The following is a 1,050,585-nucleotide window of genomic DNA, read 5'->3' as shown; positions in this document are numbered from 1 at the left end:
CCTCCTCTCCCCTCCTCTTAGTGTTTAGGGTAGACTCTACCTCCTATGTCAGGTCATCGGGTAGGTGGGAGATCGACGCGGTTCCTCACAGCCGTTGATGCTTCTTCCACTCACACGTGGCGCTAGTCAAGATCTTCATGCATAAAACAGATACGCCGTGAGACGCAGCCAGCGCGAGCGGGAATGACATATCGGATGAGGACCTTTTGAGCGACCAGACCTCTGTGGAGCTTCAGGACATCAGGCGATCCTCCGGTCTTTCATCTGGTGACAATTGAATGGTTCCCGCGTTGGGCCATTCGGGCAACCTTGATGGCAAGCTCACCATGACGGAATGGGAATGCGTTGGGCATTCGCAGAGAGCGATAGGCTCCAGCGGTGCATTTTTGCGGAGTCAAAATGGACGAAAGTTAATTAAAAAGAAAAGAAAAGAAAAGAAAAGAAAAAAAAAAAAAAAATTGAGAATGATAATTAAAACTATGGAGCTTGCCCCATGGCGCCTTTTGAAACCCCCTGTCTATCCAGTGCAGAGCATTGATTGGAGGGAACCCCTTTCGATTGAATGACCACTTGCGAAGCCCTTGTCGACCAGAATGGGAATGATACACTCGAATAGGAAGAACTACGTGGACACTATGGGCGAATTGAGCGAGTCATGGGCAGAACCAAACGGAACGGTCCGAATAGTCTCATGTACAGTACCAAGTGCGCACCTTGGCAAAGCAAGGAAGAGAATTGGGAAATCAGGGTCGTTCAGGGTAGTAGCGTCGATGGCAGCAGACTAGACTGGAGACCTGCTTTCCGATCTTGTACGCCATACGCCCCAGTCTCGACTGTGCCGTGTTTCCATTTCCCATTCCCGAACCTACTCCACGAACCAGAAAAGTAACAAAGCTTGAGATTCGTCGGCTCCAGATCGAAATGCTCCAGAAACATGCCCCACTGTGCTGCTAAGCTCCATCTTGCTTGATGGCGCCCTGTTTTATTTTTTTTTCTTCCAACCGGAACGATCACCAGGTGTTTTAGATTTTGTCGATCCGCTGTGCGTGACGCAAAAAAGTTCATCGGCATTTAAATCGTTCCCGGAGTTGTCCCATCATTGCATTGCACAGGGTTACGTTGCCCTGTGATGGACCGAGCCTGAAAGTTAAAAATTAAAAAAAAATTAAAAAAAATAAAAAAAAGAATTTATAAGAAAATTAAAGGCTAGAGTTACGAGGATTTGAGTAATCTTCACCCTATGAGATAGAGTGAAGTAGACGCTAAGCAATGCAGAATGGATGTGGTAGATTTCGGCACAGTCAAGCAACACAAGATGGTGTGACAGAGTGACGTTTCGACTGGCAGACGGCCTATCCACATGCCCCAGTTCTTCCATATTTGTGGGGGTTCCACGAGCGATGGTCCCATTTTGTGTCTCCTTCGTCTCAAGTCAATGGTGCGGTCGGTTGCCCCTAAGGATGCGAGATCCAATGGTTTGCCTGGGGTGATACGACGCGGCGTGGTTCTGGGTCTCCAGCCCCAAGTGTATCGGGTTGTGGAGCCTGCGCAAAATAGTCTTGCAGCTACCATTGAGAGCCCGCCTCGGGTAGGAAATCGGGTAGGGCCTCGGGTAGAGCCTCTGCGGGTTGCGTGCTCCGAAACAAGGGGAAATGAACCGAGGTTTTGCTCGCCTGGGAATCCTAGAGCAGAAAGGGGGGTTCGCCTCGCCTCGCCTCGTTCTACACGATCGTCCGGCCCGAGCTCGGAGCCGGTACCCATCACGTGGAAATGACTAATCTCGTGGCCTGGGGAAATAGAGCTAGTCCTAAAATGGAAACGTAAAAATAGCCGCTTCCTCGCATCCCGTGACCCTTTTTCCCCCTCGCAGAAAGAATTCCGCAACTCAGCCTGCCCTTGACACTGGCCTCGACACTCGTTTGAAAACAAAAAAAAGGAAACTCATCTGCTCTGGGGAAGTGAAGAGCGCAGAAGGCGAAAGTGAGAGATCAGCCAGTGCTCCAGGTAGCCCCAAGCAGCTCCAAGCACCTCTAGTCGTCACCCTCTCTCCACCGTCCCCCGTCGTTGTGGAGACAGCCTTCGCTCTGTGACCGCCCACCACAACGGGATAGCCTCTGTTTGTTGTTACACCATCCACCATCCACCATCCACCAGCATCATGGGATTCGGCCAATTCACCTCAATATGCGAGAAGGTGCCGCTACCGCTGTGCTCCCTGGTGGGACCGCCCTCGTCGATATCCGGTGCCACAGGCATCATCTCCAACTGCTATGCGCGGAACATTGAGGTCGCCAATACAATCATATTCGAGGGTGCCGCTTCGTTTATGCACATTATTGCACTGGCCATGACCGTGATTATGATCTTGCATATCAGGTCCAAATTCACTGCTGTCGGTTCGTGTTACTCCCGGGTATACAAATTATAGTTGCGCATTGCTAATACTCAAGGAATGCTACTAGGCCGAAAGGAGATTATTACCGTCTTCTACATCTACTTAGCGCTGACGATCTGCTCTCTTATCATTGATGCGGGTGTGGTTCCTCCCAAGAGCGGGCCGTTCCCGTACTTTGTAGCAGTGCAAAGTGGTTTGGTATCGTCTCTATGCGCTTGCTTGCTGGTCAACGGCTTCGTAGGCTTCCAGCTGTACGAGGATGGAACCGCGTTATCGGTGTGGTTGATTCGCATCAGCTCCGTTGCCATGTTTGTCATGACATTCGTGATCTCCCTGCTGACCTTCAAGTCATGGGGTGGATTGGGGCCTGAGAACACTGTCGGCCTGTTTGTGGTGCTATACCTCTTCAACGCCATCTGTGTTGCAATCTATATCGTCATGCAATTGTTGCTGGTCATGAATACCCTTGATGACCGCTGGCCTCTCGGCAATATCTGCTTCGGCCTACTGGTTTTCATCATCGGGCAGGTGCTTCTCTATGAATTCAGTGACGTCATCTGCAATAACGTCCAGCACTATCTGGATGGTCTGTTCTTCGCCACCTTCTGCAACCTGCTTGCAGTGATGATGGTTTACAAGGTAAGCTGTGGAATTCCGAAATTCAGTGTCCACATGATGCTAACATGGTATAGTTCTGGGACTCTATCACCACAGAAGACCTGGAATTCTCTGTCGGAGTCAAGCCGAACACCTGGGAAGTCAAGGAGTTACTCCCGGAGGAAGAGCGTCGTCAAACCCTCTACCAAGACAACAATTCCGAATACGCGGGCAGCCTGTATCACCACCGTGAACATCGTGACCACCGTGCCTCGAATTACAGCCAGCACAACTACTAACCGTTTTTGCCTTCTTTACATGTACATGTGACCATTGATCTGACGATATTTGAATTGTCCGTCTCATAAATTTAGTTCTAGTTCTTATTTTCAACCCGGATTTACATCTCACGGGATGCTTGCATGCACGTGTGGGGATTTTCAATCATACTTTGCACATTTGCACATGGGGTAGGAGGGTCTCGGGATGGGATAGAGCGTTACTTCGGATCCCATTAATAAGATATTGTTTTTCAATAGTTCAATGTATTGATATTGCGCCCAGACGCTAATTTAATGCAATACGCGCTGTTCTGTAATGATAGACAGAGAGGGTTACCATAAAATGGATTGCCTATACCAATAATGTGCATATCTCTGGCACCATAAAGTATGTACAGGCTTGATCAAACCTGGACAGCCGATCTTCCCTATCGGAAGACGGGCCACGAGCTTTCAGAAGCAAGGCAGTCCGGACCTATGCCGTGTCCAGTGTACCGTGTCCAGTGTACGCTGAGATCTCTCGGAGACTTTTTGCATACTTGGCATACCAATGAATACCAGTGAGTGACGGCACAGAAGTCTGCCAAACTGAAACGAGTGACAGGGTCAACGTGGCTTTGATCTGCAACTTTCGATAACGCCGCTTTCTCTCGAAACCCTAACATATTAGGCAGGGTCTGTGCCAACTGATAGTTTCTGCTAGCTCGACGATGGTGTATCGTAGAACAAATGTCTCACCCTGCTCCGCAATCTTTTATCTCGTGTCAGATCAGCGCTGGCCGTCATAGGTACAGTAGGGTCTCCGGCCGGCGGAACTTTAAAATGGAGACTGCCGATCAGGGGGCTTAGTACGGAATAGAAGTTTCCACGTTCAGGAAATTTTCCAGGAGAGTTCGACGGGTGGAGAAAGGCAAAGTCACTAGTAGTGCTTTCGGGCAATTGTTTCAATCCACGACAACGACGTCATCCGCATCCATGAAGTCGTCGCTTCCTGGTGCACGCTCGTCAGGTTGGAGGTTGGGGTTGTTCCCCTCGTCCGGCCCCGTTGACGTCTGGTACCAGCCCATGTCGATCGATGCCACCAACGTCTTGGAGGCCTCACTAAGAAGGTCGAAAAATGCAGGGTTCTCTTTAGGTAGAAACATGGTGACGTGTGCCTTCACTTCATCTGTGGCTTGGTTGTTGACAGCCTTTGTCCACCGGAGTCCAGGCCGAGCTGAAGTTGGGACTTCCTCGCCATTTTCCACCGCTGGTGGAAGCGCGCAAAATGTTCTGTTCTTTGAACGAATGATCTTCTGAGTGAATGAAGTCTTTCCAGTTGCCATGTTCTCTACCAAGGATCCCGCTCCTTTTCCAAGGCAGGTGTAGAAGTTGACACAACTAATGCCCCGTTCCTCCTCCACGGTTGCTAATTTAGAGATACGTTGCTCCAGTTCAGATTTTCGCGCCAAGCATCCAATAAATGCGAGATGCGAGGATACCCAGTCAACACTTGCAGACAGGTTCTGGCGTTGGGAGTAAAGAGCAGCGGCGCCACCGGCTGCCACTGCGCCTGCAGCACCAGCGAACATGGCATATCGACCCCACTTCTGCCATGATGGGACTGCAGCAGCATCGTCAGATGATGTTAGAGCTTTCGGAGGCTCCTTCGCGGCTGTGGCAGAAGCAGTTCCTCCAGGTTCACCCTCCTTGCCCCCGTATCCGAACAGCCCTGCAACTTCTGAAAAGGTATTATATGCTGTTGTGGCATTTCGATAGTGTCCCTCTGCACCATGCGCTACCACACCTGGAGCAATGCCCAAATATGGAGTGTCAAAGGCAAAGACTCCTTGGATGTGAGGAAACATGAATGTGCCGGGTTCCACGGCGGGCGCATGATCGTCGGCTTGGGGCCCTGGCTGAGAGTCTGACCCTGGGTTGTGCGGAACGGGCTGTTCACCTGCTAGTAACAGCAATGTCTCTGCTGCCACGATCCCTCCCATGGAGTGTCCAACGAGAAATACATGAACAGATGGATCAACGGTGGGCGACGCGGTTTGATTTTGAACTTCCAAATCGATCACGGTATTCTGAAGCCTGTAGTAGGTAGGACCAATTAGTACAAGCTTTCAGGCTAGGTGTAAAGGTATCAGATAGCTTTACCATTCCCGAAATCTCCCCACGGCTTCTCCTAATTGACCTCGTGTTTCAAACTTCGGATACACAGTTGTTGCGACCTTGACAGCTGGAAGTGCCCTGTTGACTAGAACACGCAGATGCTCTGGAAAATTGCCGAAGGTGTCGTCGCTGCCCTAGAAAGTTCGAAGACAGGTCAGCCAAGCTCTCGGTTGATTGTATTTCAATATGCAGGCGCGGAGAAGGTACTTTGCGGGGAAGTGTCAGCAAGGAAATGCGCCGAGATGCTCATACTTTAAATCCGTGGATAAATACCACGAGAAGTGTCTTTAACATGTTGGATTCACAGGCGATCATGAATCATGGTGGGAAACGTGTTGGACCGAAATGGCGCGCAGGAGTCGCGAATGCAAAGTGAAGAAAGTGAAGACAATACGAAGATCCACTGATGCCTTACGTCATACCGCACGTGATTCTCATCTATAGTATCGAAGCGCCTAGACCGATTGGACTTTTTAAGGGCTTAGGCTTTTGTTTTGGTCTAAAATAAATTTGATCTGATGGCCGATTTCCTAGGTATTGGTTCTTGTTAGTTCGCAACCTCAAATAAGCCGCTGATTCTGAGCAATCGTGAAGTGACTTCTCGATATATCTTAAGGAAACAATGGGGACTACAGAGATATACAAGGGAAAAGCAGCGAATACTCGATCGTCTACAATTGGGCTTAGTTTTCAACATTAGAAGCTTTCGGGTATATAACACAATATCTATGAATTTCAAAAATTGTGCCGGCGACGACTAGATCTAATGTCGACACCATCTATTCTAACATTGAAGTCTAAAAAACAGGGCCAACTCTGCGCGTCAAAGTAGATTACAGATTGCCTGCTCGGCCAATTTTCCGCAGTCGAAGCATACCGTCCTGTAACGACGTGGCTATCAATGTGCCATCAGGACCCCACAAGTGGCTTTCGTGCACGGCTCTGTTCTCTCCTGACCGAGGCGTCCAACCCTCCTGTATGAACCATTTCATCGATACACCAGAGCCATCGCTGCTAGGGGTGTCCCAATCAATCATTCGTAATGCCTCTCCGTGATGGTGGACAATCACCGTCAAAGTAAGACTGCATATTTCACTCCAATTCTTGATACCCAGGGCCCGCGGAATCAAAAAGAGAGAGTTTTTGTCACTAGAGTACATATGCGCACAGGCATAGAGATTATCGTATTCGCCAGCCTGGTCTCTTTCTCGAATTTGAGAAAGTGTTGCACCGGGATCTTCATCTGGAGATCCCTTGAGTCGATATTGTGTCAATTGACGCCAATGCTCAGCTTGTCCCTTTCGGCTGGCTCTGGACTTGTTATAGTCCAGCATGTCGGTTTTCCGCACGTCAAGACCGGGAAAGAGTTGTTCTTCTATGTCGCCATCTTGGACTATTTCAGTCCACCAGTCCGCATCAGCATCGGGGCTGAGAGGTTGATCTTCAGGTCGTTTGGCCGCCAAAACTTCCCGAAACCGCTCCTGCACCGGTGGGGGCTGGTGGTGGAAGTCGCATTGATTTTCATCTCTTTTGAATGAACATAGGCACGAGAAGCAGATCTTGCCATCTTGTCGAGCATCAACAGCCCGTGTGCAATACATGAAGCCATCGCGAATATGCCGTACGGTGTACACGTATGGAACGTCTAGCCGGCCGGCCAAGACAAAGGTGCCCGTCATATCCTACCGCATACGTTAATATCAATAATCATCCAAGTAGACACTCAATACTATCATCGAGAGCTACTACAAACTTACATGGACCACAAATCCTTTTCCGACTGTCTTTGAGGCGGCAAATGCAGATTGGGCGTATACGTGACCGCCAAATGAGCGGCTATTCATGCCAGGAGCGTATGGAGCAGCCAGTGAACGGAAACGTTCAACTTTTTCTGGTTCAACTGTATCGGCGTGTAATACTTCGCTATTATCAAGTCGTTCCAACGCCATCAACTGCACGAACTCGGCCGGAGAACCCAGTTCATCCGGATCACCATCTGCCGCCTCGCGTGAAGACATGATCAGATAGGCGAGGCCCAACGAAGATGATAAGCATGTACAAAGAAGGAGAAGAGCCAACAATCTAGCCAAAAATCGTCTGCTATCTGCAGGCTGGGCCTACCGCGGTGATTGTTCCCTCGCTGAGAAATGACTTAGATAAGGCTTTGTCCACAACAGATGAACTGAATGACTCCGATTTCGTGCCCGTACGATCAAATCAGCCTGGCATCTAGTGTGGAGAGCCTTGAAGATCGATCCAAAGGGGAGAATATCGGGGTTGAAACTGGGGAGCCGAGGCAACCGCGGGGAAAGTCACGTGGCACTATAATAAACGGTCAAAAGGAAAGCAGACAGATATTGCAGTATATGAGTGTTATATCGGAAGAAAAATATCAGATTGCAGGTTTTATACAAAGGTGCGCCAATCGTGCTGACAGTACTGAGGGGTTATGCCCGATTCCCCAAGCCATAATGATACACAAAAAGAAAGATGCTCGAAACTAATCCCAAATCCCATCACAAAGTCCGTGGGTGTTTATCTATGACCGCGAAGCCTGAATAGCGTCGGTGATGCTGCGGGACTTGTTCCATTGGACCTTGCCCTCGATGTCCTTGATCTCCTCGAGCTTGTCGCCCAGCTTGACGACGGAAAAGTTGATCATTCGGGGATCGAGACCGAGAGTGCGGCGAATAGATGTTTGAACGGGACCGGAAGCATCGAAGCGCATGATGAAGTGGTGACCTTCGCTGTAGCGAGCCTGGTGCTTGGTGGTGACTCTGGGCAGACGGAACGGGCCCCAGTTGGTGAAGCCGCGGACGACACCGCCGGACCGGATAACCTGGACACCAGCGTTACGGGCGATTCTGTAGGCAAAATTAGTTGGTCGGCCGATTGAGGAAGCGGGAAGCCGGAATTCCTATCGCGAAACGTACTCTCGAACCTCTTGGAGGCTGCCCGGGCGGACCTGTTGACGGAAGCGCACACGTTAGTTTCCAAAATCAAAACCATCACCCAGGGATAAGAGTTGGGTAAGAACATACGATGGCAATTAGCTCGTACAACATTGCATCGAGTGGTGGCGTGAAATCCCGATTAAATAGAGGATCAAAGAGGAGTCTCCTGTCGCGCAAAAACCGAACGAAGTCGGAGCTTATCAAAGTCTTGGCATCGCCTTATCAGCGTCAACCTACTCCGCCGGGGAAGCACCTCTCTTTCCTTTCCTTCTTAAACTCTCCCCTCTTCCCTTCCCTTCATTTTCTTTCAATTATTTCCCAACCCTCCCAAAATGTCCGCCGTCGCCCGCTCCATCCGTCCCTTTGCTTCCCGGGCCCTTGCTCAGAAGCCTCTTGCTTCTACCTGCCGCGCTGCGCCTGCTTTCCGCTTCCCGCGGGGAACCCGGAGCTTCTCGCAGAGCCCTCTTGGTGAGTTATCCTGTCTTCTTAGCGGGTCATGGTGGTCGCAATGGGCCATATACAGAGACAATGGATCCGTTGTGGTCTGTCGTGGACCAAATTGAGCTTCATGAGGTCATAGATTGCTGACGGTGCATCTATAGCCCAGGTGAAGAAGTACACCGAGTCGCACGAGTGGATTGAGCTGGCCGAGGGCACCAATACTGGTAAGTCCATTAATGTCCTATCAATGTCATCTATCTATACGGATAGGATATATTGAGTGCAATTGAATAGCAACAAGCTAACACAGCCCCGCAGCCAAGATTGGTATCACCAAGTATGCCGCCAGCTCTCTCGGTGACGTTGTCTTCGTGGAGCTCCCCGAGGCCGACGCTGAGGTCGGCGCCGGTGAGCCCGTTGGTGCCGTCGAGTCCGTCAAGTCCGCTTCGGACGTCCTCTCTCCTGTGGCCGGCAAGGTCATCCGCGGCAACGCCGTCCTAGAGGACAACGCTAAGACCATCAACGCTAGCCCCGAGGGTGAGGGCTGGATTGCCGAGATTGAGGTTTCCGACGCCGCTGAGCTCGAGGCTTTGTTGGACGAGGCCGCCTACAACGAGACCATCGATCACTAGATCTGAGGTTGTAGTTGTAGAGAATATATGTCGGAATTAGAGTTGTGGCGAATTGTTGCGCATAGGTTGTGACGCCTTTGCATTTCTTATGTTTTCCTGTGATTTTATATTATTTTTGTCTAACGGAGACACTTTTCTTTCAACAAAAGAGTTTAGATATGTCGAGCCCTCCACGGCTTTGACCACATAACGAAGATAAGATAATCGATATTCATATGTGCAAGCTTCCTGAATACTGTTCAGAGCACTCAGATACAAGTCATGCTCGTAGCCCGAGAACTTGGCTAGAGAAAAAGCTCCCAGGTGCCAGGGATCAATACCAGTTACCCGATCTATGAACGGAAGGAAGTAACATTGGAACATTAGACATAAGACATGGACCCATCGTATGATCAAGAGGTCTATGCACAGAAAGGGATATTCATTGAGATCAGATCTAATTTATACAGGAGGAATAGATTCACGACAAATCGGACACTGAAGCCGAAGCCTCATCCAGCTCTCAAGACAGGCAGTATGGAAGATATGTCGGCAAGGAGTCACCATATACTGTCGACGACTCAGAATGCTTGCAGCACCATCAGTCACGCTACTTCCGCCCGCGGAAGTAATCGTGGGGAGAACAGGAACCTCGATATCTTGCATGCAGATGGCACAGTCAAACATCACCTTCTTACGGTCACGAGGACGATGCTTGTCGTCATCCTTGGACTCGGTAATCAGATCCCGCTCGTCGCCCCGGAGAGAGGCTATCGATAGAGAGCCTCCAGACTCGAGGTCGTCATCTTGTCCAGGACCATCACGCAGAGTGGGATGGTAGTCGTAGGCAGGAGGTGCCCAGCCCCGCGGAATGAAGAACCGCGGGCCTAGAATATCCTGGCTGGCTAACACCCATGCCTGCAACCACATCCAGCCGGTCATTACAAATGCGGTCGTCCAATCGGGTTTAATGAACAGCACATTCCCTCGAGCAGTGAGGAAGTACAAGAATGGAAATAGCCGGAGGATGCTTTGACCGATGACGAAATCCCAGCGCAGCGCTTTGCGGCAGTTCCGCATCACGTTGCGGTGAATCTGCGGGACCCAGAATGAGATGTAGATTCCTGACAACGCGCGGGCATATATGCCTCCCAAGCGCCTGGGCAGGAGGACAGCCCAGATGGATAAGATGAGCATTCCGAAAAGTGCGAGATAAAAGCGCGCATACATGGCACCAACATCACTGCGCATCTGTCTCGGAGTTGGAGGAGTAGTGCGATTGGTAGTTGGTGTCGGATCCAGGTCATCTTCTGGAGGATCTTGATCGGGTGTCAAAATGATAGGCGTGGCGCCAGTATCTCGGACCGCCGCAGTCGCAGGCAACGGAAGAGTTCCTGGCTGTGTGGTGGGAGCCGGTGTGCTGACTGGCCGTTCATCTCGCCGTTCTGGCTCCTGCACAGCCCAGATCTCCATCATGAATTTCATGCCGATGTAACTGACGGAAAGGAAGGCCAAAAAGGACGCGGTTGCCAGGACCAAGAAGGAAACCGCGGCGTAGAGCTCCAAAATGATGAAAGTGAGGACAAAGGCATCCCCCAGCGCCATCAATGCAATGGTATAGAAACTGACGCGACTCCGGGTCGAAGGGGTCGAGGCCTCTTTAATCTGGCGTAGAAGAAGACTGATTTGTGCAACAAAGACAGCGGCAACGACGAATATGAGACGAGCCGCATATTTACTGTATTCCTCGTATTTGGGCCCAGAAAGGTACAGAGGCTCGGAGGGAGGGTATTCCGGTGCCCCTTTCGTTTCGAGTATGTACCCGCAGTCGGGAGAGAAGACCACGGCAGACATGACCATAAGAGGAGGGTCTGGAATTGGTGCGCCCATCGGGAACCTGAGCTCTCGTTCCATTCGCTCCAACAGCAACCGATCGGCGATAGCACCGTCAACCACGACAGGGTGTTGCTGGAGAAAGATGATGTGTTCACACTTGGGCGCAGGGAATTCCATCTGCTCTGATCCAGCCAAAGAAGCCCATGGGAACAGGGTTGGAGGACGATACTGCCTTTCCAACATGGTATCAGAGAGAGACTTGAGCAGAAGCCGATGGGACAGCTCATAAGTATCGGGGGAAAGCGCAAAGTGAGGCAAAGCAAATATTCCACCAAACTTTTCACTTGAGGTAGTCAGAATGATCGATCCAGATTCTGGGAAGTGCATCCCGAACAACGAGAGATACCAGGTACTACCCCAGAAGTCCTCGCTCTCGACCGTCAAGCTCGCTCTAATTTCTCGAACTAGACCTTCACCTCGTCGGAGTTCCTCTCCGCCTCCTTCTTCCAGATCAAAGGAGAAAGTGCCACCATTTCCAGTGATGTTTGAGCTAAAGTCATGAGTGAAGTACTCGTGCTCATGAGCGATAGCAGACGTGTTGAGAGGTGTTTTGCGCTGTACATCAGTTTGTCGTACCCAGTCACCCCGCAGCTTCCCTGTAGTATTGCGATACACGGGGAGAAAGAGCTTCGTCAAGTTCAACGCCGACGACGGGTTGGAGTCGTCCAGACCTATCGGAGGCTCGAGCCCGGCAGTCGAGAGAATAGTCTGTAACTGGTGTCGCACACGGCTTTGGACGTTCGGAAAGAGGTCCCATGCATAACTGTCATTCTGTCGAACTCCTGCGAAAGGAAGCCAATGATCCGCCGGCGGATCGAAGTCCCCATACTTCGACTGGTTCAACAGTCGGAGCGCATGACGCTCTTGGTCGAGCTCACGCTGGCGTTCCCGGTCCTCATCTATCAGCGGAGGACGTGACTGTGAGCTGAGGAGCAGGTAAAACACCAGCAGCAGGAATAAGAAAGAACCGCGATTATCCATCGGTCATCGGTGCCACAGGGGTTTCTCCGCATCGGATGCTTCCTCAGATCGAGACGGTGAGCATCGCGGGGAAAGGACAGAAAGGAGCGAAGTACAAAGACTTCAAGTACTATGCAGACTGCAAAGCTCAAAGAGCGCGGATAGTAATGAATGACGAGGGTGGTAGTTGATCAAGATTAGACTTGAGTGGATGATGTACATGACATGCGGTCGAGGCCCTTAGAACCCCCGCCCCTTCCCGCCGATTGACACCTGGTCTATCAGGCACCGATGGCTTCTGTTATCTCCTTTTCCCCCGGACTCCTTCACGAGACACCCATCGACTTTATTCTTACGGAGACGTGTTCGATAGATCCTCGAGATGGCGTCGAACCTCCCTTTACCTATTCCTCCACGCACTCCATCCCCTCTATCGGACGATGGCATGGCCCATTCCTCTCACGCCAATGCAGGAGTATCGATCGATCGCGACTCACTGTCGCCGCTGAAGGAATCATTCCCCAAGAGCGCCGCTTTGGAACCTGTGAAATCTGATCGCCTGAGCCCTACGAAAGCTTCGTTCAGCTTTGGAACCAGTCCTCCAGAGAATGGGACCCTGACGCAGAATGGATCGGGCGAATCTCCCAACGCGGGGCCGTTCAATTTCAATACTACTGTTATGGCAAAGAGCCCGGTGATCAAATCGGTAAGTCTTGTGTCACTGCAAAGTTATTGCGAAACAATTACTGATATTGATTTCTGATAGAACATTGGGCAACGTCGTGGCCACAAATACAAGCACAGCAGTATCTCGCATCAGATCTTCCTCGAGCCCCCCCCCGCGCGCCCCTAGCTCTGCCCAATTCACTTCCGATGCCAACAATGAAGGAATGCCGATCTAGCATGTCAAAGGACCAGAAGACACGGTTTTGGTGGAGTGTGTGCCACATGTTCGTGGCGGCCTATACTCTCTGGACGGCGCACGGGTCACTAGCCATGACGGCATTATCCCATTTGATATTATTCGACTCACTTGGAGCGCTTCTCTGTGTGGTAGTGGATGTCCTGGGCAACTTCGAAGTATGGAAGAGATCTAGCATTCGTCACCCATTCGGCCTCGAGCGCGCCGAGGTGCTGGCTGGCTTTGCTATGTGTGTGCTTCTCATGTTCATGGGTCTTGACTTGATTTCCCACAATCTGCAGCATTTCCTGGAGAAATCTGGTCATGAGCCCCACCATATGCATGTCCATGAGCGCGTTTCATTAGGCAGTGTGGATATTACAGCCGTGCTGGCTATTTCCTCGACCCTGGTTTCTGCAATTGGTTTGAAGAACCATGCACGGATTGGAAAGGCTATGCGCTTTGGATATATTGATTCACTTCCGTCGGTGCTGAGTAACCCCTCCCATTTCTTGACCCTCTCCTGCTCCACCCTTCTCCTGCTCTTGCCCCTTGTGTCGATTCGCATCTACGATTGGCTTGATAAGCTCCTTTCTGGCACGATTGCTATTTCCATGTGCTTCCTTGGGGTGCGCTTGGTGAAGACTTTAGGATCAATGCTTCTCATGTCCTATTCAGGTCAAGGGGTGTCTGATGTCATCAAAGATATCGAGGCCGATCCAGCGGTGTTCGGTATCGATGATGCCAGGTTCTGGCAGGTTCACTATGGTCTATATATGGCCAACGTCAAGTTGCGTGTCTCTGGCACAGAGGATAGCCTTGGTCGACTTCGAGAGAAGATATCAAGCTTGATTCGGAACCGTCTTGGTGGGGGATATGGAACCGGAGGACAGAAGTGGGAGGTGTCCCTCCAGTTCACCATTGAAAAAACATAAGAGCTGGCGCATAAATAACCTTTGACAATGCATCTAGAATCCTTCTGTACATTACGAATCCACTTTTAGTTCTGCATCAAGACAATGAACCCCATAAGGTATCAAAACGTACTTCTAACTATTGAATGGATATGCCTGGGAAAGAGACAGTTTGAACAGGTCAAAAAGGTATAGCTAAGAAAGAATGTAACGATAATTGATAGAAAGTCTTGTTCATATTCTACAGCACAATTGCTGCCGGTTACATCCGCAAAGACCTCCCAGATGAAATCCCGATATCAAACCGTCGAATTTTGGTACACATAAAAAAGGGAATACACACGCAATGCTCAACCTCCTCAAATCATTCGGACAAAAAACAGTTTATGAGGCCAGAACAGCATTCTCCTCAGACTTGCTGAGACCCTGGGGCTGGTCTCGTCGCCGACGCTTCTCGAGAATGGCTTCCCTTCGCTGGGCGAGCATGCGGAGCTGTCTATTCTCGACACCCTGGAGCCAGTAGCCGAAGCTGCCACCAACACCGGCGAAAAGAGGGTAAACCCAGAGGGATTCCTTGGCGAGGATGGGACGCATCTCGATTCCGAGTTGCCAGAGGCGGACGGCAATGCCTAATAGACCGTAACGCGATTAGTACCATAGTCAAAAAGAGAAGTTCAGGGAGCGTAATTGTGTGACGTAGAGCGATATGAGAGAGGAGGTTGGAGCAGGGAAAGGTACGCACCGAAGCCGCTCCAGAAGAGCACTTTGTGGACCATGATCGCGACCGGGCGTAGGCGGAAAAAAGGGTGTTTAAAGGTGCCGATGAATTCCGACAGGGCAGGAAGTATTGACTTCGCGCTGTCGTAAGTGAAGGTGGCCCGCGGTCGGAATTGGATGGGGTCGGGGCTTTGAGGTCGCAACGGGGCAGGAGGGAGGTGAAGCAAATCAAACGCCCGCAGTTCTAAGCACGGATTAACTTTACCCCGACATCTCCCGTGTTATCGCTTATCGTCTGCACGCGACTTTCTCCAGTGCCCTTGCTCTGTCCTCCTTGTACTCCTCGTACAACCATGGCCACTGACGAGGTTATGGAGGATGTGCCGGGCACTAAGAGGCCAGCACTGGATATTGAGTCCTTGAAGCGCAAGAAATTCAAGGCCGATGATCTGCCTCTGTCTGCCGCGCAACATGCAGCTATCGACAAACTTCTTCATTCGTTCAGGAAGAAGGGCGGATTCGACAACATGAGAAAGCAGATTTGGGCTGAATTCAATGATGGCGTATGTTTGGCCGTCTTGCTTTCATCTCGTCATTGTCGTGGCTAAAACCTCCACAGGAGTTCAAGACCAATTTTACTGATCAATTAATCGCCTTGGCCGAGTCCGAAATTGAGCGCGAGCCAGCACATCTGTCTCGTGAAAGGGGGAAAGCTGCGACGCTTATTGAAGGAGCTGTTGACCGTGGCGACGTCTACAAGAACGTGGAGAAATCCCTTGACCAACTAGCCTCGAAACATCTCGAATCGATTCTATGTGATATCCGCGCCATCCGTCGCCAAGAAATCGGTGAAGAAGCAGCCGCCAAGGAGGAAGAAGCCGGTAGTAAAACAGACGAGGCCTACGAGACAGAGGTGAACGCCAAACGGGAAGAGCGCGACAAGGTCTACCGCGAAGAAATGCGCAAACAAAAAGAAATCGAGGAGGAGCAAGATCGCACCAGGGCGGAAGAGAAACGAAAGAAGCGAGAACTCGAGCGACAAAAAGAAGACGAAGACAGGGCTCGAAGAAAGGAGATCGATGACCAACGGCGCGCTGAACGGGAGCGCTTGCGCGAGGAGCAACGTGCACTCGATGATCAACGGGAGCGAGAGCGTCAGGAGAGATATGAGCGACGGCGGCGAGAGGATCGTGACAGATACCGAGATTATGATCGCGATCGCAGTCGAACCAGAGACAGAGATCATTATCGTGATCGCTCACCAGCATATCGCTCTGACCGTGGTCTTTCTCCTCGCAGCCGCGATCCGAAACGCGAAAAATTTTCTACATCAAAGGATCCGACTCCTGCACCACCAGTAGATGAGAAATCATTAGAGGAGGCTGCCTTGCAAATGCTTTTGAAAGAAGGTGAAGAACTCGCTGCAAAGGCTCGACAGAAGCGCGAGTTCGACTTCGAAGAGGCCGAGGCTATTGAAAATGGCCTGAAACCAGCAACCTCTACCCAGACTAGGAGTGCCAACGATCCAAAGCTACCTAACATTTCAAACAGAGGTGCCAGTCTCTCCCGAGATTCCAGGAGGCGCGATTCAATTGCGGATCGTGATCGAACCCGCCAAACCAGAGAACGCAGTCGAAGCCGTAGCAGGTCTCGTCGTCGACAGGCGTCTCGATATGACCCGAACCGGCGCCGTGATCGCTCTCGTGATACTTCTGTGAGGTCTCGAGATCGCGCCATGGATGAACGTCGTGGATACCGTGACTTCCGAGATGAAAGAAGTTACCGACCTGCACGTCGCAGCCGTAGCCGATCTACTGGAAGAGGGGATAGAGAGGGCGATAGGATCCGAGATCGTCCACGCTCTCGGTCGCGAGACCGAGACTTCGACAGGCGCCGCCCTGATCGCAGCCGCGACAGAAGTCGAGACCGCGGCGATGCATATCGCCCTCGCCGCATATCTCTCTCTCGTCGTCGCTCGCGCTCGCAATCCCGCTCCCGTCCGCGTGTTCGGGACCGCCCGCGCTCACGCTCAAAGTCAGCTGTTCCTAGACAACGCTCGCGTTCTCGATCTACTGTACGGAGAAGATCACGATCTAGGCGGCGTTCCCGCGAGAGACGACCATCGCGGGAAAGACGCCGGTCTCCTGGCGCTGGCACTGGCGACATTGATCGCTACATTCCACCAAACAGCAACCGCAGCACTTCACCTCGACGCCGAAAGCGATCTACAGAGCGTGATGCTCGACCTGGCCGGGCTGGTGATATTGACCGTTACATCCCCGGCTCTGAGCCTGGAAAGGCGAAAGAGGGAGAGACCGAAGCTACAACAGAGCCTGCGAAGGAGCCAGAGGACCGTCGAACTCGACAACCCAGCCGCAGCCACAGCCGGCGACGCAGGAGTCCCAGTCGAAGTCGTCGCAGGAGCCGCAGTCGTTGAAAAAGCCCAAGTTTCCTCTAGATGTGCTTGACTTGAAGGCAAAAATTTATGTTTAACTCTCTGTAATATTAGCCATAACTCATTAATGGACTTCAGTGGACGATACCCCTAGTGAAATCTACACAGATCCAGATCTCAATCCCGATCCGGCTTAACGTGAAGGTCCTTATCGTTATCGGATCGGGCTCCACCCAAAAAGTTGAAATCGCCAGCTCGCGACTCGACTTTTTTTCATAACGCACACCTCCAACCTCTCACACCTATTGTTGCCTGAACACGAGGATCTACCAAGACGAAATTACTCGTATTATTACCCTGTGAAACATTTCTACCCGTTCCCTAGCATCCCAGCCCGACCTTCCCACAAAAAATCCGCGTCCCAGTTCAGCGCAGTCAACTCCAATACCTCCGCGCAATAAGCAGCACATTTATTCACTATGAGGGCGACAAATGAGACCCCCAAAGAAACACACCAGACATCTTCAGCACACTTCTCCGATGACGACGACCCGACCTCGTCCTCCGGCTCTTCCTCAGAAGAGAGCGAGTCCGACTCATCAGAAGATGAAGATGAAGAAAGAAACCAGACAACAGCTGGCGCATCCACAATACCGAGTATTCCTCACCGCCCAAAACCCAGGATAAAGCCTATGAAGGTGAAGGCCGGCTCGGATCTCCTATCGCGCTTGTCAGCGTTCCTGCCGCAGATGAAGGAGGCCAATGATGATCTAGAGAAAGAGATTGCTGCTGGGCGCGGAAAGGATATCGTGCTAGATGATGCCGATGAAACAGATGGGAAGCAGTATATTGAAATGGTATGCTTTGAGACTCACTGGTATGACTTGTGCTGACTGTTCGCAGAATCTTGGGTTGGGAGTTCTTAAGGAAAAGCGTGAAGGTGATGACTCGAGTGAGGCCGATAGTGATGATGAGAATCCTTATGCTGCGAATGGGGGTTCCAACGGGCAGGGTGACTCAGACGTCTTGAGTAAGCTTATGGGTGGGAAGAAGTCTGAGAAGTCAGATGCGGAGAAGCCTTCGATCGAAGAGATGGCGGAGTGAAGTTGTGAATACTTGTGATGATTTTTGGCGACTCGGAGTTTTGTACAGGAGTCTCGGATCAATCTTTGAACATTTTGAATGATAGCCTCGATCCCACATTCTACTCATGGAGACTGCACCAGCAGTGACTCTTACAAGCAGTCATACTCCATTAATGGATAGCACTAAGCTGTTGAAACAAACATGGAAAGACATGAAGATTCATTCATTTTAATGCAGTTCGTCAACTCTCCAGAAGAGAAAGAAAGTGTAGATGAAGACACGAGTCAAGAAGAGAAGTAAAACGAAAAGAAAACATGTCGAGAATCTATTTATATGCATGGACCCATCACACACTATGGCAGAACCGTATGATTAAAAATTGATAAATTTGAAGACATCACCGTGCAAGGATCTATGAGATCTCCTTGATGCGGCAAGTCCAACCAGATTCCTGGCTGAGAAGAGGCAAGCTGTGAATAGAATTAGCATATTGTTCAGTAAAAACGATAGAGACATAATAACTTACCTCGCGCCAAGGCACCAGCCTAGCTCGTTGTCCTTGATCTTCTTGGCGATCTTGACCTCGCGCGACATGGGCATCTCGTAGCCGGTGTGGAGCAGAGCCAGCATGAAGTTGAGGTCCAGGCACCACTCCGGACGGCCGCGAAGCTCCTTCAGAGCTTCCTCCACACCCTCGAAGGCACTCCAGCTGCTCTCACCGGCACAGACGCTGGAGGTGAGCTGGTGCAGTTCGTCAAGAGTGAAGGAAGAAGGCATGCCCAGAGGGGCGGTACGGTCGAAGAAGTAGGAGAAGATGAACACATCCTCACGGGCGAAGGTCTTCGCCAGAGACGGCTGGTGGACACCGTTGAAAGAGCAGGGAGCCACCTTGCACTCGGCCTCCTTCTTCAGGATCTTCTCTGCGATGGCACGGCACTGCGCGGGGGCAGACCCGTCCTTGGGGCCCACCATGGTCACAGTGGTCTTAGGCCCGAGAACATGGTCATCGGGGAATTTCACAGTAACTTCTTTCTGCTGGTTGGGTTGGATGCAAGGGTTGGTGATGGGGCGTTGCAACCAGGACAGATCTTTGTCGTGGTTAGCAAGCAGAGCCTCGAGAACCACCTTGTGCATGGACTCGCGAGCAGACATCAGACCGTAGCCAAGGTGAGAGTGCTGGTAAAGCTCGAATTCCCGGCCACCGAACTTGAGCTCATACTTGTGGTCACCCTCAGCCAAATGCTCGGGCATGCCACCGGCCTTGCTCAGCTCAAAGGTGGGCTGGAAGACAATCTGAGTAGAACCGCCGCCAAGATCAAAGATAGCAGCGGTGGGGTTCTCATCGGGGCCACCAATCTTGCCCAAAAGGTAGTTGGTAGTGATCCATGCGTAGACACCTTCGTCGGAGCCGTCCATGATCTCGATACCACCCTTCTCACGGGCTACCACGGGGAAGGGGTAGGAGTTCTCCAGACGGTGGCGCACAGCCTCCAGGATGTTCGCACTCAACTCGGGGCCCAGGAGACGCAGACCAGCAGTAGCTTTGACGGCAATTGGGGTACAGCGGCGGTATTCCTCAGGCACGTTCTGCAGAGCGACTTCCATAAGGGGGTCCAGACTCTGCGCCGCACCTTCGGCATCCTCCTTGTAGGAGCTAAGGCCAGAGCCACCCTCCTTCTTCTTGGTCTGCTCGAAGACCTCGTTCTCCAGTTCGGGAGTAGAACCACAGTTGTTGAAGCGGTAAACGTGGATACGAGAGCCAGTGCTACCAGCATCGATCATGAGCGCATACTGGATGAGAGGTTTAGAAGAATCGAAAGGCTTGGAGCACTTGGTAGTGAGACCCGTGGCGGAGGGTGCTTTTTCTAGCGTAGGAATGAACTGTTAGGCATGGTGATTGAGTTTGTCTGACCTGCGACGCATACCTTGAGAGAAAGTAGAGGAAGAGACGGTCGGCCTAGAGGGCGACAGCCATAAAAGGACCATGAAGATGAAGCCAACAATGGCTCCGGTCTTCAACCACCGCGATCTTTGACTTTGTGAAACCATTGTGTCGGATTGTATACCGGGGATTCGACCGGACTCGACGGAGTTCGGAGAAGCAGAAGCGAAACTGTGGGAAACGGAGCGCTGACGAGCGACCGGCTTCAGATCTAATTTGCTGGGCTGTTGATTGTCGACTCCAGTCGACATACGAGCAACAGATAAGTAAAAGACAGGGTGTTGCCACCGAAGAAAGAAAGAGCGAGGGGTTTTAAGCAAAAAGACAAATCATCAAAACCATTGAATCTCCAGAATCGCCAAATCCAAAAGGGAGATTGCGGAGTTGGAGAAAGGAGAAAAGAAAGGAGGGCTGCAGATTCAAGGGTTTCAGAGCTGTGGCGCAGATGTGGCGTTGGAATTACTCCATCCGTCGACTCTCGTCCGTCTTCACCACTTGGCTCTATATCCGGCCCGGTTGTTTCTGCCGTATGTTTCTCGATAATATCATTTACTGATATCGTCCTTTTTCCTCATTGCGATACCTCCCCTTCTTCCCCCCAACCCCGCCATCATGAACCATACCCGTGGTCTCATGTCCACCGCGCAGGCCTTGCGCCGGACCTTCCTCGCACCTCTCCGAGCCCCCCGAGCCGCTCTCGTACAATCCAGTCCTCTCCGGAATGTTCTCCCAGTTCAAAATGGACTACAAATGAGGTCTCTACAACATTCCCGCCGCCTTGCCTTTGGCGACTACAACAAGTGGCCGTCCAACGAAGCTATCGGAGGTCCGTACGTGCAGTTGGTAAATAAGGATAACGACCTCGATCCTCCAATCAGGCTTTCTCAGGTGTTGGCTTCTTTTGACCACCGCGAGTGGTTCCTCCAACAAGTGAGCGAGGGAGCCCCCGACAGGCCACCTGTCTGCAAGATCTTGAACAAGAAGGAGACGAAGATTAAAGAGAAGGCCAGAGCGAAAGCCGCCAAGGCCACCAAGATTCAAACCAAGAAGCTGGAGCTGAACTGGGCTATCGATGCTCATGACCTCAAACACCGCCTGGGCCAGCTGACCACTTTCCTGGAGAAGGGTGCCAAGGTGGAGCTCGTCTTGACCAAGAAGAAGGGCAAGCGAGCAGCAACAGTGGACGAGATCAAGCATGTCATGCAGAGTGTAATGGATACCACAAAAGAGATTGGAGGCACTCAAGTCAAGGCTATGGAGGGAGAGCCCGGCAAGCATGTTATCATTACCGTCAGGAAGGAGAAATGACAGGTTTGCGGATTGGAGCCCATTGTATATAGTATCGAGCTATTGGAATAGCATCATGCAGATAATCCTACGTAACCTTAAGCAATACCCCAATGTTGAGCAAATGGCATTGATCGCGTGGCGTACTTGAATATGCTTCGATTCACTAGTTGGGACAGGTTCCTCCTTTCGACCATATTTCAAGCCCCTTCCTGTAACGCACTAGACTTACATATTATCGAAAACCCGATCTTCGGAACTAAATGTCCCAATATGTCTGCCAATTAGCAATGCCACGCGCATCGTGGATTCGTGAATCTGATGACAGACTGACCTCCGCAATTCGCGACCCCTGATTGGCCCATACATGACTAAGCAGCCAGGCCCGGAAAATTTGGCTGTTGATTCTCCTCTCGTCGTCTCCCATCGACTTTCCTTCTTGTTGCTTGTCTCCATTCTTTATCGTTTTCGGGTTCATAATTGCAAGATGTCGAGCATCTCCCGTTCCCTAAACATTCTGGCGCGCTCCAGCCGGGCTTCCCTGCTGCGCCCGCGTGCCGTCAACCCCGTCCACCATGTCTTCGCCAGCGACAGGATGGCTGCCCGTGGACTGGCCACTGCTTTCAAGCGTAACAAGCCCCACGTCAACATTGGTACCATCGGTCACGTCGATCACGGCAAGGTATGATGATTTAACTCGGTTATTCCGGTCTTCCCGCTTTTCTCGTTCTAACGTGTCAACTTCTATAGACCACCCTGACTGCTGCCATCACCAAGCACCAGGCCTCCAAGGGTCTGGCCAACTTCCTCGCCTACAATGCCATTGACAAGGCCCCCGAGGAGCGCAAGCGTGGTATCACCATCTCCTCTGCCCACATTGAGTTCCAGACCGAGGACCGTCACTACGCCCACGTCGACTGCCCCGGTCACGCCGATTACATCAAGAACATGATTACTGGTGCTGCCAACATGGACGGCGCCATTGTCGTCGTTGCTGCCTCCGATGGCCAGATGCCCCAGACCCGTGAGCACTTGTTGCTTGCCCGCCAGGTCGGTGTCCAGAAGATCGTCGTTTTCGTTAACAAGGTCGACGCCGTCGATGACCCCGAGATGTTGGAGCTTGTCGAGATGGAGATGCGCGATCTGCTCACCACCTACGGCTTCGAGGGCGAGGAGACCCCCATCATCTTCGGTTCCGCCCTGTGCGCCCTCGAGGGCCGCCGCCCTGACATCGGCACCGAGCGCATTGACGACCTTATGAAGGCCGTTGACACCTGGATCCCCACCCCGGAGCGTGACATGGACAAGCCCTTCCTGATGTCCGTCGAGGAGGTCTTCTCCATCCCCGGTCGTGGTACCGTCGTTTCTGGCCGTGTTGAGCGCGGTCTGCTGAAGAAGGATACCGAGGTTGAGATCATCGGTGGCTCCAACGAGCCCATCAAGACCAAGGTCACCGACATCGAGACCTTCAAGAAGTCTTGCGACTTTTCCCAGGCTGGTGATAACTCCGGTCTGCTCCTCCGTGGTATCCGCCGCGAGGACATCCGCCGTGGTATGGTCGTTGCCCTCCCCAACAGCACCAAGGCCGCCAAGAAGTTCCTGGTGTCCATGTACGTCCTGACCGAGGAGGAGGGTGGCCGCCGCACTGGTTTCGGCGCCAACTACCGCCCCCAGGTCTACATCCGCACTGCTGATGAGCCCGGTGACCTCACCTTCCCCGACAACGACGAGTCCCGCCGTGTCAACCCCGGTGACAACGTCGAGATGGTCCTTGAGACTCACCGTCCCGTTGCTGCCGAGACTGGCCAGCGCTTCAACATCCGTGAGGGTGGCCGCACCGTTGCCACCGGTCTCATTACCCGTGTGGTTGAGTAAGGCTCCAATTAATACCCTCTCGCCTATAGTCCGGACTGCTTGTCTAGACCCTGTATTATGACACCCCTTTTCTTTCTTGTTTGTCTGCCACCTTAAATTCACAGCGCGGGAATCACCGATCCGGGGGATAAGCCGGAGTTTTCGCTTGAATCCTGTTCATGTACCTCTATGTATTGAAGATGTATTGAAGATGTATTGAAGATGTAGCGAGTTGTACCTTCTCTCCCCTCCCGTGGAATGTATTCAAAATCAATCAAAGTCTACCAGACTGTTAATAGTATTCAGTATTCACCTTCTTAAGGCAACGTTTCTCATTACAAATAGCCTTCGAATCCTTTTGACCAGAACGATGCGAACCACCTTCATGATTGGTTCTCGGTTCGGCCGAAATTGACGGACGAATGGGCCCCAACAGACAGTATGACACGCCCTGATCCATCTCCGCGGTGGTTCATTTCTCTCCTACTTGCATGCTTTGAGGCTGCTGGTAGTTTCACCTGGTACCTCTCTAAGCGACTGAGACCGCACGGCAGTGAAGTCCGCCCAGTCCCGCCCGGCGCCCTTGCCTGCACTGGCGGTGTTGGTCCGATTTGGTCCGGAGAGGCTGAGCCTCGACATTCTCCAAGTAGATCCCCATTATCGCCGCAAAAATGGACTCATGGAATGACATAAATGGCCCACCTCGCAAGAAGATGCGAAAGGGGACCAAAAGCTGTACACAATGTACGTTCAATGTCGTGGGATACATCACTCTGAAACCACACTGAACTCTGCTCTAGGCCGCCGTCGCAAGATTCGATGTACTTTCAACCCTGATCGCCCGGAAGCTTGCAATGAATGTCGCTTGCGTGGCTCTACGTGTATTGACCAGGAGTACGACTCTGAAAAGCCCAACACCTCGGATGCTGCTCAAGGAGATCAGCGGTACAGCCTTCGGGAACGTGTAGCCCATTTGGAAAATATAGTGCAGGATCTCGCGAAACGATTAGACGAGAGCAGCCCTGCTCGCTCACCAGGTAGACAATGTGAATCAGCCCACAGACGCGCGGTCCTATTTTCTGGTTCTTTACTTGCTAACAGTTTACAGCGCGGAGACCATCAATAGAAGACATGACGCCTCCATCAGGCGAGTCAGACCAGCTAGGACCATCTAGTTGCCAGATTCAAAGTGCGCCAGTCATGCAACTATTCGATAATTATCTCGTCAGTCGTCGCGAGGATTCGTCCATTAACGACCAGTTCATGGGCGCTAAAGATGTATCACCCAAAGCACGAACAGTCCGAACAGAGCTTCTATCTTTACTTCCCTGTCAGCAGGATATCCGCAAAATTGTCGAAGAAGGATCGGGGCTTTGGTGCATGTGGAAGGACAACTTCCCCGAACTTCTAAATGCATTCGAGGCCAAGTCCTATTCTGAGAGTCTAGTGGCGCCTGCGGAAATAGCGAAAGGCTTGGTTTGCCTCTCTATAAGCGTTTTACAATCCCCACCTGGTTTCGACTTCAATGCATTGCGAGTCCCGATCGATCCTCAGGAATTTGCTGCACGCTGCTGTGCAGCTGCGGATCGTTTGATTGTTCGTGATGATGACTATGCCGCGACACTGCCTGGTATGGAGTGTCAGGTGCTGCTCTCCAAGTATCATTTGAATGAAGGCCGGCTTCGAAAAGCGTGGCTAGTGGTCCGCAGAGCTATCGAGTTTGCGCATCTCGCGGGAATGCATCTATCAACCCGGACACCTCGACCGGCAGACACTTTGTTCGAAAGGCGACTGAAGCTTTGGTGTGCCATAACGACCGCAGATAGATCTCTGAGTTTGATTCTCGGTCTTCCATATGGAGTCGCAGATGCCTTCTTCATCCCTCAAGCCCAATTACGGCTCAGTTCAGACATCCCGGCTGCAGAGCAATATATCTTACGCCTCGGCATTATCAGTGGACATATGATTGATCGCAACCAGAACCCGTCGGAAATGTGTCTCGAGTCAACACTGCGGCTTGACCAAGAGCTTATGGACGCCTGGGAGGCCTTGCCTCGGAGTGTTACAGGCCCCGAGCCTGGGCCCGACGAGGACCGGGAAAGTTTCCACGAACGGATGCCATTGCAGTTCATACCGAAGATGTACCGCGCCCTTCTTCATCTTCCATTCATGTTGAAATATCCCCATGATCCACGGTTTAGCTTCTGCCACCGAACGGCGATCCAGTCTACCCGGGAAGGGTTGGCCTTATACAAAGTCCTGCGAACGATCACTCGGTCTTACTTGTGCAAGATTCTTGATTTCCTAGCTTTCACCATGGGCATGCTCCTCATCGTTCACCTGCACGGCTACTCGGAGGAATCGCCGGATCACAGCAAAGAACAAGACGACAAGGACTGGGAGCTCGTCCGGGATGTTGTTACAATTCTTCGTCAGGCCGCGGCCGAGAGTGGCGGCTCTGTCGCTGCCGAGTCTGCCAATATTCTCGGTGCAATCTTTGATAGCAGAACCCAGCAGAGGGACTGGACATCGTCGGCGACCTGCAAGGTCACCGTGCCCTATTTCGGGACTATTACCGTGGGCGCTGGCACCAATCTAGTGAGGCCCAAGAGTAAAGATCAGAATGTTGAAGCTCTGGGTCCTGTTGCAGCTGCGAATTCGTCGAAACGTAGGGCCAGTCAACTCTTTACTCCGCCCATGTCTGATCCCGAGGTATCGAGCATCAACGCCGACACCATCGACGCTACTCCTGGACCGAGCGGCCTAGGAGCTGATTTCTCGACCCAGCCGCTAATGGCAGGAGACGAGATCGGCACCAATACCCTATTCACCGGCTTGTTTGACGATCTTGGACAGTACATGTGGCCGAATCCTAACGTTGATCTGGGACTGGATCATGGCTGGAACTTGAACTGGTTCGAATAGATGGAGAAAACACAACCCCCACTCTCTGTACATTTAAATAATCAAACAAACCGATGCATTCACAATCGGACGCATTTCCCCGGGATTCTACGCATATCACTATTAACCTTTAGAACAAACCAGGGTACAGGGTTATGTAAGACGCGTTTTCCCCAGCAACCATCGACCTCGGAACCATTCGATCGCACTCGTGCAACGACCTTGTGATTGTCCTTTAATGATCGTTTTGTCCGTGCTCTCGATTCTACCAAGTTGCATGATCCACTCTCCCCCAAACCCCCTAACCCGCTTTCCTTTACTCTCGCCACTACGGTGATCTGTCCCCACAACACCAATACCATGTCCGATCGCCCGTCAGGACTGGGCAGGAATCCAACTGCACCTCCTGTCATGGCGAACGGTCACTTTTCAACGGTCGGCGACAACGCCGACTCCGCCTCCTACGAGCATGGCGTCCAGGTCATTGACGAGAATAAGGAGTTCAAGTACGGCCCCTCTCCTGCACGTCCGGGTGTACCTACGTCTAGCCCGCAGGCGATTTAGATATCCTGTTGCTCACAGCCCACAGCGCGAATCTCTCCAAGTACCTTACTATCGAAGATGTCACACCCGCCGGCTTCAACTACCATCTCATCTCCGTGTTCGGCTCCCAGTCGACCGGAAAGTCCACTCTGCTGAACAACCTCTTCGGCACGGAGTTCTCGGTCATGTCGGAGCTGGAGCGGAGGCAAACGACGAAGGGTATCTGGCTTTCGAAGAACAAGAAGCAGGGTCAAGAGGGCGCCGGTGAGCGCATGGCGGATAACATCCTGGTTATGGATGTGGAAGGTACCGACGGCCGCGAACGTGGCGAGGATCAGGACTTTGAGCGTAAGAGCGCTCTCTTTGCGCTTGCGACCAGTGAGGTGCTCATTGTCAACATCTGGGAGCACCAAGTGGGTCTGTACCAGGGCGCCAATATGGGATTGCTCAAGACTGTCTTCGAGGTCAACCTGCAATTGTTCATGAAAGATAAAAAGTATGCGGAATGTTTGAAGCGCTATATTCTGTTTTGGAGACTAACTTGCTTTTAGTACAACTCAACGATCCCTCCTTCTCTTCGTTATTCGTGACTTTATTGGCAACACCCCGCTCAAGAACCTCCAGAAGACCTTGTTGGAGGATCTGTCCCGCCTCTGGTCGACCATCTCGAAGCCCACCGGATTGGAGAACTCAACGATTCACGACTACTTCGATTTCCAATTCTATGGACTTCCGCATAAGAGCTATCAACCCGAGCAGTTCGTGGCTGAGGCTAAGAAGCTTGGATCCCGGTTCCGCGAGGGTCACCGTGACCCGAGAAGAGATGCGCTTAAGGGCGAGTTCTCAGAAGGTGGTGTATTCTTGCCTGAGTACCACCGAAGGATTCCTGCGGATGGATTCTCCCATTACGCCGAAGGCATTTGGGACCAGATCGTCAATAACAAGGACCTTGATCTGCCCACGCAGCAGGAGTTGCTCGCGCAGTTCCGCTGCGATGAGATTTTGCGTGAAGTTATGATTGGATTTGACGAGGCAATTACTGCGTTCGAAGATAAGCAGGCTGAGGCCGTTCGTTTAGGCGCACCGGAGGTTCTTGGAGGCCTGGGTGTTGCTATGCGGACTGCACGCTCAAAGACCCTCAAGGGATTCGAAACTGAAGCTAGCCGGTACCACAAAGGCGTGTACCAGCGCAAGAAGGCCGAGCTCGAGAGCAAGGTTGATGGACGATTGAAAGCTCTCTTCCACGGCCAGCTTTCGGCTGCACACAAGTCTGGCATCCGTGACTTCAGCGACGCGGTAACCAATGCCGTTAAGTCTGGTCAGAAGAAGGGCGGTGGCTACGACTTTGCCGAGATCGTCAAAGATGAGACCAAGCTCTCCCTGGAGAAGTTCCAGGAGGTCGCCCGGTCAACCGTGGTCGAAGGATCGACATTCAGTAACTACAAGCAACAGCTTGTTCTGTACGAGAAGGAGTTGGCTGAGGTCAGCGCTAGCTTGCGCCGCGACGAAATGAGACGACTGGCTACTCGCGTCGAGCGCTGGGTCCAGTCCCGCCTAGGCGAATCGGTGGGACTCGAGTTCAATGCCCTGGGCTCTGGGCGCGCTGGAGCCGGTGCCCCTGAAAATGGCGAGAAGCCCACCGAGAAGGAGTTCTGGGATCGGATCTGGAACGTGTTCGTGGAGACCGTTCTTGACGCAGAGCGACGATTCACAGATCGGGCCAGTAGCTTCGATGCCAGTCTGGAAGAGGTCGACGTTGGACTGTGGCGCCTGCGCCGTAAGTCCTGGGGTGTTCTGCGCGCCAAGATCGACGAGGAGATGATCGAGGGCAACCTGCTTTTGAAGCTTCGTGAGAACTTCGAGGACAAATTCCGCTATGACGAAGAGGGTGTCCCGCGCATCTGGCGCCCGACAGATGATATTGAGGGTATCTATACCCGTGCCCGCGAGTCCACTCTGACTTTAATCCCTCTTCTATCTCGATTCCGCCTTGCTGAAACCGGTGCCGCGCCTCCGCTGGATCGATGGATCGGCCACACCCCGAGCTCTGCGACCCCTGCAGACGAGGAGGACCTTGCACCTATCGGCGGCATTGACGAGGACGAAGGCAAGAGCCTGGAGGAGGAGACGACGATTCTGGGCGACTCCAAGCGCCAGGAGCTTACCGTACGTTTCAAGAAAGCGGCAGACGGCGTGTATGTTGAGGCCAAGCGGAGTGCCATCGGCGGCATGACCCAAGTCCCATTGTATTTCTACGGCCTGCTGCTTGCCCTGGGATGGAACGAGATTATTGCTGGTAAGTATATCCTTCGTCTTGTTCTTTTCCAGACTTGTTAGCTAATTACTCATAGTTCTCCGCAACCCGGCCTACTTCTTCCTGTTGTTCGTGTGTGCCGTGGGCGCCTACATCACCTACCAGCTCAACCTGTGGGGTCCGATGCTGAAGATGTCCGAGGCCGCCTCGCAGCAAGCTCTTGTGGAAGGCAAGCGCCGTCTGCGTGAATTCCTTGAGTCCTCCGACACCGGCCGACAAGCCATGGCCATGTCGGCAGACCTAAATGGGTCACCGGGCCGCAAGGAGGAGCACGAGATGTCCGACATGAAGCGCGGCTCCAGCTCCAAATCAAACGATGACCTGGATGACATGTAAATTTCGTTTTCTTTTTTTTTTTTTTTTTCTGCGCCATGCAGAACATCCTGTACACGTTTACTCCGAGTTTAGAATTGTTATAGCCTCAGCATTGAACCTAGTCCTTGTTTTTTTTTGTCATTGTCCTACGCTTGCCTTTTTACCCGGTTAGGTTGCGGGGTCACCCACGTAGCCGCAACCCCCGGACTTGCTCCGACGAATGGGCAAATGATGGGGGCACTCCACGCGCCATATAGCTCCTTGGAGACCCTTTGCAAGCCACCTTGACGGAACAGCATATTCCCACTCCCAGCAACATGGCCGCATCACTCCCCGACAAATTTGACGACCTCCCGGATAAGCGCCGCTACTGGCCAGAACGCCCAGGCTCAGCAGAAGAAGGCCTGGGCATGTTACGCCTCCTGACCCCCGAGATAGTCGCCGACGCAGCACGAACACAGATCCAGACCGGCGAGCGCGTGTGTCTGAACTGGGATATCGAGAATTTAACCCCACCAGGCTTTGGTCGCAAGCAATTTGAACACACTATCAAATGGGTCGCTCCGGGCGTCGCCTTTGACGATGAATACCACTTCAACCCGCAGCAGGGCTCGCAATGGGATGGTCTGCGCCACCACAATGCACCTGCACCGACATCCGAGGATCCTGAACGGAGGGTGTTTTATGGTGGGACGACAGCGTCGGAGATCATTGACTCGGACTCTCCGCGCATCGGTATAGGCTTCTGGGCGAAGAAAGGTATTGCTGGTCGTGGTGTCTTGATCGACTATGTTTCCTACGCAGAGAAGAAAGGAATCCCCACCAACGCATTGACTCGCCAGACGGTGACTCTGGACGAGGTGCAGGAGATTGCGCGCGAGTGTAACATCACCTTCCAGAAGGGCGATGTTTTCTTCCTGCGCATCGGTCTTCCGGGAACATGGGCCGCAATGTCAGAGACCCAGCGCGAGGAATACAGCGCACAGTCAATGCCGCAGCACATGGGCATTGAGCAGAGCGAGCGGGTGCTGCGTTTCATGTGGGATAACCATTTCGCGGCCGTTGCATCTGATGCGGTTAGCTTTGAGGTGTTCCCGGCGAAAGACCCTGAGTTTGATTTGCATCATCATCTTCTGGCGGGTTGGGGTGTGCCTATTGGAGAGATGTTTGATTTGGAGGAGTTGGCTGCTACGTGTCAGCGGCTTGGACGCTGGAGCTTCTTTATCTCTAGTAGTCCATTGAACTGTGCGAGAGGCGTTTCGAGCCCGCCTAATTGTATGGCGATCTTCTAGATATCTTCTTTTAGCAATTCCAGTTTCTTTGTTGGAAAGATAGCCTTGGAATTATGTTGCTCGCTTTTCATGGTATTTGTCGTTATTCTTAGATGTCGTTTTATTCCTATGAAAGGGGCCCTTTGGTGAGAAAGACCTCAGGTGTTTTCTTTCATTTTTTTTCGATTTTGTGCTCTTTCCTAGGGCATATATGAGGCAAGATTCTCAGGATACATGAAGACTTGTGAAAGATTTCAATTTCATATCCTCCAGGGCCTCAAGAAACCCCCACCGGTACCTAAGCAGCAGACCTAACACATACTCGGTGACATAAACCACGACCTTTCAGCGGTCTCTTCTCTTCTCTCTATTTTTTGGGCCGGCTTTCATCATGAAAGATTTCGCCGAAATCCAAGAATTCTTTCGGTGGAAAAAGGAGAAAGGGTTTGAAACTCAAAAAGAAGATATCAGAAGGCTTCTCAGGAGAGCTATATCGGGGGAAGGAATGGTTGATAGAGTAGAACTCATAGAAGGTCTTCGACAGCAGAGAAAGGACTTTTACGAAGATCAAGCAGAATCTCTTGTCGATGTTTACGAACAAGATTCTATATTGACTAGACGGTGTCTCCAAAGTGGACAGATCCAGGAAGCTCTTGGACGGTATAGAGACGCATATTTTCGAAACCAGCAAGAAGCTATCCAAAAACTTTACAAAAGTTTGCCTGGATGGGATCCAGCTAAACCAACTGCAGGCTTCAAAGAGACGACCGGGGATAACCAAGCAGCGCAATATCTAGATCAGGCAGCAGCTGTTTTACGGATTCGCAGACTACAGGAGGGGTGGGCTGGAGCGCGTCCCGCACGCGCTGTGCCAGAAGCTCCCAGAAATACAATCACGCAGTCAAGTTCACCCATCAGAGGCACCAGACTGGGAGCTAAATATGGGGAAAGAACAGCATCTCCTACGAAGCGGACGCGCCAAGAGAGGCGCCAGGGAAGTCCCCAGCCTGCTAAGAAACGCAAAATTGAACAAACACCTCTTGACTCTCTAGAATATGCAAAAGAGATAGTCGCAGCAATCTACTGGGATATCAATTGCTTTTGTCGGCTGCAAAATAGTGTTCGCGAGGCCATCATTTCAGGGAATGATGCTCCTTTAGGTGGAACCGGTAGGCATTATATTGAGGGCGCCGAAAACTTTGTCGACAAATTCATATGTCAGCAAAAAGACACCGTACAAAAAAAAGAAAGCTATGAGCTGTGCCTCGGGTTCATCACTAGGCTGGGCTGGCAAATGTTCGCTATATGTGCCCATTCCGAAGCTTTCAGACTGGCTTGTGAAACCGATGAAGACATGGGTAATAAATCCATGCATTGGACACACTTATTAAGACTTATTAAAGAGAACAGGCGAAGCCTGGAGATTTTTGCACGTACACGTAGCCTGCCCTGGCGTGATGTGTTACTTAAACATGCAAATCATGGGAATGCTTTTATCGATCAGGATCTTTCTTACTCCGAGGAATCTCAGGGCTCGTCTCCTCCTCCTGGCTCAGATTACACACCTTCTGACCTTTCTGAAGAATCCTTTTCTGAATCCGAGGAATCGTCATCTTCGGGAGAAGCTTACCAGTATGACCCAGCATTGTATGAAGTGGCTGGGGCGCGGATTCGGCGATGGATTGATGATCCTAATGAGCCGGATTGCCATGTTGCCCCATCAACTTTGACATTTTCTCGTGTACGCCGGGATTCAAAGTTAGAGATGGTCCGCAGAAATATCCGTGTTATGTTGAGAGAACCGTTTGATGCGGTCGGCCTTCCTAACGAATGGGTGAACCCCGTTCCACGAGGAAAGTCTGTGTATCGATGTATCGAAGTTGACAATAGCGATATCGGTATGGGTCTAACTGCTTGGATTGGGCCTACAGTTTGCCACGTTGACCAGCTTTGCAATCCCGAAAGAAATAAGAGCGTACGTTTGGAAGAAGACCGACCGCCAATGTCTCAAATCATTCAGGCCATGTATGAGAAGTTCTTCCCTATCTCTAGTCTACGCTATGTCTTCGTCACCGAGGTAGTCAATGCGAGGACTTTTCATTTCATCAAACGCACTCTGTACCCAGAGAACAATATGGAGTGGCCAAGTCGGATGGTGCGGAGGTATATTCCCTCAACATGGGATTTTGGTACACCGGAGTATGATGCTTTGATAGGTACTCCTATTGGCAGGACCATCAGTTACCTTGTACTACAGGCATATCCCAGAGGTACCCATCGTATTGTGCGAGTTGTCACATGGCCTTGTTCTCCAATCGCTGCCCATATGCGGTTTGACATTGAGGCTATTGATGGGGCCACTGAACCCGCCATTGAGGTGGATTCTGCCGACGACATAGACGATTGGGATTTAGTTGGTGGTCATTCAGCTGAGGGGAACAACAGAGCTCTCAGTTTGCTACGCCCGGCCCTGGGCCCAGAAATATACCTGGCAAATGAACATCCCCACCATATTGTTCAGACACTAGACGGCGGCCTCAAGAGACCCAGATTCAATCGCCGATTCCAGAAACACATTAATCATCATATTTGGAAGCCCGCGGACTTTGATTATGCCGCAAACCCGGTGCTCGTTGTTGGACCGCGGAAGTGTAATTTGTGTCGTAGTACAACAACGCATGCAGAATACAAGGTAATCAAGGAGAAGGATAGGAAAGCGGATGACGACTGTGACTGTGTTTGCCGTGTTTTTGCCGGAGATTCGGTGGAACTTCGTGAATATCAAGGCAAGGGAACCGGAGTTCGAGTTCTAGCCACTTACCCCCATGAGGAAGGTGGCGTGCATATGGACACATACACTGGGGTCATTCAAGTTAAGGGGATGCCAAAATGTGCCGACGACCCATATTGCTTGAATGTGTGCCTCGATGTGCCTGGTCCAGACAAGGGGGTCATATGTCCCACATATTATGGAAATTGGACCCGATTTATAAACCATTCGTGTGATAGCAAGGCGGAGTTTCTCGCCGCGGTCGTGGGGGGCAAATGGGTGGTGTTTATTACCTTGAGGAAAGATATTTCTATTTTCGAGGAAATAACGGTGAACTATGGGGAGGGATATCTGAAACATGTTGAGTATCCTTGCCTCTGTGGGTCTCCACAGTGCTGTAGCAAGATTGGATTCTCAAAATATGACGGGGGAGAAGGCAGCTCAAAGGGAAGGGGCAAGATCATTGTCAAGTATGGAAACCCTATATGAACTTCTCCATAACCAAAGACCGCAGTGAGATGCATTAGGTGAATTGAGAGGGCTGAGAATACTACGCAAGAGAATCACGATTAGATAGAAATCAGTCATTTCAACTTGGTGTTTGTAGGATGATCACTGGACTCTATATGGCCCGGTGCGGTTACGTGACGCGTGAAGTCCGGACTGTGAGTAGTTTCCCAGTGAATTAGCCTCGGGTTATTTCATCATGATTAGTATTCGCTTCAAAATCTTGGATGTGAGGCCCTGCTGATGCTATATCGACCTCACGGCCCCTTGCTCCGAGAATCCTGGCAAACAATTCCATCGATCATTCCATCGTGCAAGGTTGTCCCATATACCTCAAGTGCTTGTTCGGTGATGTGTCTGAATGGGCTCAGCTCACCCGTCTAGAAAGACGTAACCCATCGCTAAATGTTGCGTGAACTGATGGATTATTTGGAGCGTCAAGGTACTCAACTTCCATGTGGCAACTAAGCAGCAGTGGAGAATTTTTGTGCATATATCATGTTGGATGTACAATATTTATTATTTTTCATGCAGTATTCCCGAAGTTACTGCCCCAGTAAAAGAGGCCGTCACTAAAGTTTGATCGTACCATGGAGTGGACGCACTGAGGTTGCCACTGCACACTCCATTTCCTTTTTGGCCAATACCGTCGCTCGGATCCCAAAACAATGGCGTTCCAAGACCATGTCTCTAATTGACTGCCCGGCGATCATTGGAGCGATCTGAACTGCACCCTCGTCGAATGGTCATATGACTGACATCATCACGAATCCACCGGAAGCTCTTTAAAAAGCCGTCCGGCTGGCATATGGGACGACAGTATACTGTCAAGCTCTCATATTCCTGGGATACTATTGATTTCGAACTCACGATGTACCCGGCCTTACTCAAGCATCAGCTCACGCGGCCTTCCGCCTTCCATATCACCAGGCTGGCCCGGGCTTCGGTCCACGGAAAGGCTCAATCCGGTATGAAGGGAGACGATGAATGTACGTACAAAACCATTACTACACAATACTTTACAATGACTTATATCATCTATTCGCAGTCTTCGTCAACACCACTTTCCCCGACGATTATGAAGGGTCGCCCTTGAGGCCCGAAGACATTCAGAAGAAAGAAGCAATGAAGGAGCAGACGGCTGCAGAGAAGATGGTCGGTAGTTTCGATATTGTTTGACGTCACGAAAAAATACTGATCATTTAGTCTACCACCGCGGCGCACAAAGCCGACATTTACGAGAGTATCTTCCCTCCAAAGCCAAATAAGGCCCCGAAGAGAAAGGACTCCAACAAGTCTCCGGAGAATTTCGAGCAAGAGCCCGGTTTGGATGAAATGTGAAATATTTGAGGAAGATCTCGGAAGACTGACTGCGATTTTGAAATGGGGATATGAAATGTTGCGGCTCCGTATAGTGATGTAGTTCAAATGTTGCTCGATTACGGCGTTTTCATAGCACAAATTTATCAATAGTTCTTGAATACCTGGACATACAATGAAACTCCAGGGATGTCTAGACACTTTATCCACTGTGTCCTATGTGAAAATTGAAAGGTGCCATTCCAAATGCCTAAGGCTGGCGGGGGAGCTGCAATTCTGCGAAGGCAAGCATTTGAGCAGCGGGCCAGATGCCCTCCTATTATAGTATAGCGTCGATGCCGGGGGCCGTGCAGATGCCGGGTTCACGCGCTCGTATTGGGACAAGCGCTGATGAGCTGCATTTCTCCGGCTGAGTCGCGAATTGGCGAGGGTCCCCGCAGAATAGAAAGATGTCCACGATCCAAAGCGACCCCATCCATCGGGGCCTGGACTAGACAAGGTTCCGGTTCCGGGTTCAGGTATCAATACCCACCCTTTGGGGTATCATGGATTGGCACAAGCCAGAGAACGACTCGTCTGCCGACGGGTCAGAAGGTGATGAATCGATCGCTGCTTCCCCGGTTGAATCGGTCCACAGCCATGGGAGTTATGTGCGTTCACGTCAACGGACACACAACAGAGTCAGCTTCTCACCGCCAGGCTCGACCTCCTATAGAGCGGGTATACTACAAGACACCCAGCATGAAAGCCCACCAGCGACGGAAAATCGTCGACGCAATGTTCGCATACTTGTCGAAGATGAGTACACCGACTCGCAAACATCGGATGATTCCCTTACTGTCCCTTTAAGACACCGGTACAGATCAAGGTCAATATCTCGACGCCGATCAAGGTCTCCGGACTATCCACGCCGTGGCAGGCGTGCTCCGTCTCGGCCTTACTCACGTTATACACCCTACTATTTGGTGGACTCCCGAAACTCTTCCCCTTTCAGTTCTTCGACATCTTCTCCTTCTTATTCACCCCCACCTCCAAGACTCAGATCGGAAGAAATACTCACCAGAATCCGGTCCCATCAAACCCCAAGCAGAGCCCCAAGCTACCATAGTATTGGCAAAAATCAGGCCGATTTCGCAGATGCCTCGGATGATGAGCACGTTAAAGTTCATCACATAATCAATATTCGGCCCTCTCATTCGATTTATGATCGTGACAATGAACGGAATCCGAAATTCCGAAGCAGGGTATTTACTCAGCAGTCCTCTTTCAAGCATGAGGAAAATCTTCCTCCAGAGACGTACCCCATTGTTCATACTCGGCTCGTCCCGGGAGAGGATGAGCATATACATGACATTGCAGTCCTAACATACGACGAAGGAGCCGCCCGAACAGAGACGGAGACCCATTGGATGTAAGTCTGGCTTTAATTCTCTGCTGTCAAACTCGGCGGATTCGTGAGATTCGTGAGATTTGTCGGGTTTGTATTGTCGGTGTCTGAAGTATGTCATGTTATGCTAATGCTATCCGAAAAAAGTCATATACAAAGCAATTTTCTTAGCTTGGAGCTTCTGGAGGTTTTTATATTGACTCGACAATTTCCCGATCCGTTTGACTGAATATCTACAGATTGAAGCTTTGCGCTTGGATCATATTTCAGAAGTTACGTGCACTCTCATTCGATCGGCCTTCAGACATCTCCGACAGCGAAACGAAAAATCGTACGTGAACGGCAGGTATCTGGATCCTACAGCGCTTAGTTTTGTTGCCAAGGATCATGAAAGCCAGGCAACAGAGGAGTGTTCGGTTGCCTTTTTTGCTTTGCCTTACTTTGCCCTTGAGCCGCTGCGTCGGCAAGATCCCCCTCCCCGGGACTCAATGCATCCCGTAAGGAGTCTACTTCAGTTCCATTATTCGTTTCACCCAACTGGACGGAGGGATGAGAAACAAGTCGTGTGCAATGTTCTTGAATCACCAGAAGTAATTCATGTCCCTCAAACATGGTTGCTTCTGATTAATAAAGGTATCTATTTTCTTCAATCATTGGAATTTCAGGTTCTAATCGATATTTTAGACTTAATCTTGAGCATGGGCCCTTGCAATCTCGAAACACTTCGAGGGAATGTCCTTACTCTAGAAAAGATGGCACAGCCTGAATCTGGTCCTGCAATGCTACAGATCAGATTTATTGACTTGGAAGGCAAGGAATACTGCTTACCCAAGCTGCGATGTCAAACCTGGTTTGTGAGTTCGTTTTATATCTTCCTTGTCTTTAAAAACGGGCTAATCCGCTATGATAGGAGCTTATTACTATGTTCGTCGGCACGTTAGAGGAAGAGAACTTCATGTTGACTTCTTTCTTGAACGATTCATGGAGGGATGAGTACGAGTTACGAGTGGACAACGAGCTTGTTTCAGAAGAAAATTGGCCCGAAATTCTTCGCGAGCGAGAAGGAAACAATGTTACAATTCATATTTTGACGAAGCCTCTCAAGGTTGTGCGACACAATCACTCGCGTCCTTCAGTATCAGCATATGATGCTTACAGCAGTTATGATGGTCCAAATCGCCATCGCCGCCATGGCTATTCGACACGGGCCAGTGAGTTCATCACTGACACTTTTCGACGTCATTGAAGCTAACTCTTGATTTAATCTACCATATAGGCTCGGTCTATCCCATACTCAGAGAGAAGCAGTCTGTCTATTCTATAGCCAATCCTATTCGCCATAATGATTTAATTCGACACCCAGCCTTCATGAATCAGCGAACCAAAGATGACGATGATTCAATACGCCAGTATCGCACTGACGCGATCCAAGAGAATGCTTGGAAGAGTGGCAAGAAGCCCATCCGGTTGAAAGATCTTGCTGGGTTTGAGTTAATGATCCCCTGGCGTGTGGGCCGGACCTGGCGAGTACGATTGTCACCTTGGAAGCTTCCAGATAAAGGATTTTGACTGACAGATTATTCGGAACTATATAGAAGATGGAATCTGTCATTGGCACGAAGATGCAATACGATCCCGAGCATTTGAATGCTTTCAGAGCTGGGGCATACGCTCTGAATGGTCCGGATGGGCTCCTAACCCCTGCAGACTGGGATGACAAGATTTGCCCGGGCTGTGTGGTAGAGCTCAGGCTGACAGGATCCAATGGAAATTTGGAGCTCATTGGTCCTCGTCATCCAAGTCGTGGTCCTAGATCCCCGTCCCGTGCCGAGAGCTCCTCGGGTGCGACAGACCAGACGTTCACGCCAACACCTCTAAGAAGGGTGGACACAGATCATCAAATCGAGCTTCCGGGCTTCGCTGCAACTAGAGCGTCCGCCGAGAATGATGATTGTGAGACCTCCGAATGCCACGGCGAGACTACCATTGTCCAATGCCCCGAGACCAACATGAGAGAGCTCGTCCCGACGCCGGAATTTGACACATCCCCGAAGCCATCTGATCATGATACAGAGCCAAATTCTGCTGAAGAGAACGAACAACATCTTGGCATTACCCAAAAACCCGTTCGAAGAGCTACCGACCTGCAGAGCTTTGTTGAGGATGCCGATGAGGAATCCTCCTCGGAAAAAGGCTCTTTAACTAGTATGACGGCCACGATATCTCCTGCTGAGGGTATTGATCTCGATTTACGTGAAAGCACCGACAGGCAAAGCAGAACTAGCTCGTTTGGTCCTGACCAACCTTCGTTAGAGTTGAGAGACTATCCTATATTATTACGGCACACCTCGAGCTTGAAAATTGAAAACGACTCCATTCATATGGCATCTCTGGAGCAAAAAGAGGATTCTGTTGAAAAATCCACAGTGGCGCAATCCTCTAGTGGGACAGAAACGACGCCTTTATGCCCAATTTTTGCCTGGAAACTTGAAGCAACTGATGGCTTGCCTTCCACCCCATCAGAGAAAAGCGAGCCAATTCCAGATCAATACAGAGACATGGATAGAACAATACGTGCAATCCTGGAAGAAAGAGATGCAGAGGCAAACATTTACTTCCTACAACATGAGCGAGAGAATGACCTTATCAGTAGTCTCTCCGAGTGTTCAAGGATCGATGTTCTGCTGCGGATGAAAATGACCGGTCACGCCCAGAATCGCTCTTCAGATGCCCAGTTTCTGGTCAAGAAAAAGTCTGAGTGGAAAAGAGTACAAGATATCATCAGTGATGCGATGGAAATTCTAGATGCGTTTGTACCAGTGCACTATCAGAACTTGCATCAATTTTGGTTGATCAAGAAGTTCTACGGTGCATTGCTGGCATTTGTCACAAAGGAGGTAAGTCACTTTGATCTAGAAGCTAACAAATCAGCTAATTTATCTGTCAGTACCCTAGAGCTTTTCTTGATTTCATTGGACAAGACATGTCCTACTTTTGCAAAAACATCAGACAGATCCATGCTGGGATCACTCGTGGCGGGGATGAAGAATCAACGACTTTCTACCTCCCCAAAGCTCTGGTAGAAGCCTTCAATCCATTGATCACATATGTCTGTATCTGCAGCCAGATAGACCATGACGCCTCTTCAGATTTAGATCTTCTGAAGCGCTGTGCAAAGAAGGTCCACAAGTCTCTTCGAATCGGAAAGTACCAACTTATTTCCATGATCCGCGCTGGGGACTTTAGTGAGGCCAAGGTCTTCCGGCGTGTAAGCGCCCAGAATATCATTACCATGGTGACTGGGCGACTAGCAAGAATACCGAGCGAGAAGCCAAATGGACTACCCGACCAGGATGGCTTCAACCTTCTACAGATCTACCGGCGGTATATTTCACGACTGGTACAGTCCCCTCACGTGGACGTGTTTTGACTTGATGGCTCATTTGATGACAGGAACTCCAAGTTCGGATGGATCCGAATGCCGAGACTTTTGATGCAATTCAAAGGCTCAGAGAAGAGCTCAATATTGTCAATATCGTACTTGATCAGCAATTGGGAGTCCTGGAAAAGATGAAATTGGTTTGGATCAACCTGAATCAGTCGAGCCAGCAGATCAGCTTGCAGAGCATACACCAGAGTCGAAAGATGATCAAACAAATGAAACGTGATCTGGATGAGCTCGAGGATATGGCCGGCAAAACGTCGATGCTTGTGAGTTACCTCGTTCTGTTCACGTAGCTCTTCAATGCTGACCATAACCAATAGCTCCGATCAATGATTGAAGTGCGGAAAGAATCGAACAGTAGCGCCATCACTATATTCACCATCGTGACGGTTGTGTTCTTGCCCCTGTCATTCATCACATCCTACCTGGGCATGAACAGCGTGGACATTCGCAATGGCACTTTTCACCAGAGCCTGTTCTGGGCTATAGCCCTTCCGAGCGCCGCCTGTCTTATCTTCATCTTGTGGTTTGTTATACGTTTTAGACACCGTGTGAGAAGAATATGGCCCCGTCGCAGGCTCAGGGGGTCTTTGAGGATGATTGCAGCCTGGCTCTACGGGGCCATGGCTGGGGCTGAGACACCCCAAGACTCGACAAACCGGAGCTCTAGAGACGTCACATTAATATAGTTTCTATAGCCGGTCCAGAAATATAATATGAACGATTCTAAATTTGCGGCCACAACTTATCTCTTGACACGTATTTAAAGCCATTTTGAAAAGACACTTTGAGGAAACAAGAAGATTGATGTCGAAAAAGTGCTGAAGAATCAAATATATAGGCCCTCTTAGCGTTTCTTCCCGCTCAGGCTATAGTCTCCTGCCGAAAATTTTCAAGGTTGGATTTTGGGAATACGTGTTCCACCGCCAGCTTCTGTTGTCTATCTCATCGGTTTCATACAACGTAGCTATCAACAAATTTAATGGTGGGCGCCTGCCAATTGATAGTTCAATATATGCTTGATACTACATCTATCATAAATGACCGGTGAGGTGGAACGAAAACGACAAATGCCGAGTACAGTAAATAAAGTAAACCATGAGCTCCGTCAAGTCATCTCGCAATCATTTTGGCAGCGCCAGAAGCAGTAATTTGGGGGCTCATTTGATTTGTAAGATGATACTAGGCAGTTTCATTTATTATGCGCCTGAACTAAATTTAGCAATAATTTAGTGTTGGTAGATCGGGAATAGCTTCGTAGATGGGCAGCGTGAGAATAGGCAACCAGAATGACATAATTCAATTCTAGCCCCCAACCTGTGGGATCGGAACTTTGCAAGCGTTCTTATAGTCGACAGCAAGTTTTCGCTTCTGAGCGCATTCATGCATAACTAAGGAGCAGTTGCTTTTTGAAATGAGGAAAAAGGCATTTGCTCCCAAATCCAAGACGGGCTGTCGAACATGCCGGTTCGTCCGCAAAAAATTCCTGCGATATATCTTCCGCAACGTGATTGACACTTCACAGGATAAGGCGCGTCAAGTGCGATGAGACTCCTGGCGCATGCAACACCTGTTCACAAGCAGGATGGAAATGCGAGGGATACGACGAGGCTCGACTTGCAAGTAGAGGAGACGCCAAAACGACTTCGCTAACAATACAGCTGATCGGAAGAGTCATTCCGGGAAAAACACCGGAGGAGCGACGAAGATTCGCCTTCTTCCAACAAGTCACAGTGCCTGGCTTGGGCGGATATTTTGGCTCTCAATTATGGACCGACCTTGTACTACCAATGAGCCATTCCGAACAAGCGGTCAATCATGCGATCGTGGCTCTCGGTACTCTACATGAAGACCTCGAGGCTCGAGGCGCGCCACTTTCCCGTGAAAATCTCAACAACAGATATCAGCGATTTGCTATTCAACAATTTGGACGTTCTTTGACGATTCTAAACCAACGTCAGCACTCACGAGACCCGAGACTGAGAGATGTCATTCTGACTTGTTGTCTGCTCTTTGTGGCATTTGATTTGCTGCGCGGGCACTATGAGCCAGCGTTGGCTCATTTACGACAAGGTCTTGCCATCATTGAAGAATCGCGTCTAGCTTCTGCGAGCTCTTTGGGAGATTCGAATTCAAAATACATGGATGCAGTCGAGCGATCACTCTTAGCAACAATGAGTCGCTTGGAGACGCAGTCCTTCTTCTTCGGATTGGGTCCTGTTGCCATTCAGAAAGGACAAATCGAAAATGACTATTTCTACACTCTATCAGACGCAAGGCAAGCCTTGGACCAAGAGCTGGCCGAGATTGTTCTCTTGTGCAAGGATGCTAGCCAGATCCCTGCCGAAGCGCGCTTGCCAAATAGGCACCCCGAGCTTGCGATGAGACAGATTAAGATCAAAAGGCAGATTGAGGATTTTTCCAAACGACTTTCCCAATCTGAATTATACTTCCTTCGTCCCAAGAGTATCAAGGAACATCGTGGTCTTGATCTAATTCATTTACATTGCATATTATTCAATATCCTGCTGGAAACTGTTCTTGTTGGGGAGGATCAATCCATCTACAAGGAATACCTTGACCAATTTGAACACATTCTGGTCCTTTCAGAAAAGATTTCGGACAGTTTCTTAGAAGAGAGCACCTCTCATTCTCGTCCCACGTTGTTATTTGACATGGGCGTCCTTCCATCCCTTTTTCTCATATGTTGGAGATGCCACGATTTAAGTCTGCGCCGGCGAGCATTAGAGGCCCTTGAGGCATGGCCACATCGAGAAGGCCTCTTTGATTCCCGGCTGCTTGTGATATTTGCACAGCAGCTTATTCAATTGGATGTGGAACTTTCTTTGTCAAGTGATCGGACGCCGATATCGATTATTGACCCAGCGCTGGAGATATCGCAGGACCAGACTTATGCCATATTAAAATACCACTCTCGAGAATTGGGCCAAGAACTTTCGCAGAGGACGAGGGTCGTTGTGATAGATGAGAATTGCTGAATGCGTACAACGCTCCCGAGGGCGGAGGGGGGAACTTCGGTAATAGATTCATGAATCGAGCTCATAATTTATATTAGAATCGATGGCTCTTTGTATAGGACATCTCGAAAGTTACTATATCGACCACTTCTGCAGCCCGCCCAAGAAGATAATCTCAGGTGGTCTAAAGACTTTGTTCTTTCGGGTGTTCTCAACATTCTTTAAGAAATTTTGGTGAAGGTCGTTCTAGTCATCCTTCTGCACCTGTCCAATAAGCCATTCGAGTATTTCTTTAAGAGGCCCGGGGAGACAAGGCATGACGGCGTATTCAGAAGTATTTAAATAATCTCCGTGGTTAAGCTGTAGGCCGTAGTGAAAGCATCCTCGTTCAAGGTGAAGTCTCCTACCAACCATGACATGAAAGTACAGCTGCGCGAGTTAGTTTCCACAGTCAAACTACGAGATTGAGTCAATAACCAGGCCTGGGCAGGTTTCAGCTCCTTCTACTCAGGTATCAACGAAGATCCCATTCCCGATCCATCCTCCATACTTTGATGAGTCAGCATCACGTGTGCTGCACCAGCCTCGGTCCCTTTTCCCAACAAAAAAGATGCTGATCGTGCAGGTGATTGTTCGGCTTAGGAGATCCCATCGATCCATTACGTCGACATTCATTTCTCGCATCTTTTGTCACTCTTAGGCAGGTTCGTGTCGCGTTGAAACAAGGGTGTACCATTCAAAGAACTTGTATATCCAACGATCTTGTTATCGCTTATCAGTACCTGCATGAACCAACAGCTCGTCACATCTCAGTGCGGCTGAATTCACATATCTTGGCCCAAGCCACATTTCACTCGTTCGTCTTTAAAGACCATGTCAACCATCCAGGGTGCGCTCAGCACCGAAAACATGCGCAACCTGCTGACAGTCGTCGCGTCACTCGCGTCATGGAGAACTTTCGCCCTGCTTTTGGCCCTCCTCAATATGAAAAACCTCCCATTCTTTTGGCATGTAAGTATTGCCCGGGTAATTTAGCGATTTGATAATCGAATGTCACTTCGGTCCGGTGGAGCCGAACTGTTGCCCTGGATGTGTACAAAGCTGACCCGTTTCTCCAGTTCCGCCTGTTATACCACTTTGTGGGGAACCTGCGTCTCAAGCCCAATGCTCCTTTCTTCCCCAAGGGCAAGGCTATGGTGGATGCACAGGGCAAGCCCACACATCCGGTCTTTGTGTCGTGCGGAATCACCTCGCGGACACCGTTGTTGGAGACCGATTATAATTTGCACAAGTCCAACAGCACATACTTCACGGACTTGGACGTGTCGCGTACGGCGCTAGTGACTCGTATTTACAGTCCTGGGGTTGGAATTGTCAGCAAAGAGCTGGACCAGGAATTCCTGGAGGCTAGTAAGAAGGAAGGAAAGCGCGCGCCGAAGCGGAAGCCGATTATTATTGTGCTTGGGTCTGTGTATTGCAGCTTCAAGCGTGAGATCAAGCCCTTTGAGCTGTATGAGATGCACTCGAAAGTTATCTCCTGGGATAAGAAGTGGATGTACATTCTCACATGCTTTATGCGACCTGCTAGCAAAGCTGGTGGTGAGAAGACGCTGTTGGCTACTGCCTTGAGCAAGTACGTTGTTAAGAAGGGCCGGCTGACCGTTGCTCCCGAGAGACTTCTGCGGGCGAGCGGTTTTATTCCTGCGCCGCCTGTGGAAAGTCAGGATCAAACTGCACTGGACTCGTCCGCTGAAGCTTCTGTCATCGGAACACCGGCTAGCGGTGATGAAGGTATCATGGCCACGGGCGTGGATGGATCCATGGTGCAAGAGGTGCTCAAGATGGGCGATGATCAGATACCCGGTCGCGAAGTGCTCGAGGAGCAGAAGAAGTCCAACTCAGACTCTTGGAGCTCTGAAGAATGGAGTTGGGCACGTATCGAGAAAGAGAGGCTCCGGGGATTGGCTGTTGTGGAGGGATATATCAACCTGGATGACAAACTTCACCAAGAGTGGGCTCAATAGACCTAGATATTATAATACGGACTGGCTTCATAGACAATACATGTTGATACATCTCGGGGTGTGATTCACATTTACCAGACCACCTGGGCACCTAATCCACCCGACAAAGCAGACCACTGTGCAAATCATAGTTCCACATGTCACTTCCAATCCCACTCCAAACAAATATACTTCCGATCGGATCGTACTTGAGCTTAGTCTCTAGAAGCCGATCATAATTCTCACCGTAGAAATCGTGTTTCCACGTACTGGTGAAGGGATTGCCTTCGTTCATGTATGCTCCGCTACTGGGAGCCCAGTTCCTCCAAACGGGCTCTTTGACAGTCTCATACCACTGTGCACCAGCTGCCAAAGCCTGCCTTGGATCCCCTGTCGCATTCACGGAGGCACCATATGCCATGACATGGGCATATGCTGTGCGCCAAGCTGGAAGAACGCTTCCACGTCTCTTCTCGGGGACGTTGGCTGGTCCGAGCCCAGCCTGCATACCGAACAACAACATAGAACCTTTCTCGGTATCTTGTGCAACAGAGATCTGCTGAAGATAATCGATCAAATTCTCTCTCTTGAGGCTGAACAGCTCGGGTCTTCCTAAGAGCCGGCTGGTAAGTAAACTCGTTGAGCCAGCTGACTGGCTGGCGAGGTAGTTTGGCTTGGTAAACGACCAGTAGCTCTGGGAAGTTGGTGGTGTCAAAGTGAGATTGAGATGAGGGTGATGACCCTCGGTTATTTGAGATTCGAGTTCGTGGAGAGTAGCGTTCATGCTTTCCGTGGTCGAGTTGTAGCTGGTTAAACTAACAAAAACTGCTGCTCCGGGGACAGCTTCACTCAGGCCCAAGAGGCTTACGGCCTGCTCGCCAGTCACTGAGGTCACCGTCCCCGTGATGCCTGTATCCATCAAATCTGGAATCTGGGCAACTGTTTCGGCAAGGGCTGCCCAGGACGCGTTCTCGCTCTCATTTGACTTGTGACGCGGATAGAACGTCAGACTACCAGTGACCACACTAGCAGGAACGGGATGAGTTTTGAGGATGAATTCAGTCACGACTCCGAATTGACCTCCGCCAGCTCCCCGAACCGCCCAGAAGAGGTCTTGGTTCTCCTCATCGTTGGCAACTAGGCGGCGACCGTCGGTAGTAATCACAGTGACCTGCAGTACCTGATCGGATGCCAGACCGTAGTGGCTAGACAAGAGTCCATGGCCACCGTTTAAGATCAATCCACCCAGTCCCACAGTCGCGTCTTCGCCTCCAACTACTGTTCGTTTTACCTGATGAGCGACGGTACCAACAGAACCCCAGTTGTTCCCGCCCCCAGCGACGACCACGTCGGCGGTTTCATTGCTTCCAGGCACCCGCCAGGCTAGGAGATGTTGAATTTGGTTGAAGTTGTGGGTCCAAATAGAGATGGCATAAGCACCAGTTGATCTGGGAAGGGTGTTAACATGACTTTGTAAGTTAAGACATGTGTAGTGAAAGAGCCTACCTGCCACCAAGATCATGGCCTGTCGACTTGATCACCGTACGGATTCCTTTCCGATACGCCCATGCCATGGCAGTAGAAACTTGATTCTCAGTGGTGGCATTAACAATGTATTGAGGTAATCCATCAATGCTGCAACGTTTTTCCTTGCTGTATCCATCCGCACCGGGCGGCACACAGGAGTTGTTACTGTAGATCGAGTAGTCGGTACTTTCGGGCCAAGCGGAGTGATAGGCGGCGTAAGACCAATGTTTTGTCACATCGGAACAATTATAAGGGGAGTCGAACGGGTTTCCCGGGTAGCAAGACGAAGCGACTGGGATGGTGCGAAGGAGGGTTCCTTCGATAGACTTATTGAGGCCAGACCATTCTTCGGGAGAAGGCCAACTTTTGTCAGAGGGAGATAGCTTACAATATGCAGCCAGCACTGGACTAATTGCTGCAAATGTGAACAAGTAAAAGAGTTGTAACGCGATAGGATGCATATTGAAGGTGGAGGTTGAAATGTTTTTACTCGTTCTGACCTTGGCTATATATACCTACGCAACTCTTCGCCAGGCTTAGGGAGCAATACGAACACGAGTGAACATTTACGAGCATAATCAAGCTGATGCCTAACTAGAGGGACTAGATGATGATATTAGTAGCTTGCTAGTTTTAGCAGGTATTCCTGTTCTGTACACTTATATACGAGTACGGGTGCACATGTGGGGCTCGAGACCTTCTTCACATTCCAAGGTCAAACCATGGTCCAGCGGGAACTAGCTAGTACGGAAGTTTGATTAAGCCCAATTCAAGTACTTGAAGGCTGAATGGTCATATAGCCAATAAGGAACTTTGAAGCGTGCACGCAACTTTTCCGTCGGTACCTCCCACTATATTGTTAGCGTCTCCCTACACCGTCATATTTAATCAGGAAGACATTGGATGGGACGATTGAACGTATGGGGTGAACAGAAAGTGAGAAAAAAGGCATTTTGCATGTGTTATTCAGTTTCTGATGTTTACAAGGTTGCTCAATGCTAGTCATTCTGAGAGTGTCGGGCCAACTGCTCACTTCGGCGTCATGTATGTATGTACCTTCAGTGTTGCCCTAGACATCGCGTCAACCAAACTAGATTTGACGCCTCCAGCGCTTAGGATAGAAAGCAGTATCTCGTGTTCGTAATACTTTACTTTTACCACAATCATATGGGGGGTTAAAAGGTGCGTGTTGCGAACGTTCCCTCCTGTGTCGGGAGCAGATCCCTACATGGATAGATCTACGCGGAGCCTCCGATTAACCCGATGTCGGTCGGCAACATGAAACACTTGAGAAGAGAAGAGATTTGGTAGTTTCAGAAGGACTGTAATGACGCAATAGCATCAATGATAGCGCAGGATTCTCGAAACTGACGACGCACAGCCATATGGGATCGTATTAGTTAACAAATATTCCCGGGAGTTCAGGCATCAAGGGATGGCCGAAACTCGGCTCCGGCGGTATCCGAGAGCTCAGCACAGCCCTCTGTATTACTTACCGTAATGAGGACCACAAAGTCAGGTGACTTCATAGCTGAACGGTTGTAACCGACGTCACGTACTGTGAGAATATCATCAAGCACGTGATTTTTAACAAAATCACGTGATCCGACGCATGGACCAAGCTCATCGAGTTGTCGCAATCGCAGTTTGTCGCGACCTAGTCTCCCTTTCACGGCCCAGTGAACTTGTAAATTCGGTGAGTCGTTTGATTCATTTCTATTGTTCGTCCCTGCATCTTTTCGCTGTTCCCCTGCCTCCCATGCTGTCCCCCTTGGAAATCATACTGTCCGAGACCGGACAAGTGGTAGTACAGTATGATACCAGGACCAGGCCTAAGGAAAATCCACTTATTTTCCCGTCTGATCGGACGATTCCCACCTGCCCCAAGAACATGAAGCTCTGATACGCCCGATTGCCTGGGCATCATTCCTCAGATTGTTCCCCCCTGCCTTTCTGTGCCAGTGTCAGGCCATCGTCTTCTGCTCCACCCTCGAGCGTCCAGGCGCCTGCATGATTGGCCCTTAGTGGTTAATTGCTCAACTTCGTCCACTCTTTCCACCCTTTTCAGCGCCTGTTGGCAAACCTGGCCTAGCGCCCTTTTGCCTGGAATGACCTCTACGCAGGAGACTTCCTACACCTAGTCCTTTGATTTCTTGCCTTGCCTTACCGACTCGCATATCCTGTTGCTTATTCTCATTGGTGATTGCCGCTAAGATCTTAGTCGTTTTGTCCCGTCCGCCTTAGGGGGAAAAAAGAGCCTCCGAAGCAGCTCTTATCGCGATCGTCCGCTCTCACGAACATCTCCGCTACATCACCTCCCTGACCAACATCACCTACCTCCAACCGATCCTACTTTCCTCCGATTCGATTTGCCGGATTCTTGCAACTTCCCTGACCGCTGGGAACAATCTACTCTTCGCCGTCGCTCAGCGGTCGCTCTCTACGACGACGGTGCCACTCTCGAACAATCTTTTCAATCTACAATCACTCTCGACCATGTCGGTAGCTTTCGATCAGCCGCCTCTCGATGCGCTCGTGAGCGGCCCGGTTGTCGACTCTGCCTCAATTACGCCGCCGCGGAGCGCAAACGGAAAGAAGGATATCCCCGAAGGAGTGCCCTCTGAGTTATCAGACCTGGAGCTGGATCAGAAGTCAACTCAGGCGCCCGACGAAATGCCGATCAAGCAGGAAGAGCAGGAAGAACAGGAAGAACAGGAAATAGACATCGGTCCAATCGAACCCGACCATTACTACGGCGATGGAAAGATCCCCGTGTTCAAACCGGTGAGCAGAGTATTTGATTGCCTTTCCTTGCAAGAGCGAATCTAACCAATAACTTGTGCTAGACTATGGATCAATTCCGAGATTTCAAAAAGTTCATCAACAAAATCGACGGTTATGGAATGAAAGCCGGAATCGTGAAAGTCGTGCCTCCAAAGGAATGGTGAGTGTGCGGAACATAGACATGATGTGGATGATTATACTCATATATGTTTTCTGAAGGACTGATTCACTCACCCCGCTGGACGAGGCAGTGAAATCAATTCGTGTGAAGAATCCTATTATGCAAGAATTTCATGGTTCGCACGGCACCTACACCCAAGCAAACATCGAAAAACAGCGCACCTACAACCTACCACAATGGAAGGGTCTTTGTGAGGAGAGTAGCCATCAACCCCCTGCTCGCCGAGGAGAACGACGCCGCAACCAGGAACGCGGGAACCGTACGGCCAACACCCCGCGGCCCCAGTCTGCCCGTCCGACAGGTGACGGCGCCAAGCGTCGTCCTGGCCGTCCTCCTAAGCGCGGAAACCAGATAAAGGTTAAGGAGGAACCCGTCGATGATGCCGACTCTTCCAAGCCAGAGGGGCCCCCGACCCCTGTGTCGCCCGAATCACATCCCGTCGAGACCAAAAGCGAGGACCTCAGCGAAGGTGAATCTCTTCCCCCTACAAAGCCCAAGGGCAGACAGCCCAAGTCTGTGACTTCACGACGCAAGAACAACCGTGGCGAAACAGTGGATCATTTCGACGAAGAAGCGTTCAAGGGATTTGATTATCGCATTCACGATCACGAGGACTATACCGCAGAGAGATGCGAGGAGCTCGAAACAGCATATTGGAAGTCTCTCATGTACAACAACCCGATGTACGGAGCGGACATGCCCGGTTCCCTCTTTGAAGACTCGGTCGATTCGTGGAATGTCGCCAAATTGCCTAACCTGCTTGATGTTATCGGTCAAAAGGTGCCCGGTGTCAACACAGCATATCTATACCTTGGAATGTGGAAGGCCACTTTCGCTTGGCACCTTGAGGACGTGGACCTTTACAGCATCAACTACATCCACTTTGGTGCCCCGAAGCAGTGGTACAGCATTTCACAGGAGGACGCCCCCAAATTTGAGGCGGCTATGCGCAGTATCTGGTCAAGCGATGCAAAGAATTGCGATCAGTTCTTGCGCCACAAAACATATTTGGTTTCCCCAAGCTTGCTTAAATCTCAGTATGGCATCACCGTGAACCGACTTGTCCACTACGAAGGAGAATTTGTCATCACTTTCCCTTACGGCTACCATTCCGGCTACAACATCGGTTACAACTGTGCCGAGTCGGTCAACTTTGCAACTGAGAAGTGGTTGGAGTATGGTCGGGTTGCCAAGAAATGCCACTGCGAGGCGGACAGTGTCTGGATCGACGTTGATGAGATCGAGCGTAAGCTACGTGGTGAATCGACACCCGAGTATTATGGCGAATACGACAGCGACCTCGAAGGGTTTGAAGGTGCTTCAGATCTTCTTACGCCTCCGCGCAGTGTGCCCGAGAAAACCTCCACCCGGGGTCAAAAGCGGAAGAACGCGGGCGACGGCCCGAGAACCAAACGAATTAAACTCCACCTCCAGGGACCACGGAAGATCCCGTGTCTACTATGCCCTAACGATCTTGATTACGAGGATCTGTTACCGACGGAGGATGGCAAGGGCAATGCTCACCGGCGGTGTGCATCGTTCATCGAGGAGACCACTATCCTCCGCGATGCATCTGGCAACGAAGTCGTGTGTGATATCGACAGGATCCCTAAGGCTCGTCTAGATTTGAAATGCCTCTTCTGTCGCGAGGTTCGTGGCGCTTGCTTCCAGTGCAATTTCGGGAAGTGCACTCGAGCCTATCATGCCACATGTGCGCTTTTGGCTGGTGTTCAGGTCGAACATGGGTCCATTGCCGTAATTGCCGATGATGGTCAACAATACTCGCTACCCAGCGTGGACTTGAAGTGCAAATTCCATCGTCAAAAACGCCCAGCTGGTCTGCTCGGGGAGTCATCCGACTTGGATCGCCGGGTGATTGAAGCTGCTCGTCGTCTAGTGCAAGGTGTTTTGATCCAATTCCAAGTCGACAAGGAAATCAATGGCGCCATTGTGCTTCAGAACCGACCGGAAGAGCGGAGTCTCCTGCTGAAGGTTTTGCCGAGAGGGTAAGTTTGTTGTTTCACTCTGCCATTCCAACCCCACTTGCCCCTCTAAAAAAAGAACAACCCAAAACCAATAATCCCAATACTGATAATTGTCAACAGAGATGTCATTGAGATGCCATATCGATGGATGCTGGTGGTGCGCAAGAGTAATTTCGTGCCCCTCGCGCCAGGCATCCCACCGCTCCCGGCCCACTTAGCGCGCAAGCCCGAACGCAAAGAGCTCGAAGCGGCTATCCCGGTGGCAGGCAGTGCCTTTGGCGACACCGGATCTCCCTATCAATGGGCCGAGTTCGAGACGGTGGATGCAACTAGGAATTCATTTGCCCCACTGACGGTCAACCTGGACAAAGGGGAACAGGTGTGGCATTACCTGGGAGCTCCGTCCACCGAGAGTAGGGCACAGTATACGCACAACCCTAGCGTGCCTATCCACAACCCGCGGGCCAATTTCCTGGACAGCGTCAAGTCGCTTGGCGTGGCTGGAGTCAGTGCTCGTGCATCGAAGATCTCACCCCACCACCACTTCCGCTATGCTCCCACCGCCCCTGCCCCTCCCTACCAGCAAAATCTTTACGCCCGACAACCCCAGGTAAAACAACAACAACAACATCATTATCTGACCCCCTCGCTGCAATCCCGACCGCCCTCCTTTACCTCCGCTCCCTCCCTGCAGCACCTTGCCCCTCCCCCCTCACCCTGCCCCTGCTGCCGGTGCTGCTGCTGGTCCTGCGATGCCGTCGGCCTTTCGTACCCTTCCAAATCAATCTACCCGTCATGCCCCCTATCCTTCCGTCGCCAAGTCGCACCAGCAGCAGCATCACCTCCCTTCCACCAATACCTTTGCCAACGTTCGTGAACTTATTGCCCGCCGTCGTCTGGCCCAGATCACCGACCATGCCAATGTCTTCGCCGGGTACACGATCGTTAGCCCCGAATTGGTGGTAGAGACCCTGCTGGGCCCCATGGGCTCCATTCCCCCGGCAAATGGCCTCGAGAAGCTCGAGCTCGCCATGGCCCAGCAGCGGGTGCAGCCTCGGGCTGCTGATGGAACCTTGTTACCGCCTCAGACTCTGAATATGCGGTCGGAGGAGGTGACTCGTCTACTTCAGATGCTTCGGTTTTCGTTAGTTAGCCATCGTGAGCGACTAGACGTCATCCAGAAGAAGGAGTCGGAGGGGGTTAAGCAAGAGACCATTGATCGGGGAAGCGTGGCTGCGGCTAAGATGCCGGGTAAATACGCCTTCCTTGATCAGCAGCGGGCCCTGGCTCCCAAAGTGTATCAGTCCCCGTACAATATGCCGTCCGGCCTCTCTGAGTATGCCAAGACGACCTATGGGCTGATCCATTCGGAGGGTGAGCCGCCCAAGTCGTCACTGGCCAATGATTTCTTCAACAGCCTCTCCCAGGTCGACAAGGAAAAGATTATGAAGACATGCGGCAGCTTTGTGCAGCGTGCTATCGACCGGTCGACCAGCCATAGCCGACATAGCTCCACTGGCTCTAATTTACGGCTATCATCAGCACTGGCTCAGCAGACCTCCAACCCGACCATCGATATCACGACGGTAGACGATCCCCCACTCTCCGGTCTGGATCTGCCCCTGCATGCCGATTCCCCAGGTTCCAGTTTCGGCCGGTCGCACCTGCGGTTCCAATCGCCCAATGAATTCCCTATCCACGGCCCCGATCCCCATCCCGATCATCACGATCTCTTTGGGGATCAGCAGGCAAACACCCGCTTTTGGCAAAACGGGCCGTGGATTGCTGGCGATGGCAACACCCCGAATGACGAGAACCGAACGTTCTTCGGACCGCAATTCGGGCCGCACGAACGTCTCAAGCACGACTATGCCTCCTCCGACATCTCCCTGGGCAAGGGACCGGGATCTTTACACTCTGTCGACATGGCTGGTTTCGGCCTCGACGCAACTGATGATCTCTGTGGCGAATTGAGCCCATGAGCCACCGGTCGATGCTGCTGCACACTTTCGACCTCTTCTTGTACCCCCTGCATCTGGTTTTCCTCGCGACTGTACTTGCATCTCTCTCATGTTACGACTTCACCGGCCTGACGATTGCATGACTGGGCGTTTTTTCGTTCCCCATTTTCGACCTTGATTCTCACGATCGTCCTCCACGGGTCATGTTTTTTACGATTTGGAGTTGACACTAGCTGGCTGGTCACGACTCAGCGATCTTTCTTTCTTGTTTTTTTTTTTTTTGGGATTTCTGTATCCCATTTCTTCCCTGCCTCCCTGTCCCCACTGTCTCCACTGTCTCCTCACCTCTCACCTGGACACGAATCTCATTTTCCACAAGTCGCTCTGGTTTAGACTGGATTTGTCGATAGACTGGAGTTCGTTTGCTCTTTGTGTTTTCTCGCCATCCCTAAAAGCTCTTCTCTCCTCTGCTCCCACTCCCATCCCGTTCAGTCAATCCTCTGTTCCACGTCCACGTCCACCTCCACCTCCTTTCCCACCTTCCCCCTTCCACTGCTTATCTCCCTGACGTCGATATTTCGGGCCTACTTCCGCCCCTCCCCCCCGCGTCATCTCACTGTGCGCGGCTAGATACACCAAACAAGAAAAAAATTTCTTTCCAAGAAGCCAGTGATTCTACTGGATGTTTGTGCGCCCCCTTTTGATACCCCCCTCGCACTCCCCCCGGGCGCTGCCGAGTGAATTCGAGGCTCTGGTCCGAGCTCGACGCCTCGATTCCCGGCATCTTCCCCTTTCTCATTGATCGTCTTATCTTGGCGCTCATCTCGTGCTGTATGTTATCTTTGCCACCGTGGTAAAGAAACTCCGGCCAAAGTCAGATGTGGCAGCCGTCACCATTGGTGACCTTAGGCAGAAAAAAAATAAAAACAACAAATCCATCAATCCATGATCGAAGTAGACCCTTGCTAGCGAAGGCTGTAGGTTCGCAGGCACTACGTAAATTAAGGTAGGCTTAGCCAGTTCCAAAGAAGGAAAACCCGCGGCTGAGCAAGTGGCAAAGGGACTCCACCAAGCTAGATAGCTTATCCCGCTTATCACCTCCGGCCCTTGATTTACCAGGACGACCTGCGAATTAGTCACTAGTTCGTAGCTAATAAGCCTCCGCGCCGTAGAACCTCCGCCGATAAGCTGTGTTTCGGACGCCCAAGAATCCATCCATGGTCCTATTTGCCCATTTGCTGCCTCCTAAACTTTCGCCCACCGCGGTCTCGGACCGCGATGCGACCACGTTTATCATGCGGGGTCTCGTCATTTCACTCTCCAGGCCTTCCTCTAACTTCTTAAATAATTCAAGCTTCCCTGGACGTCTTCCTTCCCCAGACCCAAATTATTGGCCCACTTTAACCTATCATGGCCGATGCCTCCGCCGACGAGGCCCTGGCCCGTATGGGCTACAAGAGCGAATTGCCCAGAAACTTAAGCATGCTCAGTATCCTCGGCTTGTCCTTTGCAATTATGGCCGCGCCCTATGGCCTCAGTACCACCCTCTATATCACCCTCGACGACGGCCTCTCCGTGACGATCATCTGGGGCTGGGTCTTCGTGACCCTCATCTCAATCGCGATTGCAGCCTCTCTCGCGGAAATTTGCGCCGTCTATCCCACCGCTGGCGGTGTCTACTACTGGAGCGCGATGCTTTCCACGCGTCGCTGGGCACCACTCATGTCGTTTATCGACGGCTGGCTGACCCTCGTGGGCAATTGGACTGTGACACTGAGTATTATCTTTGGTGGCGCGCAGTTAATTCTGAGCGCCATCTCGCTGTGGAATGAGTCCTTTGTCGCGAATGCTTGGCAGACGGTCCTGTGCTTCTGGGCTGTGACGCTGGTTTGCACACTCGTCAACATCTTCGGCTCGCGCTGGCTCGACCTAATTAATAAAGTTTGCATTTTCTGGACCGCTGCTAGCGTCATTATCATCCTGGTTACGCTTCTCACCATGGCGGACCACCGACGCAGTGGCGAGTTCGTTTTCGCAGAGTACGATTCTTCGCAGAGTGGTTGGCCTGCTGGTTGGGCCTTTTTCGTTGGCTTGCTGCAGGCGGCGTACACGCTCACGGGTTACGGAATGGTCGCTGCCATGTGCGAGGAGGTGCAGAACCCGCATCGCGAGGTGCCCAAGGCTATTGTGCTCTCGGTGGTCGCCGCGGGCATAACAGGTCTTCTCTATTTGATCCCCATTCTATTCGTCCTGCCCAAGGTGCAGATGCTACGCGACGTGGCGAGCGGACAGCCGATCGGACTGGTTTTCAAGACCGTGACGGGCTCCGCGGGCGGTGGCTTCGGTCTGCTCTTCCTGATTCTGGGAATCATGATGTTCGCGGGCATTGGGTCCCTGACTGCTGCCAGTCGCTGCACGTATGCCTTTGCTCGGGATGGAGCGATCCCTGGTTTCACGCTCTGGCGCCGCGTGAATAAGAAATTGGACGTACCCGTGTGGTCGATCATTCTGTCTTCCACGGTGATTTCTCTGCTGGGTTTGATCTACTTTGGTTCTACCGCCGCTTTCAACTCCTTCACTGGCGTGGCGACCATTTGCCTTTCCACCTCGTACGGCCTGCCTATTTTCATCTCCATGCTCCGGGGCCGCAAGGATGTTGCTCAGTCTACTTTCTCCCTTGGCAAGTTTGGATTCGTGATCAATGCCATTACGATTGCTTGGATCGTGCTCGCTGTTGTTCTCTTCTGCATGCCCTACACATTGCCCGTTACGGCCTCGGGGATGAACTATGCCAGTGTTGTGTTTGCTGGATTTGCCGGCATCAGTATCGTCTGGTATTTTGCATATGCGCGCAAGCACTTCACCGGCCCTCCGGTTAGCAAGGAGGAGGTCTCTGCGGCGGCGGGCGTTATGACAGGCAGCGCGGTGGACTCCGAGAACGCGATCCCCGAGATTGCAGACTTGAAGAAGTCGCCGAGTCTTTAAAGCGAGTGTGTATAGCTATTTTCCAATAATACATTGAGACATTATAAACACATAACCATTAGACCACGGAAATGTAAAAAAAAAGCATAGAAAACATGTTGCGCAGATGCAAGGAAGCACGATGTAGCGGAGAATCACAAGTGCCCTGACGATCTTCTCCGAGAGCCGCGGTCCACGTCAAACACGCCACATTTTCGGCCTTCGCCCTGATGCACGAGAGCATCTCCTATACACTGTTCACTCTACATTGTACGCCCAGGTACCTCTATCCAGGGTGATCACCAATTCGAAGTCCTCTCGAAACCTCCATCCGACCCCGGAGCTGTCGCGTGCGGGAAATCAGCGCTTTCCCGAGTCCAGGAGTCACGAAGGGGAGAACGCTACCGATCAACTTTCCGACGAACAACACCCCTGACCACCGCGACCCTTCCGGCCCCTATATACTCGATCGCTCTTATAACCTTCCCCCATGACGCTCGTCCGCGTCTGCCGATGCCCAACCCCGCTTCCATGAAGACAGGGCAGATTACGGAACTTCCAGCAGCATGTCGGACTCTGTAGGTGCGTATACCTCTGATAACCATGCCCGATAACGATTTCTGATTGCTGATTACTTTGCGCAGATCGCGTCTTCGTTCATGCTCTTAATACCGTCAAGAGGATCCCCCGGACGGGGACCGCGCGCCCTCCGGCGGCTGAGCGGCTGAAGCTTTATGGCTTGTATAAGCAGAGTATGGGTAAGTTGTCTTCCCAGAAGCTCTAGGAGATATTCGGGGAATGTCTTGATACTGATACTCTTGCACAGAGGGGGACGTGGACGGTGTGATGGATCGCCCGATTGGGAATACCTCGGAGGTGCACGCGGAATGCGAGAAGTGGTATGTCTATACAAGCACTGATCCCAGAACTCTCTCTGGAAAACCTCATAAAATCCAGACTAACCAATCCTCTTGATACAGGGACGCCTGGTACGCGCAGCGCGGCCTTACGCGCACCGAAGCCAAACGTCGATATATCGGCACTTTAATCGACACTATGCATCAATACGCTTCCCAAACCCCCGAAGCCCGCGAGTTAGTATCCGAGCTCGAGTTCGTCTGGGACCAGATCAAATATAACGCCTCCTCCTCATCATCTTCAAGTCCATTACATGCCGTCGGTGTGCCACCCTTATCACGACACCAGGGCAGCTCGTACGGAAGCATAGGAGGCCGACTAGCAGGGTCAACAGGCGCATACGATAGACCCAACCGAGTAGACGATGGTCGAGACTCACGGCTTCGCGTCTTGAGCCCCGTTAGCCAGCCCGAAGAAGAAGAGTACTACCGTCGGCGCCGATCAATGGATGTCGAAGACCAGGCGGAGGTAGATGACGATGAAGAAGACGAGGAATATGAAGAAGCACGCGATAGTCTCTATGAAGAAGCAGACGCCGCAAGTACGAATGCGGATCTCCGCTCCGAAACAGAACATACATCTCACAGCCACGACCCGCGACACCAACCCACTAGCGGGGACAGTGCCAGCGGCGTCGAAAGCCAAAGACACTCACGGCACGACTCGCACGACGTACAGCCGAAAGATAGCCGGTGGCGACGGCGTGTCGAGCAAGCGTTAACCAAGATGACGGCGGAGATCGCAGCAGTCCGTGAACAAATGGAGTCGCGCACATTAGCGCACCGACGTCGGTCAGGCGTCTGGGCGTGGTTGAAGTGGATTCTGTGGACGGTTATGCGCCAGATTGTGTGGGATTTGGCGCTTTTAGGCGTGATTCTGATTGTGATGCGTGTACGTGGGGATCGGAGACTTGAGAATCGGTTGCGTGATGGGTGGCAGGAGCTTAAGGCTAGGCTGGGCCGCTTTAAACTTCTTAAGAGGGTCGGTGATGCTCCTCTTCTTCCTTAGCTCTCTTCTTTGGATCCAGGGCTGTCGGGTAAAGCCCGAGTAAATAATTCGTTGTTCATTTGGATCGTTGGTGGTTGCATTTGCCGACTTGGTTTCTTTCAAATGTTCTGATTGGAGTTTGTTTCTTTTCGATGTTCACATCTTCTTTCTTTTGTCCAGTACATATGGGTTTCAATTCGAGGTCTCCAGGGCTTGGCTTTTCCCTTTTCCTTTCCCCCTTTTTCCTTTGGTTATGAGTTCTCCTTGCGGCGTGTGATAGGATAGACCTTTCTCCGATCTAGACTATATATCGGCTTAGAACCGTTCGAGCATGACCTGGTGGGTGTTGTCCATACTTTAGAAATTGATCGACTGCTAGGCTTTGTTCATCTTCCTTCTCAACATGTTTACTATGTTCCGTATGGACCATACTTGATATTGAAATCTACGTTCGTGGACGGATGCACCATTTCCCAGACTCCTATATAGTCTCATTTCAAGGCTAGAGGTGCCTTGCAAGGCTCAACCCATTTAGGATACACCCGATTTATATAGAAAAAAAAAAAAGAAGTCAAATGGTCATAATCGAGCAGAAATCATGTAACCATTCCTGATGCCAATAGATATTTACATAAAACATACACCGGACTAGCACAAAGATAGTTGAGACACAAGGGCCACTTGCGCATCCCAAGAAAACAGTAGAAAAGCCGGGGCCCTGGACGGCGGGAGAAAAAGGCACGTGAGAGAAATCGCGATGGAATTAGCAGAAGAAGATCTCCATCTGCTTTTAGAACTGGCGGCCGGGGTACTCGGCGTACATCTGCTTAGGCCGCTGCCACACAGGGACCTGGTTCTCGGGGCTTCCGGGAACCTCCTTCTTCAGGCCCTGTTCGCGAAAGGAAGTTAGATGCTGATACACGTGCAGTACATTTCATGGGTGGAAATGAGGAATGGTGATATTGGGACGTACCAATTTGTTGAAGATGCAGCTGTTGAGCTTCTGCTCGGGGCGACGGCAGTTGAAAAATGTCTGGTTGTTGTTCTCCAGGCAGTCGACATGAGCCTGGAACTCCTGCATGCAGTGCGTGTTGATGTCCTTGATGCTATTGTCCGGGGTCAGTCTCGGACTCTCCCATTCTTCAATCTGCTCTATCATGGCGGCACTTACACACTGGCAGCGCAGCGGGTAACCTTGCGACCCTCCTTCAAGCAGTCGAACTCGCCGCGGCCGTTCGCCTCGTCCTTGCACTTCATGTAGTCATCGTTGAAAGCCTGGCAGCGGGCACCAATGGCGAAGGAAGCGCTGGCGAGGAAAGCAGATGTGGTACCAATCTCCTCGACCTTGGGAATGTGGTCGGGCATCGGCGTGGTGTCCACGAGGAGCTTCTGGTTGAACCTGTCGAGAGAGGGAGACGTTAGTCTGGGTTTCTGGAGGCGCGGGAAGGCGGGATTGGCCCGGCCGAGCGGTGATGCTCATACTGGGGGTCTCTTTGAGCCATGGTGACGGTGGCTTGTCTGAACAAGGGATTCTGTTCGGGTGGGGGAGTGCAATTGAGGCAGGACTTGGAGAGCTGCGGGTTTGCGGGTGCGAAAGGTCGGTTTCTTTGGCCTCCTCCTGATTGGCTGCTGGAATGCGATTACATAATCGACTATAGTTGCCTCCAGCTGCATCTTGTAAAACACCTGAAATAGAGTGAGATGGATGTGAAAAAGACTAGAGAGACTGTTATCCTGGGATTATACGGGAGACCCGTCCTTTGAACGAGTCAATTGCAACCTTCGAGTTCTTGAACGACCCTCGAAACCCGAACATTCATTGACACAGCACGTGACTCTAAACAAACCAGCTCCGACACTTCTTTCCTGCGAGCTCTTAGCACCCCTCAGCTCGTCGCCCAACCACCAGATCCCCAATTCCTGGGTGATCTATCTCTGAGTCCTGTCAATACCTCATAATCTCGACGGATCGCGTGCCTTTTCGTCAATTTAACCGAAACGACCCCCGATTTTCGCGGATTGAGCTTTTTTTTCTTACGGTACCCTTCGCGACTCATTGCGACTGCCATAATGTCTCTTTTCGGCGGAGCACAGGCTCAGAGCCAACCGGCTGCCAGCCCCTTCGGAGGCGCCGGCGCCACAGGAAGCGGAGGCTTGTTCGGCGCGACACAGAATCAACAGCAGGGCTCTACTGGCGGTAGTCTCTTTGGCGGCAATGCGGCAGCTCAGCCCCAACAACAACAGTCCGGCGGCCTCTTTGGCTCGAGTACCGCACAGAAGCCCGCGGGAAGCTTGTTTGGTGGTGGTGGATTAGGGCAACAGCCACAGCAACAACAGCAGCAACAGCAACAGCAGCAACAACAACCTCAGCAGTCCGGTGGACTGTTTGGTTCTTCATTTGGGCAGAAGCCCGCAGGAAGCTTGTTCGGCGGTGGCGGCGGTCTGGGTCAGCAGCAACAGCAGCAGCAGACGCAGCAACCGGCGACCGGAGGTGGACTTTTCGGTGGAGGCCTCGGTGCTAGCACCCAACCCCAACCCCAACCGCAACTGCAACAGCAGGGCAGTTTGTTCGGAGGATCTCTTCTCGGAGGACAACAGCAACAGCAGCCACAACAAGCGCAGCAGTCGCAATTCGGCCAGCAGCAGTCGCAATTCGGCCAAACTACCATGGCTCAGCCCCAGCCCAACCAACAACAGCAGTCCTTCTCATCGAGCTTGTGGTCACCCGGCCGAGCAATTACCGGAGGTGAACTTGAAATCAAACCCGCTAGAAATTTACCACATGCTAATCTCTTTCACAGTACACCGTACTGTTCCCATGCAAATCGCTATCGTCAAGGACAAATGGGACGCGCCCAGCCAGTCCTCTCCATTCCGAGCCTATCTCTACAACCAGGTTGGTGAGGACCAAGCGCCTTTTTACCAGCCGGGTCCCGAGGATGACGAGTCCAAGTGGGAGGAAGCTCTTCGCCAACGACCTGACCCCAGCTACGTTCCCGTGCTTGTAAAAGGTTTCTGGGAACTTGGCAAGCGCGCTCAACGCCAGAAGGACTTCCTCACAATGATGCAGTCCCGCCTTCATGAAATCAATAACTGCCTGACCGAGCTTCTCTCGCGCCACGACTTGAAGATCTCCGTCAAGATTGCCGACTGCCGCAGGAAACATCTCGTTCTCAGCAAGCGCTGTCTCGCGCTTGCAGCCAAGACCCAAGTACTGCGCAGCCGAGGCTACGCAATGGACGATGCCGAGGAGGAGCTGAAGAAGAAGTTGACCCAGCTGGAGCGTTCGGTCTTTGATCCGTCTCTCAATGGTCGCGGCGAAGAGATATGGGCCCGCATGTTGGCCATCTACGAGCACTCCAAGCGATTGCAGATGGAGATGGAGCGCGCTGGCGGAAGCGTGGTGAACAACGGAGAAGATGAGATTGATGAGCAGACAATGAAGACAGCAAAGAAGGTATGTTGCCAGCAAGCATCCATCTTTACTCAAGACCTAATCCATTATACAGATCCTCGACGATTACCATGCTCAAATCCAGCACCTGCAGAAGGAGTTGGCCTCGGTCAAGAAAGAATTCGAGGAAGCGCAGAAGCTGAACGGGAACTGAGAAATCCTCTGCATGCTTCCACTCGATTTATGTATCTCTTCACATCTTGGGACTGAATGGCCCATGGGCATGGGAGCACCGGCGTTCATGGGGAGCTGACTACTGTAATGCATACTCAATACGAATTCATTTGCTACATTTACGTGAATTCCCGGTATAACCTTCTTTACCATAATGGTATCTAGCATTGTCCTCTTTTCCATTGCTCTATATCCAAACAAACCCAGAAAACACAGGCATGTACAATAATAATACATCATCCAGCCAAGATTCTTGGTCCAGGTACGGTAATGGCGTAGCAAAGCTGCGATTGATAAGCAACATAAAACCACGCACCCGCACTTCTAGCCCAGGACATAATGGTCTAGATGTGAAACAAATTTCCCCAAATCCCTAAATCCCACCGAGTGGTCATAACCGGCGGTTCATTCGCCATGCACCCATGACGCTAGAGATGAGGGTGGATGGGCGATTCGTTTAGAGGAACTTGCGAGCAAAGTCGACAGCGAAGGGGGCTATAAACGTATTAGATCGGGGAGGTACAGCAGGAGAAAGACGTCGTTGCGGCCCTTGAGATAATCTCGAGGCCTTTCGGACGGACGTCAAGCGCATTATTCCTACTTACAGAGGTAGAGGAGGAAACCACCGAGAGCGGCCATCTTGATGGTCTGGCAGGCCTCAATCTCACCAGTCTGGATTGAGTGTTAACGATATTTAGCGTAGAACGGAAGGCGGCGCGAGTTACCTTGATCTCCTCCTTGGAGAGCTGGGGTTCTTGACCTGCAATCAGGCAGTCAGTATAGGCATTTAGCAGCATTGGAAGGAAATTAGGACATACCGGGAGCGAACATTTTGTATGTGAGGGATATGTAGTTGAAAGAAGAAGAGGTGTGTAAAGATAAAGATGGGTTGTTCGTGACGAAGGGCGAAGCGGACTTGGGAAAGAAATCACGGGAGCACAGACCAACCTCTCCTTCTCTGTCCGCCTCTGGCCTTTTATCACCTCGCCATCTTTCTCTGTCTCTTATTCTCTCTGCCTTGTGCAGTCCTCTGTTTGCATATCTCTGCAGCTCTCTCAGATCTAATTTGCTGTCACTGGTTTGCTATTCGCCTATTTCAACTCGCGGGCGCCGGGACTGCCTGCGCAACCAACCGCGCCGTTCACCCAACCTCATTGATCGAACCCCTCGATCTTCTGTTCTCCTTCCCTTTCTCTTCCTGTCATTTATTTCTTGTCCTCGATATACCCCATACACCATGTCTGCCTCTCCCGAGCATCAGGTTGGCTCAGCCGCCGCCACCCCCGAGCGCGAAGAGCCCGAAAAAGTCGCGACACCGATTGCTGGCGATGAGGAAGAAGGCGACAAGCCCGCCGAACCCAACACAGGCGAGGATTCCGAGGATCAGGACGAAAAAGCCGGCGGTGGCGATGATATTTCCGACGACGAATCCATTCTCTCCGAGGTCGACGAGGCACAATTCGACAACTTCGATCCTGAGAACGTCGATGTCGAAGAACGCGCACCGCTAGATGTCGATGCGGATAATTTGAAGTTGATCGGTCGCCACAAGCGCAAGCGCGCCGAGGGCGAGGAAGGTCGCCCGCGCCGCAAGGAGGGTCGTCGTGAGAAGAAGAGCCGTCGTGCGCGCGACGAGGAAGACGCCGAGGAAGGCTCGTCATCTCGTCCCCGTCAGCGAAAGCAGAAGGAGAAGTCACCCGATACCGATGAGGAGACGTTGGATCCCGAAACCCGTCGTCGCCGAGCTCTGGACCGCGCCATGGACGAAGCCATGAAGAAGCCTACAAAGCGCCGGGTTCGCAAGCAGGATGGAATTGATCTTGAGGCCATGGCCGATGCTGAGATCGAGGATATGCGCAAGCGCATGACCCACGCCGCGCAGATGGATGCTATCAACCGCCAGGAGGGCAAGCCTGCTATGCACAAGCTAAAGCTTCTACCTGAGGTGATCATGCTCCTCAACCGTAACCAGTACACTAATGCCCTGGTCGATCCGGAAATAAACCTGCTGGAGGCCGTTCGATTCTTCCTTGAGCCCTTAGATGATGGTTCTATGCCAGCCTACAACATCCAGCGCGATCTGTTGACCGCCCTGACCAAGCTTCCCATCCAGAAGGATGCCCTGATCGCCAGTGGAATCGGAAAGGTGGTCGTTTTCTACACCAAAAGCAAGCGCACGGAGCGCCGCATCAAAGAAATGGCGGAGAAGTTGCTGGCCGAGTGGACTCGCCCAATCCTCCAGCGCAGCGATGATTACTCGAAGCGGGTGTTCCAGCAAGCCGATTTCGACCCTACGTATGTCCCCTTTCACATTGAACGATGCGAATGCCCTACTGACTGCTGTATAGCAAAATCATCAAGCGTGTCCAGACCACAGCTGAGATTGTTGCTGCCGATGCTCGTGCGCGTGAGACGCTGCCTCCTCGTCTGGCCAACCGTGCTCGTGTCGACCGCACCCAAGTCAGCTATTCTATTGTTCCCCGACAGACTGCTGTGGCGGAGAGTCGCTTTTCCCGACCTCTGGGCGCCAGCGGCGAGGATCGTTTCCGCAAGATGCAAGCCCGACAAAATGCGGCCCAGAAAGCATCTCGTCGGTAAACCGGCAACCTTCTCATTTCTTTACATTTAGTGGCTGGCACTTTTTTATTTTGACTCACTTTGGTTTTTGGTTTTTTTCCATACGTCAGGCGTTCGGGATTGATCGGAAATTTTGAGATAACGGGATGGGCGTGTAACATCAATTGCATCCGGCAGTACTACTGAAATAGAAGAAGTGAATAAGAAGCCATGTAAAAGCTAGCTAGAAGCCAATAATCACTGCCGTATTACCCTTTACCCTCAGCTCTCGTTTGTTCCGCCGACTTTGGCTGAGAGCGAGCGAAAACCGAATCCCGAAGTTCGGCCGGCCGAGCTTCCGGGTAGAAATCCAAATCCCGTAGAGCTCACGTCATACTTACCGGTGTCTCGGTCTCTGCTTCTTATTTTATGCCTACCCATTCCTCCTCAGAACTTTCCCTGGAACATCACTACACATCACATCAATCTACATAATGAAGATTCTCACTAAGGAAGAAGAGGACGCCCACTACCGGTAAGATTGATCCCCGAGCTCATCTTCTTCATCATGCCATAGGCTGACAGGAATCAGCGCTGTCGTCAAGGGCGGCACCATCGGCGGTGTCACCGGTCTCGCAGCCGGTGTAGCCGGCGTCATGCTCGCATCGCGACGCTTTAGCACAATCCGCAACCTGACAATGCCCATGAAAGCCTTCCTCACCACCTCATCCGGAACCTTCGTGGGAATTATAGCCGCCGACCACGCCTCGCGCGAATTCGAGACCCAGCAGAACGCCGAAAAACTCTGGTACGAGAACCGCGAAGAGCGTCTTCGCGCTGAGCAAACCCGCGGCCTTAGCTTCGCCGACCGCACCGTGGCTTTCGCCCGCCGCGAGAAGTACAAGATCATCGGCGCCACCTGGATTGCTTCCATTGTCGGCTCGTTTATGCTTGTCAACCGCAACCCCTTCCTGTCTAGCTCGCAGAAAATTGTCCAGGCTCGTGTGTATGCGCAGGGTCTGACTCTTGGTGTTCTGTGTGCGTCGGCGGCGTTTGAGATCTCGGATCAGCGTCGTGGTCGCGGTATTCTGGATGCGCAGAAGGAGAACAAGAAGAACAAGCAGGAGGCTATTGAGGAGACTCCAGCTCGCACGGGTAACAAGGATGAGGGTGATCTTTGGAAGGATATGGTTGCTGCTGAGGAGCAGCGCTTGAAAAATAAGCACCAGTCTCTGCATCTGAAGCATGCCGAGGAGCACGTCGAGGCGGCGAAGGAATCTTCTGATGAGTCCTCCGGCGAGGAGAAGAAGGACGACAAAAAGGACGAGAAGGAGGGGAAATCCGAGTCTGAGTCCGAGTCTAAGCCCAAGTCTGAGAAGCTCGAGGCAAAGAAGCACTAAATGGACCCGTGAGGATAACGCGTCACGTCTCCATTCCTTTTATTTGCAACTCATACCGATCCATATCCACTTGAGCGTCTGGCCGCTGGTCGACCTCGACTATTCTCTCCGAGCTCTGATGAGCTCTGATGAGCTTTGTTGATCCACCATAGAATGCGAGAAAGGGACTGGATTTTCTTCCAAGAGGCTGGACCATTTGGTTTTCCTTCGATGTCCATGTCTCGTACATCTGCTTCCATCTCTTTGAACCGGCGTTTTATTCTTATTCTTATTTTTTATTTTCTCTCCTACATACCTCGAGGGGCCCTGCGCCCCAAAAGTTCTTTTCATGGCTCATGTATGATACTTTGAGGTGGTGAGATTTCTTCTCTACTCTAATGACTGACCTGTGTCTCTATGTCAATTCGTGCTTTGTATGCAGTTGTTCCGAGTCTCCATAGCTCAACTACTGCTTCTGTTACAAGATCAAATACTTGCACTGGCAAAGTTCTCGATAGGAATAGAAACAGTTCTATCTCCGCGTCCACCCACCTATTGCAGCCCTAAGATCCGTGGAGTGGAGAATACATCCCTCCATGCTACTGTACAAGATCAACTCTCCAGTGCTCCCATCAAAGTAAAATGCGCTCACACTCCTCCGCAGCTCTCAAGCCAAAACTATTCATCCCACCTCTCCAACTAAACCCAATCGCCACCTTAGCAAACTCCCTAACCCCAGCTTCATAATCACCAATGATCTTCTCATCAAGACCGCCAGCACCACCCGCCTCAACAATCCTCCTCGCCAAATCCCCCGCATCCCTCAAAGCCGTATTAGCACCCATCGCGCCCGTCGGTGGCATGATATGAATCGCATCCCCCAAAACCGTAACCCTCGAACAAGGAGTCCACGGCTCAATTTCCGGCAAAGCCGACAAAATCGACCTCACAGCCGCTTGCGACTCGTCCTGCATTTCGAAAATGCTCCTCAACGCCGGATTCCACCCCCTCGTCAAATAACGGCTTAAATCAGCTGCTTCCCGAGGAGTCACATGCCACGATTTCTCATCTGAAACTGGAAGCGTTGATGTACGCGCTAGGAGACACCAATACATGTATGCACTTGGTAGCGGGAATGGGACCTCATCAGCGTGCGGGAAGTGAATAGATTCGAACAAGAATGTAGGCTGGAAGGAATCGTCTGGATCGGTGACTAGACTCATGCCCTGTTGATGGCTTTCGGGGAGTTTAGCCAGGAATCCTGGAGTCAATGGAGTTTTCCCGAAGATGATGCGCATGTCCGAGTCTATACCCTGGTATTCGGGAATATACTGCTTGCGAACGCGCGAGCGGACTCCATCTGCGCCGACGAGTAGAGCACCCTCTTCGGATGACCCGTCGGTGAAGAATCCGGTCACTTTATCGGCGTCGATCGTGTAATAATCGAGACTCTTTTCGAAGAAAACATTTCCCTCTACCTCTAGACTGGCGAGTAATGCTTCGCGGAACGTGCTGCGGTCGATTGTGTACACGCTTCCTGACATAGTCTGTGGCGGAGGTCCAAGACCTGGTTTTGAAGGAGCGGGCGTTCCATCTGGTTTGACTCGGATGCCCATTTTCGCAGTTTCGGCGCATGTCTTTTCGAATAGAGTGAAGAGCTCTGGCGTTAGGGACTCGTGGAGAGCGGTGACGCCGTCTTTGGTGATTCGGAGTCTGTAGCCCTGGGTTCGGAAGTTGCTCTTTGGGTCTGCTTCGAATAGTTTGTAAGGGATGTTGTTTTTGCGTAGGGCGTGGGCAAGGCAGATGCCTCCTAGACCGGCGCCAATGATTAGGATCGGGGGTGTCATGGCTTGTTGATCCAGATGTCGCGAAGAAGATTCGGAGATGATTGAGTGAATGTTATCTATGATCTCGGGAAGGAATAATTTAAATAAGACAATCTGAATGAGACAGGGTACTTTAGAGGGAAGCACAGCTTTATAGAATATTGAATGTCGTGGTTCGGTCCCGAAATCCAAGATTCGGGACCGTTAGTCAAGTTTGAGACCGACATTGAAAATGGCCCCCATCTTACCAACTTACCAACCTTTGACTATTAGCAATCCTCAATATGCAATATAACCCTCAGAATCGCATTTGTAGCCCGCTTCTCTATTCCTGTTTCTACAGAGCTGAGTTTGAAGATGGGTTCACAGATGAAAACTTGGGTATTTCTATTCACTACATCCTTCAGAGGGAATACATCAGCAAAGATGAAGCCTAAAATGTGTCATCCTCAAGACGCTCCGTACGTCGAATGACACTCGGGCTCTGGTCCTCATCAAACTCGTCCGTGATGTCACCCGCTCCAGCCGTAGCCAGTAAATCGGTCACGATGCGCTTGGAAGCTTCCTTGGCTGTAGTAAGAACGAGATTAGCACTCTTCTCAGTGAAAGTTGCGACAGGAGTACATTTCTTACCTGGAGTCTTCATCAACCTACTCTGGGGAATATGGAATTGCATGGTCTTGGGAGGACTCGGCCCGAAATCCTCGTCGTCAAGATCGTCATCACTATCCCAAACGGAGTCATGAATGTTAGGCTTCGCAGGTGTCAAAACACTTGTACCAGGTTTCGGAGTGCCGCGAGTACGATTGCTACTGGTACGCCGCTTGCGGTTTGTTCCAGGAGTATTGACACCCTTGATGGGCGATGAAAAAACCTCCGAGTGCATCTGAGGCTTCTCGAGCTCTGGACTGGACATCGGTGAGTTGTCATAGCCAAATCGTGATGTCGATGTGGCTGGCTTGGGTGTGATATTGAACTGCGAGCGAGTGGCTGTACCTCCGCCTACGTTCTTGAATCCCTTGCCGAGAGGGGTTGCTTGCACTCGGTAGGTCTTGTCAAGAACCTGATGGAGAACCGGATCCGAGGGCTTCTGGTATCGGGCGTCACCCGGCGTGGATTGGAACTTTACCGATGAGGCGGGTGGAATGAAAGGAGATGACATTGGTGTTCTCGATGAGGTGCCATGAGGGAAGAAGCTTTGCCGGCCTGGGGTAGACGGGAGGGTTGATGAGTCTGGCATGTCGAAAGGTGCCTCGGCTTCGTTGATTTGCTTCCTCAGGTTTTCGTAATCGGAAGAATGTTCGATGGATGAGATGGTAATGTCGTCTTCGCCGGTATGCTGAGCTGGTGCACGCGGGGTACTATGCGAGGATATGGTGAGCTCGGTCAGATCGATGTCATCGCCATGACCATGTTGCATATCCGGACGCTTAGATGACGGCGTCGCGTAGGTCTGGTCGGGTTCCTCGTCGGCTGTACTCTGGGTCACATCTGCAGAAAGCTCTTCCTCCGTGGCAGTGGGCTCCTGTGGTGTATCACCCTCGTTGGGTCGTTCCTCGTAGCCGGACAGAGATACATTGGCGCTCGCTTCGAAGAATTGTTTCCAAAACTGGATACAGAGTTAGCATCAACATTATAGTCGCGTTGGGCATCAAACGCCCATAGATCGAGCTCACCTTGGCGCCTTCCCAGACGTCCCGAGAATGCTCTGTGTACTGCTCAACACAAGGAAGAATGCTTGTAGTGACAATCCGATGGGCTTGGCTGAAGTTCTGGTCGATCTCTGCGGGCAGATAAGAGGATCAGTATCATGCCTGATGATTTGTTTACCATGGATTTACCTTGAAGCGTGAGCGTAATGGATTGTTCTAATTTCTCCAACTCCTCCGTCAGTGACAGAGGTCGCGGAGGCGCCATCGATTGGCGAGACATGTTGACACTGTCCTGCAGGAGATGTTCTGGGCGCAAAGCTTCAAAGTTGAAGCTCAAAGTTCAAGCTTCAAGACGCGCGGGGAACACGTCCCAAAGCGGTGTGTTTTAAGGGCCGGGGATAAGGGCTGCGCGGGTCAGGTGTGGCGTTTATGTAAGAATACAGGCATCATTCGGAGCTTCGGAGCTCGTTTCCAAGTTTTCGATCTTGGAAGCTTGACTTCCTAAGGAGAAGTTCAGAAGTAGGCTTATTCTTCATCATGCCTGCACCCCTTGTCAAAGGTGAGAGCACGACTTTCTGGATCTCTTGGACCCGGATCCTCCGGGTGGATCTTATCAGTTCCCCGCCGAGGATTGGTATGCTGACAATCAAGTAGGTATCATCGTGACAGCCTCAGTTCTGGTGGCTGCCGGCGTTGCTGTCTATCAGTCCCCTCAGTTTCAAGAGTGGGTAGCCACTTCCCGACGCAAGATCGCCTTGGCCTTACACAACCTGGGTGATGAGATCCAGCCGGGTGACCACATCCTCCGAGAGGATATCTCCATGACCGAAGAGATCGGCCAACATGCCGAGGAACGCAGACGAATTGCTCGAGCGGACATTATTAAGCGGGGTATATTACTTGAATCTCGACGGAAGGCGAGAGGGCCACATGAGCTCGACAGCTTCGACACTTTAGTAGACAACGACGGTAAACTCCGTGCGTCAACGGATGACCATGACATCAACGCTGTCGGTGCCTCAACTGGATTTGATATAGGCTCACAGTCTTACCGTCGTGGTGAAGCCTCTAGTATGGGCCGGGACCTCTTGCCTGTCGATATACCATCAGGAACCACATCGAACCATCCCTCGGAATCCGTGATACAACTGACTCCCACCTCATCCGCGCCCGGCGAAATCCTTTTCGATCCGTTCTCCGATTCTCCTGTCAGAGCCCAGTCACCGATGTCTACCTCGGCTTCCAGTCACACGGAAGGCAGCCAGGTCTACTACGCCCACCCTCAATCAGGTTCCAATGTGACACAGCAGCAAGACCTGCTCACGGATCTGGACGATTTTGCTCAAGGAAATCAGTTCCAGCACCCCGTTTCTTCGGCACCATCAACTGCCGGGAGCTTCAGTCATGTCGGTGACTTCGATGGGTCATCCGACGGCACACTGAGTGACCTGGATGCTCGTTCGGTAGGAGGCATAGCTACCCCAGCCAGCTGGTCTGAGGTTGGAAGTGAAATAAGCAACGAAGATGCTGGTCATCATCAGTTGCTGTAATGGAAACAATCATTGGATTTGATATATTACAAGGTAAAGGGACTATGGCGTATGTAGGCTCGGACAGATTAGGATGGGGATTGGGGTATTTCTGGCTCGCGGTTATTATTTAAGGTGATTTCAAGCATTGAATGCTTCATACACGCAATGTTACAAGAGCGCCTCTTCCTGGCTTGCTTTTAATTTGATTTGATACGTTTTGCATCCTCCATTGCTAGAGTTCAGTCGTCTATCTTTAACCTTCAGGCATTTCCAAGGGGTTCTTCTAGGAAAATTATGCTACAGCCCTAGTAAATCATTTCCAGGTGTTTTCTAGGGATTTAGATCTGAGTATGATCCTGGGTTCCGTTGCTCTTCGTGAATTGTTTTCACCCCGGATTTAAGATGTAATGTCCGAGCCAGCCTCACTGCTGCGAAATGCACCTCAGCGGATTTAAGCTAGGTTCCGAGATACGACAGCTATAAAGAACCCACTGTAGAATATAAAGCAGGCATATCAATACTCTAGTCCCGATCGATATGACTTCCCACTCGGATCGCACCATTGTCCTCATCACCGGCGCCAACCAAGGCATCGGCTATGAAGTCGTGAAAGGCCTCCTTGCGCATGAGAAATACCACATCCTCCTCGGCTCTCGCGATGCTACGCGTGGTGCCAAAGCTGCCACCGAGATCGACCCAACGGGTAGGATTGTGGAGCCCATCACGATTGACGTGACCGACGACGCATCCATCCAACGGGCAGTCGACGAGGTTGCATCCAAGTACGGCCGTCTGGATGTGCTTGTCAACAATGCGGGCATCAACAACGAATTCGAGATGCACTTCCAACAAGTTCAGAATCAGAAGGACGGTGTCCAGGAGAAGCCCGATCTGGCAAAGATGCGTCGACTCTTTCACGATGCCTATGAAGTCAACGTCGCCGGCGCGGCTATCACAACAGAAGCTTTTGCTCCCCTGCTCGAGAAATCCACAGCGACGCCAGCTCGAATCGTCTTTGTGTCTTCACACACGGGGTCACTAGGTCTTCGAGTCGACCAGTCATCTGATTGGCACCAAAAGCTCTCAAGCCCCAGCTTCCCCATCTATCGCAGCAGCAAGTCTGCGTTGAACATGTTGACTCTGCACTATGCGGCCAAGTTCCAGTCCAAGGGATGGAAAGTAAACGCGTCTTGCCCGAATCTGACGGCAACTAACTTCTCCCGCGGCAATGGGCGGCCCGCATCGGAGTCTGCGGTTAATATTGTTCGATTGGCGACCCTGGGCACTAATGGCGAGTCGGGGGTGTATAGAGATGAGAAAGGCGTCGTCCCGTGGTAGGCGATAGATACTCTTGGTCTGCCTACGATGGGCCGATGCAACAGGAACGAGATAAATTCAGAAGATGTTTGCACTTCGTATCCCGAGTGTAGACCTAGGCACATTGGAGCGTTGACTTTAGACGCCAAGTCAATTAAAGTTCCGACAAGTAATGGGTACTTCCATTGGCTAACGTTCAGTGTGAGGGGTGAGGTAACAGGTACGCGGCCGGATAACGAGCAAAAAGAGCCTCGGTATTTTCGGGGAAGCTTAAGCGGAGACTCTCCTACTTCTACTCTTCTCCTCTCTTTCTCTCCCGTTATCCTTGACTTTCTCCAACATTGTTCGACTCTTGTACCAACGGTAAGCTCACTATAATCTTCTATCTGTCCTCTTCTTCTATCACACAACCTTCCAAACTGCGCAACCGCGTCATGGAAGCTTCCCCGCAACCAACTCCGAAAATCTCCCCAGCCGAGTGAACAACAGTCTCAGATGAACAGGAGGTAACATAAGAAGCCAACACTAATAAATGTGTATCAACAGCCATCCTCTTCATATTTAATCATGGCCGCAGATCGTCTTAGCTCTCTCTTGAGCCACCTCAAGGGCTCTGGCAGTGGAGTCAACGCCATGTGAGTCCACAACTCGCCACCGACACATTTCTAAGCTAACTTATACAAATAGCACCCAGAAGAACCCCGATGATGTCGTTATCACCCTGTCTATGCGCACTGCCCTGACTAAGGCGCGCAAGGGTGGTTTCAAGGATTCCGAGCTGGACTACATTGTCTACGCTTTGCTGAAGGAGACTCTGGCCAAGTCCAAGATCGACCCCGCGCTGGTTGAGGATGTCTGCCTTGGCAATGTACGCTCCTTGTCTTTCTATTGCATACCGAGACTAACAGAGAACTAGGTCGGTGAAGCCAAAGCCGCTTATATGGTGCGCGCCGCCGCCCTGGCCGCCGGAATCCCCCACACTGCCGGTGCCTCATCAGTGAACCGCTTCTGCTCATCCGGCCTGAAGGCTGTGCAGGACATTGCCAACCAGATCTCCATGGGCCAGATCGACATCGGTATCGCCCTCGGTGCGGAGCTGATGTCCGCTGCTGGCGACCGTCTCGAGCGCCCCTTCAACGAGGAGGTTCTGCGCAACCAGGAGTCTGCCGACTGCATGCAGCCCATGGGTCAGACCTCTGAGAATGTTGGTAACGATTTTGGAATCTCGCGTGAGCAACAGGATCGTTATGCTGCCGAGTCTTTCCGTCGTGCTGAGGTTGCCCAGCAGGCCGGCTGGTTCGATGATGAGATTGCTCCTATCTCGGTCAAGGTCAAGGACCCCAAGACTGGCGAGGTTAAGCAGATCACCCTGACTAAGGATGATGGTGTTCGTCCTGGTACTACTTTTGAGTCGCTTTCCAAGATTCGTCCTGCGTTCCCGCAGTTTGGTGATAAGTCAACTGGTGGTAACTCTAGCCAGGTTACTGATGGCGGTATGTTGTCTTCCTATAACCTCATAAGAAGCTAAGCTAATTGAAATCTCAGCCGCTTCTGTTCTCCTCATGCGCCGCTCCAAGGCCATCGAACTGAACCAGCCCATCCTGGCTAAATTCTGTGGCGCCACCGTCGCTGGTGTTCCTCCCCGTGTCATGGGTATTGGCCCCACTGCCGCCATCCCCAAGCTGCTGAGCAAGTTCCAGCTCGACAAGAACGATATTGATATTTACGAGATCAACGAGGCCTTTGCCTCTATGGCTGTCTACTGTGTTAACACCCTGGGTCTCGACCACGCCAAGGTTAACCCTCGTGGTGGTGCCATTGCTCTTGGCCACCCCTTGGGTGCTACTGGTGCACGCCAAATCGCTACTGTCTTGAGCGAGGCGCGCCGGACGAAGAAGAAGATCTTGGTTACCAGTATGTGTATTGGTACTGGGCAGGGTATGGCGGGATTGTTCGTCAATGAACAGATTTAAATATGTAGCTATGTTTATACATCTTCAAGCTCGGGTGAGCTTTTCTGCTTTCATGGTTAAATCTTGAAGCGCAATTGGTCTTCTCTGCAAGATCTATTCGAATCTAAGGTTTGACCCATGGTACCTTCTACATGCCTGGATACGTACGTCCGGGCGTACGATATCGATCTATGGAAAGACTGCTCGGCACTCAGCCATAGAAAGGTCTTCGTTTCCTATAATTTCACGAGTTTGCATCATGTTGCTTCAATCACAAGGCATTTTAGCCGTCGAATAGCGCAATGAAGAACAAAAAGAATCAATTGCTTAGACCGAAGGGTCATTAGGGTATCAACTATAAAATACAGGTCCACGTCTCTCATCTCCCATCATCCTGCGTCTCCTTCTTCCCTTCCTTTTTCAGCCTCTCCTCAGCAGCCCTCGCGAGAATTTCCCTCCTTGACTCCGTCCCTCCGCTGTCTCTATTCCCATCTCTCAACCCACCAAGCACAAACTCACCCCCAGTCCACCCACACTCATCAACATATTCATCCTCCCCACTCTGTACCCGCTCCCAATCCCCAGGATTATAAAACTCCTGTCCCGTCAACCGATTCCCACCAGACTTCCAATCCCCAGCCTCAACCTCCCGCTCAATCTGCGCCGTCAAGTCCCAGAAGTCCCGATCATGTGGCCCGAACACACAATGCGCCAGTTCGTGACAGAGCGTTTTGCGAATAGTTCTGTAGTCACGATACCCATCGTATGCATCTGTGCGCAGTCGAAGCTCGATGACTTCGCCTTTGTTTCGGTTTAGTCCTAGCGTGCGCGACTCGCTGGTCGTGTGCTCTGCCGGGTTCATTTCCGTGAGAAGTGGGACGGAGAATTTGTGTTTCGCCATTGCAGCGCGGATGCCTGCGTCATCGCGAAGGCGGGTGAGGAACTGGAGGGAGCGGTCTGGGTTCGGTAGGTAGTTTAGAGGGAGGAGGCGGTGGAAGGTGTAGTTGTTGCTGCCATTGGACAGGGTGTTGATGCCACGGCTGCGAGATGCTGTGGGTTGGTTTTTGCGGGCTGTGGCTAAGGCCGATGCGCGGGTTTCTTGGCGTTTGCGCTCGCTAGTTGCTTGTTCGTGAAGGTCTGCAATTGCTTTGGCGGGTGAGCCGAGGAGAGTGATTTTGAACCTTGGTGAGTCGAGTGGGAGTATGTCCGTGAGAGCGGTTGGTGGGAACGGTGCTTTCTGCATGCCTGGCTTTGGAGCTATAAGGAGCTTTTGGTTCGCGACTGGAATGTTCAGAATGCCTTCGATAGCTGCGGCGAGGTCTTGTAGTGTCGCTGAGTTGGAGAGCGGGAAGCTGTGCGGGGTTCCATGGTGGTGCACCGTCAGCTCCATGGACGATTCCATGGCGAGAGGGTTTAAATATGCCAGCACAACTGTACGAAGGATGTAGGAGCGAAGGAAGTATTCGATGCAAAGGCGAGCGTACATATAGGAACCCGAATAGGCAAGCACTGAGGCGAATTCGACGCGGTTCCACGGCGATAGTTTGTCAGCGCGGAGATAAGACGATTAGATGCCTAAGGCCATAATGACGAAGGACCTCGGCTTACAAAGCATGACTCGATCCATGGATGCTAGAAAGGCATGGATTTGCTAAAACTACAAGATTTGTATGCCCAAAGTGACTCTCAAAATACCGGTACACTATATCCGATGAACTCCGTTTTCAAGCATATATGCAAAACAGATCAAGACGAAACAGTCATGGAACGCCAGCCAGCCCAAATGCAAAGATATATGAGTGAGGATGAACTGCCCAATGCAGCGTCGAGAAAACCAAGCTCGACGAAATGCAATAGAACAAAATGCAAGAGAGGAATTGTCGACAATCATTCATACTGCCGGTCTTCTGGCAGTTTGATCTTCAAATTAGCGAGGGTCTCATCGGCGATCCATTCCGCCAAGTTTGGGAACCAAGTATGACTATAGCAGGCAAAGCAGTCAGCACTTGCACTTCAAATAAAATAAAAAGCAGACTCACTTATGGAACCTCGTCATGGTCAATGCCTTCTCCGAGTACTCATCCATCAACATGGAATCATACTGGAGCGGCACCTTGGCCGGGACCCCCTCAAATGTAGTCCGGCGCAGCGGATATATATCCTTCAAACGGTATTTGTGGAAGTTCTTACACTGCCAAATATCCGGGTGATCAGGCTCCAATCGACTGAGACCGGTGATGTCAATGTATAGACCGGTGTGAATGTCGATCCAGCGCGCATCGATGATATTATGTCCCTGTCCGCGCTCGCGCTGCCGGGACCATGGGTTGATGTCTAACAAGTATTCTCGCTCCTTTCCGGTATCGGGTGACTTATACTGGACGACTGTGCGGTTATAGTGGTCGGCGAGGTAGGCAAGAGTGGTGTCGGGGACCTGGGTGTCCATGTCCCAATCCCAGGGAAGGATCTATCGAGTCATTTAGATCAGGTATCGACGCAGAATCACAGTGTCGTCCCCACCTTTCCATTCCACCACCAGCCCAGCAGGGTTCCGTGTGCAATCCATGTTTCCAGCTCGTTCTCGTTGAAAAATTTAAGGTATGCGCGGATCATATGAGTGAGGGTGTCTGCGCGTTCTCTGTCGTCGACGGGCTCGGTAAAGTATCGAGAATCATAATGGCCTAGGATATCGTCGCGGCCGGGCTCATGAAAGTATTTATACTCGGCGGAGGCATTCAGTCCATATTTCCACCATAACGGGTCTCTCAGTGTAGGATCGCTATAGAAGTCTCGTCCGAACTGGGTTTCCGCATCGTCGGCCGAGGGCAGCGCAGCCACGGCAGACCAGAGTGCAGGGGCGAAGGCCAGTAGCGTTCGCCACTGCATCTCCGGTCGAGGGAGCGGACTCCGCTAGGATGCCGGTTTTATAAGAGCGACTCGGTATATAAGCATGAGCCGGTTCGCATGCTGGAGCTCCAACCAAGGCCGGGAATTAAGTCCGGATGGCAAGTAGTCCCGCCTGAGCAGACGTGTAGGGACTATATATGCCGGTTTCCGAATATACAGACGAGCCCTCGAGACAGAAGCGAGTGTAATCAGAGAAAGGGAAAAAAAAAGCAGAAGATCTTGGTAAGATCCACAGAACCAGTTCATCCGACTAAGCCGGGACTAAGACAATATGTACACCCTGAAATCCCACCATGCGGGGCGGATTGGACCGGAATCCCCACCGATGGGCCCTCTCCAGTACCGTGTCCGGTCAAAGGAAGCCATTAAGGGGGCCTGAGAGTTCCTTCGGAGTGACATAGTCCTTGGACCCCATTGGCGAGAAGATTCAGGGGAGCGAATGCGAATGCGATGATCCGGGGCAGCGCTAAGACGTAAAGAATACTATCGGGCCCAAGTACGAGGGAACGAGGGGAACGAGGAAGCGAGGAACCAGGGATGTCTCCCCTGGATCTCGCGTGCTCGTTTTCCTGCTTGAGCGGACCCACCCGCGAATAAAAATTGTCTCCGAGGTTTGTATTTGATAGTCATCTATCTACTGTACCTACGGAACAGACGGTCGAGATTGAAAAGGGGTCCTAAGGATGCGCAGAAGAAATTACCCGAATTGAATGGACTATAGGATAAGAGGACGGGTTCATCCCCCCATTCTGCCCCCGCCAGAAGAGACCTCCCTTGCCCAAACGAGATCAAGACCCTAAACTGGCGCTGGATTCTTGGCAAAATTATGCCAAGGACCTTTCGGTACAAACTACTTGTCCTTTTGAACGAGGTTACCTAGACTAAGAATTGAGAACTAATGATCGGGCCACAATTGACCCCCGAGCACGCGACCCTTTCCTGCATTGGACGTGTCCGCTTACTACACATGACATGGCTAACCCTATGGAGAGAGGGTACTATGCCCTGCGGGGAAATGGAATACATTATAACGGAGAGTCGTAAGAGTCGGATCCGAGGGCCACTCAATGCCTGCGCTACCGACCCAAGTCCGGTTAGGCCACGGGAACACACTTCCTGGGTGCCTGAACAGAACATTAGGGATCTTAAGACGACCCTACATTCAAATCTGACATCTGTTAGGATGAGATAGGGTTTAGTTTAGACTGATACAAATTTGGAGCCAGTGGCAAAGAACCTCAGCCTTGCGCCGCCGATCGCACCAGGAACAGCGACAGGAACAGCGGTTCGCGAGGATCCGCCAATTTAGCCTACTTCTTGAGAACCGTGCATGAGTCAATTGATCTTATTCACTCAGAAGAAACGATCTACATCATAACTGTTTGCCATTAAAACAAAAAAAAAGTGAGATCAACATTCGTTGATCGCGTCTAGGTCCGTGAAAACATCTTGAAGCCTTTTCATCATCATACTCGGCAATATTGCCGAGTGGGTTTCCCAAAAATATCACAGGAAACGTCTGCATTTACTGCTTCTCCTCGGTCTCCGGAGCGTCCTTCATCTCGGCGTCAGCCTCCTTGGGCTCCGCGGCCTTCTTAGCCTCGAACTCGGCGCGCTTCTTGGCGGCGGCGGCCTCCTCGGCTTCCTCAATCTTCTTGTTCTCGATATCATTGTATTTTTGGATGATGGGTCCGACAAGGGAGCGAAGTTCTTCCTGCTTGGCAACGTAGATGGCCTTGGTGCTGTCCCAGCCATCCTCCTCTAGCCACTCCACAAGCCCCTTGAGCATCTTGTCCAGCTGCTCGTACTTCGGGGGGTCGTCTTCCTTCTCTGACTTGAAATTTGCGAGAATATCGGCGTAGATGCCACCGTCAAAGAACTTATCACGATACTCGTAGACGCGGGTCTCAAGCTCGTTCTTCTTCTCATCAGTTTCGGCAACGAGCTTGTCTTCCATGTACATGGCGTTCTCGCGTTCAGCCCAGGCATGCTTGACGGAGTCTTCCGTAGCACCGGTGCCGGAGACAATGGGCAGATCACCCTTGCGAACCTGCTTCTTGACTTTGCGGGTCTTAGGTGGCTCATCACTCTTAGTGTCCATGGCCTAGTAATTTTGTTAGTCATGTCCTCAACAAAGGGGAAAACGGTAAAACACGGCATGAAATAACTTACATCACCATCCTTCTGTTCACCCTCCTCGGGAATGGGCTCCTCGACCTCCATGTCCTCAACGTAGTAACCAGACTCAACGTTCAGAATACCATGAAGGTTCAGACGGGCCTTGAGCTTGCAGATCATGAAATCGTCGTTGGCATCGGCTTGGACACCCTTGACAGAGAAACGGCCAATCCAAGGGTTGACCTTGCCGGGCAGGCCCTCGGGCTGGCCGTAGCGGGCCTCGAGGTCGAAGGGCTGCTTGCGGTAGAAGGTCAGGATCTTGGTGGAGGGCATAACGTTGCCGCGACCGAAGACGGTGAGGCTGGTATCCTCATCAGGGATCTCGGGTGACTGCTCCCAGGTGAAGTCGATGGGGTAGTTCACGATGTCGTGGACAGAGAAGTCACGGACACGGAAGATCGGGGACAGAGTAGCGCAGCAGAAAGCGCAACCACGGGCAATAGCCTCGTCCTGGTTGAGAGTGAAGGACAGGCCCTTGCCGAAGAACTTGCTGATGGTGTCCTTGATGGCGGGGACACGGGTGCAGCCACCAACCATCTCAATCTGGTCAATGTCCTCAACAGTGAGCTTGGCCTCGGCGAGAGCCTGCTCCAGAGGGACGGTGATCCGGTCAAGAAGGGGCTTGACCATCTCCTCGAGGTCATCACGCTTCATGACGGTGTTGACGTCGACATCGTTCATCAGAGACTCAATGCTCATGGGAGCCTGGGGGTTGGCAGAGAGGACCTTCTTGAGCTTCTCGGCGGCAGCGACGGTACGAGAAAAGGCCTTGGGGTTAGTGCGGATGTCGATCTTGAATTTCTCTTTGAACTCATCGGCCAGGCGCTCGGCCAGGGCGATATCGAAGTTGCGGCCACCGAAGTGACGGTCGCATGCGGTGGCCTTGACGTTCAGCTCGCCCTTGCGGAACTCAACGATGCTGGCAGTGTAGTCGCTGGCACCGATGTCGATGAAAACGACGCGACGGGGCTTCTCCTCCGGGCCGGGCAGGTCCAGCTTGGTGATGCCCCAGCCGAGGGCGGTGGCGGTGGTGTCGTTGACGAGACGGAGAGCATTGAGACCAGCAATTTCAGCCGCGTCGATCATGGCCCGGCGCTGGACATCGGTAAACCAGGCGGGAACACTGATAGTGACATCGGACACAGGAGTGATAGCATTCAGCTCCTTGGTGGTGATGTCCTTGATCTTGGTCAAGTACATGGCGACCAGCTGAGTCGCCGTGAACTTCTCTTTCTTGCCGAGATAGCTGACCTCGACACCGGCCTGGCCATTGACGTCACAGAGGGTCGCCGAGTTGTACTTCTGCTCAATCTGGACATCGGGGTCGTCGAATGAGCGGCCGATCAGGCGCTTGAGGGAGCCGACGGTGTTCTTCAGGTTCGAGGTCTCTCCTGTCTTGGCGGCCTCACCGATGTGTCTGCAGCGAGCGGTGAATCCGACCAGGGAACTGTGTACAGAAATTTCTAGTCAGCGATTTCAAACTCCAAAAATGATGGACATGGAGGCGGCGGGTGGCATCACTTACGGGGTCTGTCGGTTGGAAACCTCATTGGTGATCTGTAAGATGCAAAATATCCATGATTAGCCTCAATTCCTCGTTGCGGTTTTCGCCGGGGTCGCAGTCAGGGGGATGGAAGATCCGGCAAGATTGGGCAGTCGCGGGGCAGTACATACAATATCAATACCCTTGTTCCGGGCAACACCGATCTTGGTGCTCTGGGCACCGAGATCAATACCGACAACGCTCATTGTAAGAAGAAAATGTAGGGTATAAGGGAGGGAGAGTGGGTGGGTGGAAGGATGAAGAAGGGTAATTCAAAGAGGGAAGAAGTTTGGAGGGGAGAATTTGCACGCCACTCCACTATTATTATTGGCGGGGTGATAAAGCACTTTCTTTCCCAGCGGTCTGAAGATCTTTGCTTTCTTTTTTTTTTTCACTCTAAAACAGAAAGAGGTGATAGAGATCGTCAGACGGTATAATAGTGACAAGTAATTACGCGCCGACTCAAAGCAGGGTGTTAGCTATATAGGCGTGTCATCCCGGCCTTGTGCGTGGCCATCGAACCTTCTGGCGGCTACTGGACCCTTCACCGCCAGAAAGGGAAAGGCAAAAAGAAAAATCAAAAGCCTCACCGCCCTATGTGGGTCTTATGTAATGATATCACGGATCCACCGTGCCACGGACTAATGAAACGGTCCAGGTATGAAATGCGGTCTTACCCTACCCTATGTACTCAAATCTATGCCCAAGCTCGAGACTAGGCTGAGTGATAACAACTCACAGGAGTGCAATTGTCAAGAGATATGGGGACAGGTAAGAATACGATTGTGAGCCAATAACGCGTCCAAAAGAAAAAGGCGCTAGGGGAAAAGTGGGACGAAGAAGGACTTGACGTCAGGCCCTCAATACCTCATCGTACTACACCATCTCACCGGGTGTAGCAAATACCACCGATCCTCTGAGGAACTTCTTCCATTCAATCCGATGTTCCTCTTGCGCCCTGGGGGCTTCGTTGGAGATCTCGTCGTCCAAAATAGCACCAAGGGGGCGAGTAAATGACTGATCAGCCAAGTCAGAAATGTGGCGACAACGAGATGACTCAAAAGTCCTTCGTATCGCCCGTATTTGATTTCATGACAACAGGCTCTAGAGGAGTGGATTCTATTTCGTTATTCCCAATGGCTCCAGGGTATAGTTCATTATCATCGGAGTTAAGCGAGCACTTTGATGTCGCACTAGCTCGGCGGGCACAGTAGAGACTCCGTGGATCTTCTTCGCTCATGAGGCTCTCCACATTACGAGGCGGCGAAATCGTATTGGAGCCAGCATCGGAAGACCCACTGAACAACGACTCCGCCGAGTCGTGAAAAGCGTGAGGTGGAAAGAATAAAGGCCCTGCAAACGGCCGTTGAGATGGACCAGGCTCGTTGGTACTGCGATCAATGTTGTCAAGAAGTTTCTCAGCGGGCGCGAATTGCCCTTCAATGGTTCTTGAGGGGCGAACTGGGACGGACCTCCGTCGAGAGACCGTTGACGTGCGAAAGGTGTTCACGTCAACGTTGAGTTCATCGCCCTGTGCCTTGGCCTGCTCAACCGCCTCGGCGGGAGTTGTATGATCATCCGCGGTGGCAGCATCTGCGCGCGGTCCACCCCAAGTGCGCTGCCCAGCGGTTAATATCCCATAAACCATGTAGGCCCAGTTGAAGAAAGGGTTGAGAATGAACATCAGCGGATATAGCCAGGCCTTGAAGCGTTTAAGCTGGAGGCCAAAGTAAAACATAAGCAGATAGTTTAGCCCAAGGGAGACACCCATAAAAGCAATCGGAAGGTCTGCCGCTTTCTGTGAGGTTGTCATGAGAGAAACAACCATGATAAAGAACAATAGAGCAGTGGTCCGGATGGTATTTTGCATAAAACGGAACAGACATAGGAGCGGGTAGCGTTTCCAGAGCCGGATATCGGTGATCATGCACACTTCGTTGGTAATGTACCCCAAAAACCATCGACGTCGCTGTTGTAGGAGAGTGCTGAAGGTCTGCACAGCTTCGGTCTTGCAAAAAGCACCCATACACATCTGGATCTCATACGGCTTCGTAGCACCGATCATGAACAGATGGGTTAGCCAGCGATCTTCGCCAAGGTGGCACTTTCCAAAATCAAAGAGATCATCACACTGCTCGGCCTTATCAGAAAAATAATACTTGGCCATCTTGCGGAAGGCAGAGAAACGCAAGATTGTCAATGCCCCCGGGAGGCATGTCACAGACCCGCAGCCTGATTCAACAGAGCGCTCAAAGAGCTGTCCATGTATATATTCCATGTCCTGGAGGATGGTGATCATGTTGTTCTTCTTGGTGGTCGAGGTAATGATGCCTGTCATTGCCAGCATAGTATGCTTGCTCCCTGGCTTCAGCTCCATATCATACATGAAATTTTGCAAGCAGACCCGATCAAGGATGCAGTCGGAGTCGATGAATAACAAGAAAAGATTGTCGTGTCGCTTGATGTACCGAGCATAGACTTTGTCGATCAGTTTGAACGTGTTCTTTTGACACTTTCTTTTGCCTCCATGAGGGAAACGTGAGACCGTTATCCGGGCGCTTTTGTAAATGACGTCGATACTTCGAGGGTATTCTTGGAGAGAGGCAGGAATGCCAAGATGCTGGATTACTCGTAGGTATGGCTCGTCCACTCCACCGCCGTCATAAGAGAGAAAGACATGGATGCAACCGGCAGGATAGTCGCAATCCACCACAGAGTTAATCGCTGCAATCAGAACATCTGGCTCCTCCTTGTAGACTGGCATCACAACAACAGTTTTCGGAGCGGTACGCTCGTCCAGGATTTTGTCAATCTTTTTCGTCCTTCCAAGGGAGTTGGTGACAAGTCGGTACACACAAATGAGCCATGGACCGATAAGGAGAATTGAAAATGAGTAAAACCCAAACCACTGAAAAAATGAGATTGCAGGAACAGGGAATAAATGGGTGATTTGGCTGGGCAGGGGCAGTGTCACGATCATCACAGGAAGAAAGACCAAGCTGGTGATCAGGACTGTTAGTAGACTATACTGAGAATGCATAGGCTGATATCACTTGCCGCAGTAAACTGAAGAGGACCATCATCACCACCGCAAGTACCCGGACACTCCAGTGGTCAGCTTTCTGGTACACTTTGACAAGGCAGTAGACGAACGCTGCAAGCCAGAGCACCCACTCAAAAAAGGCTGCCAGCATGAGCGGCCCCACAATAGAAAGGTACAGTATCTGAAATCTGGTCAGCCAACGCTCTTCAAGGTAGGTGAGTGAGGCATACATCTGCCGTGGACATCTTCTCAGAGCCCATTCCTGACCCATCTTCACTCTCCATCTCGGCATAGGCCGGTGCAAACAGGGGATCGATGCGCGTGCGGCACCTTATATAGAATGAATGAGCCTCTTTGGTCACTTTAAATCATGCATAATTGATCAAATGTGCAGAAGTTGAGAGGGGAAAGTTGAACAAGTTGATGAGAGTGTGCTTCCAAAAATGGGGGGCATCTACGTGGGCAGGCGCGATTATCACTTCGTTTATGAACGTGGCAATTTCCACACCGTGTTTCGTAGTAATCTCCACGTACTGAATCCTACTGTCTGCATAATTGTTTTCTTTCCATCCTGATTTGTTTCGGTATTATGGATTTATAGTGGTAGCTTGTCGCCGCTGTCACGTTGTATAGTTAATTGTTCCACACTAAGCCTATATAGGCTAGTTCTGCAGCCTGAGGCATCAACGGAGCTCCCGCGCGCCGAAAAAAAATCGCTCCCCGCTGAGCTCTTTCTTTCAGATTGATCACCACAGGCGCATTATTTAACCTTGCGCTTAAGAACTCATCTGTGAGTTCTACTCGGTTTTCCGGAAGTAATACATTGCACCTATCCCTTGTCCGACGATTGAGTCCATCCTCTCCGACGAGTCATCTTCCCGAGTCACCTTGGCAATCTATCCGACCACAACCAAACCATACACATCATTCACAATGTCCGAGGAACAGAAGACTACCGTGAACGCGGAATCCGCACAGGACGTCCAGAATGTTCTTGCAGAGTTGAACGAGGAGAAGCCTGCTACCGAGACGGCTGGCCAGGAAGACGCCGACGAAGCGCGCATTGTCGCTGAAGCCGCCAAGCTGGGTGAGAAGTCCGAGCAGTCTGAGGAGAAGTCGCAGCAGCGCGAGCAGCGTCCCTACCAGCGGGGAAACAAGACCAACAACTCCAAGTTCGATCCCTCCACCCAGAAAGAGACCGACGATCCCGTTGAGATCCGTAAGCAGGTAAAATCTAGCCCAGAATGGTCGCATCTTGGTGTAGATTGCTAATATGGGTTGTAACAGGTCGAGTTCTACTTCTCTGACTCCAACCTCCCTATGGACAAGTTCCTCTTCACCAAGGTTGGTGGCAACGCGAACAACGCCGTGCCTCTGGACATCCTTCACTCTTTCAAGCGCATGCGCCGCTTCCAGCCCTTCAGCGCTGTTGTTGAGGCCCTCAAAACCTCCGAGACTCTTGAGCTGGTCGAGAACGACACCGCCATTAAGCGCAAGGTTCCTCTGCCCGAGTCTGTGACCTGCGAGCACAACACCGATGCCATCAAGGTCTTCGAGGATAAGGCCATGCCCCGCAGCATCTACGTCAAGGGCTTCGGCCGGTACGGAACCGAGGAGCCCACCACCCAGACCGACATCGAGGCTTTGTTCGAGCCCTATGGCCCCATCAAGGCCGTCCGTCTCCGCCGTAGCTTTGACAAGACCTTCAAGGGCAGCGTCTTCGTTGAGTTCGAGGATGAGGAGAAGCAGAAGGCCTTTTTGGCCCTCGAGACCAAGCCCCAATGGAAGGGCGAGGACTTAACCATCAAGAGCAAGAAGCAGTACTGCGATGAGAAGGTGGAGGAGATCAAGGCCGGCAATGTGAACCCTAGCGCCAACCGGGCTCGTGGCGGTGGCCGGGGCCGTGGTGGCCGTGGTGGCCGCGGTGGCCGCGGTGGTCGGGGCCGTGGAGGCCGTGGTGGCCGTGACCGTGACAACAACCGCGACTGGCGGGATCGTCGCAACGACGACCAGAAGGACGGCTTCCAGGAGAACCGGGAGGCCCGGAAGGATTCTCGGTATGTAATGATTCGGAGTGATTTTGAGAAAGATTTTGCTAACAAAACTTGCGTTAGTGGTGTCCCCGTTGTGCAGAGCAGCGGCCAAAAGCGTTCCCACGATGGCGAAGCGAACGGCGACCGCGCCTCGAAGAAGGTGGATGCTAAGGAGTAAATTTCTCTACCCATCTCATCTCGCTTCGATCTCTCTTTTCTCTCGGTTTATGGGCGGAAACCAAAAGTTTTACGAACGAACATCTTTTTTGCCCAGGTGGTTCACATGGGGAGGACCCCCTCCATCGGCGTTAATAGCACTCGGTTTATGACGATATAGATATGTTACAAACCTCTACTCTGAGTCCCCTCGTGTATTCGGACCGGCGATGGTCCTGTAGATCAAATGTGGCCAATCGTTGAAGTAAATTCTCATCAGACCTTCTGTACAATTGAGCATAGCTATACTAGTTCCAGGCTTAAGTCGAGGCTTTCTTCATTCTGGTACACAACCAAGCAATTAGAACTCCAGGTCATACGCCAATGTGTCATCACACAGCTCTTCCCTCATTTTATGCACCCTACAAGACAAATCAGTGTTATGTTCCAGTGCTAAACGTGCAGCAACGTACTCCAGGTGAGCAGGGTGAACTGCATAAGTCGTAACGTCTTCTGCCTTCTCCAAGACAGCTACAAGCCCCATATCAAAGCCCTTGGCGCGAGGAATACAAATTGACAGCGGCTGGCCTGCTTGCAATGAAACGAGGCCTATATAATTTGGGTAGCTTGATTAGTTGATGCTCTGCGAAAATTGGTATAGTCGACTCGCCTGGAATCTTGCCAACCATCTCCTTTGCCGTTTGTGCCCATATCGCTATTTGCGACTGACTTACGTTCGGCTTCAGGCGGAAAAGTACTGTAGAGTCGGTCAGGTCTCTGAGAGCTGTGATGCGATACCCGCGTTCGTGTGTAAGTAGACTAGAGCGCATACCAACGTGGTAGACCGGCATTGTGTTTGTTTCAAGAAGTATTTGAGTTTTGATTCGGAGAGTTGATGAAGCAAAAGATGTCAGACTCAGGTGGAATGAGGTATGACGACGGAGCAGATCTGTCGGAGCGGGGGCATCGGGAAGGTCGGGAAACCTCCGATTTCTCGGCAAGTTCAATGTTGATGTCAATCCCTTTTCTCAGGAATAAGTCGGCATAGTAAATAACCAAGGTTTGATTATAATTCTCAGTCATCTCCAAACACTCTAGTCGAACTTGAAACGGCTCCATTTTGTCTCCACCCAGATGTCTGGGTGGCTCAAGGCATCTTTTTCTGCACAATATACGTGTGAGCCCATAGACAGCATTTCCCGTGATATACTATCAAATTTGGCCCTTGCTGCTAGGCAAGGACAACACAAATTAGGACATCTACACACATTGTTTGCCCAGTACGAAAATGGATAGGGAAGAAGGTAATGATGCCTGCATGATTCTCACTGGATACATCGTTGTCAAATGCTTGACGCGTCTGGGCACATGTGTAGCAGATGAGCATTCAAGAAAATGCTACAATCTGACCAAGGAGATACCCCAGCTTAGTTATAAGAAGTGAAAACCGAAACAGTCATAAATATCAGGGTTTGAGCCCGTGGGCAAAAAAGGACTTTCTGTTCTTCGTATAAGGCTCGCCCGCTGAACTGCCCTCGCGAGAGCATCCACGGCAGACTGTAACCTGTATCCTTCCACTAGGCAATATATTTGCTTTAATTCGCTAACAGTAGCCTGAAAGACGGCAATCTGAAAAATTCTCGATGACCCAATGCTGGTTGCCTGAGGAGCAATTGGACAATATCTTGCAGCTTTTCGATGGGCGGCGTTGCATTCATGTAGTTATTATAGAGCTCAGACGGCTCACTTTCATCGCCAAGTTGGCTGGAGAGTTGCAGAATCAAGGCACGTAGCATAGTAGAGGCTTTTTGTTTGAGTGGATCGCTGAAAGGGAAGAAAGAGAGCGATACCAATTTGCGAGTAAGATTTGTGACGTTGGAAAACATACTGTATAGCTGTCGAGCACAGCACAGATTTGCCACTTCCGGCAAAACCGTGTAGCCAGAGGAAAGAGTTCTCCTCTGAGAGCCAGGCAGAAAAGTAGAGATCATGCATGAGCCAAAGTCCGGTGCTCTCGTATTTCTTCTTCTTCTTCTTCTTCTTGCAAGCCTCGTTGTAATCAAGTGTAGAATCGGGCAGATATTTGGAATGACAGAATCTATGTCATTAGTAAGTGTGACATGTCTTTGAGTATAAGAATATCGCGGCGACTGAGATTATTGAAAACTGTAGACTCGTATGTAACTGTCTTTACTACTTACTATTCGTGATCTGGCTCGGTTGAAGGTTGTACGATCGTTCCCAAGTTCGCACCACAGCGTTCTGAAGTCAGCGCCCCCATACTCCAAGTTGTATGTTCACAAGGTATATTCATTTTGTTTTCATGTCAGGTGCCCTAGAGTCTTAAATCACGAAGATAAAATGCAATCGTGCGAGCGCTTTCATCTCACTCAAAGATGTCGGCAAAAACGGAGGAGCAGTAACGACAAGACGAACGCGAATCTGGATTGAAAAAGCCCCATTAAGGTCAGTTCATGACATACGGATGACAAGTCGAATCTTGGCCCCAAGCAGGTGGAAATCTCATGAACTGTGTTTTGTCGAAGCTCCCGAATTTGCTGCCTGGAATATGAGGCATAGGTTGCGTCCACCTCGGCTCCTGCATTTCGTGACCTATTTCACACTGCCTATCGGGGCTGACATGGCACTCATCGGGTATTAGTGCCTATCATAGTGGTCTGATATTCTCTAATTACTCCAATCTTCAAGAGCACATGGGCCCAACATGCATGCCTGTGAACGGTGCTATTCGCGCAAAACAAAATGTGACCGAGAGATGCCACGGTGCAGCGCATGTATCAGGAGTCGCGCCCTATGCAGGTATCCCAACAAGCGCCGGGATCGACAGCTTCAGCAGGAATATTTGCAATCTGTTGAGCTACGGCTGAAAGAGTTGGAACACGAGAACGCGCAACTCCGGCGTGGCTCGTTGCAATCGGGCGTAACCGAGCCGCGTAGTATCAGCCAGCCAGAGCTACCGATTCCCGAGTCTCATCCTTTCACCGATGAGCCTGAGGAAGATCAGTCGTTGTCACAATCAGCAGGCTCTCTACAACGGACCCCTGAGGAGGAGATTCGATATCTTGGCTCTAGTAATGGGGTGGACTTCGTCGATATCGTTGAACGGGTGGTGCATTCCTCCTGTACGAAGGGTGGTCTGTTTGGGAGAGTAACCGACAGTCATCGAATGCCCGAAAGGATCGCCTTCCCTTCCATTCCGCAACCTGCAGTGGTCGTGGATCATTCCGTGGCAATGCCCCTGATTGAATCATATTTTGACCACTGGCACTTGTTATTCCCGTTAATTTATCGACCAGCATTTATGGAGATGGTGCGTGAGATCTATTCAGATCCAAAGCTTTATCAAAATAATCCTTCAAATGCGTTTGCACTTGATATTGTATTGGCTTTAGGGTCGGTATCGTCCAAAAGAGTTGACAGCGGCCATCTCAACTCGGAGTCATATTTTGCCAGAGCTTCGATGCACTTGGATGAGGTTTCAGGCCTTCGTGACATTCGATCATTGCAGGCTCTGCTTCTCTACTGTAAATATGGGATCCATGCCAGCTTACGTGACACTTCTAGTGAGATGTGGGAGGTGCTTGGGAGGGCGTCTCGACTATGTGTTGAAATTGGCTTGCATCAGAACAGTACTACGGTTTCTTCACGTTGCAAAACACACATTACTGGAAAGGTTCCAAGCTCAGTTCAATTAGAAATGCAGCGTCGATGTTTCTGGTGCTATTATAATCTGGAGAGGTAAGTGGTCGTGAGAATTTGAACTGGAGCCAAGTTGCTGACAACGAATTAGAATCGTCAATATCTCACTTGGAAGGCCTCTCGCTCTCCATGATGATGACATAGATGTAACATTACCCTCTCCACTGGACGATGACGGGCTAGAGCATGTGCCTGGATCTACTGCATCACTGCGGGATATATCGCCCTTTCTGCAACACACTCACCTACGCAAGATCCAATCCAGAATTCACCGATCCATGTATACAAGTCGCTCCATTCAACGGCTTCAGCTTCATGACAGAGAGGCGCTTAGACAAGATATCTACAGGGACCTTCAAGCATGGCAAAGAAACATTTCACTTCTTCCGTTACCATCACCAGAGCATATCCGAGACATCACATCATCCTATTTACATCCTAGTTGGTATCACGCTCTCTACAACAGCTCGTGTCTCCTATTATTCCGGCCATCGGTGACATTTCCAGCAATGGAAGGCCTAGAATCTAACACAGATGTGGATGATGTGCTAAAAACTATCTGGACCTCATCCCGTATGGTTCTTGCCAGATATTTTGAGCTTCTCCGCGCCCGTCATTTAAACTACTCATGGGTCTGTCTTTACACAATATTCATGGCCGGCCTAGCAAATATCTACAGCGTTGGTTGTTGCGTGCAGAGGCGTAAGAGAAGTACCCACGCATTTTTACCCTCATTTTGGGATGTTACTTCTGACGTTCGTGACTGCTCAAACATTTTGACAGCCATATGTGAGAAATGGGATGATGCACGAGGCTCCTGTGATATCTTCAATCAGTTGAGCATGAGTGCCCTCAAGGAGCTTGCCAGTATGACGTTTCAACAGAAGGATGACAACGCTAGCTCTGCAGAACGTGAAAACAACCAAATGAACACGCGGCTTGTCTCATCCGTAGCTGAAAATGGGCTCCAAACATACTCCTCGGCCATGTCTGCGCAGTCTTATTTGCCACAGCTGTCTCCCTCGCCCGGGTTTCCGGAGACGACTATGTCTACGGAGCAATACCACGACACCTCGTTCTCTGAAATGGACCCGATACTTGACTTTCAGCATATGTTTCAAGAAATGCAGAATGCTATCAATACGAGAGGAGATATTCAGACGGATGAAGTCATGCTGGGATTTTCACAGGATTGGTTTGGAAGATAATTCTCTAAACAAAAAGAGGTGCGGTACCATGACAACTATGGTAATCGCATCAGAACGCAGCAATAGCTCCAATCACTCCTTCTTTGCGTAGCTTCTTGATTGCTTCCGGGGTTAGTCCAAGTTCTTGAAGTACATCGTCGGTATGTTTCCCCAGAGAAGGTGGCCCTTCTCTGATTGTCGGTTTCGACTCGCTAAATTTCACAGGCATTCCTTTGGCGCAAAATGAGTTAGTTAGAGCGAGTCGTCAATTTACAGTGCGACTTACCAAGGACCTTGACATTTCCCGATATCGCCTCAGCTTGAGTGACTGTCTGCATCATGTCTCTTGCCACTGTCTGTGGATGCGAAAAGACATTTTCCAAGTTGTTGATTGGACCGTACGGCATTCCACTCCCTTCAAATATCTTTTCCCATTCTCCCCTCGACTTCCGGACGAAGAGATCATCCAATATGCGCTTGAGCTCTTTACGATTCTGGACTCGGGCATTGTTATCCAGAAAGCGAGGATCGTTGGCCAGCCCTTCTTCTCCTAGATAACCACAGAGGGTCTCAAACTGCCGACTGTTAACGGCACCCACGACGAGAAACGAGTCCTTCGTTTTGAAGGCCTCATATGGAACGATGGTTGGATGACCTGTACCCCAACGCTGGGCTTCTTTGCCGAGGTTCATCCAGGACATTCCCACATTGGAGAGAATGGAAATAGTCGTCTCAAATAGCGAGGTATCAATCTTCTGTCCGTGGCCTGTTTTTCCTCGTGCAAGTAATGCTGATACTATTGCGCCATGAAGATACAAGCCTGTGCACATGTCCATTAGGCCGACGCCAGGCTTAGTGGGAGGGCCATCTGCCTCTCCTGTAATATGGAGTAGGCCGCCCTCGGCTGCTCCGATCACATCGTAGCCTGCGCGCTGCGCATATGGTCCGTCGGCGCCATATCCTGGGACTTATAGTCAGGAACAATAATCCCTCGGAAAGAAGCAGACAGCAAACCTGAAATACTCGCTAGGATGATAGATGGGTTGGTAGCTTTCAAGACATCATAGCCAAGGCCAAGCTTATCCAATTTTCCGGGGATAAAATTCTCCACTCTATTCAAATTTGTCAGTAGGTATACTCACAAGCGTTGGAAACAGAATGTGTCATGACCATTGAGAGACTTACACCACATCTGCCTTACGGGCAAGGCCTAGGATAATTTGTCTTCCGCTCTCTTTCTTCAGATTGACCGCAATCGAGCGCTTGTTTCGATTGATGGTATTGAAATAGATAGAAGTATTGGAAGCCTCGGGTTTCCATATAGCCTCCTCTCCAGCTTCGCGCCAGAGTCGGGTGTCGTCCTATACTCTCTTTTAGTGACTATCAATTCCAAACTTTTCACCTTTCGAAAGTGCAAGTCAAAGGAATGTTGTAGACTCACTCCTCCATTTGGATTTTCCACTTTGATCACATCAGCACCATAGTCCGCCAGGATTTGCGTGCAAAATGGGCCCTTCCGAATATATCAGTTTCGCTTTCTCAGCTCGAATTCTCCAAGGAATAACTTACCGCCAGAACGCGTGTCAAATCCAGAATTTTGACTCCAACAAGTGGGCCGTCAGGCGTGGTTTTGGCTGTCAGAGTATGATTCCCACGTACATTCAAGCGAAGGGGAGTTCTAACTGCCAACATCAACGGGTATTTGTGAGGCAGTCTTACAGAGTTTCGTGTAAAATTATACATTGTCGACTGTCCTCAGGAGATTGGAAGTCTGGCGGCTCGTAATGAAATTGTGTATGTTCTGCAACTCCGGGCTACGGTGTCTCTTAGCTAAGGTATTCCGAATCCAAAGTAAAGCAAATGCCTAGGCATTTTCTAAGTGTAATTCACATGGCATAGTTTTTCTATGTTCAGCGCGCCTCAAACTGTGCGGGGATTCACCCCGGGCATCCTCGGGGTTCGGTGCCGAACCCCATAATGCTACGTGCAACCTTCGGACTTTTGCCCGAACACGCATAGTTCATGGTGACCTCGGTAGTTTTCGGCGTCTATCACTGTTGAAACTCGTCGTGTCTAAGCCTGAGATTTAAATTCAACAGTTGGGGCTGCGCTTATACGATGAAGCACTACCAAACATGGCATTCCTGGGGCGGAGTTTGATCGTACGTTAACCCATTTGGCGATGGGAAGTTCCAACGTTAACAAACTCGATAGCTCCGACAATTAAGAAGATATTCTGTACAATCCATATGCTCCAACAGAGGCTTGCGATACGCCCACTCTAATGCTCGTGCGACGGAATATCTTCAAACCCACGACACCGACCTGACAGACTCGCAAAAGACTGTTCGCGAAGCTATAGCCAAGATTTGCGCTAACTATTCTGACGAATATTGGTTGAAACAAGATGAGACCAAGAAGTTCCCAGCTGATTTCCATCAAACTCTCGCCCAGGATGGGTGGCTGGGAGTCTGCATGCCACAAGAATATGGCGGCTCAGAATTGGGCATCGCCGAAGCAACCATAATGATGCAAACCATCTCCGAGTCAGGGGGAGGAATGACGGCTGCCTCTTCCGTGCATATGAACATCTTTGGTCTCGAGCCAGTCGTCAAATTCGGGACCGAGGAACAAAAGAAACGTTGGCTTGAGCCCCTGATCGCGGGGAAAGAGAGAGCTTGTTTCGGTGTTACTGAACCGAATAATGGATTAGACACGTTGAAGCTACAATCTATCGCCCGAAAAGAGAAGAACGGTGACGATTACATCCTGTCAGGACAGAAGATATGGATTTCTACTGCGCAAAATGCTCAAAAAATCCTGATCCTAGTTCGTACCACGCCTCTCGAAGAGGTGAAAAAGCCATCGCAAGGCCTATCACTCTTCTATACCGATCTTGATCCCTCTGTTGTGACAATCACGGAAATTCCGAAAATGGGCCGAGCAGCTGTCGACACAAATACCCTTTTCTTCGAGAATTGGCGAGTACCAGCTAGCGATATGGTCGGGAAGGAGAACGACGGATTCAAGATGATTCTCCACGGCATGAATGCAGAACGGATCCTTATCGGAGCTGAGGCACTGGGCCTCGGATACGCTGCTTTGAGGAAAGCAGCAATCTATGCGGGTGAGAGGGAAGTGTTCGGGCGTGCAATTGGTAAAAATCAAGCTATCCAGCATCCTCTCGCAGATAGCTGGATGAAGCTGGAGGCTGCACGCCTAATGATCTACCACGCAGCCCGTATGTACGATCAAGGATACGCAGGGGGTGAGTATGCCAATGCCGGCAAGTATCTCGCTGCGGAGGCTGCTTTCGAAGCGTGTGAAAGGGCGGTTCTGACGCATGGGGGAATGGGCTATGCAAAAGAATACCATGTAGAAAGGTATCTTCGTGAGGTTTTCATTCCCAGGATAGCTCCTGTGAGTAAAGAAATGATCTGTAACTATATTGGTGAACGAGTGCTCGGTTTGCCAAAGTCATATTGATCTAGATGTTTCAAATGCTCAAGGTTGAGAGTGGTCCTTCTTTGGAAAGAAGTTTCAACAGGCGGAATCAAGAGATGCATAAGAAAAAGCTCAAGAAGACTAAGAAAATAGAGTAGCTACGCCCCCTTGATACCCGTAACTCGACTGCGCTAGGCAATAAATGCCATGTTTTTGTATTCACCTAGCTGTTATGGACCTGTGATTTCCCTCTTTTTCGTGCTCGCTCGGGTCAAGCCCGCTGTCCACTTGAGAACCGTGCATTTGCATTTGCATTAGTGAGCAAGAGCCGAAGCATGGAAATGTTCGTTTGGCGGCTGGCAATATCCATAGCAGTCCGACCCTTGTTATTCTTCACTTTGGTATCGCAACCCTTTTCAATCAACAATCGAGTAACGTTCGGTGTCTGTTTTCTTACGGCGCAGATGAATGGCGTTTCTCCACGTCTGTTGCGAGGCTCGATATCAGCTTCATTCTCAATCAGTAGCTTGGTAATGGCCTCAGATCTATTCCTCACAGCGTGACAAAGCGGTGTCTCACGATAGTTGTTACGAGCTTCAATATCAGCACCTCTCTGGATGAGAGCTGTGGCGATGGCTTTCTTTGATGAGTCACACATGCGATGATTGTCAGCAACATGATGCAATGGCGTATTGCCCTTCTGGTCCCTCTTCGTGAAGTCTGCGCCGAGCTCCAGTAACAGGTCAACCACATTCTTCTGGCCACGAGAAACGCTACTGTGCAGAGAAGTCATCCCCTTGTAGTCTTCAGCCTCAATATCTGCCCCTCTCTGGATGAGGATGTTGGCAGACTCTCGAAGGCCCTGGGTAGCGGCAATGTGAAGGATAGGTTTGTCGTCGATTTGGTAATTGACGTTGATCGTTGATTCGGTGTCTGTTTCCATGACAGCCGCTAAAAATTCCCAGTAAGGAAGTAAATTGAACAGGTCTGAAGACTGCAGCCTGGCACTTTTGGGAATCAAAAGCCGAAAAGCATTGATCTGCCCGCTGTGAAAGGCGCAGTCAAGAGGCCGCCTTGAGTAGTTGGAGGTGGCTTCAGTATCCGCCCCGTGGCAAAGGAGGAGGCTGATTATTGAGTCGTGTCCATAACGAGCTGCCATATGAAGAGGTGTTAAGAATTCACCCTCAATCTTGTAATTGACGTCGGCTCCGTGCCGTATCAAGAGCTTTACTGCGAGCTCAAACCCCCCTGCGGAGGCAAGTGACAGTGGACTTGCAGGAGACAGGGCGATAATCTCCCTTTGAAAACGTTTCCCCAGGCTTGCCGGGCTGGTGTCTCCGAGTCGCTCTTGTTGGTGGAAGTTTGGTGAAGCACCTGCCTTGAGAAGGGTGCTTAGGACGGGCACCTTTCCGAGCTGGGATGCAAGAATGAGAGGCATGCGATCCCAGTGCTCAATCTTATGGCAGATACCAGCATGGATGAAATATCGCGCCGAGTTTGGCAGGTCATTCGCAGCGGCCCAGTTGAGACCTTCGCCTTCACAGTGAGCGATATTGCATTGATAGAGGTGCAGGTTCACGACCTCCCACAGGTGTCGATTGACCCTCACAAGACAGTTGATATCACTCTGGGAATCGGAGCGATCCGCAATCATGAGCAAAAGCTCAGATGGTAGATTGAGGAGACTCATGGCTTGGTCAAGGAGAAGGTCGGGGTCAGTGTGTTCCAAGGTTGATAAAAATGAAAGACGGGAGAAGGGAAGATGGAGAAGGCAAACAGACGAGAATCAAGGTTGATTCGGTTTGCGTGATCATGGAGACATCGTGAAGTGATGGAAGATGAAATCTCCTATTTTGTCGCTTCCTCAGTCCGATCCCGATAGATGCTTTCGTACGACAAAGTGAGATCATGAGTAGGCCTTGATGTGCGCTTATGCCCAGGTGAGCAATTTTTCCAGAGATATTACTTAACAAGGTATCTGTATCAATGTGTTAAAAGGTCCCCGCTACCGGTAGCTCCAAACATCAAGAGTGAAAGGTGAAAGTGGTGTTTCCTAATATCCAATCTTGACTACGTGCACATCTGTAGACAACCTGGGATTAATTACGATACTCGTTAGTTCAATTTTTCACAGAGACGCTATATATACACAACTCCGATAATGCAGTAAAGAAGATCAAGGTTATCATTAGTTCTTTAATACAACTCATCGAATGCAAGAGCCGGACACCAAATCAGTGTATCACAACGTATTCTGTGAGAATCGAGGCAAATACTCTTACATCGGACATCAACATAGATAGATGTACTAACCATTCCCAACTGATCATCGATTGTGACTTGGTGAGAGATGCTGTCCCGCTAGAGTTGAAGGAGGATGGCCGCACAGGAACACCGGCAGATCTAGAGTACAGCTTCCCGTCTAGAATCGGGCCGAGAAGGTAGATACTCAACGAGCATCTTTTGGGTGGTGGAGACTGATGCCATATGCGGCAAGTCAGCCAGCAGGACCCAGTGAATCCCCGCAATCGGGGTTTCCCCGACAAATGACCATCTTGACATCTCGGACTTACGACCCCATCGCCTTCTAAAAGCCTCGGGCCTCTTTTCTCATTGAACATTCGCGCAAATGCGGCCCGAATTGCCGTGCTGCTCTCAACCCTAAGTCCGATTTATTTAAATACCCACCAGCTGACGGACGGGCAATCCTGGGGCTCGCTTTATAGTCAACATGACCACACAAACACAGGCAGAGTCATTTGTCCTCCAAGCACGAGCACCACTCGAGCCAGGTTCTGAAGAGCCCACCGTGCTACAAGAGGCAAGAAGAGAGACGGTCAACCAACCAAAATGGCTATACGCCAAGATCATCAGCGCCGGCGTTTCGTTCTTCGTCGCCGGGATCAATGACGGCAGTCTGGGCTCGCTAATTCCCTACGTGATACGCACCTACGGCATCGGAACGAACATGGTCGCCGTACTGTAAGTCGCATCGCGTCCATTTCAAGTTTGACAACAATTCTCACCAGCTTCCATAGGTACGGCACTACCTTCTTCGGCTGGTTCTTCGCAGCTCTCTCCAATAGCTCAATATGCCAGCATCTCGATCTAGGCGCTATACTATCATTAGGTGCAGCAATTCAGATCCTGGCCCATGTGCTGCGCGCGTGGCTCCCGCCTTTCCCGCTGTACGCCGTCACATTCTTCCTCGCGAGCCTAGGACAGGCGTATAACGATACACATGCCAATACCTTTGTCTCCTCGCTTCGAGGCGCGCATCGCTGGCTGGGATTCATTCATGCGATGTACATGGCCGGTTGTCTTGTCGGGCCGTTCGTGGCCACGGGCGTGGCTTCGGCGAATGTGGAATCAAAGTGGAATTTATTTTACCTGTTCCCGTTGGGTATTGGCGTGGTTAATATGTCACTGGTGGGACTATCATTCCACGATAGAATGGGGCTTTTGATGAAGAAGAAGAAACAATCTTCTAGCACTGGTGATCAACCAGAGTCAACGGGCAAGACGGCCCTCAAGGAAATCAAAGCCACGCTCTCCACCCCCGGTGTCTGGATACTCAGTTTATTCTTTTTCTTCTTCTTAGGCGCTGGTATCACGGCTGGTGGTTGGATGGTCGAATACCTGGTCAGGGTGCGCAATGGGAATGTCAAGGAAATGGGATACGTTCCGGCTGGCTTCTACGGTGGTGGTTTCCTGGGTCGACTATTGCTTGCAGAGCCGACGCATCGACTTGGTGAGCGACGGATGATTTTCATTTACGCGGTTCTTTGCGTGGGGTTGCAATTGGTGTTCTGGCTGTACGTCTTTCTCCCCTTAAAGAGGGAGTTGCTCCTCATTACCTCTCAGGGTGCCGAATATCATCACCGAGGCTGTGGCCATCAGCTTGCTAGGATTCTTCTCAGGTCCATTTTTCGCAACAGTATGCCCTGATCGACTCATTACCACTCCCCGGCCAGCTAACCACTATTTTCTAGGGCATCTCAGTCGGCTCCAAGATGTTCTCTCCGGAAATCTGTTCCTCGGCGATAGGTGAGACACGACCCACATACAATCTTACAGTAGCTCCCATCCTCACCAAAAAAACCACCCAGCATTCGTCTTCGTCCTCGGCCAAATCGGCGGCTCCATCTTCCCAGCAATAACAGGCATCATAGCCGCCCACGTCGGCGTCAAGGTGCTTCAGCCGATGCTAGTGGGCCTCCTCAGCGCCGCCGGCGTAAGCTGGCTCTTCCTCCCCAAAGCCACACTACATCGGGACTAGACCCGATCCACAGTATGATATCATTCACGTGGGACAAGATCCTAGCATCTCGAGCGAATGACGGTCGTGCCGAGTCCACAGTCCACCCATTAGTGAGTAGTGGATCGGTAGTCTGCCTTTATTTATCAGCTGCGCTAGAAATGTCGAAACTTGTGTCGATCTGCGCCCGTAATTGGAGCATCCGACCAGGGAGACCCCTGGTCCTTCGAGTTGGAGGCTGTGGCTAAGTACTCCATTACCTACGTACGGGGGGGGTCCCAGGGTGGGTTGCTCTTTCATCATTAGCGAGGGGCGGGCGGGGTCGGGCCTTGGATTCCGACCAGATGGTTATTTAGATCAGCCACTTGCCCGTGTGTTGGTCTTTTCTTCTTTAGCAACTATTTAAGAATTTTTGAAACTTTCTCTCCACTACAAATATGGATTTCATCAAGAAGGCTTCCGAGGGCATGAAGGGCAACAGCTCTTCCGGCAGCTCCTCCAATACTGCCGGACAGCAGGACGACTACGTTGACAAGGGTACGTCATTGTTGACATGACTTTTTTAATCCCCGCGATGTACATCCTAGGTGCATGAGCATTCAGTTACTAACGGATGATGCATATAGCTTTCGGCTTCGCCACCAAGAAGTCCGGTCACAACATGGACCGCAGCGTCCAGGAGAAGATCACCGATGCCGGCCGTGAGGCTTACGAGAAGGCCACTGGGTATGTCTTGGATTATTCGATATTTGAATACGAGACACTGGCTAATAGAAGTCCCAACATAGCAAGACTGTCAATCCCAAGATTAGCAACTAGGGGCTTAATGATATCACGAACTAGCTTGAGCAACATTACAATCGATACCACCATATTAAATTGACTTTCAAGTGCAGATCATGACGCGATGTAGAATTGTAGAACAGAACAGAATTTTATTCAAGACCACACGAAAAGACTAAGAACCTCCCAGACTCCAGGGTATAAGTCGTAAAATCATCTCATCGCGTCAGCTGGCGAACAACATAGCAGACCCCCAAAACACCACGCTCAATGCCACAATAGAAACATTCCATAAACCATGATCCACGCAGGCCGGAGCGCCTCAGAATATGTCCGAAGGCCACGGGTACTCGTCAAGCACGGCTGACCGTCTGTTCTGAGTCGAAGGGGACTGCGGCTCGAGAACAGACGCGAGACTATCCCTCGGGTTCTTCTTCTTCGACGGCGAATTGGTGACCTTTGCAGCATCATTGCGAAGCTCTTTGGGAAGAGGCGGAACGGGAGGAATGTCCTTCTCCTGACGACTCCGGCGGCGTGTATGGGCAGGCCTGGACGGAGAGCCGGTTGACTTAGTCGGAGAAGAGCGAGGCGTACGATCGGGATCAAGGGAGCGTTGCTGCTGAAGATAGAATGCATTGTGAGTTTCCAAGGGTGGCGAAGGTGAAAGACAGTCGCTTGGGGCTTCTTGCGATTTCGCAACGGCGTGCGTCGGCGAGACGGACCGTAAACTCGAGTGGCCACGGCGCATGCGCAGTGGAGGTGGGGATCTTACGGCCTTAGAGCTTGGTGAGCGGTTGAGGCCGGGTGAGGGTCGGGGCTGAACTGATGGGGATCTTCTGTGCATTGAGCCTGCTTCGCCTGCTGTGGCGTAGTCAACACCGGTGTTTCGCTTGCGTTCGATGGAGCCGGGGCTGTCGCCGGCTTCGAGTTTCTGCCACTTGGCTTGTCGAGTTGGGCTGAGTAGGCCGAGGTCGATCAGCTGCTCCAGCTCGGCCGGTTGGAGGATGTCGTCGTGGCAGTCCGTCGAATGGGGCTGAATAGGATTCCGACTAGCGATTTGTTCAGGAACTGGTGACTTCCTTTTACGGGAGGAGCTTTCCTTACCCATGGAAGATGGTCGTGATTCTTTCGACCGCCCCTTTGGGGTCTTGATAGGTGATGAGCTCGGGGATCTCAACGGTTTCTCGAGTGAGAAACTTTCTCGGCCCTCCATGGATGGCAAAGCTGTGACGCCGTCCATCCCGGGCTCAGGCGATTTGGATTCCGGGTCTTGTTGGTCGAGCAGTCGCTCCGAGGGCAGCGTGGGAAGTGCACCTGGGACAAACTTGCGAGGAAAGATGCCAGGGTCCATGTCCATACTCATACGCACGGACTCTATTGACTCTGGAATAGGTGCGGGCACTCGCTCCTCATTGCTGCTTAGTTCACGAAGCTCGCGTCGAGCACGGTCTAGCTTATCTTCAAGGTTGCTGACCTTCTTGACTAGCTTGGCCTGGCGATTCATTTCCTTCTTCGACTTCTGTCTTCGGAGCCCATTTGGCTCGAGGTCCTCGGATGATCGATCTTGGTACGTGGGTGGGGCGGTTGTAACTTGTTCATGGGACCTCATAAAAGGAAGTCCCAATGACCGCAGATCTTGAAGAGATGAGCGCTTCGAGGATTTCGTCGGAGAGCGCTGTGGAGAGCGCAATGGTGTGCCCAAGCCATACTTTTCTCCGCAATGAGATGTCGGGTTTCCGGAGAGCATCTTTTCCCGTATATCCTGCCATGTCTGGTCGGCTTGGGCCTGGTCAACATTTGCGCTTTCCAGGTAAGCGCCCTTGTTTGTGCCCTTGTATCCGGCCTTCTTGAGCTCCGCATAGGCCTGCTCTGCCTGCGTAAGAGCGTCTTTCTGAGGCGACTTGTTGGCACTCTCCGGTGAGCTCTTGCCCCAGCCCCCGAACGGATTGAAGGCCGAGGCAATAGCCTTTCCAAATCGAAAGATCCCAGATCCGCGGTTCTGGGCAGCGGCCTGCTTCTTCTCCTGCATGAAGATACTCGGCGGCTTCTCACTAACACTGTCGATCATAGTCGCCTCAACAAAGCGCGACCGCCGCGCTAGGAGATTGCGCGGACTATTGGCAGCCGCGGCGCTGTGTCTTGCGCGCGAAGAACCCCGTGGTGACGCCCGAGGCGATGACTTGTATGGAGCTGCGAGACTGGCGCCTAGACCGCCAGCTCCATTGCGCGCGCGCCGATCATGATGTCCGTAGTCCGCAGCTTCGTCCGGGAGCGGCCAGTCATTCGAGCGGCGCCGCTTGGCTGACTTGGCCGATGGCGATTTGAAGAACTCCAGCTCACGCTCGTCTGCGTCATCGAAGCGACCGGATTCGTCCGAGCTCCATGCCAGGTTGGTGTCGTCAGAACTGCTGCGTAGGTGTTTGCGTGAGGAACGTTGTTGCTGCACAGGGTTCGGGTCAACGTCCATTTCGTCGGAGTGGCTGGGTTCCTGTATACGGAGTGAAGAGTCAGATCTGTAATTTTTTTCTTATCGCATCTCCAAGACAGTGTCGTCGAAACAAGGCAAGGGAGCTTTACCTTGCCAGTGACCAACTTGATCATCCCTACTTACACCCCCGCACCCTTGTTGCGGACAGTGATAAGAAGCGGACTGGGAAGAGAAGAATAAAATATCATAGAAGGTCGAGTACAAACACAAGTCAAGAAGTAGGGTCTGGGGTGCTTTTTGAAATGTGTTGTCAAGTGGGTTTGTTTACATACTCCGCACTTGCCCAGGGAGGAAGTTTGTTGTGGTAACCGGTACTCGGTACTTCACTTAACACGAAACTTCAGACCGTCATTTATGTACCCGCTACACATTTGCTCCACCTTTGATCGATTCATTTATTGACTCCACGGTTTAGAATGTAGGCATACAGGGAGTCGATCCGGGGTTCCTTGACCTCGTCTGTCTCAGGCGAACATGTGCACAAGGAATCTAGGAATGCACCTAGGGTCTACTGGTCTTTCGTCGAGTAGTTTACTTATCTACTGCTCTGTACAACTGATTGAACGTTGATCGTATTCAAAACAAAAAAAGTTGCTAGGTATTAATGAAATCCCATAACGCCGTTTAAGAAAAATTAAGCTACTGGCCTCCGAAAGGTGATATCATGGAAAACGGGAACAAGCAAGGGAAATTCACGAATCGTCACTCCTATGCACTGTCATATCCTATCCCTCCTCCCAAAGGAGAGAAAGGATCGCAGGGGCACACAAGGTCGCTATCAAAAATGAGATACAACTTTGCCATCCTTTTTTACAGCCGTGAAGAAAATCCCAAAAACCGCAGGAGACGCCAAGACGGGAGGGAGCCGGCCTCCACGCCCCTTTCCAGTCCATATCTGCTGTATATAACCAGTCGGAGGGGGGGGAATCTACCCCGAGCTGGCCGCAGGGTCTGTATCCAGGTCTGGATTGGAGGAGCAGGACGGAGGTGTCTCATCTTGGTCTTGGAAAATATGAAAGGAAGTAAATGAACGATCCAAATCCCAACGAATGCGCAAAGAGATCATCAGAAATGGGAACATAAAAACGCAACCACACAAAACCCCAGCATTGACCAATCGATTCCCACGCGGAATAGTTGAACACTGAACAAAGAAAGATGTTATAGAAGAAGGGAGGTGACGACACAATGCATCGAGATATCTAGGCATAAGGCAAACAAAGACCACAAAGGGTAAGGAATTCATGTACAGAAATGCAAAAAGGGTTTGCAGGGCGCCCATGTCTCCTGAGTCCAGGGGTCAGAACAAGATCGGGAGGAATGATACGATATGTCAAGATTGAATATCATATCTCTCAAAATTAGGGTATGACTTCTCAAAAAGAGTCAAATTTTCGCGAATCTCTATTGCTTGCCTGGAGGGACTTTCATGACCATCCGTCCATTCGCACGCTTGTATGCCATTTCAAAGCCACCACCAAGCTCGGCCATCAGGGCAGCACGGCTCTCGGAAGAGAAATCGCGGTAGGCACTGTTGTACGTCGGGACATCAGGACGCATGCCGTTCTGCATCGAGCGCTCATCAAGACCAAATGAATCCTCGTGGGATCGCTTGCCAACGGCGGTGGTTCCGGTTTGATACAGCATCCGTTTGCCAGAAACAGAATCGTATCCGGTCGGAGACCCTGGCTCGATAGTCGGTTGCACATATTCGTTGGGGAGACCCTTGAGGGGCGGTAGAGAGTGAGGTAACGCTGGTGGCTCTGCTCGAGGAAGCATACTCGGCGGCATCTGCTGATATGGGGAAGGATCGGGGGGGATACGAGGGTCCATGTATGATTGTAATTTGGGCGCTTCCATACGATAAGAAGCCATAGGATTCTTCGGGTAACCACCGGCTCGGTCTGCCATCGGTGGTGCCATAGGATATCCAGCAGGTGTTCCTTCGTATTCCGAGACGGCTGATGGGTGTCGAATGTTGGCATAGGTGGTATGAGGCGAGTACATGCCGGGCGGTGCAACCGGTGGTGGTGTGGGGGGCATGTGGGCGGAAGGGTAATGAGCAGGTGTTGAGCCAAAAGACAGGTGGGATTGATAGGAGGGCGTTTGAGCGTGCGCCATAGGGGCAGGTGGCATCGACCGTTCGTAGGGCTGTGGTGGGCACTGGAATCCGTAGTCTGGTGCAGAAGGCCGCCTTTGAATCTCGGGTGGGAACCCATATGGTGACTGCATCGTGCTTCCATTGCTATTCGAACGGGGGCGCTCCACTGTGGCTGCCGCATAGCGATCTGGTGTTGAGTACCGATCGGAACGTGCGTACACAGCCGCTCTCTCCTCGTCGTAGTCGTAATCCTCCTCACGCTTCTCGCCCCGACGTCTCATCCGAACATCGCGACGAATGCGAACACGGCAACCCTGCTCGGCGATGATGCGACTCAGGGAAGTGCTCGTGGCCAGACCGGGGAACTTCTTCGCGCTGTATACGGTGAAGGGCACGGATTTCACCTCGAGACGGAAGTGAAGGAATGCCTGCGGGGATCCAGGCTTGGACGAGGTCGGGTGTGTTATTTGGTTGGGATTGGGCAAAGTCGAGTTCTTGTCGGCATCCTTGGCATCCTTGATCTCTTCGTATAGGTGGAAACTCAAGCGATATCGACCCTCGTGGCGCACAGACAGATCTGGGAAGATGAAGTAACCTGCTTGCGACGGCCGGTCAAGATATGCCACGCCGGCGACGGGTACACCTGTTAATACAGGGCACGACGGCGGTCCAGCCACCCGCCCGTGAGCGATAGGGCGCGCAGTATCCAAGGTTGCATAGAGGAAGAAATTGGCGTTGTAAGCGAAGGTGATGTCGGTTTTCTGTGCTTCGTTATTGGGATCCGATTCGAAGATTCGCAACTCGACGACGGGCGGAGGGTCAACCGGGCGACGATCGGCAGACGCTATTGTCGGCAGTCAGCAGAGGCGGACACCAACTGGAATAAAGGTATTGCTTACACTTGGCTCCAGCACCGCAAGCTCTGGCACGCTCGGGCTGTTGCATCACACTCAACTTGTAGGTGATCTGCTTGCCCTCGCGCGTAATGCGACTGACGGAGTGCTCCGTCTCATTATGAGGCGGCATCATAGGAGGTCGGGATGCCATTACTGAAGTAATAGGCTGTATTATCCTCGTCTATCTTGTAGCGCGACATTAGCAAGCGGAGAACTCCTGGGTGGCGTTGCCGGTGGTGGAGTGAAACCAGTCTAGAGTTTGGTTCGGGCGCGCGACGTACAAATTCCTTTTCCACGGGTCGAAAACCGGTTCGCAATTAGTTGGTACTTCAACTTGATTCAATTTGCCCAGGATTCGCCAGGAGCCCCGTTGCTTTCCCTGAGGGAAATCAGTGGACGAACGATCAAAGGTCAAATCGGTTGTCGAGGCACGATGACTGATAGACTGGAGAATGAGAGAGCGGACGGGGGAGTCGACCAGCAAGCCCGGAGTGTGGATGTTGAAAATGCCCCGAGGTGATGGAAGGAGAAGGTTTGGGAGGGGAAGGGAGACGGTGACACTCATGACAGGGTACAGGACGCTGCTATGGGCCACTGCGGCATGGGCAATATACGTGGTTCGAGACTCGGTATTTTATTTCACCCCAGGGGCTGTCATTTCCGTTTTCCATATTCTATGTTTTATGATTATTTCTTCTCTTTCCTGTGCTAATGTGCTGATCTACTATTCTATCCGTACTCGTTTCTAGCCCTTCTGCTGCTCACGGAGAACAGTGGGGTCCATTCGTTCAAGTCCAGAATTCGCGGACACGGGGCCTTTGCATTTCAATTACAGCTTTACAACTTCGGGGCTGTCGACGCGATCTGCGGTCTCAGTGCGAGCTGCCTCAGTCTTGACTAGTTGCGTGCTAGCGTCGTACATTAGGGCATCTTCGTGTATTCGCTGTATTGAGAATCATGATCCCTAGTTACTCTTCATTCCTTTTGTACTGTACTGATTTAATGCTTAGATTATTTAGAGATCATCCAATGCGCATAGATGACCCAGGAGCTAACAGTCCCCTGTGATCCTGAGATGGGTCGATCTTGAGGGTTTGGTTCTACGGGAAATCACAGCCCTTGCGCATCACTCCCACTGCAGTGCCACCCGAACAATCCTAGGTTTGTGATCCATGGCTCGCGGATTCATTGTTACCCGACTTTCCAGTCCCAGCCCAACGGACCGGTGTCCTTTATTTTCATCAGCGATGTATACCGAGCATACACCTTCAAACAAACATTGGAACCTGAATATCATCCTTAGCTACCGATGCCGTCCACCCTGATGCTTTTACGCGTTGCTGCTGACGTGGTGGCATCGGGGTCGATACTTAAATTACGGGTATTTCTCTGGACCAGGTCTGTCAGCCCTCGTCCAGATCGGGTTTAACAGGAAGTTTGGAATTTGAAATGGAAGTCCGGTCGTGAATTGTCCTTACCAAATACTTAGCCTTCCTACTAGATACATAGCCTACATCAGATGTTTTGGCAAGCTCGTTCTCCGAACGCGGTGACGTCTATCAAGTCGATAAACTCGACCCGTACCCATGGGCATGGAGGCCGTTGTACGGAGTACGCATCCACACACGGAGCAAACAGGGACCCCGGCAAGAAAAAGAAAACACGGTTCGATCCCGTCTGCCTTGACTACAATCGCCCAGAACCATGCGCTTTCAGGCAAGAGCTAGCCCCTAGTCCTATCCTCGGTCCTCATGCAATAAATTCTGATCGTCGATCCGTTCCTATTGGTGTATATTTCAACCCCGCTCGTAATTACTGTAGTCGATTAGTGGACACATTGGATGTTCCCACCCTCGCTGTGAGGAGCTCCATGCGAAATGTGAGCTGTCGACTTGGCCTTTTCTTCCGGCATTAAATATTAAGGATCTTATGGGCTCATGGCCGACTTAGGATATCATAATGATCCTGCCTTAGCTGTGCACGATCTCCTGTCTATTAGATATGCTCAACTAGTCCCAACCTCATGGTTAATTACTAGGTCGGCATTTCTTCCCCCGCTTTGTACACGGTCCGCACCGATGAAGCCACAGACCCATCCGGCCCAGTCTTCGTTGTTTCACTGTATCGCCTGACGATACACCACTTTCGTAATATAACACGATGCCCGCCCTAGTGCAGTACAGAGTACTTTTGATGCAGCGAGACACATGTCCCTAATGTCAAACAATTCCCACGTAAGTGGAGTGCAGACTCAACTTTTATCTGCAGCTGTTTCCCCGACCCCGCTTCCTACTGGCTCATCTCAATGGTCTAGCACCGGGGAACTCGGAGCACAGGAACTACGGAGTCCCGATCCCATCCAGTGAGAGCGCTTTAGTCAATTCATGGTGTTGTCGATCTGGAGATCGTGCCATGGCGCCCAGCAGGGAGTTTGCTATATGACACGTTAAACGCCATGAAATGTAGGGCATGGTTCGTATTAGACTCTATGAATTATAGGTATGGCCCCCTGAGATCATCCTGATGGTGACCACCGAGTATGATGCCGAGGTCTGCACTTCGACCACTCAGGAAAGTCTCGGCCCACGGCTGCAATGCATGTCTTCAATCGTCACCCCAGCGGGTAATTGTCGTAGTCCAAGGCTGTACATATACGACTTTACTCCGGCAGTCAAAGCTACATCTACGTCTTCGTCATTAGGGGTCTCGATCCGTTGCCGGTAGTGCTCATCCCATCAGAGCATTCGGATACACGGCAACATCTCCGTGGCCGTTACAAGTCCAACACACGATTGAAGCGCCAACATTGTCCTTCCAGAATGATTCGCTTGAGTTGGGATTAGGGCCTCTTCTCTTGGCGGCCACCTAGAAGACTATAGTGCGAAAAAAAAACTATGTCGGTTTCCTTGTTTTGGCCAGGTCGCCAAGTCAGACGATTGTATCGCATTGTAAGATCCATGCTGGGGCCGAATACATAAAAGTCACAATACTAGTGCGTTCATCAACTCGCGTGGCACCCTAGGCTTTCGATCATGTGAGTGTAATTATGGGGTCTCAGTCCTCTGATCCCTACTGCGTACTGAAAATAGAGAGTGATTATTGATCACGGACCACGATCCCCTGATTCAACGGTTTCCCACCCAACCTTTCGGTACATATCTCGATTCTATATCCACAAGATCCTGAAGTAACTCATACTTTGCTTTTTGCACTTTCTTTTCCCTGTAGACTGCTAATCGAGACCCCTGCCCATGTGGGATCCAAAGCAGAGGAGTTCACCAATAGGTCGCTTGCGCACATGAGCAACATCACAAGACGACGGTGACATCAGAATCTCTTACACCCGGCCGGGAGTTTCTCTGCTCCGTAGATTATAGTCTGCGGGTGCCCAGGCAGGGTACTAATAATTGTCAATTGGCCCAGGGGCGAGCCTCACCCCTCAGTGCTCAATCTAATCCCGGCTCTATACTCCCTGCACAATCAAGGCGAGCCCAAAGGACCCCGATTCCCCGATGCACCCACCGGCGGTGATAGCGTCCCTCAAATCGAGAACTCGCGTTACCCACCTACCTAATAGGTAACGCCATTTCGTACTGACCAAGAAACGCGGCCCGCTGACCGTCGGTTACGGTCTGTATACCCCATCCGTATTGAAAGTGCGAACTGGAATGATCGCCTGATCCGCAAGCCACTCTGATCAGCCTTCTCTCGGGCTGTAAGCGGGAACTAGGACGGGCCAGGCGTGGTTACGATGGATGGCTTTGTTGCCTTGTTGAACCTTTGACTTCAGGCCTATCTCATTGTCAGTATCCGCCCATGCGTGTCTTGGGGGCTGGGACATTGTTTTGACCTTCCTATCTGGGACAGTCTCAGTATGACGGACTCTTTGATCTTTTCCTCTGCTCAGGGTCAACGGTCATCTTGCCGAGCATTCTGACTGTCGGGTTTAAGGGTGCTGACAATTGAATAATTGGGCGTGTGGACTGAGGCTGTTTTCTTTATAGATGAATCGCTACGTGCCGAGAGTCTGGCTGGACTGGTCTGTCGGCGCAGTTGCAGACATACTATGTTTCGATACTAAATCCAGTTTTGATCACTATGTGTGCACTTTTAACGGCAGGGACATGGGACATTGGTCGATCCACCTATTTACTTGTTCATATAGAATTCACTTTGACATGGAACGTACGGTGTTTGACAAGGTGATACTGGTCATAGGTTTTCATAGAGATTGGTCGGCAAACTTCGCCATAGACACCCTTCATCTCTAGGTTACCGACTGCAATTGAAGCCGTGCTCAATCTCACACGAGTTCAATGGCTCTATTTCTCTCAGTTCTAATACGGTTTGCGTGAACCACCTCATTTTGGACATACAAAGGGGCCATCTCAACTACAATAAGTACTCAGCATGATGGCAATGCATTGGTCATCGCGTATTTTATGCTTTATGCTCTTGAAACCATGAACGAACGTCCAACATTCGAAGGATCGGACATTGCGTGTTTTCCTACGACATCACTAACTTAGTGTATCGCAACCATAGATCACTAAACAGCACTTGAGTTACTTGCACTTCGTAGGGATCAGTCTACTGGGTAATATGCCACAGCAATCTCTCTAGATCGTTTCAAGTCTAAGTTTTGACTCAATCAATGTCTTATAGTAGTCGATTTCGCGTCCAATTCTGAATTCCGGATGCATATGTGGACCTCGAATGTCCGCCTCTGAACACTCAATCAAAAGCTTTGCTCCTCATATGTAATAATTGGGGTCTCTTGAGTAGAGAGTAGTAACAAATTTTAGTGAGTCTTGGATCCTTTCTAATATTGGATCACGGTCGCTTAAATTCTCAAAAGTCGGCAGTTCAATATAGATTGGCAGGTGAGAAACATAGAACCAGCACTTGCGATTGAATTTCCGTTAGAAGACAGTAGTTCTACATGTGTGCGTAGCTTGGAAAGCTCTCTCAAGGCCCAATGCAGGCCAATTGTCTACTAAAGTATAGCCACTTGCTGGTCGCGTCATAGTTCTGCTGATGCGGAGGGCGACTGTGATTGGCTGACGCGGAAGCTTGAATAATCGCGAGATCAGCTTTGCTACCTGGCGTTGCCTCTAACTCTTATGGATCTTCTATCTGTCCTGCCTGGCTTTGCGACAAGACCCTATGCGCACATTCTTCCTCCTCTTGAGCGAGGCAAGATCTCAACTGTCGACCTTATCACGCTCGACACGCTCGAGATCGCGAAACGCGCTCATGTGCCCCCCGCAGACGTCCGGCGACTGGCCGCCAGCATCGTCGAGGCTTTGCATGGCGATCTTGGGTTCGAAAAGACACAGGTGACGACAGAACAAAATGGAGAAGAGTTCTCAAGCTCGAGCATCAGCGGTGATGCTGTGAGCTTTGATCTCGGCCCGGCCACGAAGCTCGAACCATCGCGATGGAACACAATCAGCACCTTAGAGCCGGCTCTCGATGAGGTCTTAGGAGGTGGAGTACCGACCGGATATGTGACAGAGGTGACTGGCGAGAGGTATGTAGTAGCGAGCATTCACGATTGAGACCGAATGGGTGGTTCTGACCTGTGGCTTCACGTTTGCAGTGGCAGCGGCAAGACCCAATTCCTCCTCAGCCTCCTCCTTGCGGTGCAACTGGACAAGCCCCATGGGCTGAAGAAACGTGCAATCTATATCTCAACCGAACACCCATTAGCGACGGGTCGCCTATCCCAGCTGATAGAATGCCATCCATACCTCTCTATTTTGCCCGCCGACCAGGCGCCGTCCTTACAAAACGTCCTCTCCATTAATGCCATGGACTTGGAGAGTCAGGACCACATCCTCAATTACCAGCTACCGGTTGCTATAGCACGGTACGATGCCGGCCTGATCATCATCGACTCCATAACCTCCAATTACCGCGCTGAACACTCCTCTAACAACATGCTTGCGATGTCAAACCGGTCCACTGAACTTGCAAAGCTGGGTCAGATGCTGCGGAATCTTGCCGCGAAGGAAAACATAGCCATCGTGGTCGCGAATCAGGTGTCCGATCGCTTCGAACCCGCGGAAGGAAATGGAAGTGATTCTTCCTTCCGACCAGGGTTTCCAGCTGTCTCAAGTCAAAGCGCTGCCCTGGCGGCACGAGAATCCGCCAATGCCTCACCATTATCAAGAGGCCGAACAGATTCGGGACCTGCGGATAATCTCATTCCCTCATCGTCTCCTGCGTCTTCGCAATTCGCTGCCCAAGAGGATGACCAGTTTGATGGTTCCTACATCATCAACAATTCCGCTCGTAGCAGTATACTGAGTCTCTTTCACCAAGAGCGGTTCTTCACAGGATGGGGCGACGGTCTGTATTCTGAGACCTCGCTTAAGACCCCGGCTCTGGGATTTTTCTGGTCCACGCAGATTGCATGTCGTATTGCATTGAAAAAGGACGGTACACGTCCTCCAGTTCCCCCTTGGGATAATGCCGGGTACCCTCTGTCTACCCCCCGGGAACAGACAGACCTCTATTCGCAAAGTCGGGCAGAAAAGCCACAGGCTCAAAAGCCCGTGATTTCTTCTGCTCGTGAAGTTCACACAACGGAGACAACCAAAACAGCGAAAGTTCCTGATGGGGAAGACCAGTCTCTAGATGCCTTCGAGAAGCCAGTCCTTTCACAGAAACAGAAGGCCCCCGAAGGCCCGGAGCACATAACACGGCGAAAAATGAAGCTTGTTTTCGCTCCCTGGACATCAGGGTCGATAAAGTCACCGAACGAAGAATATGTCGTAGCGACACAATCGTTGAGCGAGAGGAACAATGAGATTGAATTTGAGATCTGGAAAGGTGGGCTGAGGACTGCACGCCATGGGGGGTGATTGTTGCAATATAGTAGATCCAAATGACTCGAGCGTTTACCGCTAAGCCTCCTTGTCTATATCCGGGCGGAGAGATATGGCATCTATCACGAAGTGAATATGACTATGAATCAACGAATGTCTCAGAAAACCCCGATCAAGTGTTGATCCTCTCAGAATCCGGCCTTGACAATCCTTAATTACTAATTCAAACTAAAAGAGTTTTTATTATGTATGATTTAAAAATATAAAATAGCTAAACACTATCTAGGTAGCCCAGACAAACAGCTACCCTAGGTTATCGAATAGACACCAATGGTTTATTACCAGCGTCAGTCTTGCCCCAATACATCATCTATCTTAACGTGCTATATGGAAAAGGCACACTTGACCTTTTGAGTTAATCTGAACCGGCACTATACCCAGATCGTTAATACCCGGCTATTCCTAACGTTAGCGGAAGTCCCGCTGAAGCGCGTGGAGAAGGAGCGTGGGATGCCGGCTATTCTTATACCTTAGCGAATATCACGCATCGTCATTGGCACATACCGCAACTGCAACGTGCTTTGAAACCCCGAATCTGTATCTTTAGCGAATCTTGCGCCCGCTCAGATGGGAGCTGAGTCCTCTGATTCGACATGTCTTATACCTAGGATCTATCGGCGGAGTATACCCCGCTGCGTATCTTGCTATGTATTCCGCGTTGATCTAAGTACATTTAGTCCGCGGGAATGATCGGTGACTAACCTCCTTCCTGTAGGCCGAGCTCGCCGACGCTGCTTATCTTCTTATCTCCTCTGCTTCTATAAGAAAGCTGCCTCGAGTCAACATCCGCCAGAGCCAAGCAGTGTTATTTCGACTTATGACTTCCCAAAGTCCTGTGTACCCCGCCGAGAACATGTCAATGGCACATCCGTTTGACCCCCTCACTCCGGGGGAAATCGCAAAGGTGAGGAAGCCTAATCGATGGTCGAAAGCAACCATTGCTGACAAGACATAACAATCCAGGCTGCGCAAATTGTGCACAAAGCCTTGCCAGGAAAGTCTCCAAATTTCCGAGTCATCACCCTGCAAGAGCCGCGCAAGAGCGAAATGATCCCCTTTCTCGAGAAGGAGCATTTCGGTCAATCCCAGATCTCACGACCTGTCCGAACAGCACGCGTGCAAGTGACCGTTCGCGGTGATTCAGGAGCAATCGAAATGATCGAGCTCTTTGTCGATATTCATTCTGCGTCAGTCATCAAGAAGGAGCACCTAGCAGGCAAACATCCTTACATCGACTCGGCTTACATGCAAGCGGCAGAGAAAGCATGCAGAGCCGACCCGCGAGTCCAGGCGGAGATTGAAAAGTTAAAGCTTCCTCTTGATGCCATGGTGGTTATTGAGCCATGGGCTTATGCCACTGATGGAATGAGCGAAATGACCGAACGGACGACTATGGTAAGCATTTGCCCACTTTATTTAGTGCCGATTTCTAATTTCAATCAGTGTTACTTCTACATGCGTCTTCTTGATCACCTGGACGCCAACTACTACGCCTATCCACTTGAGCTCTGCGCAGAAGTATCCGAGCAGCTGGAAGTGACCAAAATTTACCATCTGCCTTCTTCTGAGAGCGAGAAAACCCGCGAAGATGCGCGACCATATGAGCACGGCAAGATCCATCCAACCGAGATGAGCGAGTATCATCCCGATCTCCGACCTCCACCACGCACAACTACCAAGCCGTACCAAGTCATCCAGCCCGAGGGTCCTTCGTTCAAAACAGATGGTAATCTCTTGAGCTGGGAGAAATGGACGATGCGAGTCGGCTTCAACTATCGCGAAGGACTAACCCTCCATGACATCCGCTACGACAACCGAAGCCTTTTCTACCGTCTCTCCCTGTCAGAGATGTTCGTTCCCTACGGTGACCCACGCTCTCCATACCCCAGAAAAGGAGCCTTTGACCTAGGCAACGACGGTGCAGGAATCAACGCCAACAACCTCCAACTAGGCTGCGACTGTCTCGGCACAATCAAGTATTTCGACGGTTGGCACAATACGTCCTCCGGCGAACCAGTCAAACTACCAAATGTTGTCTGCTGCCACGAACAAGATGATGGAATTCTATGGAAACACACAAACCACCGCACCCAGAACGCCGTCGTCACCCGCTCGCGTATCCTAGTCCTACAGACCATCATAACAGTCAGCAACTACGAGTATATTTTCGCGTTCCATTTCAGCCAAGATGCCTCCATCCACTACGAAGTTCGCGCAACAGGCATTCTCTCAACATGCCCAATTAACCTAGATGACACAGTCAGCTACGGTACGATCGTCGCACCAGGCGTACTAGCTCCATACCACCAACACCTCTTTTCACTCCGCATCGACCCAGCAATCGAAGGCACAACCAACTCCCTCCAAGTCGAAGAGTCACACGCCCTACCAGTCGATAACAAAAACCCCTTCGGAGTAGGCTATACCACAAAGTCGAAAATCATAGACCAAGAAGGAGGTCTAGATCTCGACTTCACCACAAATCGCTCGTTCAAGATAATCAACGAAGACAAAATCAACCCCATCACAGGAACACCTGTGGGATTTAAATTGAACCCTTGTTATAGCCAGATGCTCCTCGCTCATCCGGGCTCTTACCACGCTAAGCGATCAGAGTTCGGGGCCCACGCTGTTTGGATTACGCGGTATGAAGACGACGAGGTCTTCCCGGCGGGAAGACATACGATGCAATCTTCTGGTGGAGAGGGTATTAGCTCTGTGATTGAGCAGCGGAAGAAAGACGGGAACTCGAATGTTAGAAATGAGGACATTGTGATCTGGCATACGTTTGGATCGACTCATAATCCGCGCATTGAGGATTGGCCGGTTATGCCATCGGAGAAGATGGTTGTGGGGTTGAAGCCGATTAACTTCTTTTCTGGGAATCCGGGGTTGGATGTGGCTGTTTCGACACAGGAAAGGAATAAGAGTGTGCTTGTGGAGGATGGGGCTGGGGCTAGGGCGAAAGCTTGTTGTCGATTATAAGAGTTGGAGTCAGAGAATATTCAAAGGGTGAAGGGTAGTAGGCTATATCATTCCAGGAACAGAAGAAACCATGCGAGAAAGTAAAATTAGGTATATAACGAGGGGAAGAGATGGAACGAACTCCTCTACTTTCTGGAACCTCCTGGATTCCGTTACTTTGTGTAAGGTAGAATATGCCAGGGGGAATTTCGAGGCTGAAGCCCCTAGTTGTTGATAATGCACTCGAGCGTGTAGTGTGATGGCGTAGAAGTGGGTACGTCCTCCGAGCTATAGAAAATCTTAGATATGGCCTAGAGATAGACGGCGCGGATAGTAAATTATAAGCGTGACAGTTAAGCTTCAGTCTATGCCCGTCCATTTGGAAATATTTGCTTGCCCCAAGCTCTAGATAGGCCATATGGCCGAATATAATTTCTTCCCACGCCTCTAAGTACGACGAAAATATAAACCTAAGAATAGATGGTGCTACAGCAGCATTCCAATGACCGTGAATAGGAAAACACCTAGTTTTAAGCTATTTACGAAGCAATGAAGCTTAATAGAGCTAGAAAATTCCATCCTGTCGAGGTTCCCAGAGCGTAGGGACTCGTCCCTGCCTCGCCTCTGTGGCTCAGCGAGCGGGCCAGACAAGGACATGGGCGTCACGCATAAGTTCAAGTCAAAAGATGAAACTAGTGGTTATCCAAGAAACGCCAGGAAAAGCCAATAAGCAATAAACAGCGAGATAATACGCGCTACACGCAATCGGAAGCAGCGGAAGTTTCCCTACCCCGCAAAAGTTAAGCTCTAACGGTGTTGCAGGCTTCTTATTTTTGTCACCCAACGTCATTTCCTGATTCTCCAGGTTTTTTACCTTCAAGTCCCCTGGGACCCCTTCTTATAAGGTTGACCTCCTTCAAAGCACCTTGCCACTTCATCTCTCCCCAACTACACCTATATCTACTGATACTGACTGCTGACTACTGACTACTGACTACCGACTACCGAAGCTGATGCCTGCATAGGGAACACAGAAGGTCTTGATTGATCTCATCGTCTCATAACATACAGGCCTGCCTCGAAAAGAGACACAAATTCTCAGGCTAGAAATATATTCGCTCTAAAGATTCAAATAGATAACACCGAACGAATGTGTCGGGAAATAAAACGACATGGGAAACCGATAAAACATTTTGTCCAGTCTTGATAATGATACCCGAGACATGGAATGGAGAGCCAAACTGGCAAGAAAGTCATCATATGGAAATGAGCTTGATGATTAAGCACAGGAGACAGGTCAAAGCCAAACAGAACCAAAAACGAAGATGATTTCTAAAGAAAAAGTGTCACCGAGATCCGTCATCAGCATTATCAACTCGACGATTTCAAAATTGCAACAGAACCATCTTTCGCATCTATCTTGCGCTCCTCGCCTAAATCTCTCGTGTATGCGTGCCCGTCATGTATACATTCAACCAAAAAAAATTCACAAGAGATAAAAAAACAAGATCAAGCGATCATCTATTTGGCCATCTTGGCGGGAGAGACACCGAGACCGTTGGTGTTGCGGTAGAAGAGGACACCCTGGCTCTCGCCCTGGGCACCTTCGTTGGGCTCGACCCACTGGCAGGTGCGAGCGCTAGTCCACATGGCCTTGAAGAAGCCAGTCCAGCCGGTCTGGGCATCGGTGCGGTAGTGGGTGCCCATGACGCCCTTGATGGCTTCGGAGGCCTCGTCGGCGTTGTAGAAGGGGATGTTGCTGACATAGTGGTGCAGAACGTGGGTCTCGATGATACCGTGGAAGATGTGGCGGCCGACGAAGCCAAAGTCACGGTCGATGGTGGCAGCGGCGCCACGGACGAAGTTCCACACCTCGGGCTGGTAGTGGGGGAGGGTAGGATCGGTGTGCTGAAGGAAGGTGATGGCGACTGGAGAGAAAGATTAGTATGTGGTTATATACTCGTTTGGTCGAGGGAAACTTACCGAGCCAGTGGTTGACCCACACGTAGGGGATACCGTACCAGACGAGCAGGTTGAGCCAGCCATAGTTGGTGCCAATGAAGTACAGAGCAAGGCCGACGAGGAACAGACCAAGGTCGGACAGGGCAATCAGCTTGGCATCACGAGCCTCGTACAGAGGGCTGGAGGGGTTGAAGTGGTTGACACCGCCGAACCAGCCGTTGGACTTGCCCTTGCCGCGGCCCTCGGGCTGCTTCTCGTGGTTGTTGTGGCCGGTAACGTTGATCAACAGGTACATGGGCCAGCCGAAGAGCTGCTGCAGAAGGAGGTTGGAGGCAGTCAGGATGGGAGTCTCCTCCATGAGCTCGCCGAGCTCGTGCATGGTCTTGCCGACACGGGAAGCGTGCTGATCACGGGTCTTGGGGATGAAGACCATGTCGCGAGCAAGGTTGCCGGTGGCCTTGTGGTGCTTGCCGTGGGAGATCTTCCACGAGAAGTAGGGGACCAGCAGGAGGGAGTGGCAGACCCAGCCGACGGTGTCGTTCAGGACCTTGGAGGGAGAGAAGGCCTGGTGACCACACTCGTGGGCCAAGACCCAGACACCGGTACCAACGAGACCTTGGATGACGGTATACAGAGTCCAGAGGACGACACGGGCCGGGAGGTTGGGAACAGTCTCCGGGGTGACATAGTTGTGGAAGAGGTAGAAGACGGAGCCCAGGATGAACAAGTCCCGGAAGACATAGTACAGACTGGTGATAGCGGAGCGGTGGAAGCAGTGAGCGGGAATGGCATCGCGAATCTGCTTGATGGTGAAGTCGGGGATCTTGAACTCATTGCCATAGGTGTCGATCATCTTCGCGTGCTCGGTCTCCGAGGCCAAGGAGGACAGGGAAGTCGACGACGGCGACTGACGAGGACTATCGAAAGGTGAGGCCGAAACAGAGGGAACAGACGAGTCCGTGGCGTGGTTGCGGTTCAGCGCAACGCGCTTGGGAACGGCGGTGGACGACATGGTTGAACAAGAAATTATATAAAAAGCAGAGTTGCTTTGTTATATCCAAGAGGTGGAGATGTGGGAGACAGAAGCGAGGGACCAAACACTCCACTTCAACCTATAGGAGTCAGTCCATTGGGATCGAAATAAGATCGTCGCTAGCTTTCAGCCCTTCAGCTACTCACAGGGGGAATTCGAAATGCCCTTCTTAACGGGTGGTTGCACAGGGCAGGGATCAAGGATAGAAGCGGTGTAAGAGAGAGACGATAGCTGAACGCAAAACAAGAACACAAAGGCCCCCGGGAGAAATATGAAGGATCAACGAGGAAAGGGAGGGAGAAAAGTAGAGACCACAAGAAAAAAAAAGACAGAAAAAGGCGCAGGGACACAGGCCCGTGGTCCATGGGTGGTGGTATTTGCATTACACGGGTCCAATTTCCTCCACCAAAAAGCCACCCAGTGTATGTGTTACGGCAATACGAACATACCAGAATACCAATGGAATTTCCCCACCTTCCCCCGGTTGATTGAATTTTCCGAACTTTGCCCTTTTACGACCGAGCACCACTTTTTTTCCTGCATGAACTCCTCTCTAGACCATTCGCCTCGCCGAGCCGATCTTGCACATGCAGCCAGGGGGCTTCCGCTATATAGTACGTGACTGGCCGATCTATTTCAGCGCCACGCGCGATACTGCATGTAGGCTCGGCCTCGAATTTAAACACTGAAAATTACGACCCACGTAGTTCTTCAGCTGTTTCTTATCTCTTATCTAGGCTGTTTTCGGCTCTCAACGTTTTACCTTTTGTCTTTCCTTCCTTTCCCAGTTACCCGATCGATCAAGGTTTCTTCTTCTTGTCCTAGGGAATAGGCATATCCTAGGGGCGAAATAAAACCGAACTAAACTTCACATGCGGGCCCAGATCGATAATACGGTGAGTCCAGCATGTGGGTATCCCCAGCGATCACCCTACCTCGGCGGGTCATTTTCGTGGCGAGCTTTTACCCCTCGGATTGGCCCGGTATGGGACGATCCGTGGCAATCGGTATGCGCAAGGGAGGCATGTGATTGTGGACCGTACTCAAGGCGCTCGAGTCCACGGTGATATGGCCTGGTGGCCTGATGGCCTGCGTTGTCCGTGTGTTAGAGCAAAGTATTGAGTACATACAGGGACAATGGGAAGGTAAGTGGAAGGAGGTGGCTTGCGGAGGTACCCAGTACATGTTCTAGCTTGTTGGGGACCCGCTCAGCACTTGGGTTTTGTTGAGACGCCCCCAGCGGGAGTCTGCCCCACCTGTCATTTTTATCCTTTTTGGATCATTTTTAATCATTTTTTAATCGGGTTATCGTTTTCATCCATTGTGGCCCCTTATCGTGTTATCGCCACCACGAGCGCTTTCATACTAGTCTCATTGGTGATTTACACTCGAGATGCTCGATAGAGCCATGGACTATGTCTAGGTCTTCTGTACCCAAGGTTACCCTTGAAATCTAGCTTCTAGCTTCTAGCTTCTAGCTTTCTAGATGATTGATAGGTGACTAAGCCAGGGACTTGTCCTTCTCGGAGTTGCAAACAGATAACTTCATGACTCGTAGATCTATATGTACACACAATCGCCACGTATCATTCAATGTTCCATGGATCAATGCACCTCTGCTCGTCGCTCCGAATCCACCAGCCAGGGCCCGCCCGGACTACCTGACGCGCTGAGGCTGACCGTCGTCTTGCGTAGGTCCGGTAGGACCAACATGGTCTCGCCATGATTGCGGTAGTCTACCTCACTCGGAATAGACCGGCGTTGAGCGGGCATCACGGGGCCGCCGCTTGCAGTATCAGGCGCAACGGGAGACGTGGGTGGCTGAGACGATGAAGGGGCGAAGGTGCGAACCTCTAGCCCGGGCAAGAGTAGATGGCCCGGCTTCTGGGGAAGTAGGAGAACGGTGAAACGGGTGGCTTCGCCTTCGCGCGCGAGGAAGTTGCCCCGACGGCGACCACCGAGGAGCCACAGCTCCGGGTTAGCGTGTAGCTCGTATGAACACTCTAGAGGCTGGCCGGAATTCTCCTGGGTTGCCGGAGAGCACCACCGTCGCGTGTGGTGCAGGGTCAACTCAGCGGATATCATCTGGCCGACGGCGGCGTGAGAAGCACCGGTACCCATGGCTTCGGAGCTGGGGTGGAGCTGCAACTCAGCCGTATGCACCACTTGGATCTCGGGAATTTCCACAGGGATGACAATACTGCGGGTGGGGATGGTGGGTTGTTGGGGAAGCCGGACAACCGGATTGTTCTGTGTCAAACGATGTTAGGCTGTGGATCAAAGCAATATAGCAGGTGGCTGGATGTCAACTAACCTCATGCCACGCAGTCAGCCACTGGCGCATCTCTTCAGTACGGTCTTTTAATGCTCCCAACAGGCCCTCCCACCGTACGCTTCGGTATGAGAGCGTCTCGACTTCTCTGACTAGTCCAATGACTTCCAGGTTTGCGGTGGACAGCTGATCACGGAACCTGCCAATGAGGTGCGATGTGAAAAGCGTGGAATACTGGGCAAACTGACTAGACTCCACCGCGGCAACGAAGAGCTTCTGAATTGCATCAAAGCACTCATCGTCAATGCACGTGAAATCAACTCGTAGACGAAGGCTGCGTGATGCTGATCTGGGAGTCGGCGAGGGCCGAATCTTGTACAGGAGAGAAGCCGGCTGCTTAGGGAAGACAGCGAGAGCAACAGGCCCAGTAATGCTAGACTGCACCTTGAAGGATTCGGAGCTCGGGAGGCTACAATTCGTGATACGCAATGGGATTAGCATAGCGGGGCTGACCGTGAATCGCGAGAATAGCACTTCATCCTTGAACACGTCTTGCACGTTGACTGAGATGGGAAGCGTCGCAATAATGTCGTGGGCTGTTGAAAAGACGAATTTGCCCTGCTCGGTCAAATACCCAATTTCCGCTCTTGCAGAGAGCGTAGTAAAGGCCTCCTCGACAGTGTAAGGAATGCGCAGTCGAACAGAAGACCTAGGCAGGAAGTGAGCGAACTCAATGACTCCAGAGTCACCGTTCGCCGACACCTCTAGCTCGCCCTCCACGACCTCCACCTCCGTACTTCGAAGTCGTAGACCTGCAGTTGCTGGTCGAATGCGAACTGTACCGGACTCGATGTTATTTCGTCCACTCTTGAGTTCCAGCTCTAGCGTACGCATCGCTTCCAGATTGATCAAGTGAGGCGAAACTACTTTAGCCTGTAGGCCATCTGGAGGAGGATAGCAGTAGATGTACGGCCGTTGATCCGCCTCCTCTGCTTCATCTGCTTCCCGGAATCCAACAGGGAGTGCAGATTGGTTGCCACTGTGATATGCAAAGACCAGGTTACCGGATTTCATCTCCAAGCGGTCAACGATGTATTTCCCTTGCAGTGTTGTCTAGAGAGATGTCAGATGAGAAAAACTGTGCTATAAGCAGAGAACGACTTACCGCAGAGTCAATGAAGATTGTGGTCCTCGTAGATTTGATCACAAATTTGGTGGAACCCTCAATCCAATGCTCAGAATTGCTAGCACTGATCAGCCGGACCTTGATAGAGTCGATCTCGACCCGAGGACCGAGCAGGAATCGCAACGACAATCGAACCTGGAAGCCATCCTTATCATCGTAAAGCTGAATCGCCGGATCGACATGCAGGTCCCCGAAAAAGTCCGACAGAGATGCGGAAATCTCTTTCTGCAGACTTCCAGCTCCCTCAAATAGGCCAGATACATAGCCAGCGAGTTTCTCCTGCTCTAGGATAGAAGTCGGAGCGGTCAGGGCTTTTTTACTGTGGAGGATGCGCGACTGAGAGTAAGAAGCATACTTGGAGAGCAGCTTGAGCATCATGCGAACATAGTCCTCATGGCGCTCCAGTTTTTTCAAACAGCGTGAGTATAGTTCGAGCATTGTTCCCTCCAAAACTGCCCAGAACTTGCTGCCATAGAATGGAGCCATTTGGTGGAAGTAGGACGCAGCGGATTCAAAATCGGCCTGTCGGTATCGCAGAATGGCAATTTCTGCGAGGGCTGTCTGAGCAGAGTAAGTGCGGTTCGCAGCCATATTGTGACAGATAATTTGGTCTGTGAGATCCTCATAGAGGGACAAAAATGTGTCCTTCGAGCCGAGAGCAGCCACCAGATTGGGGATTTCAATGCCCACAAGCGAGGACGGTTTTGGTTCCGAATCTTTCTGCGGCTTGGATTCTTCACTGTCATCCAAGGAAACTTCCGCTAGACCACTCGTTCCGGAAGGATGGCTGTCGTCAAATAGTAGGCCAAGATCATTCCATTTTTCGGACCAGCCACGTCTCCGAGCGGCTTCTTCCAGAGATCGCCGAGCCAACAGAAGCAACTCTCCTCTTCCCGAGGCCAACTGCTCAGATCCGGTCCTTTGCACTGCACCGGGGGCAGGCTTTGGGTGTTCCATAGTTGAGCGCCTTTGCATAAGTCCGATCGAATCGGACATATCCTGGGTCACAGGACGAGGCGACCGGGATGTTGGGGGAGAGATCAAAGAGCTTGACCGGCGTGGTCTTTCCGTAAGCTCCTCTGGAATTGTTGCAGGCACGTTTGAACTCGAGACATCACTTGATTGCACTACTGCATGAAGAGACGACTCGGGGAGTGAAAGAGTGGGAGTAAATGTCTGGTTGAGGACTTGTAGAGCTGCTGAATATGTCCACGAAGACACCATATTGTGAATGACATCTGCCTTTGCATCAGATTCCACTCCTGTTAGCCCTGATTCTAGATCGTATCGGAGTGTTCGAGCGGCAAGACTGATGAACTCCGTAGATCTGCTGCAAATCTCTGAAAGTAACATAAGGTCTTCTGGCTTCTTCTCCTTTTTGGTCGCATCGCCAGCAGTCAACGATGGAGCTCTTGCAGCTCGAAGCTGCAGGGTGAGCTGTCGGGAAAAGACGTAGGTGCGGAAATCAAAGATTGAAATATCGCTTGACAGGATCATTTCACGGTAAGGCATCTTTCCGGAGCTAAGTGGGAAATCTTCGGGGCGAATCTCTAGGGAATTCTCGTTCTCTGAACCATCTGCTCTTGGCGCCCCATTCTCCAGCGCCTTTTTGGCAGCTTCTGCACAGATCTTGCTAGACTCCAAAAGCGTAGTGCTATGCTGTTCACCGCTTCCCTGTAGTTGTTCTCGAATAGCGGCATCCAAGCCAGCAGAAAGTTCGTCATAACCAGCCAGCGCATCGTCGAAGAGTCCCACGTTTTCGAAGCCACGAGCGAGGCCTTCTTTGAGAATGAAGAAAGTACAGAAGTTCCAGCCTGGTAGACTGCGCTGCGAGTCCTTCTCCTTGATGTCTTCCTCGTATTGAGCCACACGTAGGTCAAAAGAAGCCAAAATCCCGTTCTTGATCTTATCAATCAGGTCTTCCAGCTGATCGGCCAATTCAGGGGACTTTGCCGCTCCCTCCCTTGGAAGCCGCAACTGTGCCACGCGATCCACCGCAGTTTTGGAAGTCCCATTGAAATCCGCCTTGACCTTCTCCAAGACTGTACTTGTGCCCCGGCCCCATTTCGAGGTAGTTGTCGGTGTCTTGTCTCCATCGCCGTCTTGCACCACGTGCACAATCAACCACTCAAATGCATCGTGCTTCTCCTGGCTGCTTCCTGTAGTTTGCGAAGTACTAGACGAACCCTGAGCTTTGATCCATTCTCGCAGTGTCTTGCGCGCTGTGGCCTTGTAGGTATCGTTATCGTCACATCGGAGGAGGTAAATCTTCAGGTACGGTGTTTGTCGCAGACCAGGGATCTGGTGTCGCCGATGCGGGACTGTGCCAGCACCATCACTGGAGGATTCCCGTTCAGCGGGATCATTTGGTGCAGGTGTGAAGCCAACACGGAGCGACTCGATCGACCGAGCAGGGCGGGTGGGCGATTTCCAATGGAGGTTCTTCAGGGGAAGCTTCGATTCAAGGACTGGTTGTATCTGAGGAAATAGTCCATATGGGTCCGTGTATTCAACTGCGAATGGCTTATGGTCAGCGGGCGCGCCAGCGCGAACCGAACTGTTCGGGGGTCATACCGGTCACATTGCTTGAAGCAGCCTTGGAAGGGTCCATGATTCCCGGGTGCGGTTCCGGAGAGAGCCAATGGCACTCAGAGCATTTCGATTTGTCGAGCTGCGGGGCACCGAGTAGCTCGTATAGTTCCCAGGGGTATCGTTGTGGGACAGTTCGCGGGGTTGTTGATGTTCAGGAAACTCCCGTCGATGCCAGCTATGGTCGCGCACAGACCGCATCTTGGCAATCATTACCATCTTGTATGCAACGACCATAGTCAATGTTTTAGACATCATATTCTTCTTGGTATCTCGCATTCTTTACCTCATAGTAGTTTATTAATCGTCATAGTTAATATCAGTATTATCACATAAAATCCCCAAAGGCTCCGAAGAGAGCCTAGTTTAAACTTCCAGCCAGACTCGACGCCAGCCTCTGAGTAGAATAGTGCAGTGCTCAATCGGTAAAAGAAGGAAAAACAATTAAACCCAGAACAGGGAAAATAAAAGGAACTAAGCTTCTAGGGTTCGAAAAACAAACATTTAATAAATTGGCAAGCTCAACGGTGCTCGCTATTATAGCATGACTGCGGGGTCAAGAATGCTCCGAGGTGATGAATCTCGCATATCCATGCAGTGGCTTGATATATACCTATTTCCTAGGCGTTAGTGAACTCTATTCAAGAGTTCTTGGATATGGTAATCAGTTTGGTTGCCTATCGTCAAACAAGTTCTATCTCAACTAAAAATAGAGAATACCAGACACTTCAGACATCTGGATGATATATAACATTTGAAGTAGGTAATTCCAACATATGTGGGTAGGTATACTTCTGTACTCCTCTATTAACATCAAGATTGATCGTTAGGATCGGGAGCTAATGCTTGATTTATCCCAGAACATGAACCAACCCCGTTAGTAAACCGACGGAACTCCGCAAGACACTCAGGGCTCTGCCAGGCCCAGGGCATCCACTGGTCAATCAGTGCTGCTGTCTCAATCTCAAGGGAATCACTTTCTCCCGGTGTCTCCATATTCTCCGTCGACTTTATTGTCCACGGGAGTGGGAAGACAGGGGCTGAGCATATGCTTGATGAGATGGCATTCGTCACGGTTGCCGAAGAGTTAATTCCCATTCCATCCTTGAAAAAGCTCAGCCATTCGGGGTTATCCGCCGCAGTTTGATTCCAAGGATCATCATCTCCGTATAAGAGACATCGTGCCTCTTTCTGTATGGATTCGTCCGTAATGGGTATTCCATCTGCTTGCTTTGCCCGAACATGTCGGATTAAATGTTCCGTCAACTGCTCGAATGGAGTGGGTTGGATGATTGCTGGTTCTAGCTCTTGATATGAGGCTTTGCCCTCTGTGGGTGTGGGTGCCTGTCCTCGACGGGACGCGCTGAACGGATCGATGCCGGTCGATTCACTCCCAATCAGATACGGTGGCATGGCGTTGTCAACGGCCAGGGCCACAGCCGGAATAAAGCCTCGGCAACCTTTCCAGTCCTTCATGGTAGTTCCTTCCTTGTAGTGTCCGGCAATATGATCATTCCGATCGGACCATCGAGTAAAGGTCGTTGCGCAGAATCCACATCGGGAATTAATATCTTTGACCTCCGATTTCCACGACGCTATGCTTGATTTTGCGTTGTCTATCCCATGTACGAGGCGTAAGTGCTGGCGAAGATGGTCTTTTCGATAGAAGGTTCGCAATGCAGACGGTTTGTCTTGGCATCCCCAAAAATTATGTTCCTGGATATGACTCTCCGACGGGTTGTCGACATCGCAAAATGCGCAACGTAACGTGCCGGTTGATTCGTCCTCGTAGGTCGATCCAAATGGTGCGCAAGCCCAGCTTTCCAATGACAAATGAAGAGTCTTCTCATGGCGTGTCCAGTCGTATTTGGATTTGAAGGTATCAGTACAGAATGTACACTGATAAGGCCGCCACTGGGCTTTTTGCCCGGGGTGGTTGTTCGGCACGGGCGAAGCCTTTCGGTTACGTCGCCGACGACGACGTGTCGGTTCTCCCACATAAAATCGACCAAATGAGCCAGATTGATCGGAGCTAAAGCTGTGAGCAGAGGATGCAGAGCTACTGGAGGCAGTTGACCTGGTGGACTCTGATGCCGTGACAGATGGAGAATTTCTGGGCCATTTTTGACCTCGACGATACGATGTGCCTGACATTCGAGAGCCAGGGCGTGACTTAGATGATGAATTGCTATTTGATCGGGCCAAGGAGTTCATGATATCCGTCAGATGCGCGGCTTCTGTCTCTGGCGGCGAGTTTCTCCAACGATCCAGAGGATTGAGTGTCTGCAATCCTTCAGTATTTGCAACAGGAACTTGATGAGAATGGTGGTTCTGTAAATCAAAGTCGTTGAAGAAAGACGACAATGGCTCGCTGGGCATAGTCATTATGTCTTGGCTTGCTGCATCCAACCCATCAATGCCAGAGTCATGCAGCAAAGATGTCTCTGGAAAGTGAAATGAAGGATCTAAAGCACTCTCTAGGTCATCAAATGGACGGACGAAGCTGGCAGAGCCAATTGATTCGGGCATGTTCATTTCCGACTCGTGGAGAGTCCCATCAGCACAGCATAGTCGCTCTTGTAAGGTCGGGAGATTTGAAAGATCGTCAAAAGGTGGCATTCCCACCATAGATGGATGAACAAACCTGCGTTGGGGATTAGCTGACATCGAATCATACATTCAACACGCGGACATACCCAAAGTTCGCCATATATGGTCCCGTCTCAGGGATTGGCGGTGGAGTGAGTTGTTCTTGGGCGTTTGACTCTTCGTCTTGACGCAGAGCTACGTATCGCTCCATCGCATATGATATATGATATCTGTAAACCTTGAATGTGCCTTCCACGATTGCCTTGACCCAAAGATGTAGAATTAGGCCATGATCTCTCGCGCTGCGCAATCGGGAACATCGGGTGACTCAGCCGCGCCTTTCGCATTTCCCGATTCGGAATAGTGGCTTGATCTATACAAGGTCGGAAACAGCCGCAGGGTGCGCTCTGTCGAAAGAGAATGAACCTTAATGCGTCAAAACAGTTTTAATCACGGTCTCTGGGCTCTGAGCTATCTGAAAAAGGGCCATGCATCATACTCGCACTTTGTCGATGAATTGGATTCATGAAGGTTCTCATGACCCACATTGCAGGCGAGCCTCCAACTGACTAACCTCCATGGACTTGCATTGAAGTCTCTACCCAATTCTTATTTCAATCAAACCTATTGAGAAGCTAGGAAATGGAGTCACCAAAGTCCTCCATCATGTCTCCAGGTCGCCAGACGAAGCCCAAGACATGCCCCCCCCTGCAATCGCCAATATCGTCGCCATGAACACCTCCAACGGCATTGTGCGGATAATCTAAGACAAGGTAATCTTGCTGATCATGATTCCAAATACAAATGAGAAACATTCAAATTTACATGCGGGGCTACTCTTACACGGCGTGACTTTTTGAAACAACACCAAGGCCCCTCGCATCAAGAACCTCCAATTCTAGAGGCACTCCATGATGTGAACTCGAACCAGAAACCATATATGCCTATTGAGAATCACCAAGTAGAGCCATACTATGAGCTTATACATCTACAGCGTTCGGAGATCCCCATTTCCACCGTCTCTCTCGAACGCTAGGACCCATTCCGATACTCTTCTTTGATCGGGGAATCTTTTCCGTTTAACACCAATGATGCATTACAGGAGTTTGGAAGCTTTACCCAGAAGATGGAACTTGACATTGACTGGACTCTACCATCGGATCCAGGCATCACACAGTTCGTGTACAAAGAACCTTGCTACCATGCTGTCCTGACATCTAGCAGCACACGGTTAGAAGGAAGACGCCCCATTGGTGGACATCGGGACTGACTCGTTCAACCGGGATAGTTTAGTGCCACCAGAACTCGGAGCACCAAACCTGGATGACTTAGGGTAAACACCTGCGCAGTTCCAAGGTTGAATAAGTATACAGATCTAGAGAGGGTACTTGAAAAAAAAATCAATTGTGTGAACACATTTATCTATGCAGGCAAACTGAAGGGGCCAAATCGACCCTCCAGCTGAACGTATATCTAGTCGTAGTCTGTCATTATTGCAGAGCCAATAAAAAAAATAGAAAGGCAGAAGAGCCACGAGATAAGGCTGAGTCAACTCGCTCAGACGGAAACACCGGATCCAAAGACAGCAAAGGAGAAAAAGAAAACAAAAGAAAAGATCCCTAAATGCCCATTTCCACAGCCCGCTGTGTCGCGCGAGCCTTCACAAAATCATAGATTTCCGTAACGCCTTGCCAGATACCAGGCACGTAGTTGCGAATCCATGCGAAAATAACAAGAAGCAGAAGAGGAATCTAAGGACCGTTAGTGAGGGTTACAAGCTGTGAAGTGAATGATGAAAACTTACCCAAACGAAGTAAAGGTTCCGGTCGCTGCCCAGACCCTTCATCCGGCGGGCCTGGTGCTCTCGGAGATGCTTCTGTTGCTCACGCGAAATGACCTTTCGGCCTATTGTTATGTCCTTCAGTTCGTCCTTGGCTGATCTAGGACGCTCCGTAGTGACTGCAGCCGCTGATGTAGAAGCGGATGCAGAGGAGGAGGCAACGTTGCTCTGTGCCTCGAAGTGCTGGTCTATCGCCGCCTCCGTGGCTGCATGCAGGAGAGCAGACTTTTTCATCTCAGCATCTTCTGGTGTGTCTTGTTGATGTGGGTACAATTCGTCGTAGGAAGGAGGCAAGGTTTGACCCTGGGCGGTGTTGCCCTTCAACAGATCCCACCAACCCTCTCGAGCAGTGGGCCGGTTAGGTACCAGATTAGTGATGCGACGCATCATTTGATTGGCCTGATAATCAGGCAAAGCTGGCATGGGAGGCAGAGCGGGAATGTTCGGGAAGGCATTTGCCACGCTCTGCTGGAATTGATGAATCTGTGCAGCCAGCTGGTTCCGCCAGGCGACGATAGTTTCCGGCGTAGAGAATCCACGAGCATCACCCGGTGCCGCAGGCGGTTCAACTGTGTCCATGACCGGCGGATTGATATCTTGATGCATGCTTGATCGTCGAGACATGCTCAGGTGTACAGGGTTGCCATCGGAGTCTTCACTATCCTCGTCTTCATCTTCCAGATCGCTTGAATCGTCAACGGCATGACCCAATGAACCGGAAGCCGATGATGCCTCCCAAAGCGAACTGAGAGAGGCGGTGCTGCTGTGCCTGCGGCGGGAACCGAGAGACCCAACACTGCGAGACCTGTAGTGACGAGATGGGAGCAAAGCGGCCTGGTGAGCAGGGAGAGTGGTCGCCAGATCAGCAGGGGTGAAGCCACGCACACTGCGAGCATTGGCATTGGCCCCTGTCAGACGGAGTCGGTGGACAATGTGAGCGTGACCATGCAGAGCTGCCAGATGCATCGGCGAGTTGCCCGTGTTGTCTTGTACATCGGGGTTAGCTCCTCGTGCCAAAAGACCAGCGACAAATCGGGTCAAGCCCAACGAGGCCGCGAAATGAAGAAGACTCTGGCCAGTCGTGCTGCGCGAGTTGTAGCGCGGGGGCCGCGGGCTATCGTCAAGATCGATGAATTCTAGGTAGGTCAGCATCTTCGAATCAAGATCGCTGAGCTTGCCCTGAGATTCGTGTCCAGGCACCTGTCGCTGATGGCCGCCAGAGGAGCCACCACCCTGCATATCCTTCTGCATGTTGAAGATAGCATTCGGGTCGCTTCCCATGATCTGCTGAGCTGTCTGGAATGCATCCGCTTGATTGCCCAACTTCTGTCCGAGAATGTTAAGCGCCAAGCGATACATTTGTAGCTCACGATCATCCACGTATCTGAAGAATAATTGTTGTTTCGGCATGAGTGGTTGAGGCGTTTGCACTTGACCGAAAGTGGGATGTTCGTGCTTGAAAACCACTGATACTAGACCCGGCTGGAGAGCAGGGGGGTCAAACAGTTCAAGCACTTGTCGCCCCAGAATGTGGTGGTAGTTGCGAGAGTATCACCAAAGACTACTTCCATACCGGGGTAGAAGCCACTGCCCAATAATGTAACCTCCGTGCCTCCAGTAATCGACCCTTCCGCGGGCACAAGTTTATGAATCACCGACGGCAGCCGATTGGGAGTAGTAGCGAGTTGAGGCCAAATCTGGCTTGCAGAATTGGGACCAAGGGCAAGAGCAAGATTTGGATCCTGGAAGCCGTTACGACTTGAAGCACCCGGAGTACTAGGACGACTGGGCTGGGCCGAATTAGCTCCAGACCCCATAGGTTGCTGGGCCAAACTATCCAAGCTTTGTCGTTGGGCAGGTGTAGGGTTGAAGAAGGGGTTGTTGTTATCGTTGGCTTGATTGGGGGTGGGAGGTCCATTGCCATATTGCCCGGACATGGACGTTGGTGTCACAAATGGTCGCTCTGTCGGCGAAGTGAAACCCCGGGCAGCGGCAAGCTGTGCAGAATTGGTCATAGCTGAATTCGATGATTGAGGCGTCTCCATCCGCGTCATTGTAAGTTCCGAGGGGAGTCTTCCTGAGCTGCTGTGCTTCCGCCTCTTCGTCTGCGGGCCCTGGAAATCCGTTGGCGAAGCCTGTCGAGACAAGCTACGGGGAGTTTGGGAAGTTGACGACACGCCATTGGCTGAGTTTTGAGCAGCGGCAAATGAGCTCGGCGTCAATTGATACTGCGAATTGAACCTTTGCTGCAGACCCTGAAGATCAGTCGGAGATTGCGGGGACGCAAACGCCCCATTGGCCTTGCCGTTCTCGCCATTCAGACCGGATGAGAATACACCAGCACCGGGCAACGAAGATCCGTCAGACATAGCTGCCGCAGGGCCAGTGGGAGGTGCAGAGGGAGCTTGCGTTTTGTGGTCATCAGTGATCATGATGGAGTTGGTGATAGCCTGAGCGACAACATTGTCCATGTGATCCTTCACGGTGAAAATGACCTGGAACCCAAGCTTCTCATTCTGGTGACGACAGTAACATGCAATGCGCATAGGGAGCTCCACCTGCATCGATCCCGGGGGAGCGAGCGGCATTTCATTATAGCCGGAAGAAGCGTTCTTCGGTGGCTCGGTCCATTCCTTGAGCTCGCTCGTGTTGAACACAATCACACGCTTCTCTTCGTCCTTTTGAAAGAGCTCATCTTCTTCGGGCTTCCGTTGCTTCTTACGAGAAGCGCGCTTTCGTTCTCGTTGGATACAACCTCCACAAATCTTGACATCTCCACCATCCAATGGTCGCTCCTCTTCCACACCATTCGCGTTTCTCTCACCTCGAGTCCGCGCGAAAGCCCGCTTTAACTTTTCTCGGTCCTGCATTGCGCTCGTGCACACCAAACTGGTGTACAATCGGAGAGTGTCGGGGGTGGAATCGGTAGAAGGAGGGGCGAGGAATTTGAGTTTAGAGATGGTGTGTGATGGCAGGCGCAATTTCTTCACGCCAACCGGCAACGGAGATAGTGTCAATCGGATGGGGATTTGGGTCTCGACGCGAGATTTCAAGGACGTCGGATGAACCGTCAGAACGGGCTGCACAGAGTTTGTGGTATCCATTTGATGCTGGGCCGGGGAAGACGCGAGGTTGATCGGGAATGGGAAAGAGGCCGGGGAGCCAAAGTTCATGCTGGGTGATAACGACGCATTCATCGGGGAGTGTCCGTTCATATTGATGCCTCCAAAACTTTCCTCCAAAAGTGAGGACGGGGAGTGTCCACCCCATTGCGGATGCGCAGCGGACAGTCTGGAACCATGGGCAGACCCAGAAAAGGGAGACTGCTCTTTAAGACCAAAGGAGAAAAAGGGCGACCCAGGCGCATGAACCTGGATTATCAATTAGAATATGTTGAGACATGTTGAGGGTCAGGATGACTCACTGATGATGCTGCTGCGGCGTCGTTCGACACCGGCTGAGCCGAAGCACTTGAAGGACTCCAAATATGTGACTTAGTTAGATGCTGAGAATTGGGCTGAGGGGGGTTCTCGGTTTTTAATGGACTAGGGCTGCTCGCCGCACTTTCAAAGTCGAATGCCGCATCCATGGCCTTGTTGCTAGACTCCAAGTCTGGGAACCCAGCATCCATTGGGTAAGACGGTTCTATCGTGAACGGTGATTCCTCCTTGACTGATGCTAAGTCAGGGCGCATCCAATCTTCCGAGGGAAATCCGGCGGACGGCAATTGGTTCTCGCTGTGGGCGACGGAGTTTGTGGATGCGACTGAGGTCTGGCGCAGATGAATTCTTGGTGATTCTGACGAAGAGCTGCGGCTCGAGTTGTCCGGGGACTCTGCTGGGGAATCGGCGGTCATGGCAGATGGTTGCCTCAGGAGGTGCTGGTTCTGGTAATGCTTGGAAGACTCGGGAGCGCCGTTGGAGCGAGCGTTGGTGACATGGGAGAAGAGGTCGTCAAAGTCACCTCCAGCCGTATCTGAGGGCATATCCAGTTGCGTGGGGTCTAGGAAATCCATGTTGGCGTTGCGGAATGCGGACTCCATCTCGTCGTCCATGATGATGGGGTCTAGGGAAGGGAAGGCGGGTGAGCAGGGAGCCTCTGTCGGTCCCATGCTTCTTTGATCCTTGAATCACTCGTCCTTGAAGACAGGGGGAGGTGAGTGCGACCTGTGACCTTCGTCGTATTTATGATCCTAACCGATGCTCGCGTGTGGGTTGTTGGGGAAGCGGGCCGGGGAAGTGATGATCGGCGAACGAAATGGTCGTAGATAAGAAGAGTTGTCTCACGCAGTGTACCAGGACCGGTCTCCCGAGACCATGATTCCTGGAACAAGAGCGAGGGTAGATGAGTTGTTGAGTGCTGGGGTCCTGGGAAAGTGACTGCCTTGTGGAGTCAAGAAAGGGGAGCGGGAAAACTGAGAGTGCCGATCGAGACTGGCAGAACAGCCGGGAACAACGTGGGTGACGAGGTGACGCTTGATACTTGACGTGCTCGACGGGGTATTTTCTTGCGTAGGTAGACCTTGCAGAATGGATTTTTCATGAAATTCGAGTCTCCTGCATTTTCGGAGCCCGGGAAAGAAACGCAGTACGTATAGGTACGATGAGAAGAGACGCAGACACCTCAGGCAGTGAGAGCGGTGACCAATACGGTGACCAATGGCTTTGAGATTACGTGGCGTTGATTTGATTTGCTCTTCCTCGAAAAACAATCATCTTTGTCTCTCTATGCGGCTGCAACTCCAACTCCCACTCAAGATTAACATACTGTACTACCCCGGCTTCGACTGTCGTTGGCCTGAATTTCTTTCATCCTCGTCTTCAATGCATTCGACTTGGATGGAAAAATTGATCCACCTGGCAAGGGACTTCCCCCTTCTCACATCCGGCCCGGACTGGCCCGCCAATGCTTAGACACTGCATGAGCGCCATGTCCTCGTAGATTGGCGATGACGAACACGAGAACACGAGCCCGGCTATCATCCTCGCACGGATTGTGTTACGCTATCGCCCTTGTCCCACTCGTCCCCGATCTCTTAAGTGACCTTGATTATGAGATAGTATCGCCTTTCAGTCATCCTCGCAGAAGACTTTCCTATCGCCAGCCGTAGATCATCCATGCTATCAGTAGTACTGGCCCAGAGGAAGGTCCAAGAGCCAAAGTACCAGGTTCTTATGCAGCCACTCATGTACGCCACATACAGAACTCAATTGGATTGGGCCCAAACCCAGAGAGATGCGAGCATTTCCCGGAAGGATATCGGCGAAAGTCGTCGGCTAGGGAGCCGCTTTTTATGCCGCTCAACGGCCAGATCACCTTGGCTGCCCTCGGATCTGCGTCCAGGCCCCGTGGGGGTTGGGAAGGTGCTCGAATTGACCTCACAACGATCATCGACTAATGTTGCAAATTCTACCAGGATTGCCTCCCTCGAGATGCCCCACAACGTGCTGAGAGGCGGCGTTGTCTAGCGCGATTGCCACTCTCTAGCTACAGGACCAAGGGAAACACATAATAACGAATAACGGCCGCCCATGATAGAATTCAACGGTGTAGACCGGTCCGGACTTGGACCTAGACTATATGCAAATGTCTCGGCCAGGACAGCTTTTTAATAAAGGATCGATACCGCGCAGGTCCAGAGTGGTCGGACTCCGCTATGTGCGGCGTGCCGAGCCCCCCGAAGGTTTCAGAATAATTCTTCGGGTACGCGCCGCAGCTCCTCCTTCATCATGGAATGAATGATGCTCTTTCTCATGGGGCTCGGTGGCTTCAGGGAACCCTGAGAAATTGTGTGATCGCTATGGTCAACGATCATCACAAACGCCGAGATATCAGATAAATCGTCTTCGAGACGGCGAGTACAAAAGCTTGAGCCCCGGTACCTTTGCACCTGGCCCTAGCACACCTTCCGTGGAGGAAATTCTCTTTTGGCAGCCCGCTAATGGCGATTTTGACTTAGCGATGACAGTTTGGAAAGACTGTTCGCCGTTTCAAGTGTACATGTTCTATTGATTTAATCAGACAAAGTCTAGCACGGCTAAAGCCATCGGTTAAATCTGTTTCAAACAACTAAACTGTTCCGGCATCCACATCGTCCACGGTGTGGACCATGCGGTGACCCCCTTGGCAGAGGCCAAGCTTTTAAGCAACGAAATTACTCCGAGCAGGAACTTGGATAAACCGATTGATCGAGGAAGTGATGATATACACCTGGCTGCTCGCAGGGGCCAATTGCCAATCGAAGGAGTTTGACCGGCGAGATGAAACGTCGTTCGTCGCAGACAGCCGCGCTGGATCGTCAGGCACCTTCTAGTGGTTGGACCAAGCCCTGAACCCTCTAAGTGGGCTTTAGAGCTTAATTAATCTCAGTCCCTACAGGAGCTCGGCGGCTTGGGAGATGATTTCGTTCATCTATTTCATACCTCGGAACACTCCCCTTTCGGTCGTGGAGATTCTCCACCTATGGCCGATAGTGCCATGCTGGAAGGGTCGACCAGGAACACAGAAACACCCGTTGAATTAAGGGGTATGCCATGTTGGACCTGTCACGAAAGTCGAGTGTGGCGTGGCTGCCCTGACCTCGAAAGAGCTATGATGCCGCGGACGACGTCCGAACAGCAGGATATAAAAGAGCCAGATGGGAGCCGCTGCTTAGCTTGGATCTTTTTCATCACCAGTCTTTTCGCATTCCATTCTTTCTCAAGGTCTAGTACCTTTCCATTCTCTTCACCGGGTTGACTTGACGTCCCCATTTTACGTTCTTTCTCCCGACTACGTTCCTTCTCGGACCCTAACGCTGTGCGTCTTTTCTTGTCGCGACTGAAAATATGTCTATGTCAAAGATTGCTGGAGTGATCCTCGGATCCGCCGCCTTGGTGGCTGGCCACGGCTATGTCTCTGGAGCCGTTGTTGACGGCACCTACTACGGTGGATACCTCGTCGACCAGTACAACTACGAGACTGATCCCCCGGAGACCATTGGTTGGTCCGAGGATGAGACTGACAACGGCTACATCGACGGCTCCGAATATGCCAACGCCAACATCATCTGCCACAAAGATGGAAAGCCCGGTGCTATCTCTGCTCCCGTCAAGGCCGGTGGCAGCGTTGAGCTGCAGTGGACTGACTGGCCCTCCAGCCACCACGGCCCTGTCATTACCTACCTCGCCAACTGCAACGGCGACTGCTCTGATGTCACCAAGACCGATCTGAAGTTCTTCAAGATCGATGCAGGCGGCCTGATCGACGACGCTGACGTTCCTGGCACCTGGGCCACCGACAAGTTGATCTCCAACAACAACAGCCGTACCATTACTATCCCCAGCACCATCGAGTCCGGTAACTACGTCCTCCGCCACGAAATTATTGCTCTGCACTCTGCCGAGAATACGAATGGCGCTCAGAACTATCCTCAGTGTCTGAACCTGAAGGTTACCGGTGGTGGCAGTGACTCTCCCACTGGTACCCTGGGTACAGAGCTCTACAAGAACACTGACGCGGGCATCCTGGTCAACATCTACCAGTCCTTGAGCACCTATGACATCCCCGGTCCCGCTCTGTACACTGCCGGCTCTGCCTCCTCTGCCACCACCACCACTGCCGCCGCCGCCGCTGCCTCTACCACTGCTGCCGCGGTCTCCGCCGCCACTACTGTCAGTTCTGCCCCTATCCGGAGCCCCTCAGCCTTCCCATCGGTCCCGTCATTCCGCAACTCCACGCGGGTTCCCCTGAGCCGTGGCCCTGCTTCTGCTCGCCCCCAGTTCACGCAGCCCACTGTTCCCCTGAATGTCCAGAGTGCTGCCACCGTCACCGATCATGCTACTGCCACTGTCGACTCCGTCGTTGATACCACTGTTACTGCTCAGGTTACTGACCAGCCTGCTTTCCAGACCGCCAGCGCTCAGAACGTGGACACCGTGACCGCCACTGCCAGTGCGGCGGGTCAGTCAGCCCAGAGTACCTCCACCCCTAGCACCGGCTCGGACTCCACCGGATCCTCCGACTCTAGCTCCAGCTCTGGTTCTTCCTCGGGCTCTGAGAGTTCCGGCTCCACTGGCACCACCGCTGCTTCCACCGCTACCACCACCTCCGAGCCCAGCCACTACAACTACAATGACTGGACCTCCTACCTCAGCACTCTGAGCGCCAGTCAGGTCCTCGACCTCCTGCGTGAGACCTTCGGATGGCTCGTCGCTGACAAGAAGCACGCCCGTGACCTGACCAGCCTCGCCAACTAAAAAGATGCACTTGCACCATCTAGCCAGAACACCTTGTCCTTTCTGACGGCTGCAATGAATTAGTTTCTTTCTTTTCGACCTGGGTCTGGCATCCTGTCTCTTGAGGTCATTTTTGGACGTGTCGATCTGTAACAATAGTTACATTTGCTTTCTTTTTCCTCCTTCTAAGGAGATGAAGGGCCTATGGGGTCCCTTTTATATATACTTTCTTGAATGGATTTGTTAGACTGCTCAATCATAACCACCAATGTAAATCTATAGTATGTAGTACGGGGCTGTTTCAAGTATGAATCCATTATGTCATGATGAAGGCAATTTCAGGCCAATGTCGTGATATCTTGCTAGGCTAGATATCGTACATTGCCTATTTATTCTTCTTGGTCTTGTCCACCACCTCAACCCATTGACTCTTCAAGCCACGTCGCGTAAGAGCCGTGTCAATAGCTTTCCGTTGGTCACCTTGCACCAAGACCTCCATTACACCCTTGGGAGCACCATTGGCCTGCGTGACGCTTGTGCTACTAGCACATTTCTTCTGCAGCTCCTCTGCCAAAAGACTGGGAATGATGCCAAATACCTCCAAGTTTGTCACCTTCGTGATAAGCTTCGAGCCGGTGCGCTTCTCAATGGTGATTTGGGCCTTAGGCGTGGCGCCTGCCTTGGGCTTGACATCTGCGAGAGTCTGTCCTGGCTTTAAGATGGCATAGTGTGGTTGCAAAAGCGTAATGTCTTCCATAATCCGCTTCAGCAGGCCATCACGTGTCACCATGCCCCGTTTCAGGGTACCTTGATCCTCGGAGGATCCTGACGTGAAGATGGTGTTTGCGAGGTAGGGGTTGAGAGTGATGATACGTCGGTTGTCTTTTGAAACAATGGGCGGGTCTTGTGACTGCAGGTATTTATCCAGATGACTCGAGATATCCGAGTACTTGTAGTAGTTCTTGGGGTTGCTGGGGGGCAGAGATGGGAGAATGTCTGGACAAAGCTTTCCTGTTGCTCGGTAGAGGGTTTGGACTATGAGAGTTTGTCCCATAGCTGGATCGCCGCTATCAGTCGCAGCGGGCCTCTTGCCATCAGAGGCCGGCTTAGTACCGCTCTCGAGGGCCGCCTTTGATGGTAGCTTGTACGGAACGAATCTACCAATGCGCTGGTCGTCGAAGTCGACATCCCAAACGTACGTCTCCCCACCACTGCGATCCTTTGCCTTGACAAGCTTCAATTTGTCGAGGTGCTTGATGAATTTCTTGACGTTCTTCCAGCTAGTCTTCTTAATGTTGTAGAACTGCACTTCCTGTGCTGAATAGATTGGCAGATAAGGCGTGATGAGGTTGGCAATCAAGATCGAGGGTGAGACGGGTAGCGTCAGACCATGGGTAGGGGCTGAGGGGTTATCTTGCTTGAGCTTCCAGAGGGAGTAAATGAACGCTTGGACAAAGGCCTCGTCAATTTCTGAATACTGTTAGCAAATATATCGGCGAACTGGTAGGCTGTAAATACTGCATACCCTTTGTTGAAGGCTCCTTGACTTCCTCCGCGGGTTCTTCTGGACCGGGGGAAGCAATCTCCCCGGGGATATCATCGGTGTTCTCGGCAGCCCCATCTTCCTTCTCATTAAGCGTCAGTTCACCAACACCTTCTTCCACGTCATCGGTCTCTTCTTCATCCCATCCTTGGATGTACTCGGGGCCAGGGCGCCCGGGCCGCGAGGACGAACTCCATGCCCACAATTCATCACCTTCCCAGTGAAGGCCTCGAACAGCATGGCCCTTTGTACCTTGGACCTTACCAAGTGCTGAGACGTCAATCTCACAAATCCCCACAAATGCTGGGACGGTGTGTTTATCACAGCTTGCAACCGCGACAACAGCATTTTTGATGGCCTTCTCCGGGAATGGAGGCTCGTTTGCAAGGCCGGGCGTCATGAGATCAGCTCCGCCTTGGAGCTTCCGCATCACCATATCCGGGGTATATAACAAAGGAACCAGATTCGGGTTGTTCCATAATGTGTATACGGTAGGATACAGGCGCTTGTCGTACCCTGGGCCATGCTCGATCTTGAACCACAATACTCGTTCTTCTTCGCCTGCGTGGGCACCCACGTAGACAATACCCTGGACCTCTCTTAAATCCGGTCCAGCGGTTGTTGTGAAGCGCGCGGTCTGAGTGTTATCAGGAAGAAAGGCACTTCGGATCGAAGAAAGGGTTGGAACTGTGGCAGATCCTGCACTAGGTGCATCTGAGCTCGTTTCGGAGGAGGGAACGGAGATTTGGTAGTCTTTGATGATCTGGTCGGCAATCTTTCTCCGGTCGGAAGACCGCAACGGAGACAGGTTCTTGATCTGTCATGGTATCAATATAATAGTACTTTTGAGCCCTCTGGCATCGTCTTTAGGCAGCGCAGAGGATGGCTTCTAAGGGAGGGGCAGTGCGGGGAGAGGGCGATCACTCACTGTAGGCTTTTTCTTGAACATTGTAGCGGGAAAGGGCACCGGATAGCACAGATAGTTGATCAAGAAGCTCTGCGAATACCCACACGAGCTGCTAGACACCGGAGAACGTGGTGTGGTGTCACGAAGGTGGGGGAAACCAAGTCGTCAACTCGAGTGAGTCGATTCCGCGACAAAAAATGCCCGCCTTCTCCACATTCCCCAATAGGGAAACCACCCAGGCAGCCTTATTAGAGCTTCTACGCTCCGATATTTGATCTAAATGTTGAAACTCTCAAGAAACAATATTTAGGCATACCCATAATTGTGGCATATTCTGAGGCTCTGGTTATACATATTATGTTCCAGTATCGAGGAAAATGCAAAAACACAATGGTAGCCTTCAGCTCCAGAATAACATTGAAGTTTTCATGCTGCAGTAGGAGCGGTCAAGGATGCAACGTCCTTGAAGTTGTACCTGTATGTCTCGTCGATTAATCGTGTACTTAGACAAGCACAGTTCTAGCTTACCCGAACTGGACTCCTGTCTTCTGGCGGAAATAGTCACCGCAGGTGATTTCCAGGGCTGTAAGATTTTGAAGAAGCTGCGCAGATATGAGAACTTAGCTATCGTGGCTTGAGAGAATCGGTTGTGTCTTTTTTGCTTCTGTGGACCTTTTTCATGTCCCATACAAAGTATTATAACCCATAGAACCTGTAAGTGGCTCATGGTTAGCTCCACGATCCATGACGGCATTTCATCTTTCGTATTCCCTCCGTTACGAGCGTGGAAAATGGGAAATTGATGAACATGTTTCGCTCGTGCTGCATATTGATTGGTTAACCTTGGCTGGCGGCGGTGGCGAGCTATAGTAAATCTGGATTAGCGATCGAGCAAGAGAAGATCCATAACTGCAGCCCTTTAACAGCTGCTCGTGGGAGCCTTTTCATTTCCCCATAGACGAGCTTTGACATCGGAGATATAAAGCCTCTTAATGCCCTGGAGAAACCTGGTGGCTGAATAAAGCGTCTGATTGCAGTACAACGGGCAAGAATACCATTAACGGCTCAAGATGTACAAGTAACTCTTGAAACCCTTCTAATACCATGGCTCAGCGATAAATATGGCCGTTGAGTACCTGTGTTGATCGGACTATCGGGCATGGTCCCCTTTGCTGCAATCCAGCCGGCGTCTTAGAACATCGCTATTTTCACCGTTTCTCGTTTCCTACTTGCAGTGTCCACAACTATGATTGCCTAGCTGATTTAGGATTCGTGTTCATTGTTTTTTCTTTGACATTTCGTAGACGCCAATGCTCTACTCCCATACAATTGAGGTTTCGCTCTTCAAGCTACGTTCTTTAGGTCTGTCAATTGACGAATCTGTCCCTCAATTCTGGGATGTTTGTAAACTTGTTGGACTGAAGGTCATCTACGACACGAAATACATCGTGTTTTGTTGTCTCCTTTGCGTGCTCATCTTTGTGGTGTGTTTTGTTTTCCCGGACACGAAGGATCGCATCCTGGAGGACATCGACAAAGCGTTTGAAGGAAAAGAAGCAACCCTTGATGAAAAGGTGGTTGACGATTCTGTGGAGAGGGAGACATTTGTTGCAAAGAAATCCGAAATCCGATGATTCCAAGGTTCTGGGGAGATTCAATAGACCACTAATCCTAGAGCATCTAAGCATGGCGTTGAGAATAAACACGAGCATCCCATCTACCATCTAGGATAAGAAAGTTACATTACATTGGGCCCGTTTGATGTTCACTTCCTTGATTTCTTTCCTTTTATTGTAAAGTGGGGAAGTCATCAGTGTGGTTCTGACGGCTTGGCGCTCTGCACGCTTGACAGAAAAGCGAGCAAGAGTGAAGAATTCGAGCAACGGATTTCCAAGGCAGAATTTCCCCCGTCTTTTCGCATGGCCAGTTGACAAGATCTTTAAAAATCGAAAATCTGAGAAACAAATAGGCCTTTCGGTAGTCAACCCGTCACAACCGGGCCGAGAGGACGGAAGCCGTAGCAAGTGCAGGGGGTTTAGAAGAACATTTCCGGGGGCTAATGATGCCGATCGGTTAGATTCCGGGGAGCCGGTCGGCTCCGATCTCAGGGACAGGAGTTCGTAACGAGGCTCAAAATGCGCCATTTATGACGCAAAAACTGACGAGGTAATCCTGGGGTGACTATATGCCGAGTGGCGGAGAGTTCCGTAACGTTTATCCTCAGTTGGTATTTCGTTCAACTGGGTGACTTCAGCGATTTGCTTCATTACCCGATGGGGTGCCGATATTGCGGGCACACTGGAAAAGGTGGGATGATCGTCACGAAACGGCTTGACAACTAGTGAGGATCATCGCCCTCACTACCAAATATGGGGTTGAAAGCAAGTGATATTCCGAAACTAAGCCTTTTCAACGTTAATGAGAAGCCGGGCATGACTAAAGTCTCCATCGGAAGCACGAATCAACATTTGAATACTTCTCGGAGAGTTCCCGACCCAATCACCCCGCTTCATGGTTCGGCAATTAAAACCTTTGGCTTCAATAGCCGCTTGAGCGTTTCTGCAGAGCTACCTGTGTAGATGCCGTATTTTCATGTCTATACTGTACAAGGGGGCTATTAGCTTAACCCGAGGAGACTGGGGCTCCCACTGGGGTCATATATGATGTCATGTTTTCTCCAGGAGGCTCCCCATGCATGTGGGGGTACCTCATGCCCTACTGGGCTATATAAAAGACTTTTCTCCTCGAAATGAGCAGGTTCTGCGAGCAAGTTCAGACGCGAGTCTTCAATCTGCAGTCATTGAAGCCCTAGCACAATATACGTCATGAATCTGTGGTTTCTTGCTTTGTGGGTCACCTTGGTGAAGGCCTGGGTCGTCAACGAAGGAACAACATGTATTTTGTACCCCGAATCCCTAGTTCATAAGGGGCAAGCTGTTGATGATTCTCCATCTATTCAGCAAGCCTTTGAGACTTGTGGTACGAACGGAACAGTTATTTTCTCCGACAATGTGTTCCATGTCAACACCGTTCTCAACACAACCAACCTGCTCAACTGTGACGTTCATCTCCGTGGTGAACTCCGCTTCTCTACCAACATCCCCTACTGGCGAACACACTCAATCAGTGTTGTTTTGCAGGATCAGGTCACTGCTTGGCTCTTCGGAGGCACAAACGTGAACTTCTATGGCGAGGGCGGCTTCTACAACGGCCAGGGCCAAGTCTGGTACAATGCAAACAGGAATGAGTCAAACCAGCCGGGACGTCCAATGAGTATCACTTTCTATAACTCGACCAACCTCCTTGTCGACAGACTGAGAGTTATTCAGCCGCAGTTCTGGGCCACATTTGTCTGGGATAGCAAGAACGTGTCCCTCACCAACCTGTTCGTTAATGCGACTAGCAACAGCAAATGGGGAACGATGAACACCGATGGCTACGATTCTTGGAAGAGCGATACTCTGCTTGTTGAGAATGCCACCATTATCAATGGCGACGATTGTATCGCGGCCAAGGGCAACACAACGAATTTGCTCGCCAGGAACATCTACTGCGAGGGAGGCACTGGAATTACAATTGGATCTATCGGCCAATATCCCGACATGCCTGACTACGTTCTCAATGCCACCTTTGAAAATGTGAAAATCAAGAACGCCATGGACGGCGCCTACATCAAGACCTGGCAAGGCACTCGCATCTACACTCCCAGCAATGGAGACTGGGGTGGTGGTGGAACCGGTCTCGTGAAGAACGTTACTTTCCGTAACTTTGAAATGGACAACGTCGGGCTTCCGATTCAGCTTTCGCAGTGTGTTTACTCAGCCGATTCCAACAAGGGCTGTAATACATCGACTTTGCAAATTGAGGACGTGAAGTGGCAAAACATTCATGGCACATCACGGTTCAATATCGCTTCGTCTATCTACTGCTCAGACGAGCGCCCCTGCCCTAACATTACCTTTGACAATGTGAACATCACCAGTGTGAATGCCTCTCTGGGTCTGCCTTACTATGGCACGGATGTTCAGCATGAGCTGTTCCAGTGCACGAACGTTGTTGGTCAGAACGGCTCCGGCATTCCCTGCAACCAGGCCGCTCCGAGCAATTTCAGTCAGTGGATCTATGGCAATGTCGATGACTCCGGCCTGGCGACCCTTTCTTAATTGTTAATTCGGATCTCAGTTTTATGTGAATACGACATCCGATATAAAATAGATTTCATGCTACTTAGAGTCTGCATCAATGCTTTCCACAATCAATTACGTTCTGTGATGATCCATATAAGAGAAGAGTACACAGTACTATAGGTTTATAAAAGGAACCCCGTGGACAACGCCGATGAACGGCAGGTCCGACGAGGCGTATCAACAGTCAAATTACCAGACAATTGTAGACCACGATTGTCCCAGCCAGGGTCCAAAAATTGATCAACCAAACCCATCGGACTCAGAAAGTCTTGCTCTTCTGATGGGTTGACTGTATCCCAACCATGCGAAATGTGTTTTGGGTCACAGCCCCCGGCAATCGAACGTCTATTACCAAGATCTCTCAAAGAACTGACCTACTATACAACGAGCTTGGTGCGATGTTGGCCGATGATAGACGCCCAGGCTCTACTTAAGAAACTATATATCAACGTAACGGGATAACATAAAGAGGCAAAGGAGGGGGGTGATCTCACTTTAATATATCCATATTATCAAATTGCAAGCCCAAATTCGACAGTGCAGAGGAGAACTGTCGGCTCGGGTATAGACTTCTGGTGTGACTCGGCCACATGGCTCGTTTTGGGCTTTAGCCAGTTGGAGGAGGATTCTGTGTCTGTGTTATTTCTTAGTTTGTTCCAGCCTCGATCTTTAAAGAATGCTTTCAAGGTTTTGGTAGGAACTGGTGGAAGGCTGTTGCCTGGAGGAGTGCCACTTGTAGCATGAGAGATTAAAAGATCCCTCTTTCTCCAGCCTCCTGCTGCTTTTCTTTCACTCTTTCAACTTGACGACTTCATCTCTTGGGATCTTAGGGGCTTACAACCCTTCTGAGACTTGCCTTCCATATGATGCCTGAGATATTGTCTATCGGCTAGTTATATACCGTGAACTGCTTTATGATGTCCATGAATATTGTTCCTGGCGTGTTGTAACTAGGAGGCGTTCGAAAAGACATCTAAAAACAACCAAATATATCCTTCAAACCCCGTGTAAGGCTTGGGGAGCTGTACATAATCTATTATTTGGTCAGGCATTCACAGGGAAAATCAATTGATTGTCTGGTTTTGAACTAGCTTGGTTGTTATCAGCCGAATGTGATCAAAATTCTCTGGTCTCCTCCAACTCTTCGCGCTGAGGTTTATGACATTCATCCATCATCGCGCAAAAGAACCTATTCGTCCTGATATTTTGCTTGGAAGAAATATCCAGAGGTGTTTCTCCGCGAGCGTTCTGAATCTCCGTTTCACAGCCCTCTACATATAGCAATTGGATAATGGGCTTGGAATGTGTTCTCAGAGCACAATAAATTGGCGTTTCTCCCCGCTTGTTACGATGCTCAATGTCGGCACCCATTTCAATCAAGAGCTGGGTCATGGCCACTGACTTGTTTCTCACAGCTAGAAAAAGTGGCGTCTCCCGATGATTATTCTGCGATTCGACGGAAGCCCCATTTTCAACAAGAATTGTCGCAGTGCCGATTTCGTCATGATCTCCAAGGCCTGTCGTTACAAGATGCAGAGGTGTATTACCCTTTAGGTCGTGTGCGTGGACATCTGCTCCACCGAGCTCAAGCAATATCTTAATCACATTGGTGTTGCACCAGGACGCACCGATATGTAGAGGGGTACTGAGCGAGGCATCTCTGGCCTCAATGTCTGCACCTTTCTGGATAAGAAATCTGGCGACGTCTGTGCCGCCGTTCATAGCAGCGGAGTGAAGGGGAGCTCTGAATTTGTCTCCGCGGCAATTGACGTCTATGCCAGTTTCAAGAATCGCTAACAAAAATTCCCATGCGTTGCCCACCGCACTAACTGCCCAGTGAAAAAAAGAACTGTCCACCGTGGCACCATTGGCTATCAAGATCCGGAAAGCATCGAGCTTCCTGCCTTGAAGGGCAAAGTGAAGGGGCCGGCCATCGCCGATGACGCTCTGAGCGGTAGCCTCGATGTTGGCACCACGCTGAATCAATACCCTGACGATCGACTCATGCCCATAATAAGCCGCTGTATGAAGAGGGCTTTGAGCCTGAGGACGGATGTTGAGATTCACATCAGCACCATATTGGATTAATAAGTTCACTGCGTTCTCATGTCCACCGGTGCAGGCGTATACCAGTGGACTTATGAGTCGGTCATATTGTATCATTTCAAAGTCTGATGCGGCACCTGCCTCAAGAAGAGTGCTGAGGACCGAGTCGTACCCCCGTCCGGAAGCAAAAAACAGGGGCAGGCAGTCCCAGGATTCAAGCCCACGGATACCGGCATCGATGAAGTATTGAATTGAACTTTGCTGATTGTCGTTTGTGGCTTTGATAATGCCATGACCCTGGTGATTGACGATGTTGAATCGATAGAGATAACGATTGATGGCTGCCCATGTGCATCGGTTGGTCTGCGCAAACGAGTTCAAATCACTCTGAAACTCAAGGTGATCCGCGATGATAAGCAGAAGCTCAGGTGGTAGCTCAAGGAGACCCATGGTTGCTGTTGAGAACGATGAAATTCAAGAAGTCTTGGTGTGAGATTAACAGGACGTAAAAAAGGCAACAAGTCCTAGTGGGCGATGATCAAGACGCTCTGGTGTGATATGATCAGAATGTTCTGGTCAGTGACAAGAAAGAGAAAAGATGGGGATGAAGAAACTAGTCGGTCACAATCTGTCTTGCTGTTTGATTGCCGACAGTAAAGATGAAAGATTGTGGTGAGAGAAGAGGTGAATATTGGAGAGCAATTGAAGATATGAGACCTTAAAATTGATCATTTACCTCCTTCTGACATGTTATGAGCTCTCTACAAAGGTGCAGGTGAGCTCACTATCGCCGATGCCCCTCTATGCATCTATTTATCTCGATTTATCATGATCATCACCATAACAACTCCTCGCACTGCATGAGAGGGAGTCACTTTCAAAATTCCTCGGACAACTGGACGGTTGGTTTCTTTTGTGCCAGAGTCATCTGGGTTCCAGAAGACATGTGTGGCTTCGGGACGCATTGTGTTGGAGACGCACTTGACGCCGCGGGACATCGTCACGAGGTGAAAATCGACCTTGTAGCAGAGATACCGACTACAGGGGACCAACGAGGTACCATTTGTATCTACTTCTAGTTGGATCTGAACCTTGTAATAACTGGGCCAGCTCTGAGGACCAACTTTCCAGGCATACTCAAAGTTACACTTGAATATTTGAGTTATTCATAAGTCAGAAGGAAGAAAATACGTCTGAGAATAGGCATCGCTTTCAAGCAACCCTAGACTTAGGCTTAAAAGACTATGAATAATCTCTGGTAGGTTTGAGGCCTTGTAATAATTCCGGGAAACATTTTGACGCAGCCTTGTAATATGACCGTCGGGTTATACGTCGAGGTCAATAATAATGTGTACTTCTTGAATTGCAGTTCAAAAGCTGATTGAGGTGAGAAGAAACAAATACCATTCGTATTGAAGTAAATGGGGAAGGATACCGTATATATTGTAGCTAAAAGGAATAAAGAAGACTAACTAGCTTAAATTGATAGGCTTAGACTGGCTCTATTGATTTATCAAAGACTATATCTGAAGACTACAAGAATCAGTGGTGAGCCCTCTTGTATCTGTAGCTTGATTACCATAGGTACTCTTGGCTGGGTTATGCCGATTGAAAAGCAGCCCTGAAGACCTGGACAACTCAGCTCGTACAATTCTCTTAGAGATATATAGCCCAACACACTCCAATGCACTATTCTCAGAATCCACAGTCAGCTCTAACATTCAAAACACCGGATTCCCAACCTAACACGGAATATCCACTAAAATCACAGAATTGCAGTCGCATTAGCATGCGACCCAACACCACCTACACGAATAGTTAGCACTCCGAGCCCCAAACCCTTCCAAATCCAAACGTACCAGGCACATTAGCAGGCGCACTCGTCAAAAAGAACGTCCACCTCCCCCTCTTCCTACACAACTCCGCCAACCTCTCCAAATCCCACATCTCCCCAATAGGAACCCCCCAAAGCGCAAGCAGACTCTGATGCAGATGATTCATTCCCTGAACAGGCCATGCCTCAAACATCGGCGAGTCACCCGCCACGCCTGCAAAGTAACAATCATGCAACCACTCACGCATCTCTTCCTCGCGTGAGAGGCCCGCGAAACCGAGGTTCTCAGGGGACCGCGTCGCGGTTGCGTAGCGCTCGGCTGGGCTTTGGGCGTGATACTTCTCGACATAGCCCGAGCGGACCAGGAGGATGTCGCCGATGCGGATGTCCCCCCCTTGGGATTGGGGGAGGAGGTTCAGGTTTTGGAATTTGGCACAGGCTTGTAGTTCGGAGAATGTTATTTCGTAGGGCGTGTAAGGGTCGTAGGGCTTGTTGTGGGTGAGGGCATAGTAGCGGTAGTCAAGGAGAATACCGCGGCCAGCGATGCCATGGTTTGCCCAGTGGTGGATGCTGCAACGGAGGTTGGAGGCATCGCCGACGAAGTCGGAGCTTGAGGCCTTTGGGGGGGTTAGTTTGGTTTGTAGAAAATTGGAGTGGAGAGTACCCCATTGTAAAAGAGCTTGGTTTGGAAATGGGCACACTGATGAAGTAGTTAGTAGGCTGAGTTGACATGAGGTGTGCAAATACTTACGTGTCGGAATCCATCCCACTGGGTGCTACTCTGCGTGTTCAAAGTGTAGGTGTCGTCGAATGCGATATCTGGTATGAGGGTCTTGATAGCGTGCTGGAACACCTCGCGGTCGGCGGCGGGTTTCTCAGGCATGTTTAGAGGAAGACTGATTCAATATGAGCGTTTTGATTTGATATGGCTATTGTATGTATGCAACTCACTCCAGTCGCACCATCTCTCCAGTTTGAATATCTTTGGCCGATTCCTTGACACGCTGCGGCGTCAACAGGTTCAATCTCCCTAGCTATTTTCATTATTTTTACGGCAAGAGGACAGGATGTCCGGACGCATACCTGGTCATCTTTGCCCCAAACCCACGCCGCGCCTTCGGGTGCGTTAGGCAATTGGGGAAGCTCCTTCAGCAGGGGAAATCTGATGCAGTTGGGATCCCAGGGTAAATGGTCCGGGGCTTGGGTAGAGTTGGACATGTTCACGCTTTGGCTGTTTTTGGTCGAATTCAAGAACTAGTGACGGGGAGCTGGAGATAATGAGTACGGCAAACGGACGGAAGTTCGGTTTTCCAGATGTCAGGCTTATCTTTTGTGGCGGGGACATAGAGTGCGGGGGAATATGAAGCGAGAATAGCGCCCTGTTGCACACTAGAAGGTCCTAGTAGATGGAACATTTCCCGAGGCTGACATTGATTGATGCCTTTAACCCAAAAGATGGTTCGTCTCCATTATGGAGTGCTAAATGTATTAGAACAATAAGCGGCCGAGACCAGAGCTCCTCACACTCATGTTGAAACACATACCCATTTGTTCAGCCTGGGTCCTGGTAGGTCTGGCTGTTTCAAATTTGACGTCGCAGGGAGGGGACCACATTTGGTCAGAGGCCGATATAGACCCTTCTCCGCATCTGCATTCAGGGTACTACCTGCATCAGTGGTGTTGACACGGTCTGGAAAACTACGGTATTACAAGAGAACAATGTGTGATAGACCAAACGGCCTCTTTTTTCCTTTTGTTTGATTGATTGGATGTTCTCCAAAATATGTTGTTACATTTCGCGTGAAATGGCCTGTCGCCTCAATGGCCGACCTTCAGTCACGCCATTGGCAGTGACGAGATTGCATGTTGCAAAACCTCTGCGTGTCTCATTTCCGAAGACCACATAAGAGGTGAGATATCCGCCCAAATTGGGCAAACCAGGAACCACGCTTTAGAGGGTATGCTTGACAAGGAAAAAAGAAAAAAAAAAAAAAAGGAAATCCAAAAGCACAAATGTGCAACACCTATTGCCAGTCGCGAAAAAATAATAATCATAAAATTGCCTTCCCGAATGCCCAAACCGAGTATTCCCATTGCGCCGAGACGAGAAAAAATAGCATGTTCAGTCGTTTCATTCATAGGAACGCACACATCCCAAAAGATGGAATGAGATATCATAGCATTTACTGCTAGAAGACGAGTTGGAAGAATTGACTCGACCTAACCCAGCGAGGGCACACCGGTCGAGGAGGAGGGAGCACGACCACCACGAGAACCACCGTAACCACGACCGCGACCGTATCCACGGCCACGACCATAGCCACGTCCGCGGCCTCGGCCCCGACCCCGGTTACCGTCAACACTGCCTTGGCCGAAGGTCTCGATGTTGCGCTTCTCCTCCTCACCGCGCCACTCGCGGCCGCCTAGGCGGTTGATCGCGTTCTCTTCACGATCACGAGCTTCACTCGAGATGTTGTCGAAGAAAGAGCTGCCACGGTTATAGTTTATTGTGTGAGCGGTTCCGATATCGCTGCCGATATCAGCTTCGCCATCATGGCTGTGAGCTTCCGCTTCAGCAGCAGGAGAACCGGTAGCGATGGCCTCCTTGACCAAGTCCTGCTTGTTGAACTTGGCATTGGCAGTCTGGAAGTCGTAGTCCGATTGAGGGACTTCGATCTTCTTGTGCTGGTGCTGGGGGTGGGGGCGAGGCCCTCCGCGTCCACCGCGGTGCTGGTGACCACCACGGCCACGACTGTTATCGTAAGGCCGCATATCGTTCATCTGCTGGGTCATGACCTCAACAGACATATTGGGCTGACGGGGTCTCTGCTGAGAGCTGGGAGGTGGCAGTTTGGCCATAGCAGCAGCGACGGCGGCCGCAGCGGCAGAGGTAGCATTGGCAGCAGGACCGTTACCGGGCGCACCAGGAGCAGGGCCATTGTTCATAGGAATAGCAGGTCTAGGTGCAGCCATTGGGATAGCCGGGACGACGCGGCCGCTCCGCTGGGCGGCCATAGGTCCAGTCGGTGCTTGGATCGCTTCAGCAACAGACGGTTTAGACTCAATTGGTGGGGTCGGGGCATTCTGAGCGCCAGGAGTAGCATTTCGGCTAGCTGGCATGCTGGAGACCTTGTCACCGACGGGCAACTCCGAGGTAGGCTTAGGACCAGGTGCAGGGCCGGGGGGACCAGGACGCTGCTGGGGTTGGCCAGGACCGCCAAGGGGCATCTGAGGAGGGAACTGGCCCGGACCCGGAGGGAAGCCGTGGCCAGGAGGTGGGTACCATCCCTGGGGCGCACCGTAGGGCATGTTGGGGAAACCTGGACCAGGAGGGAAGGGGGGAGGAGGTCCAAAGCGCTGTCCACCATAGGGAGGGTAGAAGCCCTGCGGATACTGCGGCTGTTGGGGGTATCCAGGAGGTGTCGGCTGGGCACCCTGAGGCGCCTGAGGAGCACCCTGAGGAGGACCCTGGGGAGGACCCTGGGGTGGGCCCTGAGGGAGGCCAGGAGCAGAACCTTGCTCCAGGCCAGGGGCGGGACCCGGTCGCGATATGTTCTATTTTGCTTCGAGTCAGCAAAATGTCCGATCAAGACGAGACAGGTGCAATGAGGCAAAGAATGGGTAATTGATCAATCAGAAGGAAGGCAACGGAAAATATCGACACGGTTTTGCGCATTCCGAACAGGTCTGTGAGTTTACATCCGAATATATTTCATCATCTGATCAATTGGCCGACCACGGTCAAGTGGTACAGCCAGATGGTATGTAGAAAAAGAATTGTGGTGAACGAAGCAAGATAGACTTACACTCATGATCGCGGGGTCATCCGGAACACGAGGGGGTTCCGGCTGTGTGGCCTCCTTCTTCTCCTCTTCAGCGACGCTAATATCCTTCACATCGCTGCCCCGGAAGACAATGTATTCGTAGATACTTGAGGAAGGAGGAATCTCATCGCCCGAGCTTCCCCGACGCCCTTCTGTGCCAAATGACTGGACATTCTCAAGGGCGATGGTGGAGGCCTCTGGGTTGATTTCATGGAGAGTACCGACGTAGCTAGGGGCAATTAGCAAGGGTGTCCGAGGAATCAATGGAGATGGACCTTACCGAATATCGCTCTTGGAGATGAGGTTGAAACGCTGACTGCCAGGTGTTAACTCCAGCTCAGCCGCATAACCTCTTCGAGGAGGTGCAGGTGCAGATGACTGACCCTATCAAATGGTTCATCTCCATCTTGGCGGCCTGCGCGGGAATCGCGCAAATAAGAAAGCAGGGAAAACAAAAAAAGGAAAAAGAGAGAAAATTGTGGGAAGGGGGGGGGAAGTGGGAGAGTTGAGAAGAGAAGAGGAGAGAAGGGAGAAGAGAAGGAAGCAAAATCTGTTTGGTTTTGGGGGATTCGGGGTACGGTAGACCGCAGAAGCTTCGAGAGCAGTTTGGTTGTGCGCTGGAAGTGGGTCGTGGGTTCGTGGGTTCGTGGGTTGAATGCGAGAGCTCACTTTCCCCCGACTTCTTGGACGTAGGTAGCTATGGCGACCAATTCAAATCGGGATTACTTTTTTCAAACGTCGTGAGTACTTTGATTCGGCTGAAATCCTCATACTAACAACGTAGCGCTTCCCTTGACTTGCAGGAGCGGAAGGACGCCAAGTCCCAGAATACCGATGGAAGCCCCATTAGGCTACAGAGCAAGATTCTGGCTGTCCGTGCCGATCCGGTGAATCATGGCTCGATCTACGTTGCGCAGAGTAATGGTCTGGTGAGGAGAGTTGTTCTTGCAGTAAGTCCCTATGTAAATTCCCTACTAGGACGCTTCTGTTTTTAACGAGTTCAGACGGGCGAGACATCTGCCCTGTTCAAAGGGCCCATGGCCCCAGTCACCAGTGTCTGTCTTAGTCCGGATGGCAAGCTCCTGTTCGCCGGATGCTGGGACAAGGCCGTATGGAGCTGGGACGTTGCCTCGGGTCAGTCTCGACAGAAATACGAAGGACATAACGACTTTGTCAAGTCGGTTGTCTCTGTAAGACTGCATGGAGAAGACCTGCTCATCTCCGGCAGTGCAGATGCACAGATCCTTGTTTTTAAAATTGCCAGTGGTGAACGAATTGAGACATTCAAGGACCATGCTCGCGGCATTCAGGATCTCGCTTTCGATCCTGAAATGGATGACCAGCCCGTCCTTTTCAGTGCGGGAAGTGACCGTGAGATCCGACAGTTCAAGATTTTCGGTGGTGGGGAACCTTTAGATCCTCTTCTGCCTCATGAAACCAGTGTATACAAGATGTTCTTCGACAACGATGGTGATCTCTGGACGGCATCAGCCGACAAGACGGCCAAGTGTCTGGTGCGGGCGGACGGTTGGAAGGCCAACCTCACCTTGGAACATCCCGACTTCGTGCGAGACATTGTCGTCTATGAAACCGGTGGCTGGGTTGTCACCGCTTGTCGTGACGAAGAGGTGCGCGTCTGGAACCGATCTGTAAGTTTTCTATGATCCTTAGGTCTACCTTTGCACCTAGTTGCTAACCCATCTCAGACTGGAGAACTCCATCATACGTTCTCAGGCCACTTTGAAGAAGTCACTGGCCTGGCCCTTGTGGGTTCGACCGTTGCCAGTGTGGCCATTGATGGTACCATCCGCCAGTGGTCACTACGACCCGATGAGCTGCAAAAGGCTGTGGATCTGGCCAAGAATGGCCCAGAAGAAGAAGAAGAAGAAGAAGAAAAGACGGATGGCGAACCGATGTTGACAGAGGAGGAGGAACGCGAGCTCGCTGAGCTTATGGATGATTAGATGTTGCATTGTGATACCCAGTCGAAATGTCCCGGTGTACAAAGTGTTTAGATGTTTCTACTCAGATGGAATAAACTTAAATGATGAAATGCTTCATTTTCAATTGCCGTCAACGTATTATCTTGAATTAAGATACGCTCTAATTTCAATAGAGATCTTCTTCGAGATATTTTATTATCTCTTCTCACAAAATAGGAAGGAAATCTAGTACACAGGGAGCTTGAACGCGGTCAGATCATAGGTAAAAGCATCCACCGAGTCCTGGTCGTAGACACACTGGAAAGTCTTGCCGCTGTTGGTCCACAGAGGGCGGAAGGGCCATCTACAAATCTCAGGGATATCACCCGATCCAGCAAGAGTCGCAGGGGCCTCGCCATCCTCGACCCACTTGATAAGAGTCTGGAGGGTAGTCTGGGGCCATGGAGCTTTGGGTTGGTAGTCGTTGACAGCACAGTGGCCGACGCCGGGGATCAGGAAGAGGCGGTAGAAGTCATCGAGAGCGGCAGCGCCCGCGCGGTAGGACTTTTTGGGGAACATGATCTGGCGGACGGAATCCCAGTAGCGGACGGAGGAGGCAGTGGGGATTGAGAAGTCCTGCTCACCGTGCGCGTGGAGAACCTTGCTGCCAGCAGCTTGGAACGCGGAAAGATCGGGGTAGGTGGTCTGGAGAATATCGCCGTACTTGGCCTGGGAGAAGATCATCCACTCCTTCAGGGTGTCGTAGGTGACACCTTCGAGGCTGTCGATGTTTTCGGCATCCTTGATGTAGTCGATGAACTGGGCAATCCAGATACCGCCGAGGCCGCTAATGTCGAGCTCCCAGGTCTTGGTAGTGGAGTCGTACTCAGTCTGAAGATCGGTGAAGGTGGCACCGGGCTGATAGCTGAAGTAGACGAGATCGCCGTTGGAGTCATGGAGACCGTTCCAGTACTTCTTAACAAGCTCGGTGGTCTTGGCGCTAACCGTGCCGCTCACAGCGGGTGTAGCAGCGGATCCAAAGGAACCGGCAGCTGCTGCGCAAGAGAACGAAGCTCCTTTAACACTGTCCCAGTCAATGTGGGCCAGGCACAGGTCAGAGCGGGACACGACGCCATCGGTCTTGCCGTCGAGAGGATCGCAGCTCTTAATTGTCATGTTCATGACTTTCTCCAACTCACAAGGGGAAGGATATGAGCCGAGGTCCTTCTGCATGACATTGCCGGTTAAGTGATTTGTCTGCTGTTGAGCCCAGCGGAAGGCAGGGGCCATGGCAACAACACCATCGAACTGCTCAGGGAAACGCTGAACCTGACTCCATCCCTCACGACCGCCCTCGGAGCAACCCTGGTAGTAGGAGTAGATCTTCTTGCTGGAAGCCACTTTGTAGATGTTTCGGGTCAATTGCTTGCCCAGAACAGCAAGTTCATGTTGTGCCTGATAGCCTTTTTTCATTTGTTAGCAGCCTTTGGCAAATACATTCCAATGTTGCACAGCTTACCCCACATGTATGTTGCCTGCCAATTGATGGTTCCGTTGGCAAGCAAGGCCGCTTCGCTAAATTCAGTATCGAAGCTTCCAAAGCCTCCATCGGTCAAACCGCCGACACTATGATAATCCTTAGTGAACACGCCCTTGAAGTATATGGCTAATAATGACCTACCCATCAACGATAATCGCGGTAGGGATCGAAGAGCTTCCCGAATTGATAGCCCAGCCACCTCCACCAGTAGACACATATCTGTTGTTAAACTTCCCGGGAGCTGGCAGCCAATATTGAACATGGACCTTATCGCCTTCAATGCCAGTATGGGAGTATGCAAAGGTCAGATTGCAATAGTCGAAAGTTGATGTAGGATAGAAAATCGACTCGGCGGTGAAGTTGGTGACCAAGCTCGTTGAAACGGAGGAAGTGTCGATGGTAATACTATCAATTGCATCAACAGGCAATGTAGTCTTTGCGTATGCATCTGTGCAGATGTCGCTCAGAGAAGATGTGGCCGAACCAGCTGTTGCGTAGGCAATGGCAGCCACTGGGGCCAGGTGAGAAGAACGCATGTTGGTGTTGAGTCAAGTGCCAGAAGATGACAGGAGATCAAGTGTAGCTTGGAGCTGGAGCATGGAGTGAAACTCCGATCTCCCAGCTCTTTTATAGCTGTTCGGCAAGCCACCTCTATAAGATCTGGGGAAGCTCTGAGCCCAAGGGTGGGGAGGTTGGGGTAGTGGTTAAATGTTGTGCCGGTCTCCACCACCGATGCTTGCTCGAATGTGTGGGGAAGCCGGTCCAAAGGAGTCTAATTTGGCTATTCAAGCCCCCATATATCCCTGTTAGCTCATTTTAATGGTCGGGGAAGCTTGTTCCACCAGTATTGGTCGTATGAATCTCTCCGGGAGGGTGGATCTCTTTCCCCGCCCTTTTGCTTCATTATCCACTTCATCCTCTTTCGGTAGCGAAATTACTCCGGAATCCACCAGAGTATACTCACTTCCCCGGAGAAATAATCTTTTTCCTTCACTCCCTCGCGTATTCTTGCTTTATCCTGGTGTTCCTTTTGTGCATAGATACTTCAGGCCCAGGGTTAGACACTCCTCCTAGGTCGGGTAGCTACCTCTTAGAGCGCTTCATCAAGCAAGTGTTCAATGAATTAGCAAGGATGTTAGTATATTGTTAAAAGAGAGGAGCATAGCTGCACATTGTCGTGAGTACACTCGTAAATTTCTTTAGAAGCGAAGTTAAATCGTGGATCGTTTCAGTCGATGTCGGACATAGTGACCTGATTAGGTATTTTTAAGGTTCCCGAGCTTGTAGTATGTTAAACCCGAGTTCAACGCTCCCAGCGCGTGGTTTCTGGCATCTCGTACAGACGGAATTCGGTTCTTCCGAGCACCTGTAGCATAGTGGCCGAGATACTCGCAAGTCAATCACAATTTTCTCAATGCCGATATTGGTGTTACTGAAAGTCCGCCCCTTCTTGCTGAGATACGAGCTTCCCGTACTTGGATACTACGAATTCGGTATCAGTAAGGGGGACTTGGGAGAGCTTGAGGACACCTGAATCTCCAAGGTTTTCAGGAAGTCTATGGGCATGTTATGTTCCAGGCGAGCGCTTGTCAGTTTTATGATCGTCTCGGATCGGGCAGGTAATCTCTAAATCATGACGCATGGTCCATTGGGTTCTTTTGGAAGGCAGATCAGTGTGAACAGTCCTTCCACCTCATATTTCTAATGCGAGGTATTGATCGGGAGGCAGTGAGTTGAAATTTATAATAAGGGAAATTTACAAATGTACTCCAAAAGCCCGTGCCAGTTCACAACATGCCGTAGGTGATCGTGGCCCTCACGTGACCATCTGCACCTATTCTTCATCAAGGCTGTACTATCTGCTTTGGGTATTCCTATGTTCTTTACCATTGAGGACTCTAGCAATGGGAAATACTGAAGGGTTTACTCATTCTGTAATTGTCTGGTGATGTTTGGCATTCCAGTGTTTAAGATTAACAGCTTATTACATCTAAGGGTGGATATATATCTCCGCAGTTCGACAAGATTCATCTAAGAGATAGTCACACTCTTCAACCGCGACTGCCTGGCACAGAGAAAATCCTACGCTGCTATTCAAATCATCTCGAAGCTTGTTTGAACTAATCGAGATATGGCCACCCATTAGAAGGGAAAGGAAAGGAAAGAGCTTCATGGCTGTCGCAGAGCACGTGACCGTCCTTATGCATCGATGACGCACAGGGACGATCCCGATCTGCAGTGCCCCGACCTTCTGCGGTCACCCCACTTCCGGTCTTTCCCCCTCTCTGTGCAACTTCTCGATTTACAGCCTGTACCATTGGTGGCGTATTATCAGTCCCGGTCCCTTTCCGGAAACCGCTAGTACTCCAACTAACTTCTCCGGCTTCCCGAACTGAAGTCCGTCAACGCGACATCCATCATGCAGTCGCAGCACGAGGTCTCTGAAGCGGCGCCAAAGCTGGTCAACCGCCTCTCACAAAGCAGTTCGCCCTATGTGAGACTGCCCGCTATTCCCGTCTCACTGTAAGGTACTAACGAGCGACAGGTTCGGGGACATATGAATAACCCAGTGGCGTGGCAACTCTGGGATGCCGAGTCTATCGCGCTTGCTCGGAGGTATAATCGGATGATATTCCTGAGTATTGGATACTCGGCTTGTCATTGTATGTTTCCGTTATTCCTGATTGCGATAGCCCCAGTCTAACGGTCTGTAGGGTGCCATGTCATGGAGAAGGAGTCCTTCATGTCTCCAGAAGTTGCTGCAATTCTCAACGAATCTTTTATTCCTATCAAAGTTGACCGCGAAGAGCGTCCGGATATCGACGATGTCTATATGAACTATGTCCAGGCCACTACCGGCGCTGGTGGTTGGCCTTTGAACGTTTTCTTGACCCCCAATTTGGAGCCTGTCTTCGGAGGCACGTACTGGCCTGGTCCCAACTCGACGACTTTGCAGGGCCCGGGAACTACCGGATTTGTTGAGATTCTGGAGAAGCTGAGGGATGTGTGGCAGACTCAGCAGCAACGCTGCTTGGATAGTGCCAAAGACATCACCGCCCAACTGCGGGAGTTTGCTGAAGAGGGAACGCACTCACAGCATGGGACCCGTGAGGATGATGAGGACCTGGACATTGAGCTCTTGGAAGAGGCTTATCAGCACTTCTCATCGCGATACGACTCTATCAACGGTGGATTTGGTCGCGCGCCTAAATTTCCTACTCCTTCCAACCTCAGCTTCCTGCTTCGACTTGGTGCATACCCGAAGGAAGTCACCGATGTCGTGGGACAAGATGAGTGTGAAAAAGCGACTGCTATGGCGGTGACAACATTGGTGAACATGGCCCGTGGTGGCATTCGGGATCATATTGGACATGGCTTCTTTCGGTACAGTGTTACGACTGACTGGGGCTTGCCACATTTTGAAAAGATGCTGCATGACCAGGCACAACTCCTGGATGTCTATGTGGATGCCTTCCGCTTGACTCATGATCCCGAGCTTTTGGGTGCTGTCTACGACTTGGCTGCCTATCTGACGACTGAACCGCTGCAATCCCCTACTGGAGGTTTCTTTTCATCCGAGGACGCAGACAGCTTCCCCAGCCCCAACGATACGGAAAAGCGAGAAGGCGCTTTCTATGTGTGGTCTCTGAAAGAACTTACCCAAGTCCTGGGGACGCGCGATGCTCCTGTGTGTGCTCGCCATTGGGGCGTCCTGCCTGATGGAAACATCGCAGCTGAGTACGACCCCCACGACGAATTTATGAACCAGAATGTGTTATCTGTTCGCGCCACCCCGAGCAAACTCGCCAAGGAATTCGGATTGAGTGAAGAGGAGGTGGTTAAGATCATCAAGGGTGGAAAACAAAAGCTGCATGACTACCGTGAAAGGACCCGAGGCCGACCGGACCTAGACGACAAAATCATCGTGGCCTGGAATGGACTGGCGATCGGCGCACTGGCCAAGTGCAGCGTTCTGTTTGAGGAAATCGAGAGCTCCAAGGCGGTCCAGTGTCGTGAGGCTGCTGCACGTGCGATTGGCTTCATCAAGGAGAATCTCTTCGAGAAGACCACGGGCAAGTTGTGGCGTATCTGGCGCGATGGCAGTCGTGGTGATACTCCCGGCTTCGCTGATGACTACGCGTTCCTGATCAGCGGTCTGCTGGACATGTACGAGGCTACCTTTGATGACAGCTATCTTCAATTCGCCGAGCGCCTTCAAAGTAAGAGTTTCGAAGATTGCAAACGTGATCGGTAACTAACCTCTGATAGAATACCTCAACGAATATTTCCTAGCCAGGACTGGATCTACACCCGCCGGCTACTATAACACACCGTCAAGTATGACCCCTGGCATGCCACCCCCACTTCTCCGACTGAAGACCGGTACCGAGTCGGCAACACCCTCAGTCAACGGCATGATTGCTCGCAACCTGTTGGGACTGTCAGCTCTGCTGGAGGAAGGGGAATACCGGACACTGGCCCGACAGACATGCAACTCCTTTGCGGTGGAGATCATGCAGCACCCATTCCTCTTCGTCGGGCTACTGGATGTCATCGTGGGTCTACAAATTGGCACGAGCACCGTGACCGGTGTCTTTTGCACAGCGGAAATTACCAACTCAACTCTATTAAGTGGCGAAACCCTCGTCAGCCGACAAAACCAACCGGTCTCGGCACGCGATCTCGTCGTGCAAAAAGTACGAGCAAAGACCGGGTCCAGAATCTCTTCCTCGATTGTTGTGGCGTCGCTTGTCGATATTCGCCCATCCCATCTGAAGGACTTTGTGGGGAATCAGTCATTCTGGTTGAAATCGCGGAACCCACTCTTCAAGGATCTCAAAGCCGGCGACCCAGCCAAGAACTACCTGATGGTTTGTGAGATGGGACGGTGCAGAACCGTGGATCTATAGAAAATCACAATCATCTCATTCGGTTCCAGTTCGTTGCGTTTTTTGGGTGCGGGTATCTCCTTGGCGTTGGAAAGTATGTACATTTGTGCGATCGGGGCCTGACTGGGGGTCCCCGACGTCTGCATCCACGGAATTCCGGGGCGCAACCGGGGGTCATGAAAGCCCAGCTCGGCTCGGAGATTACAGGACTGGGCTTCCAATCAGAAGGTCACTATATAGTACATGACCTGGCATCAGTTTCATGGAATTGAACGTGTCTACGGAACTACGGGACTGTAGAACAAGGAGGGCTACTTTCTAGATGTGCGTGTACGTGTGCCCCTAACCTGTCCAGAGACAATTTCAACGTAATTTCGGAGTCGGCCAGGGTGTGGCCTTGGCTGAATCACTTCCGATAGCCTCGTCATCAGGGCCGATTTCGAGGGGAGCGGGGATGGCGCGAACTCTATTCAGTTCCTTGTTTTTCATGGGTTTCTTAAGAGGAAGATGAGGAAGATGAGAAGCAGATGAGACCAACGGAACAAGCAACTTGTAACGTGAGATCTGTGTCAAGATGAGCCTGAGGAGAGAAACGGTTGGAAAGCCCAGCGGCACGTTTTTTGGGGCTGAAACACACCAGATAAAAGAGGCGTCTCGATTTAATCAATCCCAGATCACGGACCGTGCAGGAATGGGCCCCGATGGGCCACTATGGGCTAGACGAAAAGCCAAGTTTCCTAGCGGCCACGCCGTTTGGGTGGGTGATCTCCCCTCGCTGCTATGATTGGTGTAGGACGATCAATTCTGAAACTGTTCCTGGCACACCCTCAAGGGGTAGCCCATAGAGATGCCCTCGTACGATGGAAAAAAAAAAAAAAAAAAAGGCATCCCAGATGATCGATCGTATTCCAGACCCCTGGCCGAACTGATGAGACCGGCACATCGGGCAAGACTCCACGTCTGCACGGCCGACGAAGAAGCGGGCCCTGAAATTTGATGCCAGGGCGCTAGCGCTACCAGAAGTGGGAGTGGGATTGAGGATCCGCCCAGGGGCACCAGGGACCACAGGGGAGCATGAATTTGACAGACCCAGACCTGTGCCCGATCTGCTCCAGACGGAGAATAGCTGTTGTGTATTCTCCATTGCCCAGCCTCGTCTAAGACGGTCTCGGGCCAATAAGATGGACATCGGAGACGCGTTGGAATGCGGAATGTCCCACGCCTGCTGGTGGCGGGAGCGACATTGGTATGTATCCCGTATGTCGAAGTGGTTGGACAAGGGCGCCAAAAAGCAATAAGTAGTGTTAGACACGGCATCGTCGTGTTGGAGCAACGCTTTGTTCATTTCATATAAACAAATAACGAGGCAAATTAAGGATCTTGAGAAGCAATCTCCAATTTCATTTCCCAAACAACTGTGATTCGCACGGCCCCACCCTGGCTTCGGCCTCCCCTTTCTACATTAACCCTTGCCATCCTCTCTCTTCTCTTCACGCTTTTCACGCTTCACTCCCCGACCGTTAATACTTTTTTCGTATTTTCGGCCTGTCACTCCTTTGACAAGCGCCAAATTCCACTCCTTCACACCGACAGTCGATCTGCGGTGTTATCATACTTCCTGGTGAAGTACTCTCGACACTCTTTGACCGCGATTTGATCTGGTATCACCATGCGTCCTACTCTATTGCTTGCTGCTCTGGCAGCTGGCGCTGTGAACGCCTATGAGAGGAGCGTTTATGTCACCGATTGGACCACCGTCACTGTTACCAAGACCGTCACGGCACCCACCGTTACCGAAACTGTTCCTACCGCCAACCAGGTTCAGGTTGACTACAAGACTACCACTTTGTCTGCCGCCGCTGTCGAGACCCAGCAATCCGATCTCTACAAGAAATCTACTGTTATTGTTCCCGAGTCGGTCACCTCGTCTACCTCTACCTTGGAGGCTGCGCCCGCTACCCTCGCGCCGGTGCCTGCGCCTACCACCAGCGCCGCCGAAGGTGTCCAGGCCGCCGCCGAGTCCACTTCCTACTGGTCAACTGCCTGGACTTCCACTATCGAGCCTGAATCTACCACCTCTGCTACGTCCACCCTCGCTACTTCGACTTCCGCGGCCGCCACTGCCACCGCCGCCAACGCCTACCAACAGGCCGTGCTGTACAACCACAACATTCACCGCAGCAACCACTCCGCTCCTTCCGTCGACTGGTCTGCCGATCTTGAGACGAGCGCCCGCGCTCTCGCCGCCAAGTGTGTTTACGAACACGACACGTAAGTTCCCACTTCCATCCTCCATTATCAAAACCCATCTAACATGATCCCAGCTCCATTGATGGCGGTGGTTACGGTCAGAACATCGGCTACGGTGTCGAGTCCAGCCAGGTTGGTGTCATGCTCACCAACCTGATGTACAACGACGAGATTGAATACTTCCCCACCCCCTACGGAGAGTCCGACCCCAGCATGACCGATTTCGAGAAGTGGGGTCACTTCTCTCAGATCATTTGGAAGGGCACCACTCACGTCGGCTGCGCTACCGTGGTGTGCGACGGCCTCGGAAACGTCGATTCTAGCAGCTCTCTCCCCTTCACTGTCTGCAACTACTCTCCCGCGGGTAACTATGCCGGTGAATACGGTGATAACGTCCTCGCCCCTCTGGGCGACGCCGTTTACACCGTCTCCTAAGAATGCTCTTAGATTCAAGAGAATACTCCGATTTGCCAATGTATATCTCGCCATCTTGCATTCGTCCACTCCTGTCATTTTCCTATCGCTTCGCTTCTCTGAGCATTCTGCATTATCCATCCCAGTCTCTTGGGGGATTCCCCCGAGGTGGACCCCAGCACCAGTTCCCTTCTCCCCAAACCTTGAGCCACTTTTTTTACAGCTCGGGCCCGGGGAGATCAATGTATCTACTCGTCGGGAACCGGTCCTGGCTCTCCTTTTTCTCTTTTCTTCTTCCAACCCACCTCGGGAGATGGGTCTTGTGGATGTGACCCCGTTCAATTGTGAATATCTTTGACTTGCTGTCTCCTAGCGTTTTCTGCCCATTTTGTGGATAAAATATGGTCTGTGATGTAACCCTGAATGCGAGATGAGCCTTGCGCCGATGGTGCTATCACGTGCCTTGCGTAGTCAAGAATCCTTGTAGAAGTTTCGTTCCTGACCCCCGCGTCTGACTGATCCAGAACTTTATCCACCTTAACTATAACCTTTTTTTTCTTAGCGTAAGCCATTGACGTGTTTTTGATGTGAGGGATCTTGCTGTTGGCTGGGGAACGGCTTTTGTGCGTGCATAAGTCTTGCATTGGTTTGTGGCAAGATGCATGTACAGTGATGATCGTTATGATTATTATCAAGGGGTGCAGGCTTGATATCGTTTTTGTGACTTGTTTTTGTCAGAGACAGTGCCTTTGATCGCTTGCTGATAACTGAATAGAAATTATGTTTCTGTGCAAGCTTGGACGTATCATAATAGTACTCCACGTATGTTAACCTGGTAAAAGCGAGAGGCAGAGCAACCGCCGGGTCCATAATAATTGTCCACCGTAGTTTTGACTCTCAATGTGATAGTCAATGGATCATGAATTCCCCGTTGGGTGTCTATATAATATGGACTAATGGCCATTCAGCCTTGAAAATGACATTAAGTTTTTCTACGACACTCAGTCTTGCTACAGTGTTAGTGCGTAAATGCCTGTCTTGACTGGATTTTGCTGATCCTCAACCTACTGGTATTGTGTGCAATGGCAATAACCAAATGTAACCAGCTGCCAGGGCTTTGAGATTCCCCAGACTCAGCTTGTACGTGTAAAAGTGAAGTGACCGGTATCTAATCAACCCTTCAACTCCCGATGCTAACGCCGAGCTTATCTAGCTACCCCCCCCCCCCCCCCCCCCGATCACTACAGCCCCATTTGCTGTCTGTATTATATCAAGCCAAACTTTCTATAGCCTCCTGTATACTCGCCCCTAGCCCTATTTACGAGCTATCTCGAGAAAAGCGCTCGTGGATTTCGCATCATTAGTACTACAGGAGATGGTGTGAAAGTGTGGACTCCTCGCTCAGCAGTCTTTCGAAGTAACCTACAAACTACCTGCTCAACGAGGATGATCTGGGGACAACAACTATTGCATTGGCAAGGATTAATTGCATCTAAATTATCTAGAGATGAAGATAGCACAACGCTAAACTCGCACTAGCTATGACCGAAGACGCTAGATTCGGATAAGTAGCGGTCGGGCGGATTAAGACGGTCTGTGACGGCAGAACGCCGTTGCGGGCCGCTACTTGGGCGGTTAGATCTGGGTCACGTGCCATCAACACGCAGCTCCCTTCGCCCGAAACGTCATCGTGTCAATCACGGACCTGAAGATCCCCACCGTCCCACACAAGGCGGATTTTGCATATGTCTGAGCTTCCCGTGAAAAGATACGTGGTTCGTGCTTTATAAAAATCGACTCATTCTTAAAAGCTTGACATTCTTCTGGCTGTCAATAGTACTCTGTATTGCTCAGCTGTCCTGTGCACACGGACCTCCAAATTCAAGGTTTATCTGATTGCGGCCGGGTGAGTCGTCCCTATTAGGTTCATATATGAACCTTTCTTTCATCATCTGCCATATAAACCAGCTGGAGAGCTGCTCAGAGGAACTGAGTGTGCAACACCTGCAGCGCAGCGTTGTTATCTTTGACTGGACGAATCATCTGACAGTCACCAGAAGAGGCCCATCCGTTCCTCCGGCGCTACACATACGAGCTGGGCCCCGAACAGCCAACCCACATCCCGCGGTTTGCATTTGACCATGTAAGTCCTTTCCCCCGTGCCTCCCTTCAATCCGAGCCGGTCCCACAAACATCCGCAGTGGGGTATTCTTCGGGCTGGGGTATATAGTTTCTTATATTCGCTCGGTTAACTGCCCCGTCCCCCTTGGCTACCCTATACTGTCCCGATGTCCGTTCCCATGAGATAGCCTCAATGCCATCATACTACCTACAAGATTGTCATTATTTCTATCGCACTGCGCTACGCCTTTTGTCTCTACCTACTTTCCTCGCCAGCCACTACGCTTGATCGAATCAAATCACTGACATCATGTCTTATTCACCAACGGCAGTCCGTTATTTCACTGCACCAAAACCTCTGAGAGATCCTATGGAGATTGATCCTAAAGCATCCGTGCCCGAGGGTCAAGGGCACACGGTCGTGAGACCGAATGCATCACCCGATCGGCCTTCATCCGGGGCCGTTGAAGTCCACACGCCCAAAAAGCAAGGCCTGACCTTTACCAACCAAGACTCACTGCCTAAACTGCCAATCCCTGACCTTGAGGATACTTGTCGACGACACCTCGATGCCCTCATGGCTTTACAAGGGCCCCGAGAACACGAGGAGAGCAAAGCGGCAGTAAGGGAATTTTTAAAGACAGATGGCCCGTCTCTACAAGAAAAGCTTAAGAACTACGCTACTTCAAAGACCAGCTACATCGAACAGTTTTGTGGGTACACTCTCAACTATCAGGAGAAAATAGCGACTAATATCTTCCAGGGTACGATTCCTATTTGAACTTTGATAGCTGTCAGTATAGCCCACGCTTCTACTATAATAGTTGGGAATAGTACTGACATTATCTAGCGGTTGTTTTGAATCTCAACCCATTCTTCTTGTTGGAGGATGACCCTACTCCAGCTCGCAACCATCAAGTCACTCGGGCCGCATCTTTGGTTGTCTCGGCCTTATCTTTCGTTCGGGCCGTGCGGCGCGAAGAGCTTCCACCTGACACTGTCCGTGGGACGCCACTATGCATGTACCAGTACTCGCGACTGTTTGGCACAGCCCGTCTTCCCACGGACAACGGCTGCGTCATCAGCCAGGATCCCTCGGCCAAGCATGTCGCCGTCATGTGCCGAGGCCAATTTTACTGGTTCGATGTACTGGACGCCAATAGCGATTTGATCATGAGCGAGAAGGATATCGCCTTGAATCTTGAAGTTATCGTTAATGATGCGGCTCAAACCTCTATGCATGAAGCAGCCAAGGGTGCACTGGGTGTTCTCAGCACTGAGAATCGTAAGGTCTGGTCCGGACTGCGCGATATTATGACCAAGGACCCGGCCTCGAACAACGCTGAGTGTTTGAACATTGTGGATACCGCTCTCTTTGTGCTGTGCCTCGATGATACTGAGCCTTCCAACACCTCCGAACTGTGTGCCAACATGCTCTGCGGCACAAGCGAGGTGATCAAAGGCGTACAAGTTGGCACCTGCACCAACCGATGGTACGACAAGCTTCAGATCATTGTTTGCAAAAATGGCAGTGCCGGTATCAACTTTGAGCACACCGGCGTTGATGGCCATACCGTGCTGCGCTTTGCCAGCGACGTTTACACGGACACCATTCTTCGATTCGCAAAGACCATCAACGGACAGGCTCCAAGCCTCTGGACGACATCTAGCCCTGACCCTGCCAAGCGTGACCCACACAGCTTTGGAAACGTCAGCACTACTCCTCGTAAGCTCGAGTGGGACATGACCCCGGAACTGAAAATCGCGCTACGGTTTGCCGAGTCCCACCTTTCGGATCTTCTCTACCAACACGAATTCCGCGTATTGGACTTTGAGGGTTACGGAAAGAACTTTATCACATCGATGGGATTCTCGCCTGACGCGTTCATTCAAATGGCCTTCCAAGCTGCATATTATGGCCTTTACGGCCGCATAGAAAACACATACGAGCCAGCTATGACGAAGATGTTCCTACACGGTCGCACTGAGGCGGTACGAACTGTAACGCCAGAGACCGTTGATTTCGTGAAGACTTTCTGGGGCGAGAACCCAGCAGAGCAGAAGATCGACGCCTTACGCACCGCAACTCAAAAGCACACAGCCTTGACCAAAGAATGCTCCAAGGGCCAGGGCCAAGATCGCCACCTATACGCGCTCTACTGCCTCTGGCAGCGATCCTTTATGGATGACGACGAGACCAGCTCCACGGGCGGATACAGTAGCCCAGGCGACGGAGTCGAGTCTTCCATGTCTTCTGAAGTATCCGAGGACGGCTACTCCTCGCCCAACAGCAGCAGCACTCGCGGACTGCGCAACGTTTCACCACCCACGCCCGCCATCTTCAGCGACCCGGGCTGGGACAAGATCAATAACACCATTTTGTCCACCTCAAACTGCGGAAACCCATGTCTGCGCCATTTCGGATTCGGTCCCACATCCGCTGACGGCTTCGGCATTGGCTACATTATCAAGGACGATTCGATTTCCTTCTGCGCATCTTCCAAGCACCGCCAAACCGTACGCCTTATGCAGACTCTCGAGTCCTACCTCTTTGAGATACGGAAATTGCTGCGGGCTACCAACCGCAAGGCAATGAGTCCGAGAACTAGTCGTGCTCGCGAGACGGAAGAACTGACTGAGCGCTTACAACCTGACTCGCAGCGCCGAGGTCGTCTTGTCCGGAGCAACACCCGTGCCACGGGCTTCGATACCCCTACTACCACAGACAGTGTGGAGCCAGATGACGATGGCATGGGAGGATGTAAGTTTCACAATGCCCACTTTATTTCTATCTACAAGGTGCTAATGGCCAATATAGATGGTTTCTTCGATGCTGGTATGCTCCTCCATGCTCTCAAGGGCGTTAGCGCGGACAGAGAGCGCGGAGATAAACCTGAGAAGCGGCGCTTCGTTGGAAAGAAACTTCATCTCAATGAATATTAATTAGCGAGCTTGTCATAATTCTCGACGTTATGCTTATATCTCTGAATCTGAATGCAAATATATGCCCCCTAGCTTTGAAACAATACCCAAATGGAGGTTAACCTACTGTATGCCCGACTTGTCCGGGTTCGCCCTCAGCGCAAATGACAGCGCTGATCCTCGTGCGCTTCACCTAACTTCTGGCCTCTAAGGCTACCTCTGTCAAATCCTTCTGTTATACATTTGATACCTGATTTACTACAAAGCCAGTCACTAACTACTTCTGAAATGGCTGACGCAGCTGAATGCAACGACTAAGTGCCAATAGAAATAACTCCTCAATTAGCCTCACTCGTTTAGTGCCAACCCTTGTTCTTCCCCCCATAGCCGAATGCAGTCATTCTTTCCTACGCAACATTCTCCATTCCAATTGAAGAGCCGCTTCTCAGGTTTATCTCCGCGCTCTCTGTCCGCGTCGATGCCCTGGAAAGCATAGAGGATCATGCCAGCATCGAAGAAACCATCCATATTGACTATTCGCACCTTGTGAATAGAATAACAAATTTGGACATTGTGATAGTCAACAAGAAGATCCTTCAACTGGTTAAAGCCCCAAGAGAGCCATATGACCTGCTCACTTACGCTTTCTCTGTTTCATTCAATTGTAGCGCGGATCAAATCAGTGATAGTTAGTTAGATTTGATGCCTTCAAAACCAGGCATCAAAGGGCGCACCTCGGGTGTAGTCTGGGGAAACTCCGAGACCGGATAGCCGACTTACTCAAGAAGCCGTCTTAAGTCGGCCACCCAAATGTTTGACGATCGCGGGGGCAAACGTATAAAGAACATAACCAACGGCCAATTGGTTGCGCGAGCTGAACCTCGCCACTGTATGATTAGCCCTGGACCTCACGATGCCTCTGCACTCTCTGCCAAGACGCGTACCCCAGGCTGGGCTGCGGATCAGGCGATTCTCGACTTCGTCGTGTAGCGCTAGCTACGCGGATACTTTGCACAATTTGAAGATTGGCGCTCATACGAAAGTCCTTTTCCAGGGATTCACTGGTATGATCTCATATCCCGCTGCATGGTTTTGACCTGGCTGACTCCCCCGCAGGAAGACAGGCTACTGCCAATGTGAAGGAGTCTCTGGAATGGGGAACCAAGATTGTTGGAGGTGTCAAGCCTGGTGTTGAGGGCGAGCACCTGGGCCTTCCTATCTTCCCTTCTGTCAAAGCGGTAGGCAAAACTCTCACTATTTATTGTCTTGAACGCAGGATAGTAAACTAACTTGTAATTGGCAATCAGGCCCATGAAAAAGCAAAACCTGATGCATCCGCTATCTATGTCCCGGGCAACCAAACAGCTCAGGCCATTGAGGAAGCCATTGAAGCCGAGATCCCACTCGTAGTGGCAGTTGCTGAGCATGTCCCCATTCACGACATCCTTCGGGTGAGCCCATGATCACAAATCTCCATGTCTATTCCTTCTTCTAACAGTTCCAAAAGATCCACTCCATGCTTCAAACCCAGTCCAAGACTCGTCTCGTCGGGGCAAACTGCCCGGGTATCATCTCAGCTATCGGCAAGTGCCGTATCGGCTTCCAGCCCCTACCGTGCTTCGCACCTGGCAATGTTGGCATCATAGCCAAGTCAGGAACTTTGAGTTATGAGACTGTCGCATCGACGACCCGTGCTGGACTGGGACAGAGTCTTTGCATTAGCATGGGTGGTGATGTGTTGGCTGGAACTAACTTCGTTGATGCGCTGAAGATCTTTGAACATGATTCTGATACAGAGGGCATTATTCTTGTTGGTGAGATCGGTGGCACGGCTGAGATGGATGCTGCAGAATGGATTAAGGATTATCGACAGCGGACTCAAAACCCCAAGTAAGTCTTGCACTGGTGCTGTGGATGCCTTTTGCTAACCACTCCCAGGCCTATCATGGCTCTCGTTGGTGGGTTGGAAGCACCTCCTGGCCGCATCATGGGCCATGCTGGAGCTTGGGCTGCACCTGGCGAGCCTGATGCTCAGACCAAGTATCATGCATTGGAACGCGCTGGTGCCGTTATGGTCAATCACCCCGAGAAGTTCGGCGTGGGAATGAAGACGTTGCTTGGCAACACCGGCCGCGTGGGTACAAGCGTGAGTGCTTAGTTAAACTTGTCTAAAGGACTAAAGTAACACCACATAGTCTACATCCGGGGCAAGCTCTCAAAAGCGAGGACTTCACACCATGAGGCGCATTACACCAACCCCGAGGCCCATGAACCAGCAGAAGCGCAGTCTCTACGTCAAGCAGTTTCAAGCATTTGACATATTGAAGCAAAAGTCTATTCCCGTCAACGAGGCTCCTTCTAACTCAGATACATCAATTTCCATCTCTGTTGACCGAACAGCTTTGTCGCCGTGTATCATCGCATCTCCAAGCGCTTCTCAACCCGACAAGGCGCAGAAATTCCCCTTTTCCTACACCCAGACCAACTTTGGCAACAGCCCACTTGTTGCTGACGTTTCATCGTATTTGGGTCTTCCCGAGTCAACCAAGGGCAAGCTGGCTGATCTTGTGCAAGCACTGTGGGAGATTTTCAAAGAGAAGGAAGCTTTCAACCTGGAGACTCGCTTTGGAACAGCGGCAGATGGAAACCTGGAAGTCCACGGTGCCCACTTTGGATTCGACGATGCTGCATTCCGCAGCTCGAAGCGCCAGGAAGAGATTCACAGCTTACGAAATACCACTGAAGAGGCCCCCGAAGAGGTTGAAGCTGAGAAGGACGGAATTGTATACGTCAAGTAGGTTGATGGACTTTCACAAATCCTTGTCAGCGCTGACTGTAACAGATTGGAGGGCGAGGGTAGCATTGGTACTCTAGGTATGTCTCTAAAGCTTTCATCTGCGACAGGTTTCTGTCTAATATTCTATCAGTCAACGGAGCTGGACTTGCCATGAACACTGTCGACGCTCTAACGATTCACGGCGGCCACTGCGCCAACTTCCTTGACACTGGCGGCAAGGCCACCTCCGAGACGGTCAAGTCATCTTTTCGGATCATCTGCTCTGATACGCGTGTTAATGCTATCTTTGTCAATATCTTTGGTGGTCTGACGCGTTGCGACATGATCGCCGAGGGAATCATCTTGGCTTTCCGGGACTTGCATATGAAGGTTCCCGTCGTGGTTCGACTGCGTGGGACAAATGAAGAGCTTGGCCAGAAGATGGTAAGATACTCTGAGCGTTGTAAAATATCTTTTGTTCCATTTGCTGACATGACTTGGTGACAGATTGCTGAGAGTGGACTTCCTCTCCATGCATTCGACGGATTTGAGGATGCGGCCAAGAAGGTTATCGCACTCGCTCAGAAGTAAATCAGCATCAGTGATTGTATATAGATTGTATAAACGCCACGGTATGTCTATCACAAGATTCGAAGAAACAATGAGCAGACTTCGGTGTGACATGTGCATAAGCTTCTGTCATGTTCCAAGCTAGTGCCCTTCGTACCCGTGGGCCTATTTAGAGCCGAGGTATGTGAAAATTCCAAGTTTGAATATTACACAAAACACTGTCGATCATAACCTCCGAATGCCGGAGCAACGGATCCGAGCGAATAGTAAACGAAAATAGCCTTGAAAACACCCAAAGTATCAGATAAATGAATGACCCCGGGGCTCAGACACCCCTCCCGCCTAAGGCAGAGGTTCCCGGGTTGGCTTAGCCCCATCCTTGGTCGATCGTGGAGACCAAGGATGAATCGGTAGCGGTGACGCCATGCACCTGTGATCTTCCATTCTAAACGCAAGACTCCGCAAACTCTCTATATTTGGTTCATTCTTCCCCAAATAAATAATTGCTGCACACCCGTGGACTTTCCTACCACCTACACCTCCATGCTACATAGCCACCTCACGTGCCATGTCTGACCCCTCGGCCGAGCTCCAATCCAGCCTTCGCAGTCTGGCCATTGGCGAAAAAGGACCGGTGCAGGACATTCTACGCCCGACCACGAAGACCTCCCCTGCGTCAAAGACCAAGAAGGCTAAGAAACCCGTCGCTGACTCATGGGAGGACGAGACAGAGCCTTCAGACGACGAACCCACACCGCAAGATGTTGCATCCCCGTCAAGCACCCTGTCACCTACCATTAGTGCAGAGGGGCCACTAGATCCCCCGCCTACGCCTATCTCGCCGCAGACGTCGCAGTCATGGGGTCCCGCGATGCCGGCGCCCACGTCGGCCGGACCGGGCGGTCCCGCTCGCCGGCCAGAGAAACAGACTGCTGTCGCTGGCCGGCTGATTGCTGGTGCGTTGGGGATCCGGGCACCCAAGCGCACCGAGGAGCAGCGTGCCTATGATCGTGCTACCAAGGAGCAGGAGATCAAGCGCCGTAACCGCGAGCGCGAGGAGCAGGCTAAGGCCAAGGAGGAAGAGGAGCGTGTGAAGTCTTCTGTGTGGACGGACTAGGCTTGTTTCCTGTGGCTAACTTACGAGTATTCACCTGTACATACGTGAATTGTGTTCAAATGTTGTTTTACATGGCGCATGAATTGCTTCCAATCTGCGTTGGCTGGACGTGGGGTTCAAACGTTCTCTGTTCGGGCTTGGAGAATAGGGAATCCCGACAAAGGATGGCTCTATAGGGGTCTGGGGTTTCGGGGATATTGGGGAAGGTAGTAATATTAATCAATGACTGAGTCCTGTCACTGGGTGACAGGGACTAATGCCAGACTTGAGACTCTTAATCGCCGAGAGGCTTTAGAACCGTATTATTGAGAATTCCGCTGCTCGAGCGGTTTCGGTGTATTCGTTATCTCGTAAAAGACCAGCATGTAACTCCCCGCAATGAACCCGATCCATTCGCTAATTTCCGTTCCGCCAATCCTGTCGCCATTCGTATGCAAATAACAAGTGTCGAGGTCATGCGGCTTGGCTAGCGAGAAGTGGGATTCCAGCAGCGCAAGCTCATCTATCCGCCGATCTGCTCCTGGTGGACTTCGAGGGTGTCGCCATCGGCCATATCCAGCTATATACATGTCAGTCATTGATCTCCTCTATTCTCTCCTATATAGGGACGTACGGTGTCGGGTGTGTCTTCGGGGCGGACACGGGTTCCGTCGAACAAGAAACGGACCGTGGCCATTTGCTTGCCCTGGCGCTCACAGAAGGCATCCATCAGCTTCTTCAGCTGAGTCGATCGCTTGATCTTGAAAAAGACCTCATTGTTGTTGTCGGTGACCTTGATGTTCAAGTGTTCGACAGCAGGGGCACTGCCCTCCTTCTCGGCGGACATTGTGAAGATAAAGGGTGGATTGTCTGAGATCGGGGTCAGAGGCGATCATGGGAGGAGTTAACGCAGGGCGCTTACTAGAGGATGTGGTGAGCGATCTGCAAAGATCTGAGTATCTTAGGGACGAGTATTAGCTGATGCGACACAGGGGGTAATGCGACAAGAATGCGACTCACACTTAAAGGTGATGGATGATGGAGGAATCCAGAGTGAAGAGAGAAGAGCAAGATATCAAGCGGCAGAATGGCGGCTCGCCCCACAAAGGCGGAGAATCTATTTTGCGTCACTCTGTCCGGGAAGAGACAGTGTTCTATGAGCTTCCGTTGAGCTTCTCTCTTCATTCGCTTGCTTCAGTTCATTATGGTAGGTGCATAGCATCAATCCAGAACTACGACTGATGAAATTACAGGGAAATCTCAAGCAAGATCTGTCTCACGAGACGCCCTGTCACCCGCGCGCTGTACGCCTCTCCCCCGGTCCCTATGTCCCCTAATTTGGAAGCTGACTGGTCCTAGTGCGCCATTCAAGGTACTCTCTTATGACTTCACATTCCAGAGACCCAGATTAACCAGTTTCAGACTGCTTAACCAAGAATGGGTACAACGAGGCAAAATGCCAGGCGCAGATTGACGCTCTTTACGAATGCTGCAACGCCTTTTATCAGGAGCGAGGAGATCACGCGTCCGTTGTGAGCTGCCCGAAGGCGGGCCTGCTACGATTGAAGATGAAGCAGCGGGCGGAGGCAGCGAGCCAGAATTAAATCACATAGCGCATAGCATAGCGATTGGCATGTAACAGTTCCTTTGCGGTCTAAACTTCCATCGGGAGGAGGCTAGGTAATTGAAGAACTGCTTAATTATTATAAGACAATCGTGAGCACGCTAAGAGGCCGCGATGGACCTGAATGAAGATTGATTACCTCCAATCCGAGACTCTAATGATTGCCTATAGACATTGAAGAAGAAAAGAAAAAAGAGGAAAGAGATTTTGCACGGAAAGCCTTAAATAGTGAAAAATCCCGTGCCGACTAAGCTAAACTCCTTTGGGCACTGGCGCCAACGCGCCCAAAACCAAATGAGACAAACACCGGAATTCCTTCTTCTCCATCAACAACATCGAATTCTTGATCCTCGAGGTTGCTGACCTGGTTCGTCGTCATTCATGATGGCTCCCCTTACTAGGTCTGCTGCGTCTACGGGCCCAACTCGCCGCTCGCAGGTACGCGACTTGGTCTCTTTGTGCTGCTTCTACAGCTTGCTAATGGATTCTCACCTTCAAGGCTCCACCTAAGGAACCCGAAATTCTCAACATTGACGAGGACGAAGGCGAGGATGAAGATCTCATGGATGAAGAGGAGGAAGTTTATTACGAAGATGAAGAGGGCGACTACGACGACGAAGAGCAGGAGATGGACGAGACTATGGACGAGACTATGGACGACGTCAATGGCGACGGTGCCTCGGAGTCAGGATCCGTCTTCCGGGCATCGGAGCGCAGTTTAAAATCCATGGTCAACTTCTCCAGCAGAGCTCAAGGTTCGTGTTCTGATACATGGGTTGGTCAATTGCCCATTACTCACTCGCCATTAGATTCCCCTAAGCTATTCACAGCTTCGGGTGCGCAAGAAGTACTACAACCCCTTCGCCGGACAGCCGACCGTGTCACGCGCCAGATCGAGGCATTCGCCGAGAAGCTCGAGCAATTCAAACGCAAGAATGCCACCGACGAATTCCACAGCATCCAGGCCGCTTACAAACTGGTCGAGAGCTACCGTGACCTAGCGCAAAACGCAATTCAAGACATTAACAAAGAGGCGACTCTCAGGCGAGCAAAGACAGGCTTCCGATCAAGTGGAGTGCAGGATGGGAAAGCAGACGAGGAGGTGCAGCGCTTGCAGCTCGAGGTCGATACCTGGCGCCTCCTCCTTAACCTTATTAGCATCGACGACCCCGCCAGTCGGGCCAGTTTCAAGGAAGGACGCCAATCGGCCTTCCAAAATCTTCACCGGTACTCGACAGATCGCGAAGTCTGGGAGGAATTCTTGTCCGCGGATCACTATGCGCTCGAGTGCGTCATCGCGATGCGATGGCTGGAGGAGACGTCAAAGACCGGCAACCAAGATCTTGACAGTCTGATCTTAGATATGGAGTCGCAGGCTGAACGAGGCCAAGGGCTGTGGGCACACGGGTGGCTATTCACAAAGGAAGCGATCAAGGGTCACAAGCGTCTACGTGCCTGGCCGCAGCCTCTAGAATCGAATGATCCCAGCATCACTCGCTCTCTCCTTAGTAACGACGAGCAGCGACCTTTGATTACACAATTAGACCCTGATGCGCTTACCCGGCAAAAACGTGGCCTGCAGGGCCAGGACGAGTTCTATGAGCGTGCCACTTGGATGGCTTGCTGGAAGATGCTCCGACAGGGCGAAAACTGGACCACAATTCGCGAGTGGGCTTCGAATCGTCTTGAAAGTTGGCGTGCCGTGAGTCTCTGTGGATCCAGTGTGCACACTGGTACGAAGAACTCCAAAACCAGAACTCCCGTTGATGATGGGATGACACGCTTGATGAACAGCCGATCCCATGACTCCTGGCGCAGTGCTTGCGCTGCCCTGGCGCGCAGCCCGAACACCGACGATTTCCAACGGGCTGTCTACGCCCTTCTCTGTGGCGAGAGCGAGCCAGCCGCGAAGGTCTGCCGCAGCTGGGATGACTACCTTTACGTTTACTTCAACCGCGTTGTGCTCTCGCGCTACCAAGGATTTTGCAAGCAGTTCCAGCGCAAGTTGAGCCATTCTCCAACCACCCCTGTTGTGTTCCAGCCAGAGCCCGCTGGACATACAGACCTTCAGAAGTTCTTCCAGTATTTGCGGGGCAATGAGCAAGTCGGCGGCGAGGCTCGCAATCCTTTCCGCAACATTCAAGCCGCAATCTTGAGCAAGGGTTACGATTCTTTCTTCTCACTTATTGCCCAGGCTATCTCTCAGGTCAGCGCCAGACACCCGGAGAAAGCTTCTATCATTCCTCCTATGGTGCGTTCGCAAGTCGATGAGGCATATCTCATTGCTGCAGCCGATGAGGAATCCTTGAAAATTGCAACACATATTTATCTCATTGTCAACTCAATTGGCTATGCCCGAGCGGATACCCAGTTCATGGAGACAGCGTCGGTTCTTGTGGCTGGCTACATTACCAACTTGGAAGGCAGGGGCTTATACGACTTGATTCCTCTGTATGCATCCGTTCTGCCTCGGGAGATGTCACACAATGTCATCTCGAGAATCTTGATCGAGATCACCGAGCCCCGAGAGAGGAAGCAGCAAATCCGCCTCTTGCAGAAGCACGGTGTGGACATCAGCGCCGTTCTCGATGCTCAATGGGCGTGGCTCAGCACCGGTGTTTCCCAGATCGACTCTTCAGGAAAGGTCACTGGATACCCGCGAGTGGTTAGGCGGGAGAATGGTGTGCGTGTACTGACGCCACCCAAAAAGGATCTGATCGGGACATTTATTGCAGATGAGGACGAAAAGATGATTCGCAGCCTTGAGTGGCTTCGTTACGTGGGCGGCCAGTGGCCCAAGATTTGCAAGCTTGGCGCTTGGCTGTACCGCAAGTTTTTTGGTACGTTCAATCTTTCCCCCTTCAGATGTACGAAGTATGCTAATCTGTTGCAGTTGCCGGTAAACTCGCCGCCGCTCGGGAGTTGAGTCACCGCGTGCGATTGGCGGAGCTTTCTCAAGAATCATTCGGATTCGACATCTTCCAATTCCCCGTTTTCGACAATGTCGTGGCCGAAGACTCCGCCCCTGCTAGTCCATCCAAATCCAAGAGGAACAGTGGCCATTTCCATCGTCGCAGTCTCTCTGGCAATGGCATTGGGATCGCACCCGGCTCAGGCACTGACCACTCCCTCGCTTACCAGCAGTGCATTCGGATGTACAATTTGGAGACTCTGGCTCTCGGCTTCGATTCCCTGGAGCAGTTTGCTATTGTGTATGATCAAATCTCGAAGTGAGTAGCATTGCCCCGTCTCACTGAGCGATAAAAGCTAACTTATCCTTCAGAACCAAGCGGCGCCGCGATTCTGGCACGGTAAAGAACCATTTGCACGAACTGGAGGAACTTCTTCAAGAAGTCGAGATGAACGTTGGACTCATCGTTGACGAGTGGCTGAGCACATCCATCAATGGTAAGTACTTGTATCCGTCCAGCCTTGGGGTATTTCCATGCTAATCATCTTACAGCCGACGAAGAACAAGACTATGCATACATTCGCAAGACCTATCTCCCCGAGCTGATCCTCGACTACCACAACGCCTTGTACTACGCCAGCCACTCTCTTGATAAGCCAACTCTGCTCACGCAGTGTATGACGGTGTCGATCTGGGTTGCGAACGTTCCACACCTGACCCGCGCCTTCACCGAGGCGCAGCGCATGGCCGAGCTTATGGATGCATTGGCCCTGGCTAGCAAGGCAATGGTTCTTACTGATTCGGAGGGAGGGGACCGCGTCTTCGAGAACGGTCAAACCCTGGGCATCTGGAGAGTCAAGGTCCCTGAAGATGATGAGTCCGATCTTCTTCAACAGAGCGAGTGAATCGAGGTATAATGTGAATTGGGTTAGGTGTATATTAGCATAGGGGAACAAGGACGGAATCATTCATTCTAAGCAGACTTGCGTGGGATTATCATGGGAAGCTGGATAAGTCTACAAATACAATGTATCCCATTATTGATCATTTTGCATTTTAATTAAGCTCGTTCGTATCACGTAGGCATTGACTTTTGACCCCTTCCATTGGACCCGACAAGACTCAGAGAGAATCCCTAGGTGCGGCGACACAGCTTATTCAAACGGCTCCATCAGCTTGTTCGCAAGCACTTTAGCCGGGAAAGCCTCCTCGCCCAGGGCCGTGGTATGCGCCCACGGCTTCAGGCCGTTCTCACGATGGATCGTGGAAGCAAAGCACTGGCTCCAAGCATGACGCGGGAAATGCTCCGACACATCTTTAATAGTATCAGGATGGACCAAATCGGCATAGGCGCCGGTATTATCTGTTCTCCAAAATTGCGATCAGTCATCTCCACAAGTTTCAAGAGTCAATCCACCTATACGCCACGGCCAAGATACCGCAAAATAACCTCGAGTCCGGAGAAAAGGTAAATAGAAAAGGAAAAGAAGAAGGGAAAAACATACCAAAGATAGTCGCCAGCTGCAATAACTGTCCCAGCGCAGTGATCTTCCCCACATCACAAAGATCCTGATGCCGAATAATAGCCTCCGCAATACTCTCCGCCTGGTCCTGCGGCGCCCCACCATCCCCATCCTGCAATACCTCCAATGCCAAGAATCCTCCGTAGAACTCGAAGCTCATCTTCGTCTTCTGCAGATTCTCGTCCGTCGTTCCGATATCGTGCAGCACACATGCAAGGAAGTAGGTCTCGTCGGAGAAATCCCAGTCTGCGTGGGCGAAGCGGTATCGCTTAATGGCAAGGCCGAAGTGGTATACGCGCAAGGAGTGGTTATACGTTGGTTCTGGGAGGTGAGACCGGGCGTACGAGTTTATACGCTGAGCTAGCTCGCTGGATGGGATTGGAGTTGCGGAGACGGGGATAGGCTCTGCTTTAGTGCTGCTGCTTGGATATGCTGGTGTTGAGGTGAGTAGGGCGGAGGCAGAGGCTGGCACGGCTGTGAAGCCGTAGGTGGCAATTGGGTTGGACATTTTTGTTTTTGGTGGTTTGAATAGAACCTTGCTAGGCGGATGAGAGTGAGATTTATACGAGGATGGGTTTATGAGATGGGTGAATTCACCCTGAGTCATAGATTGATATAGGTAGCTTCCAGACTGTCGGGGAACTGGTACCGGGCGCCTGACTTGGCCCAGAGCGGAATGCTGCTCGACGCTACGCAGTTATGTTTCCACAATGAGCGCCAATGCTTTGAAATCCTCTCTTGGTATCAATGTAGAACTCCGCGGAGCGTAGTTTTGCAGACCTTGGCTGCCGTGATAGGTTTGTAAGCCATGCGACAGGAAAGTCATAGGAAGCCAATCTACACGGAGCCCCCAACTCCCTAGTTGGGTAAGTTTCTCTCTAGGCGGCTTTGAATTTGCCAATCGTCAAAAACACACTTCAATATAAGGAACTCTGAAACGCCGCACCCGACCTGTGCATGAAAATCTTAAGTGACCTGCATGTGAGAAATTCAATTGGATACAATATGATACTATGATCACACATGGTGACGGATGACCTACGGAGCTCTACACAATTAACCTTTCACTTTCTAATTTGCTTTAAATGGCGCCACATTCTATCCGACGGAGTCTGCAGAAATGGATGGGGGATAGCATAGCCAGTCGTCTGAGATCTCCCCGATACGATTCTCGTACACCCAACCACGCTATCAACACCTACGAAGTCTCATGTTATTTTAAGCGCAAGGCTGTATTTACTCCCCTTCAGCTCAATAAAGAGATGGGAAATGTTCCACCAACCCCTCCCCCCCCGCGCCCAAGCACAGCAACTCAGATGCCCTATCTAAGCAGACACCTTCCGCTTATGCCCAGGCAACATCATAAGGGGACAATGTTGGCCATTCCAAAAGCCATGGGAATACGACAACAAGTCCACAGATGAATAGATGACTCGTCTCGCAATGACAGAATCTTTCCAATGGGGAATCCTGCCGTAATTACTTTCTAGAGTGATTGAGTGAGGAAGTGTAGCGGCTCCTTCAAATCTACGCAGAAAACGAACGTGCCGTTCGCCCAAGGCTTCTACCTGAAGAATGAGAAACATCACTCATGAATTATTATGTATCAAAGAGATGCTCTTTTTGCAATACACTATCTCACTTGGCTCTCTCATCGCCTACTACTTTGCCAACGGCAAGCAGATCGATGGACGACAAGCTACTCAATGATTCGATGTACTATTGTCGCAAGGCCATCGACCTGGGCTCTGTTCAGGAAGTGAGACAGGTACTGCATTTCTTTGACTTGGGTGAGCAACTAACGAGGTATACAGTCGAATGCACGATGCTGCCGACCATATAGAAGCTGAAACCTGTTTTGAGCAAGCTTGTACCTTGCAACCGGCAGGGCGACCTATCTCTATGTACCGATGAGCTTCTTCGGGACGACACATCTAACCTAATTGACTACGTGCAGGAACGACCTGTCACCATATTTAAATTTGCCATCTTCCCCAGCGATACCATCATTGTGACCAAGGAAGGAGTGGACTTGCTTGATCTCCATAGGAGGTACACAAAGAAACGCCGGAGAATGGTAGTATGAAGCCCTACGCCTTTTGGACACCCATTTCCCAGCTGCTACCCAGCAAATTGAGCAGGTCCTCGAATGGCTCTGGGATGCTATCGCCGAGCCAATACTGCAGCACCTTGAATTCCTCAAATCACTATTAGAACGAGGTGAGCTACCCCGATCATGGTGGATCACCACGAGTCGAATCGTTGCACTTTATCTTTACGCCGCAGGTGCCTGAAGAAGAGGCCTGGCTACACCGTCCTGGAGTGGACCATGCCGTCCTACATCAACAGCCTCCTAGGTTGCGGATACATACGTAGCCAGCGACGCACTGCCCAACGAGATGTCAATACTCGTGCCCTTGCACCGAGACGTCCACAGTCTCTTTCTTTTCCTCATCACCACGACACCGTGGTACGTGTAGTTTGCGACCCGAGATCCTATTGGGGCCGTCAATTCTCTTTCATGTCAAAGCTTTGTTCCCATTCCGCTCACCCCAATCACAGGCCTATATTTGAACCTAAGCCCTCCTTGAATCATCACTTTACGTCGAAAGTTAGCACAAATCCTTTCCTTGAATACAATACAACAACGCCAATCCTAGTATCAAAAATATGCCCCTTCCCTTTAACCCTTATCCAACCCTCCACCTTTGGCGCAACCTCACCAATCTCAACAAATCCCATCTTAAACCCAACATTCACAGCCCTCGTCCTATCCTTTTAACGATTAATAGCCCTCTCCGCTCTCCAAATACGAGTACTCCACCACCAATCAAAATTCTTTAACTTCGTCCTATCCCTCAACAACACTTCCGCATTATCCACCCCCCACCGCTTAAACGGCATCTCGTGATAAATTCACCCATGCACAACCGGCACGCTAGTGATAAGCACTGCCCCAGTCGAACCTACGCTTTCGAATCTGTAGCATGTGCCTAGACTTAATGGGACACCTGTTGTGCTTAGGAGGACAACCTGTGATACTCCGACGTCGAAACAGAGAATTTGCGGCCGCGTGTGCGCGTGCGCGTGCCTAGGTTTGAACAGCAATTTTGACGATCTGGTGGTGGGAGCAGAGTGGATGATGTGGGTTCGGTGGATGGTGACTTTGAGAGGTCGATTATGGGGTTCTAGTCGCTGTTGGCGTTGAAGTACCCGAACATGTCTGGGTTGAAGATTGGGCTGTGTAGAGAGCTATGCCGTAGTGGTGGGATCGCACTTGCTTGGCATATTCGAGGCTGAGGGATATTTCTTTGCTGGGGAGTAGCAATGTACTGGTTTTTTACTTTGGGTGTTCTGCTGGGTTGTGGGTTACGTGTGATGGGAGAAGATGGGACGGAGTATTACTATCCGCGGAGAATTAGAAGACGCTGTGATTATGGCGCGGCTACTGGTACTCGTGCTCTTATACGGTGAATTTTCGAATCTGATGCAGCTAATGCAGTACACCTCCGATTCCGATTTTGGTTTCGTCGACCATTCGCGTGCCGGGTATGCGCCGCGACAAGGCGTGCACTGTCTTGTTTAGGCTGCACAAAGCCATCGTGACGAAGGAAAGTATGGGTGAAAGGGAGTGTGTCAGCTTCAGCCCTCGATTCATTCTCTTCTGCGATCCAAGTTATGATATCTGATCCGTAAATGTAGGTCACTGCGAACTTGATCACGATTTCATCCGCTGGGGCAATCAAGTAGAAACCAAGAAATCATCATAGGTTGACAATCGATAACCGCCAGCGCAAGTTTAGATAGACATATCTACCGCCCTCTCAGTTGTTTTTCCGATTAATTGGTGTAAATAGACGCTGATTTGGGGGCCGATTTTCAATTCCTCCCGAGAGTAAAAAAAGATATGAAATTGGAGAAAGAATGTCACCAACCTAGCTGAATGGGCTTGGCATGCGTGAAAGTCATACCTACGAGCGACAGCCGTTCTAGCCTACGAAGCATTCTCTTCCAGGACTAAGAAGGAAGTAAATCCCGCAGTTCTATCTCGAAGTACGGCCTCGGTTTTCCGCCAATCTCCGCAGACGCCACGCCACCCGCGCGGTCTGTATCAGCACTGCCATCACCACGCTAATCAGCACTACTGGAGCCACAACACAGACTACGATTACAATGGGTCGGGCCTAGAGAATTAGAGCGTAGTTTGTATTTATGCTAAGTGGAATTCCCACTTGGTGAGATCCATTGGCCTACAACGCCGCCTAACATACAGTGAATTATTGGCGGAATGGAGTGGTCATAGCAAAGCCGATTGGGCAGACCAGATGCTTTGGATCCCTGATCGTTGCTCAGGGCGGCTTAGCGGCTTAGACTGTCACACAGAACAGGTTGTACAGTAGCTGCTGATCCTAGGATGATGGAGAAGTCTCATAGCCGTCTCCGAAGATCCCGATCAATGATTCATAGATTTGAAAAGGGGTTCATACCCCATGTGCGAGACTGAAGCTAGAGCCATATATTGATGTGGCTGCAGGCCGGAATGGAATGCTAGGGCATCAAATAGCGGGCCACTATAGAATCTCGAGCTCGAGCTCGAGCTCGAAGAGAGAGGAGCCATGGCAGACCGCTAACCCTCGATCGGGCATCAACTCCTGATTAACCTCGCCGGGACAGCATAGCATTAGCAGATGAGGGAGACGTCACTCCATGCTCAACAAAGTTCAATCCCGCTGGCCCCTATTTGCCAATCCTATTCGCTTGGGGCCCCGGGCCTGTTCTTGGCAGAATGAGGCAGTGCAAAGCCGGGGCGCTTCGCCTGTCCATTTACGGCACGTTACCAGGTTTGACTGTCCTTCATCCCTGTTTCTCACTAGCATTGGCCTTTATGCTGTGTGCTGTGTACTATGTGCTAAGTGTTTTGTGCGCCCACATCCTTCCCCCTCTCTACTTTAACGTAGCGCGAAGCGACATGGAAAAAAACAACGTTCCCCACTGGGGCTGTGCTAAAGGTGGAACCCGTGGAGCGGATACATAGCAAACCAAATGGGAAATCGATTAATCAAGACAATAAGTCGAGACCGTAGTGGATCTATCCAAGGGGGTTTTGTCGTCTGTCATAGCCATTTCAGTGGCGTGTGATGGGATACTGTACGTTTCGATGAATGCGGAACTCCTTCCCTCCCCTTGACTTCCTCCCCTTACAACTCTGCATACTCCACGCTTTGTATTCGGATCCATCTGGACACCCCCCGGATTTATCCCCATGCTAAGCTTAACAACTCTTCTGGGTGTGCCGCTCGCGTGAACGGCGCTCCGTTGCGATCACCCTTCACCATGTCCGAGTCGCGAGATGAGCCGGCTCAGCAGCCTTCCACGCCGCTGCGCAGGGAACGAGCGCCCACGATCACCATCGATACGTCTGCGGTAAACTCCCCCGACGAGAACCCCCCTGTTCAGGTCTCTGGCCAGCCCTCGCTCCAGCTCAACACGAGTAACCTGGAAACCACCACGGGCTGGCATCACAGGAATGGAAGCGATGTCTCCCCAACCGAAATGCGGTCGCCTGCCTCAATCATTAGCTCCAATGCCTCCTATGACGCTCGAGATGACCGCCCGACATCGCCTCACAATGTGTCATCCCCCAAGTCCAAGCTTCCCGAAACACACTCCAACTTCCTCTCCGTGCCAGGAGCACGTTCCCGCGGTAATTCATTGGAGTCCGAGGATACCAGCCAAACATCGAGCACCTACGGTGGTGATACCTTCGTGCCCACCTCTAACGGATCTCATTCCGACTTGTCGAATAATCACAACTTCGATGACGAAGACGCGTTGAACCCCGATCCCGGTCGAGAGTCCGAGTTCGAGGTGGAGAACAACAAGTTTGCTTTCTCCCCAGGTCAGCTGAACAAGCTCCTCAACCCGAAAAGCTTCGCTGCCTTTCGTGCACTGGGTGGACTACGAGGATTGGAAAAGGGACTTCGTACAGACGCCCAGAGTGGTCTGAGTGCGGATGAATCTACGCTGGATGGAGCTGTTAGCTTCGAGGAGGTGGTTGGATCAGAGTCCTTGCCCAAGACAGCTTCTCCGACGGGTCCACCGCCGGAGCGGCCTTTGGGCAGCGAAACAGCATCAAACGCCGGAGATGACTATGTCGACCGGAGACGCATATACGGGACCAACAAACTGCCAGAACGGAAGCTCAAGACGATTTGGGAACTGGCTTGGATTGCATACAACGACAAGGTCCTCATTTTGCTTACGATTGCAGCCGTGGTCTCGCTCGCCGTCGGTATTCCACAGTCCTTGCATCCTGCAAATCCGAACGAACCTGGTGTGGAATGGGTGGAGGGTCTTGCAATTCTCATTGCTATCATCATCGTGGTTGTCGTCGGTGCGGCGAACGACTGGCAAAAAGAAAGGCAATTCGCAAAACTTAATAAGAAGAAGGAGAACAGGCTTGTCAAGGTGGTGCGATCCGGCAATACGGTGGAAATCTCGATCCACGATCTGGTTGTCGGAGATGTGATGCATCTGGAGCCCGGTGACATGGTCCCTGTTGATGGAATCTTGATCGAAGGCCACGATGTGAAATGCGACGAATCCTCCGCCACTGGTGAATCCGATGTCCTTCGTAAAACCCCCGGTAATGATGTCTACCGGACGATCGAGCAACATGAAGATCTCAAGAAAATGGATCCGTTCATCATTTCCGGTGCGAAGGTGTCGGAAGGTGTCGGAACTTTTTTGGTCACTGCCACTGGTGTCCATTCTACTCACGGTCGGACAATGATGTCTCTCCAGGAGGAGGGCGAAACCACCCCATTGCAGACTAAGCTGAACAAACTGGCTGAGTACATCGCGAAGCTTGGTCTTGCATCAGGATTGCTATTGTTTGTGGTGTGCTTTATCAAATTCCTTGTTCGTCTCAAGGATATCGATGGCGGTGCGGACGGAAAGGGACAGGCTTTCTTGCAGATCTTCATCGTTGCTGTTACTATTGTCGTCGTTGCGGTCCCCGAAGGATTGCCACTAGCAGTTACACTCGCCCTCGCGTTTGCAACAACACGGATGATCAAGGATAACAACTTGGTTCGTTTCTTAAAGGCTTGTGAGACCATGGGTAATGCCACGACAATCTGCTCCGATAAAACAGGAACTCTTACCGAAAACAAAATGAGCGCTGTCGCAGCTACGCTAGGAACTAGTTCTCGCTTCGGCGATAAGACGTCTGGCTCTAACTCTGGAGGTGTCTCCGCTTCGGAGTTTGTGTCCACTCTCTCGCCCTCTGTCAAAGATGTCCTGCTTAAGTCGATTACTCTGAACTCAACTGCGTTCGAGGGCGAGTCCGATGGTGTGAAGACTTTTATTGGATCCAAGACAGAAACTGCTCTTTTGTCTTTCGCACGCGAATACCTTGGCATGGGGCCGCCGGCCGAAGAGAGGGCAAATGCGAAGCTTGCACAGATGTTCCCCTTTGATTCGGGCCGCAAATGCATGGCTGTTGTCATCCAGATGAAGAATGGGAAATATCGGATGCTAGTCAAGGGTGCTGCGGAAATCCTGATGAAAAAGTCGACACGCATCGTGCACGATCCCACTGGTGAACTTTCAGAGGACCCGATGTCTGACGACAACCGATCTACTCTTGACAATACTATTACTGCCTATGCATCGCGCTCGCTGCGTTGCATTGCCCTCGTTTACCGCGACTTTGAACAATGGCCACCTCGAGGTGCACCTACCTCGGAATCCGACCGCAACATGGCTGTCTTTGAGCCAATTTTCAAGGACATGACACTTCTCGGAATTTTTGGTATTCAGGATCCTGTTCGACAAGGTGTTGCAGAGGCGGTTCACACCTGCCAGCGCGCTGGTGTCTTCGTCCGTATGGTTACCGGTGACAACATCTTGACAGCTAAGGCTATTGCTGAGGAATGTGGTATCTACACCCCCGGTGGCATTGCTATTGAAGGTCCCAAGTTCCGCAAGTTGAGTACCCGTCAAATGAACCAGATTATCCCGAGACTTCAGGTGATTGCCCGATCGAGTCCCGAGGATAAGAAGATCCTTGTCAACCAGCTCAAAAAGCTCGGAGAGACTGTCGCTGTGACTGGTGATGGTACCAACGATGCCCAAGCTCTCAAGAATGCTGATGTCGGTTTTGCGATGGGTGTTACCGGTACTGAAGTGGCCAAGGAGGCATCTGATATCATTTTGATGGACGATAATTTCGCATCTATTGTGAAGGCCATGGCTTGGGGTCGCACTGTCAGTGATGCGGTGAAGAAGTTCCTTCAATTCCAAATCACTGTCAACATCACTGCTGTGGTTCTTACCTTTGTCTCTGCGGTTGCCAGTAGCACTGAAGACTCAGTTCTTAGTGCTGTCCAGCTGCTGTGGGTCAATCTCATCATGGATACCTTCGCTGCTCTTGCACTGGCAACCGACCCTCCTTCGCCCTACGTTCTTGACCGCCGACCTGAATCCAAAGCGTCGCCGCTGATCACTCTCACTATGTGGAAGATGATCATCGGACAGTCTATCTATCAGCTTGTCGTGACCTTTGTTCTCAACTTTGCCGGCCACTCTATTTTCACATCTTGGAGTGAAGAGCACATGCAGACCGTGGTCTTCAACACCTTCGTCTTCATGCAGATCTTCAACCAGTATAACTCTCGCCGGATCGACAACAAGCTCAACATCATGGAAGGCATCTGGCGCAACAAATGGTTCATCGGCATCCAACTTATCATCGTTGGAGGTCAAGTCTTGATCATCTTTGTTGGTGGCCAGGCATTCTCTGTGAAGCGCCTTGACCAGGGCTCTCAGTGGGCTGTCAGTCTTGTTCTGGGTGCTCTTTCCATTCCGATCGCTGTGATCATCCGTCTCATTCCCGACGAATTTATTAGCAAGCTCGTTCCCCACTTCTGGCACCGCGACAAGAAAGATTCGCCCGAACTTGTTGTCTCTGATGAAGATCGCCGCTTCGAGTGGAACCCTGCTTTGGAGGAGATTCGCGACCAACTGCAATTCATCAAGGCCGTCCGCGGCGGACGATTGAAGCACATCCGTCACAAGCTGCAGCACCCGCAGGAATTCCTCCCACGGTCTCGTAGCGGCTCTCGCTCGCGCGAATCTTCCGTTCCGCCTACACCCAACGAGGAGAATGGCAATGGCAGCAGAAGCCCAACACCCCAGCCGCCAACTCCGGAGTCACGCTCTCGCCGCAACACACGGTCACGTTCCAACTCAACGTTCGGGCCCGCCGCTGCCATGGCTGGTATCGTGGCCGGCAGTATTGCCGGATGGTCTCCTATCGAGCGGGGTCATGACGAGGCCGACTCTATCGCCTTCGCCACGACCGGTGGGCCCTTTGGCGGCCTAGACCGACAGCAGGGCATTGAAATTCATCCTGATACTGCGGCCGATGACCGTGTGGTAAATGAATACGACCATGGTTCAAAGCATCCTCCGAGCCAGAACCCAGACCTTACCCCCTTCTTCGAACACGCTCCCTCAGCACTCTCAGAGCGGACCCCGTCCAGTCGTGGCCGCCGGTCATTGTCTCAACGATCTCGGTCGAGCATGAGTCACTCCCAGGTCTAAATATACAACCTGGCCCTCCTCAGACGCACCTTGCATTTCCTCAACCTCCCCCAAAAAAACGCATACTTGGGAACGGCGTTCCAGTCTTCTTGATTCCCCTCGGCCTACCACATCTTTGTATTTCCGTTTCCACCCATTGTCGGGCATCGATTTAATCCCTTTTGTCTTTTACTGTTGCGAACTATTGACCCATTGCTCTTGGAAAAACACATAGACTTTGCATTCGTCTAGCATTCTTGGGGCTGGGTGATTTTTGTTTCATCTTCGGCGTACACTGGACTAATGGTAGCCGGCCTTTTCTTTGTCTTTACTAGCACTTCCGATACCAATTGATACCTTTTCGACATCATCAAGTAACATCCAAGAAATTCTACCTTAGAAAGAGTCTAGAAAGTGTCGGTAAAAAGATCAGCCTCAACACGCCCCACATGCCTCATCGAGCTGGCACCCGAAGGTGGCGCGGGGCATATAAAGTCTCTCTGTCCAGATTCCTTGTTGACTTGAATCACACAGTGAGAACAAAATTCCAAAATGGCAGCCATCACACTTCCATCCAAGACAGATCTCGCCCAATTCTGGGTTGGCAAAGACATGACCGATGTCCCCAAGCCCGCCGCAGTGCTCGACCGAGCCATCATCCGCCGGCATTGCCAACGAATGAAGAACACCATCAAAGCCCTCAACGTTGGATTCAGAGCCCATGTGAAAACACACAAGGTGAGCTACCCCTACAAAATCCCATAAATACAGATGTCCAGTCTCAATCTAAGACCCCCAGACTCTCGAACTCGCCGCAATGCAAGTCGACGACACCGCACCCACAGCAAACTTCATCGCCTCAACACTTCTCGAAATCGAAAGTCTAACCGGCCTCCTAAAAGCTCTCCAATCAAAGGGCCAACGCATCAACATCCTCTATGGCATCCCCCTCGTCCCATCAAAAGTCGCCAATCTCGCCAACTTAGCAAAAGACCTAGGTCCAGACAGCATCTCAGTCATGATCGACCACCCAGATCAAGTCCCCTTCCTCACTAACTTCACCTCTATTGCGGGATTTCCCGCTTGTGTCTTCATCAAAGTAGACACAGGCTACCACCGTGCCGGCGTCCCGCCTGTATCTCTGAATAAGAACGGGCTTCTTGAGAAACTAGCCTTAGCCGAAGAAACAGGCTCTGCGCATTTACTAGGCCTCTATTCGCATAGTAGTCTCAGCTACAGCGCCACTACAGCCGAGCAAGCTATGGGACATTTGATCTCCGAGATCCAGGGATGCAAAGATGCGCTGAACAGGTGGCTCCCTCTCCTCCCGAAGCGAGAATTGGTTATCAGCGTTGGCGCGACGCCACAGGTTGCAAGCTCGAATAATCTTGTTTCGGGAGCGACATCGCCCAAAGCGAAGGAGTTGATGGCGTTACTGAGGGATCCGTGTGAGGGAGCGAAGGTGAAACTTGAGTTGCATGCGGGCAATTATCCGGTTTTGGATATGCAGCAAGTTTCTACGAACGCGAGGATTGGGGCGGGGAGGCTGGAGGAGGAGATTGCGCTTTGCGTGGTAGCTGAGGTTTGTAGTATCTATAATGATGGAGAGAGAGAGAGGGCTGAGGTGTTGCTTGCGGCGGGGACTTTGGCGTTGGGAAGGGAGCCGTGTCCTAGTTATTCGGGGTGGGGAGTGCTTTCTGACTGGGGCTTGAAGAATAAGGATAGGCTGGTTGTTGAGAGGATCAGTCAGGAGCATGCGATTGTTGCGTGGGAGGGTGGGAAGGAAGGGGATATCCCGTTAGAGATTGGGCAGGTTGTCAAGGTGTTTCCGAATCATGCATGCGTGACAGGTGCGTATTATGGTTGGTACTTTGTTGTTGACTCGGATGAGGATCCGTCGGCGTCGAAGATTGTGGATATTTGGATTCGGGGACGAGGAGAGAATACTGATCCGTTGATGGCGACGAGGTTTCAGTAAGGATGGCACGGGAAGCTAGAATACAGTTTAAAGTTGGTGCAGCATTCACCATAGCCCTATACTCTTGCACATATTCCATAGAGCTGGCGAGAAGTATCCCACGAACCCAGGAATAACATAATTGAGATTCTCAGTTGCAACCTTCACCTTCCCACCACCAAGACTACTAACTCCAACACACTTCCCAATCCATCGACTCTTCTCTCCTTTTAAATCCCCGGATTCTAGCTTCCCTTCAGCAGCAAGAACCATAGCATTAGCAAGGTCCGCATAGGAACATCTCGAGCTCGCCTCTTCTTCATCCAACCTCACACCAAAAGCACAATGATGCACCAATGCATTAGGCTGAATAAAGATCAGTGGAAGCCAATCATGACTCCGCAGATAATCCGCCGCCAGGGAGAGATCACGGTAAATCCAATAACACCCTCTTGAGACTGCAAAGTTGAAGGCCCACGACTGTTGCGCCATCAATTCGGGGTTGGTTCCGGCAGAAGAGAGGAAGATCAGAGATGGGCATACCCAGCTGCGTTTAGTCTTGCCATTACGCTTGGTGATGCGTGATCGCACTATTTCTAGTGCTGATACGGCTGAATGTGCCGTTTGTTGGGCTATTGAGCAGTCTGGTATGTTGAAATTTGTTGCTACTGTGAAGAAGGCTGCGTCGACACCTTCGAGGCAATTGGCTAGTAGCTCGATGTCATCGAGTGACCCGATATATAACTTGGCGCGTGGGTTTGAGGAGAGGTCGGGTACTTTTTCCGAGAGTCTTTTGGCGGATCGGGCGTAAACGTTTATATGGACATCTTCGTCTTGGAGGAGTTGGTTGATTATGCTTGAACCGGTTGAGCCTGTGCCACCTAGTATGGCATAGGTTCTCATGGTGTACGGTACCAATGGTCTCTGTTGTTTGTGGTTAGAGCAATGGAATGTCGTGTGGCAGATTCACCATGGTAGGTTTGTTGGTCACGTTACACAGCATTCCTGCCCGGTCTCCATAAGAGGTCCTTGATTAAACTCGTCAAGGTACGATCTGTAGTTTCGAATCTTGTGAGGCGCATTGGTAAGCTGGGCAGATTTGGAGGTTGACTAGGTTGCTACTTATGGCTGACTTGACAGCCACTTGGATGCTGCTGCCCGATGACCAAGTCAGCATCTATGCTCCAATACTCAACTAGTGCATATGAATGATAGAATCTTCGTGTGTATTTCCATCGAGATCTGCACTACTCATAAGTCCATGGGTCGTAACAATCATGTATGTCTCTCTGTGCAGCCTTGCACTCATCTGTCTTCTCCGACGACTATCTCTCAACCTTCCTGTTATAAACAAAAAGGCACGCTGAGCCTCGTGTCCACGGCTGGTAAGTAGTGAGTTTTTTTTCAATATGGCCAGACAAGAGTGTCATCACTCAAGGCCTGTAGAGCGGTTAGACTTTCGGACTGCATAGAACATTTGGCCTAGTCACGTACCATGGAGTCAGCATCAGACGCCCAGCCACAGTCACAGTCATAGGCACATGAACACCCATTCGGGTCGGTGATATGGAACTCAAAGGGCACGGGAACATTTTGTAATGCATTCTGTTCCTCGATCATGGCCGAGATCCAGGACGCATGGTCAATAACTGGATTTGTCTCGACGCTCTCGAAGATGCCGTCGCTGCTGGTCTCGGCGTACCAGAGACTGACCTCGTGGCGGAAGCTATTGAAATCGCACTTGTAGAGGCACTTCAGAAATTTGTTGAAGTCGAGTAATCGTTCTTCGATTGTGCCGTCGCTGTACAATCCGCCTTCGTCGCGAAGAAGGTCGGATAGTAAGAATGGCCCCTTGAAGTTGCTGTCGATATCAACGATGTAGAAGTACTCGTCGCGAAGTAGGCGTGATGCGGTTTTCTCGTAGTACTCAACCTTGTGGATGTCGCTGTGTTTGCAGAAAACGGCCAATTTTGTCAGTGAGTCAATACAGTCACTCGGGTTGCTCGTGAAAGCCTTTCTGATGCCTTCCGGCATGCGTGGGACGGTACAGTTGAGTTCATCTGCCAGGCGCTTCCTGTCTGCGAGGGAACTGGTGGACTGGGTAAGCAGGTCGGCCTCGTCCAGCATCTTCAGGAGAAGAAGTCTGGTACTATCTTTGTCTGCGTTGCTTTTAATCTTCAGTGAGTCCCAAGACAGGTCTTCGGGCTCCATGATTAATTGCAAGGAGTGCACCTAGAATGCATGCGGGTACGGAATGGAGAAAGAGCTGGAGAGAGGAGAGATGATGGGGGAAAGAGAACCGGGGCGAGAGATTCTAATAAATGAAGAAGAGAGAGGACATCCATTCTTATTGTCTTCATTGAACCGGCGGGGACAGTGGCTTGTTCCTGGAGCTGGAGTTTCATGGGGTAGTCACGGGGGCCAGGTTTGGATGGGTGGTGAAGAGCCAGCAATCAAGAGCGGCAATTTGGTAACGTCGGTGATATCGAACGTGTTTGAAGAATGATTGGTGCTCGAAGGCGAGAAGTTGAGATGGTTATACAGGAGTTGTTGAAGCGTGGGAGTTGTTGAGTTCAAATGTGCACGTTGCAATATTGAACCCCAAGGTACAGGCCTCTTAAATATCCTTTAGCCTAAACTCGTCAAAAATCGTTTTTTCTTCTTTTTCTTCTCTCTGTGCCATGTGCTATACCGATATTAACATTTATCGGGCATTGGAACACAGATTGATAGTGGATCATACACCTTTCCTCCGCGGACATAACCTAGCCCGACTTGAAGGGCCCGAAATGCACCCCTTTCTGGTTCTCACGGATTACAGGAATCGAAGGCGCATCTACCGAGGTGTTTAAGATGTGGAAAGGCTATTGTATGGTTGTGTGGTAAATCAGATAGTTCGGTTGAACCAGATATATTGCTGATCACACTATACTCATTAACCCTCCAATGTATGCAATATCATGAAAGAGGCCTGGGGATAATTTTGTGTGCTTAAAGGGCTGTATGGTAGCTTCTTTTTCTGAAAAGAATCCACATGATCGACCAGCGCTTGAGCAATCAAAGAGTGCGGTCAAGTTTGACCTCTTTGTTACTGACCAAACTAGGCCGTCATCACGGCCCTGCGTGTATATCGCCGAATTCATCACCTACAACAAAACCTGACTTACTGCCTTGCAGCCTTGAGGGTGTCGTCCTGTGTACTTTATGAAATTGCAAATCACTTTATTTCCATGTGAGAAATATTACCTGCTTCAGACCAACCCCGGGGATTGGATGATCCCCCTTACCATTCATATATATTCCCTATAGATTGCTGTTCAAGCGAGACTTGTCTACCCGATCGGGTCTACAAGACAACAAGTCGCTACTCCTCATAGTCCATAGATATTCCCCTGTTGCGTCACCCGCCAAGGTCAAGTGGATCAACCCAGGGAGCCCACTTAACAGACAAGCATACATCAACGAAGCCATAAAGGCATGGACTACCCTACTCAGATACAAAACAAGGCAGTAAGTTCAATAGCCCGCTGATCATTAGATCATTTGTCAAACAGGCGATCTGGATCAAGTTTCGTCATAAGATCTGTCAACTCTCAGCTCCCCGATGCTTACAAGTGGAGCCGCAAGGATATGCATAACAGACAAGCATACTCGGGACCGTGCTGTTCGACAGTTTCGGATTTTAGGGTTTAATGCATGACCTCAGAAAAGCCGATGTAAGGATGGACAGTCGATCACCCGGGGGTTTCCTGGTTGGTCACCTCGGCATCTCGATAGGCCCGGACTGATGGCCGCGAATCGCCGAGCATGCAGGAGGGTTCTTGGAGGTTGGGAGCTTTGGTCCCCTTGGGATACGCGTCGCTACCCAGGCTGTGGGGCATGGAGAGATTTGAGAAAGCTTGGCTTTGGGGTTTCAGGAAGAGTGCATTTGAGATCTGGTGTTTGCTAGTACGTAATTGGCATTGTTCGGGGGTTCGTGCCGTATACCAGAATTGAAGCACAACGCGAAATTAAATACGGGAGCTTCGATAGTATGGCTGGAGCGTAATATCCTGCCTGGTCCTACGGGTAAGCTGTAACCTGGGGCTGAAAAGCTTAAATTTTATATCCGAATCAAACCCATGAAACACCAATACCCCGGATCCCCAATGCCGAGGGAAACCGAAGTCGCAGAACCTTCTTCGCGCCGCAAGCCAAAGTATGAAGATGTAAAGCAAAGTGTTGAGAACCCTCGTTGCCAAAGCTACCCCTTTCTTCCTAGGTTTCCTTCCTACCGGGTCCAAATCCAATCATTAAGCACGAACACCCCAAGAAGAACCTCACATTTCTCGCGAATCCTGTTGGTTGGAAAGATTACCCAAGCAGACCAGCCTCTAATAGTGTCTATATTTGAATCGGAGAACCGTATAGGAAAGCTAGGAGAAAGTTTCTCCTTGCTTGGCTAACATTCCAACCAGCGCATAGTCGGAGCTTTAGGGTATGCGACATACCCCATTGGGAAGTCTGTCGATGATCACGAGAAAGGAGCACGACCGTGAAACAGGCGAATAGCTCTTCAAAGGCGCCGTCATAAGGGCCTATCCCTCGATCAACGCCATCATAGCCTAGGAGGATCTGGTAATGCTTTTGAGAAGGATATTTTCCCCACTGAGGGACGAGATTCCCGCTCCAGACCTATGAACATGTGCCCTCCCAAGATTGTTGTTACTTCGCTGGGCATTGTTCACGGTCTGGTCATTGGCCCGCAGGTCGGACCACCTGGTCTTCATCCTTGATTCATAGGAATGCCTGCCTCGGGAGCTACGGGTGTTACGCACTTGTTTCCCGCGACAGGGTGATGTCAGGTCCGTGGAGGCGTAATTGGGTACATTTGTTCCGCGTTGCCCTATATGTATCATACCTCTCTGCCTCCCTATGCAGCTCAGGTGCTCAACACGACTCGACATTTCTCCACAAGGTTCAGACCAGTCGACTGCGGAGGATTATCTAAACGGGTTAATACAGCTCTCGACTCGGATATTCAACAGCACTTCTCCTGATCGACACCAATACTTGCACATACCTCGCTCCTTGTATATTGACCATGAAGTCGGATCTCGAGAAGGGCTCGCCTTCCCTGCAAAGCGAGAGCCAGTTCGAGCTCGAGACTACGCCCACTAGTGAGCTCAAAGATCCGCTCCCTGATACCAAGCCCAAGTCGACATGGCAGCGATTGATATCCGGTCTGAAAGGAGGTGGGGAGGCCCGCGGTATCGAGCCAGTGCCGTTGGAAGAGCGACAGCCGGTCACTGCTTCAACTTCGTTGCACATGCTACTCATGTGGTTTAGCATGTCGCTCGCCACAAACAATATTATTGTTGGATCGATGGGGACGTTTGTGCTGGGCCTCAGTTTCAAGGACGCGGCTTTTTGTGCTATATTTGGAAATCTCCTTGGGGTTTGCACAGTGGGATACGTGAGCACATGGGGACCCATCAGTGGATGTCGCACCTTGGTAAATTCTAAAATCGGTATCGCGTCCATGGCTATCATCATGTGCTAATCGAATCGACAGATCGTGGGACGCTTCCATATGGGATACTATCCTAGTAAAGTGTGCTGTGCATTGAATGTCTTCACCAATCTTGGCTACTGTATGGTCAACAGCGTCGTTGGAGGTCAGATCCTGTCCAGAGTTTCTGGGGGGCAGCTCTCTGTGCTGGTTGGAATCGTGATTGTAGCCGGCTTAAGCTGGGTGATGGCCATGTTCGGCATGAAAATCTTCGCAGTTTATGAACGGTAAGCAATTTCCAACCAACGTGACACAGACCCATCTAACAATCTCAGGTTTGCGTGGTTGCCACAATTAATGGTGCTCTGCGTGATGCTAGGCTCAGCCGGACCTCACTTCGACTTCAACATTCACACCGAGATGTCTCAGGGGGTTCTCAACGCCAAACGCATTACCTTCTTTTCTCTATGTATGTCTATCGGGCTGGCATGGGCACCTCTCGCCGCAGACTACTACGTCTACTACCCGCCCCACGTCAAACGCTGGCGCACTTTTGCAGTGACGGTCCTCGGATGTGGCCAGGCTATGGCTATAACCATTCTTATTGGAATTGGACTCGGAACAGCGCTGGCCAGTTCCGCCGAGTATAGAGCCAAGTATGGCAACAGCCCAGGAGATCTGTTGATGATGGCATATGATTCCCTTGGAGGATTTGGCAAGTTCTGCGCGGTGATCAACGTTTTCGCGCTCCTGGCCAACAACACGCCCGGCGCTTACTCGATGAGCATGAATTTCCAAATGCTCGGTGATTTCTTCCGCAAGGTCCCACGACCAGTCTTCGTCACCCTCAGCACAGCCATCTACTGCGGCTGTGCTATGGGTGGCCGCAACCAGCTGTATGATGTGTTCAAGAGCTTCCTGCCGTTAATCGGATACTGGGTGATGATGTTCTTTTGTATTATTTTAATGGAGGATATCCTGTTCCGCCGCCGCAGTGGTTATGACTGGTCTTCATGGAATACCCCGCAGCAGCTGCCCATGGGGATTGCGGCCGGCCTGGCTTTCGCGATCGGCTGGGCCGGCGCCATTGTCGGCATGGTAAGTTCTGCACTTCATTGCTATGCGTAAGACCTTCAGCTAATTCTCATTTCAGGATCAATCTTACTACGGCGGGCCCGTTGCCAAGCTGGCACATGGTGCAGACCTCGGAACATGGCTCGGGGCAGGGTTCACCCTCGTCTCGTTCCCACCCTTGCGTGCAGTCGAACTGTGGTACATCGGGCGTTGATCCTGCGGTGAGTGTAATTCGGCTGGCGGTGTTGCATATGAAACCGACAGCCCCGGTCCGCGGCCTACGATCAGCGCGGTCCGTGCCGATCAGAGTACATAGCATTCCCATGGTTGTCAGTAGCAAGACCTGTAAAGATGGCATTTGGGCGTTTAGCGTGTTTGGAGGTACTATGAAGGCTGCACAGGCCTAATCTATCATCTCAAAGAAATAAGTCGCAAATACAAGATGAATCCAGAAAACAGAAGGGAAAGATGTTGATAGGAAAAGAAAGTAAAGATAAAGTGATGGGGAGCGGGGCAAATCAGAGTAAGCTGATTCAACCTCCACAAAACCCCCGCAGGGCGCTTTATAAGACTCGTGGCGCTGTTTTGGCTTTGATTTCACACCACTCCGGGTTCTGACCCTCGAGACACCCTTGCCATGGACAACACGTCCTTTGCGGAACCTCTCTCAGGCTCGAGGACCATCCTCACCTCACCACAATGGCTCCCCTACGCCCTAGCCCTCCTACTAGGCTACCCCCTACTCATAAGAACCCTCCGCTACCAGCGCGTCAACAATCTCCCAAAGAAATACAACTACCCAACCCGCGAATCCATGGCCAACATGACCGACGAAGAAGCCTTCCAGATCCAAAAAGGAGTAGCGCAGCTCGAATTTCCATTCATATTCATCAAGTCCCTACAATTCGCCCTCTTTCGAGTACGCTAACCTCCAATCTAACCTCAAGAACTCGCAAGATTAACTGACATCTGGAAAATTTAGACATACGGTATCCCTACAATCTCAAAGCTCCTAACAAAAACCACTCAATTCTCCAACCCCGCCACAGCTCTAAAACGCTACACAGACACATCAACCCTTGTTCAAGAAATGGTCGGTAACAGCCCGACCTCCTCGCGCGCAATAACCTCATTCGCACGCACGCGCTACCTCCACGCTGGATACCGCGCTTCGGGCAAGATCCTCGAACCAGACATGCTGTACACGCTAGCTCTCTTCGCGCTGGAACCTATCCGGTTCATCGAGCGTTTCGAATGGCGAAGTTTAAGTGACTTGGAGCGGTGTGCGATAGGCACGTTCTGGAAGAGTGCAGGGGATGCATTGGGGGTTAGTTACGATGCGTTGCCGTCTGGGCAGGGATTCCGAGATGGGATTCAGTGGCTTGAGGAGCTTGAGACGTGGAGTTTGGAATATGAGAGGGAATTTATGGTCCCTGATGTTAATAATCGGGAGACGGCAGATCAGACCACTGCTATTTTGGTTTATATGTTGCCTGCGTGGTTATGTCCGGTTGGGCTGCAGTTTGTTTCGTTTATGATGGATGAGAGGCTGAGAAGGGCTATGATGTATGTTGTTTATCCCCCCTTCCTTGTACACCCTGGGGGGGGGTTTTTTGTTTGATTCTGCGTGGTTGGATGTGCTAATTTTGATACTTGGCAGGTATGATCCCCCGACAGCGTTCTTTAGTGCGCTATTTTCGAGTCTTCTTATGGTTCGAAAGCTGTTCTTGAGGTATTTGGTCCCTCCGAGGCCTTATTTCTTGCGGTATATTTCGTTCACGGAGGAGCCGGATCAGAGTAATCGCTTCTTTCTTACGCAGTGGGAGGCGGCGCCTTATTATGTCAAGCCGACTTTGTGGAATCGTTGGGGCCCGATGGCTTGGTTGACTTGGGCTCTGGGTCGACCTGTTCCTGGTGATGAGGGAGATAAGTTCTATCCCTCTGGTTACACTATACCAGATGTTGGGCCAAAGCACTTCGAGGGGAAGGGAAAGAAGGAGTTGGAGGAGATGATGGAGCAATTGAAGGAGTTCCGGACGGGGAAATGTCCGTTCCATTAATCCATCCGTTCCTTGCAGGTGGCCAGACGGATTTTATTTGCAGGCGTCGAGGTCGAAAGATTGTGATACCGTCTTAGCTTGAATGAACATGTTCTATACAGCCGAGCTTTAATGCAAATTACCGAATCAACTACCAGAGAGTAAAAAGTAAAGACGTAATTTTTCGTCAATTTCTTTTTCCAATATGTGCTATTCTGGCCCGGCAGTCATGCGACCGCCGAAAAGCGACAGGGGAAATAGAGACAGAATAAAGGAGTTTGAAAATTAGGAGCGCTCAAACAAAATACTTGGGTTCGAGATTCCGAGCTCGGAGTCCCGAGCCGATCACACGAAGCGTAGAGAATGTAGAAGGGTATTACTGCGAGCAAATCTCATCATAGTTGGAGATAGGTTCACATTTAGACCTCCTCCTCGTCGACAATGTCCTCACCCATGTACTCCTCCTCCTCGTCGATGGAGGCCTCCTGGTACTGCTGGTACTCGGAGACAAGGTCGTTCATGTTGGACTCAGCCTCAGTGAACTCCATCTCGTCCATACCCTCACCAGTGTACCAGTGCAAGAAAGCCTTGCGACGGAACATGGCACTGAACTGATCGCCGACACGCTTGAACAGCTCCTGGATGGAGGTGGAGTTACCGACGAAGGTGGAGGACATGCGGAGGCCACGGGGGGGGAACGGAGCAGAGAGCGGTCTGCACGTTGTTGGGGATCCACTCAACGAAGTAGCTCTGGTTCTTGTTCTGGACGTTACGCATCTGGTCCTCAACCTCCTTCATGGAGACCTTACCGCGGAAGAGAGCGGAGCAGGTGAGGTAACGGCCGTTGCGGAAGTCAGAGGCAGCCATCATGTTCTTGGGGTCGAACATCTGCTGGGTCAGCTCGGGGACGCTGACCTGGCGGTAATCGCGGGCATTTCGGCTGGTCAGGGGAGCGAAGCCGACCATGAAGAAGTGCAGGCGAGGGAAGGGAACCATGTTGACGGCAAGCTTGCGGAGATCGGAGTTGAGCTGACCGGGGAAACGGAGGGAGGTGGTGACACCGGACATGACAGCGGAAACCAGGTGGTTCAGGTCACCGTACGAGGGCTGGTTGAGCTTGAGGGTACGCATGCAAATGTCGTACAGAGCCTGAAAGAGGATTAGCATCTCAATTGCAAATGCCAGACTCAAGAGAGCGAAAACAAACCTCGTTATCGATACAGAAGGTCTCGTCGGAGTGCTCAACGAGCTGGTGGACGGAAAGAGTAGCGTTGTAGGGCTCAACGACGGTGTCCGAAACCTTGGGGGAGGGGACAACGGAGAAGGTAGCCATCATGCGGTCGGGGAACTCCTCACGGATCTTGGAGATCAGGAGGGTACCCATACCGGCACCGGTACCACCACCCAGGGAGTGAGTGATCTGGAAACCCTGGAGGCAGTCACAGCCCTCAGCCTCGCGGCGGACGACATCGATGACCTGGTCGACGAGCTCGGCACCCTCAGTGTAGTGACCCTTGGCCCAGTTGTTACCAGCACCAGACTGGCCGAAGACGAAGTTGTCGGGACGGAAGAGCTTGCCGAAGGGGCCGGCACGGACAGCGTCCATGGTACCAGGCTCCAAGTCGACCAGAACGGCACGGGGAACGTACTTGTCGTTGCTAGCCTGCAGGTGAGAAAAATCATGATTAGATTTGGTGCGATCAGACCCGATTAGTCGAGTGAGATAGACGGCACATACCTCGTTGAAGTAGACGTTCATGCGCTCGCGCTGGAGGTCGGAAACACCAGCGTACCTAGATCAAAACATCAGACCGCTAGTTCGTGTCGAACGGTTTTTTGGGCGACTTACTGGCCATCGCCGTCAAGACCATGCTCACCAGCAATGGTTTGCCTGGAATCAAGTCAGTAAAAGGTCTCTCGTAGTTTCAATTGATGGATGTGTCCAGGTCTGCACGTACCAGAAGGCGGCACCAATTTGGTTACCCTGTCACCCCACGATCTCGTTTAGTTACTTGGACCCTCACTATAGACCACGGAATTCAATCGATTTGGACGCTGTACTTACGCACTGGCCGGTCTGGAGGTGGACCTGTCGTCAAGCAAAAGAATGTTAGCACAGGCTGAACAGGTGGGGTTCTTCAGGGGGTAGGACAATAAGACGCGTCGGAATGGGGGGTAACTTACGATCTCACGCATGTTGGATAGGTTGACGTCGGTGACGGAGGATGAAAAAAAAGAGTAACAAGGAGATTGACCGGAGTCAGGAAGATGGGAAAGGAGAAAGAGAGGTGAGCGGTGTGTGTGCGTGGGGATCAACAACACTTCTTTTGCTGTTCAGGGGGGCATTACCTGTTCGGGTCTAGTGTGCTCACGGGACACGCTCAGCTAAGCAGCGCGAACCACCGGTCGTTGAGTGGAGTCAAAACACACCATTTTGTTGAGTATAGTACAGCGGTAATTCCTTCTCTCTACTTCGTCTTCGTCTTCGTCTCCGTCTCAGCCCTCTTGGAACTCTCCAACCATGTTCCAAATTCATCGAGTCGCTGGGTTTCCTCTTCATCTTCAGCATCGATGCCCCGCTCCGCCATGTCTTCCAGAGCCGCTCGTCGCTCATTGGTCTTCTTAAACTTCTCGCGTCCTTCGGATACATAGGCTTCAACACGAGTGCCACCAAAGTATCGACCGTCCATGTTCTTGACGCATTGCAGGGCAGCTTGGGGATCTACAAATTTCACACTAACCACGCCTTCGGGTTCCTTATCATAGAGCACCACGTTGGTGACCTCACCGATCTTGGAGCACTCATCACGGATATCCTGTTTGATATCAAGAATGGCGGCGACATCCTCCTGCAATTGGGTGTCAGTCATCATTTCCAATCCAACAGCTTGTAGTCACGGACCTCCAATTCCTGCAAGGTAAACATGTGCTTCAAAATCACGACTCGTTCCATACGAGAAGTCGTCTCGGGAAGTGTAGAAGGATCGTCATCATCCCAATCCGCAAGTTTACTGCAGGAAAATCAGCAACAGTCAACAAAACTCCTACCACCCGACTCACCTGTTCAACCGCTGCGTCCGCTCAATAATCTTCTTCTTATCTCGCATATTAGACTGTTTCGGCGCATCCTTCTGACTCTTGAAAGAGAAGTCCGCAGCCTGCACCCGCATAGACCCATTTGGCCCGCGCTCGCCAAGCCGGAAATCAGAATCATCAAGCATCTGAATAGCGAGATTGACCGACTCGGGTCGGAAGTAGACAATTAGCGCCTCGCCCTTAAATTTCCCATCGTCGTCATTGTACATCTTGATGCGAGGGTTTCCGCTGTCAATTTCCTCGGCAATGACACCGCACTTCGAGAACGTGTCCCGGATCTCATCGAACTTGACATCGAGCGGGATTGAAGTGACGAATACCGCGGTATTTACTCGCTGTTTCTTAGGTTTCTGTGCATCGGCCTGGGAAGGACAGTAGAAGTCAGCATTAAGAACCATATACGCATGTAGCCACAGTCGCGATACGTACGTCGTCGCCGCTCGCCTGCTGTTTCCGCTTCTTCCTATCTCGCGGGTGCAGTGGCTCGTCGTCTTCCACGCCAGCGACCTTGTAGGCCTCTTGTTGTTGTCTGAGGAGTTCCTCGTCAACCTGTTACCACTCCCATGTCAATACGGATCTCTGAGTTTCGAAAATATGCGACTCCAGGGGCTCGCGCAATCTGCGGAGTGAGAATCGCAGAACGCAATAAGGGCGCAAAAGCCTTACCTGATGAACCCACCGCTTGATCGCAGCATCCCACTCGAACTCCTGACCATCTTCAGTCTCCAGGATAAACTTGTTGTCCAGCTTCGAGAAGGAAACGCGCGGGTCGCTGTCGAAATCGTTCGGGTCGGTCGGGAAGTTGGGCGTGGCCCCGCCGTTCTCGGCGCTGGGCGAGGGCATTTGGGACGAAAGAAGGTACGTGGGAGGTGTTGGAGAGTACAGAAGTAATGAGGGGTCTTTATGTCTGTAGAACGAGTCACAAGGGTGAGGTGTTGCGGGGAGCTGAGAGCTTCGAGAAGCTCTGCAGTGGCTCGGCTTGAGCCCACATCACGGGTCCCGTGGGTCCCCCGTTCGCTCTCCCGTTCTCGGCTCACTCTGACATACTCTTCTTTCTGCTCTCTTCAACTCTTAAGATCTACGCTCTACATGTTGATTTGGACACACTTGCTTTTGAAAATTTTCGTTTTTAGTTGAAAGGGTATCAGAAATGCTAATGAAATATAAAAATCATGCGGTGTATCCGTCATGCCAAATGAAAGAGATAATGACTCCAACAGAAATCGCCGCCGAAAGAAGATTAAAGTATTATGAAAGAATGTGTGCGGCCACACCACCAGACAATTAGACCTTGGTGGCAATGGCAGTGGAGTTATCCCCAGTGGGGGTCATGGTGCGCTTTGAGGCAGTCTCGCTGCTCTCCACGCCGTTGACAATGTCACGAGTAACCTCGACGTAATCGTAGGCAAACTCGCCAATCTCGGCATCGTCAATACCCATAATCTCATCCTCCTCGGGAGCACGCAGGCTGAGGCCGGGAATGAGGTTCATGATGAAGAGAATGATGCAAGTTCCGAAGAAGGAGTAGGCAAAGCCGGAGAAGGAGTCGGCAAGCTGGTAGCCCAGCTGGATGTAGTTTTGGTTGATCCAGCCGCCGGGGATGACAGTGGCACCGTCAAGGTGCGCAATGTAGTCACTGAAGAACACGTTAGTCTATAGTTAGGGTCATTACTAGGGAGGAGACTTACGCAGCAAAGAGACCGGTAAGGATGTTGCCGACAAGACCACCGACCGCGTGGACAGCAAAGATATCAAGGGCGTCATCAACGCGGAGGAGGAACTTCAGCTTGGTAGCATAGTTGCAAGCAACAGCGCCGACGACACCAAAGATGAAAGCAGCCCAGGGAGTCACGAAGCCGGAGCCGGGAGTAATGGCAACGAGACCGGCAATAACACCGGAGCAGAAACCGACAGTGGACCACTTGCGCTCCAGACGGTAGTCAAGCAGACACCAGGTGACACCACCGACGGAGGCAGCCAGGTTGGTCACGACAGCGGCCATGACTGCGCGGAGGTTGGCAGACAGGGCAGAGCCGGCATTGAAGCCGAACCAACCAACCCAGAGGAAGACAGTTCCGATGACGACGTGAGTAACGTTGTGAGGGCGGTAGTTGAGCTCGTGGGTACCGTGTCCACGACGCTTACCTAGCATCAGGGAGTAGGCGAGAGCCGCAGAGCCGGAGGCAATGTGCACAGGGGTACCACCGGCAAAGTCCAGGCCACCGAGTTTGTAGACCCAGCCCGATGAGTTCCAGGTCCAGCAGGCAATGGGATCGTAGATGACAGTAGTCCAGACAAACATGAAGACGACACAAGGGAGCATACGGCCTCGTTCGGCGACGGCACCGGCAGCGAGAGCAACGGTAATAGCAGCGAACATGCCTTGGAAAACACAGAACAGGATATCGGGAACCTTGGTGCTGCCAACAGAGGGTTGAGCCAACACATCCTTCAAACCAAAATTGCTCAGGTCACCGATGAATGTTCCGGCGGAGTGGGAGAAGGCTAGCGAGTAGCCCCAGAAGAACCACTGAAATGAGACGACTCCGACAGACATGATGGAAAGCCATATCAGCGAGAGGGCGGACTTGCGGCGAGCGAGACCTGAGTAGAAAAATCTAATTGGCGGTTAGCGAGTGGTGGTGAGTTGTTTTTGTCATATGTGTCCATACCCAACACCCGGAATCATGAGTAAGACTAGCGCCGTCGATGTAATGACCCAGGCAATATCACCCGCCTGTCAATCGATTGTTAGTCAACATGATACAAAGCTGTCGTGGATGTTGTGGACTCAAACATACATTATAGAACAGGTTCAAGTTTTCGGTGAGCGAGTCGCCGCCGTTGGAGTTGGTGCCATTATAGGCGACGCCGTAATAAGGGCTGTCGGTGTTTTCGGACATGGTGAAACTGCAACCCAAAATGGGGCTTGTTTCACAAGCGCGTTTTCAGGACTCGAATTGGGGGAGGACAAGAATATGTCCGGGCGGAGGATCACAGATCCAAAAGCTAGAAAGAGGGAAGGGATAGGCCAAAGGATGATATAACCCTGGGTGGAAAGGAGAAGGGGAAATGATGTATCAAGACTGCAGGGACGCACCTTGATAATTAAATAGTGAGAAATACGCAGTCAGCCGGGAATCGACTGATCCCCACCAACGCTAGAAGCCCCATGGATCAAAGGGCCTCCTGATAGTGGGAACCGGACGATGGTCAGAGTGGTTTCTACTATGATTCATGGGATGCCACTGATAGCCAGAGCCAAGCCAGCCTAATTCAGCCATGTCCGGGATAAGATCGAATTGGGGGCGGTCCAGGGCCCCCGTATGGGACCCGTATACCGGGGGATTACGGGGTCTCACTTCGTTCTTTATGCTTTTGCATTCATGCAATTGATGCATAAAGAAAAACCCCTATCCTTGACAGCTAGATCTCATTGCAGATTCTACAAATTCCTCAAGAGTTCGTATCCAGGTACCATGTCCAACCTGCAGTCCTACCTTGGATCTACTAGGATCTAGGCTGAGAGTGATCTCGGAGGGTCATACATAGTCTGAGCGATAAGCAGGGGATACTTCCGCGACGATAGTGTGATTGGGAACAATTCAGTGACAAGTGAAGGGAAATAATGGAATTCAACGCGACTTAACCGCGATCCACGCCTCGCCACTGGCTGTAGATATGAAGTCCGCTACGGACCAATCAAGACCCACTTCTTATCTATAGGGCTGGTGTCAGCGACTCGTTCTTTTTCCACGGCGTCGCCACCTTGGCATCAATTCTCGCTTACAGATTCTAGATCGGCTGTGGCCATTATGTGACATGCTTTTTCGATAATCCCATGGAATATCGTGTGGTACGGAGAGTCGAGTGAAGTTGGTTAGAAAGGACGGTAGAGGCTCTTATCATGCCCTCTGCGACTAGCCAATCAGAACCCTCTATTTACATCGACGCCTTATCATTTTCAAATGGTTCATTTGCGCCCAGGGGCCTCGTCCTTTTATTTCTGACTTTCCGCCGTCTTGGCCATACCTTTTTAATTTAGAAGTCCAAGTTCATATCCGCGCCTCTGACGACACGACGTCGCTATACATAATACAGCGGTCATAACTCGGGGCTTAGACCACGCCACATCACGTTGGCATATCGAGAAACACAAAGACGGCAGAAAAGGAAGACAGAGTCTAGCAATAGTTGCCATGACCCCTCGCATTCATCATACCATAGTATGAAGTACACAGACCATTCCGGGACGTCGCCACGGGTCCACTCAGGCACTGAGAACGCATGGGGCGGTCCTCAGGCTGTTTCAACCACGCGGTTCCGGGGATGCCAAGACTAGATAAGCAATTTGTCTGCCATTGGCCCTCGGGGTACTTCGGCATCCCGGGCAACGCTTCCTGTGCACTACGTCTGATCCTGGTTCATTGATATATGCAGCTTTGATTGTTACGCTATTGAATCTCCTGCCTGTTTATCTGATCAAACTTAAGACTTCGCTCGCCGCGCTGGAAGCACCATAGGAAGTCCTTTGTTACTCAAGCGACTACCAGATACAATGATCAACAGTGGGCTATTGCGCCGTCCTTATGTCTAGGGCCGATCTTCCCCAGGCGCAAGTACCAACTAGGAGGTAATTATAGATCCTCCAGGCCCACTGATCAGCGCGAGTCAACTGAAGCGACGATGTCCGATCAGCAATGATTCTACGATGTGGCATACACTTGCGCGCTTCCTGAAACTCTAGAATCATAGAGAATTACCCAAGTAGGCGCGGTTAGAGCGAGTGGCGTGCACAGGGGTCCGATGATCAGCCACAGCCACGTACTTCCAAACCCTCTCCTGAGCTAGGCAATGTACCTGCATGCACATGTGGGCTAGTTCGTCTGGAGAAAACTCACTTTCAAATGTTCCTAGAGATAGGGACGTACCCGGACATGTGAGACAGCGCTATGCCGGAACTATATAGAATGTGCTCTTGGCCTCAAAATTAGGCTCAGCTCCGGTTTGTTCGGGACTCCCGCTGCGTCGTTCTAGCAACCTAATCCATAGGCCCAGGCCTGCAGAAGTATCGCCCATTCTGGCTGGAGCTCATTTCCAGTATTAGAATTGAGTATGACTTGTGTGGATATGTGAAGCCTCTGTCTCGGTGTGATCGACTAGTTCCCCATGAAGAATGTCATTGCCTGCTTCCGATGTCACAATTAATGCTCGTGTGAGAGAGCAATGACTACATAGGGTGTTGTCTGAAATCGGGTGCATCCTGATGTGTAAAGGGTCAAGGCTGGCTGGCTGATGGGAGGTTCCCATCTACGCTCTGTGCAGGAGAATAGAGACTTTGCATAATAACTTTTTTCTTTTGCGGGAGAAACTATTACCCTTGGCATGCCACATTCAAGATTTCCCGGTGGCGGAAAGAAACTTGGCACCGTTAAGCTTTCGGGCAAGTCATCAACAACAGGTCTAATCGGATATAGATATATGGATTTAAATGGCTGTGCATATTACACTGTCTTCTGTCCTGTAACTTCAATGCCTTGGGCGGGCATATAGGAAGAGGGCGTGGCTTTACTTCGTCGCTATTCCGGGTATTCCGATCGGGATTTTGTTGACTGGGTTGGCTACCACCGCCAAGCATAGAAGGACCGAAGCCAGTGTACATGTTCTAGATTGACAGAAGAACGCAAGAACTGCTAAAGAAAATCCAAAGAGGAATACTCTTCTACAATGACAGACGCTGATCAAAAACCGGTTATGTATCACGCATGCCGGGCTCACTCTGGCCGAATGGAATGAAATTTGCCTCGGTCATGCTTGGATTCAATCAACCTATACCGTGCAATCAAAGTACATCGTACGCACGAGCTATTTCGGGAATTTCCATTGACCATTACGATGTCTCCCTTGGCACTTTGACACTCGGACGACAGGACACGGGCTGATCGTAACCCGTGATGGGGAGCTTGGGCACTTTGAATATGTATGGCCCACGACGCCACTCGCAGCCACGTACTGGATGCTCACTCGCAAGGATCTGGAGGAGGCAAATTGCACGGCAGGTCCGATGGCAACTGGTTGAAGAGGTGGAATATCAAGACTAGGCAACGGGTTTCTTCCGGCAGACAATCCTATTGGCCCGCTCCGCCACGCACCGCCACACGCCCCTATCACCTTGCAAGCTTCATCCCCATCCTCCAACTCACATCACAAGGTCCATAATGGAGCACCCGGACATTGCCAGCCATGACTCTGATGGCTCGGGCTCGTCGGACGAGTTCCCTGCTCAATATCCCATAAGAGCCAACTCCTCCTTCGGCGACGGCTTTGACGGTGCCGTTCAGACCCCAGCCACGACGATCACCTCCTCCCCTCCATCCCATCCCTCTAGCGTCTCTCCATGGTCCAGTACCCCGACTACTCGTCCTCGTGGGAGTAGTGTTGGAGCTGGTTCTATCCTCGACAAGTCCGACGGTCTCGCGATGGCTGGAGACCCACGACTTCAGCGCCCGACAGCGCCGGCGAGAACCCCGTCCAACACATACGCCCCCCAGCGACGACCTCCGCAGTATATTAGCCTGCAGAATGACCGCCAGCGCTCATCGTCGGCCAAGCGGACCCCGCGACGCGATCCGAATGCGCAGTATAGGGCCCAGGAAAAGGCCTACGTTCAGCGGATCCGGGCCAATCCGCAGGCCTGGTATCACCATTTTGACGAAGCCCAAAACAATATGACGGTAGGGGACGCAGACTTGGAAGATCCATCACCTTCCTCAGAAGTTCCCTTCGAAGACGACTCTTACGACCCCGACACCCAACTTTTCCTCCCCGACGATAATCTTCCCAGCATAGAAGAACTTAAGAACCCGAAGAACCAGGAACGCCTCGAGTGGCATTCTATGTTAGCTTCCGTGCTGAAAGGAGATGTGGTCAGGCAAGAGAAGCAGCGATTGCTCGGTTCCACTGAATCGACGCGGTCGGCCGCCCTCAGTCATGCACTTTGGATTGGCGTTAGAGCGAGAACCTGTGGACGAAGCATCGCTCTCCAAAGAAAACTTATCGAGGATGCACGGAGCCATCTTGGTCCTATCATCGAAGATATCATCAACTTCCAGATTAAAGGCGAAACCGAAATTGGTAAGGCGCCGAGGCAGCAAGTCGAAGATGTTGTGGCGAAAGTTGAACGCTGCGAGGCCCTCTACTCTGCACACAAAGAGATGGAGACTGCAAACCCTCGAGTTGCATCCGAAGAGTTTGAATCCAGTCGTGCGGCCATTTTCGCCTGGCATAACATCACGGCCCTGATCAATACCGAGCTGGCCGTTTTGCAAAACTGGGTGGGCAACGATTCTCTTGATTTCGGTCAACCCAGAATGAAATCTGCCAACAGCGATCTATCAGATGATTCCTCCTTCCTGGATCGCATTATGAAGGAAGATGGGCTGAAGACACTCCAGGGCCAGCGCAGCATGCTGTATGGAATCGGCGAGGTCATTCAAAAAGCAAAGAGCACTTTGATCGAGAATGCGGAGGCTTTCGCAACCCGCCATCTGCCTCCATATATTGAAGAGCTTTTGACTTTGATCAATTTCCCATCACGGCTGATACAGGAAATCATTCGCGTTCGACTATCATACGCCAGGAACATGAAGGATCCTGCGCAGCAATCCCCCATTCTTGTAGATCAGATGATTTCACAATTCCGAATGTTGATGACTGTGGCAACCCAGATCAAGCAGCGGTACCTTGATATCTCAAGACCAGAGCCTGGATGGGACCTCCCACCATGTGTCGACGAAAACTTTGACTCTGTTGTGCTGGATGCCATGAAGTACTACTTCCGATTGCTGAACTGGAAGTTGAATGCAAACAAAAACACTTTCAAGGAAGCTGAAATTCTTGAACAAGAATGGGAATTTTCCTATCTGATCGGACGGCAGCTTATTGCCGGTGATATTGAGGTGGCCGAGCAATTCAGGTGAGTTGCATACGCTCGACTTTGAGACCAATGCTAACAAAAACAGTGCTTTGACCGCCAAGTCTCTGCAAAGATTGATGATCCATTTCGAACGCGAGTTGGTCCCCAGGCCCAATGAAAGCGTCGCGGATATGGACAAGCGATACAAGAGCATCCTAGATTCTACGCGCATTCGTCAGCGAAAACTTTATCGATTCTCGCGTTTCCTATGCCAACTATTCGAAAACGCTACCGAGTACAACCTGACCATTGACATCGCCTACGAATTCTTCGAGGCCTTGTTGATCTCAGACCACTTCCTCGTCACATCTCCCTCCTCCGTCGGCCAGAAAGGAGTATATTTGATAGCGCATCATTCATTGTGGAACCGCCCATCCGACATCCAAGCCATCCTCGCCACATCTTTCCGTGAAGACGATGATGCACCGGACGCACATATCCCGTACGTGCTTGTCATTCGTCCAGAGAAGCCACTGGCGTGGGCAGGCAAGGAGATGCAAGTGGATATCCTGGAACAGCCGACTGATGTGCGCCTGGGCAAACTTCGTCTTGTTGTGGAAGGCATGCAAGAGCGTTTAGGCAAGGCACGAGTTGAGTTGGCCCAGCTCACTGGCATCCAACTCGACATGGCCATCGAACAGCGAGCTAACCTGGGTCGTGTTAACGTGGAGTTGAACAAGATTAAGAAAATTTCTTTCAAGCTGTCCATGGCGATCATGGACAGCGTGGCTGTGATCAAGGACCAGCTGCGCGAGAAGACATGGGAGGACAACGATCTGATTCAGGCTTGCTACGCATTTGCAACTGAATTCGGTAAACGCTCTTCCAACTATGTTGACGCCAACCGTCGCGCTATGAATAGTGCTCGCTTAGTTGAGCTATCTCTCGACTGGGTTTCTTTCATCTGTGACGACTGTGACGCTGCTGATCGAAAGACATTCAAATGGGCTGTCGCTGCTCTTGAGTTTGCAATGGCTATCACTTACAGTCGCCACCTTCTTTCGTTGGACGAGGAACAATTTGGTCGTCTGCGACTCAAGGTCGCTGGCTGTATGTCTCTTCTCATCTCCCACTTTGATATTATGGGCGCTCGATCGTCCCTCGCGGCCCAGGCGGAGAAGCAGCGTATGGAGGAGCGCGCCGGGGCTCGAAAGATTGGTGCTGGCCGTATCATCAGTGACGAAGAAGCAGCCAAGCTTATTCGCGAACAATGGCACTCCCGTATTCGGGAAATTGAAGATAGCCGGGAAGAGACCAAGCGTCAAGCCTTGGGTAAGGTATTGGAAGGCTCTAATGAGGCCGACCGATCCCTCACCGTGCTCTCCTCCTCTGCCACCAATGTCACTTTGCGCTGGCAGCAAGGCCAGTTCATCGGCGGTGGTACCTTTGGCTCTGTCTATGTTGCTATCAATCTGGATAGCAATTATCTGATGGCAGTTAAGGAGATCCGTTTGCAGGATCCACAGCTTATTCCCAAGATCGCGCAACAAATTCGCGACGAGATGGGTGTCCTCGAAGTGTTAGATCACCCTAACATTGTTTCCTATCACGGTATCGAAGTTCACCGAGACAAAGTCTACATCTTCATGGAATACTGCTCCGGTGGCTCGCTCGCCAGCTTGCTGGAGCACGGCCGTATCGAAGATGAAACAGTAATTATGGTCTATGCCTTGCAACTTCTCGAAGGTCTTGCCTACTTGCACCAATCAAGTATCGTTCATCGTGACATCAAGCCGGAGAACATCCTTCTCGACCACAACGGAATCATCAAATACGTCGACTTCGGCGCCGCCAAGATTATCGCTCGATCAGGACGCACTGTCGCACCGGTGGACGGCCCCAGCGTTCTCGGAAAAGACAACCAGATTCCAAATCAGCGCAAGAACCAAAAGACCACCACTGGAACTCCAATGTACATGTCCCCCGAGGTTATCCGTGGCGATCTTCCCGACCTGAACAACCGCCAGGGCGCTGTTGATATCTGGTCATTGGGCTGTGTCATCCTCGAAATGGCCACGGGCCGCCGTCCCTGGTCCACTCTCGATAACGAGTGGGCGATTATGTATAACATCGCTCAAGGTAACCAGCCTGATCTGCCCACGCTTGATCAACTCAGCGAAGTTGGAATCGACTTCCTCAGCCGCTGCTTCGAATGCGATCCCCTCCGACGATCCACTGCCGCCGAGCTCCTCCAGCACGAATGGATTGTGTCCATCCGTCAACAAGTGGTTGTCGAACCGCCCACCCCTAGCAGCGATTCCGGTAGCTACTCCAGTTCAGGCTCGGTCACTCGACAGAACTCCAACTACATGTGATTCGATTCGATTTTCAACCTAGAAAGATCTCCAAAGACTATTGCATAAATATTGTCTCCAGATCTCATCCATCTATTTTTCACTTCTATGCCTGATTGTCCGGCAATTTCTTGTCGTGTTTGCATACCATCGATCTTTTAAGAAAGAAGATTCTGACAATCTTCCTCAACACTCTCGCTGATCTCGACTTGACTCAACCGACATCGCATGTGATACCCCTGTCCCAATTGTTTTTTTACCCTTCATCTCGTTCACATTATCCTTGATATGGCTCCCATATACGAAGAGTCCTTCGTTCACCATGTTCACCAATGTCTTTTTTGCCCGGCGTTTCTCGCATCTTCGGTTTCTCGTGTGGTTCGTGTACGAGATGGGTTTTCAGGGAGGTAATTTCCTGGCGCTTGACTTTCAGCATGCATATAACGTAACATCTATTATCATAACTTGGTTATGTCTTGTTTACCTAAGTACATTTAAAGGTTGCGAGGATGTATTGAGAAATCTTCTAATTCACAGTTGGGATTTTTCAATCTCCGCCCCGGGAGCCAATGCATTATGTAATTGTCTTTTCTAGTTCAGATAGCCTTGTCTTATTCTATTTTTCTTCCTCTCTCAGGGGCTTGTTCTTATTGTATTCCATCTCCAGTGGTCCCGGCAATTTCCAGCATATCTGCATCCCAGCCCGCTCTCCCCACGAGTAAGCCAAAACTACGCGTGATTGATCGCGGTGGGAACTGTTCAAAGTCAGGATAGAACGTATCTTGCTCTCGTGATTTGATTCTTCAACCCCTCTGTAGTTTGCAACCAGTGGGGCTGGAATAGCAGATTCTTTTCCTTGAGCGTTTTGAGCCAAAAGTTCCGATAGCTAGAGCTACTTCACTTAGTAGCGATGTTAGGTATAAAAGCCCTAAGCCCTTTATCTTAGTAGGAGTATCGTACTAACGCCTGCCGCGAGTTCTTTGAATTAACATTTACTATGAAGAATCTGGTAGGGATAAGGAGATAAATCTTGATCTTATATACCTTAGGAGTCAACTTGGGTTTTCGGTGTTTTGCTCGATCTCCAACCTTTCCCAAGTGATCCCCAGGCCCGGGCTTAACAAAAGGCTAACTCCGTATACTTCCTCCACAACTAAATCCGCCTGCACTCGAATTAAGGCCTGAAGGAATATTATGATGATGGTTGTGTGTGTGTGTGTGTGTGTGTGTGTGCATTCTCAGCTATGCTATCATCAATTAATTATAAGCAGTGAGCACCTGGACACTCTTTACCCCCGGAGCTATAGTACATCCCACTCATCCCCAACTTCAACCTCCTATCAATCCGCCCGAGGATGTCAAAAACATTAATCCAGTACTAACTACCTGAAAAGGGTGGCCAATTTACCCTAGTTTCCGTCCCTCTAAGACCTCCTGATCCAAATGAGATCTCCATCCGCATCAAAGCCGTAGGCTTGAACGGATTGGATTGGAAAAGCCGCGGCTTTGGCATCATGGTTCAAGCCTGGCTAGCTGTAATAGGCATTGACGCAGCTGGAATTGCCGAAGCTGTTAGCCACAAGGTACAGGTCTTCCAGCCGGGCGACGAAGTCTTCAGTCTAGCTGGCATGGAGCCCCATGCCGGCGCTTTCCAAGAAATACCCACGGTCCCCGAGCACTTAGTAGCAAAGAAGCCGTCTAACCTGACATTCAAAGAGGCTGTCTCACCCCGTGAGTGTTGATAGCATACCAAAGGAAGCAACATCCCCTAACAGGGCCCCAGAACAATCTCCATCACCGCCGCCGCGGCAATAACAGTGGGCTTGCACCAACCACTGTCGCACCTCAATCCAACCAAAAGCAAACATGTGCTCAAGTCTATCCTGGTACTGGGCGGTACGGTAGTTCTGGTATTAGTGCAGCCGCCATTCAGTATCTACGACTCGCATTATCTGAGGCAACTATTCTGACGACTAGCTCTAGCATCATGAGCAGCTTCTCTCTCTAGGTGCGATGAAGTGCTTTGAGTGATCTGCACAAGATGATACGGCCAATATCAGGGCCGCGACTCCCGATAGTGCAGGGGTTTACTCTATCTTGGATCCTGTGGCGGCCGCGGCTAATCAGCCAACAGTGTTCACGGCCTTTGACTCGAGCGGACCTCTTCTCTACTCGCAGGTTATCACTGGTCAGGAGGTAACCGTTCCTGAGGGAGTTAGTGCCACTGTGCTTTTCGGTCGTCAGGTTTTGGGAACAGAGGGTGGACTCGGCGTCTTGCCCGGTCTGCCCAATTTGATAGAGAATGGTCAGTTCAAACTTCCCATCGACGTGAAAATAGTGGGTGAGGGCTTTAGGGCGATTCAGAGTGGCTTGGACAAACTGATGAAAGGTGGTGTTAGTGGTACCAAGTATGTAGTCCGGATCTAGTTCAATCGCCAGATCGACCAGACGCAGGTGAAGGCATCATTGATCTCTTCATTATTATTGGTCTCATCATAATCCAAAAATATAAAGCAGGCAGACGCCTAGGCAATTGACCAGGCTTTGTTTACCGAGATCCTAGTCGGTGTACATTCACGTAAACGTGCATACAGTCCAGGCGTCGCCCCACATTGACTACTGCAAGTGGGTGGATCGGAGCGGGGATCCAGCATTATATCGAGGCCGCGGCAAGCGCGGTCCGTCACCAAATTTACAGGGTCTACAGGGATTGGATCGCATAAGTCCTGAAAAAGAAGATTCGGCTCGGGGGAATTGAATTTCCGGAGCTGAATGCACTGCAGTCGTGGGAACGACTCCATACTATCGAACAAGGCAAGAATGAGATGGCTGTGAATGGTAATAAAGGTAATAGAAAAAAAAAAAGCATGTCCTTGAAACAGATTGACCCAGCGCCAGGATAGAAAAAGAGAGGGAAACGCCATTTCGTAGATTGACCGTTCGTGAGGCATGAGATACAATTTGAAAAGAGCTGTCGAGCTCGAGAGCTTGGACCAATGGGGTATAGTTGAGAGGTGTCGAAGGAGTCGAGACCCGCCTAAAAGAGATATGGTGGGGGCGAGGCATGAGAGAAGTCGGAGAGTGGGTGGAGTACATGAGCGACCAAGTCAAAAATCAGGTAAGGAACAATCTGCAAATGCAAGCCAAGCTTCTCGCGGTCGGTGTGGGTAAGGGCGGTACCAAAACACGCTGTTTGTTTTGATAGATCAAGAAGGAAGAGACAGGGAAGCAACCGCATGGCTACAACAGAGAGCAGGCTGAGGCGCCAGCAGTCGAATTAAGCTTAGCGAAATTCGACTGCTGGTGCACATCCACGATCCTCGACATACTTGAGTTCAAGCTGTTGAAATCTGTAATACAGTAAGTAAAAAAAAAAAAAAACCAGGTCAGTCGTGTGAGGAAGTTGAGACATACCGTTCACTCTTCGCATGGAAGTAGACACCGCTGATAGACCCCTCCACTTGGTTGAAACATATGTAGTAGAACCCCTCAAAGCTAGCACCTGAGATCGTTCGAACCCGATGATCAGGAACGAGGAAGTATTCCTTCCATCTCATGAACACGTGCTCGCGCTGAGCAAAATTGCGGTATGTGAAATCAGTCCGCTTGGCTTGTTTAGCCAGCGGTTTCCACGCAGGAAACCGAGACCAATGGTGTATGTCGGTTTTCTCATTAGCACCCCATGCTTCGTTGCGAGTTTGGAATGTATGCTTGGTTCCGATGATTTCGCCTTCGAAATATGTAGTGAGAGTAGGGTGATCTTCGGTAAGGCCTGTTTGATGGAAAGAGTGAGCACGTAAGATATAAGAATTCGATGCGCGTCAGGGACAAACCTTGAATGCGAAGGTAGCCGCAGAGGGAGGACTCGGCCATGTCCACGTGCTTGATCTCCACGTCGACATTGTAAACTTGGCGGTCCGACTGCTGTGTGCCCACGAATCTACTACCTGAGCGAAGGAAGGATGAGGTGTGATTTGGCAGAAGCTATGGCTGTTAGTCAATTGCGTGGCGAAATGCCCGGTGAGATTGGGCGACACGTACCCGAACGTTGGAAAACTCATATCGCATGAGCGATGAGTTTGGGGGTGCGACGGTTGACTGGCTTCGTTCGCATGTCTCTTCAGGAGAGCTTGATCTGCCGGGCGTAGATTCTTCATCCACGCCGGGCATCTTCCTTTCCACTTTCAACGGGTCGGACGCTAAGAGCACGGTGCCATCGTCGGAGCGACTCAGCACGGACGGCGCGATGGCACTATTAGGTGAAAGAACATCATCGATACCATCACTGACCGAGCCAGGGGAGTCCGGCGAGTCTGTCCAGGTCGAAACCCGATCAGCATCAGGTGGACAGGTGCGGGTGGAGATCACCTCGGCGATCGAAGTCGAATGGTTAACACTTGGAGTCGGCATTGCGAATCAAGGGAGGAGAGTAGACATCGGATCGAGGAGCGCGCTAAGGGAAGGCAATATCACCAAAAGAGATGAATACGGAAGAGAAAGAAGAAGAAGTTGAGGAGAAGATCTGTACCGGGGGACGGACCATCTGAGCGATGGGGTCATGCGAGCGCGGGGGAGGCGCCGACCAATTTGGCCTGAGGCACCAATATACGTCAGGTACGTCTGCATTCACTTTGTACTTAGGCTACTTAGGGTACTTAGTGCTCTTAGTGTCGCATTTCATTACTCTATTTGGTTTGCTGACGAGAATGTCATGGTCTCAAATAGTGCCATTCACGAAAGCCATTTTCGTGTCTGAGTCGTTTCCATGCTCGAGTGGCGATCCCGCTGCACAGGAAATCCCAATGAACACGCCTCAATGAACGCCCGGTATCATAAAAAAATAATCCAATAATTTCACGTATTTCCTCATCGACCATGATTCAAATAGGCTTGATCTGTGAAGCGTAGACGTTAGTGCGGAAGAGAAGTAGGATACCGAGACAGCCCGTACCTTGAAGTGGAGGGAGATCAAAGAGAAAATGAGCGCTTTCAAGTCCTGCACAAGGTAGTAGAACACTCGGAGTCCCTCGGGGTCTGCTGATTCAGTGACGTCCACCAACGAGCCGATCTTCGCGGTCTGTATACGTCCGTTAGTTGTCCGATCGTCCTTGTTCAATTTTCAAACACCCGTCGTACCTCAAAGGAGATGTGTTCACTGCCCAGTCGGATTTCCAGCTCCTGTCGTCCATCCTTGTTCTTCTGCGGCCACTTAGAGTCGTCCTCCCTGCACTGCGTTAGCACGTCGTGTCGGTCAAATCGTCCAGCATGGGGTCTCGTACTTCATGATCTCGCTATCCTTGATGATTCGCTTGATCTCCTGGATCATTGCAGAGCTCACGCACACTATAGTTCCAGTCAGATTATCAGTGTTGGTCCTCGAGCGGATCCCCGCACTCACTTTCTTTGCGGATCAGGGAGTCATTGCGGTAGTTTGAGTTATTGGCGTATCGTACAGCGGCGCTGCTACCATCTGCAATGGTCCGGAAGTCGAATTCTAGTAGAAGTCAGCGTGATGGATCTCAATGCCAGATGAAGGTAGACCGTACCTAGGAACTCATGTCCGAACCGCCCAGAGTGACCTGAGCTGCGAAGCTGTCAGCAGCCGAGGGAACCCGGGCTTAAGAGCGCATCATCCTTACTAGTATCTCAGGTAGAAATTCTCGTTATTCGACATGTTTGGCGCGTGACTGGAGAATTCAAAGGTGAAGCAGCGAGAGAAAGGCGGAGTGAAAAGGTGACTGGCTTAGTCACCCACACAGACGGGGCAAAGGGACACCGTTGATGCTTCCCACCCCCCGATTGCGCATTACCATAATCAAAACACCCATGATTTCTAGGCTGGTGAGGGGTGTTGGATCTATCTAATTGCGCGTTCCTGACTTTGGTCTTTACTCCTTTATCTGGGAGATTGCTTCTGGTACGTGCAGGTGGGGTACTCTGTGTTCAAAACATCCCCCGAACTGACAACTTGCAGCTCCCCTTCGTCTCGGCCGTCGCCTCAATCCACCACCATGGCGTCCTACCTCGAAAATGCATACAGTCTGATCCATATGGACAATACGGCAGACAACCCGACACTGCAGGAATTGAAACTGCAGCTGGAAAAGGGCAATGATGAGACTAAGTTGGAGACGATGCGGACAATTGTTACGATCATGCTGAACGGCGACCCTATGCCCCAGCTGCTGATGCACATCATTCGCTTCGTTATGCCGTCCAAGAGCAAGTCATTGAAGAAGTTGCTGTACTTCTACTATGAGATCTGCCCCAAGCACGACTCGAATGGCAAGTTGAAGCAGGAGATGATCTTGGTTTGGTAAGGACACGCCTCGGCCAGGAACCGCGTCCCTGCGAACTAACACGCTTCCTCCGATAGCAACGGCATTCGTAACGACCTTCAGCACCCGAACGAATATATCCGCGGTAATACGCTCCGCTTCCTGTCCAAGCTACGTGAGCCCGAACTCATTGAGCCCCTCCTTTCCTCGGCCCGTGGGTGTCTAGAACACCGCCACGCTTACGTCCGCAAGAATGCCGTGTGGGCTGTCGCTTCTATCTTCCAGCACTCTGAGTCCCTGATCCCCGATGCGCCTGAGCTTCTACAGACCTTCCTCGAATCGGAGACCGACAACACGTGCAAGCGCAATGCCTTCGCCGCTCTCATGTCCATCAGCCACCAGAAGGCACTTGAATTCCTCCGCACGACTTTCGATACCATCCCCAACACCGACGAGCTCCTCCAGCTGGCGGAGCTGGAGTTCCTGCGGAAGGATGCTGTGCAGAACCCCCAAAACAAGGTAGGAGGACCAAGACAACAAGCACCAACATGGGTTAAGTCACTAACTGTCTACAGTCGCGGTACCTCAAGCTCATGCTTGAACTGCTTGATGCCCCTACCAGCACCGTCGTCTACGAGGCCGCCACCTCTCTTACTGCCCTCACTAGCAACCCTGTCGCCGTGAAAGCCGCCGCGGGCAAGTTGATCGAGCTCGCAATCCGGGAGGCGGACAACAACGTCAAGCTCATTGTTTTGGACCGTGTCGACCAGTTGAGAATTCGCAATGAGGGTGTTTTGGAGGACCTGACCATGGAGATTCTGCGTGTTCTCACCAGCCCCGATATTGATGTCCGGAGGAAGGCTCTTGGCATTGCCTTGGAAATGGTCTCCAGCAAGAACGTTGAGGAGATCGTTATGCTGCTCAAGAAGGAGCTTGCTAAGACAGTTGATGAGCAATATGAGCAGAACAGCGAATACCGTCAACTTCTGGTCCAGTCAATACACTCTTGCGCCATCAAGTTTTCCGAGATCGCCGCCAGCGTTGTCGACCTTTTGATGGATTTCATTGCCGACTTCAACAACAACTCTGCCGTGGATGTGATTTCATTCGTCAAGGAAGTCGTTGAGAAGTTCCCCGACCTGCGCTCATCGATCGTTGACCGCTTGGTGTCCACCCTCAGCGAGGTCCGGGCCGGTAAGGTTTACCGCGGTGTTCTCTGGGTTGTCGGAGAGTACTCCTTGGAGGAGAAGGACATTCGTGAGGCTTGGAAGAAGATCCGCACCAGTCTTGGTGAGATTCCTATCTTGGCATCCGAGCAACGGCTTCTCGACGAGACCCCCGAGGAGAATGCGCTCCTCCTTCCGGAAAATGTCAATGGCCACGCCAAGTCTGCTCCCTCTGGATCCCGCAAGGTTCTGGCCGATGGCACCTACGCCACAGAGAGCGCTCTCACAAGCCAGTCTGCTGCCGCCGCTCGTCTTGAGGCAGTCAAGGCTGCGCAGAAGCCCCCGCTGCGTCAGCTCATTTTGGATGGCGACTACTACCTGGCAACCGTTCTCTCCTCTACTCTGACCAAGCTTGTCATGCGCCACTCCGAGGTTTCCCAGGATGTTGCTCGCACTAACGCCCTTCGCGCCGAGGCCATGCTCATTATGATCTCCATCATGCGTGTCGGCCAGTCGCACTTTGTTAAGGCTCCTATTGATGAGGACTCCGTTGATCGAGTTATGACCTGTGTACGCTCTCTGGCTGAGTTCTCGGAGAAGAAGGATCTTGAGACCACTTTCCTCGAGGACACCCGCAAGGCTTTCCGCGCTATGGTTCAAGTCGAAGATAAGAAGCGGGCCGCGCAGGAAGCGGTTGAGAAGGCCAAGACTGCCGTGCAGATTGACGACGCTATTCCCATCCGGCAATTCACCAAGAAGAACACCGTGGAGGGAGCTGAGGATATCGAACTTGACCTGGTCAAGGCTACTGGTGGTGACTCTACCGTGGAGACCGGCTCTTCTAAGTTGAGCCGTGTAGTGCAGTTGACTGGCTTCTCTGACTCCGTCTACGCCGAGGCCTACGTCACAGTCCACCAGTTTGATATTGTCCTGGATGTCCTTCTGGTCAACCAAACTGGCGAGACCCTTCAGAACCTTTCCGTGGAGTTCGCCACTCTTGGAGATCTCAAGGTTGTTGAGCGACCCTCCACCCACAACCTCGGCCCGCGCGACTTCCTGAACGTCCAGGCCACTGTGAAGGTGTCATCCACTGATACCGGCGTCATTTTCGGTAACATCATCTACGACGGCGCCAGTTCGACCGAGAGTCACGTGGTCATTCTTAACGATATCCATGCCGACATCATGGACTACATCCAGCCCGCCCATTGCACCGAGACCCAGTTCCGCACTATGTGGACTGAGTTCGAGTGGGAGAACAAGGTCAACATCAACTCTAAGGCTAAGACTCTGCGTGAATTCCTCAAGCAGCTGATGGAGAGCACGAACATGGCCTGTTTGACCCCCGAGGCCTCGCTCAAGGGTGACTGCCGCTTCCTGAGCGCCAACCTCTACGCTCGGAGTGTATTCGGTATGTCTTCTTTTTTCCGTCTCCCTTTGTTCCCTTTAGAGACTTTGTTTTGAAAAAACTGCTAACTGTGTAACTAGGCGAGGATGCGCTGGCCAACCTGAGCATTGAAAAGGAAGGTGACGACGGGCCGATCACTGGCTTTGTCCGCATTCGCAGTCGCTCGCAGGGCCTGGCTTTGAGCCTGGGTTCTTTGAAAGGTCTGAAGGCGGCGGCGGCATGAGTCTGATTTGATTTTTCCAGCGCGCAGTCTATATGATGTCTTCCTTGTTTCTGCTCTTTTTTTTAAACCTGGTCGTTCCAGATAAATTTGTGACCTTTTACTGCTAAGACCGGGGAGTAGTGGAATAGATAATGGTTCCTGGCTATTTATGGTATCCTGTAATAGCTCAGTAGTTGAGCAGCTATAAGACCCTTGTAATAAATATTGCCGAGGATGTAACATGAGCCCTTAAACCTGCAGCGGAGATCCGAGGTGTGCAGGGGCCACCCGCAGCCCCAGGAACCGGAACCCGCGGCTGTTGATCTTCGATCCGTCCAGCCTCTCGTGCTCTCTCATTCTTATCGGAATCCTCTCCCTTCCATATTCCTACTATGCGCTAGATTTACCACTAATTCCTCAAGAATGTCCTCCGACGCACCGGGGCCGTCGGCACCGCATGACTCGAGTCTGATTGTCGATAAAGCAGTCACCCTGACTCTGGGCAGTGACTCGCTACTGATTGCTGGTAAGGAACTCTGTCGCATTCGCAGGAGAACTGCCATTTCTAACTGGTGCTGCAGACAACCGCACTTCTCGCCAACAGAACCGTGGCTGCTGCGGACTATGCAAGTCAAGTAAGCTGGGAACCTTTGATTTTGCCCCTCTGGCGATCTGCCAACCTTAATCGCACCATCGCATCTTTTCTAGACGGGTTTGACTGACCTCCTTGCTTTACAGGAAAGAAGACTAATACGACGCAAACAATATCTTTATATAATATCCTCGACGCCGAGGTGAATCCCTCTAACCTCGTCATCACGTTCGCCGAACACTCCTCGTCGGACATTGTCACCATTTCCGTTCTTCACTATCCCATCAGCGAGAAGGAGAAGCCTGCGATCGAGGCTTGGGTAAACAAGCTACTAGTCCAGGCATACGGTACCGCTCAGCGCAGGAGGCGCATCAAGGTCCTGGTCAATCCTTTCGGTGGCAAGGGAACGGCGGCGAGCCTCTACCAAACATATGCAGCACCCATTTTTGCCGCCGCGCGTTGCCAGGTGGACGTACAGAAAACTGAGTATCGCGGCCATGCCATTGAGATTGCAGAGCAGCTGGACATCGACGCGTACGATGCGATTGTCTGCTGCTCCGGTGATGGCCTGCCCTACGAAGTCTTCAACGGCCTAGGCAAGCGATCCAACGGCAGGGAAGCTTTGGCAAAAGTGGCGGTCGCCTTGCTTCCTTGTGGCTCCGGAAACGGAATGACTTGGAATTGCTTGGGAACAGGAAGCGTCTCGATCGCGGCTCTGGGACTTGTGAAGGGACAAAGTGCTCCTCTTGATCTGGTCTCAATCACCCAAGGGGACACCCGCACTCTTTCTTTCCTGTCGCAGTCCTTTGGTATTGTCGCCGAATCGGACCTGGGTACAGACCACGTCCGGTGGATGGGCGCCCAGCGCTTCACCTATGGATTCCTCGTTCGGCTGCTGAAGCGTACTATTTGGCCGTGTGATCTTCACATCAAGGTTGAAATCGATGATAAGCAAGCTATCAAGGACCATTACGCCACCTTTGCAGCTCGAGAAGTCGATCCTAAGGCTGACAAATTGCGTCTTAAGGCTGCCGAGCAATCGCCAGCGCTGCCGGAGCTTCAGTATGGCACGGTCCAGAGTGAGCTCCCATCGGATTGGGAGCCCGTCCCAGGTGAAACGATGGGCAATTTCTACGCAGGCAACATGGCCATTATGTCAAAGGATACCAACTTCTTCCCTGCCTCGCTCCCAGATGACGGACTCATGGACATCGTCACCATTGACGGAACTGTTAGTCGCACGACCTCCCTGAAGATGATGAATGAGATCAGTACGGGTGGCTTCTTCGACATGCCCGATGTGACCATCCGCAAAGCCACGGCATTCCGCCTGGTTCCACACGAGAAAGAGGGCTATATCAGCATCGACGGCGAACAGGTGCCATTCGAGGCCCTTCAAGCCGAAATTCACCGTGGGCTGGGCACGACACTCTTTAAGACTGCAGGTCTATACGAGGCTGACGGGCCGAAGTGATCCCTGCCCAATTCCGTGTCGACATAGGAGGCGGTTCTGAGTCACGTTCTATTACTTACATGTTTCCCGATGTCTTTTGCTATTCAATCATGATACCCTTCTGCAAGACCTGGTGGTGTGACGTTTTGTTTCGGTTGTGGATTATGTTTATACGCGGGCTACAGCTCGTTTCTGCGCTCATTGGGCTGAGAGCTTCATTGCTCGTGTACAGACACACCAATATAATTTTATTTCTTGATATGCAAGGTTGTTTTTCGTTGGTCTTAAGAGATCTTTAGAGCTTTTATTGATTTGGAATAATTCTCGCTATGAATGCTGTACAGAAGGAAGAAAAAATGAAAGGCCCCAGTAGGTCTGAGCCGGACAAGCCAGTTTCAGCATAGGCGAAGCTCAAGGGTCCCGGGATCAAGCCTCCGGTATGCGTCTTTCCCAAAAGGGAGTAGAACACAAAGAGGCCTCGAACTGGGCAGACCGTAGCCCACCCGGAGCGGGTAAAGGAAGAGGGGACTGTTGGTGGTCACTCCACTAAAAGCCCTCCCTGGAAGTCTTCACTTCAATTTTATGAGAGGAGAATCACCTCCTTGTACCCTTCGGCTGCTCATTCATCGAAACCACCCCACTCGCCATCGCTGTCCTCCTCTTCCTCCTCATTCTTGCGCTCCCGGATACCCCACTCAATCAGCCGGTCATCATCCAGCGCCTCACCAACCCTCGTCCTCACGGGCTTGTAAGGACTCTCTTTGCGTAGCTTCTCCAATGGCCGCAAGATAAGCTCCATGGGCACACCACCCTTGATCTTCCGTTCTCCCTCCTCCCCGTCAAACTCCAGAACCTTCTCCAACTCATCAATCCAGATATCAGCAAGATGATAGCGCAGTCCATCAGGGCCGTGAGGCATAGGAACAAAGTCCGGGTTCTTCTCATCAACATCAGGCTTAGAAGACTGATCAGGATCATAGTTCTTTGGGCAGAGCGGACCCTCCTCGATAATAGAGATATAAGCCTCCAGATCGGCCCACTTGCCATCCGCATCACCACTCTCCTCCTCAACGGGAGTCTCGGCCTCCTTCTGCTTCTTCTGCTTCTTGCCACGGCCACTCTTGGCGTCCTCGCGCTTGCGCTTCTTGCCGTCTTCACCCTTTGCCTTGTTACCCTTCACAAAGATCTCAAATGCGACGCCGACATAGCAACGGATCAGAAGAAGATACTTGTCCAGACGCAGGCGGTCGAGGGAGTGGAAGTCCCGGCCGATAGTGATCCAGAATGCGCGCAGGAAACGGTGGACGGTGGCTTGGGGAAGAGACGGGACGAGGGAGTAGGAGAGGGCGCGAGCGAGCGCTTGTTGCGTGAGCGGGCGGTCGGAGTGGTAGAAGCAGAAGAACAAGCCCTTCCAGAGCTTGAGGAGCTCGACGAGGGTCAGGTCATTTCGCGAGCGCAGAAACAGTGCGAGCGACTCGACGGCCTTGTCGCGAACTTTGCGGTCTATAAAATATATTAGTTTTGAGGCTCTGCTTTTTGTCTCCTTTATTAAACTTACCACTCGAGGCGAGGTCCCGAACAAAGGGAGTCTTTTGCATGTCCGCCATTGGTTTCAATTGAATGGTGGTTTGTCTGACCTTCGGAGATGTCGATCGCCGCGATAAATTATTTTTTTTCCTGATAGCGCGTTTGCACTGTTTGCATTTTGGCCTTGGGTTTCGGGTGTCCACAAGAGATGTGAGACAGTGCCTATTTTCCATTCCCATTTAAATCACTGGGAATGAATATGCGCAGAAATTTCTAAATTTAAATTCAGAATCTGTTACAAGACTTTGCCTTTCTGGTAGAGAAGTTTCGCAGCAGTCAATCTAATTACATAGAGCTTAGAGGAGATCCAAGGCAACAAGGCATCGACTCGTAACTATAGATTGAGTCAATTAGACTATTCAACATGGTTGGACCCTAATAGCCAATGTTACGGCATTTGAAGTCTGATATTCTATAAACACTATTTTCTCTGGTACGCTTGTAATGAAAAGCTACATGTAACAGGATTCAAGGGCTGCATCCGGCGTTCCCATTAGTCCCGCGATCCAGCGGCGTAGGTCCCGCTAGATCTTGACATCACCACTTCCACATTGATCGAATGGGAGCTCAAAAGCCCTGGTCCAATACCAGTGGGGATGTGGCTCAGGGCAATATTATTGCCAATCATTAGAACAGAGTGTTACCCCAGAATACAGATTAATTGCGACGTTGCCCCATAGCTTTCTTCAATTGTAGTTTTTCTCATCCTCGTTCTTTCGTTTATCCTTGAATATATTTGAAGCCTATCATCACTCTTTCTGTTTCGCCAGAGGGCTATCTTTCATCATAATGGCCCAGAAGGATGAGGAGCCTGAGATTGCTCAGCCAAGCTCCTCCCCTCGTGAATCGGAAAATTCACGATCGAGCTCCGAAGAAGTCCCCGAGACCGAGAAAGATGTATTCGAGCACATTCGCGCTGAAGACCGCCAGGAGCTTTCTCGCATTGCGTCCGAGTTCCCCCGGCACCGTGCTACTGACTCAGGTGTTGGAGGAATGGAGGACATGGAGCGTAAGGATACACTGGCCGATCTCGAGCTAGACGACCCGGTCCTAGACCCTACGGGCGACCAGTTCGAACACTATAAATGGGCTCGCATGATGCTCAAGTTGATGGATAAGGAGGGTGTTCCTCTGCGAAAATCGACCGGCGTGGTGTGGGAAAACCTCAACATCTCCGGCTCAGGTTCCGCACTACAGTATCAGAACAACGTCGGCTCGGTCCCTCTGGCTCCCTTCAGACCGCAGGAGTACATTTCATGCGGAAAACGTGTACAACAAAAGCACATTCTCCGAGACTTTGACGGCGTCCTCAAAAGTGGCGAGCTGCTTATTGTACTCGGCCGGCCTGGAAGTGGCTGCTCTACCTTCCTCAAGTCCTTATCTGGTGAACTCCATGGGCTGAAAGTTGGAAAGGGCTCGGACATTCAGTTCAATGGTATATCCATGGAAAAGATGCACAAGGAGTTCAGGGGCGAAGTTCTTTACAACCAAGAAGTTGATAAGCATTTCCCACATCTTACGGTGGGCCAGACGCTTGAATTTGCCGCAGCTGCTAGAACCCCAGAGAACCGTCTCAATGGAATCAGCCGAACTAAGTATGCTAAGCATATCACCCAAGTGGCTATGGCTGTTTTGGGCCTGAGCCACACGTACAACACGAAAGGTGAGATCGTTTATCATGAGATAAGGATCTTTGTTGACCTCCTATTCAGTTGGGGACGATTATATTCGCGGTGTTTCCGGAGGTGAGCGAAAGCGAGTCAGGTATGTTGCAGTGATCTATCGGACTGGGGCTCAAAGCTAATATGTCTCATAGTATTGCTGAGATGGCCTGTAAGTCACATAATTATTTTCGGGGCATGTCCCTGGGTCACAACTAACCCATTGAATAGTGTCAGGAGCTCCAGTCGGCGCCTGGGATAACAGCACTCGAGGCCTTGATTCAGCCAGTGCCCTCGAATTTGCCAAGTCTCTGCGAGTTTCTGCAAACCTGACGGGCGCGTGTCATTCCGTCGCAATCTATCAGGCCTCCCAAGCAATCTACGACGTATTCAATAAGGTCATCGTGCTTTACGAAGGTCGGGAGATATTCTTCGGCCCCGTTGGGTAAGTCAACATTCATACATAAAGTCGAATTAAAGTCTGCTAAATAATACATCCAGTGAGGCCAAAGAATACTTCATTGACATGGGCTGGGAGTGTCCGTCCCGTCAGACAACCGGTGACTTTTTGACTTCGGTTACCAATCCCCAAGAGCGAACGGCTCTTGAAGGTATGGAGAACAAGGTTCCACGCACACCGGATGAGTTTGCGGCCTACTGGAAAAAGAGCTCTCACTACGCCAACCTTCAGAAGGAGATCGCGCAGTATCGAGAGGAGTATCCATTGGGAGGCGCTGCTGGGCAAGAATTTGACGAGACGAAGAGACTGCGTCAGGCAAAGCATGTCCGTCCGAAAAGCCCCTATGTCATTTCTATCCCGATGCAAGTCCGGCTTTGTGTAAAGCGAGCTTACCAGCGGTAAGTTCAGTGCTTTCTATTTCCTTATTACCAAAAAATAGCCGTCTAATTTCTTTTCAGCATCTGGAATGACAAACCCTCTACACTGACTACAGTCATTGGGCGTATCATTATGGCCCTCGTCATCGGTTCAATCTACTTTGGGTGAGATTAGCAGTCTAGAAATTCTAGCAATCTACAAATTCAAGAATTGGAGCTAACACTAACCAGGACACCTAATGCGTCGGCCGGCTTCCAGAGCAAAGGCGCTGCTCTTTTCTTTTCCGTCTTGTGAGTAATTCGAGTCACGGTGGAACATTTCCTCTAACATACATGTCAGGTTGAATGCTCTGATTAGTATTACCGAAATAAACTCACTTTACGACCAACGACCCATCATTGAAAAACAGGCTTCTTATGCATTTGTCCATCCATTTACAGAGGCTTTGGCTGGAATTGTCGCGGATATACCAGTCAAATTATTCGCTGCGGTGATCTTCAACGTCATCTTCTACTTCTTGGCTAGCCTGGTAGGTTTCCTCAAAAGGCCTTCATGAACAACGCTAATGAAAACACAGAGATATGAGCCCTCTCAATTCTTCATCTTCTTCCTGTTCACATTTCTCAGTACTCTGACAATGTCAGGCGTCTTCCGAACTCTAGCCGCCTCCACCAAGACCCTTGCACAAGCCATGTCTATGGCAGGCGTCATAGTCCTGGCTATCGTCATTTACACCGGTTTCGTGATCACTGCACCCGAAATGTCCAAAATCCCATGGTTTAGCTGGATTCGCTGGATTAACCCGATATTCTACACTTTTGAAGCCATTATTGCTAACGAGTTCCACGGTCGTCGGTTTGAATGCTCTCAATTCATCCCTGGGTATCCGAGTCTGTCGGGTGACTCCTTCATTTGTTCTGTTCGTGGTGCTGTTGCCGGTGAAAGAACTGTTTCAGGTGACGCCTACATTGAGACGCAGTACCACTATTCCTATGCGCATGAGTGGCGGAACCTTGGTATCCTGATTGGATTTTGGATTTTCTTCACGGCATTGTATCTCATTGCCTCAGAACTCAATTCTGCGACTTCATCGAAGGCTGAGTTTCTGGTTTTCCGGAGAGGCCATGTTCCTGCTCATATGCGTCAACTTGGAAAATCTGGGGATGATGCAAAAGCGGCAGAGGTCACCCCAGCTCCTAAAAGTTCTGAAAATGAGAAAGATACTTCGGCTATCCCATCCCAGCATGACATTTTTACTTGGCAAAATGTTTGCTATGATATTCCCGTCAAAGGAGGCGAGCGACGACTTTTGGACAACGTCTCTGGATGGGTCAAGCCTGGCACCCTGACTGCCTTGATGGGTGTATCCGGTGCTGGAAAGACAACTTTGCTCGATGTCCTGGCCAAACGTGTCTCTATTGGTGTTGTTACTGGTGATATGCTTGTCAATGGTAAGCCTTTGGATACCAGTTTCCAGAGAAAGACAGGCTACGTTCAGCAGCAAGATCTCCACCTTTCGACGACGACTGTTCGAGAGGCTCTGCGATTCAGTGCCATGCTACGCCAGCCCAAATCGACCTCACAGAAGGAAAAGTACCAATATGTTGAGGATGTGGTTGATATGCTCGGTATGCAAGACTTTGCAGACGCAGTTGTCGGCACGCCTGGAGAGGGGTTGAATGTCGAGCAGAGGAAGCTGTTGACTATCGGCGTTGAGCTGGCTGCCAAACCTGCCCTTCTCATTTTCCTTGATGAGCCCACTAGTGGACTCGACTCTCAGAGCTCCTGGGCTATCTGCTCTTTCTTGCGGAAGCTGGCCGAGCATGGTCAGGCTGTGCTTTCAACTATCCATCAACCGAGCGCTTTACTGTTCCAACAATTTGATCGACTGCTTTTCCTCGCCAAGGGAGGCAAGACGGTTTACTTTGGGGGGATTGGAGACCAATCGCGAACACTCTTGGATTACTTTGAAGGTAACGGAGCAAGAGTTTGTAGTTCACAAGAAAACGTAAGTTACTCTTCTAGGTTCGGCTTTTCTAATACTAACAATCCTTCAGCCTGCGGAATACATGCTAGAGATCATTGGCGCCGGTGCGTCTGGCCATGCCACGAAGGACTGGTCCACAGTATGGAAAGAGAGCCAGCAATCTAAGGACGTGCAGACTGAGATTACTCGTATTCACGATGACCGCGCTTCAGCTGGCAGTTCCCAAGAAGGCGAGGCTCAGGTCGGCGAATATGCGATGCCATTCATGACCCAGCTTTGGTGCGTGACACATCGCTCATTTCAAGGGTTCTGGCGCGAGCCATCCTATGTTTGGGCGAAGATTATGCTAGCCACTCTATCATCTCTTTTTATTGGCTTCACTTTCTGGAGACCCGATAATTCGCTGCAGGGATTCCAGGATGTGATTTTCAGTGCTTTCATGATGTGTTCAATTTTTTCAACGCTTGTGCAGCAGTAAGTGAAACTCTCCGATATTCAGAATTTGGACTCATTTCTTACTCTACCAGAATCATGCCCAAATTCGTCGTTCAACGCTCTCTCTATGAAGTGCGCGAGAGGCCCTCTAAAGCCTATTCCTGGGCCGCATTCCTCATTTCCAATGTCATTGTCGAGATTCCGTATCAGGTCTTCGCTGGTGTCATCGCTTGGGCATGCTACTACTACCCAGTATTCGAAGCCAACCAAGCATCGCATCGCCAGGGTCTTATGCTCCTTTTTATTGTTCAGTTCTACATCTTTACTTCAACTTTTGCGACCTTCATTATCTCAGCCCTTCCGGATGCCGAAACCGGTGGTACTATCGCAACACTGATGTTCATCATGACTCTCACATTCAATGGAGTCTTGCAGCCTCCTAGTGCCTTGCCTGGTTTCTGGATATTCATGTACCGTGTTTCTCCGTTGACATATCTGATTGCCGGTATCACGGCAACCGGTCTGCATGGGCGAAAGATTCAATGTTCTACCGCCGAGTTGAGCGTCTTTAACCCTCCATCTGGGTTGACTTGTGGTGCATACCTGAATCCATTCGTCACTGCGGCCGGTGGTCAGCTGTATAACCCTGCCGCTACAGCAAATTGTCAGTATTGTCAACTGACAAACGCAGATCAGTACCTGGCTTCTAGTAATATCTGTGAGCAGTATGCTTCTCCTCTTTTAAGACTACTTGCTAACCCAATACAGACTATAGCGAACGCTGGCGTAATTTCGGCATCGGTTGGGCCTATATTGGCTTTAACATCATGGGAACTGTGCTGATGTACTACATGTTCCGTGTCAAGCGTTACAACCCAACTTCGCTGATACGGGGTATCGGTAACTGCGGCTCACTCTTGTGCCGTGCTTTCAAGCGCCATTCTGGAACGACTCCCAAGGGGAAGGAGGCAGACAATGGCCGGCTGGTTTAGGTGCAGGTGCTTTGGTCATCTGAATATTCCTTTCTATTTTGGTCATCAAAAGTAATCTTCATCTGCTCAATCCTCTGGCTATTATTTTGAACCAGTAACAATTTTTATTGGTTCTTGGATGCGAGAATGCCATCTTGTGTCCAGCACATCTTCAATAGACACAAGCAACTTTGCAGGCCTCCCTTCAAAATACCAGAGCTTTTCCATGTCTTTCAATATAATGCAGTAATACGCAAGTATAATAAGTGCTCCCGGGTGTTTCTCAGATATAAGCGAGAAGAACGCCATCTCCACTCGCACAGGCCACACACCAAGAATATTCCACGGATTGACTTGGTAATTTCCCTTTGCACTTTCAAGATAAGCAAATGACTCGGCTAGTGCAGTTGCAGTGACATGGTAAATCCGTATACTTTCTTCAGACCAGGATCCATCACTCGGGACAAGAGATTTAAAATAGGGCAAGTACGGTAGATCACCCGCTTCTATCTCTTGATCTTTGAGCTGGCTTTCCCATGTATATGCCAGTGCACTAGCTGGTCCATTTTCGATTATGTCCCAGACTTCGCATAGCATTGAACAGCCGGCACGGATAAAATGCAGCCATTGAGGTAGAATGAGGTTCATTTCGCCATCGACAATTTCGTCTTCCACGATAAGTAGCGGATTTTTTGAACTCTCGGTATCCGTCGCCAGTGAATAAATGACCAGAATATATGCAAATGACATGATTGCGTCGCAATTTTGCTCGTCTGGATAGTTGATTGCATGGCGAAATTGTGGAATTGCTGTGTCTTGATGATAGTATGCTCGAAGTGTATATTCTTGGCGCATTTCAGGGGTTAGGTATGCCATATGAAGCGCTGTACAGGCCAAGATACCTTGTAACAGGAACGAAATATCGTATGCCAGACCCGGCACGACGTCGACCCAGATTCTCTCTGTCTGGTCATTTGTCACGAAACTCTTGTAGAAAGAGGAGAAGTAATGATCCAAGATTTCTGAATCCATAGAATCCAGATTGTATTTCTCTTTGATTCGTTTCATATGCTGATTCTCGTATAATGCAGTGGCTACGTTCTTAACCGGCCGCGTTGATGAGGTGAAATATCGCAGCATATTCCCGCGGAAAAAAGATTGCAGAGGCGCATAGCTCCAATCAGAATTTGAGTAGCCCTTGCGGCCATGTTTAGCAGCCCAGTGGGTTTCCATACGCTTGATTGACGCGCAGAGATAGTCACATCCTGGCGCCTCGCAGCGCCATCCTTGCTCAAGTGGTAAGTAGCGCAAGGGGAATTGCCCAGGCCGGGGTGGTTCTACCTCCTCTGGCTTTTTCAGCTTGAGTGTATTTGCGTATGCAATGAATGGACGTCGCTGGTTGCTTTGGATGTGGTGGATATCCTTCAAATGCCGAGGGATGGCTGCTGGCTGGACTGCGTAGCGACAGGCAGTGCATATTAAGACCTGATGAGTGGCACAATAGTGGAGCAATTTCTCTGGAGAGACAGTGCCATTTGTCTCCTCCATTGTGACTGGTAATGTAAGAAGGATGGTGAGAGCAAGGTCAGAATGTAGATGACGCGCTAACCAGAACGGGACCGTCCAGCTGATTCTCCACTTAATGCGGCGCTAAACCGGAACGGCACCGTCGATTCTTTTTCTCTTGGGATGATTTACATGATAGACATACCCTATCTCCGAATGCCTTCTCCGATTTCCGTCGGACAGACAATCGAACCGATGTGATGCTTAATGCCCTGTCTGTTAGGCTAATTAGTATAAAGGCTGCCCAGGTGCCTGCAATCTGCCATAGCTCTCCATTTACAGTTTACATAAGCCCTCTATACTTCGATCTATTTAACCCGCCTAACACTTCTGTACTGATATCGTCCAAGATGTCCGTCAAATTCGAACGCAGTGTCCTCATCACTGGTGGTACCACTGGGTTGGGCTACCACTGCGCCTTGGCTATCGCCCGCAAATGTCCAAACTATCAGGTCATAATCGCATCCCGCTCAGACCTCAACGCATCCGCCGAATCTATAAACCAATCCCTCAACCAAGACAACGTCAAATTTTTACCCCTCGATCTCTCCTCTCTCGCCAACGTGCGTGCCTTTGCAGAGGACTGGAAACGCAACCAATTCGCACCAATCCAGTCCCTCGTCTTCAACGCCGCCCTACAGCTCCCCGGGGAAATCGAATATACAGGAGACGGTTTTGAAAAGACCTTCGCAGTCAGCCACATTGGACACGCACTTCTATTCTCTCTGTTACAGCCCTGTCTCGCTGATGCAGCGCGCGTCGTAATCACATCTAGTGGAACCCACGACCCAGCCCAAAAAACAGGTCTCCCTGATGCGAAGTATACCACGGCCGAAGACCTCGCTCATCCACCCGCGCTCGCGGCTAGGGAAAAAGGACGCAAGAGATACTCCAGTGCCAAATTGGCCAATACCCTCTATATGTACGCCTTACATGGACGCTTTACTTCTGTCAATGAGAAGACCGGGAAGAATTGGACAGTCACGTCAATGGACCCTGGTCTCATGCCAGGAACGGGCTTGGCAAGAGGAGCCAGCAAGGTAGAAATGTTCCTCTGGTTGCGTGTCTTGCCGCATATCATCCCGCTTTTGCGGCTGCTTCTTACGCCGAATATCCATTTGCCGAGTGAATCTGGGGCTGCGTTGGCGAGGTTGGCTGTTGGGGCTGATGTTGAGGGGGTTAGTGGTGTTTACTATGAGGGGTTGAAGGAGATTAGGTCTAGTGAGGATAGCTATGATCAGGCGAAGCAAGAGGATTTGTGGAAGTGGACTCTTGAGACTGTGGCTTGTAATGAGCGAGAGAGGTTGGCTTTCTCGATGGATTAGATATTCCTTGGGGAGGTTGGTCATGTATATATTATTCCCCTAATATCTAGTTTCGAATATTGGTTCCTGTATATATATTCTTGCCAAATTGAATGACATGGCGCAGAGCTCACCAAAAGCACTTGAAATTGGCACATAATAGTACTATAATTAGACACAAGGACTAAAAACCGAGATAAAGCCAATGATGGCAAAAAAACTGTGCAGCATAGTCCTATATTTGAGAGGGAGAAGCCGTGACCTAATTTGGGATGAAGAAGCTAAACTCAGTTTGGCCAGGATTAAGTTTTTCTTAATAAAGTCATAGTACCCACAACAACTCATCATCTAGCATCATTGGTCTAGTGGTAGAATTCGTCGTTGCCATCGACGAGGCCCGTGTTCGATTCACGGATGATGCAAAGTAATTTATTTTTGCCCTTCTACTTTTTTTCCCCTGGGACCTACTCAGGTCTTACTGGACCGGCTGAGACTCTTCGGAATGTTTTTTCTTTCCATATGGGTTAGGGGCAATCTCGAGAGGTCTGAGTCACCTCAGCAGCTTAGTCTTTTCAAAGGTGTGAGTGACGAACAAGATAATATATTCAATCTCTCATAAATAATCATAAAGAATCATAAATCATTTAGCCACCCGACTTAAACACAATGCATGTAGAGTAGCACGCGAGGAGCAAGTTGATTCGGGTAAATATGCAGACAGGCCACATAGATATGCCTCTACCTGAAGCTAGATGTCAAGGAGATGTCCGATTGATCTCAGACCAGGACAATATGGTGCAAGCGGAATGAACATCCATAATAAAGTAGAAAAGAGATGGGGGTATTTTGCAAAACACCAGACGGGAGAGTGGGATCAAAACGCTAGAGAAGAGACAGGGAAGGGGAGATGGGGTGATTTGAGGTCGTTCCAAGGTTGGATGTATGGCTGGGAATAAGATGTGCCTGTTTCTGCAGCAAAGCGACAGAAGAGTCCCTAGAGAGAGGATCGCCTGACTACCATGGCATTGATGACATGGCCATTCTGCCACCCTTGCTCGGGCAGCGACTCATGTTCTTTTAGCATGTGGCCGAGGTAAGCGAGTCGTACGCGCTGGTGAGTTGATATCTGGAGATGGTTAGAACGGAACAACTTAAGTAGCCAAGCACAGTGAAAGGAATACACACCCCTCCCTCTTGCTGTACTTTACGAGCCAAGAAGCCAACACTCTGGCCCTTGCCCACCATCAGCGTCAGATCCGGGCCGTCACGATCACTAAGCCGGGCCTGCACACGGATCAAATCGCGCTCGCTCGTCTTGCCCTTCTCGTCGCGGCGGCGTTCGGCATCTTCCGCGATTAACTCGTCACCTGAAGCATCATCTGTCGCTAGCTTTCCATCGGAAAGCCCCTCCATATCTTCGTCCTGCTCGTGTCCAATCTCCTCCTGTGTGGAGTTGGCGCTAGGCGAATTGGTCTTTACCATGTTCTCTGGATCGCTGACAATACATTGCGGCAAACGGTAGAGAACGCCCTGCTCGTCATAGCATCCCTCGCAGAGATCACCCGTAGGAATAGTGACACCGACTGCGTCAACTATACTCTGCGCGGTGGCTAGATCGCCATCGCGCATCAAGTTGATAGCCGTTGATAGCGCGGCCCATACCTCGGGGCGCCCGGTAACACGGGTCTCAAAGAACTCGAGGCGTTCGCGGTCCAGATCCGCACGGGTCCAGGTACGCCGCTTGCTATACCAGACATGAAGGCGCACCGGTTCATTATAGTGTTCACTCAGCGGTAGATCAGGCGCGCGTCGATTGCGGCGGCGGGAAGGTTGCGTTTGTGTCTGGATGGCCGTATCGGTGATGGAATTGCGAGTGTCTTGGGATCTGTCAGTGGTTTCTTGTTCGCCCTGAGAATCGACGTCATGCGACGGCGTGGACGCGCAGCAACCCTGTGGGAAAGTGAGCTGTTAGTTTTACCGTGGAAAGTGCCTTGCATCGGGGATCGGAGATCGGGCTGGGCGGCTGGGCATATGCGGAGAGGTGATTTGAGGGGAGATCGTGTGACAGCAAGCTGTCAAGCGATTTTTGAACTTTGAAGTTCTAGACTTACCATTTTGCAGGCGTCGACACTCCATAAGATGGAGAGGGGAAAGATTCCAAAGTTGAGGGGAGGGGCCAAATGCTGAGGATTAGAGCTTAAGCCTTGCCACAACAAAGGACCGGGCGTTTGGATGATGACTGACGTGATAAAATCCCGAGATGGTTATGGAAACAGAAGAAGAGAAAGAACAAAAAAAAAAACAAAGACGAAGGTGTGATGAGAAGCCAGGTACATTCCTGGCCCACCTAGGTTCAAGCATTTGATGATGTCAAGCCATACGCGCATCCCCATGTCCATCCATGTCCACTACGTCGTTTGGCGTGTTCTACGCAACGAAAGAAATGCGGCTAGAGATAGATAATGTACAGATCATATTCTTCGAACTTGAAGTCTAAGTTTTAGTTTTCATCATCACTGCCAAAAATCGCTTTAAATACAGCATCACCCGGTCGCTCAGCCTCAAGGGCATCGTTTCGCTCGGGTTCAACAGCTGGCACCGGTGCCGGCGGAGGCTCCGGGGCACCTGATTTAGTGGCATCGGAGCTGGCGGTAGGCTGTCGTCCAGATTCCATCATGATCATGTTCATCACTTCCTGCGAGACCAGGTCCCGGGATGCCGAATCAGTTTGGTGTCCTCCAGACTGGAATCGGGTACCAGGTCTGACATTGGATGCCTGCTCCCCAGGATCTTGTTGTACATTAGCAGGTGGCTTCACATTGAAGCGCTTGCATAGAAGACGAGCAGGATAAAAGGGCATGGTGCTTCGGGTCATTTGTCCGAACATGCCAATTTTCGCTGCGGCTACGGCTGGAGGATCGGGCCTCTCCGCGGGACGAGTGAGAGCAGACTCAGTCGAGTCGGGAGCATCAGTGGCCACCTTGGGACCTGAAGAAGCCGATGTAAACCGTGATGCCATAATGCCGGACATGGGTTTGAAGACTTCCGCAGCTCGGGCAAACTCCTGCATCTCAGTCACCCACTCATCAGTGCTGGAACCTGGCACTCGATCCGGAAGAGAGTCACGGATCTCTGCCCGGACTTCGAGAAATGTGCGATATCGTGCTCGCTTGCCCTCGTCTTCCGCATAGGGCATCCATCCGCTCACGGCTCGAGTCAAGGCTTGAATGGCGGTTTGCTTGTCTAGTTTGGGCACTAGGTCCGATAGATCTTTTCGCTTCTGTGAATCCGAGGATTCAAATCCCTTTGGGGCTTTTTCTCCGAGTGCCGGAGGAAGGTTGATATTTCCAGTCAGCTTTGCGATTCGTTCGCGGGCCTCCGGGGTCATCCAGTCGAAGACGGATTTGCCCGGTAACTGGGCCTCGCCCAAGAGGGCGGCTCGTGAGGTGGGATCAAGAGCAGATGCCTTGGCAGCATCGGCTGTAGAGATGTAGTTCAATGGATCCTGCTCTGTGGAAGCGGGTTGCTTTGTAGACTGCCAACCTTCGGGTATTTGAGGAGGCTCGTATTTCGTGTCTGAGATGGACAGCCCTGATAGATCAGCGAGAACGAACCCGTCCAGCGGTAGTCGTCCATCGCGGCACTTTCGGAATCCTCCTGCACGCGACGCAGCCGATTTCTTCGATATGAAAACGGGTTTCGCATTGGCATTTAGTAGCGGATTGGGAATTGCGATTGCTGGCTTCCCTTCCTCTTTGAGCTTCTTCTTTCTCTTCTTCTCGCCAATGGTTCGGTTATATGAGATTTGGGGACCGATGGCGTATGGGTCTTCATCGTCTGACCCGGTGTCATTGAGGACGCCAATGCCAATCCCTCCTCGTCGAGATTCCTTAACCTTGGGCGCTTTGTCTTTCCCTTGAATGGCGAGACGCCCGCCAAAGAATGAGTCTGATTCCTCAGGCTCATCGCGTGCGCTATCACGTTCCTCCAAACGGGCCTCGCCTTCGTATCCAAGACCTTTGTGGTCGGTCTTTCGAATAAAAGCGACCATCGGGGGATTTTCCGGCGCGAACAGATATGTCTGCTCGGGACCATTGCCCGGAGCATCGCCCAGGTTGGCTTTACGCCGCACCCTGGGACCAATGCCTTGCCCCTCTCGCCAACCCATCTTCTTCAACATCTTGACGCCCATCGTTTCGCCACCAGCTTTCAGCAAATCCATGAGCCCGGCTCTCCTCGTAGAGTCCGCCTGGGTTGAACCAAACCCGGCGAACCCTTCCGTCGTCTGTAGATTTCGTGACTCTTCCTGCTCCCTCAGATCCTCCTCATCCATAAAGTCCTCCGGGCGTTGTTGCGCTTGCTGTTTGGCATCTCGGGCGCGATTCTGGCGGGACGAGACAAAGGTCGCGGGAGTCCAACCTTCTTTCGAGCCGACTGAGTTGAAGTATCTGGAGAGTGTAAGTGGGCGCAAAGCTTAGGAGACAAGAGAAGCTTACCCAGCACTGAAGCCACCAGTGAAGGCGCCATGCAATCGCTTTCGGCCTCGCTCGTCGGTGACCTCTTGCTTCCATACGGGCATGTAGGACCCGTCATCGCGCACCCCGGCATCCAGCGGAGGTAAAGGCGTACCATAAGTCGCATAAGGAGGCTGCCAGGCCTCCTCAAAGGCCGCGCGTGGGCGCTTTCCAGCCATGCTACCCATGAGTTGTTAGCTCAAGGCAAGAGACAATCTGGAAAGGCGTCATGATTCGTGGAAACGGCGCGATTAGATGACAAAGCCATGGCTACCCAATCAGCCGATGCCAATCTTGAGATCCACTACCTTACCGCCTTCCGCGAATGTTAAGAGCTAAAGCTCTTCTTTCGCATATAGAAGGTATACCTACCTAGGTAGATATCCAGTAATTCTTGCTCGAGTACAGCTCCGAGCTATATGAGAATGGTACTCTTAGCCGAGCGTGGGGGTGGATATGTACGTTTGTTTCGACGCAATAGCGGAGATGGAGGCTTCTTGATGGAGAGAGAACTCTTGGCATCTGCACCAATAACAATCCCTGCTGACGGCGTCCCACTCTTCATTTCTGGGACTTTGGGGGCGACCCATTTTCTCAACGGATCAGCATAGAAAAATCGTTAGTCGAGCTGACAGTGTTTGACAGCTGCTCCCTAACACGAGGACGAGCTGAAGGGTTGAGAAATAGCAGATGCCTTGCAACTTAAAAAAAATAAAAAGACCCGAAGGCCGGGGAGAGGGCCTCGTGCAGTTAGTAGACTTAGTTCCTTGAGTGGCGGCCACCCGCTACCAAGCGTCAAATCTCTCTTTAGGGGTTGGGCCACCCCCCAAGTTCTCATATTCTCTTCGTCTCTCCGACTTCCATCTTCGACTCCTCTTCTTCATATTTCTAATATGTGCATTTCATAGCGGTTTCCCACCCTCGGACCTTCCCCCCCCCACCTCCCCTTGCATTCTAGGTCTACGTCCATCCCGTTACAGCACTCGGAGCACGAGGCCGGTGTAGTTGGGGAATTTTCCAGTCGTCCAGAATGCTTGGCGCGCACAGCTTCGCCGGCAGGCGCAGGACTATCTACTTGTGCCTCGCTTTCGCCGCGGCTGGCGTTTGCTTCGTGAACTTGATTTTCTTGACTCGCGGGATCGATCATACCGTCATTGACCTCCCCGGTCTCAACCTGTTGCGCCCGGAACACAAACAAATTGAGGGCACCTATGCACAAGATCAACATCCTATCGCGGGTTTGATGAAAGAGGCCGACCAGCAATGGCGCCAGTACGATGAAAGTCGCTCGACTAGTTTCCGCGAAACCGTGGCCAAATACCGCAAAACGTACGGACGCCATCCCCCGCCCGGCTTCAAGGAATGGTACGAGTTTGCGCGCACCAAGGACGTCTACAATGTCGACGACTTCCAGCAAATCACAGGAGATCTACGTCCTTTCTGGGCTGTTCCTCCGCAGGAAATTCGAAAGATGGCCGCAAAGCTGCAATTGAGCGATGGAATCGCCGGAGTGCGCCTTCGGGACCACGAGATTGTATCGCATACTGAAGGCTGGCGTGTGGAAACACTTGCGCGCTCGATTGGACGGATCGCAAAGTATTTGCCCGATATGGATATCGCGATGAACACTATGGACCAGCCCCGTGTCATGGTTACGTATGAAGATATCCAAAATTATTTGAAGATTGAAGAAAGTACGAGAGGAATGCCCTTGGATGCTGCGGACAAGTTTACCAAAGATATGGATTCCTACTGGAACAACGAGAGTAGCAGTGTCTACGACGATATGGATCCGGGATGGTTCTCCGTTGCTGGAAAGCCATATACCGACTCCTCCAAGGAGGCCTGTCCGCCCGAGTCTCCGGCAAATGCCAACATGACCGTTGAAGAGGCAGACAAATTGTATAAAACATCCTTTGGTGGTTTTGTCTCCAATTTTACCGGTTCCTCAGATCTCTGCAACGTGGGGCCTGTCCTCGGCGACCAGCATGGCTTCCTCTTCTCGGCTTCCAGTAACACCATCACGAGAAAGCTGATCCCAGTGTTCAGCGAATGCAAGGTCAGCGTGAACAACGACATATTGTTCCCTGCAAACATGTATTTCCTGAAGGACGAGCGCTATGTATACAACTCGAAGCACGACTGGGAATGGGAAGACAAGACCGACTCGATGCTTTGGCGTGGCGTGACCTCGGGTGGAATCCAAGTCGAAGACAACTGGGACCGCTTGCATCGCCAGCGCTTTGTGAAGGCCACCAACGCCACCGAAATGGAGTCGAAGAGTGTCTCCATTCTTTCCAAAAACAACAAAGAGCCGTATGAGCTTATCTCCGACTATAACCCCTCCGAGTTTGCCTCTTCGTATTTCGATGTCGGCTTCACGGAGGCCTGGGGCTGTATCCCCAACTGTTCCTTTTACGACGGTGTATGGACCTATAAGGAGCCCAAACAATTCCCCGAACAGTTCAAGGCGAAGTACCTGGCCGATATTGATGGCCACAGTTTCTCTGGCCGCTGGCGCGCCTTCCACCAGAGCAAGTCATTGGGACTAAAGGCCACCATCTTCCGCGAATGGCACGACTCCAGACTCTTCGCCTGGCGCCACTTCGTCCCCATGGACAACCGGTTCACCGATCTATACGCCCTGATGACCTATTTCATCGGAGTCCACCCCTCTGCATCGGAAGACGCATTCCCAACCCATGGGCCTTACGTCCCTCGCCATGATTTTGAGGCCGAGGTAATCGCAGCCCAGAGCCGCGAATGGGCACAGGCTGCGTTGCGTGACGAGGACCTGGACATCTACCTACATCTCCTCCTCCTCGAGTATGGGCGTATAATCGATGACAACCGCGATAATATTGGGTACAGCAGCGATGGAAGCGAGCTGGACCATTTTGACGAGAGCCATCCATTCCCGCCGCCCCTGGAACCTCTTGTGGTATAAGGATGATGAAGTAATTTCACTGCTGGTAATGGCAATATTTGTATATTCGCACATCTGTTGTCTGCATTTTCTTTTTTTTGCGAGTTTGGTGTTTTGATTCCCCTGATTCCCCTCCATGCATGTATCTATCCATGTCCATGTCCTAATGACCGACACTACATATTATGATCTGTCAGACTCCCATTCAACTTGTATTAATTGAGATGTTCACATTACTCTGAAAGAAATGCTCGTAAACAGCTCGTATCAATTCGTGTCTTGCGCTTGTTGGACTGGTAAAACGTGTCCGTGCTGCGCATTGATCCCATTACGCCCGGCCCGAGCCGCGACGTTGACGCTACCATCTTGCCCTGTGCGATTTGCGGCAGATTGGGAAAAGCAATCATGTTAGGGAGAAGTGTGTTCGAAAGAATATTACCTTCTAGCACCGACATCAGTGACCAGTCCAGGCTTTGTCATCGGTATGATCGGACGAACTCCCCATGGAGTAAGTCATCGCCGCGGATGTAAAAGGATCAATTTTAAGATTTCTGATGGATCTGCTGAAAAATAGATTTACCCTTACCTATAAGAAAACTAGAATGATAGATTGAAAGATCGACCGAGAATCGGTCAAGAGACTCTTCCAGATTTCTCAGATTGTTTGACGAGCTTCAAATAGACCACCAAAAGACGGGACGATTGAGTTGTGGCCATAGGTTTTATGGATATTGCTGGGGCGTGTAGATCTTTAATTCTTGAATCTCGACTGCCTGGGCCGAGGTATAGGGCTGTAAATGCCGAAAAAATATTTGCACTCCGTTATTCCGCGTGATTTGTGGTGGCTTAGATTGTGTTGGTATACGTTGTCCGCACATTGCCATTCTTTGGGCTACCCGTGAGCTGTTAATCAGATGCCACCGGATTGATCCATTATTTGGTATTTTCAATGCTACCCTGAATTGACCAGAGTGCCCAGGCGAGGCTGAAAAATGCCGAGGTCCGGTGTTTACCCGATTGATCACTCTGCTGCAAACTGGGACCTTGAGGGGCCACGGGAACGGTCAACTTACCCGTTCGGGCGATCCGAAGAACGACTCATTTTTGAGTCGACTTGTCCCATTATGCTTCTAATTGAAACGTTCTTATACCTCCGCTCGCTCTGCTGAGGGCTCGTTTTTGAGAAGTTGTGATCTGTAAACTTGGAGATTAATTACTAACGCAATTTTCTGGGATTGCGGTGGAAGTCAATGTTGGGAACATTATCATTTCAAACAATGCCAACAGCGTGTAGCTATTAAAGACCGTTCGAAGGATATTATTCCGTCTAGCTAGAAGTAGAAATAGGCTTGAAGCCGTTCTACGTCAACCACGGTTAATGCACCGATGTTCGAAAATCCCAAACACCAGTGAACTTTGTTGCACGGTGAAACAGTGGACCCTGTTTCATCAGCCCTGGAACAATGGCCAATTGGTCGATGGTTGAGTATAGAGACCAGACTGGGAAAACTCTTTCCCTCGGCATCTGGCAAGGTGATCACCTGGGCAAGTTCCAAGGTTGAGGCAAGACGCTCAGTAAGTATAAAACCCGTGTGAATCTCACTTGGATTGTCCTACATCCTCGATCATCCGTTCATTCTTTCACAGTCGCTTTTGCTACGAACCCTAGAGCTGGTCTCTTACCCCTTTGAATTCTCTCGTTCAATCTTTCATTCACTATGAAGACGACCACCATTCTTTGCCTGGCCGCTGGTGCCCTGGCGGCACCCACCCGTACCATTGAGAACCGTCAGCTCGGTGGTTCTAGCAGTGGACTCGGTGCGCTGGAGTCTGCCTTCTCTAGCCTTGGATCGGGAAGCTCTACCTCTGGCGGTCTCGGTGCTCTGAGCTCCCTTATCCCCAGCTTTGGGTCAGGATCGACTGGGAGCTCTACATCTAGCGGCCTTGATGCCCTGGAGTCGGCCTTCAGTGGTAGCTCCGGCCTCGGCAGTGTTTTAAAGTCGCGCGCTTACTCAAGCTCGATCACCGCGAACGGTATTACCGATGGCGACGCTTGCCAGGAGTTGACCTTCATCTTTGCCCGTGGCAGTGATGAGCTGGGCAATATGGGTTCGGTTGTTGGCCCTGAGGTCGCAACCCAGCTGAACTCTCTGCTTGACGACAAGGTTGTGGTGCAGGGTGTCACTTACGATGCTACTGCTGAGGTATGATCCCATAAATTTTTCCATTGGAGGTATAAACATCGTACTAACTCATTCATTCAGAGCAACGCTGAGATGGGTGCCAATGGTGGTCCCGTCATGGCCAAGCTTGTCACGACCGTCCTTGCGAAGTGCCCCAACACTAAGGTCGTCTTGAGCGGATACTCCCAGGGTTCCATGGTGCTCCACAACGCCATGAGCAGGCTCAGCTCGGGCGATGTTGCTGGTGCCGTTCTCTTCGGTGACCCCTTCAAAGCCCAGGCTGTTAGCAACATCGCCGCCGCCAATGTTAAGGAGTTCTGTGCTACTGGTGATCCCGTCTGCGAAAACGGGTTTAACGTCATGGCCCATCTGAGCTACGGCAGTGATGCCTCCGCAGCTGCTACCTTCCTGGTCAAGGCTGCTGGTCTTTCCTAAAGAAGCCCCGCGAGCTGGCAGTGGGTTGACGCGTAAAGTCCTCAACCATGTGAAATTAGGGCTATATTTCAAGCGGTGCGATGAGTTGAAGATGGCAAGTTCGCCTGAGGAGCATGCGTCAGTGACTTGGATTTAGTAAATTTAGACGATTTCTTGTTCTGGGGACTTGGAATATATTACCTGATGATCTCGTGTTCCTAGCACTTAAGAGTAGTACTATCGGCCCCGCATAAGCTTATCCGCGCCCGAACTCCGCCCCACTTGCGTCACCAAGATCAATCTTTTCTCCTCCACTGTCGATTCTCCGAGGGTTTCTGCTTTACAATGGCTTCCACGGCAAGATCAGGACAGCCTACTGTACCCGCTACCTTCTTTGGAGGAAGCACATCGAACAAGTCGGCTTTCGGACTATCATCTGGACGGCAATCACACAGCCGGAGCTGTACTTTTTGTCGATCTCGAAAAGTAAAATGCGATCGTCAAAAACCATGTGCTACTTGTATTCGTGCCGGAAATGTATGTAACTACCCACCTGGACCAGGCCGGGCTCCAAAAAAGCCACGACGGTCTGTCGATGCGCAAGTGCTCGATAGATTATCGCGTCTTGAAACTATTTTGAGACAGTCTGATGGTGGGGGGGACAAGAACCAACCACCAGAAGGCCCAAAGCCCGAGGGAACTGACGACATTGAGTCTGAAAATGAATGTGGCTCGACAGAGCAGCAGCTTGGTCGCCTGGTCATTGACGACACACGCAGCTGCTATGTGAGCAATATTATGTGGGCAAGTCTGAGTGACGAAGTAAGTTGTACTCAATATCTTTGAAAAGTGTCTTGAGCTAAGTAGTTTTTATAGATTGAAGGACTGCGCGATTTGCTCCATGAATCAAGCTCAGAGGCCGAGGAAGAAAATGACAACGAAAGTGCTTTTACGGACAACTCTGGACCATATTACAGCCCTAATGCCAGCATCATGGGGTTTCAGACTTTAGCACCATCGCTGGGCCCATATCACCCCACGATGTCGAATTCGGTGGCCCTTTTGGAGATTTTCAAGGAGAGTGTGGTGCCATTCGTGCATATATTCCACATGCCAACTCTAATGGAAGCATACTGGGATGCTATGGCATCACCCGAGATGATCGACCGCAACACCGAAGCCCTACTGTTCGCAATTTACTACTCAACTGTAATCAGCATGGAATCCTCACAATGCGAAAAAGTATTGGGTCTCTCTCGCTCAAATGCGGTCAAGCACTTTCAATTTGCTACACAGCAAGCTATGGCACGTGCCGATCTTCTCAACACCCAGAGTCTAGTTTTACTGCAGGCTGTAGTTTTGTTCTTATCAGCCCTGAGAAACGAAGACGCTTCGCGCTCGGCTTGGTCACTCACTGCCCTCATCTACCATATTGCCCGGGCTATGGGTCTTCACCGAGATGGATCAAATTTTGGTCTACGACCGCTCGAGATCGAGCTCCGACGCCGGCTGTGGTGGCACATCTGCTTGCTGGATATCCGATCATCCGAGTATCACGGTTGTGAGCCTATCGTGCAATATTCTATGTTTGACACGAAACCACCTCTCAACATCAACGATAGTGACCTTACGGTAAATATGAACGAGCCGCCTGCTGAGCATGAAGGAGCTACTGAAATGACGTTTTGCCTCATACGATGCGAAGTGCTACGCGCTTTACGGAAGACTACCTATCTATCACCGAAAATACCATTTGCGGGTCGGACTGCCCATGAATTATCTCTCCCCGATCGCATTAAGGTAGTCAAAGACCTGGAAGAGCACCTAGAAACACGCTATCTCAAACACTGCGATATAACAAACCCACTCTTTCGGCTCTGTGTTACCGTGACACGACTAATAGTAGCCCGCTCCTGGCTCTTCGTGTACTACCCACTTATCCAGAAGAACGACGGCACAAGGTTACCCACCGCAGTTCGCGATCAGTTCTTCCAAACCTCAGTTCGAGTCCTCGAACAATCGCACATCCTACTCACCAGCCCAGAAAACGCTAAATGGGTGTGGCATTCCAAGACTCACATCCAGTGGCATGCTGTTGCCATTGTGCTTTCGGAGATTTGCTCAAGTCCGCCATCCACTGAGATTGATCGTGCTTGGGAGTATGTGCAGACTATATGTGATCGGTGGAAATTAAAGGAGCACAAGGGTAATTTGTGGCGTCCTATTAAGCGTCTGATGGCCAAGGCAGAATACGTGCGTGAGAGGCAGAGGATGCAAGATCCGAGCTCTAGGATGTGGTGGCGGGTTGCTGGAGGGACCTCTATGTCGACTGGTGTTTCGAGTCTCGGATTGGCAGACAGTGCAGATTTGGGATCTAACGACAAGAATAGTATATTGTCTGTGGAGACATTGGATTCGATTATTGGGTTGTCCCCTGAGCTGGGATCGTTGGATTCCACTCTGGGCTATACAGCTCCTGCAGATTCTGATTTTACCATGATGAATTGGGCCGGTGGTACTGAAGAGCTGGATTTTGGGACCGATGCATATGGTCTGCAATAGTTAGATAGCATAATGAACTCAGCCGATCGGAACGGGAGAACCACTCTCTCTCATTAATAAAGCAGCGACAAAAAGAAAGTCATCTCAGATCTGCATTCTGCAGGAGGCGAGCAAAACTCGGGCCTTCGGACTCCGATCGCGGGTCGGGGAAACGCATAAGCTTATGCGAAGCCAACGGGAAGCCTCTTAACGTAGTGAACACTGCTCGATCGGCCATCCTTGACACCGGGGCCGGACTCGCATAAGGCAGGGCGGTTGTTTTCTTTGAGTGTTACGGGCGCGCCGGACGCGTTATAATCCTTGGAGCACCCCGTTCACTGAAGCTATGGGGCTACACGGACTCCCATGATATCTTACCTTGTACGGAACTTGCATGATGTCAGAGCAGCAATCGAGCCAGCAGCCATCGAGCCAGCAGCCATCAAGCCAGCAGGCTTTTCAAACCGATCCAGAGAAAAGCGAGCTATCTTCACACGGAAATAAACACCCCTCTCATCCTCTCCTTTATGATGCAACCCCCGCGACCGTGCTGGTCGAATTTGCGGGTAAAGATGATCCGTACCATCCCATGAACTGGTCATTCAGAAAGAAAATCCTCACGACCTTCATGTATGGTCTTACATCTTGCTGGATTACTTTTGCCTCTGCCGTATTCTCATCGGCGCTTCAAAAGGTCGCAAAGGAATTCGATGTCACTACGGAAACGACGGCTGCAGGCATCAGTTTGGTCGTGTTTGGATTTGGTCTGGGGTCCATCATATGGGCACCTCTGGGCGAAGTCTATGGCAGAAAATGGGTTATCGTCGTGGTAAGCTTAGTATCGCCAAGTAAATGCCTGTTTTGCTGACACGAAGATAGCCGTATTTTATCGCCGCAGCCTTCTCGTTTGGTACCGCGACAGCCAAAGATATCCAAACTATTCTGATCACACGATTTTTCACCGGCTTATTCGGCAGCGCGCCGGTAACCAATGTAGGGGGTGTTATGGCAGACATTTGGCCACCAGAGCAGCGCGGTATTGCCGTCGTTGGGTATGCAGTCACGCTAGTTGCTGGTCCAACACTCGGACCAATAATTGGGAGCGCATTGACACATAGCTATCTCGGGTGGAGATGGACGGAGTACCTGACGGCTATTATCATGATGGTTCAGGTCTTTCTAAATGCCCTCATATTGGATGAAACCTACGCACCGGTCCTTCTGTCCTACAAGGCCCGCCGATTGCGGCTCGAAGGCAAGAACTGGGCACTGCATTCCAAAGTAAGATCACCTTTACGACCTCACTTTTCAATATTTCGGATCTGACAATTCACAGCAAGAGGAATGGGACATTTCCCTGAAAGAGTTGATGCAAAAATACCTAGTCCGTCCCCTTCAAATGCTCGGATCGCCTATATGTCTGTTGATGAGCGCCTACGCCGCGTTTGTCTATGGTACGTCGCATCAAGAACCTTAGCCTGATTACACTAATAAGATTTCAACAGGTATTCTCTATGCATACCTTGAAAGTGTTGTAATCGAGTACCAAGAGATCCGCGGCTGGACCCCGGTGGTTGCAAGCCTTCCATTCCTCGCGCTTCTAACTGGAATTTTCTTTGCCGCAGCAATCAACATCTACAACAACAAGTATTACTTCAAAAAATTTCAAGCCAACAATTACCGACCCGTTCCCGAAGCTCGTCTACCTCCGATGATGGTTGGTGGCATCGTTTTCACAGCAGGGCTTTTTATATTCGCTTGTAAGTGAACCAGCCCATTCATGGCACGAAGCGGAGTCTTTGCTAATTCATCTTTATAGGGACATCTTCGCCACACATTAACTATTGGCCTTCTATCATAGGTGTCGGATTGATCGGACTCGGGTTCACAACCATCTTCCAATCGGCTCTGAATTACTTGGTTGACACATTTACCCGCTACAGTGCCAGTGCCATTGCTGCCAATACTTTCTTGCGATCGATGATGGCGGGCGCATTTCCATTGTTTGTTATTCCCATGTATAACAATATTGGAGTCGACTGGGGGACTACTATATTTGCCTGCGTTGCGGCTATCTTGATCCCTGTTCCCTTCTTTTTCTTCTTTTGGGGAAAGAATATTCGTGCGCGGGGAGAGTGGAGCAAGCATTCGGTATAGACTTGGGGCTTGATTGAACCTCACTTTGGGTTGACTATCGTCTAACCGAGCCAAAAAAATTCAGCTCTTATCCATGTATGCATTGTTCAATTCAGGAATCAAACAACACTGTAAATATAGAGGAGAAAAGAAAGAAATTGGACTATACATGAAAAGGCTTTGAATCTCCCGCGCCTTCAAACTCTCGCTCAGACCGGGATAAATGTATATATTCTTTTTCCGGCACACGGGCTCTGTAGAGACAAAGCGAATGTGACTCAAGGATATCGAGATCAAAGATGAATTAATGAATCCAGAACTAAATTAACGCCCTAGGTCACGTAGATTAGACCAGATAACGCTTTTGAGATCCCTCTGTAACTATCATCTGAAGAATTTCATGGACACAGTCTTGTGTGGGCGCTAGGCTTTCACTCCCTGAGCAGCACAGCTTTCTGCGGCCCCACCCTGGGTTTCGGACAAGCCCAGACATTCAGCTATATGGAAGAAGATGTCAATAGAGTTGTAGACACCACCAAACAGCTCCTGGCAGGGACCTTGCGCGAAGACCGGCACATCGGTCAACGAGTGAACTCCTTGGTCAGCATCAACGGGCAAAGTGCCGTTAATCAGGAAGCCGGTGACAGCGTCCTTGTAGCTGACGTAGAAGTCGTCCTTCTTGCCCTTTACCTCGTCAGCAGGAAGGCGCGGGCCTTCGCTGTGAACCTGGTAGTTCTCTCGATGGTCGGGGAAAGCAACGACACCGGAGTGCAGAGTGTAGCGGGGGTCCCAGCGAGCAGGGAAGTGCACACCGTCTGAGTACTGCAAAGCGTCGGGCCCATCGACGGTGTATTGTGAAAGACCAGATTCCCTGTAATTGCCGATGGACCTGCGCTTATCACGATCATCGTGATGGGCGTTCATGTACTTGGTGTCAACGGAGCCGGTGACGTCGAAGCCGTGGCCGTGATCGGCCGTGACAAGGATGAGAGTATCCTCGAGCTGACCGAGAGACTGGAGCTTCTCAATGGTTGCGCGAACAGTGTCGTCGAGCTCAAGAAGCTCACCTAGCGCACGATCGTAATCCAGGGTGTGCATTTGCTTGTCAATACTGGCAGCCTCGGACATGAGGAACCAGCCCTCGTCATCGTGTCGCTCCTGCAGCACGTCAATTGCCTTCAGAGTCATCTCTTTGAGACCCGGCAAATCGGTGGCATCACGATCAGAGCCGTCAGGGTAGTTGCTCTGGTTGTTGAGGTTCTCCTTGTAAATGTTGCGGTCGAGCCAAAGAGCGAGGTTGCTAGTTTGAAAGACACCAAGGAGCTTCTCGTCACTGGGGGCGTTCTGCATGGCAGTGTTGTTCCAGGCCACATTGTACCCCTTCTCAGAAAAGAGCTTGTAGTAGTCGCGAGGGGCGTCCTTAGTCTGGAGGAAATTCTCCGCACCAGTACCGAGGACTACATCAGGGCCATCCCAGTTAGTCCAGTTGAGATTGTTGACTCCACCATCATAGTAGGCGCTAATGACATGGTCCAGCTCGCTTCGCTTGCTAGTATGAGCCGTCAGTGCAGCAGGGGTGGCATCAGCCAGGAAAGCTGTGGTCACAATACCAACGCCACTGTGAGGGAAATGGCGTCGGAAAATCTCAGTAATGATCTCAAACTTGGGGTCGTCGAAGGGATCCTTGGAGGAGTCAACGTAGACATTGAGGGCATTGACGGTACTCTTGTGACCGGTGTATAAGGCTGTTGCAGAGTTGGCCGAGTCGGTGATGAATGAATCCATGGAGTGGGTCATCTGGTGGCCCAACACGGGAAACTTGTCCAGTGCCATCTTGGTCATGTACTTGCCATTAATGCTACGGTGAGCCATCAAACGGGCAGCAGTGATCATGTTGGTAGTCATGCCATCTCCGATAAAGAGGATAACATTCTTGGCACGCCGCTTGGTGGGCAGATCACGAACGTGCCAGTTGGCAACAGTCTTCTGAGTTCCATAGTAGGTCAAGGTAGCCTCGTAGTCACCAGGTTCGTAGAGAGCAACCCGTCTGTAGGCCTTGGCAGTGACATTGACGAGAGAGGGCTTTTCGGCATCCTGAGCGAAAAGGTCTGTCCGAGTCAGTTCAGGTCTTCTCAAAAGAGTAAGCACAAGGGCAGAGATGTCTTGCCTTCAAACCAAGTGAAGTTCCAGCGCTCCAGCTTGGGCTCATTGACTTTGAAGTACTCGGTAGCAGAGACGGCATTGCCACCCTTTTTGGAGATGGTGAAACTGAAATTGGGATCTGGCTCGCCAACACGCGCCTCAGACCCGTTGATAGGCGAATGGACTTCGAGACGAATATCGAAGAATTGGCCAGCAAGGAAGTCAACCCTGCAAGGAGAAGACTGAGTCAGTTCGCTCAGCAACAATACAACATGTTACTTACTGATCAGGTGGGAAGATGCAGCCCAGGTCAGGGCAGCCTCCCAGTCGTTGGAAGGTCTGAGCAGTAGCGCATGCCATGAGGCACGCGAGTACAGAGACGAAGAGAGCACGCATTGTGATTCCTGGCTCAAGTGGGACGGGGGTGATGAAGGATGAGGAAGTGTGGGAGGAAAAGAAAGAAAAAAGGAAGCAAGAGGGGGCAGCTATTTAAACAAATTGAGAAAGACCTCTTGCTTTTCCTTTGATCTCTAGGGCGACTATCACGTTAGCTAGTCTCCCACAGTTCCTCTCTGCAAGTGAGAAATACATTTGCTAGGTATCTTGACCATCGGAACTCATCAGCCACCAAGGAAACTTGCCATGGCACTTGGCATTTCAATATGTACAGGCGACTTGGCCAACTACCTCTCCGCAACAAATCGGAACAAAACATCGCCTACACGTGGTGAGATCGTTGAAACCTGCCGCACTTGAGACGTCTTTGCCAAGGTCCAAGTCTTGGTAGTCTTGGCTTGCCGTCACACGTGCGTTGCGCACCGGAATACACAGTGTTAGGGGGAATACTGCTCTTGCAAGTGTAAGATCAGAGAGGAAGAACATTTCGAGTAGAAGCCAACTATCTTGATCCGCTCTTTTCATCATATAGTCTTGTATGGAGTCCCTTTCTTGCTTGCCACGGAGCGAGCACATTATTGAGTAACATCGAAGAAGATCAATTGACCAGAGGCAAGAGACGTGCTGAGAAACAAAACGATGCCGTAAATCTAATCTAGTCAATGCGTCCGATTGAAGCCGAGGGCGTTTTCTTGAGGTGGTCAATCTCTCACGGATTTCCGGAAGACGCAAAGTCCTTGCCGCCACGGCCAGTTGCAAGAGCTTTAAAATTCGGGAAAGAGAATTGGAAATTGTTAAAGTGTGAATGGTGTCTGCTCACTGCGAAGGAACCGGACAATGCTGTTTGCGGTAGAGGTGGCTTACACAAATCTTTATTTTACTTTCAATAATTGTCTCTTTGGATATGTGACTTGTACAGTGAGACTTGGGAAGGATCTCATCTACCTCGCCACCTCCTGGGGAGGTCGACCCCTTGAACCTCATATTCTTCGCTCGTCTCTGCCTCGCACAGCGTTTCAATATCGTCATACCAATCACAGCGAAGATTACCCGTTCCAGAACCTGAGCCCAGGGCACTCACGGCTAGGTATTTGACACCACACTTCTATAGCCTTGAATTAATGAAAATTACAGTTACTGCAATAGAAAGAGCTTCATGTAGTTGGTAGAGATGAATGGTGCATTTTACGATGCAGAGCAGAGCGTTGGAGGCGTATGGCCCGAGGTTGGGTTCTTGTGGTTGACTTTTTGGGGGCCATTTGGCAGTGACCCAGGCTTGGCCGCTTTCCCCGGATTACTCTTCCAACACCCCTGGGTTCCAACGGTCGCTCCCAATTCCAAAGTGACATCATTTCCTTGATTCAACGCCTGTACGGGATAATCAAAAGTTCTTGGACCTGCCAAAGATTCTAGTTTGTATTTAGCCTCCATGTTTCATCGCCGCGCATCATCGCCGCGCAGAGATAGATCATTAATTATTAATTGTGTTAGGGCATTCCAAATACGGGACAAAATCTCCCCGATTGGCCAAAAGACCCACTTAACACTGTTCTCGATACTCAAATACGCGCAGGGTGAACAAGGCTGTGATATTATCAATTCGGCGGTGAAAAGTGTCCGAAAAGAATAATTTAAATAGACCCATAAATACGCCTTAAGTATGAATCGATTTTCTTCCATCCTTCTCATCGATCTATCTCCTTTTTCCTCCCTCTCTAAATCCGACTATCTACTACGACGCAATGGATTCGTTGGACGACCTCCTTAAGATCGCAAACCCGGTTCGCGCGTATGCCCTGAAAAACTTCAGCGTTACTGCTCATCCAGACGAGGTGCTCCAAATCCCCTCGCGGGAAGAAGGGCGGTTCATTCGAATTCATGCTTATAACACGCTCAGCAAGGATGCTCCAGCCCCAGCCCTCATCAACTTCCATGGCAGTGGATTCGTGAACCCTCTGCATGGGAGTGACGATGAGTTTTGCAGAACTATTGTCGAGAAAACGGGATTAGTGGTTCTGGACTGCGCCTATCGACTCGCACCGGAAAACAAATTTCCTGCTGCAATCCACGACGCCGAAGATGCGGTTCGTTGGGTTCTTTCGCACCCCGAAAAGTTCGATACTTCCCAGCTATCAATTTCTGGCTTCAGTGCTGGAGGAATCTTGTCTCTGGTTCTCAGCTCGATGATCTTTACACAAGGAACATTCAAAAATGTGCTCGCGGCCTATCCTCCAACAGACATGGTCCAAAGTTCCGCAGACAAGATTGCCCCCGATACATCGAGAGATGGTGCTCCCGTCGAGCTGTTGGACGCATTCGTGCGATGTTATTATCAAAATCCCGAAGATGTGAAGAGTGTGCTTGCTTCACCAGCCTTCATACCAGTTGAAAAGTTCTCGGATAGGATTTTTCTCGTTACTGCGGCTTGTGATCGCCTCTGTCTCGAAGCAGAGGCACTTGGAAATAGGATCAAAGATGCGACGACCAAAAATATCAAGATGCATCGGTATGACGGCTGTGAACACGCATTTGACAAAGCGTATGAGAAAGGATCTGTCCAGGAAAGAGCGAAAAATGACCTCTACGAAAAGGCGGCCTTGTTCTTGACAGAGTGATTAATCTGCTTTTGTTGGGATTACAACGTAAGGCTATCGAATATTGCTTCACGCCCCTAAACCGCCTTTTGTTTGTGCTCATTCGCTTTTACCATGCATGTATAGTCGATCCCGAAATTTTGCCGAAATCATATGAATTATTTTCACTCTCGCTATCTACAGTGATGTCTTGCTTTGGCACGAGGATCGGCCCTTAAAACAAAACAATCGTCGGGATTTGAGGAATTATCAATGGTTAGACAAGTACAAATAGGTATGCGGGTAAAGGATGATACAGTAATATTTAAAATGAGATTTACCTTCAAACTTTTAGACTCGAATTCCCAACCCCTAGTTTTAAACGCGTTAACATCAATATGGTATGCCGTCGATCCCGCGATTTCTGGAATAGGAGCTGTATTTTACATGACGGAGGTGGGACCTTGCTCTGGATAAGTTACAAGAAACTGCTATACACCGAATATCACTTTAAGTCAACCTGAGGATTCGGTGTATTGGCTAGTACTCGACCCGTCCCATTGAATCTGTGTAGATTGAAGTGCCAGGATCCGTTGAGAGATCCTCAGGTTAATGATCCGATATACAACACCGTGCTTCCTGGTTAATCTGAACTACAATACAATTACTATAGAGATATCCTAAAATCGAAAGCTTCCTTAAAAAAGTAAACCATAGCTGCTAGCTCCCTACCGCTCCATGTACGTCAGCTCCCCAGACTCAGCCTTTGCTATTTTCTCATCAAGATATTCTCTGGAACTGTCCAAATGGACTGTATAAGATTTGCCTGGGGCTACAGTAAAGGGCCTTCGGACCAGCAATTTGACTCTTCTCTACAATACTGACAAATTGAAATGAGTGGTGCAAGAGAGGAGTTGTTTAATTCATCTTTTTCGACCTTCAGGATTCATGACTGGGCATCGCTGTGAATATCAGGAAGCAAAAAATGCTGCTCACATCGCAAGGGGGGACAGCTCATCGAAGTGTTGCATTCCAAAAAGCCACTTTCCTCCTACAACACTCCATCTGATCACCTCGCCAGCGTATGCTCTCACGGCTTCCTCGTATTTATGAATGTAGTTCCACTCTCTTGAGTCCTTCCTGCAAAGGAAAAGACGATGAAATCAATAAACTTTCCTAAGGTAGTAAAATCATTAGTAAGTGTGCCCCTAGTTGAAGGGTTATTTAAGTACCGAGACTAAAGATTGTAGAATGAACAGGGACTAAAGTGTTTCGAAATAGGGTTCGAGAAATAATCTAGGTGTGTAAACTGGTAAAGCTGTTTTCGATCCATCCTTTACAACTGTGCATACCCTGCTATCATCACGCGCAGAAACTTTGAGCCAATTTAATATGCTCCGCTTATCAATTATCAGATACGCTACTCAAATAACGGATGGCCCTATAAGTTAGCGCACCACGAGCAGGCGACTTAGTCGATCTGGGTACGGGAGTCAATTTCTTCTCTCAAAGTCTGGTCTAGTCAAATCTCGTGACCCTTTCTGACAATGAGTATGCGTTCAAATCTTCATCATGCTCTGCTTTGACAAAAATAGTTGTTGCCATAATATCCTTCAAAGTGAATCAAAGGGAGATCCTCTGTTCACATATAACAGAGGGAGAAAGTCAAATTTTGATTAACGCGGGCATCCTCGAGTATGCTTGATACTTCTTTGAGTTACGAACTTTGCGCTCGCCCATATGTGACTATCTTGGTCTGAATGAATCACACTTACGAACGGGAACGAGGGATCCAAACCCACGTCGACTACTAGCTCCATTATTTCTAGCCGCGAGTCTTTGAGATTCGATGTACGCTAGGGTTTCTTGTCTCTTTGGGCGATAAAATTGTCTTTGTTTCCCCCAGTGCTGCATTTTGCAATGCCGGTGGACTCGATTGAAACAGCAAATTGCCCCCAAACGATATAACTATTGTGAACAAAGAAAATGTAATTTACAATTTGGATTCTAGAATTTCTCTCTTTCTCACATATCGAGATACACAGTTCAACAAAGAAGTTCAGCTCTGGCAAAACTCGAGACTGATGCACAAAGAACAGTCACTGGGCTCGAATAAAAACCCTTCCCTCGTCACCTCTGAAATCTAATTCTTCCCATCCAAATTTCCTATATTCAAAACTGTAGTTCTAAATATAGCGGATACTTCTCATCTTAGAATGTCCACCAAGGTGAACAAAGCGGCTAACGCCAACGCAAATGGTCATGGCTTGCCTGGCCACAAAATTGGAAATATCGCTGGGGTGAAAAGACTGGCCGAAACTCAACAAAATGGGGTTATCGAGTCTGTACCCGACCCCAAGAAGATACGAGAAGCTGTTTCTGCGCAAACTCGTTTACCGGATGACCAAGGTCGACTTAAGAGCAAGTTTTGGAATCCTTTCATACTTCCGTGGACGAAAAAGGGCTTAAAGGAAGGGTCTCGTCGAAAATGGCCACGCCCGAGCGAGCCCATAACAAAGATCGAAGACGTACCCGAAGGATGGAGATGGGATCCAATGGATGAAGATGTCGATTCAGAGTAGGGCAACCAAAACTCAATGTTGATAAAATGCTAACATATAATTTATGTAGTGATATCGACGGCAATATTGTGAGAAGCAAGAAGCGGATCAAGGATGGAATCATGCCCCAAGTCTTTGAAACAAGGTTATCGACATACAAGATGCTAAAGGCGCATCGTGACAAATTGATTTCTTCAGAGAAGCGCGGCTTGAGCTTGGATGTCGTCAAACGACTGGATAATCTGAAAATCATTGAGAAAAGCCTTGAGGAAAATGGAGATGCCTGGGAGGAGCTGCCGAATGTGAAGGCTATTATCAAAGCCTACAGGTCCAAGAAACTGAAGTGGTCAAACGAAGGCGAAGCAACTTACTGGTTTCAGGGAACGCAACTTTGTGAGCCAAAGAAATGGAGCTGGAGCGACATCATCAAGGTTAATCAAGAGGTTCAGGGTTCGAAGGGTTTCTGGGTTGAAGGTGTAAGATTTAAATTCTCTACCAAATCAAGAACTGCTTCAAACTACTGACATTTTGCGCTTAGATTGATGGACCTGGGCCGACAGGGGTCTTTTTCGCATGGTCATGGACCCCAGATCCTGCTAAATTAACATTTCAGCACCATGTATGAAACCATCCCAAGCTTAAGAAGGTATTTAACTAACGAGGTATTGAGCGATACAGATTCAATTTGAAATTCGAGTTCCACCGCTTATAGGACATCCCCCCATGAAACCAACATCACCTGGCTCGTTGGGCTGGAGAGGAAGATTCTTCGACGACACTGGAAGTGAGGCAGTCACCATATTCGACGACGACCTGAACGAGATTATGAATTTGGCTCCACAAGGGATCCGAGTACCAGTCATCGGAGAATACAATATGATTACTGTCGGGGGCAAAAGTGTCACTCACAGAAACATCGTGCTGCAGGCTCGAGTCATCGGGCCTGGAGAACATGCTATGACAAATTGGTATTCAGTACGAGTTGCCGTGTGGCCTACCTCTCAAAAGGTAGATGTGCCCGTGAGACTCAGTGGGGGTTGGTGGCGACATGTGCTATATGTCGCCAACGCCCCAGATAACAGGGGCCATTTATATGCCAGCACTACGAAACAAGATTTGTGCAAAATGCTACCGGATGTTGATTTTCAACAGGCGCAGGGACCAAAGAATGTCCCTCCACCTCCGCCCCCACCCTCTGGCGCACCGCCTTCTCCCGGACCGCCCAAAGGACCACATGGGGGACTCTCTGGCGGACCCTCTGGCGGATCCACACCAAGAGCTCCTTACGGACCCCCACCGGGTTTTCCTCTCCGAGCACCTTCACATAGACTTCCTTATGCAGCTCCGCCCCATGTAACATCGTTCCCACCTGAGTACCTAGTCCATGGAATTTACCCCGAGTATCCGTGGGACTTCCGAACATCGTTTCAGAAAGGACCATTTGGAAGTGACCCTTACACTCAATATGTTCCATGGACTAGAGTGCGCCTGCCTCTACCACCACCAACCACAAGGCCGACTTCTGTTCAAACTCAAGGCCAGACTGAAGGCCAGACTGAAGATCAAACTAACAGGCTATCTGAGGATCAGAAGGGGAAAGAAGGGGAAGAGCCGGCCCCAGAGAATGATAAAGCACTTATCCCGGGTCGGACTTATCTGACTACTCGTGGATTAGTTACTATCGAAAGTTCAGGGCCAAGCACACTGGGATCAGATCGATCTACAAGCCAGAAGGGAAAGCAAAGGGACCCTGGGCCGGAGCCCGCGCAGCCGCAGTTATGGGGTTATTTCTTTGTGCTTCCCGGGCAAGGTTTGGCGCCGGGTTGGTACTACTGCCCGCCGCCTCCAGGGGTAACTCCACACCTGCCTAATGGGACATATCCGATGTACAACCAAGGTTGGGTCCCGGGTCCCGAAGGGCCAATGCCAGGTTGGTTGTTGTCAAATGAGCCTGATACCCGTACAGCACCTCGGGCAGGCGGTCCAATGATGGGAACAATAACGGATCCATTTAGATCCCAATCTCAAACCATGTCTGCCCTGGGAGGGGATAGCAAGGCAGCAGCTGAGGCACTCATGACACAAGGAGATTTTAATCCTGAAGCAGCTACATATGTTCCACCACTGAATCTTGACCCAAGCGCAAGTGTATATGCTCCGGCAACAAGGCAGTCAGCCCCGGGTCCTGAACAAACCGAAACACAACTTAGACAAACCGGAATAAGTCCAGAAATGGCAAGGCTGGGCGTTACCGAGCTTGAAGACCAATCAGAATGGCCCCTACTCCCTGGGGCAGCAGTGACAGCAGCTGTTCAGGAACTACCACCATGGGTCCCACTCGGAACAAACCCAGTGACAGCAGCTGAACGATTGCCATGGCCTCCACTCCCTGGAACAACCCCAGTGGCAACAGCGGCAGAACTACCACCATGGCCAGCGCCAGCGCCCGCGCCCGCGCCCGTTCAACCAGCCAGGGTTTCGAATCAACGCCGAAGACAAGTAGAAAAAAAGAGGTTTAACGACTGGTTTTTCAAGTCTTAGATGAACCCGCAGATGCGGTTCATTCCAAGGTTTGGTCCTTGTATGTTTAATTTTTTCCGGAAGACTTGAATTTTCGATCTAACATGAAAGCTTCCTATGTTTGATTTTGTCTCTCTTCGCAGTAAATAGTGGTCATGCCACCTTTCACCACCTTTCCTTGCGTAACAAACTAGTCTAGACTTGGATGGTTGAATTCTACGATTTTCGGCTTTCCTTCTCCCCTTTTCGGCTTCTAAATTCAGTTTCTCAGATAGGACTATTTCTCACTAGATTCCTCACAATAACACAACTTTTCAAGCATCTTGACAGCAGAGGAGTCAATCAACATAGTGTATAGAATGAATTCAAGTCACTGGTCAACATTGCAACAATTTCAAGGTTGAGGTTCCCAACTCTGTTGTCTCTTTCTATTACTGAATCAAACTTAACAGTAGGTCTGTTTTGATAAACAATGGCGACGTCAATTAATATCCGGGGGTTCAAACAATTAAGTGAGCAAGAAAGTGAAACCAGGAAGTAAATTGCAAAACTTGCCATAGAATGTGAGTAGATCAACATCCTTCCAATCTCACAAGAATAGCCTAAGACTCCTTCACTTCGAGAGCCGCTTGTCCAAGTCGTACCAAATCAGCATTTGAAAGCGTTTCCTTCTCAAACCCACCAACAACCTGGTTCAGCACCGCAGTTGAGACCTCTTCAAGCGTGACGTTTAAGATAGCGCGAGTGAAGAAGTTCGTCGCGCTGAACGCAGAAGCCATCGCGGCTCTTGCCCATGTATTTGAGCTAGTTATTACACCAGGCCGAGCCACGCAGATCTCGATACCTTGATATTCTTCAGGGAGCTTCCGAACTATAGCTTCTGTCTCGGACTAAGTTTGGAATGTGGTTAGCAGAGCAAAAGAGGATCAAAAACAATGGTCCATGACTCACGCGCATCACGATGTAATCGCCTAGAAAGAATGGCTTTTTGGCATTGTAATCTTCCATGATGCCGTCGCCGCTGAAGTACACGAAGCGGAAGGGTCGTGCGGGGCCAGCCTCGTACATGGCCTTAAACCCAGCCAGTGTGCAATCCTGGCATACGCGCTTGACTTCTGAAAAATCAAGACGCTTTGATTTAATAGGCGTCACCCCTACGGTCCTGAGCGGTTCACGCTCTATCAGCAAGATCCTCGCCGGGGATGAAAAGGGTAATTCACACTTACCAAATGCATGCGTCAGCTCCAGCTAGCTCAGACCTCACTTGCTCGGAATATTCGCCATAGTCTTTGATCGTGACATTCTTCAGCTTGGACGAGTCGACGCTGTCGATCTGAACAGGCTTCCGTGCCAAGGCGATCACCTGGGTGATCGCACTCATCTGCAAGCTCTTTTTGATGAGTTCTGAGCCGACCAAGCCGGTCGCGCCAGCTACGATGAGCTTCATGATAATATTGCAGAGTTCTGTGAGCAAGCTCAGTGGATTTCCCCAATATTTAAATTGGTGATGTTGGTCGGGGTCGGGATTAGCAACCCGATCCCTTTCGCGGGGGCTGACATTAACACCTGCCGCCTTTCAGCCTATAGGAAGGTTCATCGACTTATCGATCGGCCCGGGTTTGAACATGATCGTTAGCGGATAAACCCGGGCGTTTACTCGTAACTATTCCTGCGAACTTGAGGGGTCGCTTAGTTGACTATGAGATCAACATTCACCTAACTAACTCAGTTCACGTGGTCGGCATGCCGAAGGTCGCTAAGGTCTATCTGTGATGACGAAGCCAAAGCATTGAAAGGAAACAGTCAACTTTTTTGTGTTCTACCTCGAACTAAGATTCAGCATCATCCCCGATGTCAAGTTTGCGGCTCAGATGAAGCATATCCCGACCGACTCTTTTCATCCCTTGCCGCAATCGCGACTCGACCTCATCCACAGCTTCAGAGTTTGACACTTTCTCAAACCTGCAAGTTTGAGACTTACGGTCAGGATATTGTGGAGGGTTAAGTAGATATGACACCGGCACCCAGTGGCTTTTTAGAGACAAATAGCATGCATGCAGCAATGGGGGCCAGGCGACTGTGGTAAGCAAATACTCGACCAAGCTGTCACGACGGGTGAATATGGCGGTAGAAATCGAGTAAACGGTTGCCCCAAGAGTAGCAAGAAGTAAAACAACGTTGTAGAAAACGCCATTGTCCCACAGGTCTCGGCGGAGCTTCGTGACAAAGGACATGGTTGTGATGCGATTCCAAGAATTAGCACTGCTTCCGGTCACAAATGATCCCTTTGGTTTGCTTGACAGCAGATAAAAGCGCATGACACCCCAGATGCTTTCTATAGAGGTAAATTAGCAACAGCTTTCGTAGAATGAGCGCATGTACTTACCACTGGAAAGCCACTTGTTTTCCAAGTGAGCGAATGGCGCACTTTGGAATCCAGTAGTAGCAGCCTGTAGATATTCGTATGTCCACATTGAGGTGACGTGGGCGAAAGCCAAAAGAAGTTGAAATTGAATCAATGCTGAAGAAGTGCCAGGAATTTGCTGACCGAGGACCAAGAGGAAGGGAACAGCAGCAAATCCAAAGAGACATCCTACCTCTCCAAAAATGATGCCCGCTCCATCTAACGCAATATTCAAGCGAAGTCGTCCAGAGAACCTATTACTGCCAGATGAAAGCATGGCTGGAACTTGCTGGGCGTGTCCGATATTCCATCGCTTTCTTTGAGCAGCGTGGCCACTAAGAGATGTCGGAACAAGACCGAATTGAAGGGGTTCCTGCACCTGTATAGTACAGTAACCCATTCCATGCAGTATCTGGGATAACTGCCAATCCTCAGAGAAAGAGTAGGTCGGATACATGCCCACGTCCATGATCGCCTTTCTTCTGAACACTGCACCGGACCCTGCATCGATAGCACGGCCGAGGACATCCAGGTCGGCATTCTGGCACGTGTAGAAGTGACTGCGAGTCTGCGAAAGCGGGTCACCCCTGGGCAAGTTCGAGAAGTACTGCCGTGTAGAGACCAATGCCGACTCCGGGCTCAAAAGTAGATGAGGGAGGGTCGCCCGAAGAAATTGCCGCTCTGGGATAGAGTCGGCATCCAGCACGGCGCAGAACTCTGGCTGAAACTCCTGTTGCAGTGTGCTCAGGGCGTAATTCATGTTCCCAGATTTGGCAAACACTTGGCCAGATTGTCTGCCACGGGAATGGTATGATAGCTGTGGCCATTGGGACCGCATTTTGGTCACAGCTTTCTCAAGCATGCTTGACCCGCCGTCATCGAGTACCAGAATACGGAACTGAGAGATCGGATAGTCAAGGTTACAGGCTGCATGCACAGTATCCATGATCACATCGACCTCCTCGCCACAGCAGGGCAATAAAACATCTACACGAGGCAGGTCAAGTTTACCCATGAGTCTGAGCCTTTTGCGAGGACCATCATGGACAACATTTCCCGCGGCGACAGCCCGAAGCTGTTCTTTGCGAGACAAATCTAAGATAAAATTAGATGAAATGTCTCTCAATGTTGTTAATGCAGGTAAACTCACGAAAGAATACTCCTTCAACTAAAAGTAATGTCCATACCTGCCAGGTTCGTGAATGACTACACAAGATCGAAAGTGAGCGCAAAGTGAAATATAGATAGCCGATCCATATTCCCGTTTGGGCCGCGTAGTAAACAAATTTCTGATACCGCTGACCCTTCAGGACTCGTTGATCAGGAGCCAGCTCATGGATTTCGTAGGTTGTTTTTTTCGACATCTTCACAGACAGCACCCTCCAGAAGCCACGGGGAACCGAAACGTGGTAAGACAGATCCTGGTTGAAATGTTGTTGCGTCAGCTTCCAGCCATAATAGACCTTCAAACGGTTTCTTTCTATCTTTGAGAATTGATCTGAGACAGGGGTAGAAATTAGCCACACGAAAAGGGGGAAGCCAACGCGTGTTTGTGCGCTTCTTGGAAAGGCGTCAGTCTAGATCGCTCTGGCCTTAGCCACAGTGTGGAGTCGGGGCGAACCGTTACCGAAGCTTCCCGCAGCTTCCCGGATGAACGCACACCGCTACATTTATCGTTGCCTAGAAATATAAGTTCCAAGTACATGAGAGGCTTGCTAGATATTCTTTCAATCTATGTTGACATGTACGCGAGAGGTGAACTGGGTGGAGGACTGGCCCATACAGACCCATCCAAGTGGATCAAAATAAGGCTGTGTGGGGATGAGTTCATACGCCTGTCAGAAATCTCTCCGCATGCCCCGTTGATTCTCAATTAGTCTGTACAAAGAGTCTGTACAAACACCAAATTTTATGCACAGTAGGGAAGCTATTATGCGGACCTTTCAATCTTACTTCTTGTGACGAATAAACTCTGGGAAACTACATGTCAATGCGGGCTCCCGACCCGAATGATTGACCACAGACGCTAAGCTCTTAAGCGTATACTAGACATTCTAAGTATAGACTGTGAATATGTTAAATATAGTAATGTTGGATATTTTACCCTTGACTTATCGCCTTTTCAAGATTACCGCTCTCCTTTTCCTTGATTCTATGCTCTGCACATACGTCCACTAGGCGAGACAATCCACTCATCAGAGCCAACAGCAGTCACCCCATAAAAGATGCTGTGAGGATCGTACTTTGCTTTGATTTGGCGCAAAGCCTTATAGTTTTCTCCATAGAATGCAGCCTTCCAGTTCGGCTGGCGGAAATCGGCCTAATATTGATTAGCAACTTCTCTTGTTCATTAAAGCAAGACGTACTTCATTCAGATAGGCTCCTGATTGTGGGGCCAATTTCTGCAACCGAGGAACAAAATCCCGCGTCATTTTGTTCTGATTGGAAAGCATCTCTTTGGGTTTGTTGAATTTCCACGTCGTCTTGAGATATGCGTGTGTAATAGCATCCCGCCATGCAGGAAGCACGGCATTGTAAACATCACCAGAGACGTTTTTGGAGACGGACATGCCATTAAGGCTAATTTTGCCTCCGTTGCTGACGACCTGTCGAATAGCATCGGTGAGATCATCGTTCTTCTCCTGTACGACCGATCGTGGGATCAACCAGCTTCCATACTGTGCCACGCCGACTGTAACGGATCGCATCATCGCATCGAACTCATCAAGATAGGATTCAAATTGCTCTGAGTGCCAGGTGTATCGGACACCCAGTTTGTCTAATCCATCACGCAATGGCTGTATGATGATTTCCAGCTTCTTGACTGGTATATCCGGAGCGGTCATGGGAGAAATCTGGAAAGACGTGTTCGAGATAGACCCCATGCTCATGATACCTTCATCCACAATGGCGGGTAGCTGAGAGTTGTAGAGCTCTAAAGCTTTGTAGATGAGGTCGTCTGAGTTGTTCTCAGTCAAAATAGTCAAGTTTAGGCCCGAGACAGGTCCCCCTTGGTGCGCTTTAGATGTCATCGACCATACAACGCCATAAGTTCCACCGCCACCGCCGCTTAAGGCCCAGTAGAGATCGCTGTTCTGTTCGCGGGTAGCTACGAGAAACCTGCCTGTGCCATCAATCACTTCCCACTCGAGGACTTGATCTGCTCCGAGGCCGTATCGTGAACTAAGCATCGAATGCCCACCGCCCTGGCTGTATCCGCCGGCGATACCAACGCTCGGGCATGCTCCACTGAGGATTCGCAGACCATGGGCATCCGCTGCACGGTAGGCTTCAATGCCTTGAACACCTGCACCGAGCTTGGCGGATTTTCCTTGGTAGTGCTTATCGTTGTAATCTTTGATCTCAATGTCTTTGAGGTTGTGCATCCAAACAGCCAAAGCGCCAGCTCCGGTGGATTTCCCGTTATAGCTATGAAGCGTCAGCAATGACTCGGCATGGGAACTGTGTTTCGCTAAAACTCCTTACTCATGGCCAGTATTACGGATGATAAAGCGAATGTGATGCTTCGTGGCAAATCTTATTGCCATTGAAACATGCTCAGGCTGCGAGATGTTCACTGCATAGTGGACAAGATTCCCGAATGTACACGGTTTTGAAACCGGGTGGAATGGGTCGCAAGTCCCATTGGTAAAGAATGGAGCCATAATGGAGGAAGACGATTGGTAACTGGAAGTGCGTTAGTGCATGATTGGAAACAAGAATAACAACGCCGTACTGTTCATATGTCTTATTCCAGCCATTTCTTAAAATTTCGCACTTGTTTTCGTCATAGTATGGGGCATGACACGGAATTGCCAAAGGCACTGTTTTTATGAGACGCCCACTGATAGATTCGTTGAAGGCATTCCAGGTGGAGACAGAGGGCCAGCACTCGTCGCCAGGAAAACAGTTGCAATTATGTTTTTGGCTCGCCCCCACTCTCGATGCGATGGCTAGTAATCCGAAGATGAGACCTCTTTTGAGAGTCTGGCAAGACAGCATTTTTTGAAATAAATAGAACTTTCATTCGACAAAGCCGGAGACTCTTCCATTTAAGTGGGCGTCTAAGTGGGCATTATTTGTCCCGCTCTGCTGGTCCTGCATTAAGTAATTTCCTGTTCTCGTTCAGATCTGAATTTTCAGAGGCTGGTGCATACTTTCGGAGATCGACGATCGGCTTGGCGGCCGTGCAGGATCATGAGTCGGCTGCCTGCCAATGGGTGTGGGCCGAGACTGACACTTTCATGATCGTAGCTTTGTACATATAGATTCAACCCTTTATTGGTTGAATAATTTAAAACATTGAATTAACAAAAAACAAAAATTACGTTGACTCAGGAGCACGATTCCTTGGCCGTGAGGTATACTTTGTGGCTATGATCGGCTTGATCGCTGAAGCCCAGCCTCAACAAGGGACTATTTGTTTGCTGCATAAATAGTTGGCCCCAGGGGTCAGCTGCACATTCCACGCCGGAACTTGGCTCAAAATGCGGCACGTTTCTTCTTAGCTTCTAGAAAAACTTCAGATTTATTTTGAATGTCTTTAGTCGATGACTTAGTGCCGGGGATTTTTATAATTCGTCGGGGCCTGGGGGGTACCTTGTCCCTTTTTCCACGCCGACCTGGAACCTTCGCGGGTCGCTAGTGGCCCGATCGGCATTTTCGAAATTCTCCATCGTGCTGGTTCAGCTTTCTAAGGTAATCGGGCTGAACGCTGGTCTTGCTTTGTACTTGGAGGCGAGACGCTTAACGTCCATACTGTTGATAGAAATCACTGTCCAGGCTTGTGACCTTCCAGAGCACGCCCGGATTGCCTTTTGTGGCTGACACTTTGTGAATGGACTCATCTAAAGGATCTGACTATAGCTTCCTAGATGTTTTGGTTAACTTCACCACGACCGATTTGTTTTTGGGACGTATAATTCCGACAGTGAGATGAGAAAGTACAATGCTCCCAGTGTCTGAGCGTAAGTGGGGGCTCGTTGACGAGGCAGACGCACCATTTGGGAACCATTTAAACACTTCATTAACTACAAGAGGATGCGATATAATGCGATTTCAATCTATTGACAAGTTGATTGCCATGTTGTAATTAAGTAGGGATGGCTATAAGCGAAGCGAAGCAAACCCGATCTAATGATTGGAGTTTCACATTCCAGTCAACAGCAGGGGTTTCAGATGAGGGGAAAGGGCAATGTGCTGGACTATTGAATGTGATTGGAACGCCATGGGCCAGAGTGCTAAAGTGTCCATGCGCCTTTGCCCGCACTTCTGGCCGTTATCACTCGACGTCAAGGGATCAATGGCCACTCGCTTCGCGCAAAATCTTATGGGATCAACATTTCCTTTCGCCACCCTTCAGCTAGATCCACTCAGGATCTTTACCAATACTAATGAGTAATGCAAGGGCCTAGATTCGTTCATGTCGACATTCCATAATGTCTAGAGATGTTGTCACTTGAAATGGAGCAATTCTGATGGCAGCGGGAAGGCCCGGAGGCACCGATGGGCGATAGGCGCACCGGGTGAGCTGGGTCCAATTAACCCTGACTCAGAGCACCTTGAGATCTGAAGATCTGACGGTCGCTTTGAATGACTTGATTTTAATGACATGATCCGTGGGTGGAAAGGTAGAGGTGCCACAGACAGATTGTGGTGTGTTCATTGACCAACTACACGTCATTGACTGCTGCCCAGGTTCCCGATCCGATCATAGGTACAATGCAGGCATCAGGCCACACCACAAACGGTTGGCTCTAGCTCCGCATTTTCTTTCATAAAAGCAGGGAAAGGTACGGAATGTTTCCTTGATGAATCATTCGAGTTAATCTGCCTTGTCATCGTCCGTGAACCTCTCTGTGCTACCTCACCTCCGCTGCCCTGCAGCTTCACCTTCATCCCCCACACGTCACTCTACATACTTCACTCCTCCACTGTTCTTCGATTTTTGCTTCCATCGGCCATGGCATCTCAGCATGGTGGCGCTGATGCCAAGAGCATCTCTGCATACGGAGAGGCTCGCTCTACCCTGCAGGGAAAGCCTCTAAGCTCCGATGAGGTCCGCAAGATGAACGAGTACTTCCGCGCTAGCATGTACCTTTGTCTTGGTATGCTTTATCTTCGAGATAACCCACTTCTCAAAGAGCCGTTGAAATTGGAACATCTCAAGGCCCGTCTTTTAGGCCACTGGGGATCAGATGCCGGTCAGTCATTTACATGGATTCACATGAACCGCCTCATCAAGAAGTACGACCTGGATGTTCTCTTCATTTCGGGGCCTGGACACGGTGCCCCGGGTATCATCTCCCAGTCTTACCTGGAGGGTGTCTACTCTGAAGTCTACCCCAACAAGAGCGAAAATGAGGAGGGAATGCAGAGATTCTTCAAGCAGTTCTCGTTTCCTGGCGGTATCGGCAGCCACGCAACCCCCGAGACTCCCGGTAGCATCCACGAGGGTGGTGAGCTGGGATACTCAATCTCTCACGCCTTCGGAACCGTTTTTGATAACCCGAATCTCATTACATTGACCATGGTTGGCGATGGAGAGGCTGAGACCGGTCCACTCGCAACTAGCTGGCACAGCACCAAGTTCCTCAATCCATGTGTCGATGGCGCTGTCCTCCCGGTCCTTCACCTGAATGGCTACAAGATCAACAATCCGACCCTTCTTGCTCGAATCAGTCACGATGAACTGACAAATCTATTCGTTGGTTACGGCTGGAAGCCCTACTTCGTGGAAGGTAGCGACTTTGACAGCATGCATCAAGCCATGGCTACTACTCTTGAGAAGTGTGTGCAGGAGATCAGGGAGTATCAAAAGCAAGCGCGCTCATCCAATAAGCCATTCCGCCCACGCTGGCCGATGATCGTTCTTCGAACTCCGAAGGGATGGAGCGCTCCTCGCGAGATTGATGGAAAGTTCCTTGAAGGCTTCTGGCGCGCACATCAGATTCCCATCACTGACGTCCGTACCAACCCAGCGCACTTGAAGGTTCTGGAGAACTGGATGAAAGGTTACAAACCGGAAGAGCTCTTCGACAAGAATGGAAAACTGATTCCGGAGCTCAGAGAACTTGCTCCCACTGGTAACTTCCGCATGAGTGCCAACCCCGTTGGTAACGGCGGTATCCTGCGGAAGCCACTCATTATGAATGACTTTCGGGAATATGGCTTCCAAGATATCGTGCCAGGACAGACAATCAAGGGCGGCATGGCCAACATGGCTGTCTTTCTGCGTGATATTGTCGCCAAGAATATGACCAACTTCCGCCTTTTTGGTCCTGATGAGACCGAGTCCAACAAGCTTTCGGAGGTCTACAAAGCAGGAAAAAAAGTCTGGATGGGCGATTACTTTGAAGAAGATAAGGACGGTGGGAATCTTGCCCCCGATGGACGGGTGATGGAGATTCTCAGCGAGCATACCTGCGAAGGATGGCTCGAGGGGTACATCCTGTCTGGTCGCCATGGACTGCTCAACAGCTACGAGCCCTTCATTCACGTCATTGATTCCATGGTCAATCAGCACTGCAAGTGGATTGAAAAGTGTCTCGAGGTCGAATGGCGTGCCAAGGTCGCCTCTCTCAACATCCTCATCACCGCCACTGTCTGGAGACAAGATCACAACGGATTCACTCACCAGGATCCTGGATTCCTCGACGTGGTCGCCAACAAGAGCCCAGAAGTTGTTCGAATCTACCTTCCCCCTGACGGCAACACACTCCTCTCAGTCATGGACCACTGTCTCCGCAGTGTCAACTACGTGAACGTAGTCGTAGCCGACAAGCAAGAGCACATACAATTCCTCAGCATGGACGAGGCCGTTGAACACTGCACTAAAGGTCTCGGAATCTGGGACTGGGCAAGCAATGATCAAGGCTGCGAGCCCGATGTCGTCATGGCATCCTGCGGCGATGTCTCGACTCACGAAGCCTTGGCAGCCACCGCACTTCTGCGCGAGCACCTTCCCGATCTCAAAGTCCGCTTTGTCAATGTTGTGGATTTGTTCCGGTTGATCTCTAGTGTCCACCACCCGCATGGCATGCCCGACCGGAAGTGGAAGGCCATTTTCACCGACAACAAGCCGATTGTGTTCAACTTCCACTCGTATCCCTGGCTCATCCACCGATTGACCTACAAGAGGCCAGGTCAGCACAACCTGCATGTGCGTGGTTACAAAGAAAAGGGTAACATTGATACGCCATTTGAGCTAGCTCTGCGCAATGGTACCGATCGATACAGTCTTGCCATTGCTGCGATTGACTTGATTCCTTCTTTGGGCAACACGGCTTCGAGTGTTCGGGAGAAGTTGGTCAATTTCCAGCTTGCGGGTAAGAGTGAGGCCTTTAGCAATGGTCTTGATCCCGAGTATATTCGGAACTGGACTTGGCCCTATCCTAAGAAGACTTGAGTGGTCTTTCATGATGTGCCTACTGAGCTTGTGGTGGTTGCTTCGAACACGGGGCTGACATGCGATATGTATCCAATCTTTCACTAAATTGCAGCAACTGAAAGCAATAGCAATAATCTGTGATTCAAATCTAACTTGATAAAGCCATTTCAGAGAGTTGAGTGGTAGCTCGAAGCTTGGGGCCTTCAAACTGATTCCATAGTAGATAGCATTCACTACATTAGGCAGCCCTAATTCAATCGATGATCTCAACCCTTATTCTACCCGAGTAAAATGAAATAACATCAATTGGAACGCGGAGGTTTAGAATAGTGGAATCAAATTACACCTGTATGATTATCTTAGGGTCCTGATAAGACATCGGACATCTCCGCGGGGTCCAAGTGGAGAAGGCCAAACCCGCGATATGACAGCCACGACGTCCGGTACCCTTGTGCAGCTAAAATGCCACCACTGAGACTGAGCGACAGGCTTGAGTCTATCAAGGGCGTCAGACTGGCTGGTTCACCTCACGCTTGCGACGTCAACGTTCATTATTCATCAGATACCTGTCACGGCACCATCGCATCAATCACCCCGCACGATTTTCCCCCAAACAGTGAACCTTCTCAACCTCCTCTACTTTTGCCAGCCCTGACCCATCCACACATTCATCTGGACAAAGCATTTGTCCACAGTGCATCTGAGTATGTCCATCTTCTTCCCTCCACCGGAACCTTCCAGGAAGCGCTATCTTTTACCACCGAGGCCAAGGCAAGCTTCACAAGATCCGATCTCTTGACGAGAGGAGAATGGCTACTTGCAGAGTCTGTTTCGTCGGGTGTGACTGCCATAAGAGCATTTGTCGAGATCGATCACACTGTGCAACTGAAGTGCCTGGACGCAGGAGTAACGCTCAAAGACCAGTGGAGCAATGCTTGCGAAATCCAGATCGTATGCTTTGCCCAAGACCCTATCTTTTCAAGTGATTTTGGAGAAGAGAACATGGTCCTTATCGAGAAAGCCCTCGCCCGATATCCCCAAATCGACGTCATCGGAACAACGCCTTACGTCGAGTCAAGCATCGAGGCTGCCAAGAAGAACATCGATTGGGCAGTTGACCAAGCTTTGCAGCTTGAGAAGCATCTTGATTTCCATCTCGACTACCATCTTGACCCAAATAAGGAAGCCCTGGTTTGGTACCTCTTGGAGACCCTCAAGCAACGAGGCTGGACTACAACCTCAATAACAAAGCGTGTGATGCTAGGGCATTGCACACGGTTGTCCCTTTTCAGCGAAAGAGAATGGGCCCAAATTTCTCGTATCATTCATGAAAATGATCTCCCTGTGAGTTTCGTCGGCTTACCAACCAGCGATCTATACATGGCCGCTCCTCAACAAGAAAATCAAGGGAAGCCCAGAGGCACCCTCGAAGTACCTGAGATAATTCGCAAGTATGAATTGGACGTGGTCATGGGCGTGAACAATGTCGGGAATGCATTTACTCCGTGGGGCTCTGCAGATCCATTGTTCTTGGCTTGCTTAGGAGTCGGCCTATACCAGGCAGGATCACAAACCGATGCGGGGCTTTTATACGAATGCGTGTCAACGCGTGCTCGAGCTTCAATTGGCCTATCATCTCCAAAGAAGAGCCTGGCAATTAATGAAGGCGATTGTGCGGATTTTATAGTATTTCGCGACAGAGACGATACTGGGTGTGGAATATCACGCCCACGCAAAAGCGTGGCAGAGATTGTGTGGGATCCTCCTGGGCGCATCAATAGGGATTTGGTGGTCAACGGTCGATTGAACGTCTCGAGAGGTACCAATTACGACGCAGAGCCCCTATATCAGTATTTGTGAACCCTTACATCATACCATCAATTGAACATCGTCACCGTTCGTGGGGTATTTATAGTAATGATCACGTGATAGCATCCCCAGATCGGAGACCAGATGACGGGTGTCAGTTCTCCGCACCCAAGGGGCTTGATCAGTAGAGTTGATAAATTATAGCAATGCCGTATAGGGGAAATACCCGGGGGCAGCAGTGCAACCCGAGGGTATCGCCGGGCACCAACGGGCGCCTCTCGGTGCCTGACAACGTGGATCGATTATGTCATGGGCGTTCCTGTCGAGTATAGAGTCAAATAGTGGAAAGATCTTGGAACGAGTCGAAGAGAGATCGAAGGTGAGCCAGCAGGGAGTCCAGGTGACACCACGGCCTCAAATACAATTTGGGTATCAGCCCTCTGCGACAGGGCCCCTGTCGCTTTCCTGTACAGAACTCCGCCGCATCCATCCCAGCACCTCCAACTCTCTCCTTTCCCCCTCCTCCCCCCTCATCTCATCCACCTCGACCCCCCCCCATCCTTTCATCCTTGTCGTGTCCGTTGTTTCATTCTTTTGCACATTTGCATTCTATCCCTGCTGGGTTCTAGTCCCGTGGGGCTTTCTCTTAGCCACATCCCCGCCCTGTCTCAAGGCAACCTTGACCGCTCCAACACCATTCGCCGCGGTCGCAATGTCGGCTCCGGCTCCAGCGTCCACCTCGCCGACGGTTGTGCGCAGTCAATCAACATCTTCTCGGCCTCCGCGACCTGCTCAAACCGATCTCCCCCATCGCACACGCAGTGTGGCGGTTCGATCGTCCAACTCGTCCCAGCCCCCTCCACAGAGTCAGTACTCACACACGAAAAACCCCTCTCATGACCGACGTCCGCCTTCCAACTACGCTGCGCTCGACAGTGTAGCCCGTCGGGACTTCGAGGCTTCGAATGCTGCTAGGATGCCGTCGCGTCGTGATCCTTCCTCAGAGCGCTCGCAGGAACGCCCATCAACCGCGACCCGGACCGAATCCACCCGACGACACCAAAGAAATCCCTCAACACAATCTCATCAGCGAGAAAGAAGCGATATGGTGGGAGCAGCCGCGCCAGACCGCGCTGCCGACTCGTCGCAGCATGCGGCCGGGACACATTCGACCCCGACCGCTGCAGCACAGCCCCGGCGCCGTACAACGATCACGACGCCGACAGGCCAATGGGCCCTGGGGAAGACGATTGGTGCTGGTAGCATGGGTAAAGTGAAGCTGGCGAAAAATATTGAAACCGGAGAGCAGGTAAATACCCCCCGAAGTTGGCGGCTTGGTATTTAGCAAGCTTAATTATACATTCCATGTGTCCTAACCCCCGTCGCAGGTCGCTGTCAAGATTGTCCCGAGACTCTCCACCGAGGAGCACCGCAACAGTCGCGAATCTGAGAGGGCGGATCGCTCAAAGGAAATCCGAACAGCTCGAGAAGCAGCTATCGTCAGCCTCACTAGCCATCCTTTTATCTGCGGCATGCGAGATGTGGTCCGAACTACCTACCATTGGTATATGCTCTTTGAATATGTCAACGGGGGTCAAATGCTGGACTATATCATCTCTCACGGCAAATTGAAGGAGAAGCAGGCCCGCAAGTTCGCCCGCCAGATCGCCAGTGCGCTGGACTACTGTCACCGAAACAGCATTGTCCACCGAGACTTGAAGATCGAAAATATCCTGATCAGCAAGACGGGTGATATCAAAATTATCGACTTTGGTCTCAGCAATCTGTTTTCGCCGAGGAGCCTTCTAAAGACGTTCTGTGGCAGTCTGTACTTTGCAGCCCCCGAACTGCTTCAGGCAAGACAGTATACTGGCCCTGAAGTAGATGTTTGGAGTTTTGGCATTGTTCTCTACGTTCTGGTTTGTGGCAAGGTGCCCTTTGACGACCAAAGCATGCCTCAGCTGCATGCCAAGATCAAGAAGGGCGTTGTGGAGTACCCGCCGGGTCTCTCGACTGGTAAGCAGAGTCCTACAATATCTTCCTCTCCTCAATTAGATGCTAACAGAATTAAGAATGTCGCCACATCATCTCGCGCATGCTTGTTACGGACCCCAAGCAGCGTGCCAGCTTGAACGAAATTATGAATCACCCCTGGATGAACAAGGGCTTCAGCGCACCACCAGAAAACTACCTTCCTCACAGAGAGCCTCTGCAGCTCCCATTGGACCAGGAGGTGATTGAAAAAATGACAGGCTTTGATTTCGGCCCCCCTGACTACATCACGGCCCAGTTGACCAAGGTATTGGAATCGGAGGAATATCGACATGCTGTGCGGAACAATCACCGTGAACAGCCGGTTTTCAGCCAAGCGGAGAAGAAGCGCGGCGTGTTCGACTTCTACAAGCGCCGCAACTCTGCTGCTAGTCGCGATACACTATCTGCACCGTCAATGGAAGCAATTCAGCTGGGCAATGACCCCTTGAACGCATATAGCCCTCTGGTCTCCGTTTACCACCTTGTCAAAGAGAAGATCGACCGAGAGCGCGTCGAGGCACGACCTGGTGCCCTCGGCATTCGTCCCACTACCGCCGATGTTCAAGTTTCCGAATTGACCGCTCCGACCGCCCCTGAGGCTGCTCACACCAATCAGTATCAGCTTCCGGGAGATAAGGACACTGGTCGGCGGTCTCGTCCGCGGGCCCGGACACATGGTGAAGACGAAGTCACTGAGGGTATGAAGAACCTTCATACCTCGTCGCCTTCTGCGCACGCAATGCCAATTTCGTCTCAACTTGAGACTCCTGCAAAGAAAGAGAGTGCTGCTGCCGGTCTTCTGAGACGCTTCAGCACTCGCAGAACTAAGGATCGCAGTCGTGAACACGAACGAGAGCGCACCAGTACCCCCAACACTCCAACTTTGAACGTTCAACCCCCTGCCGACTCGGCTTCTCCCATTCACCGTGGTTTCAGTGTGCGACGAACCCGACGGGCCGAGCCGTCCCCAGGTTCTATTCCTACTGGGGGAAGCCAGCCCCAGCAAGACTTCCTTGCTGCTCCTGGTTCCACCGACCAGACTTCCTCTTCGAACAAGTTCTTGGGCCGATCCACCAGCGTCAACTCCGCTGACTACCGACCCCGGAGAGCGGCTCGGAGGAGCGATGCTGATGCGCTGGATGCGGAGCGTCAACCCCCCTCAACCAGCGGTTCTGACCAGGTTGCTCCCAAGGAGGCTGGTACAAGGATTGGTGGCCACACACACACGGCCCGAACCATGTCGCTGGGTCATGCCCGCCGAGAAAGCATTCAAGCCCGTCGTCAGCGACGGGAGGCGGCTCGGGAAGCAAATGTTCCAGAAGAGACGGATGCAGATATCTCTGGCGCAGGAACCGCACTGGAGAGTGCGAACGAAGGTGAAGATCTGTCCAAGCCAGTTTTCCTCAAGGGTCTCTTCAGTGTTTCCACAACCAGCAGCAAGCCTTTGCCAGTCATTCGGTCGGACATTATCCGCGTACTCAGACAGCTAGCGGTTGACTATGTCGAGATCAAGGGCGGTTTCAGCTGCCGCCACGCCCCAAGCATCGACCTGGAGAAGGTGGTCGATATGAGCCCACCCAGTCCGGATCGGCAGGGCCAGGTTTCTCACCGCCGGAGAATCAGCTTTGGCGGTCTTCTCGGACAGGATGACAGCCGGGATGATAGCCGTTCGACTCAGAACAGGTCGCAACGCCGCACCCAGGCCGCGCCAGACCACAGCTTCACCACGAATTCGGATGGTTCTGAGGAATATGTTGCCCGCGACCAAAACCAGGGCGCTTTTGGCGAGCGAGTGGTTGGGGAGACCACCACTCGCGTCCAAAGTGACACCGGAGAGAATCTGGTTCTGCGATTTGAGATTCTCATTGTGAAGGTCCCTCTCTTTTCGTTGCATGGCATCCAGTTCAAGAAGGTCTCAGGTGGCATGTGGCAGTATCGAGAGATGGCGAAGAAGATCCTCGATGCCCTACGCCTATGAGTCGACCTTCCTACCTGGCCCTCGAAGTCAATGAACATGGACTCCCAAAAAACATAGAAGTTCCCGAAGGGCACTCACTCTATTCGGGCTTTTCGTGCCTGTGTCTGCATTTTATCTGTCTTTAGGTACATTTTTCAACGACGTATCTGCACGAGCATTCATCTGTCGCTTCAGCTCATCCTTGCATGCTATGGACTTCCTACCTTTTCATTAGTCCCTTTGCAATTCAGCATTAGCCCTATCGTTTCAGTCTGCATCCATCTCTGTTCGCACCCGCTCATCTACCCCAGCACGCATCGTTGGCTTAGACGAGCCCTCGATCTTCATGGTGTATATTTTGATGAAGACTCGTGTCATGGTTTCCTTTGTTTGGTTTTTCCTGCGTCCTCGATTTATTTATTGTGAGGACGAGAAATGGCGTTGTATAGTTTGTGGAATATTTGTTCATGAGTGTTCCGTCTATGCAATAATGTGATGCTGTTAATGCGGGAGGTTTTCATCGTTCCATTGTAAATCCGTTCGTAGCCCTGGTGTAAGTAACGGACCCGGGGCATTGTCAATCTGGTGATGCTCTTTTTGGCCGAATGGTAATACGGTAATTCTGGTGCGTCCGAGCACCCTTACCTTATACCTAGCCCCTTGGATGGATGCCTGCACTCGAAGATGGTGTGCAAATGGGCAGAATATTTATGTTGGTAAGCGCAGCAGAAATGATCAGTGCGACCGCCCGAGAGTTGGAAAAATGGGTGTCCTTTAAGTTTTCCATCAAATAAGTCACGAACAAGGCTATCGTAGCTTGAACCCATAAATTCATGGACCCTGATTTGAGGCCGTTGACTCCGATACCGGACCACGGCTCTAGCTTCGCTAGCTTCGGTAATCATTCAGACATCCGTTTGATGTCATCGTCAAAATAACAACGTGATCCATCCCATAAGAATGCTTTTAACTTTAGCAAATTATGCGTCGAAATTAGTAAATATGGTTGGTGTGGTCCAAACCGCGGCGTGAGAGACGCTACTCAAGTGCATATATGGTGTGGCAGGCGGAAGTAGGCTTCCACTTGGCCACTCTCGGGATCGCGGGCATGATCACCTGGGCGTGCCTACATAGGTGATGTTTCGCTCGCTGGTCATAGCTCGAACGCGTCCATGCTGATATCATTGATGCGTGGATTTCAAGTATAAAGAAATTAAAAGATTGTAAGAAATTTCAAAATTTAGATTTCTGAGGGTTTCCCAACTATGGACTCTGCGGTGCCGATATTGAAATGAGTACAGGCACCACTCTGGGCCGCGCCGCCTACCCCTCCGGTACCTCTCGGGGGCGCAATGGCCTAACCAGTGTGTGCATCCGCCCCCAACTCTACCCGTCGCCCAAAGCTATAGGATGTTGAGGCCCACGGAGCGACGCAAACGCAGCACACGGGCTAGTTAGGAAATAAATATATGGAACTGTAGCTAGGAAGATATAGAGCCTTCTAAGATATACAAGCTGAAATTAGAGCTTATTGTTGGAGAGAAACTATGCGTTGAAAGAAGCCAGCTCACTCTAGACTCACTTCCGGCTTAGCCACTCCCGAGCCCGCCAAATTCGAGCTTACTCGAACGCAATGTGACACCCAATCCCACCTTGCTCGGAGTCAAGTAAGTACAACCAAATGGTGAAACAAGATCGTCCGATATCTATATTATAAACATCGGCCATACGCTTTCAGCCATATGATACGCATTCACGTGACACTCATACATCCCTAGCCGAGCGTTCAAACAGCTCTAGCGCCCCCATTTTACAAGTTGGGCTAACGCCACTTAATATAGTCTTAAATAGACCGTCTTTTGGGCCTACTGGGATATTTAAATCAATCAAATAGGGTAAGAGCATAAATCACTTAGTCAGCGCTCTAGAGGGACATTATTGGATAAGAACTAAGCGAGCACGGCTTACTCAGCAGACAGCCCATGGACACCTAAATTGGCCTGATTTTGCCTGATTCATCATATACCTCTAGACCAACTTTCAAGACTCCTAGGAACTCCCCACGCCCTTGGAATTGTTCCGGAAGTTATGTCAGCCTAATGAGAAAATTCCATACTCTTAGGTGATGTACTTTGTTCGTTCCTGAATCGCCAAATGGGGGTCCTAGGCGCCCCAATGGTGTTCAGGAGCATAGGCAACAAGAAGCTCCCAGTAGACCCGCTCCTGATAGACAGACAAACGCCTTCAGTTGCCCCGGTTCTGGCAACCCCTTTTTCGTCCAATTAAGTGTCCTCAATCAGAGTACCCGAACTGCAGCCCCATGTCAACCTAGTGAAAGTTCACTGAAAGATAATGTGTTTTTAACGCCAAAGTATTCTTCTACCTCTTGATGCTCTTTTTGAACCATCTCAGATCCATATACTCGACTTCCTGAATATCTACAGCTATAATGAGCTTTCCTATATAGGATATGCCAGATGACTAAGCAAAGGGGCCAACCATAGAACGCTAGTGTTTGTGCCTCTCTACATCGCCGATTGTCTTCACTCAATGAGCTCGTGGCCGTCGGATTCTCTTCCTGAGGTGATTATTCTTCCTGCTCCTCCTTTTCCACCTCACGATAGCTTCCTCAATCTGATCGCGGCGACTTGAAGCTATCCCCGTCGGGTTTCTGGCGCGGTCCTGGGTTCATTCATCTTTAATCCATGACTTTTGTCTTGCAACCTAGCCGTCCGGGTCCTCCGACCCGCCTCTCTCTTTCTTTCTTTCTTATCGGCACCCCGTCCACAACTTGCCTTCTTCCCCGTGGCCCTGCGAGCATCCCGAACCCCCGGATGAGAGTCTAGACTCTAGACGCCTCGTCCGTCATGACCATGGCCGCTCGTTTCGGTCTAGATGGGGCCCACGAGCACCGTCCGGCGCCGGTCTTCTATGACCTTACCGGCAACTCGGACTCAGAGACAGAGACTCTGGTAAGCTTTTCCTGGCCCGCTGCTTCCCCCTTCGACACGCGATCGCCAGTATCCCATCCCCATTCTCCGTGAGGCTAGGGCTACTTCCCAATTGTCCACATTCTTCAATTTTGCCTTCCACTTGTTGTCTTTCCGCTTTTCCGCTTTTCCGCTTTTCGATCTTCGATTTTCGATTTTCGATTTTCTTGATCCCAATCATTCCATTTGCGCGTCCCTTCCCCTTCTTATGCATCTATCACGCGTCCCCACAACGCGAGTTAGCCGGGGTGCAGACGACCAGTGACGGACACGTTTTTTTCGTGTCAAATATGGGAATATTCGCTAATCTGGGATCATGGCTACAGCCAAAATTCTCACCTATCAAAGAGGATGCCTCACTAGTGGCGACTTTACCACGTCGCTCATCTTCAACACTCCGACTACCGCAAAAGCGGATGATCGATGATATTTCTTCCAAGGACATTTCGCCTTCTCCTCAATCAACCCAACATCAATTGCCCGATCATCAAAACAATCAGTCTCTTCCGACACTCCAGCCACCGAGCAGGTTCAAGACTCCCAGCCCCGCCCCGCGGGCCAACGTTGAAGTGGTCATCCCGTCGCCGTCTCCGCGACAGCAGAAGCTAATTAAGACGCTGAAACCGGCCGAGTCTCCTCACGATGGCTTCTGGGATCGCCGGTTCCCGACCGACGCCGAAGAGCGTGAAAAGGCAGCCTTGCGGGCGTACCCTCAAGCGCGCAGGGTAGATCGAAGCATCATCTCATTTGCTCTAGCGCCTAGGCATATGCCCCATACTTCTATCACCCCTGCGCAGGCGTTGCGCTATGAACTTAACCAAAAGCTGAAGCGCATCAGTGGACCACAAGTATCGTTTGATATGGACGACGAGAAAGTTGCGATGCTATCCGCCAACTTCGGTTTTTTGAATGAGTACAAATTGCAAGACGGCATTACTCGTGCGGACCCGGCATTCAACGCAGGATGCACCTGTAATGGTCCTTGCGATCCCGAGTCGTGCGACTGCGTCGAAATGGAAGAGGAAGAGGACAAGCCGATCTTGACATATAGACGTGTCCATGACAAAGTCGTTCTTGGGTCGGAATTCCTCAAGAGGAAACGCCACCCTCGGATCTTAGAGTGCAACGAAGCCTGTGGATGCCAGGGCAAATGCTGGAACACTGTCGTCCAGCGAGGGCGAAAAATCAGACTTCAAATCTTTGACACCGGGGGTCGTGGACTCGGTATGCGTCAATAACCGAACTCTCTCTCACTTTCACGGACTAATTGTTTTATTTAGGTCTTCGATCTCCAGACCCGATTGTCGCCGGTCAATTCATTGATATCTACCTCGGAGAGGTAATCAGTAAGAAAGAAGCCGACGCCCGCGAGAACACGGATGAAAAAAATCAATCGTACCTATTTACTCTCGACCACAACCGAAACGACGGCGCTGTGATCGCAGAGTACGGCGAAGACTATGATGACTTCTACGTGGTGGATGGTCAAAAATTCGGCTCTCCCACAAGGTTTATGAACCATTCTTGCAACCCTAATTGCATAATCGCCCCCGTCTACACCACGAATCACGCCGATCACCTCGTCTATTACCTCGCTTTCTTCGCTCTCCGCAACATTCAGCCGAAGACCGAGCTAACATTTGACTACAACCCAAATTGGGACGGTAAGAACAAGATCGATCCCAACGCTGTCCAATGTCTTTGCGGGGAGCACAACTGCCGCGGCCAGCTATGGCCTAATGCACGCAAAAAGGGCCTAAAGATCTAAAGGCCCAGGCCTCTCATACCGCCCCTCATCCCGAATTCTTTTTTTTTTTTTTCACACCTTGCATGACGGCAGCGCCGGAACTTCCGTCCTAAGCATTCCTAGCAATTTCTCGAAACACGGCTGCGTTTCGATACAACGAGCTCAACGAATATGTATTTGTTTCATGTCCTCATGAAGGGGCGTCCTACATGTACAATACGATACCCTACGATTATCATTTACTCAGGTAGATGAAATACCAAAAGAAATAATAACAGAACATTCAAATCATCCCAATAGAGCGTGCATGCTCGTATACATATACTGTATAGAGAAATATTAAAAAAAATAAAATAAAAAAATGAAAAAAGCCCATATACCGCCGAAGGACTCGATCTCTGTACAAGCTGGTAAACAACGCAATATTTCCATATAAACGCCCGACTATACAAATCCCAGTCGTTTACAAATTGGCAACCGAATTCAGACACCAAACCCCCCAATCAAACCCAGAGTACTCCAAAATGCACCCCCTAACAAAGGAAAATATGAAAACGAAAGTAGACGGCAGAGCAGAGGCAGACTCATGCCCGCCCCTCCATGACCTCAAAAATCCCACCCATCACAAACCGCGGCTGCTGCACAGGCATACTCCGACTATCGCGACTCTCAGCGCCAATACTGCGCGGACGCTGCGTCGGACCTAGCGCTTGGAAAGTGGGTACATCACCCTTCATATCAACGGGGCGGGGTTCCATGAGATCCAGACCCGCACGCTCGATCGCATCTCCGTCACAGCGGGACCGCTCCTCGTTCAGCGCCATGTCGACTGCGGAAGGGCGGCGGCGTAGGACCATGAGTGATGACCGGCCGCGTAGCACGGCACAGGGCAGGATGCTGTGGCCGCATTGGGTGGAACCTGCGAGGTGTGTTTCGTCGGTTTCGGATTTATGGGAGTGCGGGTAGAAGGAGAGATTGAAGAGGTGGTAGGGGGATCGTTTGGAGGATGTTGGCGAGGAGGGTGGTGAGGTTGTTCGGGAGCTTGGACTTGAGGTGTCACTTGGTAGATTGCTGGCTCGAGAGGGAGAGAAGTGAGAGGGGAGTTGGTGATACATTGTTTTGGTGTGATCTGGTGGTTTGGTGGGATTGTTTGGAATGTTGGTAGGATTCAGTGAGGATACTCCATAATCTTGAAAGAGTGTGTAGGGCCGAAATGAAAAACGACGCGAATTGGCTAGAAAGAAGTACTTAAAGAATAATTAAGGCCACTGCAAGGACCGAGGCTGCAGGGAGGGTTGTCTCACTCGTCACGCATGCGGATAATACGATTGTTCCTGGATTACCGCATCCGGAAACCCCCAAACTCGGGCAAGCCACGGCTCACATGTTTCGTATTTTGTCCGGGAACATAAACTTGATCTGCGCCCCGAGATAATGAGATCAACGTAGATAACGAGGTTGCTACGAGATACCTACGTGCCAGCCTCCGACTGCGGTAGTTCTTCAATAGTTCGGACCCACTTGATTCAGCCTCCAGGTGGAGTTGTAAAACGTTTCTATCGATAGTCCATGTATACGCCACATTCTATTGACGGATTGATAAAACAAAAAAAAAAATCACACTGAAATGGCAGAATCCCACGCCGCTGCTATGCAAAATGTTCCCCGGTCAAGGGGTAGTGTACAGCATGAAACCTAACAGAAAGGAAATGGGTAAATAAAACCTCGAGATGTCAAATCATGCGAGGATGCAGGAGCGTGCAAGTGGGGTAGGTAAGAGAAAAGTGAAAAAAAAAAAAAATGAAAAATGAAGAACACCCCTTTTCTATCGTAGATCCATGTTCGCGTCTCGTCGAGACTTCGTTCTTCCTCATGATTCAGAGGATCGGTCACCCGATCGTCGCTGCGTGAAACTGCGTCGGATACTCTCACCCCAGGCGGAGTTGTCTAGGGAGGTCATCACATCCCGTACGCTCATCACACTATTCTGTCGTGAATGGTCGGTACCCGCGGGGGATTGGTCACGGTTGCTGTTGCTGTTGCTGTTGCTGGCGTCGAAGGAGACACGCTCGCCGTACATGTGGCGCGGGGTACGTGAGGGACTAATACTAGACCATTCCGTCGGGGTGCTAGCGCCCGACCCACGGCCCATCATAGTGGTATCAATTCGAGGCAGGTCGGCATGACGCGCAGCTGGGCTGGACTCGGCCCGTCGGTGAGAGGTCGATGATGGCGAGAGCATGGGCGTGAACGGTCCATCCGTCTCCGGTTGTGTCTGTGGAGTCATCGCGCCAGTTGGCTGCTCGCCCTCGTCGGAGTCTCCAGGGTCGTCGACGAAGATCTCTGGCACCATTAACTGCGGAACATCGGTCATTCGGCTAGACTTCTTGCGGTCAACCGCGCGGCGGAATTGACGGGACCAGTATAGAGTGTCGAAGAAGCCAATGACCGTGTTGCGCCGGACGGCTTCCTGTACTCGCTGGAGTCGCGCACGCCGACGGAGGAATTCCTCCAGGCGTAAACTCTTGCTGTCACTGATGACATTGTAATGGGCGATGATCATCAGGCATTGGTGGAAGGAAATGCCGCGCTCGGGGTCTGCAGACACGAGAATCTCCTCGTAGAAGCTGTTCAGTCTCTGGCGTCGCTCTTGAATGGTTTTGACTGGGATGCGGTTGATGATGCGAGAGAGCTCTTTAATATCGATCCCTTCCGCGAGGTCGACAGGGCCTTGCTGCAAAGAGGCCATTGAATCTCGCGATCGAATGGGCAATGAGGTATGCGATGTGTACACCGACGAACTCATTGAATCGCGAGAGTCGGTCCGACACTGTTCTAAGATGGCGCCGACTGTAAATTCACCTTCGTAAATGCGCATTGCGAACACTCCAGAAAGTTCCTATGGTTCAAATTGTTTAGCTTGATATCAATATCAAAAGAGCAACCCGACTGTGACTTACCCCAAGTAACCGTGGGAATGCCTCCTTCGTGATGAAACCGGATCCATTAGGATCATATGTAGCCCAGGCCTGCTTGAAGCGGCGAATCTCCTCGCGACTGAGAGCGTACAGGCCGCTGCTTCGTTGATAAACGTAGGAGAAACTCTCGAAAATGAGTGAAACGAACAGCGAAACGAAAATGTACATGCTGATAATGTTCCAAGCGATGAACAGAGAGCGAGCCCACCCAGCACTACCGCAGTCATCGTCGAAGAAGTCGGAATCGTAGGTACAAAGAGGTGGCACCATCGTCGCATAGTCCTCCATAATTTCATTCCATCCCTCGCCAGAACTGCATCGGAAGAGTAGAATAAGGGATTTGGGCACATCTCGGAAATTCATGTTATGAGTTTCCTGCGAACCAAACTTGGTGAGGCCAAATGTTTGGTTCATCGCAATTCCAAACACGAGGAACAGCACGAACCAGGTGGCGAGGAGATTGCCAATGACTGGTAAACTGGCTGCGGCCGTCTTGAAGAGCTGGTCCAGTTGATTGTTTCGAGGGATCAGTAGAAGTGCAATTGCAACGAGGAAGAGCTTGTTCAACTCAAGAACGACCTGTGATTTTTGGAGTCCAAGGTCCAGGATAGTCGTGACAAATGCACCGGGAACAGCAAGGAGCGAGTACAAGTCCCAAGAGCTTCGACTGAACCGATGCCACCCGAGACCGATCAGTCGGATGAGCACGTTCGCGATGTAGACAAACATGAATAGGAAGAATAGAATAGCTAAGCTGGGTCAGTAAATTGAACAAAGGGGCTATGAGGATCGCCAGCGACTTACATCGAATCATCTCCCATATTTTAGGCTCAGGATAAAACTCTAGCACCAAAAGGAGTAGATGTACCACAAGAATTCCAGTAACAAACCGTGCCCATCGGCCGTGTTTCTTCACTGCGACTCGATAGCACCACTGCCGCCACTGCGTGGTCTTCTCGTTGAAAGAACGCTTCGAGGGAGAGATCTGTCGAAGCAACTTCCGCAATTCCAACCACGATCGCTGTTCAGCGGTCAAGAATGCAACGCCGGTTTGTTCCGTATAATTACGCATGAACACAGACACAAACAGCGTCAAGACGAACACTGCACCGAGCAAGTTGAAGACAACGAAGAATAGACCGTTTTCCGGGGCGACATTGTTCCCAGGTTGAATGCCTGTCGCGATGATGTTCATCGCACTCTCTTGAACATCAATCCATCCTTCTTGAGACACAATCTGGAAAAGAATGAAAAGAGAGTCGCCGAAGTTGTCAAAGTCGTAGTATGGGTTGTCTACGACGCGGGGGGCGAGTACATCCCAGTTGTTGAAAGGTGAGCTGGCATATTCATTGACGCACGCAGTCAGGTTTCCGGAGAAATTGCCATCATTGCAGCTGACCATCTGACCACTGAACAAGTTGACGCCATAGATAGCAAAGGGAATCAAGAAACTCATGGAGACGGCCGCTGCGGCAACAACCTTCCACCCACCAACGATGATCACGGAGTGAAATGTATCTTTTGCACTATCGCTGACGTTCAGAAGTCGCAGAGCTCTCAGAGCTTTGAAAGCTCCAATGGCTCTGGAAACGCCCCAATCCTTCTTCAGAGAGCTTCCAACGTTGATCCAAAGAGTGACCAACACGATTCCGTCAATGAAGCCCCAAGAGCTGCGGAAGTATGCATTCGGTGTCCAGAAGAATCCATCGGCGATCGTTTTGATAATCGCTTCAACAGTGAAGATAACTGCGAAGCCTAAATCGGTGTAGGTGAACCAATCGCGGTCAGTGCGGAAATTGTTTCGCTGGTACAAGGGCGTTGTGATGCAGGCAAGAAGCACCATTATCACGATAGCCGCGTAAATAAAAGCCGAGAATGCATACCACACTGGTTTGTATGGATCCACCCCCTCGACTCGATTGTTACCTCGCCCCGGGCCGACAATCCGTTGGCAGAAGTGTCGGACTGGATCATGCGGCGAGAACATGAACAGCGACTTATTGTAGTTGGGATGCTTGACGAGGTACTCTCGCTGTGCCCGCTTTCTCGCCTCTGCTGCAGACACAACCTCTCTAGCCATGGTTCTAGGGTCGAGCTCCTCATAGCGCGCGGAGAACTGAAGCTTCGAGTAGAATGGATTCGGCTCACGACCCATAATGAGGGAGGTAGCCCTTGTCCATAGCCGTGAAAGTGCACCAGGCTGGACAGTGTCGTGAGCCGCTCCTTCGGGCATTGCACTTTGTCGTCGGGCATCTTGTTCTTGTTCCCGTTCTCCCTCTTCCTCTTCGTCAAGAAACTCTCGCACAACGGCATCTTTCAATAGCATTTCTAGTGCAGCAGGCCCATGGTCAAGTGGATCTTTATAACGATCTGAATCTCGGCCTAGGCGAAGGATTTTTGACAGGGCGAGATTTCCCTGCTGGGCGGCACCGCCGACGTGGCGCTGTTCGAGGAATGCTCGCACTTGCTGGAGTCGTTTTTCATCTTCTGAAACATCAAAACTCTCCTGAATGACAGCAATAAACATGTTGAGAATGATGAAGTTAGCCACAATGAACCACAGAATAATGAAGGCCGCAGAAATCCATGAAGTCTTGAATGGGACTGTATATGCGGTGACGTTGTAAAGAATGGTCGTCCAGTTCTCGCTAGAGAGGATTTGATACATCCCAAGGAAGGAATTGTAAATATCAGCGAATGTGACTGTGATAGAGTTGCCACTAGGGTCCGTGGAAGGAATCTGGCTGCGGAAAAGCTGGGTCGCGAAAATAGATGCCAGGAACGTCATCAAGAACAAAAAGAAGATAAGATTGAGAAGACCAACGACGTTGCTGAAGACGACCATGATGAGCTTTCTGGTCACGGAGAAAGCCAGAACAACGCGATAGACTCGAAGAATTTGAAAGAGTGTCATGACGCTGTAAGGACGGCCCGAGTTCCTGATAGCGGGTATCTGTATAATGCAAGTTACAATCACAAGGAAAAAGTCGAACCAGTTGCGGCGCTTCCGATGGAATATGCGCCAATCCGATGCAAATCGCAAGATTATTTCGACGAGAAAAACAAGAGTGACGACAGTCTCGGTATTGTTGATAAAATCATCTCGATCCGCTGACATAGTTGAGCTTCTAAGGGCCTGAATAACAAGATCGAAAACGATTATGCAGACCCAAAGCCACTCCGTTTTGTCGTAAAGTTGCTTCAAACCGCTGACCCTGCGTGTAGCAGTATTGTCGTCTTCAACCGAGTCGATCTTTTGGACAGCGAAAGCACTGCGTTTGCTCTCTTCTCGAATGACCTGGAATGAATGCGTGATAACTGCAACCAGCAAGTTCACCAGCCACAAGCTCAATATGACCAGACCGAAGGCAAAGAATAGGGCTGCCGCAAGATAGTCACTATCAGTGGTATAGTATAGCAAATCGGTGAAGGTGTTAGAGCTCATGATAACAAACACGGCCTCCAGCGACTGTACGATATTGTCAAAGCTCAAGGTTCCGTTATACGGGTTTCCGCCTTCCACGCATAGAGAGCCTCTGGGACAGAGGTAGCCCTTAGCGCCAGTACTTGTTGTTGATGGGCTACCCGTTGCGTCGAGCCAAGGCATTTCCTGGCCCGTTACGTTGTCCAAGTAGCCTCCACACAGTTGAAGTGTGCCATAAGCGTCATTCGAAGTAAAGTTGCTCTTGCCTAGGGGATCGACCCAAACGCATGTTCTGCGCAAGCTAGACTTGAAGCTCTGAATACCCACAATGGCGAAAAGTAGCCAGAAGAAACCGATGAGGAATCCAACGTGGACCAAAAGCGGCGCAGCTCGTTTCAAACTTCGAAGGATGACCTGGGTAGGGTAAGTCAGCAATGTGAAATGAAAGTTGTTATGGGGCCGTGCCATACAGATGTGCCATTCGTCAAGGCAAGGAGACGCAAGATTCGAAGACAACTCAGCATGCGAAAGATGTACAGCTGTTGCGCCACCTCGAGGCCCCTCAAAGAGAGAACGAACGATATCCAGAAGGATATGATGGCCACAAAGTCCAGTCGATTGAATGAGTGCCGAAGAAACGCTCGGTGAGCGAGTCTCACGCGGCGTTTCTGAAGCGGATCATCAATGGGTTCAGCGTCCAACATGTTCATCCCAGTAAAAGTCCGTATAATCGAAGCTTGGGGTTCCTGCGGCAGGAATGAAACCTTCTTGGTCGTCTGTCGATGTGGAGTGATGAGATTCTTTCCCTTTTCGGCTATCGCTTTTCTGATTCCCAGAGAGCGATTGAGCGTACTGTATTCCTCTGGGTTGAAGATGAACCCAGACACCAAGATCTTCGCCACGATCTCGAGGGTATATATAATGAAAATAGCCAAGAAGATCCAATCCATGGGGGTGGATCCCCATGAGACGGCCAATGGTCGGTCGAAGACGGAGTTTGCAGATTCTACGATCAGCAGGATCGTCTGGACGATAATGATAGCCAAGATAAAGGGCTCTGTGAAAGGGTGGACTAGAATATCACACAACCAAAGGCGAAGCGAATGGTTCGGTCCGAGAATCCCAAGGGACCTGCCTCGGAACGGATTGTTTCTATACTTCCACATATTCTTGGACGCCCGCTTCTCTCTCGGCGGTAATTGGGACGTAGGATCATGTGCATAATCTGCCATTGCTGGCAATTCTGGAGGCCCTTCCAGGCGTGCACTTTTGTGATGCTCCTCTCGATCAATCGTCTGTAGAACAACTTCCGGCTCGTTACTCAGGTTGACCACACGTTGCGACATGGATTGCACCATCGAACTAGCTCTTTGTAGAGGTCCACTGGACGCCGACGGTGACAGGGACCGGGACCGGGCACTGCTGCCAATACTTCGTGAACGGCCCTCCTCGATATGTGGCAGGTCATCACCGAGCCTAGAAGAAGCACCACCCTCGCTACCTCGACGTTCCCCCGCATTATCTACGCCACTGATTGGTTGAAGGAATCGAGGGTCTGTCAAGCGTGCAGTGTCATCTTCGGCGTCATGTTGAGGGGAGTAATTATGATCGTGAGAGTGGTACCCGTCCAAGGGTACATTATCGAGATCGGAGGCGACATCGTCAAAGCCATTCATGGTCGAAGGGCCTCCTGAAGGATTTGAGCGCGGCTCATTGAAGCTAATGCCAAAAGACATCGCTTGCGCCAGGGCTCCCAAGTCCTCAGGCGCCTGTTCCTCCTCGACGCGCGGTTGAAAAGGGTTTCTGCTCGCAGAGCGTGAATCGACCGGCGAATCCTCTGCGACGCTCTGGTATTGGGTCCGCGACCCTCTCCTCATCATCGACCGGCGCGAGAAGATCCCACTCGAGGCGCTGTCGGCGCGAGCTCGACCGCGTTCGTCTGCGGGGGAATCATCGGGTCTGGAGAGGTCCTGAAGGGGAATATGTGTATTTGAAGGGCTCTCATCGTGGCCACTGTTGTGGTTATTCGGCGCCATCGTCAGGCTGTATTAATTATTATCGAATCGCAGACATCGCAGGCTGTGGCTTTGGGGGGGGGGCAGGTGTCGAATAACCGGGGTGCCGCGACAGGTGGGCGTGGGGAGATCGATCTTCAGGAGATAGGAAATATGAGGGGGGAAGAGTAAGAGAGAATGATAGATATGACGGATTAAGGCGGGAGCATGTTAGGGTCTAGACGTCTAGGCGCAGGGCCAAGTTGCAAAGCTGAAGGATGTTTAGGTCAAAGCCAGAACCAAAAAAAGCGTCGGTCGCAAGCCACCGGCATGTGGTGATTGGGGGTCCACACTTCGCGATCCAGCGGTGTTTCGTGTTTTCAGTGGAGTTCGAGCTGATCGAGGGTGGCTAACGCGCTTTTTAGTCACTTTAGTGCTTTTCTACATAACGTTGAGTTCCCTTGGCGGATGTCGCTTAACTACAGGGAAATTAAACATGACCCTACACGGTGTTCACATACTCGTAGACGCTGACGAAGCCTTGCAAAATAGTGGTGCCTGGTGGGGCGGGTTACCAAAAATAGTTCACATTGTCTCGATACTAATCTGTATCCATCGCACCCGAGTCCTTCTTGACATGTTGCCGAACGCCATCTAGAAACGCTTCCACTGCATCGCCTCCACCTAGGGGTACACCTCCTCGTCGCATGAACCCTCCGTTGGCCACGGGAATCTGCAGGGCCTCGCTAATGCTAGGCAGTCCACCATCCCGGAGCGCAACGGTCAGACTAGCCAGACTTTGCATAAACTGGGGGGATCGGAGCACTTTGCGGAGAATATCTTTCTTTTGGGCCAGATCGAGTGACAGGAGGGCCGCTTGGGCCAATTCGGGGTCCGTGTCGGCTTCCGCCGCCTCCGCATTGCCCTGAGCCAGCAGGAGCAGAGCTGGCGGTAAAAAGTTCAACAGATGGTCGGCCGTGGTCTCGTCTAGGGATTCGATAAATGGCAGCGTAGTTGGGGGGGGAAGAAGGTCCTGAAGGGTCGTAGATGGTCGTTCAGGGTCCTGGGACTGGGACTGGCTCTGACCGCCACCCAGAGACTTTAGGAAGTCCTGGACTACTGACGATGGATCTCCTGGGGCAGCTCTAGAAAGAAAGAAGGGGAAACATTAGAATTCCGTGACTCGGAGCATAATACACAGGGTTATGTACCTACGCTCGTCCACCATCGGCTCCACCCTCTCGCGATTCCTGGCCCTCCTCACGAACATCACCCCCAGTTGCGTCCGGGCCAGCTCCACCGCTGGTGCTTCCGTGCCTCTGGTTAGTGTAATGGTCGGTGCCCTCCACGTCCTCCATGGTCTCGTCATCGTCGCCGCTGGATGGTCGGCGGGGGAGGTTAGCGATCTCGTGCTCCACATCCACCTCCTCGCCCTGCAACAGAACATCGACAATCTCTCCTAGCTTAAGATCCCGCGGGCTGAACCAACTCAAGTCGCCATTCTCGTGTTGGGACTGGGATTGCATCCAGAACAGATAGCGCTGAGAGCTTGACGAGAACTTCAACACGAAGACACGACCATTTGTAGCGCCCTTGCCGGCGGGCCTGTATGGGGTGAAGCTTCCATCTGAGGGAATCATGACCAGATCAAGCTCGGGCTCATCGAGAGATGCGCTGCGAGGGCGCCAGCAAAAGTGCACGAGATCATCTTCGGAGTAGAGATAAACGTAGCCGGGGGTCGACTTGGGCTTCACGGAAGGAGGGTTCGTAGAGTCCTAGATTCATACTGTGAGTACTCCTCGAAAGATAGCCACTTCTTGAGTCTGTGAGAGAAGGGCAATGCATTGTTGTGAATTCAGTGCCACACTTACATCGAAGTCGCAGATACCTGCTTTGAAGGTGATGATGGGAGCTATCGACATGGTGGAGTCGTGCGGTTATGAGAAGCCAATGAGTGTATGGAGGTATTCAGGTAAATGGAACCACGCCTGATGAATGGTAAATGTTGGAGACGAAGATGGAGGGGACTGCGGAATGAAGCTTCGGGATACGTCAGTTCCTGGTTGTTTGTGCTGAGCAGCTGACTTGCACTGGGTGCTCTTGTGCCCGGCCCTAGTTGTGGCCTTCACTCCAAGGCACCGATCCGTTCATTTTAGTCATGTGACCACTCAACAGATCGTCACCGAAAAAGCCTCAGAAATTGATCTCAAAATTGCCCCGCCAAGAGGTCATGAAATGCTACGCACCCTCGGAAGGCCACCTTTCATCCCTTCGCGCCAGCTTACAAACCTGGTGATGATGATTTTTATCGTTAAACTGCTTCCAACTTTTTATTTAAGCACAACCCCATTTCTGTAGCAGCTCTTGAAACCAGAAGTTCGGTGATCTGCGAATATCCCGTAAAAGACCGCAAATACCGACGGTCTTGCGACAGTTGGTACCTAGAGCTGGAAAGTATATAAACGACGTCACATCTCTCATAGATTCAGAATCGTTTTCAGATTCGCTTTGCGTCTATTCCTTATTCTTCTCTACCTGATGGCACCTATGAAGGTCCTCGTCTGCGGCGGCGGTTGCGCAGGGCCTGCACTTGCTTACTGGTTAACGCGCAGTGGTCATCAAGTCACCATCATCGAACGTTTCCCAGCCCTTAGGGCCACAGGTGCCCAAATTGATATTCGTGGCCAAGGGATTGTGACAGCCAAACGCATGGGGCTACTGGATACGATCCGCAGTAAGCTTGTTGATGAAGAGGGAGTAGCCTTAGTCGACTCGGAAGGCAACATCAGAGCAACCGTTTTGGCCAACAAGTCTGGGAAAGGTGCTCAGTCTCTCACATCTGAGTTCGAAATTATGCGTGGTGATCTTGTGCGTATTCTTTACGACGCGACAAAGGATAATGTGAAGTATATATTCGATACTTCGGTCGATCATTTCGAGCAAGACGAGCAGAAGGTGACTGTCTACTTCTCCAATGGCCCTTCCCAAACATTTGATCTCCTCGTCGGAGCAGACGGCCAGGGCTCGCGCATTCGTCAAGCCATCATGCCTCCTAATGCTCCAGATCCTTATCGACGACTGGGGATCCATATCGCCTACTGGTTCATCCCGCGCATTGAAAGCGACAACAATATCCGCAGAACATACCAGAGCCCGGGCGGTCGAATGATCATGCGTCGAAGCCACAACCCAGCAGAAACGCAGGTATACTTCTTCCTCAGAGACGATGCTCTTGAATTCTCGAGTATTCACAAAGCCTCGGTGGAACAACAAAAGGATTTCTGGACTCAAAGGTTCCGTGGCGCCGGCTGGGAAACTGATCGGTTTTTGGAAGGCATGAAGACGACAAACAACTGGTACTGCCAAGAGGCTGTCCAAGTGCAAACGGAGACATGGCATAAAGGCCGAGTCGTTCTTCTGGGAGACGCTGCCCACTGCCCGTCGCCATTCAGCGGTATGGGTACCACTGCTAGCCTTGTTGGTGCTTACGTCTTGGCTGGCGAGATCGATCGAAATTTGGAGAATCTCCCTCAGGCCTTTAAAAACTATGACAAGACCCTCCGGCCATTCATACATGAGGTACAGAATGTGAAACCTGCGTTGTTGAAACTGGGAATGCCGGAGACATGGTGGGGAATCGCCATTCTACGATTCATCTTTGAGATACTATGCTTCCTCCGTATTCCCGAGTTGATGTCAATGTTTGCAAAGGAGAGGGACGGTGATTGGAAGCTACCAGATTACTCTGAATTAGAGGCATTCAAGGAGTAGGAGTATATCACGAATTAACATGAGACTGACGTAATGTGAACCGTATATTGATTCAAAGGGTATTACTGCGTCAATAGAAAGGGAGGAATAACAATTGTATATACTCGACTCAAGCAATGAGTTCTCTTAAATCAGCGCTAGCGTATATGGTATGTGAAGATCTGAAATGGATATGGAAATGCCTAGAATTGCATCGTTTCCAAGAAGGCTTCCAAGAAGGAAATGGAAATCGTCTACAGAACAACATTCCTTATCGGTAATGACGGTCCACAAAGTTCAACTGTTAGGGCAATCTAGACCCACCCGGGGCCCGAATTAGGCACCAAGGCATAAAGTGTGTCGCGTGGCTGACTCAGATCGGTTCGGCTAACCCGTATCACGTGAGATAGGGCTTGTTCTTCCCACAAACCCTCTAACTGTACTCCACTCGCAAGTCCGCACATCAACCTCAACACCCAACCACCAACCCGACAACCACCTACACCAACTTCGTCGCAGCCACCATGTCGGACGCTACTGTTGGCCAGACGAAGCAGTTTGGAAAGGGCCAGCGGACTGTGCCGCACCCGGCCCAGAAGGCCATGAAGTGGTACCCCGTGGACGACGAGTCGCAGCCCAAGAAGGTCAGCATACACTTCGACAATAGACTCGGGTTTCGCGGAGGATACGGGCATGCGTTTATTCGCTTGGATGTGTGCAACGATAGGCGCCGAGTCTGTTTGAATCGAGTCTGCACGATGCACGACATTCAATTCAACATGACCAGTAGCAATTGCCGAAATTTGAGATGAGCCTTTGTGGCCTCGCAACCATCTTCGCTATCATCCGAGCGAATTCACCATGCCGTGGATTCTGCAAACCGCGAAATCTCAACACGTTCACGAACAGAGTTGCTAACATTCATTTGTGCGTATAGGTTCGCAAGACTCTGCGTCCCACTAAGCTCCGCGAGAGCCTCCAGCCCGGTACTGTCCTGATCCTCCTCGCTGGTCGTTTCCGTGGCAAGCGCGTCGTTCTCCTCAAGCACCTCGACCAGGGTGTTCTCCTCGTCACCGGCCCCTTCAAGGTCAACGGTGTCCCCATCCGCCGCGTCAACTCCCGCTACGTGATCGCCACCTCCAAGCGCCTTGACATCTCCGGTGTCGACTCCAAGACTGTGGAGAAGATCTCCGCTGCCGACTACTTCACCAAGGACAAGAAGGCCGAGAAGAAGTCTGAGGAGGCTTTCTTCAAGCAGGGCGAGAAGCCCCAGGTGCGTTTTGAGTCCACTCAAATCAGATTTACGAAACCAGTCATACTAACCTGAATTTGCTCTACAGAAGAAGCAGGTTGCCAGCGCCCGTGCCACCGACCAGAAGGCCATCGACCAGTCCATTCTGGCCACCGTCAAGAAGGAGGAGTTCCTTAGCAGCTACCTCGCCACCACTTTCAGCCTCCGCAACGGCGACAAGCCCCACGAGATGAAGTGGTAAAAAAGTGCGCTGCGGCGGCCGCGGGTTCGGTAGATAGTTGGGGAGGACTCATCTTTCAACGAGGGGCGGCTCGATTGCACATCGGCATCCTTTCGCAGTGACGGAGGAGTGGTTTATGAATCATGTAACTCAGTATGGGATCGGTTAATTCGGACACTCGGCTGTTGTTTCTCCTTCAAAAAAAACACTCCCCTTTTTCACGCGTGGCCGGTTCAGCATGACTCTCTTCTCTTCTTGTCGGAGGAGGAGGGAGGACCAGCCGTGATGTGATGAAAGACTTCAAACAAAAAAAGATTAAAAAATACCTCACTCCAGCAGCCCTGCTGGATTCCATTCATGTTCAGTACGACATACACCTCCCATTTCCAGGTTCAGGCGGCAATCCAAAAATTTGGGTACTCTTTTATAATTCTCTCTACTTCCGTATTGAACTCTTAGACTCTTATCTCTATGTAAATTTAAGCATTGAAGATCAGATTTGATCAGCCCAAAATTTTAGTGGGCGCGGGCGTCTCCATTGTGCGGTAACGACGTAATAGGTCCGGGGTTGGAATGTTGTCCTTGTTTATATATCTCTGCAATATGTATGTGACTATGCCCAAAAATTGGCCTTACACATATTAATAAATCAAAATCAAGATTGCCAGAACTGAAACTGTTATAACTACACAAAAATAAACTCCAAGATTCACAAAACGCAGGTCATGTCACAATTCATAAGTTCATGCAATCATTCAAGCATGTCCGTTCCTGCGGGTGCGTGCGGGTGTGTTTCTCCGCAGTGTACCTTCCCTAACCTTCCGCTTCGAAGAGTCCAAAGCTTTCCTGACCCTGTCTTCAATCTCATGCTCTTCAAGCTCACCCGCCAAATCATCCTCGATATCCCTATCACCAGCAGTTGTCCCACAGATCCAATCCAAAAGACCCCAGGTTCCAAAGTTCCCGACTCCACCGTCAATCAAATGAATATCGGTGCGGCGCGCAATTCCTCCCAAAAAGAAGCTAGTCGGCATGATCGTATATCCCGAATACGCAAATGTCTCCTCGATAGAGATACTGGACAGATAGAGCAGGAAAGTGAGCATATGGAACCGGAAGAGCATAGCCGGCAAGTAAGTGGGAAGGAATTTATGCACAAGGTATGCAAGCGGGTGATCGTAATGCGCGGTGAGCGGGAAAGGTGCATTAAGCTGGTGGTACCAATTATTGTGGTACTTGGCGAGGATATTCTTCGAGTGCAGAACGTAGCGGTGTACAACGTATGTGAGAATCTAAAACAGGATGTTAGCATGACAATATCGACCACCCGCGCGATCGGCTTACCTCTCGAACCAGCAGCCCGAAGAACATGTCCTTGATCATTCCCCAGGGCATTGGGAGCTTCATGGAGACTTTGATTGCGCTGCGCACGCCGAGTCCACGGACTAGGACGGACTCAATCGCTGCTTGTGCAGCAACGCTAAGACAGAGGTTGAAGATCGTCCATCCTGCAACCTTGAACTGCTTCAACCGGAGCGTGTGTCGCTTTTTGCCTCCAGGTAGACCGGCTTCACCCTGCGCTTTGATTGCGACTGCGGTGGACGGGACGAGAATGTCGAAGAGGAAGAAGACGAGAGAGGGGAGCGCGTGGAATAGCAATCGCGCGGCGGTCGAGCCGAATAACTCTACTCGGAGCGGGGAGTGGGATAGTACCAGGGTGCTCCATGTCATATAGAAGAACAGTAGATTTAGACTGGTACTGTAGGATGAGATGGCGGGCACGAACAAGAGCGACAAGAAGGGGATCGAGAACAGCGCGTCCATCGTGTCGAGTCTGTCGCAAGTACCCGAGAGATACAATGGGATGATGGGGCTGGGAATGACGAGCTTCGTCTGCAAAGTAGAGCTAAACAATTAAAGGTTTGAAGACTGTCGCATCGTCGAGCGAAATAAGACCCAGTGAAATACGATTAAGTAACATATTGAGCTCGTCAGTGGCGGGCAAGAAATTAAAATTGGAGAGGCAGGTTCCGATCAGCACTACGTCACCGCCCGCATTCCGACTACAGTATGCAGAATCACATCACTACTTGGGGGACATGAGATTTGGAATGCAAGGCGTCAATTCAGAAAAAGTGTTCTTTAATTATAACTGCTCGGGATGAGTGTGAAAGCCTCAGAGGCTTAACGAAGGTAAAGCCATACGGGCAACATGCAACGTGCAATATGCAGGGTATAATACAGACGCGGTACAAAATTGAAACCTAGGAAGCGCTCTCCTCAGTGCCCGGGGGCGATGGGAGTCCGTTGGTCTTTCCCCAGTTAAAAGCCTTGTTACGAAGGTCTGGAATGACCTGGAGGAACACCAGGTTGCTGAGCCAGCTCAGCAAGGTGTCGCCGATGATGGAGTTTCGGGGACTGGGTCCAAGAGCGGTACCCTTCATGATGTTGCCGACAAACATAGTGGTAATAAGGTATTCGCCGCGTTCAAGAGCAGCGATGGCGATCTTGGCCACCTCCTCGGTTGTCTGAGGCTTGTCGGCCTCCTCGAGCATCTTGGTCAGCTCGGGCTTGAGCTTCTGCTCGTTGTCAAATCCGGGACTGAGAATGCCCATGGGGAAGACAGTGTGAATCTTGACATCAGCAGCAGGAGCCGAGTTACGGTGTCGCTGAGTGTAGGCTCCATTGTACATCTCAATCTCCTGACTGAGAGTATCAGATAAGGAGCGAATGGCAGCCTTGGCAGGCGAGTAGGGACCGTAGCCAGCAATGGGAGTAAAGGCAAGAGTGGAGCAGGTGAAGATGAGGTGTCGGCGTGAGTTGGTCATTTGCTCACTTGGTGCGACAGGAGCCAGCCAGTTGCGAAGAGTGGCGTGGGCCATGTTGGCAGCAGTCCAGTAGACGGTGTCCATCTGCTGCTTTTGGACAGCGAGGGGCACTTCGGTGAAGAATCCAGGGTGGCAGAACCCAGCACAGCACCAGACGATGTCAGGAGCAGACCCATCATTCCAGGCAGTGACTTCACCGACGACACGCTCACACTCATTGGCATCGGTGAGATCAGCACTGATGTAGAGGAAGCGTTGCTTCTTCGAATTGTTGCACTTGGCCTGGGACATGTGTAAGCCAAGTAAACAAAGAGAACAGGAGAATTCATTCGAACCTTCATCTCGTCAACAGTGCTCTGGAGCTTGGAGACTGTGCGAGCAACGACCACAACATGAGCGCCTTTGCTAGCAAGCTGGATAGCGGCAGCTCGGCCCGTGCCATCAGAGCCACCAGTGATGAGGACAGTCTGTGAGAAAGGAACCTAGTCAGCTTCCGTGGCCTCAAGAGAGGGGGATTCACTCACTCGGCCCTCGACGGGGAACTCGTTTTTGCGACTGAACCCGAACATCTTGGCTAGCGTATAGGCGATGACAGTGCAGACCAGTACAGATACTACCCAAGTCGGGGCGGTATTAATGTAAGAGGGGATGAAAGAAAGACTGTAAGACATGTGGAAGCAGGGAAAGGAAGCAATTGAGAAGAAACGAGGGAAATTGGGAGCCACTGCCGTTCGACTGTTTTATGATATCGATGAGAAGGAGCGATGAGGGATGCCCTTTACCAACTGGAACACAATTACCGTACGGATCTCATTCAATATGGTAATTTAGCAGTTTGAACGGTTTTAAGACGGCAAACAGGACAAACATCGAGTTTTGCTGCCGCCCGCAAGGCGGTGAATGCCGACCAAAAAATTATTTTGTCGCAGTTGATCAGCTTGGAGTAAACCAGCTACACATATTTCACCATGGGTAAAAAGAGAAAGGCCGGTGGCCGTCCGGCGCAAAAGACCGAAGCCCCTGCGCGCACCAAGTATGATGTCGAAGAACGCTTCGACTCCTCTGAGGATGACTTCCAGACCGGCCGCGACCAGATCCTGCTGGACGACGGCCCAGAGACCAAACGGCGCCGGAGAGTTGCCGAAGAAGGTACGTTTGTTGATTGAATACATAATATGCGAAGGCAAGTTTCTGATTGTTCGTTGCAGAGGAGATGCTTCAGCCCTCCGACGAGGAAATCCTAGGCTACGAGGACCAGGACGAGGACGACTTCGAAGGCGAAGAGGAAGACGAAGATGATATGGGTGTCCCCAAGGGCCGCCGTGGCGAGGAGGATGATGAGGAAGAAGAAGAAGGTATCGCTGCATGGGGTTCTTCGAAGAAGGATCTGTATAACGCAGACCAGATCGAGACCGAGGTTGATGCCCTGGAGGAAGAGCAAGAAGCCAAGAGGCTGCAACAGAAGCAGCTGCAAGCTATGGACGAGGCTGACTTCGGGTTTGATGAATCCGAATGGGCGGACTCCGGCAAGGCAGAGGACGAAGAGGATGCTGGCGTGGTCACAGAAGTGCTCCCCCAGCTGGAGATCACCGAGGACATGGAGACGGACGAGAAGCTCAAGATCCTCCAGTCGAGATACCCCGAATTCGAGCCCCTGGCGAAGGACTTCACCGATCTTCAATCCACCTACAAGGATCTACAGAAGGCAGCATCGAAAGCCTCAACAGCGACAAATGCGGATGACGATGAGCCTCAACCTGCCCCCGTGGCTGTCGTGAAGCTGCGTGCTTTGTCGACATACCTGGGTACCATCAACCTGTACTTTATGCTTCTTGCTTCATCCTCCGATGGAACTAACGGCAGCACGCCAATTTCCCCCGCCGAGCTTCGACAGCACCCTGTGATGGCCTCTCTTGTGAAGTTCCGGAAACTCTGGGAGAAGGTCAAGGATCTCGAGATTGAGGAGGTTGTCGAGATTGCTAAGAAATCCAAGGCTGTTGCCAAACCTGAGTCCACTGCCCAGAAACAGAAGAATACCAAGGAGGTCAAGGCACCCACGCCCAAGAAATTGAGCAAGGCAGAGAAGGCGGCTCTTGTAGCACAAGCCGAGGCCGAAGCCCGCCGCGCCGAGCGTCTCGCGGAGACCGAAGCCGGCTTCGCTGATCTGTCCAACCTGACCACCGAGCCTGGCCTGAAGCGCAAGACTAAGAAGACCAAGACATCTGTGAATGAAGAAGACTCCGACTTTGGTGACGAGGACGCCCTGACTGCCCGTGAAGCCGAGGAGAAGGCCAAGCAGAAGCGTTCTCTCCGCTTCTACACCTCTCAGCTCGCACAGAAGGCCAGCAAGCGTCATAACGCTGGCAAGGATGCAGGTGGCGATGCCGATATTCCCCGCCGCGAGCGTCTTAAGGACCGACAAATCCGCCTCAACGCCGAGGCTGAGCGCCGTGGTCGCCGACAACCCGACATCGGCCAAGAGCTCGGTGGTGACAGCGACGACGAAGACCGCCGCATTGCCAAGGAACTCCGTAATGGCAACAAGGCCGGCAGTGACGATGACGACTATTACGACATGGTCGCTGCACGGGGCAAGGCACGCAAGGACGACAAGAAGGCTCGCGCCGATGCCTACGCCGCCGCAGCTGCCGAGGGCGGCCAAGTCCACATGCAAGAGGCGGTCGGCCCTGATGGAAAGCGTGCCATCACGTACCAGATCCAGAAGAACAAGGGTCTCATGCAGAAGCGCAGCAAGGACTCGCGCAATCCGCGTGTCAAGAAGCGCAAGAAGTTCGAGGAGAAGAAGAAGAAGCTCGGCAGTATACGCCAGATCTATAAGGGTGGCGAGAGCCGCGGTGGATACGGTGGTGAGCTTACGGGTATCAAAAAGAACCTGGTCAAGAGTGTCAAGCTCTGAGGCTGGGATTGGGTTTAGAGATGAATTTTCTTTTCGCACGGCGTCTAAGTTCTTGGCAGATACTGGCATTCAATGTGTACATAACTCCAATTTCACCCTTCATGCTCAAGTCCAAACTCCCTTTCACGCTTTCTTAGACCTGATGGGAAATAAAGGTAAACCTTCAGCAAATTGAGGACGACCCGGAATCTCTACTATCCGCAACTTGACCTTCGAATTAGAGCTAAGTCTCATTAGTAGGTAAACGATCTATCAATATCAGTCTTGAACACATACCATGCTGGTGACTTTGGAATATCCAAGCCTTTCTCTTCATCTTCGTGCTGCTCCTTACCATGATCCTGAGATCGACGACTCCGTCTCGGCACCATATCCCTCGAGACTCGACGGAACTTCTCGAACCGATCCGTGCTATTCCTGGCACTAGACGCAGCGCTCCCTGACTTCGGGGTGTGATACAATAGATCTGAAACCGGAATTGGTGCTGCATCGGACCTCCTCCGCGTATTCGGCGGCATCGTATCTCTAGTCGAGGTGTTGGAAACCTGGGAAGGCTGTCTAACGTCCCGAGGACTTGTGGATGACTCGCTGCATAGTGATTGTGGTTGAGGACTGGGAATTGTGTCTATCTCCGGATGCATTGCTGGGTGGTTTCGGCTGAGTAGAGGTGTGGCAGGTGCGACTATCTGTTTAAAAGTGTCACAGTCGATGCCCTGACTTGTACGCGATGGAGATAGCTCTAGAGTATTTGGACTAGGGATGGCTGGTAGGTCGATTGTGTCCGGCAACATCCCTTCTTGAGGACTATGGCGGATTCGTATTTGCAATGGCTGGGGTATAATTGGATTGTCTGATGGCGATATATGTGAAATGGGTGAGTTGATCTGCTCTTCGGCGTCTGATTCTTGGAGCAAAGGTGTTAACCAGGCGTGATCTAGCAACTCTCTGGCTCTAAGACGATATGCAGGACTTGCTGTGAGTGTGTTCTCCAAGAAAACCAATGCCTCTGGCGTTGCATTTTTCTGAGAGACACATTTCAATGGAAGACTCGTCTCCTCTTTGTAGTATGCAAGCAGGTCGGCTTGACCCTGAAATGGTAGCTTTCCAGTAAGCATGTAATAGGTGATGGCCCCCAAGGACCAGATGTCGACTTCCAGAGCAAGACTCAATTCTTCTTTCTTCTCAGTCTCGGTCCATATCTGTTGGTAAACCTCGGGTGCAGTGAAAGCTGGTGTTCCATTCAGTGTCTGCAGACCTGTCAAGCCTTCCAACACGCGCTTGCTGATGCCATAGTCTCCGATCTTGACCCACCAGTCTGGTCCCTGGGAAACGACAAAGATGTTCTTGAATAATTAGTCACTGATCAAGCTTTCGCGTCTGTACCAGATTTACCTGTGGTTTCAGGTCACGATGGGCGAAGCCATTGCTATGCATGAAGTCAAGCCCCTCAAGGAGCTGCAGAGTGATTTGCTGGGCTTCTTGCTCAGGAAAAGGCTGCTTCATATACCTTTGAAGGTCTCCAAGTGGTAGGTATTCCATGCAAATGAAAAGAGACTCGGGGTCTTCGAACCAACCTGCCGATCTCACGAAACATCCGTCAAACTAAACATAGGTCAGCTCGCCTGATTGAGTGAATCAGTCTTGCACGCTACCCTTTCTTGGGAGAATTTGGCAATTGCCTCCAACTCCCGACTGTAATCTATGGTCTTAGAATCTGGTGCAATCTTGCGCACTTCTTTGACAGTCCGTAACCTATTCCCGTCAGATGCACACACCTCCAGCCATACCGTTCCAAAAATGCCTATGGCAAGATGTCGCTTTTTTGTCCATAATTCTTCACGCTCCCTCCGCCTACCACGGCGGCCTGAGACGGACGTCGACTCAAGAAAGGTATGAGTGGTATACTCAGGGTCGTGCTTAGTAGGCAACTTGGTGTCCTTCACGAGATCCGACACTTGGAACATATGGGGCGCGGGATAATGCAGACGGCGCAATGGCGGAGAATTTTTTAGAAGCAGTGCTCGGGTATGAGCATATGAAATTCTTTAGAAAAATAACATACAGAGGCTATAATCGTGGAGAATTGCAAGAGATACTTTGCAGGACGCAATGCGAGCCGCATCTCCAGGTGGCAGTCACCACACCGGACAGGGATATAACCGGGGTAACCAAGGTTTGGCCCCTATTGCATATTGGGGCAGTCGAGCGGGGGTAAAGATGGGTGCTGCTAATAGTATAGATCGGCACCTAGTAACGTTGCCCTGCGCGCCTTTCAAGGATGATTGCAGGGCGCACACAAGGCATAGTAAGCCTTGAGGCGTATTTCATCACCCTGGTCCACTTTCACTCTGCTGGTTGGAACAAGTCTTCCAGGATCGTCTTCGTGTCGCGCATGGATCCCCCTTCAAACGAGAAGTCTTCTTTGAGGAAATTCCGCGCTAGTGTGTTCTGCTTCCCAGGTCAGTGAAAGAAGAGAGCACATCGAGTATAGAGGATTCATACCGCATGTTGAAGGCTCTGTATCTCTTCAACAGATAGCGTGGCACATGCAGCAACAAGATTCTCGCCTCGGGCTGCGAGAACTGCGATCTCGTTTGCGCGGGAGACAATGGCTGCATCGATCCCGTTGATTGCGGCGCAGCTACAAATTCTCGTCAGCAAGCCATTGTGCACGGGTGTCCATTCAAGTAGACTCTTACATGGTACCGAAGCTCTTGCTGCTGCGACCCAGGCGAAAGCTGAGCCATCAGTTAGCTATCTGCTCCGATCACAGAAAGGGTGGGGGGGGGAGGGGGGTTTGAAACGAACTTGTAAAGATAGGTAATCTGATCTTCTAATTCCTGAAACTCTTCACAGACTTTGACCTCCATGTATCCGAGTTGCAATCTGGGGCGTGGTTCAAGAAAGTTGTTCTCAAAAATTTCGTGGAAGTGAGTGGCAGCAATGACCTTTGGAGCATTTTCAATATTGAGTAGATGCTCGAGTATTCCACAGGCAAGACCGATTCCGTCTGCAGATATCGTGAGCCTATTGTTTGAAAGTCTCGTAATGATACTCACCACTTTCACTTGTACCCTTACCGAACTCGTCAATGAGAACCAGGCTTCGACCAGTAACCTGCTTGAGACAAAGCGAGATCTGCTGCAAGTCACTCATGAAAGTACTTTGAATCTGGATTTTGGGTCAATACATAGTGTTTTTGTTGGCGGTATCCTGTCATACCTGGGAAACACTCTCCTGGGTGTTGATCTTCGTTAAGATTTTGTCTGTTATACCGAGCTCTGCGCTGTCCGCGGGTACAAAACTGCCATTAGGGGTCAGCAAAACTCTTCAAAATGGAAGTATGAATCAATGTACCTCCCAATTTGCGCAAGGTAAACAATGAGAGCAACCTAGAAAGCTTTAAATGATGTGCAAGGCAATCGGTCAAGGTATCAAATCTCACCTGCTTCATATAGACACTTTTGCCAGAGTAATTTGGCCCAGTCAATACCAGCATGCTAGGGACTTGGTCTACCGACGAAGGAGCCACGTTGTCCCCTGTGGTGTCCCTTCCACCAGCGAGGAGGGTGTCATTTGGGACGTATGATGAAACGGTGAGTTCTTGGAGAATGTGGCTAGTCAATGTTAGGAAAGGTACATAACAGCATGAGTAGACATCCTCTCACCGACCACCTTTGATTTTGATAGAGTTTTGCGCCAACATCCGTGGTCTTGTAAGCTTAAATAAGCTAGCTGCCTGTGTGAGGGCAAGGAGGCTGTACAACATTAGCTTTGTCTGTACTCACATCTCCTGGATCACAAACCTGTCCATCTCTCCACAGATATCAGATGCTTCGATGAGCACATTCTCATACTGAAGGACCCTCTGAGCCAAATTGTAAACGATCTCAATCTCCTTCTCTATAGCAATAGTCAATGAACGAGATTGTGGGTATCATAAACAAGTAGCCTTACCGCAGATGAGCCCATAGATATCACCGAGCTTTTCATCCAGTTCTCGCATGCGAAAGTCCTTGAAGTAAGCTCTGGTTTCTGTGGTAAAAACCAGCTCCCAATCCCCAACCGCACCAGAATAGGCTGGATTTCTTCTATCGTTAAGGGAGATGGCAATGTTGAAGCCGAGCTGGGGAAAATAGATTACGTTCACCTCAATGTCGAGCTCTGCCGGTATTGTGGTTGCGATTTCAATGGCCACGGTTTTGAGAAGGCTGCTGAGGCCGTCGTACCGGTCTTTCATCTTGTCGAGTTCTCGATCAATACCTTGTTTCACCACTGTCCGGCCTTGCTCTTCAGAGTTGTCAATGTCAACAACCTCCTGAATCATTCGTCCGACTCGATGAAGCTGCGCTGCTTCAAGTATTTGCAGTGCCTTTTTTAAAATTAGTCTTAGATTCCATATGTACCGGATTTCGAGATATGAACTTTCGTTCGAACGACCAGCACATCCGCCCCTGAAATCTCACGAAGTGCATCATGAATGTCGATTGAGTAGAAAGCGAACTGATAATTGCATCAGCAGACAAACCCATGAGCTTGAAAGAAACATACAGCTAAAAGACTCGCCCACACTGTGGCCTTGAATCCAATGATCTTTGCACTCCCCGTACTAATACCTTTGTGAAGATTAATCATTACAGGCCGCAGGTTCTTGACATGCTTCAATCCCTTTGTCATTTTCTCGAGGGCTGTCAAGTTTCCCGGTCTCGAGAACATCGCGATGAAGTCATGTCGCTCTCGAATGATCTCAAGGCTGAGACTTGGGCGGAAGAACATCTGTTTAAGTCTGGCCCTTCCCTGGGGTGTATGCGCGAAGCGACGGAAAAGACCATAGACCGAGAGGCCCTCCTTCTCAGAGGCTGACTTTTTGCCTGGGCCTTGATTGAACATGTTTGGGTGCGACTCGGACTGTACTATTTGGAGGGAGAGGAGGGTATTGCTTCCGATCCACCTATTTACGTATCATTAGATGCTTTTTGTCGATGATAGTATGTTGTTTAATTTCCCACATCGTGTCTTGCAGATTAAACATTTCCAGATACCTGACCCTGAAAGGATCGGTTCGGATTGGTCCGATGTTGGTCTTAGCTCGTCGTCTCTGTAGGTATGATAGAACTGCCCCTGCACAGCCGACAGTTACTGGGTTTTCCATATCGACAGAGCTGGAAATGTGGAGGAATCTTCCTTCGTGAAGCGTGAAGCCCATTTCCTCAGGATTCGTCTCTTGTTCGGGTCCGTCGAGATCATTTTGAGGCACGAAGAAGCGAAGTCGCTCCTCATGGGATGATGATACCTCTAGGGCGATGAGACTATTCTCTGCGTTGGCATATGTGAACTCTTGCGAAGGGCGCACGTCAACCTGGTAGGGTAGATACGAGGATGAATCTATCTCTCGGGAAGCAATTAGATCCAATAGTCAGGAATGTGGTAAACCAGAACTACCGTTATCCTGGCCGAGATGCTGTTCTTGCGAATTGAGTAGGTCGACTCGAGGAGGCGTCAAGATCACGGTAGGTTTGATCTGAAGAATCACTGGATTCGGTCAATAAGCCTTCTCGCGGCTTTGAGAAATCAACAGCAAGAGTGCATACAAGCGTTGACGGTCTCTATTTCTCCCAACTTGCTGTCTCCCAGCAGGTAAAGTTTCTCCTCTTCCGCAGAGTAGTATGAGCATCCCACCGTGCCGTGGTCTTTCATGTCAATGGCAGCAATGATGTGACCAGCATCATCATCATCCTCAATGAATGTTTCGTTTTCTTCGCCTCCAATCTGACTTTCTGTTGGAAACGGAGTCTGCGGTCGCTGGGCTGCTGAACAAGCTGGTGGGTAGATTGGGCCTCTTGATGCGGTGGATGCTCGGCTCGATGGGCGAGCATCGTGGCCACTCCTCGATCCAGCGGTACGGGGTGTGATGGGGGGTAGACGAGATCGAGACACCTCGGGTGAGTGCTTTCTTTTTTGAGAGGAACGCATCTTGCCGGAACCGGAAGAACGCGAAATAGGTATCGAGAGGTGTGTAGTGAAGAGGCCCGGCTTGGTCAAATTGCTCCCAACCAGACTACGGAGCAGCTCTACAAGCTACAGAACATTATTTTGGAAACTTATGCATGAGCGAAATTGCATTTATACACAGATGAGCAGACTAATATACAAAAGTCACTATGAGCGAAGATGAAAATGTATCAAGAATAAAACTCGAGCACCGTGAGCACCGTAAAAACACCGTCATGAAATGCCCCTATATGCCACCGAAAACACCATTGCAAAAAACAAATCATGCACTTTCTTCAATACCCTCCGCAGAAACCTGCAATGCAGACTTATCAGCATTGAGAGAGACACGAGCAGTCTGGCCAGAAATGATCTCGCCGCGAATGATTTTGTCAGCCAAGCGGTTTCCAATCTCCTTGGCAATCAACCGGTTGAGAGGGCGTGCGCCAAACTTAGGGTCGTAGCCCTTCTCACAGAGCCAGTCCTTGATCTCACCATCCACCTTCAAGGTCATCCGACGGTCGTCAAGGCGTCCCTGAAGTTCTTTGATTCTAATGTCGACGATGTCACGCAAGGCCTCACGGGAGAGGCGCTTGAAAATAATGAACTCATCGATGCGATTCAGGAACTCGGGCGGGTAAGACCCTTGAACAACGTCCATTACAGCCCGCTTGATGTCCGATGGGACCTCAGATGCGCCATCATCCTTGTAGGCATGCAGAGGGTCAGCACCGACCAATATGTCGGCTCCGAGATTCGAGGTCAGAACAATCAAAGTGTTTCTGAAGTCAACCTTGTGGCCTTGAGCATCCGTGAGGAAGCCGTCGTCGAGGACCTGGAGAAGCAATGCGGAAATATCGCGATGAGCCTTCTCGAACTCATCGAACAGAAGCACGGCATATGGCTTGCGCCTAACTGCTTCCGTAAGCTGACCAGCATCATCATAGCCAATGTATCCAGCAGGAGACCCGATCAGACGACTGATGGTGTGCTTCTCCTGGAATTCACTCATGTCAAAGCGCACAACTGCAGACTCGGTGGAGAACAGGAACTCGGCCATTTTCTTGCAAAGCTCGGTCTTTCCGACACCAGTCGGTCCAAGGAACATGAAAGAGGCCAGCGGACGATTTTCACCGCTAAGACCCGCCCTCTGCATGCGCACCGCGTCGGCAACAGCAGAAAGCGCTTCGTCTTGGCCGCGGACAGACTTGCGAAGAGTGTCCTCCATGTGGATCAGCTTCTCGACCTCGCCAGCCATGAGCTTATTGATCGGAATTCCGGTGGTTCGAGAAACTACATTGCCAATATCATCGGCAGTGACAGAGTCGTGGATCAAAGATTGATTGTCTCCATCTTGTTCTGCTCCCTCCTTGGGCAGCTTGGCCTCGAGTTCAGGGATGGTGGAGTATCTGAGCTCACCAGCCTTGGCGAAGTTGCCTTCACGCTGAGCCTGCTCAAGCTGGAATCGTGCAAGTTCCAGACTCTCCTTTGTACGCTTGATCCCGTCGATCTCGGCTTTCTCCTTTTCCCAGACCTCGGTCAATTTTCCGACCTCATCTTGCTTGACCTTCAGGTCTTCTTGAAGTTTATTACGACGTTCACGACTACTCACGTCGGTTTCCTTGCGAAGAGATTCGAGCTCGATTTGAATGGTGGTGATTTCCCGCTCCAGCTCGCGAATGGTATCAGGCTTGGATTCTTGCTGAAGGCGAAGTGCGGAAGCGGCTTCATCCACCAGGTCGATAGCCTTGTCTGGGAGGAAACGGTCGGTGATATAGCGATTACTATAGGTGGCTGCGGCAACCAGGGCACCATCCGTGATTCTAACACCGTGGTGGACTTCATATTTATTCTTGATACCACGGAGGATAGAGATTGTGGAGGCAACCGATGGCTCACCGACAAGGATAGGTTGGAATCGACGGGCGAGAGCAACATCCTTCTCGATCAATCGGTATTCGTTCAGAGTCGTAGCACCGCAACATTGAAGTTCGCCTCTGGACAAAGCGGGCTTCAATAGATTACTGGCATCAATGCTACCCTCAGCCTTGCCCAGTCCCAACAGAGTGTGAAGCTCGTCAATGAAGAGAATGACCCCGCCTTGCGCATCTTCGACTTCCTTCAGAACCTTTTTGAGACGTTCCTCGAAGTCACCACGGAACTTGGCACCCGCAATCAACGAACCCAGGTCCAGTGAAACCACGCGCTTGTTCTTGATGCTCTCGGGAACATCGCCTTGTACAATGCGCTGGGCCAGGCCTTCCAACACTGCAGTTTTACCAGTTCCAGCCGCACCGATCAACACAGGGTTATTCTTGGTACGTCGTGACAGAACTTGGATGGTCCGATGGATTTCAGCATCTCTTCCGATGACCGGGTCCAGCTTTCCAGCTTTAGCTTTGTCCGTCAGGTTCACACCGTATAGCTCCAGGGCGGGCTTTTCTTCCTCGCCACTCATGTCCATGCGGTGAGTACCGCCGGGGGGTGAGGTCGGCCGGAGGCATAGTGGCGTATCGCAGAGACCGGAGTGAGTCTTGTTGCCGGCGCAAGGAAAGCCGAAGTCTGGGGGAGTCTGAGTGATCTAGCTGTAAGTGAGCGAGTAGTGGGCGTGTGAGGACGCAACAGCCGACGTGAAACGAGGGAGATTCTAGCTGCCATTGTGAATTGTGATGCGCGAGGAGGGCAGCAACTTGTGCTTTAATAGCTAAAGGTCGGCAGCATCGCGTGGATTCTCGAAAGCTCCACCGAGAAGACGTTGAGTGGCGGAAGCAGGTCGAAGCTCCGCCTGTCGCTGGGCCCAGCTCCGTCACCACTCAAGTCACATGACACCACGCTAATAAACGGAAGAAAAAATGTTCTACCCCTCGCCCACTTTGTTTTCTTCCCCCCCCTTTAACTTCTTCTTCTTCCCAACTTCCACTCCCTCACATTCACAATGGGTTTCACTGACTTCGTCTCTGACACCGGCCTGACTCGTAAGCTTCGCCTTGGCTTTTGTCTTTGACATCAAGAACTGACTTGAACCCCTCAGTGGCCAACAACTTCCTGGCCACCCGCAGCTACATCGTTGGGTAAGAGACCGTCCCCTTTTTTCTGAACTTTCATTTCCCCTTCTCTCGCCTTGCTTCTATGATGAGAAAAATTGGTCCGTGTTTAGGAGGCGGATTAAGACCCCGCTATAAGACTACAACCAATTGCGAGCAATCGCGTCTCTGATTTCGACTTGCAAACTTTGCGCATTTGTCCATGACTTTGTTTGTAACTCAAGTACTGACCGTACTATAGCAACGGTCCCTCCCAGGCTGATGCTGTGAGCTTCAAGGCTTTCAGCGGCGCTCCCGATGCTGCCAAGTACCCCCCACGTTGCCCGTTGGTACAAGCACATCGCCTCCTACGAGGCCGAGTTCTCCACCCTCCCCGGTGATGCCTCCGCTGCTTTCACTACCTACGGCCCCGAGTCCACTGAGCTCCCGTCCAACCCCAAGGACAAGCCCGAGGAGGATGACGAGGAGGACCTCTTCGGCTCCGACTCCGAGGAGGAGGATGCCGCCGTTGCTGAGGAGCGCAACAAGCGTCTCGAGGAGTACAAGGCCAAGAAGGCCGCTAAGGGCCCCAAGCCCGCTGCCAAGTCTCTTGTTACTCTCGAGGTGAAGCCCTGGGGTATGTGATTTTTTTGTCTCCGTGCGATTGAGTTCTTGCTAACCTACTTTGCAGACGATGAGACCGACCTTGCCGAGATGGAGGCCAACGTCCGCGCCATTGAGCAGGACGGTCTGGTCTGGGGTGCTTCCAAGCTTGTTGCCGTCGGCTTCGGTATCAAGAAGCTGCAGATCAACCTTGTCGTCGAGGACGAGAAGGTCTCCACTGATGAGCTCCAGCAGCGCATTGAGGAGGACGAGGACCACGTCCAGTCCACTGACATTGCTGCCATGCAGAAGCTGTAAAATGCTTACTGTATGAAGTGGATGGCGTGATGAAATTTTTTTGATGTGTTAGGACCTGATTACGACCTAGAACCCGGCCGGACAGTGGCTAGGGATGATGAAAAATAAAAAATTTTCACGACCATATCGTTCCATCTCAACTGTAGTTTGAACTGTAGTAAGCCGTGCCTTGAGCATATAGACCTTGAGAAGATCTCCAGGGCTAATGGGTCCCGCGATGGGGATTGATTTGGACACGTCAGAGCTACCTTGGGAGCTTGCCCATGTGGGAGGGTTCATTGGTTCCAAGGTTCGAGAATGTTCTTCCGAATGAAATGCCCAGGTGAAGGCGGTCACCGACATGGAAGATATCGAGGGCTTCAAAGCATCTAAAATTAGAGCCCTTGCTAGGTAATAATAATAGTTGATCATGATCAAGGCATAGAGCTCGCCATTGTCTTGTCAGTTTTTTTATGTTCCTTCCGATGCATGTGCCCAGGTGGCTGCCCGACGGAGGGCCTGGGGTTTCGATATATATCTCGGGTTGCTAGCAGCTTTCTGAGAAGTTATGCTATTGCTCAGTCTCAGCTCGAAAGCATAAAAACATGAAAAGCCAGATCATGTCACGTTACAATTAACAGAATGATAACAAAAACAGGTAGAAACATCCTTAACAAATACAAATCCATTTACCCCAGTATCCATGTTAGGAAAGGCGCGATTACCTAATCACCCAAGCGGGACATCGCCAGAGCACGGAGTTCCAGCTGGAGCAGCCATCTCGACTCAAGACGGGCTATCTCAGCAAAGCAAGAGCTCGCCGACACCCACAAAACCCTAGCGGCATCTTACCCCACCGTTCTCGACACGAGAGAGACACATACCGCCTCCCCAAACACAAGACTGAAACCCAAAACGACCACCTCACCACCATCACCATGAGCTTTATCTCACGCGTGGTAACATTATTCGGTCTAGTCCTGCTAGCTCACGCGTGCGTCTTTACAAACCACCCTATCCAACCCCACCACACAACCACTAACAATTTCCGCAGAGGCTACTCCGCCCACGAACACACTGTCCTATTCAACAACACCCGCCTCGCCCTGCCGCAGGACATCATCGTGGAAACCCTGATCGCCGTGGTCATTGTCTCAGTCGGACTGGTTCTTAGTGCGGACAAACTAAAGCCGATTAGCTGGCGCGACTGGGCCGGTCAGATTGAGCAGAATGGCGGTGCGCGGAACCCGTATCTGAGCTTAGAGGAGCGGTATGGATTCTGGGATATTCGGGTAAGTTTATCTTTGTCTTTGTCTTCTCTTCATGCGCTTGGATCGCGGAGTCTGTTTTACGGGGGATTGGTTTCTGAGGAGGGGACCTTGACCCTGGATTAGGATCAATGGCTACGGCAACGCCACGGAGATCGACACGAGCTAACGTCTATTTTTTCTTTGACAGGCTAAGCGGAAGGAGTTTGCGGATTGGATGCGGGGCCCGGATGTGTTGGTTAAGGAGTGAGAATTGATGAATCATGTGGGAACGCCATGAATGTGGTGCAGTGGGATTTGTATAATATGCATTGCTCCGAGGAGTCACAATCGATACTTGAAGGCTGGCGTGGTGATCAATTCGAAGTAGGTTGCCTTGAAGCATCAGCTTGAGCATCAGCTTCATTGTATTCAGAGATCAGCTTGGGTGTGGACTAGTAACTATGAAACTCGATAATATCACCCGGGAGATCTACATTGCAGACAAGTAAATGTAGAAGTTGGAGCAAGGGTCACTTGGGTACGGGATACTCGAGCCGAGAAGGCGAAGCGGTGCATCTGTATGCAGAGAGCCGAGCTTATTTTCGAGGCTCATGACCTGGACGCCTGTGTATTGCCACCCAGCACTCTGGGTCAGTTGTGCTGTGCATACTACTCCGATTTCAATGGTTGCATCAAGGACGCGTTGCCCATCTCACAGACCAGGCCACTGAGAAACCGTTGCCTGCACTCAAGGTTAAAAGTACCCAGCCCTGCAGGGACTGCGGCGATATGCAGAGTGTAGTCCAGACCGAATTGGGTGTGGCTATGTGTGAAACACGCCTTCTGTGGGATACGGAGATTTACGAACAGTACCAAGCCTGTGCTTGTCAGGGGCGCAGGGTGATATTGTTTGCCCAAGGTCATATTTCTTAGATTTCTGCTTGCAGGAAACGGTCCGGCTGGGCAAATGGCTCGACGTGTGTACTTGTGGTGTACAGTACAGTACTTGTCCAGAAAATAAGAAGACCCACCCGGTCCTTTGATCCACGTCGCAAGTCTGGACCGGTTTTTCGTTTTTTAGTTGCCGTGGTGGATTTGAGGTGGGACGGTGCCTTGTGAGAAGGGCAAAGTGGACTTTTATCTGTTCGGGAAAGGTCTCGCGAACACTTGCGAACAAAGAGCAGATCATTCCCGTCTTTTGCGGGCTAGCGTGCGCACATAGTACGATGATGCGCGATGTCTCACACGGATCACTCCACTCGGGCTGCTCGCTGGTCTCACTCATATGAGCGCCACTGAGAAGGGAATGGACGTGAGACACCGAAGACGAGCCTTTGGTTTTTTTTTTTTTTAGTAGCAATGATCGACCATGGTCAGCGACTACATAGGCTTCGTAGGCCTCCGCGCGGTCTGCCAAGATATTCGCGCTTCTGGGGAAGCGTAAGCTTTTCATTGTCCAGCCTCGACCGGAGGTGCCTTGGGTGCTTAGGTATCAACGGTACCTGAGGTAGGATTGAGGGGTCCGAGGGTATTGCCACTCACCGAATGATTCCACGCCCTATCCAGAGGCCTTGTGCATGGGAAAAACATGGCGGCATTGGCAGTGGCAGTGGGGCGGATACTAATCTGGGAGCCGTGTTTCGACAGACAATAATTGTCGGGCTTACGTCTCTAAGATGCACGGTAGCTGGTGTGACCCCCAAAATAGAAGAGCGCCACTCGAGCTGCAGGTTCAGGTTCGGGTTCAACGCGCTAGATCGGCCTGTCCGCACGGTGACTGGACCACAGCCGATGCCCTTAACCCGTTTCAGGGCAAATGGCGTCTTCCAAGTAAGAGATATAAGACAAGTCTAACACCTTGTCACCCTAGACAACCGTATTTTAATAAAGTCCCCTTTCCTCTTCTCTCTTCTTCTCCTCCCCACACTCTCCGCACATCAACATCTACGTCTACATCTACACCCCACCACATAACACCAACCCAACACCATCACAATGCGTTACTCCATCGTCTTCGCTGCCGCTGCCCTCGCTTTGGGCGCTTCTGCCGAGGTATGTTTCACTTCCCACGCCTGGTGTGATGGTCAAATGTTTTTATCCCGTTATTAACGCGTGAGATTAGACCTCGTCCATCAACTACCTCACTGAGACCAACTCTCTGGGTGTTGTGACCGGCCAGCCCGTCGCTGTCACTACTCAGCCCACTGTTGTGACTTCCCAGCCCGCGGTTGCGACTTCCCAGGAGCCTGCTGCCTCCATCCCCGCTGGTCTCTCCTCTCCCGTTGTCACTCCCGTGACTGTCAGCGGTAGCAAGACCCTCGTCACCTCCGTCAAGTCTACTGGCACTGCCGCTACTACTGGCACCACCAAGACCAAGACCAAGACCTCCACTGAGACTACTGAGACCACTTCCACTTCCACTTCCACGTCCACGGACTCGTCCGACTCTAGCTCCTCCAGCGCCTCCATGGCTGCTAGCTCCACCTCCACTGGCGGCGCTGCCATGGCCACTGCTGGTCTCGGTATGTTCGCTGGTGCTGCCCTGGCTGTTTTCGCTCTGTAAAGCAGCAGCAACCTGTGACCATGTCCTCGTCATAGCGACTGAGGTCCCGTATCTGCAAATACTATGATAGGGAAACAGCCAAAGTGACGTGACTGGTTGAATGGATACAGATCGATTTGATCTGTGGGATGAGGGACGCGAAAATGTTAGCAGCTTCTTTTTTTTTTTTTCGATCTTTCTTTTATATTACATTAATCACGGTCACGGGGGACTTGTAATTGATTATGTCTGGGATGTGGTACAGTGACCCTTTTGTTTCGCAAGTGAATCGGATAGCATGCCCGCGGCGCACCCGTTTCTCACTTGATTTCTGATGCTCATGATTAGCTTAATTCCTGGTAAATAGTGAATCCATTGTCAAGAGAATGCCACTCCTTGAGTATAACCTTGTTCCGACGCCGTTGTTCCCCTGTCTATACAGGCACCTAGATCACATTGTTATGTGTCTGTAAATCCTAGATGTGAGCAATCCCATACCATGAGAGAGATAGATCGAATTATTTGAGTCAATTAAAAAGAGGCATTAGACTCACGCCAGGGGCAATCACAAAGCAAATGTGATCTATCAAGGAAGTACAGAGTCATCCCAAAAAGGAAATGTAATGAGCGACGCGACTCGCGTGACTGACGCGTCACCGCTTCGGGACTAGTGGTTCCAAACAGCCGGTTACTTCGTCGACCGGCTGTTTTGCTTCAATCCAAACATTAACATCCACCATGGTGAGTTCCACGATCCCCAACTAGCGCTTAGGAGATACTAATGTGATGCAGCCTTCAAATCTCCGCCGACTCGCGGCAGACCATGCCGCTCTGCACAGCGACAAGCTGCCGCCATACTACCTGTTGCCACCGGACGATGGTCGCTTCGCTGTGGCCGACGATCTATCGCAGTTGACGGTCCTTCTGACTGGCCCGACCGGTACACCGTACTCCCAGGGCCTCTGGCGACTCCATCTCAAGATGCCAGAGGACTATCCGAACAGTCCGCCCAAGGCGACGTTCCGAACCCGCATCTGGCACCCCAATGTGGAGGAACTGACAGGCGCAGTGTGTGTAGACACACTCAAGAGGGACTGGGAGTCCAAGCTTACCCTTCGCGATGTGCTCATTGTGAGTCCCCATATCGAACGTATCATCCGACCGCTGTCCTAACTTGACGTCAGACCATCTCCTGTCTCCTCATCAATCCCAACCCCGACTCCGCCCTCAACGCATCAGCAGGGACCCTCCTGCGAGAAGAATTCAACGCCTTCTCCCATCAAGCCAAACTAATGACCTCAATCCACGCCTCAATCCCCGACGACCTCAAAGACTCCGTCCTAGAAGCCAAACACAGAGGCGAAGATTCTAACTCAATACGCCACGAGGAAGAACCAATTCTGCAGCGCCCCCGAAAACAAAAACCCCTCCACCCAGGCACAATCAAGAAAACAAGCAAACCAACCCCGTCAGAAGACACAATGAGCGACAGCGAAAACGAAGACCCAAGCAAAGAAAACAACCCCTCCCTCTCCTCAACCCCGGTCCGCCTCACACCCCCAAGCCCACGAAAAGCACTCGGCAAACGCCCCCTCTCCGTCCTTACCATGCCATACCCCGAAGACCCAGACGCAGACATGATGCTCATAGACTCCGACTCAGAGTACGAACGGGATCTACCAAAGAGCTCTTCAGAGCAAAACATCAGCGCAAACACCCGCACACGCTCATCCTCGCCGCAGCGCAAGTCTCCGAGACTGGCACCCAGTAAGGGCAATGCCTCTCGACTCCGCGACGATCTCCAGATCTACGAGGACGTGCCAGATCGCACGTTGATGGATATCTCGCGTCGCTTTAGCAGCGACGGGAAAGAGAACCGCGCTACTGGTGGGATGAAAGATATTGAATTGCAGGCCAAAATTGCGTCCAACGCTCTTGCTCAGACGCCTGGTCTTTCAGTGAAATCATCATTGAATTCGAATCCGTCGCGTGTCTCGAAGAAGGTCGTCGGTGGTCCGCGGAAAACCGCTGTACCGAAGGCTAAGCCGCGCATTGGAGTTCGGCGACTTTGAAGATTCGATGGGATTTGTTGGACCTTTTTTTTTTTTTTTTTCTTTCCCTGCATTTCTGGCCTGGTTGCATCATTCGGTGTCTTGGTTACTCTATATCTCGATACCCCCTTTTTCCCTCTACACCTTGTTTGATATTATATTGCATAGGAGGGACTGGTTGCATGGGATGGATATGTTAAATGAGGATTGTTTCATAGTGGAGTTACGGTGCTTGAATAATGCCTGGCACTCGAGACATTTCCTCTTCCTTTCTAGTGCTCACCTCCTGCCGCTTCTTGATCACTGGTAATCAACATGCATTGTTCACTGAGCATCACCTGATTATGATTATGGCCTGCCTCAACAATTATTGATTCCAAAAGATATCATTTCGCGGCTCTAAGTTCCAGTTCACAGTAGCCGAATGTAGGTAGGTGTAAGTTGATGGACTCACAGAAGCCAGACGTGAATGCTACATTTTCCATGCTCCTTGGCCCCATCCGCCATCACAGCCACTCCATCGACTCCTATTGGTGACTGTCTTCTAATATTTGCGAAAGGCAACACGGAATGCACAGGCCGTCAGGAACATCAGTCCAGCGACCAGAGACCACAACACGACCAGCAGAGGATCCTTGACGAGTGGGGACAACGCCATGCCCAAGAGATATCCTAATCCTGCCGTTCCAATATAACATGCCTGCAAGATTGACTTCATGCTCTTGGGGGCGTGAGAATAAGTATACTCAGAGCCGGTTGGCCAGCAGAATACCTCGGCAATAGCGATGATCACGAAAGCAGGAAGCTGTAGGAGCACATGGACATGATTTGGGATTTTTCCTCCCTGCGATGCGTCGCACGCAAGAGGACGTGAGTAGCACGGACCAGCCTGGTAGATCGCATGCTGGACCACGGCAGAGTATGCCATGGCAATTGACATAATGGAAAAACCAAGCGTGATGCGATTCACCGGGCTAAAAGCGATCTTGCGTTTCTGCAAGAACGGATAGAGTAGCTTCTGAACGGTTATTCCAAATAAGACGTAGGTCACCGCGTTGGAAGTTTTGAGGAGATCATTCGGAATCCCGTGCGTCTCCATTTGACCTGCTTGAGAGATTGATACTTGGGATGCCTCGCCCATGCAAACCCAGAATATCGGCCAACCAATGCTACGCATGTCAGTCAGCCGATGCAAGGCACCGACAGTGATGCGAGTTCACTCACCAGATCTTGAAGGCCGACAAAGCACCTCGAAGCTCTGCGATGAACTCTTTATCCCAGAGGACGACTCGGCCGTGCACCTCCAATTGCCTCTCTGGGAGAGCGGCATCGAGATTGAATCCTCCCCTCATAGCACACCATAGGCAGCGAGCGGCAAGGGGAAGCTTCGAGCCTTGGCTGGGTGGGTGGACTAGGGGTGGAAGCGATTAGATGCACAGAAATGCCAGCTTTTGTGACTTAGACCATGAAACGTACCAAATTTTGGCCTCGCCACTTGGACCACCAACACACAAAGAGCCACGGCACAGAGATCCAACAGGTAAGCTGACCAGAAGCCAATGTATTTCTCCATCAGTGTGGTGGCGATGCTACCCAATGAGCCCACATTAACCATCCTACCGGCAAAGGCCATTAGCTAAACCCAACCCCTCATCATAGGTCTCTCCTATTCACCTACCAATAATATACATTGTAGATGTATTGGATGGTGAGTTCGCGATCTTCCACTACCTTTTGCCCTTTTTTGTTGGTTCTGATTCGCATATCTGTTTCGGTGTATTGATCCGCTGAAAAGTCAATTAGCCAATACGTTCTGCTTCTGCATTCTGGCTCGTACCGATGAAAGGCTGAACAGATGCTTGTACCCCTCCGAGACCGATAGCAATGAGAACCGCCCCGGCCACAAAGCCAGGAGTTGAGACACCAGTCTTCATCTCCGACGGGAAAGAGGTCGCAAAAAGGATTGCAGATCCAATTGCATAGATGCTGCAGATGTACAAGAGAGATTGGTCAGTTCGTTAACCTAAATATCACAGCGCAAAGCAAAAGAAACGCGCGATGAGCTGACCACGTGAATATTTGAAGAGATCGATATCGGCCTAGCACTCCATCTACTAAAATCGATGTTGGCAGTGGTAGGATGTTTACCAACACCGTGAACGCTAAATTCACGGTGGTGGCCGTAGACTTTCCCAGCCCCATTGCCCCGGGTACCAAGTCGGTCGGTTTGTTTTGAAGATAGTTTTCTGTGGTTTAGCCTGGTTAACAGCGAGATCAAGGCGTGGTGATTTAGGGTTGATGGATATATACTGACGGAAGAGGGTCTGTGTTCCATAATAAGCAAATCGCTCCGCCATTCCAATGGTCGCCGCCAGCCAAACTCGCTGAGGAAGATGGGCTGGAACATGTTGTAAATCGCGAATCTCGTCATCTGTGGCTAGGCGGCCCTGCATCGTTGATGAAGAGACCATAGACACGGTCTGAGCTTCTGAATTGCCTGGTATTTTTCAGCAGCGGGATTGTTTCTCATGGGGAAAACGACAAAGCAAGTTACTGGGCCGCAAGGATTTTATAGATACACAGTCGTTGGATTAAAATATGACAGAATATGTGACTAGCCTGATGGGGTTTACTGAAGGTGTGTTCGGAATCAAATTCGGAGTTCGGCATATCTTGACGATGTGACATTGGGGCCGAGCCGATGGCTAGATCCTACAGCCTGAAAAGACAAAACCTGAGAAGCCATGGTGCAAAAGATAAAACTCCTTGTAGGGAAACTGTTCAGCAAAGACAATCGCCAAAAAGAGTCTTCGGATTTCGGCATTCTTTTCGATCGCGTTCGGATGGTAGTGTGCTTTTCGGCTTGGTTGTTTCGTCCTCCATAACTAACATTTCCTAGTCCTCATGACGACCACAACTATAGGCCTTCAGTATACGCAAGATGAAAGCGGTGCAAAATTCAACATCCTTACTGTCATTGTCCAGCCTGCCCATCCGGAGCTCATTGAAAATGCGAGGTCGTGACCTCAGAAGCTAAGTCGTTGCTAGTGACGAGCGCTAACTCCGACGTTCCTGTCACAATTCCTATGAAGCATATGAAGATTGAATCGATCTTTTTTATGCCTGAATGCTAAATCAAACGCTTCTTCACGGGTTCAAAATGATCAGCAAGTGCTCAAATTTATCATACCCAACGAAGCGAAGGGAGACTGGTCAAAGACTCTGCGAAGGCATCGTAAAAGACGGAGAACAAAGTAACTGTTAGCAGCAATTGCAGAAGTCTTCAAATTGCCCAGGCGGTTCTCAGAAGCTCGTCACCCTCCTTAGTAAAGCATCTCATCAAAGGCAAATCGGAAATCTTGGGTTTCAAACAAGTCCATCCCCTGAAGATCGAAAAAGAAGGGCGTGTCAATATCAGGATTTAATATCGTATCGAGATTAGTATTGTCGACGGGAATTTCTAGTCTCGGCTCCAATATTTCATCAATAATACTCGAGAAGACGGACGTCGCACGGACGAATAACGGAGATGTCGGCTGTTCCGAACCTGCCATGGACTCTAGATGCGAGATAAAGACGCTCAAGTTGCGTATGAGGGAAGATCGGGACCCGGAAAACAACAATGGCTGGCCCGTCCGAACTTGTCTCTGCAATGCCCGGATCAAAACGCCGGCGCATGAGAACCCATAGACAAGTGTCTAAAAAGCAAGATAAGTGGAGATCAATTAAGTGGCCAAAGGAAGTACTCACGATCCAAGTGAAGTCACTCTTGATATCAACAGACCGCTCCCACTGTCGGCCCAGGGTCAAGACAGTCGAGAGAATTTCAGAGCTGACTTCCAGGAGTGCAGCATTTGTGTTATCACTATCCTGACACAATAGGCTTTGGACCAAAAACTCATTATAGAGATAGCCGAGGTATGATATTATGGACATCAACTTCACTCCTATGGGAAGGTCGGACTCCCAACAACTAGGCGTGTATTGAAGATGTCCGGGCAACGAACTCCAAGCCTGGTGACAGCGACTGGAGACTCCCCTAGTGCCAAGAGTCAGCACCACGTAGACAAAACTGGCCCTAGACGGGCGTCGACTTCAACTTACCGCAATTGCTCCGTTCTATTTGGACTTGACTTTTGGAGGGACAGCTCCAAAATTTCTTCTCGGAATGTACTGATAATAAATCGTAGTCGTATCCACGATGTTTGCTGATAGACTTTTTTTGTATTCCATCCATTAGCATCCAAAGAGCGTCGAGCAGCCTCCAGTGTGTAGGGTGGTCCAGCCAAAGCCTCATCACTGATATCGAGAGGAAGAAGACAATCAGAGTGTCTCCATGAAATGCGAGGTGGTCGTCCAAGGAAAGTCGCAATACTTTTATCGAGCTGATAGGAAGCTGCGAAAAGCCTACGTCGAGATTCCAGAATGAACAGCGGCAATGAACTAGGTGTGTCTCTATGCACACCAAACTCGAATATATCCGTGGCAAGCTCGCCCAAGCGGTTCCATGTCACCGAACCTGTGAACCATCTTGTCAGCGCCGGCGGGATTCATGTGGGATCATTAATGATGACTGACTGGAATCACCCTGCAGCAACTTTGACAAGAGGAGGTTTTCATGGACAAGACAGAGTGAAAGATCATTCAAACTTGTTAGACTCTTGCATATCTGTATAGTGAGATCGCATACAACCAACATTTTGCGAGAGAATTGGGTTCGTGACTCGGTATCGCGAACCCTACCGTCCGCTAGCCCAAAGTAGCTGGCCCGGCCTGCTAGAGCATAGAGAACTCCAATAATCTCCAAGCGAAGGCAAGGCCCAGTAAAACATTTATGGAACACACTCCCGTCGGTGTTCTGGGGGACCTTCAAAGCCTTACTAGTATTCTGTATTACCAAAGTGCTGAATTTCAACAGTTGTTCGTCGGACGCGGTCCCAAACAAGCTTCCCTTAACAGTGACCTCAAGCTCGTCCAGCGTGTTGAGGATAAATGATGATGGAATGACGGCAATTTGAGAGACGCTGTAGTATTCCTGAACCAAGTTCTTGATATAGGAGAAATCTCGCAAACAGCTAAGAACTTCTGCGGTCCTCTTGACTAAACCCGGAGATGGAACCATGACGGAATTCTCGCGTCCATCTGTGTTGCACTGTTCACTGGCCTGAAAACCAAAGTCAACACTCTCCTCAAAACCCGCGATGAAGCTCGTCGGACCCAAGTATCCCGCTGGCAGCAGTTGGTCAGTTCGAGGTGCTGGGTGACAAACAGAAGGGCGTTCTGCCACAGCGTCCAGCGTTTCAGAATCAGATCTGGGGTTCTCTAGGTTTCTCAAAGAAAGCGAAGGTGATCTATGATTTTTTGGGTGTTCAGCTTACTGATCTTTCTGCTGCACCTGCGCAAGGCGAAGGAATGTGGACATACTTACAGGCGGATTTGACTATCCTTATCGGGTCGTCTTCTGGTGGCGCTCGTCAACGGTGCAGGATGGTAGAAACACCGGCCGGTGAAGCCCCGTTGCTGGCAGCGTTTGCACACCGGCTGGGCATGGTCGCACCGCACTTTGTCTTTGCGACAAGGCTCACAGGAAGCAAGCTTGCCGTTCCGACGCCGAGAATGCCTGTCACAGTATTAGCAGAGACAAGAATTGCAAGTTTGAAACCACCAGAGACATCTCTTGTTGATGATACGCAAGTCGTGCGCCTTATTGAATTCGCCCCTCTTTCTCTCGATCGGATTACTCGCTAAATTTCACTGCTAGGGGGTCGTATATACATCGATGGTCTCGAGAACAGAGCCGAAGATGTGCAGGTGGTAGGTGACATAGGGTTGTGAAGTACAGGACCAACGTTGTTCCGTTCGGCCATTATAACAGGGGAGGACTAGGCACCGAGGTCTGTATGTACGTGAACCAAGCAACCAAGCAACCAAGCAAACAACGATATGTATTATGGAAAACTGACCTCCAAGAATCCCGTCATACTCTAGCGACTGCTTATTGAGTTCATGCTGTGGGCAGTCTTGTCGGATCTGAATGGGAGGGTTTAGTAGGGACTAGGACAGCCCCGACGTGGCCAGCGGCGTTGGAGTAGAGTAGCGAGATGAAAAGGTTACCCAGCTACGAAGAAGAAGAGTGAATGTGTAAATACTTGATTAATGGAAGGACTCTCCGGAACTATCGAGCTTTAATCAATCTTGACCCTCACGCTAATCTTCTCGAGGGCCACAAATCCCCGACCTTTTGTCAAAAGCAGAAGAAACGGACCAGAAAAGAGGACCGAGACAGGCTCAGACGGGAACAATATTTCTCTCTCCGGGAGACGACTCAGATGCTCTCAATAAGAGAAAAACAAAATCAGACAACCGCTGCACAACATATAACAAAACACTAAGTATACGAGCCTAGGACACGTCAGAGAGATGGTGAGACAACTGAGGATTGACCACACCAGGTGCAAGAAAAGGGTGATACCGGGAAAAATTCCCGATAATGATATGTTCGATTCGCATGTCTGGGGGAGGATTATGTCCGAAGGTATGTGTGAACACCTTGAAGATGTCCGGCACGCCCAAAGAATCTGCAGTTTAGGCATGCAATAATATATCCCAAGGAAGGAGAATTAACCACCGTTCAATCCCTTACAGAGCGTAAGGGTTGACAGAGCGAACAGTCAGGCATCTGTAAAGACTTGGATTAGCTTTGGAATTTTTTGCAGAATTCGCGTAAGGGTACTCACGGCGGGCTCTTGCTCAGGTCGGTCTTCAGGATGATGGGGAGGCGAGTCATCTCAGTGACATCCTGGATGAACTCTCCATTCTCCTCGCGCAGCTTGAAGAGCTTCAGGTATTTCTCCTTGTTGGTCATCTTGTTCTCGGGCGCATCGCTGGTGCTCGAGGCAATCTTGGGGTCAGAGCGAGTACGGTGAGGTCCCTGTTGAAGGTGGCCATTGCGGGTAGGCGATGGCGGCATGCTCTGGGTCGAGCGGTCAGCCGAGTTCAAAGAGACACCGGCAGCTGCCTCAGTCACCTCATCCACATCCTCATCATCATCGAAGAGGGCATCGACATCGTCAGCAGACATGGTTCCAGTCTCCGTCTGCTTGCGCATGGCCTCGTCGTGCTCACGAGCACGCTGCTTAGCAGCCTCAGCTTCGCGAGCGGCGGCAGCGGCCTGAGCAGCGCGAGAGTTGCCAGGCTTGGGACGCTCATCCTCAGGGATGTAAGCAGAGGAAGGAACGCCCTTCTCCCAGTAAAGCTCAAGCACGCGAGAGTCCTTGCGGTACTCGGCCTTCTTCAAAGGAAGCTGGTCACAGTGGACACGCTTCTCGAAACCGTATTCGGGAATAAGAACGTCGAAGGCGGACTCGTACACGCAAAGCACGATACCCTCGCTGATGAGGTCGCCACCAATCTCATGAACTTTGCGGTCCATGTTGCGGCAGGCCTCGATGTGAACACTCTGCTCTTGAGCATTGAGAGCCGAATCCTTTTTGTTGTTGCAAAGGTCGGCGGTCTTGTTCAAAGACTCCATGTCCTCGGTGAACTCAATAGCGCCTTCTGAGAGGACTGCCTCGAGCTGACGGTGCACAAGAACATCGGCATAACGGCGAGATGGGTTGGTAAAGTGAGTGTAAACCGGCACATTGAGGGTGTAGTGCTGGCGCTGCTCGTCGGGGGAACCAGATCCAACAAAGTACTTGGCCCGCTGCATGGCCTTCGCAAGCAGGACTTCCATACCCTTACGAAGATCGACATCTTCAACCTTGCACAGAGTACTTTGCAGAGTTCCACTGCTTGATGCGTCAAGACCAAAGCCAAGACGGTTCATTCTCTCAATAAACAGCGTAAGACGGCGGTCGCTGGGAGGATCCTGGCGGCGAAGGAATGCCTTCTCAGGCATGGCACTAACCAGCTTGCGAGCGACAAAGAAATTGGCTTGGCGGCTCAGCTCCTCAACCAGCTCATGGGCAGGAGTAGAATCGAAGATGTTATACTCAACAGGCACATTTTCATCGTCAAGCTGCTGGAGCAGACGCAGGCTAGGGACGTTAGCAGCACGGTTGCCGAAACGCGCATCCCGGAACTTGTTAGCAACAGTCTAGAAAGAAATTAGCATAAGCAAGGAAGTTGAAAGACAAGAAGGGGTGAAACTCACGCTCAACAATTGAATGTTGTCGTTGGTGATACCGGCACCGGTCGAAGTCGACTTGCCAGTGATGACTGAGTTAACCTCCTCGTAGCTGAGACGGCCTGCGCTCTTAATGACACCCTTGCCAATCCAGACGTCATCATCAATCTCGCCAGTCTCAAGGCTAGCCTTGAAGACGACGCTGACAGTCAGACGGTCCTCGCCAGGGAGAAGGGAGCATAGCTCATTGGACACACGAGGGGGAAGCATATTCATAAGACGGTCAACCAGATAGACAGCAGTACCGCGCTTCTTGGCTTCACGGTCCACAAGAGAGTTACCCTTGACGAAGTGGGCGATGTCAGCAACGTGAACACCGATCTCGACCTTTCCGTCATCAAGCTTCTTGACATGGAAAGCATCCTCAAGGGCTTTTGTGTCTTGCGGGTCGATGGTGAAAGTGGTCTCCCCACGGAAGTCACGGCGGGTGGCGAGAGCCTCGGTGTCGTTGGCAACAGACCAATCTTCCCAGCCGATGCTCTTCAAAACGGCATCGGAGAACTCATCAGATCCGAAGTTGTTGTCACGGAGGAGGGCATCCGTCTCGACACGGAGGTCACCCATCTCTCCAAGCTGCTCAACGAGGGTACCGAAGGGGTGCAGAGAGGTGATAGGCCAACGCTTAATGGAGGCGACAAAGATGCGGTTGGCGTAATCCTGGTGCTTCTCCACGAAGTCACGCGGGGCCTGCTCAGTAGGAATGGCAATCAAAGGCACACGCTTATCGGTGGGCTTGAACCAGACAATCTTAGGCTTTTCCTGGTGACGATCCTGGTTACGGCCGTGGGCACCATCTCTGGCTTGCCGCTCGGCCTCCTGCTTCTCCTTGGTAGCCTGGCTGCTGGGACGAAGGAGACCGAGGGTACCGGAGAACATCTGGCCCGCAATGCGTTCAACGACCGCAACGACATGTCCAGCGTACAAGGGCTTCTGCTCATCGCTGATCTCATCCTCCTCAACAAGCAGAAGACTCTGTCCCTCAACCTCGACATCATCGTTCTTCTTCTGCGTAGGTCGCTGACGAAGACTGCCACGGCGGCGGATGCTTCCATCCGGGCCAATCTCTTGCCTATCGCCATTGGAATCAGAGCGACCCAGCTTGTCATTACCAGCATTGCTGCCCGAGCGCGCATCGGTGATGTCCTTGCGCTTCTTCTTTTCCTCCTTCTCCTTCTTCTGGGACCACACCTCATCCACATCGAGGAGCTCGATCGCAACGTAGTCACCCTCAAGGGCGCGGTTACGGTCCTTGCTACCACAAATGAAGATGTCGGCGTCAAGATCAGGAGTTGTCACATAGGCGTCAGAGCGGTTCTTCTTGTTCACACGCAGGACACCGGCAACCAATTGGCCGTTGCTAATAAGAGCAGGAAGGTTGGCCTGGGGCAGGTAAGGAGTGAAAAGCGTCTTGCGCTGTTGTTGTTGTTGCTGCTGCTGCTGCTGAACAGACAGCTGGGGCGGAGCGTGCTGACTGACACCGAGACCGCCCATACCCTGACCATTCTGTTGCTGAAGGGCCTGGAGTTGTGCAAGCTGGAGCGGGTTCAACTGCTGGCCACCGAACATTTGAGGAGGAGCCATCATGACTTGTCCCTGGGGCAGCTGGATCAGCTGACCAGGGTACTGGAACTGGCCGATGGAGCCCATCGACTGGTTCATAGACTGCCGCGAGCGGTGTCCAGGCTGGAAACCACCCTGCTGCTGCTGCTGCTGCTGTTGTTGTTGCTGCTGCTGCTGTTGGTCTTGTCCCTGGTTCTGGTTGTTGGGCTGGCGCCAATTGCCGTCAAAGTTTCGGGAACCCGTACGAGCGTGTCCACCGGGCTGGCTGCCCCGGCGCTGGCTGTCATTTGGCCCTCCTTCAGCGGGAGCAGCGGGGAATTGGAATCCACCTGCACCGCGGCCAGAGATGGAGCCACGATTACCACCAATAGCCATGGACTGGCTTCGACCGTGACCACCGGCCCGAATGTTGCCAGCACGCTGCATACCGAGGCCTTGCGGCGCAGGAGAAGTGCTGGATGCAGGCTTGTCATCAGACTGGCCTTCCGAGCCACTAGCACCAGGCGCAGGAGCCGGGAATTGGAAACCCGAGGCGGTTCTCTTCTGTTGGGCGAGCTCGGCGGCCTTCTTGGCTTCTGGGAGAGCTAGAGAATGGCGACGCTGGTGGCCACCACCAGGTGGACCTCCACGACCACGGCCGTGGTTGTTATTCTCGTTCCTGTGGTTGGGACCTTGCTGGTGCTGATCAGCATAACCGGAGGCTCCCGACGACGGAGCAGGAGGGGGGCCCATTGGGAGACCGGGCAGAGCGGATTGATTGCGGCGGTGCGAGTGGTTGGGTGGCGCGTGCATCGAAGCTCCAAGCTGCTGCGGTTGCTGCTGGGGGAATTGGAAGGCATTGTTGACCTGAGGAGAAACACCACCCATGTTGCCGCCGGGAGAGAAGGCGTTGACCTGACCCAGCTGCTGAGGCTGGAGTAGGCCCATATTAACGTACTGTTGATGTGTGGCAGCAATTTGCTGCTGCTGCTGCTGGAGCAGCTCAATTTGTTGCTGGATGGCCAATTGTTCCACTAATTCCGAGTCAGCCATCACTCCGGTTTAGTCGTAAGAAGGGGAGATCATACTCATCAAAGGGGTCAGCTCAGAGGGACTTCTCCGATGAGCAATATGGAGCTTGCGCCCTCCGGGGCCTGGCGGCCCGGACTGGCCTTGCTGATCCATAGTTCCAGATGAAGGAAGGCAGCTATCACTGTGGAGTGAAATGTGCGGGGAGGCGGAGAGGATCCGGTGACAGGAGAGACTGGTGATGCCTCCAAAGGCAATCGAACCGAGATATTCGGATCACAAACCAACCGCTGAGGGTGCTTTATATTTGGATGATAGTTTCAACGCGACGGACGATGCGAACTATACTGAAAGGGAGAGAAAGAGCGGATCAGTTAAAGGGTCACAGGATGGTATGAGAAGGAAACCAAGTCAAGTCTCAGGAGAAAAGAGAGTGGGCAGGCAAAGTGAATGAACGAGATGAGTGTGGGAAGGAGGGACACAAAACGTGGAAGTTGCGATGAGTCGGACAGTTTGCATTGCGGGCGGAGACGAAAGGGACCCGTCCAAGACCAAAACAGTCGGGAAAGAGAGCTCAAGGCAGTAACACGCGCAGGAAACGTGGATCAGGTGTCCAACATGGATGATGAAATGGGGTATAACAAGAACGCCCTTACCTGCAAGAGAGACTAATGGCAACCTCGGAGCCCTAGCATTCCAAAATGACGTCTGTGCTGTCCAACGTGGGATGAAAATCGCTTGAAGGCCAAGGAAGCGGTCAAGTTATAGAATCGAGGGAAAGTGACAGTCAAATCAATTGCACTGATCAATGCGCGTTGAATTGACGAAACCAAAGATCGACTGAAAGGGACGACGCTCGCTCGATTCGAAATTAGGAGTTGGAAGGACCGAGTCGACTGGAATGAAGCTCGAAGTACTTGAAAGTCACTCTGTAGCTGACAACCAGATCAAGAAAAGGTGTGGTAGAGGCAATCCTCGATCGAGAGCCGGGAGTCGGATGCTCGAAAATCACGGAAGCCAAAGCTGGGGGGTAAGGAGCTGTTCTCTCCAGGAACTCCCGTCCAGGAAAACGGGAATCAGTTGCACGTCCCCGAAGAGAATGACGTGTAGAGTGATAGAACAGACGATGCAAGCACCGAGAAGGAGCGATGGGAGAGAGAGAGAGAGAGAGAGAGAGAGAGAGAAGAGATGAGGAAGAAGGAGGAGGGGGGAAAGGAGAAGTGAAGTGATGATGGGATCCATACAAAGGCGGGTGTGGGGAGGCCAAAAGGAGGGTCGTACTGTCACTCCAATACAACGTATATGTCAGAGTTTCACATTATAACGGGGTGTAAATACATTGTCCGAACAGACCGCAAACACATCCAAGAGCGGATGGCCATGGATGATTTCCATTGCTCCCATCTCGGCCCCCGTTGCATGTACGCTTATCTTTCTCTTTACAGGTGTATGTCCCTCTATCGGATTTGACCGAGATAGGACAAGCTGCCCTGTGGGTGAGGGAGACCACTTCGCGTGATTTGCAGGGATGGACCCTCCTAGTTACAACTATACGCTGGTAATGAGTTGGCAGCTTTTAGGGCCATCAAGCTGGAGCAGCAGACTCTTGCGCTAATGGCGACTTGTCTAAGAAATTTTTTAAGAGGGTAAGAAAGGCCTGTTTCATGCATAGCTTGGGCCATTTCCACCCCTAGTCATTGGTCACAAATTCTGCAATCCATGCAATAGACAACGAACAAGAAGCCGCTCAGCTTGAAGCATAAAATGGATGATGCTCACGATGATGCAAAGTGAACCAGACTTCGACTGCTGAGTCAGCACGTAATTTATTTCAGATTCGGCGTGATAAACATCGGGAGGAGCTTTGGGACTGACGATAAAGACCAAGAAAAAAAGGCAAGAAAGACAAGGTAGGGTCTCCACCAGAAGTGCGCTAGTCTTAGGATATCGCCCATTCACTGCTTTAATTCGTTTGCGCCCTAGTCGCGCAGCACCAGCTTAAACAGTCTGCTAATCTCGATCGCGCTTTAGACTACCCCAGACCAACCTTCCTGCAGTTCCTCTTTTCCGCACCACTCTCCTTGAACATCTCATTCGCTTTTGGCTCTGGTTGCAGGGGACTTGGAGCTCGACTCAAATCACCACACTTGTACGATTGCTCCTGTTCATCAGGGTATTGCTAGGAGGACGTTGCTGGGCCCGAACAGCCCAACTGCTCTCACTTGACCCCGAACGTGAGCAGGACCATGCCTCACACTCATTTCGCGTAACCTAGAACCGCCTTTCGCTCTTGTTTCACCCCTCCCGACCTTTCACTCCTTGTCTTTGCCCCTCACCCTTGACCTTTTCCCCCACGCTCTCAACGTTCTCTCCACAATTCCTCCAACTTCTCTCGGCCTACGACCGCTCCCGAAATTCTTGCCTGACGCCGCCGAGAGGCTGGACACACTCACAATGACTCGAAAGAGCGGCCACATGCCGCCGTTAGACAGCCCGTCGAAGCAACTTATGATTGATCTGATTCGAGACCTTGAGCAGGCGAAGCTCTTTTCTACCGAGCTGAAGAAGGTTCATGCCTTCGAACGGAAAGCCTACTATGAAAGCCTCGACCAGATCGATCGTGAACAGGAAGCTGTGCACACCGCTGCCCTTGACAAAGTCGCGGCGCTTCACAACCAGGTCCGCGAGGAGGCCGAGTCTGTCTTGAAAGAACACATTCGCGCTGAAGAAGAAGAGCACCGACGCAGGGAAGAACGTGAGCGCAAGGAACGGGAACGTATTCAGCGTGAGCAGGCTGAGAAACAACGGCGAGAACAAGAGGAAGCTGCACGGCTCGAAGCAGAGCGCAAGGCTAAGGAGAAGGCTAAAGAGGAGGCTAAGAAGAAGGCCGAAGAAGAGGCTGAGCATGCACAGCGGGCCGTGCAGGAGGAAAAAGATCGCAAGGACCGCCAAGAAAAGGAACGAGTTGAGTCAGAAAAGCGCAAGCAAGAAGAAGACGCCAAGAAAGCCCAGCAGACCCAGCAGGCCGCAGACCAGGCCGCAGAGCAGCAGGCTCGAAGCCAGCAACAACAGAAGATCGGTGCTAGTCGACTTACACCCGAAGAGCTCGCCGCGCAGGAACGCTATGTCGCAATCCACAAGGCACTCAAAGAAATGCGACAGTACTTGCGAAATGCCGGCAAGCAGAATCCCCTTGTCAAGAAAACAATGGGCGACATGCGCCGTTCGATCAAGAAGTGTGTCGGTCAACTGCGAGATGGAAAAGGCGCCAATAAGAAGCAGGTTAGTCCCCTTTCTACGGAACGGTCCTTCACCCCAAGGGCATGGATGGAACGATCTCTGACATAAATACCCAATAGCTCCAAGACATCAAAGTCGAGCTTCTCAAAGCTTCCGCCGTCCCCGAGCCCACCGTTGATATCCGCCAGTTCCTTGCAAACACTCCTCCTGAGATCGCTGCTGAGGAGAACAAGGTCCCTGCTATGCTAATCTACGGACTCAACATTTTCGCAAAATGCCTGATCTCAGCTCTGATAACCGAGGCGTCAATCAACCACGCCCACGCCGAGCCTATTGGTATTGTTGCTGCGCAAATCTTTTCCATGGATGAGTTCATGTACAAGGGCATTCACATGTCCGACATTCTTTGGGCCAAATATCGGGTAGTCTGCCCAGCCCTTTGGGGATTCAGCGGTAGTGAAAAGACTGAAGCAGGTCGAATGGCACTGGGTTGGTGGCGCGAGGAAACTGGTGGCCCCTTCATTAGCGAACAAACTCACCTGGACCGTATGACCGCACTGGGGGCCGGATTCTCCTCCTTGACACTTCGCAACTTCGCCAAAGCGAAACGCGTAAATCCGTTCCCCAACACACTGTTTTGGACCTCGATTCAAAAGATACTCTCTATTCCTCCCGGCGAACTTCAGGATACACAGGTCACCTTGCTGCAATCCATGCTCAAGTCTTCTGAGGAGCGTATCCTCACGTTCTTCGGCCAATTTGGTCTGGTCATCATGCGAAAAGCTATTGTCGAGTTGCCCGCGGCTATTCCGCGCAAGAGCATGCCTGTGACCCAGCTGAAGCTTCTGCAGGAGACTTACATGCGGCATAGCAATATCCTCGTGTAAGCCCGGGCTTCTAAATTTACGAATCGGCCACGGCCACGCTTCCTGGTATTTTAAAAGGCCAACCGGGCTTTTGCACCTTGTACTATAAAGAAATTGGAGTATGGGAAACGACAATGTTGGTGATAAATCGCATGGCTGGATATTGAAGAGCATTTTTTTAGCAATTACCCAATAATCCAAATCAATTGAAATCTTATAATTATATTTTTTCTGACTTGCTAGGCTCATGCCACGACACTCAATCAAGTTAGTTCTCGATCGTCAGGGTCCTACTTTGCGCAGATCAGCGGCAGATAGATACAGTTCGAGACTAGCGCTCGAGTCATCTCGTGACAGCCCTCACTCGGAAAAACTCCATACAGATGATATAAAAGCCTTAAAGACCCTTTCCATACCACCAGTCCATACCGAAGCATTGTCAAGATGAATCCAAGCATCGCCTCCTTCCGCCTCGCTCTCCAAGGCACCTTAAGAGGCCTCCAAGCACGGATCCAGATCCAAACTCCACTCGCCCGTACCGTGGTACTCCGCGACCCACTCAGACAGACCAGGGCCCCGTCATATTCACTCATGTTCTCGACTAAATCGATGTCCTCGAACAAGATGTATACCAAGACCAAGCCCAAGTCAAACCCAGAAGAGTCCGCCTCGGATCCATTGCAGACCTCATCCGTGAGCCTCGAGTCTCTCGGCATCGGAAAGAACATGAAACTGTTGCTACTTGCTATTCTCTGTGTGTTTGGCACAATCGAGACTTGGTTCTGGTGCAAAGCTACTTGGATTTGGTGGAAACGAGGGCAAGAAGTTAATAAAGAAGCGAAATAAGGTCCGGTAAAGTTCTCTTGTACCAATACACAATCTCATCTCACCCCTTGGCTTTTAGCGGGATATAATCGCTTGGTATCAATAAATTAGAATCATAGATTTACATCATGCAGCAAGCCCCAGGAACTCCTAATGCCGAAATATCAACATCAGAGTTATTTTCCACCGTCCCCCCTCCCATGCGGTGACAACGAAAAGCCGCCCTGAGCCACATGACAATCTCCCTCCATTTCAAGTCCCCAGAATCAGCCTCATAGTCTCTGAATATGGTCTCAATGCAGGCCCATTGCCACGGACCTTCCGTAACAGCCAAAGCAACCACAAGACACGGCGCGACGTATGCGGCACCAAGCGGACGGTAGTTGCAAGCCGATTCAGCCTCAGCGATGATTTGTTCACAGAAGAAAGCCGATTCCTGAGATAAAGTGGTGTTACTGGAGTCAAGCGCACGAAGAAGGGCATTCAAAAGTAGCGCTAGGGCCGTGACCACGGTATATCCGGCTTGGTAGCGGGATCGTTGACCAGCTACCGAGGAAGAAAAACAAGCTGGATCAGCTAGGACCCACTGGTCTAGAAACGAGCGGATCCTTTGGCCATCTTCTCGAAGCCTCGTATAAGCTTCGGTGATTTCGGCGAGGTAGGGATATGGGCGTTGTAGGTATCCTGGGAACTTTGAAAGTGATAAGAGGGTTGTGGTTGACCGCGGCAGATTTTCATCTTGTGGCGGAGAGCCTGGGGGTATGAGAGCCATTATACTCTCCCAGAAACCTGAGGGCATTCGGATTCGAGGGTTCCCTAATCCTTCAAAGATCTAGGCCGCGGATGAGAGTGAGCTACTCGTGTTGAGATCATTATTAAGTGCTAGGTGAGAGTCACATACCACCGGCACACTCATGGTAATAAGTAAATCTCTTTCAAACCCGCTATCCCACTTGCGCACGTCTATTATCTTGAGTAGATGTGCAATTGCTTGCCCATGGCTCACTTGTTGCTTTTCATGCTTCCGAAGCCACCCCTAGAAGAATGGGAATTAGTATGGAAGACTGTAGATGGCCAATTGAACATCCAAGGATGGTATACCTGACATATTGAGATTAGATAGATAGCGCAAAGCGTATCGGGCGATTGAATCTTAGCAGGATCATTTAAGGTCTCTCGTAATGTTCTCAATGATTTCCCATAGTGTATCAACACACCATGAGGAACCTCTCTACCATGGAAATAAGGGTAGGAGGAGACCAAAGCCTTTGTGGCAGCATCCAGCGCGGCGCTATGTCCGAGTCTGCGGGGAAGATCCTTGAGAAACGGTCCATAGAATGTGATATCATAGCGTATATCGCTAATACCGAGAGTATTAATAAAGCAGGCAGCGAGTCGATTGGTAGGAACATGAGTAATTGTGGGACTCGCAACTTGCTTCGTGAGAACTATGTCCCGAGTTCTTTCGGGCTTCATCTGGTTTGAGTCGGCATTCTTAAACTTGTAACGTTGCCGACCACTTCCAGCACAAGGGACTGACAACCGAAGACACCTTGAACAGGGTTGCAGTTCATCGCACTAGGTCACGCATTAGACCCACAATATACCCATGGACCATTCATGTAATAGACATACCTTCTTTTTCACTTTACGGCAGGCTTCGCACGCTTTACTAGATGGGACTCCTGGCATATTGGACGGGGCGCACGGTAATACCGGAAAAGGAAAGGCCGGTAGTAGTGGAGGTAATAGTGTACACGTCGGTCACTGTGGAATGAACGACAACCATGAGCAATCAAAGATCTTTGAGTCAGGCGATAATTATGCCCTGAGCTCCTCGTTCAAGGGTATCTCAGTGCCCCGCCGATTGCGGTGAAAAGGCCAAGACGGCTTGGCCCCCAACTAAGAGCAACCAATCAATGGCAGACAGAGGATATACAAGTTCTTCATGACTTACACAGCTGCATGATAGTACTGAAATCGGATTGGACTTTAGAAACCTTCTCGGCGCAGCACATTTCGCGTTTGGTCCGTAATGCTTACTCTCGAGCGGCCGTAGTCCATGTTGGCTATCGAGTTTGGCGAGGAACAGTCAAACAAAGACATTGGGCTGTACATTGCGGTTTATGGCCTGCTTTCTGGAATCTGGGTTTTCTAATACTTCTTTGCACGTCGGTAAGTGCTTGTATTGGAAGTTCTGTCATACTAGCTGACAATTCTACGGCATCGTTTGTTAAGATTATCGACAACATGCACGGCCCTTAGCATGCACTCGCATCTGAGGTCGACATTTTTAGGCTAAGCCTGATAACCATTCAGAATATGAAGCCCACAGCTTTTGGACATAGCATGGCGTTTGGCCTCTTGCAAAAGATCGACGCTGGTTCGACGATCAATCGGTCGGTTTCCTGGCAGTGGGCTTTTTTGTGACCAATGCCCGTGCGAGTATAAGGACTTGCTGCTCACCCACTGACCAATTCAAAGCTGAGAATAGCATATCAAGCGCTCTACCTTCACCACTATTTGCACAGACTTTGTTCCGATACGGTTCGAATTGGTTGGGTGAGATGTGCATTGGAATACTGGATGTTCGCCGCGGTCCACTAATTATGCTCGATTTGGATGAAGCAACCAGCAGGTATGTCCATTCTGGAAAAATTCCACTTTGGTATTGAGTTTTTTTCCCCAGCGTGGACCATGAAAGCGAAAGTATTATGCAGAGAAGAACTCGGTTCCCCGGCCCGTGGTGGCGGTTATGCACCATCTGCGATACGTTGAACGATTCAACAGGGTTTTGCTGATGAAGCGGGAGCAACTTGTAGCATCCGGTAGTCCCCGGGCATTACTTGCCAGGCTATCCGAGTTTCGATCACTTGGTGATGCAAAGCAGACTAGATGAGCCTGATGAGCGGTCATCGCATCCGCAGTAATCTGAGTAGGGGCCAATCATTGAACCGAGAATCAACACACTTCTCTCTGAACTACCATTCTACCATTTTTGAGACGCTGCGAGTAAAAGCCGACGACCATAGTCAAACAACCACAAGTGCCCGGGTGCTTCGGCGGCTCCGGGGCGGATGGACGTAATGTCAGGCAATGTGGAACAAACCGGGTCACCGCAAGAGTCCGGAGGCAAATGAAGACCTCCCTTGAGTGCAATTGCGAGGTCTAGACAAGTCAGACTCGAGCGAACCACGAAACGGCCAGTTTAGGAACTGCCTATTGTGGATCCATTTTCCGATCTGGCCGACTGCAAGCCCGGAGAAGCCGTGGCGGGCGGATCGGGAGAGCTGTCCCATCGTGATCGACTCCCCGGTTTACTCCACATCCTGCAAGATCCCAGGGTTCGACAGTTCTGGACAATTGACAATGGGGGCGGGTGACATCACGACTCTGTTGGACGTGGACGCGAGGTCTTGGCACCCGACCAGATGGCGACTTGGGGTCAAGATGGAGTAGAGAATGGAGACGTGTGGAGATGGTGGTTTCCCCGTCAAGAATATCATCGATTGGGTAGAAGGTAGAAGGTAGAAGGTTGACCATGACCATGACCATGACCATGACCATGTAGAAGATGACTGACGAGAGGCATCGAGAAGCAAGGTGGAGAGGAAAGACCCTGTTTCATCGCCGGATCCGAGAATAGGAGCCCACGATTGGTTCCCCCTTGATCAGGGACCCCCAGACCCTTCAGGGTTTGGACCCTTCGCATCGTCCCTCCTCATTGGCTCTGTGGTGTTTTCCCTTGGCCGCAGCCTCTTTGGGTCCCAGGAGGCGTCCAGCTCTAGTTCCGCGGTCTGCACTTGTCCTTCTCCACTGACGTTGGCACTGCACTCCTTTTATAAAGCCCGTCTTCCTCGATTATCACTCATTTCACATCCGTCGCTCTTCTCTTCCCTTCTCTTTTCTTTCTGATCTTCTTTCTTTCGAGGTTCTACCAACACCGTAAACATGCGTGTTTCTGGCCTCCTGCCTTTCATTCTGGCCGCTGCGCCGGCCGTCGTCTCCGCTCGCGGCACTCTGGGGTTCTCTCTGGGTGACAAGAACGCTGATGGCACTTGCAAGTCTACTAGCGATTATGAGGCCGACTTCGACAACCTGAAGAGCCTCTCCACCATCGTCCGCACCTACTCCGGCACCGAATGTGATACCCCCCAGAACATTCTGCCTGCCGCCAAGAACAAGGGCTTTAAGGTGGTCCTTGGTATCTGGTAAGAATCCCATCAATTGCAAAGACAAATGTAGACTTGGATCTCAGCTAACACGCATTTGTCTCTACTAGGGTCGGCGCCCAGGACAAGAGCGATATGAGCACCAACGACCCCTCGTTCACCAAGGACTTTGCCGCTCTCAAGAGCGCCATTCCCGGCAACGAGGACGTCGTTGACGCCATCACCGTCGGTTCCGAGACTCTCTACCGTGGTGATTTGACCGGTCCTCAGCTTCACAACTACATCAGCGCTGTCGCGAAGCAGTTCCCCAGCATCACCGTTGGTACCGCCGACAGCTGGAACAAGTTCGCCGATGGCACTGCCGATGATCTGTTCACCACCGACACTGATGCCAACCCCATGGTCACATACGTTCTGGCCAACGCCTTCGCCTACTGGCAGGGTACTGCTGCCGACCAGGCCCACAAGACCTACTTCGATGATATGTCCGGTGCCATGTCGCACATCCAGAAGATTGCCGGTTCCAACTGGGACAAGATTAAGGTTCTCAACGGCGAGACTGGCTGGCCTACTGGTAAGTGATCAGTGTTGATGCAATTTTTTTTCACATATACTAACAGCATTCCAGACGGCGGCTCTGACTACGAGGCTGCCAAGGCCGGCACCCAGAATGCCCAGACCTTCTGGAAGACCGGTGTCTGTGGAATGCTCGCGTGGGGCGTCGACCTTTTCTACTTCGAGGCCTACGATGAGTCGTGGAAGCCCAACTCCGTTGGTGACAACGGTCAGGCCATGGACGAGAAGCACTGGGGTTTGTACACCGCCGACCGCAAGTCCAAGTTCGACATGTCCTGCCCCCAATAAGCGGCCAATGGGGACTGGACCTATTGTTTTTCTATTGTAATTTGTTTCACTAGTATGGATCTCGGGGATCGCGCATAGACAAGTTTTAGGGTCACCGAGGTGAAATCTCATGGAAATATGGATTTGTTTGTGCAGTTGTGCAGGAGCCTTGGGCCTCCCAAGTGTCTCGTATATGTATGGCTTTGGGATTTACACACATGTGTCCTACCTGACCGAGTAAGGTAGTCCTAGTATGACTGGTCAGGAGCGTACAAATGGCATGGTCCAAGAAATTGAATCAGAGCTCGACACGTCGACGCGTGGGATTACGTGATTATGTCATCGAGACGGGGTACGGTAAATACGGGCGCAAACCACGGTTCGTCTACCCCTGAATCCAACCAAACTTGACTTAACGAACCACGCGAGCTTGTTTACTTTAGACGGTTAATCTTAGGCCGAGATCGAGATGGATGAGACCGTTGCATGAGACCGATGAAATATGTGCATGTACGGGAGACCGAGCAAGGAGGTTAGAAAACCAGAGACTGCATCCACTGTGGCGGTCAAGAAGCCAATGCCCGGGGTACCTGCGCAGGCAAGGGCAGTTGGGATCCATCGGCGCCTACCGCTAGCTACATGTGGGCAACTCAAGGACACTAACGGCCTCGGGAAGAAATTGAGGGTAAATGAAAATGAGTAATGCAGTAATTGAGACTAGGTTCACGGTACCTGTACACTAGTCTCCCTAACACCGTCCATATTCCAGCAAGTACCCAGTACACAGCTCCGTGACGTGACATAACCTGCACTTTTCTTTCCCCTTTCCGCACCCGTGTCCTCGTACGTGATGCTTCTGGTGTCTTTGTGATATCTCTCTTTTACACCTAGGTCCTTGGCGGAGGAATTCGAACTCGACTTTCAATTGACAGCCTGTTCGCCCCTGATTCCAGGTTGTCTGGTCATTTGCAATTCCGGTTGGATTTCCATGCGTCAACATTCTGGACGATAAGCGGAGCGGCAAGCAAGTGCTTGCTGCAGGAGTCGACACGGAAGGTGAGCTTGATTGAGTTTGCCCTCGTTTTTAAGTCTCGGATTGTCGGGATGCGAAGGTGGTGTGGAATTGAGTTGCTCCTTTTGATCTACTTCCACACCTCCGCGTCTCCCACGCGCATTCCTCCCCTTTCGATCTAATACCCCTCCACAAAAAAAAAAAAAGACCCTCCGAGAAATCCTTTACATGGCTAACATTTCGGATCGGATGGAGTCAAAGATCTAGATCCCTCCGTCTCTTCCGCCAGTTCGGCCTCTTCTTCACCGTTTCACCCGAAAGACGCGCGCATCCTACGTGACGAATCGCGACTGGCCCCCTCAGTGCTCTTGTCCTCGCCGCCGTCAGGAGACTCGAGCCCTTCGGATACTGGTTCGCCTTCTCAGCGACATTCCCCGCGGAGTATCACCCTCGAGCCCCCGCCGCTGCCATTCCTTTCGGCCCACCGAACCGGTGAATCCCTGATCTCGTCACCGGACAATAAAAGGGCTGAGAGCAGTGTCTACTATACCACTGCCTGGGGATCTCCGTATGCAGCGCCGAGCACCCGCCGACTTTCTTTGACTCTGAGCCAATACGCCGGCGCGGATCGCGAATCGCGTGAAAGCTCGCCAGTCAGTGTAGCCAACAACCCCGAGTTCCGGCGATCAAGCGTTGTCATCAACGAAGAGCTTGTTGGTAGTCAAGAGGGCAGGTCGATTCGGGATTTTACGCAAGATTGGATCAATCAGTACCTAACCGGTCAACCACGCACCGAGCGCAGTAACTGGCTGAGCGACGACTCCGGAAGCGAGGCACCGTCGTTTTTCACTGCCCAGAATCAGCTCGTCGACGAATCCTCTGACGACTGGCTTGGTCTGGAAGACGATATCCGCGAAAGCGACCTTCTCAAAACACCGACGCTTTCCGACTTTGTGGGTCGAAGAGCTGCTGCTCGCGCAAAGCCAAAGAAAAACTTGCATAAGCGCGCAGAAACTCTGCGCCAGGAGGATTTTTGGGGTTTCGCATACGATAAGGAATCACCCAACAACACAATGTCAGATACCAAGGAGTCACAGCCTCCCGCCGAGGTGACTTCTCCGGCCGAGAAGCCTCTGCCACCCCCGCCGTCATCTATTGAGGACGAGAATGTTAAAATAGAGGATACACAAAAGCCCGATGTACTTCAGAGGCAGGCCTCTGATCTTATCCAATCGGCCACTCAGATCCCGAGACGGAGAAAGAAGTTGGCCTGGCGTGGGAAGGCGTGTATCATTGAATTTCCCATGGATGACAAGCGAGGAACAGAGGAATCTGATTTCCGTCTGTTGACCCGTGAGGATGTTGAAGCGCGGATGAAGAACTGGGAAAGCGAAGGCTACGATATTCGCGGATTTACCATTGGCGAGACAGATGGTTCTTCCGAGCCCACTGAACTGGGTGGTTTAAGCCGACCTTTGTATCCCGATCCGTATGAGGTCTACGAAGAAACCAAGGACCAAAAGGTTCATATCTCCTTCCCGGATAAGTCTGTTTGGGACTCTTATGTGGCAAACCTGCAAGAAGAGAAGCTGCGGGCTTTGGGTGTCTCCTTTGGTGACCCCGAGCCTCAGCACTCGCCTTCCCCTGCATCGGCATCAATTAACCCATCACAAACACCATTCCCCGGTCTCGTGGCATCCCCGCCGATTCCCACTGCATCTGCAGCAAGCAACCCACTCTCCTCAATGCACACTTTCTCGCCGCATTTTGGTCAGTCAGCCAGTAATGCAAGTGGTGGAATGGGATCTTTGGCCTCGCCAGGTTCATTCGGCGTTCATACTCCATTTATGGGCATTGAGCAAAACTTGATGAATGGATATCCGTTCCAGTTCCAGCCCACACCTCCTGCCCAAGGCTCCATGACCCCACAGAGCCTGGCCAATCTTCGCCATGTCAATTCGTCGGTTGGCCCCGGGGCACTCCATAACTTCAACTCGATGCTATCTCCCGTTTCCCCGATGCATGAGCAGGGTTACCCCGATTTCGAGAAGGCTGGCTTTGATCCTGGCTTTGGACTTGTCGGCCATGATGCTCCTCCTTTCCAGACTCCCCGCACTCCGGTCAACGACCCTGGTCACTTCCATGCGAATGTTGAAATCGCTCACCCAACTCCTCGTGGTCACGGCCACAACCTCAGTGAAACTCTCCAGCGAGGCGTGGAACAGATGACACATCCCGAGTATCGAGGTCTGCCGGGTCAGGTTGAGCACCATATGGAGGATGATCACGATGCTGCCCACCATGGAATGGACTTCGATTCGATCCAGAATCGGTGGGAGAGGCATCAGCAGGAGAATGGTTTCTATCAGCCGCAAAACGATTATCAGCATATGGCTCAAAACGCGCCTCGTCATGCCTCGTTCTCTCAACATCCTCATCAATTCTACGACGGTCAATTTGGACACCAAATGCAGAACACGCATGAGGTTTCCGATGTAGATACAAACCCTAGCCTCGCTGGAACACCGCATACCCGAAGTGCCATGCCAAATCAAGGACCATGGCATGAGTCGAAACCCAGTTCTGGCTCCTACCAGGGCCACCAGTCCAAGCTTTCTATTTCGTCGCTTAACGTGCAGGCTAAGGAGTTTGACCCGACTGTTTCTTTCGAATCTCAGGCTGCACAGCTCGGTGGAAACGCGTTCCAGTTCGGTGGAATGGGCCAACAAGGCTTCGGCTTCGCCCCTGCCGCCTCGGCCTTCAACCCATCTGCTAGTATAAATGCTCCGCTGGAAAATCCTCTCAAACAGAGCACCAGCAGCTTCAAGTTTTCCTCCGCATCTTTCAATGTCGATGCTCCCGTCTTCAACCCTTCTGCCAGTATCAAGTCGAATGCCAGTATCAACTCGAATGCCAGCTCTGAACAGCCGCCTGCTAACCGAGCCAAGATCTTCGGCGACATTGATATTGCTGAGATATCCAAGCCTACGAAGGAGAACAAGGCAATCCCAATCGTGCGGCCCGATGAAAACGAGGCCATCGAAGATGAAAACGAGCAAACGGTCCACGATGATGCCAATGGCCGACCTGTTCCCACAGATCGCCACAAGCGCGCTCGCCGTGGGATTGGCCACGCTGAGGGTGAGGCTCGGTACAGCATTTCAACCCATCCCCTGGGAGAGGCTGGCAATGCCCAAGCGTCCAACAATCTCCAATCCGTCGCTGAGGGCAAGGAGAATGCCTTGCCTGGAGATGACAAGACTCTGGAGCGCAGAAGCACTCCTTTGAGTGAAGCTGACACTTGGACACTGTTCGATTACCGGAACAAATCCAATGCCGGATCGCCCATTCCGGATGAACACAGTCATGAGATCCAGGAGGGCTCTGCCCACAAGCCCATGATCGAGGAGCCTGCTAAAGAGGCTGCTCCTCAGAATGACTCAAAACATGCTGCTCAGGAATCGAAGAGCTCCATTAAGAGTACGATGCTCTCGGCCACAGCCGCGCCATTTGAGTTCAAGCCTGTAGTCCCTGCATTTGTTCCAATTACCGTGCAGCCGTCCAACTTTGCTGAGAAGCAGCTGGAGACCGAGCCGGAGCCCACCAAGATCCAGCCTGCTGCGGAAGAGCCTCTTCAGCAGAAATCTGCTGAAAAGAAGTCAGGTGGTCTCATGGCCTCTCGCTTTGCTACTGATAGCCCACCTAAGCCGCTGCCAGCTGCGTCTCAACAAAATCGGGGGTGGAACTCAGATTCTGGGGATGAAACCCCAGACTCTGAAGATATTGATGCTGTCATGGACCAACTCAATGGTGATGGCTCTGACATTGGCATCGAGAGACAGTACACTCCTCTTCCGCCTCAGCACTTCTCGGAGTCTATGGGCGGTCCTACCAAGGAGCAGCGCTTTGGCTCTGTAGAGGGTAGAAGCGAAGCTCCTAGCCCTAGCCCTGGCGGTGGTCAGAAGACCTACAAGCTTGATATTCCTAGACTCGATTTCGATGAGGTTCGCAGCCACGCCAGCCCCTCTCCCAAGAAGGGCTTCATCTCTCCAATGAACGCCCAGAAGGGCCTTATCACTCGCTTCCAATCTCCCACTCGCCGTGGCTCATCCCCTGCTCTCTCCTTCCAGTCCCCACCCCACCAAAATGACGAGATTGAGGTTTGGGATACTGATTTCGATCCCAACGAAGACGAGAAGTTGATTACCAACAAGGCCTGGGCTGAGAACCGCGCTAAGGATGTTGTCCACTCTGTTGTCTATGAGCAGGTTGCTCCCTTGCAGCGTTCTATGGCATTGATGCAAGCGACTTTGGCTTCCATTGCCAACGAGACTACAAGCAGGAAAGGGCGCCGTAGCATGTCTGCGGAAGTCGAAGACAGCGATGCCGATGACGAGGATGACGATGAGCGTGAGGATAAATCTGTTAGGGCTCGCTCGCCTCGACAAATGCGCGATCGTAAATTGATGCAGAGTGTTGTCATGGAAGCTTTGGTAGCACTTGATCTTCCTGGACGCTCGTCACAGCACTCCAGTCATGGCGAGATGGCTCAACTCAAGGAGAGTATTGCTGAATTGCAAGCTTTCGTTATCAAGAAGCTTGCTCAAGATCCTGTTGGCGATATGGAGGAGATCCTACAAGAGACTTTGGCGAGGCAATTTGCCCAACAGACGCCTCGTTTGACGGAAGCTGAGGAGATCGGTGCCGATAGTCTGATGCTCCAGATTGAAGGTCTCAAGAGCATGTTGCGAATGGCCGATGAGCGTGCCGAGCAAGAATACAAGACTCGTCGCGATACTCAAGACTCACTGGCCGAACTTCAGCACTTGTTGAAGGCCGCCGAGGAGGATGCTGCTCGTCACAGTGCGGCTGCGGAAGACGCCGAGGCTCGCCTCCTCCAATTTAAGGAAGAGAAGATTCCCCACTTGGAGAAGATGCAGTTCCGCAGTACTTCCCTCGCCGAAGAGAGCGAGACCCTCAAGGTCACTATTGCCGAATTGTCCTCGAAAAACATTGCTCTCGAGGGCACTCTGGATGAGTACCGGGTTTCCAGCGACCACTTCCGTCGTCAATTAGAAACCGCCAAGGACGAGAACAAGTCTCTGCATGAGACTGTCGACCACCTGAGGACTCGTATTGAGGACAGCATGGTGGCCCGACAAAACCTGGGCGAGAAGTTCGATCGCCTTCAATCGGATATGGTTACACTTACATCCGATGTGATTAGTGAACAGGCCTCGTGGCGCAGGAAGGAGGAGGAACAGACTGCCAAACATAACGAACTGCTTGCCTCTCACGCCCGTGAAGTCAAGCTCCGCGAGCAACTTGAGCAGGAAGTCGCTGAACTTGCAAAGCAAGAACGCGAGGCTGCCAAGATGAAGTTCGTCCATGAGCAATCCCAACAGGAGAACGCTAGGTTGGAAGAGGTCATCGCCAACCTACGTGCCGAGAACCATGAGCTGTCGCTCACGTCAGCTCGTTTCGAGCGGGAGTTCAATGAAGCCCGCGAGAGCAGCCGAATGGAGATCCAGCGTACCCGTACTTCCATGGAAGCCGATTTGGAAGCGTCCAACGTTCAGGTTAACATTGTGCGTGCTGAACTGGAGGCTCAAGTCATTCGTCTCCAGAGCCAATTGGAGAATGTTCAGATGGATGCTGATACTTCCCGGGAGCGCTACGAAATGCTCCTGGAGGAAGCTAAGGAGTCCAAGATCACTGCCGTCGCTACTGCCAAGGAGTCTCGCGAGACCGCCCTTGAGGACGAGCGCAAGACACACGAGCGGGTCCTTAATGACCTCCGCGAGCGCCACGCTCGTGCCTTGCACAACTCTTCCGAAGATCGCCAGCGTGCGGACGCGTACATGGAGGAGCGCATGGCTCTTGCAGACGACAGGGCTAAGCACTTGCAAGAGCGTGTGGAGCACCTCGAGGAGAGGCTCGAGATTGCGCAATCTGCTGCCCGGGCCGCTGCTGAGGCGGCCCAGAAGGGTGGTGCTTACCCCGTGCCTGCTCCCGCGCCGGCACACTCGAGCTCACCCTCTATGTCCTTCAACAAGGGTTCCCAGGAGCCAGAGAAGATCTCTCCACAGGCCCTGCGCGAGTCTATCTTCGTCCTTCAAGATCAGCTCCAGCAGCGCGAGACCCGCATTGAGGAGCTCGAGCAAGAGGTTTCGTCCGTGGACAAGGAGGCTCCGAACAAGATCAAGGAGAGAGACACTGAGATCACCTGGCTACGTGAGCTTCTCGGTGTCCGCATCGACGATCTGCAGGATATCATCAAGACCCTTTCGCAGCCTTCCTTCAACCAGCATGCTGTTCGTGATGCCGCTATCCGTCTGAAGGCCAACCTGCAGATGCAACAACAGGAACGCGAGCGTGCCGTCTCTGGCCAAAGCCTCCAGTTGCCCTCCATCTCTGATATCGCCGCCTCTCCGCGCGCTCTTCCTCTCGCCGCGGCCGCAGCCTGGGGCAACTGGCGCAAGAGCAGAGAGAACTCCAATGGTGCAGGCTCAGCAGAGCAAACCCCTTCTAAGTCCAGCAACGCCGGTACCTTCTTATCGGGACTCCTGACTCCGCCGACCTCCAACGTCCGACCGAACGCTACACAAGCCAGCGCTTCAGGCCGCTCATACTCCGAAGGCCGACCTTTGAGAGGATTCAACTCGACTCCTCGACGAGGTTCCGTCCGCCAGGAAGCCCTCATCGCCGAGCCACCCAAGACCCCTCCACTCCTCCGCCGCTCCAGCTACGACCATGATGCAGAGGCGACAAACTATGAAGACAACAGCTTCGCCACGGACGACATCGAAAGCACCGTCGACGGAATGGTCTCTGAGTCACCCCGAGATCTCAGCGGCCCATTCGGCCCTCAGATCTCCGCCGTCGCCGAAGACGAAGAGTGATCTGCTGGATTTGAATTTACTTTTTCTTTAGATTGTCTTATTCTAAAAATTACGCCCTGCTTTCCTTCCGAGTATGACACCCTGTGTTATCTTGTGTCCCATGTTCCTGATTTTGCTTCTGCTTGCAGCGCTTGTCACTATCATCTACCACCTACACCTACATCTTCATCTTTCTTGCCACTCTTTTACACCCATACATAGTACATTTCTTACTCAGATCTGTGATTTTTTTGATGTCCTTTCGGATTTGATACCACCCTTGCCCTGTGCTGATTATGTCTGGCATTCTTTTTTTGAATCTTTGATCTTTGGAGAATCCATATCCCTTGTACATTGAACCCGTCTATACCTTCATGTCCTATCGTTTTATCTACATATTAATACTTGAACACTCTTTTTATAATTTTTATTCATTGTATTATCTTCTTTGCGTCTTTGAATGCAGCTGAAACCATGCTTTCGGTAATCTAGGAGATTGGAAGAATGAGAAGCTCCCGAGCCATCTACAACCATGTCTTGACTAGCTCTCTAAGATGTTCTGTTGTGAGTTTCCCAGTTCTCAGCAATGTACTTAGATGGCCAAACTATGATATGCAGACAATATATTGGAAAGAGTGCTGATGCAGCACAGCATGGCTTCTCCGATATTTCCGCACAGCTGCCAAATTTAATAAGCCTCACAAAGGAGCAGCTATCCGAGCCTCCGCCATCGGAGCCCATGTCAAGGAGGCCGATTTTCGAGGCGTTGGGTACAGAGGAAGGGCTTAGTGAAGAGGAAGGGGAAAATGAGGCCATACTAGAGCATAAGCTGAGAAGATAAGCTGCCGTCACAGGTGATTTCGTACCGGAATTAGGTTACACTATCATCCCAGGGACACTCATGTGGCTAGCTATCCTTCGACTTATTCCTCTCGAGTAGTTAATTCATCCATAACAGTTGATTGTCCTAAACATACTATATTTTCCATGTGATTCGGTTCTCTTACCGTCCGTCCACCATCTTTAAAACATTTTAAAAGGTTGTAGTGGGGTCGCTACATATTTATGTACGGTAAAATATTGGACGGTTGAAGGCCTTGGCCTTATTGACTGATGTCGATGTATATTTTTGCTTAAGATGCATGAAATCCAACGGAAACTAAGTGATGAATCCTGCAGACAATTTGAGACCCAAAGTCAAGGCCATAGGTAATTTATCATCGGTCGCAAATAATATCAATCTATTGATGCCAGTTACTTGTCTATGTAGTTCCAGATTGTCGGAGGTCATCCACTCGCCGCTGTTTACAGGTGGTCCGAGCGTCACCACTTGACACCTTGCGCGTTGTCTTCAACATTGAACCAAACCGGACTCCCCTCATCACCAACCACCCTCCTCTGCCCGCCAATTCGAACAAAGCAACAGCAGGAGCTTGATACAGATCAAAAAATGCGCTTCTCCGCCGCTACCCTTCTCGTCACCGCGCTCGGGTGGGCCTCCGCCACGATCGCACACACCATCCAGCTGAAGGCTCACTCCCGCGAATGCTTCCACGAGACCCTGCGCAAGGATGATCTGATGACTGTCACCTTCCAGGTCGGCGACCGCGAGTTTGGAGGAAGTGGTAACCTCGAGATTGACTTCTGGGTACGTCTGCCGGGCAGTTCTGCGCTCCCCTGACCTCGGGCATCGGGATCGAGGATTTGACTCGGGGAAGCACATGAGCATTGCGCAGTCCAGTCAATGGGATTATCTGGTGAATCGGGCCTGCTGACATAGTGATTTACAGGTCGAGGACCCCCTGAGGAACCGCCAGTACTACAAGCAGGCTATCTCCAACGAAGACTACTCGTTCACCGCACAGGCCGACGGCAAGTACAACTACTGCTTCAGCAACGAGGGCTGGACCTCGAACTCGAAGGAGGTCTCTTTCAACGTCCATGGCATTGTCTACGTTCCCGAGTCCGAGATGTCGCAGGACCCGCTGGAGACTGAAGGTAAGATCGAGGTCGCCACGGAGATTAAAGGGTCATAAACTGATCTGGTCATTGGGGGATTTTAGTCCGCAAACTTTCCGACGCCCTTGCACAGGTCAAGGACGAGCAGGGATACATTGTTGTTCGAGAGCGTGTGCACCGGAATACAGCCGAGAGCACCAACGGCCGAGTCAAGTGGTGGAGTATCTGCCAGCTGGCAGTGGTTATTGGCGAGGGTGTTTTCCAGGTGTGGTGGTTGAAGAGATTCTTCGAGGTAAGGATTGATCAAACATGATACCCTAGGCCTTGGGTGAGATTCAGAACAGAGACTAATCCGTGGTGCAACATCTAGGTCAAGCGCGTCGTTTAAACTTTTCTCCGTTTACCATTTTCCGATATACAAAATGCGCTGTTTGCCGACCAGATATCAGGTTTCAGGCCTTGTGGGACAAAACCACGGCTATGATTTCGGGAGATACTTGATATTCCACGGCATTTTTTCATGTTTTTCACGCCATGGAGTCATGCAAACATCCTTTGATAGTTTAATATACCTGTATCACCAGCGAGCGGATGACCCAAATGCCCAGATGCAAGGACGTTATGTTTTCCTGGCTTCTTGCGTACTGTACTTGTGTGTCGGGCGCCAGATGCTTATGTTCGCAACTAAGCCCGGAACACAAAGGAACACGCCCGACTGCGTCTATTCTTGACCAACCATCGATGTGGCTTCTAGACCGCGAGTTAGACCCCATTAATATCCAGGTTATGATCCCTCATCTCCCTCGTTCTAACCCAGCCCACCTCACTTCCTACGGGTAGCATCCTCCACGGCTGTAAGGAACCTCTCCCTCTAGGGTTTCCAAGGACCAGTTCTATATGCTCCCCGCCCCGCGTACTTTTGTCCTCGTGCCCGCTCTGCAAGGAGCGCTCGTGTTGATATTCAACCAACCGACACACATCCCCGCCTCCCTCCGTACCTTACATGAGACCGAGCAAACAAGCATTCGACATGATTCCTAGCGACGCCCAAGCGAACCAAGGGCACCATAGCAACAGCCTGCGAGATGTCTTAGAGACAAGTGACCCTCTTTTTAACATCTGCTGGAGCCGACAGTCCTGCTCATCGTGCCTGGCAGGTGATGTGGCCTGCAGTTGGTGCGCCATTGTATGTAACGCCATTCACACTTCTCAGTCTGCACACCTTTTAGTGGAATTCTGGTGGAATCTGGCTCTCTTTCCAGTTTCCAGTACTTTCTTTTTGTTCCGCGCATTGCATTCTCCCCTGACCTTGTTTCGTATCCCCGATCCCTTGCATTCCAATGGTGTTTCAATCCTTCCCCTCCCAACTTCTCGAGATCGCCACATTATTGCACTAATGCCCGTGCCCATGCCTATGCCCGTGTCTGTGCCACCGTTAAGCTGACCATCCCGATCTAGTCGTCCACCTGTGTTCCCAATACGGCTCGTCTACCCATCTTAGCCCCCCTCCGCTCCACCCATATCTGCCCACTTGGTGCTAAGGAACGATGGGAGCTGAGGGCACTGCCTTTTGGGTGTAGTGTGAGTACTACGACTCTCTTGAGCACTGCAGTTGCCGCGTTGAGTACAGTCGCCTTGATCGGCGTTGTTTATTTGGTCATTGGAATTGTCCAACGGGCACGCAGCAGGTGGAAAGAAGCAGAGCATGGGCGTTTAGATGACCAGGAACGAGAGTCCTCCTGGTGTGGATGCTTAGATCTTGGGCTAGTTGGGTCTTTATTTACTGGTTTATTTGACAAAAGCCAAGGACAGCAGGGACAAAGTCAGAGGTTATTGGGAGATGATCAAGACGATGCAGAATCTAGACCGTTACTAGAGTAGATCAAAGATATAGGAACAAAAAAGTATGTTCTGCTCTAATGCACATGTGCACAGTTCGAGTATAGACATTAGGCCGAGACGGCCACGATCATATTCCGCACCATAATCGTCAGGTCATCGACTGTGCGCTTCCCTCGCGGTATGATATGTCCGCCTCCATGGTCAAACAGCTCCGTACTGTCCGGGTCGCACATATTGTACAACGCCATCGAAGCATCCAGGAACGGATCGGCTGCACCCACAACATGGAAAGTGGGGACGGTGAAGATCTCATCGTCCTCGATATCGTCAATTATAACTTGCTGACCAGTTGCCAGATGAATTGGTGGCCAACCACAGAAAAAAATGGCGCACTTCAGTCGGGGCTCCCGGCCTGAAATCTTGCGTCTTCGTGCTTCCTCCCAGAGAAGCGAGCCGGCAATCATCGCTCCTTCCGAGTACCCAATGACTCCTTCAATGTCGCCCTCCTTGTCCAGAATACCAACTAACCGGTCAACCACTTCTCGGATGTTTGAGAAGGTAGTGCGACCAGACAAATCAAAAGCGCGAGTCATTGTTTCCTCGGGAGTATCGCGTTTGGGAAAGTCGGCCATGTTGAAGCGGAGCGATCCAGGAACGTCCTCTGCGGAAAAGGTAAAGTTGGGCGGCGGGCCAAAGAAGCCTTCGTGCTCCGGGGGGATTTTGACCTCATTCTGTCCCTGGGTAAAGAAGAAACTGGCATCGCCAGTCGAGCACAGTGAATCGCAGAATGGAGCTGAAACCACCATCAGGTGCTTCCGTTAGTCTGCATTTCACAACCATAGCTTGTTGACTCTTCAGCTTACCGAGCTGCGTCTTGAGAACCTACGAGATGGTCAATTCTAGTGGTTCCAATCCAAGTGTGAAATTGCCACATACCTCAGCATTGCCAAATCCTCCAGGCAAGCAAAGGAACCTCATGATAGCGGAGTATGGAGCTGGCACGCTGTCGCCAACGAATCGACGAACACGGGAGAATAAATGTCGGACAATCCACCGCGTGTGATAGCCCATTCACCACGCCTACGGATCCGATATCATACTATTAAAATCCAGGGAATCCCTTGGAAGGGTCGGAGTTTACCCCTGTGTCGGAATGCACCCTAACGTTAGCAAGGGCCCTTGAAACACATCGGACAATAACTCGCGACAAGCGATCCAGCCAAGGAATGAAACGATCAGTGCGGCAGCTTTACTACGATGATCTGATTCAGAACTGCAGCCTTAGAGGCAATCCGAGGGTACACTAATGGGTGGGGGGATTCCCCTTCTGCACCTGTGGCCCGTGGGAGGGGGCCATTATTATTTAGCCTCGTCATCAAGGATGGAAGGCATGGGCCTCTAAGCCAACTATCATTACCCGATCTAGCCCTTGATGCCCCCTGTAAGAAGATTTCTACCAGCGAAAGATCTACAGTCACGCACCTGGGTGTCATGCAAGGGCTGCATGTACTTCACAACAAAGTGATATCAGGACTATGCTTCCACTTTCAAAGAGTGAACTCTTTACTCCATTGACTTGTTCGTGAACATACTACGTTAGATTTTAACAATTCCTGTCATTTCTTGGTCTATTCCTCTTTCTTTCGCTCCTTTGACTCTTTGCCGGATTCTGATATCGACGTCAGTATCGAAGCTCTCTCGAATGCTAGTCAGCTAGACGCGATAGTTTTACAGCAAGATGCGTCTGCAACCGCCCCATGGGTCTGGCTCGCCAGTACTCCAGAGCGAACCGGTGGTGGAAGAGGAGGGGAAGGGTGATCTTCCGAAGAAGATGGCCATTATCGGCATGTCCTGCCGTCTACCCGGCCAAGTGTCGACCCCCGACGATTTCTGGGACATGTGCTCGAGAGGGCGAAATGCCTGGTCAGAAGTCCCCAAGAGCCGATTCAACGCCGATGCATTCTATCACCCTCATCAAGACCGACCCGGCTCGCTGAACGCCCGAGGCGCACACTTTCTAGACGAAGATGTCGGACTTTTCGATGCGCCGTTCTTCAACATTACCCTCCAAGAGGCTCGTTCTATGGATCCACAACAGCGGTTGATGCTCGAGTGTACTTATGAAGCTCTAGAGAATGCTGGTATCGCGAATCACGAAATCGCCGGAAGCACAGTGGGAGTGTTTGCGGGTGCCTCATCCCCCGACTACGAGTTCAATAACACACGCGATATCGATTCTATCCCAATGTATGCTTCGACTGGAGCAGCGGTATCGTTGCAGTCGAATCGAATTTCTTATTACTTTGATTTGCACGGTCCTAGCATCACAATCGACACTGCGTGCTCTTCGAGTTTGTCTGCATTGCATATTGCGTCACAGAGTATCAAAAACGGTGAATGCTCCATTGCCATAGTTGGAGGCTGTCATCTCAATCTACTTCCGGAAGCATTTGTGTCCATGACACGGTCCAGGTATGGACATTTTCCGATATTCGTCTCATGTCTCCGCGCTAACTTTGCACCTACTAGACTTCTCGCAGACTCCGGAAAATCGTATGCTTTCGACCACAGGGGAACTGGATTTGGCCGCGGTGAAGGTGCAGGGTGTATTATATTGAAGTCTTTGGAGGATGCCCAAGCCGCCGGCGACGCCATTCGCTCTGTTATTGTTAATAGCGGTATCAACCAAGATGGTCGCACCAGAGGTATCGCTATGCCTAATGGTGCTGCCCAGGAAGCATTGATCCGACAAGTCTACAAGGAAGCACGAGTTGATCCAAAGCAGGTTGGGTATGTGGAGGCCCACGGAACAGGTACCAAAGTCGGCGATCCTCTTGAGGCCACCGCACTTCAAGCTGTCCTCGGAGAAGGCCGTACTCCACGCCAACCGCTGCTTGTCGGATCTGTCAAATCCAATATCGGCCATTTGGAAGGCTCGAGTGGCGTTGTGGCTGTGATCAAGACATCTTTGATGCTGGAGCGAGGATTTGTACTTCCTAATTGCAACTTTGAGAAGGCCAACGACGAGATTCCCATGGCTCAGTGGAACATGAAGGTGAGATATTTCACGATTGAGCAGAACGATAAGTAATAACATCCACTAGGTCCCTACCAAGTTGATGCCCTGGCCTCGGGGTAAAACTTATGCCAGTGTAAACAACTTTGGATTCGGTGGAACCAACGCCCACGTCATCATGGAACGTGGTTCCCGATACAATGGTGAAGGACTAGAGAATACAGACCCTCTGACACGACGGGTCTACGTTGTCTCCGGGAGTGATAAGCAGGCCGCTTCTAAGCTGGGAAAACAACTAGCTGCATATCTTGATCTCAACCCGCCGATATTCACTGACAGCTTGATGGAGAATATGGCCTATACTCTCGGCCAGCGACGAACTTTGCTGCCCTGGCGTCTGGCTGTTTCGGTCACTTCCCACAAGGAACTGAACACTTTCATTTCTAACGATCCAGAGCCAGTTCGGTCCTCTCGCGAGCCAACCATTGGGTTCGTTTTCACTGGCCAGGGAGCCCAGTACCATGGCATGGGCAAGGAGCTTTTGGAAACATACCCTGTCTTCCAACAAACTATGAAAACCGTGGACGCCTACTTGAAGACTCTGGGTGCCACATTTTCTATAATCGGTAGGTTTCTTCCCTTGACAGAAATTCTGATTGGTCTCTAACGATTTCCAAAGATGAGCTGCGTCTGGCTGACCCCAGCGCAAGCTCTATCTCTGCCGCATATATGAGCCAGCCGGCGTGTACAGCAATCCAACTCGCTCTTGTGGACCTTTTGAATTCATGGGGTATCCGCCCCAAGGCAGTCGTTGGCCATTCCAGTGGGGAGATTGCGGCAGCATACGCCGCAGGCGTTCTCTCACTGGAAGAATGTGTGCGTATCGCATACTGCCGCGGTGTGGCCGCGAACCTCTTGATGAAAGACGAGACCGTCCAGGGAGCCATGTTGGCCGTCGGCGCCAATGCTGGCGATATCCAGCAAATCCTGGATGCTATGCGAGGAAAACAGGTGGTGATCGCCTGTGTGAACAGTGAATCAAGTGTCACACTCTCCGGAGATAGAGACGCCATCGGGGATCTCCAAACGGCGTTGGACAAGGAGGGTATCTTCACCAGAAAGCTGCACGTCGACGTCGCATATCATTCTCACCACATGGCCAAAGTTGCACCGCAGTATCGGTCATTAATCGGCAAGATCGCTCCGCGAGTTTCGGAGGTTCCTTTCCACTCGACTGTCAAGGGAAAGTTAGTCCCAGGTGCTACTCTCGATGCTTCATACTGGGTTGAAAATTTGGTCTCTCGCGTGGAATTTGTGAAGGGTGTAAGCAGTCTCTTGACAACTGACATGCCCGGTGGCCAGATTGATACTATCATTGAAGTCGGACCTCATCACGCACTTCAAGGCCCTACCAAGGACATTGCCGCCATCCACGCACCAAACCGCACCCTCCAATTTACACATACGCTTAAACGCAAGGTACCTGGTGATGAAGCCATTCAGCAGCTGGCTGCTACTCTCTTCACACAAGGCATGAAGCTTGACTTCCAAGCTATCAACTTCCCTAATCTGGAAACGGTCCCGAGAAAACCCCAGCTATTGACCAATCTTCCTAAATATCCGTGGAACCACACAGAGCGGTATTGGATCAATTCAAGGCTGGGCGACAACCTCTTTCACCAACAGTTCCCAAGAAGTGATATTCTCGGCAAGCGCACCATGGAAAACATCGACTTGGAGCCTCGCTGGAGAAATATCATCCGTGCAGATGACCACCCTTGGATTCGTCAACACAGGGTGTATGATAGCAACGTTTATCCAATGACTGGATTTTTGGCCATGGCAATGGAGGCCATGTCTCAACAGGCCCACATTCACCATCTTGTCCCAGGAAAGATTGATCTGCGAGAAATCTCTATCAGCCGTGTTCTTCCCATCCCGGATAATTCAACGGTAGAGACAATGCTTAGTCTGCGTCCAGTCCGAGCTGATGCTCCTGGAAAATCTATTCTCGGCTGGCACGAGTTCAAGGTATTCTCTTGGGCCGAAGGCCGTGGATGGGATGAGCACTGCAGTGGTTTTGTTATGGTGTCCGAAACCAAAGACGCGAATGCCGTCAATGGAAGGCAACACCAAGCGAACATTTCATCGGAGCTGATTAAGGACACCACCGAGATGCGTGCTTCATGCAACACCCCAGTAGACAGTGATTTCTTCTACGAAAATATCGCCAGTGGTGGTGTTAACTATGGCCCACTCTTCCGCAACCTTTCCAATATCTCTGTCAGCACTGGTCGCCAGGCAATGGGCACCGTTTGCGTTCCGGACACCAAAGGCTGCATGCCGAACGAATACGAAACAGCCCACTTGGTGCACCCTGTTACTTTGGATCTTTGCTCTCAAATGATGTGGGCTCTTCGGGGCTACGGCCAGCCGGGACCGCAGGTAACCCATGTGCCCTCGCATGTCAAGCATGTCTCTTTATGTCTAGATCAAAATCTTGGTGCCGGCGCCAAGTTGCAGCTCTATGGTCAAGAGACAAGAGCGGAGTCTGCAAGCATGCCGGTGGACAATCGCATCATTGCTACCAATCCCGATGACCCGTCTTGCGCGCTCATTGATATCGAAGGAATAACTCTGGTCCCGATTTCAAATGATATTATGGGCTCCAAAGACAAGAGCCCTGACCAGATTTGTTACAAGCTTCACTGGGAGCCCTGCTTTGACTTCCTCTCGGAGAACAGCTATCGAGAACTCCCACGAGCCCAGGTTGGTGATGGAAAAGGGAATGAGAGAATGCACCTGGTAGATTCAGTTGCTGAATACTGGCTTCGGCAAATGCTCCGTTCTGTTTCTGAGTCAGAGCTGTCTTCCTTTGAGCCTCACCATCAGAAATTTTACCGTTGGGCCCAACATAGTTGTCAGGAGGCAGGCATTGTCGATGACTTGTCTAGCGAAGTTGTGGAACAAACAAGGAACATGAACGGAGCTGGCAAGGTCACTTGCGTTATTGGCGAGAGGCTTCCTGAGATTCTCCGTGGCAAGGTTGATGCCTTGGCGATGCTGCTTGAGGATGATATGCTCGGCGGATATTACCAAGACCTTGACGGAGTCCGTGAATCCTACAGTAATGCATCCGTCTGTATCGACAAGATGGCTCACCAGAATCCCGAGATGAATATTTTGGAAATTGGCGCTGGTACTGGCGGTGCTACTTTGCCTATTTTGCAGACGCTTGGGGGACATGAGGCTGGTTCAACTCCTCGCTTTGGACATTATACTTATACCGATATCTCTCCTGGATTTTTCGAGAAGGCCAAGATCAAGTTCGACAACTGGGGTCATCTTATGACTTACCAGGTTCTGGATGTCTCTACCCATCCCACCGAGCAAGGATTCAAACTTGGTAGTTACGACGTTATTGTTGCTTGCAATGTTCTTCACGCTACATCCGATATTAACCAGACCATGGCAAACATCCGCGCTCTGATGAAGCCTGGTGGTAAGATCATGTTGATCGAGGAGACTTGCTCCCGTCCTAGACACTTCCCATTCGCCCTTCTCCCCGGATGGTGGCTGGCCAGCGAGGATGTTCGCCAGAGCGGACCTCTTCTCACCACGGAGGGATGGAACAAGGTGATGAAGGCAAACGATTTCTCCGGCGTTGACCTTTGTATCGAAGAGTTCCCCGGTGCCTCTCATCAAGCTGGTTGCTTGATGATGACGACGGCCAACCCCATCAAGAGCGGCCCGAGGAACCCAGGAGATATCGTTGTGATTAGCAACGACTCTCTCGGCTGTCTTTCTACCCTCAGTCTTGAAGCAGGCCTCAAGGAGTCAACTGGTGTTGTTCCCAAGACCGTCTCCGGTCTAGACTCAGCCGATTTGACTGGCAAATGGTGTATTTTCCTTGGTGGCTTGGACCAGTTGGTCTTGGCTGATCTTACCCCAGAGAAATACCAAGCCTTCCAACGTTTGGTTGGTCAAGCAAGAGGCTTGCTCTGGCCTGTCAGACATTCGAAGTCGGATCCGCAGTCCCTGGGCGTCAACATGGTAATTGGCCTTGCTCGCACGGTGAGATCGGAGACTGGACTGCAATTCGCTACTCTCGACTTGGGAGAGAAGGAGAGCATGTCGGATGCCGAGGCTGTCCAGCACATGCTGCATGTATTCAATGGGGTCTACTGTCAGAAGTCCCAGTTGATGCATGGCGACTTCGAGTTTGTTGTTCGTAATGGCCATGTTTCCGTTCCTCGCCTTGTCGACAACCACGCACTTAATCTCAGTGTTCAATTGGAAACTACACCGGATGCGCCACCTCAGCTTCAGAAATTTAAGCAAATCGAGCGACCGCTTAGACTCACCGCTGGCCACGGTCGTGTGCTTGATGAGCTGTACTTCACGGATGATTCTGTTTGCAATGATCCTCTGCCAGAAGACTACCTCGAGATCAGAGTCTGCTGCACTGGCCTCAACTTCCGAGATGTCTTGATGGCGATGGGCCAGCTACGGGGCGATAAGCTGGGACAAGAGTGCAGTGGTATTGTTACAAAAGTGGGATCTGCCGTTACAACCTTCTCCACTGGAGATCGTGTATCCGCCATGTCACCGGGCTCCCTTGCTACGTACACTCGCTGCCCGGCATCTTGCGCTTGGGTCATTCCTTACGACATGTCATTCTCCATCGCCGCATCAATTCCTGCTGTTTTCTGTACTGCCTACTACTCGCTGATTGACCTCGGCCAGTTGGAGGCAGGCGAGAGTGTGCTCATCCACGCTGCTGCTGGAGGCGTTGGTCAGGCCGCTATTATCATCGCCCAAAGCGTCGGCGCTAAGATCTACGCCACGGTTGGAAGCGTGGAGAAGAAGAAGTTCTTAATGGAGACCTACCAGCTCAAAGAAGACGAAATATTCTTCAGTCGTGACACTTCATTCGTTCAGGGAATCCGCCATGCCACTGGAGGAGAAGGCGTTGATGTAGCTCTCAACTCGCTTAGTGGGGACGCTTTACAAGCGACTTTTGAATGTATTGCTCCATTCGGTCGCTTTATCGAGCTTGGAAAGCGAGACATCAGCCAGAACTCTCGCTTGGAAATGTCCCACTTCAACCAGAACGTCTCATTTGCTTCGGTGGATTTGGGTATTGTGCGTGAGAAGCGCCCCAAATTGACGAAGCGGCTCATGCGCAATGCGTTCAACGTCTTTATCGATACCAATGCTCAGAGGCGCTGGCCTGTAACGACTCTTCCCATCTCCCAGGTTGAGACTGGTTTCCGCGCCCTGCAAAGTGGAACTGTTATTGGTAAAATGGTTGCTGAGATGACTGATGACTCCATGGTCAAGGTATGTGATATTACTCATCAGAGTGAAGGGACTTTTGCTTACGAGAATTGCAGGTTCATCCAGCAAGGAAGGAAGAGAAGCTGCTCAGTCCGGACGCGACCTATATTATCGTAGGTGGAACAAGTGGTATTGGTCTTGATATTGCTAGCTGGATGCCATCCAAGGGAGCTAAGCATCTTGTTTTGGTTTCAAGAAGCGGCGCTTCCACTGAGCTGGCTCAGAAAACCATTCACGAGCTCACCCAAAATGGCGCCACAGTGGAGATTTGCCGCTCAGACATCTCCAGCCAGGAGAGCGTGGAACAGGCTCTGGGGCCTATCCTCACACGGATGCCACCTGTTCGGGGTGTTGTCTATGGTGCTATGGTTCTTCGAGTAAGTTTTGAAATTACTGATGCGAGCATAGACATAATCTCACGAAATTATAGGACACTCTCTTCGAGAAACTCACTTTCGAGGACTACGAAACAGTCATGAGGCCCCGAGTCCACGGTATCTGGAACCTGCAACGCACCCTTCAAAACACAAACAATAGCGATAACCTGGACTTCTTCGTCAACCTTTCCTCGGCTGCCAGTTTCGTGGGTAACATGGGCCAATCCCCTTACGCAGCAAGTGGAACGTTCATGGCAGCACTTGTTCAATACCCCGAAGTTGCCAAAATCCCATTCACCACAATCGATCTCCCTGTTGTCCGAGGAATTGGGTACCTATCAGACGAGAAGAAGCGTGAGCAAATCACCTCTCAACTGGGAACAGAATCCGTCGACGCAAATGAAATCCGCGGTCTTGTCGCCGCAGCCATTCGCAAAGAAATGCGCGAAACCTGCGACGGCCACTGCGTCGTCGGCATGAACGGAGTCAAGACAACACCAGCGGCAGAGCAGCCCTTCTGGGTTAACGACACCAAGCTCTCCCACCTTCTCCGCGTATCTACCCTTGCCGGCGCAGACACCCCCGATGCCGCCCAATCTGGCAGCGATATCTCTCCCGCAACCGCAATCAGACAATGCCGCACCCGTGAAGCCGCCGAGAACATTGTTGTGACTTCGTTCATGCAGAAAATATCTAGTATTCTTATGCGTCCCGCCGAAGAGATGGACCCTGCATCACCGATTTCCGTGTATGGCTTGGACTCGCTAGTCGCAATTGAGATCCGTAACTGGATTACGCGTGAATTGGAAGCGAATCTGCAGATTTTGGAGATTCTCACCAGTGACTCTATGCCAACGCTTTCTGGTCTTATTCTACGGAAATCGGGAATTCTTACTCCGGATTTGAAGACAGAATGGGGTCTTGATGTTGAGGTGAAGCAAGAATAATAATTGCTCGGGTATTGAATAGTTCGGGGATACATTCACTCTTTTCACTTGAAACGTTTCTTTTGTATTTGATTTTTATAGCACAAAGATTGATTTTTGCCGAGTTTATTGGTAATCTAGGCATACTAATTGTAACCTTCTCATGCAAAAAGTCCCAATAGTAACACACTCTTTTCTCGAGGCATGCGAATCTGATCTGGATTCCGATTCCTTTCATCATGAATTGCGTTGCCGTTGCCTACACCTAGATCCTTGCAGACATGAACTCATTCAAATTTGATTCCACTGGTCACAACGTGTAACATGCCAATTGCCTTTTTAAAGAAGTTTAGATTCAGTCTTTCATTGAAAATATTTGCACAATACTTACCATCCACAGCACAAAATGATCAGGAGGCCCGAATTGATCAAGCCAAGCTCGTAGGGCTAGTCCGCTGGGTGCAATCAAACGGCTCATCAATAAACCAAGTGTTATGTTGCGAGTCGTAGACGATGGGGTACTTGGTATCGGAATTGCAAAGCTGATCGATTTGAGACTCCTCTCCAGAGCTGATTGTGAACCAGTACTTGTTGGTATCGTGACTGATCTTCTCACACTTGTAGAAGTAGCCAATCGCCCCATCCCCGAGCACATCACTCCGGAAGTTGACGGCGATCTTCTTGTTGAGATTGATGTTCTCGCAGTCCTCGTGTAGGCCCTGGACGCTTGCCGTGCTGGCATCTTTGGAAGTATAGCCCTTTGCAGTGTGCGTTCCGTTCGCCGACCAGGTGTACATTGGCAAGGAGACTGTTTGGGCGATTTGCTGGAGTAGGAAGCTGGTTGGGACCGTCATCGTCGCAGAGCATTCAGTGGCAGCAATTAGGAGAGCGACAGCTCCCAACATAATTCGGCGTGGAGCAAGGATTGAAGGCGCCATTGTGTGTAGAATTTTGAATCGTTTGCGTGGGAATGTGAATGTTTCAGCTAAATTCTGGGGGATCCTCAGCAGCTTTATGTGTTCCCCAGTTTCTCCAGATCCACTTCAACCCCGACATCGTGAACTTGCCTAAATGGGCTTAGAGAGGCTGTGAACATGATGTAACGGGCCTGACGGGATTGACCCAGCCGCCCAAGTCTGGAAACGGGTGGGCTACGCGCGCTTACGAGCACTTGAAATGGACATTTATTTCCCTTGGCAATAGATCTGCCAACAACCTTCCAGAAACAGTATAGAGTTGAAGGAATTGCCAGAAGGTACATGGACTTTCTCGCCTCTACTCAGGTGGATCTGTTAATGCGCTTGTTCCACATGTTTCCCCGGATTTTGACCAGGTATAGTGGGATCTTGCCTCACGATGTTCTCTAACAGCCAGTGTCTCACCGCCTATGGCCCAGCGCGCCTGTAGTTTGAACGCGCGGGGATGCGTTTTCTGGAAGTATTGGTTTCATCACCATGCCTTCATCTCCCGACCTTTGAAATGCCACCTGCACAATCAGCAGGGGCACCTATGATCCCCGCGGCCCCCCTCGTCGCCCAAAATGCCAAATAGACGCACATTTGCGTACAAGAATAGTCGAGCTAAAGACAGTCGCCGGTTGGAGTTGGCGGCAAGTACATCGCTAATATCCGGATATACCACTGTCTACTATGAGGGTGACAGTCGCTCGCGCCAAAGATAGATTCCAGAGCGAGACTTTGTCTTGATGTGGCCGCCTAACGATAGAGAATTGCTTCTTGTTACCGTCTACTCGAATCCACGGGTTGCATACAATGAATTAACCGCCATGCTCGATGTTAAGATCTCGAAGTCTTGTATTTCGCGTTCCTTGGGCTCTGAAGGTCGTTCATTGGAGGAATGCATCAGCTTCAAACGCCAAGGAAAATCAAGCAAAGCTCAGGATCAGCACCAAGGGATCCCTAGTTCCTATTTGAACGCCTAAGAGGATCATATGGAAGTATGCCAAAAAAAAAATACTATTACATCTTAAGATTCAAATGGGTGTGCTGGTAAGTAGATAGTCAAACCATGGAAATGTTGTGGCTAAATAACACAGTGCGTGGTGCGTGCCAGTCAAATTTCAACCGTGTCCATCCATGGTGGTCATCTGGAGGCCAACCAGTTAGGACACCCAGCCATGTTTTCAAGCGGGATACCACAAATCAAAATGATAGTATAATACTCTGTAATTTGAATCCTAGCTAAGCTCAATTTTGTTGATTGGTAGGTAGATGTAATTAATCAATTGGGAGCCGCGGAGAATATGTACGGGCATGACTCGAGAGCTAAAGATTTTACAAGCACGAAGGCCTGAAATAGACTCACGGAATGTGTCTCGAGCCCAGGGACAAAATTTGTAACTTGCAAATGTAGATACCCACAGACCTTTCGGGGGTTTGCCTCTTTTCCGGTTCCGTTATCAGGACCAACTCAGGGAGAAACGTCACAGCGCCACGACAATGGCATTCCTAATTTATCGAAGACTGTTATCATAAACACGCAATCGATCTGGAAGAAATAAGCAACATCCGACTCAAATGGCTATAGATCTCTACCATCGCGTCAGCCGCGCCGACGACCCAGATATCCAAGACCCAGTGGAGAACCAATCATACTTTACACCATTATCGTGTTCCTGGCCAACGAGCATTAGCTTCCGCAAGTATCAGGGATCTTAAGCCATGTATAAGCAACCTCCTATCTGGGGTCATGTGCCCAAGCGGCGAACGCGGAGACCTCCGACGAACCCTATTCCACCCTTCTAAAGTCTAACTGGCTAAGCGATGGCATTACATATAACTACCCCGATGGAGATCTCCGATGAGAATATCTTCTTCTCGTACTTCATGATAACGGACTGATATGAGGTTCAGTTATAAACCATTCAGTTGACGATCTGGATGTCTGTCCTATGCACTTGTGTCTGGCCGACCGGACATGTGGTTTACTATGTCTCTTTCAACCAGAGATTCAACTTATGATGCTGGTCCACAATTACTTAGGGATATATGGGGCCTCACGGCGGTCGCCATTGTGGTTGTGTTTCTGAGGATCGTCGCGAAGTACAGGATTAGGAAGTTCGGTGCAGATGATCTGTTGATGGCTTTCGCATTGGTTAGCAAGCCTTTTGTTCCAAATTTTTTTTTTTTTTTGAAGTTTGAATGTTGTGAAACATTGTCAGACGTGTTTCAAGTTAACGAGAATTAACGCTGTTTCTAGTGCATGGCTCTTGTCGGCTCGATTATGATCACCCTGGCTATCCAACTTGGCTTTGGTCAGAAGGTGTCGGCTCTTAGTGATGCCGCCGTGTCGAAAGTTATCATGCATGACTATTTGAGTCAGACATTTGGCCTTGCTGGAGGTACCATAGGTCGGATATCATTTATTGTCTTCGTCATCGGGCTACTGGCGCAGAGATCATCCCAAAAAATCGCGTTGTGGACCTTGGCCGGTGCGCAGGTCGTGGTTAATTCCTTGCTCATCATCATTATTTTTGTCCAATGTCCAGGACATGCATCGGCGATATGGAGCCATTCCGGCAAGGAAAAATGCTGGAGTTTGAAAGTGCAGGCTGACTATGGGTACTTCCAAGGAGGTAAGAGGGAAAATTCACACTCTCCCATGTGCCGCTCTAACATGCATTCAAATAGCTTTCAATGCGGCAACCGATCTGGGTCTTGCAACCTTCTCCACATACATCTTCTGGAACTTGAACTTGAAATTACGGGTCAAGGCGGGATTGGTGGTTCTGCTTGGGCTGGGAATATTGTGAGTACAGCAATATCGAGAACCTTGATGTCCAGCTATATACTAACCCCAATCAAGTGCGATGATCGCTGCAATCATCAAAACAGTACAAACACGTGTTCTCGCAAGTTCAGATAATGACCCTACGATCGCGACAGTCACCTACGATCGCTGGCTATTCATCGAGACGTATCTAGTAATCGTCACCACCTCCATTCCTTCCATACGCTCCCTGTTCCGATCCATGGATGGCCGCAAAATCGGCAGTACGAACACACACGAGTTAAGCTCTCGCTACGCAGTTAGCTCCCTGAATACGTCACGCACAAGGCGCCGACAGTCATCAATAGATGGAAAAGGGATTATCAACGTGTCAGAGGGGAATTTCAGCAATGAAGGCTTTGCAAGGATGGAAAGTCATAATGAGACGCCCGAAGCAGGGCTGTCACGGGAGTCGGTGATAATCTGTGTCTAGTCTATTAATGTATAGTCTGATGAATTCATGTTTCCTAATACAAAGCTTTCCCATTCTAAGCCATTGACGTTCATTGTCACGACCGTGACTATCCCACTCCCACCCGACCCCGATCTTGTCGGCTTTTGACTTCAATGGAGTCTATGTACTCACATCGGTCGCCTATTTGGGATCGTTGCTCTTCGATACATGCTATCACAATTCTAATTGGACAGGATGTTTAGACTAATATTGTTTTACAGGATATGATACGGGTGTTATGGGCTCAGTCCTCGCCTTGGACAGCTTCAAGAAAGATTTCGGTCTCCCAACATCATCGTCCGGCTTCGCCAGCACCGCGAATGTCCATGTATCCTCAAATGAGGTCAGTCTCTTGCCCGTATTTGCACTGAGAGCGAGGATAACGAGGAGGTGCAAAGGGAGATTGCTGAGATCTTTGCTGCAATTGAAGAAGAGACTGCCCAAACCGAGGGCGTGACGTGGAAGGAGTGCCTACAGAAGAGTAATCGGTATCGGTTCTTCCTAGGTTTCATCATCATGTTCTGGCAGCAGTTCTCCGGAACAAATAGCATCGGATAGTATGCGCCTCAGAACTTTGATTCGATTGGTGTTAGCTCGACTAAGTCGTTGCTATTTGCTACAGGTGTGTACGGTACGGTGAAGGCCGTCGCCACGGTAATCTTCCTGCTCATTAGTATCGATCGCTGGGGTCGAAAGTTGAGTATGTTTAGTGGTGCTGCTTGTATGGCTGCTATGACATTCATCATTGGCGCTGTCTTCCCCAAACCCGGGTACTACCTCTGTCTCTCCTGCCTCCAGTGCCATAGTGGCCATGATCTGTCTCTGCGTGATCGGATACTCTTTCTCCATAGGGTCCGACTCCTTAGGTGTATCTCGGCGAGATCTTGCCCACTCGTCTCCGTGCTTACGGTGTTGGTCTCGGAGCTACCTCGCAGTGGCTCTTCAGCTTTGTCATTACTGAAGTGACTCCCCGTGCTATCAACAGTGTCGAGTGGAGAACTTGCCTCATGTTTGCCATCTTATGTACGGCCATGGGTATCTTCGTCTCCATCGTTATCAAGAAGACCAAGGGAAGAACTTTGGAAGATATGGATCTTATCTTTGGTGCTATTGATGAGGAACAGCGACAGGTCGTGGAGAATACCTTGCACAAGAACGATATTCATGCAGAGCATGTGGATGGGGATAAGGATCTCGATCACAAATAAATGATCTCCATGACTGTATCTGGACTAGAAATTTGAAATACAAGTGTCCTAATTTGCTTTGTTTAGTTTCTATCAATTCCATACCTATACTATGTATGCAGCCTAGGTCGCCTAAATCCACAACGCTTGAACCTCTTCACAGAGGATCGCATCCAGCTTGATTTATGGTTTTAACTAAATCCATTCAAGTCAAATCTATAGCTTAATATTAGTGTCCCTGGTACGTCGAGAGTGGTCTTCATTGATCACGGCTAGTATCGGCGCAACCAAATTGTTTGGATCGGACCCACAAGCGAAAATGCCGCGGGGAAGCAACCCCTCGCCATCACATCCATTCCCAGATGCGCGCTCGCGACGACTTATCAATGGAGAATCTTGAGGACTCATGTGCATCACTCCGAACGCAGATTGCGGCCATCGAAGCCCAGCTTGAAGGGCTCAAGCGCGACCTTGCCAACGCCGAAGCCGCAGTCAAGTCCGAAGCAGACTCAACGGGAAAGCCTCATGAAGGCCAGAATGATGCCGGAAACCGCTGGCCGCTGCTACCGGAGGAATACAAACGATACGGAAGGCAAATGATCGTATCGCAAATCGGTCTACGAGGTTCGTTGGATTGCGCTGCGGCTGAGAGAGGCGCGGAAGATCGCTAACCGTCGCATTCCGCATTCTCTACAGGGCAACTCAAGTTGCGCGCCGCTAAAGTCTTGCTCGTTGGAGCCGGTGGTCTGGGATGTCCTGCTGCACAGTACCTTGCTGGCGCTGGTATCGGAACCCTGGGTCTGATTGACGGCGACACGGTCGAGATCTCGAATCTACATCGGCAGGTGCTGCACCGTGGAAAGAATGTGGGGAAATACAAGGTGGACAGTGCGATTGAGGCTCTACGAGAGTGAGTGACTGTTCACATTAAATTCGATTAATTGGAAGCCATGCTGACATTTATCTTTTCTCTGATCAGATTGAATCCCCATCCAACGTACATTGCGCATCGAACACACCTCACGCCCGAGGAAGCGCCTGCCATCTTCGAGAAATATGACCTTATTCTTGATTGTACGGATAACCCGGCGACGCGATACCTGATCTCGGACACTGCTGTGTTGATGGGTAAATCATTGGTGTCGGCGTCTGCTTTGCGAACGGAGGGTCAGCTCATCGTATTGAATAATCCTCCGCGACGGCCGGGTGAGAAAGATGGTGGTCCTTGCTATCGCTGTGTATTTCCAAAGCCCCCACCGGCCGATAGCGTTGTCAGTTGTGCCGACGGTGGTATCATTGGACCGGTCGTTGGAACCATGGGGGTCTTACAAGCGCTGGAGGCGATCAAAGTGCTTACTGCGCCGGAGACCGATACGGCAGCAGATGGCAGTGCACCCCGCGAGGCTCCTGTGATGCAAATCTTCTCCGCATTCTCAAATCCCCAATTCCGTTCGATTCGGATTCGTTCTCGCCGCGCTAACTGTGCAGTATGCTCTGCCGAGGCCAGCGTGACACTTGATACTATCGCGTCGGGATCCACAGATTATGTATTCTTCTGTGGCTCAGCGACAGCGTCATCGCTGCTGGGCCCCGATGAGCGCGTCTCACCCGAGGAGTATCGTGAGAAGCACCCGTTGATCAACACCCGGACAAATGGGGAGCCCGAGGGCTCACATACAGTCATTGACGTGCGAGACAAGGCACAATTCGGAATTTGCAACCTGGAAAACAGCATCAACATCCCCATTTCCAATTTCCTCGCCTCTGCGCCACTTTCAACAGCCGACCTCAAAGCCAGTCAACTTCCGTCATGGCTGCCATCAGAACTGGCCTCTCCCGAATCCAATGAGCCAATTTATGTGGTCTGCCGTCTTGGAAACGACTCCCAAATCGCAGTGAAGAAAATGAAAGAGCTCGGTCTCGATCGAAACGGCCAAAGGTACATCGGAGATATCCGCGGCGGGTTCCGCGCATGGCGTGAGCAGTTAGATCCAGACTGGCCCGAATACTAGACAAACATCACAATTGAACAATTGAACATGTCCTCAAGATACACTGACGGGCGACTTCTCCAGCCAAGCCCATTCCATGGTAACTCGCCCCTGGGCGATCTCAGCGACCTTTTCAAATACAGACTCGGTGACATCAAGGTCATCCACTTTGCAGCCCACGCAGCGGTCCACGACCTTCACATCGACGCTCTTCCCGTTCCGACGAAGTCTTATCTTCATCCCACAGAGTGGATTGTCATTTGGATTCGAGCCTGTCGATGCGGCGTCGAAAAGGATGTGAGAGACGGCGCAGATCGACTCCGATTCCGTACTCGTGTAGCCGCATGATCCCAGACCCGGGTCGTAGTAAGTTAGGTCTCCTGAGTAAGGGCCACCATTGGAGGTCGGGAGCGGGAGATTCGAGGCTTTCCTGCTACATGTTAGCATGTCGAAAGCATAGTTAGTCGACTTTTTTAGTAGAACTTACTTCTTCCCTACGGTTAAACCGACTGCGAGACCGATTATCAGGGCAATGAGTAGAACAGCGGCGACTATGCCGATGATTAGAAAATTGCGCGATCGTTTCTGCGCTCTGAAATTGCAACCGGCCAGGCTGAAGGGCCAGGCTCGTTTGCCGGAGGGGTGCGCATCTGCGCTGGGGGTGGCATTCTCTTTTCCAGTTCCAACTCCAGTTCCAGCGTTGACTGCTGCAGACTCGGGAATTGCCTCGGGGTCTTTTGTCAATGGGAGTGGCTTGCGCTTGGGTACTGATGCCCAAGATTCTTGCGTTTGTACAGATTGGTCATTTGCAATCGTTTTGTCAGACATGGTCGAGTCCGAGGTCAAATTGTGATGATTCTCTGTGTCCATTGCGTCGATTCATAACGGGTATAGAAATTCTGATGCGAAACAATGTCTCACTGGGAGTATAAAAGGAGTGGAGACCGAGACCCTGGGGATGAGCTTGTTTAAAGGGTTCTGGTTCGGGTTCGGGTTCAGGGGGTTTTTAGTCTTAGTCTTAGTCTCAGTCTCAGTCTAGCGGACACGGGATCCTGGTCGCATCGGGTTCCTACTGCCGACGTTACACGCCCACTCTCATAGACGGTACATTCTATAGTTTCTATATAGTTGGTCATTGACCCGTCAAAGCTTGTCATGCAGTAGACTCCCGAATCCGACGGGTGTAAATGGCTGAGATCCGAATGCGCAACTCCCCGCAACAAAGACCCACCGGGCTCGCAAGCCGCAGCCCCTCATTCTCCTCTTCTCTAGATTCTCTGGGCTCTGATCTCTGATCTCTGATAGAATTCCGAATCCCCTCATATCTCCCCATCTTAGAGCACCCGGTGCCTGAACGGTGCCTGAACTGTGCCTGAACTGTGCCGAGATCGGATCACGTCACGTGCGCTGCCATGCGCATCCCCCATCGGAATTTGACTGGTGTTTGGCATTAAGAGGGCGCTCCGCTGGCCTGCAGATATGGCCTCGTCCACTAGTCCCTCGAGCAATTCCAGCTCGGACGGTCCTCCGCTGTCGCGAAGAGACTCTCAGGCTACCAAGTCCACCACCGACAAGGGCAAAACGTCCTTGTTCGGCCATGTCAAGGCGATATGGCAGAAGACGGGACTGGATAAGCCCACGGTCTTATTGATGCTAAAGTATGCGGCTCTTGAAGGAGGTTCAAGGATGACGCTAATCGTATATGTAGGGGCGGACTCTCGCCGGCGATCGCAGTGTCCATGTAGGTACCTTATTCCATGCCAAGACCTGTTATCGAGTGAATCTGACTCGCCTCCAGCTACCAAGCAATGGATGTCGCCGATGAGTATACCACTCTAGGCTATCTCGTGGCTATTATCTCGATTCTCGGATTTGCCATCATGCCACGTGCAAAGTTTATCCAGATGATGATCTTTGACGTCTTTGCCGTCTGCCTGGCAGCGTGTTTTGCGCTGTTGACCATGTACTCCAGCGTCAAGGCTCGTGAGCACACCCAGAACAACGGGTCTTACAATTCTTCGGCCTCTGCGGTCAGTGCAGTATGGTTGTTTTTCCAGATCTGGCTGGTCCATACCTTCCGGGCCAAGTACCCCCAGTTCCAGTTTCCCGTGATCATCTACGCAATTTTCGCCAATATCTCCTCAATCTATGCACCGCAGATGCAGACTATGACGGCTGCAATTGCCATGGTGGAGAAGCTGATCAAAACTATGCTCACTGGATTAGGCATCTCCACTGCTGTATCCTTGTTTATTCTGCCGATGACCTCGCGCAAAGCAGTTTTCAAGCAGATGGGTGGCTATATTGGCAGTCTTCGCTCGGCATTGAGTGCACATGCAGCATACTTTGAAACATTGGAAAGAAACGACATGTTCGGCCGTTCCGAGACATACGATGACTCTCGCGAGAAATTTGGCGAAAAAGGCAAGAAAGTATACAGCCCCGAAGCAGAAGCAATTCGTGCTGCAATTCGAGGGATCACCGATCTTCATGCTAAACTACACGGCGATATCACATTTGCCAAAAGAGAGTTTGCTCTAGGGAAGCTGGGTCCAGACGATATCCAGGCCATGTTTCGGCATCTGCGGCAGATAATGATCCCCGTGGTTGGGCTGAGCTTCGTCGTGGACATATTTCAGAGACTATCCGACTATAACAGATGGAATCAGCCTATCGATCCCAATGCCGAACCGCTCTCGGAAGATGTTCGCAACCGCGTTGTTCAGGATTGGAATGATATCATGAGAGCCGTGCATGACCCTTTCAAAGCTATGATCCAAACGATCGATGAGGGGCTACTGCATACTTCTTATGTCTTCAGATTGAGTAAGCCACCCAAGAAAACGGCAGTCGCCGTCACAAGTGGGGCCCGCGAAGGCGACAAGGATGTCGAGGCTTCAGCTGAAGACACGGCGCCTGGAGGAAAGGGGTTCACGGCCCATTTTGAAAAGAAGCTGGGCGAGTTTCGAAACGCCAAACGAATGGCTCTGGCAACATGGGCGGAGGATAAGGGGATCAAGCTGCCTGATGATTTCTTTGACCATCCGTCACACGTGGAAAGCTTAAAGGGCGACTTTTTCGATGCTTCTGCCTCGCATCAAGATCGTGCTCGACGACAACTCTACCTCTTCCTCTATGTATGAAGTTCTTGCCTTTTCTTACCGTTGCAGCTACTGACTGATGTTTTTCTAGATGGAGCAATTGCTCTCCTCGACCGGGCAGACCGTGTTCGATTTCGTCAGCTATGCTGATAGTGTTGCGGAAAAGGGGAAACTGTCTCGAACGCGACTTATCATTCCAGGTGCTAAGCGTTATTGGAAATGGGCCAAGTCCTTTTTGAAGGCAGATGATGGTCATCAAGACGACAATATGGGCGACGTACACCCGCAAAACAACATGCTCGAGCTTGGCGAGGCCTACCGTCATCGCAAAGACCCAGAACACCTACCACCCGCGTCGCTTTTTGAGAAGCTCGGAGATAAAGTGCGCGTCATCCCATGGTTTCTGCGCTCGTTCGAGTCAACATATGGGTTCCGAGTCGCGTGTGCCACAATGACCATTGCCATCATCGCTTTCCTGCATGACACCCAAACTTTCTTCACAAAACAGCGTTTGGTATGGGCCTTGATCATGGTCAATCTGAGCATGTCGCCAACATCGGGTCAAAGTATCTTCAGTTTCGTGCTTCGGATTGCTGGTACAACGATCGCAATGGTGGCCAGTCTCCTCTGCTGGTACATCCCCGACCAGAAGACTGCGGGTGTGATTGTTTTCCTTTTCTTGTTCGTTTCGTGTGCGTTTTACGTCCCGATTAAGATGTTCCGCTTCCGCGTTGTGGGCATCATCAGCATCGTCACTACAACCATGATCATTGGATACGAGCTCCAAGTCCGCAAATTGGGCAAGGCGGTTGCCACTTCAAACGGGCAGCCATACTATCCCATCTACCTGCTCGCGCCCTATCGACTGGCTACCGTGAGTGGAGGTATCGCTGTTGCCTTCATCTGGACATTCTTCCCATATCCGATCTCAGAACACTCGGTGCTGCGGCAAAGCCTGGGCGCATCGCTGTACCTCCTAGCAAACTATTATTCTATCATCCACGAGACACTCGACGCTCGAATGCGTGGAGATGAGGGCGATCTTACACTCAAGAGCTCTGCAGGTCGCAAGCTCGAAAAGGCTCGCCACAAGGTGTTTTCCAAGCAGATGCTGATGCTCAATGGTTTGCGAACCTATTCCGAGTTCCTTCGGTGGGAGTTTCCGATAGGTGGCAGATTCCCAAAGAAGCAGTATGATTCCATCATTGTCAGTGTCGAAAAGTAAGATATTCTGCCAACCCGAAATCATGAAACCTGCTAACACCCCTTCTTTTCCAGTATCGTAAGCTACCTGAGTTTACTCGGCTACGCGTCCGACACCTTGATGCGCCTCGGTGAAGACGAGGACGATTCAAATTCAGCCTGGATGCATGATTTCCGCCGTCTCGTCGGCACCGCTAAAGTCACTACTCATGAAGTCACCTCTCTGCTGTGTCTTCTGTCTGCCAGCATTACCAACCGCCAACCTCTGCCACCATACCTCAAAGCCCCTCGACCCTACAGTTTCTCGAAGAGACTAGAGGCACTAGACAGCGAAATTTTGAGTCTGAAGCACATGTCCGAACCCGGATTTGCGGCTTTCGCCGTTCTGCAGATCTCCACGAGATGCATTGTCGGTGATGTGGAGAGACTTATGCGGTTAGTTAAATCACCACCCATCTTCTCATCATTTGATACTGACTTTCTCGAAAAGACACGTGAGAGGATTAGTCGGTGAACTTGACTTTTCTTTCCATGCAGTCAGCACGATGGATCCCAGAATCACCGAGTCCAGGATGACATCGCGTGCCCCGTCGAGAGTGGATGTAAATGAGGTTCAGGCAGCAGATCGTCACAAGCAGGATTGATTCTAAGATATATGTTTCACGCCTTGTATATAACACCCGAGCGATCCAAGCTCAAATGAAATTGCACAAAATTTTAGACCTTTTAAAAGACCTCCAAATCTCCCTTGTACATGTGTTACATCGGTAATGGCCAACTTCAAAATGTCGCCATCGGGGAGAACCCCGCATGATACTTCTCCGCATTCTCGGTGCACTTAGCGCATGTTGAAACCCCGTCCTGGAAAGTTGAGCGAGATAACCACTGATGCGAAATGGCCCAACTCCAAATAGACGCCCAACTCCTCACGGAAGCAGCGAACAAAACTGTTCTCATCACCGGCGCAGCCCGCGGCATCGGCGCCGCAACAGCGCGACTATTCAACCAGCATGGAGCGAACGTCGTGATAGCAGACCTTGCTCAATTCCGCGATGTAGCAGATCAATCGATCGACCAATTTGAGTACCCGGACCGTGCAATCTTCGTGCCGGGCAATATTATCGACTGGGCGCAGCTGACGGCTTGCTTCAAGACAGCCATAAATCGATTTGGCGGGATTGATATCGTCGTTGCGAATGCGGGAATCATGGAATCAGAACCCGTCTTGGACCTAATCCCCAATGAGAATGGGGACTTGGAAGAGAATGAAGAAGCCGAAAGGGTTATTAATGTTAATTTGAAGGGAACTTTGAACAGTATTCCATCTCTCATTCCTCCCATTCTATGAGCTAGTTACGCTAACGAGACTAAGCACTCCGACTGGCATTGTTTTACATGAAACATTCCAGATCGCAGACCAAGTCGTTCCTACTAGTTGCTTCAACATCTAGCTACTTTGGCGGCACGGGCGTTACAGCTTATGTCGCATCTAAGCACGGTGTTCTGGGTCTTTTGCGAGCATCCCAGTCTAAAGCAAAGGAACTGGGTGTTCGAGTTAATGCCATTGCTCCATTTCTTACGCCGACGCATATTACTGCGGGGTTTGCGCAGCAATGGCGAAATCAGGGGCTGGAAGGAAATACGCCGGAACGAGTTGCTGAGGCCATTGCTTTGATTTCTCTGGATGCGGAGAGAGAGGGGAACTGTGTTATGGTGAGTACAGTATCCCTCTAATTGCCCGATTTAGATAGGTCTTATCTTAATTTACAGGTCGCTGGGGAATATCTGCGTGAGATGGAGTCTTATAGGGCGAAATTACTGCCTACGTGGATCGGAGAGGATGTAGCAGACTTCATGGGTCGTGCAATGCAGTTTTTTGTTAGTATTGGAGGCTATATATTGCCCACGAAATATTGAGCTTCATGAAGTGTTTAGATATCATGGCTCTAAGTCTATGTAGGAAGACCGGTCGTTTCAATCCACAATTCCCACGCCACTCCGTATATTTGGAAGCGCGGTTTAATAAGGTACTCGGGGACTAACGCTCCGCCAGAAATCACATCGCCTCCTGCGTCCACCCTCCCAGGTCGCTGCATCAGCTAGACGGAAGTCATTCGTAACGCCAGGATCTTCTCGGAGCCAGTAAGCCAGATGATCTGTGACAGTGTCCCGGACAAGAGTCCCACCAGTTGTATTCAGGTTCATCAACACAGGTGAAGACTCATGCCACCTCGGCCAAGAGATATTGCCATTCGTGCCGCAAGGGAGCGTGGCATTACTGGCACCACCTTTCGCATCGTGAATGGATATAATTGGCGTATTTTTGATAATGAAGCTGCCCAAAATCTTCTGAAATGCATGCCTGAATCCACTGGTAGGGAGTTTTTTGCCAACAGAGAAATATGCTGACAAGTCTGCTCCGTGGAATGCTGGTGTAACGGAGTACTGATATTTCCAGCTCTCCTTCCCATGGGCGCCTGAAAATGCATCGGCTAACCAATATGATGGACAGTCAAAGGTTGTTTCAGCAAAAATATCGAAGACCGTCTGCTGTAGGCCGTTTGCGAATTCCGATTGATTCAGGGCCGTTGGGCCACGGTCACCGAGGGTGTCGTAGAGAGGGATTGAACCTTTTGGAGAGGACCATGATCTATATGCGGCTAGAAGACCGAGGTAGTCGGAATTGGTAAATAGAGGAAAGGTTGATTTGACATATCGCCAGAATTCCGAATCAGTGGTTATTGTTGGAGGGCTTAACGGGACGCCGTCATTTGCGTTGTTCTGTGGTAATCAGTAAAGAACCTTTGTCTGAAACGAGGATTGTCAACTTACACCCGATAAGATACGCTTGCCACTGATCTTCCTTTGGAGGAGCTGCTTGGAGGGAAGCTCACGAATGAAATCTCCGTCTGTGACAGGCAAGAATGCGAACGTGCCCCAGGCGCCCGACGTGGAGATATTTCCACTCGCGTATTGCAGTGTATCAGTGTCTGAACGCACGAGGCATTCAAAAGATGAATCAGGAGTGTGCCGTTCATGATAGCAGCCTGCTCGAGCTGCAAAGTCGTAATAATTGTTCGTAGGCACTGTGTCGTTGTAATGATACTGAGTCGGTGTGTACGGGCTTGCGGCGATGATCTAAGCGAGTCAGCATCTCCCGTACACAATTGTATATGAGATCATTGAAGGGGAGCCTTGCATTATTGAAAAGGCCATCCTCTCTGCCTCCATAGGCCATTGCTTGTAGCATTGCCGCGCCAGCCCCAGATGATTCGCCCCCGACCGTGACACGAGAAGGATCGCCGCCGAATTTCGAGATGTGTCGTTGGGTCCATCTGAGAGCAAAACGCATATCTAGCAGACCGGCATTCAGAACACCATGCCTATGGACATCTTCTGAGGCCAAAAAGCCAAAAGCGCCCAGTCTGTACTGGATCATGACGGATATGAAGCCATTGTTGTTGGTTTTCATCCATTCGCTTGGGTCGTAGGTCGCCCCGTTTAATCCATATCCACCGCCATCTGTCTCAAACAGTCAGTACATGCTATATCAAATTTCATTGGAGTTGGAACTAACGGATCCAGAGCAGGACAGGCAAATCCTTGGCTCCTGGTGGGGTGTACACATTGAGAAATAAACAGTCTTCATCTCCCAGGGCAGAATTAAAATGGTAAGCCTTTGGGAGCTTTGCTCCCCCAGACTGAGGACAAATGGGCGGCTGGTCAACCGCTGAAAAAATGGCAGTCCGATTCCATCGTGGCTCCTGTGGAGCTTGCCATCGCAGGTTTCCCACAGGGGGAGCTGCATATCGAATCCTAGGCAACTGGTGAGCACAGGGGTATCAGATGCATAACATGGGGAAATACCCTCTAAACACGTCGATATCGTATGTACTGTTATGGGATCCCTGGTATCTCGCATACCCCAGATCTACCACCGGACTGGCGGTGTGGGTGGGTGAAGCCAGGGAGGCGGGGGCGATGGCTACAGCCAACAAGAGAAGGATACAAGCCGCGAAGCCCATATTGAGCGTCTTGTCAATCGAAGAAAATGCAGTAAGAAGGTGATTTGGGGGCGGCGGATGGTGGGTATCTTCGTCGATCACAACCGCATAGGCCTTGCATGCAGGTGGACGCTTGACGCCCGCTGACCCGGAGATGTGACACAAGGATGCGGCCAAGATGGCGTTTCTGAGGAAAGGTCCAATTTAAGACGATGGAGTTCTTTTTTTCCCTTTCTTTTCTCTGCTTGTGCGTGGGCCTGTACTACTCCAGAACGCTGGGCCGGGCACCGAGTAATATACACTCCCTCAAAGTAGGTGTTGGCGCATCCTTTGTGATCGCGAGCCCATCAGAACATGTACTGAGACCCCGTGAATCAATCAGACTGCTTTATTGCCATTTGCAATAACAGACCCACATTCCAACGGTGGTTGCAAGGCGGCCCGGATGCGAGGCCCGCAGGGGTGGCCAAGATGGCCGGCCTCATTCGAGGGGCACTGAGACTATCTTTTATGGGTCCAATGCCCATCTATACCAACAATCATCTAAGAGACGCATCTCCAGGTGAACGACTTCTATCCCGATTCTTTGTGTCTTGCTCCATGGCCTTGTACTCGACTGGTCTATTTGCATCACACCATGACCGAGGCCAATGTTAACCTCAACGCGTCAAGGGTGACGGCGGTGATTGTTTGCTACTCAGTGCCGATCCCTTTCATGCTGCTATTTACTGGTCTGAGGCTTTTTGTCAAACTGCGACCGTCATCGCGGAATCCTATGGCTTTGGATGACTATATGATTATCGGAGCCACAGTTCGTACCTCTCGGGTGGCTTCTATATCCACTTCTGGACCCACCGGAAGGAAAGGCGATTAACCTTATTTGACAGTGCATATCGATCGGACTATGCATCAGTGGTCTGGTCTACGGTACGCACCCCCTCCACTGAGCACGAAACAATGGAACCGAGATAGCCATTGAACCAACCGCTGACAACACCACACAATCAGGCCCCCCCTACGGATTCGGTAGACACAAAGCTGCTCTACCTGAACAAGAACTCGAAACTTTCATGCTGGTAAGATACCCCCAAAGATAGATCCTTACCAAAGCTGACCCAGTTAAACGCAGGGCGACTATGTCTTCAGCCACTTCTACAACTTCGCAATTGCAAGCACCAAACTCGCCATTCTCGCCCTTTACTACCGCATATTTAGCACAAAACTATTCCAGCGTATCATAATCGGCACGGCAGTCTTTATCTTCCTCTGGATCGCGGCCATGGAGATTGGACTCGGACTTCAATGCGTGCCTGTCGCTAAAGCCTGGGACCCGAATGTAAAGGGCGACTGTCTGAATCTGGTGGCTTTTTCGTACTTCACCAATATCACTAATCTGGTCACCGATATCTGGGTCTTCTTGCTACCTGTTCCCATTATACTGAGGCTTCATATTGACCGAAAGCGGAAGCTGGAGCTTGCGGGAATATTTACCATTGGCCTTTTGTGAGTTGACCTCCTTTATTCTATCGAGGTTGATTGCTGATATGATCTATGCAGGACTTGCGCGATTAGTATCGCGCGATTGACAGTCGTTGTTTCACAGGGTTCAACTGATTTTACATGTACGTTCAATCTACCCCTACCATGAAAAGATGACGTTAAGTTTAACGACAATATAGGGACTGGTGTTCCATTGGGAATCCTCTCAGTCTACGAACCTCTTGGTGGGATACTTTGCGCCAATCTCCCCTTTCTGTACAAACATGCCACCAGCGTGCTCAAGAAAGTCGTGTCATCATTCGGTCCTGTTCAGACCGAGGGTATGCTCCCTGAAACTGGAGTTAGAAGGCCTCAATATCTACTGTGGAAGAGGAAACAAGATCTCAGCATGCAAAGTGAAAGTGAGTGGAGCAGGCTCCAACGCGACACTGACAAGAATACTTCGACTACAATGAGCGAGGTGCGCTCTGCTCATGCCGCGGACGGAGGACATGAAATAGAAGAGTCTAGATCTATGATTCAGGATCCACGAGGATCGGAGCCATAGCATGAAATATGGAACTGGCTGACAGTGTGCAGAGTGGTATGAAGGCAAAAAAAAGCAAAAACAAACATGAAGTATGTACAAGTCGCTCATCATCAGGCAAAGCCAGCTTCAGCTCCTCTATATCATATCGATCATCAAATCGGATTCATCATGGTGACATTTGGAAAGGCAGGCTCAACAGCAACCCTAATCGCGGAAACGGGACTCGGTTTCGTAACTGTAACCGGGGAAATTGTTGTCGGAACACTCGTATCCAGATGCGAAGGACTGCGCGAGCTCCTGCTCCGCGAAATGTGCGAAGTACTGCTCCCCGCCGTGCTACTCCCTGGCTTCCCGCCGCGCTTGACCATCTTGCCCAGCACGCCGACGATCTCGGCTGCGTCTTCGAAGCTCTCGTCGTCCATTCCTTCTTGGGCATTGTAGACGTCCGCGATGGCGTATTTGGCAAGACGGCGGCTTGCGAGGGGGTCCTGGAGACAGTCGTACAGATAGGCTGCGTATTCGAGCTTGACTGAGAGGCGCAGGGGGTGTGAGCCCGGGAGGAGTTTGTCGGCTAGTAGGGCTGCGTGGTTAAAGCAGGCTGTTGCTGTTGCGGTGTAGTCGAGGGGAGGGAGGAGAAATGAGGAGGCTGGTGGGATTGGTTGGACTGGTGCTAGGCCTGGGGGGAGAGAAGTGGGTGGTTTGGGGTAATTGAGAGCACCAAGGGCGGTCAAGGAATCTGGACCGTAGATCGAGTCGTGTTTTGAAATTTGGGAGGGGTATGGTGGGTTGATGATGGGGCGATTGTGAAATAGGACGAAGATGTGGTAGAAGGAGGCCCGAAGTTTGTATGATAGGACCTTCAATTCGACGAATGCGTTTACCAGGGGTAAGATATATCCTTCTAATATTATTAAGCCTTCTCGGGAAAGCCAGATGATGTGGTGGTATTGCTGAAGTGACTTGGTGTCGCGGGTGGTGTCTAGTCGGCGTAATCGGCGAGCTCGGAGAAGCTTCTTGGATAGCATTACCGATAGGCCGAGCACCTTATACAACATGGCCGAGAGAAATGGGCTTTCGAGGGCCATGACGGCCGCGAAATTGCCCAGTGCCTTCTGGTCTACCTCGGAAGAGGCCATCCATAAAGCCAATGACGTGGCTGGAATGGTCAGGTCGACATCGTCAGCCATTGTGTTCTCGAATGTGTTGATGAGATCCATAGAAGGCGAGGAAGTGAGGGAGAATTGCAATTGGGATCATTGGGAAAAGAAAATAGAAAATAGAACAGAAAGGAGCGAAAGAGAGACATTGAAAGGAGCTTACCAACTAGCGCGCGCAAACCGAAGCTTCAAACGAATCCTCCAAAGCGCCTGCAGCATGAATGGATCTTGGCGATCTGACCGATCCAACTCGCACAATAGGGCTGGGAAATCTCGCCGTGCCAAATCCTGTGAACGTGTTGCGCCAGCCCCAATGGACGTACTCCTAGCTCGGTCCGAACCACAAATACTCCCCCCCTCCAGTTGACAGTGCGCGATTCACCTCGCGTCGATGCGCGTCCAATAAAATCAAGCCGAGTCGGTCTCGTAGGCATGCAAGCTCGATAGGTCCCGCAGCTAGCAACGCAAGGCACGGGGGAAGAGTAAAGAAAAGGGAGATCGCAAGTGCAAGGCCGAACGCATCGTGCGATCAGAGTTGGAGTCGACGATATTCCAGCTTTGCCAGCGCACACTGTGCGGGGAAGGCGATGGGAACAATTTGGGGTGGGAAGAAGCAATAAGAACGGAGAGGACAGAAGCAAAGCAAGGAGCCTCTCCTGAAATGACGCAGATGTGCAATTTAGAAACGGAAAGTGAGAAATTAGGAATTATAAAAGAGAAATAAGAGGAAAGTCGTAATTTGGTATCTCCAGGGCTGTAATGTCCCACTTGCCCGCGTCAATCTATTTTCGCCAGGCTAAGTAACTAGTGGCCGACGCCCAACGTAAGTGGCAATAGGGTCCCCAGCTTCTGAGCCCGATTTTCCGGTCGAGTCCCTCTCTTTCAGTGAAGCACCAGTGAAGCAGTGAAGCACCGGAGTATACGGATCACGCGCTACGTGGCAGCGGCTCACGACAGGGATTCGCCTCGCGCCCAATTGATGTGCCAGCTCATCCGCAGTAGCGCCCCCCCCGAACACCGGGTTGAACACAATTGTACACTAGAATCTAACAGGCCTAGAGCACGGACTGCCACGCTGGCAGTGGCTTTGCTGGATACCCGACGCGGGGGTAACCTGTACGGCCCTGCCCGTGGGCATACTGTGGCAATCAATTCGATCAGGTAGTCATTCTTCTTCGTGCATAGGAGGTACCCGAGGAGAAGGTATTCAGGTACCCAGGTGCTTACTCATGTCTGGTATTTCAGAGCTGTCAACGGATCAGAGCCAGGGATCGGGTGGAAATCCAAAGTGGCTGTGGATCCGAGACCCGTGGACCGCTACACGGAGCGCCCGTACACCGCCAGAATGATGTTATCTGTCTACTCGTTTTAGTGTTAGAGGTAGGGGAACCGGAGATTGGAACACTTGTGTCATGATACAATGTTAAGTCTATACAAGCTGAAAAACAAAATAACAAGAACGCCTAGTGTATGCAGATGGCGTTAAGGGCCGGATTAATGCAACCCATCAAAGCAAGTAAAGCGACCGTTCCAATCATTGCGGACTTTTCACGTCCAGGTCATCTACATCAAGATATCCCGTAAACGCTCGAGAAAGGAAGGTGCGCCACGCCTTGTTAACCTTTTTCTTCTTCTTCTTCACCGTCGTGTCGGTTTCGACGTCTTTGGAGACAACGCCTTTTTCGCCGATCCGCGTGGCCAAGTCCAGGAAGCTTCGCACGGTCAGGTCCTTCATTTGAGAGTCGCCTTCGTCTGACGTAGTGTATTCGACCTCGTATTCGATGTGAGTCTTCTTGCTCTCCGTGTCAGCCAGGTGATTGAGTTTGGTCAAGTTGGCGAAGTATTGGGTCCAGCCGAGGAACGTCAAGGGTTGGTTGGAGTACGCAGGCCCCGGAGGAGCGGTTGATGATGGTCCGTTGGGGATCTTGAAGTCAGACTTCTTGTCCTTGCCCTTTTTCTTCTTTTGAGTTTCAGGAGAAGGTTCCTCCTCAACAGGGAGAGAGAAGTCACCGGTCTCCTCGTAGATAGACTCCGCGTCAGAGAAGACGTTCTCCAATCCGCTGATGTTGTATTCAATCACGCGGAGCGTCGGGAAGAAGTTCGGCACCACACTCGGTGCAACCAGCGACACGCTGTACCGCTCCGCAAATTGACCACCGATTTTTTTCAAATATTTGCGTTGCTTCTTTTCCTTCTTCTTGCCCTTGCTGTGCTTTCCCTTTTTCCCCTTCTTGCCTGTTTTAGTGGAATCAAACTCCGGTGCCTCATCTACCGAGGCCAAGTCTTCGAAGATACTGACTGGGGGCTCGGGCAACTCAGCCCACTGTCTCCGAAGGGATGTGAGATAATCTTCCTTGGAAAGGGTAGTCACGGCACCGCTCTTCGCTACGGAGTCAATTTCGATCTCGTGGCTGTCTTGCAGTATGAAGTGGTCGATGTTCATGTGTCCATAGAGACTGCCAACGATGACATCGCGGTAGCGATCCGTCCAGAGAGCGTATTTCTGCCAGCAGCTCTCATCCCAGCTGGTCTTCTCGTCGGAGCGGGCAGGAGCAACATGGCCCATGAGGATGGCCTTCATACCCTTATTGCGCAAGAGCTGCAACTGCACACGCAACCACTCCATATGTTCATAGCCGGGTTCAGATTTGGCGTTACAACCATCCACTGCACTGTTGGTTTCGAAAAAGTACATCGTGTTCAAGCTGATGACAACCAGCTTACCGGGGATGACCTCACTAAGGAACCATCCACCCTCGACAAAGCTGTGTCGCTGATCCTCAGGTATGAAATGCCGCCAGATCTCCGCATATTTCTTAGTCCACCAGTTGGGGCCTTTCCTGAAGATGTTGTGAGGCGTAATGTCGTTGTTGCCGAAGGTAGGAATCACGGGGACAGCCACGCGCGGGAAACTACCCGGTGTATTAGGGTTCTTCCTTTTTCCAAACATCTCGACCCATTTCTGAGCCATGAACTCGTTGACTTCCACTATCTCGTCATCTGTTCTGGGGATGCGCTCATCGTTGTCGTGACGGACCGAGTCACCAGTCCAAATCACAAAGTCGATTTGGTCCTTCAGGTTCGCCTCGATCCAGCGGAATGTCTCGCTCACAAGGGTAATCGGGGAATCGCATTCGGAGCCTTCCTGGCCGAAGTATCCCGCGGGCCCCTTGCCATGATGACATGACCCTGAGTCACCGCTCACCTTCGAGCCAGCCCTGTAGTATCGGTCGGGATGGAAATCTGTAATATAGTCAGTTATCGCAGGCAGGCGACAGTCAAGGGAAGTGCTGCTAACCAGTAATGTGCAAAAAGCGACCGTGAAGGGCCTGTTGTGTTGCGCCTGTCAGGAAATCGGCAGAGACTTGCGCGTCTCTGCTAGAATCAGTGACTAAGGGTTGCTGGTCCAAGGGCACGGCAGTGACAGAAGCCACCAAGAGGCCCAGCAGCAGAGCGGAGGATTGCATTGTGCTGCAAGCCACTGGTAATCGACCGCGCAGGGCTGGAGATCAACCGCTTTTTTTTTGGGCGATCTTATCGGGTCACGTCACTCCCGGGTCGTGCGGCTTCAGGAACAGCCAATCACCGCGCTAAGCGTCACTAGATCTCTAGAGAGAAATCTTTATGGAGAGACGAGATCATTGATGCCGGAAGAGGGGCAAGATATACAAAGTAAGAGGTGGATGATGTGGATGCGAAGTCCAACAGCTAAGTACATAAGGTGCGGTGCCCCAGATCGACGTGTTGGTCGCTGTTGCCCAATTGATGGTACCACGTGCCCGTGAGGACCTTTGAGGCACGCGCGCGTTTGCCCCATTTCGCTGGCCGTTTAGCCGTGTGAGCGTCTGTGCTGTTCAGGTGGATTGTTTTTTTTTGTTTTCACCTATTCCCCTAGGCCCCTCTTCTGATCTATCAAATTATTGGGTTGGTGGCGCAATTACCCTGGTTGTGTGTGGTGTCACCGCCATCGTGCGTCGAGTCAATAATAAGGTTGATCGGCCCTTAGTTATCCGAACTCGAGCGAAGTACCTAGAAAACTTGAATAGATAATAACTGATCTAACTACTTCCTATTCCCAAAAATTTCTTGAACATATCCACCGGCTATTGTTCGACATTAGAAGCTTTGCCTTTTCCAATTTAGCGCTGTGCTAGCTCTGGAGCTTGGCAGCCGGGTCGAATGTACTAGGTTTCTTTAGCTCACCTGAGTATTCAAACGGTGGATTCTTCGCTAATGGATTTGTCCGTACAAATTTGTCGGCTTCCAGATACCCGGAGATTAACCAGAGATGTACTTTTCTATCTAGATTTATAAAGTTTCTCAAGCATCGCTCATCTATATACTATACATTGAATGTCCATTTGCTTACCGCCGTGGAGTGTATCCTATATCGCGGTAAGAAGATGGATCGTAGACGCGGAGTGGCACATCATCGCCGAACACGTCGTCATCAGGAAGTCTCTGCATATCTTTCTTCCCCTTATTTCGCTTCCGGCAAGTTCGACAACAACACCCACCGCAACAACTACATCCATTACAACAGAGGAACTTGCCAATGCCACTAGATGGCATTTTTGCATCCGTGCCCCTTAACACAGATCCCGGCGGCACAACGTTCCAAAGAATAATGGCCAAAGCCATAGGAATAGCATCAAACACATACATGTACCATTCATGATACGGGATAGGATTCGACGCCGAGTATCCAGCCGAGAATTCGATCAGGCGGTAGATGATGCGCACCGTAATAGCGAGCAAACTGCCATACAGGGCATAGAGGAGTCGGCGCCAGTTCTGCTTTTCGCCAACCAGTTGACGTGCCCGATCCAGCTGCAGCATCAACCGGTGGAACTGCACAGCTAGCACTAGGAAGCACACAATGAAGAACTGCTGGATACCGATGCCGCCCATGTAGATGTGGATGCCGTTCATTTGCTGCGCACTAGTACCAGTGGCCATGAAGCCGCCGATCATCTGTACAATGAAGGAGCCGAAGTCGAGAAGGACGAATATCTTGGCTAGGAGGGACGGCTTGAAGATGCCAATGCGACGCTCGGGAACGAAGAAGTGGATCATCCGGGCTAAGACCATGTAGTCGAACGCATTGACCCCTATCTTCGATATTAGTATCACAGCACAAGAAAAGAAGAGATTTTACTTCGTACATAATGGAGCTAGGAGAATCAACATCTGGGTGACGGTCGCGTCGGTATCATTCTGCTGATTACGAGCACTCAAGGCGCGGACCCCGTACCCCACAGTCTCCCAAGAAACACCCATGAGGACAACCCAGGTAAAGCCCGCCTGATATATGGTAGTTTGAACAAAATGGACCATCGTGAGTATCCCAAAAATGACGGCGGCGGCAATCGCGGCCTTGAAAGATGGGTAATAGAGGTACAACGCGTCGCATTGTGAGGCCGGCACCCAGCCATTTTTGTCGGGGGCCACAGTGGGGGTACAGGTGTTGGAGGGCAAGTCCAAGTGCAATGTCAATTGGAAGTCTGTTTCTGTTGTAGTGGTCGCCGTGGTTGTGGTCGTCGTCGCCAACGTGGTAGTATCCGCTCGCAGTAACACTCCATAGTGGGGAGCAGCTGTTTGAACGGGAGTTGCCCGGACTAAAATGACTGACACCAACACTAAAAACCACACAGGAATCTTCCTTCGCATGATTAGGAAGGGATATGGGAAATTTGGATAAAGGCATGAATCAGGCTTTAGTGCCTGGGAAAGTGATAGAACGAACGGGGCAATGGAAGAAAATGTAGAACAATATGCAATATGGTATTCAAGCAATGGGAAGCATGTTGGAAATTGTAGATCTGTGGAGACTTATGACTTACTTTAAACCAAGGCCTGAATCTATGAGGCCTGGAGAGATGTATACATTCCTGCTACTGTAGTGTAGCTGCCTGAGGGAATAAACGAGACAGCCAATCAGGTACCCGAAAGGGTTTAAACTAGCCGTAGTGGCCATATATGAAACATCCCTACCACCCTACAGACCACAATGGACAGCAGCCGGGTATATGTAAAGAACTAGCACTAGCCACACTCTAGCTGTGCTGCTACCTAATGCTCCTTGCTTGAAATTGGCCCCCGAACACCATCTCATCCGTAGCCCTTTCGATGATGCCGGCCCCAGTGGACAGATTCATTGGGCCAGAAATGGGTCGGGATCACAAATTTTTGTTCGACCAATTCATCATTGGACTCTACGTCCTCCATATCGGCCCGTCTTTCTCTCCTCAGATATTAGCTGACCTGAAAGAGTACTTGCGCGGTATACTACCAATGCGACGGTTCTTCCGGATCTGGGCCATGATGCACGTGTGTCGGCTTATGGCTACATTAGGCTAGACTTTGGGTATAAATAACTTGGTGGAAATTGCCAAGCTGACCCTGAACAGCCTCATGAAAAACGGACAAGCCAGGTAAAGAGGCCCCGCCCATGGAAAACCTGGTATATGCAGGGTGCGTCGGCTATGTTAGTGCCTCTCGAGAAGTAGGTATGAATAGAAAGGAAGCCTTAGATACCTCAGGTAGTGCTGACTAGCTATTAAAAGAATATTTATTCCAACTACATATTTTGACCCTCATAGTAAGGTACCCATCACAGCCGGGTAAATCACCCGACATGGCAATTTCACCTTCTCCAATTTCGAAGACAGTAAGATTTCAACTCCAAGCTGCTGCATCCGTAATAAAATCGCAAGTTGGCATACCGATCAAGCATCCGCGTCGATTTTCTCAGTGACGGTACCATCCTCTTGCACAACGACCTTGTCCAGGTTCTGTGATGCCTTGACCGGGTTCGGCTGCTGGTAAACCCACTCCAGCTCCTCAAGAGTACGGCCCTGAGACTCAACACTAGGGAGGAATTAGCTTTTGGTCAATACCATTGGAGACGACGAGTTCTTACCAGAAGAAGTACCAGAAGACCACCTCGATCAGATCCCAGCCAACAAAAATCCAGAAATAGTTGGTAGAAATGTTTCCCAAGCCAATTGGAGATGCGAACTGACTGATGAAACTGATCGAGCTGACCATGAAGCCTGAAAGCGCGAGACCCTTGGCGCGAGTGGTGGTTTCCAATGCCTCGGCGGGGATGACACCCTGTAGGGGGGTATATGTGAAAGAGAAGACGACGTTGAATAGGTAATAGAATGCGAGAGCGGCCTGGCCCTTGTTTTTGCTGATGGATCCGTGTTCAGCGATGGGGACTGAGATAGCAGCGTTGATGGCCATTGTGATAGCACAGGCTGATCGATGTTAGTTCGAAATTCTCATTATATTAATGTCACCATTGACTTACCCAAAGTACCCCAGATGAGAACCGGACGACGCGGCATCTTGTCAGTCAAACAGACTGCAACACCAGCACCGACAGCCGACACAATAGAGTTGATCAAGTTGAACAGAAGTTGAATCGAGCTCGAGGTGTATCCAAGGGTGTTATAGATTGTCGCGTTGAAATATCCAAGACCGTTACCCGACCACTGTCCGAAGACCGAGATCATGATAACCTGCGCGAAACGCCAACGACCGCTGTGCGTAGTAACGAAAGGCCGGTCTATCAAATTTGAGCATCATTAATTTTTGATGGACATTCTCAGAAAACAGTTAAAGAAGACTTACAGTCCCACCACCTCTTATCAATACCATCAATGCGAATACCCTCCTTCATCTCCTCGATCTCAAGACGAACAAGACGGGCATTAGGGTCTCCGTTGCCGTGATATTTAACCAAGAAAGCAGCCGCTTCTTCATCACGACCCTGTGCGAGCAGCCAACGGGGCGACTCAGGAATGAACCACACGGCTACAATAACCATGACGCAAGCAAAGCATTGGCAGATGAACGGGATTCGCCACTGGTAGTTTGTGTCCATATAGTTGCATCCGTATGTAATCGCAGCGGCGGGAATACTGCCACCGAACCAACCGCAGTTGTAGAAACCTGATAGTGTTAGAATCTCTGCTCATTCCCCAATATGCGGACTACAGTGGAGCCCTACCGACAGCACGACCGCGCCAATGCGGCGGAGCGATCTCAACAGCATAGGCCGGGGCCGAGACAACCATGATCTGAATTCCAACTCCGAGGATGAATCGGCCGATAACGAATTGGGCTAGAGTCATGGCGGTTGAAATGATGATGGAGCCGATGATGATAACCCAGGCACCGACGAACATGCACTTTCGCCGACCGAGCTTATCGGAGATGACTGCACTGAATGGAGTCGCAACGATGGATCCACTAGATCGAAATGAATTACTCGATATTGAGTTTTGTTTAGGATGTGTGAGTCTGCTTACACTGTGTAGAGAGATGTGACGACAGACACCTTCTCGCCTGTCAATCCTGCTTTGAAGACGTCTTGCCAGTGATCCATAGCGAGGACGGATCCCATGAGCGATCCTGTACTCTTTTAGCTTCAGTCGCACCAAGTAATGTTACTCTTGTAAGTGTCGCCCGAGTGAGGCTTGGGGCCTTGAACATACCATCGTATCCATTCGCACACGCGCAGAGGAAAGCGACGAAGATACAGACTGAATGGTGTGAGTAAACTATTCGATCAATTCTCACTGGAGTACCGCGCTGCAAACTCACAGTAAAGATGAATGGACGTGCGGCTCCAGCGCTCAATTTTGGTCTCCTCAATGGCAGCAAAGAGCTCGGCCTGTATTTCATAAGCGCACTGCTCTATGGAGCCATTATATGAACTTGACAGTCAACTCACATTGCGGACTTCCTTAGTCTGCGCACCCGCCCGCTTGGCGGTTTCGCCGTATCCAGCAATGACCTGAGGGGTATCATTCACCGCGGTCGAGATGCCATGCACCTCTTCATGCCTCTCTTCATGGCCCTTCGTATCCGACATGATGTTTTCGAGTTCCACTGGCGCTCGAGTCGACGGGTGCTGTATAGTCGCTATGAAATGTCTCAAGCGCGGTACAGAACCCAGAGAAAGCGGGACAACATGAGATTCTTATAAGAGACGGCCAAGAATGTCGCCTTCGCCCGATCGGGTCGAAGTGGCCTTGCATAGTCTCTGGGGAGCGCCGTACATCTCTCTAGAGCCCGATTGCCTTGTGACACTAGACCCCTTAGATCCTGCCAGACAGCCTTGGCCGGTGGCTTGCACGAACAGCTCCGTATCCTGATTGGAATCGGCGCATCCCCCAGTGAGACCAATCGTGCTTGGGTGAGTGTTAGTGTTAGACTACGATCCAAAAAGATTCAGGACTGGATCATCGGCCCTGTGATCCGTTATACGGGTTTGGATCTATGCCATTTGGGCCTGGGGTCGGTCAGGTCGGCCCCTTGCTATCACGCCACTCGCTACCCTTACCTCGGGTGATTTGCAGGGTACTTCAGTGGACTATCACTGTTTTGGTAAAGGGAAAAATTGAAGGGAATTGAAATAATGGAATGCACTAGGGGAAACGTCTTCCAGGTACCCCCTCTTAGTCCGACAGTTCTGCTTCCATTGCATGTCATGTCAAGGGATCGGAAGAATTAGGTGAATGGCATAAGATTCGATCAAAGTTTCTACCCCGGATTACTGAGCCAGACCCTAATACACTCCGTTCCAAAAGATCGCGTGAGACCGTTGCTAACGCGGAGCTTTACTCCGTGTTGAATCCTCCACGGGGCCGTTCCCCACAAAATGCTAATCCCGTTTCGGAACCCAACTGACCACCTTTTACCTCTCATAGGCGATCTCGTTTCACCATTGTCGGTCCGAGTCCTCCGAATTTCAAACCTTTCTCGGGAACGCCACTTGAACCCGCTGATCGGGGATCTATGACCTGCGGCCCGAGCTGAACGTTATGTCTCTGTCAACCGGAAGAGCCAAGAGTGGACCAAGGCAAAACACGAGCTCTCTCTGATTCAGCAAGGATGAGACAAGAAATGAGCGACTTGCAGAGTGGGAAATGCAAGTGTCCACAGAAGTCGCCTTTAATTGGTCTAAATGCGAGCTGCTAACCAAAAGCGCACGTAAATGTATTGATTTTCTTAATTAACCTGGTAGAAACAGGGAAATCCAATATATTATTATTAAGTAATTAAGTCCAATCCTGTGCTGACATTATCTCATTACAAGTCCACCGCGACCTTCAGCGCTATCTAGAGGGCATCGAAATTTTAAGCACAAATACGATCGAAAGTGGCAAGGGTGTGCTTCCAAACAATAGCGGGGAAACCCTTCTCGCGAAGCTCCTCCATCAACGCCTTATTGGTCGAATCCTTTCCGTCGTGATTGAGCATGTAATAACCAACGGCGGATGCATCAGTAGAGTCCTGCTTGGAAGGGAAATCGGTAGAAGTGGAGAGCCGAGTCTGCCACTCGCCAGAATCCGCCATGGAGATGGAAATGGGCTTAGCGAGGAAGCCCACGATAGTACCGAGAACGGATCCAATGGTTTTGTTCATCAGGGGGGTCGCAACAATACCAGGGAAGACGTGAAGAAAACTGACTGATGGGTGCTCCGAAGCGAGAGTGTCGAATGCAAGAGATGTCATAGAAGTTGGATAGCCGTTGCTGGCCGAGAAGGAGAACTCCTTTTGGAGATCTAGGTTGTCTTCTTCAATGTTGATTTCCTTGCCACCTGCGAGAATGCTGACCACGCGAGGGCTGTTGGCGGCCTCAAGAGTAGGAAGGAGATTGTAAACAAAGCGCATGCGGCTGTAGTACCGAAGGATGTGGTTGACATCGATCTTCGCATCAGTCTCTGTTCTTGGGTTAGCATCCCCTGGGTGAAAGTGTCCTTGGGCGGAGCGGGATCACTTACCTTGTTTGCTGAAAGTGATACCTCCAGTACTGAGGAACAAAAGGTCCAGGGCTTTGACCTTGGACTTCAGGTCCTGGCAAACGGTATCCACCTTGCGAAGATCGGACACATCGGCTGGGATCAAGGAATAAGAACCATTGTTGTTGGCTGCCTTCATCTCCTCGAGAATCTGCGCACCCGCCTTCTCATTGCGGCCAACAATGTATATCGTCGGTTTGGCAATGGAACCTGCCAATTTGATAGCAGTGCTGCGTCCAATACCACTAGTACCGCCCACAAAGAGGGCAGTCAGCTCAGGACGAGCGGTCTTGAGGGTAGCATTCCAAGCGCGGGCCTGGGCAAGGGTGTGCGCCATTATGAATATATAGTTAAGACACCTGGTTGATCTTGTAGAGAAATATGAACGTAGGAAGAACCTGAATGCGAGGTAATTTATATTTGGAGATCGCAGGGCTGGTGACGTGCCGGGAAGGTGGGGCGATATCGATCATCCAATGAGAATAAGGCGCGCGGAATTAGCTTAATCCCGCGCAACCAGTTTAATTAGTCATTAGAGCTCACTACTGCGTTAGTGCGTGGAACTCCGCACGCTAGCAATTGTCTGCTTAGGAAATGTAGATACTGATTTCCAATTGTTCATTCCGAGATCCGAATGCCCTTGTGCTTCAGAACACTTCGCAAAATAGTCATCATCTTCGCAAATGGAATCTTCGCCTGCGTAAAAAGCAGCAACGGGGAACCGAACAGTCAGCAAATCAAACGCTCTTGACTTAGATTCCGTATGCGCACACTTTCAGTTGATGATTCCGGTGATAATTAATCTATATCCAAGTATCGTGTCAGTAGAACTTGTGCGGTGATGCCACAGGAAGATGGAGGTGTCATGGATTTTCAGCTGAAGGTGTATGGAACAGCTAGCCTGCGGGTTATTGATGCCGGTATTTTCCCATTGATTCCAAGAGGAAATACCCAGGTTACTGTATTTGCACTTGAGTCTAAGAGCTAATGTAGTTCTTATTATGATGCCTTGATTTATTCAAAGATATTGCTCTATACTATGTCCGCACTCATAGATGAACATTTCAATCAAGTCCTCGAATTAAAGAATATCTTTGCGTCGGTGAATGTACTTTCAAATGGAACGGACACTCCTAGAGCTTCATTTCGACTCCTACGAGAACAAAGTCCGCTTCAGTAACGATTGAACTTGGTCTCAGCCTGACCATCCGGCTCACTAACTGGACTATTGTGAAGCTCATGCGACCGTGACCCAGGAGTAGGATGAACTGACACGGCGATTGCGGAGGTTGGTACTGTTGGCTATATGCCTGACTGGTCCCATTGTCTTTTAAAAAAAAAAACTTTAAAACTTTGACAGTAGGTACACTCTACTTTTTTTTTCTCTCCTAGAGATATTGGGAGCTGTGATCGGCACGACTTGCAAGTCGACGTTGCATTCCCTGACGTCAAGAGAAACCATGAATAGATCTCACGCGCAAAATCAGCTCAGCATAGAAGTTATCGATTCAACATAACATGCTAGTATGCACACTTTTTCGAATTACGTTAATGTATTATTACTCATAGTTAATGGCAAATGCCAAGCTCGGACCATGTTGATACTGAATCTGGCGTTGACTGTGATTGAGTGGTGACGCAGCGGTACCGGGACGGGCGCGGAACGTGTCCAGACTCCAGACTTGCACCTTTCTGGTCCGCGAGTAACAAAGTGTTCAGCTTGGGCGAAAATCAATTGGCGAGCGATATTCATCAACTAGATGCAAAAAATGAGGTAGACAATAGAGTGCTTGTGTATCAATCGATCGGCAAGCGGGTCTCTGCGGAGAAAGCTTGTAGTGAAGGGCGGAGACAGTCGGAGCTCTTTCTGTCCATGACCGTGGACTACCTTTTGCTTTCGCAAACCCACGGTCTGTCTTGCTCTAAACCAATAACGGTCACCTGTTTACTGACTACTGGCAGCTCAGAAAGGAAAGTTAATTAGGAGAAGGGGCGGTCCTCCGGTAGCATCATCGACATATTGGTCCGCCAGGTGCCGGGGCTCCATTGTCATTCTCCCTCTCTCATCTTCATTGTTTCTCTGTTTCTCTCCGTAAAATTAAAGAGGTCGCTTGTCAGTGCTGTTAATCTGTTTTCGAATATCTGCGAAATCGAAGATCACCGTCCTTTCCAAGCTCTAATTTCTGCTGGTGTCACAGTACGTGCTTTCCCGAACTTCCCACTTCACCACGCATCGAACTCCAAAGAATCTATCAGATTATCCAACTACAGCTCTCTTTCGTTCGCTCAGGGACTTGTATCATTTCATATCGTTGATCTCATCACCCATACAGCTCGCCTTACTACTCCTGCTCTTCTTCTCATCCAGGTGGTGAAACTCCCACAGATTTTTGTAAGCACCCGGACGTGTGTCCTCTGGATTAGAGCTGTTATTCGTCAATCCTTTCGAGGTCGAGCTTGACTGAGAACTTTGCAGTATCCGACCACCTCAGTGCCCTTTCTGCCCTTCCAAATCTTAGTACACATTATGGCTCCCATTAGCCTGATGCCCCGGTTCCAGTCAGAGACCTTTCACCTGCTCGCCAAAAGAAAGAAAAACTGGGCCGCCAGGAACCCCGGTGTCGTGCTGGTCTTTTGCATCGTGTTCCTCGTCGCCCTCGGAATAATTTCGCTCTTTGCCTATCGCCGATGGATGAAGCGGAAGGCCAATAAGGAATCTTATGAAACAACCGAGTAGGTTGATCCTACTCTTGACACAGGGCCACACATGACTGCGAGATGGATCTTAGGGGACGCTGGACATCCCATTTGGTACACGGCCGGGTCGTGGGATCTCCGTCGTACAGCCCTGCAACTTGTTTATTGTTTTGATTGAATACCCATGGACGCGAATGGGAGGAATATGAATTGAGAATATGGATACGGGCGTTATAGCGAAGGAACCGGTTTTGTGGCTTTTCGTTCAGGCAGTGATAGAGAATGGTCTCGTTATGGCAATTTGTAGTCGATAATAATGAATAATATCGTTTTCTTCAAATCATGGATCTGCTTCTTGTTTTCCAGTTCTCCCCATATGAAACATGCGCTCAGAAAACCTAGTTTTTATGTATGTTTATCGATCGCTGTATGTTCGTGCATAGTCGACTTGAAGCTTTTGAGCTCGTTTGCGAGCCGTCCCATCCATATGCTATTTCTCCCCTTTAGATGAATCAGAAACCCATCGAAATGAAAAGCATTAGAAGTTCAGAGAGAATTATGGAAACAAAGTTTATGATCCAGTTGTTCATTGGATACAAGGGCAAGTTGGCTGATGCAAGAAAAATCATAAATGCCAAACTAATTATAATGTGGTCTCCGTGCACACTCAACACACCAGTATCCATCAATGAGAAAACTCTTGACTCTTCTCAACCGCGACCCGTTCTTGCTGATACGACGAAACGGACCCCATCCCCTCTGACGCCGCCTTCTCCTCATCTCGCCGCCAGAAGTCCTTCTGTCCACTCGCAGCCCGCTTCACCCAAGGGGGAAAGAAGCCGCCAGGAAGCTTCCACGACCAAGGATCTGACTCGTCCTTATTCGGAGGGACGATGCGACCACCGCTGATCTTCTCGAGGATCCACGCAATCGAGTTGAGGCAGATGTAGCTGCAGATACCAGCGATGAGACCATACGCGATGCTGTAGGTAAACGGCATGATGGCAATAGTCAGGAAGGCTGGGATCGCGTCACCGGGATAGCGCCAATTGATGTCCGCTGCGGCCTTGGCCATCAAAGCGCCAACAATAACAAGCGTGCAGCCCGTGGCCCAGGTGGGGATTGAGGCGAAAATCGGTGCGAAGAATACGGAGATGAAAAAGGCGATGCCTGTCATGCAGGATGTCAAGCCAGTCTTGCCGCCCTCCGAGATTCCGGCGCCAGATTCAACGAAGGCTGTTACTGGGGGGGTGCCAAGGAGGGATCCGATCGAGATGGAAATTGCGTCGACCATCTGCACAATATGTCAGTGGAAGGTATCATCAGTCTGGTATTATGAGGCTTACATAGGCGATGGCACTTCCTTCAAAGTCTTGAGTCTTTTCATCAATTGCACCGGCGAACCGGGCCATGGAGTACATGGTACCCGTAGTATCCAAAATGTCGACGTACTGCAAAATTCAAGTCAGGATGGGCGAGCACAGCCGATGTTGGTGCGAAACATACCAGGAACGTGATGAAGGCCAATCCAAACTGACCGCCGTGGCCCGAAATGTTCCACTTCTGAACGGCCAGAGTGTGCTTGATGGGGTGGAAGGTGACAACCTGTTTGAAGAAATCGAACATGCTATTTCCCAGGTCCGTATAGGGGAAATAGGTCACGGGCGTAGTCCGCGGCCAGGAAATAATTGAGACCAGCAGAATACCAATAATCACCGCACCCTTGACGCGATACATCATCAATAGCGCTGTGAGCACACCACCACAGAAGATACTAACCCACATGGTTGCACTGCGCATCTTCTCACTGCTGATACACAAGCCGGTCTCGGAATCGAAGTATTGGGGCGCACAACCAGCAAGCTCGATCGGAGTGTCCATGCCACCTTGTACCAACCCGATACCAGCGCTATACGTCAATCCGATGAGAGCGAGATACAACCCGATTCCGACACCGGTGGCCAGTTTGATGGAAGCGGGAATAGCGCGCGCCAACCATTGTCGCATGCCAATCAATGTCAACCCAAAGAAAACCCAGCCCTCCACGAAAACGGCAGTCAAAGCAACCTCATACGGGACCAGTCCCGATCCATTTTTACCGACGACAGTGTATGCAAAGTATGCGTTCAATCCCATACCCGGGGCGAGGGCGATGGGCAAATTGGCGAAAAGACCCATACAAAAGGTAGACAAAGCAGCGATAGCAGCAGTCGCAGTGACGATATCTCGCTTGATCTCCTGCACGCACATCAGGTACTCGGTATTGGTCTTGCAGTTGTCGGCCTGGCTCTCCGGCGGACAAACACACGTGCCACCGGTGTCAGAGGTGATGTTACTGTTGACCGAGATGATATACGCCATGGCAAAAAAGGTGGCCAGGCCGGCGCGTAGCTCTGTGAAGAAGAAGCTACCCTTGCGCTCCATCGGCTATTCATTGTCAACTGTACAGTTCCCTCGCAGGGGCTGTAAATTCGTGGAATCACTCACATGGCCCGAGTTCTCAAGTCTGAACCATCTCCCCACAGGACTCTGCGCGACCCGCAGGTTTGTATTCTCGATCCATGCCTTGTACGCCATACTGAATCGGTTGAATGCTTCTGCAGGGCAGTGTGGATAGAACCACGGCCGTGGACGCGATGCCGTATTTAAGGAAGTGCACGGAAGAAGAGAAGAACAATGGAAGCTCGAGAAAAGAAAACCCTCCGGACCCTCCGCCACTCACAACCCTCTGATAAGCAGCCAAAAAAATTCGTCCAGAACGATTCGACCTCTCCGCCTCTGATCCTTGGCGGGCCTTGGCAGATTGCGTCCGGGCTCCTGAGTTGGTTGCCTGTTGCCGAGATCTGGGTCCTGGCTCGGCAACCGCGGTGGGTCCAGGGAAAATTTTGACAGCACCGACTACTGACTACTTATTATGCGGACGTATGAAGATATTGGGGAACTATTTTTCCAGGTCTGGGGAGGTTGACTATGGGGTAGAGTGTGCGATGAATAACCCCGGCGCATGCACCTCTTCGAAACGCCAAGATATGCTCAGTCTTCTTGGCAAGCAAGTTCCTATCTTATCGGCGGGATATGTAGGGTCCAGCTCGATAAGGAAATCGGAGTGGGCCGATCGAGATGGCCGTTCATGAGATCTCACATTGTTACGCATGAAAGATATCAATCATCTCTCCACAGACAATGCCTGTCTGGGGTAGAGAATGCCGGCAAACTCCGGCTTTGTCCAATTTTCAAGGCGCTGACACCGAGAATATTACCAGATCTATAGATATCGGACTTTCTCGGGGTGTGAGAATCTATAGCGGATGAGTGCGTATCTTATTCATGCAATGTCATTCAGTTATATAGGTGCGCTATCATTGAATGATCCGACGAGGGAAGTCTCTAGACTGTATCGCTCTTCTCTTTCTCGGTCGGACGCTGCATGGTCGGTGCAAATTTGGATTTCTTTCTTAGAATAGGCCCTACTTTGATGAATGCCAACGGAATTGGGACCATAATCAGAGCAAGGCATCCAAGGAGTGTGCCAGCCCATTGCACCCCCAGGTTCTGGAACATCTGTTTGGCGAATAGAGGGAAGGCGGCTCCGACCGAAGATCGAATGATGGTATTTGCAGCGAATACCGAAGCGGCGCTGGGTTATCTTGTTAGATCAGATGATGAAATAGAGCTGGAGAACTTACAATGTGAGGTAAGAGTCGATCAGATAGTTGAAGCACTGCAGGAAGATCACGTAGATGCCGAATCCGGTAACGACTCCACTGGCCGTTGGCGCCATCCAATGTATGGATTTTGTCCAGCCCGTCCAACCGAACCAGAACAAACCAATGGTAAAGCAGATACCTCCGAGAATAGAGGGAGGAAGTCTCCATTCAGGAATTGGGACGTCGTTATTAGCTGCCAATTTCTTGGAGTATGACCTTTGATCGTATAGAATATATCCACCGGCCAAGACTTCCCCAACAATCAAGCCAATGAATGGAAGGCTGCCGACGCCGAGGTTCATGCCGTGAATTTCTTGGAAGACCACTGGATATGCACTGAGAAGTGCATACATCAAGCCGTATACAAAACTCATCCACAACGATATCTGCGACGTCGTTAGTCGAATTGAATCGAATAGAAAGATTGAGGACCCAATACCAGAAACACGATCGGTTCAGTGAACAACATCCGGAACGGTCGGCTGAAGTTATTCGTGATCAACTCTCCCCAGTCCAGCTCAACCTCTTCCTGCCTGGCCCGAATACCCCAGTTATGAGTCTGTCTGCGCAAAGTAGCAGCCTTCTCAACCAGAACAACAGGCGCATACGTCTCCGTCAAGAAAACGAGACAAAGTCCAGTCGCTAAGAAACCCATAATACAGGAAATATACATAGTCCATCTCCAACCAAGATAAGACATTGTAATGAATCCTCCAGTAAAAGGTGAAGCGAAAGGACCAACGAACACCGCCATAGCAAACATGGCAATAGCCACACCCCGAGTCTGGTTATTCCAAATGTCCGCAAAAACAGCTGGCACGATCGCAATAGGACTCGCGGCGAAGAATCCAGCAAAGAACCGGGTCAACATGAGTGTTTGAACATCCTTGCTCGTGGCGGTCGCAACCGTGAATAGCGAGTACCCAAACATACCCACTACAATAGGCCATCTTCTTCCGATCAGCTCCGAAGCCGGGGCCCAGACAGTTGGACCGCTGGCAAAACCCAGGACGTACAGGGTCACGCCTAGAATAGCCACTTCTGTGCTGATGTGAAAATATGGTGCGATTGTAGTCACTGCCGACGAGTATATGGCACTGGCAAACGACGAGGTAAATGTTGTATAGGCGAGGATGATGGAGATGGTGATTTTCTTCCCCCGCGGCCAGTTCTGGGGATGCAAAGGGTCGTTCGATTCTGTGAACTCGACGATAAATTGCTCCGGGTCAGGTAATTCAGGCGGGTATTCTTTTCCGGCACCCATTGGGAGCCATTGATCTCGCGGTGCGGGACCAGGGCCTGAACCGACCGTAGATCTATGCTGGAGGCGATAGGTATTGATGCGCTCGAGCTCGACGTTATCGAGGACGGTCGGTCGACGACTGAGGGTAGTTGTGGGGATGGCCTCAAACTGTGATGAGCGGCGATCTACGCCTGTTGGAATCGCAATTAAACTATTGCTATCCTCTGAGGCAGAGCTGTCGAGGGGACTGGGCGATGACTTCAAGTGCTCCATAGTGCCAAGAAGTCTAGCCTGTTGAAAATACTAGAGATGCATACAAGACGACATGAGCGGCCTTTTCAATATGAAATAAATGGAAGGGCGATTCCCGAATTTCAGAATTTTCATTTTTTTTCCTCATTGAGTGGCTGGCTGTCTACGGCGTCATGAGTGGTGAATCCGCCGGTTGATCCGAACTTCTCGCGAACGGGGGACATATTTCCTATTACGGACATGAAATTCAATTTAAAAATTGTTCGAAAGTAGCTGTGATTTCTATCATTCTTTGAAATAGTAATTGTCGAATTGTATAGACACAAGATACTTGATCGCTAGTTGATAGGGTGCGGTCCTTCTTTGATATTCGGTGAATTCGGTGACGTCATCACGGATCCGCTCCCGAAATGCGAATCACGAAATACGAAACATGGAAGCTGTCAATCGGTAGCAGCGACTCAACAGGTACATCGGAGGATCTTTCCATTCGAGGACAGCTTGGACGGCTAGCTAGTTTCCATGCCAAGCATCCGGGTAGTGAATACGGCATCAATAGACTGTTGCCGTGGCCCGAGGAACGCCCAAGTCGGGGAAGACAATGACCTGGAAAATGGCTCCCCGTTTCAGATGAGTGTAGATCACTGACCATTTCGCGGTCGATAATCTCAAACAGTGCTGCAGATCCAAATGGCACCTATAATTTATTTATGTAAATACGTGCATTCCGGGGCCGAGGCACATCATGTTCCTAATCGGGAGATCTCACCAGGCTACAGTGAGCACTTGAGGCTTTGATCTCCCACATAATTCATAATCAGGTCAGCTTGATTTCAAGCCTATCTTCTTAGTGCCAGGCAGGATTATTCAAGACCAAAGTGTGGCCCTCTAACATCTCTCATCAACATATCCCCCAGTTCTGAGCGCACCCCTTTAGAATGGCTGAAACACACGGCGAATGCGACCCCGCGTTCAACTCTGTCCGCGAGCTCTTGGCAAAGCAAGTCGCCAGTGAATCCGAAGTCGGCGCATCCATCTGTGTAAACATTGATGGCAAAAATGTCATCGATATCTGGAGTGGCCATGCAGACCCTGAGCGCACTAAGCCATGGGACAAAGACACTCTGGCGGCCGTTTGGTCCTGCTCCAAGGTGGTCACCAACATTGCAGCCCTGGTCCTAGTCGATCGCGGCTTACTCGACCTGAACGAAAAGGTCTCCAAGTACTGGCCTGAATTTGCAGCCAACGGGAAAGAGAATATCAAGGTGTCTCACATCATGAGCCATTCTTCCGGTGTGGCGGGCTGGGAGCCGGCTATCACTTGGGAAGAAGTCTACGATACCAAAAAGTCAACAGATTGGCTTGCGGCACAAGCTCCCTGGTGGACTCCTGGTGAACATAGTGGGTATCACGTTACGTGTCAGGGTCATCTGCTGGGTGAAATCATCCGACGGATCAGCGGGAAGTCGCTGAAGCAGTTTATTGCCGATGAGATTGCTGGTCCTCTAGGTGCGGAGTTCACTCTTGGACTGCCTGAAAAGGATTGGCCTCGTGCTGCAGTGCCCATTGCTCCCCCTCCTCTACCGCTACACATGCTGGAGCCAGCAAGTGTTCCAGCAAAGGCATTCGCAGGACCACCTCCCAGTGCTGAGGAATCAACGACTCCCGAGTTCAGAGCTGCAGAGATTGGTGCATCAAATGGCTTCGGCAATGCGCGTGCCCTGGCTCGCATCGGCTCCGTGGTTGCGTTGAACGGCAGTGTCGATGGCAAGCAGTACCTCTCTCCGGAGGTTATTGAGCGCATGCTCGAGGAGCAGATTAGTGGAATAGATCTAGTTCTGGGAATCTATCATCGTTTCGGTCTTGGTGTCGGACTTCCTTCGCCCAAGACTGTCACATGGCTTCCAGAGGGACGGATTTGCTTCTGGGGCGGATGGGGCGGGTCGATCATAATCATGGATCGCGATCGTCGGATGACTATCAGTTATACCATGAACAAGATGGGAGCCGGTACTTTGGGCAATGAGAACACTGAGCTCTTCGTGCAGGAAATTTATAAGGTCGTGAATGCTCTTTAGTTATCTTAACATGGAACATAGATTGAATTTAGAAACAGTGAAAGCGATGATGAATATAAAGTCATAAGTTACGGTAAATGTAACCTGTCACCTTCGTAGTCCTTTTAAACTCTTCTGGTCGACGTTTCAGAGCACTTTTTAATTATGCACTACCAGTGCATATTCAAGTAGACTTCTTGGTCTTACTGACCTGCTTTGAATCAGTCTCTCGGAAAACCAACTCATCGCGCTCCCACATCAGCTCGACTGCCGCACCAGTCGGACCGGTCAAAGCACCCAGGAGAGCAACCTTCAAAAGAAGACTTGGCCAAGAGACCTTGTTGAGGATCTGCTTGTGAGCAACAGTGTATAGGGTTAGGGCCCAGATCAAAACACCAGCTGACCCGATCATATAATCCCATCGCAAGAATACGTGCACACCATCAGCCAAGGTGTCAACCTTCAATCCAGACCAAGGAAGGGGGATTGAGAACACCTTGGAGGGGTGAAGAGGGCCAAGGAACCGGTCGTCGAACAGACCAGGAGTCATCACAGATGCAAGAGACACGATCCAGGAAACGAGGTGGCTCAGGGAGGCATTCGCGAACGCAAATGCGTATACCCAGCGTAGACTGGATAGCGAGGCGCGCTGGTTGTTCGCAAAGAAAGGCGACAACACGTAATAGGCGACGGTGGTCAGAATCGAAACATAAGCGGGCCAGGGCTGCCAAATGGCAATCGCGATCTGCTTCATGTCCACAGAAATCAATTCGGGAGCGGGAAGCACCATCGCGTGGGTGGGAAGCATGAATCCAATCACAAAGATTGCAGGCAAGACGGTGAGAACCACGCGAGGAACCCGAATGTTGTCAGCGTGGGGGCGGCTCGCCGTAATCGAGCATGCCAGCTGAAGTCCGCAGATGAGAGGTGTTGCGAAAGCAAAGGTCATCAGCTGCGCTGCGAGCCCGAAGATGGCAGGGCTATCTCGGATGTCAGTAATTCGACAATTTTCGCCGGAGAAGAGCGACCTACAAAGCAACGATGGTTCCGGTATTCCCTTTGCGCCACGACTCCAAGATGACCAGGGTCCAGGCAGCTCCAAAGGTACCCGAAAAGCCAATACTGTGAAGCAGAAGAGTCGGACTTTGACCATCCAGGGTAGGGTAGAAGAACACCGTCAACAAAGTCAAGATCCGATCAATCGCTTCCACTCCAGTATAGTGAGTGCGCAGCGGCGCATTGACACCAGGGAGCTTCCCGGAGTCGACAGCATTGCGACCGAGCGTATCAAGACCATTGACGTAGGAGAAGTAGAAGATGGCGTAGAAAACAAACGCGCTTAGCGAGAACAGGACGTATTTCATGGTTGCGATGGAGCTGTGCCAGTTGATATGGAAGTTGTAAGTCGAGCTCTGTCGGAGGTTTGGCGGGGGTTCGTCATGTTTATACCGAAGACGCCCAGAATCATGTGTGTACTTTACAGGCCGAGGCTGACAAGCACGTTGATGTGGGGGTGAGCCGAAGCTCTCTGGAATGTTTTATGGGCCCGATCGGGGCCGACTGTCGATCATTGTCATTTTCACATGAGGCCCGCTTGGCTTCTCCAGGGTTCTCCAGGCTCGTCGCATCCTGCATACCCAGATAGGTCTAGTCCACCCCTGATTGTCTAGCGCGTGAGTGTTCGGAGTGGCTGATAATCCCGGTTCACTAGGCCTTGCGCAGTGACTCTCTATGTAGGTATTTCAGGGATTCCGTCGATCCGACTGGTTGATGGACATCTATGTGTCAGGGATGGGAGTTGTTACCTACTCGGGTTCATCTTTATGATAATATGCTCTTTCGCTCAAACTACACCATATGGATTTTGTAGTCGCTCGAAAGTAGCAATAGACTGTAACAGCCTAAGCTTCAATTGAGCATAGTTTTATCCACTCAAAATGGGTTTTGTGGATATGTGAACCACAGACTTCAGATTGCGACCGGGATCTCGGCCGACCTCCAAGATCTACATCTGAACTTCAATTCTTGTCTATGTAAACGATGATTTAATTCATCCAGCGTCAAAGATACTGGATTATTCTGATCGGTGCGGCCAAAGATGAAAGCATTGATACCACATAAAACTGCTCCTTCCATTGGAGAGAAATTTGGCCAACATTGGCCAAGCGCTTCGACTTGCCGTGGAAGGGCCCGGACAACAAGTGGTCAGGCCACATACCAGTCGATGATGCTGCCCAATGTACCACCTCGCGGTTACGGGTCGCCTTTTCACTGCGATTCCGATTCCGATTCCTTATCATTATATAGGCAAAGATCGCGGAGGTTCGAAAGGCATGGAAGGGGGTTGCTGGAAGACGCGGGTTGCGCGAGAGAGAGCTCAGGGACGAGGATGGTGTCTTTGCCTTCATTAATCAGGCTGTGGGGATGACTTAATCATTTCAATTGAAGTAAAAAGACCGAAAGAAAAGTTTCCAAGATTAGTGGACCAGAAAGACGCTAGAAACGGTCCAACAGCATAGCTCAGGCGAAGAAGGGGTACTTTGGGTTTGTTGACTCCACTAAAACTGCATGATATGAGGGACATTGTAGATCTGCAGATGCTGCCCGCCTTGTCCTGAGGGAATGGCCAGGATGAGATTGTTTCAGCCACACAACATTACAGTGAAACCCCAAGAACAGGAACTTGGAAGAAATGGGAAGACGGAAATCGAGTTGAATGTGAAGAGATGCGGAGCAAACGGCGCAGCATCACGTGCCATAGACCCACTGCAGGCTGACCGCCTGCCACGAAGCTACAAATTTGTTTTCCCCCCACCAGTATCAGCATTGCCTGAGCCGGACACTGCTTATTCTTCAACTATTCAGTCTTCTCTGTTGCTAGATTGGATGTTCTCGGGCGTCGTTCTTCTTTTCAACTGTGCGGGACAGGCGTATGCCTTCCCACAACCCTCTTCAAGATGCTGAGGGAATCGGATATAGACTCTTTGAATAACCATCTCGCATCCTTGTCCGTGGAAAACAAAAAGCACAATGAGAATCTTCAGAACCTACTTGATCAGTTCCAAAATCTTCTCGAAGACTACAGCTCTCTGCAAAGTGACTACGAAGAAGTGAAGGAAGGCCGAGAGAAATACAAACGGCAGGCTCGTGGTCAGGTATGAGCTATTGGGCTTCTACGATGCATGCTCTCGAAACCCAAAACTGATTTGGATGATAGGAACGCAACCCTTTTGTACTGGTTCTTGTCGACGGTGATGGCTACCTGGTATGATCCCCTCACGGTCTTCAATCCATGGTCAAAATTCTTACCCCTTTGCAGTTCAAGGAGCACTTTCTTAAGGCTGGCAGCGAGGGTGGCATTGATGCCGCCCGCGAGTTGAGCGATTCGGTGAAAGAGCTAATGCACTCCACTATGGGGCCGCAAGCAGACAACTGTCGCATCATGGTCCGCGTCTACGCCAATATGCTAGGACTATCCAAGGTTCTTGCCCGCGCTGGAATAGTGGGCCACGAAGCACGCTCCATCTCACCTTTCGCCTCAGGATTTAACCGCGCAGAGGGCCTGTTTGACTTTGTAGATGCCGCTGACAAGAAAGAAGGCAGCGATTTCAAGATCAGAGGTTGATGCCTTTTCCGTAACTCAAGGGAGCCTTGCTAACTATATTTATTTTTCTAGAGATGTTCCGTATGTTTGTGGATCTCAACCAATGTCGGCATATCTATTTTGCAGGATGTCATGACACGGGCTTTAACTCGCTGTTGACTCCTCATCGTGGTAGTGACAAGATCACTCTGATCAAAGCCGCTTCTTGGCATCGTGATTTTGAAAGCTACGGCTTACCGGTCAAAGAGTTGCCATCAGTATTCATGTCTACCCCATTACCTACTACCAAACCGACTGGCCCGCTTAGCGTGAAGCCCGCCAATGCCATCAATGGCGCCAATGGCGCCAACGGCAATAACACCAACACCAACACCAACACCAACGCCTACGGCAACAGCTCTAAGCCAGTTTGCAAGCACTTCCAAAAGGTGAATCTTGATCATCAACTCTCGTCTTGCTATCTACCTAATCTAACATACTCCTAGGGAATTTGCAGATTCGGCAACAGTTGCATCAAGCAACACATCATGCCAGAACAACATCTGTCTAAGCCAGTGCCCGAATCTCCTAAGAAACTGTGGTCTACTCCAACCATCGTTGGTCGCTCATTGGAACTCTTTTCTGCTACCCTCCCGCCTAAGTACAAAGATTCGCAAGAGGTCATTCCTATCAATAAGGACGGGGATCGCCTCGATGCTTACTGCCCTCATCCCCCAGCGGACGCTATGGACCGTTATCATCGCCGGGCCAAGGAGTCGAAGGTCTGCAACAGCTATCATCTATCTGGAGAGTGTGGTGACATGAGCTGCCCCTATGACCACGGCGATGTGTCCGACTCAATCATTGATGTTCTGAATTACCTCTCTCTCCAGTACCCCTGTCCTAAGGGTGGAGCTTGCCGGTCAATCAAGTGTTACCTAGGACATATCTGTCAGAAGCCTAACTGCAAGGCCGTCAAGAGCTGGCAATGCCGCTTTAACCAACGCGCACATACCCTGGATCTCAATACTGAGAAGTGGGTTGCGTCTATTGAACACAATGATGATGAGAACTCGCAGTCGCCATCGATCAGCGATGAGTCTGTCGGAGGCACGTCCTCCCAGAGCTTCAGCTATGTCTAACTGTCTCATCAATTCACAAAATAAATCCTGTCGGCCAATTCTAACCCGACGGTTCTCGCTTACTGACGGACACCTCCAATATGTACCGATCCTGTATGTGTGAAATATCACGAGGCTAGGCGCCAAAATTGTGCAAAAGGTGGGGGTTGCTCGGAGGTAAGAAAAAGAAGCCTCCCTGTCCAATACTGAGACGGGATTAATTGGCTTGGATCTCAGTGATCTCATCCATAAAAGATTGGTATGAATACGTCCTGTTAGACATATGTCCCACTTTTTACACCTGAAGTGGGTTTACCGTGCGCCGCAAGGTGTTCGGGTAATACTTTATGGTACAGAGCCTAGTATTTGCACAATCCTATTGACATTTCCTACCGAATCCGCTTTCATTGTAAGCCACGGAAAACATTCATATGTAGTCTATACCTTCCTCATATTGCAGCGTTAAGTTTTTGCAAGACAACTGGATGTTTCTGCAACTCCACACTTTTGTCTACACCGCCACGGCGTGGGACGCAAGGGGCTCGTAGCGGTGAGGAAGTCGCTTGCTTGAACGGAACCCGACATCAAATGATGAGGCGCAATATGAATCTAGCTGTAAACAGCTGATTCCGATTGAGCTTGCGAGGGAAGTTTCTGACCAAAGTCACAATGTTGGCGTACATGCTATATGCAAGAACACCGATACCAAACAAGAACACGGCCCTACCTTGCACAAGGCTCTCCGGAAGTTATCAAGCCAGCTGCACTTCTTGATAAGAACAAATCACATGATTGAGGAAATGTTGTAACCCAACCCTGAAGTGACTAGCGGGGCGGTAACATGCAGCAATGTGGAGATTACGGGAATGGCTTCGGCAACTATCCAGGAAGCAAATGGAAGGACTGTAATGAGGGCAAGCCGGGTGACCCAACCCTTTCTCGTATTCACATAGCACATTACAGAGTCTCGATTAACATACCCGTGAACATACCGAGCAATGATGTTGGTGTTGATAGAGTCAGAGAAAAAAATGACCGGAAGGGCGATGCCGAAAGCTGTCTTGGATGTAAGAGGTCCAGCGGATTTCCTTCATTCCACAAACGCTGACTTGATGGACTACCCAAGTGTCTACATGGGAGGATAGACTCGAGGATACCCACGAACGTGATTTAACTCAAATACATACAGATGAAGCGTTTTCCGGATGATAAATCTCCCAATTGCTGTCTCTGGGCTTGCTTATTTCCCTTTACCTTTGACTTTGCAATAAGCCTCTTGAACGTCCTCTCGAGCATCCATCAAAACAAGCCACCTGGTGATACATGGATAGTTGTCCAAGGACAGTCCGGCAAACTTATGCTGCCGTACCCAAGGCTCGAAATGAAAGTCAACAGTCGAGACCCGACCCGGAAGAATACTTTCGCCTCCCGACTTCTCCAATTGCTGTTCTAGAACATCATAGCAGCGGTAAGTCTGCGCTCGGTATCTCTGGAGTGCATCCTCGTTCTTGGTCGGGTGGTAGTGTCTGTCCAAAATTAGTACCGTAACAGACCTTCACAAGGGTAGAGAGGACTAACGTGAACCAGTTGGTCTGGCCAGTCATTGGGCCAAGGGTTGTGAGCAGGAAGTACTCCCACTTGTCGAAATCGACCAGTTCCTGGGCAGAGCCACCGGGAGGTCCGATCATGTTGCCGACATCGTATACTCTGCGAACATAGTTCATGCATGCTCCTGATTCCCAGGACACAACACCCGTGTTTGGATCTTCGAGTGCCGGCACTCGGCCGTTCTCGTTGATTTTCAAAAAAGAAGTACCTTTCACGCCAGTGTTGGGGTCGTCGCTAAAGTCCCAGGACTTGACTTTGTATGGGATGTGGAGGGCCTCTAAAGCGATCGCGATCTTGACGGGATTTGGGCCCAAGGCATGAGCATGCAGAGTAAGAGGTTCCAAATGGGCATTCATATTTCTTGGCTGGCGATTTTGGTTTCCGAATACTCGTTCAGAGAGTTGTAGATGTTTCGTGCGGGGGGAGTGAATGATGCGGAGTTGCAGATTCATCGAACTCTAAATGATGTCATGGATCTTCATCTATCGATGAGGAGCCATGGATAAAAGATCGAGCTTATTTAGGCTGATTAATCTTTGAAGTAAATAAATAACGAAAGAACGTGTCACGCCACGCACTTACGGTGCCCTTCATGACCCCCGCTATTTGCAGGCCCTTGCATCTAGCCGGACAGCGGGACATCGCCAGAACATATTCAATCAAGCGATCTCAATGAACCTTCTCCGCTTGAAACCCACAAGAGCCCGGGCTAATGAAGAGGGAGAGGGGACTGCTTTTGGGTGATTCAACACCCCCATGAAGGTTCATGAGACGAACGTATTCTCACCTGTCCCCGAGGCTAGTCTTAGCTTGGAGAATAGGGTGTTGTCGTTCTCGAGAGTATGGCTGTTGCTCGCCGTCTGGCTTTCAATTATTCACTCGGCGGTGACAGCTGTCTCTGGTCTGGGCGGTTCGAGCGGCACCGGGTTCGGGAATGGTCTCCAAGATCCAGTCAGAGCAAGCAACATCTCTCATACAGGCCCAGCACACCTAATCTCGCGTCACGGGTAGCATGGGACCGGCAATTTATCTATATTCGTGATTTGGGGAGTGGAAGCAAACTCCCTCAAGGTATATCCAGCCCACTTGACAGCAACACCTACTCCCGGGATCAATGGTTCCCACGGGACTCCTGCATCGATTGCAGTGACCACCTTTCTTGATGACGGCACAAAGACAAATTTCTACGTTGCAAGGCATGCCAACTTCACCTCGCTTGAAAAACACTGTGTATACAATCACCGTACCCACAAGCCAAGGGAACGTTACAATACTTCAGCTGGGGGCAAGTTGACGCTCAATGGCCGTGATTCTAAATTCCATGGCCTGGAATACGATCTTGCCGGCATGAATCCGGTTTACTCTTCTGCAGAGATCTTCAGATGGGCTCGGGGTGCCGGATCGACACGTGTGCTGATTCTGTATGGAGGTACTGAGCCTGACTTTGCTTTGTCACGCCGTCTTGGGAATCCAACCGTTGTCCAGGGAGATGATGACGACATTCGTCACATTGGTGCCACCTCGGTGATATAATGAGAATCAAAACCCGGTCGCCATGTGATTCGTTTGAGGGATTTTGAGATCTACCTTGTTTGGCGAAGCGAAGTGGGAATTACAATTAGTTACGACCTGATGGAATTGCCAGCGCCTGAGCCAATCGGAGACTTTCCATCGGCATCGAAAGACCTCGTCATAATTGAGGCGGGCTATTCGGTTCGTACTGCGTAAGTTCATAAGCAGCAGCTCTGGATTACAGGTGATGTCAATGCGACGACTGAGATTGGGAGTCATTCCCTCCCTAGTCGAGGTGATCGAAATCGATTTTTACCAAGCTGAAAGACAGCGACTGGTCAAATATTATGAATTTTTGAATGGCAGGTTATACTAAGCTGCAGACCGCGCCACAGCCTGCTTGGACAGCCAGATCAAATGCATACTAATCAATAGTATTGATTATGGAGTCGGAATCTCATCAATACTTCATATATCAAAGCGATCGTGGTATCATGAGCATAATAGTCTAAAGCAGCCAAAATTCTCGCGAAGAAAAACAATAAGACACTATGAGCAGCGCACAGAGTGGAGGTTTTAGACAGAAATCGCAGCAACCAAAGCCTCCATGGCGCAACTATGAGTAGTAGCATCGGCAGGGTTATGCAACGGGCCAGCCCAATCAACGCCAAGTTGGCCCTGTCCGTTTCGGTCGTTGTTCCAGATACTATCGGCGGAGTTGATGATCACCTCTTTGTAGATGTCATGTGGCGATGCGCGTTGCAACATTTCCAAGTTACGGATGAAGACACCCTTGAACTGAGTTGCGTCGGGCTCGCAGTTGTCTGGCTCACACGAGTCATGTAAAACCTTGTTGGAATCAGTCAAGGTCTCAATTGCGGCTTTAGCAATTGTGTTAGCTGTTTCCAGGTAGGTTTCGTTTGGCGCGGCTTTGTTTAGCTCGACGAGGCCGCCGAGTACGACACCCTGGTTATAGGACCAACTGGAATGAATGATGTTAGATTGGAGCAAACGCATTTTCCAATTGAAATGAACATACACAGTAGCACCGTTGTTTTGGCAGTTGTCTAGAAGTCCATCGTTGATGGTGTTGTTTTCACCGATGAAACCCTGGGCCAGGAACCAATTCCACTCTCTCTGGGCCCAGTCGACGTAGTAGTCTTTTTGCGAAGGCACTCGGTTTGCAAGGTGTGCCGCAGTGGAGAGGAAGAGTTCGTTGGTAATCGCGTTCACGTAATCGTTGGACGGGTTCCATGGAATACCACCGTTGCTGCAGCGGGTACCCCAAGCCTTGGTCTGTATAGACAATTAGCATCGAAACAACCCGATATAGGAACAAGGAATACGTACCAGGCCATCGAAAATGCCTTCGGCGAGCTGGAGATACTGGTTGTCCTCGGTGACGTCGTACGCAGCAATCCATGCAAGGGCCCACCATCCATCATCGTCGTAGGCCGAATCAAGCCACTGGGAGGCATTGACAGCTTGGTTGACTCGCGCGCTCAAATCACGCGCGCTGTTGACCTTGACTTCGGGGCCTGGATGAGGGTTCTGAGGAGGAGCCATGATCAATGTATTATTGAAGACATAGCTAGCATTATCCATGACAGATGGCTCAACCAAAGCTAGATCAGCAACCACAGTCATAACATTGGCGCAATTCCACCATCCAGCGGTATCCCAGAGACCAGTACTGGGATTATACCAGCCCTGAAGCGTCTTGAAAGCATCCTCCGCTCTTGACCTAGCATTGTCGGCAACCGTAGCACCTGCCAAGAGCAATACGGTGAGCGAAGAAGCAAGACGACCGTGGGAAGAGAACATGACGCAGATGTGCCAGCACAAAAAACCTACCCGGTCGAGTGACACATACGTTCTGTTTTAAATAAGAATGGGATCTTCGCGAGTTCCTGGGCACAAGTGGCAGAGCAAAATAAATATGCATTCTTGAGGCCGAAGATCCTTGATTGGCCGGGAAGCTCAGCTTCACAGGCACGACCCACAGATGCACCTGGGTGAAACCCCCTGATCTGCATGATCGACCATATTTCTGCACTCTTTGAATTTGGTGATTTACATTTTGTGATTCGCGACTTGCGACTTGCAGTCCGAAGCCCGAGAGCCTATCTCAGCCGACCCGATCGCATTGACCCCGGCTAGCTTGCAAACTGGCGTGATTCATCAAGGGATGGTTCCGTGGAGTCCAGTGCCCAGTTCTCCGTGCTCAGAGCAGGGCTAACATGGACCCGCATCCCTTGCAAGGTCTCCGCCCGAGCTCTCCATCTTCTCCTGCAGCTGTGATACAGGTGCGTGGTATGATCGAGGACTTCTCGGAATTGCTTTTGGGCCCGCTTTTTATCCACCTTGGCGCCCGATCAGGCTTTACGTGTCTAAAACGGCTAGTGATTTGCGCGGCAACCACCTCACTTACCTCATGGAACGATACTGTAAGCCTGGAGCCGGGCCTTGCATATGGTTGATTGGCATTTGTCACCTGAACCGTATTCACTTTAGCGCTTCGCCAAACCCCAAAGGACTCAGTGAGGCTACTGCACAGACCGCACTCTATCACATATTATGCCTTCCAGCATCAAACATATTCAAGCCAGGCAGGCCGAACAGTTTCCTCACGTGCATGAAACATGCATTTTCTCTCGCACCGCACTTGAGTGCACCCCTTCTACTCTGACGTCAGCTGAAAGTCGTGCCTTTTCCCCGGCGCTCATGTCTCAGCACAATCGGACTGGCTGCAATATGTTTAAGCACAGACTGAGATCACCATATTCTTTTCCATCCCAAGACATGACATTAGCGTGGGGTAATTTAATTTCCTTACACCCCAGCCACACCTGAGCGTGGTGCTCGGTTGCTAGGGCAAGACATGCGTCTTTGGGGAAATGGAGAAGTTTCCGCCCCGAGAATCGAGCGATTCGGTTCACCTGCAAAGCTGTTGATAGAGTGAGATAGCTGATCCGGACAAGGAACGTGTGGTATCACAGATGTCAGTAATTAGTGATAAGCGATGTGTGAACACCTATTGAACCTTGGAACATGGTTTCTCATGGTTTGATGATGGCAATCCATTGAAAAAGCGAGAATCGAAGATAGATAATCTGTTAACATAGCTATATGTTTGATTATCATCATGGATTATCATCGACGTCTGGAAGGCATCGCACTTGGATGAAATAGAAGCTGAAGTAGGAATGAACATCGGGCGACACCGCTAGCCAGCATTTGAAGTAGACCAACACCACCCGGAGGTCACTAAGCACTGGACCAAGAGCTGCATCCCTTCTATGACCTTACGAAGCAGGAAAGGTTATTATTGGTGATCTGTACTGCTCTAGACAGTATTTTGGAAACCCGGTAACCTTCAAAGCAATCAATCATGTCAGAGCAAGATGATCAGATCCAAAAATTAGGACACATCACGTTTAAGTCGAGAAAACTCCAACGTAGTCATTGCGCGTTGGTCAGTCAAATAGTATGCTCATTTCTGAATCTACCAAGGCAGCCACTGAACAAGCGGACCTTTCTCATAACCTCATTCGGTCGCCTGGCGAAGAGCTCGGAGACCGGTGTTCGGTTGAGCCAACGGGTTGTGTTGCTACTAAGAGATAATTGCCGATTGTGAATAGTGTCTTTCTCCAACACAACCCTAACGGTATCGTGGGAAAGTGCTAAAATAGCGGCAAATGCCACTATGGCGGGTCTTGAATAGTTCCCGATGTGTTGCCAAAAGCTGCCATCGCATGGACCAGCTAATTGACAAACCCGAACGCCCCTGAGATTGGTCTTCTCTATACCAGCTCTAACCATCTTCACCAAATGACTTATGATGGTGAAAAGTGGAATGATGGGAGCCCCAAAGTCGACTGCATCCCTGGATCCGAGATTGCCATTGGCATCGTTAGCTGGGGAAGCGGTAATAAACCAGTATGACTGTAATCCAGAGGGGAGACTAGTTTCTAGGGTCCCGGAGTGGGTGTGGAGCCAAGCGAAACGGAAGTTTGGCAAGCTGACGAATTCCCGGCTTGATCGAGGGGGTGCGAATAGTGCGTGGAGGTGGGCCCAAAGGCAGTGGGGCGTTGCAAGGGACAGGAACTCCTACCGATTGATAGAAAAGACTGGGAACAATGACACTAGTTTGATGTTGACATTGATTGCGACTTAAATGAGATGATAACTATTTCTCAGATGCGGAAAGTAGCCCCGCAGGATCGTTGATTCTGACTCACATCTCTCCGCCAAGTCGAGTTCACCGACGTCTTCTTCTCAAAAATTAAGATCGCTTTCTTCCCTGCAAAAGCTAGGTAGCCGCATCTTACAAATCACGAACCCAGAGTTATAGTATCTCCCAACTGATTCCATCTTTTTCGGTCAAGCCTTCCTCGGTTTGCGCTCAGAGACGTAATGATGACCGAACCCCTTCGCTACTCCAAAGATGGCATCTCCATCACCAATGCGACACCGGAGAACATCCCAGTCATCAAGGATATGGTTCATGCTGCATATTCAAAATACATCGAGCGGATTGGCAAACCACCAGCCCCCATGACGGCAGACTATCGAGTACTCATGCAAACACATGAGATTTTTCTTTTGCAAAAACCCAATGGGAAGGTGATGGGGTCAATTATGCTTCGATCTGATCTACCTTCCAACTCAATTGAGATCAACAACCTCGTGGTCGATCCTTTGGCTCAAGGCCTTGGATACGGGCGAATTTTGATGAGCTACGCAGAGAATATTGCCAAGGCACGGGGTCACTCTAGCCTGACACTCTATACCAACGTCAAGATGTATGAGAATCTGGGACTCTACGTCAAACTTGGCTTTACTGAGATGGAAAGGAAAGTGGAAGATGGATTTGAGAGGGTATACTTCCGAAAACCGTTGCATTGAAGAGAACGACCGGCTTGGTTTGTGCATAATAGTCAAAGGGTGTGCCTAGAGCGCTTCAATATGAATGAAATATATCTGCAATCTCAATATTCGCTCGTTAAGATTCAAGTACTTCGAAAAAGCCTAATGAGTACCGGCCATCAGGTACCAAGATTCACTGCATGGTTTCTGGAACAGAATTTGCGATAGCTGCGTCTGAGTAGACTTGGTTCGCATGGGTTCCAGTGTCATGGAGGCTTCCAATAAGGAGGGCTGGATTCAGGTCAGTAGTAGTTTAAAGAAAGTATGCCCCAGCAATTTTCGAAAATAATCTCTTGGTGTTGAAGACTCAAATTTTGATCTTACCAAACATGGGTACTTTGACGCTCTCGCGAATCGCCATGGCGAGCTGGATTGACACTATCGAGGTGTGTATGGCTTCTCCCGGACCCCAATTGGAAATGCGGTTACCTGCTGCTAAAGACAGACTCTCATAAGGACCTTGCAGAACTTAACGGTGCGGGAAATATAACCTCTTCATATGCTTGTCTCGTCAGATTCTGGGGGCATTCTACCGTTGTAGGCCTTCGCATGGGTCGGAATATAAGCTTACTAGACTTTTATTATTTGTAAAACAGAATTCAATTTTCACTTCATAGCATGTTTATTCTCAAATCCCGTTTGATACCCACTGTATAGTTGATCGACGATTCGTAGCAAAGGAGACTGATAATAGCTCGGCCCCGACTCATCTTCTACCGTAAGACCTTTCTCGGATTTTTCAAGCAGAAATGACTGACTCTTATAGTCAATCCAATATTTGCCCATCCCCCCTTATGTCATTTGCTTTCACTCTTTACGGGGAGCACCCACCATCACCTCGCACTTATGAGCCGAGGGAGCAATCAAGAAGTAGTGCTCAGGCCTCATACTCTTGTCACTAACACTCGGAGCCAGTCGTACATTTCCACATCTCCTAAAAAACTCGGCTGCTCCCAGGCGCAGCTCCATCAAAGAGAGATGAATCCCCAAGCAAGTTCTAGATCCGGCACCAAACGGAGATAATGCCATTCGTGCTTTCTCGGAGGCTTCACTGTCCCCCGGTAGCCAGCGTGCGGGATCAAATCTCTCTGGATTGGGGAACAGAGTGGGGTCTCTATGAATGGTGTAGCTCTGGGTACTCACTGTGGTGCCAGCAGGGATGTAATAGCCCGATAAGGTCACGCCGCCCTCTGGTACTGTTCGTGGTAGAGATCCAGGAGCCGCACCGTATAGCCTGAGAGTCTCCGTGATGGTGGCGTTAAGTACAGGGAGTGACTCAAGGTCCGCTTCATCGTAGTCACCTCCCAAGGAGATTAGCTCTTCTTCAATCTGAAGTCGTAGTGACGGGTGGGACAAAACGACCCAGATGAGATAGGTCAGAGTAACAGCCGTTGTGTCCGATCCAGCAACAATAAGGTTCCCTGCTTCTATGGCAACTTCCATATCACTCAGCACCGAGCGGTCTCTCTCTGTCTCGTATACTAAGCCCGAGAAAATATTCCGGCAAGACTCGCTGTTCTTTCGGCTATTCGTCACTGCTCTCTGGCTGTACTTGAGCAAATACTCATCGGTCCTGAACATCTCGCGGAATGACTGGAGTGGGATGTATGGACCAATCATCCTGAGCAGAGGGATCTCCGAGCCGATTCCACTTCCTTTCATGGCCGACTCGAGGATTCGGATATATTCGTTTTTCTGGTTATCGGTTAGTATTGTAGCGTTGGCATAGACAGACAGAGGTAAGTATACCTGTCCAACCCCAAGCATGTTGAAAGACTCCCCGAACATCAAATGACCACTAACGTCTGTAGCCAGAAAGGTTGACCATTTCAGAATATCGCAGATACCAGTCGTCTCCAGCTCATTTTGGATCTGCGATACCGCTAACTGAACCTTCTCCTTGACAACGGGCTCCCAAGAACCTCGAATTGCAGTTTTTGAAAAAGGCCTGGCAAACAACTTCCTTCTCTGTGCGTGCTTCTTGACATCCTGCATCGCGAAGACTCCTTCGCGGCCTGGTGTGAAAGAGCTGTACCAATCACTCTTCACAAAACCCGAACCAATACGATGGATTTCCTTAAATTCCGGGAGGGATGAGACCGAGATCTCTGTTGGTGAGATGCGAACGATCGGGCCATATTTCTGATGGAGATCATGTATATAGTAGATTTGCTGGCCGCTGATCGTCGCGAGCCCGAGACGAAGGCGAGTGAAGCGGGTAGTGATCGGCCCTGGAATGTGACGAAGAGGGGATCTGACGACTTTGTATGCGATCTAAATGCGTCCTTGTCAGCGTAATGTGCTTTGTGATGGCGTATTTCAAGAACCTCACGTGGATGATCCATCCCAAGGCGGCGATAGCGACATAGATGCCGAGGGTGTTTCGGGCTTCCATCTTGAACCACACTGAACCCAAGAATGTAGAAACTGGCCGCTGAGAGCAAGCCGTTAAGTAGGTTCATGGTGTCACTCGTTGGCCTGAGCCTAAGCGGTCAGGAACGCTATAGGCCCTCAATGAGAGTATCATCGTCAATTCACCATATCGGCCCCACACTCCGAGTGTTGCAGGTGGGGAAGCCGATGTGCCACGAAATACCAGCGATGCCCCCGCTTTCTGCCCTCTAGGAAGTACTAATTGTGTCATCTGGCCGTCAGCCAGCGATCTTGATCGGGTGATCATTTCTTGTAGATATGGCTGAGACACGAGACTACAAGCCTCAAAGAGCCGGATAGTTAGATGGATGAAACATGTGTCGTTTTGTAAAGGTATGGTATATTGATTCCAAAGTTAAGAAGTATTTGTGAAATGTCCAATCCAGTGAGGTAGATATACATGGGAATCCTCATAAATCCATGCCACACTAAAACAGAAGGCACCCTTGCCCCCTTGGTAATATGTACAAAGCTCAGTCATGAATAATGAAGAGGGTATGGGAAGTCATTGAAAGTTGGAAAAACAAAACAGAAAGAAATGTCAGGTAAAAGGAGGCACCAATATCCCACGTCAAGATCATAGAAAAAAAAAGGGAGGGCGAAGAGATGATTAATAAGGCGCGGCACTGAAGAATTCATTTATGCAGCGAGCATGAGAATAGCAGGAAGCCTGGAAAAGAGAAGGCTGAAAAAAATTCGATGGCTTATATCGCGTGGTTTATCGTCGCCACATCGTTCGCGATGGGGCTTCATTGAAGTCGGCTTTCTGGAAGTCGTCTTTGCTCGAGCGCTCGCTGGAGCCTTCGCCACCATATGCCGGCTCGGTTGTGATTTCGATCGTTGTCTCCTGGTACACCTTGCCAATTGGGGTCATCTCGACGCCCGGCTGCACGATGTTGTCGGTCGAGCCCTCCCGCTCGATGATGGTCTCATCGCTAAGGCCCATCTTGCGATTGGCAGGATCGGCGGTGATAGTTGTCAGGTTGTTGTCGCGTCCTTTGCTGCTGGCGAACTTGTTGTAGGAGCGGTCGTGGCTGGGCTCGGAGTCGACGATAAGAGCGCGGCGGGTAAGGGTATAGAGAGTCACATCGACGAGTCCAGAGCTGGTCATAATAGCACCTAAAAGGTAGGATGTTAGTTGATTCGAGTCAGGCGAGAGGATCTTGTAGCGTTACTTACCGGCACAGCAGAAGAATGTGATGGAGGGAGCACTGCCGTTAGCTGTAGCCATACGACCAGCAGCAAGTGGCAGTGATAGAACGATGTAAACGATGGGATAGATAGTCATGTATCCGACCACTCGTCTCAACCGCTTCAAACTCTCAAGCTGGCTGTTTCCAAGAATGGAAGACGCAGCAATCTGTCGTCGAAGCTGGAAGTACATCACAGCGTACAGGCACACAGTTCCGAATCTGATGGTTTTCCAGGTTAGCATTTAGAAGATCCAATGGAATGGTAATGGAGACTCACTCAGCAAGGAAAATCCAGATATAATGAGTCCACAGACGAACAGTCTCGTATTCCTCGCTAATCCAGCACCAGGCACCAGAGGGAACGAAGACATCGGCTCCATACATGCCCAGAGGAATGATCACGATGAGGGCGATGAAGGCCCAGACGCCGACGACGAAGAAGACAAAGGTTCTGTGGGACAGCTTCTTGCCCCATACGACAAGCAGGAAAGTGTGGAAGGCGATAGCGAGCACAAACAGACCGGATCCGGGATCACCAATCTGAAGCCAGAGACCTTGCAGGAAGCATCCAGCAGTGCCGGACTTGATCTTGTCGGAAACAATCCATTTGAGGCAAATTAGGAAGGCAAGGGATTGTTGGAAATCTGCCAGAATCAGGTTGTAAATCAAAACGATATACTGGTTGTATCCGATGTATCTTTGGTAGTTTCCTTTCCAAAAGAGCAATCGGTAGGTAATGAAGGAAATAAGGCCTCCTGTGGCAAGGAATGAGAGGAAGGCCATAACGGCGACGGCAATAAGACCCTGCCGTTGGACCTTGGGGAGCGGGTCAATATCCAAAGTGACATCGCTGGTCAATCGACGGTCCAGCTCATTTCCCAAGGGGTCGGTCCTCTGCATGAGGCTCATCAGAGCGAGGGCGGCCATGTTTGATGGCTTCTGTGTATTCACAGATCAAATTATGAGCTTGTTTATAGAATCATCCGATGCGTGAACGGTTAAGGAACGTGAGGCTGGCCCCGATATGAGGGTGTCGGCGTCAGAGACAGAAGTCGAAGCTCGCTCAATTCGCACAGACGAGAACAGGGAGGTTATCAATCGAAGAATCGATCCGTTGAGATACCTGATACCTTGAGCCACGTCCACAACTGACGAAACCAGCGGGGAAAAAATGAAAGGCGACAAGCGAGGCAAACGTAAGTGCGGGACAAGATTATTAAAGTTGTTCAGTGCAAACCCAAGTCCGCAGCGATAGTAGAGAATCCACATGGATATTCCGTACCATGGAGCGAACTCTAAAGACACTAAGACCACTAGATTAAGGAGGGCATAGCAATCGGCATCACACAGGCCTTCTCCTGTCAAGGATCGAGTCTCCACAGTAGGACCTCTTTTTTGAACCGGGTCTTTTGGATCATCTCCGTTAGGGCCGGTGGGAGAGCCCATGATTGAGGCGAACGGCTCCATAGAATTGCACGGTCTGAATTAGTAAAATTGGATCCACTCCAGGCCAGCCCCTCTCAGAACAGGGGGGAGCCAAGTGGGGAAGTCCATGAAGTTTCTGCCACGAGAGGTAAAGCAAGACGCGAGCTAAGTTTGGTTCAGACGGCTAATCCCCACTAAGACCAGCCTCTGAGCGTGCCCTAGACGGCGATGAATCTCTGGAAAATACCGATTCAGGGGCACCACTTTTTCGTGGCAGCAGCCCGAGTCATTCCAATGTCCTTTTTCTTTTTGGGAACGGTTGTTAGGCCGATGAACCTTGTAGGCACTGCCGACTTTGGGGGATGTACAAAGCATAGAGCGCCACAAAAGCTATTCTCCGCGTCAGGCCCGCTAGTAACGAAACCATGAGACCCGACCACTCACAGCCCGTTGATTCTATCATCCCAGTTTTCTTCCAGCTGCAGGGGCAGACCTTCTGGAACGCTAGCGGAAGACACTGGTAAAATTCACCGCGTGTACTCAGTAATTACCGGTAGTTTGTCTCCCAAGTACGAAGGCTGAGTCCCCGAGTAACGTTCTCAACTCTTCCTGGCTGTTCTGAGCAAAAAGCTCCGTGCCGAGTCGGGCGGGGACATGATCAACTGGAGCCACTCTGTAATCTTTCCAGGCACTAGCCAACGGCGTTGCAGTCATGACCAGGGGGGCGGTCATCAGGGGCCTAGGAACCCCGCAGAGGACACATGGCTGTTGACCGACGCCCCAGAGAGGTATTTTGTCACCAAAACATGCGTGTGTTTTGCCAAGGAACGGTTCCAGAAAACCTTGACGATCGCTTTCAACGAAGGATTATTTAACAATAGTGTAATATTGATCTCGCGGCACAAAACGATTGGGCCCGGAACAAGCTTCAATCCACCTCCATCAGCCCAACGAGCGCTATGGTTCCCTCCCCTCTTGATGGGGTCTGCCGAGCCGGGCTCCTGAAGCCGACGCCTTCGAGTGAAACCGGTCTGCCCGCTAAGCAGCATGGCCATTACTCCCGCGGCTGTGGCTTCGTCATGGGCGCTATATTAGCTCTCTGTGCGAAACGGCTATGTAATGAGGTGCGGAGCGGAGCAGGTGGTCATGATGAGAGTACTACAGAAATGTGCGGTCAAGTTCAATGTGGATCATGGGATGTCAATGTCAATGGAGCAACACGGCCTGAGCAATCACTCATTGTATTTTTTTGATGATTGTAGGCAGTCACACATGAGTCTGGCTAAATCGCAATCCGACCCGCTCAAGACTTTCTTCCCGGGATCCATGGGCCGAGGAACAAGCAATCCGCGAAGGGTTATGATGGGCAGACCAGACTCCCTATATGGACTAGCGCGGGTAGTGGATGGAGCCCCGGGCACGATCAGCAAGGAGATCAAGGCCCAGGACGGTGATGGCATCACACGGCAGCGCCGGGTCTGGAGCCGCTAGTAGCGATCGTGGAGATTGCAGAACTCCTGTTTTCCACCCGTTGCCACAGTGGAATGGGCAACCCGATAAGTCCGTGTAGTCCGTCATGTGGCAAAAATTGACACAGGGGGAGATATGGATTAAGGCAGCAGTCCCACGCAGATATCGGACCGTGGCCGAGCACCACGTTTTCAGGGAGAACTAACTTCAGTCCTCCCAAATCAAACTGATGGTTTGTCGACGGGATGCACAGCGATACCCCAGGAACCATGGTTTTGTGTGCTCTGCCAAGCAGACCCACCTTGATTTATGATTCTTCTTCACCTGCCCTTTTTCGCTAGACTTGGCTCCCCGCGCTAGACCCGCCGATCTAAATTGAACATGGTGTCGGAGTTGAGTCTGAAAGGAGCATTAGGGAGACTTTCCACCGCTTTTACTTTGGCCCAAAGCATTGTCATTGGCAGTCCCCGATTGACTGCCCGTCCCACCGAACTTTCTGTGCAGATTCTCTGTCTTCCCCGCCGCGTAACTGACACTCACGTGGGCTCATCAGTTGGCTATCAATGGTACGTGTGAACTACTGTATTCAGGATAATTGTGGTCGGTCCACGTCTGTCCTCCTGGAACTGTGGGTACTGAGCCGTGTCTTTGGTTCGGATCGATCCAGATCGATGGTTGGGGCTGGTATAAACACGTCCACTCCTCTACTGTATGGGGGATGGTGGCGCTTCAGCCCCCTGTAGCAGATCAACGACATGATTTAGTTCAGCTGGGGCGCTCGTCATGGGTGACAAGTGCCGAAATAATTGGCGGCAGGGTTCGTGAGACGACATTTAAGAGACTCTTATTTGAGTCGAACATGGCATCCAGAGTCGGTGTCGATCTCTATTTAAGAGAGAGACTCCCAACTTCCCAATTGGGTATTGAAGGCATGACGCTCCAATCGCTCATTTCTGCGTGTTCATCTTCTGATGCCTGCTCTACGTCCGTATCAGCAAGAATTTGGGAAAATTGAGTTTCGGTATTAGACTACTGTAAACCATCCGATTTTAGGGACGTGTAGCTCGCTCACGGATTATTGGAGCCCATACACGGTCCCTTGAATGATCATGGAGATCTACAGTGATTAGACTTCCATAGGGGGCCCGAATGCGACTGTCAACGGGAAAGTTCCCCCACCTAGGTCTGGGTAGCTGTGGAAATTAGCCGGCCAGAATTCAATCTTGCGGTAATGGCAGCTAAGACGCGAGAGTTCAATAATGCATGGGACAAGCGCCAACGGCGCACCAAACCGAATCTTGTGTGTAAGATGCGCCCGACCGGCCATTTAGATCTGACGACGACTTTGCATTGCTTGAGCCGACGGGGATCGTCTGAATCCCCGTCAGTTTCCCCCAGACTATTTGAGTTTATCGGCACGCAAATCTCTGTCATATACAAACTTTTAAATGATCAGTCTATTGATACGCCAAGCCGACGGGCCAAAGATCGGGTCATCTGAATCGTCCTCGCTTTGGTCAAAAGCTGCCCCAGGAGACCAATTTTGAGGATCGGAGCCCCTAATGCGGATCACTGCAAGACAGTCCTTCTCGAATGGCCCAAGCTGTAACTAGTGAATCCGTGCGTTCCGTATTCCGGCGGAATTCCACCGTCAGGCCTTGGGAAGGTCTGAATGACGTCTAACCAAGACACGAATAACTCAAATAGGAAGCAAACGAGCCAGTAAACTTCCAGCGGTCGCATGCGACAGCCTTACAACCAAATCTTCCAAATCTTCAAACGAATGTGCGTGGAAGTTTCTCTGATCTGTGCTCATATGCTATCAATACACTAAAATGTGTATACGTCCGCTACGCTATGCGGGTCCCTTCAGGTAGTACGGCTGGGGAGGTGGCTGATGAGTTCTCCAGGGTTCAAATGTTGTTTACTCAAGCTTTTCCCAGTGCTACCAACCTAAGAACGAGTTGTCGGCCAAAATTGCTGTCTGTATTGATCGAGCAGAATTCCTCTGTATCTCTCCTCTACCACAATGACCTAGTAGAGCGTAACGTTGCGCTACTTTTGTACTGGTGTGAGACCGATGTCATCGACGACACTGAAATGCGTGGTAATAATGAATTGTGCAGAACTCTCACCAGTACACCTTCAGTGCTTCGGCGGGAGAACAAAGTCCCGGGCTTGTGGCGCGTCCCCGCGCAGCTGAGCACGAAGTGGAAAGTAGAATGAGGTTTTCCGGTTAGGAAAGGCGAGCTGTAGAGCTGTGTGGATGTTACACATTATTATGCCTAAGGGTAAAGAGCCAATGCGCATTATGCGCATTGGTGACAGCCGGTCTATCCTAACATTTGAAGTAGTCGACCGCGCATGTTAGCGGATGGATAGAATAGATTCGTAGACGTGTTTGACTATTAACATATCAAATATGTATACCGTCGGAGAAGAATGCTGGGCAAGGCTTTAAGGTTGTTGAAAAGTTTGTATACATCGTAGTGCTATATTATGAAACCTGCCCTGGTACTGAGCATGGACATGGTATGCAATGAACTTTCAAGTCACACCTCTGTCGCGTTTATACCTACCATTATCAAGAGGCGATGGGTAAGCTCTAGAATCAAGTCCTATATTGTAAAAATGCCTGAGGTTCAAGGCTGGATCTACCTATTCTCAAATGCTGAAACTAAATGTTCAATTCTCTCAACGACAAAAGACTTAGTATCGTCCCGAGGTCTAGAGGGCGTCCTCGCCTACTCCTTCTCCTGTGTAACTAAGGTTGAACTCCGAATAATGGTAGGCTCGGTTTTCTGAAAGCAAAAGAGGCTCTTCCGGATATGGCGAAGAGCGCTCGGACGACTGAGCATGGAACTGCCAACTTTACAAAGATTGTCATGAATTCGACTCGAGCAGATTCAACATAAAAGATACCCGTCATCTCATGGTATTCATAAATCATAAAGAAAAGTCGCAGCGACCAAATGGCAAACATAGAAGGCACAAATGGGATGCCAGACCTCTAAGCCAGCAACGTATTTTGGGATGGGAAGTGGGTATGGTATAATCACCAGCAACAGCCCGATGCAAAGTATATCCACGCATGCAATCTTGATCTCGACCGCTAACCTGGAACCATATTCGCCAGTCGCTATGCAATAACCAGATTACCTTCGGCGAGAGTTTCTTGAATCGCGCCGACCGACCGGGGACGATTCTTCCTCGTCCTCCTCTTCCACAGGCGCGGGTGTGCGTCGCTCAGTGCGTCTCTTGGGCCGGCGTCGACGGTTAGAACTTATGTTACTAGCTGAGTCATCGGGGGCGAGAGAGCGGTCGTCGTCGAGGAAGTCGTCTTCCATTCCGCTTTCCCATTCGTGTTGACTGAATGGGGTGCCCAGGCGCGCTTCAACGTAAGAGCCGCGTCGGCTTTGATTTGCGACCGATAGGCCAGCGCCGCGTTCCCGGAGGGCGCGACGAACGACTTCGGCTTTGAGATGGAGGGCTTCAAAGGCGTCCTCCATGGCTTCCATGCTTAGGAAAATGTCTCGTTCGATTTCGGCCAGTGCGGCGATTTCAGTCTCCTCGTCTAAGGCGATTGGTCCTCCGAATGAAGCTGGGGATGAGGGGTTGCCGTTCGGTTGACTTGCAGAGCGGAAACTTCCATCCGTATAATTGGGTGTCGGTCCGCGAGAGATGCCTCCTGTGCTGAAGGGGGTGTTGGAGCGGCTACCGCTAGAGCGGGGGTTGAAGGAAGGCATTGCGTCTTCGGCGCCGCTGCGGAGGAAGCCGTCAAAGCGGCCGGAGATGAGAATTTCCCATTCATCATCACTGATAGCGGCGAGGGTGGCAAGGACATGATGCAGCTCAGGGTTATTGAGCATGAACATGGCTGTTTCAGGGTCACGTGGGAGGGATTGCAGCCTGTAAAGCCGCTGGATTGCCAGCGAGCAAAACACGAGAGATGATGGCTTTGGTCGAGGTTTCTCATCATCCGACCGAGGAACAGGAGTTGAAGAGTTGATACCAAGTAGAGCGCAGAACAAAGAGCGTTGGTGGTGTTCAAGATGGGTGAGCATAGCAAAAGTCAACGTCTCGTCGTCCACTTCCTCTGGGGCACTGGTAAGTGAGACATTTTGCTCAGAGAGCCATTTGTCCACAGCAACCTTTGTCTTCCGAGACTGTCGCATGAAATGCTCGCGATATTCTTCAGGGACATCGATATCGAGCTTTTGCATCGGAATATGTTCTCCACCTGGCATGTCTGAGTCTATAGATGAATGTGCCATCATGAAAGGTGGCCACATAGGCAACTCTCGGCGCCCAGAAACCAGCTCCAACACCTCTCCCCAGCTTACTCCCTCGGGGCGCTCCTCTAAATCCTCATGGTCGCACATCAGGCAGTGGCAAGGCTCCGATGAGATATCACGCGCAAAAACTGCCTCGAGTCGATCGAGCAGTCGTCGCGCCACCGACCTGTACCCCGTAGCAACAGCGAGAGACCCACTCTTGCTCATGACCTTATTGTAGTCATCCAGAAGGCGGTTAAACGGATCGAATACTTTTGCGGCCGCTAGTTGAGGGTGAGTGGCAGACTGGGCGAAAGGATCAGATGGGCTGGGTCCGACCAAGAGTGTCCGGGGAACCTTATTCTCGAGACCTCCATGCTGAAGGAGATAGTCGACTCTGGGTATGGAAACGGGCACCTGAGGTGGTGGTGGAGGGGGTGGAGGTGCTCCATATGACGGGCCAGACGGCATATGTCTTCCGCAGTCGATAGAATCATCGCTAGGAGTGTGACGGTGGGATGCCGAAGACCGGTTCTGCGTCCGAGAGGGAGGTTTGATAGGCGGGGTCACCGACTTTCCGGGAGCCGTGTGTTGGTTGGGGGCGATGGAAGTGGCATCCGATCCATTAGGTGATTGAGCGCCAGCATCGCGGACTGTGACATTCGACTGCGATAGAACAGACCGACTGGATCGCTTGGGTAGTTTCTTCTCTTCGGAAGATTTGGTCTTCGAAGACCTATGGCTTGTGCGAGGAGATGACTCTTCCTTCTCGGGTTTTTCTGATTTGTCTGTTTTCGATGATTTCGATTTGGGTGTATCGGCCCGCGAGGCCTTACTGGACTTCGTTTCTCCATCTCTCTTCGATCGCAGACTCGAGGATGACCTATTGACCTCAGTCCTGATTTTTATGCTCGCTTTCTTCGCCTTGGCTTTGTCCGAACTCTTGTTCTTTTCTTCCTGCTCGCCGACCGCACTACCCTTGCGCGAGGAGGGCTGGTCGAGGCCCGTCAGTGGCGGACTCGGCGGGGCCTGGTGGTTATCGCGGGTGTGGTTGCCATTTGTCTTGGTATTTTCCTGGTCCTCGGTCAAGTCGGTCGGGTCCGGTGTGGGGATGTTGGCTTTGCGAACATCTTCCTTGCGGTGCGCTTGAGAGAAGGTAGGATAAGGCAGGCTGGTCCTCGACTCAAGGAACGAGGCGGTTCCCGAGCCACTGGCGTCGAGACCTGGCATCGAGGACCTGCGTAGAGGGGCGCTGAGCGAGGTTAATTCAGAAGTGGAGGAGCGAGCCGTTGGGTCGGGATCGGGATCCTTGGTAGAATTGCGGGAGGGCCGAACCAGAGAGGAGCCCTTAGGATGTTTGGTTTTCGAAGTCGTGGAGGAGGTTGGGGGTTTGGACTTCCGGCTCTTAGTGCTATTAGGTCTCACCGGGAAAAACATGGCTCGTGAGAAATCGTAGCCGCACGAGGTGGATCCCTTCGAAGCCCCGGGGCCCGCTGGTTCATCTGGTCCGTCTGTGCTTCCCTAAGAGCTGGGGTTGGGCTCCGCCACTTGTGATGCTATTTTAGTTCAATATGTGTGTGCTGCCTGGCGCTTAGGTCGCGTGATTTCACCGTGATGACGGGCGCTTGACGTCGATCGTAGGCGGGAGAGACATTCCGCGCAGGATCAGTATCGAGGGAACAGTGGACTTTCAGGTACCGAATGCATGAGACCGGAGACCGACTTGGGGTAGACCACTTTGTGCGGTGAACAGACCGACAGTTTAGCTTGTGGTTACGTTGGATCTGCATGGACGCCCAACTGCTTTGAAGCCAACGGGCTGAAACGCGATTCCCGAGGTCGGAGAATATACGAGTCACGTGGACTGTACATTGGGTACAAGGGTACATTGGGGTATCATTTGCTATGGCCTTATTGTACAAAGGTAGACATCCTCAGTCTACTTGGAATCCATTTGGAGCCTTCCTCACTGGTGACGTTTCGAGTATCCAATTACCATCCTCTTCGTGTGCCACCCCGCCCTTCTGTGCGGCCTTCATCATCTTTTCACTTGCTGGGGTCAAGTCGCCTGTGTGACGGTCCCAGATCCAGCCCTCCTTGAGCCACATCCAGGTCAGATAAGCGCGTAGTTCCTTGTCTTGGGGGAGCACGGATTTCCATTCGGGAACAAATCCGTCCGTAGTGGCACCACTCCCTTTCCAGTCCGTCGCAAGTCCACGCAATTCGTCTCGGCAGAATATGCGCCAGCTGTCCAAGGAATAGGCTCCCACACCTGGTAAATGCGCAATCTCCCATGCTACCCGATGGTCCTCGTCGTCGGTACATTCGAATGGACCAACATCTCGACCATCTAGCTTCCGGGGATAGTGCAGTTTGCGGTATCGCTTGTTTTTAACAGGAGGGTTGGTTTGCCAGATTTGCGCAATAGAAATACACTTCCTTGCTCGCTGATTCTGAAAACCCAAACAGTGGATCATGGATACAAGCTCAGTCCGGTCTGCGGTCGCCATCGCATCGGTAGTTGGGTAACGAGCAAACACTTTGAATAAGACAGGAAGGGCGACCCCACCTCGAGTGCGGTTGAGGAATATTGTCGCAATCAGGAGCCTGAAGGGATCGTGGGCAAGCTGTTCTTGAATAAGACCAAATAATGGCGCATCGACAGGTGGAAACGGCAAACACGATTCTGGATCGTCCAAAAGGGCCGGAAAATAAGGCGAGACCTTGGGAAGTTTAGGCTTTGAAATCCGTGGAGTCTCAGGCCAAAGTAAATTGGTCTGTTTCAGTGGAGTACTAGGGGGTGATGTGGTCGGTGGCGATAGAAGTTCTATGCTTTTCGTAGAGGAATCGTGTGTTGGATCGAGCAGGGGTTCAGCTTCACGGTCGAAATCGTTGGGTATGTCACTCAGCGAGGAATCTGACGAGAGAAAGTCTGAATCTAGACTCAGTCCCTCTAAAATTTGTCGGGTTTCTTTAGGAATCGACATGTGCCGGGTGGCAGGGGTTATGGGTTCGTGTTTTTTTGTTGCGTTAAGAACAGGAAAATACTTCGACATCACCTCATCACTGGGGGTCACCTCTTGCGAATCATTGGTTATCAAAAATCCACTGACCATTCAGCCGGATTGGGTGACAAAGGCCCGTGTCTCATCAGGTCAGTGCTCCTGTTTGAGGTCCTCGAGGGCGGAGTCGCCGCAACTGCTGTGGATTCGCTATGGACGGGCGTACGCTGGCGTTCAGCACGCTGCTGGTCTGCATTTGACGTATTCTGGATATGAAGGTAACTTTCGCGCTTCTTTTGTCTCTTCTTTTCCTTTTTGCGATAATTTTTGGCTTTTTTCCCCTGTAGCGAGAGCTCCGACGTAGGACCGGCCTGACCACTATCCGCATTGGAAGGCTGACAAGTAGCTTTCTCAACATCGTTGTTCGAGTGCTGGCTCTTCTCTGGATGATCTTGAGCATACTGGGATTCTTCAGGGTTGGCAATGGCGGACATTTGTTTCTCTGGGAGTTCACTAGGGACTGTGGTTTCAGGGGAGTGACTACTTCGAGTCATGTCGACCATAACATTGTCGACTGCGCTTTGTTCAACGGCATTGCCTGAATCTATCTTCTCGGTTGGTTGCTTTGGGGGTTCTTTATGTCTCTTGAACTTCAACAGGCGAGTCGCTCGTTCAAAAATAGGCGGCAATTCTGGTTCCGATGGCTGGCTTTCTTGGACACTGCCCAGAGAAGTTTTTGGTGAAGCACATCCGACATGTCCTTTGCGAAGGGGATTGTTCCCATTGAGTGCTTCTCCGACAGCCGCAGAATCATTGTCTGGCTGGGTAACTTTGGATTTGGATTTTTTTGCATCGAGCTTTTCTGCTTCATTTGGGTGATTTGGTATTTCCATATCCTGCTGGAATACCATTTGCATATTCCCAAATCCCTGGGCGGGATCTTGCTCACAGAGGACATACTCTGGAGTCTTGGGAACCGATGCCACATTCTTGTCTTTGCAGAGGCTTCCACAGCTATCTTTCTTAGCAATGCTTTGTGCAGTTTGTTCCACTTTTGGCTGGGAAACGTTCTTGGTTTCCGAGCTGGGCTGTGGCGTGGACTGTAACGAAGAGACTGAAGCCTCAACCGAGGCACGTCTGTTTACTTTGCTCTTTCTTCTCTTACAAGATCCGGCCTGCTCTGGATTGCTCAAGTACCTCTTTCGAGACTTGTACTCATCATTGATCTCTTCTCCAAATTTCAGGTTTCGGACGTCTCCTGTAGTGTCGGCGGGAACACCAATGATGCTTTCCATAAAGACCCTGCGCATGTAGACAATGAATGTATCGATGTCTACAGCATCCATCCCTACGGACGCTGCCTCTCTGCGCATATCCTTAACAAACTGTCGCCGAGCAGACTGCCGTACAGGAACCTCTAGATTCTGCATGAAGGGATGCGCGAGCACAGATTGAAAAAATTCCTGTCTGCGAGACGGCTCCATACAGGCGAAAATGATGTCCTCCTCGGCTCTAACTTTCTCAGCTGCAATTTCCTTGCCTGCAACGAGGTCAAAAACTTCGTTCTTTGTGGGGATCTCAAATATGCCACCACTGCTTGATCTGGCATCGGCAAGGAAGTCGACATCCGCGTGGAAAGCTTCACTGATGTAGTTGTCGTCATTACGGTCCTTTTTGGTATCGTTCTCTTCCTTGCTGGTATCGCTGTTCCCCTTGATATTATTTTTATCGTCACCGAGCCTTGTTTCATCCCGGTTGAGGTTGGACTCATTGAGAATGTTCACATCTCCATGAGAAGAACGAAGTGGGTGGCTGCCGTTATGGTTGTAGTCCGTATCATGCAGGCTCGCTTCCTTGCCAATTGAGTTGGAGTCGTTAAGGCTACCCGGAGATTCACAGGGGTCATCAACATTTTTGTTCTCCTCATTGTCACCCTGGTCGCTGATGTTCACGTCTTTGCTGTTGCCAACTTCTTGGCTCCCAACCCAAGGATCATTGGCGCTATCCAAATCGCGGTAAGGAAGATCAATCAGGTTGTTCTTAGTGAGGCCCTCCTTGGCAGCGAGTTTCGCACTCTCCACTTCAAGTAGAGCATCGATGTCAACATCTCCCTCGTTGTCGGTGTCAAGGTGGATCACAGTAATGTCTCTCTGAGCTGCACGCCTTGGGGTTGTCCTGACCTTCTTTCCACCGGGAGACTGAGATCGAGTCAAAAATCGCGAACCCTCCACCTTACTATCATTTTGAGGGGCGTGACGATTCGATGTTTCCGTTGATGATCGTCTCCCGGGGTAGATTGGAAAGTGGTCATCTTTGCACTCGAAGCTGGCATCTTCGGTGAGTATTCTTTCGATTGTGCGGTCATATTCATCATCGAATGGTTTGTACGTCGCTGGATCGAATGTGGGAGGGGGAGGGACAACGGCAAGATAGTTTGATTGTGACATTTCTCAAGACATCGACTCGGTGGGTCGTAGTTGAGGCGAGGGTCAACTTGTACAGCAAGAAGGTCAGTCAAGCGAAAAAAATTAGTTCCATGAGTCCACATACAGATCTTTCGTCTCAACGGAGAGGCGATTGAGCTTGGGTAAGTTCGTATGACCGAACAATGAATTAGGACGAGGGTGGTTGAATCGTGTGTGATAGGGGCTCGATGCAGAAGTGTTGTGTAGGAACGGAGAACTTCCAGAGGTAACTGGAAGTGAATGGCTTCGGAAATTTGAGGTAGGCCTCACGCCAAAACCTCAGCTCTCACAGAGACAATAACTTCTGCTCTTTCAAAGTGAAGGGAGGGCTTCCGCGTCGCGAACCGCACAGACCATCTCCGATAGCCTTATCGCTTCGCGTTTTAAAATCACGTGACATAAGATCGTTGACTACTCATAATCGCCCCAAGTGCTTACTCCTAACCTTTCTATTCTCCCTCCTACTTCCTGTTCTCCTCGAATTGCCAAATTTCAAACATAATCCTCTCATCATGGCTAGCACTCTTTATGATGGAACCATTGTGGTGGACAAGGCCATCCTCGGCACCCTGTCCCACATACTCCACAAAGCGGAGGAACGACCCAATGCTAGCGCTCTGCTCCAGGCACGACTCGTCGAAGACATGCACCCGCTGGACAACCAAGTCCGGCTTGCCACCCAATTCTCAGAGTTCCTCGTCGCCCGATTGACCGGTCGAGAGCCGGTAACATTCGAAGGAAACCCTAAGACATTCGCTGAATGCTACGAGCGCATTGACACCGTGCTGAAGTCGCTCAACGAGGCCGACAAGGATGTTGTCAACCAACGCGGCGATGCACTTGAACTCACACAGCTGGGACCAACCAAAAAGGCAGAAATGAGCGGCGCAGCATATGCCCATACCGTTACCCTGCCGAATATTTACTTCCATGTTACTACTGCTTACGGGATTCTGCGAAAGGAGGGAGTGGCACTCGGCAAGCTGGACTTTTACACCGGCTACTTCCCTACATATCCCGCTACTGCGACTCAGTAGAGGGATAAAAAGATTCGAAACATACATATTGTAGTGGTGAAAGCGGTGACATTGTATATAGTGTGCCTGAGGTGTGTTACATGCTTTGGGCTATCTGCATTCTTCTCTCCTACATGGACGCGCACAGGCAGAACAACTCTTCGGAATATGACTGCACTTTTCGCATGTCCACCACGCCTTCCTGAGTCCTTGGGAGTGTGTATATGTGTTGCTGGCGCCCAGTCTGCGTTGCCAGACAGCGATCGAGCCATCCCCATTTCAACATGTAAATAGATGATCTTCACTCAATTATAAATAAAAAGAGTCTAAACTCCATATTGGCAATGCTCTGATTATATTATTACCCACCATACACGTATCGTATCTATACAGCATAACCGGCCGAGTCGATCAGTCGCGGCTCAGCGGCAGCATCGAATGTCCCATTAGGAAGAACACGGATTGCCTGTGAGCCACTCTGCCCGGGAGCAACCCACGTAACGTTGTGCCCGAGACTCTCCATGAAAGCGACAGTGGAGTTATCATAGTCATATTCGAAGGTGGCTTGGTTCGGAACCAGTTGATCATGGAGACGAGGCTGGGCGAGAGCCTCCGCGGCACTCAGACCGTGGTCAATAACGTGTATGATATTTTGTACGGTTGTAGTGATGATTCGGCTGCCTCCTTCCGTGCCAGTGATCAAAAGTAGAGAGCCATCTGGTCGAGTGACTATTGCGGGTGTGATAGATGACAGAGGTCTTTTCCCGGGTCGGATGAAGTTTGCTTCGGAGGGAATGTATCCGAATTCGTTTGATGTATTAGGGATGGAGAAATCTGGATCATACAGTTAGATGTAGCTCAGTTTGAAAGCTCTCCGGTACTCACCATTCATCTCATCATTCATGATGATACCTGTTTCGGGAACCATGATTTTGCTACCGAAGTGAAGATTGATGGTACTGGTCAAAGAAACGGCCATACCAGTATAATCGGCCGTGGTAACATGGGAGGTCCCAGGACTGGAAACGTTAGTATTTGGTCTGAGTATTCATTCGCCGAGGAAAGGAGCAATTACGTGTCCAAACTTTCAAGACCGGCAGGATCGTAGGCGGACACATCGAGAGTATGCGTGTCTGAGATCTTTGATCGAATCTCGGCGGCAGTCGACTCCTTGAGCATGTTCTTTTGATAATCGTCCATGCCTTCCACAAATAGCGGATCACCTAGTTCCGATCTCTGCCAACGTAGTTAACACTGAGCTAGCTAGAGACAAGGAAGGGAAACTCCTACCTGGCCATAGCCAAATCGCATCGCCTCATCCATTCGGTGAGTGCTTAGATTCACGGCATTTTCAGTAGAGAAAAATCCTTCATAACCATCCAGGATCTTCAGAATGCTTAACAGAACAACGCCACTTGAAGGGGCAGTTGTACTTGTGACAGTGTGTCCACGATAATCAATTTGCGCGGTGTCACGAATAGCAACGGTATAATTGCTGAGATCCTCCAAAGTCATCGTTCCATTTTGCGCCTGTAGAGCGTTGATCATAGTCTTAGCTATAGGACCGGAGTAGAAAGCATCGGCACCTTGCTCGGCAATAGACTCAAGGGTGTCGGCGAGTCGCTTCCGTGTCATCGTATCTCCCAAGCCTACTCGAGTCCCGTTCGGCGCAAAGTCCAAGGCCCATATGGGGTCAGTGGTAAGGAGATCTACTCCGTCACTAACGGCAGACTTCATATACTTCACCGTATCTTCTGTAACAGGAAAGCCTTCACGCGCAGTGCGAATTGCTGGCTGTAGAACAGTCGACCAGGGCAAGGAACCATAATTCTTGTGAAGATATTCAAGACCACGGACTTCACCAGGAATGCCGCTATCACAGCCGTCAGCAGTTGATCTGGTTTTCGAATATTCAAAAAAAGGGTCCTACCTTGCCAGTCCTCCATGTATGGAAGCTTCTGCATTCTTGTAGTACATGTCCTCGAAAGCGGCTGCCGGTGCGGTTTCGCGAAAGTCAATGAATTCATACGAACCATTCGGCGCTCGCACAAGCATGAAGCCGCCTCCACCGATACCACTGTGATACATGCCTAGATGATACCGTTAAAAATAGCTTGATGATGAGCTGGCTATGACGAGACTCACCAATGACCCCAACACAAAACTGGGCAGCGACCATCTTTCAAAGCAAATCAGTACCATTACTCTTCTCCGAAAACGCGCTGTGTTGAGCTTACAGCATCCGCCGCATTGCCACCCATCTCCAGCATATCCGTTCCATGTCGTGAGCAAATGGAGCTTTCACTTGCAACAGCCCCTAGCTTCCCCGGGCCGAGCCCATGATACCACCCTGTTTCACCTCCCGGGTGGCGATGTGGATGTTCTTTTGAGGGATCTTGAGCGCGGGTCACATTTGTCACGACAAGTAGCAAAGCAATAATGGCTAGGACGCCAAATCTCCTCAAATGGAGCATATTCCTGGTATCTTCCCAGCGGTGGACCAGCGAACTCGGCCCTAACACTGTTGTCTTCACCACCGACGAGGAATGTAACAAGGGCTACCATCGTGACTTATTAAACCATATTCCCATATTCTAACGACGCGAACAAGGGGCGAGGACATGACAAGCATCATTTTGGAACTACTTACCTGCTTCTCCACATCTTGACCGGTGATCTTCCCTGGTCGCGTGCCATCTAGAAACCTTGCGACAGGCGCATCACTATGTGGTTGGGGCAACATTATTTGTCAGGACATTAATTCTCGTAAACGGCGGAAAGAAAACATCTTCAGGCAGGAACAAAAGAAGAGATAAAAAGGTGCTCGGGTGTTTATCTCGGCCAGGGCGCACCCAGATATCGGTGTGAACCCCGCTGATAAGGCGCCCGGGGCAAGCTTCCACACCCGGCTGTCGGAAGCTTTATTATTAATCGCTTTGTTTGGGAAAAGGACAAGTATTCTTCTGATTTGGTCACCTGTATCGTAAGGACTATCTGCATAACGGATCTACGGCGTCATTATACCTGGTACGGATTTACAATAGTGGTACTTGATCCACATGTGGCGTGTGTAAATGCCGTATCAGCCTCAATGAACGCCGTTCAATTGACCAGCATTCCAGTTCTGCAGGTCTCGCCAGGAAAGTAAGCGCGATCAACCGAAAAACGAATTTATTACTAATGTATCGCAGCATAGATGCTCCTGAGCTAATCCGAACAAAATTAGGATAGTTCCGGATCAAACATGTGTAACTTTCCCAACGTCAGACGACGTCCTTCGACCCCTTCAAGTCACGCCAGGAAAGCACATAACCCCGTTGGTTTGCCAGACTTGTATCCTTTGATTTGTAAACTCTGTGGCGTAGTGCACGTGTCCAAAAACCCAATATTTGATGTCACTCTACTTTGAGACCTGCGAGCTGATATCAGTTGCAAAGGCGGAGCTTTAAGGGTTATTCGCACGCTGCGGGTTGGCTATATTTTGAAGAGAAATGGCATGATGCGTCACGACAAATGTAGATTGCCTTTTACCATGTGTTGCTCTTGCTTTGTATTGACTCTGTCTTGCTCAGCAGCTGGGCAAGGTCCGACTGGTGAGATCTATTATGATCCTCAACGGTCCAATCGTGAATTTTGTTTCAAGTCTTTTTATCTTCGGCCAAACAATAACCCTAGCTTCATATGGAATTTGAGACCAAAGAGTGCAGCCAAGGATAGTAACACAGGATCCTGGAATGTCGTAGCGTCCCCTGTGGAGGAGGATTAGGTGTCTAATCAAAGAAGGTTCCTGTTCGAGTTTCCTAGCGGTTTACAGTCCTGCTGTAACTGTGTCATTATATAACCCACAGCTCCCAAGAAACAGATAGACATGCTCGGATTGATCTGTCTACTATCTTACGAAAGCGCGATAGTTGTCGTAGTTCAATAAGCGCCCAACGCCACCAGCGAGGATGAGATGTTTAGCGCATCACGTAATCTTCAAGGCAGTCCGCCACCACCCAAATCCTATACCCTTACAATTTCAACCTAACAACTACTGATTACCTTGGAATTCTAGGTTGAATATTTGCTTAGGGCTACTAGTTAATAGATTGAATAATATATATCGATCTAGCAGTAAGTCCATCGCTATTTTATTATATTACCGAAATTTTCAATGGCCGTAGCGTCAAGAATATGTATGTAGCATATGACATGCTCTAACAAAGTAAATTATGATGACGTGCCTCCACCAATAATCCTCCGAACTTGTTCTCTGACCGATAATATGAAATTGAAAAAGGATGCTTTAACCCCCTTTTGCACAGCATCCTTATATTTCATGCTTTAAAAAATACATTGCCCTCAAACAGGCGACGCGCGGTTCGGATAATCGCAACTTGCTTTACTTGAATCGTTCCATCTCTTGCCAAATCTAAGACAGCCTCAGCCTGTATCACCCCAGCTGGATGCCTAATTCCCATTGGTATGGCACTTGCAATCTTGTTACCCTCAACCTCCATTCCATGCTTAGGAGGCTTATTCGCCACTCCTCCGCTAGCTAAGCGCCAAGCGACTGTGCCATACATTGTCATAGCAACGCCTATGCACACCGCGCCCGTGAGCTGTAGACTGGTATGTAGCCTTCCCATAGTGAATGCAAGCACATCTAGATCCGAACTTTCGTCTGTAGGCGGAGACAAGAACGCGATTTTTGGAGTGCCTTGAACGACACTTGCACTCTCAACATCTGTGGCCAATCCCGGCCAGGTGCAGTGGCCATTCAACTTCAAAGAGTGAGAATCCACAAGAACAAATGGGTTGGCCGCATCGACAAGGCTCACTTGCACCTGTAACTTTCCCACTTTCCGGGTTTGGACTGTAAGAATCTCCTGTGTTGCGCCACTCGGAAACATCTTCCCAGTCATACTGCCTTCGGGATTGAGAAATGCAACCTTGATAGGGCTTGACGTACCCGCCACTCCATGGATTTGACAAGTTCCATGCTCCTTGCAAGTTCCGTCCGGAGAGAGCTGGATTGTTTCCACAATGCTTTGTCCAGTATTAGTGTTGAAAATGCGGACGTCGATCTATATGCCGTGTTAACCGATAGAAAAATTGAACAGATTTGAGTTTGCTCACCTCGGTTTGACCAATTTTCGCTCTCACAAGACCCTCGTCCACTGAGAAAGGGCCCACGCCAGATGCAATATTTCCACAATTGCCAGTCATGTCTATCTTCGCTTGATCGGGAGCAACTTGGATGAATGTATAATCGACATCGATGCCAGGTCGGTTTGATTTCGCAACCACTGCTACCTTTGAAGTGGTCGAGGTAGCGCCACCCACCCCATCAAGCTGGCGACCATTGCCATTAGACGATCCCATTGCTGATAGGAGGATCGGTCCCCATAGCCCTACTGACTCGGGTAAATCTTTGCGGTGGATGAAGAGGCCTTTTGAAGTCCCTGATCGCATCCATACTGCAGGCAGCGACTGTCTTGTTGGATAAGCAACAAATTTATTCAGGGGGAATGCCTTGAGAGGAGTGTAAGTTTCCGTGATGGAAAGTCCTGCGGTGGTCATGATGTTTTTCAATTGTAGGGTGTGTCGCATTGGCTATCCTTGATTGTTCGGGCACGAGACTGTTTGAAAGAGTGTCAACATGATATATATATATCATCTGAGCCTCGGGCTTCCCAAAGTCAGGTTTCTTACGTTGCCGTTCTACTGCATCTATTTTGCATCTATTCATTGTTTTCTTACACGTCGAACGGATCGAAAACACTTGTTCCGCGGGAAGTTACCTTCCATGGAACGGAAATGCCCACGGCAAGAAAAGACGCGGGCACGCTAGACCCGGTACCATGGTACGCTGTTTGACTCTGCTAGGAAATACCAGGAGCCACGAGACAGATTGCGGGGTGGCCTTTTAACATAAAAGCATCATAAAAGGATGCGATGGAGCAATTATTACGCGACTGTTCCAGAGCTCTCTACTTGAGTTTCACACAGATCGTCACCCGACATGACACCTACAGCCCAGGCGGCGATCATCGATGCTGCCCAGCATAATACTCGGGTTTATATTCTTGCAATACTTACCTCAATGGGTGCCTTCCTTTTTGGATATGATCTAGCATTCATTGGAACGTCAATTGAACTGGCACCATTCAAAAGGTAGGGCTCAAACGCAATCAAATTGGGCCGTATTCTAACCTCTTCGAGGGATTTTGGACTGGATCACGCATCTGAGGCAGTTCAAAACTCATTCTCCGCTAACATTGTGTCGTTCCTGCAAGCCGGATGCTTTTTTTGTTCTTTAGCGGCAGCGCCTGTTGGCGATAAACTGGGCCGTCGCCTAGCTTTAGTTCTTGGCGCAATTTCGTTCATGACCGGGTCTATTATGCAAACTGCTTCTGCCGGCAGCAAACCTGTCATGTATACGGGAAGGGCCATTGGTGGAGTGGTAAGCATCTTATCAATCAAATTTTCTTCATCTCTTCAATTCTATTAACACCTTTCAGGGTGTTGGATTTGCCAGCATGCTGGTACCTTTGTATACGGCCGAGTGTGCCCCACCGAAGATTCGAGGACGACTTGTTGGAATTTACGAGATCGGCGTGCAAATCGGTACTTGCCTTGGATTTTGGATCAACTTCGGCGTGGGCGGTAACATGGCACCAACTTCTGCACAATGGATGACGCCGTTCGCATTGCAACTAATCCCCGGCGGTCTACTCATCATTGGGTTGCTGTTCATGCCAGAGTCACCACGATGGATGGCCAAGGCCCATGGAGGAACCCGACAGGCGTATAGCTCATCAGGTCATCAGGTCGGCGGTTGACCTGATGACCTGATGAGCTATACGCCTTTTCTAAGCGCAGTAACCCCCCCGGTAATGGGCCCGAATATATTTAGGAATACGCTTGTAATCGCTTTCCTAAACCGAAACCCCTGATTATAATAGGGTCTCACGGGAAACCCTAACGCCATACAAACGGATGCTTAGTCATTTGTAATCACGCCGATTACAATCAACCCCATGGGATAGGTGCTTGGTTTATAATATCTCAAAATTGGAGGTATGGGTGTCACCAAAAATTATACTTCAATAGGGGTATAGGAAAAAAACTTCAATAAGTCCCTGACCCACTTTTCTTAAATATAAGGAAATTAACCCTAATATCGTTATCACTCTAGGTGAGCTCGCTTTGCGATATCAAGACTGATATCGAGATTTGGCTCAACCAGTTGGATTCCATTTCAATCGCAGGAATAAGCATTCTCAAAGCATATCACGGAATTCCCTCTGGAGGTCCTCTCCAACCAGAACGTCTCAACCAATCTTCGAAAGTACTAGCTTGTAGGTGGAGATCCTCCCAAGAAGAGTCTTCGGCTGGATCAAGAGCCCCGTAGCAAATCTTGTCCTCTGGCGCTATCGAAATCCATTCCATCATTTGGCGAATATCCTCCTTAAATCCGTTTCCTACCGCTCTAGAAGCCAAACCAGCCCACTCATCGATCGAAATTGGGGAATAAATCGCTGGCTGGCCAGTGACCCGAGTAAAGGTGGAGGCAAATTCGTCCATCCGTAATTTCGGACTGCAGCAGACATAATTTTTGTTCTTTGTTTTCACAATGCCTAAAGCAAATACCTCTGAGAGACTCTATTAGTTTTATACTTCTCATGAACCATAAGTTACTTCTCTCAGTCTCTCATCGCAAGGCATAGGATAAGGTATCAGGTCTTCCTTAGCGGAAACGACTGCAAAAGAGTCGATACCATAACTTACCTGCAGCGAAAATACCCATATCATAAACAGGATCAACCCATTCAACTAATTTTGTCGACGGAATCGGAGGACAAAAACGAACGACCCCATTTGCTGTAACAGTGAGAAATATTTTCCTTTAAGAGGTTCCCTTTTCAGAACTGACCTTCTCTTCGACAATAATGCGACCAATCCAGATTGGTAAAGAAGAGACCTTAAAAATGATTGGCTGTAAGATCATATAGACGCTCGGTGTCAGAAAGGAGGCTCACCAGGAAGAAGGCAAGTGACCGCAGATAGGTCTTGCTTCGCCAATTGCTCAATAATAAACTTATGATCCATGTGGAAAAGCTTATCAAAGCGACCTGAAGTCGCTCGTTTCATATCTGGCAAGCTACTAAGAACAAAGTGCTGAATGCGGCAAATCTTTGCGGCAGAAATAATATTCTTCCCGCTTTCGAGCTCCTGCTTCAGGTCATCTTCGTGTTCAATCGTTCTTGAATTAGTCTCGCTCGTCACCGCAAAGACACCATAAGCCCCGGAGAAGGCGACCTGAAGACTCTCTTCATCAAAGAAGTCTCCAGTGATAAGGCTCAGACGGTGGTCAGGGGTTTGAAAATCATTCAAAAGACGTTGAGCTGAGACGGAGTTGACATCCCTGGTGACAGCGCGGACGTTCCACAGTTCCCGTGCGCTATCACTTAAAAGAGAACTCACTACACCTCTGCCTTGGTGTCCTGTAGACCCAAGCACGACGATAATCCGATTCTGCGCGTTGGATGCCATTCAATTCGATAGGAAAGTAGATCGTCTCGGGGGTTTGATAGTTTCTGAGGAGGAAATAAATTGATCGGGAGAATAGGCTGCTCCAGGGGAACTTATATAATTTTGTCTCACTATTTCACACCTCTTGGCCAGTCCCAATCACTAGGAATGAAGGGACCCATTACAAATCTAAGCCTGGTAAAAGTGGCCGGAAATTTGAGCGGAGGAACATCTTTCCGCTTCGGAGACTTATTGTTAGGACCACTGACTGACGATACCAACTACGGCCTGAGGCATACTTGGATGCCATGACAGTATCATGTTGTTGGGCTTCACCGCCCGCAGCCGGGCCAGTCTGTATTTAAGTGAAGCCCCGCTGGACCTTAGAAGGGCCACCGTTCAGTTTATCTTACAATCCACTACATTGTATTACACGCATATGAAGGTGTCTACCTCGCTTACCCATCCTGACCTAGAGACTACTGCGTGGTCTAACAGGAAGCATCTACAAAAGCGTACCCCGCGCCACGAACAGCTTCGTGGTATCCGCCTCCCTACACGGCCAACAGCTAGGACTATCCGCCAGTATCTTTAGAAGATGTCGGACGCGAAGGGAGGCGGATACCACGATAGCTTTATCGTGGCGCGGGGTACACTTAGGACGAAAGTTATTGTGGTTAATAATAATAAAGAAACTGATTTCTGCTATGACGATCACCCGTTTTTCTCCAAAGTCGGCACCCACTCAGAATTGTGTCTTTCCACAATCTCGAGGTATGGCGAGAGAGTTTCATTCAAATGATTACGGTGACTTCCCGGGAAATGAAACAGGTGATCTCCAGTGTGTGACTGGAGGTACAGACTACATCATGAGTAGAGAAAGAGAGTGAAGGAGCATCACGGAAGGCTTTTATCGATCTAGCCCATTTGCCTGGCACTATAGCATCGACTTACGGTTAGCAAGCTCCCAGAGTAAGAGGTAAAATAAGGAATGTGATACGAACCATCTGCCAGTATGTTCCCCTATTCTGGAGCAATTCCTGATGCGAGCCCCGTTCGACGACCCGCGACCCTTTACTGTGACTCTCGCCAAAGACGAAGATAACATCTGCCTTTTGAATAGTCGCCAGTCTGTGCGCGACCGCGATAATCGTCATACTCCTCCGTGCAGCCAACCTTTCAAAGGCGACTTGGACTAATTTCTCGGACTGCGAGTCAAGGCTTGATGTCGCCTCATCTAAGAGGAGCAGAGACGGTTTCCGCAATAGTGCGCGCGCGATGCACAGTCGTTGTCGTTGGCCTCCGCTGAGAGCTGTCTGTGCTTTGATTCCTAGCTCTGTGGAGTATCCGTCTGGAAGGGATGTGATAAAGCTGTGAATCTCGGCATCAATGCATGCTTGAACCAATTCTTCTTCCGTGTACTCGGAGCCGTCGAGTCCCAGGGTGATATTATCACGGATCGTGCCTTCAAACAGTCGTGGCTCTTGGGCTACCAGTGACAAACATCTTCGGTATGATGCTGGATCAATACAGCTGATGTCCTCGCCGTTAAGGAGAACGGTCCCTCGGAACGGATGGTAGAATCGCTCGAGTACCGATATTAGGGTGGTCTTGCCACACCCAGATGGCCCCACGAACGCGACAAACTGGCCACTTTCGATGGTAATGTCAAGACTCGTGAACAGAGGAACTTCCTGTGACGGATATTTAAATGCAAGATTCTGAAGATTAATGCGAGCTCCGGACCTGCAGGGCTCATCGGCCATGCGCTGCCTGGAAGCAGCATTAGTGTCGTCCAACGCTGATCTGAAGCTCAGAATCCGGTTCGCGGAAGATGTAGCCTGGGCAATATTCGGCCCAAAACTAAAGAATTGGCCTGCCTGTTGCCCACCGAGGATGATTGACATGTACACAACAAAGAAGGAGGCGGGCTGGTACTCTCTGGATGCGAGAAGCTGGCCGCCGTACCAAAAGGTAATTGCCATGGCGCAGAGTTCAACGCTATCGGAGAAAGCGAACACCAGAGTGGCTAGCCAGGCTTTGCGGAAAGCTTTGTATTGTTGTTGTTTCAAAAGACCGGAGTACCGATTCAAGATAAAACCCTCCATTGTCAACGCCGAAACGGTTCGAAATGCCTCGATAGCTTCTGCTGCAAACTGAGAGCTACCTGAGTATACCTCCGCATTCAGAGCTTCAAATTGCAGCTCGTATCGGATGCGCATGAATGCAGCAAGGAAGACGCAGGGAAGAGCGGAAAACACAGTCACGAGACTTAGCTTCCAGCCAAAGGAGAAAGCGATTGCAACGCAGCCTATCATACTGCAAACTGAAATGATCGGGAAAATCCCGTTCAGCCCTATCATATCCTGAATTTGCTTGGGGTCGGTGGCTAGACGCGAAACCAGGGAGCCGGAGGCATTTTCATTCAAGTCGTAAAACGGAACGGGCTTTTTCAGAATATTTTGGAAGTATTCTGTTCGACAAGAGGAGGATATTTCCTAGGCTTATGTTAGACCCGCTTATCGTATCTTCGATGTAAACATCAATCACTGACAACGGAGAGTCGGTTGGCTGAGTATCCGACCGCGGCGTAGCAGGCTGCGATGCCGAGAGACAGAATGAAGAACATCAAGGCCCAGAAATTGGCAGCATCGCTCAGGTTTTGTCCTGTGAGGCTGAATACATCGATGAGATTTGCAAAAAGCCAGCTTTGTAGAGGGAAGGCAGCTGATGCACAAGTTAGTCAAGTACAGTGAGTTTAAACGACGAGACCTACACGCAGCACCTAGTACCCCCAGTAAAGCAGTCAAGCAAAGTAACCAATGAGTCCGTGCCTCGTAAATGAAAACCCCAGTGCTTCGAAAGAAGCCATGGGATTTTACTTTCTCCTTGTGCTCATCTTGTGGCTGCTCGTAGATGACAGTAGTGGGATGATCAATTTCCTCCTTCAAGGCTTCTGTGACCTCCATTGGATTCGCTTCTTGTTCTGCGGCAATCTCAAGTTTTTGAGCATTGACAAGGCCTCGATAAAGCCCATTCTCCATGGTAAGAAGCTCCTCGTGCGTCCCTTCCTCGATATTGACACCGCCTCTGAGAACCAGAATGCAATCGGCGCGCCGAACGGTAGACAGCCTGTGTGCAATCACAATTGTGGTGCGATTTTCGGAAACACGATCTAGGGCTGCTTGGACAATATTCTCTCCATGAACGTCAATTGCGCTAGTAGCTTCATCCAGAACCAAAATGGTAGGCTGCTTCACGATGCTTCGGGCTATGGCCAGACGCTGTCTTTGGCCACCACTCAATTTGGTGCCGTTCTCCCCCACAATGGTGTCGTACCCCTGGAACGGTTAGATGGAGGGCACCCGTTGGGAGCACAGTTGACATACCTTTGGGAGGCGCTCGATGAATTCGTGTGCAAACGATTCTTTGCATGCATCCTCCACTAATTTGGCCTTCACAGACTCAGGCTCATTCTCCCACCTTGTTCCGACAAGGCCAAATGAGACGTTGTTGAAAATTGTATCGTTGAAGAGAAACAGATCTTGCTGTACGAGTCCGATTTGGGATCTCCACCACCTGAGATCCAACTGCTCGATGTTTCGTTGACCCACGAAGATACTTCCTTGTTCCGGGGTATACCATCGCTCTAAGAGAGCGACAATAGTGCTTTTTCCGGACCCCGATGGACCCACCAACGCTGTGGTTTTGCCTTTTTTGAATCGAGCGTTCAGTCCCCGGAAGACCTTGCTCTCCGGTCGCGTGGGGTATGTAAAGTCCACATTTTGGTACACGATATCACCCTGAGCTAACGCTTCAGAATCACGAAGACCGTCAGTGACAATCTTCTCTGAGTCTATAATTTCGAAGAACGAGGTCGATGCGCTGGCCGCCTTGAACACCATCGTCAACGGTGTTGCAATGTTTCCAAGGACACTCACTGCGATTGTGATCGAGAAGAATACGCTGCAGCCGCAATTAGCAATGGGAACAATGGAAGCACGAATTGATTTACATGATAACGGTGTTGATGTCTGGGATGTGACCCTCCCGGTAGAGCTTCAGACCAAGCCAGAATGCCAGTGAGTAACTGGCGTACATGGCAAAAAATATGAAACCAAACTGGACACCCACGATTATAGCCATGCTTCGGCCCCTATTCCGGGATACTCTAACCCATTGTCGATAATTCTTAGCTAGAGGTGCTTCGGCACCGAGCGAGATGACAGTCCGAATCGAGCCAAAGACTTCTGCTGCGATTGCCAAATGTTTTTCGTCCGCCTTGTCCACCTTTTGTTGGATCTGAGAGACAGCGGGCAGCGTCAGGCTGCAGACGACGAGAATGAATAGAAGGCAAGAGCTGGTGGCGAGAGTGAGAGCCCATGAGTATTTGAAGGCGATGATGTATGCGGCGATCAAGAGAGCGGAGGATTGGAAGAGAATGGCCAGCTTGTCCGATATGCTCTGCTGGATCGAATTGGAGAGGGTGGTGATTGCATTGACGACCGTCCCAACTGAGACTTGGTCTAGTTTGCTGATTGGCTGAGCAAAAAGCGAATCCATGTACTCCAGTCGCAAAGCAGCTGAAACTCGAAGACTGATAACACGAAAACAGTACTGGAATGGAGCGAGTCAGCTTCCTCAGAATATTGAATATCTTAGAGCCTGGCCAGGTAGTTACCATGGAGAAATATGTCAAGGTGAACTTTGCAATGAAGAGATAGACAATGTACAGACTTCCCGAGGGTCAGCTCGGTAGAATCTTAGAACAGAAGAAGTGTTTGCCTACCTTAGCCGATTAACCGACGTTTTGAACTGGGCTTCAGTGGTCGAGGTTCCAGGTGTGAAATATGAACTGAATTCACCAACCAGTCCACCAAAGACGATATTCATGATCGGTAAGGGCTGATGCAGGATCAATTTCATATTCATTCAGCTTGGTATGAATTAAATAGCATGACACGTACCACACCAGATCCCACGGAGGTTATCAGGGCGATCGTGAGGACAATCCGATCATTGATAGTCGTAAAAGAGAGAATTCTCTGAGTTTCATCAGCGACGGGTCTCGTAGGGTTTCCATCGGATGAACGGGACATACAAAATAATCTTTGAGAGGTGTTGACTGCTCCGCCGCATCTTGAACCTCAAGGCTCTTCTTGGAAGGGTCAGTGACCTGGTCGTTGGGGTGATCATCTGTCGATGCTGAGCGGGCCTCTCCGATCGGTGTGTGTTTCTCTGCCACAGTTTCCTGTGGAGGGATATTTGAGGAAAGCCCCATCCTTCTGGATACGCGCGAGTATGCGACCGGTGAAGGGATGCATAGCGCAAAGGGAGAGGGGGTTCATTCAATATATATTCAAAAATAAGCTAGGTTGACACGTGTGCACTGCCTTTAGATGAAGAAATACACGAACTACAGTACCGATATCAGGGTAGTGGATCGGCAATTTGGCTTGACTGATAGGCCAAACGTAGAGGGCTCCAGTAGCTCTAGACTGAAAGTAGCCAAGGCAGCTCGTCTGTCTCGGGCGCCTGATCGTGCCTAGAGGTTGGACCTTATGTCCTTCCCGGGCTTTCGGGGTTTGCGAAACCCCGGCCACACCTGATCCACTTAATTCCCATCGACGATTGTCTCCCGGACTTTCGGATTGTGTTTTTCCCGCTTCTTCATCCTTCAACTCCTTAGGAATTCACCATTTTTAGAAACAATACCGGGATATGAGCACACGGCTCGCCTTGAAGAATATTTCGGTGAGCCTCTTCATCTGACAGCTCTAGTTGGATCCTGACCAAGCACTCCTAGTGCAGTCGCTGCCAGTCCAAAAAGGTAGATACTCTTTGCATTCTTAGCGTCAGACCAGCTAGAGTAACAGGTTTCTAGATTCGATGTAATCGAGTCGCCCCTCGATGTGACAAATGTGAATCTATTGGAGCCGAGTGTGCATACCTGCCACGGAAGACACGAGCCAAGAAACAAGGGTAACTGCTTACCAATTTTCAGCTTCAGTAGTCCGGATATTTTAACTGACCGGTGGCCATAGGGATGACATTAACGAGAATGGTGTTCTATTAGATATTCTTCACCGCCTCAAACGCCTAGAAGAGCATTGTAGCCTGGAGAAAGCTCCGGACATCAACGAACATGGCGATAGTTCCATGTCATTTTCATCTGTCGATTCGGATATCTCTAGGCCTGTATCTTCGGACAAGTCCTATGCCCCAGCCTTTTCCGGCGTGATCGGTTGTATCTTGAGTCACATCAAAAATCCTCAGAACCGGGTCCTACTTCTCTCCAATGTCTTCAGTCACCTGCGAACGGTCGAATCGTGCTTTTTTGAAAACGAATGCTGCGTGGGGGCCATCGCTGCTGCAATGGCGGAGAATGAATACCTGCAGATCATACCAGCCAACGAGCCGGCAGCGAGACCTGAAATCCCAAACAACTTGGCAAAGAATATGATTCAGAGCAAGTTCGTCTCCCATTCTTAGTCACTTGCCTGCTAATTTGCTGCTCAGATTATTACGAATGTTATCAATTCGAAGGATTTAAAATTCCCTTGGAGAAAAGTTTTTTGCTATCCATACCTGACCTTTTGGAAAACCCTCACATTCAGCTTGACTATACGTCCCAAATCATCTATCATACCGTTCGTCTTCAAGGGATCATACTGGATCCCAGCTCTCGCGAGGATGACGGTGGCCTTGTCCGACATCTTTACCAGACGTGTCTGACTCTCACTGATTGCTGGCTGGACCATATTCAGAATACACCTGCCGACCTCTTTGCGGCAGTTTTAATGGCAAGTGAAGTCATAAAGCTTGAATGGAAATCAGACAGGGCTGACAACGTCCCAGGTATCGATGGCACTCGAAGGCTGCAATAGCGAACTGGCTTGGAAGATGCTCGGCCATGCCTGCACGATCGCCAAGGCCTTGGGATATTTCTCTGTAGACGGCAATCCAGAAGAAGCAGACGGGACGCAAGGATCGACGACCGATGAAACCGAAATAGATAAAAATCGAAAACGATTCGAGTTCTGGCATTTACTTCGAACGGATTGTCTCTTCCGGCTGTCCTTCGGCAAGCCGACTCTTATCTCGGCGGGGTCCTGGAAGGTCAACTTCCCTGATCCCACGATTAACGGCGTCGATGATGGATCTTCTCGCTTCATTCAAATTCATTTTCTGGCTTCTATGCGACTTGCCCTAGTGGTGATGAAGTACCTAGACTGGATTGACTTGGGGGCAGACCCTGACCCGGTCTTGCATGATGCGACTGTTGACAGCTTCCTTGCAGAGGTGCAGTTGATCATGTCTGATTGGGATACGGTATGATTTTATCCGATAATTTCGTCGAGCAATCGCATTTGCTGACCTAGCGAAGGACGAGCTTCTTCGAATGGCCAAGACCCAGATCGACACATGGTTCTGCGTGGACATGATTTTCAGCAGCTACAAATTCCTCATCATTCTTCACCAGTCAAAAAAACTCAACCAGGAAAGACATCGTTTACCACATCAAACTGTGGATACATCTAGAAAGTCTTTACAAATGTTCCAGTCCCTCTTAGGATCATCGTTACACGCATATTGGGGAATAAGGTATGCGAAGAGGCCACGCCCTATTCGAAGTTTCTGTGCCACTAATAGCCACCAAAAATCTAGTCTCATCTTGTTCCACCAGCTGATTCCTTTTTTCATCCTATGCTTGGATATCATTGGAAATCCTGAGCGTGGCAACGTTGACATAGACCTCCCTTCAGTGACCTGGATTAGTGACTATGTCGAAAAGATCGTCGAGAAGCGAGCCGAACTAAGACCCGTGATGATTATCATGAAGGTTATGATGTCCGCTTGCCACCAAGTCAAAACAAATCGCATGGCATCTACAATGAAAGAAAATCCATAGTCTAGCTATTAGCCTCTAGCCATGGGTTTTAGAATCTAAAAAATGTGACGACGTTAAATTATATCCTCGTTGATTTGGATAGATCAGATCGTCATTGACGACTATACTGTAGTATCTACCTGGATATCTAGTAGGATACCCGAGAGCGTAGATAATTCTAATACAGTAGAGATAGATAGATGGATAGATGATTTCATTTACGCTGACCTCTCGCTTCGAGTTGGATCCCAGGTCACGTGATGTATATTGGTGTAGGAATGGCTGCCTGTTAGGCAGGCACTCCCCTAGGCAGCATGAAGATGAGCTGCTGTGACTACAAATAGCTGGATCTTTTCATATAGGTCAAAATGATTACACTTGTACCTCAATCCAGGATTCAACTTCGTCGTGGGTTCAGGGTAAATGAATTCCACCCATCCATCCACATGTATACTATATATTCGGCCTTCCTTCCGTCACCAATTTAGAGTAACGGAAGGCTATCTTTTGCGAAGCAGTTTGTTGCGGAGAAGCGTAATCGATGGGAGATGTAGGGTCAATATTAGTACAGCTAGTATCGGATAGGGAGGCAGGTGAACGGCAGAAATTGCGAGATGTTGGTGCATATTGTGATATATCCTCTCACGGGTCAAGCGTTTCACTTTGTTTAACGCCGTAGCCATCATAATTAATGAGAGCACTGGGCCCCATTTTTGGGCCTACTAGAGTGATAGACTGATTGTTAGTGATTGTTCGCCTGCAAACAACAGAACCACTGGGAGACAGTGGTTCACCGATGATATCATTCATTAAGACGTTCCCTAGGCCAAAGAGACACCTCTCAGAAGTGATGACTCGCCGGTCGCATACTCGGGCGTATCCAGAAGGATGAGGCTTTCCTGTCTGTCTAGATACAAGTCTTTTTAGTCCGAGTGCACCCATCTGAGAATAAAATGCCTCTTCTACTTTAGGCTCATGTTAACTGCCATTGTTTGAATCTCGTGTCATGTCTTCTCTATCGACTGGACTGCCTTTCTGTACTTCATCATGTGCTCAAGCAGAACTCTCCTTTCCTCCAGATGTCACCAAACACCTCTTTGAAAAAACCCAGGCCGGTGCAAGCTTGGAGAATGCACAGGTTCCCCCCAAACTCGCAGAAATAATGATACTATCGATTCGAAGGCTAATGCGGACTCATTCCTACCCTAGATGCCCAAGTACGCCAGCTGGTAATCTATCAAAGCCGATTCTGATCTGCGCAGAATAAAGTAGCATATATTCGAAAGAGACCTCTAGAAGCTCAACGCGCCCAAGCCAGCCCTGGGGGCATTTTGACAGCATCAGATAAGTATCGAATTAGGTCTGATATGAAAAGTATGCACAAGACCACATGTAACAAAATCAATCGCGCTATGCAAACATACACCAGGCATTCACCTCATCAATATCAAAAGCCCAAACCACATTTTAAAGTCCTTCCAAGATCAAACTGTCGTAGTAATGTAATAATCTAGCAATGTAACTCCCTAAACAAAAACAACAATCTCCCCCCCGGTCATTCCGTCTCAGTCGGAGCGAGCGCCAAAGATCCCTCTCGTCATCTTCTCTCCGCTCATGATCCGCACGACTGCGGCCCTGATCACGGCCCCGAGCATCAGACTCATCCAAGAAATCGCGATGGAATTTCTTCAGAGCCTTGTGCACCGAGCAGCCACGCTCGCTATCTTTGGACACGAGAGATAGGAAATGCGTGGCCATCTCGCGCTGCAAGGGGTCTTCACCGTGCGTCAGTGCCTTCGACTTGGAGTAGACGGTCACCTGGCGACTATCACGGTGGGGAGAGCGGGAGTCGGAGCGACGGCGCTCATCACTCTGTTTCTGGCGGCGCGAGGGCCGGTCATCTGTGGGGTTGCTGCTCTTGCGCTTGGATTTGCGCTCGCGCTCGCGGTCGTGTGTGCCCGAAGCGTCACGCTCGCGGTGGGACTTCTTCTTGCGAACTTCGAGCTGGCCGTCGCCGCTGGATGAGCTGCCGCGGCGGGTGCGCACGAGTGCGCGGGAGGTGTCCTCTTTGCTGACGTTACTGCCGTTTGAGACGACGGAACCGCCGCCAAACATGGAGGAGACGAAGCGCTCGGCACGGTTTTTCATGGAGATTCCTAGGCCTTGGTCCCCATTGGCTTCCTTGCCGTTGCGGCGCGTGCGCTTGATGGGGGATGAGTTGTCGTTGTAGGGTGCACGGGTGATGACGTCCGGGGTTTCGTTGCCGTTGGGTGAGGGGGAGCGCATCATACGATTCAAACCACCGGTCAGGCCAGAGTGGGCCAGCATGGGGGTGCCTGCGTTGTTGATAACGCTGGACGGGGCGTCCATCATAGGAGTATCAATGTCGTTGTGGGGACTGCTCATCTCGTCGCCGTGACCGCGCTTACGCTTCTTCTCGCTGGTTGTGCCCGAGCGCTTTTCCTTGCGGTCCTTCTTCTTCTTGGGTGCCGGCGTAACGAACTCGGCCGAGACATTGGGTACCTCGTTGGGGTACATCGACGGCGGGATGGAGTCTCCGCCATACGAAAAGCCATTCTCCTCATATGCGATATCGTAGTGACCCTCGTCATCCGTCTTGGTATCCAACTTGGCGAGAGCGTCGCTAGGCTCGAACAAGGACTTGGCCTTGGGGTTCATGGCCATCTGCTCCTTGGGGGTGGCCAAGGTGACCTTGGACGCGTTAGGAGTCTCGTCGGTGACCAGGTAGTCGAAGACGTTGACAGCCTTGGTATCCTTCTTCAACGCATCGGCGGTGGGCTTGGCTTCAGCCGCGGGAGGCGGAGTAGGGGCCGGCGGGGGTGGGAGGTTGGTGTGGGATTTGACGAGATCAGCATCCGACGCAGAAGCATCCTCGACACGGGGTTGCTGGTTGCGCGCATTGGTGTTGTTCTTCGCATTCTGGTTGGGAGTCTTGGGACCCTTCTTGTTCGGCTTTTCCTTGTACAGCGCTCCCTGGTACTTTTGCGCCTCGCTCATGCATGACTAGAAACAAGGGTTTGTTAGCGGAAGTCATTGAGAAGAGGCATTGAGTTCATGGGGTCAGGTCTTCAATCATGCTATACGCGAGGTCTACACCCATGCGAAGCCATGCGACGACCATTTTCAACTCAATTCAACCAGAGACGTACTGTATGCGAGCGATAGTCTGTGCCCCAGAAATGAACCATGCAGTCAATACAGGTGAACGACGCGCCACGACACTGGTTACGGTGAGGGTCGAGCTTCTTCTTAGTGAGAACATCACCACAGTTCTAGCAAGAATATTTGAGTTAGCAAAGAATTCCCCGGACGGTCTGCGCTTGGATCGCCGGCATAGGATTGCATCCCACCCACCTCGCACGAGAAAGACACCATATTTCCGGTTGATATAATTTCCGAGCAAAGTATGCAATGCGCCGAAGTAGAGTATCACTGAGGATCGCTATCAAAGCGAAAGATCAATGTCAAGCAGAATGCGACAATCCAGGTAACAGATGTGGCGAGAGAAGAAATGCGGAGATGAAAAAGGAGAAGGTTATCCCTTGCAGACGATTCTCGCAGCGCTTGCACGAGATATCCGTTTCAGCCGTTCGCGCTTTCCCAGACTTTTTCTTCCTTCCCGTTGTTCCCGTTTTTTTTTCGCGTCAAAATTTGCGAAAGGGAAGGCGCGTAGAAAAACGCTAACTACTTCTAGTAGCCACGCTAGTCCAGATCAGGTCGTGTTATTGATGCTGCCTTGATGATCAGGTGTCGACGGTACTCGAATGATTGAAAGCAATAAAAAGTATAGAATTGAAACACAACGGTTGAAAAGAGAACTGGGTCGGATATGCCCATAAGCAGGCCTTGGCTGTTTTATGGGACCATGTTTCATCGCGCCTGAACGCGACAGCCCCGCGACAGAGGGGCCGATCGTGATCCGTCCCACCCATCGATGGGATTGGTGGGTGGTTCCCGGGTCAAGGGGCCCTGTCAGGAGACCTGATTCTTTCATTTGTTATCAGCTGAAAGCCCCCGCTATTTTTGGCCAAACTCAAACATAAAACATAACTAGGTGCTCGGCTTGGAGATGATGGGTCTGGGCTATTATTACTCCGCGGAAGGATCCGAGCTTCTATGTATGTTTCAAAGCCATGGGGCCTTGTTGAGCTATCGAATGTAGTATTCATAAACATTCGAACGCGGATGCGAACAATTAGATCTCCTTTGAGCGGGCTAGACATATCACGAGGATGCAACATGGCGAAATCGCGCACGCTAGGATAGCTCTCCTGTCATGTTTCTAGATAATCTTGCGAGACCAAGACTAGCGAGTCCTACGGCGACAAGGTCGTTGTGTATTCCCTGCGGTATCAGACCTCGAAGATAAGCCGAACCAGGACGGGTCATGCGCAACCAAGCCTGGATCACCGGATAGGTTGATCCTGGACGCGCGCGTTCGGGTCATGCACCGTGGATTCGGGGATCGGCACTGTAACCCTTTGCCATGAACAAAAAGTACGGACGCACTGCGATATAATAGCCCAGAGTGATAACGGAATCTGAGCATGGACCTGACGCCTTGGTTGCAGCGGGACGGCACGGAGACAGAAGGACTTAGGGGTCAGGGTCAGGGTCAGGGTCAGGGTCAGGGTCAGGGTCAGGGTCAGGGTCAGGGTCAGGGTCAGGGTCAGGGTCAGGGTCAGGGTATATAGGTATGGATATTATCGAAACGAGTAATGTACACCAGAGACCAGCTCCATATGCTAAGGAAGAACGCCATGCAAGATCGACAAGCCTGTCGAGACGGTTCAACGAAAAATGAATGCGCGACATTGATGATGTCAACCACGCGTGGTCCTGTAATGCAAGTCAGTACGCTATGCGCTAGCGCGATGCGCGAAAGAGAGACACTGACGCTTCTTTGGAGATTTCTACTGCCAGGTGATCGTGAAGATCGGCCGCGTCCTGTGGCGTATCGGCACGAGTGGCCGAGCGCCCATCCTTGTTTTTGCCGTCGCCACTTTCTTCATCGTCGTTGCATCCGCAGTCGTAAAAGGAGCCGAGGTCATTGCAGTCGAATTCTGGTTTGTCGAGCATTGCATTGACCTCGTTGTGGACGAAGCATGCCCAGCCTGCTGCCGCATTGCGCGATGATACTTGCGGTGGGTACTTGCTTAGATGTTGTTGGAAATGTTCCGCGCATTCGCCGCTGTTTCCACTGTTAGCTGGGTATACTATTGTATATTGCACCGATACGAGAAATCGGAGAGAGGGGCAGCATAAGAAAGATTCTCATCGTACCAAGGATAAAGTCGCGCGAAAAGGTGGACAAATGAGCGCAGGGCTTCCTGCTCGTCGAGGGTGGGCTTCTCGGGGAATCGTGCCATGACGGTGTGGAAGTACTTCCATGTTGCACGGCCCAGCTCAGCTCTGTGAATCGCGGACAGAAAGTCAATATTTCCATTATTGTCACCACTTTTAGACGGTATATCTTACTTGACCGTCTCATTGCCCAGCCTAGGCATCACAACGCCCCCTTTCAGTGTGTCTTCATGGATGGTGATCCCAGATGCAGGCGCCAGGTTGTGTGAAATGTGTCCGGGGGCTCGGACAGCGGGACTCAGAGGGCCCTGCGGGCGGATAAAGAGAAAGAACACGAGGCATATTGAGATCGCAGCGCTGATGGCGATGCGCCGTGTGATTTGCCGGTTCGCCATGGCGGGTCGAGGAGCTAAGGTATTGTCGCCAAATGTCCGAACCAAGTGGCGCTTGGGCGATGATTAGGCAGGGTATTCCCTGACCACACGAAAGAAAACAGAGTTCGGTAGAAATTGAGGTTGAAGAAGTTGCAGAAGGAGAAACCTTCCAAGGTTCGTCAAAGTCCTGACGTGTTCGCGGCCGATAAAGGGTGGCTTAGTCATGTCCATATGCGGGCACTTTTTGTGGTCTTTCCAATGGTTGTCGTTGTCGACTTATTGTGCTAATACCTTTGTGACGGCTGAGTCCTACAGTTGTAATGGTCTTTAAATGAAGATATATCTGTCAATGCATCGATATTCATAAGAGATCTATGATCACCGGTTTCATAGCAGCTCATTTTCCGGCCCACATCGGAAATGCTCCGGGAGAGGCTTGGATCCTTAAACTGAGAGGGCCCGAGTAACACACGGACTAGAAAAGCTTCTAGACCGCTAGAAAGGCGCACCCTTCATTGGACACCATGCTACCTGAAACATGGAAGCAGACAAAAACTTAAAGCTGCATCTATGCAACCTGCATCTCATCTTGTGCAATGCCATCGCTCAAACTCGGAGGCAAGTCCTCCTTGCTTGTGCCCCAGTTACTCTCCTTGTCGCCCAGCGTCAGCTCGAGCGTCATACCCTCAGTAAAAAACTCATGTCCGATCCAGCTCTTTGTATATGGCTTGCCATTGAGCTTGGCGCTTTGGATATATATATTCTCATATGTCTTATCGAAGTTGACGTTGCGGATGATAGCTGTCTGCTTTGTTTCCGGATGGGTGATTTCAACCGCCTCGAAGAATGGAGGGGTGATGAGATACACGTTCTGTCCTGGGTTCGGGAACAAGCCCATCATGCTCCAGGCCAAAAATGAGCCCATAGCACCGGAATCGTCATTTCCAGGCAGGCCGCTATAGGTTGCGTTGAACGACGCGGGGATGTAGCTGTGGGCCCGGCGTGCGGAGAGTGCTGGACGACCGGCATAGTGGTACTCATACACTGTAAGAAAGACGGGCTCATTGCCGATATCGGCCAAACCTGACTCGTGGAAGTAGTCTAGGCGAGCCACAAATTCCTTGGGGCCACCAATGAACTTGATCAATTGGGCGATATCATGGGGAACGTAGCTATAGAGTATTAGTATAAAATCAAGCCGATTAGGAGAACGGAGGGGGGAGGGGGTGATCTATACAAGAGATACTCCCAAATGCTGGACTCGAATGTCTCAGATGGATTGGAAGTCAGAGAGCAGAATGTGGCCAAAGCACTGCAAGCGATAGGATCTTGGAAGCCCCAAGTGCCATTTAGGTACTTCGGTTGGAAGAAACCCCTGAAGCCAGTATCAGTCCCGTTTGCCAGGAATGAAGTCTGGTCTTCTTTGAAAATATTCTGCCAATTGTCAGCGCGAGATAGGTATTTTGTGTGATCCCCTTTGCCAAGACCCTTGGCCACAATCGAGAGAACGTAGTCATTGTAGGCATACTCCAATGTCCGCGAGATACTGCGAGAATTTGTACCAAATCCGAGGTAGTCAAAGTCGAGGTATGGAATGTAGTTCAATCGTTTCCAGCTCTGAAGACCCCCACGTCCTTCATATGACCATTCCAACGGTTCATTCTCAGCATCATTGACCATGCCATTGTATGCAAGCTCCCAGTCAATACCGGTCAAGTTCTTGACGTATGCGTCCGCGATGACCACGTCGGCATTGGAACCGCCTTGCGTCCATCCTTTGCAGAGGGACATGCGGCAATCGGGCAGCCATCCTTCATGCTTGAAGGTGTCGAGCAGACTGCGGACCATGCGAGACTGAGCCTGAGGATCCAAGATGGTTAGGAGCGGGTGCTGCGCTCGGAAGGCATCCCATAAGCAATAGAAAGAGTCGAAATAAGGCTCATCACTCTGCCAAAGAGGGTTCTCTCCAGTCAAGTCTTGAGGCGAGAGCATAGTCCTGTAGATGCCACTCCAGAAGGCAGCGAGCATATTGTCGGTCGTGCCGCCTGACGTAATCTTAATTGGTTCGAGCTTCTCGCTCCATGCATCTTCGGCGCTCTGTCGTAGTTTATCGAAACCGCCAAGCGGATCCGGGATCTCTTTCTCAGCATTCGAGCAGGCCTGCTCAGTGCTAACATAGCTAACACCAACCCGCGCAGTGACAACCCCATCAACAGGCCTCTCGAAGCTCATATATCCACCAGCCTGAAGATAGAAATTGTTGAATCCCCGAGTAACAAATAGCTCCTTCGGCTCCGAGCCCGCACGATCATTCACCCAGATCCCACTATCCTTCACCTCCGCGCCTACAAAATCAGCACAGAAGAAAGCCTGATAATATCCAGCTCCAAAACTCGGCAAGAATGTTCCATTCCCCTTGATCCTTCCAGCCTCCGATTCAACACTAACAGTCGCATTCTGCCGACTATCCCAAAGATCTGTCAAATCCAACGATATCAACGGATCCAATAAACTCCCATCCGCAGTCATTTCCTCGGGGAACGTAAACCGATAAAGTGCCGCACGCCGCGAAACAGTCATCTCCGCCTTCACCCCACTTTGCAGCTCAAGCGCAAAGTACCCCGGCTTCGCATCCACCGAGCCCATCTTATACGGTGTCGCACGCGCCATCTTAGGAAACTTGCATTTATCAACGACATTATCCGCACAGGTCTGCGGGAACAGGGGAAATTGACCCATAGAGGGATTCCCGCCCGTTCCGCTATCATGCATATGCGAGAAGCCGGTTACATTGCTTCCATCCGTTGAGAATCCGCCTGTATTTTGTCCGTCGACGTCAGCGACGGGTTTGGCAAGGCCGTAGGGGAGACTTGCGCCGGCGAAGACGTTGCCGCCGTTTGTGGAGCCGATAAGGGGTTTTACGTGACTGAGGTCATCTTTTGCTGCTAGTGTTGCTGAGGCGAGAGCTAGGCTGAGGATGCCTTGAAGGAAAGGCATGGTGTGGAATGCGCGGCACGCGATTTACGCGTTGCGGGTCCTGTTCGTGAGAAAGGGGATCTGGGTGGAGTGGTCGGGCGATCGTATAAAAGGTGTGGGAGCATGGTGGTTTGATCGCAATTTTAATTGCAATGTTGCATTGTTGATATGATCGACGGTAGGAGCAGCCGTGGAGCGTTAGCGTTGATGCAAGGGTACCGACGAAGGCGGGGTTTGCTATTTACATGATGACGGGATGTAGAATGAGGCAAAGAATCATGAACAGAGGGTCTTCTGTAATGGCAGAATATGATATTATGTAAAAATTTGAATGCAACTATATACAAAGTGATCGTATGGATCTTTTTTAATCGCCTGTTCCGGTACGGTACCCGCTAGAGCCAGATGCAGCTTCCATCAAGTTCGGGGGATTCTCACCCGAGACTAAGAATCTCGTAATTGTCCAAAGGGCTCTCTTACTGGAAGAGCATAGTGCCCTTGTTCTGCTTCTTGCCGACGTCGTAGTTCTTCCACATAGCCACGGCGGGAATCAGAAGAACCAGGATACAGGTCGAGGCGATGCAGTTCATACGTTGGGAGTAGCCCCAAGCGTGAATGGTGGCGTCACGGAGAACAGAACCAACAGGATATGCGTCCTGGGTGGTGATGCCGTCCTGGTAGATCTGAGTAGCGTTGCCTTTTAGTTCATCAGGCAGCTGGCTGGCGAGTGCGCTCACAAAGGTGTTGTTGTAGATGGCAGCAGAGACAGCATAGCCGATAGCACCACCGATGCTTGAGAAAAGACCGATGAGAGCGAGCATCATCGGTGTACCCTCACGGCCACCTCCAGCCATGACAGCCATATCCTCACCAATGACAAGAGTACCTCCGGCGAAAGCGATGAAGATCTGGCACATGACAATGTAGCCGATACCATGATCTCCGCCACGGAAGTAGATCATCAGGCCGGAGCCGAGGAGCATCAGAGGGACACCGAAGAACAAGCAGACATACTTGAAGCGGCGAGTAGCCCAGATGAAGAGACCAAGCAGCGGGGACCAGAAGCAAGAGCCAACGTTGTAGATTTGGATCATGTATCCAGCCATGGTGATGTCCAAGTTGTAAGTAATCAGGACATAGTTGTAGAAGTATTGGTCCCACAGGTAAAAGCTGAAGTAGAGAGTAGCCGCGCAGATGCAAGCACCGAGGATGGTAGGCCGGCGAAGCAGCTCATAGCGGATGAAGTGGGTACGGGCGAACCACTTCTCCCAGGCAGCGAAGACGAAGAGCATGCAGAATCCAATTACCACCAGGGCAATGAAAGTGGCGCTAGAGTACTGAGAGCGGCCATATTGGGCCAGACTAAAGGGCAACAGGAACATCACCCAAGCGGCCATGAGCAGGAATGCACCAACAACATCGAACTCGTGGATGTAGTGGATGATTGACTGCACCTTGGTGCGACCGCTGGAGCGAGGCTGCCAGACACCCAATCTGATAGCCTTCCTCTCATAGAACTTGAAGACGGCAGCCAGAGGCAAGAAAATGGCAGGCTGGATAATGCAGAACATGCCGTAGCCCCAGCGCCAGCCAGACATCTTGTAGATGTGCTCGGCAGCCAAGGAACCGGTGAATGCAGTACAAATAAAAGGAGTCGATGCAAAGGCAAAGGCAAAGGCACGCGAACGGAGACCAGTGGTATCCGCCACGAAGATGTCAAGAATCAGATACATGCAATAGTAGCCAATCCAGTAGAGAACATAGCCAGCTGCGAAGGCATTGGGGCCATTGCAGGCGGCCAGAATTACCATTCCGAGGATATAAATGGCAGTCGAGAACACCAAGGCTTCGGCACGGCCCCAAAGGTGGAGGGTCTTAGCCAGAGGCAACTTAAGCACACCACCAATAATTGTAGACAGGATGTAGGAAGTGGAGACCTGCGGGGCGGACTGGAAGCTGGAGTAGACGTAGTTGATGAGGGTACTGCTAATGGCGGAGTGCAGAGCCAGCATGAAGAAACAGATCCAAATCCTATTTGATCGGAACTGTTAGATATACAGTTTGCCATATTCCACGGTTTTACCCGGTTGTGAAGTGCTTGCTTACCATGCATAAAGACCGAAGACAACCGGACGGCTCCAGACCAAGGCGGCAGCTTCAGCTTTCTGCTGACCCAAACCAGCCTGGTTTGTAACATGATCGGGGTTACCCTCAGCTTCCTTCACGTCGTCCTCGATCCCATTGACGCCGAATGAATCCTCGAACCCATCGCTAGTGTTGGTTTCATAAGCCGGAGGAGCAGTTTCCTTGCTATCGGCGCGCTCAGCGCCAGACTCTGCCGACTGGGCGTGCTTCTCCTCATATGTGGTGGTCTCGGAGTCGACAACGGTGCTAGTGAAGCGGCCGCCTTCATCGCGACCACGCACATTGTCAAGAGCACCCATTATGTATCACTACAGCGACCAGCAGGCCGATGCAGGGACAGGATAGGATAGATCTTAGACCCCAAATGGAGCCAAGGGGGGCGGTAGAAAAGGGGAGAGAGACCGGAGGATCAGCGTAGGGTTGCGAAGCACAGATGGGAAAGACAGCGCGGGACGGCAGTTCTTAAAACGAAATTGTTTTGAGCTTCGAGAACCGGGCCGAGAAAACCCCGCTAGACTGGCCTACTTTTTTTCAGGTGCGACGGAGCGCATGGAACCTAGAAGTCAAGGAACCGTAGGAGGACTTCCACACTTAGAAAATGATCAGATAATCCGAGGCCCATCAGATAACACGTTGGTGACCAATCGGATCTCGCAGTGGCGGATGTGGTTCAGCGATTCGATTGGCCAGGAACGGGGATTTCCCAAATGGGGTTAGTAAGTGTAGCAGTGTCGCCCGATGCGATCCTCCGTTTGCGTGTGACCTTCAAATTACATAGCGACATTAGAGGAGTCTATGATCATGCATGATGAAATTATGGTTTGTTCAAAGTGATGCTTTGTTGATCTTTGTTGTACGCGTGGTAACAGTTAAATTCAATTAAAGAGCTCGATCGGGTCTCAGCGGGAAGGGTCCGACAAATTCTCTTTGACCCAACAAGGTATCGTCAGATGTGAAATCTTCACCGATGGGGACTACCATAAGTCCGGAGTCGCCTTGAGTTTCCAGGGCAAGTGCTCCCAAGACGAGAACCTCAGCCATGCGGGTCCTTCAACCAGAGTAAAAACATTTGCGGTGCCACTGATCCTTATCAGATCTCGGCTCAGAACACCAACACAGCCTCCATCGCAAGAATTTTCAGCAACTAACAAATTACCAAGCCCATGGATCGTCTGGAATAGACACGCCGCGACTGCAAATGCCGGGATGGCCGAAGCATGCCAAGTCCCCACGCAGACAGTCGTGGTCCAATTGTGGGACCTGGAAGGGACCAGCATGAGGCACTAGAGGTGTGCTCGGGCCTAGCCTTCGATCTTTTCGGGCTGCGTGACTCTTTCCCACGAGTTGCGGGTCAACTACTATGGGTAGGTGATTAGCCCGCCAAGCGTGCCCAATCCACCCTATTATTGCGACAAATGGCAAAGGTTATTCAGGGCAACACGCTTGGCGTTCTCGCGCTTCTTTTCCGCCCGTGACAAGAGCTTTGTCCTACATCCATCCAAGGACAGCATACCCAGCCAATCAAATTAATCATTCGCCTCATCTAATCTCAATCTAATCAGATTTTTCAGAACGATGAGGCCGTGAGCAGGGTTTCGGCTAATGCAGCGCCAATCCCAATTCCTTACGTTATTCCGGGTCGTGCCGTGAATTTTGGAAGACGTCGCATCTGGGCATATTTGGCGAGGCCCAATCTCTCACTGATCATAGCATGGACCCTCCACTCGGCACCTCAACCGAAGCTCTAACTATTGTACACTGCCGAACGGTGCCGACGAGTGGTTCCACTCAGTTTTGTCATGCGGGATCTGTGAATAATGTCTCACTTTATCTGATCGCTTTACTTAACTTTTGGCTGAACGGCGAACCATATCCCACGTGGCTGCCTAAAGCTTAACCAGCGTTTGGCGTGAAAGTTCCGAGCTTGGTATCTCTCACAGGCAAAACTTTCGGCCCTGGCACCATCTGCTAGAATATTCGCTGATGCCTTTTAGCTCATCGCGGTACCTTGTGATGATTATGACGCTTAACTACTGCTTTTTCGCCCAGGCGCACAAATACCACTTGCGGAATTGACCGAGAGGTCTGGATCGGTCCCAGATGACTAAGGGAAATGGTGGGATAGAACCTTTGTGAAGCTAAATTGTTGGGCATATGGCTACGTAAATCGTCGTTCAGGTACTGAGTAGTGCTATCAAATGATATCACTACAAGTGGCCAGGCTGGAGTATACTTGGTAAACTGCTCGACAAGTTGCTTTCCAGTCAACATAGCCACTAGCTTGCGTCGCCCCCTGCGCTGTTGGAGCGATGGAACTGTAAGCTAATTCCCCTTTCCTGTATAACCTGACCATATAACTTCATCACTATGCAAAGGAAGAGCCACATCTCTTAATTTTGCGTCGGTCATCTCCACACTTCTCAGTTTGCTGCTCAAACTCACCACCTCGGGGTTGGTGTCTACGGACAATCAATCCAACCCGGGGCCCAAGGCATCCCCAAATATACAGTGATAAACAGAAGCTCGAAAGGATCGAAAATCAACTAGTTCTGGCCCCCATTCTCGGACTCTATAACTATAGGTACCACTTAACTTTGAGGTGCCATCATGAGAAAGAGAAATTTCAGAGCAGGTAAGAGTTGAGCCTGACGGCAACAACGCTAAAAACTTCGGAATCGAAGAGCTGAACTGTTTCTCTGGCTCTTCAAGCCAATTCTATGATTTAAATACCATTCGCTCGCAGAGCTGGCCATTCTGGGCCCATCTCGCGCAATGTACCGGATGCGGAATAGCGTTATCGCATATCGCGATAACAGCTCAGCCCCGGGGCCGACCGACCTTTAAATTTCATTTGGCAGAAATCCAAGTTCAATGTGTAATGAAGATCCTGCTAGAAGACATATGAGGGCTTGAATTTATTTAAAGTTCACTCAGCCCTGAAGGCGCCACAAAACTAGAAGCGAGCTTCCCTCAGAATACAGCCAGTGACGCATTTTGCACTACCCCGCCAAATTATTCCCCAGCATTTGATAAAGCATTTCCAACATCTTTGTCAATATGGCTGAGAAAATGTCTAAGAATCCATCCGAGCACTTGGGTTATCATTCTTCGGAGATAGCGACTTCGCTTTCTTCCGAGCCGAATGCTTCATCTGAAGATCAAGAACCCCCGCCGTATTCAGCGCGTGAGCCCGCTGAAAGCTCAGCAGTTTTCGAACGAAATTATTCAAGGGCTCGGGAGGCTGGGTTTTCTGAAGCTTCACAAGTCGCCACACAACAGGGCTCATCATCAACGCCAGCGACGGCATCTTCAAGTCAAGGCCGGCCAATCGCCATCCCAGCCATCGACTCCGCTCGCGAGTCTCCTTTTCTCCGCTCCTATGCGCCCTTGTTGAACCAGCATAATATCCCCAAGGATAAATTTCTCACTTTCTTGGATGAGCTCAACGATGTAATGACCACCAGCCCGCCGATGCAGGTGCTAGATGCAACAGGCGGCATCCTCAAGTCCGTTCCCATCTTGTTTCCGCTCCACTGGATTGGCTCTGTAGTCAGCGGGCTGGCGAATCTTGGCGGACAAGGGATCTCAAAAAGCCGATCCGACTCAACCATTCGCCAAGCCAACAAGGATATTTTTATGCCTCACGGGCTGAAAGCCCAGATTGCCAAGCTAGACGCGCTGGCCCATATCGCAAAGATTCCCATCCTGGATTCCCAGGGCAAAGTGAACAAAAAGGCACCTCTTGTTCGAAAGCTAAGTGAGCTGTCTACCGCTCCAGTGGATGAGTCACAGGAGCTCGATTTGCAGCAACGTCGGATTCGAGTTCTGCAGCCATGGATTGCGGAGCTTGAATTGTATATAAAGCCCTGGACTTCCAAGTCGAGGCTTACCCGCTTCAACGCGGCCTTGAGAAAGAGGAATGATGCGAGGGATCAGGATCCTGAGTCTAGTGAAAGACCTGACGCAGAGGAGGAAGACACGGGGTTCCGCAAGAGTCTCTGGCTTATCATCAGGAAGGCGGAAGATGAGAATTGAAAATTACCCAGCGCGACAAAGCTATCATGTTATCACCTCCCTCCCCGGCCGATACTATGATGTTGAATAGCTTTATAATTAGCTATAGCAAATGGTCGAGCAGCTGTACCGATATAATATGTACTCTAATCAACATCCTTTGTTAGCTATTAAGCCCGATACCGATCTTCCAACATTTCAATCAGTAATACGACGGGTGCAAAGAGACAATGAGGCCTAAAATATGAATATTCCTAGGGATACTTTCTTTGCGGTCATTCTTATATTTCCAATCAACTCTATCTCTCGTATACCGTATTGAGTCGTATTGGCAGTAATATATCGCCTAAATAACCCCACATGCTCGCCCCTCCAGACGCTTATGAATACTCCAATATACCCCAAGCTCCTTTCTTCCCTCAATGGCGAAGACTTAATAGCCAGATAGCGCCATGCCACCATTCAACTAGCCCAGGGGCATCCCTCGCAAGATCAAACCGTATCTCAAAACAGATTTGTCCGAAAACCAGCCCAGGGAAGAAGTCAAAGGCTGGCTACTTCTTGTCCAAGACAGCTGGGTATGGTATTGATAGGTAAAAGTAAGGCGGTCAATGGAGATGGCTCATCGGTGTTTAATCAGTGTGTGGTAAACGGTTTGGGGTGAAGGTGGTTAAAAAGGGTGGTGGATGGAAAACGGTCGTTAAACAGTGGAAAGCGGTCAGCAGAAAGAGGTTGTGTAGAACATGCTCAGCAACGAACGTTTAATAATGAATGGTGATCAACGAACAGTAACCGACGACGAAAAGCAGACGGTGAATAAAATATTCAAGATTAACAGACGTGATTAATAAGCGACGAGCGGTAGGTCCCTAACAACCGTTAAACTGTAATCCATGCTGACATTGAAACTATTACCCTAGGCGCGTGACACTCTGCCTCTTCATTCTTAGATGCTTACGTTATATCTGGCACGTATCTATTGAACAAGAGTACGAACCAATAACTCCACTTATAAAGACAATCTGCTGAGGTGAACCGTCTATTGCTTAAGCGCAGCGATCCCATCACGGAAGCACGAACCATTCTCAAAGCAATCGAGTTACGAACACGGCATGTCAAAGCCTTGGCCCAAACAAGCCCCGAATCCCACGATCTTACTTGCGATTTGAAGTCAGAACAATGAGCATTCAGCATCTCTGTCCCGAACGAATAATATGACCAATGAAAGTCATCGGCCAGGAAGTCCGACAAAGAGAAGATGGCGTGTCGGTGTGTGTCAGTCAGTAACGGGGGAGCATGCATAAAACATAGACGCGGGGCCTCCACGCGGTCTCCACTCGCGCCCCCCTTTTGCGGTGCGGGTCCGGGGTATCCCCTAACTATCCCACGAAATTCAAATAAATGTGAGTAACAGGGGACATACGCCAATTTTCTGCATGCAGCTTTCAACTACTATTCATTCGACTCCGAGAAACGTGAGAAGTACACATATCCTCAATCCAAGAATAAGCATAGACCCTCCTATTCACGGCTCATTCCGCCCACCAACAACGCTCAGCCTTGGCTCCGAGCTTATGGCTCCTGACAAAAAAGCCACACGTCTCATTGGCGTTAACCCCGCGCAAAGTCATTAAATCTCTTATGCACAAATCTAATGTATAATCCATCTTCATCTCCACCGGGAAACGTACACTTGAGATTTGGATGGAGCAAAACAGGCTAGCTCTTTGATGTGGCTGGGTTCATAATGGAGCACTAAAAGAATAAGTGGATAAATCACTGTAGAGTGGACTGAAATTCGGCCTTGGTTCCGAATCCCGCGAAGACTTAACCTGCCTTGCCCCGTTGAGCTTTCCATGATCTTCTACCTCGTTAAGTCCTCCCCTCTCTTATTTCGTCCCCGCGGAACTTCCACGGACCTTTCACCCACTCCGTTTATAAAATTTGTCAACATACCTCTGAATCTCTACTGTTTGATTAGAGCTTTTCCTTGCATTGTCGCGGCAAAATTTTGATTCGCATTATCCTCCTTCGGCTTGCACTTCCGACCGCCACCAACTAATCTCCGACGCAATACCCAAAGAGAACTCCAAGGCGATAAGGAGCAAAACTCGCGAAGCTGTAACCCGATAATTACAGGGAAGCAAGGCTTCCAGAATGAAGGACCGTTCGAGTATGCGACATCCCCACACATGCGAGTTCCAGACGATCTGCGTGCTTGCGCAGAAAATTGCGAAAATGCACATCCATGCACAATTCTGACTAAATTATGCAGACACTTCGTCTATTGACGAGTCAACTCCGGCAGCCAGCAACGATGGAGTTCCCGATGTTGACAACGAAAAGCATTCTATCTATGAAAGGGTGGATATTGAGAAAGGACCCACTATCGGTGCCGGTTTAGAAGAGACAGAGGCGCGCGATCCGAATATCGTCGATTGGGATGGGCCAGATGATCCCGAAAATCCTCTAAATTGGACGGCGAAGAAAAAGGTCACTGCGACGGTTTCAATCGCCTTGATCACACTCCTCACGTATGTTTAATTATCTTCCAGACTGGGGATGTTCGCTGATGTAAAACAATAGACCACTTGGCTCGTCAATGTTTGCTCCAGGCGTTGGGCAACTAGTCACTGATTTCGACATCACCAGTACCGAGCTCGCCTCGTTCGTCGTTTCTGTATACTTGCTTGGGTACTGTTTTGGTCCCCTTCTCATTGCCCCAGTTTCAGAGATCTATGGCCGTCGAATTGTCTATAATGTCTGCAATGTTCTCTATGTGATTTGGACCATTGCATGTGCTGTGGCTCCAGAGATCGGCAGCTTGACGGTGTTCCGATTCTTTGCTGGTTGCGCGGGAAGTTGTCCGTTGACAATCGGAGCTGGCTCGATTGCGGACATGTTTGTTCAAGAGAAGAGAGGTAGCGCAATGGCGGCATGGGCTATTGGTCCACTCATCGGCCCTGTCATCGGCCCTGTCGGTATGTCATTCTATACCGAGGTGTCAAGAATCGCGTTAACTTAGAGATAGCTGGTGGATATCTCGCTCAGGCAAAAGGTTGGAGATGGACCTTTTGGATACTGGCCATGGCTGTGAGATCCGATATCCTTGGTTCTGTGTTTAGGCTTCTAACTTGATCCCACAGAGCGGTGCCGTAGCGATCAGTTCATTTCTCACAGTCCGCGAATCGTATGCGCCCACTCTTCTCGCCCGCAAAACGAAGAAATTGCAAAAAGAAACCGGAAACATGAAATTACGCTCCGTCCTTGACACCGGCCGCACACCCAGAGACCTCTTCCTGTTCTCGATTGTTAGACCGACCAAGATGCTATTTCTGTCGCCAATCGTCTTTCTCCTTTCTCTCTACGTTGCCGTCATCTATGGATACCTCTACCTCTTGTTCACCACAATCAGCGACGTCTTTGAAACTCAGTATGGCTTCTCGCAAGGATCGGTCGGTCTGTCCTATCTGGGGATTGGCATCGGCTCGCTCATAGGACTCGTTGTTCTGGGTGCAACGTCCGATCGCATACTGAAACATCTTTCTGAGAAAAATGGAGTCAAGAAGCCTGAATACCGACTGCCGGCAATGATTCCTGGCTCTTTCTTCGTGCCTGTGGCTCTCTTCATGTACGGCTGGACTGCCTACTATAAGACACACTGGATAGTTCCTATCATCGGCACATCATTCTTGGGCGTGGGAATGTTGATCGCTTTTGTAAGACAACCATGCACTCATTGGTGGCATCCATACTAAACTTGAATCCACAACCGCAGATGACGGTCAGCACATACCTTGTTGACGCATTCACCATCTATGCTGCGTCCGCGATGGCCGCGAATACTGTCTTCCGATCTCTTGCTGGCGCTCTACTCCCGCTCGCTGGTCCCCAAATGTACGCAACCCTCGGACTAGGTTGGGGTAACTCCCTCCTTGGGTTCATCGCTCTGGCTATGTGTCCGCTGCCTATCATCTTCTATGTGTACGGCGAGCGCATTCGGACCAGCAAACGATTCCAAATCCAGTTTTAGACGTTCCAATTTCGTCTCTACATAGAAGCCAAGGACTAGTAGTCCTTCATAGCTATCGCTGCTGTTCTCCACTTATACATGCATATGTACCCAGTTATAATAACCAGTCGGGTCTGCTCTGGTCATATCATAATCATAATTTCGGCGCTTTTAATTTAAATGTTAAGTCGTTTTTGTTTTGAAAATTTGGGAGTATATTAGGAAGCATTTCTTAGTTCATCTATCTTCAAATACACGCATGTCAAGTTTTTGTTTTGATCAATAGCCTCATTGCAAGCTTTCAATGTTACTCCAATCGATCCAATCAAGTAGAAGACCGCAATCTCGATATCTCTAATCTTGAAACGGAGCGAATCGACTCATAACGCTCTCAGCGTTCTTCATTTCTGCCTTCAAAACTTGCCGTCTCCCTTCAACCCGCACATCAATCTCACATTCAAAGGGCCTCGGCCGAATATTGAATCCCTGTGTATACGCAAACGTATCATACTTTCTTTCAGACCCATCAGCTTCTCGAACAGGCTTAATTTCAAATGCCCATAGAAGCCGTGCCAACGCAATGAAGAGTGAATTATGTGCTAGTCCAGCACCAGGACAGATCCGTCTGCCCCAACCAAATGAACTGTGCCCCTCTTTTGCAGGATGCATCCTTGGTGGAGAAATCTCCGTTAACTCTTCTGTCGAGGGCTCCGGGAGGTAGGACAATGTCTTGTGATCGACTGATAGGAACCATTCAGGGTTGAAGTGATTTGGGGTTGGATAATACTTGGAATTTAGATTGATAGCCCAGGAGTTCGATAATATTGTCGTGCCCTTGGGTATAAAGTAACCCTCATGTGTCTGCGACTGAGTTTGCGTGCGGTGTGCCACCCAACACAGCGACAGGGCGGATGCGAAGGGTTTCGTAGCATAGAGCCTTTAGGTATGGCAGGTCGGGCTCATCTTCGAAGGTCGGCATGCGCTCCGCTCCGATGATGTGGTCTAATTCTGCATGTGCAATAGCTTGGACTCGTGGATTAGTGACTAGCATTAGAATTGCGCTGCAAAGGGTGCTTGCAGTCGTGTCGCTGCCAGCGCCGAAAAGAGATGCTGGTACGAAGGAGAAATCTCGGTCACTAAGTCCTCCGAAGGTAGTTTGGTCGGCTTCGCGGGCTTGAATGAGTAGCTTGGTGAGAGATTCAGGAATGTCAGAGGGAGATTTTGCGTCGCGGAGTTCATTCTGTACGCGAAGAAGCAATTCCATGTTTGCTGATGCTTCTTCACGGCCTCGGCGTTGAATCTCTGCTTTCCAAGGTGCAAGAAAATTCGGAAAGTGCTTAAGCCAGGGGACAGTCTCCACGAAGAAACTTCCTGGGACATTCAGCGAGGCAGAATATTACATGAACTTGAGTCTTTTTCTGATGGTCTTTGAATCCATAGAATCGATTCTGTGGCCATATGCAATACTAAATACCACACTTGCAGTAAATCGATCGACGATGCCTTCGTAATAACTGGGTTCGTCCAGCAGAGCTTCGCACAATCTCGTTGCCTCTGCTTCTTGAATGGGCTTATACAGTCTAAGGGCAGATCGATTTAAAGCTTGGTGGAGCATGCGACGTCTGACTTGCCACTCTTTGCCGTAGGGTTGAACCAATATGCCCGCGTTATCCCAGTATAGTTCACCCATCACCACGAAGCGAGGACGGGAACTATACTTGGTACTGCCGTTTTCAAGCAGATCGACAGCGACATTTGGGTCAGAGATAATGATTGTTGGTCGACGGCCGATCCAGAGAGTGAAGATGGGGCCATAGATCTGTGCCCACTTCTCGAATTGGACCCAAGGTGATGAAGTTGGGATTATCAATTTATTGCCAACAAATGAGATGGGCATCGGACCTGGTGGTAGTCGAAGGTAGAGTAAATTGTCATGGATCAGAACTGATATGATCGGTGCAATAATTATTGCAAAGACCAGAGAATAAGGATGCCATTTTACGAACTGGAAAATTGAAATTTGAGAAGTAATCTCAGGCGGTACCAGGACTGTCATATCCACTTTTATGGGCCCTTCGGTAAAAGAGAACTGGGGATAGCAAGCTTAAACTCATATCGTAGTCTAGCCATAGTTTCGCCGGTCTGGGGGTTATATGGGATCCTTAGCTCCAGCCGAGTAGGCGACAGCCCCACGACTCCACATTGAGGGGAGATGCGGGGAGCGTGGAGGGGATGGTGAATAAGCAACTGCCGATACCTATCAGTTGCAGCCTTGAATTGAAGTCTTTGTGGGGCGGACTATGCAGCCTTCAACATTCATAATTGTCGTGTTTGGGTTTTGATGAGAGTTCATATAGATGCTGGGTGGTCCCCACTTGCGCAGCGCCAACGTGTTGTTAGCCGTGCACCCCATGTCACTTTCTTCGCTTACCTTAAATCCAGAATCAAAAACATCCTAAAACTAATGTAAGTGATGAACAAGAAGCTATAGCCCTATTTTGAAACCGCTTCAGCCGAAAAAGAAGAACTGCAACAAGGGTCAAAAGTGGTTGCTCCACCAGGTCAGCACTTGACTAAGCAGGGCACCAATCGCACGGCGTCATGTGCAGATCCTCCTGGTGGCCGAAGCTAACGGTCGCATTGATTGCTCCTTTACAACGCTGAGGTTCACTCCTCTTCTGCAATTGTCCACACTCAATTACTTCGCTCCGCGGCAGGTGCCCGTCAATGCCATCGCGACGCAGCCACACCAAGTCCCGGAAGGGTTGTCTGGAGTGCAAGAGGAGACACATCAAGGTAGGTTCAGTGGAGGCTGACTCGCTCGTGTGGTACATTTGAATGTTCATTTGGACTCAAAAATCTAAGGACTTGAGAAATTTGCCCATCCACTGAAGCCACAGACTTTTCTGCCTTCCTAACAATTTTACACTCGTCTGACACGACCCACAGTGCGATGAAGAACTCCCGAAATGCACTCTGTGTCGGAAGCGCAAGCTAGAATGCAGCTACCCTCCAAATTCAAATGACCTAGATAGTTCTCAAGGCTCACCTGCTCCTCGTGATGATTCCGAGAGCACACTGACGCCGTCTGATGATCTAGCTATACCAAACCGCATGGTAGAGATGAGGCTCATGCACCAATATTTGACATCGACTCACCTCACACTCGCCAGGGATGGTATGTCTTCGCATCATTTGGCAATGGTCATTCCTCGGATGGCTACTTCTTTTCCCTACCTGCTAGACAGCATCCTTGCTTTGACCGCATTGCACTTGGCTACTGTCGAGCCGGAAAACCATTTAACCTGGCTTGATGCTGCGGTGCGGTACCAGAGCCATTCGTGTTCTGGGATGGGTAAAGTTCTCCCAGTAATTACGCCCGAGCACTATGAGCCAGCTTTCATGTCGTCTATCTTCATCATGCTGTTCGCCATAGGGCTTTCGGGCCTCTCCCGGGCTAATCGCCCTATGGATCCTATCGCTGCGGTATTGGAAGTGCGAACCCTGATAACCGGCTGCGCAATGCTCTTCAATCGCTTCTCAGAGGTAGGTGCTCAAGTAGACCTTGAGCGCTGGTCTGAGATTTCTGGAATCCAGGAATGCCTGGAAATCGAGCCGCAGCCAGAGTAAGTCATCCTTCATCCGGAAATCTCCAACCTAGGATCATAATGTTAACAAAATGCTCCGCAGCAACAAAACCTCTGATAATGGTCCTCTAAAATTACTCGAGCTCCATAAGTATGATCTACAACAATTTCAGTGTTAGAGAGGACCATGCTTATACCTGAACAGGAACCTAATGAATTCACTTATGCGGTTACTAGCCGTGATTGATATCGATCGGTCCCCAAATCAACCAGTTTATAAAGCTGCGTGGGATTCTTTGCACCAGGCCGTCGGACCATGGCCAAGGCTCGGTGACCATGGCGGAGTCATTTCATGGCCGTTTCTTATCACCGAGGAGTTCATCTCTCTAGCACAGAATGGTCACTGGATTGCGCGGATTCTCTTTCTTCACTATAGCGTTGCTATGCGCCTATGGGGCAACCGTTGGTATGTGCGTGATTGGGGCCGTCGGTCGGTCCTCGCTATACTAAACACCATCGACGAAATTCCGCCCCATTGGGCGGAAACAATATCTTGGATTAAAGAAGGCGTTGAAATCAATGACTAGTTAGCGTTTGGTAACCGATTGAAATGGCTGATTCGAAATACACACCGGCACCAGATGTAGCTAGGTTATATACGCTGCGGAAATTTTCTTCATTGATTTGCCAAGTCTGTATTTGCCCGTTTCCCCATTCCCCAGTTTCCAAAAATAGCAGCATGCTCAGCCAATTCTGAGAGAGAGATTCGCGAGACCATTGTTTGTCTAGGGGTCCCATCGCAAAAAGAGTCTTACTGAAGCTGAATTGATTTGTTCTTGTGCATTGAAAAACTCATTTTTGGTGATGGGCCCAGGGGTTAGTCTGCATGATTCCCAATTGGGATAATTACACCGACGGGAAGGCTGGCGATTTGTGAGAACATCAAAACTAATGTCACTCCTAAGCTTTGATAGGCTACCTACGAACACAAGTAATATCATTGCTAACCTTAATTTCTCACACGGGACGACAAGAGGTTTATTTAGGGTGCTTCTTAGAAGACACTCTGTATGCAGTATCATGACTGCTAACTATCTCTTCAGGAATCACTGTTCTTACCATAGACCTACATATTGCGCAGTTTTTATTTTTGCAGAGAAGAAAAAGAAAGCTGTCAAATTTTAAGAAAAGAGAAGCTTATTTTTAGACTCGCTCAATCTCCATAGTTCGCCTATCCACGAACCATTGGTTGAGTGGGACGACTCATGGTCCCAAATTATGGTCCATCGCAGGGCTCGAACTAATTCGGACTACCCGCAACAACTCACGTGCTCCCCTCATTTGAGGATGCGAACGAGTTGATCGGCTGTCATCATCCAGGAACAATTTCTCCGCATTTGGCGTGCAGGAAACCAGTATCTTCGGGCTATCTTTTCCTCCTCGAGGGCTGTGCACATATTTCCAGTGCCCACTTGCATTCATCCCACATCTTTCAGTGCAACTCCTGGTCAAGATTGGTATTTAGGTTCTGTTTGTAGCCTAGATAGCCTACTTCTCCCATAGCACTAATTTATCACTCTTACACATATCTCCGTATTCAATCATCCCTCTCTGACAGGTTCAAAGAAAATATATTAATACCAAGAAGCTTGATTTATTGGCTTCAGAAGGCGTTTTGCGTCAGAATTGATCAATGCATATGAGGGAAAAGCTGTATAGATGGAATAATCGAAATTGATTCAAATTGCATAAGTAGACAAGACTTTAAACAGACGATCAAGCATTGAAGGCATGAAACTTGCAACAATTGAAGGAGCAAATAATCCTGGAATGGAACCGAACAAGAAACCGTAGACAGAGATCATACTGAAGATCAACCCATTTGGCACGATCCAAATGTCCTTATTCGTCCGTCTTCATCCAAGTCGAGGAGGAGCGGTGCACAACAGGCCTGAGGATGTACCAAATGGAGCTAATGTAGTTTAATCGGATGGGAATTGACACGACTGGCGATGTGCGCTATCGCCTGCTGGGGAGTGCAGAGTTCAATGCCGTTTTGCTATCTGCTAAAGCGAGTGGGCCGTGATATGGAGCATCCAGAGGAGCTATTCCTGAAAAATATGCAGATTTCAAGAAAGATCCGGAGGCACGGAAAGTCTCGCCACTGGCACCGAAATCCCGTGGTTGATAAAGGCAATTAGTCTGCAGCCAATCCCCCCAAGGGCTCCCAGCTCTATCCAGAAGCTGCATCTCGATTCTAAATCGCGCCCTTCTTATTCTGCCTCCGCCAGTATTAAAAGTCCCAGTTGGTAGCATACCAGAATAGCTTATCAAATCTACCCCTAATGCTAGTTTGTCGTCGCGGAAAAGTTCAGTCTCGTCTGAACCAGTGTCCCACAACACATCATCAATCTGTACGAACATAACAGCGCCTATCAGTCGAGCTCGGACGGAAAACTAGTATCAATTTTATAAGTATTTGTAAAATTAGAGTTTCGTAAAACCAATTGATGTGGTTTTGAGTGGCTAGATGGCTTAAAGAGGGGAACTGACAAGATGCGCGTGTTCGTGTATATTACTGGGAATGATCGTGGATATCCTTTTCAATTCTTTTGCTGGAGCCTAAAATCATTGTAAGTAGAAGCCTTAAATTGGAAAGGCTCGATTGAACTCCTTACATTCTCCACCCAAGGTAAGCCTCCTCCATTTTCGATTCGCTTTTGTATCATCTCCGCATTGATTTCGGCTTCATTCTCCGCCCACTCTTTCAAGCTAATATTCTTGATCATCTTGCCATCAAACCAAACTGTAACCCTATTGCGATCAAACTCCAGCTTTTTGCTACGGTAAGAAGCTAGAACTGCGTTCACATTTTTCATGGTCTCCTCTCCATACTCAAGCACTTCTCGATCACGAAGTTCATACTTAAGGCAAATGATCCTCCAGAGAGTGTCTGGATGAAGGTCTTCAGACTCATTGGGGTCAATACTAGGTGTCAAATTAGGAATATGCCGGTCAATTTAATAGTTGAAATTAACAAGGGCAAAAAGAATAAGAAATTATAAATCTTACGGCCTTCGGTGCGGTACGAATTTGTCCAACCATTTCAACTGCTCTTTACAGATATTTACATTCCATTCTTCCTCGATGTGTTTTTCTCGCAGCTTAACACTGTTCGCGCGGAATCTGTCGCCGCTTTAGCACCGCAGCTTTACTCGTGGATATCAGTGAGGGCATACTTCTCATGGTCGATGTTGAAGACTGTTGATTTGACCTGATCAAATGGGTAGATGGCCAACATTTGATCAATCGTAAGTCGCGTATCTTTATCTTTGGCGGCAGTTTGCGGCGGAGGCCCACTTGGTTGAGTAGTCTCAGACTGCTCTATCTGTTTCTCAGAGCGCTTCGTTTTTGTTGCTTTCTTTTTCGCTTTCTTTGGCTTTGAGCCGGATGAATGTAAATTCTGCTTCACACGCTCTGATGATAGCTTTCTTCTCCCATTTTCAGACGTTCTTCGCTTCGTCTTCTGTTTAGATACACCGGCATGGCCTTGCGTTGGCATTTTGATGGTTTTTAGTAGCAATGAAGACTGGACCTCTGGGATGGTGAGGATGAAGAGTTGCAAAGAGAGATCGACGGAGGGGTTGATATAAGTGAGAAATAGGAAATGAGCCGAGACCTTTGTCAACACGAATAGATGCAATCATTCTAGTTCTCGAGGCTCTCAAAGCCGGACAATTTCCAGAGTGAATGCGACGCGAGAAGAAAGTTACTATCTGAGTGTCCACTTCCTCTCTCCCTTGGTCTCTATTTCCTTTCTTCCAGATTAGAAAAACGTGAAAGACGTTCCCAGCTATCCGTGTGAGGTTAAGTGAAGAGTGGAGAGCTCACAGTAGACCGGATATGTTCTGACTGCATCTTGAACGAAAAAGCGAAGGAAATCTGCCCTTGTTGAGTGTTGTAATGTATTGCGCAGATACTCCAAGGACCTTCAGGAGTCTATACATCCACATATTAAGCTGATATTAGCTCCTCAGTGTTTCCAATCAAATCTCCTCAGGCAAATTATGTTGAAGCGTAGATATGCCCTTCCTTTTCGAGATATGAAAGAATCCATTACCGTAAGACCATGGAACCATTCTAATTAGGGCTTTCAGTCACTGGGACAGTAAGATTTTGATCATTGACAAAGAGACCAGCCCTCCTCTTCAGTATTTGGGTGCTTCCTAGCTTTATCCTAATTATACTATTAGGATCGAAAGCCGCTTTATCTCTATTTTTATTTCTTTCAGATCGTCTTAGCCAAGACTTGGTCACTCGTGCCCACCCCCTTCGTGAAAATTACCGCTAACTGGCAAAATCTCCATATTTTCTATCAATTTCGTATAGTATTCTTTGCTTTCTGGTTATGCAAAGATGTTTCATTGAGGCTGCCTTCTAGCCGAAGGTGAGTTTAGACCATAGCGCGTTCGCGGCAGGAATCTGACTCAGAATGTAACAGTATAAGCATTGACTCTAATACTAGTTCTACACTCTAGACTCCATTTTTTTACAACATGGCCCGGCTATTATCGACTAGTGGCAGTTCGCTTACGGTGAGGATCCAAAAGCGGCTAATTTTGCCGAGGGTCTAACCTCATCCACAAGGAGACCCCTGAAAAAGCAGGGTCCAAGCCAAGACTTGCAATTTACCGAGATAGCTGCGTGGGCTAATGGGACCAAGGCCTTCTTCAAAAGAGAGTAGTGGCACTTGCGGCGAGGAATATACTGCATTCTACCGTACTTCCGCGATGTTTTCTCGAGGCCTCCTCGCGTTATGCGGCGCAGCCTATGTTATTGCGCAGACCACCTATAGTTCGCCTTTCTTGGCTGAATTCCTTATTTTGAGCGACTTTTCTGTTTCCACGGTTGATGGTGTACGTTGTGTAATACTTCAGCATCAAATGGTCATCGACGACTGACAGCTTCGCCATTCAGGATGCCACTCATACCACATACAATGTTCGGTGTGACAGCGACGTCACACTTTGTTCGCTTCCTCCTACCGGCGTGACTGTTTTTTCTGGTCCCTCATCCGTGGGGCTTTCATTCTCAGAGCCAATGGAAACATTGTGAGCCAAGGCCCGATTAAACAAAGAGTGTGGAGCTGATACCTTGACAGGACTTCCTCTGTGGGCTGCACCTACATTGACTCTCGCGCGTCGGCAGTCTGTGTTAATTTACTCGCGGCTCCGGCCGAAACTGTTGAGAGCGGCTCCTTGGTTACAAGCATGGCTACCTTTCGATCAACAACGACTCTTCCTGCCGCCTCAGTTGCGCTAGGCTTCAATGCACCCGTTGCTACTGCCGATGCTACTTCTACTGGGAAAATGAAACCCACGACAGAGTCTACCTCGACAGGTAAAGTGGCCGAGAAGACTACCACAGCCGCGAGTGAGACACAATCTGGTGGTGCGATAGACGCCTTTGGGCGCGGGAATGCAGGTCTTGTTGCAGGTGCAGCAATCCTTGGGCTGGGACTGATCTAGTCAAATGGAGCATCGATTGGAGTTTTCAAGGTTTTATAGATAAGACCTACATTACATGCGCACAGATAAAGAACCACGTAAGTATTTTCAAGGTGCATGACGGGAAATCAGCGACAATGAGAAGTCTGGTATAATCTAGGCAAACTATGAACCTCTATGCCTCATTTGGGATGTAGCACATAATATACCTGAGCTTCTAAAAATGGCGGTGGACATCAATTATAACCTTGTGAGCCGACAGATTAAACATAGTGAGAGTCCAAAATAGATATATACACCTTCATCCAGGTCTCTTGAGGCCCGTGCATCCATTTTCTGCAGCACCACTATTGGAAGAATTCCAAGAACCCACAATACGGCGCCGAGACTTCACCCCTCCAAGCTATAATCCATTCATGATATGAAGCAAGGCCAGTCACTTACCACGCACTAAATGATTTTCGCAGCTGAATACAGCGAACTGGCTATGCGTTTTCAGACTGATCTCGGTTCTCGGTGTCGCCTTTCTGGCGTTTTAGTATAATGAGGGGAAATGAATATTTCTAATATCTTCCCGCATTTTGACCTGGCAGTTTGGCCTAGCTAGCGATATTGAGATTGCTAGATCGATACCTGGCTACTGCCCATATAGGTCTTGTAGTCAGGTGGGAATCTCAATCTACAGTAGAGCCGCCACCTCTTTAGTATCTCCTACGACCTGCCCATTGGATACAATCTAGTAATCACCATAATCTAAAAAGCTAACTCAACGCCATGCTCTTCACAGATGCTCTTAATACCCACAAAGACTGTTTTCGCACATCTTGGAGCCCCCCAATTCCTCTCCTCCCAATAATTTCTTCACCAGGAACAACCTCCATCTGATAAGTCTGCAACAAAATCTTCCACAAACCAGAGACCTGCTGCTCTTTGAGACCCAAAAGGTGCCTTGACTGCTCCTCGAGCATAGAATATTCAACGAAATCAACCTTGGTAAGAACGACGACCTCAAGACCAGACGGCAGCATCTCGCCCAAACTTATATTAGGCTCCATACAGTAGGATTCGAAAACAGATCCTTAGACACTCCCACTTTCTTTCCCAGTGCCTCACTCAGATCGCACTAAACTGAATTCGTCAGGGAAAGTCCCACTATCTCTTCTTGATGTTGTATATGTAAGGTTGTTAGCATTCATTACACTGAATTATAGAAGCGAGGATTGACTCTTGGGATCGTCGAAGTCTTCCTAATGCATACTCTAGAAAAGCCTCTTCCACTCAGCATATTATGTGTTGACCAGAAATATAGCTAGCTGAGATCAGACCAAAATAAGAAAGGAAAATCCAACTATGTGCTGCAGTGTTGAGAGATCAACGGCCGCTCAATTTCATGAGGCTTGGACCAGATTCAACGCGTTTGATATCTCGCATTCGCTGGAGATATATGAAACGGATGCTCTTCAACATTCTGGATGTGTGTTACTTAATGCACACGACGAATTCGATCAACGTTAAGTAAATAGAAAATCAACATTTATTGGCAGGCAGTGTTGGTACAGTAATGTCGCGTTCAGTTCGTCATTATTCTAAATGCGCATATAAATCACGAAGGAACTTCTTGGTGAACGTATTCCTGCCCGTAAAAATCACTTAATTGGATTAATTGAATTAATTATTATTTTACCGCTGGGCGAAAGTAGCGGGCGGTTAATCACTACTTTAGCAGTAAATGAAGGATGGTGTTTATTAGATATTATTGGCTCTTTGGTCTCCACCTACCCTAGTGTCCGTGCATTCCCTAATACCCAACCACCCCCGGAGTCTACCAGCGATGTTTTTCTTCTCCTGGCTCATACAAAGATATTCTGCGCCGGAAGCCAATGACTTAAGTCTCTGCCATGTTTCCCAGGCAAACAATACGCAGTCAACTTGGCTAATTAGGACGCTTGAATCTCTACCTATCTGAGTAGAAAACTTACTGGGAAGGGCTCGACTGCCTATGGAACTTGGAACTTTGGGCTGTATATCTCTTTATTCTCATTCTATATCTCAGGAACCAAATTTCTGGCATCTTTATAGTACCGTTCATCAGCCTGGAGTAACTGTGTGGGAACAAGTACCTTCACACCACCTGGGATGTAGACTTCGTCAACTTGAATCCCCTTGGGCGGAGTAACGCGGGGCCCTCTAGTCATCACAGCGGGTCGGAGACAGAGTGCTTCATTGATGATTATACCTGTATTTGGGGCCGTTGTCTCCTGTCCAGGCGGATAACTCAGTCGCGTTGTTGGAAAACGGTCTTTAATGGAAAGTTTGAAGAAACTAGATGGTCTGCAGATTCCGAATTTATGTGGATCAAGTCATGATCGGTGTGATCGTCATGGCCAGAGGATTCCATATTCACGATCGGTGGAACACCCTTTCTTTTGTCCCAATTTGAAGATATCACGAATCCTGGATGCACAATGCGTACGCGGCGAAAGACTATTAGGGGAACAGAGCGGTAAGGGTGCACTACAGAATTTTTGCCGAGGCCATGATCCCTGTCCATATACACACCCCTGTAGCGTTAGCTGCATTTTTCTCGGGATAAGCTGATTTTGTGTTGTATCCTTTTGCCCCGCAGGGCAATCTTCCCGTTAGTTGACTAATATAATTTGGGGCTGACTGCAGAGTAGAGTCGGTCTAGAACCTTGAGCGGCTTTCATTGCTGGTAAGTTGACGATGTACTCGTTCAAGTCTGTGGCCCCCAAATATTCTCGAAAGATTAATGCAATGTTAGTTCCAGATAGAACCACTGGGATGTAGTAGTCTCTAGCTATGAACAACGCCCAACCAACTCCTCTCCCGAAGTCCACCAATCCGACTGAACTGAAACTTTTTTCTCATTTCGGTTGAGCCGGTATTTAATAATACCTGCCGCGATAAATGCGTTTCAACATAATCGGAGGATCATCCCGCTATCCTCCCCCACTTAACAATAGCAACAAGCGTGCGAATTCGGCTAAGGGCGTCCACATCGAGAATTTCCAGCTCTTCCATTGGATTCTATCATGGCTTGAATAGGGGAACTGCAGGATTAATTTAAGCAGTATCCGAGGTCGCATCTGTTCTCTTGGTAGGCTGAAGCAGAAGTTCCTACAATCTCAATAACCCATCCCCTACCTTTTTTCGTGCATTCCCATCACCAATAATGCTTCCCCTGGCGCCTATCGTCCTTGCTCTGGGGGCTACATTGCCGCTGGTGTCTGCAAATGGCTTGCCGGAGATCATTTACCGAGATATCGCGATCATCGGTGGAGGAGCATCAGGTGCCTATGCAGCCGTTCGCCTTCGTGATGATTTCAACAAGAACATTGTTTTGATAGAAAAGAAGAGTATCCTGGTAGGTCTGAAAATCTTGATTCCGGAAGCTCCTAGTTACACCATCAACTCTGAGCGGTGGGCAGAATAGTAACTCATGGATTTTCCATATTTAGGGTGGTATGGTCGACACCTATGTGGACGAGAAGACTGGCGCCACCTTTGACTTTGGTGTCCAAAGCTTCCTCAACGTGAGCGGATCTACAGAATTTTTCGCTCGGTTCAACATATCAATTACCACCAATTCCAGCAGTATCTCCTCAACTCAGAAGTACATTGATTTCAACACTGGCAAAACGGTTGGCTTCACGACCCCTGCGTACACGAAGGAAAACGACGCCATCGCCAAGTTCTTCAAGGTGATCAAGCCATGGGAGTCGATGTTGAGTCCCGGCTATTGGAATTTCCCCGAGCCAAAAGATATCCCTGAAGATCTTCTTATTCCCTTTGGCCAATTTCTGACTAAGTATGGTCTTGAGGATAGTACCCCTCTGATCTATGCATCCACTGGTCTCGGAGTGGGTAACATGAGTGAAGTTACTACTATGTTTGTCCTACAGTCCTTCGGCTGGGACATGGCTCGGGCCTTCCTCGGTGAAATGGCCCTGTATACTCCTGCTTCTGGTGGCAACCAGGTCCTCTACGATGCCATTGCTAAGGACCTTGGCGATGATGTGCTCTATTCGAGCACTGTGATTGACAGCCGCCGCACCGACTTTGGCGTTTTCCTTACGGTGCGCAACCACAAGACCCAAAAGATCACGCTGATCGTCGCTCGCCGACTCTTAATTGCCATCGAGCCAACTCAATCAAACATGGAGCCTTTGGATCTCAGCTTCACTGAATGGGGCACTCTGTCCAAGTTCACCTATTCCAACGAATTCACTGGTCTGGTCAACAATGCTGTCTTTAACACGAGTTATTATTACTATAACTTGCCATCCGACGCCGCTCCTGACAACCTTCTTGTTTTCCAAGATGAGCCGATGGTCGCAAGTTTTGAATACACTGGTCTTGAGCACCTGTTCCGCGTGATGATCATTGGTAATAAGACTACAAATGCTGCAGAATCCAAGGTTCTAGCACAGGAAAGCTTCAGTAAGCTGCTCAAAGCTGGTCAGTTGTCCGGATCCACACGAGACCAGAAACTCAGTTGGGCAGCCTTTTCTACCCATGGTCCCATGCATGCCCGCGTTTCTGTTGAAGATATCAAGGGTGGCTTCTTTCAGGACTTGTACCAGCTCCAAGGTTCTCGTTCTACGTGGTGGACGGGTGGCGCCTTCTCGGCGAATTTCCAAACTCAGCTGTGGAAATTCGACGAGGGTTTGATTCCTAAAATCCTGGAGGGCCTTTAAACGTGAAGGTTTCTCCAATCAGGCGGCCAAATCTAGACGCCTGAGGATTTCCGACATCGTGGTTACTTCTTGTAAGTTGATCAGAGAACATCTTCTGTATATCCCCGTTTAGATGCTAGAACAGCGGGTAGTTCTATCAAGAAAATATGGTGGGGACTCTTCCTGGCCAAATTCATTCTAGCGCGATCTGAGTGGGGCGCTGGGAAAGAAAGCAGGAGTGTCTAAGGGGTAATCTGTTTTCGAATTCCACTGTACTGCAAGCCTGCTTTCTGCAAGGTCTGCATCGTTTGACAGTCAGAATTGAAAACAGATCCCCCTACGAGATATGTATTGTTACTCGGCCGGTATCCGAAATTACCCTAACCCATATCCGGTTCCTCTACGAACAACCTCTGCTTAGTCGTATCATAAATTATATGGTATGAGATTTCGTCGTCGAATGCGTCATTTCTAATTTACTGTTAGTCTTAAGAGAATGTTCTAAGTGGGATTCTCAAAGAGGTAGGGGCCGGGGGCCGAGGGCCAAGCCTGATATATCGAATTTCAGTCACAATTCAAACATAATCCATCTACAGCTGCCATGGCAGCAATCCTTCCCATAGAGATCCTTATTTCCGTCCTCAATGGACTCGAGGAATCCAAAGGCTGCCTAGAGCTTCTCCAAGTCTGTCAACATTGGAACACAGCGCTCTTTGCGCAGGTGTACTCGAGTATTGAACTCTTTTAGCTCGAAACTTTACTCCCCTTAGCGGAAGCGCTCCAGAAGAACTCCCGACTAAAGTCTCGTATACGAGCTCCGTAACCCAGACTGCTACCGTGAATTTCTTTGACGAGCCCAAGTTCTACAATCGTACCCTGTTCCACGAGTTCCTGGAATCCTTCAAAGACGACAATGACGAGGAACTGACAAGTTGTGAAGAGAAGCTAGACAAACGAGATTTCTACTCTTAGCTCGCAGTAGTTTTGAACTCCCTCTCCAATCCCCAACATCTCGATATACGATGGGGCGGCGATGGTCCAGACACAGAGAGTACACTCTGGGTAGTCTTTAAGATAGCAAATAAATACCCTAAAGAAGGATCACCCCTGCAACACCTACGAAAACTCTCCGCGAGAGGCGAAGACGTCAGACAACTTCCCAGCCCAGCAGATCATTCTCTCCTCAAACTACCGTGCGAGCACTGCACCTCAGCGGAGTTGTTGATGGCAACGGTGGCGAAAACGAAGACTCCATCTTCAACCTTTTTTCAATCTTCCGCGGCGCATTTCGCCGGTCCGCGAGTTAGTCCTGCAAGGCTCAAACTTCCAGTGCGGACTGCCCGAGTTCATAGCCGCATGCGCTCACCTTGAGCATTTCGAATACTAGCACGATAACCAGCTTGATTGGGGCGAAAATTACCGGAACTACGGGTGTTGACCTTTGCACGCTGCGCTATTACCGCAGAAGGGGAGTCTACACGTGCTACGACTACAGTAGAATTCGAAAACAGTTTACCCCCCACACTCACGCTTTGTCTCTCGGCCCGTACCCGAAATGACGCTAAGCCGTATTTGGTTACTCTCGAAACAACCCCTGCTTAGCCGTGTCGCGACTTATAACGTATAGGATTTCAGTATCTAACGAGTCATTGTAAATTACTGTAGACCTCCATAGAATGTTCTAGTTAGGGTTTTTGAAGCGGGATATGGTGATCTGCCTTGAACCACGCCCACTGTCTACACATTCCGCTACTGTTCGACACGGCACATTTACTCCAATCTTGAATAAAAACTGAATAATTTACCATTCTGTCTGTTTAGTTGTACTCCTTCATATGTCTTCAACTACCAAGCCGACCATCGTTCTCGTGCATGGCGCATGGCATGGCTCGTGGTGCTGGAGATTCCAAATCCCCGCGATCGAAGCTCTCGGCTATGCTGTGGAGACCGTTGACCTACCATGCGTTCGTGGGTTAGCGGGTACGACGCAACTCGACGATGCGGCCCACGTACGGTCCGTTGTGGAATCGCAGATATCTATGGGTAAGCGCGTCGTTGTCCTAGCACATTCCTACGGAGGACCAATTGCGAGCGCTGCTATTACGGGGCTATCTGGAAAAGGAGTGCTGGGAATGATCGCTCTGTGTGCCTACGTCTTTCCTGGAGGTATGGACCAAGGTGCGGTCATTCGCGACCTTGGCGGCTTGCCCTATGTGACGTGGGACGTGCCGAGTGAAGGCCTTTTCCTCACCAAAGATCCGCGCAGTTTGTTTTTTCCTCCAGACGTGCCCGAAGATCGAATCGATTGGGCAATCCCGCAGCTTCGCCCTCAGAGCATGGCCGCCAACATGGGCATTGTGCCGCCTCAAGCCTGGCAGGACGACTCTTATATTGGGAGATTAGGCTATATTAGGTGTACGGCCGATGTGGTCAATCCGATCGCACAGCAGGACAGCATGGTGACGGGTGCAGGTGGCAAGGAAAAATGGGTGATCCGCACTCTCGAAGGATCTGGCCATAGCCCCTTCCTTTCGCGGCCACATGAGGTAGCCGCTACACTTCAGGATATCGTGAATGATTTTGAAGCCAAGCTCTGACATAGGCAAGAGTTTATGAGTTCATACAAAGATTCCAAATGTTGTCAAGCAGATGACCACGCAGTACTCCTAGCGTCAATGGATTATGATGTGTCTACGGCCGTTCAATTTAAAGGAAGCAGGGCAGGGGATGGTCGTCTCTGAACTATAGCGAGTTCCTAAAGAAATTCTTAGATGAATTCACCGCTTTTAGCTTCCTTAGCTATTTGAAAGGAAGCTATTCGATGACTCTGCCTTATGCCGCGGATAAAGCGTAACGAGGGATTTAGTCTTGGCGCTATATTGAGCAAATCCGCGGCCTGGAAGGGCAATCAACGATCATAGAGGGGCGCGGAGGTGGCGCCGTATAAATGTTTCACATGGGTTACAGTATTTTACGTTACATCTGCGTTCTAAAAAACAAAATTCATTGTTCTTAGTAAGAAGTAATATACGACTTAACCAGATATAGATTACGGTGTTTTAGAATACAGTCTGGGAAACAATCTGTGAGTGCACGAAGGGGAATCTGTTTTCGAATATTGCTGTACGAGCAGAACAAGGACAGAGCTTATCGCACCAGCGGCGACCCATCCATTGGATGACTCATGCAGCAAATGGCATGACTCACCCGGACCCGTATTTGTCTACCTCACCGCCTTATCCTCCGCCCGATACTGCCAACCAACGCTTTTTATCAGTCTGGACATTTTTGCCTTGATAAATCAAACGTTGCCCTCGGGCCTGCTCCCTTCTCATTGTCTTTGGATCTTGTTTGGTGTTTACCCCATCGTTGATATACTCTTTTGGAGCAGTTTTAGTGCCTCTACTTCCATTAATATCCCCTTTCACCTTGCCGATCATAATCCCGCCAATCCAACCCAATTGCAAGCTTGCAGCTTCAAGCACTTTGATGAGCGCACCGATACTGGATCAGCAGCTTCTTGTCGGTTCTCCTGTTATGTCAGCTCTGGAAAACGGCCCATCAGCTCCAGCTGCCTCGCGCTCTAGGCACAGACGCCGTGGCAGAGGCGCCGCCAGCCGTGGAGGGGTACCGAATACGCTTGCCACATCAACAAATGAGCAATCTGCTCCCCAAGCACCGCAACGACAGTCAGATAGTGTTCCGATCGCTGACCAACCGAATGGCCAACCACGCTCACGAAGATCAAACAAAGAAGGCAGAGGATCTGGACGACGAGGAGGGCGGGGCAACGGGAATCGACGAGGCGGGCAAGGACAAAATGGAGACCACAGCGAGGAATCACAGCAACTTCAATCTCGCGCCATGCGGGTTCGGGGATTTGGGGCTCGTTTGACTCGATCAGACCAAGATGGGAATACAACACACCCGGAATTGGCGGCGGAAGGCGACGCTAGCCTTCGTGCTGATGCCCCCGATTTCGTCCCGGTTATACCAGCAACCAGCACACATCCCTATCAGTCATCTACGGCATCAGCAAAAGGAAAGGGCAAAAACAAAGCTAAGCCCCCGCCTAAGCCTTCCAAGGTCACGATCAAGTCAACAGCTGGTGACATCGCCACCCGAATTCACGAAGACATTGCTCACAACCTCTATGAGTGCCCCATCTGCACAAGTGAATTAGGCCGACGGTCTAAAGTTTGGTCTTGCGAATTGTGCTGGACCGTGTTTCATCTGAGTTGCATAAAGAAGTGGTCCACAAACGAAGGAGCTGCCGCTCAAAGGAATTCTCGACAGCAAGATGGCGATGAGCTTGTTTCTCCTCGTGCCTGGCGCTGTCCTGGATGCAATCTTTCCCATGAAATATATCCATCCACCTACAGCTGCTGGTGTGAAAAAGAAGTCGACCCTAGACCCCTCCCTGGTCTGCCCCCACATTCATGCGGTCAGACATGCTCACGGCCTCGTAAGGGTTGTCCGCATCCATGCGATACGACTTGTCACGCAGGTCCTTGTACTCCTTGTACATCCATGGGACCAACTCAAGATTGTTTCTGCGGTCGGAATTCATCTACCAAACGATGCCAAGATACCAACTATGAGCAAGGATGGAGCTGTGGTGAAATATGTGGTGATCTGCTCCCATGTGGTGAACACACATGTCCTCTTCCGTGCCACGAAGGGTTGTGTGGTGCTTGCGAGGTCTCGATCGAGGCCCGTTGTTATTGTGGTAAAGTGCAGACCGAGATGTTGTGTAGCTCCAAGGAGGATGACATGGAAAGCCAGACAGTGCGCGATGATGGATCCGAGGAGTGGACAGGATGCTTCGCTTGCAATGAAACCTGCAGCCGCCCGTTTGATTGCGGTGTGCATTTCTGTCAAAAAGACTGCCATCCGCAAAATTCGCATCCTGCCCATTGTCCTCGATCTCCAGATGTCGTGATTCGTTGTCCATGTGGGAAAACATCATTGGAGAGCATTCCTGGTTTTACTCCTCGTACATCCTGTGAAGACGGAATTCCCAACTGCCAGGAGCCATGTGGTAAAATGCTTGCATGCGGTCATTCCTGTGACAAACTGTGTCACACTGGTCCTTGCGGAGCCTGTTTACGCCGGGTTCCAATTCAATGCCAGTGCGGCCGTAATACCTCCATGAGTGTTTGCCACCAGGGTGATATCCAACACCCCCAGTGTTTCCGCCAATGCAAGGCAACTTTGCATTGTGGTCGTCATTCATGCACAGAGAGATGCTGTCCTGGAGAACAGAAGGCCATTGAACGCCAGGCTCTTCGTCGCAAGCTTAAACCTCACCTCCGCCCTCTTGATGAGGATATTGAAGCAGAGCACATCTGTACTCGGATTTGTGGCCGAATGCTGAAATGCGGACGACACCCATGTCCAGAGCTCTGCCACAAAGGTCCCTGCAATACCTGTCGGGAAGCGATCTTCGAAGAGATTGCCTGTAACTGCGGAAGATCTATCCTTTATCCACCGCAGCCCTGCGGTACTCAGCCGCCTCCATGCTCATTCCCCTGTGCCCGACCTAAGTCTTGCGGTCACCCTCAGACGGCCCACAACTGCCATATGAACGCAGATGGCTGTCCCAAATGTCCATTCTTGACCGAGAAAGATTGTTTGTGTGGCAAGAAGGTGATGAAAAACGTGCCTTGCTGGCTCACAGATGCCCGCTGCGGCCAACCTTGTGGTCAACCACTCAAGTGCGGCTCTCATTTCTGCAAGAAAGATTGCCATCGTCCAGGTGAATGCGAAGATGCGGACAAGCCCTGTCAGCAGGCCTGTGGAAAGACCAAGTCTCTTTGTGGCCATCCCTGTACAGAGGCGTGCCATGCACCTTTCCCATGCCCAGAGAAGACAGCCTGCTCGTCAATGCTTACAGTGACATGTAGCTGTGGACGTTTGCGCCAGCAGAGACGCTGTGGTGCCTCCAAGGCTGTCACGTCCAAGGGCCAAATCCAACAACCGGAGCGGCTGCCTACGCTGACTCCGTTGACTTGCGACGACGAGTGCACCCGTTTGGAGCGCAATCGATCTTTAGCCTCTGCTCTCGGAATTGATATCAACCCAAGTACGACAGTGCAGGCTTTCACCTCCAGCAACCTTCCATATTCCACTGAAACCCTTGATCAGTACGTAAAACTCGCATCTTCAGTCCCTCTGTCGACACTGCAAACATACGAGGCAACCTTGCACTCCCTGGCAACCGATCCCACGAACCGGTCCATCCGCTTCCAGCCGGCCAAATCGACCCTCCGGTCATTCAGCCATTCTCTTGCGACGGACTGGGGCTTCAACACTGAAAGTCACGATCCTGAGCCCCACCGCCATGTCTTCGTTCTCAAGCCTCTTGCCTGGACACCACCAGTTTTTGGTATGGGAACTGGTTCGTCCATTGGCATTGGCGGCATAAGTGTCCGCGAGTGTGTCAAACTCCGCGAGCGAGAGATGACCAAAGAGCGAGATGCGCAACGTGCAGCCGCTCTCGAGGCTAAGGCTACCCGTGATGCTGCCAAAACGCAAGCAGGTTCCGACGGCTGGGCTCAGGTTGCTTCTCGGAGCAAGGGTAGTGCTTCTAGTACGAGGAGCACTACGCCGATCCAGAGCTCGTTCACTGGTCGGACCATGTTCTCTGCTCTTGACCAAAATAGAAACATGCCTTCTGACTCCAAAAAGGAGCGGTTGGTCCTTCGCTCTGGCGTTGGGGCTAGCAAGTCTTTGCGCTCGCAGCCTTATGCTGAAGTTGTTGATAACTGGGAGGAAGCAGAGGAGAAGGAAGAGGAGGAGGAACGAGAAGATGAGAAAATGAATGCTGAGACGCTGGAGAGTGCGCCTGAAGCTTCTGAAGCTCCTGAAGCTCCTGTCCTCGAAGCTTCTGTCCCTGATGCCCTGGAGGAGCAGGATGAGCCAGCCGATGCCAGTGGAGTGCCAACTATTACTGTGGTCACTGCGGCTGATGTAACAGACTCAGAGGCTTAGAATACTTTCCCATGACTATGACTCATGATTATGAGAAAAAGCCCCTTGTCAGTTTATTTGTTTGCATATGATACCCTGGTAGCATCTGGGGACCTTGGAGCACGATTCGGTGTCCACCCATATGTGGGATATTTTGTTTCATTCATAGCTGCCGATCTATAGAAAGAATCTCAAAAAAAAGACGTAAATATATGGACAGAAAAAACAACAAAGTTCAAATTTCAATTAACACACTTCAACTTCGACAGTATATGAATAAACCTCCGGGCATTGAATCGGTTCACCTCAACCTAGAATACTCAATCAACACCAGCAGGAGCCGGCGTAACTTTAACAAACATCAAACAACCCTCATCTGAAGCGACATAAGGCCCATGTTTCATTCCAGGCTTGCGATAGGCATATGCCCCAACACCCCAGGACTCTCCCAGCGTAAGATCCTTCAGTTTCCCCTTCAGGAAGCACACCTCTTCGATGAAAGTATGCGTGATTGGCTGACTGTCTGTGGCTGTGCGTGGTTCCCACCATTGTAGCACAGCTTTATGCTGTGCATTTCCATTTAGGTGTAGCTCCCAGATCCCTGTAGTGACTGAGTACCATGGCTTTGCGGAGGCGGAGTCTGGGGACGTTCCTGGTGCGGGGAAGGGTGGTGGGGTGGTGAACTCTTTTTGAACGAAGGACATTCTGGTATATTGAAGTGAAACTTGATAAAATTTGATTACACCTTCATTTAAATAGGCCTGAGGAGTTGTTTTGAGGGCATTCGCTGACAAACTCGAATTTCCCGATGGATCGGGAAATGGGAATGATCCACCCACGGTTCCTAAGAATGCAAGATATGGGATAGTATCAATTCGCCTTTTTAATCTTTCTTCTCCATGTAAGGCAAGCAAGCTTCATAAATCTCCTTGTAACCGGGATACTTCGTTATCCTCTGAAAGACACCCTCATCGATGACCCTCGCAGATTGAAGGGACCCCGCAATGAAGAAGTCAGTATAGCTCGGCTTCGCACCTAGCACAAAAGGCCCATCTGCTTTGTTGGTCTGCATCAATTCACCGACAGCGCGCATATTATCGCTTGCCGCATTCCAACTTTCCTCCTCATTGACGAGCAGGTCTTCGAGCGGATGCCCGAGGGAGGCTTCCCGCGTACGTCGGAAGTACTCCCGCGCCCGTGGGGATAGAATATTTATCTCGCGCGGCATCACCGCTGAACGGAAAACTACACCGACTACTCGGCGTGCCTTAGCCTCGATCTCAACGCCGATTTCTGACGTCAGCGGTACTGGCAGGTCTGGGTAGGTTGACTCGAGAAATTCTGCGATGAGGGCGGATTCAATGATATATCTGTTGCTTGGTTTGTGGAAAATAACTGGAACTGTGTATCTATGGTCGATTCCCGGAGAAGTTTCGATAGGGTGTACGTCGCTGTGAAGTGTTAGGTCGGGAGGCTTTTTCTTTACGCGGAGTCAGTGCTTTGGGGATATGTTTTAGGATATAAAGCAAAGGCAAGCTGGCTGGGGGATAATCAACGAAGATTGTCAGGATGACTTTTGGCTCACAGGCTTTTCAAAGTTGGCTGAATGTCGGGAAATTCAATGGATTTTGTCTCAAAAGGGATGCGTTTGTAGTTGAGCATAAGGCGAATGCGCCAAACAACCGGAGAGAAGCAGACATTCTTGGTGCAGGCCAAGTCGAACAAAACAATTTCGGTTTCAGTTCGGGTAGCCATGTTGTGCTGTGATATAGGGAGAGCTTGAAGCAACTGTAATTTGAAAAAGTCAAGATATAAAGCTGACGAATCTCACTTTCAGGGATACTTCGATTTTACCCTGCACCCCCAGAGTGGGGCATTTGTATGTGCTTATGTCATGTGCTTACATCAGCGGGGTTCCCGATCTTCTTATCGTCGACAAGATTCCCACGTTGCACAGTATTGTGGATCAACATGGCATCTTTCCGACTCCAGGGATTTCAATCCGTAGTCCGAGGCCAGACGCGCCTGCTGCGGAACCAGCAGCGTCGTTGGGCGCAGGTTCACGACGTGCGCTTCCTTGCCTCGCATCACGATCCCAAGTATGTCTTGGACAAATATCGGTCGAAGCTTGACGAGAAGGCCAAGCAGTAAGTTTACCTCCCCGAAAATCACCAGTATCATTCAATTGATATACCTCCTACAGAGAGGGTCATGAATCTGTCGAATCCTTGAAGGAAGCCTATACCGAAAAGATCAAAGACCTTCGCTACAAAGCATCCACCGTCGTAACACCAGAGACCGTGACTCCTTCATCCAAAGTCACTGGAACACCCCCTCCATTCCAAGCTTCTCCGACCCCGGATGCGGACCCCACCGTCAAGGCCGCACGCAAGGCCTCCAGCAGCGAAACCCCTATCAAACCGCTCAGCACATACCTAGATGTCGAGAAGATTCGCGAGCTTCCAGCCAAAGAAATCGAAGCCCTGTGGCGCCTCCGCTTCGCAAATGATGGCACCTCTATCACCGCCGCCATTCCTCTAGACATATATAAGCGTATCGCCCACGCCGCACGTCACAACCCGCAATTCGTCCTCCCCCTCCCGCGCCAGCAGACCGACGACATCGGTCCCGAAGAGGTCGACGCCGACGGCAACCCGCTTGGCTCTGGCGCGGATATCCACTTCCTGCAGTGGGCTTTCCACCCGCCGGCGGAGGAGTCTGCTAAGCCTAAGGGCGAGACTGTCAACACCCACACTTCGACTGTGATCTTCACGCACCTCGGTGCGTATAAGATGCATGGTTCGTATGCTCAGCCTCATACTACTGTTACCCACCATCTCGATCTGGCGGATGATAAGGGACTGGTCCTTATGCATGGACAGATTGTTCCGGATCGCGGTGTCTCGACTACTGAGGCTACGTGGTTGGTTAGCTGTGTGCAGCGATTCTATGACTTCGAGGGCCAGGCTAGTGGCCGGAAGAGTGAGCTGGTGAAGATGTTCACTCGCGGCGATGCGGAGAACTTCAAGGTTGATGAACTCCTCGAGGAGGCTGAGCGCATCAACTAGATGTTTCTTTGCCCTATCTATCTACTACACTGGGCTCATGCCCGATGACCTGTACCATATGTGTCCGTTTGGCAGTTGGACTTGGACTTCATCCGGCGTTCTATTAGAGCTAGATTGGAGCTATTCAGCTGAACCTTTGTATACTAAAGACATCCACAATATTACAATCCGTCTACGAACAAAGCCTGCTCTTGAATCTTGTAGAATTATTTCCAGCTATTAAACCAATGCAGAATCGATATGTGTAACAAATGATACATGATTCGAGGAAAGCAACATGCCCCTCTCATATCTACACGAAGTAGTAACCCCGAAAGGAAAAAAGAAGAAAGAAACAAAGAAAACAGCCACCCAGTACCAAAAACACAGAAAACATCCCATGCATACAAAAAGGAAAAATGAAGCCTCGAGCCTAACCTAACACAAAACTCCGAGAGCAAAGTCGTTTGTATCACATGGACATTGAGAGAAAGGGAGACATAGTGCCAGTGATTGTTTGAACAGGCAGAAGCGTAAAGACACAGGCAATTAGTCCGGGACTTAAGGCAGCATCGAATGACCTTGTAAATAGCCTACCAAGCCAGAAATAATGAGCAAAAGAGACAGCTTAAGTCTTGAGCTGTGGGCGGGTATCATTGTATGAGGTCCATGCTAGACAGCTAAGGCCAGGGTTGTAACCAATGCTTCCAAATTGATATCATTATTGAATTAAACGGTTACTCGCTTTCGACCTCCTCACGGATGAACGAGTGGATGTGGTCGAAGTAGCCCGGTTCGGCAACGGAGTCGTTGTGGCCGCCGTTGGGTAGTGTGCGCCAGATCTTGCGTTCGGACTTGCAAGCAGCGAAGAGTTGGGTCATATTTGATGGCCTATGCGGTATTAGTGTTGGTCAAACAATGATAAGAGAAGTGTACATACGGCACAAGTTCGTCCTTGAGTCCACTCAGGAAGAGAACCGGCACCTTGGTGATCATAGGCAGCACATCTTCGCTCGTCCAGTATTGGTGGCACAGACGAGCAAGGTATCTAGCAGGAGGGAATACACTTGTAGAATGGTTAGATCAGGTTCTGAAACAGTAATACCGCTGAGCAAACTCACCTAGGGATCAGCTTGCGAATACTCAAAAAAGTATTCTCCAAGATCAAACCACCAATATCACCCTGCTCCTGATTTGTCGCAACGAGGTTGATAGCCACAGCCCCGCCCAGACTTTGACCATAGATCACGAACTTGGTATCGCTGAACTCGGGGCGCTGGCGCATGTAGTCAAGACCAGTCTGAGCATCAATCTTCAAGCCTGCCTCATCCGGCGTGCCGGTCGACAGGCCGTACCCCCGATACTCCAACAAGATAACATTGCACTGAAGTGTATCCTGGATCGCCTTGGCGATGGGAACTCGGTGGCCGATGTTACCAGCATTTCCATGGAACATCAGGACTGTCATGTCGCGACGGAAGCGAGTCTTTGGTTGCCGCAGGAAGAAGGCGTGCAGTGTCTCGCCATCTGGCGTCGGAATCTGAAGGTCTTCAAAGTCTGTGATGCCGAATTGACGGGGGCTCGGGACTTCGGTTCGCGCATCGACGGGGACATTGCGGGGGTATATCAATTCACTAGATACCGTGTCAATAACGAGGGGTCTTGCGCAGGGAGGATCCCATAGGGTTCCTACTTTTGCTTGAAGTATAAGAGGCCACTTGCGACCACTGCGAGGCCGGACGATGCCAGGACAGGAAGACGTAGGAATGTCATTGCGCTATTGGCCATGTTGCTGATGCTCCAGGCTGGGGTCGAAGGAGGTGAATCAGACATGGCGACTCGATCCCGGAATGAGGGCGGTTGAAGGAGTGGAGGTTTGCAAGAATTAAGTATTTGAATCGTTGTACAAGGTAAAGACGAGTAAACACACCCAAGGAGCGAGATGCTCGTTTCAGGAGACTCAGGGTTGGCGATAGGGCGATGCGTCCTATCAAACGCTGGGGTCACCGCTCACCGCCCGAGCTGGACGCGTTGAGCTTCTGCCTTCCTTACAGCTACCTGATCACATCTCCCCATCTCCTTGCACTTCACCTCCCCCTTTATTCCTTGGATAATTCTATTTCCTCCTTATTGACTTTATTGCACTCGGATTACACAATGGTTTCCAGCCACGGCGTCACGGGAATGTTGGGTGAAGGTGAGCCCAAGCTATCGCCATCATCCCATCGACAGAGGAGCTAACATCCATCTTCTAGATGGCATCCACGTCGATATGCAGCACCTGAAAAGTGGAGAGGTTAAGTGCGTTTCTTCCGGATTGTGTTTCCCTTTGTTTTTTGAGCCAAATGCTAACCGCTGCCTCTCTAGCCTTGGAACCTCCATGTGAGTGAATCGGAGCTCGACACTCCTTCCCTTTCGACCGCAGCTTCTAATCAGTCCGCAGTATGGCGATCAACTTCAAGGACGGTGTTATTCTGGGCGCCGACAGCCGCACAACCACTGGTGCTTACATTGCCAACCGAGTCACCGACAAATTGACACAGGTGCACGACACCATCTGGTGCTGCCGCTCTGGTTCGGCCGCGGATACCCAGGCTGTGGCAGACATTGTCTCCTACCATCTCAACATGTACGGCGTCGTCAACAACGAGGCTCCCAGCACGCAGGTGGCCGCTTCGCTTTTCCAGGAATTGTGCTATGAGAACAAAGATGCGCTCAGGTCAGCTCTTCTTGTGCACATTGAGCTAGATCCATGCTGACAGAACATAGTGCGGGCATCATCATTGCCGGATACGACCCCAAGCACGGCGGCCAGGTGTACTCGATACCGCTGGGCGGCTCCCTACACAAGCAGTCGTTCGCGATCGGCGGCTCCGGTTCGACCTACATCTACGGATATACCGACGCAAACTGGAAGGAGCAGATGACGGAGGAAGAGGGCATCGACTTCGTGCGGAATTCGTTGCAGGAGGCGATCAAGTGGGACGGTAGCTCTGGTGGCGTGATTCGTATGGTGGTCTTGACCAAGAAGGGCGCCGTGCGGCACCTGTACCTACCGGACACCAACTACACCGGGCCCGGAGTGACAAATTAATGAGTGATGTACGAATAGCATCTTGTCGAGCCGCAGAATATTGACATGGTTTCATGAATCTCGAAAAAGATGCAGGTCATGCACCCCACGCGGAGATGCATCCTAGCCTGTCCTATGCGCTAGTAGTGACTGTCTGGCACTCCAAGCGCTTGGGTAGCAACGGCTATCGAGAATATGCTGGATAATGGTATTGTTAGGAGAAACCGGGGGGGTCTCATGAAACTTGGATAAGATCCCTGGCCGTAAGAAGTAGAAAATCTCGCAGGGTTCTGGGATATCCGTGGTCAATTACATCACGTCTGGTGGCCCGGTGGTAGATGATTGGGATATGCGTCTCTGCATCTCACATCTGCAGCATCCACCGGCCGGGAACCTAGGGATAAATCTGTATAAAACGCATGGCGTGAGCATTGGACGAGATAGGCTACCTCAGAAAATGCCAAATTCAATTGCAATAATCTACTTTCCCCGGTTCCCCGTCAGCGGATTCATCCGTGAAGTCTATTGTAGAATCACCGGCGGCCACGGCACCACGGGCGCTGACATCGCCCTGTCATTCGCCCGATATTAGACGCTACACCGTCTTTTATATCCCAAGCCCCCGATAACAGTCGAATCGATGTGTCCCACATTCTATTCCAAGATTCCCGGGTGTAGCTCCCTTCAAGATGGGGGGATATGATAGTTGAGATACTGGGTCAAGTTCCTCGAGATGACTATGACGGCTGCGGCAGTCTAGACCTATATCTTTCCCTCCTTTCCCTCCACCTCTCTGCTCTTTCTTTCCTTCTTTCTGCCCTCCCTCTTTCTGGATTGGCCTTTGGAAGTAGATCTTAGTTGAAACGAAAATCCCCCTTTTATTTGGAGAAAAGGAAGACTTAAAAGGCAGTTTCACTTTCCCGGTTCGACCGTCCATCTCCACCGACCTCACCGTGGAAACGTTTCCTGCCATTTCCACCTAACAACTTTCTTTCTAAGCTCACCTCCAAAAAGCTATCCTGTTTTCCCTTCTGCAATGGCTCGGATCGGCGCTTTTTGGTGATCGAACCCCCCCTCCCATCTCTGCCGGGGTTGAACTGGATTCGCGCTCTGGTCCTTGGAATCGCCCTGTCCAGGCCAATCGTCATCGAATGTAAACCCCCCCCCCTCTTTCTCGGTTTTCTTGCCTCTTTCCACTTTGATCGTGCCACTCAATTGTTGAGAGCTGTTTCCAAGCCCAATGCGATCGTTGCTGACCCGGCCTACGCAACTCAGAGACCAAGCTTCACCTTGATATGGGCTCCGTCATTCTCAACCACGTGCCGGAACAGATCGACTGCAAGATGTTGGGTACGCGCAACACTGAATACACCGAATACACTCGCGCATCTCAACTAGAGGGACGCTCTAGATCGACTTCCTCCAACTCGACCCCCACTTCCACTTCCACCGCCCCGCCAACCGCTGTAGGCTCTGCTCGGCTTCCTGCGCATTTGGATGTCCCCGCCTACATCAACTCCCACACTCCTTCCACTCGGGCCCCCTCCGACAATCCGTCCCATCCCCCGCCTTCGATGACCTCCCACTCAAATTATGGGGTTGCTCGCGATCATCCGTCATATTCCAACACCGCCACTCCATACTCAAGTGGCCATGCCACCGACTCCATGAATTCCGGGCCCAACCCATATACCCAGTCCTCACCCGAGTCGCCACGATTGCAACCAACATTCCGATCGATGCAGTCACTTGGAAATTCAGAAGCCAACTCACCAAGCCGAATCCGTGTCCAGAGCTTGTCTCACATTCAGAGCCTGGCCAGCGAAGAATTCCTGGCCAGATCTCAGAACCCGGGCCATGGCACACAACCACGCCACTTCGAGATCAGCTCCATGCCCGTCACCGAGATCATTGAGATGGTCGCCGGGCTCCTCACCAAGATCACCACCACCAACGATACCCATCACGAACATGTTCATCGCCACATCCCTCCGCCCGACGGCGCCTCCAACCTGACTCCTCAGGCGACCAGCGTTCTTGCCTTCCACGGCAAGAACGTCCCCAGCATCACCATCCTCAGCTACCTCACCCGCATCCACAAATACTGCCCAACTACCTACGAGGTATTCCTCAGCTTGCTGGTCTATTTCGACCGCATGACTGAGCTTGTCAACAGTGGGCAAGACGACCCTGTACAGCAACGATATGAACCGACTCCATCTACCGGTTCAGAATCATACCACTCTCCGGCAGGCCGACACGCGCAGGATTCCTCGATTGTTACACCACCCTCCTCGGCAGGCATGACAGCTTCAGACCCCAAAGGCCCGAACGCATCCATCTCCCCCGCACTATACCCCCAAGGGGAAGACGAGAGCCTCTCCCACTTTTTCGTCGTCGATAGTTTTAATATCCACCGACTGGTCATCGCGGGCGTGACCTGCGCGAGTAAATTCTTCTCCGATGTCTTTTACACCAATTCACGCTACGCAAAGGTATGCTTACTTGATTCGTCTAACGCGTTCCCCTCTCTAATCCGGTATGCAGGTTGGAGGTCTTCCGCTTGTGGAGCTTAATCATCTGGAACTGCAGTTCCTATTACTCAACGATTTCCGACTTGCTATCCCGGTCGAGGAGCTCGAATCCTATGGCACTATGCTCGTAGAGTTCTACGCCCGTGAGGTCGTCGCTCAACAACAACAGATGGCCGCGCCCCGAGCTATTCCACCGTCCATGTCAGATTCCCAATCCGATGCCATGTACATGCGGTCTCACGAGAAACGCCGAGATCACGGGCTCGGACAAACGCCGACACCGCCTTAAGCCACCATTTCCGCTTTAAGGCAAGCTAGACCGCCAGACTCTACCTCCTCGCTTATATTCGCGCATTCACCTGTGCCTCGGCGCTGAGCGTTCACTTTATACCGGTTGTCCCACCTTCCAGGGGTATTCAACCCCGATCCTGACCTTCATCTCAATCGGCTCCCTTTTTTGGCGTCCCTTTCTCAATCCTCACGCTTCTCGGGTCTGCAATTTGCCTCGCGCATTTACACGTCACGACTGTATAGATTCTTTCTCTCTTTTTCTTGTTTGTGGAGCTCCCAGGTTATTCTTGCTGCTATTCCCCCGTCTGCAGCTTTTCAACTTTTCAGGATTTCAATTTTTCATACATTACACATCTAGTGGGCCGTTTCACCGGGTTGTTTCTTTGTTTTTATTAGTTTGATTTTTCGATGTATGTCTGCTTTTCGACATGGTTCGGTGTTGAAGGCGTGTCTTGTTGCATCTGCGATGTTTATGGTTCTGGGTTCTTAGGGCGAGTGAGCAATCTCCAATTTTACTCGTTCTGTCTGTACTGTTTTGAGTCGTAATTGGATGGTCTTGATTGACACTTGATTGCGAAAAGCATCAGTGGTGAGATTAGCTTCAAACATTGTTATGTGGACGGGGAGGCTACAGCATCTATTTCTCGAAACTGGTGCCTACCGAGCTCTATAAATGAATGAAACGCTAGTTCTGAGGAAATGAAGAACAGTAATACCTGGAGATCTCAAATTCGAGCACTGAATGTTTTCTTCAAAGATACTCTAATATCATTCTCGCAGTGGAATTTAAAAATATTCTGCAAGATATATAAATAACGAAGACGACCCCTTCTATTTCAATATTGCCTTAGTGTATAATCTATCCGAGTTAGACATAGCTTCAGGTGGTTTAAATGAAACCTACTGTATCTCGGTAAAACTTAGTAAAAGCTACTATATCGCTTTGATGCCCTTAGTAGCTATAACCTATAAAGTCGGTTATTCACACAAGAGAGCCAAACAGTAACAGTCCCATCACGCCAATAACAGCTATCGAAATTTTGGCACCTTTCACGAACCCTGAGCTATTAGACCATGATACAGGGCTTTTGGTAGTTAAAGAACTCAAAGTTGTAGTTCTTTAAAATGGTTGTACTCGTAGAAGTAGTGGCGTTCGCTCTAGATTGTACTAGGCTTGGCTTGCTTCAGATGCCGTCATGAGACATTTAGCCAGCTCACCGACAGTCTGGTCTATTGAAAGGCAGTAGTAATTGTACCCGCCATTAGATGTGACAGAAGCTTAAAGAGCAAACTTGTCATGATGACGAAGGATTTCCTATATGCCACTAGCATAGCGCATGCGGGCTTTGGGTCTGGAATTCGTAAAGTTCTGCTAAGCAGCCAGAAGTGGTATTTGCTGCAGTTGTCATATTGAATCAGTGAATCGCCAAAGTAGGACGAGCTAATGACTTGGACGGGGCCGGGGCGATGAGAAGAGGATGAGGCTTACAGCTAACACCCAGAATTGAGCACTTACGTATATATACATGCTCCAGCATTTGGAATTAGCCTCACTTGAAGAGTACCTGATCTTGGCTGGCCCGCAGGATATGAATTTCTACTGTTTGGCTGGCGCCACTTTATTGATCCGCCTGCATCATTGCCTCAGTCGAGGACTAGCTGGGTATTAGGCTGTCAATGGCCTCTAAACCCTTTCAAATACCTTTCGCTATCAGATGGAGCTGAGAGATACTTCTCACTGTAACTTGTTGAGCTCAGAAAGTGTAATTAGTCTAAGGTCTAAGTGATATTCGTGAAAAGTTCAATGAGGATCACCAAGACTATTAAGGTCGCAATTCAGCGAAATTTTCCAAGTAGTCGAGCGGTCTTCCCGGTACTAGGTGGAGCTCAATAAAGTATCGGTTGATTCCGAAATATCAAGACAACGATAACCCGTATTACGTGTGCTTGAGAACACTACCTATCGTAGAGCGTCATACTGATGGACCATTAGTCAGCGGTATAGGGAGATCTCTCCTTGCCCCTACCCGGGGCGATGGTAAAGCCCGTAGCTTTAAATATTCGTGGATTTTACCTCTCCGACGGACTGATATTATGCACCTGTCCATAATACCTTGAGAAGCAGTCAAAAGTTCTTCAAACTCGATGGTGTGCTCATTCTTGGGAAAACCAGAGGCAAGATTAAATTCTTAGCCACGTTACTAAGCTCAACATCCAAATCAGGGCCTCGGGGAAAGACCGGGATCTGTTCCCCGACTTCCACCTATTTTCTAGACGTTCTCCACAAGGAACTAAACGGACCCACTCCTCAACAATTGTGCTCGCAGTTTCATCATTATTTGTTCGTAGAGTCTGTTTAAGTATCAAATGCGCGGTTGGTACCAGCCTAAGTACATCGCTCATTGTCCGTAAGAACCTTCAAGTCCTTTACGTTGATCACCTTGGCTGCCGTGTTGGTAGCTGATTGAGGTCAAAAAAACAAGGCGTGGCTGGGGATGTCTCAGACAAGTCATTTGAAGGGAAAGTGGGTGCAGATATGTCAGAGATAGTCAGGGGAATGGGAATGGGACGAGAAACAGCCAGGCACAAGGAGAAATATCACTTCCGGTGAGATCTGCAAAGATTGTGGAAATATCCCTCCAGACTATTAATAAACATTCCCTTTTTATTGGAGCGTCTTCACAACATACGCTGATATCATATGAGCTTGCGAAACACAGGTACGTAAAACTCCGTATCCACATGTGCAGCATTTGCTATCAAAACGAGCCAAACCTCGCCGTGATAACTTATTTCTTAAGCACGGTGGTGCTGATTGACAAGAAAGGATCTAAACCTTGCTAAATAAGACTGGGAGCTGTCAAAATACGCGCTCATTGTGGCTTGAAGAAGGTTGTAGAGGGTTCACGTCTTAATTCCATGAGGACCTGAATAGAGTTTGACAGAGCCACTAGCAAGGTTCCAATGTCACTAGCTTACGGAGTGGTGGTATATTCTTATTCATAGACGAGTGTATCAGTATCTCGTACCCACCAGACTTCCTGAGGCTCAGACACTTGCGTATGCCGATCCAGAATATCCCCAATCGGCCGAAACTATAGGCCCGTTCCTCTTATCTCGTCTCCCTCGTGTGTTTGGGGCTCTAGATTGAAGTCTATAAAGGCTCACCCTAGGTAGAGTCGAAATTGTAGAATCACACTCAAACAACTCCTCTTCAACCTCTCCCAGAGAAATTTCCTACTATGCGCTTCTCCTCTCTGTTGGCGTCAGCCAGCCTGGCTTTCGTGGTCACTGCCCACCCCGGACCCCATGCTACACCCTCCGATGCTGAAATGGCTCACAAGGCCAAACTCTCCGGCCGTTGTGCGCAGCATGTCGCTCGTTTCAACGAAAAGCGTTGGAAAAGAGACCTCGGGCATATTGGAAACACGACTGTCCAGATCCAAACGCAAGCCCCCGTTTACGAGGCTCTGCAAAACGACACCTGTGTCCTCACCCCTGAGGTCACTGCAGGTCCATACTACTGGCCGCGGTCTCAGACCCTTCGGCAGGATATGACAGAGGATCAGGTGGGAGTGCCCCTGTGGCTGGACATTGGAGTCATGGATATGGCCACCTGTAGCCCTTTAGAGGGCGTGATGGTCGATTTTTGGCACTGCAATGCAACGGGAAGCTACTCTAGCTTCACTAAGCTGTCTCCTAATATCAAGTTTCCCAAACTCCTTGCTGAGGAGGGCAAGAACATCTCGGACTTTGTTGTCGGCAGCACGGACATTCATACCGACTCCGAAACTTGGCTTCGGGGCATGTGGCCAACCGATGAGCACGGAATGATGCAGATGAAGACTATATTCCCGGGTGTGTTTAAATAATCTTATGCGATTCCAGATGAGAGAGGTTCTTCTCAGCTAACATCCCATACCAATAGGTTTCTACATTGAGAGAGCTATCCATATCCATGTCCAAGTGCACACCGACTGGACCACCCGCGAAAACGGAACTTTGGTCTTCGAGAATACAGTTAGCACCGGACAACTGTACTTCGATGAAGAGCTGGAAGAAAAGATCATGGCAATGGAGCCTTACTCCTCCCATACTCAGATTAAACGCACCCGCAATGCTGTGGACATGGAGTTTTCGAAAGGTACTAAGAATTTTTACAACCCAGTTGTCTCGGTCGTGCCTCTCGATGAGAACAATCTTTCGAAAGGCTTGGTTGGGTACATCACAATTGGGGTGGATACTTCGGCCATTGAGGATGAGCATTGGTCTGCATCATGAGAGCCTTCTAGGGGAGGAGGGACGGGATCCAGGATTTTCGGAAGCGTTTAAGTATCCTCACCTTGAGTACGCCGGAAACTACATCATGCGCCCTGCACTAATGATGATGATGCTATACTATCGCTGCCTCGGAAATAGCGGTCTGTTCGAATTTTTTTCTATATGGACATTCATCCACAAGCGGCTTTTCCTCCGCCTGTACGCAAGTCCACATTTAGTCTTTGTTAATTAGAAACAAGTCCTCTCGGCTAACCTGGTCGTCTCTTTTCTTTTACTAAACCCATTGCTTCTTAATGCCGTTTTGATTTCCTACTGTCGGCACCTCTTCTATGCTAGTGCAGCCTGCATGGACCGGCGTAAATTGCCCAAGTTCAAACGTCTGTGGTAATAAATTAGAGCTTGCACCAAGCACGTTCAATCCTCAGCGCAAGATATTCGGAAAAGGAAGAGAAAATATAGTCAAAGCAAAGGTTATCTGCCTTGGCAGTGACTTTAAATGACGTAACAATACAGAATAGTACAGAGTCTAGGTCAAGCTTTCTCCATCTTTGATTGTACGCGTGTTTCCAAAATTACTCTTTTGGTTAAAGTTCAATTCAGTTGGGAGATTTATGCGGATTATTAAAACCCTCACACATCGACCCTTTGTCAGAGCAAGCTTCGTAGATGGTAACACGATTCTCGGAAGAACTGTATCGATGAATCAGCTTGACAGCCAGGCCCATCTACTCTTTGACTCGCGCCTCGCTCTTACGAAGCAAGCTCTTCTGTTCTTCAAACGGCAGTATGTCAATGTGAAACGCACTTTGTCAGAGGATCTCCAGCGACGAAGGCCAGGCACATTTTCCTCGAATCGATTAGAGAAAATTATATTTTGCCGGCTTAATATGAAATTTATCTCGTTCGTACTGCCTAGTCTAACCTCTATTATTGAATTGAAACGGGAATTAAACTATCGCGGACATATATCGAGGAGAACTGCTCTGAAAGTTCGCCTTTCGAATGAAATGGCTTATGTTTGCAGTAGCTTCCCAAGTTTGGCTGGGCTATAATCATCTAAATGAGACTTGCAATGTATTCCGTTTTGTAATACCCGATAAAGCGGTGTTTGCGATGGAAACACGCTTGATCTGCTCACTGCCAAAAGCCATGTGCTAGCATAGTGGTCGACAGACAATAGATGCGGTAAGAACGTGAGAAACTTTGGGTGGCCTACTTAGTTGGGAAGTACGTTATATGCTCATTCTCATTTATAGGGTTTAATACCGTATCATATGGTTAGAGAGCCCTTGGGGAAATTGGTATGAAAGCAAATCCAGTATTTGCTCATCCATGAATTTTTCTGCAAAGTCATCCGTCTGCGGGCCCTTCATTCCATTTGAAGTCTCAACTGCTTTCTCTTCACCTACATTTGGTTGAAGACTTCGCTTAAATGGCTCTCATCAGAACCTTCATAGTTTGCTCTTTTATTAGACTCCTAAACCAAATCTTTTGTGGTTAGCTAGATGAAAAGCATCCCTCGACCAAAAAAAGGATGCTGCACCATCTAATTTTCTTTTCCCTGATGGCGATAGGACGTTGCCTATTTTGTCCTAGGTCTTGGTATATAATAAGAAGGAAGTATTTATTACTTTATTTAGCCTTAATATTGTAAAATAGACTCTAGCGCGGAAGCTACGTAGAGTAGTAACTTGATTTCGAATGTTATGAGACAGGGCCATTGCTATTTCTAGCCCCGACATGTAATAATGAAAGGACCCAAGATGTATTAGCTTGTGTTCCAGGGGAGCTTAGTGACGCCTGTGTACTCGAATGGAACGTTCCCATTAGTGGAGACGACGGTGATCAGTCACCTGTACGTTGAAAGTCGTCCAATCTAACCATCTAAATTTGTGGAGTAAAGATTGCCTCGGTTTCAAAAATGCTTTTATATTCCCCGGAAAACCCCCAAGGCTTCTCCGAGCCGGATAATTATGTGTTTGGGCTAGGCATAAGCCGCACCGAGAATATAATAACTACCAAGCAGACGAGGTTTTTAAATTAGTGTGTCTCATTGTGAAACAGCCGTGTAGTGGTGGTACATTATTACAGCATCGAGTCACTCAGTGGCACTTTCGAGATTCGTGAAATGTTTATAATACCTTTGACGCAGCTATCCAGCCTCAAAAGAGGTGAGGCCCTTTCAAACCCCCGTACTGTACAATATGACATTATATCCTGAAGCCAGGGGTGGAATGGTTATGCTGATGCGGGGTCTAGGCCCGCCAGGAGGCATTGTCGTGCCCGATGTACGATTCATCAGGTAAATGCGCCAACCCCTTAGGGTGTTTCAGAGCAAGTTAACCTTGCCATGCTAGTCAAGACCCACACCAAACTTTATTACTTGTACAGTATGATATTTTCCGCGTTTCAAAGATCAGGCTCCACGATGCTTAGTCCGATAAGATGCAGGAAGGGGTGTCCGTAAAGTATAAATTGTGGCCGAGCCAGCGTTGTCAGAGAAAGGTCAAGCCTTATATAAAGTATATAAGCCAGTCAATACCAGCTGCCAAACTCCCAAGTGCCTGTTACGCACGTCTGACTTTTCAATCCCTTTGTTTTCCCTTAGCGACTTCCTACCCACGTCAGGCGCAAGCATCACAATGAGATTTTCAAAGACTCATGCCGGCCTATTCTTGCTTGCATCAGTGCGTGAGGTCGCAGCAGTCTGCGACCTTCCCTCAACGTACAGTTGGTCATCAACTAGTGCGCTAGCAAGTCCCAAGTCGGGATGGGCGGCGCTCAAAGACTTTACCAGCGTGGTTTACAATGGCCAGCATCTCGTGTATGCATCGACCGCTGATACAGCCGGCAACTATGGCTCGATGAGCTTTGGACTCTTTTCAGACTGGTCTGATATGGCGTCGACGACTCAAAACGCAATGAGCAATGGAGCTGTTGCGCCAACGCTGTTCTACTTCAGGCCGAATGACACCTGGGTTCTAGCCTACCAATGGGGATCGACCACATTCTCCTACCGTACATCAAGTGATCCCACTAACGCCAATGGATGGTCATCCGAGCAGGCGCTTTTCTCTGGAAGCATCTCTGACAGCAGTACCGGTTGTATCGACCAGACTGTTATTGGCGATGATGAAAATATGTACCTCTTCTTTGCGGGAGATAATGGCAAAATTTATCGGGCCGTTATGTCGATTGACGATTTCCCAAGTGATTTTGGCACAGACTCAGAGGTGGTCCTAAGTGACACTTCTAACAACCTGTTTGAAGCAGTCCAGGTGTACACTGTCAAGGACCAAAGCAGATACCTCATGATTGTCGAGGCCATTGGGTCGAATGGGCGGTATTTCCGCTCGTTCACGGCCGACAGTCTGGGCGGTTCGTGGGAAGCACAAGCGACAAGCGAGAGCCAACCCTTTGCTGGAAAGGCCAACAGTGGCGCCACTTGGACAAATGATATCAGCCATGGGGATCTGATTCGCAGCAATTCTGATCAAACAATGACTATCGATCCATGCAATCTGCAATTTCTTTACCAAGGAAGAAGCCCGAGCGCCAGCAGCGACTACGACACTCTACCTTATAGGCCGGGTGTGCTAACACTGCTGCAGTAGAGCGGATGCTAGATTTTGTTTATATTCACTGAGACCTGGCCATTGATCATAAACACATGGAGTCCCACAACATGCGTCAACCCTACCTTTTTCAGTTCTGACAAAATCAACCAGGGCTTTTTTGCCTAACTGGACTGGTTGAGCTTTCCCGCTGTATTTTTCGTATTACTTAGCCCACGATATGCATTGCCTAGAGAGATATCATATTTATCGCCGAGTTTGTCACTGGTTTGGCTTTTTGGAGATTACCACGATCTATGTAATATAAGACTAATTTTGGTCAGATTTGATCATGATCCTAGCGCTCCATTGTGCAGTGTTTCTTAACAGAACCCCGGCCTAGATTGAACGGCGACCGGGTTGTATCCGGATATGTCTTGATCTTCAGTCCGTGCAAGTCCAATTGTGACTTGGAACAACTTCGGGCGATCAGGGTGTAAGATACAACGAAAACAGCACCCTCGATGAGTCACAACTCCAAGAAACTAGTTAGTACTTCATTCCATCCAGACTTCCGAGGACAGCAACACCCTCGGGTTCATCGAAGACATCTACCAACGGCGAGAGAACTCTATAAGTATCCGCAGACTCAACACTGCGTGGACGATGGCGAGAAATGACCTGGGTCGCTTCAGGTTGAGTGCCCCATTCTAAGACCCTTGTAGCTCCGAAAATTGTCGGACTCGGCAAATGTGGCCCGTCAAAAGTGAGAAGAAGCAAGTCCGACATTCTCAGCGAGCCCCCGAACGAATGTTGCCCTATGCTTGGTTGATTCACAGGGTCGAATTACCCAAACGAACCTCCTCGAGACTTCAATAAGGGGCTTAGGTCTAGTTGAAGATATACAATCTGAAGCTGGCAAAATGGCTAAGGGCCTGAGTCCCATTAAGCTCAATGGAAAGAACGAAAATCGACCAAACTTGCAAGTGAGATAAATGAAATTAATACCAAGGCTACCCTGTTGATGGAAATTAACTTCTCCGGATAAATACAGAAAAAATCAAGAAAGTTCAGGATTCTGTGGCAACTTGTTCAGTTACGGTTTGGCCATCCTAAAGGAGGTATGTAACAATGTTCAGCAAAAAAAGCCTAATCAAATTTTCTGCCTCTCCCAGGCCCACCTTCTACAGAGAGATTAAACAGTAAACATGAGAAGGGAAGAAACCCAATATCAACCAACACGAAGCTCTCTGGAGGACACCCGACCGGACGCGTGTCCCAGGGCAAGCGTATTAGATTTATCGTGCGCGGTAGTTAACAACCAGCTATCCATACCAAAAGACAGTGATAGGACGTCTAAAGAATCAAACCGGCCTTCCTGAACATCTCGAAAGTCTCCAGCCAGCCCTGGGCCGGATCTTTATCCACTTCAAATCCAGATTCCTTCAATTTTTTCAAGCTCATTTGACGGTCAAAAGTCAGCCAGTATCCCACGCTGTCCAACTGCCGATTACCAGCCCCCACTCCTCTACTGACAGCATTTGGACATCCATTCTTTGCGAATGCGTCTCTATACTTGGCCACATACTCTCCGGGCGTCATAGAAGTGTCTTGAGGAAGCTCGCCAGCCTTGAAAGTATTGTCTTGGGCTTGCGAGGTCTCAGCGGGTCCCTTGCCCACCAGGCCGAACCACTTTGCCAGTCGGAGCCACAGTTCGCCATACTTGCATGGCACCTCGTTATCTGCAATATTGAATAGCTGACCACTGCCACACTTTTTAGGGTGCATCGAGGCATAAATCATGAAGCGGGCAATCGTTTTGCTGGAAGCCGGCGAGAACAGCGAGTTGGCGGATGCTATGTTGCCAGGGAAAGATACCTCGACCAGAGCTGATTTGGTATTTTGCACACCTGGTCCAATGCTATGGTTATATGCATACAAGGAGAGGTACTGAGCCCAGTGTAGAGCTAGGCTGAACTGAGAGCCGTTGGGGGTGAAGCCAATCTTGGGCAATGTTAGTTTCACCGAAGGTTGTTCAAGTGCTTTGGACTCACGATCGCATCCGGACAAACTTCGCACCAAGTCCATTTCTTTCCTTCGCTCGCTGTATTGAGAAGCTTGCGATACTCCGTATAGACAACAGTCTTGGCGTAGTCAGACGGGAGATTGTTCACCATATCCTCCTGCAAAGGAGGTGTAAATATGCCACCGGGGGCATAGATGCCATATCCCTGATTCATTAGTGTAAGTCCTTAAGGTACGTTTGTCAGTTTACTTGCCCTCGTCCCCCCGGGAAATGCCACAAACTCCAATCTGGGACTAAGCAAGCTGTGTGCATCGATGACATTCCGAAACATCTGACGATTGGTTGCGACCTCCTCGAGGTTATCATCGACTGCGGTGAAAACTTTCGAGAATAAGCTTCGATATGTACAAATACTAAAGGTATAACTTACCCAAGTAATAGACATGAGTAACGCTTTCAATGTCCACCTTTGTTTTCAACGAATTTGCCAACGCAGCTCCGTCACCGTGACGAAGGTCAACACCTGAGACAAGCTGCAATGCTGGTGTTTGGTGGTCCGCCTCGGGCCAATACATCTCAGATAGATCAATTGGCCGGTTTGTGACTGCAGTGACTTTAGAGAAGGTGCCAGCCTGGGGATAAAGACTTAAAAGCTGATCCACTAGGGCCCATCCGATAATACCGGATGCACCGTAGACGATTGCATGCTTCGAGTCTTCGCTCATTTTGGATTCCAATATTCATAGGTTTGAAAAAATAAATAAAGTAAAGTAAGCCAAACTATCAGGAATCTTTACGAATATGAAGATTTTAAATCAATCAATCCTTACGTAAGTGCGTTCCATTTGATAACTAACCGTGGAGCCTGAGGCACTATGAGTCATGTTGAATCATGATGATCCTCAAATTAAAGTATGGAGAAATCGAAAACACTCGTAGAATTATTTTCCTACTCTTGAATGATCTGGGTCTCGCTTGTATTTTGGGGCTCTGCCGGATGTAAGATAGGTGGATCGGCGTACGCCTGGGCCAAGGCACATTGGGGAAGGGTCAAAGTCAGATTAACTCTGCTTAGCGTATGTCTCTGAATGTTCCGAATTATGGAACGCAATAGACCCTGGGTACATTGATATAACGCAATCGTGTACTTTATTCTTCCCTCATCTTTGTATATCCTGCTAGATCACATCTTAAGAGGCAGTTCGATCAAGTAAAAAGCCTTATATTGGGGCCTGTCTTGGATATAACAGCTCTATTGAAACATTTTGTAGCAATTGCCACCGGACGAAAAACAGACATACATATCACACTAAGCGACCTATCATAGTGCTTGTCTCACGCCCCCCAACCTAGCTGAGTCGATACACCACTTCTCCAGTCTTCCAGCCAGGCAATAAACTTTCGTCTCTAAACATGTATATATGCAGATAACTAGATAGAAGAAACATACTCAACGACAGGCTCCTACGGCCTCCACTTCCTCTCCGTTCCTGAAAACGCAGTAGAGTAAGCAAATCCCCACCGCGGCCCGAGCCCCACTAACAAATCCGATCAGCATCGTCTTCGTGCACGGAGCGGCAATCGCGAAACGACATGGACACACAAGTCCTCAGGTATCTTCTGGCCAAAATATCTACTACCAGATGAAATCCGAGCGCGCGCATCATGACCTTCGGCTACGATGCTGATATCGTCTCTGCGCTTGGTGTCGTGGAGCAAAATACCCTACGATCATGGGAAGTCTCTTGCGCAAGATCTAGCGATGAGGAATAGAACCTGATCTGTGGGTTCCTCCCATTCTCATCATCCACTATCCGGCACTTCATCTTTGGATAATATAAACGATCTAGTTAACATGTCAATAGAATACCCGGCCACTTATCTTCGTCGACCATAGCCTTAGAGGCCTCGTGACAGAACAAGCACTCCTAATATCCCGCGGCAGACCACGGCAATACGTAAAAGATCTTCTCCAATCTACAATCGGGATCATGTTTATGGGAACCCCGCACATGGGCGCGGATAAAGCGCACTGGATAACGCCGCTGGCGCGCCTTGGGAATATACTTCTCGGCGATACGAATACGAAGATCGTACAGGTCCTCCAGCCTATGTCGAAGATGCTGCAGAATCTGCAAGAGGAGTTTCACCTTATCCTTGATGATATTAGACGGAATCAGCCCGGGAATACTATTGAGATCTTTTGTTTCTATGAGAAGTTGGAAGCTAAGAGGTTGAGAGACAAGGTTTGTTTTTTTTAACAAATGGTGCTGGTAATTGCCAGAGAAGCAAATTCTAATAATTGGATGTGTAACAGGTTGTCCCTGATTGCTCTGCTATCTTGTCCGACTATGGGAATCGAAGTATCTATGCGAAGCATATGGTAATGACTAAGTCTAGCAACGCGAAAGATCCTGGATTCGTCTCTGTCAGTGACCAGCTTTGGACTTGGACGAATGTGCCTGAGAAACAGGCAGCTTCGGTTCCTGTACAGAATGGAAGGCAATACCCAGATGGTGGCCCAGAACACCCATATCTGATTGACTCAGGCGGTGGTCCGATTTTCCAGGGAAACCAGACCGCCGGTCGGAATATAAATATCAACACCCTATATCGTCGATGATTTGATTGGGTCTAAGGAAACGTGCGAATTAAGAGTACTTACGTTCATGAAGAGTACCATTACTATGAGCCGGACACAAAGAATACTGAGAATGCAACGCTGTAAATACACCAACTATGTCTGTCCACATTGTTTGTTTTCAGGAAAAAGAATTTGTATGCATGAAAAGGAATAATAGGCATAAACTCGTCATAAGTATATAAGCATGTGATGTGATTACTCGATACGCGGCGGACTTCGTGATTTGCCTTTGCCCATCGGACTGAGACTTGTGCTGTAGCCATAAGTTAGTAATGTCTCAAAGAATGAATGAGTGCTTCAAGTTGACTTAAATACTTACGATCGTCGTCGCTCGCCTTCCTTCCGGAACCCTTCAATCACCTTCGCCATCTCCTTCCGACTCGCACTCGCATCAATCTTCCGTCCACCTAGACTCATACTCACCTTCTCATGAGCGCTCGCCATGAGGAGGCGTTTCAGGAGTAGGTGGCGCATGTTCATGCAGACAAAGACACCACAATCACTGCCCCCGTCTTGCTGGGGCGAGTCATTCAAATGTAGAAACCGGAATGGCATGTTCAAGAGGGCTCCGAATTTACGAGTCACGGTATCCGCCTCCCAGACGTTTCCTTGGTATAGAGAGTCATAGTGGAACGCAATGCGGTCGACGATCGAGATCAAAAGTAGAGACCAATGCGAGCCGCCTTCGGCCTGTGTGACATTTCGACAGTCATTTATTGGGAGGAAGACGTGCGTGGCCTTGGTGAAATCTGGGAGGGCCTCGCGGAGGGTGCGGGGATCGGGAGTCTGGAGGATCATGAAGGACATGCTAGGGCGGAGGAGGATGATGTTGGAGGATTTGTATTTGGTGAGGAATTCATGTTCGAGATATCTGGAAGAACCGGTTATCAGCGCTGGGTTTGATTTCGGTTGAGTGCGAGGTCGTTTGATGGTGGGACTTACTCTTCCCAGAATGAAATGATCTGTGATTGATTAGCTTCGGGTATCTATGAAGGTATTTCTCGTTATCAACCCACATTATCTGTGAGCCAGTCGTTCTTGAGGGTTTGCATATCCTCTCGTGTCACTAAACGACTTGTCAGCTGCTGGGATTGGGTTCTGGGAACGGAAGGGCTCATACACCGGACATCGTAGTCTGTGAGATCGCAGAAGCCACTCGTTAGTATACCATGCCTTGGACAGCAATATCGTGTCCGGGAACTCACAACTCAGGAATGCATCATCGGGATTTAACTGTATTTGTTAGCCATTGACTCGCGGGTCGAAACACCATTGCGACGGAAGCCTTGACTCACACTATCACCAAACCGACCCCTCATCCTCTTCTGCAGTTTGCCTAACCCGCCGTCAAGCATCTTGGAGATACACTTATAGCCTCAGATTCAAGAGAGACGTCAATGAGGCAAAAAAGTGCCACCAAGAGAAGTAGTCACTGAGGCGAAATCCAAGCCCGCCAAGATCAAGACGCGCAATACGAGCCCAGGTTCCCAAATCAATTGTCCAAGACCAAAGCACAAGCACGTTCAAGTCGGTAGTCTGTAGTCTGCAGGCAGTATCCGAGGAACCCCACCAACATTAGATGTAGCGAGCGTGGTGGCGAGAAGTCGGCGTCGGGTAACGGCAATCAGCGGCGACGACTCGCAAGACCCGTTCTGCAGTGACCGAGTGGGGACCGGAAGACGTTCCGGATTGGATGAGAGGGATCGGAGTAGAAGGCCGTCAGCCTTATGTGGCAGGAATGAGACGAGAAAGCGCGCGATATACAGATCTTGCGATGGAAGGCTCGATTTCACAATTAGTTCTTGCCGAGGTGTAGGGCTGAGATCGCGTTCTTGGCTCTGCGCCGGTGAAGTTGGCTCGGGGAGGGAGGTTGACGGATCCGGGGGATGATGAGAGGAGTTAAAAGGGGAGTTAAAAGAGGGGCATCGTTGAGACTCGGAATTTGCAACTCGACTCAGGCACAGAAGGAAGGATTCCTGTTTCATTTCGGGACGGTCAGGCTTCTGCGTCACATGTGGCTTGATCACGTGTGAGGAATGTCAATCATGGGTTTGAGTATACAATCGATCAACATTGGAATGTGTCTACGCACGTCATGTATCATGGGATTGTTGCGGCTACGTGGAACAAGGTAACTGCGAAAATATATCGTTCATAAACGGGGGTATCTAAACGTACATCTGGTTCCCTTAACGGGAAAGATCCAGGAAAAAACCATGCGACAAAGAAAGGGCAGCGAGCATAACAGCAGCTCCGGTCGGAAGCCACAAAAAAGAACCAACCATCAACGAAGAGCTATGCAGGTCATCAATGGACCTAGAGCAACACGCCAAGGACATGAATTAGAGGGAGGGGTGAGCGAAATCTAGGACGATCCCACAGCGACTTTCTAGGTCGAGAGTTTCGCGAAATGGCGCGTCCAGATCCAGCCGATCTGACGGGTGGGATCGTCTTGGTTCCGTGCTAGCCACAACTCGCCCTTTTCGCCGACGACGTCAAAGATGTCACCGGTGTCGTAGATCAGGTAGGGATAACCCGCCTCGCGACGCGACCGGTCGATATTGAACTCGTAGAGACTGGCCACGTGAAAAAGGACGGTGGGTTCCACGGGCGCGGCTTCTAGAGCGACACCACCGTCGCTGGGTGTGTCAGACATCGGCATCGCCGACGAGAAGAAGTTAGAGTAGCGGCTAGCTGGAGGAGTGGGGGCTGCTCGCCGACGGGGTCAACGCTTGATGGAGCGTTGATCACGTCGGCGAGGAAGGGGGTATCCAGACTAAGCCTGGGGAGGCTGGGGAACGACTCTGCTTCCATTGAGGGTCGCGAGTTGGTGCCAAGGGAGTTGGTCACCTGTTGCAGTAACTGACTGCGTCCCAGGTCTGGAGTGTTGAGGGGTTCGGGCTGGGCGCGCCCAGAGAATGATGACTCGGCCCGAGTGCGGGCACCGGAGTGACTAGACATACGAGGAGACTGGAATAGTTGGCTGGTTCCGTATTCATAAGACACCTTAGGTGAATCTTCAGCAAAGGAGTGCGGGCGAGGGTTGGAGCTGGTAGTTGTCGACGGACGACGCGAGTTGACATCCTTGGTGGACGGGGTATTGAAATTCACCAGGTTGACAGTTTCGGCCATGAGAGAACCATTGCAAATACCAAGGGAGAGGACCTGGGCTTCTGAGAACGAGAAGTCACTGTTCCAGTCACTGACCAACTTTTGCATGTCATCCGGGAAGATCTCCACAAAAGGTGCGACCTTCTGCTGCAAGATAGTCCACCAGGTGAGTTGAATGTCGGCTAGGTTTTGCAGACAGGCTTGACCGAATTTGGAAGACAATGCGAAAAGTCTGGGCAGTTCATCCTTGAGGGTCTCATTCAAAGCGATGAATTGCTCGCCCTGCTCGGTGGTCTTCTTGTCGGGCTTCTCTCCACGCTCCATGATCGACTTGTAGCGTCCATAATCCAATAGGCGCTTTTGTCGCTTCTTCATCACGCGCTCCGGTCCAGTGTATAGCGAGATCACTTTCGAGGTGGGATCAATGCAAGATTTCATGACCACGTCAATCTAAGAATTTTGTTAGGCCCATTCTTCGGGAGATCTGTTGGGAGGATACCCACATGTTCAGGCAAGGCGTAAGTGATAATATCTCGAACAGTTATCCTGAACTGGCGCCACTTGCTCTCCAGCTCCGGGTAGGGAGAGTTGTGCACGTCGAGGAAGGCCTCAATAGATGTCGCAAGTTCATTGAACTGGATCATCCACCTCTTCGTAGACTCAACATAATCCTGCACATCCCGAACAACCAGCTGCAACTGGATGAATTGTTCGGCAAACTTTTCGGCAAGGGCGTCGTACTCCTTGTCCTCGTACATATCAGACAATCCAACTTGCTGGCGCAGTTTCTCAGTACGGCGACCAAAGGCCTTAGACAGACCCGTTCGCACATCGGACTGGTTGCGCTTGCGACCCACAACTTGAGTAACAAGATCAGCTCGCTTTTTCATCTCATTGATACGAATAGAAATATTGGTCACTTCTAGAAGAGCTGAAGACAGAGTCGCACGGTCGGGATGTTCTTCGGGGGTGGATTCCAGCAGATCCGCGAGAAGAAGAGGATACTTCAAGATCCGTTGTACAGGCTTGACAAGCAATGAGTCCAAATCCCAGGCGCTTGTGAGATCCGAAGCCCAATCGCGACACTCTTTGAGCCAAATAGCAACCTTAGGGTTGTGCTGCAGAAGTTGCAGTTTCTTGTTGGCGGCATCGTGATTCCTCAAGTACTCGGTGTACACCTTCTCCATTTGAGTCATGTGGGTCACGAATGCCGCACCAATGTTTGTGGCACGGTCTTTCTCGACATTTGTTATGTCGCCTTCCCCATCAGGCTGTTCATCTGCCACAGCTTGAGGGTTTCGAGTGTTGCGCCTGCTTGCCCAGCGCTGAGAGCGCGGCATAACATAGACACTCCGTGCAGCTTTCTTCAGTGCATCTTGGAGGCTCATAGAGAACTGAACGATTTGGTCGGAGTTCCCGAAGAGAACCTTCACATCATCCACGGAAAGATCCAAGCAAGAGCTAGACGTACCCTTATAAATGTCATCGACAACCTTCATATCCCGACCAAACGTATATTCAGTATCAACGAGCTCTTTGATGATGTGGCGTCGCTTCTTCAGATGGCGCTGTTCGGGAGAAGGTGATTTCTTCGGTTCCACAAGGGCGGGATGTTCGAAGGACGGAGCAAGCGAGGTAGCTGATGAGCCCGCAGCTCGAGGGGACTGGGTAGATTCGACGCGCTGGAATGACGAGTCGGCGCTGCTTGCAGTACTGAGCGTAGGATCACGGAGGGTCGGAACTCGGCCCGAAACTGAAAGAGGCGCCTGAATGGTCTGGGATTCCTCGCTGGCACTTTCGACAGTCTCCCCGGATAGTTCTACAGGTCGGCGCTGGAGCTCGTATGCTGCTTGACGATTGAGGGACACTCCAAGGCCCGTAGTCGGATCATTAGAACCCTCCAGTTCAGCGACAGGATTCATCAAGCGCGGTGTGGGGGTAGGTGCACCGTCATTGATAAACTCAGGTTTGTCATAAGCTGGTGTGACATCTTCATCTTCCGCGGCAACATGCATCCAGTCCATAATGGACGGAGAAGCATTTTCCCAGTCTTCGCGGCCGACCAGACTTGCACCATGAGAAAGACGCTCATGACTGGGCTTCTCCACAAATCTGGGAACAACGACTCCGTCGTCTGTGAAACCATCGACCTGACCGTGGCCACGGGTGTCCACTTCAAGCGAGCTGTAATCGTGAGGAGCACGCGTGGTAGAAAGAGGAACATTGGAGTTGTTCCTACCCCGGGTTAATTCCTCAAGATAGAGCTGAGTCGCACGACGCGAGTCCCATCTGCCTTGCTTGGCCAGGCTCGGAGGAGTAGAGAATACGGTGGAGGATTGCATCTGTGGCGTATTTTTGAGGGATTCAGGGCCCATCACTCCGATATCCTGGATCGGATCACCATTTTCTGACGGGGCCCTTGTTGAAGCAGCTGAACATGACTGAGTGGGTGGCTCCTCTTGTCCTGGCTGGGATATCCGGAGAGCCAGATCATCACCGCTCTCGTCGCACTCATCGTCGCATGTACAGTTTTGATTATGCACTGAAGAGGACCAGGAGCTTAAACTCCATCTGGTCTGATGTTGAGCGGCTTGCGAGTGTCGCGCAAGCTGGCGTGGCTCTTCCGTATCCGTTGTGCTTGCGGAGTTGTAGTAGGTCGTATCACGGAGCATGATCTGAATCGATTGTTTTTCATCAGTCTCTGACATGCTACATTCCGGTTCGTCGCACGAGTCGCTGTCACTGGATTCGCGAATTTTCATAATATGGTTCAACAAAGTCCGATGATCAGCGCTGGGTTTCCGCTCGATCAAGTCAGATTGAGGTTCAATGTCAAAGTGCGTGGTATGGGTCTCATCGGAGCTCGCGGTGACAGCTGAGTCTGGCACGTTATCGCACAATTCCCGATGACGTCCATCTGGAATTCCCAGAGTGGGAGAATCCATATCGGTCCGAGGCGCATCGTTGCTTGGGGGGTCGACAACGGTAATCAAATTCATTTGAGGTAGATTGCGGTGCACGTTGTCATCACCGACAGTTTCGGTCGACTCTTTGACGACAGTCGCCATTTCAACAGGCGGTGGGGTAAGATTTACCGCCGTAGCGAGTGTTAAGGTCGTCTCATCCGATGGAGACTGAACGTCGTCACCAGCTTCAAGCAATTGAGATTTTCTTCGTCGAATTTCTGCAGCCTCTTCTTCTTTTCGCTCATTCTCCTGGACGGTCCGATTGAATGCTTGTTGGATCCTTTGTCGCCGAGTTTCAAAATCAACATTGCCTAATTCGGGAATTCGGCGTTGTCGATGCCGGGGGTTGCGAGCCTCGGTATCACGATCAGCGGACTTTTGCAATGACGAAATTCGATCACCGACTCTGGAACGTGGCGAGATCGGAGCACCGTGAGACACCGGCTGTCGAGGTCGGGAGCTGCGTAATGGCGGAGATTTCTTTGGGGGAGGTACGGAAATGTAGGCCTGAAGATGCTGGTTCCGTTCGGGTACCTGAGGACGGGTTCGGCCAACTGTCATATCCCGCCTGCCACGAGTTGTTATCGCAAACAAGGCGGGATCATTTTCCTTCATGCGGGGTGGACTATCCTTCAATGACGGTTTAGGAAGGCGACTAGAACCCTTTGGGGGTAAAGGAATGGCATTCGAGCGGCTGCTGAATGTCGGGTTGTTGGCGGTTGGTGACAGGCTCTCGAAGCCGGAAGCAGTGACAAGACGGTGCGAGGAGACAGGAATGCGGGACTTGGAATCCGGGCTATCTGGCGACCCATCACCGGGCTTTGCTAACTGCAAGGGTACTGAAACAGCCATGTCAAGTTCCCAAGGGTCAGCAAGGGGCTCCCTCTGAGAGTTTGTAGATAAATCACTCTGCACTCTGCGATGTCCGTTCATGCGCTGATGTGCGGTGTTTGCGGCGCTCACGGCTTCAAGAGAACCGGCCTGTCCGAGATACCACGCAGTTGGGGTCAATGGCGACCGAGCAAGGGGCAGATCAGATTGCTCAGCAAACGCTGGATTGGGACTTGGGATACCGCCGTCCGAGCCACGACGTCTCAGATGGGCTGGAATACCGTGTCCCAAGTTATTGAACTGGGTGTTGAGGGAGAGAAGTTCGCCAAACAATAGCCGCCGAGGGTGAGAGATGGGTATCCGCTCGACGAGAGGTGGTGGTATTATGGCGCTCGTTTCCGGCAATCTTTCGTCGTCGGGCGAGGCTGGCGTAGAGTCAAGTTGCGGTCTTGACTTATTTGTCACGGAGATCGGAGGCCGCGAGTCGCGCAATTGACGACGAGGCGCGAAGCGTGAATGATCACCGTCGACACTAGCGGCGGGGCTCGCAGCTCGTGAAGCTGTTCGTGACGCGGAGAGAGGTGGGAAGACCTGGTCGGACTTCTGCTCGAACTTGCTGACGAGGTCTTTGATGGATGTATTTCGGGATCTGGTGGAAGTGAAGTTCGAGGATACAAAGGCTGAGGGACCTCCCAGCGTTGGCGAATCCGAGGTGGAACGGTAGGTCGGCCGTCTAGTGCGCGGGGGATCAAGTACGTTTGCTGGCAGGGATGACACTCTGTCATTCGGGTTGCGATAGCCCGCCATGCTGTTACTGGCGCCCGTTGTCACATTGCCGAGATCGCTCGTCGCATTGGCATCTAACTCGTCTGGCTGGCGATAGAAGTCGTCCGGGTCTGGAGACTCGTGCCCAGAGGCCTTGGATTGGCCGCTCGGAGAAAGGTAATTTGTGGAGGGAGACAGAGAAGGATCGACGCCCAATGGGGGTGACGAATACGTGGATTCTGCGAGAGTCGCAAGGGAAGAGTAGGGTACAATCGGTGAGACCTCAAATGGTGAAGAGTTGTCGCCCGGGGATTGGCTCTCGGGAGCTGACAGTTGACGCCCAAACGGAGACGGCCTGTAGTTCCGGGCGGTAATATCATGCTCGAGGCCGCTGCCAGACATTTTGCATGCTTCAGGCCAACGTGGACTGGCCGCGGTGCTCTCGGACGAGAGTGGGTTGGCTATGCGTTGTTCCGGATGCACGCCCAACGGGGAAGTCGCAGTTATTCGGCCGGTTCAGGCTACAGAGCAATCCCGGGGTAGCGCACCCCCATTCAGCAGCATATTCGACGGGGCTGGAACAGGGTCAAGGTTGAATGTGAGTACGAAAGAGCAGGTACGAAAGATGGGGAAGACGAGATCGGCGGAAGAAGAACGGAAGAAAGCAGGAAAAGCAGGGACAGCGAATGAAAGTGCGTAGGGAATCGGCGCTGACGTTTGTTCGGCGTCTAGCAGCAGTGGGTTCTGATAGGCGACGGGGCGAAGCGGGCCAGATCGTTAGCCGGGCTGAACTGGGGCGATCGCAAATGTGATAGAGATGACGGTTGAGAGACGAGAGATGAGAGATGAGAGATGAGAGTTGAGAGTTGAGATACGAGAATGTACAGAGAGAGCGGAGCGAGGTGTCGATTTTAGGGGGAAATTGTATGCGCTCAAATGGAGACTCGGCAACTCCAGACTGTCGCGGGGTGAAACCGTGGAATCGTAGAATCGGTGGAGAAGAATCGAAGAGTCCTTTTGGAGGTTGGAGGTCCGATTTCTTTGACGATCCGTGCTTCATTCATCCGTCCGCCTTTTTACGATCATACACAATTCGGCACTCGGCATACGGTATGTTTCAGGCTCTTGTCATCGAGTACAATCGTCAGATTTCAAGAATCAGAATTTAATGTTCAGGAACATAACTTCCCCTGCCTGAAAAACATGGAACAGGCTGACGCAGTGGAGACGCAATCCAGTCTCAACGGCCTTTCTAGACCGCAGCCCCGTTCCGTGGGTCACAACACCCAATTTCCGGCACATTTTGCTCTCATTTTAGACTTGATTACCGGGGTACGTAGGTAGATGAATTGGATTTTTTTGGCCAACAATGGAGATTTAGAATTGTGACTATTGTTGATACTGTTGGCATTAATACTGGTGCTATTACTGGTACTGTTCCTGATGCTGTTGTTTGCTCTCGTTACCTCCAGGGCTTCGGCCCGCTCCCTATCAACCTCGACGCGTCTCCTCCATCTCGTCACTGCCATTTAAACATGGGCAAGAAGCGCAAAAGACCCGGCAAAGCTGTCCGTCAGGGTCCGGCCCCGTCCCGGCCTAGTAATTCTGCATCGTCCCGTCGTTTCAAATCCCCCAAGGCCCCAGACACGCGAAACGGTCAAACCACCCACCCAGTGATCTCGCTGTACTACCGAGAGCTCCTTACCCTGCGCCAGTATCTCCTTACTCATCTCCCGGTGTCTTCAAAGCTACGCCGCCGGCGCATCGCGTCGCTAGCGAGCTCAACTGCCGAGCCCACCTCATCATTAGCCCACCTGCTCGACTCCACCCTGGTCGGCGTCTTGAAACAATCGACTCCGAAGGTCGACTCCGAACGCCAGCGCGACTATCGCGCCTTCACCCAGTCCCAATCACGGTCGATCCTCGTCAGCACGGACACCGGACCAACCTCGCCCCAATCCGAGGTAGGATCGTGATCACCGAGCCCAAGGTTTCAGTTGACTGATGTCCGCGAGTAGGTGGTGGACTTTGCCATAGAGTCTCTTTTTAGAAAGGCTGGGTACCAAAGACCGGAACACTTGCTCACACATGGCTTCCGTCGCCCGGCGGTTGGTCAAAATGCCGTGGATATGATTCCCGGGGTTGTGGCTCAATTCCCGAATCATAATGTTCGCATCCTGAAGGAAGCGCCATGGGCCGATGTCCTGGGCCTGCTGGGTCAGAGCGGTGACGAGATCATGATACGCCTGTTGTTTGACTGCGGTATCTTTGCTCCTATTGACGCACGAAGGGGTGTCTACTTTCAATTAAGTGGTATGTCCGTAGACTGCTGGATCGGATAATGGAGTTGCTCATAATTTCCAGGACTGCCGCTGTCAGGACTTCAGCAAATCGGCGATTCGCATTCAAAGGTTGAGGCCTCCAATCAAACGTCAGGCGCAAAAAAGAGTAGTCATGTGCACAGCCTTCGTGAGGCTCGAGGCCCGAACAGCATCATTCTACTCCGTCGCCGCATGCTCTACAGCAAAACCGCCGGCCCGTCAAAGGGAAATGCACCCTTTGGACTGGGGGTTACGCGTAGGTCTACTGAAACAAAAATGTTTTCTTCTATACTAATCCCCTTTTCTAGATGTCTTCAACCGATGTTCTTCGCTCGACTCATCGGCACAGACAGTGCACGTGATGAAATACATATTTCCTCGAGAATTTGGCCTCAATAATGTTTTCACCGTATCGGCAGATTCTAACAGCAGTGTGGATATGCTCTCAAATCACAATCGTCGCGAGAGTGAAATAGCACGAGATGATGAACAAAGAAGACAAAGGCGCTGTCAATCCAGTGGTGATCAATTGCGGGCGGAGCTAGGAGGAAACCTCTCAGAGAAAGTACCGAAGCGACTCCGTGGAAAGGCTATGGAGTTGATCAGTAGGCTCCGATTGAATCATGCTCGGTGCTCGTATGGTGAACTTTTGAAATACTATTGTCCCGACGTGAGTTTCCCTCCTAAACCCGTTCTCACACCGGAGCTAATATGAACAGCCTACTGGGCCATGGAAATTAGGTGTTGCTGCCTCTCCAGTAAAAGCGGCAGCCAAACCCGACAAGCCGGGGTCTTCCTTGGAATACAGCTTGGTAACACAGCTGCAAGCCAAATCACCGCTTTCCAGTCGATTGGCGAAAAGTCCCCACAGTGGCTCATCACCACAGGACGTGTCTAGTGACGAGAAAGAAGAAGAAAAAAAGTGCCATTCACGAGTCAAGCAACCCAAGCTGAGCTTGATTGATTATGCGACCCCTGCCTCTTCCGTTTCCGCGTTCTGTCGTGCTGTTCTCCAGAAGTTGATACCTCACACCTTTTTCGGGGACGGGCCGCACCGTGTAAGCAATCGCAGAATCGTGCTGAAACACGTCGATTCTCTGATCAAAATGCGAAGATATGAGAGCCTAAGTCTGCATCAAGTGTGCAAGGGCCTAAAGGTATATCTTTTTCTAGGCTTCAGTCCGTTCGCAACATTTTGCTGACCCGGCATAACACAGGTCACTGCTATTCCATGGCTGGTGCCTCCAAAATTGGACTTGGCTAAAGGAACGACTACGAAAATCTCTATGTCTGATTTCCAAAAACGCATTCAGCTCTTGCATGAATTCATTTTCTTCGTTTTCGATTCTGTTGTGATTCCTCTTGTCCGGGCAAATTTTTACGTCACCGAGTCCCAAACTCACCGATATCACCTCTTCTATTTCCGCCATGATGTATGGCAACGCCTGACAGAGCAACCTCTCGCCGAATTGAAAGCAACCATGTTTGAGGAGCTTGAGCCGAAGAAGGCTAATCGTATGCTGGCCAGGCGTTCTCTTGGCTACGGCTCGCTGCGCCTGCTTCCAAAGGCTACCGGCTTACGACCTATCTTGAACTTGCGACGCCGAGTAGTCAAAGGAGCAGATTGGCGGGGGAAGAAGTTTGCGACCAGCATTAACTCCACCATCACGCCCATATACAACATGTTGACATATGAGCGACAGCAAGCGCCCGTAAAACTGGGTGCATCCATATCTTCGGTAGGAGACATGCATCCACGGTTGAAGGGGTTCAAGGTGCAATTGACTCAGCAACTGCCTTTATCGTCCGTCAAGGCCTTCGGTGAGCTACCTCGGCTCTACTTTGTCAAACTCGATATCCAAGCTTGCTTCGACACCATTCCGCAGCAGAGACTATTGCGACTCGTTGAAGAGCTGGTCTCTCAAGAAACCTACCATATCACCAAACATGTGGAGATTAATCCCCGTAGCATCGACCCACGGGGATACCCCAGTCGCAAGTTTGCAGCACGTGCAGCCCCCGTCACCAAGCAACAGCATCTGGCAGATATTGTCGCTAGTGGAGCTCACCCACGAAAGCCGAATACTGTCTTTGTTGATACCGTCAGCCAGAGGGTGCAGAGCGCCGAAGAGCTGCTAGACCTTCTTGATGAACACGTGCGCAACAACTTAGTCAAGATGGGAAGGGAATTCTACCGTCAGCGCAGTGGTATTCCACAGGGCTCTGTTCTTTCCAGTCTTCTATGCAATTTCTTTTACGCCGAGCTAGAACGCACCGTGCTAGGATTTCTGCAACCTTCAGAGTCATTACTTATGCGACTCATTGATGACTTTCTTCTTATCACCACCAACCCCAAACAAGCAACACAATTCTTGCAGGTCATGCTTCGTGGTCAGCCAACATATGGTGTCACCGTTAATCCAACCAAAAGTATGGCCAACTTTACAGCTGCAGTCGATGGCATTCACATCCCCCGATTGGAGGGAACATCGCTTTTCCCCTACTGTGGATGTCTGATTGACACTCACACGCTTGAACTCCACCAGGATCGCGACCGGATGCTTGATGGCGGTGAATCTGCCGCCGTCAACCTCTCAAATGCTCTGACTGTGGAGATGAACCGCCTTCCGGGTCGCACGTTTACACGTAAAGTCCTGACAACATTCCGACTGCAGATGCATCAGATGTATCTCGACGAGGCCCATAATTCGCGCACTACAGTGCTCGCCAACCTCTACACCAGTCTGATTGCGTCGGCTATGAAAATGTACCGGTACATGAAATCCCTGCGCGGGCGCGCCCATCCCGAGCCACCGATCATCGTCCAGACTATTCATGCATTGATTATGCAAACGATCAATATGATTCACGCTCGCCGTGCATCTAGCACCGCGCCCTTAAAATGCTTCGTTCAGCTGTCACATGTACAGTACCTGACTGCCGCCGCCTATCGGTTTGTGCTGAAGCGCAAACAAACACGATATGCGCCGGTCCTGCGCTGGTTAGACTTGGTCGGGAAAGAGTCGCGACCCCGGGCAAACGGAGAAGCTGTACGGATGATGCAAGTAGTCAAGCGCGGGGATATCCTCTTTGAAGGATGGCGCTTCTAGAAAGAAGAAAGCCAAGACCATGTACCAAAATGATCTACGCTGAACCCGGACAAAGCAAAATACGAGAGTAGTGGATCATAGCTGTGCAGACCGCGGATCGGCCGGCAGTGGTCGGACACCCGAGTGGGTGGTCCGATTGAATCAAACTGCTGGGTCAGGGGAGTCCCAGGTGCCAATCTGATCGAATGATACACAATGGGGAAAACAGCGTTTCTCGATCTAAACAAGAATGGCACACGATCGGCGCAGTCCGTGATACCTGTATGTACATAATCTGCCATAATAAGTGCAGCGGTGTAGAAGTACCTGTGAGTACCACCGAGCGAGCCCCTGTTCTCGGCCAGACCGCGCCTGAGGCTCCGCTTGCGATTTCAACTTTCTTCGATCTCCAACGTCGTTTTCAGGTTTCATAGTCACTCCTTTTGCGTTCTCTGTTTTTGACCTACCTTCTTCCGTCTTTTCAGTTCATCTTTCAATTCTCTCTTTCGTCTTTTCGTCCCCTCGTTTCGCTTCTCGTCCTATCGCTCACCCGCTGATCCCGCCTCCTGATCCTCTTTATCTTCACTTTTTTGACCTTTGCACCTCCTGATCTGGCTATCACCAAGCTGCGGCTGAGCCGGCACTTCGCTTCTTCACCTTTATCGATTTCGTTATTGTGTTTCCCTTTTCCACGAGTCGTCTATCCCTCGCCTCGCGACCGACCCGAGCCTTGCGTGCGATCTCCAAGACCCCCTTCCGCCCACCTCTCGACGATTCTTACCCCATCGCGCGAGGTTGAATGCTTGATTCAGTGGAGGACAATCGTTTTTGAGAAAGTGACTGCATGAGATCATGACAACCGTCTACCCGACCCCCAACTCCCCGCCCGAGTTGTCGGGATCGAAATCGTCCAAGTCCTCCTCCTTCCATTCCTCTCAGATCGACGACCCCGACAGTGTCTTTACGGATATTGGCAACTTCGAAGATATCGGTCTCGGAGATGACTCTGAAATCGCCATGGTCGATCCCGCGACTACCCCCTATGGACGTACCCTGACATCGCGGGCGACCGCGGGCAGACTGCCCAACAAGAGCCCTGCGACCACAACTCGCGATTTGACTGCAACCCCGAAGCCTCGCAAACGAAGTCCTCTTCCTCCTCCGCTCCATAGCCAGATCAATGGTGCCATGAGGACCCCGCAGTCGGCGGGCTCCCTCTCCACCAGATCCGGGAGCAGAAGAGACTCTGGAAGTACGATCAATTCAGGAGGCCTGACACCGGTACAATCTCGCCGGTCACGTTCAACATCACCGCTGCGACCAATATCCAGTCGATCCGCCTCGAGCACCAGCTTGGCCCTATCTCCGCTCTCCGCACGGGTCCCCATGCAGAAGCAGAACTGGCAACAAAGCCGCAAGTCGCTCAAGGAACTTGAGGACGAATACCACGACTCGGATGACGAACTGCCCGACGATGCCAGTCTATGGAATATCCCCATTTCTCCCCGCCCAGTGCAGGATCGTCCTCAATCGCGCGCTCCCAGCCCGAGTGGCCGGAGTCCAGGCCCACGACCATTGCCGATTTCCCACACCATTTCAGAATCTACAAACAATCCGAATCCACCCAACGGCTCCTCCTCCAAGGCTGCACGCATGAGGAGAGCGCAGCGGTCGAGTTCTGCTGGTCCTGAACGCGGCCAGCTCTCCCCGCGGAACCCTCGCGCCTATTCATACAATAGCTATCTTTCAGATTTGTCTGAAGAGGCCAAAATTATTACCGAGGCATTGGAGCACCATGCGGATGAAAGTGAGCGCCAGCAGGAGGAAAACATACAAAACGGCGTTTTGCGGAAATCAAGCTCGGACTCGTCCCGGTCCTCGCAAGAGCCAGTTGAATTGCCGCCTTTACAGAAATCAAATATTATGATCGATCCGTTACCGATTAGCAAGGAGAAGGAGAAGGTCCTTACTCGCACACGCCCGAGCTGGCTCCCGCCGAAAGATCAAAAGGAAGAGAAAAAGCACCTGAAGGAATACAAGCTAATGATGGCTCAGTCGCGAGAAGCTGAGAAGCGCAAAGCTGCCCGAGCTGCCTCCGAACAGTGTGAGAAGGATACTACCCGAACTGCCCTCCAAAACATCTGGGATGACTTTGTAGGCCCCAACTGGGACCGTGCTCTGCGCGAGCCGCGGACACGGGAGCTTTGGTGGCGTGGAATTCCGCCTAGAAATCGGGGCGATATGTGGAAGCGTGCCATTGGCAATGAGCTGGAGCTCAGCGAGGAAACCTACAATAAAGCGTTACAACGCGCCAAGGATCTTCGATCCAAGAAAGAGGAGCCAACTGAGACTAACAAACGATTGCTGGACTGCTTTGAAGCCATTGACGGGGATGTGGTCAAGGCCTTCCCCGACTTGAACCTTTTCCAGGAGGGTGGCCCATTACGGGAAACCCTCATTGATGTTCTTCAGGCCTATTGCATGTATCGCAGTGACGTGGGCTACATATATGGTCTTCACACTATCGCTGCTCTGCTTGTCCTGCAATTCCCAACTCCAAGCTCTGCTTTCCTCTCAATGGCTAATGCGCTGAATCGGCCATTGCCTGTTGCCTTCCTCACCTGGGACCGCGGGGCCATGGCACGCACCTATACCCTGGCATCCGAAACGCTACGGTACAAGTTCGGCCGGCTTTACCAGCACCTCTCCGAAACCATTTGTCTCTCCGACGAGGAAATCTGGGAACCGATCTTCCGCTCCCTGCTCACCAACGGTCTCGATCTCGAGCGCATCTCTCGAGTCTGGGACTGCTGGGTTTTCGAAGGCGACCGCATCATGATCCGTTCTGCAGTCGCCGTCCTCGGCTCTCTGCAAGCCCAGCTGTTTACATTCCAGCAGCCGGATGACCAAACCCGCATTAACGTGCGCAATATCCTAGGCTGGGGCCCTCGACATCTCGGCGCGAATAACCAGAAACCAAAGGAACGTCACAGTGCCCCGGCTGCAGCAGGGTTCGGCGGTGGCCAGGTTTCCAATCCCGAAGATGTCGATTATTGGATTCTCACTGCAGCAGGCAACGAAGACGGCTTCATGGCTGCTGTAAGGGAAGCCGGAAAAGTGCGACAATAGCCCACTTTGGACATGGCATGAGACATGTCCTCTGCATAATGCCATCTCATCTATATTGCATACTTGCATCAATCTACCACCTCTCGCTTATCTTCTTTCAACGCGCCTCCATCTCTCATTCAGGCACAAACCACCCCATCAATGAGCCTTTTGCCTTGACACCTTTGACTTACCCTGGGGAGCCCCATCATGCACACTGTTTCGTTCTGTATGACCTTGACTAATGACTGTGGTTTACCCTGAACACCTCACGCTCGTCTATTGTCTATTGTCTTCTACTTGACTCGGTACACCGTGATCATCTCATTCGCTTTACGTTAGTCTTTATTTGCGTCTTGTTGTTTGGCATTCTCCTTGGTTTCCTTTTCTTATTTCTCAATATTGTATTAAAACTATGGTCCGAAGATGCATTTCCTTTTTGGTTTCGGTAGTCGTACACGCAATCTAGACCACATGAAGCCCATATAACTGGACAGCAAATATATTGGCCATAATTTTATATGACGCTAGAATCCCCCAAGTCAATCGGATAGTAGGGACGTAAATGACAGGCGACTTTGTCATTTCCAGGCCTCTTGTATACGAAATTCCAGCAACTGTACGTCAATAAATAGGCTTCTTTTCCCAAAAACAGTCTCACGTCTCACCATCTCCACTTCATCGCGATCTACTGCGAGCACCAAGGGCAGACGCTCATTGGGGGAATACTCCATATGTTGGGGTCTCTGAAATGCACTAATTTTTGAGACCGTTCTCATCAAATTTCCACCTCCCTGGACTTACCCGAGCAAGAGGTCTCCAAGTCACAAGAAGAGATGACGGTGTCCTGGAACGCACAAATCATTGGCTATGAATAACCTCAGTAGGCACTAAAATTGGCTCCTAGAGAATTACACTTATTACTACGAAGAAAACTTGGAACCCGATGTTGCGTATATAGTTCTAGCTTGTACTTGCGAAGCTATGCGGTACTTTCTGGATTCCTCCAATACTTTTACGACAAAATGATCAAAGCAGCCGGCTTTAAGGCTCTCCTCCCACGAGGCATTCCCAATTTGATGATAGATTCAGCTTGCAATGATGAATAGCGCTCTCAGACGATGTTAATGAGGGTCCTCGTTGATTTACACTGACAATATGTTTCGTCACTTTCCTGACAAGCCTAGCCCGCGATAGTGTTTTGGCAGCCCTTCAGGAAGTTATCGAACCGATCAAAGATTGGCTGAGCAACTGATAAATACTTTTTTTATTAGAGCGTCATATGACTGGCCCTGATTACTATTGAAATTATCTGACCACAGAGTTGACCCCATAAATCTGATCGCAATCAACCCAGTCGGGAGGCGATGAAATCTGAGTCCAGATCAAATCGACTCCGAGGTCAGAACTCGTCGTAGGGATGAGGGGAGGCTAGAACAACTTTTGACTCCACTCAAAGCTGTGACCTGTGAGCAGCTTATGGGTTTTTGTCGAAAGCATCTCGTTAGTTTTATATTTTGACTCAATTTGGTATTCTAGATACTTTTATCACGAGGAGTCTGTCCCTCTTTTTCTTGCTACATGAAAAAGTTCTACAGTGCATATTGAAAGTTCTGGATCTAATCCATACATTGTCAGCACTTCTCTAATGTATACAAGTCCAGGATCCGCAAGTTGACATCAAATTGCGGGTAACATGATTCTTTTGATTATGTTGCTAGCGTATCCCGGGCGTGACCTAAATAGCGCCCGACAGGCTTCGCCCAAAGCAAATTTGACGCACCCTTGCACAAAAAATGATTGTTCAAAACGAGCGTAGTGTGAGTGCGTCCGCATGCGCGGACGTTTGACGAATGTCCGACTGAGTGCCATATACGGCGACGGTCGTGGCAGTTAGTGTGATGAACTAATGTCAAAAATACCCCATTAGTGACCGACGAGTAGGCCGGAGTTAAAATCAATTGATGGGGATGAGAGATATTTAGGACTGGATTTGTAGATGTTGATTGTTTTAGGATTATATTATTTAAAGCTGTCGTCTTGGCATACACTAGCTCGCATGGCTTAGTTGGTAAAGCGCGTGACTAGTAATCACGAGATCCTCGGTTCAAATCCGAGTGCGAGCAATCTCTTTTTTGCATCCGAGATTCTTTTACTAGTCATAATTAGACGCAGTGCAACTCAGATGACACCTGAGGATTTTGTATGTAAAGCGGTTTAAATTGGCAACTTCAAGTTGTGATGAATTTGTCCAAATTGACATATTTTTGGTCTTCGGAGAACTGTCTAGAAACATTGAAAATGTCGAAAAGACCGTGAGAGCAACTCCTAGCCTTATTTGCGTTATCTCCCTAGTCCAGCTGTGACTGTCAAACTACGAATCTCGTTCGACAAAGGTGGATGGGGGACTTCGGGGCTGTCATTGCGGCTTTGATTCTAAATGCCGGCGTTTCTACTATTTCCAAGTTTGGATTATACTCTAATAATGTTTCAGGAAATGTCTTCTGCATATGTGAGTTGTGTAGAAGTATGCCCTTTTCAAGAGGTGATCGGTCTAGTTCAAGTAGACAAGGTTGTCCGAAAAAACCCCTCTAGATCTTCCCAATCACCGAGGCACAAGACCGTCGCTCTCGTATAGACTAGAACCTTGGAAGAAAAGATTGCTTAGATAACAGGAATGTTAGATGCCAACGGCTTGATTTAGGTCCATCGATCGATCTACATCGATAAACATGATGAGCCTGTCATGGTAAGGGTGGTGCTAGCCGTAAAGCCCAGGAATGGATGCCATCCAATCAAGTTCCTGACTGCTCTCATTTCCGTAGAAAATTGATTAGAGATCTGGTTTCATGGTCTCGTGCCCGGTTTCCAAAGTGGCGAACACGAGCATTCCTCCCGATCGTGCAATTGGCTCTGACGTCAACCATACTATGCTGCATCAATTGCATGACAACTTTATTCCGACGGATCTGTACAAAATAGAAGTCGCTGGCAGGTAGCTTGCTAAGTTTCCACAATTCAATTAACACATATTCTTCGCTTGTTACTACTACAGCATCAAAGTCTACAACATCAAAAATGGCTACAACAATCACCAACGGTCGCGCAAATGCGCTGCGGTACGTCACCCAGAAATACAGAATATGATTACGGACCATCTCCTAACGAGTTGTTCCTCTTATAGGTCTCGAAACATAGCACTCGTCAGCATGGTCGCTGTCGTCACATCAGGCTGGCTACTTTTCCGCGCCCAGTCCCCGAATGGCAAAGATGTTTTATATAGTGAGAAAGAGAAGCAGATGATGCAGGGCAGGTCAGGGTCAGGGGCTATTGCCCGGGCGCCATCGCGAGAGAGGGTAGAGAAGTCTTGAGGATGGATTGAAAGCTGTATGTATGGATTGAAACGGCGGCGCCACCAAAAACAAGTTACGTTGCACGTACTGGAGTTATCGAATTGAATCACTTATATATGGGTTACGATGGGTTTGAGAAAGGCCCTGAAGCGTTCTCGATAGACTACTCCCGCAAGTAATGCCCGGGATGAAGCACGGAATCTGAAAACCGTCGCTAAGCAAAGCAATGCAGCTTACAAGCGCCTCCCCGTAGCAGTCTTAATATGTGAGACGGATAGCTCAGCGAATGGCGAATATACGAGTGCCTTCATTAATAGAAAGTGTTAGAAAGTGTTTGAGAATTGTGAGAGTACGAGTTAACATAAAGCTTGAGATTAGTAAGGTCTTGTATAGCGGAAAGCCTATGCAGGACGTCAGCAAATCAAAACAACCTGGTCAAGGCATGAAGATGACCAAATGTATACCCTCGACAGGGGATTCTGAAAGTGGGAGAGTGGGGGCTTTCGACATTCATCAACAGTGTGATTCTGGCGCGAGCCCTCGAGCAGAACTGTGCGGTAGTGTTTTGTCATGGTGGTGGCGATGGTGATGAATAATTTGGTTCGAGTCAGATCACGTCGGTTTAAGAAAAGAGCGATCCTAAGACTGGGGGGTAAGCAACACGTATGTGTCGTTGAGGTGGATATGTAAAATTCTCTGGAGGATGCAGAGGATGTAGGGAGTATTCGCAAAGTTATCAAGAGTCCGGGATGGTATAGAGGAAGGATCAAGTAGCGAAATTGGATATTGACGAGTGATCAGTGTAGAGATGGACGAAAAGTCTACCTTGGGCTGTGAAGACTAGAGAACTGATGAAAAGCTACCGGACGAAGATTCCCGAGGCTGAGAGACCCAACATCAGAACACGAAGTGCTTTTAATTAAGTAGTCTGCTCACGACAAGATAGCATCAACCGGGCTAAACTCACGCCATCGTCAGAAGTGCACAATTGGCCAGACCGGGACTGAAAAGGCATGAACAGGAATTCTACGGTCAAGTGGACATTTAAGCCGATCAACTATGCTTAATGGATACGATCGAACACGAGCCAAGCTAAGCTAAATCAAAAATAACTCAATGTCACTCTAAGCCCCTGATCCAAGACAGGACCCTTGAAATTGCAGCCATAAACGACATCTCCGATTATTATTTTTTGGCCCTTGTGGATCTTGGCCGAAGCCAAACCAAAATGGGAAAACTGACCCAATAGCGCCGTAAATGCACCCAATCACCGGTCCTGATTACCAGGTCGTGCTTTCTGGGCAGAATCATATCATAGGCACCAGTTCCGCGCTAAGAGTTGAGGCTTAGGTCCCGTTGAACAGGTAACGGCGTTTCGCCTGGAGACACGGCGATTGGCCGAACCCACGAGCACGCCTCAACCACGCGGGCACTCAATTCAGTCTTAGTCTCGACTTCAAGAGCCTCGCTGCCTTGACATAGCCCCGCTTGCCAATTACAAAACTCTGGTGCTGGACCCTGAGTTGCATGTTCTTACCTTTCACTTCTAACCGCCGGCGCCATGGGTCGGTCGCCCATACACTGGGCTGTCCCGGCTGCATTATGGTTTATGGTACTGTCGCTCGCAGTAGCCATCTCACTCCCCACTGAACGGCTTTCGCGGCGCGAATTGCCGTTCGAAAAGGCGGTATCCACAATCCAGACCCGAGACACCGAAAAGTTCCTTCTGAGGATCATGCCTCTTGGCGCGTCGATCACATTGGGATACAAATCCACGGATGGCAATGGTTATCGAGAACACATCCGCCAGCAGCTCCGCTATGAAGGCTGGGAAGTTGACATGGTCGGAAGCAAAGAGAATGGCACAATGTACAACAATGTGTGTTACCCCTCTACCGAAAAGAGTCGAACAAGATCTAATCTATTCCAGCATCACGAGGGTCACATCGGCTTTAGAATCGACCAGATCGCAGAGGTCGTTGATAAGACCATCCCCAAGCAACCAAACCTAATCCTCATCAAGTACTTAACCCATCCACCCCCTCAAAAGCAAAAGAGATACTAACCCCGCTAGCGCGGGCACAAACGACGCTATTCAAAAATATAACGTCTACTCCGCTGGCACACGCATGAATAGCCTAATGACCAAGCTGTTCAACGAAATCGATGGTACAACAATTATTCTCTCAACACTGCTCCCAAACAAAAAGGAGCCCAAGCTAGTAAAAGCAATCAACGAACAATACCGCACTCTCGCCGCATTCTGGCGCGCCAAGAACGGTCGTGTCGTTCTCGCCGATATGGACTCCTTCATCAAGGAAGATCAGCTGGTTGATGGAATCCATCCTGATGATTATGGATACAAGGAGATGGCGTCTGTATGGTGGGCGGCTATCCAAGTCGCGATTGCTGAGAATCTGCTTCAGGAGGCGAGTGACACGGCTGTTAATGGGACTATCAGTAAGGCTTTCGAGAAGAGCCTTGATGGGAATAATAGCTTAGCCGATCCGGATTTACCTGCCTATTCGGCGAAGGCGCAACCAGTGTTGAATGGCGGTGTTTCTGATCGAGGCTTGGGCCTGGTCTGGATGGTCTGTTTGCAGGTTGGGGTCGGGCTGGTCGTGATGACATTATGATGAAACGGTGTGGGGTTTGTATAGGATATAGCTTACTCTTGTATTTTGTACAAAGAATATTCGAATAGACGCATGGTGCACTACTTGTTACAGCTGAGCTAGAGGGCGGTAAACTGCGGGCCTGTTTGACTGGTGCATGTGCATAGTGTCCACTACCCTAAATACACTCTTGTGTGCATACAAATCACTGCACCTACACTCACTGACCTGCACCCTCCACTCTTGTCCCCTGCCAAGATTCTTTCTTCTCCACATACGTATTATCCTCTCCATCGCTCATGTTTTCCTTCGTATTACTTCACTGCGTACTTCCTATCACCAAGTGCTTCCCGAATAGGAATGTTTCCATTCACTTCTAGCACTATTCGCAGCCCTATTTGGCTATAAGTGGGAACTCAGTAGAGCACCTTCTGTTTTCAGAGCGAAATGAATCGAATTGAATTGGTGGAACCAGTCCACGCCTCTATTATCTATAGAACTAAGTGAAACTCCAGCCAAAGACCATCTGTTCTTCAGAACATCAGAGCCACATGTAAAAGTGACTGCACGCTCAAAGATACGATCAGATATCACGGACTTGAATAAGCGCTGCAAGCAAAAAAACCACCTAACATAAAAACGCATGACACTTCATGACACTTCATGAGTCATTGTCTCTCTTGAGACTACACCAATCATCATCAGACAAGGAAACTCATTTTTACCACGATGCCCACGCAACAGGTCCCTTGGGGAATAACCGGACCAGCGCCTTACGAAGCTCGTCCATTGCGAGCACACCAAGGGCAAGGCCAAGCGGGATGAACCAGAACTCGATTGGGACCGAAGCCGTTCCGAAGATGGACTGGATGCCCGGGACCTCGGTGACGAAGATGGCGATGACGAGGGAGATGAGCATTGCGAGAGGAAGCCATGGGTTGCGACGCGCAGGACGGATAGGATCAGCTTGGAGGATGGACATGCGCTTGCTCCGGACAGAGAGGATATTTCCCCACTGCATGATGACCAGAGTGACAAAGTACACGCATTGACCGACGTTGTTGAAGTGCGTGAGCTGGTCTTCTGTGTATCCGTGGAAGCCGGCGGTGTAGCCCTCAAAAGCGAACACGAGGTCTGAGAAGGGGATGCCAGCGGCTTTCCACATGTAGAGGAAAAACATGGCATGGGCGCTGAAGGCTTCTATGACACCGACGAAGAGGTAGGATTGGCCGTAGATGCGGAGGTTGATGAGGTGGTCTTCTTTCGGGCGTCGAGGAGGGAGGCTCATGAGATCGAATTCTTCTTTTTCCATAATGAGAGAGAGGGAGAGGAAGAGATCGGTGAAGACACAGATAATGATCATGAGGAAGGAACTCAGGGGGGATGGAACGCCGAAGAAGACGTTCATCAATACGGGCCAGATCTCGGACCAGGAACCGGCCGGCAGGAGATAGGCGATGACCTTTTGCAGGTTCTGGAAGACCAGACGACCGAGGCGGATAGCTTCAATGATGGAATCGAACCGGTCGAGGAGGACCAGGTCGGCTGCTTCGATTGCGACGTCACTGCCGGAGCCGATGGCAACACCGACATTTGCTGCACGCAAAGCCGGGGCATCGTTGACGCCGTCACCTGTCACTGCAACGATATTGCCCTTTGCTTGGAGTTCGGTGACGATACGCAGCTTCTGTTCGGGACTGGTACGAGCAAAGACGACCTCTTCATATCCGCAGACAGTGGTCCACTCATCCTGAGTCAAGGAAGAGAGACTTGTTCCCTCAAGAAGCAAGCTATGACTTGAGCGGAGCGCCTTAGCTTCGTTGTCGTAATCACGTAAAGTATCAATGGTATCCGGCTCCATTGCGCCATCGTAGATACCAATATCCTTAGCAATTGCAGCGGCTGTAAGTCCAAAGTCACCAGTGACCATGAAGAACCGAATACCAGCACGACGGCACTGAGCGACAGTTTGGGCAGTCTCCGGCCTCGGTGGATCGATGATACCGAAAATACCAAGAACAGTCAGTTCCTGAACGCCCGAGGCCACGATCTCGTCACTGAAGCCGTTGGAGCCCGGTTCGCTGGTTGGTACATAGTGACGTTGACAAAGTACAATCACACGCTCGGCACGACGAGAAAGCTTCGCTTGGAAAGAAGAGAACTTTTGACGGGCTGCCTGGTCTAGCGGGCGCTCTGCATTGTGGACTGCAGACCAATAGGAGGAACAACGGTCCAAGAGAACATCGGGTGCACCCTTGACGTAGACGAGGTATCCTTTGTCGGCGGCAGGATCGCGATGCATGGTAAGCATCCACTTGTTCTTGGAGTTGAACGGGATTTGGTGAATGCGCTCATAGGACTCGAGGTTGTTCTGCGCAGTCGCACCGACACTGGCGGCGAGTCGTAGGACTGCAGCATCCGTAGCATTGCCGTTGACAGTGCGATCGTGTGCGGGCAGGTACATGGTATCAGCATCAAATGTAGCATCGTTGCAGAGGACTGATGCACGCATCAGGTTAGTTAGACTCTCGGGTGCTTCAGCACCGGCATGTAGGTCCTCAATTTGGAACTCCCAGTCAACCATGCCGACCGACTTGACAAACATGCGGTTTTGAGTCAAAGTTCCTGTCTTGTCGGAACAAATAACGTTCACACAACCAAGAGTCTCGACGGTTGCCAGGCCCTTGGGAAGAACATTGTTCTTCTTCATGCGCCGGGCAATCATCATGAGCGTCAAGGCAACACCGACTGGAACACCTTCGGGGATGAAGGCGACGACACAGCCCATGACATTGTTAAGCATAGCGACAACGCTCATGTAGGTAGGGTGATCCTTGCGGAGCCATCCAATCCAGGTGAACAGAATTAACAGTGCCAATGTGATAGTCATAGCGACAATGATAGTGACGAAGCGGTTGATCTCCTTCTGGATGAGAGTCGGTTTCTGTTTGACACCCGCCGTCATCTTGGCAATGCGGCCCATGACAGACCGAGTACCAGTGAGTACAACAACACCGGTGGCATTTCCATTGGTGACCAAAGTTCCCATCATGGCGATATTACGAGTCTCGAGAAAGTTTGCATCCGTCGCGTCGGTAGCACCGTCAACCTCGTCAGATTCTCCGGTCAGAATAGCACGATCAAAGCGAACGTCACCCGAGGTTGAGAGCAGACGCATATCAGCAGGGACTTTGTTCCCGACCATGATCTGAACAATATCACCAGTGACCAGCTCCGTTGCAGGGAGACGGGTCAGCTTCTCGTCACGCATCACCAAGGCCTCGGATGGTAGCAGACCCAAGATCGAATTCATCACCCTCTTTGTCGACCAATCTTGGAAAGCCGAGAAACTTGCTTGTAAAACGATGACAATGATGACCAAGACAGCCATGGCGAGGTTTGTAGCCGAGGGTGGGTTGCTGAGAGGTTTCCAACAGATGAAGAAAATGATCACACCAACCCACAAGATCGAACAGAATCCACCAAAGACGTAGAAGAAGATTTTCTTCCAATAGTTCTCGCTGTGACGCGCAATGACGTTCTTTCCATCCCGGGCGAGACGGTTGGCAGCTGACTCACTGCTCAGCCCAGTGCGCTGGTCGACATTGAACTCTTGTAACAGTTTCTCTTGAGTGATGGTATGGAAGTCGAGGCTCTCGAAGTAGTCTTGATCGGGTAGCTTCTCCCTGGGAGGCTCGACGATGACCTCTTTCGGGGCATTCTGAGACTCTGAGATCTGGATTGACAGGGTTCGGAACTCGATGGGGAAACCAGAATTTGCTGCCGTGGCAGTCTGGCTGCTGCTGCGGGTGCTTTGAATCGTATCCCGGCCGACAGAATGAGTGCGGGTGAACTGTGCCGGCTGGTAGATAGACCGCATCCCCTCTATATCAGTAGGGGCTGAGGAGTCCTTGAATGTGACGCGGGCGGCACGACCGATCTGATCATCATCATCTTCCGCCTCGACTTCGAGGTCGGGCGTGCCGTGAGGGATCTTGGAGTCCATTGTGTAGATAGCTGTGATAGATGCTCGAGAAATAGAGAAAGGAAGCCGGACAGCTAAACACCCAGGACGGACACGGCAGGAAGGAACAAGGACAGAAGAGTGAAGTGGACAGAAGAGATGTGTGCGACACCGGGCCTTATGTAGGTAGATCGGGGCCAGCTAGCTCGATCGAGTTGCTCAAACGAGTATCGCATTGGGAAGGTAAACGCCAAAGGCAAAAAGGCAATCTTCTTAGTCAAAAGAAACAATTGTTAGGGTTCGATGTCACATCGGAGCCACGCGATCCCCACGAGAAAAGCACATTTCTGGCAGGTACACGAGAAGTATACGAGCCGCTCATAGTTGGATCAGGTACCATCATTTGCCTAGGGAGATGAAAGCAGGTACCCACAGCTTCTACTAGGGAAATCGCGCATGACCGTTGATAATTGATATACAACGGTGACCGTTTTATTACGCCTAATACTTTCCCAGACCCAGTTACAACGCACGGATTGAAAACTATGACAATACATGACGCAGACGCTTTCGATCTAGCCCTAAATGCAGGCTATGGTTATTCGGACATTTCCTTAGAATCACCAGAGGCGCAGGCGAAGGAAAAATTCTATTACTATGGGCATCATGGCCAGAAAGAAATGGCGCATGCAATTTCAGCCATAGCCCACACCGAAAGCGTGGGCGGGACGCAGAGAAAATCGCCGGGTCATCATGCGCGATTTTTCCTCGCCACAGACTCTGCCGAACTACTCAATTCAGACGTGCGACTCTGCCATCCCACAGGCTCCCGCATTTCAATGAGAAAATTTTGTTTTTCTTTCCAAGCTCGCTAATAGCGGCCGACGATTTCATTCATCGTGAAAAATCGCTCGGCCGTGCGGTCATAGAGGAGATGCGACCATCGTGAGCGGTTTGCCGTGTCCAATCGCGGCATCTCCCACCATTACAGGTGCCGTATCCGATTCGATTCATTTTAGTAACTATTTCCTATGGCTTGAGGGTACCGGTGGTGCAGGGTCTCTCTTTCTCTTTGTCCTTTGTGTCTTCCATGGGGGAATTGTGTTACGAGGGATATACTTGTAGCCTGTACACCGCTAGAGAACTATGTCTATAAGAAACCTCCCCTTTCAATTGACATTATTTTGACTTTGCTTTTGCTTTTTCCTTAACTTCTCCTCCCGCTGCTATTTACCTGGGCATGAAGGACGGAAGTCACCACCAGGACACCTGGACAGCTTTCGCAGTGCATAGATCTGATCCCACTGCGGCCCATCACCACTACTTGACGCGTCGAAAGGGGTCTTTAGCAACACAAGATTTGAATGACACTTTTCCTAATGCAAAGCGCGGATGGCCTATCTTTGGCAATGAGCATCGTCCCAGCCTGACATCCGTCTCAACAGACCGTCAACCCTTAATGCGAGCGGAGACCTCATCATCTATGGAATCTCGACAGATCACCTCATCTCGCCCGCAACGCTCTTTCAATGACAAATATGGTCGGTGCCTTGAGATCTTACACTACGGCACCAAGACTACTGTCCGTCTTCACCAATACACGACCGAAGGGGGCCAACCACAGCGTCTCGTCGCTGTCAAAGTTTACCGACACAACATTATAGACTCTTCAAGCCCCCTGCCTTCTTCGTCCTGTGACCCTTCAACCATCGCCAACCTGCACCCTCATCACCCCAACATCCTCACGATAACCGACCTGCTCTACAATGAACGCTCCGAGCTCTGTCTTGTTATGCCTTACTGTGCAGGAGGCGATCTTCACGAACTCCTCGCCCGCACCGGTCCCCTACCAACACCCGAAGCCGACTGCATTGCCGCCCAGATTCTCCGTGCCCTAGACTTTCTCCACCAACAAGACATAGCACATCGTGATATCCGACTCGAAACAGTCCTATTGACCAAACATGGAGCTGTCAAATTAGCCGGCTTCGGAGATACCCATATTCAGCGCCTTTGGTCAGAATGCGCTACACCACCGGAGCCAGACGATGACCTGCCCGAACGCCCACATCCACATTCCTCGGCGTCTTGGTCCTTTTCCTGGATGCTCTCGTCTTTCTCTCGCTCCAGTCCACATTCACCACGACGTGCCTCTGCAGACTCAGTAAGCTCGTCGGCCTCGTTTCCCGGGATAAGTCTACCTTATATGCCCCCTGAAGGATTCCGTGTTCGATCACACCGCGCACATCGGCAAGATAGCGACGACGAAGGAGAATACCACGACCCCCGCCCAGCGGATATATGGGCTACCGCAATCATCTACCTGGCTTTAGTCACAGGTCGACTCTTGTGGCGCAGTGCGCGTCCGGACCGTGAAGATAATAGGTACACGGAGTACTTGCAGGGTCGCCATGCAGATGATGGATATCCGCCGATTGAGGCTCTGGGAAATGTAATGACCGACTCCATTCGTCCTGTGGGAAGAACGTCCGCTAACCAATGTGACAGAGACGACGAAATGCCATTTACGCAATGCTACACCCTAATCCACGGAAACGTATAACGACGAAGGATATGCTGCGGTCAGAATGGATGAGTGGCGTATCAGTATGCGAGGCTGGAGACAAGGGGTATTGACATATAATTGTTCGTATGTACTACTCTAATCCAAACAATTACAAGATTTGTCTATTCCTCCCGTAGACTAGATTACCCTCCGAGATAAGGATGTCGGCAACCAACTCCGACCGAACGAATAGTCTCTTGAAAAATCAGGTATATCTAGGCTCAATGTTCTTCCACGACATGCTTTAATTAGCCATTTCAGTAATACGACGAGTCCCGAGACGGGTAATCAAATTTCTCAAAACAACCGTATGTCCCAAGGAAGCAGGCCCTCTGAGCTCTTTAGCGACATTGCCCATGGTTTGCCCTGGAATACCAAAAAAATGCGTCGAATATGAGAGTCTAGACGACTGTGTATGCTCTAGTCTCTTTGGACGCGTTCTCTTCAGCTTTATAGGTCAGAGCGACTTGCATCGACTTGACTACTCAAAAGAACAGTGATGACCTATTTCTTATTTGTGGTTGGGAGATTCCATGCTCTCAGTAAATCGGTGGGGTCTTGGAAAGAGCGATGGCGATGGACTAATGAGCTGAATGATCTGAATGAAAGGACGTGGAATAATGTCCAGATACTTGTACAACTTGTACTGCATATTTAGCAACAGAAGCGGAAGAAGATATTCGCTATTATATGTCTTGCCTAGGTACCTGGAAGGACTAGATCAGTTATCCATTACATGCAGTTCCACTACGCACGGGCGTACATACATGTTCGAATTTAAGGGTCTTAAGCAAAAGGGTTACTAATGATAAATCCATGTAGATCAACATAAAGTATATTGCATCAATTACCATTTGATGCTGGATCCCGATCATTAGGAACAAGCGGTTCAAGCTTCGATCATGGATTAGATCCTCGACACTTCCTTATATTCAACCCATCGAAACAATGAATCTTTCCTCACCAACTCCATTACCTCCGGCTCTAATACCATCCGAACTTCCCACGGTGCACCCTCAAATCTGGCTGGCAAAATCCATGCCAGGCCGTTAATTCTCGGATCAGGATTGTCAAGGTCGCAAATTTTCCCAAGAACTGCTCCAAAATCTAACTTGTAGAACTTCATTCTCCGTAGGCTGCTCTGCATAAGGTGCCCCATGATTATATCGGGTGATCGCCAGTCAGGCTTTTCCACGATTCGAGAGATATTCTCCCGAGCGCATTTTTCGTCGACTAAAATAAGGCCACGTCGGATCGCCAAAGCTAACTGAGTAAGGAAGGGTATATCGGTCTCATCAAGAGGAGTGCGCATTCCCCTATTAGGACTGGGATTTTCTAACAACCCGGGCGAAGCCTTTAAAGCTGCATCTGTAGGGAAGGGGCTCTCGATTGAGACGACCTGCATAGAGTTGCCTATATAAGTTTGCGGAATAATTGGGCGAAGAATTGTGCGAACATCGATTCCGGTGACCAAATGGGACATTTCCTGGGCTGTATCAGGTGATATCAACGCGCGTGCTCGCATAACACAGAGCCATAGAATAGCCGAGATGATATCGTTTCTTGATAACATGGTAGGTGCCTTTTCTAGTGTAATGCATCTTTCTTGGAGCTGTGTAATCTTGCTATCACACAACACAAGCTTGCGAGTGATCTGTTCTTGGATGCTATGCCCGACTGGCACTTCCAAATTTCTTGGCTCTTCGTTGATAGAACTCAACGCAATATTAACGGCCGATGCAGTGCCGAGAATCCGCTTTCGAGTCAACCCTTCCTTGGTCGCACTTGTGGGGATCATCTCAGGCAGAACATTCTTATCCGGGTCCTGACAGCACATAGATAGTACTTCTATCACATTTTCGAGCCCCTTGCCATCCATGGCCATATGGTGAAACGAAACACAGAGAATGACTCCATCCTCCAAAATGTTGGCTTGTAAACGGAATATGGGGCTTTTTTCAGCTATGGCGTTATCAAACGGTAGAGGCAAGTAGTCTTCGTTGAACATGACATCGTAGGAGACCGTGTGTTCTTGGACCGCTGAGCTAGGAACTTGGTTCGGCGGTGAAGAGATGTATCGTCGGGGATGATATTTGACTTTCAGCATGGGATACTGCTCTAAGAGAGCTGGAGTTGTTGGATGGACCTGCACTGCTTTTTTTTTGCACCGCAATGGAGAAGTAGTGGTCACATTCCCCGTCAGGAATGGAAGATTGGAGATTAAGTGCCCGACGCCTGCTTCAAGAACTGATGTCGCCCGGGCTGGGTGCTCTAGTTTGAAAGTCAAGAACGCAGTCATATGCATAGGTGGCGGGGTGTGATCTAACGGTGAGAGTGTGTAGGGCTCAAAAGAAGGGGCCGGAAACACCATTTTTGGTTTTCTTTTCGATTGTTCTGCTTGGGAAAGCCTGGAACTTGAGTTTCGAGTTGGGAGTCACACATAGAAAATTGACACAATTCGCTTTAGTTTTGATTGATACGAATGTACTTAAGTATATAATTGTTTGACTAGCCCGCCGGTAAATATGGGAATGATGTCCAGGTGAACACGCAAGGAGGCAGACAATGGGGGCTTGGGGGTGCAGATACGAAGCGGTGAAAAGAAACAAAGTTTGAGTGTCTGGGGAGTAGTGTTTTCGAAATCTACTGTACAGTTGAAGCACAGCTGCAGTGGATGTGTCCTACTTTCTCAGCAACTGCCTTCTATTTTGTTTCCCATCCTGAAGGCCACCAGGACACTTCACCCCCCTTTCTTTGTCTGTGGGGCATATATCTACGTACCAATCGGACTACAATTCTGATTGTATAGTGGCGCTCAATATTCATAGAAATTACGAAAATCTTAGCCTACATCGGAGCGGTGAAAGTAGAAGTGATCGTCAAAATGATCTAGCCCATCAAATGATGATATCACTCTGCTTTAAGTCCGATTACCGATACTCAAAAACCAGGTTATCGATTCTAAAGCATTAAGAGCTGACTTTATCCGCTACTGCGAGAGAGAGCCTTCAAGAGATGGAGCTGCATGTTTGTTAAACTATTGGCATTTCTAATGACCTTGGAAGCTGGATCAAAGAGTATCGGGCATACAAGGACGTGCACCGAGTTGCAAATGCTATAATACTTGTAATGAAAACGGGCCTATCTACCCATGAGGCAATCAGCTTCTTGAAGAGGAGAATTCTCCAGTACCAAGGGGAACTTTTGCAAATGCGGGCAGAGGTTTTCTCAGCCCCAGCTGTTTCCGAAGAAAACATGAAAAGGTGTGTCGATGCTTACATGTGGATGGTATCTAGCAGCGAGCTTTGGCAATGGACTTGTCGAAGGTACCACTCATACCTTTACTTCGAAGCGTTTTAAGCGACCGAAAGATTATTCGCAGTATGTCGTTGTTTTGTTGTTCTGCTTTTTCCGATGTGGTAATTTCGCTTTGATCTCTCTTGGCAACACGCCCGCATTGGTTTAAGGTACTACAGATGCACACCATGATATGCTAATGCCGCATTGACGATCCAGCAGTTGAGTAGTCAATGTGCTACTAATGGAGAATTGAAATTGTATACTAGGTACCGATGATCATAAAATAACTATACACTACATATAATCACATCCTAGACAGTCCCCGCAGCCAACACATACCCTCCATCGACAACAACAGTCTGCCCATTCAAATACTGATTCGTCGCGGCAAAGAGCACCGCACTTCCCATATCTTCCTCTTTTCCGGCCCTTGCCGCCGGCACCTTCTCTTCATACTTTTCTTTCGGAATAGCACTCTTCTGCTTCTCATCACTTTCACTAGTAGTCATCTCACTAGGGAAAACTCCCGGCGCAATGTTATTAACCCGAATCTTCAGGTTAGAAGTCATAGTCTCGTGCGCCAGCATCTTGGTCAAATGAATAGCCGCTGCCTTAGAGGCATTGTACGCGAAATGGTGTTGCGAAACTTTGACGATGCCCGATATGGACGTAATATTGATCACAGTGCTCGACCAACCATGTTCAACCTCCGAGCCCCGCGAAAGCAGGGGCAGGAAAGCGGTTGTCATGAAAAAGAGCTGAGATGTGTTTGTTCGGAAGACAGAGTCCCATTCTTCGACATTAGCGGCTGCTTCTTCGAAAAGGGACTTGCGAAGTTCCTGTGGATCTTCATGTTCGGTGTTTTGGGGGTGGCTGGAGATTCCGGCGTTGTTGATTAGGATTGAGAGGTATTTTTCGCGCTCGGAAATTGTTTGGACTAGCTTGTCGATTGAATCCTTGTCTGTAATGTCGGCTGTGATGGGGATGATTTCGCCGGGGATGCCTTTATTGTAGAGGTCTGTTACTGTGGAGAGCTTTTCGGAAGTGCGGCCAGTTATGTAGACTTTTGCGCCATTTACTGCGAGGGCTTGGGCGGCCATGAGGCCGATTCCGGAGCCGCCGCCGGTGATGAGGGCCACTGAGTATTTTTTAGTTTAGTTTGGGCTAAAGGGGTTGAGAAGTGATTTACCTTTGCCCTTCACATTGAACAGGTTCTCCAATTTGAAGTTCTGGTTGCTCTGCTTTGCCTCCATCGTGATTTTACTGGATTGAGGAATTCTTCTGATCGAAGTAGTTGTGAACTTTTTAGCTGAAGAGGGTATTTCAAAAGGTTTCCTAAGTAAAAGTGGGGAAGGTAGTCTAGAAAGATGGGAAAAGCGAGGTGGGAGGCCAGCTTGCTTTATAACAGAACACGACCGAAGAAACATGGCTGTCTCAAAAGATTGAGGTAATAGCCAGAATTGAAATAATGCCAGCCATTTATTCAAGTAATAAGGTTACAAAATCCGGTTGTAATGCAGTTGAAACAGGGGGAACCTGTTTCTGAGATCTCTTGCCTGTTACAGAGGGCCCCGGGTTGATACGTTCATTCTTAAGTCATGCTGTTTGACCAATTGGCTACACTGATGGAAAAGGACCTTTCAGTATTCCAAGTTTCTTGTACGTAGAACGGAAATACGGTCTGGATATAGTCGAAGTGTAGCCCGGCTATGGACTATATCAGAATGACGTCAAACTCTACTTGAAACAGGATCCATCAACGTTGATGTGCAAACCCAGCCGGAAATGGATCTTTAAATGCCTTTATGTATGCTTATTCTAATTGTGTTCTGGAAGTCTGGAAGTCTGGAAGTGGCTTTAGTTTTGGATTGAAGTACTGGTGCCGGAAAATGTCATAATGGCTCGCAAATGACCTGACAGACAACTCAGTACATAAAGATGCCCCGCATCTTTTTGCATCACGAATATGACCCACAGAAATGACCAGAAATGATGAACATGCTATTTCTTCTTTACAGCTTTGCCTTGCCTCCCAGAGCCTCGCTGACGGGCGCAACCTCGACCATCATCTTACCAGTGTTCACACCTGCGTACAGATCCACAAGAGCCTTGGGAGCACCCTCCAGTCCACCGGGAACGATGTGCTCTTTGCGCTTGAGTTTACCCTGCGACAGCCAGGAGCCCAGCTCCTGCAACGCAGCCGGGTACTTCTTAGCAAAATCGAAAACAATGAAGCCCTTCATGGTGATTCGTTGCGACTTCACATATCATTAGCAATTGCCCATCCACAAGTTTCCAAAAGAACTCACAATAACATTCATGAAGCTAGTAGGGCCCTGCGGCTTGGCAGAGTTATACTGACTGATAGCACCACAGATAGCGAAGCGCGCATCACGCGCAGCACGAGCCAAACACGCATCCAGGATTTCACCACCAGTATTGTCAAAGAATACATCAATATACTCAGGTGTAGCCTCCTTAAGCTGCTTACGCCAGTTAGGATCCTTGTAGTTGATCGCAGCATCAAATCCAAGCTCCTTGACCAGGAAATCGCACTTATCAGGACTCCCAGCCAGGCCCACGACTCGCTTAGCACCCTTGATCTTAGCAATCTGACCGGCAACCATACCCGTCGCACCGGCAGCACCGGAAACAACGACGGTATCGCCAGGACGAGGCTGTCCAATTTCTGTCATTCCAAAGTATGCTGTCAAGCCAGTCATGCCGAGCACAGACATGGCATCTGTCGGGCGGCCACCAGAGGGAATGACCACCTTTTCAACCTCGTTCGCTCCCATCACTGCATACTCCTGCCAGCCAGAGTACGCGACGACCCAATCACCGGTCTTGAACTTCGAGCCGAGCTCACTGCCTACGGCGACGACTTGGGCAATGCTCTGTCCGCGCATGACGGCGCCAAGCTCAACGGGGGCAATGTACGAGCGCTTGGCTGTTAGCCATTGGCGCATGGCCGGGTCGAGAGAGAGGTAGTGCACGCGCACAAGGAGCTTGTCAGCAGGGACATTGCTAGGCTTGGGGACGGTGTTGATGCGAAAGGTGCCATTGCCGGACAGTGAGGGGTCGATGGCCGGGTCCGGCGCAGTGTTGTAGAGGATCTGCTTGTAGGACATCGTGACTGTATCCAGGGTGTGTAGAAACAGAGAAAGTATGGGGTAGAGAAGGATAAAAGAACGGGGAAAGTCAGTCGACTTTGGAGATCGTGAGATCGGAGCAACCCCAGATTAGGAAAATTGCTCCACTGGAGATGAGGAGTGTGCCTCGGCTCGGGTCAAGAGAGGTAGTGTTAGTAAAATCGGATTATTCAACATAAATTTGTGCTTTGAATCCGTTTTATGGTCTATTCATAAGAGTAAGGGTATAATTAACGCGCTACCCCAGGTTATCGAATGCGCTAGTTAACTGCCAGCTAAATTCAAAATGACGTCATCGCAGCATCAAACTGTCCAAATCGCTTCGACATGGCATTTCTCGTAGCTTGTCGCATATCACGGTGATTAGCGCCATAGTACCATAGGAAGAAAGAATTTCGAACAATCTTATAGCTGAGACTAGAAGGCAATAACAAAATACTTATGCTTAGCCATTGGCCTGAATCCTTAGATTAAGTAGGAAGTGGTGGTCAGAAACCGCTTATATCAGCATCGGCACACCATGGCGCTAATCAGCACGGTAGTCGCAAAGCATGGTAAAGAACTATTGGGACCCAGAATTATCATTTGGAGGATTCTTGTGTCAGTTCTTCCTTCGCGGGCTCCTCGTCTGAATGGTCGGGTTGGCCATCCAGCTGCTCCAACGCAGGGCCAATATAGTTCTTCCGGCCCCATACCAAATACCAGACGCCCGAGATGGACACAAATCCGACGAATACAGCAGATGCATAGTTCATCGAGTTCTTTGTGACGGGGATGGAAGTTGGCATGGAGAATAATGGAATGGCGAGAAGACACCAGCCTAAGAAATAGTATGGAGATTAGCATGTAAAGGTGAAGTTGATGCGGCGAGTCTGACAATAGCCAGAATAAAGGGCCACTCACAAATGCAAATGATGTTACAGAAGCAACCGAATGACCCGAGATTGAAAGAGCCACGCTGGATATCCCGACGGCCGCGAAGAATTAGCGACACGGCAACGGGAGAGGCATAGCTCAGTGTTAGAAATATCACACCGACGCCCGAAAAGGCATTGAACGCAGCGCTTGAACCAAAGTAAATTAGCCCAAGAAGCAACTCAACTACCATCCCTAGAAGTAACGAGTTCATAGGGATCTGAAATCGCTCATTGACTGTTTTCCACCATCTCGATCCAGGAATGGCCCCGTCGCGTGCAAAAGCCCAAGTAGCTCGAGATGTAGCAGTAACACATCCCAGTCCACAAATTATTCCAAGCACGATCAATGGAATGAGAAGGCAAAAAGCACCAGCGGAATTTCCGACCGCAGACTTAACGATAGTTGGTACCGGTTGTGCAGAGGCAATATTCGCCAGCATTGCAATATCGGGAAGCACGAATGCGACCGGGATAAGGTACGCCAGGCCGGCTAAGGCATTTAACGTGATACCGCCGACAATTGCTCGGGGAACTTGGATTGCGGGTTTGCGGACCTCTTCGCACATCCTATGCAGATCAGTATTGAACACCAGAGTTTCGAATTGAATGCCTACGATGTCACCATTCCAGTGGCTGAAAGACCATATGCTGCTTGCAGTAGACCGATGCAGAAAGACCAACCATCGGGCCAGCCTGATTGAGGTTCGAACGAAGTGAAGACCCATTTCGCTGATCGTCGACCATTGTGTGCAACGACGAGAATTGTGATAATAATGGCTGATACACCGATCAGTGTCCAGAAGATTGCGAAGTACTATATAACAATTGAGGTGATTAGCAAATACAGTGAACCCAGTACGAGGAGGTGTGGCGGAACAAGCAAGAGGTGGCATACCTCGATAAGAGTCAACCACCTGTTCGCAAAGGCGGGTATTGCATGGCAGATGAGGGTGATTAGGACAAAAATAAGATAGGTCTGATAGGTCTGAAAGTTCTCCGCAATACCAACGCCATCCTTGTTTTCAAATACATTGAGACATTCGACGAAGAACAGCGCGGTGGCAAAGTTCACGGCGAGGGTAATTGTAATGTTTCCGGCAACATAGGACCACCCGCAGACCCATGCCGTGGCGCGACGACACCACGTCGGCGAAAGAACAAATGTCTGATAATAGACGCCGCCAGCAGTCGGATATACCGAGGTAATTTCAGCTAGAGAAACAGCTACACAAAACATAATAAGCGAGACCACGATCCAGCCCCAGACCATATTGGCCGAGCCTCCACCTATCAAAGAGTATGACATGGTGGTCGACAAACCGTACGGCACGGACGCAAGAATAAAGCACATGAAAACGACCTGCCAAGTCGATCGGTTTCGTGACAGCTCCGCCGTATACCCTAATGCTTCTAAGCTGGCATCTGCCGTAGGCCTGTCGGATTTAGTCGCATCGGCCATGGTGTGGATGGCCCGGTAAGTGAGAGTCGACGGAATTGGCGGAAGAAAACCACATGGGAAGTTTGAAACGGTGCAATAGATTGCAAAAATTACAGGGTATTAATGCAAGATGGCAGGAGTTGCAAAAGAAGCATATGGGGAGGAGTAAGAGAGTGGCTAAGTTGCGGGTGACGCATTAGACTTCAAAATCGTTCAGGGAACGATGTGGCCCAGGGACCTTCCGGCGAGGCATCCGAATTCATAAAATCACCATTTCTTACGCGAAGGATTTATTAACTAAAAGTGGAATAATAATACAGCAAGTTTGGACAAATCCACCGAATTACATTGACGATCGCGGCTGTAATATTACCGAAATTCTTCAACTGGGCTGCCTTTTCGAGTTTAGTTTCCCGTCTCCAATTCATTATCCACTCTGATATTATGTTCGGATACAACGAATATGGGCTTTGCGGTGAGAATGCAGTAATTTATAATAAAATAAAGCTAAGCGGAATGTCTATATGTGTAATTTCTTTCTAATGATCGTTTTCCGAGGGGATCGGATATCCCTGCTTAGCCCAACCATCTAGCACCTGTTCGCATAGCTCCTTCTGCTGCTCACGAGTAGGTGACGGATCCGGTTTGTCGCGTCGACGGCGTGACTCGACTGTTTCTTTGAGACTAATATCATTGGTTCCTTCATGGCATTTCTGGGCATGGCCATTTGCCATGGATCCGAATTCGTACGTACGGAACTCCGTATTGACCCAGCCCGTCCCTGTCACATATTGGTTAGATTGAAATGATCCTACGAGATCGAGTTTTTGGGCTGAATTCTGGTTCACGGGCTTGTGAATTGTACCTTCGCCTTTGCATCCTTCCTCCCAGTCCTCTGTCAGGAAATGAAGAAATCCGCCATGGGATACCACGACAATCTCTTTCTCTGGTCTGGCCATCAACCACTGCCTGACATATTGAGCTCGTTCGAAAATTCTCTCTATAGTGATTCCGAGTCGTCCAGTCTGGTTTGATACGATAGTTAGTACCGTAGTCGATAGTTTGAGTGTCACTCTTACCTTTTCGGTCCAATTCTCATCAAGACCGCTCAAATCTACAGGAGCACCTTGTGCTTCCATCTCTGCTTTTAGATCTGCCAGGCTGCTACCAACATCACACGGCATGTCACTGAGTTCTTGCAACTCAGGAAGCGCGATTAATTTACGCCCGTCCGGCTTCTCATAGTCCGGCAAGAACGCTTCCAAAGCAGTATAGATTGCGCGGCGCATAGGAGATGCCACTAACAACTCAATGCCAGAGAGATTCGGAAAATTCCGGCGTAGCTCGTGGCATTGCTTCTTTCCATAATCCGTCAAAAGAGGATCATGAATGTTCATGTGTTCGATACCGAGATTATGGTATCCCTAATAGTTGTCAGATTGAGCTATGAATCTTTCCTTCATTGCAGCCATACCTGCGCATGCCTCACTAAATGAATTTTTGGTGGCATATTGTCAACGGCCGGCCCGAGTCCAAATTCCACGCTGGCGGGAGCGCGATTGGAAGTGCCGACGATAAGTTGGTGCAAGTCCTCAAAAAGCTTTGAGGAGGCCCCCACTCTCCATTCTATAAGAATTCGATTGAAGGCATTAAGGCTATTTCTAGGGCATAAAAACCGAGTGTCAACTGGCGTAGGATTCGAAGCTCGATCCACGTAAAACTCTATTTCAGCAGCTGGGCTTCCTCTTTAGGACTAGCGTGGTCGGTAGCTCTTGATCAAGGCGCTGCACATTACACGTGCCATGTATGATATTTCATGAAGTCAGTGGGATTCAAAAAAGGAGCAGCTTGCCCCTCGATCTTATAATCTTTTCATTCCAAAGCTGAGCATCCTTGATAGTCACCAAGTTCAGCCATGGATTCGTCACTGGAGCTGGTCTCTCCCCAAACACACTACATATACTCCGATCTAGATGGAGACAACTATTCACGGCCTCTCTGTGGATCTGTCATTTTCAGACCTTCTTACGACTTTGTGATCACGAATTCTACTCTGCTCCGGACCCAGCTCGTTCGCATTGTGCAGTCGAAGATCTCCCAGTCTTGTTGCCAAGGACAGGGTCTTCTGGGTCGCATGCGCCGTCAGTTTGTCGCGAATGCGAAACAAGCAGGGGCTGGCAGGACATGCTCCGCGATAGAAGAAGTTACATGCCCTCTTTTACCATTTTTCGAAAGCCAAAGGGACGATTCTTCCCGCGAAGGCGCAGTCATCAATGTTCCATTCTCAATCCTCATGCCGGCCAATATGCCTGCCTCTACGACAACTAGTCAAGGGACAGTCTCATACGCCATCCTTGCTTCTGTGATAACTCCAGAATGCACCATATTCAGCACAAGTCAAACTATTCATCTCACCCGCCAATTAATTTCAGACCAGCCAACCGTCCAACACGTGCGGTCATATCCCAATTCAAAAGTGATCGAACAGATTTCTCTCACACAAACCCTTACCACGGACTCGAACCCAAACATTCATTTTTCTATGAACGTCAAGCTCCGAACTTCAGCGGCACCAGAGCGTCATTCGGAGTTCAAATGTGCCGTAATCAGAGGACTTCGATGCCGAGTGGAAGAAGTGACAAAAACCTTCACCAAGCCAACCTTAGGAAGCCAACATATCCAAGCGGATTGCGCAACCCAACGAGAACAAGAACAAGTTTCTGTGCGAGAAATATGCAATGAGAAGCAGAAAGGCCACTGGAGCATCATTGAGAACCATTTCACCGAAATACAAGAAACCGCCCAGAAGCCTTCTACAGTCGACATCAGCTTCGGCTTCACGATCCCGAAAAACTCAAAGCCCGCACAACCCGCCAACCTGTCTTGCTATGCATTTGATCCTGAGCATTTGGATCCGGATTCCTTGTCTCCAGAGCTCCGTTCTCGTTACTCCTCAACTACAAATGAGAGACTGGCAATCATCGTTGAACACCGGCTGAAGCTGGACTTGATTACGGGAGAAGACACGTATAGCCGAACAAGCCAGAGTCTCGTTGATCGGAAAATCTTGGGCGCAGCTGTGAATGCATCATTCCCTCTTACACTTCTCAGGAAGCACGAAGGAGACATTGGAGATTTGGTCTTGGAGAAGACTCCTCCGAGGTATGAGGAGGTTCCGATGGCACCTCCTGACTATGATCACTTTGTTGCATTGCCACTCCCGAGCAGCGTTTATTAACAGAATTTCTTTACATTTAGATTAAAGAACATTTTTATATAATTAATTTCATTTGGAGCGATTTTGTGGATCCTTCTCACCACTGTCTCCACGTTCCAGCAAAGATGCTGATCGGCGTCAGCGCCGTCAGATTCGCGAAAATTATTCCCATTATCTCCGGGAATTGAAATGGTTTCATCCGTATAAGAAGAAGAAATAAATGGATGGGGTATTTTAAGCCGGTACGGCGCACCAAAGTTGTTAAAGGCGGACGGGTCATCTGACCAGATCGGGTTTTCAGGGGAAAGCGCGGAGTCCCCGCAGTGATCCATTCATCAGCCCTTTTTATTTCTTCTTCTAGCATATGCTTGGCTAGCCTAGTGCATCTAGATGCTCCGATGTCCCCCGATCGTCGTAGTACGACTGCAGACAAAGGTACGTCGGCGCCCGTCCAATTTTTACTGCTGAACTGACATGAGACCCAGACTGCCCAAAATGCAAAAGCAGACGCATCAACTGTGATCGGACTGCACCAGAGTGCAAAAAGTGCACTTCTAGGGGCTTTAAGTGTCCTGGCTATGGGCTCATCTTGAAATGGGGTCAAGGAGTCGCCAGCAGAGGCTTGTTGACCGGGAGCGAGCTGCCTGTCAGAGATGCTACCTGCCGCTCTAGCGTCCCGCCAGAACCATCACCGGTGAACGAGTCAAGTCAAACTGCGAAACTTGAGCAGAGTCTCAGTGTAATACCGCACGGGCCGAACCCTAATATCAACCCCATGACGCTGCAATTAATGCACCATTTCCACCACGTCGTCTCCGGTAAATTAGCTTGGGTAGACGGCCCAACGAACCCATGGCGACAGGTGATTATCCCCCTTGCCTGGTCTTCAGCAACAGTACTTAGTGCCGTACTATCCCTATCATCTGAAGACCTCGCAGCGAAATTCTCGCAAGATCATCCTCGCCGCCACCAGTTGCAAAGACTCTCCCTACGTCTTCGGAGCGAAGCCTTAACATCATTAGCAAGTCAAATCTCCCAAATGAGACAAGACGATTCCTTAACGAATCTCAACCCAATCCAAACACAATACGCACTCGCCTCAACCCTCATCCTATATAACGTGGAACTACTCGGCGCTCAATCTGGTCAATGGCGAGTCCATCTCCAAGGCGCAAGAACAATCCTCCAATGGAAAGAACAATCCTTCCCTCGCACGGCTTTATCCGATGAAATCGATTCATTCCTCTTATACGAACAATATTTTGCCAGCGTCTTCGCCGGACTCACCAGTTTCGACACACCGCACGAGACTGAAAAAGATATCCAACTCATCGACGACACGGCTGTTCTCAGCGATTTCATAAATATCATGAACCGACTAACGCGCATCGAAAGACTTCAATACAACCAAAGCTACGACGTCGATCCGGCTCTCCTCGGAACATTAACCCACGAACTGGATGAAGCGAAAAACCGGATGGTCCAATTAAGCGAAATATTCCAATTCCAGACCGAAGACGCAAAACAAAGTTTCCTACATCTTGTCAATATCTTCCATGATGCGAGTTTGATATACATGTATCGTGTATTGACGAATGACCCCGCAGTAGAGGAGAGGCTTCAATTGTTAAGAGATGCAATTCTTGGCCATTCGCATTCCCTTTCTCAGAACGGTTCGTTTGCGAATGATCTTGTATGGCCACTTTTTATTGCGGGGACGGAGTGTCGAGGGGACCAGGAGAAACAGGAGATAGTCGTGAGGGAGCTTGAAGTGGTGATGAGGATTAGTTGGAACTTGGATCGACGGAAGGTTTTATCGTTCTTAAGGGAGTTCTGGGCTTTGGAGAGGGAAGGCCAGGTAACCTGGATACAATATATGAGGGAGAAGGCACCTGGTTCGACGATAATGATTTTGTGAATCAATCTAAGGGGCTGGGTCAGCATATGCATTTTGTATCTATAAAGAAAGAAACGGTTGCGGTGATAATGGATAATATCTTGAACAAACAGAATATTATTTTGAATGGATTTGGATCAAACCATTAGATTCTCTGGTATAACATCACATCGCTATGCTTTTCACTATCTACTTGTGATACAGTACTAATATGATAATGTATATAGATCCCCACTTCGCTACTAATGCGAACTCTTCACATACATATGTGCAGCATACTCCCAAGGGAGTATCTTACATAGACTGTTTTCCTCGCGTCTCAATGGGCAAGAAGACCATCGCCACAAACGACGCCAGTAGCAATGCACCAGCAACGTAAATCGGGGTGACCGGATCCGTATTAGCATAGATACCAATAATCGGCGCCATAAGACCCGCGATACGGTTCAGACAACTGGCGATACCAGATCCAGTACCACGGTTCGGTGCGGGGAACACCTCGGGCGTGTAGGCGTACAAGACACCGTACATGATCATTTGGAAGAAGGATTCCAGGGCTGAGCAGACAAGCTGGATGTTGGGATCCTTAGAGGCCGTGAAGCAGAAGAGTAGGACACCCGTGATGGCGGTCGATGCGGCCATTGTGCCTTTGCGGCCGATGAAGGGGACGTCGACTAGGTACCAAGCGAGAAGGGGGCCGGGAATACCGCAGACGGCGGTGATGGCGTAGTTGCGGTAGGTCTCGTAGGTTGTGGAGTTTGCGGAGAGATATTGAGGAAGGAAGGCATTGAAGAGGGTGTAGCCCATTCCGATGCAAGTCCAGCAGAACCAGATAAGGATGGCTGGGGTTGTTAGTTTGGAGTGTGGTGGAGGAGGGATGAATACGTACTTGAGATTCCAAGGCGCTTGGTTCTGAATAGCGGCTTGATTTGCTGAACGGAGAATCTCTCAAGTGATCTCTTGACGATTTCGACAGTTGAGAGAGACTGCTTCTTGTTCTCCTCCGGGTAGCCGCCAATCTCGTTCAGAATTTCTTCAGTGAGCCAGGTGGTGGTCCTATTCTTGTAGGCGATGCCCTGTACCGCGGCCACGGCTTCGTCCTGACGACCACGGGACACGAGGAACTTGGGTGACTCGTAAAGAGTGAAGAAGAAGAAGCGGCACAGGAACATGGCAAAGGTAATAGCACCCAGAGTCAGAACAAGGTATCTCCAGCCCCAGTTATCAGCTTTGGTGCAAGTCGCAGCTGTTTCGCACGAGAAGTTGGGAATGTAAGCCCAGGCGAGCATACTGGCAATCAGGGTACCGACAGACCACCAGGTAGCCAATCCACTCAGAATGTTACCCGAGTTAGGAGGAAGACATTCGAGGAAGACAGCGGCATCCACAGGCAAGTTTCCGCCAACACCAAGACCCAAGCAGGCATACAGCGCACAAGTTCCAACCCAGTTCGGACCCCCGCCAGCGGCGAGACCAAAGGTACCACAGATGCAAAGAGTCATATTGAAAGCCGGGCGACGTCCGATGGCATCGGAAGCAATACCCCAGAAGGAAGCACCGATGATCAGACCAACGAAGAGGGAACATGTCGCAAAGCGAGAATCGGTCTCAGACACACCGAATTCAGTGGCCAGAGGTGTCAGAGTGAGTGCAACTCCCTACACAGGATTAGCTGAAGGCTCTGAACCCGCACTGAATTTTGATAAATAATCGTACCTGCAACCACAGACTGTAGTGCGTATGTTAGCAGCGTGCTTTCTCATCAGACTTGGATGATCGGCTTACTTGTCGGCAACCCAACCCATTCCACACAGAACAAACAGTCCCCATTGATAACGACCCATACCAATGTCCTGAATCGCTCTGTTGATGATCTTTGCTTTGCCTAAAAAGCGATTCGAAATTAATTTTCCATGTTCAATCGCTGCATCACGCAAGCCAATCTCAACCCCAAGAGACCAAGCCAGCTGGAATAGAACGTACGATCATAAGCAGTATCATGGCCAGTGGCAGCAATACCCTCCTCAACTTCAGCTCGCAGGGCTTCTAAAGTCAGCGTGGTACCCGAGTGAGCACCACTCACACCCTTTTCCTGAAGGGAGGCACGGTCAGGGCTGCAATCGGATTCATCTTTAGGCCTTTGCGGCGCGGAGCCTTGGGCGAGGGGAACCACGACCTCGGGGAAACCCCGGCGGTCTTTGTTGGCGAAAAGTTCTTTCCAGTTAGGCATTGTGAGCAAATTCTTTAATTTTCTTTTTGTTTTTCAATATTGCAGCAGGGCTTGGTGCGTGGCAGAGTAAGCGGATAGTGCGACTGGGAAGGTGCTACTCTCGGAGTCGAATTATAGGTCTTGCGTTGGGGCTAGGCCTAAGGTTTTTCGGACTGGTTGGTAATATTGACGCGCTGGATAGTTGATGCAGGTGCAGGGGCTGAATCCGGGGTCCGGGGAAGATGCGATGGGGCGACTCGAGGTTGGTGCAGCGGGATAGAAATGCGAGCTATGTGCAGCTACTATCGGAGTATCGAAGCAGACTGTATAGACCAAGTTTCTTTGAAACTATTTTAAATCGATTGAGGCCGTCAGCTGAAATGTTCCGGTGTGCGATTTGGCGTGCTGTAGAGGCGGAAGCAATAGCGAACACAGCGAAGTGGTCTGCTATTTGATGCAGAGAGGTGACGGGGGGAAGACGTCGCCTTTGCAAGGAAGACAGAGGGTGTCAGATTTGTGTGGAACAGGAGGGGAGCCGGGGAAGGTACCAGGTAATAAATATATCAGGCAATGATAATCATAATTCAACAAAAATCATAAAGAAAATTCTTTCGCCCGAAGCCGACGCCCTTACTCCGTACTTAGAGATGAGACCCTCTCGGGATGGTACATGCGACAAATCGGGCCAGTGTTCGGCCAACCACGCCACGTTCATTTGGCCCTATGGGTCAAGCTTCAGCCTCTGTCAACCTCTGTCAGCCTCTGATGTGTTGCACCGACTTCAACTACCCACTTTACCCACTTTGGTTCCCGGTTTGGCAGGACGACGGACATGCTGCCGACTTGCCAAGAATGTTAAGCGAGGATAATATTGTGAACTTGATTTTGAGGATTGTGCACCTACGTTTAGAGCCGGCGATGGTTCTAGGATCATTCTACTTCGTGGTGCACTCTAGAAGTATGACTTAGGAGAAAGTAAAAAGCAGACCCTGAAGAGCATGCATTCGGAGGTCTCCGAGGGTATGTGGAACCATCGGGAAAGGGAAACATCGTGTGATTCCATATTCTTTTGCCAATGTTGGGGTAGCCGGAGCCGGTCCGACCCCAGGGGGTTAATTCATCTCTCATAAAGGGAATCGAACTTGGATGAGACTCGAAAAGACCATCGATCGCCAACTTCGAAATCATCTGACCCATTGTCGCTCTTGAAAAGCCTTAAGCATCTGTATTCGGGGGCAACTGAATGTCATAAATTTGAGTTGCTTGACGCCAATCAAATTTTCGATTTTGCAATTCGATTTGAGCATTCCACACTGCTCTGGGTTCCACTGCAGCCAGATTCCAAGTGGCTCAGGCTCTGTTAGTCGTTGCACAAGACACAAGATACTCTCATACCATCCCGTGCCTCTCTATCACTATCGATTCCATCTCGGGCACTTGTTGATAAATCATGTGGTGTGTGAGCTGAATCGCCAGTGGACACAACATATCTATGGGGGTGCGGAAGGATGTTAGACTTTGCATATGTGGCGCATCTGTGGCGGCTAAGGCGGCGGGATGGTCGCTCACCCAGACACCCGGACCCCGATCGCAGATCAGTCAGTGACTTTCATGTTCTGCATGGTGAAACCGGTTTCTCCGGCTCTTCTATCAGCCTCTACAGCCCACGATTTAAGGCATCAACATGGATACCTTGACTCCCTGTACACACTGTGTGCGTTCAGTATGACGTCATCTATTGCAACCAGCGCCCTGAATATATATAACTTGCCCCATCGCTGCATTCATCCTCCCCCCACCATCAACACAACATCGCTATATTTTGGTACAGCAATCTTGAAAAAATAAACCACAATGAGTACATACAACAATCAAGCGGCGGAGTCAATGCACCCAGTGCCAAACGTCCGTCGCCCTTCTCAAGGGTCTTCAACTGGAGCGCCCGGTTTCCCGACGGGCTTACAGGATACACAATCGCAATATAATCCTGCTATGACCGGGGTGAATCCCTCTACTGGAGCTGGGTATCAGAAGCCCCCTCCGGTCCCAGCGCGACCTTCCAACAGCTATGATCAGGGAGGGTATGATGCACCCACTCAGCAAGCGTACGATGCGCCCACTCAGCATGCGTATAATGCACCCACTCAGCATGCGTACGATGCGCCCACTCAACAAGCGTACGATGCACCCACTCAGCATGCGAGTACCGCACAGCACACCAATTTGGATGATCGGGCGACCGCACATACAGGTACCAAGGTCCCTCCTAGTGAAAGATACGCGCAAAAGGGCGACGATATTGGTCGGAAAGCACAGGGCGTTATGGCTGGTGTGCATGTAAGTTGTCCGGATATATATATATATCTCTGGTCCACTCGAATATGTAGATTGGATCTAACTGTAACAGGGAGCCGGGGAGTCACTACGTGGAGCTTTGACGGGGGCCGTGGATAGGGCATTTGGAACTACGGAAGGTCCGCGGGGTGCAGAGCGCAACGAGGAGATTGCGCGGCGGGGTGAGCGTGAGATCCAAACGGGCGAATTCACCCGTTCTGGAAGGTGATTCGGTCAGATGGAGGGGCAGGGATAGGGATACAGTAGTGTTACGAAATTCATGAGACTTAATGCTTGGCGTTGCTTGATTTGGTTCCGTAATCATCTCATAAATGTGTATGTCAAGAAATCGATCGGGTTGACTTCATAGTCGAATACTTCCACTTGCACGGGAGGCACGTCATCGCCGATCACCCAACTGTAAAGATGGCAGTTGGGGCATTTAATCCCCCACACCCGACCACGGCCATTCGTCGATCTGTTTTGCAAACTAGCGAACCGGGGATAAGTAGAAGAACAGGATTCCTAGTTCCGAACGAGTGCTAAGCATTTGCACGTGGCGACCTTCCATGTCTTTCCGGGCGAGCCGGGCGTGAAGGCTGTGCTGTGGAACCCGTTTTCGGTTCACCTTTATAATGGGTTCATTGCCCGCATTTCATCCAGAATCTGTGTTCAGTTCCTGAGCCTTTCTCGACCCCTTGAACTCTCGAATTGCATACATGGAGCCCGGCTGTCGTCGCCCTTGCACATTATACGACCTCATGCCCTGAACTCGTCCCTTGAACGAACTTAGATCATGGCCTCAATCTCTGCCGACCGTCCTATTACGGCGGGCCCTGCGACCACCGCTGCGAATTCAGATTCCTCCGGTCGCCCACAGAAACCACAGGAATCGTGGACGTCCGATTCCTCGGGGAATGCGGTCGCATCCGAATCACCACTACACTATTCGTCCTTTTCCAGCTCCGACAGCGACGATCCGCTCCATTCTTCCAATGAAGTGGACGAAGACGATGCCAGCGACGTGGTGGGAGTCAGTATTGGGCGCGCCCAGAGCCGCATGAAAGCCCGCGCAACCCCCGCCGAAGAGAAAAATAGAGCGCTAGAATCGAATGGTGGATACTTTTCGGCAATCCCGGATCCTATCAGCGAAGATGGCTTGTTCGTCTCTCAGCTCACGGCTGAACCTGAGCAGGTGGAGCCGAGGGCTTCTCCCCAAGTGCAGACGAAGCATCCTGCCGCGCGCTCATCAGTGGATCACCGCACGCCGCGAGGCCCTCACACTGATCAGCCGGTGGCTAAGGAGACGGGCAGCCATCGGTCGAGTTTCACCCGCTCACTACTCAAGACTTCCTTGCCCAAACGCCCACGTGCTTGGTCAGGGGAGTTGAAGAGGTTCCTGCCTGACTTGGGATCGTTGACCAAGGTACCGTCCCTTTCCTTCCGGGGTAATGCGCAGAACCGGGCACGCAGTCAGACAACGGAGGGCTCGAGTAAACGGATACCAGGCCAAGAAACCAGAGCATGTTCGCTAGACCGGAGAAAGCCACCCTCCCCGCAAGCAACAACCAATGCCAGCCCTTATGAAGACGAAGATGATGCGCGATCCATTTCAGAGCTACAGCCGCTCGATGGCAGCTCGGCTGTAAAACATTCATACTCCAGGCGGCCCAGTGCGACACCAAAGCGACCAGCGAGCCTGCGGCGATCTTCTTCCGATCAATCATTGTATTTGCGGGCATCCTCGACTGCCTCGTCGTTAGAACAGCGACCGCTATATACGAATGTCCATTCACAGGTCAACAGCCGCTTCAAGGCGATCAAAGACAGCTTGCAGGATTCCAGTAGCCGGCTCCTTAGCATGCCCAGTCTGCACTTGCAAGATATTCGCGGCGATTGGGCCAACCGGCCCTTCTTCAACGAGAACGGCTTCATTTCGAACAGTTCAGGCGAAAAGGGCGTCAATGGACACACAACTGCACCCCCACCTCCACCTCCCCGAAACCATCCTCAATCGACGCATCCAATTCTGGAAGAAGCCATGGGAGATCTTGTAGGCGATGTCGTGATTCTAGGAGGTTACCGAGGCTCGATTCTGCGGTCTGCTAAGCCGCCACACCGACAGCTTTGGGTGCCGATGAAGGTTGGACTGAACCTGCGAAAGGTGGATCTGGAAGTCGGTTTGACTCGAGAGGACGAAGAGCGCATGGAGGAGACCATCATCCCCTCTGGCGTACTGTCCCACGTTGGTCCCGTGGATGTTTGTCGCAGGTTGATGAAGCGGCTGCGCAAGTGCGACAATGCCATCCGCGGCGACATGCGCGTCTGGGACTACGGATACGACTGGCGTCTCAGCCCTGACCTGTTATCCAAACAGCTTATCGAGTTCCTGGAACGCTTACCATGCAACCGGGGCTCGTCAGATGGCAAACTCCCAAGCCGGCGCGGTGCGACGGTCATCGCTCACAGTTTAGGCGGACTCATTACTCGGCACGCTGTGAATCAGCGACCTGATCTCTTCGCGGGCGTCGTGTATGCGGGAGTACCGCAGCACTGCGTCAACATCCTCGGTCCGCTCCGCAACGGCGATGACGTCCTACTCAGTTCGCGGGTTCTAACCGCACAAGTCAACTTCACCTTCCGAACGAGCTTTGCCCTACTCCCCGAAGACGGCCACTGCTTCATCGACAAACAGTCCAAGGAAGAATTCCGTGTGGACTTCTTCGACCCCAAGATGTGGGAGGAGCACCGCCTCTCCCCCTGCTGTGGCCCCGCCCTCCCTCCAGCAGGGAGCCGAGGCTTCAAAGATTTCGCCAACATCAGCAAGCGTTTCTCACTCGGTGCTCGCGACGAATTGAACCTCAACGAGCTAGACCTCAACGATACAAACACTAGCACAGAAGACGATAACCCCCATCGCATCGGCCACCTCCCTCATTCCTCCACCGCTCCAGCCAACACAGCCTTCTCATCATCCGATAAAGTTGGCGATAAAGTCGGCGATAAAGTGGACAAAGCCCAAGACAAAGCCAGCGAAGCCATCCCCAGCGTCGACGGCCTCGTCGGCCCAAACCCGAACCCACGCGGCAGCGCAGGCGCGAGCAAAGCCTCAACAACCTGTACAATCCCCCACGCTGTAGCAATGGAGTACCTCCAACGTACCCTGGCGGAAATCAAGCGCTTCAAGTACGAGACGGAATTCCAACCCTCTCACCAAATGGAGAACCAGTACCCGCCTGCCGCCGTGCTCTACGGCAAGAGCGTGCCGACGGTATACGGTGCGCGTGTCACCTCGCGCGAGGCGATCAAGCGTACGGATTGCTACGATGATCTTGCTTTTGCGGCGGGTGATGGTGTTTGTCTTGCTTCGGCGGCTATGTTGCCTCCTGGGTATCGGATTATCAAGCACGGTCTCGTGAAGAGTGATCGTGGACATGTTGGATTGCTTGGTGATCTTGAAGGTGTGGGACAGTGTTTGCGGGCTATTATTCGGGGTCGGAAAGAGGGTGTTGGGTTGGGGAATTCGAAGTGATTCCCTGGTGATCGGAAATCTTCAGGTTGCATCTCCATCTCCATCTCCATCTGCATCTGCATCTTGCCTTTTATTTTGTTTTTGTTTTTTGTTTTTTAATGATACCACTGTTATGCGTCATGATCATGTCTCAAGGTGGTTGAACGGGGTTTGTTGAGTGATGAATGTTTGTTTCAGTACATGTGTACTATACTCGTGACCATGACAGAATTATATATAGAAAAGACATATAGAACATGGATCGAACTTGGAAGTGTACAAAAACAGAACATTGAATCCTTTTCAAACTCGCTATACAACCCAAATGCTCTATATAGGTACTCGATTCCACCACTTTTGTCTTCAAAGAACCTCAAAATTCTCAGAACAGAAAACCCAAAGAAATCATATATCAAATCATGAAAGAAAGCTTGCTATTAAAAGGGACCATCAACTTCAATCTTAATCCGTGCGCGAGTTGGCAATGTTCAGAACCAAGATATCCGTAGCCCCGACCTTAATCAGCTCATCCATAACAGTTGCAACGCGCTTCTTCTCTACCATCGAGCTGACAGCAACCCAGTTCTCCTCCTCGAGCGCGGTGATGGTAGGCGCCCGTTTTCCGGGTGTGATCTTGGATGCGACAGCCAACTCGGAACGAGGGATGTTGTACTGGCACAACACGAAGCGCTGCGCGGTAATGACACCGCGGATGCGCGCGGCGATCAGGTCCAGGAGCTCACTCTTTGAGTTGCGGGACTTGACGAGCACGGCGGTGCTCTCGACGACGGTGTCGATAGCTTTGAGGCCAGCAGCTTTCATAGTCTCGCCAGATTCTAAGCGCAAGTCAGCCTCAATCATAAATTGGCTACTAAAGGTTTGTCACATACCAACAAGATCGACAATGCCATCGGCAACGCCAAGCGCACAGGCAGCCTCAACACTTCCGCCAACATACTTGATCTTAGTCTGAAGCTTCTCGCCGGGCTGAGCGCCCTCCAGACCACGGAAGAAAGCGTCCGTCAGCGCAGTGAAGCTGGTCACAACATTGCGACCAACAAGCTGCTTGGCCTCGGTGATATCGCCCTTCTGGGGGACCTGCACCTGCAGCTTGCAACCGCCGAAACCGAGATCGAGAATCTCTTCCACGCCGGAGATTTCGCCCTTGGCCAGGGTGGCGTCGTGCTCAGCGACCTGGTCGCGGCCGGTGATACCGATGTCAACGCGGCCTTCGCCGACGAAGGTGGGGATGTCGGCCGCTGGGAGGAAGATGAGTGCGATGGGCAGGTTCTTGACCAGAGCGATGTCAAGGCGAGTCTCGCGACGGAACTGGACATCGGAACCGGAGAGGAGGTCAAGGGTTGCTTGTTGGAGCCGGCCCTCTGAGATGGGTGTTAGTTGATGATCTTTGATTTGTCATGAGTCATTGGAGGTGGAAAAGGACTTGCTTTTGGGCACGGCGAAGAGGAGTCTTCCTTCCAAGCTGAAAGGAATGTGGTGTTAGTTGTGTTGTTGTATATGGTGCTTCAATTGAGGGTTGCGGTGACTCACTGATTAACGAGATCCATGACGATAGATCGCGACGCGGGGCAGGCGGATGTGTTCTAGGGGAGGGACCGTCAATGCCAACAAAGACTTGATGGATGAGGATATGGAGTCAATTGCAAGAGACTAGCACTATATCTCGAGACAATTGAAGCTGCGCAAAGGGGGATGTCGGGCAGAGAGCTCTTTGCGGCAGAAATTGGAGGGGCAGCGATCGGTGTACTTGCGAACGTCCCGACGTCGGCGGGGACCAGCGGACCAAGGTAGCCCGGTGTACTCGGCAATTGGTATTGGAGAGCTGGACCACGTGGATATAGACATGATGGTCATTGACTATGAATTATCTATGAATTGAGTTATTCTATGCGATTTTACTCCGACGATAGTCGATGTTCTACTGTATTGTGCAGGGCCGCACGGTTGCACCGAAAGTGAAAAAGGGAAAACTATTGACGCCTGAAATATAAGGTGTCTATGGAGATCCACTGAGTCAGCAATAATGCCTGACGGCTCAGGTGTCAGAAGCCCTGAGCCCTCGCGTAATTTGGAACCCACACAAGGCAAAATCATCTTCACATCCGCCTCTTCCTCTAGTCCACCCAAACTCTCACCACCCTCGTCGTCCGAGCTCAACGCCCTCTCCTTCAAGATGGATTCCAGCAAGACCCCCGTCAAGCTCGTCAAGGTGACCCGTGTCCTCGGCCGCACCGGTACGTGCCCTTCCTGAACCGCTGCACAAAATTCAAATTCGAGATCTCGAAATCCGCGGGGACCACGTCCACATCCCTCCCACGCCTGCCGCGAGAAATAAAGAATGAACCTGCGAAACTGCCAAGCTCCGAATACTAATCTGTGTTTTTTTTTCGTCTTCAGGTTCCCGTGGTGGTGTCACCCAGGTCCGCGTCGAGTTCATGGACGACACCTCCCGCTCCATCATCCGTAACGTTAAGGGCCCGGGTACGTGAAATTCGATCTATTCTATTCCCGAGGGGAAGAGTTCCCAGGCAAGAGGAGGAAGTCGCAAGAAAAGGACACATGGAAGAAATCATGGGAGCTGGGGAATCCTTGAACAACGGAAATGGGTCCTCCTGAACCACACCGCTAACGCAATTCTCGCCTACAGTCCGCGTTGACGACATTCTTTGCCTGCTCGAGTCCGAGCGTGAGGCTCGCCGTCTCCGTTAAAATCCCAAAACGACAATTCAACTCGCGCCATGTCTTTCGTCTCTCTCTTTCTCTCGCATATCCCTCACGTTCGGTTTTTCTTGATCGTTCTTCGGCCAAAAATGTGTCCCCGCTTTTCTTTCTTGCCGTACCTCTGACTCCCCGACTCTCCAACCTCGTCCGCCGCGCCGTCCATTTCATGCACCTCTCGATTTGAGGCAGTTTCCGAGTTTCGAATGGTGGATGGATATGGAGGAAGGATTCTTGGGTCTTCTCCCCAAGGGTCCGAGAAGTCGATCATTGGTTTAATCGAACGGGAGAGAGAGATGGAGAGAAACGAGGTTGCGCGATGGCTGGCTTGTGTATTTGTGGGATTGGTCTGGTCTGGTTTGGTCTGGTGTTTTAACTACATACACACGTCCATTTTTGGCGTGCTTGCATGGGCTCAATGCGACAAACGAGGTTGTGATGTGCTTTTTCTTTCTCCATTCTTCTGGGTTCTCTAGACAAATATGGGACGCCGAGACTTGAGCCAGGTCTGACCGACAAAAAAAAGAACAATGGGAATCCAAAAAAAAATTTGAAACTTCCGGTTCTGCGAGGTCGAGAGACTGAGGCGGTCGTAGCTCTTATGTATGGCTGTATAGTTGTGAATTACTCGGTTCACTCGGTAATATGTTCCCGCGGGTATCTACACTCGAGGCCGTAGCCACATCATCTCGTGTTCAGCCACAGCCTTCATCTTTGCCCGAAAGTTAATCTCGAGCTTCGTATTCTCGACGTGGGGTAGCTTGAACTTCTCTCGGTCTCAAATATTTGAACACCGAAGACAATAGTACCCGTGTGATAACAAACTGTAGGCAAAATGGAGCCTCTCAAGGCAGAGGTAGGTTCAAAGGCCTCAACTTCCACCACGATCCTTGTCATAGCTCTAACCGATCCCCAGAAAAGAAAAAAGGCCGCCACCGCAGAAGAGTACCGTGAAGCCCGAGCCCAACTCCTCAAGCAAGAAAAGGAAGCAACCCGCCTTCTCCAGGAGCTAGCAGCAACTCGCCGCAAACTCCCAATGGTCCAAGTACCCAACCCAGGACGCTTCAAGTTCGACACCCCAGCAGGACAAAAGACCCTCCTTGATCTCTTCAACAACCGCAAACAACTGATCATCTACCACTTCATGCTCGGCCCTGGAGAAACCCATGTCTGTTTGGGGTGTTCGCTCTGCATGGACCACATTCCTGACCTTCGACACTTGGAAAGCAGAGACACGTCCTTCGTCGCGGTAGGAACCGCGCCAGTGGACGAGCTCACTGCGTATGCAAAGAAGATGGATTGGAAGTTTCCTTTCTTCAGTTCTGCTCCGACACATGCTGCCTGGGCTGAGGCCGAGAAAGAAGGTGAGGTTGTTACCTGGAAGCCGGGTAATGGGTACTTTGGACTTTGCTGTTTCCTAAGGGATGGCGAGGATGTGTTTCATACTTATGATACCTCTGATCGCGGCCTTGAGGTTATTCTTTCGACGTATCATTTGCTCGATATGACGGCGTTGGGAAGGCAGGAGGTTGGGAATGGTATGAATGATTTCCGGCGGCATTATGAGTATTGAGTAATTGCTTTGTTGATGTCTTTGAGGTGTGGATTGGGAAGTGGTGCTTCAAAAGTATTGTCAGCATATATCAGAACAGTTCAGTATCCATTCTTTCGCCTGTCGGGTCTGTCTCTCGTGTTCTCTTGTCCCTTATTAGCATGAAGATGGACTTCAGGATCTGATCAAGAAGCAGGTTTAGACCTACCTGTGATCCAATATGTTAGTCCTGCGGCCTCGGGCAGCAATGGTTTTATACAGATAATTCTGAAGTGTTTCCAAAAGGTTTCTTGCGCAGTACGACTCCTTTCCAAGTTGTATTCACCTATCGTATCTGCCAGATTTGTAGTTGCCACAGCTTGGAGTATGCAGCCGGACCAGGAATATAATGCAAAGGACTCGAAATGGGCACCGGTGACTTGTATCCCCAGGCCTGTTCAAAGCCATTCAAAAGGATACCCAAGATTAGGAACGAAAGAAGTTTTAGAAAGAGCTGCAAAACCATCAAGTGCGTAGACCGATCAAGATTACCTTCAAAGTCGGGCCATTATATTACATGAGCATGTCTTCCAATGTCGCCTTCGCGCCAGGCTAATCTTGAATGTTTTTAACGTGTAATTTACCCACATCCTGAGATTGATCTACGCTTCAAGGTGACCTCCTAGTTTAGATGCTCTGTTACTGTACATTCCAGATGATGCTAATATGCTATGCTTTTGAAGAGACGGCCACAGAAGGGCAGATGCAACTTAACAAACCGATGACTCAAGGACAACCTAGACTACAACTGCTCAGCACTAGCAAGCAACCGATCAAACAGATCCTCCTTATGTGAACCACTCTCAACAATTTTCCCCACAGCCCCAACAACAGCAGCCAACCTCTTTCTCTTAATAGTCTCCTCGAGTTCCGCACTCTTCGTCCTGGCAAGGTCAATCACCGACGTAGGCAAATTCGCCAACCGCGCAACATTCAACCCATAACTCCGATGCGCAACGCCTTCGCCGACCTCATAGAGGAAAGTGATATTATCGTCCTTGCCAGACTCCGTAAATTGCATATGCACATTCTGTAGCTCAGCCTGTGGGAATGACTGCACCATTCGGGAAAGATGCTGGTAATGCGTGATGAACAGTGTCAGCGATCGAATAGAGCGGACCATATGGTCTAGTACAGCCTGAGCGATGGCAACACCATCATGAGTGGATGTCCCACGGCCCAGTTCGTCGAGAATGACGAGGGATCGCGGGGTTGCTTGTTTGAGGATATCTGCTGTTTCAGAGAGTTCGACCATGAATGTCGACTCGCCTGCGAGCATGTTATCGAAAGCGCCCATGCGTGTGAATACCGCGTCGAGAAGGCCCAGACGGGCTGATTCGGCAGGGACGTAGGAGCCAATTTGGCCCATGATTGCGATTAGCGCGACTTGGCGGACGTAGCTGGATTTGCCGCCCATGTTCGGGCCCGTTACGAGGAGGGCTCGCGTGCCGTCTTGGTCGAGTTTTGTGTCGTTGGGGACGTAGGTATCTGTCAAGAGGCGCTCGACCATTGGATGGCGGCCTTGGGACACGTGGAGACAGGCGTCTTCGGTGTATTCGGGTTTGACATAGCCGGGTTGTTGAGCGATGACGGATAGGGAGACGAGGCAGTCGAGGGTTGCAAGGGATTGGACGCAGTCTCGGAAGGATTGGTATTGTTGGGCGATTTCTGCTAGGAGGGCCGCAAAGGCTTTGTCGCAGGCTGCAGCGAGCGCTTCCTTGTATTGGTCTCGTTGGCGGATGAGTTGGATTACCTCTGGTGTGTGGAAGCGGGAAACCTTCTTTGTGCCGCTGACTTTGACCCATGAGGCGGGCACCTTTTTGATCGCGAGTGAGTTGTTCTCGATCTCGATCAGGTACTCGATGCCGGAAACCGTAGTGTAATCGACTTTCTTCCGGCCCAATTTCTCCTCGGCGACCTTGAGATGGGCCTGTAGCTCATGTTCGATACTGGCGATGCCCAGCTTCTGTTCGCCAACCTCGTCGGTTTCCTCTTCTTCTCGGAAGAAGGCGTATTTGTCATCTTTTTTGGCTGCGTACATATTTATTTTGTCCAAGAACCGGGTTACTTCCTCTTGGATGGTTGGCAGAGCAGCAACGGCCTCACTAAGAAGTGTTGACTCGAATCCCGTGTCCGCCGGAGACTTGATATCTGAGAATGCCATGGCGATCGTCTGCATGGTCTGCAAGACTGTAAGAAGCTCCGGTCGAGTGCACTGCCCGAATATTAGCACTCGAAGACACCAGTTAAAAAGTGACCACCTACCTTGCCGTAGTAAATACGAATCAGACTCTTCTCCAAATCACTCTTAATCTTGTTCAACAAGCCCTTGACTCTCTCCACGGGGACAGCCTTCGAAGAATTCGTCAACTCCTCCACAGCACTGGTCCTCTCCTCCAGCCGCTTCTTGTCAAGCAGAGGCCTTCCAACCCACCTCCGCAACAACCTCTGCCCGAACCGCGTCTGCGTCCGATCCAAAGTCCAAAAAAGACTTCCCTTCGCCGAATGGTCAGTCTGATTCTGATAGATCTCCAGACTAACAAGCGTATTGCCATTCAGCAACATATGAGACCTCGCAGAGAACGGCTGGAAGTACTTCGTCAAGTCAAAGACATGCTCGAGTCCATACTCAGTCATATGCTCGATCATAGAAGACAAGCAGATTGTAACATGCTCCGGCAACTCGAGAACATTCTTCAACAACTGCGCAGCATGCACATCCTCATCTGTCCGAGTAGCTTTCATCTTGCCAGCATAGAAACTCGAAACATGGCTATGCGCTTCAGCAGCAGCAGTTTTCTTCTTCTCAGCTCTTTCCAACCTCACCGCATCTCCAAAAACATTCATCTTACTACCAGATAAATGCCGAACAAGCTTTTCACTAGCCTTGGACATCTCCCCAACAATCAAAATCTCACAAGGCGCAATATGCAAAAGCCGAGTCTCGATCTCACTTCGCATGAACCCATCTTCGAAATCATCGTAGATCACATCGCCCGTGTTAGGCTGCACGGCGACAAACCCGACATGCACTCGTTCATCATTACCCCATCCTTTGGCATTCGACTCCGTGATGCAGAGCATATACCCCGTAGCAGGCGAAACATTTCCAGCCGCCGGAGCCGGACCCTCGAGGCCCTCGATATCGTCGATGTATGTACCTTTCGTGTACAAGTTCGTTAACTTGCGAACGAACGGCGCATTGCGATTATCACCCGCGGCCTTGAGGGCAGCGGTTTCGATCTGGCGTACCACGCCGACTTTATGGCCTGCTGTAATAAGACGCTTAACGTGGACGTGCAGCCGATGCACAGGGATACTTGCGGAAGCGAATCGATCGATGTGGGCTTCCGATGGATCTATAGAAAGTCGTTAGCCTCAACTTCCTGCTCACTCTAGAACCAAGTAACATACGTTCATCGAACCTGAATTTTCCCGGAATACACACAATCCCCAACTCCTTCGCAGCAATCCTTGCATCCTCTCCAAAGAATCGGAACTTATACCCAACCTCAATGACAAGTACCGTACCCATATGTTTCCGCTTGATTTCAATTACCTGCTTCTCCATCGGAGTCAGCTTGTTACCGCCCTTCTTGGCACCCTTGCCCTTAGTCGGGGGCGGGGGAGCCTCGTCTTCATCCTCGCCGTCTTCAGCCTCAGCGGCAGCGGCAACATCACTGGCTGCCCTGCGGCCGATTCCGATTAGACAGTCTGCGCCGCCAAGCTTGCGGACGAATTTTAGGTGGAGTTTTTCTCTTTCTTGCTTTCGCTGGGTGTCGGCCTGGTCATTCTCGGGTGTGGCTATGGCGGGTGAAGTTTGGAATTTGAAAATGTCGGTGCGTTGGCTGCTGTTTGGCTGGGAGGGTGGGTTTGGAGGTAATTCGGGGGCCTGTTTCAATTGTTTCGGTTCTGCTGGTGTAGATCCGTTTGTTCTGGCACGCTTTGTAGGTCGTACGATGACTTCGTCCTCGTCTTCGGCTTCGGGCTCTGGTTCGGGTGCTGCCTGATTCGGTTCATTGTCCTCCACAGGCGACGCGGGCCGTTTCTTAGATAAACGCTCTTGGATAGCTGCTGAGTCGTTTGAGGTACTGGTCTGCGAGGAGGGCTTTTGAGAGAAGAAGCTGGAGATGGTCGCTTGCTTGCGCTTCAAAGACGGAGACGGTGCGGAGGGTGATTGGGAGGAATTGGGTGCCATGGTGAAAAGTGGCACTGGCTAGTCGTGTAAATGGAGTTGTTGATGAAATATTCAAAGTGCGTCACACAGAGCAGTGATGCCCTTGTCGTGTCCTCTTCAATACTTGTCCGGAGCTCGACGCGTGAAACGCGTGGCGGCGTTAATTGGTGCTGACTCAGCTCTTATCTGACTGGCGTTAGCCGTCACTATATCTATATAGTTGTGATAGATCATACGAAGTACGAAGGAAAGTCATCAGGGAATTTATTGATAGGGCTATCATGATAATCAAAAAAGCATTCCGTCATCCACCTTGAAGAGAGATAAAAATCAATGCCAATACAAAAGCTCCCCGCTTCAGGAAACAACCACAATAATGTGAGCAATCATCATGTGAAAGGATAGGGGAGCTTAGTCTCTGCTCACACCACGGTATTTCATATGAACAAACCTCCTTCCAAGAAAATCTGTCAAGGAACATGGATATCAGCGCATCTGGACGGGCGATATAGTCTAGTCGGCATTGCCAATCAGGTACAGCTCGGCGAGTTCTTGGGAGTCCACTTGAGAAACAGTCGCCTCAGAAGATGCAGAGCGTGTGACCGTGGCCCAGCCAGTGTTACCCACCGACATATTCACCTCAAATGGGTTGTCATCGTCGTAGAAGTCCATCTGGGTGGACGGGGCTAGCAGAGGGTTGGAGCAAAACCCAAAGCCTGCATGGCCATTGTTACTTGCAAGGTCAGTAGCTTGAGGCTGGCCGAGGAAATACCGGGGGTACAAAGCGTCGTTAGAATTACATCTCTTCAAAAAAGGGGAGTGGTTCCAAGAGGGAAAATCGATGAAGCCCTGGGGATTCAGGATGGGCTCCATGTTCTCTTTGTCCATAGAGGACTGATCAGTCTGGTGGGCGTGGTTGTCAGCGGCTGCTTTGCTTTTAAAAATAAGTCGTGCCGGAGTCAGTGTGCCCAATGGATCCTGTGGGGCTGCTTGTTGATCTGGGAAGTTCTGCTTGTCTTGGTCATCGTCGGCGAAAACAGCGAAGCCTTTGTGAGGTCGCTTTCCAAATGCCTTCGTAGAAAGAGCAAAATCATCATCCTCCGGTGTGAAGGATTGTCCGATACTTTGTAGGCGAGCAAACTGGGAAGATGAAAGGCTATCATCATGCCACTCATCATCAGCCTCATTCATTTGAGGGGTCTTCTTCGCTCGCTTGCGGTCCTGAGCACGGGGAAGATTAGGGTCCGTTGGACGAAGAGGACGAAGAGCGGTCGTTCGGGTACGTATCTTGGGCCGAGGCTGACGACGCTTGGGGACTGGAGTTTCACCCTTCAGGGGACTGTCGTCGTCGACATTGCCCGAAATCACACGCTGTTTCTTCAAAGTTCCAGTGGGAGAGAAGATGAGCTCTGTGGGCTCCACCTGGGAGGATGTCCATTCCATCGTCTTCAGCACTTTACCGTCTTTCTTCTGGTTCCGCTTGCGCCGCATCAGCTCCGTGGCCGAATCAAATATGTCCATTCCCGGCCACAGCACACCCTTGAGTCTCGACATCTCATCAGCCCGTTCCTTGTCAGCTTCGACATTGTCCAAGCTCACGCCGTGGCTTCTGGCATCGCCAAATTCATTCGAAGCTTTGCTGCCCACTCTCCAAGGTACGTCACTGTGTCGAAATCTAATGTGTGGGGCTATTGGCGTCACCGGCAAGGTCGCAGTATGGATTCCTTCGTCAACGCTGAATGAAGCACATCCATACCACTCATCTCCTTTTGCAGCGCCCACAGTCCCAGATGAGCCAGCATCAAGGGCTACACTTGAAACCACAAGAGTATCAGTTGCCACATCTGCGGCTGGGGTGTACCAGGATGAGACAGAAGAATTTTGACTGTCGAGTTCGAGTTTCACGTTGCCGTAATCGTCAACTAGACGTGGGTCCAGAAAGTCAGGAAGCAACGGACGTGCATGAGGGCTGTGATGGATAGGCTCGGTGGGGTGGGATGTTCTCGGGGGAGTTCGTTGGTTGGTAGTAGTTAGCTTGGGTGTGTTTTGGGCTGCGGACTTCCGCTTCTTCCTTCTGTCTTCCTTGGAGGTGCTCCGATCGGAGAGCAGTTGAGCAAGGTTGTTTATGTTGAACCAATGGTCATATTGCACGAGTAACTCAACAGCGTCATCCTCTTGGTGGCTGCGGACTTGAAGCTTGAAGTAGTAAGACAGATGTGCCTTAGAGGAGACATGGGTCAACAGATGAGATGTGTCGCTAAAACAGGGCCGCCCGGAACAGATGATACATTGGAGCATAGAAGGCTCCATCGCACCAACAGGGAGAACCGGTTGACCCGATCCGGGGGAAAGCAAATGCAAAGCCAAGCAAAAGAAACTCCCAGCCAAAGGCTGATAGACCAAAATGTCGAAGGAGCGATGAGGGTCGTAGTAGGTCGGAAGGTTAGAAGAGTAGGCGGAAATTGGAATTGGAGAGGAAGGGGAAAAGAAGGGACCAAACAGTGTAAAGTTTTGTTGTGAACTAGGGCACGTCCAAATGGAAGGAACATTGGGAAGTGGATGTGAAAGTGGAAGTATACTACGGCAGGAGCAGTCACAATGTATGTCATTGAATGTGAATTTGGTATCACTAAGAGAGAAATGTGCCACGATGTCTTAACAGCCTTCAGGCAATTGTGGGAGGGTATGAAGCGGAATAAGTCAAAGTGGACAACTGCTCTCCTCCTGCCTTGTATCCCCTGATCCATGGAAAAAAGAACCAAGGGTTATTAGATGGCAGGAGGGTTCATGGTACTCGTGTTGAGTGATTGCTTTACTTCCCAAGACAGCGAGCTGTCACAAATTTGGGCATACAACTGCAGCTGATTAGCGGATGATTGGGTCGAAATGTTGAAGTCACGTACTAGACAGGATCTACTTCTTGCAGTCCTTCAAACCCTAGAAGGCTCAAGCCTGCTAGACCGAAGTGGGTGTGGTACACATCAACCATGTTCCCAGGACGGTCTGCAAAGCCACCAGCTTCAGGATCCTATTTGGAGTTAGTGGCAGGAAACATAGAGTCACAGGGAATGTGCTTACTTGGCACTGCAGAACAAAGGAAGCAAGCTTCTTGCCATCAATCCAGTGAAGTCGGTCGATCATCGCCAGAGCCGAGCCAACCCACCAGGTGTAGCATGCGTCGACCAGTTTCTCTGGACGACCATTGAAGCCGCCATTGTCAACTTGACGTTCGCTGAGCCAGGCGCCCAAGCGGTCCTTGTTGACCAAGTCCAGGCGTCCGGCAATGGTCAAAGCTCCGACACAAGTGAACACTTGGCCTGCATGAGACTCAGCACCGGGGCAGATGCCATAGCCTCCATCGAAGTTCTCACAACTTTGAACATAAGTGACCGCTTTGGGAACGTCAACTAGGTCTAACAGGCCTAGTAAAGATAGTGCGTTGAGAGCTCCATACAGGAATCGGGTGTCTGTCTCGCCCCATGGGTCTCCCATGAAGGAACCATCTTCCCGGTTCTGCAAGCTGGCAATGAAAGCTCCAACTTTTTGCTTGCCCCCAAGGCCTCTCTTTTCCAGCTCATCGACCGCGTCTACAGTAGCCAGGATCTGGACTGCAGAGACAGTGTAGAGCATGTGTGCATCATGCCCAGGGGCAGCGCCAAAGCCTCCATTGTCCCGCTGGCAGGAAAGCACAAAGTCAATCGTTTCATTCCGGGGCAGAGCATCGGGATGGCCCAGAAGATACAGGGCCGTCAGCCCCCAGTAGACACCATTGAGCCGCAAGTGCTCCGTAAGCCAATACTCCAGCTCATCTTTCCGCTATTGTCACCGTCAATGAAACTGCCCTACCGTCCTAGAGTACCACAGTGAGAAAGAAGCACGCACAGTGTCTAGGTTTTTGATGTAAGCCACATGCTTAAGGGTGTGCAGAGCTTGGTCGGTGCCTCCGGCCCTGCCGGGACCAGATACCAGGGACATTGTTCTGGCTTATCCGCCCCCTTTGGAAAGCCAGGGTGGTGATTGGGCGGGTTAGTAGCTCCAGGAGAAAGCTTGTCTCGGAGCGGGAACAGAACTAGGGTGGATTGAGGGGGAATTCAGATCATGCTGTCATTGAGCAAGGATGGGCGGGCCAGAAGGGCAGAGCCGCGGGTTTACTGCCGCGAAGCGACTTTGTGGCTGAATCGTGAACGCCAGAAGTGGGATCGCGCCGTTTTGACTGTGTGACCACGTGATCTGCTGAGTCATGATGCCAAATGCTGATGCCTCAGGTGTGGGGCCCGTGCGCAGAGCAGGCTCGGGCGCTAGTCTCACATTATCCATGCCATGTTTCAGACCGGTGGAGGAGGGGTGGATGCATGACAGGAACAATGGAACACAAAGATTGGAATAGAAAAGTATGGAGCCTGGCTATGCCCTGTCCTTGGCGAATCTATTTCTGTGAACTACCCTGCCGAGGATATAGTTCTACAGGACGAGGTATCACAGTTATTGAAATTGGGATATACCTCAGACATGTCAGAGTCTGACCGCTACAAATATGCATCCAGATAAGCACGTGACTTTGTATCTCTGCACAGACACGTCCTGCACCCTTTCATTTCCATCCTATCTCAAAGGAATGAAAAGGATTGGTGGAAGTGGATTGCTTAGGGTCGGAGCAGGATCAAGCCAAATATCTCACATGGGCGTGTACTAGATATGTAGCCTTGTCCTTTCCGTTAATACAGCGGAAATTACTGGAGAGGATAAATATAGTTCACGGAGAACTGGGCGCCTTTGGGTCCATCGTACACCGTATTCGGACGGAAGCGAAAATGTGAGAAAATCATCGTGTTTCTAAAATCAGCAGACCCCACTTGCAGGATGAGGGCCGTGTGTGAGCCATTGAACGGAGAGGGGCAGTCAGATATCTATCAGTGGGCTAAGCCCGAAACCGGGACTAATTCAGGGAGCAAGAGGAAAGCGTAGTGGGGGATGGGTCCGTTTGCAAGCGCCCGGGACACGTCGTGTCTGACGCGGTATTTTGTTGGTGTTCCTTTACCCCTGACTAGCTTAGATAGGATCCTAGCCTGGCATGGATTCGGTACATGCACAAAGTGAGAAGATGGACGTCATCATATCACATAGGAAGATTTTGAGTGCTCGGGTACCTTGACCATAGAATGTAGCTTGGTACCTCAAATGGCAAATGCCTTGATCCGCGACAGGGAGAACCGCGGATGGCCCCAGGCACAGTGGGGATGGACACTCGGATTTGCCAGTTTTTTTCTCTCGACTCCACCTGGTACATGGCAGATTGTCCAATCAATCCCCACTACCGCTGTAACGTAAGAGGCCGCACATCATCCCGCCCGTGGCTCTAACTGCCAGACCCAGTGGCTCTGCTTAATGCGGTGGGGATAGTCCTCCGGAAGGCGACTATGATGGTGTGGTACTTCCTAGGGGTAACCTAGCTGTATCCTAGGATAGACCTAGGACCATCATCTGGGAGCTCATAGCTGTAGGCCGTGTAGATCCAAGTCATCCGAGGTGACACTGCAAACAATCACGAAATGTACTCGAGGTAGCAGGATTAACGAGCTAGTAAGTGATGTTCGCCCACAGTCACCCTATTTGGACAAGCGACGACCCTTGGAACGGAGTGGCATCCCATCTGGGAATTGGATATTGAATACAATCAGAGTACTTTATGCTATAGTTATAGGCAATGAAATTAATAAAGTGGAATCCCCCACCGAGCTGTCTCTTCCCCGTGGATCGTCCGAATGATAAACGAGGGCTTGGCTCACCTTGCATAATCTCAGGGCTCTCAGGAATGCATCTCCCACCCTCTTCCCTCTACATTCTACGAGCCTGACGACCCTTTTTCTGCTTCTGCTTTGCGCATCTCCCGGAGAGGTTAGCGCATGACTTTACTTTGGGACTGTCCCAGCTAACGTACCCGCTACGCTTGCGCTAAGTCCATTCGGGGGCTTGGGCATCTTCTTTCTGAAAGTGGTCCCTACTTTTTTCCCCTTTGACGTGAGCTTGTGTTGATCTTTGCGCTCTCTTTCCACACGTTCTGCGTGTCTGCTTAAATCAGCCGAATCTGTTGATCACTCGAGTCGGCGAAAAAGAGGGGGCACAACGACTGGCTCCTTGTCAACAATCACCCCTCGATCGGCCTGGGGCTCACAACTCGCTCGGAAAACGTTGTGGCGGCATAATATGAGGGGACGCCTGGTGAGTGACTTCTTTCAACTCCTCTTGAGGCGCCCGGGAATGCGGTCATTGTCTCCGGGTCTCGGTATCTGGTCTTGTTGATAAAGAACATGGCCGCTTTGAACTCCGTTGGCCCCCCCCCCCCTGCATCTGTCTTCGTGACATGCGACCTGGTCTTTTTTAGACGCTTCTTCGCTGTGGAGATCTGGTTTGACTGACTATGTAACGGTGTTCACCAGATTCCATTTCGATAGCATCCTCCAAAACAAACTGCCCCAACAACGGTCCCCTACCTCGACCAGAGTCCATACACTTCGGGCTGAACAACAACCCTCGGCTGAAGTGAGCAACTTGGAGAGCCTCGATCAGGTATATTTCAGCCGCAGCCCTGTTCGCCTGGGTAAAAGACCGTCGCTGACATGATCCTGTTTACAGCCGGACAAACCCGCATTTCAACTGCCGCGCGTGGCACATTAAGCCTGTGACGCCTTTGTTCCGATTCTCTTACACAATTGAAGGTCTTTGCCTTCATTGCCGCCGAAAATGCCCTCCCGAAATTCTGGAGTACCCAACTTGGACCTCAAGGCCCTAAAAACCGACCACACCGATGGCAAACTCTCATCTCCTCTTACGCCTGGTGGCCAGAGCTCCGACGGGCTTAGCCCCTTGACACCGAAGTCGCCAAAGTCCGGTTCGAGTTCGCCCTTCTTCAAGGGGGCGACCATTCGTCCGGTCACGCAAGACTCGAGCTCGAAGGCGACGAGTCCTACAATTCCAACTTCGCCCGGCAACCTGAACGCCGAGACTGCACCCGAACCCTCTACACCCGGTTTTACTGCTATCCCCCAGTATTTTCCTTCTCCAAAAGACTCGCACAAACACTCCCGCGATGCCTCGAAGTCGTTTTTCGGTACCTTGAAAGCGCCGAAATCTTCACATAAAACACAGCGCTCGGATAGCTCCGAGAACTCCACAGAACCGCCAAAGAGCCGAGGTAGCTCGAGGGACCGCAAATCATCAATGACCAAGTTGACCGAGTCAACACCAGACTTGCCAGGGACAATCGCGCGGGCAGCAGAGAACGAGAAGAGTGAGGCTTCTTCTACCGATAAGCGCACGCAGCAGCCAGTACCGAGGAAGACGGCCACTGATTTGGATCCCATGCAAAAGAAGACCAAACCGCGGTTTGCAAACCTCTTAACGCGATCTCGATCTATTCGGGTTGACGACTCCTCTGTAAACAGAGCCGCCGGTCGACGACCGTCAACGGGCTTGGCCAAGTTGGAGGAGTTCAACCAGGGCGAATCGCAGTCGCAGAGGCCTCACCGCACGGCTACAGCCAACACTTCCACTACTTCAACGGTTAAGCCGACGTCTACTGCCAAGCCTACTTCCTCTGCCAAGGCACCTGCAATGACATCGACCACAACAACCACACGTAACGAGCGCCCGCCTACGCAAGGAGGCCTACAGCCGCCCCCTCATCGCCCAGCGGATGGCGCTTCTCTTCGAAAGGAGAGGAGCTACGGTGGCTCCATGGTCACGTCAGGCTCTTTGAGCCAGGTTTCTGGCGCGTCGGCCGCTATCTTCAACAATCTTAAGCAGTCGTCCAATGGTGCTGCAGATCGTCTTGGCAAAGCTGGCAAGGGATTTTTTAGCAAGATCACTCGTAGTGGCAGCACCAACGAGCGGGAGCTCATCAATGATGATTCATACGTTTGCTCTGTGATCAATCTTCCTCTTATTGATCAAGCAAGAAAGACACGTATTTGCAAGAAATTGGAAGATTGCAGGGACAAAACAGAGTTTTGGATGCCTGCTCTCCCATATCGTTCTATTGATTATCTCAACTTCAAGGGCTGCGAGGAAGAGGGTCTTTATCGAGTACCAGGCAGTGGCCGCGAGGTCAAGCACTGGCAAAGGCGATTTGATTCAGAATTGGACATTGACCTCTTTGAAGTGCCTGACCTCTACGACATCAACACGATTGGGTCCTTGTTCAAGGCTTGGCTTCGTGAACTTCCCGACGAACTCTTCCCCAAGGCGACACAAGACAGGATCGCCCAACAGTGCGAGGGTGCCACTACTGCCCCGCAATTACTCAAGGACGAACTCTCCAAACTCCCTCCCTACAACTATTACCTCCTCTTCGCCATCACCTGCCACCTCAACCTTCTACACTCGTATGTTGATCAAAACAAGATGGACTACCGCAACCTGTGCATATGTTTCCAGCCCTGTATGAAGATTGATGCATTCTGCTTCCAATTCCTGGTCTGCGACTGGAAGAACTGTTGGCAGGGTTGCTGGACTGAGAAGGAGTATGTCCAGAAGGAGATGGAAATGGACGAGCTGGAGAAGAGGGCCGCAGAAGAGAAGGAAGCTACCAGGGCTAAGCCTGAGCCACCCCGTTCTGCTCCAACCGCCGTTAGCCACGAGCGAGCCGTCTCGTCCGGTTCCAGCTCTAGCGAAAAGGCTAACAGCTCTAGCGAAAAATCAAAGGAGCAACCTCCTCGACCAGAAACATCTCGAGGCCGAAAGCCCAAGCCGAAGAACATAGAGGTTGGCCATTCAGGCCATACCAGAAGCATATCCCAACTTCCCGAGCTTGGCCCACCACTTTCACCCATCAAGATCTAGAGTCTGTTCTCATCTCATTTCATGCAATATTTTTCTTGATCTGGGCTCTTCTTCTTAGCATCTATGCGACTCATATATTCACGTTGCGCTGAGTCTTTCATCGGCTGGACCGATCTATCTCCGTCTCAGGCTAGAATTATAGAGCCAATCCACGATATACGAAGTGGTCTCGGCTTTCCTGCATCTTCCCGGGTATTTGACACCCAACCCAACCCAGCCTATTTGGTCTGCACCAGCATTGTCAGAGTGCTTGTCCGACGTCTCCGGTACCCATCATTGCCACTTACATTCTCACGTTTGTATATGTTGTCCTTTCCGTACACTCTGACCCGGCGAATGGCGGTCTCATTCTCTTGTCATATTTCCTTGTCACGCGACTCTCATTCGGCAACGCAATGGCCAGTCTGTTTCATGCTCTGCTTCTTCGGATTCCCCTCTGTGGCTTTACTTGATATCTTTGTTTTACACATTGCGACTGGTTCCTGTTTTCTTTCTGTTTGGCGTTCTCATTAAGATCTGTACAATAGCGGCCATGGGAGGGCATTTCTTTTTTTTCAGCTTAATGAAACCAATTTGGTATGCTCGATTTTGATTCTCTACATAGTAAACCAGTTCGGAAGGTATCAATACCATGAAGTAGATATCGAAGTAGAAGAAAAAGTGTGTGGGTGTTAGATGGAATAGGATATAAACAATGCTTTTTAATCTAGTCATATGTCGACCGTCATGAGTTTAAAGGCAAAAACCCTCGACTCCAAACCCCAACGCCGAGAACAAAGACACTTCTCAAAATGTACAGTAGTCCCTTTAAACCATTACCACTATTTCTTTCCCGTCTTCGCACGAGTCGCATTCGACCGCTCCTTACGCTCATTGCGCTTGATTCTCTCCTTCCGCTCGGTACGACCCATTCCACGGATCGAGCCACCCTTAGTAGCAGCCTCCTCCTCCTTCTTCCATTTGCTCTCATCAACCTCCACAAGCCACTGGTTGTCGTCATCCTTGTTCTTGCCTTTGTATCCCCACTTGGGAACCCACTCGCCAGATGCCTCGTCGTAAACGAGCTTCTTGCGGCGCTCCTTGTCCGCCAGGGTGGCGCCGGGCTTGGTGCTGAACTTGCCGATACCCTTCTTACGAGCGAACAGCTCCCACTTAGTCGGGGGCTTGGGTGTAGGCAGGGGCTTGAACCGGGGAAGGTCGGTGTTCGGGGCCGGCAGGCTGAGAAGGACACCATTCTGCGCGGACGAGGTGATGTTGCATGTTGTGAGCAGTTGGTTCAAGAGGCACTGGGCGCCATCACGAGCGGTGGCTTGGAGGGAACTGTTCAGCTCGCCGGCCGTGATCTCCAGAGGATTTGGGTCGTTGACTGTCAGGTGGCCCAGATTGAAGGTGTAGGGGGTGGGCTTGGAGACGGTGATAGGACTAGAGGTTCTGTTAGTCTCGTGCACTGTTTGGCTGGACGATGGAAAAATATATTTCGTACAGTCTCTCGGGCTTGTCAGCGGCGTCAACGCCGTTGGACATATCGACGTCAGTCATTATGAAAATTTCTTCTGAAAATACTCAGAAAGAAATAGAACAGAATGCTGGTGCAAAACAGCAAGATTGAGAGATATTGAGCTCGGCAAGAAAAAATGTTGGCTATCACCACTTTCACTTTTCTGCCGAGTGACTAAGACAAAGCACACCGCCATCCTAAATAGGCGGAAGGAATTCAATCAAATTATTATGGCCGGTTGATGGTGTTTCTCGATCTCCAACATTCGTCCACCACTCCCGTCCAATCCTCCTCAAACTGTCCGCTAGGGCCACTGTTCTTGAACAATGGCCTCCGCGTGGTGCTGGAGCTGTCTCTCCCGGCTCCGTCCAACAACGCGAGCCTTTGCCCCGACGCCGGCCGCAACACCCCGGATTACCAGCGCTCCCTTCCACTCGACTGCGGTGCAATATGCCAATCCGGTGAAGAAGAAGAGCACTCTTGTCGCCAATAAGTACCGCCAGGGTCAGATACTGAAGAGGAAGAAGAAGACCAAGACTGAGCGGGCGCGTCCCCCGGCTGTTGGAGAGCGCAAGGCTTTGCGGAAGCGCATCGTGCTCAGCAACCCCAATGCCCTAGAGATTGAGGGCATGAAGGACTTGTCACCTGAGACTATGGTAGATGCTCGTCTCCGTGGTACTGTTGTCGGTCTGCCCGTGGCTACCCTGGATCGATTGAGGGCGGTGCAGGCTTTCAAGCCTAAGCAGGGTTGGCCTATATTCCGCCGGCCGGGTACCGTTCTGCGCCGTGATACTCTTGAGATGGGCCGTCTGTTTGAGAAGATCTCTGGCGATGGTGATGCTCTTGAAAAGGGCAAGGTTGTCAAGAAGATTATTACGGGATCCAAAGGCTCCGGCAAGACCGTGCATTTGTTGCAGGCTATGACTATGGGCTTCCTTAAGAACTGGATTGTGATTACAGTGCCTGATGGTGAGTTTAATTGAAGGATAGTCGATGATTGAATGATCACTAATATTTGAATAATAGCACGCGACCTCGTGTGTGGAGACACTGCCTACTCTCCCATCGAAGGCAGCAAGCCTACACAGTATGACCAGCCCAACGCTGTTTCCGCCCTCCTGACCCGCACCGTCGAGGCCAACCGCGAGGTTCTGTCTAGCCTCAAGGTCTCCCAGAAGCACGCCGGTTTGCCCGGTCTCAAGCCCACCTCGACCCTCGAAGACCTGGCCAAGCTGGGCTTCCAGGATGCCGCCCTCTCCTGGAAGGTCTTCCAGGCTCTGTGGGCCGAGTTTAACGCTACTGCCGCTGCCCCAGGAATGGAGAAGAACTTCGAGGCCCGCCCTCCCATGCTCGTCGCCGTCGACGGTCTCGCTCACTGGATGACCGAGAGCGCCTACAAGGCCTCAGACTTCACCCCGGTGCACGCCCACGATCTTATCTTCGTGCAGCACTTCCTCTCCCTTCTCAAGGGCCAGTCCTTGAAGAACGGCGGTATGCTCTTGTACGCCACCTCGACCTCCAACAACCCCAGCAGCTACAGCCTCGAGGTCGGTCTGAACCAGCTGGCCGCGCGCCAAGCCGGCATTGCCCCTGATTCCGAGGAATACCCGCAACCCGAGAACTATAGCAAGCCTGATAGCCGCGTGCTGGACATTTTCAAGCCCGATACCGCCAAGGACGGCCTCGAGCTGCAGACCCTCGGCGGTCTCACCCGCGACGAGGCCCGTGGCTTCCTCGAGTACTTTGCTCAGAGCGGTCTCCTGCGCGAGTCCGTGAACGAGGAATGGGTCGGAGAGAAGTGGACTCTGTCTGGTGGTGGTATCATTGGCGAGCTGGAGAAGCTGGGTCGTCATGTGCGCACTGCTGCTCCTCAGCCCGTTGCCCAGCCCGTTGCTGCTGCGAACTGATGGATATACCTGTTTCTTTGATTCGGACCCTTGATGTGGTTCGATTTTGTACTGTAAATGGGATGCTGGGCTTTGTTTTTTATGCTTCTTCAATGTACTTTACAAGTCTTATAAATCTCTTTTGATATTTGCTTTTGTATGCATATAATGGCCATGTTTCCTATAAACTCACCTCTTTGCCACTCCACCCGTGAGTATCTTGTGTTTTTATGTTACCAGTAAATGCAAGGTACTAGGTATTGTCTATGTAGGCAGGCCTTCCCCAACGATATACCGTAACGGTAATCCGGGCACGCCGGGACTATCTAGTGTTACCAGATCTCGACGTCTAATGGCTTTCCCCAAAGATAAACTTTTCAGAAAAACACTCGTTGGCTATCAACGAACCTACGTTGGTCTCACAGAAAAGCCATAAATATCGCGCTCAATCGCAGGCTAAGTTCGGAGATTCCAGCATCAATTGATCGTTCTTGTCGAGCTCTGCAGGTTCCTCTCGATCTAATCCAGCAACCTTTGCAAAGATTCTTTAGAATCTATCCTAGAAACGTTCCAATATAATCACCATGAAAATCGAAGTCTTATTCAGTGCGCTTTTTTTTTTTTGTTCAAACAATTGCTGCGCCGGCTGCGTGTCCTGATATCGGCTGCCTCCCAGGATCAGACTGGGTTTGTACAACGGTTCCCGGAGTTGGATCTATTCACTGCTATTGTCAGGCACATGTCGATTGTAGGTTACTGCTAGAGCAATTAACATGCCACGATCGCTAAGTGATAATCAGAACTTCAATTGAAATTGGAAAATCAGTGCTAGCAGCGTTTACAAAATGCCTTTTGTCGTTGTTATATTAATTCATGATGATACCAATCTTTGAACCCACAGCTTCTCATCCGCAACAGTTCCGAAACCCAGTCTCTTAACCCCATTATAATATTTCTTATTCATCAACCTTCTCTGGCACAATAGGTCTCACCAAATCAGGATAATCAAACCTAGCAGCATAGTTCATAAACACCGAGTTCCCAGGATGCGCCTCTGTCTTCTCTCCCCTGAAAAGGAACGTCATAGGGAAACCCAAGTCAAAGTCATAGGCCCCCTCAATCTCCTCAATATCATTCTCCGACAACCTCAGTCCCAGCGCCTCAATATTTCCCAACAAATGCTCCGGCTTGCGCCCACCCACAATCGGCGTCACATACGGTGCCTTATGCATTAAGTATGCTAGCGCCACGCTCGTGATAACCGTGTTGTGTCGCGCAGCCACACTCTCCAGAACCTTCGAAACGGCGATATCCACATCCCGGGGCTCAACCTGTCGTCCAGGGTTACCGGATTTGGTGATCTCTTCGCGTTGGGCGGCGGTCTTGAAGCTGCCACCGCCTATGGCACCCCAGGGTACTAGCCCCATGCCTTCGGCGGCGGCCATGGGGATGATCTCACGTTCGAAATCGCGCTTGGCGGCGTTCCATTGGCCTTGATAGACGGAGAAGGGGCGGAGGCCGTGGTCTCGGGCGTCTTGGTGGTGTTAGTGGGTTAATTCTGAGGAAGGAGGGAGGGGAATGTACATTGGTTTGCGCGGCTGACGATCCAGGCGGGTGTATCGCTGACTCCAAGATATAGAACCTTGCCTGCAGTAACTAGCTGGTTGAGCGAGGTCATCACCTCCTCGATAGAGGTACTAAAGTCCCACCAGTGGACATATAGCTAGAGCGAGTATCAGCATCTTGAATCCCCAATCCCCTCACGATCGGTTGGGAAAGAAGCATACCAAATCAATGTAATCCGTCTTCAACTTCTTCAAACTCGCTTCCAATGAGACCTTCATACTCTTCGCATTATTGCCCACATAGTTCGCCTGGATCTGAGACTTGTCGAACAAGCGATACGGCGAGGTATACTTAGTAGCGAGGACGATCTCGTCACGCACGCCACGGGCTTCCATCCACTCGCCGAGCCAGGTCTCAGAGTCTCCATTTTGGTAGGCGTTGGCTGTGTCGATGAAATTGCCGCCGTTTTCATAATAAGTGTCGAGGATTTTGAAGGACTGCGCTTTGTCGCATTCGCCGAGTCTCTCTTTCCTGTTTGTTTCTTAGCTCCATACCTAGGTGTGGATAGAACGCCAATTGCGTAGTTAGACCTTACCAGCCTTCTCCGAAATTCATAGCTCCCAAGCACAATGGGCTCACCTTCACTCCGGCTGTGGGTGCCAGGAGGCGATAGCGGCCGAGGTGGGATTTGGGAGGTGCTGCTGCTTGGAACATTGTGTCGGGTTTTTACTGGGTGGTTTTCTTAACTGGTTTGAATATGGGAAGTTTCAATTCTGCTAGGAATTGAAAAGATAAAAGGATCAACATTGAGGTTCACTGGCTCCACCTTTTATAAATGCTCCTGCGGGGATATGATGTAAATGCTCCCAAAGGATTGGATACAACTTCCTGCTCCGCATAACCCATTATTAAGCTGGAGGTACATAAAAACCTGTTTCCCGCTAAGTCCGTCTTGTTGAGTGTTGTGGTACATGGCACCGAAAGTATGCCCGTTGGTGATCGGTCGACGGAGGAGAGAGTGCTTTATCCCCGTTAACCCCACTTGAGCTATACGACTCTGAATCCTCAGCGTTTAGAATCGGAGCTGGAACCTACAGTACAACCTAAGGGGAAAAGTAAATATGAAGAACCTATACCATTGAAATATTCTTGACCACCTCTGAATATGTCCCTTAAGCCCCTCCTCTGCTTCGCCCTCTGCCTCGGCTTTTGGCCATGCCGCGGGTTCCCGTTCCTGGTCCTGGTCCTGTTCCTGTACCCGCGTCTAGTCCCCGCGACCTCTTCGAGTAGCTCCCCTAGTCATTTGTAAACCTGGATTCGTAACCCCTTTAGCTTGAGCTGTACCACTTCCTATCGCCGTAACTTGTGGACTCGAGATACCCTCAGCCATTGCCTTTAGTCTTCCATACTAGGCTCTCGCCTCTCTCAATTCCCAATTTTCTTTTTCTCTGCCATTTTCCGCCTCGTGAGGGGTGCCTTGTAGTAAAAAGGGAGGGCAGTTCTTTGATGACCCTCTCTCCCAAGGTCGAATAGCATTCTTTTCTCGTTTCAAGGCGCCTTGCCACGACTTTGGGATCCCAAATGTGGTCCATCACAACTCTGCCTCTGGGGGTTTCGACAGTTGCTGTCAGCTTCTTCCACACTGGATTCTCTCGATGTATGTGTTTACTCGCTGTCTGGTCGAGTTGGCTCGAGTTTCCTTCGACATGAAGTTTGTCGGATGTTTCAATTGCTTTAGCTGGTCTCTTGATTGTTTTCCTTGAATGCTTACCGCCCTTTTCTTAGTCTTGGGTGGAACCCAAGCAGAAACGTCGGGGTTATGGAGGAGCTCTTTGATTTGTCACTGCCTTTAGCCTTTTAGCCTTGGGTTCAACAGGCCAACCAGAGAATTCAGTTAAATCGGATGGAAGACCCTGGTCCATCGCCGATGTGTATTTCATCGGTGTAGTCTGAAAAACTTTTGAACATCTGGTTTTTTTTTTGTTCTCCGACAGTTCCCATTGCACCCTTGACCGAGGGCGTTTTTCAGCATCAGGAGGCATATTCAGTTAATTTCCTAGTCATTAAAAGGAATAAGAAAAGGTAAAATGATATCTAGGTGAAAACGTGGGCAAACAGCAATTCATAGACTTGCGAGCGCGCTGGTGGAAATGTAATGAAGTAAAGAATTCGATGAATTAATCTTTCTAGACATATCTTGGTTTAGCTTTCAAAGATTGAAATAAATGGCCGAGAGCACAGAATTACGTATACTCTGTACTCTGTGTATCATCAAGGGAGTAACCAAAGAGACCTCGAACCCCGGGTTACGCCAAAGCCCGAGAAAAGGCAGACAAGTAGGAACATTTACTAGTTTCCCCTGCTCTCTAATATGAGAGAAACGAGAAGAGCTCATGCTAGTAGGTCAGAGTCTTACTGAACTATAGCCTGCCAGGCCTTCGTGATTTAGCTCGTCGAAATCTAAGCTTAGATGGCTTAGAGGCCAAGGGGGCCACTCATAGGCCCTGGGGTGTAAACAAGGATAGCCTTGAGATAGGGATCAGAATCTCAGATAAAAGGAAATCACTTAGGTGAGACGATAGTTACCGTTACCTTAAAGGGAAAAGGTGCCATCCGCGTGGCATCGCGATCATGTGGGGTGGCCTCACGGCAAGTGCGCAAGCTCGTCCCGCTTCCTTAACACATGCGCTATGCCATATTTTCGTTCTGCGCTAGCTTGCAGTTCTCTCAGGAGTATCCTACTTCTATACCCAGCTTAATCTCTTCACTGCCATGAGCGACCATGTACGGCTCGAATCAACACGACTCGCAGCCCGAATGGCGGCTGCCTGCACCTCCACACCGTCCCGTGGGACAATTCGATGTCCCTCCACCGCAACCGCCTCGGCCTCAGGTCGCTTCGTATAGCCCTGCAACGTATGGCCAGATCTCAGGTCTACCAAACCCCAGTACATCGCCAGTGTCTGGATCCGCAGACTCAAGAACGTGGGGCGTGCGATACAACAATCAACAACAGGTGCACCCGGTCTACGCCCCGCCGCCTTTGCCAGTAAGGGTACATTATTGAATATGGGAGAAACGGAAGCTGACCGCATTGTCATAACAGCCTCGACCATCTAGTACAAATGAGCAGCCGTTTGCCTATGCGCAGTCGAAAACCCCGGAGCAGCCACCGCCCCTTAACACCAGCATTTCACCTCCGCCTCCAGGCCATGATTGCGAATCGTTCACCGAAGCTCAGCCTTCATTTGCTTCAAATATTCCGCCGCCATATGTGCCCCCGCCTGCGCCAGTACCGGCACTTAGTGGTGTGCCGCCTCCGCCTCCAAAGATCCCGCAGAATTCTCACCCAGCGGCGCAACAGGCCAGTCAACCTGTGCGGCCACCACTTCTTGCGCAAGGTGTAGGCCCGGCGGCCACACTAGGCTCCTATGGATTCCGGACGAATACCAACTCGGCCTCAACGGGTCCATCAGCTTTGGGAACTGGCACGCCTTCTGACTGGGAGCATTTGGGTCACAGTACAGCTGACTTTGACGATGCGCCCTGGTTCCCAGATAGGCCACCGGCACACCAAACACAGGATTCTGTTTATAATTCGCCGACTTACGGTACTGGAATGCAACCCCAGACTTTGAATAACACGGCTACGCCTCCCCCTCATATGGACCCAAACCAGCCGACTCGCCCTTCCTCGAGTTTTCCTTCTCGCCCAGACACTATGAAACGGAATGATTCCATTTCGCCTATCAGTCCTGGAACAAAGTTAGGAAGCCAGCCATTCAACCCTACGGTTCCAACAATGATGGGTCATCAGTCATTTACTCCTCCGCCCCGCGTGGACAGCGTGAGCTCTGCCAGCTCGTTTGAAGATCATGCGGAAAGTATTGATAATGTCATTGATGCGTGGGTTCAGCCGCTGTCGACTGCGCCTAAGCTGGCTCAGCAAGCTCAACCAGCCCAGCAGATTCAGCCAATTCAGTCTGAACGTGCGGATTCCACTTCGCGGCCTTCTCCCACGTCCCAGAGCAACAGAAGTACTCCAGTCGGAACCTCGAGCCCCATTCAAAGCAACCCATCTGTTGCCCAGGATCCAGGAGTCGCAAGTCCGGCGGTGCCAACTCCACTCTCGTTTCAGGGAGTTACCCCAGCTACTAAAACCCCTGATCCATATGAGGACCTCGACCCATGGTCTAAATCCTCTCTTACACGATATGTTGCGATGCTGCGCAAGGAAGCTGTGGCTGACTCTGATGAAGAGCGTTTCAAAATCTTCATAGCTTTCATGGCCAAGGAGACCAAGCTTCGGGAGATCCTCTATAATATCGAGCACGACAATCAAAACTCCACGACAGCTCCACAACCATCTGTTCCGACGCCTAAGCGAACGCTTTCACGTCCTTCGGAACGAAATTTGACGATTGAATCTGGCTTGATTCCTGTGGAATCGGAAGAAGTGCCGTCACCCGCGGCTACTACGGAATACGGGGACGACATCGATGATACGGCTAGCGAGTTCAGCTCTGGAGGGCGACCTATCCAAGCCAAGCTAGCTCGCCGAGGGTCGCAATGGCGGCCAAAACTTTCGACTCTTCCCGGTGGAGAAGATTCAGCAAACAATCTTTCAAGTAGCCCTTCGAGAAAATTCTCCGTAGACGAATCTGCGGAGAAGCAGGTTCTAGAGCCCCTGGTCTCGAATCCCCCGCAGCCAATTTACACTCCCTTTCAATATATGGAAGGCCCGCAGCGCGGTTCGGACAACTTAACTTTCGCCCGCCCAGCATATGAGGCCTACTCTGATCTAAGACAATCAGCTGGCAGCGGACGCATCATGTCAAATGCTCCAGCAATCACGCACCAGTCAAGATCGGGGACTGTGACCACCACCCCTGCTGCCGATGAACATGATGAGACCTTCCTTGGTCTCATTCGTCATAAGAGCACGGCTTATCGGGCAGTTGGTCGCCCGAGCACCACACCAGTTCCGCTCCTGCCAGAGTCTCTTCGGCAAGGACGACCAAATACCTTGTTCGAAGAGCTGCGATCGATGGTCTGGAAGCCTTTAGATAAGCCATCCGAGAGCTCTTGGCAGATTACGACCCGAGAGGGTCTTGTGAAATTTCCGGATAACTTCTCCTATATTCAAGAAACCGTTGATAAATGGAATTTGTCTGCGAAAAATCGTCGTCATAGACTGGACGAGGAGCGCATGGCTCGCCAAGAGGAGTCCGAGGAGCAGATCGATGATCTTTTCAATGGAAAGGAAATTGGCTATGCCGATATTAATACGCTCGAAGAAGACTTCCGTCAAACTGAGGCTCGTATTCAGCTGAGCGAGGAGCGTGAAGAAGTGGAAAATTTCATCGCTAAAGTCTTCAATCCTCTGGATGAGCGATTGAAGGATGAAATTTCCGTACTTCGCAAGTCGTATGATTCCGCACTCAGCCAGCTGGATAGGGACCAGAAGGAAAAGAACTCACCGACCGAGCAATGCAGCCCATCGGTGACAATGAACCTGATCAACGATATCCATAGAAAGCTCGAGCTTCGCTTCCAGAAACGACTAGAACTTGCCCTGGACTGCGAGCGCCGTCGTAAGAAAGCCGAGCGTCGACCACTAGTGTTCATGGGCGACATGGCCAGCCTCCGAAATCTAGATGGAGACTTCAATCGCATGGAGAAACGGAACATCCTAGAGGCTGCGAAAGACCGTGACGACCGAGCCAACCGACTCATGGATTCCTTCGACGATGCAATTCTTCACGGCCTAGGTATTAACCAAGGCCTCCTGGACGAGCTCGCGAGCAAAACAGCCCGACTAGATGCCACGAGCCTCCGCGCTTCCGGCCTACCGGATACTGAAGTTGAACAGGTGCTCAAGTCGGCGGCGACCTTTGCTACGTCTCTTCAGACTGATTCGGAGGCTATCCTGCGCAGCTCGGGAATTGCCGATTTGGCACTCAATGAAGCTGATTACAACGTCGCCGTCGCTGAAGCGCGATATTCCAACTCCGAGCCGGATATCCTCCAGCGGCTTGAGATTGAAAAGAAAAAAGAGGATGATATTCTTCGGAAAGATATGGATTCCAAGTTGGAGAGTATCCAAAGGAGTCCTCGTGAAATAGAGGGTACTATCAAACGCCTTCTTGAAGACTTGAGCAAGACGCCCCGACCCCCAACTGTGGTGCCGACCTCGACCATCGCAGATGACTCTACTCCTGTGAATGCGACAGCTGACGTTCCTCCGATAATTGTTCGGCCTCCCACTGCTGTGCCCACCCCACCTTCAGCTGCGGCGAGCCCGGCCCAAGACACAGATGTGGAGCACAAAGAACGACTGCGCAGGGCACTGGAGGAAGCGAAGAAGCGCAACGCAGCCCGAGCCAACCACTAGACTAAAGTTGTAGTTGCTACTGAAAGCCCTGAGCATAATGACGCGACGAATTTCCTTTGATACGAATATACCCTTCTACCAATTCGCATTCTCGATGCCTGCTTGGGGTTAACGATCCCGAATATTTTTCTAGATAGTTCACAAATGACCTTGAAATAACATGACTCGAGCTGCATGTAGTCCCTCTCTTTAGCATCGTGGTATGTGCGGGCTCATGCGCATCCACCCGGAGTCCTTTTCCCCTCATGTTACACGAAGTACTCGAACGCGTTAATTTTCACCCACTCATTCTCGTTCCGAGACCTGTGACCCGAGACTTAAAGGCCAACAGAACCAACACTCGTGAGGTGACGAAACCTTGTACGGAAACGTGCCGAAATCTCTTCATCCTGAGGCTGTTTTCACGCGCAGCCACAGAGTGGCTGCGACATGCAACTGGGGCCAAATCAAGTGATTTAACAAGAACGCACAGACAACTCTCCGACAGTCCAACAGGACATCTGCGACCACGAGTGGCCGAGCGCATGGCAAGGCATTTATTTTAGGCGCCCGGGCACGGCGATTGGCGGAGGGTCTCAAATTGGGCAATTAGACGCCAGATGTCGATCCCAGGCGTGGCCCTAACGGCGATTTCCGTTGCTTGGACCTTTCCTGAGAGGCACCGAAAGCAGGAAACGATTATCCTCAGACCCAATACCCAAAATGGCGGGTCCTGCTGTGCAGCATCTGGGGGCCAACTCGCTTTCGCTCTATGATCATCTATCCACGGGCACAGTTCGTGCGCAGGAGGTTCCCCTCCTTTTTCGCCGTGCCGTGTGGTTTTTCGGTGATCCCCTGCCAATTGAGCCGGCGTGATATGCAAGGCAGACCTTGGAATCACCAACGCCTGGGTTTGGGCTTTTTTTTGCCTTTTTGTTTGTTTTTTTGGTGACCCGGAGGAACTCAGTCCATGTGGCAGACTATGCCTCGGTGTTTTCGTCCCGTGGAGATGGAGGCTGCTCAGACGCAGCTTCGATGTCGGCCATCACTCAACTCGGAAGGAGCCTTGAGCTAAGGATGCGCGTTCGAATATCGATCTGTCCGGGGGACCCTTGTTTGACAACTGTGCCGTCAGTTCATGTTGATGTCAGAGTACCCCCTAGCCCAAAAAAAAAGGTGTGGCCAATTGATAACCAAGATGATCTGAGAGCGGGTCAATGTGACCACTCTAAAGCCAGCTCGGAAAGGTCGAGATTCCCCGATCTCGCCCTCGCGCAGGCACAGACTGCGATCGCCATCGGGCCAAGCCTGTTCGGTCTGCGTATAGCACGGACACTGTTCTCCATTCTTTTGCTTTCCTGTCAATTGTGTTTTTGGGCGAACGGGCTGTCGCCAACGGTGTCTACTTGACACTTGTGGTATGTTACTGGTCCCGGGTGGTACCAGTTGTTCAAGGCATTCGGCGCCATTGCAATACTCGGTGTGATACATCACTGTGCTCGCTGCGCTCGTGAGGCCCTCAATTCGAGCTTGACTCCGCCCGGAAAGCCGGGGGCCAATGGTCCAGCCACCAAACCCCAGATCGGTCCATTGCACACGATCCTCTTAGCTGTCTGTGCGCTGCTGCTGATCAGTTGTCAGGCATAATTGAACGGTTTGGCTTTGTCAAAACAGCACCCCTTCCAAGGGCTCCTGCGGTCAATCCTGCGGTCAACTCTCTTTTTTTTTTGCCCGTGTTATCTCGACTGCAACCCCCCTGATAGCTTCCCTAAGCGCTGTTGGGAAAATCATGGGTCTGCGCCAGACCTGAAATTCGCATTTATTTTGACCGATTTTTATTATTTTTTTTGTCCCTGCGAACAGTCGACCCCCAACTGTGGTCCAACTTGAAGGCCGAGTGTCCGGGCACAGTCGAGCCCAAATGACGAAAGGAAGATCATAGCTCCATGGCGGAGCGAAATATTTAAAGCGGGAGGGACATGCCGATTCCATGGTTCAGTGTACCCGCTCCCGTCCATGGGTCGGAAGAACTCTACGACTTGGGAGTGAATCTGGGAATATCGCTTCTTTGCCCCTCCCTACTTCTTTGCCCCTTTCTCAGCATGGCGCCCCCGACTAGACAGTTTCACAGACTTTCAATCGGTCAGGATATGCCTGCCTCCAGGACCCCTCGCGCCGAGGGTCAACCGGCCCCCACCCAGGGCCATCGAGACGAAGGTGATGACAGCTCATCTGCCGAGAGTGAAAGCGAGGAGGAAGGTGAGGAGAGCGCGGAGAGCAGTGACGATGAGTCCGAGGCCGGATCAAAGGTCCGAGCCCATTCAGGAATCACCTACGACCTCAGCCATCTAGATACCGAGTCTGAAGCCCAGGCTATGGTAGGTCTGATGGGCGAATTCGACGTGGTCAACTGCCGTGCTTCGTCCGAGGGGTTTGACTTTCAGCTTTTGGACCGACCGCGTGTGCACATTGGGCCTGACTCGCCTACTTGTACCTGCTCAACCTTTCAAGACCGGCCCAAGGGTGCCTGTCAACACATCTTCGTAAGTGTTTCGTCATTTTTTGATGTGATTAACTCGCCAGGGTTCCCGCTGATGCTTTCCCTGTCCAGTGGCTCCTCGATCAGCTGCATGGTTGCTTCCTTTCTAACCCTCCGTCCACAGAAGTAGCCCTGTCCCACAACGGCCGTCCCGTTGTGCGCCAACGCATCGAGGATCTCCTGACAGGCAAGCTCGAGGCGGTGGCGAACCAGCTCAATTGGCAGTACCTCCGGGACGAGGGAGACAGCAGGACGACGGCCATGACACGGGTGGAAAAGGTACGAGACGTGCTCTCAGCATTTACACCGACGATCCTACCCGAAGATTTCCGCCCCGACCTCGTGGAAACGACGACGCCGGCACGCACTGCAGAGCAGTGTGTCGTGCAAGGTGATTTCCAAGCAACCATCTTCCGACTAGCAGTGCACGACGACGGCGTCCGCAGCAGTCTCTGCAAGGCCATGCCAGCCGGTGCTTGTGCAGCCATCTACTTTGACAAAATCCAGGATCATACTCGCCGCCTGCTAGCCGGCTTCGACCGGTACTGCGCCACGGGTGAAATCCCTTCAAACCCGAGTAGTCCTGGCGGTGGTCCAGTACAGATAGATCAAGTTTTCGAGGAGCTACGCCGCTCCGTCTCTCGCATCCGCTCGCACATCGGTTTCCGCGCGCCCTACGGTTTCGAAGGTGCTGCCAAAGCCCTCGTCTTCATTCTCGACGCTATCTCCTCCCGGCACAAGGATCCACTAGATGGGAATACCTGGGGCCGAACCTCTTTCCAAGGCGAAGACGAGGACCAGCGCAATCTGTATCTTATGCTGATCGGGGATCCAGACATGGACCTGGAACAAGACGCCGATCTATTCGTCATTACTGCCCTTGAAGCCCTCCCTCCAGCCAGCCTCTACCAATTTATCGACGAGCTGCGAGACATTCGGGGAAAGATCGAGGTGAATCGGGCACCAAAGGTATTTCTCTATCGACTAGGAGATCTGATTCGATCGGCGGAATTGGCTGCGAGTGCGTCGGGGCAGAAGAGGCCCGCGGCAGGGAATTCGGGCGGTCATTCTAAACGCACTCGATAATCTCTTGGATTCCTTTAATTCTGTTCATGTTCGGGCGGCCATCGTGTTCATTCATTCCAATACCCCCTGCATTTTGTCACAGCGAACCCAGAATTCATTCTTGCTGTTTCGATTATACCTATATTGTATTCCGCATACGATGGTTACTAGTCACTAGCATATCTCATTGAATTCTCCACCTCCACAATGATCTCATCAGCCCATACCGCCCCGAATTTCCAATAGTCCCTCTACCTTGGATCATTCGCACTCAATCTTCATCGTGTAGAAGACCCCATCATTCAACCGAAAACAGTCATCTGTACCTAGGTAGTATACCTAGGGTAACGTCATAAAACCCAGGACAGCGGCCTTGGGACACCGTGTCCGCGGTTCGGAGACGCTCGGGCTGTGTCACATTGCCCTCTCGGTAGTGGAAGTACCCCGATTTGAGCTCTAGATCCATGGATCCCAACGGGGTCCGACCCACATCGAGCCTGCTAGGTGAAGTGAATCAGGGTAGGCGGTTAAGCAGAGGTAGCTCATGAAAATATGATTTCAAGGCTGTTCCAAGTTACTTGAGCCATGTGGAGAGTACACTAGGGTTGTTGTTGTATAGGTATAGAGGCTAATTGTGCTCTCAACACAACCCCACTCTGGCGAAAAGGGAACAATAAGGATGTCGGCCTTGATGGGGCTAACACGAGGATATGGGTCCGTGAACCCATCCCTTTTCTCTCAACGTGGTGTTTATTACCGGGTCTCGATAGTTAGTGCGGACTTCTTCACGGAGTACGCGGATCTTCGGCAGATTTATACTTTTTTCCGCCACTAGTGAGGTTATAGTGTTTTGCTGGTTTAACTTGTTGGAAGCTTGTGCTTTGGAGGCTATTTTATGGATGTGCCACTTGGTGCACCGTGCTGGAGTTGGTGTTGACGTTCTTGGAAAGAGTGGGCTGTAGGCTGTGATTTTGACTTGATGGGGCGAAGCGGGTGGAGTCGCATTTTTGGGCTGATTTTTATTCTGTAGTGGGACTGGTTTTGGGGGTTTTAGTGGGTGTGATGAGATCCTATAGGATGAAATTCGAATGGTATTTGAAATTGTTGAAATTGTTGAAAATTTAGCTAATCTCCAAGGCTTTGGAGCGAGGATCCCTTTTTGGAGGAATTTGGCGGATGTGTTGTAATCCACTGTAATCCACAGTGCGTGAAGCGAATATCAACTAGACGAGTTCCCAATCGGGGCATATCCTATAGTCTTCGTCATCTTCGCTTCCATCGGAGTCTTCTCCCCTTTCTATTCTCTGTTCATTTCCCTCATTACTCTCCAGCTCCTGATTCCTTTTCATGCTCTCTTCACACGACGTCAGAGTTTCTTGAAGGTTTCGCCGCCATTGCACATCCATCTCAGGCGGTTTGCTCAAATCGCTCTGGGTAAGCGGACCACCGCAATATGGATATCTGATCCACGACTGGGAAGTCAAGGGTTTCCAAGACTTTGTATTGTCCTGCAGATCCATAGTGGCTTCGATAAAGGCCGATTCTTCAGACCTCTGCGTCGCCTTTAGCTCAAGGCATCTTCCGAAAAATATCTTCCACTGAGCGGCGTAGTCGATGGTGGATCCAGATTTTGCTAGGTCTCGAAGCTTCCCCCATTCATCTTCCAACACAAACATGTTATCCTGAGGAAAACGTTCATCGACTCTTGGGACTTGTGGCTCCATAGTAGCTTGAAGTAACGTCAAATAAGTCCAGGGTCTTGTAGACTTGTCCTGCCATTTCCCAAAAACATATTTCTGGTAGTCTCGTGACAGTGAGAGCCATATGTGGGTTGAAAGAAGATCCAGATTTAGTAATATCATTTTAGTCTGTATTTCGGGGTCAACATGTCCAATAAACTCGTAGTGCCAGATTTCTTCCGAGTACACTGATGAGGGACGTGACCGAGGATACCGTGTTTTCCATCCTGTCTGTGGCAGATCTCCCAATTTTACTGTGGGATCACACAATTCCCAGATGTTGTAACGCTTTGCCTGCTTCTCAATATATCGTATCCATCTCGGCCAGTCACTTGGCCTATCGAGGCGTGAGTCCTGGCCTGAGAATGATTCTAACTCCGCAGCCAAGTCGTCATGATCGAGGTCAAAAGAAGTTGGGTCCATGTCTCTTAGGTGATTCTTTGAAATTGCACGATGCACTCGGTTGGTTGCCTTGGTCAGTGAACCGACCGTAGTCTTGGGAACATTCACACCCGCGGGTCATGGTGTCATCATGATGTTTTCGGTATACTCTTTTGTCTTTTCGCGAATAATTCTTAGCTTCAAGAAATAAGGATCTTTTGGGTTTTTTTTCCTTCTGGAAAATGCAAATACAAATTTGAAAGGATCGAATTACCTCCGCTGCGCAACATTTTCCTATCTCTTCTGTATGAGCGAATATCAACTAACAAGTTCAATAGACGACCATTCATTCCGAGCATTCCCTTAGCTAGCCCCCCAATCCATGCTACCGATGTCTGACCCTCGTATAATTTCTCCACCATTCGGGTCACTAGAGATTGTCTCTGTCACTGGAAATGGAGTATTAACAAAATCCTTCATTCTCATACGCCTGCGCGTAAGCGGTGATTCATAATAACACCCCGTTCTGGTTAAGATAGCGTCTCTGAGCTTCATCGTATCCGAGAGCATTCTCAGCTGTTTCCATTGCATTTAAAGGTCATGAAATAAATGAATGCTGATGTCAAGAAGACATCCTTCATCTTTGCGCGCCCCTATATGAATCCATTAAGCCATGGGGATCTCATCAATGGACATAATCTTCTTGTCAAATGTCATCTTCTCGGGTTTTTATTTTGAACTGAGAATGACGAGTTTTCAAAGTGATGAGACTCGAGGTCAAGTATCGATTCTACAGATGGCTTCATTGAGAAGATCTCAGGCTCGACTGGCTCTTTCGGATCTGAGAGGCCGTATATTGGAATAGACGGCTCCGGGGTCAAAGTATTCCTAGACACTGCGTATATTCATCGATACTTTCATGTCCTGTTTCAATCTTGGCCAGTCATCGGGCAACAGGAGTATTCATCCGGTCGATTATGTTATCTGATTCTGAATCCATTGCTGGACTTTCTTCGGTTCTAATCGAATCCTTTTTTGCGTTGTATTGAGGCTTAGCTGTTTGGTAGTGATGTGTTGTTTGAAGATATTCTCAAAGGAAACGATGAAGTATTTGCTCTGTCTCATTTGCTTCTTGATGATTTTGGTGTAGTTTAATTTACTAAATAGGTTTAGTTGGTTCCAAAAGCGCGTCGGGTCTTCCGGCCTGAAGAGGGACCCACATGCCGTTTTCATTTTGGTTCATTAAGCCATTAGTGGATTGAATTTTCAACAACAAGGCCGGCTGGCCCAATGGCAAGGCGCTTGACTACGAATCAAGAGATTGCAGGTTCGACCCCTGCGTCGGTCAATCTTTTTGTCTACAATTAATGCTGGCCTACAACATTATAGCGGTTCGGTTGGTTTTTTTTAAGTCGCCTTCAATAGATGCAAAGTTTTTTTTTGCAAAGGAGAACAAGTTCCATTTTCTCGAAATATCTAATGGGCAGTTCCCATTCGCAATTTGACGCTGTCGGAAGTCATCGGCTCTTGCTGCCCAGACGGGTGGTCGAAGATATATATTCGTTTCATGGAGCAGGACGAATATGCAGAGCCAACTGGCCTTATTTTTCGACAATGAAAATGGGATAATTTTTTTTCTTTTAAATTTAGATCCAACGCTTACAAGGCTTCACGAAACTACTAGAAAAGCAATACTGTATCCTACGCACTCAGGTATCCTTGCCTATGTCCACCTTCCCCCCCCGGCCACAAAACGAAAACCCGCTCGAAAAGATACTAGACCGTCGCATAAAACCCGAGACACTGTCCGTTGCAGAATCACTCCTACCCTTCTTCCCAACCCAGCTAGCATTGATCATAGGTTTCTTTGCGTTCTGATAGAGCAACCAACAAATCATAACCAATACCGTCAAAGGCACCGTGATCCCAACCCAAACCCACCAAACCTTCGCTCCAGTAATCGCACCCCCAAAGACTCCCGCGCCGACCACTGTACCTGCAAAAGTACCCGGCAAAAACACCATAGTCAAAGCGGCTATCGCATTCATAGACGTAGAATCCTGCTTCATACTATGAGCAATCTGGATATTGTTCGCAGCATCCTGCTGAGTCACGAGGTTATAGACCAGCGACATGGTACTGTCCTTGCGCTGCTTGTAATTTAAGAACCAGATTTTCTGCTTCTCCATCGAAGCGATGATGTAGGATATTGAGTCATCTGCTCGTTGGTAGATGAAGGAACTGGATCGTGGTAGTGATGGTATGAGGCGGGAGTGTGCGTTTTGGATAGCCGTGGCTGTGATGATGGCTACATCGGCGTTGCCGATGTGGGAATCAGCGTTCTGGGATATGATCTGGAGTTGTTTGGTGAGATCTCCTAGTTTAGTCCGGTCGCTGGTCTCGAGGCCGCCGAGATGATCGTCTACTTTGTTGATCTGGGCCCACATAAATCTTTGAAAGCGCTTGACGTGAAATTTTGAGGACTCGAATGATAGTGTGGAGAGAATGACATGGATATCGAATGGATCGTCTAAGAAGACGGCTGGTTTCTGTGCCGCGGATGCCGTGTTGAGTGCTATACCCAGGAGAGATTTCAGTGTGGTAATGGAGGTATCGAATTATTTATGGGATATGATGTATGTTGTTGAATCGCGAGTAATATCGTGGCGCACATAAACCGAGAGTGGAGCTCCTTGAACCTGGAGGTTCCAGCGAGGGTGTTGACAGAACAAATCCGAAGCAAGGTCAGTATTGTCTCATAGATCTTGAGTCTCTTTCTTACCGCAAGCCAGCAACCTGCCATCATCGTCAGCTTCCCAATGAGTCTGCGGTGCCCCGTAATCAGGCCGACCGATCATGTTTAACAAGAACAAAAGATTGACATCCAAAGTCTCCATGATTTGATTGGCATTGTCCAGAGTCATTAAGATGCGGGAACCGTAAGATGTATTCTCAGCAGGCACCAAGGGTAAAAGGCTAACCGAATCAGCACGAGTCCAAGTGGTAGAAAGAGACAAGTTTCTTACAAAACAAGCATGTTGCGACCAGGAGAAGTATCGATCGGAGGTGGAGGAGATTTCACAGAAAATGGCTTTAAGAAATTAGTTGAGAAAAGCCGACTCGAATGGGACGAAAGTACCTGTAAAAGGTTGTTCATGCCATCCTCATTCAGTATTGACCAGTCTAGGCCACAATCAACTTCAAATCAAAAAAGTTAGAACAGCTGAATTGATCTTTAAACTTACCGCCTCCCTGTGAATTGACTTTCAAACACTCCACACGAGTCTCAAGCGAAAAATTTTCCTCCATCTACAAATCACGATGGCATTGCACAGCATCAAAGACCTGCTGAAGCGATCTGAGATTACGTAAAGGATAATGGCGAGTATTGAGGTCGTAATTGAAGTCCAGCTCATTCACAAAAAGATCAGAGTTCTCAGCATGGCGACTGACATCATTTTGAGCCCTTGAATTCGGGCGCTGTGCAACCTCGGTTTGTGCAAGTGAAGCCTCGAGCTTTGAGAATTTAGTGAGATCGCCAGTCTCGGCCAGATCGAGTGGATCTTTCCGCTCAGGCATCGGGATTGTCTCGACGGTGTGAGTATAGGAGAACAAGATAACTGATGGGCCAGTTCGAAGATGAAAAGTGGATGTTCAATAAACAAGCTTAAGGTTCTTTTTGAGGTGCGTTCGGCAGCAAAGTAGCCTTATATTATCTCGGTATGGGCGTGCACCTGGGTAAAGATGCGTTTGAGAAGACGACACATACGAGACGGGTGAATGTATCGAAACACCCTGAAGGGTTGGCATTGTCAGTCTATTGGCTGATTCATGCAGCAGACCATTCCCTTGGCGGCAATACGTAGATGTCACGCGGTTTTCTTTTTCACCAAGGTGATTCTAACTTAAAGCTCGACCTGGATTTGATGATTTGCTGGATGTAAATATGCCATGTTCGTCAGCTCCAATAAGGCTTGAAGGCAGATCTTGGCTGTGGAGGCTGGGTTTTCCGGCAAGTATCTACTGGTGTATGGAATAGCGGTATCACAACTTTCGTGGGAAATAAAGGTGGCGGATTATCTGACAGGCTGGATATTATGATTTTTCTTCGTTAAGTAGCTAGACCAGACCTGGACCAGAACAGATAGGCGTATTCTGTGTTGTACATAAGCGCTAGTGATAAGCCACTTCGTATGGCAGCCTGAACCCCAATATTTGCCTTGAACCAACGATTTTCTACCTTTCAGCACGTGTATACTTTATTGTTGCAGCCATTTGATAACAATGTTGGATATGTACTCTGGGAGAAGTATTTAAAGGCAACAATGTGCACCCTTCCACAGTGCACCTCCCTGACTGGGAGGCTTCACTTTTGCTCTTAGCACTGAATGAACATAGTCCAAAAGCTAAATGCTCACTCGCCACTAGTTGACTTACCCAAAAAGCAAAGTAATTAGGAAGAAGATAGATCATCATACTCGACATCGCCAGGGTGATTAACATAGGGTATCACCACTCACGCCACTACAAACTAGAGGCTGCATTACCTGAGTCCCATTCTCAACCACTCTCGTCGGATAAAACCTGTTTTTCAAAACTATTATCCTGATGATCGCATCAAGTTGGTACCCATATCTGCCCCATCTAAGCAGTGGGGCAGGTCCCGTGATCTCTCGGACCGGGTTTCTGCCCCTCGATTCTAAACTTGGCATCAGCCTCATCAATCTGATAGTACACGTTATTCGTCACATATTTCATTCTGAGCGTGAGATCTCACTTCAAAAATGCCCCTCAATCTAAGCTACGAAGAAATATGCACCAAATTCGACCGCCTCATCTCCAATGGCATCATAACATACCAACCCAGCAAACCAATCCTCGTCACAGATAACGGGATGATCGTTCGTCCCCACCGCCCTCGCATCCAACTACCCACTAACCACTTAACAAATAATGAATGCAGTTCTCTTTCCACTTTGTTGAGTCACTCAAAACCAAACCCCAAGCTGAAGATGCCCCCGAGACCACAAAGTCAAGCGTGATCAATGGTGTCGCCTCTCAGCCAATATCCTTCGGCCCAGGGAGCGACATTGCAAACGACCACCCAGATGTCTGTATCACGACGGTCAATGAGACGCATTACCTGGTCATGAATAAATTTCCCGTCTTCAGACCCATGTTGCTGTTATTAACGGTTGATTCGTACCGTCGACAGGACGAGCCTCTCGAGCTTGATGACTTGGAGGCTGGGTGGAGTGCGATTTGCGGGCTGAAGGAAGAGCATTATGTTTTCTTCAATTGCGGGCTTTTGGCGGGTTCAAGTAGGGAGCATAAGCACTTACAGGTTATTCCGGCACCAGGGAGACATGAAGGGTATGATGAAGGTTTCAAGTTCTTTTTGGATGATCCTGAACAGAGGGAGCCTGGGTTCTTGCATTATGTGCAGAGGTTCGAGGAGTTACCCGAGAATCGGGTGAAGGATGGGCAACAGCTGCTAGAAATTTATCAGAAGCTACTGCAACAGGCAAGAGAGGCGCTCAACTTGTCGACTGATGTCGCTTGTCCTCACAATTTTGTTATCACGCAGAGGTGGATGGTGGTTATTCCACGGAGGGCCAAGGAGTTCCATGGAATTACGGCGAACTCGGCTGGGATGATGGGTTCAATTGCTATCTGGACTGAGGAGCAATTGAATTCATGGAAGGAAATTGGGCCCATGAATGTTTTGAGGGGGCTTGGGCTGCCACGGGGAGAGTGATGAAGACTTGCAAACATTTGCCAATAGACCTAGAATCACGAATGCATTCAAATGAACATGAACTACATATTGATTTCTCACCGTATCACAAATTCCGTACGGACAATCACGAAATCCCGAGCTATCCCATCAACCCGACAAATCCAACACCACACGACCCTGCAACTTCCCCTCTCCCATCTCCTTAAACACCTCAGTCAGCTTATCCATCTTCTCAGTCCTATAATGAGCCTTAATAATCCCCCTCTCAGCAAACTTCAACGTCTCAATAGCCTCCGTACGATTCCCCACCGCCGACCCCGTAACAGTCAAGTGCTTATTAATAAACGAAGAAGGGAACGCCGACCCAATAGCCTTGGGCTCATTCTCCGGAATGCCCACACAAACTAGCGTCCCTTTAAACCTCAACAACGGTAACGCCTGCGCATACGCCGCATTTGCAGCTGTACAGACCACTGCAGCGTGCGCACCGAGCCCATCCGCCAGTTCGTGGACATGTTTAGTTAGAGCCTCGCCCTTGTCGTCGGAAGGGAACTGCGTAATGTCGACGAAATGTTCAGCGCCGGAAGCTTTCACGAGCTCAGCTTTGCTGCCATGGTCGATTCCAATTACGCGCAGACCCATGCCTTTGCTGGCGAGTTGTACTGCGATGTGGCCTAGGCCGCCGCCGGCGCCGGAGATGATTACCCACTGGCCCGGGCGGGCGTTGCTGCGCTTCAGGGCTGAGTAGACGGTTACACCGGCACAGAGCATTGGAGCGGCTTCGGCGGAGTCGAGGCCATCTGGGATCGGAGTTACGTAGTTGGCTGGGCCGACGGCGTATTGTTGGAATGTGCCGGGGGTGTAATAGCCTGATACTTTTTGGTTGAAGCATAGACCGTCAGACCCGGCTTGGCAAGGTTCTGGGATTGACTATTAGTGAGACGGGATTAAAAGTAGGTTTAAAATGGACATACGGCAGCTTCCACAGGCACTGGAGACCCATTTGATGCCGACTCGGTCGCCGATCTTCAAGCCGGAACTTTCTGTGCCTGCGCCGAGCTTGACAATCTTTCCTACGCCTTCATGTCCTCCTACTTGACCAGGCTGGGTTGGAAATGGGAGCATGTCCCACTGCGCATGATTAGAAAGCTAGTTTTGGAGAAGTTGGGAAGCAAGTCATACTGTGTTGGTCATGATTCCATAGTCGGAGTGGCACACGCCTGAGTGAGTCCTGGAGGTAGTTAGTCTCTCATCATGGGAGTTAAGATGAAAACACGGACAGATTGATAAGAACCTCGCCTGCACCTGGCTCTGGCACTTCGATGTCGACAATTTTAGTGGACACGGTTCCAGGCTGGTCATAGACTGCAGCCTTCTGAGTCTTGGGGATCTCTGGGGCAGCCATAATTGTGATTGATGAATTTATATGCAAGTGTAAATTTGATAATTAATGACTTGGTCAGTTAGTGAGGTGAAAGAAAAAGAGAGCCTCTACGGAGAACGGATGACAGGTAACCCGTCTGCCAAGTGAATGAGGAGAAGGGGGTATGTGGAACGTTCGGATCGCGGGGCAATTGACAAGGCAGTAATGGACTTGAATTGTACATTTTCCAGAGATCTGGGTACAGACTAAGCCTTGAAAGGTGAGTCTGGGGAGATGATGATGAAAGTGAGGGGTGCAATGTGGAGACATTGTGTGCCTCGGTTGGCCGCATTGTGACTTTGAAACCGGCCCAAGACAAACATATGCACGGGTCGGACTTCAAGAGACCTAAGTAATGGATAAAAGGGACAATGAAGTGATATCCAGGGTGTCTCGACTTATATAGATCGAAGCCCCAAGGTCCTCGAAGAATTGCTGTCATGGAGTACCTACATCACAGGGGATCGACCCCGCATCCCCGCAAAATGTAATTTCAGGGGGCCACATTTGATTTATAGACTTCAGAAAGAAAACAATAGGAATCTAGGGAATCTAGTAGATAAATCCAGAACAAGATCAGGATCTAGCCTCTGTGCACCTTCCCGCCCCTCGGTCCTGGATTAAATAGTGAACTCCAGCAAATTACCCGCATAATCCCGCGCAAAGAACCGCTTCGGATATTCCTTTCCCTTTGTACCTATCCCAGACACAATTAGCCTAGCCTTCAAGCCAACATCCCATAATGGAAAAGCTCACCCGAGTCCGCCTCCCCAGGCTTATCAGCAGCCATCGGCGCCGCCGGACCTCCGCGCACCTTGTGATCGTAAATAGACTTCTTAATCTCCTCTAGCTCGTCTAGAGACGGGAGCTTGAAGCAAGGGTGCCGAGAGTGTTTTGGATCGGTCGGGCCTTCAGTAACGTGGATTTGTTGTCCGCTAGAGCCGATGTTGAACCTGGGTGGGGTAGGCCGGTTCGGTTAGCATGGTTCATCATGCACTATTCGATCACGCGCAGATGGATGTTCAAGGTGGAATATGTCGCAATATGGTCGAGGACTTACCACAGAATAGCACCCCTTTGTAGCTCCGGTACAGGCGCCGATACTAGGCCCAATGTCTTAACGTAGAAGTCCTCTGCTTGGGGCAACGTCCCCGGGTGCACGGTGATGTTGACGTGTGCGATTCCTGAGATCATGATGAATGGTAATAATAATAAGAATGATATCAATTATACTGTAGGTTGAGGACGAGTCAGAGTCTCTGACGAGTCAAGATGACACTAAGTGCGCAGGCTGCCCGCGACACTTTATTTAATTCCAATCGCGATTGATGCCATGTCATCCCCCGACCACGGCGGATCGGAAACCGGATCCCGATTGTGATTGGCTGAGCTTGGCTCCACCAAGATCGCTGACTTGGAAATCTCTTTGGATTGGCTTAACTGGGGTCTTGCGGGAGCCATAGTCCAACGGTTTCCGGAGAATCGCTGATACTTATCCGAGCTCGGATCTCTTTCCCTGGTGCCTTGAGAAGGTGTTGTGATCCGGGGAAAGCTGTATGCCGAGTGATCTACTGTCTAGAGTCGGAGATAGGCCGAGATCAGACGATGTAACAATGTTACTAATTCCTAATGCTTATTTTGATGGACAAGCATACAGTGTATGTCTTAGTTTACTTAGATGTACTGCTTGGATAATGAAATATTTTTTTTAACAAGGGTTCAAGTAGCGTCACTAGAGATGCAAGTATGAGACAAGCAAGGGTAAATGCTAGATGCTATACAAGAATTGGGAATCTCGATTAAGACAATTGCCGGAGAAGAAAAAAGCTCGATCCAGCATTTAGAACAAAGAGCGAACAATACGCAGAGGCGCCGCCTTGAACCACTCACCCCAGGTGGCATACTCAACCTTGGGTGGCAGGTCAACATCCAGAGCGCCGTCACGCATGTTGCTCAAAACATCAATCTTCTCCAGGGGGACCAACCAAGCACCTCGGTCAAGCGTAGGGTCCTTGTTGAAGTAGGTGTAGATTATCCAACCGACGAACAGGCCAATAATAACCGGCGCAGCCAGGTAGTTCTCGAAGAAGGTCTCGGCACTCTTGGGAGCAACGGAGACGTAGAACTCGGCAACAAGGCACAGGCAGGCGAGGAACACACCTACCCAGCTACCAATGACACCGAAGGGAGCAACGAAGGCGAGTTCCTTGGTATCGTGACCGTGGTGTTTCCATGCCGCGCGGAAACGGATGTGGGCGTAGCAGATACTTCCCCAGACAAACAAGGAGCCGATGCCGGACAAAGCAAGAAGCCAGTCGAAGATAACACCACCAGTGGAGGAGGCCTCGTTGATGAAAGCGAGGAAACCGAAGGCGATTTGGAAAAGGACACACCAGAGGGGACGACCGGCCTTGTCGATGTAGGCGAAGAACTTGGGAGCCATGCCGCGCTCGGCAAGAGCCTGAATAGTGCGGGTAGAACCGAAAGTAGCGGAGTTGGCGACACTGATGACGGAGATGGTGATGACAGCGTTCATGACCGAGGGCAGACCACTGATACCGGCATTCTGAATGGAGACGACGAAGGGAGAGGCCTTAGTGTTGGAACCGGAGGCACCGAGCAAGTAATCAGCATTGCTGGGGACAATCAGGCCGACGATGAAGGTGGAGAGGAGGTAAAAGATCATGATACGCCAGAAGACCTGCTTGGTGGCCTTGGGAAGGGACTTGGCGGGGTTGGCGGCTTCGGCGGCAGCCAGACCGGCAAGCTCAGTTCCACTGAAGGCGAATGCTGCGGTCGTGAAGACGGAACAGAAGCCCTTGAAGGTGGTGAACGCACCCGGATCGTGCCAGTAGTGAGCTCCGATGTATCCGCCCTTGGGGGCACCACCGCAGTCGATCACGACTCCAAGGATGATGAAACCGATGACAGCGACGACTTTGATGATACCGAGGGCGAACTCGACTATGTGGAAGAGATGGGTTAATACGGCTCAACTCAGTGTTTGGACACAATCGTCTTACCTTCACCATAACCGCGGACACCGAAGAATTGAATGGCTGATAGGACAACGAGGAATACCGCCACCCATATACCCATATTCAAATCATCTCGCCAATATTGTATAGTGATACTCGCAGCGGTGATTTCGAATGGTAAAATGACGAGCCAATTGATAGCATAGTCCCAGCCGACGGCGAAACCCCTGTATTCAGTTAATAAGTGGTCAGTGCTAGAGTTAAAACAGTCATGACAGTAACTTACCAGGCGGGGCTGATGAAGCGAACACAGTAAGAGAAGAAAGCACCGTTGACGGGGTAGAGGACAGCCAATTCTCCAAGAGCCTGGACGGTCAGGAGAAGGAAGGCACCAACGATCAAGTAACCAAGGGTCTTTACAAGAATTTTAGCTGAGTCCAATTTATCGCGTGCTCATTGCAACAGGACAACTTACTAGAGATCCAGGACCTCCCGTCTGCAGAGCAGAACCTGTAGAAACGAACAGACCGGCACCGATGGAACCACCTATAGAATCGATACATTAGCCATGCTGCAGACACATAACTAGAGGTGAGAGTGAAACATACCAATGGCAATCATCTGCATATGACGCCCCTGAAGGCTACGCTTCAGTGAGCTCACCTGTCCAACACCATGCTCATCAGCAGTGGCATCGACGTAGGCAGGCGTAGTACTGTCGGAAGCGGGCGCAACAGTAGTAGCGCCCTTCTTTTCAATGTCTCCGTCAGAGGCCGACATATTGACGTAAAAGTAGTATAGACACGAATAGACCAAGGATAGGGGTCAGGCTTGACTGGGAGCTGTTGACATTATATAGGCCTGCGGGGTTCCAAGCCCATGTCGATCCAAGGTTACTTCGGGCGTATGGGCGTATTCTCGAAGGGAACAAAGTGCACGCCACGCGGTTCGGGACAGCGTGATCAGACCGTCTCAATGGCGAGATAAGACTCGTGATAATAGAACCGGTCCATACGATCTGGCCAATTGAGGCTTGGGTTTCGTGTCAGTTGGAGGCTTATCTTTATGCCGCGACGCCCCGTGGGTAGCCGGGGTGGTCTTGTCAGGTTTAGGGCCAGTTCCCTCTCGGATGTTTATTAGATTCGAATACGGGGTCGCCTAAAATATCTCCTAAACCTAAAGAGTTTTGGAAGTCCAGAGTTCAGGGAGTCCAGGGAGTCAAGGGAACCCTAAGAAACCTTGATGGTTTTGGAAAAGGGTTCTTGCTAGAAGGCCTAGTACGGGGGAAATTCCAGCCGATGCCGTGGGATGATCGTGCAGGTGGTCCAGAGAGGCGATCGCGGACCCCGAACGTACCTTTTTACAAGACTGAGGTAATGTCGGCGATAGTGACCAGACGGATCTAGTGTGGCGATTGCATGCTTAGGGGGCCGCATGGATAATCCTTTGGGGCAACTGGGGGGCAACCAAGATAAGAAGCTGAGTATCCCCCTTGTAAGCAATCAAACAGATTAATAGGCTAATAGTGGCCTAGGCGTAGATAATGAAACGACAAGCTAGGACAAGCGTCGGCCCCGCAATGGCCTATTATGGGGCTCAGTTCTAGGTGAACACACGAGTTTAATAGGGCGCTTGCGCACTTCTCTTATCGCCCACCAATGACACGCGGACTACCCCCGATCTTCTCATATTTTCAAGGAAATAAAAGCCGACCTGGTCCCTAACCGACCAATCTTATTGCCAAGCACGTTAAGCTTTGGCCCACATGCCAAGTTGGGCTTGTCTCTCATGTTTATCATATCTATCATTTGAGGCTAAGGTGGATCCCATTACGGGCGCTACATTAACCATATTTCTCGGAGCGCGGTTATGTCTAGCATTTGGACAAGGTTTATTTGGAGAGGGTTCAAACAACTCCGTAATAGAAATTGATAATATTCAAAATGGCATCCGAGATAAAGGAAATGCACTCTAATCTCCTGCTGATGTCTTTCAAGATAAATCCTGGCGCCCAGCATTGACATCCTTCACCATGGACATCATTTGAAGCGTGCCATTTGAAGCGTGCCATTTGAAGCGTGCCATTTGAGGTGATGTTGTTCGCAGGATCAACCCATGTCCAAAAGTCTGAAATATGCTTAGCGCCACACATGAAGCCTCCAAGAACGATACCAGCCAAACCCCTGGCATATGGAGTCAACCACACCCGCCGCCAGATTCGGATCCCGTTCCGGATCTCCAAGCCATTGCGTCTGCACATAAGCCCAGCATGCTCCAGACTCTCAAGATTGATACGATGGGCCGAAACACGTATCGGATATTCTCCGTTTTAAAATGACGGTAGGCCGCCATGGTAATCTCAGACCAGTGGGGCCCATCGTTTCAGCGGCTGGAAACTGCAAAGATGCATTCCAGATCAACTAAACGAAGTATTTATTGTGTTATTTGGAAATGATGATGTTCTTGTAGACCCTACCCCAAGGTATTCCGGTCTCCTGGCCATTGTCTGATGATGAGTTACATATTGGTCAGCCGAATTTTACCGGGTTTCAATAGGCTGAATGACGCGTCAGGATTCCAGGGTATCATGGGATCAGGATCTGCCCGTCTTATTCTCCACCCTGCATGGTCCAAATCGTTCATGGTCAATGCTGAGGGTGGGGCTTCACAGCTGTTATCGCTTGGATCGTCTATCCTTTTTTGCCGTTGCTTACCGATACTCTCCATAGCTTCGAATATAATGAACAAATCTTGCAGCCTTGAGCGAGGATGGCTAATTTCAAGAGTGAAGCCGAACTGACAATGTTCGCAAGAAATTTGATCGTCTTCTTTTAATATTGGGAGCTAAACTCAGCTTGAGGAAGAAAGATAATTCTACGACTCTGTGTTTCTTTAAGAAACACGATTCCCTGCTACGAGAGCATCTACGACATTTTCCATTCCCAATTAGAAGATGATGAAGTTGCAAATGACACGATCCTAGTCACGAGATAAATGAGATCATTTAAGGACTATCTCAACATGATCACGAAGCATGAAAGAACTCTTTACAAAAGGCCTATACATGCAGGATGGAGAAGACAGCCATAGAAAATGAAAGGAAGCCACTATAGAATTCTAGAACAAAAGAAGCCGAGGAAGGAGACTAGAACCCTGCATCACACCAAGTCTCGAACCAGTCTTAAACCAACGCGTAGAATGTTCCGTGAAATTGCAAACTATTCAAACACTAAGATCGGAAGTGTTTGTATCAGCGATCCAGTCTTATCGCACAGCTCCCTGTGCGTTACTATCAGCGCTTTGATTGGCTCTTAAAATAATTAAAAAGGCTGGTCAAATATTGGTAGCTGGAAGGTCGCTAGAAGGATCATACCCCTGTAATGGCTGAGTTAACCCCGGTTTGCCACTAAAAGGCTGGAATCCCTGCTTGCCGATAAATTCCGCAAGGCCGATGGTAGGCAACCGGGGGCGATGCTCAGCTTTGATACCTCAGTCAGCCTTGGGCGTGATGCGCATCTTCTTGAGGCTAAATCATGCGCCTTACCACAGAAATTAGATATTAGGCGTAAAGAAAAACCATTGTAGAGCCAGGAAAGGAGTCATGGGCACAAAATGGGAGTAGCCTTACCGTTCTACTGGGTGGCGCCGACCAGATACATCTGAGAGACCACTTATCACCCTCCTTGCTTGTATCAGTGGTAAGGTATGACAGGCAGATACCACAACAATGATTTTAGGCACTTCCTGAACTTTCCAAAAGTAAATTTTACTATGTGATGTCTGAGATCCGGAAAAGGAGGAGCCTATCAATTCATGGTTTTGTAGATGGCACCTTGCGCGAGGCGTCGTATCTCAAGACTAAGCTCCTTCATGAATTCGACCTGCCTTTCAAACTCATTGGAGGCTTGTGGCCATAAATGACCCTCTGTTCCGTCAGTTGCAAATCCCAGAGGTCGAGGTCCGCATGACAACCCTGACCTAGGGGATTAAGCAGAAGGTTACAGGGAAGTTGGATCATGGCAACTGTGAAGAACGGAAAGAAGAAACTAGAGAATGTTGGTAGAGAGTTGCTGACAGATTTGTAAAGAACGGTAACTAACTCACAGTGACTATGTTGTAGCGGTGAAATTCAAGTTCAAAATCCGAGAACTTTCGCAATAACGACGGACTTGCCTCCACACTGACAGCGAGACTTGATCCCAGCTCACATGTGTTCTGATTCTGTGTCCAAGAAGTGCAACTTCCACTAGCCTGGTGAATGGTAGCCATACAAGAGTGGAACTTCAATTGTAGAATAGACGATGGCATATCAACTGCATCATCTGTGGCTCGGATGGTGAAGCCTGGCCTTCTTTCCTTGGGAAAAGAAATCCTCCAATCTTCCAGTAGCTGATCAAGATCTCGAATGATGCCGAGAAACTCAGCACCACTTTGCTGCAGCGAGGAGACTGAATAGAGTCTGCGATATATCTGCGATTCGACGACGGCTAGCCAAGCAAAAACGGGCAAGAAAGACGCAAAAGTATTTGAGATGAGACCTCAAGAAAGCCCACGGAGGGACTCTGGCATTGTAAGGTCGCAATCTTCATCATTGATGTTAGGGCCAAGGCCAGTTCGCAAACTGCACTCATAGTTCACGGTGTAACAAAGTCAAATGAAATTCGAATATGTGAGCTGCGAAGTGATGGCTCCAGCTCACCACGACGAGTGTGCCCATCTTGTCGCGAACGATAACAAAAGCTCCATGCTGGCTAGATCACAGCTGGGCCTGGTTCCAGCTGCACTTGACCTCCCACCTCTTTGAATCCCCTCGGGTGCTGTCTATTTGGAGCTATGATAGCAAGGATGTCGGCCATAGTCAGCGGGCAACCACCCAGTCCACCCCTGGTGTCAGCAATGCCATGCCCGTGAAGACCTACGAGCTCTTTGGCGCAAATTGGGTCTCTCAACACTCCAACATTACCTACTCGCAGATCTGGGAGATCATTTTACGGGAAAACACACGTCTCACCGTCAAGTCCGCCTAGAGGACCAAGAGCTTCAATTCGATTCGATTGTTACTTCCGAAGGATTCTTACCGTCACCGGCACTGAGCTCAGTAGTGAGCCCGTTTCTAGTTACGGACTGGTTGAGGCCCAGCCTCCGTTTTAACGCAGGGTTCTCGTCTGCACACTCTCTGCTCTACAAGTAGGCCTTCACAGACTCGAACCCTGGGCTATGAGATCTAGGTGATCTGAACTGTGTAATATATGTCATCACAGACGCAGGGAGCGCCTGACTGCAGACTTTATTGTTTCCTTTCATTGTACCCCCTTTTTATCTGTTCGCTAGCGTGCGGCTGTACTGCTTTCTTGGCCTCGTCGTGTATCCTGGAACCTGCACACACTGCGCGTTGTGTGCGCGAGCTGGCACCGAATGTTGGTCCAACCGCCTCCGGCTTTCAAATTCACCGCGTTTCGCGTGGTTTACTTCAGATGGCGCGTTGGTTCTTTTCAACAATTCGAGGTCTCTCATCACACTGGCCTGTTTGCTACCTCATATGACTGGCCCGAGAAGCATCACCTCAAACGACGTGATGGAATATGCGTGAGGGTATTGTTCGAGTTCTTCATGAAACACGCACCCAGGTTTCGCGAATGGAACTGCACCAACTGTGCCTGCGAGCCGGCATTGCTTATAAGCCATCCCTATGAACCCAACTTGGGGACCTTTCAAGCGTTTGAACAGGAGGCTCGAGATTTCGAAAACATGGTGCGTGCTCAATTGGATAGCGACGGTTACCGTCCTCTCATTTGAATTTGTGTCTTCACGGGAGGGGTTTCGTTTTCACGCTGGGGTATAGGGACACTATGAGATAGTCAAGGTAGAAAATTTAGTGATCGTTACTAGAAAATGAAGAGCAGTGGCTTTGTATCATATCTGCGGGGTCATTGATAGCAGTTCATCGAAGAGGAAACCGAATGCGAATTCTACTGATAGCCATGAAGTCAGATAGCTGCGGTCCAGAGTCTAGTCCTTGCGGGGGATCATCCACCCTATCATGTTATTGACTCCCAGAAACGCGTCTCAAATGCGTAGAATCCTCGAACCATAGACAGCAAGCGCGTCATAAGGTAAGGGTAGCGGCAGTAAGTTATATTCCGAGGTGGACTCGGTAGCCCGTTGAGGGAAAACCTGGAACGCTGCAGTGCGACTTATCGGCGTAGGCCGAGGCCTGAGCCCACAGGGTCTCTGTGAATGGCTCTTCAGACGGGCACTAGATGCTTTACCTGTTTGGGAATACCGTTCCCGTTTCCCATCGCGTGCATTCCTCGTGCTGTGCTGTGTGAGCTGGACCCCCTGTCCATGCTTACGGGACGCGACTGCCTCTATTGGCGGCGACGGTTATCATGCTGAGAGCGACCCCAGATAAGGTGCAAAGACCACCTCCGCCACGCCTCCGCAGTGATTTCCAGGGCGTTATTGTGGGCGGTATGGGGGCGCTAACCGTTTCGGTGGAGAGGAAGCGAAAAGGTGGAGAGTCTTAGCGAACGAGAAGGCCTCGGCAACATTTAAAATCACCGGAATGTCCCTCCTGCTTTTCCGATCCCGCGAAAAGTCTGCAAGTCTGCAGTGTATCGTGTCAGCTACTGCATGATAATGCTTGGGGGATCATAAGCGCATTATTTTCCATCTTACCGTCTCGGTCTCCGAATCTCCACCATGGAAAACAAACATGTACCCGGCTCGGCCGACGACCAAGCCTTGGCCCGGCTGGGCAAGAAGCAGGTGCTCAAGAGACGTTTCGGCTTCATGTCGATCGTCGGCTTCGCGATGGCCGAGCTGATCACGTGGGAGACTGTTTTGACGCTGTTCTACCAGTCGTTTGAGAATGGTGGTCCTGCCGGTGCCTTCTATGGCTATGTCATTGCGTGCCTTTCGACCCTGTCGACATATACCGTTATTTCAGAATTGTGCTCTATGGCTCCCATTGCAGGTGGCCAGTACTACTGGGTTTATATGCTTGCCCCGCTGCGGTATAAGAAAGCGTCTAGCTATCTGATCGGCTGGCTTACCTCTATGGCATGGATCGCGACGATCGCTACGGAGACTATTTTCCTGGGAACGATGATTGAAGGTCTGATCACGTTAAACAACCCTGATTTCCCTCAAAAACGATGGCAGAATACCCTGTTGGCCTGGGCGAGCGTGGCAGGTACCTTCTTCATTAACGTCGTGGTGCCAGGGATTCTTCCTAAATTCAATATCCTCATGCTGGTCTTGCATATGGCGGGTTTCGTTGCCATTCTGGCTACTCTGCTCGCCATGTCGCCCAAACAATCATCAGACTTTGTCTTCCACACTTCCCTCAACGAGGGTGGTTGGCCCACACAAGGCATGTCCTACTGCGTGGGCTTCATCGGAAACATCGCGACATTCGTTGGTGCGGATGCAAGTGTCCACATGGCTGAGGAGGTCGCCAACGCCGCAGTGGTAATCCCCCGCGCAATCATTACGGGAATGACTCTCAACAGTGTCCTTGGACTCGCGATGATGGTCACAGTCCTCTTCTGCATTGGAAACGTCGACCATGTTCTGAACTCGGCCACAGGGTTCCCATTCATCCAGATATTCTACGACAGCACACAGTCCTACACCGGCGCCTCCGTCATGACAGCCCTCATTATAGTCTTGACAGGCGCCTGCTCCACCGGAATTACTGCCACCTCATCCCGTATGACCTGGTCCTTCGCGCGCGACAAAGGTCTCCCATTCTCCCACTACATCAGCAAAGTGAACCAACGCACCAAAGTCCCCATCGTATCTGTCACCGTAGTCTGCGGATTTGCCTGTGCCCTGACTCTCATCTACATCGGCTCCGACACAGCCTTTAACGACGTCATTTCCCTTACTGTGACCGGATTCTACGGCACTTATTTCCTCCCAAGCGCCCTCCTTCTCTACCATCGCATCAAAGGAAATGTCTTGCCCCATGGTACCATGCTCGATGGCCTCCCGGATGCAGCCCTTAGCGCCAATTCAAGTACTAAGGAGAAATCGGCTGCCCCTTCGCGCCCCAAGACCACAGTTGTTAAGGACTCCCCCAACCCAGGTCCTTCGTCTAGCCCAGAACGCGACATTCCCGAGAAAACTACTGGTCAAGTGGAGTTTGAGATCTCTCAGGCTCCTCTCATCTGGGGTCCGTGGAAGGTCCCTGGTATCCTCGGCACCATAAACAACGCGTACGCTTGTGTATATATGCTATTCGTTCTTTTCTGGAGTGTCTGGCCCTCTGAGACCCCGGTGGACTACACTACCATGAACTACAGTATTGTCGTGACTGGCGGTGTGCTCATTTTGAGCGGAGTCTGGTATTTCGTCCGGGCGCGGAAAGAATACCAAGGCCCGCTGATAGATGAGGATATTGCTGCGATCATGCATCTCACTCCGGGCGCTGTCCCAGGATTGGTACCTGGCTCGTCCGCTGTATAGACGGCAAGCATTAAAGATTTGAGAATGGTTGCTTCAAGATGTTGGTGCAGCTGGAGAGGAAAGGGGGCCATTTGAGATTGACCTCGTGGGATGAGAAACGTTTAAAAATATACCCATGTCACTTAAGCATTGATAACGAAAATATGTGAAAGAATATAAAAAGTGGAAACAAAGTTCACTATGTTGTAGATTCAAGCTTTTGAAAGGAGACTCACGCAGCGTGGCAAGTGGCGGTGAATACCAAACCAGCCATCTCCTTCCTTGAAATAGAGGCATTGCCTGTACCTTGTGACAATTGTACCTCTATGGGTCCCCATCCGCACTGGGTGAACACCAAGGGTTGTGTTGCATGCGGCTGGACACTCAATAAACATAAGCAGTGCGATTATACCAGCCACCTCAAACTCTTCCACCCTGCACATGAATGAGAACTCTAGAATAATGTCAGTCTTAAACTCTACCGTATCCCTATATAAGCGTTATAAAACACCAAGAAGAGGCTACTGAAATACGAGCCCTATGTCCTTACCTACTGCGATCTTAATCTGGCCAACATTATAACTAGTCCGAAAGGTGCAGCCCCTTAGTATATTTGACAGCGACTATGCTGCTTATTCTCTGATATGATATCAATATCTCACGGTTGTAGATGTTGAATCAAGAAATTTGCTCTACGAGCCCCTAGATGCATATGATGATGCATATGAAAAAGCTAAGGCTTTGGATGGATCTGTACAATTTAAGACACAAAAAGGGTTAAAACAGTTATCTTGAATAAAGACAGAATCTTTCCTTAGATATGATCCGGTTACTGTGGTCGATCGAAGGAAATTCAAATTGTAAAAGAAAAGGGCAATATTTGTTCGAAGCAAACATTATGAATCTTTGAGCCCAGACCTTCATTGCACAGCGATCCATATGCGAAATAAAACCACCGAGCAAATAAGAGCTTCCCGAACGAACATGTTCATTACAATTCTGCACGAGCCGCATGCACAACCCCAAAACAGCAAGATCAACCTCGATTGGCTCCGGGAACTTGTAACAAAAAGGAAAAGCGCGAATCTGCTGCATCACGACCCACCCCTATCGAACCAACCAGCACAGCCAATTGTTCAGGCTAGACAGTAAACATGCAGTACTAGGGATCTGCAGGCCAAGGAAGGTGACGGGTTCCAGAGCGTGTCCTAACGTCAGAATATGATTTGATCGCAACGTTGAGGCCAAACCACAACCAGCTGCGATCTCAGCCCCGCCACTGCGCGCCTTACTGGGGTTCTTAAATACGATCCATGGCTCCCAATTGTAATTCTAAGGCCATTTATGCCGTTAGTCCAGGATGGAGATTCCGGTCCCCAAGCTGGAGACTTTCGGTCCGCATCAAGGGCCGAAACAATTTGTTTTGTGTTTTGATGGGACGGGCAACAAGTTTGCAGGTGATGCTTCGGATACAAATCTTGTTAAGATTTATCGCGTATGACCCCATTTTCCGTTTTGTCGTCGCTGCAAGCTAATTGTATTATAGATGCTCGATCGCAGCCAGAGTCACCAGTACCATTACTACCAGCCCGGTATTGGAACCTATGTCACATCGCATACCCTCGGCAGTAAAAACAGATTGGAGCGCATCAAATCATCGTACAAAAAAGCTAAAGATGCGGCGCTGGGTTCGTCTTTCGACGAACATGTTTTGGGCGGATACAAGTTCCTTATGCGTTACTATGCACCAGGCGATGATATCTACTTCTTCGGCTTCAGCCGCGGCTCCTACACCGCCAGATTCTTAGCAGAGATGCTTGACTACATTGGTCTTCTACAGCCCGGCAACGAAGAGCTTATTCGTTTTGCGTGGAAGACGTTTGCAAAGTGGCAGCAACGGCGTGACGCTACGGAGCACGACCACCAAGAAAGACATAAGCTATTCAGATTTATGAAAGCTTTTCGGGAGACCTTTAGTCGGCCTGTTAGCCGAGTCAAGTTCATGGGGCTATTTGATACCGTGAACAGTGTTCCGATGTTCGAGAATGCGTGGATGGAAAGGAGCAAGTTTCCCTATACTGCGCAAAGTACCGCAAGAGTGATTCGACACGCAGTTTCGATCGACGAGAGGCGTGCAAAGTTTAGACAGGACTTAATCTCTGAGGTGAAACCTTTGGTTCAAGCTCACGCGCATACCCACAAGTTAAGACGCTTGCTGTCGCGAGACGATGATCACAATAAGGCACACGTTCCCGAGATAATGGAGCCGCCAAACAACGAAGAAAGAAGAAGAGAGCGCCGAGCCTCGCGACAAGAAACTTATGGCGAAGAAATGAGGTACCGTGCACCATCATCATCGCCAGCCCGAAGGCCTAGCGTCGTCGAAATACCTACCCATAACGGCCTCTTAACAGATAGGATCTCGCTCAAGAGCGCAGTATCCCGGAACTCCCTTCGCGTCCCTAGTCTAAATATCCCGGGCCAAGAAGAAGACGAAGATAAGCAAGATATCCAAGAAGTCTGGTTCCCCGGCCAGCACGGCGATGTGGGCGGAGGCTGGAAGCTCAACCCGAACGACCTCTGGCCTCTAAGTCACATCCCTCTAGTCTGGATGGTGAAAGAAGCCCAGCTTGTAGGTCTTGAATTTGATCCCGAGAAACTCAAGCGCTTTCATTGTTACGAAGAGCCGACCTACGAGAACCTCGGCTACAAAGAAACCACTATAAACGGTGACATTTCCGAAACCAACAAAGACCCTTTCCACGAAACCTACCACCGAACAATGGACACGGGCATTGCCCACGACTGCTTGACCTATGGTGGTGGCCTCTCATTTTTCTCCTCCCTCTCGTGGCGACTAATGGAGTACATGCCCTTCCGTCGAATGGACCTCCAAGCAGATGGATCATGGAAACCGATTCGCTGGCCTCTGCCATGCGGAGAAGTACGTGATATTCCAGAGAACGCACAGATTCATATTTGCGCTATTCATCGCATGAAGATTGATCCAAACTATCGTCCGGGAAATCTTATTGTAGGCGGCTGGGGAAGGGGGGTTAAGAGGGCACCCGAGAAGTATGGGATTGGGGAGTGGGATATTTGCATGCATGAGGGAGATCCCGTTAGGCAGACGTATATTAGAAAGAAAGGGGAGAGTGTTTGTCTCGATGAGTCTCATGTGAACTGAATTTCTCTCTAAGGGTTTGGTGTATTGGCGTTTCCAGTTACACTCCGAGTAAATTCCTTTTCGTGGTGCTTGCATACCAATCGATGATATTTTGGTGAGAGTTAGAAGCAGCCCGGTCCTAAAGACATATTAGCATCGTATTATGTGTTTCGAGTGGTGAAGTGAACTCACCAGCGCCGAGCGGCCTTCATTATCCTGGGCCATAGGGTCTAAGCCCCATTCGACCATCATCTGGAACACAGCCAAAGATCCCTCGTGATACTTCTCACGTTCACCCATCCAAACATTCCGAGACCTTGTGACGACGTGCAGCAGATTTTCTTTCTTAGTGTTCACAGCATGGATATCGCAATCAAGCGCCATGAGTTCAGTCATCACGTTGCGAAACTCCACCTCTGGATTCAGGTACCACCGGTTAAGTTTGTTGCTAGACGTGGCTTCCACAAAACTGAACACAGGCGTTTCACCGGCTGCGTTCTTCAAATGGAAGTCGATGCCATGATTTTGGAATTGATTGAGCCATTTTAGCTGATCCGAAGAAAGGCTTAGGGCGGCATGAAGCGCTGTGGCTCCGGTGGGGCTCGGAGTAGTGGGATCGGCTCCTGCATCGAGAAGAATTTGCCATGCCCAATCTGCCTCTGAGTTAAAAGCGATGTGTAAAGGAGTAAGTCCTTTCTTGTTTGACTGCTTTACTAGGTCGCTGCACTCACTCACGAAAAGCGATACTGCCTTTTGCTTCTCGCGCACGGAATGGCCGTCCCTCGCTTTTCCTACCAAGTAGTGAAGGCAGTTGTTCCCATCGTTGTTCGAGACGCTGATATCTGCACCCCTTTGATGGATCTCCAAACAGCGCAATGGGGTGTTCTTAGCCGAAAGCTCACTGTACTGGCATGCTACAAGGAACGGAGTGTCGCCGTGACCATCTCGCACATTAATGTCAAGACCCAATTGACTGAGCAACGGTCGACATTCTTCGATATTCCTCGAATGCCGGATAAAGTCGTGTAGAATAAGTGATCCTTGATTATAAGAGCTTGGTTGCAAAGAATTTGCCCCGTATGCTAAGAGCAATTTGAGCAATGCCGTGGTCGTATCTGAGTCAGTCACCCAAGGGGAGCGTATGGCAATCTCAAGAGGAAATTGATCATTGCTTCCGGGAGCCTGGCCAAAGGGACTGTGTATATTCGGCGACTTAACAGAAAGGCGCACGTTGCAATCCTGTCCATCTTCCAAGAACTCTTTAACGGTGTTGAGGTCCTGTCTGCGAATAGCATCACGGAAATCAGCTGAACGATCAGGCTTGGTGACTTGACCTCCGTAGCTGAGCAGGAGATGGACAACTTCTGGGTCATTGATCTTCTCGTTCAGCGGTGTGAGGCCTTTTGTATCCGCTAAGTTGGGATTGGCGCCGTTCTCTAGTAAGGATTTGATAATGTCCTTGCTCATAGGCGCTCCGTTTATCAAGCTGATCACAGCTAATCTCAATGGCGTCCTCCCAACGTCATCTTGCAAGTCTGGATTGGCACCTTTTCCTAGCAAAAATATCACCGCTTCATGCTGCCACCAATTCTGACCCCTTGCAAGAAGATGTAAAGCCCCATGGTGATCATCCCCCCAGATGCAGTTCCAGACTTTCGCTTTTATGTCCAGTTTAGCGCCGTATTTCTCCACAATCAGACGTAGAATTGGCATATTGGGCTGATTCCGCATGGTAGCAGAAATCAGATACGGCATCACCTTGCCAGATCCATTGATCCAGTCTTTGCTCTGAGATGATTCAGCGACCATGTCAAACAAGTATGTATACCCGCCGTCCACCAGATCGGAAAGCAGATCAAAGCCTCTGTCCCATTGAGCCTTGATATGTCCCGGCGCAAATCTCATGCCCGATTCGATCAATTTGCGAAATACGCCATAATGGCCTTGGACAATGAGGGGTGTAAAGCACAGCCATCTGAGGCGGAAAGAACGGTCATTAATTTCAACATCGTAGTCTCCTCTCAAGGGCTGCATTTGCCCCGTTGCATGGCAGAGGAAGATTATGATTTCCATCATTTGTCCTGCATCGACAGGTTGAGTATTCGGTGCACACCCAAGCCTGGCATCTTGAAATGGAATTAAAGCCCGCGAACGAGTCTGAACTAACTCCTTACTCGATTTCTCAACCTCGTCGATCAAACTCGTGCAGAGCTCCAACGGCGTCTCGTTGGAATTATCCCGCATGCTGAGTTGAGCACCAGCTTCTACCAGGAGTCGAACGCTCTCTGCCGAGCCAGCTTGGCAAGCAGCGTGCAGAGGAGTACGACCATCGCTGTCAGCTTTGTCGAGGATGAAATTCAATGTTTCTTGCTTTTGACAATGGGCCAAAAGCATGCCAACAATGTTTCCTTCGCGAGCAGACGCAGCCAAGTGAAGCACATTCTGCTTGGATCCCGTTTCAGCAGTTGCTGAAACACCCTTTGACAAGAGTTTGGCTACAAGGTATTTTGAGTTGGTCGCTGCAAGATGGATTGGCTGGTAGCCGGCGTGGTTTGTCATTTGAAGAGCTTCGAGATCTAGAGAAGAAAGCAAGAGGTCTGTGACTTTTTGGTCTGGCCAATCACCAATATCAGGATCCAGCCGAGTCCGGCACTGTACATGGAGGAGGGTGTCTCCATTTTTACATTGGGATTTGACAGAGACTCCAAAATCCAATATAGCCTGCACGATCCCCAAAGGAATCTTACCGGCCTTTGCATTGGTGCTTTGCATCAACGTGTCCAGCAGGGTTTCTCCGTCATGGTTGACGTGAAGTGGATCTGCTCCTTTCATGGCGAGCATATTTAATGTGTCTGGATTCCATGGTTTAGTACGACCGAAAAAGCCGTTAGGCTGACCGTCCTGTAAAGCGAAATGCAGGACACCGTTGCCGTCGTTGGCAATGGCTTGGGTGCTGGGTTGGAACTGGCGAATGAAAATGGAAATTTTTTCCAGTCCCTTATCCTCGCTCTTAGTGCCGCTTATGATGCCATGATGGAGCGGTGTCAGGCCTTTCAAATCTCTTGCCTCTATATTTGCACCGGAAGCGACGAGCAATTGAATTATGGGTGCTAAGCCTGGGCTGTTTGGCATTGGCATACTGCCACAATATGTAGAAGCGGCAATATGGATTGGCTCGAGACCTTCAAGGTTTTTACGTCGAACATCAGCCCCAAGATTGATCAAGGATGCTACGAATTCACGGCTTGGCGTGTTGCGGCAGCGCATCAGTTGATGTAGTAGAGTCTCTCCTTTTGTGTCGACAACATTCCAATTGGTCACATGGGGAGCTAGAAAATTAAGATCGACTTGATGATCGTGTTTGAAAATATCAAGGATAGGCACTCTCCCATTTGAGGAGTGACTTCGATCGAGTTTGAGTCCACAGCCTGTCAAAAGCTCAATCATAGGAATGGACGCGTGGAAAGGCCTAACCAGGTTGAGTGGAGCAGCGCCAGTATTATCAATGATGAAGGGATCTGCACCGTTCTCCAAAAGAGTCATCGCCACAGTGATCATGTTACTGCCAGCGCTTATATGAAGGGGCGTATAACCGCAATATCCTTTAGCATTTGGGTTGCAGCCAGCATCGAGGAGTAAATGGCAGCATTCCTGTGCTCGTATAAGCTCGCTTTCATCTTGCTGCTTGAACACACTAGGACTATTGATGCCACGCTGACAATGAAATCCAGCCACTGCATGTAGAGGATTTGAAAGCTGATCGCCTGGAGGAACAGAGACCACAACACAGCCTTGTGGGCGCATACCTCTCGAGCCCTTATTTGGATCTGCCCCTCGATCAAGGAGTATCTTTATAACTTCGATATGATGCCCGAGTGACGCCCGGAAGAGCGGAGTATCGCAGCCAAGGCCATCCACATTTGCGTGTTCAGAACGCAAGAGGACTTTCATAAGAGCCGGATCACCACTGGTTGCGACAATATCTAAAGCTCTATCAATCTCATCTGAACCAGTGGTTGATAGAAGTTCCTCGACCTTATCGTTATCTTTAAGATTGATGGCAGTGATGAAAGCTGACTTCGTCTGTGTGTGCTGATGATCCATGGGGGATCTTTGACTCGGCAACCCAAAGCCACTATCTGTTTTGTCTCCAGATCCAAATAGAGAGGCTCCGGCGCCAAATGGAGAATTTCTAGCGCCAAAAAGAGAGGAGCCTTTCTGGGGCATGGTGCTTGGTTGGTGAGTCAATGGCCTCGTCAGCGGGATCTTTTGACCTTCAAAAAGCCCCGGCTCCTGAGCCTGAGCCGCGGGTCTGGAGGACAGACCAAATAGGTGGGGCGGACCAAAAGGAGTGGGCATGTGTTTTTCAGGAGAGGGTCCGTTATTGCCTCCAAAGCCACTCGTGGATACCTGAGGCTGTAGAATGGAGCCAAAGGGCTGGATCGACGCTGATTCGGACCCAAAACCGCCAAACAACCCCTTGGGTGCTTGGAGCTCCATATTTGACGCGAGCGGTTGAACTGCTGTGGGGTTTGCGCTATAGCTGGCGGATAATCTACCGATTTGTGACTGATCATCTGTATCTGATGCGAAGGGCTGTCTGGAGGCATGTTGCATTGAGTTACCCACAAAAACTCTACCGGGGCCCACTTGAGGCTCTGTATCTGATGTATGAGACCGGTCAGAGTCGAGCTTCGGCTCACCAAATAGCCCGGATTGCTGGTGGGGCTGCATGGCTCGAATTCAGTCCTTCAGAATCAGAGCATGGGATCGGTTGAAGATTTTGATAAGGACCGGGACTGAATTTTCCCTCGGTTTTGTAACGGAAACTAGCGGGACTGAAGCGAACCCTAGCGCCAAGATCAGGTCCCCTGCCCCGCCAAGAACGTATTTGTTGTTTCCCCCGGTCCTGCAAAATGCTTATTTTATCTCCGGTGTACACAATGTGGATAGTAGAAGGAAGCGAGGCACAGCCTTTTTATTTTTTTTTTATTTTTTTTATTTAAATTTGGAGCCACCGGACTGGTGTGCGATGATATTGACTGTACTGACTTATCGAAATTGGATGGGGCTTTTGTCCTGCTTGTCAAACACCCGTATTCCCCGTTGTTGAGTTTGAGCAAGGCAATCTACCTGATCATAGTTGGCGTTGAATATTTCGATTCAAACACGCAGCACAGTCTATTGATCAGAAGAAACCTCCTTTCAGTCGATCTTCGCGGGGCTCACGGCCCATAGATCTGGGCGTGACTCCACTAGTATTACCTCTGAACAACGTGTAATAATGGTGCTAATAACGGTCATGTTCCAGTGAAGTTTTCGAGGCGGACCTGCCTACAGAGGCGAAATAAGCGATGATAGTGACGGGGAATATTCAAATAATCAGATAATCATCCTGGTGTGCGGATTCGGAATTGTGTGTCTAAAATGCATTAGTGTCGAGTAGCACGCGTACACTAGCCGTAAACTTACAAAGAGCATCCAAGGCACATTACCTGAATCATGTTCTGACTGCTGCGCCCGAGCATTCCACACTTTCTCCAGAAGGTTTTGAGGTGCCGCATTACCCATTTCAGACCTGCCTTTGATTTCTGCCAATCGCAGTAATATGTAATGACGTGAATGCGGCGAAAGACAATCAGCGCCCGCCATAAATAGAGGCATAACCAAGAGTTCAATCAATTGGTTGCTTCCAGGGATATTTGCGAGAGAATCGAGGATTGCTGTGACGGATTTCTGTATCCGTGACTCTGCGGCAGACTCGGTAGCGTCAAGGAGACGCCAAGTGCGCAGGATACAGGTGTGCCGGAATGCCTCGGCAACTGATAACCAGAGTGAATCGTTGCTGGGATAAAAGCATCTGGAGCTATCCCAGAGATAGAGATTCCGAGCTAGATTTTGCACGTTTTCTTTAAATTCGGCGGCGTCTAGACTGCCATTGGAATGCGCTTTTGCTTGCTCGAGAATCTCGCCAATGATGAGAACTAAGTCTCGTGGGCAGCCATTGACAGATTCGAATCGCAAGTCACATAGCGATAGCAACTTTATGCGAAGATCTTGAGTGAAACAAAGCCGCTCCGGTGTTGAGAATGCACGAATGATATCCAACCTTGTCAATACAATCATATTAGCATTGTAAGCATTCCTGGATATGAGAACGTCTCACCATACAAGGTTCCCAAGGAAAAACACAGTCCGTTTGTGCTCGACTGTTAGTGTTTGATCAAGTTTCAACTGAGAACATATGGACATGGCGCCTGATATATGAGCGCCATGTGACGAGATACCAGATTCACAAATCTAGTTCCAGTCCTGTCAGTAATTTACTTGCATGCCCCAGAAGTTTAAGAACGAACGTCATGAAGTAAGAGAATCTGAATAGTAGCGAAGACACCATCGCGCTCGTTCTCATCAAAGCTCCCCGAGCCAACCTTGTTGATCTTCTGTCCCAATGCGGATATGGCTTTGAGACGATAATCCACAGCGGCTGATTCACAAAGATGTGCGTCATTATTCAAGCGCCCCAAATGACATGCCGATAGACCAAGAACTGCATATAGTAGACCAATCTGCTCGTCAGCCAAGGGGAGCACATAGAGCCGATATGGATTGTGACTGCCATCAGCCTCCGCTATCTGGTGTGGACAGATGGCTTGATCGTCTGTGCCGATTTAGATGATAATCAATATGCGTTGAATTTGGGGTGGCCTTACAATGAGCCAAAAGCGTTTTAACTTCGGCTGCACCAAAGGCTTTCTCGATTTCGTGCTGGTCGCGCGGCGTGAGGCTCTGCGCTGGCGTGGCTAGTCCTGCCGCGTTGGAGACCGTAGTTGAATGCCTTGGCCTATCATCATCAACCCGCACATCATTTTGATTAGCCCGCGGGGAACTCTGACTTGAGCTTTCAACAGGAGCGTTTGGAGCCGGGATTGGCGCATCTCGATTCTTCCACTTGCCTCGGCTAGCAATGCCACAGAATCGAAATTTGTCAGGATAGCCCTCGCATTGGAGTCCCTTGCTGACACAGCGCTTGCATTTTGGTCGCGCACGATCACATCGGCGCGATTTCTTGCGGCATGTCAGACATGCAGCGTCTAGCCAAAGAATGTCAGTCATGGATCGGTCAGAGGGCACGTTTTGAAACCGAACCTGTGGAGCCCATGTCCGATCCTCAATCTGAATAAGCCGATCCATTCATGTTCATGGGTTTAGATGATTGTGATTTCTTCGTGATCATCCACATGCTTTTCCCCAACGAACCCGAGTCAGAGAAATATGGCCTGAGGCAAATGTCGAGTACAAGGATACCGGATCTCGGAGATACTATATTGCCGAGGTGCTACGCTGCGCGTTGTGTATATCTCTTCCCAAGAACGTCTAAATTGTCCAGGAGGGTCAAGATCTGGACAAGCTTCAAGATTCACGTAAAAGACGCCGCCTAACGTTTCAGTCAGCTCGCATCCTCTTCCTTCGTATTGGCATTTTGAAACGTTGCCCACTTTTCTCGTCCGCCTCGTCTCTTGTTGTACTTCCATACGTAGCAACGACTTTAAGTACTCTCATCACAGTGGGAGTTATCTTTACTCTGTCATTCAGGAATTGAATAGAGCTAGTCACAGCGTTTTCTCGAAATGGTTCAGTTCCAATCTCTTAGTTCAACGTGGCTAAATACTTCTGCCTTATATATTCCTCCCCAGGATAGCCGCCCGGTAACCATGACCCCAGATCTAGAGCCATAATTGACCCAGCATTTCGACTCGCGTGTATTTGGGCCTGGGAGGCGACCCTCTTATCATTCATACCCTTCAAAATGATGGGTCGTTCGCGAGTATCCGAAAATAGTGAATACGCTAGATCCAATTAAGCAATCAAAGAGGGCACAATAAGGCGTTTTCCCTCGAAGGAAAATATGCAAACAAATTAGACAGATTTCCACAGACGCAAACATGAGAAGCTCACATGATCTAAAAAGACTAAAGAAAGATCTCGGAAAAAATGGAAACCCGTAGACGTTCAGAGTGCAGTGGGTCTAGCCAATTTACCCGCGTTCGGGCCAAAGAGGACCGACGGTCTCTATCAATGACCCTCGACTTTTAACATGAGGACATTCGGTAATCATTGCTACCTACAAACACATTAACTCCAAATCCTTCAATGATCCAAGACTTAGATCATAGGCTTTCTAAATTCTAAATCGGAGGTATAAATCTCCCTTGGGTAACCAACCCCGCATCCCCGCAATAACCACCAAATTAACCATTTAAAGTCCTCAACACCGAAGAAGCCAACCAAACAAAAAACCAATACCCAAAAAATGCCAATCCCAATCTTGGACTCGCACATCCATCTCTTCCCAGCCACCCATCTCCCAACACTAGCCTGGTACACCCCAGACAGTCCCCTCGGTGCACAACACAGCGTCGACGAATACAAACACGCCTCTTCCACCCCAACATCAACAGAAAATAACGCAGACAAATATCTCCGCGGCTTCATATTTCTCGAAACAGATCGCATCTCCTCGACAGAAGAAAATGACTCCTCAGGATCAGGATGGAATCACGCCTTAGACGAAGTATCTTTCCTCACGCGTATCGCGTCCGGCCATCCAGTTCCCGGAGAAGGCCATAGCCCAGCTGACAAAGATCTGTGCGTGGGTATTGTACCTTGGGCACCTGTACCCGGCGGACGAGATGTGTTGAGGAGATACATGGATATGGCTCGGGAGCGGACGGGGCCGGATGTTTGGAGGAAGGTGTGTGGAGTGAGATATTTGGTTCAGGATAAGCCCGCTGGTGTGATGCTAGGTGATAGTTTTGTGGATGCGTTGCGCTGGTTGGGGGAGAAGGGGATTGCGTTTGACCTTGGGGTTGATGCGCGGCAGGGGGGATTGGGTCAGTTGAGGGAGGCTGTGGAGATGATGGGGAGGGTTTATGATGGGGTTGGAGGGGATGGAGTAACTATTATTATAAGTGGGTTCATTCTTTGTCTTGTATTTGGCGTATTGCTGACTTGGTTATAGATCATCTTTGCAAGCCCAATCTCCGGATTGGGGTTGACGAGTTTGATACCCATGAGGAGTGCTTGGAGTGGAGGGACATGATGGTGAAGATGGCTTCTGCGAGTGACCGGACTTATATGAAGCTTTCTGGGGCGTTCTCGGAGCTTCCGCCGTTGAATAGAGAGTCGGAGCCCGATGTCAATGACTTGGTCAATCATGTGAAGCCGTGGACGGATGTGGTATTCGACGCATTTGGGCCCGAGCGTGTGATGTTTGGCTCCGATTGGCCAGTGTGTAATGTTGGAGGCGGTGGAAATGACGTCTCGTGGAACAGATGGCGCAAAGTCGTTGAAGAGATCCTGGTACGAAGAGGGCTTACAGAGGAGCAGAAACGAGGAGTATGGGGAGAGGTAGCAATCAAGGCTTACGGTGTTGAGCTTTAAGAGTTAAGTGTATATCAAGGAATATTGATTTCTTATTTAGATTCATAACAAAACAGGGCAAATATCTACTGTAAATTAACAAACAGTCCACCATCAACCAAAAGCTGAGCACCAGTCTGTAAACAATTAGCGTGATAACTTTCATCAGTTTGAAGCCAAGACTTACCACATAACTACTCAACTCCTCGCAAGCCAAGAAAACAGCCGGCCCAGCCAAATCCGGAGGCTGACCAAGTCTACCAAGTGGAATCCGACCCTCCATATAAGCCCGCTTCTGGGGATCCGCCATATCCTCCTCGTTAAGCTGAGTGCGAATAGTACCCGGCAGCAAAGCATTGCAGCGAATGTTATATTTGCCCAACGCGACAGCACAAGACTGCATAAGACTCAACACACCAGCCTTAGTAGGCGTATAGTGAGTCTGCTCACCACCGCCAACTAGCGCGGAAATGGAACTAACTCCGATAATGGACCCGCCGGGTGGTGATTGAGTCAACGCCATTTGGCGAGCCGCGGCTTGCGTAGCGAAGAAGGCACCAGAGAGATTAGTTGAGATGGTATGGTTGAGGAGGGAAGGTTCAAGTCTATTTTGTTAGTTTTAAACCTCTTGTGTTAGAGGCAGAGGCGATACTAACTCGAGGAAATCGGCGAATTGGCACACGCCAGCGTTGCTCACGAAAACATCGAGACGGCCAAATGCCTCAACGGTCTCAGCGACAAACTTCTTGCCTGTCTCCGGCTGCGAGATATCACCGGACACTGTGAGGAATCGGGGTTTGTCTGCGCCTGCTTCGATCTCGTTTACGTCTTTGCGCAGCGCTTCGAGCAGAGCGTCTTCTTTGGGACCGCCGAGGTGGCTTATGGAGACTTTGGCTCCATGGCGGAGATATTCTAGGGCAATAGCCTACATAATGAAGTCAGTAGACGTTCTTCGAAGCGCTTTCAGACTCGCGCAGCAGGGAAGAGGGTGATTACCCGTCCAATGCCAGTGAGACCGCCGGTGATGGCGGCTACCTTGCCAACGAGTAATTGTGGAAGAGGCATGGTGATTGTGTTATAATGGCCCTTCTCAATTGACTTTGGAAAGCTAAATGGAATACCGTGTCTTCAAATGGCAGAACAGGGTGCGCTCGCAATTTTTGAGCAGCAGCCCCGCTGATAAGATTTCGGGCCTCGCGATGATGATGCCCCGAGTGTGGGGTACTTCCCCCACAACCAGGGTCAAAAGGGGCGAATTGTTCCGTGCGGCAACTCTGAGACTCGTGATGTTTGACGTAGAGAAAGATTAAATGAATACAACGAAAATAGTGTACAGTTGTCATCTCCGTAGGCTAATTTTCAAGAATGCAGTTATACGTGAAAAAGGATTCTCATCCGGGAACATATCAGTCTATTGGGTTGAGTTTCGGGAATGCTATTTATATACATGAACATCATGAAGGAACAATTCGTCAAGCCACACCGGAACTGGGTGCAATATTTATAACGCCGTGAATCCAAAGCACTTTAAGCAGTCGTGCCATTGACTTGCTCCTCGGGAGCCCGCAGGGCCTTCTGCGGCGCGGGGGTGAGGAGAGCAGAGGCCGGGATTAGCTTGGCAGCAGGGTTGAGCTCAAGGCCAAATCCAGGCTTGTCCAAGATCGAGACATCGAGGTATCCGTTGGTAGGGATAGGCTCGTTCAGGAAGAGATCACCGAAGACAGGCAAAACAGACTTGCCATCCGGGGAGTTGGCCAGGTATTCTTGGAAGGGGCAGTTGGTCTGGGAGACGACAAAATGGTAGGAGTAAGGACCGGAGGCGTGGGGCACGACGGGAATGTCGTAGGCGGCAGCGAGAGCAGAGACCTTGAGGAGCTCAGTCAAGCCACCCAGCCACATAACATCGGGCTGAATAATGTCGAGGTTACGGCCCTCGACGAGCTTGCGGAAGCCGTACCGGGAGTATTCGTGCTCACCGGTGGTGAACCTAACAGTGGGGTGAGCGCGTTTCAGAAGAGCGTGGCCGTCGAAGTCATCGGGCGAAAGGCATTCCTCCCACCAGTCAATGTTCAGGCCGATAGCCTCGCAGCGCTTGACCAGCTCGATGGTGTAGGGGACAGTGAGGGACATGTAGCAGTCGACACGCAGAGGGAAGTCGGGTCCAACGCTGGCACGCTGCAGGCGCAGGTACTCGACGTTCTTTAGCAGACCCTCGGTAGCCTCATCAGGGCCGTGGGGCAGAGCAACCTTGGCTCCAATGAAGCCTGCGGCCTTAGCAGACGCTGGCTGGGGTCCAGTGCAGTAGAAATCTAAGCGCTCACGAGTGGCACCACCGATCATCTTGTAGACGGGCTCGTTGCGAATCTTACCAATGAGATCCCAGAGGGCTAAGTCAATGACCGAGATCACGGCGGTAGGCAGACCCTTGCGACCATAGAACATTGAGCCGCGGTACATCTTCTCGAACAGGTTGTTGGTGTCGCGGGGGTCTATAACACCATGGTTGTTAGTGATTGGGTTTCCTTATGATATCGGAATTACTCCGCACCTTCTCCAATCAGGAACCGCTCGAAGTGCTGATGGGTGAGCCAGCAAGCAGGAGGGCCACCGAAGCCGGTCGCAAAGCCCTTAGTACCATCGGTGGCCTCAATCTCGACACAGAAAGATCCCAGCACGTTAATACCCCAGGAAGTACGCGAGCCGCGATACTGCGCCCATTTGGTCATGGGAGTCGAAATGCTACTGTCGATGAGCCAGTGGCCGCCCTTGACCTATTGACGCTGTTAGCAACTCTCAGACCCTATTAAAGCACTCCCATGAATTCATACATTATGGTAATCACCGCCGGAGCCGACACCGTCAATGACGAAGGTGCGGATCTCCTTAATGCGGGGAAACTGTGTTGTCGAACCCATGGTGGAATGTAGTGATTATGGTAAGCTAGAGAACAATTCTCGAAATGACCAATGCACAAAAGAAGGGATATGTAAAGAAGAGAAAAAAGAGACCTGGGGAAGTCGTGGGGGTCCTGGACTTTTTCAAGTCGCGAGGGGGAAACCCGAGGCCTCGGGGCATTGCTGGCCCGAAGGCCGGGATGTGCAGTCCACTTCTCCAGTCACCGGCACGACTTACTCTTTGTAATGACCGTCTTAGTTATTGCACCAATAAGAGCTGATTTTACCTGATGGCATTCTCGCTGGGTTCGCTGTCTACCTGCTGCTTTTGTTGCGCGTTGTTCTGTATAGTCTTGGCCTCGGGGGTTTTGCAGTTCCTTCCGAACTGTCCACTACGTGATGAAGATGAGAATGATGAGAACGATGAGAAAGACGCTAGAGTACCCATGTACACCCTGTATTCTATATAGCTTCTTTCCATATATCTACCTCATGCATGAATCATTCACAACTCATGGGCAAGATGCGCCTGCACCTGCAACAGCATGTGCCACGCGCGGGGAGAAATGTGGGGTGCCCCAGTTTCTGCCTCAGGCAAGTTCCCCGGTGACTCGCTAAATCTTCGTTCTCCTCTTCTCTCGGGCCTTCCCTCGGTCAATCTGCTCCATCGGACTATCGCCGTGCTCTCTGTCGGCCTAGATCAGTCGGATATCATCCGCGTCCTTAGCTTGTGGCCCGCGTCATGGTCGATCCCCGATAGGCCCCATCTCGCTATCGCAAAATGCCGAATGCTGCATCTTTGTCGCAGCACGGCGCCCCCGCCAATCACCGCCTTTTAGAGCCCGATCGAGATCAGAGTCCGGCAGAGTACTCGTCGGGCATCGACTCTGACAACGATCAGGGCGCCAATGGCTCTGGGGGATCGCGAGCGTTGAAAAGGAAACGCCCCCTCACCGTCTCGTACGTACCCGATCTGGCCATATCGACGACGTAGCCTTGAAATCTTGATGGACTTAGGAGACTAACTATGCTCTAAGATGTGAGCTCTGCAAGCAGAGGAAAGTCAAGTGTGGTATGCGTGAGAGTCATCTCTAAGAAAAATAGCAACCGCTAACCGCGTCGCAAACAGATCGAGTGCAACCGAGTTGCGGCTGGTGTAACAGGAACAACCAGATATGTGAGTATAAAGAAAGGAAAAAGCCTGGCCTGCGGGCTGGCTACGGAAAGGAATTGGAGCAACGCCTCGGTTCGTACCCTTGCCTTATACACTGGAGCCAAATCTCATCCGTTCTATAGACAGGCTGGAAGATATCATTCAATCCCAAGCCCGGCTTATTGAAATGCATATGCTTCAAGGCCAGCCGGGACTGGCGCATGAAATGCACCATGGGGGATCAATAGCCTACAGCTCGCCGTCGGAGCCCTCCGCGATCCACGGCCCAAGCCCTGGCACCGCAGTCTATTTCAACGATCCTGCATCTTCGGTCACCCTACCTTCACGCCGCGCAGATCCTTCTATCGCAAGTCCCTCGGATACATCAGTCAAGAATTTGGTGCACAATAGCCTTCACCACGGGAACGCGGCATCGGTCATGGGCTCATTACCGTCGGTCCATAACGCGCATAACGGCGACTACACTGGAAACGAGTCATCTCTGAAAGGCCCAATCAACCTCTTTGGGAATCAAGAGCAGTCATTTGCAGACCCGGATCTGGATCTCCCACCATACGATCTACTTTACGCATTAGTGGATCTTTATTTCGAGCATATCAATTCCTGGTGCCCAATCCTTCATCGCCGGTCAACATTGGATACCTTCTTTGGTCCATCGCCCTTGGAAGAGGCTGATCGCATGGTGCTATATGCCATTGTGGCAACAACATTGCGTTTTTCAACCGATGCCCGGCTCAACGAGCAAAATCGCAAGCGCTACCACGATTCTTCCAAGCAGAAGGTTCTCTTATATGGCCTGGAAAATTCGTCAGTCAAAGCCTTACAGGCGCTTGTGATCCTGGCCCTTGATCTGGTTGGATCCTCAAATGGACCTCCTGGATGGAAGTTACTCGCTTTGATTACCAGATCCGTTGTCCAGCTGGGACTGGCCGTGGAATCAAAGTCCTCGCTTATCGCTCCAGTCTACCCCTCAATCTATACGTTGAGAGCAGTCACACTACCTGAAGCAGATTCTTGGATTGAGGACGAGAGCAGACGTCGATTATTCTGGATGGTCTATCTGTTGGACAGATATTCGACGATTGCCACCGCATTCAACTTTGCATTGGATGACAAGGATATTGATCGCAAGCTACCTTGCAAGGACGAGTTCTTCATGAAAAATCAACCAGTTGAGACTCGGCGGTTTCACTACTCCGGTGACCGTGTGGATTACTTGAGTCATGCGGAAAATGTGGGATCGTTCGGGTTATACATGGAGGTCCTCGGCATTCTTTCCCGCGTCCATCAATTCCTGAAGCGCCCCGTGGACATTGGATCTCTCTCCGACGTGGAAGAATGGCAAGCTACCTATCGCAAGCTCGATAGCGAATTGACTTCATGGGAGTTCAACCTGCCTGCAGAGTATGCGTATGAGAACTCTTCACGGCTCTTCAGCGGAGGCAAGCAGAACCGCACGCTACACAGTGACTGGGTGCAACTCCAAACCACATATCAAACGTGAGTATTATCCATCTTCCCCGAAAGCCCTCTCCTAACCATAATACAGTGCCGTCATCCGCCTACACTCATCCGCCGCATACCCAACAACCCGATCCCCAATCTTCACTCCCTCCTATAGCGCCAGCCAACGCTGCCTCCTAGCAGTCGACAACATCCTCTCCGTCACCCGCTTTGTCGTCGAAAACAACATGCTCGACAAACTCGGGCCCCCATTCGCATTCACCCTCTGGGTCTCAGCCCGCCTTCTCCTCGTCCATGGCTCAACAATCGCCCACACAGTCAGCCCCGACATAATCTTTTTCGTGGACACACTCGCTCTCATGGGTGGTCACTGGAAAGTCGCAGAACGATACAGCAATATCCTCCAACGCGTCCTCGACGAATACGGCGAATACCAGCAATCCGCAGCTACAGACGGCGAGCGATCCACTCCGTCAACAGTCAAGATCCTAGCAGATATGCGCCGCTGCGCATTTGACCTAGACTTCCTCATTTCGCGCCAACCGCGCGAGTCTCCATCTACCATGAGTAACGGAGGAAACGATACCCGGCCTCCCGCGCCTACAATGACTCCTAGGAACCTCGCGCCGAATGAACTCGAGTATCTAGATGTATTCGGCTTCTTCAATGTTCCGCGTGTGCCGCCAACTCGTGCACCTGATCCTACAGCTCCACATCTTGATATGTCGGGATCGGTTGCGAATCCCATGTCTATACATGGACTGACAGGAGGGCCTGTGGTTGACGGGAATGCGTCTTCAAACGCGAATGAGTTCAATATTACGAATTATCTGATTCCAACGCCTGAGACGGATTGGTTGTTCCGTCCTGCTGGTTGAAACACACGACTATTCGATAAATGATTTGATGTTACTCCGTTATATTCCTCCCAGATTCTTGGCTTGATTGCCGTCTTCCATGCGGGTCGTCTCGCTACTGACTACTCTTTGCGGTTGAAATACCCTGAATTGGCGTTTTGGTGTTCGTCGGCTTTCCTCTCGTCACGTACATAGTCGAATGTTCATGTTTCCAAGTACATATTCTTTTTTATTGATGCATGCCTGTAAATACCCCAAGTGATGCCGATGATTAAATGAAGCGCTTGAGCTGTTAGTATACTTTCTAATTGTTTTTTCTATCCAAAGCATCACTCGTTCATCCCGCACATGTCCTGAATGCCTTCTACCATGTGAAGCCTATTTCAGATTAAATCTGAACTATCTATGCCCAGGTATACATTTGGAGCAGAGGAAGGCATTCATATGCCCATATGCTAGGTAGACACAACTCTTTCGAAATCTACATAATTGAAAGAAACCAAACCATCCCAAGCAAGATGAAAACCCAGTAACCAGACCGAGCCCATTTTGCCCCTCACTATCAACATAGAAGATCGTATTTGCAAAATACACATGCAATGACAAATGAAATAAAAGTAAAAAAAGCATAGACATACTCCACTGACCGAATCCACAACCCGACCGGAAAAGCGCAGAATAATATCATGATCATGTGCGTGACCCATAAACGCGCTATAAGAAAACCATGTACGTGAATAAAGGAAAGGTCAACATGAAAACAAGGTCCACAACGCCTGAAAGAAACATAGAGCGTCAAGTCATAGTAGGAGTGAATCGGGTCAAGAATCATGCTGAGTCGGAGGGCGCGGATGGTTGCAGACGAACGAGTATTTCCTCGAGGAATGCGTCCAGGACGGCATCTACGCCTCCACCCATTTGGACGGGAGATTCCATGTCCCAGCGGTGGAGGTTCGTGAATGATCGTGCGATTTCGTCGGTGATGTTTTCCATGCCGCGGTGAATTTTGACGCTTCGGTCCCATTGTTTTTCTTCTTCTGGGGACGCTTCGACTGGATTGCGGGATGGGTCCAGACGGGCGAGGTTCCGGCCTCGTCGGTTCATCGCTGCGCGGAGGGCGGGGACGATGACGGAGCCGTAAGCCGTTGCACGGTCGTTTTCAGTTGGACTTTGGGGCTGAGCAGGGAGTTTGGGAACTTCGTCTGTCAGAGGGCTTTGGGAAGGCGTGTTTTGCCTGGGTATGCGACGTTCATGCTTTTCTCGTCTGTCAGGCGCGAGCTTGGACTTGAGGCCTGGGCTTGGCTTTGGAGAACCATCGGGTTGCTTCTGGGGACCGAATTGGGGCGTGCGAGCTTGGGATGGGCTGACAGGGGTATCGGGAAGAGGGCGTTGGAGAGGTAGCTGGAGAGGTACAGGTTGGAGAGGCGCAAGCCTGCGAGAGGCCTGACCAGGGCTGGAGGTCTGCTCGGGCTTTGTAGAGCTTGAATTGCTAATAGAGGGGGCAGCGGGCGATCCATTGCCTAGACCACTTGCGTAGTCCATCACTGCTTGTGCGTAGCGTTCATTGTATGGTGAGTTCTTTTCCGGGTTGTTTGCAGCCACGGGGGAGCGGGGTTTGCGTAATGGAGAGGGCAAAGGTTGGGGAAGGGCGTGTTTTGTGGGTGATGCTGGGGCAGATGGAGGAAGAGGAGTTTTGGTAGGAGACGCATTAACAAGAGGCTTCAACACGTGAGATTGTGGTGGACGAGCATTCGGAGCCTGTTTGATCTCCTCCTGTAAGTCCCACTCCTCTGTCTCCTGGCTACGAGAATTCGTATCGGAGGCATTCAGCGGTCTCAATACTGGTCCAGCCCCGGGTCTTCCAACAGGACGAACCGTACCAAAGTCCCAGAGGTCTTCATGGTCCTCGGGTTGCGGTTGCACCGGCTCCTGGATCTCGTCATAGTCATCCTCGTCGTCTCCTTGACCGCGGTGTGTTGCTTGCCAGCGCTCTGCGCGTTCAATCAACTCCGTTAGGTATGTCGTCCTCTTGGCACGCTTAATAAACGGATGCTCCAGCAATTCCTTCGCAGAAGGCCGCTCCTTCGGATCTCGGCGCAAGCATAGCTCCACAAATTGCTTGAATGACTTGCTGAAGTCGCCATTGAGAATCGGAGGAGGATTCTTCGGAATCAAAAACAACACCTTCATCGGATGAATGTCTGCGTAAGGTGGATCTCCACAAGCCAGCTCAATAGCTGTGATTCCAAGAGACCAGATATCCGCTTTGTAGTCATATCCGGATTGCTTAATAACTTCGGGTGCCATCCAGAACGGCGTTCCAACAAAAGTGTTCTTTTTGGTCATTGTCGCTGACAACTGTCCAGACACGCCAAAATCGGCCAGTTTGACCTGACCACTAGCGCTCAACAAAATGTTCGCAGCTACCAAAGTATTAGCCTCTTGCCAAAGTGACGAGATGATTTATCTTACCTTTGATATCGCGATGGAGCTTATGGTCACAGTGGAGGTAATCTAAGCCCCGCAGAAGCTCGCGCAATATGATCGCAATATACTCTTCATGGATAGCGCCCGGACGCAGAAGCCCATGGCAACTACCACCAGAGCAGAACTCCATGATGATCCACAAATGCGAGCCCTTCAAGTAGGAGCCATGGTATTTGGTGACATAAGGAGATTTCAGCTCAGACAGGATCGCAATCTCCTGAATAATGTCGTCTACTTCGTCTTCGGCATTTTCGACGTCAATGACTTTGATGGCCACCGATTCTCCGGTCCGTCGATCAACACTATTTCACACGCCAACATGTTAGCACGCGTTTCACGAGTTTGCCATCGACGCTGGGTTCTCTGCGACTTACCCTTTGTAGACCCTGCCGAAACTTCCACCACCTATTAAGACCGCAGATTTGACAATCAGATTGTGGTAAACTTCAGATTGGACGGATGGTGTTCAATCTTACCTATGCATGTTTGCTTGGTGTAGATGGATTCGGGGTCGATGGGTGCAGGCATCCTGGCAGCTTATCTGGGCCTCTATTGAAGACCAAAACCCTTAAAAAGTCGTGTCTCTATGTTGATGATCAGCGCCTGCGATTGGTGTTGCTCAAGTCTTCGGAAGGAAATTTTGAGTGGAAAAAGGCTTCAGAGAGGGCTATGTCGATGGAGAACGAATAAGGGCAAGATAACGTACTGCGGCGTCGCACGGGAGCGATGGGTCCGTAGACCGCGGCGCGGGAGAATGCAGGAGGCAGCAAGGAAGGTTAAAAGTGTCGAGAATTCGGCGCTAGTAGCCGGGCCTCCTGTAAAGGCTATTAGTGAATGTAAAAAAACGAATGTGCGGAATTGTTTGGGTGCAACGCACTGACGATCGGTTGAACCAAGATGTCAACAAAGATGGAAGGAGTAATACAGAGCTGTCGGAGTAACTCAAATCTTGTTTATTCAGCAGGCAGTGATCAACAAGCATGGGCCATCATGATATCGCAGTAATTCAGGGAGCTGAGGACCACCATTCAGGATCTACAAGGAGGAGACGGAAACAGGCTGCCCTTGCGTCTGTTTATCGACGCGGGGGGATATTCTGCCGGGCGGCGAGGCTTATCTGAGGGCGGTGAGTGTCTACAATCACAAGTACCTACAAGTACGGAGATGATGGTAAAATGATAGGGGAATCTAGTTCGTTCATGTCTCCTAGTATCATTGCATCCCTAACGTTGTATGCTTGGCGGTCTTTGCACGGAAGATCAGTATGGTCTCAAGGACATGATGTCATTCGTCCAATTCATGTCGTTGCCCGTTGCTAGAAAGTCGGGCAGGACCACGACCAAGACCAAGACCAAGACCAAAGCAGCATTTAATCTTCATGATAGCCAATCATGACGGTGCCATTCTTCAGGCCTGCGTCCTCGATGCTTGTCGTAAGGTGCTCTATTAAGTTCTGTCCCATAGCATTCAGATCAAACTCCACCCCAGCCTTGTCCTCCAGCGGTGGCTCAGCCTTGAGCCACTCGTAGATTCGCTGGACAGAGTCGGAAAGTGCAAATCGACGAATAACACGACCAGAAGGATGGCGGAATTGAATACGGGTGGTGGTAGCTGGGTCCGCGGCGGGTTCGGTGTGCGGCTTGTTGTCGGGGATGGCGGCGAACGGAGAAGCTTCAGCTGGCTCGGCGCCTTTCTCTGTTCCACTCATATCATCGTCATCGTCGGAAATCGCGCGGCCTTTGCCCTTGACATCGTCCATGCTCCGAGTAAGGTCATCGGGGTCTTCCAGCTTCGGGCCCGCAGATGTCCCGTCCCCAAGACTGTTCCTCATGGCGATCTCCATCATCTCCTCCTCGGTCATTGCACCAAATTCCTTGTCCTTCTTCTCCGACTTCCTCTTAGCCACAGGATTGCGCACATTGTGCTTCAAGCTGTAGCGGTCCAAGAATTCGTGAATCTGCATGAGGAAATCGGATGGTTTCACCACAGGCGGGCCAGACCAGACCTTCATTTGTTCACCGGTGCGAGGGTCGACGATAGCAATGTGGGGGTAGTTATCGGCGACATCGCTGGCTTGAAAGTAGTAATTGAGGTATGTGGCAGCTCGGGGGTCATCCTTCGAAAACTGCAAGAAGATAAAATGTTCCTTCACGGTCTCCTGAACGCTCTTGTCCTTCCACAGGTCTCGGTTGAGAATTTGGCAATCGAAAACAGACGAGTCCTGAATGTTGACCAGCAACCATTTCTCATTGTCCTTTCCTTCATCACGAGCGCCATCCCAAGGCAATCGGGACATGATCTCGAACGGGGGTCGGTACATTTCAGCAAGCATGTTGGACTTGGAGGATGCCTCGGATGCGCCGCCAGTTGCCACGGAGAGTTGTTCATCGTGCCTTTCTTGCGATCCGCCAGCCCATATCGATGAGGTGTCTCTCTGATTGAAGATGCCAGGTCGACCTAGAAGATGATGTTAGTCCATGGACGCTCACAACACGGCATTTTCTTTATCAACGCACCGCCTCGTTGACGAGAGCGCAACTGGCTGAGAATATTAGCATGCATGTCATCCTCGCCGCCAAAATCCATCTCTGGCCCCACCAACGTTTCCGTTGTGCGTGCCATGGGCGCCCGGACATCGTCCTCGTTGTCCTGTGCGCCTCCTCCGGCGCCGCCGCCTCCGTAAGCTTCTTCTTGGAGACGGCGAGCCATGGCGGCATCATCCTCAAAATATGACTCCACAGGCGGTTGTGCGGGGCGGGGCTGAGCGGGCCCAGTTTCTTCGTCGTCAGAGTCGATATGAACGACCCCAGATTCATCATCGAAATTAGACCGGCGAGGTTGGGCAGGTTCTTCGGTTAATGGTGCACCTCCGTTCTCGAAGTAGAGCTGCATAGCCTGTTCGATTTGGAAGTCGGCAAGCGACAGGTACTGAGTCGCCAACTCGGGCGTAGAGCCGGTAATCTCGGTGAACTGGGCCACCACATCGTCGGAAGCCATTGTGGGTAAGCTATTGAGAAGTAGAAGAGAGGAGAGGAGGGGAGCGAAGCGAGCTCGGAGGATATTCAGAGGTGGTTCGAAGAGAACTCTCTTGCAGGAGCGTAGAAGGTAGAAGCCAGATGGTATGAGAAATAGCAAACGGTCAACGCGAGAGATAAGGAGAGCAACTCGCGCGGTAACGAGACATTAAAATAGCTTCGAGTATATTGAAGATCGTCGGTGACGCAAGATCCGGCGACGCGCAGAGCCACGAGACGCACAACTGCGCTTTTGGTCCAAACTGCTCACCCTATCTCATCTTACCGCTTGGGGAATGCGACGCGTCGCGCTACGCGCCTGGCGCGATTTGGCCTGATCTTCAAGGAAAGTACTTCTCCGCTCCTGCACATTTGCACTTGCTTCCATAGCAACCTACACCATGGCAGCTACGGTCTTGGGCAAACGCACGCGTGGTGCAGAGGATTTGGAAGGTGAGCTCACTGCACTTCCCTGGGGAATTTACATACTGACCTTTACTTCTCAGGTTTGCCGGTGCGCACTACAAGCAAGCGCCGGACAATCCAACCTCGTGCCCTTCGTCAAGATGCGCCAGCTGTTCCGCCACGGCGGACTCGTTCGACAGCAAAGCGACTGGGGCAACACCCTGACCAAGAGAACGACGATGTCAAGAAAACCTTGGAGACAGCGCCTTCAAAACACACAATTCATGAAGAACAGGGTAGGTCACCGACCAAGATCAACTCCCATTTCCGCACCTCAAAGCTAGTGGAGGGTAAGCTGAGAGAATCGGAAGAATTGCATGAGGGCACAGCTAACAGATTGTCAATGCAGAGGAGACTCCGGCTCCGATAGTCGAATTCAAGACCCCGCAGAAAAACCGATTTCGAGATGCATTGCCCAAATCCCCGGTTACCCCCCGCCATCGTGTCCAAGTGGGAGCCAAGGCCACTACTCCGCGCACCCCTCGGCATTCCGATCTGCCCCTGACTCCACGCCAGAGTACGACTCCGACCGTTGCTCAATCGGTGTATTCACAAGCCCGCCAATTGTTTGCCCGCGGTGCCAATTCGGGACGACTCGTGGGGCGAGACATGGAGCGAGAAAAAGTTTCTCGTTTCATTGAGGACTGCCTCGAATCCAAGAAAGGCAGCTGTCTCTACATCAGCGGTCCTCCTGGAACTGGCAAGAGTGCGATGGTCAACGAAGTCTGCCAGGAGATGGAGCTCTCCACCGTCAAGGTCTCTCATGTCAACTGTGTGAGCATGCGAAGTGCTCGTGACGTCTATAGCAAGCTGATCCAGGACTTCTCTGATGACACGGAGGAGGTATTTAAGAAGAGCGAGGCAGAGCGACTGAAGGCGATGTTTGTTCCTTCTGAACAGACCGATAAGCTGTTTTTAGTCAGTCTTGATGAAATGGATCACCTCCTGCAGGGCGATTCCGGTGTGCTCCAGTCCCTGTTTGAGTGGTCGTTGCACGGCAAGTCCGCCCTGATGCTGATCGGTATTGCCAACGCGCTGGATTTGACCGATCGATCCTTGCCGCAATTGAAGGCAAAGAACCTCAAGCCTACCCTTCTGCCTTTCTTGCCTTACAATGCGGCCTCGATAGGAAATGTGATTACCAGCCGCCTCCGCTCCCTAATTCCTGTTGGAGTTGATTCGGACCCCAAATTCGTCCCATTCGTGCAACCGGCTGCCATTCAACTTTGTGCGAAGAAGGTGGCTTCCCAGACAGGAGACCTGCGGAAGGCCTTTGAGCTGATCAAACGTGCAATCGATGCCATCGAACAAGAGACACAATCAAAGCTAGAGAAGCAGATTGCCGAATTGGCTGACTCAATACTCACCGAGAATAAGAATCTGTCCTCTCCTTCGAAGGCTGGGGCCGCGCCTCGACCCTCCACTATGGTAAACTACACCGTTGTGACAGCACCTCGTGCCAGTATTGCCCACGTCGCCCGCATTACAACATCTGCATTCGGACAAGGCACAATTCAAAGACTGAAGGGCTTGAATTTGCAACAAAAGGCTGCTATCTGCTCTCTCATTGCCCTGGAACGCAAGCGCCGTGAATTCGAGGTGCCAAACACCCCTTCAAAGAATCGGTCATCCGCCCCGACTGTGAAGCAAGCTTTCGACACCTACTGCACACTGTGCCGAAATGACAACATTCTTCACCCTTTGACATCCACCGAGTTCAAAGACGTTTTGGGTAACCTGGAGACGATGGGTCTGGTAGGCGAGTACCAAGGCCGCGGCCGAGGTGGAACATTGGCCGGGGGCTCTGATGTCCGACGCACACCCTCCAAGTCTGGGAACGTCAACTCAACCCCACACAAAGGAATGGATGAACAAGGTCTTCTCTGCTTTGTTTCCCAGTCTGAAATTGAAGGACAGATCGCCGGACCTGGTGAAGGCATTCTGCGACGGCTTCTTCGCGGTCAGGGTCTTTGATCTTGTCTTGGTCTCCATGCATTCTTGCTTTCCAACTGCATAGAGGTCTTTTCATGCCTATTTCTCGATTCTTTAGCCACGCTGCATCATTGGAGTCCCGCATGGCGCATTTTTACCTTGTACACTGTTTGCATCTTTGGAGTTGACTCTGTATTCTTCCTGTTGAGCGCCATTTTATGAGTTTCCTTTGTTTCCTTTCGTTTGTCCACACCATCCTGAAGGACATGCTCACAGAAATAAAAAAAATATAAAAAAAACTAGAATTCTCAAATACCGACAAGGTACTATAAAAACTAGTTCCACTGCCGAACACCCATCGAGGTCGCCCAGTGAAATAGTTTCAATTTTGATTTGTAGACCAGGTTGCCTGAATGTTAGATCCTTATACCTTGTTGTCTTAAGAATTATGAAATTTGAAATTCCCGGTAGTCTCACCATCGACAATATGGTTGCCATGGTGTGCTGCCATCAGGTGATCCAGGGCGTATAGATCACAAGCCTGCCCCTCTCTGCCCCTCCAGGTGACTCAACACGTGGAAAGGTCACCGAACTCTATTTGTTCAACCTCCAAGCTTTCTGTCCCCGGTTACCTTCAAAGTCTAACATTACCTTTCCCAATTTCCGTCTTGACCTTTCTCTGGTGCCTTCTATTCCCTTGTACCAGCCCGATTCCAACATTTGCCCAGCAATGGCTTCCCAAAGGGCATTATTCGTTATCGATATACAGAACGAGCTCATCAGAGATCCCGAGACCCGCATTGCGAATCCCGAGCGGATCACTCAGGCATCCGAAGAAATCCTCAAGGTTGCTCGTTCAATCCTGGATCTCAACTCCTCGGGAACTAGCCGCGCTTCCCCCGCACTTCTGGTCTTTGTCCAGCATGAGGAGTCTCCGCCGGAGGGAACTATGCTGAGGGGCAGCAAGCCTTGGGAGCTCTTCTTTCCACCTCGCGAAAGTCGCGACGATGAGATACTAGTGGCGAAAACTACCAGTAGATATTTCGAAATCTAGAACGAATACTAGCTAAGCAGGTTCTATAGGAGACACTTTCGCATCCAACCCTGACCTTGCGGCGAGGCTTCGCAATAAAGGTATCTCTGAGCTCGTGGTGCTCGGCCTCCAGAGCGAGTGCTGTGTGGAGGCGACGTGCATGGGGGCGCTAGCCGCTGGATTTGGCGTGACCTTGCTCTCCGGTGCGCATTCGACCTACGATAGTGACGAGAAAAAAGCCGTACAGATTGAACGTGAAGTTCAGCTTCGCCTGTCTACTCGTGGCGCTCGTATTGTTCCTTGGGAAAAGGAGATTTCCACATGGGCATAATAGCAGCAGATGGGTTTAAACAGACTGGCCATTTTCTCTAGAGACCCACTTTATGTTCATCTCGATCAGACCATGCTCCGCTTTGAAAATATTTATTCCGTCTGGAAGAATTGTGACTTCGGTCTTACTTCCTGGTATAGTTCGAAACAAGCCAATCGCAGTCATATCACCGGATGCGTTTCTCCAAGCAGCTAATACCAACGAAGATAAAACCCGGGGATAGTAAGTCTGAAGAGCCCTCCGATATTTTATTTCATTTGGAATACGCTATGCGAAACACTCTACCTGTCAATATCGATATTGAATCTCGGGTGATGTCGAAAACCTACTATCCAGGGTGAAGGTCTGACATACACCGAAGCATAATTTGGCAATGACTCAAGCATTACATTCGTAGTTTTTCTTTGTTCATAGTGCTTCGAAGCTGGATGGCTATCGGTGGCCTTTCTATGTTTATATAAATGGGTCCATAATAAAATGCTCCCTAAGAATCTTGACTAGTCTGTCATTTTCTCTCTTTTTTTCGTCTCTACCTTTTCCTCCCTCTATCCCATTGATACTCTTAAGTAACCTCTCCGCCCCTAATGCCCATAAATCAGTCCTTTGTAGGATAGTGCACTTCGGAAACTCTCAAATCGATTAGAGATTATCGATGAAGATGAAGTTAATCAGAAACCTTTTGTTTCAAGATAGTATATCACCCCGGTGAGTCCGTGTGATGAAGTTGAGCTCAATTCACTTAGTGCGATTCTATGAAAAATCAACCAAAAGTCCAACAATGCAGATATACAGCTAAAATAATCAACTTCAAGCCTCCAAGAATTAATAAGTGCCACGACCTTCCTCAATGGCGGAAGCATCGAACGGCGCCTGGGTCGATGTTGCAAAGCATGCAATGGATTCAACGCAATGAGCATGAGTTGTTCCAATCAGTCGACCGACGACAGATTCAGTATTTGTGATTGAGCCACAGTACGGTACATGGGCGAAGATGCCGATGGTTGTCAGACTACGTTCACGATCACTATTGCCCTTGGCCACGCCAACATGTATGCAATGCCGGTCTCCACATCCTTGTACCCCAACTTAGACTTCAATATTGCGGCGCTTGCTTGTCCTAATTTTGCCTAATCTTATAATCGCGCTTGTAATTTAGGAGAAACCCCTGACAAGCGCTGAAACGATGACTCAAGAATGATGGATGAAACCATGGCTCATTTTTTATTCTGTAGGTTTATTGACATGTGCCCTGTCCTGTTTCATCCCGCGTATATCGTTTTCTCACTTCATTGGAAGACGGGTTATGTCTTGCTCTCGGCCTAGGAGACTGCTCGTCATGATCCTTTGAAGACGGAAAAGAGCCCCGACCCTTTCTATTCTCACCGGCTGAAGGCAGTCTAGTACTGACAGCATCAGCAGGGTTAGGTTCTTGGACGAAAGCTCCAAATCGGCTGCTATAACGCTTTTCGGCCAAGTGTCGAAGTGCTTCTTCCGTCATAGAGCCAACCAACTGTGCTGAGGTACCCAGGGACAACGCTTTCTTGACATCGAACAGATCCGCCAAGGTATTCACCACAACTTGATCGCTATCGCCATCCGCAACCACCTCTCCGATTCTGTATATTTTTTGGGTGGAAACTTCGCTTGCCACCTTGCAAACCTCTAGGCACTGCTTTGAAGTATCTATATCGCTTAGTAAACGTGATCTCTCATTTTCGTCACTAGGGTCATTTTTCAAAATCAGGGACTCCAAGCGTCTCCGAAGTTGACCGATGATCATCGCGAAACTATCTCGATTCTCATCCAGGGCCTGACGTGTGATCGTCTGTGCCTCAAAGTAGTTTTGCCCACTGTCTTCGGTAGCGTCTTGCAGCGTTTTGTGTAATATGGAGGACTCTTGATTCGTCAAGGATTCAATATAATGACTCGCATCTTCGCAAATACGAAGACATTGTTTGGTCACTTCTCTTTCGTCTTTGAGATCGACGCTCGTGTTCAAGATACTTGCGTTATCGGTAGTAAATCGCGCCATTTTCTCATCAACTCGTCGTAATTGGACCTCGAGATTATACGATGTGTCCTGAATCATCTCGTTATAATCCTGAAGAACTTTCCGGGAGACTTTGGCAGTATGTCTCAGAGGAAGGTTAGCAGAGCCTCAAAGGTGAGACAAGGGCTGACAAACATAGTAACGGTGCCTAAGCCGACTGAGATGGTGGATTTATACCCAGATATCGTATCGATAAATTCATTGATATCGCCTCTCATGAACTCCATCTTTGTCCAATCCCGAAAGCCTGTCTTGGACTTTCGACCGAAACTCTCCATCGATTGCTCGAACTCGCGGCATACTTGGGCGCACCTTTCAATAGGACCTTGAAGAAGCGCCAGCATTGATACCTCGGTATCGATTACTTGTCTCAACGAGTCTAAAATAGTGACGAGATCTTGAACCTCATTTTGAAGCCTGGCTAAAGTTTTGTCGCGATCTTTGAAGCGTATGATGGTTTCGCGGAGCGCCTTCGTCGACTGAACGGCAACTGTTACAACAGCTAATAGCGAAGCAGTAATACTCAAAGGATCCGCCATTGCGAGGGCTGGCGACTTCCTTTTCGTTGAAGCCGTAGCAGAGTGTAAATGTAGAGCAAAGGCTCGGAGGCGGGGAAGGGGAGGGGGAAGAAAACACCAGCATGAAATGGTAGCTTGCGGGTCTGCTACATCCGATAGGCTACCGATAGCGCTATGGCTGACGTGTCCGTGATGTGACTCGTAGCGTCCCGCTGTTATGGCAGAGGATGGCGTATGCTGTGCTTCATTTGTAGGCACGTTCGTGAGTGACTGTCATATCCCACTATTTGGCGCTGAAAGTGACGGGGCCGTGGCTCAATCTGGCTGGTTACGAGATTTGAAGCGAGGGGAAAGCGGTGGGAAGGGCATCGCCCTGTGCTTAGCTGCCAACACCACAACTGCAACGCCTCACATTTTGCAAGACATACCTAATCTCACTGCAAGAGATGGGCATTTCCATTCTAGTAAAAAGCTAAGAATACTGTCATTGCCTTCTCCGGACCACGGCATTCAAAACTCCCCGTATTACCCCCACGCAAAGACGGTACCTTGATGTGTATAGTCCTACGCAACTTAGAATTGATGCTGTACAACGCCGTTTCCCAGGCCTGTTTACAATGACTTTCCTATTCCCATTCTGGAAGCACGCATACCTCGAGTACGTGGTTGGCTTGCTGCTACTCCTTGCATCGCTTTGGAGTAGCAACATCGTGACAAAGCATCGCCAAAGCCACAGTCGGGAAGGCCGTGCAGGCGACGTGTGGGTTTGATGGTTATTTAAACACCCTTTAAAGGCGCCATTTTAGGAACAATAATATGTTTTGCAATACGTATAACTGCTTGTTATTTTGCAGAGGGGATTTGGCGGTGAGCTACTCGCAGGCACTGCAAGATATACCTGTCCGGTTCTATGTGCATCACGTCAAAAATGAACAATAGGGCTCTTAGAAAAGTCCGAGAATAATTCAGGAAAATCTACGAGAAACTGAAGTTTAACAGGTCCAAACTCATTCCGAAAACCATTATTTTCTCCCTCTCTTTCTATCAGCCGCCCGCCTCTCCTTAAAATGTCCCCTCAACCATCGATCAACATACTCCCATTTCATCGCCTTCCCACCTTTACTGCGCTTGAAGTTAGCCAACGCAACGGCTTTCCTCGCGCCAGCCCCATACTTCTCGAGATTATCTGCCGCAAAGTGATACCCTTCAAGCGAAATGTCATGATCCCACCCCCTCCCATTGTGCAATAGTTTCCCAGTCATCTTCGCATAGGTACCGTCGAGAAGGAAATTCCGCTGTTCCAACCACCAGTTCGTGCGAGTCGAGAAGGCCGCAAGCATAATCAGGTGTTTCCAGTCCACATCCAAGGTATCGGTAGCCATTGGCGCGCATTCAGCCAGCTCTTGACCCGGGACTTTATCCATCAGAGCCGAGGTGATGTGGTGGCTGTAATTTTCGCGGTCTATTTGTAGAATTGGGCTTGGCGATAGGTATTTGGCTACCAGACTGGCATCGTCCTCGGCAGTGTCTTCTAGCCTTGTAGCTTCGATAGAGAAGAGGGCCGGTAGGCGAAGGGCGATGCGGGCTGGTAAGTTTCTTGTGTAGGATCAGTTAATGATTCTGTTTCATAGTAGGGTTAGATGAGTGGGATTAGGTAGATTGAGTGGAATAGAGAGGCACGGGGACATGCCCTTGGATTTCGTAGTTGTCGTCGACGATGATATTCTCCGCGGTCACTTCTTCGTGAGATAAACAGAATTGGGTAGCGCTGCATTTTCTGTTCAGGACTTTAATACAATTGATGACTTCGGGTCCATGTGTACACCCTTCAGGGCATTCGCCAGGGTAAGAATAGACCTCATTGGGAATATCGAATGCCTCGCGGATGAGCTTTCGAAGCTGCATACATTTTTTGAGGTTCACCCCAGGCGTTCTTTCACGAATCACGCCTAGTGTTCTCGAATCGGCAAGGTTCAGTAAGAAGCGTACGGCGCTGATTCCGACATCTATTCAAGTTAGCTGAATGTCATTCAGGGTAGAAAAATTGAAGTACGGTGCTCCTCAGTTGCTAGGGCCAGATCAACCATGATATGAGCGAGTTGTTTGGAGACGTCCTCGCGAACATGCAAAGATGCGGGAATCTGGTCATTCCATGCCATCGGCTTCCCATCAAACCAGCTCAGTATCATGTAGGGGAACTTGACAAGATTGTCAAAGTGAATTGAGTAGGTAATAGGTCGGGGGGACCAAGGAAATCCCCTCTCCTTGAGATATGCCAGTGTGGATATTTCCCCCTCCACCGTAGTCGTGATAGCCTCACGTTCTTCCTCGGTTGAGCTGGGCATGAATGTCGGCAGCTGTACAGCGCATTTGAAACCATCTGGATACTGGAAGACATAGACGGCATAGAAACCACTTTTCAGAGGATAATTAAAGGTTCCGAGGATGAAGCGTGGTTCGTGTTCAGAGCATTGGATGTTACTCGCGATGGCGAGAACATTGTATGGGTTCACTTTGATCATAGTGATAGCTGGTGATGCAGCCGAGTGTGAAGGTAATAAGGCGAGGAGGGTTAACTCTGGAACCAGAAGTAAACAATCTTGGAAGTCGACAGCTGAAGTGAAGGAAAACGCGCAAGATAACACTCCCTGTATCAAAGCCAAAGAGATAGATGGAAATGAAACCAAATACATGATTCTCCTTGAGAACTTTGAAGTGACCCTCTTGAGATCTTTGGCTCTTCTCTACAATATCACTTTCAGCACCTCTCCGAATCCGCCTACGAAGACAAGTCACGACCGCGATTTATACCTATTTACATGATCTCCTTGGTCTGGCTATACAATGCGAAAAAAAGATTAACTCAGCAGCATTCCATAAAGGACACGAGAAAAGATAGAAGAATGAAATAACCCTCTCTCTCCCACATCAAGACAATCCTGTTGTGGACTATGTCCAAGGAAGAACCTCTGCTCAGAATCTCCGATCAATACGCCTACTACCGCGCGGGTGCTTTATTTTCTTTCGCCGCTCAATCTTCACCCGCGATCGACCCAGGCGTGGATATTGCCCTACCCCCTTGAAGACAATTTGAAAGGCAAATATAGTAAGATTATTCAGTACATCCCAAGCATCTCTCGATTGACATTAATAGAAACTAGAGAAAAACCAGGCCCACAAACCGTCGAGAAAAGCTTCATCTGAAAGTCCAAACAGCGGGATAACAATCCCTAAAATCTACAGACAAAACTATTGAAGACTGAAAATTTTGAAACCGAATCATCAACAACAATCAATTCATACATGTGCAAAAAATATGAAGAAAAAGAATCAACTATACATACATCAATACAGAGAAGAAAAGGAAAGAATAACCATCAGAGCTGTATGGCGTATGTAGAAAGAAGTAGTAAAAACCAGCACAAGCCAGCATAACAAAAAGGCTTCGGGTATGTAAGCACTCGCGCTTTGAGAGCAGACACGGACATAAAAGGGTTCAGGGGGAAAAAACAATGAGAAACGTAACGAGAAATAACTCCCAAAAGGTCACGCCTTTGTATCCCCAGCTAAATAGTTAGGAGAATACAGAGGCAGGGTTGGTCTATACAAGGCCTTTGGGATATGCATCATGCATCATTCCTCCAACAGGTGGGAGTATCCATTTAGTCATCCATCGGCTTGTCTTCCAGGGTTACGCCCTTGGGCTCGCTTTCGGCGATGCTGCTTCGCTGGCTTTCTGTGCCGGAGCCGGCTGAAGTGGGGAAGCTGGAGAGGCTGCCGAGGCCTGGTTTGCGGGTGTATCGACCGCCTACTGAGCGGGGGATCGAGGCGCGCTTTTCAAATTCGCTGGAGATTGCCGCGGGTGTTGGGGTTGGGGTCGGCGAGCCGTCAGAAACCGTCTCGCCGGGAGGTGGCGGGCTGACGGAGCCGTCGGAGCCGCTGGCACTGGCGTTGTCGGGCACAGAGGCTGGAGACTCGACGGGAGTGCCGTTTGAAATAGAATCATTGGCTACGGCGGTGTTTACGGTAGGGTGCTCACCGGCCGTGGGAGAGCCGTTAATGGGCACGTCCAGGCTGGTACCACGGGTTGTGCGGCGCTCAGCTGGGCTTGACACGTTGATAGGGAACCGGCCAATCTCTGAAGCGCCACTGGAGCGGTCACGACGGTGCGCGCGACGACCTGAAGGGCTGGTAGCACGACTGCGGTTGACGATGGCACGCTGGCGGGCTTCCATGGCGGCACGGCGGTTGCTCTCGTCTGTGCTAATGGCTCGTGGGCGGCTGGAGGCGGAGACGCCCAGTGCACTGGATTGGCGCTTTAGTTCACCGAAGATGGAGTCTTTGTGCGCGAACAAATCACGGATCAGGCGGTAGCTGTGGCGCTCGTCCATGGTCAGGCTGCTCTCAGTGCGAGGTCGGAGAACACAGGGCGATAGAATCTGAGCCAACGAGGCAATGTATTGTTCGTCAGCCGAGGTCAAATCAACCAGGCGTGTAAAGTGGGTCATGATGGCATCAAGCGTGGCAATGTTGACGAGACGGAGTTGTCCAAGCGTGCTCTGCAGGACCTTGATCCGTCCCTCTTCCGTGGTCTCGTGAGCGGTGGTCGAATATATAGTCTTGACGATTTCGTAGACTTGCGAAGAAACAAGGGAGTCTAAAGTATGTTAGTATAGTTCGAAACGACCTCAGAGAAGAAAGACAAACCTGGCAACTCAAGAAGGTACAATTTCAAAACGCTAGCAACAATGGGTATCTCAAATTTGGGCAGGACTTCGCGATAATCCACTTTGCTGTTGTTCAGAATGTTACGCAGCTGGTGCGTAATGGAAAGCGGAGGATTATGAAGCCAAATGGCACGTCGGGCCTCGTCACCCTCGAGTTCGGGGTAGCCTGGTACAAGTTAGTTTCAAGTCCAGATTGGGCCATTTCTAAGCATCCTTACGATTATCCAGGTAAGTCAAAAGAGTTGTCACCAAGATGGGGACACGTTTGCGGTCAACTCGAGCCCTGGCTTCAAGGTCGACGCCAAAGTTTTGCTCCTCAACGGAGCCATAGTAGTTTTCGTATGCCTGCACTTTGGGAACAAAGCCCCCGGTGCGGTAGTTCTCAAGGAGGTATCTCAGATCTCCCAGAGGCTGGATAGTCTCCTGGTAGAGCATCATGTGGTCCACGGTGCTCTGGAGATTGGGAATGACGTTACTGATCGCCCCGGAGAAGTCGAGCACTACAGCTTTGATGGCCTTGAGGCGGTCCAGCTCGCACTGTTCCATGAAGCGCAGGTTCTCGATAACATCTTCCTCCAAGCGGCACCGAATTTGGTCAAGTCTTCGCACGGCATTCTTGTAGCGCTCGTCAGCTTCCATGGCCTCTCTCCGCAGCTTTTCCGAAGGAGTCTCATTAGGGTAAGGGTTGTTAAGAGGGTTCCAGCCAGCCAGAATTTCCGAAACCGAGTTGATAGGAGACTCGGCGACGCTTCCATCTTCGCTCGAAGCGACCGAGGTAACACGCATCAAAGGCCTCTTCTTTTCAGGAATTCCGGTAAGCTGGAATACCTTGCTGCGCCATTGGTAGTTCATCTTGGAGCTGTTGGCAAAGACACTGCCCATGTTGCCAATCAACCGGAGGAAACCGCCATCCACGAGATCCTGACCGATTCGTTCTGCCTGAGCGAGGTTGGTGGCTTCCATGTAGGTCTGAACATACTCGACAATGTCTGCGCCGGTTGATGTGTTTTGATAGGTACCGATGATAGGCACCTTCGCCTCGCCAATTCGGATGTTGTTCAGCATGTGCAAGAGAATCTTCTTGATCTCTTCCGGTGAGAAAGTACGGTCTCCCAACTCAACGGGCTCCTCTTCGGGCTCTTCCTCAGTGGGAAGAACAATCTTCGGCATGGGTTTGAGCTTAGGACTCGTATCGGGGTCCTGGAAAGCAAGCTTGTTCTCCTCCTCCAAGTCCTCCAACACACGGCACTTGTTGAAATAGGTGCTGCGCAGTTTCTTCGCCAATTCTACCTGCTTGGTGTGTTCCTTGATCCGAGCCTGAAGGTTATCGTGGGATGCCCCGACACGGTATTCATGCTGGTCGCTCCAGCGTCGGAAAGGCGCCACGACGAGTTCTCGGATGTTATTGGCGATCTTTTGGTGATTCCTGGAGGCTTCGATCATCTCAGTGCGGACACCTTCATATGCCTGCAGAGCGGAGAAAGAGAAGTCAGCAAAATTCAAGGGTATTCCATAGGCAAACATCCAGTACCTTTCGCACACTTGCTCCGTCATCCTTGTTGAATCCCGCACCTGTCAAGCGATCCACACTAGGCGCAATGTCACCCATGCGGAGGCCATATTGCTCCTCCGCATCAGCCCTCATGGACGCAATAGTTAGAATCTGCTTGTTTTCCACCACACCCTGCTGCAACTTCCCATACAGAACCCCGAGACCGGTCGCATAGTCCGGGGTCCAGAAAGAATCCGAAAAGCCAGGCATTATGACTCCCAGCAGGCAGAAGAATCAAGTCAAGTGATGACAAGCAAGAAGGAACGAAAAGCGAAGCGAAACAGAAAGTGAGCTGAAAACTTGTTGTGGAAGGCGTAGGAATCGGGAAGGATCGCAACAGCGCAAGGCTCAAAAAGGGCCTCTGAATCAGACCGATCGAAACTGAACCGGCTCAAATGAGGCTCCCAGCACCGAAAGTAGACCGGCTAGCTTTAACAATTCTCTGTCCAGAACCTGCGCTAAGTGGTGCAGCGCATCAACCGTGAATTGTATTGCAGGTGCGGAGGCTAGGGAATGCGGTGCGCGGCAAGGTAAGCGCCGGGCAAGTCGAAGGAAAACAGGAAAGGAGCGAAAACAGGCCGGGCGGAGGGCGATTGAAAGGCAACAGGCCGCACCGGGATGCAAAATGAGGAGCAAAAAAGGGGGCGTGTACAGCGCAAGAGGCGATGATGTTTGGTGAATTTCCATCGCAGCACTTTCGTCAGGTGGCTTGTAAAATTACGGGTTACCTAGTTACGCAGCCCTGTTTTTGGCTCCACTGCACTATTTTGTTTAGCACTGAGATTCGCCTCTATTTTTGGATCGATTCATCTTAGGTCGCCGTTGCGCCGTTGCGCCGTCGCGCCGGATAATTTCGATTTCATTTTTTTTTTAATCTTCTATGCTGACAGATCGGTCAATGTTCAGTCCTGGTGCAACTGCATATTCGTTTTGTTGAGGCGCCGAGTCGTACATGTGGGACAGTCTTCAAGGCCCGCTCTAGGTGGACACAAGGGGGCGGTATTGGCGTTACATACACAGCCCCAGGTACAAACATGCCAAGTCTGGACGGTCAACCTGAAGATCGGCGAAGATTATCAACGTGAGCTACGTAATAAGGTATGGAACTTTGGAAAATGGGAAATATTCATATTGGTATTATGATGTTCGTTATCAATAACGAAAGTCATTAAGACATTCAAGATGGGAGACATGTCAACAAGGTAAAGATGTACATAAAAAGACTCTGTGATCCCATGAGATCATTCAGAGATGTCTCCAAAAAAAGTGTAGAAGTCTAACAGAAGAACTTGTAGAACTTCTTCCATTTCGGCCATGCCTGCTGCTCAGCCTTTTCTTGCTCAACAAGATCCTGGAGATCCAGATCACGGCGGCCGGTCACCAGATCCATGTCACGCGAGCGCACGACCTTGGTCCGGTACCAGATCTTGTAGGGGATGAAGAAGGCAATGACGACTGGCGCGGCAAGGTAAACCGAGAAGAAGTTCTCCACCAGGGCAGATGCGCTCATCTCGGCATAGCCAACAGGAGCAAAGCCGACCCAGAACTGGGCGACCAAAACGAGGCAGTTGAAGCCGAAGCCGATCCAGGATCCGATAACGCCGGGCTGGGAGCGGAAAGCCAGCTCATTCAGGCTGTGACCCTGAAGCTTCCAGGCACGACGGAAGCGAATGTGGCAGAGGCAGACGGAGCCCCATGTGAAGATGGACGAGAGACCCGAAATGGCCATCATCCACTCGAAAGCCTGGGTCTGTTTGTCCGAGGCAGCCAGGAAGCAGAGCAGACCCAGAGCGGAGGAGACAAGGATAGCCCACATGGGACGACCCTTGCGGTCGATATAGGCGAGGAAGCGAGGAGCCTGGCCCTGCTCGGCAAGAGCAGCCAGGGTACGAGAAGCACCGTAGACGGAGGAGTTACCGACGGACAGGACAGCAATCATGATGACAACATTCATCACCGAAGGAAGACCAGAGATACCGGCGTTTTCGATGGCAATGACGAAGGGAGACGCCTTAGCGTCGGCCGACGAGCTACCACTGACCAGGCGGGTATTGGTAGACTTGACCAGAAGGCCAACGAGGGTGAGGGAGACAACGTAGAAGAGGGCGATACGCCAAAAGACCTGCTTGATGGCGGTGGGGAGGGACTTGCGAGGGTTGGCAGTCTCAGCAGCAGCGAGGCCGACCAGCTCAGTTCCAGCGAAAGCAAAGGCAGCGTTGACAAACACACTGCAGAGACCCTTGAAGCCGTTGTTGAAAGCACCGGGGTCGTGCCAGTATTTACCACCGATATAGCCACCCTCAGGACCGCCACCGCAGTTAAGGATGATTCCAAGAATACTAGAGAGCAAGTCAGAAAATATTTCAAAGAACGGAAAGCCCGAGGCTGGAATTGAACGAACATGAATCCGATGACGGCGGTGACCTTGACGATAGAGAAGACGAATTCGGCTTCACCATAACCTCGAACACCAAACATGTTGATAGCAACGATCAAGGCCCAGAATATCGCGACCCATGCGGCGTTCGAGACATGGGGATTCCAGTAATCCACAGTGATAGATGCCGCGACAATTTCTAAAGGTAAAACAACCAGCCACTGCAGAGCATAGTTCCAGCCCATAGCGAAACCCCAGGCGGGATCAATGAAACGAGTCGAGTAGTGTGAGAAGGAACCGGCAACGGGGAACAAGACGGCCATTTCACCAAGGGCGTGGACCGTACAGTAAAGCATGACACCGATGAGAATATACGCGATGAGGACAGAAGCCGGGCCACCAGCCGCCAGGACTGTACCTGATCCGACGAATAGACCAGTACCTTAAAGAGAGTTAGCGGGCCGATCGACGATATTTGATGGGAGGGCGAGGTGCATACCTATGGAACCACCAATGGCGATCATCTGAAGGTGACGACCCTTCAAGGTACGCTGCAAAGGCGAGTGGGCGGTATTATGTGCGGCGGTCTCGAGATCGAAGCCAGAGCCATCGGCGCCGGCAGAGCGGCCGCCTGTGACGCGGGCATTGGGGTCCCGCTTGAAGCTATCCACGACGCGCTGTGTCCAGGTTCCTCGAGTGGGTTCGGAGTCGCCATAGGCGGGCAATTGCTCGGCCGTTGTTTGGACCGGCTCGGTCTTCTTTTCATCCATGATTGCGGTTCTCTCTCAGATCCAAAAACTAGAATTGGAAGGATGGAGGGGAGGGAGGTGGGGAAAAGGAAGTTTTGAGATGCAAGAAAGTAGTATGCTCTAAGCCGGAGAGGAGCTGGACCGCTGTAAGGAAATACCGGGGATACTAGTGGAGGGGGACAGGGAGGCGCATGTTTAAATATGGACGAGGGTAGGGACAGCCCGGACTGGGACGTTTTCCATTAGGTTTACATCTCTCACAATGAAAATCATAGTCTATCAAGATAGCCAATCGACGTGTCAGTAGATAGGACCGCTCTGACCATAACTTGATCCTGCTTAGCCTCTTTTGATAATACCCTTGGCACTTGGGTGCGTGCCACATTGAGCCCGGAGGCAAATATTCCCTTTTTTTTTTTAAAAAAAAAAAATCATATTTCTCGTTCTGTCTTGATTTATTTGCATGGCATGCAGCTGCAGTTATTCTACGGGGGCAATTCGACCGGGATGGCCGCAAACGGAGAATTCGAGAGCTAAGCAATTCTAATCGTTAATGTCTCTTCCGCGTAATGGGACCTCAGGTTAGAAAAATCGCCGCCACTCCTTGTACTGGACCGGGCTAACTTTCGTGTGATCTAACCCTGTCAAGACGGGACGATCCCACCCCGTGTCTCTCTACCATAAACTACCCTTAGCTCTTCCCCAGGATTGCTGACTCCTGTCGCTTACAGCTAGTCAACCCTCCCCTGTCCACTTCCCTCAGGTTCACCCCTAACTCTGTCGCACTGAACCCAAATTGTGCCACTGTGGCACCCGGGCACCTGAAGCCAAGCTTCAACTCAACCAGGTGGAACCTAAATAGGCAGGTTGGAGGCCCACTACATTCACTAAGCCCGATCCAGCTTCTCTCCGCACTTTCCATGCGATAGCCAGCACTGATCCAATCAGATCCCGTGCTCGCCGTGATAAGCAGCATGGCGAATGATAGTATGACATGCCAACATCCACGGCAACCACATTGCACGTTGCCTTTAGAGTCAAGAGTCAGAGTCAGGGTCCAAGTCAGGGACCCAGGGACTTCGGGTTTCCAAACCTTCCAGCTTTCTCCGGATCCTAGGTGGCTTACGGGCTGCATGGTATTCGCCATGCCACCGCCATCCCAGCACCCCCTTACCTATGGGAAGGCTTCCCGACGGGGTCCGTCCTTTCGGCGCTATGGGCACTCCCGGAGCATGTGTGAACCACGAAACAGCTACCCAGCCTAAACATCCAGATTATGACCCACCCGCGAAGCAGAGACCGGAATGCCAGATACGACCGGGGTCTCGGGTTCCCCGTGAGTCTCGAGCTGAGTGCTAAGCCCGACCACAACCCTGATCCTGCCGCAACCCGAGGCATTTTCTACGCGAGTGGAACCGTGAAACTCTACTGCAGCCCCAGTCCCCGACGGCCTGCTGATTCGTTTGGCGGTTCGGGTGGCTCGTGGCGGTCTGCCACTGATATGCATGGAAGCACGGGAGAACCAATGTTAAACACAGGGGCGGACGCGGGGGGAAATGGCATCACGCGGTCTGGATACTCATTCGATTTGCCAAGTAGCTCGTATACCTGGACCAAGCGCCTTGCTTCTCGCCTCTGGTAGGTTGAGCGTTTCGCGCATCGTCTATTGCCATGATGCCAAGGGCTGAAGAGATTGATCCTATTTGTAAAAGGATCAAGATGCATTGAGTATTGTAAGACACTCTTCTGGAACTTCATGGCCATGTTCGGCGATTGAGGGCTGGCCTTATCGCAAAATGGAAGAATGCGATGGGTCTGCGTATCCGGCCCACCGTTATCAGGTCTTGAATCACCATCCAAGATACTTGGCGTCACACCCATAGATTCAGAGATAATGAATTTGATAGTATGTCAATATCGAGATTCTCTTTTCCGCCCCCAAGTGAAAAAGAGAATGTTGCGTTACCAAGATGCTTGCCTTTTCAGCCACTCCAGGTAATGGCGCTCAGTGCGGCTTGTCACTGGCCGGGCCAACCAAATCAACAGCCACGGTAGCATCGAGCTGCGGTTGGCGCTACTTATGATTTTCGCGAGTTCGGTCATTGTCTTTGCAAGGGAAGCATGGGCCGAGGTCTCTAGACATGGAACGTGCTATTGGTCCGAGGCCGTTGACAGTTTCCCTTTGCCATGGTCTCATCAAATCATAAAGCAAAAAAAACTCAAACCCGGCCCATTAATCCAATAAACGTATTCGCATCTGGTATCCGGCATTTAGCCCGCCATTTACATCTGATGATCGCGATGTCGTGCAATAGCGGCTTCTCGCGACAGACAGGGCCACACAAGCCGACGGCGCCCACTTTCCCTAGAATTAAATTACCCTAGAGTAGAAAGTCAATCACGCAATGGAGCAACTTGACCGACTGCGCCACCCTCGCTCCAGATCCCACTATTCAAGGACCTGTCTTCGCATCTTGTCGCGTTAAAGTTGTCCCACACCTATACAAAATGCGGGGATGGAAATCTCTTAGGTAACAGTTTCCACTTCATCACCGGAGTCACATTTAGTGACTCTGGGGTACAGCGCTAGTAGGCCACGGCTTAGACTTGCACTCGAACTTATGATTCATGTTCCGAGTGATGATTACGTACTCGTCGTGATAGCTCTTGGGAGGGCGATTGAGTGAAAGGTCGTGGGTGAGTGTGTACGCACGAATTACGCCTTAGGATCCTGCCCGGGCTAAGCGTCGGAGCTCTTGATGATTGAGATTGTGCGGATGGCTGCATGAGGCGCAAGAGGAGCTCTGATTTGGCTTCAATTGGGTTCTCTGCGTTCCTGCCATGTCACCGACCGGGTGGTGAAGTGGTGTGACCGCAGCTACGCAGGCTGGGATAGTCGCGGGTGGTACCAGAATCTAGTAGCTCAAGCAACCAGACGCGTTGAACACCGGTGCTAGTGCATATACCGCATCTACGATTTGGAGTACAGCTTGGAAGGTTTACCATGACTTCACTTTCGGGGCCTTTTGTGGGGTAATAGACTTTCCTTCAGGGATCTGCCCTGCGGACCCAGAAGTACGTGTCCCGTGTCGTCGTGACATACTCGTGTTCCAATACGTGCATGAAAAAGACTTCCAATGATCTAGGTGTGACGGACGCTGAAACAGCCGGTCGGAGCCGTTGCTAAGCTGGTTTGGAACACCCCGGTCCAGGGGAAGATGCTGACGTGTGGCGTCTGCTGATCGGAGAGGCCATGGCTGGCGTGCCCCGGGATTGATGTTCAATTGGGGGCAGAGTTCCGCATGACGGCTACAGACTGGAGTCTAGAGCTTTGCTTTGACATTGGCATCGTTGCCTGGTATCTTGCACCTTGGCAGTCGCATCCTGCAGACGGACATGGAGCCATCGAATGGTCCGGGTTTCATACTGATTTTACTCTTCGCGTAACACCGAGTGGTGCCGAAGTATGGCGATAACTACATCACTTGGCCAGCCTTGGCCATATTGAATTTGCAAAAATCTCTAACATCAAGGCATTCCTAGGCTTTGCTGAAGACGAAAGGAGAAACACGATGCCCAAAATAAGGGATTCATTCATTCTATCCATGGAATTTTCATGTCGTTGCATTCGGTATCATTAACACACAAGCTTTCTTTTTCTCAGACCCAAGGAAACGACAACTGGTCTCATGCGCTGGCAGAAGGGCCCTCGCCGCCGGGAATCAGCTGGACGAGAATTAGAAAGAGGGCAGACGATAGAGCAAAGTACGAAAGTACTTACCATGCAGACGTTGTTTCCATTCAGGAGAAGCTTGGGAAGCTTGATCTGAGCACCGGTATAGTCACTGAAAGGTTATTAGGATCAATTTCAACGGATTTTTTCGATATGGTCGTGACAACGGGCCTCATGCTGTCGAAGCATGAGGACTGCAGCAACTATGACAGCCGCTTGATAGAGATTGTTAACAATGCTTACAATTCAGTGACGTCTTCCAGAACCATGTCTAGGCAAATGTTAGCATATCGTAGTCCCAACATGGCGGCTGAAAAAGGGATACTTACTGACGTAGTCATCAAATCCTAGCAGGGTTCCGGAGAACTCTGTTCTTGGGTCAGCCTTACTCCATTGGCATACTTCATACCGGCTTAGCACTCACCCTTGTCCCCCTTCATAATCACCCAGATCCTGGAGCCGACACACTTGTCGATAAGCTCTATCGAAGGGTTAGCGGGGTCACACGGTGCGCGGGGCAATCGCGAACGCACCGAGGGGCAGAAGCTGGGAGGCCATTGTGGTCGGTATGTATAGATTCAGTAAATCACGAGAAAACACTCAGGACGTATTCCTAGCGCCAAAACGAACAGACAGGGCGAGCACGGCGAGATATCAAAGACGACACCGCGATGTCTGAGGAAGCTGGTTTTCTCCGGGCCGAGCGGCTAGACCTAAATGGGACTAGCCTCACCTCCCGATGCTTTGTTCTCCAACACCTCGATCACCTCACGAGATCTTGTCTCGAGCTCATTGGACTTATTCTACTCAATAAGTGGGCTGCTTCTCCTACTAGCACACTGTGTGACCATCTCAGGCACCCTCTGATGAGGCCCAGTATGCTTGCGACGCAGAATGCGAACGTGGTCCAGCCTTCCAGCAGGCCTGAGGCATTCGTCCTTGGCCGTGACACCGGGCGGCAATTCGCGCACTCATTACCGTAGTGTTATAGCTTCAGCTTCATTTCAAAGGTATGGCCACTTTGCTCAGCCCCTCCGTTGAAGGCCAGGCTGTTGACCCCATTCAAGCAATGACAGTTTTTGTACCCCGCAGCGAAGCTCAGGCTATGGACCCATTCGCCGTCGACCCATTCGCTGTCGACAAGCTCTCAACCAGCGACTAGGCAGCTTCCAGTTGCGTCGAAATTTCTCGAATACCCCGGCTGCGCGAATCACACTGGAAGAAGATGACGAGGACGATCCAACTCCGCCGCCCCTGGTCAACAGACACCCGAATCGTCTGGATGGCAAAGACAATTTGCGGAAGATTCTTTCATCTCGAACAGAGAAGCCTAGAAAGCGTACTGTGTTCACGACTCAGGACCGGGTAGAGATTATCATGATTGGGCACAAGCTTCGATTCATGACTCCCGTCTCTCAACTTGGTCAGGAATTTGTGGATCTCAAATATCACAACCTCAATACGATTCTGTTGAAATGTGAGAACCATTTCCGATCGTGGAAAAGGAAATATGTCGAGGCCTTTCATGCAATTGTGATCGAGCCCTTCAATGCAACATTTGCATTGCTCCAGACAGAGCTTCAAGAAAATCACTACGGGAACAGGCTGATTGAGCACGAATATTGCAAGATTCGCTTTAAGAGATATCCCACACTGCGAAAGCGAGTTGAAAAATCGGCCCGGAATATCGCCAATCTGCAGGTTGCAGTCAGCCAGGGAATCCGCAAAACCCTTGAGGGAGTTGTCAATGATTCGGAAGTCTACACACAGGATCTCGTCAATCTGGTTGAAAGGGACTACTTGCAGCCCCGAGAGTCTGCTAGAGCTAACCTCGACGTCCTCCTAGAATATTCGGAGATGCTGCAAGTAGAGTACCGCCAGCTCCAAAAGAAAGGATTCGCCGTGCGAGACGGGGCGATTAAAATTCAAGGGGCTTTGATTGACCTAGCACACACGAGTATATCTGGTGGTCCAAAGTACATGGCAATGGCACATTCACTCAAAGCGAATACGGTAGCAACTGCTCAGATCGCCCACTATTACCGAGGCTATTGGTACAGATCCAGGGAATCTCAGGATCCACTCAAAGCCGCAGGCAACCACGTACCCAACAAAGTTATCCAGTACAATACCCAACGATCTCCCTGGGAGGTCTCGACAGCACTGTTGTTGGATAGACCCCCTAATTTGAAAGGAGTCATCGAAAAGGAACAGACCTTGCCCGCCCGTCGGCTATGGGAAAATTATCGAAAATGGCGCCAAGGGCCCCAAACCACTAGATGCTTGCCAGAGAACAGATATCTACGCCAGCTAGATGCCATGGCACCCTTCGATATTCTCCATTTCATGCAACGAGAAATCTTCAATGAGACGTACTACTTGATAGGTTCCTTGCAAGGCACATATGGCCCTATGTGGGATGGCCTCTCTCCTTCTAAGGCCGCGCAGTCTGCTGACCGGATCTTCGATTGGGCCACTAAATACCGCCAAAGTCAAAGGGACTTCATGACAGAGCTGAGTCTGTACAGAAATATCAATTGGATTCGACTTCAAACGGAGGAAAAACTCGAAGACTTGGGCTTGCCCAGCATGCAAAAACAGGATTTTTTCAATTTGCCTCAGCCATTAAGTCAAGACGAATCTCTATTTGAATCCTACGTTGATTCACTGGCCTCAATTAGCATCAACTCATGGTGGATATCTATAATATTGAACACTAATCAGGAGTCTTTGCTGAGCTCGACAGTGTCGGTGAAATCATTTTGGAATCGCATAGGGAAACTGATACGCCACCGAGAGAAAATCATGAATTCCCCGGGAATCCAAAATCTGGGCTCTGAGATCGCCATCCGGAAACCCCTGAGGCGGAGAAGACGTCGGGGTCAGCCGTCGAAAGTTCTTCAGAAAAATAAGGACACAAAGCCCGATATCCGCAATAATTCTTCGAACCAAGCGCAAGAACCGTCAGAGTCTGGACAGATTCCATTTGCAGCTGTCATGTCTAAGCTCATGGCACCATTTTGGACCACGACGAAACCCCATTCCGAACAAAAAGCAGCCTCAAAGATATCGTTTGACGCGAATACCCCGGACAACAAGCAGAATGCTATATCTGAAAAGCGGATTTCGGATAAGAAACCGACCGACCATGTGATGAAGCCTTGGTCTGCGAAATCGGCATCGTCCGAGCCTTCGGGAAAACATCGATCAACAACAGACGACCCCTTTGCAACTCAGAAACCCCTTCAAGCAAGCGCGGGAACCAGCTCAAAGAATGGCAGGCGAGAGGCCATGGGTGCAGACCTCAAAGCTACGGTGAATAAGCTGCGGGTACTAGCCGAGCTTGACGCGACGCAGGAGTCTTCTCCAACGACACCAGCAGCAGGAGTTGCTGGAAAGACTTCAGGTCGGAAAACCTTGCGAGCCTACCGTCGCCGAGTAATAAAACGATCGTATTGTACCGATTCACGATTCACCGATGCCAATGCCCGGGACTGCAGCCATGACCCTCTTGAAAATCAACCAGCCGCCACCAATGTCCCCTCAATCAGAACAACCACTAAAGATACTACTTGGTCCACAGAGGACGGATTAATCCCTTCCCACATCCCATCTTCGGTGCTCAATGGCAAAGCCAACTCAGAGGCTACCCCATCATTCTGGACCCATAGCGACCAACGAGCCCCGAGCGGTCAGAAAGTTCTTGTCCATTACTGCAGAACCCTCGAAAGCACCGAAGAAATCTCAAAACTCTTCATCGGCAGCAAAGTCATTGGCTTTGACATGGAATGGAAAGCCCAAGCCTTCGCTACAGACACCATCCAGAACAACCTCTCATTGATCCAGATCGCGAATGAAGACCGTATCGCGCTTTTCCAAATCGCCCTTTTTAAGCCTGCTCGCGGTCTGGAAGACTTTGTTGCTCCAACCCTCCGACGCATTCTCGAGTCTACAGATATCACCAAGGTCGGAGTTGCGATCAAAGCGGACTCGACTCGTTTGCGCAAGTTCCTTGGCGTTGAGGCGCGGTCGATCTTTGAGTTGAGCCATTTGTTCAAGTTGGTTAAGTATGGTCAGGCGAATCCAAAGCTGGTCAATAAGAGGAGTGTAAATTTGAGTGAGCAAATGGAAGAGCATTTTGGATTGCCGCTTGAGAAAAGCGAGGATGTGCGGTGCGGGGATTGGACGAGGTCTTTGAATTATCGTCAAGTCCAATGTTAGTATCTTTCCACTCGATGCCCAATTAATATACTAATGTGTCATCCATAGATGCCGCTACGGATCCTTACGCATGTCTCTGTCTGTTCAATGCCATGGAACAAAAGAGAGAGGCCATGCTCCCTGTCCCGCCTCGCCCTGCGCATGCCGAACTGAACCAGCCAATTATTATTCCCAGCGGGGATGTGGTGAGGAGTGGAGATAAGGAGTCTGCAGCCACTGATCCCATCGAGGTTGATGTTGCTGAGCGCTCTTAGGTAGCCTTCGACGTCTTGTGTCGAAGGCTTGCATGTAGATTTCATCTCTTTGTTCTTTTTCGGTCATATACGGGGTTAGCATGTCCAGATTTTGCTTTTCATTTTCGTTCAGATGCATATCATGTTGCCTTAGCGCAGCGGGCATTTTATGGTTGTTCGATATCTCTCATTCATTTTTGGAGAATAAACTCATCATTTCATTTATACCACCAGATTTTACATCAAGAACGGTATCTATCTTCTTCGGCTTCTGGCCCTCTGGGAGAAGCCCAAGCGAATCCTTATCTATCATCATAATTTTTCCTTAGACTACTTTCTAACCGCAGGGCTTTAGGGCATGACACAATGTTGAAACCTTGGAAGAATGAAAGTTTAAGATAAATATACTCGTAGTATCCATATCTCATACAGCCCTATAGCAATTCGTCCAAAAGATCCTTCAAGATGGGATACCACTCGCAGGGATAGCCTTCAAGGTACAACCCGCGTCATCGCACCCAGCAAAGGAAACCGAATTTCCCCACCAATTAACATCCACAGTGTGATACTCCACGGCAAAGAAGATGACAACAGCTGAAATCGCCAGTGCTGCACCGAAAGATGACGTGAGCACATATGCGTATTTCTCCCACCAGGCGAGATAGTGACGCTTGATGTAGAAGTTGAAGACAGTACCAACGATGAGAGGAGCGACACAGAAGGTCAAGTTATAAGGCGCAAAGTTGATCATTCCGTAGAGCAGCAGTGGGGAATAAATATAACGGAATCCGGACTTTGGGAAATACTTTGATGCCAAGTAGAACGGAACAGGCAATAAGAGACCCATGAGGAACCCATATAGTGTGGCATTGTACATTTGGCCACTGGCGAAGAGTCTCCGAGGCCCAATTGCGCCCCAGAGTACTGAAGAGGTGAAGAATGTCGTAATATTTTCGCAATTGAACCCAGCCGCTTGGCCGGTTTCACAGACTCCCTCGATATTTGCCAGTGCCCAGGCATTTACACCAATGCTGACAAAGGCAGCGACAATAGTAGCAATAATCTGGGCACTGAACATGACGCGTGGGGCAATCTTCATATAATGGCCCATCTTCAAGTCGGAGACAAACTGAATGGACTGCGCGCATGAGACCACTCCGTAGGTCTTGAAGATCATATTGGCAATGGGTTGGTTGGGGATGGCGTATCCAGCGATCAATTCGGCAATAACATTGTTTGTCACTTCGGCGTTAGTGATGGCATACACCATGCCGTATGGCACTTGCAAAATGAGACACAGAAGAACACCGACAACCATGCCCCAGATAGGGAATCCGGTGTCATAGACCTTGGCAGTAATACAACCAACAACAAAGCTAAAGGCTAAGATGGTAAGGTACCACCACTCGGGAACTTCCTTGTAGGTCTTCATGAGTCTGTTGTGGACATCCTCGTATTCGTCGCGAGCATTCTGCCATTTCCACATGGCAGAGAATCCCTTGCGCAGTTCATGACGGTTATACAAGATGATATGAACCACAGCGGCCATGTAGGACCCAAAGAAGCAGAAGAACATGGTGGCATACGAAGCGGTCATATAGGGAGGGCTGTAGGCTTCGTATGCTTCTGCGCTGAAACTGCCATTGATCATGATCTTCGAGACATCATATTCGGCCCCCGTTTTATCGAAAAGAGAGTTGCTCATAATTGGGAAGTAGCCCGACTTCCAAATATTGGCCCACCAAAGAGGGATGATCACACATACACAGAAAAAGGTGGTTCCGACAGTAATAGTGACCAAAGCGTAGTAAGGCGTAATGATGGGGTCATATAAAACCGAGGCAATGTTCCAATCAAAGGTTGGCCATGGGTTGAGTCCGAGACCGGTAATACTGCCAGTGACAGCGGCCAGAGTTACGTTCTCTGGGGCAATCCAGGTCATCCAGTTGAAATAGGAGGTGGCTTGGAAGAGATAACCGGGGAACCAATACCAAACGAACATGGCGCCGAATGAATACAAGAAGAAACGGTAGCGGGAGATTGACCACCCGTGCACGATCTCGCCTTTCTGGTCATTGTGCAGAGCTTTGTTCAGGGCGATGGTTGACAGTGCCTTGGGATAAATCATAGTTGATGGATAGACGAGAAAGCGTCGAGCCAGGCCTGCACACCCGTAACCTAACAACTGGGTTGATAGGGTCAACAGGATCTGGAAGCCAGCCTTGTTGTACAATGTCTGGTCATTGTACCACTTCTTGACTTTCAGCACCGTGAAGATGTTGGTTGTGTAGGCAGTACCCAGGTAGCCTCCATATCCGACATTTGCCATGACTGTGATAAGCATATGTTCCTTCTGATTGAAAGGTCCTGGGTTCAATGAGAAGCGCCAGCCAAGGAGTGAGAATTGGCGAGAGGGTAGCACCTTTGCGAGGAAAGTGCCCATGGGGTATGAGATAACCTGGGACACGTATGAAGAGAGGAAGATATACGGGTATCGCAGGGTAAACAACTGATTTACGCCAGTGAAGACGATAGTCAGGAGCATACCAATGAACCAGGCGCGAAAGGTGTTGGCAGAAATTGAGGGATCGTCGACCGGGTCCACAACAGCGCGGACCTCAGGATAGGGCGAATCGTTCAGCAAAAGATCACGCTGCTTGCGAATATCTTGGAGCAGAGCTTGAGCCTCATTGTTGGTGATCTCCTTGGGACCTTTGGCCAGAAACTCGCGCGCCTCATTCAACATCTCCTGAGGGAAATTGGCATCTGTTTCGTGCTCATCCAGGGTTTCCTTGAGGAGAGAGATCAGGTCGTCTAGCTCGACGTCTGTGATCTCCCCCTCGGTTGTGAAGGCGCGCTCCTCGATGTCATTATTCTTCTCATAGCGGACATATGTCTCGCCTTCCTTGGTCTCCATCTCGTTGTAGAGAGGCCAGTACTTCTGTAAGCCCTTTGAGCGGGAATAATTCCTTTGAACGGGAGAGGAAGTAAGTTTGAAATTGGCTGTTGAGAAAATATTTCACGGCATACCGAGGGAGATAAATCTTCGAGTGGCCATCAATTGGTTTACTCTATATAGCTCTCGAGCCACCAGAACAGACTTCGGTTACAACGTGGAGCTCCGATAAGCCGCTTCATGATTTGATCTTGTTTGATAACGCCATTTTACCGATTGGTCACTACACCCCCATGCCTAATCAGTGGCAATTCCAGCTAACAAAGAGCGAAGCGGGATTGGGTTTGGCTAGTTGGGTTAGCTCGACTCTTAGAGTGACTAGAAGTAGAGAGGCCCACGCTGGGCTTGAGGGCACCATTCTAGAGCTAATCAGTCATATCACTGCTTGGGCCTTCTGGTCCACAGATTAAGCCTTTCCAGATACTAATCTGCTGGCCTCTTAAGTCGGTCAATACATAGTATGTCTCTTGACTTGCAACATAGTCTACCATTCATAGATTGACGGGATCTCATTGCTTGAAGTCCTTTGAAGGCAATAGTCCAGAAATCACAGATTGAATATTTTGTGCGATTCAGAAGACGTTCATATAATGAAGTCAGTGTAGGCGACCCCCACGGAGTGCGATACGTACATCACCTGGGGGACCTGTGGGATGTAAGGAAAATTATAAATTTCAGCCGGCGAAACTCATACATCAACCGGAACTTAAGGCGTCAAAGCTATCTTCCTGGGTACATCACCATCTTCTGATAGCCAGAGGTGGAGTTCTGTCCCGTAGCTCTCTACTGGCATCCACAACCACCGCATTTAGAAATCGGGGGCATTAGTATCATTTCTTTGAACAGCCCACGGGTGTGAAATCTGAATTCTAGTAACCCTGGCTTTCCCCTGTATATATTCAACACATAATTGTAGTTTGGCAAGTCCCTCAAGAACCATGTAGCGAGACGTGGTACATGCTAGTCACTCACAATCACGCTCTTTTTAACCAATCCATGAACAATCACATTCACTTAGTCTAACCCCGTGCCCCCGCTTTCCCTATCGTGGCAAGAGATGGCAACAGTGACCCATTAAAGCTTCGCCTATCGTGACGTTCTCTCGGCATGATTTATCCGTGAGCAATATCCTCCATTGGTTGCTTGCCTGTGCTATCTGTTGCAACGCTAAAGTGCTTTTGTCGCAACGGTAACGCATCCAGCACCTAATCAGGCCTTTTAGAGGATTCCTTGATCTGTCAGTCTGGACGAACGGCGAGTCTGTGTGACTTTGTTGATGTGGATTTGCGAATTCAGGAGGCCGCGTAAGCACGATCTTGAAATCCCCGCGCACTAGTTTTCATTCCGTGCTAGGGTCTAATTCGCAGAACACCGTCAGCTAACAATTGAAATTCTGCATGGGAGTCGTGATGCTTGGTCACGCAGTGAATAAGTCAACCATTCCAACATAGCCGAAAACCTATCACCCAACTTGACCACTTCGGGTATTTATACTCTAGAGGAGCCATGACACATGAAACTGAGTTGCAAAGGAACCTTCGACGTGGTCCCAAGGTCTCTCAAATGCTTCACCAGAGCGCGTAGATCGCTCTTGCGAGGATATTTCCGCCACTGGAACGGACGTCCGACGGACACTTATCAGAGGTCAAAGCCCTTGTGCCGCTATGGGCAGCCCAATCACTGATATTCCAAGCTCCACCAAAATTAAGCTTGAAAGGCTTATCTTCGCTTATTTTCTCCAGCGTAGATATTCTTGGAGGATAAAGATATTACCAAGGTCCATAAGTATGATATTGGCCTGAACCTACATTTACTCTAATACAATCTCATTGGAAGCTTGCATATGAGTGTCTTCGTGGGGTCTGATGCTCTATTATCTAGATCAACAGCTCTGCCGTCGGCTTACCTCCAATGTTTTACTCGTTTTTACTTAAAATGAAACCGGCCGATGCTCCCGAGGTTCTCTCCAGAACCAATTGCATTAATTTCCCCGCAGTCGACCCGCGGATTCTTCTGTTCGACTTTACCATCACTTTAATCCTCTTTAATTGCTTCATCTCCGGTCAGGTAGCTGCGTAGACCATTCTACCCTCCATCGCATCCGCATGCCATGCTTGCCAATCTCCTTTCAGGCCTCTGTAAGCCATCAACCGACATGTTTAATTTTCGAACCTTCAGAGGCATACTTTCCGGAATCTCTACAACATCCTAGATCATACCTGTGGGGCCGACCCGAATGGCTACATTTTCTTCCGCTGCATTTTGTGCCACTTAACCTTATTGAAAATCTGAATCGAGTTGTGGATTTGGTGCCAATGGTCCATCAATTTAGAACTGACAAGCTCGGGATTGCCGAGTCTCACTATATAGTTTAGCTCGCCCGCAAGGCTCGGCTATTCCCACGGCGTTTAGCCCCTAGCTAAAACATATAGATCATCTGCCGTGTGGGGGAAGATATTCGTCATCTAGCCATGCAGGTCTAGCACGCCTTTATCTGTTGATTGTACCGAGTGAGATAGCTCGGCAAGTCCGAGGGATTCTTCCTCCATCTAATTTGAAGGGTACCTGCAAATAGCAATCTAATCAACCTAACGCTGGGTATTGGTGAAACCAATTAATTGATTTCTTCCCATGACATTTTCGCCCTCCGTCCATGGGTCTATATAGATACTAGTGGCTCTCCCTTCTTTCCTTCTACATCCTGGATACCTTCCGAGCTCTGGATCAAACCCGAATACTACCGCATTCTTTCTTCTCTCCCGGTTTCTCGAGGCCCGAATGCAAAAAACTCAAGATGTTATTACATGTCAAAAGACTGGAGGAAACAGAAAAGACTCGCCAGACCCTGAATTGACACGAGCATTGTGGCGTAAAGAAATTGAGACATAGGTCACTATCAAAGCGGAAAACTCACCTAGTGCATTTCCCAGCACCAGTTACCAAGATTGACTGTGTCATGAACGCAATGAAGCCTTGCAATTTGGAAAGGCAAAATAGGAGTGAATAGGTTGACTCTGAAAGAAATGGGGGTATATATTCGTCCAATCAAGTATATACATCTAGAAAGACGTCCAAATATTCAAGCATCATGCACATTGTAAATAAATAACCAAAAGCCCACATTGCAAGACTACCCTCTCAAAGGAAGCACCTTGGACAACAAAACCTCCTGTCGGCACAACGGACACTCAGGCTTCTCCCGCACCCAATCGCGAACACAAACCCAACAAAAGACATGCCCGCAAGTTGTCACACTAGGATCCTTGAAAGCCTCTAAACAAAGCGTACACTTCCGTTGCTGCCCCTCTGGAATCCACGCAACGGCGCCAGGGTCCTCTTCCAGATCATAACGGGCCGCTGAAGCAGGAAGCAGGGGAACTGCCGCCGGGTTTTGAATCGAGGGGATCAGAGCACCCTCTCCAGAGCGCATTTCGCCCGGCTCAGAGGACTGACTCTCGTCTTCGGTCATGCTGTGTCCCAATTTGCGGATATGCAAGAATCCTTGCACAGCAATTTGCAGGACCATCAAGACGCCTAGAACCTCGTACCCGATTCGCTGCTCGCTCTCGTCGATTTTCTTGGTAAATACGTAGCGAAGGCGCCAGATCCGTTTTGAGAGGTGGTAGTATGAGCCGGTGAAATAGAATGTCGCGATGCTGAGCGCGTAGATCGGGTTCAGTGATGTGATGGAGTCCAAGTGGTCGAGGATGTATTGCTGGATGCGCAGCTTGGAAAAGAATGACCGCGGTGTGGGTTTGGATTGCAGCAGGCCTGCCTGCTGCGCTGCGTGGACTTGTTGTCGTGCGATGCTGCGCTCGAGCTTGTGGCGCACTCGCGCACGAAGGGCGGGGATAAGCCGTTGCAATGACCATGGCACTAGGATAGTGCTGAGGATGTATCCAACGCGTCGGGAAATTGCTGGTAGGCGGAGTGTGTCATCTTCAAGCTGGACGAGGTCGCAGTATTCTTCGCCGAGGGTGCGGTTGCCGATAGCGGTCGTCAGCGAGAAGTAGACGAGTTCGGTTACGTGTTTGATGGAATCAGAGTAGGTGTGTGCGAAGCGGGCGCCTTTTAGAGATCGGATGATGGACTGGGACTGTTGTACCAGACTGCTCGTGAGAAAGGCATCTTTCTCGTGAGACCGGATAACGTCCGGGGACGTCGCGAATGGGTAGAAGTTGGAGGCGGGAGAGCTGACGGTGGTAACGGGGGGTGAAAGCGATAGATGGGGATCATCGTCGGCCATGGTGGATATTATGGAGAGGGAAGAATACTCGAGGCCGTCAAGGTGGTCTCTATAGAGGGGGTAAGAGCATCTTTAGATGCATCGACGGCCAACTTCCCCAGCTCGGAACTGACATTCCCCGGACTGCCTCGGTCCAAGTCATGTGACCCAGACGGTACGTGATATCACATGACCCTACATATCACATGACAATACTGGGGCAATGACGCAGATGATGATACTTGTAATACCAATACCAAAGTTTCAGGGCGAAAGCCACAGAAGCTCCGCATTTGATGGTGGCTCCTTTGGCATTACCCCTGATTCCAGTCCGGTAGACATATATGCATAGAATCCCCTCAAGGACGTAAGGTCTTGAAAATAGTCATCTATGCGGTAGTAGATGAAGGTGTCATCATGATAATATACCAATGAAAGACCCGAGTCTCCGTTTCCGTCTCCCCTGAAGTTGCAGATCGCGCGGATCCTCTTCTGCATCAGGGTATGGAGTTCTAATTATACCTAGGATGCAACAGGGGGACCCTGTGGAGTTCTCGACCACAACCAGTCGATTCGAGCAGAGCCAGACCAGTCTTCAGGCCCATCTCCACCTTCCCGTCCACTGGCGTCCACGGAAGGCGTTTCCAATGTGGGCGCGTATTCTCGTTACTACGCGCTTATTAACAGCGTCCTGAAAGCGGCCTCACAGAAAAGTTCCCTCTTTCAAGATCACAGTCATTCTTTTGATCCGATTTTCCCCCCACCTGGGGTCTCCTTGGATGTTGCTTGAATCCCTTTACTTCCTTCGATCCATGGAATAATGGGTCCTGATCAACATGCGCAATTGGATGGCTTTGGGCTGATCCTCCCCTTCCCTATCCGCATAGCTGCCATTCTGGTTGCTGGTACGTCTTGACAAGAATGGGGTATAGATCGCGTAGTTAACTCCTATACAGGTTTCTGGGGATGGGCCATCAACCTTCACTACCTGGCCAAGGCCAACATTGTGAGTTGCGGAACCCCTCGGACAGCCTCTTCCCCCCCCCCAGTTGGGCCCAAACTAACCAACTTGTTCTCCTGTCAGGATGTTCCTGCGCTTGTTCGGTACCCTTCTCGCACCTCCTCTACACAACGACCACATCATGTCGCGGCCTACCGCCTGGCCACTTTCTTCACCATTCCCCTCGTCCTCTGGCTCGTCGTCTTTTGGATCGCTACCCACCGCACCTTCGAACTGGTCGAACGCCTCGACTTCATCCCGCAGTCCGTCTTTATAGTCCTCCTCCTGATCTTGATCTGGCCTCTCAACCGCGCCTCTCGGGCGGGCCGCATTCGCTTCCTCCTCACATTAAAGCGCGTGGCCATCGGCGGCTTGGCCGAGTCCCAGGATGGCAAGTTTGGTGATATCCTGCTGGCTGATGCCTTGACCAGCTATGCGCGGGTCCTGGGAGATCTCTACGTCAGTTTCTGCATGTTTTTCACAGATGGCCTGGCTGCTACTTCCAAGCCGAACCGTGCCTGCGGCAAGGATATCGTCGTGCCGATTATTATCGCTGTTCCCTTTGCGATTCGACTTCGCCAGTGTTTGACCGAATACGTGCGATCTCGGAAAACAACTACGCGCCGGGAAGTGAACAAGGGCAACCAGCATCTGGCCAACGCCTTGAAGTATGCCACCACATTCCCAGTCATCTGGCTGGCTGCCAAGCTCCGCAATTATAACCCCCGGGACTTTCACGGATACAGCGAGATGACCATCATGCGTCTGCTGTAAGTGTTGACTACTCCCGCGACGTCCCGCCATTTTCTAATCTCCCACAGGTTCATCTTCTCCTTCATCAACTCCAGCTATTCCTTCTGGTGGGATGTGGTCAAGGATTGGGACCTGACCCTCTTCTCCTCCGAGCGCCATGACAGAGACCACCCGTACGGACTGCGACGACACCGCTACTTCCATTCTGACCGGTTGTACCACTACGTCATCATCGCGGATCTTTTACTCCGTTTCTCGTGGCTGTGGCGCGTGCTGCCGGGTCTCGCTTGGCTCCCTGAAACTGAAAGCGGTCTTTTCATCCTCATGTTCCTCGAAGTCGCTCGGCGCTGGATGTGGGTGTTCTTCCGAGTCGAGGCCGAATGGAGTATGTCTCACTCCCCTACACACCTTCCCCTCCCGCTCCTCTCGGAACCAAAATAGCTTCCCTGGGGCACGCAAGACGGTTTCATGATTTGATTTGCTGACAAACCTTTTGAAACAGTCCGCAATACCCACGGTCCCGCTCCCGACGATGTTCTCCTTGGCGAATACAACCACAAATTCGACGCGGATTAAGTTGCCTCGCTGGCCTTTTTTCAGCGTTAAATGTCCATTGGAACGAGTATGAGACACAGAACGTATATTCCCTTTCCCGTCTATCAACCTTGGGAAATCACATTGGATTACCACCTCGAACATGCAGTCTAGAACAGACATAGATACGAGACCCGGATCTCTGGCTTTGCTCGATTTAAGGAAGCGCATCACTTCTTGATTCGCCTGTTTTCCTTTTTTTCCCCATCTACTTCTACCATCAATATTTCCACCCGCCTGTCAGGCACTCTTTCGTTTCGCCTCTTTTGAATGATTTGACTGGCTGGTGCTCTGGGCTTGTCTTAGGGTGTTCGGCTGCGGATTCACTGATGCATTCTCCTTCACCTTTCGTTGTATATACCTACACCATTTATTTTGCTCTTTTCTTTTCCGTTGTCATTCGGGTATGCGGCTGGAGAGGTTTGACACCAGCATGTACATTATGGTTGCAAGGATTGGTTGTTTGCTAATAAGCTCTCAATATGTGATTTGAGTGTATTCCAAATTATTTATGAGTGCTGCTAAAAGCAAATAGATTTTGACTGAGCTATTCCAGGATTCCAGGATTCCAGGGTCCCAGGGGATAGGCGCAGAAAATCAGTAATCCTGACTGCGATTGTTCAAAGAGCAAATGAGACACCCTTGACCCCGTCTCAACGTCCCCATCTCACACAGCCCGGGTCTCCGCCCCTTCCAAATGAAGCGCCCCAGTAAACTTGCAATTCGGCCTTCGGCCCCTCTTATACCTAGACCTAGCGACTCCCTTTACTTAATTTGGAGGGGTAAGAGGCCGATGGAAAACTTCTTTGAGCCTCGTTCAGTTTGAAGAGGGAAATGTTAAACAAGACTCAGATGAGACGATGAGACGATGAGACCCCTGAACGGTGGAGCTGCGCGCGGCGCTATCTGATGGCCCACAACCCCCCGCACATTCCAACAAAATAGGATTCTTGAGATCTGCAGCTTCGCTCGGAAGGTACCTCTGAGAATCTATTGCCTGTTCTCGAAGCGCGTGCCAGCAAATCTTTTGCCAGAGTCTCTTACCAGTACTTATCGTTACGGCACTCATGCTTCATATTTCGTTACTGCCTGCCGAGATCTTGCATCTGATTATTGGCTTTTTGGAGTATGCCACCGATGTCAACGCTCTCGCACAAACATGTCGACGTTTATGCAATATTTCCATCAGTCCGTACCTTTATCCGAGGTTTGCCCAAGCATGTTCTCCACGAGGACTTAGGCGTATCGTGGAAAACGGTAATGTGGGCGCTATACGCAGATTTCTTGCGACTGGCGTAGACATGGACAAGTTTTACCGTCCCGCGGGGACCCGAAGTGGATGTGCTTTTCCACTTAAAGGGATGACTTCAATGCTCCTGGATCTCTGTGGGCCATCGTTCTTGGCCAAATCTAAGCATGGCAGAGACCAACTCCTCTCCGTTGCGATACAGGAAGGTCATTTGGATGTCCTCAAACTCTTCATCTCCGAGGGCTTCGAGAACACGCGGGGAAGAAATCACATGTTGAACGTGGCGATAAATGGTGCACCTTCCTCTCTGCAATGTCTCATTGAGGCGGGGTTCGAGGTGAATAGTACTCATGGCTACAACTTTCCTTTGCTAGCTGCGACAAGTGAAAACCAGCTTGAGAAAGTGAAGCTGCTTCTTGAGGCCGGGGCCGACCCCAACTGGGAAGCATTTGAGCTCTCAAGACTTGGGGAGGACCCTAATGACCCACTACATACGGCGGCCTCGAATGGTTGCCGCGAGATAGCACAATGCTTACTGGAGGGAGGTGCACGTTATCATCGCGATGGAATATTTGACGCTAGAGGGATAGCTAGGCTTGCTTGCAATGGCCAAGAGCGAATCGCAATATTGATCATGGATTCCATTGATTTCGAGTCGGAATTGGCGGATAGCGACGACGCGATGCGCGGTCACTGGGTCACGCTGGCAGCAACGGTTGGCGACGAACCCCTTGTCCGGCGACTTCTAGCCATAGGGTCTGATATAATCGATGAGAATGAATACTGCGACAGTATTGAATTTCCGGCTCTCACACAAGCTGCACTCCATGGACAGGCGGCTATCGTGAGAATCTTGCTTGATGAAGTTGGGAAATCAAATCCCGAAAGCCTGGCAAATGCCTGCTTCGCTGCGATAGAAGGTGCCGTACAAGGCAACTATCTATGCATACTATCAGATGCCTTTGATCGCGGAGGCGACGACCTGATTGAATCTCGAGGGTATGATATGCTTTCGTGTGCAATCGAGAGACAAAACGAGGATGCATGTGATTTTCTGGTAGAAAATAAGGTACTGGACATTGGTATCCGAGGGGATAATCCGAAACGTCTTCTACCAAAAGCCCTCAAATCCGGAAATTATACTCTCGTGTTGCAAATCCTCAACCAATCTCAATTCAGCCTCTTTGACTTTGTTGACGAGCCCAAGGGCACCGCTGTGTTACAACTAGCAGCAAGATATGGACCGGTGGAAGGATTTGAACGTTTACTCGGTCTAGGCGTGGCTCTTGACCCACAAAATACGTTATGCGAGATTGCTCTAGTTCAGGCTGCTGAGGCAAACCACCCACATATCATCAAGCATTTTCTCGACAGCGGATATGATGTGAATGCCATGTACTGTGCCAGAATTGGTTCTATAGCGCCGTTGCTCTTTCACGTTTCCAGGGGTATATCCCGAGGCAATGAGCCGGGCGACGAACGCGCAATTGCGACTGCACAGTTTCTGATCGATCAAGGTGCGGATGTGAATGCTTGTGGCCCTACAAGTGAAACCGCGCTCTGTGAAGCAGTGAGGCGTTGCAGATTTGATCTTGCCGCAATGCTGCTTGATCAAGGTGCAGATCCTTTGAAAGGGATTGAAAGAAACAAAAGTGCTCTACAGAGGACTATCGTATCCGCTAACCTTGAATACGTGAGACTTTTGATGGATAAATTGTCCATTGATGACCCTCGGTACCGCAGCTTTGTCAGGCAGATTCCCAGTCACATTAGCAAATGGAACGTTATCCCTGGCAGCAACATAGGGAGAGACAGCAAGCACTGGTCAGAGGTTTGGGACATAGACGAGGGTTCTGACAAAGAGAAAAATACCAAAAGTCATACTGAAGATGAAACACAAAGCTTTATCATGGAGGCGCCTAAAGATACCGAGTGGTGGTCCAGATTTCATACCATCAAAGAATTAGCCAGGTACTATTGGCGAACGATGTACCCAGCTCCAGAATGAACGCTATAGAGACCAAATAGATTAGCAATCTAATTTCTAACTACAATGCAATAAAGCTTATAGGAATAAAGTTTAGTCTAGAAGTTTAGAGTCCTAAGAAATGACCTGAAACACTTTCCAAAGATAAATTCCCTACTATAGTAGGTAAATTCTAGAGATCAGAATATACACTAGGTTATGTCCAGTTATGCAGTAAAAGATGGTAAATTACTCGATAAATATCCAATTAGAGGGTTCTAAAAGAAAAAAGGTTCTCTCAAACGTTTACTCCCTTTTACACCCCAACGCTAAGTGACGGTAAATTAGGCGCCGAAAAAGGCTACTTTTGACGCCGTGTCGCTGTCAAGCCAGAGTGAAATCCGAGTGTTTTCGCCATGTAGGCCAAATTATTTGGGTCAACGAGCTGCGGGTAGTCGTGTCGCAGTACAAACAGCCACAATTGGCGGCAGCTAAGATCTTAGCGGTCCTTGAACGATGCATTTGTGGTCCTCCAACCGTGCATGGTTTGAATCTGGTACTTCTTGACTCTGCCTGGTTACCTCTTCCCAGAATGCAAAGATGTAGCCGACTAGAGATTTCTCAAACGACTATCCTACCGTTAGAACCCACAAGTTGGACGAGCGGGGTTCCGATCCACCCACACATTCACATCGTGTTGCTTGTTATTCATAAAAAGCTCTCATGAACGGCTAAAAGAACTCGCTACAAACGGTACAAACACGCCAACGACATAAGTTGAAGTCCTGTATTGCTCAGAGGAAGTACAAAGGTGAGTATCGGTCACGATAGTGTGAGGGTCGGGCTTTCCAAGCTCGATGAGAGCGTATACACTTAGGGGAAGCGTCAGACTCTCGGAGCCAGAAATATCATACCAATTAACATTCCACTATGCTTGCTTAACCAAGAGCTTTCACTAGGCTAGATTGTGCTACAACCTTTTCCGCAAGTGCACGCGGAGTTTGGTTTACCAGCATATCTGACGACTGCAATGTCGCCTCAAACCGTTGCAAGATCCAATTGCGCAATTCGACAGCAACCAGAGAGTCCAAGCCCAGAGCCAGTATTTCATCAACAGTTCCCACATCTACCGAAAGCAGCTGGGATATTTTTCTTGTTATTGCACGCAGGATGAACTGGGCCACAATCTCCGCGCTACCGTCGGCGATCACTTGCTCAAACGATTGCTCCTCTGCAGAGTCATCATCCCCGACGGTGGCCTCATTTATGCCGCGTCGAGCCTCACGGAACAAGGCAGAGTGAATAGGGCCATTTCCCGCGGTTGCGCCGGCCAAAGACTCGGCGTCGAAACCAATGACGGCCTGGGAAATGCCGGCCCCGTTGGGTTCAACAGTCGCACCCAGGATATAATCAAGAAAGCGAGTAAGATGTTCCAATTTGACAGGCTTTAAACCAACCCGCTGGTGATCGTACTGAGTATCATCGTCTTCTGCCAACAAAGCGTCCTCGGTCCAGTCAAGATTCACGGTCATGAAGTGGGTCTGGGATGACGAATGTGGGTGCTCCTGATGCGCCAGGGAATCCTGCCACGGGCTGACACCAGTGGAATTGGCATCAATGCTATTTCCAAGGAGATTGTTGACCGATGATACTGAAAGGAAGAACGCCAATTTGGGAGATTCAAAAACACGGTAAAGAGCGGGCTTTCCATTAATTTCGCCTTCGTGATACACCTGTGACGAATCATTAGTAGATATCCTGAATCCAAACAATAGCATGGGATGAAGAGCAAGGGGTGCTACATGACAACATGAATAGTGATGGAAAAAACTTACAATTTCAGCGGCGGCCGTCTGGATGATTCCGCGAACTATAGGTGCACCATGGCCAGCAAGAGTAGAAGATATATCTTCGAGACTTGATTCTGATGAGATATCTCCTTGAAGGATATACAGACAAGCTCCGGGTCGGATAGCCTGCAGTTTCGCTTGTAGGCTCTTTTTGTCGTTGGGATCTACGAGACCACTCGACACCACGGCAACATGCATGGCGCCGCGACGCACCATTTTCATCGTAATATGCTGCTCGAGACTCCCCAGGTTGCCTGCGATAAGGTATGTGGCGTCTTGATTGGACCAGGGGTCATACTTTGGAGGAAGAAGAACAGGGACAGTCGAATCGGAGCGGATTTGAAGAACAACCTTTGATGCAGTGCCATCTTTCAACAAGCCAAGAGCATCTGCAGCTTCATCGACATCTCGGATCGCCAAATCGAGTCCATCCATCGGTATATGCTGGAATGCAGCTGTCGCTTGGGAGATAAGGGTGGCAGTCAGATCGGGTCGGCCCGCGACAATACCTTCGATGTCGACAAAATGAAGAGCCACATTTGGCGGAAGATTGGATGATATCGATGGGGATGAGCGTCCAATGACCACCACGCTGCCAAACGGCTTGATGTGGGCGAGTGCCTCTTCTGCTGGCGTTGCATTTCCCGCTGCATGAATCACAGCGTCGAGTCCACCGGGGAAGACATCACGCGGTAAGCGTCGATGGAACGAAGGGCGGATCACCAATACATCCGAGGGGTTAATTCCCAGTTGCTCTTTTAGTACTCGAGCTTCAGTCGAGCTGGCGGCAGTTGCAACGACACGAATGCCGATAGATCTGGCAATGCCCACAGCAGCCCGACCCACGGCAGTGCAAGCTCCATGGATGAGTACAGTCCCCTGGCTTGGAACCATACGACCCACTTCACGGATGGCGTACGACGCCGTCATGGCTTCTAAAAGCATTGCAGTGGCGCTGGGGGCTGATACCTTCATAGGTAGCCTACCGGCGAGTGTGACTGGTAGGCGAAGTCGAGTCGTTCCCACGACTGGGGCCAGGGCAATGACATGATCACCTGGCGCCAGTGAAATGACATTGAAACCGACGCTGGTGACAAGACCTGCATATGAGCCCATCTTTGTGCAAGAATCCAGCTCCGCGATGGCAAAATTCTCAGACTGAATTTCAATAGAATCTGCAGCTAGATGCGTCGCAAATATTTTGCTGTCCTCCAAGAACAAGCCGGTGCTGTCAGGCGAGAGTACCAGGGGCCTTTCACTGGTGGCGATTCGTTGCGCTTCACTCTCGGCACCAGCACTTCCAGAATCGGCGATGGCATAGTCAAGTCTCTCACTGCGATGTAGACGCGGGACCATGACAGCGCCATTACTGCGAACTCGATATTCACGTTCCATGTGGAGTGTGTTCATATTGGACACCTGGTTTATTGTGCCAATCACAATATCAACCAGGCGCTTTTGGTTGTCTTCGCTTGCAAGGAAGAGCGAGGATGCATGAATGGTAGTGAGACGCAAGTCATCGTTTTCGACATGCGCAGTACGGGCAAGACTCTCGTTTTGATGGAAAGATGGAGGGACATCGGGACTCAGCCAAACGATACGTGAAGGATGTGCCAAGAGAGTGGTCATTGCAGCTGAGGCGACCGGGTCCGCAAGGATAGGATGCTCCGGCTGATCATCAAGGATGAGAACGGTGTCATTGCTGTTGTCACCTAGTGCGTATTTGTGTTGGAGAGCCTCGAGCGCACTGCTAGTCAATCGATTGACCGAGACATTCACATTAAGAAACTGTAATGCGCGAACCAGACCAACCGCCCAGGCCGGGGCATGTTTGAACGTGGAATGCATGAGAATGTGGATACTCGGCAGTTCATGGACTCTGGAAGGCCATTTTAGGACAACAAGTCTGCCGCTAGGGTCGTCTTGGAAAGCAAAGTGTTCGGCCAGTGACGTGGACACTGTGTTCTGCAAATTGTATTCCTTGGACTCGCGTTGATTCAACCGAAGAAGCACAAAGCCGTTAGGTTTGACCAGCAGTTCAGCCTGACCCAGCCACTTGGCCGAGGCAGCCAGAACCAAATCATAAGATCTAGTCTGAAGGCCACGCATACTAGGGTTGCTGGTGGGGAACATGGTCCGGAACTGTATAGAGGGGCTCTCTAGACGCGTGGCGGCTTCATCGAAAAGACCAGGTGACGTGTCAACAAAATCGAAAGACGTTATTTTGTTATTGGGGGACTCGAAAGAAGCGATAAACTCTTCCGACAGATCAACCCCAGCCCCGAGCCCGATCATGGTTAGATCATCTTTTTTTGAAGCAAGAAGCCCAACGATATCTGCAAATGAAAGGCTTTGGGCCATGTCGTCAGCCCGCAAATAATCGAGGTCGGGTTGCAAGCGTAGCTCGAAACAGATGTTCGCAGTATCATCGTCGTCGTCAGCATTACGTTTGAGGCTGCTCGGGCTTTTTGCAAGACTTTCAAACTTTACACCCGATATTGAAAGCACCTGCTTGTCACCATAGGTGGAAGAGATACTCCAAATAGCGGAATCAGAAACGAAGTTGGGACGTGTGGATATTTCCAAAGTTGAACCTGGAGCATGTAGAAAGGGTGATGTGGCGACTAACAGCTCACCGATGAGCTCTGGAATGATTGGCCCAGGTCCAAGACGAAGGGACTGCAACGGGAAGACAGTCTGGAACATGCTTTCAAGAGTAGATGGGTGGATGATGGCTGGACGCTGGAGCCCATCGGACATCTTGGCCGCAACGTCCAGTACAGTCAAGGACGAAGATGCTTGCGATCCATCAGGTGCGACCTTAATGGAGCTGATTCCGGTAAAGGCAGGGCCATATGTATTACCGACGGAATCCAAGTCCCTGTAAAGGTCCTTGTGGGCAATGATGTGGCTATCAACTGGCAACAGAGGGGGATTCGCAACCAGAGTGTCTGCTCTTACACTGCTGTCCTCTTCCGTAAACTCAGCCTCGATTCTTCCTGTAGCATGAGTATGCCAGTGACCAGTGCTGTCAGAAAGGGCCGCAATTGAGAAGTCAAAGGCAATATCCGCGCCAGGATGTTGCTGGAGGCTCAGTTGAAGTTCAACGTGTTGTGCATCATCTGGCATAAACAGTTTCCGCTTGAATTCAACATCGTGAAGTGCCAACGTCCCAAGCGGAGAGACTGGAAAACGCCGACGTGAGAGCTGCGTCACGGCTTCAATGGCCATGGAAATATAGCCTGCACTGGGAAACATAGTAACTCCGTTGATGGCATGGTCAGCCAGCCATGGCAGCGACGATCGGCTAATGGAATGCCTCCAGCGAGGTTGAGAATCTGTTGCATCAAGAACTGGCAGACCGAGTAGCTCATTATATGGCTCATTGCGCAAGCGATAAGCCTGCGTAAGGCGATATTCCTGGTTGTGCTGAGTTGAATGGTCCCATGAATATGCAGGAAGATCATACAGCACCGCTGCTTCGTCTGCGCCGTGAGTCATTGCAGACACGGTATCCCATTCCACTTTGACGCCGCGTTCAAAAAGCTTGCCGGCCAGAGTCAGCGCGCTGGTTATCGAGTCCACCTTGCGCTGCAACACCGGGTGGTAGTCGAACAAAAGCTTTGGCACATCTGGGTGACTTAGACTCTGTCGGACTGGGCCGGACAAGCCTGGATGAGGACCTACTTCCACGAAAAAGGCGTGTTTTTGGGGGTGAAGACCTTCCTTGGAAAGTGTTTGAATAGCATCATTGAAGCGCACTGGTGATACGATATTGGAGATCCAATACTCGGCGTCGAATCCAGCCGTCTTCACTTGCCCGGTGACAGATGACACGAATACAACATTCTCATCAGGAGTAGTATTGCTCTCAGCGTTCAAGGTACCAAGGCGGAACCGATAGTAGTCGGCCACAGCACTCATGTGGTGCGAATGATATGCCGTCTCAACAACCACTTTGCGATGAAAGGTTCCGTCGTCCGCCAAGGCAATGCGCTTATCTATCTCATCAATGGCACTCAGATCACCGGAAATGGTCACGCTGTTGGAACTATTGACACACGCAATCACGGCCTCTCCGTTCGCCAGATTGTCAAGATATTTTGCAACATCATCTTCACCGAGGCCAACTGACAACATGGCACCTTGTTCCAATCCTTTCAATTTTGCAGCAGCGGCCAAAAAGCCACAATGAAAGGCAATTGTCAAGGCTCTCTCTTGCGAGAGATGACCTGCCAAAAAAGCCGCGGCTATTTCACCACTTGAGTGCCCTACGACTCCGCGAAATTTCAACCCATAGGCCCGGAGCAAGGCAACAAGAGCGATTTGGAGAGCCGTGGTGGCAGGCTGCGACAGCTCAGCTTCGTTTAGTCGGGAAGTCCCTTTGTCACGAAGAAGCTCCTCTTCTAGGTCCCACCTGGCACCCAATTTGCAAAGTATGTCTCGGGAGATGCGCACAGAATCACGGAAGACATCAGACGCTGTTGTTTGGTTCAGCAATAGCTCGCGACCCATGCCAGCCCACTGGGAGCCTTGGCCACTGAATACAGCGACCACATCTGGCTCTGTGGCTGGTGATTTCGTGATTGGGAGTCCGTGGGACTGGTCGAGGAGCCGCAGGAGCGATTCTTGGTTTTCGGTCACTGCGCTGAATCGATATGCCATGTCACAGCGACGGTGCAAGAGCGTGTATGAGAGATCGGCCAACGGAGTATTCTCGGAATTATCTTTGATCCAGTTCTCGTATGCAGCAACTTTCGCCTTCAGTGAGACCAGACTGTTGGCCGAAAAATTGAAAAGACGAGGGGAGCTAGACATCGATGCTGTATGGGGGTTCCGTAATCCCTGCTCGAGAATGACGTGGGCATTGGCACCGTCAGACCCAATGCTGTTAATCGAGACACGAGGTGTAATTCCAGGGTAAGTGGGCCAGGGAACCGGTTTGGTTGGGATGGAAATCCTATCCAATGGAAGACCCGCTTGCGGGTTGTTGAAGCCGGCAACTGGAGGAATTACTTCACGGTCCAACATGACAGCTGCTTTCAGCAAGCTTGACAAACCAGCTGCGCTCCCGCCGTGCCCTATCGAGCCCTTGGTAGATCCAACATAAAGAGGAACCGAGCGGTCTTTAGAGCCTCCGAAAGCTTCTGCGATGGCATTCAGCTCTTCGTGATCGCCTGCCTTGGTGCCCGTGCCATGCGCCTCAACATACATAACTTCCTCTGGTAACAACCCAGCACGAGCGTATGTCATCCGAGCTAGCTTGGTTTGACATTGGCCGATGCCACTGTTGCGGATGATGGTACGCACTGGATTTCCATCTCGCACGGCGGCATCCAGTCGTTTTAAAACGAGGGCAACTGCGGCCTCGCCACGGCCATAGCCATCGCCGCGCTCATCGAAGGGATAACTCTCTCCAGTGCTGGTAAGAAGATGTAGGTTGGATGCAGCCACCAGAGCCATTTCTGAATCTTCATTGCGCAGGCTTTGACACGCTAAGTGAAGCGCGACCAGACCGTCAGAGTCTTTCGAGTCTAAGGTCAATGAGGGCCCGTGCAGGCGCAAGAACTGGGAGATGCAATTCGAGGGTTTCACGCCACTTGTATGGGCGGCTGGAAACTCCACTATGTCCTTATTCAAGTGTCGGTCATATTCTGTGGTTGAAACTGCTGTATACACGGAGGTTGCAGTTCCTAGGATGTTTTCACCTGAAACTCCGCCACTCTCGAGTGCCTCATACGCTAGCTGCAGTAAGAGTCGTAGCTGCGGATCGACTGCAGCAACCTCGGATTTGGAAAGCCCGAAGAAGTCATTGTCAAAGTTGTAAACATCACCGGAGAGGAAGTGCCCACCCCGGTGGTTGCTTATTCCAACGCCAGGATACTCGGTCTGTGTCTGATAGTCAGCTTAGATTCAATTTTTCTTTTCTTTGCTAAGCACGATTACTCACCTCTCCATCATATCGCTCTGCGGGAATATCAATCCATGCTCGTTCGCCGCTTTCGAGAAGCTCCCACAAGCCCTGCACGTCGTGAGTTCCACCGGGAAGACGGAACGACAAGCCCACTACCGCAATTGGTTCAATTGGAGTAGATGCAATCATGGCTGCGGGTGAATTTCAGAAAAGCTATACATTGCTCTAGTCAGCTCGGCCAAGGCTTGGTTGCTTGAAAAGATCTTACATGCACACTTCGGCGACCAACCTCCTTGCGCCAAGTATATTTCTTCCTAGAAGGAAAAATTATGGTGTCTTCGTTTTCTGATGAAGCCTTGATTTAGGGCATTTCGTGCCTGGGTACATTGCTCCCACAGAGTTATTGACTCCGAATTTTGGGCACAAGTTGCGCCCGTTCAAGAGTCAATCCTGCTGAAAAGACCTATGTTCGCGACCAAAAAGCTGGCGGGTAAGCAGAGTGGCCTAAAAGTATTGCGCCAGAGATTGACTATGGTCCCGGGGCCGTTGACTCTCATCGCGGTGGAAATATGACCGCGCTCTTGACTCCGTGGCTGGGCGGAGTAGGGGAATTCAATCTCCCAGCTTGTTGAATTTAAAGACTAGTGAGATGTTGATTGGGTTAGAGAGAAAAACTAAAGTAGTGCAGCCAGTAATTGCGGTCGACGGGTGGTTGAGCCAAAGTACGTGTCAGCACTAATGCTGCCCGTCCCGCAGGCGATCCGCGGTTCAGAACATGACACATGACTCAGCAGCACCGAGATTCATAGATTCATAGATTCATAAATGATAACCAATGTCTTGAGCGCATGGCTATAGTATTAAAAACGATTAGCACAAAAGCTCCCTGAGATTGTGACTCAGAATTCCGTAGACTGAAAGCTTCAAAGACGACTAGAAGTAAACTCAATGATGGTGCGAAGATCCATCTTAGACACCATCACTGGCGTCAACCTACACCCTCTAACATTACTTTTCATAGACTTGAATTTGTTAGAATATAGATGCACATATTCGATAATTCACGCTATAGCATTCATATAGCCACATGGTAATGAAAAAGTGTTCAAGTGATATTTTCAAAACTTTGGACATTCTAATCCCGCCGAGTAGGCATCAGCCTTTTATAACGAGTATTACTTTTCTTGGTAACGTTCCATTAAACTTGATATATCATTGAATTTCAGATTAATTCAACGTTCGAATCGGGTGCTGCCGATGAGAGGTTGACCCTTGCGACATTCTATGAACAACCCTATAGCCCTCTCTTTGCCATGATTTGGAAGATCTCTTCGAGCGCCTCGCGACGCTCCTTGACCTCGTACCCGTACTCTCGCAGTTTTGTCTGCAGTTTTGTTGCATCTAAGATGCAAATTGCACGCGGAGCCTTTAGAGTCGCTAGCATCTCCTTCAGCTCGAATGTTTCCCACTGAAGATCGGGCCGGATGTATTGCTTGGCCATCTTCATGATCTCGACGTTGCTGAGTTCACCGGGCGTGACCTAGAGCCATGGCATTAATAACAGAAAGCAGATAAGGTACACTAGGGCCCGATTCAAACTTACAAAATTGTATATTCCAGTCTCGGAATTTTCTGAGAGAATGATAGCACCAGGAAGCAAGTTCGGCAGAGCAGTGCCAGACTACATCGAAGTTAAGCGGTGTTCCATGTCGCAATAAGGTTGTAAGGAAATACTCACACCAGTCAAGTCCAAAATTTTATCATACTTCAGCAGCCTAGCGATATGGTTATTGCGATGGAGGTCTGCGGCCAGAGGAATCCGCATTCGGAGGAGAAGGAGGTTGGGGTAGTGGCCAATGGTCTGCTCACTGAGCAAGCGGCTGCGGTGATACCAAGCGCCTTTGAAGAAAGGCTCTTCGGTTTCTGCGAATGGCGCACGGCTTCGGACTTCCTCCTCGGGTAGGTTGTAGATGCAAGCAGATCCAAATTGCGTGACGTGGATGCCCAGCTGGTAACAGCAGTCGACCACGTTGAGCGCACCCAGAACGTTTGATCGGAAGGTTTCGATCTTGTGGTCTTCACACCAGTCGGCATTGGGTGTTCCTCGTACCCCGGCGGTATTGATGACTCGCGTGGGCTTGTGAACGGTGAGTTCACTACATGTGTCAGCGGGACCTGTTTGCAAGAGGCAGCAAAACATACCTCATCACCTGTTCACGACTCTCAATTCGAGCATTTGATATAAAGACTGTTTTTCCTTGTGCTTGAAGGACCTCTTTGAATTGACTGGCAATCCAGCCATTTCCTATCCACGAGTAAGCCTGGAACATTCAAAGGGCGACCAAGTCCACCCACCAAAAATCAGAAAGCTTTGAGGCGGAGCGATTGATCCCATTGTGTCACTCAAAAAGTTCCAAGTATATCAAAGTCTTTCAAAAGATTGCTGCCACAAGTAAGGAGACTGTTTTCTCCCTCTCGGAAAGACCATCTTATAGTATTGGCCATGGGCGATGCTGATTTCATCCCGAATCTGAACACTCAATTCTAACTCTGACTCTGAATCCGCTTTTTCCTTTCATGACTCTGGAAAAAAGGCATCGCTCGATGCGGAGATCGGAAAGTTGTCAGCGCCATAATCACCACTCTCACCAAACGGAGTCATTCCGAGTTGGGGGCCGAGACCACCGGGAAACGAAGTCACCCCCAATCACCAATTTGGACGCAGCGAAAGGGAGAAAATCACACCCAATCTAACCTCAAGTCTGACAGAGGATCTGACAGAGGTTATCACAGCCACATTTCTATCGCGATGCGTTCGGGGGGGTGAAGTATTTGAAGGTCCTGCACGCCGCAGGAAAATCGAACATCCAGACCACAGCACAGCAACTTCTTCACTTTCAACGCTCAGTTCCCAGACATAATGCCTGCTCTTCGCTTCCTTACTCCTCCTGGAAGCCCACCTGTCAAGAAGAGTCTTGCGCTCGCTACTGGGAGAGCCAGTGACCTTGAAGGTCAACGCCTCATCGGCACCACCCGATTCGAGCCTCGAAGCGATGTGAAAAGCATTCTGATCACTGGAGGTGCCGGGTTCATGTGAGAATACCACCGAATATTCCAATCGATTAGTACTTACATGGCCGATTTAGTGGGGGTTGGGTCACCCGACACTTAGCAGTGCAATACCCGGAATACAAAATTGTTTGTTTCGACAAGCTCGACGTTGTCGCTTCTCTGTTCAACATCAACTGTCTGGAATCTCTGCCAAACTTCCAGTTTGTACGGGGCGACTTGACGGACCAGGCGGCCATTGCCAGGGTTCTTTCGGATCACAATATCGATTGTGTGATGCATTTCGCAGCGTGTTCGCATGTCCAGAACTCATTCGACGATCCCCTAAGCTTCACTGTCAACAATGTCATCGGTACTCAGCAGCTGCTTGAAGCCGTTCGTCACCACAAAGGGCCCCAAGTAGTGCGCCGTTTTATTCATGTCAGCACTGATGAGGTCTATGGAGACGTGGTGGAATCGGCGTGTGACGAAACCAAGCAATTCATGCCCACCAACCCATATTCAGCTTCCAAGGCTGCTGCCGAGATGTATGTCTGGGCTTATGCCAAGTCATTCAACATCCCAGCTCTCGTTGTTAGGAGCAATAACGTGTATGGACCTGCTCAGTATCCCGAGAGTAACAATGCCACTTCTGAATGTCTGTTTGGGGGAAGGATGAATACTGACATATGAGATTAGAAATCGTTCCCCGCTTCTGCACTCTCCTGATGCAGCAAAACCCCCTAACAATCCAAGGCACTGGCTTGAACATCCGCCGCTACCTCTATGGAGCCGATGCTGCTGACGGCTTCGACACCCTTCTGCACAAGGGTGTCATCGGCGAAGCATACAACATTCAATCTTCCCACGGTATCACCAACCTCGAGGTCGCAGTCCGCACACTCGAACTGTTCGGCTACAGTCCGCAAGATTTCACCCGCTGTTTGACTTGGATTCCTGACCGCCCCTTCAACGATCACGATTACTGGGTCGATGGCTCCAAGCTGGCTGCATTAGGATGGCGCCAGCGTGTGCCCTTCTCTGAGGGACTGAAGGCATCGGTCAGCTGGTACCGCAAGAACTTGGATTCTTGGTGGCCTGAGGTTTCGAAGACTATCAACGTCGCGTCGACCGTGACCACTGATATCCATCACTGTGGTACTCAATCCACTGCGAACCAAGTCGAGGATATCTGTGACGGCGAGACAATGGGGGAATCATCTGGATTGAGCACACCTGTGATGGTATCCGCGTGATATTTATCATGCAGCTTGTACCAGGGGCAGGGTGCAATGGCAGACGAACTCCGGTTTGGGGTTTGCGGAGTAAAAGGTTGAGTCTAGACGTTTGAAGTTTCAGTTTTGCGTTAATTTATGTCGAGATCGGTCTGAACCTACTCTGAGAATGCTATTTTGTTCTGTTTTTTTTTAGAGAAACAATCTCCTACTACATTGTGTGTTATTTGTTGTTAGGTCCACCCTGTGTGTAGCATACCTACCCATTTAGATTCTAACGGCGCAAGAATTGCGAGGCAGTCTATTTTTTTATATTGAAATTCCTGGAATGAAAATATAAGAATGATGCATTGTGCTTCGCTTTTTGATGGCAGAGACAATGCTTCTCACCCACAAAACTTCGAAGAAGTGGCCTAAAAATTGTATCGACCGTTGTCTATTCAAGTTACTGTGCATGTAAATGGGTTTCTAGCCCCCTAGTTTGTTCTTTTTTTAATTATGTTTTAACTACAAGCCCGCAAAGTCTCCGAACCAGAGTGGTCAAATGTCTAAGTGTTAAAGCTGAATTAGAAATCGTCGGGTTATCAGATGTCCGATTCTGTACTATAGACAACAATATCTGCCCGAGCGGAGCATTCATGTATATTACTAATAAATTTCATGTTCATCAATTTGTGCTTCTCAATCAAAACGACACCTACGAAACTATTGGTTACATTTCAGATTAAGAATTAAGAATTCAGCCCTGGCTCCATGTAAGGGACAGGGAGAACCTGACTCCGTTTAAGTGGGCCTGACTCCGGAGCTCCATCGAGACCAATAGTCAACGCCCAATGCAATCGAGAGGCGGCCCTAATCATTGTCGTCTACTCAAAAGAGGCAAATAACAAATAGATTTGGGCAGCTAGGATCCCTAAGATTGAAAGATCAAAACATTGAAACCAACAAACCCATGATCTTTATCACTTGCCTGGCGTATTCACATTCCGGAGTCAATTGCTCCCATTAGTCTCCGCCCCCATTGCACGACTCCGGCTAGACCTCCACTGATGCGCACTAATTCGGTGGGTCCCGTCCGGCATCGGCCAATGAGTGAACCATCAACCCCTGTCATCGGCTCGTTTTCACACCGCATTATGGGCCTTGGTGGTTTTATGTGTCCGAAGGCCGAGTTAGCCCGTGAAAAAAAAGGTGTCCGATCACGCTGACCAAACTCCAGATCTGTCTAGTACAACCTTGACCGGGGTCGTCCGTAACATTATTATGGGGAGTGTTCAGTATAATTACCCCCTTCCTCCGTGGGAATGGGTGTACATCAGATCTCAGGAATTATTTGGAAGATCAACAAAAGTTGGATCCTGAAGTTTGTGCCTTGAGAACCAGGCACCGGCAGCAACCATCTATTACACCAGTCTCAGTTCACTCCTATCCAAAGATCTCGGCCCAACTTTGATTGAAGTCATTTAAAGGTCGACATGGAGTCCTACTTCCAGAGCCGCCGTATTCGCCGCGAAGCAGAAGAAGATCTGGCCAACGTTCAAGCCAAATCTGTGCGCACCAGTACCTCGTCGCCCTCCCCAGAGGCAGGAGTATTAGAGAAACCAGTCGTCTTCGAAGATACTCCCCTCGTACCCGGTGTGACGATCTCCCAGCCAGATGGCGACAAGGGTGCGGTAGTCTTCGTGGTTGGCTGGAGGGAAAACGACCCTAGCAACCCGCAGAACTGGTCTCTGCTCCGCAAATGGATGGTCATGTTGACTTGCTGTCTTGTTGCCATTGCAATGACAGTCCCCTCCTCGGTGGAGGGCGCGACCCAAGACGCCTTCGATGCTCACTTCGGTGTAAACGCCATGGCTGGATCTATGACGACCGGTTAGTCTATTCTTCTCATTTTGAGAGCACCCCGTACTAATAGTTCCGGGCAGGTATCTTTCTTATTGGAATTGGTGTGGGCTCTCTGTTCTCAGGACCGTTTTCTGAGACCTTCGGCCGCAACATCGTCTACTTCACTGCCCTGATCCTCGTGATCCTGTTCATCATGGCCAAGGCGCTGGCGCCAAACTACGGCGCCGCTCTCGCCTTCCGATTCATCTGTGCTCTCTTCGCAGCCACCCCAATGACGGTGGCCGGTGGCACCGTCGGCGATATTTGGCAGCCTTTGCAAATCCCCTTCGGTCTGCCCTTGGTCACCATTGCTGCCTACTCGGGTCCGATCCTGGGTCCCGTGATCGGCGCCTACACGCCCAAGATTGGCTACGTGTGGGCCGATTGGATCTCGATGATCATCGCTGGCGTCTCTTTGGTCGTGGTTATGCTTGCTCAGCCTGAGACCTTCAGCCCTGTTCTGCTGGAATGGCGCGCGAAGCACCTGCGCGAGCTGACCGGTGACAACCGATACCGGGCAGCCCACGCCTCCACATCTGCGGACTCCCTCGGTCCCCGCCTGCTCAACAATGTGTACCGGCCCTTTGTGATGATCTGGACTGAGCCCATCATTTTGATCTTCAGCTTCTACCTGGTCTTGCTCTACTTTGTGCTGTTCACCTTCCTCAACGGCTACCCCTTCATCTTCGCCAACGTATACGGGATCAGCACGAGCTTGACCTTCGTTATCTTCGTCGCGATGATTCCCGGTGTCGTTGTCGCTCTGGCTATGGTCCCTTTACTGTACGGCATGACGAAGAAGGCGGCGAGACAGGCTGAGGCTGAGGGCAAGGCTTTGCAACCAGAGGTATCGCTCTACTGGGCGATGGCCGGCGCATCGATCTTAATGCCAGTTTCCCTCTTTTGGATGGCTTGGACCTGCTACGTAAGTGCTTTATATACCCTTCCTACACAACTTTTACTAACATTACCTCCCAGGCCGATATCAGTATCTGGTCGCCGATTGTGGCCTCCGGCGTCTTCGGCTACGCACTCGTTTGCATCTTCACCACGACCTATATGTACATCATCTTCGTGTACTTGCAGTATGCAGCCTCGGCTCTTGGATTCATGACCTTCGCACGGTACGTTGTTGCTGGTGCCCTCAGCCCGGCCTCGGTCAAGATGTACGAGAACATCGGTCCTCACTGGTCGGTGACCATTGTTGCTGTGCTTGCAACCCTCATGGCACCCGTTCCTTATGTGTTGTACAAGTATGGACACAAGGTCCGGGCCATGAGCAAGAATGCCGTCAACAAGGCGTAGATACCCACATTGTTTGTTTTTAGAGTGACATGTCACGAGAGGGGTTTGATAGAGATTGGTGTTGTTGAAGAGGGTGGCTTCGAGTTGGGGATTTAACGGACTATTTCATACTTTGCATAGCATTATTTTCATAAACCAAGTACTTACTTAATGAACATGATTCCATATATACTCCTTGATCTGCTTGTGCAACACTGGATGAGAAAAGCGCGTTTTATAACCTCGTCTACCTTTGTCGACTCGTTTCTCGTGCTTGTAGTGGCTTGTTTTCCTACTATAGTGACCTCGGTGGCTTAGATTGAGATACTCCTCATAGCTGAAATGTATTTCGAAGGTTCAAGTGAGCTCCCAGTTCTCGAGTACAATTTGTGATTGGATTCATGTCGATGGCCTTTAGTACCATCTTTACGCCGCGATGTTAACGGGGGGAGCAAGGTTCAAGCAATACAAATAAAATCCAAATACATAAATGACTCTGGTTGACTCCGGTGACATGCGGTTAACACTCTCGCAACACGGAGTCACGTAACAGCTCGACTCTTAACTCTGCAAGCCCATTAATTGAACGCTTGGTAGAGGTAGGGTTCCTCGTGGCCGGGGTACGCTGTCTCAAGGGCAATGAATATAAAAATCAGTAAAGTCTTCTATGAACGATTCACACGTGGGACTTAGGTCTGTACAACCTCACCATGACCATCCAACACGAGATCCGACAAACGGTGAGTCCGCTAGACTTCGTCCCACCCCTCAACTACGTCCGTCTCGTGTTCCCCCTCCCACTTAAATCCAACGTCGATGACAAAATCGTCTTCAACGATCTCCACCACGCACTCCACAAAACCTTCGTCCAAGAACCATGGGTGAGCGGCAAAGCCTTTCGACAATCGCCCAACACACCAGGATGGCGGCCTGGTCAGATCGAAATGCGCTATCGGCAATACTCACTACACGATCCACTCCCGTACCAGCTTCGGTATCTCAAGCTTGAAACGGACTGGACATACGACGACTTCAAAGCTGCCGGGTTCCCGAGTGGTGTTTTTCCGGAAGAACTTCTGCTGCTGGACGCACCCAGGTTGGGCGACGTCGACGTTGCAGGTGCCGATATCTTTCTGGCACAGGCCAACTTCCTCTCTGGCGGAGTTCTGTTGGCATTGACGGTGTCGCACTCCACGATGGATGCAGGCGCCATGATTGGGCTGATGAAGCTCTGGGCGGAGAACTTTCGCGAACTGCGAGGTCGCGATGAGGGAGGCCGCGTCGCTCCGACACCGTACACGTCTATTGACCGTGACCATAACCAGCCGGATCGGATCTGGGAGAAGGAAACTGCTCAGCGGATACTGAAGAACAGCCCCGATGACCCGTGGTTACGTGCCTTGGTCTGTCTGGACTTGGGCCAAGACAACGATGGCCCTACGGGTTGTGAGGAGGGCCAGAAAGCAGCCATTGAAGAAGAGACGCAGACCAACGAGCGCGTGATGTTGAACAGGGTCGTGTTCCTCTCCGGGCCAGATCTTGCGGCTCTGCAGAAAGAGTGCGCTGCAGAGTCCGTGCTCCCCGGCACGCCTCCGCTCTCAATTAGCGATGCAATCCAAGCGCTGCTGTGGCGGGTTCTGATGAAAGCCCGGGTATCAGCCGCGGAAGCCCGATCGAAGCCTCTCCGTGACGATATCTCTGTGTTTGAAACCCCGGTCGATGTGCGCAGCACGTTCGGACAGGGGTTCCCGCCTGCATACCTTGGCAATTGCTTTCTCATGAACACGGCGCGAATGCCGCTAAGCGAGCTTCTGGATCCCTCGACTTCACTCGGTCGCATTGCGCAGGCTATTCGTCAGGGTGCCGCCCGGTTGGATGGTGACGCTGTACAGGATGCATATGGCCTGTTGCGGGCGACAGGAGACCTTTCGCGGGTACAGGGACGGTTCGTGGAGAGGCCGGACTCGTCTGACGTGTTGGTTTCCAATATTATCTTTCTGCCTTTGGAGGAGATTAATTTCGGGGATCAATATTTCAGCAATGGGGGTACACCGCAGGCACTCCGGGTTCTGCATGGACAATACGCTGCGCGAGTTCGACTGGCTCACGTTCTTCCTCGCAATAAGAAACACGGCGGTATTGAAGTGAGCGTGAACCTGTTCGAGGACGAGTTTGAGTATCTCGACAGGGATGGGCAGTTCAATCGGTACCTTGTGTCGATAGAACCCTGCAGGCTGGCTAGGGCGGATTGCGTTTAACATCGATCTCACTGTCGAAGTTTTCGGTCTTGCAGGGAATATAATTCCGATTCTCCACAACACCCACTCATGAGTTCTACTTGTTTGCAATGTCTTCTCATACGATCCACCGGCGGTCCGCCGGCGATCCGCCGGAAGGGCTGACGTGGCGTACTAAATTAAATATACATAGTTCCAAAGTACGCTTCGAAGATGCAGTAGAGACACGCGCAAATATCCGACGTAGCAATTAGTTCTTGTTCCGATCGGCAAATTCGAGATTTCAACAGAGATTGTACAATTGTCATTTCTCTTTCGGAAGTTATTTGACCCCCGATCATCGGGCCGCGAACCCTGCGGCTCTACCTTACCGCCACTGCATATCACTTCTTCCCAACATTCTTTTCTTTCTTGATCAAAATTTTAAGAGGATGTATGGATCTTCCGCATGCTGCTACAAGCGAATATATGCTCCCTGAGCCGTAATGTACTGCGTAGGTGCGATTGGGGAAGTCTACGCAAATTTTACAAAGAATAAGCGTCTCAACACTTGTGGGGGCACGAGCAATCACATGTATGAGTTTCATGCCAGTCTTGGCAGCAGCGTGAAGCGTTCCCACGAATTCCCTCATAATTTCGAACCTTTTAGCCTCACAAGGTCCATCACGATGAACCCGAAATACCTGCAACATCTGTTGGCAATCCATCGAAAATTTACAAGGCAAGATAAATATTCAGGTTAAATTTGAATATATCTACTTAGGTATTGGTTGCACCTATCTCTTTGAATGCGTTACATTTACCTCTGCCTGAGTCAAGACCCACCTCGCTACTGCCTACGCGAGGTCCAATTCTGGCTAGCATGCCTAGAGATAGGGGTTCATACAGGGGACTAATGTACAAAGACTTCTACCGTTACATTTTTCATTTTGTGTGACCGGTCAATTGAATGGTGAAATCTCGACTAGGCCTCCAACCCCCACTGCTTATCTGGACAGTACATATCGTGCTAATTTTGTTGCATAATTGACTCAATCATAGACCAGGGATGGTGCAAACAGACATACAATAATATTCCACAAAACCTAGTCAGGGAATGAAAATCAAGCCGGTCGTCTCTCAAAAATGTATATAAAATGGCACAATCCCCCAGAAGATCACCGCGGGACCGGACGGGCCGAGAACTATAAACGCCTCACAAGACAATTCATGCAGGTAATACAATCCTAAATACGGACAGGTGGCGGGAGGATTTGGCCCGACTCGAGAGCTCGTATCGGTGTCCACAAATAAGGGTGAGATTGGGCAATCCAGACCAATGCCGACCATACCTATATATCCAAGGGGCTTCCACCCAAAGGCAAGGAGATGGTAGTTCTACAACTCGTCATGAATCCTTCAGATCTTGCAATTACTACACTTACGCCGCACTCTGTCCAAAAGCCGCTGAAGAAGGGCAATTGGCTGCCCGCAGAGGATGAGCAGCTCCGGGAGGGGGTGGCCAAATATGGCACGCGCTGGGTCCTCGTTGCAGGAGAAGTCGGTACTCGTAACGGAGACCAATGTGCAAAGCGATGGAAGGACAAGCTCAGCCCGGATATAGACCACAGTCCATGGACGCGAGAAGAGGTACACTAACACGCTTGATGGTAAAATCGAAAATGCCCGAGACGCTGATCACCATGTAGGAGAACCAACTGCTGGAACTGGTTGACCGGTACGGTCGCAATTGGAAATTCATGGCCGACATTTATCTGGAAGCACGCGCGCCATTGGCGCTGAAAAACCGGCACGCGTTGCTGATGCGGCGGCTCAAACGACAAGGATCGGGGTCCACCGAGTCCAACGGCAACCCCGAGATCCCCGCTGCCCTGGTCTTTCCATTACACGACACGGCCCCCCAAACCATCAACGACATAGTTGAATCTGCCAATGCCTTGATGGATGGAAGTGCCAGCGACTTGGTCATCAGCACGTCGCCCCGGATCTCGGCGCATTCGACGATTTCTTTCCGAAACGGGCTGGGTTCCTCGGTGGAAACAATTACGGCCGATTTCCCACAGGAAGAGAATCTGGGGCCTGCGCAGGCAACGTGCAAAGGCACGGCTATTGCTTGGGACGGCGAGAATGTCGATTGGCAGCAGCTGATTTTGGACAGCATGATGGATGTAGATGGAGTGTCCGATCCAACCATGACCAATCCCTGGGAGGTAACTGATACCTCCAAAATGGCTGTCGTCGCAAGCGATGCTCCACGTCCCTCGTCTTGGAGTGACTCGAGCGATAGCAGCAACAGCACTGCATTAAGGAGTCAAACAGGCTCAAGGTCCTCTGACAGCAGGAGCAGCATCACTGGCTCCAAGGTCAAATTCTCCGTCACATGCCAGCGAGGCAAACTGAAATCAGTTGTCAAGCACATGGTGGACGCAGCCATGGCTGAAAGTGCAGACTTGGCGACAGAACAAGACCAGGTTACGTTGACCTTGCAGTTGAAAGGTTGAGACGGCCTAAGTGTGTTGTTATGACCTTTATGTCAACAAATTTTAGAAGTTCACTACGAAATCACCTCCTACACCAACATCAGGACTGGGGGATAACTAACAGCGCTGGGCGGGTGCAGAATAGAGGTGGTATGGGGCGGTCAAGCGGCGGCTTGCTGTGCAAAGCGGTCATTTTCGGTGTCAATTTTACAGGTCCTCGGATTCTGGGTGTTAACTACGTGACATTCTCCTCAATCAACTATATCCGTGCTAGTTGAATATGCTTAGTCTGAATGATTCCCTGCTGTTCTCTTGGGCATGGACAATAGTACAGTCACTAACAAAATCTGGTTCCTCCCTAACGACCGCTTTTCTTTTCACGGGACCCACTGCCAAGGCCTCAGCGCAGATCTTTTATTCAACGCCCCATACTAAGTTGCGGGCCGTTAGACAATGCACCGTGACGCTTCGGGCTTGGTTCGAAGCACCCCGCATAGCCGCATATATTTAAAGCGAGCTTTATCGGGTTAAAGAATACTACTACTACAATGCACCGTGTATGGTACTGTGGCTCCCACCGTAATATTGCATTCAGTGGTTTGAAAGCTGGGCGGTAAACGTTGATGGCCACGGTACTAGGTAAGAGACTTATCGCGCCCTGGTGCAAATTTTCCATTCATTCAGAGCAACCGAGCCTCAGATGTGCAAGTGTTTGGCAGAAGTTGGGAATTTCAGGTGCTAGGTCACTTTGGTCTAGATACCTTGCCGAGTAAGCAAACCCGGTAGGAGATATTACTTATGATGTTATTGATTACCGCACTCGCTTTACTGCTAAGAACAAGGGTCTGGAAGCGAAGTAACTATAAGAATATGGTGTGATTGAAAATAGGGGTTGGAGGATATTCAAAGACGACAATATGATGAAACAGAGCTCCTGAATGTAAAGATTTGTTTAAACATCGTCTGAGTAATAACCGATGATGATGAGTGGCTGTATATGCCCGAGATGGACCCAATTCAGTCAGTATGACCACCAAGTATTGGTTTGAAACATGCTTGTCCTAGTGATACCAGTGTGGAAATCTACCAATACAAGTACAAGTGGCTGTGCGAGGCATCTGTGGCTGTGTAAGAAATTGGGCGCGACATGATAAACCAATACCATATTTTCAGTACAGTGTCAATTACAATACTACAGCCTTTGTTCCCCATCTGCTTAGCTCTCTTTCTGTTGCAGGATCTCCTCTACAAGTGGTTAAAAATCTTCCATATCTGCCACTTTCATTCAATGCTTGATGGCGGAGCTAAGTCTGGTAAAAAATTGTTATCAGCATTGGATGGATGTTTCCATGCAGTTTCCTTTTTTTATCATCCAGAAAGCTTGCTGTGGGTTAGTTGAACTAGAGGATTGTGAATAACAATCTAGAACAGATTATAATATCCCAAGGCATTGAGAAAGTGATTTATTTTACTGCACATACGTTCGAATCGACTATAACGAGCTCAGAAGCACGGAGGTTAAAGCCAATCATCTACATAACCCCCCTCACTTTAAAGACTACTATTTATGAGCAAGGGCATTACTCTTTAACAAATTGCGACCAAATTGAATGTGATCGAGAACGCATCGAACACTAGCTAAATTTCTCAGAACGATTTTCCTAAGAAACAATTGATAGTCCCATAAAACCAAGCATCCACTCATTCAAGTCCGCTTCCCGTATTTTCACCTCATAATCAAGCAAGAAGAGTACCAATGGGAAATCCTCCGTCAGCAAGTCGCAATTCGCTGGCATCGATCGTTCAGCACGCCTTTTACAAACGAGTCACGCAAGAATGGCTTATCAAAAAGTACATCGCAGAAAAGAGACTCTTTTTAGAAAGGCTTTCGAATACTCCCCGCAATGTGACGCTGATATTCAGCTTACTGTACGGATAAAGAAGACCGGCTAGGTCTTTACTTTGACTTCGAACACGGAAGTGTGGCCGCTCTCTACAGATCAGCTGGTATGTTATCCTCGTAGACGCCTTTCAATGCCTACGTATTGGCCACTAGCCAAGCAAGGTCTTAAACCACCCAGTACCGATTCACAAAACGACAGATGAACTTGTCAGGAAATAAGAAACAGGGTATTTTCTTTAACAAAACCGATATCTTCAGTTCAGATGATAGTGACGGGCAAAGCATCGCAGAGAACAGCAATATAGATGACTTGGCGTTATAATTTCTGATGTGTGACCTTCAAAGTAGAAAATGCATGCGAAGCTCATCGAAGGAGAATTCAGACCTTGGCAGTATATGGAAGATCGTGCGTGAAATTTCTCTTGGCCTTCCGTAGTAGCTCGGTAGTAGCTAGGCGAAAACTATGGTGAATCAGAATCCAAAATTCCTTAGTGAACTTGCGGGGTTATCTACATAGCATAAGGAATGTCAGGGTCCTTAAGTGAATTGCATCAGGACAACGCGTGGTGCTTTAAATAGTGAAACCGGGTAAGCATGCACGAGCCTTTAAGGATTCCTAGGAGGTCAATGGCTTCCAGGACCGCTATCAGATCTCCAAGGAGAATATTATTAAGGTTCCAGGAATACAGGGTGCCTTCCTAGGAGCGATCAGTCTCCCAGGGGCTGGCAGGCCTTTTGCTGGGAATGTGCCAACTCCTAAACATTTCCGCCGGAACCTCTCAGGTCTTGCCGTAGACGAAATACCCCTGCTATGCATGCTTCACCCTCAGATCTACTCAATATGGTGCTTTTCTCTTGGTTCATTTCACAAGATATTGAAAAAGTTCGCCGCAGATTGTCTGGTATTCAAAGGGAATACAGTCCAGTCTAATCTATTCCAGATTTATAATCATTGACCTACCTTCCAGATTTATCCATGAACACAAACCCTACCGTATGTAACCAATAAAGATCAACGTTTCCCTATGAATGCGACGATTATTGGAGAGAAAATTACTGAAGCTCCCAAGTGCCCACGGGCCTTTCTCAGATTTGTACATCAACTAGGGTCAGAAGTTGTATCAAAGCAAATGTCTAATCAACTTCAAAAATGCGACACCTCCCGATCCATAACAGATGCAGCGTCGGCCGCATTCACAGGAAAATCTTTGCCACTTATACCAAAACTCCATGTGTTGGGCTTATCACCGGGAGATTCAGTGAATAGATTTTACAGTCTATCGAGGCTTCGAAGTCGGGGATCGATGGAATCCAGCCTTGATACATCCAAATCGCTAGAATGCTTCACAGCACGTGAGGGGTACCTTCTATGGTGCTCGCCGTTGCTCCTCGTATTTTTGAATTAGTAAGAGCGACTCAGTCTCTGGCTTCTTCGGGCGTTCGAGGTGCAGTCTTCATGTCGACCAGAGGGGCTTGGGTGGTTTTCTTTACTTGAGGGGCTCTCAGACTGCTTTGAGGGCAACCCGAAATTACGTTATTTTACTACGCTCAAAGTTCTTCCAAGCTTATAATGGATATTTCATGACCAGACTAGGTACCTAGGTATATCCCATGGGATGTTAGCGTAGGTGTATGTGAACCTAAGAACAAAATTCAAACTTATCTTTCCTCTACCTAAGTACAAAGAAGAAAATTAGAGATGGACATGCATTGTTTATCCTGATCATGCTCGGTTCAGATATAGAAAAGTAATAGAATGCAAATATCAGTCCAAATGTACAACAAAAGTGAAGTTGAAACCACCATAAATCATGAAAGAAATCAGAAAATAAATACCGAAGAAACTAGTAGCCGGACGCTCCCATAAGAAAAAAAAAACGCCGGCTTCAAAATATAAAGATAATAAACAGATACATCCAATATATCACAAGGAAAAGAAAGTTGAAATTAGTTCAAGCCTCATTATATGAAACAGCCGAGATCATGCCGTAAACAATATGCGAAATTATCCTATCGGTGATGACGTCTATCGGAGTTACTGGGAGGTGGATGGTTCTCAAACAGATCTTCCAGGTAGGCACTCGGTGCTCGGCCCTGTTGCGTCTGGTTCAGATTCAGCGAGCTGGTGGAACCACCAACATATGAGCTGCGCTGGTTATGCGGGGGGTCGTAGGCGCCGACGTTTGGCAGTGAAGGCGAGCTGAGATCAACGTGCGAGCCTGACGCATTTCTGACGGGGGTGGAACTACCGGCGGCGACGTAGTACCCAGAAGGGAGATAAGTCGAGCCGCGGTTTCCAGTCGCATTGAGACTATTGTGAGATCCAGCGCCGCCGGCAGTGGGCGAAAAGAATAGACCGCTGTTCGAGCTGGGGACCCGACGATTCGGCTTGACGCCTGCGCGTGTGCCGAGTTTCTCCAATGAGACGTCTCCGGCTGGCGCGGCGGTGTATACGGTCGTTCCACGCTTCTTGCGACTTCCGCGCATGAGGCGCTTGTTCTCAGAGGAGTGGGCGAGAGCTGCGCGACGCACTGAGCGGTTCACGGACCATGCGACCATTCCCCGCCAGGCGAGAACGGCAAGGCCGATGAAGCCTAGAATGGCACCGACGGCGATGAAGACTGTGCCCTCTGGCGTGTTTGAGGTCTGCATGTACGGCGCATTTGCGGTGGGTGGAATGGTAACGACGGCGCCGCCTGTTGATGTGGAGGATGAGGATGAGGATGTTGATGTCGTTGTTGTGGAAACGGAGGATGTGGTGGTGTCAGAGGAGGTAGAGGTAGACGTGTCTGACGTGGTAGTGGTAGACATGGTGGTCGTGGATGTCGTAGATGTCGACGTTGAGGACGTCGTTGAGGACGTCGTGGTGGAGGTGGTTTTGTCCGATGTGGTCGTCGAAGTGCTCTCGGTGGAAGTGGTGCTCTCGGTCACGCTAGGGGTGCTGTCAGTTGTTGAGGGATCGGCGGTGGTCTGGGCGTCGGTGGTGGTATCTGCTGCAGGCACCGCAGAAACTTGAACAGCGATTGCGAGGACGAGCAGGAACAGAATGAAGAAGGAAGGTTGGGCTCTCTGCCCGCTCGGTAGGACTCGCATGGTGCACAGGCCGTAAACAATCGTTTCAATTTGTTCTCCACAGCGGGTCGCTCGGGGTAAGCGCAGATCAGAGTCGAGATGAAAGAAGCCAAATCAAAAGTCCCAGATACCCCTGCAGCCTGATATTGGCCGATTTGGCCAAAAAAATGGTTGATAAGGCGCCTTAGCTGACGGATTGGCTAGAATTTTGCTCCTGACAGGTCAAAAGAGCCCCCCGTTCACAGGTCTCGTAACTCTGTAGATGCAGGTGGAACCACCGAGATGACAACGTGCAAACGAATGACTGTCTTTCTACAGAAGACAACGAGGAACTGAGAATCGAGAGAGGCAAAAGAGAGATGTTTCAGTCTAAGCGAGAAAGCGAAGCCAAAAGACGCCAAGTGACTACGCTAAAAGTGGCGCCTTTGGCCGAGGGAAAACCCGTCACATGATGCACTCGATGGAAATAGCAAGTTGTGATGTATCATACAAAAAATACGAAATAACAATGCCCCTGATCCCAAACGGTAAGAAAACTCAATTGTGCCATGCATCGAGCAAGGGCAAAGCATGTGGCAAGCCACTAGCACGCAATTACTGCTGTTTCTTAATAGCAGCAGAGGTGTCCCTCTCAAAAGCAGCATAGGGGATCTGGAGACCGCTCAGAGCGCTAATTCCAATATACAAAATCACAATGCAGATGAAAGAGGCCAGGAAGCCCATGAAGATACCTGGGGGAAGTTAGAACCAGGGAACCAGTAATGATTGGAGGATTGGAGGGGAACACACCAGGAGTGAAGAACTGGTACTCATCGAACAAAGACTCCCGTCGGTCAGACTCTGAGTTGGCGGACGGGTTGGAGGAGTAGTCGCGCTTGAGTTCCATGTGGATCGACTCGGGGTACGAACCCTCGTTGGATTCGTAGACAACGGAATCGGTCTCGGGGAACTCACGAGGCGAGGTCGCATAGAGGAGAGTATATGTGGAGTCAGAGGGAATGCGCTCAAGAATATCAGCGAGAAGGCCATCTGGGAAACGTTAGACGGCAATCACTCGACCTGGTGTTGCTTGACGTACCATTTTCGGACAGCCGATCGGCACGGTCCGCGCTCAAGGAGAGCATGGGGAATTCGATATCGAGAATGTGAGGACCCGATCCAAAAGAGGTGGGATATTCTCCCGCTTCGCGAAAAGGTCAGCTGGAGCTCCCAGTAATCGCCAATCCCAGAATGGGCAACTATGGTAACTTACAGGATCCGTCAATGGCAGTAGTCTGGGCCTTGCACTTCTCGGTGAGGATAGTCTTAATCTCGGTGGTATCGAACAAGCCAGTGACCTCATTCACGCTCATCTTGGAGCGGATCGACTTGTCCTTGCCGAGCATCTTCGCGCCCAGGCGGGGTGCCGACTTGCGGGTCGAGAAGTCGGAGCTGTGCACACCGGGTTGGTTGACAACCACATAGTAGTCAGACGGGCAGGTGCTCAGAGAGGAGGAGATGTCCTTGAGTAGCGAGGCGCCAGTCTTAATGTACGCGGAGTTCGTCAGGACCCTAGGGGAGGCATGTTAGCTGGCCGTAGCTTGAGAGAGGAGTTGTCGCACGTACTCAGAAGTCGAGGCGAGGAAGAAAGGGGAAGTATCCCGGAAGGCATCGACTGCAGCCGCCCCAAGGGCAACCAGCCCGAACCTGCTGAGATGCATGGTGTTTGTGGTGGAGGTGGAGGTTGATGATGATGTTGCCAACGGGAAGTCGGACTTGGCCTCGGAGGCGGTCGACGGGCCCGGCCCGCTCTGAGCTCTACATTCAACTTTTTTTCGGCGCCTCGTCCGAACCATTTACAACCCACAAGACGCTGTGCGGCTGTCCTTTATTTTCTGAAAAAGAGACTGTCAATCATTTTCATCATGGGTCCCATGTATAAGAAGCGGAAGGTGGTCACTACGAAAGTCGAGGAGGTCAATTTCGACGACGACGCCCGCCAGGAATGGCTCACTGGCTTTCGCAAGAGAAAGCTGCAGCGCATCAAGCAGGCACAGGAGATAGCCGAGCAGAAGTCCAAAGAGGAGAAGAGAAGTGATCGCAAGAAGGTATGCTTTGGTTCTAAGTTGCGCTGCACTTAACAATGGCTGACTTATCTATTCCAGATGCGCGAAGAGCGACAGGCCGAGTTCAACCGAGCGATTGAAGAGCACAAATTACAACTAAAGCGCCTCCGGGAGGAAGACAAGAGTGAAAACGACTCCGAGTCCGAGGAGGAAGAAGGCGAGGAAGGTTGGGAAGGCATCGAAGAACCTCCCGCGGTGGACTACGAGGCCGAATACATCGACGAGGACAAATACACAACCGTGACGGTCGAAGAAATGGATGCGTCCCGAGAAGGCCTGCGAAAGTCTGTGCGAGAAGACGATTCAGAAGAGGAAAAGGAGAAGGAACCTGTCGTTGAGACAACCGAAACCGAGAAGAAGCCCAAGAAGTCCTGGAGATCGAATTCGGACAAGCCTAAAACGAAGAAGAAGAAGTTCCGCTATGAGAGCAAGGGAGAGCGCAAGCTCACTCAAGCCAAGCAGCGCTTAAGCAAGTCCAAGAAGGCCACGGCTCGGAGGGAAAAATGATGGTGGGGGTTGTTCTGTGATTTCCAAGGAATTTCTTATATACCACGAAGCAATTACTATGCACATTCTTTGAAATTTCGCTTTTTATAAGGATATGGATATCACGAGGACAAAGGCCAGAAAAAGGGCAATAAATTTGCCGAGCAAGGCACTAAAGTCAACATGTAAGGATACGCTATAGAGACACGGTCTCTAGCATGGTAGAGGACAAAAGGAACCCGACCGGTCATAGTATGAAAAAGCAGACGGTTCGACCTGGGAAGTGAACCTGCATCCAACCCAACGTCTCCTGACACCCTACACCGATACCCCGACGTGGCCCAACTTAAACGTTGCTGATGGAGAGCTCGAGTTCTTGCAGATCCTTCTGCAAGTCGTTGTGCTTCTTGGCCATCTCCTCGTACTTGGCCTCCCACTGATCGCGCTCTGTCTCCAGTGCCTGCACCTTGCGCTCGTAATGACCGGCCTTGATGTCGGTTTGGCGGAGCCTGCGGTCACCGGTTTGTTAGTGATGAAACGATACAAGTATTGCTGCTGACCGTACTTCTCGTTTGTCTCCCGGAGAGTCTTGTCGTTCTCCTCGGCCTCCTCCTCGAGGAGCTGCACCCGCCGCTGGAGGGCCTCGTTCTGGGTGTCGTGCTGAGCACTCTGGTTGGCGGCGTCCTTGGCGTCCTTGACGGAGGACTCGAGCTTCTCCACCTCCTCCTCGAGCAGCTGGTTGCGGTGGTTGAGCGATGTAATCTCCTGCTCCTTAGACAGGTTCTCCTGCTCCATAGTCTTGACCTTAGTCTTCAACTCCTCGACCTGGTCGTGGGCCTCGTCGGCCTCCACGCGGAGGGCGTTCATGCGCTGGAGAAAGGTATGGTTAGCTTATGGACCATCATGCAGGATGAAATTTGGTGATGCAGGGCCAGTATGCAGAGGAGGGGATCCTAGGCAGACAGCTCAAGCTACCCCGCCAGGGGTTTAGGGGACTCACCTCCTTGATCTTGTCCATGTTGGATGAAAGTGAAAGAGTAGTAAAGTGGTAATATGTATGAGTGAAAGGAAGAAAAGGCTTTCGCTCAGCGGAGGCCGGGTATGAAGTTTGGAGGTGATGGGGAGAAGGGGGAAAGTTGATGAGTGACTGGAATAATTGTGTGTCCCGTACACAAAGCAGCCCCTCCGCACATCCATCCAATCACTGACTTCCGATCGCCGCGTCTCCACGGGCAACCATCCGAACAACACTCTAGAACTCCATTTTGTGCCCTCTACACGTCTTCAATTTCACCGTCTTTTCGACCCATCCGTTTCGTTACATGCGATAAGTGTTTTTACCTCTACCCGCCGCCATGCTGGCTCGTCGCGACCAGGAAAACCTGGTGAATGCCCATCAGACCACCGCTGCAGCCAAACCCTTGAATCAAGGACTCAAGCAGCTCGCACCCAAGACTCCAGGCAAGAAAGTGCCGTTGAACGACGAAAACCACCCCGGCGCGTTTAAGAAACTCACAGTTAAGGGAAATGGAAATCGTCAGGATAATGGGAAGCCAGGCAACAACGCATTTGTTACTCCTATGGGTACGTGAGCTTGACGCGTTTTCGAGATGCGGAGGCTTTGGACCCGGTCTTGCTGACTTGTTGCTGCGGTAGAACCCCGAAACCGAGCTCCACTGGGCATGAAGGACACCAATACTAAAGCCAGAGCTCCCCAGACACCCGCACCATTTGGTGGAACCTTGAAGCCAAAGACCAACCGGAAGACTGCGAGCGCCCAGAGACTCAAAAAGGCCGCCCCCGTTACCCAGCAGGCCCAGACTAAGGTCTATACTGAATCAGTGCAAGATGATGTGCCCGATATCGAATACATGCCCCCGAAGCCGATAGGTAAGGTTCTCAATATGGTGTAAATGAAGGCCGAGCTGCTTTGCTCACAATCTACAGCCCTCCCAGATCTCCCAGACGATGTTACTTACGATACAACCTTCCCCCAGTTTCAACCAAGAAACCGAGCCCTGGGCCTGGAGAGTGTTTATGGGGAGCAGGAGGTCGGCCAGGATGGCCTTACAAAGAAGCAGCGCAAATTCCAGGAGGACTCTATCAAGGCCGATAAGCTGGCCAACGAGACGATGATGAAGCAACTAGAGAGCATTGGATTTAACGACCCCAGTGAGGATGAGGCAGCTCCCGCGCCTAAGCCACAGCCGCGAAGCCTTCGCTCCAGGACGCCTTCTTCAAGCTCCCGACCTACTCGAAGCATCTCTACACTTCGATCCCGTGAGGCTGCGGCTGCCCTTGCAGCTCCCAGGCCGAGCTCCGCCTCGACCAGACCTGCTACTGTCCCCAAGTCTCGCATTGCGTCGGCTTCGTCTATCCTTATGCCCAAGAAGACTCGAGTTCCATCCAACCCGTCATCCATGCGCGCCACTGCTGCCGCTGCTACCTCTAACACCACCATGGGTTACTCAAAGGGTCGAAGCGTGTCATCCACCCTGCGTGAGAAGACTGCCGAGCAACCTTCCAGTATCTCCGCCACACTCTCTCCCGAGACCTACATGCAGCTATACGGACCTCCCCCTCTGGAATCAGACATGTGGTCCCGTTGCAAGGCTGCTGGCTGCTTTGACACTCCAGATGAGATTGCTACCTCCCAGGAGGTCGGAGAGCCGCTGCCAACGTTCGAGGAGGATGACGAGGCAGAGAGCTTCCAGCTCACTCTGTAGCTGAATCAACACGTTCAGCATCGAAGATTATTATGCAATTACCACTCATTGTTTTCTATGTGTTTATGTATTCTCGGGATTGGGGACCGGCTCATAATGGGGATCGGCAGGACAAGGATTATGGCGTATCATATGGGAATGGGAATGTATTCAGGGTCAACCGCGGATCGTTCAGTTTCAGGAACCCCACTCAATTGAAGATCGTTCCTAGCCCAGCCAGGCGAGGGCACACGAAGAGAGGTGGCCCAAGGCAGAAAGTAGAAACCGTTAATTAAGGTCCGCTGGTTACGTATGTGGATTCAGCCAACGTGGTCTTTCACACACAAGTCTAGACTTGATTGTCCTCGGCTGCCTACGCACGACGCACGGGACACTGCACCCACCGTGTTTCTTGCGTACCAAGGTACACCGCCCCGGAACTGCCACCACATTATTTACGTCCCTTGAACTCTCCTTTTCCCTCTCTCACCCCTCTCAATTGACTTCCATCGAGATGACGACCCCCCACCCGGAGTCCACCGCGGACTTCGAGTTCATCGCAACCCCGGCTGCCCCTGTGCAGACCAAGCCCGACTTCGATTGCGGTGTGCCGACCACTCTGGTGAGCAGCTATCACAAGCTCCCGGAGCTACAAGTACCTTAGGTTTCCAGAGTTCTAATAGTCTTTTCTTGACAGTACCCGGCCATTAAGAATGCCCCCGTCCCTGCGGACTCCCCGGGCAGCGACAGCTTCTCCAATGGCTTGATGATCGCCCTCCTGATCGTGGTGCCCTGGTACCTGGCCCGCCAGGTTGGCGGTGGCTTCTACACCACCATCTTCTTTGCCATCTTCACCACTGTCCCCGTTCTCGTGGCTTTCTGGTCTATCTCCTCCACCGTCTCTCCCCGCAAGACCGAGAAGGCCAAGTACCGCGGCCTCCCTGTTGAGCACTACCTGCACTTCCACAAGGAGCACGACCGTGCCACCTATCGCGGCAAGAGCAAGATCCCCATGGAGGTCTTCTACGAGAAGTACTTCAATGGCGAGGTTGACTTCAAGGGTGATGCTCTTGAGGCTCTCGAGTACCGTCACGACTGGGCCAACTTCAAGTTCACCATGGGTCTTTTCAAGCACTTCCTGTTCGGCTTCATCCCTGAGATGCTGATGCACACCCGTTCCCAGGGTAAGCCCTTTTTGAAACCCATCATTGTACGTACTCAATTCTGACATTCGTTTTCTAGACGAGGAGCAGGTCCGTGACCACTACGACAGAGGTGATGACTTCTACGCCTGGTTCCTTGGCCCTCGCATGATCTACACCTCCGGCATTATCAGTGACATCAACTCTGAGGAGACCCTCGAGCAGCTCCAGGACAACAAGTTGGCCGTCGTCTGTGAGAAGATCGGTGCCAAGCCCGGTGACAAGATTCTCGATCTCGGCTGCGGCTGGGGAACTCTCGCCAAGTACGCCTCCGTTCACTACGGTGCCCATGTTACCGGTATCACCCTCGGCCGCAACCAGACTGCCTGGGGTAACAACGGTCTTCGCAAGGCTGGCATTGAGGAGGACCAGTCCCGCATTATCTGCTCCGACTACCGCGATGCTCCCCGTGTTGAGGGCGGCTACCAAAAGATCACCTGTCTCGAGATGGCCGAGCACGTCGGTGTCCGTCACTTCTCTACTTTCCTGTCCCAGGTTTATGACATGCTCGAGGACGATGGTACCTTCTTCCTGCAGATCGCTGGTCTGCGCAAGTCCTGGCAGTACGAGGACCTCATCTGGGGTTTGTTCATGAACAAGTACATCTTCCCCGGTGCTGATGCCTCCACCCCTCTTGGCTTCGTCGTCGACAAGCTTGAGGGCGCCGGCTTCGAGATCAAGGCTGTTGACACTATCGGTGTTCACTACTCCGCTACTCTCTGGCGCTGGTACCGGAACTGGATGGGCAACAAGGACAAGGTCGAGGCCAAGTACGGCAAGCGCTGGTTCCGCATCTGGGAGTACTTCCTGGCTGCCTCTACCATCACTTCTCGCCAGGGTGGTGCCACCTGCTGGCAGCTCACTCTTGTCAAGAACATCAACTCGACCCACCGTATCGAGGGCATCGCGACTCAGCACGGCCTCGCTGCTGCCCGCGAGGCCGCTATTGCCCGTGCCAACGGCGCTCTTCCCAGTGCCCACGTCATCAAGAAGGACCTCTAAATGTATCATCTGGCGTCTCTTCTTTTCTCTCAAGATGCAGCATGATCTTTACGGGCCATGTTGATTCTTTGAAGAACAGAAAACCATCAGAAACGACGTGGAGCTGCGGAAATAAATTTACCACGACACGCACGCTACGAGTATGACATGACATAGATCTGCGCGAAATCAAAAGCGACCCATGGGGATGTGGATGTGAAGGTGAATGTGGAGTAGGAGGTCTTGGGTGAGAGGATCTGGGCTGGCCTATGATTCGGATGCTGGGTTCAGTGTTCAAGTTCGGGCCCGCTAATTTGTTCTCCATCTGGTGATGGAACGGATAATTTCAGATAATGAGATGAGGCTTTGCCTCTGATTTCATTCACTTAAATCGAATGTACTCTTATAAGCCGAAGTGAATCCCCGTAACTATTTTAGTAAACAGTGACAGCCCATTGATCATGATATCATACATTGAGAGGCTTCCTCCCGTAAACAACAACCCTATACGTCGTTAGCCTCCCCAGCCCACACCCACCAAGTATAAACAAGAAAAGAAAAACTCACTCCTTAACATAAGCATGCAACTCCCGAACCATCAGCTGCTTCTTAACCAAAGCCTGAAAAATCCTACTCGGTTCAGCCCCCCACCCAAGAACCTGCGTCAACAACCTCAACCCATAAGCCTCAACCGCCTGATTAACCTGCGCCGCCTGGAACTTCCCAATCTCCTTCAGATACGGATCCCTTGGCCAAGGCGAATAAGGCAACAGATAAGTATACTGCTGCACATCCTCAAACCCCGTCTCCACCAACCAATCACGCAACTTATAATAAATATTCAACTCCCTGCCTATTGCATGTCCCGCTGCGTCCAGAGCCTGCACATACTGAAACAGCGGTGAGTCGGCTTTCAGCGAGCCGTCGTCGCTCCAGGCCCAAACGGCGGATTCTTGGATTTCAAAGTATCCGCCTGGTCGGATGTGGGTGTATATTGTTTTGAGAAAGGCGGGCCAGTCGGCTATGCTACCTGCTAGGAGGCGGGCATGGATGAAGTCGAAGTGGTTGGGTTTGTAGAGCCAGGCGTCTTCTATATTTTCGACTATGAATTCCACGTTGGGAAGGGTCCAGCTTGGTTGGATTGGACTTATGTCGTTGCCGATGACGTGGGCTTGGGGGAATTTTCTGTTGGTGTTTGTTAGTAAATATGGAAATATGGAGTTATAGATGAGGTTCTGGGTCTTAGTGACTGGGCGATATACTCTGCGATGTCAAGGGCCCATATTCCTGTTCCAGTTCCGAGGTCTAGAATGTTTTGGGGGTTTACTATTGGAGCTTTGTGGAGTTCGCCTTTCATTAACATGAGCCATCTGGTGGGTTCAGTTAGCGATTAAGATCCATGATATGATCGATTTGGAGCTAACATATGGTGGGCCTTCATTGTTGTCTGAATTAGCATGGATGAGCATGAAATGGAGGGATTCTAGGAGTAGTAGCCTACCAAGTCCATTCGATCTTGTTCTTCTTCATCATTTGGCATCCTATCCTGATTAGTTATCATTCTCCATTAGCCTGAACGAAGACATAGATACATGTAATTGCCCTAGAAATAAACTTAGCGGCATTCTCGAGAAATCAAGCCTTGACTGAATCTTACTGCGCGGTTACTGTGATATCGCCGGCCGTTTTCATATTCATATTCAAGAACACTTGAAGATAACGATTTAATGTCGGCAAAATCCATGTCAAATTCGCAGCTTTCGTCCTATTAATAGATAAGAAAGTGTGCCTACACACTGAAAGACTACCATACCTCAGAATCAATTTGAATTCTGTGCGGGTTATTTGCCGTGGCCCCCTCTCCCGGCACCTGAAGCTGTTGAGCAGCCGTTAATTCAGATTCCGACGCTGACGCCATGTTTCAATCCTCGGTGTCGAAGACAAAAGAAGCTGTACAAAAGTGCCAAGTTTTTCAATGAAAGAAGAACACGTAATCCGCGGAACAGCGTTGAGAAGTGGTGTCACATGCAGGGCACCTCAACTGCAGAGCTTTTGCAAAAGAAGAGAAGAGAAAAGAAACCGAGGAGCGTGTAGTCGTCCCCGGCTTGAATGTATCACTTATTTGATACCGACAGAACGTTCACCAGGCGCTATAGCCACAAGTAATCAGCAATCAGATCGATGTGATGGAAAGGTCGCGGCCGGTTGCATTAACTGTGCCACCGAGTCGAATGTCGGTGGGTTGAACCGGGAACCTACTCCGCTTGAGGCCTGTGCATGGGGTCAAACTCAGATTCAATCCAAATAAGGGGCTTTTGAAATCAGGGCCTAGTAGTAGCTTTGGAGCTGTATATTGTTGCATTTTAAGAATGGCACCTATATCGGCGTTTTTCAAGATATCTAGAGATCTTGTACTTTCGTTCATCAACCCCAAACGATCAGAATCGTCATCCCTTTTGGGCTTGGGGCTGCGAACGGCCCCACCTTTACGACTAAAGGGGTATCGTTGACCCACACTCTTCCTACTTAAGCGATCGCTAAATCGTCTGAAGGGTTGATAGACGCTACTCGTTGCCTTCACCAGCAAGCGAGAACTTTTCTGACTTAGATTCCGTGGAAGATTACAGGGCCTAGCCTACCAGCGTCGCGGGCTACCACGGGCTTGGCCGAAGTGTGAGTCTCCCAAGTGTTCTACGAGGATTATAGTCGTAGGGCTAGGCAAGCCTTAAGGCCCACATAATGTCTCTGCAAGCAATAAGAGACGCTAGCTTAAAACAGGTTCCAGTTGCTTTCTTATGTATTTGTTCTCACAACGACATGACGTCGAGTATCACCAAGGCTCCAAGGTTGAACACAACAATCTATTGGTTCCATGTCTACATGCGATAGGAGCGGCCATTGAGACAATATGGCACAAAAATCCAAGGGTTTCTTGCATAGCAGAATGCTAACACTTATAGACTCATCGGAATTCCTGACCTGTTTGTGAAAGGAACATAGTTTGACTGATAACTTGGTTCCCAAGTCTGCCATTTGAATGATACTGGCAGCAATACCGAAAACCCCAATTCCAGATACGGTACGAGGCTGAGCAGTGGGATCACGTCAAGCATTCAGGGGGTTATGATGATATATCTGTCCACGATGCGCTTTGGTACATTGGCTCTGCGAACCAGCCAGGTGCCCTGACGGGAAACAATGCACCTACCCTCAACGTGCTGTACACGTTGGTGGTAACTAGGACCAAACCCAATCTTTTCAATGTGTTTAGATAGACCTGTTGTGAATAAAAAATGGATATATTATAAATTTAGTGATGGATGAGTGGGGCAGCGTGTCTTGAACATGTACAATATAGACAGCAGTGTTCTGGTCGAGCTCTGATTAATTTACTTCAAATCTGATTCCAAGACTCCCAGAAACTGAAAATCGAAGCCTCGTCCATCAAGGCACTCATCAAATTATTGCCATCCACATTGCCAAATTGCGTGTCATCGAACTGTGCAACCTGATCGGAGTTTTCCGGAGCCATATGGAAGTTTTCTTGTCGGATACCAGTGTCAGAAGCAACGGCGCTGTCGGTGATCGCCTTTGGATATGTTGTGGGGGCCGAGTATCCAGGGAATATCTGTTCTATTGCTTTGACGAAAATGCCACGATAGAGTGAAGCGACAGTGTAGGTTTTCTGAAACTCTTCCATGACAAGCATGCACATCTCAAGCTTGTTTAGCCTGATTCGCTTGGAGAGAGCGTCACCAGTCTTGCATTGCAGTAAATGGGTTTGCATGGCGGGGACAAGAAGGGGAGGCCTTTGAAGGAAACGTTAGGTAAATTTCGTATGAAGAAACTTATGCTTCGGAGATTACCCACGTCATTGGTCCGGCAAAGTAAAGGAGTCCTTCTTGAACAAGCGCCTCCAAGATCTCGTTTGCCCGAGACGCGGCAGCGTCGGCTTTTAGCTTCAGCCGATGTTGCCAATCTTCTTTCTCCACGGGTTGAAGATCGCGAGGAACGTCAGTGCCAAACGGACGATAAAATGTGATTAGTAAGGCCCTGGAGTGGTCAATCAGTAGGATATCAAATATTTCAGAGGGGTGGAAAGATGGAACTAACTGGTAGTGCAAATGAACATGATTCGAGTAGAACCTCGAGGCCTTTGTTAAGCCGGCTTCATATTGATCCGGAAGATCACACTGTAGTAAACGTTCCTCAAGGGCCCCGATCTCATGGACAGAGGGTTTAGGACGAACAGTTCGGTAGTTCATAGCCAGAACGCTTCCCAGCTGGAGACTCAATGAAATCAGCATTACCCAATACTTGGCCAGTCTAGCCATATCACTGGGTATATATGAGCTGACAAAAGGCTCCTGCAAGCCAACGATATCATAAAGTAGGTCATCTGGCGACGGAAATGGGGTATCGCAATCGTCGAGGTTAATTCGAAGAGGCCTACCCATTGTAAGACTGAGCCAGCGATCTCGGAAAACGCAGCTCCACCAAAGACGGCGCCAAAAGGATCTCTGCCGCTCGGTTATGGATGGGTTCCGTTTTGAAAAGTCAGGGTTGCGATGCAGACCAAGGATTTGGCAGAAGCTTATTGCGATGCCTGTCCAGTACCAAGGTTGCCCATGCTCGTCCATCTCTGAGTGAAAGAATCCCAGAAGAAGGGATGTCTGCAGTAATACGATCTTGTTTCTCTCATTACCGTTCCTGTACATGCACTGTTGCAAGTTAGCACCAATGTGTGTAATCTTATGATCTTAAAGATCAAAGAGACAGTGTGTGCGAGCTTTCTACCTTTGCGCGAGAGTAAAAAGCATATTTCATCTCTCTCCTTGATGAATAACCCTCTTCTTCAGGAATGTCGTTCGAAACAAACTTCCATGCAGTGTTAGCGTTGTCAAAGAAGACGGAATCTTGTCTGGGAGAAATACATTCGTCGCCGCGAAGAAAATGCTCCACAAGAGGGAAAGATTGTAGTATTGAAGTTTTCCAGCTTGGTAATGAAGCAGAAGGTCATCTGCCTCGATTACAGGCATGATAGGATGCACATGGAGAAGATATGCCGCAATGAGTCTATCGCAGGTGTCGTTTTTCGGGAGATTGTATACCCCTTTCTTTTGCAAGAACTCTCGGTCATCGTTGGATAGTTCTGTCACGCTCGCTGGGATCAGGAAGTGCTTCGGTAATGATTCATCTGGCGAGCAAATATTGAGTGCTGACGTTGGTCCCGTTTGATCACCTGTTGAAATACTTAGATTATCATGAACATAGATTGACTGGAGACATTCATACCAGTATAAAATGGCACTTCGCCAATTCTTCTTGGTTGACCCAAGGCGGCCTCGGCGATTTCAATGCCGTTCCTTTGCTCATCTTCAATGTTGCTCAGCCCAGGATTCAAAAGGGTGTGTCTTGCACTCGGCGTAGACTGTGCCGAGTGATTTTGAATAGAATTAATCTGTGAAGATTCATTCATAGCCGCAGCGGAAGAATTCTGGCTCATATTTATTGGATTCGAGTGAACGGCGGGAAGACTCCCAGAACGGTGAGTTGTCTGGTTGACTTGTTGAGCACTAGGTCCAGTTTAGCGTTGACGAATAACGTAAGAGCTCTCCATAAGAAAAGCTTACTTCTTGGGTTTTGGATCCACGACACATTGCGCGCCATCTTGGGCACACCCAGCACAAGGTATACCGGTGACAGTCAAGCTGCATCGAACTTTTCGTTGGCGACAGGCCTGGCAGGCAACTGCAGACCTATAACGGCGTGTGCGCGTCGCTTTCTCGGCAGGTGGCATAGCTTGAGCGAATATGCTGGTTCCCTTTACAAATCCGAGGATCTCAGGAGCCTCTGCAGTTCACAGAAGAGATTCCTCGGCAGCAAGCGGGTCTTTTGGCGGCCGGAACAATGTAAATCCGCCGGATCCCGAGGTTTCTGGTGCCGTTGCTGGAATCTGTCCTATAAGCCGACCGAGAAGATCATCTGACTGGGCCGGCACACTGGATTCCCCTGTGTTTTCTTAACATTTTTCTGGGCTCCGCAAAGCTTGGTTTTAAATCTAAACCTCACTCTGAGAACAGCTTGTGGTGGCGAGAGTCTAAAAATAGATAGCCTTTTGGCCCCCTCAATGATCGATTGGCTCGTCGCAATGAGACCTCTATCACTCTATCATTCACGATTATCAACTGGGTCTCTGTTGCTTCACAAAAGGCTTTGACCAAATCTCTGGTGTTATCGAGCCAAGATTAGAGGTGGTGCCGCCCATCCCTTGAAAGACGGCACTCGATTTTACCATGCCACCAATGATCAAATTCTGGCTTAGTACCCTCAAGGAGGGCAAATCAATAGATTCAACAGCTTTCCAGAGTATGATATCGGATATTCTCGAGTTCTGTGCCACCTATACCAAATCCGACTCCGAAGCGCACGCCTTCTACCACGATACGAAAGACCCGACTCGGGTATTGATGATCACCGGCTATCCATCACAAGAGCTCAATGCAGAAGCTGACAAGATCTACGCGGAGAGGTTTCTTCCGAGAATGTTTGATCAAGTTCAACATACCTGGCTTAAACAGCTTGATATGAGCATCGCAGAAATACATTTGGAGGATAACTTGATTGTTGCTTATGGCAAAGAGCCATCGGCGTGGGTGGATAGAGGTACCGGAGGCTGGGACGTGTGGCCTTCAACGCCCCAAGGCAAGCAAGCTGCTGCCAAAATACAAGGTTCCGTCAGGCCAGAGATGGAGAATCAAATGTGGCTGCAGATTGCTGCTTGGAATGGTAAAATCGAGGATAGCAAGGTGCCAAGGGACGGCGAGAAGCTTCTCGTTAAAAAAATTATAAGTCGATGAAAATGTTCAAGATAATTTTTTTTTTCAAGATAAATTTGATGAGTCAATGCAGATAATGAAACAATGTACAGTGGGTTCTAGAATAACAAATCGAACAGATGTAGAAAACAACCGCCATCTCAGTTCTCAGTCTTTGGGGGCCACTTGACTCGTCTCTCAGCACGAACATAGAGATTGTTTGGCCTGATCAACTGGAACATCGGGTCATACTCAATAGGGCCATCTCCTTCACGGATGAACTTGTACCGATAAATCAGCTTCGGAAGGAAGACTTTGACTTCCTGAAGGGCGAAATTGAATCCGATGCACATGCGCGGGCCCGCAGCAAAGGGGATATATGCCGCCTTATGCCTGGACTTCACAGCATCCGTGTCCCACCGGTCAGGATCAAACCTGTTGGGATTATCCCAGAGCGCAGGATTGTTGTGAATGTGATGCAATGCTGGAATCACGACGGCATCCTTGGGCAGCCTGTAACCACCGGGTAGTATCAGGTCAGTTTTGGCGGTGCGGCCAGGTTGGAAAGACGGATTGTGTCGGCGCTGGGTTTCCTTGATGTACTTGTCAAGGAAGTCAAGACGCTCGGTCACATTTGCTGTGATTTCGGTGGTGTCGTCAATGTCGTTGTCGATAAGCTCCTGTAGCAGTCTTTCTTGCATTCCAGGGTAGGTGACAAGGCCATAGACCAGCCACGAAAGAAGGGAGCTGGTTGTTGTAAAGCCGGCGCCGGTTGCTACAACCAGCGCCCAGACAAGACTTGACTTTGGTAGTTTCTCGCCCTTGTTATCGGTTGCGCGGATGGCGTAATCTAGGACTTGTTAGATATCCATCCGGTACATACGGTTAGAGTCTAGAGGTAACTCACCAACCATATTTGAAGCTTTCAGTGCAGCGTCTTGTAGAGGTAGATCTTCAACACCTCCTCGCGCTGCGTTCTTGATTGATTGTTCTACCAAATCTTCAACACGAGTCTGGGATCGCTTCAACTTTTGCGGATCCCCGAATGGCAACATGCCATACCAATTGCCTTTTGAGGTGACCTTCTTGTTCAAAGCAAGGATTTCAGCAATCAGATGGACCATTTCATGCAGCGGAGCATCGGGAGAAGTGAAATGTTGAAAGTCCAATCCAAGCGTAAGCTTTCCGACTGCCTGAGACCCTAGCTTGAGCATGTATTGATATACGTTCCAAGCCTCGCCTTGCTCGTCAAAGGCATCGAACACCTTAAAGGCATCCTCAACTGTCTTTTGCATAGTGGGGGCATAGTGGCGAACAGCTTTAGGGCCAAGTGCAGGAGGAAGGAATTTGTGCGCAACTTTCCACTCTGGTGTATCGGTATCTCCTAAGAAGACTCCAGCAGCTGGTGTCTTGAGTGCAGAGAGGGGATGAGCATCGTTGATCTTTTCGTGAAGAAGTCGGATTCAGCGAAAACGATAGACGAGATCTCCGGATCATTGGTTTGGTAAATGGTTCTTCCCATGGTAGTCGTCTTGATCAAAGGCCCGAGTTTCTCAAACAGACGTTGGTGGTTGCCAAGGTGGTCGGGGTATACTTCGAAGTAATTGCCCACGTACGGCAATGCGCCGGGTGCGGGTGGATCGCGCACCTCATGTCCATCGATCGTGATTGCCACAGGACCATCTGCAGCCAGTATCTCCGAGACCTCGAGAAGGAGGTTGTTATCTTTGCTTTGGAAGCCGATGCCTATCTCTTCATTAGCAGGCCATCCCAAGAAGTCCACGAAGAAGCGAGGTTTGGATTGGCTCACCATTGGCGCTCACGATAGCAAAGTGAGATGCAATCAGATCTTTCACATCTTCAACTTTCAGTTTATCACTCAGTTCGACATTTCGAGCGGAAGAGACATGGTCTCCTAGGAGATGGAACTGCTGTACAGCCATAGTAAGAAACAGACAGTGAATGAGGTTTTCTGAACTGGGTTACCACTCCCACCAACGTGTGTCGGACTTCTTAAATATGAACAAATCTTAAAATCTTTCTGACACCAATCCGCGGGTACCTTAATCGGTATACCGACGTCAACAAACGGAAATTGCGTGCCACGGATCAGACGGCGATTTGGGGCTTCCCGAGGAAGAGATACCTCGGGAGTCCCGATCATAGCGGGGCAAAGTGCCAAATAAAGCTTTCCGATTGGCCTGGATGCCCTGACACTACCTCGGAAACGGTATCTACGTCTGCTCTAAAAAAAGCAGGCGGTTTTTATGAGGGAAAAAAGAAAAAGCCTCATCTAGCTCATCGGCTCAGTGTTTCGTTATCATATTAAATACTTTATTAGCGCCCTGATTTGACACCCTTTTGACACTTAAAACGCTCCAGGTTTCCACTGGGTCAACAATCGCTCTCAAGACCGTACCTTATCTTTTTCAATCTTCCGTCAATCTCGCCATCCAGTGCCCCCGTGACTTTATCTTTTGTTGAGTTCGCCGACAAAAAGTGATCCTTCATCTAAATGGCATCCCTGGGAGAATACACTTCCGAGGAAGTTGCAGAACACAAGACCAAGAGTGACTTGTGGATCGTCGTGCATGGAAAAGGTAAGTTCAAGGAACTGAAGATCGATTCAAAACAAGAAATTTACAAATATGCCACAGTCTATAACGTCACCGAATACGTTCGCGATCACCCCGGTGGAGCAGATGTGCTTCGCGATGTCGCTGGAACAGATGCAACGGAGGCATACGAAGACGTCGGTCACTCCGAAGATGCCGATGAGATCCTGAAGACATACATGATCGGTACGGTGAAGGGTGCTCGCGAGTTAACACGATCCAAGACTGTTCGTGTGATTCAGCAAGGGCCACAACAGGAAATGTCAAGCAAACCCTCGAACACGCCTACTATCGGCATCTCGATGGCCGCAGGCTCGATCGGGGGATTGGCGGTGCTGGTCTATTTATACGCACAAGGACATGTATCCTTGGACAAATTGTGTTCGAAGTTGTCGCAGCTCGCGCCAACTTGGGCACACGCCCTCCCAGTTCCAAGATTGAGCATTGCTCGAGGCGGATTTTTGAATGGACTCCTCTCCAGTAGCGCAGTCTTCGCGACTGTAGGGAGCATTTTCGGTACCAAGTTGTCCCAATTCACTCAGATCCAGTCCGGCTTCACTCGATACCCGGCGCACGTCAAGGCCAAGAGAATGCCTGAGATCAACCGACATGAGTTGAAGGGATTTCTCGAGCCCAAGGACTTCAAGGAGCTCCCATTGGTGACCAAAACACAACTCTCGCCTAACGTCTACCGCTTCACTTTCCAACTCCCTGGCCCGCGAGATGTTATTGGCCTTCCAATCGGACAACACGTTGCCATAAAGGCAACCGTCAATGAACAGTCCGTTTCACGGTCCTATACGCCGACCTCGAACAACTTGGACCTTGGTGTCCTTGAGTTGGTGATCAAGTGCTATCCGGATGGTCTTCTCACTGGTCAATATCTCGCAAACCTAAATGTGGGCGACAAGGTTCTCTTCAGAGGACCGAAAGGCTCGATGAAATACCGGCGCGGTCTCTGTCGACGCATTGGCATGATTGCTGGTGGAACTGGCATTACTCCTATGTTCCAGCTCATTCGCGCTATCTGCGAAGACGAACGTGATACTACGGAGATCAGTCTCATCTATGCCAATCGTTCCGAAGAGGATATTCTCTTGCGAGAGGAGCTGGAAACTTTTGCACGCAAGTACAAAAATTTGAAGATCTGGTACATGCTCGACCAGCCTTCTCAGGATTGGGCTTACGGAAAGGGCTATGTTACGCCTAAGGTCATGAGCGAAAGACTGCCGAGTCCAGCTTTGGATACCAAAATCATGCTCTGCGGGCCACCAGGGATGATTAACGCCTCGAAGAAGGCTTTGGTGAATCTTGGATTCGAAGCCCCTGGCGCGGTTACAAAGATGACGGATCAAATCTTTACCTTCTGAGTAACGGGTTGACTGTCTTTCCTGCTTTTCTGTATCTACTTTTTACTTCCCCACCTTTCACTCTCTCTTTATTCATTTTCTTCTGTTAGGAGTTTGACTTTCGTTGGCTGTTCAGAACATGTTCTTCATAGACTTTGACAAATGTTACAAAATTATACTTGCTTGACCGTTTGAAGACTTCTATATGTATTCATAGAAACAAAAGAGGTTAGATAATAAGACATAACTTTATGTCAGCCCGTGGAGGGATAATTTACCGCTAATCAGTGGTCGCATTGGACATCATATTTCATATGTTTTTGTATGTAATCCTGCTTACTCATGGAATCGAGCATGGCAACCGCCGAGTATCGCTCCGTACGGACAGACAGTTCCATACGGATCGTCAAGCCCCGTAAGGGCACGGGGATGACCTTCAACAGCAGTCCCCGGAGCATCTTCAATCAATCAATCATTTCAATCCACATCATATTGATTCCGCTTGACTTTATTGGCCGTCGCAGCATACTAGGCTATACGAATATAGCCTGTGTAGACACTTCACTTGCTGAGTAAATAATGAAAGAAACTTCGTAATCTTTGGAACTCCTTGGCCCGGAGACGGCACACCAGCATTCAGAGGCATCTGACAGCAAGAGCCATTTCCAATGCTCGAATCTAGAACCAGAACCTCCTTAGAATAAGAAATGACCCACCGCAATGGGTCCGTCGGTGACGCACGCTGGGAAATACGTGGACTTGTTCCACAACTCCTTGCCGAGGTAGCACGAAGTGCTACCTCGGGATCGATTTTAAACCTGCTACGCAACAGACCATGTTGTCATCCGTTGCCCTGTCCGCGGCTAAATCGGATTCTAGAAAGAGTCTATATTTGATTGTACCTGATTTGGTCTCCGAGGGATCCACGGATCTCCTGCGCCATTTTGTCCTGTGTGACTATATTAATCGCCCGTCATGTCTTCATCAGCATTTTTGAATACCATTATTCAATATCGCACACACTCCTCATTCAATAATAACTTCATTTCCAATCATTAAAGATATCTGTTCACCATGCTACCCACTTGGCAACCCCCGGCGGATTATCGCAACAGGGCCGTCGTGGTTTTAGGCGGCGGTGTGCTCGGAAGGCGGATAGGTAAATTGTGTCCAAACTGGGCCCCCTCAGCTATCATCGAGCTAACAGCATTATTCTAGGTTGTGTCTGGGCATCGGCGGGATACAATGTTCGAATTCGGGATCCGAGCCCCCAGCAACGAGAGGATAGCGTTGAGTACGTCAAACTGAACGTTGATTCGTACGCGGAGAAGACAGGCCAGGCCTCTGGCACGGTCGAAGCTCTCGAGAGTCTTGAAGATGCACTTATCGGTGCCTGGCTAGTTATCGAAGCCGTTCCGGAGAAGCTTCAGCTCAAGATCGACACTTTTGCTCAGCTCGAGGCACTTGCGCCAAATGACTGCATCCTGGCCTCCAACTCGTCCTCCTACAAGTCTTCAGAAATGATTGAGAAGGTTTCCGACGATGCTAAATCTCGAATTCTGAACATGCATTATTATATGCCCCCCCAGAACATGGTCGTTGAGCTCATGACAGACGGCTATACTGAAGAAGCCATTTTCTCCTTCATGGTTGAGCGATGCAAAGAAGCAGCAACTCTGCCCTACGTTGCTAAGAAGCAGTCAACTGGTTTTATTTTCAATCGTCTTTGGGCTGCTGTCAAGAGAGAAACCTTGACAATCTTGGCAGAAGGCGTCTCCGTTCCCGAGGAGATTGACTCTCTGTGGACCGAAATGTTCGTCAAGGGAGGCGCAACCCCTTGCAAAACGATGGACAGTAAGAATTTTTAGCCCCTCGAGTGAATATCTCCAGAATCTAACAGGATCTAGACGTGGGCCTAGATACGGTCGCTTTCATCGAGTCTCATTATGTCGAGGAACGTGGTCTGTCTCCAGCGAAGACGGTGGATTTCCTGAACACACATTATATCAACGATGGAAAGCTAGGCACAAAGAGCTCACACGGTGGTCTCTACCCTCCAGCTGCGGATAAACCGGATGAACTGCCTGCACCAAGTGTGCTTGTTTTGGACATTGGTCTCGCCTCTTCCACCCCGACAATGTCATCTGGTTCCATTCTGGAATTCTCAACAGCCGGAAAACTCAAACGAACACTCGCCAAGGATCAAGCTCTTCCAGATGGTGTGGCTGTTGACAGTGAGAGCGGTCTGATCTTTTGGACCAACATGGGTATTCCAGGAAAACAAGACGGTGCCGTGCTTTCACTCGACCTGAGCACAATGGCTATCAAGACCCTGGTCGTCCCTGGCACCATCAACACTCCAAAGCAACTTGCTTTGGACAATGTCGCAAAGAAGATCTATTTCTCCGACCGCGAGGGATGCCGTGTTTACCGCTGCAACTTTGATGGCACTGACTTGGAGACCCTTGTCGAGACGGGCAACCCTGACAATACCGACCCAACTGAGAATATTCACAACTGGTGTGTCGGTATCACTGTCGCCCCAAAGCTAAACAAATTTTTCTGGACCCAAAAGGGCCCATCCAAGGGTGGCCAGGGCCGCATCTTCTGTGCCGATATCTCGACACCCGTTGGTGAATCTGCAGCCTCCAGATCAGATGTGGAATGTATCCTTGAGGACCTTCCGGAGCCTATCGACCTTGAAATTGAGGAGTCCTCTAAGACACTCTACTGGACTGATCGTGGTGAGATTCCGTTCGGCAATTCGTTGAATTGCTCTCGCCTCGATGCATGCGGCCGACCAATCGACACATCCTCGTCTCGAAAGCACGAGATTCTGACTCGTAACTTCAACGAAGCGATTGGATTGAAGATCGATGCTAGCAACAATGCTATTTATGTGACAGACCTTGGCGGCAGCATCTATCGGTGTGATTTAGATGGAAAGAACAAATCTGTCTTGGTCAGAGATGATAACCGAGCTTTTACCGGGCTCGCTTTGCTCTGATAAAATCCTCGCTCCGTCTTTTGTGTTCTCATGCGCTCCCTTTGAAGCCTAGATGGTTTGTTATTTAGTTAAAGAAACTTGAGTTACATAACAACTAGAAAATACAAAAATTGAAGGGTTTTACAAGTCATTTCTTGAGATATCATTCTCTACCTCCTTGATGATAATTCCAATACGTCAAGACAGATAACTCAGTGTCACTTATTTGGGTCACTATACGTACCGTATCTTCTCTACTGCGTGGGATCTTCTATCTTAGATGCCGCCGCTTTGATAGGGACGTCTAGAGTGAAGATCACTGGAGAAAATTCAGTCCGGACTTAGACTCAGTGGGTGCTCAGTGATTGAGACTGGCTACTCACTGAGTAGGAAACATATCCAGAACCAAAACATAGAAAGGTCATGAGTCGAATATCTTCCATCAACCGCCATACTGATGGCAATATGTACTTGATAAGACGATGAAGATCATTCTTCGAGGAATCAGTAGCTAAAGACAAACAAGCAAGGGGCCATCTGACATCACTAGACCCGTGCGGTAACAAGCACACTTGCTTGTTCCCGGTACAAATACACGACCAAAGGCGGTCGTCGAGAACAACATTTGCCTCGAAGCTGTTCCGCGGAGGTCGACGCATCAGAATTTCAAAATCAAGAATCAATGGGGCACCGTGTAGCACGACATTCGCGAATTGAACCCTGCGAGTACACTCAATGATCTTTGGTGGATGCCGTCTGGTGTTTGGATCGGACTGCGGGTTGTCCACCTCGGATCAAACTCCAACGTCCACCATCCAGGCTAGCTCACGGTTAGCATTGATCAACACAACAAGTTTAGATTCTCCGCCTATTTTCGTATACTACCATCTAGCGTCGGCCTTACCCTGTCCCAAAGAGTCCGATATGCCTGTTTCGAGGACGAGGGAAGGGTTACCAGAACCACCACCATCGATCGGGATACTATCGGGACTGAACCACCAGTCCGGCTCTTTGCGGCAGTACTGGCCAGGGGGTCGCGCGGGACCCTTGGGCCATGAAGTCGCGAAGGTGAAGGAATAACTACATAGCCTCGAGTTGCGCCAGTACGCCCATATAAAAGCAAGGTATCATCTGTTCATGTAAGAACTGGGCTCAACTGTACCATGGCTAGTCTCAGTTATCGCTGCATCGATAGCATTGTTCATCGCTGGCTTGCTCGGCACCATTGAAGTTGGTCCCACTGGAATACTGGAGTTTCCGGTGTGGTTCACGTCCAGCATCTCCCAGATCCTGAGCCCAGATTCTAATACTTAGCTTGCACCCTCCGAAATTACTTGCAGTGATCCTGGCATTGCCTCCGAACTCTCACATGCAAACCGTGGAGGACATTTCATTTATTCGAACGTGCTCACTAGTCGGGTGATAGTGACCTACTTCTTGATAATTAAGACTAGGTATTCAGCATACTCGAGCTTTTTGTCTCTGAAAACTCAAGTGAAACGACTTTGAATAAGGTATCTAGGTCTGGCAAGCAGAGATAGCAAGCACCGGCAAGTAGCCAATTCTCTGGGCTTCCCGAAAGGGCAATTGTTTCCCGATCTCTAGGCGTAATCTCTCCATCAATCTCTTTTATCGGACAAGGATCCTCAACCTTCCATCTTCTTGCCATCGGACTATCCGACTTCGTGCCGATAAGAGTTTGCTGTTCATTTCTAGATATAAGGTTCAAGATTTTGCTCGTCCGGCCAATGAGCAGGATAGGCGAAATGCGCAGCCTCTACATGAAGGGTTGCACAAGAAGAGTCTAACACAGCACCTAGCAGGTGATCCCATGAGAGAGCTAGAAACATTTATTTCGAGCTCACTAATTTGAAATTTGAGTGTCAACTCAAATTCATTCTTGATTTTGAAAAGATAATGAAGGAAAGAAAGTATAAAAAAGGTCGGCGTTTAATTGAAATTTAGAGGAAGACGAAGTAATCAATCTATCAGATAAAGACGACATAATTAAGAGGCCTTGAATTTTTAAATTACGAAGGCTAGAATACAACTATTTAACATTCAGCCATCATTTGAACTCATTTGACACTCGGTGTTTGGAATAAACATCCCACAGACCCGAGCTTCCAAGCCAGTCCAAAAATACTTCATTCAAGCCCTGCCGCAACAATTCATCGCCCATGTAATACTTCCTTGACTTGCTCCATGGGTGGGTACCAAATGTACTTTGAAGCGGCTTTTTCATGCGAATTGTCTCGATAGACTTCTGAAGGTCCATCCAATAGACACTCTCTGGCATCCAACCTCGCTCTTGATCTGTGGAAGATGCAAGAGTTTCAAATTCAGGTAAGTCCTGCACAGTTTCCCAGATTCTAAAAACATCATAGTATGCTGCTTTGCCGTATTTCTTCAAAATCTGCTCCTGGTACTCGGGAGAGACCATCTGTCGAGAAGTCCGCTGTAAGTACTCAATCTGTTGAGTAATAACACTCTGTAGCTCTTCTCTTTGGAAAGAAAAGTTCGACTCATGCTCAGCCTTATCGAGATAATGAGTGATTTCATCCCGTAGCTTTCGCAGGCGGTACCGAGTCCACTCAGGGTAAAGTGATCCGAGATCCGCATAGGGCCGGATGTTGGTGGTGTAGCTGGAGTCGTAGATGTTTCGGATTTGAGCGCAGTAGGATGTGATTGTGGTAATACGCTCCGCGACACCCTTAGCACGAGCGGCTAGATGTTGGACTTCGCCGCCTTGCAGCATTACTGCATGTCCAATCTGTGGACCCTCGACCTGTATGATTTTAAGTTGATGTTTATCTTGATATGATCAAGCTGCAGTTACCTTTTGGGCTTCGCCATTTCCCTTTTTGATATATGTTTCCCCACCGACCATGCCATCGGTCTCACTTAGCATGAGCACACAAACGTAAGGATAGGAGTCATAGCTTTAATTAAGTTAGTCTGATCACCCTCCACTCTCAATCGATCGAGTAGGAGACTTACTGCCAAGGTATGATAGAGGTCTCATCTTTCAACGGGTCATAAGCCCGCTCTTCAAGACTCAACTCCAGCTTCTCTACCGATGGCTCAACCTTGAGGTTGCCCACCATCTCTGCAATTGTGGCCCCTTCAGTCTGAATGTTTGTATGCCCAATCTCTGTGGGCATGACCACCTCTAAAGGCACCCCAGAAGCATCAGATACTATTTTCATTGTTTCGGGGTGGGTCCAGAAGTCCCGAATAAATTGGGAGTGTTTGACTGCGTCACGAAGAACCAGGGTGCCAGGAAACGGCGAGCTTGCGCATTTCTCAATCACATCCTGCTGGAACAGAGCCTTTCGATAGGCCCTCACGCCTCGCGGTGATAGCAAGGGGAATGGCACTGTTCCTGCAATCGGGGTTGCGGTTGCACTTTGACTCAAAAGCAAGTCTTGCATCGTGATTTTCTTTTCAGGTGGCACATAGTTGAGATGGACCTATTCAGTAATATCTTGAGCACGGTCATTCCGATCAATCTAAGAGGTTATGGAAATGGATGCACATACTGTGGGATCGAACCGCTCCTCTTTGACGGGATCTAGGAAGGGGTATCCACTCAATGTGTCCGGCTCAGTCAGAAGATCCATCGTGCACTTAATAGTCATACCGTTTAAGTAATGATCAACCCCTTCGGTTTCTCCTTATTTCGTTTCCCAAAGTAGCAGATTGAATCAAAATACTTGTGAGAGAAGGGGTATCAATGGAAACTCAGCAGCATGACCAGATTTTTAAAAGGATCCGTGCTACCGAGCGCTATACAGCCTACGGTTTATATCCACGCGCTATTCCCATCCAGGTAACTAGGTCCCGCGACACACATCACAAGGGATCACATCTCCGCTTTTAGCTATCAATACAACGAACACCGTCCTTTGATTCACTCGCATCTTTATAAGGTACCTTACCCCCTGTACTTTAATCCCCAATGGTCCTTAGAAGTTCCGCCGCTCGCACGAAGGTACCTCTAATGATCGTCGTATCAGCCGAAAGGTGCGAGGTGCGCTGATCTCTTATCTCTCCCAACATTTGATAAGAGGGAGCGCTGCCATTCGCCAGCCAACTCAACCCCGCAGAAACTGGCACGGGTCAGGAAAAAAGCAGGGATCCGGCTCTTGCAGCGTTAAATAGGTTCTCCCAATGTCAGTACCAAGGAATTCCCCTTTTCAGGAAATACTTTGATTTCTTCGTTTCAAAGTCAAAAGCCCTATGTTACAAGATGGCGGTCAATCGTTTAGCCCCGAAGCACGACCCTGAAGCACCATCTTCAATCGTGGAGCAAATCACCTTGAGTGAGGACACAAAAAATTCGATACTGGATCAGGGCGGTGAGGAGAACCTCGCAACTAAATGGGAGATATGGGCGTATTATGCGTGTGTTGCCTACTTCCTTGTTTACGGCTCCTATGGCTCTGACTGATTGTTGCGATAGTTATTACATTGGAAACAACGGTCTTTCTTTGTTCAGTTAGTTTCAATCCCACTCCTCCAATGGAGACAAGGTGTCTTCGAAGCCAGATCAAGGATGAAAGTGTAGAATGCCTGTTCTAGGATGCGTCTATTTGCTGCTCTAAAAAAGCAAAAGGGTGTCTGCAGACAAGACACATGACCAGAATGTGTCAAACAATCGGACATCTGAAAGAACCGAAACAAGCACCATAACCTTTGTCTGAATCTACTTACTAATTTGGAATTTATAGACTTTGCCCCCACGGCCTTCCAAAATCTTCTTTACGAAGCGGCGGGAGACTCCGATATTCTTCTCTTCGCAGGGAGGTTCCGCTCAGTTGAAAGCATTGTCCTCCTATGCAACGGGATTTCTTTCGCTATCCAAATCGTCGTATTTCTGGTGATAGGAAGCTTTGCTGACATTGGAAATTGGCGTCCAAACATTCTGATTGTCCTCTCTATCATCGCCTACGCTATAGGATTCGCCTGGCTGGGCGTTCACACAGAGGACAAATGGCAGATAGGTGTCGGACTGTATATTGTTGGGCTTATTGCCTATCAGACCACGCTGACCTTTTGGACTGCTGCATTTCCTTCACTTGCGCGCAATAGTGCCGAAATGAGAGAAAAGGCTAGTGAGTTTGCGCATGGCAATATCTCTCGCGAGGAGTATGATTACGCCGACACTATGAAGAGAAGTCAGCTTGCGAATGTTGCCTTCTATATTCAGTCTGTTGCCGAGATTCTCATCCTTGCTGTTATAGTTGGCATCATGTTTGGCGTTGATGTCAATGCTAGTGAAGCGAGGAACAATTGGGGATTAAGTGTTCTCATTGCTTTCGCGAGTGGTGTCTGGCTGCTTGTTTCTTTACCGTGGTTCTTCTTGGAAAAACGGCGACCTGGACAAGACCCTGGCTCTAGGAATATCATCATGGCAGGCCTGTCGCAACTCTACTTTGCAATGAGTCAGGTGTGGAAGCTGAAACAGAGCTTGCTATATCTTATCGGTATGTACTCTTTCTTTCTCTCTGTTCAAATACCGTGGAGGCGTATTAATTTGTCACCTTTCCCAGGTTACTTCTTACTGGGCGATTCATTGAATACCACGGTCACTGTGATTTCGACTTTGCAGAATAGTTTGGTGGCATACAACACATTGCAGCTGACATATCTTCTGATTGTGGGGATCGCTGCTCAGGTGCGTTACGAATAACCTAATGATGGATAGCGAATCAGTCTTCTAATATGCATCTTTAGGCCGTTGGTATCTATCTTTTCTGGGCCATTCAACAACGATACCGTCTTGGCACGAAGACCATGTTCAATGCCATCGCTTTTGGGATTGTTCTCCTTGATGGCTGGGGAATGATAGGAAATTGGACCAACAAATTTGGGTTCCATCATGTATGGGAAGTTTGGGTAAGTTTCCCTCTCACAGGCACGCCTTAAGGCTTCTTGGTAGAATTCCACTCACGATTTTTTCCAGGTCTATCAAGCCTTCTATGGCTTATTCATATGCCCCTGGTATAGTTACTCACAAATTATGATCTCGGAAGTGACGCCCCGGGGGTACGAATTCCTTTTCTTCAGTCTTTTCAGTATCGTCGGAAAGACGTCGTCATTTATCGGACCCCTCGTGTCCAGTGCGATTATTGATGCTACGCCTTCTGGCAATGTATCTGCGCCGTTTTACTTTCTATTTGGACTGAGCTTGCTGAGCTTTGGAATCTTGGTTGTCGGGGTGGATCTGAAAAAGAGCCGCACGGAACAAGAACAGTTCTTGAAGGAGAAAGAGCGCAGGTGAAAGCAAATCGCTTCATATTCCAAGTCAAGAACTTCAAAAGATGAAGAGACTATTTTGTGATTACATTTGCGGACCATGATACTCAATATCATTAGTTACGTATCAAAAGGCAGAGAACCTTACAAGGTCAAGATTTTTGCTCCTCAAACCGCCACCAATGCAGCTTTCCAAGACCAAGACAAGCTGTAACCGAAAAATTCAATAACCCGATCCGGGCCACTTTGGTATCTCGACCCCATGCTCCGCCTTGTAGAAAGTATCAGTAGAAGCATGGAACCGCTTACCCATGACCCCAAAGCATGCGTTGTTCTTCTCCAGAGCACACTGGGCGGCTACCAAACTCTGCTTTTTGTTTCCTTGACACGACGGTGTGATATTTTTGAACCCCTCCACTTGCTCAATACCTTCCCAAATCTTATACACCCAAGCTTTGTTGCCAGCAGGATAAGTCTTGACTTTCCCTCCGCCTTTGATGGGAGTGAAAAATTTCGACTTCTGTCCCGATTTTTCCTGGTAGAATTCTGTCATTTTCTTTGCAATTGCGAGCTGTGCATCTTCGCAGTTTTGTTTGGTTAACAGCTCTGAGTCGATACGTGTATAAAAGCGGTCGTCTTGACAGAATCCAACAAGGTTCCCAGGTGTCTTATAGTTCAGGAGGGCCTCTGAGTGGAACTCGATAACACAGTGATGATACTCTGTTACCTTGCCGGGACATCCACAGCAACAGTTGTAGTTACCGACGAGCTGGATCCGCTCCTTGCAGCTACCTGCCGGGTATAAGAAGCTGCTGCTTGGACAACCGTCTGGATATTCATAGCAACTATTGCCGACATTGCTGACGCCGTCGCACTGGGCATGTGCTCCCAGGGTCGATGCCAACGTCAGGGCTGCAAGATGAAAGAAACGCATGATTCTGTACGGGAGTTGTCAATAAATGCTGTAGGCCTTGCCCAAGTGCCTCTGTACTTACTTCAATTAACTAGAATGAACGGGAGGGAAAAATGAGTCCCAGTTCAAATAGCGTTGAGCGACTCTTGTGGCTTTTTTCTTCCTTCAAGCGAAAGAGTAACAGAAGACGCCCAGGGAAAACTTGAGACGTTCCTGGGTGTCTAAGGGCCACATTTGTAGTTGAATACCCTTCAGTGTAGAAATTGTGTACGAGGTAATGAAATTCCCGCGGAATCTAGGGCGGGCTTGTCTATCCTGGAATTCCCACTCGAAGCCCGCTATGTGTATTATTTAGCCGAAAATCAGATATCCATTCTGGAATGTTTGAAATTTACCAAAAGTTCACTTTGAAGATTCAGAGATCATAATCTTCCGGCCAGGCTCATCGATGCTGGATAAGATCTATCTACTTGTATCCCGGGTTACCATAAACCCACGAAAGGCAACTCTGGGCAGGAATTGTCAAAGATGCAGGCTTTTAGCCGAGAATCTGCAATTTCGTTTGTTTCATGCGAGGGTCCGAAGGCGATCAACCAGAAATGGGCGCATGAGCATTCTATGTAACAACACAAAGCCCTGGCTTGGAGTGCTGTAGTGGCTGGATCTAGTAACGCCAAGCCTTTCTGGTATCCTGTGACACATATCATTAGAGAGTCGAATGACCTTCCCTGGAGCAAACACGGGAATGCAATTGCAACCACGCTTCATATAGCTCCCCAAATGGCAGACACGCATGGAATCTCGCGATTGGATTCATGGAAGGAAAGCCATGGAGACTCGTGTGACATTAATGGATGAGTAAGCCCTCCAGGCCCCAAACATATTCCAAGTCATTGAAATGGGAACGTCGAAAAAACCCAGAAAAGAGCTCCAAGGAGATTCCCAGATAGTTGTTGAGAACGATGTGAAAAATCCACTGTGGCCATGAATATACAGTACCAAGGAGAGTAAGTCGCGACGACCTCATTAGAACCGCCTGCATTGATATATACATTATTCGAGGATCTAGTCACGAGGTTGAACTAAAGAGCAATGAAATGAATTTCTCTGTGGGCCGCCATAAATAGGCAATATGACTCGTTTCTTCTATGATGCATGTTGTACAAGTAAGTCCAGTTCTAAGGCTATACGAGAATTAATTCCCACTGCAACTCTTCTAGGATATCAATCCAATGCGTTTTTCTCGACGCTGTGCCCCCAGCTGCAATATCTTTTGCGTTGGCATCTTGTCTTGCCCAGAGGATACGTAGTAATTCCTTTGCGCGCTCGACATTTCCAATGCCGAAGTTGGTCTGCAACTTGCACAATGAGCAGATAATAAGGTCTCGGTGCGCGAAAACTTCGCTCTCGCAGCCTGAAATAAATAGCGGGAATGTGAGCGCCGAGTACTCGCAGTGGTCGTCGAGGGGGAAGGACTCGACGCGTGCGAGGCACCGGTGAATGGCGGTTGATTTTGGGGTTGAAATTAAAGGGGCCCATTCTGTAAGATATCGAGTTTTTTCGGGGGGTGATATGGGGGTGAAAATAGAGAATGCATCTAGGTCTAATGCTGTTTGGGGGGTATCAGAGTTCGCGCTCATGCGCTCAAGGGTCGAGTGGAGAAAAATAAATGCTGCTTCGCGAAAGCACTCTGCGACGAGCTGGAGTCGGGATAGGGCTGCGGGGGTGATGTCATTTGGAATAATATAGTTGATTGACGTAGGGGTCCATGATAGGAGTGAGTCATTTCTGCGAGTTCTTTAGTCAGTGTGTGATGACCTTGGTTGCTGGATAAGCAGGAATTTACATAGATGCTATTGCAAGATGCAGAGAAATGCCGTCATCTTGCAGCGAAGGTAGCTCAGCGATGCGTCCGCAGAGTTTGAGGATTTCTTCGGTGTAGCCAATATAAATATCCAGCCTTGGAGGGCCGATATCAGTCTCTGTAGGGTCGGAATATGCGATGCGCTTGCGGGTGCTAATGCGAGCCATATTATAGGCGTAGACAAATCTAAATCATCGTAAGAGAAAGATCTTAGAAGCGTCATTGTAGAAAACGTACAGTCCTCGAAGGAATTGCGCTGCATCAGGGTTCATTGACCCGAGGCCACCGCGAGACGTGATGAGACGCTGCATTGCGTGGAGATGCACAACCCACTGCTTGATGCTGCCACGAACGATCTCGTACTTGCACATCAAGCCAACTGCGAGCATAGCATCGTCAGGAAGAAATTCCGTGGAGCATTTGGCAATGGCTGTCCGGATACCGCTGAGAGTGCGGCCATAAAATGTCGCTGCGGCATTCTGTGCGCTGCATTCCTGCGACCGATTCGCGAGGTGAAGAGCCGAGACTGCACACACGGCCTTCATCAATAGTGGAGAGGACATGGCGCATGGAATTAGCAAAGACCGGAGTGGATTGTCATCGCTTTCGAGATTGGCGAGGAGTTTGGATCCATGCTCTACATGATATTGTAGATAGTGTGATTCATGGCCCGAAAGATGGCTAGGGTTAGGGTACCCTTGAGGTTGCATAATGACTGCTAAGGTAGTTTGAGCATTGGGCTCTGTTGCTATGTTTTCGTCTTGATTCTGAGTAGTCTCTTCGGCCTCAATGTCAATAATTCGTTGTGGCGAAGACGGGGTCGACCAGTCCAATGAGACTGGCGATAGCTGCGAATCATTCCATGCATATGAGAATGGAGACACCGACGGGGACGGTGATAATGAACGCGGAGGAGAATGGGCCGTTAAACGAGGCAGCTTCGGAGCATCCGCCTGCACAAATACTTGAGCCGACGGGCCAAGCGGCTCAACCCAGAGATCGCCATAACCCTCACATTTGCGACCTTGCTTGAGACAATTATTGCAGCTAACTCGCGGTCAGATTCAATACATAATGCAACCATCCACACGACACATACCTTGGCTTAGCCTTGTCACACCCTTTGCGACGTTTTTTACATGTCAAACAGCCGGAGCGGGTCCACGGCGTGCCCGTTTGCCGGCGCCCCTTTTTCTGGACTGGGCTAGCATGTGCGGAGACTTGCGGGAGAGATTGAGAGACCCATCCGGTGTCATGGAACGCAGTCAAGGTCATCGTGTTTGGCGCATTGGAGAGTGCATGTCACATCAAAAGTGAGTCTTCCCCGCGATTTGATAGCAAATCCCACCGCGCTATTCCCGATTGAGGCAATTTCGCGCCTGCACGTGATTGTTATCTACTTGTAGATTTTGCGGTCCCTGGCGCATCAACAAGAAGAACGAGATTAATTATGGGAATCTACGTGTGGAATTGACTCCAGTAGGTGGGTTTTTATCTTCAAATTCAATCAGTATATTTCCATCTACCCTAAACACAGCTCATATCGCTAAAATGTAAGCCAAGAAGAGCGCTTCAAGCCCATCGACGCTCTTCACCCGATCGGGCAAGTCCAACCATGTGGGTGCAGGCTACGATAAGAGATACGCGATCTTTAATACATTCGTCCCCTCTCCCTTCCCCGGTCTTCATTCTCCATTCTTTTAGATTTAACATCTCCCTCGTTGACATTTCGTACCTAATTCTCATCTTCACAAACCCAGACAACGATGGTGACTGTACCACACCCATTCGACCCCATCTCTCCGGAGGAGATTCAACTTGCCGTGCGCATTCTGGAAGCCACCTTCCCCGGTGTGCCTCTCCGCTACAAGCGTATCGACATCAATGAGCCGATCAAGAAAGATGTCATTCCATACATCGAAGCTGAGCGCTTGCGACGACCTTTGCCTTCGCCGCCAGCTCGTCTTATCTACACGCTCTTCCACCGTCTTGATAGTGGCGCATTCTACAAGGCTATCTTGAACGCTAATACGCGCTCGATTGTCTATGCCAAAGAGCTTCCTCGTGAGGTGCAGGTAAGTGCAATAACACACTCTAGACCCATATGGGTCTGACCAATTTTTCTTTGTTTCATAGGGACCGATTGACGTCGACGAGATCTCCGAGATTGAGAGACTATGCATGAAACATCCCGCTGTCCTCGCCGAAATAGAGAAGCTGCAACTACCTGCCGGCGTAACAGTCTGTAATGATCCATGGATGTACGGCACTGACAATGACAACGAGACTCGACGACTCTTCCAGTGCTTTATGTACCTGGTCGAAGTGGATCACCCCCAGCACAATCATTATGCTTTGCCCCTCAAGTTTTCACCTGTGTTTGATGGCCTGACGCAAGAACTTATCCGCATTGATTATCTTCCAGGTGGTGCTGATCACAAAGTCTCCGAGACCCAGCCATGGAAACCTGTCAAGGCAATTCAATATGCTCATGACTTGTTGGACGAGCCTGTTCGAACAGATCTTAAGCCGTACATTGTGCAGCAACCTGAAGGTCCATCTTACTCAGCGGATGGTAACTCTGTCTACTGGCAGAAGTGGCGCTTCAGAGTTGGTTTCAACATCCGTGAAGGTCTCGTTCTATATAACATTACATACGATAACCGCAATGTCTTTTATCGTCTCTCCATTTCTGAGATGACGGTCCCATACGGAGGTTTGTTCTTCCTTGCCCTTTTTGATATGACATCTCGTTTGACTTTTCGTTAACTGTTATCTAGATCCCCGAGCGCCGTACCACCGCAAGCAAGCATTCGATGTTGGCGATTGTGGCTTTGGTATGAACGCTAACCAGCTATCTCTTGGATGTGACTGTCTTGGACATATCAAGTACTTCGATGGCTATCGAAATGATTACAAGGGGAACCCCGTCTATTTGAAGAACGTAATCTGTCTCCACGAACTTGACGGAGGATTACAGTTCAAACATTCGAACTATCGAACTGGCGCTGCCACGGTTGTGCGCAACCGTCAATTGAGTCTGCAAATGATCTGCACAGTTGCGAATTACGAATATATTTTCGCGTATATCTTCGATCAAGCCGGAAACATTGAATTGGAAGTCCGCGCTACTGGCATTCTCTCCACTGTTCCATTTGACAACGAGAACGGCGAAACTGTGCCCTGGGGCACTAACGTGGGACCCGGAGTCATGGCTCCTTTCCATCAGCACATGTTCTCCTTCCGCATCGACCCTGCTATCGATGGCTTCAAGAACACTGTGTTTTATCAAGACAGTGTCCCAATGCCGGAAGATGACAATAACCCTTATCTTGTGGGCTATACCACCGAGTCTAACGTGATAAAGACCGCCGGGACGGCAAACCTCAGCGTTGACCGTAACCGTAGCTTTAAGATTCGCAACGACAATGTTCATAACCCGGTGACTTACAAGCCTGTGTCCTACAAGCTGCAAGCTGTTCCCAGCCAGATGCTTCTGGTCAGCAAGAACGCTCATGGATACCGCCGTGCTGAGTTTGCCACCAAACCGATTTGGGTCACCAAGTACCAGGATGATGAACTTTACGCAGCAGGCGAGTTCACCAATCAAAGCCGTCGTGCAGAGGGCGTTGAGACATGGGTTCAACGCAAAGACAACACCGAAAACGAAGACGTTGTTCTCTGGCACAGTAAGTATCCATTGACCCTTTTTTTCAATCCTGGCATGGCATCTAACAAACATTACAGCATTCGGTCTCACCCACAACCCCCGGATCGAAGACTTCCCTGTCATGCCCATGGAGCGCGTCAGCGTCATGCTGAAACCAGACGGCTTCTTCACCAAGAACCCTGCTCTGGACGTCCCGCAGTCTTCCCAGTCCTTCAACAAGTCCACTCTCCATCCCGAAGCGGCTTCTTGCTGCGCTGCACCATCTGCAACCGCAACTGGAAGCAAAGCGAAGCTGTATAAGCGGGTGGATTAATCTGCGTTTTGCGTTTCATTTCTAAATACCCCTCTTCTGCATCTCATGCTGCATATATTGCATCTGAGATTGTATATATGCTGACCTGAACATTTTTGGATTTATATTTTCTCACACGTACATAGCTAGCTAGCAAATATTTTTAAAATTAAAAACATCCCTGATCTTAGGTACTACAAAGATAAGCGAACCACTTAATTTCCTTGCGGGCGTAAATAGCGGCCACTACGAAGAAAACGACATAAGGCGCTCATTAATAATACCTTGAAGACTTCAACGCAGAATATTCACTCGATGCGCTCGAAAGACATTGAGAGATATGGTCAGGAAAGAAGCATAGAAAGAGGTCTAGAAAAGATATCTAGGCAGACATCTAGGAAAACATCCGAGAAGACAGGTATATCCATGTCACTTATTGATATTTACCGGGTATTGTATTTAATGCTTGGGTCTATTTAGACTCCAAGACGCAGGAATAAGAATTGAAAATACACTCTCATGGGTATGGCTAGCGATAGTTTCATTCAACTTAATCCCATGTTCACCTCATCACTCAATCCGAATTCCCTTTCCGCTCGTTCTGTGCCTCCGGATGCCCTAGTCGACCATCGATCGAGGTGGTCTTGCGTGGATGAGTCTTTCTCGCGCAGACTAGCGCTATCGCTCGTTCCCACGCTTCCTTCTCGGATGCTGTACTGGGACGGGTTGCGAACGCTTATCGGGCGCGGAGGTGTGCCTTTGTTGCTGCTAGCACCATCCAGAGCGGCCCCGACGTTTGTACCCGTTGCACGGCTTTGGTCCGTGGAAGGGCTACTGGTGTGATCCTTGTCCTTGTTGCGGAACCAGCCCCGTCTGCGCGTTTTGAGGGGCGTGGTAGATGAGAGGCTTAGGGAGTCAGGATCGGATTCCTTCTCTTTTTCCTTTTCCCTTTCCTTTTCTAGAGATTGTGTGAGGTTTGAGACGGTCCCAACGGAGCCATCTGGTTGCACCTCGACCAGTTCGGCATCGCGGTACCACTTGCGTCGGCGGGTGTATCGATCCCAACCATCTTGAGCGCGACGGCCATCATTCCACTACAGTTTATTAGCAATGAGAATTGACATCCATACTGTGGAGATAAACGAACCTTGTTATCATAGAAGATCCATCCCTCGCTCGTGGAGGTCTTGGAATCGGATTTGGTGGAGTGATCCGCGCCTTCAACGCGCCACTCACTACCCTCCACCCAGCGCCATTTCGAGCCACCGGTAGAAACATCGGGCAATTCAAATGAGTCTTTTGGTGAGACGGAGTTGAGATGCTCATCTGTCCAAGCAGCACGCTCTGCCGGGAAGAGGGAGTATGTCCAGCCAATTCCAAGCCAGCGTCGTTGGTTCTCATACACGACGAACGTGAACCGCACGCCAGAGCCGTCCCCACGCCGCCGTGTCGAGATATTCAGCCCCTGGCCCTCGCCTTGAATTTGAGCTTTCTGTGTGTTCGGGCCATCCGCGACTGAGAGCCCTGTAATCATGGAGCAAAGGCGGCGAACTGCTCGAGACCGCCATAGAATTACACGAGAGACCCGCGCGGGTCGCGAGTGGTAGGTGAGAACGATGGTTCCGACAGTCATGACGACGCGTCGGGTAGTAATTAGGTAAAGAGGTGGAAGGGTAAGACCGATCCAAATGGGTGTAACGAGGAGAATTCGAATGAAGAGAGCAGTAAGCGCCGGTCGAGTCGTTGCAGAGGTTGGGGTGCGCTGAGTAGATAGGAAGTCGGTCAAATCGAGCAAGGGCTCAAGAAGAATATTGCATCGGGTTGTGAATGTGCGCAACGTCTCAACAATGTCGTCCAAACTTTTGTGGTGGCGGGTTGTCTCCGCCGCAGCTTTGCTCTGGTGCTTTTCACCCGTCGAGGTCGTTGATGACAGAGGCGAGTAGCGACGGCCATACATGCCCAGAATCAACCCGATCACCACTAAGATCGGGCCAGCCCACAGGATGATGGCATCGCTGTATAGCACCACCGTCCAAAATGTAGCCACAAGCAGGAAGCTCTGCCACGGGTCCCCGGTCGTCCATGTCAATAAGCCCGCAAGCTTGTTCAACGGCAGGAGGAACGGGTGCGAGTAGGCCAGGGCCCGGGTGATGGACGGCGGTGTAGCCACCAGCAACGGCGACTTGCGATGCACGATGACACTGGAGCGTTGGCGAGAGCTCAAGGCGGAACCGGAGATGGTAGAGGGAGAGAAAGGAGCGACCGTCGGCGGTTGGGAGTCAGACTGGCCATTGTCTTGCGAGTTCATTGGGAGTGCCATGGAATCGATCCACGGAAGGTCTTCTGTCACAGCATCAACAAGCTGATCTGTTATCAAGGGCAAGGGAGCATACCAAGCGCTGCCATCCAATTACGGCGACGTCATGCGATGCGTGTCAGCTCATCTGGCCGAGCGGGCGATCATCCTCATTATATGGTGAGAGGTTCGTTCGGTCCAAAGTTGATCTGCGGGGGGCAAAGCACCGGAGGACATGTGACTGCCCGTGCAACTCTGTAAGTACCGACGCTGGGAAATATCGGGATTCTAACAAGATCTATAATTATTGTAGCAGGGTTAAATTTAATGACGATGTCTATTTGATCGATTTCACTTGTTGCTCTCCCTTTAAACAACATGAAATGACCCTGCGGCGCATAGTTCCAGCTCCCCGACCTGCCGACGCTAAAACGCGCAGCCGAAATTTTCCCCTTCTTCCTCTCTTCACCTCCTTGTGATCATCGCGCCAGCTCCTTCAGCCCTGTCGACATGGTATGTTCCCTGATCTCTTTTTCTACTGGCTATGCACATCTGCGTTAGAATAAGAAAATTCTAACTCATTCCCTCTTCAGGCTCACCGCATCGTCACCCAAGTCGTTGTTACCGGAGCCCGGGTCTTCGGCCGCGCCTTCGCCGAAGCCTACAAGCAAGCCCAGGCTTCTGGCAAATATGCTGCACAGAAGAAGGATGGTGGCAGCAGCTTCTCCTCCTCCGGCCTGACCCTCGACGAGGCCTGCAAGATCCTCAATGTCAAGCCTCCGGTCGCCGGCGAGCAAAATGTCGAACACGTTATGGAGCGATTCAAGAAGCTCTTCGACATCAACGATCCTCAGAAGGGAGGCAGTTTCTATATTCAAAGCAAGATTCTGCGCGCGCGTGAGCGTATAGAGATGGAGGCCCGAACCGCCCAGCGCCAGGCCGCTACAGAGAAGGAATTGAAAGAGGGCTGGAATCCCAAGGTCTACAAGGACCGGTGAACCACCTGACCACCTGAGAGTATTTGCGCCTCTGCGCTTTCCTCCCCTGCGTCCTCGACATTCTTCACATTCGTCCTTCGAGTCCGCGCTTCGAGCACCGTCTTTCGCCTGAGCACTCTTTCTCGCCTCAAAGTTCGTCGGGGTCCGCTCTCATCTTGATTTGGCATAGCATGGCGTTTTGGGTTATTGTGGGAAAGAGGTTTTTGTCTCTTTTATTAGATTGGGGGATCTCCCAGCTTTGGGGAGTTGTGATCTTGATCTTCACCTTGATCTTGGTCTCCCTCTCAGACCTTCGGGTCTTGTGTATACCATCTCGACCCTTTTCACCAGTCGAACCCCCCTCTTCTCCACTCTGACTCGCAAAGGAAATGTACAATAGCTTCATATTTGCACATGTATAATCTTCTACTTTGATTTTCCGTACTTTCGTATCCAATGTAGATAAAAAGTACCGGGCACAGACACTATTTTGCCACCGCCGACTGGAAATCGCGTGCAGGAACGTCCAGAGAATACCAGATCCAACCAGGGCTTCGGTCAATACCGATCATGAATCGACGATCGATCAAGCAATGAAACGATCGGGATCGGAACATCGTCTCGGATAATACACTAATCGCCCCCGCCATGGCGCGATCCGGAGCGGAGCAGCGGAGCCGGAAGCGATTTCTCTCAAAATCGCCGTCCCCTCCACGTTCTACAATGAGTTGATTCTCCAAGTTGAGCCTTTGACCATTCTGTATTCTCTCCTCAATCTCTCTCGCCGGCCACAGCCATGCGCCCCTCCACCCCGCTGTCCGCGGACCTCCCGCCACTGATAATGGGCACCGCAACCTTCAACTCGCAATACAACGCAGACCCCTACGCCCTCCCAACCACCGAACTAGTCCAGCATGCTCTCTCTCGCGGTATACGCGCCTTCGATACATCCCCCTACTACGGCCCCGCCGAAGAACTCCTCGGCCGCGCCCTCGCCTCCGAATTCGTACAATTCAATTTCCCCAGGGAATCATACCGTCTCCTCACCAAAGTCGGCCGCATTGCTTCCGCCTCATTCGACTACTCTCCAACATGGATAAAGCACAGCGTGCGCCGCAGTCTACGCCGTCTGCATACGGAGTACCTGGACGTCGTATACTGCCACGATGTGGAATTCGTGAGCCCGGCTGAAGTCCTCACTGCGGTGCGCGAACTCCGTCGTTTGCGCGATGAAGAGGGAATCTTGCGCTTTGTCGGGATCTCAGGATATCCCGTCGACATATTGAGTGAGCTTGCGGAGATGATCTTGCGCGAGACAGGCGAGCCGCTTGATATCGTCATGTCGTATGCAAACTTCACGTTGCAGAACACACGACTGCACTCGCTTGCGTTGCCGAGACTTCTCGCTGCGGGCGTGGACGTTGTGCCTAATGCGTCGCCGTTGGGTATGGGGTTGTTGAGGAGAGATGGTGTACCCATTGGATCGATGGGAGATTTCCATCCTGCGCCTGATGCATTGCGAGGTGCTGTTCAGAGAGCGGCGGACTGTGTGACGGAGCGTGGGGAGAAGCTTGAGGTTGTTGCTATTCGATTTGCTTTGGAGACATGGTTGCGCGCCGGTGCCGAGGTTGGTGGGCTGGGTGCGCCGTTGGCGAAGGGTAAGGATGCGGATCCGGGCTTTTTGTCACTTGCGAATATGGGGACTGGAAGGCGAATGGGTGTTAGTGTGATGGGCGTCAGCAATATTGATGAGTTGGATGAGACGCTGCGTGTGTGGCATAGTATTCTGGATGGGTTGGAGAATTGGACTGAGGATGACGATGGGACTGAGTTTGAGAGCGGGCTTCAACCTGCTGGATCGTCTACCCCGGATGACCGCACTGGTGCTGTTCTGTCTGCGTCGAACGTTTCTGCAGGCATTCTTACTCCCTCGGAGGGCCTTGTCACGGACCGTGCTTGGTCTCATACGCGCCGAAGTCATATCTTGCAACTGTCCAAGGAGGTCCGTGACATCCTGGGTAGCGAGTGGGTTGACTATGCATGGGCGAGTCCTGGTGTGGGCTTCAAGAACATTTTGCCTGCTGAGCACGTTATTGCCATGATGAGGCTTGAGATCGAGGGCGAGGATGAGGCTTGGCCTGCAGCCGGGTCTCCAGGAGACGTCATGCTTACGCCGCCGCTAGATGCCGAGAATCGGCTTGATTAGATGTGCAACTGTACGGTATGAACATACACGATGATCTACGGTTGTTCTTTGTGAGCGTGGGCCGTACATAGCATTGTCCATGAACCCTGTCCCCTGATATGGGAGTATATAATGAAATTAATGAAGCGTGAAGGTACTTGTTGCCTCGTTCGCGTATCAAGCTTTTACTGGCACGTGTATGTATCTATGGGGCAGGCCTCGAAGCTTGCTTCCATGTCAGTCAACGCACCTTCTAATGGCTCCTAGGTTAATCCTTCGTCAATATCAGTGAAAAGTGCAAGCTCTCGAGACCAGAGGCCTAATCCCCAACTCGTATTCCTCTCCAAAAAATCGCATATAGCGCTTCCTTGGTGAGAAGGAGGATTGGTCGGGAGCAAGATGCAATAATCACCAGGAAGGTGCGACCAGGAACCTTTTGAGGAGCTGGCCGGATTCGATTGGGTCACTAACGAAATACCCTGTACAAAAAAAAAAAAAAAGGACTAGGCCGTGCCGAGTCGAGATGTTAGTAAGCCCTGGGATGTTCTCCCATGGAAGGTAAGACCATTGTGGACGGAATCGAACTCGAATGGCGACGGCGGGACCTAAATGTGAATAGAAACAGGTAGCTCATTGATGAACTCACTTCTCATTGTGAAAAGTAATGAAGAAGGCCAGCGGCAATCGCATTGGCTACAAATGATCAGTCCGTTCCCCCTCGCTGTGTTCCCGCTCCCTCCGGCCAAACGGTATGGGTATCTCGAACTAATAATCAAACAAAATGAATCTCGGCTTCAAGGGAACTCGTCAGGGTCATCATTGCGATCGACGGAAAGATACTCGGTAGGTCAAAGCTGCTGGAGCTTGCGAGAGGCTAGCTCGATCTCGCTCGCGCTTACTTGCGGCGTGGACCGCGAGGCACGAGATGAGGTCTGTCGGCGGGATTTTGAACCGGTCTCTGAGTAGTAGTTTTCTGGGCATTTCTGTCGGGATCTACTCCAGCGGGGGATCCTCGATACCGGGCGAACTGCTGGGAGTTTTCGTACACGTGGCGGAGCTGGAATCGCTGTTCGGTGTACTCGTCGTAGTTTGCTGCGATGATGGCTTGAAGAATGCTCTTTGGTTGATTTGAATGGGCGATCTCTTGCATGCGTCGGCTCAGGCTGTCGTGCGCATCACGGAAGGCCCTGAAAATCAAGCGAATCTCCTTTGTGCCACCCGAAATATCGTTCGAAGAGTTGTTAGGGTCGATGATTGACAGGCGGTCATTGTCGCCGAAACCCTATGCTCTGTCAGTTGCTACCCGTGGCTACATAGTTTAGAGAGTCGCACCTTGTTGTAATATCCAGGCGGTTCCATGCGAAGGCCAACTCGTTCGTAGTCCATCATGAATCCATAGAAATCGAAGAAGGACATCAAAACATCCCCGATGTTGTCTTGTTTGTTAGAGGGCATGTGCTGAAGTAGACTTGTCACTAGACAGGTGATAGAAAATCCACCCAGTCCGCCAGTGGGCACTTCATTGAGGCCGCGCAGAAGCAGGAACTGCTTGATAACAGACACGATGACAGGCATGAGGGGATACTGCCGCTTCCACTCCTGGAAAGTCCGGTTTGCGATGATGCCACTGTCGTTATCAAAAGACAGATCCACCCGAATGCCAGTTAATTTGTCGATAAACTTCAGAATCGGAACTCTAGCGTGGGCAATGGTTTCAATGGAACCAGGTACTGCAATTTCCAAGCTCTTCAGATACGCAGAGAAGGCGTAGATTTGGCCCTTCCGCTCACCAAACTGCTTCCTTCCGCCCGCCATGAATCCCTTAGATAACAGGACGAGATCGATATCTGCTGTGGGCAAGTACATTCCGGAAGCAAATGAGCCAAAGGGCTTGACCGAGACAGGACCGTATCTCTGCCTGAACGCGTCGTCAAGGCGGGAAATGAGATCTTCGCGAACAATCTGCTCGTAATCGTGAGGCCTCACCCAGTTGAAGAAATCAAGAACTTCACAATGCAGCCTGATTTGAAAACGAGGTTAGAACATGCAAAGTGCGAAAAGAACGTACAAGAATACTCACTTTCGGCTTGGGTGCATTGGATAAGTATTGGACATCCAGGGGGTATCATCCTGGCCAGAGAAGGCTTTCCATTGGTAGAGAATGGATCCATCGTCCATGAAGCGGGCCCTGGGCTTCCCAGTCTTGAAGGAAACGCCTTTGCTCTCGTCGTCGCGAGTCCGTTTCGACGATGGCAACGACGGTGGCTGTTGTTCCATGCTCTTGGGGCCCTTTGGCGCATTATCGGGAGCCTGGCTTTCTGTTGAGATCACGGGGGCCGGGCCAAGAGAAATAAAATCGTCATTGTCCGTGACTGCGTCTTTCTTGGCCTCGTCCAGGCTATTCTGGAGTTTGGCCTTGCGAATCATCTTGACAACGTCCATGCGCTTGTGTTGACTCTCATCAGGAGGAGGGAGAGCAGTGTAGGGATCAGGGTTCGACCATTTCAGGGCTGTAGGTGGCGGAGGAGGTGTTGAGTCTTTGCTCTCACTTGCAATGGCGCGTCGTTTCCGGGGGCGTGAATCTTCGTCTTCTGAATTCTCTGAAAGGGACATTTCTGCCTCCTCGCTGTCACTCAAGTCCGCAAACGACGCGAACTTGGGAGCAGGCTTATCGGTCTCTTCAAACGTCAACAGCTCAGGCGTGCCTTCCCTCTGGCCCTGTAGTAAAGGTCTCTCCGAGGTCTTCGGTTTTGGGTAACGGAAAGTGAAGTCTCTGCGTCTTTGATCTCGAGAACCCCCCCCTCTTAGGGCCAGTATTTCCTCGAAACTCGAACGGCGCCATGGTGGAACGCGCGCACAGTAGCTCCAAGAAAATAACTCGGTTCGTCTGCAGATACCGTTGAACAAGATAGGAGACGTTAAATCCAGGACACTGGTTCTTGTTAGGTAGCCGAGTTTAATCCTTCAAACTAAGAAGGCAGATTTGTCGACAGCGCGTACTTGAAAAGTCGATGTGAGATTAGGAAATCGCGAGATGCACAAAAAAAAGACGCTACGGCAGAATCACGTTACGAAGGCGGTGGCTCTTTAAGAACGCCCAATGGTCATTGCACGCTATACTCAATCGGCGGACAGCTTTTGTAACCCATCCTCCATGAGTTTTACTAAATCTTTTTGAGTGGCCATTTCCGCAAAACTAACACGGTCAGGAGCCCAGTCAAGGAAGTTCTTTGCAAGCGCACCATTCCCCTGGGCCAATCCTACACTCACATCGATCAATTCTGGCCGTTCATCACAATGCCAAAACGCATTAGCTCCACAAACTTCACAGAACTCTCGATATACGCCCGTAGAGCTATTGTATCGCCGCATGGTCTTACCTTTGAACGCTAGCGGAGATCCATCCGCGTTGAAGATGTTGGCCTTTGGTACAAATGCCCAGGTCTGGATAGGAAAGCCGCACCCCAGTCGGCAAGATTCGCAGACACAGGTACCTGCAAGATATTTGGTGTTTCCATTTCGCAACCACCATTTGACATCATCAGGATTCTCTCCAGATCCGGTGTGGTACGGGACAAGCAAGTCAGCGAAAGGTGACCAAGCCCTTGTCGACGATGAGTCTGGCGGGGTGATGTAGAATTCAATCCCCCCACAATGGCAGCGTGCCTGCAGCTGAGTCCGCGATTCCGATGGATCGTGCACGAGCCTTTGCGAATGAGACTCGGTGGTATTTCCTTGTCGTCCCGAGAGAACCTCCAATCTGCAGCCACCATCCGAAGTTGGCCAACCGGGCAGATATGTGCTCAATCCGCCATCGCCGGTACCCTTGACCTGCCAGTGCTGAACTGACTGTACTGTTGGAATGTCTCCTGCTACTAATACACCCGAGGCCACTAGATATTGTCCGCTGGGCTTCACTCGAGCCAGGACGTGGGAGCCGCACGTCTTACAGAGAAAACGGCTCACGTAAGGAGACTCGCGGTACTCTCGAAGTCCTTCGAGGGTAGAAGGCTCATCCTGCATGAGGTAATATGATGTGCACAAGATCCCACTCACCGCTCGACAGTTCTGGCAATGACAAAGCTGGAGTTGAGTCTGATCCGTTGAAGGATCCAGCTGAACCGACAGTGCTACGCCTCCGCACAGACAGGTAGCCGAGCTAGACATGTGGGCTTGGACACATAGATATGCAGTTGAGAAAAATATTGTATCTCCTTCTCTAGTTCAGCTCGCAGGCGATATTCTCGCGCTGCGTCATCTGTTGTACTAGTAATCCGTAGACAAGGCGCGTTGCACAAAGAAATCAAAGCTATGGAGTAGACCTGCGTCAAATATGTGCTCAGGCGGGGCAGTGCAGAAATTCACTCGCCATTGTTAGGTTAGTAAGATGCGACATGCGTGAGAGTTCGCCAGAGTCGCATTCCGGCAAGTCACGGGCGCGGCCCCGTATATAAACCCAGCTCGGCTCTTTTATCTTCCCACACCATCGTCATACAAATCATTCTCACAGAAATCCTCGCGATAACAAACACCACTACATTCAAAATGGGTGAGTCCATCTCGTCCTCTCTGCATCTTCCCTGTGTCTTGTTTCTCTGCCTGCGATCCGACATGGCGGGGTCATGGCGGGGTTACTCGCACCCTCGTATTCCCGAATATTGCACCCTCGAATCTCGATACTGATCATGACGACAGGTCCCGATCACACCTGCAGCTGTGGCTCTTCCTGCCAGTGCCCTGCCGGCGCTTGCCAGTGCCCCGTATGTCCTTCCCTTGTCTCATCGCTATCACAACGCGCGCCGTTGGCTAACCGGAGAACCTCCACTTTCCCCAGAAATAAACAACTCACCCCCTCATGATGAGTGTCGGGAAGATGTGAGCTGATCTTTCTCTTTTGATCGAAATGCGGCAAGGATATGCGACAAGCGGAGGATCTAGCTTCTTGCTAGAAGTGTTGCCTTGAAGGGGGATGTATCACGGAGGTCTCGATGTCACATTTTCGAAATAACAAATCCTAGCTCGTCCGTTGCAGCTCGACTCTGCGTCGGGCGGTTGCCGAAGCACTTTTATCCTTCTTCTTCAAGTACCTTGTGGGCATCGACCCAATTTTTGGGTCATTAGACTCTGTAGATGGGGTGAGCTTAGTTGCTCTTCAATACCAGTCGCGACAGGACTGCCACAACACCTTTGCAGCAAACCCGCAAAGCCCTCATATAGAAACACCTTGACCAGGTACCTTGACGTAACTACGGGAATTCAGTGCCACGTTGGGTACTCGGATAGGCCAGCACATCCCGGGCGCAATTCGTCCACCGAGACTAGCATTTTTCCTAACCTGGAAATAAAATCACGGACCTTCTCTATCGAGATCTTGTTTTTATTCATCACGATATCCCCACATGGCAAGCATTCTACGACTCCTGGTAGAATTACGCTCGGCTGCTGCGGCTACCGTTTGCCGAGCATTTTCGTCGTCGAACGCGCCATAAACGATCAGCTATGTTTCGGGCGTTAAAAATGGGGACTCACTAGTTCAGGAAAGTTGCCGAGGGTCTGTTTCTCCTAGCTTGAATGATCTGGGTTCCTAACCGGCCAATGATAATCTACCTCTTCATGCAGCTACTGTATACTCCTATGTGGAGCTTTCCTCGTTGGGCCGTCGCCGCTTTATGAGCAATATGTAGAGGATTGGCTTGTGGGCAAGTTTGTAATAACGAGCCAGGACCTGCTCAGATTTACTCAAGATTCAAAAGCGGCGAGAGGCAAGCCCCGAAACGGAAATGAAGGCATCGAGTTTCAACAATATCCGATGGACGTGCATGTCGGGAGGGTCCGTGGCACAGGCAGGATATGATATGCTCCAGTAGCTTCGAACTATACAGCAGCAGGATGAAACGGTCCACAATTTCTCGGCGCGCTGCCCTGCTTGCACGCATTCTCGAAGTCTGTGCAGCAGGAGTGGACCAAAACGCAGTCGGCCCCCGATCTTTTACTCGTACGAAGGGTTAGTTGTAAGTCCCGGTGAGCGTCCAGGTAGCTCCAAGCTAGAGCTCAATTATTAGATGTCTGAGGTATGAGATCAAGCCACACGCCCTAGGGATCTTGGATGTGCTGGGATTGGTATTGGTCTCTGGCGTGGATCCCATCCGAGATATACCTCGGATTCCAGTACTCCCGTAGTGAGTTGGGCAGTCCGGTTTGCCTCTCCGTATGAAATCCCAGATGGGAGGCAATCTAGATCATACTTCACTGGAATATGCACCTCAGCATACAGGGCACGCGGCTGCCAGCGGCCAATAGGGCCTCATAGCGCCCCTCCCCCAAGGTCCTCAACTCGCACCAACACTCGGCTCCTCATAGGCTGCCACGCGGGAAATCGAATCTGCGCCGCTCCTGGCGCCGGAAAATGCATCTTGGGAATTGCCCCCACTGCTGGACGCCCGTTCCCACCGTTACCTATGACTGTACCCATGAGGTAATGAGGCCCGTCCCGAATGTGGATCGGACCAGGCGGCCAGAGCAGATCTACGCATCTCTGAAACGTGAGCGTCATCTTGGCCATCACCGTGGGCGTCACCATAGTATGATGGAGGCTCGAGGTTGGTGAGAAAGAATCTTTCCGGGTAGAGGTATCCTATGGGGCTGATCTATACGTATCTCAGATCCATCTCCCAGGCCGAGAATCGGCGAGAATAAAAAAGATGGTCTAGTCTTGTTTGCGAGCCCCATAATCATAAGACGGACATAACATGCCTGCCCCATATCGAGCCATACTTTTGACAAACGAGACCAGCACAGGGCTGGTCCAGGAAGGGAAGCTCGACAGCGTAGGAGCCCTTCAGTCCGAAAGGAACAAGGCAGCCTGCCACATAAGCCCACATCATCTGCATGAATCTAACCGATCCGAGTCTCGCCGGCAGCTTGATCTGCATGAGTGGACGACTCACGATACAGACCCCAAGAAAACAGATCGGATGCATGGTTCCCCTCTATCGTAGCGGATATAATTGGGTGACCGGCGCTGAGAAGAGGCTATTCATTGGTGACAGCGTTAGAGTCAGTCGATGCGGGTAGCGCGTGAGAAGGAGTGGAGTGAGAGGAGACGGTGGGTTTCCCTTTGACTCGAACCACGCCATGGAAGGGGGGTAATGGAGTGTCCGATGCTCCGATAGGCAAGTAGGTACCTAGGTAGTAGAACGACATCAAGAAATCAACGGGTCGGAGTGCAGCGCTGCGTGGAATCAAAGTATAAAGCCATGCTCACAACCCCTCTCAATGTCGTTTCTCAAGCCAGATCAATCCAATCACTTATCTCAAGTCTTTTCGTGGTTCATCCCATCAACACTATATTCATCATGTCTCCCTGCACATGCAACTGCTGCTCCGGCGACTGCAGCTCCTGCTCCTGCTCTAGCTGCACTGTGAGTTCCCCCGTTTCTGGAAATTAACGATAGAATTCTGATTATTCTACCAGCACTAAGCCGGCTCACAAGCCCTCCGCACTGCCGTCCTCCTCCACCTCGACAACGCATACCAGGCCCGGCCTGCCGCTGCTCTCCAACTAGGACCGGCTGTCGGTGTATTGTATGATCATTTACCATGTATAATGTCTATGTCTGTCCTGAAGGGCTGGAGCCTTTTGGATGGGGTTGGGTTCAAGCCTTGTCTTTTTGACTTTGTGTATGTCTGTGCTTTTAAGGCTGTCTATGCCGTGCAACAATATAACTATGTGAAACCAGCAAGAATCCTTGGAAGATGCTGTTGTAGGCCCTGGAGCGTAGTCAATGATTTAGAGTATGAAGATGATCCGTGGTGGTTTGGAGATCAATAACCAGCCTGGAAGCGTTTGATAGGATTATGAAAACTTGTGACTATATGGAAACAAACTCGCTGGAATTTACTCGGACAAAATGTCTGAATGCTCAAAGTACATCAACCTTTGTAGAAATCGGGAAGATACTAAACAGCACAGAAACACTAGACACAAATGCAATGCAATATCTACCACCAGAGAGAGCTCACAGCTCATCCTTCGAGCGGGGTGCGACGTTGTCATCCTCGCCACTATCACAAACAGCCGGGGTAGTCACAAGCATGGAATAAACACATTTCTCATCCTCAGCAGTCTTCAAGATCTCGTTCTCTTCTCCGCACTCCAGAACAACCTTAGTCGACCGGTTAGGGCCGTTCCAGCAATTCTGACCGCGCTCATACTCGAGGGCGACCTTCTCGACGGTAACAACTTCGCCGGCCTCATTGGTTTCCTCGACGGTCGTGGATCCGATTCGGACGAACTTGCCCATCGACATGGAGCTACCACCCTTGCGCTGGTTCTGCTTGGTGCTTTCCAGGAAACAATGCTCGTAGGTGTACTCGCCTGCATCTTGGGAAATGCACTGGCCCTTGAGGGCACGGAATATGCCTCCGTGGCCGTAGTCCTTTTCGAGATCGGCTGTCTGATCACGGAGCTTGTTCTTCAAGTCTTTCAACTCGCTCTCGCCGGATTTCAGAGCATCACGCGCCTCAGTCACGGCCTTGGACTCGGAGGTTGAGTCTTCCTCGGACTTGGTCAGAATCCCACCAATCTCAAGGATAGACCGGACGGAGAGGATCTTGTCTTCAAGGAAGGTGACGAGGGATGGCGGGAGGTAAGCTGCGACCTTGTAGACTGTTGTTTCTTGTCAGAAGCCGGATGTATCAATCGGTATTAGGTGGTAGCTTACTCAAGTCGGAATCAGCGCATCCATCTTCCTCCTTCTCCCAGTGCTCCCAGTCGACACCAGAGTTCTCGTCATCGGCCTTGGCGATCTCATCCAGATCACGGTCCCGAGCACCGTTGAATTCTTCGCCCAGTCCTCGAGCGGCGTAATCTTCCCAGCTGCGCACAGCGCGCTTAACACCCTCATCGTTGAAGTTTGGGTTGTATTCAACCTTGAAGTTGGAGAGAACCTCCTCAAGCTCCTTCAATCGGGAGCGAGTCTCGTCTCTCTGCTGGCGGACCGCCACCAGCGCATCGCGCAGCTCGTTGACCCGGTTCTTAGCAACTCCGGCGAGGGCATTGACCTTGCCCTTGCCACTAGTCCGAACGACCTTGCGCTCCTGCTCCTCGACAGTCTTAAGGCTAGACTCGAGACCCTGGACCTTAGCCTCAGCGCCCTGAATTTCCGCCTCCAGACGAATAATGTGGTCTTCAACCTCCTTCTGCTGCCGCCCGGCATCCACAAGAAGGTTCTTCTTCTTCCTCAGGGCAGCAGTCATGGATTTCTGACGCTGCTCTTCCTTCTTCCGCCACTGCTTGCCAATCTCCTTGCAACGGTCCTCACACTTGGTTCCGCCAACGCGCGCCCACTCGTCACTGCCATCACAGCACTGCTCGTAATCACAGATTCCGTCGTTGACACGGTGGAAAGGCACGTATGATGGCTTATGGCCCTTGTTCTTGCAGTAGAACCCAGGCAGCGCGAGAACAAGATCCATTCCATCGTTTCCTGGACGCTCCGCAACGGTCAGCGGGGAATTGCGCGAGAGGTGCGCGCAGGCAGCGGTGCCAGGCTCGTCACTTCCATCCGGGCAATCGCAGAAGTCATCATTAACGGCCGAGAAGGGGATCTTAATAGCGGGATTCGAGATACAAGTAAAAGTCTCCGTGTCCTGGTAGAACTTGGCAACTATAAAGTCAAAAAATTAGTCCGTTGAAAAGAAACAAAGCCACCAGACTTCATATGTAGACCCATTGATCGTCCCTAGGTGGTGGACACCTCGTCCGGGGGTGGGGATTATACTCATGGTCTAGGAACTTACATTCAGGAGCAACGCCCCGAGGACGAGTCTTATCGCTGCTGGCCCGGGCCGTGGACCCGGCCGCAGCCAGCAGAAACAGCGACTGAGGGAGTCTCATGTTTGAGGCATTGAGCTTGGAGATGTGGAGAGAGCTTCCGGCCAGCTGTTGATACGGGCTAATCGGCGGCTGACTAAGCGCGCTATCTTCCTCGACTTTATCGTGGCGATTCGCTATCATCTGCGCAACCGTCTACAAAAGTCCGCTAAGATGGGTAATGACGGTGGAAGGTGAGACCTATTCTCACAGACGAGACACTGGCGATTAATCCAAGCTAACAAATACCTCCAGTATCCCCACCCGCCGCGAACTCGTCCGCGAGGCCGCCCGCGCCCCAAGCACAGCGCAAATCAAAGAAACCCAGCGCGAACAGCAAGAACACGCCTGGACCACCTGTCCCTTATCACACAAAGTTCTCGCACGCCCGATAGTCTCAGACTCGGTCGGGAACTTATATAATAAAGACGCCGTGCTCCAGTTCTTGCTCCCCGGCGACGACGGCGAGGGCATCAGCTCCAAATCCGATTGCGAGGAGATCATCTGTGGGCGAATCAAGTCTCTCCGTGATGTGATCGAGCTGCACTTTGAGGTCGACACCGAACGCAACGAGCACCCATCCGACCGCGCGCATGCGCACCGCCATGAGCGCCGCGAGGGCTGGATCTGCCCGATCACGGCGAAGCCGCTCGGTCCTGCTGTGAAGTCGGTTTATCTGGTTCCCTGTGGACATGTTTTTGCTGAGGAAGCGATTCGGCAGCTTAAGGGTGATAACTGTTTGCAGGTTTGTATTCCCTCTATACTAGAGCGTATGACGTACAGCTAACATTTGTCCAGTGTAACGAGCCTTACACTGAAGATAACATTATCTCGATCCTACCGACGAAGGCAGAGGACAAGGAGCGTCTTATGGCTCGTGGTGCAAAGCTTGCTGAGCAGGGCCTTACTCATTCTCTGAAGAAGGCGCCTGGTTCGAAGAAACGTAAGAAGCATGCCGCCGACGGCGACGAGGCTAAGAAATCTACGCCCGCATCTGTCAATGGGAATGGCATTAAAAATGCCGCGACAGCTTCGCTTACCGCTCGTGTGTTGAGTGAAGAGAAAGAGAAGAATAAGAAGCGCAAGATGATGGGTCTGAGTGATAACTTGGACAGCCTCTTTACCAAAGACAGCAAAGACGGCAAGAAGAGTGGTGACTTCATGACGAGAGGATTCAGTATTCCTTCTTCAGCGCGTCGTTAGTCTCTTTGCTATTTCTTCGATCTTTTGAATCCGTGGCTCATGGGAGTTAGTTATTGCTTAGGAGTCATCAGGAGTTTTATTACGGATTGGGGGGTGGCTGATACCGACTACACCAGCCGAAATGCGTGCTGGAGCACAGCTTGTATATTTTCGAAATGACGAATCTTCAATGAACCAAAAAATTGCAATTGAAAAGTATTCTAGTATACATAAAAGATGTCCTGATATCAAAACGACAGATGCCTCGAGAATGTGCAACGAGCCCATCCTGCTAAAAAAAATGCTCATACATCTCACTAAGATCTTTACAAAGATGCCACTGCATCATCAATACTCAGGCTCGAGCCCGGTGGCTTTCTCGATAGTCCGGTTCTTGTTGCCCCTCTGTTTCCGGACGATAAGTCCGCGGCGGATGAGCTCAGTGTAGATGGCCTTCTTACGACCCAGGGACTCGTCCTCGTCGCCCTTCGAGAGGCGCTTCTTAGAGAACTGGATGTTGGGCGGTAGGGCGCCGACACTGGCTTGCCTGGCAAGCTTCTTGGAGACGTTAATGGGCTTCTCCTTCAGTGCGGTGGAGAGGGAGGCGATGATTTCTCCGACGGTGGTAGAGGAGGTAATGGCGGCGTCGGGGATGCGGCGGCCGGTCAGCTGGGAGAATCGCTTGATGAACTGTGAAATTGAGTGTCAGCGCGGTATCTTGGGGGGTTGATTGGGAGCGAGCGTACAGCAAACTTAACAACGGGGTCGGCTAATGAGAGGTCACGAGGAGCCTCCGCGGAGGTTTTCTCCTGGGAGATGAAGGTCTCGGGAGACTCGATGGTCTTCTCGGTCTGAACGCCAACCTGGTTAAACACAAAGATAAGTGCCTCCATGGTTTGCTGGTCCGGGAAACGGAGGCCAGTGTTCCATTGCTGGGTCTCGGAGCTTCCAACGGCGCAGCCATCGATCAGTTCCTGGATCTGTTCGTAGTGTTCGCCAATCTCGGAGACGCTAGCGAGGTCCTTGCCCAGCATAGCCATCAGAGAGATTTCGACAGCGGCCTGGTGAGCGGCAGCGGGAATGGGTTTGGGGGTGACATCGGCGCCGAATCTGCAGTTGTCCATTGATTAGAATTCGTGGTCATTTTGGTTGGAGTGCAATTGAGATCTCCAAAGGTCATGATTATGATCAACGTACCTCTCGTACTCATCAACCGGGCTTCGGCCATTGAACTTCCAAACCTGCTCCTTAGTGTGGCCAATGCGCTTCAATCCATCCCAAGTCTGCGCCTGAACATATGCAGAACCATCCTGCAACTCCTCACCCTCTGCCGGAGCAGCGAGATCTCCCTCCCCTTTCTCAGCCCCGGGCACCAATTGAGACTCTCCGGTGTAGGGATCCGCTGGGCCTGGAGCCTTGTTGCCCTTCCAGAGTGATGAGCGAGTCCGTTCTAGGACAGACGGGGAATCGGACGCATAGTGGCGGATTTGACGAGCGAGCGGCGAGATGCGTCGCGGGGCTTCGGACCTGCAGTTCGAGCAGACATACAATGCCTCTCGGAAAGGCAATCGCATGGAGGGGCGCATGGTTGCGGTGTGAGTTGATTTGGAGGCCTCGAATTGTACGGCAACTTTTGCTCGGCGAAACAAATCTGAGGATCCGTGTCACGTGATACAATGCTTGGCATTTCGCGATCGCGGAGATGATGCTCAAATATTTGTATGAGGTTTGTTCATTCCGTAAATATTTCGACTTCTCTTAGACGCTATCATTATAGCTCGGATACTTGGTTGAAATTATTTGATATTGTGCTAAGTACACGGCGTGAAATGAATAGTACGATTATACTGTGGAGCACCTTCAGTACTACCTACAGGTACAGAAAATAGAGAAACAGAGAATCCAAGAGAGTTTGCTCTGACGAGTCACCTTGAAAATAATTAAGTTTGAATGACGATGATACCGGGGTTTGACGGTCATAAGTGTTTAAGCCCGAGAGTATTCGGAGACATCGATTAGCCTCGCGGTTAAGATCCCTCTCCACTTCTTTTGCTAAAGCAGCAATACGAGACTGGAAATGGTATAAAAGACCAAGAAAAAACCACTTTGTTAAATTACTCACAACCTGACAACTGCATCCCCTTCGCCAACATGCCAGCTCCATACAACGCCAACACCACCGCCACGGAACTGGTCTCCGAATACGCATCCCTCATCAAAGGCAAAACCATCCTCGCAACGGGTGTCACTCCGGGGACCCTAGGCGGCTTCTACGTCCAAGTCATTGCAGCGGCAAACCCAGCCAACATTGTCCTAGCCGGCCGCAACCCGATTAAACTCCAACAATGCGAACAGGAGATCACCGCTAAAAACCCCGATGTTCACGTCCGCACGTTGCAGGTCGATTTCAGTTCCCTGAAGAGTGCACGCGATGCTGCAAGCCAGGTGAACAGTTGGGACGATATCCCCGTCATCGACGTCCTAGTCAACAACGCCGGTATCATGGCGGTGGACTATAAGTTGTCCGAGGATGGTGTTGAGTCGCAATTCGCGACGAATCATCTGGGGCCATTCCTATTCACGAATTTGATCATGGGCAAAGTCTTGAAGTCTGATGCTCCGCGGGTCGTGATGGTTACTAGTGATGGACATCGATTGGGTCCGATAAGGTTCCATGATTACAACTTTGATGTGAGTTTGCTTATTGAACACCGATATTTGGGAAACTGATGTTAATGGCTCTTGTAGGAGGGCAAGACATACAACAAATGGTATGCCTACGGGCAATCAAAGACAGCTAACATGCTGATGGCGCTCTCTTTGGCGAATAAGATGGGCATTAAGCATGGGTTACAGGCCTTCAGCCTGCATCCTGGTGTGATTCGTACTACGAGCCTAGGGAAGCATTTGGATTGGGAGAAGACTGATATGGCAGGGCTGTGTAGGTGACTTGGATAAAATTCTGGTGTGACGGTGCTGACTGGTGATTAGTGAGTGCTGATAAACTACTTGGCAATGTCGAGGGCTGGAAGGGGTTTAGTCCTAAGAGTCTGGACCAGGGCGTTGCGACGCATGTATATGCTTCCTTTGATACGTCACTGAAAGGTATGTTCGAATATTATTTTGAAAGAAGAACTGCGTGACTGATGAGTTTACAATTAGCCAACAATGGAGCCTATCTCATCGACGCGCATATAGCAGATCCACTTGAGGATACGGTGAAGACATGGGCAACAAGTAATTTCGAAGCCGAAAGGCTATGGAAGTTGAGTGAAAGCCTGGTCGGCGAAACATTCCCCTACTAGAGCTACACTTCGAGTCAGATGTTAAGAATAAATTGAAGCATCACAATTTATCTATTGTACGCACTAATGTATATACAATGCATCGCTGATATCATACTGCAATAAAAAAAACACAAATTATACACTTTTTACTCCCGAACAAACATACCAGCCATGCCCATGCCGGTACCAATGCACATGCTGACAACACCGATGTCCTTACCGCTGCGCTCAAGCTCAGGGATCAGATCGGCCAGCTGACGGGCACCAGTAGCACCGAGAGGGTGACCAATAGCAATAGCACCACCGTTGGGGTTAACCTTGGCCTCGTCAATGCCACACTTGCGAACACTGTACAGAGCCTGCGAGGCGAAAGCCTCGTTGATTTCCCAGACACCGACATCAGAGACCTGGATACCAACGGTTTCGAGAAGCTTGGGGATGGCAACGGCAGGGCCGACACCCATCTCATCAGGAGCACAGCCAGCAACGGCGGTAGCGACCCAGCGGGCCTTGATGGAGCCAGAGAGACCGAGCTCCTCGGCCGTGGAACGGCGCATCAAGAGAGAGGCGGCGGCACCGTCGCTGACCTGGGAGCTATTACCAGCGGTGCTGGCACCGTCGGCCTTGAAGGCGGGCTTGAGGGAAGCAACCTTCTCGAGAGTAAGGCCGTGGCGGATACCATCATCCTGAGTGATGGTGACCTCCTTGCCCGGCGCCTCGGGGTGCTCGGGGTCATAGTGCTTAGTAGTAACAGGGACGATCTCGCTATCGAAACGGCCAGCCTTCTGCGCGGCAGAAGCCTTCTTGTGCGATTCGACGGAGAAGGCATCCTGATCCGCACGGGAAACGCCATACCGCTCAGCGACGTTCTCGGAGGTAAGACCCATGGGCATGATACAGTCCCGCGCATCCTGGGAGTGGGACTCCTTCAGCTCGGGCCAGAGAACGGTGGGAATAGCGCGCGAGCCGTAGTTGCGGGTCATGGACTCCATACCACCGCCGACACCGACGTTCAAAGCACCCGAGCGGATACCGTAGGCCACGGCTGTGATGGCGGCCAGACCGGAGGAGCACTGGCGGTTGATAGTGTTGAAGGGCACGGAGTGAGGGGAATCCAGCGTGGATCTGAGCCATGCGGCCTGCCTTGGCGCCACCGAGCTCCTGGAGGACGGAGCCGATGGTGACATCGTCGATCAGTGCAGGATCCAGGTTGGGGTTGGCCTTGAGGGTCGCGCGCAGGACGGAGGCGAGCAGCTCTTCCGGGTAAGCGTCCTTGAAGCCACCCTTCTTCGCGCGGGTGACGGGAGTGCGCAGAGAGGAGAGAATGACAATGTCATTAGGCGACTTGGCGAGGACCTGCTTGAGGCCGCGGGGAATTGGTGAGGCCATATTTGGTGGTTTTATGTGGAGGTTGAGGCTAATGTTGGGGTTGTAGATATGCCGAGAAGTGTCGGAGCTACCTCAGGTCAATGCAATTTCCGGTGAGTAACGAGGTTCACCTGGATACTGCAGATGGGAGGATGTAGAAGTAAAGAATCTTGACCCCGTAAAGCACCGAAAACCTCCCCAAACTTCCGCGGCAAGACGGTCTTCAAGGAAAATGCCGGGCGAGTATCCGGGGTCGGAAGCGGCGAGCTCGTTCACTCCCGTTGCTGCAGCGTCCGCCGCCCCGGCATTGAAGATCGGCTAAGGACTCAGCCGCGAAAGTGTGGGGATTATATCGGGGGTTTTAAGCCATGAACTAGTCATAGTCATGAAGAAATCTGATTAGAACTTAATTGAGAGCACCTGCTAGTCTTTTTGCCAATCTTTTCTGAATATACAATTCACCAATAACCCGGCTGGTTGTCTCCGAATCGCCCTCCACTATGAGCCGAATATGATTACGTCATCATATCGGGTCGGAACTGGAGCGGAAGCCGATGATTTGCCGTTGAACCTACGCTGTACTTGTTTAGTAGATTTGAGATGAGAGGAAAAGCCTGAATATCAATGACATTATTAAATGCTTTGTATTGTTCCGTCAGGATTTTTCAAGTCGCAAGATATCCAATGTTGTTGATAACCTACTTTATTAGGTGGACAACCTACGTTACTACGTAAGTCTAGGGAACAGTCTACGGACTTGTCGAGGGCTCATCGTATGGACTTGAGGCTCGCTCACGGACCTACGTCGACTTCCAGAGACTCAAGAGTAAAGAGCTAATGTAAGAATGGCCCATATTGCTCGAAATTATGTCCGCGATATGAAATGTAAAGTAAAGCGTAAGCGAAGAAAAACTGCTGACCGCAGACACAACGTGATAGACCCAGGCGTAGCTTAGTAGCCACAAATCACCTCAACTGACCTGACAGTGGTACTGGACTGACAGCTCAATTGAATTGATAGTTCCATCGTCTCATCAGTGCGTTCAACTCTTTCTTCATAGGTGGGTATCGCAAAGCATGCGCCGCCAAACTGACAGCCAGCTCGTTCTGGGAAGAATCTACTTTCCAGAACTTGACGCGAATCTTGCCCTTCCCCTCCAGGTAAACCAAGTAGTCGTCGATCTGCTTCCAGAGCTTCTGGTTTGCAATGGGCTTACCATTACCCCGTTTCCAATCCTGATTCTTCCACTTTTCAAGTAAACCCGTGACATTCATGACAAAGTCAGAATCAGTCTTGATAACGACCGTATGTAATCTGGAAGGAACTTTCTCATGCCCATTGCTGCGGTTTCGCGACCACTTTTCCATATTGTGTGCCACGTGAGAGAGAGCTGCTATCACGGAGTACAGATTCGCTATCTGGCTTGTACAGCGCTCAAGGCCATCGAGAGGTTGGCGGAGGTTTTTGGGACTCTCGCCAAACCAGACACCAATTGCCCCACGCGCGGTATCTGTGCCATCCCCGGAGCAGGATCCGTGGATTGAAATCACAGGGGCTTCCATATGGGGAGCTAAATGACCGTGTCTGCAAGGCGGGGTCACGGGGCAGGCGAGGAAGATGAATTGGCCCACGCCAATCTGGATGCTTGTCATGGGTTGTTTGCCGGGGTAGAGATGTCCAGGGTTAAAGTAACGGTCTGATGCTGGCTGGTTTCCAAGACCGGAGGGTCGAGGTAAGCAGAAAGTGAGCGGACATAAATGGCTTTCTGGAAGATCGTGGTCTTCATGCGAGTGGTCTTGGCTAGATTCATAAGGACGAGAGTAGACGTCCAGACCGATTATTTGCTCTGCGATGTTCCCACGAGTGGTTGGGCTCATATTGCTCCCAACCATACCGGTATTGCCGGTGGCTACGGTGCCATGGTCCGTTGGGCTTCTGACCTCATGGCTGAAAACAGAAGCAGTAGGTGGAGATAAAACCTTTCAAAGAAGATTATTTAGTACCAGTAATAGGATGGAATGAGTTGCACGTACCAGAGAAGCCAAAGTCGTCGATACGGCCTGAGTCGCAGCAGGCCAAATATTCATATTGCTCTTCCTCTTCTGACGTGCCTTTTCCGCCATACTCCGCGGCATGGTGGATGGGGGTTGTCAAAGGTGGTTCAAGGAGGTAGATTTCTGAGATTGGAGGTTGTAGGGTGTAGGAGTAGACGGGAGGGAATCGTAGCTGTGAGAGATTAACGTGAAGCTCGGGGTAAGGCGTGGCTCAGTGAGAATTGCCCAGAGTATCAAACGAGCCGACAAGTGGAATAGATTGTAAACAAAGAGGATGTACAATGTCTTGGTGTGGGATGGAACGGGAGGCGCAAACAAAGAGCATCTCAACGTCACTTTCATTCTCAATGAGTACATAAGCTCTATAAGGCCACTAAGAGGCTATTCTTGTGGCTAGGACGTTTTCGCAGTGCCTAATGAGTATATAAGCTCGATATAGCATTCATATGACAGTTTAAAGAAGACAATTGGAAACAAGAATAAAAAGCTAATTGGACTTAGAGGCACTTACTTCGCTACCTAGTTTCTAAGTCTCTTCGAAAATTAGGTTCACAACCAGGTCTGTACCGTTATTATAAGTACGAGAGAGGGAAAAGGGAAGCAGAAGGATTGAAGTATTGTTGGCTTTGTACTTCCGGGCTTTGATTTCAATGGGATTAGGTGTACATTTCGCTATATTATTCTCTTGCATGAGGTTAGCTTTTGTTTGTATAGCTATGTATTACAACCTGCGATTTTGGAAATAACATCTCGGGAATACCAGGTCCTGCATCGATTCAAATATATATAAAGAGTGCTGGAAAGAAGTTTAAGAAGGTGGCCAGACAGACGGCCTGAAAGCAGTTCAGAATCATATCTAGAAGACCAAAGAGATCCTCCGGGGGCCTACGAGGAAAGTCGAAACATTTCGAATACGAGAAAAACAAGCTACCTACAGGAATAACATTGCGCCTGGGCAACTAGGGTTGAGCTGATTGAGGTTTCCATGAACCAGATGAAATGCACATTGAAGCGAATAAATTGAAGCCCGGGAACTCCATCCCAATAAAGTTTTTCATCTCAATATTAAACACGGAGGAAATCGTGAAGCCGATGGACTGAAATATCTACTCGGTGTTCTTCACCAAGAGAATTCGGAAAAAAAGCAAATGGGGTATGATACATTAAAATTAGAGAAAAAGCCAACGTCTGCATCTGGGAGCTCGTTGACATTCAATCAAGCGCGCATAATATGGCTGTAATGTCCAGGAACGTGGCAACGACACTTCTCGCAATCAGCTCGGTAACCCATGACCAGCGCAGGTTTCTTTCGCTGAGTCGGAGTGATCTTGGCAGCCTGCTGCATCAGATCTTCGACGGTTTGCCGCGAGTATTGACCCATTGGCGGGGTGCTGGGTCGGAACCCTTGCACCGGAGATGTCTGTTGCGAGTATGACATGTCCATCTCGTCGGTGGGGGTCTTAGGTCCGTTGGCCATTTCTGCGTCGCCGTCGCTGACTGGGCTGGGGAGCCGAACCCGATGCACGGAATGTTGCACTTCTTTGTGGAATGACACGTCCATCATGTTGGCGTCTGGTGGCTGGGACGCGATGGGCTGGGGAGGGAAATAGGTCGTGGTCGACCGGACTGAATGCGTCGCGCAGAGATTGAGCGAGTGGCTGACCATACCGTGGGGGATTGGGGAGGGCTGGGTGCTGTGCAGGTGGTGACCGGTCACCAGCCAGGGTGAAAGCTGGTCTCCGCCTGCTAGCACCGCGAGATGCTTCGCGGCGGAGCTAGGGCTTAGCTGGAGGGCCGGGGGTCGGTTGCCGTGTACCGATTTAGCGGGGCTGGTGCCCATGATAACCTCATGTTTGTCTTCATCGTCAGAGGAGTCAACCGGCGTGAGTGCCGCGTCGCGAAAGCGCAGGGTTTGGTCGAGGTCTGTCGCATAGTCTGGGACTGTCCCAGGGACAGTCTGCCAGGAGGAACCGTACTTGAGAGACTTCACTGAGAGTCAGCATTGTTCAATACAAGAAACTGGCAGTGGGCTAAACGTCGCGAGACGTGATGTGGATGTGGGAGTGGAAGTGACAGAAGTCCTTACCTTGGGATCATGAGAGAAGAGCTCCTCCTCGGAATCGTCCTCACGGGAACGTTTCAGCGACGGAGCCATGATTGTGACGTGGAGATCCTCAGCAAAGCCCCGAACTCACCCCGGGAAAGTAAGAAGTAAGGGTGGAGAAGTGGCAGCTTTCGGTAGTTGCCGTCATCGCGACCGAGCGGAGCCTTCTCCACCGCACTCGGGCTCGTCACATTTTTTACCTTAACTTCTTTGAGCATAATGCGATTTCCAGCCTCTTCAATTGGTCCCCCCCCTGCTGATCAATTCTACCACTAAGAATGGCTCAATGGCACACACACTTGTACTAGTCCATATCCACTCGAATCGGGTTCCTGGTACCTGTTAAGGCGTACCTTAGCCACTGTTATGTATCTATTATGTACTCGGTACCGATATCGCAGGCCTGAACACTAAGCCCTGAACGCCGTGCCACTCGAGTGTTTGCCAATGTGATTGTCTTGCACAGACATTCACCATGCGTCCATGTCACGATCATCAGGTGTGCTCGGATTAATGGATGTGAAGTCCCACCGTAGTCACTGTCGCACACGGAGCTGAAGAAAAAAACAAAGTATCTGCAGAGAAAAAGGGATCGCCACCCAATGGCGATCCTCCGACACCGCTAGATCCGGGATCTATGGTCACACTTGAAGCGAGGGAGGCATCTAGGTCTAGACAGTATATGGAAAATAGGAAAGTGACAGATCAGAGAAATATCCCTGTCCGATCATTAAGCTGGTAATAAAGGAACAACATATAAACTGTGAATCATCGGCCCACTTTATGCCCGTCGCCTTTTTTACTTCGAATCCACACTTTGCCTTCCCGTTATTCTTCGTTTCTGCAATTTCTGCTTTCTACTCTCTACTCTGTACTTTCTTTTCAATCTCAGGATTGCTTTTCTTCACTTTCAGGAAGTCATTCTCATCCACGACAGACCCTGTACTTGATCGGCTCACCCTGCACCATGCCTCTCGTCAAGACCACCGAAGTCAACGAGGACACTCGTGGTAAGTGTGCACTGGTTCCTCGCTAGAGATCCAATTCCTGGCCTCCTTACTGACTGCGATCGCTTCTCTGTGGACAGTCCTCGGCTACGACCCTTTGCTGTCGCCCATGTTCCTCCAGACCGAGATCCCCGCGGTGAGTCATTTTTTTTCTTTCACCCCGCCTTCACATTCGCGCGAACAAAAACTGACGAACACTTCGTTACCAGCCTGACCGCGCCATTGAGGTCGTTCGCCAGGGTCGCAATGAGGCTGTCGAGATTATCGAGCAGCGCGATGACCGTCTGCTGGTCATGGTCGGCCCTTGCTCCATCCACGACCCCGACACTGCCCTTGAGTACGCTCGCCGCCTGAAGGAGATCTCCACCAAGCTCTCCAAGGACCTCTGCATCATCATGCGCGCCTACCTCGAGAAGCCCCGTACCACCGTTGGCTGGAAGGGTCTGATCAACGACCCCGACATTGATGAGTCCTACAACATCAACAAGGGCCTCCGCGTCTCTCGCAAACTCTACGTCGACCTGACCACCACCGGCCTCCCCATCGCCAGTGAGATGCTCGACACCATCTCCCCCCAGTACCTGGCCGATCTCATCTCCCTCGGCGCCATCGGTGCCCGCACCACCGAGTCCCAGCTCCACCGCGAGCTGGCCTCCGGTCTCTCCTTCCCCATCGGCTACAAGAACGGCACCGACGGTAACCTTACCGTCGCCGTCGACGCCATCGGCGCTGCCTCCCACCCCCACCGTTTCCTCGGTGTCACCAAGCAGGGTCTGGCGGCCATTACCAAGACCTCTGGCAACGAGCACGGCTTCGTCATCCTGCGCGGAGGCAACAAGGGCACCAACTACGACCGCGAAAGCGTCCGCACTGCCCGCGAGGCTCTGCGCTCTAAGAAGCTGCGCGAGGTCGTTATGGTTGACTGCTCCCATGGCAACTCCAAGAAGAACCACCTTAACCAGCCCGTCGTCGCGAAGGAGGTCTCTGACCAGCTGCGCGAGGGTGAGACCGGTATCATCGGTGTCATGATCGAGTCCAACATCTACGAGGGTAACCAGAAGGTTCCCCCGGAGGGACCTTCTCACCTCCTCCGTGGTGTCAGTATCACCGATGCCTGCATCAACTGGGAGATGACCGTTGACACTTTGAACGATCTTGCCGACGGTGTTCGTGCCCGTCGCGCCATTCTGAAATCCAAGGCCAATGGTGCCAACGGCTCCCAATAAATGAGGTTGATAGGCAGTTTGGATTCCTTTTTGATCACCTGCTTCCGTGAGTGGGGTTTGATATAGATACCTATTTCCAAACCATTCGAAAATTGCAGCGTTTTCGTGTTTAATGTTACTTTATGTGGACATGGTTTTTCTTTGTTTTTTTCCTTTTCAAATGTTCAAATGTTGTCAGGGTCGGATTTTCCATAGCTTTCCCCAGGTTTGAGACTTTGAACCCCAGGGGGACCCACTCTAAAAGTCCAGAATTTCAATTGACAGCTTCCTGTTCCTGATTTAAAGTGTTCCACCGATCTACCAGATCCTTTTCCTTGCTCCACTGTGGTGCAGGGACCAGGGGATGGGGGGAGGTGCAAGATTTGCGATGTTCCAGGGGAAAGCGCTCTGCCGGGAACCCGATTTGGGATGGCGCCACCTGTTTGTGGACCGGTGGGAAGACGTTTTTCCCTTATTACCACCGTAGACGGGCTTTTGAATTGAGTGAAGGGCTGGACGATGGTCTAGTGGAGACGTAGTGATTGCCTAATGCCTAAGACTGGTCCTTGTGTTAAGGGAGGATTGTGGGTGGGAGAAAGGAGCAGATTTTCTATGTACTGTACACTATATACACGCCCCCGAGGACTTCGCTACTAATTCTGGTAGAAATACAGCCCAAGGCAAAGAAAAAGAAATGATGCAACGCCGGAAAACCCCTATCACAATGGATGCAGGCTGCGGAGCCGCAACTCGCCATGCAAGAAAAATGTCACACTTCATAGCGCGGGAAGGGAGATTGGGACTGGGACTGGGACTGGCACCCGACAATTAAGACGCCCGCAGGATGCTGGAGAGGAGATGGGGGAGGATGGCATCGAAGTCCCAGGTCCCGATCCCGATTCCAATCTTTGATGTCGCTTGTCGTTTCGCAGGCGAGAAAAGAAAAAGGGAAAGACCCGGTCCCGTCTACCGCCCCGTCAACCAGCTAGTCCAGCTGCGCGTCTTCTCCTTCGCTGCGCGCTCCGCATTCTCGGCCATCACATCCAACTGCCCAGGCATCGGGCTTCCGGTCTTAGCAGCAGCAGCACCAAAGGCCTGCTTCGCCTTGACAGCTTCAACAACGCTCGTCTGGGTGGCATCGGCCGCTGATGTCGCAGCAGCGGAAGTCTGCACGGCGACGGTACCGGCGTCCTCAGGATTCATCTTGTCGAACAGGAAACGCTTCGCCTTGGCCCATGGCCGCTGTGCCTTCTCCTCCGCCTTCTTCCGCTTGAAGATCTCCTCGATATTATCCTGCTTGACAAGCTCGATTTGTTCGGCAGTGGCAGTACCGTTGGCCTGGGCGATGCGGGCCTGGTTCAAGATCTCGGTTTCTCTTTCGATCCACAGGGTACGCTGGCGACGGTTATAGAGTGTCAACGAGACCATCGAGTAAGCTGTAAGGACACCACAGACACCTATTCAAAGTAGTCAGCATCATACCATCAAGCAATCTAATCCCAATGGTCACGTAGCATAACAAATCAATGTTTGCTGTCTGACGTCCGGGGTCGAGTCTGGATCTTCATCTTCCCCAGACACGGTGCACGGTGCACGGTGCACGAAACAAGGACAGCCACATACCCGACGCAACAATCAGCGAATAAACCATTCCCTTGTGAGCCCTATTGGCCACCCGACGACCAATCTCAATAACCCGGTCCATGCCTGACGACGACTGCGTCATCCGCGCCGCCCGAGCCTGTGCCCGCAATCGTTCCACCTTCTGCTTAGGAGTCTCCGGCTTGCCATCAGGGCCCATCTGCGGCGTCCTGGGCTGGGGAGCCGCGTTTCCCTGCTGCTTCATGGAGCTGGGAAGCTCGTAGGGCGTGCCATTGGGCTTGGAGGATGCGTAGGGGCCCGTGGCCGTGAACCGCGTAGCGTCCGCGGCGGATCGGGACATGGTCGCGAGGGGGTATTTCGCGAGTTATGTTCGGGTGAGGGGTTCGTATATTGTTAGGAACCAAGTTTAGAGCTGGCCTGATGCCCGGCGGTCAATTGGGATTGTCGAGGTTGCTCGTGGCAAGATGGTTAGAACCGGGGTTTGTAGGTGGGAAGGTAAATTTTCAGCGGCCGGAGATGGCGCCAAGACATTCAACAGCTTGAAGTGTCGCTGACTCGCGGAAACGACCTTGCATCAGGCCACACCTTGAAGTTTTGATTTGAGATCGTTTCTCTGTTTGATCTTAGTCTGTTCGCTTTAATTATTCATACTTCTTTTTCGTCGCATCATGGCGGACAATCCTTACAACTCGTCTGACCTGAATTCGGTACTGCAGACGTTATCCAGCTTAGCATCGCTGAACAGCTCTCAAAATGCATCAATACCTCGAAGAGAGGCTCCTCAGATACCACAAAGACAGAAGCAGGAGATCCGCCCATCAGAGAGGCCATATTCCAATCCGCCAAGGTCAAGCACGGGGACCCCTACCACCGACCCAGCAACTATCACCACCTGGCCGGCCGCCCTGCGCTATGTAATGCGTGCCGTCGGCCAAAGCGAAGAAACCCAACTTCGAATCCGCGGTCTGATTAGAAGTCAACATAGCCATGAGCAACAATGGTGGAAGGCCCGCGAGATCCTTCTCGGGAAGCAACAAGCCCGCGGAGAGAAAAAGAAGGAGCTCGATGCTGTATTGTATGTCTCAGTGCTCTTCCACTTTATCATTGACCCAATATTGATCCAATATTTCCAAACACTTGTACGTTGTTTTCTATGGAGCTGACTCAATTCTTCAACTCCAGACGCTCTATTGGCGCACCCGTCGACTCGAAAGAGGTATCAGTATGTAACTCCCTCGCTTCATCATAGACCCTGTCTGACACCATCCAGAGTATGGAAGAAGATAAAGAAGAGCTCGCAAACTACGACGCCAAAGTCTATAGAGCTTCCGCGCAGATGACAGATGCCATGACAGCGGAGCTACGCGGGCTCAAGATACCCTTTTTTGTTATTCAACAGAGCCTTATCCAAGAGCCAACCGAATCGAACTCTATCAAAGGATTCTCTGCTCAGGAGAAGAGGCTTGAAGGTTCAGCGACTGTGACGAAAGCTGAGTTGGCTTCGTTACAACGGCGCATGCTAGAATTGCTTCAGGATCTTTGCAAGGAATGAGGGGGTATGTAATAAATGAGAAGAGTTAGCGGAACACTCCTCGTCTACGGTTCTAGTCGTGGGATGACCATTTCAGCAGTTCGGTGAAATTCCGGTTGCCAAGCGGTGCTTAGCTACGTGAAACAACGAGAGCGAATGGCTCGTTTCACAATGAGTCTTTGTGGTCCATATATGTGAAGTTGCGAGCTAAATATGTATCATAGGATTATGCTCATAAGGGCCCTTGATCACTTAATATACTCTGAAACTGCCAAGCTAGATGGTGAATCACACAGGATCTAGCGAGTGAACCCTGGGAACTGTCAAACCAAGTAACTGCCGAGGGCGCTAAAGTATACACCTGAGTAAGTAGTATTTAATCTAGATAATTTCAGCGCCAGCTTCTTATGATTTCCTTTTGCTTTCATCGTTTTCATTCTTTTCTCTTCCTTCTAGATCCTGGTGATCATTGTTTTCTATAATTTCTTTGCCTCTTTGTACTATCACTCTCTGGACTCTTATCGCCAAGATGAGAAGCATCTCCCTCTTTCTTGCGGCCTTTTCTGCCCTACCACTTGCCTCTTCTCATTACTTCTTCCCCCATTTCATTGCAAATGACAACTTCACAGACTACTATGAGTACGTCCGCGAAGACACACAAGGTTATATGCCCGTGAAGGGAGGATACTCAAGCGATGACTTCCGGTGCAACACCGGCTCCCAAGACTATGCCAGCAAAACCGGGGTCTACACCGTTAAGGCAGGGGACACGATTGGCTTCGGTACCGATTTCAACGCTCAAATCGAACACCCCGGTCCTCTGCAAGTGTACATGTCCAAAGCAACCGGCGATGTGCGCGAATATGATGGTTCAGGAGATTGGTTCAAGATCTACGAGCTTGGTCCGGAGAGGTTTTCCAGCGATGGTATCACTTGGGGTGTTTATGGAAAGGGAAATTTTACCTTTACACTCCCTGATGTCCCTGCTGGTCAGTATCTTGTCCGGATCGAGCATATTGCTGTTCACGGTGCGATGGAGTGGGGTGGTGCTGAATTATATTTCAACTGCGCCCAAATTGAAGTCGAGAGTGACAGCGAGTCTATTCCCGGGCCTACTGTTAAAATTCCTGGTGTCTATAATGGCTATGAACCTGGCATTATGTTCAATATGTATAGTGACTCGATTGTCAACTATACAATGCCTGGTCCAAGACCGTTCCCTGATGACGCTGATCCGGATGTGACTGCGTCGGGTGTTAGTGTTGCTCCATCGACTGCGTGGACTTTGCCTGCTGTCACGCAGTATCCCTCGTCAGTGATAGCTGCATCTGCTGTTCAAACTACTTCCACGCCATTCTCGATGGAAACTCCATCTGCCACTTCTGCCTCTCAACCCCTTTTTTCCTCTGTTTCCTCGGAGAAAGAGACTACACAACTACTTGAGGCATCGGCTCCTCTTCGGACCGGTTCTGAGGTCTCGGTCCTTGCCACTGGTACCGCATCGCCTGACTCTGGAGACTGTGAGCCACCTGTTACTGTCACTGTCAAAACTACCGTGACCGTCACCAATGCACCCAGCTGCGTACCGATGACTGTGACTGCTACCATTACCACTACAGTCTTTGCGACTAACACCTAGTGTTGATCTGGAAGAGTGACCTGGGAGGTGCAAATGTGTATTATCAATTCTAGAGCATACCGCTCTTGGGAAAAGCCACGCCCGCGCGTAGGGGTCTTTTGTCTTGCCAACCCTAGATAGAGACAATGAAAGTGCAGTATTACGTTCATTTCATCTTCCCTATGCCATCTGTGATACAGAAAGTTTTCTCCTATGGATCGTGTCATCAATGAACGGCTAGATTCGACGCCATGCTAGTATACCTAACTCTGATTTATTAATTGCCAAGACCAAAGGATACAATTAGTCAGTGCGCAAAGTGGGCTGCTATAAATTGGTAGAGTATGAGAATGATGACGATGATGAGTTTGAGCCTGAATCGGATGATTCCGAACTTCCGAAGCGAGACACCCTCTCGCCACAATGCTCAAATATAACCAACAGCGACCTCGAAGAAAGCAACGCTGCGGAGGGGATGCGTGAATGGATTCAAGCCTGCAAAGCACTAAAATAGTTCCGGATTGTCCATGGTGCAGGAATAGTCTCCGAAGATGACTTTCAGCCGCGGAAAATTTACAATTCGCTGTCGCTGCAGAAGTTGACGCTGGAATCTATCTGGGTCGAGGCTTGCAATGGCGTCTAGAAGGATACCGATGACGAATGGATGGGGTCTTTTGCTGATTTTACTGCTCTGAAGCATATTTATGCTTCCTTGCCCAATCTGGTGGGATTTGATGAGCGCAATCTACCCGTGCGAAATCTTCGACATCTTCTTCCTTCCATGTTGGAGACATTATTTCTTTCTGTTCATGGGGACGAAAGTTTCAACGCAGCTATTGATCAGCTGGCGGAATTGGCTGCCTCGGAGAGCTTCCCTAACTTGGCTGCCATACATCTTGAATGCAACCAGCTCGAGAAGCCGGGGTACGTGAGGCTTGAATGGTTGGAGCAGAGGTGTCAAGAGGCTAGTGTTTTGTGTCTTCCTCCGAATCCAGACATGTGGATACGAGGGCATAAGCAGATGATGAGGATAATTTGGCCATTCAACGAGGCTTTCTTGACTCAATGGTAAGATTGGGAATCAAAAGGTGTGACTGAGTACAATAACTATCTATACTTGAACTCAAATTCCAAGACTGCGGACTTTTTGCACCATTGAGTGGAGAATTCTGGGAGATCGTGGTTTATTCCATCTGCATTCATTTTCCGGTTCTCGGTGAGAATGGTACGAATTCTATGAATTTGACGATTCTGTCGACCTGCTTGCCAGAAGTCTTTTCAAATCTCGAGAAAAAGCTTTTGAAACACTTCTATCTTCCGGTTCTCCGGTGTTTTCAAATCTTTTCGTTTTGTGGGAGTACACTCGTCCGTTCTTACAGAAGTTTTTTATGGGATATGTTGGTAAATATCGAAAAGGATATATATGAAGACGTCCTTTTGATTATGTTGACACGCGCACTTTAGATCCTCAGAATCAGGGTGTCAGTGATCAATCAATAGTTACTTATTCTGCAGGAGAGCTTTTTTTAGGTATAGGAAGGATCGAAAACAGTCTCATCGTTGACTCAATGAGATTCTTTCTCGGTCCTCAATAGAAAACACGCTTTATCTACTGCGATTAGTCTCCCTCTGAAGTCATTCCTTCTTAACTTTTGAAGAAATTTACTTAGATATATGTCATGAGAACATATGTCTCTAAAGTGGAGTGTATTGTTGAGTCGTTGAATGCAGTTGGTATGTTCTGCGTAGCAAAAGGGAAACCCGAGTTTGCTGGTTGAGTCACTAATGACACAGAAGAATTGTACGAGGTTGGGAAAGGTGTTTCTGGCTGCGACGAGTTTTGGGCGTATGGTATAGGTCCCCTAGTAAGGATATTGCACCCAAGACCCACATCGCCGCATTCACATCGTGGGAATAAATTGAAATTGTCCAGGATATTAGTCCGAGCAAGCGAATCGGCCGTTGATCTGGAGCAAATGTTGACACAATGGTAAAGTATAGGAGAGAAGCGGCCACGGAATGAGTTTTATTCTCGGAGGAAGTACAGTTGAGGATGAAAACCAGACATGACACATCTTCGTCATAACACACCGCATATGGAGTCCTTACATGGGGATGAATGGGGAACTTGCCTGGGCAACAAACAGTTGAGTCGGTCTCAGCCTTGAGAGCCTGAATATCCTGGACAGTCGGGTAAGTGTTATTGCGCCGAATGTACACCGAGACTCTCCATGTTCAATAACGCAGAAGCCTATCCAGATTACCCAAGAATCTCAATCAACTATCCCAACTTCTATGCCTACGGCAATCCACTACCTCACTCTCACGCATTCAGGACCGTTGCCACCAGACGGGAGATATGTACAAAACTAGAGTACCTCTCTTCGGACATGTCTCCGTCTACATCTATACAGAAAGAGAAGCCTAAAATCCGTATCCAAAGGAGTAGGAAAAGGAAATAAAGAAAGTAGAAAAGACCTCTTGAAGAGAACTTTGAAAAGTAGAATCTCGAACTATTCAACTTCAAACGGATCCCAATCCCAGGAAACACAACCCCGCCCCCGAGAACCAATCCAGATCCAGCCCTGAGTCCTCAGCCATAAGAAAAAAGAATAGGGAAAAGAGAGTACCAGAAAACAGGACTCCGTGCAAGCCAGTGCAAGCAAGGGTGAACAAATAAAAAAGACAACCTCGGAAGAAACCACAAAAAAGCCATATCTGGACCCATGCAAAATAACACCTGGCAAATGCGAATAAGTGAAAAAAAAGGTGGAGAATGCTGTCCGAAAGGACGGCTCCGTTGGGTAAAACCCATGCAAAAAAAAGATCAAAGATCATGCACCAATGACCGATGGTGTTTGCGAAGGGCAAAAAAATCACAAAGAATAGGAAAGGTTGGTGTCTATGCGTTGACTGCACTCAGATGCAGACGTTACCTCGCCTCTTTCTCGGCGACAGAAACTGCGACTGCGACAGCTGCGCCGAGGATGGCAGACTCGGGGGCTGGTTCGAGGCGAATTGCGGAGGTGATTGTTGGGTGGCTTTGCGCGGAGAGTTGGTCAAGGTAGCGCTGGCAGGTGTCGCGGAATCCGGGGTACTTGTTGATGACGGTGCCATCGCAGGCGATGGAGACGTTGGCGCATTCGTTTTCATCTTCGCTTTCGACGACGGTGATTTCGGAGGATACCTTGGCAAGAGGGTCGGTTTTGGAGGGGAACTCGACTTCGTTGCGCAGACACCACATGCTGTGGATGCCAGTTGCGAGGTAGGCTGCGGCGCGACGGGAAGTTACCTGGCAGATGCGACGGAGGAAGCGCAGGTCTTCGACAGAGGGGTAGCTGGGGAAGGTGTGTTCTTTTTGCAGCAGGGCAGCAGAGCCGGCGAGAGAGATTGAAGAGTCTTCCTCAAGGAAGGCCACGATGCTGGTGTCGAAGGAGTAGGGCTCGCGCATGGAGTGCGGCAGCTCGCCGTTGAAAAGGTTGGCGGTCTCGACGGCCTCCACGATGATCAATCGCACAATCTCACCTAGATATCGGCCGGTGATCATGTATTCCAGAGGCTGGTAGTCCGGGCGCAGGTGGGTGCGGTTCAAAATGTCGTCCCAACGAGTCATGGGAAGGACGCCGCCTCCGAACATGCTCATCTCAGTATTGATGATAACGTGCTTGGCATATTCGAACCAACCCTCGGGGCGAGTACCAAACTTGCCCTGACCGATCTCGTGCACGGGGAAGTGAATAGCCATGTTGGTTCCGGTTCCAAGAATCAAAGACATGCGAGTTTTGGGGTCAACGTATGCGCGTGAAAGTAGAGCAGCAGAGCTGTCGTTCAAAATCGCAGCCATATCAACATTCAGACTGCGCTTCTTGCAGGCGTCAATAAGCAATTGACCTAGCTCCTGTCCGACGGTGCCGTTGGAGCAGTGGAATCCTTTACCCATGTGGATCATCAGTCCGCTGCTAACGGAAGTCTGGTCGACAGGGAAAGACCAAGACAAGCCCATTGAGAGCGGTTCCTCGCCACGACCGTATTCGGCGCCTACGTCCTTCAGCATGGTATCAATGTGACCCGCCATCCAGTCAAAAAATTGAGTCCCCTGCAGCAATTTGACGCTGTTATCGATGTAGGAAGACGATACGCGCACGATGCGCATTTCCTCGTCACGACCAGACAGCTCGATCAGAGCGACACGGAATGTAGAACCTCCAACATCGAGTGCAAGGTAGGTGCCCTTCTCGGAGCCGGAGGGCAGGGCATGGGTGTAGGACGGCAGCATGCAGCAGGGGCTGTTCTGGAGACAATCGCGGAACTGGGCACGAATCTTGTCGGACATGTCGATCATCTTGGGGGTGGACAACGGCGCGGAGAAGATGGTGTCGACCTCGTCGGCGAAGTCATCGAGAGAGCGGCGGCGCCAGTGGGCGCCCAGGAAGGGCTTGCGGCGGCGGTGCGAGAAACCGCGGAAGAGAGAAGGGAAGAGGATCATGGTCTCGATGGCGGACACCACGTTCTGGAAGAGCTTCTGCAGGCGGTGCAAGACTTTAACCAGCGGGGCCGACATGGTCGGGAGGCGATGAAGGGACGAGGTTGAGAGGGTGCGCTGTGTCGAAAAATAATAACTAACAGCGCGGGGGGGTCATAGAGATAAGACTAAAGAGGAAATCGGGGCGAATTATTAAAAGGTGTCAAGTCAAGGTGGTGAGGGTGACACTCCGGAGAGTAGTGTTGAAGGTGGATCGGGGTGTAGCAGAGGTTGTGTTAGAGACAGAGACAGAGACAGAGACTCCCCACTCGAGAGAGCCGCGAGAAAGGGAGAGAAGCATGGATCAACATTGGCCCATTCCTGGTTAACAGTGTCACTCGGAGTGCAACTTGAAGCCCTTGCGGTGTCGCAATGCGAGAGTGGGTAGCGTGTTACCGTATGGTAATCTAGTTTACAGTGGGCAGTGGGCAGCAGGCAAGTAGTCTGCGGTGGCACCCGCGTAATGCTCTGTTAGATTACGCTACACGATATCACAGCTCTCTAGTCGACAGGATGAAGGTCCTAGGATACAAGTCAAGCGGGGAAATCGAGAAATAGACTGGGATGTCAATACCCTACTGTTGTTATTGACCAGATGAAATTCCTCAAGTTGTGGTATGCCGTACATAACTCGATGACCCCCTTGAGTGCAACGGTGGTAGCCCAACTAACCGGGACCGTTACACTCATGTGGAACCGCCCAACTACATAACCTCGTGGAGTCTCGTAGCACTTGGAGCTGAAACATTTGCCTAAATCTCAATAGTCTATCACTACCTAGGTTTTATCCATGGTCTGTTGCCCGTGCAGATGATTGGGGTGTATGTGATTAGCACGTAACCATTCTCGGACATCGCCCGAGAAGGTAGTCTTTATGTAGTATGCATCCCTTCGGCACGCATAGACTGTAATCTGCAAATTGTAATCTGCAATGCAATGCCATGCCTGAATCATGAACTGTTCTGTTCGACTGGCGGATGGCATGACATCACCCACGTGCCATAGTTGTATCTGTGGAGCTGGACAATCTGGGGAACTGAAACGTTGAAACATTGAAACATTGCTTATACTACCGTCATGGAGTGGGTCACTTACCGAAAGAGACCTTATCTATGGTACCACATGGTACCGTGATCCCGCTAAGGCCATGCTTGCACACTCACTTCGTCGCCAAGGCGAGTGGCCCCGAATGGCCACTGTAACTGCGCAATCTATGGAACACCGCTGTGCACGATGACCTTGGAAGATTGAGTGGGGATCTCCCACATGGCATCGTATCCTCAGCCCTGCCGTCTGCCGTCTGCCGTCTGCCATATCTGATGGATCGGTCACATCCATAACGGGTGCTGTGGAAGAACAAAAGAATTCCAATTCCAATGCTAAATCCAACTCCAGTTGTGATTCTAATTCAAAAGTACGTTAACTCATTCACAAAGACATGCTTCCATGGTACTCGCCTTGCTAGTGTGATATGGAAATGATTTAGATCCTCGGGTCCTTTGTTGACCCCTATCTGATCTTTCTAGACCTTTCGCATTGGCCCCACGGGGAATACCGACGATCTGCGGGGGAAAAGCTGATTCAATTGCCGATTTAGCACTGGCCTCTAGAAGACTAAGAAAATGAAAGAAAGTTTACTCTCTCATAGGCCTGATCAGTGATGATCTGCACCTCGCTGGCTTTCCGGGGTAACTGGATCCCATTAGACCCCTATATTTCTGACGATCCCCCAATTACCCAGAAATGAGACTCAATGCACACATGGAGCCGAGGCGTGACCGGGTATAATGGCTTCTCAATCATTATTTAGAAGCGGGAGATGCCTCCCCGCATGTTCGTGAGGTACACGGGGTGGATCGCATAGTCGGCATTAAGATGAGACTCCATCTTATCAGTGTGGGCCTGGTCTATGGCGCAATCCCGCTCGCCAGGGTGCTGGGACAGACGTCTCCTGTCGCGAATATAAACCTCCTCAATACCTTGTCCAATGCGGCAGAAGAGCACGAGTCCAAGGTGCTTTCTAATCTTGTGTCGGACCTTCAGCAGGCCAGGTCTATTCCCACACCAAGCACTCCAGAGGAAGCGTTGTCCGCCCTCCAACATAGCTCTGGCTTGTTAAAAGCGTTTTCCAGCGTTGTGGACATCGCCCAGGGTATCACTGCAGCTGGCCTGGTCCCCCCGGAGATTCTGTCTTTTTTGAACGGATACACTGACAGCAAGCTGAACTCGCTCGACAACCGGCACCCGGCTCCCAAAGACGCGATATACCCCAAGAGCAAGAGAGATGCACCATACTCGCTGTCCGAAGGAACACTCCGATCAGCCATTCACATCCCCAAGACTTTCGGCTATGGCCGCAACGGAAAGACCCCGGTCATTCTGATTCCCGGCACGGCCATTCCATCCGGAACCACCTGGTACTATACCTTTAGCAAGCTCGGCAACAGCACCGATGCTGACGTGGTATGGGTGAACCTGCCACGAGCCTCACTCAACGATGCGCAAGTCAACGCCGAGTACGTCGCATATGCGATCAACTACATCTCATCGGTATGCAGTAAACCAACTGCCATAATCTCCTGGTCCCAGGGTGGCCTGAACACGCAATGGGCCCTTAAATACTGGCCCTCGACGCGGCCAGCCCTCCAAGACTTTATCGCCATGAGCCCCGACTTCCACGGCACCGTTGTTGAAGCAGTAATCTGTCCAGCTCTCAGCTACATCGCCTGCACACCCTCCATCCTCCAACAAGCCTGGACCTCCCAATTCATCCAGACCCTCCGTTCCTCCTCCGGCGACTCAGCATACGTACCAACAACAATAATCTACTCCTCCTTCGACGAAATCGTCGAACCCATGTCCGGCCCCAACGCATCCGCCCTCCTAACGGACACGCGTAACGTCGGCGTCATCCTCGCGCATCTGCAAAGCATCTGCCCCGGCCAGCCCGCAGGGGGGTTTTATACGCACGAGGGCGTCCTGTACAACCCCCTTGCATGGGCACTCGCGATTGATGCAATCACGCATCCTGGACCCGGAAGCCTGACTCGGCTGGATCTGAAGCAGGTGTGTGGAATGACGATGGCGCCCGAGCTGGACCTGACCGATCTGCTTGGTACCGAGGGTCTGTTGCTGATTGCGGCGGCGGAGTTGGGGACTTACGAGCCCCAGGCCGCGCGCGAGCCGTGCATTGTTGGCTACGCGTCGAATGGGGGCGGGGCTTAGCTTGGATTTTGACCAGGACATGACTGGGATACGCACGGGGCTCCATTCAGGAACCTAGGGAAATTATGAATTATGGACTACGACTGAGACTAAGGCTACGAAATCATACGGATGGATCTGTTGCTGAGATCTGATTGCGAGTAGCCACGATAAATGCTTAGCCTTGGGAATAAGATCGTATTGAAACCAAAACAAGACCAAATCTGAATCGGACCACCCGGGCCCGACAGCTAAGAATTAAGAGCAACCCACATTAATTGCCGACACTTTGTTCTAGGTCTTTGAGATTAAGTGGAGAGATCGACTGGGCCGTTTGACGGTTAAAGCGGAAGAAAATTGCAAAATTTTCAATTTCCGTAACAATCGTCATCTCTCAGCCCGCGGTGGAGATGGAGTCAGGGGGGCAGAAGGAAACATCCACGACGCACTTTCTCATCGCTAAACCCAGAATAGTCAAAATGCCAAGAACGCTGCCCCCTGGGATCCAGTTCGTATCCGCTAATCACAGCTTGGCCTGAGCGTTCGACTGATTAGCCGGGAGAGAACCGGGGTTTCCGAAATTCGCCTCTTCAGGTCAGGAACGAGAGTGCGGTGTGGCCTCGCAACATAGGAGTACGTGCGCACCAGGGCAAAGACGAGCTCGAGAGTGTACAGTAGTGTATATATTGCGCGGCACAGACTACAGTGGAACCAGGCACCCCGATCGAATCCTTTCTGGGCTAAAGATACGGGTCGTGTACGAGAGGAGAGGAGTCCGCGCCACGTCGAATAATGTCAGCGTTTGGGTCCACCGCCAAGACCTCTTTCTCTCCTGAACTTGAACTTGAACTCCACTGTGACTTGCGCTCCGGGCGAGTGTCATCTGTCTCCAGGGCCTCGTGTATTCTCGTTCCCCTTCTCTTTCTTTTCTTTACCCTCCATTCTCTCGGGAAGTTTCTTCCTAGCCATTCCTTCCGTCATGTTGTTTTCCGCGTTGTTACTACTGTCGTCCCTGCATAATGTGGTTGCACAGCGCCATGACGCGGACTTGATGTCCTTTGTCACAGTGAGTGCACCTGGAGATACTCCGTAAGTGGAGATGCTGATACTCGTATCCAGCTACCCGAAGTCCGAGCCTTGAGATGGGACGTTCACTACCTCGACCGCGCGCGTGCCGAGCCTGGCTACTGGTTCGTTGCGCCCTACGGCCAGATCAGCCCCGAGATGGCCACCAAGAAGTACCAGCAATATCAGGTCGGCCCGTATATTTACGATGACAATGGGGTATGGTCCATGCGAACCGCGGAGAACCAGGAGATGAGTCACGTGCTAACAGGCCGAATAGATGCTCATCTGGGCCGGTTCGCTGTTCTGGGATAACCAGAACGTCTTCGATTTCCACGCGGTACACGACCTTTCAGCCGATAACGAGACTCACATTTCAATGATTGTCAACTGGGAAAGAGATGGGCCGGGTAAGGGCAAGGGTGTCATGATGAACAAACATTACCATGTCGAGACCGAAGTGAATGTCTTGAATGACCTGCACGATTTCAACATGCACGAGTTCAACATCTTGCCCGGTGGGAAGACCGCTTTGGCCTGTACCTACCGCTCCCGAGAGATCAGCATGGAGGATTTCGGACGTCCGGCGGAGTCCAGCTTCATCGTCTCCGGTGGCTTTGTGGAGTTGGATATGGAGACCAGTGAGATTCTGGTTCAGTGGGAAAGTTTTGACCACATCCCCCTGCATGAATCGAACATGTTTCATGCCTGGGACAACCCCATGGGTGATCCGGGCTGGGACTACGTCCACATCAACGCTGTTGACAAGAACCTCGCTGGAGACTATATCATCTCCTTGCGGTTCACTAACACGGTCTACCTTATCTCCGGCGAGGATGGCCATATTATGTGGCGCCTGGGCGGTCTCGAGAGTGACTTCGATATGGACTTTACCTTCTCTAAGCAGCACGATGTAAAATTCGTCTCTTCCAACGGTACCCACCACGTGATCTCGATGCTAAACAACGCCTCCGATGAGCGAGGCAACGACGAGAATTTGTCGTCTGCCCTGTTCATCGAAATTGACACCGTTGCCATGACCGCCCGCGTCATCAGCCGCATCAACCGCCCAGATAGTGACTTGACCCGCCTGCGTGGCAGTGTCTCAACTCTACCTAACGGCAACGTCTTCATTGGCTGGAGTGAGTTTGGTTACCAGAGCGAGCACGCCGCCAATGGCGACCTCTTGATGACCAGTCGCTTTGTCGGAGACCGCTACTCGACCTACCGTGCCTACAAATCCGACTTTATCGGCCGTCCCACCACACCTCCGGACGTCGTGGCCTCTGTCTACGGTACCAGCGAAGAGGACATCACCACGATCATCTACGTCAGCTGGAACGGTGCGACCGATGTTGTCGGATGGAACTTGTACGCTAAGGCTTACGACCACGGCGAGCCTGTTAAGATTGGCCACGCTACCAAGACCGATTTCGAGACTATGTACATTGTCGACGGCTACATGGACTGGATCACCGCCGAAGCTGTCGATGTCAACGGCGATGTCATGAGCACTTCTCGTGTCGCTCGCAGCGACATTCCCCAGAACTGGATGGCCGTCGGCTTCCTGGGAGATTCTGGCCCGTCCCCTGATGACCCGTCTATCATCGCCTCGGTGAACAAGGGCTCCACCAGCACCAGCGACTCCACCATCGATACCAACACCGATACCACGGATGCCGTTGAAGCCGACAAGACCGTCACCGACACTACCGACTCTTCCTCCGGAATGGACGGCATGGACATGTCCGACGACTCCACCTCCGACGCAATGGACCACGACAACACATCCTACGCCGACGCCAAAGAAGTCGCAAAAGCCGTGTACAGAGCCTACGAAGTAATCCGCGGCATCGGCGGTCTCCTCATCTTCATCCTGCTAGCATGCTCCACCGGCGGTGTCATCTACGGCATCTGGCGCTGTCTACAAGCCCGCAAGCGACGCTCCTACCAGCATGTCCCCTCAGAAGAGGGTATCCCCGTGGAAGAAATCCACCTGCGCTCGCAACAACCCGAGTGAGCAATCCGCCCCGGGCGAATACATATATTATATCTCCTTTGCATGACTAGCAGCGTTGTATCTGCATCTTCCCATTTATACATGCCTCCCCGTCACCCCTTCCCGGCGAAGAGGGCGCGGGGAAATAAAAATACCGCAGACGCAGACATTGAATGTCGATGTCGGCTCCGCAACGAAAACATCGCAGCGAGGACTTGGGTATATACAATCAAATCATGATCGTCCCACGCATGTCATACCCCCATTGGCGTTTCTTTTTGGGTTTTCTTTCTTTTTTTACCCATCTTTTTTTTTCCATTCTCTTTTGGACCATCTTCGTTCAACATAACAAGGGTTCGCCACGTTCTTGTCTAATACTACCTTTGACACTTGTCATTACATCTTTATTTGGACGAATCAAGTCAATGTACATACTTGCATAATCTCATACATGATCATCCTTTCTCAAACACCGGTTGATACCAAGCCCCGCCTTAATTTTGGTTCCCTGTCCCATGTATCTCTAGCTCCGGGCATATAAGAGGTAATCTGTCCTGAACATTTTGTTGTCACAGGGAATCCCAGTCTGGCTCATCGAATAACAGCCCCTCCATTCAATTTGATTCCACCGCCTAACCGTTTTCTAATGTTCCCACTCGCTGACCCATCTCGTCCTGCCCCACGACTGGGGTTCGTCAGGGATGCACGTTTGTGTTGTTTGAAAATCAGCCATGACGTCCAGCGAAGAACAGTCATTTTTTCGGCGATGACCATTTCGGGGTTTATACCGCAGTGTACTGTGTTCTCGTTTTTGAGCATATGGCGGATAATACAATGGGGGCAGTCAATTGATCTGTGTACCCAGTTTCCTGTTCTGGTAATTCAGGCCGAGGGGGTGGCTAAAGAGATGGAATACTTGACGTGTTCATTTTTGAAAATTTCGGGCAATGCGTTGGATTTGCCCCGTCTCATCTATAGTATAGAAGGTAGTAGGATTAGTCGCCGCTTCATGTGTTGTACTTTTACTTTTGTATAGGTACTTTCTAGATCGAAAATGCCCGCAATGCAGGCGCGTTATTAAGCCTATAGCAAACCCATAGATCCATAGATTATGCAGTATTTAAAGCCTACCAATAATAACAGCATTCAAAGATAATATTCTACCAATAAACCCCCTTGGTTTGAATAACTGTGCGTCTTTGACGGTGGCGCGAGCTGACGACTGGCGACTTCTGGGCCGCGTCAGCCGGAGCGCACGAGGGTTCGTTGTGGGTTGCGGCTTGAGATCGGCGGTGGCTGGTGGCGGATCTAGAAGCTGCGCTCGGTTCTTTTCACTGTTCGTCTGGATGGGGCTCTGGTGAGGGTTTTTATTGGAGTTGGATGTGGGATCAGACGGACTTAGCCGTGAGGTTGTGATTTTTGCGTTGGGTCAATGGTCAATAGTGCTACCTAGTGGGCGGGTGGTGGGTTGTGAGGGAGGGTTTGGGTTGTGGGAGAAGGCTTGAGTGAGCTTCGCTAGAGATTAGGTCATAGGACACGTTGGACTCGATGACAGATTGGAAGATTCGAGATTCATGTGGGAAGCTACATTGAGTCCAAATAAAGGGTAGGAAGAATACAAATATGTGAATTGAAAAAGCGCTCTATGTCATAAAGAAGGACATACAAGAATAAGAAACCAAGCTCCAATCCGACATGAAAACGTAAATAAAACATCAAAAGAACCAAAATCAAGTCGACGACTTGTTAAGAATGATCTCCGCCAAAGCCATCAACGAGCCACTCGAAAGCAGTTCCAAAACTTGCACATTGGCATTCGCCTCACGCGCAATCCAATTCCGAATCTCAATAGCAACCAATGAGTCCAACCCAAGTGACGCGACCGTGATAGTCGGATCCATATCCTCCAACGAGAGAACAAGCACCTGCGCCAGCTTCGCCGCAAGCGCTTCGTAGCAAATCCCCAGTGCCTCTTCCTTCGAGGCTGCATTAGCAAGCTGCACATTCAATGGCAAAGACGGTCCGTCGCGCCCGGTACTGCTTCCATGGTTCTCCTTCGCGGCTTCGTATAGACCACTGAACTTGGCGTCCTGCGCCCAGAAGTGGTCTAGACTGTCCTTGAGGCTGAGACCAGTGATGCATTGGCCTGAACATGATTGTGAGAGGTCTCCTGTTATGGCGGCGGCGAAGAGGGCTAGGACTTCTGCTTCGGCCATGCCATCTGTTCCGATGTTCTTGAGGACTTCCTGTTGGCGCTTGCTGTCGACTTCGGCGAGGTAGCCAACGTCTCGGACCGCGGTCAGGTCGATTGTGGTTCCAGGGTGACCTTGGCTGCGGCGGTATTCCATGAATCCGTCGAGGAAGACGTTGGCGGCGGCGTAGGCCGCTTGGCCGCGGTTGCCGATTACACCGGCGACGGAGGAGAGTGCGATGAAGAAGTCTAGGGGTGAGTTGTGGAGGGCGTGGTGCAGGTTCCAGGCCCCTTCGACTTTGCTGGATGTTACAGCTTGGAAGTCCTCTAGGGTCATATTCTCGAAGAGCATGTCGCGGAGGACCATTGCGCCGTGGACGACACCGCGGATCGGTGGGAGTCCCTTCATCTCATTGATGAGGTTGTCGACGGAGTTGACGTTGGATACGTCGCAGGCCTTGACGCTGATTGTTGTGCCAACGGCGGCGAGCTCGTCGATTAGGGCCTGGACTTTATCATTGATGGATGCGCTGCGGGAGACGAGGACGATGTTTCGTGCGCCCTTTGAGGACATCCATTTGGCCATGCTTCGTCCGAGACCACCAGTACCTCCAATGAGAATGTAGGAGGCGTCAGCCTTGAGGATGGATGAGCCAACCTTGGCTGCTACGGCCTGGAGAGAGTTAGCTTTAGATTTCATCATACGGGAGATTGATCTTACCTTGACCTGGTCATCTTTGTGAGGAACAACCACGATCTTACCCATTGCCTTACCGGTCTGCAGAGTACGGAAAGCCGTCTCGAGCTCGGAGATCCGGTATGTAGTTAGAGGCAGAATGGGAGAAACAGTTCCCTTGGTCATAAGCTCGTAGACGTTATCAAGAAGACGCTTCATCAGCTTAGGCTTGTACTGGGCAACTTTGGTCAAGTCAACAGAAGCAAAGCTAACGTTATACTCGAACGGCAGCATATCCAGACGGGTATTTTTGGTGATATCAGCCTTGCCGATCTCGATGAAGCGTCCGAACGGGGCAAGAGTCTCCCAGGTCTCACGGAGAAGATCACCGGCCAGAGAGTTGACTACAACATCGACACCCTTGCCGTTGGTAGCACGCTTGATGCCACGGCCAAAGGACGAGTCACGAGAGTAGAGGATGTGATCTTCACGGAGACCGTACTGCGTCATGAGGAAGTGCTTCTTCTCAACGCTGCCGACAGTCACGAAGATCTCGGCGCCAATCATCTGTGCCAGCATGATAGCTGCTTGGCCAACACCACCTGCACCGGCATGGATTAGAATACGCTCACCAGCCTCGAGGTGGCCAAGGTCAACAAGGGCGTAGTAAGCTGTGCAGAACACGACTGGCACAGTCGCACCAACCTCGAATGACATGTCCTCGGGAATAGGAGCGGCACTGGTAGCATGGCAGCGGGCATAGGTCGAGTAAGCACCCTCAGGCAAAGCCATGACACGCTGACCAACCTGGAGACTGGTGACGTTCTTTCCAATGGACGAGACAACGCCACTGCACTCAATACCGATCCAAGGCTGAGCGAGCTGACCCATTGTGACGACGATGTCCTTGAAGTTAAGACCTGTTGCCATGACTTCGATCTCAATGTCGTCGTCACCCAGAGGGCCAACAATGTCATCCGCAAAGTACAAAGTGTCGAGAGCACCAGGACTAGCAATCTCAAGCTTGAAACGGCGACCAGGCTGATGGAATGGCTGATTCGTAATGGTCTTTTCGTGAGTCTCGTTGTGAACGAAGGAGTTGGCTGCGGTATCGTTTGAAATGCGAGGCACAAGAAGGTCGGAGCCACGGGCACGGAACTCAAAGTCCTTACAGGGCTTCTCGCCCTCGGCAGGCCATAGGGCGTTGATAGCAGCCAGAATGGCAGGGGTAGGCTTCTGGATATCATCGGTCTCAAGTCCCAATGTGGCGACCTTAGCCAGAGTCTCGGAGCGTAGACTGCGGGTAAGACCAACGATCATCTGGGCGTCAGGGTTGTCTAGACGGTAAACCCAGAGAACGTGAGAAGCGCCGAGCAGAGTCTTCTTGATGGTATCAAAACCTTCGACAGTAAGATCACGAAGGGACTTGTTGCCGGTTTGGAGAACGACGACATGCTTCTCGGTGGAATCAGTCTCCTCCATAGAGCAAATCGAAGGCTTCCAGTTGAAGGTCTCGTTAGAGACAGCCTCGTCCAACTTGTTAGCGATACCGTCGGGCTTGCCGTACTGCATGATCAACAGCTCCTCGGTGTGAACGCCATTGACACCGTTGGCAATTCCATTGCCATTGACATGGGCCTTCTCCTCAAGAGTGAGATGACCATTGGCATGACCATTGGCATGACCATTGGTAAGCCCATTGGTAGCATGTCCATTGGTGAGCTCTCCATTGGTGAGTTCTTCATTCGTAGCGTGACCATTGGTAAGATGAACACCATTGGGCTCCGTGGCATGGCCATTCATCTGACCGTTGGGCTCCTCGACCTCTTCAACAGGGACCGCTTCAGCCTCAGCCAGGGGCAGCCACTCAAACTTGTAGCACAAGTCAGTGACTTTTCCCCCGCTGTCCGCACCAGGTTCCTTCAGAGGCGTCATGATCAGGCCTTCCATATTGATGATGACCTCCGTAGAGTCCTGAGGAGTCACCCAGAGGTCAAACTTGGTGGGCTCGGGAGTTGGCAGACTGGGGCCACCATTACACCAGGCCTTGACAAAGTCACCAGGAGCGGTGGGCATGTTGTTACTGATGATCAGGTTCTTGATCATAGTAGGCATGTACAGCGTATCGAGCTCCATGCGACCCTTACCCAGAATGGGCCAGACAAGGTGAAGTAGCGCATCCAGGAAGACGGGGTGGATGGTAAGCGGGGCCTCGAAATTCTTAGGCATAACGTTTTTGGTATCGCGGAGGTACAGATCTGCGCGCGAGTGGCGCGGGTCAGAGAAGCAGTTCTCCAACCCCTGGAAACAAGGTCCGTAGCCAGCACCGACCTCGGAAAGGACCTGGTACATGTTCTGGGTGTCGATCTTATAGGTAGCGGCGGTCATCACCTTCTCAGTTTGGACACCAATGTGCTTCAGCTCAGCCTTGGCGACGTTGGAGACGGCTGTCTGCTGCTTCTTGTTGGCTCGGACACGAACCAGACCCGTGCAGTGCTGAGTCCAGGCGCGCTTGGTGTTCCACGAGCAGATGCGGAACTCATCCCAGATATCAGAGTTGCCGCGAGTACCCTCGGCGTAGGGACGAAGGGTAATGGTAGTCTCAGCGTCAACATCGTCAGTCAACACGAGAGCTGCACCCACCTTCACCTCACGGAACTCGAACTGAGAGAATGCCACATCGTTTGTCTCTGCACGTCTCCGAGCGGCTTCGGTGGCCATTGCCAGGTATCCCGCGATGGGATACACGCTCATGCCCTGCATCTTGTGCTCACGAAGCCAAGGGATATCATCAAGGCGGACAATATTACGCCATGTAGGCTCAAGGTCATTTGAGTACAGAGCTGCAGTTCCCAGAATGTCATTTCGCTTGCCGTCTCTGTGGCAGTGCTTGTCGGCAATGCGAGACTGATGCCAGTAACGAGTACCGTGCTGCCATGGGTAGCGAGGCAAGTCACGCAAGAAGGAGCGGTTCTTGGCTTTGCTTGTGGGGAAGTTGACCTCGGTCATCTTGAGAGCGGCACCACGCACGTATGCAGCTCCAGCGGCATCCAGAACGGACTGCGAGGGCTCGACGTTACGGAGAACCGTGGGCGCATAGCCGATCTTGGAGGCGGATGAGCCAACGCCCTTGAGGGTGTCCAGGATGGGACCCTTAAGGGCAGAGTGAGGGCCAAGCTCCATGAGCATGTTTGGTCGGTACTCGTCGTCAGCACACATCTTGCCAAGGGCGTTAGCGAACAAGACTGTGGATGTCAAATTCTGCACCCAGTATGTGGGACCAAGGTCAGCCGGCTCAGCAATCTCGCCAGTGACGGATGAGAAGAAAGTAGCTGTTCCTGTTGTCGCAGGCTTGATAGCTTCAATAGCGTTGAGGTACGCCTCAGCAACATTCTTCATATGGTCAGAGTGATAAGCCACGTCGATCTTGAGACGACGGTTAAAGAGCTGCTTTTCATTCAATATGATCTCGAGCTCGGTGATGGCATCTACATCTCCAGAGATGGTAACACTGGAAGGACTGTTCACGCAAGCAATGGTAGCATACGACTTGAGAAGTTTCAGCATCGACTTGATCTCCTCTGGGCTGGCACCAACAGCCATCATGGTTCCATGCAGGCCCGGGTAACTGCTCTTCAGCAGAGAAGTCATTTGACCACGGCGGTAGGCAAGTGCCATGGCAGCCTCCAGATCGTAAATTCCGGCCGCATAGGCGGCACCGATCTCGCCAGAGCTGTGGCCAACGACAGAGTCGGGCTGAATACCCCAAGAGCAAAGCAGGTCAGTCAGAGCAATCTGAAGGGCCGTACAGGCCGGCTGACTGAGATGCGGCGAGTTGATTTCGGATACAGAAGCCTCCTGCCGAAGCGCTTCGAGAAGGGAGAAGTCTGCGCCGAGATCAAGCAAGCACTGATCGGCTCGTTCCATGGCAGATGCAAAGACAGGATACTCTTCCATGAGCGGCATACCCATAGTAGCCCATTGGGCGCCCTGGCCTGTGAAGACCCAGGAGATCTTGGGAGCGCCCAGCACTCGAGCCGGGTTGATTTTCAGCTGAGCAAGACGCATACCAAGCTCATCCAGTGACGTGGCCGCAACAGCAACGCGGTAAGCAAGCTGAGACAACTTGCTTCCAGTGCTATAGCAGAAGTTGCCAAAAAGCGAATTCTCGAAGACCTCAGGGTGCTGTTCAAAGTAGACACCAAAGTCCTGGATTCTAGCCTTCAGAGACTCCTTGTCGGCAGCTGAGATCAAAAACAGTCGGCGCTTGGGATCTCCATCTGCCTCCGCATTATCTTCAGAGGATGGTGCTACGGGAGGCTTTTCAAGCACCACGTGCGCATTGGTACCTCCGAAACCGTAGTTGGAGACACTGATATATTTCTTGCCGCGAGGGAAAGGTCGCGTAGTGGTCACGACCTTCATGTTCCATTCGTTGAGAGGGATATTAGGGTTGGGCTTCTGGAAGTCGCAGTTCGGCAGCAGGAGACTCTTGTCAAGGACCATAGCAGCCTTAATGATGGAGGCAATACCACTGGCACCTTCCAAATGGCCAATATTAGACTTCACAGAACCAATATAGAGTGGGTTTCTGGCCGTGCGACCGCCTCCCAGGGCCCGTTGCACGGCGCGCGCTTCAATAGGATCACCAGCCTTGGTTCCAGTGCCATGCATTTCAGCATAGCCGCAGTCCTCGGGGTTGAGTAAAGCGTCCTTATACACACGCTTAATCAATTCCTCCTGCGCGTACTCATTCGGCAATGTAATACCCTTTGTCCTTCCGTCTTGGTTGACGCCGGAATTAGCGATTATGGCTCGAATAGGATCTTTGTCGCGCAGTGCAGCATCAAGTGGTTTGAGCATCACCACGCCCGCACCCTCGCCTCGAGCGAAGCCAGATTTCGCTCTCTCGTCGAAGGAATATGTTTTTCCGTCATCGTTAAATAGTCTAGAATATCGTAGCGTTAGAACTGATCCTTTTCTCCAGCCTCTTTAGAAGAGTACTCACTGTGACATAGACATAGAAACAAAATAATCAGGAAGAATGTTCAATCTGCAACCACCAACCAGTGCCTCGCTGGACTCGCCGCTCCGCAAGCTCTGCACGGCATAATGAAGGGCGACCAGAGAAGATGAACACGCAGTGTCGACAGTGAAACTCGGACCCGAAAAATCAAAGAAGTAAGAAATTCGATTGGATTGGAGGGCAGATGCATTACCCGTGGCCTGGAACTGAGGCATAGTCTCGATATCCCGCAGATTATTGAGTTCGTAGTCGGAAAAGTTGCCGCCGACAAAGACACCCACATTGCGACCTGCAAGAGACTCTTTGGGAATGCCAGCACTCTCCAAAGCTTCGAAGGAGGTCTCGAGCAGCATACGCTGCTGGGGGTCCATTGAAATGGCTTCCTGAACGGTGACATTGAAGAAGGGGGCGTCGAATCGGGAAACATCCTTGTCTAGAAAGTAACCGCCGGCTGGATTGAAGGTACCGGGTTTGGAGGGATTGGGATGGTGATAGGCACCGTGGGAGAAGCGGTCCTTGGGGATTGGGGCCCAACCGCTCCTACCTCGAGTACACAACTCCCATAAGTCGCCGGGCGAGGCGACCTGTCCCGATAGTCGACAGGCATATCCAATGATTGCAATTGGTTGCAACGCAGGGGATTCCTCCTGGTGCGTGCCATTCATGCCATTCGTACTATGCATAACGAATGGTTGCCCAAGTGTGGTGGAAAGAGGAAAGAAAAAAAAAGAAGGTGAGAAGTATGAGAGAAGACAAGAATGGAACGAGCGCAGCTTCAACGATTAAATAGGGAGCCTCCTTTGAGAAGGGATCAACTGAGCATCCTTACCTTGTAGAACAATTTCTGAGATGAGATATTATATTAAATAATATTTGAAAATAATTATTTGATTTTCTCCCATTCGGAAAAAGAATAAATTAAATCAAATCTCAAAAAAGAATCCCGCCGAGGTGATAAGCATCGGGCAAATGGCATTGGACGGGGAAGCTGTAACTTGGACCTGCTGTGCAGCTCAGTTGGGGTTAGACACAAAATCAGGGACCTGCTCCACTCGACTCAATTTACATTTACACTCTGTTTTTGCAACCCACACGAGCTTCGATGAACTTGTGGATCCCGGTGGGGACTGTCGATCACATGGGTTCGGAGGGAATTGCTGATTTAATGGAAAAGATGAGCTATCTTGGCTCGTTCTTGCCCTTTTTCTATCTCGTCTGTTTCTCCCCATATCATCTCTCTTGTGCTTCTCGGTAGACCTTGTACAACATTACCCTCGAAGCTTCGGTCAGGACAACCCCAGGATGCACTACTTGTGTCTTCACGGTGCCATTGGCAACATTGATGTATGTGGAAAGCTCTCCGTCTGGTCGATCACCACTAACTCACGCATTTCTCACAGAATATCAGTATCCAGCTGGGTAAGGTCGACCGAAATTGATTTCCATTCGCCTGGTTTTTGAATTAACGGTCTTGTTTCAGCGCCGCTCCAGAAGGAACTGGACTCCGACAATATCAAGTTCAACTACATTAACGGACCGGTGCAGATTACCCCTCCACCAGGTAACTTATTCCAGACTCAATTTTGAGGTTTTTTTTTTCTAAAATCTCATGCCCATTCACAGGTTTCGCGGAATACTTCGGCGTCGGCCCGCATTACCGATGGACAGATGATGGTGGCGCCGCCGAGGATTCCTTGATCAGCCGAGTCCGTCAGATCCCCGTTGGTGACAATTCCGAGGATATCATGCGGAACTTGATCGGCGATCGCGAGATAGTCTGGCTCAATCACCAGCAGGTCATGGATTATCTCTACGACACTCTAGAGAAGGACCCTGAGATCGGCGGCATCATTGGCTACAGTGAGGGTGCCGGGATAGCAGCCACGTTTATCCTGGATGAGCAGCGGCGCGAGAAGGAAGAAGGCCGCCCTCGCCGGATCAAATCCGCCGTGTTCGTGACTGGTTGGCCTCCAGTCATCCCAGGCCGTGGCCTCATTCTTGCCGACGAACAGGAAGACATGGTTGACGTTCCCAGTCTCCACGTTGTGGGAGCGAATGGTAAGAGCAAATCCCCTGGCGTGTTTGACATTTGGCTAACGTTGATCCTTACTGTCTCAGATCCTTTCCGCCACGGCGCCTTCGCGCTCTACAATATTTGCGATCCTGATACCGCGATCTTCTTCGATACCGGCAAAGGACACACCATCCCGCGGTCCGGCAAAGTGATTACCGAGCTAGGAGATGCCGTCCGTCAACTGGTTGCAGCTGGAGATGAGTGTTAGATTCTATCTACAATATACAAACATACAAGAGGGTTCAAACGTTGGTCCAGAAGTGTCGATAACAGTTTCATGCAACCCAAATGCACAGGGCTCCCGAGTTCCCGAACAAGCTCAGGGCTCCCGATTACCCGGCAACTGTAGATAGCCTTTAGAGGGCCGAATGGGTCGAGCCCCTCGTCGGCCCCTGCTCGGTGTAACTAACTCTACCTCTTTTTTTTTTTTTGACAGCCAGTTATCCATTTCCCAAAGTTGGCCCTACCTTGCCGAACCTTCAACTTTCGGAACCGTGGAGAGGTACCCATGGATCCATGAATCCGAGGATCGACACCTCCCGGTGTCTCAGCCATCTATAGGATAATTTCACATTTCACATGCGGCCTCCTCATGCCGAAATCTCGATCGATCCGAGTTCCCCCCTCTGAACTATCAGACCCTTGGGAACAAAACTGGCCGGAAGCTTGTCGATCCCAATCTCCAGATCTATCGTCGCACACGGGTCAAATGGCACTCCCACCACCTTATTCCTCTTGTATTTATGCTTTTCTATCAAACAATCTCCTTCCTCGTTCGTCCTGGAATCATCCTAGACAAAGCAGTTATTTTTTCTTTTTTTTTTCCACCACGTGAGACCTAAAAGAGGCCCAAGATTAAATAAGTGGCGACGGCGCGCAAAATAATATGTGAGCGAAAAAGCCAAACCCCGATAGCTCAATCATAGCATTCTCGATCCGCTGTCTCCACCCCTTTCCTCCAATTGCCATACACGTCATGTTATTCCAGAAGCTCGTCTTAACCCTTAGTTGGGCCATGGACTGGGGAATCCAGCCCGTCTACTCCCAGGCCGTACCCCCGGAGCGGTGCGCCACAGGTGTCCACGCCATTTTAGCCCGAGGCCAAGGTCCCGGCGATCACTTGAATGTGATGGTCTCCATCCAAAACCTGATCTTACAGCTCATCCCGGGCTCCAGCAGTGTGGCCTTGCCCTATAAGCACGGCTTAGAGGACCATCGTATAGCAGCCGCGGACGGCGCCCGAATGATGCAGCAATACGTCCGAGAGTATGTCGTCAGCTGTCCTAATTCTAAAATCTTCCTCATGGGGTACTCACTGGTACGTGCTGCAGTTGATTTATCATCCCTCTTTTTCTAAGTATTTCCTTTCTTTCAATTGAAAACAATTTTCGCGTTTTACGTACTGTAAATGGTGACAAGCTGAATCCCCATCCAGGGTGGAATCGTCCTGATGGACGCCCTTTGTGGCACTAGCTCTCTGTGGCTGTATCCTGTTCCCGCCCTGGAGCCTTCATACAACAGAAACGGTAAGTGTGTTATTCGATCAGCCTCTAGTACCTCGTTATTTAACCCGCAATAGTGATCGCGGCTGCCACCTACGGTGAAGAGACCTATCTCCCTGGTGAATCCTGGGACGTGGGGTCTTGCACCGACGGAGTGGGCGTAAGTAAAATAAGTCTTTCCCACTTTTCCTCTCCACGCCGATCATATCCGACTTTGACACTGACACCGACCTTTTTGCAAGTTATACCCGCGCCTTCATCCTGAATGGTGCGATCCCTACGCCCCTTCACTCAGGGCCTACTGCGACGAAGGCGATATGGAATGCTGCCTCAATCAGTACCCGCCCAACGATTCGCACTTTCTGTATATTTTCAAGTACAACCTGGATGTACTAAGGTTTATTCAGCGACGGCTGAACGATACCCGATCACGGTAATCTCTCATGCTGTTACAACCTTTGTTTACTGTGGATCGAGGGCGGTCAATGCCTACTAGGATAGGAAAAGCCTAACCAAAAGGGAAAGAAAAGAAAAAGGAAATGACAGGCGACAGGTCCAACCCCCAAAACACGCGCAAATCAAGCCACGACTGGAGAATAGGGTTCTTAGCGCGGTGGATCCGCGACCCTGGTCCTAACTTTATGTAGTCCCCAACACTGTGGTTCGTGCCCTGAGTTTCTGCACTAGAAATGATCTCCACGATTAGCTACCTGATTTTGCTAGTGGTGTCCATGGGACGGCTCAAAGCCAAAGTCGGAGCTTCGTAATTTGTCCGTCCCCCCTTCTTCTCTTCCATTGAATTGTCTCTGTATTAGGATCGTCGGCAGTTCAGGTGATGATCCGGTACGCGTAATTGCCCGGGAATGGACCCGTCAGCCTTCTTACGATAGTGTATTTCCTAAGGTTGGTACCCACTTTACTTCTAGCAAAAGTGGTGCTCTGGGTCTCAACCTAATCGCCCGGCGCACATAGCGCTGCAGACTAGCGACCTCAAAGCCAACCCTAAATATAAGTTGATATAGGCGGAAATTACAAGGAAGTAGAACGTGGACATCCTACTGCGCAGGGTGGGGAGGATAATCATCGTCCTGGTCTTTTTGGGAGTAGTCGTGACTGAGTAATACCAAGTCGGGCGCTATCGGAGCTTAATTCCATCCCTGGAAAGATTCGCCACGGTCGCGAACAGACAACTTACACCTGGAGCTGAAGCTCTTGCCTCGCCTAGTTAGATTACGTGAAACGAGTCTGATAAAGTGACCTCAAAAACCAGCGAATGCGTAAAACCCATGGTGCATCAACCTGTGGATGTGCCTCGGTCATAAAATTGAGTCTTGGGTTGGACTTGGGATTGGGCCCGGGGAGAAGGGGCAAGCTTATCGGGCTGATAGCCTATTGCGGATAGCCGTGCATTGCATATGTGCGTTAAGGTACGATGACAGCCATCGCCGTTTCAACGTTTCAACGTTTCTGAATTTTGAGGTGCATGATCCTTGGGTCAGATCTAACGGTTTCATGGAGATGGGTGTGAGCTTTAACTTGTTTCTGGAGTGATGGATCCTCGTAAGGCTGGCTCGTTTTGCCGAGTCCTTTTGCCGAGAGCTGTCCGGCCTCTTCGGATGGTGGAATGTGACTTGTTATATCACGCATGAGGGGTTTCATCTTAATTTTGATCTTCTTCCTACCTCTGCCAAGGCTCGATCTCTCATATTCCATGTTGGTTATTCCAAGTTTCTACTAAGAAATACTTGGAATGCTGAACCTTTTGGTCTAATGCGGCTTTTTGCCCCGAGTATGCAAGTTTCCTCCAATCATCAAGGATTCCTTTCTAGGTAAAACGGAGCTTTGGGATAATTGCGCGATCCTAAAAATTTGTCCTTTGCCACGTCAAGAGAAACGCACGGTTCTAAAACATGAGGCTCTCTAGATAGGTATAGCGGGACATTTTGGATCTACTCTTAGGTCTAGAACAGAGCCTCAATATGATACTTTTCTTGCAAGGGCCATCGTGCCCCTCTCTTGACCCCTCGTTCGTCCGGGTCTCCACTATATTTTCTCATATGGACTCTCAAATACAACAATACCGGGAATATAAGGCTGCAGAATTCAGAAGTTGCTCCATTTTATGACTAGACCTGGCCAAGATCAAAAGCACTAACCAATTGTACTACACAGTCTGGCTCGAGAATGTTGAAGCAGGTAGCTACCGCGGCTGTCCCAAAGTTGAGACTTTCTTGACTTTGGATATGTGCGCCTTTCTCTTATAGTATGGCACTTCCATGGTTCTATTGATATTGAAAAATAGTAAACAACTTGCTGCAGCTCCTATTATGAGATAATTGACCTACGCCCTTTATTAAGACATTGATAAGTCCGATGAAGTTTCTAGGCTTATCTCGAATCTTAATCGAGATCCTGCCGGATGATTTGTTGTATCCGATGGTTTAGCATGACTTTCTGCATTATCGGTCTAAAAATCCCCTGCCTGCAAGGTAAACAACTCCTTCCCAAGATCAGTGAGTCTCGATCTGCCACCTCTTGTTGGATTTCTTGGTATATCATGGTCTCTTTTCCAGCTTACATTTGAAGCGTGGATCGACTGATCATCTTGGGGAGGGAATATGTTAGCTAAATTTGCTCCTTATACCGACCTAGAAATTCTGATTACCAACTCCTAGTACCACTAACAAGCTTCTTCGGGATAGGAGAGCCCTTCTAGGGGGCATAAATATACTGAAAACTCAAGGGGGCCTCTAGTATCTTAGGAAATGTCCAGGAGAAGGAAAGTATTTACTAAAGCCTAATTACTTTTGCCGTTTGGCTGCTTCAGATAGATTGTAGCCACTAATCTTTTCCTCTAGATTTTCACTTCCTTCGTTCTTTCAGAAGATCCACTCGCTACAAGGGAGAACCTGTCACAACCTCCGGTCAAGCCTGGGCACCTTTACCTTTCTGTTCGTCAATCTCCTGTATCTACGCAGTAATCAGAGTACCTTGAGTCACTTTGCCGAATATGAGCGGATTCATGGAACTGCGGCAGGATGTTCCAAGCTGCTAAAGGAGCAGAAGTTCGTCTATCAAAGACTCCTGGAAAAGGTATATCCAGAAACCAAGTCTTAAACGATGAATAAAACAAGACTACATCGCACCATCAAATAATTTCTCCAGCAGATCCTCGCTGACTAAAGTCTTATTGATCTCATCCCTCAGCTCCCATCAACTCAGCTCTCGCTAGCACTACAGAGTCCGACGCACGCTTCTTCGTTCTCCCTGATCCCATCAAGAGTGTCACTATCTCCAAGAGAAGAATGAATGAAAGTTGGATCAGTATGGGATATGTGTTTTTGTTTCTGTGTTTATAAAGTGAACTTCGTATGATAGACAAGGGAGCTTCCCTCTCAGAGAGGATGATATAGTGGGGTGCGGGATAGGGGTCCCCGTCTCATTCTCGCGAGTTGACCAGTACTCAGGCAGTCTAAGGCAAGCTAGCCAGCAATAGATGGTATAACATGTCTGAATGATATAAAATCATAGTATTGTCAGATTCGAAAATTCCACGAATATAGCAAACGATTGACGGAAGCATCACCACCATGTGGCAGGGCCCGTCAGCTTCCCAAAACGATGTCAAGACGATCAGCTAATCCCGTTTCGGCGAACTCCCTCCTTTTTTTTCTTCACCACCTCACGCAATTCCAATGCTGTTCTCACGTCAATTCACCGGAGCCTTCTCCAAGTCCTTTAAATCTTCGTCTCTCGCACGATCCTCGGGACCCCACCGCCTCTCGTCCAATTCCAGCCAACCCCAACGCCCCTCCTCAGCCCCCCAAAACAGTCGCAACCAATTCAAAGTTATCCCCATCCTCATCCTCATCGCCATCTCCTCCGGTTCCTACGCTCTCCTTGTGAAATCTCGCACCGGCCAATCCACTCGCCCCTCCAACTAAAGTAGTTCAACCAGAGTCCTACTTCCTCCAACCTCCAAACCGCAAACAAACAACCCCTCAATCCCACCCACTCCAAGATGGCCACCCAAACCCCCCGCTTCTCCACAAACGACGTGACAGTCGTCTTCTTCCTTGGCGGTCCCGGCTCAGGCAAGGGCACTCAATCCGCAAACCTGGTCCGCGACTATGGCTTCGTCCATCTCTCCGCCGGCGACCTCCTCCGCGCCGAGCAAATCCGCGAAGGATCTCAGTACGGAAAGATGATCAAGGAGTACATCACAGAGGGCAAGATCGTGCCCATGGAAGTGACCGTCGCTCTTCTCTCGAACGCAATGGCCGATATGCTCGCCACCAGCCCTCCCCCGGCTGGTACCAAGGCGCGATTCCTGATTGATGGATTCCCGCGCAAGCTGGACCAGGCTGTCTTCTTCGAGGCCACTGTTTGTCCGTCTGAGTTGGTGCTGTTCCTGGATTGTCCCGAGGAGGTTATGGAGAAGCGGTTGTTGAAGCGTGGTGAGACTAGTGGACGGGATGATGATAATGCTGAGTCGATTCGCAAGCGTTTCAGGACTTTTGTCGAGACCTCTATGCCTGTTGTTGATGACTTTGAGAAGAAGGGCAAGGTTGTTAAGGTTCAGGCTACTGGATCTGTGGATGATGTCTTTGCGCAGGTTAAGACTGGTATTGAGGCTCGTGGTCTGCATCCTGTGAAGGCTTAGATGGGGCTGGTGTCTGCACATGTGTTGAGTTGATATTTGGTGATGTTTTATAGTTTGAGGTACTTAGAGCAATAGATTGTACTTGTCTATTTGGTTTCCATGTGGTTTCGAGTATTGTAGCTTTATTGACTGGCGGGCACTGCCTTTGGTAGCGGGGCCACCGTAGACATACACCTCTTTCGTCTCTTTCGTTCCAAGCTTGACCACTTGAGGATATTGGAACTCGATCTACTCCAGGCCAATTACTCAATAGATGAGGTCTAGAAGAAATTTGTTATTCTTGATCGGACATAAAACAGAGTTTGTCCCTCCAGGAAACATAAACAAGACTTAAAAAAACACAGACATGACTCGTGGGGATCCCAAACTCAACGGGGGAGGAGGACCAGTATTTCCATCCCTACAAACTGGCCAGACAAAAAAAAAAAAAAATAGTAGAAATGCATGAGGAAGAAGAAAGGCTCTCCCCTCTCCCCTCTATTAGCGGAAAAAAAAGAATTTTTTGTGTTCTGAGATTTCCACTCAACCTCATAAAACACCTATTCCATGCAGTTCATCCCAACTTACTCGCCAGCAGCATCAACCTCGCGGGATTGCGAGGCCTGCGGGCGTCTGAGACCTCCGGAGCGTGCCTTGTCGCCGTTCTTGGGCTCCTCAACGGCCTGAATGCCCTCGCGGACGAAACGCTCGCGCTCGGAGCGGATCACGGTCAGGACACCCTCGAGAGAGCGGCGCCAGACCATCAGGCGGCCCTGGACCTCGGCCCACTGCTTCTCGCCAAAGACACGGTAGGTGGCGCGGTGGACAAGGAACTCGGAGCGCAGCTGCGAGAGCCTGCCCTCGACCAGACCGGCGCGGATGGTGTCAATGACCCACATCTCGACATTGGAGGCGGGGACACGCAGAGCGGAGGCGATGGTGGCGTAGGGGAGGGAGCGCGAGGGAGTGGAAGCAGCCATGGAGGTGAGGGTCAAAAGACGCATCTTGGTTTGCAGGGCATCGGCGGCCTCGGCGAGAACGCCGCCGGAGATGGAAGCGAGAGGGTTGGCGTTCACGAAGTCCTCGTACGCGTCGAGGGTGTCGGAGGTGAAGATCTCCAACAGCTCGAAGAGGGAGCTGTCGCTGGAGCGAAGCGACTGAACGGCGTCGGAGGCAGTCAGAGGAGTGAAGTCGAAGACGGCGGGGCGGCGCAGAGCAGAAGCGAGAGCGCGGACAGCCAGGTCGCGAGCGGCGGGCTTGGTGGAATCGGCAGCGGGGATGGTCTGGAGGGCCTGGAGGACGTGCGACTGGGCGAGGTCGTCATCACCGGCCGCGGTGGCCGCATCGGCGATCGCCAGATGCAACTTCTGGGTCTCCTCAGCGTCCAACTCCCACGCAGACAACCATGTGGGCAGCTGCGTAGCCAACTGGGGCTTCAATGCCTCGAAGGCGTATCCGGATCCAGACTGGCGGATGACGGCAACAATAGCCAGGAGAACGTGGTACCGGCTGGAATCGGTGGTGGACAGAGTATTGAAGATGGTGGTGAGAATGGAGATGGCCAAAGTAGGGCCGAATTGGGGCGAGGTGGTGATGGGCTTAGCGAGGTAGGTGCAAATGCGAGGAAGGAAGACGTCCACATCGGAGGACTGGTGGATGAGGTGGACGAGGAGGTTGTAGGAGGGGGTGATCTCTGCAAGTTTCATCCAAGGTTAGTCCTCTGCGCCCACAAAAAAAGGCGGCATCCCGAGTCGATATTCGTGAATATCTTTTTTCTCTTTGTCCGTATATCCCTCCAATTCGACCACTTACCCTTCTCAGGGGCACCGTTCAAGGCGGTCGCAGCCCCAACGAGCTTCTTCAGAATCTCATCGCGTTGCTTAAGGTCGGGCTCGCCCTCAGATTGTTCCTGCTCGCGGATCGGCTGGAGGAGCGGGGCGATCTCGGACTGGAGGGTCTCGTCCTTGCGGAGGGTATCGATGTACTGGGCGAACTCCTCGGCGAGCTCGGAGAACGAACCCTCAATCAGGAGGGTGTTGGTCGGAGCGGGCATGATGTGTGGTGTGGGAGGAGAAGGGGGGAGGAAGAGAGGTTCTTTGACGGTGGAGTCTATCGATAAGTTGAGAAATTTCAGTGTGTGCTACAAAAAGTCTTGGCGAAGGGAACACCACTTGCCGCACCCAACGTCTACACTCCAAACTCAAGGACAGCAATTTACAACTACGACGGCATCACACACCTGGACTAATTATTCAGCTTTCGATATTATTAGACAGTCGGACACCGTTGCCAGCACCGACACTTCATGCTTCGCTAAGTGAAAAGGGAAAGACAGGCGCCACATAAATAAGTGGATAACATCAACGCAGGATGGAAGTATTCAAGAACGGGGAATCAGGGGGTTTTGAAGCAGGAAAACAATCGTGATCGCGCTGAGACAATATAATAGGATTATGGAAGGGAATAGACCCAACTCGAAACCGACCCCGGTGCGAAATGCTCGTTTACAGGAACATGCGAGCAGCCAGGAACATCGCACCGGCCATGATACCAGTCGAGTAGTCCTCACCAAGAGTGATGGCGGCATTCTTGGTAGTGCTCTCAGCAGCCACAGAGGAGGAGCTGGTCATGCTTGACGAAGTGGAAGTGGTCATGGACATAGTGCTCGTGGCCGAAGTGGAGGTGGACGAAGATTCAGCGATCTCGTTCAAGGCAGTGGCGTTCTTGCTTCCGCATTTCGCAGCACTCTTGCAAGCCTTCTGGCCATTGGCATCGTTGGGGTGAGCATTGATGCACTGGCCGAAGGTGGACTCGCAGACATAGAAGGGAACGGTCTGGATGTACTGGCTGGAGTCGGGGGTGGTACCGTCACTGCACTTACACTGGTACTGCAGTGTAGTCTGTGATTGAACCTATCAGTGGGTGTCAATGGCCCAGGGGATGAAAAACTTACGGAATCGCAGGAGTTGACGTCGGTCGAGCCCTTGCACATGTCCGGGCAGACGTTGCGCTGGCCCTGGCACCACGAGTTCAGCTCATCGGGCTTCACCATGCCAAGGTTGAAACCTTGAGGGAAGGTGTAGGAGGTCGAGTTCTGAGCCACAGCCGCGGCGACAAGGGTGGAGAGGAGCACGATTGAGGAGTGCATTATGAGTGATGTGGATGAAAATAGAAGGTAGATGGATATGAAGGTAGAGAGGAGTCAAGGTAACCAAAAGATCAAAAGATTCAGAGCAAGAAACTGGAAGAGAGCGAGGCAGGGAAAGCACGTTTCCTAGAGCAGCTAAATAACAACCGAAGGTGCCAAGGCACCGACGTCCCTTGGCTATGCATACCAAGGAAAGAACTTGTTTCTGAGGGATTTCCAACCGAATGCAACACCCGTGCCCTTTGATCCCTGATCGTTTACCCTAATTTACCCTAACTTACCCTATCTCACCCCAATTTTCAGGGTCCCCTGCAGTGCTGATCCCCGTAGATCAGAGACATAACAAAGACTTCCTTCAGATATCGAGATGCACCGACTATTGTTTCTGTCCTTCCATGCTACTGCACCATTCCCGTCCTGCAGAAACCCCTACCGGCAATGGAGTCCAGCATTCCAACCCCCGAATTCCAATCGGCCAGCAGCCACCTCCTTGCTTGTGTCATCCTGATTACATACCTGAGTGAGACTCCAATTGGATGCCTCAATGCGCTGCCAAACCCGGAAAAATATGAATCTGGGATTCGAGATAACTCATGACCATGTCTAAATCATTTTGCGTATCTCCTAGGATCTAGAATCCGACAAAATCAGGTATCCCTCACGTGATGTGACAATTATACCCGATTCGGACTTTCGGACAACCGAGGTCCAACCCGGTATGGTGAATCAAAGTTGGGTCCGATAACGTCGCAGGTACACCTGGGCACCTCTCCTTATTTACACCTAGCATCCCCGAATCTTGAACAATGGCCGAAACGGCCCCCGCCATCGAGCACTTCCGCTCCAATCAATGGGCAAACAACCTCCTCTCCTCCGAGGACTACACCCCCATCCCAACAGACTCACGCCGCTTCAAGACCTCCTCCGGCGAAGATGGGTTCTTTTCCAAAACACTGGCTACGCCCACTACCATCCCACACGTGCTGACCCTGCAACGGCGCACCATTGCCCCCCCACAGTCAGAAGCCCCGACCTGGCTCCCCGCAACCAAGGAAGACGCCGCCGGGAAGAAGCCCACGCCGGGCACAACACCAGCGGATATTATTATGCTCTATGATCTCGCGAGTCCAGGTCTTTCGGGACACCCATCCACTGTGCATGGTGGCATTGTCGCAACCCTGATTGACGAGGCAATGTCTCTCGCTGTCGCGTCGCATACCTCGCCCTCGGGATCTGCCGATTCCCCGCCATCGGAAACTTCGGCTTGGGAAGATAATCCTCGCGGGAAGATCTTCACGGTGCAGCTGGATGTGCGATACCGTAAGCGTGTGACTAACCCGGCTTTGCTGGTTGTTCGGGCGAGGGTTGTTGCGCGCGTTGGGAGGAAGTTCTGGGTTCGGGCGCAGGCGCTACAAGAGGATGAGGAGGGTGCCGGCGGGCATCTTGAGTGGGCTAAGAGGAAGGTTGTCAAGGCAGATGCTATGGCTTTCTGGATTGTTGTTCCTGATGAGAATCTGTGAGGACTTGAAGGACCTGAAGGCAGCTCAATCAACATTGCACATATACATATACATATGTTTACACATACAGGAACCCGATCTGTACATACACTCATCTGATACATAAACATATACCTAAAACATACCTTACGAATGATCATTCAATCAAACCCTCTCGTATGTGCTGATCTATCATTTATTTATAGATACCTCTTGAAATATGTACACTTGTGTACCCAATCCAGTCAAATCAAATCTACAACTTCACAAACTTCCTCGTCCCTACATTTCTCGCCGCACTAACAACCAACCCAACCTGCGTACTAAGCGCAATGACCTCCCCATCTTGATCAAGAATTGTAACTTCCAAATCAGTCCTCCCATCTCTGACAACCTTCGTCACAATGCGACTATACAGCCACTCCACTCCCTCTTTCGGCAGGTGCTTCTTCATATCAATATTCAGCGTAACAGTCGGATACCAGAACTTCGCCTTGAAATCCGGCGCTTCTTTCCCCTCTGCCTTGGCCGCTGCAGTCGCAGACACATTATCGAATCCGTCAAGGGCCATGGGGAACATGTCAGTCAGGTAGACTACCGCAGCGTCGGTCCAGCGCCCGTTCATATCTCCACCGGGAATGAATCGCGCCCATTGATCGATGGCCATTGACCGGGTACGCTTTTGTTGTGTGTCACTTTTCCCAGGGCCATATAGTTCCAGCTGGGCAGCTGCGCGCCGGAACTCGGGAAATGGGGGCTCGAGTTTGCTCCATGCGCCGTCGCGGCCTGTGCGTGATAGTGCAGGAAAATCGATCTTGCCGTCCGCTTTGGAACCTGGCGGCGGGCTAGGGAGGAGTTTATACCCCGTCGGTGCGCTGATACCTACTTCGGCGGATGGAGGACTGACGGTGATGTAGCCGGCGACTTTGACTTCGGGCTTGCCGTGCTTCTCGGAGGCTTGGAGAAGTTTTATGTGGATTGTGCTTGTTCGCAGGCCGATCTTCACGTCTTCTACTTCCAATGTTGCGGGGCCGGCGGCTGTGCGCCGGAGGAAGGAAAGTTGGAGTGAGATTGGAGAGGCTGGGGTGTCATATTGTTTTGGATGCGCGTGCGCGAAGTGTGTTAGGGCGAGGTTGTAGAGGACTGCTGTTGTGTAGCCGCCATGGGGGACTGATAAAATGTTAATCTGGATTCCAAGTTGGGTTGAAATGGTGAGTAAAAGGGTAGTTACCGGTTCCAATGCACCATTCATTGCGCAGGTTTGCGCTGTACTTGTTGTTGCCTTGAGGGGTGACCCGGATAGCCTCCTCAAAGGACTGGTTAAGGACTGCCATGGTAGATGTGTGTGCGTGAAGAAAAGAACTGGAGGATGCCCTGGAAGTTATAAACGGCTCCCGGCCCATTTGAAGTTCTGTCGGCGAACCTCGGCTGCTCGGGGTAAATACCCCAGCACGCTACAACCGAGCCGAGTAATCATCTTATCAAGGTTCAGGGTCCTTATCGCGTATACAAAAAGATATAGAAAGGTACTCCGGACTTGACAGGGGCAAAGGGAATGGACATGCAAACAAATGAGTCAATATTATCTATTAATGATAGAAATTAAATTTAGCAAAGGAGCCCTTTTCTTCGTCCAGTCGGATAGCTCCCACCTGTCCCATCTCAACCAACTCGTTTGAGCGTCGGGGTCTGTTGATCCATTGCATGTCCATGTACCCATCGCCACATAGCGTTTGAGGACATTTTGCTCGATATCCAGAGCCTCATGATATCTCCATCAAATGTTAACACGCTTCCAGCAATACCCACAGATGGGTAGTCCAAATTGCTCGCCACACCTATTCGCATTTTACCTCTCCCTCAGCGAACTGCAATAATGCCACAATTGCCACTCTGTCTTTCTTTAGTCGGGCCTTGAATTTTTATACCCCTTCTCGGACTGCCAGAGAAAATAGCTAAATTACCAGTCACATCTTTTAGATACCGTTCAACGAAATCTCCGGCGAAAATTAGAGGTAGATTGAGCGAACGCAGCTCCGCATCGCCCGGCTTCTGTAAGAATGATCTTAATAGGCTCTGACAGAAGCAAATCCTTTGATGGATGAAATCGCTATATCAAAATCGTGATAGCCTCCAGAAGCTCTCTCGTGGAGTTCCTATACCGCCATCGTGCTCAATGCTATACTAAGTGTTCTTGCCGCTGCACCAAGGAAAAAACTCGCGTACCGAGCACTAGTTAGAACTAAAACAGCTTACATACTAGTAGTAACTAGTAGCTGATACTATGTGTAACCTTGGTAACTTTTAAAGGATAATCTATGCCCAACGCTCAGAGATTGATCTATCACTACTAGTACTAGTACATATGGTGGAGCTCTTGGGAAATACATTAGCTGTCGTCACACCTATTTAGTAGCTAAATATCTGTCGAACGAAGGGTGATTTCCAATGTTGCTTTCTAGTTTCTACCAGTAGTTACCGGTATCACTATCATTACCTAGTATGTAGATAGTACTATTACATTGCAAACAAAAACACCTTCACTTCTCTCTCAAAGGAAAATCTTCAGGTTATGCCAGTGGTAGCCAGACTCCAAAGACACTAACGTGTCAGAAAGCGAAATTACTGCTAGTAACTATGATCGGCCACATTTTTGCCGGAAACCATATTTCTTTCTCAATTATCCCATACAGTAACTGATATTAGGCATGAATCACCCACCAAAAACGCCCTCGAAGGGAGAGCCATCGATCATATCGTATAGCTGCCTCATTTCATCACCATCCCCCATATTCTCCCAAAGAAACCACATCGTCTGTGTCCAACATTTCATCCATCCGGGAAAGGTGTCCAACGAATCCACGATCGGAAATGCTTCAAGAGCCTTCACAAATCGTAATTCATCATCATTCTCGGCGTTCTCCACTGGTGCATCCTTGAGTGTTTGGAGAGATTCCTCGTCAATGATAAGACACACTCGATATTTGTTAAAGTTATCACGTTTTCCTTGGCCATTGACCCAAGCCTCAAAATGAGCGCGAACCATCTCGAGAGAAGCTCCATCAAATTGTGTCGGGTCTTCTATAATTGTCGACTGGTATTTGGACCAAACGTAGGCAGGGACGTCATTATTCCTATATCGAGGTTGTTGAGTGACTTCCGTGAAAAATTCACCTTTTAAGCAGGCCTCAATGTATCTGATGGCGTGAGGGAAAGCAGTATCGGATTCAGTAGTGTAGGTAGTGCGATAAATGACGTATCCCCAGTCTGGCAAGCCGTAAAGTCTGTTCTCAAGCTCGTTCATGCTGTGAATTGAATGGAGTGTATGCGGTATCAGGCTTGTTTGAATCGAGGTATGTGAGGGGAGAAGAGATGAGCAGGTGAAGGAATGTTGTGAACCCCCGACATCTCCACGGGTGCTGCCAAGGCCGTCTCAACCGAGTTTGCCAAGACAGTCCGGTCCTACCGGGGCAATCTTCTGAGTTTCCACGAAATCAGTCAATTCAATGATATCTCTTAAACCTTGGATCGACCCAGAGATTCTCTGTGGTAAGCCTAATAAATTCAGTGGGACTATCTCCATTGAAGCGAGATCAGTAGAACATGTGGTAATTCTACCCTAGCACTCCACTCCCGTGTACCCTACTTACGAGTTTTATTTCTATTTTTAAGAAAAAAACTTTTCGAAATATTTTCTATCTAGTTGGTCGCTCCTAGTACAAGACTTTCGGCTCCAATGAACTCGCTATTTATTAGTCAAATTCGGGAGCTCCAGCTGTGAAATGAGAGGCGTGCCTGACACGCTATTCAACTTCTTTATTTAGCGCCGAATTTATACGTCAAAAAGCGGTGATTACTGACACCAGTCTGGTAATTCTTCGAATTGGATAGGCCCCAAGCTACATGTGGGAAAGCTCGCCGTTTCCCGAATCGGATATTACCCGAGTGATTTCATCGTATCTAAACATTCAAAGAGCGAGTTTTCTGCCTGATAGATGACAAACGGCTGTCAAGGCCCTGGCTTCCTGAAATCCGTTGCCTTTTGTTGCACTCTCGTCAATGAGATGTTTTCTTCTCCAAACCATTGTGGCCTAAGATCTGAGATGGCCTGCTCAAGCTCAGTGCATCTGTCACCTAATGTGAGAATCGTGCGGCCGTTCCAACGACCTTTTTAATTCACAATGGCCGTGGCCGGGTCTTTGCCATATAATTCAACTTGTCGTGTCTTAACTAGATTTTGCGAGTTCTTTTTTTAATTTTTGAATTTCTCCTTTGATATGTTCCCCTTGCATTCGGTGGTCCAGTAAATCACCCTCTTCCGCCGACTCGGCGGAAGAAAAGATTTTGGTAAACAACCGAAACAACCAGTTAATTTTTCAACCCTTTTTTTCTTCTTAAGTAGAGACTGATATCTTCGACAGGTCTTTCTCTCATTCATTATTCTTCGCACATATTTTGTTCCCCAAGCAACCGTCAGTTTCCCATTTTTTCATGAGTACCATGACGCAGCTGTCGCAAACCGACGGCACGGCGCCGTCGACAAATTCGATACCTTCGGTAATCAAGAAACATGACAACAATGCTCTGTATTCGCATGGGGCCCCCGAGTCGGCGAAAGAAAGCAACGGCAGGGGCCCTAAACTTTGTGGTGGTGAACCTTGTGGTGGTGATGCACCATTCGACGATACTGGCGCCAGCGGCTTCACTTTGCTGATGACCGTCGTGGCGCTGGCCATGAGCATGTTCTTAGTACGGGCTTGTCAACAAATTCTCCCATTCTAGGTACAAACTAACAACCAATTTCATGATCAGGTTTCGTTGGATATGGTCAGTAGCTCCATGCATCGAACTCTATCTATAATCATAATAAACCTTGTGAAAAAGCTAACAAATGTGTTTCCCTCAGACAATTGTCGCAACAGCGATTCCAAAGATCACAGATGACTTCGGCGGTATTGAGGAAGAGGGCTGGTATGGATCGGCTTTTTTTATCACACTGGGGAGCTTCCAAGCTGCATGGGGAAAGGCATACAAATACTTTCCACTGAAGATATCGTTCATGATATCTATTTTCATTTTTGAAATTGGAAGCTTGGTTTCCGGTAAAATTGAACTACATACGTGTTTCAAGTTCCAGACTGACCTATTGCCCTGCTTCTAGGTGTCGCGCCTAATAGCATTACGCTGATCGTTGGGCGGGCTATCACAGGCGTCGGTGGCGCTGGTATCTCCTCGGGCGCGTTTACTATTATCGCTTTATCTGCGCCACCCAAGCAGCGCCCTGCATATATCGGAATTCTTGGTGCCGCTTACGGAGTCGCTGCTGCTATCGGGCCTCTTGTTGGCGGTGCATTTACAAGCAACGTTACCTGGCGATGGTGTTTTTACATCAATCTCCCAATCGGCGGACTATCAGCAGGGATTATCTTACTATTCTACCGCGCTCCTCCTTCACTGCCATTTCTTACTTCAGCTTCCTTGAAGGAGAAGATTCTTCAGATGGACTTGCCGGGTAGCTTTCTGCTTGTTGCGGCTTTGGTCTGCTACGTCCTCGCTCTGCAGTGGGGTGGAATATCGTTACCATGGAGTGATTCCAAGGTCATTGGTCTTTTAATCGGATTCGGGTTATTACTAACTATCTATGGCTTCGTGGAATGGGTACAGAAGGAGCGTGCAGCAATGATCGGACGTCTCTTCCGGCGGAACGTGATTATCACAATGATCTACATTGATTTACTGGCGGGAACGTTTTTCCTATTGGTATACTATTTGCCTATTTATTTCCAGGTCGTATCTGGCGTCTCTGCTGCCGAGAGTGGAATCAGAAACTTGCCTTTGATTCTTGCTCAGAGTGTTGCCACTGTCCTATCGGGTGTTACCCTTAGCAGATTAGGATACCCTCAACATTTCCTACTATTTGGGGCTACACTTACAGCAATTGGCTCTGGCTTATTGTACACGCTCGAGATCAATACTGGATCTGGTAAGTGGATTGGGTACCAGTTACTGGCTGGTATCGGGATTGGGTGGTGCTTCCAGGTTCCTGTTGTGACTGCACAGGCTTCCGTTAAGCCAGAGGACTTATCGTCCGTGACGGCTATGGTGCTAAGTACATTCTTACCTTTCTTCCATAATATATTCAAGGTGATAGCTAATACTTTTAAGCTGTGCAAACAATCGGAGGATCGGTCTTTGTCTCCGCCGGCCAATCGGCTATGGTTAATGTTCTTCTCAAGGTTCTACGTGGCGAGACATCAATTATTGATGCCACCAAGGTCGCTATGACAGGTGCAACTGAACTACGTCAAGTGTTCTCTTCTGATCAAATGGAGTTCATTCTGACCGCATATATGCAAGGTCTCCAGGCAGCGTTCCTCGTGGCCGTTGTCGCATCTAGCTTGGCTACTGTGGTCTGCTTGGGATCTCGATGGATTAAGCTTTCTGGGGTAGCTCCTGTAGCAGTGGCTGTTTAAGTGAATAGCAATGTAAATAAAGCTGTTTTTTTTTTTTGTGGAAATACAAGTTATGGGCTGCTGAAAGAAGGCCCTGATATGGTTTGGACAATTCTTAGGACCAGTATTCTTACATTAGAGGACTTTTCCCAATTAAAGTCAATTTCATATGGATGTCTTTGAATTTTAAAAAACTCCAAGATGAAAAGTAGGGGAATAAAGCAGATATATATATTCTTTATAAGATAATATATTAGATCATCCCAGCCTCTTTCTGAATAACAATCAAGGGGAAAGTAAATTGCGATCTCCGCCATCAAAACCGTCTGTGGCCCCTATATGGAATATAAGTCTCAATTTTGGTATATTCATCTACCCTAGGTGGACGCCTGTTGCTACCTATAGGTGGTTGTTTGACGTATTTACCACTGCCAAAGCTGATGCTGGAGGTCACTGCGGCTGATATTGAGGCTACCACATATGATATCAATAGTACCTCCGACGTATAAACGGTCAGTGAGCTTTTCGATATATGCTTCAATATTGATGGTTTGGGGTGGCATAATAGAGGAAGAAACGTTGATTCATAATGAGTTCTTTATGAATTTCTCACGTTATCAGGAGCGATCTATCTCATCTGAAATAAGTACCGTAGGTAGTATTAGGTGCTAGCACCTAGGGAAAATTTGCCAGATCTGATAATTATTCAGATTTGACGGTGTTAGGGGAGAAAGTTATGTAGGGTGGGTGAGGGATAGATTTTAAGAGGGGCCCACTAGACTACAACATAAAAAATACAAGATTGGGCGATTATCATACTAGGCGGTGGCGATAACGGTGATTCTGGGCGGTAGAATTCACCATTGGCAAAATTGATATAACCTACAGGTCGGGGCCCAGCTGGCTGGGTGCCCCCCTACAGGTTACGTGTGTCTGGGTACACCGTAGTGCTGACTAATAGAATCCGCTATGACCCACGATAGGGAGTCGCACACGTATTAATTTTACCTCTACCCCTATTCCCCTTGTCTAAATGTAAGCCGGTGGACCTCTTCTCACGGTTATGAAGGCAATGTTGCGCGATAATCCAACCCCAACCCCGCCCGTGGACCAGCAGCCGCCTCGGAAAAAAATGCGGAAGGGAACCCGTAGCTGTTGGGAATGTATGTACTCAGTGATGGGTCGCTGTTTGGACTGAGAGGGCTTTGGGGGCTGATAGCATCAATCCAATTTAATTATAGGTAAACACCGCAAGGTTCGCTGTCATTTTTTATCTGATAGCGACCATAGCTGTCGCGAATGTCTGGCCAGAGGCACTGTTTGTCGCAGCCAGGAATTCCCCGAACCTGAGAATTCTCGCGAATCAGATCGAGTATCACTCCATGATCGGCTTGGCCGAGTGGAGTCCTTACTGGAGAAAGTTCTGAGGCGGCTGGATGCCGTTAATGATCCAGAAGAACCGCAAGTATTACCAGTACTAGGGGACCCTAATAACGGCTCAAGCTCTAGTGTGGCCGTCACACCTCCGAATGAAAACGCCCCAGTCTTGTCTCTTTTCGATAATGGAGTGGTATGTATCATATGTACATTTTTGCATAGAAGTATGGACCGGCTATGTTGACACAAAAACAGTTAGGTTTTCGAAGATCAGACGCGTCTCCGCCAAATATCACTTTGTATAGCAGCACAAGTCGGGACTGGGAAAAGATTCGCTACGATCTCTTGGCCCTATTACCATCGCAGAGCACACTAGAAAGGCTCGGTGAAGCCAACAGCTGCTGGTGGCTAGTCCGCGCCCAGTGCTTCAAAGACTACGAGAAATCCCTTCTTTCAAGCTCGCGGGTGGCCCTTTCAGACTTTCACCCCGCTATGACGGCCAAAGCCCTTTTATGGGTGGCGATCTGTCTCCAGCAACTTCCACGAGGCTTCGACGTTGACTCATTAGAACTTGGATGTTCTCCGAATGGACTCATCGCGAAATGCATCAACATTGTTGCAATGTCTATTAGCTCCGACGAGACATTGATAATGAACATTGATGGACTAGAATGTTTAGTTCTTCAAGGGATATTCTACAACAATGATGGGAAATTACGGAGTGCCTGGTTGTCTTATCGCCGAGCCCTCAACGTAGCTCAAATTATCGGGCTCCATCGCCTTGCACCGGAGGCAGCGCAAGACTCTGAATCTACATCACGAGCAAGGCATATCTGGAATCACATCATATATGCCGACCGATACCTTTCTTTAATGCTCGGCATGTATCATGGCATTACGGATGTGGCGTTGGATTCCCAGTGCGGCCTAAGCGAGAAACCAAATACCTCTATGGATCTCCTTTGTTGCATAGCTGGATCTATTATTGAACGGAATCAAAGGCTTACTCAGGTTACTCCTGCGATGGTACGTATAACCCAAACCATCGATTCAGAGCTCTTGTCAATCGACACTCCACCGTTAGCGGGCGACTCCACTATCTCAACATCCGGGAAGTCTGTTGAGCGAGCCCAGAGCTATAACGAACTTATGACGCAACTTTGGCACTATCAACTTTTGGCCTGGCTTCATTTACCACTTCTCTTAGAATCTGGCGCCCAGAGGCGCTATGACTATAGTAGGCAAAGTTGTCTCGAAGCCTCGCGGCACATGATAACATGCTATATATCCATCCGCCAACTCACAGCAGATAGTTTCTGTTGTAAGTCGCTTGACTTTCAGGCCTTTACTGCTGCCGTCACTCTTATGATCAATCTCCTAGGACCAAAGGGGCGACCTCGGTCCAGCTCTGATGACTGGCTCGCCGTTGAGGGCGTTATGGCAATCCTGGAGAAATTGGCCGAGGGACAACCCCCTGATAAGGTAGCAACTCGTGGACTTGTTGTCCTCCAGACACTCAAGGATGTTGCGAGAGGAAATAAACCGACACAAATTGGCGCTCCAGAAGGACTCTCCACGGATGACAAAGAACCCGGTCGCATCAAAATTGACATCCCATACTTCGGTACTATTAGCCTTGTTTGCGGTATGCGCAGTGATCCTTCAGAGCAACAGGAGCCGGATAATGTTCCACCACATCCGCTGTTATTCGATACTGGGATTGCTGTCAATACTGCGCCGTCGTCACAGATGGGGATCATTCCAGAGCTGAGCACCACACAGGTCCAGTTCACGGACATTGTGCATTGGCCTGAAACCCGCTTGGAAATAGGACCTAACGACATTTGGACGTTTGGTACAGGACTGGCCGCATCACCTCCGTTCCTACCTGACTTTGGAGATGACTGGGACTTAGGATTCTAAATTCCAAACAGTTCAACCCGAGTGAGACGCAAAAGTCTATCTTTAAGATCATAACTTCTAAACCCCCATACTCTATTATTAACTGCACTAAGGGTTTAGTGCGGTTCTTCGTATAATAAATGAGAATCTGCAGCTATATGAAAAGGTTATACAGAACCTTTTAGCGGAGCTCGAATTAGTTTGGTAGCGTACGCTACCATGGCTCTGGAATCCACATTAGGCGGCGGCTGGCTGGCAGCAGGAGCCAGGGTACACATATGTTCTTCTGCCAATTTAAAACCCAATCCCATATTTTCTTCTTCATAAGCATTTCTATTTCCTCCCTGATACCAAAGCTTACCATACAATAGCCGTTTAATCATCCCTGAAAATGTCTGAACTATCTTTTGAAGGCCAAGAATCGAAGACAGTCCCCTACTGCCACGACTGCCCTCCACAATATGACCTATGCCAGCCAAGCCAAGATGTACTCACCTTTGTCATTGAGAACGAGCATATTTGCCGGATATTAGTCGATCGGCTAGATAATATGGGGACAGAGTTCTTCAACTTGGCAGAGAAGAACCCGGCCGAAACTGATTACCTTCTACTTACGGAGTTACTTCTCGAAGCGGGTGAGGTATTTACAGAGGGGATACAGATTAGTGCAGAGTTGGCAAATGTTTATAAGGAACGCACCGTTCAGACCACCGAACTCTATACCGCCATGTCAAGACTCTCTGTTAGTGAGTTCAAACGGACCTATGCTTCTTTAAAGCGGGATCAAAACCGGCAGATGCGACACGAGTTGGCTCAGGACAATAAGGACCGCGGCGACAGCTATGACACGGGTTGTGGAGACAATTCCCAACGCTCTTTGGGGGTCAAGCAAATAGAGGGAGCTGGAGATTGACTAATTGGCCCCTATAGAGCTCGAACATACGGGACTATATAGTATTTTTTTCGATGTCGCGTCCTATTGTGTTTATTCTAGATTTGATCACTTTAATTCATCATTATGGCTGATGTTTCTACGTCGTCCGGTCCTGAGCTCCTTCACGATGCCGAAAAGCTCACTCCGAGTGAATCATCACTAGGTTCGCAGGAAAAGCGACACATCACCGGGATCAAGGTTAGTTTAGTTGCTTTGGGCCCGAGATTAGAGAGTGAAATTTCTGACTGCGTTAGGGGGCCGCATTTTTGGTCAGCACTTTGACGGCCATTTTCGTCTACTCTCTGGACAATACAATTGTTGCCAACATCGCTCCGGTACGCACACCCGTACCTCTCCGTTTTATTACCCCGGCCGCCCCCCTCCCCGAATAGAGAAGCACATACTGACGAGACTCTTCTTCTACTTATTAGAAAATTGTCAACGATTTCAACACGGTCGAAGATTTGCCATGGCTGTCGGTGGGGTATGTGGTGGATGATATGATATGACTGAGCATTAGAGGAAGTCGCCGGCTAAAAATCTCTGCTCTATATAGGTTCATGATTGGGGGAATGGCAATGGTACTACCATTTGGTAAGCTATATACCCTTTTCGATGCCAAGTGGGTTTTCATTATATCCACCGTCGTGTTCATGGCAGCCTCTGCACTCTGTGGCGGGGCGCCTAACATGGACGCCGAGATTATCGAACGAGTCTTTGCTGGTGCGGGTGGTAATTGAATGTACTTTGTCCTTCTTGCTCTGATTTCCATGAACACCACCAGCCAGGAACGGCCGAATTACCTAAGCTTAAGGTGAGCCTATACTTCCTAAAGTTAGCTGATGGTACACTGACATTTAATCCTAGCGGCTTGGTCTGGGGACTTGGGACGGTCCTGGGTCCTGTTGTCGGCGGTGGCTTTGAGCTATATACCTGGCGCTGGGCATTCTACATCAACCTGCTGTTTGGCGCCATCTTACTGCCAACCTTTATATTCGTTATTCCATCTAACGACCCGCTACCAGGGACGTCACGATGGCGGAAACTGGCCAGCTTCGACTGGGTGGGCACCATAATCAGTGTCGGAGCATTCACCACTCTGGTTATGGCCATCAACTTCGGCGGGACCCTATATCCATGGAATAGCGGGCAGACAATTGCCCTATTTGTTTTCTCCGGAGCCCTGTGGATTATTCTCGGCCTCCAACAAGGCTTTGTTATCGCCACTTCGCTCGAGAGGCGCATTTTAATAATTCATCTGTTTGCTCAGAAGGAGCCAGTCTTACTCTTTATATCTTGTGCGGCAGTTGGCGCGGTATCTTATATCAGTGTCTATTATATTCCTATTTATTTCCAGTTCACTCAAGGAGATAGCGCGATCAGATCTGCCGTCCGCCTACTCCCATTTATATTCCTGCTAATCACCACTATTCCAACTAGGGGAGCCATGATATCTCATATTGGCTACTACAAACCCTGGTACCTAGGCGGCAGCATAGTTGCCCTAATCCCGGCTGTTTTGATGTGTATGTGTCGCGCGAAATGCTCTTTTCCTATGATTATAAGCTAAATATTGAACCAACAGCTACTATTGTCAATGCAGATACCCCATCGGGCATGATTTATGGTCTCGAAGTCTTACTCGGACTCGGAGCTGGCGCCTACGCCCAGGCCGCGTTTGCAGTCATTCAGGCTGTTGTAACCCCGGCCGATGCGCCTAACGGGCTGACTCTTATGTTACTGGGTTCGTCGCTTTGTTTCCTACCAAGTTTCCAACTAACGCAGACTGCGTAGCTCAACTAAGCGGTATGACGCTGGGCCTATCCATCAGCGGTGCCGTATTCGTCAACGTCGCGTCGAATGACCTATTCGCCCTACTCCCGGAATACCCACAATCTCAAGTCAGGCAGATCGTCTCTGGAACCAGTGGCCAGCTGCTCTCGTCGCTGTCTGAGACGCTACGCGATCAAGCGCTTGCTATCATTGTGTCAGCATGGCAGAATATGTAAGTATCGTTGGCTTTCATTTCTGGTGAATGAGATGCTGATTTTTCGGGCAAAGTTTCATCTGTGTGTATGTGGCCGCTGCCGCAAGCTTAGTATGCTCGGTCTTTATGGCGGTAAGTGGTAACGGCTCCTGGAGTGAAACTCATGAAATCATTTTACTGAGTTTTACGTATAGCATAAACGGTGTAACGTCTCGGCCGCCGCCGGCGGTGCGTGAGATATCTGAAACTCCAACATGTCTTTGTGGGTAGGACTTTATTAGGTGACAATACAATTTTGCTCATCGCGTACTACACGAGGATTCCTTAGGTGAATGAGTACTTTGGGGATAGTAATAAAAAAGATCCTCTGTTCTGAAAATAATATTAGAATCAAATAGACAATTTTTCGAAGAACTTTCGAGAAAGCGATCATTTGGTACAAAATTTCTTGTTATTGAACAATTAGTCTTGATGATTAGAATCCAACTCTTTGTATGATTTTATCGACTATGGCTAGCCTCGCTTTGACATGCTATACTACTACCAATCCTGAATCTTTCCATTGCCCGTACTCGCCACCGATTCATTCGCCCAGTACTGCCCACTAATCTGTCCGATGTCACCAATCGCCAGTCGCAGCGGGATCCTCGCTCCTTCCTCTATCGAAAGTTAGTGACACGTCCGCGGGAGCGAAACCCACGCACATACCAACAGACTTGGGCGGCTGACCTGCCTGCGCACCTAGCGGCGTGCCCACCCACCCGGGGCAGCAGCAGTTAATTAGCAGATGAGGATTTTCGCGGGCCAGAATCCGTGTTGCGGCGTTCAGAGCGGCCTTGCTTGTGAAGTAGGCTAAGGAGGGCCAGCCCGACGCAGTCGCAGTGTGCTGGTCTGCTAAGCGCTAGAGTAGGGCGATTAGTCGCACACTGGAAGAGGAAGGGTCGAAGCAACGTACGCTGTACTCGCCGAGCAGAGCGTCTAGGTCGGCAAAGGTGAGGTCGGGACTCAAGAAACGCGCTTGCAAGCGAGGATGGAAGTATTTGAGCTGGCCGGATTGGGACGAGACGTTGACGATGCGGCCGTTCTCGCGCATGATTGGTAAAAAGGCTTGACAGACCTGGGTTTATTAGTGGATCAAGACGAGGAGAGGGTATATCCAGTGCTCTACATTGAGGGTGCCGCGATAGTTCACGTCGAGAGTTTCCTGACGCTGTGCGGCGGTGATGTTCTGTTGGAAATAGTAGAGCCCGGCATTGTTGATGAGGATGTCGCAGCCCCTATGCTCGTTGCCGACCATCGTGCTCAGGGCGGTGATACTGGCCTTGTCGGTGAGGGACAGCTGAGCAGGGCAAATTTGCACAGCTGGGGGAATAGAAAGGCCTAACAAGTCAATAGAACCCCCGGTACGAGAGGCTGCGTACAGAATCAAGGGGCCTGGGAGTTGCTGAACCAACGCAGCACGGATGGCACATCCGATGCCACGGTTCTGAACTCATAATGAGAAGCGATCTGCTACAAGAGGAGGGAACTTACGGCGCCAGTGACTATAGCTACTAGAGGGGTGTCCATGGTTAGACAGCTAGCCACAGACATTCACTGCATTGGTGAATTTTGGGAGAGAAGGAAGAAAGTTACCATTGGCAGCAAGCTGATTAACTTATAAATATTCTTGACTCGTGCCAAGCCCCCAACTCATTGACTACAGTCCCAGCCCCGCGTACTAAGTTGAGAAATGTATGGTTGTGTTTTCTTTAACCCATTAGTAATCTACCACTAAGGGTCATGCAGATCAGCGCATACCCGGCCGCTCCAAGTATCCTGCACCGTAAAAAGGGTCTCAACGGGACAGAGAAGCTCTAGTGTGACGATGCTAGTGCCTTACTACAAACGGCTCTTCAACAGCAATCGCCTTGATAGAATCTTATATCAAGCCACTCATTGTGATCCTCTGACCATTAATAGCTTGTACGCTCTTCCATATATCTGACAAGTAGAACAAAACGTGATTACTTGTTATCAACAAGTATTATACCCAACACCGCAAGTCAGCCTGGCTAAGCATCCACTTCACCCCTTCCACGACATTCTGATGAAACGTCTCCGAGCTCTGTAGTTGTTCCAACAGCCAGAAGTAATGCGGCATGTCTGGATAAGTATGAAACATGTTTCGGATTCTGTATAGCGTTGGTAAGAGCCAGAAACGCCTCCAGTGTTCGACTCACCCGAGTTTATCGAGCTGATACTTGAAGACGATCGAATCGTCCGAGCCGGGTCTGCTTCATAGATAGCCTGATAGACTGGGGGCAGACAGGAGATCCCAGGATGCAAGCACGGGAAGGCGTACGTAAGGTCCCTCGCGTTCACTAATATCTCTGTCAATGCTTCAAACGAACCAGTCAGGGATTTAGTCAGTGAAATGGCCAGGGAGGGCAATATGTCACGGAAGAACCATAATTACATGGCCCATGACATCGACGATCTATTACAGGAAGTCCTTGGAACACAGAACTAGCTGAAGGATTGGAGGGTCTTGTGGAGTAGCCAGACTATCTGCGAACTGAAAACCTGGGCTTTGAACTCGATGAGACACTCCCGTCATCTGGCTGTTCTTGAGATGGTATCAGGTCCTTTGTATAATACTAGCACTAATTCAAATGCTATATCGCGTCGAGAGAATATGACTCGGCTTATATGCGCAATTTGAACTCACCGTCTTCGGCCAAGGAACAGGGGTTGAGAATCATCGATATGTGATAAGTCTTCTAGTGTCGATCACTCTTATTGCTGGAGTCTTTTGGGATATTCAATTCGTGACTGGACTCGCCCAATACGATCCGACATTGCTTTTTTGGACAAGGTCAGAGTCCGGAAGAGGCCAGCATGGCCGGCCGAGGTTTCATCGGTAAGTTCCCGCTACCACCAATCATGGATTGGATGAAACTAGTTCCTTTGCAAAGTCCCACCCCTGACTGGATTATAAAGAGAAGTGATTGCCCAAATGAATTGATTTGTAGGATTTGCATGCTGCAAAACAATAATTGACAAAATGATGCGCCGTGATAATACAAGAGATCTTTTTTTGAGAGATAGCTTAGCTTCCATCGTCTATTCCACCGTCTATTCCATCCCCATGCCTCTAATCCAGTACAGACTTGCCATGGGTGTAAGCATGCAGCAAGGATGCACCCGTCGTCCACTCACGTGTTGCCCCGAGGCACCATCACAATCTCCCTTATTTCCACCTGACACAAGTCCGCCGGGCTTTATTTAGCATAGGGCCGGCAAGTCCCCCAAGAAGGAGGCCTGAATTCCACAGCCTGCTCGGGAGTTGTGCGAAAGCTTTCTGAGAAAATATCAGCCACTGATGTCCCTCATCACACGACCTAAGGCAGCACTGCATGAAGTCCGCGCAGCCAATTATTTGACCAAATCGCCCCTTGCTTGTGATATGGGCACGGGGTTCGACGTACCTGACAGTCCATATACTGGTTTGTTTTCCCTGGACTTCTCAAATGCTTTCCAAATGTCTTCACATCTCCAGTTCCAAGCATCGGCCCTGCCACAGAACATCCAGCAATCGAAAACAAGAGCTCGGATGAGAGTCTTGCAAGATCCCTTTGGATCCTCGGCGCTACATGCGACTTCGTTTTCTGCATGTTCTTGAAGTTCGATGACGAGGTTCCTTTCTCGGTCTGTTGCCAATTCGGGCCCTGAGTGGTCATACAAAATGGAGGCAACTACCGTGAACTCGTGCTCCAGGATTTCTGTGATCACACAAGTATCAGCAAGTCTGCTTGAAAAGTATATATAAAAAGGGGGATGTGCGCTGTTCATTTTCTGACCTGGGGCTTCGGGGTATGGGACTCGAGTGTCGAAGCTCGCCGCTGGCAAAATCTCCATTTTTGAGTCGCGTGGAGTGGAGGTTGTTCAGCCTTTGCCTTGTCGTCTTGTGGATGGTGAATACTGATGGTGAAAGAACAGGTGAACGTGGGAGCTTTATGTTTCCCCTGGATTCATCACTCGATATCGCAGGATAAGAAAGCGAGATTCTGCCTTGGCTTGACTCACTGTGGATCTCAACCTTAAACAAATTGTCCGACATTGCATTTGTTAGGCTTCGGAGCTAATATGGCGCCGATAGGGCCGTGGCTATGCCATCACCGCAGAGATTTCGACCTCTATTGCTTCGCTCTGACACTCAAATGGCAGTTCCGCAAGCAACATGACGCGTCACGTTTTTGGATATTAGCTATCCCAAGATAACAATTCGCTTTGTTCAGCTTCTTCATGGTATACATTGCCATATATTGTCCAATGTGTGGTGTCTTTTGTGAACAACCCTACCCCTATTTTCCAATCCCGAGCTCAAATTGACAGGGATTCTCGGGGTGCTTTTGTTGAGAACACCGTGATGATGTGCGACGCGATTTCATTGGATCGGGGAAACCGAAAACGACTCTAAACGCGCCGACATCCCACTGATTCTATGTGATCTATCGATTTGTTCGGTCGGGAGCACCAATGAATGCTGCAGAGGTTCACGGAGTTCTTGGTCCTGACGAGTTTTGGGGAGTTCGATTGACGATCATAGTCAGACTTGGGCCTTTTACCTACTCATCACAACCGATTTTGAGGCTATGAGTCAACACGTCGCACCTTGTGATAAAGAATACAGCGTACAGAGTCATTTTTTGACTAACAAGAGAGTGAAACATTTGAAATTGGCTTGTTTAGGCTGGCATAGGATCATTCTGGGCCCAGAAAAGACGCGAGACTATCGAAAGCGAAAAGCAAAAAGCAAAGAGCAAAATCAAAACTTTTGGGCTTTTGGGCTGTTGGCCTTTTGAGCTTTCACTTGTATTCCATCCATGTCACCTTTTTTTGGGATCGGAAATTGGGCGTAACAATTAACTCTTCGATGATTCTGTTCACTTCCTGTCTTTCGCGTACAACATCTCTGATCATTCCGCGGCTCGACATGGCGAAAGCTAGCTTGATTGGTCGCTGGTCATGATTTTCAAACAAGTTCCACAATTCGTCCAGAATGGCTTTGTCTTTGTTGTCTAATTCGTTTCCCTTTGTCAACATGCCGTGTTGGCGCGCCCTTGAGAGCCATTCGAGACCCTTCATCGGATTCTTCTGAGATGGGGTACTGGCAAGCTTTAGTTTCCACACGAATGAAGACCGAAGAAGCTTATCCATCCACAAGATTGTGCTCATCAGTATCTGCATTTTTCTTTTCGCGGGAACTGCTTCTTTCTCCAGGATGGCCTCGTCCTGGCTGTTGTGGCACAGCAATACCCGATCGATCAGATAGAGCACAATGTTGAATTCCACAGGCCCATAAAGTCGTCTGATTTCCTCGTACTTGGAGTCGGGCCCGTCGCAAAAATTGTAGGATTTGATAAGCTTATGCAAAGAGCCTGGGGTGCTTTTGTCGATCGATTCGAGGAGATATCTCAATGCTTCAGAAGACACACCCCTGTGGTCAATGTATTCAACCCCGCATTCTGCCTTGATAAGCTTTCGGAAACATGTCCCGACTTCATCATTGGTCTCAAACTTTCGGTTACTTTCCTCCTCTTCGCGGACTGCGAATTTTTGCATTTCGATCGTGACCTCTCTAACACCTTCCAAGCCTACACGAAGTTTTCTGAGCATCGCCCCTTGACTTTCATGGGTTGGAACTTCCGATTTGTATATGGAATGCGCATATCTGGCCCATATGTCGTCCAGGATAGATCTCACTTGTATTTCAATCATCGTACCAGCTGCGAAGCGTCGATCTGCTGCCGAGAGATCCTCAAAATGTTCCTGAAAGATCTTTGGCTTCACAAAGCCACGGTAGTGGGTGCCAATATAATCGGGGAGTGGTAATTGATAGCCCCATTCACCAATTGGCTGGTTTTGTGTATGCTCTTGGCCACCCGAGTGACATTTCACGTCTTGAATGTCGAAAATGCTCTCCAGAAGCACTTTGATTTCATGCTGATCCGTCGGATAATGAAAGATAATGCGAACACCGCAGACATCGACGATATCATCTTCTATATCCTCGACAGAGGAATATTGAGCATTACCTTTACGCTGATTCAGCTTTTTCCAAAGGCTTTGATGGTCCTTAACCCGGCTCTCTGTGAAATGAGATATTTCCTGTTCAGCCAGGGTAAAGTGGCATTCATTTTCAACTGCCACGAGAAGGCTTTTGTAAAATGATATTTTCTCGACGTATTGGTTGAAAAAAGAGCTGATCACTGAATCGGCTTTCGATCTGTCGTCCATGTTGATATCTGGGCTCATGTTTCCGAAAGCGTTTTGGAATATTGAACCGAGATTGACAAGAAATAGTTGAAGCTATGAATGGAGGCTTTATTCTGAAGAGAAGATTCTGATTTAAATCTATGTTGCAAAAAAAGGCTTTATGTTACGGCGACTTATTTATAATTCCATTTACCACCGGAAATAGAGCCCAATTCCAGACAATGTCAACCCGTCCTCGTTGCAAACAAAAGTCGGTATAGCTTTGAGGCTTTCAAGAGCAGGTTTCGCTGAAAGGTTTTCACCGATGGTGTGAAGGGCAGCAAGGGTTGACGTGACAATCAGGCAAGGAAACTAGAGGTTATTCGCTACCAAGAGTCTTTCTACCTTTGCCCGGGTTATACAAATGCAGGTCAGCCGTAGGAATGGCATACTTTGGCGCCCGAGATCTTCCACCTCTATCGTTGAATCGGATCATGCATGCACTGGGGGGAGGATTGCATATTTAGCGCTTATTCTCGAGACTATGGTATCCCTGATTTGTGGGATGACGCTGCATGAACCGTCGTTGGCCCCCAAAATCGGGCTACCCTGGTTTCTACCCGAGGTTATGGTGTGTACGGATCAAATCCTTCGAGAGTCTCGATGGAACTGCAGATTAAAAACGATGCTCGAATTTGATAGATCCTTTGATCATCAATACCTTAATTATACTTTCGATGCAGACTCAACGGGTAACTATGGGTCGTAATAGAAAGAGGCAAATAGGGTCTGAGGGGCCGCGCGGGGCCTGCGGATAAAGACAAAATTCTCAAGAAGTGGGGAAGAAGGTCATCCATGTCAACAATAGACACATTCTATCTGTGGTATAATGCTGCTCTCAGTTTGGATGGCTTGAGCCTACCGCACCATGCCACGCGACACCGTCTCAAACTTGGTATGGTATCCAATGGATCATGTCGTGCATGCAAACAAGGGCTCGGCCTGCACTAATAGGACCCCGGGAGAAGGAGTAGGCGGCTGCTGTCACTATTATGGTCTTTCATAATGCTCTAATTGCACCCGGGTTTCACAAATAGGAGGAACTTGCCGACATGGCAGCAGTTATCCAATAGAAGCAATCCGTTGAGAGTCCATTTGGCAAGGGTGGCATGCATCTATATCAGACGTAAATGCCTGACAACGGGTCGAAATTTTCACCTTGCAGCTCAGCAGCAACCCTCTAACTAAAGCCCACCTATCAAAGGCTTCTCTCTGTGAAAGTTCTGACGCCTTGTTGGCGTTAATAACCAGAATCCTAGACAGCCGGCTCATCAGTTACCCAAGAGCCGCTCACCGCTTGAAATGTTCTCAAAAAGGCACTGTAACAGTACTTAGTAAATGTGGCTCCAATCAATATAGGCTGCTGTGACGCAATACTAAAGTGAAGAGGCTGGATCGTCGTAATTGGGAAGAAATAATTCAAGCCAGGAAGAGCAGGAAAGAGTGGAGAAGACAAGGTAAGCATGTGCTCATTTAGTGCCTCGGAGATCAATAATTTGTCTTAGATCCAGGTACTTAGCTAGGTAGATCCACGTTAAGACCATATTTTATTTAGGGAAAAGTTCGTAGGATTCTAATGGGCTTTCGACTCACACTTAGTAGGATCTACTATCATAACTCTCACCCCGTTCTCAATTCCCCTGCCCCGGTCTCCAGACTTATATTCTATAACAATACACTGAATATGCAAAGAAGGCCGTCTCAAGGAGTCTCTGTGTCGAGAGTTTGTGCCAAGACCATTTCATAGTAGCGGCCACAACGTGCTACGAGATCATCATGTGTGCCCTCCTCCACTACTTGTCCGCGGTGAAGCACAAAGATGCGATCACACTGCTTTATTGTAGACAACCGATGGGCTACTGAGATGACAGTTCGAAAGTCATTCTTGTGTGTTATAGCCTCAAAGGCCTGTTGAACCAGAACCTCGCTTTCCGTATCAAGAGCGCTAGTTGCCTCGTCAAATAGTAGAATGTCTGGCTCACGGATCAGGGCTCGTGCAATGGCAAGACGTTGGCGCTGGCCTCCACTGAGTGACATGCCATGGCTACCAATATTGGTGTGGTAACCCTCTGGAAGACTCATAATGAAGTCGTGAATATGAGCTAACTTGCAGGCACGAATGATTGCCTCGTCGCCTTTCATCCCCAATTCCGATTCAACATTGGCAGCTTGACTAGGTAGTTGTCCTAGCAATATGTTGTCACGAATAGACCCTTGGTACAATGTGGTGTCCTGGGATACCAAGCCTAAACGTGAACGATGATTCTGTACGTCTAACTGCTGCACTGGGGCGCCGCCAATTAGAACGTTGCCTAGTTCTACATCGTAGAATCGCTCCAGAAGGGCAATTATAGTGCTCTTGCCACACCCTGATGCACCGACAATGCCAACAGACTCGCCTTTCTTGATTTTGAAGCTGATGTTGCGCAGCACTGGAATGTCGGGGCGACTGGGGTAAGAAAAGGACACATCCTTGAATTCAATTGCAGTCCCGTTCTCTGATATGGGCACCTGAAAATCTCCTATCGACCCATTAATAGGTGGGTTAGACCTGCGAAGGTCGATAATATGGTTGGCCGATGAATGTGCCTCGGAGAGATCTAACATTTTCCGTTAGTTTGTATGAAAAGTCAAATATAATAAGTATAACGTACCAGAGGTGAATCCGAACATGAAGCCGGCAGTCTGCATCCCCATGCTAATGGCGATGAAAACGATAAAAAAAGTGGCAACACTGCACTTGCCCTCAGACAAAAGCTTGCCTCCATACCAGAACGAGAAAGCGGAGACAGCGAGACTGATACTCTCGCTAAAAGCGAATAGAAGCATGCTGAGAAGTTTATGACGCATTTCGAGTTTTGCTGATTCACTCAGTCTTTTCTCGTATTCATCAATGACTTTATGCTCGAGAGCGAGGCTTGACACGGTCCGAATGGCCCCTACCGCTTCAGAAGCGAAGCGAGCGGCTTCCTGGTATATCGCTGTCACGCGATCTTGGTTGCTCATCTCCATGCGCATCCTAAAGTAGCCAGCTCCGAACAAAAGTGGCACACCCAGCGCTATGACAGGGAGTGCGAGTTCCCATCCAACCACTAGGGATAGGATGCAGCACCCTATGACGTTGAAAAATACGAGCAGGATCAGGGCTACGTTGGTTGACAACAGTAGCTGTAGGTGGAGAGGGTGCATGGAGAGGCGGCTCGTCATTTCTGCGGCGCTGTGGCCCTTCAAATCGAAGAAGGCAACGTCTTGATGTATCATGGACTCAAAATATTCACGTCGATACTGACGGGTTGCGCGGAACGAGGCCACCGTCCACCAAAAGCCAACTCCCCAGTAGACCACCAAAACGCCGAGGCCGAACACGAAATACATGAGTGCCCAGAAATTACCCCTGTCAATAAGATTCTGGCCGCGAGGCAGTTGCAGCGTGGAAACGCTCTTGCCAAAGAGTATGGCCTGCGCAGGAAAAGCGCCACCGCTACCGGCGGATGATATCACGCCGGCCAAGAAGAGAAACCACAAGTGTCGCTGCTCTTGGAAAATGATGATAGCAATACAACGGACCAGTGAGAGCCTTTTGATGATATCAGCATCCTCGGACTTTTGTTCCACTATTGAGGGCCTTGGCTTAACATTAACTTCGGACACTGGGACGGTGTCTGTGCCAGATCTCGAAACCGAGCGAGATGGCCGCAGTGCGGGCAGCTCATTGTCTGTCTTAGCTACGCATCCAATAGCACGCTTATCACACTGGGAATCTTTGAAGACGTGCATAGCTTCATCGTTGGTGTCCAGCGTCTGCGAGTGGACGAGTTTATGATATGAGCCCTTGTCCGCCAGGAGTTGTTGATGGGTGCCTTGCTCGATAACTTTGCCATGAGAGAGAACAATAATCTTATCAGCTCTCTGCACAGTGGAAAGCTTATGGGCAATCATGATGGTGGTGCGGGATTTAGAGACATTATCCAGAGCGGCTTGGACGTTTTTTTCCGCGGTGGGATCTAGGGCCGACGTGGCCTCGTCTAAAAGAAGAATGCGAGGGTTGGAGATGACGACACGGGCGATGGCAATGCGTTGTTTCTGACCGCCACTGAGGAGTTGGCCGCGCTCGCCAACGAGGGTATCATATTTATCAGGAAGATCCTGAATGAAGTCGTCAGCAAAGGCCTGAATGCAGGCTTGGCGGACGATTTCTCTTTTTCCACCTCAGGCAGTGAGTCCATGCTGGTACCGTATAGACCATGGCCCACGTTGTTATAAATTGAATCGTTGAACAGGACAGGCTCTTGCTGCACCAAGCCAATTTGGCTACGCAACCATCGCACGTTCAAATCAGTAACGGTATGACCACTCACAAGTACTGATCCGGAGTCTGGGTCGAACCAACGCTCAATCAAGCCAACAATGGTACTTTTTCCAGATCCAGACGAGCCAACCAAAGCTGTAGTCCTACCTGCCTCAAAGCTGATGTTAAAGTCTTTGAGAATTGGCAGGGTCGGTCGTGAAGGATAGGCAAACGTAATATTACGCAGCTCAACTTTACTGTCTTGAGGGCCCTCCGGTTTATATCCTCCTTCTACAAGCGGATCAATTTTGGATGGGCGGTCCACCATCTTGAACATTTCCCTTGCCGAGGCCGATGCTCTGGTGAAGCCGCTGAAGCCTGGGGCGACATCGGATGCAGCTTGGGTTGCCAGCAGAACAGATAACAATACTCTATTTTCTCAGTCAATATAGCTGCAAGACCAAAGCTGAAGAATGTGGGTTAGGGATACGTCTTACGTTATCATACCACCACCGCCAGAGCCTATCTCACCCTCATTCAGGAGTTTGGTGCCGTAATACCAAGCCAGAGAGTACGCGCAGTAAGTGGTGAACATCTCAACGCTATATTGAAATCCAATAATAGGGCCCTTTGTAAGACCAAGCCTCTGAGCTTCTGCAAGAGGGTTATCGTACTTTTGGGCCAATCTTTTCCCAATGTTGAGTGCCGTGACCATGCGCATGCTGCTCATGGCCTCTTCGGCCAGGCCACTAGCGGAGTTGTAGACTTCGATAATCTTGCCCTCAATTTTGGCGTCTACGTGGAATGGTCAGTTGGTGATACTAATCGAAGCTTTGGAGGTTCAAGTAGGAGAAAGCTTACCGAGGCTGAAGGTAATATAGAATCCGGCGAATAGTACGGGCAGAGTGGTGGCCGTCACAAGGGTTAGCTTCCATTGCTGAGTGAAGGCAACCACAAAACCGGCGACCAGCATCGAAACAGCTTGAATCAAGCTGCCTATCTTTTCTGTAATTCCGTTTTCGACCATATCCACGTTGGAAGAGATGGTCGTGGTGATGCCTCCGAGAGAGCACGAATCAATATAGGCAATGTCCTGTCGGATCACAGACTTGATGAACTGCTGGCGAAAGGCCCTAGTGGCTCTTATTCCCGAAACACCAAAGCATGATGAATGGATGTAGACGAGCACGTAGCGGGCGATGAAAAGGTAGACGAACCATAGCGCATTGTGAGAGAGAGCATGGTACAAGGCACTGGGTGATTGTTTGCCGGAGCCGAATGAATTAAGCTCATTGATGGACGAGCCAAACACCAGCGTCATACAGGGGAGTGCGGCTCCTGATGTAATCGCGGCGCAGAGACCAATGATGCGCAACGCATGATCGGAGGGAGTTGAGAATTCGTACAAGACGCGGAAGAATGACACCAATGGTCCTTCTTGAGCGTCCTCATCATCCTTGGACACAATCACCACCGTGTTGTGGCCGCTGACGCTGCCAGTGGGGATTTCAGTCCTGCTTCTTGTACTTGTCACTGTATTTAAGCTGTCGGCACTGAATCGTGGCGCGGACAGCAGCGTTACTTGATCACTCGACTCGTCAATGGGAGCCGTGACAGGTGCCGTTCCTCTCATTCCTGTACCTGGTGGGGAGAGCGGGAGAATATTGGAGGAAGAGAAGGGGAGGCGAGGAGGGTGAGAGGAGGAGGAAGACCTTTGCGGAAGAGATTGAGACTCTACTGTAGCGTGGGACTACGATCAGGTGTATTGGATACAGAATTGAGTTTTGCTCAGAAACATAGACAGCTTGGTTAGGCCAGGCTGTTTGGTGCCAGTTATGTTTGTGACTTCCTAAGTTACAAAGCTAAGCTTCAGCCCGTACGCAATGGCCCACTATCCACTAAGGCACGGGGGCCATCGTGTGGGGATAAAAAGGTACCCGGTGAATCATGATGAGTCACTCAGCGTGGCTGGTTCACACCCAACTTTGCTTAGGGTGCTCAGGCGGGTCTAGCCTTGTAGATAGCGGTAATATGTAATGAATATACAGCCCAGGGTTCTAACACAAATTGTTTTTGATAGGCGGCCGTGCCTTATCACTTGGACTTATTCGAAGCCATTAAGGAGGATACATGGACAAGGAACAAAAAGAGGTCAAAAAGAGGTTTAGAAATGTGCCCCGAAAGAATTCGAAAGAGAACTGGAGAATTAAGCATGGAGGCCCCTTAGCTTATCTTCCCGGTTGAACCATAGCTTATAATTTAGCCGACCCTATCGCGCTAGACTCAACAAGATAAGGGCCGATGACCTCGTATCCTAGCGTAGGTTATAATGTAACATCGCCTCTTATAGTAGCGTTCGATAAAATTTAAACCACCAGAGAATTACTAAAGGCGCCCTATCTGATGACTATATCTAAACACACCTCCAACACACGCTCACAAAATGCTCCCTCTGTACAGATCAATCACATAGCCACCATCTTATCGGTCTTCTTTCACCGATGTCGTTGGAGCCACAGGCTCATCAGCACATTCAACCTGAACAACACGATGCTCAATTTCCCCCTGAGAAGCCGCAATCACAACCGCACTTAAATGATGACCATACAAACAACCCGAATCCAATCCAATCGTATACCTGCCCAGCTGCAAACGACGCTTTGCATCGTGCCCGAACACCACCGTAGTTTTGGATGTCAACGTATCTTGCCACCGGTCCCATTCTATTACCCAGCTTTCTTCTCCGGGAAGTTCAGCCGCTTTGAATTCATCCTCGTCACCTGATGTGCGAGTGAGGCTCCGCATATGCAGGATAGCATGTGGGTCCTGCTCTTCAAGTGGGATACTAGGCACGAGGCCCGCATGTACGACAAGTAGAGTGTCGCCGAGGGAGGATGTTAGGGTATGAGGTAACTTGACGCGCAAGATGAAAGGTAAATCGGCAAGCCAGTCGAGTTGGCGCTTCGAAAGAGCCAATGCCGTGTTATGCGAGTTGGAAGGTGGGCATTCCTCAGGTACTTCGCCTTTGAAGGTATCCTTCGGCAAATCGGTTGCAAGGTTCTCAGATGCGGGCGGGCTTCCATTCAAGTCTCCAGAATGTAGCTTATCCCGTGTAGCGTCGATTTCCGCGGCAGCATTAAGAACTGCGTTTTCGTGGTTGCCTCGTACTGCGCTGGCGCCTAGTCTCATAGCGATGTCAACAACACCAGGGCTGTCGGGCCCTTTATTGATGAGGTCGCCTGTTAGGATGAGATGATCTCCTTTGCTTTTGTCGAAGTTGATTTTGTCTAGGAGGGCCTCTAGGGATTTTCTCATCCCATGTACGTCGCCTATAATGACCAAGCGTCCGGTAACAGGGCCATTTTCGGAAGATAATTGGAGAGACGGCGGGAAAAGATTGCTCGGTAGGTCTGAAATGAATGCTGAGATTGGAAATACCTTACTTGGGGCTTTTATATAGGCCATTTTTCTTAAGGCTTGAAGGTATGTCTTTGTCCGGAGGGAACGAGGAGATGGATACAATAAGATCAAGGCCATGTGAGTGTAAAATGTTAGACAAAAGACGCGATACGGCTAAGCAGAGGTTGTTCGTAGAGTAACCCAATATAGACTAGCGCATTCTTGGGGTAAAAGCTCAAAGACAATGCGTGTCTATAGGGGAATCTATCGACTCTCGCTGTACTTTAACGTAGTAAATTGGGAATGAATAGCTGTGGTTTTCAATGTATATATTTGTGACCATCTACGGGATATTACAACCAACGAAAAATAAATCGCTTCAAAAAAACACCGATCTTCTTAACATCGCTCATAGCTCGTCGCATCTCTGATCTAAGAAAGGTTCACAGGCCGATGGAATGGCCGTCGACGAATTAGTTGGAGATTACTGAAATGAGACAGTAGCCTTCTCTGGCGGGTTGACTAGCTGCTGCAAGCAGGACAAGACACCTGAAAATAGTTAGAAGAGGTCGAAGATCATTGAAGGAAAGAAAAGAAAATTACCTGTCACTCCCTGTGTCAGGGTAGCATTGGCCTCCGTGCTACGCGATCCCAGAGTAACAGTCAACGCATATTCAACTCCCTTGGCTTTCTGCAGCTTGTTCGCCCATCGGAACACGGGTTCGTCTTCGCGGTTGTCGCCAATGACCAGCAAGAAGTCCGGACTGGGAGCTGGCTTTCCATTGTCTGTCTTGTCTAAGCACCATCGCCAGACTAGCTCTGCGGCCGATGCCTTGTTGGTGTGAACTGTTTCAACGATTAGGGCACCCTCAACGGGGAGGGCGTGTATGCCCTGGCTGGCACAAGAATCGTTGATGTGGTCTGCACATTCGGCTGCGAGGCGCCCAGCGCTAGACTTGTCTTCGGCTGACCCGTAGTGGAAAACAAGCGAGCAGTGACGCTCTTCGATCCAACTGCCATCGCAACGGTCCTTGAAGTATGCTAGGATGTGAGAGACGGAAACCTTCCAGTTTTCAATATGTGCTTTGTCTGCGAGGTGAGTCCATTCGTCTGATTGAGACTCGCGAACAAAGCAACCATTTTCGGCAATAAGGCCTAAGTTGTTGACTTGGCGGAATAGTCGTTCCATCTCCTCTGGCATGCGCGAACTCATTACGTAAACAATATTGTTAGGGTCGTCGGTCAGTTCGGTCAGCGTTGTGATTGCACGTTGCGGGGTGGTGAGGATGATGCTGCGCGGAGATCCCCATGAGGCAAGAGTTCCCTCGTAGTCGACTATCATGAGTCGACGTTTCGATTGTTGGTATTGCTCGGTAAGTCGAGGCACAGAGAGGCGTGGTACGGCCATGATCTCTCGCGACGACTGCTCATCCCACACTCGTTTCAGGGTCTCATTGAACGACTTCACCCAGTTGCCAGTGGAGTTGTGAAGAACAGCGCTGTGCATCGCCTCCCAAACCTCCTTTCGCTTCTTCTCATCTCGCGTCAGAGCCGTGAGAATCGCTTTGGCACATTGGCGATAGTCCCAGGGATTCACGAGGAGCGCGTGGTTTCCAAAGACAGACGCACTACCTGTGAACTCGCTCAGAATGAGGGATCCGTACATCTTGTCCCCGTAGCTACCATCCTGGCAGTACACAAACTCATGGCTGGTCAGGTTCATTCCTTCACGAAGACTGGTAATCATCAAAGCATCGGCCACCGTGATAAGGGCGAGATATTGCGGGAATGCCAAATCCTGCTTCAGAAAGACCAGAGGCTGGTGAGCAAGAGTCGAATGGGTTGAGTTGATACGCATGGCAATGTCAGAGATTGTGGCTTCTAGCTCGGGCTGTTCCGTCGTGCTAGTCGCAACTTGGATCAATACCACCTTGTCTGCCCAATCGGGATAGGTGTTGAGGAACAGTTCATAACTCAAAAGCTTCTGGCGAATACCCCGCACAGAGTCGATCTTGTCGCGCGAGACAATCAGACGCTTGCCCTGATAGCGTTCAGAGATAGTATCAATCCATTGTTCCACATCTGCAGCCTTCCGCCGCTTATCCCAGGAGGTCGGATCAATGCCAATTGGGAATGTTCCCACGTTGATGAAGCGATCCTCCATCTGGATTCCTTCGGGAGTAGCCTCCACACAAAGGATACGACTGCAGGTTTGCAGGAAGTGTCGGCAGTACTCGGTGGTCTGGAAACCAATAAGATTGGCTCCAAGGATGCCTTCCAGAAGCTCCTTGCGCGGAGCTAGGCACTTAAACACCTCGGAAGATGGGAACGCAATGTGCAAGAAAAAGCCAATCTGTGCATCAGGCAGCATCTTGCGGAGCATAGCCGGGACCAGGAGCAAATGATAATCCTGAACCCAAATCGCATCGCCTCGCTTCCAGTGCTTAGCGATGCGGTCTGCAAAGGCTTGGTTGAGCTTCACATAGTAGATCCATGAGTGGTCTTCGTAAGCCTTGCTCTTGGGGTTGTCAGGGATCTGGTAGTGGAAGACGGGCCAGAGAATGGTTTTGCAGAAGTGGGTATAGTGACCATCGAAGTCGCCATCATTAACAAACACCGTCAGCGAGTCATACTCGTCTTCCAATCGCTCGGCAATCTCCAAGCGCGTGTGCTGGGCCAATGCATCAGTAGGCATACCCATTGTGCCCACCCACATCATATCATCTAGGTATCCAGCGTCCTTGGCCGAGCGGACAGCATTTCGCAAGCCGCCATTACCTTGCTCTGCAGTCTCGATTGTCCACTCCGCTCGGGAAAACGACACTTTGCGATGAAGAGCATCGATGTTTTTGATGCCAACGTACGGCGCAGTTGTTTCTTTCTCAGGTGTTTTTGCTGGAGTAATAGTCGGGGATGGGACTACAGGGTCTTGGTGCTTGAGAATGGAAGGCGACATCGACACGGTTGTTTGTGGTTTGGGCTGGTTGAGGGAGGTGGTTGCACCCCATGCTGGAGAGTGGCCTTCGCTCTCTGTGAGAAGCTGGATAGCGTCATTGATGGTAGGTGGAAATGGATATTCCGCTGTTTCCTGGCCGGGTTGATTTACCCTTTCGGTGAAGATACGCTCATGGTCTGTAGTTGCGCCGGGTGTGAGACCTGGTTTGAGTTGGGGGTTGGTCTTCTCGAATAAACTGGCCGCGGCGGCAGCATTGGAAGGTGCTGGAGGGGAAGCCTCGGGCACCACGGCAACTTTCTGAGGAGCTTCCTGGGTACCGCGAGCGCGTGCCTTTTCAACTTGGAAGTTGACCGTGTGGGGAAGAAACCTGTTAACCGATTAGCTAGTCGACGGCTGAGGCCTTCATTGTACTTACAGAGACGCGATGAAGACAGTCATCATGCAAGGCCGCCAAAATGAGGGGCAAGCTAAAAATTGCGGGGCGACAGGGTAGCGAGGAAAGACCTCAAAATTTGAGCAAGAGAAAAAGCTAATGGCTAACGAGTGGCAGGAGGAGGTTGAAAAAAAGCTCGTTGCGGTCAGAAAAAGGTGATTGTTGAAGATCTGTTTCTCATGGCTACGTCATGTGAAACGTGGGATCAGGGTGCCCCAATGGGTGGGCAACGAGTGATATGATTGAGTTGATGGAATTGGGTGGAATTGTGGTCTCAAAAGGGCGACGGGCGTAATGGCTTGGCAAAATTTCCTGCTTGTAAGATGACAGCGCCTGTTTTCTGAAGAAAACACTTATCAGAGACGGGCCCAGAACCAAAGCTTTGGTTGGCAATGAGGTTCTGGCGGTATTGATTCATCAAGACTCGTACGTGGTTCCGAGAACTCTGTGCGGGTGGGGATGTTTTCATACGGTAATATCAGTACCCATCTATGCAGATGAACCGGCGATTGGCGGAATCTGATATATCCTGGTCACCTGATCCTTGATGAGGTAATCTCGAATTGCCCCCTCGCGGTTTCCCAATGTAGCATCTCTCACTTACCTCTTACCAAACGTGAGAGATGAACCAGGTATGCCATTGCGTCTGACCTCGGCTCCATTTGCCGGTGTCAAGAAACGAAAACCTGCTGCCCCCCGCCCTCGCGCATCGCCCTTCGCTGGCCATGCCCGTCGCAAAGCTAGCTCCACCTCATCCAGCGCCGTAAAGGTGGCTGCTGATGTGGAGCTGGACGATGATCCTCTTCCCGATCTAGGCGGTTCACATTATATCTCCGAGACTGCGCCTGTCGAAAATGTGGTCCAAGCGATCCAGTATATTCGAGCCAAGATGTTCGACGAGCTCCCGGCGCGAGCGGGCATGAATAGCACTCGCATCGCAGAGGTCTTGAACTTACGCCGATCGTTACCCCCACTCGCTTCTGTCGCACACATTCATATGCTACTAGATGCGCCAACACAGGTGGAACGAGAGATTGTTGAGTTGGTTCAGACGGGTCAGGTCCGGCGGCTGATCATACCCGGGCGTGGCAACGATGCAGCCGGACTGGGTGACTGTCTCGTCTTGGCCGAGGAGTGGGAGGAGCTTGTGCGAGGAAGCTCCTCTCTAGAAGCTGCGATTAAAGGTGAATTTTTCTTTTTTAAGTCCGGTCAACCCTTGAGACCTGAATACTGACACGGCGCAGAGAAATTCTTAGACATTCTTAATCGCATGGGAACTCACTCGGCTATCTCCCAGAGTGTCTTTGCACCTGACGAGTATAGAGCGTTGATCCGCTCCGGCTTCCTTGTCTCCTCTTCGACCTTCACCCAGGGTTCGCTGAGCATCGCATCCCTTCCCAAACTGCCCAATGCGACATCCACGTCAGCCAGTCGGAGCGGACCAGTCTCTTCTGACACCGTACAAACCGATGCACAGGCTCGAGCCGCGACACTATTCCTGTCATTACCAAACACAGGGACTTATCTACGGCTCCTCGGGTCCGGCCGCGCCCACTTACTCACCCTCCTCCGACGATCTCATAGCGGCGAAGCTCCGCTCAACCTGCTGAAGGATCGGTGGGAAGGGGCAGTAGAGACTGAAAAGAGCTTCCACTTGGCGAAAAGGGCCCGCGGTGAATTCGCGGGCATTCTGCCCGGCAAAACCAAGAAGTGGAAGGAATTATATGGCATGCAGTTTCGCTGGGTTCTCGAGGAGGCACTGGGTGCTGGCCTAGTAGAAATATTTGAAACCGGTAGCGTGGGACCGGGGATTCGGTGCCTTTAGTCTATCGAGGGATCGATCTTACCATAGCCTCAATATATTTGATAATGAACCAGCCCCGCCATTTAGTGGATAGAGTTCCCCGCTGATAACAGTGAGACAATACTGTGGCTTGCTAGAGGGTAGATAATGGGCACGATGTACATCCAGAATCTGCTTACCCGATTGAGGTTAGCTTTGCTAAGGGTATGTGAGCTGTTGATCAGCTTACTTCTAAGGTTCACTAGCGCTACAGTTTCCACGATGCTGAGGCTGAGAGTAAGATAGCGGACAGAGTTGCCTGATACGGTAAGCAGCCCGCGGAGTCCCCGGGGGACTCCACGGCCCTTTCTCCCTATTATAGTTCATAAGCACGTATTTAAACTCGAGAATTTCTTCAATCTAAACTGCAATAAAAGTCCTACAACAATTCTAGTATTCACTGATACATCTCGAAATGTCTACCCCATCCACAAAAACCATCCGCGTTGGCATCATTTGCGGTAGCCAACGCAAACCCCGGTGCGGCGACCAAGTCTCAAACTTCGTCCTCGAAACCGTCCAAATCCACTCAAAGCCCACCAATACCGATGTACAAAATATTTCCTTTCATTTCGACTTCATCGACATTAACGACTTAAACCTCCCTTTCTACGATGAACCTGGAATCCCCTCAAAGATAACACCACCGGAGGGCTACACGCACGAACACACGCGCAAATGGTCCCAAAGAATATCTCCCCTTGACGCCTTCATCTTTGTCACCCCGCAGTATAACTGGGGATATCCAGCGGGTCTCAAAAATGCAATTGACTACCTCTTCCACGAATGGAAAGGCAAGCCAGCCGTTATCGTCAGTTACGGTGGCCATGGAGGCGATAAAGCTGCTGCGGCGCTGAGGGTGTGTTTGGCTGGTGGCCTTGATATGCAAGTCGGTGATAGAATGGTTGTCAATTTGAGTTTCCCGAATAGGGATGCGCTTTATGCTGCGGCGCAAGGAAAGGATTTGGGGTTGGATGCGGGTAAGGAGGGTGGGGTTTGGAGTGAGGAGAGGAAGTGTATCACTGGTGCTTGGGATCAGATGGTTGCAATGCTTGTTTAAGGTGTGTATTTAATAATATTCGTCGAGTTTCTTGGAAATTGAAGCATTCAAATGTTTAAAGATGGCGATTCAGATAGCGATGACGAGACCTGCTTTTTGACCGAAATGTATGGAAGTATTAATGCATGAATATCGCAAATAAGCAGAGACTTTCTTTTAATGGTCTTCGCTCGTTGAATAAGAAGCACAGTCTTTTAATCTTCTAAAGTAGGATAGGCTTCGAGTGTAGATGAAGTGTTGGGTTGAGAATGGAGGCATTGAGAGGGCAAATAAAACGGGCTGTGACCGCGCTGCCAGTTAAGTAGAGCGGACCCGCGAACCATCGGGTGCGTTAAGGTTGCGGTCACTTAACCGTGTTAATCAGTGAATTGCGGGTACGCGGGCAAGTGCCCGCAGTGACAGCGCGGTCGAGCACCCGCGTACCTGCTGCCAGTTGGCCGTGCAGACGAGAAATGAACCACAAGCTGTAGAGCGTCCAATGCTCAAGTCTGAGTAATTCCCAGCTTTTTTATTTTCTATGGAGTGACGTGGTGTAATTCCAAGGACTGATGGGGGCTAAGCTCTGCCGATCCCTCGGTACCTAGCTTCTCCAAAGCTTCTCCATCTGCACCTCTACGCGTCAACACCTCCAAAATGCCTTTCGTCCAGCTGCAGCCTCACCCTTTCACTATAATACCATCGCACCCCTCTCTTTCCACAGAAACGTCCCGTGCAGACCCAAAACAATTTGTGGCCACCGCCCTCCGCGAAGCTATCGAGCTTCTCCACTCCATTCCCTCCACCTTCAAAACAGACCCCAAACCCCGCGCGTCGCCACCGTCGCAAGCTAAAGTCAACCTCATGCGAGGATGGCGCAATTCTGATGAAGAGAAGTCCGAGTTCTGGGTTGCTCGACAGAGCAAACATGTGGACGCTAGCGATAAGGGGACTGCGTCATGGGGTGAATTTGAGGCTGGATTACGGACCAATCATGCCGAGCATGAGATGGAGTATACACCTAGTGTCAGTGGTGTTGAGCGGCTACTAGAATGGTCAGGGGAGGATATAGGAGAGGTAGAAGTGGACGATATCACCTACAAAGATGTGGTGTTCGAGAGTAAGCTCTATTCCTACTTGCTTCAAGAGCGTTCTCTAACATCCATGACTAGTCAATATCATAACGCATTCCTTCCACCCATCTGCCCTGATCTCCCCGCGCAGCTTCATCTCCCTCACTATCTCCGCCGCATACAATTCTCCCACTCAATCAGAGCAGCAAACCCCATTGAAAGGCTTCATCACCGTTCAAGTACCCCTGAGCTCAGACCCATCTTCCACCCCCTCGGAAATACATCAAAAAATCACCTCGTCGGCGCCGCGACGAGCTATCTTCGCCAACTATGCAAGCGTAGAGCGAGTGTCGATTCTACCCACTGAACCCAACTCCATTGAATGGACAATGGCAACGACCTCCGACGCAGGTGGCTCAATTCCCCAATGGGTTCAACGCAATTGGACGCTGGGCGGGGTTCCACGTGCTGTGGTAGCTGATGTGGGGTTATTCGTGGGATGGACCATGCGTCAACGGGGATCTTCCTAGTGCGTGACCAGGCAGTTAAGGGCGAACCTATTCCTACTTTGATGTACATGCTATACACGCCTATCTGTTTCAATTGTATTGGGTACATGTATGCTACTTTGTATTGATAACGTAGCTATGAAGAAGACCTGTGAAGCACCCCTTACAGAATCTGCTTCAGAACTGCTGCACCCTGCAGTGCAGCCGAAAGACCGACCGCGAACGCATTCTCCTTGATGCCGTTCTTGGCATACCAGGCTGTGCTGGACCACAAGAGAACGTTGACGATAGCTGCCATGGCCTTGTTCAGCGGGTCGCTTAGCGCTGAAGGGTCGCACGACCACTGATAGTGGAGGATTCCTAGGAGAGTCAGCTACCGTATAGCAAGAACGGGGCAAGTGGAAGCGAAGCAGCTAAACAGCTAGCATGCGCAGGACTCGATACGTACCAGTCAACAAGAAGAAAGCACTCCCCTGATACCAACCCACAGTCCCACAAGCCCAGGGCCTGGAGCCCTTGATACCAGTGAAGACCTTCTCAGCCGTCCATTCCTTACCACCAATCTATGTTTATTAGCGCAATTGAACTGGAAAGTAGGCCACTTTCAGTCCCTGAACCATGGGGGTCACGTACTGTGTGTCCGATGGAGAGAATCAAGAAAGAGAGAGCGGATGCTTGCAGGGAGCGAGACATTGTGGCTTCAAATTTGTTACAAGAGATAGGTGGAGTTCGAGGGAGGTGACGAGGGGTGACACGGTGCATATCAAGATGCGGAAACCTCGGTCCGGTTGCTGAAGGTCTCTGGGCGGAGTGGAGTCCCGAGGTCTCCACTTGGAGTTCACAAGCATGGGATTGCATGACCATTATGAATATACAAGGCGCAACTGTCCGGGAGATAGGGACAGCTACCTTGTCTGACGCTTTATGGTGCACCTTATCTGGTTAGGAATGAAATATGTCTCAAGGCATGCTTTTTAAGATCCTTTACTATCATTGAAGTCCTGCGTCGATGGAGCCTCTCCACCCGGGCAGAGCGCAAGAGTAAGTCAATTACTCCGATTAGAATAAACATTGAGGTCAATTCGAAACCAAAAGGAAAATATCATGGAAAAATATTGCGTGAGCAAAAAAGATAATTGTCACGTCAGCTACATGATTCGAACATGTGCGGGCGAACCCAATGCATTGCCGGACTGTGATCAGTCCAGTAGAATAATTCTAGTGCATCGCCTTAACCACTCGGCCAAACTGACTGTTATATATACGGCTACTAGTATTTTAGCTAGACAAAGGGATTATTCTCGACAACGCGATCGAAATAAATTTTGTCATCAAAATTTCAGTACAGGGAAGATCGAAATCAGTTTCACCAGTTGCATACAGAGATTCTTTCTCGAACCCTGTCCCGAAACGCGCTATGCCTATTACAGTTACTCTGCACCTGAACCCCTTTCTTGGCAGTATTCCAGTACAGTTGTAAATAACAGGTTAAAAATACTGTAGCTTCCGTATTAGACTCGTAATTTCTCTAGAGTTTCTAGAACGTTGATCCGCAAGCAGCTCGATTGAGATGAGATCTACGGCGTTACACAAGAATGATGTTGATCCCTAGCTGAATCCCAAAAGCCTACAAGGGAGCCAACAAGACTGTTCCACTGATCGTCTCTGCTCCTTGATTCGGACCGAAGCGATTTATCGACAGTCGATCTTATATGTACATAGACGCTCAGTCAGAGAGAAATAGCGCGGCGCTTGCGGTAACTACGAGTTCACACCGTCTTGTGCAGGATCTCCACTCCGTGACCCGATCGGCAGGACTATTGATTTCTCGCACAGGGTAGAAAGGCCCATCCAACGAAGGACCCCAGGACAGAAGTCCTTATTTTGAAGTAACATGACGACGAAAATGCAACTCTAAATAGAAGCAATAGTTATAGCTAAATGTAATGAAAATGCAAGTGGGACTATAGAATCTTTGACTGGTGGGCCAGGTTCTCCCTTCGTGCCGCCTTGGCAGAAAACATGCCAAGACCCACTCATGCTTCGCTTCTCGAAAGGGGAAAGAAGGTGGAATTCATTCTCCTTGATCTGCAGGGGGAATGGTACAGGGGAAATGATCTGCACGAGCCAACATCAGAATAATAGTTCTGTGTATATAATTATTCTACATTCTGCATAAACCAAGAGAGACAGATCTACATCCTACCTTATACCGCTAAAGGGCACATTTTCGCTTCCTCCAACCCCTTAAGAGAAACGAAATTTGGTCACGACGATTAGTTATTAGACTTCTATCTCTACGTTTATACTTCAAAATACCATCATTTGTGTTGAGTATTCATCATGAAGCTCCTCGCTTCCCTCGTTACCGCTGTTGCTTTGAACGCTTCCGTTCTCGCTGCTTCTGCCACCGACTCTGCTGCCTTCACCCTTGAAGAGCGCGCTCCTGTAAGTTTTGCTCAAACCCCTCTTATACCTTTTGCTAGCGTCTCTTGCGAACACTGACATAATAGATTGTCTTCTGCAAGCCCAAGCTCAACAGCACGCACGACAAGCTCTTCAAAGTCGATGTTGCCGTAGCCAAAACCCAAGCTAAGAAAGCCGGTCTCACCACTGGTAAGAGCGGGGAACCTCACCGATACTATAACGGTGACCATATCCACTTTGGCGTCCACAACTGTGACAAGCGGGATGCCATTCTCTGGGAATATCCTATTTACTGGGTTGACAAGAGGGCCGAGTGGGAAAAGGACGTCAAGACGACTTACCAGAAGGGCGGTCCTACCCCTATTCGGGCGGTATATGCCAATAGCAACGGTGGCATTGAGTACTGCGGTGTCATGACATATACCATTGTTAATGATAAGAACCAGGGCTCAGGCTTCTTCACGAAATGCTCTTAAGTTTGTCGTATAGGCGAACACAAAGCTAGACTTAGACAGAGTCCAACAATCCCCACATTTCGGCCAACCTGGATAAGAAAGTTAATAAGATATGATACCGTTGGGCGTGCTACGCAAAGTTCATTTTGCCCCCGAAGACGGATATCGATATATTTTAAGACAGTTTAAAGCGTACTGTATAAAGCTCTAGAGTGTTGGATCTTACACGGGCTTCTCTCCGAAATAAACTGCGTAGAAACCCATTGTTGTCTGTTCATGTCGAAATTTGTGAGGTGAATATAGGAGCAGTGGTGAAGAGACGCAAGATTCATTCCGCGGAAAAATAGCCCATTAATCTCGAAGTTTGGCTGCTAGGACTAGCACGCGGCTTTGATCTCTTAGGTATCCTAATAGGTCGTGTTAGAGCGGGTAAAAAAATAAACATAAAAAACGAAAGGTGGATAAAGCAGCTGCCAGGAATCACTCCAATTCACCTTGACCTTGGCTCGTGTGAAAATAAATTTTGCACACTCCGTTTTGATTTACGAGTTCTGGCTACCCTAAAATAGATAACGTTAATTCGAGTCAAAGTGCAATGTATCTTATTGGTGCTATTGATTCGCTTTTTACGGCGCAATTTGGAGTCCCACCCGAGGCTGCATTAGTTTACAACACTGCCATTGATTAGCTCTGCTGGTGCGGAGACACGGCTACTAGTGAGGTCGCCTTTATCGTCGCACTTTGGAGGCAGCCCTGACTCCTCCGCATCCAGTCCCTTCACTGCAAACATTAAATCAAACTATTTGGCGTCTTTATGCCTATGTTTGATCCCATGCTCTTTGAATAGGTAATTCACCATGGATCCTATTTGCCGATTGACCTTATAAAGAAGCTGGGTCAGCCGGACTATTTCCTCAAACTCACTTCTAGACTGGCTGAGCGATTCCCGTATAGCGACTAGCTGAGTGATTCCCGTATGGCGACTAGCTGCTGTTCGTGTCTCGCTTGGCGGCGTCCCGATTGGAGGGTGCGTGTATTGAGTGCGCCAATAATCCAAAGGACTTCCTGAGTACTGGTCAGTGGCTGGTTAGTGGTATCCCGGTGAAGGGCGAAAAGCTTACCGAAGAATCTATGTCTGCATATAGGATCTATCTGGGGTATATGTAGAGAGAACAGGGGCCTTGAAACAATAGAAGTACGCTTTAGGACGTCAACGGCCATACTTATAAGAAGTTAGCTGTGTATCGGCTCGCCTATTCTACAAAGATCTCGAGTGGTCGTCATTCGTAGACCATGTGCTGCGCGATATATTCATGATGGCATTTGGCGAAAGCGTATATCTGCGAATCTCGGAGTGCTATGTGTAACTCGATAAACACAAATAGTGTGGTCAATATGGCAAACTACCAGCCCTCAGTATAAACATGCAATATTGATCACGACCTCATGAGAATGAAGGATATTTCAGTTAGAAGGGCAGCACGTTGAAATTGGCACCGTTCTTTTGGTCGCCACAAATACATAGTCAGTAATTCATTGAGACTCATTCTAGTATTTCATTACGGCAGTATAAATAGAGTATTCGCAGCACGTTGCAAACATGGTGGCAGCATTAATATGCTTATGATGCACACTGCTCACGGGAGCAGGCGGTGAAGTTGAGGTTATAGGTATCAGCTGTATTGCTATTTTATCCAAATTACACATTAAGCTGTCATGTGATACTCACTTACAGTATAATTCGAAAATATGAATCACGCTAGAGCAAATATAGATTAGTGTATTTCCAAATAGGGCTCGAGAAAGAACCTCTGTGTGCAAGTGGTGAAACTGATTTCGATCCATGCTGTACAAGGTCGCAATACACGCACAAGGTACAATGTAGCCAAAACCCTAGGAGTCAACAGCATACAAATCTGTTGTGACAACCCAGCAACTAGGAGAATCGTTTTTTATTACGAAGAAAAATATGAGAATAAATAGAGACATAAAAATGTTCGCGAAGCAAAAATGTAATTGTAACGTCAGCTACATGATTCGAACATGTGCGGGCGAACCCAATGCATTGCCGGACTGTGATCAGTCCAGTAGATAATTCTAGTGCATCGCCTTAACCACTCGGCCAAACTGACTTATTGATATATACTCCTCCCTTTGTGCCATAATGACTCTGACTCACAGTTGTTGGGATCTCGAGAATTGAATATTTGAATTTTATCCCATGAAATCGATGTCAATTCTAGCTGCTTCTTGCGACCGACTAATTTTCGAACTAGAGTGGTTTTAGTGGCTATCTAGGCAACTCTTATGACCAGGATGCCTGCTAGTGAACGTTTAAATAGTTGTTTGGATTCCAAACTCTTTAAGATATATTTAGGGGATTGATACTAACACCGCCCCTCTTACTGCTCGCACCGCCCCCTGCCTTATTTTTTAGGTATCAGGCCTAAATAGGTTTAGTCTCTTATAAATCATCCACCGCTTTCTTCACCGCCTTATCCACCAACCTTCTTCAATAACTATTAGTCTCTTTCCCTTATTTATTCTTCACCACTCTTCGTTTAATATGGCTTCTCTGCCTATCAATCTTATCTTCGCTGAATCGGAAGGGCGCGTCTGTGGCCGTGGACGAGGGGATGGAAGACAGATTATAATAGGTCGTGGCCATGGAGGTCAAGGAGACGCGATCGGAGGTCGTGGAGGTCGTGGAGACGCGGTCGGGGGTGGGAGGGTGCTCCGGAGCTATCAACAAAGTCAGATAGGTGCTGAGTAATCAGATCAGAGGCATATCATTGGCTGCCGAGGGTAATACACGCAGGGAATGGAGAGAGAGCGATAAATGCGGTCAAAAAATCTCCAGTTTTACTATGTAAACCAGAATTAAAATTTCTGTAGGTAAAAGACACCTCAAAATTTAGGCTACTTTAGTCTGGCAGAAAGTAAATCGCCTGAAAAATAAGGCAGGGGGCGGTGCGAGCAGTAAGAGGGGCGGTGTTAGTATCAATCCCCTATATTTATTGCCACGGGTAGTTAGCTACAGGAGACCACCATACCATGGACCCTATCTCTCTCAGGTTTTTACATGTACGCTCCAATATTCGAACATTGACTGTTTAGATCATTCAAATCCAGTGCTCGATAATTTGACCATTATGGATTCCCTATGAAGTAGGCATACAGAAAGGAGGGTAAACAGCGACCAAGCTCATGTTGCTCTGGTTTCTTGATTATATCGACCTGGGCTTCTTTCATTTATCAGTAATGAGTTATTATACCGAAAGAAGCCAAAAATTCAAGGAGTCAACAATTTAAGAGCCGGAGCCTCGTAGTCAGTGGCATTAACTATGCTCCGTCAGTCGAGATCCAGCACAAGCATTTCAAGGGAAAAGGGAGGTAATACCGATTGATATCATAAGAAAACCAAACTCATCAGTCTCTTCGAACCACCTTTCCGCTCTCGTATTCATAACCACACCTGGCCGAATGCTACCAAGCTCGCCTTGCAAATACCCCTGACAATCCCATCTCGCCAACCATTGAATGTAACTCTTATTCCACTCCTGCTCCGTCTGCATCTGCCAAAGTTTTTTGGCTGCAGGCGCAGGCATAAATCCCAGATCTCTGCAGTCAAAGCAGGGGACTCGGTGAAGAACAGAATACGCCCAGTGTAGAAGGTATAATGCAAGGACCGCCCGGCGTTTGGAAGTAACGTGCACCCATGCTTCCCAGGTTGGTCTTGTTTGCTCCCTCTCCTCCTGGAGAAAGAGCCCAGTGCGAACGACATGCCAAACGAGCTGCTCCATTTTTCGGAAGATCTTGTTATGGTCAGCTCGTGGGCTGTCGGAGTTGGTTGATGGGGTGATGAGGATAATCGCATATATGACTACAGCCTGTAAGACTGCCACGAGTTCCGCGTCGTCAAGTTGCTTAGACTGATTCTGTATTGGGATGTTAGTGGAAATAAGAGGTAACAGTAGCTATCGACAGACTTGATCCACGATGCTTTCGAGCTCGCTTAAAATCGTTCTTCGGACTATTTCTTCTGCCCCGTCACGTTTTCCGTGCCACATCTTAGTGAGTGTTATACAATTCGCCAAGGCAGATGGTAACTGCTTGTCCTTTGTTATTTGAGTTGGATGAAATAGAGGCGGCACTTGGAATTCATCAGCTAGCATTCTCGGCCATGTCCGAAGTACCCTAAAGAGAAGCTCCATGCTGTGGGTAGCTAGAGCGAGAGACACTTTGTCTCCGTATGGCTCAGGATCGGCGAAGGGATATGACAGAGCTTGAATGAATTCTGGCGTGTCTATGTCACTCTCAGTTACGTCTGATTTATTATTTTCTGGGTTAATTGCCAGTCGAGAAGAGAAAAGAACTTGATTCAATGCTTGCGTCACATCCCACGTACCTGGGGTGGAGAATAAGCAGTCGAAAAGATTAGCATCGAACGTTGCTTGTGGCTCGTGTTGTTGTTGTTGTTGTTGTTGTTGTTGTTGTTGTTGTAACCTCATAATTTCCTCAGCAGGATGATCTAGCTGAATGACATCTCCAGGAATGGTTTCACTGATTTCTGTGGCAGGAGAATCGGGTGATGCCGCACCGGCATAGGTGCAAGATATACTGCGCATATGGCACCGCGAGCAACGGGGACGATTTAAATTGCATCTTGTCTTATCTGAGACACATTGAACGCAGGATTTGCGCCGCCTGGGTTGCTGCCGAGACTGGTTGCAATTGTTCCTCATATGGCGGACAAGGGACGATCCTGTCATGCTGTCAGTGTACATCTCATACAATGTTTGTTCTGGATGGCTTTTTGGAAACTTACGGTGACCGAACCGAGTAAAACAAAATGAGCACTCAGCTTTCTTCTGGGCAAAATCGCCCTCCATGGTGACCCTTGCTGGTAGTTTCAGGGAACATTAGTGAGGTGGCTAGAGGGGCAACTCGGAACTCCGAGTTGCTGATCGAAGAAAGTGGGTCCTTTGCTATAGTCATGAACCCCGGACTGTATCTGGATGTATAAAGGGTCGCTGCTCTGTCACCCAAAGGGAATACATGCAATACATCAGTTATAATTTCCAAAATGACTATCAACCATGTCTTTATGTGGGCCTCCGCGGCTAGATCGGAAAGCTTACAGGCTTTCTATCGTGCTGTCCTGCGACCGATCGGCTATACTGAGATGATCCGCGCGAACGACGGCAATCTTGTGGGATATGGCAGCGATTATCCATACTTCTGGCTGCAAACATTGTCCGCAGACAAGAATCCCCTACCTACCCACATTGCTTTTGATGCTCCCAGTGAATATTCTTCGATCCAAATGTGGTGGCGAACGAAGCTCTGACATGTCGACCAGGTAACGAGGCTGTAGTCGAATTTCATCGCCTGGCATTGTAAGTCTGCATTTCAGCGCGTTTTCCCCCGTATAATTTCTTAATATGTGCCGCTAATGTTGCTTAAGGCAACACGGAGGACGAGACAACGGAGGACCCGGAATAAGGGAGGAAATGAGCCGCCAGCCGTACTTTTCGGCCTTTGTAGTCGACGCGGATGGAAATAACATCGAGGCTGTTTGTGTAAAGAAATAATTGCTGAAGAGTGTTATCTGTGTGGGGAAACATGTTTTATTTGTCCAGAGGTCGTGATGGTAACAAATTGTACTACGAGAATCCAGCTCATGGACCCGGCGCTGGACCCGGCGCCTGCTCTGAAGTGCAAGAAGCGACGCTCGCAGACTTTCTTGTAGCGGGCAGGGAATATTTCAAAACAAGTAGAGAATATAATTAAAATTTAGCTTTCTTCTATATTGGAGTTTTTTAGCTGCGTACTATACTTGCGCGAGTGCTTAAAGCAATTGACATTACTCCCTTTGTCGAAGCTGCAGGTACTGTGCCAGAAGCTGTCTCAGCGTCTCCTCAAACCCAGTAAACCGCCATCCAAAAACCTCCTCGGTCTTCTTAGTATCAAGGCTCCATTTAACCGTTGTCAAAGACCCCTTCATCGGTAGCACTTGACTCTTAACCTCACCTGCAAAGTAATTTTGAGCAACATATGCTGCATCCCTATTCCAAACAACACCTTCAGGAGCATCCGAAGACAGTATATACTCAGTATTCCCCGGAACCCGGTTAGAGTCTATAGCATCGATATGGGCACGCGCCACATCTGCAACATGCACGGGAATTCCAACGTAGGGGAACGATGAATTGAGTGACGATGTAAGCACCGGCGCAAGGACTGCAGCGCGAGTTTCTTTTAGAAGTGCGCTGGTATTCGCAGTAGGGTCATTAGTAAGGCGATTGTCTGGTCCAATGACTACCCCAGGCAGAAGGTTGATAAAATTGAACTGTGGCCGTCTCTCGGCAATGAAGGTCCTTGTCGCAGCTCTTGCGAGTGCCTTAGAGGCCCAGTAGGCTTGCATTGCCCCGGTGAATGGGCCGGCGACGTCGGTGTTGATTTCATCCACTGTAAAGAAGCTTTATAAGTTTTGGCATTCAGTCAAGCCGTGGTCTTGTAAATTTACCGGTGTATAGCTTTTCACTGTCTGGATTCATGTTCCATTCAAAGGGAATAAGGGTGACGCCTGATCCACTGGTTAGTCAAAATCCTAGACGGCCAGGCGAAGAGAGCATACAAGAGGATGTCAGTACGACCCGTCGAACAGTCGGTACACGAGCAGCTGCATCCAAGACAGATGTGACCATAGAAACAGACGGATTGATGATGTCGTTTTCGTAGTTATCGGTCTGCGCAGACATTTTGTCAATACATGAATCATTAACCTTCATACGAGCCGAGAACTCGATACCTCGACTGCCAAAGGTGATGCCAAATGAAGTATGACACTGATGCCGTCGAGAACATTGAAGATAGCATCTTTCTCAAGGAAATCTGGAACAATAGCAAATTCAAGTTGGCTGTCAATCTCGCCGATGGTAGTGATTTTGCTTTTCAAATCTGATATGTTTCTTTCGCTTCGGACGACAGCACGAACATAATGCTTGTTTTCCAGGGCAAGGACCAAGGTCTGGAACCCAATGTAGCCAGTTACCCCTGTGATCTGATCTTGATTTAGCAGCATTCCTCTAGGTTGTGTGCAGGGGGCACGGCCTTACCAAAAGGCGTTCCGTACTCATTTTTTATGTTTTATTTTTCCTGAGTTAACAAGCTCTAGTTGGAATTGCAAGCTATTTGTATTCTCACATTCCGCGTGAGGCTAAATGAAAATCCACTTAGTTGCGCTCACCGGAACTCGGAGTTCCATGTTGCTTGGCATCGATCGTGATCCAGAAACTTGGCTGCTTGAAGGCCCCACACAGAGATCTTCAATAGTCAAGACAATGATGAGAAGATCATTAGTGGTAAAGAACGTGATGTTGGTAATTATGAAGGGAAAAAAGGGCTAGATCTTCAATTCCATACTCTATTCATGTTAATCACCACCGCGTCAAGTAAAAGGTCAACAGACTACACCCCCAAGTAAGGCGTGACAAACAGACTAGAACCACAAATCTTCTCCATCTTTCTGTATTTCATTCTTTCATTCAACAAGCAAATGGCCCCAATACGAGTCATATAGTACCTGAGCTTCGAGTGGTACTTACCCTAAAGGTTCGGCACGCTATGATTGGGTGGAGATCTAGAGTTGATCGTCTCCATCGGATGATTTTTCCACGGTGTAGTCAAGCTTACATTGGTTGAAACAGGGTATCCTCCTAGCGGTTGGAGATTTCAGAACGGATTTACATGTACCGTCAGCACTCGAGGTATCAATGGAAGTATTTATTTATTTACTGATTCCACCTAGACATGGTTCCAAAATAGCTTGATCAAGCAAAGGGTATATATTATCACAACCTAATTGAATAACCCAACTCAAGAAAAGATAGAACTCCCATCGTCGTTCCATGCATCATATGAATGCTCTTCGAAACCATAGAAAATAAGAAGAATAAGAAGGAAATGGATCTGGTGCCAACTGCCGAAGGTGAGAAGAAACAGATATAGAAAAAGCCCCAAATTGAGCCTTTTCCAATTTTGGGACGCCAAAACCCCGTCGAGACAGGAAAGAAAGGCCCTGATGTCCAAGGCGAAAGAAATAGTAGAGAGAGATAGGGAGAAATGGCAGGAGTCTGGCTATACCAAGGTCTGTCAATATAGAAGACCCCGAAGAGGCGAAACCCAGACACGAGAAAATGAGAAAGAAAAATAGTGCAAGAAGATAATTAGCCACCAACGCCGGCGGTTGTCGGGACGGTGATCATGAGGGACATAAAAGTTCGACCCTGGGGGTCGAAACGTATCAACAGAAGGAGAGAAGCGTAATGAATGAGTAATGTCCGCATCGGGCAAAACTAGCCATATAGTACATGCCAAATGAACAGGACTGAGTGAATTACCGCGGTCCCGAGATTTGGTTCACTTCGACGGCTGATGGTGCCGTCGTTGAACTTGTCGATGCAATGTGTGCACGTAGCGCCGCGACTTCGGTCCGTAGACCCGCTATTTCTTCGTGCATGGATCGGACGTATGCCCAGAGCTTGTCGATCTGGTTGGCTTCGCCTGCAGGTAATTCAGGTCCATCCGGTCCTAGCTTCGGAGCGGGAAGACTGTGGGTACTCGAGTGACTGTGTGACGCGGAATGTTTGGCGGCAGCCTGGAGACCGAAGCGGGCATCGGGTGAGCTAATGACAGGGGGCGGGAGCTGAGGCGCTCCAGGCTGCGGCGGTGGCAGACCCAGACCCGGTGGAGCGTGGCTTGAGCCCGATCCTGTTCGTACGAATGGTGGTGGGTGTGGCAATGAATGGCCCATGCTTGGGGAGTGTGCGCGGTGGGGTTGCACCATTTCGTGATGAGACAGCGCATTGGGGGATAATGGCTTCGGACTGTCACTGACGTTGGTGGGGGTAAACATCGATGAGCCAGAGGGGTGTCCTGCTGGCGGGAAAGTCAGGTTGCCTGGATGCGACGCGGTTGTTGTGGACGACCCGGAACCAGCATGGGTGCCTGGAGGTGGGAAGAGACTCCGGCCGGCAGCAATCGGCGGGTAGGTGCTAGGTTGGCGATGGGATTGAAGGGAATCAGAGCGAGGCAGATGGTCGGTCTCGTGCTTGCGGATGCTCGGTATGAGGCGTCGCTCGTCTTCCTCGTCCATGCGCTCCGGCTCTGCATACACGAGCCCATCCATGGCGTCGTCAGGATGGTGACCGTCCCCGTACTCATCGTCGGCTGCGAAGCTTCCCATACTAGCCCGACGGCCAGCGCATCCACCTTGTCCCTTATTGTGTCGCGCGAGCGCATCGCCGCGAGCAAATCGTCGTCCGCATTTGGGGCAGATATGTGGTCGTTCGCCGGTGTGGAGCTTAGTGTGTCGTTTCAAGTCGTGAAGGCGGCGGAAACGAGACTGGCAGGTTTGGCAGACAAAAGGCTTCTCTTGACTGTGAGTAAGTAGATGGCTCTTAAGATTGTGTTGCCGGGTAAATTCGGTCGCGCAATAGGGACAGCGATGCTTTTTCGCGGATGGAGATCGTGGGCTGCCTCTATTGTAGCCGGCGTTGGGTAAGCTGAGGCCGCGACGCGGATCATTGATGCCTCCGGTGGGCATGGGGTAGGAAAAGGCCTTGTTGTTATCATGATCGATCTCCGAGTCTGCCCGCAGCCTAGGTCGATCTCCATCTTGAGACGCGGACTCTTCGATAGGGCCTGGACTAGCGACGGTCGAGGAGTGAATCAGTGAGTTCTGGTTGTGGTCGGCCGAACCGTAAGGGTCGGATGATGTGTCATTGTGGTGGGAGTCGACTTGAATCTGTTCCGGGGACGCATGGACCGACGGTTCATGGAGGGAAGGGCCCGGCGACTTCTCGCTGGCGCCCAATGCCTCACGGGCAACGCGTGAGCTGTTACTTTCGGCTTCCCTGTCCTGTTCCGTCGGCCGATCCGCTGGTGCCGAAGTTGGGCTCGTCATTGGAGGCGGATGGGATCGCGAAACGTGTAGACCGGCACTGGCGATGGAGCTGAGATTGGATTCGGGCTTGGCGTGGGATTGTGCTTTAAGGAACGAAAGAGGTTCGGAACTGGCGATGGAGTTGGAGACGATAGGGTTCGAGACGGCGACAGGCTCGTTATTCGAGTGCATCAATGCCGCCATGGAGGCAGAAGGTCTCGCGCCAGCCGCAACGGATGGACGAACCAGGGCGAAGGCTACTTGCGAGCTCATGTTAGAAATGCTGAATGCATGAAATGCAGAGAGATACGACAAACTTCAAAGACAGGTAGAGGTAGGTGTACGGAGGATGCAAGAGGGAGGGCGAAGTCCAGGGCGTGTGGGGCGTTCTTCTCACTCACCTGGAAACCAGTGTGGCGCAAGCTGACGAGGATGGTTTCAGCTTTCTTGCACTCCCGGAGATCCACTGCGGGCTTTCGAGGGGCTTAGGCCTCGCGTTAAAATAGCAATCGACAAGGGCGCCGATGAGATTGGTTAAATTAAGTGAAATGAAGGCGGGCCATCGGGCGAAGTTTGGAACCGTGGCGGGTGTGCAGGAACGATGGAACTTGAAGATGAACAAAGATGAGGTAGCCTGAGTGACCGGGCAGTCAGGCAGTCAAGGCAGCCGAGACAAAAGCAGGTAGCGGGTAGGTACAAGGAATACAGGGAAGACTGGATTCTGCAGACAAAAGGCAGGAAGAGGAAACCTAGAAAGATCGAAAGGTAAAAAAAAAGGGCACGGGGAATGTATTGAGGGTGTATGAGACGGGGCTTGACAGTGGCTAACGGCAGGTATCGAGTCGGTCACAGTCGAACGGTCGAGGCTCTTGGGAAATGAACCCTGACGGGTACTTATGTACTAGTACCTACATTCCGGTGCGTCACACGTAGCAAAATATGTACCTCTACCCTCCCAGCTACAACGAGGCTGTGTAGCCCGCTAACGCGTGTGGCTGGCCGTGGGTCCCTCACACGAGACGTCTCTGCGGCTGATACTGGCGCTCACCGTTTGGCCACTTTGGCCACTCCGGTCACTTTGGCCACTTTGGTCACTGCGTTATATAAGTTTCCCCTATCTTACCGGTTTCTTATGTGGGGGTGATGTCACTGAAACCTTGGATCCGGATGATCGACTTGAATCCACTGGTTCGTCTGGCTAAACTATGACTGTTAGGGTATGTGTTGGGGTATCGGGTATCGGGTATCCTAGTATCCTCAAGTATTTAAGTATCGGATTTCGTGGTATCCAGGTATCGAGGTATCAACACCAGGTCCTCTATAAACTACCCCGTGCGCTTTATCCCAAAGCCACCCAGCCCATCTGCACCGCCCTGTTTCATGTTGCACAAGATCGGCAAACACGAGCCCCGAGCTTGACCGCGAAGCCAGATCTGCCTCGGTGCAGGGCATCCAATTACATTACAACCAATTTGACCTTCCGCGGAGCTGGCCTGAGATGACCAGTCATATCCACTGCTCAACTGTCAATATGGCTTGTCAGTACAGGGCTCGCCGCGTCTGAGGCTCTTGACCAGCCTCCCCAATGAAGCCATGATGTGAGAGATTCTCCATACTGCGGGACTAGACTGCCTCGCTATAAATGGCTCCACCCCAGCTTTCACGTTGTGGAATGTTACTTAATTTGGAAACCAAGTTGTGATGAGAGGTTTGATAGAATCGCCCCGAGGGACTAACAAGCCCCCGAGTACATCAAAACTCGCCAGATTCCCATGCCGTTATTCATCATCTCCGACAGATGTAAAAGTATGGGCCCACCGTATCGCCTTTAGATTGCTCCTCTTCAACCCTAGCATTCGTGATATTCTGACGAAACCCATCGTAGTCTGCTGCGACCAACTGATCTACCCCCCAGGTTTGTACGCCACTAAAGAGTGGTTGCCATCTCAATTGGTATAAAGCACGCAAGTTAATGAATATCAGGGTATTTCCAAGGATTGTCCCATAATTTAGCAAATAAGATGCTGCTTTGATGGAGGTCCGTGAGCGAAAGTACAAACAGGCCTCAGCCAGAACTCCGATCGAAGACAGATTGAAAGACTGTTCTCAGAGCAGAGGGGGCATGTTAGTGGGCATCTCCTCATTTCCCAGGATTTCTATCTCCTCCGAGAGTGGTCTATTTGTCAGTTGCAAGCCGTGGTTGTCGATGGTGAGCGAGCCAATTCTAGGTAATGGAGGTCACGTATTGGAGAGCGTCTCTCTTTGTGTTTCATTAATGAATTCGATCAGCCCGTAGCCAACAGCAGACATAAGCTCCCGTTTCGATGATGGGCATACTTTGATGGAATAAGATCCCCTAGCCACCCGGGCAGGATAGAACTTGGCGACAGATGAAATGGATAGTGCGCGAAAAGAAGGGCATATGTCCAATTCGAGTAAACTAATAGGATTAGGAGATAGGGGTCCTCGACGCTGACATTGCTGCTAGTGCCATGCCATTTCACGGGATGAGAGAGTAAAGCCACAAAGCTTGGGTATTGGTATATCTGGACAATCTTCTTGGAGGCAGGCATAAAGTCCCTGCCTCGTAGCGAATCTTCTCGTTCGCGTTGCCACGGAGGACCTTGATGACCCAGCGTGACAGTAAAAAACGAAGAGAAAATCACTCCTGGCCGTCCACTATTATGTCAACCACAAAGCACATGATTCACTCTCTGGGAGTCTCGTCGGCATCACATCACATGACAGTGCGTAAATCACATGAGGTGATCAGAAGTGCAGATTTCTGTCGCTTCATGCATTCTACTCTTTTCGAGTGCATTGTCACATCAAGGAACAGTTCCAATACTCTACTGATAGACTTTTGACAACCAGGTGAATATTTCTTGATGCTAGACTGATCTGTTTAAGGAGTTCTGCCCTAGATAATGCATATTTTCGACATGACTCGGCACTCCAAAACGATAGGCCGGGCATCTGCATGAGATGTGTTGAGATACGTAGACTCACCCATGGACTCGAACACCTCGCCATCATACCATCCAGCCACCCAAGATAATTTGGATCGGAAGCGATTGGCTCAGTATTTCAGGAATGAGCGAGGCCTGTCAGCGTAGGCCATTCCAATCATTACCCGGAACACACCCTCAACACACCCTCGGTCGATTTATCTTCAGGGTCCATCTCAAGCCCAACGCCACGGCTTCAGGGCATCAAATAAGTCGGCTGGTGAAAATAGAATATGCGCACAGACACAACGTCCCATCATGTTGAATTGGGGAGCGGTGCTGATTGCCCCTGTGCGACGGAGTATACATGGTAGTGGTTGGCTAGTATTTTTGTCTCGTCCATCTTGTCAGGTTGTGCACCCTCACAACACTCATTCCCTCGAAAGGCCCCAAATTGAGCGGTTCTACAACAATCGTGGTTGGCCAGACGATCGGCGAGGTTAGCGCCGGCTGAGGTGATGGGCGTGCATCGTGAGGAGCAACAACCCTCATCTAGCGCATTTGACTGGCTACGGGTTCCACTGTGACAAGCTTGACTGATCACCTTGCTTCCAGTCACACTCGCCTATCACTGTGGCAATCCGCACTTTGACTCCTCGCCCAACTTCATCTAGCTTGGCTCCAATCCAATCATGCTCCCAGTGGCTCATGCGCGATATTCCCCCGGGCGCTTACTCTGGCCCGGCACGAGTGATGAGGAGGCATGGCCTGCATTTGCAACCCCCGCCTCTGAGGCCAGTGGGCGCTCACCGTTGATTGATATTCAAGCCTGCCCTGGCCTGATCTTTCCCTCCTCAAGTGTCTTCTCTTTTTGATCACCATCACTGCCTTGACTGGTTAATTGCGCATACCCGTGGACGCAGGCCTCGCACACGGTGTTTCAAGGTGATCCGATAAGTTTATAGAGCTCAGCTGTTGTCACACCCAGGTGGTTTGCCCTCCAGACTGACTCGCCGTCGAGCTCTTCCACTTCCCGGGAGCCTTTCTGAACCCGGATTTCTGTCAAGAGCCGGTTCTCTTGATCTAATTGCGTTGCTTTTGTATTGCGTCCGTTGTTCATCGCTTCGATGTCGATCTACGGTGACAGCCATAATAACTCTCCTCTGACCTACGAACCCGTCGTTCCCGCGGATCTTACTCGTGCCTCTTACCACAGCGCAATGGGCGCTCCACCTCAGCACACAACACAGGAGACCCGCAGCTCCTCCGAGAGCAGCGGTGCTTCGCTGAAGAGTCCCCGCACAGCTCGCTTCGCTGAGGCCACGACGATTCACTCGCCTATCGAGCAGTCTGCCCGATCTCCCTTTGCCGATCCTCCCAAGACACAGTCTGGCGGCGTCGGTGATGTGGGTTTCGGGTATGTCAACGACCCCGCACAAGCAGAGGACACGATGCCGCCGGCATCGCCTCTTCGAACTGGATTGAGGGTACCCAAATCAGCGGTTTCGTTGAATCCCCTCAGCCCAACCTTCCGTGAGGAGTATATGCTCGGGAAGCAGGAGCAGCACGCCGAAAAGGAAAACGCTCGTGATTTGGTACGTAATCGCTCTTGATCCATCTTAGTTAAATATACTAATTCTTTCCCAGAGGATCAAGCTTCGCGTTCGTATCGCGAAGATCTTCCTTCGTTTCGTCAACTTCGGCTGCAGTCTGATCGTGTTGTCTCTGCTGACAGTGACTCTGACCATCTTCAACGCGACCAAGACTATCCCGGCACGAAACAGTCTGCCTGCTTGGGCAGAGGGAACCAACCCATGGGCTCAGTATTTGCTTTTGGGCATGTCTTGCGTCTCCCTCTTTGCATGTCTCATTGTCTTTTGGGGATACTGGAAGGGCGGCCATCGACGGGCTGAAAAGACCGCCATCTACTATACCACTTTTTCAATCTGCTTCTTCTTCTTCAGTTTGATTATGTGGATTGTTGGCGCCGCCATCTACCAGCACTCCAAATCCTCTGGCAACAGCAAAGATATGTGGGGTTGGTCTTGCGCTCAGAATACACGTGAGGAGATCTACCATAGTGCGGTTGACTATGCTCTTTTGTGCCGTCTTCAGGTGAGTTAGCCTCTGCTTAGCCTCACATACTTTCAAAACTAACTCTCCCAGGACTGGGGCCTCGTCTGCGCCATTATTGAAGTCGTCATCGAAGTTCTTGCTATTCTGATATACGCCGTCGTTCTATACCGTCTCTGGACCAAGCGCCGTCTCATGAAGTCAATGGACCGCCGCGACAATGCACGCAACGATCTTTACCTGGCGCAATTGCACATCCAATCTGCCCCCAATACCCCAGGCTTCGCAGGGTTCTCATCCTACCCGCCCAAGTCACCCTTCTACGCCGCCCATGCGGTTGATCCATATTCGTCCGCCGAGAAGGGTGAGCTGAACACGACAACCCAGTACGCTTCTCCCCGCTCGCCAACCCGCCCTGTCCCGAGCTTCCAGCTCCAGGCCCCGCCCATCAAGGTCCAGCAGCCCACGCCGCAGATGGCCCAGGATGGATTCCATTCTCCGCCTATTCCTGCAGCTCCTTCGACATATTCCAAGTCTCCATCTCCGCCGCCAAGTGAGCCACAGCACATGGCTGCTGCGCCGGGCGAGACGGATTACGGCGCCGTGCCTATTCCGAACGCCTATGCCAGTCCTATGATGCCGGCTTTCCCATCTGCGGAGCACAAATAGATGTGCATGTGGATTTGTATGGCGTTGAAGAGGCGTTGGGCTTTTCAAGTCAAATGCCCATAAATCAAAAAAAAAAACCAGTTCAAAAAAAGAGAGGAAGGAAAATCAGAAAACCATGCGATGAGATGAAATCTTGGACATAGCTGGTACTTTGCACTTGAACGCTTAATTACCTGGGCACGGGCTTTGATGCAGGGCGTGTGGAGTTTTGGGAGAAGATACCTATTTGGAAGGCTTATTGAATTTACGTGTACTTGGCACCCCTCTTTTCTCTACCCTAGGCGAATATTGTAGCCAATAGACTGTCATGATGCTGGCACTATTCTCCTTTCTTTTAGTTCTCCGTCATCCGCTATGTTCGCGTGACGGTCGATGTTTTATCTCCTTGCTGAACTGGAATGGCGGAACCCTTCCTAATTGGGAAATCTAACCGCCCGCTATGTCGAGTCAATTGCGTAGTTAAGTAGCAGCAAAATCCAAGCATACGCAATGCAAGGGATATAGGATTTCAGGATTTCTTCAGTATACCTTAAAGTCTCCTGTGCGACTCTAGGCTCCTTATAGATATCGACAGGATGTTCTGCAAGAACAAGGCAAGCTATGAGCTTAGGTATGTCATTTTGACTGCATCCTTCCACCTCTCGGGGTTGTAACACTAAGACAAACTTTTTATATAGTCTCGAGAAGTCATGCTTCTTTATACCAAGAGCTCAGACTACTGAGTCCTCAACCTCGGTCTCGGGGCAGTTCTGCATCTCTCTGTGCCAAAATGTCTATATTAAGAGCATTAAGGTGCGCCTTCGGGGTATACTCACGATGTAAGACATATGATATTCCATCAACCTACTGTTCACGCAGGCTAACTCTAATTTTTCCATTCAAAGCCCCGGCGATGGCTTTCTAGTGACTGAACGCGCCCAACACCGCACGTTCGAACTAGAGCAACCGATCGCATCCTCAAGAGGCCGTCGCTCATTCTCCATGGCAGCCGGAAACTACAAGTTCCCTTTCAGCATCCCCTTACCAGCAGATATATCCGACTCATCATTCGGCCCGAACAAATACCACACATACCAAGTCGACGCCGTCATCAACCGCCCCTATCTCAAAGACATCGTGATCTCCCAACCACTCCAGATCTACAAATATAGCTCCGAGCTCGAGAACCCAGACTCAATCCCCTACGTCTCTCCGGTATCTCCAAGCACCCCTTCCCCGTATACAGTCCGCACTTAAGACCTAACACCCAATCCAGACAGAAGAGTCCCAAACAGAACACGCCCACGGTCTCAACCACCGCATAACCCTCCCATCAAACCAGATCCCCTTTGGCTCCGTCTTCCCAGTCAACATAGCCCTCTGGACAGGCTCAGAAAAACAAACAACCCTCTCCAAAATCACAATCGAGGTCATCGAGAAACATAACCTCAAAATCGATGCTACAGCAGCCCAGTCCGCGCGCTACAATATCCACACCATTCGCTCCGCGCGAAGCCACACGCTCGTATCGAAGAAGTTTGATTTCGAGGAATCCCCGAATACGGACTGGAGGGTTTGTAAGATGATTCGGTTGCCGCAGGCGCTGGATGAGGCTTCGCAGAGTATCAGTACCAAGACGATTAAGATTGAGCATATTCTTGCTGTCAGGGCTGAATTTAGGAGTGTGGATGGAAATGAACAGAGTGATGTTGAGGTATTTTTACTCCCCTCTTTCCTTGAGTTCTTGGGGGGGATTTTTTTTTTTTTTTTTTGGAAATGGATTGGAGCTAATTTGTGAGCAGATTACTGAAAGCGTTCCGTTTAATATTTATATGACGCCAAGTACGATTGGATCTGATGCGCTGGTGAGGGGGAAGGTGTTGCAGGATTGTAGTAATCCGCCTCCGGCGTATGGTGATCATGTTTCGTGTCCTAGGCTGTTGGAGGTGGATTTGGAGTCCGTACTAGGGAATCAGAGCCATGTTTTGAGAGCGTTGGAGAGTGGGACTTGTAGGGAGGTCTTTGCGGATGTTGAACCTCCTGTTTATGCTTCTTTGGGGGTTGTATCTTGACGAGGGATGATTTTGTTGTTGGCGTTGTATATGGGGGTCTGCTTCTTTTTTGGGTTTAGTGGGGGAGTACATGGGGCGCAAAGTTGAGCAAGAATGATTTGCTGAGATCAAGTCAAAATTTCCTCATCTACGTTGGAAAGTCCATTTCTCAAGGTTAATGCAAGATATCTGCATTATAATGAATCAAATTGAAAAGAATCCAAAGCGCCACTCTGCAAAAAAAAAAAAACCAGCCAACTCCGCGGATCTAGCAAATTCATGCCAAAAATAGGCTTCCCATTACTCATGACCAACACATGATCCGTGGTGCTCTACCCAGATAGTGGACTGTACATGTAAAAGAGAAACAACTTAGATATGTGCTTCCTCCAAGATGGCATTCCCGTCTCGGCTCACGAAGATCTCTTCCAGTGTGCTGGCGCCATTGGCGATCTTATCCATATCACTCTCCAGGATAAGGCCTTGTTCGTTGGCCAGATGGAGAAGACAAATGAATCCGAAGGATGTGCTAATGTCGCGTAATGTCTCGGCTGGGTAGACTGTCTTGAGCGAGTTCATAATTTGTGTGAATCGTAAACGGCTGTCATTCTTGGAGTCTGTCGGTTTCTCTGGGCTAGTGGCCTGCGGTGTAGGCGGCTCAGGAGCATCGGACTCGGTTTCAGGCTCAACCGAAGGCTCGGGTTGTGAGGCAGAGTCGAAGTCGGTGGCGGCAATCAACCGCTCACCCATACCCCTCCACATCTCCACCTTGAGGCGTCGCACGTCCACCTTCTTAGCCACACGGGCATAGTTGACATAGTCCGGTCGTGCACGGCGCCCACCTTGTGTGACCAATTGTGAGCCGTATCCACCAGCGCCGGGACGGCCAGGCGTGGCGCCGACCATATTAAGCAATGCAGAAAGACCGGTTGCTCCACCTTCACCTTGTGACGTGACTGGACGCCCATCGGCAGCAGGCGAGAGCATCTCCCGCGCATCAGCAAATGGCAGATTGTCGTCGTCATCATCCAGATCCATGCCGTTAGGGAAAGCAAGGCCATCATCATCAGCGAAGAAGTTGGCATCATAGGCACCAGGAGCACCGTCGTTCTCGGCGTTGTCCTCGACTTTGTGGTTTGCCCAAAATGCCTCGTCCATATCCCCATTTCCGGACGTTTGTTCTGGCCGACTGAGGGTTGTGCGTCGACCCAGTAGTTTCTTTGAGCCCAAGCGGGCCTTGGGCTTGAGGAACAAGCGCAACAAGTTGCGTGAGTTGAAGTGCTTGTCATCAGGCAGCAAGTTGCGACCCTTGGTCTTCCATTGGGTTTTAGGGAGGGAGATGGCGGAATTAGAGCTGGCCGGCATATAGATCAACTCAGCGACAGCAGAATCCAGTGGCGCCCCGAAATCGATCTCGAAGGGCTCCTTCTCTTTCTTCTGCTTGGGCGCAGCATTTGTGCTAGCAGCAGTGTGCTCCTTGATTCTCCGAATCTTCCAGTGTTCTGGGCCGGCCCAGTTCTTCTGAAGCGCATTGTCGAAGTAGCTGAGGATGTTCTCGTGGTCTTGTTTGCTTGGATTGTGGGACATGGAAATGGCATATGCGTCCTCGTCATGATCTTCGCCATCCTCGTTGTCACCATCGTCCATCCTGTGAACCTTGAGCATTGGCTCCAAGGCGGCCTCTCGAGCCCAGACCTCTCCACCATCACCGAAGCCGGCATCGCCACTTAAGTCAAAACCGGCCAAGTCATCATCGTCGTCGAAGCCAACCGCATTATCGTCATCAAGCATGATTCCCGATGGATCCTCCGGGAGGCCATCGGGGTTCTTGTCTTGCCGCCACTCCTCGGGGGCCTTGAGCAGAGGAAGATCCAGCGAGCCACTGGGGTCACCCAGACTGAAGTTCTTGAGGGATGGACAGACATCCTGTTCGTCAATGCGATCCAGGTCAGGGAAGAACTGAGCCGCAAGAGAAGCGATGTCGATATCTGAATCGTCCTCGAAGGTGTCACTAGCTCGCTGGACTGATTTGGCCTTCTCGCCTTGGGATTCAGGGTCTTCAGGGCCCTCAGTCTCCTCACGATCGCCATCGGTCTTGGCAGAATCATCCACAGCATCATCGCTACTGTCAAAGACGATCTTTCCAACTCCATCGATGGCAAGGTGATTAAGCAGCAGACCTTTGGCACCTCCTTCATCAAAATCGGCGGACGCCTTCTTGAACAGCGGATCAACAGCGAACTCCAGCTCGAACTTCTTCAATTGTAGAGAGTTGAAAGATGGGGCTAACGTTGCCTCGTGTGACCGTGTCTGTAACGGCTTTGTTAGCCGTGCGCTTTACCGGACCCTGTGATTCCGGAATTGCATACCTTCTTGCGCGACTTGCGCGCACCACCCTCCTCTCCATCCTCATCCTCATCTTCGTCGCCCTCCGCATCGGCTTCGCGCCCGCGCTTGTCGCGACTATCAGCCAAACCGCTCAACAGCTTTCCAGTCTCCGTAGCAACACTATCCACACGGCTGGTATAGATCTTCACACATCCATCCAGAGTGCAACTGGCCTTCTGGAAGTTGACACTGTCTCCCTCCCTCAAAAGGGACATATCGTGGAAGTAATCGATGAGCGCAAAGTTCCAGGAGTTGTTGGCGTTGATCTTGTTATCGGTAGCCATCTTCATCCACTCCTCAAAGTTGGCTAAAATGGGCACGCGCTTCATCGGCGTCACTGCGCGGCCATTGACATCGCTTTCACGGCCTCGATGACCGGAGCCTCGGGGTGTTGTTGTAGGGCTCTCGCTTCCGTCGCGGTATCGGCGGTTGGGCATGGGCGTCTTCACTGCGGCTTTGATCTGGTTCATCTGGAGGTCTTGGAGCGCCTGGCGGGCTTGGTTCCGCGCCGCCTTCTCGCCCATATCATCATTCAAGGGGATTCTAATGCGCGGTTAGTACCCCGTTGGACTCCGGTTTTGTATATAAGGGTGGTAAACGCACTTGATCGGCGAGTTCTTCTGCGGGGTAGATGTGCTGCCGCCGGAGCGGCGATGCACTTTGTTCGCTACGCGGGGCATGGTTGCGGTTTCCCCCAGCAGGGGATAACAGGATGGTAACGTAGGTGGTCGGTGGTGGTTGCAGGCGCAAGAGGGGCGGTCCAAACAAATGGGGAAGTCAACAAACATCCGGCGGTCAGAGAAGACCAGACGCGCAGAAAATCACATGTTTTAATTATTGCCTGGCAAATCAGGTGTCCAATGACGAGCAGGTTTCCACGTTTTTGCGAGAGTTAACCTCGAGAGATACTTGACAATTAAATCTGCCTCATGTAAAAGCCGGCTGTCCCTCACGTATCCTTACAAAATTCGATACATTCTTCCATGTCTTAGTTGTCACTGTACCTTATCAGCTGGGCAGCATCGGCATGCGCGTGGAGATTAGCGCATTGGCCCACTCGGCAGCCACGCCTGCGCTAGGCTGACATCACCGCACTCATCACTCACCCGCACCTGAGTGGACCAGGTTCAATGGAAGATAGATCTTCTCCTCTGTGAATCTGGCATTGTCTTGATTTGGGGATTCGGTCAATACTATCCGGGGTCACAATGCAGCTATTGGAGACGCCATCATGAACGCGCTACCCTCATTCCTGCAGCCTGCCGTCCGCAAAGGCCCTCGGTACTCCACGCGACCATTCTACACAAGCATCCTTGTGTTCACCACCCTTGTCGCTCTCACATTCGCCGTCAGAAATATTGGATCTGGACAGGTACATCAGCGCACAGCAGCGGGTGTCTCCCTTCTCAAGCGGGAAAAAGAACCAGAGGTACAAACCACTCCTCTCCCTCGCGAAATGATGTGGAAAGCTAAATGATACTCTGTGTGACTTGATTACAGTGCCGCCTCGTACGAGACGTCAAAGATCAGTGTTCTTATGTTCGCGACAACTGCCCCGACCATCAAGATGGCCTACTCTCTTATCTCCAGCTGTACTATTGCTCCCTGTCCGATGCGAAGCCGGTGGCCTTCATGATCTTGATTCTTTGGCTGTCGCTACTATTCAGCACCATCGGAATCGCGGCCAGTGATTTCTTGTGCATTGACCTAAGTACGCTAGCAAGCGTCTTGGGACTGAGCGAAAGCCTAACGGGCGTGACGTTCCTCGCATTTGGAAATGGCAGTCCCGATGTCTTCTCGACCTTTGCCGCAATGCGGTCGAATAGCGGGAGTCTTGCGATTGGTGAATTGATTGGAGCGGCCAGTTTCATCACGTCTGTAGTTGCAGGCTCTATGGCTTTGGTCCGACCCTTCAAGGTAGCGCGCCGGAGTTTCGTCCGAGATGTGGGCTACTTTATTATAGCTGTCAGCTTCAGTATGTTTTTGTTGGCCGATGGCAGGCTTCATGTCTGGGAGTCAGCCGCCATGGTGGCTTTGTATGCCTTCTATGTTTTCATGGTTGTAACCTGGCACTGGTATCTGGTTCGCCGCCGCCGAAGGTACGAACGAGATCTTGCCGCACGAACTCACTTTCACATCCCGGACAACCAGGAGTTGGAGGTGGAACAAACCATGGAAGATGACGACCCAGGTGTGGCCTCGGAGTCACGAAGTCTTCTCCGCGGAGCATCCACAGATGACTTTGACATGTTGGAACGAGCCGAAGCAGTTCCCATCTGGAAGGAGGAGGAAGATGAGGATGACGAGACTCGTAACCGATATCTGGCCGAGATTAGCGATAACATGCATGTCTATCGGCCTCCAAATAGATCACGGCGAAACACCATGAACCCAATTCGGCCAAGTCTCGTCGGTGCTCTGGAATTTCAATCCGTGCTTCATTCGCTTCAGAAATCACGCAGCCATAAGCCAACCATCAGCTTGAGCAGCTACTCGGACGATGGCGATAATTCTTCCCAGCCTTTTGACACTCGATCGATTGCATCGCATCCTCGCGCTAGCAGACCCACGGGATACAATGACCGTCTGTCACCTCTCAGCGCAGAAGGTCCCCGAGCACGAGCCGTGTCGGCCAACGGTGCTGATGGATTAAGGCTTGATACCAGCGTGTTAAACCGACGAACCGACGAAACTCCGCGTCTTACTGTGAGACGGCCTTCGAACGACCCAGCCATGGAGCCGCCTCAATTTCTCCGCATAGATACCAGCGCAGCCTTGACAGCCTCTCCCTCATCGTCTGAATTTCCTTCACCAAATCAAAGCCCTGTGGGCGCCGGGTTTCCCTCAAACACCGGACCTTTTGGCACCGCCAGATGCGTTCCACGCTCCCAATTACCAAACTGGGGCCACTCATGAGCGTTCTCCACTTTCAATTTCCCCTCGAGGGGGACCTGGAAGCTATAATTCTGCGCTTACCCCAGAGAGCCCTGCTGCACCGTTCCCCGCGTTCGTTGATGGATCGTCTTCTCCACATCCTCGCCCCCCTAGTATCTATCTCCCCATGCCGGCAGCGAGCCCGTCAGAACAGTTGCTATTCCACGATGGCCTCGATGAGATGGCCAACGAAAGTTCCTCGTTCCGACTATACTTCAGAAAGTTGTGGCCTTCAGCCTTCCCTCCTCCGAAGCGGATCGGCTGCACCCTCTTTCCTACCTTGGCTACCTGGAAATCCAAGGGCATCGCCGAGCGTTTGCTAGGAATTGTCGCAGCGCCCAGCGTATTTCTCCTCACCATCACCGTTCCAATCATCGAGCCTCAAGGCCCCGAGTCTGCCGATCCCGATTCGGTGCCGGCTGTAATTATTGACCGGGTTAGAGATGATGAATATCGAGCTCCCAGGATCAGTCTCCCGGCTGATAGCCCTCTCATCCACCCGGGCCACGACCACCATGACTCTTTCCCAGATGTTCAAACTTCCCACCCCCACCGCAAGTCACACTCTGAACAATACCGCCCCGGTCGTCCACGTTGGGACTCGGAACTTCCAGCCCCAGCACCACACCTCGATACCCCAGACTGCCATCTACCAGCCAAAGACTGGAACCGCTGGCTCATCGGAACTCAACTCTTTACCGGCCCCTTTTTCTTCACCCTCATCGCATGGACCGCCATCGACGAAGACAACGACCCTCGCAACCTCATCTTACCAACTCTGGTGTCCCTCCTCTTCTCATTCCTCTGCCTTGCAGCTCTCATCGTCTCAACCCGCCGCCGTCCCTGGCACCAAAGCAGCGATCAGTCCGAGCAAGATCCCTCCGAACAGCGCGCTGCTCCCCTCCCCGACTCCTGGCGTCCTTTCCTAGCCCTCCTAGGCTTCCTGGTCGCCATAGCATGGATCGCAACAATCGCCACTGAAGTCGTCTCCCTCCTGAAGACCATCGGTGTCATTCTGGACATTTCAGACTCGTTATTGGGATTGACCGTCTTCGCAGTCGGTAACTCTCTTGGCGATCTCGTGGCTGATATCACAGTCGCGAGACTTGGATACCCCGTCATGGCACTGAGCGCCTGCTTCGGTGGTCCCATGCTTAACATCTTACTTGGAATCGGCCTGGGCGGTCTATACATGACCTTGAACGGAGGCCATGCGCCTCGGGGACATGATGAGATCGCTATCGAAGCTCCATATGAGATTGCCATTTCCAAAGTCTTGGTTATTAGCGGGGCTACTCTGCTGGTCGTACTCGTTGGTCTTCTCATCGTTATCCCGTTGAACGGCTGGAGAATGGATCGCAAGATCGGGTGGGGGTTGATTGTGGTTTGGTGTTTGAGTACATTGGGGAATGTAATTGCCGAGATTGCATCATGATGTTTATACGCATTTGAGTCTTTTCTTTCGGATTGGCATTGGTGTTGGGTGCATTACCAACGTACTGTTTTGATGGTTGATATCATATCTATTTTGGTGGTTCTTTTTGCATGATGCAGGCATCCCTGCTATGATCTGTAGTTCTGTTAATCTGTACATGGAATGCATGGTCGGTTTAACAACATCTAATCGAGTATCTACCTTGTTCCAAAGTCCATGGTGGATGACCTCCTAGATCTTCTATGATTACGTGGAATTCGAAGTGTTGGATCATGTAAAGCAGAATCTCAACGAATATTGTGAATGGAATACATAATAGCTAAACTATCATCATCGCCCTCATATAGCATAGGCGTATCACCAAGAATGGAATGAACAAACAAAATAGCTACCTTCAAGCCCGTCCATTTCTGTACAATTATGTTCTAATTACTACCTCACAGCACATGCCCAGCCGAGGAACTCGTGCTGCGGTCGTTGGTCTGCACCTTCTTGAGACCCTTTCCAGCTTGAATGGATGCAAGCAGGGCGGAATGACCTCCACCCGCGCCGCCAGGCGCCGGGGGGCAGGGGGAGGGGAGCTCCCGGGGGAGCTCCCGGAGGAGGCGGAGGCGGAGCTGCAGGAGCACCAGGAACAGGAGGTGGAGGGGGGGTGCAACAACTGGGGCACCTCCAGGGGGCGGAGGTGGAGGAGGGGGAGGAGGAGGCACCGCACCGGGAGGGGGGAGGAGGGGGAGAAATCGGGGCACTGTCTCCGGCCTCGGGCTCGACAGCGTAAGGCGCGAGAGGCGCGGGAGGAGGCGGGGGCGCGATAGGGCTGGCCTGGACAGGCGTAGCGGAATTATCTTCGTCCATTGCGCTCAAAGGACGTGGGGGTGCCATTGTACCGAACAGGATGCTGGCAAGCTGTTTGGCGCTGCCACCGCCGGGCCGCTCATCCTCATCATCAGACGAGTCAAAATCGGAACCGGCGTTGGACCAGTCGTCATCCTCCTCAGGGCGCGTGCGGGTCTTGCGCTCCAAGGGTCCGGCCCCAGTGAAAGTGGGCTTGGAAGGCTCTTGCTTCTCTTGTTGAGCGAGGCGGTGGAACGGGTTGGTGGACTGCGCCACCGGCGAAGTTGCTTGGGTAGGCTCGGTAGGCTGTCCAAGGGACTTGAAGTAGGGGTTCTTCGACTCCGCGTCAGGTGTAGTAATGGGAGCTGTAAATTTCTCCTCGGAAGTGGCTGGGCTGGGCTCTTTCTCGGGCTCGGGGGCAGGGGCCACTGGGGGCTCCGGAATAGAAACAATAGGGACAGGTGGTGCGGACAGAACCTGGCTCTGAGTGGGAGTGCTATCCTGGGGAGTGATGCTCTCAGGTCCTTCATCGTCAGAGGAGCTTTCTTCATCCAGGCCCTCCAGCTCGCGCTGCAACTGGCGCTCACGTTCCCTGGCAGCTTCAAGTTCAGCACGCTGGGCTTCCATCTTGGCCTCCTGGTCCTTAGCCATGCGAGCAGCTTCCTCCCTGCGGCGTTTCTCCTCCTGCTTCTTGATCTTGCCTTGTCGGACCTGCTCCTCAAGGGCCATCAGGCGAGCTGCCTGGGCGTCCTTCTCTTTCTGGAAATCATCGGCCTCGGATCTGTGATTAAGTTAGCAAAAGCACGATTACGAATCATGGAGTCAAGACAAGCTTACTCAAGACGCTTGGTCTCCGCCTCCTGTGCCTCCTGCTCCTCCTTGATGGCCTCCTCGCGAACAGCCTGCTCTGCCTTGGCCTCTTCAGCCTTCTTCGCATCAGCCTGGCCCGCACTATCAGTTCGGGCTCTGCGAGTAGGAGGTGCTGGGGGTGGTTTCTTGCCAGCAGCCTTGGGAGCCGCGGCACTAGGACCACCCTTCTCCTCAGCTAGACGGCGCTGTCTCTCGGCGTCTCGCTTAGCATCCTCTTCTTCGGCACGCCTCACGCGCTCTTCGCGTTCTCTCTTCTCTCTCTCCTGGCGCTGGGTCAAAGTTTCGGCCGAGTCGGCAGGTTTCAGGCCGGCAGCGGCCATACGCTCAGCAATGCGCTTCTGCGCACGCTCCCTGGCAGCCGCCACACGATCCTCGTGCGTGTTACCGGGAGCAGAGCCCGAAGAGCCGGTCGAAGCTGGCACGGAAGGCCGTGCAGCAGGTGAATCGGAAGCTGGGGATTCATAACGGGGCCGCTCATGGAGAGATCTATCGCGCCTGTTTCACTTTGTTAGCTTAGCCCACTCACAACGATCCTCGGCGTAACATACTCTTCTTTGCGGACATTGGCAGTCCGGCTGTTGCGGCTGAGGTCGTAGATGAAGTCACGGGTAATGTCTTCAACGCCCAGGGCATCCTCCCAACGTCGCTTCTCATGATCTCGGGTAGAGTTTTGTCCTTCCTCGCGGAGACTGTCCTCCAGACTGCGGGTGAAGTCCCGAACGCTTTCCTCGACATCACGAGTCATAGTGTCGTTGCGCTCCCACTCAGCCTTGGCATTCGCACTCTCGGCTTCCAGTCGGCGAGCAGCCTGTCCATCATCATCTTCAGTGGCAGGGGCTGGGCGGCCAGCCAGCTCGGCAGCGCGGGCCTGCATACGGGCACGAGCGCGAGCTTTGATGCGATCGGCTTCGGTCACTGCCCCGCCAGGACCAGTACCCACGATGGTCTGAGCGCTGCCGGGATGGGCTTTGGCATCCCTAAGACGGAACAGCTCAAGCTTTGCATCGGAAATTTCACGCTCAACGCGTCGAACGTCAGATGCGACCTGTGGGACCTGGTCCTCATAAGACTGGAGCTGACGACGAAGGGCCCTACGCTCCGCCCCGCTATCCAATTGACGGAACGAGGCATTGGGGTGGGTGTCAATGTCATCTTGTACGCGACGGATACGGTCCATGAGGCTCTCTGCCTCACGGCGGTCCTGGCGATCAAGAGACTCGTCATCCTCAGCCCGGTTCTCATCCTGGAAGTCAACGGCATCCAGCATGACCTTAGCCTCACGGATCTTTTTTCGCAGCTGGTCCACTGACAGCTCGTCTCCCTCGGAGGTCTGGGAGGCACCAGGTGATGGAGTACGGGCGTCGTTACCAACACGACGGCGGGCACTCGAACGGTAGCCGCCCGCGGCATCATTGTTCTTGAACATTGTCGCATCCTTACGGCCGGCTCCGGGTTGTCCACTACCACCACGGAACGAGTGGTCTTTGAGATAGCTAACACCGGTCTTCTGGGGCTGCAAGAAAGCTCCAGATGTCTTCCGCGACTCGGCGTCCTGTGACAAAAGTGATTTGACAGTTCCGATAGAATCATTTAAGTGCCTTGTAGACGGGGGAATAAGCTCCGGAGGGAGGCGGCTAGGCACCGGATAACCGTTCAAAGCTCGATAGATCAAATGCATGCCAACAGCGAACTCATCCATGTTGAGACGGCCGCGGTTGTGAGGGTCGGCCAAAGTCCAGATTCGCTCCAAATCTTTCCGGTTCAATCCACTTTGACCCATGATCTCAATGGCAGTTTCGCCGCCAATAAATCCCTTATGGAATCCATCCCAGGCGCGGAACAGGTCGTCGTAGATTTTCTTTTCTTCCTTGGTGATGGCCCAGGCAACTTTGGCATTGCCGGAGAGATTGGCCATGTTGAAACCACCCTCACGACCAGGTTGAGGCATGAGCTGCTGCTTCATAGCCTCGATATTAGGCAAGCCTTGTGCCGGGGTGTTGATGAAACCCCACTGGCCAGGAATACCAGTAGGCTGTGCCGTGAGCCCCGTAGGTTGCACAGCCAGGCCACCAGTCTGTGCAGGGCTGAGGTTTGAGGCAAAGCCAGTAGGCATTGGAGGCATTGGGGGCCGGGGGCCGGTGTATCCCGTAGCTTGCGGGTTAGCCATGAACCCTGTCTGTTGCGATTGAAGGAACTGCGCCTGATTTTGTCCTGGGAAGCCGGTCTGTTGAGGCTGCATGCCAGTAGGCTGAGGGAAAAACCCGGTGGGCTGCGCAGTCAACTGGTTAAGTAGCTGAGTATTGCTCGCTTGCTGAGGCTGGGGCTGCTGGACAATGGGCGGCGTAGACTTGTTTTCCAGAAGAGGCGCGTCGAAGTTGGGCGCATTGGTTCGCGGCGCCGGCGCTGGTGCCGAGTCAGGGACATCGAAGGAGATAATGTCAACCATGCTAGAAACCTCATTCTTGATTGTCTCGGGCAAAGAGGCAGGCATTTCACGACCAGTTAGACGTATGTTACACAGGTACATAGCCAGTGCGAACTCTGGGAAGAACAACTGTCCCGACTTGGTGGTATCTGATAGAACCCAGATCTTAGAAAGGTCGGAGCCTGCGAGCTTGGAGCGAAGGAGAAGATCCCTCGCTTTCTCGCCTAAAAATTAAAGTCAGCAAATGACCCTTATTCCGGCGATAAATCCAGACATATACATACCGTCCAATGTCTTTTCATTCCCAACAGCAGACCTGAATAGCTGCTCAAACTTGGCCTGGTCCTGTGCTGTGATGAAAGAGAGCCGGATACTCGGGATCTTTGAACCAGTCTTCGGTGGCACTTGCGGGGGGTTCCGGAGACACCATTATCTTGAAAGGAGTTTGCGACGTCGGACGAAGTCTTCAATCGGGAAGGGAGTCCCGTAGCCTGGGGGAGCTGAAGTTGAGGGAGTGGCGGCTGCGACTGGCTCTGAGGCTGATTCTGAGGGGGAAATCCGGTATATTGAGGTTGCAAATTTTGCTGCTGCTGAAATTGCTGCTGCGCTTGTTGTGGTTGCTGTCCAGGGAAGCCAGTGAACTGCGGCTGGAGCTGTCCCGCGGGGAATCCGGTGGGCTGAGGTTGAAGCTGCGAGTTACCGAACGGCGACGGCTGACCGGCAAAGCCAGTTGGCTGCGGCGCAAATCCTGTTGGCTGAGGCTGCTGCATTGGCGGCTGCTGTTGGCCCTGGGGGGATTGCGAGTATGTTGGCTGTTGCTGCTGTTGCTGCATGAATGGTGCCTGGCCTGGGCGGCCACCACCACCACCGCCGAGGAAGGAATTCGACGAGGAGAACATTATTAACACGTCGCTCGCATGGAACAAAAAGATGCAGAAGAACCGCGGATAGACCACAAAGGTAGAAAGGAATGCAGATGCCCCAGGGGAGGTTGAGACTCAGGAGCAACGGACATGACGCTGTAGCAGGGACACGCGGAGACACGCTAGCTCGATTGAGCGCTTAGTCATGACTACCCCGGCGTATCTATTTTCGGGGCGCACGAGGTAAATAAGATATTTGGATTAGGACAACGAAGACTATGCAAGAAAGTAGTCACAGAACCATGGAACAGAATATGTTCCGACGCAACTGCTACTAAGCCTCACACCGCAGGCCACAAAGGAATACCCTTGACGAGGAAGGGAGTCACGATATTTCCGTAGAAAATTTACGATGGACTATTAGAGGGCAAAGTTATTTGAATTGCTGTGGTATCGTGCTAGATACATGGCATCAACGTGGATGCAAATCATAACCATCATTAGTGTCCCCCGTGGGAACGAGCAAGAAAAGCATCAAAACCATGGACTGGGAACCCAATCCGCATTTTGAAGACGAAGTACTAAATGAGCCTTGAGATCGCTCCATGCGCCAGATAAAAACCGAAGGAAAGAAAATGACCGAAGAAGAAATCTCAGCAGCGAGTCGACTTCGAGTCGACTTCCATATTTGACTGGAGATCGCTTACTCGATATTTTGCTGCTGGTTGGCAGCGTTGGCCATCTTGCGCAGCTCATACTCCTTGGTAAATTCGCGAGACAGGGTGCCCAAATCCTGGATCAAAGCTTTGGAGGCGGTGATCACAGCCTGGCGGGGTGTAATCTCACCATCAGTCTGGACGCGCAACAGGAAGTTGGGGGTCAAAGGGTGAGGAATCTAGTGATGCGAAGTCAGTTTTGATCCAGTGTACCAAATGTGGGGTTTTCTTACCTTGTAGGCGGCGAAGACAACGTGGGGGGTTTTCAGAAGACGAGTGCGAAGCATGTTACCAAGGGTATGGTCTTCCTTGTGGAAAGTAAAGATAGCGGCAGAGGGAAGTCCTGAGCTTCATCGTCAGTGAAACTGCCCATTCTCATAAGAGAAGGAAAACTCACGAGTGTCAATCTCGACATCAATCTTGTTCTCGCCAGGGCCGAGCAGAATGGCCTCGTAACTGTAATCAAGTCAGACATATTCGTTAAACAAGATGCAAAGCGATGCGCGAAAGAAACAAAAAGCATGAAGCAAATGCGTTGCAATGAGACTGACGGGTCCTGGCGATCCTCCACCTGAGGAGGGCCTACATGGCGCGGGGCAGGACGATCCCGACGTCCAGCACGATCCTTCGCTATGGCATCAGTTGCCAAAACGATCTTGGAGGGGTTGGGGCTCGACATCTGTGCAGATTCAGGCAGGCCACGAGAATACTCTGAGGCTGAAGATGGAGATGTGTTGGAGACAGGGCAGTGCAAAGAGCTTCGAGGTGCAGGCTGGAAAGAGCTTCCAGCTACAAGCCGAGGAAAGAGAGGATGATCGACCAGAATGCCCCGAGGAAGCTCATCCGACAGAACTGAAGGAAGAGTCCTTTCGACAGCAGGTCCAGACAGGTCCAGAGTGCTCTCAAGATTCTCCTTCTGGTGCTTGTTCAAATGCTCATCCATAATTCCAAGCGGAAGCTCGTCGAAAAGTGCTCGAGTAGATTTCTCGTCGAGAACAGGAAAAGGAGCCATGACAAATATTCCGATATTAGACGAAACGAATTCGGGAAGGTGCGAAGGTGTGAAGGTGCGAATGTCAGGTTTCCCGGGTGCTGGGAGAAAGACCTCGAAGATAATCCATTACAGAATCAAGGCTTCTCAACAATGAGGATATTTCTTTGGCTCTTCAAAAGCACCACTCGGGCTCATCCTGTGGTCCATCCCAGCCAAAAACTTGAAACAAGACTGCCATCTCCCCAGAGAGCCCGCAACCGGCCTACCCCATGCCGTTGACCCATTGCAATAACGATAATAAAACAAGCAACTGGAAATCCAAAAAAAAAAAAAAATTGTCACTTACCGATCTGGCGCGTTCATACTGACAGAGCGTTATGGCGCAACGATGGGCAATTATGGATGTCGAGGGTGTTTAGGCTTTCAAGTGCCTGTCGTGGATGACTCAAAGTCGATAGGCGGCTGGACGATCAATTTCCAATCGCTTGTGGAGAAATGCTGCCGCTGCGAGGGCGTATTGCGTCCGCGCACCTCGCTGTCCAAATATCAAAACGTCCAAACGTCCAAACGTCCAAACGTCGACCAAGTTCTGGTTCCTCGAAGGCAGGGGGGCCCAAACACGGACGCGGCGAAAGCGGCAGTGTCAAATATGAGCTTTCGCGAAGGGCTGGGTCCTGGGTGGTGCAGGATTCAAGTCGATGTGGTTGAGGGAAAGTGTCGAGATTCGACAGTCAACGATATGTTATCAGCACGTGACTATAGCTGCTCAGCCATACACGTGACTATCACGTGGCATTGTTTGATCTACTTTATGGACAAGAACTATGGGACGAAATACTAAATCCATGGTTGGGTTTGTGAATTTCTGTTTATCTTAGAATGTTTGATGTACGCCGTTACAAGACATAAGGCCTGCTCACAGGGTGGCCCTGCTTTGAGCATTATCCTCGGTGCTCCGCATCATGCAGCGCGGATATGCGGGATATTTGAATTCAAGAACTCCAATAAGTTACCTGGCCAGAATTTTTAAATTTGAGCTCCTGGGATATACCTTATCAAGCTTTGGAGTGTGGCAAAACAATCTCAAGGCTTTTCGAAAGAAAGCTGGGTATAGTGGACCATCAAATGAGGTTCGAAGTCGGGTCGCATCCCAATAGCGAGAATGTCCCCTGATACTTCACAACCAAATCATCAAATGATCCCACTGTCATGGATAAACTCATCTGATCCACCTTTGGCCAGTACTCCCACGCTCAACATTGCCACAGAACCAATGGCCATCTCTATCTCGGCAGCGGATGGTATTGCCTTTGTCGCAGGGGCGTCGACAAGAAACACAGCTGTGCGATGCATGTGGCCACGGTCTAGCGTAGTCCGTGTCACTTACTACTCTACTTTCCGGAGTTCACACTCATTTGGAGCTAGCGTTGCAATGGTGATAAGAGCGAGATTCTACGAGCATCAGATGGCGGCGTGAGTAAAATTTGTTCGACGGGTGGGGATAAAGGGTAGGCCGAATAAGCATTGTGGGCGAGGCGTTGTAAATGAAAGTTATGTCGATGCTATTAAGCGTAGCATGGATGAAGTAGATAGCAGATGGTTATAGAAAACTGGCGTAAAGAAAGGTAATGGCTAGTGGGCGAGTGACGACATATGTTGGACTGGGGTTGGACTTGTCAATGAAGTTTTGTCCGCGAGGCAGGTTTTGGAGGAGGTTTGGGCGAAGGCGAGCAGTAGGGAGTTGAGGCTTTGATGGTTTACGGGAATACGGACCAGTCAACTGACAAGGTTGGAAGCTTGTTTACGTGCAGTATGGATTATTCTGTAGCAAAACCAGCTTTTCCTTCCTGATAGACTTTCATCCCATCCAGACCAAAAGACCTCGCAAATAGGTTCCCGGAAAACCTCTTAAAGGCATTATCACCGTCCGAATGCTCCTCAGCCCACGCTCGATACGCACTCCAATAGACGATCGGGCTGCCACCGCACATTTCGCTCCAGCTCACGTTTTCAATGGACAAACTGATGTAATCCGAGTCGGCCTCCTCGGGATCTCTTCTTTCATAACCATAACCAGTCGATATGTGGCCGAAAGTATTGTACATGTCATCGTGAAACCAGACATCGCCTTCCTCATAAGAAGCAACGATAATAGCCTCACAGTCATCTCGATCATCAATCGGTTCGATCGCATCGGATAGAGTCTTGCGGTCAACGGCAAGAAAGTTGTTCGGGGGAGAGTATTTGGTAAACGCTCCGGATTCAAAGTATGTCAACAAGCCCTGTATATCTGGTGACGCTAGTCGATCTGATACGTCAACCCACATCCAGTTCTGTTCAGTAATGGTGAACATTTCCGATTGGATTTTGCGGAGCTCGGTCGGAGTCATTTGTTCCAAGATGAAGACGACATCAGTGTCCAGGCTACCAGCGATATCGTCCGGGTTGACAATTGGCTCCCCTCCGGAGACCTGTATTTCATACATGGCCGGATTGTACATGTATGGGCCACTGGGCAAGCGTGTCGGGATATGACTCTCTGGATTCCAGGCTGCATTCCAGGATTGCGCGACTTTATCAAAAGGCAGGGTATACAGCTCCAGTTTGCTGGCCTCGGGATCTGAAAAGTTTGGAACGCTGGACCCCTTCGCTGTGACGATATGGTAGCCTTCGGCGTCGTCATCGATGAAGAAGGCGAAGGCCTGGTAGTTACCTTCGCGGCAAATCTTCAGCGCTTGAAACATTCGGTAGTGCTGAGCACGGGAACATGGCTCTTGATTTTCTGGCCAATTGTGGATGATTGTGGGACAGTCGATCATCGACTCGATATTTTCTTGTACTGTCTTCGAGAGATGCACCAGAGAGATCAGAGTTGGGGTGAATGGCTGGAGACTCAACCCCAAGAGATGGGATGGAAGCACATTATTGTATGGCTACATATTTCCTTCAGCATATGATCGTACCGTAGAATATAATGTGAGATGCCTAGTTACCTGGACGGCTTTTTCTTCCTCCGGCTCTGGTAATATTCGAGTATACTCCGATGATAATCCGCCCTCGACAGCTATACCCAGAAGCATGTTAGCTCGCCCGATTGGTACGCGAGCAGCCTCGGGGACCGATTCCTTAGATGTCTTCCAGGCGATGATTGCCGAGTGATCCGCCCGGGACTGATCATCAATGAAGATGAGAGGATCCTCCTTCAACATATGGAAGATAACAGATGTCGGCGGCTTATAATCCATCAACCAAGGAATTTCCACTAGACGTCGCATCTCATTTCGGGGACTATTTGGCCATTCCTCATCAACGGAGCTTAGCTTGGTCATCATTGAAGTTCGCTCTATGTCTTCCAGAGGACAGATGAAAACCACAAGCCATGTTGGAGGTGTATTGGCCTTACACCGAGTGGAAGGATAGATACTGGGAAGCAGCCAGGGTGGAGGGTCTGCGACTGCCATGTTTGGTTGTTGATAAGAAACACCGGAAACGTAGAAATATTTCAGGGTTGAGGCTCTCCGGAGACCCACCGAAACACGTGGGGCCATGTTTTCTAGGCAACAAGTCGGAGGCAAATATTTGTTTTGTCTCCTCCAGTTGCCAACATGGTGTTACTAACGAGTCTAATCTAGTTAAATATTCAAGTCCAAGTCACCTCACCCTCATCAAACATGGCTTCCATACCTGTAACTCCTAATGACCTGTCTGACAATTCCATTCCAGTGGAATTCAAAGACAACATCGAGTCCGATTTCATGTTTCAGTATGAGCACGACTTGATTAACATTATGGACGTATTAAGGGACGAAACCGTCATCAAGGCTTATCCGGGCCCTCTTGTAATGTGTATTGTTAATGTGATGTTTGACAATAGAACAGTTGAGATGTTCAACCTCAAGTATGTTGAGCCCAGCCTCGTACATAACCTGGGCGACAAGTACATGTCTCCAAGATGGTGGCCTACCATGTGCATTATGAGACCTGGTGATCGCAAATTAAATAATTGTGGCCCTAGACTTATTGATCCATGGCTACGGACAGATGTATGCCAGCGTTGACCAGTATCGCCGGACACATGCACCGCGGAAGTTAGAATAGATGCCTCCTTCCAACGTTGAGATGGGCATATTATCGTTTCATTCGTTTTGACTGTGCTACTGTTGTCTTCTAATGGTTTCTTCTTTGGTCCTGTTTGTGCCCTGTTCTATTCCAAGGGTTGTGTTTTACCCTATTGGCTGCTATCCAATGTCTTTCTGTATTTCTTTTCATATAAATCTAAAGTGCTGGTCGAGGAAGGGTCTTCAATCTCTTAAATAACTTCGAAGGTCAGCGGGCTCTGTAATAAAGGAGATCATCTACGTAGAAAACTGTTACGACGCCTCCAAGGTATATAGGTCCAGGATCCGCAAGCTGACATCAACGTGCGAGTAATGATAGCCTTTTGGCTATGTTGGTCAGCGGATCTCGGGCACAAATTAACAACCCCCCTAAGAGGTCTCTTCTAAAGCAATTCCAGATTAAATACGAAGACAAATGAAGATATAAGGGCCCTCGCCCGAAATGAATTATGTGAGTCCCCGAAAATCTCGTTGAAGAACTCATCTCAGCCCTAAAGAGCAACGCATAAATGCATGCCATGAACAAATATTGAACCAAGATAAAAAATGAATATGAAATAAAGAAAAAAACGCCATGCCAGCCCTGCGCCAATGCCAAGAAATAAAAACAAGGACATATGTATTCATACTTTAGACGCACCATCTGTCCCTTCAAGATGGCCATGCAAGAGAAGAAAAAACCCGAGAACAAGAGGGCCAGGGCTTGAGCTTCGTGACAGGATCCAAGGAAGGGAAAAAAAAAAAAAAGAGTCGGACTCAAATCCGAGTTGGATGTATGTGCGTGATTTCATGTCATGGCGAGCGCAAAATTAAGAAAAATATGGGTTCTATACAGCGACGCCGGTGATTCGTCTCGTCTGGTGCATGCTTTTTGAGGGATGATGGAATAAGATGCAGGAGTTGGTTTAGTGCACGGCACTCAGCAGGTCTCCGAGCGAGGAATTTCCTCGCTTCATTTTCCAGCTGCTCTTCTTCTTGTCGCGTTTCTTCATCATCTCGGCCCAGGCTTCGTCGTCATCGTCGTCATCGGTGTTTTGGACCTTGCGGCCGCCCGGGGAGACGGGGTGGACCGTAACGGTGGCGAGGGACGATGACTTTGGTAGATGAGGCTGCGATTGAGATGTCTGCAGTCCGGCGCGCTGATTTTCATCTGCATAGGTGTTCAGGTGCGATGGAGCATTTGCGCCCTCGCCCGGCATGACCGACACGGGACGATAACGAGAGGCTAGGCCGGCATTACTACGCTCTGAGGGAGCGATTGATGAGGCGTAGCCCGGGTTCGGAGGTTGGAATGGTGGTCCAGATAGATTGGGCATTGGCGAGCCAGTGCGACGCACGGCGACGTTCGTGTCAAGCATGCTGAGGGCGCGATGGTCGAAATTGGGATTGGCACCAGGGGCCGGACCAGGCATGGAGACTGGCCTGCCTCCCATAATTGAAGGGGTGCCTCCCATCGACGGTGGGCCTGCCATTGGGAAGCCAGACATGGAGGGAGGGCGAGGGCCCATCGGAGGTCCAGCCATAGGCATACCACCCATGCCAGGAGGAGCAAGCATGCCATTTACCGTCATCGGAGGCGGGGTTCCCGGCACACCCTGCATTTGCATTTGCATCTGCATCCATTGCATCTGCATTTGCATCATATCTGCCATTTGACGGGACAGCTGCAGCTGAGCCTGCTCGTTAGGATTCATTGGCTGCGGACCCATCATCGAGAACGGCCGAGGCACCTCGCCCATATTATATATCGCCTGGGTATTCGGGCTTCCGCGTCGCATTGCGCGTGCCCGCTCTTCGTTGGCAATTACATTAACCAGGCCACCCGGATGAGGGCCTGGTGACGAGGCGCCTCCGTACACCGAGCCCGATCCTCCACCCATAGCGAGAGACTCGCGGTTTGGCCCAGCGACCAGGCCAGCGCCATAATAAGGATCCCGAGGAAGAGCTCGGGCGAAAACAGGTAGTCCACCCCGGCCGCCTTGTTCGGCACCAACAACTGAGCTCGAAGAAGACGCATACGGGGGTTGCATAGACGCACGAAGGTTCGGGTTGGAGCTGACATTGATCAAGCGAGATGGTGGACGATTGCGGTTCGGGAATCCGTGAGCCGCAAGAATACCCAACGGGACCTCATCGTCATCCTCCTCATTGCTCTTACCGCTAGAGGTATTGCCGATAGAACCGGAAAGTCGATTCAAATTAGGGACGCTGCTGCTCCCTCCACTCATAACGGGACGAAGGAATGGCGATCCTGCTTGTTGTCCAGTCACTTTCATCATCTGCTGGCGATAGATCGACATGTGAGCCTCCTGCTTGCGCCGCTGTCGTTCCGCCTCGCGCTGCTTCTCGATCTCGTCTTCTTCATCAAATTCGTTTGCTTCCGCTTCCTCTTCGTCTTCACTCTTGGAAGCACTGCTATTGGCTCTCCGCAGTTCCTGTTGCTGCCGATAATGCTCAAATTGAGAGGGTGTCATAACCTTATTGCCCGGGGAGTTCGTCTTGGGCATTTTCTCGGCGTATTGAACCGCGAGTCGCGCGTGGGCCGCAATGGTCGGATCAGGCTCGTGTCGTTCCGCGAACATCGATTCAGGCTCTGGGTTCACATAATCCGGGCTGACAGTTTTGCTTTTATAGTAGAGGGGCGTGTTGTCGTTCAGTGGCGGAGAGCTCTCTTTGCTCCACAGCAGGGATTGCCTGACCATTTTTGCATCCTCATCATCAATCGGACTACCGGCTTGTCTACCCGAGTAAATTCCACTCCGGCGTAGACTATTGTAATCCGATCGTGGTCGCTCGAGAGATCGATGGTTAGTTGTAGCACCCAGCGCCTGGGACGAACCTGGCGATGCCCGGCGGAATCCTGCATCCGGGTTGTGGGCGGGAGAAGAATTGTCAATCACCAAGTCGCCCATTCGTGCGACGTCTGGATCATTGAGCAAATTATCATCGGAATGACGAGAACGATGGCTGTCCCATGAATAAGGAGAGGGTTCAACGGCCGAGGATCGATCAATGTTCAGAGGCGCAGGCCGTTGTACCCTTCCACTTCCACCGGCCTGGAACTCAGGCAGAGCCTGTGTGGGAGGAGACGAAGAATACTGTACCATTATTAGCATTGGGCCCACTTGTGTCCTCATCAATGGGAGCTTCGTACCTGCTTCGACCGCCGAGGGGATGGGTCCCGCAACATGGCGCTGTCCCGCTTGCCTAGATGATCAAACATCTTTCCAAAATCATCAGTGCTTCCGCCTCCAAGATCCGCCCCGAGATTGAATTGCCCATCCGCCAATTTCGGCGGGGTAGCCGTGCTATCAGTACTGGCAGTTTGGACCCGTCTCGTCGATGCATCAGGTGTATCAATTCTGGGCAGAGGCGCAGGTGTCGATGATTTGCCGAATCGGCCACCAAAAGAGAATGTTCTGCCTGCAGCAGCGCGCAAGCCTGCCGCAAGTGGAGGCGGAACGGGGATATCGTTCATTCTCGAATGCGGGGATGTGGCCTCATCGGGTGGTGGAACCTCCGTGGAGGATGGCAAGGTCGATGAGGAACTGAGTCGGGTCGAAGTCGAGCTCTCGTATGTTGGGCCACTATAATTGCGACGGGTTAGTCGCTTTCTGAGAGATTCCTTGGGTCTGTCGGGGTCATACCGCTTCCTCAGGGGTTGCTCGGTTCCGGCGAAAATGTTGTCGGGATCCTCCAATGTCGACGGCACGGCATTGCCCTCGCTCATGCGCTTGCTTAAAGGCGCACCTTCTGTCATTGATCTGTGAGGGCCTGGTCGCTCGAAGACACGGAAGGAGGACTGCTGTTGTGCGTCCACCTCTTCCAGAATATTGCCAGACGACTTCCGGCGACCACCAAATGTCTTGGGCAGCTTAATAGGCATGGTTATGGATGCTGTGAGCGCAACAAATAGATGATTGAGCGCCTTCTTTACTCGATCGCTGCTCCCATTAAGGTAAAACTGTTCCTGGGGGAAAATGAACCCTTGGATGGACGTGTCAGATGCAGGTGGAGAGGAGTGGAACGGTGAGTGGGTAAGCGGTCTGACAGATCGGCGGTTGCAAGGGGAGACGGGTATTTGCAAGGAACAAAGAAGCTCAGGGGAAAGGGAGTTTTAGGCTTTGGGGCGAAGCGAGTCAGTAAAGAAGCTTCTGGTACGGAGATAGTGGCCTGCAACACACTTTGCTCTAGCGGCTGATCAGGCCCGTCCGGAATCCACCTTGTGGGTTGCGATCTGGTCGCGTACACAACAAACAGATTTAAACCCTGGTCCCTGGTTTCTGGTCCGGAGTTGAAAATGGGGGATACGGTGGGTTGACTGGGTTGACAGCTTCCAGCACTTTGGGCGAGGGTAGAAAATCAGATGACCCCCTCAAAAAGAAAAATCAACACCACGCGGGTGAGACCGAAAATGGTGACAGTTTCACTTTGGACTCCGCTGAGATTCACGTAGAGCAACGAGTGAGCGAGTCAGATCCGAATGGGGGGATCTGAGTGGGGAGTGGAGCAGGATCCGGGTAGGACCCTTCTCGGTTCGTAGGAATGAGGCGAATGAGGTACGGAACAGGAAACCAAGAATGAAGAATGAGGTCGAGGGAGAATGCGAAGAGAAAGAATGAGAGGCGAAAAAAAAATAGGGACGCCGAACGCCAACGGGAGTCTAGTCCCTGCATTATTGTTTTCGGACCGAATAGGATCAGGTGGTGGTTATAACTAGTGTAGTAACTAACTACAATGACTGCACCACTGTACTATTGTCGGAGGCCAATTATACCGATGGATCTTAGTGCGTGAAAACATCGATCCAGGCCGAACCGCGCCATGTGAAACCTTTTACTATACATAGCTGGCCTTTTGGAGCTAAAAATAAACAGTGGATTACTCATCCGTGTCCGAATCCAGTGCCATCTAAACAAAGATCATCGGGCCTTAAGCTTGCAGAATACATATGTAGGGTGAATCATAGCCCCCTACAAGGATTGAATCCCAGGCTGGACCGACTCGACCCTGCCGACCGCGCAACATCGTTCTACAAATCACGTGATTATGTCCAAATTTGGGTGAGCATCGCTTGTTGTAGCCAGTTGTACGACCTCCATTACACTCCTCGCTCACACACAGGACTCGACCTCGCTCATGAACGCGACATGGAACTCGGCGAAACGGAGAGCGGAATTCGCCCGGTGAAGCTTGTCAATCATGTTATTCCATTTTCGCAACTTCGACCTTTATATCCCAAAGGACACAAAACCTAGAAAACATCATTACACTATCTTACAAACTCGAGAAAACAGAATGCAAGATCCAATCCTCCGCCGTCTGGCTTTTCTAAACACCGGAAATGAGAGAAGAGAGAAATTATTTGGCGAAGTGGAGATCGTAGTTCAACCACTTGCGGGCATTGACGCCATCCACGTCCAGACCGGGAAGGCCGTAAGTCAAGGGCGCATAGAAGCAGAAGCCCCAGATAGTGGCGCCCAGAATGACAGTGGTAGCAGCCCATCCGGCGATGAGCGATCGGGCGCCCATGCGCTCCTTGGCCGTGACGAAGCGACCGAGACTGCGACTCACCTTACCCTTGGCTTTGCCCGACGGGTCATCGATAGGGGCCTTGCCAGAGTCGGGGTCAAGGGGCTGCAAGTTAAAGATGAACTCGATCAGTGCACCAGTCACCATGGTAGACGCCAGGTGGGAGGGCAGGTAGTGGTGCAGGAAGCGCTGACGGCCCATCAGCCAGAAGGGGAAGTAGTGGGCGGCCCAGCACAGGAACAGGAATCCAGTGCTGTTGTACAGACGCGAGCGGGTCCCGGGGCCCCAGACTAATAAATGGGTTAGTAATCGAAATTAAAGCGAAATTAGAGATGTAAGCACTTACTTTCTTCCAAGGCATCAACACCACGGCGAAGGGAGAGCTGGTCAGCTCCCACGATGCCGGCAAACACAGCCAAAAGACTGCTAGCAATCCACCATCCAATGGGGTTACCCAGGAAGTAGATCTGTCCACGAGTCTCGTTCTTGGTCCAGAAGCTCACACCGCGCAGCAGGAAGGGCCACTGGAAGGGCTCAGTAGCGTAAGGGTGGCTGCTGGTAAGAGCGTTGTTGTGGTGGAACATAGCGCCTTGAAGCTCAAAGTACTTGCGGAGGAAAGACATCGTCTTGGGCTTGCGCTCCTGACGAATAAGACGGGGGCTATCCTCCTCCAGGCCATCAATAGTCTCGGCGAACCATGTGTTGCTGGACTGCAGGATGTTCTTGTTACCGTTAATCTCGGCCTGCTTGAAGCCCCATTCAGGGAGCGGGGTGGTGTGAGTCCACATAGCCACACGGGTGGGCACGTGAACGAGCTTGAACAAGCTAGCAAAAGTGCGGAACTCCTGGGCGGGTTTGCCATTCTCGATCTTAAGCTCGAAGAGAGTGTCGTTGTGACGCTCTCCGTCGGCCAGTTCCTTGGAAACAGTGGTAAACTCCTGGTTGGTGGGGAAGAAGGGAGAGGCGACATCGTGAGTCAGGAGGAACGATTCAGTGCCGACGTGGCGGAGCTGGATGACATCTCCGTTCAAAACACTGGCGGCCTGGCCCTCGGGGAGTGCCTTGGTGGGTAGAATTTGCCAGAAGTTGTTGGTGTCATTGTGGGGGTATCCAGTAACCTGCTGGCCCTGGCTGGAGATACGGCCATCGTCGTAGCGAAGAGGGTAGGTCTCCCAGTGGCTGTGAAGAAAGACCTTGGTGTCCTTGTGACGCATGCTAATGCTGTCAAAATACTGAACACCGACAGACTGGGCGGTCATCGCGTTGTCGTTCAATGTCTCCTGGAACTCGGGAGACATGAACTCATCACCGGGTCCGGAGCGGGTGAGGACGGCAAAGTGAACCTGGAACCAGAAAAGGTAGAAAAAAAGGGAATGACGATGAGCGCAACGCCACGAGCAACGAAGTGCTTGATCCAAGTGACCATATCGAGAGCACCCTGGCGGCGGTTGATATCCAAAAGGTTCCACAGATCGATCATGACGGCGGCACCAACGGTAACGAAGGTGAAGAAGCCGACATACTTGGTGGAGATGACGCAGCTCATGCAGAATCCGGTCAAAAGCAACCACTTCCACCACTTACGTCCGAAGGGCTCGTGTCGCAACTTGTAAAACTTGACATAACACAGCACACTCAGAGCCATAGACAAAACCAGGGTGGAGTCTAGGAGGATCAGACGATCCTCGCCAACGTGAGCGTTGTCAAAGACCATGAGACCAGCAGACAGCACACAGGCCGGGAGCGAGTAGCCCGACTCCCACATAGTCATGAACACAACGGGAATAGTCATAGCACCAAGAGTGGCAGGCATAGCGCGAAGAGCCAAGTAAGGCACCTTGTTGTCTATGTACGAGTCACCAATGTTCTCGAAGAAGAAGTGTCCATCGTAACCAATCAACCAGCCCATAAAGGCGAAAAGCAGTTTTCCGAACGGGGGGTGAACGTCGAAGAAGTACATGCGCTGAAGATAGTACGAGGCGAACTACCAAGATCCAACAAGTTAGTCGAGAGGTTCCCCTTTCTCGATGCCGAGGGCGCCGCGAAGCTACTGGAGTGCCTACCTTTCCAAAGTGGACCTCGTCAAAGACGACCTCGTTGGGGTAATCAATGCGGTAGAAACGAGTTGCAAAAGCCAACACAGTCAGAACGGCCATGGCCAGCCAATAATCCCATTCAGACTGGGGCTTGCCGGCATTTTCAGCGCGCGACACTGGAATCATCGAGCCATCATCCGAGGGAAGAGCCGTATACGCCTCCTTCTTTCCACCCCTCTTGCGCAGAGAGGACGAAGGGGACGACATGTTGAGAAATTAAGAAACGAAAGGGAGTGACCGTGAAACCACCTAAAGTAAATAGACTTCCCAAGGCGTCAAGTGTCAGTAGCCGGGATCAAAAAAGCGAATGTAACAGTGAGTTCAGATCAGATTGGACTTACCAGTATCACCAAAAGTACATGGCACCCAAGCAAAGAGGCCAAGAGAGCTGAAGGAAGAAGGGTTCGGAGGGGGCGGATTGTTGGTTGCGTGTCTTCTTGTCCGAAACAAGGCGGTGGGCGGCACCTCTATACCAGCCCTACCAGCAGTGGATGCCTGAGTTTCCAGGTCCAGAAACCGTAGGACTGACCGTCCCAAGCTCCTGCCCAAGATCCGCACTTTCCTAAACTCCCCTCTTTACTCCTCTTCCTATAATCCAGTCTTACTCTCACAGACTCCCAAATGACATTAACCAACTTCCCTCACGACCGCAATAGCGAGTCTGGCAACCAGCCTGCCCCTACCAGCAGCGAGTCTATCCGAGTCTGGCTACAAGGCATCGACTACAATCCAGGGTCCCAGAGAATAGCAAACCCCCTCCCAAGCCAGACTCCAGAATCTTCAAAATTCCCAGCGGCAGATCTTTTAGAGCGATTCAAAGCCTCATCTACAAGTATAGGGTAAAATAATATTACATCCGGTCCTCCCAGCACCTCGGCCAAATCTAATCAATCAACAAACGCTACGCGAAACAATCTTACTTTACGGAGAATAATCGGCGAGAACGGACCGACGGTAGACATTAGCGGGATATCCTTACCCTCCGATATACGCGACATCGTCGATACCCATATTCTTCACTTAATTCTCATATCTCCCACGAAGGCAGAGCAGGTGTCATCAGAAGCAAGATTCCGCGAAGCGTGGAATAGGAAAGAAATCTCCGCTATGGCGCAGATCATCCAGCCCCCTTTCTTCCCGGTTTACGATCCAATACTTATATCCGGCTAGGATACTCATTGGTCGACACAGCCAATACTATCATTAATCTTCTACATGCTGACTTCATTAATGCCTACTCCTCTTTTCCTATACTACAAATATGCACCCCAACTACATTATGTAGTCATACACGTGACCAGTGCGGTATTGGATCACAGGCTTTGTGCTTCGTGCTTCGTGCTTCGTGCTTTGTTTGTTAGTAAATGAGCAAAGTGGCAGTAATAAGAAACTGATAATATCTCCCTGCAGACTATTCAAGTGGCATTAAGACTTCATAGCAAATGGAGAGTGATCGAGGGTAAATTAAGGAGTGAAACAGCTTCAAGTACAATCAGATTGATCGACCGATACGAGTACAGACGATCCTGCCCCGACTGATGCAAACTGATTATGTGGAACATTCGATTTGGCCTATGAGTACCAAACGATGGTCTCCGAGCTTGGAGGCCCATCTGATATGATATTCAAGGGTTTTTACTCAAGTTACCTATAACGTTCATATACAACCAAGAAACAAGTATAGTTACATAGTTTGTTCCCTATAAAGCGGTGGTTCTGGGAGCTAGCCAAAAGCACCGGAACTGAATACCCGTTTGTAGGGGCTCTAGGGCAGGGTCTCAGGGTCCTCATCTGGTCCAGTAGGCTAGCAAGCGGGGCGGGCATGTATAGTAGAATGCCTAATTTCAGTAGACTTTGTTCCCATCCCACTTCAACCCACCACAACTCTCTCTCTCTCTCTCTCTCTCTCTCTCTCTATTGTGGCAAGGTGGCTAGTTGCCGATAAAGTTAAGATTTGCCCCTGACTGCCATAAGCAGCCTTCACTCCGCCAACTCTGTCTTCCGGTGCTGCCAGGGCAAGAATCCCGGTCAATTTCACCGCCATAAACCGTAGATAAAGAGAATCAAAGCCAGCATGGAAATGTCTACTTTGGGAATGATTAATTATTGACTACGTAGTTGAGTTGCACAGGGTCTCCCGGTTGATCGTGGAAAGGCCCCCACGGACAGTTGTGGGATTCTCCAATCAGCGTACCGGTCTTCAGCGCCGCATTGAGCCAAATCGGGTATGGCGCGGTCACAGCCATGAACTCCATTATGTATGTGTTCGTATTCGATGAGCTGGGCCTTCTTTTCTGGGGAATATTCACCGCAATGATGTTATGAGGTCAGCCTTGCTGCACTCGCTAAGCCACGGGCGTCATCTGCGAATTACCTTTAACTTTTCAGTATATAAGACCCGTTCTATCCCAATGTGAATTCTATATAGTCAAATCACCATTGAAGACACCACTGAGCGCTTTCAATATGCATATCCAGCAGTATTTCGTACTCCTTCTATCACTTTATGCTACGGCATCTCTCGCCGATTACCTTGGACCAACTTACCCAGCCCCGATCGACCTTACAAGTCCACACAGTCTAGTCCCAGTTGCATGGAAGAATCTCACGAACACATTCGACTCCTATCTGAAGCACCACTTGAAGAACCAAGACACCATCGCCCTTGAAGGTGTCGAGAATATCACATTCTCTGCCGGACTATTCTCCATCCACGACCCAAGGGCCAAAAAACTACAGTACCATTATACCAGTCAGGAGATTCTCAACGCCACGAATGGCACACACAATGTCGACGGCGACAGCATTTATCGCATTGCCAGTGCTACCAAGCTATTTACAGTCTACGCCGGCATGCTAGCCCTGACTGAAGAAGAATGGAACCGCCCTCTCACAGAGATCAACAAAGCTTTCGCCGCGGTCGCCGAGCAAGGCGACAAAGACCCTATTTGGCATGTCCAATGGGATAAGATCACACCATGGGCTCTAGCGTCTCAGAGCTCTGGTATCCCACGTGAAGGATGGCCTTTTGCAGACAGTCTCTGGGCTTACCTTTCTAATGTCAAATACGGTTTGCCTTCAACAAACCCCGTTACAGAATGGGGCATGCCGCCAGTCAATGCATCCAACCTGGGAGCCTGCTGGAACACAGATGGAATTTGTTACGGACAAGATGCCATCAAGAGTGTCCGCTCTCAACCACCCGTCTTCCTCCCTTGGTCTACTCCAATGTACGCGAACGACAACTTCATGATGCTCGGCCTCATGATGTCCAACATCACCGGCCACACCATCGAAGACATCTACCAAACGACGTTGTTTGAGCCCTTGGGCTTGAAGTCAACTTTCGCATCAGTCCCAACAAGCCGAAATGACCTCACCCGCTCCGTTATAGTCGGCGCTCCAGAATCCGGCTTCGCCATCCTCCCTGCCCTCAGCATCCCATCTGGCGGCATCTTCTCCTCTATCAACGACCTAGCCAAATTCGGCATCTCAATCTTGAACAACACCCTCCTTTCAGACAACACAACCCGTAAATGGATGAAACCATCCATCCACACCGCAAGCCTAACCTACTCCATGGGCGCACCCTGGGAAATCATCCGCTACATCCACCCTTCCACCGGCAAAATAACAGATCTATACACAAAACTAGGCGATTCAGGCTACTACGGCTCAAACATTGTCCTCATCCCAGAATACGGAGCCGGATTCAGCATTATCAATGCTGGAACAACCTCTTCACGAGGCGATCTCTCAAATATCGTCCTAGACTACATCACAACAACCATCCTCCCAATCTTCGAAGCCCAAGCTGCCCTCGAAGCAACCAAGAACTACATCGGAACCTACGTCTCCTCCGATCCCAACCTCAACTCCTCTCTCACAATCGCATTCAACAAATCACGAACTACACCACATTCCGGCCTAACCATCACTCAATGGATCTCGAATGGCACAGACGTTCTGAACACTAAGCTCTTCGCTGGTCTTAAGCCTCGTCTCCTCCCAAGTATCTCCAAACAAACACCCGACGGCGCAAAAGGCCAAGTCGCTTTCCAGGCTTCGTTGGTAAATCAGCTGTATGGGTATTTTGCACCTGGAGCAGCGAAGATGGGAGTGATTGGGCCGTTTACGGGTCAATATGCCACTAATTATGATTGGCTGATCACGGATGCTACGCACTATGCTGGGAAGGGGACGAATTTGTTTGTATTTGATGTCGATGCGAAGGGGCGGGCCGGCGCTGTTTGGCCGGCGGCTGCTAGGGTTAGGTTGGTGAGGAGGTAGATGTGAAAGGGGAATGACGATTTGCAGATGGCTTTGGAGAATATATGGGGAGTTTTAATTTATGGTGTGGTGTATACATCGTTTCTCATTCTTTTGCACACAACCGTGCCTCGCCTACTATCAGAGTTGAGCCGTACAGTCGCGGGATTAACAAGTCTCCACAGCTTGAAAGGTTCTGACATTACAGAAAATAAAGTAAATACAGAGAATGAAACATCAAACCAAAAGAAAGTAAATTGCAAATGCCCCCAAACAACCCGGAATGCATCCATCATCTATGGTAAATGACAAGTATGGTAAAGACTTGCAAATGTACAGCCGTCCAGCAAATCATGAAAAGCTCGTGGGTATCATGGCTCAATCATCGTCCGTCAAATTCAATAACTCCAACTCCGTCTGCACCATCGACTGGAACTCTGTCCTCGACATTCCCGTCGCCTTGGCCAACCGGAACAAGCTCTTGATGCTCGTGCCAATGTGCTGCTTCACGCCCACCTCGTAAGAGGACTGGCTCTCAGCTTCCTGCTCCAGTTTGGAGACGTGCTCGGAGCTGTTGGAGGATGCAGATTCTGGTCGTGGGTGGCTAAGGCGTCGGCCTGCTTCGTGATGGGGGACGTCTTCTGCGGCATAGCCGTTTGTGCGGGCAGATTCTGTGTCCATGCCGTCGAATTGGCGGCGCAGAAGATTGGCGAGCATGTCGCCGTTCAAGGATGAGGGTCCGACTTCGGTTTGCTCTTCCGAGGGGTCGTGGTTATCCAAGGCGGGCTGGACATCACCGTATTGGGAGTAGTACGATGCCTCGGACTGGCCAGGGCCGAGGTTCGAAGGACCACGCGGTGCCGGGGTCTTGACGCCTGGTGTCCGACTGGGAGTGGCATCGTACTGCGCCCAATAGTCATCGTCGTCATCTTCCTCTTGGGCTTGTTCCACATTGGTCGACTGCTCTTGACGGCCAGTGCCCATGGCGTCCGAAAACAGCTTTTGCTTTGCATGTTCATTCGCCTCGCTGATAGAAGAGGCCCAAGTGTGTTCATCATCAGCGGGAGCTTCGCGCGGAAGTATTTCTCCGACTTTCCAGCCACGACCCTGGTCGTCTGTCGGGCACCACAAGTAGGTCACCGCCAGGTCGTACTCAGACAATACAACCATCGCTCGAAGAGTCTCTTCATCGGTACGCTTGTATGTCACCGGGAGGTCTTCGTTGAGCTCGATTTCACCGGACACCGGGTGCGGTTCGAAAGTGGCGCCGTCGACGATGCTCTGGAGGCGCTGTGCTTTAGCGGCATCCCAGCACAACAGGTGTAGCCATGAGTCGGAGGGAGAAGTGGACACATCGGTGAGAATCTGAACACGTTGGCGCAGAATAGGAGAGAGGATCGGGAGGAGTGCCGGAGGAGGACGTGGCGACACAAAGGCTGTGGGGAGGCAAGCGAGAAGAGGCGGGAGCAATGTGCGCGGATCAGGGGGAGGGATGAGTTCGACCATTGTCAGGAAGTAGAGCTCTCAGTAATAAATAAGGAGAGAAGTGAAGGAGAGGAGAGGGGAGAAGCTGGGGAAGACTAGAGCTCAAGACACCGCAAAGTCTCCATTCGACCGAACGTGGGGCAGCAAATAGTCGAATTAAGCGGCCCGAAAGCTTACTGTGCCTGCAGGTCCTCTTTAAGCGCCAATCATATAGTAAATCGAACTTGGCTTGTGCTTTAACGGGTGTTTTTCATTTCCGTTTCGAGTATTTTGTTGTTTAAGCGATCGTTGTACCACCTATGTGTACAGCCGTACCTGGTACCTGGTACCTGGTACCCTGTCGTAATGCAACGCCGTGAGTCAGCGCACCAGGCGATGGAGAATAGAGACGATTCCGATTACTTCACACTATACTCCGAGAATTATACTAGCTGAACTCTCCTTATCAGACGCTAACGACGTTCGGTGTGTTTCCGACGCATTCCTCACATGCGAGAAAAAAAGAAAAAGAAAAGAAAGCGCCGGACTCCCCGTACCCCTCGTGTAACCCGCCCAGCCCAATTCCTCATCATGGCCGACCCAGAAAAGACTGAAGGCAACGCGATCACTGACATAGCCCTTCTCGACGATGGGGTTCATGGGGTTGACGGGGACGAATGGGCCGCCCTAGAAAAAAGGGTCCGATGGAAAGTAGACCTACGCCTCTGTTCCATCGCCGGTCTGCTATGCAGTCTGAACCTGCTAGACTCGGGAATCCTCTCCTCGGCGGCGGTCACCAGCATGCTAAATGACCTTCAGCTGGACCAGGGATCGCGCTACTCGGTCTCCATTTTCATCTTTACGATTGCCAGTGTGGTTTTCCAGCTGCCATGCACAGTGGCTGTGCGTTTCGTCGGTCCTAGGATCTGGTTCGCGACCATTACATTCGTCTTCGGCCTACTGACGCTGTGTACTGCTTTTATTCACACCTGGCGCCAGATGATCGCCCTGCGTGTGCTTCTGGGTATTGCCATGTCGGGAATCTATCCTGGTTTGACGTACTTGATCAGCGCTTGGTATCCTCGTCGCGAACAGCAGCTCCGATTCGCTTTTCTGCAGACTGGGGAGGTCCTCGGGCTTGCTACTGGTAATCTAGTTAACTTCGGTCTCAATCATTTAGATGGAACTGCTACTATGGCGGGCTGGCGTTGGATGTACCTGGTCCAGGGGCTGGTGTCCTGTGTACTGGGGTTTGTGACTTATTGGTGGATGGTGGACTTTCCGGAGCACTCTCATCGCAGCTTTTATTTCCTATCGGAACGAGAAGCACGCGTGGCGTCTCGTCGTATTCAGGATGATAGAGCAGATCTGATCCCTGAGAAGTTCTCGTGGGGTGTACTACTCTCCAACTTTATGGATCTTAAGATCTACGGGTTTGCGTGCATGTTCTTCTTGTTGAATCTGGTCTCAACGTCAATGTCCTATTTTCTACCTATCATCCTGGAAACAGGAATGGGCTTCAGTTCCAACGAGTCCATTCTTCTCTCAACTCCGGTAAGTTTACTTCACTGCCGTCAATCTCCTCAACTCACCTTCTCTTCGGCAGCCCTATTACTACGCAGCTGTTCCAGTCCTTCTCACCTCTCTAGTGGGAGATAAATATCGGACCCGCGGCCCTATAATCACCTTCAATGCACTGATGCTGATAGCAGGGTTCCTCATGTTCGGCCTCCCAGCATCTACGCAGGTGACGGTGCGCTACATCGGGGTTTTCCTGGCTACCGGGGCTTACGTCTCCAACTGGGCTGCTCTCAATGCGTTTCAGGCTAACAACGTTGTCGGCCAATGGAAGCGAGCTGCCACAGCAGCCGCCGTCACTGCATGCAATGGGCTTGGTGGAGTAGCCGGTAGCTATATTGTGCGTTCGCAAGAGGCTCCACATTATCAGACGGCTGTCTGGGTGTCGATTGGGTGAGGCTTCGAGAGGTCTACTTGGTTGGAATGACGAGCTGATGTGCTGCAGATCCCATGCTCTTCTCATTGCGTTTGTGACTGCATTCACGATGTACTTCTTTATCGTAAACCGACAACAAGCCCGGGGACTGAAAGTCATCGAGGGCGTGGTATGTTCTAACCTCATTCCGAATGTTTCAGGGATGAATTCCCGCTAACGATTGGTGAACAGCCCGGCTTCAGATATACCTATTAACGAACTTACGGCCCTACCTTAGATAATATACCCCGGTTCTCATGGATCCTAATAATTGCAACGGGAAACGAAAATGAAGACCCCATGATTCAACAGAAATTCCCACTCTTAAAAAACACTCTACTCTCGGTCTACGCATTGAAAGCATTCTCAAAAATCTATTTCTATAAGCTTTTAATCTATAATTTTTTGAATCTTGAAGTTCTAATCCTTCGAATCATTATCCATAATAATCCTCTCACACGTCGAAGTTGTATCAGTATCATCAGAAACCCACCAAAGCTGGTCCTCCAAATCCGCCAACGAACCCGAACTCCCCAAACGGCCATCCCTTCGTACTCGTACACTAGAATCACCACAAGGACTATTTTCAGGCATGTGAGAAGTCATATACCACTGTCGATGCTGACGGGCCTGTCGGTAACAGGTCAACTTGCCGATGAGACGTCGAGGAACCATGCGTGTCAAGAGCGGCCAGATACTGACGAGACAGGGAGTGATGATTAATATTGCACCTTCGATGACGGTGAGGATGCTGATTTTCAAGGAGAACCCTGTTCCTATTAGATCTTTCTCCCTTCTTGCGGGCGAGGTTCAGGACTTACATGTCACGTCGTGGAGTTGGGATTTCGAATATGCAAAGTAGAGGAATACTCGCCAGATGCTCACAACAGTTCCCCTACAAAAGTTAATCTTCATCTTATACTCCAGATATGGAAGGATGATAACTTACAGTCCACCAATTAAGAAGACAGCAGTCAATGCCAACTTCTGCCCCCGGGGCGCATGAAGTCTCCAAACAAGCGGCATTGGCATAGTGAGTATCAAAACACCCGTTAGGACATTGATTGGTGAGATGACGCGGTAGACGAACATTTGATCGATGCACGATCCGTGTCCATTGGTCTTGTGCCAGCCAAAGCCAACGGGTGAGCACTGGAAGATTGTCTGAAAGAACATTGCGATGCCTAGGCCCATTACTAGGAAGCCAACTCCATAGGCGAAGAATTTGAATTTGCGCGTGTAGAAGATGCGCACATAGAAGAGGAGTAGAGAGATTTTAGCCGGGGTTATTGTGAGGGGGAAGTCGAAAAGTTCGACGGCCCAGTAGCCCTGTGGTTGTTAGATGGTGTTCTGGATGTAATTCAGATGGGAGGATACCTTTTTGATAAAGATGAAGCTTTCGGATGGAGGCTTCATGTCGGCGATGTGACGACCTAGTCCAGCTGAATACACCACTGATCTAATGTTAGCTCTGCTCGATGCTCGATCAAGTCCGCGAGGAGATTGCTGTGAGGGGGTACTTACTTGCGATATAAATGCCAGCCTTTGCAAGACTCCCGAACTGTAATTGGAAGATTAGCGAGATCGCGCATACATGGCCCAGTTTACATACCAGAGCAATAAGCATAATCCAAGCATCCCACCCATACTTTTCCCGTTGCAAGCGCCTAGTGTAGAACATCAAAGCAACAAATATGATCTGCAGTACCGACAACGCAATACTGACGCTCACCAAAATGAGGCCATACTCCGGCGAATCGGGAGCCATGAGTTCGCGCAGATATTCATCGACCCAGTTCCATCGGGGACGGACGGTAGCATGAAGATCTGCAGATCAGACAGCAGACGATCCCATATTTCAACATCCACTCCATCCATCAAGCTACTCCGAATTTCAAAAGTCTATTAATTGCCTTTTCTACAACTCCCAATACGTACGCGAACCCGATCGACCCTCCGGAGTTTTTCCGCCAGCAGGGTGGTCCCCGGCCTGGTATCCATGGCTGCGTACTTCGAATGCGTACATGGTGGACTCGGATCAAGGGAAATGATGCGCTTCCACGGGTCCACGCACTGAGAAGATATGGATGGTAGACCTGAATATCTTCATCCGTGGGATACGATTGGGGCGCAATTGGATAAAGTTGAATTCGATCCATTCGACAGGTTGTTTCTGTCGAGAGAAGCATCGCCTGCCCTAGTTTTGCACAAGACTGACATCATGACCGCATTGGGAAATCCTCCGACAGCGTGGGCTTCTAGAATCTTTCCAATTCTCCAATTTCGACCCGTTCTTTGATCAAAGTATATTCGTTGGATCGGCCATTCATACGGTTCTATGCATATATTCTCCCCGACGTTCCGCCGGTTTGAAGCTTCGACCGTTGAAACTTGGTCAGATTGAGACGAGGCGGCGGCTTGACTTGGTGGTTGGGATTCCTGCACTTCCGCATGTAGTCTTCCCCGCACCGTCTTTCGGGTTTGAGATTCCGCCTCGAGAAGGGTTCGAGGGGAGCCCGTCTGGGGGAATTGACATACTGTACCCGGTTACGGAGAATTCAGTCATCTATCTCGGGATGTGGGCAACTTATTTCGCCGATACTTGGGCAACCTTGGGCCTCGGCCTCGACCTCGTGTGGCCGTCGCCTGGCTCCTAGATTGGGATTTAGTCGCGATAGGAAGTCTAGATTCTGGATTGAAGGATTTAGCCCCACTGACCCTTTACTCGGGAATCTGTGACAGGCTCTCGATGGACGAACGCAATGTCAATTGTTCAGTCTACATGAACAGCTAATTGCGTGGAATTCATCACGTCCACACGCACCGTCTCATAAGTCTACGAAATTATTCGGGTCAAGTTCCAGGGCTCTACACAGAGTGTATTTGTAGTATCAAGTAGTCAGAAGGGCAGTTGTCTCTTTTCTGGAGACTACAACATAGAGTACAATGTTATAAGCATCTACATTGGATATTTCGTGGATGCAGTAGTTAGAATCTAATACAGATATCCTTCAAGTATGTGGTCGAAGAAAAAACGAAAAGAAGAAAAAAGGGTATATGGCAAGGTTGATAGGGAGTAGGGAAAGAGGCAAGCAGGACAGAGAAATGTGACTGGAGAGCTGTGCACGAGAAAAGACGCTCAAGCTTAAGCCTCAGGCCACACGATCCTTCTGTTCCAGTTTCCCCACCAGTTTCTTCATACCCGTCCATTCGTCGGCGGGTACTTCATCCGGAGGGCCTCCTAGACCTTTTCCAACCTCGAAAACGGTGACCACGCCATTGAGTCCACCGGTCGCCAATCGTCGTCCTTCCCGCTCTTCCCACGCAACCTTGTTCAAGCTGCGGGATGGGTTTCCGCTTAGTCCTCGCGAGGGGCTAGTCTTTACCACGGGTACCTCGGTGTCCATGTGTAGGTCCCACACTTCGACGTTGCCTGCCCCGTCCACAAGAGAGAATACACCAGGTCGGTGCGGGGACCAGCGCGCGTCATACACCACATCTTCGCGTGGGATGTCCAGGATCGGTGAGATGGCTTGCGCCGTGGCGGTGCCGGATGTGATGGAGGCGGTCGTCGCTGGGGGACGTACGCGCCAGAGCTTGACACTCCAGTCTAGACTGGAGCTCAGCATTAGATCGCCCAGGTCGACGGGTCCGCGGGCGGGATGAAATGCTGTGGACATGATAGGTCCGGTGTGGCCGCGATAAGTGAGCCGGTAATCGATACCGGCCTTGGCTCCAGCTCGGTCGTATCTGTGGCAGGGATAAATGCCTCCCTCTTCGGTACCGACGATAAAGAATGTCGGATCCGACTGAGGGAAAGACATGGTGGTGGGGGCGAGATCCTCCGTCTTAGACGGCGGAGGAGTGGTCAGCTCGAGATACTCCTGTGGCTGGGAGAGCATATCTACCGACCAACCGCAGACGACTCCGTCTGTGGAGGCGGTTAGAATGTTGTGTGCATTCTGAGTACCGATAATAGAGATGTTGTAAACTGGGTGAGTATGACCGGACCCGGTCAGAGGTGTCTTTTGCACGGGGGCACCACCGCCAGCGCGCGAGGAACGGGTGTCCCAGAGGAGAACTTGTCCTGAATACGAACCTCCCACAATTAGATTGGGGTGGAATGGAGAGAACTTGGCTGTGAGGATGTCGGATGTAGAGTGGAACACGTATTCTGGGCGAGATTGTAGATGTTGATTCCAGACTTGAACAAGACCGTCTGGTTCATGAGGCGCAGAGGGGTTCTTGGTATATGATGCCAGGACCAATTCAGGAAACTGAAGACCAATCAATTAGTGCGAACCTTTCCCGCTCACTGATTGAAAAACATACCTTGGGTGAGAAGCTGATATCGCTAATCATACGTTTTTTGCTCCATCGCTCGTCATAGAACTGGCAGACCTCACGAATACCTCTCCTCTTCTTGCCAGTCTCTTCGTCCTCCTCCAAGTCTCCAGCAACACCGCCAAGCTCATAGTCTGCAAGAACATCATAATCCTCATCCAAAGCTCGCTCAATAACCTTTGATGACCGCTCGACGAAGTCCAAGAAATCATCCGACGATGTCACAGCCTTCAGCTCGTCATCGTCTAGTGTGCGCAGAGGATATCGTAATTGTGCAGATGCGGCAGTTTGCGCATCAACTCCCTCTTGGTTGGTTGCCTGCAGTTCCTCTTCAATTTCCTTGCGAATCTTCTCTCGAATCTCCTCATCCCGCTCACGGTCCCGTCGGCTGAGACGCTTGCTCGACCGTGTGGTTCCAGCTGCCTCCTCACTATCTGAAGCAACAGATCCATCGACAGAGTCGTCCGGCTGATCCAGGCCATCGGTTTGCACGGCCTTACTGTATGTGACAACTTCGGTTTTGGGTTCAGGGGGAGGCGGGGCTTGAGTTTCGGGTACGGAAGAGGTATATGGCTCCTCCCCAACTGTTTGCACGGCAATGGATGTAGATTGTGGTCTCGACGAAGGCGCATAGGGTTCCGCGTTCTCTCCACTCAGCTGACTAGCACTGAGGACTGAATTTGGGCGACTTCCTCTCCGCGACAGACCCTCCGCGCCGTGGCTCTGAGATGCCGACCCGGGGCGGTCTACCAAACGAGAAATCAAATCATCGAGCTCGGCTCTGCTGTCGCCAGAGCGGGCGGTGGGAGCTGGAGAGGCAAGCTATAGCCAAACTCATTAGACTTCAAATAAATTCATGTGGTTGTGTTTGCGGGCTTACCTCTGAAGCATCCCCGACACTATTCCGATTATTGGTGAACTCTTTTTGACGCAATTCACGCTGCTTCTTCAGCTCCGCAAGCTTGGCCCGTTTGGCCAGGATCTCATTCTTGCGCTGCTGAACGGTCGACATGGTAAAGCCACGTTATTGGAGCTATCGTAGCGTGTCGAGTCGCTTGTTGATTCGGGGATGAACAAGTCGCGCCAACTCGCCAAATCTGGTACCGCTTTTTTGGCAGAATCGATAGCTTATCGTCCAGCTCCTCTAGATATCTTGGACATCTTTCTAGGCTTGACTTAAGAAAAGAAAAGAAAAAAATGGGTAAAGAAGAGGAGTAAAGATAAAGGAGGAGCCAGATCTTGAAATGGAACCCGTGAGCCAAGAAGAACTTTCTGGCCTTAGACTCAGGCTATCTGATAGCGACACCCATGGCGAAGCCTTTCTACTTGTGAGGGTTCGACGAACTCCAGATGTGAAACGAATTGCTAAATCTTAGAAAAGTCTTGAATCTCTAACAGATGCTCAAATATACATTCAGAAGATATATTGTGAGAATAAGCTGCTCACGTAAATCTACCTAAAGAAAGACCAGGGCTGGTTTGTAGCTGAAAACCTTTTGAATACATTGAAGTATTGCTCCTCAATGGCCTCTATTCACGCTCGTAGACTCACCTGCCTCGAATATTGTGAATATGGACACTTCTGCCGTACTAAATTCGAGGAATGATAACTGATCCATGGTGTCAGACCATATTCTAGATACCACTCCGAGTTCGGCTGTTTTCGGCTTCGAGGGAGATACGAGAATGTTTGTGATGCACAAGAGGAAGATCGTGTAAAAAACTGACACTTCAGTTACTACACGACAATCCCGAACTAGTCTGACGTAGTAGGTCGATTTTCCAGAACTGTCGATTTGAAAAAGAGGAAATGTTCTCATCGATTTCCTTTATTTACTCCCTGTCGGGATGACATAAGCGATCCGAACGGCACCGGAAAAACTCGCGCAGAACAGGGACTGAACCTCGCCTTGCCCGACCCCAGAGTTTACTGCCATTGACGATTGATTCCCGTTGAACGGACCTTCGACTTCCCGCTCCTTTTATACCGTCAGTTATCCGTCCCCCGGAGACCTTTGCAGAAATGGCCAGCCAGGGTGTCAACGTAAGTTGCATAGCGAATCCCTAACCACCCCATGCGAGATCGGATGTTGACCACCTTGCGAATTGACAGGTTTTCCGCTATTCGGCTCTCGTCGCCGGTCTCGTCTACGGTGTCTACCACCAGTCTTCACTCAACTCCGTCGCGAAGCGCACAGAGGTCGAGCATGAGTACGCACGCAAGGAGCGCCTGATCGAACAGGCTAAGACCGAGTGGAAGAAGAGGACCCAGCCCCAGGAGACCCAGCAACAATCTACCGGCCGTATGTATCATCCTATTCTGCTCAATGGCACTTTACACTGGCTTCCGAAGAAGCCGGAGTGTCTTCATCAGCGCAGTACTAACTACGCTCCCTCCTACAGTCATCACCGACCCCGAGAACCCCAAGTTCGACCTCGAAGCCTTCCTGAAGGCCCAGGCTTAAATTGAAAGAGGATGGATGGAATAATGGAGGATTGAATGCGCATCTATTTGCGGAACTCGCACCTCCCCCAGGGTATTAGAAGTGATTTGCTCGGGTCCCTTTACTGTACGATTGATCGGGGTTATAATTCGCCCCAAGTTGCGCCATTGCGAGCGAAAGATGGAATGATGTCTTTTTATTTCGTTTTCTTTTACTCATCGTTTTAGACGTTATCATTTGGGTCCTGTACATACCCTGGGCTGTCGTGCGTCTGTACACTACAGTTGGACCACAATAAAGAGCAAAAGATCGTGTTATGCATTTCGGCATTATCATAGATGCTTGCCTCGACCTGTCTAGGGTTGGTCTGGCTCTTCATTCCCGTCCTAGATGCGCTTTATCGACAAGGTGGGACGACGCGTCATTGTATGGCGTATTGTGTCAGATTATCCTCCAGCAACATGCCTCGACTCTCGATTCAATGCGCCTTTAATTCGCACGACTACCAAGCATTGCCATCGTATCGCGGATACCGTTAGATGACTGCTCCTCAGTGGGCGGTACGGTGATTGTGACGGGGTGAAGTAGTCGAGTATCTGAATTCCAGGTCCACCCACAGTCCGTAAACTTCTGTATAATGCTTTGATCGCCTTGCTCTGCGGCCTGCGAATCAAGACCCAGGTATCCAGCTGCCACGGCAGGTCGTATCGCTCTGTAGGAAGTGCTGACGGCGATCAAGGTTTGGTCTTGGAAGAAGCCTATACAGTGAATATTAGCAACTTAAGCACTTCACAGCAGAGTCCAAATCCATACTTTCATATCTGCGCACCAAGGGCTGCAGTTGTTCTGGCCATGGCAAGTTCCGTAGGGCTTGGTAAACTTGGGCATGTTGAGTCTGCCATACCGCTCGTAGTAACGTCAAGCAATTTTGCAAAGTCGGGTCTTGGTTTTTGAGCGGTTCTGGCATTCGCTGCGTCAAGGCGCGGGCTTCTGATCTATTGTCAAGCTCGAATCAGCAAGTATATCTGAGCTGTCTTAGAGGTACTTACATTTGTTTAGTGAGAAGGTGGGCGAAGAAGAAGCTGGAATAGAATAAGCTCAGTAGCTGAGGCTCATCACCACCAGCTTCCGGATGATCGCTATCAGCTGCCATGAGACAAGCATCTGATTCGTATCGTGAGAAGATCTCGAAGAGCTGTGAAGGAGGCAGGTTGGACGATGCGAGCTGCTCGAGCTGCTCGATGGAGAGAGGCGGCAGCTCCATAATGGAAAATTAGACCTGCTGGGTTCAGGCGAGCCGATATTTGAAGCACTTTCGCGATCCGAGAGGCAAAAAAAGGAATGAATGAGAAGGAACAATCGAATGTCGATGATGCGGGGAGCACTTTCCGCGATGCCAAGACAATTGCGGACAATCGCAAGTGACCACCTAGACTTCTCTCTTCACCAACTCTCAACGACCCACGTCCATTGGCAGCTCCGCCTTCATTTCTTGTTTTCATGTGCCATTTTTGATTTCTGATTCAGGACTTTGCTCCCCCTGGCCATTATGGCCGAGTCTTCTATTGATGTTCTGCTGAAAGGCAGCTCCGGCCGGACCACGCGCGGTCTACTGCGGATCATTATCCTCTTAACGATAGCTGCCGCCGCCGTGGCCAGTCGTCTGTTCAGTGTTATTCGTGCGTGTTGAACCAATTTCTCTCCAATTGCTTGTGCTAACCATCAATTTCAGGCTTCGAAAGTATTATTCACGAATGTATGATCATCCCCTTGTCTTTGACGCAGTATACAACGTGGCCACGGCCAGGATGCACACCTTCGAAATACTGACCCGTTCGAATTGCAGTTGACCCCTGGTTCAATTTCCGAGCAACCAAATACCTTGTCGAAAATGGCTTCTACAGTTTCTGGGATTGGTTTGATGATCGTACGTTCTCCCCCTTCCAAAGGCTTGCGTGTCCCCGTGGTAGCACAGGAATTGATGCGAATTGCTCGTCTTTTAGGAACCTGGCACCCCCTGGGCCGTGTCACTGGTGGCACGTTGTACCCCGGTCTCATGGTGACCAGTGGCGTTATCTACCACATCCTGCGCTTCCTCACTATCCCCGTCGACATTCGAAATATCTGTGTCCTGCTCGCCCCCGCCTTCTCGGGCCTGACGGCCCTGGCTATGTACCTGTTGACCTGCGAGATGTCCTCCTCACCCTCTGCTGGTCTTCTGGCTGCTGCTTTCATGGGTATCACCCCCGGATACATCTCGCGATCCGTGGCTGGTAGCTACGATAACGAGGCCATTGCCATCTTCCTGCTAGTCTTCACCTTCTTCCTGTGGATCAAGGCCGTCAAGAATGGCTCGATCATGTGGGGAGCGTTGACTGCACTGTTTTACGGATACATGGTCTCTGCTTGGGGTGGATATGTCTTCATCACTAACCTCATCCCTCTCCATGTGTTTGTCCTGATCTGCATGGGCCGCTACAGCACCCGCGTCTACATCAGCTATACCACGTGGTATGCTCTTGGAACTCTGGGAAGTATGCAGATCCCCTTCGTGGGATTCCTGCCCATTCGCAACAGTGACCACATGTCTGCGCTCGGTGTCTTTGGCCTAATCCAGCTCGTCGCATTTGCTGAATTCATTCGCGGCTATCTGCCCGGCAAGCAGTTCCAGAAGCTGCTCACCTCCATGGTTCTCCTAGTCTTTGGCCTTGGATTTGGTGGTCTGGTCCTGCTTTCCATCTCGGGTGTCATTGCCCCATGGAGTGGTCGTTTCTATTCCTTGTGGGACACTGGCTACGCGAAGATTCATATTCCCATTATTGCATCGGTCTCAGAGCACCAGCCTACTGCCTGGCCAGCCTTTTTCTTCGACCTGAACTTCCTGATCTGGCTCTTCCCCGCCGGTGTGTTCATCTGCTTCCAGAAGCTGAAAGATGAGCACGTGTTCGTGATCATCTACGCCGTTCTGTCCAGCTACTTCGCCGGTGTCATGGTCCGTCTGATGCTCACGCTCACTCCTATTGTTTGTGTCGCGGCTGCCCTGGCTCTGTCGGCTATTCTCGACAACTTCTTGGTTCTGTCGAAGCCCGACCCCGAGGCTGTTGCCAAGGCTAGCGCCGAAGACTCCAAGTCTTTCCGCTCGTCTCGCAGCCCCATTGTCGGCATCTACTCGTACTTCTCCAAGACTGTCGTGACCTGTTCGATGTCTCTTTACCTTCTTATGTTTGTTGCGCACTGTACTTGGGTCACCTCGAATGCCTACTCCTCCCCCTCAGTTGTTCTTGCTAGCAAAATGCCCGATGGCAGCCAGTTCATCATCGACGATTACCGCGAGGCATACTACTGGCTCCGCCAGAACACGCCCGACAATGCCAAGATCATGTCCTGGTGGGACTACGGCTACCAGATTGGTGGCATGGCTGACCGTCCTACCCTGGTCGACAACAACACCTGGAACAACACCCACATCGCCACCGTTGGCAAGGCCATGAGCTCTCGCGAGGAGGTCAGCTACCCTATCCTGCGTCAACACGATGTGGACTACGTCCTGGTTGTGTTTGGTGGGCTCCTCGGTTACTCTGGCGATGACCTGAACAAATTCCTGTGGATGGTCCGTATCGCCGAGGGTATCTGGCCCGATGAGATCAGTGAACGCGATTACTTCACTGCTCGTGGCGAGTACCGCGTGGACGAGGAGGCTACTCCTACCATGAAAAACAGCTTGATGTATGTTTCCCTCTCTTGAACCCCCTTTAAATTTCATCACTAACTCAACCAGGTACAAAATGTCTTACTACAACTACAACTCCCTCTTCCCCGCCGGCCAAGCCGTCGACCGTGTTCGTGGCGTGAAGCTGCCGGCCGAGAGCCCGCAGCTCAACACCCTCGAGGAAGCGTTCACCAGCGAGAACTGGATCATCCGCATCTACAAGGTGAAGGATCTAGACAACCTGGGCCGTGACCACAGCAACGCCGTCGCCTTCGACAAGGGCCTCAAGCGCAAGCGCGCTACCAAGAAGAAGGGTCCTCGCGTTCTGCGAACCGAGTAGACTCGTCTTTTAGATTTGTTTCTTTGATTCTTGTGATTGTGATATTTAGGCATAGCAGGCATGTCCTGTCCCGCGTGTTACCGATGGTAGATATACTCTTGAGCTCGCTCAGAACAGTATACAATGATCGCCTTGAAAAGATATCCATCTTAACCAAGTCCTAGTATGTAGTGCCTACGTAGCTTTCAGAAGAGAAGAAAAGGAGAAGTAGAGATTGGCATTCGCAATCGGGGCCTATGCATAAGAAAGAAACAACCCCCGCCAATCCACTCTGTACAGTACAAGGTAGAGGTAGATGCCGAACAAGATAATATCGCTGCCGCAGATCACAAGCTGCGGTCTGCCCAGAAGACTCCGTAACCCCGATTTGCTCCGTTGCTGATTTCCAGCCGAGGGCCAGCCATGTCGGCGCTGTCCCTCTTGAAATAATGCGACTTATATGGTACACGCAGAGCCAGTCAATGCCATTCCGGCCTAACTGGGCTTTGGTTTTGTGCCCGTGGGCTCTAGTTCTTCTGCGCGGGGACGTCGGGGACTTTCACGTCGGAAAACTCTTCTTGGCCGACGGCCTTGATGGTGTAGACATCTGTGGAAGGGGAGGAGTAATAGTCAGCAGACTGGTATTGTAGACTCGTTCGGAGTGTATAGCAATGGGTAAGGCGTGCTTGGTGGTGCCACCAGGCTGCAATTGACTCTGTGGCAGGACACCGCACACCGAGAAGGGAATCGCGGGAGTAGACCTTTGCGATCAAGGGAGGATTAACGTACAGACACCGATAGTGAAGGCAAATAGACCGAAGCCGGTGAGGGCGTTCTTGACAAGGAACGGCCGGCGGGCACGCAGGAGGGCGGCACCCGCGCGGTAATCCTTGCCGTAGTATGTGGAGTTAAAGCTAGTGAAAATGTTAGAATTGTCAGTCTGCACATCGTTAAGTCAACGTACATTCCGCTGGCCATGGCGAGAGAGAGGTGATCGTTGAAGAGAAGAAAGCCACGGCCGGATTGTATGCGGGAAGGCGAAGTCTTGGCGCTGACTTGCAGTTGCATCTGCATCAACTGATGAACAGAACTAAAGTGCCTTGATAATCCGATATTCGTTTATAAACCTAGGATATAACCATTGGCACAATGAAGATTCTTATCTTTATATGTCACTTGCGAGCGTAAAGCGCCTTTGAGTATTCGCGGAACGTTCACTGCGCAGCCATAGATCGCCGGTCACCATTTGATCGGCGGTCGGTCTTCAGACCAGATAGAAACATCCGTAGTATCCAGCTGCACATTCCTGCCTCCTGAATCGCCTTGACTTTTAGCTTCTCTGCGTCAAATTTGACGTTGTGGTCGAGCCCCGATCTGTCGTCGCCAACGTTCCCCAAGTTTTCTCGGCCCCTGCGGACCTCGTCTTTGCTTCCTCATAACCCACTCTTCACATCCCCGACACCCCCAGACCACCTCTACACGTCCGATCACCCCTCTGTCGCGTGTCTTCGCCATCCTCTCCAGCTCCACGAGTGAATGCGCGTTCTTTTCGCCAAATTCGCAGCTTTATCCGTGCTTCGCTCTCATTAAACCAGACACCTCGACATTTGATCCATTGAACCTACCAAGCCGGCGTAATCCCCTCGACCGTCTATCGCGCATCCTCATTCCCACTCGCTAAGTCGCGATGGCTCAGCCAGATGTCGTCAACCAGCTCGCACAGTTGAATTCAGCTCGTAACCTCGTTCTCGGCGACGCTGCGCTCTACCCGCAAATCGTAAATGGCATCCTCCCGATCGTCGGTGCCAACACAAGGTTAGAACTGCGAAGATGGGGCGCAGACTTTATGGCCGAGACTTTCTCCAGTCCTGTGCTAGCTACGGCGCAGAAAGAGCAGCTCGCGCCGAGAGTGCTACAGGCTATTCAAGAGATATTGCTTCTGCCTGAGTCTGACACGGCGGTCCTGGTGAGCTTGATCCAGACTGCGACTAGCTTGTACCCATTGGTCTTTCGTCATATGTAAGTTTTCCACGGTGTTCTTCTTTGCGGTGGGGTACTATGGTTGGTGATGGATGCTGACGCTCTTTGGCACCAGTGTGAACCATCCGGAAGACAGTAACTCATGGGAGACAATGAATGTGATCAAGCAGGATATTCTTCGGCGAATGGATTCGTTCCTGTGTCCTGTCAAGATCTGCTGTATCAAGTTCCTACAACGGGTGGTGCAGGTTCAAACGCCTGGTCTGATCTCAGACCCGCGGGTATGTTCAATGAATTCGTATCCTAGGATCATTGCTAATTTGTCACAGCGTCCGGAACAAAATGAGACTTCGCTCGCTATTGTCCCACGAACCCACTCCATCCTTGCTATCCCAAACTTGGAGGCCGAAGCGTCAGGCCTACTCGATCGGTTACTCGGCGTGTTCCAGGAGGAAGTCAGGTAGGAAAGATAACCCATTTCTGTAGTTTCACTCTTCTGATCTGGTGAATAGTGATCCACTGCTGGTCAATGCGACATTGAACTGTCTCTCGCCGCTCATTCGCACGCGCCAATCGATCTCAAACAAGATAATCAACGCCGTCCTTGATTTCTATCCCTCCAAGCATGTCCGCGCTCCAATTACGCCTACTACCCGAGTCAGCGTCAAGTCGATGGAGCGCACTGCTCGAGCTTTGTTGATCAACCTCATGAAGAGGTATATCAAATCCCGTTCCCGCATAAGACATGGATCAAAATTAACAAGACCCTAGGAACCAAAACCACCCTCTCTTCGGGAGAATGCAGATGTACATTGAGCGGTTGATGAATTCACGGCTCGACGTGGTGGATGACGCTTCTCGTAAACGCGGATTGCCTAGTGAGCCGACAGACGGACTCGATAGCGCCAAGCGCGCTCGTCTCGACGCAGAAACTCCCCCATTGCTTAGGATCCCTCCGATGGCTCCAGGTCCGGCAAGCATTGACAAGCTTTTCACATTGACGCAAGACATTGGCCTGTCATCATTCGACGTGAAACAACTTCCTCCCGATCTAGTCGTGAAAATCGCTGTACCTCTTCTCGCCCAAGTTAACCAGTCGTTGCTTACACAGGCTGTTGATGTAAGAAAAAAGTCTTCTAGATCCTCTCACCAGCAGCTAACACAGCCTAGGCCGTTCGAGTCCGATACCAAACCATTACTAGGGACCAAAACCTCAAGCGCTCACAACAACACACTGCCGCCGTCGCAGACGACGACGACGATTACGAGCCAGATTACGATCCAATGGACGTGGCAGATAATACCTCTGAACAAGCCAGCGCCGTCGCAGCCGAAGTAGCAGACCTCCAACCCGATCTTGTCTCATTGGGCCCATTCGTTCTGCCCCAACCACCCCCTCTGACCGAAGACGAAGCTGCGGAGGTTGGCCGAAGTGCAGTCTCCCGTGTTTTCAACATGATCAACGCCGCCGAAACAGACCCTTCATCAGCCAAAGGCAAGACCCAGCAACAGCTTGGCTTCGCACGACTGGCTGGAAGCACGTTTGATCGGGATGCATGGGCTGTACTTCTTTCTCGCCTTGCTACAAGAGCCCCAGCTGGCCTGGAGGGTGGTGTTAAAGTAGATTCGAAACGACCGACGATCTCGGACTCGATTCGTCAGATGCTGTATCGCTATGTTCTGGAGGATTTCAGGGGGAGGCTCAATATTGCTATCACTTGGCTTAGTGAGGAGTGGTACAATGATCGCGTCCAGATGAAGGCGGCTGCTACTCAGCGGGATCAGAGCGATGAAGATGAAGATCAAGAACCTACTGTTCCTCTTCATTATGATGAGTGGGTGGTTAAGCTTTTCCATGGCTTCACGACTTATCTTGATGGTCGTGATATCAAAGTTCTGGTCCGATTCCTCAGTGAGATCCCCGAGGTTACACTCTCGGTCCTGCAAATGGTGGCCGGTCTGGCCAAGGATCCGGAACGTGTGAATCTATGCGTGCAGGCACTAATGTATGTCCTTCCCTTCACCCCTGGTCTTTTAGTCCATACTTACATATCTCCTAGGTATCTGATCATGTTCCGCCCCCCCGCACGTGAAATGTGTTTGAATACACTGGAGGATGTTTACCAGACTTGTATGATCGCGCCTGCCCTTGCTTTTTCTTCGCTATCCATGCTAATCCGATCATCAGATGAGGAATCCCGCCCTGCAGCAGGCAAAATCCTGGCCAAATGGCGTCCGCAGAATCAGCCTGCAGAGGTCAACGGCACTACAGACTCGACGCCGGCAGCACCGCCGGCAGCACCGCAGGAAGCACCGCAGGAAGCACCGCAGGAAGCACCGCAGGAAGCACAGGCCACCGCTGCACAGTAAACAATACTTGCATTTCAGAATCTCAGAATCTATTCCATGGAGGAGGCTCTTTGTATCTTTATCCTGCAGAAGTTACAATTTCCGCAGCAGTATTTATTTCCAATATCTTATTTGAGCGCGGTTATATCTAGAATAAACCTGGCACCGAATATACGCCGTTTCAATCGTTCAACCTTCTACGTAAGGGAGATTATTGTTAAAAGCGTACACTTAGGTGAGCTTCGGTCAACTGAAGTCTGTCATAATGGTTGAAATAATTTCTAGATTCTTATTGATAGCGTCCTGGGAATTCTGCAGAGACCGAACATATAAATTCTCAGAGAACTCCTGCCGATGACCAACAAAGGCATATATATGCGTGGTATATACACCAAAAAAAGAAATACCACGCCAAAAAAAAAAAAAAAAGAAACGGGGAGAGAGTTCATTTCTTCCAGAGAAATCAGTCAACTCCGATGCAAGAGAATCTCCCTGTAAACGCAGAAACCTTCCTAAGGTTGAGAAAAAAGCAAGCCAGTTCCATACCCCGTACACCACCTCATATAAATAATATAAAGAACCATTTCCTTATCATGCAGAAGTCGGACTGGAATTCGAGAAGATCGCGAGAAAAGGAAAGACCACAGCCCCCCCATATGTAATTTGCAGGATAGCATAGATCCTACACTGGTTTCCAGACACGTACTATGTCTCTCCTGGAACGCTCGGAATACATTTGACATTTGATAATTGTCTTGACAGAACAGCGTAAGGGGGAATCTTCATTAAAAGTGAAAGGGATGCAACACCGCGTAAATGGGAGCAGAACGATCAAGGGTAGGATTTAGCGTGGGGGCATGTTTGGTCCTGAGCCTGCTGATATCTCGGGTCGGTAATGCAACGCATCAACTGGTTTGCTTGGGAGTGGAGGTGAGGCATCTGATTTCGGGGGTACGGAGGATTGGAAAAGGCTCTGTCTAGCGGGTGGTGGAGAGAAGATGGGATGAGAGGATTCAGGTGCTGGGGAGCGGCGGTCGAGGGTCGTAGGGTGAGGTTGGGTTTTCCGCAAGTCTAGCGGAGAGGAACTTTGGGATCGGAAGCCAGATTTGTGCTCTATGTCGTAATCTGGGTTCCGGAAGGGGCCTTGCCCTTGATGCCGCGCTTCTTGCTCGGTGCCATAGGGGGTATTATTCGCTGATGAATTGGCCGCAGACGCATTCTCGGGAATTGTGGACGCAGAGCCGTTTGGCGCATTAATATCCACCATGCGCTTCTGTGCAGCTGGCGTTACAATTGAAGATTGCTGTGCCGACTCAAATGCTAGCCCATGTGGTCGATGTTGTTGTGTGTATTGGTTCTGATGTGGCTGCTGTTGGTGAATAGGGTGCTGCGGGTTGGCCCAAGGCGTTTGCTCAAGGAAAGCTTCCTCGGCTTCGGCAGCAGTACGGAAAACGTTTGATGACATAGCCGACGTGGGAGCACGAGGTACTGCAGCTGACGAATGCCGTGGAACCAAAGTGCGAGTCTCAACAGTGATCTAAAATTTGTTTGTTAATAAACTTGCAAGTAAGTGGCATCCGTTTGACTCACCCCCATTTTCTCCAAATCATCCTCGAGTTCGGACGGTCGTGCTCCTAACAAGGTCGGTGCAGCCGGGAAGCCGACGTATTTGGCAACTCCAGCCATGACTGAGACTTCGTGGTTGTAGGCCGTCTGGTGCGCGATCTGCTGAGAACGACGGGTGGGGAATGGGATGTTGTGGTTGGGACTTGACTCATCGGTCTTGAATCGGTCGTGCTGGATAGCATAGAACTGTTTGCTGATGGAACTTGAATGACCCTCGCGCACGTCTCGTATGCGCTGAAAGTAGGTGCTATGTGCTTGGGATCGCTCCGCGAGACTCTTGTTCAAAAGAGCCTTCATACGGTAGCGATACAAGTTTTCCTCGTACTTGAGCTTGGCATCCCTGTGGCGTTCCACACATTCTATCTGTCGCAGGTACTCGGGGTGGGTAGGATTCGGCCCGGTTAACATTTCAAGCTCGCGATTGAGCTTTGAAATTCGTTCATCGAAGATCCTGTGATATCAAGTCAGTATTTAAATAAAGCCTTGTGGGCAGTAAAGACTAACTTGTCGCGCAAAAGCGCGAATTCCTTTTCTAATGTTGTCAATGACTCCATAGCAGACGTCTTCTTCGCGGCTATAGATAGTGATAGTTAGCATGATATCCAGAAGGTATTGCAACGGTATAGCTTACACTCTTCTTCAACTCTGGCAGCTGTCTCGGCATCGACAGGTTCGTCGCCTCGTTCCGTAGGCTCCTCTTCCTCTCCAAGATTGTCATCTGCAACATCCTCGGCCGCAGCCTCGGTGCCGCCTTCAGTTTCTTCATCCCCATCTGCCGCTTTTCTTCCTCTGCGTCCGCCCTTCTTGCCCTTATTGGCTTTGGATAGTACGGCAGGGAGATCAATGTCGGGGACATCGTCGGCGGGGGTGTCATCTTCATTCATAGAGGTGGGATCTTCTAGGGGCTCATCGAGAGGTTCCGGCGAAAGAGGCTCGTCATCTTCGTCGATCGGGTCACTCAACTCGCTCTTGATGGAGTTTCGGCGCTTCTTGAAAGGCTCGTCATCGCCCATCTCGGTCCCGGTTTCGTCGCCGGCCTCAACGCGCTTTCGCTTTTTGCCGATGCTATCAGGAAGCTCAATATCTTCAAGATCCAAGTCTTCGTCAACCAATCCGTTGTTTTGAGACAGTCTCCGCACTTTACTCGGGGAATCGTCCGCCATAGGCTCTTCGTCGTCGACGTCTGCTAATGTTGTGGACTGGTGAAGCTTGCTCGGACTAGGCCCAGCGCTACCGGCACTGAGTACAATGTCGCGCTTTCGAACATTGTGAGGAGAGTCCTCGATGCGCTCGGTTTCTGCCTCCGAATCATTTTCCAATTGCCTTTCTGGCTTTGGAGAATCGTCAAAGTCGGAGAGATCGTTATCGGATACATCGTCGATCTCACTCAAGCTACTCGAGCGTCCATCATCCATAAGAGGGTCATCCAGAAAGGGATTCCGCCCGCCATTGGTCATGTTGGAGTCTGCCCCCGTTGTCGGTCCAACGGAGGCCTGTTCTCTGCTCTCAGCAACCTCCATCTGTAATGATAAGAAGACTCAAGGTGACAAGAGTGAGATATGGGAGAAGAAGGAGGAGTAGTGAGAGGGTCTGTTCGTGCCGACAACTGCTATTGGCAGTAGTGGGCGTGGGAGGGAGGGCGGCAAGGTCACCGAGTCGTGAGACAAGGTTTTGTTTGGGAGTCTGGAACAACCATATGGTGGATTAGCTCAATTGCCATACTAGCTGGGTCAAAGAGCCCTGGGAAAGGTTTGTGGAAGGGTAATGAGTGGGCGGGTGCAAAAGGTAGGTCAGCGCCTCCAGAAGGCGGTGCGGAGATTGATCACCGCCCGGAACGCCCCCAGAGTGGCCAGCCGGTGCTCACAAGAAGCCTAGCAACTGCGCAGGCCCAAATGATGAATGTGAAGCTTTGTAGGTTGGGTATATGGTATGACCCTCCAGATAGGGCCAAGAAAAATATCTGGGTGAATGTAGAAGAACCAGCGACGTACCGTTTCAACAATGCGCCGGGAGCGACGCTGGCGATGAGCACGGCTGGTCGCGACCGAGCACGATTCTCAAAACCACCGCGTTCCTGGGACTCGAGGTATCGAATCGTATTGAGCCCACGCGTCTTGCAAGTATAGAGGTCCACCAGAATATGTCGGACCACCGATGCGCCAGTGCTCAAGGAGAGGGGAGGTCGGTTAAGAGGCGGGCAGGACCACAGTACAGGGTCGCGGGAGGGCGGTCGGCATGAAGAGGCGTAGGAGGGGCACGGACAAACGTTTCGCAATGTTCGAGAGGGTGATGGGGGAACTGAATCGAGTGTCGAGCACGCAGAAATGAGAGGAAAAGGTAGACGAACTGCTATGATGGGGGAGCAACAGAAGCGAGTGACGGGGTTCTGCCGCGTCCCGGCGAGGGCGAGCTCACCGCCTGCAAAACTTCCGCGGTCACGTGCGATTGACGTCGCCGAAGACGGCAATTTGAAGACCAGAATGCATTAAAGGAGATAGAGAGGATATTGGAGAGTCAGAATGGAATCTGGGGGTTTGCTGTTGATAATTCGAGGAGTAGAGGTTGTTGAAATGTCTAAACAAAAAGGTACACAGAGTACAGTACATATCGAAACGAATCAACACCGCAGTAGCCGCCGACCTAAGTCTTGATGAAACATTAAATTTTTCTTTTCTGTTGCAATGGTAAGCTTCACGTTTTTTTTTTTTTTTTTTTCAAATATTTGCTTCCAAATCACAGGAAATAAACTGGTAACAAAGTGTAGAACTGTGTCAAAGACGACCAATCATGTGATGTAAACCAACTACCCGCGCCAAGACCGATAAGCCCAGAAAAAAAAAGTTCGGAGCTATGCGCAGTCAACCCCCAGTGTTTCTCGACTCCACCCATTGAACATCTCTTGAAGGACTATATTCCTCGGAGATTACATATCTTTCTCATCATGGGTAAAAAGTCAAAGTCTTCGTCCAAGTCGGACTCCAAGGCGGACACCAAGGCACCCGCCGCTGGACTTCCCTTTCTCAGCACCAACTCTGGCCTTGACCCGAGTCTGTCCTCACTTTTCGAGAAGAGTGTATGTTTTTGCGTCTACCATGTTACTGGAAATTGATCTGACTTCATAATCATATAGGCCGGACCCGTGCAGCCATCTACCCAGAAATACGTCGATCGGTATACAGCCAAGAAGGCCGAAGAGGCCTCGGAAGAGTCTCCTGAGGACGAAGATGAGGTAATGGGTGATGCTCCCGAGGAGAGCAGCGAATCCGAGCCCGTGGAGGAGAAGACGTCCGACGTACAGAACCGCAAGCGCAAGAGAGGCGATGCCGGAGATGATATCGAAGCGACCTACATGCGTAAAATTGAGAAGGAGGAGCAAAAAGAAGAAGAGAAGAGAAAGGCCGAGCGCGCGGAGCGTCAAAAGCCCACCAAGGAAGACGAAGCCAGCGAGGGTTCCGATAAGGAGGAGGCAGAAGACAGCGACGAGGAGGAGGACGTCCCTCCCCCCGTTCATGAAAGTGTCGCCGGAGGTGCCAAGTCCGCCGAGGTTGAGAAGTCCAGCCGAACTGTTTTTCTGGGCAACGTTTCTACTGAGGCTATCAAGTCCAAGGCCGGCAAGAAAACTCTTCTCCGTCACCTAGCCTCCTTCTGCTCGTCTCTGCCCGAAGCGACTGGCCCGCACAAGGTTGAGTCAATTCGTTTCCGCTCTACTGCATTCGCCAGCGGTGGTAGTGTTCCCAAGCGCGCTTCGTTTGCCAAGCGTGATGTTCTTGACCAGACTACACCCAGCACCAATGCCTACGCCGTCTATACCACCGCTCAGGCTGCTCGCAAGGCCGCTGCTGCGTTGAATGGTACTGTTGTTCTTGACCGCCACCTGCGAGTCGACAGCATTGCGCACCCGGCTGCGATTGACAACAAGCGCTGTGTTTTCGTGGGCAACTTGGATTTCATGGACCAGGAGGGCCCTGCCGAGGACGAGTCTGGCAAGAAGAAGAAGGTCCGCGCTCCGGCCGATGTTGAAGAGGGTCTCTGGCGCACCTTCAATGAGCACACGGGAGGCAAGGGCAACAACAAGAGTGTCGAGTCCGTTCGTGTGATCCGTGATAGCAACACCCGTGTCGGCAAAGGCTTTGCCTACGTCCAATTCTACGACGGCAACGGAGTTGAGGAGGCTCTTCTGCTCAACGAGAAGAAGTTCCCTCCCATGCTGCCCCGCAAATTGCGTGTCACCCGTGCCAGGAAGATGATGAAGAAGCGTGATGACAACAAGGACTCACGCAAGGGAGATCTTGCCCAGAAGACTCTGCAGGGTCGTGCTGGCAAGCTGCTTGGTCGCGCTGGTGCAGCCAAGCTGAAGGATGCTAGCAAGGGTGGTATCGCCGGCAACTCCTTTGTCTTTGAGGGCCACCGTGCCACAGAGGGATCCTCGACCATCAAGGTCAAGACGAAGAGCCGAGGCTCCAAGGGCAAGCCTAAGGGCCGTAGCAGCAAGCGTGCTGCCGCATACCGGGCTGCTGGTGGACAGAAGCCTTAAAAGTGAGACATCATCAAAATTATTGTGTATCTATTACGGCGTTGGGTAGGGCATTTAAAACCAAGTGCTATTCAAATATCATATCAATACATCATGTCTTGACGAATCGTGCTATTTGTAGGCTTGAAATAATAGTGTCGCGGTAAATACCTCCAGTATGTCAAGACATACGGAGATATAGAGGGACTTAATCGTGGTAGCTTCTAATTAATCTCATTAACATAAGATTCATTGCTTCGTCAATAATATTCCAATCAGTTCAAGCGCCCGTAAGCAAATCTTGTGTTGTTAAAGTGCGGCCTCATAGATCAGGGTGGAGCCATGCGGGGTGCCATACGATAAGATAGTCCTAGCTCCCATCAACGTCACACTTTCACTCTTCTCAAGCTGCATACTACAGCCTCAACTCATTCTATATCTCCTGTTTAAACTACAAAGGAATTAACTGGCCATATCCCACACTTGTGAGCTCACTATTAGCCCGGCTCTAGCGGGGTCATTGCCTAATTCCAGCTCCTTAGGCCAGCTTAACCACTCTTTGACACTCTTTCTTCCACGCGAGTCAATACCCCTCAGACCTATTACTGAGGTCCCGACGCTTTGCGAAAGGCTCCAACATGTTTCCTGCCCGCCTACGCCGACTTTTCAGCAATTACCAGTCCATCGACCGCAACGAAGATGCATCCACACGCCAACCCGAAGCATTATCAGATGCCGAGACATTCTACCCTAGCTTGTGGGAAGTGCTCAAGACGCGACATATTCTTCAGTGGAAAGCATTCCAGCAAAGTCTCCCAGCAGAGCTGGTAGATGCGATTATCGATGCCGCCGAGTATTGGGCCTCGACAGAACGCCGAATGGAAGATGTCAGGAGAATTACGAGCGATCGGGATCAGGTTTTACTGAAGACTGTACCGCTCTGCTATGACCGAAAGGTTTGTTTCTGCCTTCTTCGCTGGTTGTCTTGTGCACACCCCACTCACATGCTACGTGATATAGAGTCTAGAGCGATCAAAGCCCTTGAAACCACTTCCTCACCGCACTTTACACCCCTGCCGGAAGATAATTTTCCGCATTTCATCCCATGACCAAGGCCACGGCCCGATCCGCGAGAATATGTACAATAACTCCTGCACTTGGTTCGACACTGAGGTCATCAAGGCTGCGCACACAAAGAGCATGTATGCCGACGGCACTGAACAGGAGATTCTGGATAATGAGCGCGGACAAGAGAAGAAACACTTTGCTCCTGACGACGAACTGCTCCTTCCACGCAACAACAAGTTAAAAGTCAACGGCTCCCGGGTGTCGGAGCCGCAAAATTCGGTCATTACTTGGCATTATCTGGACGATGTTCAACCGGACTCAGAGGAGGCTTATGAGATTGAGACGTCTGAAGGTCGTGGTCGGTGTACTTTGGATGGACATGGCGTGTGTGAGCTGGAAGTTGGGGACTCTATTGCTTTATGGGCTCGGGCGAGGTTTCCGGGGTGGATCAATCATGTGGATTTTGCGAGTGTTAGGGTCTTCTGGGCTGTCTGATGAGAAGACCGTGGCTTAGGTATTGTTTAGCCATGCAGACCTGCTAGATATGATTAGTGCATACACGATGTGATGGCTCGGGAATCGGATTTGCTCCAAATGGAAATGTATCAACACAAACAGATCCTAGGATATGCAGTTTCTCGAGAACCTCGGGTCTATACAACTCCTCATAAACAAGTAGCTGGCTATTATAAGAGTATACCCCATGCCTCAGGCCCCGGCCAGCCTGAGGCCACCACGATCACGCAATTGTGCCAAGACAGCCCGATCGGCGCCAAAGGAGGAGTATAAGACCATTCGACCTCCTCGACCTTTCTTTTTCCCTGTTAAGCCCCCCCCCGACTATATCGTTATGATACTAATTAACAGTCACTTATTCACTACAATGCCCCCTGAACAGAATGGCTATCTCTTCCCAGGGGCACCTTTCCTACGCTGCTGGAAATATCCGACGCAGCCGACAGGCCGAAACAGAGTGTCCCGGGGACGGTGGGGTTCCCTACGTCAATCGGCGACCCATTCAATCGCCGACTCTGACGAAATTGAGCGTCCAGCCAATTCTGAGTCCCCGATAATCAGCTGAGATCAACGAGCATGGGTCGTATCGAGCCCCGATCGACGATTCCGCGACAACTCGACCGAGAAAGGGCCCTACAGTCCCCGGTCGTGTGTCACGATTACTGCTGGAACACCGCTCTACCAACGCTTCCGCCCGCTTGCGACGTCCCGACTGGACGCCGGTTGCGTTATCTGCACTGCCAATGGTGATCGGTGACTTACGCATTCCTCTGTCGTTATTTGGGTCTTGGCTGATGCTGTTGTCTACCCCCCTTTTTTAAATCGGCGATGTTCTTGCGGTCAGGAACTGTTATTTATCTTTAGATACCCCGAATGAATCTGTTCTGCTTTTCCTCTCTAATTCACTGTTTATTTTAATCTTACTCCGAGCTTTCTCCATTCACCCCGATTCATCTTCACATAACCTATCTCTTCGCAAATGGCGTCTCGGAAATGCGCAGCTGTGGTCGTGGGCGCTGGCCCGGCCGGCGTCGCAGTCATGGGAAACTTGCTAGAGCGCCAGATCGGCACGATAGCCTGGATCGATCCCAGCTTCGAGTCCGGTCGTGTCAACCGGAAATACCGCGAAGTTCCTAGGTTCGTGATATATACCACTAGATACACCGGACAGGCCACTAACAAGCCTCCAGCAACACCAAAGTAGCCCTCTTCCAGGCCTACGCCACAGCAACACAGCCCTTCAAGACCATCGTCGAGAACTCATGTCTCCCAAATGCATTCTCATCCATGGCCAAACTGGACCAGGAAAAGACCTGCCACCTCCACTACGCCGCCGACATGGTCCGCGACCTAACAGACGGCCTGAGGAAGATGGATTCCGTCTACGCCTACCGCGGCTTCGTCACCGCCGCCAACCTCGTCGAGAAGGTAAAACCACAACACCCGCATATCGACACATCCGAGAATGCTAACACCGACCCCCAGACCTCAGACAACAAATGGACCGTCCGTGTAAAACGTCATGACTCAGAAGATGAGCTCGAAATCGAAACTTCCCGCCTCATTCTCTGCACAGGTTCCCACCCAACCAACATTCCCGTCCCAATCCCTGGCCTAGACATCTTCCGCCTAGACCTCGACACAGTCCTGAAACCCTCCGAACTAGCAGAAACTCTTCCCAAATCACACCCTTCCACAGTCGCCGTCGTTGGCGCCTCCCACTCCGCCATCCTAGCAATCTTAAACCTAGTCACTCTCGCCCGCGAATCTCATCCTCACCTCCGCATCAAATGGTTCACCCGCCACCCACTCCGCTACGCCGAGTACATGGACGGCTGGATCCTGCGCGATAACACAGGGTTGAAGGGTTCAGCAGCGGACTTTGCGCGTGCGCAGCTTGAAGATGGCGTATTGAGTACTTCGCCTGCTGGACAGGTTTTGGACAAGGTTGATTGTGGTGAGGGCAAGGAGGCCGAGATGTATGCCAAGTATTTGCCGGAGTGTTCGCACATTGTGTCTGCGGTTGGGTTCACGAGGGATCCGTTACCGCAGCTTGTTAAGGATGGGAGGCCGCTTGCTATGGAGTTTGATCATGAGTCTGGGCAGTTCCATGAGCAGGCTGGTGGGAAAGGCATCCCCGGGTTGTTTGGTGCTGGAATTGCTTTCCCGGAGCGAGTTGTTGACCCCTATGGCAATGTTGAGTATGCGGTGGGATTCTTTAAGTTTATGAAGTTCTTGAAGAGGGTCACGCCGGCTTGGGGTCCGGCGTAGGCTCTTTTCTGTGGTTTTCTTTTTCTCATGCAAGGCTGTGCCTTGGTTGAGGTATTCTTATGGTGTCATGATTCAACATACCCGGCGCTATGTGATGGGTGTTTATATTCCTATTTTCTTTACGGGCTGGGATTGAGCCTTTTATCATCAGTTGATTGTTACTTCAGCTCCAGGTCATCTGGTATAGTGGTTGAGACAAATCAAATATCAGTTCACAAGAGTCGCGAGGTCTTCATTATTATGTCCATCGAGTTTGCAATAGCAGTAACTCCGGTCCAATTTGTCCATGCAAATCCGTAAATCGTCAATCCGGTCCATATTCAACGTCAATTCATGAATCTCAGATTACCCGTCCGTCCTACTCCCCGGCATCATCCACATTTATAGAAAGTGACCCGATTACAGTGCCATCAGGACACCCACGAAGCCAAGCGCAGCAACAGCACCGCCAACAGGGCGCACATTACCCGCACCGTTGACATTGCTCACATCCGTCTGCCGGGGGAAGTCAGTGCTGGTACCGGTAGCAGTAGCTCGGTATTCGCTCTGGCTAACAACAGCCTTCGCATCATATCCAGTGGCAGTAACAGTCCAGCTGGTCGAGGACTGAGACCAGGTGAGAACAGTGCCACTGGGAGGCGCAGTAACGGTGCCAGCAACATTGTGCAGAGTAGAGGTTCCGTTCTTGGGGAAATCACCGGGCTTATAGAATTTGTCGGACGAGTCGTTGAAACCGATGTCCTGGCACTTCAGGTTATCCAGTGTCGAGTCGCAGGTGTCCCAGGCCCAGTTGGGAATCGAGTTGTACAGGTTCGGCAGGTCACCAGGGAAGAAGACGCCCCAGAGGTTGGCGCCAGCGAGCGTGGGGACAGTGTCGGGGCAGACTTCCCAGGCACTGCGATGTGTGAGCTTGATTTTCTTTTTTTTTTTTTTTTTTTTTTGATCCAATAGATTAAGGTCATGGCTTACGCAGAGTAACTGGCACTGGCACCGCAGCATGCGCATTCGGTGGCTTGATTCGCGATATTGAGCCCGTTGCCCAGGTTCGCAAGGTTGCCACTGCTAGCTTCGTTGACTGTTTGGTCGGTGACGTTCTTCATGCAAGTCATCTGCTCCTTACGCGCTGTCAGGGTGTTTTGGAGCACCTTGCCCAGATCGCAGGAGCAGCGGTTTGGTGCGTTATCCGGCGCAGGCCAGAAGGGGATCGGTTCGGCGGCGCTCGGGCATACTGCGAAATATTGTTGCACGAAGAGTTGGTACTCGCAAGAATAGACCTGGATTTAATATCAGTATATGGCCACTTCAGTCAATTGAGGCTATCTTACTTGGTTCCAGCAGGTCTCAGCCATGCAGTTGATATACTGCTGGTGCGCGGTACAGCCGCAGTCCACCATGCAGTCGCCATCACCTCTGCAGTCTGTCACACAAGTGCCCCATTTGTTGGCGACATCGCGGTTGCAGGAGTCGTAGCTCGACCCGTCAGCGCAAGCATTGTTTGTAATGTTGGTCTGGGCTTGAGCCACGCTCGCGAAGCCAGCGAGAACCGCAGCAGACAAGGTAAAGTAGACGCTCGGCATGGCGAAAAGTAAAATCCAGAAAGTAATATTGTAAGGTACTTAAACACCAATCTTTGCTGGGCCGCGCTGGTTGGAAAAAATATCTTAGTCTCCTGCTGAGACTCAGTCTCGAGGCATTGCACGCGCACTTATATAGGCCGATCAATACGATGACACAGGAACTGTCGGATCCTCGGTGGCTTATGCATGATACCTAGGCGAAACGATCATTCTGAACCGAACTGTCATCGTTGGCACATTGATCCTGCAGCGTCGTACGGGAACCCGATGGGGGTGAGCAGACGTGGCCATTCAGCATCGTCGGACAGTGCCAGGAACCCAGGTTCAATGCCCATGCGCACATATCTCACATGTAGGCAGTCACTTTTATGCTTGCCAGATTGGATGCATCAGACATAGAGGAGAATTGCGAGTTGTGAAGAGTGAGGTTTTCTATGGTTCGGTGCACTATGCCAGGGCGCCCTTGCGGCGGTCGCTACGAGGTGGGGCCACTTACTTCCGAACATGAATCGGTGAGATGAACCTTGCATGCGCATGGATTTTCACCATTGTACCATGGTGAGCTGGGCTGAAGGGCTTGGTGTCTTTTTCCTTCTTTCCCCGTGGCTCCCTGGATTCGCGGACGATTTACATAGTAAACCGTGTCCCCTTCGGCAGGTTTTAGGAAAAGGAAGGTTTGATCTTGGAATCATGCGGTGCCGGGATTCGAGATGCCAAGATGCAGGCTAGATTGACCCCCTTGTCAGGGTTCGGTGTCTGGTGTAGCCTCGCATCATGATGGCATGGCTGAGGATCGAACAAGTATTCATCGTGAGACACCAAATCATACAATAACTTGCGATAACGATTGAGCTTTGTAGTCTCGCAGGAGCTGATTATTGTTGAGGCTGATGATGAAGTAAGTATAAGCATTGACACCCGAAAGCCCCGAATTAGGAACCATTGCGATATCACCTGATGAGGCTGAGCTAGTGACGAAGGCAGTGCTACCGAACCATGACAGCGAGAGAGACTTTGTCGGCTTGAGTGTCAGTGGCCTGAGAACCGATCTATAGCTAGATGATCGCAACTAGCCCTTGAATACTCCGACCAGGAGCAAGATGCTTCGCCACGAACATTCTAGGTTCATGCTAGCAATGCAGCGCAGCCTAAAGCAGGCTTCCAAGAGACACTGACCGAGTCAGATATCTGATCTTCGGAAGTTTGATCAGAAATAAGCTAGGCTTCGGAGACATGAACCGGCCTTCAAGAGGCTGCGAAGTATAAGACCGAACCATCTTGATCCGGCAGATCCCATGGTCACAGGCCAATTATAACTGATCTTTTCCCTCCAACGAGGCATGCTTCAACTTATAGCTTCTATAGCAGACAGAAAAAAGAGTCCAGCCGAATCGAAGCTCTATCTGAGTTCCCGCACGATCGAATAACTTGACCTTGTACTTTTCATCTCAGCCAAGGTCCCACGCCTTGTATTTTAATCAGTAAAGTTCGTAATATTGACTCAAGGCTCGTAATCTGTGCAGGTGAACCGATCCAAGAAACAACCTCTCACGGACCCCAAGAATCCCATTCCACAAGGAGAGAAAAATCAACCCGATAAATTTAAATCAAACCATGACCGTAAACGCACACTTCCAACACTAAGCGCCTTCTTTCTCAATCCTGCATCTTCCCATCTACACAGGGAACCCAAAGCCAAGCCCAAGCCCAGTTCCCAAACCACATGGCCATGTGCCGAACCCGCCTACGCAGCAGCGTCCAGTCAGAAAAAAAACAAAAACGATGCGAACTTGAAACTCTACAAAAGCACGGGACATCGCGAGCAGCTTCAAACCGAGCCCTGCGATCGTAACAGGACAATCCAAAGGCACCCAAGCATAGCAGGGATTCCCCCATATTCCTGTCAGCACCTCGGCAATACACTTGCAGATCCGTGATCACCTCTCCCTTCCTCACCTCACCCCCTTATCCCTTCCCCCATCCTAGCAGTCGATATGAGAAGCTAGGAGGTCCAAAGCATAAATACACTCCATCGCGCATAGGAATGACGTCCATACCCAAACTCTCGAAATTCAAATCAAATCATCAGGGCTTAATGTGGAGCGAAAGAAAGGGAAAAAAAAATCGCCCCTCACGGACAATTGCCGCTAAGCCGTTGGCCCCACGCGCCGTGGGTCTAAGTTGCGACCTAAACTAGTGTGTGAGTTGATCCTCATTATTCTCTCTTGTTTTTTGTTTTGTTTTGGTCCGTGATCGTGTGTCATGTTGGTCATCCCTTACTCGGTGAGAGGGTAAGGGCTGGGTTTGTTATTGTTCGCTCGGGACTTCTTCGTATCTTCGGACCTTCGTACTGTTTTCTAGTTTCTTTTTCTGTTCTCTGGTTTATCGCGGGCTAAGGCGAGATGTTATCTCCGGTTGACCCACCGTTCTCAATGGGGCAACCTCGGGCGTTAAATGGATTTCCGAGACCTTCCTGATTTTACGTTGGTGGCATTGTGCTGTATTTTTAGGTTATAGTATACTATTTACGGATGCATCCAGGTAACTGTCAAAATTTCATACACATTAAATTGGTAAAGAGTACATTCGTGAGAACATGTTAAAAAAGAATGGCCCAAGCACCATCGATGATTAAAACCCGTCTGACACAGGGGTATGTGCAATGTCAGACAGATTGACTAAAGATTGGCCCAATGCAAAAATGCAATCCAAGAACGCAAGTCCAAGTCTGAATGGAAAATGTACAAGGCGGTTCACACCTATAGAATGGTCATTTTACAGGAAGGCAATGGCGCCGGCGACAACGGCCATCATGCCGCCGGAGACGCGGTTGGCGAGTCCGCCGTTGGTGGCGGGCACGGAGGTCTGCGACGATGAGGCAGAGGCGGTGCTGCTGGAGGCGGAGTCCGAGCTGGAAGTGGTGGTTGAGTCGGCGCTGGTGGAAGCGGCGGTGCTGGTGCTCTCGGTCTGAGTCTCGGTGCTGGTGGTGCTGGTGGTGCTGGTGGTCATGGTGGTCATGGTGGTGGCAGCGGAGCTTGAGCTTGAGGTAGAGCTGGTGCTGCTGGTGCTAGTGCTGGTGCTGGAGCTGGTGGTAGTGGTCGACTCAGAAGTGGTAGTCGAGGTGGCCGAGGTGGTGGCCGCGGCAGTAGGAGTCGCCGCGGCAGTAGCTCCGGTGACGGTAAAGCGAGGCAGGAAGTTGTAGTTGCTCGAGTCCTCATCAGAGATGATCTCGATAGTGTACCAGTCGGTGTTCACATCGTCAGGGACGGTCCAAGTGTAGCTTCCATCATTGTCGATATCAGCTATCATGATGGGTTAGTTCTGATATCATGGCGGAGACGGGTTGGCTAAGACCAAAAAAAACTCACAAGCTATGGCATCGCCGCTGGTGGAAGTAGTCACAGAACCCTGCTGCAGGCGCAGACTGACGGACCCGCTAGTAGTAGGCCTCCACTTCAGAGTGGTGGCCTCGCCAACAGTAAAGGAATATCCATTGCCGGAAATCTCAAAAGGGTTGGCCTTGCTGTTGGCGGCAACAACAGCCGCAAGAGCGGAGACAGTCAGGCAGATGAAAGAGCGCATTGTGACTTAATAGAAGAACCAAGGTCTAGAGATGGAGAAAAGGGGTGGGAATGAATGAATGAATGAATGAAATGAAATGACTGGGAATTAATAGTCAGAGAATGCGAGAGTTTAAATGAGCGTAGCGCGAGTCTAGTGAATGACACAAAAAGAGGCAAAAGGTCAAGAGGCTCCGAAGCGAGGCTCCGTCTATATAAGAGGGTGCTGCGCCCATAGTCATCCGCTTGTAGGAAGGCACCGGGAGCACTAGACGGATATCAATAAATAGCGCGAGGGCGGGCGCTACTAGGATTGGATGGAGAACACCCCTAAAAGGGCAAACCAGGGAATTGCGTCGGACTGCGCGTGGCGGAGATCCACGATATACCCGAGCGTGGCTAAGATTGGTCACGTCCAGGGCTCAGTTCGACGCTTGGCGTATTCTTTCACCAGTGATGAGCCTCGCTTCAAGTGTACCTTAAATGACATGCTCCACACTGTGTTCAGGACCGTGTCTGTATTTGGGTATTGACTCGGCTAGACTTGCTGGGTCCCTCTAGGCAGTACTTCGGACTTTCTCCTCTTTTTTTTTTTTTGCCTTCGTCCGTGGTTTGGCTTCCTGCTCGGCCCGGGCTATAATTGGAAATCTGGAACATGACCTGGATATGTGATAGGAATGCCTTTCAATACTGTAGATTCCAAAATGTGGATGCGCAAAAAATGGTGATCATTGCCGGCCCCCCAAAGTCCACGCGAGTCAAACTGACCCCCGGACTTCTAAATCAGCCTGCCCCTTTTGACCCCTGTTCCCGTGCGCTTGGTGCTGCCTATACCTACATAAACGAGAAGGAAAAATAGAACAAAATGAAAACTACCAATATGTGCTCGTAAACGTGCTCCGGTAGAGCCCGTAAGGGTATCCGATTTATTGCGGGGCGCCGTTCGCCTGCGAACTGATCGAGGGTTCTAGCAGGCCATTTTGCCCCAGCCAGCTGATCACTTCCATGGCTCGGCGATCCTCATCTTCTTTTTGCCGGTCCAGTAGCTTTGGTTAGGTTAGTTGGTGGAAAGCTTGGTTGAAAAAAAAAATAAAGAATAAAAAACCCCCAGTAATGGGAAAGAGTGACACTTACTGCCTGAAGAAGTCCCTTGCGCCCCTTCTTTTCAACTGTCTTAGCCTTGGCCTTGGGGCCGCGCTCGGAGGCCTCGTGTGAGAATTGGCAGCTGTCTCCCCGGTTACACTGTCCGCTACGAGCGAAATGGCGGCATCGGATCTTCTTGCTTTCGCGAGGGGGTGGAGGAACCCTTTCGGGTCCCTGGCGACGTGAACTAGCTTCCTCTGGGGCTGCGTCGACATCGCTGTCCGACTCGAATTCAGACTCCGAGCCACTGGACGAGGTCCAGTCGTTAGCGTCAGACACATCGGATGAGAGATCCATGCCGCTCTCTAGACGGTTGACTGTGGCGTTCACCGTCTCGGCAGGAATAGAACTGGTATCAACAAGCTGAGAATCAACCGCTTTCGCCGTGTCCATGGCGTCTAGAGCCATGGGATCCACAGCGTCAGCTGAATCGGATGCTTCATTTTTCTGGTCTGCTTCTGGCTTGCTTTCGGGAGCGACTGAACCATTGACTTGAGTAGGTTCATTCAGGCCCTGTGCCTGTCTCTGTAGGGCTTCGACCTTGAGACGAGCCGCTTCTGCTGCCGCCTCGGCCTTGGCGAATCGTTTCTGCTCTCGGTCGAGGTTGCGCCGTATTTTGTCAGCCTTGCGCTGCGCCTTCATTGCCTCGTCGAGCGCTGGATCTGCAGCCTCTTCGGATTTTTGCTCGAGCTGTTTCTGCTTGAACTTCTCTCTTTCCTTCTCTTTCTCGAGACGAGCGGCCTCGCGCGCGGCATCACGAGCAGCTTTGGCCTCTTCCATGGCCTTCTTCTTTTCGTCGACTCGAGCCTGCGTGGGAAATTTCTTCCTTCGTTCCGCAATCCAGGCTGCAATATCCGCAGCCGATTGCAGTTTGGCCGTTTGTCCCTTGTACATAAATTGAAGCGACGCAGCACCAGTACCGGGTTGGGCTAGTTTCGATTCCTCATCCGCATCCTCCTCTTCCTCGCTAGACTCGTGGTCTTCCGTTTTCGGGGTCAGGCCCAGCTGATTATGCTTCCTCTTCCTCTTCTTCGGCTTTCGCGTAGCATCCGCCGCGGGTGGTGGCTTCGATGGTAATGGATTGCCAAAACTTGGAACGGCCGGCGCAGCTGGTGTTCGCGGCGCCGTCGACTGAGGTTTATGAAAAGCTGACGAGTGATCCCGTTTGTGGTGGTTTCGCGATTTAGGTCCATTGTTTCCGTGCTGTTGAGGCCAAGAGCCTCGTCCATGTGCAGGCGGGGCTCCACCGTACGAGCCGGGAGGAGCCTGCATTTCTGAGCCCCAGGGCATAGCGCCCATCATCATGGGGTTTGCTGGTGGAGAGGCATGCTGGTGTGTTGAGGGTCCGGGAGGGTATGGCGTAGTGGGTGGTGTAGAGTAGGTGGAGTGTCCGATGTTCGGGGTATTAAATCCTGGCAACGGTTGATAGGCGGGCGAACCTGCAGGCTGTGAGAACGGTTGCGGAGACTGATATTGTGACGGATTCGGAGGGTGTTGGTAATTAGATTGCTGGTGAGGATAGGGCGGGGGAGTCATGTACGGCGTTGGCGGTGCTGGTTGAGCCGGATATCCATAGTTTCTAGGCGCGTAGTTGTACCCGGAGTTGTTGGGATAGGAGGACCGGCCACTGTCCGGGTGGTGATGTCCACCACCTCCACGACCTCGATTTCCACGGCCGCGGCCGCGTCCACCAGCTCCGCGTCCATTCCACTGTCCAGGCGGCGCGGAGGGGGGATAGGCTGGCTGTTGAGAGGTCGGAGGAGGGGGTGGTGGTGGAGGAAATGAAAACCCCTGGGAGGTCATAGTTGCCCTGGCCAAGGTCCCAGCGCAATAAGCCGGACTTTACACCATGGCGCAGAAAATGATATCTGCATGGCGCGATTTTTTTTTCGAGCTCTAACTTTTTGACAGCTGCGGAGGTCACGTGAATGCGGGATCCGCACTGGTGAACAATCGTGACTTTTTTTGGTTTCACTGATGCTGGTCATAGTCGAGAGCACATGTGTTTCTCCTCTTTGCATAACAATTCTCCTTCTTCACTTTCTCCATAATGTTCATTCTGGTATGTTCGTCTGCCCTCGCTGGCGTGATATGATGCTCACTGACTGCCGCAGACCACCATCTCAGATCTGATCCAGATCTCACCTGAGGACTTTTCAAAGTACAGTGCCGTGGCTATTGAAGATAATATTAACGAAAAATATGCCAACAAGGTGTGTGACTCGAGGCCCGAGTCCAACTTGATCATTTCTGACAATTTTTAGGTCATTCAAAAAATCGGTCTATGCGTCAGCTTTTATGACCTCCTCGAGTCCTCAGATGGTCTGATCGGCCATGGAACAGGCCTCGTCAATGTCAATGGTAGGCAATCTCACATTACTTGTCAAAAGAAATCCTGCTGACCAGCCAGTTAAATTCCGCATGATCGTCTTCCGGCCCTTCAAGGGCGAGATCATGATGGGCAAGATCGCCAGCGGCACGGAGCATGGCATCAAAAGTGTGTATTCATCGATTCCATTTGCAAGATCTGCCTCGTTTACTGATTTAACCCAGTTGCCGTTGAGTTTTTCAATGATATCCTGATCCCCCCAGGCCTGCTCCTTGACAATGCTAGATTGTGAGTCAGACCTTCTCGTCTTTATGGCCATTGCACTAACCCGACTCAGTGACTATGCGGATCAAGTCTGGACCTGGGTGAACGATGATGGATCCACGTTCTACTTTGATGTCGGAGAAATTGTCCGTTTCCGCGTTGAGACGGAAGAGTGGCATGACCAGATCCCCAACGCACCTGAGCTCGCTGATATGCCTGTTCAGGAAAGGAAGCCTCCGTATTCCATTATTGTACGTGACACTGTATTTCGCTGGTGTCGGATTTGGCTGACTGATATATTAGGGCTCGATGCAGATGGCCGGCCTCGGGCCCGTTGCTTGGTGGTGAAGTGCATTTATAATATACGGGCGCTCCATTTCCTTAGTAGTCAGATCAGATACCCATGGCCCAGTGGCCAGCAAAATTCAGGAGAACATTCATAGACACCCCCGGATACTACATTCCAGACTTACTTGGCCATTGGTAATTAGTAATTGGTAATCATGATGAGCTCTCGGACTCCGGGACTTCATGCAATAAGACACCATTGTACGGGGCTGAAGGACTGCGATGGCGCAATATGTAGGCACCAGGCAGGTACACGCCACGGTGCTTTGGCCGGGAAATGCCATTCAACTTGTCTACTCCGTAGGCCCTGATTAGTGCATCAACAAACATAATCTCCGAAACACGGCATACTCCAATTCTTCGATCCTATCTAGGTAATCTTGACCGGGCTAGAGTTCACCGATCACTCCGATCTTTCGGAGTGTTCAGACTTTTCGCCGAAACAATCGCGGCTACACCCGGTAAAAAGACCCAATTGTGGATCATTTGGCGGCTCTGAGCCACTCACGACAAGGCGATTGATCGTCTTATGCTGCAAGAACCGTTGGCAACGTAAAAGAAATAGAGATTGAGCTAGAGTTTTTTTTGGAGGCGAAACAATAAACCACGTTCCTTCCCTTGGCTCACAAGGTTTTCTCCCTGCTTTGGTGCTTGATAATCACAGCTCGAGTTCCAAGTGCGGTGATCTCATCGTATCCTTCATAAATCACCTCATAGACGCTTCCGGCCTTTCTTTCTCTTTATATCTTCATCTTTTGCATTGCATCTCCCCATCTTCACATACCTTCACAATGGGCTCCATGGAGAACGGTCACTCTACTGAGCGCCGCTTCGGCACGCTCGCTGTCCACGCTGGTGCCCCTCACGACCCTGTCACCGGTGCTGTCATTGCTCCTGTATGTTTGCGCCTCCGCCTCTACGACTCTGGGACTATCGCTAACAATCCTATAGATCTCCCTATCTACCACCTTCGCCCAGACCAGTGTCGGTAGCCCCGTCGGTCTGTACGAGTACACTCGCAGCTCCAACCCTAACCGGTTCGTCTCTAGCCCCAGCCTTCAGCGCCCAATTCGCCCGCTAACCTTCGCAGGGATAACTTCGAGACTGCTGTGGCCGCCCTCGAGCACGCCAAGTACGCCCTTGCCTATTCCTCTGGCTCCGCTACCACCGCGAACATCCTGCAATCCCTCGCCCGCGGGTCGCACGTCGTCTCGGTCTCCGACGTATACGGTGGAACTCACCGATACTTCACAAAGGTCGCCGACGCTCACGGCGTCACTGTGACCTTCTCCCCCACCATTGAGCTGCACGTCGAGGAATTGATTCGCCCTGGCGAGACCAAGCTCGTCTGGATCGAGACCCCTTCCAACCCCACACTCGGCCTGGTCGATATCAAGGCCGTTGCCGATATCGCCCACCGCCATGGCATTCTGGTCGTTGTCGATAACACCTTCATGAGCCCCTACGTCCAAAATCCGCTCGATCACGGCGCTGACATCGTCGTCCACTCCGTCACCAAGTACATCAATGGTCACTCCGATGTCTTGATGGGTGTCGCCGCTTTCAACTCCGAGGACCTTAAGGAGCGTCTTTCTTTCCTCCAGAACGCCATTGGTGCCGTTCCCTCGCCCTTCGACTGCTGGCTCGCTCACCGTGGTCTGAAGACCCTGCACCTGCGCGCTCGCGAGGCTAGCAAGAACGCCACCGCTGTGGCTAAGGCTCTTGAGGCTTCCCAACATGTCATCTCCGTCAACTACCCCGGTATTGACTCCCACCCTCATCGCAAGATTGCTATCAAGCAGCACCGCGATGGTATGGGCGGTGGTATGCTCAGTTTCCGTATCAAGGGTGGCCAGACTGCCGCGCACAACTTCTGCAAGTACACCAAGGTCTTCACCCTGGCTGAGAGTCTGGGTGGTGTTGAGTCTCTTTGTGAGGTTCCCTCTAGCATGACCCACGCTGGTATCCCCAAGGACCAGCGTGAGGCTGCTGGTGTCTTTGACGACCTGGTCCGCATGAGCTGCGGTGTCGAGGACGCTGAGGATCTGTTGGCCGATGTCTTGCAGGCTTTGGAGAAGGCTGATAAGGCTAACGGTAGCGCTTGAACTACTTGCATTTTCGGTCGTACTTTGAATCTTGCATTATAATGAAAATAGATAATAGACGATTTTCTTTTGTTTTAGACGTTGGCGCTGGCATTGCACTGATGGCCAGCTGCAATACCTGAAGAAATACATTTTGGCATTTAATCTTTCCGACTTCTTGATATAGTGCTTCATAATTCGTAATAATATCTTGGCGACGTGCTCGATCGTTCTGTGTTAATCGTCCAGGTATCAATGTATTCATATGCTCCAGTCTACACTCCTAGGAATATCTCTCTTGAAAGTATCATAAAATCGCATTCCTGTTCATACCCCTCCTAGTATTTGTCTCGCATTCACTGGTATCCTTCCTGATCAACAATCATGTGTACGTTCTAGTTCATGATTCGGTTCACGAGAGTTGCTGCTCTCTCGTCGAGGGTTTTCCTCCTGTACGGGTCGTCGTCTGAGTCAGAGGCGGAGTAGACTTGGTCTTCAAGTTCATCATCGGTCTCATTGCCGTCATTGTAGTCGTCTTGGTAGTCAATCTGCTCGTAGTAGCCCATGTCCTCGAAGAATTTGTCGAGATTATCTTCCGGCCACTTTATCCTGGAGTCAAGCTCGATTTGTTGCACTCTCTTCTCGAGGGCCTCGAGGAAGGCGATTCGGGACTGAGAAGCATCGGAGAAATGCTGGATCGCTGGAGCGGTGATAGCAGCCTATGTCATTTTTGGTATGATTCATAGATGGAGCGTATTGAGGGTGAGAGAATGGAAGGAGCACACAGAAGACACACACCAGAAACGAATTCTGCCGGACTTTACTTGTTTTACTTTAACTGTGTAATTTATACTACCTTTTCATTTAAATCCCGCGCGTATTCATCTGAATTGGCCGGTTCCTAGTCATCGTATACTGCCTCAAGGGTGGGCCATCATTTGATTAGTCACCACAAAGGGCCCACTGCAATTTTTTGGATATGCTTCGCCGATGAGCACAGCTTCACAAGTTGACTCTGATTCATTCCACTGTTGCTCATTGCCGATCAATTGGTTACGTCTTTCTATCGAGGAGAGATAGAGACCCATACAGCGCCGATTTGTGCACAATAATATCATATCTGCCGGTGCCACACACAACATATATTCGACCGGAGACCACAGCGAGCAAGTCGATACTATGGCATTTAGCTTCGGATTTGCTGGCGATGATATCGACATCGACGATTCTGAGAATAACAGCGATATTCCCGATGTCGTCGTCCCCCAGGGCACGGCCAATTCTCTCCCTGAACTGGTCAAGGCTAGTCAACATGATATGAACGAGTTGGTACGTTTTTGACTTGAGAAAATACATAAAACTTCACTTCCATCTCAGATATCAAATTGCAGAACTGACTGGTAAAAAGCTTTCTATTCTTCCATCTCAAATATTTTACAATCGTCTCCCTATCAGCGAGACACCCATTGTCATTGCGCGCCGAGAAATTATCGATATCCGCACCCAATTGATGGCCGAGGACAGCGCAGAGCATGATAATGCAGAGCTGATCGCTGGTCTGGAAGAGGGTGACCTCAAGCCTAACTTCTACGAAGGTGGCTTCAAAACCTGGGAATGTGCCTTGGACCTTGCCAAGCTGGTTGCCAGTGAAAGTGCGGTTGTGGAGTCATTGGGCAACTCGCAGACCAATGTTCATATTATCGAGGTATTTACCGCTACTCATTTCATCCATCAATTTTACTGCTAACAGTACTACCCTGACCAGCTCGGTGCAGGCACTGCAGTCCCATCACTGGCTCTATTCGCCCATATCCTCGGCCAAACAGAGTCCGCGGGGGATGCCCCGCAGCGCAAAGCGCATTTCACCTTTGCCGACTACAATGACGCAGTCCTGCGTCTTGTCACGCTTCCCAATTTGCTTTTGACTTGGTGGAACTGCCGATCGGTGGCCACGTCAGAGGCTCTTGATGAAATGACCTCGGAAGAGGAATTGGACATTACGCCGGAGTTAGTAGATGACTTCAAGAATGACTTGACGCGCCGCGGGATCTCCATTGACTTCATCTCGGGTGCTTGGTCGCCCGAGTTCGTCGAATTCGTCTTCTCCACTCGCTGTGGGGGCGACTATAAGACGTTGGTCATGGCTAGCGAGACTATCTACTCGCCGACGTCTTTGACCGCTTTCTCGGAGACGCTCTTGGCGCTGCTGCGTCGTTCAAAGACTGATTCCGCGAATAGCCGGGCGTTGATTGCTGCGAAGAAGGTTTACTTCGGTGTCGGAGGTGGAGTGGATGAGTTCCTTGCCGTGTTGCGGAACGTCGGTGCCGATGAGCTGGAGGTGCAGCACAAGGTGGATGTCCAGTCGGAGGGTGTCGGCAGAGTCGTATTGGAGGTCTCGCTTGCTGCAGAGTAATGTGAACTAGAGGAATGATGAATATACCAACACCATAGACAAGGCCATTGAAGAGCGTCTTTGAACAAATGGAATTCAAATGATAAAGTGCCGGATCGAACTTCCAGTCCTAACGTATATGTACATGTTTTGCCTCCCTATTGCATGTCTATTCTGACAGCTCAAAACCACACCCTTTACTCGTAAAGCTTCTCCCGCGTAGCACCGGCAGCCTCAATCTCGGCGTTCTGGCGCTCATAATAAGCCTTGACCTTGCTCAGGTCGGCCTGGGAACCGGGTGCGACGTTGTAGGGGAAGCGAGAGTTGAGCATCCTATGAAGATAAAAGAGAAATTAGCAACGATATCTCATCACTGCAGACCTATTTCACGTACTCGGGGGTTCGCAAGTCGTAGGACTCGCGGGGTCCTTGACTGTGGAGGAGGTGGCGGTCCGCGGCCGCCTTCTCCATAAGAGCAGTGTGGATGGCATTGCGCTGCTCGAAGTCCTTCTCAGAGGGAGTGAACTTGCTGATCAGGCCGGAGATCCAGGACTCGGAGCCGGAGTCCTGGGTGGACTGGCTGATGCGGTAGAGGATGTATGCGGAGGCAATGCTGCCAACGGTGACGTAGAAGCTGCGCTGTTGGGTAGATATCACATATTAGCGACCTTTCAATTGGAATTGGGCGTTTTTTGAAGCTCGCCGGAGACTTCAAGGTCGGCCGCCGGGGGGGGGGTAGGAGCTTACGCCGATGCCTTCGTTCACGGGCTCAGCGTGGGCGGAGTGGGAGCCGAAACGACGGGGCGGCTGCTGCGCAGCAAGCCGCCGTGACGAGGCAGCGAAACGTCTGGCAGCGAACATGGCGGAGGGAGAATTGGAGGTTGTTCGAGTAGTGATGACCCTTCGGGCGGCCTTGATAGGATGAGACGAAGTTGCGAACAGACGAGATCACATGACGTTGTTCCTTTTGGGCCTAGCGTGTACGAGGGGTGCCAGTTGCCCGTTCCTACTAGATCTTACATTCGATTCATGGAGTTACTTGCAATGTTCCCAGAAAGCCGGGGTCTGCTCGAAATGCAAGAATCATGCGGTAGATGCAGAATCATGGGATGTGCAGGCGCCGTCTGCCGGGGGTGAATTCAACAGGATTCAACAGGGCGCCTCGAGAGCGATGCCTCACTTGAGCCATTTCTCTCCTAACAGCAAACCGGAGGGTCATTGGATACATCCATCTCTTTGCCAGTTAAGACAATACGTTTACTCGGGCAGTCTCTGGCTATCGGTTGAACATGTCAGAGTTGGGAGGGTCCCCACCGGTGTTTGCCCTATTGTCCATCGCGAACGCCCGACCCCATTGATGCCCAATGCCCCTATGGCGCACGACAATTGGTCTCGCTTCGGTTCGAAATCAAATATTTCGCCGCGCATCGCGGGTTGCGGATAAGCTGATCAGCATTGTACTGCGTCTGCGAGACCCGGTCGGTCTTGGGATGGGTATCGATATCCACCTAAGGCTCGGTCCGCATTCACACTTGCCCCCTAAGAGCGCTGGGGCACACTTTCGAGCACTATAGTACTTTTTCTTTTTTCTCTCAAATTCAACTCCCTTGCTCCCTAGTGGTACACTCAATCACTCTTTCCATACTCTCAAGATTGAGATTTGGACTTACCCGAACTGTACGCGTGCTGGAACGGGCAGCCTTGCTTTCGTGTATCGCGTTCATTTGCTCCCACTCGTCCGACATTACCTTAGGAAAACCGATTCTCTGCCCGATTGTCGCTCATACCGCGCAATCTTGCTCGTTATAGCATTCTAGGTCCTTGCCTTCCTCGTCTGACAGGCCTTTGGGCTATATCTTGAGACTCCGCCAGGGCAACCAAATGTACAGTGCAGAGAGCCCTATGAGTCAACAAACCTGAAATATACTCATCCTTCTATTGTTTTCTCTGATGCAGTGATTCGATTGGAAACACGTCTCCATCCAGAATTATCTACAGTCTACTTTGGGCACTCATATCTCTTCCACTATGGCAGCTGGTGGCAAGAAGGCTAAGGTCAAGGACAAATCTGGCAAGGCCGGGTCGGCCAAGCAGAAGATTAAAAAGACAAAGGCCCCGGAAGAGACAGAAAGTCAGACAACAACTGAATCTCCAGCTCCTGGCAGTCCGGAATCCGTGGTACAAGACCAAGACCTTGGTCAGCCATTAAAACCTGCGCTTGAACCGACTCCGGAAGCTACTGAATTGACCGAGATATCCACAGCATTCGGAAATGAGGAATGTGAGAACTCACAGACTCCTGACACTGCGACATATCAACAACCAGATGTAAAGGAAGATCATTTTGACATCGAAGCATTCACCTCGAAAGACAACGACGCGCCTGAATCACCTGTTGAACCCGTGGGACAGCCTGTCGCACCTGTTGACGTAGAAGAAAGCCAGCAAGCCGAAGAAAGTCACCAAGAGGAACATAGAAGCAAAGCACTTGTCACTTCTTCTCTGTTTGCTCCATATTCGCCTGCTCTGGTGCCATTGCCGTCGCCTTCTTTGACCGAGGCACGGTTTATGTCAAGCGCTTCACCAGAGTCCAGTTATTATCATCCTGCTCCCGCATACAACCCTTACACTGTGCCTTATACTGCACCTTACACTGCGCCTTACGCCGTACCTGCTCCATACATCTCGCCATACGGCTCACCCTACGCCTCGCCTTACGCTTCACCTTACGCTTCACCGATCCCGAAAGTTAGCAGTCCTCTGGCTCGCTCTCATTATCCGTATATGCCACCCGCCATGCCTCCTACTGCAACCCCGACGCCGCCACCTCCGCCGGTGGCACCAGCACCGCCGCCTCAAATGGCTCCTCCGGCACCACGGCCACCTTCGACAGCTCAAAGCTATACCTCGGCAGTGCACTCTCCTGTCATGAGCTCTGCTGGGGTTGTTACTCCATACGCTGGATATCCGCCTCAAGCACCCGATGGTCATTATATGCATCGAAGTTACAGCATGTCTGACCCTTCATATGCTGCATCCTTCCAGGCCATCCGAGACTTGGGCTTGGGTAATGGCCAGCCGCATGATAACGGCGCTATGTCGCCTCCGGAGAATGAAAGCGAACATATCGAACTTCTCCAGCGAATTCAATCGGCCCTTCCTGACATCGACCGCCTCTTGCATGGGTTCCGAAACACTCATACCCGGTTAGCAGGCCGGGAAGCTGAGATGAAGCAGATTGGAAACCAGCATGAGCAAGCTTTGATGCACAAAGAGTTCTATATTGAGGCTTTGCAAGCACAGATGAAGAAGACGGCAAATGAAAGTGCCGAAGAAAGCGCTAAGCTCAAGAACACCATCAACGAGCTCCGACTCGAGCTAGGAAACCTCCAAGAGAAGCAAAGGGACTTCGAAGACGGTTTGGCGACTCACCAAAAGTCCAACGAGGAGCTCTCGCAAAGCAAGTCCGACCTCGAGGCAGATATCGCCAAGTTGAACACCAGCATCCAAGAGGCGAAGGATGCCCATGCGAAAGAATTGGAGGCGCAGAAGGAAGAGCACGACAAAGCACTTGTCACCCAGAAGCAGGAGCTGACTGAGCTTTTCGAGGAAATTAAGAACGAGGACGAGAAAGCCGCAACTGAAACCTTGGAAAGTCGCGAGAAGAGCTTAATGGATCAACACGAGTCCCACAAAGCCGAATGGGAGAAGGAGAAAGCCCTTATGCAGGATTCTCTGGAGAACCAGCGCACCGAATTGGAGACCACCAAGTCAGAGCTTACTGCCAAGATTGCTGCATTGGAGTCCAAGGAGACCGAACTCGAAGAAAAATTGGCCGAGCTGACCTCCGTCCGCGAGGAAGTTGCATCCAAGATTACCGAGTTGGAGACAAAGGATAAAGAGTTGGAAGAAACCCGTACCAAAAAGGCCGAGGAACTCGAGACATTCCAGAATGGCCATGCTGGCGAACTTGACTCCCTACGAAGCACCCATGCCGAGGAACTTGCTGCCGCTGCCAAGGGTCTTGATGACAAGATTGCTGCCATTGAGGCAGAGTTAAATGAGAAGGAGCAGCAATGGACCGCGGAGCGAAGTGCTTTTGAGAAGCTGCTCTCTGAGAAAGACGGTGAACTCTCGAGCGTGGAACGTGAGAAGGAACAGCTCGAAGGAGACAACAACGTCAAGGAGCAGCAACTTCAGCGTGCAGTGGATGAGATGCGGTTCACCATTGATCATCTCGACAAAGACTGCGAGCGCTTGAGGAAGACTCTGAGCAGCCTTGGAGAGGCCACTGATCTCAAGACCACGAAGGGCGACCAATTCTTGTAAGTAGGCCCATGGTTTACGACTTGATGTTTATGCTTCATTTTTATCATGATCATGTCAATGTTCATGTTCATCTCTCTCTCTTCTCATGTTTTCTTTATTTCTGTGACGAGACCGACCCATACCTTCCTTCATGTCTTTGCTAGAACTGCATGTTTATAACACCATAGAATGTACATGTTCTAATTAGCCTTCTACTTTAGTTTGGACTGCTTCACCCAGCTTTCATCTTTGATCCACGATCTCTGCAAAGAGCACTTCGCCTATCTCCCAATCGACCCGCCAAAGGACATCCTCTCCAAAATCCCTTCAGAGCTACCTTCTTTCCTCGACAACACCGTCGCCTCTCGCGATCTCCGCTGCGCCTACATCAAACATGTTGTATCCAAGACAATCACCTACCGCGTGTTCCAGCCCTTTTTGTTCACCCTAGGCCGAAGGTACGACAAAGCCGACACTTTCTTCCAGATGCTGTCTATGGACATCCGCCGCAAGTCCGTCCGCCGCGAGGCATTCTGGCGACAACAGACCCTTAAAGCAGCCTACACCACCTCGGACGCCAAGCAATCTATCAATGTTGCCGCAGCTGTGATCGTGGATGAGATCATCGACCATATCAAGCACTTCGCCGACCCCAAACACCTGGACTCCCTCTTGACCGGAGTCCGCAAGGTCGTAAAGCTGGCAGCTGAGTCTTGGCGCCACGCCCGGGTCGAGCGCGAGCTCGTCCTAGCATCCTTCCCGGCCCCAGATGCGGAAAGTGTTTCTAACGACGGCTGGTTGGAGTATGGAATCGCTAAAGATGCTACTCCCAATTCGACAATGGACCCTACCCGCCACGTTGTTCTGCGCACCTTTCCTCATATCTGGCGCGAGGCTGCACACGAGGACTTTGCTGGTGGCGAGCGGGCTCATCCATGCATCTACTCGCCTGGTGAGGTTTTGTATTCGGATTCTCCTGTCATCATGGCTCGTCTGCAAGAGTTGGCTAAGACGTCTTCTGAGGCCGTGGCTGCTCCAGTTCCGGCTGCTTCAGCTGCTCCACTTACTCCAGCTCCCCCAATTGCCCCGATTGCTCCCGTCGTTCCCGCCGCTCCCGTTGCTCAAGTTATTGCGGATCAGGCCCAGATGTCTCCACCTAAGACCCCGCCCAGAACTCCCAAGGGGTCTCACGAGAGCTTGCATCTCAAAGGTCGTGAGAGTCTACAACTCAAAGGCATTGAGCAACTGGCCGCTGCTCAGAAGCCGGCCCCGGCGAGGGTGTCGGTGCCATCGGCGCCCGCGAGTCCTCGCCCCAAGGAGCAGAGGGCTTGAAGTATGATTTCGTCAGATTTTTATTTCCCCAGTGTCTGACCAGTTTCCTATGTTTGCCTCTTCTTTCTCCCTGTATTGATTTCAGACTTTGTTTCGATGTTTTCTCCTTCTGTCACCAGCATTCAGCGATTGGGATCTGAGCGTTCATGTATGCTTTGATTTTGATGAAATTTCCTGTAAAGGAGAAGATTGTATACGCTTAGGGATGATTATTAGCTAGATATTTGCCATGGTATTTATTTTGTTGTTTTCTTGGAATGGAACTGCCCTCGTATGATGTGACATCGTAGCATCTCTGACGAGGGGCCCCACCGCGATCGAGATGATCCATGGACACGGTGCGGTTGGCGCACCGCCACGCGATGGTATAAACAAGCTCGTAGACCTTCAGCCCTATCGTGTGGCTCACAAGCCGACCCCACGAGGGGCTGAGAAGATAAGAATAGAATCTATGTGGCTCAGTCATGCACATCCCAGGGTGTACAGCCCGCTGCCCTCGCGGGGGTTGTTTCTCACGAGAGCGGTTCAGACCGGTTCAGACCGGTTCAGAGACGATCAACTGCTATACACATGTAGATTTAGAGATCGGTTATGAGAATAGTTCGCAGTTCCATGAACACTTGCGAAGCTACATAGCCGTGCCTGAGGGTAAGCGAAAACCGGATCGTGCAACGCGGGGCGCCAAGGATCGAGTGGGCGCTAAATGAGGCTCATTTGGAAATCGCAAGGCTGACCCGTCATTTCCTCTTTCTTTTTATCCCCCTAAAGCGCCCCATTCCAGTCATTCTCAATGTCCTAACTGGCTACTTATGCGCCCGGAGATGATATTGGATTCTGCCAGCTGTGTTCTCAACCCCAATCTTAAAATTGTTTGAATCTCTTCTCTCTTCCCCTCTTATTCTTTCCGCCCCCATCTTTGCAACTTGTTGCGCATGTGTGCATGATCCCTCAGCCTCGCCTGAGTAACGGCCCGCCTGAATAATCCAAAGATATCCTTTTCTCACTTGTAAAAAAAAAAAAAGGTGCTGACACCACAAGATCCCGATGAGTGGGACTCTATATAACTCCCCTGAACTGGCTCGGAGCGCTCTGCATCCTCATGATTTCCCTGTCAGCGCGGCTCCCACTGCTCCTCTATCACCTCCGTCCGAAGAAGGTACTCCAGATCTTCTTACTGTGTGGACCAAGCTAGGCGCACGCGACTTTCTGGACATGTCGACGCCGTCTGGCCAGTCGCCCACGCTGCATGAGCTGAACTCCGACCCGTATCTCTCTGCACCGTCCGATCCCGAGGAAAGCGACTTTCATGCTAGCGCTATTCGCTTAACTCCGGTCGGTGGGAGTCCAAATCACAGTTCGCCGAACGAAAGTCGACGCCCGTCGATCCAGTCGCAGACTCACTTGGGTCGCGAACATGAATATACATCGTCGAGGCCGAGCACGTATCTTGTGCCGTCGGACATCGAGCTGGTGAACGGCTCTGATTCTTGGCAAACCGAGGTCACCTCATCCTTCAGTGGAGGCGTAACGGCTCCAGCCGAAGATACAGGACGGCCATCGGCGATAGGCGTGAATACCTCGCATTTGCTCAGCGCAGAAAATACGATGCCGAGTCCGATATCTGCATCGGGCAGTTTGACTGTCCCGGGTAGTGCCACTACCATGCGTGGATCTTTTGCGACTCCTCAGCCGGGCCTCGGTATCTCTAATACGACATACGGTCCTCCGGGGCTCACAATTTCCACCGATCGCCAGTCAAGAGATGATTTGACCTCGCCTTCGCCAAGAGGAAGAAGCCCTATCGTCATGGTCAGTAAGGTGTCGCGGGGAGATTCCCCCGTTACTCATCAAAGACGTCCAAGTAGGTCAACAGTGCATCTCTCCCCGGGAGACATGTCTAGTGAATCTGGCCATGAAGACGATTACAGCGACGTGCGATCGGTTGGCTCACTCTCTGTGGCACGAACCCATAACGGCAACTGGATTCCTAATTCCACCACCGGTCTTGGAGGTCTCGATCCTATATCCCGGGGGGATGAGCTTGTGCCGAGCCCGAATGATCTCAAGAGTCAGCGCGAGCGCGAGCAGAAGAACGAATCCATTTCAATATGGACCGAAACCGTGAGCGTGGCGAGCAGTGAGGTGGGTGACGAGCCTCCTTTGACTCGACAGAAATCTCCAGCAACTAGGACGCGCCGAGCGCGGAGTACTGGTGATCGTCCTTTTCAGCAGGAGGACTATTTCAACTTACAGTTTACTTCTACCAATCGACCCGTGCTAGGACCCGGAGTCAAGGTATATGAGAGCAGCGAGGATGAAGTTCCTGGAGAGTCCGACGAAGCCGAAAGCATTCGTGCTGAGTCTCCTGCCGCTGATGCAACTCAGCTCAACCGGAACGATCGCTCAACACCTGAAATATATCATTCGCTTGAACAGACGGACTCCTGCGGGAACTTCTGTCTTTACCCCTGGCAGGATATTCCACGCGACTCAACACCCAGGGCCGAAGTGCTGCAACCGGGAAGTTCCAGCGCCGCCATGGTGGCATTTGAGAAGCGTGCGCGAGACCTGGAGACGGCATCACTAACGGCGACCATTGACAACAACAGTATCATCAATTTCGGGATGACCTTCGACAGATTATCCATCAATGATCAACCCAAAACCAAGGAGAGACGGAGTAACAGTCTTCTAAAGCGTCCTTTCTTCCAGCAGGCGTCCTCAAAACTAAAGCGTCAAGCGTCTGATCTTTCAATTTCCACCGTCCACACTGCTGCTCAACAACCCCCTCAAGAGCCCCAGCGCAAAGACAGCGGTTCACACCGTCACAGGCTGAGCTTGTCATCTAGATCGCATAAACACACGCGCTCCCCTAGCCTGACAAATGCTCTTATGTCTATGTCGGGTCAAATGGCGGCCATTGGAGGAAGTCACTCAGTTCAAGCCGTATCACCCAATCCAGAAGCGAGCTCTATGAGCCTCCCCAAGAGCCGTGTCCGAAGCCGAAGCGAGGTTCCCCGGCCTGTCACGCCGGGTTTGATGGATCTCATGACCACCCATGGTGGGCCCCCAGTCGCTGGTCTATATCGCTCTCCCATGTTGGAGGTGGGAGCTGAGCCAGCAAGTGCAGCTCCAAGACCCAACACTGCCGGCGCGGAAGATGAAGACGAAATTGACATGATCGATGACAAGGGCCAGGTGATGGACTTCCTACCTGTCTCTAGCCTGCCAGTGCCTACATTTGAAGGATTTAGGGCGCAGATCATGCAACTTAGTCCACGGCTCGAGCCTGCTCTAATCCATCGGTTTGCGCAGGCACAAGTGCGTCGTTATAGGCATCTGGTAGAATTGCAACAAAAGCACTCGGTTGCTGTTGCCAATCACTCATGCAAGGCTGGTAAATTTTGCTTTGCTCAAGGAGGCGAGGCGTCTTGGCCATCCCAGCGCCCTGCTGACACCCAGGCTGGACAAACCCGATTCCGGGTTGCTGACCATAGCACTAGCCACGGCCGCGACCAGCCTTACATTCTAGGTGAGGGAGCTATTGCCGCGGCTCAATTTCCTCCTGGTGTACCTCTTCCACCTGTCGATCGTCTACCCGCCGAATTCGAATGCCCGATTTGCTTTGAAGTCAAGAAGTTCTACAAGCCATCTGACTGGTCCAAACACGTCCATGAAGATGCGCAGCCCTTCACGTGCAGCTTCCCTCAGTGTAATGAACCCAAATCATTCAAGCGCAAGGCAGACTGGGTTCGGCATGAGAATGAGCGACATCGACAACTTGAATGGTGGACCTGCTCCAACTCCGAGTGCAGCCACACCTGTTATCGCAAGGACAACTTCGTCCAGCATCTAGTGCGGGAGCATAAGATGCTCGACCCTAAGGCAAAGAAAACCAAAGGATCGGCAGACGCAGGCGACGGTTTATCTGACAGCATGTGTGAACGGGAACTCAGTCGGCTCTGGAAGATAGTTGACGAGTGTCACCATGAAACAGAGAACACCTTGCGTCAAGAACCCTGTCGTTTCTGCGGGAACATCTGTGGATCCTGGAAAAAGCTAACGGTGCACCTGGGGAAACACATGGAACAACTTGCCATGCCAGTGCTGGAACTCGCCAAACAAAGTTGTGCCGCGCCGCCGAGCCAGGTCCACCAGGTGGACAAGGCCGGCAGGTCTGCCGAAACACAAGCCCCCCTCGCAGCACAGGCACAGTTTCACCCGCAACACGATCGCTCTGGAACGTCAGCCCATCTCGCACGGCCACAGCCACAATTTCCAACCAGCAATGCTAGCGCGCCGGCTAGCCAGCCCTTCTCCTATGAGATCCCTCTGCTTAACTACCCGTCTATTTCAGGCGGCGAACTATCAATGGAGCCGGAGTCGATTACCGATTCTCTCCAGCCCGGCGATCCTCAATTCGCAGGTGCAGGATACATGAACCAGTTCGGCCAAGGCACGCTCCACCCGCAAGCCCAGACCCACCCCCTGCATCAGAACTCGGTGACGTACCCACCGCCATACAACGCGGTCCCGCGCTCGAGGACGCCTGAAGCGAACGCTGCCATGCTGCCGCACTCGTATTCCCTCAGTTCCCACCTTGAAGGCTCGCTCTACCCCGCCACGGGTTATCCGGCATACCAGCCCGTGGCTCCCAACTCCCCCTACACGACGGGGCCCTATACCTCCAGCTACTCCAGCTATTCCTCTCAGATGTGATTGACGACATTCATGTTTCTTGCTTTCTTATTTTTCGATCTGCATTTCAAGGCGTGTGTATACGTGTATATACCCCTTTCTATCTTTTTGACCCCGGTCACTTGTCGGTTGATTGCAGCGAGTACGTCACGCCAATGGATGAATCCTTTAGAAAGGGATGACCTTTCCCTGTTGTTTACCTCGACCGATTAGGATGTTCCTCCGCCCTCGTGTGTCTTTCTATAGATAGCCTTTCCTCCTGTCTTCGCTTAGCCTGTCCGCTTGTAGTAGAAACCAGTTCGAGTCGGTATATCCCGCATGTGTGGAATGACGGAGCTCCGGACGATCTCTTCGGGTTTTGTGTACATATTTTCGGGGCCAGAGAATTCTGTCTCAGACCGGCGTGGCGTACGGATCCCCATGTGCATAGCATATGAGCCATCATATCTGTTGGCGGAACTCAGCCGACTAGAAGCCTAATTGCTACAGGGGGTTGGGGAGACCCTTACAAGGGGTGGGCCAGCCCTAGACCTAAGAGAGGACGCGTGGATGTCAAATGTCATCGTTTCAAGGCCGTGTGTCAAATGTTTATTCTTGATCCCTTGATACACGGCATGGCAATCGGGAAACGAGGTGCCGATCGTCCCTGTCACAGCCCGATTGGGATCCTGCAGCCACGCTCCGTGGAAATATTGAGGAATGCTTGGGGCGGAGAATGTGTTCGGCTATGTTTCATGCCATCTAGACCATCGGTGTATCGAGATATCGAGACATCGAGACATCGGCCTAATGAACGCCATCGGGATTCGGGAGTATATTTCACCAGTATGAGAAGGAGACGATCTCGCAGCCTCATGATCACCCGGGTGAAACCCCCCACAGTGCAGCGGGGCTGTGCAATCAAGGGATGACATGCACATTCCACGGCTTGTCTCATTTCAGACTTTCCTGGAGTTTCGTGTATTATCGCGCGGGTTTTGACGCGGTTCTGATGGCATTCCCTCCCTTGGTCCGCGTGGTTAAACCGGCTCGGGGCGAAGTGGAGTTCATCGGGTGCGTGTTTTTTTTTTTGTTTCTCGCGTGCGTTAGGTTTGCATGCACCTCGTTTTGTTAGGGGCTTTCCGAAAGGAGGGGAGCTGCATATCCTGCATTTATTTGCTGTCGTTGCCCGTTTTTTTGGTTTTTTTTTTTCCCTTTCTCTGCGTTCTTTTATTTTCGTCGTTCCGAGCCTTCAGTTGATATACCCATAGTCCCATAGTTGTTCGGACCGGTCGCCGATATACTAATCTACTCTTGACACTATGGGGGTCCGTTCACCCCTGCTTATCTGGGCTTCCTATTTACCTTGCTGACATCCTTTTAGGATCCTCAGATGAGCTGGCACGATTCTACAGACGTTCTGCAGGGTATCATGGTCGGTCCTGATGCTTGTCATCCCTCTGATCTCTCCGACTTTCGTCCCTCAGGCTTAGCTATGGGTGACTCGACATCGAATCCGCTACTCGAGTTGCATCTGGCTTCCCTGGAGAGCCAGAACCAGCCCGCCTTCATGAACCAGTGGAATTCAGATCCCCAGGACTTCTACTACCCCAACTACCCTTCTCGCCTGACGGGCGACCAGGATGCGTGGAACCCGCTGCAGGTCACCGGTGTCCCTAATCCCAAGTCCATGTCCCATATGAATATTTCAACTGTCGGCGACCCCGACTGCGGCTTCTCTAAACCTCACTATAGAACTCCTTCCGAGAGTGGGAGTCAGTATATGAGCAGTTTACATTCGGACTCCGGCTACGGAAGTACAAGCTGTGCAACACAGTCGATTGGAGCTTCTTCTTATGGCATGGACAACCTGTCGAGTCCCCATATCGGCGTGAAGGAATATGGGTTTGGCGACGCTGCCGCCATGTTTGATCAACCTCACCTCGGCCCTGCCTCCTTGTTTCCTGGAGACATGGACTATTCAGGGTCCATGGAGGGCTCCGTCAAATGTGACCACCCTTCTTGCGCATGGATTGGAAAGTGCCCATCCGATAAAAGGAAACACGAGGCACGTCATCAGAAGCTTTTCAAGTGTGACGAGCCCAACTGCGCTCGCAAAGAAGGCTTTGGCACCATCAACGACCTGGCTCGCCACAAGAAATGTGTGCACAATAAAGAGCCCGAGCGCGGCCCGAAAATGATGTATCTCTGCTTCGGGAAGAGCTGCCCACGGCCTAATAAGAAGTGGCCCCGACTGGATAACTTCAAGCAACACCTGAGCCGTATGCATAATGAGGAAGATGGCGAAGCCTTGCTGAAGAAGTAAGCACTCCCCACTTTATCTGTATTTACATAAACTAACCGAATCAGATCCATGGACTGGTATGAGACCGTCATCGGCCACCAGCCCAATCAACAACTCGACGACAGCCTTTCGCAGGATGACATTCTGAATGAGACACAGCAGGATCTGGGATCCGCCGAGATGGAACTGGATGCCATCGATGTGCATCACACCCAAGATAGTGTTGATTTCTTATCATCTCGGGCTGCGACACCCAGACCAATCTCAAATACTCAAACGACACATTTCCCTGCATTGGGATCACTGGGGCTCAGTGAGGCTCACAGCACCACAGCAGAACAGGCAAATACCAAGTCAGAAACATTTGTTTCGGACGCAGCGGATAATCTGATCAACGCGATGACAAAGATGATGAACAGCCGTGCTCGACGACCAAGCCAACACAGCGACGAGGGAATCGAGGTCGAGCTCGAGAACCCCCAACTATCCCAGCCTCAGCGCCAGATGCTACAGAAGGTTCTCTCAGCAGCCTTGGAGCGACTTTCCGATGACACCTCTTCGACGACCCCGGAAACCAACGATGATAAGCAAGATTGGTTCCAATGCGACATCTGCTCCAAACGCACTCGGCTGCGCTGTGAGATGAAGTAAGTCAATCTTCTAAGCAACAGCCATCCAAGCACATCTAACATTAAATTACCAGAAAACATCAAAAACGTCATGAGCGTCCTTATGGCTGCACATTTCCCCATTGTGCCAAATCCTTCGGCAGCAAAGCCGACTGGAAACGCCACGAAAGCTCCCAGCACCTCCACGTCGCAAGCTGGCTTTGTGGATCCCACGATTCCGCCAAGGGCTCTTCATGCGGCCGCATATTCTACCGCGAAGAAACCTACACCCAGCACCTCAACCAACAACATCGAATCCCCAAAACCCGAACCAAGTCCACCCTCAATGCCAGCCGCCTCGACCTAGCCAACCAATCGCAATTTTGGTGTGGCTTCTGCAACCGCACTATCGAACTCCGTAGTCACGGCCCTGCGGCGCTAGATGAGCGATTCAATCATATCGACATCGAACATTTCAAGAAGGGGGAGAGAGGCCGCGATTGGTGTTTTTCTTCTGGTGATGGACCGGTTATGGATAAGAGTGTGGCTGGTTCTTCACTAATCTCCGAGGGGAATAAGCGGAAGCGTAAGGCTTCCGAGTAATGTTTCATGTCTGTTTCGATTGGTTTAATAGAGAGTTGGTCGTTGCTTTAATCGACAATTTGTACAATCTGCCTCAAGGGTTTCCGTGCTCGTACATTTCCATATGAATTTCTCTCTTTTCAGGAGGATTTAGACTGTGGGTTACATTGTTGAATTTGTGAGTGATATAGTACAGTTCATTAGATCCATCCAAAGGGGAATCATTTCTTGGAGCCAGCTAGCTCCCGGGCCTTTTTCTCCAAGGCGGACATTTCTTCTAGGGCCTTGTTAGTACATCACATGAAAGTTCTATTGATAAAAGAGACGTACCATTCTTCTCCAGCTTGGACTCATCCATCTCAAGCTTCAGCCAGGACCAGTAGATCACCTGGTAAACGAGCACGGCACCCAAGAAGACCTTGCCGAAGGGGCGTGTAAAGGTCTTATATCTCGCCATCTGCACGATCAAATTAGTATATTATCCAAATTGTAGGTAGAAGACCCCCTCAAATCATTTAATCAGTAGGAAGAAACATACCCCTTCCCGGTAGGAACTTGGCTGTTGTGGTGACGAGTCAAGCCGGATGGGAGTGGTGGTCAACGTCCGCTTGCTAGGGGCAGATCGGCCTGGTGAGAAAATACCCATGGCACGGGGTGCCTGGCGGAAAGATTGTCGTAGCAACATTTTGAGCAGAATGGGGTGTATGTGATGGCTCTGGGGAATTTGATGAAGAGCTGGTCGCTCTGCGCGGTCTGGCGCTGGCGAAAGCGGTATAGCGCAGTTGCTGGATTGGGGAAAGCGGGCTTGGCGTTGAAGTACAGCTTTACTATTCGGAGTAATTGGGATAGGAATTTGGGCGTGGCTCCAATTGAATAGAGCTATAGCTTTACTGGCGGCGACAATAATTCCGTTGTTGCCCATGTCACACTTGATACAAATTAAGACGCTGTGGTCAGTCGCTCAAGTACTTCCCGCTGCTGCTCTCTTCAAGTGCATCGAGGAGAAACCTCGAAAAACAATCATATCCTCTAGTTTTAGGCATTCTGAAAAGAAACATCTAATGAGATGTCTTGGAAAAGAAAGGGAAAAAGACCTACGAAGACGGTTCAAAAGGGCCTAGGAAGAATGGTATACAGGGAGAATTGCTGAGTCAGCCATCACATGATATCAGGTCATTGAATTCTGGCGGGCAGCAAAGGAAGGGAGCCACAACCCAAATGTCATGGAGCTTCCGGCGGCTGCTGCTCCATGTTCCTGATTGCCTTCTGACACCTCCTTTCACAACCATGTCGCCCCAAGCTCCCAACCCCGATCGGGTCCGAAAGGTGCCGTACAGGGTATTGAATGGAAGAATACCGTTATTTTCTATTGACTGAAAGCTCTGAATGAACATCCTGAAGGGGAATCAATGGGGGCAGAATCCCCACCACGCAGAGACAGGGCGTCCCGAGTGCATTCATGATGTGGCACGTGCGGGATGACTAATTCTAGTTGAGCCACATGTGGCTGACGATAGCGAATGCGTGTGAACGCCTTGAATGCCTTCACGAGTCCCTTCCGCCCTACCCTCTGCCTGTTGATGCTTCTTTCTAAAAAAAAAGGCCTGCTTTCCGGTCCTTTTCCAATTATCTATTCCGCACTACCCACTCCCTAGGGGCCGTTCGTTTCCCGTTTTCCCGTTTTCTCACGCGTCGAGTCCGTGAGTGACCCTTCCCAACTCCAGAGCGGTCCACCATCGCTCCCGTCCGCGACAATCAGCCTGTCGATCAGCAATTGTCGTGGTGGACCTCGGTGGCCCCTGTTAAGTATTACTCCTACGGCCTACGTGCCTCTTGAGGTATCAGTGTCATCGCTGGACGAAGGCCTGTTTATCCTTTGTAAGCTCCCACCCACTTCCTTGCTACCGCGACTTCGACAAATCGGTTGTCCGATCTCGAGTGCACTATACCCTACGCTGGGACATCTTCACTTAGCTCTACCTCGTCAATATTTTCCTTCTGCTCCATCGTTAACATACTCGATCTCCAGTGAACTCCCTATCTCGGCCGTCTCGTCGCCATGCGCCACAACGCAAAACGCTCCCTCGAGGAGATCGTCAACAAGTCCGACTCAGATGACGAAGACTGGAGCGGTGGCGACGATCGCCCTGCTCGGCCCACCGCGCGCAAGTCCAAATCGAGCCCGCAAAAGAAGTCACGCCCCTCTAAGAAGCGCCAACGCCGTGCCTCTGATATCGTGTCCGATGATGACAGTCTCATCAGTAGTGATGAGCTTTCCAGCGTGGCTGCGTCTGAGTCCGAGGAGGAAGATCAGGATGATCCTAATATCCCTCGCAATGCGCGAGGAACCGCACGTCGACGAACCACCCAGAGCCGACCGCTCTACGAAGAGCCATCCGATGACGAGGAAACGCCTGCGGGTGATGAGGACGAAGATTCAAAATCCGCGATGGTTCCTCCAAGCCCGCTGAAGAGCACTATCGTCAAACTTAAAATCCCTCGTGCGGTTCTCCAAGATGCACAACTCTACAGCAGAAGGATCACTCGCCGTACGCGCGGCGCTTCGGAAGATATGTACGCTTTGACAAATTCAGGTCACCACATGCAGACCGTCGAACGAGGTACTCTTAGTCCAGAGGCACAAATTGGACATGGCACCCGCCGGTCCAGCCGAGGATCGAAGCAACCTGTAATCCACGAGGAGAGCATCGAAACGAGCGTTGTTCAAGAGGGCTCTCTGGAGATCCTAGAGAGCGATTTTCCTCAGAGTGGTGCCGAAGGCGATACAACAATGGCCAACGACGTTGACCAGGGCGATGTTGATATGACTCATGATTCGGGCGTAGTCCCGGAATCAGAGAATGAAGATGCCAAGATTGAAGAAGATGAGGATGAAGACGACGAAGGCCCTATCACCCGCCGACGAAGCCGACCTACTCGCAACGACCATGAGGAAGAGCCCGAGTCCGAGGAAAAACAGGGGGTTGAGCCGTCTGATCGACTTCGCCGATCTGGCCGTAAGAAACCATCTCGAAGCTCACAGCAAAAAGGCGAAGAGAGTGACTTCGAGCCCGAGGAAGGCGAAGGAGAGGAAGACGAGGATGATTCAGACTCCGTCCACTCCAGTGGCTCGCCCCGCAAGGGTAGCCGAGCTCTTGAAGAGGAAGAAAGCGTTGTTGTTGGTCGTCGTCCTGGCCTGCGAAAGCGCCCTGAACGGTCACGCGGTACATCTTACACTGCTGATGAGGCCGAAGAACTTGCTGATGAGCTTGAAGATTTGAAGGGTTCCAGGAAGACCCGGCGTCAAGCTGTTGCAGAAAAAGTTATCTACGATAAGCCAACGCGCACTCGCAAGCATGTCGATTATCGTCTCTTTCGCCCAGAGATCATGTTCAATCCCGAGGAGAATGATCATGATGGAGCGACTGAGTCTCCATCTCGCCGTGGGCGCGGCGGCGGTGGCGGCGGCTGGCAGCGCAACCTTCTCCCGACATTTGGGCCATTCGGCGGTGCTGGTCAATCGTCAATCCTTGGACCTCACGGTGCAGCTGCTACAACTGGAGGCGTTGACAGCGACAGCAGTGATGATGAAGGACAGGCCAAAAGTACCGGGCTTGCACCTGGTGGAGGTATCCTTGCCCCTCAGGGTCATGCAGGCGATGCTCAAGGCCTCTCTGGAACACCCGCCAACTTCGGCAAAATCAAGGACAAGCAGTCCTTGGCCGACGCGGACCCACTTGGAGTTGACATAAACGTCAACTTTGACAGCGTGGGAGGTTTGCAGGGCCACATCGATCAGCTGAAGGAGATGGTTTCCCTTCCCTTGTTGTATCCGGAGATCTTCCAACGCTTCCACATTACGCCCCCCGAGGTGTCTTGTTCCATGGACCTCCCGGTACCGGAAAGACGCTCTTGGCGCGTGCCCTGGCAAATAGTGTGAGTTCGGAAGGTCGCAAGGTGACGTTTTACATGCGAAAGGGCGCAGATGCATTGAGCAAATGGGTTGGCGAGGCTGAGCGTCAACTGCGACTTCTGTTCGAAGAGGCGCGCAAGACACAGCCCAGCATCATTTTCTTCGATGAGATTGATGGTAAGAAGCTCCTTCTTTTTGTCCCTACTCCTCTTTACTGACTTGATGTTTCTAGGACTGGCCCCTGTCCGATCTAGCAAACAGGAACAAATCCATGCCTCAATTGTCTCAACTCTTCTGGCGCTGATGGATGGCATGGACGGTCGTGGCCAAGTCATTGTTATCGGCGCTACGAACCGACCGGACTCCGTCGATCCTGCTCTTCGTCGCCCTGGTCGCTTTGACCGCGAATTCTATTTCCCATTGCCCAACCTCGACGGCCGACGTGCCATCCTCGACATTCATACCAAGGGCTGGGACCCTGCGCTCCCGAAGGATATCAAGGACGAGCTGGCCAAGATCACCAAGGGCTACGGAGGTGCTGACCTCCGAGCACTCTGCACGGAAGCCGCTCTTAATGCTGTGCAGCGCAAATACCCCCAGATCTACAAATCGGATAAGAAGCTCATCATTGATCCAAAGACCATCGATGTGATTCCCAAGGACTTTATGCTTGCAGTCAAGAAGATGGTTCCTTCCTCCGAACGTTCCACCGCATCTGGTGCATCCTCATTGCCTCAAAATGTGGAGCCTCTGCTTCGGCAGTCTTTGATTCAAATCGAGACTTCGCTCTCGGAGGTCCTCCCTCAGCGAAAGAAGCTCACGGCACTCGAGGAAGCCCAATTCGAAGAGCCCGACGATGGGAATGGATTCAAGCGAGAGCAAATGATCCAGGAATTCGATCGGTCGCGTGTCTTCCGACCACGTCTGCTTCTTCGAGGAGGATATGGCATGGGCCAGCAGTACCTTGCAGCCGCTCTGCTCCATCATTTCGAAGGGCTGCATGTTCAAGCATTCGATCTTCCTACTTTGCTCAGCGACTCCACCCGGTCACCCGAAGCAACGGTCATTCAGCTCTTCTCGGAAGTCAAGCGACATAAGCCCAGTGTGATTTATATCCCCAGTGTCCAGACCTGGGCCGAGACGGTTGGCCCGGCTGTCATTTCTACATTCCTCGGTCTCCTGCAGTCAATACCTGCGTCTGACCCAGTCTTGCTGCTCGGTGTTCTTGAGTCGGCAGACGATGAGATGGATCCCGTTCTTCTGAAGAAGATGTTCGGATTCTCCAAAAAGAACCTGTTTGACATTCAAGCCCCGGATCACACCGCTCGCCATGAGTTCTTCGCCAAGCTCGTCGAATACATCAAAACCCCTCCAGCTGACTTCCCCGATCCCGAGAATCGCAAGAAGCGCCAGCTCGAGGAATTGGAGGTCGCTCCACCCCCTCCCCCACAAGCTGAGGCGCAGATGAGCAAGGAGCAACTCAAGGCTCAGAAGAAGAAGGACCGGCACATTCTCAACTGTCTGAAGATTCGGATCCAGCCGATCATGGAGCAGCTAAGAAAATACAAGCGGTTCCGCTCTGGCGTGGTTGATGAAAACACCATCCGGTACTTGTGGGAGGAAGAGGACCCCGACATCGTGACCAGTGATTTGCCTCCTGATCAACAAGGGTTTGAGCGTCCAATTGAGAAGGCTTTCGACAAGCACGGTGTGGTTGGTCTTCGCGAGACTGCCACGGGTCGGTTCTTCTACAATCTGGATATCGTCATTATCGAGAAGCGCCTTTCGAATGGCTACTATAAGCGTCCCTCCGACTTCTTGGCCGATGTCAAGCGCATCGCGAAGGACGCTCGTCAGTTAGGGGACGCTGAGAAAGCCATGCGAGCGAATGAGATGCTGGCGAATGTCGAAGTTGACATCGCTAACATCGATCTCACCGACCCCGTCCTCGTTGCAGAATGCGAAAATGTTTACCAGCGTGAACTTGCTCGTGAAAAGGCAGCAGCTGAGCGTGCTCGCACCGAACAGAGCCAGCCTTCCCGACCTGGTACTGGAAATGTACCTCATGGCAATACCGAGTCTGGCCCTTCGACTGGGCCTGTTCATCTAGGCGTACCTTCTCCTGACACTCAGGCCGCCGAACGTCCGTTTACCCCTACACGAGAATCGCGTGTGAGCTTCACAAATGGTAATCACAACGGATACCACAATGGTGGTGGGTCAGATCTCAACGAGAATGGCCCTCATGCCCAGAGCAACGGCACCCATGGCGATGTCGATGGTGATGTTTTCATGTCCAATTCCGATGATCATTCTGGCAGCAAAGACACTGTGAACAGCTCGTTCGGTCCTTCCGCTCAGCCCAAGCCTGCTTACTCGCACACGGCACCATCTCAGCAGGTCCGCCGCGAGTCTGGTCTGTCGAGCTTCTCCCAGAAGGATCCAATGACGCCAATGGCTCCTGGATCTCAGCCCGCGGATTATACCAACGAGGCTTCTACCACCCAGTCCACCTCAGAGAAGAAATCTTCGGAGCAGCTATCCAACAACCATTACCAGAGGAGTCCTCAGGTTTCTCGACTTGAATATCCCGATCTCACACAATACCCCGATCGGATTTCTCAGGAGGAGCACCTACCGGACACTCAGCAAGGAGGCAGCAGCCAACCTTCTCCCAAGTACCAGGCAGACGACAATGTCACCATTCATGGCAGCCAGTCCCAATCCAAGCCTCAGCCTCCTCTCTTCGGTGAGTCTGCCAAGCCGGCCGCCAACTCTTCCGCCAACCTGCAGCAGTTGCTCAATGAGGAGCCAGCACCCGAGCTGATCCTCGACCTCGAGCACGTTGATCACTTGCACGATCAGCTTACCCAGCAGACCAGTGGGTGCTCGGTTGAGCAGCTGGAGCAAGTTGCCACCTGCCTCATGGACTATATTTGGCGCAAGCGCGGCGAGTGGGACCGTACTGCTGTGGCTAAGGGTCTCACCGATGAATTTAACGCCGTTCTGGACGACATGCAGACCATGCAGGAGATCGGTCCCATCAGCCATAATACCAAGCAGCAGATGGGCAACCCCAGCTACTCACTGTGATGGTCTCCACTCTACCTTCTCTATTTCACTGTTAATATGTTACAATCCTTTCTTTGTATCTGGTGGTCTCTGGTGGGCAAGGTGTTTGTTAGTACCCCTCATGTTTCTTTCGTTTTTTGTTTCCTTAATTTTCTGATATCTAAGGATATGAGAGTATTTCAAGCGCAACTGGAAATTTACGGGCATCACGTACATCTAGAATTCGAAAGAAAAATATGATTAAACCAAGTGCATATCACGATAAAACGTAAATTAGCTGATGAACCGTGAAACCTAGAGTTTCTATACTTCGCGTGAACATGTGACGTCGACCCACTAAAACACCTGGCCTTTGCGGTTGTGGCCCTGCGCCTTAGATAGTCTTCCACGATACCCTTCCACCCAATTCCTCCTAGATCATGACCGGCTTCTGATCTATTCATTACATTCTTTTAACTCCTGGGGCTTCACTCCGCTTTTTCGCTCCCTTACGCACATTCACAACCGCAACAATGGTGGACTGGCTCAGTCTCGCCGTCCCCCTCGCCTACTTAGGTGTCCTAATCGGCTCTCTCGCTACGTTCTCCTCTCTATACCGAAAGCGCAAGGCCCGTATGTGAATTCATCAACCCGCAGCATTATCTGTTCCAAGCCTTCAAATCACTGACCCCTACCAACAGAGAAGGCTGCCTCCCTCGAGCCATGGTTCCCAGCACACCTCCAGCGCGACATCTACTTCTCCCTCATGCACCTTGATCCCTCCGCTCAACAAACGGAAAAGAAACTCCCTGCCGTCCCCGAATCAGTCCTTAAAACCTCCCTCCTCCGTCGCGCAACGGAAGATATCCGCCGCGTCCTCGCCCTGCGCTCCCAGAAACAAGCCCTCACCGTGCTTCTGCAACGCGGCAGTGTCGGCGACGACCTGTGGCAGCGATTCCAGCTCGCTGAGAAAGAAATGGAAGAGGAGGTCAAGGATGTCGTCGCTGAGGCGAACGCCTATGTTCCGAACTGGGGACAGGTTATCTTCCAGTCGGCTAATGAGATGATGAACAATGATCTTTACCGCAAGCGCATGGCGGAGCATCAGTCTAAGTTGGCTGAGGAGAAGGCCTTCTGGGGGAAGAAGAAGGCTTCTATTCAGGAGGGATTTATGAAGGAGCTGGATGGGTCGGAGGGTGGTGTTGCTGAGGCGGAGAAGGCTCCTGAGGCCGCGCCAACGAGTGCCACGCTGAGTGTGCAGAGTGATGAGGATGCGGTGCTTGTTGAGGCCGAGTCTGTGAGCTCTCCGGGCAAGAAGAAGAAGGGCAAGGGAAAGAAATAGATGCTGGGCTTGTAAAATTATGTTGGTTTTTATGGGTTGCTGCAATGGGTTTTCTTTCTGGATGGTGTTTTTATTATCCCCCCCCTGGGGGTTGATGCATTTTAGGTTGATATCAAATCTTGCATATTCCGAAACCCTTTATAAAGTCTTGAACTAAGAAGGAAAACAATATGCATTCCCATGGTGGCAGAAATAAATTAATATACAGGCCCTATTTACAGCGGGCTGAAGACTCAAAACGCCGCCTGATGCAAAGTCCAACCCAATTTACAGCAGCTTGCTATCTTCAACTCCTAGAGCCGATCCAAGGTCAATTCCCGACACCTGCATCTCGTGCGCAGCTCGAGTCAGTTTGCTTTCGATGCGCTCTGGACCCAAATCATCTGTCCGAGCCATCACGATCCGCAGTAAACTAGACATGATCTCCACTTGGTACTCTTGTGCCTCATGCGGATCAAGCTGCTCGAGATCCAGTCCTTGTGCTTTAAGAGCCTGCTCCTTGCGATGTCCTAGCAATTCGAGGAGTCGGCCAACTTGGGCGATGCTCTCTTTGCTGCGGGGTGTCGAGGATAGGCGGCGGAGACGGTGTTTGGGTGTTCCAGCTGGGACTCCGGCTAGGCGGGCAACTTGCAGGACGATCATGCGGGCTGTAGTTTCGTCGGGCGCAAAGCCGAAGGAGGCTCGCATTGATTGAAGGGTAACAAGCGTGCCCGGGAGATCCTTAGAGAGGCAGAAACAGCGCACGATCTGGTCATACAGCTCCTTCGAGAACTGTTCCGAGGTCGTCTTTTGGGCGCGAGGGGAGAGTTGTGAGTACCACTGTACCATGTTTCCGTACAGCTCACGCGCAGATGGGAATCCGGAGTCGAAAGCCGTACGTCCACGATCGTATTGCAGCTTGGCGCAGTCCCAGAGACACGCATATGTTTCCAAATCCGGTTGGACGCTTGTAGACATGACCTTGAACTTGGTCCATAATGAGCGAATATCTTGTTTCCGGAGTTCGGCGTAGAGGAGATGGTTCATGAAATAGGAGTTGGGTTGGATATGCGCGTCGCCGAGACATTTGACCAAGTACTTGACCATATCATCGTCGCCTCGGCGGGTGTGGTAAAGAAGAAGAATGGAGAAGGTTTCGATGCCAGCGTGTGGTACCTCACGCTTCATAAACTTGGGAATGCGAGCCGCCTCAGCCTCGTTGTGCTTGACTTGGACTCGAGGAGTGGGTTCGACAGGCTGGAATCGTTTCCATGCAGCGTCAATTCGGTGCTGAATCATGGACCAGGCGAGTCGCTCTGCTTTATCCCGCGCACTGGCGCTTCCTTCTCGAAGCCAACCACCTATCAAACCATTCAAATGCTTCGAGTCGGGTCGCACTCCTCGCTCATACATCAATTCGATCACTAGAGCAGCGGAATCAACCTCACCCATTCCAATGAGCTTCTTCATCCAGCTGGCATAGAAGAAACGGTTCTGGAATCGACGAGGCAGCATCGTAAGTGCCGATAAAGAAACTTTGTTGACGGCGTGCTCATCGATGCTTGATGCATGGAGATTGCCTGCTAGGCCAAGAGCCGCTTGATATACAGCTGTCGAGTCGTTGGCGGGATCCTGACCGGTCACCATCATGTCTTTGAAGATCGCGACTGCAGTGTCCAACCGTCCTGCGGTGAGAAGACCAATGCTGACCTGATCATAGTCCTCCATGGTCATGTCGGGGCCTAGCATCGTCTTTAATTGTAGGTATAATGCCCATGCTTTGACCTCTGCGTCTTTCCCGGACATTCTACCCCATGCCGTGATAACAGGAATCAGGACACGAGGCTGGCGGGATTTATCATTAGCCAGGAATGCTAAAGCGATGTCCTGAGCTCGTTGGGGATTGCTTTCAGCCGCGAAGAGTCGGACACCTTGCATCCAATATTCTTCAAGATCTTCCTTTTTTTTAGATAGCTCAGCTTGGTAAGATTCCCACTGCTCCAGTGCTTGCGTAGTGGCACCTCCTTGATGTAAAGCATCGATGTATGAAAGAATCTGGGGAGTGGCGAGGGGTCGGTCGATGGACCTGGCATCTTCGGCGAGAGTTTGGAGATGCGTAGATCGTGTGGCCTTCGACAACTGTGCTGTCGCTTGAGATTCCCAGACAATGTCAAGGACATTCGGAGGAAGTGCGCTAATAAATCCCGGCATAGCCTGCTTGCACCGGCGATAGGATTTCCACACTTCTTGCCTCGTCCGTTCATCCGACTCGTTTTCTGTGAACTTTTGGAGAGCCTTTTTGAATCGTATCGCATATGCCTGAGATTCCTTATTCGTAGCCTTCAATGCCGAAGGGCGTTTGGCAGCCAATTTTCGCCGTTCTCTGGCGCTGTCTTGCCAGTTCTCTTGTTCCAGCGCGAGACCCTCAAACTCCTCCTTGAGCATGTTGTCCAGTTCATCGTCGAACACTTCATCTAGGGAGTACTGTTGCTCCGCTGAACCATGCTCCTCGTCATATTTCCGTAGAGCCTCCAGGGCAATCTTCCTGTCGTCTTCTGGCAACCCCAGGATAAAAGGACTGTCGGGGGCGAACGGGCCTTTTTCCAGAACCTTGAGCTCTTGCTGAAGCTTCGTGAGCTCTTCCTCTACCTCCCCTCGCTCCTCATTTTCTTCGGCCTCGGGGTCGATCTTCCGTCGTTTCTTGCTTCCGGGAGCGTCCTGTTCGAAGAAATTGACCTTATCGTTGGGCCCGCCATAGTCGAGTCGACGCGCCGTTACAGCGGAAAAGGCACGCCTAGAAACGGACGGGCCCACATGGTAAGCTCCTCGAACAAGCTGGCGGAGCATATGGAGTTGGGTCGAGCATGAAGTGTTGAAGTCGCGAAGTTCGGAAAACCATTTAATCCACTTTTCGGGTTTAGCGTGGTTCCCGCCCCCGTTGAAGTCATCCCTCGACGCGCGCCTGTCAATTGGGACAAGCTATGGATCCCGACGGGTTAGAGGATGCTCTGGAACTGGCCAGAGACAGGTCACAATATCAGGTAGGTACTGAGAACGTGTTTGATTCTCCCTGCAAACTGACATTTTTCAGGGCGTGTACGTTTACCAGCCCGCAAAGTCTGGGAAAGCTCCCAGTGAACGCCCTTCGAAGCGTCGCAAGGTCTCATCTACCGGCAATGGAGGACAACAATCAGGCGCGCATTGCTTCTTGCCTTTGTTGGACGGGGAAGAGACTGCAGAGTGTGTTCAACTGCGCCATGATACCTACAAACAGCTATGGTCCGAGCAGGAAGACAAGATTCAGGTAGGAGAGACTTTGGCATGTAAGTGCGGACTTTTCGTCGCTAACGTGAGCCAATTGACAGGAAATCCTCGAGGATGTTGATGCCGGGGTCCTGACAGACGTCTTGTCTTTTGTGAGAGGAACATCACCCCAAACGTACGGCCCTATCCTACAGAGGAACACTCGAACTGCGATCTGACCGGATATTTTCAGGTGTAATGGATGTATACCCACGGCATTGGTGACCGTTGGATCCAACGTGTCTTCCCTCAGCCGATTACTCTCTCGCCTCAACGATCAACTGATAACGAGCGGGGAGGGTGGTGTTGTAGTGCTAGAATCTGGCGACGCACCCAACCTCAAAACATCCCTGAAGAACATCATTCGAGCGGCTGTCACCAATACCGAAGGCAATGACGGATACCAGAAATTCCTCACGGATCGTTCTGTATGTTCATGCATGTCAATCCTTCCCTTGTTCATACTAACTAGCTCAAGGGACCCCGATCACTCGGGTACGATCTGGACCTGCTTCATGACTACGTCCAAAGAAAAGGAACTAAAAAACTGGTTCTTGCTCTGCGAGATAGCGAAGCGTTCGATCCAGGGCTACTAACTGATTTGTTGTCACTCTTCAAGTAAGATTCAATTCCTCGCATTTCAAAATCCCTGCTAACAATTGTTAGATCTTGGCTTGATCGTATTCCGTTCACAGTTTTGCTTGGAATCTCAACCTCTGTTGAGCTATTTGAGAGTAGACTCCCGCGCTCATGTGTTGCCATGCTTCAGGGGAAGCATTTCGAGGTTCAAGAAGCAGGAAACTGTGTCGACCGCATCTATGAGTCCCTTCAGGCTGAACCGAGTGGGAAGATGTGGCTTGGCCGCAATATCACTAGCCTCCTTTTTGAGAGGGCAAGCGACTACTTCTTGACACCGGAGGCATTCAGTCGCATGGTCAAGGTAAGATTTTTATCTAGTAGAATGCCGTCTTTCTAACATCATGCAGTACGCATATATGTCACACTTCTTTGCCAACCCCTTGTCAACATTTTTGGCAGATTCAGTGCCGTCAGTAATGTCGCGAGGCCGTTTCTGCGAAGCTATCAGAAATCTGCCCTCTTTCCGGATGTAAGCGCTCTTTCCTGCTCCAATCTTGATCTTTTGTCTAATGATTTGTCAGGTTCTGCGAGGACCTTGTCGAGAGCGGCTCTGGCAATGAAGTGCTCGCTTTGCTGGAAAACAACGAGCATTTGTTTGAGCAAGCTCTTAAGCATTTTGAAGCAGGACAACAAAATATGCGCCAAATCTTCCAGGCTGTTCGGCTCATCTATTCGTGTCTCCAATACACCCAGGGCACGAAAAAGACCAGTTTCTCTGACCTTTCTGTGAAGGCCCTTTCAGGGGAGCTGAGTGAGTCTCCAATAGTCGACGATATGCTGGCTATTGTAAGGACTTTGGATTCCAAAAAGCTTGGACAAGTGCTTGAGACTTTGCCCAAGGAGATGTTCGACCAAATATCTCTCGGTGAGATCCAAGTCGAGTTAAGAATCTTGCAAGATAAATATGCAGAGTTCGGCCCCCTACGCAGCGAATACAACATCAACAACTCCGTCGTAAAGACAACCGTTGTCCAGCAGCGGATCCAGCTCAGCAAAGCCAAAGCCAACCTTCCTGAGCATGACATCGAGTACACCAAGATTCTTGATCTCTTGATTGGCGCTCTGCAGGAGTATTTCGCAGAAACCTTGATCCCGCCTCAGGATCTGTTCCTACATGAAGCCTTCCTCTTCGATCTGCGCAATCCTTTGAAAGAAACATTTGGACCCCGTCCCCGCTTTGCAATTGAGCGTGCTATGACAAGCCCCTTCGACTACTTGTTTTCCTCGCCTGATGCCTCTGGGGCCAGAATCTCTGCCAAGCAACCTGCTACGGCTATTCTATATCAACTCTACCTCGAATCCGGTGTACTAGTCAATGTTCATGACTTGTGGAAGGCTTTCCATGGTGTTTTCGAAACCGAACAGGGCAAGAAGTGCGATGACCGCATCGTCATGACTTTGTTTTATGGCGCTCTGTCAGATTTGAAGTCCTTTGGCATTATCAAGAATAGCCGGAAGAAGACCGACCATCTTGCCAAGGTTGCATGGATGGGCTTGTAGTTTACATATAATGGTTACTTTCAATAGTATGACATTGATCATCCCCTGTTGAGTTCGCCTAAATGGAATCGTGCAAGGTTGAAAAGAGGCGAATATCAAATCCCAATCATTTTCCGAATGCTAAGGGGTATCAAAATCATACAGTTAAAATATAATACAGAGAGCTCCGTACCGAACTAAAGCAGAATATGTGCGAGTTCAGATGTAGAAGCAGACACTCAACTTGACTCGTCTTGTATTGGTCGTTGAATGATATCGTCACGTCCAAGAGGCCGTCCGCCTTCACTCAAAACCATAGCTTCCCTCCGTCGGCGGCGAAGCGCTTGCTCTTCTGCGCTTCCTTCCTGGAATCTCCTCGAGGACTCTCGGAATGAGGAACCGGCTGTGTCTTCCCCGTCCACCATCCACACATCACTGTCTTCATCATCGTCATTGTCTTCATCATCATCCTGATCATTCTCTTCGATCATACTGCCCATCAAGCCATGCTTCCGAAGTTGCTTGATTCCATCTGGATGCTGCGTCAAAGTCCCAAATATGGAGCTCATGACCGCATCGTCCGACCACCATGTTTTCATAAGAATCACCACATCTTGTCGCCGGGATGGCTCGGTCAATGCACACGGGAATGGGTATCTGATGAGCCACCGGCTAATGATACCAGATTCCAAAGCCGCGGGGACATTCTCTGGTAGCAAGATGTTCAAAATGTGAAGGGCCTTCTTTTCTCCCAAAGGCCTGGTCTTGGGCAGAATAGGTGAGTTTGTGGTAGACGTTTGTTCAGTGTGTTCTTCCACGAAATTGCAAAGGCAGTTGATCAGGGCCGTGTATGTCGGAACATCTCGAAGATGAGTACAGACTGATGTTCGAGATACTGAATCTAATTAGCATTATGCATGAGCTGCAGGCGAAGGAACGGTGCATACGGGCTCTGTTGGATACTAAGAAGTGGAGGGCACTTAGGGCACGAGCTTGTCGGACTTTATCCTTGCAATCTAGATCTGCTAGAAGTAAATCGCGGGTTTCGCCCTTGGTAGACCGTTCGGATATTATGCGCAAAGCTCTGTATATGTGTGTGTGCATTAGTACGTGTCCCGCAACGGTGAAGGCTAATCATACGCAGCTCGGAGATCATGGCTTGTGCTCTCGGAGAGCTTGAGAAGGGTATCTAACTTGAGGACTGAATGTCATTAGTAGGTAGATGCTGCAATGATGATGGAACTCTTACCATCCTCTGTTCCTTCACTAATAATCTTATCTTCTCTATCGTTATGCTTGATCTCGGTCAGATCAACCACTTGGCGGAGGTCGGTGACAATGCCGCGCACGGCAAAGAATAGCGATATACCTAGAAATGTTAGATACCACGCCATTGGAAATATCAGAACAATAATTACCAAGGCAAAGCCACAGCGCACCATCCCCCGAGAAAGGCGCCATGATGTTTGTAGTTGGAGATGAAGAGATGCGGAGAGGCTCTTGGCAGAATCGCGATCGGCCGAGGCGGTGAACCTTTTTTTTCTGATCGCTTTTACTGCAGCAAAAAAACTCCACTCTCACGACAGTTCCAACAGCCAAAAAAATGCCGCCTTCTCAGCTAAAACAGCTGAAGGCTTCGCTCAAGGATAGCGGGGTGATTGCTCCCCAGCAATCCAAGAAGCAGAAGCGCCAAAATGCGAAGACCGGCGCCACGGCGCAGAATCGGAATCAGCGCAATGCCGCTTTACAAGCAATTCGTGATCGGTTCAACCCTTTCGAGATTAAGGCGCCTTCCGGTCGCGCCAAATTTGAAGCGACCACCCGTGATTCGGGCTCAAAGCCTGCTGCGCGCGCCCGTCCGGGTGTCACCAAATCTTTGGGTGAAGAAAGGGTATGTTGAGATTGCTTTCCACCTACTGCTACAATTTCATATCTGATACCGTCTATAGCGCCGGGCCACCCTTCTCCAGGAGATGAACAGCCGTAACAAAGTCGGTGGACTTGTTGATCGCCGTTTCGGTGAAAATGATCCGACTATGACCCCCGAAGAACGAGCCGCCGAACGATTTGCGCGCGAGAGTCAGAGGAAGATGCGCAAAGAATCCATGTTCAACCTTGAGGATGAGGAAGATGATTTCCAGTTCACGCACATGGGCCAGCCTTTGACTCTTGAAGGAGAGACATTGAACGACGATTTCGAGGCTGGCGACCTGGGTGGTGAAGAATCGGACGAGGAATCTTCACGGAAACGGAAGCGCTTTGTCGACAACGATGAAGATATGGAAATGGAGGAGGACATGGACATGGACAATGACTTCATCGATCACGGGGACGGAGATCAGCCCGAGCGGAAGAAGTCCAAGGCTGAGGTGATGAAGGAAGTCATTGCCAAATCCAAATTCTACAAGCACGAGCGACAGCAGGCCAAGGAGGACGACGAAGATCTTCGAGATGAGCTTGATAAGGAGCTACCTGGTCTCTTCGAGGCTTTGCAAGGCATGAAGAATCCTGGTAAGCCGGAGCCGGCCCAGCAAGATCTCGATGCCATGAACCCGGAACGTGCAGCCCTATTACAGGAACCAGAGAAGAATAAGACCGAAAGAGAGTACGATCAGCGACTGAAGCAACTGACATTCGACAAGCGGTCAGCGCCTACGGACCGTACGAAGACTGAAGAGGAGAAGGTGGAAGAGGAGGCTGCGCGATTGAAGAAGCTTGAACATGACCGGGTCCGCAGAATGCGCGGCGAGGTAGTCACTGACGACGAAGAGGAAGAATCCGACAAAGATTCGTTCATGCAGGACGACGAGGATGAAGAAATTGATGATGCAGAGGCTTTCGGCCTCCCCTCTTACTCATACCAACCTCGTCCTGAAATGGCCGTGGAGGATGAAGACAATTTTGTCATTGATGATGACTTGGTCGAGACAAGGTCAAATGCTAGCCTCGACATGGATGCAATTGACACGGAGGAGGAGCTTTCCGAGGAAGAGGAAGTGGAGTCAGAGAACGAAGATGAGCTCATCAACGGAATGACACTGCCAACAACCACTGCTTCTGGAGCCGCATCCACCGCCGTTGAAGTCAATCAAACCGCCGAGGGAAAGCTAGCTTTCACATACCCTTGTCCATCAACCCACGCAATCTTCCTCGAGATCATCAAGGATGTGCCAACCGAGGATGTTCCGACTGTCGTTCAGCGCATTCGTGCTCTGCATCATCCTCGCCTCCAGCCCGGTAACAAGGAAAAGCTTGGGAAATTCGCCGAGATTCTTGTTGAACATATCTCCTACATGGCTAACGAGAGCGAGGAGCCTTCATTTGCTGCGATCGAGAGCATTCTGCGTCATATCCACTCTCTGGCCAAAACTCACCCGTTGAACGTCGCTATGTCATTCCGCGCACGTCTTCGCGAGATTACCACCGAGCGTCCCCTTAACCTTCTTCCTGGTGACCTGGCCATTCTATCCGGCATCTCAACCATCTTCCCTACATCCGATCACTTCCACTCTGTCACCACGCCGGCTCATCTTTGCATGGCTCGATTCCTGGGTCAGTGTTCGGTCAACACAGTCTCTGACTTTGTGACTGGTGCCTTCGCCACTGGTTTGTGTCTCCAGTATCAGACCGTTGCAAAGAGGTACATGCCCGAGTTCATCAACTTTACTCTCAATGCGCTTTGCAATCTTGCACCCACTGAGCCGACTTCCAAACTTGGTTTCTTCCCATCTAGGAAATCTGAGGACTCTGTCCGGCTCGCGCCGTCTAAGAAGGTCACCCCGCGCAAGCTGCATTTCCGAGACATTATTGCCTCGGCCTCCGACTCTGATGCGCAGGAAGAACTCAAGATCTCCCTTGTCACCACCTTCGTCTCTCTCCTCGGCGCTGCCTCTGACCTTTGGTCGGAGAAGCCCGCTTTCGCTGAGATCTTTACCCCCGTCCGTGAAGTCCTTCAGTACCTCCGCCAATCATTCAAGAGCAAAGTCTTTGCTGCGGCCCGAGAGCCTATTCAGACGACTCTAGACAAGATTGATGCTCATCTTTCCAGCGCTCGTCTCGCTCGTCGCCCGTTGCTTCTCCACACCCACAAGCCCCTGGCTATCAAGTCAGCCATCCCCAAGTTCGAGGAGGACTTCAACCCGGACAAGCACTACGACCCAGACCGCGAGCGTGCCGAGTCCAACCGTCTCAAGAAGGAGTTCAAGCGCGAGAAGAAGGGTGCCATGCGCGAACTGCGCAAGGATGCCAGCTTTGTTGCACGCGAGAAGCTCCGCGAGAAGAAGGAGCGCGATGCCGCGTACGAGCAGAAGTACAAGAGGCTCGTGGCCGAGATTCAGAGCGAAGAGGGCCAAGCTGCCAACGCTTACGAACGCGAGAGGAGAGCGCGCCAGGGCAAGCGGTAATCTATTCGTTTTTGTTGAGGTGCTTTATCGCGTCTCTGCATACCTCTCATGTCTTTTTCTTTTGCATACATTCTGTCAGACTCGTACATATACTCTTCGATGCCCTTCATACGGGGCTGGTGCATGACCGGAATAAAAGTCGTTTGATACGCAATACCAATTGGAATTTGCCTTTACATCCTCATATAAATACTCATCTTCCTTTCTATGCAAAGAAACGTGCTCTAATGTACTTCTTCCCGATGCAAGCGACCCGAAGCATCGTGTTGTGCGTCCCACTCGACCAATTCAGACTTCGGCACCTGAACCAGTTTATGTGTGACTGTCCCATCGTCAAACTTCACGATCGTCTGTCTATACTCATACCGTTTATACTTGGGAATCAATTCAATCCAAAAGTAGTAGTAAACACCACAAAGCGTGAGCCTGCCCGATCTTTAGTCTTGGCACAACTAGCATGTTATCCCGAACGGGTGACTTACAGGCCGATGCCAACCACCAAATAGGTACCGTACCAGAAACTGACATCTCCCCCATCTGCGCCTCCTGTAGGGGGATACCACGGTGCGACAAGCGTATAAAGATTCGCAAGGAAGGCGAATACAACGGCCACATTCCAAGCTCTGTATTCGGGCCTGGGTAGATTGAGAGCCTTGCGGCGTCTCCGAATCATCAGAAGCCCAATCACCAATAAGAAGCTGAAAAGACTGCCCGGATAAACGGAAAGATCAACCACTAGACGAGGTTAGAAACACTTGTCTTGATGCTTCGGCTTGAACACGTACCAAAATTGAAAGCATCTCCAGCAGGAGGCCCGATGACCATTATCACCGTTATCACATACTGAACCAGATATGACCCGAGGGGAGTTCCAAATGGTCTCGTCGAAGTCCAAAATTTGGGCCAAGGGAGAAGTCCCTGCCTACCAGTCTCCCGAAGCATTCGCGAGTAACTGATCATCACGGCTATTAGGTTCCCGAAGGCGCTTAGGCAGATGAGTACATCTAGTCCATGAGAAGCTCCGTTCGAGCCAAATACTTTTTCAAAGAAGATTCCCGCTGCAATTTGCTTGGAGGCGAGGATCTCTTCTCGTGATGCGGCTGAGAAGTATGCCACGTTGACCAAGATGTAAAGAGTCGTCACCAGGAGGAGAGAGAATGGAGCGCTCCAGCGTAGGGTTTTCACTGGGTTCTTTGAACGTTTAGCGGTATGTCTACGTTCTGAGGTTTACGGGCTCACCTTGATCTCATTTACCACAGAAAACGCATTCTGATACCCCGAATAGGAGAAGATCAATTTGATCATGGCGTTGGTCGCTCCGTAGGCGGATGCTCCTGAGCTTCCTTCCCACGCATTGCGCCAGTTTATCTGAGGATCTGCCACTCTTGTATGTCCCCCAAGAACCACCAAGCCAGCAATCGAGATCCTTGAGGAGTGTTAGCACGTCCTTCCATAGAACAGTCAATCATTCAATCTTTCAATCATACAGTAATAATGTAGCGATCTTGACGATACCAAACCAAACGACGAACCGCAAGGACCACCTCGTGCTTGCAGCGACCACTATACAGTCTTAGTTCGCTATTCCCATTGACAGAGCGTTGACGAACCTATTAATGCAAGTGTATAAGCCGCAACAGCAACGCCCTTCAACTGCCAATCGGTATACGACGATCCGGCAATCCCAAACAAGTATTCGGCCAAAACAACGGAATTGCTGCTCCCAAACGAGAACACGACATGTTTTACCGCAAATATTGTTGGGAAGAAGTATTGTGGTTTCAAAAAGGCTTGCTCGAGCCAGACAACTTCGGCGCCCGATCGACTGGGGAAATATGATGCCAGTTCAAGGTAGAGCGATAGCGTGCTTTGGGACAGCAGGTATCCTATGAACCAGTATATCATGGTAAGGCCTACTGAGCCAACGCCGGAGAGAATAGTGGCGGCTGATTCAGTTAGCCTGCTGGGTCCTTGGAGGTTATAGAATGGGCACCCACGCGTGGAAAAGATTCCTGTGCCAATCATTTGGTTGATGTTTAAGCACATCGCTGCCAGAAAACTGACTGAGTATCCCAATGGTGAACTTGTTTCCACGGGTGCACCCGATGCATCTTGGTAGGTCACGCTCGTCGAGTTCAATCCTTCTGCTGCGGTATATTTCACATCGCCGTGGACAATGGTCTCTTCTGACTCTGAGGCTGGCTGAGCCGCCACATTGGCCGTTTTCTCTTTGTCGTCCCAATCCGACATCCTCAATCGTTGAGATATTCCAGGCTTCTAAAACAGGTGCCTGAGGAGACAGAATACTATGTCTGGAATCAGGCTTATATACTCATGGAATAACTGTTCGGTTCTTGAGTCCATCTAATGGTCTTGCCATCGTCCGGGTTGAGCACGTCATGTAACTTAGGCGACACGACTCCTCATTCCATCGAGACACCCTCTTCTAGTACATTTGTTGGACCCCTATGATAGGCCCGTAGATGTTGCATTACTGCATGACGACTTTGATTCCCACAATTCTACAATGAAACTCCCGAGGTCGGGTCGAGTGTATAGAAATACCGAACATCCCCTCTCCATTCGCCATCCGGCCCAAAAGCACATCAATAATCCAAAAGAATTACGTCAGGAGGTGGCTTATTGTCTGTAACGTCTTTACTACAATAAATCAATTGATCCAATGCATATAAAACTCATATCTAAGTGTACCAAATCCATGTGTGTGAATATGGATAGTGTAACTGTTCAGGTGTCTCATATCATGAAGACTACTGCCTCAAGTCCTCCCCAATGCTAAGCAAGTATTCACAACGCGTCCTCTGGTCCTGCGGTACCGTCTCCATCTTAGTCTGATTAGTCTGAATGAAGATCCGATGATATGCATCATTCCCACTGACCCAAGCCCCCCATGCAGGACTAGACGGAAACCGGTGCGTATTGGGGTTTAAAGACCGAACGAAACTAGTCCAGTAGCCCTGCATCACGGGCACGATTCCGGCATTCGTCGTATAATATGATGCTGGCGGCACAGTACTCACGCCGTCCGGGCCCCAGATTGCATTCACCTCCACGGTGTGAGAGGTTCCGGTTCCGACTTCTTCCTCGTGTGGATCTAGGACTGCGTAGTGGTAGTTCCAGCTGGGTACGCCGGCGGAGGCGTATATGGAGGACATGTCGATTCCTGGACAGATGTAGCGGAGTTCACCGTAGCCGGTGCTGGTTGGGGGCCAGTATAAACCTGCATTCGGATAGGCTTTGGTTTGGTCCTTGGTGAGGTACATGCTGTTGAATTTTTCTAATTGGGCTTTCGTGATATCGGGGAATTGGTTTTGGATGAATGTGTCAGCTTCAGCAATGCTAGATGTGTTTCTCGGGACGAAGATTGTGCCTTCGTTTGTGACGTCGCCGAATATGACAGGTACTTTGATGAATTTGCCTTGATGGAATAGTTTCAGGGTATGGTCTTGGACCAGGTCGCCGTCGATTGTTGGGCTGTAGAGGTATAAGGGATCTCCTGTTGCTCCTGGAAGTGGCGTTTTGATATTTTGGTGTTGCAAGTCAATGACGTTCAGACTCCGTAGACATGCCAGGGTGTTATCGCTGTCGGTACAGCCCGTGTTTGTTGCCAGTTTGTTGTAGGCAAATTGGCTTTCAGACACATTGAGCATAGTCCCGAAGCTCTGTGATTCTGCTGCCGCGCCGATGAACAATCCATCGTTTCGTCCTCCATAGGCAGAAAGATGCAGGGTCACTGAGGCTCCTCCGGCACTATCACCGCCAATAACGACATGTTTGGGATCTCCGCCAAACTATAAATACGTTAGAGAGGAGAGCAAGAAGGAAACGAAGCTATACTAACATTGCTTATATGCTTCTGTACCCATTGAAGAGCCTGGCGTTGATCCTTGAGTCCATTATTGAGACTAGCGCCCTGCTCGACTTCCTTACCGGCAAGAAACCCGAATGGACCCACGCGATAGTTGAAAGTCACCACAATCATATTGTGGCCTGATGCTTCGACTAAGTACGTCCCATTGTAATTGGGGTTTGACAGCTCTGCGAAGCCTCCGCCCTGAATGAAGAAGTAGATTGGAAGTTTCTTTCCAGAGTTAACGGCGTCAGTTGGGGTATAGATATCTATAAAGAGACAGTCTTCCGACTGCGTGTTCTCTATAGATGTACCTGGGCTTTTTGCCACCGGGATACAAATTGGGCGATGCTAATTCCAGTGAGCAAGGGAGCCTATTCTCGGCAGCATTTGGGTGAACATACACGTGTGGCCTTCTGAGTTTCTCTCTTGAATGGTGGATCCTGGGGAGCCTCGAAGCGCAGATCACCAACAGGTGCAGCTGCATAGCGCATTCCAAGGAACTGCGATACTCCGTTTGAAAGTGAACTGCCTTCATAGCTGGAATAGCTCAGGTTGACCACTGGGGCCTGTGCAGAAGCTAGGGACAACAGGAAGAACTGATAGAGAATCATAATTGTTGTAGGCAAGGTCTGATCTTATGGAGGGGGAAAGAGAGGTAGGCTTTAACAGATCTTCGGGGTCCAGAAGAACAGCCGACAGCCAGGCCAGACTCCCTGCAAGGGGCCCATGACCTGAAGACGGAAGGGCTATGCTGGGAATGCGCGCCCTTCGATCGCAAACAGGCCAAACAGGATGCATTTGGCTGAATCCGAGTGGAGATCCACAGCGGCTTCCCCGCAACTTAATCGGCGCCTGGCTCATCTCGGGAACTTGACTCTGTCATCCATCATGTCGTCCGATGAGGAGGACTATATGTCTATGGCGATCGAGGAGCCCAAGCAGAAGGAGACATTTACACAACGGAAAAAGCGCGAGCAGCGCGAGGTGAGCTCCCCTTCGTGTTTTTTTTTTTATCCCACTGACCGCCCTTGCAGGCCGAAGCGCGTGGAAAAGTCCCTTCGAAAGCCGAACGTGCAGCTGAAGACGCACGTCGCCGAGATGAAGCTTTGGCTACTAGTACCCTGGATCCCTCTAACAAGGGGTTCAAGATGATGGCCAAGTTGGGCTTCAAGCCCGGCCAATCGCTCGGAAAACGCGACACCGACGCTGACACCGATACCAAAATTTCCGGCCCCGATGATTCCAAGACACGCTCTGAGCCGCTAAATCTTGTTTTCAAAGAGAACCGAGGTGGAATTGGATTGGATACCGAGAAGAAACGGAAAATTCGTGAGGAGGCAGCAGAAGCAATCAAGAAGATTAAGCATGAGGAAGGCGATTACAGGGATCGCGTCCGCGAGGAACGCGAATTGAAGCGAATCGAGGCGCAAATACGAGCTGCACAGAAGGTTGCCGAGAGGCTGGATGCAGAGGCCGAAGAGGATACAGGGAAGGACGGGGATCAAGAATCTAAACAAGAATACCCTGACGCTAACAACAAGGACGAGGCCCCAGAAGATAATGAGTTGGGACCCCGCGACGCGCCGAAGCCTAAGCGATTCAAACCCACCTCGCAGGTCAATATTCTCTACCGCGGCCTTGTTCGCGAGCGCGAGGAACGAGAACGCGATAATCAGGCCCGTCATGCTCTCATGCATTCCCTGCCGTCGTCCTTCTTTCCCAGCCAGAAACTACCCGGATACGAGGATGCTGATCTGGAAAGGGATGACAAGCAAGCCCTTGGCGATACGCTCGGACCGTACACCGCTGCTGTGGAGCAAGAGCTTGAAGAGGAAGATCCGGAGCTAGACGCGTTCAATGCCCTAGACCCGGCTGAGAGACTACATAAACTAGTGGTCTATCTCCGCGACACATATCGATACTGTTTCTGGTGCAAATACCGCTACGAAACTGATGTGGAGCTGGAGGGCTGTCCTGGCTTGACTGAGGAAGACCATGATTGATCTATTTGATCAACCCCTCCGTTTGTATAGTATGCCTTATGAATCATAGAAACGAACTGATAAATTCCGAATGCATCTCGTGTGCTCTTCGATGACAGTATTCATTATCAATATGCAAATTTGACTCTCCGGGTCATCATAGTATACACAAATATCCTTGGTATCATAAATTGGTCCACACTGACTTGAGCCGCCTTTCCGCAGAAACTATACAAGATCTTTCCGATTCTCGACGGTCCCAGTCCCGACGCACTGCGCCGATTATGCAATAGGATGTGTTGAAATAAAAAGAAAAAAGAAAAAATATAAGAAGGAAAAGAGAAGAAAAGAATGGGAGGATGAATAAAGACAGGCGAATGCGATCAAACTCAGTGGAGGCTTCCCACGAGCTCCTCCAACGACCGATTCTTGCACTTCATTAGAACCTGATGACAGCCCTCACAGATGCGCAAGCAACAGAATACACAACGGTGGCGGATCTCACGGTCGAACTTGAGACAGGTCATGCACGGTATCGGGCACCATACGTTCTGCGCTACGGGCATGTTGCGATGCTCCTGGAAGCAGGCGAGGTGGACTTTGTTCAACGCCGCCGCGACAGGCGCAAACTCCAAAGGAGGGGTGTCGGTTCGCGCCTGCTCGCTGCTGGACACAGGTTCCAGAGGAGTTCCAGAGCCATCGGGGGTTGGAATGAAGTCTTCCAGCGGTGTCACATCTTCGTTATCTTCTGCAGCAGGCGGGGAGAGGGTGACCGGGGGTTGAGATCGGGTGAAGTGTGATTGAAACTGCTCTTGCGGGCGGGGCTGCATTTGCGACTGCGAGATTGTAGGTTCTGGTTGCATGCGACGCTCAGACTTCATTGGAGGCGACGGCTGCATTTGAGGAGTTTGCTGGAGCTCGGGCTGGGGTTCGGGAAGCGGCGCAGTCTCAACAATAGGCGGCGCGGGTCGTCTCAGACCCTGTGTTGTAGGAGAGGTCTCGCTTGGGCGCGCATTACTCCCCACCTCTCGACGGGCTGGGACTTTGGTTGTTATCCGCGGCGGGGGAGGTAGTTGATCCCTGGGGATTGCAGGCAATTCCTTGCTCGGCGGAGGGGCGGCCTTGGGTAGCGGGGCAAAGAAACCACCAGAGGGAGGAGTAGAGATCGGATCTTCTTCGGGAGTGCGGGACTCATTGGATTTCTTGCTGGAGAAGGAGAACTGAGATCTGGCAGCGGCGGTACCGTTTTTCATCGCCGTTAGAGAAGGAACGCGAAGGCCACGCGGGCGCTTCTCGGAATCGAAGATAGCCATATTAGATTAGAAACAATGGAATCACAAAAACCAAAAAATCAATAGCGTACAAGGCGCGGTGAGCACCAGGTATAGCGAGATTAACGACGCCACAATTTGATTAGCGACGATCTCGATCTGTATGGGTCTCCGCGCACTCCCGGAGAGCTCGTGCTGCGAAAGGCGGATATAAGTAGGATGAAGGACAAAGACTTCAGGGGAAAAGGAAGAAAGAGGAACAGCGGGAAAAAAGAAGGAAAAAAGCGAGAGCGAGAGAGAGAGCTCCGGTGTAATCTTAATTTCGGGGCTTCACAGCAAGTTTTTGTCGCTGTCCCTGAATCCACTTCGGATCCCAGACTCTCAGCCCCCCAAACGCGAACTAATCGGATCAATGGCCCTCCTCGAGTGCATTTCACAGTTGACTTTCATGCTCAATGATCGCATTGCCGATGTCTATCGGTCAATCAGGGCGCGGAATCCCCCTCCCCAGGAATTCACATTTCCATTTCATCATCCCGGTCACAGATTAAGGAATGGAAACGAGGTTCTATGCCCGTGGAGTCAGGGCCCGTTGCGATTTGTTTCATCTTTCCCCTCTCAGGTGGAGACGATTGGACCCGTCACAAAGTTCGCCAGTGAGCGCTAGATTAAATAGATCGTGTATGGTTCCAAGATCAGGACCGTTTGGGACTTGGATTGGAGGTTAACACCCCTGAACCCGGCACTTGCAGACTTTAGCTTGGTCTTATCGGCATTCCGTGATATCATACGAAGGATCGTCGGACTTGGCCGCCACGGTATTTCACACCACGTCATCTCCATAGTCTACTTGTCTACTTGTCTACTTGTCTCCTTTTTACATGGATGGTTTCTTGAATGGGGTCTCAGCCATTTCACTAACTTAGCTCTCAGGATCGTTAACGGGTATGTACGATCGGCGCTCTCGCGCAGCCTGCATTTCGATTAGCCGCTGCTTCTTAGCACACAAAGCAAAATCTTACCTCGAGATATCGCTCAATCCACGGCTTCAAGATAGCCCAAGCCAGCAGGCCACCTGTAGCAAAGATGAAAATAAACACCACTGCTTCGTCCTTTCGCGAGTCGCGCTCTATCGTCAAGTAGTTGGTTAGTCCTGCCTTTTTGAGCTCGTCTCATAGCTATAGCCATAGCGAGTTGCAATGTGATTCGATCTTGCAGGGGAGATCACATACGGAAGCAAGTGGTGAAGACGTCATCTTCCTTCGCCCCTTTGCATGTCGGGAGCTCGTAGTCCAAACAGAACTTGCGATTGCAGTCGTTGCAGCTCAGAGCTCGGTATTTTGTTGTGCGCTTGGTCAAGTGGTCGTCGTCTTCGATCTCGGCTCCGGCTTTGAAGGCATCAAAGGCGCGTTTGTTAAGGTGCAGGACATTGTCAAAGGTGGATGATGAGGTTCCGGACTTGGCGGGGTCGAGGGGAATGATCGTGCTATTGGAGAAACAGGTACACTTGCAGAATGAGGTCGGCGCTGTATTCAGAGGTATTATGTTAGCTTCTTGTGCCAGCGGTGATGGTAATAGCCTTGATCGGCAGCTGCACGAGCGTATCGACCGGTCAGGGTTCCACTTACTAGATGCCACAGTGAAGGAGATTAGAGAAAGAAAGGCGATGATGAGCAGGAGCATGTGCGCTCTACTGCTTCGGAGGCCGCTTACAAGCTGCATCTTGACGGTGTCACACGTTCTTACCTTTCCATAACGCGCCGGCAACTTGGATGACGAGGCCTATCGTGGTTATCTATCTACACGTGACATGTAGGCCGCCATTGGCTCCACCCGGGCATAGGGCATCTACGAACATAATGCACAAAATCGAGCAAGACTCCACAACAGCCCGGGTGGTCTAGTGGTATGATTCGCGCTTAGGGTTCGACCTAAGCACTCCTGCGCGAGGTCCCGCGTTCGATCCGCGGCTCGGGCCTGTTATGTTTTTGCCAATTGGATATCCTCCAGTGGCTTTTTTGGTCGAAGACATTGTAAAAAAATTAAAATTTTATAGAGACTAAGTGTCTAGAGCATCCATGAAACTAGATGGTGCAAGGATCATCTTGCTTCAATATCTTGGACGGTTTCTGCGGTTGTTGACAATGCGTTTTGGTAGAGGTATATATATAAGGATGGCCCCGAGACAACATGCGGGCATATTCTCTCCAAATGTCGAGCAGGGTCCATACATATGTTCCGGATCATTTAAGGCATGGACCTAGCATACCATGTACCTGGATAGCCCCGGCCCTCTGGCTTCTAGTCCAGTGAAACTGCTCATATTCCATGCAAGTCTAGGTTCTATCCAAGTAACAACACAGTACCTACGTACCGCATTTCCTCTGCCACTTCTTGGTGTTCTCCTTGCCGCTCCCTGCTCACTGAGCAGGGAAAGAGCAGATCGAGTAATTTGAAGGTATTTTACACCAACGGCAAGAGCCTGGTCTATAGTACTTACCCAAGAAAGACGGAGAGGCTACCTGGGTCTGTGACGTGGACTTACCAATTGTGACGGCGAAGCTTGTCACCACAAAATCTACCGGCGACAGCCGAGAGAATCCCCAAACATCGTTTATCAATTCTGTTGAGTTCGTCCTTGCTGCAGCTAACCCGAGCTAGCTCCCTGAATGGCCGCTGGATGTCGGAACTGTGCGCTTCTTGAGCGATGGAGAGGCGCGGAACCCGAGCAATCTCTCCGCACTAGTAGAGTCTGCACCAAAGCCTGGTAGAACTAGTTGGTCCATGAAGGGCTTCTACGGCGAGTATATCGATGGTTTGATTACCCAGTTGGGTATCGTCTGGGGCCGTTCGTGAAAGGCACACAACTCCGGGACAGTTGAATACCGAATGTGGATTAATTAATAGCAAGTATTTATAGCATATGTATACAAATTTCATTTCCAATTTCTTATTTAGGACATTCAGATGTTTGAAGCATCAAGTCCTGGCTATTGTAGAATTATATACTATTGAGTACTCTATGGTTAGTATAATAGCTTATTATATAGTGGTCAACTAGTAAAAAAACCGTTGTCTTCGTACTCACGATAAAGTCAATTTAGTATAATGGAGCCCGATAGGAATAATCTGAGCATAGACTAGGTGCTCAATACCTCTAAACGATCTCTAAGAAATTAATGAACACTCTCTAAGCGCGATCTGAGCTCAGTGAGTCTGAGCCTGAACTGAAGTTTACTTATCGAGCCTAACTCTGAGCACCCTCGTTAAAGCGGCGGCACCTACAATAGGAAAGCCCCACCTGGCAGAGAAATATTGTACGTATAGTGACCTATGTATAGGTGATTGAAGTATATCCAGAAACACATAACTCATTATGACCTGCCCTTCATTCCCTTCTTCCGGTTCTCTCTCTGTCTCTGCTCCTTGGCTGCATCACGCCGCCTCTTCTTCCAGGCACGGTTGTTGTCACCCCGGTTATCCCAGAACCACTTAGCAAACTCAGTCTCGTCCTTGGGAGCTTCACTCCCACGAGTCTTCGAGACTGGGGTATCAATTGATGAGTCCTCGTCGTCCTCCTCATCGTCCTCATTCCAGTTCAAACGTCGGTTGACCAAGCTAGTGTCGGGAGTGGGAGCTGCGCTTCGCAAGCCTCGATCTTGCAAGTCCCTCTTGGTGAAGGGTGTGAAAGGGGTCTGAGGCTCCGGAACACGGGGCGCATCCTCTGAATCAATGTCATCGGCACCGAAAAAGCTGAAACCAGCATTGGCCTCCGGATCGGGCTGTTCTTCGGCGGCCGAGGCGAGGGCGGGCCGCTTGAACAGTGCCTCCAGAGGATGGACCTCTTTTGGAGAAGACTCGTCTGCATCTTGAGCAGCCTCGGACGTCTTTTCGGGCTCTTCCGAGTCCGAATTGTCACTGCTGGCCGCATCAGCCTTGGTAGGCTCATCAGCCTCTTTGGAAGGCTGCGGTTGCTTCGATGTTTCCTCATCGGAGGAGTCAGATGAATCATCAGAGGAGCTGTCGGCCTCAACCTCGGAGTCCGAGCTCTCATCAGAGCCACTCGAAGAGGTATAATCCTCAGATTCGCTTGAAGGCTCCGGGGTCTTTTCCTTGAGAACAGGCTTCTTCGGCTTCTTCTCTTTGGTACCGGGGACTTGACCAGGTCGGTAGTTATCCTTTCGAGTCTTTTCGCTGGCAGACTCCTTCAATGCGCCTGTGGAATCCACCCAGCCCTTTTCTTCGTCAAATGTAGTCGTGGGCGCAACATCCTCCCCGGCCGAGCGCAGGAAGCTGGGTTGGGTGTAAGTTTTGGCGAATTCGTGGATAACCGTTTCCCGAGAGGACTTCTTCTTTTTCTTAGCCTTCTTGTCATCCGCTTCGACAGACAACCGATTGGGTGGAAGATTCGTTCGGAAGAGACATTCGGACTTTTCAGTGTATTTGGACTTGGGTTGCGGTTTTTCCTTCTTGTCGTCCTTGCTCTTCTTTTCCGATCTGCGCTTTTCCTTCTTGGAAGGCTCGGTCCAGCCACGCTTGACTTTGCGGTCTGAGGGAAGTTCGAAGCCGTCGATCACCTCATCCTCAACATCCTTTGACTTGCGCTTCTTCGACTTCTTCTTTTCCTTTACAGGGCTTTCGACAGCTTCCTCTTCGTCTCTCTGCCTCTTCGAAGGACGGGCAGTGTCAATTTTAAATTTCTTGCCTTTCAAAATCGAGCCATTAAGCTTCTTCTTAATTTTCTCAGCGTCCATGGTCGGCAAGGTCACGTAGCCGTAATTGTTCTCGGGGAAGGTGGGAATGGTGTGGAACGAAATGTCGGTGGCCGATTGACGGAGGGAAGGAGGTAGAACTGATGGGAGAAGTTCGGCAGTAAGAGGAACGATGTGGAGTCTCGTTTTGCCTTCTGTCATTGTAGAAAGGCCATATCCGAGTCAATTTGTGAGATTGTGAATTTGCTGGGCGACAAAGAACTGAGCAGCACTTTTTTTTCTTCTCCGCAGACAACATATGGGTTCTGCCACCGCCTTCCCTTTCGGCCCAGCATGTCAAGAAGTGACGAGCATTCAGCCAAGGCTCTAGGGCACTCACTCTACGTATACTAATAAGGTCAATACGCCGCTAGCTTGTATCAGGAGCCCCTATGAACCAACCGAAATCCCCACCGAGGATCTCCCAAACCTCGGATTCACAGGGCTGATGTAATTCCGCAGATGACCCGGCGATGACGGGACAGTCGTGGCACACGACTGGGGCCAGACCCGCGGATAAACGGCCAGGGCAGAGTCCTTTATGTTTAAATAGCGTTCTTTGACAAATTGTACGTCGGGGCCATCCGCCACATCCGACTAAGAGATCTGGTCATCTTACGTACCCGATTAGTTCATCCCATTTCCCTTCCTCTCACCGATCTCACTTCCCCAGTTACTCCGGATCAACTGGTTTCCCCCCCGCTCCCTTTCCCTTCCTCCACACCTCCCCTCTCTCAATATCATCATCCCTCTCCGATGTCTCCCTGGCTTTAGCCTGAATTTCCCTGCCTTTGTAACTCGGCCTTCCCTTGGGGAAAACCCTTTTCCCCATCGGACCTACGCCGTATCGACTTGACGTCGGCACCCCCCCCTCTCATCGCCGCTATGGGCAACTCCCAGACCAAGGAGTCGCGAACATCTACCCCGCGGCGTCGAAGTCATCAAGGGTCGCCAGGCGCGTCCGATGCCCCGGGTCGTACAGTATACCAGTCTTCTCGGTTGGGTAGAGGGAGTCGCCCGGACCTCTCCTTGCTCGGCATCGGCAGCAGTCATGACCGTGACGTGGCTGCGCTCGAGCAACGGCGAGAGACGAAACAGGAACGAGAGGCCCGCCGTCTGGAGAAGGAACGTGTAGCTCGTGTAAAGGAGCGGGAGCGCAGCATGAAAGAGGAACATGTTGATGGAGGCTATCTTGTAACACAGGGTGTCTACGTGGGAACGGAGGACTTCAACAAGGCCGTCGTGCGTCAACTGATGGTATGGAATGCCCGGAAGCATATACGAAACTAAGGGAGACTGACCGTGACCCGTGGCTAGATTGAACGCCGACTGGCTCCGTTCTGGAGAGGGCTGAACGACTTCTCTGAATCATGGGCTGAGCACCAGCTGATGGCCGCGGCCCGGGGAATGTCTATCCCCCCACCCGACGAAATCCCACCCGAATTAGAATACATGCTGCCCAAGGCATCCGAAAAAGAATCGCGCGATCCGTCAAATATCCATCATCTCACGGTACCGATCACATCTCGTTCTCAGTCACTTAACTCGGATATATCACAGAACTCGATCCCCGCCCAGTCACTACCCACAACATCTCCGATCGCATCCGGCACCTCAGCTTCGCCTCTCTTCCGGACCAGAGCGAAGACCCTGGCAGCCCTGACGACATCAAAGTATGGTTCGCAGACGGATTTGACGCCGCGAGAGCTGCAACTTCCCAAGGACCCCTTCGTCAATGGATCGCCGATCGAAGTCAACTTGTACAAAGACGCTAGCGAATGTCCCATCTGCTTCCTGTACTATCCTCCATACCTGAACCGTACTCGATGTTGCGACCAACCCATCTGTTCTGAATGCTTCGTGCAAATCAAGCGCCCGGATCCGCATCCCCCGGAGCACGGAGAAGTCGATTCCAATGCTCCGCCCCAACCGGAGGGCGAACAAGCTGAAACAGAAGGACAGCTCGTGTCTGAGCCTTCTGCGTGTCCTTTCTGTGTTCAACCTGAATTCGGGGTTACCTACGCATCACCCCCTTTCAGACGAGGCTTGACCTATGCTGCGGACCCCAGCGCTCGTCCGTCTCCCATGATTACTTCTCCTGTATCTTCTACGTCCTCTCTATCCTCAGCAAATCTTGCTCCGATAATAGGTCGTCGCCGTGCGACGTCATTATCTGCCGCTGACCCTTCCGTGGTCACAACGGACAAAGTTCGGCCAGACTGGGCCCAGAAGCTGGCCAATGCCAGGGCTCACACCGCGCGCCGGTCTGCTGCTGCGACTGCCCTTCATACTGCAGCATATTTGATGAATACTGGACAGTCAGGAAGCGACAGCCGCCATCTCGGTCTAAGTCGGAGAGGATTGCGGAGAGCTACTCAAGGGGAATCCGGCCGGTCCGGCTCCCCCGCCCTGAATGCATTGGCTTTCTTGACTGATCGACCGGACCGAACACCGCCTCGTCCAGCTGCCCCGGACACCGACTCCGCAGAAGAAGGCGCAAATATCGCACCGCCGCGGGATAGCTCGAGACGCACCCGAATGGACGATCTCGAAGAAATGATGATGATGGAAGCGATTCGGCTAAGTTTGGCTAGTGAAGAAGAGCGGCGAAAGCGAGAGGAGAAAGAGATTAAGAAAGAAGCAAAGAGGAGGGAGAAGGAGAAGGAGAAAGAAGCCAAGAAGGCGGACAAGGTGGCCCGCAAGACTGGATTGTCTAGCAACAATGCTAGTACCACTACACTATCGGTTCCTGGTGAATCTAGGATAGGTGGCTCATCTTCGATTGGGGAAGACACCTCAGCTGGCAAGGGCAAGGCGGTCGATCGGGCAGCTCCTTCCATGGCCGTAGACTTCGGCCTGCTCGGCTCATCAACGAGTGCTCCCATCGCGGGGCCTATCCCCGAGAACCCGGCCGCTGAGCAGGCCTTGAGCGCCGAGCCGTCGCGACCTTCTCATCTTCGACACGTGTCAAGTGCATCGTCGTCCTTCTCATCGATCATGGAAGCCAATCCAGATGAGCGCACGGGAAGTCAAATTGCCGCAGATGGAAGCAATACCTCGTTGGAGCCGATGTTCAACTTCCGCAGCCTGGCTGAGGTGATAGGCGACGAAGAGAAGGGCCACGAGTCAGAGCATGTCGAGGATAGCTCTGCCCCTCCCAAAGCGGAGGGCTCTTCGAGCGCGACACCCTCAGTCAACCAGCCCTCCGCCGATCCCTTAGAAGCCGAGTCCAAGTCTGCTGTTATTCCCCAGGTGGAAATTGAAGATAGCTCCCATGGCATGCTACCCAAGGAGCTCGAGACTCGCTCTGTCGAGATTACCGGCACTACACCACACACTGAAGCTACCTAAGAATAGGTAAGCGATTTTCTTTTGTTCCCTTTCTTCGGGTCGGACACTTTGTCGTCCAGACCACATGAATGGATTAGCCGGCGCAGTAAGGAGGTTGATCATGGGTTATGGCATGTTCATTCTTTCACTTGTTTTCCTTCATTACTATCTCGCAAGCAGTCTACCTGCATCGCATCAATTTCCTACACCCTATAGAGATCGCTCCTAACAGACAATTTCATCGTGTTGGAACTACATAAATCTGGATCTATAGTTAAATCATTCTGTGTCACATGGGTAGACCGGGTGTACTAATTCTCCGCATTGCTTTATAATACTGTAGCATGATGCAGGCCGATAACAGTGCGGGCCGCATAGAGAGCTATGATTGGTTGTTATGGGATTAAGGAACAGCCAACGGCCGCTAAGAGTGGGGCCTCGGACGACCGACCATGTCCGATGGGTAGTTCATGCCCCATTTAGAGACTTTTATATAGTATGGAGTAAAAGGCTAAGATAATCATTTACTAATGCGACCTTTGAGCGAAGTGCACTTAGGCAGATGATTGGGGAGGTCAATGCACACTGCAACCAGAACCGCAAGGCAACGCGTGCCGGGAGTCGCCACCCGAAGAGTTTTTAAAAACTTTTACTTCCAGGTACCATGCCAAAGCCCCAACTATAACAAAACTACAATAACATGCAATGAGACAAGTTAGTTAGAAATTAGAAATACAGCCGGTTCAGATCAAAACAATGTATGCAAATAAACAAATAGGAGTATTTCCCCCGCATTTGGGTGTCCACATTCCATAGAAGTTTTTTCCTTATCGTTAGCAGAGTTTCCCGTTGTGCTCTAGCGCTACCCTCTCCGGGTCCGGGTTTGGTAACAGAAACGCAGACCCTTTCCCCTCCTCTTTTCCACTCCCCATTCACCTGTTCATTCATTTACCCCTTCTTGCCAGCAACCTGGAGCCAGCTTGAAAAGGCAGCAACGCCAGCAACGCCAGCCAGGAAAATAGTACACCATTACCCGACAGAGAAAAGATCAGAAGACTCGGCGTGGGGAGGGATAGCCGTAAGGTCTAAGATACTTCTGAAGGACTATGGCATTAACACCACAGGCAAGATCGATCGCTTCCGACGACAATTTTCCCACCGCGCAACTTTTCCTCTTGGGTGAGTTCCTCTTTCGTCTCGATACTGGCTATCACTAACAACTCCATAGCAATATGTCGCGTGGCCGAGCCTATCGCTCTGACCTCCATCTTTCCCTACTCATGGGTAATGGTTAAAGACTTCAAGATGGCTAGTGGCAGTGATGCCTCCTTCTACGCCGGGATCCTTATCTCGGCTTTCTCTCTGGCTGAAGCCCTGACAGGCATGTTCTGGGGCAGCCTGTCAGACCGACTGGGTCGCAAACCCGTTCTGCTCTTCGGCTGCTTTGGTACCATGCTCTCCCTGCTTTTGGTGGGATTTGCTCCCAATTTTTGGGTTGCTCTCGCAGGCAGGGCTTTGGGAGGAGCCTTGAATGGAAATATCGGGGTCATTCAGACCATGGTCGGCGAGTTGGTGAAACGGCCCGAACACGAACGTAAGTCCCACGGCATTCCTCATTTAAACTTTGAGTTAACACAATTTATAGCCCGGGCATACGCCATCATGCCTTTTGTCTGGTCAATCGGAACTATTATTGGGCCAGCTATTGGAGGTCTCCTTGCAAGACCTTCGGAGGGTTTCCCCTCTCTCTTTCCCTCGAGTGGTCTCTTTGGGCGTTTCCCCTACCTTTTGCCCAACCTTGTCTGTTCTGTTATGCTTCTCCTGAGCATTATTGGCAGCTGGTTGTTTCTACAGGAGACCCATCCTGATATGCAAACCGGCAACACACATCGGTTCTTCGAGCATACTTTGGCTGAACAGCCTCTCCTTGCGACATCGGGGGCGACTGCCAATGCAGGTGTTGATCTTCGTGCCGAGTCCTATGGAACGTTCAACCAGGTTCACCTGTATGAAGATGAAAATTGGGAGGTTCAGGCGGATGGCTCCTCCCCTGCATGGAAGAAGCCTTTAAAACCTAAAGCTTTCACGTGGAAGGTCACTATGCTGGTCGTTGCGTTGTCCATCTTCACCTACCATTCGATGACCTATGATCACCTCTTGCCTATTTTCTTGCAAGACAAGAACACTCGGGACATCTCGGCTGGTCATAACCCTCCTTTCGATATTCCTGGAGGTCTCGGTCTCTCAACTCGAACGGTCGGCGTCATTATGTCCACCGACGGGATTATTGCTCTCGTCATCCAGAGCATCATATTCCCAGCGCTGGCTCAATGGCTTGGGGTATGGAAATTGTTCGTTGTCGTCACGATTCTACATCCCATCGCATACCTCATGGTCCCTTTCCTGGTTTTCCTCCCGCAACAGCTCACCTTTGTCGGCATCTACGCCTGCCTCATCGTCCGTAATGTCCTCTCCATCATCGACTACCCGGTCCTCCTGATTCTCATCAAGCAAGCTAGTCCATCGGACTCGGTTATGGGGAAGATCAATGGTCTCGCTGCCTCTGCAGGAGCCGCAGCCCGCACGGTCGCCCCTCCTGTTGCAGGATATCTCTATAGTTCCGGCGCTGACATTGGGTGCACTGCTGTGGCCTGGTGGGCGAGCAGCTTGGTTGCTCTTATTGGAGCGGCACAACTATGGTTTATCCAGCGAAAGAAGCGCTCGTCGGCTACAGTACATTCTGCCGTACCGTACCACTACGTGCCTTTTGCGAATGAGCCGCCGAACCAAACTGTTCACATCATTGTGACTGATGCTGATGAGGATTCATCCCATGCCGAAGCCTCAGCAGTATCAGCTCGGTGAGGACCGAGGCGAAGACTATATGAATGAGACATTTACGAAATATTCCGAAATTGCTTAGCATGTATCTTTGCTTGTCAATGCGGAGTTAATATGCGGATAGTGATATACATACTTTTCGACCATTTGCAGCGCTTGGAGATTAGCGATTTTGAAGATTTAGCGACTGCATTACATCTTAGAATGGGAAATCAAATGAAAGCTATTAAATAAACGAGTCTGACCAAATTCGAGTTGAAATGTCTTCGTATACTGGGGTTGCCCCACGCTATCCCTGAAGCGGACTAGCTCTGTTTACCTAGCAACGCAATAACACCCGCACCTTTCCAAACATCGAGAGAACTTTGCCATATGACACCTCGACACCACTGAAGGGGACACTCTTAGATTGTCAATCCCTTTCAACCGACAACATGTCAAATCCACTATCACCATTATCTCCATCCTACCAGAATGCGCGAGCGCGCTCCCCAAAGACCGGCTCGTCGCCATTTCTCACCAAAACACTCGACGAGTCTGCCGCCGACCACATCCCTCAAAGTCCCTTAAAAAACGCATGGACAGAACATGAAACGCAAAGCCTGAGTACGCACGATTCAAACGAGAACTACCCCCGGACCGAACAAGAGAACGACTTCAACGACGATTTCGAGCCCCAGAGTTCGCCCTTCCGCTACGAGGCGCGCGAAGAAACTGTTGATTTTCATAAATTGCAAGAGTACCAAAAAGATCGCAGATGGGAGTCACCTGTGCCGGCTGTGCCTTCTCACCAGTTTGATGTCCCAGAGGAAGAGGGCCCCATGAGCTCGCCCTTCCGTCCTGATGCTAGAGACGAGACGGTTGGGTTTCAGCGTTTGCGCGCGTTGCAGCCGATGTCACCGATTTTGAACAAGCGGCTTGACGCTCAAGATCCGGAGAGCTCGCCTTTCCGCCCTCAAGCGAAGGACGAGACCGTTGATTTGGAAAGGTTGCGCGAGTTGCAGGCTGAGTCGCCTCCTTATGATGCGGAGCCTGGTTATCATTATGATGAGCAGGCCGAGTCTCCGCAATACGAGGGGCAGCCAGAATATCCCCGCTACCATGAGCAACCTGAATCGCCTAGTTATAATGAACAACCCGAATCGCCCCGTTATTATGAGCAGCCAATGCAGCCTGAAAGCTCACCATTCCGGTACGAGCAGAGAGAGGAGACTGTTAATTTCCACAAGTCGGGTGAAACCCAGCGCGAGTCAAACGAGGAAGCCAAGTCGCCTTCTCCGCCTGTAGCGCACAGCTCACCTTTCCGGCAAAGCACGAAGGATACGGATGATCTTCAGGAGCTGCGTGAAAGCCAACGTCGATCATTTGGTAGAGCAAAGCAGTCTTCTCCTGCCATCGTTCAGAACTCCCCTTTCAGGCAGAGCGTGAAAGAATCTACGATCGATGTGCAGAAGCGGCGCTCAATTGTGCGTACATCACTTGGCGTGGATGAACGCCAGTCAACAGCAGCCACGCCTCGGAAACGGTCATTTGACCAGACCCCACAAGATCATGATGAACAGACCAATGACCGATGCAAGAAGGGCATGGTAAGCCGTGCTGATCCAGAGATTCACGTTGATTACGAAGAAGAGTCCAGTGTCATCCACAATCAGAGCTATGTGTCGAACACAAGTTTGACTCAGGAACGTTCAGCAATCGGCAATAGTGTGATGGAAGACAAGCGTAACGAGGGGATGAGCACTGTTCTTCATGAAGATGATGACGGTATACCGGCAAAAAAAGCAACCCTCACTGACAATGAGCTTTCCGTGCTGGGCGAAGACGATCACGATCACGATTTCATGGATGACACCGGGCTGAGCAACTTCTCTGTTTTGCCAGACATGACTTCATTCGCGAATTTGCGAGCTGATTCACCGTTGAAGTCGATGCGAGGCAGTGTCGGACCTGGATCAGCTGCCAGAACAGATATGTACCGACGCAGCGTGGATCCGGGTACGCCTGGCACTGCACGGAGACCATACAGACCTAGTGCGATGTACGATGTTGACTCGCCAATTGGATCGCCTACGCCCAGAAGGAGAGCTTCTCGGGATATTGGCCTCTCAAGAGAGACCTCCAATTTGCTTGATCTTACCGATAACATGAACTTCTATCCTCGCCAATCTATGCAATCGAATGCTCGTTACTCCCCCCGGCGCTCTCCAATGAGGAACACGCGCCAGTCTATGCGATCTCCATCAAAGATGTCACTGCTTGACTTTGACATTCCACCTGCCCCGACTCCCCGGTCAATTCCTACCGTGACGCCACGAGAACTTGAGTCGCTGAAATCAGCCTTCATGTCTGAGATTTCCTCTCTCAGGGCCACCCTCAGCGGCAAAGAGGCAGAAGTCGCTAGTCTGAAAACGGCCGTTGGCGATGCCGAGCGACGAGTTGGTGAGGCCTGGGAAGAGGTCCGCCATGAAATCGCGAGGAAGGAAGAATTGGAGGTCGAGCAGGAAGAATGGGGCCGTCGCGGCAAGGAAATGGAAACTGTTCTCCTGTCTGTCCGGTCTGAACTGGAGGACGGTGAGCGTGAGCGAGACCGTCTCTCTCAAAAGGTCGACGAGACCGAGAAAAGCAAGGAGCAGCTGGAGGGCCGGATTGTCGAGCTTGAAACCCAGCTTTCTGCTGCACGCTCTACCACGGAGTCTAGTACCGTCTCCGGCTCGCGTCAAACTTCACAATCCACAGAAGATACTGCCCGTGAAGTTCAGGATGCGGTTGAAAAGGTTGCACGCGAGCTTCACACTCTGTACAAGAGCAAGCACGAGACCAAGGTCGCAGCACTGAAGAAGAGCTACGAATCTCGTTGGGAGAAGCGCCTTCGCGAGGCCGAGCGTAAGCTCGCAACTGCTCATGACGAGAATGACCGCCTCAGGGAAGAGCGCGATGCGGCCCAGTCAGACAACATGGCTGCCGCCAACGCCAGCATGATCAGCCGCGAGAATGATGAACACGAAGCCGAGAAGCGCGTGCTGGAAGCTCAGATCAAGGGTCTGCAACACGAGATGGCGTCTATCAAGGACGACAGCGAGCGTCTTCGCTTCGAGCTAAAATCGGAGCGTGCTGAGAAGGGCGAGCTTGTCGCTGCTGTGGATGAGTGGCTGGCTATTCAGAACCAACCAGCCCAGCAGCCACTGGCGCAGGAGAAGCGTGAGCTTTCCGTGTCGTCTACTGGACCCGCCGAGGATGAATATCAATCCTCCAGCGAGGTTCCAGCGGAGAATCTCCGTCGCAGCGTGAGCCGCTCTGGATCCAGTGGCATTCGACCTCCCGCATCTGGCAAGAAGAGAATCCCACAATTCGGAGCTGGCGGTGGTCACTCTCGTGGCAACAGTGGTGGCAGGTCTGGAATTGCCCTCCCCGCCCCAGGCCGGGGTGGTATCATGAGCTCCATTGAGAGAATGGGTCGAGGTGGTGCATAAGTGATATTTGCTGGTTTTTGTTTTCTGATATGATGATATGCGGATATGTTCATGGTTGGGATTGGGGTTTGGTCCGGGGTTAACTTCTCTATTGATTGTGTTACACTTGATTCCCCATTCGCAGACTTGATTTATGTTTTGGTTATGATGCTATGCTCCAACGCGATACGAAGTCTTGAGTTCAAATGTTCTGAGTCCATGGGTATAAATCGGCGTAGTTCGGACGTAACATGATTCGGTATCTGGGTGCGATGACGAGGAAGGAATTGTGGCGACGTACATTGCGCTGAAGATGAAGGAACTGTGGCAATGTATGTTGCACTGACGCCATCTCGTATATTTCCATAATAGGCAATAACATATGGGGTAACATGCCCCATCGCCTCCGAGCAGTGAACCGAGCGAACGCCGGAAGGCGCAGAAGCAATGGCAATACAAGCCAGATCCAAACGACCCCCGGGTTTCCCCCTCAAATCGCGGGGTGCCGAGTCTGCTGCTTGAAGGCCGATTCTCCTTCGGCCGGGCCGTTTCATTATCTTTCTGCCCAATTGGCAAAGCTGTCCTTGTAACTCGTCTGTGCCCGGGTGCGATGTATAATGTATAATGACGACACCTGTCCACCCCTCCCATATCGATCACCCCTCTTTTCTGTAGAACAACTAGATACTTAGCGCGGGGTGCAACCGCCACAGCTAAGCTGACAGCCCCTCTGGATATCGGCTTTCCTCCGGAAAACGTGGGGTGGCTATTGTAATGAACTGTCAAAGCCACGGACCCCCGGATTCCAGGATCCCCAGCCCTCTAGACCCCCATGATTCGCCCAAACTCTAAGCTCAGACACGGCACGATGGCCGGACACGATATTTCTCGCATTGAGAGAGTACCGTGCTGCATGCTATCCGAGCTTAGACTATCCACCCTGCATCTAGCCACCCTAGACACCCTAAGTCTCTAGGTATCTTCTGCGTACAGAAGAACTGGATACTAGTCTGAATCGGGTCTCCATCTCGGCAAGACTTGCGAGCATCTTAGTTCCCGGCTCGGTTGTGCAGGACTTGCAATAACACCCCCGGATCTCGTCACAGCCCCGGATTTACACAATGCCGGAATGAGAACCCGTGGATGAAACGGGATGGGAAGTCGGGTATTGACCTTTGCCAGTGGCTTGATTGGAGTCCCACCCGTGAGAGGGAAGAGTCTTCCAAAGTTAGTCGCCTCGCCTCGTCGAGTCTCGAGTCACTTAGCTTGTTTCGAGCCCCGCAATTCCCCGAATGACCTCGTGATTCCCCACTCGGTGTTTTTTTTTCTTTTTTTCTTTTTTTCTTTCTTTTTTTTTTGTGTCGATCTCGTCATTTTCATTTTCATGGTCTATGTTTATTTCATTTCTCGTTTTTGATAACTAGTATTCCGAATTTCTCTAATTTGATACTTGGCTCGCTCCTGAAATTCTTACATTGAGCGTAGACTTGATTTGATGGTTATAATGATAGTTATGGAGAACTACATAGGATATTTTATGAGGTTTTCTGCGGCCTGCATATGTTCCATCCGAAAATCGGCACTTTTGTGCATGGATCTGAGGCCCTGTGCAATCAGATTGTCTAGCGGAATTCCGGGACCCTCGGGGCGCGTTGGTGCGGCATTATTTCCATGGCTTCTGGACCACAACTTGAGACTTTTTTTGGTTTCCAGTCAGGGGAGCAGCTGAGCAGGGGATGGTGGCCCTCCGCTCGTCGGCACTTTCGCCTCCAATGCCTGGGGGAGATTCTGTGGGGTGCCACTGTGGCCGTTGGCGTTCGTGTCTCTCTGGGGGAATTTCTTGGTCTGGACCCGCTCATCTTAATAATCCGAGAAAAAGGAGTCGTCTGGAGGTTGCTGTGGGGCTTCGGGATACTCTCCGGGTTTTGACATTAGATGAATTGCTTGGAGTTCCGTGTCGATTATCAGGGTGGATCACGGTATATACTATAGGATGCTCGACTATTCAAGATCAGCGAACATGATTGATTACTTCACAATATTACGAATATGAAAATATGAAAGTATGAAAGTATGAAAAACCGAGAAGATGAAAACATGAAAAATTCGAAAATATGAACACGACGATCAATTATTCACAGGGACTGAAAGGGATTGGCTTGCGACCGGCCTCCACACTAGACCCGCAGCTTCTCCGCCATCGGCCGCCCTTCTTACTCCAGCCTTGGCTGGACCGGTATCTCTGGGTCCTCCAGTCTCCCCGGTCCGCTCCTGGCTCACTAGCGGCTCCGATCCTCTTGTGCCGCGAGACTGGGGCGGTACCTTTTCGGTGTATTTCGGATATACGGGTAGAAGGGGCAAGGTCATGGGGTTCGGATCGAGAGTAAGGGGAGGAGATGGAGAAGTCATCACATGGGATAGAGTGAGCAAAATGAAATCTCAGGTCAACAACATGAACAGAACAGTATACAGATGATCTGCTCTTAGCGGGAAGGCAGCCGACTCTAGCCATTGGTACCTCGTGTACCTCTTGTAATGGTTATGTATTGAGTACCCTACACTACTTAGGTAAGATGCTCCGACGGACTGACACAGGACTCCACTCTGCTAGAAATCAGAGGTTTTTTTTTTCTAAAAGTTCTCCTTAAGATTCTGTCCTTATGATCTTCATGTCATAGATCTTCTTTCTGTGAACCTCTTAATGAACCACAATGAATACGGAAGACCGGCACAAGTCCGGGGAGTAACGTGACCGGGCCGAATACTGGGCCGCTAAACCGGTTGAAGCCGCTGTGACGCAGTCTGCAAATGTGGAAATGCCTCTCGTGTGGGGAATTCCTGCCCGTTACAGTCTAGCGAATAGTCACTGCGCCATTTGGCTCTCTGGCACGGGGATCTGCCCCCAACCTGATTCCATCTGGAAACAGTGGAACAGTGGAACGGCGGAACGGGGGCCTGTGGCCTTCATACTTAAACATCCATGTCCCCGGGCCCCAGCGCGGTCCCCCCGTGTTAAAGACCCTCTCCACTCTTCTCTTCTTGCCCTTCGTGGCATTTCTATTTTCTTGAATTCGAATGTACCACATTCGCCCCCGGTCATTATGAGTAGTACCACTATGACTGAAGAGTCAGGGAAACGCAAGGCCTCTGGCCTTGCCGCCCATAACCGTCCCGTCAAGCGACGAGCTTCAAAAGCCTGCTGCTGCTGTCGTGCTCGCAAAGTTCGCTGCGACGTGGTAGAAAATGGCTCGCCCTGTACGAATTGCCGCCTCGATCAGGTCGAGTGCGTCGTGACTGAGAGCAAGCGGAGAAAGTACGTTTTGAAACCGACTCCCTACAGGAGAACAGAGAAAAAGAGAAAAAAAACCCCCAAGCTAATGTAGATGTTTTTTGTACCTGCAGGAAGTCGCGCGTGGAGGTTGAAAATCCTCAAGCTTCGGAGTCGCCCCGTGATGAATCCGAGGACGCGTCACTATTTGGTCGACTTGGCGAGATTCAGATGCCCGACATGGTGCCTACTTCGCCCTCGACGAACTCCGTTGATATCGATCATGGCCAACATATGCCGCATCTTCTGTGTTCGTAGTCCTCAACTCCGAGAAACATTTAATAAAGCTAACCGGCTTCGGCAGATCAATCCCAGAACACTCGCGTTGGTTCCGATGAACGATACCGTCGCCGAATGGCTTCTAACCCGGCCGTTCCTTCCACCATGCCGCTGGCCAATGCCACTCTCCAGATCCAACAGTTGCTCGACCCGTCCTTTGGAAACAACCGTACCGCGAATGGCTACCTTCCCGACTACATCCGAGGTCTGCCTGCTCGACTCACAAAGGACGACATCGACTACCTGGCCGCCAAGGGAGCACTCTCCATTCCCGATGTGAGCCTGCGAAACGAACTCTTGAAGGCCTACGTTCACTACGTCCACACATACATGCCTTTGTTGGATCTGGAGGAATTCCTCCAGACCATCGTGCAGAATGATGGAGTCCACCGTATCAGTCTGTTGCTGTTCCAGGCTGTCATGTTCGCGGGAATGGCCTTTGTTGATATGAAACACCTCAAGGCCGCCGGCTACCAGTCTCGCAAGGCGGCCCGTAAGATCTTTTTCCAGCGTGCTCGATTGCTCTACGATTTCGACTACGAGGTGGACCGCATTTCTCTCGTCCAATCTCTGCTTCTGATGACTTACTGGTACGAGACGCCCGATGACCAGAAGGATACCTGGCACTGGATGGGTGTCAGTCTGTCTCTAGCTCACACCATCGGACTCCACCGTGACCCCGGCAACTCGCGGATGGACATGCGCCGCCAGCGGATGTGGAAGCGGATTTGGTGGAGCACGTACACTCGTGACAGATTGATTGCTCTGGGCATGCGACGGCCGATGCGTGTCAAGGACGACGACTGTGATGTGCCCATGCTCACTCTTGACGACTTCGAATTCCATTCTTTCTCGCCCGAAATTGTGCAGATGGTTGGAGATTCGGAGATCCTCCAGAACGTCAGCCACCAGCGAGAGCTGGCATTGATGTTCATCGAGAAGGCTAAGCTCTGCCTCTGCGTGAGCCATGTACTCTCCGCCCAGTATTCCGTGCTTAGCCACAAGTTTGGCGGCACCATGGAGACTACCATGATGCTGGTTCCCAAGAAATCCACTGCGGAGACATTTGAAGTGCGACGCTGCGACCAGGAACTTGAGGATTGGCTTGCGAATCTTCCCGTGGAAACCCAGTATCAGCCATCTGGAGTCTCGAAGCTGCCGGAGGCCAACGAGGTGCTCCACTCGCACCGTGCTCTCCTGAAGATGGTCTACCTCACTACATCTAGCGCCCTGCACCGCCCGCAGGTCCTCCCTGCCATTCCCTTCCCATCCATGGACGCCGAACTGCAGGAGATGTCTCGCAACAAAGTGCGATTCGCCGCCGTGGAAATCACCAACATCGCCCATGATCTCCACACCCTGGACTTGACCCGATACTACCCTACAACCGGTGTCACAGTCCTTCTCCCCGCCGTCATCATCCACCTCCTGGACATCAAGTCCACCGACCCAACCGTGCGCATGACCAGCCTCCAGCGCTTCTACCAATGTATGCGCATTCTGCAACGCCTCCGCGAGATCTACGCCTCCGCCGACTTCGCCACCTCATTCCTGGAAGCCGCCATTCGCAAGGCCGGCATCCAACTCACCGTCGCACCTCAAGACGTGCAATCGCGCTCCCGCAAGACCACCAACAGTAACGACCCCTTCGACCTCCTTCCTCGCGCCAATGCCCTGACACCCCCGCCAGATTCCCTGGCCCAGAAGATCCCGGATCTCACCTACCCCAAACCAGCTCCCGCAGGCGGGTGGCCTACTGGGGACCTATTCGCCTCCACCCCGCCACAGTCTGACGGCAGCGAAAACGGAAGCACAAACAACCTCAACCCCCGCCACAACAGCACCGACGCCTTCGCCATCCCAGAGCTGAACTCGGAAATGAGTCTCACTGAGCTGATGGATCTGGCCAACGATGCCGAAGTCACCCAGAATGACTTCGACGCGCTGATCAACTTCGACGATGCGGCTGGAAATGACCTCTTCGACGATAACCAGCCTGCCGAGGATAAGGGCTTTGATTTCGACGTGAATGTCATGGGCTTTGACACCGATCCTAAAGCTCTCGATTTTGCGCATCTCGCTGAACGCGAACGCACCACGGGCCCCGACGCCGAGGCTGCGCGGCCCGGTCTGACGGCTGATCTTGACACGGATCTCGGGATCATGGATGAATAAACATGTGCTTCCATTCTTCTTTTGGGTTATTAGCGGTTTTATTTAATTACTGTCTTATTACGGGGTTGGGTGATTGGTGTTTGGCGCTTATCTTTCCCCCTCCCCCTGGAGAGATCGGATTGATTCTGATGTTTTTCGATTTCTTTTCATGACAATGATGATGCCCCTGTGTACTTGGATAGATGGATTTCAAAAAAGAGCATGAGCAATGTGAATAATGGATACCAAGCCTTTCCATCTCCGCCCGTAGATGGTTACTAGTGTAATAATGAGTGGACTCGGCCATGCCGATGCCGAGTCGGTATCACATGCTACTTCCGTTTTAACGCCATTCTGCATGGACATCGGGAATCTGGCCGGGGCTGGCGTCATTCCGGATCCCGTCTCTCAACGGCAAAGGCAGGATCGGCAGGTCAGGTGGTATGGGTATGGAGGCTGAATACCCAGCTGACTGGGATGGTAACATCACGGCGGGTCCGAAATGAGTCCCACGGGGTAGACCAAGCTAAGGCAATTGACTTTCTTGGACCCTGGAGATCTGTCCCTGGATCTTTGGGTCTTTAGTCCCTTTTGGGTAGGCCCCGCGATGGGGGCGATGGGGACTCTCCTGGGCCGAGGTTACTTCCTCTTTGGGCAGAGCCAGTTTGCCTCTTCATTCCGGCTTGTGCACCGTTTGGATGGATAATCTCGGGATTAAAATGTGCTCGCTTGTGAATTGTGTGGACATAATTTTGCTCTTCTGCTTCTAAAAGTCTTTCCCCAGCCTCGGTATTCGTGTGTAGTGTGTCTATGCGGGGCTTAGAATTTTGGACTTTTGGATGAGCCGTTAATTTGGTCATCACCAAGCTCACTAAGTCAAGTTTGAGACTGCTTCTGCAAGAGCTGAACCATATATAATATGTAGACTCTGGGTATATAGCTATAAACTTGAGTAACATTGAGAGGGGAACAAATCAGCCCTGGAGGGACCAAAAGCTCGGGTCTTCTATATGGGCAATCAACAGGAGCTGAACTATTCATTCATATTGGTGGAAGCTCCGATCAATCACAAAACTTTGGAACTTCCTTGCTCAGTATATGTATTGATTATATCTGTATCTACCACTTTTGCTTCTCAGTCGACAATTTCGAAGACCCAGTAGAACTTGGCAGAGCAACCGACGACTGAGTATGCGTCGCAGAAGCCGGCCCACTAGACCCAAACCCAGGAGTCAACTTCTTCTCACCCGTCGGCAGCTCCCATCCATTCAGCGTACGGTTAAACAGCTGCAGCGCCGCAATAGGCTGGTAATAGGGAACCTCATGGCCAGCTTCATACACCCGAGTGAAAGAGAAGTTACCATACTCGCGAGTCTCGCCGTATTCCACACCGTCAACGAGGAAAGGCGCGTACCCGGCGGCTTGGAACTCCTTGCTATGCTTGTATTTAGCTGCGAGGGAGATGGCCTGACCGCCGAACCAGTTGCATATGTAGTCGGCGTCGCCGTAGATTAGGGCAACGCGCACGGGGCGGGAGAGGATGTCTTCGAGGTCTTCGAGGAAGTTGGGCCAGACAAAGTCTCCGGTTTGTTGGAAGGCGAAGTAGACCTCGTTGTTGGATTGGGTGTAATTAAGATCTACGCCGATGGCGTTCAGGACTGAGTCCTTGGCTAGGTAGTCCACGTAGTAGCTCGGGGGGGTAGGGTCTTTGGAAGGGTGGCGGATATCGTAGGTACCACGGCCACTGAATACATAGTATGGACCCTCTGTGATTGGGAGATCAGCAGGGAGTGGTGAGAATAGAAGGAGATCTACGTACCGACGTTGTCACGACACATGTTAGTCGCCTCTGTGCAGAGGGCGTAGTCTGACAGGGAGGTACGGTTGGTCGCTTTGCAGGTCGCGATCAAATCCTGACAGCCATTGGGCATGTTGTTGGCAAACTTCATGTAGTTGTACACAGTCTCGTTGACCTGGAAGATCGTTATTTCGTGTCATTCAGGAAATGAAAGGGTCAGCACTTACTGCTTCGATGCCATAAGTATTGTGTCGTGCAAACTCAGGATAGTGAGGAGCCTGGATAGCCTCGTCAATGATTCCGTTTATGATCCCAAGAGTGTTGAAATCAAGTTGAATGCCGTCCACAGTGCCATTGGCGATCTTCTCGTTCTCTTCATAAAAGTGATCGAAGAACTGTCAAGGTTAGACCAAATCCAACCAAAATTGCATCTTTACTCACAGCTGGCCCATAGTGTCTATCAAATAAATTAGCATTGCCGATTCTCATTCGATTTCATAGGTGTGGAACTTACCCTCCATAGCTCTCAGTCCACAGATTGAAGCTCTTCGACTTGATCTTTGAGTCCAGCTTGGGAAGGCCTCCGAGGAATCCCTGCAGGACTTCCCAGGTAGCTTTAGCAGCGAGATTGGTAGTATCTTCAATTCGATTAGCCCAGAAGTCTTTTTCGTCCGAGATATGCAACTTACCAATCAAAGAAGCATTGATAATTGGGTAGCGGCCCTGGATACCAGCGAAGGAGGCATCTTCAAAGGAGCCGGTAATTGGGTTAAGAGAACCCTCCCCCTCTTCGGAGTATGAGAAGCCTATGGATCTTAGTACGTTTCGTCAAGTACATCATCAACTACATACCTGTGCCAAGGGGCTGGGAAATGAAAAGCATGTTCGAGACCTCATTCCACGAATGGGGGTTGACGTAAGACTCATGCTTCTCGTTGATATGACAGGGCCCCAGCTCTATACGAGACCATATGAGTCAGTGGGTTTAAGCTACTACCTCGACAATATCTCACCTTCGAACATGCCGATCAGCGAGTCACTTCCTGGGCCACCATTTAGCCAGAGTGTAATAGGGGCATTCTCGGGATCGTGACGCGCTTCGAAGAACCAGAAGAAGGTGTGCGCGGTGGGTGAAAGGTCTACGTAGCCAGAGTATGATTTGACACCCGGAGTAGTCTCACAGACACCTTCCTTGCCGGGCTCTTTGTATCGAATCGTGATATTGTTTGCTGTGTGGATAGTCTTCACGCCAGTGGGCTCATGAGGCAATTGACGACGAGCAAATGCATCAAAGTCTACCGAGCGAGCGGCTGCGAGAGGCAGCACCAGCGGGATCAGGCTATTGATGCGCATTGTGTCTCAACGACGCGACTGTTTTCAGAATACTGACAGTCAAGATTGACAAGAAACGGGAAGTCCATCGTTATTTAAATAAGAATCGCATTGTGTGGGGCGAGAAAAGGGTCCTTTGCCGTTGTAATGCAATGGCCAGTCACAATACGACGAGCATCTTTGCTGTGAAGCCGGAGATAGCCGTGGCTCAACAATCGGCAGTCATCATTTCCAGTGCAGGTAAATGGGCGGGGGCCTGCCAAGACCAACAAATCGGCAGGAAGCCAGTCAGGATCTCGTCGTGGAGATGATTTCAGGATCTCCAGAGATCTCCGCAGGAGCTCCGGAGAAGGTAGCATTGCTACCTAGCACGAAATAAGAGGGGAAATCCCCTCAACAAAGGCAGCCAAGGTGGCTCAGACAAGCCCCGCCAGCCTTCTGTAGAGGCTCAGGGAAGTCGCGCGATTCTGATTGACTCGATAATGGGGTGCTGTGCTGGCGTGAGGGGAAAGATCTGCGCCGCTAGGTGAAACACCTGGTAGATTGGTCAACTACCGGTGGAGCCGCGATTCAGGGATGCGATAGCCCATTGTCTGGTCTAGGCAGCCAGGAAACCAAGTTTTGGAGTTGATTCGAAGGAGCGTAGAAGGGTCCGGGGATCGCGAGGAAGGTTTAGTTCCGCGAAGTTGGTCGATGGAAGCAGGGTTTGATGTTGAAGAGTGTCATCTTGTAGCCTCAGGCAAGTTGAATGACCCACTTGGACACTTCGACTATCTGTCACTTTATCATTAAAACAATCTTTACCTCAGGCAGTATCTCCTCGTGATCGTGACTCCAACCGATATGACCATTGGAGTAGTGTTGCGCAACATGGCCATGCAACTCAATTTCAACAAAGATCAAGACCGGTTTGTGTAGATGAGCAACTCAGCTTTCTTCTGCAACTAGCTCTTCGCCCCGTAGACTTGTGCTGGAAATGACGTTTGTCCTAGAACAAAGAGACTATTGGGGACACCATTTTTCCATTGAAAGTGAATGGCGTTACTCTCATACAGCAATGTGTACAAGGCTTTCCAAGAAAAAGGCCTCTAATCATCATTCATTTTTCGCTATATTCACATGCTAGTTTCAGATTTAAAAGCCAGAATTGCGTATAGACAGCTTACGTACGTCTTCGCCTCTACGTGGTCTCTAGAATACTATACTTACCGCTCATTCAGTGAGCATGGTCACGCTTCCCCGAACCACAGCATGACCCATCCATAGCCGCCCTAGCCAGCTTCGCTCGACTCAGCGGACGAGGCTCAGGAAGCAAATCACGACCCATAAGATCTGGAGCAGAATCCGTTCCTTGGTCTTGCTTGACAAAGTCTTCAAGATCGCGCTTGGCGATATCAGAGCTATAGATCATGTTGAGCCAGTTACCGAGACGGTAGCCACCTTTCGCAATTTGTAGCTCGATGGTGTCGATAACGGAGTTGTAGTACGTGGGATAGAGATCGCCGGTCTGCAAAGCTGCAGCCCCACCCGGCATGACAACGGTGCAGACCAAGGCATTTGCATCTGATGCCCATCGGGTGGCCGAGGTAATAGGATCACTGATCGTATCACCCGCGATCCAGCTCGCCGCTTGGGACTTGTAGCTGCCTGAAGTGATCTCGCTGATCAAGGTGTTTGCCCACGTCTGCGCATCTGAAAGGGAGTCACCGCCGATCAATTGTTCGGGCATGTATGTATCCCAGTCCGCGTGGAGATTGTCACTGTAGCCGTTAAAGGTGACCTTGATATCATTACCGCCAACCTCGTACGCCTCGTCGTGCAGCGGCTGCGTTGTATCACCAAGGAAGTGCACAAGGAATCTGACGGCTTCTGCGATATGATCAGAGCTTAGTCGGCCATCGCCTGCACGCTGGGTGTAGTTGGCAATGGCAGAGATCGAGCAGCCTGCACTACCACAGTCGCGTTCATAGTCCACATTGCAGGTTGTCGGAGGGTTATCTTCCGCATCAATGAAGTGCAATGGAGCTGACCATTTGCCCGCGGTAGTTGAGCGATATGTATCAGCCCATGAGGCAATATTAGCTAGATACGAGGTGGAAGTGTCACCGAGGACACTTTGTGCCCTTGTGGATTGTTAGCGCTGGGCAGAGAGATGGTTTGATCTTTAGACCTACCACGATGCTGTGTCAGAGGAAACATAATGTTGGGCAATATATGCAACAGTTGCGTGACCCAAAACACCCCACGCATTTGCCCCGTTGATAACACCTAACGTGACCAGAGCAACCTTGGATAGAGGCGCCATTGCTAGAGCCGATCAAGGGAGTAAGGTGCTTGGTGGCGACAACGTGACTCCTCTCTAGAAAAGAAACAGAAAAATTGCAAAGGCCTAGTAAATCGATCTTAGCTCCTGCAAGGGCCCAGCTGCTTTTTCAAAGGAATATGCCAAAGATTGAGGTTAACTCGACTATTTAAGTGTTCGCGGGGGTGTGACTGTGACTGGTACATGGCAATCTCGCGAGATCACTGGACCAGCCCACGTTACGGCAAAAGGCTAGTGGTTTCGGGCCTCCGCTTATTAGATAAGGGGTCATGCCCGGAGTAAGTCGTCTGATTCGTGGACCTCACTAGTTGGCGCGATCGGCAATGCAGAAGACATCTGCAGGACACCTGAATCCACTGCATCGAGATTGCGCAACTGATCATGTCACGGGTTTGGGATTCCCCGTCGAAATAACTCACATCAAACTCGAGCAAAGCAGAACAGTGCCCAGACACACGTGGAGATGAGATCTCGCTTTTTTGGATTCTTCATGGCGGAAACAAGAAACGAAGTTAGAGCTAGCGGGCTTGGCAGGGTCCTAGCTGCTGCTGACAATGTTAAAACCGCCGGGCCTCCGCCGGATGATGGGGTTATATACATTCTTAGTGTCGGGACTATGGTCTGTTGCCGGCGGCTTCCTGTGCAAGGTCCTGTCAATGTGGCCTTTCCTTGAGGTCGCCGCGCCATTTTATTGATACACCAGTGACATACCCAGATAGATTGCATTCAGGCTAATTCCGGTGGAATTTCAAGGTTTAATTACAGTGGCAGTGTGCTTCTCTCTAAGTCTTTCTTTGTATCTATATTGCAAGGGATATTGTAACAGTATCTATATTGCAAGGGATATTGTAACAAAGACCAATGTGGTAGCGACGGTACGTGAATGCCTGCCTCACATCAACGTCGAATTTTCCAACGCAGGCCCGAACCGTTGGATGAACGGGGGCTTGTAGCGTCAAGAATAGGAGAACGGTGTTCTGAGAAGAAATAAAAGATATATTGTCGATATTCAAGATTGTATAGCACACGGGAAACGATATCAAGTCGAGTCGAAGTGTCGATAATTCGTACAGAGAATCAAACGCGCCGCATAAAATGCATGAAGCCCGTCGCATCCACATGGGGATGTCAGAACAGAATAATGATGTGGTGATACATGTAGCAGGTTTCTTAGGAGGATGTCGCCTTGGAGTCCTCGTGGTGAGGAGACTGGGGCTTCTCCATCTCGTAGGAGTCTTGGGGCACGTCGCCCATGACATCGGCAGCAGTCTCATCGGAGAACTGCAGATCCTGTGCCACGTCGGTGCTGTCCTTAATCTTGAAGAAGATCACGGGCGACGCGATGAGCATGCTGCCAAGGAGCAGACCCCAGCAGGACGCGAACTCGGTCATAAACGCAGTGTTTTGGGCGTCCAGGCGCCACATGCCGGCAGCGCCGGCAGACTGGATGCCCTTATAGAAACCGGCAAAGTTGGCGAGTTTGCGGGCGTTGTTGGACATGGATCCCATGTACCAGTAGGTGCAGGTCTGGAAGGAAGCATCGTAGAAGCCGTAGAACATGTAGAGGAACATAGGGCCAATATAGTTGCTGTCCGACCAATCAGTGAGGCGTGTGATGCTCTCGCGAGTATAGGTCTTCTGGAAGGCATAGCCACCACCCCAAATACCCACTGTAATAGCGAGGAGGATGCCGAAGTTGATCTTGGCACGAGTTGGGCGCGAGAAACATTTCATATCCAGGAGCAGACCGAAAATCAAGGCACCCACCATCTGCATGAGCCAATAGAGGAGACTGTTCAGGGCGCGAGTGCGGACCGTGAAGTAGGCAAGGTTGACGGAGTTGAAGTGGTAGGCATAGAACCAGTTACTGGCCAGGAACATGGGGAACATGAAGACAATGTACGAGTCGCTAATAATGGTCTCCCAAAGGCCCAGGAACTCGGATTTCCAGGTGGGGTTCTTGATCACGATGACACGCGAGCCATCCTTGCGCTTGATGTACTTGGAATCGGCGAGAACCCAGCATAGGGCGAAGCCCACTGCCATCAACACCAGGAAAGCGATATAGGTGCCATTGTTAACTTTGCCGGCCGTGCTATGGATATTTTGACCCAGCGGGACCTGCAATGATTAGCTTCCAGTCTACTTCATGTAAGGGTGAATTCAACTTACCAAGCTACCAATGACACCACCCAAGTTAAAGATAACCCAGAAAACGGCAATATACTTACCCTTTTCATGCTCGAGCGGATAACTCATCATGACGGCTCCCTGGGCACACCAGAGAAGACCGGCGCAGACACCAAGCAGAGCTCCGGCAAAGATGAGGAAACCAGCATTCTGGTTAATATTGTAAGACAGAAGGGCGGCGACATAGAGGAAGTAGCCGAAGCCACCAAGGGAGAGGGTCAATCGGAGTCCGATTCGGTTGGCGATGGAGCCGGCGAAGAAGCCGACGACGGCAAAGGTACTGTACAGGGCCGTGTTGGAGTTGTTCACATCGGTCGGATTGACTTGGCCGCCACCACCCAGACCGCTAACGGCATTGTACATACCGGGACACAGGAAACAGACAAATGAGACAAGAACCAGCTGCGTCTCAGGCGATGCGAACCATGGTGATTCCCATTTGCCAATTTTGAACATCGGCTTGTACATCCACGGTTTCCCGACCACGGCATGGTCCATTGCGGTCTCGGGATCCTCCTGAGCGGAGTAGTTGTTCTTCTGAGGAGACAAAGACACAGAGGCCTCTGGAGTCTCTGTGGTCTCCGAGGCCGAGTGCTGCTCAGGCTCGTGGGACGCCATGGTGGAAGAGGAAGTACCAGAAACGCGATTTGGGGGGCCAAGGAACCAGGGAGGAGGTTTTAGATCAACAATTGGAACAAGGATGTTCAGGAATGTTGGAATTGCCCACGTGAAATATCACGATCCCAGGAGCAATAAGAATGAAGGAGAAGGAAGAAGATGTGAACCCTTTTTTAGCCAATTTTTTTTTAGGACTCAAAATTAGTTTGGGGAAGAACGGAGCTAGTCTTATCGAGGTTTCACAGATAAGTCATAGAAGTATCCATTTCCAATGTCTCGATGATACGTAGGAACAGGCTAGAAATATGGGTGGGTTTCTTCTTATCTCTTTTTCACATCGTGTGATATAATTGCGGGGGATGATGAAAAGATGGAGACACACTGGGGACACTGGAGACTCTGGAGATGAATGAGAGGCAACAATTGGGTTGAACCACGGGCCAGGAAATAGCCGCGATGCGACCGCAAACAGAGTTGTATTCAATTCTGCTGCTTGCAAATGCAACTCTCCGCATGCGGGGACTCCCGTACGGTAATCCCGTTACCTGATACCGTACATGACACCCTTTCCCGTTCCCTTTGCTACTATGAAATAAGCATATACCACATCGGCATGCCGAATGTCACCTGCAGATTTACAATACCTTTTGGGGGGGGGGGGTAGGGGGGTACCAATCTGGAGTGTTACATCATTGTGCAGTCTGCTTTTATCTATTGACTTCCCCCCGTTTTCCTCCGTGTTCCTGGGACCTTGATTTCTTGGAAACAAACACTTCTCTCATCATGCCTGGCAAGACTACCGCTGCCCCGCGCATCACCAAGTTCACCAACTGCCGTCTGGTGCGCGGCTCTAGTCTAGTAGAGCAAGATCTCTGGATCGACTCTCTGACTGGAAAGATCCTCAAGGACCAGGAAGCCTTCTATGAATTGCACCTGTCTCCCGATGAGATCATTGATCTCGGTGGCCGCATCTTGGCCCCCGGCCTGATCGATGTTCAGCTGAATGGTGCGCAGGGTTTCGACTTCTCCGTGCCCTGTGATACCAAAGAGGAATACGATGAGGGTCTGCGCATGGTCAACCGTGGCCTGGCTCGCACCGGTGTCACTTCCTACCTGCCCACCCTGGTCAGTTCGACTGCCGAAGTCTACCACAAGGTTCGTAATCCTCCGACTCTGACGAGTCAAATTGGAGACGAACGTGAGGCTGACAAAGTATCAATAGGTGCTTCCTTCCCTCGGCCCCAAGGGCGCCAACCACCTCGCACAAGATGGCGCCGAGTCTCTCGGAGCTCACGCCGAGGGTCCCTTCATCAGCCCTGGCCGCAACGGTATTCACAAGTCCGAGGTGCTGCAATCCGCCCAGACCTTTGACGACCTGTACTCTATCTATGGCGCCGACAACCTGGGTCCCGACAGCCCCATCAAAATGATCACTGCTGCCCCAGAGGTGGGCAACATGATGGCCCAGATCCCCGAGATCGCTAAGCGCGGCATCATCTACTCTATCGGCCATTCGGACGCCACCTATGAGCAAGCCGTCTCAGCGACCCACCAGGGCGCGCGCATGATTACCCACTTGTTCAACGCCATGCGTCCCTTCTACCACCGCAACCCCGGCGTGTTCGGTCTGCTCGGCCAGAGCGAGCGTCGTCGCCCTTGCTACGGCGTCATTGCTGATGGTATCCATCTGCACCCTACCTCGATCAAGATCGCCTACAATGCACACCCGGATGGCCTCATCCTGGTCACTGATGCCATGCGTCTGTGTGGTCTGCCCGATGGTGTCTATGAGTGGACCAACGGAGAACGCATTGTCAAGACCGGTGCCCGTTTGACCCTGGAGGGATCCGATAAGATTGCTGGAAGCTCTGCGACCCTCATCGAGTGTGTCAACAATTTCCGTCGCTGGTCTGGTGCGTCTACTGCGGATTCCATTAACGCTGTCACGGCTACCCCCGCGCGCCTGTTGGGTCTGGAGGGTGTCAAAGGATCCCTCGAGAGTGGAGCCGATGCCGATCTGGTCGTGCTGGGCGAGACCAACGATCCATTCTCTGGCAACACACTCACCGTTGACCAGGTGTGGAAGTTCGGTGTTAAGATCCATGACACTGATAAGACTGCGGCTGTTTAAGACCGAGGTCCAGATCTTGCTTATTTTCATTTGTTCTTTCCTTATCGTTGTCTCGGGGTTAGCATCTCTCGCATCTTTCCTTATCTACCGGAGCTCTAAGGCGTTCGGGTTATCCAATTGCATGCACCGTCATAGAACCATTCAGCATGGCCAGAGTTTCATTTTACAATTCAGAATAAGTAGACCTTTGAAATCAAGAAATTGTCCAATTGTGATCTCCATGTATATCTAGTTGGTCAACCCAAATTGGGATCCAACTCCTATTTCCCACAAAGATATCAATGCGCGTGTGGTATATATCCATGAAATCTTCAAACACCGGGTCCGACTGGCGGAACCCAAATCAAGTTGCGGAGGTAGAGTCCACATGTCCAACACGATGGTACTCAACTTCCAACTTCGATCTTTCGACGGGGCCCAGCGCCGCTCGCTTATATGCTAAACTCAAAATACAAAATTCGAACTGGACTTTTTCAGACATGCCATCGTCAGGTTCGCAACAAACACGCTACCCCGGAAGCCTTTTTACAGGCGGGGTTGTGAGCGAGACCAGCCGGCCTCTTCGGCGATCATCTCGGCGGCACGCTCACCAACGGACAGGACTGTGACCATGGGGTTGATGCTGGGGATGTCAGGGAACACACCAGCGTCGGCGATACGAACACCCTTAAGGCCACGGACCTTCAACTCGTGGTCCACAACAGCCAGAGGGTCACGAATAATGTCACCCATCTTGGTGGTACCGGCCGGGTGGTACACGGTGTGAGCCACGCGGCGGCCGTACTCGGACAGTTCCTCATCGGTCTGGATCTTGGGACCGGGGGCGACCTCGCGCTTGATCCAGTTCTTGAAGGGGACCTGCTGAGCGATCTCACGTGCAGCCTTGAGACCGCTCACAATGGTGGCGGCGTCGTAGCCCTCGGGATCGGTAAAGTAGCGGAAGTCCAGAGCGGGCTTCACGGAGGGGTCAGAGGAGGTGAGGTACAGACGACCGCGGGAGCGGGGACGAGGGATGTTGGGAGTCATGCAGAAGGCGTTGATGGGCTCGTCGTATCCCAGACGACCGGTGTTGAGGGTGAAGGGAATCTGGTAGCAGTGCATCATAAGGTCGGCGGCACGGCCGTCGAAGCCAGCTGCGTTGGGAAGCTCGCGGCGCAGGAAAATACCGGCATCAGAGTCCATGGTGGTCTGGTTCGGGGGAACGGGCTGGTTGAGCTCCCACATGATGATCGACTCGGGGTGGTCGAGCAGGTTCTCACCGACACCGGGGATGTCCTTGATAACCGGGATTTTCAGAGCAGACAGCTGCTCGCGGGGACCCAGACCAGATAGCAGCATCAAACGGGGAGTGTCGACGGCACCGGCGCAAAGAATGGTCTCCTTCTTAGCACGCAAGGTGTGGGTCACACCGGACTGCAGGGTCACGTTGACACCGGTGACGGTGTCCCCCTCGATGTTGAGCTTGGAGACCCAAGCGTTGGTGAGGATGGTCAGGTTAGGACGCTTCTCGTCACCGCGCAGGATGGGGTGGATGTAAGCCACACTGGCACTGCTTCGGCGGCCGTCATCCGGGTTGTAGGAGACGTTAAAGAAGCCGACACCCTCAGTCAGCTCACCGTTCTTGCGGATATCGTCGTTGAAGTTCTCAATGACGGGGATGTTCATAGCACTGGAGCAGGCCTGGACCCAATCTTTGCACAGCTGGTTGCGGTGACGATCATGCACGGGCTGGATAGTGTTACGCAGGCCATCGATTATGCGGGTAAAGGTCTCAAAGTCCCAGCCCTTGCAGCCCTTGGCAACCCAGTTCTTGCAGTCATACTCGAAAGGGCGGAACGAGATCAGCGTGTTGTGGCTGGAGCAACCACCCAGCACCTTAGCGCGTGAGTGACGGATGTGACTGTTGCCTAGAAGCCGTCAGTTGGGGGATTCCTCAATAATCGTTCCGGAAGAAGTACCGTTGGGCTGCTCGACAGTGCCGTAGTCGTAGTCGAGCTCGCCACCGAGGAGGTTCAGCCACTCCTTCAGATTGAGCACACGGTCATCCATGTAGTCACTGGGGCCACCCTCAATGACCAGAGTACGCTTATTGGGGAGGTACTGAGCCAGGCGTGCCGCAATGACACAGCCGGCAGTACCGCCACCGACTACGATGTAGTCGTAGCTGTTGATGTCGACAGCAGGAATTTCGTTGGTAGTAGCCATATTGATTAGGCAGGAAAGATAATGGAAGAGAAAGAACGAGGAGGAAAGAACGTCACTTTAAAGCGTAGGGCGGGTGGTCTGATAGCTAAAGATCCGATCTCAATCGACCAGCCCAATTCGGCTCGCGTGGTTTTTTTTTTTTTTTTTCTTTGCATTGGAAACTGGATCAATTGGACGATGTGAGTGGTGGCGATCTCATCTTGGTGGGGCTCGTCTTAGATAAGAAATTGGATCCACTTGAGGCACAACGCGGATGGGTTTTACATTAGTGCGGGATCTACACCGTTCCAATGGGGAAGGAGTTTGGAGATGAGGGGAGGGAGAGTAAGAGACGAGTACCCCCAGAAAGCACTCTCGGCATGACACCAGTGTAGGGGATAAAGTCTACGAGGGTCGTATACATACTATACGTCATTGCTCCCCGCGACGGAATGCCTTATTTAGTGCGACAACCCACTGGGCTCGGAGGCGCTGGGTAGTTAGACCAAAAAACGGAGTAAAACGCCCAGTGAATTTCGACCTCGGCGAATCTTCGTGCCACCTTCAAGCCTCCCCGCAGCCACGCAAGAACCGGCGTTGCAAAAGTTTTACGTACAAGTGGAGTCGCCCGGCAACCTTTTTTAGCTTCCCGAGGCGGTGTGAAGAGGCAACAAGAAAGATTGTCTTCCTCTATCGACATATTCTATTCACGTTCCATACTTGCAGTAATGGCTCTCTCTTTTCCACCTCGTGAGCTCTACTATGACGGCCAGGCCCGCGCCGCCTCGTCTGGAAAGACCTTCCAGACCATGAATCCCGCCACCGCGACTCCGTTGGCCGATATTCAGGTGGCCTCCAACGCCGATATCGATGCCGCGGTTGCTTCCGGCGAGCGCGCATTTCCTGCCTGGTCTCAGACTCCTCACATTGTGCGTGCTCGCATTCTCCAAAAGGCCGCTCTTCTCCTGCGTGAGCGTAATGACGAGATTGCCCGTGTCGAAACTTTGGATTCCGGCAAGGCTTTCACTGAGACCAGCACCGTCGATGTCGTGACCGGCGCCGATGTGTTGGAATACTATGCCAACTTCATTGGTGGCGGTGGTCTGAACGGCGAGACTACTCAGTTGCGCGAGGATGCTTGGGTGTACACCAAGAAGGCTGCTCTGGGTGTCTGCGCCGGTATTGGTGCTTGGAACTACCCCATCCAGATGTGAGTGTTTTCCTCACTTTTGTCGCCTTCACGACCGATATACTAACAAACACTCTGCTTAGTGCTCTCTGGAAATCCGCTGCCTGCCTTGCTGCGGGTAATACGATGGTCTACAAAGCGAGTGAATTTACCCCTCTCCACGCCCAAACTCTCGCCGAGATCTACACCGAGGCCGGTCTCCCCGCAGGTGTCTTCAACGTGGTCAATGGCACTGGCGACGTTGGTGCATACCTGACCAACCATCCCTCCATCGCCAAGGTCTCCTTCACCGGTCAGGTGTCGACCGGTAAGAAGGTGGCAGGCTCCGCGGCCGGCAACATGAAGTACGTGACTATGGAGCTGGGTGGCAAGAGCCCCCTCATCGTCTGCCCCGACGCGGACCTGGAGAACGCGGTCGACGGCGCCATGATGGCCAACTTCTACAGCACCGGTCAGGTTTGCACGAACGGTACTCGTGTCTTTGTTCCGCGTGGCATGAAGGCTGCCTTTGAGAAGCGCCTACTGGAGAAGATCCCCTACGTGCGGGCTGGTCCGCTCTTCGATGAGCAGACTAACTTTGGTCCCCTGAGCTCCAAATCTCACCAAGAGAGGGTCATCTCTTACATCCGTCACGGTATCGAGACGGACCGAGCAACCCTACTCTGCGGTGGCCTCGATAAGCCTACCGTGCCCCAGGACCTGCAGGCCGGCTACTGGGTTAAGCCTACCATCTTCACTGACTGCACTGACTCCATGCGCATCGTGCAGGAGGAGATCTTTGGTCCCGTCATGTCCATTTTGTACTACGATACAGTCGAGGAGGCCGTCCTGCGCGCCAATACCACCGACCTCGGCCTCGCTGCCGGTGTCTTCACCAAGAACCTGAACCAGGCTCACCGTGTGATTGATCAACTCCAGGCCGGTATCACATGGATCAACACCTGGGGTGAGAGCCCCGCGGAGATGGCCGTCGGTGGCTGGAAGAACAGTGGTCTGGGTGTTGAGAACGGCCGCCGTGGAATCGAGGCCTGGGTGCAGAACAAGAGCACTGTGGTCGAGATGAGCGGCGCCGTGGCCACTGTCTTCGCCAAGCTGTAAGCATTTTCTTTGTATACGATATGATGCATGCATGACCCCAACCGGTCGGATATAGAGTACATTCAAAACAGATCGGTCAATATCAAAGCACTTAATAGTATTTCCACATGACGCCTAGTTATAATTTGTATGCCTTGATTTTGGCGCCTAGATGACATATTGAATGCAAATTGGAGAGGATACTGAGTGCCTTGGCTTTGTCTATCAGTCCTCCCACGAAATAGTAAAGCAAAAACTCCTCGACGATCCCTGTGAGCATAGAAGGCCATGCAGCAAATAATTTGAAACGAGTAAGAAAAAAAAGACCCCAATTCCCATTCTCCCAGGCAATTAGCGAAAGAAAATTGCACGATTCAAAAACGCCAATTGACTGCGGCGGATGCCGCTGGTCTATGAGAGAGTGGTCATTCTAGCGCCCATGCGATCAAAGATCAGGTCGTTCTTCAGAGCACCGTCAAGACCGACGGCCGAGTCGACCATGCGCGAAGACATGCTGTCCGGAGTGAGTTCATCGTCTTCCTGGGCACGGTAAAGCTCAGTATTGATGCGCAAGTCCTTGGGGACCTTCTCGGGGGTTCTGTCGGGGGTGGGCTGCTGCTTGGAAGCGGTCTTCTTAGCAGGCAACGGGTCGGGGACATAGGTGCGGGGACGGTAGACCATAGCAGGTCCCTGGGTGCGGGCATCGGTACCGGCCTGCTCAATTGACTCAAAGTAGCGAACAGTCTTGACCTTGAGCTCCAGGGTGGCATCGCGATCACAGACGACCAGCGGGTGCTGGTGCAGCTGCAGAGCTGAGAGGGTCCACATGTGGTTGACACCTTCCTCAAGACCCTTCTGCACGGCGAATGCCTTGTGCGCACCGGTTGCGACAATAACCACCTCGCGGGCATCCATGATGGTCTGAATTCCGACGGTCATAGCCATGCGCGGCACCTTGGTCACATCGTTGTCGAAAAAGCGGGAATTGGCCAGGATGGTGTCGTATGCGAGGGTCTTGACACGGGTACGGCTGCTGAGGGAGGAGCCGGGCTCGTTGAAGGCAATGTGACCGTCCGGGCCGACGCCACCCAGGAAAAGCTCGATACCGCCATAGCGGGCAATGCGTGCGTCGAAGGAGGCACATTCAGCAGTCAGGTCGGTGGCGTTACCATCGAGAATGTTGATGTTATGCGGCAGGATGTCCACGTGTGAGAAGAAATGCTTGTACATGAAGCTGTGGTAAGACTCGGGATGGTCTCGAGGCAGGCCGACGTATTCATCCTGTAGCATTTAGTCAGTCACTGTAAATTATGGTTTGTACCACGCATTAGCGCATTGGCGTATAGCGGGCCGCATACCATATTAAACGTCACCACATTCTTAAACGAGATCTCGCCGGCGCGGTGGCGCTGCACAAGGATCTTGTAAATGATTTCGGGACTACTGCCAGTGGGCAGGCCCAGCACGAACGGGTTGCTCTCAGTCGGATTGTAGGCCTTGATGCGACCTAGAATAAAGCCGTCAGTATAGATCACGAGTGGGGTTGCGCGCGTATCTCTCGAGGCCACTTACTGACGATGTACTCGGCGATGTACACAGAGGCCGACTGGGGGTCTTCTCTGATGATAACACGCCTATTCGTTCAGTTAGCCAGGTCGTACGCGAGATGAGCAGAGGACATTGCATACATGGTGGTTACGTCAGCGGGTAAAGACTCGAATAGTCAAAAGCTGATAAGACGTTTGTGAGAGAGTTGTGTGTGTGTGTGTTGGGGGGGAAGGAAGGCTGAAGGGAGATAAAAAGTAAAGACTAAGGTCAAGGTAAAAGATAGTGAAGTGCCCACGGGTTACGTCGAGTGTACGACAGTGACAAAGATCAACGGGCGTCGTAGTACGAGGAGAGGGCCAGGCTCCGCTGTTACTTGTTCGATTCTACCACCACATCTCGTCGCATGCGCCCATGGCCCACACTATGGGTGACGTTGCCGAATTCCCCCTCAATCCTGCCTGTTTGGGACAGCGCACGAGATAGCTATTGGAAACCTCATTCGTCTGTCACGAGGTACAAATCCGCATTGTGCATTGCCATGTGGTGGCCAACAATAGAGCCAAAAGAAAAATTCAATGACGCAGTGATTGATAGAGGACTAAAGATTATGATTGGTAGGTTACCTTCCAGAATGGGGCATTAAGTGTCAGCGACGAAGGTTCCATCGGGAGCAGAAGTTGCATCCGGTGAAGTCGGCAAAGAGTAGAAAAAACCTGGGGGAGAATCCACCTGGGTGCAACCTTGCAGCGTCGCAGTGGAATACCGTACAGTACCGTATTGTATTGGTACCACGTGATGTGAACTGTCAGTTTGGAAGTGTCAGTTTACCTAATGCTTTGGTCTCGAATTGGGTCGACCGGGGCTGTGTTCTAGGGTCTTGTGCATGGAATTGGTTTTGTAAAAAAATATTTCTCTTTTCCCAGGTCTAGTTTGACTAATTTGACTAAGACCGGTAATTCCCCGGACTATCCCAGGATCAACAGGCACGTAGATAATGACGCGCGCGGACAAGGGCCGCCTTCCGCCCTATCTGACCTTATCGCGCCCTCCCCGATTGCGGCTCTGGAGCTTCCCACCAGCAAACCCGCCTTAGCCCGTGTCCAAATCAAACCCATTCAAGTCTGACACGCCTGAGGCACAAGCGCGTGTTCCCATCACCCCCTCGCGTCACCTGACTGCGAACTCGGAGCTCACTCTTGTTCAGCTATTCCGGGGCCTCTCACCGAACGTCAAGGCTGATCCCGCTTGCAGCACCATCTCGTGCGGATCCCTACGCTGCATCCTATCTGTTGGGCCCTTCTGGCATTCCTCCCCCAGGGCCATGGCCCCGAAAGAGGACATGCTGCCCCCGGGCTGGGAGGATCTAGACAGGTATGTTGATCGCCTGTTCCGGAGCCATGCACCACACTCCCCCCCCTTCGGCTTCGGGCGTCCTCCCCCATCTTCACGCCCGCGTCGCTGTGGAACCCCAGTGGCCCTTCGGGAGATTTAGACTATTTCCTTTTCGGGAAACCACCTGACACCTGATGCTGGGTGAGAACAATGTGCTGACGTGCCATGCGGCAGGCAAATGGGCCAGCTCTTTATGATGGGCTTTGATGGTACCTCAGTCAGCCCACAGGTCCGCTCTCTCATCGAGAACTACCACCTGGGCTCCATTCTCCTGTCGGCTAAGAATCTCAAATGTAATCCTATTCTCCTTTCTTCCTCCCTGGGGCCCTGCCATCAGAGTACTGATTCAAACCAATAGCTGCCGAGGATGCTACCCGACTGGTGCTCGAGCTGCAGACCATTGCCCATAATGCCGGACATCCTGTACCGCTGCTTATCGCATTGGACCAAGAGAATGGCGGTGTCAACAGTTTATATGATGAGATATACGTACGCCAATTTCCTAGTGCCATGGGCATCGCAGCAACGGGCTCAAAGGCTCTTGCTCACGAAGTTGCCGTTGCTACCGGCCAAGAACTCAAGGCCGTCGGAGTCAATTGGATCCTGGGTCCTGTGCTTGACGTCTTGACCAATGGCCGAAATCAGCCCCTGGGCGTCCGTACCACCGGTGATGACCCCCAGGAAGTATCTCAGTACGGGGTGCAATATATGAAAGGGTATCAGGAAGCAGGACTCGCGACCTGTGGCAAACACTTTCCTTCCTATGGGAACCTGGAATTTCTCGGATCTCACACAGATGTGCCCATCATTACGGAATCTCTGGAGCAACTCAGTTTAACTGCGTTGGTGCCCTTTCGTAATGCCATCATGCAAGGTTTGGATGGCATGATGGTAGGTGGCGTATCCATGTCATCAGCCGGGATGAATGTTATGCATGCCTGCTTGAGTGATCAGGTGGTGGACGAGCTACTCCGAAAGGACCTCAAGTTCCAAGGTGTCGTCGTATCCGAATGCTTGGAGATGGAGGCATTAACCCACAACATCGGGGTGGGAGGCGGAACAGTCATGGCGAAGAACGCAGGGTGCGATGTTATCCTACTATGCCGATCATTCCCAGTGCAGCAGGAGGCAATCAACGGGCTGAAGCTGGGCGTGGAAAACGGCATCATCGGTCGACCTCGAATAGAGCAGTCATTACGACGCGTCCTGAACTTGAAGTCACGATGCACTTCATGGGAGCAGGCACTAAACCCGCCCGGCCTGCTCTCGCTCACGCAAATGCAGCCATCTCACACCAACCTCTCCACGCGCGCATATAACAACTCCATCACTGTGATGCGAGACAAGAACAATCTCCTTCCTCTTTCTAACACCATTGACGCCGGCGAGGAGCTTTTACTCTTGACTCCCTTGGTCAAGCCACTCGCCGCTTCAGGAGTAACACTCGCAGCTAATGAAAGCACACATGGCCCCATTGACCCCTCAACGTTGGACCGGACCAACTCGGTGATGACAGGAGAGAGTGTTTTCAAAGAACTGGGGAGATCCCTTTCACGACAAAGGAGCGGCCGTGTATCGCACACCTCGTACACCTCCAATGGTGTGCGTCCTATTCATGAAGATCTCATCAAACGAGCTAGCGCAGTCATTGTGGTCACAGCAGATGCCAATCGCAACCTGTATCAACAGGCCTTCTCGAAACACGTGTCGTTGATCTGCCAGTCGCAGTATACGCCGTCCGGCGAGCGATGCGAGAAACCTTTGATCGTGGTGGCAGTGAGCTCGCCATATGATTTTGCCATGGATGCCTCTATAGGCACTTATGTGTGCACCTATGACTTTACTGAGACGGCGCTACAGGCGCTAGTCAAGATATTATACGGCGAGCTGACACCCACGGGAGTATTGCCCGGGTCCATTAGTCGCAGTCAAAAAATTCATCAATCGCGCCAGCACTGGCTTGTGGAGAATTGGAACGAGGAACGTGACGCTGCTGCGTTGGATGCCCTTCTAGACGCGAGTCGGGAAGATTGTGCGCAGGGTCAACGATCGGAGCTTCTCGGTGCGACATCCAACAGCTTCCTGCTGCGCAAGGAGGATGTTGACGAGGCGCACTTTGTGGTCCGTAATAGCAGCACGCAAGCGCTCTATGGGTTCTGTGCAACCTACTTCTTTCGGTCGACTGGCACCGGCGTCATCGGGTGTTTGATCGTCGACCCGGCCCGGCGGAAGCTTTCCATTGGGCATTCCCTTCACAGCCGCGCCATCCGCACTCTTCTCCAGCGCAAGGGCATGAAGCGGTTCCAGCTCGGATCTCGACTGCCTGGCATCTATCTAGGCATCCCGACCGTCAGCCCCGTTGAACGTAAACGACTGCGCCAATGGTTTGCGGACCTAGGCTGGAACACGGCTCTCTCACGTCCCGTCTGCAGTGTAGTACTGCGCAACTTGGGGACGTGGACGCCCCCAGACGGACTGACAGCAACCCTGCAGAATGCCGAAGTCATCTACGATCTGGTTTACGGGTGGGACTTTGCGCGTGCGATCCTCGACCACATCAGAACCAATGCCCGGCAGGGAGTCACGGACATCTACCGCATTGCCCTGGGTGGAGCCCCCAATTGTGGGATCATCCGTGCCAAGCGCTCTTCGGACGATATGATACTCGGAAGTATAGTGATATACAACGAGCGGTCGGCATTGGCCGAGCACATGCCTGCTCTACGCGCCACCCAGCCACCGGTCGGGGGCATTTCGTCACCCGTTATCTCGCCGTATGCGGAAGACTATTCCACCATTATGCAAGGGCTGATACTGCTGGCGATCAAACAAATTCGCAAGTTGAATGCCAATGCTGTCGTGATGGACTGTGTAAGTGAATGGACGATCTTCAACACCCATAGGAGCTAGGCTAACGGAAACCTAGGTGGATGGCGATGGCAACTTCGACTGTCTCTCTTCGATGGGCTTCAGCATGCTACACAGCTTCGAGGAGGTCAACTGCGATGCGGCCACCTGGACGATGATGCACGCATCGTAGACACTGCCCTTCTCTGGGATTTCCCGCCCCCCTGTTCTCCCCCCTTTCTCTTCCTCTTTTTCTTTCTCTTTGTTTATTGTTTTTCTATTTTCTGAGTTCCCGGTTATTGTTTCTGGTTCTCGCATCTATGATATCCATTTGGCATTTTGGTTCGGGACCGGGAAATGGGGATTCGCGATGCAGGTACCTGTGCCGGTCCAGGAGTTCTAGGATTGGAAGGGATTTCCAAGATTATTCTGGACTCCCATTGTGCATATTATCGCCACGGGGCAAATGAGACCCTTATGTGGTGGGTAGGACAGGCAGTCTGTACGTTGTCATTCAGACGAATCTGACATCATTTTTCATATTCCATCGTCTCTCTTTTCTTTTTTGGGTTATTTCTTTTCTTTTCTTTTTTTTTTTTTTTTTTTTTTTTTTTTCTGTTTAGGCTGGTTCGAGTGAGCCGGTCAAGCGACGTTGTCGATCACGGGAGATCCGCGATGGTATCTCTTTCCTTCGGGGGCGCCTTGGAAGCCAAAGTACGAAACAGAGAGAGGCCGAATGTAGCTGGGAGTCGGACCAGAAACGGTAAACCGTCGAGAGCGGAGTGGAGCCCGAGAGGCAGCCATAAAACGGCGGGCTGCTAATGGACCGGACGTCCGTAGGACCCTGCGTCTCTTCATCTACCCCAAGTGGGCTGGGACGGACTCCGCTTGGAAGAGGACAGGGAAAGCCAAGCTCCACATTGGGGAATCCAGTGCGAGAGAACTACTGGGGAGTTACATCGCTGGCCCTCTACGTCTGGTCTTAGTCTCTTTTATTTTAATCCTTCTTCTCTGGGGTCCCAGTCTCTAGAACGCGACATCTCAATATATATATATAGCTATCGCTATCGCCGGGGGATAGACCTACTGGAAGTCCAAGCACATTGGATTGGATTCATCCCGGGCGCTCGGGCGTCGGACCACAATTGCATCCGGGGAGGGGGAGCTCGCTTCGGGAAATTCACTCTTTCCCTGAAGTGGGAACGCCCACTTTACTAGAGTTTAACGAAAAGGAACAAAAAGCCTCGGTCGTACAGCAGATATTCACGGTTTCAAATAGGCCAGGGTTAATTTGGGATGGTCCACATTCTTGATCTCCGTTCTGGGACCTGACCCTGAAGACGTGATTCAAGCAAGCCCGATGCATCGACTTTGGTGATCACCGGTCTTCTGGGTGGAATCGAGAAGCTTCCAGAGAGGCAATACGGTAGTGAAGTAATAGTGAAGGTCGCGAGCAGAGAGTAGAGAGTAGAGAGTAGAGAGTAGAGAGTAGAGAGTAGAGCACCACACACCACGATGTGGCGGGTCTTTCCGCCTCGCCATCCTATCCTTTGGACTTTACCCTTCAGACTTTGGGTCTGGGCGAATCAAATCTAGACAATCAAGCTTGCCAGGGCCGTGCATGCAGCGGAGCCCGGGGATATTCAAATCGGGTAAATGCACGGGAGATTGGGGGATCTACGGCAGTCCTGGTTTCACAGCTCGTGATGCCCTCGGAGTATGACTTGATCACGGAGATGTCCGGGGGTCTTGTAGACGGTAGACGGTAGACGGTAGACGGTAGACGGTAGACGGTAGACTGCACCGTGAACTGCGTAAACTGCACCGGAGACTGGACTGGCGACAGACTGGATGCGTCCAGCACCACGGGCTCCGCTGTGGGTTTTGCCCGTTCGCGGACCAGTGCACGATCGCGTCCGCCTCTTGTCCACCATTCGACATTTGCACTCCATTTGCACTCCATTCCCACTGGCCCACTGGCCCACTGGTCCTGGTCCATCGGGCGCCATTGGCCCCAGGCCCTAGTCTAGCCCCCATCTCAAGACCTCCCCTCACCTGCATGTCAGACGGTCCCATGTCGATCGGCCGTGGCAAGAGGTCTTTGCCTTTGGAGGTCGATTCGATTCGATATGATTATCTTGTATCACTCTATTCCATCTTATCCTTATGCTTAAAAAAAAAAAAAATACTAAAAGCCTGTTATCGGCGCGCTTCTTGCCTAACGCCACCCCTCAACGCTTTGGCTTTGGCTTTGGCTTTGGCTTTTGAATCCGGACAGGACGCCTCGATACGGCAGGTGGGTTCATAGTTCTTCAGTGATCTTCAGGGCCCTGGAACTGAGTCTGCCGAGAGCCGACGATCGCGTCTGGTCTGACCGAGAGGATAGCCCGGAAAGCCTGGACAGCCCAAGGACAAGGAAAACTAAACTAAAATAAAATAGCAGGTCAAGTAGAACCGTCTTCGTTCTCCGCAAAAACCGCGGCTCCACTTTTCCCCGAATCCGTCGGCGCATCCGCAACGCATTCCATGTTCCCCCCCTCAACCTCTCCTTCCCTTATCCCCCTGACCTCTTCCTCTTGACTTCTACCACTGCCCCTCGCCATGGAGGGCTTCGATACCATGGCTATGCCGCCATATCTGGCCAGTCCGCTGTCTCTTGGAAATCTCCAGGGCGACTATCTCAATGCCATGCCCGGCCTCGATATGGCCGATCACCGTTCCAACTTTGATTCAGACACCTTTGTCAGGTACGTAACATGAACCGCCGCTCCTGCAACACCCTGCAACGCCTGCGTAGGCGGGGACGGGATCATGGAGTCGTTCGATCGTGCGCTAACCTCGGTTCTCAGCGAGGACCTCACCTTTCCTCAAAGTAGTCTGCCGCACTCGTTAAAACGATTTCCCTCGGGCTACGATGACCCTTTCTCCGAAATGGTCGCCCCATTCGACCCGGTGCCTCCGGAGCAGCCCCAGGATTCGTCGATCGATCACAACAATAAACTGTTGAGTTTCTCGCTACCCGCTTATCACTTCACCCTTCTGGACTATTCCATGCGACGCACCTCCCTGTCCGTGTCCGCTCAACTACATGGCATGTTCTTCTTGGCCGAGTCACCATATACGACATCTCCTTCCGAAAATGCTCCCCCTCAGCAGGGTGCTGAGTTGACCTGCTATCGTCGCAACCTGTTCCAGATCACCGGCTCCGTCACTTTGCCCCGAGGCATGCGGTATATCATGACCGATCAGGGTGATCGAATCCCTATTCTGGCTCAGGAACTCACCGTCTCGGCCACCGAGTCAGTCGAGGGCAATCCCGTGAAGATCATCTCTGTGCCGTGGAAGACGCCCTCTGCTGCAGCGGCCAACTCCGGTACGGCCCTTGAGGAAAGCGGCTCTGGTAGCGCGGCCAAGATCGAGAAGGAACCGCCGCCTATTCCCCTTGATATCATGGCCGGTCAAGACCTGGACACCGACTACGCAACTTTCCCTATCGCGTGGAAACGTCTGCAGTTTCGGGTAGCAACCGCTAACAACGGACGCCGCAAGGAGCTACAGCAGCATTTCGTCGTCAGGCTCAAGGTCGTGGCAACCCTGTCCACCGGCGCGAAAATCGCCATCTCAGAGGTGCAGTCGGGGCCTGTCATCGTTCGTGGCCGCAGCCCACGTAACTTCCAGTCTCGCAAGGATCTCCCGCTCAGTGGTAGCGCGGCCGCATCACGAAAGAATCAGGCCAACTCGGCGGCTGCGCTCAACCGCACGCCGACCAACGAGTCCGTACCCCGGCGTGCCAGCGTGACCCCAGCCAAGAACAAGGTGCCGTCCGGTACAGTACAGAGCAGCTCGCCCGAGACGACGTCGGTGCCTCCCCCAACACTAATGCAACAACCGCATGCGACACCCGACTGGACCCCGATCCCTCAATCCACGTCCAACGTCATGTCCCACGGTCACCAGTCCCTCTTCCCTCATTCTAGTCCCGAACAACTCTCCCAGGCCGACCAGCACCGCCGCGTCAGTAGTACAGCCTCGGCCGCCGCGCCGATTAATTTGTCTCTGCTGGACGAGGAAGATACTGGGGACGCAGGCCTGCACCTTGACCAAAAGATCATGCCATCCTACACCAGTGAAATGCCTCAGCAAAGGTCCATCAGCATGGACCAAACAGCGCCACCGACCAAGATGCGCAAATTATCCCACGCTATCTCCCAAACCCCTTCTCGAAGCGCCACTTCATCACTGCCGCTGCTGGAAACAGCCCATTTGCCTCAGCAATTCGTGTCCTCGCTGCCCTTCCCGAACGAGAGTACTGATTTCCTCTACGAGTACTTTCCTCTCGGCCTAGACGACTGGCAGGCCCCTGTCGACGCCGTCTACAGGCCTCATGTGGTACACCATACCAACATGCCCGAGATGAAGTTTGTTGCCTCTAGGGGCCGCAGCAAGCGGTATTTCGCTGCTGAGGATGTCTTCTAAATCTCATCAGCTCACTGGCGATTGGTCGGCGTTTTGTCTTTTTTATTTATTTTTTATTGTTTTCTTGGGGTTTGGGACTGGGTTTGGGATTGGGTTTGGGGTTTGGGTCGCATCTGCATTTGCACATCTGGGGGTAATTCGGTTCAAGCTCCCGTCACCTTTTAGAAATATGTTTATTTTACGCTGCTTATATGGGGTCGTTGGGTCTGGTCCGGTCAGGGGATGGTCTCCCCCCCCCCTCTCTTGTTTTGGCACCTGGTGCAAAATCGGCGATTATGGCGCGCTGCGGAGTTTTACGCGTTTTGTTTCTAGGAGGTTTGGTCCTAATTTGAGGGGGCTCGCCCTCGGTCAGGGGGGTAGCTGGGACACTACGAAGGGACTGGATTTTTGGGAGTTTCTGCGGGTCTTCTCTTGGTTCTTGGTTATATCCCATCGTGTTATGATGTTACGCTGCTGTCTATCGCGCTCGATCCTAAGCCGATGGCCGCTTTATATCTCTGGCAGCCCAGGATCTATAGTCTGAAAACGAATTTACATCTGTAATAAATATCCACTGCCCCTTCACCGTTCGCAAGTCACCCCTTAAAACGACGAGAGCTGTATCCTCCACGATGCCGTTGCTCGGATTGATATATCACGGAAGTACTAGGTGGGTCCACTAGTAGGGAACGTTACAACCGAGCAGGTTGTGTGATATTCCAGAACGAATCAAACACTTAGCTAGCATAGCTGCACACGTGTGGATCTATACATAGCCCAGTCCGTCCCCACCAACGGTCTCCAGATCCGCCCTGATCTCCCACCCCTTGGCGCCGACCCGACCCGCGATCTCCGCCTGGCGTTGCTTCCCCAGGCTCAGCCACTGACGGAGCAAGTTTCCGTCGATCATGCCTCGGCCACCGGCCCCGTCGCTTTCAACGGCCCGGAAGGCACGAGGATTCAATCCGCAAGGATGTTCGATCGTGTTGGTTAACTGAGATTGTAGAGCTGACAGTCGACGGTAAGAATCTTCTGTGACGGACGTGACCAATGCTAGAGATCCATTCTGCGAGGTGATCAGGACGTGGTGACTGGGAAGGTCTTCGTCCACGTCCATCTCATCGTCGTTAGATTCCACAAGCTCGGACGTAACAGGAGTACGGGGCAGCAGAGTCACTGTTGAGGCAAAGTTGCCGGTGTAGAATTTGCTCCGGTTTAGCAGTCGGTCACCATTGGAAGATTTGGGATCTGGGGATGGTCAGTAGGGTTTCATCATTTCCCAAGGGCTTGTCATTCATCACGCACCTTCTGGGTCATACTGCAGAACATGGAGGTTGCAATCCGAGTCCGCAACCAGCATATAGAGCTTGTTCCCGTCCGGAAGGAAGTCCGCAGCCGCCACTTCCAGGTAGTCCGGGTCTTTGCCGAATAGTGTCATCTTGTACGGTTCTTCCTGCACTGGAGGTTAGTTCAGTCTAAAGAAACGAAGCCGAGTAGTGTCCTACCGAATAGCCTGCGAACCAGATGCCTTTGACTGCATCGCCAAGGATGCACAGCCCTGTGCCTTTAAGCTCCTTGGCGACGTTTACATAGCAAAGCATATCCATAAAGGCCACAGGAAGAAGGCTACCATCTTCCTTGAGGCCTCGAACCATACACTTTTGTCCCTGGGCCACAATTATGAAGCCCTGGCTGCCAATGCCCGACAGCGCCGTTACGGCACCCTTCACGGTCTCCTTGCCAACCAGCTTCAATCTCCGTCCAGTTTCTGGCTGGCCTGGTTCAGGAACCACTTCGATCACCTCAAACACGTAGATGCACCCACGGGACGGAATGTCTTCGCCTTTAGCAATTGCCGTTCCCACAACGATCAGGTCCTTCCGCTCGTGCGTGTTCTCCGAAATCTCTAGGTTCACGTTCTTCACCGCCGTTATATGCTCTGCAGATTCCAGAGGATAAGTATCGATAACGGCCCAAGTCTTGGGGCTCACCACCTTGACGGAGCTCTGAGGGACCTCGGGCAAAAACGTTATTGACTCCATGCGCCACTCCGGGTGCAACTCGTCGTTTTCTGGTAACTTGAAGCCGACATTGGAGCTGGTGCCGAGGACATAAGTATTGGACGATGTCGAGTAGGTCAAAAAGTCGACTTGCTCTTCAATGGGGATCTTGCGTAGTGTCCATGGGTAGTCGAACTGGGTGTCTGGGGGCAATTGACAAGCCCGAACACAATTTTCGAAATCCACGTAGATAAAACCGTTCTCACAGCCGATAGACGGTGAGTGGAAGCTACTCATCCAACGCGTGAACTCCCCGCGAAGGCGCACCAGGTGTGGTGAGCTGGCAGCTGTCTTTAACAGAAACCCAGCGGAACTTCCAGGCATGAAAACAGTACAAAGCCCCGCAACGTCTCGCAGAACTCGCAATGGCCGTGTTCGCTGCTTTTCCTCCAGCAGCCTAGACGATGCCCCCGATGTGACATTAGACAAGCTATAGTTAGCCTCGCGGAAGAATCGCAGGTCTTGCAATAGTCTGTTCTCGGCCTCGACTGATATGACGACCGGCTTGTAGACAGCCAGGTCATCGTTGTCGGTTCGCACCTATTATATCAATTAGGACATGTGGTTAGGTATTTGACGGAGGGGATCGTACGATCAAATATGGCGAAGTAGCCCAACGATCACCGAGATCGGCAACAATAACTTCTTTCAGAGTTTCTCGAGAATTTGACCTGCGAGGTGGCTCTGCTGACAGGACAGGCTGTAAGCAGTCAACGCCGTCAATGACGGACAAAATTTTCATATCTGAGAGTCTGAATATCTGTGTTTTGTTTGTTAGTCATTGGAGTTGTATACTTGAGAGAGTGGGAAAGACTTACCGAGAGCTTATTGTCCATGCTTAGCAAAAAGAGCAAGAAATTTTCCTCGGCAGTGTTTGGCGATGAGGGGGAGTTACTGAATGCGTCGTGCTTGTCATGATAAAGACAGCTCGATCGCCATTTTGAGGATGAAATCTCATCTGGAAGTGAAACCTTATCGAGATCACCACTTTCATCTGCCTTGAGAACCAACAAGGAAGAATCATCCCGTAAAATAGCAAGGTAAGGATCCACGAAGCTTGCGGTCACTGCTAGCCGCTCTTCATCAGTGTCCTCATCCCAGATGGGATAAATCTGGGCTAGCCCGAGGTCTAATTGATCCAGATGTTAGCATTCAGCCAATAATAGACTGTTGAAACCAATTCTCACCAATATCATAGCTTCTGACTTCATTCCGTAAGACTTGAACAAGGCGAGTATTGTCAGCTAACGGCCCGATGTCGATCGTTTGGTCTTCATTTGGATTGAAGTCGGGTGCATTGAAAGACTTGAGGTCTTGCCCTTCAACTTTCAGGACCTCGGAAATTTCCTTTTCTGTTTCGGTGGGTCTCGAAACAATCACATAATGCTGGAAGAGATGTTCTTCTGACGGATCACCAGTATTGGCAAGACTGCCTTTCCCCTGGGTCACGGAGACCGACCACACTCCATCGGCATCTTCGATATTCATGGAGATTGATGTAACGGGGTCAATTTCCCTTTTAATGACAACCAGGCCACCAGCACGACCGGAACCTTGTGATGCCAAAAGCTCCAACTCGGCGGAAACGCCTTCAATAGCGGAGTTATCTGTGTGTTTGATTGCTGGACGGGCTTGTCCTAGCGTAATATCTCGTAGGGGGCCAGTACTGGTCAGTCGATCATTCAGACGGAAATGATAGAGCTCAGAGGTTGATATCTCGGAAACCGTGCGTGGGTCGGCCTGATTCGACTCGGGCACTGAGGAGTAAAGATCGTCTTCGTAAGTATCGTCATCTAATTGGTCTTCGTCCGATAAGTCTTCAGTGCTGTCATTCGCCTTTTTTGACTCGATACGTGCTTTCTTGGCAGATAGCGAGGAAGAAGACCATCCCAAAAGAACCGAATCTGCATCTTCGCTACCGAGAAAGATATTCCCGTCGCCGATGCAAGTGGAGCACGATGCGGCCGACTTCAAGAGATTCCCACCAACCTGCGGTGGTAGTGAATGAATTGTCATACCTGACACAGACCGCCCATCTAGCTTAAACTTGATCAATGCCATTTCCCCGGATGCAAGAGCAAGAAGAAGGTCGCCGCTACCACGACCTAGTCGTTCAACGACACATCCCTCGAGACGGAAGGCGAGGTCGGATTGATCACTCATTGAGAAAGATGAAATCTGCCTAGAAAACTCATTCACGCCCACCGCGTTGGTTTTACCGGCCTGGTCAACATGTACAATCTCGTTGGAACCGACAAGGAGGGCACCTCCCACGGGAGGTGGGAGTGCCACTATCTTGAATAAGTCGCTGGGAAGCCGGGTCACCGAAAGTAGAGTTGTGGATGCCCGTTGCTCCAGGTCTAGAGTAAAGACGGTGTAAAACATCACATCCTTCCTTTCGTGAAGCAGAGCATTGGAAGTTGCAATTTGAGAATACAAAATGCCGAAAGTCGGCTCCCTATATTCGTAAAGAAATGCAAGACTGACGGGGTGTAACAACGAAGGATCCAATGCTGTCAACGGCAGAACAAAGGAGGCAGCATAAGGGGTTTGCTGCCCTGAGCCGTCTTTGTGCTTCTCGACACCAGTCAACCCTTCTTGGTTCCTGACGGGGCGCTCTCCGTCCAGCTCAGAGTCATAGTCATCCATGACCAAGTCATCACCTGCCTGGTGAAAAGGAAGAATGGCAAGGTTGCGGGCACCGAAATTGAAGACGGCACATCGGCTGCTTGGATCAACGCTGAGGATACTGCCACAACGACTCAGATCAGGCACCCAGGGGCTACGAGTGAGGTCCTCTCTTTCGTAGTAATGGATAGAAACTGTAGAAATGCCATGGCGCTCAGGGTCCCACTCGACCAAGCTGAGTTTGGCATTACGAACAGCAAGTAATATGGCTTCTCCACCGCTCTTTGTGTATAACGGCTTCACGCGGCTGATATCAGTCACTGTCCCCGGGAGGTGATACTCCCTCTCCAGGACCAGTTTCGTCTCTGGTTGGTAAGAGGCTGATGGGTGGGTCTCTGTGCTTTCTCCTGTCCGCCGAGAAGTCGGGTTGAGAAGTGAAAACACCTGCAGTAGCGATGATCGAACCACAATCAGATTGTTGGCAGTGGCGGAAACAAAAGGCAGTGCTAAGGCATGGGTGACCCCCGTTGGGGGAAGCAATTCCGTATAACACTGCATTTTGAAAAACCGCGCCTCGAGGTTTTCGGATTGCTCTAATTACCTAGTTATCGACGCGAGCAGAACCGCCGATGCGCATGGCAGCTCAGCGAGTTCAAAGAGTCAGAAATCAAATCCCGAAAAATGAAAGAGAGAGGAAGAAGTATAAGAGAAGCGCAAGACAGGGCGGATTTCCCGACACAAACTCCCCATCACGTGGTTGTTACCAAAACGGGCTTAGTTCATGACGACAGGCGCGTCGCAGTTTACTTCGACTTCTCACCTTGAAACTTTGAAACCTTGGAAGCTTTCTCTCCCTTCGATCTATCCTCAGCTCCTTTGCATACCTTATGTGAGATCGCGATCAAGATTGCGATCGCTTTTTATACTATGGCGCTACTCCAAACATCCCTGATCTGGATCGTATATGCTGTCGTCATAGCTATCTTGCTCGCGGTGGCATCGGTATTCATTTACGTTTATCAAACCCCGCGTGACCGTTCAACCTCTGTAACTCTGACGTGCATAATCGCCATTACCTGTCTCCTGGCCACGGTTCTTCTGCTTCCGGTGGATGTCGCACTGGTATCGTCGACTACTTCTTCCAAGTTGGGCCGACGGAAAGACTGGGCCACCCAGGATGCCGTCGACAATATCACCTATTCTCTCACCATCGTCTATTACTTTCTGTACTCTCTGGATTCATTGCTATGTCTGCTGGTCATCCCCTTCACGTATTTCTGGTACGAAGAATACGATGAGGTGGCCGTCGAGGCAGGCGAACAGACACTGGGGCAGCGCTTCTGGGGCGCTCTCAAATATACTCTCTCGTTCGTTGCCATCGTGATCATACTTTTCCTTGTCGGATTCCTCATACCCATCTCCAATAACAAAAGGGATATGGATTTGGATTACTTCAAGCACTTGTTGACTGAAAATCGTACGTATTCTCTTCCAATCCTTCCGAGATCAGATTGTACTGACATCGAAATAGATGGCGAGCGCGCACTGACATTTGCTCTCGGGCTTCTGATGACGCTGGGACTATGCCTGTACGTCCTGTACACTTCGTCGGGGCTTGCTCTGTTTCCTATTGGTCTTATCAAGACAGCTCCTTCTATTTCCAGCCCCACGTTGCGAGCAAGCACTGCTCACCAGCTTGAGACCAACCAAGAACGGCAGAGACAGCTTGAAGGTCGCTGTGGAGGCAATACCGAGCTTCTTTCTTCGAAAGAACGCAGGGAGTTTGACACTCTTATTCGTGAAGAAAGGACACTGATTAGGCGACAACGTCTCGTTGAAGAAGCGCAAGGTGAAGGTCATGGTTGGTTGATGCAGGCATGGTACAAGGTCGGAGTACTCCTTCGCCCGTTCAAGCTCCTTGGGGGCATTCTGCTGTTCCTGCTTGCATTTGTGACGTGGGTGTCTATGCTCCTGACGGCCATCGATAAAGCGACAAACTCAATTTGCAAGCACCGCTGTGGATACATACTCGGGCACGTCAATGTCTTTAATCCGGTCAACTGGGCTCTCGTTCAATCTGCCAAAGTCTTTCCCGTCGACTATGCCATCTTTACGGTGCTTGTCTTACTGATGTTCTCCAGCTCGGTTGTTGGTATTGCCACGGTGGGGATTCGCTTTCTTTGGATTAGGATCTTCCAAATCCGAAAAGGCCATACTTCACCCCAGGCTTTGCTCTTGGCAACCTCGATGTTAATGCTGATTATCTTGGCATTGAATTACTCCGTGTCCATGCTGGTTGCTCCGCAATATGCGACATTTGGCCCGCAAACCTTCTGTGATCGCGCAACGACGTCTCCACTGGAACAGCCGGATTGCTCTGACAGCAGAGAACTCATTAAGCCGTGCTCTGAGCTAGCTGAAAATCCCGCCGCACAACAAGTGTGCACCCCTAGCGTTGTCAGCACCTTTCTTAATCGCGTCACTTTCAACTATCCCTTCTTCGGCATTGTGTTTTTCTGGGCCCAGTTCTTCTTCCTTGGTAAGACACCCAATTTCTCGGCTCTTCGCTACTCCAGGTGATCATTTTTGTTAATCATCCCTATAGGAATCTACCTGATCATCTTTGTTGCCTCGCTGTTTCGCTCACCAAGATTGGATGAGAGGCAACTCGACGAAGATGCCGAAGAAGCTGAAGAAGAAGGCTTGCTGGCTAATACAGGTAGACGATTCAATGCAACTTGGCAGGATATCACGGGCCGTGCTGGCCAGGGTGGTCGTCAAGACGATCGTTCTTCTGAATGATAACTTGTATGACAGGGGGCATTCTTCAATTAATGCCACTGCCCGTTTTTTTATGATCAGCTCAGTTAGCGAGATTCAATTATATTAACGTTCATGATTCTGAGCGCCGTCATTATGATCCACCAAGGCTAAAGCCGTGCCTGAATAATAAATACATGGCAATTACCGGCCCCGATGATATTCATAGCCCGTTCATTAGAATTCTCTGACATATCTGATAGGTGCAGCGAAGCCAACCCCCATAGCATAATTTCGTGTCATGGCTCAGATTTTGAGCTGTTCATTGAGTAAGGCTAGAGCGCTCTGGAATGCCTTCACAACCTCCATGTCTATCGCGACAGCGTGTTAGTGCCTAGGCCGAGAGATAGTGATTTAAAGTTGAAACTTACAGTGTTTTTTCTTGCTTTCCACGACAATTTCAGAGTTTTGCACATGCTGCATCTGCGTCTTGAACCTGTACGGCATTAGAACGTCACACTTGAGCAATCTGCCCTAGAGACCGCATACCGTTTTAGGGCTCGTTGTTCATCCTGTAGCACGGTAGTCTGAGACCACGCCGTGAAGACCTAATTTTCCAGGTGTCAGAGCGAAGTTTTCCAAGTACACATCGGAGGTGATCTTACCTCGAGCAGCTTTGCCGTCTCCACACGAAGATCCTCTTCGACGCGGCTATGTTCATTCATGGCATCCGTGTACTTTTCCTGCAACTGCTCCCAGTCAAATTCTTCAAGTCCCTGTGTAAGGCAAGAGACAAGAGGAAATTCGGCATTGATTGCAGACTTGGCGGGCTCGGGATTAGTTTTCTGAACCGCCTCAGTAGCAAGGGGCGGAAGGACTGGGTTATGTTGGTTACGCATCGACTCCATCTGGGGCGACTCAGATGAAACAGTCCAGAAAGAAGGGCATGGAGCCACGAGGGAGGAGGTACCTGAAAGGGTCAAGTCATCTAGATGCTCACGCGGCTGATTTGATATAGAGAAGATGGTTGGGTCCCGCGTCAGGTGACGACATACGGTGCCAACTCCGACTCACGTTTGCTTTCTCATCATCATTATCTATGCTCCTCGGCAGTAGCTCAAGTAGCTTCCACCATGGAAATGCGACTCTTCATTTCTCCTTGACTAACCACGATTCTCTGCGATGAGCTGTCACATATGCGCCGCCGCCCACTCCTACTCTCACGCCCGCTTGCTCTGTCCAACATGCGCCCGCAATCGTCTCTACCGGCCACGGCTGGAAAATACCCAACTTCTTCTGGAAAAGGAAGCCCTAGGACGCCAGGTTGAAGCTTCTCTTTCTCTTGATACGCCCCCAGCCCAGTCTGTGACGACTAACTGGAACCGCCCGCGGACCGATCACGAGAGCTCTCGATGGTGGGCTGTAGAGGCCATTTCCAGCCAGCAAGCGGCTTTGTCAAATAAGAGAGAAGATATCAACCAACAAGTCAAGGCCTTAAAAGAGGAAATCAAGGCCAAGAAGTCTTATATCTCAGAGCGCAAGGCAGCTTTGTTCCGCAGGCGCTCCGATGCGAAATCGGCGCGGTATCAGCTGGAGGAGCGGGAGGCTGTGACTTTGACAGGCATCCAAAACACGAGCAAAAGAACAGAGCATCTCTGGCACTCCTTGCACAGCAAAACAGCAGAAGCTCGGATCTTTCTCTGTCGGGAGGCTGCTCATCTTTACGGCCTACGGCAGAAGACTTCGAGGAGAAATGACGCACGGATAACATACGTGCTGGGAGGAATTTCAATGATAGACTTGAGGGAAATGAATGGAAAGTTTTGTATCACCTCCGCCCTCTGCCATGATATACTAACACAATTACAGGTGCCACTCCAGCACAAATATCATCCTCCCTCTCCAACATTGCTCGACTTCTTGTCCTCGTCTCGCACTACCTATCTCTAAGGCTACCGGCTGAAATTACCCTCCCACACAAGAACCATCCTATTCCCACAATATACTCCCCTGCGGCATCATATCAATCGCATGAGCTACCGGATGGGGTCGTCGCCTCTCGATCAGCGACATCCAGCCCAACGACATCCAAGACGGGAGATGCAAGAGTTCAGCCGCGACCTAGGCCATTGTTTATTGACAAACCTCTTCCCCGGCTAGCGAAGGAAGATCCTGGAACATACGCTCTGTTCCTCGAAGGGGCCACTCTTGTCGCTTGGGATGTCGCATGGCTGTGCCGGACGCAAGGAATCAACCTAGCGTCGGACTCGTGGGAAGATGTTTGCAATATTGGTAAGAGCCTGTGGCAGCTACTAGTCGCCCCGCCAGCCCAGACGTCCAACTTGATGCGCGCTTTTGCCGGCCGAGACACACAGGCCCGGACAAAACCCACTAAAGACTCCCCACAAACGACTATCCAGCGGACAAAGTCATTTCCTATGCTAGGCCACTACTCTCACGGCACGGCACACTCTTTCCTTGGGGCATCCGAAGGTACTGAGTTTATACGGTCATGGAAGCTCCCGACTCCAACGAAGATTGCGGACAAATTGAAATCAAGCCTTCTTGGGGAGATGGCTAGCGCAGAATGGGAATTGTTGGAAGAGAAGGAATGGGATGATGGCACTGCAGAGCCCAATCAACTGGCGGTACCGGTGGAGCGCAATGAATTAAGCGTCTCGAATTCGTCCACCACCCAGGCCAACTTAAGCGAATTCCCGAATAGTTCGACCTCTCCAAATGTGGCAGATGAAGCTCGTCGTCCAAAAGGCACGAGTGGCTGGACGAAGCTTAACAGTAGATGAACACCATTTCGATAGTAGAATATCTTGGGGCTCTTCTTTCATCCGACCATGCGAAATAGATGTATAATCCAAGATTACACAATATTTGTTGTAGCCTATATATGAAGTCTTCCAGTGTCATGAAAGCTGATGCACCAAATACCGTCCCCTGGTTCCTAAAGTAAAGGCGGCCGTGGAGTTACTAAGCATCCGATAAGGTTAAAGTGATATGCGTGGCCCGAGTCCCTCCGCTTCTTCGCAATGATAATATGCTCCCGGGATCGGGATCTCCTGGACAGGTGTCAAGACTTTTAAGAACACCGGATTGTGCATCACCCGAGGCCAATCTCACGATCCGGCCTTGGTAACAACATTCCAAATCTCTTCGGTGTTGTGAATCAGTATCCGGGGGATGTGTTCGGGGTTCAACAACATCTAACCTTCCCCGAACAAAAATGCAGGACGCCCAGGCATGGCGTGCTGCAGGCAAGGGATCTCTTGGTCAGCAGCCCTGAAGACTGATAACTTTCTCAAGCCTCGCTAAGACAAGCCACAGACTTCAAGCGTGCGCTCTCCGCCCTCTCGGAAATCCCCGAGTCTCTCCTGAGAGCCGAGCTCCTGCGACGAGATGGGACTCAATCCAGAGATTCGGCCGATACACCATCATGTGGCTCACGGGAGCGAGGTGCTTATAATACGCCTCTACATGTCATGGCTCTGTTCCTTATTCTAGGGCTCAGTACCTTCGGTATGCGCCGCTTTCCCCACCTCCCTGACACGAGGACAGGTTGCTAACGGTCGATTTTCAAAACAGCATGCTCGTTCCCGGTGCTTGCCCGCCGTTTCCCTCGCCTCCCTATTCCACGCCGGTTCCTCTTCATCTCGAGACACTTCGGAACTGGTGTCCTGATTGCTACGGCATTCGTGCACCTGCTGCCGACAGCCTTCGTTTCCTTGACCGATCCGTGTCTCCCTCGATTCTGGAGTCAGACATATCGCGCAATGGCAGGGTTCGTCGCGATGATCTCGGTCTTTGCCGTCGTTATTGTAGAGATGTTCTTCGCCATGAAAGGCGCCGGGCATGTTCATGGGAATGAGTATGACACGCTTATCGGCGATATGGGCCGCGAATCCATGGAGGCGTTTAGACAAGACGCTTCCAGCTACTCGAGATTGGAGTCCCGAGACGCATCGGGCAACATTCGCCTAGAAGGTTTAAGGCAAGATGGTCAGGGAGATGATACCGAAGCAGCTCCTGGTTCGTCACATGAATTCGAACGGCCAAGCTTGACCGGGTCTCGTCTGGATAAAGAAGAGGATGATGCGGACATCGATGGCCTCGATGCGTATGCCGATGATGTCCCAATAAACGGACAGGCACCACCCTCTTCTCGTTCTCACCAACGTCACCGGCCGCAACTGAATGGTCACTATCGATCGCATACCGAATCTGACATACCGATGCAGAATCCGCAGCGCCAGCTCCTACAGTGTCTCCTCTTGGAGGCAGGAATTCTGTTCCACAGTATCTTCATTGGCATGGCACTTAGTGTTGCTACTGGCACGTCTTTCATTGTGCTCCTTATCGCCATCAGTTTTCACCAAACCTTCGAGGGGTTTGCTTTGGGGTCAAGAATTGCATCGCTCATTCCTGATCTTTTTTCACCAAACTCTATGAAGCCCTGGCTAATGTCACTGGCCTATGGAACAACAACGCCTCTTGGCCAGGCCATCGGACTTGTCTTGCATAATCTCTATGACCCCGCCAGCACTACGGGTTTGCTTATGGTTGGTATTACGAACGCCATTAGTAGCGGCCTCTTACTTTTCGCGGGTCTTGTTGAACTTCTTGCAGAGGACTTCTTGAGTGAGTCCAGTTACGAGACTTTGAAAGGGAGGCGGCGCGTCGAGGCTTGTATCTCCGTTGCATGTGGAGCCCTTTTGATGGCGTTCGTCGGGGCATTCGCATAAGAAAAAAGATAGTGACGGCCTGATTCCGTTGTCTTTCACCCTGCTGCTTTAACTTAGTATTATAGACTCTTTGCAAGCATATTAAACTCAATCTTTGTTTCAAGATCCAATATCATCCACCCGATTTGCTGGTCACAGAGCTTATATTGTGAAGTCGGATTATCCACTTCATTCCATTCTATTGGTACATATCTACATTATGGCTACAATTTACTCTGAGCTCGTACGCAATTCGAAAAAAATAAAGGAGAAAAAAGGAAGGCATGTAAAAGCCGAGATAATTTATTACTTGCTTCTAATTGGTGTAGACCAATATGTATATCCAGCAAAAGTTCCATTGGTATTTTTTCCACATATGGATGGAAGTCATGTCATATCCGTACATCATTAAGAAAGCCCTTTAAAGAAGGGACTCAATCACCAGGGCACTCGCACCACCGCCACCATTGCAGATGCCGACGCAGCCGAGCTTACCCTGCTTCGCCTTCAGGACACCGATCAGGGTGGACACAACACGGGCACCGCTGGCACCCAGAGGGTGACCAATGGCAACGGCACCGCCGTGGATGTTGACCTTGTCCTCGGAGAGGCCGAGCAGCTTCATGTTGGCAAGGGCCACAACACTGAATGCCTCGTTGATCTCGAAGGCATCGATGGACTCTTGAGTCACGCCAGCGTGCTTGAGAGCCTTGGGGATGGCCAATGCGGGCGCAGTAGTGAACTTGTTGGGCTGTTGAGCAGCTTCGCCCCAACCCAGGATCTTGGCAATGGGCTTCAGGCCGAGCTCCTTCATCTTAGCCTCGGAAACCAGGACAACTGCGGCAGCACCGTCATTCAGCGGTGACGAGTTGGGAGCAGTCACAGTGCCGGTGCCGGGAATGAAGGCGGGCTTCATGGCACGCAGTTTGTCGGGGTTAAGCTAGACAAGGAAATGGCAATTAGGTAAGTGTCAAACAAAATGTAAGTTCGGGGCAAGCTTACGTTCTTGGGCTCATCATCCTGAGAAACTGTCACACCGGGCTTGCCACGGAAGCCGGGGATCTCAATAGGGGCAATCTCGTAGTCAAAGACACCGGCCTTCTGGGCAGCCTGGGCCTTCTCGTAGGTGCGAATAGCATAGCTGTCCTGCTGCTCGCGGTTGAAATCGTGGTCCTGAGCACACTCCTCAGCCTGCAGGCCCATGAGCTCCTGCTTGCCATAGGCATCCTGCAGACCGTCCTTCATAATTCCATCCACCATGTTCTGGTTGCCGTACTTGGCACCGGAGCGAAGGCTGGGCAGGTAGTGGGGGGTGTTCGACATGGATTCGGCGCCACCAGCAACGACGACATCGGCGTTACCGGTCATAATGGTTTGGGCACCCAGGATGATGGCCTTCAGACCAGAGGCGCAGACCTTGTTGACGGTGGTGCAGACGGTGGAGTCTGGGAGACCAGCGCCAATGGCACATTGGCGGGCAGGGTTCTGGCCAACGCTAATCGAAAATTAGTTTAATAGAAGTAATGGTGCATGTTTAATTCTGTCACTTACCCAGCGGACAGGACATTTCCGAAGAAGACCTCCTCGACATCAGAGGCATTGATACCCTCGGCACGCTCAACGGCAGCTAGAATCGACCATTAGCAATTAGCTGAGACAAGGCCAATAGAAATAAATGACATACCCTTGATAGCGTGGGCACCAAGTTTGGGGGCAGTCAGGCTGGACAGGGAGCTAGATCACAAAAGTCAGTTGCTGTAAACGGAGAGTATGCGATGAACATACCCAAGGAATGAGCCCACAGGCGTACGGGCGGTAGACACGATGTAGACGGGAGGAAGGGAGGACATGTTTGCGGTATGCAATTGAGATGATTAAAGAAGAAGAAGAAGAATAGGGGGAGAGCCGAAGAAAAGGAAGAGGGGCAGATCACTTTTATAGTGGGGAGTGAGGAGGTGTACGGTGTAGGCACGAGTACTTGCAAGACGCTCGGGCCAAGTGAAAGTTGCGAACCTCCAACTTTCTCCGGCGTCACGCCAGCACCGATTCGGGGTTCTTGTCTAATTTGCGCCGACCCCGTCCCACGACTCCCAATTCATCATGGATGATCTCTACGACGAGTAAGTCCTCATTTCCATTCAATTTGTGATTTCTCTCGGCTAAATAGGGGCTCAGGTTTGGTAACTACATCGGCGAGGCCGAGTCCGACGAGGAGCAACATGATCAGGTCCCACAGGCTTTCAAGTTTGATGAAGCTTTCGATGATGGAGAGGAAGAGGAAGAGGTCAATGACCAGCAATTAATGGAGGTTGATGGTGTGTTTTGCGCTCCCTTGCAAGGAATTCCCCTCCAACCGCGTACTGATTCACGTCTCGCGCAGATGGCCCTTCAAACGCTGTTATTTTGCACGAAGACAAGCAGTATTACCCCAGCGCACAACAAGTTTATGGCACCGATGTCGAGACTCTGGTTCAGGAAGAAGATGCGCAGCCGCTGTCCGAACCCATCATCGCTCCCGTCCAACAGAAGAAATTTGCGATCGCGGAAACGGAGCTCCCACCTGTATACTTTTCTCGAGAATTCATGACAGATTTGCTCAATTTTCCCGATCAAATAAGGAATGTCGCTATTGTGGGCCATTTGCACCATGGAAAAACCGCGTTCATGGACATGCTTGTGAGACAGACACACGACCTGACGGCGCGTCTCGAGAAGCGCATGGGCAAGCGTAAGGAGGAGCAGCTGCGGTATACCGATGTTCATTTCCTGGAGCGAGAGCGAGGTCTCTCGGTTAAGTCCGCGCCAATGAGCTTGGTTCTTCAAGGGACCAAAGGCAAATCCCACCTTGTCAACATCATTGATACCCCCGGACATGTGAATTTTGTGGACGAGGTAGCTGCATCAGTCCGATTGGCTGATGGTGTTGTCCTCGTGGTGGATGTTGTGGAGGGTGTCCAGGCCAACACTGAACAGATCATCAAGCACGCAGTTTTGGAGGATCTTCCCTTGACTCTGGTCGTGAATAAGATGGATCGGCTGATCCTAGAGCTCAAGCTGCCGCCCAACGACGCTTATTTCAAGTTAAAGCATGTGATTGAAGAGGTCAATACGGTTATTGAGAACGTTTTGCCAGGCCAGGGCGAGCGGCGTCGCCTGAGCCCTGAGAAGGGAAATGTCGCGTTCGCTTCAAGCTCCATGAACTGGTGCTTCACCTTGCAGTCCTTCGCTCGGATGTACGCAGATACCTATCCACGACTCGACGCGACTGAGTTTGCAGCTCGTCTGTGGGGAGATATTTTCTACAATCCCCGAAGCCGAAAGTTCACTCGCAAGGGCGTGGAAGAGAACTCCAAGCGAGCATTCGTCAAGTTTGTGCTAGATCCAATCTACAAACTCTATTCTCACACGATCAGTGAGAGCCCTGAAGATTTGAAAGAGACACTGGCAAGTGTGGGCGTCAGCTTGAAGCCGTCACAATTGAAGGCGGATGCAAAGGAGCTTCTGAACCTTGTTTGCGAGCAGTTCTTTGGTCCCCCTAATGGATTTGTTGATATGATAGTTCAGCACGTTCCTTCTCCAATCGAGGGCGCCCAGAGGGCTTTGGAGAGGTATTACACCGGTCCGTTAGACACCAGGGTTGCGGAATCTATGGCCACCTGTAACCAGGATGGCCCCTTGGTAGTCCACGTCACCAAGCTTTTCAGCAGCACCGACGCCACAGGGTTCTACTCATTTGGAAGAATCATGAGTGGCACGGCCCGGCCCGGCCAGCAAGTTCGTGTCCTCGGTGAAGGGTATACACCTGAGGATGAGGAGGATATGGCTATCGCAACCATTTCAGATACTTGGATCGCGGAGACTTGTTATAATATCTCCACGGACGGGGTTCCCGCAGGTAATTGGGTCCTCTTGGGTGGCGTGGACAATTCGATCGTCAAGACAGCCACCCTGGTGCCTCTCAAGCTAGAAGATGATGAGGAGGCGCACATTTTCCGGCCCATTCGACACATGACTGAGTCAGTTTTCAAGGTTGCGGTGGAGCCGGTCAACCCATCTGAATTGCCCAAGATGTTGGACGGTCTCCGCAAGATCAACAAGAGCTATCCTCTGATCTCTACCAAGGTTGAGGAGTCTGGTGAGCACGTTGTCTTGGGTACGGGGGAACTTTATATGGACTGTGTTCTGCATGATCTGCGACGACTGTACTCGGAGATGGAAATTAAGGTCTCGGACCCGGTTACTCGTTTCTGTGAAACAGTGGTCGAGACATCAGCAATGATGTGTTATTCGATCACGCCTAACAAGAAGAATAAGATTACCATGGTTGCAGAGCCGTTGGATGATGGGATCGCGGAGGATATTGAGAGCGGCAGAGTCAGCATCAAGGACCCGATCCGGAAGGTTGCTCGTTACTTTGAGGAAAACTACGATTGGGACAAGCTCGCAGCTCGCAGCATCTGGGCTTTTGGCCCAGATGAGATGGGTCCCAATATTCTGCAGGACGACACATTACCCTCACAGGTGGATAAGAAGCTCCTTGGAACCGTGCGCGACTCGATAACTCAAGGTTTCAGCTGGGGTACCAGAGAAGGCCCCTTGTGTGAAGAACGTGAGCAACGTCCCCCCGATACATTTAGCCCTGTGTGCCTAGACTAACATGATCCTTAGCCATTCGGAACACCAAGTTCAGACTCACCGACGTCTCCCTCGCCGACCAGGCAATCTATCGCGGAGGTGGCCAAATCATCCCAACTGCTCGTCGTGCCGTGTATTCCTCCTTCCTTATGGCCTCTCCCCGTCTTATGGAACCCCTCTACTCTTGTACTATGACCGGGCCCGCTGATGCTGTTGCCTCGGTATACACTGTTCTGTCTCGGCGACGGGGTCACGTCCTGTCCGACGGACCCATTGCTGGTACACCGCTGTACTCGGTGCGCGGCTTGATTCCGGTGATCGACTCCTTCGGATTCGAGACTGATCTTCGCATCCACACTCAGGGCCAGGCCATGGTCAGTCTGGCGTTCGACAAGTGGAGTGTCGTTCCCGGTGACCCGCTGGACCGAGAGGTCAAACTGAAGCCTCTGGAGATGGCGGGTGCTATGGCCACGGCGCGAGACTTCGTCCTAAAGACGAGAAGAAGGAAGGGTCTGGCCGAGGACGTAACGGTGAGCAAGTTCCTCGAGCCGGAGCTGTGGAAGGGACTGAAGGAAAGCGGCGTTCTGGACTCGTGATGCTTCCCAGAGGGAATAGACAGTCCAGAGAGAAAAGAAAAAATAGGAAGGGGATCCCGGAGCTACGGAGTCGTTTTTTTTTTTTTTTTTTGGGGCATGCATTGGTCTATGTAATTCTAATGCTCAATCAGGTAACAGTCATGTCCGTGGGTAGTTTCGATTTCGTAAGCTGGTTCGTAAGATATCAACAAGTGTGCGCCAGGTGGTGTATTGGTACATTTCCCTTGCCAAGATCGTGTTCACTGGCACGTCTCCATCATTTTGGCGATGACCTGCATCAATGCGCCATTCTCCAGAGCAGCAGCCACCCGCTCTTTATCTCCCAGCTGCTTGTTAACCTCGTCGCCGGTGCTATGGGTTCCCTCCTTGATACGCACGTCCACCCGGAAGCGCGGGGGAAGGGACTGCTCCAATCGCACTCGCACACCGAGCCCTATGACAGTTGCTAGGCTGCAATGAGTGATCGTTGGAGTGATGAGGACGGTCACAGTCTGAAGGGGAGATTCGGGGACGTTGGGAAGTGTGGGTTTGATAAAGATGTCAGGTAGGGAAACCACAGCCAATTCACCTAGTGAGAGGGGGTGTTCAGGATCTGAGATAGTTTTGATCAAGTCTATTGGAGTGAAGAGGGTAAGAAAAAAAATGTTATATATAACATGGGAGGAGTCTTACCATAGATCTCCTGCTCATCGATAGGCTCTTCGAGCAGGTCATCGTCCTCCGAGTCCGAGGAAAGGAAATCGGCCGGGTTGGCGACGGCGGCGAAGATGCCATTTCCGTAATCCGCCGATTTGACGGTGGATCGGGATCTCGTGGGCAGGTCGGCCACGTTGAGAATCGTGGGGTTCGAGTTTTGCATTTCCGCCATGGTTACTCTGTGGTGAAGGTACGATGTCTACACAAGGTAGAGGGGCAAAAAAGAGGGCCGAGATAAGCTCTTATCGCACGTGCACATGTCGGGGGATCCTCGGCTTCTCTTTTCGCCCTTTCCTCCTCACTCTTCCTCTCTACTTTATTTTCTCTTGAATCATACCCACTGTCCCATGGCTTTGAGATGGTCCGAAGACCGAGACCTTACCCCCCTGTGGGCTCGGACGTAAGCATAAGCCTGTAGGTGCACCCTACTCCACCAGTCTTGTAACCATGGCGGTTCCAGTTCGTGGATTTCCAGAACCTATCGGTCCCACTTGGTCTTCTTAGGGGTTTCATTGCCACGAGGGCACCAATCTAACTGTGTCCATGGCGAGAGTGAGTTTCATGTTCACGCTTTAATCCCTGTGCTTCGTAGAAGCTCTGAAGCTCTGAAGCTCGAACCAGAGAGAATGTTATTATTAACTCATGCCTCCCCCCTTTTTTCATTTCTTTCATTTAAATCAAGCAACGGAGAAAAAGTCCCGGGAGAAATAAGCAAAAAAAAGGATAAAATTATCGCGGGTAAAGTAGAGTGGAGACGAGGATCATGGGCCAGCTTCGGCCATCTCCCGGAACACTAGTTCGAGATTCCTCGGTATTGCTATTAGTTCATTAGCGTAGGAAGGGATAACAGATCATCGGCAGATGGATGAGAAATACTAAGTTTAGTTTCTCAAGCCTACAGAACGAGTCTTGATATGTGGACAAGAAAAGTAGGATACGGATTTGGACTCCCTCTCTGTCTCTGTCTTTCTCTCTCTCCACTCGGCGAACCCACTACGCTATTGGATGCTCATCACCAACCTTGGCACACCCCTCTCAGCTTTCCCTCCTCCCTAATTCAAAGGTAACCACAACTCCCCCCCCCCCCCCCCTAATGTCTCCACTAAATCCCTGAACCTGCACGATGCTTCAGCCTTTTCTTTCCGGGCACGTCCCGACTGACTAATTGTATGCTCCTGTCCCCGATCGCATGACTTGGCTGCTAACTCGTCGCCAGTTAGACCCGCGCCACACACTTGCCCCGGCCAATTTCTTTCTTGGGACCTGGATTGGTGGCTTGTCGCAACATAACGCCCTTGAAAATCTTCCTGATACCTGTTTCTAATTGCGCGGGTCATCCTGTGCAACCCCGCAACGTCGGCGGTGCTAAGCTTCGGGCCCGAAATCTCGACGCTTCTTCTGGTACAGGCGCAGTCTCGCTGTGCTGTTCTTTCCAATCCCGGGGCAGGTCCTTGCGGATACACTGCCTCTCCGATCGCCCGCCCTCCTTCCACCGTGCGATTGTCTCTCGCAACATGCAGAACTACTCATTTGCGCCCCCGTCGGGGCCTCCCCGCGAGGGCCAGAAAAGTACATCTCCCTCGTCCACTATCGCATCGACAGGAGGTCGGAATGACTGCTGACCACGGGATCTATCTAGACTACGTATTCGTCGACGAACATAATCGACACAAGAGACTGAAGGGTAAGTGAGGCCCAGCGCCGCATCACAACGTATGACTCCCATTCTAAGAGATGACAGTAATGCGGGCCTGCAATGGCTGTCGGAAGAGAAAGATCAAGTGTGATGCAGCCACAACCAATACATGGCCGTGCTCGGCATGCACGCGCCTCAAACTCGTCTGTGTTCCACCCACTATCGGACAGGACGGCGATTTTGGCCCCGATTCTCAAGGCATCGAATTCGACACTGCAGGTCCTTCCGGTGCTCCCGAGGGCTCTCATCACGCTTTTCCGGTGCCTCCAGCCTATCGAGACGGCAGCCAGGCGACCGTGGGATCTATGCCTTCCTACGATGGAATAGGCCTGTATCCTCAGTTTGTGCACGCTCCCCCGAGTCAAACCGGATTGTATAACGATATGCGGTCGCCTCCGATGGTCTCGCCACACCAGTCATATCAACAGCCTCAAATGTTTGCTGGAGCACAATCGTCTTCCTTAGGAACCGACCGCGCCGTTTATGTCGAAAGTGACCCTTCGACTGCGGAGAACCTCAGTGACGTTCTTGGAGAGCTGAAAATTGACGAGACAGGCATCGGTATGATTTCGTTCCCCGGTTGTTGACCCCAAATTGCTGACATGCCTTCTGTAGCCCCATATATTAGGAGGCAAAGAATGGACCGCACTGAGCCCGATGCACCTGTTCAAGATGACGTCGAGGAAAGGCTTCCACCCCTCAGCACAGGCGCGGGTGCGACAATCCGGATTCCTCCCGAACTTATGCCCTCAGACGACGATGTGATGAACTACTTCCAAATATACTTCGATGAGATCCACCCTTACGTGCCCGTCATACCGCGGGCTCATCTATACTATCAATGGCAGAACGACCGCAGCTCCATCTCCCCCTTCTTCTTGAGGCCTTGTTTGCATGCGCTGGCCGATTATCTGACGAGCCGGCGGAGGGCGCTCAGTGGCTAGCTCTGGCAAACAGTGAGTCCAATATCCATTCCTTGATGCGAGACCTGCAATTGCTGACGTGTTTCTTACCTCTACCAGGGCACGAGACTAGCTTCATGGATGTTCCCCGTTTAAGTACTATTCAAGCTCTTCTTCTCTTACTGAAAGCCAGGGAGTCTTTGCCCAAAAAGGGCTATTACTACCGATCCTGGCAGACCGTCAAGACAATTGTCTCAATGGCCAAGGATCTGGACATTCACGAGCATTACAGTACCCATTCCGAAGGAAGACCGTGTGAATTGAGCCCAATAGAATGCCTCGTGCACACTCGAGTATGGCAGGCCCTTTTGGTGGTGGAAGTGATGATCGGAGCACCTCAAGGTGAGTTGCAGTCCTGTGTTCCAGCAATTTTTCTTAGTCTATAATCTAACATCACCCTAGGCCGCTCCGACTACGGCGTGGACCCTGAAACCGTTGATATGCGTCCGACACTAGACATCAGGGGTCTCGATCCGTACGAGATAGAACGATCCCGACAGTATGCCTATTTCGTTCGGAACGCACACCATATCCGCATTATTACGGATATCTATCACAAGGTCAAGAAACAGAAGGATTGGGGAGCCAATCCTCAATTTGTGCAGAGAAATCCGCTTTTTGCGGATTGGCTTCGTAGTTTACCAGGTGATCTGCAGGTCAACTACCCAGCCGACGGCTTGCCTCCTTGGATCCCCTCTCATTTCGTGGGCAATATGCATTCTCACTGTCATCTTGCAATCATTCTCCTACACCGTCCGCAGCTTTTAGCCTCCCAGTCCTTCGCGGCTGGGGGCGACTGGAGAGTCCATTTCTCCCTCTGCTATTCTTCAGCAAAGAATATCTGCCGGTTACAGGAAGCAATTCTCGAGAGATTTGGGCTTTCCGGTCTTCTCTACATGCAAAGGGGGATTAATTTCGCCATCTATTGTGTCCTCACCTGCACTATGCTTCACTTGGTAAGTGAGGCAATTTCTTTTGTCTACCTAAATAAAGAATGAATTCCCCTCTGACGCTACATGCAGATTGCAATTACTTCTCCAGATCCCGAGTTCAACTCCGACGCTCGTGAATTTTTCACTCGCCACATGCGCATCCTAGAGCGATGCTCTACAGCCTGGCCTATGCCCGAAATTCAGGCACAGATCGATTCATTGAAGCTAGCTTTCTCCGCTGACACCAGTCGTCCATTTGAGCTGAAACCGAGTTTCCCATACGGAAGTCCCTCGGAGCCCTATCAGCCCAGTCCGCCTATGGATGCCCACTATCATCCACACCTGAATCAGGTGTCAAGCAATGTCCAATCCAGAGTGGGTTTCAACACACATCCCATTACTCCTCCGATTTCCGCTGGTGCTGAAGACTCGAAGTCCGATACATCCTCTCAGTTACAATCTCTTGGAATGGTGCCCCATCAAGCACCTACCACCCACCCTCTAGACGCTCCATTGGTTGATGAAAACAGCTGGGATCCGACCCGCATTATCAAGTATGTGACTGACATTCGGGGCATTCGGGGCACTCGCTGACTTTCCTTTCCTCCGCACAGTCAATGGGATATGGCTTTCTCCGTGAACCCCTCCACAGTCTCCACCAGCTCTCCCCCGATGCCGATGAACAACACCCCGCAACCCATGTCAAATTTGGTGAATCACCAGTTTCCAATTCAATACAATTCGCCTTCCAAGGTGACGGTCGCGCCGACCCAGTCTGTGTCACCGCCGCAGTTCCAGACGCCACAGGTCGTTTTTAGCGCAAGAGATTGGCAGCAGAGTGTGGCGAGTGTGTATGATCCCCAGGGGTTGAAACGACGATGGAATTATCCAGTAGACCTCGACTCTGACAACATGACCAAACGACGAGGCTAAGCCTAACGGCCTTCTGCTCGACTTCGAATCAGCCTTCCACCTTATCCATTCTGTCCATCGTGGACACTCATTGTCACGCCTAGAGGTGCCTATTTTGTCCCTTACTGTTTGTTTGTATTCTTGATTCCCCTGTTCACTCTTGAGGTCTTTTGTTTTTCATGTACATGTCTTGCGCCGCAGTGCATACACGGCGCTCTTGAATCACACTTGAAACAGGGCACCTTTCATCATTGGTTGACTTAAAGGGAATATCGGATTCATGAATCCTCTTGTACATCAAAATTAGTATTGATTTGAATTAACTCTGGATAGATGGGATCTAGAATCGACAGATGTGGTTCACTTGACTTCCCTGATACCTCTATCAAGCATCAATATCCAAAGCAAGAAGAAAAAGTAAATGAGAGTCCATGTTAGATGGAACGCGGTCCTTATTGATCACAACCATGGGATTCTTCCGTTCGTCGAGGCTCTCGAGGGATATATTATCCTTGAAGAATCATGAGCCCAATCTCAACCCCGTATTGTACTGTTCAGAAGCTGGCCACGTGGAGCCTTCTGAAGGGGTGAGATCAAGGGAGAATCGGTTGTGCGGAGACTTGGGCCTCGGGTTTATGTTAGGGCGTTGATGAAAGAGCCAAAATATGCACAGCACACCTACCCGGTCAACCACGTCGACCGAGACCGATCCTCTCCTCGCGAGATCGAACTATCCGCGCCTTGTCGCCGGGAAGAGGTTTCAATTCATCGCTTGGATCGAAGTTGGGATTGGAGTTGGTCTTCCCTTGTTCTGGATGTTTGTTTTCCTCAATCTTGCGCAGCCGTGCCTCTTCAAAGGCTGCAATATCTTCAGATGTTATCGTAATGGCCGTTGGCTTGCGGCGGAGCATGATGACGGTGAATGAGGAATTGAGGAATAAGAAAGAGTTGCGTAGTCGAGGGCGAAGACAAGGGACTTCTCCGAGATCACGTGAGATCACAGTCTTCCCAAAAAGTTGCACTTCCGTGTTTCGGCCTTCCACCACATCCTCGAGCACAAGATGATTCGGCCACATCTCAGGCAGATTGCCCTGTACAGGGACCATGCTCGATTGGGATTGTCTACAGCCGTCCGTTACTTTTCCGTCTCCCGGGTCGCTTTGGAAGGCCAGGACCAACCATTTCGTATGTTATTCATGCCCTTTGACGCCGCTCGTCAATATGGCCCCCAATCCCTGGTTTATATGACATGTGTGTACTTCAATCATTGCTTACACCGGTCATACCATAGGTCAAAATGGACCAAGCCGAGGTTCGGCACCTTCAGTATCTCGCGGTCCCCGAACATTGACAAAACCCTCAACATCTGGTACCCAAAATCGAGGCCGCCCTGCCAAAGTAATTGATGCCAGGTCTTTTGCCGCACCGCGAGCGGATGGTGACTCGCCCAAGATCATTCGCAATCCCAGACTCCGAAATATTCGACCCGGCAATCAGGCACAAGGTCGTAAGTCCAAACCTGCGGCCTCGAAGAAAGCAGCTGCGAAAGGTCGAAAGCAACCTCGCTCTCGAGGCCCTAAGAAGTTCGAGGTGGATGAGGGCGAGGAGTTGTGTGCGGCCGAGATCCAACAGATTGAGCAGGACCAAGCAGCGAAGGCTCGACCAACCCCAGTCCGCTATGAGCCGCGGGATATCAACTTTTCTACACTAAAGGAGACTTGGCCTTCAATTCCCACGGATACCAATGCTCGCTCAGCTGCGGTCCTTGAGAAGCTCTCCGTTCTGAGTGGACGTATCCCGAATGGATATATCCCCCCCTATGAGTTGGGAAGGCGGATCTGGAAGGGTCAGAACGTTCTGTTCGAGAACGAGGCTGAAAAGATTGAGGCCATGCAGGAAGTCAAGCGCCTGGCTCAGCTCCGAGCAGACAAAATGTCTCAGCGAAAGGGAGACCTTGTGGAACCTCGTGAGGTCAAGTTCGGCGCCATCAATGCCGAAGACACGAAGACGTTGATGGAGACATTTGCCCAAGGGAGATACCCCACCCTCGAAGCTAGCAAGAACCAGTCAGCCGTCCTCGGCGAGGTCATCAGAAACCTCCGAAACAACGGGACATACCAGACAGCGGGCAAGCGCCCCCAGTTTTTGGCCAAGGTCGAGTCCCTCCTGTCCTCGAGTCGTGTGAAGCGCACATGAACAATGATCTGTATAATATGTGGGGTTTTTGCGAATCGGCTCGTTTCTCTTCCCTAGGCGGCCTTGTTTCCATTCACTCGTGTCTTCTTTTTTTCTTTTTTTTTTTTGCGGGCCAAAAGTCCTGTACCTAGATTACAATGTAACTGTGACTATACTACTACAACTTGGCAATTTATGTCTGCTCCAAAGTCTTTCTTGCGGCCTCAAACATGTCCTTGACATCTTTCTGGCCTTTGTCTGTAGCTTTTTCCATCTGATCGTGCGCCTTGCGGACATCGTCTGGACGCGCTAGCTTTTTCTTCTGCATCTCTTGGAGCCGCCTGTGCAGAGCCCCCCTGCAATCACGAACAGTGCTTGCAGCCTTCTCGAACGCCTGTTTGGCAGCCCTGACATTCTGGTCACGGGATTCCTTTGTCGGCGGGGGGATGGGGATGTTCAGTTGAAGTGGATTATGGGCGTCCGGCTGTGGAGTTAAGGACAAGTTTGAAGATACGATCGCCGAGGTAAGCGGTTTGATATGCTGGAAAAGAAAGACTGGGTTAAGAACGCGAACTGCAAGCGCGACAGGCCAAAGAAGTCAACTCACCTCTTCTTCGGCGGCCAGAATGGTCACCATGCGCCCTCCTTTTGGTACGACCTGAGCGAGATCTCCCAGCTTGACCGAGTCCTGGGCATCTTTGCCCAGCTGGACTTTTAGTCCCTCAAGGGAGGCGGTATTGAATCGCCCTCCGGCGCGAAGCTTCGACAGGTCGTCCTTCAAACGAGAAATGGCGGCTGCGATGCCATTCTGCAATTGTGACTGATCAAAAAGATCTTCAGATGCCTCGCCAGAGTTGAAGACCGGGTCCGGGGTGGGAGCATTTTTCGCCTTGTCCTTCTTTTTGTACAAGGCGGGGGAATTGCCAAAGCTCCGAGATTGCCGGGGAACTGGAGGACACGAGAGATACAATGGTCGCGCAGCCCGCAATGGAGCCCGTAGAACAAGACGTGGTAGTTGAGCTGTGATGCGCTGCATGGCGTGGGGGATGGAAAGTTTGAAAATTCGGGAGGTGGGAAAATCATAGTCTGAACGAAGCTAAAAGAGCTTACGCACTTGATTCTTTTTAAGTCCTTCGCGACATACTTCTCGGCACTTGCTTGAATATCTTTTCACATTTCTTTTTGTTCCTTTCCCAAAGGTCTCCTTCCCTATAAAATCGAATCTGTCTTAAGATATAGAACGGTACGACATGCAGTTCAGAGGATGGATACGTCAGACGGTATTAACGGAGTTCGTCACACATTAAATTTGCAACGTCGATCTTCGTCTACATAAGGCATACTTTTTGGAAACAAAGTAGGAAAGGAAAAAGGAAAAAAAGGAATACTGCGCCCAAGCTGCCCGGCTTCAAACACATAAGCATGGGCCAACGCTGCCCCGAGAAAATCTATACGGGCGCGGGCGCAGGCCTGAAACCAACATTTCCGATGGGAGTCGTTGTCCTATGTTCATCTCTTCGTTTAGCGAGTGGCCATGGCCTTGGTGATAAGGCGCTTGAGGGCCAGCTCCTTCTTCTTGAGGTCCTCGGGGGTCGAGTCCTCGATCTCGAGCTGAGCCATGGCGTCGCTAAGGGCGGACTCGATCTTCTCCTTGTTACCGCGCTTGAGCTTCATCGACATGCCAGGATCGGAGATGATTTCCTCAACACGAGAAATGTAAGACTCGAGCTGCTGGCGGGACTCGAACTTCTTGGTGAAAGCATCGTCGCTGGACTTGAACTTAGCAGCATCTAGAAAACGGGTTAGCATCTTATCAGGACAGACAAGGAAGACATTGGAGACTTACCCTCAACCATCTGCTCGATCTCACCGCTGGAGAGCTTGCCGACAGCGTTGGAGATGGTGATGTTTGCAGTACGGCCGGAGGACTTCTCGGTGGCAGTGACCTTCAAGATACCGTTGACGTCGACCTCGAAGACACACTCCAGAGCGGCCTCACCAGCGCGCATGGGGGGGATGGGAGCCAAAGTGAACTCGCCGAGGGAGGTGTTGTCAGCGCAGTTGGTACGCTCACCCTGGAAGACAGGGAACTGGACGGTGGTCTGGTTGTCAACGACAGTGGTGAAGGTGCGCTTCTTGATGGTGGGGACGGTCTGACCACGGTTGACGACCGGTGCGAAGATGTTACCCTCCATGGCGACACCGAGGGAGAGAGGGACGACATCAAGGAGGAGAAGATCAGCAGTCTCGGCGGAGGTGGCCTTGCCGGAGAGGATACCGGCCTGGACGGCAGCACCGTAGGCAACAGCCTCATCGGGGTTGATGCTCTGCACAAACTCATTAGCCACTGTAAAGAACGATGACAGTATCCTGTCAAGAATACGGTTGGACAAAGCTTACCTTCTCAAGCTTCTTGCCGTCGAAGAAGTCGCTAAGCAGCTTCTGGATACGGGGGATACGGGTGGAACCACCGACAAGGACGATCTCGTCGACCTTCTTCTTCTCCATGCCGGAGTCCTTCAGAACCTGCTGGACGGGCTCCAGGGTACCAGAGAAAGCCTTGGCGTTCAGGTCCTCGAAACGAGCACGAGTAATGGAGGAGTTGAAGTCCTCGCCATCGAAGAGAGAATCGATCTCAACGGTGGTTTGGGTAGCGTTGGACAGAGTACGCTTAGCACGCTCGCAAGCAGTACGCAGGCGACGGAGAGCACGGGCATCACCGGAAAGGTCCTTGCCAGTCTTGCGCTGGAACTCCTTCTTGAAGTGGTCCAAGAGGTTGGTGTCGAAGTCCTGGCCACCAAGGTGAGTGTCACCAGCAGTAGCCTTGACCGTGAAGACACCACCCTGGATGTTCAGAAGAGACACATCGAAGGTACCACCACCCAGATCGTAGATCAGGACGTTGCGCTCCTTCTCAGTCTTGCCGGAGCCCAGACCGTAGGCGATGGCAGCAGCGGTAGGCTCGTTAATGATACGGAGAACGTTCAGACCGGCGATGGCACCGGCATCCTTGGTAGCCTGACGCTGGTTATCGTTGAAGTAGGCGGGAACAGTGATGACAGCCTTCTCGACAGTCTTTCCGAGCTTGGTCTCAGCAACCTCCTTCATCTGTTTCCGTTTATTAATATTTTGAGATTCCCGCACACAATGAATTTTCACAACGTACCTTCATGAGGACCATGGAGGAGATCTCCTGGGGAGTGAAGGTCTTGTTCTCACCGAGGTACTCAACCTGGACGGCAGGGCTGCCACCCTGGTCGACAACCTTGAAGGGCCAGGACTCGACATCCTTCTTGACAATGGGGTCATCCATGCGGCGACCGATCAGACGCCTGTTTTTTTGTAACTCGAGTCAGGAACATAGTCAGAGTAATTTTGTTGTGTTACCGAGACTCACTTGATATCGAAGACGGTGTTCCTCGGGTTCATGGCGGCCTGGTTCTTGGCGGCCTCACCGATCAGACGCTCCTTGTCGGTGAAGGAGACGAAAGAGGGGGTGGTGTAGCTACCCTGGTCGTTGGCGACTGAACGCTTGGTCAGTATATATAGCACGGAAAATTTCAGGTTCAGAAAACGCACTGATCTCGACATTGGTGCCCTCATAGTTGGCAACGCAAGAGTAGGTGGTGCCTAGATGTCAAAATAGTCAGTTCTGTAGCATGTAAGGTAGATTGACAGAGAGACCGACCAAGATCGATACCGATCGCCCCGTCGTACACCGGAAGGTCCGCCATTGTGATATTGAGTTGGTGGTAATTGAAGAGTGGGAAAAGGTGGGAAAGAGGGGGGTTTTGGACGGGTCGAAATTTTTTATAAACGCTCTGCCACACATGGAAGGGCAGAAAATTTTTCGGGAGCGGTGAGTCACGTGTGGAGGCGTGGGGTTCCACTTTCGAATTCGATTTTCGACTTTCAAAGTACAAATACACTTTGTGAATTCACGGATCCTGAAAATTCAAAGAAAGAAAGAGGCAAATAATAGAAATTGTGCAATATGGAAGTGTCCCTGTGGTTCCAATACTCGCGGATTACTTTCGCTCCTCTACGGGGGTGACATTTCCAGAATGACCCCTCCATCACCGCAACAGATTGAAAAAAATTGTCACTCGCTCGTAGTCCACATCAGAACCTGGAGGTCCAGATTTTGGAACGCCCCGAGCCGGTCCTGAAATTGCTTCTAGATCGACCTTAGTTGTGCCCGGATGGAGTTGGATGTCATACGCCAGCGCAGATGCATCACCAGACGGGTGCAAACGTTGCATGCCCATTAGGGCGACAATCTTGACCTGCCGCTGGGCTGTCCCAGCGGCCAGTGTGGGCCTAACTCTCATCAAATGGCACGACGAGGGAAGGCTGACAGTAATGGTTTGCTGGGAAAGAGTAGCAGACGGGGGTATGTCCAGACACAGGTCGCGTTCCAGAGACAACGAGGGATGAGTGAAGATTTGAACGTTGCGAATCAATGCAGAATTAGCATCTACAGCACAGTCAGCGGAGCTATTCCTTTCAATTAACTTATTTCAGAATCGAGATCAACCAACCTTGACCTGGTCGCCTCCAGAGAGAATCCAATGGTGATGGCTCATGTGTTTGTTGAAATGGTGCTATAAGGGGGCAAATAGTCAGCACAGGCGCGAGACAAGGAAGATGTGATGGGGTAGCCTTACCGTCGTATGAGGAAATTCCGCTGGTTAAGTCCAAGAGAGACCCATGAAGGCCATGGGAAGGACGTGTTTCGGCATGCTGGGAGTGTGCCACCGGATTCTCGTCTTTTATTGGGCCAGTCGTATCCCGTCCATGAACGGGTACATTGTGTAGTTGCTCTGATACGGATGGAGTCGTCGCAGCGCTGGATTTAGGACTTCCCACATGTCGTCGAAGTGACCTCGTTCGAGGAGACATTTTAGGCGCATCAACATCTTGACTTGCCGAACCGGCTCTGACAAGGTCTTGTTGTCGTTTCAATGATTCATTATCAACTGTGACACCGGGTTGCGGGCCGTCATCCTTGAAAGGTGTCTCGGAGGTCTGCCCACGCATCTTCAGTGTTAACTTGGATGCCGCCGATTCCGGGTTCTTCGCCCCCATTTTTAATTTAATTCGAGGCGTTTCGGTTTCGGGATGGCCATCTACCTGAATGGGAACTGGAACGATCTTTTTGGCTTCTGCCACCCGTCGTTTAAAATGTCCCTGGTTCGATGTCAGTGCGAAGAGAACAAACGTAGCGCTGGGCAAAGACTTGCCTCCAGAACGCCAGCGAGAACCGAGATTTCGCTTCCATCTTCATTGTATTCTCTCGCGTTCCGCCAGATATAGCTGACTTCTTCTTCGAAAGATTGCCATGTGGGGTATGCAGTCACTTTCGAGTGCTTCTTGCGGCTATCGGTGCCGCGAACCTTCTTCTGAATACTCCGCAACGACACTGGGTGGTGGATAATTTCATAGTAGTCTCGGTAGATGTTGCGATCGGGCTTGCCAATAAATGGATAGGCCACTTCGTCTCCACTTGGAGTTTGTCAGTTGCCATGTATAGGCTGTCGTTCCGTCGTGATACTCACTCCGCATCTTTCAACCGGGCCAACTCCGACATAATCTTGTCCTGTGCTGCTTGAAGGCTGTCGCCCTCAAAGTTGATTTCGGTCTCTTCCTCATCCTGGGACACCGAGCTCCCGCCGACTTCATCCTCATCCGCTGGATTAGATGATGCATGATTGGCTTCTTCGACGTCCACGAGGTCATCATCCTAAAACATAGGTGCGTTAGCGATCTGAATCAACACAGGGTGCGAAAAAGGTTCATTTTTAATCGCGCAGGATGCTGCGTAGCAACACGACAACAGGTTTGATTGAGCCACGGCGACTGCGTGCTGCGCATCGGGGGTAGCTCCAGCATGTAGGTCGGGGCTCGGAGCGCAATAACGCGGCGACTTACAGACACTTTGCGGCGCTTCCCGCGGGTCCTCAGTTCAGGTGAAGCCGCAGCTGCCACGCGCCGTTTGGTACTCATTGTAAATTATGCGCAATATCGAATCGCAATTGCAATTGAGGGCAGGACAGGAAGGATAGGGTGAGTTCATACCTCGACGTGTGCAGACGCGCGCTGCGATCGTCCAATGTGGAGCCTGCCGCCTTAGGTAAGTATTTAACAGTGGTTATTGTATTACCGTAATTTATATCTTACCGGGTAGTGTCAGAGGAAGATAATGGAATGATACAGTATTGTTACACAGTTCTGGGATTCCCAAAACAAATGGACAAAACAGAGGGGCCTCAGGCATGAGATTCTGTTCCCCTCGATTTCCCATTTCCATTTTCCGCGTCCCGCAAAACAAACCCGAACTCTCCAAAACACCCTATCGAGCCGCACGTCCACAATCTCTTCCAATCTTCTTCGTCTTGGATATTTTCTGTATGTCTGCAACCCCCTCTATGACTCCCTTCTTCCAGTTTCTGAATTTTGCGTTGACCGTGCCACGTGCGAAGCAGACATTCCCCTCTTCCCCCTCTTCCCCGCGATCCTCTCTCGTCTTTCCAATGGAGATCGATCCCAGCAGACGAAACAAGAAGCCGCGCCTCTTGCTGGAGTCGGAACGCGAGCGTCTCGATGAATTCATTGACTCCATCCACTACTCGGCAAGGTAATGGCGGAATCCGGTCCGCTCCCATCGCGCACCGAAACTAACTCGGGGGAATAGATACTCAGACGACAAATACGAATATCGCCATGTGCAGCTGCCGAAGAACATGCTCAAGAAAATCCCCACGGACTATTTCGACAGTTCCAAAGGCACATTGAAATTGCTGTGGGAGGAAGAATGGCGAGCGTTGGGCATTACACAGGTGCGTTCGTTCTGGTTCTGGGCTGGTTGCGATGATTTCTAACGTGTGTGTCGATACCAGAGTTTGGGATGGGAGCATTACGAGGTGCATGAACCGGAGCCTCATATCATGCTTTTTAAGTCGGTCATTCTCGATCCTCGACCGTCCCAAGTTCACGCTTTTGCTGACTCTTTACTTAGGCGTCCTCTCAACTATCAGCCCCCAATGGGTCAATAAACTCGTCACGAATTGGTGATGCTGCGTTTAGAAATTGACACCCTCCCCTTCGCTCAGACACAAGCTACTCTGATCGGGTTTGTTGTGGGGGTTTTTTTTTTATAAGATGAACATGCATCGTCAGTATGTTCACTAGGGTCGACAACAGCTTCGTAATGGAAGTTCTGGAATGAGACATGATTTGTTTTCCCCTTCACCTCCCCTCGGACCGGCTTGGCTCGGGCTCCCTATACGTGCAAACAGAAACAAAAAAAAAAAAAAGAAAAAGATATGCAGCTTATCCAAGATGCGCTCAATGGTGTTCTTGACATCAAACCACATTCTGGGCAAGCCACTCTCCCCATTGAGCTGCTGTGAAACTGCTACTGATGCCCCGTTCTTCCACGCCCTACATTGAACATCAGTACATTCGAACTCATCTTCCGGGTGTCATTCATCTTACATTGAAGAAAACGGTCGGTGATACATGAACACCCACCACTCGATCCGCCTGGGAGTTTTAGAGAGTCGGTACGATGGGAAGGAGCTGGAGTTCCTACCTTGACCATCAACTTGATGTCATTGGTGACCTGGTTCCCAATGTTCAATTGGCCGTCTTCGCCAGGCGATTCGGGGATTTCCAACAGTTCCAAGACCTTTCTCTCATCCAAACCGACAGATCCTGCTATCTGAGCCAGTCGCTCATAGGTCTTGTTACGGGTCTCATTCACAAGGCTCACATCGAAGAATTCGGTCTGGCACTTGAACAAGGCCGCACTAAACTCCCAAAACTTTTCCGGTGCCAGTCGAAGAACGGCTGCTGCAGCCTCGTGAGTAAGTGTGGAGGATGGATGCCACGGCTGGATATGTTGACGGAAGATCACCTGGAGCTGAGGGCCATACTGCTGAGAGATTATCGGGCCCAGCGTGTTAAATGTATTGAACATTTTGGCGGAGAACTGCAAAATGTCTTAGTGGGCGCAGAGGTCGATGCGAGCGTGTAACTGACAGGGCACACATAGTCGAGGTCTAGACTCGATTAGCTTGTTTCTGGGCGTAGATAGAAAATGCGGACTCACACATTTCGAGCGTATGCTGTGTCTTTCGAAATGTCCCGGCAGGGAGCTTGAGCCCTGCGAACTTAGGAGGAACCGACATAGTTGCAAAAGGTGTCGAAGTAAGGAAGGTGAAGGGCGGAGCGTGAAGTACAACTGAAGACCGTCACTACCCCGCAACACCTAAGCCGGATAAGCTGCGGTGCATGTATGACGAATCGTGTTCGCAATTGAATAGTCCCACGGTAAAACTAACCGCAAGATCGTATCAAGTTTAAATAGCTCAAATCTCATCCAACTAGTGGCGTCATCTCATCGAAAGATTTTTCTGTCAAAGATTGATGAAGCTGCGTATGGAGTGACCGGTCGCCTTAGTTTTACGCTACGCTACTTATACGGGATTTTTCTCGTCAACTTTTCAAAATCCATGTACAGGACTAGATCCTTTAGCTACTAAACTGCAATCAGAGTTATCAGCGTTAAGAGTGAGGTACTCATCAAGTGAAAGCAACAATCCTACCGCTTCAAGTAAATTCAAATGGTATAATCATATATCCAGAGTGTCAGGCTCAACACCCGATGTTCCTACATACATCACTGGCCACCAAGTGCTCGCTGCTTCCTAGGATTCAGGTCTTTCAATTCCATTTCGACCGTACGCCATGCCGACTTAGATGGATCATACTCACCGCGGACTTCGAATCGGCAGAACCCGTTGGGCCCCTTTATGCCCACAGGGCCAGAAATGAGAAAGGTTCCACGGCGAGGTGTCCGCTTCATTCGAGCTCGATACGCATTCAATTGTAATTTAAATGCGATTGAGGCCAGGTGTAGATCCGAGCCGGGGCCCAGGTCGGGTAATGGAAGTCTTTGCAACGAAGAAATTATGGAAGATGGATGAAGTTCTGGGTCTCCGGTGGATGGTGCGCTTTCTGAAGGCCCATCCAAGATAGGGGGTTGCAGTTTTGGCTGCTCTTGGGGGCTCAGAGGATTGAGCCTTTCGTTCCTTGACAGAACATAACTTTCATTCAGAGACTCCAGAGCATCAACCGGCTGCTCTTGGGGATTCCTGAGGCGTTTCACCTGTCTCATGAGTAGTAAAAAATATGCGTCTTTGATTGCAAGTGCTACGTGCACAGGCTTCATGAATGTCTGTAGTCTGTCACCCATGTCGGGATCTAGAGGTTTTGTGACCCAAGATACTCCCTCGTCTGTTATCTCGAGTCTTTGCTCAATTAGCACTGAGAATATCATTTGACCGGAGTGAACATACCCGGATCGAAGGTATTCCGGAGGAGCGCGAGATGGAAATTGATGAACAAGCCAGAACCCGGTCAAAGAAAGAGGTCCGCCGAGGAGTTGGGACATCCGACTCGAAGCACTTTCCAAAACAAGAGATGCGAGTTCATCTGGAACTGTCAACGAAAGCACGATTGTTTCAAAATTCTTTGACATACCTCTCAAATTTTGAAGCTTCTTCCGATCCTTAGACAATTGAACGAACGCTTGCCATTCTGGGTCCGACGCGGCATACAGCTCACCTTCCCGCAATCGGGACCAGGTAAGTGGGATGAACATAGGCGCCCCATCTTCCGTATCCTTATTACTTTCCTCGTCCGTTAATTTTTCGGTGTCTCTGGGGGGTCGGTGAGGACCAGTCTCCTCAAAGCTTGACTCGAGGGTTGAATCGTCGTCGTGGGTATCGTCATCAAATCGAACCAGGACAAAAGAGGTCCACAAATGAAACGCGGCACCATAGAGGAAAAATTTTGTGAAGAAAGACCTACAAATGTTATCCGTTAGCACCCAATCATGATCCTGAAGTCAGTGTTCATAGACTCACCGTAGCCAAGGCCGCCTGAATCTCACATGCCGGACGGTCGGAGGGGCTGCGAGGGTCTGGCGAAGGCCGGTGTGGAGAGAGAAGGCGCGCGATTGACTTCGGAGCAGATGCTTGAGCCGAAGCATTGAGATTACCCAGCGTGGAATAAGGTCAGGAAGAACCGGGAGTGAAGATGCGAGTGCTGGAGATTTGGGGTGTGTCCCATCCACGTGATATCTTATCGCAACGGGGTGGACTGCGGAAGTCCACGTACGATCGAAACACTCTCGTTGCTCCGAATCATAGACACCCCCTCAAAACCACGATCATTCTGCGAAGTCTATTTTATGGCCGTCACAGCAATCGTTACTTCCCCCCTGTCCTGATCTCTTCTCGATTCCATCCTACAAAATGCGCTGGGTCTCCAAGCTCCTGGCCCTGGCGGCGACAGGTGCATTGGGGACGAATGCTCTGGAAACCTCAATTTTCACCTTTCCTTCTGACGGTGAAGGCTACAAGAGCGCTGTTCCCGAGCAACAGATTGTATCGGAAGATGTTGCCCGACTTATCCTAGAGCTTCGCGGCCATTCTTCTCTGGCATCGGTCCTTGGTCAAGTGGAGACAGATGCCGTTGGTCATCTAAATCAGTTTGCCGATGCTCAATCCACCCTTTTCGGTGGTTCTGATAGCAATGAGTCTCCCGGGAAAAGCATCATCTTCTTCGAGGGTGTTAATCAGGAAGTCGGTATGTGAAAAGGCACCTTCAAATTGAGCTTTCAGCTGATGACGACCTTCCTTCGCGACAGGCCTGAGACTACGGAAGAAGCAGCCTCACAGCCTCATAGTTCCTCATAGTTCCTCAAATCTGGCCGATGATTCACTAGAGTCTCTTGTGGAAAACGATAGCAATGGCAAACACTGCATCTATCTCAAGGATGCCAATGGGGTGGATTCGAATACTGCTCAGGTACCATTCCTCTTGCGACATTCAAGTCATATCATCTTCACCAACTAACTACGATGACTTAGTCTGTCAATGACTGTCTCCTCGTGGATCCTGTTCTCGCTCATGCAACTGGCTTGTTTGGCCCTAATCTTCTCGACTTGATCGGGTCAGTGGAAACTTGGGTCAGCAAAGATCAACAGACAACCGCTTCAAGGCTTTCACTTAAGGTATGAGACCTTACACACACACACACTCTCTCTCTCTCTCTCTCTCTCTCTCTCTCTCTCTCTCTCTCTCTCTCTCTTTCTCTCTCTCATATCAAACCCTTATCTAATTTTATTACCAGGCGAGCTCCAATGATGATGTATTCGTCATCAAATCTCTTCAATCAATCATCCAGTATCTGGCCAAGCAGTCCTCATTGAGAAATCGAGAAATCACTGCTGTACTTCTACCTGACACTCAAGGATCTCGAAACTCTGCGCAGATCCTTAGGCGAGACTCGAGAGTCTTGTCTAGATCATCTGCATCGGGTGCACAAGATGCACTTCGGAGATCTGCTCAAGACCTGCCCCTTCACTCGAATCTTGCCCCTGTTTGTCATGTCTCCAACTCATCTTGTGCTGAAGCAACAAACAATTGCTCTGGTCACGGGTCTTGCTATCTGAAATATGGATCTGGTGAGGAGGGATCTACTGGCAACTGCTACGCGTGTCGATGCCAGCAAACAGTGGTGCGGAAGAGTGATGGCACCATTCAGAAGATCCAGTGGGGTGGACCTGCCTGTCAGAAGAAAGACATTAGCTCACCTTTCTTCCTCATTGCTGGTGTCAGCGTCTTGGCAATTCTTATGGTGGGTAGCGCTATCGGTATGCTCTTTAGCATGGGGCAAGAGGAGCTCCCCAGTGTGATAAGTGCTGGCGTTGGTGGATCCAAGGCACAATCATAAGCAATTAGTCTTGGTATTTCTTGGGAAGAGAGGGGAGGTCTTTGATTTCCTTTGTTTCGTCTTCACGGGCCTCTTTGCTTTCAATGCACATTTGTCTATGCCAGATTTTGTCGCTCGGTCCATTACTTATCTTAATGAAACCCTGGCCAGAAGTTATTCGCAACATGGAAGATTGTTTTCGTGTATTTACAATCGTTGAATTCATCAGGACTGATAGCTTTTTTGTGGATGGTAGATGGTATTCATTTAATGTATGTTGAAAAAAGCATCCCGGGGTAAACTGAAGTCTGAGCCATGATCCATCCAGTCTCCGGCATTGTCAATTGGTGGATCATAAGTCACTGGAAGTCAGTCCCTTCCCATTTCTGAATATCCAAGGCGCCACGGGGACCAAAAAAAAAAAAAAAAAAAAAGAAAAGAAAAGAAAAAAAGGGGGTGGAAGAGAGAAAGAAGCAAAATGTGCCCGACATTGTCTCGTGCATATAGAATGGCCAGGTCCAGAGATAGAGAAGTCGTAGCCCGCGGACTCCCCGGGCCCGCCACCGCAAGTATTGATTAATTACAAATAGCCAAGTCATCAACAGTAAAGCTGTGCCAACCAAACATTCCAGATGTTGGTTCGTACATGCAAAGAGGTTCCAGGGTGAAGGGTTCGTAAATGGTCAAGATATAGCACTGCAAGTTCAAGTACCTGCTTCAAGCTGGCCGGGAGTACGAGGTTGAGAAGCCGCAGCCTCGGATTCTCGCAATGGCCTCTCTCCTGTTCTGGCAGGGGTCCGAGAAGACTGCCCGCGGAGACGAGCGGGAATAAATCGCGACCACTTAGACTGGAGAGGTGATGCACTTGAGTCTTGAGGTTCGCTATGCATTCGTCTTTGGCGCTCTTCTGCCTGCGGTGACCCAGTAGGTCGTTCGAGAGATGCCGGTTGGAATAGCCGGCCAGTAAATGCCATATGTACTCTGAATGGATATGCTTGGCTCCCTGAGTGAGCAGCGCGAGAGGGTCTGGCGATAATGTCCGGACGGCTTGAGGCGGCGCGACGTCCTTGGCGGTCAGAGGCAGATGCCATTTCAGCTGCTTGTGAACGGGGCTTGGGGACGTAGTAGTCAGTCTTGCACAGAGGACAGCAGGCCCTCCGGCTGGTCAGCCACGGATCGACGCAGGATGCATGGAAGGCATGTCCACAGGTGAGTCCTCGTATGTCGTCGTCGTCCTCAATGGTGTCAAGGCATATTGCACAAGAATCGCCAGGATTCGGAAGCAATTCCGCTGGAACGGCTTTTCGAATATGATCGCCTTCCTCGTCATCATCTTCTTCAAGGTCAATCGACTCGTTGACTAGTGAATGCTGCCATTTCTCTTCTGCAGCGTTTGCGTCACCTTTCGTCGGGGGATCTTCTGTTGCTGCAGGAGCCTTCTCTTCCGTTGACAACACGCGTACTTCAGAAGCCGAGTTGGGGTATTGGGCATGAACTTTATTAGAATCCATCAGTCCTTGCTGGGGCGGGGGCGATTTTGCATTCGTGGAAACATCGACCGGCGCAGAGACGACTGCGCCATCATCTTTGAGACTCTGCGGTCTGCTGTTGGGGGCGATAATGCCACCTTCCGTTGGTAGGCCTTGATTGGCACGCGATGACCTCCATACTTTGTATTTCACGAGTGGGAATCGCTCATTGACTTCGTCCATCGTCATGAGCTTCTTTTCTCGTCGTCTACGATGAGCACGGGGCATGGCCACTAGGTCGATTGGCTCTCCTGTCTCCTCGCTGCGCAGCTGACGATTTCGTTGATTGTAGCGGAAGCAGTATTTGACCCCGACGATAATCCTATCGCATGATCAGTCTACGGGTCCCATGCGGCTTTGGAATTGTCGTGAAGTTCCGTCGTCTAGTTTGAAGAAGACCGAAAGACTTACCATAAATTAGTGAAGACGACACCAAATCCGAGGGCAACGAAAAACAGGAGAGGTGAGCTTGTCGCATTCGAACCACCGCCACCACCCCCGCTGCCGCTGGTAGTGGTCGCGGCGCTTCCGGCTGAGGAGGTCGTCGATGGAGGCATTTCGAATGTAGGAGAATGTGTTAACAAGTATCGTAGGGTGTAAATCGAAAGGTCCCGGTTCGAGTTGTGGTGTCAAGTTCGTCCAAAAAAAATCGCTCCTTCTTTTGACCGATTAATCCACAAACAGCGCTCGGGTCAGCGTTGCGATGATGAAACGCTCGGGCTTATTAGTGCAATGAACTGCACGCGGTGGACAGAAGACCACTACGAGATTGAAGATAGCACATGGATCGACAACGGGGTGCAAGGGATACGCAAAGCACTGGGAAGTTTGTGTCGCTTGCAGTGCTTACGGGGATCGATAAGCCTGGGTCATAAACATCAGGACGAGGAGGGTAAATACGAAGGGGGGTTGGGAAGGGAGATGTCAAGGGTCAGGAGCAAGAAGGCTGGATGCATGCGGATGTTCAACTTAGGTGAGGATAGTTATGCCTGAGGCTCCTCAGTCACGGGAGTGCAATCCCTCGATCGTCGCTATACCCAAGAGAATATAGCAAAATGCCCCCTATTCCTTGTTGGATATGTAAACTCTCAATTCTTATTTGTATGGCTGGTGTCATCTGAGGCAGAACCGCCATCTCTTTGTGCACATTCTGAAGTTGAATGCGGGCCATAAAACGGGGTTCCCGAAGATCGGATCGTAGGCAACTTTCTTCTAGCTCTCTCTCTCTCTCTCTCTCTCTGCCAACATCACCATGGCTGAGTCGAGCGCGCACGAGGCCACCAATCCGGTGGTCTTTTTTGATATCGCCCTCGCAGGTAAGCTCTGTTGAGAACATGGAAATATAAATTCTGCCAGGATGCTAAATGTCGCAGGCGAGCCACTGGGTCGAGTGAAAATGGAACTTTTTGCCAACGTCACCCCACGTACTGCAGAGAATTTTCGGCAGTTTTGCACTGGCGAAAGTAAAAACCCCAAGGGCCAACCGCAGGGCTACAAAGGATGCAAGTTCCATCGAGTTGTGCGTGACAAAAACATTCTGGCGCATCATATACGTACTCATATCTCTTCCAGATCAAGGACTTCATGATTCAAGGAGGAGATTTTATCAACGGAGATGGAACAGGAAGCTGCACGATATATGGAACTCCGAAGTTCGCCGATGAGAATTTCGTGCTGAAGCATGACCGCCCGGGTCTCCTCAGCATGGCCGTGAGTATCTGAGATTCTCTCACGTTTGGAAGTCTCCCTGCTGACTCGTGGTCAGAATTCAGGCCCAGATACGAATGGTTGCCAGTTTTTTATCACAACTACGGCAACACCATTTCTAAACAACAAACATGTGGTTTTCGGCCAGGTCATTGATGGGATCGATGTCGTGCGCATGGTCGAACACACTCGAACCACGCGAGACAAACCTAACCAAGATGTAACGATTGTGCAATGTGGAGAAATGTAGAGAAGCCGTGTCCCAGTCGCAAGATGCAATATGCAAGGTGCAGTCCTTTCTACGAGCTACGATGAGGCCGAGCCTTAGATTAGAAACCAAGACGAAATTACAAACTTAAACAGAAATGACTTCAATTTGATTTAGTATATCAAGGAACTTAAATTTTGTTTTTATCTCTTTTCTTCGTCCTCATCTTGCCAAGCTGCAAGATAAAATAGACCAAGCCACAGTAGAACCAGGCGCGAATGTTGTCACTGGATTCAACCGAGAAGGACATAGAAAGGGGCCCATGGGCTAAGCCAATCTACAGCTTAAATTTACTCAGATAATCCGAAGCGAGCGAGATAGCTTCATCAATCTTGTCGGGGTTGATGCCGTTCCCAAGAGACGTCTGTCCCTTCCCTCCGGCCTTGCCGCCAACAGCGCTAGAGACAACGGCAGCCCAGTCATTCGCAGAAGCACCCTGATCACCGAGCTCCTAATATAGATGTTAGCAACCGAACCGCTTTTCCAGCGGCATCAGAGGGGCTGGGCACTCACCTTGGACACGTAGCAGCCGTGAGAAACTCGGGTCTGCTCAGAGTCAACCGCCATAACATACACGTTCTTGTTCTGCATCTTCGACTTGACGTGATTCAGAGATTCGCTGACGGCCTTGGCGCTTGCCGCCATCGGAAGCTTGACAACAAGCCAGGATGAGTTCTCATTTTCGGGAGACTGGAAGTAAGATGTGATTGTCTCCACGGCCTTCTTGGCCTCCAGCTTTTGCTGAGCTTTTTGGCCATCAAGAACCTGCTTGTTGATCGCGGTGAAACGCTCGCGGAACTTGGCCTTCTGGACAGCGGAGATTGTCAGCTGGTTAAGATCGACTTGGACCTGCTTGGCCTCACGCTCCTTTTCGGGGCCGAGGGGCATTGCGTCCAAGTGGTCAAGACGCTTTCCGAACTCCGCGGCAACTCGCTGCACCTCATGGGCATCCTCTCCGGTGACAGCAATGATGCGGCGAATACCTTTGGCAATGCCGTTTTCTTCCAGAACAATCAAATCTTTTATATCTCCGGTTTTTTGAACATGAGTGCCACCGCAGAATTCAATGCTGACTTGCTCCCATCGTGGATCCTTCACGTTTTGCAGAATCTCTTCCAATTCGACACCAACAGAGACGACCCGGACAGGGTCCGGGTACGTCTCACCGAAGACAGCTCTGACGCCGGAGATCTGTTGCGCAATTTCCAGTGGAACATCTTGCGAATAGACGGCGCAATTCTGCCGAATGTATTCGGTGGACTTCGCCTCAACCTTCTCCAAATCGGAATCAGAAACTGCCGCCTTGTGAGAGAAGTCAAATCGAAGCTTCTCGGCTGCTACAAGAGAGCCTTTCTGCTCGATACCATCACCCAGGACCTCTCTTAATGCGAAATTGAGGATGTGTGTACCGGTATGGTTGTTCCTGATGGGCCAGCGACGAAGCTCATCGTACTCACAAATCACAGAATCGCCCACGGAGAGTGCTCCATACTTCATGAAGCCGGTGTGGAGAACGTATCCTGCATAGACTTGGACGTCGCCGACCTCAAGCTCGGCCTGTCCATCAATAATGATTCGACCACTATCGCTTTCTTGGCCACCTTGTTCGGCATAAAAATTGGTGCAATCGAGGATAACACCCAGCTGCTCCCCATCGGGGGCTTCCCCGGTACTGTTGTAAAAATTCTTTCCATGGTAGATAGCCTTAACGTGAGCCGTGATGTTACCCTTGCCGAACTTGGCAGAATCATCCGTTTTCGTGAGATCATCCATCTTCTCCAGCTTCGAGAGGTCATGGACATCGAGCTTGACGGCGGTTGATGCGGCCTTCTTCTGGCCCTTGCTGGCCTCCTTGGCCTTCAACCGTGCTTCCTCGAACTCGGCATCGTCGATACGAAGACCACGTTCCTCAGCCATGATCTGAGTGAGATCGACGGGGAAGCCGAAGGTATCATACAGTCTCCAAACGTCCGCACCATGGAGCTTATCAGTGCCCTTGGCCTTGGATTGTTGAGCATACTGTTCAAATTGACGTTCACCTCGGTCCAAGGTCTTGGCAAATGAAAGTTCCTCCTCATCCAGAATCTCCATCACATCTTGCTGCTTTCTCTTCAACTCAGGGAACATGCCCCCGAGCTGATCGATGACCGTTGGCACGAGCTTCGAGAAGAAATTGCCGATGTCAACCTGGAAATACTTGCGAGCAAAGCGGGAGCCTCGTCGCAACACTCGACGGATCACGTAGCCACGGCCCTCGTTATTAGGAATAACACCGTCCGAGATGGCGAACATGAGCGTCCGGACATGGTCTGCAACGACACGATAGGCGGTGTCAATGCCATCGACATCTTCAGTTCCAAAAAAGCCTCGATACTCTCGAGCACCGGTCACATCCTGGATAGCTTGGAAGATCGGGGTGAAGACATCGGTATCGTAGTTCGAAGATTTGTCCTGGAGGATCGAAACCAGGCGCTCGAAGCCCATGCCGGTATCAACGTGCTTGTTGGGAAGAGGTTGCAAGCTACGGTCTGCTTCGCGATTATACTGGATGAAGACATTGTTCCAAATCTCCAGCACATTCGGATCGTCCTGGTTAACCAAGTGAGAAGCATTGCGACCACCAATGCGATCATAGTGCACTTCACTGCAAGGACCACACGGACCTTGGTCACCCATCTCCCAGAAGTTGTCCTTCATGTTTCCAGGAAGAATATGGGATTCAGGAACTCCCACTGATTTCCAGAGTTCCTTTGCTTCGAGGTCGGGCTCCAAGCCACCAGCCTTGTCACCCTCGAAGTAGGTGACGTAGAGACGGTCGGGCTGAAGTCCGTAGACCTTGGTCAAGAGGGTCCATGAATACGAGATTGCCTCCTCCTTGAAGTAATCACCGAAACTCCAATTGCCGAGCATTTCGAAAAATGTCTGTTGTGAATGGTCAGCTTCATTACAGGTCAAACGCTCGATAGCGCCGGGTGAGACTCACATGGTGGTAACTATCCTTGCCCACATCATCCAGGTCCTACATAGAGCTAGTCAGGAGGGGTTCCAGCATGGCATTTGAGATATTGTCACCCACATTGTGTTTTCCGCCAGCACGCAAGCACTGTATCATTTTCAGGTCAGCAAAAAAACACTACCGAAGCGATATCATGGATTGCAGCGGTGCTACCTTTTGCGAATTCACCGCACGCCGCAGCTTTGCAAAGTCTGATTGCGGGTCCACGGTGCCCAGGAAGATGGACTTGAACTGGTTCATTCCAGCATTGGTGAATAGGAGAGTCGGATCCGACAAGGGAACCACGGGAGACGACGGAACTGCCAGCGCAAAATAGAGAAAGAGTTAGATCAACCGGGTGGAAGGAGGGGGCGTAACAATCGCGGGGTCAAAGCCCACCAAAGGTATGTCCATTCTGTTTGAAATAGTCGAGAAAGGTGTCTCGGACCCGATGCGCGGTCCATTCAGAACCGGAACCATTGTCGGAAGCCATCCTGGCAACGGTGCGAAAAGAGGTGGTTGTGGTGTGGGCAAAGCGAGGAGGGTGGAAGGTTCTGGGAAGTCGCGCGAGACGAGGATGAGTCAAAGCCAGCTCCCCCCCCAAGAATCCCAGAAACCCGCATCGAGCAACCGCCCACTGATGATGATCGGGACCTGCTTCCCACGCCGCAACCTTCTTCACTAGTCGCAGTCTGGTCAGTGCAAAAAACCACAGGGGGTGAGAGGTGTGGATGGCGCGGAGTGATGAGAAAACCAGCAACAAGCGCCCCGCGGAAGGTGACCCCGACGGCGCGCAACCACTGACAAAGCGATTCGGACGTCTCCAGATCGGTAGGTGGCCTCGTTCGCGTGGTTGCAATGGATCAAGTTGGATCAAGTTGACACATTCTTGACTCGCGCAGATAACGATGTGTTCTCCGGTGCTCGGGCCAGTCGCGATGGCTCCCCTTACCGGCACTCCCCGAGCCAGCACGATGTGATGTTGTTGGACGACACCAAACATACCACCTACATCCACAGTTTGGACCAAGAGCTAGCTGAGCCTGATCTTCCTGACGAGGGTCTGGTCATCTTACCACTCGCCGCCAGGATGATGTCTGTGCCGAAATCCATCCTTTCCAACTCTTCACCAAAAGGCAAAGAAATGGTTCTATACACAGAGCCCACTTCTCTGACAGTCCCCAAGGATAAGGACACTGTGCGAAAGGCCATTTTGGAATCGAGGGCCCGGGCTCGTGCAGAAATCAAACACCTTTCTAGTCAGTCGATTGATGTCGATTTACCTCGTCCGAATCAAATCGTGCCCGATGCGACCACATCTTATGACGACGATCCAATGGACATTGATTCTGATCCTTGACGGTCATTGCCTACTCTCTTGGGCCTACGCTAGCTGGGAACGTAATTGCTAGGATACTGCCTTCACTTTACATGCACGTTTTAGGGTAAGGCTTCGAGCGTCAAAGAGGCTTACTGGGATGATCATGTTCGGCTACACGCATTGTTATAACATAAATATCCATAGATGAAGATTGGGAATTTATATACTCATCTTTCCACGAAACGAGGAGACAACAAACAAGAGTCTCAATGAATCGAGGAGGCCAGCTTCATCGGGATGGCGCGATTCATATTGTGATAGTTGGCTTATCACCTAGTATATATACTAATGCAGTCGATCTCTCGTACCGAGAGATCTGGCTATGACCTTTTTAGTCTATGGGTTAAGCGCGGGCATTAGCGTGTGAGATTCCAATATCAAAATATACTAGAGCAATATCCCTGCTTATCTTCATACAGTACGTACTGCTGTTAAGGCTATCATAGACTAGGTAAGGGAATAGATTAATAAAATATAAGGCGCTCGCAGAACGTCACTGGATTATTCTAAGATTAGTATTTATACTTATTCTTTTGTATTATATTTGAGCTAAGGAATAAGATAGCTGTTAAAGATAGGCTGGACTAGGTAAAGGATAAGATTATGAGGCACGACAATTCCAATTTGTATGATGAATAGAACTGAACTGATCCTTGCAGAAGGAAAGTGAACTAAATATATATATCTTCTATATTAAGATCCTTATAAACTCTACTCCTATCTACATAGTAGAGAATAAAATCTTAATTCTAAATTAAAATAGAATTACGCCTTTAGTTTCTTTATAAAGCTATTATAACCTTAGCTTAAGAGATTAATCTTAAATATAAGGTATAGGCGAAGATTGGAGTTCAAATAATGGATGTTTATTGAAAAATGAAGTTGTAATTTATCGCACTTACTCCATAGGGTTTAAGGGTGGGCGGGAGGACTGGGAAATACGTTAATTAGCTATTAATTTATCTAAAAGCATAGCTTAGACTTAGCTAAGCTTGTAGGTCATCTAATTAAAGTTATAAATAGCTTTAGAGTATCTATTTGTAGAGTCTAGCTAGTCGACTTCTTTTATAATTTAAACACTAAATAAAGCCCTATTATTCTCTTAATAATTATATTTTAGGATCTTACTAGTAATCTTTTACTGAGGTATTATTATTAATAGTGACATTATACAATAATATTTGAATTATAAATATCTAAGTAGTTCGCTAAAGACTACTATGATTAAGCTTATATCTTTATAATAATAATGATATGTAAGGAAATAAATTTCAAAATCTAATAATACCTATAAAATACTAATAGAAAGTTATAAAGTCCCTACTAAGCTTTAGGAGTTTTAGGATATTTTCTTCCCTATAGATATATTAATCCTCTTTAGACTAAAAAAGGATAGTTCTCGTTATCTATATATTAATTACTATAGCCTAAATGGGTTAAGTTAAAAATTAATACCTAACAGTATCTCTTTATTTCAAAGATATTAGACTAATTAATAAGAGGTAAATATTACGACTAAATATAAAGAAAGAAAGGCGATAAATAGAAGATTATATTTTATACGTATTAGAGTACGATCCATAACCTTTAAATAAAGGACTAGACGAAAAAAGGATAGAAGAATATGGGAGGGTAGATTCACCTTATATAGCATTAGCCTATATTCTAATAGAATTTACTATAGTATTTATAAGTTAGTTAGCCTACTTATTACTAAGAATACTTTCATATCCTAGTACCTAATAGATCTTGATATAATATTTAGCGTCCCTAAAGAGCTAGATAAGATTAGTAATATCGCGTATAATATATGTTGGACAATAAGGGCGGTGATACCACGAAACCGTTCGTGGCGCCAACCAGGCTTTGCGTACCCCCTTGATGTCTTATATCGCTTTATCCAACTAGTCGATCCAAGTTGGACAAAGGAAGACTCTTAGGATAGAATATACACTGATTGATATAGCCTAAACGAGAACAATTTACGCTTTAACTCGTAGAGGAATGATCATACTGACTAAGGGTTACTTTTACCCTTTTGTATACAAGACAAGCAAGAAAGGAACTTAGGCAGTTTCTAAAGAGAGTGAAAGGTCTGATTCTTCTACCTAGTAATCCATCGCGTATTTATAGACGAATATACCTCGGTATCACATGCTTCGGACTAAAGGAAATACCTTAAATAGAAGGGATAGAACTAAATAGAATTATATAGATCATAGACAATAATATCAGACGATAATATTATAGTTAAGGTGTAGTAAACGCAGATCAAGCGGGGTAGAAGTAGATAGAATAGTATAGAAAAGAATAAGATAGAGTGCAAAGGGCTTATGCACTCTAAATGAGCACAATCCACAATCCTCAAACAAAGGACTAAGAAGGTCTTTCTAAGCAGATAGAAAGGGATAGTAGAATATTTGAAGAGAGTGAAAGGTCTGTCATTTCTACTTAGTGTCTCGCGCGTATTTATAGACAGAAAGTGGTCAAAGTCACATGCTTTATATCAGATAAACAGAATAGAATCAGGGAAGGAAATGTGATAGAACTGATGGCGTGATGAGGGATATGTCATCGATCTGGTGGGGTAAAGAGGGGTAAGCGGTTTGGAGGGGTAAAGCATGTTCGCATTTCTTTTCTTCTTCTTCTTCTTCTTCTTCTTCTTATGTTGAATAAGAGGATACCTTCACCTAATGTAGCATTGGTCCAAATTCCAACAATATCTAATTAGGGTTTAGGGTTTTAGGGGTTCCTAGCCTAAACCTAGTTTGTCCTCTTTTATATTAAATAATAATAGGATAAATCTACTTAGTATATTAGTCGATATTCTAATAGTACCTTTTCGCCTATAATTTACACGCTAAATAGGATATTAAAATTAATAATATACCTACCTTTAAAATAGGATTCTTAATCTAGAAGCGTTAAGAGTGGCTTATTTATCTAAATATTATATTTAAAGCTACTCTAAGGTAGTATAATATAGATATATATAAGATATATAGAGCCTAGCGCTTTATAAATTTATCTTATAGAGTGAAATAGGCTAAGTTTATTAATAAATAAATCTTAGAGTAATAATAAGAATATACTAAATTATAGGCTACTTTTAAAAAATAGACTTTAACCTTAATCTAAAACTCTACTAACCTCTAAGGTAATATCTATAACTAAATTAAAATAATATCCTACCTCCCTTACTAGGACCCTTAGGAAGTCTACATTTAAATTATAAATATCTTAATTATAATAGTTTTTAGTAAGTTACTAATTATACTATTAAATTTAGACCTAGTAAATTATCTCTATATAGGACTATCTACCCTCTATTATAGATAAAGCTTTAAGTCTTATAAGAATACCTAGATAAGAACTTTCCTATTAAAAGAATTTAACCCTCTAAAAGCCCTATAGATATACTAATCCTCTTTATACTAAAAAAGGATAATTCTTTTTAGCTATATATTAATTATTATAGCCTAAATAAGATTTTAGTTAAGAATTAATACCCTTTACCCCTTATTTTAGAGATCTTAGACTATTTAATAGGCGCTAAATATTTTAGTAAAATTAATATTTAGCACGTCTATTATTAAATATAGGTAAAGGAAGGTAATAAATAAAAGATAGTGTTTTATACTTACTATAATTACTTTAAATATATAGTTATACCTTTTAGCCTAACTAATATATTTATTACTTTCTAAAATTATATCTATGTAGCCTTATATAGATTATTAGATATTTACTATATTACTTACCTTAATAATACTTTAATTTTCTTACTAAATTATAGGACTTACACTATCTATATTTAGTAAGTTCTATAATATATATATAATATATAGAGCTATTCGCGAAGGCTAGTAAAATATATATTATCTTATAGTATTTTAATAGATCTTTAGTAAGTTTCTATTATTAATTTATAGCTACTTTTATAGAGTTGTTATAATGTTTAAGTATTTTTTAGTTTCTATTACTTTTATAGATATTTTATCTAGAACTTCTCTTAAATCACTCATCTATTTATATCTCTATTAAAGGAAATAAAATAGTAAAAAACCTAGTAATATCTATTTATTAGATAAAGAAAAAAACTATATTTTATTATCTTATTAATACTTTTTAATTCGCCTTACTACTATAATACTTTAACTTATAGATAGTACAGTCAACTCTCGCTAATTACACGCCTATCATCTACACACATTGGATAAATGCACGCTTTTTGGCTGCCC

At 50.5% G+C, this 1,050,585-nt stretch overlaps 410 protein-coding genes across 410 annotated transcripts; 207 read left to right on the top strand and 203 right to left on the bottom strand.

Annotated features, from left to right (window-relative positions):
- Window positions 1-2,158: 2,158 nt before the first annotated feature.
- Window positions 2,159-3,291, top strand: N7443_001102 (chitin synthase export chaperone; the record flags this gene model as incomplete). The annotated part of the gene is made up of 3 exons (XM_056881158.1): window positions 2,159-2,396; window positions 2,463-3,034; window positions 3,088-3,291. 3 exons carry the CDS (start codon window positions 2,159-2,161, stop codon window positions 3,289-3,291), a joined length of 1,014 nt encoding a protein of 337 aa, XP_056746396.1.
- Window positions 3,292-4,217: 926 nt separating this feature from the next.
- Window positions 4,218-5,724, bottom strand: N7443_001101 (esterase/lipase family protein; the record flags this gene model as incomplete). The annotated part of the gene is made up of 3 exons (XM_056881157.1): window positions 4,218-5,349; window positions 5,416-5,564; window positions 5,683-5,724. The coding sequence occupies 3 exons, from the start codon at window positions 5,722-5,724 to the stop codon at window positions 4,218-4,220; spliced, it is 1,323 nt and encodes a 440-aa protein (XP_056746395.1).
- Window positions 5,725-6,263: 539 nt separating this feature from the next.
- On the bottom strand, window positions 6,264-7,448 carry N7443_001100 (acyl-CoA thioesterase; the record flags this gene model as incomplete). Its single annotated transcript, XM_056881156.1, has 2 exons — window positions 6,264-7,112; window positions 7,188-7,448. The coding sequence occupies 2 exons, from the start codon at window positions 7,446-7,448 to the stop codon at window positions 6,264-6,266; spliced, it is 1,110 nt and encodes a 369-aa protein (XP_056746394.1).
- Window positions 7,449-7,969: 521 nt separating this feature from the next.
- On the bottom strand, window positions 7,970-8,495 carry N7443_001099 (mitochondrial 37S ribosomal protein bS6m; the record flags this gene model as incomplete). Its single annotated transcript, XM_056881155.1, has 3 exons — window positions 7,970-8,294; window positions 8,364-8,395; window positions 8,472-8,495. The coding sequence occupies 3 exons, from the start codon at window positions 8,493-8,495 to the stop codon at window positions 7,970-7,972; spliced, it is 381 nt and encodes a 126-aa protein (XP_056746393.1).
- Window positions 8,496-8,716: 221 nt separating this feature from the next.
- N7443_001098 (glycine decarboxylase subunit H) lies at window positions 8,717-9,457 on the top strand (the record flags this gene model as incomplete). The annotated part of the gene is made up of 3 exons (XM_056881154.1): window positions 8,717-8,852; window positions 8,987-9,049; window positions 9,144-9,457. The coding sequence occupies 3 exons, from the start codon at window positions 8,717-8,719 to the stop codon at window positions 9,455-9,457; spliced, it is 513 nt and encodes a 170-aa protein (XP_056746392.1).
- A 441-nt stretch (window positions 9,458-9,898) lies between these two features.
- On the bottom strand, window positions 9,899-12,313 carry dscA (ubiquitin-protein ligase dscA; the record flags this gene model as incomplete). Its single annotated transcript, XM_056881153.1, has 1 exon — window positions 9,899-12,313. One exon carries the CDS (start codon window positions 12,311-12,313, stop codon window positions 9,899-9,901), a length of 2,415 nt encoding a protein of 804 aa, XP_056746391.1.
- A 361-nt stretch (window positions 12,314-12,674) lies between these two features.
- N7443_001096 (cation efflux family protein family) lies at window positions 12,675-14,128 on the top strand (the record flags this gene model as incomplete). Its single annotated transcript, XM_056881152.1, has 2 exons — window positions 12,675-13,002; window positions 13,059-14,128. The coding sequence occupies 2 exons, from the start codon at window positions 12,675-12,677 to the stop codon at window positions 14,126-14,128; spliced, it is 1,398 nt and encodes a 465-aa protein (XP_056746390.1).
- A 363-nt stretch (window positions 14,129-14,491) lies between these two features.
- N7443_001095 (putative NADH-ubiquinone oxidoreductase 14 kDa subunit) lies at window positions 14,492-14,883 on the bottom strand (the record flags this gene model as incomplete). The annotated part of the gene is made up of 2 exons (XM_056881151.1): window positions 14,492-14,736; window positions 14,850-14,883. 2 exons carry the CDS (start codon window positions 14,881-14,883, stop codon window positions 14,492-14,494), a joined length of 279 nt encoding a protein of 92 aa, XP_056746389.1.
- Window positions 14,884-15,177: 294 nt separating this feature from the next.
- On the top strand, window positions 15,178-17,498 carry N7443_001094 (BOD1/SHG1 domain-containing protein; the record flags this gene model as incomplete). Its single annotated transcript, XM_056881150.1, has 4 exons — window positions 15,178-15,387; window positions 15,444-16,538; window positions 16,594-17,082; window positions 17,358-17,498. The coding sequence occupies 4 exons, from the start codon at window positions 15,178-15,180 to the stop codon at window positions 17,496-17,498; spliced, it is 1,935 nt and encodes a 644-aa protein (XP_056746388.1).
- A 200-nt stretch (window positions 17,499-17,698) lies between these two features.
- N7443_001093 (NOPCHAP1/New4 family protein) lies at window positions 17,699-18,323 on the top strand (the record flags this gene model as incomplete). The annotated part of the gene is made up of 2 exons (XM_056881149.1): window positions 17,699-18,076; window positions 18,123-18,323. 2 exons carry the CDS (start codon window positions 17,699-17,701, stop codon window positions 18,321-18,323), a joined length of 579 nt encoding a protein of 192 aa, XP_056746387.1.
- Window positions 18,324-18,717: 394 nt separating this feature from the next.
- N7443_001092 (guanosine diphosphatase) lies at window positions 18,718-20,498 on the bottom strand (the record flags this gene model as incomplete). The annotated part of the gene is made up of 3 exons (XM_056881148.1): window positions 18,718-18,775; window positions 18,832-20,170; window positions 20,231-20,498. The coding sequence occupies 3 exons, from the start codon at window positions 20,496-20,498 to the stop codon at window positions 18,718-18,720; spliced, it is 1,665 nt and encodes a 554-aa protein (XP_056746386.1).
- A 361-nt stretch (window positions 20,499-20,859) lies between these two features.
- N7443_001091 (putative translation initiation factor IF3) lies at window positions 20,860-21,555 on the top strand (the record flags this gene model as incomplete). Its single annotated transcript, XM_056881147.1, has 1 exon — window positions 20,860-21,555. One exon carries the CDS (start codon window positions 20,860-20,862, stop codon window positions 21,553-21,555), a length of 696 nt encoding a protein of 231 aa, XP_056746385.1.
- Window positions 21,556-22,021: 466 nt separating this feature from the next.
- Window positions 22,022-23,409, top strand: N7443_001090 (translation elongation factor Tu; the record flags this gene model as incomplete). The annotated part of the gene is made up of 2 exons (XM_056881146.1): window positions 22,022-22,216; window positions 22,285-23,409. The coding sequence occupies 2 exons, from the start codon at window positions 22,022-22,024 to the stop codon at window positions 23,407-23,409; spliced, it is 1,320 nt and encodes a 439-aa protein (XP_056746384.1).
- A 650-nt stretch (window positions 23,410-24,059) lies between these two features.
- On the top strand, window positions 24,060-26,313 carry N7443_001089 (uncharacterized protein; the record flags this gene model as incomplete). Its single annotated transcript, XM_056881145.1, has 3 exons — window positions 24,060-24,132; window positions 24,189-24,425; window positions 24,497-26,313. The coding sequence occupies 3 exons, from the start codon at window positions 24,060-24,062 to the stop codon at window positions 26,311-26,313; spliced, it is 2,127 nt and encodes a 708-aa protein (XP_056746383.1).
- A 339-nt stretch (window positions 26,314-26,652) lies between these two features.
- On the top strand, window positions 26,653-29,485 carry sey1 (dynamin-like GTPase SEY1; the record flags this gene model as incomplete). Its single annotated transcript, XM_056881144.1, has 4 exons — window positions 26,653-26,798; window positions 26,882-27,331; window positions 27,387-29,131; window positions 29,187-29,485. The coding sequence occupies 4 exons, from the start codon at window positions 26,653-26,655 to the stop codon at window positions 29,483-29,485; spliced, it is 2,640 nt and encodes an 879-aa protein (XP_056746382.1).
- A 296-nt stretch (window positions 29,486-29,781) lies between these two features.
- On the top strand, window positions 29,782-30,756 carry N7443_001087 (uncharacterized protein; the record flags this gene model as incomplete). The annotated part of the gene is made up of 1 exon (XM_056881143.1): window positions 29,782-30,756. One exon carries the CDS (start codon window positions 29,782-29,784, stop codon window positions 30,754-30,756), a length of 975 nt encoding a protein of 324 aa, XP_056746381.1.
- Window positions 30,757-31,126: 370 nt separating this feature from the next.
- On the top strand, window positions 31,127-33,994 carry N7443_001086 (SET domain protein; the record flags this gene model as incomplete). The annotated part of the gene is made up of 1 exon (XM_056881142.1): window positions 31,127-33,994. The coding sequence occupies one exon, from the start codon at window positions 31,127-31,129 to the stop codon at window positions 33,992-33,994; it is 2,868 nt and encodes a 955-aa protein (XP_056746380.1).
- An 889-nt stretch (window positions 33,995-34,883) lies between these two features.
- Window positions 34,884-35,353, top strand: N7443_001085 (uncharacterized protein; the record flags this gene model as incomplete). Its single annotated transcript, XM_056881141.1, has 3 exons — window positions 34,884-35,001; window positions 35,061-35,167; window positions 35,219-35,353. The coding sequence occupies 3 exons, from the start codon at window positions 34,884-34,886 to the stop codon at window positions 35,351-35,353; spliced, it is 360 nt and encodes a 119-aa protein (XP_056746379.1).
- Window positions 35,354-35,971: 618 nt separating this feature from the next.
- Window positions 35,972-43,163, top strand: N7443_001084 (uncharacterized protein; the record flags this gene model as incomplete). The annotated part of the gene is made up of 12 exons (XM_056881140.1): window positions 35,972-36,052; window positions 36,195-36,401; window positions 36,457-36,743; window positions 36,959-37,050; window positions 37,404-37,573; window positions 37,630-37,930; window positions 38,083-38,246; window positions 38,315-39,616; window positions 39,667-40,119; window positions 40,173-40,430; window positions 40,485-40,690; window positions 41,690-43,163. The coding sequence occupies 12 exons, from the start codon at window positions 35,972-35,974 to the stop codon at window positions 43,161-43,163; spliced, it is 4,995 nt and encodes a 1,664-aa protein (XP_056746378.1).
- Window positions 43,164-44,051: 888 nt separating this feature from the next.
- On the top strand, window positions 44,052-45,166 carry N7443_001083 (acyl-CoA thioesterase; the record flags this gene model as incomplete). The annotated part of the gene is made up of 2 exons (XM_056881139.1): window positions 44,052-44,153; window positions 44,261-45,166. 2 exons carry the CDS (start codon window positions 44,052-44,054, stop codon window positions 45,164-45,166), a joined length of 1,008 nt encoding a protein of 335 aa, XP_056746377.1.
- Window positions 45,167-45,257: 91 nt separating this feature from the next.
- N7443_001082 (putative isoamyl alcohol oxidase) lies at window positions 45,258-47,133 on the bottom strand (the record flags this gene model as incomplete). The annotated part of the gene is made up of 2 exons (XM_056881138.1): window positions 45,258-46,593; window positions 46,652-47,133. The coding sequence occupies 2 exons, from the start codon at window positions 47,131-47,133 to the stop codon at window positions 45,258-45,260; spliced, it is 1,818 nt and encodes a 605-aa protein (XP_056746376.1).
- A 2,035-nt stretch (window positions 47,134-49,168) lies between these two features.
- N7443_001081 (putative jumonji family transcription factor) lies at window positions 49,169-53,604 on the top strand (the record flags this gene model as incomplete). Its single annotated transcript, XM_056881137.1, has 5 exons — window positions 49,169-49,456; window positions 49,519-49,616; window positions 49,676-51,643; window positions 51,743-52,273; window positions 52,317-53,604. The coding sequence occupies 5 exons, from the start codon at window positions 49,169-49,171 to the stop codon at window positions 53,602-53,604; spliced, it is 4,173 nt and encodes a 1,390-aa protein (XP_056746375.1).
- A 1,389-nt stretch (window positions 53,605-54,993) lies between these two features.
- On the top strand, window positions 54,994-56,568 carry N7443_001080 (putative GABA permease; the record flags this gene model as incomplete). Its single annotated transcript, XM_056881136.1, has 1 exon — window positions 54,994-56,568. One exon carries the CDS (start codon window positions 54,994-54,996, stop codon window positions 56,566-56,568), a length of 1,575 nt encoding a protein of 524 aa, XP_056746374.1.
- A 545-nt stretch (window positions 56,569-57,113) lies between these two features.
- N7443_001079 (acyl-CoA-binding domain-containing protein) lies at window positions 57,114-58,473 on the top strand (the record flags this gene model as incomplete). The annotated part of the gene is made up of 4 exons (XM_056881135.1): window positions 57,114-57,129; window positions 57,192-57,305; window positions 57,374-57,446; window positions 57,528-58,473. 4 exons carry the CDS (start codon window positions 57,114-57,116, stop codon window positions 58,471-58,473), a joined length of 1,149 nt encoding a protein of 382 aa, XP_056746373.1.
- Window positions 58,474-59,242: 769 nt separating this feature from the next.
- N7443_001078 (uncharacterized protein) lies at window positions 59,243-59,954 on the bottom strand (the record flags this gene model as incomplete). The annotated part of the gene is made up of 4 exons (XM_056881134.1): window positions 59,243-59,341; window positions 59,426-59,558; window positions 59,624-59,851; window positions 59,935-59,954. 4 exons carry the CDS (start codon window positions 59,952-59,954, stop codon window positions 59,243-59,245), a joined length of 480 nt encoding a protein of 159 aa, XP_056746372.1.
- A 568-nt stretch (window positions 59,955-60,522) lies between these two features.
- N7443_001077 (putative nucleoporin) lies at window positions 60,523-62,060 on the top strand (the record flags this gene model as incomplete). Its single annotated transcript, XM_056881133.1, has 3 exons — window positions 60,523-61,198; window positions 61,254-61,909; window positions 61,962-62,060. 3 exons carry the CDS (start codon window positions 60,523-60,525, stop codon window positions 62,058-62,060), a joined length of 1,431 nt encoding a protein of 476 aa, XP_056746371.1.
- Window positions 62,061-63,317: 1,257 nt separating this feature from the next.
- N7443_001076 (transcription factor SPN1) lies at window positions 63,318-64,678 on the top strand (the record flags this gene model as incomplete). The annotated part of the gene is made up of 2 exons (XM_056881132.1): window positions 63,318-64,375; window positions 64,429-64,678. The coding sequence occupies 2 exons, from the start codon at window positions 63,318-63,320 to the stop codon at window positions 64,676-64,678; spliced, it is 1,308 nt and encodes a 435-aa protein (XP_056746370.1).
- Window positions 64,679-65,130: 452 nt separating this feature from the next.
- On the top strand, window positions 65,131-66,036 carry N7443_001075 (HIG1 domain-containing protein; the record flags this gene model as incomplete). Its single annotated transcript, XM_056881131.1, has 2 exons — window positions 65,131-65,171; window positions 65,229-66,036. 2 exons carry the CDS (start codon window positions 65,131-65,133, stop codon window positions 66,034-66,036), a joined length of 849 nt encoding a protein of 282 aa, XP_056746369.1.
- Window positions 66,037-66,647: 611 nt separating this feature from the next.
- Window positions 66,648-67,862, bottom strand: N7443_001074 (FAD-dependent oxidoreductase; the record flags this gene model as incomplete). Its single annotated transcript, XM_056881130.1, has 1 exon — window positions 66,648-67,862. The coding sequence occupies one exon, from the start codon at window positions 67,860-67,862 to the stop codon at window positions 66,648-66,650; it is 1,215 nt and encodes a 404-aa protein (XP_056746368.1).
- Window positions 67,863-68,274: 412 nt separating this feature from the next.
- On the bottom strand, window positions 68,275-69,773 carry N7443_001073 (DASH complex subunit ASK1; the record flags this gene model as incomplete). The annotated part of the gene is made up of 3 exons (XM_056881129.1): window positions 68,275-69,450; window positions 69,518-69,624; window positions 69,683-69,773. 3 exons carry the CDS (start codon window positions 69,771-69,773, stop codon window positions 68,275-68,277), a joined length of 1,374 nt encoding a protein of 457 aa, XP_056746367.1.
- A 257-nt stretch (window positions 69,774-70,030) lies between these two features.
- Window positions 70,031-71,043, top strand: N7443_001072 (uncharacterized protein; the record flags this gene model as incomplete). The annotated part of the gene is made up of 2 exons (XM_056881128.1): window positions 70,031-70,052; window positions 70,148-71,043. The coding sequence occupies 2 exons, from the start codon at window positions 70,031-70,033 to the stop codon at window positions 71,041-71,043; spliced, it is 918 nt and encodes a 305-aa protein (XP_056746366.1).
- Window positions 71,044-71,562: 519 nt separating this feature from the next.
- N7443_001071 (uncharacterized protein) lies at window positions 71,563-72,363 on the top strand (the record flags this gene model as incomplete). Its single annotated transcript, XM_056881127.1, has 1 exon — window positions 71,563-72,363. The coding sequence occupies one exon, from the start codon at window positions 71,563-71,565 to the stop codon at window positions 72,361-72,363; it is 801 nt and encodes a 266-aa protein (XP_056746365.1).
- A 546-nt stretch (window positions 72,364-72,909) lies between these two features.
- Window positions 72,910-74,315, top strand: kat1 (putative 3-ketoacyl-CoA ketothiolase (Kat1); the record flags this gene model as incomplete). The annotated part of the gene is made up of 4 exons (XM_056881126.1): window positions 72,910-72,977; window positions 73,030-73,210; window positions 73,259-73,835; window positions 73,888-74,315. The coding sequence occupies 4 exons, from the start codon at window positions 72,910-72,912 to the stop codon at window positions 74,313-74,315; spliced, it is 1,254 nt and encodes a 417-aa protein (XP_056746364.1).
- A 358-nt stretch (window positions 74,316-74,673) lies between these two features.
- N7443_001069 (putative zinc metalloproteinase) lies at window positions 74,674-75,696 on the bottom strand (the record flags this gene model as incomplete). The annotated part of the gene is made up of 1 exon (XM_056881125.1): window positions 74,674-75,696. The coding sequence occupies one exon, from the start codon at window positions 75,694-75,696 to the stop codon at window positions 74,674-74,676; it is 1,023 nt and encodes a 340-aa protein (XP_056746363.1).
- Window positions 75,697-76,181: 485 nt separating this feature from the next.
- Window positions 76,182-77,180, bottom strand: N7443_001068 (putative mannosylphosphate transferase (Mnn4); the record flags this gene model as incomplete). The annotated part of the gene is made up of 3 exons (XM_056881124.1): window positions 76,182-76,275; window positions 76,334-76,761; window positions 76,815-77,180. The coding sequence occupies 3 exons, from the start codon at window positions 77,178-77,180 to the stop codon at window positions 76,182-76,184; spliced, it is 888 nt and encodes a 295-aa protein (XP_056746362.1).
- Window positions 77,181-78,726: 1,546 nt separating this feature from the next.
- On the bottom strand, window positions 78,727-81,128 carry hsp88 (Hsp70 chaperone Hsp88; the record flags this gene model as incomplete). Its single annotated transcript, XM_056881123.1, has 4 exons — window positions 78,727-79,305; window positions 79,374-80,826; window positions 80,905-80,936; window positions 81,054-81,128. 4 exons carry the CDS (start codon window positions 81,126-81,128, stop codon window positions 78,727-78,729), a joined length of 2,139 nt encoding a protein of 712 aa, XP_056746361.1.
- An 851-nt stretch (window positions 81,129-81,979) lies between these two features.
- chsD (chitin synthase D) lies at window positions 81,980-84,197 on the bottom strand (the record flags this gene model as incomplete). Its single annotated transcript, XM_056881122.1, has 2 exons — window positions 81,980-83,830; window positions 83,952-84,197. 2 exons carry the CDS (start codon window positions 84,195-84,197, stop codon window positions 81,980-81,982), a joined length of 2,097 nt encoding a protein of 698 aa, XP_056746360.1.
- Window positions 84,198-84,898: 701 nt separating this feature from the next.
- N7443_001065 (tRNA maturation protein LHP1) lies at window positions 84,899-86,176 on the top strand (the record flags this gene model as incomplete). The annotated part of the gene is made up of 3 exons (XM_056881121.1): window positions 84,899-85,192; window positions 85,253-86,022; window positions 86,080-86,176. 3 exons carry the CDS (start codon window positions 84,899-84,901, stop codon window positions 86,174-86,176), a joined length of 1,161 nt encoding a protein of 386 aa, XP_056746359.1.
- Window positions 86,177-86,515: 339 nt separating this feature from the next.
- N7443_001064 (Dabb family protein) lies at window positions 86,516-87,005 on the bottom strand (the record flags this gene model as incomplete). The annotated part of the gene is made up of 3 exons (XM_056881120.1): window positions 86,516-86,576; window positions 86,628-86,780; window positions 86,821-87,005. The coding sequence occupies 3 exons, from the start codon at window positions 87,003-87,005 to the stop codon at window positions 86,516-86,518; spliced, it is 399 nt and encodes a 132-aa protein (XP_056746358.1).
- Window positions 87,006-88,868: 1,863 nt separating this feature from the next.
- Window positions 88,869-91,082, top strand: N7443_001063 (fungal specific transcription factor domain-containing protein; the record flags this gene model as incomplete). Its single annotated transcript, XM_056881119.1, has 3 exons — window positions 88,869-88,974; window positions 89,046-89,913; window positions 89,966-91,082. The coding sequence occupies 3 exons, from the start codon at window positions 88,869-88,871 to the stop codon at window positions 91,080-91,082; spliced, it is 2,091 nt and encodes a 696-aa protein (XP_056746357.1).
- A 49-nt stretch (window positions 91,083-91,131) lies between these two features.
- On the bottom strand, window positions 91,132-92,753 carry N7443_001062 (CaiB/BaiF CoA transferase family protein; the record flags this gene model as incomplete). The annotated part of the gene is made up of 6 exons (XM_056881118.1): window positions 91,132-91,292; window positions 91,348-92,022; window positions 92,076-92,173; window positions 92,247-92,422; window positions 92,503-92,574; window positions 92,631-92,753. 6 exons carry the CDS (start codon window positions 92,751-92,753, stop codon window positions 91,132-91,134), a joined length of 1,305 nt encoding a protein of 434 aa, XP_056746356.1.
- Window positions 92,754-93,196: 443 nt separating this feature from the next.
- N7443_001061 (acyl-CoA dehydrogenase family protein) lies at window positions 93,197-94,547 on the top strand (the record flags this gene model as incomplete). The annotated part of the gene is made up of 2 exons (XM_056881117.1): window positions 93,197-93,223; window positions 93,276-94,547. The coding sequence occupies 2 exons, from the start codon at window positions 93,197-93,199 to the stop codon at window positions 94,545-94,547; spliced, it is 1,299 nt and encodes a 432-aa protein (XP_056746355.1).
- A 229-nt stretch (window positions 94,548-94,776) lies between these two features.
- On the bottom strand, window positions 94,777-96,195 carry N7443_001060 (ankyrin repeat domain-containing protein; the record flags this gene model as incomplete). The annotated part of the gene is made up of 1 exon (XM_056881116.1): window positions 94,777-96,195. One exon carries the CDS (start codon window positions 96,193-96,195, stop codon window positions 94,777-94,779), a length of 1,419 nt encoding a protein of 472 aa, XP_056746354.1.
- Window positions 96,196-97,236: 1,041 nt separating this feature from the next.
- N7443_001059 (putative MFS transporter) lies at window positions 97,237-98,784 on the top strand (the record flags this gene model as incomplete). Its single annotated transcript, XM_056881115.1, has 5 exons — window positions 97,237-97,487; window positions 97,535-98,320; window positions 98,370-98,442; window positions 98,498-98,552; window positions 98,615-98,784. The coding sequence occupies 5 exons, from the start codon at window positions 97,237-97,239 to the stop codon at window positions 98,782-98,784; spliced, it is 1,335 nt and encodes a 444-aa protein (XP_056746353.1).
- A 416-nt stretch (window positions 98,785-99,200) lies between these two features.
- On the top strand, window positions 99,201-99,582 carry N7443_001058 (uncharacterized protein; the record flags this gene model as incomplete). The annotated part of the gene is made up of 3 exons (XM_056881114.1): window positions 99,201-99,300; window positions 99,390-99,489; window positions 99,552-99,582. 3 exons carry the CDS (start codon window positions 99,201-99,203, stop codon window positions 99,580-99,582), a joined length of 231 nt encoding a protein of 76 aa, XP_056746352.1.
- A 286-nt stretch (window positions 99,583-99,868) lies between these two features.
- On the bottom strand, window positions 99,869-102,013 carry N7443_001057 (putative nuclear RNA binding protein; the record flags this gene model as incomplete). Its single annotated transcript, XM_056881113.1, has 1 exon — window positions 99,869-102,013. One exon carries the CDS (start codon window positions 102,011-102,013, stop codon window positions 99,869-99,871), a length of 2,145 nt encoding a protein of 714 aa, XP_056746351.1.
- Window positions 102,014-103,438: 1,425 nt separating this feature from the next.
- Window positions 103,439-105,182, bottom strand: veA (sexual development activator VeA; the record flags this gene model as incomplete). The annotated part of the gene is made up of 2 exons (XM_056881112.1): window positions 103,439-104,979; window positions 105,035-105,182. 2 exons carry the CDS (start codon window positions 105,180-105,182, stop codon window positions 103,439-103,441), a joined length of 1,689 nt encoding a protein of 562 aa, XP_056746350.1.
- Window positions 105,183-105,230: 48 nt separating this feature from the next.
- Window positions 105,231-105,596, bottom strand: N7443_001055 (uncharacterized protein; the record flags this gene model as incomplete). Its single annotated transcript, XM_056881111.1, has 1 exon — window positions 105,231-105,596. One exon carries the CDS (start codon window positions 105,594-105,596, stop codon window positions 105,231-105,233), a length of 366 nt encoding a protein of 121 aa, XP_056746349.1.
- A 4,558-nt stretch (window positions 105,597-110,154) lies between these two features.
- Window positions 110,155-111,900, top strand: N7443_001054 (putative DNA repair protein (Rad57); the record flags this gene model as incomplete). The annotated part of the gene is made up of 2 exons (XM_056881110.1): window positions 110,155-110,564; window positions 110,634-111,900. The coding sequence occupies 2 exons, from the start codon at window positions 110,155-110,157 to the stop codon at window positions 111,898-111,900; spliced, it is 1,677 nt and encodes a 558-aa protein (XP_056746348.1).
- Window positions 111,901-112,741: 841 nt separating this feature from the next.
- On the top strand, window positions 112,742-114,909 carry N7443_001053 (amine oxidase; the record flags this gene model as incomplete). The annotated part of the gene is made up of 3 exons (XM_056881109.1): window positions 112,742-112,828; window positions 112,888-113,319; window positions 113,368-114,909. 3 exons carry the CDS (start codon window positions 112,742-112,744, stop codon window positions 114,907-114,909), a joined length of 2,061 nt encoding a protein of 686 aa, XP_056746347.1.
- Window positions 114,910-116,409: 1,500 nt separating this feature from the next.
- On the bottom strand, window positions 116,410-117,862 carry N7443_001052 (oleate delta-12 desaturase odeA; the record flags this gene model as incomplete). The annotated part of the gene is made up of 2 exons (XM_056881108.1): window positions 116,410-116,816; window positions 116,872-117,862. 2 exons carry the CDS (start codon window positions 117,860-117,862, stop codon window positions 116,410-116,412), a joined length of 1,398 nt encoding a protein of 465 aa, XP_056746346.1.
- A 1,626-nt stretch (window positions 117,863-119,488) lies between these two features.
- N7443_001051 (putative TMEM1 family protein) lies at window positions 119,489-123,952 on the bottom strand (the record flags this gene model as incomplete). The annotated part of the gene is made up of 4 exons (XM_056881107.1): window positions 119,489-120,133; window positions 120,198-121,268; window positions 121,321-123,854; window positions 123,916-123,952. 4 exons carry the CDS (start codon window positions 123,950-123,952, stop codon window positions 119,489-119,491), a joined length of 4,287 nt encoding a protein of 1,428 aa, XP_056746345.1.
- A 791-nt stretch (window positions 123,953-124,743) lies between these two features.
- On the bottom strand, window positions 124,744-126,730 carry N7443_001050 (uncharacterized protein; the record flags this gene model as incomplete). The annotated part of the gene is made up of 2 exons (XM_056881106.1): window positions 124,744-126,574; window positions 126,627-126,730. 2 exons carry the CDS (start codon window positions 126,728-126,730, stop codon window positions 124,744-124,746), a joined length of 1,935 nt encoding a protein of 644 aa, XP_056746344.1.
- Window positions 126,731-128,138: 1,408 nt separating this feature from the next.
- On the bottom strand, window positions 128,139-132,470 carry N7443_001049 (putative membrane-tethered transcription factor (SPT23); the record flags this gene model as incomplete). The annotated part of the gene is made up of 4 exons (XM_056881105.1): window positions 128,139-128,270; window positions 128,324-129,873; window positions 129,933-131,730; window positions 131,784-132,470. 4 exons carry the CDS (start codon window positions 132,468-132,470, stop codon window positions 128,139-128,141), a joined length of 4,167 nt encoding a protein of 1,388 aa, XP_056746343.1.
- A 2,716-nt stretch (window positions 132,471-135,186) lies between these two features.
- Window positions 135,187-136,596, top strand: N7443_001048 (AA9 family lytic polysaccharide monooxygenase; the record flags this gene model as incomplete). Its single annotated transcript, XM_056881104.1, has 1 exon — window positions 135,187-136,596. The coding sequence occupies one exon, from the start codon at window positions 135,187-135,189 to the stop codon at window positions 136,594-136,596; it is 1,410 nt and encodes a 469-aa protein (XP_056746342.1).
- A 364-nt stretch (window positions 136,597-136,960) lies between these two features.
- N7443_001047 (putative RNA binding protein Ligatin/Tma64) lies at window positions 136,961-139,067 on the bottom strand (the record flags this gene model as incomplete). Its single annotated transcript, XM_056881103.1, has 3 exons — window positions 136,961-138,045; window positions 138,101-138,935; window positions 139,047-139,067. 3 exons carry the CDS (start codon window positions 139,065-139,067, stop codon window positions 136,961-136,963), a joined length of 1,941 nt encoding a protein of 646 aa, XP_056746341.1.
- A 1,268-nt stretch (window positions 139,068-140,335) lies between these two features.
- Window positions 140,336-140,659, top strand: N7443_001046 (Scd6-like Sm domain-containing protein; the record flags this gene model as incomplete). The annotated part of the gene is made up of 1 exon (XM_056881102.1): window positions 140,336-140,659. One exon carries the CDS (start codon window positions 140,336-140,338, stop codon window positions 140,657-140,659), a length of 324 nt encoding a protein of 107 aa, XP_056746340.1.
- A 1,191-nt stretch (window positions 140,660-141,850) lies between these two features.
- On the top strand, window positions 141,851-143,188 carry N7443_001045 (uncharacterized protein; the record flags this gene model as incomplete). Its single annotated transcript, XM_056881101.1, has 1 exon — window positions 141,851-143,188. The coding sequence occupies one exon, from the start codon at window positions 141,851-141,853 to the stop codon at window positions 143,186-143,188; it is 1,338 nt and encodes a 445-aa protein (XP_056746339.1).
- A 1,140-nt stretch (window positions 143,189-144,328) lies between these two features.
- On the bottom strand, window positions 144,329-145,708 carry N7443_001044 (ankyrin repeat domain-containing protein; the record flags this gene model as incomplete). Its single annotated transcript, XM_056881100.1, has 1 exon — window positions 144,329-145,708. One exon carries the CDS (start codon window positions 145,706-145,708, stop codon window positions 144,329-144,331), a length of 1,380 nt encoding a protein of 459 aa, XP_056746338.1.
- A 359-nt stretch (window positions 145,709-146,067) lies between these two features.
- On the bottom strand, window positions 146,068-146,256 carry N7443_001043 (uncharacterized protein; the record flags this gene model as incomplete). Its single annotated transcript, XM_056881099.1, has 1 exon — window positions 146,068-146,256. One exon carries the CDS (start codon window positions 146,254-146,256, stop codon window positions 146,068-146,070), a length of 189 nt encoding a protein of 62 aa, XP_056746337.1.
- A 767-nt stretch (window positions 146,257-147,023) lies between these two features.
- Window positions 147,024-148,310, bottom strand: N7443_001042 (uncharacterized protein; the record flags this gene model as incomplete). The annotated part of the gene is made up of 6 exons (XM_056881098.1): window positions 147,024-147,064; window positions 147,118-147,709; window positions 147,757-147,792; window positions 147,844-147,988; window positions 148,044-148,126; window positions 148,176-148,310. 6 exons carry the CDS (start codon window positions 148,308-148,310, stop codon window positions 147,024-147,026), a joined length of 1,032 nt encoding a protein of 343 aa, XP_056746336.1.
- A 1,002-nt stretch (window positions 148,311-149,312) lies between these two features.
- Window positions 149,313-151,322, bottom strand: N7443_001041 (uncharacterized protein; the record flags this gene model as incomplete). Its single annotated transcript, XM_056881097.1, has 4 exons — window positions 149,313-150,647; window positions 150,899-151,145; window positions 151,197-151,232; window positions 151,300-151,322. 4 exons carry the CDS (start codon window positions 151,320-151,322, stop codon window positions 149,313-149,315), a joined length of 1,641 nt encoding a protein of 546 aa, XP_056746335.1.
- A 293-nt stretch (window positions 151,323-151,615) lies between these two features.
- N7443_001040 (WD40 repeat domain-containing protein) lies at window positions 151,616-152,880 on the top strand (the record flags this gene model as incomplete). The annotated part of the gene is made up of 4 exons (XM_056881096.1): window positions 151,616-151,656; window positions 151,701-151,866; window positions 151,921-152,565; window positions 152,623-152,880. 4 exons carry the CDS (start codon window positions 151,616-151,618, stop codon window positions 152,878-152,880), a joined length of 1,110 nt encoding a protein of 369 aa, XP_056746334.1.
- Window positions 152,881-153,084: 204 nt separating this feature from the next.
- N7443_001039 (uncharacterized protein) lies at window positions 153,085-154,914 on the bottom strand (the record flags this gene model as incomplete). Its single annotated transcript, XM_056881095.1, has 3 exons — window positions 153,085-154,301; window positions 154,358-154,464; window positions 154,520-154,914. 3 exons carry the CDS (start codon window positions 154,912-154,914, stop codon window positions 153,085-153,087), a joined length of 1,719 nt encoding a protein of 572 aa, XP_056746333.1.
- Window positions 154,915-156,776: 1,862 nt separating this feature from the next.
- N7443_001038 (thioredoxin domain-containing protein) lies at window positions 156,777-159,288 on the top strand (the record flags this gene model as incomplete). The annotated part of the gene is made up of 4 exons (XM_056881094.1): window positions 156,777-156,872; window positions 156,924-157,041; window positions 157,093-158,598; window positions 158,648-159,288. Coding segments are annotated over 4 exons (2,361 nt in total), but the record flags the coding sequence as incomplete, so codon positions are not given.
- A 1,648-nt stretch (window positions 159,289-160,936) lies between these two features.
- Window positions 160,937-161,952, top strand: N7443_001037 (CAP domain-containing protein; the record flags this gene model as incomplete). Its single annotated transcript, XM_056881093.1, has 2 exons — window positions 160,937-161,538; window positions 161,592-161,952. The coding sequence occupies 2 exons, from the start codon at window positions 160,937-160,939 to the stop codon at window positions 161,950-161,952; spliced, it is 963 nt and encodes a 320-aa protein (XP_056746331.1).
- Window positions 161,953-164,362: 2,410 nt separating this feature from the next.
- On the top strand, window positions 164,363-166,995 carry N7443_001036 (choline/carnitine O-acyltransferase; the record flags this gene model as incomplete). The annotated part of the gene is made up of 3 exons (XM_056881092.1): window positions 164,363-164,816; window positions 164,903-166,813; window positions 166,871-166,995. 3 exons carry the CDS (start codon window positions 164,363-164,365, stop codon window positions 166,993-166,995), a joined length of 2,490 nt encoding a protein of 829 aa, XP_056746330.1.
- An 892-nt stretch (window positions 166,996-167,887) lies between these two features.
- N7443_001035 (putative succinyl-CoA synthetase subunit alpha) lies at window positions 167,888-170,341 on the top strand (the record flags this gene model as incomplete). Its single annotated transcript, XM_056881091.1, has 9 exons — window positions 167,888-168,038; window positions 168,091-168,212; window positions 168,282-168,425; window positions 168,473-168,864; window positions 168,913-169,120; window positions 169,170-169,768; window positions 169,817-169,848; window positions 169,902-170,194; window positions 170,258-170,341. The coding sequence occupies 9 exons, from the start codon at window positions 167,888-167,890 to the stop codon at window positions 170,339-170,341; spliced, it is 2,025 nt and encodes a 674-aa protein (XP_056746329.1).
- A 547-nt stretch (window positions 170,342-170,888) lies between these two features.
- Window positions 170,889-171,437, top strand: N7443_001034 (uncharacterized protein; the record flags this gene model as incomplete). The annotated part of the gene is made up of 1 exon (XM_056881090.1): window positions 170,889-171,437. One exon carries the CDS (start codon window positions 170,889-170,891, stop codon window positions 171,435-171,437), a length of 549 nt encoding a protein of 182 aa, XP_056746328.1.
- Window positions 171,438-171,939: 502 nt separating this feature from the next.
- Window positions 171,940-172,263, bottom strand: N7443_001033 (SUMO family protein SMT3; the record flags this gene model as incomplete). Its single annotated transcript, XM_056881089.1, has 2 exons — window positions 171,940-171,996; window positions 172,051-172,263. The coding sequence occupies 2 exons, from the start codon at window positions 172,261-172,263 to the stop codon at window positions 171,940-171,942; spliced, it is 270 nt and encodes an 89-aa protein (XP_056746327.1).
- A 357-nt stretch (window positions 172,264-172,620) lies between these two features.
- N7443_001032 (uncharacterized protein) lies at window positions 172,621-173,020 on the top strand (the record flags this gene model as incomplete). Its single annotated transcript, XM_056881088.1, has 4 exons — window positions 172,621-172,623; window positions 172,670-172,720; window positions 172,776-172,788; window positions 172,839-173,020. The coding sequence occupies 4 exons, from the start codon at window positions 172,621-172,623 to the stop codon at window positions 173,018-173,020; spliced, it is 249 nt and encodes an 82-aa protein (XP_056746326.1).
- Window positions 173,021-173,424: 404 nt separating this feature from the next.
- N7443_001031 (nucleoporin Nup84/Nup107 family protein) lies at window positions 173,425-176,856 on the top strand (the record flags this gene model as incomplete). Its single annotated transcript, XM_056881087.1, has 6 exons — window positions 173,425-173,478; window positions 173,540-173,795; window positions 173,850-175,880; window positions 175,934-176,270; window positions 176,324-176,448; window positions 176,504-176,856. 6 exons carry the CDS (start codon window positions 173,425-173,427, stop codon window positions 176,854-176,856), a joined length of 3,156 nt encoding a protein of 1,051 aa, XP_056746325.1.
- A 249-nt stretch (window positions 176,857-177,105) lies between these two features.
- Window positions 177,106-177,982, bottom strand: N7443_001030 (putative urea hydro-lyase/cyanamide hydratase; the record flags this gene model as incomplete). The annotated part of the gene is made up of 2 exons (XM_056881086.1): window positions 177,106-177,314; window positions 177,457-177,982. 2 exons carry the CDS (start codon window positions 177,980-177,982, stop codon window positions 177,106-177,108), a joined length of 735 nt encoding a protein of 244 aa, XP_056746324.1.
- A 1,179-nt stretch (window positions 177,983-179,161) lies between these two features.
- N7443_001029 (uncharacterized protein) lies at window positions 179,162-179,768 on the top strand (the record flags this gene model as incomplete). Its single annotated transcript, XM_056881085.1, has 3 exons — window positions 179,162-179,233; window positions 179,318-179,554; window positions 179,604-179,768. 3 exons carry the CDS (start codon window positions 179,162-179,164, stop codon window positions 179,766-179,768), a joined length of 474 nt encoding a protein of 157 aa, XP_056746323.1.
- Window positions 179,769-182,808: 3,040 nt separating this feature from the next.
- Window positions 182,809-187,083, top strand: pmcA (putative P-type calcium ATPase; the record flags this gene model as incomplete). The annotated part of the gene is made up of 1 exon (XM_056881084.1): window positions 182,809-187,083. One exon carries the CDS (start codon window positions 182,809-182,811, stop codon window positions 187,081-187,083), a length of 4,275 nt encoding a protein of 1,424 aa, XP_056746322.1.
- Window positions 187,084-187,614: 531 nt separating this feature from the next.
- N7443_001027 (uncharacterized protein) lies at window positions 187,615-189,040 on the top strand (the record flags this gene model as incomplete). The annotated part of the gene is made up of 2 exons (XM_056881083.1): window positions 187,615-187,800; window positions 187,862-189,040. 2 exons carry the CDS (start codon window positions 187,615-187,617, stop codon window positions 189,038-189,040), a joined length of 1,365 nt encoding a protein of 454 aa, XP_056746321.1.
- Window positions 189,041-189,085: 45 nt separating this feature from the next.
- On the bottom strand, window positions 189,086-189,922 carry N7443_001026 (nuclear mRNA splicing factor-associated protein; the record flags this gene model as incomplete). Its single annotated transcript, XM_056881082.1, has 1 exon — window positions 189,086-189,922. The coding sequence occupies one exon, from the start codon at window positions 189,920-189,922 to the stop codon at window positions 189,086-189,088; it is 837 nt and encodes a 278-aa protein (XP_056746320.1).
- Window positions 189,923-190,423: 501 nt separating this feature from the next.
- N7443_001025 (Ammonium transporter 1) lies at window positions 190,424-191,230 on the bottom strand (the record flags this gene model as incomplete). The annotated part of the gene is made up of 2 exons (XM_056881081.1): window positions 190,424-190,459; window positions 190,514-191,230. 2 exons carry the CDS (start codon window positions 191,228-191,230, stop codon window positions 190,424-190,426), a joined length of 753 nt encoding a protein of 250 aa, XP_056746319.1.
- A 2,872-nt stretch (window positions 191,231-194,102) lies between these two features.
- Window positions 194,103-195,798, top strand: N7443_001024 (purine-cytosine permease family protein; the record flags this gene model as incomplete). The annotated part of the gene is made up of 4 exons (XM_056881080.1): window positions 194,103-194,513; window positions 194,574-194,797; window positions 194,846-195,608; window positions 195,664-195,798. The coding sequence occupies 4 exons, from the start codon at window positions 194,103-194,105 to the stop codon at window positions 195,796-195,798; spliced, it is 1,533 nt and encodes a 510-aa protein (XP_056746318.1).
- Window positions 195,799-196,221: 423 nt separating this feature from the next.
- Window positions 196,222-197,644, top strand: N7443_001023 (uncharacterized protein; the record flags this gene model as incomplete). The annotated part of the gene is made up of 3 exons (XM_056881079.1): window positions 196,222-196,503; window positions 196,567-197,150; window positions 197,245-197,644. 3 exons carry the CDS (start codon window positions 196,222-196,224, stop codon window positions 197,642-197,644), a joined length of 1,266 nt encoding a protein of 421 aa, XP_056746317.1.
- A 398-nt stretch (window positions 197,645-198,042) lies between these two features.
- On the bottom strand, window positions 198,043-199,819 carry N7443_001022 (tubulin beta chain; the record flags this gene model as incomplete). Its single annotated transcript, XM_056881078.1, has 8 exons — window positions 198,043-198,229; window positions 198,282-198,772; window positions 198,831-199,286; window positions 199,362-199,416; window positions 199,473-199,514; window positions 199,582-199,607; window positions 199,689-199,712; window positions 199,808-199,819. 8 exons carry the CDS (start codon window positions 199,817-199,819, stop codon window positions 198,043-198,045), a joined length of 1,293 nt encoding a protein of 430 aa, XP_056746316.1.
- Window positions 199,820-200,091: 272 nt separating this feature from the next.
- N7443_001021 (U2 snRNP complex subunit CUS2) lies at window positions 200,092-201,562 on the bottom strand (the record flags this gene model as incomplete). The annotated part of the gene is made up of 5 exons (XM_056881077.1): window positions 200,092-200,472; window positions 200,526-200,634; window positions 200,684-201,081; window positions 201,149-201,268; window positions 201,386-201,562. The coding sequence occupies 5 exons, from the start codon at window positions 201,560-201,562 to the stop codon at window positions 200,092-200,094; spliced, it is 1,185 nt and encodes a 394-aa protein (XP_056746315.1).
- A 441-nt stretch (window positions 201,563-202,003) lies between these two features.
- N7443_001020 (ammonium permease MEP2) lies at window positions 202,004-203,622 on the bottom strand (the record flags this gene model as incomplete). Its single annotated transcript, XM_056881076.1, has 4 exons — window positions 202,004-202,355; window positions 202,408-203,337; window positions 203,392-203,456; window positions 203,521-203,622. 4 exons carry the CDS (start codon window positions 203,620-203,622, stop codon window positions 202,004-202,006), a joined length of 1,449 nt encoding a protein of 482 aa, XP_056746314.1.
- A 3,315-nt stretch (window positions 203,623-206,937) lies between these two features.
- On the top strand, window positions 206,938-211,009 carry sskB (uncharacterized protein; the record flags this gene model as incomplete). The annotated part of the gene is made up of 2 exons (XM_056881075.1): window positions 206,938-208,694; window positions 208,741-211,009. The coding sequence occupies 2 exons, from the start codon at window positions 206,938-206,940 to the stop codon at window positions 211,007-211,009; spliced, it is 4,026 nt and encodes a 1,341-aa protein (XP_056746313.1).
- A 1,493-nt stretch (window positions 211,010-212,502) lies between these two features.
- Window positions 212,503-213,415, top strand: N7443_001018 (uncharacterized protein; the record flags this gene model as incomplete). Its single annotated transcript, XM_056881074.1, has 3 exons — window positions 212,503-212,719; window positions 212,764-212,884; window positions 213,049-213,415. The coding sequence occupies 3 exons, from the start codon at window positions 212,503-212,505 to the stop codon at window positions 213,413-213,415; spliced, it is 705 nt and encodes a 234-aa protein (XP_056746312.1).
- Window positions 213,416-214,374: 959 nt separating this feature from the next.
- N7443_001017 (GID4/VID24 family protein) lies at window positions 214,375-215,398 on the bottom strand (the record flags this gene model as incomplete). Its single annotated transcript, XM_056881073.1, has 3 exons — window positions 214,375-214,760; window positions 214,822-214,972; window positions 215,030-215,398. The coding sequence occupies 3 exons, from the start codon at window positions 215,396-215,398 to the stop codon at window positions 214,375-214,377; spliced, it is 906 nt and encodes a 301-aa protein (XP_056746311.1).
- Window positions 215,399-215,868: 470 nt separating this feature from the next.
- On the bottom strand, window positions 215,869-216,662 carry N7443_001016 (mago nashi family protein; the record flags this gene model as incomplete). Its single annotated transcript, XM_056881072.1, has 7 exons — window positions 215,869-215,883; window positions 215,940-216,065; window positions 216,125-216,212; window positions 216,268-216,331; window positions 216,387-216,482; window positions 216,535-216,572; window positions 216,628-216,662. The coding sequence occupies 7 exons, from the start codon at window positions 216,660-216,662 to the stop codon at window positions 215,869-215,871; spliced, it is 462 nt and encodes a 153-aa protein (XP_056746310.1).
- A 337-nt stretch (window positions 216,663-216,999) lies between these two features.
- On the top strand, window positions 217,000-220,063 carry N7443_001015 (coatomer subunit beta; the record flags this gene model as incomplete). The annotated part of the gene is made up of 4 exons (XM_056881071.1): window positions 217,000-217,304; window positions 217,365-217,785; window positions 217,842-219,843; window positions 219,921-220,063. 4 exons carry the CDS (start codon window positions 217,000-217,002, stop codon window positions 220,061-220,063), a joined length of 2,871 nt encoding a protein of 956 aa, XP_056746309.1.
- Window positions 220,064-220,465: 402 nt separating this feature from the next.
- N7443_001014 (uncharacterized protein) lies at window positions 220,466-222,108 on the top strand (the record flags this gene model as incomplete). The annotated part of the gene is made up of 3 exons (XM_056881070.1): window positions 220,466-220,568; window positions 220,624-220,677; window positions 220,781-222,108. 3 exons carry the CDS (start codon window positions 220,466-220,468, stop codon window positions 222,106-222,108), a joined length of 1,485 nt encoding a protein of 494 aa, XP_056746308.1.
- Window positions 222,109-222,706: 598 nt separating this feature from the next.
- N7443_001013 (ribosomal RNA processing 1 family protein) lies at window positions 222,707-223,694 on the bottom strand (the record flags this gene model as incomplete). The annotated part of the gene is made up of 2 exons (XM_056881069.1): window positions 222,707-223,590; window positions 223,646-223,694. The coding sequence occupies 2 exons, from the start codon at window positions 223,692-223,694 to the stop codon at window positions 222,707-222,709; spliced, it is 933 nt and encodes a 310-aa protein (XP_056746307.1).
- Window positions 223,695-224,463: 769 nt separating this feature from the next.
- N7443_001012 (CAZyme family GT90) lies at window positions 224,464-229,587 on the top strand (the record flags this gene model as incomplete). The annotated part of the gene is made up of 13 exons (XM_056881068.1): window positions 224,464-225,337; window positions 225,387-225,438; window positions 225,491-225,507; window positions 225,567-225,780; window positions 225,837-226,193; window positions 226,254-226,337; window positions 226,404-226,463; window positions 226,513-226,702; window positions 226,751-228,181; window positions 228,231-228,634; window positions 228,688-229,226; window positions 229,287-229,313; window positions 229,364-229,587. The coding sequence occupies 13 exons, from the start codon at window positions 224,464-224,466 to the stop codon at window positions 229,585-229,587; spliced, it is 4,473 nt and encodes a 1,490-aa protein (XP_056746306.1).
- Window positions 229,588-229,668: 81 nt separating this feature from the next.
- On the bottom strand, window positions 229,669-231,114 carry N7443_001011 (Cutinase; the record flags this gene model as incomplete). The annotated part of the gene is made up of 1 exon (XM_056881067.1): window positions 229,669-231,114. One exon carries the CDS (start codon window positions 231,112-231,114, stop codon window positions 229,669-229,671), a length of 1,446 nt encoding a protein of 481 aa, XP_056746305.1.
- A 368-nt stretch (window positions 231,115-231,482) lies between these two features.
- Window positions 231,483-232,457, top strand: N7443_001010 (uncharacterized protein; the record flags this gene model as incomplete). The annotated part of the gene is made up of 1 exon (XM_056881066.1): window positions 231,483-232,457. One exon carries the CDS (start codon window positions 231,483-231,485, stop codon window positions 232,455-232,457), a length of 975 nt encoding a protein of 324 aa, XP_056746304.1.
- A 973-nt stretch (window positions 232,458-233,430) lies between these two features.
- On the bottom strand, window positions 233,431-234,550 carry N7443_001009 (ubiquitin domain-containing protein; the record flags this gene model as incomplete). Its single annotated transcript, XM_056881065.1, has 3 exons — window positions 233,431-233,562; window positions 233,622-234,386; window positions 234,548-234,550. 3 exons carry the CDS (start codon window positions 234,548-234,550, stop codon window positions 233,431-233,433), a joined length of 900 nt encoding a protein of 299 aa, XP_056746303.1.
- Window positions 234,551-234,936: 386 nt separating this feature from the next.
- On the bottom strand, window positions 234,937-237,129 carry N7443_001008 (uncharacterized protein; the record flags this gene model as incomplete). The annotated part of the gene is made up of 2 exons (XM_056881064.1): window positions 234,937-236,884; window positions 236,933-237,129. The coding sequence occupies 2 exons, from the start codon at window positions 237,127-237,129 to the stop codon at window positions 234,937-234,939; spliced, it is 2,145 nt and encodes a 714-aa protein (XP_056746302.1).
- An 851-nt stretch (window positions 237,130-237,980) lies between these two features.
- N7443_001007 (Alpha/Beta hydrolase protein) lies at window positions 237,981-239,897 on the top strand (the record flags this gene model as incomplete). Its single annotated transcript, XM_056881063.1, has 1 exon — window positions 237,981-239,897. The coding sequence occupies one exon, from the start codon at window positions 237,981-237,983 to the stop codon at window positions 239,895-239,897; it is 1,917 nt and encodes a 638-aa protein (XP_056746301.1).
- Window positions 239,898-241,594: 1,697 nt separating this feature from the next.
- Window positions 241,595-242,494, top strand: N7443_001006 (carbohydrate esterase family 5 protein; the record flags this gene model as incomplete). The annotated part of the gene is made up of 2 exons (XM_056881062.1): window positions 241,595-242,080; window positions 242,141-242,494. 2 exons carry the CDS (start codon window positions 241,595-241,597, stop codon window positions 242,492-242,494), a joined length of 840 nt encoding a protein of 279 aa, XP_056746300.1.
- Window positions 242,495-242,982: 488 nt separating this feature from the next.
- N7443_001005 (fungal specific transcription factor domain-containing protein) lies at window positions 242,983-245,035 on the top strand (the record flags this gene model as incomplete). Its single annotated transcript, XM_056881061.1, has 3 exons — window positions 242,983-243,010; window positions 243,156-243,295; window positions 243,350-245,035. The coding sequence occupies 3 exons, from the start codon at window positions 242,983-242,985 to the stop codon at window positions 245,033-245,035; spliced, it is 1,854 nt and encodes a 617-aa protein (XP_056746299.1).
- Window positions 245,036-245,408: 373 nt separating this feature from the next.
- On the top strand, window positions 245,409-247,171 carry N7443_001004 (MFS transporter; the record flags this gene model as incomplete). The annotated part of the gene is made up of 5 exons (XM_056881060.1): window positions 245,409-245,843; window positions 245,894-246,295; window positions 246,351-246,468; window positions 246,520-246,774; window positions 246,834-247,171. 5 exons carry the CDS (start codon window positions 245,409-245,411, stop codon window positions 247,169-247,171), a joined length of 1,548 nt encoding a protein of 515 aa, XP_056746298.1.
- A 402-nt stretch (window positions 247,172-247,573) lies between these two features.
- Window positions 247,574-249,688, bottom strand: N7443_001003 (alkaline phosphatase; the record flags this gene model as incomplete). The annotated part of the gene is made up of 3 exons (XM_056881059.1): window positions 247,574-249,317; window positions 249,374-249,520; window positions 249,576-249,688. The coding sequence occupies 3 exons, from the start codon at window positions 249,686-249,688 to the stop codon at window positions 247,574-247,576; spliced, it is 2,004 nt and encodes a 667-aa protein (XP_056746297.1).
- A 1,742-nt stretch (window positions 249,689-251,430) lies between these two features.
- On the top strand, window positions 251,431-252,303 carry N7443_001002 (uncharacterized protein; the record flags this gene model as incomplete). The annotated part of the gene is made up of 1 exon (XM_056881058.1): window positions 251,431-252,303. The coding sequence occupies one exon, from the start codon at window positions 251,431-251,433 to the stop codon at window positions 252,301-252,303; it is 873 nt and encodes a 290-aa protein (XP_056746296.1).
- Window positions 252,304-254,477: 2,174 nt separating this feature from the next.
- Window positions 254,478-257,363, top strand: N7443_001001 (uncharacterized protein; the record flags this gene model as incomplete). The annotated part of the gene is made up of 4 exons (XM_056881057.1): window positions 254,478-254,839; window positions 254,893-255,298; window positions 255,361-255,441; window positions 255,501-257,363. 4 exons carry the CDS (start codon window positions 254,478-254,480, stop codon window positions 257,361-257,363), a joined length of 2,712 nt encoding a protein of 903 aa, XP_056746295.1.
- A 581-nt stretch (window positions 257,364-257,944) lies between these two features.
- N7443_001000 (glycosyltransferase family 2 protein) lies at window positions 257,945-261,242 on the bottom strand (the record flags this gene model as incomplete). Its single annotated transcript, XM_056881056.1, has 6 exons — window positions 257,945-258,232; window positions 258,294-258,504; window positions 258,569-258,895; window positions 259,173-259,677; window positions 259,729-260,841; window positions 260,897-261,242. Coding segments are annotated over 6 exons (2,790 nt in total), but the record flags the coding sequence as incomplete, so codon positions are not given.
- A 656-nt stretch (window positions 261,243-261,898) lies between these two features.
- On the bottom strand, window positions 261,899-263,748 carry N7443_000999 (FAD-dependent oxidoreductase; the record flags this gene model as incomplete). Its single annotated transcript, XM_056881055.1, has 4 exons — window positions 261,899-262,066; window positions 262,113-263,175; window positions 263,233-263,433; window positions 263,483-263,748. The coding sequence occupies 4 exons, from the start codon at window positions 263,746-263,748 to the stop codon at window positions 261,899-261,901; spliced, it is 1,698 nt and encodes a 565-aa protein (XP_056746293.1).
- Window positions 263,749-265,708: 1,960 nt separating this feature from the next.
- On the top strand, window positions 265,709-268,153 carry N7443_000998 (phosphoketolase family protein; the record flags this gene model as incomplete). The annotated part of the gene is made up of 1 exon (XM_056881054.1): window positions 265,709-268,153. One exon carries the CDS (start codon window positions 265,709-265,711, stop codon window positions 268,151-268,153), a length of 2,445 nt encoding a protein of 814 aa, XP_056746292.1.
- Window positions 268,154-268,597: 444 nt separating this feature from the next.
- On the top strand, window positions 268,598-269,995 carry N7443_000997 (putative zinc metallopeptidase; the record flags this gene model as incomplete). Its single annotated transcript, XM_056881053.1, has 1 exon — window positions 268,598-269,995. One exon carries the CDS (start codon window positions 268,598-268,600, stop codon window positions 269,993-269,995), a length of 1,398 nt encoding a protein of 465 aa, XP_056746291.1.
- Window positions 269,996-270,656: 661 nt separating this feature from the next.
- Window positions 270,657-273,956, top strand: kin1 (putative serine/threonine protein kinase Kin1; the record flags this gene model as incomplete). The annotated part of the gene is made up of 3 exons (XM_056881052.1): window positions 270,657-271,253; window positions 271,333-271,960; window positions 272,017-273,956. The coding sequence occupies 3 exons, from the start codon at window positions 270,657-270,659 to the stop codon at window positions 273,954-273,956; spliced, it is 3,165 nt and encodes a 1,054-aa protein (XP_056746290.1).
- A 2,846-nt stretch (window positions 273,957-276,802) lies between these two features.
- clrD (uncharacterized protein) lies at window positions 276,803-278,693 on the top strand (the record flags this gene model as incomplete). The annotated part of the gene is made up of 3 exons (XM_056881051.1): window positions 276,803-276,907; window positions 277,252-278,149; window positions 278,206-278,693. 3 exons carry the CDS (start codon window positions 276,803-276,805, stop codon window positions 278,691-278,693), a joined length of 1,491 nt encoding a protein of 496 aa, XP_056746289.1.
- A 563-nt stretch (window positions 278,694-279,256) lies between these two features.
- Window positions 279,257-279,787, bottom strand: N7443_000994 (uncharacterized protein; the record flags this gene model as incomplete). Its single annotated transcript, XM_056881050.1, has 1 exon — window positions 279,257-279,787. The coding sequence occupies one exon, from the start codon at window positions 279,785-279,787 to the stop codon at window positions 279,257-279,259; it is 531 nt and encodes a 176-aa protein (XP_056746288.1).
- A 755-nt stretch (window positions 279,788-280,542) lies between these two features.
- Window positions 280,543-287,110, bottom strand: cch1 (calcium channel protein CCH1; the record flags this gene model as incomplete). Its single annotated transcript, XM_056881049.1, has 4 exons — window positions 280,543-281,571; window positions 281,633-282,399; window positions 282,455-285,488; window positions 285,545-287,110. The coding sequence occupies 4 exons, from the start codon at window positions 287,108-287,110 to the stop codon at window positions 280,543-280,545; spliced, it is 6,396 nt and encodes a 2,131-aa protein (XP_056746287.1).
- Window positions 287,111-287,669: 559 nt separating this feature from the next.
- N7443_000992 (uncharacterized protein) lies at window positions 287,670-288,990 on the bottom strand (the record flags this gene model as incomplete). Its single annotated transcript, XM_056881048.1, has 3 exons — window positions 287,670-288,213; window positions 288,284-288,843; window positions 288,940-288,990. The coding sequence occupies 3 exons, from the start codon at window positions 288,988-288,990 to the stop codon at window positions 287,670-287,672; spliced, it is 1,155 nt and encodes a 384-aa protein (XP_056746286.1).
- A 616-nt stretch (window positions 288,991-289,606) lies between these two features.
- On the top strand, window positions 289,607-290,839 carry N7443_000991 (uncharacterized protein; the record flags this gene model as incomplete). Its single annotated transcript, XM_056881047.1, has 1 exon — window positions 289,607-290,839. The coding sequence occupies one exon, from the start codon at window positions 289,607-289,609 to the stop codon at window positions 290,837-290,839; it is 1,233 nt and encodes a 410-aa protein (XP_056746285.1).
- Window positions 290,840-291,274: 435 nt separating this feature from the next.
- On the top strand, window positions 291,275-292,502 carry N7443_000990 (60S ribosomal protein eL6). Its single transcript, XM_056881046.1, has 3 exons — window positions 291,275-291,462; window positions 291,756-292,091; window positions 292,159-292,502. Exons 1-3 carry the CDS (start codon window positions 291,343-291,345, stop codon window positions 292,309-292,311), a joined length of 609 nt encoding a protein of 202 aa, XP_056746284.1. The 5' UTR covers window positions 291,275-291,342; the 3' UTR covers window positions 292,312-292,502.
- Window positions 292,503-293,045: 543 nt separating this feature from the next.
- On the bottom strand, window positions 293,046-294,114 carry N7443_000989 (sterol desaturase family protein; the record flags this gene model as incomplete). Its single annotated transcript, XM_056881045.1, has 2 exons — window positions 293,046-293,582; window positions 293,635-294,114. The coding sequence occupies 2 exons, from the start codon at window positions 294,112-294,114 to the stop codon at window positions 293,046-293,048; spliced, it is 1,017 nt and encodes a 338-aa protein (XP_056746283.1).
- Window positions 294,115-294,554: 440 nt separating this feature from the next.
- On the bottom strand, window positions 294,555-295,687 carry ksrA (3-dehydrosphinganine reductase; the record flags this gene model as incomplete). Its single annotated transcript, XM_056881044.1, has 3 exons — window positions 294,555-295,376; window positions 295,454-295,585; window positions 295,643-295,687. The coding sequence occupies 3 exons, from the start codon at window positions 295,685-295,687 to the stop codon at window positions 294,555-294,557; spliced, it is 999 nt and encodes a 332-aa protein (XP_056746282.1).
- A 399-nt stretch (window positions 295,688-296,086) lies between these two features.
- On the top strand, window positions 296,087-298,035 carry N7443_000987 (something about silencing 10 family protein; the record flags this gene model as incomplete). Its single annotated transcript, XM_056881043.1, has 2 exons — window positions 296,087-296,267; window positions 296,327-298,035. The coding sequence occupies 2 exons, from the start codon at window positions 296,087-296,089 to the stop codon at window positions 298,033-298,035; spliced, it is 1,890 nt and encodes a 629-aa protein (XP_056746281.1).
- Window positions 298,036-298,268: 233 nt separating this feature from the next.
- On the bottom strand, window positions 298,269-299,999 carry N7443_000986 (serine/threonine-protein kinase; the record flags this gene model as incomplete). Its single annotated transcript, XM_056881042.1, has 3 exons — window positions 298,269-299,378; window positions 299,428-299,637; window positions 299,688-299,999. 3 exons carry the CDS (start codon window positions 299,997-299,999, stop codon window positions 298,269-298,271), a joined length of 1,632 nt encoding a protein of 543 aa, XP_056746280.1.
- Window positions 300,000-301,819: 1,820 nt separating this feature from the next.
- Window positions 301,820-304,008, bottom strand: N7443_000985 (MutS family protein MSH5; the record flags this gene model as incomplete). Its single annotated transcript, XM_056881041.1, has 5 exons — window positions 301,820-301,938; window positions 301,993-302,407; window positions 302,587-302,943; window positions 303,083-303,420; window positions 303,627-304,008. 5 exons carry the CDS (start codon window positions 304,006-304,008, stop codon window positions 301,820-301,822), a joined length of 1,611 nt encoding a protein of 536 aa, XP_056746279.1.
- Window positions 304,009-304,309: 301 nt separating this feature from the next.
- hsp78 (chaperone ATPase HSP78) lies at window positions 304,310-306,684 on the bottom strand (the record flags this gene model as incomplete). The annotated part of the gene is made up of 2 exons (XM_056881040.1): window positions 304,310-306,598; window positions 306,664-306,684. The coding sequence occupies 2 exons, from the start codon at window positions 306,682-306,684 to the stop codon at window positions 304,310-304,312; spliced, it is 2,310 nt and encodes a 769-aa protein (XP_056746278.1).
- A 277-nt stretch (window positions 306,685-306,961) lies between these two features.
- N7443_000983 (translation elongation factor 1 subunit beta) lies at window positions 306,962-307,970 on the top strand (the record flags this gene model as incomplete). The annotated part of the gene is made up of 4 exons (XM_056881039.1): window positions 306,962-307,001; window positions 307,058-307,097; window positions 307,349-307,686; window positions 307,741-307,970. 4 exons carry the CDS (start codon window positions 306,962-306,964, stop codon window positions 307,968-307,970), a joined length of 648 nt encoding a protein of 215 aa, XP_056746277.1.
- Window positions 307,971-308,887: 917 nt separating this feature from the next.
- N7443_000982 (membrane magnesium transporter family protein) lies at window positions 308,888-309,467 on the top strand (the record flags this gene model as incomplete). The annotated part of the gene is made up of 3 exons (XM_056881038.1): window positions 308,888-308,943; window positions 309,004-309,241; window positions 309,408-309,467. 3 exons carry the CDS (start codon window positions 308,888-308,890, stop codon window positions 309,465-309,467), a joined length of 354 nt encoding a protein of 117 aa, XP_056746276.1.
- Window positions 309,468-311,194: 1,727 nt separating this feature from the next.
- Window positions 311,195-311,762, top strand: N7443_000981 (putative GPI anchored protein; the record flags this gene model as incomplete). Its single annotated transcript, XM_056881037.1, has 2 exons — window positions 311,195-311,251; window positions 311,322-311,762. 2 exons carry the CDS (start codon window positions 311,195-311,197, stop codon window positions 311,760-311,762), a joined length of 498 nt encoding a protein of 165 aa, XP_056746275.1.
- Window positions 311,763-312,479: 717 nt separating this feature from the next.
- N7443_000980 (putative ubiquitin conjugating enzyme E2) lies at window positions 312,480-313,813 on the top strand (the record flags this gene model as incomplete). The annotated part of the gene is made up of 3 exons (XM_056881036.1): window positions 312,480-312,482; window positions 312,534-312,872; window positions 312,926-313,813. 3 exons carry the CDS (start codon window positions 312,480-312,482, stop codon window positions 313,811-313,813), a joined length of 1,230 nt encoding a protein of 409 aa, XP_056746274.1.
- Window positions 313,814-314,336: 523 nt separating this feature from the next.
- N7443_000979 (uncharacterized protein) lies at window positions 314,337-316,263 on the bottom strand (the record flags this gene model as incomplete). The annotated part of the gene is made up of 6 exons (XM_056881035.1): window positions 314,337-314,961; window positions 315,017-315,203; window positions 315,269-315,408; window positions 315,471-315,579; window positions 315,630-315,778; window positions 316,007-316,263. The coding sequence occupies 6 exons, from the start codon at window positions 316,261-316,263 to the stop codon at window positions 314,337-314,339; spliced, it is 1,467 nt and encodes a 488-aa protein (XP_056746273.1).
- Window positions 316,264-317,115: 852 nt separating this feature from the next.
- Window positions 317,116-319,466, bottom strand: N7443_000978 (uncharacterized protein; the record flags this gene model as incomplete). Its single annotated transcript, XM_056881034.1, has 7 exons — window positions 317,116-317,490; window positions 317,543-317,831; window positions 317,897-318,311; window positions 318,371-318,461; window positions 318,483-319,143; window positions 319,221-319,412; window positions 319,435-319,466. The coding sequence occupies 7 exons, from the start codon at window positions 319,464-319,466 to the stop codon at window positions 317,116-317,118; spliced, it is 2,055 nt and encodes a 684-aa protein (XP_056746272.1).
- A 965-nt stretch (window positions 319,467-320,431) lies between these two features.
- On the bottom strand, window positions 320,432-324,704 carry ssdA (mRNA-binding translational repressor SSD1; the record flags this gene model as incomplete). The annotated part of the gene is made up of 4 exons (XM_056881033.1): window positions 320,432-320,471; window positions 320,530-321,890; window positions 321,948-324,553; window positions 324,608-324,704. The coding sequence occupies 4 exons, from the start codon at window positions 324,702-324,704 to the stop codon at window positions 320,432-320,434; spliced, it is 4,104 nt and encodes a 1,367-aa protein (XP_056746271.1).
- Window positions 324,705-327,002: 2,298 nt separating this feature from the next.
- N7443_000976 (putative RNA export mediator Gle1) lies at window positions 327,003-328,675 on the top strand (the record flags this gene model as incomplete). The annotated part of the gene is made up of 2 exons (XM_056881032.1): window positions 327,003-327,830; window positions 327,908-328,675. 2 exons carry the CDS (start codon window positions 327,003-327,005, stop codon window positions 328,673-328,675), a joined length of 1,596 nt encoding a protein of 531 aa, XP_056746270.1.
- Window positions 328,676-329,098: 423 nt separating this feature from the next.
- N7443_000975 (Endosomal protein P24B) lies at window positions 329,099-329,500 on the top strand (the record flags this gene model as incomplete). Its single annotated transcript, XM_056881031.1, has 1 exon — window positions 329,099-329,500. The coding sequence occupies one exon, from the start codon at window positions 329,099-329,101 to the stop codon at window positions 329,498-329,500; it is 402 nt and encodes a 133-aa protein (XP_056746269.1).
- Window positions 329,501-329,600: 100 nt separating this feature from the next.
- N7443_000974 (Zn(II)2Cys6 transcription factor domain-containing protein) lies at window positions 329,601-331,171 on the bottom strand (the record flags this gene model as incomplete). The annotated part of the gene is made up of 4 exons (XM_056881030.1): window positions 329,601-330,311; window positions 330,381-330,515; window positions 330,581-331,057; window positions 331,115-331,171. 4 exons carry the CDS (start codon window positions 331,169-331,171, stop codon window positions 329,601-329,603), a joined length of 1,380 nt encoding a protein of 459 aa, XP_056746268.1.
- Window positions 331,172-333,430: 2,259 nt separating this feature from the next.
- Window positions 333,431-334,515, top strand: bgt1 (1,3-beta-glucanosyltransferase Bgt1; the record flags this gene model as incomplete). Its single annotated transcript, XM_056881029.1, has 3 exons — window positions 333,431-333,690; window positions 333,762-334,225; window positions 334,280-334,515. 3 exons carry the CDS (start codon window positions 333,431-333,433, stop codon window positions 334,513-334,515), a joined length of 960 nt encoding a protein of 319 aa, XP_056746267.1.
- A 254-nt stretch (window positions 334,516-334,769) lies between these two features.
- On the top strand, window positions 334,770-342,408 carry N7443_000972 (putative myosin class II heavy chain (MHC); the record flags this gene model as incomplete). Its single annotated transcript, XM_056881028.1, has 2 exons — window positions 334,770-334,806; window positions 335,762-342,408. 2 exons carry the CDS (start codon window positions 334,770-334,772, stop codon window positions 342,406-342,408), a joined length of 6,684 nt encoding a protein of 2,227 aa, XP_056746266.1.
- Window positions 342,409-343,837: 1,429 nt separating this feature from the next.
- Window positions 343,838-344,734, top strand: N7443_000971 (p24 family protein; the record flags this gene model as incomplete). Its single annotated transcript, XM_056881027.1, has 4 exons — window positions 343,838-344,035; window positions 344,178-344,385; window positions 344,451-344,638; window positions 344,717-344,734. 4 exons carry the CDS (start codon window positions 343,838-343,840, stop codon window positions 344,732-344,734), a joined length of 612 nt encoding a protein of 203 aa, XP_056746265.1.
- Window positions 344,735-345,349: 615 nt separating this feature from the next.
- Window positions 345,350-346,086, top strand: N7443_000970 (uncharacterized protein; the record flags this gene model as incomplete). The annotated part of the gene is made up of 2 exons (XM_056881026.1): window positions 345,350-345,748; window positions 345,805-346,086. Coding segments are annotated over 2 exons (681 nt in total), but the record flags the coding sequence as incomplete, so codon positions are not given.
- Window positions 346,087-346,295: 209 nt separating this feature from the next.
- N7443_000969 (uncharacterized protein) lies at window positions 346,296-347,166 on the bottom strand (the record flags this gene model as incomplete). The annotated part of the gene is made up of 3 exons (XM_056881025.1): window positions 346,296-346,981; window positions 347,052-347,070; window positions 347,125-347,166. 3 exons carry the CDS (start codon window positions 347,164-347,166, stop codon window positions 346,296-346,298), a joined length of 747 nt encoding a protein of 248 aa, XP_056746263.1.
- Window positions 347,167-347,926: 760 nt separating this feature from the next.
- On the top strand, window positions 347,927-355,868 carry N7443_000968 (type I polyketide synthase; the record flags this gene model as incomplete). The annotated part of the gene is made up of 6 exons (XM_056881024.1): window positions 347,927-348,660; window positions 348,718-349,243; window positions 349,293-349,830; window positions 349,884-354,547; window positions 354,601-354,921; window positions 354,975-355,868. 6 exons carry the CDS (start codon window positions 347,927-347,929, stop codon window positions 355,866-355,868), a joined length of 7,677 nt encoding a protein of 2,558 aa, XP_056746262.1.
- Window positions 355,869-356,275: 407 nt separating this feature from the next.
- Window positions 356,276-356,785, bottom strand: N7443_000967 (Brefeldin A sensitivity protein; the record flags this gene model as incomplete). Its single annotated transcript, XM_056881023.1, has 1 exon — window positions 356,276-356,785. The coding sequence occupies one exon, from the start codon at window positions 356,783-356,785 to the stop codon at window positions 356,276-356,278; it is 510 nt and encodes a 169-aa protein (XP_056746261.1).
- A 1,999-nt stretch (window positions 356,786-358,784) lies between these two features.
- Window positions 358,785-361,298, top strand: N7443_000966 (uncharacterized protein; the record flags this gene model as incomplete). The annotated part of the gene is made up of 8 exons (XM_056881022.1): window positions 358,785-358,961; window positions 359,067-359,442; window positions 359,498-359,615; window positions 359,673-359,860; window positions 360,312-360,433; window positions 360,478-360,571; window positions 360,713-360,744; window positions 360,957-361,298. 8 exons carry the CDS (start codon window positions 358,785-358,787, stop codon window positions 361,296-361,298), a joined length of 1,449 nt encoding a protein of 482 aa, XP_056746260.1.
- A 341-nt stretch (window positions 361,299-361,639) lies between these two features.
- On the top strand, window positions 361,640-363,289 carry N7443_000965 (uncharacterized protein; the record flags this gene model as incomplete). The annotated part of the gene is made up of 3 exons (XM_056881021.1): window positions 361,640-361,901; window positions 361,974-362,187; window positions 362,257-363,289. 3 exons carry the CDS (start codon window positions 361,640-361,642, stop codon window positions 363,287-363,289), a joined length of 1,509 nt encoding a protein of 502 aa, XP_056746259.1.
- Window positions 363,290-363,322: 33 nt separating this feature from the next.
- Window positions 363,323-364,138, bottom strand: N7443_000964 (RlpA-like double-psi beta-barrel domain-containing protein; the record flags this gene model as incomplete). The annotated part of the gene is made up of 2 exons (XM_056881020.1): window positions 363,323-363,698; window positions 363,756-364,138. The coding sequence occupies 2 exons, from the start codon at window positions 364,136-364,138 to the stop codon at window positions 363,323-363,325; spliced, it is 759 nt and encodes a 252-aa protein (XP_056746258.1).
- Window positions 364,139-364,747: 609 nt separating this feature from the next.
- Window positions 364,748-368,086, top strand: N7443_000963 (uncharacterized protein; the record flags this gene model as incomplete). Its single annotated transcript, XM_056881019.1, has 4 exons — window positions 364,748-364,926; window positions 365,067-366,405; window positions 366,461-367,590; window positions 367,648-368,086. 4 exons carry the CDS (start codon window positions 364,748-364,750, stop codon window positions 368,084-368,086), a joined length of 3,087 nt encoding a protein of 1,028 aa, XP_056746257.1.
- Window positions 368,087-368,467: 381 nt separating this feature from the next.
- On the top strand, window positions 368,468-368,920 carry N7443_000962 (SDR family NAD(P)-dependent oxidoreductase; the record flags this gene model as incomplete). The annotated part of the gene is made up of 1 exon (XM_056881018.1): window positions 368,468-368,920. The coding sequence occupies one exon, from the start codon at window positions 368,468-368,470 to the stop codon at window positions 368,918-368,920; it is 453 nt and encodes a 150-aa protein (XP_056746256.1).
- A 671-nt stretch (window positions 368,921-369,591) lies between these two features.
- N7443_000961 (putative carboxylesterase) lies at window positions 369,592-371,597 on the bottom strand (the record flags this gene model as incomplete). The annotated part of the gene is made up of 5 exons (XM_056881017.1): window positions 369,592-370,353; window positions 370,405-370,710; window positions 370,736-371,094; window positions 371,150-371,388; window positions 371,440-371,597. The coding sequence occupies 5 exons, from the start codon at window positions 371,595-371,597 to the stop codon at window positions 369,592-369,594; spliced, it is 1,824 nt and encodes a 607-aa protein (XP_056746255.1).
- A 616-nt stretch (window positions 371,598-372,213) lies between these two features.
- Window positions 372,214-373,623, top strand: N7443_000960 (putative integral membrane protein PTH11-like; the record flags this gene model as incomplete). Its single annotated transcript, XM_056881016.1, has 6 exons — window positions 372,214-372,387; window positions 372,464-372,503; window positions 372,549-372,652; window positions 372,706-373,079; window positions 373,134-373,198; window positions 373,256-373,623. 6 exons carry the CDS (start codon window positions 372,214-372,216, stop codon window positions 373,621-373,623), a joined length of 1,125 nt encoding a protein of 374 aa, XP_056746254.1.
- A 134-nt stretch (window positions 373,624-373,757) lies between these two features.
- erg27 lies at window positions 373,758-374,792 on the bottom strand (the record flags this gene model as incomplete). Its single annotated transcript, XM_056881015.1, has 1 exon — window positions 373,758-374,792. The coding sequence occupies one exon, from the start codon at window positions 374,790-374,792 to the stop codon at window positions 373,758-373,760; it is 1,035 nt and encodes a 344-aa protein (XP_056746253.1).
- Window positions 374,793-376,296: 1,504 nt separating this feature from the next.
- N7443_000958 (endopolyphosphatase) lies at window positions 376,297-378,229 on the bottom strand (the record flags this gene model as incomplete). The annotated part of the gene is made up of 2 exons (XM_056881014.1): window positions 376,297-378,005; window positions 378,061-378,229. The coding sequence occupies 2 exons, from the start codon at window positions 378,227-378,229 to the stop codon at window positions 376,297-376,299; spliced, it is 1,878 nt and encodes a 625-aa protein (XP_056746252.1).
- Window positions 378,230-379,127: 898 nt separating this feature from the next.
- On the bottom strand, window positions 379,128-380,432 carry N7443_000957 (RTA1 domain-containing protein; the record flags this gene model as incomplete). Its single annotated transcript, XM_056881013.1, has 2 exons — window positions 379,128-379,873; window positions 379,928-380,432. The coding sequence occupies 2 exons, from the start codon at window positions 380,430-380,432 to the stop codon at window positions 379,128-379,130; spliced, it is 1,251 nt and encodes a 416-aa protein (XP_056746251.1).
- Window positions 380,433-381,490: 1,058 nt separating this feature from the next.
- On the bottom strand, window positions 381,491-383,646 carry N7443_000956 (uncharacterized protein; the record flags this gene model as incomplete). The annotated part of the gene is made up of 9 exons (XM_056881012.1): window positions 381,491-381,632; window positions 381,685-382,024; window positions 382,078-382,335; window positions 382,401-382,721; window positions 382,780-383,021; window positions 383,081-383,183; window positions 383,267-383,314; window positions 383,376-383,445; window positions 383,506-383,646. The coding sequence occupies 9 exons, from the start codon at window positions 383,644-383,646 to the stop codon at window positions 381,491-381,493; spliced, it is 1,665 nt and encodes a 554-aa protein (XP_056746250.1).
- Window positions 383,647-384,914: 1,268 nt separating this feature from the next.
- On the bottom strand, window positions 384,915-385,916 carry N7443_000955 (uncharacterized protein; the record flags this gene model as incomplete). Its single annotated transcript, XM_056881011.1, has 2 exons — window positions 384,915-385,501; window positions 385,562-385,916. The coding sequence occupies 2 exons, from the start codon at window positions 385,914-385,916 to the stop codon at window positions 384,915-384,917; spliced, it is 942 nt and encodes a 313-aa protein (XP_056746249.1).
- A 2,190-nt stretch (window positions 385,917-388,106) lies between these two features.
- On the top strand, window positions 388,107-388,316 carry N7443_000954 (uncharacterized protein; the record flags this gene model as incomplete). Its single annotated transcript, XM_056881010.1, has 1 exon — window positions 388,107-388,316. The coding sequence occupies one exon, from the start codon at window positions 388,107-388,109 to the stop codon at window positions 388,314-388,316; it is 210 nt and encodes a 69-aa protein (XP_056746248.1).
- A 645-nt stretch (window positions 388,317-388,961) lies between these two features.
- On the bottom strand, window positions 388,962-390,853 carry N7443_000953 (NCS2 family permease; the record flags this gene model as incomplete). The annotated part of the gene is made up of 4 exons (XM_056881009.1): window positions 388,962-389,570; window positions 389,623-389,727; window positions 389,783-390,703; window positions 390,764-390,853. The coding sequence occupies 4 exons, from the start codon at window positions 390,851-390,853 to the stop codon at window positions 388,962-388,964; spliced, it is 1,725 nt and encodes a 574-aa protein (XP_056746247.1).
- Window positions 390,854-391,663: 810 nt separating this feature from the next.
- N7443_000952 (MFS transporter) lies at window positions 391,664-393,499 on the bottom strand (the record flags this gene model as incomplete). The annotated part of the gene is made up of 3 exons (XM_056881008.1): window positions 391,664-391,913; window positions 391,963-392,369; window positions 392,423-393,499. 3 exons carry the CDS (start codon window positions 393,497-393,499, stop codon window positions 391,664-391,666), a joined length of 1,734 nt encoding a protein of 577 aa, XP_056746246.1.
- A 917-nt stretch (window positions 393,500-394,416) lies between these two features.
- N7443_000951 (serine hydrolase domain-containing protein) lies at window positions 394,417-395,556 on the top strand (the record flags this gene model as incomplete). The annotated part of the gene is made up of 1 exon (XM_056881007.1): window positions 394,417-395,556. One exon carries the CDS (start codon window positions 394,417-394,419, stop codon window positions 395,554-395,556), a length of 1,140 nt encoding a protein of 379 aa, XP_056746245.1.
- Window positions 395,557-395,719: 163 nt separating this feature from the next.
- Window positions 395,720-396,899, bottom strand: N7443_000950 (uncharacterized protein; the record flags this gene model as incomplete). The annotated part of the gene is made up of 2 exons (XM_056881006.1): window positions 395,720-396,515; window positions 396,568-396,899. 2 exons carry the CDS (start codon window positions 396,897-396,899, stop codon window positions 395,720-395,722), a joined length of 1,128 nt encoding a protein of 375 aa, XP_056746244.1.
- Window positions 396,900-398,492: 1,593 nt separating this feature from the next.
- N7443_000949 (zinc finger CCCH domain-containing protein) lies at window positions 398,493-400,260 on the top strand (the record flags this gene model as incomplete). Its single annotated transcript, XM_056881005.1, has 5 exons — window positions 398,493-398,690; window positions 398,753-398,800; window positions 398,855-399,155; window positions 399,212-399,567; window positions 399,625-400,260. 5 exons carry the CDS (start codon window positions 398,493-398,495, stop codon window positions 400,258-400,260), a joined length of 1,539 nt encoding a protein of 512 aa, XP_056746243.1.
- Window positions 400,261-401,479: 1,219 nt separating this feature from the next.
- On the bottom strand, window positions 401,480-402,203 carry N7443_000948 (glutathione S-transferase family protein; the record flags this gene model as incomplete). Its single annotated transcript, XM_056881004.1, has 2 exons — window positions 401,480-401,765; window positions 401,818-402,203. 2 exons carry the CDS (start codon window positions 402,201-402,203, stop codon window positions 401,480-401,482), a joined length of 672 nt encoding a protein of 223 aa, XP_056746242.1.
- Window positions 402,204-402,689: 486 nt separating this feature from the next.
- N7443_000947 (uncharacterized protein) lies at window positions 402,690-403,380 on the top strand (the record flags this gene model as incomplete). The annotated part of the gene is given in 2 exon segments (XM_056881003.1): window positions 402,690-402,918; window positions 402,929-403,380. 2 exon segments carry the CDS (start codon window positions 402,690-402,692, stop codon window positions 403,378-403,380), a joined length of 681 nt encoding a protein of 226 aa, XP_056746241.1.
- A 555-nt stretch (window positions 403,381-403,935) lies between these two features.
- Window positions 403,936-405,183, bottom strand: N7443_000946 (putative glycosyl hydrolase; the record flags this gene model as incomplete). Its single annotated transcript, XM_056881002.1, has 3 exons — window positions 403,936-404,341; window positions 404,399-404,655; window positions 404,710-405,183. The coding sequence occupies 3 exons, from the start codon at window positions 405,181-405,183 to the stop codon at window positions 403,936-403,938; spliced, it is 1,137 nt and encodes a 378-aa protein (XP_056746240.1).
- Window positions 405,184-407,778: 2,595 nt separating this feature from the next.
- On the top strand, window positions 407,779-408,267 carry N7443_000945 (GNAT family N-acetyltransferase; the record flags this gene model as incomplete). Its single annotated transcript, XM_056881001.1, has 1 exon — window positions 407,779-408,267. One exon carries the CDS (start codon window positions 407,779-407,781, stop codon window positions 408,265-408,267), a length of 489 nt encoding a protein of 162 aa, XP_056746239.1.
- Window positions 408,268-409,095: 828 nt separating this feature from the next.
- On the bottom strand, window positions 409,096-410,283 carry N7443_000944 (cytochrome P450; the record flags this gene model as incomplete). The annotated part of the gene is made up of 1 exon (XM_056881000.1): window positions 409,096-410,283. The coding sequence occupies one exon, from the start codon at window positions 410,281-410,283 to the stop codon at window positions 409,096-409,098; it is 1,188 nt and encodes a 395-aa protein (XP_056746238.1).
- A 1,156-nt stretch (window positions 410,284-411,439) lies between these two features.
- Window positions 411,440-412,841, bottom strand: gprC (the record flags this gene model as incomplete). The annotated part of the gene is made up of 3 exons (XM_056880999.1): window positions 411,440-411,840; window positions 411,901-412,133; window positions 412,192-412,841. The coding sequence occupies 3 exons, from the start codon at window positions 412,839-412,841 to the stop codon at window positions 411,440-411,442; spliced, it is 1,284 nt and encodes a 427-aa protein (XP_056746237.1).
- A 1,457-nt stretch (window positions 412,842-414,298) lies between these two features.
- On the top strand, window positions 414,299-414,830 carry N7443_000942 (uncharacterized protein; the record flags this gene model as incomplete). Its single annotated transcript, XM_056880998.1, has 2 exons — window positions 414,299-414,580; window positions 414,606-414,830. The coding sequence occupies 2 exons, from the start codon at window positions 414,299-414,301 to the stop codon at window positions 414,828-414,830; spliced, it is 507 nt and encodes a 168-aa protein (XP_056746236.1).
- A 3,134-nt stretch (window positions 414,831-417,964) lies between these two features.
- On the bottom strand, window positions 417,965-420,520 carry N7443_000941 (uncharacterized protein; the record flags this gene model as incomplete). Its single annotated transcript, XM_056880997.1, has 1 exon — window positions 417,965-420,520. The coding sequence occupies one exon, from the start codon at window positions 420,518-420,520 to the stop codon at window positions 417,965-417,967; it is 2,556 nt and encodes an 851-aa protein (XP_056746235.1).
- A 497-nt stretch (window positions 420,521-421,017) lies between these two features.
- Window positions 421,018-422,070, bottom strand: N7443_000940 (NmrA-like; the record flags this gene model as incomplete). The annotated part of the gene is made up of 1 exon (XM_056880996.1): window positions 421,018-422,070. One exon carries the CDS (start codon window positions 422,068-422,070, stop codon window positions 421,018-421,020), a length of 1,053 nt encoding a protein of 350 aa, XP_056746234.1.
- A 110-nt stretch (window positions 422,071-422,180) lies between these two features.
- On the bottom strand, window positions 422,181-424,532 carry N7443_000939 (uncharacterized protein; the record flags this gene model as incomplete). The annotated part of the gene is made up of 1 exon (XM_056880995.1): window positions 422,181-424,532. One exon carries the CDS (start codon window positions 424,530-424,532, stop codon window positions 422,181-422,183), a length of 2,352 nt encoding a protein of 783 aa, XP_056746233.1.
- A 530-nt stretch (window positions 424,533-425,062) lies between these two features.
- On the top strand, window positions 425,063-425,587 carry N7443_000938 (DUF1993 domain-containing protein; the record flags this gene model as incomplete). Its single annotated transcript, XM_056880994.1, has 1 exon — window positions 425,063-425,587. The coding sequence occupies one exon, from the start codon at window positions 425,063-425,065 to the stop codon at window positions 425,585-425,587; it is 525 nt and encodes a 174-aa protein (XP_056746232.1).
- Window positions 425,588-425,951: 364 nt separating this feature from the next.
- N7443_000937 (gamma-glutamyltransferase) lies at window positions 425,952-428,309 on the bottom strand (the record flags this gene model as incomplete). The annotated part of the gene is made up of 8 exons (XM_056880993.1): window positions 425,952-426,400; window positions 426,452-426,585; window positions 426,642-426,802; window positions 426,857-427,439; window positions 427,497-427,656; window positions 427,712-427,745; window positions 427,804-428,124; window positions 428,217-428,309. 8 exons carry the CDS (start codon window positions 428,307-428,309, stop codon window positions 425,952-425,954), a joined length of 1,935 nt encoding a protein of 644 aa, XP_056746231.1.
- A 1,576-nt stretch (window positions 428,310-429,885) lies between these two features.
- Window positions 429,886-431,131, bottom strand: N7443_000936 (FAD-linked sulfhydryl oxidase ERV2; the record flags this gene model as incomplete). The annotated part of the gene is made up of 2 exons (XM_056880992.1): window positions 429,886-430,635; window positions 430,688-431,131. 2 exons carry the CDS (start codon window positions 431,129-431,131, stop codon window positions 429,886-429,888), a joined length of 1,194 nt encoding a protein of 397 aa, XP_056746230.1.
- A 442-nt stretch (window positions 431,132-431,573) lies between these two features.
- On the top strand, window positions 431,574-432,393 carry N7443_000935 (Alpha-1-2-mannosidase; the record flags this gene model as incomplete). Its single annotated transcript, XM_056880991.1, has 3 exons — window positions 431,574-431,725; window positions 431,774-432,014; window positions 432,073-432,393. The coding sequence occupies 3 exons, from the start codon at window positions 431,574-431,576 to the stop codon at window positions 432,391-432,393; spliced, it is 714 nt and encodes a 237-aa protein (XP_056746229.1).
- Window positions 432,394-432,844: 451 nt separating this feature from the next.
- Window positions 432,845-434,107, bottom strand: N7443_000934 (Siderochrome iron transporter 2; the record flags this gene model as incomplete). Its single annotated transcript, XM_056880990.1, has 5 exons — window positions 432,845-433,216; window positions 433,253-433,314; window positions 433,343-433,435; window positions 433,488-433,535; window positions 433,594-434,107. The coding sequence occupies 5 exons, from the start codon at window positions 434,105-434,107 to the stop codon at window positions 432,845-432,847; spliced, it is 1,089 nt and encodes a 362-aa protein (XP_056746228.1).
- An 889-nt stretch (window positions 434,108-434,996) lies between these two features.
- On the bottom strand, window positions 434,997-439,367 carry N7443_000933 (ABC transporter B family protein; the record flags this gene model as incomplete). Its single annotated transcript, XM_056880989.1, has 10 exons — window positions 434,997-435,023; window positions 435,091-436,584; window positions 436,641-436,813; window positions 436,863-437,427; window positions 437,476-438,052; window positions 438,102-438,703; window positions 438,768-438,822; window positions 438,876-438,991; window positions 439,054-439,131; window positions 439,188-439,367. 10 exons carry the CDS (start codon window positions 439,365-439,367, stop codon window positions 434,997-434,999), a joined length of 3,867 nt encoding a protein of 1,288 aa, XP_056746227.1.
- A 440-nt stretch (window positions 439,368-439,807) lies between these two features.
- Window positions 439,808-441,998, top strand: N7443_000932 (transcription factor domain-containing protein; the record flags this gene model as incomplete). Its single annotated transcript, XM_056880988.1, has 7 exons — window positions 439,808-439,840; window positions 439,971-440,068; window positions 440,131-440,440; window positions 440,653-440,880; window positions 440,945-441,418; window positions 441,474-441,691; window positions 441,755-441,998. 7 exons carry the CDS (start codon window positions 439,808-439,810, stop codon window positions 441,996-441,998), a joined length of 1,605 nt encoding a protein of 534 aa, XP_056746226.1.
- A 1,446-nt stretch (window positions 441,999-443,444) lies between these two features.
- Window positions 443,445-445,373, bottom strand: N7443_000931 (LYAR-type C2HC zinc finger protein; the record flags this gene model as incomplete). The annotated part of the gene is made up of 3 exons (XM_056880987.1): window positions 443,445-445,001; window positions 445,148-445,270; window positions 445,353-445,373. 3 exons carry the CDS (start codon window positions 445,371-445,373, stop codon window positions 443,445-443,447), a joined length of 1,701 nt encoding a protein of 566 aa, XP_056746225.1.
- A 1,448-nt stretch (window positions 445,374-446,821) lies between these two features.
- On the bottom strand, window positions 446,822-447,697 carry N7443_000930 (flavin-linked sulfhydryl oxidase ERV2; the record flags this gene model as incomplete). Its single annotated transcript, XM_056880986.1, has 4 exons — window positions 446,822-446,837; window positions 446,896-447,189; window positions 447,282-447,410; window positions 447,477-447,697. The coding sequence occupies 4 exons, from the start codon at window positions 447,695-447,697 to the stop codon at window positions 446,822-446,824; spliced, it is 660 nt and encodes a 219-aa protein (XP_056746224.1).
- Window positions 447,698-448,244: 547 nt separating this feature from the next.
- N7443_000929 (GH92 family glycosyl hydrolase) lies at window positions 448,245-450,673 on the bottom strand (the record flags this gene model as incomplete). The annotated part of the gene is made up of 2 exons (XM_056880985.1): window positions 448,245-448,848; window positions 448,914-450,673. 2 exons carry the CDS (start codon window positions 450,671-450,673, stop codon window positions 448,245-448,247), a joined length of 2,364 nt encoding a protein of 787 aa, XP_056746223.1.
- Window positions 450,674-451,128: 455 nt separating this feature from the next.
- Window positions 451,129-453,096, bottom strand: sit2 (putative siderochrome-iron transporter; the record flags this gene model as incomplete). The annotated part of the gene is made up of 2 exons (XM_056880984.1): window positions 451,129-452,683; window positions 452,759-453,096. 2 exons carry the CDS (start codon window positions 453,094-453,096, stop codon window positions 451,129-451,131), a joined length of 1,893 nt encoding a protein of 630 aa, XP_056746222.1.
- A 2,758-nt stretch (window positions 453,097-455,854) lies between these two features.
- Window positions 455,855-456,832, top strand: N7443_000927 (uncharacterized protein; the record flags this gene model as incomplete). Its single annotated transcript, XM_056880983.1, has 1 exon — window positions 455,855-456,832. One exon carries the CDS (start codon window positions 455,855-455,857, stop codon window positions 456,830-456,832), a length of 978 nt encoding a protein of 325 aa, XP_056746221.1.
- A 2,171-nt stretch (window positions 456,833-459,003) lies between these two features.
- N7443_000926 (MFS transporter) lies at window positions 459,004-460,844 on the top strand (the record flags this gene model as incomplete). Its single annotated transcript, XM_056880982.1, has 6 exons — window positions 459,004-459,025; window positions 459,087-459,345; window positions 459,398-459,792; window positions 459,843-459,904; window positions 459,958-460,530; window positions 460,590-460,844. The coding sequence occupies 6 exons, from the start codon at window positions 459,004-459,006 to the stop codon at window positions 460,842-460,844; spliced, it is 1,566 nt and encodes a 521-aa protein (XP_056746220.1).
- Window positions 460,845-461,676: 832 nt separating this feature from the next.
- N7443_000925 (uncharacterized protein) lies at window positions 461,677-462,720 on the bottom strand (the record flags this gene model as incomplete). Its single annotated transcript, XM_056880981.1, has 2 exons — window positions 461,677-462,194; window positions 462,303-462,720. 2 exons carry the CDS (start codon window positions 462,718-462,720, stop codon window positions 461,677-461,679), a joined length of 936 nt encoding a protein of 311 aa, XP_056746219.1.
- An 830-nt stretch (window positions 462,721-463,550) lies between these two features.
- N7443_000924 (uncharacterized protein) lies at window positions 463,551-464,997 on the top strand (the record flags this gene model as incomplete). Its single annotated transcript, XM_056880980.1, has 4 exons — window positions 463,551-463,619; window positions 463,773-464,449; window positions 464,514-464,561; window positions 464,616-464,997. 4 exons carry the CDS (start codon window positions 463,551-463,553, stop codon window positions 464,995-464,997), a joined length of 1,176 nt encoding a protein of 391 aa, XP_056746218.1.
- Window positions 464,998-466,667: 1,670 nt separating this feature from the next.
- On the bottom strand, window positions 466,668-467,972 carry N7443_000923 (uncharacterized protein; the record flags this gene model as incomplete). The annotated part of the gene is made up of 5 exons (XM_056880979.1): window positions 466,668-466,688; window positions 466,751-466,822; window positions 467,089-467,398; window positions 467,483-467,596; window positions 467,650-467,972. 5 exons carry the CDS (start codon window positions 467,970-467,972, stop codon window positions 466,668-466,670), a joined length of 840 nt encoding a protein of 279 aa, XP_056746217.1.
- Window positions 467,973-469,200: 1,228 nt separating this feature from the next.
- On the top strand, window positions 469,201-469,938 carry N7443_000922 (uncharacterized protein; the record flags this gene model as incomplete). Its single annotated transcript, XM_056880978.1, has 3 exons — window positions 469,201-469,326; window positions 469,388-469,521; window positions 469,572-469,938. The coding sequence occupies 3 exons, from the start codon at window positions 469,201-469,203 to the stop codon at window positions 469,936-469,938; spliced, it is 627 nt and encodes a 208-aa protein (XP_056746216.1).
- Window positions 469,939-473,110: 3,172 nt separating this feature from the next.
- N7443_000921 (uncharacterized protein) lies at window positions 473,111-474,635 on the top strand (the record flags this gene model as incomplete). Its single annotated transcript, XM_056880977.1, has 2 exons — window positions 473,111-473,302; window positions 473,397-474,635. 2 exons carry the CDS (start codon window positions 473,111-473,113, stop codon window positions 474,633-474,635), a joined length of 1,431 nt encoding a protein of 476 aa, XP_056746215.1.
- Window positions 474,636-475,215: 580 nt separating this feature from the next.
- Window positions 475,216-475,586, top strand: N7443_000920 (uncharacterized protein; the record flags this gene model as incomplete). Its single annotated transcript, XM_056880976.1, has 2 exons — window positions 475,216-475,337; window positions 475,385-475,586. The coding sequence occupies 2 exons, from the start codon at window positions 475,216-475,218 to the stop codon at window positions 475,584-475,586; spliced, it is 324 nt and encodes a 107-aa protein (XP_056746214.1).
- Window positions 475,587-476,449: 863 nt separating this feature from the next.
- N7443_000919 (alpha/beta hydrolase) lies at window positions 476,450-477,211 on the top strand (the record flags this gene model as incomplete). Its single annotated transcript, XM_056880975.1, has 1 exon — window positions 476,450-477,211. One exon carries the CDS (start codon window positions 476,450-476,452, stop codon window positions 477,209-477,211), a length of 762 nt encoding a protein of 253 aa, XP_056746213.1.
- Window positions 477,212-478,269: 1,058 nt separating this feature from the next.
- N7443_000918 (uncharacterized protein) lies at window positions 478,270-479,556 on the top strand (the record flags this gene model as incomplete). The annotated part of the gene is made up of 3 exons (XM_056880974.1): window positions 478,270-478,484; window positions 478,571-478,804; window positions 478,863-479,556. The coding sequence occupies 3 exons, from the start codon at window positions 478,270-478,272 to the stop codon at window positions 479,554-479,556; spliced, it is 1,143 nt and encodes a 380-aa protein (XP_056746212.1).
- A 944-nt stretch (window positions 479,557-480,500) lies between these two features.
- On the top strand, window positions 480,501-481,607 carry N7443_000917 (uncharacterized protein; the record flags this gene model as incomplete). Its single annotated transcript, XM_056880973.1, has 1 exon — window positions 480,501-481,607. The coding sequence occupies one exon, from the start codon at window positions 480,501-480,503 to the stop codon at window positions 481,605-481,607; it is 1,107 nt and encodes a 368-aa protein (XP_056746211.1).
- Window positions 481,608-481,906: 299 nt separating this feature from the next.
- N7443_000916 (alpha-L-arabinofuranosidase AxhA-1) lies at window positions 481,907-482,290 on the bottom strand (the record flags this gene model as incomplete). The annotated part of the gene is made up of 1 exon (XM_056880972.1): window positions 481,907-482,290. The coding sequence occupies one exon, from the start codon at window positions 482,288-482,290 to the stop codon at window positions 481,907-481,909; it is 384 nt and encodes a 127-aa protein (XP_056746210.1).
- A 179-nt stretch (window positions 482,291-482,469) lies between these two features.
- N7443_000915 (uncharacterized protein) lies at window positions 482,470-483,341 on the bottom strand (the record flags this gene model as incomplete). The annotated part of the gene is made up of 2 exons (XM_056880971.1): window positions 482,470-483,037; window positions 483,172-483,341. The coding sequence occupies 2 exons, from the start codon at window positions 483,339-483,341 to the stop codon at window positions 482,470-482,472; spliced, it is 738 nt and encodes a 245-aa protein (XP_056746209.1).
- A 216-nt stretch (window positions 483,342-483,557) lies between these two features.
- Window positions 483,558-484,654, top strand: N7443_000914 (ATP11 family protein; the record flags this gene model as incomplete). The annotated part of the gene is made up of 2 exons (XM_056880970.1): window positions 483,558-483,733; window positions 483,790-484,654. The coding sequence occupies 2 exons, from the start codon at window positions 483,558-483,560 to the stop codon at window positions 484,652-484,654; spliced, it is 1,041 nt and encodes a 346-aa protein (XP_056746208.1).
- Window positions 484,655-485,370: 716 nt separating this feature from the next.
- On the bottom strand, window positions 485,371-486,466 carry N7443_000913 (alpha/beta hydrolase; the record flags this gene model as incomplete). Its single annotated transcript, XM_056880969.1, has 4 exons — window positions 485,371-485,524; window positions 485,574-485,699; window positions 485,755-486,267; window positions 486,327-486,466. 4 exons carry the CDS (start codon window positions 486,464-486,466, stop codon window positions 485,371-485,373), a joined length of 933 nt encoding a protein of 310 aa, XP_056746207.1.
- Window positions 486,467-486,790: 324 nt separating this feature from the next.
- pre3 (proteasome core particle subunit beta 1) lies at window positions 486,791-487,727 on the top strand (the record flags this gene model as incomplete). The annotated part of the gene is made up of 5 exons (XM_056880968.1): window positions 486,791-486,830; window positions 486,889-486,934; window positions 487,001-487,015; window positions 487,077-487,352; window positions 487,403-487,727. 5 exons carry the CDS (start codon window positions 486,791-486,793, stop codon window positions 487,725-487,727), a joined length of 702 nt encoding a protein of 233 aa, XP_056746206.1.
- A 1,274-nt stretch (window positions 487,728-489,001) lies between these two features.
- Window positions 489,002-490,529, top strand: N7443_000911 (putative cyclin-dependent protein kinase complex component; the record flags this gene model as incomplete). Its single annotated transcript, XM_056880967.1, has 2 exons — window positions 489,002-490,201; window positions 490,254-490,529. The coding sequence occupies 2 exons, from the start codon at window positions 489,002-489,004 to the stop codon at window positions 490,527-490,529; spliced, it is 1,476 nt and encodes a 491-aa protein (XP_056746205.1).
- A 3,244-nt stretch (window positions 490,530-493,773) lies between these two features.
- N7443_000910 (intradiol ring-cleavage dioxygenase) lies at window positions 493,774-494,812 on the top strand (the record flags this gene model as incomplete). The annotated part of the gene is made up of 2 exons (XM_056880966.1): window positions 493,774-494,389; window positions 494,460-494,812. The coding sequence occupies 2 exons, from the start codon at window positions 493,774-493,776 to the stop codon at window positions 494,810-494,812; spliced, it is 969 nt and encodes a 322-aa protein (XP_056746204.1).
- A 2,642-nt stretch (window positions 494,813-497,454) lies between these two features.
- On the top strand, window positions 497,455-498,426 carry N7443_000909 (uncharacterized protein; the record flags this gene model as incomplete). The annotated part of the gene is made up of 1 exon (XM_056880965.1): window positions 497,455-498,426. One exon carries the CDS (start codon window positions 497,455-497,457, stop codon window positions 498,424-498,426), a length of 972 nt encoding a protein of 323 aa, XP_056746203.1.
- Window positions 498,427-499,722: 1,296 nt separating this feature from the next.
- Window positions 499,723-501,117, bottom strand: N7443_000908 (SDR family oxidoreductase; the record flags this gene model as incomplete). The annotated part of the gene is made up of 4 exons (XM_056880964.1): window positions 499,723-500,370; window positions 500,421-500,597; window positions 500,628-500,773; window positions 500,823-501,117. 4 exons carry the CDS (start codon window positions 501,115-501,117, stop codon window positions 499,723-499,725), a joined length of 1,266 nt encoding a protein of 421 aa, XP_056746202.1.
- Window positions 501,118-502,383: 1,266 nt separating this feature from the next.
- N7443_000907 (uncharacterized protein) lies at window positions 502,384-503,015 on the top strand (the record flags this gene model as incomplete). The annotated part of the gene is made up of 2 exons (XM_056880963.1): window positions 502,384-502,638; window positions 502,710-503,015. The coding sequence occupies 2 exons, from the start codon at window positions 502,384-502,386 to the stop codon at window positions 503,013-503,015; spliced, it is 561 nt and encodes a 186-aa protein (XP_056746201.1).
- A 216-nt stretch (window positions 503,016-503,231) lies between these two features.
- Window positions 503,232-504,391, bottom strand: N7443_000906 (Ulp1 protease family protein; the record flags this gene model as incomplete). The annotated part of the gene is made up of 6 exons (XM_056880962.1): window positions 503,232-503,289; window positions 503,356-503,907; window positions 503,979-503,998; window positions 504,053-504,102; window positions 504,242-504,269; window positions 504,332-504,391. The coding sequence occupies 6 exons, from the start codon at window positions 504,389-504,391 to the stop codon at window positions 503,232-503,234; spliced, it is 768 nt and encodes a 255-aa protein (XP_056746200.1).
- Window positions 504,392-505,425: 1,034 nt separating this feature from the next.
- N7443_000905 (putative Rho guanyl nucleotide exchange factor) lies at window positions 505,426-511,111 on the bottom strand (the record flags this gene model as incomplete). The annotated part of the gene is made up of 3 exons (XM_056880961.1): window positions 505,426-505,652; window positions 505,706-506,597; window positions 506,651-511,111. 3 exons carry the CDS (start codon window positions 511,109-511,111, stop codon window positions 505,426-505,428), a joined length of 5,580 nt encoding a protein of 1,859 aa, XP_056746199.1.
- An 801-nt stretch (window positions 511,112-511,912) lies between these two features.
- On the top strand, window positions 511,913-516,140 carry N7443_000904 (telomerase reverse transcriptase; the record flags this gene model as incomplete). Its single annotated transcript, XM_056880960.1, has 7 exons — window positions 511,913-512,041; window positions 512,182-512,673; window positions 512,728-513,022; window positions 513,074-513,286; window positions 513,339-513,700; window positions 513,750-514,088; window positions 514,248-516,140. 7 exons carry the CDS (start codon window positions 511,913-511,915, stop codon window positions 516,138-516,140), a joined length of 3,723 nt encoding a protein of 1,240 aa, XP_056746198.1.
- An 831-nt stretch (window positions 516,141-516,971) lies between these two features.
- On the top strand, window positions 516,972-519,248 carry N7443_000903 (putative TBC domain protein; the record flags this gene model as incomplete). Its single annotated transcript, XM_056880959.1, has 1 exon — window positions 516,972-519,248. The coding sequence occupies one exon, from the start codon at window positions 516,972-516,974 to the stop codon at window positions 519,246-519,248; it is 2,277 nt and encodes a 758-aa protein (XP_056746197.1).
- A 3,057-nt stretch (window positions 519,249-522,305) lies between these two features.
- Window positions 522,306-522,598, top strand: N7443_000902 (uncharacterized protein; the record flags this gene model as incomplete). The annotated part of the gene is made up of 2 exons (XM_056880958.1): window positions 522,306-522,346; window positions 522,412-522,598. The coding sequence occupies 2 exons, from the start codon at window positions 522,306-522,308 to the stop codon at window positions 522,596-522,598; spliced, it is 228 nt and encodes a 75-aa protein (XP_056746196.1).
- A 1,543-nt stretch (window positions 522,599-524,141) lies between these two features.
- N7443_000901 (putative esterase) lies at window positions 524,142-525,216 on the top strand (the record flags this gene model as incomplete). Its single annotated transcript, XM_056880957.1, has 3 exons — window positions 524,142-524,459; window positions 524,511-524,602; window positions 524,655-525,216. The coding sequence occupies 3 exons, from the start codon at window positions 524,142-524,144 to the stop codon at window positions 525,214-525,216; spliced, it is 972 nt and encodes a 323-aa protein (XP_056746195.1).
- Window positions 525,217-525,916: 700 nt separating this feature from the next.
- On the bottom strand, window positions 525,917-529,201 carry N7443_000900 (cation-translocating P-type ATPase; the record flags this gene model as incomplete). The annotated part of the gene is made up of 1 exon (XM_056880956.1): window positions 525,917-529,201. One exon carries the CDS (start codon window positions 529,199-529,201, stop codon window positions 525,917-525,919), a length of 3,285 nt encoding a protein of 1,094 aa, XP_056746194.1.
- A 1,198-nt stretch (window positions 529,202-530,399) lies between these two features.
- Window positions 530,400-531,722, top strand: N7443_000899 (uncharacterized protein; the record flags this gene model as incomplete). The annotated part of the gene is made up of 1 exon (XM_056880955.1): window positions 530,400-531,722. The coding sequence occupies one exon, from the start codon at window positions 530,400-530,402 to the stop codon at window positions 531,720-531,722; it is 1,323 nt and encodes a 440-aa protein (XP_056746193.1).
- Window positions 531,723-532,632: 910 nt separating this feature from the next.
- N7443_000898 (uncharacterized protein) lies at window positions 532,633-534,096 on the bottom strand (the record flags this gene model as incomplete). The annotated part of the gene is made up of 1 exon (XM_056880954.1): window positions 532,633-534,096. The coding sequence occupies one exon, from the start codon at window positions 534,094-534,096 to the stop codon at window positions 532,633-532,635; it is 1,464 nt and encodes a 487-aa protein (XP_056746192.1).
- Window positions 534,097-535,336: 1,240 nt separating this feature from the next.
- Window positions 535,337-536,278, bottom strand: N7443_000897 (SDR family NAD(P)-dependent oxidoreductase; the record flags this gene model as incomplete). The annotated part of the gene is made up of 2 exons (XM_056880953.1): window positions 535,337-536,163; window positions 536,215-536,278. The coding sequence occupies 2 exons, from the start codon at window positions 536,276-536,278 to the stop codon at window positions 535,337-535,339; spliced, it is 891 nt and encodes a 296-aa protein (XP_056746191.1).
- A 759-nt stretch (window positions 536,279-537,037) lies between these two features.
- N7443_000896 (NADP-dependent oxidoreductase) lies at window positions 537,038-538,156 on the bottom strand (the record flags this gene model as incomplete). Its single annotated transcript, XM_056880952.1, has 2 exons — window positions 537,038-537,283; window positions 537,335-538,156. 2 exons carry the CDS (start codon window positions 538,154-538,156, stop codon window positions 537,038-537,040), a joined length of 1,068 nt encoding a protein of 355 aa, XP_056746190.1.
- Window positions 538,157-538,758: 602 nt separating this feature from the next.
- N7443_000895 (uncharacterized protein) lies at window positions 538,759-540,553 on the bottom strand (the record flags this gene model as incomplete). The annotated part of the gene is made up of 4 exons (XM_056880951.1): window positions 538,759-538,997; window positions 539,081-539,661; window positions 539,709-539,908; window positions 539,990-540,553. The coding sequence occupies 4 exons, from the start codon at window positions 540,551-540,553 to the stop codon at window positions 538,759-538,761; spliced, it is 1,584 nt and encodes a 527-aa protein (XP_056746189.1).
- Window positions 540,554-541,071: 518 nt separating this feature from the next.
- Window positions 541,072-542,042, bottom strand: N7443_000894 (phosphoglycerate mutase family protein; the record flags this gene model as incomplete). The annotated part of the gene is made up of 3 exons (XM_056880950.1): window positions 541,072-541,557; window positions 541,612-541,956; window positions 542,007-542,042. 3 exons carry the CDS (start codon window positions 542,040-542,042, stop codon window positions 541,072-541,074), a joined length of 867 nt encoding a protein of 288 aa, XP_056746188.1.
- Window positions 542,043-542,447: 405 nt separating this feature from the next.
- N7443_000893 (uncharacterized protein) lies at window positions 542,448-543,770 on the top strand (the record flags this gene model as incomplete). The annotated part of the gene is made up of 1 exon (XM_056880949.1): window positions 542,448-543,770. One exon carries the CDS (start codon window positions 542,448-542,450, stop codon window positions 543,768-543,770), a length of 1,323 nt encoding a protein of 440 aa, XP_056746187.1.
- Window positions 543,771-544,147: 377 nt separating this feature from the next.
- Window positions 544,148-545,667, top strand: N7443_000892 (Zn(II)2Cys6 transcription factor; the record flags this gene model as incomplete). Its single annotated transcript, XM_056880948.1, has 2 exons — window positions 544,148-544,184; window positions 544,235-545,667. 2 exons carry the CDS (start codon window positions 544,148-544,150, stop codon window positions 545,665-545,667), a joined length of 1,470 nt encoding a protein of 489 aa, XP_056746186.1.
- Window positions 545,668-545,940: 273 nt separating this feature from the next.
- Window positions 545,941-547,876, bottom strand: N7443_000891 (uncharacterized protein; the record flags this gene model as incomplete). Its single annotated transcript, XM_056880947.1, has 5 exons — window positions 545,941-546,488; window positions 546,536-547,304; window positions 547,363-547,375; window positions 547,432-547,531; window positions 547,630-547,876. The coding sequence occupies 5 exons, from the start codon at window positions 547,874-547,876 to the stop codon at window positions 545,941-545,943; spliced, it is 1,677 nt and encodes a 558-aa protein (XP_056746185.1).
- A 1,833-nt stretch (window positions 547,877-549,709) lies between these two features.
- dprC lies at window positions 549,710-550,418 on the top strand (the record flags this gene model as incomplete). Its single annotated transcript, XM_056880946.1, has 2 exons — window positions 549,710-550,192; window positions 550,263-550,418. 2 exons carry the CDS (start codon window positions 549,710-549,712, stop codon window positions 550,416-550,418), a joined length of 639 nt encoding a protein of 212 aa, XP_056746184.1.
- Window positions 550,419-550,985: 567 nt separating this feature from the next.
- On the top strand, window positions 550,986-553,721 carry N7443_000889 (uncharacterized protein; the record flags this gene model as incomplete). Its single annotated transcript, XM_056880945.1, has 1 exon — window positions 550,986-553,721. One exon carries the CDS (start codon window positions 550,986-550,988, stop codon window positions 553,719-553,721), a length of 2,736 nt encoding a protein of 911 aa, XP_056746183.1.
- A 441-nt stretch (window positions 553,722-554,162) lies between these two features.
- On the bottom strand, window positions 554,163-555,268 carry N7443_000888 (ATP phosphoribosyltransferase; the record flags this gene model as incomplete). Its single annotated transcript, XM_056880944.1, has 4 exons — window positions 554,163-554,536; window positions 554,591-555,082; window positions 555,149-555,183; window positions 555,252-555,268. The coding sequence occupies 4 exons, from the start codon at window positions 555,266-555,268 to the stop codon at window positions 554,163-554,165; spliced, it is 918 nt and encodes a 305-aa protein (XP_056746182.1).
- A 476-nt stretch (window positions 555,269-555,744) lies between these two features.
- Window positions 555,745-556,430, top strand: N7443_000887 (40S ribosomal eS28 domain-containing protein; the record flags this gene model as incomplete). The annotated part of the gene is made up of 3 exons (XM_056880943.1): window positions 555,745-555,955; window positions 556,119-556,202; window positions 556,369-556,430. 3 exons carry the CDS (start codon window positions 555,745-555,747, stop codon window positions 556,428-556,430), a joined length of 357 nt encoding a protein of 118 aa, XP_056746181.1.
- An 844-nt stretch (window positions 556,431-557,274) lies between these two features.
- N7443_000886 (DUF899 domain-containing protein) lies at window positions 557,275-558,012 on the top strand (the record flags this gene model as incomplete). The annotated part of the gene is made up of 1 exon (XM_056880942.1): window positions 557,275-558,012. One exon carries the CDS (start codon window positions 557,275-557,277, stop codon window positions 558,010-558,012), a length of 738 nt encoding a protein of 245 aa, XP_056746180.1.
- Window positions 558,013-558,772: 760 nt separating this feature from the next.
- Window positions 558,773-562,228, bottom strand: msh3 (mismatch repair protein MSH3; the record flags this gene model as incomplete). Its single annotated transcript, XM_056880941.1, has 3 exons — window positions 558,773-560,245; window positions 560,296-561,389; window positions 561,445-562,228. 3 exons carry the CDS (start codon window positions 562,226-562,228, stop codon window positions 558,773-558,775), a joined length of 3,351 nt encoding a protein of 1,116 aa, XP_056746179.1.
- A 492-nt stretch (window positions 562,229-562,720) lies between these two features.
- N7443_000884 (uncharacterized protein) lies at window positions 562,721-564,517 on the bottom strand (the record flags this gene model as incomplete). The annotated part of the gene is made up of 1 exon (XM_056880940.1): window positions 562,721-564,517. One exon carries the CDS (start codon window positions 564,515-564,517, stop codon window positions 562,721-562,723), a length of 1,797 nt encoding a protein of 598 aa, XP_056746178.1.
- A 645-nt stretch (window positions 564,518-565,162) lies between these two features.
- Window positions 565,163-566,182, bottom strand: N7443_000883 (Rab geranylgeranyltransferase subunit beta BET2; the record flags this gene model as incomplete). The annotated part of the gene is made up of 2 exons (XM_056880939.1): window positions 565,163-566,023; window positions 566,090-566,182. 2 exons carry the CDS (start codon window positions 566,180-566,182, stop codon window positions 565,163-565,165), a joined length of 954 nt encoding a protein of 317 aa, XP_056746177.1.
- Window positions 566,183-568,948: 2,766 nt separating this feature from the next.
- On the top strand, window positions 568,949-571,045 carry N7443_000882 (uncharacterized protein; the record flags this gene model as incomplete). Its single annotated transcript, XM_056880938.1, has 1 exon — window positions 568,949-571,045. One exon carries the CDS (start codon window positions 568,949-568,951, stop codon window positions 571,043-571,045), a length of 2,097 nt encoding a protein of 698 aa, XP_056746176.1.
- Window positions 571,046-571,866: 821 nt separating this feature from the next.
- N7443_000881 (ribosome biogenesis protein RRS1) lies at window positions 571,867-572,584 on the bottom strand (the record flags this gene model as incomplete). The annotated part of the gene is made up of 2 exons (XM_056880937.1): window positions 571,867-572,467; window positions 572,529-572,584. 2 exons carry the CDS (start codon window positions 572,582-572,584, stop codon window positions 571,867-571,869), a joined length of 657 nt encoding a protein of 218 aa, XP_056746175.1.
- Window positions 572,585-572,869: 285 nt separating this feature from the next.
- On the top strand, window positions 572,870-574,450 carry N7443_000880 (mitochondrial 37S ribosomal protein mS29; the record flags this gene model as incomplete). The annotated part of the gene is made up of 2 exons (XM_056880936.1): window positions 572,870-573,512; window positions 573,570-574,450. 2 exons carry the CDS (start codon window positions 572,870-572,872, stop codon window positions 574,448-574,450), a joined length of 1,524 nt encoding a protein of 507 aa, XP_056746174.1.
- Window positions 574,451-575,385: 935 nt separating this feature from the next.
- N7443_000879 (uncharacterized protein) lies at window positions 575,386-576,709 on the bottom strand (the record flags this gene model as incomplete). The annotated part of the gene is made up of 4 exons (XM_056880935.1): window positions 575,386-575,963; window positions 576,014-576,152; window positions 576,217-576,526; window positions 576,591-576,709. 4 exons carry the CDS (start codon window positions 576,707-576,709, stop codon window positions 575,386-575,388), a joined length of 1,146 nt encoding a protein of 381 aa, XP_056746173.1.
- Window positions 576,710-578,777: 2,068 nt separating this feature from the next.
- Window positions 578,778-582,389, top strand: N7443_000878 (uncharacterized protein; the record flags this gene model as incomplete). The annotated part of the gene is made up of 2 exons (XM_056880934.1): window positions 578,778-579,044; window positions 579,102-582,389. 2 exons carry the CDS (start codon window positions 578,778-578,780, stop codon window positions 582,387-582,389), a joined length of 3,555 nt encoding a protein of 1,184 aa, XP_056746172.1.
- A 2,081-nt stretch (window positions 582,390-584,470) lies between these two features.
- N7443_000877 (uncharacterized protein) lies at window positions 584,471-585,993 on the top strand (the record flags this gene model as incomplete). Its single annotated transcript, XM_056880933.1, has 2 exons — window positions 584,471-584,911; window positions 584,980-585,993. 2 exons carry the CDS (start codon window positions 584,471-584,473, stop codon window positions 585,991-585,993), a joined length of 1,455 nt encoding a protein of 484 aa, XP_056746171.1.
- A 1,202-nt stretch (window positions 585,994-587,195) lies between these two features.
- Window positions 587,196-588,134, bottom strand: N7443_000876 (uncharacterized protein; the record flags this gene model as incomplete). The annotated part of the gene is made up of 1 exon (XM_056880932.1): window positions 587,196-588,134. The coding sequence occupies one exon, from the start codon at window positions 588,132-588,134 to the stop codon at window positions 587,196-587,198; it is 939 nt and encodes a 312-aa protein (XP_056746170.1).
- A 1,667-nt stretch (window positions 588,135-589,801) lies between these two features.
- On the bottom strand, window positions 589,802-591,671 carry N7443_000875 (uncharacterized protein; the record flags this gene model as incomplete). Its single annotated transcript, XM_056880931.1, has 5 exons — window positions 589,802-590,667; window positions 590,875-591,068; window positions 591,119-591,183; window positions 591,232-591,290; window positions 591,461-591,671. 5 exons carry the CDS (start codon window positions 591,669-591,671, stop codon window positions 589,802-589,804), a joined length of 1,395 nt encoding a protein of 464 aa, XP_056746169.1.
- A 1,205-nt stretch (window positions 591,672-592,876) lies between these two features.
- On the top strand, window positions 592,877-593,850 carry N7443_000874 (putative phosphorylase; the record flags this gene model as incomplete). Its single annotated transcript, XM_056880930.1, has 2 exons — window positions 592,877-592,993; window positions 593,056-593,850. 2 exons carry the CDS (start codon window positions 592,877-592,879, stop codon window positions 593,848-593,850), a joined length of 912 nt encoding a protein of 303 aa, XP_056746168.1.
- Window positions 593,851-593,979: 129 nt separating this feature from the next.
- On the bottom strand, window positions 593,980-595,237 carry N7443_000873 (zinc-dependent alcohol dehydrogenase; the record flags this gene model as incomplete). The annotated part of the gene is made up of 4 exons (XM_056880929.1): window positions 593,980-594,752; window positions 594,807-594,963; window positions 595,015-595,063; window positions 595,113-595,237. The coding sequence occupies 4 exons, from the start codon at window positions 595,235-595,237 to the stop codon at window positions 593,980-593,982; spliced, it is 1,104 nt and encodes a 367-aa protein (XP_056746167.1).
- A 638-nt stretch (window positions 595,238-595,875) lies between these two features.
- On the bottom strand, window positions 595,876-596,449 carry N7443_000872 (putative glyoxalase family protein; the record flags this gene model as incomplete). The annotated part of the gene is made up of 3 exons (XM_056880928.1): window positions 595,876-595,952; window positions 596,012-596,208; window positions 596,316-596,449. 3 exons carry the CDS (start codon window positions 596,447-596,449, stop codon window positions 595,876-595,878), a joined length of 408 nt encoding a protein of 135 aa, XP_056746166.1.
- Window positions 596,450-597,095: 646 nt separating this feature from the next.
- On the bottom strand, window positions 597,096-599,013 carry N7443_000871 (uncharacterized protein; the record flags this gene model as incomplete). The annotated part of the gene is made up of 5 exons (XM_056880927.1): window positions 597,096-598,219; window positions 598,279-598,460; window positions 598,520-598,647; window positions 598,709-598,779; window positions 598,842-599,013. 5 exons carry the CDS (start codon window positions 599,011-599,013, stop codon window positions 597,096-597,098), a joined length of 1,677 nt encoding a protein of 558 aa, XP_056746165.1.
- Window positions 599,014-602,887: 3,874 nt separating this feature from the next.
- On the top strand, window positions 602,888-603,260 carry N7443_000870 (enolase C-terminal domain-like protein; the record flags this gene model as incomplete). The annotated part of the gene is made up of 2 exons (XM_056880926.1): window positions 602,888-602,940; window positions 602,996-603,260. The coding sequence occupies 2 exons, from the start codon at window positions 602,888-602,890 to the stop codon at window positions 603,258-603,260; spliced, it is 318 nt and encodes a 105-aa protein (XP_056746164.1).
- Window positions 603,261-604,935: 1,675 nt separating this feature from the next.
- N7443_000869 (uncharacterized protein) lies at window positions 604,936-606,705 on the top strand (the record flags this gene model as incomplete). The annotated part of the gene is made up of 1 exon (XM_056880925.1): window positions 604,936-606,705. One exon carries the CDS (start codon window positions 604,936-604,938, stop codon window positions 606,703-606,705), a length of 1,770 nt encoding a protein of 589 aa, XP_056746163.1.
- A 1,339-nt stretch (window positions 606,706-608,044) lies between these two features.
- On the top strand, window positions 608,045-609,871 carry N7443_000868 (T6SS phospholipase effector Tle1-like catalytic domain-containing protein; the record flags this gene model as incomplete). Its single annotated transcript, XM_056880924.1, has 2 exons — window positions 608,045-608,179; window positions 608,231-609,871. The coding sequence occupies 2 exons, from the start codon at window positions 608,045-608,047 to the stop codon at window positions 609,869-609,871; spliced, it is 1,776 nt and encodes a 591-aa protein (XP_056746162.1).
- Window positions 609,872-609,908: 37 nt separating this feature from the next.
- N7443_000867 (uncharacterized protein) lies at window positions 609,909-614,350 on the bottom strand (the record flags this gene model as incomplete). Its single annotated transcript, XM_056880923.1, has 2 exons — window positions 609,909-609,989; window positions 610,043-614,350. The coding sequence occupies 2 exons, from the start codon at window positions 614,348-614,350 to the stop codon at window positions 609,909-609,911; spliced, it is 4,389 nt and encodes a 1,462-aa protein (XP_056746161.1).
- An 874-nt stretch (window positions 614,351-615,224) lies between these two features.
- On the bottom strand, window positions 615,225-617,012 carry N7443_000866 (Zn(II)2Cys6 transcription factor; the record flags this gene model as incomplete). The annotated part of the gene is made up of 6 exons (XM_056880922.1): window positions 615,225-615,272; window positions 615,323-615,959; window positions 616,017-616,150; window positions 616,207-616,511; window positions 616,564-616,944; window positions 617,000-617,012. The coding sequence occupies 6 exons, from the start codon at window positions 617,010-617,012 to the stop codon at window positions 615,225-615,227; spliced, it is 1,518 nt and encodes a 505-aa protein (XP_056746160.1).
- Window positions 617,013-618,116: 1,104 nt separating this feature from the next.
- On the top strand, window positions 618,117-619,294 carry N7443_000865 (uncharacterized protein; the record flags this gene model as incomplete). The annotated part of the gene is made up of 2 exons (XM_056880921.1): window positions 618,117-618,822; window positions 618,873-619,294. Coding segments are annotated over 2 exons (1,128 nt in total), but the record flags the coding sequence as incomplete, so codon positions are not given.
- Window positions 619,295-619,359: 65 nt separating this feature from the next.
- On the bottom strand, window positions 619,360-620,338 carry N7443_000864 (SDR family NAD(P)-dependent oxidoreductase; the record flags this gene model as incomplete). The annotated part of the gene is made up of 4 exons (XM_056880920.1): window positions 619,360-619,410; window positions 619,461-619,878; window positions 619,930-620,198; window positions 620,270-620,338. The coding sequence occupies 4 exons, from the start codon at window positions 620,336-620,338 to the stop codon at window positions 619,360-619,362; spliced, it is 807 nt and encodes a 268-aa protein (XP_056746158.1).
- Window positions 620,339-620,800: 462 nt separating this feature from the next.
- On the bottom strand, window positions 620,801-622,188 carry N7443_000863 (L-rhamnonate dehydratase; the record flags this gene model as incomplete). Its single annotated transcript, XM_056880919.1, has 3 exons — window positions 620,801-621,762; window positions 621,822-622,044; window positions 622,102-622,188. The coding sequence occupies 3 exons, from the start codon at window positions 622,186-622,188 to the stop codon at window positions 620,801-620,803; spliced, it is 1,272 nt and encodes a 423-aa protein (XP_056746157.1).
- Window positions 622,189-622,948: 760 nt separating this feature from the next.
- On the top strand, window positions 622,949-625,683 carry N7443_000862 (putative C6 transcription factor; the record flags this gene model as incomplete). Its single annotated transcript, XM_056880918.1, has 5 exons — window positions 622,949-623,127; window positions 623,205-623,239; window positions 623,297-623,413; window positions 623,464-624,841; window positions 624,891-625,683. 5 exons carry the CDS (start codon window positions 622,949-622,951, stop codon window positions 625,681-625,683), a joined length of 2,502 nt encoding a protein of 833 aa, XP_056746156.1.
- Window positions 625,684-626,490: 807 nt separating this feature from the next.
- On the bottom strand, window positions 626,491-628,677 carry N7443_000861 (putative Ste20-like serine/threonine protein kinase; the record flags this gene model as incomplete). Its single annotated transcript, XM_056880917.1, has 4 exons — window positions 626,491-628,085; window positions 628,135-628,451; window positions 628,524-628,554; window positions 628,626-628,677. The coding sequence occupies 4 exons, from the start codon at window positions 628,675-628,677 to the stop codon at window positions 626,491-626,493; spliced, it is 1,995 nt and encodes a 664-aa protein (XP_056746155.1).
- Window positions 628,678-629,518: 841 nt separating this feature from the next.
- Window positions 629,519-631,146, bottom strand: N7443_000860 (DNA-protein crosslink repair co-factor UBX5; the record flags this gene model as incomplete). Its single annotated transcript, XM_056880916.1, has 2 exons — window positions 629,519-630,606; window positions 630,666-631,146. The coding sequence occupies 2 exons, from the start codon at window positions 631,144-631,146 to the stop codon at window positions 629,519-629,521; spliced, it is 1,569 nt and encodes a 522-aa protein (XP_056746154.1).
- Window positions 631,147-631,564: 418 nt separating this feature from the next.
- On the top strand, window positions 631,565-633,602 carry N7443_000859 (AAA family ATPase CDC6; the record flags this gene model as incomplete). The annotated part of the gene is made up of 3 exons (XM_056880915.1): window positions 631,565-631,616; window positions 631,670-631,918; window positions 631,978-633,602. 3 exons carry the CDS (start codon window positions 631,565-631,567, stop codon window positions 633,600-633,602), a joined length of 1,926 nt encoding a protein of 641 aa, XP_056746153.1.
- Window positions 633,603-634,290: 688 nt separating this feature from the next.
- Window positions 634,291-634,924, top strand: N7443_000858 (uncharacterized protein; the record flags this gene model as incomplete). Its single annotated transcript, XM_056880914.1, has 2 exons — window positions 634,291-634,594; window positions 634,644-634,924. The coding sequence occupies 2 exons, from the start codon at window positions 634,291-634,293 to the stop codon at window positions 634,922-634,924; spliced, it is 585 nt and encodes a 194-aa protein (XP_056746152.1).
- Window positions 634,925-636,158: 1,234 nt separating this feature from the next.
- Window positions 636,159-637,513, bottom strand: N7443_000857 (OPT oligopeptide transporter; the record flags this gene model as incomplete). The annotated part of the gene is made up of 2 exons (XM_056880913.1): window positions 636,159-637,059; window positions 637,110-637,513. 2 exons carry the CDS (start codon window positions 637,511-637,513, stop codon window positions 636,159-636,161), a joined length of 1,305 nt encoding a protein of 434 aa, XP_056746151.1.
- Window positions 637,514-639,522: 2,009 nt separating this feature from the next.
- Window positions 639,523-640,014, bottom strand: N7443_000856 (uncharacterized protein; the record flags this gene model as incomplete). Its single annotated transcript, XM_056880912.1, has 1 exon — window positions 639,523-640,014. One exon carries the CDS (start codon window positions 640,012-640,014, stop codon window positions 639,523-639,525), a length of 492 nt encoding a protein of 163 aa, XP_056746150.1.
- Window positions 640,015-641,154: 1,140 nt separating this feature from the next.
- N7443_000855 (GTPase-activating protein RGD2) lies at window positions 641,155-643,981 on the bottom strand (the record flags this gene model as incomplete). The annotated part of the gene is made up of 4 exons (XM_056880911.1): window positions 641,155-642,149; window positions 642,200-642,385; window positions 642,438-643,686; window positions 643,751-643,981. 4 exons carry the CDS (start codon window positions 643,979-643,981, stop codon window positions 641,155-641,157), a joined length of 2,661 nt encoding a protein of 886 aa, XP_056746149.1.
- Window positions 643,982-645,047: 1,066 nt separating this feature from the next.
- N7443_000854 (amino acid permease GAP1) lies at window positions 645,048-646,918 on the bottom strand (the record flags this gene model as incomplete). Its single annotated transcript, XM_056880910.1, has 3 exons — window positions 645,048-646,110; window positions 646,173-646,590; window positions 646,648-646,918. 3 exons carry the CDS (start codon window positions 646,916-646,918, stop codon window positions 645,048-645,050), a joined length of 1,752 nt encoding a protein of 583 aa, XP_056746148.1.
- A 1,155-nt stretch (window positions 646,919-648,073) lies between these two features.
- On the top strand, window positions 648,074-648,539 carry N7443_000853 (ketoacyl-synt-domain-containing protein; the record flags this gene model as incomplete). The annotated part of the gene is made up of 2 exons (XM_056880909.1): window positions 648,074-648,094; window positions 648,150-648,539. The coding sequence occupies 2 exons, from the start codon at window positions 648,074-648,076 to the stop codon at window positions 648,537-648,539; spliced, it is 411 nt and encodes a 136-aa protein (XP_056746147.1).
- A 2,045-nt stretch (window positions 648,540-650,584) lies between these two features.
- On the bottom strand, window positions 650,585-651,188 carry N7443_000852 (RNA-binding protein LSM5; the record flags this gene model as incomplete). The annotated part of the gene is made up of 6 exons (XM_056880908.1): window positions 650,585-650,623; window positions 650,679-650,742; window positions 650,874-650,901; window positions 650,960-650,998; window positions 651,055-651,111; window positions 651,164-651,188. The coding sequence occupies 6 exons, from the start codon at window positions 651,186-651,188 to the stop codon at window positions 650,585-650,587; spliced, it is 252 nt and encodes an 83-aa protein (XP_056746146.1).
- Window positions 651,189-651,524: 336 nt separating this feature from the next.
- N7443_000851 (3'-5' exonuclease) lies at window positions 651,525-655,105 on the top strand (the record flags this gene model as incomplete). The annotated part of the gene is made up of 3 exons (XM_056880907.1): window positions 651,525-651,640; window positions 651,698-654,846; window positions 654,900-655,105. The coding sequence occupies 3 exons, from the start codon at window positions 651,525-651,527 to the stop codon at window positions 655,103-655,105; spliced, it is 3,471 nt and encodes a 1,156-aa protein (XP_056746145.1).
- A 439-nt stretch (window positions 655,106-655,544) lies between these two features.
- On the bottom strand, window positions 655,545-658,001 carry N7443_000850 (Major facilitator superfamily domain general substrate transporter; the record flags this gene model as incomplete). Its single annotated transcript, XM_056880906.1, has 1 exon — window positions 655,545-658,001. One exon carries the CDS (start codon window positions 657,999-658,001, stop codon window positions 655,545-655,547), a length of 2,457 nt encoding a protein of 818 aa, XP_056746144.1.
- Window positions 658,002-661,170: 3,169 nt separating this feature from the next.
- pex10 (ubiquitin-protein ligase peroxin 10) lies at window positions 661,171-662,286 on the bottom strand (the record flags this gene model as incomplete). The annotated part of the gene is made up of 1 exon (XM_056880905.1): window positions 661,171-662,286. One exon carries the CDS (start codon window positions 662,284-662,286, stop codon window positions 661,171-661,173), a length of 1,116 nt encoding a protein of 371 aa, XP_056746143.1.
- Window positions 662,287-663,085: 799 nt separating this feature from the next.
- N7443_000848 (EXS domain-containing protein) lies at window positions 663,086-664,594 on the top strand (the record flags this gene model as incomplete). The annotated part of the gene is made up of 5 exons (XM_056880904.1): window positions 663,086-663,170; window positions 663,222-663,271; window positions 663,350-664,035; window positions 664,087-664,403; window positions 664,521-664,594. 5 exons carry the CDS (start codon window positions 663,086-663,088, stop codon window positions 664,592-664,594), a joined length of 1,212 nt encoding a protein of 403 aa, XP_056746142.1.
- Window positions 664,595-665,982: 1,388 nt separating this feature from the next.
- Window positions 665,983-667,869, top strand: N7443_000847 (ankyrin repeat domain-containing protein; the record flags this gene model as incomplete). The annotated part of the gene is made up of 1 exon (XM_056880903.1): window positions 665,983-667,869. One exon carries the CDS (start codon window positions 665,983-665,985, stop codon window positions 667,867-667,869), a length of 1,887 nt encoding a protein of 628 aa, XP_056746141.1.
- An 896-nt stretch (window positions 667,870-668,765) lies between these two features.
- Window positions 668,766-675,780, bottom strand: N7443_000846 (type I polyketide synthase; the record flags this gene model as incomplete). Its single annotated transcript, XM_056880902.1, has 3 exons — window positions 668,766-669,560; window positions 669,663-675,566; window positions 675,628-675,780. The coding sequence occupies 3 exons, from the start codon at window positions 675,778-675,780 to the stop codon at window positions 668,766-668,768; spliced, it is 6,852 nt and encodes a 2,283-aa protein (XP_056746140.1).
- A 1,105-nt stretch (window positions 675,781-676,885) lies between these two features.
- Window positions 676,886-677,098, bottom strand: N7443_000845 (BIG/ATPase V1 complex subunit S1; the record flags this gene model as incomplete). The annotated part of the gene is made up of 1 exon (XM_056880901.1): window positions 676,886-677,098. The coding sequence occupies one exon, from the start codon at window positions 677,096-677,098 to the stop codon at window positions 676,886-676,888; it is 213 nt and encodes a 70-aa protein (XP_056746139.1).
- A 174-nt stretch (window positions 677,099-677,272) lies between these two features.
- On the bottom strand, window positions 677,273-677,791 carry N7443_000844 (uncharacterized protein; the record flags this gene model as incomplete). The annotated part of the gene is made up of 1 exon (XM_056880900.1): window positions 677,273-677,791. One exon carries the CDS (start codon window positions 677,789-677,791, stop codon window positions 677,273-677,275), a length of 519 nt encoding a protein of 172 aa, XP_056746138.1.
- Window positions 677,792-678,511: 720 nt separating this feature from the next.
- On the top strand, window positions 678,512-679,895 carry N7443_000843 (dTDP-glucose 4,6-dehydratase; the record flags this gene model as incomplete). The annotated part of the gene is made up of 3 exons (XM_056880899.1): window positions 678,512-678,684; window positions 678,738-679,276; window positions 679,339-679,895. The coding sequence occupies 3 exons, from the start codon at window positions 678,512-678,514 to the stop codon at window positions 679,893-679,895; spliced, it is 1,269 nt and encodes a 422-aa protein (XP_056746137.1).
- Window positions 679,896-681,349: 1,454 nt separating this feature from the next.
- On the top strand, window positions 681,350-683,063 carry N7443_000842 (uncharacterized protein; the record flags this gene model as incomplete). The annotated part of the gene is made up of 3 exons (XM_056880898.1): window positions 681,350-681,746; window positions 681,800-682,683; window positions 682,737-683,063. The coding sequence occupies 3 exons, from the start codon at window positions 681,350-681,352 to the stop codon at window positions 683,061-683,063; spliced, it is 1,608 nt and encodes a 535-aa protein (XP_056746136.1).
- A 689-nt stretch (window positions 683,064-683,752) lies between these two features.
- N7443_000841 (uncharacterized protein) lies at window positions 683,753-685,300 on the top strand (the record flags this gene model as incomplete). Its single annotated transcript, XM_056880897.1, has 1 exon — window positions 683,753-685,300. One exon carries the CDS (start codon window positions 683,753-683,755, stop codon window positions 685,298-685,300), a length of 1,548 nt encoding a protein of 515 aa, XP_056746135.1.
- Window positions 685,301-686,668: 1,368 nt separating this feature from the next.
- Window positions 686,669-687,780, top strand: N7443_000840 (SANT/Myb-like DNA-binding domain-containing protein; the record flags this gene model as incomplete). The annotated part of the gene is made up of 2 exons (XM_056880896.1): window positions 686,669-686,908; window positions 686,968-687,780. 2 exons carry the CDS (start codon window positions 686,669-686,671, stop codon window positions 687,778-687,780), a joined length of 1,053 nt encoding a protein of 350 aa, XP_056746134.1.
- A 3,892-nt stretch (window positions 687,781-691,672) lies between these two features.
- Window positions 691,673-692,755, bottom strand: N7443_000839 (uncharacterized protein; the record flags this gene model as incomplete). Its single annotated transcript, XM_056880895.1, has 1 exon — window positions 691,673-692,755. One exon carries the CDS (start codon window positions 692,753-692,755, stop codon window positions 691,673-691,675), a length of 1,083 nt encoding a protein of 360 aa, XP_056746133.1.
- A 573-nt stretch (window positions 692,756-693,328) lies between these two features.
- Window positions 693,329-694,434, bottom strand: N7443_000838 (Ac45/VOA1 transmembrane domain-containing protein; the record flags this gene model as incomplete). The annotated part of the gene is made up of 5 exons (XM_056880894.1): window positions 693,329-693,465; window positions 693,524-693,763; window positions 693,813-693,917; window positions 693,987-694,285; window positions 694,340-694,434. The coding sequence occupies 5 exons, from the start codon at window positions 694,432-694,434 to the stop codon at window positions 693,329-693,331; spliced, it is 876 nt and encodes a 291-aa protein (XP_056746132.1).
- A 204-nt stretch (window positions 694,435-694,638) lies between these two features.
- N7443_000837 (rRNA-processing protein RRP17) lies at window positions 694,639-695,346 on the top strand (the record flags this gene model as incomplete). The annotated part of the gene is made up of 2 exons (XM_056880893.1): window positions 694,639-694,821; window positions 694,879-695,346. The coding sequence occupies 2 exons, from the start codon at window positions 694,639-694,641 to the stop codon at window positions 695,344-695,346; spliced, it is 651 nt and encodes a 216-aa protein (XP_056746131.1).
- Window positions 695,347-695,671: 325 nt separating this feature from the next.
- Window positions 695,672-696,343, bottom strand: N7443_000836 (tropomyosin; the record flags this gene model as incomplete). The annotated part of the gene is made up of 3 exons (XM_056880892.1): window positions 695,672-695,834; window positions 695,891-696,195; window positions 696,326-696,343. The coding sequence occupies 3 exons, from the start codon at window positions 696,341-696,343 to the stop codon at window positions 695,672-695,674; spliced, it is 486 nt and encodes a 161-aa protein (XP_056746130.1).
- Window positions 696,344-696,680: 337 nt separating this feature from the next.
- Window positions 696,681-698,051, top strand: N7443_000835 (uncharacterized protein; the record flags this gene model as incomplete). The annotated part of the gene is made up of 3 exons (XM_056880891.1): window positions 696,681-696,909; window positions 696,982-697,215; window positions 697,273-698,051. 3 exons carry the CDS (start codon window positions 696,681-696,683, stop codon window positions 698,049-698,051), a joined length of 1,242 nt encoding a protein of 413 aa, XP_056746129.1.
- A 493-nt stretch (window positions 698,052-698,544) lies between these two features.
- N7443_000834 (putative cyclopropane-fatty-acyl-phospholipid synthase) lies at window positions 698,545-700,234 on the top strand (the record flags this gene model as incomplete). Its single annotated transcript, XM_056880890.1, has 3 exons — window positions 698,545-698,652; window positions 698,728-699,214; window positions 699,273-700,234. The coding sequence occupies 3 exons, from the start codon at window positions 698,545-698,547 to the stop codon at window positions 700,232-700,234; spliced, it is 1,557 nt and encodes a 518-aa protein (XP_056746128.1).
- A 446-nt stretch (window positions 700,235-700,680) lies between these two features.
- N7443_000833 (class I SAM-dependent methyltransferase) lies at window positions 700,681-702,131 on the bottom strand (the record flags this gene model as incomplete). The annotated part of the gene is made up of 8 exons (XM_056880889.1): window positions 700,681-700,717; window positions 700,781-701,398; window positions 701,476-701,583; window positions 701,638-701,660; window positions 701,715-701,754; window positions 701,806-701,816; window positions 701,871-701,978; window positions 702,027-702,131. 8 exons carry the CDS (start codon window positions 702,129-702,131, stop codon window positions 700,681-700,683), a joined length of 1,050 nt encoding a protein of 349 aa, XP_056746127.1.
- A 1,476-nt stretch (window positions 702,132-703,607) lies between these two features.
- On the bottom strand, window positions 703,608-705,719 carry N7443_000832 (fungal specific transcription factor domain-containing protein; the record flags this gene model as incomplete). Its single annotated transcript, XM_056880888.1, has 6 exons — window positions 703,608-704,022; window positions 704,084-704,266; window positions 704,327-704,934; window positions 705,011-705,091; window positions 705,148-705,455; window positions 705,509-705,719. The coding sequence occupies 6 exons, from the start codon at window positions 705,717-705,719 to the stop codon at window positions 703,608-703,610; spliced, it is 1,806 nt and encodes a 601-aa protein (XP_056746126.1).
- Window positions 705,720-706,509: 790 nt separating this feature from the next.
- On the top strand, window positions 706,510-707,073 carry N7443_000831 (uncharacterized protein; the record flags this gene model as incomplete). The annotated part of the gene is made up of 1 exon (XM_056880887.1): window positions 706,510-707,073. The coding sequence occupies one exon, from the start codon at window positions 706,510-706,512 to the stop codon at window positions 707,071-707,073; it is 564 nt and encodes a 187-aa protein (XP_056746125.1).
- Window positions 707,074-707,192: 119 nt separating this feature from the next.
- Window positions 707,193-708,974, bottom strand: N7443_000830 (cytochrome P450; the record flags this gene model as incomplete). Its single annotated transcript, XM_056880886.1, has 4 exons — window positions 707,193-707,881; window positions 707,939-708,473; window positions 708,506-708,777; window positions 708,842-708,974. The coding sequence occupies 4 exons, from the start codon at window positions 708,972-708,974 to the stop codon at window positions 707,193-707,195; spliced, it is 1,629 nt and encodes a 542-aa protein (XP_056746124.1).
- Window positions 708,975-709,546: 572 nt separating this feature from the next.
- Window positions 709,547-711,016, top strand: N7443_000829 (peroxisomal membrane protein; the record flags this gene model as incomplete). The annotated part of the gene is made up of 1 exon (XM_056880885.1): window positions 709,547-711,016. One exon carries the CDS (start codon window positions 709,547-709,549, stop codon window positions 711,014-711,016), a length of 1,470 nt encoding a protein of 489 aa, XP_056746123.1.
- A 1,053-nt stretch (window positions 711,017-712,069) lies between these two features.
- Window positions 712,070-714,002, top strand: N7443_000828 (uncharacterized protein; the record flags this gene model as incomplete). Its single annotated transcript, XM_056880884.1, has 3 exons — window positions 712,070-712,154; window positions 712,214-712,849; window positions 712,903-714,002. The coding sequence occupies 3 exons, from the start codon at window positions 712,070-712,072 to the stop codon at window positions 714,000-714,002; spliced, it is 1,821 nt and encodes a 606-aa protein (XP_056746122.1).
- Window positions 714,003-716,049: 2,047 nt separating this feature from the next.
- Window positions 716,050-717,604, bottom strand: N7443_000827 (uncharacterized protein; the record flags this gene model as incomplete). Its single annotated transcript, XM_056880883.1, has 4 exons — window positions 716,050-716,769; window positions 716,821-716,923; window positions 716,982-717,454; window positions 717,524-717,604. The coding sequence occupies 4 exons, from the start codon at window positions 717,602-717,604 to the stop codon at window positions 716,050-716,052; spliced, it is 1,377 nt and encodes a 458-aa protein (XP_056746121.1).
- A 629-nt stretch (window positions 717,605-718,233) lies between these two features.
- On the top strand, window positions 718,234-720,267 carry N7443_000826 (putative autophagy protein (Atg22); the record flags this gene model as incomplete). Its single annotated transcript, XM_056880882.1, has 6 exons — window positions 718,234-718,388; window positions 718,447-718,481; window positions 718,715-719,470; window positions 719,537-719,661; window positions 719,721-719,882; window positions 719,950-720,267. The coding sequence occupies 6 exons, from the start codon at window positions 718,234-718,236 to the stop codon at window positions 720,265-720,267; spliced, it is 1,551 nt and encodes a 516-aa protein (XP_056746120.1).
- Window positions 720,268-720,465: 198 nt separating this feature from the next.
- N7443_000825 (uncharacterized protein) lies at window positions 720,466-721,176 on the bottom strand (the record flags this gene model as incomplete). Its single annotated transcript, XM_056880881.1, has 1 exon — window positions 720,466-721,176. One exon carries the CDS (start codon window positions 721,174-721,176, stop codon window positions 720,466-720,468), a length of 711 nt encoding a protein of 236 aa, XP_056746119.1.
- A 1,163-nt stretch (window positions 721,177-722,339) lies between these two features.
- N7443_000824 (Zn(II)2Cys6 transcription factor) lies at window positions 722,340-724,294 on the bottom strand (the record flags this gene model as incomplete). Its single annotated transcript, XM_056880880.1, has 4 exons — window positions 722,340-722,943; window positions 723,002-723,205; window positions 723,257-724,066; window positions 724,119-724,294. The coding sequence occupies 4 exons, from the start codon at window positions 724,292-724,294 to the stop codon at window positions 722,340-722,342; spliced, it is 1,794 nt and encodes a 597-aa protein (XP_056746118.1).
- Window positions 724,295-724,785: 491 nt separating this feature from the next.
- Window positions 724,786-727,002, top strand: N7443_000823 (uncharacterized protein; the record flags this gene model as incomplete). The annotated part of the gene is made up of 4 exons (XM_056880879.1): window positions 724,786-725,094; window positions 725,156-725,735; window positions 725,800-726,708; window positions 726,767-727,002. The coding sequence occupies 4 exons, from the start codon at window positions 724,786-724,788 to the stop codon at window positions 727,000-727,002; spliced, it is 2,034 nt and encodes a 677-aa protein (XP_056746117.1).
- A 524-nt stretch (window positions 727,003-727,526) lies between these two features.
- On the bottom strand, window positions 727,527-729,346 carry N7443_000822 (PEX28-32 family peroxisomal membrane protein; the record flags this gene model as incomplete). The annotated part of the gene is made up of 2 exons (XM_056880878.1): window positions 727,527-728,075; window positions 728,129-729,346. Coding segments are annotated over 2 exons (1,767 nt in total), but the record flags the coding sequence as incomplete, so codon positions are not given.
- A 441-nt stretch (window positions 729,347-729,787) lies between these two features.
- N7443_000821 (import motor complex subunit PAM16) lies at window positions 729,788-730,275 on the top strand (the record flags this gene model as incomplete). The annotated part of the gene is made up of 2 exons (XM_056880877.1): window positions 729,788-729,790; window positions 729,871-730,275. 2 exons carry the CDS (start codon window positions 729,788-729,790, stop codon window positions 730,273-730,275), a joined length of 408 nt encoding a protein of 135 aa, XP_056746115.1.
- A 775-nt stretch (window positions 730,276-731,050) lies between these two features.
- Window positions 731,051-732,460, top strand: N7443_000820 (D-arabinose 1-dehydrogenase (NAD(P)(+)) ARA2; the record flags this gene model as incomplete). The annotated part of the gene is made up of 1 exon (XM_056880876.1): window positions 731,051-732,460. The coding sequence occupies one exon, from the start codon at window positions 731,051-731,053 to the stop codon at window positions 732,458-732,460; it is 1,410 nt and encodes a 469-aa protein (XP_056746114.1).
- An 874-nt stretch (window positions 732,461-733,334) lies between these two features.
- On the bottom strand, window positions 733,335-735,281 carry N7443_000819 (putative topoisomerase family protein TRF4; the record flags this gene model as incomplete). The annotated part of the gene is made up of 4 exons (XM_056880875.1): window positions 733,335-733,721; window positions 733,772-734,459; window positions 734,520-735,242; window positions 735,274-735,281. 4 exons carry the CDS (start codon window positions 735,279-735,281, stop codon window positions 733,335-733,337), a joined length of 1,806 nt encoding a protein of 601 aa, XP_056746113.1.
- A 278-nt stretch (window positions 735,282-735,559) lies between these two features.
- N7443_000818 (uncharacterized protein) lies at window positions 735,560-736,606 on the bottom strand (the record flags this gene model as incomplete). Its single annotated transcript, XM_056880874.1, has 2 exons — window positions 735,560-736,456; window positions 736,496-736,606. The coding sequence occupies 2 exons, from the start codon at window positions 736,604-736,606 to the stop codon at window positions 735,560-735,562; spliced, it is 1,008 nt and encodes a 335-aa protein (XP_056746112.1).
- A 3,851-nt stretch (window positions 736,607-740,457) lies between these two features.
- N7443_000817 (uncharacterized protein) lies at window positions 740,458-742,337 on the bottom strand (the record flags this gene model as incomplete). Its single annotated transcript, XM_056880873.1, has 3 exons — window positions 740,458-741,107; window positions 741,163-742,107; window positions 742,241-742,337. The coding sequence occupies 3 exons, from the start codon at window positions 742,335-742,337 to the stop codon at window positions 740,458-740,460; spliced, it is 1,692 nt and encodes a 563-aa protein (XP_056746111.1).
- Window positions 742,338-742,487: 150 nt separating this feature from the next.
- On the top strand, window positions 742,488-743,516 carry N7443_000816 (replication termination factor 2; the record flags this gene model as incomplete). The annotated part of the gene is made up of 3 exons (XM_056880872.1): window positions 742,488-742,507; window positions 742,569-743,058; window positions 743,112-743,516. 3 exons carry the CDS (start codon window positions 742,488-742,490, stop codon window positions 743,514-743,516), a joined length of 915 nt encoding a protein of 304 aa, XP_056746110.1.
- A 327-nt stretch (window positions 743,517-743,843) lies between these two features.
- On the bottom strand, window positions 743,844-745,081 carry N7443_000815 (mitochondrial 54S ribosomal mL50 protein; the record flags this gene model as incomplete). The annotated part of the gene is made up of 3 exons (XM_056880871.1): window positions 743,844-744,185; window positions 744,242-744,605; window positions 744,693-745,081. 3 exons carry the CDS (start codon window positions 745,079-745,081, stop codon window positions 743,844-743,846), a joined length of 1,095 nt encoding a protein of 364 aa, XP_056746109.1.
- A 565-nt stretch (window positions 745,082-745,646) lies between these two features.
- On the top strand, window positions 745,647-746,800 carry N7443_000814 (uncharacterized protein; the record flags this gene model as incomplete). Its single annotated transcript, XM_056880870.1, has 4 exons — window positions 745,647-746,186; window positions 746,244-746,436; window positions 746,487-746,600; window positions 746,658-746,800. The coding sequence occupies 4 exons, from the start codon at window positions 745,647-745,649 to the stop codon at window positions 746,798-746,800; spliced, it is 990 nt and encodes a 329-aa protein (XP_056746108.1).
- A 128-nt stretch (window positions 746,801-746,928) lies between these two features.
- On the bottom strand, window positions 746,929-748,171 carry N7443_000813 (Hexokinase-1; the record flags this gene model as incomplete). Its single annotated transcript, XM_056880869.1, has 2 exons — window positions 746,929-747,827; window positions 747,883-748,171. The coding sequence occupies 2 exons, from the start codon at window positions 748,169-748,171 to the stop codon at window positions 746,929-746,931; spliced, it is 1,188 nt and encodes a 395-aa protein (XP_056746107.1).
- Window positions 748,172-749,155: 984 nt separating this feature from the next.
- On the bottom strand, window positions 749,156-750,286 carry N7443_000812 (lipase B; the record flags this gene model as incomplete). Its single annotated transcript, XM_056880868.1, has 2 exons — window positions 749,156-750,130; window positions 750,185-750,286. 2 exons carry the CDS (start codon window positions 750,284-750,286, stop codon window positions 749,156-749,158), a joined length of 1,077 nt encoding a protein of 358 aa, XP_056746106.1.
- A 1,135-nt stretch (window positions 750,287-751,421) lies between these two features.
- N7443_000811 (uncharacterized protein) lies at window positions 751,422-752,360 on the bottom strand (the record flags this gene model as incomplete). The annotated part of the gene is made up of 2 exons (XM_056880867.1): window positions 751,422-752,189; window positions 752,292-752,360. The coding sequence occupies 2 exons, from the start codon at window positions 752,358-752,360 to the stop codon at window positions 751,422-751,424; spliced, it is 837 nt and encodes a 278-aa protein (XP_056746105.1).
- Window positions 752,361-753,276: 916 nt separating this feature from the next.
- Window positions 753,277-754,542, top strand: N7443_000810 (3-deoxy-7-phosphoheptulonate synthase; the record flags this gene model as incomplete). Its single annotated transcript, XM_056880866.1, has 3 exons — window positions 753,277-753,319; window positions 753,397-753,452; window positions 753,526-754,542. The coding sequence occupies 3 exons, from the start codon at window positions 753,277-753,279 to the stop codon at window positions 754,540-754,542; spliced, it is 1,116 nt and encodes a 371-aa protein (XP_056746104.1).
- A 945-nt stretch (window positions 754,543-755,487) lies between these two features.
- N7443_000809 (cytochrome c oxidase assembly protein COX14) lies at window positions 755,488-756,463 on the bottom strand (the record flags this gene model as incomplete). The annotated part of the gene is made up of 2 exons (XM_056880865.1): window positions 755,488-755,978; window positions 756,145-756,463. 2 exons carry the CDS (start codon window positions 756,461-756,463, stop codon window positions 755,488-755,490), a joined length of 810 nt encoding a protein of 269 aa, XP_056746103.1.
- Window positions 756,464-756,791: 328 nt separating this feature from the next.
- Window positions 756,792-757,675, top strand: N7443_000808 (DUF2458 domain-containing protein; the record flags this gene model as incomplete). Its single annotated transcript, XM_056880864.1, has 3 exons — window positions 756,792-757,198; window positions 757,306-757,345; window positions 757,394-757,675. The coding sequence occupies 3 exons, from the start codon at window positions 756,792-756,794 to the stop codon at window positions 757,673-757,675; spliced, it is 729 nt and encodes a 242-aa protein (XP_056746102.1).
- Window positions 757,676-758,183: 508 nt separating this feature from the next.
- On the top strand, window positions 758,184-759,293 carry N7443_000807 (lytic polysaccharide monooxygenase auxiliary activity family 9 protein; the record flags this gene model as incomplete). Its single annotated transcript, XM_056880863.1, has 1 exon — window positions 758,184-759,293. One exon carries the CDS (start codon window positions 758,184-758,186, stop codon window positions 759,291-759,293), a length of 1,110 nt encoding a protein of 369 aa, XP_056746101.1.
- A 2,911-nt stretch (window positions 759,294-762,204) lies between these two features.
- N7443_000806 (putative hexokinase) lies at window positions 762,205-763,833 on the bottom strand (the record flags this gene model as incomplete). Its single annotated transcript, XM_056880862.1, has 1 exon — window positions 762,205-763,833. The coding sequence occupies one exon, from the start codon at window positions 763,831-763,833 to the stop codon at window positions 762,205-762,207; it is 1,629 nt and encodes a 542-aa protein (XP_056746100.1).
- A 1,836-nt stretch (window positions 763,834-765,669) lies between these two features.
- Window positions 765,670-767,019, top strand: N7443_000805 (putative lipase; the record flags this gene model as incomplete). The annotated part of the gene is made up of 1 exon (XM_056880861.1): window positions 765,670-767,019. The coding sequence occupies one exon, from the start codon at window positions 765,670-765,672 to the stop codon at window positions 767,017-767,019; it is 1,350 nt and encodes a 449-aa protein (XP_056746099.1).
- Window positions 767,020-767,977: 958 nt separating this feature from the next.
- Window positions 767,978-770,083, top strand: N7443_000804 (uncharacterized protein; the record flags this gene model as incomplete). The annotated part of the gene is made up of 3 exons (XM_056880860.1): window positions 767,978-768,064; window positions 768,118-768,282; window positions 768,344-770,083. The coding sequence occupies 3 exons, from the start codon at window positions 767,978-767,980 to the stop codon at window positions 770,081-770,083; spliced, it is 1,992 nt and encodes a 663-aa protein (XP_056746098.1).
- A 1,709-nt stretch (window positions 770,084-771,792) lies between these two features.
- Window positions 771,793-778,638, bottom strand: N7443_000803 (type I polyketide synthase; the record flags this gene model as incomplete). The annotated part of the gene is made up of 2 exons (XM_056880859.1): window positions 771,793-777,877; window positions 777,938-778,638. The coding sequence occupies 2 exons, from the start codon at window positions 778,636-778,638 to the stop codon at window positions 771,793-771,795; spliced, it is 6,786 nt and encodes a 2,261-aa protein (XP_056746097.1).
- Window positions 778,639-779,257: 619 nt separating this feature from the next.
- Window positions 779,258-780,237, top strand: N7443_000802 (uncharacterized protein; the record flags this gene model as incomplete). The annotated part of the gene is made up of 4 exons (XM_056880858.1): window positions 779,258-779,408; window positions 779,436-779,516; window positions 779,579-780,013; window positions 780,074-780,237. 4 exons carry the CDS (start codon window positions 779,258-779,260, stop codon window positions 780,235-780,237), a joined length of 831 nt encoding a protein of 276 aa, XP_056746096.1.
- A 768-nt stretch (window positions 780,238-781,005) lies between these two features.
- On the top strand, window positions 781,006-781,968 carry N7443_000801 (uncharacterized protein; the record flags this gene model as incomplete). The annotated part of the gene is made up of 4 exons (XM_056880857.1): window positions 781,006-781,347; window positions 781,465-781,555; window positions 781,609-781,691; window positions 781,774-781,968. 4 exons carry the CDS (start codon window positions 781,006-781,008, stop codon window positions 781,966-781,968), a joined length of 711 nt encoding a protein of 236 aa, XP_056746095.1.
- A 3,258-nt stretch (window positions 781,969-785,226) lies between these two features.
- On the top strand, window positions 785,227-785,475 carry N7443_000800 (uncharacterized protein; the record flags this gene model as incomplete). The annotated part of the gene is made up of 1 exon (XM_056880856.1): window positions 785,227-785,475. The coding sequence occupies one exon, from the start codon at window positions 785,227-785,229 to the stop codon at window positions 785,473-785,475; it is 249 nt and encodes an 82-aa protein (XP_056746094.1).
- Window positions 785,476-785,552: 77 nt separating this feature from the next.
- ura6 (uridylate kinase ura6) lies at window positions 785,553-786,194 on the top strand (the record flags this gene model as incomplete). The annotated part of the gene is made up of 1 exon (XM_056880855.1): window positions 785,553-786,194. One exon carries the CDS (start codon window positions 785,553-785,555, stop codon window positions 786,192-786,194), a length of 642 nt encoding a protein of 213 aa, XP_056746093.1.
- Window positions 786,195-786,757: 563 nt separating this feature from the next.
- N7443_000798 (PCI domain protein) lies at window positions 786,758-788,226 on the bottom strand (the record flags this gene model as incomplete). The annotated part of the gene is made up of 2 exons (XM_056880854.1): window positions 786,758-787,866; window positions 787,986-788,226. The coding sequence occupies 2 exons, from the start codon at window positions 788,224-788,226 to the stop codon at window positions 786,758-786,760; spliced, it is 1,350 nt and encodes a 449-aa protein (XP_056746092.1).
- A 451-nt stretch (window positions 788,227-788,677) lies between these two features.
- N7443_000797 (uncharacterized protein) lies at window positions 788,678-789,321 on the bottom strand (the record flags this gene model as incomplete). Its single annotated transcript, XM_056880853.1, has 2 exons — window positions 788,678-789,073; window positions 789,127-789,321. The coding sequence occupies 2 exons, from the start codon at window positions 789,319-789,321 to the stop codon at window positions 788,678-788,680; spliced, it is 591 nt and encodes a 196-aa protein (XP_056746091.1).
- An 806-nt stretch (window positions 789,322-790,127) lies between these two features.
- N7443_000796 (RelA/SpoT) lies at window positions 790,128-790,841 on the top strand (the record flags this gene model as incomplete). Its single annotated transcript, XM_056880852.1, has 1 exon — window positions 790,128-790,841. The coding sequence occupies one exon, from the start codon at window positions 790,128-790,130 to the stop codon at window positions 790,839-790,841; it is 714 nt and encodes a 237-aa protein (XP_056746090.1).
- Window positions 790,842-791,076: 235 nt separating this feature from the next.
- Window positions 791,077-792,154, bottom strand: N7443_000795 (thioesterase family protein; the record flags this gene model as incomplete). Its single annotated transcript, XM_056880851.1, has 2 exons — window positions 791,077-791,990; window positions 792,052-792,154. 2 exons carry the CDS (start codon window positions 792,152-792,154, stop codon window positions 791,077-791,079), a joined length of 1,017 nt encoding a protein of 338 aa, XP_056746089.1.
- Window positions 792,155-793,533: 1,379 nt separating this feature from the next.
- Window positions 793,534-794,124, bottom strand: N7443_000794 (uncharacterized protein; the record flags this gene model as incomplete). Its single annotated transcript, XM_056880850.1, has 1 exon — window positions 793,534-794,124. The coding sequence occupies one exon, from the start codon at window positions 794,122-794,124 to the stop codon at window positions 793,534-793,536; it is 591 nt and encodes a 196-aa protein (XP_056746088.1).
- Window positions 794,125-795,320: 1,196 nt separating this feature from the next.
- N7443_000793 (MDR family MFS transporter) lies at window positions 795,321-797,293 on the top strand (the record flags this gene model as incomplete). The annotated part of the gene is made up of 5 exons (XM_056880849.1): window positions 795,321-795,569; window positions 795,633-795,647; window positions 795,727-795,922; window positions 795,982-796,929; window positions 796,986-797,293. The coding sequence occupies 5 exons, from the start codon at window positions 795,321-795,323 to the stop codon at window positions 797,291-797,293; spliced, it is 1,716 nt and encodes a 571-aa protein (XP_056746087.1).
- Window positions 797,294-798,717: 1,424 nt separating this feature from the next.
- On the top strand, window positions 798,718-800,572 carry N7443_000792 (fungal specific transcription factor domain-containing protein; the record flags this gene model as incomplete). Its single annotated transcript, XM_056880848.1, has 4 exons — window positions 798,718-798,737; window positions 798,782-798,842; window positions 798,905-799,675; window positions 799,991-800,572. 4 exons carry the CDS (start codon window positions 798,718-798,720, stop codon window positions 800,570-800,572), a joined length of 1,434 nt encoding a protein of 477 aa, XP_056746086.1.
- A 370-nt stretch (window positions 800,573-800,942) lies between these two features.
- Window positions 800,943-801,464, top strand: N7443_000791 (flavoprotein-like protein; the record flags this gene model as incomplete). Its single annotated transcript, XM_056880847.1, has 1 exon — window positions 800,943-801,464. One exon carries the CDS (start codon window positions 800,943-800,945, stop codon window positions 801,462-801,464), a length of 522 nt encoding a protein of 173 aa, XP_056746085.1.
- A 791-nt stretch (window positions 801,465-802,255) lies between these two features.
- N7443_000790 (uncharacterized protein) lies at window positions 802,256-803,708 on the top strand (the record flags this gene model as incomplete). Its single annotated transcript, XM_056880846.1, has 6 exons — window positions 802,256-802,299; window positions 802,353-803,011; window positions 803,071-803,229; window positions 803,280-803,490; window positions 803,547-803,604; window positions 803,667-803,708. The coding sequence occupies 6 exons, from the start codon at window positions 802,256-802,258 to the stop codon at window positions 803,706-803,708; spliced, it is 1,173 nt and encodes a 390-aa protein (XP_056746084.1).
- Window positions 803,709-804,012: 304 nt separating this feature from the next.
- N7443_000789 (uncharacterized protein) lies at window positions 804,013-805,041 on the bottom strand (the record flags this gene model as incomplete). The annotated part of the gene is made up of 5 exons (XM_056880845.1): window positions 804,013-804,131; window positions 804,181-804,373; window positions 804,428-804,589; window positions 804,641-804,958; window positions 805,006-805,041. The coding sequence occupies 5 exons, from the start codon at window positions 805,039-805,041 to the stop codon at window positions 804,013-804,015; spliced, it is 828 nt and encodes a 275-aa protein (XP_056746083.1).
- A 3,282-nt stretch (window positions 805,042-808,323) lies between these two features.
- Window positions 808,324-809,754, bottom strand: N7443_000788 (hirsutellin A toxin; the record flags this gene model as incomplete). The annotated part of the gene is made up of 1 exon (XM_056880844.1): window positions 808,324-809,754. The coding sequence occupies one exon, from the start codon at window positions 809,752-809,754 to the stop codon at window positions 808,324-808,326; it is 1,431 nt and encodes a 476-aa protein (XP_056746082.1).
- A 1,719-nt stretch (window positions 809,755-811,473) lies between these two features.
- N7443_000787 (uncharacterized protein) lies at window positions 811,474-815,693 on the bottom strand (the record flags this gene model as incomplete). The annotated part of the gene is made up of 5 exons (XM_056880843.1): window positions 811,474-812,372; window positions 812,427-813,942; window positions 813,981-814,491; window positions 814,558-814,855; window positions 814,922-815,693. The coding sequence occupies 5 exons, from the start codon at window positions 815,691-815,693 to the stop codon at window positions 811,474-811,476; spliced, it is 3,996 nt and encodes a 1,331-aa protein (XP_056746081.1).
- Window positions 815,694-816,541: 848 nt separating this feature from the next.
- N7443_000786 (metallophosphoesterase family protein) lies at window positions 816,542-817,525 on the bottom strand (the record flags this gene model as incomplete). The annotated part of the gene is made up of 1 exon (XM_056880842.1): window positions 816,542-817,525. The coding sequence occupies one exon, from the start codon at window positions 817,523-817,525 to the stop codon at window positions 816,542-816,544; it is 984 nt and encodes a 327-aa protein (XP_056746080.1).
- Window positions 817,526-817,943: 418 nt separating this feature from the next.
- On the bottom strand, window positions 817,944-820,853 carry N7443_000785 (putative alpha,alpha-trehalose phosphate synthase subunit TPS3; the record flags this gene model as incomplete). The annotated part of the gene is made up of 3 exons (XM_056880841.1): window positions 817,944-818,008; window positions 818,063-820,782; window positions 820,831-820,853. 3 exons carry the CDS (start codon window positions 820,851-820,853, stop codon window positions 817,944-817,946), a joined length of 2,808 nt encoding a protein of 935 aa, XP_056746079.1.
- A 629-nt stretch (window positions 820,854-821,482) lies between these two features.
- On the top strand, window positions 821,483-822,673 carry N7443_000784 (Stk19 family serine/threonine-protein kinase; the record flags this gene model as incomplete). The annotated part of the gene is made up of 2 exons (XM_056880840.1): window positions 821,483-822,032; window positions 822,093-822,673. 2 exons carry the CDS (start codon window positions 821,483-821,485, stop codon window positions 822,671-822,673), a joined length of 1,131 nt encoding a protein of 376 aa, XP_056746078.1.
- Window positions 822,674-823,106: 433 nt separating this feature from the next.
- N7443_000783 (flavin-dependent quinone reductase) lies at window positions 823,107-823,751 on the top strand (the record flags this gene model as incomplete). Its single annotated transcript, XM_056880839.1, has 1 exon — window positions 823,107-823,751. The coding sequence occupies one exon, from the start codon at window positions 823,107-823,109 to the stop codon at window positions 823,749-823,751; it is 645 nt and encodes a 214-aa protein (XP_056746077.1).
- Window positions 823,752-824,384: 633 nt separating this feature from the next.
- N7443_000782 (SRPBCC family protein) lies at window positions 824,385-825,330 on the top strand (the record flags this gene model as incomplete). The annotated part of the gene is made up of 2 exons (XM_056880838.1): window positions 824,385-824,847; window positions 824,900-825,330. 2 exons carry the CDS (start codon window positions 824,385-824,387, stop codon window positions 825,328-825,330), a joined length of 894 nt encoding a protein of 297 aa, XP_056746076.1.
- A 142-nt stretch (window positions 825,331-825,472) lies between these two features.
- N7443_000781 (uncharacterized protein) lies at window positions 825,473-826,002 on the bottom strand (the record flags this gene model as incomplete). The annotated part of the gene is made up of 3 exons (XM_056880837.1): window positions 825,473-825,669; window positions 825,758-825,872; window positions 825,943-826,002. The coding sequence occupies 3 exons, from the start codon at window positions 826,000-826,002 to the stop codon at window positions 825,473-825,475; spliced, it is 372 nt and encodes a 123-aa protein (XP_056746075.1).
- A 1,650-nt stretch (window positions 826,003-827,652) lies between these two features.
- On the top strand, window positions 827,653-828,212 carry N7443_000780 (uncharacterized protein; the record flags this gene model as incomplete). The annotated part of the gene is made up of 2 exons (XM_056880836.1): window positions 827,653-827,757; window positions 827,838-828,212. The coding sequence occupies 2 exons, from the start codon at window positions 827,653-827,655 to the stop codon at window positions 828,210-828,212; spliced, it is 480 nt and encodes a 159-aa protein (XP_056746074.1).
- A 3,356-nt stretch (window positions 828,213-831,568) lies between these two features.
- On the bottom strand, window positions 831,569-833,083 carry N7443_000779 (Zn(II)2Cys6 transcription factor domain-containing protein; the record flags this gene model as incomplete). Its single annotated transcript, XM_056880835.1, has 4 exons — window positions 831,569-832,129; window positions 832,388-832,497; window positions 832,600-832,956; window positions 833,020-833,083. 4 exons carry the CDS (start codon window positions 833,081-833,083, stop codon window positions 831,569-831,571), a joined length of 1,092 nt encoding a protein of 363 aa, XP_056746073.1.
- A 194-nt stretch (window positions 833,084-833,277) lies between these two features.
- On the top strand, window positions 833,278-833,541 carry N7443_000778 (uncharacterized protein; the record flags this gene model as incomplete). The annotated part of the gene is made up of 1 exon (XM_056880834.1): window positions 833,278-833,541. The coding sequence occupies one exon, from the start codon at window positions 833,278-833,280 to the stop codon at window positions 833,539-833,541; it is 264 nt and encodes an 87-aa protein (XP_056746072.1).
- A 516-nt stretch (window positions 833,542-834,057) lies between these two features.
- On the bottom strand, window positions 834,058-835,333 carry N7443_000777 (uncharacterized protein; the record flags this gene model as incomplete). The annotated part of the gene is made up of 5 exons (XM_056880833.1): window positions 834,058-834,662; window positions 834,721-834,780; window positions 834,832-834,943; window positions 835,006-835,257; window positions 835,313-835,333. The coding sequence occupies 5 exons, from the start codon at window positions 835,331-835,333 to the stop codon at window positions 834,058-834,060; spliced, it is 1,050 nt and encodes a 349-aa protein (XP_056746071.1).
- A 1,259-nt stretch (window positions 835,334-836,592) lies between these two features.
- N7443_000776 (C2H2 zinc finger protein) lies at window positions 836,593-838,413 on the bottom strand (the record flags this gene model as incomplete). The annotated part of the gene is made up of 1 exon (XM_056880832.1): window positions 836,593-838,413. One exon carries the CDS (start codon window positions 838,411-838,413, stop codon window positions 836,593-836,595), a length of 1,821 nt encoding a protein of 606 aa, XP_056746070.1.
- A 3,802-nt stretch (window positions 838,414-842,215) lies between these two features.
- Window positions 842,216-843,830, top strand: N7443_000775 (uncharacterized protein; the record flags this gene model as incomplete). Its single annotated transcript, XM_056880831.1, has 3 exons — window positions 842,216-842,683; window positions 842,736-843,203; window positions 843,255-843,830. The coding sequence occupies 3 exons, from the start codon at window positions 842,216-842,218 to the stop codon at window positions 843,828-843,830; spliced, it is 1,512 nt and encodes a 503-aa protein (XP_056746069.1).
- A 575-nt stretch (window positions 843,831-844,405) lies between these two features.
- N7443_000774 (arrestin family protein) lies at window positions 844,406-845,881 on the top strand (the record flags this gene model as incomplete). The annotated part of the gene is made up of 5 exons (XM_056880830.1): window positions 844,406-844,440; window positions 844,508-844,648; window positions 844,715-845,024; window positions 845,086-845,523; window positions 845,612-845,881. 5 exons carry the CDS (start codon window positions 844,406-844,408, stop codon window positions 845,879-845,881), a joined length of 1,194 nt encoding a protein of 397 aa, XP_056746068.1.
- A 351-nt stretch (window positions 845,882-846,232) lies between these two features.
- N7443_000773 (condensin subunit BRN1) lies at window positions 846,233-848,928 on the bottom strand (the record flags this gene model as incomplete). Its single annotated transcript, XM_056880829.1, has 3 exons — window positions 846,233-848,170; window positions 848,230-848,791; window positions 848,852-848,928. The coding sequence occupies 3 exons, from the start codon at window positions 848,926-848,928 to the stop codon at window positions 846,233-846,235; spliced, it is 2,577 nt and encodes an 858-aa protein (XP_056746067.1).
- Window positions 848,929-849,479: 551 nt separating this feature from the next.
- On the top strand, window positions 849,480-852,617 carry N7443_000772 (sodium/calcium exchanger protein; the record flags this gene model as incomplete). The annotated part of the gene is made up of 3 exons (XM_056880828.1): window positions 849,480-849,677; window positions 849,749-850,954; window positions 851,031-852,617. The coding sequence occupies 3 exons, from the start codon at window positions 849,480-849,482 to the stop codon at window positions 852,615-852,617; spliced, it is 2,991 nt and encodes a 996-aa protein (XP_056746066.1).
- Window positions 852,618-853,049: 432 nt separating this feature from the next.
- On the bottom strand, window positions 853,050-857,645 carry pan1 (actin cytoskeleton-regulatory complex protein PAN1; the record flags this gene model as incomplete). Its single annotated transcript, XM_056880827.1, has 5 exons — window positions 853,050-854,232; window positions 854,289-854,816; window positions 854,870-856,970; window positions 857,031-857,091; window positions 857,136-857,645. The coding sequence occupies 5 exons, from the start codon at window positions 857,643-857,645 to the stop codon at window positions 853,050-853,052; spliced, it is 4,383 nt and encodes a 1,460-aa protein (XP_056746065.1).
- A 667-nt stretch (window positions 857,646-858,312) lies between these two features.
- On the bottom strand, window positions 858,313-859,337 carry N7443_000770 (DNA-directed RNA polymerase II core subunit RPB11; the record flags this gene model as incomplete). Its single annotated transcript, XM_056880826.1, has 4 exons — window positions 858,313-858,504; window positions 858,559-858,668; window positions 858,723-858,781; window positions 858,877-859,337. The coding sequence occupies 4 exons, from the start codon at window positions 859,335-859,337 to the stop codon at window positions 858,313-858,315; spliced, it is 822 nt and encodes a 273-aa protein (XP_056746064.1).
- Window positions 859,338-861,136: 1,799 nt separating this feature from the next.
- Window positions 861,137-862,780, bottom strand: N7443_000769 (uncharacterized protein; the record flags this gene model as incomplete). The annotated part of the gene is made up of 2 exons (XM_056880825.1): window positions 861,137-862,252; window positions 862,313-862,780. 2 exons carry the CDS (start codon window positions 862,778-862,780, stop codon window positions 861,137-861,139), a joined length of 1,584 nt encoding a protein of 527 aa, XP_056746063.1.
- Window positions 862,781-864,342: 1,562 nt separating this feature from the next.
- Window positions 864,343-867,323, bottom strand: N7443_000768 (uncharacterized protein; the record flags this gene model as incomplete). The annotated part of the gene is made up of 3 exons (XM_056880824.1): window positions 864,343-866,535; window positions 866,592-867,024; window positions 867,085-867,323. The coding sequence occupies 3 exons, from the start codon at window positions 867,321-867,323 to the stop codon at window positions 864,343-864,345; spliced, it is 2,865 nt and encodes a 954-aa protein (XP_056746062.1).
- A 1,475-nt stretch (window positions 867,324-868,798) lies between these two features.
- pmt4 (dolichyl-phosphate-mannose-protein mannosyltransferase) lies at window positions 868,799-871,272 on the bottom strand (the record flags this gene model as incomplete). Its single annotated transcript, XM_056880823.1, has 4 exons — window positions 868,799-869,259; window positions 869,316-870,312; window positions 870,348-870,953; window positions 871,033-871,272. 4 exons carry the CDS (start codon window positions 871,270-871,272, stop codon window positions 868,799-868,801), a joined length of 2,304 nt encoding a protein of 767 aa, XP_056746061.1.
- Window positions 871,273-873,531: 2,259 nt separating this feature from the next.
- N7443_000766 (serine hydrolase domain-containing protein) lies at window positions 873,532-875,355 on the top strand (the record flags this gene model as incomplete). Its single annotated transcript, XM_056880822.1, has 1 exon — window positions 873,532-875,355. The coding sequence occupies one exon, from the start codon at window positions 873,532-873,534 to the stop codon at window positions 875,353-875,355; it is 1,824 nt and encodes a 607-aa protein (XP_056746060.1).
- Window positions 875,356-875,712: 357 nt separating this feature from the next.
- Window positions 875,713-876,840, bottom strand: N7443_000765 (uncharacterized protein; the record flags this gene model as incomplete). Its single annotated transcript, XM_056880821.1, has 1 exon — window positions 875,713-876,840. The coding sequence occupies one exon, from the start codon at window positions 876,838-876,840 to the stop codon at window positions 875,713-875,715; it is 1,128 nt and encodes a 375-aa protein (XP_056746059.1).
- Window positions 876,841-877,308: 468 nt separating this feature from the next.
- On the top strand, window positions 877,309-879,007 carry N7443_000764 (putative MFS transporter; the record flags this gene model as incomplete). The annotated part of the gene is made up of 4 exons (XM_056880820.1): window positions 877,309-878,352; window positions 878,405-878,769; window positions 878,822-878,921; window positions 878,984-879,007. 4 exons carry the CDS (start codon window positions 877,309-877,311, stop codon window positions 879,005-879,007), a joined length of 1,533 nt encoding a protein of 510 aa, XP_056746058.1.
- A 204-nt stretch (window positions 879,008-879,211) lies between these two features.
- On the bottom strand, window positions 879,212-880,817 carry N7443_000763 (uncharacterized protein; the record flags this gene model as incomplete). The annotated part of the gene is made up of 7 exons (XM_056880819.1): window positions 879,212-879,561; window positions 879,613-879,686; window positions 879,741-880,120; window positions 880,169-880,245; window positions 880,316-880,352; window positions 880,404-880,618; window positions 880,730-880,817. 7 exons carry the CDS (start codon window positions 880,815-880,817, stop codon window positions 879,212-879,214), a joined length of 1,221 nt encoding a protein of 406 aa, XP_056746057.1.
- A 1,126-nt stretch (window positions 880,818-881,943) lies between these two features.
- On the bottom strand, window positions 881,944-884,147 carry N7443_000762 (uncharacterized protein; the record flags this gene model as incomplete). The annotated part of the gene is made up of 3 exons (XM_056880818.1): window positions 881,944-883,068; window positions 883,124-883,957; window positions 884,016-884,147. 3 exons carry the CDS (start codon window positions 884,145-884,147, stop codon window positions 881,944-881,946), a joined length of 2,091 nt encoding a protein of 696 aa, XP_056746056.1.
- A 1,011-nt stretch (window positions 884,148-885,158) lies between these two features.
- On the top strand, window positions 885,159-885,600 carry N7443_000761 (ATP synthase subunit e; the record flags this gene model as incomplete). The annotated part of the gene is made up of 3 exons (XM_056880817.1): window positions 885,159-885,179; window positions 885,249-885,438; window positions 885,539-885,600. 3 exons carry the CDS (start codon window positions 885,159-885,161, stop codon window positions 885,598-885,600), a joined length of 273 nt encoding a protein of 90 aa, XP_056746055.1.
- Window positions 885,601-886,068: 468 nt separating this feature from the next.
- N7443_000760 (CSN8/PSMD8/EIF3K family protein) lies at window positions 886,069-886,843 on the bottom strand (the record flags this gene model as incomplete). The annotated part of the gene is made up of 3 exons (XM_056880816.1): window positions 886,069-886,337; window positions 886,393-886,574; window positions 886,629-886,843. 3 exons carry the CDS (start codon window positions 886,841-886,843, stop codon window positions 886,069-886,071), a joined length of 666 nt encoding a protein of 221 aa, XP_056746054.1.
- A 285-nt stretch (window positions 886,844-887,128) lies between these two features.
- On the top strand, window positions 887,129-889,633 carry N7443_000759 (dolichyl-diphosphooligosaccharide--protein glycosyltransferase subunit STT3; the record flags this gene model as incomplete). The annotated part of the gene is made up of 5 exons (XM_056880815.1): window positions 887,129-887,258; window positions 887,312-887,335; window positions 887,426-887,506; window positions 887,583-889,305; window positions 889,358-889,633. 5 exons carry the CDS (start codon window positions 887,129-887,131, stop codon window positions 889,626-889,628), a joined length of 2,229 nt encoding a protein of 742 aa, XP_056746053.1. The 3' UTR covers window positions 889,629-889,633.
- A 501-nt stretch (window positions 889,634-890,134) lies between these two features.
- N7443_000758 (uncharacterized protein) lies at window positions 890,135-890,585 on the bottom strand (the record flags this gene model as incomplete). Its single annotated transcript, XM_056880814.1, has 3 exons — window positions 890,135-890,214; window positions 890,397-890,521; window positions 890,572-890,585. 3 exons carry the CDS (start codon window positions 890,583-890,585, stop codon window positions 890,135-890,137), a joined length of 219 nt encoding a protein of 72 aa, XP_056746052.1.
- Window positions 890,586-891,294: 709 nt separating this feature from the next.
- N7443_000757 (RNA-processing protein PTA1) lies at window positions 891,295-893,957 on the top strand (the record flags this gene model as incomplete). The annotated part of the gene is made up of 8 exons (XM_056880813.1): window positions 891,295-891,626; window positions 891,703-891,868; window positions 891,917-892,047; window positions 892,100-892,303; window positions 892,359-892,707; window positions 892,758-893,593; window positions 893,648-893,718; window positions 893,776-893,957. 8 exons carry the CDS (start codon window positions 891,295-891,297, stop codon window positions 893,955-893,957), a joined length of 2,271 nt encoding a protein of 756 aa, XP_056746051.1.
- An 823-nt stretch (window positions 893,958-894,780) lies between these two features.
- Window positions 894,781-897,082, bottom strand: N7443_000756 (uncharacterized protein; the record flags this gene model as incomplete). The annotated part of the gene is made up of 4 exons (XM_056880812.1): window positions 894,781-895,473; window positions 895,527-896,013; window positions 896,067-896,136; window positions 896,194-897,082. 4 exons carry the CDS (start codon window positions 897,080-897,082, stop codon window positions 894,781-894,783), a joined length of 2,139 nt encoding a protein of 712 aa, XP_056746050.1.
- Window positions 897,083-898,503: 1,421 nt separating this feature from the next.
- nop12 (rRNA-processing protein NOP12) lies at window positions 898,504-900,096 on the top strand (the record flags this gene model as incomplete). Its single annotated transcript, XM_056880811.1, has 2 exons — window positions 898,504-898,635; window positions 898,693-900,096. The coding sequence occupies 2 exons, from the start codon at window positions 898,504-898,506 to the stop codon at window positions 900,094-900,096; spliced, it is 1,536 nt and encodes a 511-aa protein (XP_056746049.1).
- A 617-nt stretch (window positions 900,097-900,713) lies between these two features.
- On the top strand, window positions 900,714-901,638 carry N7443_000754 (uncharacterized protein; the record flags this gene model as incomplete). The annotated part of the gene is made up of 2 exons (XM_056880810.1): window positions 900,714-901,031; window positions 901,096-901,638. 2 exons carry the CDS (start codon window positions 900,714-900,716, stop codon window positions 901,636-901,638), a joined length of 861 nt encoding a protein of 286 aa, XP_056746048.1.
- A 1,000-nt stretch (window positions 901,639-902,638) lies between these two features.
- N7443_000753 (uncharacterized protein) lies at window positions 902,639-903,930 on the top strand (the record flags this gene model as incomplete). The annotated part of the gene is made up of 2 exons (XM_056880809.1): window positions 902,639-902,796; window positions 902,850-903,930. The coding sequence occupies 2 exons, from the start codon at window positions 902,639-902,641 to the stop codon at window positions 903,928-903,930; spliced, it is 1,239 nt and encodes a 412-aa protein (XP_056746047.1).
- A 399-nt stretch (window positions 903,931-904,329) lies between these two features.
- Window positions 904,330-905,507, bottom strand: N7443_000752 (uncharacterized protein; the record flags this gene model as incomplete). The annotated part of the gene is made up of 3 exons (XM_056880808.1): window positions 904,330-904,825; window positions 904,900-905,204; window positions 905,256-905,507. 3 exons carry the CDS (start codon window positions 905,505-905,507, stop codon window positions 904,330-904,332), a joined length of 1,053 nt encoding a protein of 350 aa, XP_056746046.1.
- A 2,775-nt stretch (window positions 905,508-908,282) lies between these two features.
- On the bottom strand, window positions 908,283-909,089 carry N7443_000751 (GPI anchored serine-threonine rich family protein; the record flags this gene model as incomplete). Its single annotated transcript, XM_056880807.1, has 2 exons — window positions 908,283-908,809; window positions 908,876-909,089. 2 exons carry the CDS (start codon window positions 909,087-909,089, stop codon window positions 908,283-908,285), a joined length of 741 nt encoding a protein of 246 aa, XP_056746045.1.
- Window positions 909,090-909,993: 904 nt separating this feature from the next.
- Window positions 909,994-912,013, bottom strand: N7443_000750 (CCCH zinc finger protein; the record flags this gene model as incomplete). Its single annotated transcript, XM_056880806.1, has 2 exons — window positions 909,994-910,113; window positions 910,202-912,013. 2 exons carry the CDS (start codon window positions 912,011-912,013, stop codon window positions 909,994-909,996), a joined length of 1,932 nt encoding a protein of 643 aa, XP_056746044.1.
- A 247-nt stretch (window positions 912,014-912,260) lies between these two features.
- On the top strand, window positions 912,261-913,151 carry N7443_000749 (DNA-directed RNA polymerase III subunit RPC25; the record flags this gene model as incomplete). Its single annotated transcript, XM_056880805.1, has 7 exons — window positions 912,261-912,272; window positions 912,325-912,423; window positions 912,475-912,571; window positions 912,621-912,707; window positions 912,764-912,827; window positions 912,877-913,054; window positions 913,107-913,151. 7 exons carry the CDS (start codon window positions 912,261-912,263, stop codon window positions 913,149-913,151), a joined length of 582 nt encoding a protein of 193 aa, XP_056746043.1.
- A 791-nt stretch (window positions 913,152-913,942) lies between these two features.
- Window positions 913,943-915,256, top strand: N7443_000748 (cystathionine gamma-lyase CYS3; the record flags this gene model as incomplete). Its single annotated transcript, XM_056880804.1, has 3 exons — window positions 913,943-914,047; window positions 914,103-914,188; window positions 914,242-915,256. The coding sequence occupies 3 exons, from the start codon at window positions 913,943-913,945 to the stop codon at window positions 915,254-915,256; spliced, it is 1,206 nt and encodes a 401-aa protein (XP_056746042.1).
- A 374-nt stretch (window positions 915,257-915,630) lies between these two features.
- N7443_000747 (uncharacterized protein) lies at window positions 915,631-916,274 on the bottom strand (the record flags this gene model as incomplete). The annotated part of the gene is made up of 2 exons (XM_056880803.1): window positions 915,631-915,935; window positions 916,265-916,274. The coding sequence occupies 2 exons, from the start codon at window positions 916,272-916,274 to the stop codon at window positions 915,631-915,633; spliced, it is 315 nt and encodes a 104-aa protein (XP_056746041.1).
- A 140-nt stretch (window positions 916,275-916,414) lies between these two features.
- N7443_000746 (protein-histidine N-methyltransferase) lies at window positions 916,415-917,648 on the top strand (the record flags this gene model as incomplete). Its single annotated transcript, XM_056880802.1, has 3 exons — window positions 916,415-916,564; window positions 916,644-916,940; window positions 917,001-917,648. 3 exons carry the CDS (start codon window positions 916,415-916,417, stop codon window positions 917,646-917,648), a joined length of 1,095 nt encoding a protein of 364 aa, XP_056746040.1.
- Window positions 917,649-917,824: 176 nt separating this feature from the next.
- N7443_000745 (putative NADH-ubiquinone oxidoreductase 178 kDa subunit) lies at window positions 917,825-918,488 on the bottom strand (the record flags this gene model as incomplete). The annotated part of the gene is made up of 3 exons (XM_056880801.1): window positions 917,825-917,960; window positions 918,022-918,266; window positions 918,375-918,488. The coding sequence occupies 3 exons, from the start codon at window positions 918,486-918,488 to the stop codon at window positions 917,825-917,827; spliced, it is 495 nt and encodes a 164-aa protein (XP_056746039.1).
- A 1,167-nt stretch (window positions 918,489-919,655) lies between these two features.
- On the top strand, window positions 919,656-923,267 carry N7443_000744 (uncharacterized protein; the record flags this gene model as incomplete). Its single annotated transcript, XM_056880800.1, has 2 exons — window positions 919,656-921,952; window positions 922,157-923,267. 2 exons carry the CDS (start codon window positions 919,656-919,658, stop codon window positions 923,265-923,267), a joined length of 3,408 nt encoding a protein of 1,135 aa, XP_056746038.1.
- Window positions 923,268-924,311: 1,044 nt separating this feature from the next.
- Window positions 924,312-927,986, top strand: N7443_000743 (putative C2H2 finger domain protein; the record flags this gene model as incomplete). Its single annotated transcript, XM_056880799.1, has 1 exon — window positions 924,312-927,986. The coding sequence occupies one exon, from the start codon at window positions 924,312-924,314 to the stop codon at window positions 927,984-927,986; it is 3,675 nt and encodes a 1,224-aa protein (XP_056746037.1).
- Window positions 927,987-929,266: 1,280 nt separating this feature from the next.
- Window positions 929,267-931,460, top strand: N7443_000742 (putative C2H2 finger domain protein; the record flags this gene model as incomplete). The annotated part of the gene is made up of 4 exons (XM_056880798.1): window positions 929,267-929,272; window positions 929,329-930,266; window positions 930,315-930,896; window positions 930,953-931,460. The coding sequence occupies 4 exons, from the start codon at window positions 929,267-929,269 to the stop codon at window positions 931,458-931,460; spliced, it is 2,034 nt and encodes a 677-aa protein (XP_056746036.1).
- Window positions 931,461-931,660: 200 nt separating this feature from the next.
- N7443_000741 (uncharacterized protein) lies at window positions 931,661-932,124 on the bottom strand (the record flags this gene model as incomplete). The annotated part of the gene is made up of 3 exons (XM_056880797.1): window positions 931,661-931,716; window positions 931,770-931,896; window positions 931,978-932,124. 3 exons carry the CDS (start codon window positions 932,122-932,124, stop codon window positions 931,661-931,663), a joined length of 330 nt encoding a protein of 109 aa, XP_056746035.1.
- A 1,374-nt stretch (window positions 932,125-933,498) lies between these two features.
- N7443_000740 (chromatin segregase YTA7) lies at window positions 933,499-938,445 on the top strand (the record flags this gene model as incomplete). Its single annotated transcript, XM_056880796.1, has 3 exons — window positions 933,499-935,334; window positions 935,418-935,529; window positions 935,585-938,445. The coding sequence occupies 3 exons, from the start codon at window positions 933,499-933,501 to the stop codon at window positions 938,443-938,445; spliced, it is 4,809 nt and encodes a 1,602-aa protein (XP_056746034.1).
- Window positions 938,446-938,936: 491 nt separating this feature from the next.
- N7443_000739 (Sec63 complex subunit SEC66) lies at window positions 938,937-939,745 on the top strand (the record flags this gene model as incomplete). Its single annotated transcript, XM_056880795.1, has 2 exons — window positions 938,937-939,036; window positions 939,105-939,745. The coding sequence occupies 2 exons, from the start codon at window positions 938,937-938,939 to the stop codon at window positions 939,743-939,745; spliced, it is 741 nt and encodes a 246-aa protein (XP_056746033.1).
- A 267-nt stretch (window positions 939,746-940,012) lies between these two features.
- Window positions 940,013-942,571, bottom strand: N7443_000738 (pentatricopeptide repeat protein; the record flags this gene model as incomplete). Its single annotated transcript, XM_056880794.1, has 1 exon — window positions 940,013-942,571. One exon carries the CDS (start codon window positions 942,569-942,571, stop codon window positions 940,013-940,015), a length of 2,559 nt encoding a protein of 852 aa, XP_056746032.1.
- Window positions 942,572-942,705: 134 nt separating this feature from the next.
- N7443_000737 (uncharacterized protein) lies at window positions 942,706-945,166 on the top strand (the record flags this gene model as incomplete). Its single annotated transcript, XM_056880793.1, has 8 exons — window positions 942,706-942,765; window positions 942,816-943,028; window positions 943,090-943,163; window positions 943,221-943,455; window positions 943,506-943,645; window positions 943,694-943,967; window positions 944,014-944,135; window positions 944,188-945,166. The coding sequence occupies 8 exons, from the start codon at window positions 942,706-942,708 to the stop codon at window positions 945,164-945,166; spliced, it is 2,097 nt and encodes a 698-aa protein (XP_056746031.1).
- Window positions 945,167-945,384: 218 nt separating this feature from the next.
- N7443_000736 (uncharacterized protein) lies at window positions 945,385-946,606 on the bottom strand (the record flags this gene model as incomplete). Its single annotated transcript, XM_056880792.1, has 5 exons — window positions 945,385-946,040; window positions 946,093-946,229; window positions 946,286-946,346; window positions 946,395-946,514; window positions 946,564-946,606. 5 exons carry the CDS (start codon window positions 946,604-946,606, stop codon window positions 945,385-945,387), a joined length of 1,017 nt encoding a protein of 338 aa, XP_056746030.1.
- Window positions 946,607-946,748: 142 nt separating this feature from the next.
- On the top strand, window positions 946,749-949,548 carry N7443_000735 (snoRNA-binding rRNA-processing protein NOP14; the record flags this gene model as incomplete). The annotated part of the gene is made up of 2 exons (XM_056880791.1): window positions 946,749-947,036; window positions 947,095-949,548. The coding sequence occupies 2 exons, from the start codon at window positions 946,749-946,751 to the stop codon at window positions 949,546-949,548; spliced, it is 2,742 nt and encodes a 913-aa protein (XP_056746029.1).
- A 224-nt stretch (window positions 949,549-949,772) lies between these two features.
- On the bottom strand, window positions 949,773-951,798 carry N7443_000734 (uncharacterized protein; the record flags this gene model as incomplete). Its single annotated transcript, XM_056880790.1, has 7 exons — window positions 949,773-949,974; window positions 950,031-950,283; window positions 950,334-950,739; window positions 950,788-950,974; window positions 951,036-951,111; window positions 951,159-951,494; window positions 951,546-951,798. The coding sequence occupies 7 exons, from the start codon at window positions 951,796-951,798 to the stop codon at window positions 949,773-949,775; spliced, it is 1,713 nt and encodes a 570-aa protein (XP_056746028.1).
- A 521-nt stretch (window positions 951,799-952,319) lies between these two features.
- On the bottom strand, window positions 952,320-954,033 carry N7443_000733 (uncharacterized protein; the record flags this gene model as incomplete). The annotated part of the gene is made up of 3 exons (XM_056880789.1): window positions 952,320-953,360; window positions 953,411-953,770; window positions 953,824-954,033. The coding sequence occupies 3 exons, from the start codon at window positions 954,031-954,033 to the stop codon at window positions 952,320-952,322; spliced, it is 1,611 nt and encodes a 536-aa protein (XP_056746027.1).
- A 277-nt stretch (window positions 954,034-954,310) lies between these two features.
- On the top strand, window positions 954,311-955,425 carry N7443_000732 (putative G-patch domain protein; the record flags this gene model as incomplete). The annotated part of the gene is made up of 2 exons (XM_056880788.1): window positions 954,311-954,406; window positions 954,457-955,425. 2 exons carry the CDS (start codon window positions 954,311-954,313, stop codon window positions 955,423-955,425), a joined length of 1,065 nt encoding a protein of 354 aa, XP_056746026.1.
- Window positions 955,426-955,793: 368 nt separating this feature from the next.
- On the bottom strand, window positions 955,794-956,717 carry N7443_000731 (uncharacterized protein; the record flags this gene model as incomplete). Its single annotated transcript, XM_056880787.1, has 1 exon — window positions 955,794-956,717. One exon carries the CDS (start codon window positions 956,715-956,717, stop codon window positions 955,794-955,796), a length of 924 nt encoding a protein of 307 aa, XP_056746025.1.
- An 880-nt stretch (window positions 956,718-957,597) lies between these two features.
- On the bottom strand, window positions 957,598-958,358 carry N7443_000730 (uncharacterized protein; the record flags this gene model as incomplete). The annotated part of the gene is made up of 4 exons (XM_056880786.1): window positions 957,598-957,648; window positions 957,698-957,804; window positions 957,908-958,201; window positions 958,304-958,358. 4 exons carry the CDS (start codon window positions 958,356-958,358, stop codon window positions 957,598-957,600), a joined length of 507 nt encoding a protein of 168 aa, XP_056746024.1.
- Window positions 958,359-960,049: 1,691 nt separating this feature from the next.
- On the bottom strand, window positions 960,050-961,588 carry N7443_000729 (uncharacterized protein; the record flags this gene model as incomplete). The annotated part of the gene is made up of 1 exon (XM_056880785.1): window positions 960,050-961,588. One exon carries the CDS (start codon window positions 961,586-961,588, stop codon window positions 960,050-960,052), a length of 1,539 nt encoding a protein of 512 aa, XP_056746023.1.
- Window positions 961,589-962,311: 723 nt separating this feature from the next.
- Window positions 962,312-964,777, top strand: sip5 (Sip5p; the record flags this gene model as incomplete). The annotated part of the gene is made up of 2 exons (XM_056880784.1): window positions 962,312-962,683; window positions 962,744-964,777. 2 exons carry the CDS (start codon window positions 962,312-962,314, stop codon window positions 964,775-964,777), a joined length of 2,406 nt encoding a protein of 801 aa, XP_056746022.1.
- A 1,085-nt stretch (window positions 964,778-965,862) lies between these two features.
- On the top strand, window positions 965,863-967,621 carry N7443_000727 (MFS transporter; the record flags this gene model as incomplete). The annotated part of the gene is made up of 3 exons (XM_056880783.1): window positions 965,863-965,935; window positions 965,985-966,350; window positions 966,402-967,621. The coding sequence occupies 3 exons, from the start codon at window positions 965,863-965,865 to the stop codon at window positions 967,619-967,621; spliced, it is 1,659 nt and encodes a 552-aa protein (XP_056746021.1).
- A 410-nt stretch (window positions 967,622-968,031) lies between these two features.
- N7443_000726 (uncharacterized protein) lies at window positions 968,032-971,070 on the top strand (the record flags this gene model as incomplete). The annotated part of the gene is made up of 1 exon (XM_056880782.1): window positions 968,032-971,070. One exon carries the CDS (start codon window positions 968,032-968,034, stop codon window positions 971,068-971,070), a length of 3,039 nt encoding a protein of 1,012 aa, XP_056746020.1.
- A 3,095-nt stretch (window positions 971,071-974,165) lies between these two features.
- On the top strand, window positions 974,166-976,831 carry farB1 (putative C6 transcription factor (Ctf1B); the record flags this gene model as incomplete). Its single annotated transcript, XM_056880781.1, has 3 exons — window positions 974,166-974,362; window positions 974,452-974,627; window positions 974,682-976,831. The coding sequence occupies 3 exons, from the start codon at window positions 974,166-974,168 to the stop codon at window positions 976,829-976,831; spliced, it is 2,523 nt and encodes an 840-aa protein (XP_056746019.1).
- Window positions 976,832-977,929: 1,098 nt separating this feature from the next.
- Window positions 977,930-979,961, bottom strand: N7443_000724 (S10 family peptidase; the record flags this gene model as incomplete). The annotated part of the gene is made up of 8 exons (XM_056880780.1): window positions 977,930-978,576; window positions 978,630-978,783; window positions 978,836-979,003; window positions 979,050-979,065; window positions 979,123-979,246; window positions 979,298-979,414; window positions 979,461-979,565; window positions 979,622-979,961. 8 exons carry the CDS (start codon window positions 979,959-979,961, stop codon window positions 977,930-977,932), a joined length of 1,671 nt encoding a protein of 556 aa, XP_056746018.1.
- A 1,195-nt stretch (window positions 979,962-981,156) lies between these two features.
- On the bottom strand, window positions 981,157-982,245 carry N7443_000723 (S1/P1 nuclease; the record flags this gene model as incomplete). Its single annotated transcript, XM_056880779.1, has 2 exons — window positions 981,157-982,063; window positions 982,115-982,245. The coding sequence occupies 2 exons, from the start codon at window positions 982,243-982,245 to the stop codon at window positions 981,157-981,159; spliced, it is 1,038 nt and encodes a 345-aa protein (XP_056746017.1).
- Window positions 982,246-983,433: 1,188 nt separating this feature from the next.
- N7443_000722 (unc-93 family MFS transporter) lies at window positions 983,434-985,071 on the bottom strand (the record flags this gene model as incomplete). Its single annotated transcript, XM_056880778.1, has 2 exons — window positions 983,434-984,384; window positions 984,436-985,071. The coding sequence occupies 2 exons, from the start codon at window positions 985,069-985,071 to the stop codon at window positions 983,434-983,436; spliced, it is 1,587 nt and encodes a 528-aa protein (XP_056746016.1).
- A 783-nt stretch (window positions 985,072-985,854) lies between these two features.
- Window positions 985,855-987,202, top strand: N7443_000721 (N-acetylglucosamine-6-phosphate deacetylase; the record flags this gene model as incomplete). The annotated part of the gene is made up of 2 exons (XM_056880777.1): window positions 985,855-986,226; window positions 986,294-987,202. The coding sequence occupies 2 exons, from the start codon at window positions 985,855-985,857 to the stop codon at window positions 987,200-987,202; spliced, it is 1,281 nt and encodes a 426-aa protein (XP_056746015.1).
- A 525-nt stretch (window positions 987,203-987,727) lies between these two features.
- Window positions 987,728-989,407, bottom strand: N7443_000720 (GMC family oxidoreductase; the record flags this gene model as incomplete). The annotated part of the gene is made up of 2 exons (XM_056880776.1): window positions 987,728-989,109; window positions 989,161-989,407. 2 exons carry the CDS (start codon window positions 989,405-989,407, stop codon window positions 987,728-987,730), a joined length of 1,629 nt encoding a protein of 542 aa, XP_056746014.1.
- A 707-nt stretch (window positions 989,408-990,114) lies between these two features.
- Window positions 990,115-991,673, top strand: N7443_000719 (betaine-aldehyde dehydrogenase; the record flags this gene model as incomplete). The annotated part of the gene is made up of 2 exons (XM_056880775.1): window positions 990,115-990,596; window positions 990,659-991,673. The coding sequence occupies 2 exons, from the start codon at window positions 990,115-990,117 to the stop codon at window positions 991,671-991,673; spliced, it is 1,497 nt and encodes a 498-aa protein (XP_056746013.1).
- Window positions 991,674-992,063: 390 nt separating this feature from the next.
- N7443_000718 (uncharacterized protein) lies at window positions 992,064-993,613 on the bottom strand (the record flags this gene model as incomplete). The annotated part of the gene is made up of 4 exons (XM_056880774.1): window positions 992,064-992,933; window positions 993,011-993,159; window positions 993,225-993,286; window positions 993,591-993,613. The coding sequence occupies 4 exons, from the start codon at window positions 993,611-993,613 to the stop codon at window positions 992,064-992,066; spliced, it is 1,104 nt and encodes a 367-aa protein (XP_056746012.1).
- Window positions 993,614-994,521: 908 nt separating this feature from the next.
- Window positions 994,522-997,632, top strand: N7443_000717 (putative beta-N-acetylglucosaminidase; the record flags this gene model as incomplete). Its single annotated transcript, XM_056880773.1, has 4 exons — window positions 994,522-994,571; window positions 994,767-994,885; window positions 994,951-997,463; window positions 997,519-997,632. The coding sequence occupies 4 exons, from the start codon at window positions 994,522-994,524 to the stop codon at window positions 997,630-997,632; spliced, it is 2,796 nt and encodes a 931-aa protein (XP_056746011.1).
- A 1,407-nt stretch (window positions 997,633-999,039) lies between these two features.
- On the bottom strand, window positions 999,040-999,438 carry N7443_000716 (Acetyl-CoA acetyltransferase IB; the record flags this gene model as incomplete). The annotated part of the gene is made up of 1 exon (XM_056880772.1): window positions 999,040-999,438. One exon carries the CDS (start codon window positions 999,436-999,438, stop codon window positions 999,040-999,042), a length of 399 nt encoding a protein of 132 aa, XP_056746010.1.
- A 602-nt stretch (window positions 999,439-1,000,040) lies between these two features.
- Window positions 1,000,041-1,001,915, top strand: N7443_000715 (NDT80/PhoG-like DNA-binding family protein; the record flags this gene model as incomplete). Its single annotated transcript, XM_056880771.1, has 2 exons — window positions 1,000,041-1,000,186; window positions 1,000,289-1,001,915. 2 exons carry the CDS (start codon window positions 1,000,041-1,000,043, stop codon window positions 1,001,913-1,001,915), a joined length of 1,773 nt encoding a protein of 590 aa, XP_056746009.1.
- Window positions 1,001,916-1,002,660: 745 nt separating this feature from the next.
- N7443_000714 (cleavage/polyadenylation factor CFT1) lies at window positions 1,002,661-1,007,140 on the bottom strand (the record flags this gene model as incomplete). The annotated part of the gene is made up of 6 exons (XM_056880770.1): window positions 1,002,661-1,003,142; window positions 1,003,200-1,003,347; window positions 1,003,400-1,004,494; window positions 1,004,547-1,004,714; window positions 1,004,773-1,005,083; window positions 1,005,142-1,007,140. 6 exons carry the CDS (start codon window positions 1,007,138-1,007,140, stop codon window positions 1,002,661-1,002,663), a joined length of 4,203 nt encoding a protein of 1,400 aa, XP_056746008.1.
- Window positions 1,007,141-1,007,509: 369 nt separating this feature from the next.
- Window positions 1,007,510-1,009,384, top strand: N7443_000713 (uncharacterized protein; the record flags this gene model as incomplete). Its single annotated transcript, XM_056880769.1, has 3 exons — window positions 1,007,510-1,008,059; window positions 1,008,114-1,009,121; window positions 1,009,188-1,009,384. 3 exons carry the CDS (start codon window positions 1,007,510-1,007,512, stop codon window positions 1,009,382-1,009,384), a joined length of 1,755 nt encoding a protein of 584 aa, XP_056746007.1.
- Window positions 1,009,385-1,009,648: 264 nt separating this feature from the next.
- On the bottom strand, window positions 1,009,649-1,010,250 carry N7443_000712 (Anaphase-promoting complex subunit CDC26; the record flags this gene model as incomplete). The annotated part of the gene is made up of 4 exons (XM_056880768.1): window positions 1,009,649-1,009,713; window positions 1,009,774-1,009,838; window positions 1,009,892-1,009,950; window positions 1,010,008-1,010,250. The coding sequence occupies 4 exons, from the start codon at window positions 1,010,248-1,010,250 to the stop codon at window positions 1,009,649-1,009,651; spliced, it is 432 nt and encodes a 143-aa protein (XP_056746006.1).
- Window positions 1,010,251-1,010,524: 274 nt separating this feature from the next.
- Window positions 1,010,525-1,012,146, top strand: N7443_000711 (Atg14 domain-containing protein; the record flags this gene model as incomplete). The annotated part of the gene is made up of 2 exons (XM_056880767.1): window positions 1,010,525-1,011,167; window positions 1,011,212-1,012,146. 2 exons carry the CDS (start codon window positions 1,010,525-1,010,527, stop codon window positions 1,012,144-1,012,146), a joined length of 1,578 nt encoding a protein of 525 aa, XP_056746005.1.
- Window positions 1,012,147-1,012,580: 434 nt separating this feature from the next.
- Window positions 1,012,581-1,014,096, top strand: N7443_000710 (putative ZIP family zinc transporter; the record flags this gene model as incomplete). The annotated part of the gene is made up of 3 exons (XM_056880766.1): window positions 1,012,581-1,012,626; window positions 1,012,682-1,012,873; window positions 1,012,940-1,014,096. 3 exons carry the CDS (start codon window positions 1,012,581-1,012,583, stop codon window positions 1,014,094-1,014,096), a joined length of 1,395 nt encoding a protein of 464 aa, XP_056746004.1.
- Window positions 1,014,097-1,014,496: 400 nt separating this feature from the next.
- On the bottom strand, window positions 1,014,497-1,015,925 carry erg10B (acetyl-CoA C-acetyltransferase; the record flags this gene model as incomplete). The annotated part of the gene is made up of 5 exons (XM_056880765.1): window positions 1,014,497-1,015,015; window positions 1,015,078-1,015,570; window positions 1,015,627-1,015,702; window positions 1,015,760-1,015,809; window positions 1,015,861-1,015,925. The coding sequence occupies 5 exons, from the start codon at window positions 1,015,923-1,015,925 to the stop codon at window positions 1,014,497-1,014,499; spliced, it is 1,203 nt and encodes a 400-aa protein (XP_056746003.1).
- A 250-nt stretch (window positions 1,015,926-1,016,175) lies between these two features.
- N7443_000708 (U5 snRNP component Snu114, putative) lies at window positions 1,016,176-1,019,306 on the top strand (the record flags this gene model as incomplete). The annotated part of the gene is made up of 4 exons (XM_056880764.1): window positions 1,016,176-1,016,195; window positions 1,016,251-1,016,390; window positions 1,016,456-1,018,684; window positions 1,018,744-1,019,306. 4 exons carry the CDS (start codon window positions 1,016,176-1,016,178, stop codon window positions 1,019,304-1,019,306), a joined length of 2,952 nt encoding a protein of 983 aa, XP_056746002.1.
- Window positions 1,019,307-1,019,545: 239 nt separating this feature from the next.
- Window positions 1,019,546-1,020,180, bottom strand: N7443_000707 (iron-sulfur cluster assembly protein CIA2; the record flags this gene model as incomplete). Its single annotated transcript, XM_056880763.1, has 2 exons — window positions 1,019,546-1,019,919; window positions 1,019,979-1,020,180. Coding segments are annotated over 2 exons (576 nt in total), but the record flags the coding sequence as incomplete, so codon positions are not given.
- Window positions 1,020,181-1,021,516: 1,336 nt separating this feature from the next.
- On the top strand, window positions 1,021,517-1,024,525 carry N7443_000706 (Zn(II)2Cys6 transcription factor; the record flags this gene model as incomplete). The annotated part of the gene is made up of 8 exons (XM_056880762.1): window positions 1,021,517-1,021,571; window positions 1,021,642-1,021,686; window positions 1,021,744-1,022,259; window positions 1,022,314-1,022,634; window positions 1,022,721-1,023,002; window positions 1,023,063-1,023,616; window positions 1,023,683-1,024,146; window positions 1,024,207-1,024,525. The coding sequence occupies 8 exons, from the start codon at window positions 1,021,517-1,021,519 to the stop codon at window positions 1,024,523-1,024,525; spliced, it is 2,556 nt and encodes an 851-aa protein (XP_056746000.1).
- Window positions 1,024,526-1,025,190: 665 nt separating this feature from the next.
- Window positions 1,025,191-1,025,415, bottom strand: N7443_000705 (CDC26 family anaphase-promoting complex subunit; the record flags this gene model as incomplete). Its single annotated transcript, XM_056880761.1, has 1 exon — window positions 1,025,191-1,025,415. One exon carries the CDS (start codon window positions 1,025,413-1,025,415, stop codon window positions 1,025,191-1,025,193), a length of 225 nt encoding a protein of 74 aa, XP_056745999.1.
- Window positions 1,025,416-1,025,565: 150 nt separating this feature from the next.
- On the top strand, window positions 1,025,566-1,026,700 carry N7443_000704 (uncharacterized protein; the record flags this gene model as incomplete). Its single annotated transcript, XM_056880760.1, has 2 exons — window positions 1,025,566-1,025,689; window positions 1,025,796-1,026,700. The coding sequence occupies 2 exons, from the start codon at window positions 1,025,566-1,025,568 to the stop codon at window positions 1,026,698-1,026,700; spliced, it is 1,029 nt and encodes a 342-aa protein (XP_056745998.1).
- A 172-nt stretch (window positions 1,026,701-1,026,872) lies between these two features.
- On the bottom strand, window positions 1,026,873-1,027,715 carry N7443_000703 (ribosome-recycling factor; the record flags this gene model as incomplete). Its single annotated transcript, XM_056880759.1, has 2 exons — window positions 1,026,873-1,027,220; window positions 1,027,287-1,027,715. 2 exons carry the CDS (start codon window positions 1,027,713-1,027,715, stop codon window positions 1,026,873-1,026,875), a joined length of 777 nt encoding a protein of 258 aa, XP_056745997.1.
- A 485-nt stretch (window positions 1,027,716-1,028,200) lies between these two features.
- On the bottom strand, window positions 1,028,201-1,030,413 carry hscA (putative Hsp70 chaperone (HscA); the record flags this gene model as incomplete). Its single annotated transcript, XM_056880758.1, has 7 exons — window positions 1,028,201-1,028,469; window positions 1,028,526-1,029,006; window positions 1,029,080-1,029,787; window positions 1,029,846-1,030,011; window positions 1,030,077-1,030,203; window positions 1,030,259-1,030,309; window positions 1,030,368-1,030,413. 7 exons carry the CDS (start codon window positions 1,030,411-1,030,413, stop codon window positions 1,028,201-1,028,203), a joined length of 1,848 nt encoding a protein of 615 aa, XP_056745996.1.
- Window positions 1,030,414-1,030,755: 342 nt separating this feature from the next.
- Window positions 1,030,756-1,032,685, bottom strand: N7443_000701 (bromodomain-containing protein; the record flags this gene model as incomplete). The annotated part of the gene is made up of 6 exons (XM_056880757.1): window positions 1,030,756-1,031,156; window positions 1,031,221-1,031,283; window positions 1,031,347-1,031,869; window positions 1,031,923-1,032,184; window positions 1,032,238-1,032,422; window positions 1,032,611-1,032,685. The coding sequence occupies 6 exons, from the start codon at window positions 1,032,683-1,032,685 to the stop codon at window positions 1,030,756-1,030,758; spliced, it is 1,509 nt and encodes a 502-aa protein (XP_056745995.1).
- A 527-nt stretch (window positions 1,032,686-1,033,212) lies between these two features.
- On the top strand, window positions 1,033,213-1,033,734 carry N7443_000700 (cyclin-dependent protein kinase regulatory subunit CKS1; the record flags this gene model as incomplete). The annotated part of the gene is made up of 4 exons (XM_056880756.1): window positions 1,033,213-1,033,316; window positions 1,033,374-1,033,518; window positions 1,033,579-1,033,637; window positions 1,033,698-1,033,734. The coding sequence occupies 4 exons, from the start codon at window positions 1,033,213-1,033,215 to the stop codon at window positions 1,033,732-1,033,734; spliced, it is 345 nt and encodes a 114-aa protein (XP_056745994.1).
- Window positions 1,033,735-1,034,044: 310 nt separating this feature from the next.
- Window positions 1,034,045-1,034,871, bottom strand: N7443_000699 (DsbA family protein; the record flags this gene model as incomplete). The annotated part of the gene is made up of 5 exons (XM_056880755.1): window positions 1,034,045-1,034,122; window positions 1,034,177-1,034,224; window positions 1,034,274-1,034,672; window positions 1,034,723-1,034,742; window positions 1,034,793-1,034,871. The coding sequence occupies 5 exons, from the start codon at window positions 1,034,869-1,034,871 to the stop codon at window positions 1,034,045-1,034,047; spliced, it is 624 nt and encodes a 207-aa protein (XP_056745993.1).
- A 491-nt stretch (window positions 1,034,872-1,035,362) lies between these two features.
- On the bottom strand, window positions 1,035,363-1,036,736 carry N7443_000698 (uncharacterized protein; the record flags this gene model as incomplete). Its single annotated transcript, XM_056880754.1, has 4 exons — window positions 1,035,363-1,035,993; window positions 1,036,042-1,036,177; window positions 1,036,226-1,036,551; window positions 1,036,612-1,036,736. 4 exons carry the CDS (start codon window positions 1,036,734-1,036,736, stop codon window positions 1,035,363-1,035,365), a joined length of 1,218 nt encoding a protein of 405 aa, XP_056745992.1.
- A 265-nt stretch (window positions 1,036,737-1,037,001) lies between these two features.
- Window positions 1,037,002-1,038,485, top strand: N7443_000697 (DUF3844 domain-containing protein; the record flags this gene model as incomplete). The annotated part of the gene is made up of 4 exons (XM_056880753.1): window positions 1,037,002-1,037,335; window positions 1,037,397-1,037,557; window positions 1,037,620-1,037,763; window positions 1,037,883-1,038,485. The coding sequence occupies 4 exons, from the start codon at window positions 1,037,002-1,037,004 to the stop codon at window positions 1,038,483-1,038,485; spliced, it is 1,242 nt and encodes a 413-aa protein (XP_056745991.1).
- A 683-nt stretch (window positions 1,038,486-1,039,168) lies between these two features.
- N7443_000696 (E3 ubiquitin-protein ligase RNF103) lies at window positions 1,039,169-1,040,550 on the bottom strand (the record flags this gene model as incomplete). Its single annotated transcript, XM_056880752.1, has 2 exons — window positions 1,039,169-1,040,315; window positions 1,040,405-1,040,550. 2 exons carry the CDS (start codon window positions 1,040,548-1,040,550, stop codon window positions 1,039,169-1,039,171), a joined length of 1,293 nt encoding a protein of 430 aa, XP_056745990.1.
- Window positions 1,040,551-1,041,245: 695 nt separating this feature from the next.
- On the top strand, window positions 1,041,246-1,041,950 carry cyp3 (putative peptidyl-prolyl cis-trans isomerase; the record flags this gene model as incomplete). Its single annotated transcript, XM_056880751.1, has 4 exons — window positions 1,041,246-1,041,309; window positions 1,041,367-1,041,512; window positions 1,041,566-1,041,703; window positions 1,041,759-1,041,950. The coding sequence occupies 4 exons, from the start codon at window positions 1,041,246-1,041,248 to the stop codon at window positions 1,041,948-1,041,950; spliced, it is 540 nt and encodes a 179-aa protein (XP_056745989.1).
- Window positions 1,041,951-1,042,245: 295 nt separating this feature from the next.
- N7443_000694 (alanine--tRNA ligase) lies at window positions 1,042,246-1,045,642 on the bottom strand (the record flags this gene model as incomplete). The annotated part of the gene is made up of 6 exons (XM_056880750.1): window positions 1,042,246-1,042,419; window positions 1,042,482-1,044,890; window positions 1,044,952-1,044,987; window positions 1,045,045-1,045,071; window positions 1,045,138-1,045,283; window positions 1,045,363-1,045,642. Coding segments are annotated over 6 exons (3,072 nt in total), but the record flags the coding sequence as incomplete, so codon positions are not given.
- A 52-nt stretch (window positions 1,045,643-1,045,694) lies between these two features.
- On the top strand, window positions 1,045,695-1,046,323 carry N7443_000693 (uncharacterized protein; the record flags this gene model as incomplete). The annotated part of the gene is made up of 2 exons (XM_056880749.1): window positions 1,045,695-1,045,794; window positions 1,045,866-1,046,323. The coding sequence occupies 2 exons, from the start codon at window positions 1,045,695-1,045,697 to the stop codon at window positions 1,046,321-1,046,323; spliced, it is 558 nt and encodes a 185-aa protein (XP_056745987.1).
- Between the last annotated feature and the right edge of the window lie 4,262 nt (window positions 1,046,324-1,050,585).

The sequence above is a fragment of the Penicillium atrosanguineum genome, assembly GCF_028827265.1.
Source record: "Penicillium atrosanguineum strain IBT 20685 chromosome Unknown utg000001l_segment0_segment0, whole genome shotgun sequence".
NCBI lineage: Eukaryota > Fungi > Ascomycota > Eurotiomycetes > Eurotiales > Aspergillaceae > Penicillium > Penicillium atrosanguineum.
This window is presented reverse-complemented; position numbering and strand designations above follow the sequence as displayed.

Bases quoted from the DNA above. Each gene is read 5' to 3' on its own strand.
- N7443_000990 (XM_056881046.1), top strand. From the start codon at position 291,343: ATGTCGGACGCTACTGTTGGCCAGACGAAGCAGTTTGGAAAGGGCCAG. The intron at 291,463-291,755 runs GTCAGCATACAC...TTGTGCGTATAG, and splicing joins ACGAGTCGCAGCCCAAGAAG to GTTCGCAAGACTCTGCGTCC. The intron at 292,092-292,158 runs GTGCGTTTTGAG...TTTGCTCTACAG, and splicing joins AGCAGGGCGAGAAGCCCCAG to AAGAAGCAGGTTGCCAGCGC.